This window comes from Bos indicus, chromosome 4 (assembly GCF_029378745.1).
Source record: "Bos indicus isolate NIAB-ARS_2022 breed Sahiwal x Tharparkar chromosome 4, NIAB-ARS_B.indTharparkar_mat_pri_1.0, whole genome shotgun sequence".
Lineage (NCBI taxonomy): Eukaryota > Metazoa > Chordata > Mammalia > Artiodactyla > Bovidae > Bos > Bos indicus.
In genome coordinates this window covers 33,623,646-34,777,078 of record NC_091763.1, presented here as the reverse complement: position 1 = coordinate 34,777,078, position 1,153,433 = coordinate 33,623,646, and the positions used below count along the sequence as shown (strand labels likewise).

The window sequence follows — 1,153,433 nt, the reverse complement described above, 5'->3', positions numbered from 1 at the left end:
CATTCTTTGGCATTGCCTTTCTTTGGGACTAGAATGAAAACTGACCTTTTCCAGTCCTGAGGTCACTGCTGAGTTTTCCAAATTTGCTGGCATGTTGATTGCAGCACTTTAACAGCATCACCTTTTAGAATTTGAAATTTTTCCGTTGGATTCTGTCACCTCCACTAGCTTTGTTCATAGTGATGCTTCCTAAGAGCCCCCTGACTTTGCACTCCAGGATGTCCGACTATAGGTGAGTGATCACACCACAGTGGTTATCTGAGTCATTAAGATCTCTTTTGTATAGTTCTTCTGTGTATTCTTGCCACCTTCTTAAAATATCTTCTGCTTCTGTTAGCTCCATACCATTTCTGTCCTTTATTGTGCCCATCCTTGCATGAGATCTTCCCTTAGTATCTCTGAATTTCTTTAAGAGACCTCTAGTCTTTCCCATTCTGTTGTTTTCCTCTCTTTTTTTGTGTTGATCAATTAGGAAGGCTTTCTTATCTCTCCTTGCTCTTTTTTAGAACTCTGAATCCCAATGGGTATATCTGTCTTTCCTTTTTCTTTGCCTTTCATGTCTCTTCTTTTGTCAGCTATTTGTAAGGTCTCTGCACACAACCATTTTGTCCTTTTGCATTTCTTTTTCTCAGAAATGGTTTTGATCACCACCTCCTGTATGATGTATGAACCTCTATCCATAGTTCTTCAGGAACTATGTCTATCAGATTTAATCTCTTAATTCTATTTGTCACTTCCACTGTATAATCGTAAGGGACTTGATTTAGGTCATATCTGAATGGCCTAGTGGTTTTCCCTACTTTCTTCAATTTAAGTCTGAATTTGGCAAAAAGGAGTTCATGATCTGAGCCATAGTCACCTCCCAGTCTTGTTTTTGCTGACTGTATAGAGCTTCTGCGTCTTCAGCTGCAAAGAATATAATCAGTCTGATTTCAGTATTGACCATCTGGCGATGTGCATGTGTAGAGTTGTTTCTTGTGTTGTTGGAAGAGGTTGTTTGTTAAGACCAGTGCATTATCTTGGCAAAACTCTGTTAGGTTTGCCCTGCTTCACTTTGTAGTCCAAGGCCAAACTTGCCTATTACTCCAGCTATCTCTTTACCTCCTACTTTTGCATTTCAGTCCCCTATGTGTAAAGGACATCTGTTTTTTGGTGTTAGTTTTAGAAGGTCATGTAGGTCATCATAGAACCATTCAACCTCAGCTTCTTTGGCCTTAGTGGTTGGGGCATAGACTTGGATTGTTGTGATATTGAATGATTTGCCTTGGAAATGGACAGAGATCATTCTGTTGTTTTGGAGATTGCACCCAAGTACTCCATTTGGTCTCTTTTGTTGACTATGGAAGCTACTCCATTCTTCTAAGGGACTCTTGCCCACAGTAGTAGATATAATGGTCATCTGAATTAAATTCACCCATTCCAGTCCATTTTAGTTTGCTGATTCCTAAAATGTCGATGTTCACTCTTGCCATCTCCTGTTTGACCACTTGCAATTTACCTTGATTCATGGACCTAACATTCCAGGTTCCTATGCCATATTGATCTTTATAGCTTCAGGCTTTACTTTCCCCACCAGACACAGCCACAGTTGGGCATTGTTTTCGCTTTGGCTCAGCCTCTTAATTCCTTCTGGTTTCCTCTCTTATCCAGTAGCATATTTGGCACCTACTGATCTGGGGAGTTCATCTCTCAGTGTCATATCTCTTTGTCATTTCATTACTATTCATGGGGTTCTCAAGGCCAGAATGCTAAAGTGGTCTTCCATTTCCTTCTCCAGTTGACCATGTTTTTGTCAGAACTCTCCAACATCTGGGTTGGGTAGCCCTACATGGCATGGCTGTGGTGGTGGTGGTGGGCAGATGGGGCGGGGCGGGGGAGGGTGGTGGGTAGCCCTACAAGGCTGTAGGGTTAGCTGGGTCTTGCTCTGATGGGCAGTCCCAGGCTCAGTAAATCTTTAATCCGATTTTATACTGATGGGTGGAGTTGTGTTCCTTCCCTATAGTTTTGCCTGAGGTCAAACTGTCTAAGGGTAATGGCAACCTCCTTCAAAAGGACTTAGGCCAGGACTTTTGTATTCAGTGCCCTTGACTGTGGACCCATGCCTCCACCAGAGGCTCCCAGATACTCACAGGCAAGTCTGGCTCAGTCTCTTGTGGGGTCCTTGCTCCTTTCTCCTGTGTCATGGTGTGCACAAGGTTTTGTTGTGCTGCCCAAAAATTTGTTTCCTCAGTCCTGTGTTAAGTTCTGTAATTAAATGCCACTGGCCTTCAAAGTCATATTCCCTGGGGATCTCAGTCCCTTTGCTGGATCTACAGCTTGGGAAATCTGTTGTGTGCCCTAGAACTTTTGCAAAAGTGCAAGAACTTCTTTGGTATAATTGTTCTCCTGTTTGTAGCTCCTCTGCTCAGTGGTTCTGTGGTTGGGCTGATGGCAACCTCCTCCAAGAGGACTAATGCCACACTCTGTGCCTCCCAGATCTGCTGCAACCAGAACCTGGTCCCTGCCACAGGCCACTGCTGACCCATGCCTCTGCAGGAGACGCTAAAACACTCAAAGGCAGGTCTGGCTCAGTCTTTTGTGGGTGTCACTGCTCCTTTCCCTGGGTCCTGGTGTGCACAATGGTTTTGTTTGCACCCTCTGATCATCTGTGGCAGGTATGAAGTTTGATTTTAAATGCGATTTTGCCCCTCCTACCATCTTGGGGCTTCTCCTTTGCCCTTGGGTGTGGGGTATCTTTTTTTGGTGGGATTCAGTTTTCTCCTGTCAATGGTTGTTCAGCAGCTGGTTGCGATTTTGGTGTTCTCACAGGACAAGATGAGCACATGTCCTACTCCACTATCTTATTTATGTTGTCAGGCCTTGGGGTGACATTATCTAACTTCAGCAAATGATCAACCTGATTGCTATGTTGAAAATAGACTGTAGAAAACAAATTTATTATGAGGTTATTAAATTAATCCAAGTTATCCACACTGGGGATGCATGACAGGCTACTTATTACACAGCAGTAGTGGAAAGTAAGTTTAAGCTATGGATGTATTTTAAAAGTAAACACAAAAGGATGTCATGATGGATCAGTATGTGTGGGGTGTAAGAAAAGTAGAGGGGTTAAGATGACTTTCAAATTACTGGCTTGAGCACCCAAGAATATTAAAATAATCTTATTAGGGGTCTTAAGATTGAGTAGCTATAAGGGGAAAAAATCAAGAGTCCAGTTTTGACCAGGGTACACTTGAGAGGTCTTACTGGCCATCAAAGTTAGGGAGGTGGAATAGGTAGCTGCATATGTGAATCCGGACTACAAATCTAGATATGTGAGTCATATAAAAGTGTGAACTAGAGATATTTAAGTGAGACATAATGCAGTATTAAAGACCATGAGAGTGGTTGTCAAGGGAGTGAGTGTGATCACAGTACAGACTAGTCCACTCTGCCCTGGAGCACTCCAACCTTAACTCCTGGAATCTTCAAGTTATCTTGGCATAAATCTGTGACTCTTTCAGACGGAACATGAAAATCACTGATTTGTGTAAGATCCTCATTTTACTTTTGAACAAATTGAAAAACAGAAGTGTAAGTTTATCCAACAGTTTATCCACTGTCAGAGAGCTACGACTTATCTGACTAATAATTAAAAGACTACTTGTAAAGCAAGAGGGAATACGGCAGTAAGTGTTTCATCAAATACCCAAAGAATAGATGTCTGTGCTTATTAAATATTTAATTACAGTCTTTCCTGTGCTTTAATTAAGCACAGACTTTGAAAACTTTTGCTAAAAGACTCATAGCCCTGTGTAAATTCAAAACTATCAGATTGAGGGAGTGTGATGTGTGTGTATTCAGTGTCTTTCATCACACATTACCGTTTCTTGTTAGTAAAAGAACAAGAGAGAAAATAAAATTTTGTTGTCATAGCACAGAAAATAATATATACAAATCCATATTGATGGTCTATTTGAATTTTATAGAAGTATTTACTGAACTTCTGGTAGACTCATGCTTGAAGTCCTGAATTCTCCTTTTATATATTAGATGAAAACGTTCTGCTATAAAGTACTTCATCTTTGAATAGAAAGATAAAACTCTCCCAATAAAATAACATTTTATATTTATATGGAAGCTTTTATAATAAGAATATTTTCCTCACTTATAAATAACATCATTTTACATACTGTTGGATTTCAGCTGTTATTAAGACACTTAGCATCACTACCAGGCAGTAATTCTCAGACTGTTTTTTTAAAAAATAATACCACATCCTATTTAGTAAACTGGAATCCTAAATATATGGAGTATGTTTACTTTGTTCCCCAGTCAGCAAAAGAGAAAATCTGTTGAAGCCTCAGGGCCATGGGGCTTGGACAGGAGGCCATTTTGCAGGCAAAGGAGAAGCTGGTGGAGGCGCCTTTTTGACCTTCGTCTTGCGGTGCAGGTTGTGGGTGTGGCCACACTTCCTGTGGCGTGGGCAGCGTGGGGCTGTAGGCAAGCACAATACTCGCAGCAGATCATCTTGTTGCCGCTGTATTTCTGAGTGAGTTGGCAAAGGGAAGGCTCAATGATGCTGCCTTGCACACAAAGCACCAAGAGCCGGGCAGGCTCTTTCTGGACATTGTGATCTGACAGAGTGCTGTCATCCTCCAGCTGTTTGCCTGTGGAAATCAGATGCTGCTAATCAGGCCAGTTGCCCTCCTTGTCTTGGATTTTAGCTTTGACATTGTCAGTGGTGTCGCTGGACTTGACCTCGATGATGATGGTCCTGTCAGGATCTTCACAGAGATCTGCATCTCTGCATCTGCTGCTTGGCTGCCTGTTGAAGAGAAAGGGAGGAGCAATATACACCCAACAGATTATAAACAATAGTGTTATTTTCAGGAGTACCTACTTGTCTCTAGAAGAATGATAGAAATGGATGGTTTTCATTGTCTATTGGGTAACTGTGTCATACTCCCTAAGTGCAATAAGCCTGCAACACAGGCTTTATTCATGTAACATGATTGTAAAGTTCCAAGATCAACATTAAGCTACTAAGAAAATAAATCAAGAATTATGTTTTTTTCTATACTTTCAAATATGTTCCATAGGCTGTAAGTACTGTCAACCAAAGTGGAGTTGAAGCACATGACATGACTAAGCTTCTTCCTTGAATACTTCTCATGCAGCCCTTCTAGGATGAAAATATTATTTTCCTTGTTTTACAGATAAAATAAATGAGGATAATAAAATATAAATAATTTAGTTGTCTTTTTAAAATTACATAGTGTAGGTAGTATAGAAAAAAATAGAGTCTCTCTGGGTATTTAACTCATCTTGTCCTTTGCACTTATTCATTTTTTTTAAATGGTGTTGCCACTTGTTACTTTTGACACAGAATATTCTGAATGTTTTCATTTAGTCCTATCATTTATATTATGAACATATTTTTGAAATTTAACATTGTGTCTATGTGTGTGTGTATGTGTGTGGGTATGTGTGAGAGAGACAATAGATTGATCTCATGTGCCTTTAATTTTTTGTTAGTTTCTTTAATATTAATAAAAATTTAGATACCTTTTAGATTAAAATCCTCATTTGTTAAACGGGTCAAAATTACTTGTCAAAGGTAATGTTACTAATATATTTACTGGAATATACAAAGCTTTCCTTATTGTATTGTACTATATATTTCTTAATGTTTCTCGATGATGAATTTGGGTTTCGCAGATGGCGCTAGTGGTGTAAAGACCCTGCCTGCCACTGCAGGAGACATAAGAGACACAGATTCGATCCCTGGGTTGGGAAGATCCCTTGGAGGAAATGGCAACCCACTCCAGTATTCTTGCCTGCAGAATCCCATGGACAGAGGAGCCTAATGTGCTATAATCCACGGGGTTGCACAGACTTGGACATGACTGAAATGACTTAGCACACACACATAATGAATTCATTCTTAAGGATTAGACTTATAAACCTACAGTACGCTGTTTGAAATCTAAAACAAGAATGTGAATCAAAGCCATTTTTTTCTGTTCAAAAAAGTAAGAAAATTCAAGATGGGAAAAGAACAGGCAGGAGAGTGTAAAAACATAAGAAAAAGCAGTAGATCATAGTCATCATTTCAGATGACCAAAAAATATGGTAAAAATATAAAGTAAATCTTTTACATTTACTTTTAGAGAAACTTTTATTATTTCTAACTTCCCTGAATTTCTCTGGCATTTTATTTCACCAGTATCATTCATATATTTTAATACAATTATATATATATATATTAAATTCCTTTAGATAGCTAAATTGCCTTCAAGTCAACTTGTATACCAAATCACTCACCATATTGTACAGCTGTTTTTTGTATAAAGTAGGAATTCAGTATTGTCTGATGTTGTTCTTAATAATTTTGAAAATGAAAGAGTGAGTGAATTTATCAGTGAGCTAATAGTTTCCACCAAGTGTCAATAGTGGTATGTGGTTAATAATTGACTATTACTGATTGAAGATTGCCAGCCTGAGCTGGGTGGGGCTCAGAGACACTGGGTAGTTCTGTGTCACTTTCTTCCATGCCCTTCAATTCATTGTCCAACTTCCCCAAGCCTCTATTACATGGTGAATATTAAAGTCAGTAAACTCGGGACTTCCCTGGCAGTCCAGTGGTTAAGACTCTGTGCTTCCACCAGAGAGGGCACAGGTTCGATCCTCAGTTGGGGAACTAAGATCCCACATGCTATGAGCCACGGCTAAAATAAAAAATAAATAAATTTAAAAAATAAATAAATAAATAAAGTCAGTAAACTAAAACATTCTTAACTATCTTACTTTCCCTCTATAGTCACAGTTTTTAGTAACATCTTTCATTGTGTGAGTGCATACGTGTACTTCAATTTAGTTATTGTGTTAATAGACAATTGTCCATTGTCCTTATGTTCATATCTCATATAGGTATAGCACAGTTGTAGTATGGACAGTCTTAATATGTTCCCTAGTGTTCTTGGGCACGAGTTTAACTAGGCCATAGAGAGAAGGCAGTGGCACCCCAGTCCAGTACTCTTGCCTGGAAAATCCCATGGACTGAGGAGCCTGGTGGGCTGCAGTCCATGGGGTCCCAAAAAGTTGGACACGACTGAGCGGCTTCACTTTCACTTTCATGCACTGGAGAAGGAAGTGGCAACCCACTCCAGTGTTTTTGCCTGGAGAATCCCAGGGACAGGGGAGCCTGGTGGGCTGCTGTTTATGGGGTCGCACAGAGTCGGACACGACTGAAGCGACTTAGCAGCAGCAGCAGCAGCATACCTAGCAAAGAGTTGGACATGACTTAGCAACTGAACAACAGCAGATAGCTAGCAGTAGGATTTCTGGGTCAGAGGATATGCACAAGTTCAGCTTTGTTAGATAATGCCAAGTGGTTTTCCAAAACAGCTGAACCAGTTTGCATTCCTAGCAATGGAATGTGAATCATCAAATTGCTTTTCGTCTTTGTCAATACTTGATGGTGTCTAATAATTTGTGAATTTTACCAATCTTGCGGTGTGGAAATTATCTTCTCTATTTTAAGTATGCAGTCCCCTGATCACTAATGAAGGGCAGTATTTGACACACACAAAAAATACCTATTGATAATTCTGATTCCATCCTTTGTAGAGAAACTATTCCTAATTTTCTTCTGTCTTTTATTGCTATGCTGACATTCTTTATATAATCTTGATACTTAGCCTTTGTCAGTTTTAAATGTTGTAAATATATTTTGGCATTTGTATTTTGTGTACTCATTTACTTCAGGGTTGTTTTGATGAATAACATTTTTTTATTTTAATTTAGTTCAGTGTTTAGTAATTCTCTTCCATTATCATATTGTCTGTAACTTGTCAAATTATGCCCTCTATTAGTTTAGGTAGTTATACATGACTCTTGGTATTTGATAAGGCAAATAATTCCCACATTTTCCCATTTCATTTAATGATCACAAAATTTTCCTTATATTCAAAGTTAAAATTATTCTTTTTGAGCTTGGATTTCTATTATTAATCTCTTTTAAGCTCTTTAGATTTAAAGAGCTAAATTTAAACTAAATTACCATAAACATGGCATATTTTTCTATATTTTGTTTGACAGTATTTTGTTCCAGATTTGTTCCATCTATTTTGCCAATGAGCTTGAAAACCAGGCTGTATTATCAAGGTTATTCTGGCCTCATAATTGGTTTCTTTATCTCTCTCCCTCTCTTTCTCTTTCCTATTATCTGGGGGAAAAAAGGAGATTTGTTTATTTCTTAAATATGTAGAAGAATTCAACAGGAAAATATCTAGGACAAGTGTTTTCTTGGTAGAAAATTCTAAGTTTTCTTTACAAAATTATTTTTACATTTAAGTTTCTTTATAATTACCTTTCAGTCTTTCATTTAATCTATGCAAGTTTGATTACATTTTATTTTACTTGAGATTTATAAATTTTATCTATATGTTCAAGTTAGTTGACATATAATTATTTAAATGGACTCATAAAATTTTTAATATCTAGAGTCAAAAACAATGTCTAATATTTCTCATTCCTTATGTGATTTATTCTTTCCTTTTCATTGTTGAGACCTACGGAGGAGCCTGGTAGGCTGCAGTCCATGGGATCGCGAGGAATCGGACACGACTGAGCAACTTCACTTTCACTTTTCACTTTCCTGCACTGGAGAGGGAAATGGCAACCCACTCCAGTGTTCTTGCCTGGAGAATCCCAGGGACAGAGGTGCCTACTGGGCTGCCGTCTATGGGGTCGCACAGAGTTGGACATGACTGAAGCTACTTAGCAGCAGCAGCAGCAGCAACATTTTATGAATTTTATTAATTTTACTTGAGAATCATCTAATAGCTTTGTTAATCCTATTTGTTGTATATTTTCTATTTCCTGAGTTTCTACTGTTATCTGTATTGTTTCTTTTCTTCTACATTCTTTAATTTGTTATTTTTTTCCTAATTTCATGAGATTGCTGCTTAACCCATTTTTTGTTAACCTTTCTTTTTTTGTGGTGCTTCCCTCTTGGCTCAGGTGGTAAAGAATCTACCTGCAATGCAGGGGACTTGGTTTTGATACCTGGGTTGAAAAGATCCCCTGAAGAAGGGAATGTCTACCCATCCAGAATTCTAGCCTGGAGAAGCCCATGGACTGGGAAGCCTGGTATTCTGCAATCCATGGGGTCGCAAAGAGTTGGCCACAACTGAGCAACTAACACTACACTACTAACACTTTTCTTCTTTTGTAATATGTAGATTGTAAGCAGCAAGACCTGAAGCACATGTTTTCTTTGTAAGAAAGTTGGTTTATATTTTTCAACCATAGGTTTTAATTTCTTTATGATACAACATCTTTTCGGCTATGTATTTCCTTCTATGTATGACTTTTGCTACATCCATCATGTTTTGAAATATCTTTTTGAGTGAAAATGTCTTTTAATTCTGTAGTGCTTTACAATTCCCAAAAGTTTCACACATACGATTACATCCTGTGCTGCCCCTCCCTCCTTCCTTCTCTGCATTGGTGACCACTACTGTTCTCTATGCCTGTGTTTCTTTTTTATTTTATTCGCTAGTTTGTGGTATTTTTTAGATTCCACATATAAGTGGTAGCATATAGTATTTGTCTTTCCCTCTCTGATATATTACATTTAAAATATATTTCCCTCTCTGATATATTACATTTAAAATTATTCACTTAGCCTTATGCCCTTCAAGTTCATCCATGTTGCTGCAAGTGACAAATTGTATTTTTTATAGCTGAGTAGTTATTCCATGATATAGATGTAGATAAATAGAAAAATATATACTACTTCTTTTTATCTGCTCATCTGTGATGAACACCTCAGTTGCTTTCATTCCTTGGCAATTGTAAATAATGCTTCTATGAACAATGTGGTGCATGTTTTTTTTATACTAGTGTTGTTGTTTTTAAAATACATATTTAGGGATAGGGAGATTCCCTGGTGGCTCAGATGGTAAAGCGTCTGCCTGCAATGCAGGAGACCTGGGTTCAATCCCTGGGTCGGGAAGATCCCCTGGAGAAGGAAATGGCAACCCACTCCAGTATTCATGCCTGGAAAATTCCATAGATGGAGAAGCCTGGGGGGCTACAGTCCATGGGGTCACAAAGAGTCGGACACGACTGAATGACTTCACTTTCACTTTACTGGGTCATATGTTCTATTTTTATTATTTTGAGTACTGTTTCCCCAGTGGCTGCACCAATTTACAGCACTGCCAACAGTGTACGAGGGTTCACTTTACTCCACATCTTTGCCAACATTTGTTATTCGAGTTATTTTTGATGGTAGCCATTCTCCCCAGTCCACTGGAGAAGGGAATGGCAAACCACTTCAGTATTCTTGCCTTGAGAACCCCATGAACAGTCCTGGGGTGCTGCGATTCATGGGATTGCAAAGAGTCGGATGTGACTGAGCGACTGATCTGATCTGATCTGATCTGATTCTCCCCAGTAGGTGGTTATACTTGATTGTGGTTTTGACTTGCATATCTTTGATTAGTAATGTTGAGCATCTTTTCATATGCCTTTTGGCCATCTGCAATTCCTCTTTAGAAAAATGTATATTCAGTTCTTCTGCCCAGTTTTTAAAATATCTTTTTCATTGTTTAAATTTCAAAATATTTTCTAACTTCTAATGTGATTTCTCTCTGATACATAAGTTGTTTAAAAGGTTAACATTTTCCTCAAAATTGTAGATTTTACAATTATTTTCTGGTTGCTGATTTTTATCTGACTTCTAAAATGTGCTGAGGACATACTATATATTATATTTTAAATTGATGATATTTATTTTATCTCACAGCATGCTCTATTATAGTAAATTGTGCAGTATCACTGAGCCTTCTTTATGGTCTACCTCTCAAATCCATACATGACCATTGGAAAAGCCATATCTTTGACTAGTTGGACTTTGGTGGCAAAGTGATGTCTCTGTTTTTTAATTCAATAAGTTTGTCATAGCTTTACTTCCAAGGAGCAACATCTTTTATTTTTATGGCTGCACTCACTATCTACAGTGGTTTGGGAGCCCAGGAAAAAAAATCTGCCACTGTTTCCACTTTTTCCCTTTCTGTTTGCCTTGAAGTGATGGGAATGGATGCCATGATCTTAGCTTTTTCAATATGGAGTTTTGAGCCAGGTTTTTCACTCTTGTCTTTCACTGTCATCAAGAGGCATTTTCTGCCGTTTGAGTGGTGTCTTCTGCATATCTGAGGTTGTTGATACTTCTCCGAGAAATCTTGATTCCAGCTTGTGATTTATCCATTCCGGCATTTTGCATGATGTACTCTGTGCAGAAGTAAAATATGCAGGGTGACAATATACAGTCCATTGTTCCAAGTCTGGTTCTAACTGTTGCTTCTTGTCCTTCATATAAATTTCTCAGGAGATAGGTAAAGTGGTTGTCATCCCTATGTCTTTAAGAGTTTTCCATAGTTTTTTGTGATCCACACAGTCAAAGGCTATATGTAGTCACTGAAGCAAAAGTAGATGTTTTTAATGCAATTCCCTTGCTTTTTCTATGATCCAGCAGATGTCAGAGTTTGATCTCTGGTTCCTCTGCCTTTTCTAATCTCAGCTTTTACACCTGGAAATTCTTGGTTCAGGTAGTACTGGAGCCTAGTTTGAAACATTTTGAGTGAACCTTACTAGCATGTGAAATGAGCCCAATTGTACAGTAGTTTGAACATTCTTTGGCATTGCCTTTCTTTGGGAGTAGAATGAAAACTAACCTTTTCCACTCCTGTGGCCATGGCTGAGTTTTCCAAATTTGCTGATATGTTTGCAGCATTTTAATAGCATTATCTTTTAGGATTTGAAATAGCTCAGCTGGAATTCCATCACCTCCCCTATCTTTGCCCATAGTAATGCTTCCTAATGCCCACTTGACTTCACAACCCAGGATGTCTGGCTCTAGGTGAGTGACATCATCATGGTTATCTAGGTCATTAAGACCTTTTTTGTATAGTTCTTCTGTGTATTCTTGCCACCACTTCTTAATCTTTTCTGCTTCTGTTAGGTCCATACCATTTCTGTCCTTATCATGCCCATTCTTGCATGAAACATTCCCTTGATATCTCCAATTTTCTTGAAAAGATGTCTAGTCTTTCCCCTTTCATTGTTTTCCTCTATTTCTTTGCTTTGTTTACTTAAGAAGGCCTATTTTTCTCTCCTTGCTCTTCTCATTCTACATACAACATTCTCAGTAGTATTTCTAAAGTCTAATTTGCTTGACATTTTTATAGCTGAGACAACTTTGTTTTTGGTAGTGTCAATTATCTCATTTTTCTTTCAAACATTTTGGGTTCTGATATTCATGATATGTCTTTCATAAGCAGTGTATTTTTAAAGCCAATCTGGTAGTTGACATATATGTTAAATAGTTATTCATATATCTGATTTAAATCTACCATTTTACTCCTTTTTTCTAATTTTATAACATTCTCTATGTTCCTTTTCTCTGTCTTCTTATCCTCTACTAAGTTAATATTTTTAATTTTATCTTTACTCTTTTTCCTTTTTAACTCATTCATTATATATCCTTGCACTCTTGTTTTTGTGGTTACTCTAGAGATTACCACATTCACTTTTAATTTATTAGATTTTGAAGTGAATTAACTCTCAATATTGCACTGTCTAGAGATTTTTCCACAGTATTTTGACCTCAGTTATCCTCTATCACCATTTTTAATTGATATATCTCATATTAGATATATTATAAGGTCCATGTGATATTTTTATTATTTTACAAAGTTAATATTCACATACTTACCCACATATTGACACATTTTGTTGATAATCATTTCTTCTGGCCTATCTTTTCTTTCACCTGAAGAATATGATTCAGGATTATCTATAAGTTATGTCTCCTATGGGCTTTAACTGGTGGCTCAGACATAAAAGAATCCACCAGCAATGTGGGAGACCTGGGTTTAATCCCTGGGTTGAGAAGATCCCCTGGAGAAGGGAACAGCCCCCCCACCCCAGAATTGTTGCCCGGAGAATTCCATGGACGAGGAGCCTGGCAGGCTACAGTCTATAGGGTCACAAAGAGCTGGACACGACTGACCAACTTTCACGGACTCACACACTGCTGCTAATGACTGTCTAATTTAGTCCTTATCTAAAAATTTTTATATTGCATAGGCTGAGTGATCTGTTTAGCAACAATATATTTTAAATATGCTATTCCGTTTCAAGTAATTGTTTCTTGTCTTATCTACTGTTTCTTTTGAGAAGACACGTATTAGTCTTGTTGTTCCTTTGAGGGAGTTACATTTTATGGTTGACACTTGAATAGCATGGGTTTGAACTGTATGGATCCACTTAGACATGAATTTTGTTCAACAAATATGTACTAAAGTTCCAGGTGATTCACAGTTGGCTGAATTTGAGAATGCAGAAATGTTGATAGGTGGGCCAGCTGTAAACTGTGTGGACTTTCGATTGTGCAGTGGGTCAGCAACCCTAACGCTCTTATTGTTCAACTATATTTGTGTTTTGTTTTCCCTGTGTTTCTTGTGTTTCCTTCTTGTCTAAAGTCTTAAGCAGATTTATTATGATCTATCAAGTATGGTATTATTATATATATCCTGTTTGGGCTTCTCAGGAATTTTTATATTTAGCTTCAGTTCAGTTCAGTCACTCAGTCGTGTCTGACTCTTTGCGACCCCATGAATCGCAGCACGCCAGGCCTCCCTGTCCATCACCAACTCCCAGAGTTTACCCAAACTCATGTCCATCGAGTCGATGATGCCATCCAGCCATCTCACCCTCTGTCGTCCCCTTCTCCTCCTGCCCCCAATCCCTCCCAGCATCAGAGTCTTTTCCAATGAGTCAACTCTTCGCAGGAGGTGGCCAAAGTACTGGAGTTTCAGCTTTAGCATCATTCCTTCCAAAGAAATCCCAGGGCTGATCTCCTTCAGAATGGACTGCTTGGATCTCCTTGCAGTCCAAGGGACTCTCAAGAGTCTTCTCCAACACCACAGTTCAAAAGCATCAATTCTTCGGCACTCAGCTTTCTTCACAGTCCAACTCTCACATCCATACATGACCACTGGAAAAACCACAGCCTTGACTAGATGGACCTTTGTTGGCAAAGTAATGTCCCTGCTTTTGAATATGCTATCTAGGTTGGTCATAACTTTCCTTCCAAGGAGTAAGCGTCTTTTAACTTCATGGCTGCAGTCACCATCTGCAGTGATTTTGGAGCCCAAAAAAATAAAATCTGACACTGCTTCCACTGTTTCCCCATCTATTTCCCATGAAGTGATGGGACCAGATGCCATGATCTTCGTTTTCTGAATGTTGAGTTTTAAGCCAACTTTTTCACTCTCCTCTTTCACCTTCATCAAGAGGCTTTTGAGTTCCTCTTCACTTTCTGCCATAAGGGTGGTGTCATCTGCATATCTGAGGTGATTGATATTTCTCCCGGCAATCTTGATTCCAGCTTATGCTTCTTCCAGTCCAGCATTTCTCATGATGTACTCTGCATAGAAGTTAAATAAGCAGGGTGACAATATACAGCCTTGACGTACTCCTTTTCCTATTTGGAACCAGTCTGTTATTCCATGTCCAGTTCTAACTGTTGTTTCCTGACCTGCATACAAATTTCTCAAGAGGCAAGTCAGGTGGTCTGGTATTCCCATCTCTTTCAGAATTTTCCACAGTTTATTGTGATCCACACAGTCAAAGGCTTTGGCATAGTCCATAAAGCAGAAATATATGTTTTTCTGGAACTCTCTTGCTTTTTCGATGATCCAGCTTAATGTCTTTTAATTTTGGAATGTCTAGCCCGTTCTCTTCAGATATTTATTTTGATGATTCTCTCTTTCTTAAAGACCTCTTCTTACACATATAGTACCATTTATCATTCTAGTATATTTTTAACTTCTATCTTTTTTTTTCTCTCTCTGTTTCAATTTGGATATTTTCTTAAGTCTTACTATGAACTCAATATTTGTGTTCCCTCAAGTTTACATATTGAAATCACACTCTCCACTATGATGATATTTAAAGGTGGAGCCATTGGGAAATAATTAGGTCATGAGGGTGGAGCCTTCATGAATGGGATGATCTCTTTCTGTCACTTGAGGATATAGCCGGAGGGTAGTCATCTGCAAACCAGGAGGAGGGTTCCTACCAGGAACTGAATCTGCCCCTACCCTGGTCTTGGAATTCTTAGTCTCAGAACTGTAAGAAATATGGTTTGTCATTTAAGTGAAGTGAAAGTCACTTAGTCATGTTCTACTCTTTGCGACCCCATAGACTATACAGTCCATGGAATTCTCCAGGCCAGAATACTGAATTTAAGTCACCCAGTAAATAATATTTTTGTTATACCAGACCAAACTCATTAACATAGGACTAATTTTCCAATTTAATTTTTTAATCATGCCCAATTAGCTACTAACCTTATCTACTGAATATTACCTTTTAGTTATAGCATAGGAAAATCATAAAGTTATTACCTCTTTCTTTTCTTTTCTTTCCTATTTTTCTGTGTGCTTAGTCGCTCAGTTGTGTCTGACTCTTTTCGAATCCATGGACTATAGCCCATCAGGCTCTTTGTCCATGGGATTTTTCAGGCAAAAATACTAAAGTGGGTTGCCATTTCCTCCTCCAGAGGAATCTTCCTGATCCAGGGATGAAACCCATGTCTCCTGTGTCTCCTGCATTTCAGCCAGATTTTTTAACCTTTATAATTATCTACTAATATTCTTACCACGTAGTTTATTTCATGAATACTAATTCTAGTTATTTTAAAGTCTTTATTTGATAATTCTAATATGTTTTTTCTCTTGTTAGTCTGTTTCTTTGTTATTCTTCATTTAAAATGGGAAAAAAAACTTTAAAAAATTCATAGAGAATTCACTCTTAATTTTGGGTAGCAGTTGATATAGGCATATACTTTTCCTCTAAGTGAAACCAAGGGTTGAAATGATTTAAAGGTCAGCTTAAATCTTCTATTTTTGGTCTATCCCCACTCTTATGATGAGAACTGTCAGATATTCCACCTGAGGGATTTTTCCAGGAACTATCTTCTTGGGTAACTGAAGTTCAGAATTTTTTATATATTTCTTCATGTGGTTTCTATTCTCAATCCACCATCAACCTTTTTAAAACTGGAAAATACCTCAAGGGAAGAAGCTCTGCTAGATTTTGGGATCACCTCTCTGTAATTCCCTTCTATTCAAGTCTTTGCTGTCTTGAAAGGTATGTAATGAAAATATTTCAACCAATCAAATATCTATTGCTTAAATATTTTAGCCAGTTTTTAAAACATTACTTTTTATTTGTTTTATGGGAGAATATTTCTTCAACAACAAGACATCCATATTTATCTTGAATGTCTCCAATGCTATTACCCATTTTCTACTAAATCTGAGCTTTTTCTATTCGGTATTCATGCTCCACCAGTGCATGGTAGTTAACACTGAATTTACTTGCTACTGCAAATGCCATCAAGTTGAAAAACAGTTGAAGTAACAATCTATTTTTCACAGTTTTTCTTAATTTTTTCCTTAAAAATATTTATTGTATCTTAGTTGATTGATGAATTTAGCATTTTGCAGTATATATTTTCCCTAGCTTATTTTTCCTGCCCCCTCATTCCTGGCAAGGGATTGTCAACGTATACTTGTCATACAGTTGCAAACAATGGACAAGTATAGTAATTACTTTATAAACAATATATTTTAAAAGTAAATGATTACTCTGAAATAGTAAAATAATAGCTACAATAGAGAAAAATATTATTCAAAGTATTTATATTTGTGGAGATATTTCTGGGCTTAAGAAGTGACTTGTATAACTTATTCCATAACTTATATAAAGTTATAGAATTATAAAAGTATTAAAGCAATCTGTCAATTCCAGATTTATATGTCCAATCTACTGAGTATGGAGATTTAACTTTAATAATTCACCTTCTTAATATATTTGGCTTTCTTTCAAATATGTGGTCATCTTTTTAGTATTGCTACTTATTAATGTTTCTTTTTTATGTTTTATTTAAGTGCTTATTTTAATTCTGCCTCTAAAGACTCCAGTATGTGAGAATTGTATGGATCTAATTCTCCTTTTTATTTCTACTGGGCTTCATTCTTGCTAACATATTTTTCTTTGATGTTGCACTATTCAGTTGTGCTCTCAATCATTTGATTTTTTGTCAATTGTAATATTTTATGGTCTAGTTTGATTTATCTTCCTCCAGTGAGGATTTGAATATGCTTCAGTCAGATAAATCATGCCACTAACATCCAAGAACCCTTTAAATTAAATTTTAGTCCCACTTATTTTCATAGCACCCACTGTGAATTTGGGCAGCTGAGTCCTTTGAAGGGAGGCCTTTAATCATGAATTCACAAATGAAATTTCTACATCCTTTCATAAGTATAAGAAAAAAAGGAAATAATGAATATTTTTATTTTTCATTTAAAATTTACTGATATAAGGTAATAAAAAGACTTATACTAGAATTGTAAAAGTAGAGAGAGATAAGAAAAATGTGTGAAGCAAAGTTAACTGTCTTAAAGGCAATATAATCATAGGACGTTTCTGTTTTAAGTATTTTCTCTGAAAACACTACACGAGAAATGCTTCATTGTTTATGGAACCAATAAAAATTAATTAAGATTTCAGATATTACACTTCGCTCCATAGTGTCCATTCCTAACAGAGATATGACACTAAGCGGTAGCCACCTCTGTTTCTCGAGATTCTTTAAACATAAGCCTGCATAGAGAAATCGGCTCCCCAGGTGGCGCTAGTGGGAAAGAACCTGTTTGTCAACAGGAGACATAAGAGATGAGGGTTGATCCCTGGGTTGGGACTGAAATGACTTAGCACACACACAGAACATAGAGAAATATATAAATGAAAATTTGTATATATGAAATGTGGAAATGTAAATTATTGCAGGAAAAAGAAAGTACTTGACATGAAATATTAAGCTGGTTTTAAATATAAAAGGTTACAAATACAACAAATATTGACAAACATTTAATTAACAAATCGAATTTAGAATGTCATTTTGGTTTTCATTGACGTTTGCATTATTGAGGCTGTAATGTCCTTAAATTTAATTATGTCAAATGAGACAAAGTGCCTAATATATAGGAAAAATAAACTTTATAATAGCAAAGTCATTTAATATTCTTCAAATTCGCTGTAGAAATACTGTTTTATTTTTTAACAGCCTTTTCCCCTAACTAACAACATATAATCTTTATATCTTACAAGATATAGAAATTGTCAAGAAACCCAACAGGTTGCTTCAAAGTAAAAGTCCTGGACATCAGAGATAAAATGGGACTCATCATAAACTCATTGAAAATAGTTTTCTGTAAAATGAATTTTAATTCACAGGCAGTTGTTACATAAGCTTTGGCCATTCACCCACTGGCTGCAGGTCTCCCCTTCCTTGCTTAGTAAAGAACAGATATTAATTGAGATTTGAAGAATGTCACTGAATAACAAAATTCTATTTCTTCTTTGTAAAAAGTATTGTACATTGGTATCTTAAAATTCCGTGGCTGGTAAGTTGGGGGAAAAAAGACTAATGAGTTTATTTACTTCAGCATCTCTTTGAGAAAGGCTAGGATAAATTTTAAAAATTAGTATATAAACTTTTTTTTTTTACTTTCACTAAGTGTTAAATTCAGAGATTCAAGGAAATATATAGAACCTTATCTGAGTAGTCAGATTATGGATAGCTATAGATATTTATTGCTTTCTGGCAGCAAAGATATACTGTTTTCATGATAAAACTCAAAGAAAAGAATATATTTTATTTACCTGACTTAAGGATGAACTTCAAAGGTAAAAACTTGGCTCAGCTCTTTAAAGGTAAGCTACCTGCTAAAAATATGCTTCTTTCATGCATAATATGTAAGAATATAGAGAGAGCTTAAAAAATAAAAAAGGAAACTGAACTTTCAACATGTTTTTATGCTAAATGCTTCCCAGAAATTTGTGAAAAAGAGCAGATGATAGTTATATTTAATTAAAGCACTACTAGAATTTTGTCTCTTATTGGAATACTTCCAGTCTTTTGAGAATTTATGTATTTCACATCGATTATTTTTAGGCAATATTAAATCTAGAGTAAAACTAACTTATTTTTCTTAGCCAAATTAGAAAAAATTTTAATTTATTGGTGTTTTTAAAACAAAAGTATTATCTATAATTTTTTTCTCTAAAGAAGTAAAATTCTGTTTTAAAAATTCATGGGCATTATTTATAACATAGTTTCAAAGCACAATGGATATATCAATTATATATAAAAGTTGTACAGGAACATGTTGATTAACATTCAGTAATGATATTTAATGGAGCAAGAAGTAATTGTTAGGATAGAGCATTCTATAAACATTAAAAGAATGGAAAATTGTATATTAAACCAATAGTAATCAAGAGAAAGGGCTTCCCTGGTGGCTCAGTGGTAAAGAATCCAACTTCAGTGCAGGAGACATGGGTTGGATCCCTGAGTCAGGAAGATCCCCTGGAGAAGAAAATGGCAACTCACTCTACTATTCTTGCCTGGGAAATCCCTTGGACAGAGGAGCCTGGCAGAAATCCATGGGGTTGCAAAAAAGTCAGACACAACTTAGAAACTAAATAACAACAATAAAGAGAATATGATTTATAAAAAGTGAGCAAAAATATAAATTAGCAACAAATCTCATTAATATTTAATTTTTTGAGGTAGTGATGATAAATAGCAACTGAAGTAGAATGTATGTAGTCATAATTTCAAATGAACGTACAAGAGCAATGTTTAGTTACATAAACTATTATAAGAAAAAACAAACACTGAAATTTAAAACATATTAGCAATTAAATCACCCCTACTAAACTAAATAACACCCCCCAAAAAAGCTATAAGATACAATAGAATGAACTAAATGCCTCAGTGAATGTGGGAATATGGAAACACTCTAAGAAGCTCAAATACTAATCATAGATGTAGATTTTAAAAAGTAAATGTAAAAACGTTGATCAAATTTGGGAAATTTCTTTAAGAAATTAAAGAGAAAAGGCATCTTGGAAGATAAGACGAAAATAGAGGTAAACCAAAGAATAAAATTGAAAATAATGCTGGAGAATAACCAAGAGAATGAACAAAAATAAAGAAGTGATATTTGTCTGAATTACTTCACCTAGTATGATCATCTTTAGGTCCCTCCATATTGTTGCAAATGACATTATTTCACTTTTTCAATGGCTGAGTAATAATAGTTCATTGTATAATGTGCCACATCTTCTTTATCTGTTCCTCTGTTGATAGACATTTAAGTTATTTCCTTGTCTTGACCATTGTAAACAGCTGCAATGAACATTGGAGTGCATATATCTTTTGAAACCATGTTTTTCTCTAGATAAATGCCCAAGAATGGTATTGCTGGATCATATGGTAACTGTTTTTAGTTTTTTAAGGACCTCCACAGTATCCTCCATAGTGGCTGTACCAATTTACATTCCTACCAACAGTGCGGGAGAGTTCCCTTTTCTCCACACCTCTCCAGCATATGTTGTTCTATAGACTTTTTGAGGCTGGCCATTCTGACTGGTGTGAGGTGATACCTCATTGTGGTTTTGATTTGCGTTTCTCTGGTAATTAGGAATGTTGAGCATCTTTTCATGTGCCTCTTGGCCATCTGTATGTCCTCCTTGGAGAAATTTCTGTTTGAACTTCTGGCCATTTTCTGATTGGGTTGTTTTATTGATATTAAGCCACATGAGCTGTTTGTATATTTTGGAGATTAATCCCTTGTTGTTCACATTGTTGGTAAATATTTTCTTGCATTCTGTGAGTTATCTTTTCATTTTTGTTTACGGTCACATTTGTTTATTTTAACTAGATTCCATTCATTTACTTTTGTTTTTATTTTCACTACTTTTGTAGATGGCCCCCAAAAAATCAGTCCAGTTGTTCAGTCTTGTCCAACTCTTTGCGACCACTTCTGTAATTTATATCACAGATAGTTCTGTGTTGGTTTCCCTGTAAGAGTTTTATAGTATCCGATATTACATATAGGTCTTTAATTCACTTTGAGTTTATTTTTGAACATGGTGTTAAAGAATATTCTAATTCCATTTGTTAACATTTAGCTGTCCAGTTTTCCCAGGACTGTTTATTGAAGAGTCTGCCTTTTCTCCAGTGTATAGTTTTGCCTCATTTGTCATAGATTAATTGACCATAGATGCATGGGTTTATTTCTGGGTTTTCTGTCCTGTTCCATTGATCTGTATTTCTGTTCTTCTGCCAGTATCATACTATTTTGATGACTGTAGATTTGTAGTATAGTCTGAAGTCAGAACTTCTTTGACATTTATTGCTCAAGTCATCCTGTCCCACCTGGATTCTTGTGTCTCCCCTACAGTCTCTCATGGATATTAACATGAGAAAAAGTTTCACACTCAGTACACTCACATGAATACATTTATTTTTTGTACTTCTTGGTCTCTAATTAATTTCACTTTCCAGGCCCTTGATCAACTAGCCATGACAATCAATTTATCCTTACTTCAGGCCAATATTCCTTCCCAAGAAATATACACGCAAGAGTACTTCTCAAAGCTCGTTAGCCTGGGTACTTTTCTATCATCATTCACTATTATAGCCCTCTTTCAATAAGTCTTTAGCCAGGCAGAAGTCAGTTTTTTGACTTGTACTAGATTGAACCATTTCTAAACTAATCCTGAGATTTTTCTCAATTACCAGTTGGTTACAGGGAAAGCTTTATAAGGATTTCAATGGTAATTGAGGGAGATATTTCAGTGTTAACAGGTAGATGAAGTAGAGGCGAGGACTGTACTTAACACTGGAAAGATCCACTCAGTCATGATATATTCTTTCTTTAATGCTGCATGCAATTAGCTAACATATTATCGAAGACTTTTAGTCTGTAGAATTATTTTTGTCAGGTTTTTGTCTACTCTGGGGGCTTCCCAGGTGGTGCTAATGGTAAAGAATCTGCCTGCCAGTGCAGCAGACACAAGAGGTTTGATCCTTGGGCTGGGAAGATCCCCCGAAGAAGAGAATGGCAGCCCACTCCAGTATTCTTGCCTAGAAAATACCATGGACAGAGGAGCATGTAGGCTGCAGTCCTTGGTGTCTCAAAGAGTTGGACACAACGGAACATGCATCAATGTCATTTGTTATCCAGATAATGCAGCTACATACAGTGAAATTAGGAGTGTTTTCTTTTACGTTCTGAAGAGTTTGTGTAGAATTATGAAGTTCAGTTCATTTCAGTTGCTCAGTCGTTTCCTACTCTTGGCAACCCCATGGACTGTAGCACGCCAGGCTTCCCAGTCCATCACCAATTCTGAGAGCTTGCTCAAACTCAAGTCTATCAAGTCAATGATGCCATCCAACAATCACATCCTCTGCTGTCCCCTTCTCCTCCTGCCTTCAGTCTTTCCCAGCATCAGGGTCTTTTCCAATGAGTCAGTTCTTTGCATCAGGTGGCCAAAGTATTGGAGTTTCAGCTTCAGCATCAGTCCTTCCAAAAAACATTCAGGACTGATTTCCTTCAGGATTAACTGGTTGGCTCTCCTTGCAGTCCAAGGGACTCTTAAGAGTCTTTTCCAACACCACAGTTCAAAAGCATCAATTCTTCGGCACTCAGCTTTCTTTATAGCCCAACTCTCACATCCATACATGACTACTGGAAAAACCATAGCTTGGAGTAGATGGCCCTGTGTTGACAAAGGAATGTCTCTGCTTTTTAATATGCTATCTATCATGGTCATAGCTTTTCTTATAGGAACAAGCATCTTTTAATTTAATGGCTACAGTCACCAGTGACAGTGATTTTGGAGCCCAAGAAAATAAAGTCTCTCACTGTTTCCATTGTTTCCCCATCTATTTGCCGTGAAGTGATGGGACCAGATGCTATGATCTTAGTTTTCTGAATGTTGAGTTTTAAGCCAGCTTTATCACTCTTCCCTTTCACTTTCATCAAGAGGCTCTTTAGTTCTTCACTTTCTGCCATAAGGGTGGTGTCATCTGTATATCTAAGGTTATTGATATTTCTCCCAGCAATCTTGATTCCAGCTTGTGCTTCAATCCAGCCCAGCATTTCTCATGATGTACTCTGCATATAAGTTAAATAAGCAGGGTGACAATATACAGCCTTGATGTACTCCTTTTCCGGTTGGAACCAGTCTATTGTTCTTTGTCCAGTTCTAACTGCTGCTTCCTGATCTGCATATGGATTTCTCAGGAGGCAGGAGAGGTGGTCTGCTATTCCCATCTCTTTAAGAATGTTCCATAGTTTCTTGTAATGCATACAGTCAAAGGCTTTGGTGTACTCAATGAAGCAGAAGTAGATGTTTTTCTGGAATTCTCTTGCTTTATCTATGATCCAGTGGATGTTGGCCATTTGATCTCTAGTTCCTCTGCCTTTTCTAAATCCAGCTTGAACATCTGGAACTCACGGTTCACATACTGTTGAAGCCTGGCTTGGAGAATTCTGAGCATTACTTTGCTAGTGCAATTGTGCGGTAGTTTGAACATTCTTTGGCACAAATTACAAATATCAGGAAAGAGAGAACATCAACACAAACTGACAATAGGGGTATGGTACAAACCCATGACAATAAACAGATAAATTTACCAAATCACTTGATAAAGCTTCCATAGATAATGAAGAAGAAATGAAGACGCTTATCTGCCCTGTATCTTCTAAAGAAACTGAATCTGTAGTTAAAACCTATCCCACACAGAAAACTCAAGCCACAGAATTGCTGCCCAATATTTACTGGGATAAAAACAGTACTAGTTCTAGAACTAACACCCCCCAAAAGATGTCCTTTTCATTGTAGAGGACTGGGATGTAAAAGTAGCAAGTCAACAGATATCTGGAGTAACAGGCAGATTTGGCCTTGGAGTACAAAATGAAGCAGGGCAAAGGCTAACAGAGTTTTGCCAAGAGAACACACTGGTCATAGAAAACACTCTCTTCCAACAACATAAAAGACTCTACACACAGCATCGCTAGATGGTCAATACCGAAATCAGATTGACTATATGCTTTGCACCCAAAGATGGAGAGGCTCTATTCAGTCAGCAAAAACAAGACCAGGAGTTGATTGTGGCTCAGATCATGAACTTCTTATTGTCAAATTCAGACTTAAATTGAAGAAAGTAGTGAAAAACACTAGACCATTCAGGTATGACCTAATCAAATCCCCTGTGATTATACAGTGGAAATGACAAACTGATTCAAGGAATTAGATCTGATAGAGTGCCTGAAGAACTATGGATGGAGGTTCATGACATTGTACAGGAGGCAGTGATCAAGACCATCCCTTAGAAAAAGAAATGCAAAAGGCAAAATGGTTGTTTGAGGAAGCCTTACAGATAGCTGAGAAAAGAAGAAAAGCTAAAGGCAAAGGAGAAAGGGAAAGATATACCCATTTGAATGTACAGTTCCAAAGAATAGCAAGGAGAGATAAGAAAGCTTTCCTTCCTAAGTGATCAATGAAAAGAAATAGAGGAAAACAATAGAATGGGAAAGACTAGAGATCTCTTCAAGAAAATTAGAGATATCAAGGGAACATTTCATGCAAAGATGGGCTCAGTAAATGACAGAAATCGTATGGACCTAATAAAAGCTGAAGATGATAAGAATAGGTGGCAAGAATACATAGAAGTATATATAAGAACGATCTTCATGAGCCTGATAAGCACAATGGTATGATCACTCACCTGGAGCCAGACATCCTAGAATGTGAAGTCAAGTGGCCTTAGGAAGCTTCACTATGAACAAAGCCAGTTGAAGTGATGGAATTCAAGTTGAGCTATTTCAAATCCTAAAAGATGATGCTGTGAAAGTGCTGCATGCAGTACGGCAGCAAATTTGGAAAACTCAGCAGTGGCCACAGGACTCAAAAAGGTCAGTTTTCATTCCAATCCTAAAGAAAAGCAATGCCAAATAATGCTCAAACTACTGCACAATTGCACTCATCTTACATGCTAGCAAAGTAATACTTAAAATTCTCCAAGCCAGGCTTCAACAGTACATGAACCATGAATTCCAGATGTTCAAGATGGATTTAGAAAAGGCAGAGGAACCAGAGGTCAAATTGCCAACATCCATTGAATCATCGAAAAGGCAAGAGAATACCAGAAAAACATCTGTTTCAGCTTTATTGACCATGCCAAAGCATTTGACTGTGTGGATCACAACCTGTGGAACCTTCTTCAAGAGATGGAAATACCAGATCACCTGACCTGCCTCCTGAGAAATCTGTATGCAGGTCAGGAAGCAACAGTTAGAACTGGACATGGAAAAACAGACTGGTTCCAAATTGGTGAAGGATTATGTCAAGGCTGTATATTGTCACCCTGCTTATTTAGCTTATGTGCAGAGTACATCATGAAAAATATTGGGCTGGATGAATGGGAAAAATATCAATAACTTCAGATATGATGATGACACCACTCTTGTGGCAGAAAGTGAAGAAGAATTAAAGAACCTCTTGATGAAAGTGAAAGAGGAGAGTTAAAAGGTTGGCTTAAAACTCAACATTCAGAAAACTAAGATCATGGCATTTGGTCTCGTCACTTCATGGCAAATAGACGGGGAAACAATGGAAACAGTGAGAGACTTTATTTTGGGGGGCTCCAAAATCACTGCAGATGTTGACTGCAGTCATGAAATTAAATGCCACTTTTTGTTTGGAAGAAAAGCTATGACCAACCTAGACAGCATATTAAAAAGCATAGACATTACTTTGTCAACAAAGGTCCATCTAGTCAAAGCTATGGTTTTTCCAGTAGTCATGTATGGATGTGAAAGTTGGATTATAAAGAAAGCTGAGCACTGAAGAATTGATGCTTTTGAACTGTTGTATTGGAGAAGACTCTTGAGAGTCCCCTGGACTGCAAGGAGATTCAACCAGTCCATCCTAAAGGAAATCAGTCCTGAATATTCATTGGAAGGACTGATGCTGAAGTTGAAACTCCAATACTTTGACCACCTGATGCAAAGAACTGACTCATTGGAAAAGACCCTGATGCTGGGAAAGATTGAAGGCAGGAAGAGAAGGAGATGGCAGAGGATGAGATGGTTGGATGGCATCACTGACTCAATGGACACAAGTTTGAGTAAGCTCCGTTTGTTGGTGATGGACAGGGAAGCCTGTAGTGCTGAAGACCACAGGGTTGCAAAGAGTCAGACACAGCTGAGTGGCTGAACTGAACTGAACTCCTTTGTATTTCCTTTTTTTTTTTTTTTTTTTTAATTTAATTTTATTTAACTTTACAATATTGTATTGGTTTTGCCATATATCAAAATGAATCTGCCACAGGTACACCTGTGTTCCCCATCCTGAACTCTCCTCCCTCCTCCCTCCCCATACCATCCCTCTGGGTCGTCCCAGTGCACCAGCCCCAAGCATCCAGTATTGTGCATCGAACCTGGACTGGCGACTCGTTTCATATATGATATTATACATATTTCAATGTCATTCTCCCAAATCATCCCACCCTCTCCCTCTCCCACAGAGTCCAAAAGACTGTTCTATATGTCAGTGTCTCTTTTGCTGTCTCGTATACAGGGTTATTGTTACCATCTTTCTAAATTTCATATATATGAGTTAGTATACTGTATTGGTGTTTTTCTTTCTGGCTTACTTCACTCTGTATAATAGGCTCCAGTTTCATCCACCTCATTAGAACTGATTCAAATGTATTCTTTTTAATGGTTGAGTAATACTCCATTGTGTATATGTACCACAGCTTTCTTATCCATTCATCTGCTGATGGACATCTAGGTTGCTTCCATGTCCTGACTATTATAAACAGTGCTGCGATGAACATTGGGGTACATGTGTCTCTTTCCCTTCTGGTTTCCTTAGTGTGTATGCCCAGCAGTGGGATTGCTGGATCATAAGGCAGTTCTATTTCCAGTTTTTTAAGGAATCTCCACACTGTTCTCCATAGTGGCTGTACCTAAGACACCACCAGGCCCGCGCATGGAACAAAGGACTGTACAGAGATAGCTGGCTGTATTTCCTTTAGATTTATTTTTCTTTAAAAAAAACTGTAAGTGGTAGATTTTTATTTAGACCTTGATTCTCTCTTGTATTAATTAATGATAGAAATATTCCTTTAAACTGTTTTTAGCTTCCTTCTTAACACTTTAATGTATATTTATAGTTCTTATTAATTATTTTACAATTTTCCTTTTGATTCACTTGTAATTTAGAAATGTTCTATTTAGTATTTCCAAATATTGTAGGTAATTTTTAGCTAACCTCTTTTTGCAATTTTGCATTGAAATCCAGTAGTATCCCTAGAACTTACATTGATTAATTCTTTTTTTTTTTTTTAATGTATGATTTGTTACATGGAGCAAAGTATGGTCTATCTTAGTGAATGGCCCATGTGCACTTGAAGTAATAGATTCTGTATTCCTGTTGGGCTCTATAGATGTTAATTAGATCAAGATGGCTGATAGTAATTTTCAGGTCTTCTATCAGGTCTTTCTAATGTTCTGATGTTGTACACATTTAGGTGTGTTATGGATTTGGGGCTAATTGATATCTTTATCATTATCTACTTTTCTTATCTATTATAATCTCTATCATTATCTATTCTTTATCCTGGGGAATATTTCTATGCTGAAGTTCATTTAATCAGATATTAATCTAACTATTCCCATTTTCTCTTGATGGTTGTGTAGTTGCTAAGTCGTGCCCAATTCTTTGTGATCCAATGGACTACAGCCCACCAGGCTCCTCTGTCCATGGGATTTCCCAGGCAAAGAATTCTGGAATGAGTTGCTATTTCTTTCTCCAGAGGATCTTCCTTACTAGGGATTGAACCCACATCTCCTGCTTAGCAGGCAGATTTTTTACCACTGAGCCATCAGGGAAACACTTTCTCTTGATTACTGTTAGTTTAATATATAATTTTCCATTCTTTTAACGTCTTTATGTTTGAAATGTATGTTGTGGGATGTATATGTGTGTGTATGTGTGTTTGTCCAAGTTGACAAATGTGGTTAGTTTTACCTTTTTCCTCTCATTTTTGTTTTCTGATTTTTATATCTTAACAGTTCTTTTTAAGTCTATTACATTTGTTATAATTATAGATGTCATTGAATTAAAATCTACCTTCTTGGTAGCTGTTTTCTATTTGTTCCATCAGGTCATTGTTAGATTTTTTTTCCACTTCTTTTTCTGCCTTTTTTTTTTTTTTTTTTTTAAATTTTTAGTTGTATCAAGTGACATATGGGATCTTAGTTCCTTGACCAGGGATCAAACACTTGTACCTTGCATTGGAAATGCAGAGTCTTAACCACTGAACTGCAAAATCCATCTGCCATCTTTTTAATGAAACAATTTTAGCATTTCATTTTAACTCTCATAATCTTTTTACTTACTATTCTTTATAGAAGTTTTTCAGAGTTTCCTTTGTATTTACTTCTTTATTAATCAAAGTGTACCTTCAAATAATATTATAACACTACTTCATTATAGTTTAAACAATTTTCAATATACTCTAAATTATTCCCTTGCAACTTTTATGCTATTCTTGTTGGACATGTTAATGATACTTGTGCTTTAAATATACACTGAAGCATGACTATTTTACTTTACAAAATCAGTTATTTTTACATGTATTAAAAATTGAGAAAAAAAGGAAATTTGTAGTTACCTCCACTTATTTCACTTCTAGCTCTCTTTGTTTCTTTCTACAAGTCCAGGGTTCTGTCCAATTTCTAAATGTCTAAAAGAATTTTCAGTAGTATCAATATTTTCTACAGTCCCAATCTGGCAACAAATTCCTTCTATAATCATTCATAAGTGAAAAAATCTACTATCATCTTCCTCTTTTTTTGCCTGCATGTAATATATTTTGGTTCTGTGACTGTCTTAAAGATTTTGTCTTTCACTTGGGTGGTGATCAGTGTATATAAGTTATGCCTAGATATGCTGGGATTATTTGCTTTGTTGTTTTTGGAGTTACTGGAGTTTCTTGGGTCTGTGAGATTCTTGTTATTAATTTTGTTAAAGTTATTTATGCTGCTGCTAAGTTGCTTCAGTCATGTCCGACCCTGTGTGACCCCATAGATGGCAGCCCACCAGGCTCCCCCGCCCCTGGGATTCTCCAGGCAAGAACACTGGAGTGGGTTGCCATTTCCTTCTCCAATGCATGAAAGTGAAAAGTGAAAGTGAAGTCGCTCAGTCGTGTCCGATCCTGTGCTACTCCATAGACGGCAGCCTACCAGGCTTCTCTGTCCATGGGATTTTCCAGGCAAGAGTACTGGAGTGGGTTGCCATTGCCTTCTCCAAAAGTTATTTATAGTATTTCTTTAAATATTTATTTTGCCCTTTTCCTTCTTCTGGGATTTCAGTTCCATTTATTAGACTGTCCATAACATCACTCTTTTTTCTATTGTTGTAATTTTTTATTTCTAGCATTTCCAAATGATTATTTCTTACCATTTTCATCTCTGTTAAAATTACTTTGAAAAGTCTACCTTTCTTGCCAGAGCCCTTAACATGCAAAGCATTGTCATTTTAAAATCTTATGGTGTAACTGGCATTTCTACACAGTCAAATTGAATCCCTTTCATATTTCTAAATATTGCTCAAGATTTGATGTGTGTGTGTATATATATTGTATATATATGTGTACATACACTATGTATGTATGTGTATATACATATGTGTATATATTTGCATTCTTATAGAAAAATTAAAATGAATGCTCAGAATTAGTGCTGATTATTAATGGTATCAACAAACTTAAACAGCCTATAAATATTATAGTCATGAAGCAGTTAGGTACAAATAAAATCTCAATTAGTCCCAGCACTCTGATTTATGTAAAGCCAAAGACAAATCATATGTGGAATTAATGAGGTGGCCACTATATATCTACTTAATCTGATTTTAAATTGACAACACTGTCATCTATTAACTTTAGGAGAAAATAATCAAACACACCAGCAAGCAGTATTGGTCTGAAATCTATTTATATAATTTTGCCTTCTGGTTATGGATTATAAATAAGAAATTTAACTGTAAAATGAACTTTAATAAGTCAAATATGTTTTATTTGATTATGAACCTTGATTTAAACCAGTTTCCTAGTGATGAATTCACCACACATTTTATATTTTTCTGACTTAATTGGGGAAAGTAAAATTGCTCCCAATATTGGAATCAGACTTTCTTCTGAAGGATACAACATTTGTAGCAGTTCTTTATCTCAATTACCAGAGAAACACTCTGGCAGAGAATATGTTTACAATTCCATTTTTATCACTCAAAATACTAAATGTTATCTTTAAACGTACAGCCTTAAGCTTGAAAGATTATGCTTTATCTTTCATACAAGTCTGGAAAGATTAAGATGAAACCTTTTATTCTTTAGCAATTTCCTATCTAGTATATATGACCAGTGAAATTTGAAAGCAGTAGCATGTTAGTAATATTCTGTTTTGAATTTTAGAATTAAATCTTCAAGTAGTTTTTGCATTTTTCTTTAAGGTCATCTAGCAATATCCAGGGAGCTTAATATTCCAGAGTCAAATATTTAATTCTAATGTAGTACTTTGCAATTGACCTTAAGTATACCACTTACCTTTTCTACTTCAGATCTCTTTCTCTAGGAGAAAGAAATAAATTTTATTATGGTAATTAAGTTTTTGTTAAGGATCTCTGGAAGGCATGGCTATGTAAAACATGTACATTTTGGCCTTTATATTAAACTGCTATAATGATCACTGATTTTTATGACTTTTAACTTTAACGGATTAAAATTAAATGTAGGCAAGAGAACATAAATACTGTCATTTCAAAATATGACTTGCCAAGTTATGTGGAGTGTTCTCACATAATAATTCACCGTCCCTTCAATGAACATGGAAAATTTTATTTTTACTACCGATGAAGCTCTAAATGTGAATGAGGACATTGCATTTACAGACTATTAAAAGTCTAAATATGAACAAGAGTTCCTGAGTTTCACCTCAGATTTCACCATCTTGTCCAATTCAGGATATTTAGAGTAAGACTATAAAATTAGGACATGTGAAAACTTGATCATCTTAGTATAAATTATGTAACTATTCTGAACAAAGATTCACTAAGCCCATAATAGGAGCTGCAAGATGTCTTAGATGCTAAAAGATAAGGTAACTGAAAAAGTATCCTAGAGTAAAAAGAATTAAAGGAGTCAAAGGCAAATTTGGGAGAGTTCTTCCTGCTACAAAAGTTTTGCAGCATTACCGTTATCTCTGAATCCTGAACACTGGTCCTTCCAGCATAACCAATAATACACATACAGGTAGTAAGACTAGTTATGGCTTGCACTTAATATCATATTCAGTATATACATCTTACTATCATGACCCTTCATTCCCTGCCCAACATCTCTGAAAAACAAGAATTTCAATTTTGAAACTATTTTGTAGGTAGGAAATAGAAGCCCAGAGGATAAGTTACTTGCTTACATTCACTCAGTTAGGATCTAAACATACTACTACTCTTTTTACACTTTTTACACATTTTATTTTAAAATTGAAATAGAGGCAATGGGAAAAAGTATGTCCTGTCTTAAACAATTAAAATTCCACTTCTGCACTGTATTCATCATCATTTTCCCTCTTTTGCAAACAAGAGGGAGCAATTGTTGACTTCTTCAACAATTTTGAAGAAGTCATTGACGTTTGACAAATCAGTTCAGTTCAGTCGCTCAGTCGTGTCCGACTCTTTGCGACCCCATGAATCGCAGCACGCCAGGCCTCCCTGTCCATCACCATCTCCCGGAGTTCACTCAAACTCAGGTCCATCGAGTCGGTGATGCCATCCAGCCATCTCATCCTCTGTCGTCCCCTTTTCCTCCTGCCCCCAATCCCTCCCAGCATCAGAGTCTTTTCCAATGAGTCAACTCTTTGCATTGAGCAAAAACACTTTCACTTTTCATTGACATTTACTCATTCATTTATTCATTTTATTTTTTTTTATTTTTTGGCCCAATGGCATGTGGGATCTTAGTTCTCTGACTGGGAATTGAACCCCAGGCCCTCAGAAGTGAAACCACAGATTCCTAACCACTGAACAGCCAGAGAATTCCCAGGGAGTCATTGACATTCACCTCATTCACACTTGCAGCTACCAAAATACTGTTATTTCTTTCTTTGAAACATCTATTAAATATGCCCTTTTCTTTTTAATTCCATCATAGTAATTCATATACCAATCTCAGAACACCATAATAGTCTCTCTTTGCCTCTAGCTTCAAACTCATAATCCTGCCAGCTAAGTCTTTTAAAAATATAACATTCAGCAAATGCCCCCAAAGACTGAATATCAAGAAAATCTCCAAGATTCCTGGTATCGTTTAGGCTTTCATTATTGTATCTCTCATGTAAATTAGTGACACTAGCTCATGATCTCCGATTTTGTTCCCTTTTAATATACCAGCCACTCTGTTTCTATAGTAACCATATTGAAAGGCAAATTTGGCCATGCTTTTTCCCCTTATACCAGTGATTTAGTCACTCCCAAGAAAAAGAGATGCAAGAAGGCAAGGTGGTTGTCTGAAGAGGCCTACATATAACTGAAGACAAGAAGAGAAATCAAAGGCAAAGGAGAAAGAGAAAGATGCCACTCAGCTGAATCCAGAGTTCCAGAGAATAGCAAGAAGAGATAAGAAAGCCTTCTATAGTGAACAATGCAAAGAAATAGAAGAAAAAAAATAGAATAGGAAAGACTAGAGATCTCTTGGGGCTTCTCAGGTGGTACTAGTGGTGAAGAATCTGCCTGCTAATGTAGGAGATGCAAAAGACACAGTTTTGATTCTTGGGTCGGGAAGATCCCCTTGAGTCAGAAATAGCAATCCACTTCAGTATTATTGCCTGGGAAATCTCATGAACAGAGGAGCCTGGTGGGCTACAGTCTGTGAGGTTGCAGAGAGTCATACATGACTGACTCTTAGTCAGTCTAAGAATACTACGAGTACACATACATACTATGAGATCTCGTCAAGAAAATTGGACATACCAAGGGAACATTTTATGCCAAGATGGGCACAATAAAGGAAAGACCTAATAGAAGCAGAAGAGATTAAGAATAGGTGGCAAGAATACACAGAAAAACCATACAAAAAAAGTCTTATGACCCAGCTAATGATGATGGTGTGTCACTTATCTAGAGCCAAACACCCTGGAGTGTAAAGTCAAGTGGGCCTTAGGAAGCATTACTATGAAAAAAGCTAGTGGAGATGATGTAATTCCAGTTGAGCTATTTCAAATCCGAAAAGGTGATGCTATGAAAGTGCTGCACTTAATATACCAACAAATTTGGAAACCTCAGCAGTGGCCACAGGACTGGAAAACATGAGTTTTCATTCCAATCCCAAAGAAAAGCCATGCCAAAGAATGTTCAAACTACCACACAATTGCACTCATTTCCATTCCATGAACACTATTGTCTGATTTATTAAGGTCTTCTGCTTCATTGATTACACTAGAGCCTCTTTGTGGCTCACAACAAACTGTGGAAAATTCTAAAAGAGATGGGAATACCAGACTACCTACCTGCCTTCTAAGAAACCTGTATGCAGGACAAGAATCAACAATTAGAAACTTACATGGAACTATAGACTGGTTCAAAATTGGAAAAGGAGTATGTCAAGGCTGTATATTATCACTCTGCTTATTTAAGTTCTACACAGACTACATCATGTAAAATGCTGAGATGGATGAATCACAAGTTGAAACAAAGATTGCCAGGAGAAATATCAACAACCGCAGATACGCAAATGATACCACTCTAATGGCAGAAAGTGAAGAGGAACTACAGAGCCTCTTGATGAGGGTGAAAGAGGAGAGTGAAAAAGCTGGCTTAAAACTCAACATTCAAAAACCTAAGATCATGGCATCTGGTCCCATCACTTCATGGCAAATAGATGGGGATAAAGTGGAAATGGTGACAGATTTTATATTCTTGGGCTCCAAAATCACTGTGGACTTGGACTGCAGCCATGAAATTAAAAGACATTTACTCCTTGAAAGTAAAGCTATGACAAATCTAGACAGTGTATTTAAAAGCAGAGACATCACTTTGTTGACTAAGGTTCAAATAGTCAAAGCTATGATTTTTCCAGTAGTCATGTACAGATGTGAGAGTTGGACCATAAAGAAGGCTGAGCATCAAAGAATTGATGCTTTTGAGCTATGGTGCTGGAGAAGACTCATGAGAGTCCCTTGGACAGCAAACCAGTCCATCCTAAGAGAAATCATCCCTATATATTCATTGGAAGGACTGATGCTGAAGTTGAAGCTCTAATACTTTGGTCACCTGATACAAATAGCCAACTCACTGGAAAAGACCTTGATGCTGTGAAAGATTGAAGGCAGAAGAAGAAGAGGGCAACAGAGTATGAGATGGTTGGATGACATTACTGACTCAATGGATATAAGTTTGAGCAAACTCTGGGAGACAGTGAAAGACAGGGAAGTTTGAAGATTGCTTCCATGGGGTCACAGAGAGTTGGACGTAACTTAGTGACTGAACAACAGTGTCCAAACGTTAAAGGTTAAATCCAGACATTTTGCATGGTGACAAGGACCCTGTTATCCTCTTAGCCATTTCACAATAGTTGATTTTTCCTCAAAACTCATATGTGATTTCTTAACCAAGAATCTTTTATACTACTATTTTTCCCACCTGTAATGCCTCCCTCTCTCCTTCTCCTTTTACACTTCTCATTTTTCAGGGTGCAGCTTAAGATCCATCTACTAAATAAAGCATTTCTTTCCTTATTCCCATAATGCAGATTGGATTGAATTTTTTTGTATTAAGGTCAAATTAATTTAACATTAAATTAGCCATTTTATTTGTACAATTTAGTGGCATTTAATACATTCATAACATTATGTAATCATAATTTATATGAACATCAAAGATATTTTCATCATTCCCTAAAAAAGTTATTGAACTTGAACAATTGGTGTCATATCTAAGACTCTGTAAACAACCCCAAAGTCGTGAAGATTTACCCTTATGCTCTAAGAATTTTGTAGTTTTACCTGTTAGATGTAGCTCTGTGATCTCTTTTGAGTTAATTTTGTTATATGGTGTGAGATAGGAATCCAACTTCATTCTTTTATATGTGAATATTCAGTTGCCCCATCACCAGTTGTTGGACTATTTTTTTCCTTATTGAATAGTTTTGGCACCACTGTTTCCCTGGGCAGAGATGTATGGGTTCATGTCTGGACTTTCCGTGCTCTTGGTCTATATGTCTATTCTATGCTAGGAACACATTCTTCTGATCACTGTAACTTTGTAGTAAATTTTGAAATCTGGAAGTGTGAGTCCTCATCCTTTTGCAATATAGTTTTGTTTAAGAAGCCTCCTGCAATCCCCTGTGAATTTAAACATCAGCTTTTCCATCTCTGGGAAAAAAAAAAAAAACAACAAACTTTAATTTTAATGGAGATTTATATAATGGGATCCTTGGATATCTTTGGGTACTATTTCCATCTTAACAGTCTTAACTCTTCCATTACATGAACACTATTGTCTGATTTATTAAGGTCTTCAATTTCTTTTGACAATGTTCTGTAGTATTTATTTACTCCTAGGTATTTCATTCTTTTAGATGTTATTATAAATAAAGTTGTTTTATTATCTTCCTTTTTTGGATTGTCCATTGATGGTGTATAGAAATACAACTGATATTTGTGTACTGATCATATGTGTTGCACTTTGCTGAGTTTGCTTATTAGCTTTAAAGGTATTTTAAGGAGGTCCAACCAGTCCATCCTAAAGGAGATCAGTCCTGGGTGTTTGTTGGAAGGACTGATGCTGAAGCTGAAATTCCAATACTTTGGCCACCTCATGCGAAGAGTTGACTCATTGGAAGAGACCCTGATGCTGGGAGGGATTGGGGGTAGGAGGAGAAGGGGACGACAGAGGACGAGATGGCTGGATGGCATCACCAACTCGATGGACGTGAGTTTGAGTGAACTCCGGGAGTTGGTGATGGACAGGGAGGCCTGGCGTGCTGCGATTCATGGGGTCGCAAAGAGTCGGACATGATTGAGCGACTGAAATGAACTGAACTGAGGTTTTTAAATATAACAAATTATGTCATCTGCAAATAGTTTTACTGTTTCTACTTTGATGAATTTTACTTATTTCTCTTGCCTAATTCTCTGGCTGACTAGAACTACCAGTACAACAATGAATAGAAGCAATCAAAGTGGGTATCCTTATATATTTTCCTGATTTTAGTGAGGCTTTCAGTTTTTCAACATTGAGCAATATTAGTTACAAACTTTCCTTAAATACCCTGAGACTGAGGAAATTCTCTTCTAGGCCTAGTTTGTTTAGTGTTTTTATTATAAATGCATGTCAGATATTTTCAGATGATTTTTCTGGAATAATTATTGTGATGCCTAAATTTGTGGTCAAATGGACTTGTCTAAGCAGTTCCCAGGTAGTTGATAAACATTATTTCTAGGTGTATTTGTCAGAATGTCTCTGAGAGAGATTAGCATTTGAACCAGTGGACTAAGGAAGAAATAATGCCCTCGTCAAGGTGGGAGAGCATTATCCAATCTGTTGAGGTCCTGAATAGAACAAAAAGGAGGAGGAAGGATGAATTTACATTCTGTTTGAGCTGAGATATCCAGCTCCTTCTGCACTCAGACAGTGACTCTCCTGATTTTTGGTCATTTGCACTCAGACTTGGACTTACATTGTTGGTTCTCCTCATTTCCCAGTTCTCAGGTCTTCACACTCAGACTGTTGTATCTTTACCTTTCCTGGTTTTCCACCCTTGGGACAGCAGGTCATGAGACTTCAGTCTTCAAAACCATGTGAACCAAGTCTTATAAATCCTTCACAATATATACCCTACTGATTTGTTTTTCTGGAGAACTCTGAGATAATCATGTTTTATTGGTTTTTTTCCTCTTTCTATTAATGCAGTGTATTGATGTTTCTTTTTTATTATAGTATACACTTTTTATAGTATACCATTTCAGTTACTTTCTTATTTTAAATGTATATTTAGCTGTTTTCTTAGTTGCCATCTTGGAGACTATATTTGACTTCTTAAACTTAAAACAATTTATTTTGAATCAACACTACTTTGGCTTCAGAGAATACACAAACTTTGCTCCTGTATAACTCCTTTCCTCCACATTCATGTTGTCAAAATCATTATACCTTTATAAATTGTGTGTCCTTTAACATCCTTTAATATAAATCTGTAAATATTGTTTTGTGCATTTGTCCTTTAAATGATATTGTGAAAAAAAAAGGAGTTAAAAATCAAAAATTCAGTAGTACTGGCTTTAGAATTTACTTATGTAGTTACTTTTGCTGCTGCTCTTTATTTCTTCATTTGCCATCTAGTGTCCTTGTACTTATTCCTGAAGAATTTTCTTCAACAGTTATAAATAGGTCTAGTGGGAAAAAGACACTCAACTTTTGTTTACCTGGGAATGACTTATTTTTTTCTTCAAATCTGGAGGATAACTTTTTCATACCTTTACTCATTGCTGCTATTGCTGCTGCTGCTAAGTCACTTCATTCGTGTCCAACCCCATAGACGGCAGCCCACCAGGCTCCCCCGTCTCTGGGATTCTCCAGGCAAGAATACTGGAGTGGGTTGCCATTTCCTTCTCCAATGCATGCATGCATACAAAGTCGCTTCAGTCGTGTCCAACTCTGTGCGACCCCATGGACAGCAGCCCACTAGGCTCCTCTGTCCACAGAATTCTCATTGGGTGTCCCTTAACATAAATTTGTAAATATTGTTTTGTGCATTTGTCTGGCCTCCTTGGTTTCTGCTAAAAAATTAGCTGTTGATATCTTTAAGGATTCATTATGTGTGATTTGTCACTTTCTTTTGCTGATTTCAAGGTTGTCTTTTGGCTGTTTAGGTATCATTTTTACTCTGTGGTATGTAGTTTGTAAAGTCTATTTTTTTAGCTTGTGGTCAGCTAGTGTCTTGACAGAAATTTCCTTTAACATGAGGAGTACAAACAAGACAGAAAACAAAGAGTAAAAAAGGAAGAAATGAGAAAACATCCTCTTAAGTATTTGCACATGGAGCACGCCTTCAGTGCTTAGCCAGGCCATGTTGAACTCTGCCTTAGCTTCAGTGCTTTCACTGAGACCAAATTCCAGTCAGAAGTGGAAGTTTAAGGATGTCTCAGGTCACTCTGAGTGTGCTTCATGCTCTGGGTATATGCACGGATTTTTTAATTTCCTAGTATCCATGGTGCCTTCCACATTGTACTTTCCCAAGGGCACACTCTCTCAGGCTTGTCCTCCGAGACATTTGGCATGTTTATTGTTTCCTCACCTGGAAGCTTCTGCTCAGGGTTGTTGTTGTTCAGTTGCTCAGACATGTCAACTCTTTGCAACCCCATGAACTGTAGCACATCAGGCTTCCTTGACCTTCACCATCTCCCAGAGTTTGCTTAAACTCATATCCCTTAATTAGATAATGCCATCCTACCATCTCATCCTCTGTCATCCCCTTCTCCTCCTGCCCTCAATCCTTCCCAGCATCAGGGTCTTTTTCCAGTGAGTCAACTCTTCACATCAGGTGGCCAAAGTATTGGAGCTTCAGCATCAGTCCTTCCAGTGAGTACTCAGGGTTGATTTCCTTTAGGATTCACTGGTTTGATCTCCTTATTGTCCAAGGAACCTCAAGAGTCTCAGGGTTACATTGGTTCATTCATTTGCTTTACAGTGTTACTGAGGAATGTATTTTATGTAATCACATTTCCATCCTGAGAAACTTCCAAGGTTAGGTAAAACAATGTGGTCTGCAGAGAAGTCCAAACAAATGCATTGTTACCTACAACCAGAGACCAGGGACCTACACTGGAACACTGACTACCGTTGCTTTCAGGCTGTCATAAAACTAGGGTGGCGCATGGGGCTACAACAAGTAAAACTGCTATAAAGCTTTTCATCAATTTTTAAATAACCTTTTTCTTGATTTGTTTATTTGCTTTGTTGCCATAAACCTTTAATATTTTTTCAGACTTTAGACAAAGCTGGTTCCACAGTTTTTGTTTTTTTTTTTTTTTTTTTAAGTGTGTCTACTGAGCTACCCACTTCCCCATTTTCACTGATGTTTACCTGGATTGGGCTTCCCTGATAGCTCAGTTGGTAAAGAATCCGCCCGCAACACAGGAGACCCTGGTTCAATTCCTGGGTTGGGAAGATCCCCTGGAGAAGGGAAAGGCTACCCACTCCAATATTCTGGCCTAGAGAATTCCATGGACAGTCCATGGGATCGCAAAGAGTCAGACACGACTGAGCCACTTTCACTTCACTATCTGGATTAACCACTTTTAATTGTGTCCCAGTTTTTTCCCCACATCATTCATAATTTTATCATTAACATATTCATAAATTTATTTCTTCACACATTAGTATTCCACTAATGGACAATAACTTTCTTAACTGTAGAATCTTTCCCAAATCTAACAAACTGGCACACTATCTCTGCTCATGGATATTTAGTAAATGAACTAACAAGTGTGACATATAATTGACCATAACAAACAAAAAGACTCTATACATTTAATCATGTATAAATTTATCATTCAAATCACATTGTAACTGTTGAAAATATTATGAAACTCAGAGTTTGAAATCAGATACATTTGCTGAATAAAGAAATTTTGTTATGAATTATGAAGTCTAGTAAGGTTTAGGTCATGTATCAAATTGTTGACACCTGTGAAAACATGGGTCACAATTTGTAGTGTTGGATTATAGCTCCAATCATTAAGCCAACTCTCTATGAAGACTAAAGTTTTTTACTCCTAAAACACCAATAACAAGGCTTTCAAAAATTAAAAGAATGGAAATGAAATAATAAATTTTATAAATATAATCTTAAAAGAATCATTGTTGAGGTTGCAACTATTATTATTGAAAACATTAATATGTTTTAAATGTTGAGACTTAACTATCCAAATTATAATGGATTTACTAGCAGCATCTGTTTTAAAAATTTAGTTCTTTTTTTAAAGTGAGTTTTATTTAAGTAATTTGTTTTAAAAGCTTTATTGTAAAAACAGATACTGCTGGAAAATATTTTGTTTTTCAGAATCCAAAAGTGTTTAGGCATAGTAAAATTATTTTAAAAAATGGTCACACTGGTATTTTTCAGTCTCAAATCAAGTGTTTATTTGTGAGTCATTATAACAAGGAGAGATAAGAAAGCCTTCCTTAGTGATCAATGAAAAGAAATAGAGGAAAACAATAGAATGGTAAAGACTAGAGATCTCTTCAATAAAATTAGAGATACCAAGGGAACATTTCATGCAAAGATGGGCACAATAAAGAACAGAAATGGTATGGACCTAACAGAAGCCGAAGATATTAAGAAGAGGTGGCAGGCATACACAGAAGGACTATACAAAAAAGATCTTCATAACCCAGATAATCACGATAGTGTGATCACTTACCTAGAGCCAGACATCTTGGAATGCAAAGTCAAGTGGGCCTTAGGAAACATCACTATGAACAAAGCTAATGGAGGTGATGGAATTCCAGTTGAGCTATTTCAGATCCTAAAAGGTGATGCTGTGAAAGTGCTGCACTCAATATGCCAGCAAATTTGGAAACCTCAGCAGTGGCCACAGGACTGGAAAAGGTCAGTTTTCATTCCAATCCCAAAGAAAGGCAATGCCAAAGAATGCTCTAACTACCGCACAATTGCACTCATCTCACACGCTAGCAAAGTAAGGCTCAAAATTCTCCAAGCCAGGCTTCAATGGTACGTGAACTGTGAACTTACAGATATTCAAGCTGGATTTAGAAAAGACAGAGGAGCCAGAGATCAAATTGCAAACATTTGTTGGATAATCAAAAAAGCAAGAGAGTTCCAGAAAAGCATCTATTTCTCCTTTATTGACTATGCCAAAGCCTTTGACTATGTGGATCACAATAAACTGTGGAAAATTCTGAAAGAGATGCGAATACCAGACTACCTGACCTGGCTCTTGAGGAATCTGTATGCAGGTCAAGAGACAAAAATTAGAACCAGACATGGAACAACAGACTGGTTCCAAATCAGTAAAGGGGTATTTTGAGGCTATATATTGTCACCCTGCTTATGTAGCTTATGTGCAGAGTACATCATGAGAAATGCTGGGCTGGATGAAGCACAAGCTGGAATCAAGATTGCTGGGAGAAATATCAATAACCTCAGATATGCAGATGACACCACCCTTGTGGCAGAAAGCAAAGAAGAACTAAAGAACCTCTTGGTGAAAGTGAAAGAGGAGAGTGAAAAAGTTGGCTTAAAACTCAACATTCAGAAAACTAAGATCATGGTATTCGGTCCTATCTCGTCATGGCAAATAGATGGGGAAAGAATGGAAACAGTCACAGACTTTATTTTTTTGGCTCCAAAACCATTGTCCCTGGTGACTGCAGCCATGAAATTAAAAGATGTTTGTTCCTTGGAAGAAAAGTTATGACCAACCTCAATTCATATTAAAAAGCAGAGATATTACTTTGCCAGCAAAGGTCAGTCTAGTCAGAGCTATGGTTTTTCCAGTAGTATGTATGGATGTGAGAGTTGGGCTATAAAGAAAGCTGAGCACTGAAGAATTGATGCTTTTGAACTGTGGTGTTGGAGTAAACTCTTGAGAGTCCCTTGGACTGCAAGGAGATCCAACCAGTCCATCCTAAAGTAAATCAGTCCTGAATGTTCATTGGAATGACTGATGCTGAAGCTGAAACTCCAAAACTTTGGCCACCTGATGCAAAGAATTGACTCATTGGAAAAGACCCTGATTCCGGGAAAGAGTGAAGGCAGGAGGAGAAGGGGACAACAGAGGACGAGATGGTTGGATGGCATCACTTACTCAATGGACAGGAGTTTGAGTAAGCTCTGAGAATTGGTTATGGACACGGAAGCCTGGCATGCTGCCATCCATGGGGTCACAAAGAGTTGAACACAACTGAGTGACTGAACTGAACTGTTAGCAACAGTAACAATTTAAACGTATTTTCTTTTCCTTAGGATATGTTTATTTTGTTTCAATTATGTATTTACATTTATATAATATTTATACATTTAATCATCTCTACAAAGTTTATTTTGTTATTTAACTTGAACTCTTGATAAATAGTACATTGCTAAATTTCAGATTTCATATAAATCTTGCAAAATTACCTAAAAATTTTAACAAAATAAATTTATCAAAGTTTTGGATTATATGAGGTTAGATTTCAGCTATTGATAGCTGATCCAAATCTGATTAACAGTTGTTCCTAGGTTGTGTATCATTAGTGGTTCCAACTCAAAGTCTAAACTGTTAAATGAATCATCGACCTTTTGGTGCAACCTAAATTCTGTTCTGCTCATTTCCCACTGCCCAGCACTATGAGGTTGCTAAACACAATTTAGGTCATAGCCTTTTAGTGGCTTTGATTGGCTTACAGTCTCCAGAGAGAACTCTCTTTGTAAATTTATTTCCGTATCGCCTGTTTCTCTTAAATCTTACTTTTCTAACCCTAGGTGACTTGATATGCCAGAAGTTGAATTTTTATCTCCTCTGTCCTAAAATGCTGGAAAATCTTTGGTTAGCAGACACATTACTGAACTTCTCAATCACTCATTCTGTGCTGTTTATGAATGAAAATACTGTTGAATATTGTTGAGGTCCTTTAATGGACCAGAATCTGGTGGTCCGGAGTCGACGATAAGAAAGTAAGAGAGAGAGAGAAGGAGGCTAATATTCCTTGGTTTATGCACAAAAGCAATAAAGCTCTTGACACAGAGCTTGTGTCGCTCACGAAGGCACAGTACGCCTTCTTGAGAGGGTCTTAGAAGCCCCGGCAGGAGAGTGAGCATGATGGGTTTCTACCCTCCAGAGAATTAGCCAGGGTGGAGGGGTGGTGGGGGGGGGGGGGGGGGGGTGGAGAGAGAGAGAGAAAGAAAAGAAGAAAGACACGGGGACCCAAGCACTGATGAAGCAAAGGTGTTTTATTCAACATAGTGTGGGTATATATACTGTCTTACAAGGTAGCTATTTTCAGCAAAGATAAAAATCAAAAGTCCAGACTTAAAAATTAACAAGGAAACATAAGGTAATCCATATCAAACAGAGAGGGTTGTAAATAATCATTTTTACCTTATGGTTCATAAAAAGGAAGAGGGTAGTAAATATTTACTTATCACCATGTGGAAAAACTAACAAAGGTAATGCATGCATTCCTCAGCCCCAGGAGTGGTTTGTCAACTCCTCTTAATTCCTGAATATTCAGAAATTAATAAGGGACAGAGGATTCGTGACAGATCCAAACAGCACACAGGAAGCCTCCTGTTAAATGCTTCCTGACAGAATATGAGTCTTACCTCTGAGTATATTCTTTTTTCTAGAATCTTAGCCCTTTAAAGCCTACCAACGTTGTTAGCTCTCTAATGCCTTCAAACAGAATTTTTTTTTTTTTTTTTTTCAGATTAGGCCCTTTTTGATGGAAGCAATTGTTGTTTGTATAAGACACACCATCATATACGAGGAAATTTTTGTTTTGTTATATATCCTTCTTGAATGTTTATGCTAAAACTCCTGTAATCTTTCATTAAGAAATTATTTTAAAAAATTCTAGGGTATAGAATGACTAATGTTTGTATGTGCACATGTTTATTCTGGAGTGTAATAAACAGAGTAAAAATTCTTCCTATGACAATATTGAACAACAAGAAAATGTCTTTTAGTTAAAAATGTATTACTCAGCCATTAAAAAGAATACATTTGAATCAGTTCTAATGAGGTGGATGAAACTGGAGCCTATTATACAGAGTGAAGTAAGCCAGAAGGAAAAACATAAATACAGTATACTAACGCATATATATGGAATTTAGAAAGATGGTAACAATAACTCTGTATACGAGACAGCAAAAGAGACACTGATGTATAGAACAGTCTTATGGACTCTGTGGGAGAGGGAGAGGGTGGGAAGATTTGGGAGAATGACATTGAAACATGTAAAATATCATGTAGGAAACGAGTTGCCAGTCCAGGTTCGATGCACGATGCTGGATGCTTGGGGCTGGTGCACTGGGACGGCCCAGAGGGAGGGTATGGGGAGGGAGGAGGGAGGAGGGTTCAGGATGGGGAGCACATGTATACCTGTGGCGGATTCATTTTGATATTTGGCAAAACTAATACAATTATGTAAAGTTTAAAAATAAAATAAAATTAGAAAAAAAAAATGTATCTGTTAAGTTTACAACTAATCAGTGTTTCTAGTAGCTCAATAATTGTCTCCTCCTTTTTGTTTCTTGTATTAAACTCATTGTTTTCATAGTCAGTTTAAAACATAATCAATTAAGTTTTAAATTCGTTTTATTTTCCTTTATATATAATTAAAAGTACCTCCTTCTTAATAATTAGGCATATAACTTAATTGAATGTGGCTTATTAGTAAGTTAGTGACTATAGCTATGACATGGCTCATATACCATAAAATTCTTGCTGATCTTTTTTATGAGCATATATCTCGGAGTAATCATCTGACTGGAAAAGCAAATACTTGTTTTCTTTCAATATCAGCTTTTCCAATATCTCTTATAATGTAAATGAGTCAATTTTGCAATGTTAGGTGTATGTCTAGAATTTTTAAAATGATAATATTTATTACATATTGTGCATTAACACGTTTATTATATATAATATACATGTTTATTACATGTATAATGATGCTGATTTAGCAAAACTTTATTAGTTCAGTGAAGTAATTGAAATCTGTTGTATTTTAGGCAAATTACTTCTATGGACCTTAGAACAGAACATAATAGAAAGCACCTTCTTATACACTATGGTGAAGACTAAATCAGTAAACATGCATGGAGTATATACAAATTTATTAGAAGAAAATCTGGTACACAGTAAGCACTAATATCTATTGTTATCATCATTATCATGATCATAGTAGTATACAGGGTTTTTGATACGAATTGTGTAGACTTAATTGGGTAATTTAAAAATATTTAAAAGATAATCTGAACTGCACAAAATTTTTAACCTACATGCCAAATTTAAAACCAGTCCCCTTGTAATATAGGTTTCCAAAGTAGTAAAATTATTGATATTGTCATCACCGTGTATACACATGCTTATTTCAGGGTGGAGGCCAGAAAAACATATTGTTTTTCATATTGTTCAAGGCTCACTAAATGAAATGTTTAATTTCTCCGGGTAAGAAGTATGCCTAGTTAATTTGTATAAAACAGATAATCAGATCAGTCGCTCAGTCGTGTCCGATTCTTTGCGACCCCATGAATAGCAGCACTCCAGGCCTCCCTGTCCATCACCAACTCCTGGAGTTCACTCAGACTCACGTCCATCGAGTCAGTGATGCCATCCAGCTATCTCATCCTCTGTCGTCCCCTTCTCCTCCTGCTCCCAATCCCTCCCAGCATCAGAGTCTTTTCCAATGAGTTAACTGTTCGCATGAGGTGGCCAAAGTACTGGAGTTTCAGCTTTAGCATCATTCCTTCCAAAGAAATCCCAGGGCTGATCTCCTTCAGAATGGACTGGTTGGATCTCCTTGCAGTCCAAGGGACTCTCAAGAATCTTCTCCAACACCACCGTTCAAAAGCATCAATTCTTTGGCGCTCAGCCTTCTTCACAGTCCAACTCTCACACCCATACATGACCACAGGAAAAACCATAGCCTTGACTAGATGAACCTTTGTTGGCAAAGTAATGTCTCTGCTTTTGAACATGCTATCTAGGTTGGTAATAACTTTCCTTCCAAGGAGTAAGCGTCTTTTAATTTCATGGCTACAGTCACCATCTGCAGTGATTTTGGAGCCCAGAAAAATAGGTAATAGCAAATATATAAAAATTGTCAAATAATGTCCAGTACTATGATTTAGCTCTTTATTATTGTACCTTGTGAGGTGATATTACCAGCATGATCTTTGATCTTTTTTCTTGTTTTTTTTCCTTCCTCATGTAACAAGAAACTCATTAACATCCATATGTGATTACCATGAACAAACATCTCCTATCATATTTACAGAAATTCTTAAACATTAATCATAGCTAGAACGTAGGACTATGGAATCATAAGCTATATTATTATGTAGATTTTTAGTAATCCACAAATTATTTGTAACCATCAAAAGAGATACATCATAGTGTAAACTTTGTAGCATTGTTTTAATACATTTTTTTGTCATAATACTGATTTCTGCTCGACTATGGTGCTGTCATGCCTTGTTAGTTCATTTAGCTCTCTTTGCTTGCAGTAGGTCCTTGTTGGTTATCTGCTTTGTATATAGTAGTGTGTATGTTTTAATCCCAACCTCCTAATTTATCCCTCCACCCTTTCCCCTTTGGTAACCATAAGTTTGATTTTATGTCTGTAGGTCTATTTCTGTTTTGTATATAAATTCATTGTATCATTTTTTTAGATTCCACATATATGTGGTATCATATGATATTTGTCTTTCTCTGACTTATTTCACTTAGTATGATAATCTCTAGATCCATCCATGTTGCTGCCAATGGCATTATTTTATGGCTGAGTAATATTCTATTGTGTATATGTGTCACTTCTTCCCTTTCCATTCATCTGTTGATGGACATTTAGGTTGTTTCCATGTATTGGCTATTGTAAACAGGGCTAGTGCTGCAGTGAATGTTGGGGTGCATGTATCATTTCAAATTATGATTTTCTCTTGATATATACCCTGGAGTGAGATGACAGGATCATTTATTAGCTCTAGTTTAGACAAACAATCTTATAAAGGATCGGTTGATAAACATATCCATCCTCAGATTTTATTAATTTCCTATTTAGCTGTAAATGCCCAACCACATTTGTTTAATGAGTTTATAGTCTCTTGTCAGATTAATATAAATTTCTTAATTCCCCTCACATCATTAAACGGAATGAACTTCATTAATGGTACTGAGACTGAAAAGAAATACAACATTAGAAAATCAAAACTCCTGGATCTCACTTGCGGGGAGCCGGTGAGGCATTCCACTCATGACAAAGGTCATGAGGAAGGAGGCTCGGCATACGCAAAGGCGGGATCGAGCCTCAGGAGTCCCCCCGGATATTCTCGAGCATTTTCCCCCAAAAAACCAGAGTCTGCCTACTTTATTGCTTTGTGCTCTCACCTCTGACTTTACTGGGGGCTGTCCCCTACCACCATCTCTCTCTCTCTGTCAAAGAGTTAACTTACAGCTCCAATTAATAAAGTTCCTGGGCAATTAGGAGTGTTTAAATCCAAACCCCTCAGATGGCTCTCTAACTCGCCTGACAAGTTTACCGGGACTCCTGCAGCTATGCATACGATTGTTTACAGTCTCCTAGCCTCCAGAGGCACGGGAAGCTTAAGATATTCAAATAGCTTAGAGCCTCTCAGAGAGTTAGAAACTGTCAGAATAAACTAGTAAAGGATTTCATTGATGAGTCAATGCTTGTTGCCAAGTTTTCACATCACCTAAATTGTATCCTTGAATGTGTATTAATTAATAGTTGGTATATAGTAAAAAATAAGTAGTGGCCTTGGTGTTAGTAACTTTAGACCCTTAAGGTAATAAATTCTTTCTTTGTTGTAAACCCATTACACATCCGCCCTATAGGAATGCAATTTTATCTTTGGAAGATGGTGCCAAACCTTAAAATAATTACTCTTAGAGAAAATAAGTCTTTGTTGATAAGTCCTTGTCAAGAGTCATAAAATGTTAGTAGGCCTTCTGGCCAGAAGATGATGTAAATCACCTAAACCATTTGTATACGATAAATTTGCAGGAAAGAAACCTTGGTTTTTGATAAGAATCAAAGACTGCTGACTTTGCATCCCCTATTATCCTCTATGTGTAACTTAGGGTGTAAAAGCCCCTGTTAAAAATAAAGCTACGGGCCTTGTTCACCAGCGCTTGGTCTCCCCATGTCATTCTTCCCTTTAACTTCCAGCTGAGTCTCCATCTGGAGCGCGGAACCCACCACGCTTACTAATTATGCCTGGGCTTCTAAGACCCACTCGAGAAGGAGTCTAGGGTGAGACACCTTCCGCTATTCGAGAGGGCGCCTGCGGCCTACGTAAGTGGTGCAAACTTCTTGTCTTGAAGTTTTATTGGTCTCCTGCGTAAACCAAGCTACTCAGCTTCTTTTCTCCACTGAATTTTCCTACTGAGCTATCCTCATTCTATTGTTCTCTATATCTCTAATTAGCATATAAATAGTCGCCTAGGCCGTCTCTCCTTCGAATACCCTGGATCAGCTGGGGCTGGTCCCCAGCAGGTGGCGCCCGAGACAGGGACTTTCGAAGGTAAGCTCCCAGCAATTGGGGTCACCAGCCCTATTGCTCCCCGTTCTCGGAACAACTGGGTTATCAGCCCTCTTGTTCCCCCACGGAGCAGTTTGGGTGACCAGCCCTACTGCTCCTCCCTTGGAACAGTTTGAGCCATCAGCCTACTGTTCCTCCCCCCGGAACAATCTGGGTCACCAGCCCTATTGTTCTTCCAGTGTTCGGGACGGCTAGGACCCCACTCAAGGGTGCTGCAGACCCCCCTGTAGGATAGACAGGGCGAGAGGAGTGGGAAGTGTTGAAAGTGTTAAAGAGTTAGACTTAGAGAGAGAAAACAGTTTCTGAAGTTAAAAGGCCAAAGAAAAGCCTGATCTTTTGATAGCTTAAAGCAAAATCTTTTACTATACTTAATTTTCTGACATGGGTAATACTGAATCAAATGAAAGAGAGCTCTTTATAGGAGTAATTTTACAGTTATTAGGTAAAAGAGGAATCAAAGTTAAAAAATCTGCCATTCAGTCATTTCTTTCATTTGTACAAGAGCACTGTCCCTGGTTTCCAGACGAAGGCTCTGTTAACTTAGATGTCTGGGAAAAAGTAGGAAAACAGCTAAAAACTTACCATGCCGAACATGGCTCAGAAAAGGTGCCTAATGACGCCTTTTCCTTATGGAATATCATTAGAGATGTCTTAGACCCTGCCCCTGATTCAGAAAAAGTACATCTTAAAAGTGATAGTGAAGAAAATGCTGTAGCTAAACCTGCCCCTGAATCTAAAAGAGTAACTTTTAAAGAGGAAAATGAGGTAGAAACTGTAGTTAAACCTGAGGAAAATGAGAAAAACGAAGACCCACCCGACTATCGGCAACTAAGAAAAATGTTAGCAGCCATGACTACTCAGGAACAACTTAAAGATAGGGATGAAAAACAAGATCAGCCTTCCCCAAAAGAAAAAGAGAATTTAGGCGAGATCACAGTTAAATATCACCCTGATGGAGATCGGCATCTCTTAAACAAAGATGCCCCAAAAGGCTTAAGAGAAGCTTCCCCTGTCAGGCCATCAGCTCCAAAGAACTTAAGGGAAACGTCTCCCATCAGGCCATATGCCCCCAGGGATTCCCAAGAGACCGTCCCACTTAATCCATATGTAAGCTTTGGATACCAAACAGTTCAAAGAGCTCCTGAGTACAGAGCAGAGAATGTGGAACCTATGCCATTGCCACCACCTCCCATACCACCTCCCATACCACCTCCCATACCACCTCCCATACCACGCCATACAGGTCCTATTAAACCCGCATTATTGCCGCCACCTCCCTATCGAAGTGGGAAAATTCCAAAATTGATCCCACGGAGACGGGCCTCTTCTGCCCCTGGCGAGAAATTCGATCCCCAGCTTCAGGCTTGTTTCCCTTTAATTTTTGACAATGATGAAAGTGAACAAAAGGCTATCGACTGGGAGCCTGTTTCTTTTCAATTGGTAAAAGAACTTAAAAATGCATGTATCTCATATGGGCCTAAAGCCCCGTATACGATGCAGCTAGTAGAAAATTTAGCAGGTCAATGCTTAACACCTCGAGAATGGAAATCAATTGCTAGGGCCTGCCTGTCCGGAGGACATTTTATACTTTGGAAATCTGAATATGAGGATCTCGCTCGTATATATGCTTTTTCTAACCAAAATGGAGACTTTACACATATCACTGAACCTATACTACTTGGACAGACCAACTACCCCTCGTATGATGAACAGATGAAATTAGATAGGACTACTATACAACAGGTGGCTGATTGTGCCTTTACTGCCTGGCGCTCATTGCCCGATGGTAAAGCATCAGGTGCCGCTCTATCTGATATTAAACAAGAGTCAGAAGAGCCATTTGAAGACTTTGTCTCACGACTCTCAGAAGCTGTCCAGAGAATAATTTCTGATTCTGAGGCAGCTAAACTGTTAACAAAACACTTGGCCTTTGAAAATGCTAATTCTACCTGCCAGGCTATATTGCGCCCTGTTAGAAGAACTGGAACTCTAATTGATTATATGAAACAGTGTGCAGATGTAGGACCATCAGTGCTACAGGGTGTTGTGATAGCTGCAGCGATAAAAGGAAACTCTTATCAGCAGGCAGTCCAATCCTTTTTTACTAACAAAAACAAGCCATCACAAGGTGATCCCAATAACCAAGGCAGGAATGCATTCCCCAGAACTTGTTTTTCTTGTGGCCAGACGGGACACACTTTTCATGGGTGCCCTCAAAGACCACCCGGTTCTTATCTGCCTAATCCGGCCCAACCGGCTGTGGCTGCTCCGCAAAACCCTGCCCCACTGCCTATTAATCCTAGGTCTCTTTGCCCTCGCTGCCAGAGAGGATATCACTGGGCAAGGGACTGTAGGTCAAGATTTCATAGAAATGGAGCCTTTTTAGGCCCCGACCAGCAGTCGGGAAACGGGTTGAGGGGCCAGCCCCAGGCCCCGACAACGATTGGGGCAGCCTCACTGAACCCATTCATTCCCTTCGTCCCGTCGCAGAGCTCATCAGAGCAACCCCAGGCAGCGCAGGACTGGACCTCAGTTCCACCACCTCAACAATATTAACACCAGATAGCCCCACTATAAAAATCCCTACAGGAGTTAAAGGTCCATTACCGACAGGCCTGGTAGGAATTATACTAGGCAGAAGTTCCTTAGCTATACAAGGTCTTACAATTATTCCTGGAGTAATTGACTCAGATTATACAGGAGAAATTCAGATAATGATTTCACCCCCGACTAAAACTTTCCAAATACATCAGGGACAGAGAATAGCCCAACTTTTACTCTTGCCTTATCATAATGCAATTGGGCAAACAGCCACCCAAAATGAAAGACAGGACAAAGGATTTGGGTCTAGTGACATGGTTTTTTGGGTAACAGAAATTACTAAAAAGCGTCCTATGAAATCTATTCTTGTCAGTGGCAAGTCTATTGAAGGGCTATTAGACACAGGAGCAGATGTTTCCTGTATTTCTGGGAAAGATTGGCCCAATTCCTGGCCCACACATACTACTGCAAATAACTTAGTGGGCATCGGGAGAGCTCCTACAGTAGCTCAAAGTGCAAAAATTTTAGACTGGCAATTTGAGGATACCCGTGGAACATTCCAACCGTATGTGATTCCTTCGCTGCCCTTCTCGCTGTGGAGGAGAGATGTGCTGTCTCAAATGGGCATGTTACTTTTTAGCCCTGATGATAAAGTAACTTTGCAAATGCTACAAATGGGCTATGACCCTTCAAAAGGGTTAGGTAAACAGCAGACAGGAATAACTGAGCCAATTTGCCCTGCTCCTCTAAAGTTCCATGCTGGATTAGGGTATCCAAATTTTTGATGGAGGCCATTGTTTTTGCTGCCGACCCCATTACGTGGAAATCTCAGGACCCTGTGTGGGTAGAACAATGGCCTCTGACTAAAGAAAAACTACTGGCAGCCAAAGCGTTAATTTCTGAACAACTAGAATTGGGACATATTGAGCCCTTCAATAGCCCCTGGAATCCTCCTATTTTTGTTATTAAGAAAAAATCTGGCAAGTGGCGACTTTTACAAGATTTAAGAGCTATTAATGCCACTATGGAAGATATGGGAGCCTTACAACCTGGGCTTCCTTCCCCAGTAGCCATCCCAGAAGGATATAATATTATTGTAATTGATTTACAAGACTGTTTTTTCACCATCCCCTTAAATGCTGAGGATAAAAAGCGATTTGCCTTTAGTTTACCAGCAGAAAATTTTAAACAGCCTTATTTAAGGTTTCAATGGAAAGTGTTGCCCCAGGGAATGAAAAATAGCCCTACTTTATGTCAAAAATTTGTTAATGCAGCTATAGAAGATATTAGGGCTAAATATGAACAACTGTATATGATTCACTATATGGATGATATTTTAATAGCTCACCCTGATAGAGCTCATTTACAAACTGTTCTCCAGGATTTGACTCAGGCTTTAACAGACAGAGGCTTAAAAATTGCCCCAGAGAAAATTCAAGTCAATCCGCCCATAACTTACTTAGGACGGGTTATCAATTCAAAAACTGTGACTCATGCCCCATTAAAATTGAGAAAAGATCACCTTGTTACTTTAAATGATTATCAAAAACTTTTAGGCGACATTAATTGGATCAGGCCTTATTTAAAATTAACTACTGCTGAATTAAAACCTCTTTTTAACATTTTACGTGGGGATCCTGATCCAACTTCTAAGAGACAATTAACTGCTGAGGCTCAGGAGGCCTTAGAAAAAGTGGAAGCAGCTTTATCTGATAGCTATGTTAAAAGAGTTAATTTACAAACAAATTGGCAATTCCTCTGCCTAGCTACTCCAACAGCACCTACGGGAGTTTTATGGCAAAATGGCCCTCTAGAATGGGTCCATCTCCCCACACTCACTGTAGCAAGTGTTGAAATAAAATAGTCCAGGTAAATAATGTTGGCGTGCTTAGTGTAAAATCTTCAGTGTCTATCCTTACATAGTTGATACACATTTGTGTTGCTTCAAATTTTTCACTATTATGGATAAAGCTTCTGTAAGTATTGTGGTACAGACTATTGTACAAACATGTAATTTTATTTCTCTAGGAAAAATACGTAAGAGTAAGATTGAGGACCATATGGAAAGTGAATATTTAAGTGTATATGACATTAACAATGTTTCATAAAGTAGCTAAGTTGTTTTGCACTACCACCAAACATGTATGATATTCCAGTTGGTACACTTTCTTGTCAACACTTGGTATCTTCAGATTTTGAAAATCTAGCCATAATGATTTTAATGGATATGTAGTGCCATCTCTTTGGAATCTTAATTTGTCTTTCCCTGAGAAATAAGTATGTTGAATGCTTTATTCACTTCCTATTCATATATGTTTCTTGGAGAAGTACATCCCAATTTCCTGTTAGGATTTATTGAACTTCTTAGCAAATGTTAAGAGCTTGTGTACTGCTAATTTGACCCGGTTACCTAGGAGAGAGATTTACAAGGTTTTCCTGATTTGTCTGATAAGAATGAGACTTTTCACACTTTGTATGAGTTTCAGGGATTGTTCATCTTACTACTTTCTGTGTCATCTTTTTTTTTTTTAACCTGGCTTCAGATAAATTCTTTCATTCATGTTTAGATATTTAATACCTAAAGTTATGAGTGCAAAAAAGCATACAGTTTATAGCTTGGCTAATGCTCACTGTGTTAAGTTCATAAAATATTGTCTTCATTATTTAACTATAAATTTTATAACTCTTCTAAGTATTTAAAATACCAGATTAAGAAAAAACAAATAGGAGTGTGATTAAAGTTATTTTGTCTGCTACATTCATTGCACACTGTTTTATTTCTTTATTATCCCTGTAGTCATTTAAATCTTATTGACATATAGAAATGTTTATGTATCCAGTCTCAAGAAATAGTAATAGTGACTTACAGATTCTGAGTCAGCAAGGCCAGAGTGATTTTCAATTTATTTCCATGATAGGAAAAAATGATTTCTTGAGTCTTCCATATTAATTTAATTTATGGTTTCTTAGACTGTTCCTACTTAAATAACATCCGTCTTTTGTAGTGTCACTAAGACTTTTCAAGACCAGAGCATTTACTCCAGTTAACTTCCTTCCCAAGTCTCCCAAGGTATATACATGGTTTTTGGTCCTGTTTAACATTTATATCTTCATTACTCTGTGTATCACAGGCTTCATCAGAGGGTTGTATCTCCCAGAAGTGAGAGACTGATTTTATTTCATATCCATCTATGTACACTGGCTAATTTATTTAGTTGCTATATTCCACACACCTGAACATGGGTTTATTTGCTAAACTTCTCCTTCCTACCTACTAGGTTGGTTTATTCACAGTTACACACCTCTCTCTGTCCATCTAGGAGAAAATGTATTTTACTCTATGAAAAGATATATAATTAGTAAAAGAAACCAAACACTGCATATTATACATATATATGTATATGCACATATGTATATATAATTATAGCATAATTCTGTCTTGATATGGTCAAACTTTTTAGCAAAACTGTTTTTGGTATTTTTTCTCTTTATCTTCATTATTTGATTATCAACCAGTTCTCACAACTTTTTTATACTCTTACCTTCTTTGAATAAAATATACTTATTTTTCGGTATTTGATATCAAATTATAACAATTTAAGCAGGGGGAGGTCCTGTTGGCTGACCCTTTGTCCTTTGAAAATTATCTAGGGATTATTTTTTTAAAAAAGGTTTTAGGCGGTAAGTACATGTTTATCTTTTTTTTTTTTTTTAATTACAACATGGAATGAGGTACTCTTTAAGTAATGGACATTTCTTTTAAAAGATAATATTTCAAACCAAATCTTGTTAATAGGGATATATAATAGATTTATTTCATTTAGTTTCATTTAGCGTATATTATACACAGAGGGTTGTTTTTGATACAACCAAATAAGATCCTTCCCTCTTGATTTTATATTAAATTTAGTTCAAGTGGAATTATAATTTATTTTTATTAGTATTTTTAGTGTTGTTGCACTTATTATTAATAATTTTATCAGAGGACTGTGTTTATTTTCATTTATAGCACATAATATATAAAGGATTTAGGGTTATATGTGTTCTTAATATTTAATACAAAAATATTTCAAGGAAGAATACATAGGGCTGAAAGTCATAGTTTCAAACTTTTTTTTTTTTCATTTTTTTCTAAACAAGGATTTTACACAAAAGAAAAATGTATTATCATAATGTGTAGGCAGTTACTTACCTTGACAGGGCGTGTTGCTGCAAGTTTCAGGGTATCTTGGAAATATCTGAAAGAATTAGGAGCAAATGATATGCCTTCTTATGCAGTAACTTGGCATGTTGATAGATTAGTATTCCCAACAAAACGCCGCTGTAATTACACTGCAATCACAGAGGTCAACATGCAGATCTTTTTGATCACACTTCACATCTTACGCCTTGCTAAATCAATAATTTAATGGGGAACTCTAAATGCGAAGCTCATCACCTTCCCCATTTATTGGTCTACCCCTGCCTATTTAGCAAGTAATAATAGAAAGAAAGATTAAAATACACACACATGCACAAGCAGGCTATCAAATATTTCTTTTTCTTTGTATTACTCCATATGCATTTGTTAATTTGTTTAGAGTTTTGTTGGGGAGAAGGAAATGGGAGGAGATTGGCCATTACATTGCTCCAAAGTCAAAACTAGAAAACATTTGCTAATTGAGAGCAGTGTTTCTAGTAATCTAGTAAGTATAGAAACATAGTAACAATAAAGTGTTCCTTCATTAGAGATAGTGGTAACTCAGTTATTTGCGTTAAACTTTGTAAATATCCCAACATTTCTTGAAAATAGAAATGAGAAATGAAATTCTCAGTTTGTCAGATTTAGCCTGATGGCAAACAGTTTATAAATGAAATTTAGTCATATGTTGCTTAATTTCCTTCTTAGAACACATAACGTAGTTAATTTTGACTCTTCAGCAGAATAAAGTTTGGGGGTGGCGAGATATTTAGGTAGTGCGATTGGTCTGAGTAGCATGAGTGACCAGATATACTGGGAACAGACAAGCCTGTACTGTGGTCCACCTTTTTTTCCTACTAAATAGAATGTCATTTTAATCTCTAGTGACTTCATTTCCTTATCTATAAAAGATGGTTGCTGAGCTAGATAATATTTAATATTCTTTTGTATTTGATCATTCTATTATTAAGTTTTCAAAGAACTTCTGGTAAAAGTTGGTCTGAAAGAGAAGAAAACGGGGAGGCTGGTTTAGGATGGTGAGGTGATAATATTCCATCCATATAAAACGCACAAAGGATAATCCCGTTTAATATGTGAATTCTATATTTTATTTGTTCTGCAATATGTAAGATAACTGCACACTAAATGTATGTCAAGGCACAAAATATTCATCAGTAAAGCAGAATAAGAAGAAAATGTATGTGTAATCAGTGTAGCTACCCAGATGACATCTTGTCACTATATTAAGAATTGTAATACCCCTGTGTTTTCCCATAATATGATTTTAGTCATCTCAAGTCCAGATATATTTTCTCCTTAAAGTATTCATGTTGAATAAATAGTCCTTGAAACCTAATCTCCCAAATATTTAATTTCAAGTATTTCTCACCCACCGATTTTCATAATGATTTCTATCACTTAATCCAATAATACAAGGTCTTCAAATTTTGGACATCACTCCCACTTACGATTCTACTACTGGAAAGTATTTTATTATCAAATTTGGCCTCAGTCCCTTGACAATAATCTTACTTGCTTATGTCCAAACATTATATATTTACATTTAAACCAAAATAAGTGATGGATTAGAATACTGTGCAGCAGGAGTGTGGGGATGTTGGGAGGTAGCTTAGGATTCTCCCCTTTCATTAGCATGAGAAAGGGAAATTCTGAAAGCAGATAGAACTGAAATGACCTCTGGTGGGCCCAATGCACAGGCAGTCCAGACACACTCTTCTTGAGCCCCACAACCAGGCTCATGGCCTATAAGACTCCACATCTTCCCTAAAGATTTTTGCTAATTTTGACAGCACTTTCATTCTCCTGGCCTCCTCGGCTTCTTAGGTGGTGACTTCTTAAACTGTCACCTTCGTTCTGTTCCATGCTGAAGCTCTCGTGAATTTTAGTTGCCTTTTCTGTTCTCTCAATCAAGATACTCCCATAAAACATTCATTTCTTTGGTAGATGTATTTAATTCTTTGCAGGAGTTTTAGATGGAATCACATCACACATCACAGCAGCTAAGCCATCTTTATAAAACCCACATTTGTTGGTTCCTTGTCTCTCTTCTCTTCACGCTGTCTTATTATGCAAAGCAGTTCAATTCTTAACTGATTTTACATCCTCATTTGCACACCCATGTGTTTGAGATACACAGCAGGGAAAATGCTCTTCTGTGCAGTACACTAAGGAAGAGAGTAGTGCTTGTGGATAATTTTCTTCTTACAGAGACAGTATGTAAATGGGATGTATTATCATACAGAGCTGGATCAAACCTGATTACACTGAGGGGAGAGAAGCTGTAGTAATGAACATCTGGGTATGATTTTAGGAGCCAATCCAAGTAGAATTCTTTAGCAAGAACTTTATCAAAGAAGCTATTTCTAACTCCTGGTAATTAGCATATACTACAATGACTGAATGATTGTACATTGGCTTAGTTCCCTAGCAGTTAGGCCTTCTATAGGCATGTTGATTCCATCAAAAGATTTCACAGAAATAGAACATGATAAGCTAGAATCAAAAATTGATTGGTTTCTCTAATCACAATCTTAAAGACTCTTTGCCCTAAAGATGGATGCTCACTGCCTCCTGTTCGCTGTAGCATGTGGAGTGCTGGAGGGATTCGCCTCATTCTGTATTCCTCTATTCCATCCTTGGATACAGAATGACTGATGTATCTGTGTTTCTGTAAAAGTCTTTCTCAGCCTGTGAGTTTTTATACCTAACTCCAGGTCTTTGTTGTAAGCATTCTGCTATGGCCCTTAGGGAAGAGTCAGCAACTGTATGCAGATGAACGCTGAATCTGGGACCCCCAGAGAAAATAAACTGTAATCCATGCTTTCCTTGAAAGTTGAAAAACATTGTTAAATGTTGATCTACTTTGTTCTCTCCAGTGTTTGATGATTTCCCTCTCCATTCATTGCTGCCAGAGTGAAAGTTACCTGTTACATCTTTTCTTAAAGGAACTTGTCATATTTTGGATTTTTAGTAACTAGGTGGTCACTTTGCCAAATATCTCTGGCTTGTTTAACATTTTTGTTTGCAAATTATAATAATTATTCTCAGTGTTGGAATGACATTTCTCTTATTTCTGTATTCTAGGGGAAGCAGCAGTTTTAAGCTGTGCTTTTTAAAACAGTTATCTCACTTTGCAAATTACACATTTAGTAATAGCAAGATATTTTACTAAAACATTTAAGAGAATTCTTGTTGTTTTAATCCTTAAGTCGTGTCTGACTGTTTTGCAATTCCATGAACAGTACATTATTTATTTATGTGTGTGTACATTTATTGATCATTCATCCATTCATTAAAAGGTACTCTAATATTTAATTTTCACTGAATTACTTAGGTTTTCCACCTTAAAAATAAATATAGGGATTATTAATCATCTTATTTTAGAGTTTTTAAACAGTACATAAAGTAATATTGACCAGTTTCTCATTTTGGAGTCTTGTATGCTATTATACAGGTAATAAAATATACATTTTATCCTTTAAATACCTAGAACTTTAACTACCTAGGAAAAGTTTTCACATTAATGTTACTCTGTTAAAGTCTGATTCTTGTTCTGAGTGATGATTGTAACTAATTTAATTGTTAATAATCTACCTAACCTTTATCAAGGTGGTTGTTACTTTGTCATTATGTACTGTTCAAAATGCTCAGAAAATAGAAAAAATATATCTTAGGAACAACAGAGCAATCTAAAAGGAATACTTTCTCTGCTCTCCTGTCTAATGTTTAGTTACAACCATTTTAAAATGAAAGAATATTTTCTAATCATGAACTCAAAATCTACAATGAGAATATTAAAAGCAAGATGCTACAATTTATTCTCTAACCAAACAAAAACAGATTTAATGAAGACATAACATCCTGTCTTCATTCAAATAATTTCACTCTTCTTCAAGGAAGCTTTCAGTAACTAAGCTATCAAAACATAAGTTGTGTACAAACCACCAAAATAAATATATAAAAACACTTCTTTGGGGATATAGAACCATCTGTTTATCTTGCATACTCGCAGTTGCTATAAGAGTTGATTTCTGATTTGAAAGATTCATTCCCAAGGGCTGTAAGGCTATCTATCACTATGCTTGACAAAGAGTAGAAAATCTGACAGTTGTCAGAAAGGATTTCTATGAGCTTCCTAAAAATGAAAGGAAAGATCAAATTCTTTTGATCTTTGTCTGAGTGATCTTAGCTCTAGAAAGTGCCAGAGAAATGATTAGAAATGATCATTTTGTTTTGAAAGATATTGCCAATTGATAATGAAATTATAGTAATGTCATCTGCAGAGTAGCCTTGAATCAAAACTGTAAAGTAGATGAGTTTTAAAACTGAGAACTCTCTTAGTGGAAATTATTCTACATTTTTTTTCCACTCTACCAAGGTTTCTGGGGCTTCCCTCAGAGCTCAGTTTGTAAATCATCTGCCTGCAATGCAGGATACCCAGGTTCGATTCCTGAGTCGGGTCTTGCCTGGGGAATCCCATGGACAGAGGAGCCTGACAGGCTACCGTCCACAGGATCGCAAGAGTCAGACACGACTTAACAACTAAACCTCCACTGCCGCTGCCATGGTTTCTAATTCTGCAGTCTTTGTACCTTCTAGTGCCAGCCCTGCAATTCTTTATTGCTCATATATACTTTTGTGTGGAAATTTGACTTGTGCTGCCCTTCTGATCCCCCTTCTTTCTTTCCTTCCTTCCTGTATTCTTTCCTTTTGAGAAGTATCTATAGAGTGTTTACTATGAACTGGGCTCTAGGTTAGTGTCCCTGATTCAGGCAGTGAAGAATCTGCCTGCAGTGAGGGAGATCAAGATTCAGTCCTTGGGTTGGGAAGATTCCCTGGAAAAGGAAATGGCTACCCACTCCAGTACTCTTGCCTGGAGAATCCCATGGACAGAGGAGCCTGGCGGGCTACAGTCCATGGGGGTCACAAAGAGTCAGACATGACTGAGTGACTAACACTTTTATTTTCAGGCTCTAGGTCAGAAGATCAGTACATCATTGTGAATAAAATAGTCATAGGTCTTAATCATATACAGATTGTGGCTTACTGTCTAGCAGGTAAGAAAGATCGTAAAAAAGTAAACAAATATAACACATTGCTTATATTCTGCAATGTATCTCCTTAGCTTGCCTCTGATACTAGCATTAGTTAATGTCAGTTGTGGTAGGCAGTTCTGGTGAGACCAGACTTACCTGGGGCTGACACTGTTCCACTTCGTACACTGAGCAGCTTATCCTGTTTCTTCTGCAGTGCTTTCTCCAATATCACTAGAACTATATTGACATCTGTGTATGTGGTATGGAGAAGGTTTGCAGAGCAGAAGCTCCAAGTAGGCGATCTCCAGCCTGTGGAAGAAAGCAGCAGGTGAGTAAATACTCCAGGCTTTTATCTGTTGATAAGAGGAAGTAATTTCTGGGATCCTTTTTGAAAATTCTCAAGGGCGGATAGTAGAGTTGAGCTTCTGTAGCTCACTAATGTGAAATACATAATGTTCCCTGATAGAGGACTTTCTTGCTTCTGTAACTTATTCACTTTGTTCCATTACATCTCTCTTCTGGGCTTAATCTCCCCCACCCCCAAATATCTACACCTAAGTCCCTATCTCAGGTTCAGCTTCTGGAGGATCAAAAATTTAAAAACTGTACATTCACTGAATAAATGCATAATTATAAGTCAGATTCATTTTAATGACTAATAAGAAAAATGCGGTGCAACAGTGAAATATTGGTGCATTTTTCTGGGGAGTGAGGAGGTTTGTAAGGAGTTAATTCTGTAGTTCTGGAATTGCCCTGAGCAGGTTTTCTTGAAATAGCTATAGGGTAACAGCCCCTGATAAGGTATGAAATGCACTGGTTAATACAGTGGAACCTGTGATGAGTTTGGGGATGATTTGTTTAAGCTTGCTACTGGTGTTTATTGAGATCAGTGAGGTTGACAATTTGTACTCTTGAGATACCTGGAGGGCTCTGCCAACAGCACTCTTTGCATAACAAGAAATATGCCCACAATACAAGCAAGGTGTAAGAAGCTCCATCTGAGACTCCATTTCAGGCTTGCAGGTATTATGAGTCCACCTTGGTGGTTTCTGATCAGAGAGAGATAGTATATAGTCTATTATGGTTATTAGAAAGCAAGAAAAATTCAAGCTGGAGTCTCTAATGCAATCACAGATCAAGATGCATACTCTTATTTTAATGCTTTTGCTGTATTCATAAAATAAATAATTAGTGAATTTATTAGATTTATTAAAATTTAATGTTATTAAATTTATAAGAATTCATAAAGTAAATAATAAATAAGTGAACATAGATATTTTGGGTCCTCTAAGTCTTCTCTTAACAATCAAATCCTGTCTAACTCTCAGTGTTATACAGGAGGAAATCATATATATCAATGAGGAAGCTACATTATTCCTTGGGACCTAACCAGCATATAGGCACATATTTATAAATATTATATATGTAATCATCTGTATCTATTTGAAATGGAATATGAGTACATTCTGATACTACCACCCCATCTACTACCACATAGGTCATTCTCATCTCATCCCCCTGCTCATCTATAAACTCCAATGTCAAAATGAAGAGAACTGGCTCCCACAAACCACCAGCTGTTTACTTAATTTAATTCCAATGTGTGTATATAGTAGAATCACAATTACCAACCCATATCCACATTTCCTGGTGGCTCACGTGTTAAAGAATTTGCCTACAATGCAAGAGACTTGGGTTCGCTCCCTGGGTTCGGGAGATGCCCTGGAGGAGGAAATGGTGACCCACTCCAATATTCCTGCCTGGAGAATTCCATGGACAGAGGAGCCTGTCAGGCTACAGTCCATGGGTTGCAAAGAGTTGGACACAACTGAAGGGACTTAGCACTTACACATGCATATGGATTTCTGCAATCACATGGTCTGTTCAACTATTGAAGAACATCTTGGTTGCTTTGAATTTTAAAGAAAGTATGACTAGCTGTTATAATTTACTGCATGCAGTTCTTTGTGTGGACATACATTTTCAAATCAGTTGGGTAAATAAATACCTAGAAATGTGATTTTTGGATCGCATGGTAAGACTATGTTTGGCTTTGTAAGACACTACCATATTGACCTCCAAAGTGGCTGTCATTCATCTCACCAGGAATGACAGTTTTTGCTGGTCTGAATTCCCATCAACATGTCATTTTGTCAAGTTTTGTCATTTTAGCCATTGATATTGATGTTTTAATATTGCTGTTGTTTTAGTAGTTCTAATTGGTGTGTTGCTGCTAAGTCGCTTCAGTCGTGTCCAACTCTGTGCAACCCCATAGATGGCAGCCCACCAGGCTCCCCCGTTCCTGGGATTCTCCAGGCGAGAACACTGGAGTGGGTTGCCATTTCCTTCTCTAACGCGTGAAAGTGAAGTCGCTCAGTCGTGTCCGACTCTTAGCGACCCCATGGACTGCAGCCTACCAGGCTCCTCCATCCATGGGATTTTCCAGGCAAGAGTACTGGAGTGGGGTGCCATTGCCTTCTCCGAATTGGTTTGTAGTGGTTTCTAATTTTTAAATGTACGTTTCTCAATAATGAATGAGGTAGAGCATCTGTCCTATTCTTAGTTGCATCTTTGTATCTTCTCTAGTGAGTTGTCTCTTCAGATGGTTTGCCCGTTTTTTCCCCAGCAGATTGTTTGTTTCTTTATCGTTGAGCTTTCAGATGTCTTTGCATATTTGGATGCATATTCTTTATCAGATTTGTGTTTTGCAAATATTTTCTACAAGTTATGGCTTGTTGTTCTCGTAATAGTGTCTGTTATGGACATCCATTTGTTCTAACACCATTTGTCAAAAAGACAAGCCTTTCTCCATGGAATTGCCATTTTTGCTAAAAAAAAAAATCAGTTGTCTCTGTTCGCGTGGATCTGTTTTTGGGCTCCCTTTTCTGTTCCATTGATCCATATGTCTGTTCTTTCACAGTACCACACTGTCTTGTTTACTGTAGCTTTATAGTAAATCTTGAGTTTGGTAGTGACACTTCTGTTGATCCACAGGTTTGTTTATTCACTAATATTACACTTCTTAAATACATACGCTTCTAATAAATCTTGAAATCAGACAATGTGAGTCTTCCAATCTTGGCTTCTTTAGTAACATGTTGCTGATTTTCATCTTTTAGCTTTCCATGTAAACTTTAGAATCAGTTTATCAATATTTTGAAAATTCCTTGCTGGGACTTAGATTGGGATGACATTGAATCCATATATTAAACTTTGAAGACTTGACATCTTAGTTATAGTGAGTTTTCCAGTCTATGAACAGAGACTCTCCTCATTTATCATTAATTTTTCTTGAGGATCTTTTTAAGATCTTTGTGTTATTTAGAGATGTCCTACTTAAATTCTAAATATATAAGGGTTATCCTGCTTAATTTCCATTATTTACTTCTGGTTTACTTATTTGATATCTATCATTTCAGACATGTTAGAGTTTGTGTTTTAACCCAGAGTGTGTATATGTTGGCCAATGATTCATTATTCTTGAGAAAAATATGTATTCTGTTATTGTTGGGTGGAGTATTCCATAAGTGTCAGTTAGGTCAATTTATTTAAAAATAACCAAACAATTTAACTTTATAGGATTCACATTTTTCTTTTAAATTCTGTAAAATGCTAGCATTATAGTTTGAAAGTTTACCAAATCTGTTTTGTATTCAGTAGGTTATATGTTTCTACTACATAGGGATAGAAAAGAGATTAGATAGGATTTTTAAAAGATGAAACATGTTCATTTCAATATACTACATCCTGGTGATTTTAATTATTATATTCAGCATGAGGAGGGCACACATACACACAAGCAAGTGAAAAAAACAGTAACAGCAAGATCTGTTTTATGACCAAGTGGAGAAAAAAGTTAAAGGACCCCCAGTTCTACGTAGGTGATACATTCATGCATAGTAGAAAATACTGGAAAACCCTCATCATTCCCTAGAAAGTTAAAGATTAGCAATTTAGGATAAGTCAGAATCCTCTAGTTCTGAAAAGGTTAACCTAAGCCAAGTTCTTCGGCATCTTTTGCTTTAAAGCAAAAGACTATAATCAGAAATCACCTAAAGACCCTATAGGTCCTTTTCTTTTGTAATCACAGAATTGAAGTTGTCCTAAAAATCTACCAACAATTCTTAAGCTATTATAAATTCCCTTTCATACATTTTTCTCTTATTATAATGTTTATTTGAATATATATTAAATTGTTGATTACCAGTTTCTCACTTCTGTGCTCTGAATGTCATTTGACTTGTCCTAAGTATCTGAAGGGTCAGTAATGTTAAAATTAATTTTTTGGCTGATAGTGCCTGTGACTGACACTTAAAAGGAGGCTGCATAATTTTTAGACTTTTATTTCTCCACTTAAAAGCATGTTCTCTTTTGTTCTCTTCCATCTCAAAGTCATGCAGTTATTTTCCATTTTTAGCACTTTTATTCTATTTACTCTTGAAAATTATCTTTTAACACGCCTCAATTTTCAACTAATGTAAACTTACTATATTCTGAAATGAACAAAAAGTGAAGGTTGTTTATACTTCAAACTCTCTTCAATAAATTGAATATATTGTTAAAAATCATACATAATCTTAATTCAATCAAAGAAATTCAACTCCATTAGAACCTTATTTTATCATGTAAAAGGTTGCAAAAGATGACATGAAGTTTTTAAGACCTCTCATTCCTTTCACATAGCATGTAGCATAGATTCATAATATCTTAGATCTGTTTGGGTTATAAAACAAATTGTAATCTCAATAAATATTCTTGTTTTTACAATAGACACTTTGTTCATTTATACAAAATACATTTTCAGGTATCACCAGCTATTCACAGCAGAGACTAGGCTTAAGTAAAATTTCTTTTTTTTTTTCTTTTCTTTCCCATGTCAGTACATAATTTTCCATTTTGTTAGCTCCAGGCTTGTTTATTTGATTTACCTGTTGGGCAGAGGGAACACATGTCCTGCCTTTCCTTGAAAGTATAGCATTTGACTCTGCCACGAATGGTAAGAGATTAATAAATAGCTATTGTGGTTGTCTGTAAAGAACCTGCCTGCAATGCAAGAGACCCTGGTTCAATTCTGGTGTAGGAAAGATCCCCTGGAGAAGGAAATAGTAACCCACTTAAGTATTCTTGCCTGGAGAATCCCATGGACAGAGGAGCCTGGTGGACTACAGTCCATGGGGTTGCAAGAGTTGGACACAACTTAGCGACTAAACCACCATCATTGTGGTTGTGGTACTTTTATCACTTCAGTTTACCTTTAAAACAACCCTGTGAGTTAGGGGAAACTACTGTAGTTTTTAAATTTTATAGATGATTACATAGACAAACAAAGCTTTTTAGGACTAATAGTATGGTCTTTGTGAAGTTACGTCAAAAATTCAGTTCATTGACTTCTAATAATCGTGCATTTTCCACTGAAAAATGTTGCCTTGTCCAATAATATTTGATTATTTTTCTCTTGTACTTTGGAAATGTTCACCATATTGGTAACTGGGAAAGGGAATAGCCTCATCCCCAGAGTACAGTACTATAATAGGACAAGGGGAAAAAAAAGATTTAGAAAGTAAAAGATTATTGGAATTTCAAAGATGATAGAATTCATCTATACAGGAATTATGAAGTTGTTTAGTACTTATGTAGTTTTTCAGGAAATTTAAATTAAGCTATCAAAAATTAAGAATTACCTATCTTTTGGTTCTCTTTAATGATGCATTGATCTTTCAGCATTTCTTAAGCCTCTTAATCAGAATTCTTTTTATGTAAGATTAAATGTTTTCCTGATATCTGGCTTCTAAATTTAATTGCCTTGAAGGGCCTTACTATTACAAGTAATAACCTGATAAAAAAATAATAAAGAATGGTGACCTGGCACATTTAGAATAACCAACAGTATAATACAATATCTCTTTTAGATTTAAAATATAGTTCTAAATTATGTTGTAGTGTAAAAAACAAATATAACAGAAGTGGCATTAGTGATCATTGTACCAAAAGTAGTAGTTTATATAGTGAGAATATTGGCACAAATGCCAAGAAGCCTGCATCCTCATCACCTATCAATAATTGTCGCTGTACTTTTGGCCAGGTCTTTTATAAACTTTTAAATCATTTTTGTGTTGTTTCTCTTTTCCTTATATGACATGACTGACTTTGCCTCTACATTCCTTTCCAACTCTAATATCTTGAATCTACCACCTCGACATCTGTGTTTTGCTTAGAGGTGTTACCAAATTCAGTTATTTACAAATGAAGGTTTAATATGCTTTGAGAAGGAAGTTGGGATGTATGAAATGTGACCAAAGCCATCATTGGTAATGAACTAATAAAGAAGAAACAATAAGCCAACAAAACCACATTGGAAAAACACTGAGTTGTATAAACTTGAAACTTACGGAGAAGATAAACCATTTCCAACAGCATGTTTCTTTGAATTCTGAAGACATTCTATTATGGGAATTTAGCAAATGTTTAATGAATGAAAGAAAAGAGAGTGTTAATTTGAAACAATGAATGTAATTAGATTCTGAAAGTTAGGTTAATTGAATCTCCTTGAGCTATGAAAAAGAATCTGAACTCAGGAAATCAGAGGTCCAGTTCAAATTTAACTCACGTTTAGTTCATAAGCCTTTTACGGCCTCAAGTCACTTTCCTCCAGGAGCTATTTTTCAAAAGTGAAAAATGAATGAAGAGAGCTTTTCTGAATGTGGAGTGAATTTAGGCCAAGAATCATGGAAAATAAAATGAAAGAATATTATAAAATGGATTAAGTATAACTTTGTGACTTCAGTCATATTGGGGGAGAAGAGTGTACGACAGATGCCTAGTTTAACATGTGAAATACAAAATGTGTAGAAAAAGCTTCTTATGACAGCACACCGTTACATATGAGGTCTCAAATAAGGAACTGTACAGACTGTTAACTGAGGCTATGAAACTTAAGGGGAGTTAGATCAAATGTATTCCTTCTTAGATAATTTTGAAACTCTCAGTTGTCTTCATTTTTCATTTTCATGTAGTTTTTGCTATAAATCTTAGTGTCATAAGCATAGCACAACTGATGGCAATATCATTTGAATTACTAGGTTTTTAAAAATTGTCCTTACTAGGTAACTGGAATTTTTAAAGCTAAGGTTGTAAAAAAATTAAATATCATAACACATTTTGAGAGAACATGAATATAAATATGGCAGAAAATGTATAAAAACTCTTCATGTATTTACTTGATTTCATGAGTGCAAGTTTGTTTTCTAGAATGTATTTTAGGTTTTAACAATGATTACTTAGAATTTATAATCTTAGTGTATGCATTTTCTGAGAACTGAGTGATTATAGTTGCAGAATGGTGAATGAATGGAATAATTGTGTACTTTTGTTCAGAGGTGAAAACATGTTATATGTGTGTGAGAGAGATAAGGATACAAATAGTTGCCATTTGTCAAAATAGACACCTTTGTCTTAAAATACTATATTCTCCATTTGTTCCTTTTTTGCTTTCTCAAAAGGTTATTTAAGAAAAAAAACACATATGGAATAAAAATCTGGAGTATCAGGGATTTTAGTTGTAAACAGCATAATGAAAGTATATTGCATAGCCTAAAGAATATCTGCTGCTGCTGCTGCTAAGTCGCTTCAGTCGTGTCCGACTCTGTGCGACCCCATAGACGGCAGCCCACCAGGCTCCCCTGTCCCTGGGATTCTCCAGGTAAGAACACTGGAGTGGGTTGCCATTTCCTTCTCCAGTGCATGAAAGTGAAAAGTGAAAGTGAAGGGGCTCAGTCATGTCCGACTCCTAGTGACCCCATGGACTGCAGCCCACCAGGCTCCTCCGTCCATGGGATTTTCCAGGCAAGAGTACTGGAGTGGGGTGCCATTGCCTTCTCCGAAAGAATATCTAGGTGGGCTAAAACCTGGGAGTCCACACAGCTGGAGATAGTGACATGGAAGAGAGATAGCTAAAGGCAGGTCTGCTGCCTTCAGTGGGCACAGACTCTGCAGACAGTGAGCAGTGGACACAAACTTCACACAGTACCTCTGATATGTCCACTTCTGGAAGCCAGATTGCCATGATGCCTGATTTTGTGTCACTAACTTATGATTGATATCAGTGCGTGTGTTTGCCAAATGCTAGGTGACTTATCTATGTCCTCACTTTACTGAATTATAAGGCTTTAAAATGTGTGGGTGACATAAGATCATGTCTAAAGGCAAATACCTACTCCACTGGCACCAGCAGACCATGTGGTAATGTCTTTGCTCTAAAATTGGGACAGATTAAAATCACACAAGTTAAAAATTCACACATCTTTACTATCTGCAAGATGTAAGGCTGTTGAGCTATCATATCCAAGGTTTCAGTGGAAAGAATGTTGGAACTGAAACTGCTGTTGTTAGGTAGATAAATATCTGTTGAGAAACACTCCCAGTTTCTAATTCTGCACATAAGGAACTTGGAAGGCACCCCTCCATCCTAACAGTAAGTAAAAAGCTAAACAGACTAAAGACATGATAACTTACTGGATCTGTAAGAGAGGAGAGAGCACAGGGAAAACCACAGCCCCCGAGACTGGAGAAACAAGTGAATATAGGGAGTCACAGGGGGAAACTCCCATGGGCATCAGCGCTCCAGTGGGAAATCCTGAACTGGAATTGATGAATTTCTGGAGGCTTAGTGCAGTCAACTCTGAGAGATAAAAATTCCAGAGGGACCCAGTCCTAGGAAGTTTCCACCTTAGTAACCTTTTTATTGGGCTCCAAAATCACTGCAGATGGTGACTGCAGCCATGAAATTCAAAGACGCTTACTCCTTGGAAGGAAGGTTATGACCAACCTAGACAACATATTCAAAAGCAGAGACATTACTTTGCCAACAAAGGTTCATCTAGTCAAGGCTGTGGTTTTTCCTGTGGTCATGTATGGATGTGAGAGTTGGACTGTGAAGAAGGCTGAGCGCCAAAGAATTGATGCTTTTGAACTGTGGTGTTGGAGAAGACTCTTGAGAGTCCCTTCGACTGCAAGGAGATCCAAGCAGTCCATTCTGAAGGAGATCAGCCCTGGGATTTCTTTGGAAGGAATGATGCTAAAGCTGAAACTCCAGTACTTTGGCCACCTCATGCGAAGAGTTGACTCATTGGAAAAGACTCTGATGCTGGGAGGGATTGGGGGCAAGAGGAGCAGGGGACAACAGAGGATGAGATGGCTGGATGGCATCACCAACTTGTTGGACGTGAGTCTGAGTGAATTCTAGGAGTTGGTGATGGACAGGGAGGACTGGCATGTTGCGATTCATGAGGTTGCAAAGAATCGGACATGACTGAGCAACTGAACTGAACTGAATCTTTAAACATTAGGGCAAGGTAAATACAAAGTATGTAGAAATGTAAAAGAATGAGAATTAGAGCTGAAATAAATGAAATTTTCAAATGGAAATTAATGAAGAAAATCAATAAAACCAAAAGCTGTTTCTTAGAAAAGATCAATAATATCAATAAGCCTCTAACCCAGGCTAAGAGAAAAAAAAATGAGAAAAGACCAAAATTCTAATATCAGTAATGAATGAGAGAAGAACATCACAATAGATCTGAAGGAAATTAATAGGATTCTAAAGGAATAATATGGACTGCTTTATGCTTACAAATTTGATAACCTAGATGAAATGGAACAATTCCTTTAAATACACGATCTTCCAGACAAGAAAAAGATCAGTGGTTGTGGGGGAAGGAGAGAAAAGAGATGAACTGGCAGATCACAGAGGATTATTGGGAAAATGAAAACCTCTGCATGATGTTATAATGGATATATGTGATTATGTGAAAGTGAAAGCATTAGTCAATCAGTCATGTCTGCCTCTTTGTGACCCCATGGACTGTAGTCCCTCAGGCTCCATGGGATTTCCCAGACAAGAATACTGGAGTAGGGTGCTATTTCCTCCTGCAGGGGATCTTCCTGACCCAGGGACTGAACCTTTGTCTCCTGCATCTCCTGCATTGTGGGCAGATTCTTTACAGAGTAAGTCACCAGGGAAACCCATATGTGATTATGTATTTGCCGAAATCCATAGAATGTGAGGCTTCCCTGGTGGCTGAGATGGTGAAGAATCCACCTGCAGCGCAGGAGACTTGTAAGAGATGCAGGTTCAGTCCTTGGGTTGGGAAGATCCTCTGGAGAAGGGAATGGATACCCATTCCAGTATTCTTGCCTGGAGAAGCCCATGGGCATATGAGCCTGGAGAACGATGGTCCATAGGATTGCAAAGAATCAGACATGACTGAAGCAATTTAGCATGCGAATTAATGCATAGAATGTGCAACACCAAGAATGAGCTCCAAGATGTATTATGGACTTTGAGTGGTTATAATGTGTCAATGCAAGTTCATTCTTGATAACAAATGCACTGTGTACCGTTCTGGTTAGTAATATTGATACTTGTGGCATCTATACATGTATGGGGGCAAAGTGTACATTGAAAATATCTCATTTTTTTGGTAAATCTAAAACTTGTTTTTGAGTCATTAATTAATTTGTCATTCAACACACTCAGAGAAATATATAGGGATATGAGCTTAAGACAAATCAGGACTACCTCACATCTACTCACCCAAACCTCATTCTTCACTGTATGTACTTATCACATATTTAATTATTTTGGTTAGGAACAAATAAGATAAAACATTTAGAAAATATGATTTAGTCTTTTTTCCACTGCTTTTTATATTGATAACCTACTATAATTCAGCAAATAATAGTACTTTATAATAATTAATAATTTACTACATGCTAGTGCAGCCATGAAGTTAAAAGACTCCTTGGATGGAAAGTTATGACCAACCTAGATAGCAGATTCAAAAGCAGAGACATTACTTTGCCAACAGAGGTCTGTCTAGTCAAGGCTATGGTTTTTCCAGTAGTCATGTATGGATGTGAGAGTTGGACTGTGAAGAAGGCTGAGCGCTGAAGAATTGATGCCTTTGAACTGTGGTGTTGGAGAAGACTCTTGAGAGTCCCTTGGACTGCAAGGAGATCCAAGCAGTCCATTCTGAAGGAGATCAGCCCTGGGATTTCTTTGGAAGGAATGATGCTAAAGCTGAAACTCCAGTACTTTGGCCACCTCATGCGAAGAGTTGACTCATTGGAAAAGACTCTGATGCTGGGAGGGATTGGGGGCAGGAGGAGCAGGGGACGACAGAGGATGAGATGGCTGGATAGCATCACTGACTTGATGGACGTGAGTCTGAGTGAACTCCGGGAGTTGGTGATGGACAGGGAGGCCTTGCGTGCTGCGATTCATGGGGTCGCAAAGAATCAGACACGACTGAGCGACTGAACTGAACTGAGGCACTGTTTTGGGCTTCCCAGATGGCACTAGTGGTAAAGAACCCACCTACCAATGTAGGAAACATAAGAGATGGGGGTTCGATCCCTGGATTGGGAAGATCCTCTGGAGGAGGCAATACTGACTCCAGTATTCTTGCCTAGCGAATTCTGTGGACAGAGGAGCCTGGTGGGCTACAGTCCACAGGGTCACAAGGAGTCGGACACGACTGAAGCGACTTAACATGTACACATAGGCACTGTTTTACATATTTTATAGCTAGTAACTCAGTCATCATAAATTACAAAATATTTACTGAAATCTTTGGTCCTATTTTACAAACAGAGGAATAAAGTGTTGAGTTGAACTACATTGCCTAAGACTGTGCAGCTAGTAAGTGGAGGAACTGAGGTTGAAGCTATGCAGGCTGGGTGGAGACTGTTCCTTGGTTCAGTTCTATTTTGCCTAAACTTGACCCTAGAGCAGGAATCAGGAATGCAAAGGGAAGGCAATTAGCAGCTGTGAATTTAGAAATGGATATACTGATAAAGTGTCAACAGTTGTTTCATAATTAAAGTGACTGTACATCCATGTTTGCCTGGGACTATCTTGAGTTATTAAGAGTCATGTTTTGTTGTCAAAATTCCTTTGTTTGAGAAATAACAAATTTATAAGTAATGCATTTGTACTGTTAGAATACAGGTTTACATTTCAGAGTTATCAATAAACAGAACATGAAGTATTGAAATTCAGATTACCGGAGAGCCTCTTTTTCTTATTTTTTGGAGGATAGCTGTTATACACACAAAATTAAAGCATGATAACATAAATATATGAAATATTTTGGGGTACCCATACAAGTAGAGATTATTTATTGATATGCTTGATGGAATCAATGCATGCTAAATTTTTATTTCACATATTTACCCAATAGGGAAAGCATTCACTGACCTACTTTCCTGTTTTTAATTTAGTGTTGCATTTTAGTGAATGAAAGCTGTGGGTTTTAATCTTATCTCCCATTTGATAAATTGTTAGAGAAACACAAAACTAGAAGAACAGAGCTTCCAGTTTGTTTTAGGGAAAATATGTCTTATTAATTAAAATATTTTCAAATTTAGCATCATTCCTCATATGAATGATGTGACCCTTTATTTAAAGTGTGACTAGAAAATTTCAAACACCCTTTGTGAAAGGAAATATTATAACATACATTGATTGTATCTATAATAAGTTTATTATTTTATCAACTGAACAACCTTGTCAACCCTCATCTCCTCCCAAAATAAACTTAGAAAAAACCTTTCAGGAATAATTTATAGATCATGAATTAAATAATAAAATAAATCCCTCTCATTCATATAACATGGTGATGATAATAAATTATGTATTTTTAATTTGACCCATCAAATTAATTAAGTACCTCTGTAAGAGATCAACAAACATTTAATATAAAATATTTTAAACCTATTTATATAAAACCAGTAAGCTACTGACCTAAAAAAGTAGCACACATAGAAGAACAAGATTTTCATAAAAGAACAATAACACATTTTTGACAAGCTTACTCTAAAAATAAAGCTTGAATGTAAATAATTTGCATTGGGTAATTGGTATCATCACTCAGGGTTGGCTGGCAATAAGTTTTTGTATGTATGTATGTATTTCTTAAATCTCATGTTTTTCATTTTTGTCTTTTGAGTAATGTTTTCTGTGCTTGTTATTTGAGGTTATGAGTGATGTTAATAAGAGCATCTCTTATAAACACCAGAAGCATCAACCTTGTCATCACCAGGGCACCGGTTAACATTGCCTTTTAAAAAACACAGGAGGGAAATCAGAAGAAGTGATTTAGTATTCTGAAGTAGAAAATTAGCTGTTTAAAAGTATTTTAATATTGTAAAGAAATTTTCCTCCAGTTAAAAAATAAAAAATTATTACACATTTTCTTAAAAAGTATTTTACAATGTTGGTGTTAGTTGCTAAGGCATGTCCTACTCTTTTTGGTAACCCATGGGCTATAGCCCACCAGGTTCCTCTGACCTATGGGATTTCTCAGGCAAGAATACTGGAGTGGGTTGCCATTTCCTCCTCCAGGGGATCTTTCTGGCCCAAGGATTGAACCATGTCTCCTGTGGTTCCTCCATTGGCAAGTGGATTCTTTTCCACTGAGCCACCTGGGAAGCCCATTTTACAATATATCAATACTATTTCCAAATGAAAAGGAAAATCATGAGTGTTTCAAAAAAGATAAGAATAAAAATAAAATAAAAAAAGTTCTCTTTTAATTCTCCAAAGCCTATGTGGTTTTCTAACAATATTCCGATTAATTGTAATGGGTGTTTGCAACTCAAATGCAAATCAGTACTAAAGAAAAAATTCAGAAGTCAATTTTCAGTAGTGTTTTGTTGAAATACTATTAACAGAAAATTCCCATTTATTGACTTTTCTAGTTCATGGCTGTTTTACCTCTAAACATCTTGTTTCTTTCTAAGGATACTTCATTTCTACTTTATATACAGAAGGGTAAGAATTTTCTTACTAGATAAATAATTGAAATGAACATTTCAAAATACTATATCAGCTTTCTATATTTCCGTTTGATGAAGCCTCCTTTTGGAGAGAAAATAAACAGTAACTGTATCCACTCTAAGCAGTATCGGTGTATTAATATATGCAGTGGGTTTCCCATTCAAAGCCTGAAAGTCCCTTAGTCAATTTACTTATCATCTGGTCATTGAAAACAGAGCATGAATTCTTCCACCTTTCTTCTTTAGTTTGCAGTGCTTTGCAATACTATTGACTATGCCAAAGCCTTTGACTGTGTGGATCACAATAAACTGTGGAAAATTCTGAAAGAGATGGGAATACCAGACCACCTGATCTGCCTCTTGAGAAATGTGTATGCAGGTCAGGAAGCAACAGTTAGAACTGGACATGGAACAACAGACTGGTTCCAAATAGGAAAAGGAGTACGTCAAGGCTGTATATTGTCACCCTGCTTATTTAACTTATATGCAGAGTACATCATGAGAAACACTGGACTGGAAGAAGCACAAACTGGAATCAAGATTGCCGGGAGAAATGTCAGTCACCTTAGATATGCAGATGACATCACCCTTATGGCAGAAAGTGAAGAGGAACTAAAAAGCCTCTTGATGAAAGTGAAAGTGGAGAGTGAAAAAGTTGGCTTAAAGCTCAACATTCAGAAAACGAAGATCATGGCGTCTGGTCCCATCACTTCATGGGAAATAGATGGGGAAACAGTGGAAACAGTATCAGACTTTATTTTTCTGGGCTCCAAAATCACTGCACATGGTGACTGCAGCCATGAAATTAAAAGACGCTTACTCCTTAGAAGGAAAGTTATGACCAACCTAGATAGCATATTGAAAAGCAGAGACATTACTTTGCCAACAAATGTCCATCTAGTCAAGGCTATGGTTTTTCCTGTGGTCATGTATGGATGTGAGAGTTGGACTGTGAAGAAAGCTGAGCGCTGAAGAATTGATGCTTTTGAACTGTGGGATTCTTGAGAGTCCCTTGGACTGCAAGGAGATCCAACCAGTCCATTCTGAAGGAGATCAGCCCTGGGATTTCTTTGGAAGAAATGATGCTAAAGCTGAAACTCCAGTACTTTGGCCACCTCATGCGAAGAGTTGACTCATTGGAAAAGACTCTGATGCTGGGAGGGATTGGGGGCAGGAGGAGCAGGGGACGACAGAGGATGCGATGGCTGGGTGGCATCACTGACTCGATGGACGTGAGTCTGAGTGAACTCCGGGAGTTGGTGATGGACAGGGAGGCCTGGCGTGCTACGATTCATGGAGTCGCAAAGAGTCGGACACAACTGAGCGACTGAACTGAACAATATTATAGTCAGACCAGATCAGGAGTAGAAAGAATATATATAGATAGGTAAGTGGAAAACAGAAATTGGAAACACAAGAATGAGCAGGGTTTGGTACTAATTAATATTGTCAGCCTTTGGTCATGTGCACCCCAAAAAGATAAGAATAAACTAGTTTGTATGACTAGCATTCCTGGGATTGGATTTCAGTGGTGCTGGTTTTTGGGATGGCAGGAATGGAAGTCCAGAGCTTGGGACTAATTAAACAAGAATTCATAAACATGGGGCCACTCTCAAACATGGAGTTTAACATCCTGGCAAAGCCTCAGAGTTTGGGACAAGTTCACTGCTAGGGTATCTCTTAGAAACCTGGAGAAAATAATTGTCCACATTGAGCAAAGTGGAAATGCCTGAGTTTGCTTAGCATGCAGTACAAGAAGAGATCAAAATGGTTCAGAAAAGTGATCTTGCAGGAAGCAAGATATTAGGTGAGACCACACCACCCACCAGAGGGTTCTGTTCTGCAAGAATGCCCAAAGGTTACATTCATTCACCAAAACCCTCAGAAACACATTGGTGAAAGTGATACTGGTACCATTTTGTTCAGCGGTAGCTTTCTTGTGTAGGCCAGCACTGAAGGTAGGACAGGTGATCACAAAGCTTGATGGTACAACCATAGAGAAGCTGGGACCCCAAAGCAGGAGAGAGGAGGTGGGAGTTTATAACTTCCAGAAGCCAGGGGACAACAACTGCTATAGTGACTGGCACATCCGAAAGATCAGCCAGGGTCCTGAGCCATGGGAATTAAGGAGAAGGTTACTAGAACACAGTGTCTTTCAGAGCAAATGAGGCAATTCCCTGGTGGCTTAGTGGTTAGGACTCAGTGCTGTTACTAGCAGGGCCTGGGTTCAATCCCTGGCTGGAGAACTAAGATCTCACAAGCTTTGGGTCAAAAGAGAGCAAATTTATTGGATAGAAAATAGATTCAAATGGAAGTATCACTTCTTTTTCTTCTTAAATCACTTGTGTTTGCATATCTTCCTTTTTCTTTCATTGGGAGTATATTTATTCTGTTGTATTATAAATGTCTTCAAGATTCTACAAAAAAAAAAAAAAGATTTTGTATATATATATATATATTTATCTTATATATGTGGACATATCAGTGTTCTCTCTCTCTCTCTCTCTCTCTATATATATATATATATATATATATATAATTCTTATATATACAGACATATCAGTCTTCTCTGTCAAACCGAGAGAAGCTGATGGTGTAAAGAGAAATCACCATAGTCTATTCATCTTTTCATTATTCAGTGTATGTTTCTCCACCATTTGTGAGCACCCAAATTCATTCATTCATTCATTTATTCAGTCACTTATTTGATGTCTATTGAAGGTGTATTACCTGCTAGGTTTACTGGAGATAAAATAGTAAAGACCACAAAATTTCTGCCCACTTGGCTTTTAATGTTCTGGGAAAAAAGGAACAGTAGAGAAATTTTTGTGTAAAGTATCAGTTAGTGATTGTTATTCTAGAGAAAAATGAAACTGTGCTAGCAGGATGGGTGGCCAAGAGTTCAGGTGGGGTATAGCTTTATTTCACTCTCCTCTCTCTGACCCCATTAAATTATGGTTTCAAAGTGAATAATTTTCATCCTTGTCTGCATAAACTTTTTAAAATTTATAAGGGATATTAGTATTCACAAATTGTATTAATTATGGAATAAAAGATCCCATCATTGTTTGGTAGAGGAAGCATTTGAAGAAATCAGATAAAAAAATTTACTTCTCTGTGGACCAGCACTGGGTTACAGCAATGTCTTGCACCCTTTAGGATAAATTATAAGGCTTGTGAAAACAGAATTAATTTAAACTTCTATTTGATCATTATAATAAATGTGTTCAGAGCATCCAGCTCGAAACAGTGATTTCTTCAAAGATGTAGATTTGAATATTCATGGGCAAGCAAGTAAGTCAACCAGACATCCGGGTGCTTGTCTCAGGTTTTGATTTCCATGAAGTGTTTAAACACTGACAGAGTAAATTACTGTCATCGCCAGTGAAAGCCGGTGCTACAGCCTTTTTTCTCTCTTAACCGTAGCCAGACAGTGATGGCTGCCACTTTAGTGACAACACGCTAATAATCTCACACACTGTTAAACTCTATCACACTAATAGCCTAATTTAGTCAAAGCCAATGCCACACTGATCTTACAGGAGTTTCCAGTTCAGAGAAGATAGAAATTATCTCCAAAATAGATACAGTCAATGGCTCTTCTCTCTCTTGCACACCAGAGAACATGTAATGTTTTTCCCCTTGCTATTTGAAAGGTAGTTATCCTGCCCACTAACAAATACCTCAGTCTTCACTGGCATTTGCTACTGCTCTGAAGAAGGCATTTGAAAGCAATTTGAAAAATGGCAGTGGGGTTATTTGGAAGACCTGATGTTCCATGGCATTTTTTATCATTCTGCCTTTTCCCAGTAGCTGGGTAAGAATGGTAGTGTGACAGCAAGCTTCCTAACCTTATGTGACCTGGGGTTAATTAGCTTGCCTGGGCCTGTGGAATCATCTAACATGAGCCAAATAGAAAAGAAACGACAATATAAATTACAGAACATTCAATTTTGAACTGAATTTTTGCTTTGACAGATGCATTCCATACTGTAAGTTCATTGTTACTTAGAAAAACAAGATTTTAATCTTGAAAAGATAGTGGTTATATATTGTGATTAGCTTAGGGATTTTGCTAATAATATGAGAGAAACATAGCTTGTTGGTAAGTATTGCTCTTACATCACCAGTAAAGTGATCATATAACAGTGCTGAGTAACTTAAAATTGCTTAAAAGTCTTATTTCCAATTGGATCAAATGCGCTCTGCTGTAGCCATCTGCAGGCAAAACTATGTTAGGTGACGGGAAAGTCAAGGAAAACGCTGGAGTGAAAAGCATTCTTTAACTAGATGCTGATAATTGTGACCAGATTGCTTGTGCTCTAACGTCAGTATAATCCTCAGTTTGTATTTATTCAAATATGATAAGGCAACAAAATAAAAAGAGGCTAAATTTGAGGGTTCAGTGTTAAGAAATATGCCTGTGTTGAAATAGCTTAGAACTGAGAGAAATATGATCAGGGGCACGGGTAAGACTACTGGTGAGTAAGAACTGAAAAAGTATGGTTTGCATGTTGTTCTTTCTGGTTGGCCCTGTAATGAGAGAGCAGATATTCAGCCGATAATACCTCTTCTGTCATCCTAGTAATGGGTGCTTTGGGCTACAGCTCTCTGGTTACCTCCAGATGCTTGACTCCATAAAGTATATTAATGGCATCAACAACTAGGATGAGAATAAATGGGATAAATGAAACTCTATCACCAGAATCAGTACATTGGGTACAACAAAATCCGAACATGGAACAACATGCTTCCAACTTGTAAACTATTGACCTTCTTCATCCGATTGTTTCTGTGTCATTCATATTAAATACACCTAGAAATCCAGTATTTCTCCATAAGGTTAGCCAGAAATTATTTATTAGATTGTCATTGTTGTGTAAGCTATAATTGTTTTCTTTCTCTGAATATAGGTCTACTGCTGCTGCTGCTAAGTCGCTTCAGTCGTGTCCGACTCTGTGCGACCCCGTAGACGGCAGCCCACCAGGCTCCCCCATCCCTGGGATTCTCCAGGCAAGAATACTGGAGTGGGTTGCCATTTCCTTCTCCAATGCATGAAAGTGAAAAGTGAAAGAAGTCGTGTCCGACTCTTTGCGACCCCATGGACTGCAGCCTACCAGGCTCCTCTGTCCATGGGATTTTCCAGGCAAGAGTACTGGAGTGGGTGGCCACTGCCTTCTCCATCTAGAAAATATCAATTATACACAGATCCTTTACACAAGTTTTGATTTTAGTAGTTTTCTCTGAGTAATTAAAATCTTGGAAAATGTTTCTTCATGGCCATGGAATAGGGAAGTGATTTGTAGGCTTCCCTATTTTTCAGAGTTAAATTTACCCTAAAGCATTTCTGCAAGAAATTGTAAAACAAGATATTCAAAAGGATCCAAAATACAGAAAATGCAACAAAGGGTTTCTGGCATATACTTCTTTATTCTGAAGCCTAAGATTAATGATAAGTAGCATAATATTACAGAAAAACATTGTGGAAATATTCCAAGTATTCCTGCCATGTTCAACAATCACTTCTTATTGCCTAAACAAGTACATCATTCTAGCAGTGCTTTTCTCTTCCCTGCATATTTGATTTTTCCTTTCTACTGGGTCATTACCATCAGCAAACTTTTCTATTTCAAAGTCCTTTGACCTGACCTTTGCCTCAAGTTTCTGTCCATTCCTCTGTTACTGTTTATAGCGAAGTTCGTTGAGACTGTTCACCACAGTTGTTGATTACGATGCCTCTTCAAGCTCCCTGTAACCTCTTCTAATCAGGCTTTTACCCCAACATGACACTGTGACTCTTGTGAAAGTAACCAGTCACCTCCATGTTATTAAATTCAGTATCAGTTCTCAGTCATAATCTTAATTAATGAGGAGTTTCTGGAACACTCAGAAGCTTTTCTTGGCCTTCAAGAGACCACTGCTCAACTTCCATGGTGCTTGCTATGTTCTCTGTTATTCATCTTTTATTAAAGCTCATAAATGTGGTACTGAATGAAGGCTACTGTGCCTTATGAGTTTGATTATCTACCAAAATTCAAGACTCTTGCTACTACCTGATCATTTGTAGATATTAAAAGTTGGTGTCATGAATAGAATTGTCTTTCAGACCTCAGGCTATGAAGTAAGATAAAGGAGAGAAAACAATCTGTGAGGGGCTTTTGATCCCAGGGTAGTTACTGACTTATTCTCAGTATGAAGCAGCAAAACCTCTTTGTCAGAGGTTTTTTGCTAGTTTGTTATTTATGAATGAGAAATTTCAACTCCTGTGGTATTGGCAAAAAAAAAAATCATAAAGGAAAATTTGGAGAAGAGTGAGGAATATTAGTTGCTGCCTAATTGTTTACGTTAAAGTGAATAAATTTTCTAAAAATGTAAGAAAAAGTAAGGAGTCAAAAATATTAGGGAAAAGAGTAAAAAAGAGAAAAGGATGTTTCTGTACACCAAAAGTTCTATTGGGTGTTTGGAAAACACAAGCTTCAGTTATGATTCTATTCAGGTATGGCCATTAGTCCCTAGCCATCCTCCTAGGCACACAGTATAGTAGAGAGGTGATCATGGAAAGTTATGAAGAGTGCAGAGGAGAGTGCCATTGCCTTAAAAATACTATGATAGAAACTGTCTGATGAATCTTTGCTATCTTTTGTTGTTTTTCAGTCGCTCGGTCATGTCCAAATCCTTGAGACCCTGTGGACTGCAGCACGCCAGGCCTCTCTGTCCTTCACCATCTCCTGGAGCTTGCCCAAACTCAGGTCCATTGATTTGGTGATGCTATCCAACCATCTCATCCTCTATCACCCTCTTCTCCTTCTGCCTTCAGTCTTTCCCAGCATCAAGGTCTTTTCTAATGAGTCAGTTCTTTGCATCATGTGGCCAAAGTATTGGAGCTTCAGCTTCAGTATCAGTCCTTCCAATGAACACCCAGGACTGATCTCATTTAGGATGGACTGGTTGGATCTCCTTACAGTCCAAGGGACTCTCAAGAGTCTTCTCCAACACCACACTTCAAAAGCATCAATTCTTTGGTTCTCAGCCTACTTTATGGGCCAACTCTCACATCCATACACTACAACTGGAAAAACCATAGCTTTGATTAGATGGACCTTCGTTGGCAAAGTAATGTCTCTGCTTTTTAATATGCTGTCTAGGTTGGTCATAGCTTTTCTTCCAAGGAGCAAGTGTCTTAATTTCATGGCTGCAATCACCATCTGCAGTGATTTTGGAGCCCCCCAAAATAAAGTCTGTCACTGTTTCCATTGTTTCCTCATCTGGTTGCCATGAAGTGATTGGGCCATATGCCATGAACTTTGTTTTTAAGCTAACTTTTTCACTCTGCTCTTTCACCTTCATCAAGAGGCTCTTTAGTTCCTCTTCACTTTCTGCCATTAGGGTGGTGTTATGTGCATATCTGAGGTTATTGATATTTCTCCTGGCAGCCTTGATTCCAGCTTGTAATTCATCTAGCCTGGCATTTCTCATGATGTACTCTGCATTTAAGTTGAATAAGCAGGGTGACATTATACAGCCTTAAAGTATTCCTTTCCCAGTGTGGAACTAGTTCATTGTTCCATGTCCCTTTCTAACTGTTGTTTCTTGACCTGCATAAAGGTTTTGCAGGAAGCAGGTAAGGTGGTCTGGTATTCCTGTCTCTTTAGGAATTTTCTTCAGTTTGTTGTGATCCACACCATCAAAAACTTTAGTGTAGTCAAGGAAGCAGAAGTAGATGTTTTTGTGGAACTCTCTTGCTTTTTCTATGATCCAACATGTTGGCAATTTTATCTCTGGTTCCTCTGACTTCCAAATCCAGCTTGAACATCTGGGATTTCTTGGTTCATGTACTATTGAAGGCTAGCTTGGAGAATTTTGAGCATTACTTTGCTAGCATGTGAAATGAGTGCAATTGTATGATAATTTGAACATTCTTTGGCATTGCCCTTCTTTGGGACTAAAATGAAACCTGACCTTTTCCAGTCCTGTGGCCACTGCGGAATATTCCAAATTTGCTGGCATACTAAGTGCAGCACTTTCATAGCATCATCTTTTAGGATTTGCAGTAGCTCAGCTGGAATTCCATCATCTTCACTAGCTTTGTTCGTAGGAATGCTTCCTAAGGTCCACTTGACTTAACAGTCCAAGATGTCTGGCTCTACTTGAGTGATCACACCGTTGTAGCTATCTGCTATCTTAGATTCTTTAATTAAATGGTCAGAAGACTATTTCATGGTAGACATAACTGAATAAGACTAAACCATATGAAAGGAGTGATGGTATGAATAGATCAAGTTTATTACAGAAAAGGCTGTTTGACTTTCTTACCTTCTATAAACAATGGAATATTCCTGAAGCCCTTGATATGTTGCTTGTGCAACCAAACTGAGATTAATTTTATGATGACAAGCAACAAGCCAATCACAATGATGTCTCTGTTCCAAATAATTATACATCTTGTGATAAAGGCAGTTCCTTTTGCTTGAGCCCCTTATTTCTACCTCAGCGTCAGAGAGTGGTAGATAAAAAATGACCCTCCAATGACCACATCTGCCATGCATTTGCTTTAATTATGAGAAAAAGGATTGAGCTATTCACAAGAAAAAAGTTGACCAACAGAAAAATAAGAATGTAATGAGAAACAGAACAAGGAGAAGAATGAAGTAGGTTGGCCATGTTGAGTCAGTTCTTCAGGTGATAGAAGAGGAATTAAAGAAGGAATTGGTTTGCTACATTAAAGAAGACTTTTCCATTGCTTGCCTATGGCTGGATATTGTGAAATATTAATTTTTAATGGTCAGTGGTCATCCCAAAGTAAACATTTTTGTTAACAGTTTGATTGAGATTCTTATACCATATAATTCATTCAAACTTGCCTTTGTAATTAATATTGCTTAGTATCAAATTTCAGGGTTTAATGCCTTAATTCTACTCTATTGTACATTGTATTAATAAATTCCCCACCACCCATATTTTAGTTATATAATTTCACATCACTTTGATTTTAGAATTTTGAAAATGTATTTTCATTAAATAAATCTTTTGTAGATTTACTATATGACAGTTTTATTTTCTCTCAATTCATTCTAATAGTCTCTTCCTTTAACTGGATGTTTTTAATATACCTACATTTTAATCCTCCCATGAAAATTTCTTTCAGTTATTTTCTAACTTTTCAGCTGTATAATTCACTGTAAGTATCTCTTCCCAGCTTCAAAATGTCTCTTGCAAACTCCAGCCTTTTTTTTTTTCCAGATTCTTCCATCTTTCTGAAAATAACCAGGAAATTAGCATCTATCTGCCCACAGAAAAACATATATTCTTCTTATGACTGTCTAGCGTTCCATCATTTTAAAGTATAAAGTTATTTTACATTAAACACCATTTACCAATGGTTTCTGTTTTCTTTTTTAATTTTTAATTGCATTTCTTAATCTTTAAAACAAATTCTTTAAAATTTTAATCTGTTGTATCTCAGCATTCACTTTCAGTAAAACAAATAAAAATCTTAGAAGTTAACAAATTTATATCTTAAATGTTGGTTTCATCTGGCTCCCTGATTTTGTTTCCTGCTGCTGCTGCTACTGCTAAGTCGCTTCAGTCATGTCCGACTCTGTGCGACCCCATAGACGGCAGCCCACCAGGCTCCCCCATCCCTGGGATTCTCTAGGCAAGAACACTGGAGTGAGTTGCCATTTCCTTCTCCAATGCATGAAAGTGAAAAGTGAAAGAGAAGTCGCTCAGTCGTGTCTGACTCTTAGCAACCCCATGGACTGCAGCCCACCAGGCCCCTCCGTCCATGGGATTTTCCAGGCAAGAGTACTGGAGTGGGGTGTCATTGCCTTCTCCGATTTTGTTTCCTAAGTACTCTTTAAGATACAAACCAACAGAGCTTTCCTTTTTAATGTATATATGGAATAAAGCTTTTCATTAAAGTTTTGAAAATTAAAGAATCCATTGGTAGACAAACCTGAGCTACATTGATGACATTACTGATGATTATATTATTTATATTTTGAAAATTTTTGAAGGCTTCTATTGGTATACCCTCACACAGAGATCCTGTCTTTCACCATATCCAGACTCAGTCTACTAACAAGCTAACAAGCCCATCAAAGACATAATTTCAGTTACAGGTGTTTTAACTCCAGCATTCCTCTGTTTCACCTTAGGATTTCCATCTCCCTGTTTACCTTGTGTGTTTGTTTTCTCATGCTGCCTGCTTTATCTTTAGCATATTGATCATAGTTGTTTTAAATGCCTGATCTGGCCGTTCCATCACTCCTGCCATGCCTGGTTCTGATGCTTACTGGGTCTTTTCAAATTGTGTTTTTTTGCCTTTGGTGTGCCTTGTAGTTTTTCCCTTGAGAGCCGTACTTAATGTGTCCAGTGAAAGGAATAGCTGAATTAGGGCCTTTAGTAGTGTGGGGATATAGAGGGAGGGGAAGCATTCTGTACTTTTATGATTAAGTCTCAGAGTCTGCAAGTTAGTCACTTAATCTTTTAGTTAACCTGTGCCTGTGAACTGTGAACTTCACAAGCATTTCTCTGTTTTTACTCTCCCCTCTTAGGTGGAGCAGGATAGCTGGAGTGGACTCTATATGGGAATTTCCCTTTTCCTACATGGAAAGTAAGAGCTGGATGGAGTTGGGTATTTCTTATTCTCCAGGTCAGCTGACTTTGATAATATTCCAAAAGGTTAGGCTCTGGTTAACCAGCTGCCCCTGAGCGCAGGCCTTGAAGCCCTGTGCTGTAGTTAGTATTTTCTTTTCTTCCTTTCTTTTGCCTTTTCTTTTGTTTTAATGTTCTATCTTAGTTTTTATTATTTTGAAAATTTCCAGACGTTCAATATAGTAGAAGGAATAGTATAATGAGCTCTAATTTGTACTGAGTAATCATCATTAATAATTAGCAATATTTGCCAATTTCAAAATGATTCCTTTTCTCTCCCCCTACTGGAAACACAAAGAGAGTTTCTCCATATACTGTGGGAACCTTGCCAAGTTCCTGGAGGTACATTTTGTGGGGAACTTCCCATGACTGGCTCTGTCTGGAATTTTTGACGCTCAGAGCCGTCTGCACAGCTCTCTCCATCTCCAGCAGTACGTCAGTTACAGTTCAGGGTTTCCTATCCTGGCCCTCCCTGGTGTTTTCTGCTAGTCTCTGCTCTGGAAAGACATGACTCCCTGTATTCACCAGTCTCTCTTCAGTCTTGGGGGTAGCAGTTTGTTTGCCCAGTGTCTTCTCCTCTCGTACAGATCCAAAAACGGTCATTGAATTTTCAGTGTTAATTTTTTTGTTTTGTCATTTGGACAGAGTGAGGTCTTCGAAACTCCTTACTTTCAGAACTAGAACATTTTTAAATTAATAGACTGTTTTGGAATACTTTGGGATTTACAGAAAAATTAAACAGAAACTAGAGGATTCCTATATACCTTTTCCCCCTCCCTATAGTTTCCCCCATTATTCACATCTTGCTTTCATTTGATGCACTTGTTAAAATTGATGAGTCATTATTGACATATTATTTCCCAAGGTACAAAGTTTACATTAGGGTTCACTCTGTGTGTTATAGTTCTGTAAGCTTGGATAAATGTGTATTATGTATATACCATTACAGTATTATATAGAATAGTTTCACTGCCTTAAAATTCTCTGTGTTCCACTTATTCATCTCTCATGCCCTGCCCACCCTCTGGTCCCCAGCAACAACTGATATTTTTACCGTATTTATAGATTTGTCTTTTCCAGAATGTCATTTACTTGGAATCATACAGTACGCTATCTTTTCAGATGGGCTTCTTTCACTTAGTATTAAGCTGGTAGAATTCACCAGTGAAATCCTCTGAAACTGGGTCTTTTTGTTTTGAAAGGTTATTATTGACAGTTATTTTAATAGCTGAAGACCTACTCAGGTTATCTTTCTCTCCTTTTGTGTGTTTCTTTAGATTATGCCTTTCATAGAATGCTTTATTTCATCTAAATTATCAAATTTGTGAACAAAATAATATTCCCTTATTAACCTTTTTTTTTTGTTGTTGTTGGCAAAGTGTTGTCTCTGCTTTTTATTTATTTATTTTTTTATATTTTATTTTATTTTTAAACTTTACATAATTATATTAGTTTTGCCAAATATCAAAATGAATCTGCCACAGGTATACATGTGTTCCCCATCCTGAACCCTCCTCCCTCCTCCCTCCCCATACCATCCCTCTGGGTCGTCTCAGTGCACTAGCCCCAATGGCCATGAGCTCAGTAAAGCTCAGGTCACTCTCTAACTACTGATACTTGTAATTTGTGTCTTCTCTCATAATCTTTTTTTCCTTCGGTGGACTGACTAGAGGCTTATAAATTTTATTGTTACAAGGGACTGGAAAAGTTGTGATTCATGTTTTGCTTTGGCAAAATAAAACTATCAGCTGAGTTAAAATAGATACAGAAAATATACCTAGTGAATTTACTTTTGGAGAAGAAGTTTTGAGACAGAATGTTGCTACAGCAAGTCATTTATTTTTTCATATTATTGATGACTACAAGAAGTTTAATTCAGAAAGTCATGTAGCTGTTTGTAATCAGGGTATAACTGATAGAAAAACAGATATTCTAGAACTTTCACCATGGAGTGTTGTGACTCTTTTATACAAACAGATAAGGTTGAAAAGTGAAATGAGTAACATTTTTGCCACTTAAGTTATCTTCTTGGAACAAAGAAAACATTAAAGGAGGCATGGTTATAAAATTCATTGTAAAGATAAGCTAAATGGATTGATGTACTTTCCAGAGAGTATTTTCATTTGGACATCCCAATTCAAGTATTCTATAAACTGAAAAACCCAGGAGAACCAGAAAAATTGAACCAGTTTGTCTGAGGTACAATCATCTTGCCGACATCACGTAAGAAGTTAAAAATAAATGTTATTTTTGTAAGTCACTGAGATTTTGAGGTTAGTTTTGCAAAAGAAAATAAGTTGTGTAGTCTAGGATAAGAGAAAGGGAAGCATTAGAACTATTATTTCTGATATTTTATGTTTTTTGTAGTTCTTATTATTCAAGAAATGCTTTAATGCTCATGGCATCTGGTCCTTATAAAAAATGTTGAATTAGACAAAATGTAATATTTTGTCCTCAGAGTTTAAAAGTCTAGAAAATTGAGCTTTGTGGAAATAATTGTACCTTGGAAAGACAATATTACTCCTAGTATATTTCATCATACTGTCATTCAGTTGCTCAGTCATATCTGGCTCTTTACAGCCACATGGACTGCAGCATGCCAGGCTTCCCTGTTCTTCACTATCTCTCAGAGTTTCCTCAAACTCATGTCCATTGAATCAGTGATGTCATTCAGCCATCTCTATCATCCCTTTCTCTTTGTGCCCTCAGTCTTTCCCAGTATCAGGGTCTTTTCCATGAGTCAGCTCTTCTCATCAGGTGGCCAAAGTACTGGAGCTTCAGTTTCACCATCAGTCCTTCCAATGAATATTCAGGGTTGATTTCTTTTAGGTTTGACTGGTTTGATCTCCTTGCAGTCCAAGGGACACTCAAGAGTCTTCTCCAACACCACAAATTGAAATTCTTCAGCACTCAGCCTTATTTATAATACAACTCTCACATCCATACATGACTACTGGAAAAACCATAGTTTTGACTAAAGGGACCTTTGTTGCCAAAGTGATGTCTCTGCTTTTTAGTATACTGTCTAGGATTGTCACAGCATTTCTTCCAAGGAACAAGCATCTTTTAATTTCATGGCTGCAGTCACATCCACAGTGATCATGGAGTGCAAGAAAATAGTCTGTCACTGTTTCCAATTTTTTCCCCATCTATTTGCTATGAAGTTATGGGACCATATGCCATGAATTTAGTTTTTTGAATATTGAGTTTTAAGCCAGTTTTCACTCTCTTTTCATCGAGAGACTCTTTCGTTCCTCTTCATTTTCAGCCATTAGTAAGTACCATCTGCATATCTGAGGTTGTCAGCAATCTTGATTCCACCTTGTGCTTCACCTAGCCTGGCATTTTGCATGATGTACTCTGCATATGAGTTGAATAAGCAGGGTGACAATACACAGCCTCTACATACTCCTTTCCTGATTTTGAATCAGTCTGTTGTACTATGTCTGGTTCTAACTGTTGCTTTGTGACCTGCATACAGGTTTCTTAGGAGTCAGGTAAGGTACTCTTGTATTCCCATCTCTTTAAGAATTTTCCACTGTTTGTTGTGATCCACATGGTCAAACTACTGTATAATTGCACTCATCTCACACACTAGCAAAATAATGCTCAAAATTCTCCAAGCCAGTCTTCAACGGTATGTGAACTGTGAAATTCCAGATGTTCAAGCTGGATTTTAAAAAGGCAGAAAAACCAGAGATCAAATTGCCAACATCCGCTGGATCATCGAAAAAGCAAGAGAGTTCCAGAAAAACATCTATTTCTGCTTTATTGACTATGCCAAAGCCTTTGACTATAAGGATCACAACAAACTGCCAAGTTCTTCAAGAGATGGGAATATCAGACCACCTGACCTGCCTCCTGAGAAATCTATATCCAGGTCAAGGAGCAACAATTAGAACTGGACATGGAACAACAGACTGGTTCCAAATCAGGAAAATTGGTTCCAAATTTTCACCCTGCTTATTTAACTTATATGCAGGGTACATCATGCGAAATGCCAGGCTGGACGAAGCACAAGCTGGAATCAGCGTTTCTGGGAGAAATAGCAATAACCTGAGATATGCAGATGATACTACCCTTCTGGCAGAAAGCGAAGAAGAACTAAAGAGCCTCCTGACAAAAGTGAAAGAGGAGAGTGAAAAAGTTGGCTTAAAGCTCAGCATTCAGAAAACAAAGATCATGGCATAGGGTCCGTGAGATTAAAAGATGCTTCCTCCTTGGAAGAAAAGCTACAGCCAACCTAGACAGCATATTAAAAAGCAGAAACATCACTTTGCCAACAAAGCTGTGGTTTTTCCAGTAGTCATGTATGGACGTGAGAGTTGGACTTAAAGAAAGCTGAGTGCCAAAGAATTGATGCTTTTGAACTGTGGTGTTGGAGAAGACTCTTGAGAGTCAGAAATTTAGTAGTTGTTGTTTTTTTTTCTGTTACTACATGTGCATGAATTAAAGACCAAATATAAAATTTTCAATTTAACTGTCAAATACATGGCAATAATTTTCACTTCTTTTGCCCAGATGAACTTTTGTTTGCTTTTGTAAAAATGGCTCTTACAGAGACCAGTCTTAAATTTTATTTGTCTCTGTGCTTGGGCACTTGTCTTCTGATTTAGAAACGAAAATGTATAGCCCTTGGGTTCTATATGGACTTTTTCAGAGATTGTCATTGTATATAACGTACAGTATGTGTATATCTGTTAGACAAAAATAAAAACACAGTTCTTGACCTGAGTTTTTAAGTTATAAAATGCTATTCAGTAAAAATTTGATATATGGAGAGCTACAATTATTAACAAAACTATTTTTAAAATTATAAAATTCATTAATTCTATGGAAAAGAAAATTTTTTCTACTGCTTTATATTCATGAAGTTTAATTTCATGGTTTACCAAAACATTCACAACTGTCAATGAAGAAATGTCTTCAGACTAATTAATGTCAAAATTTGGAAATGTGTAGTCTCTGCTGCGAATACTGATATTTCTGTTAAGAATAGAAAAATGCAGATGTGGTAAGAATTTAAGAGGCAATTCTATTTGTCTTGTGAAATGTCTATCCTTAGTTGAAACTTGTAGGTAAATGTCCAGAGCTGCCCCATTGCTATTTAAATCCATTTACAAATCAGTGTACCGTGGCTCCACCCTAAGACACGGTGGTCTGTCTGTCACTCTATATTCAAGAACATAGTGAGTATGGTTGGGTCCTCAGAGAGTTGACTAAATGCAATCTCAGGAGTGTTCATGCATTCACTAGCAGTATTAGACATCTGTATAGATATTCAAGTCAATAGCTGTATTTGAAATTGTGTTTATATAAACATTTTCACATTAAAGGTTAATATTATTATTTGAGCTATTAAAATTATATACAACTCTGCAGATCAAATTTTTTCTTGGCTGCTACAGAGTTCTTCAGGGTTTTTCTAAACCACTATGATCTCTAAATCCTCCTCACATGGCTTTTGCTGTTTGGTTCATATCTTTATATTAGATTCTTTAAAAAAAAAAAAAATCTTGTTCTTTTGTACCTTGGATTCAGGAATGACTAATTTCCCCTTACATTTTATTTTAACTAAATTCAAAACTCCTATGTTTAGCTAGGAATTGTGTTTAACTCTGATGACTAGGCCGATTTGGCCATTATAAGAATTTCCCTTGGAAGTGGAGAAAGGAATAAGAGAACAGTTGTGAAAACAATTATTTATTGTAGTAATGGTTTAGCAGTTTGATAATGTTTGATTTATGTGGAAAAGGACAGTGCTACTAATTCTATGTAAGAAAGTATTCAATATTTATGTGCTACCAATAACCTTCCAATTGTCCCATAGAGTTTTAATCTATAAATCTGTATAACACTTTCTTTCACTGCAAGTTAAATTGTTTCCTTATTTTCTTTCTTCAAGCATTCAACAATTTTAGCTGTATCATTTGATATCTTAAGCAATTTTACTAAGAAGAGTATAGTATATATTATTTAGCAAGTGGGTTAATGGCTATTATAATCATTTTCATTTGAGGCCAGAAGTCTGAAATTATTAACTTCATCTGTTGTTAAGATTCTGAGTTATAGATAAATTGGGAAGCACCACAAAAATTATTGCCAAAGGTTTTATTTACATATGTGTATAGAGATGTGTATGGTATATGTGTGTGTGTGCAGGAGAAAATGAGAATAAGAACCTTAAATTATTTTTTCTTACTTTTTTCTTTGTTTTTGTTAATCTTATTAATATCCTTCTTAAAAACCAACTTGGTTCCTATTTTTTTGATTTTTTTGAGCTGTTCAGTTCAGTTCAGTCGCACAGTTGTGTCCGACTCTTTGCAACCCCATGAACCGGAGCACGCAAGGCCTCCCTGTCCTTCACCAACTCCTGGAGTTCACCCAAACCCATGTCCATTGAGTCAGTGATGCCATCCAGCCATTGCATCCTCTGTCGTCCCCTTCTCCTCCCGCCCTCAATCTTTCCAAGCTTCAGGGTCTTTTCAGATGAGTCACCTCTGCATCAGGTGGCCAAAGTATTGGAGTTTCAGCTTCAACATCAGTCCTTCCAATGAACACTCAGGACTGATCTCCTTTAGGATGGACTGGTTGGATCTCCTTGCAGTCCAAGGGACTCTCAAGAGTCTTCTCCATCACCACAATTCAGAAGCATCAATTCTTCAGCACTCAGCTTTCTTCACAGTCCAACTCTCACATCCATACATGACCACTGGAAAAACCGTAGCCTTGACTAGATGGACTTTTGTTGACAAAGTGATGTCTCTGCTTTTGAATATGCTATCTAGGTTGGTCATAACTTTTCTTCCAAGGAGTAAGTGTCTTTTAATTTCATGGCTGCAATCACCATCTGCAGTGATTTTGGAGCCCAAACAAATAAAGTCTGACACTGTTTCCACTGTTTCCCCATCTATTTCCCATGAAGTGATGGGACCAGATGCCATGATCTTTGTTTTCTGCATGTTGAGCTTTAAGCCAACTTTTTCACTCTCCTCTTTCACTTTCATCAAGAGGCCCTTTAGTTCTTCTTCACTTTCTGCCATAAGGGTGGTATTATCTGCATATCTGAGGTTATTGATATTTTGAGCTGTAATATATGCATATTTGAGTTGCACAGATTTTAGATGTACCGATTGGTTAGTTTTGACAATGGATTTACTCAGTGAGATTCACATAACTTTAAAAACATAGAACATTGTCATTACTCAAGAAAGATTCCTCATGCCCTTTTCCAGTTTATTCTTCCCTGCTCTAAAAGCAATCAAATCTGATTGCTAGCATTGTAGGTTATTTTTATTTATTGCCTTTTCTAGAACTTCATATGAAGGGAATCATAGGGTGTATACTGTTTTGTAATTGAATTTTTCTCAACTTAATTTGTTTTATATTTATTCATGTATTTGCATATATCATTAGTTGGCAATTTTTAATCTTTTTTATTTTTTATTTTATTTTTAAAATTTTATTTATTTTAATTGGAGGCTAATTACTTTACAATATTATACTGCCTTTTTGCCATACATTGACATGAATCAGCTGTGGGTTTATATGTGTTCCCCATCCTGAACCCCCCTCCCACTGCCCTCCCCATCCCATCCCTCTGGGTCATCCCAGTGCACCAGCTCTGAGCACCCTGTTTCATGCATTGAACCTGGACTGGTGATCTGTTTCACATATGATAATATACATGTTTCAATGCTATTCTCTCAGATCATCCCATCTTCACCTTCTCCCACAGAGTTCAAAAGATTGTTCTATACATCTGTGTCTCTCTTGCTGTCTTGCATATAGGGTTATTATTATCTTTCTAAATTTTTAAATTATACAATGATCAAAAACTTTTTCCATTGTCCTATTGATGGACGCTTGGACTGTATCCAGTTCTTACTATCATGAACTAACTTTGTTTAAATACTGCTACACAGGCTTTTTGAAGACATGTATTTTCATATTACTGGAGTAAATTGGAGTAATACGTAAAGGTTCTTACCATATTTTAAGATACTGCCTAACAGTTTTCCAAAGTGCTTGCAAATTTTACATTCCCCCAAACCATGTATAAGACCAATTTCTCCACATTCTATGTAACATTTGATGGTGTTAATCTTTTTCTTCTTAGCCACTATAGTGATTTGTTGCTGCTGCTGCTAAGTCACTTCAGTCGTGTCCGACCCTGTGTGACCCCATAGACAGCAGCCCACCAGGCTCCCATCTCTGGGATTCTCCAGGCAAGAACATTGGAGTGTGTTGCCATTTCCTTCTCCAATGCATGAAAGTGAAAAGTGAAAGTGAAGTCGCTCAGTCGCATCTGACTCTTAGCGACCCCATGGACTACAGCCTACCAGGCTCCTCGGTCCATGGGATTTTCCAGGCAAGAGTACTGGAGTGGGGTGCCATTGCCTTTTTGCATTTCCCAAGTGATTAATAGTGTTGAGCAAGTTTTATGCTTATTGATTATATATATGTTTATTCATGAAACTTCTTTTTAAGGCTTTACCCATGTTATATTAGATTGTTTATTTTTATTATTGAATTTGAAGAGTTATATACTCTAGAATCAAGTTCCTATTTAATATGTATATTATAGGTATTTTCTTGGTAGTCTGAATTGCTTAAATATTTAATGATGGATTTTGATCAGAAATTTTTAATTTTGATAAAGTAAAATTTATCAGTATCTTCTGAAACTTTTTTTCTCATGTGGCATTTTTATGGAAACTTTATCCCAAATTTACAAAGCTACTTTCTGTCTTTTTTATAGAAGTTTTCAAGTTATGGTTTTATATTTAGCACTGATTCATTTCCAATTAACTTTTATGTATGGTATACAATAGAGGTCAAAGCTTTTTATCACATTTTTAATTTTTAAAACTAGGTAAATATATAATTGTCTCAGTACCCATTTATCAAGGGATTATTTTTTCCTTAGTGAATTTCTTTGGCAATCTCATTGAAAATTAACTGTTTATGTGTTGGTATATGGCTTCACATTTGTTTTATATTAATCTATGTGTTTATTCTTTTCTAAAACCATACTATCTTTATTATGATATCTATAATCATGTATGGAAGCCAGATCCTTTTAGGTCTCAGTTTTGTCCTTATTTTCAAGATCACTTGATTCTTGTAGGTCATTTGGATTTTAAATAAAATTCTACCATCACATTGTCAAAATCTATTCCAAGACCTATTAATAGATTTTTTAATTGATCAAGTATTGACAAGCAGTACTCCAAAGTCAAATTTGACCACGGTTTTTATAATTAAACTTTTATCAAAAAAAGACTGTGCTCATTCACATACACATTCCATGTTTCTGTGCTAACACATGCTATGGTATGTTGAATAATTGTGACAGAGATCATATGGCTTGTAGAGGTTAAAATATTTGTTATTCCTCTTCAGAATAAAAGAATTGTTGATTCTCATTCTACATTAATCTGAAAAGAATATATATGTTAAATTTTGAGTTTTCAAGTCCAAGAATATTTTATTTTTTATTTACACAGATACCCTAACTTTTTCTTTGAATGACTTTTGTTAAATTTAACCATAAATGTATATATAATTTGTTTTTTATATTATAGCATTATATGAGTGTTAACTTTCATTTTCCAGACATTCATATTTAGAAGTTCAAGTTAATTTTATATTTTGACTGTGTATCTGTGATATAACTAAATTCACATATTAGAGCTGGTTTTCTTTTTTTGTCTGTGGCCTTTTTTTATATAGGCTTCTTAACATTTCTGAGTACATAATTTAAGTCATCTAAAAATAAAGGCACTTTTACTTCTTTCCTTTCAATCTATGCATCTTTTACTTATTTTTTCATGATGTCAATATTTATAAATTTTTTAATTGGTGGAAAATTGCTTTGCAATGTTATGTTGGTTTCTGCCATACCGAAGTGTTGAATCAGTCATAATTATATACATATATACTCTCTCTCAGGTGCCGTCCTCCCCATCCCCAATTCTACCCCAGTAGGTCATCACAGAGCACCGGGCTGGGCTCCCTGTGTTATATAGCAACTTCCCACTATCTCACACACGATAATGCACGTATCTCCATGCTGCTTTCTCAGTTCATCCTACCCTTTTCTTCCTTTGCTGTATCCACAGTCCATTCTCTGCTACTTTTATCAGTATCATTTTTTCTAGATTCCATATGTATGTGTTAATATGAAATTCTTGTTTTTCTCTTTCTGACTTATTTCAGTCTATAGAGGAGACTCTAGGTTAATTACAACTGACTCAAATTCATTCCTTTTATGGCTGAGTAATATTTCATTATACATATGTACCACATTTCTTTATCCATTCATTTATCATTCATCCTAGATGAACATCTAGGTTGCAGCCAAGTCCTGGCTATTGTAAATATTGCAGCAGTGAATATTGGGATACATGTGTATTTTACAACTGTGGTTTTCTCAGGTGTATGCCTAGTAGTGGGATTGTTGGATAATATGGTTGATTTTTACCTAGTTTTGTAAGGAATCTCCATACTATTTTCCATATTGATTGTATCAGTTTACATTTCCACTATCAGTGCAGGAGGGTTTGCTTTTCTTCACATCCTCTCCAGCTTTTATTGTTTGTAAGTTTTTTGATGATGGCTATTCTGACTGGTATGAAGTGATCCCTCACTGTAGTTTCCATTTGCATTTCTCTAATTGTGACTGATGTTGAGCACCTTTCCACGTGTTAATTGGCTATCTGTATGTCTTCTTCAGAGAAATGTCTATTTAGGCCTTCTGCCCATTTTTTGGTTGGATTATTTTTTATATTAAGCTATATGAGCTGTTGATATATTTTGGAAATTAATCCCTTCAAAGTCACATTGTTTGCAAGTATTTTCTTCCATTCTGAGGGTTGTCTTTTCATCTAGTTTATAGATTCCTTTTCTGTGCAAAAGGTTTTAAGTTTTATTTGGCCCCGTTTATTTTTATTTTTATTTCCATTAATCTCAGAGGTAGCTCAAAGAGAATCTTTCTGCCATTTATGTCAAACAGTGTACAGTGTATGTTTTCTTCTAAAAACTTTATAGTTTCTGGCCTTACATTTACGTCTTTAATCCCTTTTGAGTTTATTTTTGTGTATGGGTTTAGGAAGTGTTGTAATCTCACTCTTCTACATATAGCTGTCCGGTTTTTCTAGCACCACTTACTGAAGAGGATGTCTTTTCTCCATTGTATATTTTTGCCTCCTTTGTTGAAGATGAGGTGCCCCTAGGTGTGTGGGTTTATCTCTGGGCTTTCTATCTTGTTCCATTGGTCTGTGGACAGTACTATACTGTCTTAATGATTGTGGCTTTGTAGTATAGTCTGAAGTCAGGGAGGTTGATTTCCTCCAGCTCCATTCTCTTTCTCAGGATTACTTTAGCTATTTGGGATATTTTGTGTTTCCATACAAATTGTGATTTTTGCTCTGTTTCTGTGAAAAGTGCCACTGGTAATTTAATAAAGATTACATTGAATCTGTAGATTGCCTTGAGTTGTATAGACATTTTGACAATACTGATTCTTCTAGCTCCGGGAATTGGTGACAGACAAGGAAGCCTGGCATGCTGCAGTCCATGGGGTCACAAAGAGTCGGATATCACTGAGTGACTAAACTGAACTGATCCAAGAACATGGTATATATCTCTCCATCTGTTTGTGTTGTCTTTGATTTCATCAGTGTCTTATAGTTTCCTGAATTCAGAAAACTTTTGTTTCTTGAGGTAGGTTTATTCCTAGATATTTTATTATTTCGTTGCAATGATGAATGGGATTATTTCCTTAATTTTTCTAATTTTCCATTGTTACTATATAGGAATGCAGGAGATTTCTGCATATTTTATATCCTGTGACTTTGCTAAATATATTGATGTGCTCTAGTAGATTTTGGGTGGCATTTTTAGGGTATTCTATGTATAATATATGTCATCTGCAAACAGTGAGAGTTTTACTTCTTCGTTTACAATCTGGATTTCTTTTCTTTTTCTGCTCTGTTTGTCATGGCTAGGACTTCCAGATCTGTATTGAATAATAGTGGTGAGAGTGGGCACCCTTGTCTTGTTCCTAATCTTAGAAGAAATGCTTTCATTTTTTCACCATTGAGAATAAGGTTTGCTGAGGGTTTGTCTTATATGGTTTTTATTATGTTGAGGTATGTTCCTTCTGTGCTGATTTTCTGGAGAGATTTTTTTTTGTATATATGTACTGTAAATGGGTGTTGAATTTTGTTGAAAGCTTTCTCTACAAATGTTGAATGATCATACGGATTTTACCTTTTGATTTGTTAATATGGTGTATCTCATTGATTGATTTGCTTATTTAGAAGAATCTTGGCATCCCTAGGATAAACCCCACTTAATCATGGTGTGTCATTCTTTTAATGTGTTGTTCAGTTCTGTTTGCTAGAATTAAGGATTTTAGCATTTATGTTCATCAGTGATATTGGCCTACGCTTTTCTTTGTGTGTGTGTGTGTGTGTGTGGTGTCTTTGTCTGGATTTGGTATCAGGGTGATGGTGGCCTCATAGACTGAGTTTGGGGGTTTTCCTCCTCCTGCAATGTTTTGAAACAGTTTGAGTAGGATGGGTGTTAGCTCTTCTCTAAATGTTTGATGCTATTTGCCTGTGAAGCCCTCTAGTCCTGGGTCTTTGTGGAAGATTTTGTTCACAGTTTCAATTTCAGTGCTTGTGATTTATCTCTTACTTTCCAATTCTTCCTGGTTCGGTCTTGAAAAGTTGTGCTTTTCTAGGAATTTGTCCATTCCTTCCAGGTTGTCCATTTTATGGGCATATATAGTTACTCATAGTAGTCTCTCGTGATGATTTGTATTTCTGTGTTGTCTGATGTAACTTCTCCTTTTTCATTTCTAATTTTATTGATTTGAGTCTTCTTTCTTCTTGATCAGTCTGGCTAATGGCTTGTCAATTTTGTGTATCTTCTCAAAGAACCAGCTTTTATTTATTTATTTGATCTTTGCTATTGTCTCCTTCATTTCATTTCTGCTCTGATCTTTAGGATTTCTTTCCTTCTACTAACTTTGGGGGTTTTGTTCTTCTTTTCCTAGTAGCTTTAGGTATGAGATTAGGTTGTTTATTTGACATTTTTCCAGTTTGTTTGCTTTTTGAGCTAGACTGTACTGCTATAAACTTCCCTCTTAGCACTGCTTTTACTGCATCCTGCAGGTTTTGAATTGTCATGTTTTCATTATCATTTGTTTCTAGGTATTTTTTTTTTTACTTCCTCTTTGAATTCAGTCCTGAATATTCATTGGAAGGACTCATGTTGAAGCTGAAACTCCAGTACTTTGGCCATCTGATGCAAAAAACCAACTCACTGGAAAAGACCCTGATGCTGGGAAAGGTTGAAGGTGGGAGGAGAAGGGGATGACAGAGGATGAGATGGTTGGATGGCATCACCGACATGATGGACATGAGTTTGAGTAGGCTCTGGGAGTTGGTGATGGACAGGGAGGGCTGGCATGCTGCAGCTCATGAGGTCGCAGAGTTGGACACGACTGAGCTACTAAACTGAACTGGGCTTGGTTGCTTCAGCAACCTCTGGGCTGTTTAGAAGCATATTGTTTAGCCTCCATGTGTTTGTGTTTTTTACAGTTTTATTTTTCCTATAATTGATATCAAATCCTACAGCCTTGAGGTCAGAAAAAAAATGCTTGATAAAACTACAGTTTCCTTAAGTTTACCAAGGCTTAATTTGTGACCCAAGATGTGATCTACACTGAAGAATGTTCCATGTGTACTTGAGAAAAAAATGTCTTTTGCTGTTTTTGGATGTAATGTCCTATAGTTATCATTAGGTCTGTTTTGTCCATTTAAGGCTTGTGTTTACTTATTTTCTCTCCAGATGATCTGTCCATTGGTGTGAGTGGAGTGTTAAAGTTTCCCACTATTATTGTGTTACTGTTGACTTCTCCTATGGTTGTTAACATTTGCCTTGAGGTGCTCTTATGTAGGGTACATATATATTTATAATTGTTAAATCTTCTTGGATTGACCCCTTGATCATTATGTGTTCTTCTTTGTATCTTGTAATGGTTTTTATTTTAAAGTCTGTGTTATCTGATATGTGTATTGCTACTTTTGCTTTAATTTCCATTTGCAAGGAATGTCTTTTTCCAGCCCCTCACTTTCAGTCTGTATGTGTCCCTTGGCCTGAGATGTGTCTCTTATAAACAGCATACACAGGGTCTGGTTTTTGTATCCATTCAGCGAGCCTGTGTCTTTTGGTTGAAATATTTAATCCATTTACATTTAAGGTAATTATTGACAGGTATGATCTTATTCCCATTTACTTTGTTGATTTGGGTTTTTGTTGGTCTGTTCTTTCTTTTGTGTTTCCTATCTAGAGAAATTCCTTTAGCCTTTGTTTTATAACTGGTTGGATGGTGCTGAATTCTCTTAACTTTGGCTTATCTGTAAAGCTTTTGATTTCTCTTTCGAATCTGAATGACATTTTTTCGGGTAGAGTAATCTTTTATTTTTTTAGTCTTTTAAATTAATTAATTTATTTTAATTGGAGGCTAATTACTTTACAGTATTGTAGTGGTTTGTGCCATACATTGACATGAATCAACCATGGGTGTACATGTGTTCCCCATCCTGAACCCCCCTCCCACCTACCTCCCCATCCCATCCCTCAGGGTTATCCCAGCGCACCAGCCCTGAGCACCCTGTCTCATGCATTGAACCTGGACTGGTGATCTGTTTCACATATGATAATATACATGTTTCAATGCTATTCCCTCAAATCATCCCACACTTGCCTTCTCCCACAGAGTCCAAAAGTCTGTTTTTTACATCTGTGTCTCTTTTGCTGTCTCACATATAGGGTCATTGTTACCATTTTTCTAAATTCCATATATATGTGTTAGTATACTGTATTGGTGGTGTTCTTTCTGACTTACTTCACTCTGTATAATAGGCTCCAGTTTCATCCACCTCATTAGAACTGATTCAAAAGCATTTTTAATGGCCGAGTAATATTCCATTGTGTATAGGTACCACAGCTTTCTTATCCATTCATCTGCTGATGGACATCTAGGTTGCTTCCATATCCTGGCTATTGTAAACAGTGGTGCATTGAGCATTGGGGTACACGTGTCTCTTTCAATTCTGGTTTCCTCGGTGTGTATGCCCAGCAGTGGGATTGCTGGGTCATATGGCAGTTCTAGTTCCAGTTTTTTAAGGAATCTCCACACTGCTCTCCATAGTGGCTGTACTAGTTTGCATTCCCACCAACAGTGTAAGAGGGTTCCCTTTTCTCTGCACCCTCTCCAGCATTTATTGTTTGTAGACTTTTTGATAGCAGCCATTCTGACCGGCATGAGATAGTTGTAGGTTTTTCCCTTCATCACTTTAAGTATATCCTGCCACTCCCTTATGGCCTGCAGAGTTTCTGCTGAAAGACCAGCTGTTAACCTTATGGGGATTTCCTTGTATGTTATTTGTTTCTTTTTCCCTTGCTGCTGTTAATATTTTTTTTCTTTGTGTTTATTTTTGTTAGTTTGATTAATATGTGTCTTGGCATGATTCTCTTTGGTTTTATCTTGTATGGGACTGTCTGGGCTTCCTGAATTTGGGTGGCTATTTTCTTTCCAATGTTAGGGGTGTTTTCAACTATAATCTCGTCAAATATTTTCTCATGCTCTTTCTTTTTCTCTTCTTCCCCTGGGAACACTATAATTTGCATATTGGTGTGTTTAATGTTTGTTCCAGAGGCCTCTGAGACTGCCTTCATTTCTTTCCATTCTTTTTTCTTTAATCTGCCCTGCTTCAGGTTATTTCTACCATTTTATCTTCCAGCTCACTTATCCATTCTTCTGCCTCGGTTATTCTGCTATTGGTTCCCTAGTGTGTATTTTTTATTTCAGATATTATTTTGTTCATTATTGATTGTTCTTTATTTCTTCTAGGTCCTTGTTAAATACTTCTTGTATCTTCTGAATCCATGCTTCCATTCTGTGACTTCCATATCTGTGACTCCATTTTATTTCTGAGGTTTTGGATCATCTTTTTTTTTTGGTATCATCTTTATCAGCATCACTCTGAATTCTTTTTCAGGTAGACTGCCTGTTTCCTCATTTATTTGGTCTGGAGGATTTTTCCCAAGCTCTTTCACCTGCTGCGTGTCTCTCTGTCTTTTCATTCTGTTTAATTTACTGTGGTTGGGTCTCTTTTCCACAGACTGCAAGATTGTAGCTCCTCTTACAGAATCTGCCCCCGGGGGTGAGGCTGGCCCACTGCCTTGTGATGGTTTCCTGTTCTGGAGGGAGAGGTGTCTATATTCTGATGGCTGGAGCTAGATGTTGTCTCTATAAAAGGCAGTGTTGTGTCCACTGGTGCGTTATGGGGTATCTGTGGGCTTTGGATGACTTTGGGCAGGGTTGTGTTCCTGTTTTGATAGTTGTTTGGGATGTGGTGTCTGGCACTGTAACTTGACCTCTGAGTGGGACCAGGTCTTAGTGTTGAGATGGAGAGCTCTTGTTCATTAATATTTGATGGAGTTGAGAATTCTCTGGTGATCCCTTTTCCTGGACTCAGGTCTCCCACCTCAGAGGTTCAGGCCTGATGCCTTGCTGAAGCACCAAGACTTCACAAGCCACACAGAGCAGAAGGGAAAAGTAAAATAAGAAATATAAACAAACAAACAAAAAATAACAGAAAAGCCCCAAGACAAAAAAGCAGCATGAATCAGACAGGAATGCATGAAGAAGCTCACAGACTCACACTCACAAAAAGAAAAAACAAAGAAAGAATGAATAAAGAGAGAAAACAAAAAAAGAAAGCAGGAAAGCAATAAACAAACCCATAAATGAAAACAAACACTAAAAACTAGAGTAGCAAAAAGATAGAAACATGAGGGAAAATGCAGTATAGTGAAAAGGTACTATAGAAATAGGAAAAAAGAAAATGAGTTTAAAAATAAAATAAAAACATTAAAAAAGGGAAAAGCAAAAATTAAAAAGGATTACTAAAAAAGGAATAGGAATAGAACAAAACAAACAAAAAATATAGAGAGGAGGAGTAGTAAGAAAAATACTATCCTCTGTCATATCCTTACCACGTAGTGAGCTCCAGTCAATCTGCCTACTCAAAAAGTCCTCCACTCTTTCTAGAAAGGTCTCTGGACCTACTGTGGGCACTGTGGGGTTAGCTGCGACTCCAATCTGACCTTACTCTAGCTTGCACTTGCTTCCAGAGTCCACAATTGGCCCCAAAGTCCACAGTATCTAGCTAATTGTGAGGATTCAATCTCACGTACCTGCTGCTGCAGAGGTGCATCCCCTCCCTCTTCTGTGGTCCCAGTCCCTAGTGTTTCTCTTTGGTTTTGGCCCCACCTCTGCTTGTAGGCTGCCCTCCAACTTCTGTTCCCTGACCAAACAAGAGGGAGCGAAGGCTGAGGGTTATTAGGGCTAACTTGCTCAGTTGGGCTGGGGAGAGGGAGAGGTACGGCACCCACAATTAGCTTGTGTGGGGAGCGCCTGCAGTGGTGAGGACCTTTTAGAGACCTGTTGGAAGTTGCTACAGTCTGCGGTGGGTTATGCACTCTCCCAGAGAAATTGCCCCTATGTCATGGGTCTCTTGGAAGAGCCAAGCTGCATAGACTCCCAGAAAGTTTTGGGTAGTGACCTGTACCTGTTCACCGCTTGGCCACGGCTGCTGCAGCCATCATGCCTGCTTCTGGGATTTCAGACCCCAGCCTTCTCTTGCCCCCCACCTCGGGCACTTGTGCCAGCCTTAGTGGCAACAGGTGTATGGCCGTGTCCAACCCTGCGTTCACAGACAGCAGCTGGCTAGTCCCAGCTATGGCAGTCATGAAGGTGGAGTCCTGTGCTCTGAGAACACATAGAGTTAGAGGTCCACAGAGTTAAGGTCTCTTGCCTCTCTGGTAGGCCTAGGCTTTTCCTTGGACTCCCTTGGCTGTGTTGTACTAACTTCCTCAGAGTATCTTCAAGGCCGTCAACCCCAGTCCTCTCCCTGGAGTCTGAACCCCAAGCATTAGCACCCACATCTACTCCCTGAGGTGGGTGTGCAAACAGCTTCTTTGCTGGGGAATGCTTATAGGCAGCAATCACCGTGGTGAGTTCTCTCTGTTTTGCCTTCTTAGCACCCGTTGCTGTGTTCCCCTCTGAGGTTATGTCCCTGCACCCTTGAGAGTGTATAGAAACTTTTCCTCCTTCACAGCTCCCTCCCCAAGGTGCAGGACCCATCCAATTTCATTGGTCTCTTTTTTTTTCTTAGGTTTCCCTACCACTTTGTGTGAGGGTTAACTTGCCTTTTCGTAAGTCTGAGGTTTTCTGCCAGCATTCAGTAGGTGCTTTATAGGAGTTATTCCACAGGCTGTGATTTTGATGTATCTTTGGAAAGAAAGATGATCTCTACATTTTACTCTGCCACCATCTTCCACCAGGCTCTCATCTTTTATATATTATTCTTGCTTGATTGTACTCACTATGACCTTCAGTACAATATTGAATTATGCTGATAAGACTTGAATGCCTTGTCTTCCTCCTGATCATAGGGGAATATGGTCCATATTTTACCATTAAATATGATATTAGCTGTAGGACTTATTGGGAGAAGGCAATGGCATCCCACTCCAGTACTCTTCCCTGGAGAATCCCATGGATGGAGGAGCCTGGTGGGCTGCAGTCCATGGGGTCGCTAAGAGACACAACTGAGCGACTTCACTTTAACTTTTCACTTTCCTGCATTGGAGAAGGAAATAGCAACCCACTCCAGTGTTCTTGTCTGGAGAATCCCAGGGACGGGGGAGCCTGGTTGGCTGACATCTATGGGGTCACACAGAGTCGGACACGACTGAAGTGACTTAGCAGCAGCAGTAGGACTTATTTAGTTTTGTTATTTAGCCTTAATTTATCAGGCTGAAAATAAAACACAGCTATTCCTACTTAGAAGTTTTATCATGAATGGATGTTGAATTTTATCAAATGTGTTTTCTTCATCTTTTACAGTTATCATATAATTTTCCTCCATCTATGTTAGTTTTCATCTAGCTTCTTGCTGTCAAAGTTCATATCATTCATTTTATGTCTTTTTCCTTCTCTATTATTGCATGTAATAATATAAATCTAAGTACTAATCAGCTATAATCAAATTTTAACAAGTTGTGTTTTCATCACACAATTTATTGTGTTTCTTTTAATTTGAGATATTTTCTTGATGCATGATCTACTAGATGTGTGCTGTATAAACTTCAAGCATATGTAGATTCTCTGGATATATTATACTTCAGTTCAGTCGCTCAGTTGTGTCCAACTCCTTGTGACCCCATGAATTGCAGCACCCCAGGCCTCCTTGTCCATTATCAACTCTGGGAGTTTACTTAAACTCATGTCCATCAAGTCAAGTCCATCAAGATGGCCATCCAGCCATCTTATCCTCTGTCATCCCCTTCTCCTCCTGCCCTCAATCCCTCCCAGCATCAGGGTCTTTTCCAATGAGTCAACTCTTTGCATGAGGTGGCCAAAGTATTAGAGTTTCAGCTTCAGCATCGGTCCTTCCAAAGAACACCCAGGACTGATCTCCTTTAGGATGGACTGGTTGGAACTCCTTGCAGTCCGAGGGACTCTCAAGAGTCTTCTCCAGCACCACAGTTCAAAACATCAATTCTTCAGCACTCAGCTTTCTTCATAGTCCAACTCTCACATCCATACATGACCACTGGAAAAATCTTAGCCTTGACTAGACGGACTTTTGTTGGCAAAGTAATGTCTCTGCTTTTTAATATGCCATCTAGGTTGGTCACAACTTTCCTTCCAAGGAGTAAGCGTCTTTTAATTTCATGGCTGCAGTCACCATCTGCACTGATTTTTGGATTCCGAAAAAATAAAGTCTGGCACCGTTTGCACTGTTTCCCCATCTGTTTGCCATGAAGTGATGGGACCAGATGCCATGATCTTCGTTTTTTGAATGTTGAGCTTTAAGCCAACTTTTTTGCTCTCCTCTTTCACTTTCATCAAGAGGCTTTTGAGTTCCTCTTCACTTTCTCCCATAAGGGTGGTGTCATCTGCATATCTGCGGTTATTTATATTTCTCCCGGCAATCTTGATTCCAGCTTGTGCTTCTTCCAGTCCAGCGTTTCTCATGATGTACTCTGCATAGAAGTTAAATAAGCACAGTGACAATATACAGCCTTGATGTACTCCTTTTCCTATTTGGAACCAGTCTGTTGTTCCATGTCCAGTTCTAACTGTTGCTTCCTGACCTGCATATAGGTTTCTCAGGAGGCAGGTCAGGTGGTCTGGTATTCTCATCTCTTTCAGAATTTTCCACAGTTTATTGTGATTCACACAGTCAAAGGCTTTGGCATAGTCAGTAAACCAGAAATAGATGTTTTTTTCTGGAACTCTCTTGCTTTCTCGATGATCCAACGAATGTTGGCAATTTGATTTCTGGTTCCTCTGCCTTTTCTTAAAGCAGCTTGAACATCTGGAAGTTCACAGTTCACATATTGCTGAAGCCTGGCTTATAGAATTTTGAGCATTACTTTACTAGCGTATGAGATGAGTGCAATTGTGCGGTAGTTTGAGCATTCTTTGGCATTGCCTTTCTTTGGGATTGGAGTGAAAATTGACCTTTCCAGTCCTGTGGCCACTGCTGAGTTTTCCAAATTTGCTGACATATTGAGTGCAGCACTTTGCAGCATCTTCTTTCAGTTAATGATTTATAGTTTAATACCATCATAGTTCAAAATTATACTCTGTACAATTTCTATCTTAAAAATTTTTGTGACTTGTGTTAAGGGCCAGCATATGCTTTATGTCATTGAGTGTTTCATTATGTTTGAGGAGAGTTACGGTTTTGCCAGTATTGGGTGCATCATTATAAATTAAGTCAAATTCTTTGGCAGAGTTGGTCAAATCTTCTATACATTGAATAGTTTTTTGCTTTATTTCTCTATCAACTATTGAAAGAGGGATACTATTAATTTATGAAAAGATTTTTTTGAAAAGGGATCGTTAGATTTAGCATATATTTGCTTTTCCAGGCATTATCCATGACATTCATCAGAATCAGTTTTCTATATGGATTATTTATGTTCAGTCTAAAAAATCATTTTGACATTATGTTCTTGCATTCTTAATGTAATATTTGATTGAATGTCAGAAAGATTGAATAAAGGAAAATACAGTTGTTGTAAATGACAGTATTTTCATAAAAACTCAGACCATTTCATTTGCCAAGGCATAGGGTAAGACTGAGGGGTAAAGGACTGTTACTGAAATCGCAAGTCCATGTGCCCTATGCACATGCGGCCCTTCGGTACTAAACATTAGAGTTTGGAACAGAGAAAGATTTATTGTTCTGAAGAGACTGGAATGGATTAAGTTTGGAACAGATTCATACAAAGAGGTTCATGCTCTAAGAACCCCAAAGTTACTAAAAGCTTTTAGCAAGTCCATTTAAAAGCAAAACGTGAAGGGTAGGCATGGTTGTTGCAGACTTCTCGGTGTCAGATCCTTTGTTCTTGAGGTCTGGTCATGGTCAGGTAATAGTATTCCTATAAACCTCTACCAGATGAATGTTATTCTCTGTCCTGACAAGAAAGGAGGAAGTCCCAAGGCCCAACACCCTCCAAGATCCAAGTCCTGGCTAAGAGGAGGCAGATCTCACCTGGCAGCTCCTTCAGGGCCAGGTTCCCATATCCTGCCTAGCTGTCATCCCTGAAGGAGTCAGGCATCCAACCCAACTGGCCCTCGGTCTCCTCATGGTGCCTAGATGGGGAGACTAGGTTTCATGGGCTGTGACCGAGACAGATGGCCATTGCTATTAGGTTGCAGAGACAGGGATGGGGAGAGGTTCACTGCTCCTCAAGGCCTGGGCCACAGCTAATGGAGGGTCTTAGTGAGGGCTCTGGAGCCCTGCAGGACTTAGTCCCAGTCTGTTCCCTGGGCCCTCCAGCTCACTTGCTGGCCCAAGGCTGGGTAAAAACTGGAGGGCCTCCAGGAGAAGGCCTGAATATGCCTCTTACCTCACTTTCCACTGATGACCACCACGCCACTGACCTTGACTGAATCACTTCCCCAGGGTCCCTCACTGACAGTTACCAGGGGACAGGGCCCACTGCTGTGCTGACCAATAGCTGAGCAGGACAACTAACACTCACTCACTGACAGTTAGTTCCTTGTGGGCAGGGCCCACTGAGGCACTGACCAATGGCTGAGAAAGACCTGTTGCCTAGTAACAGGATGCAGAGTCATGGCTGTCTGCTCAGGGCTGTGCTCATCCTGCTCTGTTACAGGACCACTGCCTGATGCTGTGTGAGACTCATATAACCTGATTATTGTTTAGTTGGTAAGTCATGTCTGACTCTTTGTGACCCCTTGAACCATAGCCTGCCAGGCTCCTCTGTCCAGGGGATTTCCCAGGCAAGAATAACTGGAGTGGGTTGCCATTTCCTTATCCAGGGGATCTTCCCAACCCAGGGATTGAACCCACATCTCTTGCTTTGGCAGGGAAGGGTTCTTTACCACTGAGCCACCAGGGTAGCCCTCATATAACCTGGTAGCTTTCTCTTTTTTCCCCATGTATCCTCCAATATCTTCAGGCCCCCTATTGCCCCTTGGCAGCAAGTGACTCACTTCTGTTTCAACTCTAGGCTAGTCAGTCATCTCCTTGTTAAATCTGCAGTTGTTTTCTTCTTACCAGCATCCAGGGCTGTTTCTTCCTCCTCTCACTACTCTGTTAAAGATTAAATATACCATTGATCTCATCTAATGGGGGAGGTTGCTTTTTTGGATTTTAGATTGTTAGGTTTACATGCCAATATCAACTTTCTAATGACTTAAAATAACTGATTTTGAGGATTATTTGTTTTGTACTCATTTAGGATTTAAGTGTCATTATCTAGTGATTTTTTTTTTTTAACCAACCATGATGCTATCTCAAAATAGCATTTGTGTAGAAGGTCTTAAATTAGGTTTTCTCATCTATCAATAAAAAATACTTATATCAATATAGGAAAAAATGAAATCTTCGCTTGAAACTCTAGTAACAATGTTGTGGTACTTCTGCTAACAGCCACTATGGAGGTGACTCAGGTTACTTCCTGCAAATTAGAGTTTTCTCAAGCAAATTGTTGGAAGTGATAGGAGAAATAGTATAAAGTATATAAAATTAAATTGCAAATTAAATATTAAGGTTTTCAGAGAATCAGCCAATATGGTTTCCAATTGACTCCAATAGAAACTCATAAAAATATAGACAAGAAGAATCGGGCTATTTCATATGAACAAGCACTGCTGCTTTAGGAGTGAAAAATAAGTATGAAACAGCATGTTGGAAGTCACTAAATGGACAAACCTTATAACCTTGTGAAATATGTATTAATCTAGTTATCTTCATGATATATTATGCACATAAGAAAAAAAATCCCTTTAAAAAAATCAACAAGCACATAAAACATGAGTCTACAACTACATGACTAATGGAATGGTATGTTGCTCTGAAAAAATGGAGCCAGGCCTGTGTTGCAAAAGTAATTTGCTATAATAAAGATAACTTAGGAAATGAATTTCAGTTCAGAATAGACTATAGATAAATGAATTCATGAAATTCAAGCAGAAACTCATAAAGAGAGAACATAGATGGTAAGAAAAATATAACATAAAAAGGAAATTTATTAAGCAAAGCAAAATTTTAAAAATAGAGATAAATATATTATACTCTTTATTGGGAACAGTTTAAAGCAGATTTTTACGTTTAAATTATCAAATCACATAGATGCTGACAATTGGAAACAAAAGAAGTGAGAAAATATAATGGTTGACATGAAGGTCATAAAATCAAGATTCACTTTCAGGATGAGAGTTTTCTCAGTTATGGAACATACAGAAAAAAAAATGTAAATCAGAATTTAAGAAATTGGTCAATTGAAATAATTGTATTTGTGGTTTTATTTTTTAAGTTATTACAGTGAAGTCATACTTCTAGAAAAAATTTTGAAATACAAAAAACAAAAGTATTCTTTCTCATCATGCAGAAATAATCTGGTTTTCAAGTACAAAATTTTACAGAATTGTCATAATCTAGACTTAAAGTATTTTATTTTAAAATAAAAATTATTGTAAAATTATAAGCTCCATGATATACTCTTTTGTTCACTTTTTGTTCACTTTTCAGAACCTAAAACAGTAATGTCTATATAGTGTATATATATAGTAGATGTTTCTTACATTTGTGAATGAATACTATCACTGTTTAAAAAATAGACCTATTTATAATAAAGGAAGAGACAACATGTAAAGTCACAGTTAGCAATAATCGATGCTAATGTTTGATGTATGTCCTCCCAGATTTTAAAAAATATTAAAGTGTATTGTATATTTTAAATGAGATATTGTATGTATACTAAAATGCATATTGAATGCAGTTTCAATACATTCCTCAGTTCTTTTTAGCAAGCACAATTTTTCAGAGAATCTTAAAGCCCAGGGTGATTTTCGGAGAAGAGATATCCATCTCCTAACTGTGGGAGAGGCAGGGCCAAAATCTTGAGGAGCTAAGTAGGGACAATCAAATGGATTTGTCTGTTTTCTGATTTTTACAGGCTTTAAAAGGCCTCTGATATTTTATTAAGTTCAAACTGAATTTTTTTTCTAAAAGGAAAACATAAATGTGAGGGTATTACAGCAACCATGAGTTATATTTTAATTAAGTTATTTCCATTTAAAATGTTTTACTTTCTATTTAGCACATTGAGTAGTAGAAATTTGCTTTCTTATATAAAAATAGTTGGAGGATTCCCTGATGGCTCAGTTGGTAAAGAATCTGCCTGAAATGTGAGAGACCTGGGTTCAACTCCTGGGTAGGGAAGATCCCCTGGAGTAGGAAATGACTACACACTCCAGTATTGTAGCTTGGGTGAAATCCCATGGCTGGCCGATCCTGGCAAGCTACAATCCATGGGGTTGCAAAGAGTCAGATATGACGGAGCAACTAATACACACACATATAAAAATATAAAAATATTTACCTTGCATATCTCAGAGAATTGTGTAAGTATGTGGTAAAATGCCTTGTTTGAGATAATATTAAAATTTAATTTAATGTAAGTAGTGAGTATTTTTTCAAAGAAGAGATCTTTAAAAGATCCTCTATAGAAAATGGGTTATGCAACTGTATCAGAAATAGATGTGTTTTAACACTCTCCTAGTGAAATGATCTCTGCAGCAGTCACACAGTGTGTTATACCAAATATTCTTTATGTTCAAGAATGATTCTTGCACTCCATATCCACATGGTATCTATACCAGCCTGTGATAACACCATGACTGATTGGATCTGATTTGAATTATAGCTTTATGAGCCAGTGCAATGTGCATTTCTGACACGTGTGGTACAAACTGCATTGCAATCTGAGGCTGGAGAGATATTAAATTCTTGACTTACCTATCTGCACTTTATAGTCATGGAGTTCATATCTTAACTATCCTTAAATAAAAATAGCCATAATGATGGTACTAAAAAGGTACTAAAAAGTGTTTCCTCAGTTCAGTTTAGATCAGTCGCTCAGTCATGTCTGACTCTCTGTGACCCTAAGAACTGCAACACGCCAGGCATCCTTGTCCATCACCAACTCCCGGAGTTCACCTAAACTCATGTCCATCGAGTATGTGATGCCATCCAGCCGTCTCATCCTCTATCGTCCCCTTCTCCTCCTGCCGCCAATCCCTCCCAGCATCAGAGTCTTTCCCAATGAGTCAACACTTCGCATGAGGTGGCCAAAGTATGGAGTTTCAGCTTTAGCATAAGTCCTTCCAAAGAACACCGAGGACTGATCTCCTTTAGGATTGCCTGGTTGGATCTCCTTGCAGTCCAAGGGACTCTCAAGAGTCTTCTCCTATACCACAGTTCAAAAGCATCAATTCTTTGGTGCTCAACTTTCTTCACAGTCCAACCCTCACATCCATATGACCACTGGAAAAACCATAGCCTTGACTAGACGAACATTTGTTGGCAAAATAATGTCTCTGCTTTTCAATATACTATCTAGGTTGGTCCTAACTTTCCTTCCAAGGAGTAAGCGTCTTTTAATTTCATGGCTGCAGTCACCATCTGCAGTGATTTTGGAGCCCCAAAAAATAAAGTCTGACACTGTTTCCCCATCTGTTTGCCATGAAGTGATGGGACCAGATGCCATGATCTTAATTTTCTGAATGTTGAGCTTTAAGCCAACTTTTTCGCTCTCCTCTTTCATTTTCATCAAGAGGCTTTTTAGTTCCTCTTCACTTTCTGCCATAAGGATGGTGTCATCTGCATATCTGAGGTTATTTGATATTTCTCCCGGCAATCTTGATCCCAACTTGTGCTTCATCCAGCCCAGAGTTTCTCATGATGGACTTTGCATAGAAGTTAAATAAGCACAGTGACAATATGCAGCCTTGACATGCTCATTTTCCTATTTGGAACCTATTTGGAACCTATTTGGAACCAGTTCCATGTCCAGTTCTAACTGTTGCTTTCTGACCTGCATATAGGTTTCTCAAGGGGCAGGTCAGATTCTCTGGTATTCCCATCTCTTTCAGAATTTTCCACAGTTTATTGTGATCCACACAGTCAAAGGCTTTGGCATAGTCAATAAAGCAGAAATAGATGTTTTTCTAGAACTCTCTTGCTTTTTCCATGATCCAGCAAATGTTGGCAATTTGATCTCTGGTTCCTCTGCCTTTTCTAAAACCTCTTGAACATCTGGAAGTTCACGGTTCATGTATTGCTGAAGCCTGGCTTGGAGAATTTTGAGCATTACTTTACTAGCATGTGAGATGAGTGCAATTGTGCGGTAGTTTGAGCATTCTTTGGCATTGCCTTTCTTCAGGACTGGAATGAAAACTGACGTTTTCCAGTCCTGTGGCCACTGCTGAGTTTTCCAAATTTGCTGCCATATTGAGTGCAGCACTTTCATAGCATCATCTTTCAGGATTTGAAACAACTCAACTGGAATTCCATCACCTCCACTACTTAAGTATAAATAAGGGAAGACAGTAAAATGAAGTGGTAATAACTTTAAGTCTTTTTTTTTTTTTTTTTAACTTACCTCACCTTGAATGTGTGAAGATGAATTGCATAAAGAACTGGCATGTTTTTATATGTAATTTATCTAAAAGTGGAATTGTTTCATTGTGTGTGACTAAATCGGCTTCTCAGGTGGCTCAGTGATAAAGAATCAGCCTGCTATTGCAGGAGATGCAGGTTCAATCCCTGGGTCAGGAATATCCCGTGAAGAAGGGAAAGGCTACCCACTCCAGTATTCTTGCCTGGGAAATCCCATGGACAGAGGAGCCTGGCAGGCTACAGTCCATAGGGCCTCGAAAAAGTCAGATACAATTACTGACTAAACAACAACAACAACATGTGACTAAATAACTCTGATTAGTTCATGTAATGAAATACAATAAACATCTGTATGTATCAGGATACCTTCATCTCTGCAATAGAATATTGAATGCAAATATCAAGTTGGAGAAGTATCATTTCATTAATATAAATTCTTAGAATACTCAGAACAGTACATCTATTTTTGTGAATACACAAACGAGTGTAAAAATGTACAATAGTTGCATCAAAATTATCAGCACAAAATTTCAAGAATGTATTTGACTTAGGAAAGAAGAATTTCCCTTGCACCAGTAAAACATAAAGATAGGACACAAGTCCCCTTAGCACTCAGGGAGGTCATGGAGTAAGAGAGAGTATACTGGTATTTCACATTTAAATCTAGTAATAATAGCATGTATATTTCATTTGTCAACAAAGAATGACTTCCAGCACTATTTTTAAGTATATATATAAACCAAAAAAAATTTTTTTAAGTTACAACAGGGCAAAGAATTTTTTATTTAAGTTAATGTCTGTAACATATTTTCATTTTTTTTAAATAAGCTATTATCCAGAGCAGTTCTTTTATGTATTTTCTGCCTATATTTTTATAATTATATTTTTCAGAGAGATATTACTATAGACTGACATGTTTGTAGCCAAATAATCTTGACTTTTACAAAAAACACTGCAATAGTCAGCATCACTGACTCAATGGACATGAGTTTGCACAAACTCCGGGAGATAGTGAAGGACAGGGAAGTCTGGCATGCTGCAGTCCATGGGGTCAAAAGAGTCAGACATGACTGAGTCACTGAACAGCTACAATATTATGTTTATTTAAAATTATTATTATCAGCATGTAACCATACTTTCAGAATGTACTGAAAAAATCTCATTGAACTCAGTAGCATTTGCTCTGACTTTTTTTGAAGGAAATGAAATTTTACTTATTTTTTAAATTAATTCTTATAGGCATATAGTTGTTGACTTTTTAAGTTGATTTACATTGTTGTAGTATTTTCAGGGGTACAGCAAATTGATTCAGTTATATACATATATATGTGTGTGTGTGTATATATATTATTTTCTTTCTAGATTCTTTTCCATTATAGGTTATTACAAGCTAATGTGTTTAATCCCCTGTGCTAGACATTAGGTTCTTGTTTATTTTTGTATATAGTAGTATGTATATTTTTAGTCTCAAACTCTAAATGTATCCCCCTACCACCTTTCCCCTTTGAGAATCGTGTTTTTCCCCCCTTCTGTGACACTATTTCTGTGTTATATATATATATATATATATATAAATATACACACACACACACACATATATATATATATATATATATATATATTTCTCTTTCTCTGACTACTTCACTTAATATGATACCTCTAGGTCCACTTGCCTTGACTTTTAAAGCCAGTACCTTCTCTGAGGCAGTATCTTTATTCCTCAAAAGGCAAGCAGATAAATCTTAAGTTAGGAAAACCTAAAAAGCTCTTTCTTGCATTATTATTGCCATTATTTCATGTGTGTGTGTGGTGTGTGAGTTGTACATATTCTTAAAGATGTGCTGTGCTTAGTTGCTTAGTCGTGTCCAACTCTTTGCGACCCTATGGACTGTAGCCTGCTGGGCTCCTCTGTCCATGGGGTTTCTCCAGACGAGAATACTGGAGTAGGTTGCCATGCCCTACTGCATGGATCTTTCCATCCCAGGGATCAAACCCAGTATATCTTCTATTAAACATAATAATCATATATCTTACCAAGAGGTAAAAAAATTTTTTTTAAAGTTCATCTATACACAATACTTGTTTATTGACGTGTCACATGTCTGAAATGTCAGCATTAAATGTATTTCTCATTTGGGTTAAATTATTGGGTTTTCCAAAAGTCTTGTTAAAATTGATTTACTCTGTTACCCAGGCTTCCCCAATGTAGTAATTTACTAGTAGTTAATGAAAATTAGCATAGATTAACTCATTTTATTCTAGTACACTGAGCAGGTGCTCAATAAATGGGTGATATATTTACCTACATATATTTTTTTTATTTACCTACATATATTTTGTACAATATATTTTGTAAACATCATTAGAATCTGATAAATATGCCAAAATAATAAGAGACAGAACACATACTGATATACAGATAATAAAAAAAGAACTGTACAGGACTGTGTCTATCAAGAGACACAGTTGATACCCAAGCTCTGTTTTGAGAAACAAGATAAGTACATTAAAGGATATTTCTTGTTCTTCATATAACTCACACATGTGTTTGCCTGCATACACACATGCTTACTTGTATGTGTGTGTATATTCTTTTTGACTTTTCTTAAAATTATCAAAATTTCTCCTAATGTATGAGATGTAGGACAGTTAAATTCAATGCAGGATCTACTATTGTATTTTATCAATTGAGGCTCTAGAGTGTTTTATTCATCAGAACTGTTAACTTTGTCACTGTAAAATCATTAATTAACATAAAATAAAATGACGCTAAAACATGAAACTTATAAATTATTCTAATGTTAATTCATTCATGAACACTTAGGCTTAAGAGTTCCAATATTGATTTTCATTTTTGAGGAACTATTTTTTGTTTTTTAGTACTGTCTTTCACATCTTTCTTTTCTCTTCCAGTTTTCTTAATTATAAGGACTTTCCTGTAGCTCCCTGATAGCTCAGTTGGTAAAGAATCCGCCTGCAAGGCAGGAGACCCCAGTTTGATTCCTGGGTTGGGAAGATCGCCTGGAGAAGGCTACCCACTCCAGTATTCTTGGAGTTCCTTTGTGGCTCAGCTGGTAAAGAATCCGCCTGCAATGCGGGAGACCTGGGTTCTATCCCTGGGTTGGGAAGATCCCCTGGAGAATGGAAAGGATACCCACTCCAGTATTCTGCCCTGGAGAATTCCATGGACTGTATAGTGCATGAGGTGGCAAAGAGTCAGACACCATTGACCGACTTTCACTTTCACTTTCTTTATTATAGCATGTATGTGTCTATGTGTGTATAACCTATTATCTTTCTTCCACCACCCCTAAAACTCAAACTCCATGTTAGAAATTTCTTCATTTATTTTCTTCTGCTGCAGCCACAGGCCCTAAAAGTATTCCTGGTATTTAGGAGATGCTAAAAAATAATCCAATGAATAAATGAAAAGTGAATACAAATGGTTTATCTATATTTACTTTCTACATCTCAAAGGCACCCTCATGGACTTGCAAGATATGAAATGCATGATTTATATAGAATTAAATATGTGTCTAACTTGTATATCTATAGAAAGAAAATATTTGCAGAAAAGCCAGTATAGTATTTGTATATTATACTTGGAAATAATACAATCTGAGTAAACTGTATTACCTGAGATGTAATTTTATCAATCTATAATGTCAGGTAAAAACCCCTGTAATTTTAGAAATTTTTCTCAACATCAGTACAGTTACATCATTAAACGTGTGAATTGAGGTCTCATGAACACATACGCACATGCACAAACACAAAAATAGCGAGTTGATCCAGCATTCTCTATAGAAGTTTGTGAATATAGATAAAATCAGGTTGGCAGATTTATACCTAACATTGCGAAGTAAATCTTATCACTTAGGGAATACAGAGTTGTTTTTTTTTTTTTTGTAGAAAAACTAATATGAAAAAGTTTAATTGAAAAATTAACACTCAAAAATTGGAACAGATGAGTAATGACGTGAAAGCAGCTTAAGACAAAGTACTGAAGTGTTCAAACTCTTTCCGTACTGGTGTAAAGTTGTAGGCAATTTCAGTCTTTCCACCAAAAAACTGAAGTCAGCATCTCATTGGAATATCTTTTTTTTTTAATAAGGCCATACTCTATAATCCTTATTCCTGTGTTATAGAATCATACGACAGGATGTTGATAAGAAGAAACCTTGGACCAGGAGGCTGACTAAACAAAATCAGTAAGCTCTATATTAGTCTCAAGAAAAAAGCAATCCTGTGAATAACACAGTGGTGCTGACTCAAGGAATCCTTCACCTTTCAGAACTGTCCTTAACTTGCTAAATATGATTGTCAGTTAGTGGTTGGCTAACAATAACAAAAGAATTCTAGGTTATATAGCATATTTAGAAACAAATTATGTTTGTAAAATGCTTCTATAAAGTTGTGATGTCACATTTATTAGTTTTATTCACATTCAGCTTTTTTCCCCACTGTGTAATAGAATGCATTTACCATCATCCAAACAGCTATAATTGAATCCTTGCAAAATGGTGCGCATGCTTGTCCATGGCTCTCCATTCCTCCAGGGCTCCATGAGTTTCTAGCAATGAGCCACACTGGGATCAAATCTGTCCTAGTCTCTCATTAGAGTTATTTTCTGGTTAACTGTGTAGGTATCCTAATACATATCCTGTAAGATTATACAAGAGAAAAAAATAATTACTAAGATAGTGAATGTATCATCTCTCTAGTGCAAACTTTTAAATGTAGCACATATGGAGTCCCGTCACATCTCTACCCAATAACTCTGTGAAGTACACATTGTAAAACTGAAGATCAGAAAGGATAAGCCACCTGTTGAAAATCACACAACTAGTCTATTAAAGACTAAAAGCAAAATTCAGATCTAAGTTGTTCCATGCAAAATCTCACATTGTTAATGAGATACTATGTTACAAGTAATGTTTTGGTAGTTATGAACTGTTTCTTTTTAGAATATATAATCTATTAGTCTTAAAAGGTAAATTTTTTTGATAGTTTTATTAATTATAAGAATAATTATACATTGGCTATTTGAGGGGATATATATAATAAATAGCAGTTCATATCAATTAAAATGTTCCTAGAAGACTTAAAAAGTATAAACCTACAAGAGCCAAAGAAAATAGGAAGGTGAGGCTAACCACATGATTTAAGATGATGGAGACATATCATTAATGGAAGAAGAAAATGAATACTGGATCAGAAATAAGGAAAGTTAGGAAACAATTTCAAAAAAGTATACACAGGAACCTTCAAAATTTATGACATTGGCACTTCTACAAGTGAAGTTTCAAATTGCTTACAGAGGATACTTTTTTAAAATTCTAAGATTTAAATGTATATGTGTGTGAGAGAGCTGAATACAGTCTACTTATGGAATACAAATAAGGTCATACCTGACCCAGTTAATCACGATGGTGAGATCACTCACCTAGAGCCAGACATCCTGCAACGTGAAGTCAAGTGGGCCTTAGAAAGCATCACTATGAACAAAGCTAGTGGAGGTGATGGAATTCCAGTTGAGCTCTTTCAAATCCTGAAATATGATGCTGTGAAAGTGCTGCACTCAATATGTCAGAAAATTTGGAAAACTCAGCAGTGGCCACAGGACTGGAAAAGGTCAGTTTTCATTCCAATCCCAAAGAAAGGCAATGCCAAAGAATGCAAAAACTACCACACAATTGCACTCATCTCACACACAAGTAATGCTCAAAATTCTCCAAGACAGGCTTCAGCAATACATGAACTGTGAACTTCCTGATGTTCAAGCTGGTTTTAGAAAAGGCAGAGGAACCAGAGATCAAATTGCCAACATTTGCTGGATCATGGAAAAAGCAAGAGAGTTCCAGAAAAACATCTATTTCTGCTTTATTGACTATGCCAAAGCCTTTGACTGTGTGGATCACAATAAACTGTGGAAAATTCTGAAAGAGACGGGAATACCAGGTCACCTGAACTGCCTCTTGAGAAACCTATATGCAGGTCAGGAAGCAACAGTTAGAAGTGGACATGGAACAACAGACTGGTTCCAAATAGGAAAAGGAATACGTCAAGCCTGTATATTGTCACCCTGCCTATTTAACTTATATGCATGTACATTATGAGAAACACTGGGCTGGAAGAAGCACAGCTGGAATCTAGTTTGCTGGGAGAAATATCAATAACCTCAGATATGCAGATGATACCACCCTTATGGCGGAAAGTGAAGAGGAACTACAAAGCCTCTTGATGAAAGTGAAAAAGGAGAGTGAAAAAGTTGGCTTAAAGCTCAGTATTCAGAAAACTAAGATCATGGCATCCAGTCCCATCACTTCATGGGAAATAGATGGGGAAACAGTGGAAACAGTGTCAGACTTTATTTTTTCGGGCTCCAAAAATCACTGCAGATGGTGATTGAAGCCATGAAATTAAAAGACACTTACTCCTTGGAAGGAAATTATGACCAACCTAGATAGCATATGAAAAAGCAGAGACATTACTTTGCCAACAAAGATCTGTCTAGTCAAGGCTATGGTTTTTCCTATGGTCTTGTATGGATGTGAGAGTTGGACTGTGAAGAAAGCTGAGCACCAAAGAATTGATGCTTTTGAACTCTGGTGTTGGAGAAGACTCTTGAGAGTCCCTTGGACTGCAAGGAGATCCAACCAGTCCATACTAAAGGAGACTAGTCCTGGGTGTTCATTGGAAGGACTGGTGCTGAAGCTGAAACTCCATACTTTGGCCACCTGATGCGAAGAGCTGACTCAGTGGAAAAGACCCTGATGCTGGGAGGGATTGGAGGCAGGAGGAAAAGAGGACAACAGAGGATGAGATGGCTGGATGGCATCACCGACTTGATGGACATGAATTTGGATATGAGTAAACTCCGGGAGTTGATGATGGACAGGGAGGCCTGGCATGCTGCGATTCATGGGGTCGCAGAGTCAGACATGACTGAGTGACTGAACTGAACTGAATTGAAATGACTGGTAAATAGAGGTATGATATTACTAGAAGATGGACTGTGTGTTGATTTACATGGGAAGTTTCCCATCATCTGATTAATTTGTACCATTAAGCACCAAGCAGTTCAATACAGTGTTCAGTGTCAACTGAAAGCACCAAGCCACAAAAATAGTTCACATACATGATGCATGTCCACTCCACTCCACAGTCTTCTTTTTTGTCAAAGGCTCTGACTCGGTGCTATTGGTGATCTTCTTCAGTCCTCCCAGAACTCAGCACCTTTATTTCTTCCTTATATCCCCTCTGTTGAGCTATCTGTATTATTATTATTTTTTTTTGGAAGAGCATGTATTTATTATAGTACTCCATTTTTTGATGGTCTCCTGTGTCTTTAACTCTACTGATATTTTTACTTTGGAGTTGTTGGTGTTCTGGCCAGAAGTTTCATTAATATTCAGTATACTGTTCCTAATCTGATTTTTCACAGCTGTTTAATTTAGCAGCATGTGACAATTTTTAGTAGCAAATATATTAAACTTTATACATATGATAAATGTTGAAACTGCTGTGGAGAGATTTTCAAGATAAATGTATTATTTCAAAAAAGAAGTATTTAATTGCATGCACAGTGATTTCTGTTCTGTACAAAAGAGAGAAAATTAAACTGTATATAGATTTGCTTTTGCATCACAGTACATTTAAGAGACTTCCAGGTAGATAGGACAATAGCAGCTACCTGGTCTGCATCTTCCAGTATTTCCTCCTAAAACAAAATAAAGTAAGAAGAATAAAAGAAAAATTGCACTAAAATCATGCCTTGATCATAAATTGAAAATAAAGAATGCTCAAACTTTAAAACTAAAAATGGGAAAAATAAGTTGTTATTTAGTTGCTAAATCGTCCCCATGGACAGTAGCTCACCAGGCTCCTCTGTGTATAGAATTCTCCAGGCAAGAATATTGGAGTGGGTTGCCATTTCCTCCTCCAGGGGATATTCCCAATCCATGTCTGCTGCATTAGCAGGCAGATTGTTTACTTCTGAGCCACCAGGGAAGCCCATGGAGAAAATAAGTACAGAGGGAAGTAGATCCAGTGTACACTATACCCTGCTGCAAACAACAGCTTTGTTTTGAAAAGAGCAGGCAGAAAGAGAGAATGGGAGAGTTGTAGGAGAGAGGACAGGAGGATAGGGGGAAGGGGTGGGAAAGGGCAGAAGAGAGAGAAGTGCAGGAAAGAGAAAAGAGAAGAGCTACCAGGAGTCCTAAAGCTATTGTAAAGCTGCCATTAAAACTAAGACAGCTGTGGAGATGATTCTTTAAATATCCTGAACTTTCACAGCCTGATTTACAAAGAAGACTGAAGTTTTCACTTTGTGAAATGGCTTCTTTGAAACACATAGCATCTGAGAAAGAAAAAAAAAAAAAACAGAATTAAAGGAAAAAAAAGAGGTACTCCTTGGGGAAAAACAATGGTATATTACTAATATGTTAAACTATAACCCCAGATTCTTTTTAAAAATAAATGAAGACCTAAATCCACAAATTGAAAGGGCAAACCGGAGAAAATTAACTGAGAATGATTAGCTCTTAAAAGTACCCTAGTAAAAACCACTAAACTTTGAAGATAGAGATTAAAAACTATTCAAGTTCTTTAAACAAAAAGATCAAATAAGTTACAAGGTAAAAAGAATTAGAATGACATTCAATTATTTAAAAGTGACATTCAAAGCAAGGCCACAATAGAGTAGAATATGCAAAAATTCAATAAAAAAAGTGTAAACCAAGTATTTTGTATCAAGTTAAATATTTCTTAAGTATAAAGGTGGTAGAAAAAAGCTTTAAACATATACGAATTCAGGGAATGCTCTGCTGAGACCTCCTTAGAAAAACTAGAATGAGTTTCATTAAAATGTGAGATACCAGGGAAAAATTCAGCAGGACTGATACTGAGCATTTTAATACAGGAATTTAAAAGTTAATGCTAAAACAAAAGTGGGAATGAGGGAGAACAACTAATATACAAATTCTGTGTGTTGTGCCCAAGGACATTTTTTGAAAGGGAGGAAAAGAAAGTGGATATCTCTGAATGAGCCCATTGCTTTTCTTGTGCTTCTTTCCATCTGATTTTGGCCCAAACCACCTACCCTTCATCTTCCTTGATGACACCCTGAGCATGCTCCCAGCTCATGTTCTTAGGCCAGGCTGATCTTTGGCCTGCAAAACTCTTACCCCAAATGTCCACCTGGCTTCCTTGTGAATTCTTTTCTCTAAATGCTTAAGTAGCAAACTTCCTGCCACACCCTATCGTCTTTCCTGAATCATTTTACTCCTTAGACTTTATCCCCATCTAACAGGATACAGGCATAATTTTCATCATGTTTTTAATCCATTGTTTTATAAGCACAGCTTAAAATAACTATCACATGAGAAAACCTTGAAAAAAATTTAGAAATTAATATAGTAGTAAAAGTCAGGTTTTAAAATTGTAGTTACTCCTTTCAAGAAAAATTGTCTCGTTTCCTTTACTACTTTAAGTATATCTCTCATTTTGTCAGTTTTTATTTTATGTGTAAATTGTGTTTTTTTCTTTGTGTTTGCACTGCCTTGTATTCATTTTGAATATTGTTGCTTGATAAGTATCATAAATTTTGAAAAATGTTCAGCTTGTATTTAAAAACATTCATTCTTTCACTTTCTCTCTTCCTCAAAATATAAGTGCACACGTTTTGAATCTTCCGTATCCCACATGTTCCTTTCATACTTTTCTGTAATTTTTGTCTTTATATTTTATTTGTATTTCTACCAGGATGTTTTCTAATTATCAGTTTTCAAATTTCCTAACCTTCTCTCCTGTTATGTTTTGAATACCTAATTGTAGTTACTATATTTTTAATTTTGAGGAATTGTTTGCTTCCTTTTTTTACACATGAGTTTAGAATCTCTGGTTTAATTCATCTGTTTATCTATTTTATTTCAAATTATTAGTTGTAATTTAAGTCCATTTTTGATAACTCCAGTATCTTGATTACTTGGGTTTATTCCTTTAACCGTGTTCTTGATTTTTGTTCTTTTTATTTTTGATAAATATGACATTTTGACATTGTATTGAATGCAATGTGAATTAATGATGCCGGAGGGTCTAGATGTTATATTTCTCCCCAGTAGATTTTACTTACTTCCTATGGGCAGGTGGAATGTAGGTAGATCATCTATTTTTTAGCTCAGGTTTATCTGGTTTTTCCCCTTTTGCTCTGTTTACCTCTTTCTGGGTCTCAACTAAAAGACTAAATTTTAACCATAGCCCCTCATTCTTGTTAGGCTCGTCATATCAGCTATTAGTCTTCCAGCACTGTGAATTCTCTAGAAACTCTTTTGTGTTATAGCCTTTAGCATCTGTTTTGACATTCTCACGACCTCACTCAGTGGATGTATTGTTTAGAAGTTGATAAATATTCAAAGATGAAATCATGTGTAGAATTTGAGTTTCACTGAATTGTATTTCCCTCATAGTGATGCTCCTTAAGTCTTAGCTGTCCTTTTCTCTGATAAATTTAAACACCTTTTAAAAAACTTTATCTCATTTTAGTTCCTACCAGGAGAATTAATATTATACAAGTTACAGCAGTCTAAGTATAACCAATCATTACCTTGACAATTTGAAGTTTTCTTATTATACCATGGTAAGTTACAGAAATAAAGAAACATATAAGTTAAAATGTGTGTGTGTGTATAGATAGATATGGATAACTTTTTATTATGAAAGAAATAGAATGCACCTAAAAACAAAACAAAAACCCAAACAACAAATAATAATTCTCTGTAGTAAGCAAACAGAGAAGGCAATGGCACCCCACTCCAGTACTCTTGCCTGGAAAATCCCATTGACAGAGGAGCCTGGTAGGCTGCAGTCCATGGGGTAGCTAAGAGTCAGACACTACTGAGTGACTTCACTTTCACTTTTCACTTTCATGCTTTGGAGAAGGAAATGGCAACCCACTCCAGTGTTCTTGCCTGGAGAATCCCAGGGACGGGGGAGCCTGGTGGGCTGCCGTCTATGGGGTCGCACAGAGTCGGACACGACTGAAGTGACTTAGCAGCAGCAGCAGCAGTAAGCAAAAGGAAACAAGAAGCAAGACTGACTACATGATTTGTCATTGTTTGACCCAGTGCAAAATGAAAACACAAGACCTTTGTTTTAAAATTAAGAAATTCAGGACACACATTAATAGAGTATTAAGTAGATTCTTGAAAATAATAAGTATTCTTTCTTCTAAAATTTATAAATAAGCTAGAGTAAAAGCAACTATAAAAATTTTACTCATTGTTAAGTTTTGAGTGGTTTCTCTAATGAGTTATATGATGCCCAAAATAATATGCATGCTGTTATATATAAATCCACTGTGGAAAAAGACTGTGTAATGAGAATGTATATAAGTGGGATGGGATGGGAGGGAGGCTCAGAAGGGAGGAGACAAATATATACCTACAGCTGATTCATGTTGATCTATGCCAGAAGCCAACACAGTATTTACTGTAAAATAGTCATCCTCCTACTAAAAATAAATTAAGTTTTAAAAAAGAAAAAGGTATGTATTTTAAAAGGATATATATTGGCTATGTAGGAAAATGATTTATACCTTTATCATAGAAAATAAATGTAAAAACAAACTTTATATACTAAACATAATGTGTATCTTCTTGACAGTTGCCTCTTTTTAAATTCTTGGAGTAGTTGTTTTTATTCTACTCTGTTCTTCAGAGCCCAGATATCCAAACATTATAACTTCCTCTTCATATAATGATCCTTTTTCTTGGTAAAACCTAATTTCCATATATAATCAGACAGTGGACTCTTAAAGTGCTTTCAGTTTGAAACAGACTTTGCAAAAATAACTTTCAACCATTCCTTAATAATAAATAGTAGTCGATGATTTAAAAAATTTCTCATACATCATGCTCTTTCATTCTTTTGAAATGGCTTGTTCTTTTCCCCTGACCTGGAATGCTTTTATCATCCTGATTTAACTGGCAAAACTTTGGTTTTATTGAGGACTCAGTTTAGACAGAAAGTCTTGTTGGAACTTGCTGGCTGAGTTCTGACTAATTTCCTGTGCTCGCATAGCACCTAGTACAGCCTTAGAGCATAGACGGGCCATGAGATGTAGAACATCATGTATTGTCACTCTGGCTGCCTTTTATGGAAGTGCCTTGCTTTATTAGTCTTTGTTATCCCTGCCTGTAGTAGGTGTTCAGCAAATAAGTGTGACCAAACAGAAGTGAACTAGATTTTTAGTGTTTATAATTATACTCATCAAATGTTTCTTGAGCTCCTAACATTTTTCTGACAATGGACCAATACCACTGAGCAAGAGAGATTTGATCACTACCCTTATAGAACTCAAAATACTAAAAAGAAAGATTAAAGACGAAAGACAAATAGCACTGTGATCATAGTTGATAAGGAGAAGGTAGGGTATTATGGGCATCTAACAGGACCTTGTTGTTGTTGTTCAGCTGCCCAGTCATGTCTAACTCTTCGTGACCCCATGGACTTTAGCATGCCAGGCCTCCCTTGTCTCCAGAAGCTGCCCAAGTTCATGTCCACTGCATTGGTGATGCCATCCAGCCATCTCATCCTCTGATGCCCACTTCTCCTTCTGCCTTCAGTTTTTCCCAGCACAAGGGACTTTTCCAATGAGTCAGCTGTTTGCATCAAACATAACTGTTTGAGTCAACAGTATTGCAAAATACTGGAGCTTCAGCTTCAGCATCAGTACTTTCAATGAGTATTCAGGGTTGATTTCCCTTAAGATTGGCTGGTTTGCTGTCTAAGGGACTCTCAGGAGTCTTCTCCAGTGCCACAGTTTGAAGGCATCAATTCTTTAGCTCTCAGCCTTCTTTAGGGTCCAGCTCTCAAAACCGTATGTGGCAACTGGGAAGACCATATCCTTGACTATACAGACCTTTGTCAGCAAAGTAATATCTCTGCTTTTCAACTCACTGTCTAGGTTTATCATAGATTTTCTTCCAAGAAGCAATCATCTTCTGATTTCATGGCTACAGTCACCATCCGCAGTAATTTTAGAATCCAAGAACAGAAAAATCTGTTAATACTTTCGCATTTTCCCCCTCTATTTGCCATGAAGTAATGGGACTGGATGCCATGATCTTAATTTTTTAATATTTAGTTTTAAGCAAACACTTTCACCCTCCTCTTTCACTCTCATCAAGAGGCTCTTTAGTTTCTCTTTGCTTTCTGCCAATAGAGTTGCATCCACATATCTGAGGTTGTTGATATTTCTGCCACCTATCTTAACTTCAACTTGTAAGTCACCCAGCCCAACATTTCTCATGATGTGCTCTGTGTATAGGTTAAATAAACAGGGTGACAGCAGACAGCCCTGTCATATTCCTTTCTCAATCTTGAACCAATCAGTTGTTCCATACAGGGTTCAAACTGTTGTTTCTTGAGCAGCATACAAGTTTCTCAGGATAAATGGTAAGATGGTCTGATATTCCCATCTCTTTAAGAGCTTTCCACATTTTGTTATGATCCATGCAGTCAAAGGCTTTAGCATAGTTGATGAAACAGAGGTAGATGTTTTTCTGGAATTCCCATGCTGTCTCTATGATCCAGCAAATGTTAGCAATTTGATCTCTGGTTTCTCTGCCTTTTCTAAACCCAACTTGGACATCTGGAAGTTCTTGGTTTTCATAATGCTGAAGAATAGCATGCAAGATTTTAAGCATAACCTTGCTAACATGGGAGATGAGTGCAATTGTCTGGTGATTAGAACATTCTTTAGCACTACCCTTCTTGGGAGTTGGGATGAGGATTGACCTTTTCCAATCCTGTGGCCACTGCTGAGTCTTCCAGATTTCCTGACATACTGAGTGCAACACTTTGATAGCATCATCCTTTAGAGTTTTGAATGGATCTATTGGAATTCCATCGCATCCACTGGCTTTATTGACAGCAGTGCTTCCTAAGATCCACTTGTCTTCATACTCCAGAATGTCTGACTCTGGGTGACTGACCACACCATTGTGGTTACCTGGTTCCTTAAGATCTTTTTTGTACAGTTTTTCCATGTGTTCTTTCCAACTCTTCTTGATCTCTTCAGCGTTTACTAGGTCTCTACCATTTCTATTGTGCCCATCATTGGGTGAAATGTTCCCTTGGTATTTCCAGTTTTCCCGATGAGACCTCTGGTCTTCCTGCTTCTGTTGTTTTCCTCTGTTGCTATGCACTGTTCATCAGAGAAGGCTTTCTTGTCCCTCCTTGCTGTTCTTTGGAACTCTGCATTTAGTTGGATGTGCCTCTCCTTTTCTCCCTTGCTTGTCACTTCTCTTCTTTCTTCAGCTATTTGTAAAGCCTCCTCAGATAACCACTTCACCTTCTTGTGTTTTTTTTTTTTTTTCCTTCGGGATGGTTTGGTTTGCTGCCTCCTGTACAGTATTATGGGCCTCCATGCATAGTTCTTCAGGCACACTGTCTACTAGATCTAATCCCTTGAATGTATTTGTCACTTCCACTGCATATTCATAGGGAATTTGAATTAAGTCGTACCTAGCTGGCCTAGTGGTTTTCCCTGCTTTCTTTAAGCCTGAATTTTCTCATGAGAAACATGATCTGAGCCACAGTCAGCTCTTGGTCTTGTTTTTGCCGACTGTGTACAGTTTCTTCATCTTCGGTTACAAATAATTAACCAGTTTGATTTTGGTACTGACCATTTGGTGATGTCCTTGTGTAAACTTGTCTCCTGTATTGTTGACAAAGGGTATTTGCTATGACCAGTGTGTTCTCTTAGCAAAACGCTGTTAACCTTTGCCCTGCTTCATTTTTTCTCCAAGGCCGAATGTGTGTGTTACTTCAGGTATCTCTTGACTTCCTACTTTTGCATTCCAATCCCCTCTGATGAGTAGAACATCTTTATTTGTCTTCACACTGCAGAATGTCTGGCACTGGGTGACGGACCCCACCATTGTAATTATCTGGTTCATTAAGATCTTTTTTGTACAGTTTAAGATGTCTTCTAGGTTTTCATAGAATTGATCAACTTCAGCTTCTTCAGAATCGTTGGTAGGGGCATAGACTTGAATTAGTGTGATGTTAAACAGCTTGCTTTGGAAATGAACCAAGATCATTCTGTCATTTTTGACTCTGTACTCAAGTACTGCATTTCAGACTCTTTTGTTGATTATGAGGGCTACTCTGTTTCCTCTATGGGATTCTTGCCCAATAGTAGTAGATATAATGGTTATCTGAATTAAATTTGCCCATTTGCCATTTTAGTTCACTGATTCCTAAGATGTAGATATTTATTCTTACCACCTGCTGCTTGACCATGTCCAATTTACCTTGATTAGTGGACCTAACATTCCAGGTTCCTTTTACAATACTTCTCTTTTACAGCATCGAATTTTGCTTTCATCACTAGACACATCCACAACTGAGCATCGTTTCTGCTTTGGCCCAGCCGCTTCATTTTTTCTGGGGCTATTAGTAATTTTCCTCTGCTCTTCCCCAGTAACACTGGACACCTTCTGACCTGGGGAACTCACTCATCTTTCTGTGTCATATCTTTCTGTCTTTTTATACAGTTCATGAGTTTCTCATGGCAAGTATACTGGAGTTGTTTGCCATTCCCTCCTCTAGTGGGTCACATTTTGTCAGAGCTCTCCACTATGACCCATCCATCTTGGGTGTCCCTACACGGCATGGCTTATGGTTTCATTGAGTTACACAAGCCCCTTTGCCACAGTAAGGCAGTGATCCATGAAGGGGAACAAGAGCTGAGCACTACAAAATTACTTAGAATAAAGTTAAATTGTTAAACTGATGTATTGAGCATTTGCATTACAAATTATCAGAAAGATTGTGCAGACAACTAATCTTGTTAAGTTTATTTTCTTTTGTTCTTACATAATGATGTCATCCCCCATTTCCTAATTTCAAACTTATTGATTGCCTTTGTATTTATGTGAACCTCAAGACAAAGAGATACACAACTTCTTATTTTAAAGCATATTTTAAATATCTAGGCTTTCTGTTTTTCCTATTCCAACTACATCCCATTATTAACACTCCCTGGCCTCCCTTTTATGATCCTAACTTACCCTTCCCATTTATAGGCACCAAATCAGCATGGGATTAATATTGCCTCCCTTCAAACAGAAAGAAGAAATAGTTAGCTTCTGTGGAAATCTTAAGATATACCTGTGTAGTTGTCAGAAATCTATGACAACCTTTAAATTTGTATTACTATGACATGCCTTCCCATTATAAATATTTATTATATTTATGTGTCCTTTGATAGTATTCAAATGTAGTAACCTACAGATGTGAAAATAGGAAATCCTAGGTTGAATAAAAAGTGCAACATAATATTTTAGTGTTAAAGCTCCTGTTTTAAGACATAGGTAGAATTATAATGAGAGTCCCTTGGACTGCAAGGAGATCCAGTCCATTCTGAAGGAGATCAGCCCTGGGATTTCTTTGGAAGGAATGATGCTAAAGCTGAAACTCCAGTACTTTGGCCACCTCATGCAAAGAGTTGACTCATTGGAAAAGCCTCTGATGCTCGGAGGGATTGGGGGCAGGAGAGAAGGGGACGACAGAGGATGAGATGACTGGATGGCATCACTGACTTGATGGATGTGAGTCTGAGTGAACTCTGGGAGTTGGTGATGGACAGGGAGGCCTGGCATGCTGCGATTCATGGGGTCGCAAAGAGTCGGACACGACTGAGCGACTGAACTGAACTGAACCAATAATGACAGTACATCAGAAACCTTTGCTCACTCTGAAACTTTGTTATGGACATTGTTGTTTCAATATCATACCAAGTAGTAACATGTAAAATTACAAGCGAAATGGACTCCAGCCTGATCTTGTCAGTCTGATGTTTGTCATATGTGCTTAGACATAGTTTCATCTATGTATATTCATACTTATGGCAGAATTATTCTTCAAGTCTTGCTCTTCTTAATATAAAGCCTGTATCTTGTTAGTTTATGTCATTTAGTGCATAATTTATATTAAAATACCATATACTCTGTTATTTTCATTTGAAGCATGAACATTCTTGACTTTGGCTGCCAATGACTAAAAACCACATATGATTTTAACTTAAGTGAAGAGTCTTAGAGTGCATGCTAAATGAGAAATAATGCCTTTGCTTCCCCTACACCTGCCATTCGTTGTTGTCTTCTGTTTCCTAAGCATAGAGTTCCCTCTATGAGTGATTTTTGTAATTTAATCTTAGTTATTTTGGAGCAATTTTTATTCACGTAACTGAAAAATTGAATTATGTTTTTAAGCTGTTTGGTGGAAATCTAGAGGAACAGTTTCCCGTTTCCAGGTATACTTAGCCGAGTTCCTTTTCTTTTTGATGTTACTCAACTTATGTTTAATTTAAAATTTTTTTCAAGGTGTGCTTTGCTCACATACCAAGTTGTTGTTCCATTTTGCTAGAATCCTGGATGAATTCTACTACTACTGATAGTTTTCCTTCATTTTTACTTTTAACCTATGATCGCCTTGCATATACGTTCAAAAACATTCTCAAAAAGATGTTAAAATAGGAAGGGGAAGAGGGAGTAAGTAGAAAAGATAGTCTGTGGGAGCTACAAGAGAAGAGAAAACATGTGAGAGGTAAAATTTCTGAGTCTGCTTGTCCTGGTCTGTAGAGACTTTTTGGTTCCAAATGATATTTTATAATTCAGATATTGAATTATTGCACTATTTTATTAATAGATTCCACTGTGATTGATGAAAATCTGGTGTATTTGATTGCACTTTCTCTCTAGAAACTTACTGCTCTGTAATTTCAGTCATGTACCAAGGTGGAGATTTGTTTATTTATATTTTTGAACCTATTCTTAAGGGTGCTTAGCTGACCCTTTTCATTGTGAGATTTGTGATCCCCCTTCCCCAGATCTTATAAATCACTTCTCTTCCTACAATGGTTATTTCCTCTTCTCCATTTTTTCCCTATTCTCTCCTAAATCAACTCAGTCTTTTTTAATCTCTAAATAAGATTTCAATAACTTTCTAATCTTTGGTTTTTGTTTTCTTTGCCTAGGAAGTGCTTAGTTTTAAAGCTCTTTTTCCACCCCCTTTTTTTTTTGGTTGTTCATTTTACATAACATTATGTTCTAGCTTTATGTAACCAACACATTTCTTCTTGAGTCATTCTGAAGATAAAAGTTTAAGATGTTTACATTTTCTCTTGAAGTCTACAATTCTAAGTTGTCTGCATTCTTTTTATTTCAGTTTGCTCCTCTTGGTCTCTCTTCTTCTCCTTACTCTCTCCTTGTACATTCTAATAGCTACCTAGAAATTTCTCTGTCCACATGTATAAAAATGAATTTCTATTTTTACTGCTGTTTATATGATGCATATCAGCAGAATGAATGGGCTTCCCAGGTGGCAGAGTGGTAAAGAATCCACCTGCCAATGCAGGAGACACAAGATTCGATCCCTGGGTCAGGAAGATTCCCTCGAGTAGGAAATGGCAACCCACTCCAGTATTCTTGCCTGGTAAACTCCATGAACAAAGGAGCTGGAGGACCACAGTCCATGGGGTCACAAAGATCAGATTTGACAGTACACACACCTGCACAAGGATTAGAATGAATAGATCGAAATTTTGAATTTAGCCAGAAGGTCCCTCAGCAGTCAATTAAGAAGGGATTTTTAACTCTGAAGCCACTGTCTACCTTAGGATTCCTGATTCTTCCAGGAGTTTCAGTGAATTTCTCACAGCTTCTGTGCTTCTCTGCTGACCTGTGCAAAGTCTGTTCTCTGTGTAACCTACAGTGATCAGATACAAGAGAAAAAGTGTGACTAGAAGGGAGCCAGCTCTTCCCATTGTGTACTTTTTTTTTTTTTCAAAAATTCCACCAAACTATCAAGTATTAATCTCTGCTAATGTTGTCTCTCTCAAACTTCTTATTATTAAATTTCTATTATATTTATATGATACCTTTTCATTCTGTTTTTGATGTCTCTTGACCTCTTTTTTCCTATTCTCTATTTTATTTTAGAAATGGCAATTGATGTGATAGAGGTATTAGCTAATGCTACAGTGGTAATCATGGAGAAGGCAATGGCACCCCACTCCAGTACCCCTGCCTGGAAAATCCCATGGGCAGAGGATCCTGGTAGGCTGCAGTCCATGGAGTCGCTAAGAGTTGGACAGGATTGAGCGACTTCACTTTCACTTTTCACTTTCCTGCATTGGAGAAGGAAATGGCAACCCACTCCAGTACTCTTGCCTGGAGAATCCCAGGGACAGTGGAGCCCGGTGGGCTGCCATTTATGGGGTCGCACAGAGTCAGGCACAACTGAAGCGACAGCAGCAGCAGCAGTAGCAGCAGTGGTAATCAAATTGCAACGTATAAGCATATCAAAACAATACTTACACCTTAAACTTACAGTGTTACATGTCAATTATATGTCAGTGAATCTGGAGGGAAAATCTCTATGGGCTGTGTTCAGGCCAGTTTATTCAGAGCTTTATCTATTGAAGGTTTTCTTCAGTTTTATCTTTGTTTAAATTTTCTGCTAAATTTTTAACCTATGATAGCTGATTTTTCATTTATAGAAATTCTAATGGTAATATTAGCCATCTTCTTGCTTATTTCCCTGATGTGTAACTTTTAATTTTAATGTTTTCTTTTATAGTTTTATAAGCTTATAGTCTTAAGGTTTTTCTATTTCTTAATTTTCTGGGTGCTGTTCTTCCTTTCTAGGTGTGCCTTCTGACTCTCTCTCTGTTGTTGTTTGGGGGATCTTGTTTATTTCATTGTGAACTAATCTTCAGTGGTGATTGCTTAATTTGTAGGAATCCTGTGAAGCCTGAATATTGGATACACCTCTTTACATGGCAGGTTGATGTGATCATATTAGTATCTCTGCTTGGAGTATAAGTTCAGACTCTGAGTTTTGGTAGCATAGGTTTAGAGTTTGATTTATTGCACAGGTGATCATTAGTTTTGGTTTTACTTCTATATCCCCCTCCTTGAGAGCCTTGTCCCTGAGAGATGATCCTTCATTGTGACTCCTTCATCACTGGGAGGAAATTCTTGTCTCCTGTCACTTAGAGGCAGCCTCCTGAGAATCTGTGCAGGGGTCTCACTTGTGGCTCCCTGCCATATGCAGAGTTTTATAATTTTTTTTGTATTTTATCTAGCATTTTAGGGTTTGTAGTAGAAAATGGTCTTATTAATTTTATTTACCTTGCTCTTAGATTGTTCTCAAGGGTAGCTACAAATTATTTCAACTTTCTAAGTCTATTTCCCAGGATGTAAAGAAGACTTTTGTTCTAGATTGGGTAACTTTTTCTTTAGATGTCAGGATTGCGGTTATTTTAGGCTTTGTTGTTCCTACAATCCTTGTTACAACAACTCATCTCTGGCATTTATAACATGAAAGAACCCATAAATCATGTATGACTAAGGCTGTGTTTGAATAAAACTTTGTTTTTAAAAACAGGCAGTGGGCTGAATTTTGCCCATGGATCACAGTTTGCTGACCTCTGTTTGGATCACAGATTCTTATTCTTTTACTCCACAGACAGAACTCAGGACTGTACATGGTTTTATTTGAAATGTCTTTAAGAAATAAATGTACATGATTTTTTGTAAATATATTTAAGTCAGGATATATGCAGATATGTAAGTGTGAGAAGGGCAAAGAGAATATGTGTGTGTGTATGTGAGTGACTTTGATATGGAAGTTACAAGCATGCACCTATAATTTTTTCTCTGGGGAAACTTTACATCTTTCATCAAATGTTTGAAAGAGCCAAGGCTCTAAAAACATTAGTAAAATCACAGAAATATCCCTGAATTGGAATTTAGAAGTTCTAGAATTCTAGAAATTCTGGAACTCCAAAATTCCCTAATAAGATTTTCTTGTAACACATTCCTCTTCTAGAATAAAAATAATTCTCTGCACTTCAAATACTAATACTTTGAGTCTTTTTTCACCTTAATATGAGCATTGGCATGAAAGGGAGAGCAGGTGGGAGACATGTGATGGGGAGTTTGATACATCATGATGCACACATTATTTCTGAATAATTCTAAACCCATGCCATGATATTTAAAGAACTTAAGGTCAGTTTATTGAACAAAATGCTTCCTCTCTCACTAATTTCAACTGCTAATTTTAACCTCCTCTCAGCAAAACTGTTCAACTCCTGATGCAGAGACCAAACCACCATCTGCACTCACTCTATTATTTCCATCATTAATTGTTGGCTACAAAAAATATAAAAATAGTGCAGCTACAGCTTTTCCTTCTGAATGGAATACAAGCTTTCTTTTCAATTCCTTTATTTTTTTATCACCTGGGCTAAGAAAGATTTACTACTAAATGCAGGTGTTCATTTCTGGCTTTCAGCCAAAGTTTCTGCTTAAGGTGGCTGAATTGGAGTAGGTCATCACTGATGCACGTTTTTTGCTTTAACTGTTTCTTACAAAATGAAGGTAAATTATAATATTCTCATAATTTCTGAGCCTCTGAAATAACTTAATTCTCTTTTCGATGTAATTTTAATCATTAATAATCATAAGTAATACCTTATGATTGTCTATTTGTACATCTATTTGAAAATATTAGTATACCAATAGCTATCAATAAGGTTTAAAAATCTACCTTGGTGAACAGTTGGGCAGTCGAAAGTGAATTACATATCAAAATTTGAATATTATTTTCTGAAAAAATGAAATTAAGGCATTCTCAGGATAACAGATTTCAGGATATTTTAGAGATTTATAAAAACTAAACATATTGCTTACACATAATAAACCACAGAAATATTCCTTCTCACAAATTAAAAAAAATGGAAAAGAAAAAATATGGAATTTTGGCTCATCTAATTTCACCCAGGATACTTCTAGATTAAGTTCAGCAAGGTTGTTTGGATACTTAAAAATTGATATTTATGTTATGTATGTATATCTATGGAAGTTCAATTCAGTCGCTCAGTCATGTCCAACTCTTTGCGACCCCATGAATCGCAGCACGCCAGGCCTCCCTGTCCATCACCAACACTATTAATCCTTTTATGTGCTTTGCATTTCACATTAATGCCAAATACATTACTGTTTCCTGTGTGTTGGTATCACCCAATAAATATGATCTGATCATTAGCTTTAATTTTATAAGTCCCAATAGAAGCACACTACATTTATTTTTTTTCCCTTATAGCTGCATATATTTGTGTAGATTTTGGAAAGTGAGGAAAGTGGTGGCCAGGAGCCATTAAAAAAGAAGCAGGAAGTGACTGTAACTATTTGAAAATATTTGCAAATATTTCTTGTTGGTTAAACATTCCAGAATTTAGAATAAAAATATCTGTCTATCTAAGAAGCAAAACAAATGAACAAAAATAAAGAAACAGGGTTGCAGAATACAGGATACAAAATGTGCTTGCCAGAGGGGAGAGGAAAGAAATAGTGAGAGAGATTGTGAGGTACAAACTTCCAGTTCTATTATAAATGAGTATACCTTATGTTGTATACTTTATCAGTGCTGTATGTCAGTTATATCTCAATAAAACTGGAAGAAAAAAAATTAATCAAACAAGGAAGAAAAGGAAAGGGAGAAGGAAAGGAAGGGAAAGAAGAAGGAAGGATGGAGGGAAGAAAGTGGGTCCTACATGGAAGGCAGAAAGGGTTTGGAAGGCTTCAGTTTAGTTCAGTTCAGTCGCTCAGTCATGTCCCACTCTTTGTGACCCCATGTATCGCAGCACGTCAGGCTTCCCTGTTCATCACCAGCTCCCAGAGTTTACTCAAACTCATGTCCATCGAGTTGGTGATGCCATCCAGCCATCTCATCCTCTGTTGTCCCCTTCTCCTCCTGCCCCTAATCCCTCCCAACATCAGAGTCTTTTCCAATGAGTCAACTCTTCTCATGAGGCTCCCAAAGTATTGGAGTTTCAGCTTTAGCATCAGTCCTTCCAATGAACACCCAGGACTGATCTTTAGAATGGACTGGTTGGATCTCCTTGCAGTCCAAGGGACTCTCAAGAGTCTTCTCCAACACCACACTTCAAAAGCATCAATTCTTCGGGGCTCAGCTTTCTTCACAGTCCAACTCTCACATCCATACATGACCAGTGGAAAAACCATAGCCTTGACTAGACGGACCTTTGTTGGCAAAGTAATGTCTCTGCTTTTCAATATGCTATCTAGATTGCTCATAACTTTCCTTTCAAGGAGTAAGTGTCTTTTAATTTCATAGCTGCAGTCACCATCTGCAGTGATTCTGGAGCCCCAAAAAATAAAGTCTGACACTGTTTCCACTGTTTCCCCATCTATTTCCCATGAAGTGATGGGACCAGATGCCATGATCTTCGTTTTTTGAATGTTGAGCTTTAAGCCAACTTTTTCACTCTCTTCTTTCACTTTCATCAAGAGGCTTTTGAGTTCCTCTTCACTTTCTGCCATAAAGGTGGTGTCATCTGCATATCTGAGGTTATTGATATTTCTCCCGGCGATCTTGATCCCAGCTTGTGCTTCTTCCAGCCCAGCGTTTCTCATGATGTACTCTGCATAGAAGTTAAATAAGCAGGGTGACAATATACAGCCTTGACGTACTCCTTTTCCTATTTGGAACCAGTCTGTTGTTCCATGTCCAGTTCTAACTGTAGCTTTCTGACCTGCATATAGGTTTCTCAAGAGGCAGGTCAGGTGGTCTGGTATTCCCATCTCTTTCAGAATTTTCCAAGTTTATTGTGATTGGAAGGCTTAAAAAACAGCTTTAACTTAAGTCTTCAACTTAACCACAACCCTCCATTCTTGTTCATTCATTCAACTACTAATTAATTCATCTTGACTTAAGTTTATTACATATGAAATACTAGATTCTATTTCAGCAGTGAAGATTTATAAGTGAAGAGAGCAGACAGAAATTGCTACCATTTTGGGGTTTACATTCTAGTGGAAGAATCCAAACAAAGAAGCAATGCAGTATGTGCATAATCAGATGGTCTTGAGTGTTCCTTGAAAAATTTAAAGCAGAGAAGGAGAGTAAATAGTGTTCAAGGGAGGGATGGGGGAGACGAGAGAGGACCTGTGCAGGTCTTAGCACAGAGACATGAGGAATGATCTGGGAATCTGGGTTTCTTTGTCATGACCTAGAGGAACAAGGGTAAGGAGCATACTAATATTAGACCCAGTGGTATGGTCTAGAGACTGGTAATCATTTTCAAAGCATGAGGATCACTCTGGAGAACACTTGCTTCTCTTTTGATTCTCTCAACTTCCTAATTACTTCTGTGAGCTAATTTTTTTCCTTCTGTTCAACTCGGCTCTAGTAGAACCTTCATGTCATTTCTTGGCCAGCACAGGCCTCATCGTACTGCCTATTGGTTGTGCTACTTGCAGTTCCTGACCTTTTTATATGATATACCCACTGTAAAGACTGTAGAAAGGTTTGAGATTTTCCCCTCCTTTCAAGGTAACAATTTCACCTGCCACAATTGTATAGGTGCTGGCAGATGAGACAGGACTCCTGGGCCAGAAGCAAAGGACTTTATTACCAATGGCAGAGCAGGCCACAGGATGTGGTTAGGATGGCTTAGAAAACTACTGATTTTGTAAGGGGGCTGCTGGCAAACCTGCCCTTCCTATTCCGCAGAAGGAGACATTATGTTTAATAACCTGGCAAGGAAATTTCTTTGCTTTCTCCCCTGGAAGGAGATACTATGCTTTTCTTCCAAGGCCCTTTGTTATACAAAATCCCTTGAAAAAAAGGTAGTTCAGAACAAAAGCCTTCACGGCTCTTTATAAGATGTCAAATCACAGGAGACCTTTGGAGAATTGTCTCCCAACAGCTTCATAATCACTCACTCTAGAGCAACGGAAGTGCCAAGATCTCACGCTACCATTAAAAGTTACAGTCCTGACTCACATCTCACTTTGCTAGGATGTCTTGATTCCTGAGTCAGCCTCCCTAATTCTATGGCTCTTACAAATCCAGTATTCCATATGTGTTGTTCTTATGTTAAAATTTAATTCAAATTGTATTAAAATACAGCATGAGCTACATTTAAGAAAAATTTGAAGTAGCTGAAATTTGGTTTTAATATCCTAAACCTCTCGTGTAATAATTCTTGAAAATACCTGTTTCTTGCCTTTAGGAAGGTGTTGGAGGAGTGTGTAATTTCCTTGGTTCTGTCTTGCTGCAGCAAGCATTTGAAGTGACAGACAGACTTGTGTTACAACCCTGTATAATTTCCTCAGTTGCAGCAAAAATTTGATGTGACAGACGGACCCGTGTTACAGCTCTGTTACAGTTCAGTTTTATTTGGCAAGCAAAGGAAAACACATCCTCGAAGCGTGAGGGCAGCTCGACCCAGAAGACGTGAAGAAAAAAGAAGCCCCCAGCTCAATTTTGGCTCCTCTTTTTATACGTTTTTTTCTTCTCTCCCTGAGCCTGCCCTATGGACTACCCAGAAGGTAGTCTGTTTTGTTTTACCGGAGGTCCTCATTCTGGTCCTTGGACCTTACTTTGTTCTATTTTTGTGGGCTTTTCCCTTTTTTGTCTTTTAGCCACTGCCATTCTGGACTCCTTTTTCCTATTCTAACTACCTAACAAAAAGATGTGAGCAATAATTTGTTCTGTGGCATTAAACATTAACGGACTGAATTAATTACCTTATCAAGGACATTTATGTTTTAACAAGTGTATAGTCATAACCAAAGGCATTATCATTATTTGTATAAGTAATAAAGATTAGTAGGAAACTTGTTTTGAATCAGAAAGGGTCTTTTGGAACATATCTATGGGTCTCTGACTCAGAAAAGGACTCCTTCCTGAGAGTATTGTATGTGGCCTGAGCTGCATGAAGCAGACCCCGAGATCTGCTTTATCCAGAGGCATAGTGCTTCTTTCTGTTATCTACAGATCCCCATCATAGATTTCATTGAATTGATAGCTTTGCAGCTAAAGAAAGAACATCATCATCTTCAACAATAGCAACAACAAAAGTCTTAAGGTCACTGGTCTAATTTATTTGTGGCTTGAAGCTGTCCATACCTTGACTTCTTTCCTCTTCTCTCCTGTTGTCTCTTAAATGTCATTAATTGAGGAGAGAGTTACTTGGAATAGACACTTCTCTCTGTGTTTCCTGTTAAGTATAGGAAGTGTATTTTTTCATGTAAACTACCTCAGTAAAATCTTGAAAAAGTACATTAGTTCATGATGGTTTCATGATTCTGTATTCTAGAGAATAACTGTTTGAAAAATGGGGTATGCAACTGTATTTTAAATTATTCAGATTAACTGAAGAGCATTTCATTTTACTTAAGGGGCATTTACAGTCAATTTCTACATAGAAAAGACATTTTGTCTCTGTTGTATTTGGTGTGACAAAAACTCAGTGTCCATGAGTACTGGAACCTAGTGACAATCTAAGAATGTGACTTATTACTTGTAGAAGAGAGTCAAGTATCATGGACATCATTGGTGGGAATTTGCATTATGACTTTCTAGAAAAATTGGAACTTCTTTCTGTGACTGTATTCCCTGAATACCCAATTACTTCAGTTCAACAGGTCTTCTTTCTGTCTTAGTGACTCAATCATTAAAACTACACAACAGAAAGAAACTTGATTTTAATATCCTGTAGAGAGGAATTAATATTCTTTCATAGATATATAACAGATATATATTTTCTTTAGGATATTATTTTTCTTAGAAAAGTACATTAAAAAATAACTGACTTCCCCCATCCCAATAATTATGTTGTTCAAAGCCAATTTTATTTTGATTACTATCCTTGAGGAGAAATGAACTTTTAAACCTCACTTACACATTGTCAGTGTTCTTGATGTTCATAAAAATTCAAGCTAAGCTATTCACCGTCTACAGAAAATTCTTCTCAAGTCAGGCTCACACCACTGTCCCTTGCCTTCAGGGCATGTTTGCCTTTAGTTTGCATGATGATTTGCAATATACATTGTGATAATCTGTCTACTTTGATTGACAGCATTGAATCCTGTCTATGCTAGCCTGCATCCCTCCAGGAGTTTCATAAATAAATCACTGTCACGTCTTCCACTGCCTGTTAAACCCTAGGAAATCAATATGCTTCTCCCTGTGTGTGGGCTTCCAGGAAGATTTCTCACAAAAATTGTCAAATAAGTAATGCTTGATAACTGAACTCGTTCTAATTTCAAGCATGTGAAGTCGCAATTCTGGAGCACACTATAAAAGCAGAGTGTTAATAAAAATTTAATCTAATTATTTAAACCACCATATGTATTCATAGGAATTCTCTTATGGTGAAGCCTACCTGCCCTAAAAAGCGAATAACATTCTATATTTTGTCTCATTGAGTTTTCCGACAGCTTTGTGCTATATATCTGTATAAACAATCCTCAAACAATTATAGCAAAAATTTTTGTTTGCTTATTACTTGCTTATCTATTTAGTTTTGTCTTTATTTCATCTTTATTATACAATACTGAAATAATAAACTTTGTATTTCTTGAATCAATTTTGGCAGTTTATATATTTAAATTTGTATATTTTCTGTATACTTTCAAAGTTACTAGTATAGAGTATGCTTATTTATGAAAATTAATTTTAAAAATATATTCTCAATTTATATTATTTATTTGGGTTTATTTTATTATCACTTTGCCAAAGGTTAGACCATTTAATTATTACTTTTTTAAATAGTGCCCTTGATTGCATTTTAATGGTTTATTTATATGTTTTTATTTTCTAAATTTCAAATCAAAGATGATGAATATGAAAACTGTGAAATGCAGCCAAACTTGAAAAGTGATCTATAACTTTAAATTGATAAGAAAAGGAAATAATTAATCAAATATTTGTTTCTTAGGGAGAAAAAAAAACACCTAAACCCAAAAAGTAAAATTAAAAAATTTAAAGATGTGATGGCAATTAATAACATTGAAAACAAAAACATAAAGAATGGACAAGTCAATTAAAAAGTCCATTTTTCAAAGTTACTAAAAAATTGATGAGAAAAATAAAAGTCATGAAATAGGAAAAAATATCAAGATTTAAAAGGTGTAATTAGTACCAAACATCTGCATATATTTAATAATGTAAGAAAATATTATAAATAACTTTATAGTAATAACTGTAAAAAAGTATGGCATTTAAAATTTTCTTTAAAAATAAATCTTACCAAAACCAGACCAAGAAAATTTGAAATCTATTATCATGATGACTATTGGAGAAATATAATCTAAAATTCCAAATCCTCTTTCAAAGGAAATTCTGGACTAAGATAGCTGTATTGAATAAACAATGAAGAAATAGCACCAAAGTTATGTAGACTGTTAGAATAAAACTGAATGAAGCCAGCATGAACTTGATGCTTAAGTATCATTCAACACTGTAAAGATGTAAATATTCCCCAAATTATTCTGTATAGTCAATGTAATCACAGTGTTTCAAACTTTATTGTATGTTTTATATAGAACTTGACAAATGATTTTAAGTTTATATAAAAACTTAAAGGCTGAGAATAGACATTTGGGAAAGAGAAGATGATGAGGGATTTGCTTTACTAGATATTAAAATTTTTATTAAAATCCAGCCATTATTAACATGAGTTTTAGGTCCAGAAAAAGGGAAATAGACTGGGGAAACTCAAAAGAGAGTGCAGAAACAGGCCCAGCACCTGATTTAGGAATACTTGGCATTACATAGCATTGGAAAAGAATGCTCCTTTTCTGTAAATAGTACTCAAGCAGATTACCTTACAGAAGAAAATGAAACTGATGTCTACCTTACATCATATACAATGTTAATTCACAGTCTATTGTAGATCAGTATGTAAAGTGCAAAATTATTAAAGTTCTGAAGTTAGGAGATTATCTTTATGGTCTTGAAGTAGGCAAAGATTTATTAAATAGGATATATATAGTGGTAAAAACTGATAAACTATATCTGTGTGTAAGACATGTGTTCCAAACTATTCATAAATGTGATGTGTTCCAAACTGCATGATTATAAGTTTGAGAGGGACCGTGATATGCTACGGGCTTCCCAGGTCGCCCTTGGGGTGAAAAGCCTACTTGCCAATGCAGGACATGACACAAAAGACACTGATTTGATCCTTGAGTTGAGAAGACCCCTGGAGCTGGGTGTAGCAACCCACTCCAGTATTCTTGCCTGGAGAATCCCACGGACAGAGGAGCCTGGAGGGCCACAGTCCATAGGATCCTAAAGAGCCGGATGCAGCTGAAGCGACTTAGCATGCAGACATAAATGATGTGCTAGATACATCCTGTTTCTTCCTTTTCTTAATTCCCTTGGTTAACCACATGTTTACTTTGTGATATGTCACAAAGCTTATAAAATTCTGTGTTCTCCTTGTTTTTATTATATCCAGCACATAATGGGTTAAAGAGAAAGAAGGAACAGTGGGAAGGGAGAGAGGACAGAGAAGGAAAAGAGGAGAGGCACTGTGTTCTACTAGGGTAATTAGATGGTATTTCCACATATTTCTTCCAAAATATATGTGATATATTAATTTTGGTACATTTAAATTTGTGTATCTAGGTCCTAACTAAACCCGAGTTCATCTTTAGCACTATTTGTACAACTCTAAAACCAGACTTACCAATGTTATATTTTAATAACTTGCATACCTGAAAAAGTGAACTACAAAACTGATCATCAGCACCAAACATGGTATTTTTAGTTTAGGCTGGCTAATAGCATTTTTCATTTCATGGACGTTCCCATTCCCTGTTGTTTTGCAAAAGAGTTTTGAAGATATGAATTAAACGATGTTGCCAAGAAGCACTTTATAATCCTTATTAAGTATATATTCTTATCTGTCTAATCTGTCCCTATCTCTGGACACAAATCAAAAAATGAAATTGTTGACTAATTGGTACTGTTTTAAGTCTTTTTGTTTTTTTTTTTTTTTTTGCATTTTTCATTGAAGTGTAGTTGAAGTACAATATTATATGTTACATATGTGCAATATTGTTTGCAAATTTTTAAAGGTTATATTCAAATTTATAGTTGTTATGAAACATTGACTATATTCCCTGTTTTATAAAATATATCCTTGTAGTTTATTAGTACATAATATTAATAGTTTGTACTTAATCTCCTCCTTCTATCTTACCCCTCCTTCTTGCCTCTCTTCCCTGGTAACCACTAGTTTGCTCTCTATAACTGTCAGTCTGCTTTTTTGTTATGCTCCCTAGTTTTTTGTATTTTTTAGATTACACACATAAGTGATACTATGCATTATTTGTCTTTCTCTGTGTGACCTATTTCACTTAGTATCATGTCCTTCAAGCCCACCCATGTTCTTGCTAATGGCAAACTTTAGTTTTTGTTTTCATAATATTCCATTTTACATATATGCCACATCTTCTTTATTAGTTCATCTGTTGATGGACACACAGGTTACTTCCACATCTTAGCAATTGTAAATAATGCTGCTATGCGCATTGTGGGACATGTACTTTTTTCAAAATAGTATTTCTGTATTTTTCAGATATATACTGAGGAGTGGAATTGCTGGGTCATATGGTAGTTCTGTTTTTGTTTTTTTGAGAAACCGCCATACTGTTTTTCTCAGTGACTACACCTGTTTACATCCCTACCAAGAGTGTATGAGGGTTCTGTTTTCTCCACATCCTCGCAAACTTTCTTCTTTGTGTTCATTTTGATGATAGCCATTCTGACAGGTGGGAGGTGATGTTTCATTGTTGTTTTGATTTGCATTTCTCTAGTGATTAATAATCTTGAGCATCTTTTCATGTGCCTGTAGGCCATCTGCATTTCTTCCTTGAAACAATGTCTATTTAGTTCTTGTGCCTATTTTTAATCAGTTTTTTTTATTTTTATGTTGAATTGTGTAAGCTATTTAAACATACTGGATAATAACCCACTATTGGCCAAATCATTTGCATATATTTTCTCCAATTCAGTAGCATTTCTTTTTATTTTGTCAATGGTTTCCTTTGATGTGTGTAGCTTTTAAATTAATTAGATCACATTTGTTTATTTTTTCTTTTATTTCCTTTGCTTTATGAGGCAAATCCAAAAAAAATACTCTTGTGGTGTATGTCAGAGTGTTCACCCATGTCTCCCTCTAGTTTTATGATTTCAGTCTTACATTTAAGCCTTTAATCCAATTTTAGTTTATTTTTGCATATGGTGTTAGAGAATTTTCTACTTTTATTCTTTTATATGTAACTGTCCAGTTTTTCCTTTAGCACTTATTGAAAAAACTGTCTCTTCTTTATTATATATTCTTGCCTTCTCTGTCATAACTTAATTAACCATAAGTGTGTGGGTTTATTTCTGGGCTCTCTATTCTGTTTTATTGATCTGTGTCTGTTTTTCTGCCAGTACCATGCTAGCTTTGTAGTATAGACTAAAATCATAGCATGATTCTGTCAGCTCTCTTCTTCTTTCTCAAACTTTTGGTTATTCATAAAATAGTTTGGGTTTTCCATACAAATATTAAAATTTGTATTCTAGTTTTGTGGAAAAGGCCATTTATATTTTGATAGTGATTGCATCATATCTGTAGATTGCCTTGAGTAGTATGGTCATTTTAACTATATTAATTCAATCCACTCCAAGATCACAGTATATCTTTCCATCTGTTTGTTTTATCCTCAGTTTTTTTTTTTTTTTTATCAGAATATTATAGTTTTCTGACTACAGGTCTTTTACCTCCTTAGGTAGGCGTATTCCTAGGTGTTTTATTCTTTTAATGTGATGGTAAATGGGATTATTCCCTTAATTTCTTTTCCTGATAGTTCCTTGTTAGTGTATAGAAATGCAGCAGATTTCTATATGTTAATTTTGAACAGACCAATTATCAGTCACGAAATTGAATCAGTAATTTAAAAACTCCCCACAAATGAAAGGACTGGATAGATGAAATCCACAAAACATTTAGAGAAGAATTTATACCTATCCTTCTCAAACTATTCCAAAAAATTAGAGAGGAAGGAATACTTCCAATCTCATCTATGAAGTCACCATTATACTAAGACCAAAAACAGACAGTGATATCACACAAAAATAAAATTGCAAGCCAGGATCACTGATGAACATAGATGCAGTTTTCTTCAACAAAATGTTAACAAACCAAATCCAACAATGGATTAAAAGGATTATACACCATGATCAAGTGGGATTTGTTCTAGGAATGCAAAGATTCTTCAGTTTTCACAGTTTAATCAATATGATACACCATATTGACAAATCAAAGAATAAAGACTATATGACCATCTCAATATATGGAGGAAAAAGTAATTGACAAAATTCTACTAAAATTCAACAACCATTTATGATAAAACTCTCCAGAAAATAGTCATAGAGGGAGTCTAACTCACCATAATGAAGGCCATATATGACAAGCCCACAGCTAACATCATACTTACTGTATGGCAAACAGTTTATTTCACTTTTGTCTGCTTTGAATTTGTCAGATGAGCTTCAGGGCTTTTCATTTGTTTTTAAGAACTAATGCCAAATTAGCAACTTCATTCAAAAACAGCAAAAGTGACTTTTAAAACTTCAAAACCTGAGCTAATTAAAATTTAATGACAGGAAAAAAAAGATCTTCACTAGAAGGTGAAGTTTAATAGTCACTTGCTTGATTTAGGTGCGTCCAAAGCAAGCAAAACATACACATTTGTATTCCATTCTCGTGAATCCTGGCAGCACAAAGCAAACAAATTCTGGCAGAGTTTCTAAGATCATAAAAATCTTGCATTTCATTGAAAACTATTTTTGTTTGGATTTTAAAAGCTGGCTTTGCTTTTATTATTTATGTTTTCTTTATGCATTTGAGTGTCACAAGCTGTTCTTACTAAAGAAAGTTTGGTCAGCATTCTTGGCAGGCTACAGATTTAGATTTAAAGAATCTTTACTATGCTACTATTTCCACCCTCCCAATCCTGTTTGATCATCCATTGAAAACAGTCTTTATCCAGCACCAGTAGAAAGGTAATAAAATATGAACAATATGTAATCTAACTATAATTTTATTTTTAAACTAGAACTTGATAACATATTTAAAGAGGCTAAAGATATTTCTCATTTTCTCTCCATACACTCATCCTGATTATAGTATTATACCTTTTAGTATAATAATTGAAAATAATTTGACAAAAAAAGAAACCCTGATGTTTTGTGTGTTCATACTGATTGAAGGATAAATAAAGGATCCATTTTTCTCTTATGCTTTATTCATTTTGCCATTGTCTTATTTTCCTTGTCTCCTACAAGTCACTGTATTTTCAAACTTGCAATAAGCTGTTTAATCCCAGTCAAATTGACATTATCATAAACATAATGTTTCATTCTTTGAGTGTATACGATCATTTGTATTAATAGCCCATATTCTTGATAAAACAATGGTACCATTTGTACAACAGACATGTTCCTATAGTGGTTACAAGTTCTTGTACCCTAAATATTTCTAGTTTCATATATATACTTATTTAATCATTGTATAGAATCATTAGACAATTTCAAGCTTGAAAAATAATGGTCATTTAATTTATTTTTTCCACTTTATAATATACCAAAAACAAGTTTGCCACTTTCCATATCGCATAATTATTATCATTATCTTTCCAAATTTTATCTGCTCTTAAAGCTCAAGCACTGTAAGAATGATTTCTGAACATACCTTTCATTATAAAAAGAAAGGTTATTTATTCCAAAGTAAATTATCTTCTTTTTCTTATGTTTCCCAGATTAGATATTTTAAAACACATCATGAGGTTATATTCTGAAAACCAAAGGTTTAAGATTCTGCATCTAAAGATAGGATTTCCTAATGGAAGTAACCTTTAAAACACATTATTGGAAAGATCAGCAAACAAGAAACTGCAGATAAAATTTAATGCTGTAGGACTGTGGCATCAAGTGACATCAAGTCTGTGAACAAGAATTCCCCACTTAGAGTTATGTTCACTCAGCAGATGATTTTATGAGAGATGTAGATACTAAGATCTGTGGATGCTAACTTACAGCCTTTAAAAAATGTAGTTAAATGCACACATGACAATTTAATATATAGTAAGAATTATGTGGAGCAGCATAAAAAGGAAACAACCTTATTTCATTTCGTTTCTTTTTCCTTTGGAAAACCTGCAGAAAATAAAACACCTTTAAAAAATTTCTTCTGTATATTGAGGCAATTATCATCTGTGGTCTGAAGTTTAAGTTTTATATCACCTACATAAATTCTTTTGACTTTTCTTTTATCTGTTTCAGTCTACTTCTCTGACATTTATGGGCCAGCAAATGGGCTCCCTATTGGCTAATTTAACACCTGCAGATTGGGCTCATTATAAGCATAAAATCTGAAGAACTGAGATGGTTAATACGCCTTACCCTGGTTCTGAAGATTCTACCTAGTCTGAAAGGTCTGTGGCAGTTGGGAACTCACTGAGTGAATTTTGAACACATATGTGCAATAGGTGATTGTCCCCATGTGATGATTCCAAGAGATTATGCTCCCTGATGATTTACTGCTGTATTTCTGAAATGGAGGATATTTCACATGTAAAGGATGCCTCTATTACTCAGGTTTAACCTCCCTAACTCAATGCATATTTATTAAACACTATTCATGGGCTGTTAGGAAAGTCTGGGTAGATGGAAGGTCACAAGATATAATCAGACCTAAAATGAACACAATATTCCAGGAAGTCGGTTATCTAATAGATGTGATAAGATACATGTGCTAACCCATTATTAAAAAGTTATATGTAAGTCCTTCTGTCCTAATACAGTGCAAGTGACTAAGCATACCCAAGTTAAAGGGATATACAAAGTGGAATGGGGCTTCCCTGGTGGGTCAGTGGTAAAGAATCTGTCTGCAAAGCCAGAGATTTGGGTTTGATCCCTGAGTCAGGAAGATCCCCTGGAAAAGGAAATGGCACCCTTCTCCAGTATTGCTGCCTGAAAAATCCCATGGACAGAGGGGCCTGGCGGGCTAAAGTCCATGGGTCACAAAGAGTTGGATACAACTTAGTGACTAAAAAACAGGAAACATCAACAAAGTGAAAAAGGATTAATCAAGTAAGATTTCTTAGAGAAATCATTACTTTAGCCAGGGTTTGGAGGAATCACGAGCACAGATTGGTGAGGGCAATTTGGCTACCTTCCAGTCAGCATCACTCTAATGAGGTATAAATCTATTAAATGGCCTCAGAGCATCATTTGTTTTCTGTTTTTAAAAAATCATGTATCATATTTGAGTTCTTTCTTTTGTTATTACATTATTAAGATAATCTTCATGAAGGCAAAGACATAATGTTTTTATTCATAATTGTATTCCAAGAAGTTATCATTGTGTCTATCACAGTGGCCAACAGATAGGTATTTGTTGTTTCATTTAACAAAGGGGCAAACAAGTAAGTCATAAACAGGGTTCAACGTGTAAGTAGAAAACAACCCTTCACATTGCAAATATATTGTCTCCTAAATTTGGACTTAAAACACTTTTCTCCAGTTTAGGTATAGGTATAGTGATGCTTCTTTCTTCCTGGGGAACATGAGGTAGACCTATTTATAGGTTCTATATGTTGGTGCAAATTGTTGTCATATAACAACTCAAAGAAACAGCAAAAAGCACAAAACTAAAATTTAATATAAATTAGAAATTACTTCCCTATCACATATTATTAATGAACCACCCAAGAACACAGAAAAAGTCCAGTTATAATAGATAAACTCTGCAAACAAACTGAGTTTCACAAAAGCAGATGACCAGCAAAAGGAATCAAGACTGCAGAATATTGAGTCGTCCTTTTTGGTGAAAGAATAGAGAAAATAATATTCATACAATTTCTAAACACTTAAGACTATTGGTATCAGATTCAAATACAAATATCCAATAAATGAGAAATGTTAATAGAATATGTTTTGCCTTTTTAAGATATGTGTGTTACTACACTGGATAATAGGGACTCAATTCTTTTTCTTACTGGGACTGGGGATTTTAGATTTGATGTGATACAGCAGATGTGATAGAGCACAGGGTCATCTCTGAATGGTGGGTACCTGTGGAAGTGCTGAATTTTGAACTAAATTTTAGGAAGGATTAAGAGCTGGAATCAGGTGTGGGTGAGTTCATCCAGATAAAAGAAATATTATTAGTAAGTCATGTCAATGCCTAAGCATGGCATTGACGTGATTAGGTTTGAATTATAGATGGTTTCCTTTGACAGCAATAGAGAGATTAAGGGGGCAGGCAGATATACAGAATAATTTTTTATAAACTGAATATACTTTTGTAAAATAGCAGTGAAATCAAGAAATGGGATGTTGTCCACACCCCAGAATTACCTGTCATGTTCCCTTCCAGTCACTACCCTGGAAAAACAGTCACAGGAAAACCAAAGTTATAACTTCTAAGACATTTGTTATTTTTTGCACTGTGTGTGAATAGAATAATACATAATGTATTTTTTCGCTTCATTATTTTTCATTCCACATTAAATGTATGATATTTGGCCATAGAGTTGCATGATTTAGATATTTCTTCTTATTGGTGTGTAGGGGAATTCCCTGGTGGCTCAGAGGATGAAGCATCTGCCTGCCATGCAGGAGACCAGGGTTCTATCCCTGGGTTGGGAAGATCCTCTGGAGAAGGAAATGGCAACCCACTCCAGTATTCTTGCCTGGAGAATCCCATGGACAGAGGAGCCTGGCCGGCTACAGTCCACGGGGTCGCAAAGAGTTGGACACGACTAAGCTGTGTAGTGTGACTATAACACCATTTATTCATTCTACTGTTGATAGGTATTCAGTTAGTTTCTAGGATTTTGACTATTTCAGATAGTGCTACTGCCATGAACATTCTATTACATATTTTTGAGTGAACTTATGTGGATATTTCTTTTAGGTATAATCTAGGAGGAGAATTCCCAGAGCATGGGAACTGTGTGAATGTATGGTTTTAGTGGAGATTGCAAAACAGATTTTCAAAGGAGTTGTACCAATTTACACTTCCTCCAGGAAAGTAAGAGAGTTATTTACTATTCTCCAAAACTTAATATTTTTATCATTGTTATTATTTGTCTTCACCATTCTGGTAGATTTTGGTGGCATATCGTGGTGCTTTAAGTTTCATTTACCAAACAATCAGAAAAATTTATCAGATTTTCTATTTTGTATTTCTGTGTGCTCTTTGTACATTCTGTTTATTAGTATTTTTTCAGAAATACTGTTGGGAATATATTATTCTATTCTATCTATTAACTTTTATCTCTCTTAATAGTTAACCTTATAAACAAAAGTTATTTTTTTTATGAAATCCTTTAATGGTTAACACTTTGCATCAGGTACTTAAATCAATCTTGGTCTTCTCTAGTAACATGTACAGTCACCCAAATTTTTCTCTGAAGATTGTATTTCATATATATGAAATATATTTAAAGTATAATCTGACACCACTCTGAGTTCACTGTGTCATCTTGGGGATACAGTTTAGAATTATAAAGATATTGAGATTTTATGTTGTTTTTTTCTGGTCAGATTTAGCATTATTTTTGAGGATTTTTCCCAGTTCAACCTGGTTGTCAAGTTTATTAGCAAATATGTTGGTAATTATTTCATATTTTCTCCTCTTTAAACCTGTCATATTTTTTCCCTATTCAATCATTATGGTTATAATTTGTAGCTTTCCTTTCTTTCTGCTATTTTTCTTGAACAAATTGCCCATAGGTTATCAAATATATATTTTTTTAAACTTTTGGCCTTCTTGAAATTTCCTGTTATATATTTGTTTTTAATTTAAAAAATACACAACTTTTAAAAATTAGAACACACATTTTAAACTTACATTTATAAAATATAAATAATTTTATTCACTCTTATTCACATTCACTTGATTCAAGTGAATATATATATATATATATATATATATATATATATATGGAGATAAATATATCTGTCTCTTGTCCAGCGCTAAGTGATGTCTCTGCTTTTCAACACACTGTCTAGGTTTGTCATTGCTTTCCTGCCAAGAAACAAATGTCTTCTGATTTCATGGCTGCAGTTACCATCCACAGTGATTTTAGAGCCCAACAAGAGGAAATCTGTCACTACTTCTATCTTTTCCCCCTCTATTTGCCATGAAGTAATGGGGCTGGATGCCACGTTCTTAGTATTTTAATATTTAGTTGTAAGCTAGCGCCTTCGCTCTCCTCCTTCATCCCCGTCAAGAGGCTCTTTAAGTCTTCTTCGCTTACTGCTATTAGAGTGGTTTCATCCACATACCTGAAGTTGATGAGGTTTCTCCCACCTGTCTTGTTTCCATCTTGTTACTCACCCAGCCCGGCATTTCTCATGATGTGCTAGCATATAGACTGAATAAGCAGGGTGACAGCAGACAGCCATGTTGCACTCCTTTCTGAATCTTGAATCAATCAATTGTTCCATACAGGGTTCTAGCTATTGCTTCTTGACCAGCATTCAGGTTTCTCAGGAGACAGGTAAGATGGCCTGGTATCCCCATCTCTTTAAAAGCTTCCCACATTTTACTATGGTCCACAAAGTCAAAGGCTTTTGCATAGTCGATGAAACAGGTAGATGTTTTTCTGGACTTCCCTAGCTTTCTCTGTGATCCAGCATATGTTGGTAATTTGATCTCTGGTTCCTCTTCCTTTTCTAAACCCAGCTTGGACATCTGGAAGTTTTTGGTTCGCATAAGGCTGAAGCCTAGCATTCAAGATTTTGAGCATGACCTTACTAGAGATGAGTGCAGTTGTCCAGTGATTTGAACGTTCTTTAGTACTACTCTTCTTGGGAACTGGGATGAGGATTGACCCTTTCTAGTCCTGTGGCCACTGCTGGGTCTTCCAGATTTGTTGACATATTGAATGAAACATCTTGGTAGCATCATTCCTTTAGGGTTTTGAATAGTTCTACTGGACTTCTGTCACATCCACTAGCTTTATTAACAGCAGTGCTTTCTAATGCCCACTTGGCTTCGCTCTCCAGATTATCTAGCTCTGGGTGGCTGACCACACCATTGTAATCATCTGGTTCATTTGGATCTTTTTTATGCAGTCTTTCCATGTATTCTTTCCATCATTACTTGATCTCTTCAGCATCTACTAGGTCTCTACTGTTTATGTCCTTTGTTGTGCCTATCTTTGAGCAAAAGTTTCTCTTTATATCTCCAATTTATTTGAAGAGATCGCTAGTCTTTCCCTTTCTGTTGTTTTCTTCTAGTTTTATAGGCTGTTTATTGAGATATTGCTTTGCCAACAAAGGCCCATCTAGTCAAGGCTATGGTTTTTCCAGTGGTCATATATGGATGTGAGACTTGGACTGTGAAGAAAGCTGAGCACCAAAGAATTGATGATTTTGAACTGTGGTGTTGGAGAAGACTCTTGAGAGTCCCTTGGACTGCAAGGAGATCCATCCAGTCCATTCGGAAGGAGATCAGTCCTGAGTGTTCATTGGAAGGACTGATGCTGAAGCTGAAACTCCAATACTTTGGCCACCTGATGTGAAGAGCTGACTCATTGGAAAAGACTCTGATGTTGGGAGGGATTGGGGGCAGGAGGAGAAGGGGACGACAGAGGATGAGATGGCTGGATGGCATCACCGACTCGATGGACATGAGTTTGAGTGAATTCTGGGAATTGGTGATGGACAGGGAGGCTCTCTGCTCTAACCCTTCCCTTATTATGACTCTGTGTGTGTATGTGTGTGTGTGTGTGTGTGTGCGCGCGCGCATGCATGCACACGCGAGTGTCATTCAGTCACATCTGACTCTTTGCAAATCTATGGAATATAGCCCACTGGGCTTCTCTGTCCCTTGAATTCTCCAGGTAAGGATACTGGAATGGATTGCCATTCCCTCCTCTAGAAGATCCTTCTGACCCAGGGATCATACCCAGGTCTCCTTCATTGCAGGCAGATTGTTTACCATCTAAGCCACCAGACAGCACACAAACTGTCAAATATCTCCATCTTTGGAGGAATTAACCTTTTTCCCTGTAATGATCCCATGCATACAGTATTAAAGATTAGTACATTTGGATACTTTTTCTTCTGTTAGTCTGCCTGTTTCAGTGTATTTAATTGACTTGTCTATGGAACCTTAGGAGGCTAAAGGGAAAGTCTTTCCTCCCCTACAACAGAATCCAGGACATCTGAGTTATAAATCATCAGTAGTAGGGAAGTCATGGCCTTCTTTCATAGCCTGTGCATTGGGGGATGAAAGTAGTAATCAGTACAGTTTTTACAGTTGGTTGTTTTATCAGTGCATGACAATGTACAGATCTTACGAAAACAAGACACTGGGTTTTGAACATTGTTTTTGAGAAGAGCATGGGTTAGTTGTTCCTTTTGTCTTTTTTTGCCTCCTTTTAAGAAAAAACAGTTGGTTTTTTGTTTTGCTTTGTTTTGCTGCATGGAAAGTTCTAGGATGACAGTATTCTCCTTATATCACTATATTGCTTGTCTTTCATTGCGTTTCTTTTTTGCTGAATTCTTTTATTTGAACAACAAGGAGCAGTTGTTTTGGTAAGATTTTTCTGATTGAAAACAAGCGCAATTGTTTAAAATTGATTAAAAATCTTAGAGCGCAATTAATAAAATAGCAAGCAATTGAGTTAAAGTGAAGAAAAGGTAGAAAATGTCTGAAAAAAATTTAGCCAGTTATTTTAAAAGTTAAGCAGATATCTACTCTCTGACCTTGTCATTCCACTCCCAGTTATGTATACCAGAGAACTGAAAATATAAGTACATTAAAAGTCTTGGAATAAAATGTTATACAACACGTTTATTCATAGTAGACCAGAAGTGGTAATAACACAGATGTTCATCAATTGGAAAATGGATAAACAAACTGGAGTATAATCATAAAATTAAATTCCACTTACCCATAAGAAAGAATGAGCTACTGTTGCAACACCAAGAACATGGATGAATCTCAAAAACCATTACACTCAGTTGAAGAACTTTTACACACACACACAAATATGTGTATGAGAATTTCTCTAGAATGGGTGAAACTAAACTGCAGTGATGTAAATAATATCAGTGTTGCCTTCTGAGTGTTTAGCCAGTAGGGGAGTGGCTGATGGATAAGAGATAGGGAGATGTTCTGCAGTTACGGAAATTATCAATGCCCTGATAGTGACGTGGGCTGTATGAGCATATGGATTTTCAAAGTCTGTTAGTAGTTTTCAGATCTGAACCTTTCACTGTAAATAAATTATATTTTAGTAAAAAAGTTAAAATGAATGTGCAAAAAGCTTGGAGAAAAACTTTATAAAATGTGCTCATCATCATTACTCATCAGAGAAAGAAAAATTAAAATCACAGTGAAATAGGAGCTCACTAATATCAGAATGGCTAAAAAATGAAAAAGAATGTCAGTTGATGTTGATGGCAATATAGAGAAGAAAATGATAAAATGTTATTGAAAAATAGTTGGCAGGTTTTTAAAAATAAGATGCAGTGTATATACTTACTCTACTATCCAGTAATTTTATTCCTAGTTACTGAGTCAGTCTGAGTCATCTATGTTCCTGGAGGCAGATGGTAAAAGGGAGGGAATACTTCATGGAATTCTAAGTGAGGGCACTAAACTCAGGCACCCAAGAAGGCTGGACACTGATGGGGGAGTGTTCCATGCTCCAGTGACAGTAAGGCAGTGCTGGGGTGGAAGAGCTGAAAGGAGATGGTGACAACCTTTCCTGGCAGCCTGGGGAAAGTTATGGTAAAAGATCACACATCAGAGGTGATGGGATGGTTGGAAGTTTGGTTACTTTGAGAAAATAAGTGTGTTGATTTGGCAAATAAATCAGTACATGAGGAATAATTGGATTTACTATTATTATCTTACCTACTGAGAAATGATTTACAAACGAGGAGGGAAAAGTTAGAGCATTGAGGTTTTCTATTAGAATTGGAAATATGGGTGTGAACCCTTTTATAAAAAATACATAATCTAGTCATAATTATTCATGAATTCAGTATTTTAGAATTCACAGACTTGCTAAAATTTATCTGTAACCCCAAAATAAATATAGGATCTCTATGGTCACTCACAGACATGGACAGGACAGTAAACAGTTTGAGTTGCCTGACATATGTATTCCCTGCAGAGATCCACCAAGGCAACACTCTGCCTTCAGGTTTCATACTGTAAAAACCTTTTCTTTTCCTTATTTGAGTCTGTTTGAGTGATGTCAGTAGCTCAGTCCTGTTCAACTCTTTGGGACCCCATGGACTGGGGCCTGCCAGGTTCTGACCGTGGGATTTCCCAGGCAAGAATACTGGAGTGGGTTGCCATTCCCTTCTCCAAGGGATCTTCCTGATGCAGGGATTGAACCCCAGTTTCCTACATTTCAGGTAGACTTTTTGCCATCTGAACCACTAGGGAACCATGGTTTTAACATTTTTGTGCTTTTTCTTGGTGCTTTTGCTGTTTCCAAACTTAGTGCTGAAGTTTGTCTAGTATTCCTAAAGGCAAGAAGGCTGTGGTGTTTCTTATGGAGCAAATGTGTTAGACATACTCCCTGCAGGCATAAATCGTCCTGCTGCATATGGACACCTTATCTTTGACAAAGGAGGCAAGAATATACAATGGATTAAAGACAATCTCTTTAACAAGTGGTGCTGGGAAAACTGGTCAACCACTTGTAAAAGCATGAAACTAGAACACTTTCTAACACCATACACAAAAATAAACTCAAAATGGATTAAAGATCTAAATGTAAGACCAGAAACTATAAAACTCCTAGAGGAGAACATAGGCAAAACACTCTCTGACATACATCACAGCAGGATCCTCTATGACCCACCTCCCAGAATATTGGAAATAAAAGCAAAAATAAACAAATGGGACCTAATTAACCTTAAAGCTTCTGCACATCAAAGGAAACTATTAGCAAGGTGAAAAGGCAGCCTTCAGAATGGGAGAAAATAATGGCAAATGAAGCAACTGACAAACAACTAATCTCAAAAATATACAAGCAACTCCTACAGCTCAACTCCAGAAAAATAAATGACCCAATCAAAAATGGGCCAAAGAACTAAATAGACATTTCTCCAAAGAAGACATACAGATGGCTAACAAACACATGAAAAGATGCTCAACATCACTCATTATCAGAGAAATGCAAATCAAAACCACTATGAGGTACCATTTCACACCAGTCAGAATGGCTGCGATCCAAAAGTCTACAAATAATAAATGCTGGAGAGGGTATGGAGAAAAGGGAACCCTCTTACACTGTTGGTGGGAATGCAAACTAGTACAGCCACTGTGGAGAACAGTGTGGAGATTCCTTAAAAAACTGGAAATAGAACTGCCTTATGATCCAGCAATCCCACTGCTGGGCATACACACTGAGGAAACCAGAAGGGAAAGGCACACATGTACCCCAATGTTCATCGCAGCACTGTTTATAATAGCCTGGACATGGAAGCAACCTAGATGTCCATCAGCAGATGAATGGATAAGAAAGCTATGGTACCTATACACAATGGAGTATTACTCAGCCATTAAAAAGAATACATTTGAATCAGTTCTAATGAGGTGGATGAAACTGGAGCCTATTATACAGAGTGAAGTAAGCCAGAAGGAAAAACACCAATACAGTATACTAACGCATATATATGGAATTTAGAAAGATGGTAACAATAACCCTGTGTACGAGACAGCAAAAGAGACACTGATGTATAGAACAGTCTTATGGACTCTGTGGGAGAGGGAGAGGGTGGGAAGATTTTGGAGAATGGCATTGAAACATGTAAAATATCATGTATGAAATGAGTTGCCAGTCCAGGTTTGATGCACGATACTGGATGCTTGGGGCTAGTGCACTGGGACAACCCAGAGGGAGGGTATGGGGAGGGATGAGGGAGGAGGGTTCAGGATGGGGAACACATGTATACCTGTGGCGGATTCATTATGATATTTGGCAAAACTAATACAATTATGTAAAGTTTAAAAATAAAATTAAATTAAAAATAAATAAATAAATCGTCGTGCTGTTAGTCATGAGTTCAGTGCCAGTGAATCAGTGATATATTTTGAGTTTGATGGTTTTAAACAGAAACACACGTAACACAACAATGTTATATAATGACCAGTTGGTGAAAATGTGACCAGAGACTCACAGGAACCTAACCCCACATTCTCAGGGGTGGTGTTTCAATATTCCTTAATTTGGAATTTTCAGTGACCTGCTAGAAGGTAACTACCATGAATAGTGAGCATAAACTTTGTATGGGAATGCATGTGAATTATATTCAGAGATGGGCATAGACTCATTGATACCATTTAGCAATGTTCTTGGTTTATAAATAGCATCTTCACTAAAACATAAGAAATTTTGTACAAGAACACCTTATATCAGAAAGGCAAGACATGCTCAAAGAATGATAAGACATGTCAAAAGTATATGAGAACCTAACTTGATGGATCTTTCATTGAGCAAGTCTAGGACAATTTGAGTATTAAAATCAATGACAATATCAGATGACACCCAGTATAATAAAACAGGAACCCATGAGTTCATACTAATATAAATAAATGAATGAGGAAAAGAACTCTTCTTCAATTAAATAACTAAAAAGAAAGAGGAAATGATAGTCATAATTTGGAAAATTGTAATGGTGGCAGAGGTTTTGCTAAGAAACAGTATGCTGGTGGAATACTGAAATCTAAACACAGTGATGACTTCACCCTAAAGAGACCTGACTTTGGTTTTAAGGAAACATCCTCCAGACTCAGAAAAGAGTCATAAAGCATGAAAAGCCTGCAAATTTGAAAGACTATTAAGGACATAAGAGAAAGGGATAGATTAAACAACTGTTTCAGACTGAAAGACAAAAAATTAGAAGCAATACTGCTTTCTAGACAAGTGTCTGGACTAGAAGTGAGAAAGATACATTGATGTGATCATTGGCAAAATTAAAAAAGAGCCTATGGATTGGAAAGCAGCATTGTATATGGGACAGCTTCCTAAATGGATGAGTTGTATGGTGGAAAAAGCAAGAGAGTTTCAGAAAAACATCTACTTCTGCTTTATTGACTATACCAAAGCCTTTGACTGTGTGGATCACAATAAACTGGAAAATTCTGAAGGAGATGGGAATACCAGACCACCTGACCTACCTTCTGAGAAACCCGTATGCAGGTTAGGAAGCAACAGTTAGAACTGGACATGGAACAACAGACTGGTTCCAAGAGGAAAAGAAGTACGTCAGGGCTGTATATTGTCACCCTGCTTATTTAACTTATATGCAGAGTCCATCATGAGAAACACTGGGCTGGAAGAAACACAAACTGGAATCAAGATTGCCAGGAGAAATATAATTAACCTTAGATATGGAGATGACACCACCCTTATGGCAGAAAGTGAAGAGGAACTAAAAAGCCTCTTGATGAAAGTGAAAGAAGAGAGTGAAAAGGTTGGCTTAAAGCTCAACATTCAGACAATGAAGATCATGGCATCTGGTCCCATCACTTCATGACAAATAGATGGGGAAACAGTGGAAACAGTGTCAGACTTTATTTTTTGGGGCTCCAAAATTACTGCAGATGGTGACTGCAGCCATGAAATTAAAAGACACTTACTCCTTGGAAGGAAAGTCATGACCAACCTAGATAGCATATTGAAAAGCAGAGACATTACTTTGCCAACAAAGGTCCATCTAGTCAAGGCTATGGTTTTTCCAGTAGTCATGTACGGATGTGAGAGTTGGACTGTGAAGAAAGCTGAGCCCCGAAGAATTGATGCTTTTGAAGTGTGGTGTTGGAGAAGACTCTTGAGAGTCTCTTGGACTGCAAGGAGATCTAACCAGTCTATTCTAAAGGAGATCAGCCCTGGGATTTCTTTGGAAGGAATGATGCTAAAGCTGAAACTCCAGTACTTTGGCCACCTCATGCGAAGAGTTGACTCATTGGAAAAGACCCTGATGCTGGGAGGAACTGGGGGCAGGAGGAGAAGGGGACGACAGAGGATGAGATGGCTGGATGGCATCACTGACTCGATGGACGTGAACTCCGGGAGACAGTGAGGGACAGGGAGGCCTGGCATGCTGCGATTCATGGGGTCACAAAGAGTCAGACACGACTGAGCGACTGAACTGAATGTCAGAGAGGATTGTTTTTATAAGATACACACTGGAGTCTCTTAAGAGTAATAGGGCATCAAAACAGAAAATGACTCTTCCAATCTATTTTCTTTCCCTCCCTCCTTCCCCGCCCCGTTCCTTCCTTGCATCCATACTTCCATGTAGTCTGTAAGAGAGAACAATATTAATTAATCTTTTTTACTCTGAGAAAATCCTTAAAATAATTCTTAGGTTTCCTACAAACAAAATATTTCATGACTCTCAGTAATTGAATAATATAAGTTTGTTGTGGATATAATATTACAATAATAATTTTCAGTACTATTTTAAGTTGAGAAATATTTTCCTATGACTATCTTTATTTTGGCCAATTCTTTATTCTGCTCTTTTTATATGTTACATCATTCCTGTAAATTATAGCCACTTTAAGTCAGTGAGGTAGGTAAAGGAAATTTTAGTTTTTTTAATTAAAAAATTATGTATCCAAGTAAGTCTGTATTCTTATTACAACTTTCTTCTAAACAAGTTCCTAATGAAGTAGATGTATAATACACGATTTTTAAGGGTGATTTTATGTTTCCCCCTTTTTAACACTTAAAACTTTTCTTAGAGAAAAAAAAGAAAAGAGGCGTAGCTTACCCCTCTTGACTTTTACTTTGTTTCTTTGTACAAATTTAAAAAACTTAAAAGGCAGACAGTATGTCTTTGTCAAACTATCAGTTCAGTTCAGTCGCTCATTCAGTCGTTTCTGACTCTTTGCTACCCCATGAATTGCAGCACATCAGGCCTCCCTGTCCATCACCAACTCCTGGAGTTCACTCAAACTCACGTCCATCGAGTCAGTGATGCCATCCAGCCATCTCATCCTCTGTCGTCCCCTCTCCTCCTGCCCCCAATCCCTCCCAGCATCAGAGTCTTTTCCAATGAGTCAACTCTTCGCATGAGGTGGCCAAGTACTGGAGTTTCAGCTTTAGCATCATTCCTTCCAAAGAAATCCCAGGGCTGATCTTCAGAATGGACTGCTTGGATCTCCTTGCAGTCCAAGGGACTCTCAGGAGTCATCTCCAACACCACAGTTCAAAAGCATCAATTCTTCGGGGCTCAGCTTTCTTCACAGTCCAACTCTCACATCCATACATGACTACTGTCAAACTATGGCTTAAGGTAAAATAGCCTTTCATTTTTTTGAGATAAGCTAAATACATTTAATTTAAATAAAAGTTGAAATTTGATTCTGATTAATGTTATTGGCAATAGCAAATTTACTTAACCTTAATCAAAAGTAACATGGATACAAATTAGTTTAAAACACAGATTTATTTAAGACTTTGACAAAACATTCTTTCCTTGAGTGATATCATAGGGGCTAGTAAGTAGGCATGTAATTACAAAATTATCATATAAAGACATTGCTTTTTTTAACTTTTTATAGACCTATGAATAAAATTATTTCTTTAGATACTAAAAATAATGAATAAAACTTCTTTGTGAAATTTGTGCTTAGACTTTGTTGCACAAAATACTCAATTTTCAGTCAAAATTGAGATAAATACAAAGGGATTTATTTTCAATTGAAATTAAATGAATTTAATATTGTTCAAGATACTTGTTAAAACAAAGTAGCTTGCTCACACTTATAGTAAGCTAAAAACAGTAGCAGAATATTCTTATGCTTTCTTATAAATGGCAGGATATTCTTTCACATAGAAATTGTGAAGATATTTATTGCATGCTTAAGACAGCAGTAAATCTCAACTTGAGTGTAATAACAGTACAACTCTCTGACGTCTTTATCTTCTCTCAGTATTCTGTTGTCTGAGCAGAAGTTTCAGAAAAGAGGTCACACCCATTCAGTCTAGGAAGAGGGAAGGTAAATGCTGTTAATTTTGTGCTGTAGCTCTTCCCATCTTTGGGTAGAAGTTGAGTGTTGTTAGTTTTCTTCCATAATCTAATGCCTAAGGAAGAATGGAAATGTTTCAAGATTTTTTATAGGGAGTTTTGTTTGTTTTGTTTTGTTTTGTTTTTTGCAACATGATTTTCCAAAGATTTAGTTTCCCTTTAAATCCAAGTATCTTGTCACCTGAAGTCAGAACATTTTCTCCGAGGCCTTGCAGAGACACATTCAACTGGTTTATTGTTGAAAACTCTGTCTTAACCAGCCTAGTTTTTTAAATTCATTCTATATTTTCAAAACACCAAGCAAAATCTCAAGAAAATTTTACAAAAAAAGCTCTTAAAAAATTTATTCATCTTTCAGCTAAATCATCCTGTCACAAAACCTTCCTCTGTTAAACCATCAGATTTCTTTACTTAGCAGAGGATTATGTTCTCTTTGTCGACATTTGCATATAATTTTTAAATATGTTAAATGAACTGGTCTTTGATAAGTAAAGTTATCCATTTTGTAGTGTTATCCAGAACTTTTATTATTTTATCATTAAGAATTGCTAATCCAGCATTTCCACTCCTGGGTATTAATCTGAAGAAAATGAAAATACTACTGAAATGGATATATGCACCCCCATGCTCATTGTGGCATTACTTACAATAGCAAAGATATGAAACAACCTAAGTGTTCAGCTATGAATGAATGGATAAAATGCAATGTATACATGTACAATAGAATATTATTTGGTCATAAAAAAGAAAGAATCTTGGCATTTTGAACAATGTAAGTGAACTTTCGGACAATTATCATAAATGAAATGTCAGGCAAAAGAAAGACAAACACCATTTGATTTCACTCATATGTGGAATGTTTGAAGAAAAAAACTCAGAGACACAGAAAACAGTTTAGTAGGTGCTAGAGGCTAGGAGAAAATAGGTGAAGCAGGTCAAAAAGTACAAATTTCTACTAATAAAATAAGTAATAGGGATATAATGCATAAAATGTGACTATAATTAATAATACTATATGGCATACTTGGGGCTTCCAATATAGCACTACTGGTAAGGATCTGCCTGAAAATTCAGGAGACATAAGAGATGTGGGTTCGATCCTTGGGTTGGGAGGATCCCATGGAGGAGGGAATGGAAATCCACTCCTGTATTCTTGCCTGGAATATCCATGGGCAGAGGAGCCTTGTGGGCTGCACTCCAGGAGGTCACAAAGAAAGAATTGGGCATGAAGAAGCACAAGCTGGAATCAAGATTGCTGGGAGAAATATCAATAACCTCAGATATGCAGATGACACCACCCTTATGGCAGAAAGTGAAGAGGAACTAAAAGCCTCTTGATGAAAGTGAAACAGGAGAGTTAAAAAGTTGGCTTAAAGCTCAACATTCAGAAAACAAAGATCATGGCATCTGGTCCCATCACTTCATGGCAAATAGATGGGGAAACAGTGGAAACAGTGTCAGACTTTATTTTTGGGGGCTCCAAAATCACTGCAGATGGTGACTGCAGCCATGAAATTAAAATACGCTTACTCCTTGGGAGGAAAGTTATGACCAATCTAGATAGCATATTCAAAAGCAGAGACATTACTTTGCCAACAAAGGTCCATCTAGTCAAGGCTGTGGTTTTTCCAGTGGTCATGTATGGATGTGAGAGTTGGACTGTGAAGAAAGCTGAGCACCAAAGAATTGATGCTTTTGAACTGTGGTGTTGGAGAAGACTCTTGAGAGTCCCTTGGACTGCAAGGAGATCGAACCAGTCCATTCTGAAGGAGATCAGTTCTGGGTGTTCATTGGAAGGACTGATGCTAAAGCTGAAACTCCAGTACTTTGGCCACCTCATGAGAAGAGTTGACTCATTGGAAAAGACCCTGATACTGGGAGGGACTGGGGGCAGGAGGAGAAGGGAACGACAGAGGATGAGATGGCTGGATGGCATCACTGACTCAATGGATGTGAGTCTGAGTGAACTCCGGGAGTTGGTGATGGACAGGGAGGCCTGGCGTGCTGCGATTCATGGGGTTGCAAAGAGTCGGACACGACTGAGAGACTGAACTAAACTGAAGTGAACTGAAAGTGACTTAGCATGCACACATATAGCATATTTGTAAGTTGCTAAGAGAGTAGATTTTCAGAGTTTTTATCACAGGAGAGAAGAGATAAAAAAATAACTGTTGACACTAGCATGTCTCTGTGAAGAATGCAGTTCTATATTTTAATGTTTGGATTTCCGTTATTTTTTAAAACAGTTGAAACGTCTGAAACAGACTATTGATGGGGCACTATAAATGCCAATATCAATATATTCTCTCTCTAAGACAGACCTTTCCTCTCAGTATAAAGACAAAAATGCTAGATACATCTGTATCTTTGGTTGTCTCAGACGTACTTTGCAACAAAAGTTTTAATTTCATCATTTACAAAAGTTGAAAATACTACAGCATAACTTTTGCTAAAATTTGTTTATTCATCACCTGAATAGAAAAACTGCTGTTTTTCAGTTATTATACAAAACCTTTTCAGCATCATGTTGACTTTTCCTGCTGTTTGAGAATGTAATCTGAGAAATTATACACTGCAATTTGTCCTAGAATTTTGCTTTCTATAATTTTACATGCTTGTATTATTAGATTCTCTCCAGTGGTATCACTTTCCCTTTGCTGGTCATTAATAATTTACTGAATGACTTGCTTCCTAATACTTTTTATTAAACCTGACTTTTTAATAATAAAAGCTTTCCTTTCATATGTTCTAAGATTCCAGTGACACTTTTAAATAATCAGTTCTTTTGTGTAAAAACCAGCTCCATCCTCCAATCACACCCTGGAGTATTGAATCCCCATCAACACACCACAGCAAAGTACACAGATTCCCTGGATCATTCTTTCATTATCTAATTGTTGAATGTCTCATACATTTGAGAATTTGAATTGAATTCAAATTGAATTCAAATTCAAATTGAATAATTTGAAGAAATCCTAAAACATGCCAGAGAGAGAAAATATATATAATATGAACAAATCTTCCTCAGTGAATATCTTTTGAGAAATCTGAAAAGACATAATATAAAAAGAAATGGTGATGCTATTCAAAAGAAAAGAAATGAGATACAGAAACAGAAGTACTGAAAAGTAAAATTAAGTGAAAGTATGGTTGCTGAAAAAAAGAGTCCAAAATATAGTACTTGAATGCAGTCTCAAAAATTACAGAATGATCTTGGTTTGTTTTCAAGGCAAACCATTCACCATCACAGTAATACAAGTCTGTGCCCCAAACACTGATGCCAAAGAAGCTGAAGTTGACCAGTTCTATGAAGACCTGCAATACCTTCTAGAACTAACACCAAAAAAAAAAAAAAAGATTTTCTTTGCATCATAGGGGATTGGAATACAAATGTAGGAAGTCGAGAGATACCCAGAATAACAGGAAAATTTTTCAGTGGAGTACAAAATGAAGCAGGGCAAAGGCTAACAAAGTTTTGTCAAGATAACACACTGGTCATAGAAAACACCCTTTCCAAAAATCTGAGAGGTGACTCTACACGTGGACATCACCAGATGTCAACATCAGAATCAGACTGATGATGATCTTTGCAGCCAAAGATGGAGAATCTCTATACAGTCAGTAAAAACAAGACCTGGAACTGACTGTTGTGGCTCAGATCATGAGCTCCTTATTGCAAAATTCAGGCTTAAATTGAAGACATTGGAGAAAAACTACTAGGTCATTCAGGTATGACCCGAATCAAATTCCTTATGATTGTACAGTGGAGTTGATGACTAGATTCACAAGATTAGATCTGGTAGACAGTGTGCCTGAAGAACTATGGATGGATGTTCATATTATTGTACAGGAGGAGGCAGTGACCAAAACTATGCCAAAGTAAAAGAAGTGCAGGAAGGCAAAGTGGTTGTCTCAGGAGGCTTTACAAAGAGCTGAGGAAAGAAAAGTGAAAGGAAATGTAGAAAAGGAAAGATATACCCAAAGAATGCAGGGTTCCAGAGAAATAGCAAGGAGAGAGAACAAAGCCTTCTTCAATGAACAATGCAAAGAAATAGAGGAAAACAATAGAATGGGAAAGACTAGCGATCTCTTCAAAAAAATTGGAGATATCAAGGGAATATTTCATGCAAGGATGGGTATTATAAAGGACAGAAACATTAATGACCTAATAGAGGCAGAATAGATTAAGAAGTGGTGGCAAGCATACACAGAAGAATTTTACAAAAGTCTTAATGACCCAGATAATCTAGAGCCAGACATCCTGAAGTGTGAAGTCAAGTGGGCTTAGAAACCATTACTAAGAACAAAGCTAATGGATGTGACAGAATTCAAGCTGAGCTAATTAAAATCCTAAAAGATGATGCTGTGAAAGTGCTATACTCAGTATGTCAGCAAATTTGTAAAACTCAGCAGTGGCCACAGGACTGGAAAAGGTCAGTTTTCATTCCAATCCCAAAGAAAGGCAATGCCAAAGAATGTTCAAACTATGTACATTTGAACTGATTTCACTTGCTAGCAAGAGTATGCTCTAAATCCTTTAAGCTAGACTTCAGCTGCACATGAACTGAAACTTTAAGATGTCCAAGCTGGGTTTCAAGCAGGCCAAGGGACCAGCTATCAAATTACCAACATCCATTGGATCACAGAAGAGCCAAAGGAATTCCAGAAAAACATCATTTCTGCTTCATTGACTATGCTAAATCCTTTGACTGTGTGGATCACAACAAACTATAGAAAATTCTTAAAGAGATGGGAATAGTAGACTACCTTACCTGCCTCCTGAGAAATCTGTATGCAGGTCAAAAGCAACAGTTAGAACCAGACATGGAACAATGGACTGGTCAAAATTGGGAAAGGAGTGTATCAAGGCTGTATATTGTCACCCTGCTTATTTAACTCATATGCAGAGTACATCATGTGAAATGCTGGGCTGGATGAATCACAAGGTGGAATCAAGACTTCCAGGTGAAATATCAACAACCTCAGATACACAGATGACACCCTAATGGCAGAAAGCAAAGAGGAACTCTTGATGAAGAGTGAAAGAGGGGAGTGAGAAAAGCTGGCTTAAAACTCAACATTCAAAAAACAAAGATCATGGCATCTGGTCCCATCACTTGATGGCAAGTAGAAGGGGAAAGAGAAGGCAATGGCACCCCACTCCAATACTCTTGCCTGGCAAATCCCATGGATGGAGGAGCCTGGTAGGCTGCAGTCCATGGGGTCGCTAGGAGTCGGACATGACTGAGCGACTTCACTTTCACTTTTCACTTTCATGCATTGGAGAAGGAAATGGCAACCCACTCCAGTGTTCTTGCATGGAGAATCCCAGGGACGGGGGAGCGTGGTGAGCTGCCGTCTCTGGGGTCTCACAGAGTCGTACACGACTGAAGTGACTTAGCAACAGCAGAAGGGGAAAAAGTGGAAGCAGTGATACAGTTTCTTTACTTGGGTTCTAAAATCATTGTGGACAGTGACTGCAGTCATGAAATTGGTGCCTTGCTTTTTGGAAGGAAAGTTATGACAAACCTAGACAGCATATTGAAAAGCAGACATCACTTTGCAGAGAAAGATCCATATAGTCAAAGCTGTGGTTTTTCCAGTAGTCTTGGATGTGCGAGTGTGAGATGATGTGAGTTGTGAAGTGTGAGAGTTGGAATATAAAGAAGGCTGAGCACTGAATAATTGATATTTCAAACTGTGGTGCTGGAGAAGATTGTTGAGAGTCCCCTGGATAGCAAGGAGATCAAACCAGTCAATCTGTGAATTCTCTGGAAAGTTTGTTGCTAAAGCTGAAATTCCAATACTTTGGCCACCTGATGGGAAGAACAGACTCACTGCAAAAGACCTTGTTGCTAGGAAAAATTAAAAATTAAAAGGAAAAGGGACTGACAGAGGGTGACATGGTTAGATACCGTCACTCACTCAATGGATATGAATTTGAGCAAACTCTGGGATATAGTAGAGGACAGAGGAGACTTTTGTGCTACAGTCAATGAGGTCACAAAAGGTTGGACCTGACTTAGTGACTGAACTGCAACAATACAGTTGCTAAAAATTAGTTAGCAGAAAGAACAAATGGACAATATATCCAGAAAGTAGAAATGAGTGACAGATGGAAAATATAAGGTAAAAGATGGTAAAGGAAACAGAAAATTAGTGTAAGGTATCCAAAATATCTGAAGATCAGCCCTGGGATTTCTTTGGAGGGAATGATGCTAAAGCTGAAACTCCAGTATTTTGGCCACCTCATGCGAAGAGTTGACTCATTGGAAAAGACTCTGATGCTGGGAGGGATTGGGGGCAGGAGGAGAAGGGGCCGACAGAGGATGAGATGGCTGGATGGCATCACTGACTCGATGGACGTGAGTCTGAGTGAACTCCGGGAGTTGGTGATGGACAGGGAGGCCTGGTGTGCTGCGATTCATGGGGTCGCAAAGAGTCGGACACAACTGAGCGACTGATCTGATCTGATCCAAAATATGTCTAATAGGGGCTCTAGAAAGGGCAAAATGAAGAAATGTGTTTTCTTTTAGGTGGAGCATCCCAAAGCCCAGGAAAACTAATTGAAATGTAAATCTTAATTTTGTGTTAAACAGTTGTGAAATAGAAATTTTAAAATTTAGATTTGTTTTGTCAAGAGGAATTGGAGTGGGGGGGTATAAGAGGTTTGGAAAATAGTTACCTTGCAAAGGAGTAAAAACTTGAATAAGCATTGATGTCATAATCAATACTAGGTAGTAGGTAACAATGGAAATTCTGAGAGGCTGTTTTCAACCAGGTGTTCCATACACAATTAAGAGGAAGGTTGGGGGAAGCTTTACCGGAAATAGTAATTATAGAACACTTTCTGAGTTAGCAGAGAAAACAATTTACATAGTGATATCAAGGTTAGCATTGTGTCCTGATTTAACTAAAAATAATAAGACGTAATTGAAATTGGAAGGTGAGTGAGAAAATTGAGAATGTTTTGAGAAATAAATCTACTATAATAGAGAAAATCAATGAACCAAAATTAATAATACAAGCATTCAGTTTTTAAATACTTTCACTTTTCATTTTCATTCATTGGAGAAGGCAATGGCACCCCACTCTAGTACTCTTGCCTGGAAAATCCCATGGATGGAGGAGCCTGGTGGGCTGCCGTCCATGGGGTCTCACAGAGTCGGACACAACTGAAGCGACTTAGCAGCAAAGCTAGCATGGAACAGGAAATTTGCTTGATATTAAAAGTCCTACTGCTTTTTTTTTAAGCACTTAAGATTTTTTTGGATAATTTTCAAACCAGTTTTTCTCATAAGGTGATCATTAACATAACCAATTTCAATTTTCTCATTCCATAACAACTTTGTTGATACTCCTAACTACAGTGTCAAAAATAGCGGCAAATATCATGCATAATTATATTAACAATAAGTAAAACATATGGAATGACTCCTGGACAGCATCTTCCTTTATTCTTTTTAAAACCCAAATGACATTGTTTTGCTAGATAAAAGTCTTCTTTTCCTGCCTGGTGGTTTGGTATGTAAATGCCAGCTGTTGTAATGTTTTGATTTGGTTTTTAAAGAAGCCATTATAGAGCGTTTTCTTTCTTTCATCATTCCAGCTCCAAGCTAGAAGGCACTAACAGGCCTCAAGTTACAGAGCCATAGAATTTCCTTCTGGAACTTTCAGATTTTCCTTGAAAAATGAAGGCAGTTGTTTGCCTAAAATTTTTTCAAGAAATAATGCAACAAAAACCAGTGATATCTCATTTGCATCAGCCTCACAGACTTTCTAGCATCCTCGTAGAGTATGTTAATCAAACGCAGGCATCTGCTGTTATTCTGAGAGCAAATTTATAAACTAAATTCTCAAAATTATAGACTGAAGTCAGTCTGAATTAGCTTCAAAGTTAACTCATAACTTAGAATATCTTGAGCAAGTACTTATTCTGTCCATTTCTGGTTTCCTTGTATGGTTAACATACAGAAGTAAGTAAGCGTTAGTCACTCAGTCGTGCCCTACCCTTTGCGGCCCATGGATTCCAGCCCACCAGGCTCCTCTGTCCATGAGATTTTCCAGGCAAGTATACTGGAGTGGGTTGCCATTTCCTTCGCCAGGGGATCTTCCCAACCCAGGGATCAAACCCGGGTCTCCTGCACTGCAGGCAGATTCTTTACCCAGTGAGCTACAAGGTTAACAGTATTAAGCTTTTCTATCTTCTGTATATGTTGTGAAGTTACATGTAAATGGCCTTGTACTATTCCTGGCATAGTTTCAGTCTGTAAGTAGTGGCAGGGCAGTGCTGTAGTTGCTGCCCCTGATGGTTCTGATAAACTTTATAATCATTGCAAACCCCAGTTTTTTCAACAGAGCTTTTTGTTTTTTCTGAGAGTTAATTGACAGATAGGATATCACTAATTCTCCCTTCCAGCTAAAAATATGCATGGCTGCAGAAATGTCAACAGTAGACAGATAGTTATGCCGAAAGAGATGACATTATGAGAAATTCAAGGTATGGCCGCAGAGGAATATAACTACATTCCTATGGCACTTATGAAATGAATTTATAGCTAATTCCAAATGAGCTGCTACTCTGAAGAGATGTCAGTGCTTGAGAACAGGTGTCAGGTAGCTGATGACTTAGACAGACAATATATATTTGATAAGTTTCAATATATCTTAAAAAATATTTATTTGTACTCATTTTACTGATACCATAGGGCAAAGATATGAATTGAAGAAAAATGCATAGTTATAAGAAACACAAATTTACTCATACTGCTCCTTATACATACATAAGAAATTTAGCATTTTGGTTTTTGGTAAAGATCCAAATTTACTCACAGCTTTTTACCTTGATGGACTTGAAACAGGGAAATAAAATATAGCTTTATGTGACTCCACAGTCTCTACAAATATAAAAGCCTGTAGTAATGATATAGTCACTTTTATATTAATGTTCGGCCTCTCAAATGCCGTCATTGTGTTCTGCAATTCATGACAAACCAATTGACAACCTCATGACATGCCCGTTTCTTCAGCGTTCTCATAGTGACGGGAGTAAGAAGGCCTTGACTCTTCCTGGGCTTTTCAGTTCCCCTTCCGTCTATGCTGTGGTGTAGCTGGCTTAGGTAACCGCTGAGATGTGACATCCCAGCAGGTCTTTGGAGGGCAATAGTCTAGGTACCGTGATACAACTGTGTGTCCCTAGTCGTCAAATCCTTCTTTTGATTTGTGTCAGCCCATGTACGATTCTTTTAAGCTCTCCATTCCCGAAGTGAAATTTCTGGATCTTTCTGTGTCCCACACGCATTTTTACAGGAACTCAGGACAGAGACCTTAGGCTTACTGTGGAGCTCCACTGGCATTGCTGCACCTTCGTTTGCTACGTGTTGGATATTCAACCCAAGAAACTGTATTTCCTACAAGTTAATTGAATTCAAGTCCCTAGGGGAGGGTACCATGTTTATCAATCTTTATTTCTGTCTTAAATTCCTCAAATCCTGATAATAGAGTACAGTATTGATTAGCTGCTGCTGCTAAGTCGCTTCAGTCGTGTCCGACTCTGTGCGACCCCATAGACCGAAGCCCACCAGGCTCCCCCGTCCCTGGGATTCTCCAGGCAAGAACACTGGAGTGGGTTGCCATTTCCTTCTCCAATGCATGAAAGGGAAAAGTGAAAGTGAAGTCGCTCAGTCGTGTCTGACTCTTCTCGACCCCATGGTCTGCAGCCTACCAGACTCCTCCATCCGTGGGATTTTCCAGGCAAGAGTACTGGAGTGGGGTGCCATTGCCTTCTCCAATTGATTAGCAACAATTAATAATAATTAACTGAATGAAACAAGCATAAGTCAATGTGTTGGGCAAGCTAATTAAGTGAGGAATGGAAAGAGATATAATATGGGAAATCACAGTAAAGGTAAAGACTAGATTCAATAAATACATGATTTTGTTGGGTGCCAAACGTGAACTCATTGAGATGTATCATTTCCAGATATGATGAAAAGCATAGTCAAGCTCTAGTAGAAGGTAAATTAAATGATATAAAAGTGACCTTGAAATATGTAGAAGTGATTGAGCAAATCTGGTCTCAGGTGCCAGAAGGTTCATTGCTGCTGATATTGAAGTTGTAAAAAATTTTAGTGAAGTGGCTATGGGAACTTTCAGCTTGCTGATGAAGGCATCAAGGAGAGGGGTTGAATTTTGAGTGTCCTGTCACAGACAAAACACTTGTGAAGCTAAAATTAAGGTTTACTGAAGATTTTCAAAAAGTGATTGCTGGTTAGTGGTGGCAGAAGTGTGATCTACAATTAGCATGGGAGTCTACGGAGAATCCTTAATGACCCAGGAAATTAGAAAACACCACACTCTCCAGTGAAGAAAGCTGAAAGAGAAAGTAAAATTTCAGTTAAAGCAAAGAAGTTGAATTATTGTTTACAGAAATATTTAACAATACTAGAAAATATGTTTTAATAGTATACTGTTATCTTGATGCTCATTGGAAAAGCCCAGTGACACCTAGGCAGATGGAAGGAGGAAGATGAGTATTTAACGTTATAGTGGTACAAGTAGTCCGTCAAGTGGTAGGGAGGCAGTTTCCCTTGGTAAATAAGATGAAGGAAGCAAAAGCACAGGAAGAAATTCATAGTGGCATGAATTGATAGTGGCTTGGAGAGGTGTGCACAAAATCAGTAGGAGTTGAACTGGTGAGAATATTGGAGGGTTAACAAGACCCTGATGGCTTCAGTTTTTGTGTGACAGAATTGCTCATAGATCTTGTGATAAGCAGCTATCTCAAATAAGCCATGAAAAATGTCATATATTAAAGCTTTGTTTAGGAATAGTTATGTGTATTGTGATTAGTGCTGTCGTGTTCATTCATGTGCTTTTGTAAATGAAGGGCTAATGCACTAAATGGAGGCAGCTGTCTATTTTTCTTAAACTGTACACTTTATTTCTTAGGCCCAGAATATAGGCTAGTATTCGGTGAACAGTTTTATTCATTGCTCTTTAACTAAACCATGAACATCTGTAATAAATAGAAGTAAAGTCAACAAATACAAGTAAATTCAAAACTGAGTCACATGGTGACTTTTGCAACTCTTAAGAATCTAAATACTGATAAAATGGCAATACAGAGTACCTTCAAAGTCATAAAACAGAGGATGGACACCAAAGATTGTCTGGCAGATCCATTATTCTAATAATTTTTCTTTACTCTGAGACATTAAAATGAAATTTTGGTTTCCAAAAGTTTTACAACCCGTTTTCCTTTAAAATTAATTTTTAAGATTTTATAGAAAAACATTTTTTCCATCTCTTCTCTTTTAGTCTAGATGGGGCAGTTTTTCTCTGCCCTGTCCTTCATTTGAGTTCTCCTAATACCTTTCAAATTTATTATTTGTATATAATTTCTATTTAGAAATTCTCTAAGAGATCCCTTTATGAGTTCCACAGGTTCCTTGGGCACTGAGTGGGAATGTCACTTCCTACCCCACCCATCTTACCCCCATTTTATAAAAGAAAAGAGCATTGTATGATGAGTTTACATGGTGTGTTCATGTAGATTAATGGAGCCAAAGTAAGAAACTAAGCTTTCTAATCCAATTTGATACTATGTATAAAATTTTTATTACTCTCTATTTCCTCCCTTTTATATCCAAAATCTGGCATCACCTTCAAACTGCAATTTCTTTGTACCTCAGATGTAAAAATCCCTTTTTTCTCATGCCAACTTGTCACTGATCTTCTCAGTGTGGCTTTAATTGACATCCTTTTTTCTATCTGTTCATTGTCAGTATGTAAAACAAAATTATTTCTCTGCCTTAATTGTATGCAGCATCCTATAATCAGCTCATCCTAGAATTATGGAATCACATGCAAATTATAGATTATGCTCAGAAACTAAAGATTTTCCCAATTCAAGGAGTAACCATGAGCTTGCTTTGCATACTCTCCTACAATAGAATAAAATACCATCACTTAACACACAATCCCTATATAGAGTAGAATATAAAACAGTTCCTCAAAGAGACTTCATTATATTTCCTCGTTTTTTTTTTATTTCTGCTTAATTGTATTCCATTTTTTTTCAATACTTCATTGGCAAAGAGAGAATCTAAATACATCAGAATCAGTTGTTTATCTTTCTCTACAAGACAAGTGAGAGAAGCCAGCATGGAATACTAACTTGACTTAGTCAAGATTTACATATTTGAATTCTGATTTGGCATCAACTTCCTTGAAACCTTGTGAGATCATATGAGCCTCAGTTTCCACAACAGTGAAAGAGTATGGTCTTCACTGTACCACCTGTCTTTGCAGGGTTAAAGTTAGTAGTATAGATCTCTGAAAAATATAGACTTCAGAGATGCAGTGTATCCACAAAATTTCTGCTCTATTTCAGCTCTGACTATTCTACAGGAAAAAAAGAACAAACTAAATTCTATGAAACTCCAAACTTGATTAATTTCAAATCTTTAAATTTTCTGCTAGTCTCTGGACTATCTGATATGTCATGATCTTTAATCAAGAGACTTTTCCATTCAGTCTTTATGTCACCATCAGTGAAACATAACTTTCTGGAAGTCTTCCTGCCTGTCCACATTCACCCATCTCAAGGTTCCTTTTCTTCTATCCTCTGAAGTGTCCTCTGTATTTCTACATTCAGAGCATTTAAAACTGTGTTATGTAATTATATATTCACTGTTTTTTATTCCTCAATATATTGAAAGTTCTGAGAGTTGGAAAAATTATGTTTTATTCTATGTCTATTATTAATCTATAATGGAAAATTATGAAAAATATGTATGTATATATAATTGAATCACTGCTGTACACAAGAAACTAAGGCAATATTATAAATCAACAATCATAATAATAATAAAGACTATCATCCCTTTGGTATAAGTTCATTTGGAGGTAGAATTAGTATCTTATGTGAAACATACTGATCTTTACAACCACTTTTTCACTTTTTCTATTTTCTGAGCCACCACGGTGTTTGTCCTTGGAGAAGGAAATGGCAACCCACTCCAGTGTTCTTGCCTGGAGAATCCCAGGGATGGGGGAGTCTGGTGGGCTGCCGTCTATGGGGTTGCACAGAGTCAGACACGACTGAAGCGACTTAGCAGTAGCAGCAGCAGCATGGTGTTTGTCCTGCTGGGCGTGTTCATTTTTAATCCTGTTTTGGTTGTGCTGTTTTCTTGCTGTCCTCTAAATTATCATATGTATACAACCCCTTGTTGCCTTATTCCCTTGAGTTTATTTGGGGGTACAGTCTCCTGGCCTTGGTTATTTTTTTACTTTGTGCCAAGTGCTTCACCATCTGGACATCCTACTCTGTTATCTGCCAGTCACACCAAGCTCCCAAATTCAACTTCTGTCCTCAGACTTGTCAAGGTACAGCATTATCATGCATTTTCCTAATTCATGTTTTTTGAAATTCTAGATCATCTTATTTTCTTGGATATCGAATTGTTCTTTATTTACTGATGTTTTTTATAAAGGATTTGGAGTTATATATGGTATCAAGGCAGGAATAAGATTTGTCACATAATACAGCACTGCTCACTCTCTGTGCACTAGCTGTCTTCCCTTCCTAACACTTACACGTGTTATTTGGCAGTGCATGCAAGTGAAAGACACTCATTGTTTATGTGAGTGAGTGAGTGAAGTCGCTCAGTCATGTCCGACTCTTTGCGACCCCATGGACTGTAGCCTACCAGGCTCCTCTGTCCATGGGATTTTCTAGGCAAGAGTACTGGAATGGGTTGCCATTTCCTTCTCCAGGGGATCTTGCCAACCCAGGGATCAAACCCAGGTCTCCCACATTGCAGGCAGATGTTTTACCGTCTGAGCCACCAGGGAAGCCTTTATGTGTGTGAATTCCCATTTTTGTCAAATTTACTTCTACAATTTTACCCACTCACTTAGCGTTCATGATTTGATAGGCAATCAGGTGTCTCTTTCTTCCATCTTTAAAAAAATTAAGTATAATAGTGATATTTTAAAATATCAAGGTAATTTGAAAATCCCGAAATGTAAAATCTCTACATAGATAAGCAAATCAGTTTTCATATACTATACATTTTTGAATGAAAATGATTGAGAAATCAAGTATGTTTTCCTACTTCTTTCCAGTTTCTTCCCTGTATAATACACACACACACACACACACACACACACACAGTTTCTCTTTACTGCTTTTGTTCCTCAGCATTGATTGGCTACATACTCCTGCTGTTTCAAATCTTTCTCTCTGCACTGAGACTGATGGCACCACTTATGCCCAAAGTGTTCAGTGAAAAATATATGGGCACAACTTTGGGTAGGAATAGAATTTCAGCACTCAGTGATATTAGGTAATCTCCTCACAAATGCTACCTGTGAGGCCAAAGTATCCTGTCATCAAACTTTACATTTAGCACATGAAATTAATCAGTGTGGTCATCCGTTGGCTATCATTTTTATTTTAAAAGGCAGCCCTCGGTTACACAACATGGCTTATCTGGGATGGTTATCACTTAGCCTTTAGGAAGACCTACGTAAGGCTTTGGTGTGCCAAGTTTCCCTTGGTCCATTATACTCTACTGTGGTGAGGCAGACCTATTTTTCTGCAACATCAACTATACTTCCTATGCTATCATCATATGGAGGAGAAAAAAAAGTAAGCATGTCTATTTCTTCCTCTTACTTAATATATGCCCTATCTCCACAAAGTCATGAAACATTAAGGTGTAAGGATGCCTAAGGATTAGGAAATCTCTATTCCTTACACCCATCTTATACTGGAATCTGCTTTGACAGTTTTAGCTAATTGGCCAGTTGATTCATCAATGATTTCAGCAAAGCAGGACTTAGGAAATTCATTCATTTAGTTATTCATTCATTGAATATTTGTTTCATCCTGTGTTCTGAAGATGTAACAGAAGTAAAAAGTGAAAATTTCAACACTCATAAATTTTACATTCTACTGACAGGAAAAAGACACAAAACAAAAATGATTAAGTGAGAAGATATGTTGTTAGATATCAGTAAGTGTCAGAGATGAGAACAAAGCAAGAAGTAAGGAGAGGAATTACCAAGAGAATGAGGAGGCTCAACTTTAAATAAGATGATTAGGAAATGTCTGATCAAGTGGTTGACCAGATTTCCCAGCACCACTTGTTAAAGAGATTGTCTTTAATCCATTGTATATTCTTGCCTCCTTTGTCAAAGATAAGGTGTCCATATGTGCGTGGATTTATCTCTGGGTTTTCTATTTTGTTCCATTGATCTATATTTCTGTCTTTGTGCCAGTACCATACTGTCTTGATAACTGTGGCTTTGTAGTAGAGCCTGAAGTCAGGTAGGTTGATTCCTCCAGTTCCATTCTTCTTTCTCAAGATCGCTTTGGCTATTCGAGGTTTTTTGTATTTCCATACAAATTGTGAAATTATTTGTTCTAGCTCTGTGAAGAATACTGTTGGTAGCTTGATAGGGATTGCATTGAATCTATAAATTGCTTTGGGTAGTATACTCATTTTCACTATATTGATTCTTCCAATCCATGAACATGGTATATTTCTCCATCTATTAGTGTCCTCTTTGATTTCTTTCACCAGTGTTTTATAGTTTTCTATATATAGGTCTTTAGTTTCTTTAGGTAGATATATTCCTAAGTATTTTATTCTTTCCGTTGCAATGGTGAATGGAATTGTTTCCTTAATTTCTCTTTCTGTTTTCTCATTATTAGTGTATAGGAATGCAAGGGATTTCTGTGTGCTGATTTTATATCCTGCAACTTTACTATAGTCATTGATTAGTTCTAGTAATTTTCTGGTGGAGTCTTTAGGGTTTTCTATGTAGAGGATCATGTCATCTGCAAATAGTGAGAGTTTTACTTCTTCTTTTCCAATTTGGATTCCTTTTATTTCTTTTTCTGCTCTGATTGCTGTGGCCAAAACTTCCAAGAAAGATAGTAACAATAACCCAGTGTACGAGACAGCAAAAGAGACACTGATGTATAGAACAGCCTTATGGACTCTGTGGGAGAGGGAGAGGGTGGGAAGATTTGGGAGAATGACATTGAAACATGTAAAATATCATGTATGAAACAAGTCGCCAGTCCAGGTTCGATGCACGATACTGGATGCTTGGGGCTAGTGCACTGGGATGACCCAGAGGGAGGGTATGGGGAGGGAGGAGGGGGGAGGGTTCAGGATGGGGAACACATGTATACCTGTGGTGGATTCATTTTGATATTTGGCAAAACTAATACAATTAAAGTTTAAAAATAAAATAAAATTTAAAAAAAAAAAGGAAATGTCTGATCAGAGGAAGCGTCTGGGGAATGAAGACTAAGGAGGGGAGTGCAGGCGTTATTGATGGAAGAGCTTTCTAGGCAAAACACATGAAAACTAAACACCTATAGATACAAAAGCTCTTAGATGTTGTCCGGTGTGTTTGAAGAGACAGATCCATTGGCACTAAGACAGAACAAATAAGGGGAATAATAATAATGGGACCTGAGGTCAGAGAGATAATTGGGTTGGAGGAGAAAAGCGTAGATATTTTGTAAGATATTGTAGGATGCTGCAGTAATTTTTGTTTTCTCTCTGAGTGATATGGGAAGCCAGGTTTTGAAGCATAGAAGTGGCATTGTACAATTGATATTTTAAAAGATATATGTCCTCTCCCTCTAGAACTGGCACATTTGTATACCTATGGCTTATTCATGTTGATGTTTGGCAGAAACCAAAACCATTTTGTGAAGCAGTTATCCTTCAATTAAAAAATAAATTAATTTTTTAAAAGGTAATGTCTATTTATATATTTATGTCAATAGAGATACAGATATGTCTAATTTCCCTTCAGAAGCTTGATGAGGAATATACATTGGGTCGAGGGAAAAAAATTAAGGGGCCATTGCCAACTATCCAGACTAGAAATAATGTTGGCTTGGATCATGTCACTCTGTGGATGTAGTAACCTATTAGTTGATTTTTAGATATATTTTTAAAGTAGAGTTTTCAGGATTTGCTGCCAAATTTAATGTTCATCATAAAAGAAAAATCATGAATGGCAACAAGAGTTTTAGCCTAAACATCTGAAGAGTGGTGTTGTGATCAAGATGGTGGAGATTTCAAGAGAAGCAGACTTTGAGGAAGCTGATAAATCTGTTTTGGAAATGTTAAGTTTGAGATGCATTTTGAATACTTAGAGATACTGAGTAGGAGAGTCTGGAATTTGGAGATTTAAGAGAGAAGTCCAGGCTGAAAAATATCTATTTATATTTAGATAATATTTAAAGCCATAAATATCAAGGAGTGGATTTAAATAAGGGAAAAATCCAAAAGTTATGTCCAGAAGTTCTACAATATTGAGATACTGGGAAGCTAAAAGGAATAGTCATAGATATAAAAGGGGAACCATCATGAGAGTGAAATGCCCTGGAATGCAATAGAAGAAGTTTTAGTAAGTGGCTACACCTGAGACTAATATACTGTATGTCAATTATATCGCAATAAAAAATAAAGTGTGAGTGATTAATGTGTAAGATATTGGTGGTAAGTAAAGGATGATAAAAAGTGAGAATTCTCATTAGGTTTAGCAATGTAGAGACTGGAAATGATTTTGATAAGAGTAGTTATGGGATGAAAGTCTCATTGGAATATCTTCAATGAGAATAACTGAAGAAGCACTGCAGATAATAAGCATACACCATTACCCTGAGATTTTCTGTTACGTGGAGCAGAAAAGAGCAATAACTAGGGAGAAACAGGGCCAGTGTGTTTGTGTGTATGTTTCAAGATCAAAAATATCACAGATGGGTTGTATTCTATGGGAATGGCACCTTATCAAAATCATCTATTGCACTCAATATGCAATATTCAATATGCACGGCAGATGGGTTGTATTCTATGGGAATGGTACCTTATCAAAATCATCTCAAGACATCTTTGACCTATTTTGACCTTTACATTGTACCTTGATCATATACTAGCCTTTCTAACTACCAAACGTATTATAGTCTTCTTGAATCAGAGGTCTTAACTCGGTGATCTTTCTACCCATAGTACCAAACCATCAATGAAATCCTGGATTCCAAACCAACTTCCATGGGAGTGTGGTAGAATCTTAATATAAATACAAATGTCTTTCTAAATAGGTAAAGAACAGAAATATAAACTTCATTTCCCTACATCCCCAAAATAAACACCAAAATTAAAACAAGACAGGATTATGTCTTTCTTTTAATTAATAATTTTGCTTCCACTGTTACCTTTTGGATATAGGTAGAAGTGTTTCAATGGAGGAAATTGAATGGAAATTCCAATGGAGGAATTGCTGTTGATATTATGAATCCATAATTATTTTAAGTAATTTATACTTTTCCTTTTAATATACCATAAAAGAAATATTTTGAGATAACGGCTCCTCAATTAATATATTTAAATGAACTTCTAGGGGTACATTAGAGACTATATTTAAAGATTAAAATGCATCAATAGTTTTATAGAAATTTTGAAGTGACTTGGGAATGTGTACTATATTTGTCAACGATTATCACAGACAGTGCTGCCTAACAAGCCGTGTCCTAATGTATGTCACCAACATTCATGAGGTGGAGAAATAAAGTACACTGGTACTAGTCAGGGTCTGAAAAGTCATGTGGCAGACAAAAATAGGGAGGTGTGAAAACTGTGAAAAATACTTTCTTTCTACTTTCTTTCAGCCTACTTTCTTTCTACTCCACTATTGCTATTTGCCATGTTTTTCTGATTGATAGCCGTGAACATTTCAGAATATATCCTAACTAATTGACATTAAAAATAAAATAATGGTCCAGGAAGTAAACTAATATGATTTTATTAAACAAAGAACAACATTGTGATTGAGGCCAGAGTTTTAAAAAAGAGGTAGAAATTAGCCTTTTGTCCTTGAAACAATGTATTTTCTCTCTTTTGTCACTGAATTCATGGCGTTTTGGATTTTATATTTTTTTTATTTTAATATATTTTATTTTATTTTTTAACTTTACAATATTGTATTGGTTTTGCCGTATATCAACATGAATCCGCCACAGGTATACATGTGTTCCCATCCTGAACCCTCCTTCCCCCTCCCTCCCCATACCATCCCTCTGGGTTGTCCCAGTGCACCAGCCCTAAGCATCCAGTATCATGCATCAAACCTGGACTGGCGACTTGTTTCATATATGATATTATACATGTTTCAGTGCCATTCTCCCAAATCATCCCACCCACTCCCTCTTCCACAGAGTCCAAAAGACTGTTCTATATTGGTCTGCTACTCCTGGTAAACTAAAATCTCTGCAAAGACATAGATGATATCAGTTTGATCATCAATGTATAACTAGCCTTTAGCACATAATCGGAACTCAGTAAGAACAAGTTTAAGATAAAAAAAGAAGGAAGGAAATGATGAATAAACAGTAGCTATATGTAAGGAAAGAGAGAACGAGAACTCCAGGCAGAGGAAGAAGCAGACAAGTAGGCTCTGAGGTGAGAAGGAGTGTGATAAAGAGACCTGAAATCAGATTGTCCATCCATTGGAATTGGCTGAAAGAAAAATAGCAGAAAACATGGTTTAGAAATAATCACTATTCCAAGGGTATGAGGACTCAAGAACCATTTTTAATAGTTTTAAGAGCATTGAGATTCTTTTGATTTAAGAAGGGAGGTTATATGATCAGTTTTCCCTCTAACAAATAGTCTTCTGGTTTCCACCAAAGAGGTTCTGGGATGAGGGATGTGGCATTGAACATATATGTACTTATCCAACTGCCCGCATATCCCTCCATCTCCTCTCCTGAGCCAAGCAGCTCAGGTAGCAGGGAAGACCTGGAGTTCTGTACACTTTTGCTTCTTCCCTGTGGTTCTCTGGAAGATGAGGTAGAGCCAGTTGCTCAGCCTGAGTCCCACTTCTGTTGCTGGGCCTGGAGGAGCCCTAGGAACTAATTGAGTGGAGACCTTCCTCCGACCGCCTCCACTGCCTGGCCAGCCCTCAGGGGCAAAGTCTTTTTCTTGTGGAAAATGTTGCACATGACATCACACTCACATACATTCTGGAACTGAAAATGTTGTTTTCCAGACTAACAAGTACAAATTCATAAATAGGAAGTCAATGCTTTTTGTGCCAAAAAATCAAGTAGAGATAATATTTCAAGCAAAAATGAAATAATATAAAAAGCATGAAGGAAAATATAAGACTTGGGGAGAAGATTCAGAGTATCTAATATGATCATGTTAGGATTTTCCAAAAGAGAAAAGAACTGGATATGCACAGTCATTTGACAAATAAAAGAAAATTTCTTTGAGCTAAAGAAAACTGAATATGCAGATTGACAAGATGTAAATCTCAAGAGAAATTAGCCTGTCTCTACTAAATGCCCAGGGCAAGGAAAGTACCTGACACACTGCTGCTGCTGCTGCTAAATCACTTCAGTCGTGTCTGACTCTGTGCAACCCCATAGACGGCAGCCCAACAGGCTCCCCCGTCCCTGGGATTCTCCAGGCAAGAACACTGGAGTGGGTTTCCATTTCCTTCTCCAGTGCATGAAAGTGAAAAGTGAAAGTGAAGACTCTAGCGACCCCATGGACTGCAGCTTACCAGGCTCCTCCGTCCATGGGATTTTCCAGGCAAGAGTACTGGAGTGGGGTGCCATTGCCTTCTCCGACCTGACACACAGTAGGTACTAAATGGATTTTTGATGTGTGAATTAATAGACAAAATTTGCTTCTGGCTTTTAAGGTGTAATGATAAAATGACATAATTTACTCAAGGAAAAGCAGATCAAGATGGAGAAAAAATTGCAATTGTAGTCAAATAGGAAAGAAAAAGGAAACCTTGGGACTTTCTTCAATATGCCTCAATATTTTAATTTGAATACAAAAGGTGATTAAAATTTTATTGATCATTCATATGGACCATCTATATCAACCAGTCATGGTGATACCATAATAAATTACCAATGGCCAAAAGTGATTCAAATGTATATTTAGGCTAAATATGAATAAAGTTTAAATGAAAGCCTTTGTAACACTGAAATACTTGGCATATAATTATATGAATAGAAGTGTATTATTTTTTAGCAAAAAATACAATATTTAATATAATAGTATTAAAATATTTTTTGTAGTCTACAAATACTGGTTAATAAGTAATGGGCTTTATATCATCACTTAGCCATTAGACGCTGTGAGAACGGAGAGGTTATCATGGGAAAAAAAGATGTGTCTCTGGGGTTTTGCCTTTAGTGGATTATCAGATGTCCCTGCTGAGTGAATAAAACAGCATGGTATAAAGAGTAGAACGTTGAATTTTATGATCTCTGAATTACTTTCTATTTCAAAAATTTTATGATTTTCTATTGATGACTGCTATATATAAGGATAGTTGCTATTTCTTAGATTCTTAGAAAATTTTATAGTGCAATTTCTCCCTGAAAGCTACTAATTTCATTGCTTGGAATTTTTTTAATGTCCAAACTGGTCAAAATACTGTAGATCAATTTTTACATCTCCCTAAAATGAACTATCTTTAGGAAATAAATTCCTCAGATACGTATTGAAAATCTATAGAGAAGTATTGCATTCCCCTTCTCTGTATTTGTTTGCCAATAATTCCAAATAATTTCATATAACTCTCATTCTTCTTTGGTATATAGGAAAGTATAAAAAAGAAATAACAGCAAACTTCAAAGGTCTCCCAGGCCTGTAAACATCTCCTTTATGGCTTTTATGGGATAGACTCTCTCATGTCATATTTTTAAAAAGGTTCTAATAGTAAATGTTTATTGACTTGTTTACTCCAGCCAATTTTCTCTATATCACCGGTCATGCTGTTTGATGTTAATTCATTACAAATGGTGAAATGTCCCAGTGGAAGTATGAGTGTACAGGACTGCCAAACTCAGGAAGGCAAAAAAAGCACTTTTATTGGTATGATGTGCATATCTGTTGGAGAAGGCAATGGCACCCCACTCCAGTGTTCTTGCCTGGAGAATCCCAGGGACGGGGGAGCCTGGTGGGCTGCCGTCTATGGGGTCGCACAGAGTTGGACACGACTGATGCGACTTAGCAGCAGCAGCACATCTGTTGGAAGATTGCTAAATTGGTCTGTAAAAAAATAAAACTCGAAGACAGGTAATTTATCAGATTGCTTGAAATAAGGATTGATCTGTGAGGTTTCCTTTGTAAAAATACACAATGCAATATCACTAAACAGAATGATTATATGGAGAACAAAATGAATTTTCCTTGTTTCTGATTCTTTGGAATCATACTCCACTGTGACTAAATAGGAAGAGAAGAATAATACCTCTGGCAAAAGTGAAAATGGTTAACACAAGTACAGAAGAATCATGCACTTAGGAGAAGATACCATGCATGTCTTTGCAAAATGCTTATGCAGCTTATTTTTCTGATTTAAATACTAATTTTCTTTTGTAGAAAATGTTTATTTTATTGAGAAATGTGGGCTTCCCATGTGGCACTAGTGGTAAGGAAACTGGCTGCCAATGCATGAGATGTAAGAGACGTGGCTTTGATCCCTTGGTTCGAAAGATCCCCTGGAGGCAATGCACCCCAATATTCTTGCCTGGAGAATCCCATGGACAGAAGAGCCTGAAGGGCTATATTCCATAGGGTCGCAAAGAGTGGGACATAACTGAAGCAACTTAGCACGTATTATTTTAACTGGCAAAATAATGTTGAGTGTTTTTCCCCTACTAAGAAATTTAACATTTCCATCTAGTTTAATTTTCTAGTTAAATGATAAAGAACTCCCCAGATATCTCCTTTTGGCACCTAACGCCCTTACAGTCTGATCTCCCACAGAGTTGTTTCATCAAAGCAAGGTGAATGTTTAAGTCATGTAGTTACATGTGGGAAGAGCTTTTATTTACTTTTATTTATGTCCCTTTCGCAGAAACATTATACCAGTAAAACAAGAATCCTGAGGGTTTCTGATTTTAATTCGAACCAGTGTATCCTTTCCAAAAGTCAATCCCTGGACTACTTTTCTCCAAATATTTCTAGGGAATTGAGTTATTGCTGTTCCTTTCATATTTTCTTATTAATTTTCCACTTCAGGTCCCTGGACAGGTGCTAGAGCCCTGGAGAAATTGAAATTACACATTAATTGTGATTATGTCCCTTTCTTCTCTTTTCTTACAAAATTATTTTTTAAAGATAGATAAATGTGAAGATTGCACTTCTCTGTCCTACCACCACCAGCCTTGACTGGATGCCCTTGTCAACATCCTTTGTGGGCAGGAGAAAAACTACTGATCACTCCACACACACACACACACATATATATATATATATGTATGTATGTATTTCAGTTCAAATAAGACTGCTCTCTGATTACTCTAAACCAGGAAACAAGTATTTGCATTTGGGATAAAGTGGAGTGACTAAGGTACCTCTCTGTGCCTTTCTAAAAAGGATATTCACTTTAATAACATTCTTCTTCTATAATATAAACTTGGATAGGACTGATTGGAGCAGATATTTAGAAGCAGACAGGACCTTCTGCCATAATTTAAGTTACTGCATGGATACATCCACCATCTTTGTCTCATGATGAGGGAATTTCTGAATTTTTTGTCTGCTATTCAAAAGGCTAATGAAAAGACAAGTCAATAAGAGCAGAAGAGAGTTTGGGAAGATGAAGAGAGTTGCCATCTGAGCCTTATTAAGACAGACTCTTGTCTGAAACTCTAGTTTCCAGGGCCATAGTAAGGATCTACGATGACACTGGCTACTGCTTTTCTCAGATCATGATATTCTCATGAATTTTTGACTAACAAGTTGTTCTCTGACCCAGAATAGTTCAGAAATATTGAAATTCATTATGGCAAAAACTCACAATGTTATCAGTGAAAGAGGGGATTTATTCAATCATACCAAATGTTCGAGGTTCTATTACGTTTATCGATGAGTAAGACAGTAAATCTTCTGTAAATATATATATATGCCCATGATTTAGGATGCAGACATTTTTATTTTATTTTTTTAAATTTTATTTTATTTAACTTTACAATATTGTATTGGTTTTGCCATATATTAATGATGTGCAGTATTCCATTACTAAACACATTGTATTAATAAATATAATTTGTAATAAAATAGGTTTTATTTCTGATATTTATTTTAGTCACATAAAAGTAATGTATGCATCCCGTTAAACAAAAATTTTGTGCTGGAAGATTAATGAAAAAAGAGCCACCTCTCTCTCTGCCCCTCCTGGTCCTCAGACACTAGCTACGAAGTCAACTTATAACTTTTTTTTGGCCGTGCTGGGCCTTGGTTTCTGTGCATGCTTTTCTCTTGTTGCAGTGAGCAGGGGCTACTCTCTATCTGGTGTGTGGGCTTCTAAACCTCCCCTTCTATACGTGTCCTTTTAGGAACTGCCGTTTTACCTTTCCTTATCAGACGGTCTAGCTTTAGGGAATATTGGTGTGCACATCGGGTTTCTTTTTTTATCAATTCCAAATTACTTTTTAATTCAACTAAATATAGTTACAAAATTAAGTAAACAGTTTTTAAAATCTTCAACTTAATGGATGGAGCTTTCTGCTTCACGTGATATGACTTAAATCCCTTGGTATCTCTTGCTCCTTTTGAGGAAGCAGGCAGCTACCTAAGATTTTTTTTTTTTAACTTTTATTTGCTGTTGTAGTATAGCCAGTTAACAGTGTTGTGATGGTTTCAGGTGGACAGCAAAGGAATTCAGCCATACATCTATGTGTATCCTGCACTGCTAATTTATGACTTAATAATTGGAATTTCTCTTGTTTTTTAGGTTAGGTCGACCATTTCCTAAAACCTGTGTCCTTTAGATGTCATGCCTTATTACTTCTTTTTAATTTGCTAGAGCACAGCTTCAAGCAACATCCTAAGAAAAAGATAAAAAACAGATACATTTCCAGAATCCTTTTTTGTTTGTTTGAAATTATCTTTTATTCTGCTACCTAAATGGTTAACGTGTTTGACAGCAAATGGAAATATATGTCAAATAGACATATTTAGAACAGAGTTCTAAAGTAATTGACATTATTCCTTGTGAGTACTGTTTATATACAATCTGTTTATACATTTTTTGTTTGTGTTTTTTGTTTTTTTTACATTGTTTTGCATTCTTTGATTTATTTTAATACTTCTGTGTGATTATTTTTATATATACTATGTTGGATTCTCAATCAAACCCTTTAATTTCTGTTCTCAATTTTTTATGTTGACATCCTGCAATATTTTTAGTTAATTTTTTAAGGCTTCTACTTGATTTTAATTTTTAAAATAATTTTGTTAAGTTATGTTTCTAGATCCAGTGTGTTCATAAAAAAAAAATCTGCTATAGACCTTTATTGTTGAAATTCAGAGACAAAAACTGTTTACAGGGGACATGGAGTGTTATCCATGACCAAGATTAAAAAGTAATAGTGGTAATAATCACCATTAGCATCATTATCACCCCAGTGTTAGTGATTATAGAACACTGTTGGATAGAAACCTTCTGAAGGGCATTTGTTTAGTAAATACCAAAAGCTTTTACAATATGAAAATCACCTAACCACAAATCACATATGCTTACCTCCAGAAGTTAGGAAATTACAAGAATAACATTAAAAATGCCAGCAAAAGCATATTCAAGAATAGGATAACTGAAGGTAAATATTGGGGAAATAGATTAATAAGTTATACTTAGGTGCAAGTAATGGATGATTCACTGCAAAGTTCCTGAATTAATAGAATGACTTAATATTTCAAGTTAAATATATTAAAATAGGCTCAATAATTGTATTAAGAATTCAGATTTAATTCAGAGAAGGCAATGGCAACCCACTCCAGTACTCTTGCCTAGGAAATCCCATGGACAGAGGAGCCTGGTAGGCTACAGTCCATGGGGTCACGAAGAGTCGGATATGATTGAGCTACTTCACTTTCACTTTCATGCACTGGAGAAGGATATGATAACCCACTCCAGTATTCTTGCCTGGAGAATCCCAGGGATGGGAGCCTGGTGGGCTGCCGTCTATGGGGTCGCACAGAGTTGGACAAGACTGACGTGACTTAGCGGCATCAGCAGCAGATTTAATTCTCATTCTTGGACTATTGGCTTTTGTCTGCAAGTAAACTATTAGAAATAATTATGGTGTTTCAGTGATTGGTTAGACTAATTAAGATTTATTTAAATCTCTGAAAATGTGGTCAGTATATATTTTTATTATGTGTTTCAGATATACAGTATCATAATTTGATATCTGTACACTCTAAAAAGTGATCATCACCACAAGTATAGTTATCATCTATTACCATACAGTTGATTCCTTTCATCCATTTTTCCCACCCACCAACCCCGTTCTCCTTGCTGCTGCTGCTGCTAAGTCGCTTCAGTTGTGTCCGACTCTGTGCGATCCCATAGATGGCAGCCCACCAGGCTCTCCTGTCCCTGAGATTCTCCAGGCAAGAACACTGGAGTGGGTTGCAATTTCCCGTTCTCTTTAGGTATCCACTTATAACCACTAATCTATTCTCTGTATCTATGAGTGTGTTTTTGTTGTATTTGTTTGTTCATTTGTTTTTATATCCACATATGAGTGAAATCATATGATATTTGTCCTTCTCAGACTTATTTCATTTAGCACAGTACCTTCAAGGTCCAGCCATATTATCACAAATGGTTGGGTTTGAGAAGTATTCCACTGTGTATGTGTGTGTGTGTGTGTGTGTGTGTATCTTTTTTATCCATTCATCCAATGATGGATACTTAGGTTGCTTCCATTGCTTGACTGTTGTAAACAATGCTGCAGTGAATATATGGGTGCATATATCTTTTCAAATTAGTATTTTTGTATTCTTGAGGTAAATACCTAAAAGTAGAATAGCTGAATAATATGATAGTTCTATTCTTATTTTTTTTGAGGAATCTTCAATAATTTCAAATGGAATTTCCATACCGTTTTCCTCAGTGACTGCACCAATTTATATTCCTACCAACAGTGTATGAAGGTTCCCTTTTCTTTACATGCTCTCCAGTATTTGTTACTTCTTGTCTTTTCATTAATGGCCATTCTAACACATATGAGGTGGTATCTTATTGTGGTTTTAAATTGCATTTCCCTGATAATCAGTGATGTTGAATATCTTTTCATGTTCCTGTTGATTATCTGCATGTCATCTTTGGATTAATGATCTATTCAGATCCTCTTCCCATTTTTAAAAAGTTGTATATATTCTTTACATATTTTGAATATTTTAACAGTTTATCATATATATTGTAAATATCTTCTCCCATACAGTAGGCTGTTTTTTGATGATGATTTCCTTCACTATGCAGAAGCTTTTTAATTTGATGTAGTCCCAGTTCTCAATTTTTGCTTTCCTTTCCCTTGCCTCTGGAGTCAGATCTACAAAAATTTCACTAAGACTGATGTCAATGAATTTTTATATCTATGTTTACTTCTAGGAATTTTATAGTTCCCAGTCTTACATTTAGGTCTTTAATCCATTCTGAGTTTATTTTTGTACAGGGTATTAGAGAATGTTCTAAATTTCATTCTTTGAAATGTAGCTTTCCAGTTTTCCCAGCACCACTTATTGAAGAGACTCTTTTCTCCCTTGTATATTCTTACCTCCTTTGTTATAGATCAATTGGCCATAAGTGGTGGGTTCATTTCTGGGGTCTCTGTTGTGTCCATTGATCTACGTTTCTGTTTTTTATGCTGGTACCATTCTGTCTCAATGACTTAGCTTTGTAGTTTAGTCTGCAGTCAGGGATCATGCTTCTGCCGTCTGTTCTTCTTTGTCAAGATTTCTTTGGCTATTCAGGGTCTTTTGTGGTTTCATTCAAACTGTAGAATTATTTATTCTAATTCTATGAATTATGCCACTGGAAGTTTGGAGATTTCATTAAATCTTTAGATTGCTTTGGGTAGTATTAACATTATAACAGTATTTATTCCTTCACTCAATGAATGTGGAATTCTTTTCTTTCACATCCTTGGTTACATTTATTTCTAGGTATTTTATTCTTTTTGATGCTATTGTAAGTAGGATTGATTTCTTAATTTCTCTGTTAGTTATTATTAGAGTTTGTTCTTTATGGCCTTTATTATGTTGAGGTATATTCTGTGTACACCCACTTCTTTGAGAGATTTTACCATAACTGAATGTTAATTTTTTTCTTTTCCTTTACAGGTTATTACAAATACTGAGTATAGGTCCTTGTACTATATAGTAGGTCCTTGTTGGTTACCTATTTTATATATTGTAGTGTGTATACGTTAATCCCAAACTCCTAATTTATCCTCCTACATTCACCTTTGGAAACCATAAATTTGTTTTCTATGAGTCTGTTTCTGTTTGTAAAAAAATTCATATGTACTTTTTAAGGTCCCACATATAAGCAATACCGTGTATTTGTTTTTGTCTGATTTGTTTCACTTACTATGATAATCTCAAGGTCCATTTATGTTGCTGCAGATGACATTTCATTATTTATTTATAGCTGAGTAATATTGCATGGTAGATACACATGCCACATCTTTACCCATTGATCTGTTGATGGACATTTAGGTTGCTTCCTTGTCTTGGCTGTTGTAAATAGTGCTGCAGTGAATATTGGGGTTGCATGTATCTTTTCAAATTATAGTTTTCTCTGGATATATGCCCAGCAGTGGGAGTGCAGAACCATAAGGTAACTGTGTTTATGTTTTTAAGAAACCCCCCATATTGTTCTCCACAGTGGATTCACCAATGCACCTCCTCACCAATAGCATAGAAGGGTTCCTTTTTCTCTAAAATGTCTCCAGCATTTATTATTTGTAGACTTTTTATGATGGCCATTCTGACCAGTGTGACATGATACCTCACTGCAATTTTGATTTACATTTCTCTAATAATTATATATGTTAGCCAGATTTCCTGCCCATTTTTTGACTGGGTTGTTTGTTTTTTCAATGCAGAACTGTCAAAGCTGCTTGTACACTTTGGAACTCAGTCTCTTGTTGGTTTGCAAATATTTTGTCCCATTCTGTGGGCTGTCTTCTCATTTTGTTTCCTTTGCTGTGTAAAAGCTTTTAAGTTTAATTAGGTCTGATTTTTTTTTAATTTTTGTTTTTATTGCCATTATCCTAGAAGGCAAATCCAAAAAAGATACTGCTGTGGTTTAGGTTAGAGTGTTCTGCCTGTGTTTTCCTTTCGGAGTTTTATAGTATCCAATCTTACATTTAGGTTTTTAATCTATTTTGAGTTTATTTTTATCTGTGATGTTAGAGAATATTCTAATTTTATTTTTTGAAATGCAACTATCCAGTTTTCCCAGCACAACTTATTCAAAAGACTGTTTTTTCTCCATTGTGTATTCTTCCTCTTTGTCATAGATTAATTGATCATAAGTGAATGGGTTTATTTCTGAGATCTCTATTCTGTTCCATTGATACATTCTTCTCTTTATGCTTGTACCATACTGTCTTGATGACTTAGCTTCCTAGAATAGTCTGAAGTCAGAGAGTATGATTCTGCCAGCTCTGTTCTTCTTTCTCGAGATCATTTTGGTTATTCAAGGTCTTCTGTGTTTCCATATAAATTTTAAAGTTGTCCTAGTTTTGTGAAAAAGGTTATTGGTAATTTAATAGTGATTTCATTGAATCCTTAGATTGCCTTGGGTAATATAGTTATTTTAACACTATTGATTTTTCCAATTCAAGAACCTGGTGTAACTCTCCATCTTTTTGTGTCATCTTGAATTTCTTTCATCAATGTCTTAGAGTTTTCAGAGTACAGGTCTTTTGCCTCTTTAGGTAGTTTTATTCCTGGGTGTTTTATTCTTTTTGATGCCATAGTAAATGGGATTGTTTCCTTAATTTCTCTTTTGGATCTTTTGTTGTTAACATATAGAAATGCAGCAGATTTGTGTGTACTAATTCTGTATCCTGCGACTTGACCATTGTTGAGCTCTAGTAGTTTTCTGGTAGCATCTTTAAGATTTCCTATGTATTGTGTGTCACCTCTAAACATAATAGTTTTGCTTCTCCTCTAATTTGAATTTCTTTTATTTCTTTCTTTTGATTTAAAAAACTGTATTTATATTGTAATATAGTTGGTTAATGATATGTTAATTTCAGTTGTACAACAAAGTAATTCAGTTGTGTGTATACATGTATCTTTCCTTTTTCAAATTATTTTCCCATTTAGATCATTACATAATATTGAGCAAAGTTTCCAGTAGGTCCTTGTTGGTTATCCATTGTAAATACAGCAGTGTGTACATGTCAATCCCAAACTCCCTAATATCTTTCCCTCTGACCCTTCCCCCCCTCATAACCATAAGTTCATTCCTAAGTCAGTGAGTCTGTTTCTATTTTGTAAATAAATTCATTTGTACCTCTGTTTTTAAAATATTTTGCATATAAGTGATCTCATCTTATTTCTCTTTCTCTGTCTGACTTAATTCAGTATGAATTCTTTTATTTCTTTTACCTCTCTGATTGCTGTGGCTAGGACTTCCAAAACTATTTTGAATAAAACTTGTAAGAAAGGGCATCCTTTTCTTATTCCTGATCTTAGAGGAGATTCTTTCAGCTTTTATTGTTGAGTATGATATTAGTCATGGGTTAATCATCGATGCCTTTATTATGTTGTGGTAGTTTCCCTCTAGGCTCACATTCTGGAGAATTTTTTAAATGATTATAAATGGATATTGAATTATATCAAAAAGATTTTCTGCATCTATTGATATAATGACATGTTCTTTCTTCTTCAGTTTGTTAGGTGTATCAGACTAGTTGATATGTGGATATAGAAAAATATTTGCATCCCTGAGATAAATCCCACTTGACCATGATATGTGCTTCGTCACTCAGTCACGTCTGATGCTTTGCGACCCCATGGACTGTAGCCCACTAGTTTCCTCTGTCCATGGGGATTCTCTAGGCAAGAATACTGGAGTGGGTTGCCATGCCCTCCTCCAGAGGATCTTTCCAACCCAGTGATCAAACCCAGGTCTCCCACATTGCAGATGGATTCTTTACCATTTGAGCCACCAGGGAAGCCCATGAATACTGGAGTGGGTATTCACTTCTCCAGAGGCTCTTCCTGACCCAGGAACCTCCTGCATTGTAGGTGGATTCTTTACTAGCTGAGCTACCAGGGAAGGTATATGACCCTTTTAATGCATTGTTGGATTTGGTTCACTAGTGTTTTGTTAGGACTTTTGCATCTATATTCATTACTATTATTGGACTGTAGTTTTCTCTTCTTGTGGTATATTTGTCTGTTTTGGGTATCAGGGTGATGGTGGCCTCATAGAATGAGTTCAGTAGCGTTCCCTCCTCTAGCTTTAGAGGGATAAGTATTAATTCTTCTCTAAACATTTGGTAAAATTTGCCTGTGAAGTCATCCAGTCCTGGACTTTTGTTTATTTGCAGTTTTTAAGTCACAGATTCAACTGCAGTACTTGTGACTGGTCTGTTCATATTTTCTATTTATTACTGGTTCAGTCTGGGAAGATTGTGCCTTTTAAAGCACTTGAACATTTCTTCTGGGTTGTCCATTTTATTGGCATATAATTGCTTGCAGTAGTTTCTTGTGGTCCTTCGTATTTCCGTGGTGTCACTTGTAACATCTATTTCATTTTTAATTTTATTGGTTTGGACCCTCTCCCTTTTTTTTTCTTGATGAATATGGCTAAAGCTTAATCAGTTTTATCTTTTCAAAGAGCCAGTGATAATTTCATTGATCTTTTCTATGGTTTTTAGTCTTCATTTTTATTTATTTCTTTTCTAATATTTATTATTTCTTTACTTCTACTAACTTTGGATTTTGTTTATTCTCCTTTCTCTAGTTGCTCTAGGGATGATGAATTTTCTCAAATGTGTTTTCTTCAGCTATTGAGATGATCATATGATTTTTATCTTTCACTTTGTTAATATGAATATACTGTATTGCATTGATTTATATGCAAATGCTGAATCATCTGTGTCCTGAAATAAATTCCACTTGATCGTGGTGTATGGTCCTTTTAATGTATTGTTAGATTGGAAAAGTAGTCAATATCATGTTGGCAGTTAGCATGACACTCAGGCCTATGACTGGAATTGATTCATTATTCTTTTGACATTTCAAACGACAGTACAAAAATGAACCTAAGAAAGGTCTGAAGCTGGGACCCACTGAGCAGTACTTTTAGATAATTGCTTTTCACTTGTTTTGTCTCAAAGGGAATATTTCAATATTGTTTTTGTTTGGCTTATATATAGCACCTAGCAAAACAGACAAACATATAATCCAGGTCTCTAGAGTAGTTAAAACAGAGTCAGGAATTATTGAGGAATATTAAAGGCAAGTGTCTAACTTTTGGCCAAGTTTTCTTCATGTATAAGTGGAATCACTTATCTTTCACATACAAGTTACACCTCATATACCTGAAGTGAGATATTTTGGGGAACTAGAAGTTGATTTCTAGAAAACTTCCTGTTTTATATACTGGTCTAAGTAAGTTTCCATAACTTCTATCACAAATAAAAACCTTCATTCCTGTGTACTTCAGCATCTTTCTATCAATGTCTTAGTCATCCTTCTTGATAATCAGGCAGGCAGTGCACTGTGCAACTCTAGCAGTTGTTGTAAGAGAACTGGAAAATACTTAGAATAAGCTTTTAAGGATAGAGATTTCTGTCTTTATAAAGAGATTTTTTTAATAAAATGATGAGTGCTATCTTCTAAATTAATTGGGAATAGATGAGATGGTAAGAATAGTACTGTTACTTTTGTTTGCATAAAAATTACAGCATTTTAAACTTCAGAAATGGCTAATGGAAAACTTTCTCTCATGAAGATGCTTTAAATTTAACTTAATTTGTTGTGTGCTAAAATCAGACTATTTATCTGACTTAGAACTTCAGATAAATAGCAATCAGTGAGTAAATCAGAGCCATGCATGTTTAGGTCAATGTAGCTTCACTTGGTGTCTCTGAAATGTATGTGATTTTGAGAAGATCTTTGGAAAATTCTACAGAATAAAAGAGAAATACTATAGAGGCAGTATCATACTGAATAAAGTTAATTTTAAATTTGTATTTTTATATTAGGATGTTATAAAAAGTAATAATAATAAACATTAACATGTACTACTTAACCTCATTCATTGAGGAATAGACTCTTTGCTGTTAAAAGAATAAGCTCATGAGGACTTTAAGATTCATTTTTTTAAATGCAAGAGACAGAAGTGATACTGAGACAGCAGACTGAGTTAAGAAAATAAATCTCGAAGGTTATATGACTCAAGATTAATAGGTAAATCACAATCAGTATCAAGGACTAACCATGGATAACTTCAAATAGTCTTATTTTAGCACACCACAAATTTAAAGAATTTTCATGGTAGAAATTTCTCCATAGCCATCTCTGGAGTTTAAAATGCTGTAATTTTTAAGCAAATGAAAAGACATATGTTTGATCCACCTGCCGATATCTAACATTATAGCATTTTTCTTCTTTCTTTTTCCTTTGTCTCCAAACCCAATAGCTTGATCAGGTTTTGTAAGATACTTAAATTGCTTGGAACACAGGATATACTCAGACTCAGCTATAAGGTATAGGTCATATAATTGCAGTCCTTTCTCTTTTTGGGAAAAAAAAAATCTGTAAGCTGTCCAAATATCTTGTTTCTTGAAGCTATTACTATATAGATTAATAGCTAAATGCAAAATCACAAGAGGCCATTGACTTGGATTTGAATCCTAGTTAAAATGTTTACTAAGTATTTGGTTCTGGTCATGTCATTGAAAATGGCTATACCTCAGTTGTTTTCTCTATCAACTTATATTTTTTTTCTAATTTTATTTTATTTTTAAACTTTACATAATTGTATTAGTTTTGCCAAATATCAAAATGAATCCGCCACAGGTATACATGTGTTCCCCATCCCGAACCCTCCTCCCTCCTCCCTCCCCATACCATCCCTCTGGGCCGTCCCAGTGCACCAGCCCCAAGCATCCAGCATCGTGCATCGAACCTGGACTGGCAACTCGTTTCCTACATGATATTTTACATGTTTCAATGCCATTCTCCCAAATCTTCCCACCCTCTCCCTCTCCCACAGAGTCCATAAGACTGTTCTATACATCAGTGTCTCTTTTGCTGTCTCGTACACTGGGTTATTGTTACCATCTTTCTAAATTCCATATCTATCAACTTATATTTATTGAATCATTGTGAGAAATATATTAAATACAATATATAAAAGGGTACATAAAGTTTTCTGACCAACTTACCACATGGATCTAGTATAGATCACTGTCCATGGCAGAAATTCATAAGAACTCTGCATAAAATATGACCAAAAATCCATACTATATCTAAATTTTTTAAATGGCCAAAGGATAGCTCTGTCTCAAATTAAAAAAAAAAATGGATCTCAAATTAGAGAGCTCAAATTTATGCTGATGACCTTTGTTAAGCAACAGACAAAGATACTAATCACACTGAGTGGTCAGTTTTTGTCTGGAATAAAGAGAAAAGTGATCAGGCCTTGAGTACAGGCAAGCTGGAAGGTATATATAAGGCTTCTCATAAAGCCAGGGTGCTTGACATGATGTAGAGTCTTTGAAAAGAAAGGAGAAAAACTATACAGTGAAGTTTTTCTTTATACTATGGATGAGGAAAATAAAAAGAGATGTGAAAACTTTAAACCTGAGCCTTTGACCAAAGATGAAAAGAAATTCTGTAAGAGAAAAAAAAAAGCTTTAAAACTGTATTTAAAGAACAAAATGGATATCTAGAAATAAAAAGTATAGACAATGATTTTAAATAAATATCACGAGAAGATTAAAAACAACTGAAGAAAAACAGAGAATGGTTAGACATAAGGATATATGCATTAATAAGTCATAAAAAGATAAACATACAGAAAATAGGAAGGAGAAAGACACAAAGAATTACAACACATCTATAATGATATTTTTCAGATGGGAGAATAGACAGAGTATGGAACAGATAACAGCAAAAAAGAATGAACTGGAACTTTATTGACTTGAAGAACCAAAATAAAGACCCAAATGCACAACTGAAGAATCATAAGACATAAGCAGATAAAACATCAACAAATATAATGATGAAAACCCAAAGGAACAAAACTTAGATGCAGTAGAGCAATAAATCAAAACTCGAGAGTCTATGTAAATATATCTTTGATTTTCTTAGAGTAAAAAGGTTATCAATCTTGTCTGTATTTAGCTCAGGAACACATTAAGCACAAGAGCAAAATGAAAGCTTTTTTCAGTACTAAGAGAAAATATTACTTGAAATCTGACATCAACAAAATGAATAATGGCTTTGATGAAAAAAAATACAAGAGGTATCAATAAGAAACAAAATCATAAATAAGGAAATCCTGCTCTGGCTGAAATGGATTAAGAGGAACCAGATTTAAGCTCCCAGTTGAAACTATTAAAAAAAAAGTTTTTAAGACAGTGGACATTGCAAAATAAAGGGAAAGCATCCTTAGGAATGAAAACAGACAAACAAAAAAGAGCCTTAAGATGACCCAAGCTTCTTGAACTAATACAGTTTTCAGGCTGGAGCATAAGGAGGACAAATCCAGGTACAGTCCTGCACATCCCTACACCAGTAACACAAAGTGGAGACTCTCCAGGATGAAGGCAGTGAGTTCACAGCACAGAGGAAAGAGTTCCACGGAGAGACCGTTCTGGAGAGGTAGAAGTTTCCCTAGAATATTCAGCTGCGTACTTCCCAATTATGTGTATGAGGAAACTGATCAAGGCCAGAAGAATGCTAAAAACACCTGAAGGAATAGAAGGAATAGTGGTTGATGCTTACACAGAGCTGGAAATAGTGTCACTTCTCATCAGCAATACTAGAAAACCTCAGGATTCCTAGAAGGTCGGGTACAGTGTTTTTGAGTACATATTCTGAAGTTATAATAATTAGCTTCATGTCCTCTCTGCTAACTTATGTCTCCATTAGTTAGAGGTCATTTTTGATTGATATATCCCCTCACCAAAGCGTACATTTCTGGCTTCTTTTCATGCTTGGTTCTCAGTACATTCTATGAGGCTAGCATTGCATGCATGCATGTGTGCTCTTTGTAACCCCACGGACGGCATCATGCCAGGCTCCTCTGCCCATGGGATATTTCAGAATACTAGAGTGGATTGCCATTTCCTCCTCTAGGGGATCTTCCCAACCCAGGGATCGAACCCAGGTCTCTTGCATCTCCTGAATTGGCAGGCGAATTCTTTTACCACTGAGTCACCTACCTTTGTATACAAGATACACTGTCTTAAATATAGCATAAAATTATTTTACAGCCTGTTTGTGGCATATTATAGATGGAAGTATTTATTCATTTAGCCCTTCCAACACTTGGAAAAACCATTAGGATACATTAATGGCATTTATCTAAATTCTGATAAGCAGGATAAATCTGTAGTTTTCTTTGACTTCTAATCTGTAGCCAAAGAAATTATCTCAGTTTGTCTTTAATGAGTTTGCTTTTTTTCCTGTGCTGTACAGATGCATTGCTAACAGCAGTCTTTTAAAACACTTCAACAGTTCTATTGATTTTGAAGGGCCAAAACACTTTGCCTAGATATGTATGGAAGGAGTGTTCCTGGACATTTACATGTGTTAATACATACACAAAAAAATTAGGCTTTTAGCAATTTTGACCTACCCAAAGTATATATTAGAGTTTGAGGATACATTCCTGTTTTTCTCACTACACAATTTTGTGGGTTTTTTTAAAATCATAAACAACTCTCAATGTTAAATGACAAGATCAAAAAGTAAACTCTATTTCAGAGAAAATACTGTTTTTAATACTGAAGGAATGCTGATTAGCATACATAGTAGTTTGAAGACTGAAATTATTTCCTCATTCTAGAAAATTCAGAGAAAGAAAAATTGTTATGTAGGCTATGTCAATAACAGTTTCATATATTTATGCACTAAAAACAACAAAACCATAACTTGATAACCTGAGGTGCTGGGTATACCCAGGCAGCATCTCCATTATGAACCAAATTACACTTAGCCTGTGCAGAGAAATAATGGATAAAGTTTCTCCCTTCTCTCTTTACTCTCATTTTCGTAAGGTAAAAGTTCTTCATTTGATTTTCTTATAAGATCCCTTACCTTGATAGATTGGAAGTACTTGTATTGAACGACTTGGTGAAAGCTATGGAGCAGCAGGGGATAGGAAGCTTTGGAGTCCACTGGGGTGGCTAAGAACAGAAGCAGAAGTTACAGCGCCACGTTCATGCCTGCTTCACAAAGCAGCTTGGAGATGCATTCCTATGACTAAGATGAAGCCTTGCACCAAAGCGTACATTTTCAAACCCACAGAGATTCTTTGGGTGTTACTGGAAATACCTCTAATGATGTGATTCAGGGTGAGGCGCACCCTGAATGAGAAGATGAGAATGAGAGCAGTGGGATCCCTATCTTAATAGAACAGCTTTGCTTTCAGCTATTTTCTATTTGGACTTTGATACGATGGAGAGTTTTTAGAGTGAGCGCCCCTGATACTGCAACTGGTAAAGAATCCACCTGTAATGCAGGAGACCCCCATTCCATTCCTTGGTCAGGAAGATCCTCTGGAGAAGGGATAGGCTACCCACTGCAGTATTCTTGGGCTTCCCTGGTGGCTCAGATGGTAAAGAATCTGCCTGCAATGTGGGAGACCTGGATTCAATCCCTGTCTTGAGAAGATGCCCTGTATTCTGGCCTGGAGAATTCCATGGACAGAAGAGCCTGGCAGGCTACAGTTCATGGGGTCACAAAGAGTTGGACTCGACTGAGTGACTTTCACTTTCAAAGTTTCTAGAAAGGTTTTAAGAACTACTAATCCAAGGAAAGTTATGACCAACCTAGATAGCATATTCAAAAGCAGAGATATTACTTTGCCAACAAAAGTCTGTCTAGTCAAGGCTATGGTTTTTCCTGTGGTCATGTATGGATGTGAGAGTTGGACTGTGAAGAAGGCTGAGCGCCAAAGAATTGATGCTTTTGAACAGTGGTGATGGAGAAGACTCTTGAGAGTCCCTTGGACTGCAAGGAGATCCAACCAGTCCATTCTGAAGGAGATCAGCCCTGGGATTTCTTTGGAGGGAATGATGCTGAAGCTGAAACTCCAGTACTTTGGCCACCTCATGCGAAGAGTTGACTCATTGGAAAAGACCCTGATGCTGGGAGGGATTGGGGGCAGGAGGAGAAGGGGACGACAGAGGATGAGCTGGCTGGATGGCATCACTGACTCGATGGACATGAGTCTGAGTGAACTCTGGGAGTTGGTGATGGACAGGGAAGCCTGGCGTGCTGCAATCCATGGAGTCGCAAAGAGTCAGACATGACTGAGAGACTGAACTGAACTGAACTGAACTGAAACCAAGAGATGGCCAAGGTCTTTTATATCTATAGTGCTCTAAGGTTGTATTCCATTTCTGCCTAAGTAAATAGTCAAGCTAGAAGAATTAGATGCTTTTTTCCCCTACTAAACTCTTTAACACCAATTTTAATATTTTTGCCACCTCATACATGCAACTCACCTAATCACAGATTTCTGAACAAAGTATAAATATTTTGCTACCCTTGAAAAAATCACTTAATTCTGGGTTTTTATCACAGTATACTATTTTTATTAATAATTTAACATCCTCTGTGCTCTTACAAGCATTGCATCAGTATATTTTCTCTATTGAAGATGTGGAATATTACAGATTGACCTTTTCAGAAACTTTGTAGTATTGGAATGATACAGGCTACAGCAATATCATTTACTGTCATCCTATTCTTTACTCTAGGAAATAAAACACAATTAAGATTTAGTTGAGTTTTATCCTAGTTCTCTCCTCCTGACTCTTTTGTGATTCATCTTCAAGAAAATAGCAATTTATTGATAATTGATCTGGAACATGTATCTCATCTTCTGCCGACACATGAGTCGGCGTAGCTGTCCTCCACTTTAGATGGCTACCCATCTTGTCATGTGGAAAAGGTTACTCTTCTCCCTAGGTCGCTAGTGTAGGACTAAGATTAGACGGTGGTCTTTAACAGGATTCACTCAAAGGTTGATAGGTGAGGGGAACTGTTATTTCTGGCCACACAGCCTGTTCTGCCTGTCTCAGTATCTGACAGAACATCTGCCAAATCTGGCTCTTTCAGTTGTGCAGAATTTTGTGAAAAAGATCAGTCTAGTCCAAGGTATAATTTGCAGAATTTTATGCAGATAAATTTGAAAACCTAGATGAAACACATAATGACTAATTTTTAAATTTTTTCTCAGTAAGTCAACACATGTATAGTACTTCCCCCCCGAAGTAGTCCACATCAAAATCCATCCCAATAGAGGCAGAAAGTTCCAACAAAACAATTCTAAAGAAAAACCAAGAGAAAAAGATAAAGAGTATTCGACAGAAGACACCATGGGGTTTCACAGGGAACTAAGCCAATTCTTTAAGAAATGGATCATCCCAAACTTTATGAATTATGATAGAGCATAAAAAAGTTTTTGAAATTTATTTGACATCAATGCAGCATAGATACCAAAACCTGACCCAAAAAATTGCACCCAAAACTGCAAACCACACCACTTACTTATGAGTAGTCATAAAAAAATTTGGAATATATTGAAAGACTATCCTATCATGACCAAGTTAATTATTTCCAAGAGATCAAGGTAGTTTGATACCGTTGCTGATATTTAGTCCTGAGTTGTGTCCAACTGTTTGCAACTTGATGCAGTATAGCCCCCCAGGATCCTCTGTCCCTGGGATTTCCCAGGCAAGAATACTGGAGTGGGTTGCCATTTCCTTCTTCAAGGGATCTTCCTAACCCAGGAATCGGACCAGACCCAGGGATCTACTGCATTGGCAGGTGGATTCTTTACCACTGAACCACCTGGGAAGCCCAGTTTGATATTAGGGAATCAATTATTAAAATCCTGCATATAGGTTTATTCAAACAAATTGATCATATGAACATCTCCATTGAGAATATATGGCATTTGAAAGAAAATAACTATTCACGATTACACCCTGAACTTAAAAGGGGTTGTTGAATATTTCATTAACTTGATTAAAATTCACCTTAAATAACTTTATATCAGGAAAACATAAAAGTATCAGTGAGAATAGTAATACAAGTGTTATGGGAACTTAGTAAAATGGCACAAAATAAAACACTAAAAAATTCTAAAACTTTCCTAAGAACAAACATCAGGTAAAAAATACATAATGGATGAGAACATATATTTATCTCAGCAATAAAAGATGAAACTTCACACTCATGAAATTAGCAGGAAACATCCAACTCTTAAATGGGGAAAACCCTAGAGAACTGAAAGATTTAGAAATAGATTTGGAAAAAAATGAAAATCATATCATGGTCTTAAATAAGAAGTCTAAACATTCTAAAGATGTTATATATTAGTTATTAAAATGTAATGCAGTCCCAGTACAAATACTTTTCCAGAGCTAGTCAAATTGATTATAAAATCCATTAGCGAGAACAAAAATCAAAATACTCCATCAGATCAGATCAGTCACTCAGTCATGTCCAACTCTTTGCAACCCCATGAATCGCAGCATGCCAGGCCTCCCTGTCCATCACCAACTCCCAGAGTTCACTCAGACTCACGTCCATCGAGTCAGTGATGCCATCCAGCCAGCTCATCCTCTGTCGTCCCCTTCTCCTCTTGCCCCCAGTCTGTCCCAGCATGAGTCTTTTCCAATGAGTCAACTCTTCGCATGAGGTGACCAAAGTACTGGAGTTTCAGCTTTAGCGTCATTCCTTCCAAAGAAATCCCAGGGCTGATCTCCTTCAGAATGGACTGGTTGGATCTCCTTGCAGTCCAAGGGACTCTCAAGAGTCTTCTCCAACACCACACTTCAAAAGCATCAATTCTTCGGCACTCAGCCTTCTTCATAGTCCAACTCTCACATCCATACATGACCACTGGAAAAACCATAGCCTTGACTAGACGAACCTTTGTTGGCAAAGTAATGTTTCTGCTTTTGAATATGCTATCTAGATTGGTCATAACTTTCCTTCCAAGGAGTAAGTATCTTTTAATTTCATGGCTGCAGTCACCATCTGCAGTGATTTTGGAGCCCAGAAAAATAAAGTCTGACACTGTTTCCACTGTTTCCCCATCTATTTCCCATGAAGTGGTGGGACCGGATGCCATGATCTTCGTTTTCTGAATGTTGAGCTTTAAGCCAACTTTTTCACTCTCCACTTTCACTTTCATCAAGAGGCTTTTGAGTTCCTCTTCACTTTCTGCCATAAGGGTGGTGTCATCTGCATATCTGAGGTTATTGATATATCTCCCGCCAATTTTTATTCCAGCTTGTGTTTCTTCCAGTCCAGCATTTCTCATGATGTACTCTGCATAGAAGTTAAATAAGCAGGGTGACAATATACAGCCTTGATGAACTCCTTTTCCTATTTGGAACTAGTCTGTTGTTCCATGTCCACTTCTAAATGTTGCTTCCTGACCTGCATACAAATTTCTCAAGAGGCAGATCAGGTAGTCTGGTATTCCCATCTCTTTCAGAATTTTCCACAGTTTATTGTGATCCACACAGTCAAAGGCTTTGGCATAGTCAATAAAGCAGAAATAGATGCTTTTCTGGAACTCTCTTGCTTTTTCCATGATCCAGCGGATGTTGGCAATTTGATCTCTGGTTCCTCTGCCTTTTCTAAAACCAGCTTGAACATCAGGAAGTTCACGGTTCACGTATTGCTGAAGCCTGGCTTGGAGAATTTTGAGCATTACTTTACTAGCATGTGAGATGAGTGCAATTGTGCGGTAGAATCTCTGACAAAGAAGTATGTATGTGTTGGGCAGAAATGAGTAGTTGATTGTATTCTAGCATACAGATATTAAAACATACTATGAGTTTATCATTAAATTGTTTGATGCTGGCAAGTTAATAGGCACACAGAAAAATGGGATGAATAATAAAACTTGAAGGCCAACAAATAGCAAATAAAAGTTTACCCTATGACTGTGTTCAATTTGAAATTATTGGAAGAAATGGATGTTTGTAACAAGTATTGTAGGAGATCTGACATTATTTTTAAAAAAAGATTAAATGGATTTATTTTTCATAGTTCATGAGATTATCTAAGTTTCTAGATAGAAGGCCTGGGCAGAAGTGATGAAACTTGCAGAACTGCTGGCAATTCCATTCTTTGTCCTTGACCCAACTGAGTGTGTACATTTACTCACTAAAATCAATGTATAAGATATTTATTGCTGCACTAATATATAGAAAATGGAGATAAGCCAAATGTTGATTAATTATAAAATGGATAATTATATTTTGATATGTTTATACAAGGCATTCTATAATGATATAATAAAGGAACAGTACTATGTGCAATAGAATGAGTACATTTTACAAACATAATGTTGAGAAAATGACAGTGATTATGTTTAAAGTCAAAAACCAAGCAGAACTAGAAGTTACCATCATGGTTACTTTTTGGGAGACATATTGACCCTTTCTGGGATATTGGCAATGTTCTGCTTCTGAATCTGGAAGCTCATATATGGAATGTTCGCTTCATAAAACTTGATTGTTTTGCTGGTGATTGGTTCACTTATCTGTATGTCTGCCATCTGTTAGTAATTTTAAAAAGCTGACTGGTTTTCAACCTGCATTAATAAAAATTTTTAGATTTCTTAATGAAAAATCCTATATGTTTACAACTGTAATAAATTAGTAATATTAAGTATTCCATAGGTAAAATTATTGTGGGAAATATGGGAAGGCTCACATTTTTCCATCCTCCCTAGGGACAAAGAAATAGAATGATTCATAAAATACCTCACATTAAGTTTGAGATATACAGAATCTGGGCATCTATCTACCACATATTTAGTGGTAGTGTTTGATTTCAGGGAAAGTATCTAAAAGGAAAATGTCTCTTGAGTGCAGAATTAGCATATAAGTTTACATATATCAATAAATATTGCAAAATGTGTTATAAGAATGAAAAGTGGAATAATGGCTCACATATGAGAAGTTAAATTAGTTTCATCATTGTGAAAAATACCTATCATTCTATTTAGATGAGATTTTGGAATCCATTGATGTTGTAATACATTGAGACTTTTAGAGATGTTGCATTTGGGTGAGCGTATTTTGCATAATAGATGGATATGAATCTTTGAGCATCAGAAGTAGATTGCAGTAGCCTGAACAGTGGTTTCCAAAGTTTTCCTAATCTCAATCACCAGAATGTGTGAATATGTACCTTATATGGCAGAAGGGATTTTGCAGCTATGAATAAGAATTAAAAAAAAAAAAAAACACCTATCATTCAAATGTTGTAATTATATAAGAGATCTTTGATATACAATAGTTTTATAAGAAAGTACCTAGATCCTTAGGCCTTTAGTGTTTTGTTTCTTTTAACTCAGAAAAAGCTTCAGTTCTAGTATTACCTATTTTCCAATACTATAAATACTAAAAAAAAAAAAAAAATTTAAAGAAATCTGCTGATGTCTTTTGCTTGAGCGTTGGCAACATATTCAGTCCTAGGAAATTTAACCTCTGTCTGCCTCTATTCACTATATGCCTGTAAAAGTGACTTGGAGGTATTTGGCTCAGTTTCATAGTATTTTATTGACACAAATTTCATCTTAACAGTCATACATCTTCACCAAATAAGGCTATGCTAAAACTCAAGCCTTCAAGATAAATAGATTTGTATAGGGGAAAATATAGCAAGAGGTTGAAAAAGTTCAAGGAATCAAATGAATAGAGCATGACACTTGGTCAGCATCTAAAATGGGAACATCAAATATAATATCAGTTATGCAGGAATAACATGGATTTCTAGGGCAAATATGATTTATTCATTGCACGCCAAAACATTGTGTGAAAGGAAACATCCATCACTGTAAGAAAGTGCTGTTTGCAAGCTGCCTAATAGCCATGAAATCATATTCTCAGTCCAATCAAAGAGCAGATAAAGACTTTAAAAACTGACAGCTTACATTTTTATCCCTATTTAATAAATAAAACTTCTAAAATTATATGTTGTAGCTAGGACCACAGCCCAGTCCTCTGCTTTCTCAGAACTCTGAAAGAAAAACCAGCACCACAATCAAAAGGTTTTCTTTCTCTATGGCTTGTTAACTCATTTGCAGTATTTTTAAGAATGTGGTGTCTTTGAAAACATTTCTTTTTGGCTAAAGGGGAAAAAAAAAAATCTCAACTGATTTTTAGCCCCAAAGCAAAATAAGATTATCCCAATTGGCATTCTTATTCAAAATTGAATATTAAAATCAAACAGCTACTGGCAATGACAGTGATGATCAAAGGCAATGATTATGAAAACTAAGGATTTATTTAAGAGTAAAAAGGAAATTACCTAGCCTTGTCATTAAAAACGAAAATGATACCAACATATCAATATCCATATGGACTAATCGATGTGGCAGAGACCAAATGCTCTGGCTGGCAAATGCTTAGCAGAAATCAGAGAACACTGTACAAGGAGATAAGTAAAGAACAGTGAATATAAGTAAGATACTCTGTTGGAAAATATACTCTTCTTTCTATTCATATGTAAATCCTACTGACAAAATTTGTATATGGGGTTGCAATTGGAATTAAGTTGTGCATACTTCCAGTTGTAAAAAACATAAGTTATGTAATAATAAATAAGTACAACATTGAGAATATAATCAATAATATTGCAATAACTTTATAAGGTGATGGATGGCTACTAGATTTATGGTAGTCAATTCTCCACAGTAAAGAAACCATCAACAAAGTGAAAAGAAAACCTACAGAATGGGAGCAAAATACTTGCAAACCAAATATCTGATAAACGGTTAATAATTATGTAAAGAATTCATATATTGGGAGGGAAGTTCAAGAGGGAGGGGACATATGTATACTTAACCTGAGCTATGTTGGTATATGGCAGAAACCAACACAATATCATAATTACCCTTCAATAAAAAATAAATATATTAAGAAAAAAAGAACCCAATAAAAAAATGAGTAAAGGACTTTAATAGACATTTTTCCAAAGAAGATATAGGAAAGTCTACCTAGATGGCATGTTGAAAAGCAGAGACATTACTTTGCCAACAAAGGTCCGTCTAGTCAAGGCTATGGTTTTTCCAGTGGTCATGTGTAGTTGTGGGAGTTGGACTGTGAAGAAAGCTGAGCACCAAAGAATTGATGCTTTTGGACTGTGGTGTTGGAGAAGACTCTTGAGAGTCCCTTGGACTGCAAGGAGATCCAACCAGTCCATTCTAAAGATCAGGCCTGGGTGTTCTTTGGAAGGACTGATGCTGAAGCTGAAACTCCAGTACTTTGGCCACCTCATGAGAAGAATTGACTCATTGGAAAAGACTCTGATGCTGGGAAGGATTGGGGGCAAGAGGAGAAGGGGACGACAGAGGATGAGATGGCTGGATGGCATCACTGATTCATTGGATATGAGTCTGAGTGAACTCTGGGAGTTGGTGGTGGACAGGGAAGCCTGGCATGCTGCGATTCATGGGGTCACAAAGAGTCAGACACGACTGAGCAACTGAACTGAACTGAACTGAACAGAACAGATACATGAAGAGATAGTCAACATCACTAGTCAACAGGGAATTGCAAATTAAAACTATAATGAGATACCAACTCATGCTTGTAGGCCATCATCAAAGACAAAAGTTAACAAATGCTGGTGTGGATGTGGAAAAAAGGGAACTCTTGTGCAGTTATAAATTGGTGCAACCACTATGGAAAATAGTGAGGAGATTCCTCAAACAATTAAAATTAAAACTGTCATATGATCTAGCAATTTGAAATGAAATGAAAACACTAATTCAAAAAGATATATGCACCCCCATGTTTATAGCTGCATTATTTATAGTCACCAAGACAGGAAAACAACTTGAGTATTTGTTGATGGGTGAATGGATAAAGAAGTTGTTATACACACACACACACACACACACACATATGTACAATGAATATAATTAGTTATAAAAAATAAACATATCCTATCATTTGCAGCAAGACGGGTGGACCTTGATGGTACTGCACCAAGTAAAATAAGTCAGAGAAAGAGAAAGACAAATACTGTCTGATCTCACTTATATGTGGAACCTGGAGGGGGAAGAAAAGACTCATAGAAAAAAGGTCAGACTTGTGGGTACCAAGTCAAATGATAGGGGGAAGAGGAATTAGAGAAAGATGGTCTACAAACTCCCAGGTATAAGATAAATTAAGTACTAGCAATATACCATGCAACATGATGAGTATAGCTAACACTGCTATATGGTAGAGAGATATGATGTTATATGTTATATAATAGGTATCTATATATGATATATGTATATATGATATCTATCATACAACACTGCTATCTAAAGTCTCCTCACAAGGAGATCCCCCCACCCCAACTTTTCTTCTTCTCTTTTTTTAATTGAATATATATAAGAGGATGGTTTATTAGCTGAACCTATTGTGGTAATCTTTTCACTATACATGTAAAATCAAGTCATCATGCTGTGAGCCTCAAACTTATGAGTGATATATGATGTCAATTATTTTTAAATATACCTGGAAAATAAAATTGCCATAACATCTTAGACATAATTTATCTTTAAGATAGACATAGGAACAAGAATTAGTTTGGAAAGTGTGTAAATGAGGGCTGGGAAAAATAGCCTTAAGATTTAGGTACATATATTATTTATCTAGTTACTGTTAATTTATAATACGAATAACATTGTTCTAGTTCCTGGGGAAAAACAGGAAGAGGAGCAGAAAAAAAAAAAAAGAACCTACCTATATGGAGCTTACATTTTAAACAAAGAGTTTTAAAAAGAATAAATTATAAACTCATGACCTGTCAATGGTTTTAAATGCCACAAAAACAGTAATACTGATTTTAAAAGGACAAGTAGTATGTATTCATTATAGATGAGTTTGTTTCATAAAAGGTGGTCAGGAAAGCTTGACTTATTGATTAGGTGATATTTAATCAAAGACATAAATAAGGAAATCCATGAATTTTTGTTTTACTACAAGAATGAAATTTATTTAAAAATTTTAATGTAAATTTTTACTGTAAACTTTACTGTAAGTACAGTTAAAATAAATTTAAGAGATAATAGTATAAGTGACAATTGGGTCAAAAGTATGCTAGACAGCTTGAACAACAGGTACTAGTTAGCCCAAATGTAGTATACCTGGATAGGACCAAGTAAGGGAAAGTTAGTAGAAGTGAAGATACAAAAATCATAGGGAGACAGATCATGCAAAGTCATCTAAGCAATTGGAGGACTTTTGACTTTAGAGTTGCCTAGAAAGACATGGAAAGTTTGAACAAAGGGATGATATTATTTTACTTCTGTTTTAAAGGATTCATACTAGTTACTAAGTTGTGGGTAGACCAAAGAGAAGAACAATATCAGAAGATAATTGGGTAACTAATTAGATTAGATAAATAATTGAACCAAAGTGATGATGTTTTGGACCTAAGCATTGATACTGGAAATAGCAAGAAAGGTCCGATTATGGATGTACATTAAAGATGGAGTTGACAGGATTATCTGGGGAGGGGGGTGGTGGACATGGGTAAGTGAGAATGAGGAGAATCAATGTCGATTTCAAAGTTTTTCACTTTAGCAACTTGAAGGATAAGATTGTTTTTGCCTATAGTTTGGAATGAAGAGGTACAGTAAGTTTGAGGAGAAAGATGAGGCTTTTTACAGTTTTGAATGTATTTATTGAAATCATCTATTGAACCGTTAAGAGATGCCAAGTCCAAGTCAAATAGGGAAATCTATGAATCAGTTCAGACCAAAAAGAGGTAACATGATGTAGCTTCTTGGGGGTAATGAAGCAGCAGTGTTTCTTTATTGTGATGGTTATACGGATCTGTACCTGTGATACAATCTTACGGCCTTATGCAACCCCCCAGAATGAGTGCATATAAAGACTGACAAAACCCAAGTAAGATCTATGGTTAAGTTAATGGCTTTGTTCTAATGGGAATTCCAGACTTTGATCACTGTACTGTTTGGATAGATACTATTATGAAGGAATCCAGCCAAAAAGTACAGGAGAACTCCCTCTGCTATTTTTGTAACTTTTACCTGAGTCTACAGTAATTTCAAAACAGAAGGTCCAAAAATGTAAAATAAAATGAGAAGGAAATACCGAGTATGAGTTTTAGCCTCATTCCACATGCACAAGTGCTCTTTGGATGGAAAGCCTGGCTTGAACCAGTTTAAGTGAAACTTTGAAGAGGGAGATTGGAGACAACTAAGTATACTGAGGAAATTTCAGGAATTTTGCAGAGAAATTGAGTGTTAGCTGGATAAGAATTAAGGATTAAGAGAATTTTTTTTTGGTTGGGAAAATTTTACAATTTTAATTCTCATTGGAATGATCCAGTAGAGGGTTTAGGAGGTTAAACTTGGATTTAGGACAGAGAGCACAATTACTGGAGCTGCATTTTTAAGGAGGAGAGAAGAGATGGAATTTGATGCATAGGCACTGGCTTAGGCTTCAGATCCAGTCACAGGCAGACATATCCACTTCTATTTGTCTGTCCATCTATCTTTATTTAGGCAAGTGAGAGACTTGAAAAAGTTGACAATATGTTGTAATATTGAAAGAGATTATTATATTCCCACTTAACTAGTGGGAAACTGGTGATCCTGCAACATAGCATATGTTGTCTTAGTTGTGATTTCCTTTAGTCACATTTAGTGGTGAGGATTTAGTACAGCTGAGATTTTGCTCCAATATCTAAGAAAGTAGGAAGAGTGATCAGGTAGTTCAAGATACTTTCTAGAAAGTGAATCAAAGAATAATTGCTGGAGTCTAAGCTAAATAAGAAGGGAATTAAAGACTTCTGCATGATTTTGCACAATACAGCTTTGTCACACTCAGTTCTGTTCAATTCAGTCTCTTAGTCATGTCTGACTCTTTGTGACCCCATGGACTGCGGGACGCCAGGCCTCCCTGTCCATCAACAACTCCCAGAGTTTACTCAAACTCATGCCCACTGAGTCGGTGATGCCATGCTACCATCTCATCCTCTGTCGTCCCCTTCTCCTCCCGTCTTCAATCTTTCCCAGCATCGGGGTCTTTTCAAATGAGTCAGCTCTTCACATCAGGTGGCCACAGTATTGGACTTTCAGCATCAGTCTTTCCAATGAATATTCAGGACTGATTTCCTTTAGGATGGACTGGTTGGATCTCCTTGCAGTCCAAGGGACTCTCAAGAGTCTTTTCCAACATCACAGTTCAAAACATCAATTCTTCGGGGTTCAGCTTTCTTCACAGTCCAACTCTCACATCTATACATGACTACTGGAAAAACCATGTCCTTGACTAGATGGACCTTTGTTGGCAAGGTAATGTCTCTGTTTTTTAATAGGCTGTCTAGGTTGGTCATAACTTTCCTTCCAAGGAGTAAGCATCTTTTAGTTTCATGGCTGCAGTTACCATGTTCAGTGACTTTGGAGCCCAAACAAATAAAGTCTGAAACTGTTTCCACTGTTTCCCCATCTATTTGCCATGAAGTGATGGGACCAGATGCCATGATCTTCGTTTTCTGAATGTTGAGCTTTAAGCCAGCTTTTCTAATTTCCTCTTTCACTTTCATCAAGAGGCTCTTTAGTTCCTTTTCACTTTCTGCCATAAGGGTACTGTCATCTGCATATCTGAGGTTATTGATATTTCTCCTGGCAATCTTTTCCAATTTCCTCTTTCACTTTCATCAGGAGGCTCTTTAGCTCCTCTTCACTTTCTGCCATAAGGGTGGTATCATCTGCATATCTGAGGTTATTGATATTTCTCTTGGCAATCTTGATTCCAGCTTGTGCTTCCTCCAGCCCAGCATTTCTCATGATGTACTCTGCATAGTGCTTCCCTGGTGGCTCAGAGGTTAAAGCGTCTGCCTGCAATGTGGGAGACCTGGGTTCGATCCCTGGGTCAGGAAGATCCCCTGGAGAAGGAAAAGGCAACCCACTCCAGTACTCTTGCCTGGAGAATCCCATGGATGGAGCCTGATAGGCTGCAGTCCATGGGGTCGCAAAGAGATGGACATGACTGAGGGACTTCACTTTCACTTTCACTTTCACTCTGCATATAAGTTAAACAAGCAGGATGACAATATACAGGCTTGACGTACTCCTTTCCCAATTTGGAACCAGTCTGTTGTTCCATGTCCAGTTCTAACTGTTGCTTCCTTTCCTGCATACAGATTTCTCAGGAGGCAGGTCAGGTGGTCTGGTATTCTCATCTCTTGAAGAATTTTCCACAGTTTATTGTGGTCCACACAGTCAAAGGCTTTGGCATAGTCAATGAAGCAGAAATAGATGTTTTTCTGGAACTCTCTTGCCTTTTTGATGATCCAGCGATGTTGACAATTTGATGTCTGGTTCCTCTTCCTCTTCTAAAACTAGCTTGAACATCTGGAAGTTCACAGTTCACAAGTTGTTGAAGCCTGGCTTAGAGAGTTTTGAGCATTTATCACACTGTTTGCACTTAAATTATCGCTGATACTGTTTAGTATATTCTTTGTAAATCCATTTGGGAATCAGATTAGGATCCAGCCTATAAAATCCACATGGTTTTCATTTGTTTATACATGTCATTTTGCCTCTGAAGCCAAGTAATTGTTAATCACCATTCATAAGAGAGAAATTCATAGACAAAAATTTTAAATTCCTCTATGTGTAATATCCAGAGAAGGATAAAATGGTACATTCACTACTAAAAGATAATTATCACTTGCAATACTTTATATGTATGCATACAGTCTTATAAACCACACCTTTTCTTTACTAATGGTATAAGAATAAAATTGCAAATTGGGGGGATTTCCTGGTGGTTTAGGGGTTAGGGCTTAGCACTTTGACTGTGATGGTGTGGATTTAGTTCCTACATTGAAGAACTAACATCCTGCAAGCCAAGTGGTGTGGCCAAAACACAAAATTAAAATTACACTTTGGTATCAATGTATATTTTGCAAAAAGGAAGAAAAAAAAACTCATATGAACAATATTAAATATATATATATATGTTTTTTTTACTACTTTATATATATATTTTTTTACTTAATGGAAGTATGTTGTCAGCCTTTTTTTGACTAAATCATAAGTTTTTTTTTTAAATCATAAGTTTTTATTTCATACATTTTAAGCAATTAAAAAGAAACTTTTAAAAGTCAGTCAGTGGAATTATTGTGGCTGCTATGTGGTCCAACACCCTGTTTATCAACTATAAAGAAAGAAGAGTTAATTGCAGATAGCAGTTATCTTCCTGTGGTCATGTATGGATGTGAGAGTTGGACTGTGAAGAAGGCTGGGCGCTGAAGGATTGATGCTTTTGAACTGTGGTGTTGGAGAAGACTCTTGAGAGTCCCTTGGACTGCAAGGAGATCCAACCAGTCCATTCTGAAGGAGATCAGCCCTGGGATTTCTTTGGAAGGAATGATGCTAAAGCTGAAACTCCAGTACTTTGGCCACCTCATGCAAAGAGTTGACTCATTGGAAAAGACTCTGATGCTGGGAGGGACTGGGGGCAGGAGGAGAAGGGGATGGCAGAGGATGAGATGGCTGGATGGCATCACTGACTCAATGGATGTGAGTCTCAGTGAACTCCGGGAGTTGGTGGTGGACAGGGAGGCCTGGCATGCTGCGATTCATGGGGTCGCAAAGAGTCGGACACGACTGAGCGACTGATCTGATCTGATCTGATTGGACAGTTATTAACAAGTTCAATAGTATACTATTAATCTATCATTGAAAATAATAAGATCACGTACGTAATGTCTTATTTTTTAGTTAGAGTTTATTTTAATAGGGCTAAAGATGTTTGTCTCCGTGTTGACCAATGAATGGAATAGGGTAAAAAAATCATGTTTGCAGTTTCTTTGTGCAGTGGGTCTTTACTTGCCACTGGATAAATGCTGCCTTAGAATTTGCTACCTGACTGAACTGAACTGAACTATAAAGAATCTAAATCCAGGCATAAAATTTGTGCAAGTATGTATATTCTCATCCTTGCAAATTCCATATGTAAGCTGTTTAATTTTGGATATGATGTGGTCATTGCTACCTCATTAAAGACTAAAGAGAAACCCTTATCTGAAAAGTACAGTAAACCATATTTTGATATAAGTAGCTCTTAATACAGCAGGTCTCTAATTACTGCCAGCCAGTATGCCTACCTACAGAGAAAGCTTTTATCTAGGTCAGTTTGAATTATTATTAGTAGGAGAGTAAAACTCCAGCTCAACAACTACCACGATAAAACAGCAACAACAAACAGAAAAGAAACCAAAAATAAAAAGAAGAAATAAGTAAAACAGCTTATATCTCAAAATTCAAGCTTAGAGGATCTGAGATTTTTTTTTTAAAGAAAATCTCCCTAACTTGGGTGCACCAAGAAATAGAGAACAATTAAAAATATGTGCTTTGCAGGAGTAGAAGGAACATACCTCAACATAGTAATAGCTATATACGACAAACCCACAGCAAACATTAGCCTTAATGGTAAAAAATTGAAAGCATTTCCCCTAAAGTCAGGAACAAGACAAGGGTGTCCACTTTCACCACTAGTATTCAACATAGTTTTGGAAGTTTTTGCCACAGCAATCAGAGCAGAAAAAGAAAGAAAAGGAATCCAAATTGGAAAAGAAGAAGTAAAACTCTCACTGTTTGCAGATGACATGATCCTCTACATAGAAAACCCTAAAGACTCCACCAGAAAATTACTAGAACTAATCAATGAATATAGTAAAGTTGCAGGATATAAAATCAGCACACAGAAATCCCTGGCATTCCTATACACTATTAATGAGAAAACAGAAAGAGAAATTAAGGAAACAATTCCATTCACCATTGCAATGAAAGAATAAAATACTTAGGAATATATCTACCTAAAGAAACTAAGTTTCTATAGTTTATAGAAAACTATAAAACACTGGTGAAAGAAATCAAAGAAGACACTCATTGATGGAGAAATATACCATGTTCATGGATTGGAAGAATCAATATAGTGAAAATGAGTATACTACCCAAAGCAATTTATAGATTCAATGCAATCCCTATCAAGCTACCAATGGTATTCTTCGCAGAGCTAGAACAAATAATTTCACAATTTGTATGGAAATACAAAAAACCTCGAATAGCCAAAGCAATCTTGAGAAAGAAGAATGGAACTGGAAGAATCAACCTGCCTGACTTCAGGCTCTACTACAAAGCCACAGTCATCAAGACAGTATGGTACTGGCACAAAGACAGAAATATAGATCAATGGAACAAAATAGGAAGCCCAGAGATAAACCCACACACCCATGGATACCTTATCTTTGACAAAGGAGGCAAGAATATACAATGGATTAAAGACAATCTCTTTAACAAGTGGTGCTGGGAAAACTGGTCAACCACTTGTAAAAGAATGAAACTAGAACACTTTCTAACACCATACACAAAAATAAACTCAAAATGGATTAAAAATCTCAACGTAAGACCAGAAACTATAAAACTCCTAGAGGAGAATATAGGCAAAACACTCTCTGACATACATCACAGCAGGATCCTCTATGACCCACCTCCCAGAATATTGGAAATAAAAGCAAAAATAAACAAATGGGACCTAATTAAACTTAAAAGCTTCTGCACAACAAAGGAAACTATAAGCCAGGTGAAAAGACAGCCTTCAGAATGGGAGAAAATAATAGCAAATGAAGCAACAGACAAACAACTAATCTCAAAAATATACAAGCAACTCCTATAGCTCAATTCCAGAAAAATAAATGACCCAGTCAAAAAATGGGCCAAAGAACTAAATAGACATTTCTCCAAAGAAGACATACAGATGGCTAACAAACACATGAAAGATGCTCAACATCACTCATTATCAGAGAAATGCAAATCAAAACCACTATGAGGTACCATTTCACACCAGTCAGAATGGCTGTGACCCAAAAGTCTACAAGCAATAAATGCTGGAGAGGGTGTGGAGAAAAGGGAACCCTCTTACACTGTTGGTGGGAATGCAAACTAGTACAGCCACTGTGGAGAACAGTGTGGAGATTCCTTAAAAAACTGGAAATAGAACTGCCTTATGATCCAGCAATCCCACTGCTGGGCATACACACTGAGGAAACCAGAAAGGAAAGAGACACGTGTACCCCAATGTTCATCGCAGCACTGTTTATAATAGCCAGGACATGGAAGCAACCTAGATGTCCATCAGCAGATGAATAGATAAGAAAGCTGTGGTACCTATACACAATGGAGTATCACTCAGCCATTAAAAAGAATACATTTGAATCAGTTCTAATGAGGTGGATGAAACTGGAGCCTATTATACAGAGTGAAGTAAGCCAGAAGGAAAAACACCAATACAGTATACTAACGCATATATATGGAATTTAGAAAGATAGTAACAATAACCCTGTATATGAGACAGCAAAAGAGACACAGATGTATAGAACAGTCTTTTGGACTCTGTGGGAGAGGGAGAAGATGGGATGATTTGGGAGAATCGCATTGAAACATATATAATATCATGTATGAAACGAGTTGCCAGTCCAGGTTCGATGCACGATACTGGATGCTTGGGGCTGGTACACTGGGATGACCCAGAGGGATGATATGGGAAGGGAGGAAGAAGGAGGGTTCAGGATGGGGAACACATGTATACCTGTGGCAGATTCATGTTGATATATGGCAAAACCAATACAATATTGTAAAGTTAAAAAATACAATAAAATTAAAAAATATGTGCTTTAACTAATTGCTTTCAATAAAAGAGAAAAAGATTTATGCAAATAGATGTTGCTCTTATAAACTGTGTTTAGCATTAAGTTGTGTGTGACTCTTGTGCAACCCCATGGACTGTAGTCTACCAGGCTCCTCTGTCTATGAAATTTACCCTGAATCGAAAACCAAGCACTTTATATTGTGCTACATTCCTGGGGAAATTGACCATGAATTCTGAAAATGCCGAAAAAATAATTCAGCATCTGCACAAAAAATATCTCCTGTTTCTTCACATCACTTCCAGATGATCAGGCCCAAGGCTGAGACTCAGGCTTGCTCCTCAGACAGAGCCATGTGATCTTGTCTGGTCACTTTATTTTCTCTGAACCTGATTTTACCAAGTTACAGGGCATAGTAATAAATAATGAAATGTGCTAATTAACTCCTTCATAAGATTACAGAGTTGGATCAGTGAACAGTATCCATAATCATAATAGCTTGTACTTAACATACTGCTTCTGATGTATTAACTTATTTAATCCTCACAACAACCTTAAGAAGCAGGTCATGTTATGAGGGTCTGTTTTCAGTTAAGAAAACTGAGTTCTGGAAAGGTAAAGTAACTTGCCTAAGATATTCAAATATTAAGTAGTAGATTTGCGTTTAGACCTATGGTTATCTGGCTTCAGACTTGTAGAAATCTATAAATCATGAAAATCTATACAATGTCCCATTATTTTCTTATTGAATAAGGTCATTGTAAGTGTGATGTTGATCAGAATGGTATCAACCACCAAAAACCCATTCCTTCCATTATTAAAAAATCACTAGCGATGTATGAGGATTACAGTAGATACAGCAGCTGTCCTTCAGTACTCTAATGGCACCAATCAAATGACAGGAAATAAAAAATCTGTGTTCCAGGTCATCTGACGCCTCCAATGATTTTGCAAACATTGAAAATTTGACAAAACAAACTCAAATTGGCCCAGAAATTTTTATCCATTTATTCTTTAAAGTATCTGTATCTCTAGGGAGCTAAAGTCTCCACTTGTCTCATTCAGCTTGTCAGAATGTTTCTAAGGGCTATGTGCTGTTGTAGAATATTTATGATGATTCTTTGAGAAAATAAAAGTGTGTCGAATATAAGAAAAAAACCTAAATGAGTTGCTGTATGTGCCCTTTTACAGATAGTCTGTATGTTTGCAACTTGATCTCACATATCAAATTAGTTACATTAGTTTTATTCCTTAGACATTTACTAAGTAATAATTATGCTATTAACAATGATCATTATTTATTAAATGTTAATCATGTGCTGGGACCGATATTAAGAATAACTGATATTAAGAATATTCTCAGTTTTCTGGTCTGGATTATTCTCTGGTTTTCAAGCCTTGCAGATGACCTTTACTTGCTTCATTAGCTAAGAATCTTTCAGCTTTATGTGTGAAGGATCTAATGAAAATTGGTGTTAGCTGAATAGAAAGTTTAATGGTTCCTACAAATGAAAAGGCCAGCAGTATATTAAATCGGGTCAGCTGGCTTGTAGGACCAAGCATTTTTGTGAACCTAATCTTACCTTTCTCCCTCTTGTCTCTTAGCTCTGCTTTGTTCTATGTCATTTTGTTCATTATCTTCATCTCTCTCTTTTGATAGCTTCTGGGTTATATTCTAACAGAGTTTCCACCTTCAGAAGCAAAATTGTTTCTGTTTTAAGTAGTTTTAGCAGGGGTCCATGGTTTCTCCTTTTGACCTGGTTGAAGATATCACTTTTTACCTCATTTTGTGACTTGCATGTGAGACTGACCATAGGATGACTCTTTTGCTTTGGACAAAAGCAAAGCAACAAAAAACAAGTGCTTCATGTCCCTGGTCATAGTAACTGACTCACTCACAAGATTGTCTCCTAAGCCAAGTCAATGAGAAACAATCTGGGTCTTTTCTGAAACAGGAATACATAGTTGCTGGAGGGTTGAAAGTTGTTTGAAAATTGCTTGGTATGCATTAACTTGGGCTATACTTAAAGAAAGTCATTATTTATCTGAAATTCAAATTTAACTACATGTTTTGTATTTTTATCTGTTAAATATGGCCATCTTACTCAGATTATTTGCTAATGTGATAAATTAATACTTTCAGAAAGGGACACACATACATAAAATGATAATAAACTAATAAGCCAAACAATATATGGCAGGAATGGTATTTTCTATGTGCGAGGAATTACCCAAAAATCATGGAAATTCAATAACATGTAATTGTGTAAAAACTCTATAAAGTAAATTATTTTATCATCTTTATTTTAACAGATAAATAAATTTGGGCACAGAGAGGTTAAATATCTTGAAGGTGAAACGGCCAACAAGAATGGAGCTAGTATTCAGCCAAGGTATGTGACTCCAGAGACTTCTTACAGGCAATCCATTTTTTGTAAATTAATTTATTTATTTTAATTGGAGGCTAATTACTTTACAATATTGTAGTGGTTTTTGCCATACATTCACATGGATCAGCCATGAGTGTACATGTGTTTCCCATTCTGAACCCCCTCCCACCTCCCTCCCCAGCCCATCCTTCAGGGTCATCCCAGTGCACCAGCCCCAAGCACCCTGTCTCGTGCATCGAACCTGGACTGGTGATCTGTTTCACATATGGTAGTATACATGTTTCAATGCTGTTCTCTCAAATCATCCCACCCTCGCCTTCTCCCACAGAGTCCTATTCTTTACCTCAGGCAATCCTTTTGAAAGTGTCATCTCTGTTACATCCTGGGGCCGTTAACAAAATCCCCTGATCAAGACCAGAATTTTAAGTATATTTGCCTGTGCTATACAGTAGGTCCTTGGTGATCTTATATATGCTAATGTGTATATGTTAATCCTAAACTCCTGATTTATACCCCCTGACCCCATGTTTACACTTTCATAACCATAAATTTGTTTTCTATATCTTTAACCCTGTTTCTGTTTTGTACATAAGTTCATTTGTATCATTTTTAAAAATTAGACTCTACATATGAGTGATATCATATAATTGTCTTCTAACTTATTTCACTTAGTATGATGATCTCTAGGTGCATCCATGTTGCTGCAGATGGTATTATTTCATTCTTTATTATGGCTGAGTAATATTCCATTGTACATATGTACCATACCTTCTTTATCCATTCTAATTCTGGGCTTTCAGAGGAACATCATTTACAAAAGCTGCTGCTACAGCTCAGTGGTCAACAGAATTACAGTTAGAGGTTTTAAACTTGATTTATTTTAAAGTTTTCTAAAGAGAGGTTGACATTTTTTGACTGCTTAAATACTGTTAAAATATGTATAACTTCCTGGCCAATTTTCTACACTAAAAGATAAGTCATTTTATTATTAAAATTATCTGATTAAAATATGTATAGTTTAGGTGGTGCTTTATGATCAACTTAGATGCCTAAATCCATATATGTATCTATATCAATGTCTACATTTATGTCTATATAAAACCAAAGGTACATTTTTTAATCCATTATGAAAAAATACAGTACTGCTTACAAAAAGAATTTGAATAAATATTAACTGCAACTTGTCATATATCTTCATTTTCCCAACTCTCTTCTAAATACCAGTGTTACTTCCCAACACGGAGAATCACCATAATTTTATTAAAAACACATTTTTAAATGAAAGTGTTTATGTGGTAACTGGAGGGTATTAATGCTTGCCTAGATAATCAGAATGTTCAAATACATTTGCAACCAGCCACTCATCCTGCCAGACCACAAGTGAGACAGACACAGTGCTGGCCTTATTGTCATTAACTGTCTTCCTTCTTTAGCACCTCAGCTGACTCTTAGATAGGTAGACTTGTCTCCACATGGAGCAACTTGGTTTTTTCTTTACAACAAAAGCCAGGGTTGGGAGCTGAGTTGATATAGAAATAAGTGGACAAAAAACCTGTAATGACATAGTTTCTTAAAGTGAATCCTAACCTCTGTTAGGTGCACTGTGATATCACCAGTCTTCTTTGTCAGAAAGTTTTCTAAAGAAAGGTTGATGGTTTTTGACTGCTTGACTACTGCTAAAATATGCATAATTTCCAGGCTGATTTCCTACATGTCTACTGAAAGGTAAGTCATTTCATTATTAAAAGTTATCAGATTAAAACGTATAATCTAGATGGTCTTTTTACTGTCAATTTACATGTCTAGATCCATATCTGTATCAATGTCTATATTTATGTCTGTATAAAACCAAAGGTACCTTTTTGAATCCATTCTGGAAAAAAAATCAATGCTACTTAGGAAAAGAATTTGAATAAAAACTAACTTACTACTTATATGTCTTATATAAGTATATATGTCTTATATAAGACACACTACTTATGTGTCTTATATCTTCAATTTCCCATTTTTCTTCTAAATACCAGTGTTACCTTCCCAACACAGAAAGTCACCATAATTTTATGAAAAATACATTTTTAAGCAAACATGTTTACATGGTAAATGGGAGTATTTATACTTGCCAAAATAGGCAGAGTGGTCAAATATATTTGCAACCTGTCACTAGCCATTCGTCCTGCCAGAGGACAAGTGAGACAGACACAGTGCTTGCCTCATTGTTATTAACCATCTTCCCTACTTATCACCTCAGCTGGCTCCTGGGTAAGGTGGGACTTGTCTGAGGATGGAGCAGCTTGGCTTTTTCTTTATAACAGAAGCCAGAGTAGGGAACTGAGTTGATACAGAAATAAATGGAAGAAAAACCTATAAGGACATAGTTTCTTCTGAATCCTCACCCCTTGCACTGTGATATCGCCAGTCTTTGATAGAAATATTCATTCTTTGGGATCATATTTGATCAGATTTTCTAGATCTCTCTGAATGGATTAGAGGCACTGATAACTTAAACTTTTAAGGCAGTCCTCTAAAAATAAAGTGTGTACCTTTGTTATGAAACTGATCTGGGGTGTTGAAAACCACAGTATAAAATTGGCACATTATTTTGAAGGGTAATGTTTACTAGTATATGTAGTCAGATGGGGTGGGTTCAGATCTTGACCATATGACTGAGAAATGTCCATTACTTAACCTTTTTGAAGATCAGTTCACTGAATTGAGAGAACTCAATGAGAACACATGTGGAAAGCGCTGAACACTGCCTGGCACATACTGAGTACTCAATAAATATAAGCCATTATTATTATGAAAAATATCAAGAATATTGCTAAGTTTAACTCATAGTAAGCATGGGTTTCTGTTACAAAATAAGAAATTTTAAAGAAATTAAGCTGATCTTTTATTTCTGTGCTTCAGTCTATTCTGCTCATATTCACTGTACCTTAGAAGGTTTAAGAAGGTCTGGTCTGTGGGAATAATGGCTTTTTCTGTTTTTCTTTAAAGCATTGCTATTAACTAGTCCTTTCTTTTTTGAAGTTGTGCTATTATTAGTGCTTGCTATTATCTAGTCCTTTCTTTGAAGATGTGCTATTGTAAAGGTCTGGGACTGACCATGGCTTCAGTTCAGTTCAGTCGCTCAGTTGTGTCTGACTCTTTGCAACCCCATGAATCGCAGCACGCCAGGTCACCCTGTCCATCACCAACTCCCAGAGTTCACTCAGACTTACATCCATCGAGTCAGTGATGCCATCCAGCTCATCCTCTGGCGTCCCCTTCTCCTCCTGCCCCCAATCCCTCCCAGCAACAGAGTCTTTTCCAGTGAGTCAACTCTTCGCATGAGGTGGCCAAAGTACTGGAGTTTCAGCTTTAGCATCATTCCTTCCAAAGAAATCCCAGGGCTGATCTCCTTCAGAATGGACTGGTTCGATCTCCTTGCAGTCCAAGGGACTCTCAAGAGTCTTCTCCAACACCATAATTCAAAAGCATCAATTCTTCGGTGCTCAGCTTTCTTCACAGTCCAACTCTCACATCCATACATGACCACTGGGAAAACCATAGCCTTAACTAGATGGACCTTTGTTGGCAAAGTAATGTCTCTGCCTTTGAATATGCTATCTAGGTTGGTCATAACTTTCCTTCCGAGGAGTAAGCATCTTTTAATTTCATGGCTGCAGTCATCATCTACAGTGATTTTGGAGCCCCCAAAAATAAAGTCTGACACTGTTTCCACTGTTTCCCCATCTATTTCCCATGAAGTGATGGCAAGTTTGAAATCCATTAGGTAAGATGTTGTTTCCTGTGAACAACAGACACAAGATCACCTGAAAGGCGTCCTTTTTTTGGTGTTTTATTTTTCTGTGAAAACTACAATATATATTTTAAATAACTTTAACAAAGTTATTTTCTAGTTAGGTTACTTGATTAAGCTGTGAAGACTGTGTGACCTTTTTATGAGTCTTGCTTTGTCTTTAAAAATGCTGTATATTTGTCTATCAATCCAACCTACCTTCCTAGTTTGATTCACTAAAAAGACCTAGAAATAACAATAACCCAGTAGGAATAGGCACCTCTGTCCTCAAAACTATGAACTCTGAAATGTTATAGCCACTAGTTGTCTTAAATTATTGGCTGACTCCAGGACTATTACAGGAAATGTTCAAGGTGAGTCTGTGATACTGCATCACAGCAAAATAAATAAATAAATGTATAATAATGTTATATCAAAAGGATTTTGGGACTAAAATGAAGGAACTCCAACAAAGGTAGGAACTTTGGCAACAAATGTAAAATCAGGTTTTGTTGATTAATATATATGAAATATATATTTTAAAACATTGAGTTAATAATGATACTAAAAAAAAGATATAGGGTCAATTTAAAAATTAATAAATAACACAAACAAAAACCTTTGTCACCACCTAGGTATATAGAGCATCACTTCTTTACCCTGAAATTGGTAATTGATGGAAGATTTAATATCTTCCCTACTGATCTCATATTAATGGCATTTTGTTATAACTCAGTAGTCCTAGCTATCGATGAAAATGTTTTTATTATAGAAAAATTTAGTTAATAAATGAGGAAGAAATACCCAAATGAGAACATTTCCACTTTGTATTCTGTAATTAAATAATTGTTTCAGACAGAGGAGTAAACAATTAGATCTAAGATTGATGGGGAGCTTTACAAAGGATGAGATAAATGTTATTGCCACCAGAATCCTGCTTAGCAGTCTTACTGCTATTAAAAGTGAGACAGCCAGATAGCCAGATACTGTGTACCTCCTAGAAGCATTATTCCCAAAGTTGAACCTGAGTCTTCTAGATAATGCTTCCAATTTATAAGGGAAAAAGAATTGTTTCTCCATCAATTTAAATGGCATCCAAAGGAACGAGACAGAAAAATCACCGATGCAATCCATAACACTTGACAGTTTACTTGGATTTTGCATTGTGTCAAGGTTGCAAAACAAGAATCAGGAGGACTTGGAGAGAGGAGACCATTCTAGAGTAACAGACCTCAGAAATATAACAACCAAGTCAATGAACTTAATTTGAGTAACAATTTAAACAAACTGATTTTAAGCAGATGTTATAAGACAGTTGAGAAGCTATCAATAAGAAATGGCATTAGATGTAAAGAAATTATTGCTAAATTTCTTAGATAGGTGTGATAGTAGAATTGTGCCAAAGAAAGAGAGATATTTATCATTTTATAGTGCCCTCCACATTCCTGATAACATCCCTTCCCCTGAAGTCAGCTTCATCTGAAATTATTACAGATTTTGATTAGTGCTAGCATGATATTTATTTCCTTAAGGAGATCTAAATTTCTGATGTATATAACTTTCCCTTGACCTGAAAAAAAATATTTTAATATTTTTCATAAGTAAGGACTGGTTGCAATGAATTCCTTCAGATTTAGTTTGTCTGACAATGTTTGTATTCTCCTTAACTTTAGAATGGTAATTGTACTAGACACAGAATTCTAGGTTGGTAGGCTTTCCCCTACCCCCCAGCACTTTAAATGTTCTTATCTGCTGTCTTCTTTTTTGCATAATTTCTGACAAGCATCTGTATCTTAGCTTTGATCTTTCTTCAGTTATGGTTAAGGTACTCTGCCTCAATCCTCACCCTCTACCCCCAAGAAAAAGGCTTTTTTCAAACTTTTCTCTTTGTTTTGGGTTTTCTGCTGTGTAAGGGTGATCGTGTATTGGTCTGCTTGAACTACCCATAACAAAATACCATAGACTGAGTTCCTTAAAAATCAGGCTTCTTCCCCTCATAATTCTGGAGGCTAGTGGTCCAAGATTAAGGTGACAGCAAAGTAGGTTTCATTGTGAAACTTCTTCCCTTGGCTTGTAGGCAGCGACCTTCTGGTTGTGTCATCTTAGTGGAGAGGGATGAAGAACAAACTCTTTGCTGTGTCTTCTTACATGGCTGCTAATCCCTCATCTAACCATAACTAGGTCCTAAGGGCTCAAATACCATCACACTGAGGATGAGAGTTTCAACATACGAATTTTGAGGAACACATTCAATCCATAGCAATTTAGTGTGATTAGGTTTTGGTATTTATTCCTTTTTTTGTTATCTGAGCTTCTCATACCTGTGAGTTGGTACCTGTCTTTAATTTTAGGAAGTTCTCAGCTATTACTGCTTCAGATATTCATATCCTCCATATTCTTTTTTTCTCTTCTAGTATTCCATCTATATACAGTTGCAACTTTTAAAACTGTCCAACAGCTCTTGGATATTCCAGTCTGCATTTTTTTTTTTCTCCTTTAGTTTCATTTAGTTTTTATTGACATATCTTCAAGCTCACTGTTTATTCTCTTGGAAATTTCCTCTGAGGATTGTCAGATGCATTGTTTATTATTTTAAGTTACTCACTTGAATTCTTCTTTCTTTTTAATATAAATACTTATTGCTATAAATTGTCTCTGAGCATTGCTTTACCTGTATCCTATAAATTTTGGAATGTTGGATTTTATTTCCAATAACCTCAAAGAAATGTGTAATTTAGTTTTTCTTTGTCCTATTGGTTATTTAGGAATGTGTTACTTAATATGCACATATTTTGAATATTCTAATTTAAATTTATTTATTTTAATTAGAAGGTAATTACTTTACAATAAATTTCCTTTTGTTATAGATTTCTAATTTAATTACTTTATGGTTAGAAAACATACTTTGTATACTTTCACTTTAAGCTAGTTGTACATAGTTTGTGGTCCTTGAGAATGTCTCATATTTATTTAAGAAGAATGCATGTTCTTCTCCAATTGGATGGTGTGTTCTGTAGATGTCTGTTATATCTAATTGATTTTCTTAAGTTTTCTGTTTCCTTATTATCTTCTACCTTATTGTTATATATATTGCAAGTAAGGTATTGAAGTCCCAAATATTTATCTGTTTTTCCTTCAATTCTGTCAGTTTCTATGTATTTAGGAACTGTGATTCTGTGCAGATGCTTGTTTATAATTGTCCTATTTGCCTAGTGGACCAATCATTTAAACATTAAAAATATTTCTATTCATCTCTAGTAATATTTTTTGTCTTAGTCTTTTATTTTTCCATCCTTTACTTTCATTCTATTTGTGTCTTTGAATCTGAATTGTGTCTTCTGTAGAACACATACAGTAGATATTGGTTTTTTAGAAATGCAATCTGAAATCTGTGACTTTGTTGCATTTTAATCTATTTACATTTGTTATGGTTATTAGTATGTTTGCATTTATATCTCTCTGTTTTTTGCTTTCTATGTGCATGATGATTTTTTTTTGTTTCTCCATTGCTCCTCTTTTATCTTCCTTGAACTAAGTAGTTATTTTTAGCATAACACTTTAAATCTTCTAATAAATCCTAATTTTATTTTTTGAAGTTCAAAAATCTACATCACTGGTTATAATAACGTGAGAGAGGAAAGTAACTGTAACCCTCAGTGAAGGTAAATTGCTATCCCTTGGATTTGTAGTATTTCCTTCTGGTGAACAGTGAGTTTCAATCCCTAATGAATCAGTATTATTTTCAAGAAATGTTACTGATGGGAATGTGCTGTGTAATCAGATAGGGGAGAAAGGAAGTTGAGAATCATTATTCTGTATTAAGTAGAAGAAGGTTACACTGTATCAGTCACTAGAAAAAATAAAGAACCACAACATAATGTAGGGCTTCATCTGGATGAAAATGCATTATGAAACTGAAAACGGTATCAACAGCAATTCAGCCCAGTGTATAAGGAGTATATGTGTGATGGGCTTCCCTGGTGACTCAGACAGTAAAGAATCAGCCTGCAATGCAGGAGACCCAGGTTTGATCCCTGGGTCAGGAAGATCCCCTGGAGAAGGGAATGGCTACCCACTTCAGTATTCTTTCCTGGAGAATTCCATAGACAGAGGATCCTGGCAGGTTACAGTTCATGGGGTTGCAGAGAGTCAGACATGACTGCGCAACTAACACTTGGGCTTCCTGGGTGGCACTAGTAGTAAAGAACCTGCCTGCCAAAGCAGGAGACATAAGAGATTTGGGTTCAGTCCCTGGGTCAGGAAGATCCCCTGGAGGAGGGCATGAAAACCCACTCCAGTATTCTTGCATGGAGAATCCCATGGACAGAAGAGCCTCATGGGCTACAGTCCATAGGGTCATAAGATTTGGACACAAATGAAGCAATATAGTATGCATGCATACATATGTGTGATATAGACATATGTTGATACACATACACATGTATTACTATATACTGTGTATTTTGATATGTACAGGTAACGCTTGAACAACACAGGTTTGAACTGCAAGGGTCCACTTATATGTGCATTTTTAAATATGTATTATAGGACTACATGATCCATGGTTGGTTGAATCCTAGAATACAGAACCAGGGATGCACAGGGCCAAGTTATGGCTGGATTTTCAACTCTGTGAGCACCCCTAACCCTCATGTTGTTCAAGGGCCCACTGTATATACATATGTACATATATTTATGTATGTATACATGTATGTATATGTATAAACATTGATGTAATTATTCTATAATAAGTAATGTTAGAATGCTTAATCCAATTAGTTGCAAAGAACCTTATGATTTTATCTTTATCAGTATCCACTTTAGGTGGATCTTGAATATAGCATGATAAATCAGCTTTTCAGGAAAAGCTACATAGTTTATCTGTCCAACTGGTTGTTACTGAGGACTGGAGAAAATAGAGAAGTTCTAACTAAGAATTAACTCTGTTGAAGAAAATATCCAAGGCACCTGATTTGGGACATTTCCATATTTGCTCTGAAAATTTTCCACAGCTTTTTCCACAAAAAGCCTAATAAAGCTTATTGAGGCACTTGCTTGAGAAACCAAGGTAACTCTTTTTGTGCATCTGAGTTCTTTAATGATTACCTGGATCATCTCAGACCACAGTGGGAGTGGATGGTTGTACTCAGGCCAGGAGAATCCCTCTGCCTGACCCCTTGTCCTACTGAACAAATCCACCCTCCCAAGTTCAGATTTGTGGAAATTTTATTAAATAACATTCTTTACCAAAGTTATCTTGCATGGTTTTTATTCATTTTGGAGCAGTTTTAAGTCTAGGAACTGATCATGTATAGGCAATCCTTGAATTTCTGGTTCTTAGACATTCATACACTTTTTGAAAGCAAAGGCATTATTTCCTATTACCATCAATGGAATATTCCCTTTTAATCTTGCCACAGTGCCTTTCTGAAGTGCAGACTGAGATTCCCCACTGAATTTTAAGCTTTGAATTCTGTAAACATATAATGCAATTGTCCATTCGCACCCAAAGTGATGTTCAAAGTGACTGTAAGATTAGACATTTACTTGTGGCATAAACATTTCCCATTTCTAAATTAAGAGACATCTGTTATAATTTTAAATGTTAATTTTTAATGTTTAAATGGAAATAACACTAAATATTAGAAAGCAATAGTTATGTTTTATACAGATAAGTTCATTCTATAAAAAAATGTGTTACTAATGGAAATAAACTTATGAACTATGTTTTTAAATAAACAGACTCTTACTGTTTCTAGGCAATGTTTTGCTAGAACAGTAAGCTTTTCCATAGGACAAAGAATAAGCTTTATTTAACTCAAAAATTGTCAGGTCATAACCTGGAAATGCCAAAAAAAATTTTAGTGCCATCACTAAGAAAAATAATCTTACTTGGTAACTGGCTTTAGTCAATACATCTCAAAATATCATGATAACAGATCAAGAGTTTCTTAAGTTTATCGGTTTTAGTACATGTAGCTCAATTGCTGACTTGACAATTTTTTGAAAAGCTCTAGTGAAAAATTTACATGGGAAAGAAGTTACAGTAAAATATTTTTAAGACAAAGCAGTTAAAGCTGTTTTAACTCTGAATATGTTCTGCTCAGAGTGAAGCATGATACAAAGCAGTGGTAGGTGATAAAGAAATAGCAATATTGTACTCTTTAGTCAGTCCTGTCTGACTCTGCGACCCCATCAACTGTAGCCCGCTGGGCTCCTCTGTCTATGGAATTCTCCAGGCAAGAATACTGGAGGGGGCAGCCATTTCCTTCTCCAGGAGATCTTCCTGACCCAGAGATCTAACCTGCTGCTGCTACTGCTGCTAAGTCGCTTCAGTCGTGTCTGACTCTGTGCGACCCTTTAGACGGCAGCCCACCAGGCTCCCCCATCCCTGGGGTTCTCCAGGCAAGAATACTGAAGTGGGCTGCCATTTCCTTCTCCAATGCGTGAAAGTGAAAAGTGAAAGTGAAGTCACTCAGTCATGTCCGACTCCTAGCGACCCCATGGACTGCAGCCTACCAGGCTCCTCTCTCCATGGGATTTGCCAGGCATTCACTGGAACAGCTTCTTGGAGCTCTGGGGCAGAGCTGCAGGAGAGTAGGTGGGGTCCATTTCTGTGAATTCTTCTGCAAAGTTACTCACATCTAATTCATCTCAGATGACTGGCTTAAAAGGTGCGGGCACTTTCTTGGCAGCTAAATCATCCCAGTTTATTTTCTGAAAAAAAGGATGTTTTTGATTTCATCTGCGTCGTGTGGACCACATCCCAGTCTTTTCTTGGGATCTTTCATCAAGAGATGCTGGATCAGGTCTTTGGCCACAGCACTCAGTTGACTGGCAGAGTTTAGGTGTTCTAATGTATGAATTACTACCTGGAGCATCTCTGTTCACTGTTGATGGCGAGAAGAACTCCCAAGCTAAGATATCTAGGAGAATATTAAAGAGCGAGCCTCTATATCCCCAGGAAATGAGTGCTGTAGCCAAAGAGATCTAACCTAGGTCTCCTGAATTGCAGGCAGATTCTTTACTATCTGAGCCACCAGGGAAGTCCAGCAAAGACAACCACATAGTGGGGAAAAAAAAAAAAAAGCTTATTATCTGAAGATAAAAACAGGTGAGATCAGATTCTTTTCTTTTTAAAATATCTACCATTTAATTCTCACAAAGGGGTTGATTTATAGGACATATATACAAGAATGAACTTTTGGTTTAGTAATTATCCCTTCTGCTATATTCTGTTAAACAAAACAAATTACAAGGTTATCATGTTATAAGGGATAGGAAAGTAAACTATTACTAATGCAATAAGTTGCAAAGATATATCATAAGGGCATGAATGCACAGAGAGCTAAATAATTAAGGCTAAATATCATTGTAAAGGAATGAAGACTAAAATCATAATTTAAATTTATAAATCTGGTTATGCATATATATATGTATATAACATTAATAAATAATAATATTTAACATTATTAATAATAATATAATGTAGTTAGTATAGTGTATTCATTAGTAAATACCTGACATCTCAATTATATAGTTTAGTGATTGTTGAAGTTTATGATTTAATAATACAGAGAAGGCAATGGCACCCCACTCCAGTACTCTTGCCTGGAAAATCCCATGGACAGAGGAGCCTGGTAGGCTGCAGTCCATGGGGTCGCTAAGAGTCGGACACGACTGAGCGACTTCACTTTCTCTTTTCACTTTCATGCATTGGAGAAGGAAATGGCAACCCACTCCAGTGCTCTTGCCTGGAGAATCCCAGGGAAGGGGGAGCCTGGTGAGCTGCCGTCTCAGGGGTCGCACAGAGTCGGACACAACTGAAGTGACTTAGCATAGCATAGCATAGGGTTAATGCACTATTCTGCTCATTAAATTAAAATCTATATATCCTTTCAGCCTTTCCCACCTAGGGTCACAGGAGCAATTTAAGCCCTAAGGCCTTCAGGCAGCTCTTTATTGTAATAAATTAACATTCTTCCTATGTATCTAGAATGGTACTAGGTAAGTACCATGCTTCAGAAACTTGAGAATAAAATATAATAGATAAAGTATATTAAAATTATATGCTTCATTTGTTGTATAATTAATTTGATTTTACCAAGTAAATTTTAATAATGAAAACTATTTAGACTTCTAGCTTTTATTGACCATCTAGTCATCAATATAATGAATCAGTATCTTTCTTTATTCATATTATAAGTGGGCCTACAGTATACACTGTTTGGGGCTTCCCAGATGTCTCAGTGGTAAAGAATTCGCCTACCAATGCGGTAGACATGGGTTCGGTCCCTGGGTCAGGAAGATCCCCTGGAGAAGGAATGACAACTGACTCCAGTATTCTTGCCTGAGAAATACCATGGACAGAGGAGCCCGGCAAGCTACAGTCCATGGGGTCACAAGACTTGGATAGGACTTAGCCACTGCTGCTGCTAAGTCACTTCAGTCGTGTCCAACTCTGTGCGACCCCATAGACGGCAGCCCACCAGGCTCCCCCATCCCTGGGTTTCTCCAGGCAAGAACACTGGAGTGGGTTACCATTTCCTTCTCCAATGCAGGAAAGTGAAAAGTGAAAGTGAAGTCATTCAGTCGTGTCCGACTCTTTGCGACCCCATGGACTGCAGCCTACCAGGCTCCTCTGTCCATGGGATTTTCCAGGCAAGAGTACTGGAGTGAGTTGCCATTGCCTTCTCCGACTTAGCCACTAAACAACAACAAATAGACTGTTTAATACAGCCAAGTATTTCCCAGCTGTCATGAGCATATGTGAATTCTGCACTAAATCATGAGGACTTCTAGAAGTGTAAATTCAAACAACAAGGGAAAAAATAAAATGGATGTTTGGCACTACTGAGTAATGACAGCATTGGTATCTGTTGCATTTTTGCTGTATGAAAAGATTTTGTACATTAAAAGCAAGAATGTATTTGTCTATTTTAATGTAGGCACTTTCTGTTTAAATGTTCTCTGTACCCCAAAGCAATGGCACCTCACTCCAGTACTCTTGCCTGGAAATCCCATAGACGGAGGAGCCTGGTGGGCTACAGTCCATGCGGTCGCTAAGAGTCAGACACAACTGAGCTACTTCACCTTCACTTTTCACTTTCATGCATTGGAGAAGGAAATGGCAACCCACTCCAGTGTTCTTGCCTGGAGAATCCTAGGGACGGGGGAGCCTGGTGGGCTGCCGTCTCTAGGGTCACACAGAGTTGGACACGACTGAAGCGACTTAGCAGCAGCAGTACCTCAAAGCAACATTGTCTTCCAGTGCCAGCAGTGACCTCACCCAGAGTTCACAGCCCTTTGATGTCATCACGTTTCCTGTTAAGGACACCTGCAGAGAGGTTCATTAGTCTCAGAATACCAGATTTAGAAAATACAGGTTTTGATTACTCAATTAAATTTAAGTTTCAGATAAATAACACACTTTCATGTGGGTATGTGGGTCTTCCCATGTGTCACTAGTGGTAAAGAACCCGCCTGCCAGGGCAGGAGCTATAAGAGCTGAGGGTTTGATCCTTGGATTGAGAGGATCCTCTGGAGGAGAGGGCATGGCAAACCATCTCCAGTATTCTTGCCTGGCGATCCCATGGACACAAGAGCCTGGTGGGCTAACAGTTCATAGGGTCAAAAAGAGTCAGACATGACTGAAGTAACTTACCATGCATGCACGCATATGGGTATGTTCCCAATATCGCAAGAAATGTCATTATATATATGGAATTCAAACTTACATGTGTGTCCTGTATTTTATCTGACAGTTCTACATTAACCATGAAAGGTGATGTTTAGTGTTACAGGTTAGAAACTGTGTACCTATTGAGCATAAAATCCTATTGAACAATTCACCAGTGGGTTTTTTTGTTGGTGTTTATGTTTTTTAACAAGTGTGTTTTTGGTTGGTTTGTGATGATTCAGGTCCTCAGAGTTGCCAAATTCCAGGGCCCAAAGCAAGGCACTTCTGCTCTGTTCAAATGCTAGTGCTTTGCCTGAGTGCTGTTTTTCTACTCTGCCATTTTTAAACTTTTGGCTAGTTCCCTTTTCATTATTTAACCCATCACTAACTAGAGACAGAAAAGGACTATTTTTAACCAATGCTCATTTTTCTTTAAAAGCAAAGACACATAAGATAAGCTTTTTGACGAATCCCTCTTGCATTTCATTGGCCTGGAACTGGGATGCTTTCTTATGCCAAAACCAGTCATTAACAAGAGAAATCTAAAGGAGTGAACAGGTGAAAACTGGATGTGCAGTTTGTTACAAAATCCTGTTATATACCCCTTGTAAGCCAGCTCTTCTACTCTCCAAGGTAAGAGTTTCCTCTCTCTCTCTTTCCATTCATTCCTTCAGCATAGAATTGTGAGGATTTCTATGTGCCAGGTATTCTTGGTCCTTCAGGTATTCCAGCATATAAACTCTACTAGCCTTTCATAGCCCTCTCTTCCTTTTTCTGAATCAGCTGATGATGCCACTTGATAACTAAATAAGAAAATTTGTTGTTGTTTAGTCACTAAGTCATGTCCGACTCTTTTGTGACCCCATGGACTATAGCCAATCAGGCTCCTCTGCCCATGGGATTTCCCAGGCAAGAATACTGGAGTGGGTTCCCATGCCCTCCTCCAGGGGATATTCCAAACCTGGGGATCAAAACCGCATCTCTTGCATTGCAGGAGGATTCTTCACCACTGAGGCACCAAGGAAGCCCAAATAAGAAAACACATGATCAAAAGGAAAGGATTCACCTTCTCAAAACAGAATCCACCCATGTAGATTTTGCTTAGATTCTGTGGCTTCTCTTCTATTATAGTAGAGAAAATACTACTTTTTTAAAAGGACAACTTTCCTGCATAAGTTCCAGATCCAGGACAATTTCACTCTTGCCTCCTCAGGGTCTTACTCTTCTAAGTATTCCTTCTTTTCCTGCATCATCAATCTCTCCCTCCCAGTTTGTTCTATCAGTACATTTTATTTCTTAACAGATGCATATTTTTCCAGAAACCACTCAGTTTCTATATTCTCCTTCTAAGCAAAACCTCACAGTAATGTATGTACACTCTTCCAGTGCTTCATTTACCATTCACTCTTTTACCTATTTCACTCGGGCTGGTCAAAGTCTACATTCCATTGAAATGTCACTTGTCAACATGACTAAAGACCTTCCTTTGGACAATTCCAGTGGACATTTGTCTGTCTTCACCTGGGCAACCTCTCACCATATGCTACACTTGACCACTGCATTCTTCCTAAAATATCCCCTCCTTTGGTTTCCATGATGCCTCACTTTTCTTGATTTTTATTCCCTATTTTATTTTCCATCCTTTCTCAGTCTGTATATGCTATCTCCTTCTCAAAGGGATCCTGTAGGATTTCCTGTAGGCCTCTATTTTCTTCTCTACTATACCCTCTCCTAGTGATCTTAAAAATTTACATGGCTCTATATACCATATGAAAATGACAGTGAAAGTTGCTCTGTTGTGTCTGACTCTTTGCAAAACCATGGGCTATACAGTCCATGGAATCTCCATGCCAGAATACTGGAGTGGGTAGCCATATCAGTTCAGTCCAGTTCAGTCTCTCAGTCGTGTCCGACTCTTTGTGACCCCAAGAACCACAGCACACCAGACCTCCCTGTCCATCATCAACTCCCAGAGTCCACCCAAACTCATGTCCATCAAGTTAGTGATGCCATCCAACCAACTCATCCTCTGTTGTCCCCTTCTCCTCCTGCCTTCAATCTTTCCAAACATCAGGGTCTTTTCAAATGAGTCAGCTCTTCACATCAGGTGGCCAAAATATTGGAGTTTTAGCTTCAACATCAGTCCTTCCAATGAACACCCAGGACTGATCTCCTTTAGGATGGACTGGTTGGATCTCCTTGCAGTCCAAGGGACTCTCAAGAGTCTTCTCCAACACCACAGTTCAAAAGCATCAATTATTCAGCGCTCAGCTTTCTTCACAGTCCAACTCTCACATCCATACATGACCACTGGAAAAACCATAGCCTTGACTAGATGGACCTTTGTTGGCAAAGTAATGTCTCTGCCTTTTAATATGCTATCTAGGTTGGTCATCAGAGAAGGCAATGGCACCCCACTCCAGTACTCTTGCCTGGAAAATCCCATGGACGGAGGAACCTAGTGGGCTGCAGTCCATGGTGTCACTAAGAGTCGGACATGACTGAGCGACTTCACTTTCACTTTTTACTTTTATGCATTGGAGAAGGTAATGGCAACCCACTCCATTGTTCTTGCCTGGAGAATCCCAGGGATGGGGGAGCCTGGTGGGCTGCCGTCTATGGGGTCACACAGAGTTGGACATGACTGAAGCAACTTGGCAGCAGCAGCAGGTTGGTCATAACTTTCCTTCCAAGGAGTAAGCATCTTTTAATTTCATGGCTGCAATCACCATCTGCAGTGATTTTGGAGCCGCCCCCCCCCCGCCCCCCCCAAAATAAAATCTTCCACTGTTTCCCCATCTATTTTCCATGAAGTGATGGGACCAGATGCCATGATCTTAGTTTTCTGGATGTTGAGCTTTAAGCCAACTTTTTCACTCTCATCTTTCACTTTCATCAAGAGGCTCTTTAGTTCTTCTTCACTTTCTGCCATAAGGGTGGTGTCATCTGCATATCTGAGGTTATTGATATTTCTCCCAGAAATCTTGATTCCAGCTTGTGCTTCTTCCAGCCCAGCATTTCTCATGATGTACTCTGTATATAAGTTAAATAAGTAGGGTGACAATATACAGCCTTGATGTACTCCTTTTCCTATTTGGAACCAGTCTGTTGTTCCATGTCCAGTTCTAATTGTTGCTTCCTGACCTGCATATAGGTTTCTCAAGAGGCAGGTCAGCTGTGTGGGTACCCATATATGGGATGATAATTCCCAAATATCTCATTGAACATCTTATTATATATCTAATTGATTACCTGATCATTTCTACCAAAATGTCTCATAAACATGATAAATTTCACAAAACAGTCTTTTGATTGTCTTTCCTAAAAGTTCATCAGTTAATAATCCTGTTTCTCCACTAATCTTTTTCATCTTAGTGAATTCGTGGATATGCCACCCAGTTATTTTAATCTGAATTTCTCCTGATTACCACCATATTCACATAAACACATATATGTAACTTGTCAGTGCCAAATTCTTCTGCCTTAACTTAAAAATGTATCATAAATTTTTCTTTTTAACTTTACTCTTACCAGCCCAGTTATCATCGTGTTCCATTTAGAATATGGCAGTAGCCTCCTAAGAGGTTTCTCTTTTCCCTCTTTCTACCTTCAATTCCCTTTACATCGGATAATCAAATTGATCTTTAATACTGTGGTCATTTAATGTACCTTTGCTACCTGAAATTATCCATTAGCATCCAGTTTTTACTTAGAATAACATAAACTTTTTCCCATCCCTTCAGCCTTGCCTTAGTCTCAGTTCAGTTCAGTTCAGATCAGTCACTCAGTTGTGTCTGACTCTTTGCGACCCCGTGAATCGCAGCATGCCAGGCAGGCCTCCCTGTCCATCACCAACTCCGGGAGTTCACCCAAACTCATGTGCATCAAGTCGGTGATGCCATCCAGCCATCTCATCCTCTGTCGTCCCCTTTGCCTCCACTTTCCTTTATTTAGTACATTCCTACATGCAGGACTTCTGACAGATAAAATCCATCAAGTCTTCGCTTTACAGATTTTGAAGAAGTATTAAGACCTTGATTTTTATGTGGAGAGCTAATAGTTTGACATATAAAACTAAACTATCCATGCATTCAATAAATTTTTAATTAATGTACTGTTTCTTGGCACAGTAAAGGAGCATAGCATTTCTGTCAGTCAAGTTCCTAAACTTTGGAAGTACAACTTGCTATTCACATTAGAATCATGCTCTTAAGTATCAGCTCAGACTCAGATTGACCTCAATTTCAGTGAAGAAATTTGACCTGAAACAGAAGGATTTAACCACCTCACACTCTTGTGCTCAGCCCTATCACTGCTGCTCATTCAAACATGATGCTGTTCCAGTTCTGACTATTCAGCTTAAAATTTTACTTTGACAAGTCCTTGGCATAGCACAGGCACTGAAATAACTCTTTTTTAAGTGATGAGATACAGTTTGCACCCTTCTGGAGCTCTCGTTTTCAGACTCCTCATCCCTATTCCTCAGTCCTATGCCTTTTATTCCAAGCCCCCTTCCCTGTCTGTCCACTCCATTCAACCATTCAAACCCCCAGTCTTATCACTGTTCTTCAGCTTTGAATACTATTTCACTCTTCCTTTTCTGGAATCTGGCTGATAAGTAGGTTCCCACATGTGAGATTCTCTGTTGCTTTTATACTGTAGGTTGTTGTCATGCCCTCTCCCAGAAACAAGGGCATTACTCCTAAAAGAGATCATCTAGCTTTTGACTCCGGAGAAGGCAATGGCACCCCACTCCAGTACTCTTGCCTGGAAAATCCGATTGACGGGGGAGCCTGGTAGGCCGCTGTCCATGGGGTCACGAAGAATCAGACACAGCTGAGCCACTTCACTCTCACTTTTCACTTTATGCATTGGAGAAGGAAATGGCAACCCACTCCAGTGTTCTTGCCTGGAGAATCCCGGGGATGGTGGAACCTGGTGAGCTGCTGTCTATGGGGTCGCACAGAGTCGGACACAACTGAAGCGACTTAGTAGTAGTAGTAGTAGTAGTAGCTTTTGACTCAGCACCGAAATTGCAATCAGTAACCTGATAAATTGCCTGATTCAGTTTATTAGTTTGGTACCCTTTATTCCTTCAGCTTTGCCTTTGAACTTCTTCTTCTCTTATCTTTCTGGTATTTTCCAGAGTAGTAAACAAAGGATCAGGGAAGACAATGGCACCCCACTCCAGTACTCTTGCCTGGAAAATCCCATGGACGGAGGAGCCTGGAAGGCTGCAGTCCATGGAGTTACAAAGAGTCGGACACAACTGAGCGACTTCACTTCACTTTTTACTTTCATGCATTGGAGAAGGAAATGGCAGCCCACTCCAGTGTTCTTGCCTGGAGAATCCCAGGGATGGTGGAGCCTGGTAGGCTGCTATCTATGGGGTCACACAGAGTCGGACATGACTGAAGCAACTTAGCAGCAGCAGCAGCAAACAAAGGATATCATTCTTTGCAACTCCTTATTTAGTCCAAAATACAACAGAATAGTGATTATTGGTGGGATGAGTATGTCACTAAATTTAAATTCTGTATACAAAATGTTGTGTCATGAAAAATTCAAGAACAATTGACTAGGTTGGAAAGTATGCATATCTTACAAATTAAAGGAGCTGTAGCCTCTACGTTTCTGCTAAAGAAACTCTGTGGAAATAACTAGTGTCAATAATTTTCCAAGGCTTAGTTCCATCTTTTAAAATACTATAAATAATTGAATTTTAGATGAAGAAGCCAACCAGATCTACCAGTTAAGACAGGGCTTTCCTGATAGCTCAGTTGGTAAAGAATCTGCTTTCAATGCAGGAGACCCCGGTTCGATTCCTGGGTCAGGAAGAACCTCTGGAGAAGGGATAGGCTACCCACTCCAGTATTCTTGGGGTTCCCTTATGGCTCAGCTGGTAAGGAATCCACCTGTAATGCAGGAGACCTGGGTTCAATCTCGGTTGGGAAGATACCCTGGAGAAGGGAAAGGCTTCCCACTCCAGAGTTGTGGCCTGGAGAATTCCATAGATGGTATAGTCAATTTGGGTCACAAAGAGTTGGACACAACTGAGCAACTTTCACTTCACTTCACCAGTTAAGACAGTCTCATGAAACTGTAAATTCAAATGAAGAATGTACCCATTTAATTGCTCTCTGTTTGCCACTTTAAAGTCTCTTCTAGAAAACAACATAACAAGGTCTTGTATTAGAAGGGGGGGATAGATTGGTTCTAAGCTGGAATTCCACATGTTTATCTTTATGATAGTATTAGTTTCCAATGGCTGTGCTAACAAAGTACCACATTCTTGGTGGCTTAGAACAGCACACAGTCTCTTATAGATCTGAGGTTCAAAATCTGTTTCACTGGGCCAAATCTAAGGGGTTGGCAGGACTGCACTCCTCTGGAGGTTGCAGGGGGTAATCTGTTTCCTTGCAGGGATTAGGAGCTAAATCTTAGACAACCCAAAGATTTTTCAGCCTTCCACAAGGACCTTGTGTAACCTTTGAATCTCAGTTTCTGGTATAAAATGGGGCTAAACAGGATATTTTTAAGAACTGAAGGAAATGAAAAAAAACTTAAACTTGTCATCTAAGAGGCAGTTACAGCTCCTGATTTACATTTGTTACTAGCTTTATGGTTTAATGTAAAATCTCTTCTTGACTCTTATCTATAAGTTTAATTTTTCAAGAGACAGTGCTATTTAAAAACAAAGAAATGATTTTCTGATTTTCCATGTTTGTATGTGACTGTATCATATTGCTGTTTAAAGTATGGTACTTTTTCCAGTTTGGTATTTGGAGTTGGTGGTGGTGCTCAGTCATGTCCAACTTTTTGCAGCCCCATAGACAGTAGCTCTCTAGGCTCCTCTGTCCATGGGATTTTCCAGGCAAGAACACTGGATTGGGTTGCCATTTCCTCCTCCATGGGATCTTCCCGACCCAGGAATTGAACCCATGACTCCTGTTTCCTGCATTGACAGGCAGATTCTTTACCACTGAGCCACCTGAGAGGTTTTAGCATCTTAAAGAAAAGTAATCAAATCACTGATGCACCAGACATAACATAAACACAAATGCCAGCATATCTCTTAATGTTTCGGAAATTCATCTTGAGTGGACTGGTGAGAATTCTCTGGACTTTGTCACTGGAATTGCAGACATCCTTGTTTTATCTTAACCTTATCAGCCATGTCATCTCTCCCATTTTAGGTAGGTTTAGCCTTAGTGGGAGAAGGCAGGGGCACCCCACTCCAGTACTCTTGCCTGGAAAATCCCATGGACGGAGGAGCCTGGAAGGCTGCAGTCCATGGGGTCGCTAAGAGTCAGACACGACTGAGCAACTTCACTTTCACTTTTCACTTTCATGCACTGGAGAAGGAAATGGCAACCCACTCCAGTGTTCTTGCCTGGAGAATCCCAGGGACGGCGGGGCCTGGTGGGCTGCCGTCTATGGGGTCACACACAGTCGGACACGACTGAAGCAACTTAGCAGCAGTAGCAGCAACCTTAGTGAAAATAATACTGATAGCATGAGTAAGTTAAAGGGGAATGCATTTCTTTTAAATCAGTTTAAATTATATATCTCAAGGTCTCTGAAAGTTACTAAGACAGCTAAAGCTCTTTCAGAATATTTACAGTAGCAGAAGCTGTCAAATTGGTAAAAATATTTGAGAGAAATTGTATCTTAATAAAAGGGAGACACTGATTGAGACATATTGATTTAGTCTTATAAGAGACCTAGACCAGACTTTGGAACCATAAATTTATATCACAAGTATTGCTGCTGCTGCTGCTGCTGCTGCTGCTGCTGCTGCTGCTGCTAAGTCACTTCAGTCATGTCCAACTCTGTGCGACCCCATAGATGGCAGCCCACCAGGCTCCCCCATCCCTGGGATTCTCCAGGCAAGAACACTGGAGTGGGTTGCCATTTCCTTCTCCAATGCATGCAAGTGAAAAGTGAAAATGAAGTCGCTCAGTCCTGTCTGACTCCTAGCGACCCCATGGACTGCAGCCTACCAGGCTCCCCTGTCCATGGGAATTTCCAGGCAAGAGTACTGGAGTGGGGTGCCATTGCCTTCTCCACAGTATTGCTAAGGAACTAATAATCTACTTTTGACTGTAAACAGCATTATCTGTCTCACACTGTTGTTAATTTCAGTTCAGTCGCTCAGTCATGTCCGACTGTTTGTGACCCCATGAATCGCAGCACACCAGACCTCCCTGTCCATCACCAACTCCCAGAGTTCACTCAGACTCACGTCCATCAAGTCAGTGATGCCATCCAGCCATCTCATCCTCTGTGGTCCCCTTCTCCTCCTGCCTCCAATCCCTCCCAGCATCAGAGTCTTTTCCAGTGAGTCAACTCTTCACATGAGGTGGCCAAAGTACTGGAGTTTCAGCTTTAGTATCAGTCCTTCCAATGAACACCCAGGACTGATCTCCTTTAGGATGGACTGGTTGGATCTCCTTGCAGTCCAAGGGACTCTCAAGAGTCTTCTCCAACACCACACTTCAAAAGCATCAATTCTTTGGCGCTCAGCTCTCTTCACAGTCCAACTCTCACATCCATACATGACCACTGGAAAAACCATAGCCTTGACTAGACGGACTTTTGTTGGCGAAGTAATGTCTCTGCTTTTAGTTTAAGTCACTTTATTATAATACTGTATTTTAAAAGAACATGGAATATGATAATTTGAAGATATTTTAAAGTTTTTAAGTATTCATGTAAGCAGTATTGATGTTTGAGACTGTATCTTTATATTTCCAAATGCTTGGGCATGATATTTATTTATTGTGAAATATATCCAGGAATATTTAAGTTTTAGATTTTACATGGTTGGCTACTATTCATTATTCAAGTCCTGACTCAGGTGTCACATGCTAGGAAAACTACTTCATGAACATCTATTCTAAATTAGTATTTTCTACTAAGTTATTCTCTATAGCGCCACTCTATTTTACTTCCTGCATAACATCTGAGTTTCCCTGAAATCACCTCTTCACTATTGTCTGTATTCCTATAACATGTAAGCTCCATGAATTACAGACCTCTATACCTCAGTTGGCTAACAGAGAACGAGGTCCTCTAGGCACTTAATAGTTGATGAGTAAATGAGAGACCCAAAACAATTTGATGGAGGTAATAATAGTTTTGGGATCTGGCATTTTATGATTACATACTGTCTGATGTTTTTATATCTCTGATGACTTTCAGTACTCAGAAGAGTCCCTGGAGATTGGCAGATTCAAAGGGAGTACAGATCATTCCTCTCACAGGACCCTGGAATGCAATTCAGATACAAAGGACAGTCACGAGGTCTGTCTGACAATGCCTTTCAAGAAAACATCAACTTTAAAAAAAAAAAAAAAACTTCATATATATCTCAAGAGCTTAGAGGATTCCTAGTGAAGTAAAAACTAAGTGCAGATTTCCTTGTTTCTGGTTGAGTTAAACACAGGGTCCCTCACTCCAGCAAAAAGTTCAGTACAGTACAGTCGCTCAGTCATGTCCGATTCTTTGTGACCCCATGGACTGCAGCATGCCAGGCCTCCCTGTTCATCACCAACTCCCAGAGTTTACTCCAACTCATATCCATTGAGTCGGTGATGCCATCCAACCATCTCATCCTCTGTCATCCCCTTCTTCTTTTGCCTTCAATTTTTCCTAGCTTCAGGGTCTTTTCAAATGACTCAGCTCTTTGTATCAGGTGCCCAAAGTATTGAACCTTCAGCTTCAACATCAGTTCTTCCGAAAACATTCAGGGCTGATTTCCTTCAGGATGGACTTGTTGGATCTCCCTGCAGTCCAAGGGACTCTCAAGAGTCTTCTCCAACACCACAGTTCAAAAGCATCAATTCTTCGGTGCCCAGCTTTCTTTCTAGTCCAACTCTCACATCTATACATGACTACTAGAAAAACCATAGCCTTGACTAGACAAACCTTTGTTGGCAAAGTAATGTCTCTGCTTTTTGTTTTATTTATTTTTTTTGTCTCTGCTTTTTAATATGCTCTCTAAGTTTGTCATAAATTTTCATCCAAGCAGTAAGTGTCTTTTTTAATTTCATGGCTGTAATCACCATCTGCAGTGATTTTGGAGCCCAAAAAAATAAAGTCAGCCATGTTTCCACGGTTTCTGCATCTATTTGCCATGAAGTAATGGGACCAGAAGGAGAAGGCAATGGCACGCCACTCCAGTACTCTTGCCTGGAAAATCCCATGGATGGAGGAGCCTGGTAGGCTGCAGTCCATGAGGTGGCTAAGAGTCGGACACGACTGAGCGACTTCCCTTTCGATTTTCACTTTCATGCATTGGAGAAGGAAATGGCAACCCACTCCACCATTCTTGCCTGGAGAATCCCAGGGACTGGGGAGCCTGGTGGGCTGCCATCTATGCGGTTGCACAGAGTCAGACATGACTGAAGCAACTTAGCAGCAGCAACAATAGCAGCAATGGGACCAGATGCCATGATCTTCGTTTTCTGAATGTTGAGCTTTAAGCCAACTTTTTCACTCTTCTCTTTCATCAAGAGGTTCTTTAGTTCTTCTTCACTTTCTGCCATAAGGGTGGTGTCATCTGCATATCTGAGGTTATTGATATTTCTCCCAGCAATCTTGATTCCAGCTTGTGCTTCATCCAGCCCAGAGTTTCTCATGATGTACTCTGCATATAAGTTAAATAAGCACAGTGACAATATGCAGCCTTGACGTACTACTTTCCCTATTTGGAACCAGTGTATTGTTCCATGTCCAGTTCTGACTATTGCTTCCTGACCTGCATATAGGTTTCTCAAGAGGCAGGTCAGGTGTTCTGGTATTCCCATCCCTTTCAGAATTTTCCACAGTTTATTGTGATCCACATAGTCAAAGGCTTTGGCATAGTCAATAAAGCAGAAATAGATGTTTTTCTGGAACTCTCTTGCTTTTTCAGTGTTCTTGCCTGGAGAATCCCAGGGACGGGGGAGCCTGGTGGGCTGCCATCTCTGGGGTTGCACAGAGTCAGACATGACTGAAGCGACTTAGCAGCAGCAGCAGCAGCAGCAGCAGCAGCAGCAGATGTTGGCAATTTGATCTCTGGTTCCTCTGCCTTTTCTAAATCCAGCTTGAACATCTGAAAGTTCACGGTTCACGTATTGCTGAAGCCTGGCTTGGAGAATTTTGAGCATTATTTTACTAGCGTGTGAGATGAGTGCAATTGTGCAGTAGTTTGAGCATTCCTTGGCATTGCCTTTCTTTGGGATTGGAATGAAAACTGACCTTTTCCAGTCCTATGGCCACTGCTGAGTTTTCCAAATTTGCTGGCATATTGAGTGCAGCACTTTCACAGCATCATCTTTTAGGATTTGAAATAGCTCAACTAGAATTCCTTCACCTCCACTAGCTTTGTTCATAGTGATGCATCCTAAGGCCCACTTGACTTCACATTCCAAGATGTCTGGCTCTAGGTGAGTGATCACACCATTGTGGTTATCTGGGTCATGAAGAACTTTTTTGTATAATTCTTCTGTGTATTCTTGCCACCTCTTCTTAATATCTTCTGCTTCTGTTAGGTCCATACCATTTCTGTCCTTTATCGAGCCCATCTTTGCATGAAAAGTTCCCTTGGTATCTCTAGTTTTCTTGAAGAGATCTCTAGTCCTTCCCATTCTATTGTTTTCCTTTATTTCTTTGCACTGAGCACCGAGAAAAGCTTTCCTAACTCTCCTTGCTATTCTTTGGAACTCTGCATTCAAATGGGTATATCTTTCCTTTTCTCCTTTTGATTTTTGCTTCTCTTCTTTTCACAGCTATTTGTAAGGCCTTCTCAGCCATTTGCTTATTTGCATTTCTTTTTCCTGGAGATGGTCTTGCTCCTTGTCTCCTGTACAATGTCATGAACCCCCTCCATAGTTTATCAGACACTCTATCAGATCTATTCCCTTAAATCTATTTCTCACTTCCACTGTATAATTCTTAGGGATTTGATTTAGGTCATACATGAATGGTCTAGTGGTTTTCCCTACTTTCTTCAATTTAAGTCTGAATTTGCCAATAAGGAGTTTATGATCTGAGCCACAGTTAGCTCCCAGTCCTGTTTTTGCTGACTGTGTAAAGCTTCTCCATCTTTGGCTGCAAAAAATATAATCAGTCTGATTTTAGTGTTGACCATCTGGTTATGTCTATGTGTAGAGTCTTCTCTTGTGTTGATGGAAGAGGGAGTTCGCTGTGACCAGTGTGTTCTCTTGGCAAAGCTCTGTTAGCCTTTGCCCTGCTTCACTCTGTACTCCAAGGCCAAATTTCCCTTTTACTCCAGGTGTTTCTTGACTTCCTGCTTTTGCATTCCAGTCCCCTATAATGAAAAGCACATCTTTTTTGCGTGTTAGTTCTAGAAGGTCTTGTAGGTCTTCATAGAACCATTCAAATTCAGCTTCTTCAGCCTTAATGGTCAGGGCATAGGCTTGGATTACCGTGGTATTGAATGGTTTGCCTTGGAAACAAACAGAGATCATTTTGTCGTTTTTGAGACTGCATCCAAGTACTGCATTTTGGACTCTTTTGTTGACTATGATGGTTACTCCAGTTCTTCTAAAGGATTGTTGCCAACAGTAGTAGATATAACAAAAAGTTACATATACTTAAAATATCTAAATATGAGAAAAATGAATGTATGTATATTAGATGTGCTGTGCTTAGTCGTTCAGTCATGTCCAATCCTTCATGACCCAATGGACTGTAGCCCATCAGGCTCCTCTGTCCATGGGGATTCTCCAGGAGAATATACTGGAGTGGGTTGCCATCCCCTCCTCCAGGGGATCTTCCCAACCTAGAGATCAATCCCACATCTCCCACATTGCAGGCGTATTTTTTACCATCTGACTTCCACCAGGAAAGTCCATGTATTAGATGGATATAGATGTAAAAGATAGGAGGAAAGGGAAAATAGTGAAAGAAATTAGCCAGTTTAAAAAAAAAAAAGCAAACTAAGAATAAGACAGAGCTGTAACAAAACAAACATAGCTAATAACAGATCTGATATCTTGCACATCTGTATTCACAGATTTGTGTTTTATTAAAGTTTTTAAAGGTCATATGATCGTTTGAAGAGCTGTTTAGAAAGTCATGAGATAAGAACCCTCTGTATTGACTTACTAGGCTGAGGCCGATATACTTTGAGGCTAGGAAAGCCATCATGAATGAAGGGAAGGCTTGCTGATCCTTGATGGCAGCCAGGCCCAAACCAGTGGCCTGTACCTCCTGGTACAGTCACATCTGTCTTCCCTCAATACTGCAAGCTCCTTGCAGCAGCCCCACTCAATTGACCCAGAGTGGTCAGAATACAACAGAGTAGTCTGATTTAATGAGTATATGAATGAATGCATGAGTGAATGGATTATTTACCTCCTGTTTTACCAAATTTAAAATATTGTCAATTTGAGCTGAATCATATCCTGAAAGTTTCAGGTCACCAAGATAAGAAATGCCCTTCAGATAGAATTTTGCAAAATTCAGAATAAACTGCTGAGTTGCATGTTCCATTTCTTTGTAAATATTCACTCTCATCTGGAGCATGCCCATTTCTGATAATTCTGCTGTTTACACATCATCCCATAAAAAAGATTTGAGCTGCCTATTAAAATAGCTGTATAATCTGACATTTCTGAAATGTGCTAGATAAATAAGTAATGAAAAAAAAAATCTTGCAGTTTCCCAGGAAGAATCAAAATCACCTAATCAAGGTACCAACCAAGTATCTTCAAAAATATTTAAAATATTCACTATCTTCTCATTCAACTTAACTGCTGTTCTGTTTGTTTCTTTCCATTTGGAAATTATATAAACTGTGTATTTTCTAAAAGATTATGTATATTTAGAAGCAAGTTTTTTAGTAAGAAGCTAGTCCTTTTACAACTGTCCTGTGGGAAAGAAAGAAACTTCAAAGAGAGAGTTACTGAAATATATTAAAATGTTATCCCAGGATTGTGAATGTTTTAAAGACACAGGAAAAAAGCTCTTTGGAATTCTGAAGGCAAGACTAAATTGAGCACAGTAGAACTCAGAATGTCCTTTGAACCCCAAGTATTTATTCTCAGCATATAGCCAAGGTACCATATAAAGGTTTCAAAATTTTTCCTTAAAATGAAAAAGCAAAATCTTTGCACTTGCCTATAAACAATGCAAGACTGTGCTCTAGTGTAGATATAATTCACTTAGACTGTTTAAACAGTTCTCTCAGCCTCGACATTTGTCACATAAAATTTAATATTAATAGAGCAATATTTCAGTATTCTTAATTTTAATAAAAATGTTTATTTGTATAGCTTCTCAGGAAGAGCTTTCTTCAGTTCAGTTCAGTTCAGTTGCTCAGTCGTGTCCAACTCTTTACAACCCCATGAATCACAGCACGCCAGGCCTCCCTGTCTATCACCAGCTCCCGAGTTCACTCAGACTCACGTCCATCGAGTCAGTGATGCCATCCAGCCATCTCATCCTCTGTCGTCCCCTTCTCCTCCTGCCCCCAATCCCTCCCAGCATCAGAGTCTTTTCCAATGAGTCAACTCTTCGCATGAGGTGGCCAAAGTACTGGAGTTTCAGCTTTTTATACTTTACCTAATTTGAATTTCTAAGCAGCTTCTGTGAGAGTCACAATAGTTGCCTTTGCCACTTAGAGGCATATGACTCCTTCACTCTTTCATAGTTTTAAGTACAAGATTCCATGAACCTTTGAGAAAAGACTCTGCAACACAAACTACCCTCCAGGTGTGACTATGCTTATCATGAGGAATACCAACTCTTACAGTATCCACTGTCATGAGAACATGGCATTATTCATACCATTCCGTAATGAGATGTATCTACAGGAACAGTGGTATTGTTCAAACAAAACATGTATACCTTATCAGATATTTCTCTGAGTATTAAAATTTTATTTTATTTAAAAGGCAGACTCTGAGGAGTCTCTTTGTGCAGTAATTTATTTAGGATACACACATAGGCACACAGAAAGGAAGAATTGACTTCAACCTGACTGATTAAGAAAACAAAGTCACTATATCTACCCATCCAGTAAACACCTAGACTCTTGTGCTTAGTATAAACAAATCATTAGGGTTTTATATTATTTCAGATTTTGTAAAGTATAACAAAATCTTGCTTTGACCAAAATAAAATATCCCTCATTATTTTTTTAAATTAAGCTAATTGTACTTTGGCCACCTCATGCGAAGAGTTGATTCATTGGAAAAGACTCTGATGCTGGGAGGGATTGGGGGCAGGAGGAGAAGGGGACGACAGAGGATGAGATGGCTGGATGGTATCACTGACTCGATGGATGTAAGTCTGAGTGAACTCCGGGAGCTGGTGATGGACAGGGAGGCCTGGCGTGCTGCGATTCATGGGGTCGCAAAGAGTCGGACATGACTGAGTGACTGAACTGAACTGAACTGAATTGTATTTACATTTATTGTTTTTAAATCAAAGTACAATAAACTGCATCTGTGTTAAGTGTATAAAATATTATATTTGGACAGATAAATAAGTATGTGGATACAAGCCACAATAAAGTTACATAATATTTCCATCATCCTCAATGCTGTTTCCTCATTGTTCAACAGTCTGTCCCCTCCCTCTGCTCCCAGATCCAAACAGCTGGTCTGCTTTTCATTACTTATAGATTGTATTTTCTAGAATTTAGTATGAATGGAATTAGGCAGTAAGATATTATATTTGACATTCTTAAAGACAATGATTCTGAGATGTGTCTGTGGTGATACATGTATTAGTAGTTTATTATGTTTTATTTGCTCAGTAGTGTTTTTTGAATGTGTGCCATGTGTTCAATTGTGTCTGACTCTCTGCCACCTCATGGGCTGTAGTCTGCCAGGCTTCTCTGTCCATGGAATTTTCCAGCCAAGAATACTGGAGTGGGTTGACATTTCCTCCTCTGGGGGATCTTCCCAACCCAGGGATCAAACCCACGTCTCCTATATCTTCTGCTTTGCAAGTGGATTCTTTACCTGCTGATATACCTTAATTTCTTAGCTCATTTTCCTGTTGATGAAAATCTAGTTTATTTCTAGTTTGTGTCTACTATCAATAACACTTCTATAAACATTCACAAACAAATATTTTTGTGCATGAATGTTTTTATTTCTCCTCAGTGAATATAGTGGAATTGCTGAGGTATATGGTTGGTATATATTTGACTTTATAGGAAGCTACCAAACCTGTCAATATACAGTAAATCTTAAAATCCAATTTTGTAGGTGCTCTAGCATTCCTCCACTTTTTAGTAATTGTTTTAGTATTTATAGATTTTCAAAAAATAGCATGGTTTTCATAGGAGCATACTAGGATATTTTTTGGTATTCCATTGAATCTATAGATCAATTTGGTGAGAACTGACTGCTTAAAATAGTAACTGTTGCAATCCTTGAGCATGGTATTTTCAACATTGTCTTGTTTTCTTCAATATTCATAGAAATAACTAGCTTTATTATAAAGATTTTGAATGTTTCATTAAATTCACTCCCCAAATCCTATGTTTTATGTCATTATAAAAGAAATTTTTGCTTGTTATATGCTGGAACAATTTGCTAATTTATTTAATATTTAGGGATCTGTGTTCATAAGCAATATTGACCCATAACTTTACTTTTTTGTAGTATCTTTACAGGTTTGGTACCAGAGTAATTCTGATTTCCTTTGAAAGAGTTTATCAGTAATTGATATTAATTTTTCTTTGAATTTTTCATAGACTTAATCATTAAAAATATCTGCTGGTACTTCTGGGAAAAATTTTTGAGTAACATTTCAAAAATTCAAATAGACATAACACTATTTATATTTTTTATTTATTTGTGTTGATTTTAAGCTGTAGATTTGCAGTTATCCCTTTCATCACAGCTATTTTATTTGGACATAAAATTATTCATAGCATCATATTATTCTTTTAATCGGTACAGAATCTATAGTGAAAAACTTCTTACGTTACATTAGTAATTGTACTATTTTTGTGTTCACTCTACTTAGAGTTTAATCAGATTCATTTATCTTTTTAATAAACATGCTTTGGCTTTATTTTCTTTATTCTCTTTTTTATATTTAACAAATTCTTGCTCTTATTTAGTCTTATTATTTAGTTTTTTCTACTTGAAAAACATACTTTTCACTCTTTTTCTAGCTCCTTTTGATAATTTAACAAACACAGAGAAATGATTTAATTTCTTTATTATTGTCTTATATAATCATGTAAAATTTCATACTGCTGTCTATGCATTACTTTAATTCCCATAACTTTTAATGTATGTATATGACACCACCCTTATGGCAGAAAGTGAAGAGGAACTAAAAAGCCTCTTGATGAAAGTAAAAGAGGAGAGTGAAAAAGTTGGCTTAAAGCTCAACATTCAGAAAACGAAGATCATGGCATCTGGTCCCATCACTTCATGGGAAATAGATGGGGAAACAGTGTCAGACTTTATTTTTCTGGGCTCCAAAATCACTACAGATGGTGACTGCAGCCATGAAATTAAAAGACGCTTACTCCTTGGAAGGAAAGTTATGACCAAGCTAGATAGCATATTCAAAAGCAGAGACATTACTTTGCCAACAAAGGTCCGTCTAGTCAAGGCTATGGTTTTTCCAGTAGTCATGTATGGATGTGAGAGTTGGACTGTGAAGAAGGCTGAGCACCGAAGAATTGATGCTTTTGAACTGTGGTGTTGGAGAAGACTCTTGAGAGTCCCTTGGACTGCAAGGAGATCCAACCAGTCCATTCTGAAGGAGATCAGCCCTGGGTGTTCTTTGGAAGGAATGATGCTAAAGCTGAAACTCCAGTACTTTGGCCACCTCATGCGAAGAGTTGACTCATTGGAAAAGACTCTGATGCTCTGAGGGGTTGGGGGGCAAGAGGAGAAGGGGACGACAGAGGATGAGATAGCTGGGTGGCATCACTGACTCAATGAACGTGAGTCTGAGTGAACTCTGGGAGTTGGTGATGGACAGGGAGGCCTGGCGTGCTGAGATTCATGGGGTCGCAAAGAGTCGGACATGACTGAGCGACTGATCTGATCTGATCTGATCTGATATTCTAATATTCTTCACTATACATTTAGAAATATTTTCCACTTTCTCTTGTGATTTTTCTTTGACCCATGGGTTTTTTGAAATTTTCTTGTTTAATTTTGGAAATACAATTTTCTTGGGAATCTTAGGGTTTTTTAATCTATAATCTGATTCTGTTATGGGCATACAATATACACAGTTAAGTTTGCTTTTAATTTCTTGATCCTTGCTTTTTGGTCCAGCATGTTGGCAAATATTCTTTGTGCACTTGAAAATAACAGTTGTATCAGTTCAGCTCAGTTCAGTCACTCAGTCGTGTCTAACTTTTTGTGACCCCATGAATCACAGCATGCCAGGCCTCCCTGTCCATCACCAACTCCCGGGGTTTACCCAAACTCGTGTCCATCGAATCGGTGATGCCATCCAGCCATCTCATCCTCTGTTGTCTCCTTTTCCTCCTGCCCCCAGTCCCTCCCAGCATCAGGGTCTTTTCCAATGAGTCAACTCTTCGCATGAGGTGGCCAAAGTATTGGAGTTTCAGCTTCAGCATCAGTCCTTCCAATGAACACCCAGGGCTGATCTCCTTTAAGATGGACTGGTTGGATCTCCTTGCAGTCCAAGGGACTCTCAAGAGTCTTCTCCAACACCACAGTTCAAAAGCATCAATTCTTCGGTGCTCAGCTTTCTTCACAGTCCAACTATCACATCCATACATGACCACTGGAAAAACCATAGCCTTGACTAGACGGACTTTTGTTGGCAAAGTAATGTCTCTGCTTTTGAATATGCTATCTAGGTTGGTCATAACTTTCCTTCCAAGGAGTAACCATCTTTTAATTTCATGGCTGCAGTCACCATCTGCAGTGATTTTGGAGCCCCCCAAAAATAAAGTCTGACACTGTTTCCCCTGTTTCCCCATCTATTTCCCATGAAGTGATGGGACCGGATGCCATGATCTTCGTTTTCTGAATGTTGACCTTTAAGCCAACTTTTTCACTCTCTACTTTCACTTTCATCAAGAGGCTTTTTGGTTCCTCTTCACTTTCTGCCATAAGGGTGGTGTCATCTGCATATCTGAGGTTATTGATATTTCTCCTGGCAATCTTGATTCCAGCTTGTGCTTCATCCAGCCCAGCGTTCCTCATGATGTACTCTGCATAAAAGTTAAATAAGCAGGGTGACAATATACAGCCTTGACGTACTCCTTTTCCTATTTGGAACCAGTCTGTCGTTCCATGTCCAGTTCTAACTGTTGTTTCCTGACCTGCATACAGGTTTCTCAAGAGGCAGGTCAGGTGGTCTGGTATTCCCTTCTCTTCCAGAATTTTCCACAGTTGTATAATAGGATATAATTATTAAAAAAAAAAAAAAAAAAAAAACAGCTAGGCCACCGTATGTGATCATTTTTCTAGTTACCTCTACTTATACCAACTTATTACCGTTTTATATCAGTTGATGAGATAATTCTGTTAAATATATCCTACTGTACTTGCATTTCACTTTCCTGATACAATTTTTGGCTTTACAGATATTGAGATTCCTTTATTATTCACCTACACAGACAGATTGTCATGTCTTCCTTATGAACTGACTCTTACCATTATACAGTGTACAATTTTATCTCAAAAAATACTCTTTGATATTATATATCAATGATCCCATAGTGGAAAATTTGATTGAATTTAAAAATGAGTCATAGAGTCAACAACAACAATTATATACTCTGTCTTGAAGACTATTTCACCTAATACTAATAGAACATTCTAAACCACTCAAGCTACTTGTTATATCATTGATCCTCTGTATCCCTGGTATCCACATCCTGGGATATAAAGGGCCAGGTATGTTATGCCATTTAATATAAGGGAGGGCCCTGGAACCATGTCCCTGAGAATGCTGAGGGATGACGGTATATTATTTCTTTTTAATCCATTTAGTTTGAACCCACCAGTGTCTTTATATCGTTTCTCCTCCACAGTATGTAACTCGGCCCTGCTTTTTTTCATTCTTACATTCTCTGCATTCTCTGGAGCATTTAGTCAATTAATTTTTTAAATTTAGGTATAATTAATATACAGTGTAAGTTCCAGGTGTACAACATGGTGAGTCACAATTTTTAAAGGATATGTTCCATTTATAGTTATTATAAAATATGCCTGTATTCCTTATGTTGTACTCTATGTCCTTGTAGCTTATTTATTTTATACATAGTACTTTGTACCCCACTGGCAACCACTAGTTTGTTCTCTGTATTTGTGAATTTGTTCTTTTTGTTATCCCCTGCAGGAGGGCAGGTTACATTAGTTTTACATTTAAGATTCCACAAATATATGTGATATCTTACCATATTTGCATTTCTTTGACTTACTTCACTCATCATAATATCCTTCAAGTGCATCCATGTTAGTGAAAATGGCAAAATTTCATTATTTTTCATGACTGTAGTATTCCATTTTATATATATATATATATATATATATATATATATATCTCTAACATCTTTATCCATTCATCTTTTGATGGACACTCAGGTTGCTTCCATGTCTTGGCAATTGCAAAAAATGCTGCTGAACATTGGGTGCAAATATCTTTTTGAATTAGTGGTTGGGTTGTTTTTTTTTTGGATATGTTACCTGGAGTGAAATCAAAGGGTCCATATAATAGTTCTTTTTTAGGCTTTTAAGAAGCTGGCACACTGTTTCCCATAGGGGTTATACCAATTCACATTCTCACCAACACTGTAGAAGTGTTCTTTTTGATGATAGCCATTCTGATGGTTATGAGATGATGCTGCATTCTGGTTTTGATTTGCATTTTGCAGACGATTCATGATTTTGAGCATCTCTTCAAATTTCATGATTTTTGAGCATACAGGCCACCTGTATGTCTTCTTTGGAAAAATATATATTCAGGTCATTTTCCCATTTGTTAATCAATTTGTTTGTTTCTTGTTGAGTTGTATGAGCTATTGATATATGTTGGGTATTAACTCTTTTTTTTTTAATTTTATTTTATTTTTAAACTTTACATAATTGTATTAGTTTTGCCAAATATCAAAATGAATCCACCACAGGTATACATGTGTTCCCCATCCTTAACCCTCCTCCCTCCTCCCTCCCCATGCCATCCCTCTGGGTCGTCCCAGTGCACGAGCCCCAAGCATCCAGTATCGTGCATCGAACCTGGACTGGCATCTCATTTCATACATGATATTTTACATGTTTCAATGCCATTCTCCCAAATCTTCCCACCCTCTCCCTCTCCCACAGAGTCCATAAGACTATTCTATACATCAGTGTCTCTTTTGCTGTCTCGTACACAGGGTTATTGTTACCCTTTTCTAAATTCCATATATATGCGTTAGTATACTGTATTGGTATTTTTCCTTCTGGCTTACTTCCCTCTGTATAATAGGCTCCAGTTTCATCCACCTCATTAGAACTGATTCAAATGTATTCTTTTTAATGGCTGAGTAATACTCCATTGTGTATATGTACCATTGCTTTCTTATCCATTCATCTGCTGATGGACATCTAGGTTGCTTCCATGTCCTGGCTATTATAAACAGTGCTGCGATGAACACTGGGGTACACATGTCTCTTTCCCTTCTGGTTTCCTCAGTGTGTATGCACAGCAGTGGGATTGCTGGGTCATAAGGCAGTTCTATTTCCAGTTTTTTAAGGAATCTCCACACTGTTCTCATAGTGGCTGTACTAGTTTGCATTCCCACCAACAGTGTAAGAGGGTTCCCTTTTCTCCACACCCTCTCCAGCATTTATTGCTTGTAGACTTTTGGGTCGCAGCCATTCTGACTGGCGTGAAATGGTACCTCATAGTGGTTTTGATTTGCATTTCTCTGATAATGAGTGATGTTGAGCATCTTTTCATGTGTTTGTTAGACATCTGTATGTCTTCTTTGGAGAAATGTCTATTTAGTTCTTTGGCCCATTTTTTGATTGGGTCATTTATTTTTCTGGAGTTGAGCTATAGGACTTGCTTGTATATTTTTGAGATTAGTTTTTTGTCAGTCACTTCATTTGCTATTATTTTCTCCCATTCTGAAGGCTGTCTTTTCACCTTGCTAATAGTTTCCTTTGATGTGCAGAAGCTTTTAAGGTTAATTAGGTCCCATTTGTTTATTTTTGCTTTTATTTCCAATATTCTGGGAGGTGGGTCCTAGAGGATCCTGCTGTGATGTATGTCAGAGAGTGTTTTGCCTATGTTCTCCTCTAGGAGTTTTATAGTTTCTGGTCTTAACGTTTAGATCTTTAATCCCACCATCACCCTAATACCAAAACCTGACAAAGATCCCACAAAAAAGAAAACTACAGGCCAACATCACTGATGAACATAGATGCAAAAATCCTTAACAAAATTCTAGCAATCAGAATCCAACAACACATTAAAAAGATCATACACCATGACCAAGTGGGCTATATCCCAGGGATGCAAGGATTCTTCAATATCCGCAAATCAATCAATGTAATACACCACATTAACAAATTGAAAAATAAAAACCATATGATTATCTCAACAGATGCAGAGAAAGCCTTTGACAAAATTCAACACCCATTTATGGGTATTAACTCTTTAATGATCATATAATTTGCAAGTATATTCGACCATACAGTAAATTGTCGTTTCGTTTTTTCAGTGGTTCATTTGCTGGCCGTGGAAAAGTGTTTAAGCTTAATTAAGTCTAATTTGTTCATATTTGCTCTTATTTCCTTTGCTTTAGGAGACAGATGGAAACATATTGGTATGATTTAAGTCAAAGAATATTCCAGCTATGTTTTCATCTAGGTCTTTTATGGTTTCTGGTCTTATATTTAGGTCTTTAATCCATTTTATTTTTTTATATGATGTTAAAGAGTATTGGAATTTCATTCTTTTACAAGTAGCTATCCAGTTTTCCCAGAAACACTTATTAAAGAGACTGTCTTTTCTCCATTGTATATTCTTGCCTCCTTTGTCATAGATTAATTGACGACATGTGCGTGAGTTTATTTCTGGACTCCCTATCCTGTTCTATTGATCTATATGTCTGTTTCTGTGCCAGTATCCTACTATTCTGATTAGCGTAGCTTTGTATTATATTCTGAGGCCAGGAAGATGATTCTTTAATCTCTGTTCTTCTTTCTCAAGATTGTTTTGGCTATTCAGATTCTTTTGTGCTTCCATGCAAAATTTTAAAGTATTCTAGTCCTGTGAAAAATGTCATTGGTATTTTGATAGGGATTGCATTTAGTCTGTGAATGGCCTTGGGTAATATAGTCATTTTAACAATATCGTTTCTTCCAATCCAAATACATGATATACCTTTCCATCTCTTTGTGTTGTCATCAATTTCTTTTATCAGTGTTTTATAGTTTTCCAAGTAAATATTCTACCTCCTTAGATAGATTTATTCCTGGGTATGATATTCTTTTTGATGCAGTCAGGTCAGATCAGATCAGTTGCTCAGTCATGTCTGACTCTTTGTGACCCCATGGACTGCAGCATGCCAGGCCTCCCTGTCCATCACCAACTCCCGGAGTTCACTGAGACTCACGTCCATCGAGTTAGTGATGCCATCCAGCCATCTCATCCTCTGTCATCCCCTTCTCCTCCTGTCCCCAATCCCTCCCAGCATCAGAGTCTTTTCCAATGAGTCAACTCTTCGCATGAGGTGGCCAAAGTACTGGAGTTTCAGCTTTAGCATCATTCCTTCCAAAGAAATCCCAGGGCTGATCTCCTTCAGAATGGACTGGTTGGATCTCCTTGCAGTCCAAGGGACTCTCAAGAGTCTTCTCCAACACCACACTTCAAAAGCATCAATTCTTTGGTGCTCAGCCTTCTTCACAGTCCAACTCTCACATCCATACATGACCACAGGAAAAACCATAGCCTTGACTAGATGGACCTTTGTTGGCAAAGTAATGTCTCTGCTTTTGAATATGCTATCTAGGTTGGTCATAACTTTCCTTCCAAGGAGTAAGCATCTTTTAATTTCATGGCTGCAGTAAAAATCTGTAGATTTTGGAGCCCAGAAAAATAAAGTCTGACACTGTTTCTACTGTTTCCCCATCTATTTCCCATGAAGTGATGGGACCGGATGCCATGATCTTCGTTTTCTGAATGTTGAGCTTTAAGCCAACTTTTTCACTCTCCTCTTTCACTTTCATCAAGAGGCTTTTTAGTTCCTCTTCACTTTCTGCCATAAGGGTGGTGTCATCTGCATATCTGAGGTTATTGATATTTCCTCCCGGCAATCTTGATTCCAGCTTGTGTTTCTTCCAGTCCAGCGTTTCTCATGATGTACTCTGCATAGAAGTTAAATAAGCAGGGTGACAATATACAGCCTTGATGTACTCCTTTTCCTATTTGGAACCAGTCTGTCGTTCCATGTCCAGTTGTTTCCTGACCTGCATACAGATTTCTCAAGAGGCAGATCAGGTGGTCTGGTATTCCCATCTCTTTCAGAATTTTCCACAGTTTATTGTGATCCACACAGTCAAAGGCTTTGGCATAGTCAATAAACCAGAATTAGATATTTTTCTGGAACTCTCTTGCTTTTTCCATGATCCAGCGGATGTTGGCAATTCGATCTCTGGTTCCTCTTCCTTTTCTAAAACCAGCTTGAACATCAGGAATGGTAGGTGTCAAATGGTGTATAAAAATGCAACACACTTCTACATATTAATTTTGTGTCCAGCAATTCTAATGAATTTATTGATTAGCTTTAGTCGTTTTCTAGTGGCATCTTTAGGATTTTCTATGTGTAGTATCACACCATCTGCCAACATTGATAGTTTTATGTTTTCTTTTCCAATTTTGTTTCCTTTTATTTGTTTTCCTTGTCTGAGTGCTCTGGCTAGAACTTCCAAGACTATGTCCAATAAAATTTTGAGAGTAGGCATCTTTGTATTGTTCCTGATCTTAAAGGAAATTCTTTCATCTTTTCATTGCTGAGATGTTAGCCATGGCCTTGTCATACGTGACCTTTGTTATGTTAGGTATGTTCCCTCTATGCCCACTTTCTCGAGAGTTTTTATCATAAATAGATGGTGAGTTTTGTCAAAAGACTTTTTCTATTGAAATGATAAGATTTTCATTATTCAGTTTGTTAGTGTGGTATATCACATTGATTTGTGAATATTGAAAAACCCTTGCATCCCAGAGATAAATTCCACTTGATCATGGTGTATGATTCATGTGTTTTTGGATTTAGTTTGCTACCATCTTGTTGAAGAAATTTGCATCTATGTTCACCAGTGATATTGAAATGTAACATTCGTCTTTTGTGATATCTGTGTCTGATTTTAGTACCGGGGTGATGTTGGTCTTATAGAAGTAGTTAGGACATATTCCTTCTACTGAAATTTTTGGCATAGTTTCAGAAGGATAAATGTTAACTGTATTCTAAATGTTTGCTTGAATTCACCTGTGAAGCCATCTGGTCCATTATTTTTAGTTTGCTGCTCTGGACATTACAATATATATTCTTAATTTCTCAAAGTGCATGGAGTCATATGTCCCTAATTATTCTGTGTCAGTAATTTAGAATTTCCCTGCTTATTGTGAATTTTATAGAGACTCATATTCTAAATTGGTTAAACTCTAACTTCAAGCTCTCTTTTCAGCTGCAGGCCAAATCTCAGTTAAATGCATTTTCTTCTAAGTGCACTACTTTGAGTAGACCACACACACAGATGATTCAAAAGGCAGTAAAAAACTTTAGTAGTCATTAAACACAGACTTTGGGGTTCCCCTCCTTGGGCTTCTTCATTTAAAGGATTCCCAGCCATTTCATTTGATAGGACTTCTCTAGTGGCTCAGATGGTAAGGAATCTGCCTGCAGTGCAGGAGGCATGGCCTCAGTCCCTGGGTTGGGAAGATCTCCTGGAAAAGGAAATGGCAACCCACTCCAGTATTCTTGCCTGGAGAATCCCATGGACAGAGGAGCCTGGCAGGCTACAGTCCATGGGTCACAAAGAGTCAGATACGACTGAGTGACTATCACTTTCACTTTAAGACTACCATAAACTTTTTCTCCAGTTCCTCACACCACCCCACACCATCAAGAATCATGGTTTACCTGCATTTTAATTACACACAAGTGTGTAACTCAACAAAGACTGGTCTTTTTCCAAGTTTTAACTTCTCTCCAAAATCTTCCTATCTTTATTCAGTCTCTAGAATCTCGATGTTGTTAATTTTGGCATGCTTTTGAACTGTGGTGTTGGAGAAGACTCTTGAGAGTCCCTTGGACTGCAAGGAGATCCAACCAGTCCATTCTGAAGGAGATCAGCCCTGGGATTTCTTTGAAAGGAATGATGCTAAAGCTGAAACTCCAGTACTTTGGCTACCTCATGCGAAGAGTTGACTCATTGGAAAAGACTCTGATACTGGGAGGGATTGGGGGCAGGAGGAGAAGGGGACGACAGAGGATGAGATGGCTGGATGGCATCACTGACTCAATGGACGTGGGTCTGGGTGAACTCCAGGAGTTGGTGATGGACAGGGAGGCCTGGCGTGCTGCGATTCATGGGGTCGCAAAGAGTCGGACATGACTGAGCGACTGATGTGATCTGATCTGATTTTATTATTTTCTCTAAGGAAAGGCCTCCTATTAGGAGCTTATTCTTACATTACTTTTTTGAAATGTGCAATGCTGTTTTCTTTTACAGTGCCTCGTACTCTGGATTTGATTAACTGTCCCCTCATGGTTCTTTAGAGTGGCAAAGAACTCACCTGCTAATGCAGGAGATGTAAGAAATGTGAGTTTGATCCCTGGGCCAGGAATATCCCACAGACAGGGGAGCCTGGTGGGCTACAGTCCTTTGAGTCACAAAAAGTTGGGCACAACTGAAGCTACTTAGCACACAGCACACAGTTCTTTATTCCTCTATCCTTTGTACTTAAATGGATATGTATTTAAAAGTTTCATTACTTTTAGCTTAATATTTGGTAAGAATAATTTCTATGTTCTTATTATATCATACAGAGAATAATTTCAGATGTATGTCTGTAACTGATGCTATGATGATTAAGGTGGTCACTGCCAGATCTCTCTATTGCAAACACAAAATTTTTCCTTGGTAAGACATAAGTAACCTGCTGTGTTATATTTTGGCACTCTGCCATATTGTGTCTCCAATAACATCTCTTTGAACATTCTTGCCTGAATTGGTTAGTACAGTGGAAATGATAAAATGATGGTTTTCCTAATTATAGTTCACTAGTTGATGTGTACTGATAGATTTTTTTTTTTTTTTTAAATAATGCGAGAAGTAGAGTTTTTAATTACAGGGGAAAGGTCTACTACAGAGAGCCCAGAAGAGAGCAGGTTCAAGAGCTAGTCTCAGGACATATTTATAAGGGCACTGGCAATGAATATAAGGAGTTTTAGACCATATGCTTAGCACAGAGACCAGAACCTGAGAGCAGTCTAAGGCTGCAAAATCAGCCTAGAAATTTGAGTGAAGCCAGTTGCCAGTTATTTAGATTTTAGACACTAATTTGCATTCTACATACCTAAGCCTGAAATTGTAATAAAAAGTCAGCTCTTTTAAGAGTTTGAAAATTGTGATGAAGCAATACCAAATAAAACATTGGACTGTTTTGGTAAGCATATGTCTAAACATCCTGTGTATTTTATTGAGTAAGCACAGATATTTTAGGCACTGCTAAACAAAAAGAAAAAGAAAAAAATTTGAGAGAGAGACAGAGATGAAGAAAATGTATTCTAATGGGCCTTAAAGTATGCCAGGGAAATCAAAGTAAATTGATATGATAAACTGTTTGTAATTTACTCTGTGTGTGTATATATATGTGTGTATTTATGTTTAGAATGTCTCCATAGTGGGAGACTTTGGGAGTCATCTAAATCACAATGCATTTGATATCTGATGGAGGCACTGAGTTATAACTGGCTGAAAATTTCTCAAAAGACACTCTGTTCCAAGGGGGCAATCTGTCTTACCTTTAGGTGGTCTAGGTAGTCTAGCTCCTTGTATTAGATATAAAATCCATCGCTCTGTAGCATTAACATACTTATTCAGTTTCAAACAAACATATATTGAACACCTACTATATTATAGTGTGCTGATTGAAGTAATAGGTACTCTGTATTATGAGAACAATTACTATAAGAAGACAGCCCTTTAAATATTTGATCTGTGAGGATTTCCATGCAGACAGTAACTTGCATAGAGATGCCATGGAAAAAACAATGAAGGATTATTTAGTTTTCAAGAAAATATATATACATTTATTAATAATTATATTTATCATGATGTGGGAATTTCAGTGGAGTTGCTTTTATGGGGACTCTTTATCATAACCATTTATGTTTAAATTATTTTAATTTTCATAACTTAGAAATCAGTAGAAAGAATGAATTCCCTTTTATCCTTGATTCTTTGTCTACCAGTTACAAGTGAAATTAAGGCTCTAATATAATATTTACATTATTTAAACCAAATATATACGTATATTCATTGAATGTCGATATATAAAGATACACAGGAATGCCAAGCTTCAGTAAGGACTACAATTATTAGCAGTCTTGCCTTCTGCAGCAGTGCTGAGTGCTGGCTGGCTGTGGATACTTCTCCATTGTTGAATGACCTCCCACTGCATTTAATTTGAATGTTGTTCTGACAGCTTTAATCAACCATAAAACATTACCAGCAGAAAACAGACTAAAACCTTCAGATGGTTTGCCTAAGTATTCAATATTGTCATAAACATTAAGCTTTGTTTTTAATGTTCACTCTTCCCCTACATCAACCCCAGTTATACTTTCCAAATAAAATTGAGCTACACAATACAGAGCTTGGTAGAACATGATTAATTAACATCCACTTCCTCCGACAATAGGATCTTCCTCTTCAGAAAGGGAAATATTTCTGCTGAACAAATTAGGCGGGGGAACCTCTCTCATTAAATAAGAAGGTATATAAATTTAGCACTCAGTATTCAAATGGAAAATACATTCCTGATGGTATATTGACTACTCCCAATTGAAATATTATACAAAAGCAATAGGACTAAAAGATCAGGCAAGAATTCCATTATGCTTCATTTCCATTAAGTCAGACAGCTAAGTGTGCTTGACAAAGGTGCATTTGTGTGGGCTCTATCTCCACATACCAGGTAGCTAACTGTCATGAGCAGCTTAAAGAAGTCTGACACACTGAAACCACTATGCCCCAGAAGAGTGCTGGGATCCTTTTCTTTAGCCATTGAATATTAAGAAGGTCCTTTCATTGGTAGCAGTGTACACCGGAGACAGTTCACACTCGCAGCTCTGCAGAGAATGGCATTCCAGAAGTCTGCTTTTCTGCTGATAGCTCTGATTGTCTTTGGTGTTGGATATGCAAACAGAGGAGTGGCATACGTGGCTAGGAAGTGTTCAGAATCAGACCCCACGGGCAGACCTGAAACAGAAGCAAGGACACTTGATGCTTCAGTGATTTGAGAGCGGGCTACAGCCACATGTCTATTTGTGTGAGACGCATAAAACCCCTTCAGGTGCTTAAGCTTCAATAAACCCAAACCTCTCCAGTTATCTTTGTGTCACAGACACTGAACACAATGCCCGGCTCAGTATTTTTTTTTTTTTTTTTTTACTCTTATTGAGACTTTCCATCACCGTTCAGTTCAGTTCAGTTCAGTTGCTCAGTCATGTCCGACTCTTTGCGACCCCATAAATTGCAGCATGCCAGGCCTCCCTGTCCATCACCAACTCCCGGAGTTCACTCAGACTCATGTCCATCGAGTCAGTGATGCCATCCAGCCATCTCATCCTCTGTCGTCCCCTTCTCCTCCTGTCCCCAATCCCTCCCAGCATGAGTCTTTTCCAGTGAGTCAACTCTTTGCATGAGGTGGCCAAAGTACTGGAGTTTCAGCTTTAGCATCATTCCTTCCAAAGAAATCCCAGGGCTGATCTCCTTCAGAATGGACTGGTTGGATCTCCTTGCAGTCCAAGGGACTCTCAAGAGTCTTCTCCAACACCGCACTTCAAAAGCATCAATTCTTCAGCGCTCAGCCTTCTTCACAGTCCAACTCTCACATCCATACATGCCCACAGGAAAAACCATAGCCTTGACTAGATGGACCTTATTTAATTTAGAAACTGTTTATAATATCTGAATTACTTTCAGATATATATAGAAAATGTTTTTTTAATCTCTTTTATGTTACTTAATATAGAGTATTTAACTTTATTTGGGTAAACATAACTCCAAGGTTATAAAAAAAATTCATAACAGTTGAAATAGAGCTTTTACCACATCAGTGAAGGAAAGGCTGACCAAAAAATGAGGGGCTACGTTCAGTAATAGAGATTTTGATGATGAATGTTTACTAAATCAGCTCTTTTTTTAACCCTCAACTTAGTTTATCATTAATAGTCCAGTTTATGTAGGTTTATATCTTATACTTTGTCAACTACATAAACAGGAGAGATATGTATAATTACAAGTAAAACATGTTATGAAGTTATGAAATTCTTTTTATCCCTTTGTTTTAAACTTCCCTCCAAATACATTTTAAACTGTATTTTCTAATAAGATGTACATCAGTTCTACTTCTCACCCATTCCTAATCAATTCTCTCATTTTCAACTCTAATCTTTCTAAAATTTTTAGAAAGAAAGTAACAAATAAAAACCTAAAAGTCACCTAAAACATTCCCTATAAAAGTGTGGGTAGTGAAATTTATAGTATACATTTAATAAGTCAGTGAATATTAATAAGTCAATGTAGGGTTAATAGTGTAATGCACATAATATATGCACTATAGATCTCATATAATGCTATCCTATATTTTCTTTTTGATAAGCAACATTTTTCATTTAAAAATATGTCCTGAACATTACTTCATGTCACTAAATATCCTACAAAAAAACATCAATACCATTTATTATATTAATATACCTATACCTAATTTCATATAACCAGTCAACTAAGGGAAAGTTAGATGGAACATTAAAGGTTAAAATAAGACTTTCAGGGGGAAAAAAAAACACAAACCCTACCAGACTGGTGACAATCTTATGATGTGCAGTACAAAAACAGAGTTGATCTAGATCCAGATTTCCATTTCCTATTCTGAATCATGAGTTTTTAGAAACTTTCTGTTTTGGTCAGGTGAGTTTGAATGACTACTCTCAGAGTTGATTACAAATTTCTAAATACCACTCTCACCTATGGTTACCATGTCTGCTTCCCTATTAACCTAAAATAATTTAAATAAAAAACAATTCAAGCATTGCTGTTTTGTATCACCAAAATAACTGAAGCATTTTATAGTATATAGAGTTTTACCTTAGCTCTCAAATTTGTCATCTTTCACTAATTATGTGAGAACATTTAAAAGAAGAATTGAACCCTGCTTAAACCCTCAGCCACTTAGTAACTCTTATATTTTTTCATTATTTATAAAAAATTTAAGTAGATGGTAAATGTTTAAAATAGTATTCTCCATCTGATTCAAATTGCAATTTTTGTTGGGTAAACTTTTCCAATTATAATTTTGGTGTATTTAACTTTATTTTTTCACTATAAACCAATTTTCTTAAAGATCTGGGTATTAGATGTGCTCATACCTGCAATAATCATGCTTTTTTATCTTTATGTCTCATCAATGGATCTCAAGTTGCATCAGCTATTTCTAACATTTGCCATCTCTACTAGACCCAGGTTTAAGACTGGGTTTATGTGTATCCCAGTACTTGTGCATCTTTTATATTCTTTGGCTTTAACTCCAAGTATGCAGTCATGAGAACTGGAAGAAAAATCATGGGACAAGTGGAAATGGTCTCTAACCACTTAATCTTTCTTGGAGCAGTGAATCCATATGAGGACATTGATATACTAAGTTATCATGGTACTATTCCTGAGAGACTAATTTGTAACGGTATTCTTTTGAAAGGAATGCAAAATAACTCAATTTAAATTTGAGTGCCAGCTAAAAATAAATTGAATGTCTTGTGTGTCAGCACTTAAAAGCTCCCTAATGGGCTTTAAACCACTATTCACTATTATTGAGAGATGACTTCCAATTTATAAGGCAGACACTTTTGTCATTAAAAAGAAAAAGAAAAATCTCTACTACAGAAATACTGTTAAGTTGCATCCAAATGGAAATGTTATCGTAGGAATGTAAAACTTTATTTTGCCTCCAAAGTTTTCTCTAGTTTCAATCTTGACTTTTTCTCCCTAAGACCAAATACCACTCTCTTGATCATTTTCAAGATGATTTTCTTCATCCTGCTAACCAGACTCAGTTTGATCAGCACTACAGCCTCTAGCATCATAGACTCTTTCTTACACAAACTATTCCTTAATATAATAAGGAATCCTAATAAGCCTGGCTCTATATTAAATCTATCATCCATTCCTTGTACAAAATGTTCCCCTCTGCTCCTGGTCCTATTTCATGAAGAAATTGTGGAGAAATGCAAAGCTGTAACAAAATTTGTGATTTTTTTTTCCTTTAAGCCATAGAAGATTAATTTGAGTAAGGCTAACTCTTTCCCCAAAACTGGAAAATCTGGACGATATGCAAAATAAAACATATGTCTTTCATAGTATTGAAGTAGGAACACTTGAATGGTCATGATCCTACCAAGATGAAATGCCCCCAGATGTGAGTAATGCATTCAATACTGCATTTCCTCTAAAAAGATCAGTGCCTTAACCACAGCACTACAGACATATTAAATCAGATATTTGTTAAGGGGAGTTGTCCCGTGCATTACAAGAAGTTTTACAACATCCTTAGTCTCTATGTGCTGGATGCAAGTAACACCATGATAGTTGTAAAAACCAAATATGTCTATTGACACTGCCAAATGTCCTGAATGGAGGAGACCAAATTTCCCCCAGTTGAGAAAACTACTGCTATACAGCATCAGTGAATCAAGAGAAGCATCTGTTAACCTGGAAAGAACATTCAGGAGCTTTTAAGAGCTGGGGCACAAACTGTGCTAATCAGGGCATTCAAAATGAGCTCTCAGGTTAAATTCCTAAAGGACAGCCACATAGCAGTATGAGTGAGCCAGAAATAGTTAAGTCCTGATTTTGGCCAACTTTGAAACAGCACAACCAATGATTGGATTAAAATTATCTATTTTGGCCCTAATTGCCTTGAAGAGCCAAAATTAATCCTCTCTGAAAGAAAAGATCAGCCAAGTCCTCAAATTATGTGAACAAATTCATGTGTGTGTGTGTGTGTGTGTGTGAGACATGTAGTCTCATTAAAGTCATAAATGATTGAACAAAATAAAGAAGAAAAACAAGTCAATTGAAATAAATTCATGGAATAGGCATTGACTTAACAGATAAAGGTTAAAATAACAGGTATAAGAAATTAAAGAATTATAAAATGGATTAATTAGGACAGAGCAGATAACGAGAAAATAATAGAATGAAATTTGTAGTCTAAAACTAAAAACTGAAATAAAGAATGTAATATATGGGTTTGAAAACAGATTAGACAGTATGGAAGAAACTGCTATTAAACTGTTCAGTTCAGGTCAGTCACTCAGTCCTGTCTGACTCTTTGCAAACCCATGAATCACAGAACGCCAGGCCTCCCTGTCCATCACCAACTCCCGGAGTTCACTCAAACTCATGTCCATTGAGTCAGTGATGCCATCCAGCCATCTCTCCTCTGTCATCCCCTTTTTCTCCTGCCCCCAATCCCTCGCAGCATCAGGGTCTTTTCCAATGAGTCAACTCTTCTCATGAGGTGGCCAAAGTACTGGAGTTTCAGCTTTAGCATCATTCCTTCCAAAGAAATCCCAGGGCTGATCTCCTTCAGAGTGGACTGGTTGGATCTCCTTGCAGTCCAAGGGACTCTCAAGAGTCTTCTCCAACACCACAGTTCAAAAGCAGCAATTCTTTGGTGCTCAGCTTTCTTCACAGTCCAACTCTCACATCCATACATGACCACTGGAAAAACCATAGCCTTGACTAGACTAACCTTTGTTGGCAAAGTAATGTCTCTGCTTTTGAATATGCTATCTAGTTTGGTCATAACTTTTCTTCCGAGGAGTAAGCTTCTTTTAATTTCATGGCTGCAGTCACCATCTGCAGTGATTTTGGAGCCCAAAAAATAAAGTCTGACACTGTTTCCACTGTTGCCCCATCTATTTCCCATGAAGCGATGACCAGATGCCATGATCTTTGTTTTCTGAATGTTGAGCTTTAAGCCAACTTTTTCACTCTCCTCTTTCACTTTCATCAAGAGGCTTTTGAGTTCCTCTTCACTTTCTGCCATAAGGGTGGTGTCATCTGCATATCTGAGGTTATTGATATTTCTCCCAGCAATCTTGATTCCAGCCTGTGCTTCTTCCAGCCCACCATTTCTCATGATGTACTCTGCATAGAAGTTAAATAAGCAGGGTGACAATATACAGGCTTGACATCCTCCATTTCCTTTTTGGAACCAGTCTGTTGTTCCATGTCCAGTTCTAACTGTTGCTTCCTGACCTGCATATAGGTTTCTCAAGAGGCAAGTCAGGTGGCCTGGTATTCCCATCTCTTTCAGAGTTTTCCACAGTTTATTGTGATCCACACAGTCAAAGGTTTTGGCATAGTCAATAAAGCAGAAATAGATGTTTTTCTGGAACTCTCTTGCTTTTTCCATGATCCAGCAGACATTGGCAATTTGATCTCTGGTTCCTCTGCCTTTTCTAAATCCAGCTTGAACATCAGGAAGTTCACGGTTCATGTGTTGCTGAAGCCTGGCTTGGAGAATTTTGAGCATTACTTTACCAGCGTGTGAGATGAGTGCAATTGTGCGGTAGTTTAAGCATTCTTTGGTATTGCCTTTCTTTGGGATTGGAATAAAAACTGACCTTTTCCAGTCCTGTGGCCACTGCTGAGTTTTCCAAATTTGCTGGCATATTGAGTGCAGCACTTTCACAGCATCATCTTTCAGGATTTGAAATAGCTCAGCTGGAATTCCATCACCTCCACTAGCTTTGTTCGTAGTGATGCTTCCTAAGGCCCACTTGACTTCACATTCCAGGATGTCTGGCTCTAGCTGTATATTAAACTGTAATATAGGTCAAAAAAATACAAACAGGCTCAGAGAGAGAAAAGATTAAAAAATTCAATAAAGAGTAAACGGTGTATAGTTATAGCAAAAGAAGCTGAACATATGCATGATTAGAGGATAAGAAGCAGAGGAGAGAGATTGTGACAGAAATGGTATCTTAGAAATTTCTAAATTTGATAAAAACATGAACCCATACATTTAAAAAAAATTTTATGAACATATATAGGAAGAAAGATATACCTAGGTACATCATAAAGCATTGCTGAAAAAAATCCAAAGACAAAAAGAAAGTTTAAAAGTAACCAAGAAAACCAGAAGGGAAAGAGACACGTGTACCCCAATGTTCATCGCAGCACTGTTTATAATAGCCAAGACATGGAAGCAACCTAGATGTCCATCAGCAGATGAATGGATAAGAAAGCTGTGGTACATATACACAATGGAGTATTACTCAGCCATTAAAAAGAATACATTTGAATCAGTTCTAATGAGGTGGATGAAACTGGAGCCTATTATACAGAGTGAAGTAAGCCAGAAGGAAAAACATAAATACAGTATACTAACGCATATATATGGAATTTAGAAAGATGGTAACAATAACCCGGTGTACGAGACAGCAAAAGAGACACTGATGTATAGAACAGTCTTATGGACTCTGTGGGAGAGGGAGAGGGTGGGAAGATTTGGGAGAATGGCAGTGAAACATGTAAAATATCATGTAGGAAACGAGTTGCCAGTCCAGGTTCGATGCATGATGCTGGATGCTTGGGGCTGGTGCACTGGGACGGCCCAGAGGGATGGTATGGGGAGGGAGGAGGGAGGAGGGTTCGGGATGGGGAACACATGTATACCTGTGGCGGATTCATTTTGATATTTGGCAAAACTAATACAATTATGTAAAGTTTAAAAATAAAATAAAATTAGGGAATAAAAGTAACCAAGAAAATGAGACATTTTTAAAATAGAGTAATAAAACACGCAACTAACTTTCCAACTTAAACTGGAGGCTAGAAGGTAATGGAGTGCTATTTTCTGCCAACCTCAGACTCTCTATACAGTGAAAATATCCTTCAAAAATACAGACAAAAACTTATTACCCTGAAAAAAGTAAAGAATTTATCATCAGTATAACTACACTAGAAATAGTACTTAATGAAAAGTGTTCATTAAGCAAAAGAAAAGTGATCCTAGACAGAAGTATAAAAACTGAGGAACAGAGTAAAAATAGCTAAATACAGATGAATATAATTACACACACAATGATAATAATCAAGTTTGAGGAGTTTAAAATGTACTAGAAATTAAAATACATGGCATACATACAGCAGTACAACAGAGTCAAAATTCAACAGTGTTTGAAAAAGGCAGGAGGGAAGTACACATATGTAGTGAGTGTTGCAGCTTCTTTATCTAGGAAATGTAAAAGTTTTCGTTCATATTACATGCACATATTGTTCTATAGAGGTATCACTAAAAACAGGAGCAGAATGTATTGCTAACAATTTAGTACAGCAGGAAAATGGGAAAGTAGTAGTTCATCAAAAAGAAGACAAGAAGAGAAAATATAAATGTACATTGAAAATAGAAATGAGAAAGAGTAAGATGGTAGATATATTGTTAAATATATCAATATTCACAGTAAATTTATGCTAACCTTTTTATTATTAAAAGAACATTATGTGAACTATTCTGTTATGTGAACTATTCTACTGGATAATTGCGTACTGCAGATAGGTATAAATTCTTCAGATAAGCTGTGACATAGGCACTGCAATATACTTGTTAATAATACCCTAAAGAGATCTCATTATGCACACTGGTGTGTTTTCTGCCCATTCCAATCTAGCACATTCTTGAAAGATATACCTCAAATGCTTTAAATATCATAAATGACAGCAGTGTTTTATATAACCTGGCATAAAATGACACCATCCTGGCCTAAAATTATCTTTTACTACCATCCCTGCCTCTTTCTCAAAATTTATTCTCTCTCAAGTTCATTCACAGGTGCTTCAGTTCTCAACACTGTTAACAAGATGTATCCAGCATATTTCTTCTTTTTTTATATTTTACACTTATTAAATATCCATATATGGAAAAATAATACCAATGTTAGGACCCACCTCAGATCAAATAAATTAGAATCTCCAATGCTGGTACTAAAGTTTTGGCCTTTTTATGCTTATCAGCTATTTTCAACGGGATAATGATTTTATAGGTCAACAGTTTTGTAGATATTTCCTAAGGCTTATGTGAATATTCATTTTATGTAAGTTATAATGCAATAAAACTTTTTAAAAAATCAAAACTTCCGCATATGATCCCAGTGCACAGCTATACTGAATAACTGCTAAAGTAAAGAGGGACAAAAGAATGTAGTCAAGAAAGATTTCAGTGGTGAATGTATGAAGTAAGATAATGGGTTTAGTTCCCACTGAGTTTCAAGGATCTTAAAAACATACAAATAAATATGCCCGGAAGATAGTTGGAGTTAAGAATGGTCTTTGAAAGTCAGTGGTTAAGTTCGAAGATACACATTTGGAAGTTTTCAAGTTTCAGTTGGATAATTTCTTCCAAATTGTTGGTGTAGCAAGAGATTAGCAGATGTTTTAGGATAAAACCCTGGAGTACTACCAATATCAATGGCCTGGAAAAGAAGATTGAACCAAAGAGAATATGAGGAACATGAAAAGTGAAGAGAATCAGAAACCTCAGATCAATCAAGAAAAAGTTAAAGATAGTTTTAGAGGAAGAAACTAATTGCCTGTGTCAAAAGATGTTGAGGGACCCAAAAGGAAGAAAAATTAGAAAAGATCACTGAATTTTTCTGAGAGAATATCACATAAAAGTAAGTGGTTTTGTAATATGAAAATGAAAGAGGCCAAAATGTAAAGGATTTTGAAAGAAGTCATCAGATAGTGAATCTGTTGTATATGAGGAAATTGATTAAAGAAATTAGATATTACACATTTTAGGAAAGAAATAAAATTAATAGAGATGCAAAATGATAATACAGTCAGGAAGAGTTTTGAAGACCAGTGAACTCTTACAGAAGTCTTAGAATTATATGCCAAATATATTTTGTGTCTTATATACAATACAGCAAATGGTAACTGCTTGATATATATTAATGAATAATTATTATGAATGCTGGACATGAATATAAAAACCTTATACATCTATTTCTATTATAGAGTAGATATTTGGTTTGTACAGCAGAGGACATGAAAACCCTTTAAATAGCATTATCAAGATTTTATTACTGTACATACAAATTTTTGTTCAGGAAAACAAATAGAAGAAAGAGCTTTTGACAAAGTTGGTAATATTTTATAAATAGTACTTCATTTATTTTTATAAGTTTTCATCAGTAGAAGTACATTGGTCTTTCTTCATAGTCCAATTCCTACTTCCTACTGAGTAGTCAGTTCTAAACACAGAATCATATTGCTGGGAGTTTGATGGTAGCCTTTGAAACTACCAGTCATAAAGGAATTACGAGTTACAGTACTTCAGTAAAGATTTGAAAAGTGGTGCGATGTTACAGTTAACAACCTTTACTTAAAAAAAAAAAAAGATCCCCAACTTGGTGAATGACGACAAATCAACATTCAAACCCTTCCTTTTAAAAATTACTGTTTTTACTTTCATGAGATTAAGGTGTCATTAAATATTTCTCAAGAAAGTTTATATAGTTCATATCTTGTTTATCTTACATCTATTAAATTCAAATATCCAGTGTCCAAAAATTTGTAGGGTTTTTGGGTCTGTTCAACAGAAGGAAACATGTGTATGTGTTCAGGAAAGTTCAGAATTTTGTTTCAGGTGTTGTCATTTCTTAAACAACTCACTAGTCTAGTTTATGTCCTCAATGATATATTGACATGAAAGAAAATTAAAACTTAAAAGAGGTGATGTCAATTCCCATTTGAAACACCAAATTGCATTCCAACTCAGTGTATACTATAGTCAATCAAGATCTCCAAGAATTCTTAAAATTCTAGATCAGAAATAGAAATGAAAATTAAATTACCAAGTTTCTCACAAAAAATTAACACAGCAATGTTGTTATTGTTCATCTTCATTATTTTTTTTCTTGGTTGGTTGGCTTGTTTTTTCAGCTTAATTGAGATATAATTGATATATAATATTGTATAAGTTTAAGGTATACAGTGCATTCATTGGATATACTTACATATTGCAAAATGATTATTACCATAGCATTAGCTAACACCTCTGTCATGTCACATAATTGGCATTGTTTGTGCTGAAAACAATTTAAGATCTACTCAACAGTTTTCACATATATGCTGTGCTTAGTCGCTCAGTCATGTCCAATTCTTTGGGAACCCATGGACAGCAGCCTGCCAGGCTCCTCTGTCCATGGGTATTCTCTAGGCAAGAATACTGGAGTGGGTTGCCATGCCCTCCTCCAGGGGATCTTCCCAGCCTAGGGATTGACCCCAGGTCTCCTGCATTGCAGATGGATTTTTTATTGACGGAGCCACCAGGGAAGATCTCTTTCATATATGTAGTACAGTATTATTAACTATAATTCCATGCTGTCATTAGATCCCTAGAGCTTATTCATCTTATAACTGCAAATTTGAAGCCTTTGACCAACATCTCCCTACTTCTTAGAACCCCCAGCCTTTGAAAAACAGTGTTCTTCTCTGTTTCTAGGCGCTTGGCTTTTTTATATTCCACATGTAAGTGATAAAACATAATGCCCTCAAGGTCCATACGTGTATTGGAAATGACAGGATTTCCTTATTTCTCATGTTGGTATTTGTTGTTTAGTCTCTATACACAACTTAGGACCCCATGGACTGTAGCCCACCAGGCTCCTCTGTCCATGGGATTTTTCATGCAAGAATACTGGAGTGGGTTGCCATTTACTTCTCCAGGAGATATGCCTGTTCCAGAGACTAAACTGGCATCTCCTGCATTGCAGGTGGATTCTTTACCATCTGAGCTACTTGGGAAGCCCTGCTGCTGCTAAGTCACTTCAGTCGTGTCCGACTCTGTGCGACCCCATAGATGTCAGCCCACCAGGCTCTCCCGCCCCTGGGTTTCTCCAGGCAGGAGTACTGGAGTGGGTTGCCATTTCCTTCTCCAATGCATGAAAGTGAAAAGTGAAAGTGAAGTCACTCAGTCATGTCTGACTCTTTGCGACCCAATGGACCACAGCCTACCAGGCTCCTCCATCCATGAGATTCTCCAGGCAAGAGGACTGGAGTGGGGTGCCATTGCCTTCTCCATGGGAAGCCCTGGAGATGGCTTATTGTTATTTAGTCACTAAGTTGTGTCTGACTCTTTATGACCCAACGAACTGTTGCCTGCCAGGCGTCTCTGTCCATAGGACTTCCCAGGCAAAAATACTGATGTGGGTTGCCATTTCCTTCTCTATGACTGGATAATATTCCATATATAAACATATATATGTGTATATATATATATATATATATATATAGAGAGAGAGAGAGAGAGAGAGAGAGGAAGGGAGGGAGGGAGGGAGAGAGGGAAAGATAGAAAGGTCATTTTGATCCATTTATCAGTTGATGGACACTTAGGTGATTAACAAATCTTGGCTATTTGGAATAATTCTTCAGATAATATGGAGGGGCAGAGATCTCTTCAAGATCCTTCTTTCAAATTGTTGGATATATACCAGAAGTGGGATCACTAGATCATATGGTGGTGGTTTAGTCACTGTCATATCTGGCTCTTGTGACCTGATGGACTGTAGCCTCCCAGGCTCCTGTGTCCATGGGATTTCCCAGGCAAGAATACTGGAGTAGGTTGCCATTTCCTTCGTTAGGTGATCTTCCCAAACTAGGGATTGAACTCTGGTCCTGCAATGCAGGCAGGCTGTGTACTGACTGAGCCACCACCGAAGTCCATAAGATGAGAGGTAGATCACATAGTAGCTGTATTTTTAATTCTTCAAGGAACCTTCATACTGTTTCAATAGTGGCTATACCAATTTACATTCCCAAAACCAGTGTATAAGGGTTCCCTTTTCTCCACAGCATCACTAACAATTATTTTGTCTTTTTGATAATAGCCACTCTAAACAGGTTCCAGGTGTTATCCCCTTGTGGTTGACTTGCATTTCTCTGATGATTAATAACACTGAGCGCATTTTGTGTACCTGTCGGCCACTTGTGTCTTCGGAAAACATCTCTTCAGGCCCTCTGCTCATTTTGTAATCAGACTGCTTTGATTGATTTGTATGGGTAATTAATATATTTTTGATATTAAGCTTTTATCAGGTGTCTGATTTGTAAATATTATCTCCCACTCTGCAGGTTGCCTTTCTATTTTATTGATTATTTCCTTTGCTGTGCTGAAGCCTTTTCCTTAGATGTTGTCCCATTTGGTAATTTTTGCTTTTCTTGCTTGTGCCTTTGGTGGCACATCCAAAGTATCCTTGCCAAGACCCGTGTCAAGGAGCATCTTTTCAATATTTCCTCCCTCGAGTTTTAAAGTTCCAGGTCTTATGTCTAGGTCTTTAATTCATTTGAGTTAATATTTGGGAGTGATAAAATACAGGACTCCAGCTAAATTATTCTGCATATATTATTCAGTTTTCCGAACACTATCTATTGATGAGACTATCCTTTTCCCTTTGAGTATTCTTGACTCAGTTTCAAATGTTAGCTGAGTGTGTATTCAGGCTTTATTGCTGGGTCCCCAGTTCCTTTTCATAGGCCATGTGTCTGTTTTTTTGGTCAGCACCATACTGCCTTGATGACAATAACTTAAATATAGTTTTAAATCAGGAAGTGTGCTTCTGCCAGCTTTGTGCTTTCACAGAATTACTTTGGCTATTCAGGGTCTTTTGTGGTTCCATACCAATTATAGGAATGTTTTTTCTATTTCTGTGAAAAAAAAAAAAGTCATTGCAATTTTGATAGGGGCTGCACTCAATCTGTAGATGGCTGTGGACATGGTAACATTCTTTCAATCCAGGAACATGGGCATTTTTCCATTTGTTTGTCTTGTTCAATTTCTTTCATCAGCATCTTAGAGTTTTCAGGTACAGATCTTTCACCTAGTTAAATGTATTAATAAGTATTTTATTGTTTGGGTGCTATCATGACTGGAATTGTTTTATTTCTTTGTCAGATATTTTTGATTTTCATTTTCTTTGTTGACTCATGGTTTTCCAGTAGTGTGTGATTTAGTTTCCACATGCTTGTGAATTTTCCAGCTTTCCTACTGTTACTGATTCCTAGTTTCATTCTGCTGTGGTTAGAAAAGATACTGGATATGATTTCAGCCTTCCCAAATCTGCAGAGGCCGTTTTTATGCCCTATGACATGCTCTATCCTGGAGTATATTGCTGTGTACGTCAGAAGAGTCTGCATTCCGCAACTGCTGCATGGAGTATTCTATGTCTGTTTAAACCTCATGATGTCATAATGTCTTTATTAGTGTTTTTAAAAGTTACACAATTATTTTTAGGAAAATTAAAAATTTATAAAATATAAGTAAGAAAATCTAACACTAATCTGGTCCCCATTTTTCAGATATAATTTATTTATATTTTTAAATACCTCTTAGTAATTTTTCTATGCATTGGAATCACTTGTCATTAGATGTCTTCATTTGCTCTGTCATCAAAATGCTTCTGATGCTTGTCTATTCACTGGATACATTTCTATGTTAGAATGTGCAAACATATATCTAATTCCTTTTTTTCTTTGTCAATTGTCACATTTTACTCTCATTAATAACTCTGAATTTAACTCTGAATTGTCAAAAAACAATAAATATATTCTTAATTCATTTTCCTTAGACAATTCTCCTAAAACTATAATTACCAGGTCAGTGAATGTACACATTATTAATTCTGATTTTATTATCACCCTTCAGACATATTGTGTCATTTCCTTTTCTACCTTATTATACAAAGACATATTTAAGTATATTTTTGCCAAAATAGAGTTATTTCCCTAAAATCTTTTCTACTTTTATTAGCAAAATTATAGGAATATTGAACTTTTTCCATGATTTTAAACAGAAATGTTACCAATATGCAGTAGCTATTTTTATTTCTTTTTTCATGCTTTTCAGGACATGTATACCAATAGGTTGTCTGGTAATCTTACTTTTCCAAGTTTTTAAAGTCCTTAATTTTCTGAATTGATAATGAGGAAGATTACATCAGAAGAAGCTAGAAAACACTAGTTTTAAAATGTTAACCCTAATAAAGTAGAGAATCCCAGGGATGGGGGAGCCTGGTGGGCTGCGGTCTATGGGGTCACAGAGAGCCAGACACGACTGAAGTGACTTAGCAGCAGCAGTAAAGAAGCAGCAGAATAAACAATTTAATTGGAAATAAAGTAAGTTTGATGGCATAAATATTAAGTATTAGAAGCACGTGTTACCATCTCTTTTTTGGAGTGTTCTAAAAATAGAAAATGGATAAGTGATTTTGTCAAGGAGTAGAATGAGTAAATACTCAGTGTGTCCAACTTCCCAATGTGTATCAGTCTATGCAGCCACAAAGGCATTTGGGCATCTTTGCTTGTAATGTAATCAATCTAGGAAAGAACTTTAAAGGCATCCGATATCATGTCCTTACTACCTACACCGTAAGATATTTAAACTATTAGAGAAATTAATTCATTTAGACACTTCTATGTGAAGTTAAGTGGACCTTAGAAAGCATCACTACAAAAAAAGCTAGTGGAGGTGATGGAATTCCAGTTGAGCTATTTCAAATCCTGAAGGATGATGCTGTGAAAGTGCTGCACTCAATAGGCCAGCAAATTTGGAAAACTCGGCAGTGGCCACGGGACTCAAAAAGGTCAGTTTTCATTTCCAATCCCAAGAAAGGCAATGCCAAAGAATGCTCAAACTACCGCACAATTGCACTCATCTCACACTCTAGTAAACTCATGCTCAAAATTCTCCAAGCCAGGCTTCAGAAATATGTGAACCGTGAACTTCCTGATGTTCAAGCTGGATTTAGAAAAGGCAGAGGAACCAGAGGTCAAATTGCCAACATCTGCTGGATCATGGAAAAAGCAAGAGAGTTCCAGAAAAACATCTATTTCTGCTTTATTGACTATGCCAAAGCCTTTGACTGTGTGGATCACAATAAACTGTGGAAAATTCTGAAAGAGATGGGAATACCAGACCACCTGATCTGCCTCTTGAGAAATTTGTATGCAGGTCAGGAAGCAACAGTTAGAACTGGACATGGAACAACAGACTGGTTCCAAATAGGAAAAGGAGTACATCAAGGTTGTATATTGTCACCCTGCTTATTTAACTTATATGCAGAGTACATTGAGAAACGCTGGACTGGAAGAAACACAAGCTGGAATCAAGATTGCTGGGAGAAATATCAATAACCTCAGATATGCAGATGACACCACCCTTATGGCAGAAAGTGAAGAGGAACCAAAAAGCCTCTTGATGAAAGTGAAAGTGGAGAGTGAAAAAGTTGGCTTAAAGCTCAACATTCAGAAAACAAAGATCATGGCATCCAGTCCCATCACTTCATGGGAAATAGATGGGGAAACAGTGGAAACAGTGTCAAACTTTATTTTGGGGGGCTCCAAAATCACTGCAGATGGTGACTGCAGCCATGAAATTAAAAGACGCTTACTCCTTGGAAGGAAAGTTATGACCAACCTAGATAGCATATTCAAAAGCAGAGACATTACTTTGCCCACAAAGGTTTGTCTAGTCAAGGCTATGGTTTTTCCCATGGTCATGTATGGATGTTAGAGTTGGACTGTGGAGAAGGCTGAGCGCTGAAGAATTGATGCTTTTGAACTGCAGTGGTGAAGAAGTCTCTTGAGAGTCCCTTGGACTGCAAGGAGATCCAACCAGTCCATTCTGAAGGAGATCAATCCTGGGGTTTCTTTGGAAGGAATGATGCTAAAGCTGAAAATCCAGTACTTTGGCCACCACATGTGAAGAGTTGACTCATTGGAAAAGACTCTGATGCTGGGAGGGATTGGGAGCAAGAGGAAAAGGGGACGACAGAGGATGAGATGGCTGGATGGCATCACTGACTCGATCGACGTGGGTCTGGGTGAACTCCGGGAGTTGGTGATGGACAGGGAGGCCTGGCGTGCTGCGATTCATGGGGTCGCAAAGAGTCGGACACGACTGAGTGACCCATCTGATCTGATCTAATCTGATGTTGCTTCTGAATATCATTGCTTCTTGGCATTTTCAGTGGAGAAAACCACATGCTTATGTTAAACTATTTATGTAATAAGTTTCAGTGCACAACACAGAATACTACTGCTAAAAAAATTAATGAATGACAAGATTTCTCTGCAGTTTTCTTTTTTCTTTAGAAAGTGTCACTAAGGCAGTAGCATAAGGGATCTGGTCTTCCTCTATTTGGTTTGTTAACAGTTTGGGATTTAGCCTTCTCACCAAGTTTCTTGAATGTGTAAAATATTGATTTGGTTCTAAATGTGCAAAACTATGTAATAATATACTCGGAAAAGTTTTGTTCTCAACTCCACACCTTATACTCATTTCACTCATTCCTATACTGATCACTTTTATTTACAGTTAGTTTTTATCAGTACGTCTTTGATAAATAAACATCTGATGATGTGTGTATATATGTGTGTTTAAGTATGTACATGTATCTATATATTTTCCTAACTTCTTACATAACAAATAGAATGCCATCTACTCTTACTGTTCTTTTCTAGTTTAACAATGTACATATTCTTTCAAGTCCATAGAAATGTCCTTCACTGATTTTATAATACCATGGTATTTTGATGTGTAGATTTTTAAAAATTTAAACTCTTAATCTGAACATTTGCTTTGTTCTGTAACCAGTGCTACACAGGATAGCATCAGCATATCCCATCCCCCACAACCGCCCCTTATTTTCAAAGGGCTGTTTTTAGGTTGGATCCCTAGAAGTTAATTTGCTAATGTAAAACATCTATCTAGCATTTTGTGTTGATGGTTTCCCCTAGTAAATTTCATGACATTTTGCCTGTGGACCAGTAGACTGACAATGCCTTTCTCCTCAGCAAACTTGTAAGGCCAACAGAGTTTGTTGTTGATATTTTTGCATTTCAGATCTAAACAATGAGAACATTTTTAAATGTAGATTTTAATTTGAAAATTTCAAAATTATGAATGTATGTTTCCTAGATTTAAGGGTATTTTTCCCATTTTACTCATTTCAACTGTTTTCTAATTTTTCTATGAGAATTTACTTTTCTGAAAGAGACAGAGGAAAGAGGGTCTGAAAGAGCCAACCTAAGGATTAAGTTTATGAGGAAAAGGTGCACATGTCTTCTGGTTTTAGTTTGGGGGGGTGTATGTGTTTTTCCATGCCTAAGGTTTTCTTTTTTTTTAATAGTCAAATTTACTCATATAATATCACTTCTGAATCTTGAGACATACTACTTAGGCTTCTCAATTCTGACATAAGATACTTAATAAATATTTACTACTGGCATGATTTCTTTTAAAATACTTACATATCTGACCTACTTGGAGTTTATCCTAGTGAAAGGTAGGACATACAGGTTCAATTTTAGCTTTTAAAAAAAAATTACTCTCAAATTGTCTTCAAAATATTAATCAAAAACTCATTACATCGCCCCCCACCCCAACTTAATTTATGATATATAGTACTTCTATTGGTACTTGGGTCCAATTTACTTTGGTACTAGTGGCCTTTCTGATTTTTCAGATATAAACAGCACATTGCTTTCATAAGAGAGGGTTTTTTCTTTATTTTAATGTCTAGTAGGGGCAGTCTTCCTCCACCTTGCTGACCTTTAGGGTTTTCTTGTCTACCATGTTTATTTTTTCCATATGACATTCCTAATAAACTTGTTTACATATAATGAAATTCTACTGGTAAACTTTTTGGGACCATGGTAAGTTTATATTTTACCTAGTATAGATCAAGGTCTTCACAATGATTTTTTTTTATACTAAAAGATTGTGCTTCCTTCCATCTAAGATGACATTTGTGTCTTTCTGAAGAATTTAAATACTTTCCTTCTATAGGTTTTGTACATTTCATCTTCGGTATTATCTTTTATCTTAAACAAGACCTTCTCTGTGATCATTTTGTTGTTTGAATGTATGAAGGTTTTTTGAATTTATTAAGTTTTAATACTCTGATAACTTACTAAAATGTTTGCATTGGGTTTTCCTTTTTTTAAAACTTCGTCTTGAGTTTTCCATAAATACTATTATAAAACTCACAAAATTAAGCATGTTTATTCTTTTCCAAATCTTTTCCCTCAAATTATTTTTTCTTTTCTTATTGTTTGAGTAATAACTATAAATCAGCCTTAAATATCAGTATAGATAGATAATGGGCCTTTTTCTTATTTTGGTCTTACTGCTCTATTCCTTCCTACTATGTCAGATGTTGGTTTTGCAACTGAGGCATATACATTTTATCAAGGTTAGGAAGTCACAATAATTTTTTTTTTTAATTTTATCAGTGTTTTGTTAACAGTGGAATTATTTTAAAGTTATATCTCTGTAGTATAAATTGAATCATCCTTAAATTTCTATAATAAATCCTACTTGATCATCATATATTATTTTTAATGTGCTTTTAGGTTCTTCTGATATTATTTTATTCATGATTAAGCAGGACCAGCCTGTCCTTAAATTCCATATCTCTTACACTATTACAACTCTAACATCCTTATATAAGGAACTGACAATCTTGACTGATATAGTAGGTATAGTATTAATGTGTGTGTGTTACTAGCTCAGTCATGTCCAACTCTTTGCAATCCCGCAGACTGTCACCTGCTAGGCTTCTCTGTCCATGGGATCCTCCAGGAGAGAATACTGGAGTGGCTTGCCATTCCCTTTTCCGATAGTATTAATATATCCTCCTTAATCTCTCTAACATTTAAGTGGCATTAGAATTGCTTTTGTATTTTTGGTAGATTTTTCAGTGAAATAAATCTAGGTATGTGGGGGAGTGTTTTGAAACAAGGTTTTGCTTTCTTTTTTTCTGTATTTTATTTTTTTTTGAAATCTGAAAGTTAAAAAATATATAAATGTTTTATTGATAAATTTTTCATCACAGAGGCTGAAAAATAACATTTTGAATGGAGTTTTATCACTTCTACCTTTCTCTCAGCCAGGAAAAACCATTTATTAAGATGGTATCTCTTCTTTATTGTGCTCTTCACCAGGTGATGATGAATAGATATAGTATCTTGTTGATAGCTTACAGAGCTTTAGAACAGAGTGGAAAACACTCTGCAAACTGAGACTGCTAACTCAGATTTTAACAATTTGAGTTATTTTCCTCTGCTGCTATCTGAAAGAAAAGAGTGATTAATAATTACTAATCTGACAACTATTATGTATCTACCAATTGATTTAAAAACTCAGTGATAGAACTCTTGTATTTGTATCCAAGCATTTGGATGTAGACATTTTAATTTTTAAGAAAACTTTCAGTGTTAAGAACTTTCCTTCCCCACCTAGCTCAGCTGGAAAATTCTCTGCCCCACAACAAATGGAGATATGATATGCCCATGGAATTCTATTCTAACTCCATCCTTTTCCTGGAGTATTTTTTGCACAGCATCCAAAACTTTCTAGGAATATTTCCTTTGCCCAGGGCATACTTCTGATTTTTGAATATCTTATGCATGGTTTAAGAATTAGAAAAATGAGTGGTCTTTGAGCCACATATTTGCTCTGTATCCTCTTTTTTATATAAGTTCCATTCATTCAGCAAATATTTAATAAGCATATGATATCCTTTAGTTGGAAATAAACATATTTATACCTATGGTATTTATGATGTCTTTATATTATTGTGTACTTAATGTCCATGAAATAATCAACTCTAGTTCAATTCCAACCTGCTTATTAACAAGGTAGCATACTAAAAATGGTGAAATGCTTCCAGGCTCAGTGAGTTTAACTCTTTTAACTTTGGTATTGGAAGTTTAAGTGAAAAAAGGGCCAATCTGAAAATAAGTGTCAAGATATTCAAAAGTCTATAAACTCTGATGTAATGACTCTCATCTTAGAGCTCTCTCTTAAGAAAGCAGAAACTCAGATAATGATTAACGTATAAAGAACTTCAACATTATTTAATGTAAAATTGGGAATAAATTGTATAGCCAATAATATGGGACTAAGTTAATACTATATTTCTGAGTTCCTATACTATACATACAGAGAACGCACTGGTCATAGCAAACACCTGCTTCCAGCAACACAAGGGAAGACTCTACACGTGGACATCACCAGCTGGTCAACACCGAAATCAGACCGATTATATATCTGCAGCCAAATTTGGAGAAGTTCTATACTGTCAGTAAAAACAAGACCAGGAGCTGACTGTGGCACAGACCATGAACTCCTTATTGCCAAATTCAGACTTAAATTGAAGAAAGTAGGGAAAACCACTAGATCATTCAGGTATGACCTAAATCAAATTCCTTACAATTATACAGTAGAAGTGACAAATATATTCAAGGGGTTAGATCTGATAGACACAGATGGAGGTTCTTGACATTACAGGAGACAGGGATCAAGGCCATCTCCAAGGAAAAGAAATGCAAAAAGATGAAATGGTTGTCTCAGGAGGCCTTACAAATAGCAGTGAATAGAAGAGAAGTGAAAGGCAAAGGAGATAAGGAAAGATATACCCATTTGAATGCAAAGTTCCAAAGAATAGCAAGGAGACATAAGAAAGCCTTCCTCAGGGATCAGTGCAAAGAAATAGAGGAAAACAATAGAATGGGAAAGACTAGAGATCTCTTCAAGGAAATTAGAGATAGCAGGGGAACATTTCATGCAAAGATGGGCACAATAAAGGACAGAAATGGTATGGGCCTATCAGAAGCAGAATATATTAAGAAGAGGTGGCAAGAATATACAGAAGAACTATACAAAAAAGATCTTCATGACCCAGATAATCATGATCACTCACCTAGAGCCAGACATCCTGGAGTGCAAAGTCAAGTGGGCCTTAGGAAGCATCAATACAAACAAAGCTAGTGGAGGTGATGGAATTCCAGCTGAGCCATTTCAAATCCTAAAAGATGATGTTGTGAAAGTGCTGCACTCAATATGCCAGCAAATTTGAAAACCTCAGTAGTGGCCACATACTAAAAAAGGTCAGTTTTGATCCCAATCCCAAAGAATGCTCAAACTACTGCACAATTGCAATCATCTCACACACTAGCAAAGTGATGCTCAAAATTTTCCAAGACAGGCTTCAACAGTAGGTGAACCATGGAATTCGAGATGTTCAAGCTGGATTTAGAAAAGGCAGAGGAACCAGAGGTCAAATTGCCAATAACCATTAGATCATCAAAAAAGCAAGAGAGTTCCAGAAAAACATCTACTTCTGCTTTATTGACAAGCCTTTGTGTGGATCACAACAAACTCTGGAAAATTCTTCAAGTGGTGGGAATACCAGACTACCTGATCTGCCTCTTGAGAAATCTGAATGCAGGTCAGGAAGCAACAGTTAGAACTGGACATGGAACAACAGACTGGTTCCAAATAGGAAAAGGAGTTTGTCAAGGCTGTATATTGTCACCCTGCTTATTTAACTTCTGTGCAGAGTACATCATGAGAAACAGTGGGCTGGATGAAGCATAAGCTGGAATCAAGATTGCCAGGAGAAATATCAATAACCTCACATATGCAGATGACACCACCCTTATGGCAGAAAGCAAAGAACTAAAGAGATTCTTGATGAAAGTGAAAGAGGAGAGTGAAAAAGTTGGCTTAAAACTCAACATTCAGAAAACTAAGATCATGTCATCCAGTCCCATCACTTCATGGCAAACAGATGGGGAAGCAGTGGAAACAGTGACAGACTTTATTTTGGTGGGCTCCAAAATCACTGCAGATGGTGACTGCAGCCATGAAAATAAAAGACGCTTACTCCTTGGAAGAAAAGTTATGAACAACCTAGACAGCATATTAAAAAGCAGAGACTACTTTGCCAACAATTCTATCTAGTCAAAGGTATGATTTTTCCAGTAGTCATGTATGGCTGTGAGAGTTGGACTATGAAGAAAGCTGAGCGCCAAAGAATGGATGCTTTTGAACTGTCGTGTTGGAAAAGACTCTTGAGAGTCCCTTGGACAGCAAAGAGAATCAACCAGTCCATCCTAAAGGAGATCAATCCTGAATATTCATTGGAAGAACCTGATGCTGAAGCTGAAACTCCAATACTTGAGCCACCTGATGCAAAGAACTGACTCATTGGAAAAGACTCTGATGCTGGGAAAGACTGAAGGCAGGAGGAGAAGGGGACAACAGAGAACAAGATGGTTGGATGGCACCTCCAACTCAATGGGCGTGAGTTTGGGTGAACTCCGGGAGTTGGTGATGGACAGGGAGGCCTGGCATGCTACAGTCCATGGGGTCACAAAGAGTCGGACACGACTGAGCAACAACTGAAGTGAACTGATACTATACATTCAGTTGTGTAATCAGGATTTTAAAATCAGAAGCAAAAGCTTGCAAACTCTAAGTAATGCCTCAACTAAATGCACTGTCCCAACCCTGGTAACTAAGTTCCAACTACATTGATGTTCTTTATCTTCCTGGAATGTGCCATACTTATACTGCCTCAGAGCTGCTGCACTCCGGTTACTGTCACACTATCCGTTTTCATCATCTTTATTACCGTTATCACTAGTGGCAGTCATCAGATTGATTCATTTATTTATCTTTCTTTTTTATGTTGAAGTTTAGTCTCAGGTGTACAGCGAAGTTTAGTTATACATAAATATACATCATTTCTTCACATTCTTTCCCTTACAGGTTATTACAAATATGGAGTATAGTTCCCTGTGCTATACTGTAGGTACTTGTTAGTTATCGATTTTATATATAGTAGTGTGTATCTGTTAATACTAAACTCCTAATTTATCCCCCGTGCCCCTTGCTCTTCAGTAACTATATTTTTTTTCTATGCCTGTGGGTCTATTTCTGTTTTGTATATAAGTTCACTTATATATATATTTTTAAGATTCTATGTATAAGTGATACCATATATTTGTCTTTCTCTATCTGGCTTACTTCATTTAGCATGGTGGTCTCTAGGTCGATCCATGTTGTTGCAAATGACATTCTTTCATTCTGTTTTATTGCTGAGTAATATTCTACTGCACGCCACTTCTTTATCCAATCATCTGTTGATAGACACCTGGGTGGCTTCCAGTTCTTGGCTATTGTAAGTAGGGGTACATGTATCATTTCAAATTATGGTGTTTTCTGGATATATGCCCAGGAATGGGATTGCAGAATCATGAAAGAAAGTGAAAGTGAAGTCATTCAGTCATGTCCGACTCTTTGCGACCCCATGGACTATAGCCTACCAACTTCCTCCATCCAGCGGATTTTCCAGGCAAGAATACTGGAGTGGGTTGCCATTTCCTTCTCCATGCAGAATCATAGTTCTGCACAATAGTTCTATTTTTAGTTTTTTAAGGAGTTTAGTTCAGTCACTCAGTTGTGTCCAGATCTTTGTGACCCCTTGGACTGCAGCACACCAGGCTTCCCTGTCCATCACCAATTCCCAGAGTTTACTCAAACTCATTCCCATTGAGTCGGTGATGCCATCCAACCATCTCATCCTTTGTCATCCCCTCCTACTCCTGCCTTCAATCTTTGCCAGCATGAGGGTCTTTTCCAGTGAGTGAGTTATTTGCATCAGGTGGCCAAAGTATTGGAGCTTCAGCATCAGTTCTTCCAATGAATATTCAGGACTGATTTCCTTTAGGATGGACTGGTTGGATCTCCTTGCTGTCCAAGGGACTCTCAAGAGTCTTCAGCACCACAATTCAAAAGCATCAGTTCTTTGGCACTCAGCTTTCTTTATGGTCCAATTCTCACATCCATACATGACTACTGGAAAAAACACAGCCTTGACTAGATGGACCTTTGTTGGCAAATAACGTCTCTGCTTTTTAATACGCTGTCTAGTATGGTCATAGCTTTTCTTCCAAGGAGCAAATGTCTTTTATTTTCATGGCTGCAGTCACCATCTGCAATGATTTTCGAGCCCAAGAAAATAAAACCTGTCACTGTCCATTATTTCCCCATCTATTTGCCATGCAGTGATGGGACCAGATGCCATGATCTTAATTTTTTGAATGTTGCGTTTTAAGCCAACTTTTTCATTCTCCCTAGTGGTCGTACAAAATGTACAGTCCCACCAACAGTGTAGGAGGGTTCCTTTTTCTCTACATCCTGTCCAGTATTTACATGTATTTATTTTTTACTATCTGTCTCCTTCAGTAGGAATATAAACTGCACAAGCAGATAAGAGTGTGGCCTATTCTCTTGAGTACTCCATGTTTGTATAAACTTACTTCTTGATAAGCACAGACACAGAATCTAAAGCAAACAATAATATGAAGGTAAATTCATATGAGTGGAGACATTTCTTCCTGTTAACTTACTTAACACATACACCTTGAATATACTACTGGAACACTCAAAAATCTTAGGAGGAATAAAAACCACATACACATAACATGGAAATAAAGATGTTCACAAATACTCAAAAGAAATATCTCTTGATAAACTACCAAAAGTTTTATAATCTGTATGATTTTTAAGGTCAATATTTTACAACGAATGTTCAAGAGAATATTGTGTAAGCATAAAAAATTTTCTTTTAATATTTATAGGGCAGAAAGTTTTTCTATCCCTTTATGAATGAGAAAAAAATTACAGAGAAAATACTGAAATAAACCCTTTTGGAAAGTAACAGAATATCCAGTATCATTACATATCTCTTATGTCATTGTGTCACTAATATCCTTTAAAATGAAATGACAAATGGATGTAATTTTCTTGATATGAATGGTTGTAAAATAATGTTAAGTGAGTCAGAGATCTAGGAATGAATCACAATTTTCTTTTCTTCCAGAGATCTAGCCACTTAAGTAGTTTTTGTGTATTTTTGACCGTATTATAATAGAATTCTGATAAATACCAAAATTTTTCAAAACAGTTTTTGCCTAAAATACACCAGTAGTATTTTTGAATGGCTTGTATAAATAATCAGTAGTTTCCCTAAATGATATCATCCATAAATGTATTCAAATTATGGAGCAATCTAACATTACATTGACCAAGCAATTATGGGCTCACTAAAAGATTAGTCCCAGTGTAATCTTCAGAAAAAAATAATAAGTACACTCTATTTCAGCTTAGAAATATAATTACAGTGTTACTGGGCTCAAATAAGTATCATCAAAGAGAATTAGAATAAGGTACATTAGCAATGACATAACTTTGCTAGCTGAAGATTTTTATAAAATTATTTAACACTGAAGAGAATATTCTTAGAATTAATTAAAACTTACATATATAAGGAATAATATCTGTTTAAACACCTGAGAGTTACTGGGTTGTCTTTACAGTTCTTTTAACATAAATGAAAAAATGCAAACAATATTTCATTGAGGAATCTAAAATGAATTATTTAATATAATAATTCCAAAGTCCCTTTTGATGGAAATTAAACTCTCCAGAATACTTTAAGAATTAAAGAGAGTAATGGTTTCAGGCTGTCATTAATTGCCTTAGTTTTCTTTAATAAAGAATTCATTTTGTTCAAATCAGCTATATGTTCAAATCAAATGATTGGGACTTTCTTTGGAAAGTTGGATGCATTCATTCTCAACAATTCCTAAGAATTAAGACCTGACTAAATGACATAGCTCAGTTGGTAAAGAATCCAATTGCAATGCAGGAAACCCCAGTTGGATTCCTGGGTCAGGAAGATCTGCTGGAGGAGGGCTAGGCTACCCACTCCAGTATTCTTGGACTTCCTTTGTAGCTCAGCTGGTAAAGAATCTGCCTGCAACGTGGGAGACCTAGATTCAATCCCTTGGTTGGGAAGATCCCCTGGAGAAGGGAAAGGCTACCCACTCCAGTATTCTGGCCTGGAGAATTCCATGGACTGTATAGTCCATGGGATCATAATCATTAACATTTCCATTCCCTCATATACTTAACACTGATGATGGGGGAGGAGGTGGTGAGAACATTTTACTTTCTTAACAACTTTAAAGTATATGATACAGTTTTGTTCATTATAGTTATCATAATATACATTAGATCCCCAGAACTTATTGATTTTATGGCAAGAAGTTTGTACACTCTGGCCAAATTCCCTCTATTTTCCCCACTCCCAGAAATGGACAATTGCTATTCTACTGTATCTCAGAATGACTTTTATTTTTAGATTCCTCATATAAATGAGAACATATACTTATACTTTATATACTTTATTTTGGGGGGCTCCAAAATCACTGCAGGTGGTGACTACAGCCATGAAATTAGAAGATGCTTACTCCTTGGAAGGAAAGTTATGACCAACCTAGACAGCATATTAAAAAGCAGAGACATTACTTTGCCAACAAAGGCCTGTCTAGTCAAAGCTATAGTTTTTCCAGTAGTCATGTATGGATGTGAGAATTGGACTGTAAGGAAAGCTGAGCAACAAAGAACTGATGCTTTTGAACTGTGGTGTTGGAAAAGGCTCTTGAGAGTCCCTTGGACTGCAAGGAGATCCAATCAGTCCATCCTAAAGGAGATCAGTTCTGAATATTCATTGGAAGGACTGATGCTGACCCTGAAACTCCAATACTTTAGCCACCTGATGCGAAGAACTGACTCACTGGAAAAGACCCTGATGCTGGGAAAGATTGAAGGTGGGAGGAGTCAGGGACGACAGTGGATGAGATGGTTGGATGGCATCACTGACTCAGTGGACATGAGTTTGAATAAACTCTGGGAATTGGTGACAGACAGGGAGGCCCAGCGTGTTGCAGTCCATGGGATTGCAAAGAGCCGGACATGACTGAGTGACTGAACTGAACTGAACTGATAATTAAGCAATGTTGACTTATATTCATACCCCTGTTGGTCATCTGCATTTCTTCTTTTGAAAAAAGTCTAAAAATGGGCAGAAGACCTGAATAATCAGGTTGTTTTTCAATACTGTATTTTCTATGCGATTTATATAGTTTGAATTTTAACACCCTTTGGTCATATCATTTGCAAATATTTTCTCCCTTTCAGAAAGCTGTCTTTTCATTCTGTCAATGGTTTCCTTTGCTGGGCAAAAGCTTTTAAGTTTAACTAGGTCTCATTTCATTTTGCTTTTGTTTCTTTTGCCTTAGGTAACTGATGCAATAAAAAAATAAAAATAAAAACATCAGAGTGTTCTGCCTATATTATCTTCTAACAGCTTTATGTATTTTAGTCTTACATGTAGATCTTTAATCCACTTTATTGTTGTGTATATTATGAAAAAATATTCTAAGTTCAGTATTTTACATGTCGCTGTCCAGTTTTCCCAGCACCACTTACTGAAGAAACTCTCTTTTCTCCATTGTATATTCTTGATTAATTGACCATAAGTGTATGGGTTTATCTGGGGTCTTTATCCTATTCCACTTATCTGTGTGTCTATACTGTTTTCATTACTTTTTTGTGTGCCAGAATCATACTGTTTTCATTACTATGCTGTGTGCTGAGTCGTTCAGTCATTTCTGATTCTGTGCGACTCCATGGACTGTAGCCCACCAGGCTCCACTGTCCATAGGATTCTCCAGGCAATAATACTGGAGAGAGTTCCCATGCCCTCCGCCAGGGGATCCTCCCAACCCAGGTCTCCAACATAGCAGGTGGATTCTTTACTGTCTGAGCCACCAGGGAAGCCCTTTCATTAACATAGATGTATAGTATTGTCTGAATTTAGGAAGCATGACTCCTCCGGCTTTGTTATTTTTCTTCAAGATTGCTTTAGCAATAGGAATCTTTTGCCTATATAGTGGTTCCACCTGTATTTTCAGATGATTTTTTCTAGTTATGTGAAAAGTTTCCTAAGTATTTTCATAGGAGGTATTGCATTGGTCCCTATATTGCCTTGGGTAGTTAACAATATTAATTCTTCCAATCCATGAACACAAGATATTTTTCCATTTTTGTCTTCTTCAAATTCTTTCATTAGTATCAACAGTTTTGCAAGGACAAGTCTTTTACTTTCTTAAGTAGGTTTATTCCTAGTTACTTTATTCTTTTTGTTGTGATTGTGTATGAGATTGTTTTCTTAATTTCTCTGATTGTTCACTGTTAGTGTATAGAAATGCAACAGACTTATGTGTACTAATTTTGTATCCTGCAACTTTACTGAATTAATGAGCTCTAGTACTTTTTTGGAAACTGTTTGCTATCACTGTAGGTTTCTGGATACAGAATTAATATACAGAAATCTTTATACACTAATAAAGATCTATCAGAAAGAAAAATTAAGGAAACAATCCCATTAAAACAATCCCACCTAAAAGATAAAATACCTAGGAATAAACAGACCTGAGGAAACAAAAGACCTGTACTCTAAAACCAGAAGATGCTGATGAATGAAACTGAAAATGACACAAATGGAAATATTGTGTTCTTGGGTTGGAAGCATCAATAATGTTCAAATGACCATAATACCCAAAACAATCTTGAGAAAGAAGGGTGAGGCTGGAAGAACTATGGTCTGTGACTTAAGACTATACTACAAATCTGTAGTAATGAAAAAAGTATGTGGTACTTGCACGAAAAAAGACATAGAGATCAATGGAACAGGATAGAGAGACCAGAAATAAACCCACACACTTATGGTCATTAAATGAGGTAAGAACATACAATGGAGAAAAGACAATCTCTTCAATTAGTGGTACTGGGGAAAGTGGAATAGTAATGACTAAACTTAAAATATTATTTCACACCATATACAAAAATAAATTCAATGGATTAAAGACCTAAGTGTAAGTCCAGATACTATAAAATTCCTAGAGAAAAACATAAAAAAAAAAACCACAATCAAAAAATGGGCAGAAGACCTAAATAGACATTTTTCCAAAAAAGACATACAGATGACTAAGAAGCACATGAAAAGATGCTCAACACTCTTAATTACTAGAGAAATGCAATGAAGTACTTCCTCCCATCAGTCAGAATGTCCATCATCAAAATGTCTACAAATCATAAATTCTGGAGAGGATGTGGAGAAAAGGGAACTCTTCTACACTGTTGGTGGGAATGTAACCTTGTGCAACCACTATGGAGAATACCATGGAGGCTCCCTAAAGAAACTGGGGTTAGCATTCCCACATCTGGGCCAGGTCCAGAGAAAATTCTAAATCAAAAAGATAAATGCACCCCAGTGTTCACAGAAGCACTGTTTACAATAGCCAGGACATGGAAACAATCATTTCCATTATGACAATAAAGAATATAGTATATGTTGTGGTTCAGATCATGAATTCCGTATTGCCAAATTCAGACTTAAATTGAAGAAAGTAAGGAAAACCACTAGACCATTTAGGTATGACCTAAATAAGATTCCTTATGATTATATAGTGGAAGTGATAAATAGATTCATGGGATTAGATCTGATAGACAGAGTGCCTGAAGAGCTATGAATGGAGGTTACGGCATTGTACAGGAGACACGAATCAAGACCATCCCCAAGGAAAAGAAATGAATTAAGATGAAATGGTTGTCTGAGGGGGCCTTACAAGTAGCTGTGAAAAGAAGAGAAGCCAAAAGCAAAGGAGAAAAGGAAAGATATACCCATTTGAATGCAAAGTTCCAAAGAATACCAAGGAGAGATAGGAAAGCCTTCCTCTGTGATCACTGCAAAGAAATAGAGGAAAACAATAGAATGGGAAAGACTAGAGATTTCTTGAAGAAAATTATAGATACCAGGGGAACATTTCATGCAAAGATGGGCACAATAAAAGACAGAAATGGTATGGACCTGTCATAAGCAGAAGATATTAAGAAGAGATGGCAAGAATACATAGAAGAACTATACGAAAAGATCTTCATGACCCAGATAATCACAATGGTGTGATCACTCACCTAGAGCCAGACATCCTGGAGTGCAAAGTCAAGTGGGCCTTGGGAAGCATCACTACAAACAAATCTAGTGGCGGTGACAGAATTCTAGTTGAGCTATTTCAAATCCTAAAAGATGATGCTGTGAAAGTGCTGCACTCAATATGCCAGCAAATTTGAAAACCTCAGCAGTGGCCACAGGACTGCAAAAGGTCAGTTTTCATTCCAATCCCAAAGAAAGGCAATGCCAAAGAATGCTGAAACTACCACACAATCGCACTCATCTCACACGCTAGTAAAGTGATGTTCAAAATTCTCCAAGACAGGCTTCAACAGTAGGTGAACTGTGAAATTCCAGATGTCAAGCTGGATTTAGAAAAAGCAGAGTAACCAGACATCAAATTGCCAGCATCCGTTGGCTCATCAAAAAAGTGAGAGAGTTCCAGAAAAACATCTATTTCTGCTTTATTGACTATGCCAAAGTCTTTGACTGTGTGAATCACAACAAACTCTGGAAAATTCTTCAAGAGATGGGACTACCAGACCACCTGACCTGCCTCTTGACAAATATGAATACAGGTCAGGAAGCAACAGTTAGAACTGGACATGGACTGGACTGGTTCCAAATAGGAAAAATAGTACGTCAAAGCTGTATATCGTCACCCTGCTTATTTAACTTATACGCAGAGTACATCATGAGAAATGATGGACTGGAAGAAACACAAGCTGGAATCAAGATTTCCCGGAGAAATATCAATAACCTCAGATATGCAGATGACACCAACCTTATGGCAGAAAGTCAAGAAGAACTAAAGAGCCTCTTGATGAAAGTGAAAGAGGAGAGTGAAAAAGTTGGCTTAAAACTCAACATTCAGAAAACGAAGATCATGGCATCTGGTCCCATAACTTCATGGCAAACAGATGGGGAAGCAGTGGAAACAGTGACAGACTTTATTTTGGTGGGCTCCAAAATCACTGCAGATGGTGACTGCAGCCATGAAATTAGAAGATGCTTACTCCTTAGAAGAAAAGTTATGACCAACCTAGACTGCATATTAAAAAGCAGAAACACTACTTTGCCAACAAAGATCAGTGTTGTCAAAGCTATAGTTTTTCCAGTAGTCATATACGGATGTAAAGTTGGACTATAAGGAAAGCTGAGCACTGAAGAATTGATGCTTTTGGACTGTGGGGTTGGAGAAAACTCTTGAGAATCCCTTGAACAGCAAGGAGATACAACCAGTTCATCCTGAAGGAAATCGGTCCTGAATATTCACTGGAAGAACCTGATGCTGAAGCTGAAACTCCAATACTTTGGCCACCTGATGCAAAGAACTGACTCATTGGAAAAGACCCTGATGCTGAGAAAGATTGAAGGCAGGAGGAGAAGGGGACGCCAGAGGATGAGATGGTTGGATGGCATCACCACCTCAGTGGACATGAGTTTGAGTTGGTGATGGACAGGGAGGCCTGGCATGCTTCAGTCCATGGGGTTGCCAAGAATCAGACACGACTGATCGACTGAACTGAACTGAGCTGATACTGGTAGCTCGGTTGTAAAGAATCTGCCTGCCACTACAGGAGATGTGGGTTTGATCCCTGGGTCAAGAATATCCCCTGGAGAAGGAAATAGCAACCCACTCCAGTTGTCTTGCATGGAAAATCCCAGGTACAGAGAAGCCTGAGGGGTCACAGTCCATGGGATCACAACTTAGCCACTAAACTACAACATATATGTATCTAATGGAAGGTTACTTGGGCATAAAAAGTAATGAAATAGTACCATGCAGCAATAGGGATGGACCTAGAAATTATTGTTTTTAGTGAAGTAATTAAGAAGTGAAATATCACTTACATGTGGAATCTGATTTTAAATGAATTATACGAATAGACTTATTTACAACACAGAAACAGGCTCACAGATTTCAAAAACAAATTTTTAGTTACTAAAGGGGAAATATGGGCAGGGAGGGATAAATCAAGAGCTTTGGATTAATAGACACAACTACCATATATAATACAGATAACCAACAGGGACCTACACATAGTACAGGGAACTCTACTCAGTATTCAAGCCTATATGGACTAGAATCAGTAAAATAATATTGAATATATATGTATAATTGAATCACTTTGTTGTACAGCTGAAACTAAAACAACATTGTAAATCAATAAAATTAAAGAGGCAATATATAGCAAGCATGGTCACTTGTCTCCCTAACAGTGTCTCAAGGTCAGTTGGGATAAAATTTTGTTCACTTTGCCACTCTTTTCCCAAATAAATCATGTATACATTCCCATTAGAACAACCCAGAGAGTGTAATCCTCCTTTTATTAGTACTCAATTTGAGAGAAGCAGTATTTTCCAGTTCTTGATACTGAGATTTGAGATTTATGCCAAAGAAAAAGGAAGTGTCAACTCTACTGACAATTTCCTCACTCTTAAAAGTAGCATACCTAAAAAGATAATCTCTTCTACTTTTGACAGTGTCCAAAAGTAGAAGGGTTTGTCCATAATTATAACTATCTTTTTGCAAAAGTGAGAAAATAAAGCCTGATAAAATGTAAATACTTAAGACAGGTAAAAGCTACAAAGAATCCTTAAGTTGGTGCCACCACTAAACCACTAAAATAAGTAATGATTTATGGATCCCTAGACCTTCTTGTCCATGAACTAATAAATATGTTTTTTGCTTAAGTTTCATAATCATGCTTCTAAATTCATGATAATGTTTTTCTCACCAGAACTATACAGTTCAATAAATTATGCATGTAAATGAAGAATAAATGAATGGACCATATTTTAATTCCCTGAGACTTAAGAGTAAGTGTTAATCACTCAGTCGTGTCTGACTCTTTGAGACCCCATGGACTGTAGCCTGCCAGGCTCCTCTGTCCACAGGATTCTTCAGGCAAAACTACTAGAATGGGTTGTCATTTCTTCCTCAGGGGATCTTCCCTGAGACTTAATAAACACTGTTAAATGGAGTAAGATGAATCTGGAAATAAAGGCAGGCAGTGTTCTTGCTTGGAGAATCCCAGGGACGGGGAAGCCTGGTGGGCTGCTGTCTCTGGGGTCACACAGAGTCGGACACGACTGAAGCGACTTAGCAGCAGCAGCAGGGCATGGAAATTTTAACACTCATTATGAAGAAACTTAATCTCTATTATGTAAAACAATGTATCCAAAAGTTTTTATCAGAAATAGCTCCATGGACTGATAAAGGAATGGCATAAAAGAATCTTTAAGTAAATAAGCCTTAAGATTTCATTCAGAATTATAGGTTTCTTTTCTTCAAGATTATATATATAGCCATATGAAAAAGGCATTATATTCAAAAGAATATTATATAAAACATCCTCATTTTCTTATTTTAGGGCTAGTGTTTTTAAATTATAGAAAATACTAATCTAAACAAAGTAATCAACTGAAGAATTTTAAAACTAAAATGTATGTTTTTTTTTTTCATTGTGACAGTGGTATTAAAGATGGGTTTTAGAAAAATATGTCAGTGGCAGATCATTGAGAAGTCTACTGCAGTAATCCACCCAAAAGATCTAAAACCTTGAACAAAGGAAGTGACACTAGATATGAAGGAGCAAGAATAGAGTTGAGACCTACTTACATATTAGGATTACTAGTAATCACTGAGTAACAAGATGTGTCCAAGTCTGAATTATTGGATGTATTTAAGAAAAAAATTAATAAATTGAGATGATATCAGTGCCTTCACAGAAGCCATGGGAAAGTTATACAGGACTTGTCTCATCTTTAAACACCAAGGCAGCTTACAATGAATATCAATGTTTCTGTCTGAGGATTTTTTTCCAGCTGCAGGATCCAGATAATTAATGTCCCAGAAGCAGCTCTCAATCAGTAAAGGACATTCAGCTACTTTATAATATACACTGTATTCCTTGTTTCTCAGATAGGATTATTCTGGCATAGATTGGATGCTGGATCCTGATGGCCCCAGAATGATGTAACTACAGTTGTTCATAGTGTTAACCCCCTCACTAATGCATCTACTGTACTGGAAATCCTAGCTAATTCAGTAAGGAAAGAAAACAGTTTAAAGGTATATAGATTTTAAAGTAAGAATTAAGAATAACTCTAGATGTCCACTGGCAGATGAATAGATAAGGAAGTTGTGGTACATATACATGATGAAATATTACTCAGCTATAAAAAGGAATGCATTTGAGTCCGTTCTAATGAGGTGGATGAACTGGAGCCTATTATACAGAGTGAAGTAAGTCAGAAGGACAAATGAAGGATATTAATTCATATATATAGAATTTAGAAAGATGGTACCGACAGTCCTATATGCAAAGAAGCAAAGCAGACAGACATGAAGAACAGACTGTTTTATTCAGTGGGAGAAGGTGAGGTTGGGATGATTTGAGAGAATAGCATTGAAACATATACATTACCATATGTAAAATAGATGACCAGTGGAAGTTCAGTGCATGAAGCAGGGCACCCAAAGTCAGTGCTCTGGGACAACCCTGGGATAGGGTGGGAAGGGAGGTGGGTGGGGGGTTCATGATGTGGGAGACAGATGTATATACTTGTGGTCAATTCATACTGATGTATGGCAAAAACCATCACAATACTGTGAAAAAATTACCTTTCAATTAGTAACAACAACAAAAAAAACTCAGGTTATCTGGGTGGGGGGCGGGGGGGTGGAAAAAAAGCTCTATAGGCCTATAGCAAAATTCTATAGGTAGAAAAGGCTACAGAATCTATAAAAATTATAGAATAATGGAATAATAATAAGTTGAAAACAAAATGATGAGTGGATAAACAAACTTTGGTATCTATATAATGGAATTCTACTCAGCAATGAAGAGGGACAAAATATTTATATATGGCCATTATGCTAAGTAAAAGAAGTCAACATGAAAGACTTAATAGTGTTTGAGTCCCTTTATATTAAATTCTAGAAAAGGCATAACTAGAGTGACAGGAGTTAAATCGTGGTGACTGGGAGCAGGGTCAGGCAAGTGCACAGAACGCAAAGGGGGCAGAAATGTTAGAGGGCGATGGGATTTTTACCTTCATAGTCGTGATGGTTAAGAACATATAATTACTAAACATCATCAAGTTATACACCTAAAATGAGTGAAAATTATCTATTAAAAGTATATATACAATTAAAATTAAAACAAGGAATTAGAAAGGTAAACAAGACAGGAATGAAAACAAAAGGAGGCCACTGATGACCTTACCAAGAGAAGTTTGAATAAAATAGTTGGGTCAAAAGTCAGATTTTATTGGGCTTTACATCAGTGGGCAGTAAGGAAATATGCACTAAATATACATTATAGTTTGGAGAGTCTGAGTTGAATGACGGAGAGAGATTACACAACAAGAGGAATCAACACAGAGGGTAAAGGGAGAGTGTTCCAAAATAAAAGAGATGAGACTTAATTAAGATGCAGATGAGAAAGACTGATGGGAAAGGATAGATTGAAATCTTCATTGAGATGGTTGTCCTTGGTTAAGACCCACATCCAGACTAGGAAGAAGAGAAATTTAGATATGGCTATATATATTACACATTCATATGGAGGGCAGGAAGGTCAGAGAGATGTTGGTTTTCTCAACTTTCTCAGTAAACTAGGAAGCAAGGAAGTTTGGTTAGAGTGAAGTTCGAGAATGGTGACCTTGAGAATTAAAATCGTGTAGCCAAAAGGGAGGAAATCAATATGGTCAGTAGCTAATGAAGGCCAAGAAAAGGATTGAGCAGTGCTAATAGTGTTGATGAAATTTCAGACGATGAACTGAGAATGGTTTATATTTACAAAGTTGAATGATACTTTTAGAAAGTACAGCCTTGGATAACTAAAAATATTGTAAAAATCCACAGTATATAAAAATATCAAGTCATTGCGCTGTACACTTGAAAATAATGTTATATGTCAATTAGAATTTTTTTGAAGTTGAGGTATAGTCTTACAAATTGTACTAAAAGCCAGAAAGTTTAATTTTAGCATTGGTCTCAGAGCTTTGCTTGGAAGGTGTGGCTAGAGGAAAGAGATACAAAGGTATCAAGAATTTTAGGCAGAGTGTTGTTTCACATGATCGCTTGTGGGATCCAGTAGGAAAAGAGAGTTCAGAAAAGAACTATTTGTTAGGGTTACTTATCTCTTAGTAATACAATCCCTGCTTCCATAAAGCATATATATACACATCTTTATGACAAGACGTTTTCAAAGAAACACCTTTTAAAGTATATGCTGAAGGAGGAAAAATCCACAAAGACAGAAAACAGACAAAATTGTTTTCAAAGGATGTCTATCATTGGTAGTTTGGGTATTTGTTTAACTTAAATTATCTATTATATATATCAAAATTAGAAATGTTTAAAAGTTTATATCTAATCTTTAGCCTGATTTCAACAAAAGATGTAAGAATTTGAAAATAATAGATCCCTTAGATAGTCTTCTGATTCATGACTAATCCAGCATCTTATCTCTGTGACATAATGGTGAATACAATTCATTTAGTTTCATAATTATGCATAGTTCTTTCATGTTTGACATGAAGAATATGAGAATGGGAAAAATTTTTATATTTTTCAGTGTTATTTGTACATACTAACAATTTAAAAAACACACATTCTGTCAAACCATGTCTTTACTGTTTCATGTTTATGCAAAATAAAATGGTATACCTCAGTTATTTTTTAATTATATAAAGTGATTTTTATTTTGTGGCTTTCAATATCTGTATCTCTTTTATATATAAGATGCTTAATCTTTAGGATAATCTTTTAAATTTAAGATACTTAAAATATAAAAATACTGATGATAAAGTTATAATTTTGAAATTCTCACATAATATACCAAAAAAAGCCTCGAAGGACATATTTCTTATGTTTCAACCTTTAACCATTTCCACTGGCAATTCAAGCAACTCACAGTTTAATTTGCACTTGACATTATAAAGCCTGTAGGTGAGTTTATCTGGTGTCTGCGTGTACGTGTGCCTGCCTCACACAAAGGAGCCACATATAACGATTCACCTTGCACACCTTAGAAGCTCGGGCAGTGATTTATGGGAGTATGACAGCCTTTTTGTATGATGTGTTTGTGATCCATGATACTGAAACTTTCCAAATAAAGCTGAAGGTCATTTACAAGAAAGTATTGATCATTTTAGAAAATAAGTAGTTAGAAAAAGCCCTACATCTATACAAGCTAGGTTAAGCACCACTTTTGAAGGCAAGAGGAATTGCATTTGTCTGGACTGTAAAACCCAAGTTTAGATAAAGAGTCTGGCAATAAAGCTGAAAGGCAGACAGGATAAAAGAACAGGGTATTATTAGCGCTTATCACTCCTTAGGTCCATGCAGTTCAATGACAGATTCAAAGGGATGTGCTGATAAAGGATTTGCCTATAGTTTGACACAGTGTGCAGTGGTTCCAATAAGCCTCTTGTGGAACAAAGAAAGCTAAGACACTTCTGAAGTTTGAATAGATGAATGACAGCTCTGAACCCAAGTGGCAGATAGTGTTTCCTTCAGGCTTTGTTACACATATATGATATATAACAATTTATATATATATATATAAATATCTCTAAGAGATTATATCAACTTGCTGTGTTAATGACAAAGTAGTAACTGCAATTCCTGCTTTAGTTTCAGGAATTTTTATGAGAGCATCAAACAGAACCCTAAATGTTCAAGAAAATACCATTGTTTTCACTTTACTGCAGATCTTAAATTTTCTGGATCTTTCTAAACTTTTTAAAACATATCACTGAACATGCCAGCACATTACCAGCAATGAGAAAAATATGCCAGAAAATACAGACTGTAAGAATTTATTCTACCAAATCAAACACCTTAAAATTTTAAGGCAGTGAACTCCAGATAAATATTAGATTTTGACTATATATTTCCTAGTAGTTTTCTAGTAGACAAAACATGCAAATAGTTTTAAATTGATCAATATTTTACTCATGTGATTATCAGCTAATTTTACATAGAGAATACTAAATGTCATGTACACAGGCCTTAGCCTATATACGCCTGAATAAATGTTCTGAAAATAAGTCAAAATGAAAGTTCTATTTCTTTTATCTTTGTATATACTGAGTACTTTTTTTAATAAAATATAAAAATTACACAGGTTTACTTTATATAAGATGGACAACATTTAAATGATAAATCTTCCATAGTTAAAAATATCTCAACATTAATGGTTGTTATATTTTTTATTCTTTTGTCCTAAAGAATTATAGTTGAAATTATTCATAATATGTATTCTGAGACTTTGTTTTTCATTTATATTTTCACAAGCATGAGTCAAGTAGTTTTAAGAAAATATGGTCAACTGCAAATATGTACTTTATCATAGAAAATTTGTCTTAAGTCATCTCAAAGCCATGGAGAATTGGGGAGCTAGAGCACTTTTGAAATTCATTTTTCAATTAAAAACAGTAAAATTAAGCAGGTAGGTGACTCATATGTATTGAATATAAATGATGAAAATTAAAATGAGTTTTCTTCCTCTCCACAAATCTATAGTAAGTCCACCTAAGAGGCTGCTATTTTTTTTTTTTTTTGGTACCGTTTTGGATATTTTATGTATTTAGAGAAAAGACCTCTTTCCATTCCCACCCCCTTCTCCCTTCTACTCCTCTGCACTGACTCCTCCTCCCTTCCACCTCTACTACTTTCTCTCTCTCTTCCTCCTCTGTGTGCATTGTCTCTAAGATGCACATATATGTTTGGTAACCCTTCCATATCTGTACATACGTATCTAAATTCATTATGCTAATAGTTTCAAAGGGATGTAGGATGTTTAAGCAAAATATATTGTCCCTATTTGTGGGCTCTGCCTAGATGCTCTGTTTGGTCTTATTGTGTGTCCTTGTGTCAGTGTATGCACACTGTTTACATACTGTGTGTGTAGGTGTATCTCTCATGTCAGTATATCTGTATGTCAGTCATGTCTGACTCTTTGTAACCCCCTGGACTGTGGCCCACCAGGCTCCTCTTTCCGTGGAATTTTCCAGGCAAGAATACTGGAGTGGGTAACCATTCCCTTCTCCAGGGGATCTTCCCGAACCAGGGATCATACCCAGGTCTCCTGCACTGCAGGCAGATTCTTTACCATCTGAGACAAAAAGACTATACCACCTTAATAATTCTTGATACCTGTTACAATAAGTCCATTTTGTTCTTCAGTATTGCATTTTCTCCATTTGCCTCTTAAACATCTTTCACTCCTTGATTATATAGAATTATATTGCTTAATTTTCAAATATAAAGAGATATTTTAGTTAACTTTAGTTTCTGACTTCTGCCTTAATTTCCATGAGAATAGAAATATAATCTGTTTATTTATAAACATTTTGGAAATTAGTTGGGAATTTTCTTTTTGGCCTAATTGTTATATAAATACACTATGCACTTCAAAAGGATTAATGTTTTTTCAGATTTTGCAGGAGCAGCTAGAAGTAAGAGCATATTTGACATATATGACATATATATATACATATATATATTATATAAGTATGGATATTTATATCAAATATTCTAAGTTTATACATCTTTTTCAAAGTTCCTATCTCCTTGCTTACTTTTGGTTTCTTATTCTAACATTTATTTAAAGAGATATGATAATTGGAGAAGAAGAAGAAAAACTCACTGTTTTATAGATGACATAATACTATCATAGAAAATTCTAAAGATGCTACTGAAAAACTCCTAGAGCTCATCAATTAGTTCAGTAAATTTTCTGGATACAAAATAAATATACAGAAATCTGTTGGAATTTCTACATACTAACAATGAAAGATCAGAAAGACAATTTAAGGAAATAGCTCATGCTGCTTAGTATCCAAAAAAAAAACTCATTCAAAAAATGAGCAGAAGACCTAAACAGACATTTCATCAAAGAAGATATACAGATGGCAAAAGGCACAAGAAAAGATGTTCAACATGCTAATTATTAGAGAAATGCAAATAAAAACTACAATGAGTTATCACCTCACACTGGTCCCAATGACCATCGTCAAAAAGTCTACAAACAAGAAATGTTGGAGGAGGTGTGCAGAAAAGGAAACCCTCCTACTCTGCTGGGGGGATAAAATTTGATATAGCTGCTATGAAGAACAGTATGGAGGTCCCTTAAGAAACTAAAAATAGAACTACCATATGAAACAGCAGCCTTACTCCTGGGCATATATCTGGAGAAAACCATAATTCAAAAGGATACATGAACCCCAATGTTCTTTGCAGCACTGTTTACAACAGCCAAGCCATAGCAGCAACCTAAATGTCAATCCACAGAGGAATAAAGAAGATGTAGTACATATATACAAGGGAATATTACATAAAAAAGAATGAAATAAAATCATGTGCAGCAACATGGGTAAACCTAGAGATTATCATACGAAATGAAGTAAGTCAGAGAAAGACAAATATCATATGTTATCACTTATAGGCAGGATCTCAAAAAATGATACAAATGAACTTACCTCTAAAACAGAAACAGACTCACATACTTAGAAAATTAACTTAGGGTTATCAAGGTGGAAGAGAAGGGGTGAGGGATAGGTGGGGATTCAGGATTGACATGTACAAACTTCTATATTTATAATAGATAAACCAAAAGGATCTAGTGAACTCTGCACAGCGAACTCTGCAATAACCTTCAAATGGGAAAAGAAGTTGAAAAAGAGTACATACATGGATATGTATAACTGAATCACTCTGATGAAACTAATAACATTGTTAATCCACTATATTCTAATAGAAAATAAAAATTAAAGTCCCGGATTTTGGATTTGTTGTTTTTTCCTTTTAATTCTATTAAAATCTTATCTTTTGAGGGCATTTTATTTGGGTATATATGTACATTTTAAACTTTTATCATCCTGGGAATTAACCCATTTAATTACTATGAAAGAGTTACATTCATTTTTCTGTTTAATATATTATTCTAATCCATTACTTTCATATTTCCTGAATATTATATTTAAGTTGTAATTCCTGGAAGCTGCATTTTTTTTTTTTTTTGAGTCTGAAACTCTTTCCTTTTTCAATTGAATGTAAGGCATTATTTTAAGGGTCTTATGGTACCAAATGTATTTTGCCCATTTTCAAATGGAACAAAAGTATTTTTTAAGAAAACAGTTTCTTACACCTATACTCCAAAATACAGAGGAATTATTTTATATGGTGCTACTGCTTAATAGTTGTTTTTATATATCTTTACTGTTTCCTTCCCCCTTCATTGATCCCTGCCTTGTCGTGGCAAAGAGGCTTGCATAATTCAATGAAGCTATGAGCCATGCCATGTGGGACCACCAAGACAGACGGGTCACAGAGGAGAGTTCTGACAAAACGTGATCTATTGGAGGACAGAATGGCAAACCACTTGAGTATGCTAGTCACAATAACCCCATGAACTGTATAAAAAGGCAAAAAGATGTGACAGTAAAAAGTAAGCCCCCCAGATCAGAAGGTGTCCAACATGTTACTGCAGAAGAGCAGAGGACAAATACTAACAACTCCAGAAAGAAGGAAGCAGCTAAGCCCAAGCAGACATGACTCCTGGCTGTGGATGTGTTTGGTGATGAAAGTAAAATCTACCACTATAAAAAACAGTATTGCATAGGAACCTGGAATGTTAAGTACATGAATCAAGGTAAATTGGCCCCCTAATGCAAATAGCTGACTCACTGGGGGGAAATCCTGTTGCTGGGAAAGATTGAAAGCAGAAGGAGAAGAAGGTGACAGAGGATGAGATGGTTGGATGGCATCACCTAGTCAATGGATATGAGCTTGAGCAAACTCCAAGAGATGGTGAGAGACAGGAAGGCCTGGCATGCTGCAGTCTGTGGCGTCACAAAGAATCAGACACAAGTTGGCAACTGAACAACAATTTCTTTCTTCAAAACACTAGTCATTCATTCAATTTGAAATCAATGAAAGAGTTGCATATGCCCAATTTCAGTCATTTGTTTTATTTCATATAAAGTTCTAAACTATTTTAACGCCATTTTTAACACAATCTTTGCCAAAAGAATTTAATTATTTTCTGTTGCATATTTCTTATTAAGTATTAATAACAGTACTTAATGTTGAAAAGGTCTCTCTACCTCACTGTAGGCTCTTTTAAACCACTTTTATTAGTGATCTTTCTTGACCAAAGAGAATGCACGATTGAATTTAATAAGCTGGATTTAAAAGTTGAAACAAACAGATAAAAGAGCTTTAACACAGAAAAATTAAAGCAAGACTGATGAGAGTGAGATGAAATGAAATGCAAAAAGGATCTGAAGGGAGTCTTTGAATGTGATATTAAAGCAATTGTTATGTCGTTCAAAAGCTGAAAGCTGATACCTATTGATGATTCTTTAATAGGCCCATCCAAAATAAGAGAAGTTCACAAGTTCAACTGAAAACAGATACATGACTTTTTCTAGGCCCCCCAAAAAATCACTTTGCAGAAAGAGACATAAAGATACAGATATAAATACAGATATAGGTATCTATCAAATGCCTTTTGTGAGTAAATCATGTCAAAAATAAAGAGGTGTATTTCTTTTTCTAATTTTCTCCAGCTGGTGGTTTAACTATAGAGTAGTTAGGCTGATTTCCATAAACTGAAGTCACAAATCAGTCTCATTGCTTTTCTGTAATTATGTCTTGTATAATGCAGAAATTAGAGGTTTACAGAAACATGCAATCAAAAGACATTTCAGGAATCGACAAAAAAAAAAAAAAAAAGGCTACTTTTCTTATGTTTTAAAATACTTAGAAATTATCTCTCCTCTCTCAATTCCTTTATGTGTAAAATCAGATGCTAGTAATACCTACCTACCTACATAACAACTATAAAGATAATTTAAAATAGATTATGTGGAGTACTTAATTCAATGGCAGTCTCTTTGTTATTGCTTAGTATTATTTGAAATTGAATATAAAATTGATCTAAATGTCCAGCCAAGTTACATGTTTTATCTTTATCTACCAGATAACATTTGAAGTAAAATGTCAAGTAGTACCACATATCTAAAATTGATTTTTAAAAATTTCAAAAGTATAAACTTGAGAACACATCAGATTGTTCTCATTGACTAGATAAACCAGAAGTAAAACTGGCAGCAAATGACATATCATAAAAGTAATAAACAGTGCCCAAAGAAGATGTCCAAGACGATCCACTAGACTGCGTGGGAAAATGCTACAAATTCTATTGATAATTATAATCAATATGTTGAGGTTTTCATTATGATGTAGATTAAAAGAACCAAAACTCAAATATTAGGGGTCCAACCACAATGCAGATACACCCACTGCTACTGCTCATGTCTGAGTTTTCATCAAGGAACCACACTGCTTGGCCATTATTTGCACAAAACATACAGGAACTCAGACATCAAAACAAATGCAGTTGGGGAGGGGGGTGGATCTAAATATTCAAATGAAAAATAAATGTAACAATAAATTATTTAGTGCAGAGCATTTTTGTATTTGGGGTTTGTCTTTTGAAAACACAGTACAGCCTAGTTTCCCAATCCTTTGAACTTTCCAACTTAAAAATCTGCAGGGCAAGAATGCAGACACAGATGTAGAGACTGGACTTGGGGACACAATGGGGGAAGGAGAGGGTGGGCAGAACTGAAAGAGCAGCATTGACATATCTATACTGCCATGCGTAAAACACATAGTGGGAAGCTGCTGTAAGCACAGGAAGCTAAAGATGGCCTAGAGAGGTGGGATAGGGAGCCACTGGTGGCTCAGACTTTAGAGTCTGCCTGCAATGCGGGAGACCCGGGTTCAGTCCCTGGGTTGGGAAGATTCCCTGGAGAAGGGAATGGCTACCCACCCCAGTATCTTTGCCTGGAAAATCCAATGGCCAGAGGAGCCTGGCGGACTACAGTCCATGGAGTCGCAAAGAGCCAGACACAACCGAGTGGCTTCACTTTCACTTTCAGAGGGGTGGGATGGCGGGGTAGGAAGGAGGCTCAAGAGGGAAGGGATATATATATATATATCTGACTCACTTTGTTGTACAGCAAAAACTCACACGACATTGTAAAGCAATTATACACCAATTTAAAAAGATAAGTAAATTTAAATATAACAAAAGCCACCAAAGGAGATCACAAGTAATTAAATTTATATCATTAAAAGACTTATCAAAAAGTTTGAACACTGTTATTTGGAAAGTCATATTTAATTTTTAAATGAATCTGGGTTTTCCATAATTCAAGGGTTTTATGCTATACATAGTGTGTTTTACCAATATAGACTTCATATATCTTTTGTTTAATATAGAAAAATTCACAAAGAACCTATAATATGCATTGGGACATATCTGTTTTTGTTCTTTAGAACACAATGTTGAACATTTAAAACTTTTTTAATTTACAGCCCCATTCTCTCTTTTAGTTAACCACAGGTACCAGTTTTGTTAATTAAGAAAGAAAAACATTTTAACTCCTTTCTATTTTTTCTTTCATTATCGTTTAGTGTCTAAAAATTCTTTGTAATGTCTATTTCCAAATATACCTGGCAAGATCCTTATTTAGTTAAAACTCTTCTGGAAAACAAGGGTTTAGACAGTGAGCTTGTTTTTTTCTCTTTTTTTCAAAACTAAAGTGTATTATCATTACCAAAATTGGAATATATTTTTATAATTTTGAAATATTTTAGAGTAGTAGGAAGTTGGAAAGTTATCACAGAAAGTTTCTATGTAATCTTCTTCCAGAATCCCTATTGGTTACATCTTATTATATAAATAGAATCAAAGGGTCACATGTTTATGACTATTTGTATAATATTCTCAAAATGACAAAAGTATAGAGATGGAGAACATAATAATGATTGTAAGAGATAGGAATGGTAGGTATAATGATTACCTGGATCTAAACATATGATCGGAGAAGGCGATGGCACCCCACTCCAGTACTCTTGCCTGGAAAATCCCATGGACAGAGGAGCCTGGTAGTCTGCAGTCCATGGGGTTGCGAAGAGTCAGACATGACTGAGCGACTTCACTTTCATTTTTCATTTTCATGCATTAGAGAAGGAAATGGCAACCCACTCCAGTGTTCTTGCCTGGAGAATCCCAGGGATGGGGGAGCCTGTTGGGCTGCCGTCTATGGAGTTGCACAGAGTCGGACATGACTGAAGCGACTTAGCAGCAGCAGCAGCAATGGTAAAGAACCTGCCTGCCACTGCAGGAGACATAAGAGATGTGGGTGCGATCCTTTGGTCAGGAAGATCCCCTGGAGCAGGACATGGCAACCCACTCCAGTATTCTTGCCTGAAGAATCCCATAGACAGGGGAGCCTGGTGGGCTACAGTCCATAGGGTCACAAAGAGTCAGACACAACTGAAGTGACTTGACACGCACATGTACATAAGATAAAGTTCCTTGAAACCACACAGATACCTTACACCAATGTCAGGTCCTTGAGTTCGATATTATACTAAAGACATCTAAGATATAGCCAATAAAAGATAACATTGCTCCTGTCTGCCTTGGCTGCTGATAAAAGTTCAATTTGCCAGGTATAGAGCTCCCAAAGGGCCATACCGTCCTTCCAGGGTGATGTTTGATTATGACATGTACCTTGTGTTTTAGTGGAAGGAGCCGTGATTCTTCTTGAATCAAATATTCTGGGTAACATTCCTGAACCGAGAGCCTCTTAACCAGTGCCTCTATCTAATACAGTGGTTTTTGTCCATGAATCTGGCATACTGCATGAATCAAATATAAAGCACCCAATTTAAAGAAGAAAAAGGAGTGTAGCAGATCATAGGATACACTTGGTGCTATGATACAGATCATGGTGCTATCACATATCGTACCACCAGCAACTGCTGGTTTGAGAGAGAGATGGCCTGCCTTTTGAAGGTGCAGTTAAAAGAACAAGTTAGACATATTACCTATGATCTTAGCCATCCTTCTTGATACACCATCCTCCAGCATGCAATCTATAAGATAAAAACCATCATTCTATATATATGGTTGTCATAATAAATAGAATGCATGATTCTGGGAACCAAAGTTTAGAAATAGGACTGCCATGCTTCTAATAATTTCCTATGACTCATGAAGAATCAGTGGTTTCTGTCTCTTTTTCCCACAAGGGAAATCACTTTTACCAGAATTTCTATAAACTTTATATCAAATTTTAAGTTTTGCCTGCTGCTCAGTCACTTTGATTTATGCAGAGAAAAAATCAAGGAAAAGGGTCACTATTTGGACAAGAATAATTGACCCTGAATATTAGGAGACAGAGCTGCTCTAACAGTTTTGGGCAACCAGGTGATCAACTAGGCCTTCTTCTGTCTCTTAAATCTTCCCAAATTTTTCGCTTTGGAGAAGATGGAAGATAGTGTTGCTGGGGTTTTTTTTTTCTTTTTTTTTTTTAACTTATGAAGGAAAATATGATTTTCCCCCCTGGAATATTCATGACATAATTCCTTGTTCTTGATGTTTAGAAAATTCAGGAAATATTCCAATATGGATCATTCTCTAGTGATGGTGGGTACTGACAGTCTGATAGGTGCTGGCAGCTTGTTCTAGTTTGCCTGCAGAGAGAATCCAACATCTCAAGTGATACTGAATAGAAGAAGAGTGATAAATGTGGACATGCAATTACATGGTGTTTATTACTAAAATCAGCTCGAATAGAAGCAGCAGAAAGAAGCCCTCCCCAACAGGCAAGCTCTCAATACTTAACTCATAATTATAAACTTGTCCTGGTGGGAGTCTCAGCACCCCTGTAGGCCTCACTGATACAACCCTTCACCCTGTCGTTTCTTAGGCCGTGATGTTCCTAGCTTGTCAGACATCTTCTTCTCACTTTTCAGTGTTTTTTTTTTTTTTTTAATTTTATTTTTAAGCTTTACATAATTGTATTAGTTTTGCCAAATATCAAAATGAATCCACCACAGGTATACATGTGTTCCCCATCCTGAACCCTCCTCCCTCCTCCCTCCCCATGCCATTCCTCTGGGTCATCCCAGTGCACTAGCCCCAAGCATCCAGTATCGTGCATCGAACCTGGACTGGCATCTCGTTTCATACATGATATTTTACATGTTTCAATGCCATTCTCCCAAATCTTCCCACCCTCTCCCTCTCCCACAGAGTCCATAAGACTGTTCTATACATCAGTGTCTCTTTTGCTGTCTCGTACACCGGGTTATTGTTACCATCTTTCTAAATTCCATATATATGCGTTAGTATACTGTATTGGTGTTTTTCCTTCTGGCTTACTTCACTCTGTATAATAGGCTCCAGTTTCATCCACCTCATTAGAACTGATTCAAATGTATTCTTTTTAATGGCTGAGTAATACTCCATTGTGTATATGTACCACAGCTTTCTTATCCATTCATCTGCTGATGGACATCTAGGTTGCTTCCATGTCCGGGCTATTATAAACAGTGCTGTGATGAACATTGGGGTACACGTGTCTCTTTCCCTTCTGGTTTCCTCAGTGTATATACCCAGCAGTGGGATTGCTGGATCATAAGGCAGTTCTATTTCCAGTTTTTTAAGGAATCTCCACACTGTTCTCCATAGTGGCTGTACTAGTTTGCATTCCCACCTAAAGAAACTAAAGACCTATATATAGAAAACTATAAAACACTGGTGAAGAAATCAAAGAGGACACTAATAGATGGAGAAATATACCATGTTCATGGATTGGAAGAATCAATATAGTGAAAATGAGTATACTACCCAAAGCAATTTATAGATTCAATGCAATCCCTATCAAGCTACCAACAGTATTCTTCACAGAGCTAGAACAAATAATTTCACAATTTGTATGGAAATACAAAAAACCTCGAATAGCCAAAGCGATCCTGAGAAAGAAGAATGGAACTGGAGGAATCAACCTACCTGACTTCAGGCTCTACTACAAAGCCACAGTTATCAAGACAGTATGGTACTGGCACAAAGACAGAAATATAGATCAATGGAACAAAATAGAAAGCCCAGAGATAAATCCACGCACCTATGGACACCTTATCTTTGACAAAGGAGGCAAGAATATACAATGGATTAAAGACAATCTCTTTAACAAGTGGTGCTGGGAAAACTCGTCAACCACTTGTAAAAGAATGAAACTAGAACACTTTCTAACACCATACACAAAAATAAACTCAAAATGGATTAAAGATCTAAACGTAAGACCAGAAACTATAAAACTCGTAGAGGAGAACATAGGCAAAACACTCTCTGACATACATCACAGCAGGATCCTCTATGACCCACCTCCCAGAATATTGGAAATAAAAGCAAAAATAAACAAATGGGACCTAACTAACCTTAAAAGCTTCTGCACATTAAAGGAAACTATTAGCAAGGTGAAAAGGCAGCCTTCAGAATGGGAGAAAATAATGGCAAATGAAGCAACTGACAAACAACTAATCTCAAAAATATACAAGCAACTCCTACAGCTCAACTCCAGAAAAATAAATGACCCAATCAAAAAATGGGCCAAAGAACTAAATAGACATTTCTCCAAAGAAGACATACAGATGGCTAACAAACACATGAAAAGATGCTCAACATCACTCATTATCAGAGAAATGCAAATCAAAACCACTATGAGATACCATTTCACACCAGTCAGAATGGCTGCAATCCAAAAGTCTACAAATAATAAATGCTGGAGAGGGTGTGGAGAAAAGGGAACCCTCTTACACTGTTGGTGGGAATGCAAACTTTTCAGTGTTTTTAATGTTCATTTTACATAGAATGTCCAGGGTTTTAGCTGTATTAGCTGGAAGAAAAGGGAACATCTCATCTTCCCAGAAGCAAAATACCATATTGATTTTTAATTGTTTTAACTACTATACAAGGCTCACTCGTCTAAGAGGAGGCATATTTAGTCTTTGACGTCCTTGTGTGCCTTCACAATTAAACCCATTTCCCAATTGCTTCCCATGTGGAGCTAATGGTAAAGAATCTGCCACAAGTTCGGGAGACGCAGAAGACATGGGTTTGGTCCCTGGGTAGGGAAGATCCCCTGGAGAGGGAAATGGCAACACATTCTAGTACTCTTGCCTGGAAAATTCCAGGACAGATGAGCCTGGTGGGCTGAAATCCATGGGGTCGGAGAATTGAACAGGACTGAAATCCATGGCGTCAGAGAGTTGAACAGGACTGAGCATGCACATTCACAAACACACACCTAATGCAAGATGAGTCTGAAACCAAACAGGACCCCATGGGCATCCTGAGCAAGGAAGCCCTTCTGTCTCCCCCATTTCTTATTTTCAGGAAATAGACTCTGGCCTCTATGGCCTTCCCTGAGTTCTAAAGGGCAGAATTGAATAGCTGCTAATCAAGGAAGGGAGGGGGTGCAGAGACAGGGGAGGAGCAGTGAAGGAACAAGAGTGGAGTCTTGGATGAAAGTCGTGGTCCCCCCCAAGGGATACACTTAACAGTATCTCTGAGCAACCACCAACAAAGGAAAGATGTTAGCATTCTTTACTCCAGAGAAGACCTCCTAAGGCCAGATCAAAGTAACCCAAGAAGCTTATCAAGAGATTCTGAGACCAGATTAAAGGACTGCAGGCCCTTCACACACCCTGGGTTATCAGCGGCCCCATCCTTGAACCATTGCTAGGAAACTCTTCACCCCATCCTCCTGGGTTGAGAACCCCAAACCTGCTGTGTCCCCTTTTACCTCACAAAGCAATAAAGATACTCTTCTACTTCAGACAAACTGTCTCTGAGATCTGATGCGGCACCAGCACACAGAGGCCAAGTTTTCTGCATCAAGCCCACTGCTCCTGCTCTCTCAAGTCTCCATTTCTCTCAGGAATATCAGTTCTATGACTCTCTTCATTTCATGGAACTCATCTACATTCACAGGGAAGTAGTATTGAGTTGGAGTGAGAGTAACAAAATTTAGGAATCTCTTCTACAACATAGACACCAGGCTACTGAAAAACTGCACATACGTCTTGGTGATACAATTTTGTACCATCAGTTCAGCTACTTAGCCTCTTTCTGTATTTAGAGAAGCAGCAAAGACCTCAGGCATTCATGGGAAAGGAATATTGTTTCTATACATATTTGCTTTTACTCTTTAAATCCATTTCTCAAATGCTACATTTCCATAGCTGCTTGTGTATTATCTGTTCTGCACATAGATAGCACAGATACTTCTAGACTTTCCTCTGCTGCTACTGCTTAATACTTAGTTGTGTCCGACTCTCTGCAGCCCCATGAACTGTAGCCCACCAGGCTCCTCTGTTCATGAGATTCCCCAGGCAAGAATACTGGAATGGGTTGCCATTTCCTTCTCCAGGGGATCTTCCTGAGCCAGGGATCAAACCTGCGTCCCCTGTGTCTCTTGCATTGGCAGGCAGATTCTTTATCGATGTGCCACCTGGGATATTCAAGGTAATAAACGGCCAAGATGAACGTGAGGTAAAAGGGAGTAAGGGGTCACCCTTGTTCCACTATTACATCCTGTGTGAGAGCTGTGTGATTCTTCAGATCAAGAAACTAGTTTGCTGGGTTTTTGTTAAAATAAGCTATCACAGGCCATAGGCCTTGTCCCATCTACATTAGACGATGTACTGTCTTTGGCCATTCCCTTAAATCCTTTTGCTTTACACATTTAAGTCCTGACCCCATACAGTCACAGGCATGAGGAAAAGCCATCTATTCAAGTTCTTTGTTTGTTCTTTAAACCATAAATAAACACACATAACAAACCTTTCTCTTGCTTAAAAAAAAAAAAAAAATTGTATCCAGGAAACTAATGGAGAAAGATGAGGTGACAAAGCAAAAAGTATGTCATTTTATAAATGGCCTCTACTTTCTATTGAATCAATATTTTCATAGAAAGCTATCTAGAAAAAGGGCTTCTGATTCTAAAAATTCAAATATCATGCTGTTTTATCTGCAGTTTGTTTTTTTTTTTTTTTTCAGTGCATCTAGAGAAATCTTCAATTGTGAAACAGTAGACTAAAAGTGTTTCTTAGCAGTGGACTCTGTTTTCCTGTGACCTGCTCTTACTCCCTTATTCCCAACCCCCACTGCACACTGGAAAGCAGGTCACACAGTGTTATCACAGCCCCATACTTGTTTTTTCATATCCTTGCTGCTACATTTTGAACTTTCTGCTCATACGTATATAGTCGCTCAGTCATGTCTGACTCTTTGCAACCCTTTTGGACTGTATCCCACCAGCTCCTGTGTCCATGGGATTTTTTTAGGCAAGAATGCTGGAGTGGGTTGGCATTTCCTCCTTCAGGGGATCTTCCCTACTCATGGTTCAAACTTGTGTCTCCTATGTCTCCTGCATCGCAGGCAGATTCTTTACCCACTGAGCCATTGGGGAAGCTCTTGAACTTTCTACTCAGGAGCAATGAAATAGGCTCCCTCTGTGACGATCACCTTCCCACTTCATCTTCACCTCTGGCCCTCAGGCTTTCACATCTGGGACTACTAGCCTGGTCTTCTGGGGTTTTAGTCTATTTTCTATTTCACTTTGCTTCTTTATAACTGTCCTTATGTCAATTTCAGTATCCTGTGCACATCTTCAAAGTTACAGTATTAATGACCCATATGATAAGGTTTTCTTAACCAGTTTCTATTTGCTAGAATTATAGTCCTTCACTGAAAAGCCAGAAGTTGCCCCCACCTTTTTGGATTATATTTGAGTTTAGGTTTTTCTTAAATTGTTTTCATACCAGTCTGCCTAGAAATCTCTTAATAAGCTATATTTACATATGTAAAATGAAAAAAATATATATTTTAAAGTGTAAGTTTATATTTACCCTCACAAAGCACATTATTGCATATTTATAAATTGAATTTAGACTTTTCTTTTTAATTCCACATTACAAGAGAACTAATACTGTGCTGGAAGTAATTCTACCATGATGAAGATCAATGTTTTATCTACTTTAAGACAATGTGGGAACAAATGAAATAAAGAATAGCAAATCTGGCTGAAACCCTGATAAGCCAAGTAACCAGTCAATTTTTCTTTAATGTATTTTTTTTGACTATTCATAATTCAGCAGAATTCTGCTTAAACTACTTACTGCTGGACAATTTTTAAGTCAGGGAACAGACTGAAGGATGCCTGCTGCAGAAATATAATGCCTTCCTGAGCAGCACTTACAGTTTTCATTTTGGATTTTCAAATCTCAAAGGAAGCATCTACTTAAAGAAGTTCATGTGTGTGATGAAGAGTCTTAGTCACAAAAAATAACAGGAAATGTAATTAGAAGAATCTAGCAAAAGGGAAAAAGATGTGCAGAAGACATTTTTGTCACTTAAAGTGCCATTTTTTACTTTATTGTTTCCCACTGTCTGATAAGCTTAAACTTTTCCAGAGAAGTTTGTACAGAGATTTTAAAAATTAATTTCTGTGGGATTCTTTTGAGAAAATGCTTAAATATAATACCATTTAATCAGGCAAGCCATGAGTGGTAAAAAACTGAAGTGACCTTTCTGTTACTAGTAGGAAGGCATTTAGGTTGGAGACAAAGTGGCCTCCTGTATCTGACTGCTTCTGTAGAGTATTCAGATCATGATCTTTCTTGTTCTGCAGCAATAGAAAGCAATTGCACAGCTCTGAACATTTTAATTTGACCACCATCAAATTTGTGTAAGGTGTTCAGCTTGTGTAGAGGTCTGTGTTTAGAGAAACTATTACAATCTGATGAAAATGTACCATGAGATCAACCCAATCTCTATTAGGCATCTGCTTTAAGAGATTTTGTTTTTAATTTATTTTTTACAGTGTTGTTGTTTTCTGCCATACATCAGTGGAAATCAATCATAATTATACATGTGTCCCCTCCCTATTGGGCCTGGCTTCCCTCATCCCACCCCTGTAGGTCATCCCAAAATGCCATGCTGGGTTCCCCGTGTTACATACCAACTTCCTACCAGCTATCTGTTCTAAACTTGATAGTGTATATATGTTAATGCTCTTTCTCCATTCGTCCCACTTTCTCTTTCCCCAACTGTGTCCACAAGTCCATTTTCTACAGCTCTATTCCTTCCCTGCAAATAGGTTCATCAATGACATTTTTCTAGATTCCATATATATGTGTTAATATACATCTATAGCAGGCATGAAATCAAAGTGAAATAAAGAAAAAATATACTGAACAAGTTTCAAGTTTATCTCCTATTCATCAGAGAAGGAATGAAAAAGATTTAATAGATAAGCCTGCTTAAAATAAGGAAACAAATAGGAAACCTTCACTATGAGAATTAGCTATGGAAGTAGAATTTAAAGTCAACTCTGATAAAGACAGACCAATTATCCTTTAAATTAAATTAGGATTTCAGCTCTAATGAACAACAGGCAGACACTAATTTAGATGTTTTTAAACCTCAAATTTTTAAGGAGATATAGAAGCATGCTGGAAACCTTCAAATCAATAGAATCAGTTCCCCTGCCATATTCTTCCCTATCAGTGATAGAGGTACAGATAACAAGATAATCCCAATTTTATTAGTTTCTACAGGCAGTATAAAAATAATATGAATATAGAGTATTTTTCTCAAAAACCACTCACACGTTTTTATAAAATTGTTCCCATGCTTGCCCCATCAGTTGGATTCATACCTTTAGGATGAAGTTTGACACATGTGTTGCACTATAATACTTTGTCATGGTTTATAACTTCTGCCACAACTGACCACATACCTGAAGTACATTCTCCCAGTGCTGAGTCAATGGACTTATTATTTGGAAAATTAACTATAAATAACTATAGTCAACAAAAGAGTCCTAAATGCAGTACTTGTATGCAATCTCAAAACACAACACAACAGAATTAGGTGTTCCTCCAACATCACAGTAATCCAAGTCTATGCCCCAACCCCTAATGCTGAAGAAGATGAAGTTGACTGGTGCCAAGAAGATCTACAACACCTTCTAGAACTAACACCAAAAAAAAAAAAAAAAATGTCCTTTTCTTCATAGGGGATTGAAATGCAAAAGTTAGGAAGTCAAGAGAGACTTGGAGTAACAGGCAAGTTTGGCCTTAGAGTACAAAATGAAGCAGGGCAAAGGCTAACAGAGTTTTGCTAACAGAACACCCTGGTCATAGCAAACACCTACTTCCAGCAACACAAGACAAGATTCTACACATGGACATCACCAGATGGTTAATACAAGACCCGGAGCTGACTATGGCTGGGATCATCAGCTCCTTATTGCCAAATTCAGGCTTAAGTTGAAGAAAGTAGGGAGAACCACAAGGCAGTTCAGGTATGACCTAAATCAAATCCCTTACGATTATACAGTGGAGGTGATGAACAGATTCAAAGGACTAGATCTGGTAGACAGAGTGCCTGAAGACCTATGGAAGGAGGTCTGAATATTGTAGAAAAGATGGTGACCAAAACCATCCCCAAGAAAAAGAAATGCAAGAAGACAAAGTGGTTGTCTGAGGAGGCCTTATAAATAGCTGAGAAAAGAAGAGATGCAAAAGGCAAAGAAGAAATGGAAAGATATGCCCAACTGAATGCAGAGTTCCAGAGAACAGAAAAGAGAGATAAGAAAGCCTTCTTAAGTGAACAATGCAAAGAAATAGAGGAAAATAATAGAATGGGAAAGACTAGAGATCTCTTCAAGAAAACTGGAGATACCAAGGGAACAGTTCATGTAAACATGAGCACAGTAAAGGACAGATATGGCAAGGACATAACAGAAGCAGAAAAGATTAAGAAGAGGTGGCAAGAATACACAGAAGAACTATACAAAGAGATCTTAGTGATCCGGATAACCATGATGGTGTAGACACTCACCTAGAGCCAGACATCCCGGAGTATGAAGTCAAGTAGGCCTTACGAAGCATTAGTACAAACAAAGTTAGTTGAGGTGATGGAATTCCACTTGAGCTATTTCAAATCCTAAAAGATGAGGCTGTGAAAGTGCTACACTCAATATGCCAGCAAATTTGGAAAACTCAGCAGTGGCCACAGGACTGGAAAAGGTCAGTTTTCATTCTAATCTCAAAGAAAGGTATGCCAAAGAATGTTTAAACTACCACACAATTGCTCTCATTTCACATGCTAGCAAAGTAATGCTCAAAATTCTCCAAGCTAGGCTCAGCAGTACGTGAACTGAGAACTTCCAGATGTTCAAGCTGGATTTAGAAAAGGCAGAGAAACCAGAGATCAAATTGCCAACATCTGCTGGACCATAGAGAAAGCAAGGGAATTCCAGAAAAACATCTACCTCTGTTTCATTGATTACACTAAAGACTTTGACTATGTGGATCATAACAAACTGTGGAAAACTCTTAAAGAGATGGGAATAGCAGACCATCTTACTGGTCTCCTGAGAAACCTACATGCCAGTCAAGAAGCAACAATTAGACCTTATATGGAACAACTGACTGTTTCAGGATTGAGAAAGGAGTATGACAGGGCTGTTTATTGTCACCATGTTTATTTAACTTATATACAGAGCACATCATGAGAAATGCCAGGCTGGATGAGTTACAAGCTGGAATCAAGATTGCCAGGAGAAATACCAACAACCTCAGATATGCGGATGATACCACTCTAATGGCAGAAAGTGAAGAGGAACTAAAAATAAAAAGCCTCTTGATGAGAATGAAGGAGGAGAATGAAAAAGTCAGCTTAAAACTGAATATTAAAAAAAAAATTAAGATCGTGGCATCTGGTCCCATCACTTCATGGCAAAAAGAAGGGGAAAATGTGGAAGCAGTGACAGATTTTCTCTTCTTGGGCTCTAAATTCACTGCAGATGGTGACTGCAGCCATGAAATCAGAAGATGATTGCCTGTTGGCAGAAAAGCTATGACAAGCCTAGATAAATGAGTTAAAAAGCAAAGACATCACTTTGCCAACAAAGATCTGTATAGTCAAGGTTATGGTCTTTCCAGTGGTCACGTATGGTTGTGAGAGCTGGAAAATAAAGAAAGCTGAGTGCTGAACTATTTATGCCCTTTAACTGTGGTGCTGGAGAAGACTCTCAAGAGTCCCGTGGACAGCAAGGTGATCAACTCAGTAAGTCTTAAAGGAAATCAACCCTGAAAATTCATTGGAAGAACAGATACTGAAGCTGAAGCTCCAGACCTTTGGCCACCTGATGTGAACAGCTGACTCAATATTTCCCTGATGCTGGGAAAGATTGAAGGCAGAAGGAAATGAGGGCATGACAGAGGATGATGTTTGGATGGCATCACCAATGCAATGGACATGAACTTGGACATACTCTGGGAGATGGTGGTAGACAGGGAGACCTGGCGTGCTGTAGTCCATGAGGTCACAAAGAGCCGGACACAACTTGGCAACTGAACAACAAACAAAGAAATCACAGAACATAATCCATCCTCTCTGATGGATAAGAAATATCCATAAGATAATAAGTTTATTATTATAAATAACAGTTTTCTTATTACCTTTTAACAACTGTTACATGAGTTGTTTTTTTGTTTTATGCTTCTTTTATGGTTTACTGTGTATATGTGTGTGTGCTCAGTCACATCTGACTCTTTGCAACCCCATAGACTGTAGCCAGCCAGGCTCCTCTGTCTGTGGAATTTTCCTGGCAAGAATACTGGAGAGGGTTGCATTTCATATTCCAGGGGAATCTTCCCAACTCAAGATATTGAAACTGCATGTCTTGTGCCTCCTGCATTGGCAGAGGGCTTCCTTACCAGTGCGCCACCTGAGAAAGCCTTATGGCTTATAGACTATTCACCAAATAGAAATCTACACATCAAAGAAACACTTTAACTTACAGTTTTCAAAAAAAATTTCAATACTTAACCCTATACTGATATAAAAGATCTTGTAAAGCACTACAATGAAGTGTTCAGGAAAAAACGTAAATTTAATACAATAGATATTAATATTTTGGTGAAGAACATTTTTACTGGTACAACTGTTTACTATAGATATTTTTATTTCAGTTGCATATTTTCCTTAGCAAAGAGCACTGGTACATCATAAATCAAGACAAGGTCAGCTTCCCAGCAGAAAATTAACCCTAGCTTACAAAGAAGTCAATAGGAATTGAGGGGATATAATTAATATAATGTTAATTCCTCAGTTGTCTCTGCCTGGCTCTATATTAATTAAAACTCTGGGATCCCTGCAACTCTGATAAGGCTCCAGTAATCTTACAGTCTTTAAAGGGTAGAGTAAAGGACGAGCTAGACCATCAAACAGTTACAGCTTAAACATGCTTTCTCCTTGAAACAATCCTCAAATCTCAGCACTTAAGGATCCACAATGCATGAATTCACTGCCAGGACAAAGAGAAACATTTGAACTATGTAAAATCACCAATATTCTACCATTTTTCCCTTAGAAATTTTCGTGATTTGACCTGGTATTAAACAAAACAAAAAGACAACCCACAAAATGGAAGAAAATACTTGCAAATAAAGTGACTGATGAGGGATTAACCTCTAAAATATGCAAATAGCTCATATAGCCCAATATCAAAAAACAAACAACCCAAATAATGGGCAGAAGATCTAAAAAGACATTTCTTCCAAAAAGACATACAGATGGCCAAGAGACACATGAAAACACTAATTATTAGAGAAATGCACATCAAAACTGTAATGAAGTATTACTTCACATCTGTCAGAATGGCCATCATAAAAAAAATCTACAAACAGCAAATGCTGAAGAAGCTGTGGAGGAAAGGCAACACTCCTATACTGTTGTTGGGAATGTAAATTGGGTCAGCCACTGTGGAGAATATGGAGAGTCCTTAAACTAAAAATAGAACAACTATTTGAACCAACAATCTTACTCCTGGTTATACACCCAGAGAACACCATAATTTGAAAATACACATGTACCCCAATATTCATATAAAACATTCTGTGACATGGAAGCAACCTGAATGTTCATTGACAGAGGACTGGATAAAGCAAATGTGATACATATATACAATAGACTAAGACTCAGCCATAATAAAAAAAACGAAACAATGCCATTTACAGTGACATGGACGGACCTAGAAATTGTCCTACTGAGTGAGGCAAGTCATACGGAGAAAGACACATATCATATGATATAATTTATATGTGGACTCTAAAAAAAAAAAATTGTACAATGAGCCTATTTACAAAACAAATAGAATCACAAATGTAGAAAACAAACTTTTGATTACAAAGGGGGAGAATAAATTAGGAGATTGGGATTGACATATGTACATTATTATATATGAAATAGATAATTAATAAGGACCTATGGTATAGCACAGGGATCTCTACACAGTACTCTGTAATGACTTATGTAGGAACAGAATCTAAAAAGAGTGTATTTATGTATATGTTCACTGGTTCACTTTGCTGTACAGCAGAAACTAATACAACATTGTAAAGCAACTATAACAAAATTTAATTAAAAATAAAACATTTAAAAGGGATATGGAATCAATGCAAAGTATAATCTCTCTAACAAATAATCAGGAACCTCAGCAGTGATAAGAATCATGTACATTAATAAATTTAACAGATACAAAAAGTAAACCTTTTCCCAGCATTGAAACTGCTAAAGAATGAAAGGGACAAATTGTGGGGGTACATACCTATGTTTAAAGAGCAGTTTATTTACATTATATAAGTCTTTTAAATGAGTCATCATTGTTATCACTGCTGCTGCTGCTGCTAAGTCACTTCAGTCGTGTCCGACTCTGTGCGACCCCATAGATGGCAGCCCACCAGGCTCTGCCATCCCTGGGATTCTCCAGGCAAGAACACTGGAGTGGGTTGCCATTTCCTTCTCCAGTGGATGAAAATGAAAAGTAAAAGTGAAGTCGCTCAGTCGTGTCTGACTCTTCGCGACCCCATGGACTGCAGCCTACCAGGCTCCTCCGTCCATGGGGGTTTCCAGGCAAGAGGACTGGAGTGGGTTGCCATTGCCTTCTCCACTAGTTTTTACTTACTTATTTCTACTCTGTCTTATTTCTAGAATGATTTCAATGGATTGGATGAGTTTTATGTGAGCCAATACAAAAAACAAAACCCTGAGTACAACTCATATTACAGTGTCCTTGCAGTAGCGTCCCCTCAGAAGATATACTATTGTGCTTATAAGATCTCGTAAGGGTAGTAAGCAATGATGTAAGACTCAGTAAGGCTTATGCCTCTTCTTTATTAAAGGGCATTGTAACCTTTAATTATGGAGATCACAGTCAAGACAGCAAAAGGAAATGCAGAGTTGAAAAACGGAAATAAATATCTTTTAGTCATGTTACACAGAGCTGGCCTAGGATATAACCATAATGTAACTTGTTGCAACAAGTATAAAATATGTGCTATTCACCTATTCACTCTTTTAGTCATTCATTTATTCATTCATTCATTCCACAGGTGTTTACTGAAGAATTCACACATGACAGGAAGCATTCTTGGTGCTGGGATGCCTTCTCTTGTGGAAACGACAGCCTATTGGTACTATAGGATTACCTATGAACTCTGTGTTTTTAGAATAATATAGATATACTTTAGGTGCAGAAAATGCTGTTTGACTCCACTTATGGAGGTACCTAGAAAAGTCCAATTCATAAAATCAGAAAGTACACTGGAAGATGCCAGGGGCCCAGGAGTGAGGGTAGATGGGAAGGGCAGACAGGGACTGTGTTTAATGGAGACAGAGTTTCAGTTTAAGCAGGTGATCAATGATGCTGCAAGATGACTGCAATTGTGAATGTACTTAGTGTCACTGAACTGTACAGTTAAATATGGTTAGAATAGTATGTTTTATATTATATGACTTCTACCACAATAAACATTAAAGAAATGTGATTATATCTTAGTTACCTCTATAATCAACTTCTGAATAATTTTTAAAAAACGGTATTATCATACACAGCCTAATTATAACACAACACAGAAGAATCTAACTTTCGTCCTCCTTCAGTATTATATTCTCAGTAGAAGACACTGTGTGTGTGTTAGTTGCTCAGTTGTGTCCGACTCTGCAACCCCATGGACCGTAGCCCACCAGGCTCCTCTGACCATGGAATTCTCCAGGCAAAAATACCAGAGTGGGTTGCCATTTCCTTATCCAAGTAGAAGACACTACCATATTTTATATCAACTATTGCAATAATATCCTAACACCCTCCTATAGTCTTCACAGAACTGCTCGAATATGTTTCTAAAATATAAGCCAAATATTTTCCATGCTCTACTCAAAACCCTGTAATGTTTTCAAATTTTCTATCTCATTGAAAGTTATTTTTTTATCATAGCTTTAAGGGATAACCCCTGGTATGCCTCTGACCCAGATAATTATCATTCTCTCCTTACTGCATCCATTATTCGGATTCCCTGCTGTTCCTCAAACATAACAGACATGTTCCTGTCTTAGGACCTCTGCACTTATTCTTTCCTCTGCTGAAATACTCCACTTCCTGGTCCCCACAAACCTTAGTTCCTATTAATCTGAAACTCAAAAATTCTTTTTATCAGAAAAGCTCTTCCTGATCACTTTATATAAAATAGCTCTGATCTCAATTATATACCATCACCCACATTATTAAATGTTCCTCTATGCATAACACAAGCCAACATGAAAAACAATTTTATTTTTCAACTTGGAGTTGTATAAAGATGACAATTAAGTTAAATATTAATATATGCAACAAATCCTGAATGCACTCAGATGTTGATATTTAGTTGCTCTCTAGGGGTTAGTGAGATTCTTTATTCAGCATGAATAAGGAACCATCACTTTTTCTTTTGTTTCTGGATGCCTGTTTGTCCAGGTCCATCTAATCCCCTTCTCTTTCTCATGGCCATCATGTTTCTAACATTGTACATTTATATATAGATTGTTGTTTCTGGTTATCTATTACTGTTTACAGAATTGTCTTAGTTTTGCATCTGCAATTATTTGAAGCTCACTTTGAGTACAGTATTTATCAAGCTCCTTGGCAGTATGCTTTTCCAATAAATTATGCAAAATTCTGCTGTTTTCTATTCAACAATAAGAAACATCTGCTACATATCAGACACTGTCCAAATATTGGAGACACCTAGAATAATACACACAGGCAACAGTCAAATAGATGGGAATTAAACTCCATATTTTAAAAGAAAGAGTACCAAAGAATTTGTGGACATGTTTTAAATCATTACACAAGCATTTAAAGATATGGCTGATTCTCAACACAAATGATGGGAACTTCTACGGGGCCATAAATTAAAAACTGCAAACAAGAGAGGTAAAGGAGCTGTCCTGGATATCTGCCTACTAAAGAAACCTAGAGAATTAATATGAAAATACCTGAAAACTCATATTCCAGCTTCTCTTGCAATAAGGTTAAACATAGGACTATGCTAACCAATAAAATATGAATAAAAGCAATGGGTATATTTTCTGTGCCAACGTGAGCAATCATCCATCATGTCTTCTTCCCTTTTCTCTCTCCCCTGTGTGGATGGTAGTAAAAAAAACTCCAAAATGTCAGTGCCCCATGATCAAAGAACTTTGGATACCCAAGTCAACTTTTGGATTAGGACAGCCCAGGAATACGCCACTGGACTTCACGTTAGTTACTTTTATGATGTCAAGCCCCTGAGATTTCAGAGTTAGAGAAGAATGACTCATTCACTCATGATCATCTAGAACTTTGAAGAGGTGTTCTTCTGCAACAAAACCATAATATATGTGGCTGCTGCTGCTGCTGCTAAGTCACTTCAGTCATGTCCGATTCTGTGCAACCCCAGAGATGGCAGCCCACCAGGCTCTGCCATCCCTGGGATTCTCCAGGCAAGAACACTGGAGTGGGTTGCCATTTCCTTCTCCAATGCATGAAAGTGAAAGTGAAGTCGTGTCCAACTCTTCGAGACCCCATGGACTGCAGCCTACCAGGCTCCTCCATCCATAGGATTTTTCAGCCAAGAGTACTGGAGTGGGTTGCCATTGCCTTCTCCAATATATGTGGCAATGATCAGCAAATATTGCAAAGGGCCAGCTTATAAATATTTTAGGCTTTGAAGCTACTATGGTCTCTGTTATAACTGCTCAATAATCCTATACTCAGCCATAGACAGTACATAAATGAATGAACATAGCTGTGTTCCAATACCATTTTACTTACAACAACCGGCCAAAGGCTGGATTTGGCCCACAGGTAGTTACTTGCTGAACCATGGCTTACAATGTGAAAAGGAAATTGATAATGAAGGATAGAGATGAGATGATCCATGTAATACCACAGCAAAACTTCCAGCAAAACTGTTGCTGCCATGATATTAGAAGTCAACCGTGTGCCTAGTGGGTTTGGAGATCTAGCAGAAGGGATTTTAAAATCCTAGCACTAAGGATATGCTTTCTAATACTAAAAAGAGCTCAACAACAACAAAAAGGGCATCACTGAGCAAGTCAACGGGAAAAGTATAGACTTGAGAAGAAATGGAACAGTTGAATATTTTCAGACCCTAACCAAAAAGATTAAATGCTAAAGGCTCCAAGCAAAAACGAGCTATAAAAGACCCTCACTTGCATAAAGTGAATAAGGGAACTCAAAACCAGAGTAGAAGAGTGGCCTGCACAGGCCACCTCTGGGCTAAGGGGTGACAAGGGCACCAAAAAGCACAGCTGAACCGACCAGAAGCACAGGTTTCCTAAATTTAAGAGATCTGTATTGCCAAGGAAAAGAAAGCTTTGGGGTGGCTACAGACAAAGAAGACTGTGTAGGAAAAATCACTCTCAATCTTTTTCTAGAGGATTAAATTCTCTGTCTATCTATGAAAAGACTATAGGCAAAATCACACCTTTAAGGTTACTTGAAGATGGAGGATGTAAACTTACTGTTAATAAGAAGAGAAAGAGCATGGGATGATCAGCACCGCAGACCAAATGCTCTCAGTCATCCCCACGCATCCCAGTGCTCCATGACAAGGAAAGGAAGGGAAAAAAATAAACAAAAGAAACACAAAGAAAGGACACTTGCTAAGGAGCCTGAGGGTGAGTTGAAGCAACCAGAGGAAAAGGGAATCTCTGAAGTGGGACAAACAAAACTCAGATCACACAACAAACCTCCAGGAAGGGACTGCCAAGTATTTGCTCTTTAAAGAGCCAAACAGTATAAAAAGAGAGAGGTTCAGGATATAAAGAGATACACTCCATTTCAGGCATTCAATTTAAGGAGGTAAATTGCTTCATGGGGCAAGTTTCTTAATCAGGAAACGTGACTTTCTAAATTTCATGGAATAATCAAGGGAACAAGATGTTAATGTCTGTTCATTAGTGGGGTATTCCCAAAACTAGTTCACTACTTCAGCGACCACGGTTTTAAATTGAGCATTAATGTCTCTGGGGAAGACAGAACATATTTTCATTATTTAGATGTGTTTCCTTACCTAAGACTTGTGTGTGGAGGGGAGGTGGGGAGAGCATGATTCTAAAAATGTCTTCCAAACACAGAGCTCTGAAGAGGTACAGGAACCAAAGAAAGGAGTGAGGTCTGTTAATTGGGTGACAAAAAAGGAAAACAGTAAGAGAAAGTGGAAAGGATACAGTGACGAGAATCTATTAACCTCTCCTCCATCATCAAAACCAAACAATGACAACAATAAAACACTGCTAAGTTATTGTCTTTGCTAGGTTAACAGAAAACGGTACCATTAAAATAAGAATCCTATAAAATATAGAGATATCATTCAAAATAAAAACAACAAAGTCCACAGAGATCTGCTGCACAAAAATCAGGTTTAAAAAAATGCAATTTAAATGAGGCATCTTCCCCACTCCCACATATATGAAAACATCAACCCAAAGAAAAAGTCCTAATCTACACACTGAATAGAATTAAAAATACTGAAATGAGCATTTGAACACATGAAAAGCTACTTTGAATCAGAAATCAAAAATCAAAATGAATTTTCTAAAAAAGCACAAGCTTCACCCAACTTAATTATGACTGTGAAATTTTCAGAAAAGGATAGATAGCAAGCATTTCTTGAAAATATATGAATAATATATGAATATACTCATAAAGGGAGAGATATGTGGGAGATTACCATATACATTTTAATTGAAATAATATTTACATCTAACATTTTATTATTTTCAGGTATAAAATATAATAATCCAACATATACATATACTGTGAAACAATCCCCACTATTAGCCTAGCAAATATTCACCACCAAACATAGTCACAACTTTTTTCCTCTGTGATGAGAACTTCTAAGATTTATTCTCTTAGCAACTTTCAAATATGGAATGTAGTATTATTAACTATAGTCGGCATGCTGTACTTTACATCCCTAGAACTTAGTTTCTAACTAGAAGCTTATACATTTCATAACCTTCATGTTGTATATTTTGATAACAAATAATACAATTAAAAATTGAGAGAAGGAAGAAGAAAAAAGAAAACCACAAAAAACTCATTGTTTATAGACAAAAAGTAGATATTTAAGGCCACCTCCACCAAAAAAATTAAAAAGTGGTAAAACAGAGAGTAAAAGGTTAAATAAGAAGGAATTAAAGTTGCTAGAGGAGATCTGCTGCTGCTGCTAAGTTGATTCAGTCGTGTCCAACTCTGTGCGACCCTGTAGACGGCAGCCTACCAGGCTCCTCCATCCTTGGGATTCTCCAGGCAAGAACTCTGGGTTGCCATTTCCTTCTCCAATGCATGAAAGTGAAAAGTGAAAGTGAAGTTGCTCAGTCGTGTCTGACTCTTCACCACCCCATGGACGGCAGCCTACCAGGCTCCTCCATCCATGGGAGTTTCCAGGCAAGAGTACTGGAGTGGGGTGCCATTGCCTCCTCCGAGAGGAGATCTAAGTACCAAAATAGCCCTTGACAAACCATTCAGCCTTCTTCAATACCCAGTTTTGTATAAAAGAGACAGTATACATCTTATAGATAAATAAACAAAGCAAATAAAACAAATGGCCCATAATTATAAATTATGATGCAGTTGAAAACTAAACCAATCAGTCCTACAAATGAATTTGAATGAGCTTAATTAACCCTCCAGCATAAAAGAAAAAAATAAAAATATGATCCTTTATGATCCAACCATCCCACTCTGAGCATATATCCAGACAAAATTATAATTCAAAAAGATACATACACCTCTGTGTTCATTGCAGCACTATTCACAATAGCCAAGACATGGAAGCTGCCTCAATGTCCATCAACAGATGAATGGATAGAGAAGATGTGCTACATACATACAATGGAATACTAGTCAGTCATAAAAAGAACAAAATAGTGTCATTTGCAGCAGCATTGATACAACTAGAAATTATCATACTAAGTGATGGAAGTCAGAAGGAGAAAGATAAATACCATATGACATAACTTATATGTGAATCTAAAATATAAAATGAACATTTCCACAAAACAGAAACAAACTCACAGAGAACAGGCTTGTGGTTGCCAAGGGGAAGAGGGTGGGGAAGGGATGGAGTGGGAGTTTGGAATTAGCAGATGTAAACTATTATATGAAATGGATAAACAACAAAGTCCTACTGTATAACATAGAGAACTATATTCAATATCCTGTGATAAACCATAATGGAAAAGAATATGAATATATATATGTATCGTAACTGAATCATTTTGCCAATCAGCAAAAATTAACACATTGTAAATCAACTATAGGTCAACAACATAAATTTTAAAAATTAGACACATGGTCATAATATTCCCAGTATTAAAAAGGAAACTTGCTAGTAAGATTTGACAGAATGAACTTTATAATATATGATCCAAAATTCCCCTTTTGTTTTCCCACAGAGCATTTTAGTGCAATTTCTTTTTCAGGAAATGTCACCTCACTGAATTTCACAGAGTCATCAAGGGAACAATAAGATACTGCATGCTCATCAGTGGGGTATTCCCAAGCTAGTTCAGCAGCCACTATTTTCAACTGAACATTGGTGTCTCTGGGGTGGGGGTGCGGGGACAAAACAGTTTTGATTTATTTAGACATATTTGCCTGTCTTATCCAAGACTTGTGAGATTCAGTCTCCATATGTGCCTTCACCTTTCCTTCTGCACCAAGCCAAATCACAAATGCTCTGTTTCTGTTATTTATCTTCCTAATCGAGTTATATATGTCCTCCCATCTGTCATGAAAATAACACAGTCACTTAGCCTTCTTTTTCAGCTGTGCCTTGGTCACACTGCCGTTGGTGTTATAACCGTCCTGGTTTTCTTTACTTTATCTGAACTCTTAGAAAATATGCTCACACTATTTGCCACGTTAAAAGGTCAACCAGCTCTATCTTCCCATAAAGGACACCAGTTAATCCACAGGCAGAGACAAAGAACTCTGCTATTAATACCATTCCCAATTCCAGCACTGAAGGTGCATTTTTACATCATGACATGTGGAAGGCTGCAACAATGGATAATGACCGTGAGCTGTAAATCATGATTGCCAACATCTGTCATAAGAGATAGTGAGTACATCGGTGGATCATCTCAACCCTATCCACCTACTAAGAAGTTCCTCAGACCATATAAAGATGAAAAAATAAATTTGAAAGTATGTTAGGACTCATGCAATAGATACTCTTGGGCTTAGGTATACCCTATTTCCTTTTAGAATTAGGACTCCAAGAAAGAAAAAAATCTACAATTTCTTTTTCATTAGTAACTCTGGGAGATTTTGATCATAAAGACACATGGGCATATACCTGTTAACATAGGACAACACCAAAAGAGGGTGAGGCCTTCTCCTTTTGCATGGAACACAGTGAAGCACAGAAAGGATGCCACATCACACAACTCCAGGGCAACTGAGCAGCTGTGTTTTGTGGCCTTCCCGAGTCCTAGGCACTGATGTAAAAAGGTCCAGTGGCAGCCAGACGCGTCAAGAGAAGAGCAAGGTTAATACAGGTGGTGCTGCCTGGCAGGGCCCCAAGGTACCCATCTAAAACTGGAGTGCCAAACAGATACCTTGGCTCCAGACTAACCTGTGCGCCTATAATACGGACATTTATACAGATCCTTCGGATTTTTAGATGCTCATGAAATATAACTGGCAGCATCTACCACTCCCCACCCCCACTTCTCGGGCTTAAATGATTAACTCACCCTGGCAAAATGTTTCTTCAAGTCAGTTCTAATTCGCATGTCAATGGCAGCATACAGGTTAGAAGCAGCCTGTGGAAAGCTGGGCAGAAGATCAAGTTCCTTCTAATGAAAGCCTAATGGTACCCTCCAACCCCAGAGGAAATCAATTCCAAATCAGTGGTGTGAACTGATGTGTTTAATGAAGCTGTCGCTGATGTTTTCAGAAGGACGTGTCGGTCATTAGGATGCTGCCAGCTTTCCTAGATACTGCAGACGATTCTTCTAAATATTTCCGGACTTAAAAGGGAATAGTTTTCCAAATGTTAACTGTTACTTGCAGATAACCTAGGATACCTAAGCTTTTTGAATAAAATTAATTCAATGAGATTATTTTATGTAAAGCATCCAAGAGACCTGGAAAATGCAGGTAGTTGACCACAAAAGTCTCTTCTATTTTCTTCATTTAATACTGAATTCTTTAAGTATGCCCACATAATTCACTTGCATGGCAGAGATCTTTCACTTTATTAGCTAGTCTTTATATTTTTATCTGGGCTTCCCTAGTGGCTCAGTAGTAAAGAATTTGCCTGCCAATACAGGAGACGCAGGTTTGATCCCTGGTTTGGGAAGATCCCCTGGAGAAGGAAATGGCAACCCATTCCAGTATTCTTGCCTGGAAAATCCCATGGACAGAGGAGCCTGGCTACAGTCCATGGGGTCACAAAAGAGTTGGACACAACTTAGCAAAAAACAACAACAATATTTTTATTTTAAAAGACTTGGGAAAATTCCTCATATTTCTCTGAATACTTTCAAGTCTTGGATTGTCCCATTCATCTTCCTGATATTTCACAGCCAAATTCAGTATAATTTGTATAACCCTTTTTGAAGGTATTCATTTCATGAGTATGTCTATTCTAAGAAAAACTAACAAGTATTAGCTATTCATTAAATGGCACTTTTTAAAAAATCCAAATTTATACTGAGTGAAGATATTTTTTCCCAAGCACTTTAGGAAGTAGTGAAAGAATTTATAGGAAAATCAAAAAGGCTGAATAAAGAAGGAATCAGGGTAGGATCAGGGCTTCGTTGGAGACTATTAAAACCTTTATGGACTGGTGTTGCAGCAGTAACATCTTGTGTTACTGCATAAGGCATGTCATCCTCAAGAATTCTAAAGCAAAATATTTAGTTTGCAGGTATCTGAATAGACCTTGATGTCTTAACAGTGAAGCCCTCATGATACCAGTTAGTGTTCAAAGTGTCTGTAATTCACTTGGGCTGGTAATACTAATATATATGCCACTTCTAGTAAGCAGAAATGAATGCTCATTAGCTCTCCAGATTCAAGGTGTCCTGCCTAGGTCTGAATTCTGACTCTGCTGGTTAATAGAAAAATATATTAGCCTCTATTTTCCTTTGCTTTCTCAATTTTAAATTGTAATAATTATAGCACTTACAAAATCAGATTGTTAACATTGTTGCTATACCTAAGATACTGCAAACATTACTTGGCACAGAATAAGCTTTATAAAGCATTAGCTTTCTATGCTGTGCTTAGTCACTCAGGGGTGTCTGACTCTTTGTAACCCCATGGACTGCAGCCAGCCAGGCTCCTCTATCCATGGGGATTCTCCAGGCAAGAATATTGGAGTGGTTTCTATGCCCTCCTCCATGGGATCTTGCCAACCCAGAGATCAGACCCAGGTCTTCTGCATTGCAGATGGATTCTGTACCAACTTGGGTTACCAGGGAAACCCAAGAATATTGGAGTGGGTGGCCTATCTCTTCTCTAGGGATTCTTCCCAACCCAAGTATTGAATCAAGGTCTCCTGCAGTGCAGGGGGATTTTTTACCAGCGGAGCTACCAGAGAAGCCCAGCTTTCTATGATTAAGACACAATTAAAATACAATAAAATATCATATATCATCCCACAACCTAAGGAGGAGAACCAAAAATAAAGGTAATTCCAAAAATAATAACTATTGATCCATGATAATAATAATCCCTGAGGGTTGGGTTTTGTTGTTGTTGTTTTTTAAAATAAGTATACAAACAATAAGTGCTTCAGAGGGTGTGGAGAAAAGGGAATCCTCCTATGCTGTCAATGGGAATGTAAACTGGTATAAACCCTGTGAAGAAGAGTATCAGTCAGTTCAGTTCAGTTCAGTCGCTCAGTCATGTCCGACTCTTTGCAACCCCATGAATCGCAGCACGCCAGGCCTCCCCGTCCATCACCAACTCCAGGAGTTCACTCAGACTCACGTCCATCGAGTCGGTGATGCCATCCAGCCATCTCATCCTCTATCGTCCCCTTCTCCTCCTGCCCCCAATCCCTCCCAGCATCCCAGTCTTTTCCAATGAGTCAACCATTCACATGAGGTGGCCAAAGCACTGGAGTTTCAGCTTTAGCATCATTCCTTCCAAAGAAATCCCAGGGCTGATCTCCTTCAGAATGGACTGGGTGGATCTCCTTGCAGTCCAAGGGACTCTCAAGAATCTTCTCCAATACCACAGTTCAAAAGCATCAATTCTTCAGTGCTGAGCTTTCTTGACAGTCCAACTATCACATCCATACATGACCACAGGAAAAACCATAGCCTTGACTAGACAGTCCTTTGTTGGCAAAGTGATGTCTCTGCTTTTGAATATGCTATCTAGGTTGGTCATAACTTTACTTCCAAGGAGTAAGCATCTTTTAATTTCATGGCTGCAGTCATCATCTGCAGTGATTTTGGAGCCCCAAAAACATAAAGTCTGATACTGTTTCCACTGTTTACCCATCTATTTCCCATGAAGTGATGGGACCGGATGCCATGATCTTCGTTTTCTGAATGTTGAGCTTTAAGCCAACTTTTTCACTCTCTACTTTCACTTTCATCAAGAGGCTTTTTAGTTCCTCTTTACTTTCTGCCATAAGAGTGGTGTCATCTGCATATCTGAGGTTATTGATATTTTTCCCAGCAATCTTGATTCCAGCTTGTGCTTCTTCCAGTCCAGCGTTTCTCATGATGTACTCTGCATATAAGTTAAATAAACAGGGTGACAATATACAGCCTTGACGTACTCCTTTTCCTATTTGGAACCAGTCTGTTGTTCCATGTCCAATTCTAACTGTTGCTTCCTGACCTGCATATAGGTTTCTCAAGAGGCAGGTCAGGTGGTCTGGTATTCCCATCTCTTTCAGAATTTTCCACAGTTTATTGTGATCCACACAGTCAAAGGCTTTGGCATAGTCAATAAAGCAGAAATAGATGTTTTCCTGGAACTCTCTTGCTTTTTCGACCTGGCAATTTTTCAAATTGCTAGCGGACATTGGCAATTTGATCTCTGGTTCCTCTTCTTTCCTAAAACCAGCTTGAACATCTGGAAGTTCACAGTTCACATATTGCTGAAGCTGGGCTTGGAGAATTTTGAGCATTATTTTACTAGCGTGTGAGGTGAGTGCAATTGTGCAGTAGTTTGAGCATTCTTTGGCATTGCCTTTCTTTGGGATTGGAATGAAAAGTGACCTTTTCCAGTCCTGTGGCCACTGCTGAGTTTTCCAAATTTGCTGGCATATTGAGTGCAGCACTTTCACAGCATCATCTTTTAGGATTTGAAATAGCTCAACTGGAATTCTATCACCTCCACTAGCTTTCTTCATAGTGATGCTTTCTAAGGCCCACTTGAGTTCACATTCCAGGATGTCTGGCTCTAGGTGAGTGATCACACCATCGTGATTATCTGGGTCGTGAAGATCTTTTTTGTACAGTTCTTCTGTGTATTCTTGCCATCTCTTCTTAATATCTTCTGCTTCTGTTAGATCCATACCATTTCTGTCCTTTATCGAGCCTATCTTTGCATGAAATGTTCCCTTGGTATCTCTAATTTTCTTGAAGAGATCTCTAGTCTTTCCCATTCTGTTGTTTTTCTCTATTTCTTTGCATTGATCGCTGAGGAAGCCTTTCTTATCTCTTCTTGCTATTCTTTGGAACTCTGCATTCAGATGCTTCTATCTTTCCTTTTCTCCTTTGCTTTTGACTTCTCTTCTTTTCACAGCTATTTGTAAGGCCTCCCCAGACAGCCATTTTGCTTTTTTGCATTTCTTTTCATGGGGATGGTCTTGATCCCTGTCTCCTGTACAATGTCACGAACCTCCATCCATAGTTCATCAAGCACTCTATCTATCAGATCTATTTCTCAGTTCCACTGTATAATCATAAGGGATTTGATTTAGGTCATACCTGAATGGTCTAGTGGTTTTCCCTACTTTCTTCAATTTAAGTCTGAATTTTGCAATAAGGAGTTCATGATTTGAGCCACAGTCAGCTCCTGGTCTTGTTTTTGCTGACTGTATAGAGCTTCTCCATCTTTGGCTGCAAAGAATATAATCAATCTGATTTCGGTGTTGACCATCTGGTGTTGTCCATGTAGAGAGTCTTCTCTTGTGTTGTTGGAAGAGGGTGTTTGCTCTGACCAGTGCATTTTCTTGGCAAAACTCATTAGCCTTTGCCCTGCTTCATTCCATATTCCAAGGCCAAATTTGCCTGTTACTCCAGGTGTTTCTTGACTTCCTACTTTTATATTCCAGTCCCTTATAATGAAAAGGACATCTTTTTTGGGTGTTACTTCTAAAAGGTCTTGTAGGTCTTCATTGAACCGTTCAACTTCAGCTTCTTCAGCGTTACTGGTTGAGGCATAGACTTGGATTACTGTCATATTGAATGGTTTGCCTTGGAAACGAACAGAGATCATTCTGTCATTTTTGAGATTGCATCCAAGTACTGCATTTTGGACTCTTTTGTTGACCATGATGGCTACTCCATTTATTCTGAGAGATTCCTGCCCACAGGAGTAGATATGATGGTCATCTGCGTTAAATTCACCCATTCCAGTCCATTTTAGTTCACTGATTCTTAGAATGTCAACGTTCACTGTTGCCATCTCCTGTTTGACCACTTCCAATTTGCCTTGATTCATGGACCTGACATTCCAGGTTCCTATGCAATATTGCTCTTTACAGCATCAGACCTTGCTTCTATCACCAGTCACATCCACAACCAGGTATTGTTTTTGCTTTGGCTCCATCCCTTCATTCTTCCTGGAGTTATTTCTCCACTGATCTCCAGTAGCATATTGGGCAATTACTGACCTGGGGAGTTCCTCTTTCAGTATCCTATAATTTTGCCTTTTCATACTGTTCACGATGTTCTCAAGGCAAGAATACTGAAGTGGTTTGCCATTCCCTTCTCCAGTGGACCACATTCTGTCAGCCCTCTCTACCATGACCCGCCCATCTTGGGTGGCCCCACGGGCATGTCTTAGTTTCATTGAGCTAGACAAGGCTGTGATCCTAGTGTGATTAGATGGAACAGTACGGAGGTTCCTTAAAAAACTAAAAGTAAAACTACCATACGATCCAGCAATCCTACTCCTGGGCATATAGCTGGAGAAAACCATAATCCAAAAGAATAAATGCACCTCAGTATTAACTGCAGCACTGTTTACAATAGCCAAGACATGAAATCCACCTAAATGTCCATCAACAGATGAATTAATAAAGAAGATTTGGTACATTTATACAGTGGGATAATACTCAGAAATAAAAAGAATGAAATAATGCCATTTGCAGCAACATGGATGGACTTGGAAATTACCATACCCAGTGAAGTCAGTCAAAAAGAGAAAGACAAATACCATATGATATGATTTATATGTGGAATATGAAAAAAAAAAGATACGAATGAACTTATTTACCAAACAGAAACAAACTCACAGACTTAGACAATAAACTTATGGTTACCAGAAAAGAAATGTGGGTGGGGGGTGGGGGGCCAGTGCGGAGGTGTGATAAATTAGGAGCCTGAGATTGACATATACACACTCCTATATATAAAATATATAGTCACAAGGACCTACTGCCTAGTACAGGGAATGGTACTCAATTGTCTGTAATGACCTATATGGGGAAAAAATATCTGAAAAAGAACAGATATATGTATATGTATAATTAAATCACTTTGCTCTATACCTAAAACTATACACAATGATATAAATCAACTGTGCTCCATTGTAAAATTTTTTAAAAATAATTTAAAAATTAAAATAGTAAAAGTTGCAAAATGTTGATGAAAAACTCAATGGTCTAAATAAATGGAAAGCTATTTCCTGTTAAAGACTAGGAGGAAACAGTATGTTTAATATGTTTGCTCTTCCCATTTGATCTAAAGATTCAATATAATCTCACTCAAAATCTCAGCAAATGATTCTAGGTTTCAACAAACTCATTCTAAAGTTTATGTGGAGATGCAAAAGACCCAGAATCGTCAAAATAATACAGAAGAAGAATATAGTTGGAAGACTGATGCTACCCACTTTAAGATTTCACTACAAAGCTACAGTTATCAAGACTAGTAATGGTGACTACTGTTGCTGCTGCTAAGTCACTTCAGTTGTGTCCGACTCTGTGAGACTCCATAGATGGGAGTCCACCAGGCTACTCTGTCCCTGGGATTCTCCAGGCAAGAATACTGGAGTGGGTTGCCATTTCCTTCTCCAATGCATGCACGCATGCTAAGTCATTTCAGTCATGTCTGACTCTGTGCAACTCCAAGGACAGCAGCCCACCAGGCTCCTCTGTCCACAGGATTCTGCAAGCAAGAATACTAGAGTGGGTTGCCATTTCCTTCTCCAAGTAACGGTGAAAGAATATACAAATGGCCCAGCAGTCCATTCCACTCCTGGGCATATACCCAGAGAAAACCATAGTTCAAAAAGATACATGCACCTCGTTTTTTATAGCAGCACTATTTACAATAGCCTGGACATAGAAGCCAACCTAAATGTCCATCAACAGAGGAATGGATAAAGAAGATGTGATGCAATGAAATATTACTCATCCGTAAAAAGGAATGAAATTGGGTCATTTGTAGAGAAAAAGATGAACCTATAGTATCATATGGAGTGAAGTAAGTCTGAAGAGAAAAGCAAATATAATATATTAATGTATATATGTGTAATCTAGAAAAATGGCATTGATAGTCTTATTTGCAAAGCAGAAATAGAGACAGTGACATAGAGAACAAATATATGGATACCAAGGGGAAGGGGGGGTAATAGGAATTGGGGTACTGGGATTGACACATGTACACTACTGACACTATGTATAAAATAGATAACTAACGAGAACACTACTCAATGTACAGGACAACGAACACTACTCAGTGCACTGTGACGACCTGAATGGGAAGGAAGTCCAAAAGGGAGTGCATATGTGTATCTGTATGGCAGCACAGTAGAAACTAATACAACACTGTCAAGCAACTATACTCCAAAAAAAAAGTGATTTCAAAAAAAGAATAGACAAATAGTGACCCTCCTACACTGTTGGTGGGAATGTAAATTGGACTAGCAACTGTGGCGAACAGTATGGAGCTTCCTTAAAAAACTAAAAATAGAGCTACCATATAATCCACCAATCGCACTCCTGGGTATATATCAGAGAGAAACATGATTTGGAAGGATACATGCACCTCAATGTTCATAGCAGAGCTGTATAAAATAGCTAAGTCATGGAACCAACCTAAATGTTCACCAAAAGATGAAATGATAAAGAAGATGTGGTCTAGGGTACTCTTTCTACCCGCTTCTGATGTCTATCTCAGAAGCTTTCTCTATCTCCTTTATACTTTAATAAAACTTTATTACACAAAAGCTCTGCGCAATCAAGCCTTGTCTCTGGCCCCAGATTGAATTCTTCTCCTCCGGAGGCCAAGAATTCCAGCGTCTTTGTATGATTCAGCAACAACCTTTCATCTTGGAGGCTCATCTGGGATTCTTCAGGACAAGATGGGAGCTAACAATTCCAGCCTCACTCCTTTGAACTGTATCCTGAAAAACTGGGATAGATTTGATCCCCAGGGCTTAAAGAAGACACACCTGGTCTTCCTATGTGTACTGCGGGGCCAGAGTATCCATTGGAGGACGGCAAATGGTGGCCAGTTGGAGAGTCTCTTAAGTATAATACTGTTTTACAATTAGACTGGTTTTGTAAAGAACAAGGTTCTGTAAAGAACAAGGGAAATAGGTAGAAGTAGCATATGTGTTGCCCTTTTTCTCTCTGCGAAATATGCCAGACTTATGTCCTAAGGGTATAGATTTGGGCGTGAAACCTTCAGCTCCCTCCTGTCCTCCTTGTTTGCTAGTTGAGATGGAGGACAGGAGACAAGAGATAAAGAAAAGCAGGTTTCTCCAATCTATCCCTGGGATCATATGTGCAGAACAACCAGAGAGACTGAGGAACAGCCACACAAGCTGTTGCCTCTTCATGAAACACCCACCAGGAGAAATAATCAGTATATGAGAGTTAATAAGCCTTTTTCTAATCAAGAAATACAAAGAATCAAGGAGGATCTGGGAGACTATTTAGAGGACCCAGAAAAAAATATATTAGAGCTTTTAAAGGTGTTACTCTGCTTTATGACCTTACTTGGAAAGATGTGATGTATATCTTGGGACAAACGCTAACTCCCAACTCAAAGAGTCAAATTTTGGGAAAAGCGGTTGCTTATAGAATGAATGGCTTGGTAATGAATCAGTAGGGAAGAGGGAGAATGAGATAACCGCCCTCCCCACTGGAACGCAAGCCATCCCAATTACAGAACCAGACTGGAACTACAACACAGCTAAAGGAAGATGGGATCAGAGTAATTTTGTCAGATGTATTCTTGAAGGACTCAGGGAGGTGCGTGCTAAGCCTTTAAACTATGGCAAATTGGCAAACATAGAACAGGAAGAGAAGGAAGCTCCTGGTAAATTCCTAGATAGACTGAGAGAAGCCCTTCACAGATTCACTGAGATTGATCCCGAAAGTGAAGAGGGAAAAGTGATCTTAAAAGATAGATTTCTCACTCAGTTGGCTCCAGATATCCGCCATAAGCTATTAAAATGGGCGTATGGACCAAATCAGTCTTTAGATAATCTGTTACAACTGGCTTAGACAGTCTATTATGGTAGGGAATATGAGGAAAAGAAAGAAAGGCAGAAAAAGACAAGGGAACAGGCGGAAGCCCTCTCAATGGCTATGAGAACCATTCTTCAGTTCAGTTCAGTTCAGTTCAGTCGCTCACTCGTGTCCAACTCTTTGCGACCCCATGAATCGCAGCACGCCAGGCCTCCCTGTCCATCACCAACTTCCGGAGTTCACCCAGACTCACGTCCATCGAGTCAGTGATGCCATCCAGCCAACCATTCTTAAAAGGCCTGAAGAAAAATGCCCAGAGGGACCCAGGTGAAAAGAAATGGCTATGCTATTACTGTGGAAAGGAGGGAGACCTCAAGCGGAATTGCCCTCAGGCATCTAAGCCGCACCCAGCTCCATGTCCTATCTGCAAAAGACCGTACTGGAAGAGAGACTGCTCCCAGAGGTATAGGTTTCAGGGGTCGGACTCTCAAAACAATCAGGACTGAAGGTGCCTGGGGGTCCCCACACAAGCTCCCATCCTAATTACACCCGAGGAACCCCGGGTATTAATAACTGTGGGGGGCCAATCCGTCGATTTCCTTTTAGATACTGGGACAACTTACTCCGTGCTTACTGAAGCCCCTGGCCCACTTTCTTCCTGATCCGCTTCCATAATGGGACTGTCTGGACAAGCCAAAAGATGGGCCTGATAATCTATATGAGCCTACTTCTGCTGACTCCAAAAATCCTGAGTCTGCCGTTTGGCCTTCCTGTCCTGGGCCCACTCCTATGCTGCATTTCATAATTGGTCTAACTGCTGGGTCTGTGGAGCACTCCCCTCTTCATCAGTGGAAGGCTTCCCATGGTGGACATCTCCACTTCAAGGAAAAGACTTTCTCCAAATCTGCAAATACCTTCGACAACAATCGCATGTGATGCCTCTTCTTAAATTGATGACATCTAACAACCCTAAAATAGACTAGTGCAACATTTTGTACTTTAACTATGGACATAATGTGACTTTTCATTTTGGTTTTAACTTGTTTTAATGACTATTTTGCCTTACCTCTGTAACTGTATAATGGGGTTTTCTAATCGTCTAAAAGCTTTTAAGTTACAAATAGTTGTCCATGCTCCTACGAGTGCCACAGCCTCCTCCAACTATTACTTGGGGCCCCTGGATCAGAGACCCTCAATATAAGGGTTAGGAGAATATGTTGCCTCAACAATTTAGGGACCACACCCCTAAACAGAAGGAAGTAGTTATGGAACTAAAAACGACGCCCCATTCCCTTGGTGACATAATTCTCCTAAAAGAAAAGGGGGGAATGAGAGAGTCATTTCCTAGGCAGGTTGATAAGAAGTCTAGGGGTCCCCAAGGAGAGAGGGGTCTGGAATCCTCAAGGAGGAAGAAAGGACAAACTTTTTTTTCCTTCTCTACATTCCTTAGGATTATATAACAATAATGTATCCTGCCTGAGGACAGTCTCTGGATTAAACCTTCTGGCTAATTCTGTTATCTTAAAATGTAAATTATGGGAGTAGGTCTGGTGAGGTCTTTACAACCTCCAGACATTCTTTGGATTCATTGGAGAGTATATAACTCCATTGCTAACACTAAGCAAGTGGGTACTCTTTCTACCCCCTTCTGATGTCTATGTCAGAAGCTTTCTCTATCTCCCTTATACTTTAATAAAACTTTATTACACATACACACAAAAGAAGATGTGGTCCATATATACAATGGAATATTACTTAGTATAAAAAGGAATGAAATACGCCATTTGAAGTATCATGAAGTTTTAGAGATTATTATACTAAGTGAAATAAGCAAAACAGAGAAAGACAAATATCATATGATACTGTATGTATATGGAATCTAAAAAAATGATACAAATGAATATATTCACAAGACAGGAATGGATTCACAGACATAGAAACAACTTTATGGTTACCAAAGGGGAAAGGGATAAATTAGGAGTTGGGGATTCAAATATACACACTACTATATATAAATGGCTCAATGATAAATATACACACTGCTATACATAAATGGCTCAATGATAAAGGGTCCAGCTACCAATGCAGGATGGCAACCAACTCCTATATTCTTGCCTGGGAAATCCCATGGACAGAGGACCCTGGGGAGCTATAGCCCATGGGGTAGCAAAAGAGTTGGCCATGACTTAGCAACCAAACAAAAACAACAATATATACAAAATAGATAACCAACAAAGACGTACTGTATAGCACAGGGTCCTATACTCAGTATCTTATAATAACCTGTAATGACAGAAAATGTACAAAAAGAATATTTATGTATATATAATAAAATCACTTTGTTGTATATATTAAAGTAACAAAACATTGTAAATCAACTATATTTCAATTTTTAAAAAATCTAAAGTGTGTTTTAAAAAAACCTGATGCTTAACTGGGGCTAAGAAAGTAATAATATTTAGTTATATTAACAAGATATCTAACCTTATTATTGAAGCTTTTAAAATCAAGAATAACTGCTGAGTTTTTAAAAATTAGGTTTATGGACAATAGAATGGGAAAAACTAGAGATCTTTTCAAGAAAATTGGAGATACCAAGGGAAAATTTCATGCAAAGATGAGCACAATAAAGGGGAGAAACATCAAGGACCTAACAAAAGCAGAAGATTAAGAAGAGGTGGCAAGAATACACAGAAGAACTATACAGAAAAGTTTTAATGACCCGGATAACCACATGGTATGATCACTCACCTAGAGCCAGACATCCTGGACTGTGAAGTCAAGTGGGCCATAGGAACCATTACTAAAAACAAAGCTAATGGACGTGATGGAATTCTAGCTGATACATTTCAAGCCCTAAAAGATGATGCTGTATAAGTGGTACAGTCATCATGCCAGCAAATTTGGAAAACTCAGCAGTGGCCACAGAACTGGAAAAGTCCAGTTTTCATTCCAATCCTAAAGAAGGGCAATGCCAAAGAATGTTCAAACTGCCACACAATTGCACTCATTTCACACGCTACCAAGGTAATGTGTAAGCCAAGAACTTCCAGATGTACAATCTGGATTTACAAAAGGCTGAGGAACCAGAGATCAAATTGCCACAATCCATTGGACCATAGAAAAAGCAAGGGAATGCAAAAAAAGAAGAAAATATCTACTTCTGTTTCATTGACTACGCTAAAGCCTTTGACTGTGTGGATAACAAGAAACTGGAAAATTCTTAAACAGATGGAGATGCCAGACCACTTTACCTGCCTCATGAGGAGCCTGTACACAAACCAAGAAGCAACAGTTAGAACCAGACATGGAACAATGGACTGGTTTCAAATTGGGAAAGGAGTATATCAAAGCTGTATATAATCATCCTGCTTATTTATTCTGTGCAGAGTACATCATGTGAAATGCTGGGCTGGATGAAGCACAAACTGGAATCAAGACAGCCAGGTGAAATATCAATAACCCTAGATATGCAGATGACATCACCCTTATGGCAGAAAGCAAAGACGAACTAAAGAGCCTCTTGATGAAAGTGAAAGAGGACAGTGAAAAATCTGGCTTAAAATTCAACATTCAACAAACTAAAATATTGGCAGCTGGTCCCATCACTTCATGGCAAATAGATGGGGAAACAGTGGAAGCAGTGACAGACTCTATTTTTTTCAGCTCCAAAATCACTGAGGATGGGGACTGCAGCCATGAAATTAAAAGACCCTTGCTCCCTGGAAGAAAAGCTATGACCAACCTAGACAGCATATTAAAAAAGCAGAGACATCGCTTTGCCAACAAAGCTGCATAATGGTTTTTCTATTAGTCATGTACGATTTTAAGAGTTGGACCATAAAGAAGGCAGAATGCGAAAGAATTGATGATTTCGAACTGTGGAGCTGGAGAAGACTCTTGACAGTCCCTTGAACTGCAAGGAGATCAAACAAGTCAATCCTAAAGGAAATCAACCTTGAATATTCATTGGAGGAACTGATGCTGAAGCTCCAATACCTTGGCTACATGATGTGAAGAGCCGACTCATTAGAAGACCTTGATGCTTGGAAAGGTTTAGTGCAGGAAGAAAAGGGGGCAATAGAGGATGAGATGGTTGGATGGCATCATTGACTCGATGGACTTGAGTTTGAGAAAACTCTGGGAGATACTGAAACACAGGGAAGCTTGGTGTGCTGTAGTTCATGTGATGGCAAAGAATCAGACAGGACTTTGTCACTGAACAACATTTGAAGTATAATATCCATAGATTAAAATTCCTAATATTTTATAGGACTCAGAGAATTTTGAGAAATGTATGAAGCTTGCTAATTATGAACACATTAAAGATATGGAATAGTTTCAACACCACAGACATTTCTCTTCTGACACTTGATAGTCAATTTTCCCAACATTCCTGCTGCTGCTGCTGCTGCTAAGTCACTTCAGGTGTGTCCGACTCTGTTCGACCCCATAGACAGCAGCCCACCAGGCTCCCCTGTCCCTGAGATTCTCCAGGCAAGAACACTGGAGTGGTTTGCCGTTTCCTTCTCCACAACATCCCTACCATCTGGCAATCAGTGATCTGATGTTTTCACCCATGGTTTTGCTTTATCCAGAACAAATGGAATTATACTGTATATAGTGGATACTTTTGAAATACATTCCTATAATTTTATTTATGAATTGTTGTTGTTCAGTCGCTCAGTCATTTCTGGCTCTTTTTGACCCCATGGACTGCAGCATGTCAGGCTTCCCTGTCCTTCACTGTCTCCAGAGTTCTTTTTTTGTTTTTGAGGACCCCATTGTGTGGTTGTACCACAATTTGTCCATTCACTAGTTGACAAATATTTGGAATGTGTCCAGATTCCAGCTTTTTATAAATAATCTACAAATATTTGTGTATAATTATGCTTTCATTTTGGAGGGTAAATATTTAAGAATAAAAAATATGAGTTGTATGGTAAATGCATATGTAACTACTAGAATTTTCCCAACTGTTTTCTCAAGTGGCTATATCACTTTGAATTCACACCATCAATGTATGAGAATTATAGTTACTGTGTATTTCTGCCAAAAAGAGACAAGACAAACAGATACATTACATGGAATACAGAACCCAGAAATATACCAACACAAATATTAGCTGATCTTTAACAAATGAGCAGACAATTCACTGGAAAAAGGAATGTCTTTCAACAAGTGGCACTGGAATGACAGGACATACGCATGCACACTTAGTGATAAGTTTCTAAATATATCACCAAGCATAATCCATGAAAGAACAAAATGGCAATTTGGACTTTATTAAAATTAAAATCCCTACTCTTCGAAGACATTGTTAAGAGAATGAAAAGACTAACCATAGGCAGAAAGAAAATATTTACAAAACACGTATCTAAAAACTGACTTCCCTGATGGCTCAGACAGTAAGGAGTCTGCCTGCAATGCAGGATCCCCCAGTTGGGGGATCTCCCCAACCCAGGGAGAAGGAAATGGCAACCCACTCCAGTATTCTTGCCTGAAAAATCCAATGGACAGAGGAGACTGGCAGGCTACAGTCCATGGGGTCACAAAGAGTCAGACATGACTGAGTGACTTCACTTCACTTCAAAAACTGACTTGTATCTAAAAAATCCAAAATATACTTAAATTTCAACAATAAGAAACAAGACAATTTTAAACAGTGCAAAAGATCTGTACACATGCCTAGCCAAAGCAGATATAGATACGGCAAACAAACATATGAAAGGATCCTTAACATCATAGACAATTAAGGGACTGCAAGTTAAAATAATAATGAGATACCACATTAGAATGGCTAAAATCTAAAAAACTGACACTACCAAATGCTGACTAGGATTTGGAGGATAGGAATACTCTTATTGCCAGTTGGAATGCAAAATGGCATAGCATTTTAGAAGACAGTTTGACAGATTCTTAAAAAGCTAAACATAGTCTTATCATCAACCAGGAATTATTCTCTTAAGTATTTTACCAAATAAGTGGAGAACCAATGTCAACACAAAAATATGTATGCACATATTGAGAGTAGTTTTATGTTAATTGCCAAAACTTGGAATTAGCCAAGATGTCCTTCACTGAGTGACTGGTAAATCAGCTGTAGTACACTGCAGTTCATACACTGGAATATTTTTCAACAGTACAGAAGGAGCAAGTCAATTGTCAATTCCCCAAACGACTAAGAAAATGTGTTATGAAGAATAAAAACAAGTAATTAAAATTATAAAAAAATATAAATGAATTCCCAGAGAAATGCCAAAAAAGAAATGATCTATCAAACCATGGGAATTTATGGAGAAATAGTAAATACATTTTACTAGATGAAACCAGTTCAAAAAGCCACAAACAATATGGTCCCAACTATATACCATTCTAGAGAAGGCAAAACTATAGAAACAGTACAAAGAGCCATGGTTACCAGAGGTCAGAGAAAGGAGAAGGATGAATATGGAGCACAGTGGATTTTTAGCTTTGAAACTATTCTGTATGATACCTTAATGATGGATATGTAAACTTGCAAGCATTTGTCAATACCCATAGAATTACACAACATATAATGTTAGAAGTGTGGTTCATCCATTCCAAAACTAAAGTAATTATCAACACTGAAGAAGAAAAAAGCACATGGTTATCTCAGTAGGCAATTACAAAGTAGTAACAAAATCCAAATCCATTCCTGATAAAATCCTTCAGAAAACTTGAAAGAGGAGGCAACTTCATCAACCTGATAAAGTACATATACAAAACACCTATAGCTAACATCATATTTAATTGTGAAAGGCTCAATATTTTTACTTAAGTTCAGGAATAAGACTATAAAGTCTGCCATCACTATTTTGACAGAACATTTATTAGCGGTTTCAAAATGTATCCAGATTGGAAAGGAAGAAGTAAAGCTGTCTTTAAACAGATGACATGACATTTAATAAATATCTTTATAAAAATTTCAAAATATAATACCAATATACATTACTTAGTTGGAATTCTATACACCAATAACAATCAGAAGTTGGAAACAATAATCCTGTTTATAATAATATCAAATTATATGAAATACCTGTGGATAAATCTAGATGAGTATATGAAACCTCTACTGAACACTACAAAATATTGCTGACAGAAAATAAAAACTTAAATAAATGGAGACAACATCTGTATCTTCATGGATCTGAAGACTGTTATTCAGATGTCAAATCTCCAAAACTGATCAATAGACTCAATACAATCCTGTTGAATAAAAATGCCAGCAGGTGTTTTTGAAGAAATTGATAAACGTATCTAGTAATCCATATAGAAATGCAAAGGACCTGGAATAGCCTGGACAACTTTTAAACAGACAAGCAAAGTTGCAAGAGTGACACTATGTATGCTAAAGACTTGGATGAAGCTACATAAAGAATACAGCATTGTGCTGACAGAAGTATAGGTTTAAAAACCAACAGAACAAGAAAAATTGAGAAATAGGTCCACACTTATAGAGACAACTGACCTTCAACCAAAGTGCAATGGCGATTGATTGACAAAAGGTATATATCTCAACAAACGATGCTGGAAACACTGGATATTAATATACAAAAAATAATGTTTCTTATTTCTTATTCAAAAATTAATTTTCTTCACAGGCATAAAGGTGAAACTTCAAACTATGCAATGTGTGGAATAAAACAAGATAAGATATTTGCTTCCCTAGATGAGGAAAGATTGTTTAGTTATGAAATAAAAAGCATATTCCACAGAAGAAGAAATAGATAAATGAAACTATCAAAATTATAACTTATGTACTTTGAAAGATACTATTAAAAGAATAAAAGTACAAGCAATACTTGTTGTACCTTTTTTTGAAATACAATATTTCCAATATTGTATTGAAATACAATATTTCCAATATTGTATTGAAATACAATATTTCCAATATTGTATTGAAATACAATATTTCCAATATTGTATTGAAATACAATATTTCCAATATTGTATTGAAATACAATATTTCCAATATTGTATTGAAATACAATATTTCCAATATTGTATTGAAATACAATATTTCCAATATTGTATTGAAATACAATATTTCAAGGAGAAAACACTTGAGAAGCATGTATCTGATGGACTGGTATTCAGAACGTAAAAAGAACTATCAAAGTTCACTAACAAGAAAACAAGCCAGTTTTTAAAATGGGCAAACATTTGAAAATGGACTTCACTATGAAAAGAAAACTCTACAACAAATAAGCTCACGAAAACATGACCCACATAATAAGCTATCCACACAATTTATTAGCAAATGTAAGTTAAAACCACTTGAAATGACACTGCACAGCTATTAGAATGTCTAAAGACTGACTGTATCAAGGGTCATTGAGTATACAGAGGAGGGGGAACTCAACACACTCGCTGAAAAATGAATGGTACAACCTCTTTGGAAAACAATCTGCCAGTTTCTGGCAGTTCCCTTAAAAGTTAAATATGCAGGTATCATACCATCCATCCATCTAGAGATACACCCAAGAGAAAAAGCAGATATCCATATAATCCTGGGTACAGTGATGTTCATAGCAGCATGATGGGTAATAGTCAATAGGAGAAATAGCCCACGCATTCTTGAGATTTGATGACTCTTTAGTGCTATGTTTAGATTCCTTTTCTTTTTTGTGTGTATATTTATTATAGATTTTTGGTTTGCAGTTAGCATGAGGTTTCTGTATAAGAGTGTAGTAGTGAAATTATCCGGAGAAGGCAATGGCACCCCACTCCAGTACTGTTGCCTGGAAAATCCCATGGAAGGAGGAGCCTGGAAGGCTGCAGGCCATGGGGTCGATAAGAGTCAGACACGACTGAGCGACTTCACTTTCACTTTCCACTTTCATGCATTGGAGAAGGAAATGGCAAACCACTCCAGTGTTCTTGCCTGGAGAATCCCAGGGACGGGGCAGCCTGGTGGGCTGCCTTCTCTGGGGTCGCACAGAGTTGGACACAACTGAAGTGACTTAGCAGCAGCAGCAGTGAAATTATCTATATCTGCAGTAAGCAGTTAAGGGGTACACAAAGCAGATATAAAATGTAATATCAAAAATAGTATCGGGGAGGAAAGTAAAAATGCAGTTTTTAAAATGCTTTGAAATTAAGAGATAAGCAACTTAAAATATATTTTAAATTATATAAATGATTTTACTACTTTTGTTTTTTAACCTCTCTACTAGCTTTGTATGTGGATGACTGCCTGCCCTTACGCTATGCTTGCCTTTACCAGTGAGCCTTTTCACTTCATAATTTTCTTGTTTCTAGTTGTAGCCACATGTTCAACAGGTAAGCTGATAAAGAAATTGTGGTATATCCAAACAATTAAATACTACTCAACAACAACAACAAAAAACCTGTCAATATATGTAGCCATGGGGATGCATCTCCAACTGACTGTGATGAGTAAAATAATCCATACGAAAAAGAATACATGTTATATTATACAATTTACCTTATATTCCAGATATGCAAACTAATCTATAGTAACAAACAAGATCAGTGGTTGTCTGGGGTGGAGAGGGGATGGAATAGAGGGATTATAAATTAGTCAAGATAAACTTTCCAATTGATGGAATTATTCACTTTTTGAAATAGTCACAGTTTGATGAGTGTATTCATATTTCTCAAATGATACATTGCCTTTCAAACTCAATAAAAATTAGGAAAATAAAACATTTTAAAAAAACAGGTCAAGAGGGAAGTAGAAGAAAAGTTCTCCAAAACAGGTTCAGGTAGCCAAATAATTCCTTTCATACAATACATTACATATAGTCACAGCCTTTCCCCATAACTAAGATTCCATTTAATTCTATGGGCATTTATTTTCTACATTGTTTAGTCTTTCCTAAGTGCCAGATGCTGTGCTAATGGCTGAGAGTTTAAAGATGCAGGAAAGATACTGTGGAATATTTTAGCACAGAGGTTGTTAGGGCTGGATTTATTGCACACTGACCTGGGTTCACCCTTCCGTCCTAAACGCTGCTGCTGCTGCTAAGTCTCGTCACTCGTGTCTGACTCTGTGACCCCATAGACGGTAGCCCACCAGGCTCCTCTGTCCCTGGGATTCTCCAGGAAAGAACACTGGAGTGGGTTGCCATTTCCTTCTCCAATGCATGAAAATGAAAAGTGAAAGTGAAGTCGCTCAGTCGTGTCCTACTCTTAGCGACCCCATGCACTGTAGCCTACCAGGCCCTCCATCCATGGGATTCTCCAGGCAAGAGTACTGGAGTGGGGTGCCATTGCCTTCTCCGTCTCTCCTAAATGATCATATGCCAAATACCCAAATTATTTAAGCTTCTGTTTCCTCTAATGAAAATAAGAGTAAATGGGATAATGTATATCACATTCTAACTAATGCATGGGGAATGGTAGCGTTCAATCAATTATTACTATTGCCATATTACTATTAAAATAAAAAAAGTGATTTTGAGCATATCATCAAGACTCTAGAGAAATAAAAGAACAAACTGATTTGCAAAACATTGAAAAGCTTTTAAGAAGCTTATTTCTTCTCACAGAAGGTGTACTAATTTGTCAGCCTAAAAATACACTATCTGGAAACCTTCTGCCTTTAGTATACTATTTTTCAGTGGCTAAAGAAACCCAAGATTCCTTTAAAATGTCAGAACGTTACACATGACGCCAACTAGTGTTGTCTCAGTTAGCAAACTGCAATTCAATTATCCACATGCAAGATGAAGAAAATAAAGTTCCAGAACCCATTCTAAAGGCCTTCTGTCAGCTGCAGCAAAGATCACCTGCTGTTTGAAAGTTGTGTTCAGCCAAAACAGCTAATATACTTTCAAATGTCTTTTTTTTTTTTTTTTTTTCCATTTCTGTTGGGACATAGAATGTCACTCCTGGCAGTCTTCAGAGCTTCTCAACGATCTAAACTCTGAAACATGAAGGCATTGTATTTCTGATCATCACCTTTGAGACAGGGGGTAGGCAGGGTAAAGGAACAAATGGAAGAATAAAATCCCTCTATAAAGCATGATGTTCGTTCTAGAACATCAGCAAGAGGGACAGATACTGAGCAGGACTCAGGCATGGCTGCCATGCAGAGCCCATTACTGCCTTCTTCATATTTTTCAGGCTGAGTATGTATTTCCATGGCTGAAAAGAGGCCAAGATGTTTTGTAGAAGTAAATGAATCCTGAAAATGTCTGTGCCAGAGGAAACTCTTCTCAAGCACCTAAGCTCCTTGAAGCCAAGGTATAGGAGTGCTTCAAAATGGCAGATAATAATTTGATATTTTGAGGCTAGATCACTCCCTGCCTCCCCCACCCGCCCAAGGACTCTCCCACCTGCCCAAGGCACTGTGTGCATGCACGGTCAAGTCTGACTCCCTGTGACCCCATTGATTGTAACCCGCCAGGCTCCTCTGTTCACGGGATTTTCCAGGCAAGAATACTGGAGTGAGTTGCCATTTCCTCCTCCAGGAGATCTAGACACTGGTCGAACACAAACAGCTCCTGGAATTCTACTTGTTAAACTTTTAAAACCAGTGAATTGGGCTAGTAAACTGGTCAAGGGAATGCATTAGCTGACATTTGAAACTTACAGAGGGAACAATTAAAAGTGTGGAGGGTTTGGATGGTTACTGCTAAACTGCACTGTTGCTGCAGAGAAAGAGAATGAAATCCTGAAGCCAGTTATCAAACATTTTAAAGTCAAGTATGAAAGCCAGAGGACCCTTTTCGTAGCATACAGAGCCCTATCTGCTGTATCAGGAGTACAGACACTGTATCCTGGGCAGAAAACCAGGCCCAGGATATAATGGTCTCAGTGGGCAAGCTTCAGAAGGTTAAATGCTCCAGCCAGCTAAGTCTTTTAAGTCAAGATCAGAGTCCTGACTGGGAAATCCTAGGAGTTTGACATACAGAATAGAGACATCTGGGAGAAACTCTGAGATTTTAGGTTCCCTAGACTCCACTGAACCTTCTGAGCCAACAGGGTGACAGACCTCTCTTCAGAGTTGGCACTCCCCTAATGGCTGCAGGAACACAGAGGTCTCTCCCCATCAAGGCGACCACTTCTCCCTAAGGGTCTGTCCCATCTTCCTTCCTGACAAACTAGGCACCTAGCTAGGCTTAAGTCATGGCATAGACTAGCTGGGGACATACCTGGCCTGTTAAGGAAGGAAATACCATATATCCCTAAGGAACTACAAGGCCTATTTAGCACGGACCCATAGAAGCTGGAGGAATATTCATAGAAATAGATTCTAAGAGTGCGTTTTCAAAGGGTCCAAACAGCAATAACAAAAATGGACAGGAAAGTATTTATACATTTGCAAGCACTCTCCTAAGATACAGGATTTTAAACCAACGAAGATTTCAGGAGACAGTTCCTCATAACGTGGAAAAGAAGTTTAGAACTGGTCTGTGTTAAGCAAAGTTGAATTGCCCTGGCAGATGGTGAAAGAAAAAATTAGAAGGCTCAGATAACTGGGCATTCTTGAATAAATATACTCTATGTATTTGGAACACTTACCAGATGATTTTCTTCCATAGGAAGACACAAAGTCAAGTGCTGCTGGAAAGAGGCATAAAAAGTGAACTAAAGAGTTACCTGGCAGTTCTTTTCTAACTATAGAAGCTGAAGGTAAGCTTCGCTTACCAGAACTCCAGAACTTGGCTTGCTAATATTAAGTGGGATCTCAGACTAATGGTAGAAGCCAAGTAGCTGATTTGAAGACTGTAAGCAAGTCTCTTATTGATCAATAATGGTGCAGCTGCAGCCAAAGAGACCTGACATCTAGAATGTTATCAAACAGGCTAACAGAATCATAGCAATCTTAGGGGAAAAATGGATGGGCATCCACCAAGAGTACCACTCAGCTGTACAGGGATGATGGAGAGGCTGAGACCAGTCACTCCTATAAGAAGCCTTGACACCCAGTATACAGACTAGTCAGGTTTTACACCTAGAACTCTTCTAGAATCAAAACGCTTTCACAAAAAGAAGGATTCTGCAATACCACCACCAAAAGTGATCATGTTTCCTCAGCCCTTCCCCAACTACACATGGCCATTTAGTTGTTTTTCTACTGTATTTCAGGAAGAACGAAACACCCATATATTTCAAGGAGTATTAGAAACAGAATGTGAGTTCATTTTAATATCCAGATAAGCCAAGTGTTACCTGGGCTCTGCTGCTGCAGTGGACAGTACATGGGAATAAATAGAACGGTAAAAATAGAATCCTGGCCAAGATTTGATTTATGATGGGTGTTCTGAGCCTGGGGACTCACTCAAGCTTTCTGCAGTCCCTGAATGTGTAACGGGGACTGACATACTTGGCAGCTGATGCAGTTTCCACATTGAGTCCTTGGCATGTGAAGTAAGAGCTACAGTAATGGAAAACAAAAGTGGAAGCCTCCAAAATTTCCCTCAGATTGCTAAAACAGTAAATCAAAAGCAATGTTACGTTCTGGACTGGAATGGCAGTGATTAGTGCCACACTTAAAGATCTTAAGGATTTTCATCATATCAATCCATTTTCATTACTTTTGATTGCTGCTATATTTAGACCTTCTTTTAAGATCTTGTTTGCCGTCTTCTTCCCTGATTCTGTTTCTCCCCTTTTCTTCCTTTTGAGAAAAAAAATACTATTTTCTAAAGTACCCGATGTTCTGGAAATATAAAATTAATTTCTAATATTTTAATGCATGTCTCTTGATTTTTAACCTGCATACTTATTTTTTTGAAGTCTAAAACCACTCAAATGATTTCTCAAGATAAAGCTGTTAGCTTCTTTTTGTCACCTGCTAAATATACTATTTTTTTGCTTAGTTTTACCTTTATCTTTTTACAAAGTAAGTATTTTTTTAGTCAAGAATAAATTAAACTCACCAAAAGATTGTTAACTATCATGTTGCTCTGATATTCTGTAATTTTTAATATCCTACATCCACCATCTTAATTTTCCTTTTCACTGTAGTCTATTTTTAAAGAATTCTTTAACAGGTTTCTTGGTTATTCAGATATCACAGTATATCTTTAATTTATTCTTATACTTGGTAATTTAACTGGGCATGCACTTCAAGGTTATTTTCCCTCAAAACTTTGAAAATATCATTTTATTGCTTTCCAGCATCTGTTGTTGCTAAAGAGAATTTTATTGTCGGTTTAATTTTCACTTATTTTGTCAATCATCTGGCAGCTTTTGAAATGGTTTCTTTAATCTTGATAGTCTGCAGTTCAACTATGCTACGTTTAAGTCAAGTTTGTTTCTGTGTTTTTAATTTTTTATCTTACCCAGAACTCCAGGAGATATGTTAAATTGAAGCTCTAACTTTCTTTAATATTTGAAAATTCTTAGCTCTTGTCTCTTCAAATACTGCTTCTTCTCTTTTTCAGTTCCTATTTTGGGATCTCTTAGAATCTTGATATATCTTCCATGACTCTCATTTACTGTCTGTCCCTTTTACCAGTGATATGTAGTAGGGTGAATGCATTAGTAACATTTTCCTATTTTCTGTTTTACATCCAGTCCAGGGCTTTCCCTTCCTCTTGCTTTTTTTAAATTTTATTTTAAAGACTATATTTTTATTTTAATGAATATATATCAGCATTAATGATTACTTTGCCAACAAAGGTCTGTCTAGTCAAGGCTATGGTTTTTCCAGTGGTCATGTATAGATGTGAGAGTTGGACTATGAAGAAAGCTGAGTGCAGAAGAATTGATGCTTTTGAACTGTGGTGTTGGAGAAGACTCTTGAGAGTCCCTTGGACTGCAAGGAGATCCAACCAGTCCATCCTAAAGGAGATCAGTCCTGGGTGTTCTTTGGAAGGAATGATGCTAACGCTGAAACTCCAGTACTTTGGCCACCTCATGCGAAGAGTTGACTCACTGGAAAAGACTCTGATGCTGGGAGGGATTGGGGGCAGGAGGAGAAGGGGACAACAGAGGATGAGATGGCTGGACAGCATCACCGACTCAATGGACATGAGTTTCAGTGAACTCCGGGAATTGGTAATGGGCAGGCAGGCCTGGCGTGCTGCAATTCATGGGGTTGCAAAGAGTCGGACACGACTGAGCGACTGAACTGAACTGAACTGATACTTATTTTGTGATCCCTTCTACCTACCTTTTCTTGTTTCATTTCTATTTTGTTTCACATTTTTTTCTATATATGTGATTTGTAACATGTTTTGAACACTCTAAATATGTTCCTTTTAAGTGCTATTAGACTATTTTATAAAATCAATTTTGTTTCAAGTAAAATTATCTTTGAATTGTTGAGTCTGCATTATTTAGTATGCTCTTTCTTCATCTTTCCCCCATGTTAATTTACCAAGTTAAGATATCAATGTTAGCAGCATGAGACCCTCTGTCTTTATGAGGGTTTGTAGGGATTTACTCTAAAAAGGAAGGGCTTTTCCCCTCCCTTCTTTCTTGCTCTTTCCCTTCATTTCCTGACATCCTTCTCTGTCGGGTACTTTTTAAATTAACTCCAGCACCTCTACCTCTCCAGATTCCAAGTTAAGAAACAGATCTTAAAATAAGGATTTAGAGTAACTTTTACAAAGTTTGAGTCTACAGCACATCCAGTAGTGAACCAATGTGCTTTAAAAGTAGTGTATCTGGACCCCCGAATGTCACTAGTCCCACACGTCTACATAAAAGCTAAATCTTGGCAGTGTTTATAGGACATTAGTTTGCTTTCCTTTTCTTTGACGGGGAGGGGTGGTGGTCCTCACTAAGGCACTGGTTTCATGAGTGACTCAGGTCTATTTCCGCATCATAAGGGCTGTTTTTCATCCCAGTTACCACCTGGAGGTGAATTGCAGACACCATTGTCCACCTGCAGACCTGGGGCCAAGTGGGTCTATAGTTTCACATTTATTCATAAACTTCCTTTATCTTTTCCATTTTTAGTACAAAGTGCAATTCATAAAATAAAAAAACTACTAAAAATTTTTGTTTTCTTCTCAATAATATCCATTCGTAGGGAAAATAAATTGGTATGTATCAAAGTGATATTTTGATTAATTTAAAACAGAAATGACTTTTCTCCCCTCCCTTCTTTTATTTGTATCACAACCTACCCAACTTTTTATAGTATCAGGGACTTAAGAATTACAATGCATTAGGAAAAATGAGCAATGTTTAAATAGATTAGCTATGATGGGATGGTGAAAAACTGAAGGAAAAAATAATCTTTCATATGTTATTGGGATTTTCCAGTATATATTCTGACTTTAATGTTTAGCATTTAGTAGTATGTATTTTTTGCAGAAATAATAAGTATTCATATTATGCTTTTTCTTCTGTACACTTACAAACATAATTCATTTTTTAAGTATAGTTAATTTATAATATTAAATTAGTTATAGGTGTATAACATAGCATTTCAAAATTTTACAGATCATACTCCATTTAAAGTTACTATAAAATATTAGCTATATTCCCTGTGTTGAATACTATATCCTTTTAGTATATTTATTTTACATATAGAAATCCAATTAATAGAGTGATAGTTTACAAAGAAAGAGCAGACGGAAGATTTAACTCTGTGAACATTAAGAGAATATGTCTAGGTTTAGTGTCAAACCAGATGATCTGCCCCCCATCCCCCACCAAAAAAAAGAGCAAACAGAAATTAGGAAATTGACCCTATGAGCAAAACCTAAGGAATGTGAAAAACAAATTCCTTAGACTAAAGATGACCTAATAAAAAGAGGACTGATAAAAGACAATTAGATGTATGGAGTCAAATATCTATTTCTCTATAAACAACAATCAGAATGAGGGCAGGGAAGGAAGGAAGGAAGGAGAGAGGGAGGGAAGGAAAGGGAAGAAAGAAAGAGAGGGATGAAAACAAGGAGAGGTGGAGGAAGGAAAGGGAAAAAAGAAGAGAGGAGAAAGAGAGAGAGAGACAAGGCATGAAAGATAGGATGGGAATTTAGTGAATACACAAAACTCCTTGATTCTAGAGATTGTAAGCTATGAATGCAAAATCTTGGTCACTGGGGACTATTCACCAAAGTGTAAACAGCTCTCTTTCTGAGCCAGTTTAAATATACTTAAATGGCAGCTTTAGCTGAGAACTTGACTTCCTGAAGTTCCTTCTAGTTTAGTCATTCTCTCTCACGTCTTATAGCTAGACGGAGTGCCTCATAAAAGTTCTTTCAACTTCTGCATATTCTTGGTCTGAAAGTTGGAGGGAGTTCTGCTGAGATTTGCATTTCCGTATTACTGATCTAAGAGGTTTGTGAGCACACATAAACCTTTGGATACTGATTGGAATTGCACTCAAGAGCTTCTTGGGTTGTCTGCTACTTAATTAGACCTTCCACACAGGGAAAGAGCAATGAGCTGGTGTCCCATCTCCAGCAGATGCTTGTGCCAGATGTGCAGAGAAACACACACTCCATTTCCTATAATATTCTCTGTTGTTCATTTTTATACTGTAGCAAAGAAGCCTTTCTGAGAATACTCCTAGAATTTATGATGAAAACAAAAAATGTAAACACTAAAAGAGCTAATCTCTATTTCAATATTTTTGCTGTGTATGCTTTTAATGTATATTCTCTCTTCTCTATTGTTCTACTGCTTATACTTTAACTTCTACACAGTCATTTCTGATGATTCTAAATTGGACTTCCTGTGCACCAAAAAGAGGCCTGATTATCCCCTATATCCCAGAGCACTGGAGGATGATGCCTGAAATTCCACAGTCAGAAAATCTAGTCACCTTAGGGCAGGCTTTGATAAAATGTGATGTTGAGAGCATTGAGACTGATGTAGTGGAGAAACAGAGAAGAAAAGAACATTCCTGAGGAGATGTAAAAATTTTAAAGGAAAATAAACTAATAATAAATTATATCCATTGTGGTATTTTGCTAAAGGCAGTCTCTTTAAACCTTCTCATAAAGGCATTAGAGGGAGGACCTCAACCAGGACATCCAGGCAGGCAGCAGGTTTCACTGACTTAGAATTACTACAGATTTTGCCAGTAAAAATACCAATAATATCATTATTTGTTATCTGATATCTTACTACATTGATGAAAGAATACATTTGAGAATGCTTTTCTAGAATTAGTTGAGTCTGCATTCAGGGGTTTCTTGCCATTGCAGTCATATTCCTACTTCATATAGAATGAGGTATAAGAGAGGGAGTATAGGATTTACAGGTAAATAATATAATAGTAACTATTCTATGTCACAGTCTCTGAGCTCCTGTGTGACACACGGAGTTTACAATTCCTAACATGCAGAGTCATTAAGTTCACATGATAAAAATACGCAAAGCATTGCATAGAGCTTAGTGCCTGTTTGGTGTCCAGTAAATATTAGCTTCCAACATTCTCTGACATACCTGCAGAAAGATCTATTTTGATCCACTTCTGAGAGTAATGAAAATTAAAAAAAAAAAAAATCAACAAATGGGACCAAATTTAAGTTAAAAGCTTTTGCACAGCAAAGGAAACCATCAGCAGAACAGAAAGAAAACCCACAGAATGAGAGAAAATATTTCCATATGAAGTGACTGACAAGGGATTAATCTGCAAAATATGCAGACAGCACATGCAGCTCAATAAAAAAAAAAAAAAAACCCTGATCAAAAAAAAATGGGTGGAAGATCTAAACAGACATTTCTCTGAAGAAGACATACAGATGGCCAAGAGGCACATGAAAAATGTTCAACACCGTTAATTATTAGAGAAATGCAAATCAAAATTACAAAGAGATAGCACTTCACACTGGTTAGAACAGCCATCATCAAAAATTCTACAAACAATGGGACTTGCCAGGTGGTCAAGAGAAAACCCTAATTCAAAAAGATAGATGCACCCCAATGTTCACTGCAGTGCTATTTACAATAGCCAGGACATGGAAGCAACTTAAATGTCCATCAACAGAGGAATGGATAAAGAAGATGTGGTACATATATACAATGAAATATTACTCAGCCATAAGAGAGAAAGAAATAATGCATTTATAGCAACATGGATGGATCTAGAGATTGTCATACTGAGTGAAATAAGTCAGACAGAGAAAGATAAGTATCATATATCACATATATTGCTTATATGTGAAATCTAAAAAAAAAAAAGTACAAACTTACTTACAACTTACTTAAAAAACAGAAATAGAGTCACATGTAGAAAACAAACTTATGGTTACTAAGCGGGGAAGATGGGGGTTAAATTGGGAGATTCAGATATGATATACACACACTACTATATAGAAAAGAGAACTATAAAGAACCTAATTATAGCACAGGGAACTCTATTCTGTGCTCTGTAACAACCTATATGGGAATGGAGTCTAGAAGACAATGATATATCAATATGTATGTGTATGGCAGATTCACTTTGATGTACACCTAAAACTAACACAACATTGTAAATTAACTATATTCTAATTTAAAAAAAATCAAGGTGCCAAACCAAATATAAAAGTATGAATCATAATATTTAAAATGTTTATGAACATATATCTGTATATTCACTGGGATAGGAAAGGAAATGCAGGAAGGGTGACAGGAAGGGAGATAAATTCCAGTTCTTGATACCCAGTTGTAATGTCTGAATTTGTTCAAATAAATATTTATAGCTCATGGAATTTAAAATTATTAATAAATCAGATGACCAATGAAAAAATAAATTAAAAACAAATAGTTTCCTTCCCACTACTCCCACCCCCACTGCCTAAATTTTCTCTAAAGGATAATTTTTTCATAGTGAAATTGAAAGTATTAGTCACTCAATCATGTCTGTCTCTTCATGACCTCATGGACTGTAGCCCACTAGGCTTCTCTGTCCATGGGATTCTCCAGGCAAGAATATTGCAGTGTGTTGTCATTCCCTTCTCCAGGGAATATTTCTGACCCAGGGATCAAACCTGGCTCTCCTGCAATACAGGTGGATTCTCTACTGATAGGACCCATCCTTTATGTCCCCTCATGGGCTTCCCTGGTAGCTCAGCTGGTAAAGAATATGCCTACAATGCGGGAGGCCTGGGTTCGATCCCTGGGTTGGGAAGAGACCCTGGAGAAGGGCATGGCAACCCACCCCAGTATTCTTGCCTGGAGAATCCCCATGGACAAAAGAGCCTGGCGGGCTATAGTCCATGGGGTCACAAAGAGTCGGACATGACTGAGTGACTAAGCACATTTGTTGTATGATAAATATCAGCTAATGATATCTTGCCTTTGGGTTCTTAGATAAAACTATCTCACTCTTTTCTATCACAGTTTATGTAAAATCTAATGCCTTGTCAAAAATTTCAGCAAATTTCCCAAAACTTCCATTCATGGCTACATTTGGACACTAGTTTCTAACCCAGGGAACTCTCATATTCCCTTAAATTCCACCTTCTACAGCTATGCATTTCTCCCAACTTGATGTGGATCCCTATATGAAAAAACTTCTTATCCTTGATTGCTACCAAAAATTTACATAAGCAACAGAGGTAATACCACAGAGATGGAAGAACTCAGAACAATACATACCACTGTCCCTACACTTTCATTGCCTCTCTAGCATGGGAAATTTCTTACTGGACGTCCTTTTCCCCAGGTTCAGCCCCTAATCAAACTGCTTTGCCTTTTCTTCCAACTGTTTCCCTTCATTATTTTCATATTTACCCCCACCACTATTCCATTCATCTCTTAGGTATCCATCCTGTATTTTCCCAGCTTGCTTCTTCAGAAGCTTTTCTTGTCTCTGTTAACTTAGTAGAGTACATTCAGTTTCTTCACCAAGAAGACCCTAGATTCCCCACTATTAAACTATATTTTTTGTATTACTGTAAGAGTGCTGGATACGCTTACTGAAAGTGAGTATTTTGAATGACAATTCTTTTGTATCTTCTTTTTGTAAATGACTGAAATATAAAGGTGAACTGTCCTTCCGCAGGATATCAACACAAGCTTCATTTATTTTTTTCCTGTTTTTGTTGTTGTTCTATAGTGAGCTACTTTGAGTATTAACATATCGTCACTTTTAAACTGTACACTGAACCTCTGTGCAAGAATAAACATATTATTATAGTCAAAACAAGTCTTTTTAAAAAGGAGGAAGAAAGGTAGGGGAAGGGTCAAAGGCAAAGTCAAGGGCAAGTCCAAACAGCTAGTGTGAGGCCAAGTTCAAAGTCAACCTCAAGTTCAATCCAAGGTCAAAGTCAAGGTCAAGTCTTTTTCCTTGTTTTAATAATTGCTCCAAGTGATTCTGTTGCATGCTGAAGTTAGCAAAGCACTACTATAATGAACAAACTTTCACTGTATCTTCTTCTGTTTTAAAAAAATTGGAGTTTAATTGCTTTACAATATTGTGTTAAGTTTCTGCTGTACAAATGGATCAGGTATAAGTTTACATATATTTCTTCCTTTTTGACTCTCCCTCCCATTCCACTCCTCTATAATCTATACCACTTTTGTAAAAAATTCTATTAAAAATCATTCTGAAGCATTTTCTTTTTTTAAATTTATTTTTTTTTTTAAAAAGACTAGAGCTATCCTATGATCCCGCAATCCCACTCCCGGGTGTATATCTTGAGAAAATCATGATTTTAAAAGATACATACACCCCAGTGTTCACTGCAGCACCGTTTACAATAGGCAAGATATGGAAGTCCCTAAATGTTCATCGGCAGAGGAATAGATAAATAAGATGTGGTACATATATACAAAGGAATACTACTCAGCCATAAAAAAGATTGAAATAATGTCATTGGCAGCAACGTGGATAGACCTGGAAATTCTCATACTGACTGAAGTAAGTCAGACAGAGAGAAATATATGATATGGCTTATATGCAAAATCTAAAAAAAAAAAAATGGTACAAATGAACTTATTTATAAAACAGAAACACAGACTTAGAGAATGAATTTATGGTTACTAGGAAGAAAGGGCAGGGGAAGGATAGTTTGGGAGTTTGGGATTGGCACACTACTATATTGAAAATATATAACCAACAAAGACCTGCTATATAGCACAGGGAACTCAGCTCAGTATTCTGTAATAACCAAAAAAGGAGAAAAATTGAAAAAGGATACTGGTATTGGTATAACCAAATCACTTTACTGTGCATCTGTAAGTAACATATCATTGTTAATCAACTTTTCTCCAATATAAAATAAAAATTAAAAAAATAAAAATCCTATTAAAATTTTTTCTAAAGAAAAAGTCTTTCTATACTTGTTCATTTATTCCTAATACTTGAACATCCAATACTAGAGCTCTCCAGTGCTGCTCTGACCCAACTAGACTGCAATCCTCATGAGGGGAGCAATTTTTGTTTTACCTACTGCTAAGTCCCTGACATAGTACAACAGCGTTTGGAGGTCTCTAATGCAAATGTGAGATAAAGCTTCAGGCTGGAGTTATCTGAAGATTCAACTGAGATGTGTGTGCAAATGACCTCTTCATTCCTATGGCTGGCCTTTCAGTGCCCCTTTCTGAGGTCTCTATTAGAAGGTACTTGAATTTCTCTTTTGGTAGATCAGGGCTCCAAGAGATAAAGGAAGTAAATACTAATCCTCTAACAGTCTGGGTATGAAATTAGCATAATGCTATAAACTGAGTGTTCCTGTTCCCCCAGAATTCATGGTAAATCCTAATGCTCAATGTATTTGGAGGCAAAGCCTTTGGGAATTGATTAGGTCATGAATGCATAGCCTTTATGGCTGTAACTGTGCCCTTATAAAAGAGACTCTAGAGAGTTCCCTGGAACCTCCTACCATGTGAGGATACAGTGAGAAAAGGGAATTCTAGGACTGAGGCTCTCACCAGAACCCAACCTCGCTGGCTCCCTGATCTTGGACTTCCTAGCATCCAGAACTGTGAGTAATAAATGATGTCTGTAAGCCTCTCTGTCTAGGGCTTTTGTGTTATAGCAGCCCAAATGGACTCAGACATGTAGTATCACTTCTGCCGTAACTCACTGGTCAGATGTCCCTGGTAGGTCAGCCCAGATTCAAGGGAGGGAACTACCTCCCACTCTTTGATTGGATGACCATCTTTACCAGCAGCTCATACATTAAGCCCTATTTCATTGATCTGTGTAGTGATCAGGCTCCATACAAAACTAGAAATACACATTATCTCATTTAATGGCCATAGCAACTCACTGAGGTTATTATGAGTCGGTTTGGGCAGCTGACAGCCATGGTTACAGTGAGTTGTAAAGTGTGCTACTGGTTCTTGTGGTCTGACTTTGATGCCCAGATATTTTATTATCATGACATATAGGCTCTGATTTAGTTCACCAGAAGATTCTGCTAGTAAGATTTATTGTCATCCATCTTCCAGGGTGTGTCCAGCAACACTGATATATTCATATATTTCTGAAAACTCCAGACAGTTGCTTCTGCAAACATCAGATTGCAATTCAACTTGCAATTTTTTTTAGTCCACTGCCAACTGACTACAGGAACCTATGACAATAGGTCGGACATTTATATAATACTTGATCATGGTTGCTTTTGAGGATACAAAACTACCTATGTTTATTTTCTGTTTGTTTTTAAAATTTACAAACACATATTGGCTTGATATTGGTTGACAAGCTTGGGCAGAGCTTGGAATATTTGCTTGCTCAGGAGGGTATGTCATAATTTTTGGAAGTTCCACTTATTCCTTTAATAGCAAACAAATTGACACAATAATCCTGTCTTCTAGATGAATCTCTCTAGTCCTTAATCTATGAAAAGATCTGGCACATGAACACTGAAGTAAATTTATATAATGGAGAAATACTATAAGTTTCTTTCTTTCATGAGAAATACTCATAGTAATCTGGAATATCCTGTATACCAAGTCTGTAAAACAGGAAGCATTATTCATTTTTAGCAGGAAGTTTCTTTTTAATATTAAACTAATTTCTTCTTTCTAGTTGAACTTTTCTTTTTTCTCATAATTTCTTACTAAAAGATTTCCACACTTGTAAAAGTAAATATTTTTTTAAAAAGAGACTAAAATTTATTCAGTAAAGTGCTTTACACCTTAGGATTGTGTATGTGGGTATTCTCTGTTCAAAACTGTCACTAAAATATACAAAGAAAAAGACAACATGGTATAGATCTTAAGGCAGTATTGCAGATCATAAAGTTGTTTAATCCATCTTTCTTGTCCAAAATCTACTCTAAGAAGCTGATAGTCTCAAAATCTATTGACAATGAAAACAAAAAACTTCACATTCTGAATGTCACATACTCAGTGATATATTTGCCTTTCATTCTATAGTTAATCATTCTGTTAGAAACCCACTATGATTGAATATTATTACAGGTTAGTCTTAGCTTCTTTTTTAAAATTTATTTTATTATTAAAGTTCAGTTGTGCTAGGTTCAGGTGTACAACAAAATAGTTCTGTTACATATATTGTATATATAGATACACACACACACATATACATCTATATGTATATATATTCTTTTTTTCAGTTTCTTTTCCCATATAGGTCATTACAAAATACTGAGTGCAATAATATATGAAAGTGAAAGTCACTCAGTGGTGTCCACCTCTTTGCAACCCCATGGATTATCAGTCCAGTCCAGTTCAGTCGATAGTCATGTCTGACTCTTTGCAACCCCATGGACAGCCTTGCTGTCCATCTCCAACTCCCCGAGTTTACTCAAACTCATGTCCACTGAGTCGCTGATACCATCCAACCATCTCAACCTCTGTTGTCACCTTCTCCCACCTTCAGTATTTCCCACCATCAGGGTCCTTTCAAATGAGTCACTTCTTCACAACAGGTGCTAAAAGCATTGGAGCTTCAACTTCAGCATCAATCCTTCCATGAATATTCAGGACTGATTTCCTTTAGGGTGGACTGATTGTATCTCCTTGCAGTCCAGGGGACTCTCAAGAGTCTTCTCCAACACCACAGTTCAAAAGCATCAATTCTTTACCACTCAGCTTTCTTTATAGTCCAACTCTCACATCCATACATGACTACTGGGAAAACCATAGCTTTGACTAGTAGGACTTTTGTTGGCAGAGTAATGTCTCTGCTTTTTAATGTGCTGTCTAGGTCGGTCATAATGAATTCTCCAGGCAAAAATACTGGAGTGGGTAGCCGTTCCGTCTCCAGGGGATCTTCCCAAAACAGGGATTGAACCCTGGCCTCCCACGTTGCAGGTGGATTCTTTACCAGCTGAGCAACCATGGAAGCCCAAGCATACTGGAGTGGGTAGCCTATCGCTTCTCCAGTGGATCTTCCTGACCCAGGAATTGAACCAGGGTCTCCTGCATTGCAAGCAAATCTTTACCAGCTGAGCAACCAGGGAAGCCCTTTAAATATATATAAATAAATAATGTATAAATTATATAAAATAAAATTGTATATTTATATAAATATATAATATATAAAAATAAAACTATATAAATAATCACATATAAATACATATATATGTGTGTAATATACTATATTATATAGTATATATATATGTGTATATATATATATATATACACACACACATACCAGGGAAGCCCTTCAAATATATATATATTGCATATGCAATATACTATATTATATACTATATCAAAATTGTATATTGTCACCCTGCTTATTTAAATTATATGCAGAGTACATCATGAGAAACGCTGGGCTGGATGAAGCATGCTCTGGATTCAAGATTGCCGGGAGAAATATCAATAACCTCAGATATGCAGATGTCATCACCCTTAGGGCAGAAAGCAGAGAGGAACTAAAGGGACTCTTGATGAAAGTGAAGGAGGAGAGAGAAAAAGTTGGCTTAAAACTCAACATTCAGAAAACTAAGATCATGACATCTGTTCCCATCACTTCTTGGCAAATAGATGGGGAAACAGTGGAAACAGTGACAGATTTTATTTTGGGGGGCTCCAAAATCACTGCAGATGGTGACTGCAGCCATGAAATTAAAAGATGCTTACTCCTTGGAAGGAAAGTTATGACCAACCTAGACAGCATATTAAAAAGCAGAGACATTACTTTGCCAACAAAGGTTCGTCTAGTCAAGGCTATGGTTTTTCCAGTGGTCATGTATGGATGTGAGAGTTGGACTATAAAGTAAGCTGAACACTTAAGAATTGATGCTTTTGAACTGTGGTGTTGGAGAAGTCTCGAGATTCCCTTGGACTGCAAGGAGATCCAACCAGTCCATCCTAAAGGAAATCAGTCCTGAATATTCATTGGAAGGACTGATGCTGAAGCTGAAACTCCAGTACTTTGGCCACCTGATGCAAAGAACTGACTCATTTGAAAAGACCTTAAAGCTGGGAGAGATTGAAGGCAGGAGGAGAAGGGGTGACAGAGGACGAGATGGTTGGATGGCATCACTGACTCAGTGGACATGAATTTGGGTGGAGTCCAGGAGTTGGTGATGTACAGGGGAGCTGTCCATGGGGTTGTGAAGAGTCAGACACCACTGAGTGACTGAACTTAATTGAATATTATATATACACACACACACACACACAAAACATAGAGTTCCCTGTGCTACACAGTAGGTGCTTGTCATTTACCTGTTTTCTATATAGTAGTATACGTATGTTATGTATTCAGGGATATATTTTCTTTCCATTCTATAGTTTGTCATTCTGTTAGGACTCACTATGACTGAATGATATTATCACAGTTTAGGCTTAAGTTTCAATACCATGTATATCTGCTTAAAAGGAAGGAATTTATTAGTCTCTCATCATCAAGTCCTTACATTTTGCCCCATGTTTATTATAGCACATTGTGTTTCTGAAAAGCAGATCCAGTATTTCAAATTTCCCTAGTGTCTGTTAGAAAGAACTCAGTAGTAGAGGATACTCAAAGGAGAATGTGAACTTGCAGTTTAAAATTAAAAACAAAATTATAATCCATGGCAATGAGTCTTACTTTATTTCCCTATTCCCCAATCCTCTTTAAGGAAGAGGAAAATGGAATGGGGCCCAGATTTATGATAATAGCCAAGAGCATAATCACATAAATAGGGCACAGAGTCTGAAATCTTTGAGCTTATTCCCTGGCATTCCCCTGGTTGGTTAGGAATTGTCTGTGGGCGGGGGAGGTGTTTGAGTACATGTATAACCTAACACACATGTTTCTCCCTTAAAAAGGAGAAGCATGATACAAACTTTAAACACTTTTAAATCTTTAATTAAAGTTTATATTGTTAGGGATGAGAATAATTATGCAAAGCTTCAGTTCAGTTCAGTCACTCAGTCATGTCCGACTCTTTGCCACCCCATGGACTGCAGCACACTAGGCCACCCTGTCCATCACCAACTCCCAGAGTTTACTCAAACTCATGTCCATTGAGTCAGTAATACCATCCAACAATCTCATCCTCTGTCATCCCCTTCTCCTCCCTCCTTCTAATCTTTCCCAGTATCAGGGTCTTTTCAAATGAGTTAGTTCTTCACATCAGGTGGCCAAAGTACTGGAGTTTCAGCTTCAGCATCAGTCCTTCCAATGAATATTCAGGACTGATTTCCTTTAGGATGGACTGGTCGGATCTCCTTGCTGTAAAAGGGACTCTCAAGAGTCTTCTCCAATACCACAGTTCAAAAGCATCAATTCTTCAGTGCTCAGCTTTCTTTATGCAAAGCTTAGTTTAATATTATATAAGCAATGGACAGACTTTAATATGATTTCACAAAAGAATACTTTTATTTTAAAAATTCAAATTAGCACCAGAAATAACTGCACACTTTACAATGAACCTTTTTCAAGATGAAGTTATAATTTTTTATCCATATTTAGTAATCAAGATAGATTTTGAATGACAATTATTATTTTCTAAACTCTAAATAAGATTCCTAAAATACAGTCTAAAACATGAGAGTTTGGACTCCATTCTATCACTTGTGACTTGACTAGGTCAATTTCTAAGACATGCACAAGTCATTCCTGAGTCATTTCATGAGTTAATGTGAAAAACAATCACCAAAGTTGTTAAATTTGTGACTTGATAAAAACAGATTCCTCCTATGAGGAAGAAACAGATGTGGAGAAGGTGCTTCTTAATGAAATCATTTGCTGAAAAACAATAAAGAGATAACAGTATACATTGAAATGCTGTCACTTCTATTGTGATAAAATACAAACCTTTTATCCTGGGAGACTAAGAGAGATTGTAATTCAGTAGAGGAGAAACATGCAGACTGCTCTATCGATCAATACAAAGTAAAAGATAATTCATAATAGCCCACTTCAGAACAATTAATGTCCTTCATTCTAAGTTGAATGAAGAGGAGAAAATGAGGGCACAGACAAGATAGCAATAAAGAGAAAGAGAAGACATCGTTAAAACATGGTCCTTCAGTTACTTTCCAGCACAAAACATTGTCAAGACTAGAGACCAGGGCAGTCAGGATGTGATTTATTTGCCTGTAGCTGGGATTGACTGATCCATCCTATCAAGAATATTCTGAAGTAATTAGATTAAATTTTGATTTAAAGGTATTTATTCATATTCACAGTTTATGTAGTACATTGGAATGATGATTTGGTTCTCTGGGGAAAAAAAACTCTTAAGAGAGAAGACTATTTACTTTCATTTCTATTGAGCCATTATCAACCAAGTACAGTTAGACTATCTCTTCAGGGTGAGGACAAAACAACAGTATTTATTCAAGAACATTAAAAGACATATGCTAGAGTTCCTAAACCCTTAGTAAGCCTTCAAGTGGAACAGAAAATGCTTTTAAATATATTTAGTGAGAAGTTCTCATACAATAATTGTGTTTACCTCCAAGGGGATTCAAGTTTTCTAATCCCAAAATCAAGCCCAACAGAGTCAAATATTTGGATATGGAAAGTTATCTAAAAAATTTGACAAAACTATTTAAGCCCTGGAAAACAGGCACCGTGTACTATGCAATACAATTTCTTGATGATCCTTCAATACTCCATATAGCTATGACTTGTAATACAATGTCATTCCATGCTTTCATGGTCTTCATATAAAGTCATAAATTTGTATTTGTTAAAATTTAGATTAAAATAAAAATAGTGGTTCAAGCTATTTCAAGATTCAGAAATGCTAAATACTTAATTTATCCTAAGTCTTTGGAATACCTAGTCTATGCTAAAGTTTGGCATTAATATTATAAAGCCTTTAGACATTGAAGAAAGTGAAAGTATCGCTAAATGAAAGACAAAATACCTGACTAAAGATGCAGTATATGATTTTAGAACTGGACTTTTAAATTAACTGGCATCATACATTTTTCCAATGATTCAACTTGGATAACAATTATAACGTTTCTTGAGATATATTAAGTTAATATGTGGGGCATAATTGGAACTAGACAGTTAGACTGTAGTATTAAAAAGGAATCAAGTAGTTTGAGTCTGCACAGAATGACCATTTAGAAATTTTTAAACCACACTTATGATTAATACTGGTAGATAGGCTTTAAAATATTTTGTGCTACTGAATAAATGTAAGGGATTTTTATAAATGGAAGTCTGAACTATATGATCATGAATGTGTCAAGGGGAATAAATACAGACTAACACAATGGAAGATTTCTTCACAATGGTGACCTAAACTGGGTCTTACAGTTTGAACAAGGAAAATTTATTTAAACCATGAAGAGAAATAAAATATGAATTCCAAATATTAAAAAAAAAAAAACAGAAATTTGGTTAATTTATATTACAAAGGCAAATGCCTAGAAACTTGCAGGCTAAAAATTTAAGGCAACTTTTATGTTAACCCATCTACCCCTTTGTAAGTCTCCAGCTTCTGAAAGGGAGAAGGCAATGGCACCCACGCCAGTACTCTTGCCTGGAAAATCCCATGGATAGAGGAGCCTGGTAGGCTGCCGTCCATGGGTCGCTAAGAGTCAGACACGACTGAGCAACTTCACTTTCACTTTTCACTTTCCTGCATTGGAGAAGGAAATGGCAACCCACTCCACTGTTCTTGACTGGAGAATCCCAGGGATGGGGGAGCCTGGTGGGCTGCTGTCTATGGGGTCACACAGAGTCGGACACAACTGAGGCGACTTAGCAGCAGCAGCAGCAGCTTCTGAAAGAATGCAGATATCTCAGCAGATGACAAAAGCACATGTAATATGATGGCAATCCATTCTCCTCAAGGGAAGTTTTTCCCAGAAGTAGAAACACAAGTTTTTCTCAACAAGATATTTCAGGTGCTGTAATAGGGCAATTCAAAGAGAAACAAGAGTCTCAAGAAATTATCAAGGTATTTTCTTTGGCTCCAAAAGCACTGCAAATGGTGACTGCAGCCATGAAATTAAAAGAAGCTTGCTCCAGGGAAGAAAAGTTATGACCAACCTAGACAGCATATTAAAAAGCAGAGACATTACTGTGCCAACAAAGGTCCGTCTAGTCAAAGCTATGGTTTTTCCAGTAGTCATGTATGGATATGAGAGTTGGACCATAAAGAAAACTGAGTGCTGAAGAATTGACTCTTTTGAACTGTAGTATTGGAGGAGACTCATGCTAGTCCCTTGGACTGCAAGGAGATCAAACCAGTCAATCCTAAAGAAAATCAGTCCTGAATATTCATTGGAAGGACAGATGCTGAAGTTGAAGCTCCAATACTTTGGCCACCTGATGCGAAGAACGGACTCCCTGGAAAAGATCCTGATGCTGGGAAAGATAGAAGGTAGGAGGAAAAGGAGATGACAGAGGACAAGATGGTTAAATGGCATCACCGAATCAATGGATATGAGTTTGAGCAAGTTCCAGGAGATAGTGAAGGACAGGGAATCCTGGCATGCTGCAGTCCATGGGGTCGTAAAGAGTTGGACACGACTGAGTGACTGAACAGCAACAACAAAATTTAGGTAACAAGATGGCCTCATCTGGAAATTACAGAACTTTTGCTTTAATTGAAAAGATGTTATTACCAGTCAGAACAGTCTTGGTGGTACAGTTTGGAACTCTGAGCTGTGTAACAGAGTTTATTTTATGTCTACTCAAGTGGCTAGCAAAACCATGATTGTCAAAAGCAAGGTATTATCTGAAATATTTATATCCAGTGTAATGAAAATGGTACTGGGTAAAAATAGTTCAGTAAATGAAAATTCTAGAAGGCATCCAGTAGTCCTTGCCACACTGGTTGGCATTAAAATCCTTCTCAGTTAGTAATCACTTTATTACTTTTCTGAATTACTTTATCCAAATGTTCAAGAAATACTGCTATGGTAATATATCTCTTGAGGTACATTTACTACTGCTTTCATATTTTCTATACTTTCATTCTTTTTAGTTTGCTATATTTTATGGCCTAAAACTTCATCATTTTTGCACATATATCCTATTTTGTCCAGTTTTTATAAGTCTTCAAAAAAATGCTCTTCTGAAGGACTGCTCATATCACAGATAAAAATTAAGGTTCTATTTTTCTTCAAGACCTAGAATTTCATGTACACATTAAGATAAAACAAAAATTTCTACCTGCCTAACATTATGACCCAGACACAAGATTAGAAAGAGAAAGCAATAGCTATTGTTATCTTCTTTAGTTTAAAATAATCACTGATATTTTATTTTGGTATGCAAGTAAAAACTTGCATTGTTAGCAAGAAGAAAGAAAAAAAAATACCTCTGTTGGGGCAAGTTGAGATTCCCACCTGTGTTTTAAAGTGCATCTATTGTAATCATGCAAACTTATATTTTACAGTAATTTATAGAGAAGGCAATGGCAACCCACTCCAGTACTCTTGCCTGGAAAATCCCATGGACGGAGGAGCCTGGTAGGCTGCAGTCCATGGGGTCACAAGGAGTCGGATACGACTGAGTGACTTCACTTTCATTTTCATGCATTGGAGAAGGAAATGGCAACCCATTCCAGTGTTCTTGCCTGGAGAATTCCAGGGACAGGGGAGCCTGTTGGGCTGCTGTCTCTGGGGTCGCATAGAGTTGGACACGACTGAAGCAACATAGCAGCAGCAGCAGCAACATACAGACACTAATATTGTTTCTTATCTAAGTGATGACTGTCTAAATGCCTAAAGCAGAATTTGTTATTGAATTACACAGACCTTCCATTAAGCGCCATTGAGATTGATGCCTTTTGATTTCAACTATAATTTTAAGATCAAATGTAAGATACTTGAAGCTAATGCTATTAAACCACTCTCAGACTTTTTATTACTGGTTAGGAACATAAATTCAGCCTTGAACTCTCCTTTTAAGTCACATGACATTTATCTGATAGGGGCCACAATGTCCTCTCTGTAGGAATCTAAAGACCTGTATCTGCTAGTTATGATCAGATAGCAAAGTTCAAGGCGATGGAGGTCAAAAGTGAAATTAAACCATGAATACTGCTCACAGTAGGGAAAGGGGAAAATGGTTAAAGAAACAAAGGTGGACTCACAGGAACAAAATGTCAAAAGTGAATCTACAGAAAATGTGCAGAGGTGTACGTGCCCAGAAATAGGTATGAACAAAGGGGACAGCCCCTAAATATACTCTAGGAAACCAATGTTGGAGTCAAAGAGACCTTTATTTAACTCTAGGGTTTTCCTTTACTCTACGCTTTCAGACCTAGATTCCAGGATGACAAAGAAAAGCCATTATATCTTCTAAGTGAGAGCGCTTCCGCTATTGGAAGATAGAAGTACCAACTCTTCAGTAGTCTTATTAGTTCTAATCACATATCGTGTTATTTGCCCAAAATTCAAATAGTACAAGTTGACCCTTCATTTAACCCTTCACAAGTCCAGGCATTTATCTTTGTCATGTGAATTTTTTGCCTCTTCATTTTAATAAAACAAGCCCCCCAAAAAATCAATACTGTAGATCATGACAGAGCAGTACATAATACACTGCTGCCGCTGCTGCTAAGTCGCTTCAGTCGTGTCCGACTCTGTGTGACCCCATAGACGGCAGCCCACCAGGATCCCTCATCCCTGGGATTCTCCAGGCAAGAACACTGGAGTGAGTTCCCATTTCCTTCTCCAATGCATGACAGTGAAAAGTGAAAGTGAAGTCGCTCAGTTGTATCCGACTCTTCGCGACCCCGTGGCCTGCAGCCCACCAGACTCCTCCGTCCATGGGATTTTCCAGGCAAGAGTACAGGAGTGGGGTGCCATCACCTTCTCCGTCATAATACACTGGTCCTGTCTTAATTTATAACTTTTTTAAATTACTTTATTTTATGTAATATTACTTTACTTCTTTGGCTATAGGATTGTATTTAGGTCTGAATCAATAGAGCACATTACTGTCTTAACTAGGTATATAGTTATTTCTCTGTATAGTTTTGTATATTGAGGTAATTGGCAAATTCTTTGAGGACATATTCAATATATCCTACTACCAGGTATGATATTTTTCTGTGCCCAGCATAGAGTTTTGAATAGATGACCCAATGGTCACTGAAAAATTTAAAGCTAAATTAAAACACACACATACATCATTACCTTAATGTATCACTCTATCCAATAAATATAGAAAGCAAGTAGATCAGAAGTATATTTTATCTTTCTCAACCCACATGTTCACTCTTCTCCATGATCCCCTGATATTTTAATAAACTAGCAGTAAAATCAAACAATTTAGTAATATGCATTTTACTACCAGCACACAAGGAGCATTTCTGTCCTCAGAATTTACATGTATTTTTAACTGCATCTTCCCATTATGTTACTGATTATTTAAAATAAATATGACCATTGTGATTCAACTACTGATTTATATTTTTTAAAAAACTGAAATAAACAAGATATTTTATCTTTTCAAGGTCATCCAAATGACTGCAATGAGTTGAAAAAAGCAAGAATGTCACTCAGCTTGAAATAAAAATTATGGCTCTGAATTCAGAACAAAGGTTAGAACATTAAAGTTTCCTTTACTTCTCATGTCTGACTTAACTCTATGCTGGAAAATTAAATGTAAGATAAAAAAAATTATTTTCTCTCCAAAAATATTCTAGTTAAAAATAATTTTACTTGAATTTCTTGTGATTCTAGTATGCAGATGGCTACATAGGAGACACCACAGATGTTGGCAGCACCAAGCCTTATATTTGAACTGCACTAGCCTTATGACCTGTGACAGGGTCCTTTACTCCCTGACAAAATGCTATTGTCATTCTTGACTGTAAATGTTTAACTAAGATTGAGAACTTCTATCTTTGCCTTAAAATTTTATTCTCTTTGTTCAGCCTGGGTGATCTCATTGACTTCCATTGTTTTAACTTCTATTTGTAAGTTGGTAACAAAAATCTTGCTTGAGATTTTCAGCTTTTGTAGCATAGACAATTCCAGTCAACCTGCTCAACAGCCCCGTCTTACCTTTTTCTCCTCCTGTATCTTCCCTCAGTAGGTACAGAACTGATTGCCCTGTGATCTACTGTCTAATACACCCATTTTTTCTCCTCTGCTTCAGGTACAAGAGCAGCTGTTCATGAGATTTTAGCCTTTCCATTCTCTTGCTTAAATACTTTAGTGAATCCCAACAACTTACAAAAGTTAGTATTATGAGATTTAAATCCTATCTTTTAGGACCTCTATGTACTAAACCTTGTTTACCTCTCCAATTTCCCCTCTCACCATTTCTCCCCTCACTTTTTTTGCTCACACTGAGTTATTTACAGTTCTCCACAAATATCAGGATATTTCCAATTACTCTTTCTTCATGTTTCTCTATTCATTTATACCTTCCTCATCCCTCCAACTTGGAGAAGGCAATGGCATCCCACTCTAGTACTAGAAAATCCCATGGATGGAGGAGCCTGGTGGGCTGCAGTCCATGGGGTCACTAGAGTCGGACACGACCGAGCGACTTCACTTTCACTTCTCACTTTCATGCATTAGAGAAGGAAATGGCAACCCACTCCAGTGTTCTTGCCTGGAGAATCCCAGGGACGGGGAAGCCTGGTGGGCTGCCGTCTATGGGGTCACAGAGAGTCGGATATGACTGAAGCAACTTAGCAGCAGCAACAACTCTCCAACTAAATAACGTCATCTCTTCAGACACAGATCATGTGTCATCTCCTACCGAAAACAAAACTCTTCTCTAATTCCCTTTCCTCACTTGCTCTGATTAATATGCAATAAAAACCCAGTAACAATTCTATGGCAGCATACCACATTTATTTTTGAAATTATCTCTGCCTATATCTATGTTTCCTTATTTCTACATGGTTCTTATCATTTGGTTCCTAAGCATGTAAGAGGTATTCAGTGAGGATCTGAAGGATGAATGAATAAATATATAATATCTGAGCTAGGCTTTAAGAAGATAAGCAAGATAGTGACTTGTGCAAGTGGCAGAAAGGTTGTTCCAGGCACTGCCACACCCTAAGCCCACAAGTGAGGAGGAAACCAGAGCACATACAAGTCAATGTAAAGTCAGTCAAAGGGAAAATGGTTCAGACAGCATGAACCATTCAGTAGCAATGGCTACTGCCACCTGGCTGTGTCCTCTCAGGGTACTTTAAAGTGTCCAGAGACCCTTCTCCAATCCAAGTAGCCTTCTATACCTCAGCACTTAATATGGATAATGAGAAGATTTGTTAAGAATTGCTGACTTCATACTTTACAATAAATATTATATAAAATCAACCAAAGTATCATTTCACAATCATATACCAGGAAGAATAGAGCCCTGTCTATGTCCAATTCCCACTTGATCAGGAGAAAAGTCTTGTTCATGGATTATTACCATGAATAATCTTCCTCTTGTCAGGGAACGTCTCTGGTCTGGATTTCAGCACTCTCTCATTGTCTTCATACCACACCATTCTGTGCTGACTGCTTTCATCCTTGCACTGCAGAATTTTTTCAGTCTTTGCTTTAAGGTCACCTTAAGTATTCTTTTTTTTTTTTTAATCAAAGTGATGGTTAAGCTAGTTTTGTTCCTCTCTGTTATGCTCTACAAACTGTCTGGCCTGCATCACTTGTTACTGTAGACTGATTTCTTTCTATTTGGGGGGACCTGAATTTCTCTGTCTCTAATCTTAGGACATTGTGTTCTCTAGCCATCTGTTCCAGGGTTCTGCCTACACAGCAGAGATGGGGGAAATGTTTTATATCCTTCTTCTGTTGGGAAGAGTAGCTTCCAGATTGAGTGTGAACTAACAGCAGAACCCCTACTGCATGGGAATGTGGAGGCCATGACATTTCAGGTACAAAACAGTGATACCCACTCCTAAGTGCCTCAACTCTGTTCATCTCCAATAGACAACCTCATACTCAATGTCATGAAACTGAACAGGAAACATTTATGGTAGCAAAACAGAATTTATGAAGCTATTAAATTTGCAAAGTCAGATGAAGTCAAAATTCATGCAGAGTTTTAAATGAAGAGCTGCATAAAGACTGGATAATCAAATAAAGGTAATTCCATGAAAATTGTAACATCAAGACTTACTCTTACAATAGTGAGATATATCTTATTTTTACTTTCACATCGAGACTCTTAGTGGGTGCAAATGTTGTCAGTATGTAAATCAGCTTGGTCAAAAACATATCATATGCTTCAAAATTCTAAACACACTTTTCCTAAACATTAGCTGGAATTTTCCATTAAAAGGCATGACTTTTTTTTTTTATAACCAACTACAAAAACTTTACTTTTCCAGGTTGTTTTAATACTAAAAATAAATAGCTCCTGGTCACCCATGCATTTATACAAGAGTAGTATCCACAGCAGTTATTGCTGAAGGACAGCTATACCTTCTGAAAGCATAAAAATAGGCTTGAATTCACCCTTGGAAACTTGAAAACTCATAGTGACATGTGCTATGTTTGATAACAGTGTTACTTGGCAGAACAAATTAGTGAAGTCCAATCAACATCAAAAAGGACACTGGGACATATCAGACAGAAAGTTATTTTGACACATTGGAAATGTAGTATGTATATTAAAAAAAAGACTCAGTTGAGCTTAATTTAATTTTATACAAATTTGATCTTCTGTAGATAAATGTGACATCTCTAATTTTCATGAGGTATCCTCAGCATTTAATTATCAGTTATTCATTGAAATGTTTTGGCTATCATGACACTTGATTGTTTTTCTTTTTGTTATTACTGGGTTCTCTGTGTAGTGTGGTAAACATATCTCTATTTCAGAGATGAAGGAAAATATCCAGTAGGGTCTTAATACTATGAAACATTAAATAAAGTATATGTAAATTACATTTCTCTGATATTATAAAATATTCACCTATTTTGTTCACATTGGTTATTTTGTCATTAGTATGCCTTGCCTTTAAACAATGTTAATAGATACTTTCTCACAAGTGTTCAAATGACTATGTAGAAATGACTAGCTCATAATAGTTTCTTTTTATACATATAAAGTTGTTACTTCAGTATTTCAGTGTTCTAGGTAGAAAAACCTCAAGACAGTTTGCATACATATAGAAGAATGACTTCCATGGATATTTTCCTTTGAAAAATATCCACATATTGAAATATAATACCAATTTCAAATTTTTGCCTTGAAATGTTAAAGGCTCAGTATTAGAGAAGTTGCTCTCATTTATGATTTGGAAAACATAAAATGCTACCAAATGTACCATGATGCCAATATGAATGAATTTTTCTGACAGTGCTGAAGATAATGTGGCATGCCACCCACATCTTCTCTTTAGGAATGAAGCCTCCATCCCCCACATGCAAGGACTTCTGACTGTTGAATCAAGGAGATTCACCTCCTTGCCACCCTTGAAAGACTACAACTTCAGACTTCCAATGGGATCTGATGAGGCCTGTGCTGAAAATACAGCCCTTTTCAAATAACCCCTCTGGCCACCCCCACTACTCTGACATTCTCACAGGAATTAAGGGTATTTCCTAGTGTATCTACTGCATGTAAATGTCTACCTTAGAATCTATTTCCTGGGGAAAATGATCTATGAAAACTAGCACCGGGAAACAGACACTAAAATGAGGTTTATGAACCATACCATCCACTGTCCAGATACCATCCATCACTGGTGTTAGATGAAACGAAGAGTCTCTGGCCTGTGATCTTCTCCACTGGTAAACTGGATACGTTGGGAAAGGGGAAGCTCTGGTGAGTACACTAACTTAGACACTCCCAGAGTTTCAGGGAATTGGCAGTCATAATTACAACAGAGGCAGATGGTTCTTGCTGGATGCTACTGATGTATTAGAGAAAAAATATAAAAAGAAGAGTAGAGGATGATTAATTACCAATTCAAGGAAAAGTGTGACAGCTAGATAATCTCCCTGGTAAAATAGAAAAGTATCTTGTCTCCCTCATCCTGGAAGCAGTAAAGGCTAGGGATCAGACCCAGAACTTAAGAGTAGTAAAGCTCTCAGGAAGACTCAGTTCTCACCTCCAGCAAGTCTATTATGCCAAGGTCAGATTCATTGTTGGGAAGGAGTGGGAATCTAAGATTAAGTTTGGAAAATCTGAATTTCCAGACCAATAGCCCCATGCAAGCCACAGCCCTCTGGTCCTTCACAAGTGACTCTCTTTGCTTAAGTTAAAGGTTGGTGCTCCTTCTACTCACCAGAACATCAGGTTAGAATTTATTTATATGAGGGCATTATACATGATGCAAACAATAAATTCCAAGCAAGGACATTGGAGACAGATGTTGACACTGTATTAGGATGGCTCTTAGAATCACAGAAGAAGCAATGACCCATACTCAGTGAAATAAAAATGACAAAAATATCATGGAAAATTGTGGAAGAGTTCAAAAGGCTCAGAGATTAGACATGCTAGAGTAGGTATACTATGCAAAGTCAGAACAAATGTCCACCAGATAACTATATTTCACAGAGAAGACACAGAGGAGCCTCTGTTTAGCAAAGTGCTAAAAAATGTGTTTGTGAGAAGGGTACCAACCAGCATTATTAGGAAGCTCGGTGGTGGCTGTCATCTGTAGGATAAGGAGATCAGTAGGAGATGCTGTTACAGAAACGACTCCCCTGACAGCAGGGGATGGTATCATCTCCCAACCAGGAAGGCCATATGGTGTCACTTAACCATCAGAGACAAAGTTGGAGCCATGATCCTAATGAGCAGCAAGGCTGAACAAGCAGTCAGCATGGCCTGACTCATAAAACCTTAGAGATGGTTAATGGAACACAGTGTCCTTGGGGAAAGACAGTGTTTTGCTCCATCATCACAAAGAAATGAAAGATGGATGGTCAGGAGACTCAGAGTGGCTAGCCTTATAAAGCTCACCATCTCTAGCAGAGGATCCAGGCCTGAGCCAGTTTGCAGATCCAGAACCCCTTGATTAAAGGGCAGCTCAGGTCTAATGTAGGGTGGCTCAGTCAGTGAAGAATATGCCTACAATGTAAGAGACTGCCTGCAGCACAGGAGACCTGGGTTCGATCCCTGGGTCAGGAAGATCCCTTGGAGAAGGGAACAACAACCCACTCCAGTATTTTTGCCTGGGAAATCTCATGGACAGAGGAGCCTGGAGGGCTACAGTTCATGGGGTCATAAAAGTCTCTGTCTTACTATATAAAGGGTATGTAGTAAAATTTCCTCCGGCATTTTACCAAAGGAACCTTTGGCCATCTACGAAAGTAACTTCACTTTGAGGAAAAAGAGAATAGGTGGATTTGATTTATGACTCTTAGACAAAGTGCTTGAGCCGACAATTACGGTTACATCCAGGTAACTGAAGTGTCAACATATCCATTCCCTGTCTCCACCTCTGTTATCTGAGAGAATGTGGAAGCCAGGCAGTAACTGTCCTGGCCTGGATCTGGCTTCAGTCTAGGTCTACCAATGTATTTTATGGTAATTTCCTTGATCCCTGAATGTATAATTGAAATGGATTCCCACACTGGTTCCATGGTTTGTGAGGTAGGAGCTATTAAAGAAGGGACAGCCAGATAGGAGCCTCTGAAACTCAACCCCCTCCCAGCCAAGATATTAAGAAGCTAGATTGTATCTCAGGAAGAATTATCTAAATATTTAAAAGGTGACTCGATGGACGTGAGTCTGAGTGAACTCCGGGAGTTGGTGATAGACAGGAAGGCCTGGCGTGCTGCGATCATGGGGTCGCAAACAGTCAGACACGAATGAGTGACTGAATTGAACTGAACTGAAAGAGCTTTTGGTCCCTTCATATCATCATTTATTCTCCACACTGGCTCTCACACCAAACAGATCCTGAAGGATGAGAGTGGACTACTGCAAATTCAGTCAGGTAATAGTCCCAGTTGCAGCTTCTGAAACTGATGTTCTATTTTTGCTAAATCAATAGACCCGAGGTAAACTACCATTAATATGAAGAATGCACTCTTTCCTCGTACCTATTAAAAAGCAGTTCACATTGACATGGGATTGACTACAGTATATATTTTCAAGTTTCCCCCAGGGTTAGGTTTACTCTCCTGCACTTTGTTATATTGTCTGAAGTTCTCTACTACGTTAAATCAACCTCAGAATATTACGTGAGTCCCTACATCAATGACAACATGTTTGTCAAACAAGGTTACTTGTTCATCAATTTGGTTAATTAAATGAACTGAAAGCAAGTTAATCAAACCAAAATACACTTTGTACTAAATATGTTGGAGGCCTCCATGAAGTACATACACTGTACAAGGTTTTTAATCAGTGAACTTTTTCTATGTCCTGTGGTCTGGGGCATTCTTGGACATGTCCTTTGTAAAACATGGATTATCACCTCTCCCACTGCTAAGGAAACAAAACCTGGCTGGACTCCAGGATTTGCTCCAAATACAGTAAAGGATGTCCTATGTCCTGGATTACATAGAAGGCTGCCAGCACCAAGGGGACCAAGAAGAGAACAGACCTCCACAGCAGGCCCAGCTTTCAGTACAGGCCTGTCTGCCTCTTGTGCTACAGGATCCAGGAGACCCTATGGCTTCAGAGGTATATATGATAAGAAAAGATGCCATGTAGAGAATTATCCAGCAGTAAAATTACAACACAGACTGCTAGAGTCCTTGATAAAGGCCATGCCATCTGTGGCAAAGAGTTAAATAGCATTTGAAATGTAACCTGTATTGGCCTTCTGGGCCTTGATGGAGATAAGGCAAATGACCATGCAGCCAGAGGACCTCATAATGGGTTGCATTCTGTCCTATTGTAAGGGGGCACCCAACCATAATCCCTTGTAAGATCAGATGGAACCTGTGGGATAGGGCAGAAGCAGGTACAGAAGGCACAAGGGTCTGTTCATAAATAGTTGAAACAGATTTTGGCCTGTCTCTCAGCTCACTATAACTAAATCAGGAGGACCCCTTAAAACTAGATGATGGAGGGGGAAAAAAAAGTCACTCTGGAATCATAGATAACATCAGCTCAGTGTGAATCTGAAAGAAAATCTGCTAATGCAGGTTATCATCATCCAGAGATGGCTATGAAAGTCAGTCATAGGGAAGAGTCTTTGCAATGACCAGAGCTTCAGACAGGATAGACCATCCACTTTGTGTGGGGAAAATGGCCTGGATTAAGAAGATTTATAACCTGATAGAAAGCAGAGACTGACTTGGCTATTGGGTCATGGATGTAAAAAGATAAAGGCTGGAAGACCAGGAGGTCTGGAGAAAATGTTGATATATAGATCCAAATGAACTTGTTTATATTATATGTTAAAGGCTATCCAAGAGTATCTACCATAGAAATGACACCAATAACACAGACACAATGGCTCAGCCACTTGGTATCCACCAGCTTCTGTTACTGGCCATCACAATGCTCTGGATTCATGAATAGTAGCATGGGGTCTCATTCATTAAGGCTGATTTCACTACTACCGGTGTTGAATATCTTGAGTTTCAGCAACAGAGACCAAATCCCAGGTCTCAAAATACAGTAGACATTAGTAACTATTTAATAATTGGCTGTCAGAGGAAAAAAAGTCTTTGTCTCTGTAATATTACTATTTTCTGCATGATGAATTTGAAGTTACCAAGAGGTCACTACTGAACTTAGAGGCATAAAGAGAAGGGCACAGTCACCAGTTGAGACAAAACTAAAAGCAAACACTGCCACAGTGGCAAGCTGATTACACGGGAAACTTTTCATCTTGGAATTGAATCATCCTAACTGAGATCATTAATTATGTATATATTCCATCATTGGCTGCTTCTCATATCCACAAGGCTTAAATGAGCATTAGTATCTATGTGAAGGTCAACAGAATGTTTAAACCCTTGACATGAGATCCCATATATCATCATACTCAATGTTAAAGAACATCTTCCCAGCATAGGAAAAGTTGCAAAGGGAATATGTTCATGGAATAGAGTGATGCATCACATCAGTCCTAAAGGAAATCAACCTCTGAATATTCTTTAGAAGGACGGATGCTGAAGCTCCAATACTTTGGCCACCTGATGCAAAGAGCTGACTCACTGGAAAAGACCCTGATGCTGAGAAAGACTGAGGGCAGGAGGAGAAGTAGATGACAGAGGATGAGATGGTTGGATGGCATCATTGACTCAATGGACATGAGTTTGAGCAAACTCCAGGAGATGATGAAGGACAGGGAACCGTGGTGTGCTGTAGTCCATGAGGTCACAGGGAGTCAGATACAATTCAGCAACTGAACAACAACAAATCGCATACCATAGAGAAGCTGCTGGCTGGTCAGAACAATAAAATGGACTTCTGAAGGTGCAGCTACCTGCTTAGAAATTATCATCCTTCAAGTATGAGGCATCATCCTCTCGGTCTTAGAACACACCATACACCTCATTTACAGTTTTATTTCTTTAATAGGTTGAATGCATGGAATCAAGAAGATGGATGTAGAAGAGATGGCCGTTTTTAAGAGTTCTCATTTTCTTTTTGGGGAAATTGGTGCTTCTAGTGACTGAAAGTCTATGTTCTGCAGTTCTGGATGCCTTATTCTCCCAGAAAGTAAATGTTTCCACAAGGGGACTCAGCAAGAGCCCCACTGAATTGCAGATTCTCATTCTCCACCTGCAGAGATGACTGTCTGCTGAGCTCATAGCTGAACTGCCCCCCAAGAAAGGTTTCTGCCTCACCAAGGTTACACTTTCTTCTTAGTCTGCATCAAACATGCTGACAACCTGACCTCAGTTTGGGCCATCTCAGATCCAGAGTTTCACTTGTGCCTGATTAAGCCTCTGCTGCAACCGTCCAACAGTTCACCTCCTCCCCTGTACAAGCCTGTTCCCCTCTCTCTGTCACAGATATTGGTTGCTTATTCAACCACTTGCTTGAGAATCTCCATTTTAGCACCTACTTCCAGCCAAAACCAAACTCTGATGGTACCATCAATCTCAATCTCATTTTCAAAAACTTGTCCCAAATTCTCTACATTTTTCTGGCCACTTCATACCAAAGTTCAAAGACTTTTTTTTTATTATTCTTTCTTATTCTTACTCTTAAAAAAATACTTGAAGCAGTGCTCATACAATCTGGCACTCAATTTTCAGAGTACATTTATATTTTCTAAAAATGATCATTTCATCAGAAGCAAATATCCCCTCTGACTAAAATTACCCTATTCCCCTACCACCTCATCGCAGAACACAGTCTGACTTCTCAGTAGATCTGAGTGTTACAAAGGGAAAACAACCAAAGCACTACTGTTAAATTTAAAACAAAATCATCTACCTTTTAGCCAAGTTCCACATGTCATCTCTTGGTCTATAATTGTATCACTATAAATAGCAGTTTCCTGATTCCTCTCAAATTGCTCCAAAGATTAATGTACAGGTTTTCTTATAATTTTAACAAAAATAGAGGCGGTGAGGCCTTCTTCCCTTTTCAAATGTGAAAAAGTCTTTTGTGAATTATAAAGACTATTTGACTGTTTAACACATCATTAAATCTTTATGTACTTTTAGAACTTCCTGAAAAAAAAAAATCTGCTCACTTTTCAAATCCATTCAGGATATAAGTACTGCTAAAATAAATAGGGTGTTAAAATAAAACTCTAACTAGGCCATTATATTGGTGAGATAAACAGTACTGCCAGGTAAAATTTCTCTTGTTAAATTGGTCTTTATTTCCTAAACCTCTTACTTTTCTTTCTTAAAGTTGTCCAGCACCATGAAAATTCACAGATTCCAGGTACCGGTTTTGTTTTTTCTTTCATTTTCCCCTCTAGTTTCAAAAGGATTGCTTCTATAGCAAAGAAGCAATATTCCAGCTGGCTCCTAAACCATGTATTTTAAAGTTGTTTGGAAAACTAGAAATGGGTCACAAGACAATTTTTTCACTGTATCCATTACAGTGTCCAGAAAACAAATTAGTTACAGAATCCAAGGTGCTTCTTGACACGTCAATATGTGGTTATGAACAAGATATACTTGAGCAAGGAATCAATTTCACTGCAAATGGTACATTATAGTATCAATATCTCAAATCAGTCTCTATCTCCATAACTCAGCTTTCTTCCCAATTTGTCCTTAATGTCTCTCAATTCTAATGACCAGCAAATTCTAAAGTCAATTACAGAATTCATCTCCCACTTTTTTCTCCAATATTGCATACATTATTCCCACCACAGATGTAACTGCTATGTCATTTTTAAAACACATTAGAGTAACTTGAGTTTAGAGTAAATTAATCAAATTATAATTGGCCTTAACATAAAATCAACATCCAACACATGCAGGGTTGAAAAGAGGAAACAATGTTTACATTTTAAGACCAACAAGTTCACAATTTGTAATATGACATGCACTGAAATATATCATTTAATGTGTATTTAGGGAAATTAATCACTGCAGATGGTGATTGCAGCCATGAAATTAAAAGATGCTTACTCATTGGAAGGAAAGTTATGACCAACCTAGACAGCATATTAAAAAGCAGAGACATTACTTTGCCAACAAAGGTCCATCTAGTCAAGGCTATGGTTTTTCCAGTGGTCATGTATGGATGTGAGAGTTGGAGTATAAAGAAAGCTGAGCACCGAAGAATTGATGCTTTTGAACTGTGGTGTTGGAAAAGACTCTTGAGAGTCCCTTGGACTGCAAAGAGATCCAACCAGTCCATCCTAAAGGAGATCAGTCCTGGGTGTTCATTGGAAGGACTGATGTTGAAGCTGAAACTCCAATACTCTGGCCACCTGATGTGAAGAGCTGACTCATTTGGAAAGACCCTGATGCTGGGAAAGATTGAGGGCAGGAGGAGAAGGCGATTACAGAGGATGAGATGGTTGGATGGCATCACCGACTTGATGGACATGGGTTTGGGTAGGCTCTGGGAGTTGGTGATGGACAGGGAGACCTGGCGTGCTGCAGTTCATGAGGTCACAAAGAGTCGGACACGACTGAGGGACTGAACTGAACTGAACTGAGGGAAATTACATTTAGCAAAACAAATTCTTTATTTCCTTGAATGCCTTTCTGTTTCTCCTCTCTCTTCGTCTCTTTCTGCCTGCCTACCTGTAGGTGTAATATTTCTTTTAGGACCTCAAACATAGCACTGTGTGAGACCTGTAGAAAGCCTTTGATAGGAAATCAATAAGTAATTGAATTCAAAATTGACTGAACTTAAAATAAGCTACAGCAATAAACCTATATCAGCGGAAAGGCAAATCTATTTCCCAAACAAGATCAAAGAAGCACAGCAACTCCATTATGTGACCTCACTGAAAATTAAAACAATTAAGAGGCTCACAGAGTAAGATATAAAAATACATTTTGTAACTTTGGTAGAATTCTTTGGGAACTAGAAGATCTTTGAACAAGATGAGGTATATCTGAAGAAAACTTTATACTTTTTCTCTTATTATAAATTGTAAATAATCTCACACTAGATAAATAGTAAACAATCCTCATATTTAAAAAAAAAAAAAACACAGACTGATACTGCAAGAGTGTAATTCAAAATGTATAGTACTTGATATGAAGCCTGGCTAACTCACAAGATTTGAAGAATATCTATTCACTCAGAAGTCACTTTTCAACAGTCCCTGGAATCCATGGCAGATTGAAGAGAGCTAGTAAAGCGAGAAATGAACAGGCCTGAAGCATTTAAAAATGGAAGTGACAAGTTACACCAAACTGAGCACTATAATAGCTTTCTTATAGTGCATGACAGTGGGAAGTATCTTTTACTCAAGATTCACTATGGTTGACTAGGAATTTCAAACCCTGGTATGGGTTCATGAGATTAAGAAATTCCACTTGACTTTCAGTTCACTAAGTAAACCACTTCTCCTCTGCTTCCTCTGTTCACCACCTTTATAAACTCATGATAATCTCCTCTTCCTCTGCATTTTAACAGACGATATGAGGTTTCAGAATTTAGGGGGGGAAATATCTATCAATAATGACAAAACATTGTCATCATCCTTAAGTGAATTTGGTCTTAAAGACATCATTAAGGTATCTGTAGCTCTCTTTGGAATCTACCACAAGCTCATCATAAGCTGATGCTTTGTTATTGCTGTTTATTTTGCCTGCCTTTCCCTCATTTTATACCTGATGAGGATTCACAATAATGTGAGAGACTTCTAACTGAAGACTTAGTCCTCTGCCTCACAATTTATCTTCTCCATCCACACTGTACCGGGGGAGAAAAAATAAGCACTAGGAAACTACTCATAACTACAAGAACTATTGACTGCTTCATTTATGTATCCACTAGACACCTAATATCTGTTCATTCATGAAGGCTTCTTTCAGACATTGTTCATACACAAATGAATATGGTAGTTTCCTCATGCTGAGTTCTCACAACTGGTAGCCTGGAGATCTCTAAATTATACTCTTCTCAACTCCTGGGAAATAATCACCACCAACCTCTCACTCAGAACCACTCAGTCTGGGAAACATCAGCTTTAATAACAGACCTAGGACTATACTTTACGAGGCCGTTCTGGCTTTTTATGAAAAAACCAGTCTTCTCCTTCCTGACACTTAGCACTGATGTAATTCTATTATTATTTGTACATTTTCTTTATAGGAGTCCCACCTTGTCTGTGAGGGACAGGTTCCAAGACCACCAGTGGACACCTGAAACCATGGATAGTTACCAAACCCTATATATACTATTTCCTACACATACATAACCTATGATTAACTTATAAATTAGGTACAGCATGAGATTATCCAAATTGCCAGCCAGCCGCCTTGGGGGCCATTATTAAGTAAAATACAGATTACTTGAAACATAAGTACTGTGGTACCCTGAACAGTTGATGTGGTAACTAAGAAGGCTGCTAAGTGACTGATGGGAAGAACATGCTTAACAGAGGGGTGACTGACATCCCAGGCAGGATGAAATGAGATGTTGAGAGATTTCATCACACTACTCAGAATGGCACACAATTTCAAGTTTATGAATTATTTATGGAATTTCCCATTTTCAGACCATAGTTGACTATGGATAACTGAAACCATGGAAAGAGAAACTGGAGAAGGGGGAACTACTGAATTGACATGTTTCCTAAGTTTAATATAAGTTCCATGTTGGAAAGGGGCCTTGTGTCTTCTATTCACAGTGAATCCCACAGAGACTCAATACTGTGTATGAGCCACAAAAAGTTAATTCATGAGTTAATTATGACTCCACAGAGTTACTTGAGACCAATTATCATTTCAGAGAGCTTTGATTTACTAAAATCTAAAATCTTGATTCTTAATTCCACATTTAATTTCAGAATATAATGGAACCACCCCCAGTACCTAATGTTTCACTGTTCTTTTATTAAAGTAGGTTCAGGTCTCAGTTCTGGAAGTTTGCCCAACTCTTCACAATAGAACAATGATTAGTACCTTATTCACATGCTAAAGAAATGAACATCATACTTCATAAAATCAAAGATACAAAAAGTTACTCCATCTTTGGGAGCTTCTATTTTGCCTGAAAAGGTAGGGACCAAAAAAAAAAAAAAACAGTTTCAAGGTCTTCACAGTATAGAGCATGAGAAATTTAAACCTATCCTTATATTTTTTCTAGGAAAACACATGTTTTACTTATGAAGAAAAACTGGGAACACATATCTACCTTTATATGAGAGTGTCTCCAAACCCTATCTTAAGGCATTCTCTATCCACTTTACATTTGCCTGTGGCAATGCATCTTACAGGATGATTTTTCTGCAAGAAATCTTCAGGATAATAACCAAATTTACCCCCATACCCTTCCAATTATAAATTATTAAAAGCAAATATACCCTTAGGATATAAATTTCAAAAGCATTAATGAATTAGACTAAATCATTTTTTCTTTTTTATTTCAGGAAAGATACTTCATCTGTGTTTTCTAATTATATTTTTGGTCACCCTTTTTCAGCTTTCTTCAAAAATACTCCTTTTTTCTAAGAGCAACTTAATGTTTATGTTCTCTTAGATTCTGTCTTGGCAATCCTGTTAAATTTCATTTTTATTTACCAAATACCCACTTTCTCTCCTGGCAGAGAATTGTACTTCTCGGCCCCTCATAAGTCAGAACCTGTGACTTGCTTTGATCATGGAAATGTGAGCAGAAGTTTGATGCGTTACAGGCAGAAGAGATAAGGATCCCTCCATGCTTCACCCCATTCTCTTTTCCCTCTGCATAAGGAAAAATTAAGTGCCAAATACAAGCTGTTCAAGAGGGCTGTGTCCCAAAGGTTTTTTTAAAAAGTCAAATCCTACCCACCATAGATATGTAACAAAGCAGAGAAACAAATCTTTGTTACTGGGAATCATTGAGATTTGAGGGCGTTGTTACGATGGCACAACCACATATGCAAGGACTGACAGAGCTTTCCACTCTGTTCCTGCTCTCTAGCTCTGTATCATAGCTTTAGCTGCCACCTATATGTTCATTATTTCCCCCTCAAAATCTTCACCTCCACCAGAACGATCACCTAATCACTAAATGCATTTTCTACATGCCTCCTGGACAGTTACACCTGGGTGCTCTTCAGGCAATTGATAATCATGACCCAAACTAAATTGCCATTTTTCTTTCAAAAATGTCATCTGCTTTCCTTTCCTCTAATATTACTCATCTGTGAGAGTCATCCTCAACTGCTGTCTCCCTCAACTCCACTCCACATCCAATGGATTGCCAAGTTTTGTCAGTTCTGCAACCCAAACAGAATTTATGCCATTGTCTTCATCTCAATGCCAACATTCTGATTTAGAATCTCATCGTTCATTTCCTATGATTTAAAACAACCCAGATTGTCTCCGCTTCCAATCTTGCACAATCTCGGTTTATCCTCTAAATTTTCACCAGCATGGTCTTTCTAAAATTCAAATGTTATTCTATCATTTCACTGCACAGAATCCACCAAAGGAAACCAAGCATTCTTTACAGTGTTCAAACCATTTGCACAGCATTTGAGATTCCTGAGGATCTGACTCCAACCCACCTTTTATTTTTACCTACAGATATATGCCCACATTCATCTTCCCAATTTGCCAAGCCTCTTTCTGAGGCATCATGTTCTTTAAAATTTCCGTTACTTTTCTCATTTTTGTCTATTAGTGTTGCTTTGCTCCTAACACTTGAGTGGCTAACTCTCCTCAGTTCTCTGAGCCAAAGTCACAATTCCAGACATCACCAAAAGCAGGAAGCAGATAGAAATGGGCCTTTGTGGATCCTACTCATGTATATCTTAAAATAAAAATAGACAAAGGGATACAAATAAAACCAAAGGCTAATAGGTCATGAAAACAGATCAAGTTCAGGATCCTTAGTGAAAGTGAAAGTGAAGTCGCTCAGTCGTGTCCAACTCTTTGCGACCCCATGGACCCCAGGCTCCTCTGTCCATGGGATTTTCTAGGCAAGAGTACTGGAGTGGGTTGCCATTTCCTTCTCCAAGGAACAACTTAAAAGTATTTGGAAATCCAACTGGATAAAAATGCAAACTTTTCTACTGGATTTTGCTATTACCTGGGATGGTGGTGCAAAAGCCAGTTTGTAGTAGGTTAAAAAGTAAATAGAAAGTAAGACTTGGAAACACGAAGTACAGACAACTCTCCTAACAAAGTGCAGAGCCTTTAGGACAGAGAGACATGGTTCAAGGTCTAGAAGGGACAATACGGGAAGAGAGACATATCCTCAGTTTAGAATTTCAGAGGAGTTGGAGACACATTAGTTAGACACGTTAGCTGCTAGGGGAAATTAGAATGAAAGGCAATTCTTTTGAAGGGAACAGGGGTTTCTGAAAGTGGAATGTTACGTAAAGATGGACTTGCTTAGAAACAAATATTGCTTTGCCAGGGGAAGAGGAGAAGCACGGGAGAGAAGTTATGTTTAGTCACATCTAGATTACAGTGAGAGCAGCTCAACGATGCAGAAATATCCTACAGATTTGAAAATACTGGTGGGATGACAGATGAAAGGTCACAGGTGACCTTTTGTAAATCACATCCATTGATTTCCTAAGAAGCCAAGACCAAGAAACAATCAGGTTGTTCTCTGAGTGATGAAGCAGAATTGGATTTATCACATTACAACCTACATTCCAAAACAATATTTTTAATATAATTTCACCAAGAATCCTTGACAAAGTCATTTGACTACATAAAATGAATTGTCTGTCCTCAAAACACTGAATGATACATGACATCTTGTTTGAATGATGTGCAGAGCTGGACAATGTATAAACCATGCAAATATATGGAGAAACAAAGAGCCACAATAAATCCTTGACAGATATTAGAATCAGAGATGGGTATTATGAGGCAACATCATTTGTTTACATTTTTATTTTTGCTGAAAAATAGTCATATTTGGGAGTGTAGAATCAGCTTTCCTTATTGGAGTCACTAATTCCTTTGAAATTAATTTCCCTTTGCTAAGCTGACCTAACAAATTGGGATCCCACCCCCAGTATGTATAGATGTGTTGAAGATTAGTTAGATATTGTTTATAAAGAACACAGTCTCCTTAGCAGGAATTATTCTATAGGTATAAATTGTGAACTTATGTACTAACAGCAGAAAAAGAAAATTAAATGCTAGCTATTGCTTTGGGGGAATATTATTTCTAAGAGTTCAGAATTGTTTCTAATTAAAACTATCTTTCCTTAAAGCAAGTTTCTAGAGATTCAGTAGGTTCCTTCTGCCTAAGAAATATTAAAAACTCTGTGTTAGCAGACCACCCCTGACCTTGGATCTTTAGACTGGAGTATGTTACAAGTACTTAGGTTTGATGCTATAATATCTTCGCCATATTTTATTGTATTGAATTTCTCTACACAATTTGGATTTTTTCTTAGAGATGTAATAAAAATTTATGGGCATAGCCCATTGCTGTTACACTTCTGCATATACTGTCATTAAAGATAACACGTGAAAGTGTTTACAACATCGGAAATCCACATCATATATGAATATTCAAAGGATTTCCACCATCAGGTGGCTCACAACATTCTTGTGGTGTTTTCTATCCCCTTTTACTGATTTATGTTAGAAAAACTTACATTTCTACCATTGGGGGGCTGGAATTATAACATGTTTTTTTATGCTCTGATTAACGTTAAGACACTTCCAACATTGCAAAAAGGCATTTCTTCTGAGGTTTTAACTTCTAGTTTTCATAGCCCTTTGCAAGTCTGATTTTTTTTCATTTATTCATGCTGCCTCACTTTAATTTATTCGTGTTACTCAGCCCCAGAAACAGACGAAACAGCTTTGGACTTGTAGGAACCATTTGACCAGTTACTAGTGGACAGAGAGGGGCAGCACACACACTCAGCCCTCTGGCAGCCTGTGCGAAATGCATCAGTAGCCTCCACCCAGGAGGCAGGGTAAGTGCCCACATCAAAAAAAATATACCATTACAATGGATGCTAATAAGTCTCAGAGGAATTCAACTTGAATGAGAAAGTTCCAGTTCATTATCTTTTATCACTTACAGTCACAACAATGTGCTAAGTTATTTTCGCTAATATCTTCAGCTGAGCCATTGCACAATGCCTTTTATCTTTTGTGAAAATTATCTAGTTTTTGCAATAAATAATGTGGATAGAGACCAGACAGCTATTTTAAGATGAGCATTTTAATGGTTAGGTCAACTAAGTAGAGCATGTTAAAGATCAGAGAGACTTTTTTAGACACTGACTCACAAAAAATAATGGAGAGTCTAAAATGGTAAAAAGAAAAAAAAAAAAAAGTAATCACCTGGTATAAGAAAAGAAGTAGTAAAGTCAAAAAATCATCTCAGATGCAGGATATACTTGACAATGGTATAGAAAAAATGTAAACCTATAGTTAGCTTTTATGTATTTCTACCCAATTAAAACACAACCATGACATGTATTCACCTTCCCTGGAAGGCTAATAATGTGGCATCTAAAGCAATATTCCCCACCCATGTCCCCCTGGGATTGACCACAGTGCGAGGGCTGTGTGGAGGAAGGCCAGAAACATTGCTTACAAGAGGTACTTAGGAATTTAGAGATTGAAGGTGAATGCCTAGGTAATTCTTTTAAAATAGACCCCAAAAATGTTACATTCCTGACTCAAGTCAATTCAAAACAACCATTTAAATAACATACATAAATTATCACACCACTGCATTTTGTATAGTTAAACACAATTCTTGGTGATATTTTCCATTTATGTGGCTCCAGTATGTTTGTTTTCTCAGACTCACTACCCAATTTAAAGAAGTAGCCCCCCTCTAGATGGAGAGGTTACTTCAACCCTTACTTTCTTTTTTCTTAATATTTCTTATCTGAAATGCTATCATCTGTGTACTTGCCAGTTTGGCTACTTTCTGTTCCTCTCCCCTTCTCAATAAAGTCAGCTATAGGATATAGACATCGGTTTTACTCACCCCTGCAGTCCAGCTCCAAGAACAAGGTTGGCCACCACAGAAGATGCTCATGTCATTCATATAATTACCCCATTTCAGTTAGAATTTTTAAAATGTATGCCTTTCAATTGAATTGAAAATACACCCCCCCATACACACAAAAAAAGTTTGCCATTTTACAATGAAATGAAAGAGAAAAAGTAAACAAATTTATTACCCCAGTAAAACATTCCTTCTACATTTAATCTTAAATGTCTTTGAGCTGACCCATCTCTGGGGAACACAGCTTCTGCTTTTGCTGTGTATTTGTGGATGTGGGTTAGAGTTGGGCACGATTTATGAAGCTAACTTCTCCAATACTTAATATCATCATAAAATGTTAGACCAAAATCATTGCGATCAGCATCCCCGCACCACCGCTGATGGGTAACTTCACATAAGGAAATGAAGGCATTAGTCATTGATGAAACCTCACTGTGATCTTTTTGGGAGCTGCTCAAGTGCATGCCTCTGAATCTTTACTGCTGATTTCTCTGTAGAACTTACCTTAGTGGCTTTATTCAGTTTCAATGAAACTTAGTATCAGAAACACTTGTCAAACATATGACTAAAGTCATAAATACAGTACCATCAAAAATGAAAGAAAAATAATAACGCAGGATGGATATCATTTATGTCAACTTAACATTTAAATTCCCAAAAATAATCAAAAGCTTTGAGAATCTGGTGGACAGCAAGGAGATCAAACCTGTCAATCCTAAAGTATATCAACTCTGAATATTCACTGGAAAGACAGATGCTGAAGTTGAAGCTCCAGTACGTTGGCCACCTGATGTGAAGAGCCAACTCATCGGAAAAGACCCTGATTCTCGAAAAGACTGAGGGCAGGTAAAGAAGGGGGTCAGAGTATGAGATTGTCGGATGACATCACCAACTCCATGGACATGAGTCTGAGCAAGCTCCCGGTGATGGTGAAGGACAGGGAAGGGAAGCCCAGCATGCTGAAGTCCATGGAGTCACAAAGAGTCAGACATGACTGAGTGTCTGAACAATTAACAACAACAATTAAATTCCCAAATATAATCAGAAGTCTTACCTTTATGAAAGCCTCTGGGAAGACCTGGGTCTCCTTTGCAACTGCTCAGCTTCCTAGGGGGAAAAGGAATGAAAGAATCAAAGATGGAAGGGGAAGCAGAGATAGAAGCAGGGGTTAGTCAGCTGTTGTAGAACCAGTTCCAAACACAGGGGGAGATAACTGCCTTTGGGAGGGCAATTCCACAGAAGGTCCTGATCTAGAAACCTCCCCATCCCCTCAGCTCTCCTCATCAATGGGTTGATGTTATTTTCATTTCTATGATGTCACGTCTTGGCTCCCTGTTAATAGTAATAGATCCTGGAGTAATAGGGAGGAATAAACCAGAAAAATAAGAGATATTGAGTGTAAAATACAGGGGGTGGTGAGATTCAAAAGACCACTTCATACAAAACAATGTGTTAACTTTTCTGTCCTCCCTTTCGTTTCCTTAAAGCCAAGCAGTGAAGAAAGTGCTAGTGTTGCATTCAGCTTTTTCATTTGTTTTGTTCTCTTCCACATACAGGTCTGCTTAAAAAAGTAATGCATGTAAGAATTTCACTGCAAATAAAAGTTACAACACAATTACAGTATGTCTAGCCTTCAGCCATTTCCAGAGCTTGAAACAAAATGCCATTACATTTTACCTAACCTTTTGTTACTTAAAGTAGATAGTTCCTGCCTGCCCCCAAACACACGCAGTTTTTCATTCTTTCCAAAATTCAGTATTGTGTCTAAACTAGTGAAAGTGAAAGTGTTAGTCTCTCAGCCATGTCTGAATCTTTGAGACCCCATGGACTGTAGCCCACCAGGCTCCTATGTCCATGGAATTCTTCAGGCAAGAATACTGGAGTGGGTAGCCATTCCCTTCTCCAGGGGATCTTCCCACCCCAGGGATCTAAACTAACCAGTCATGAAAATGTAACTTCATGAATGGGATTTAGCTTGTATCTCTATAACAGCAGGCTTCCCAGGTGGCACAGTGATAAAGAATCCACCTGCCAATGCAGGAGACTCAGGAGACATGGGTTTGATCCCTGTCTCGAGATGATCCCCTGGAGAAGGAAATGGCAATCCACTCCAGTATTCCTGCCTGGAGAACACCATGGACAGAGGAGCCTGGTGGACTGCAGTCCAGGGGATGGCAAAGAGTCAGATATAACTGAGCAGTCTATAATAGCAAAGTATTACCAATGAAGCAAATAAGGATTTGAACTTTTGAGGATTATTTTATGGGGATCCTAACGATGTGAGAGTTGGACTGTGAAGAAAGCTGAGCGCTGAAGAATTGATGCTTTTGAACTGTGGTGTTGGAGAAGACTCTTGAGAGTCCCTTGGACTGCAAGGAGATCCAACCAGTCCATTCTAAAGGAAATCAGTCCTGGGTGTTCTTTGGAAGGACTGATGCTAAAGCTGAAACTCCAGTACTTTGGCCACCTCATGCGAAGAGTTGACTCATTGGAAAAGACTCTGATGCTGGGAGGGATTGGGGGCAGGAGGAGAAGGGGATGACAGAGGATGAGATGGCTGGATGGCATCACTGACTCAATGGACGTGAGTCTGAGTGAACTCCTGGAGTTGGTGATGGACAGGGAGGCCTGGCGTTCTGCAGTTCATGGGGTTGCAAAGAGTCAGACATGACTGAATGACTGAACTGAACTGAACGATAATGTAATATTTTTAGAGAATTGTAGAAGGGAAAGAGAAATGATGGAGACACAGAGACAGTGAAAGAATGAATCCAGGCCAAACATGAACAGAAGCTCAAAATAGTTGATTTTTTTTCCCTTTGTAACCTCCTTCCAAAGCCCTCCTGTTTTATTTGCACCTCCTGTCCCTCCATTGTCTGCAGCCCAGCCTTCTGAAGACAGAAGTGACCTAATGTTCACCCTCTATGACACATCTTCTAGAGAAGCCTTGGGAGAAAATGGAATGAACCGTTTAGTAGACAGTCCTTTGGACAGCAAGGAGATCCAACCAGTCCATCCTAAAGGAAATCAGTCCTGAATATTCATTGGAAGGACTGATGCTGAAGCTGAAACTCCAATACTCTGGCCACCTGATGCGAAGAACTGACTCATTTGAAAAGACCCTGATGCTGGGAAAGATTGAAGGCAGGAGGAGACGGGGATGATAGACAAAGAGATGGTTGGATGGCATCACTGACTCAATGGAGATGAGTTTGAGTAAACCGGGAATTGGTGATGGACCGGGAGGCCTGGCGTAATGCAGTCCATGGGGTCACAAAGAGTCGGACACGACTGAGCGACTGAACTCAACTGACTGATAAACTCGGTGTGTTATATTTGCCATATTACACAATTACAAATTCTGGATTGGTCATTACACCCATTTCATAGATAGGAAAGCTGAGGTTTCGTAATTTGTTCTTTGTTACCCAGCTTTCCAGTGAAATATCTGGCTTCAGGTCCTGTTTCATTTGACTTTAGAATGTGTCTTTTCAATGCAGTGCGCTGTCTCTCTACCTCCTTACCCAGACTTGCGATCGGCCAGCAATTGGACTGAATGAACTAGTTCCACCAGAGCCTGAATAATGAGTGAGACTTAATACACTTTCCCTCCAAGGAGTACACATATTTACACAGGAGAAAACACCCTTGATTAATGAAGGATCTCCTAAGGTAAAATTTCTAGGCTACGCATCACTTTTCTGATCAAGTGGCATCAGGGCTGAATGCTCCACTGGCTTTATTCGGCAGGTTGTGGCTCTCAAACAATCAAGTATATTTAGTCCCAACAGACAACTAGGCATTGTGCGCCACAGTTTTGTTTTGTTTTTTTTTTCCAGTGATTGTTACTGGCAGGCTTTGAAGCAGTTGCTCTAACATTTGGGAGAGCAGTGTTTGCAGAGGGAATTTGGTTCAGTTCTTAATAAATGCATTTGTCATGTTTCTAATTTTCTTTCTGTACCCTTCAAATGCAGTTGCTTCCAGCCTGAAAACAAGATAACCTCAGTTTGATGTTGTCATTGTCTCTCTTGTTTCCTGTAGGATATCTGAAGAGAGAGAAGCAACATGAATTCTTGGCAGTAACAGGCTTTTCCAAAGGTGTTAATGCCTCACATTCTGAGGCTGTTTGAACTGCTTTAGTCACACAACAAGAGTAATAAATTAACCTCACTTTGTAGCTACCACCTCAACTACAAATGGTGCTCCTACCAGCATCTCTCCGAGCAGCTGTCTAGAGCAATAAGCTTCACATATGCCAATAGTCTAAGAGGTAAGGTCAAGTTCCCAAGCCAAAGTTCCTGACCTTGAACCTCCGTCTGTTAACTCAAAGCTTTGTGGAGTCTATTCACCCACTTTGTTTCTAGTGCATGAGAAGGGAATAAATATAGTACCCACCCAATTACTCATATGATTGAATGAGCAATGCCTATGAAGTGCACAAAAGAGTGCCTGAAATGCTCTCTTATATGGGAAATAGATTTGCAATTCACTTAGTCCTTCTGAAACATGGTATTTATTGTGCTGCATCATATATGGCAAGAAGGGATTCACTGTCATCATAGGCTGTGTGTGTGTGTGCATGCATGTCTGTGTGTTAGTTGTTCAGTTGTTTTCAACCCTTTGTGACCCCATAGACTATATAGCCTGCCAGGCTCCTCTGTCCATGGAATTTTCCAGACAAGAATACTGGAGTGGGCTGCCATTCCCTTCTCCAGGGGATCTTTCCACCCAGGGATCAAACCCGGGTCTCCCTCACTGCAAGCAGATTCCTTACCATCTAAGCTGCCAGTCTTTAGACTATGAAAAAACAGGATTCATAGGAGGCTACTAGAAGAGCACATGTTTGGCACAGCATTCACTACTCATAGGACAAAGCAGATCAGTGATCGAAGCTGGCAGAGTTCTTCAACTGCATGAAATGGGGACTTGAGAAAAGAGAAGGCTGGAGCAGAATGAGAACCCAAGTGCCTTCTCAGAACCAAAGAGGATAACATGCCATGAGACCTTTAAGAAGAAAGTCAGAGCTAATAAAAACTTGCCAAATAGATTAGAAATGGCAGGTTGCAATGATAAAATACAATCATCTAGAAGCTGTCTCGGAGAAGGCAATGGCACCCCACTCCAGTACTCTTGCCTGGAAAATCCCATGGATGGAGGAGCCTGATGGGCTACAGTCCATGGGGTCGCTAGGAGTCGGACACGATTGTATAACTTTCAAGTAGACAACCTGAGCGACTTCACTTTCACTTTTCACTTTCATGCATTGGAGAAGGAAATGGCAAGCCACTCCAGTGTTTTTGCCTGGAGAATCCCAGGGACGGGGGAGCCTGGTGGGCTGCCGTCTATGGGGTCGCACAGAGTCAGACAGACTGAAGCGACTTAGCAGCAGCGGAAGCTGTCTGAAAACCAAAGGTGATTAAGGCAAAGTGAGGAATTATTATAGACAAAGAAAGAATACCGCTGAGTGTCCACTCTGTTTTAAATTGATTTTACTGCCCGAGACACTCATGAGAGTCACATTCTGAAGGACCAAACTAAGCCTTTCTCCAGAAACGTTGAGACATGATCAAATTAAAATTATAGTTGGTAAAACTCTTATTTCCAATGAGGGAAATGAATCCACTGAGAACCTGGAGAGAGAGGTATTCAAAGTAGAGACAAGCAGCAGAAGAAAACATAGGAAAGTTCTAGAGACAAATTCATCTGGCAGCAAAGACACTTTTCAGTGCTACTGCTTGCTGTCTGCCATCCACCATCTGTGCAGCCTGGAGTCAAGGCCATGGTGCCACTTGAAATCAATCAAACATACAACCAAATACATGAAACTTTGACCACATCTCTAGATTTAAAGATGAAAACAGTCAAGAAACAGTTTTTTAAAAATTAGGAACATTCCAGAATCTCTGATCATTCATAAAGATCCCCATTCCTGTAAGAGCCCCATCCTACAAGTTGGCCCCAAACACACCTCCCCATGTGAACTGAACAATTTACTATATTCTGTTACATCATCAAATGTTCTCCACTAATAATCTGAGATACTAAACGTCCACTGCTAAAAATGAAAATGCCTCTGGGAACATGAAGAAACACCTCTTCAATGCTGAGCAGAGAGGAACGGTACTGGAGAACTGGAGTTCTCATCAAAGCAGGGTAGAGGTAAGAAAAAATTACAGGAGGAAAGTCAGACCTTGACACGGGTTCAGTGAGCATCCACAGGTACACAGGGCAGTAGAAGAAAGAAGCGGAAAGGAAAATAGAGAAGTACACTGTTACATTTTGCCTAAATTTTTACTTTTTCTTTGGACCATGCTTGAGTCAAGAAACTGTTCTTTCAGGCTTTCATTCTCAACTACATGACTCCAAGAATGTGGATTAGATATTTAAATCAATACTTTATTTCAGTTACCTTCACTATCAGTTATCAGGGTTCTGGACACTGCTTTCAAACCTGATTATGGCGACTTTTCTGGGAATGTATAGTAGTGAAGTCGCTCAGTCATGTCCGACTCTTTGCGACTCCATGAACTGTAACCTACCAGGTTCCTCAGTCCATGGGATTCTCCAGGCAAGAGTACTGGAGTGGGTGGCCATTTCTTTCTCCAGGGGATCTTCCCGACCCAGGGATCGAACCCGGGTCTCCTGCATTCCAGGCAGACGCTTTAACCTCTGAGCCACCAGGAAAGACTCCCTGGGAATATATACTCAATTTAAATTCACTAGAAAAAAATTTTTAATTGACAGAAGCTAGAGGAGAGCTTAAACTGTAACTGAGATGGAGGAAAATGGGTAGAGGTTCAGAGAGCAGTGGGAAAATGTTAAGGTTCCAGCCCTTATTACAGAGACAAAAACAGTCCCCTCAACCACCACAGCTACACGAGGAGGAAATGGAGGTATGGAAAAACCTCAGCTCAGCAACTGAAGATGCCAGAGAACAGAGTTCAGGGCTGGAAGAGCTGCTGGAAATTTTAAGAATTCTGGCAACAAGAGAGCTGAAAGAATGAGGTCCAATATCTGTGTGTGAAACCTGCCCAGATCCCTGGTTGACAGCAAAATTACCCCCATGTCGGGAAGAGCTCATGAAGCACGGTGGGAAAATAGGCACAGACAAGCGGAATCATCCTTGAAGGACAGATCTGCAGAAGAGAACCGTGAGTTTGGTGCTTCTGTAACTCTCACCATTCCCCTAAGCATAAGTTGCTAAAAGACTGGCCACACCACGCGTTGGTGAGAATGTAGTACAACTGGAAATTCATAAATTGGTGGACAAAATACACATTTGCCCTGCTACTTTAGAAAATAATTTGGCAACATAATAAACTGCTGTGTCAAACTACCATACGACCCAACAATCACATTTACATTCACTTAAGAATGAAAATATTTGTCCACATAAAGATCTGTATGTCGATGTTCATGGCAACTTAATCATGACAGCTCAAAAATGATAAACAAAATGTCCATTAATATATAAACGGATAAAACCAACTGTGGCTTTTTTTTTTTTTTTTGTACAGTGGAATACTACTAAGCAACATAAAATGACTGAACTGCCGAGACAACAACAACAGGGGTCCATTTCCAAATAATTAAGCTGAGTTAAGGAAGTCAGAAACCTATTTCCAGGGAATAGGTATAGCCTTTTTTTTGAAATTCTAGAAAAAATGCAAACTAATCTATAGTGACACAGTAGAGCAGACCAGTAGTTCCCCGGGTTGGCAGAGGTAGTCTGCAAAGGAAAATATGGAAACTATGGCATAATAGGCTTGATCAATATTCTTAGTGGGACAGTTATTGCACCAGTCTATATTTTGTCAAAACTCATCCAACCACACACTTAAAATGGGGACAGTTTACTCTATATAAGCTACACCTCATCGAAGTTAACAACAAGTAGGTGGGATGATTTGTAGATTTTAGAGCCGTTCAAAAGCAATTTTTCATAGACCTTTAAACAGTTATTTACACAATCTGGTTATCTTTTAAAACAGCAAACTCCACTGCACAATGAAGTGAAACAGCCACATACATATGTATCCCCTCCCTCTTAGGTGTCCCCCTACCCTCCCTTTGTCCCACCCATTCGGGTCACCGCAGAGCACTGAGCCAAGCCCCTTGCACCACCCAGCAGGCTCCCACCAGCCATCGGTCCTACACAGGGTAGTGTATACATGTCAACACCGATCTCCCAATTCAACCCCCACCCCACCCCATGCCCACAGCTCTGTTCTCTACATCTGCATCTCTATTCCTGCTCTGCATATAGGTTCATCTGTACCAGTTTTCTAGATCCCACATATATGTGTTAATATATGGTATTGTTTTGCTCCTTGTAACTTAGTTCACCCTGTATGACAGACCCAAGCTAAAGTCATAGGGAAAATATAGCTTTAAATACTTATGTCAATTTAAAAGAATAACAATAAACAAAATAGGCATGCACTTTAATAAGCTTGTAGAAAAAGAACAGAAAAGCCACCCCAAGGTAATTAAAGGGAAGAAAATACTAAAGATAAGAACAGAAGTACCTAGTAAACCATAGAACTGAGAAATAAATTCAGGTGCATTTTAAACAGGCAAATAAAAAAGCACACAGTATATCACATAAAGTCATGACTTGGCCCTCAGAGTTTATCTATCCCTTGACACAGCCCCCACACTCATCTCCCACCATTCTGAACTATGGATGACCCCTTGCCACCTGAACGAGAGATTGATGTAAATAAAATGTTAGAGAAAAAAAATTAAATAAAACATAGCACACTCAGCAATACTTATGGCTTGAAAACAAATGTAACCAGTTACATCTGTCTGACATTTGGATACTTCCTGCTTTTTTCCATTTCTCTTTCACCTATGTGCTCAGCATTCTTCCTGCCCCCCACTCCTTTTATTCTCCTCTCATACTTCTGACATTTAAAAATGCTTATCGCGTATAAGTTATCTGGATAGATTTGAAGTTCAAGGCATTGAAAATTTGGTTTATTTATAGGAAAGACCTTTCATAAATGAGTAAAGAAATATTGGGGGGAGAGGAAAAGAGGTCAATATTTTCTTTATTTCTATTTTTGACATTTATAGAAGGGCCTCTGGTCCATATAGTGCATTGTGGCAAACTGTTCAGTTTTCCCTTCTTCTCTATTAACAGAATTATAATTTTGCTTGGTGTGGCATTGCTCTCAGCTGCAAATCCAACACATTAACAAATACAATAATCCCACTTACTTCTGCAACCTCCTTTGGAATAAGTAATGGCCAGAGGACACAGTTTTGTTAAATTAGATCTAAGCAGGCTAAGCAGAGCTTATGAGAAAATGTTAATAAAGGCTGATGCAGTTTGAATATGATTTTTATGCTATGCTCTTCCCCTTCTTCATTCCTTTAAATAGGGACACAGAAGAGTCAGAAATGGCATCTTGCAACCATAGGTAAAAGGATATCAACAGAAGCCTAAGAACAACTCTAAGGTTGATGGAGCAAAAAGTGAGCCATGATGGCTTCCTGGAGCTACCAAGTCAACCCTTTCTTTTCTTAATCTAAACTTTTTGTTACGCAGAAACAGAAAAAATACCTTATTTATTTAATTGAATTTTATATGTCTCTGAACTTATTCCTTAATGATGCATGCAATCCCTCTACAAAACCTCTGGTTAACAATCATCATGAAATGATTACAAGAATTTAGTGAACATCTATGGATAGAGGTGCCTGGTGGGTTACGGTCCATGGGATAGCAGAAGAGTTGGACACAACTTGGTGACTAAACAACAATAACAAATCATCTCATACATTGATGCTTTTGAACTGTGGTGTTGGAGAAGACTCTTGAGAGTCCCTTGGACTGCAAGGAGATCCAACCAGTCCATTCTGAAGGAGATCAGTCCTGGGTGTTCTATGGAAGGACTGATGCTAAAGCTGAAACTTCAATACTTTGGCCACCTCATGCATAGAGTGGACTCATTGGAGAAGACTCTCATGCTGGGAGGGATTGGGGGCAGGAGGAGAAGGGGACGACAGAGGATGAGATGGCTGGATGGCATCACTGACTCAATGGACATGAGTTTGGGTAAACTCCAGGAGTTGGTGATGGACAGTGTGCTGCAATTCATGGGGTCGCGAAGAGTTGGACACGACTGACTGACTGAACTGAACTGGATTTTATATGTAAACTTAATATACAACAATATAATTAATATTTTTATAGTTGAGAAATAATGAGGAGCCATCTTTATACCATTCAAAAGGATAAATTCCCAAGAGATCAGAAATTTGAATAGTGAAAATAGGAAACTATATAAATATTAGACAAAAACATGGGTAAATTCTTCTATAGCTTTAGCAATGGAAACACTTCCTTAATGACTCAAATTCAGATGCACAAAAGATTGCTAAATTTGAAAAATAGATTATGCAAAAACAAAAATATGTTTCATAGCCAAAAAAGTCCACCATAGTGGTATATGAAATAAAACACCATTATTACGTAATAATAATGTATGTCAAACTTATAAACAAAATACTAAAGTCATTAAAATGTACACACTTGAAAAATAAAGAAAAATTAGTAAGGTGTAAGAATGGATACTTCACAGATATGGAAATATAAATATCTCTTAACCATATGAGAATATACTCAACCTGATTCGTCTTCAGTTCAGTTCAGTTCAGTCGCTCAGTCATGTCCGACTCTTTGTGACCCCATGAATCTCAGCACGCCAGGCCTCCCTGTCCATCACCAACTCCCGGAGTTCACTCAAACTACGTCCATCGAGTCAGTGATGCCATCCAGCCATCTCATCCTCTGTCGTCCTCTTTTCCTCCTGCCCCCAATCCCTCCCAGCATCAGAATCCTTTCCAATGAGTCAACTCTTCACATGAAGAGGCCAAAGTACTGGAGTTTCAGCTTTAGCATCATTCCTTCCAAAGAACACCTGGGGCTGATCTCCTTTAGAATGGACTGGTTGGATCTCCTTGCAGTCCAAGGGACTCTCAGGAGTCTTCTCCAACACCACAGTTCAAAAGCATCAATTCTTCGGCGCTCAGCTTTCTTCACAGTCCAACTCTCACATTCATAAATGACCTCTGGAAAAACCATAGCCTTGACTAGACAGACCTTTGATTCATCTTAACTGAATGCAAAGTAAAACTAAATTGAGTTTCCAATTTTCACAGACTGGAAAATTTGAAAACTTCTGATGTTACACCTTGCTGGCAAAGCCGGGTAAAATGGTCATTGTCAGTTATTGCTAGTAGGGATGCAAAGTAGGGGAACCTAAATGATAAAGAATTTGATGAGGTAACAGCTGGCAAAATTATGTAAGCATTTGAAACCAAGAGGGGTCATCAGTTTGCCATTAATACATAATAAACTCACCCTCTTTCTCTTATCCAAGTTACTTTGTTTTTACAAAAAAAACTTGTGTCCTCTAAATTTCATGTAGTCTAAACAATAAGATGTTTTTGCCCAAGCTGTCCAGTTCCAGGTCAAGCAGGTTAAGACTGTTTCTGACCACAGGCCCTCCAACTAGGCACACATGAGCGTCTACTCTGTGAACTTTGGACATCAAAGACCAAAATTCCACCCTAAGAACATGTTCACACCATCATTTTCTGAACACATCCCCCAGGAAGAAGTCTATAGCTTAGTCACACCTGCAAAGAAGGATGATTACCCTATCTTTTCTTATCTCTAGTTACCTTTTCTAGGCTCCTCACACTTCAACTTTATTCCATAAATACCTTGAGCCCCTTACCTTCAGGGAGGCAGAATCGTTCCCCTGTCTCCTTGCTTAACTGCCCTGAAATGAAACCATTTCCCTCTGTAAATCTTGGCATCTCAGAGTTTTACTTGCTTCATGCCTGATGAAGGAACCTAGTTTGATGAAGGTAACACTGACCTCCTGACTCAGCAATTCTCCTTCTAGTAATCTAGCCCAAATGTATCCTGACCAAAATTTTTAAAAAGCTATGTGCAACAATTTTCATACAACAGTGTAGACTGGTTGAATGAATTATAAATTGTCCTCAGAGTGGAGTACTCAGTTCAGTTCAGTATGTAACTGCAATATAACAATTAGTAAGGAATATCTGCTTTAAAATTCTAGCCTATGAAGACTCTGAATTCACAAAGTTGTACTATTTTATGCTGCACGCAATATGCCAGCAAATTTGGAAAACTCAGCAGTGGCCACAGGACTGGAAAAGGTCAGTTTTCATTCCAATCCCAAAGAAAGGCAATGCCAAAGAATACTGAAACTACCGCACAATTGCACTCATCTCACACGCTAGTAAAGTAATGCTCAAAATTCTCCAAGCCAGGCTTCAGCAATATGTGAACCATGAACTTCCTGATGTTCAAGCTGGTTTTAGAAAAGGCAGAGGAACCAGAGATCAAATTGCCAACATCCACTGGATCATGGAAAAAGCAAGAGAGTTCCAGAAAAACATCTATTTCTGCTTTATTGACTATGCCAAAGCCTTTGACTGTGTGGATCACAATAAACTGTGGAAAATTCTGAAAGAGATGGGAATGCCAGACCACCTGATCTGCCTCTTGAGAAATTTGTATGCAGGTCAGGAAGCAACAGTTAGAACTGGACATGGAACAACAGACTGGTTCCAAATAGGAAAAGGAGTTCGTCAAGGCTGTATATTATCACCCTGTTTATTTAACCTATATGCAGAGTACATCATGAGAAACGCTGGACTGGAAGAAACACAAGCTGGAATCAAGATTGCCGGGAGAAATATCAGTAACCTCAGATATGCAGATGACACCACCCTTATGGCAGAAAGTGAAGAGGAACTAAAAAGCCTCTTGATGAAAGTGAAAGAGGAAAGTGAAAATGTTGGCTTAAAGCTCAACATTCAGAAAACGATGATCATGGCATCCGGTCCCATCACTTCATGGGAAATAGATGGGGAAACAGTGGAAACAGTCAGACTTTATTTTTTGGGGCTCCAAAATCACTACAGATGGTGACTGCAGCCATGAAATTAAAAGACGCTTACTCCTTGGAAGGAAAGTTATGACCAACCTAGATAGCATATTCAAAAGCAGAGACATTATTTTGCCAACAAAGGTCTGTCTAGTCAAGGCTATGGTTTTTCCTGTGGTCATGTGTGGATGTGAGAGTTGGACTGTGAAGAAAGCTGAGCACCGAAGAATTGATGCTTTTGAAGTGTGGTGTTGGAGAAGACTCTTGAGAGTCCCTTGGACTGCAAGGAGATCCAACCAGTCCATTCTGAAGGAGATCAGCCCTGGGATTTCTTTGGAAGGAATGATGCTAAAGCTGAAACTCCAGTACTTTGGCCACCTCATGCGAAGAGTTGACTCATTGGAAAAGACTCTGATGCTGGGAGGGATTGGGGGCAGGAGGAGAAGGGGACGACAGAGGATGAGATGGCTGGATGGCATCACTGACTCGATGGACGTGAGTCTGGGTGAACTCCGGGAGTTGGTGATGGACAGGGAGGCCTGGCGCTGCGATTCATGGGGTCGCAAAGAGTCGGACATGACTGAGAGACTGATCTGATCTGATGGCTTTAAAAGATTTTCTTACATAGGATATATTAAAACAAGTTTTAAATACCTAGTTTGCTTGGTAATAACTTATAAAGCTTCCAGCATACTGTTATCTATTTTGGGTTAGAAAGGGAAAAACCTGGGATACATACATTTTCCATTCCATGTCTTCAATTTTTTTCTTGATTATAGAAAGCAAAAATGAATTTTAAAAAAGGGAAGGGAAAAGGAACAGGAAAATAAAGAAAAAGATTATGATAGGAGACCATGCTGACCTATAGCTCTACAATCTCACCTTAAGTTGTTCTTTTTTGAGATATCTAAGCTTTGTAGAATTACGTTTTTCTAGCAAGACATAATGATTTGCTGAGAAATACAGTAAGCAAGAGAACAAAATAAATAATGCTAAAACATAACTAGTTTGATATTTCAGCAATACGTTCTAGTTGTTTTTAGTAATGTATGTAATTTGAAAGTTTGCATTGTGAATTGCTGGTTGGTCACAAAGATATTGAGACAGTTATACTTTAAAATGAGTGGGGTCTGTGTGCATGCATGTTTCAAATGGTTAGTACAAATTAATTGACTTTCAATTCAGTTCAGTTCAGTCGCTCAGTAGTGTCCGACTCTTTGCGACCCCATGAATTGCAGCACGCCAGGCCTCCCTGTCTATCACCAACTCCCGGAGTTCACTCAGACTCACGTCCATCGAGTCAGTGATGCCATCCAGCCATCTCATCCTCTGCCGTCCCCTTCTCCTCCTGCCCCCAATCCCTCCCAGCATCAGAGTCTTTTCCAGTGAGTCAACTCTTCGCATGAGGTGGCCAAAGTACTGGAGTTTCAGCTTTAGCATCATTCCTTCCAAAGAAATCCCAGGGCTGATCTCCTTCAGAATGGACTGGTTGGATCTCCTTGCAGTCCAAGGGACTCTCAAGAATCTTCTCCAACACCACACTTCAAAAGCATCAATTCTTCGGCGCTCAGCTTTCTTCACAGTCCAACTCTCACATCCATACATGACCACAGGAAAAACCATAGCCTTGACTAGACAGACCTTTGTTGGCAAAGTAATGTCTCTGCTTTTGAATATGCTATCTAGTTTGGACATAACTTTCCTTCCAAGGAGTAAGCGTCTTTTAATTTCATGGCTGCAATCACCATCTACAGTGATTCTGGAGACCAGAAAAATAAAGTCTGACACTGTTTCCACTGTTTCCCCATCTATTTCCCATGAAGTGATGGGACCGGATGCCATGATCTTCATTTTCTGAATGTTGAGCTTTAAGCCAACTTTTTCACTCTCCACATTCACTTTCATCAAGAGGCTTTTTAGTTCCTCCTCACTTTCTGCCATAAGGGTGGTGTCATCTGCATATCTGAGGTTATAACTGACTTTGGAGAGAGTTTAAAACTCTATCTATAAAATTCTGATTAGAGAACAGTTTCTAATTTAATTTAGGGTTAAAGAAAAATCTATTTAGTTAAAATATTAACATGTGTCTCACCTAAGGAAAAATTCTTGCAAGTCTTATACCTATATTCTTGTACACCCATGCAAAATAAACCCAATTCCCTTAGTCCGTTTCCTATGCAGCAAAGGCCTATAAAAAGTTTTACGCTTAGATATAAAACTATCTTGAATATTACCTGGAGTAGCAGGATATTAATTACCTCTTCAGGGTATGAATTACTCCGTGGTAATCAGTTAATACAAAATCAGGATAAGATCATGACTATATCATTAAAGGAACATGTGCATGGAACAATCAACCAAATTAACAGTTTGATTAATGGAGTCAATGAATAAGTCAAATTAATCAGTATACCATTTACTAAAAAATAATCCAAACAGATCATCCATGACTATTACCTGCTGCTGCTGCTGCTAAGTCGCTTCAGTTGTGTCCTGACTCTGTGCGACCCCATAGACGGCAGCCCACCAGGCTCCCCGTCCCAGGGATTCTCCAGGCAAGAACACTGAAGTGGGTTGCCATTTCCTTCTCCAATGCGTGAAAGTGAAAAGTGAAAGTGAAGTCGCTCAGTCGTGTCCGACTCTAGCGACCCCATGGACTGCAGCCTACCAGGCTTCTCCGTCCATGAGATTTTCCAGGCAAAAGTACTGGAGTGGGGTGCCATTGCCTTCTCTGAACTATTACCTAAACAGAGGCTAAAATTAGACAATGTCTACATCATACTGAAGAGAAACACTGAAATATTTAATATTATCACCATGTTATCAATATTCTCGTATTCTGAACTGGAAAATCTAAATTGTAGCATTCTTGATCTCTAATTATATGTTTTTCAAAATAGGAACAACAATAGCAAAAAGCAGTTATGTATATCTACTGATGGCATAACCAAATACATACAACAACCAACTAGCTGATAGCCTAGAAAAATAAATCAATTACAAGAGTTTCCTCACAAAATACCATTAGACCCCTTCTTTTCTACTGCATTGATGGGCCATATGGTGATGGATTTATTCTACACTGCAGTAGGAAAATTTTATGGTAAAGAAATTAGATTGACATTTTATTTCTGCACACTGCTAAGTTTAGTTATGAGCTAATTATATGTGAAATATGGTATGTGTCTGTTGATATATGGGCCTGGATTATATTTTTAAATCAAAGAATAATTTAAGATATATTCCCAAGCTGCATTCATCTAACAACTGATGTCCACTGGGAGGAGCAAAAGAGCGGGGCTGGTGGCTGCAGGTTGTCTGCAGTGACAAAAGCTCCTAACAATTTGCTGTTCAATCTTCAGCAAAGCTTCCAGACAAACACAGACTCCAAGCATCGGTGTGCAGCCAAACTGGCTTTGAATAAAGAATTGCAAGAAGGTGTCAAGGGATCAAGGGATCAGCTAGTTGGTCTCAGCCACAGAATGCAGTACAGTTCTGCCACCTAGTGGTCGCTTCCTCACACGTGACTTGGCGGCATTTACACGTGTGTGCATTCTTACAATTATCTCAAAGAAAACCATGATGCTGAGAATGGTCAGCAAGAGCTTGGCAAATTACTTTCCACCATGTGAATATACGGTTATCCAAGCTTTAAGAAATGCTCCTTTATTTGATATACAGGTGAGGCCCTTCGAGATCTGATCTCTCTCTGTCCATCATCGAACTTATCCCCAATCATAGACCTTCATAAAGACCAAGCTGTTGTTCCACAGTTCCACCATATTCTCTCAGGAATTTATCTGGTACATAATTCCTTCACTCCTCTTGACCACACTGAACATTCTACATCTTTTAACTTGCTAATTTTGTCTCCATGAAGCCTGCACTGACTCCTAGTCAATTTGACACGTGGCACTTTTTCATATAACTCACCCCATTCTGACTGCCCTTTTGAATACTTGACTTACTTACTAGAAGCTAAGTTCCTCAAAGGGCAGGATTTTACTTTTACATCTTTATATTGCTTCACATTTACTGTGCCTCTGGCCCATAAATACATGATTCACTGATGTCTAGATATGTATATTAATGTGTGTGACCCTTTGCAAGAGGTGTTTAATTCCTCATTTAGCACAATTATTTTATATAAAGGGTCAGCAAAATCCCCTGGAGAAGGGAATGGCAAACCACTCCGGTATTCTTGCCTGGAAGTTGCATGGACACAGGAGCCTGATGGGCTATAGTCCGTGGGGCTGCAAAGAGTCGGACACAACTGAGCAACTAACACACATTTTATATAAAAGTGAAGCAAACATTTATTAACTATTTCCAGGCATGGTCTTCTAATGTTTCATAAATCTGATTTTTCAGTGTTTTCACATGATTCAAGTACATTTGCAGCAAATATATGGCAAATTTGGGTCCTCAGCACTACTAAAGATTCCACTCCTTCTAAGACCAGATTTTAAGATTGACTGTAAAAGAAATCTGAAGAAATTTTAAGCATCATTTTAAGTTTCATCCTACCTGAATGCAAGAAATGAAAAATGAAATTAGAAAGTATGTATACTTTATTTGGAAAATAAATTTCCCTGGATTAGTCTTCAATTTGTGAAAAAAAACCTTTAATCTCAAATGTGCAATATAAATTTTCATGGTGGTCAGGAAAGTAATTTTGTAAGATTACCACCTTTTTTACTTAATTTCACTCATCCCGGCCTATCTTCAAGCCGCACCTGCTTGCTATATCAACCAAACTCAACATTTACTCATTTCCGTATTACATAACTGAAATAGTTGTGGAAGAGTCAACTTAGATTTTTCTTTCATTATCTGCTGGGTTTGCAGTGAAATCCTGGTTTAGAAAGTTTATTGTCCAAAGATATTCTATAGCAAATAAAGTTTGACGCTTGAGGTTGCCAAGTGGAGTTTACAAAACGACTGGTTATGAAACAAAATCACCTTTGCATGTAGATGAGACATTTGATATGGAAAAGTATAAACAGGGAAGGCCTGAAGAGCCATGAAAAATGATGAAGTATGGTACCCTTTAGCAAGTAACTGAGCACAATCCATCATCAGAATGTTTTTATGTGAGTTCACCTGTCTCATCTCTCATGCTCTGGATGGATGTTCAGCAGATAACTTTGATAAATTTAGAATCAACTAAATACTTTCTTAATAATTTCACTTAATGAGTTTTAAAAGAAATAAAGAATAGAATCATGGGCGTTATACAGTGTGATGTATATCACTATATGTATATGAGATTTGGCTTCTAAGTGCTTTTAAAGACATAAAACCCAAAGCAATGTTATCATCTTTTGGAAGGAAATTTATACTAAATATAAATGCTATTTTGTCTTCTATTTAATCAAAATCAAACAGACTGGTATTTACCTAAATAAGAATTAATTCTATTTATTGCTCTCTCCCTTTGTATCAGAATGATGTCTTATTATTTTTTGTTATATTTATTCTAAAATTTCAAACCTAAGAAAAGCCCAAGTATATCATTTAAACCCAATAAAACTTTAGCTCTATATAGAGAAGCAGTTTCCAAACCTGGATTATTAATATGTCCTGGGAGCTTTTAAAATATATAGATGCCTTGATCCTGGTGAAGACTCACAGAAATGGAATTGGAGATTAAGATCTAAAATCTATTCTAAAGGCTTTCCTATCTCACCAGTGGATGAACTGGTGTTTCAGATGAAATGGTTCTCCAGTGTGCTCCTCAGAGGAACAGGGACAGCATCACCTGGGAACCTGTTAGAGCCGCAATTTTTTAGACTTACTGAATCAAATCCTCTGATAGGCCCAGAAATCTGCATTTTAATAAGCCAGTCCAACACAAACAGATGGAGAGATATACCAGTTTTTGGATTGGAAGAATCAATATTCTTACAGTCAGAAAATGACCATACTCCCCAAAGCAATCTACAGAGTCAATGTAATCAGTAATAAATAAAAATGACATTTTTCACAGAATTAAAACAAAAAATTGTACAATTTGTATAGAAACATAAAAGACCCCAAATAGCCAAAGCAATCTCAAGCAAGAAAAATGTAGCTGGAGGAATCAGACTGCCTGACTTTGGACTCTACTGCAAATATTACAGTAATGAAGACAGTATGGTACTGTCAAAAAAGCAGAAATATATATCAATGGAATAGGACAGAAAGCCCAGAGATAAACCTATGCATCTATGGCCATATAATCTATGACAAAGGAGGCAAGAATATACAGTGGAGGAAAGACAGTCTCTTCAAAGAGTGGTGATGGGAAAATTGGAGGGCTACATGTAAAACAATCAAATTAGAGTAGTCCCTAATATCATATGCAAAAATAAATTAAAAGTGGATTAAAGACATAAATGTAAGGCCAGAAACTATAAAACTCTTAGAGGGAAACATGGGCAAAACACTCTCTGGCATAAATCACAGCAAGATCTTTATTGATCTACCTCCTAGAATAATGAAAATAAAACAAAAAATAAGAAAATGGGACCTAATTAAACTTAAAAGTTTTTGCATAGCAAAGGAAACCGTAAACCAGATAAAAAGACAACTCTCAGAATGGGAGAAAATATGTACAAACAAACCAACTGACAAGGGATTAATCTCTAAAATATACAAACAGCTTATGCAGCTAAATATAAAAAAAAAGACAAACAACCCAATCAAAAAATGGGCAGAAGATCTCAATTGACACTTCTCCAAAGAAGACATGCAGATGCTAATAAATACATAAAAAGATTCTTAACATCACTAACAATTAGAGAAATGCAAACCTTACTGGTCAGAATGGCCATCATCATCAAAAAAATCTACAAATAATAAATGCTGAAGAGTGTGTGGAGAAAAAGGAACCCTCCTACACCCTAGGAATGTAAATTGGTACAGCCACTGTGGGGAACTGGATGGCGAGTCCTTAAATACCTAATAGACCATAAACATATCAGATCAGATCAGATCAGTCGCTCAGTCATGTCTGACTCTTTGTGACCCCATGAATCGCAGCACGCCAGGCCTCCCTGTCCATCACCAACTCCCGGAGTTCACCCAGACTCACTTCCATTGAGTCAGTGATGCCATCCAGCCATCTCATCCTCTGTCGTCCCCTTCTTCTCTTGCCCCCAATCCCTCCCAGCATCAGAGTCCTTTCCAATGAGTCAACTCTTCGCATGAGGTGGCCAAAGTACTGGAGTTTCAGCTTTAGCATCATTCCTTCCAAAGAAATCCCAGGGCTGATCTCCTTCAGAATGGACTGGTTGGATCTCCTTGCAGTCCAAGGGACTCTCAAGAGTCTTCTCCAACACCACACTTCAAAAGCATCAATTCTTTGATGCTCAGCCTTCTTCACAGTCCAACTCTCACATCCATACATGACCACAGGAAAAACCATAGCCTTGACTAGACAAACCTTTGTTGGCAAAGTAATGTCTCTGCTTTTCAATATGCTATCTAGGTTGGTCATAACTTTCCTTGCAAGAGTAAGCGTCTTTTAATTTCATGGCTGCAGTCACCATCTGCAGTGATTTTGGAGCCCAGAAAAATAAAGTCTGACACTGTTTCCACTGTATCCCCATCTATTTCCCATGAAGTGGTGAGACCGGATGCCATGATCTTCGTTTTCTGAATGTTGAAGCCAAATTATTTTGCTGTACAGAGGAAACTAACTCAGCACTGTAAAGCAACTACACTTCAATAAAAATTAACTAAAATAAATAAGAAAACTGATGTCTCAATTTAATAAAATTTATCAAATACTCATTATTTCGAAAACATGTAAACACCTTATGGGTGGCACAATATAACCATAGTTGAATTATCTCTTTTTTTATTATTTTAAGCTTTTATGTCTTTTTTATGTTTTTATGAATTAAGCTTTTTATGATTTTAAACAAATTATTTGCTTGTTAAAATATCCATTTATAAGCATTATGTATTTTCTCTAAATGATCCTTACAGATACCATATGCAATGCATCAAGGCTGTATATTGTCACCCTGCTTATTTAACTTATATGCAGAGTACATCATGAGAAACGGGCTGGAAAAAGCACAAGCTGGGATCAAGATTGCTGGGAGAAATATCAATAACCTCAGATATGCAGATGACACCAACCTTATGGCAGAAAGTGAAGAGGAACTAAAAAGCCCCTTGATGAGACTGAAAGTGGAGAGTGAAAAAGTTGGCTTAAAGCTCAACATTCAGAAAATGAAGATCATGGCATCTAGTCCCATCACTTCATGGGAAATAGATGGGGAAACAGTGGAAACAGTGTCAGACTTTATTTTTGGGGGCTCCAAAATCACTGCAGATGGTGATTGCAGCCATGAAATTAAAAGACGCTTACTCCCTGGAAGGAAAGTTATGACCAACCTAGATAGCATATTCAAAAGCAGAGACATTACTTTGCCAACAAACGTCCGTCTAGTCAAGGCTATGGTTTTTCCTGTGGTCATGTATGGATGTGAGAGCTGGACTGTGAAGAAAGCTGAGCGCCGAAGAATTGATGCTTTTGAAGTGTGGTGTTGGAGAAGACTCTTGAGAGTCCCTTGGACTGCAAGGAGATCCAACCAGTCCATTCTGAAAGAGATCAGCCCTGGGTGTTCTTTGGAGTGAATGATGCTAAAGCTGAAGCTCCAGTACTTTGGCCACCTCATGCGAAGAGTTGACTCATTGGAAAAGACTCTGATGCTGGGAGGGATTGGGGGCAGGTGGTGAAGGGGACGACAGAGGATGAGATGGCTGGATGGTATCACAGACTCAATGGACGTGAGTTTGAGTGAACTTCAGGAGTTGGTGATGGACAGGGAGGCCTGGCGTGCTGCGATTCATGGGGTCGCAAGAGTCAGACACGACTGAGCGACTGAACTGAACTGAAACTTAAACACCCTTTCACCAAAAAGACATATCTCCTAAATAAACTGCTCTCAGAAATATCCCTTTGTTGACTTTCTAAAGTATTTTCTTTTTGTGAGAATAACAGAATTTAGAGGAATTAGTAGGGCTGACAATTTTATCTTGTTTTATAAATTGAACAAATAAGAAGCAAAATTGCACCTTGAAAATTGTCCTAACATTGTGACACATATGTTACTGTTCAGATCAGATCAGATCAGTCACTCAGTTATGTCCGACTCTTTGTGACCCCATGAATCGCAGCATGACAGGCCTCCCTGTCCATCACCAACTCCTGAAGTTCACCCAGACTCACGTCCATCAAGTCAGTGATGCCATCCAGCCATCTCATCCTCTGTCGTCCCCTTCTTCTCTTGCCCCCAATCCCTCCTAGCATCAGAGTCCTTTCCAATGAGTCAACTCTTCGCATGAGGTGGCCAAAGTACTGGAGTTTCAGCTTTAGCATCATTCCTTCCAAAGAAATCCCAGGGCTGATCTCCTTCAGAATGGACTGGTTGGATCTTCTTGCAGTCCAACGGACTCTCAAGAGTCTTCTCCAACACCACACTTCAAAAGGATCAATTCTTCGATGCTCAGCCTTCTTCACAGTCCAACTCTCACATCCATACATGACCACAGGAAAAACCATAGCCTTGACTAGACAAACCTTTGTTGGCAAAGTAATGTCTCTGCTTTTCAATATGCTATCTAGGTTGGTTATAACTTTCCTTCCAAGGAGTAAGCGTCTTTTAATTTCATGGCTGCAGTCACCATCTGCAGTGACTTTGGAGCCTAGAAAAATAAAGTCTGACACTGTTTCCACTGTTTCCCCATCTATTTCCCATGAAGTGATGGGACTGGATGCCATGATCTTTGTTTTCTGAATGTTGAGCTTTAAGCCAACTTTTTCACTCTCCTCTTTCACTTTCATCAAGAGGCTTTTGAGTTCCTCTTCACTTTCTGCCATAAGGGTGGTGTCATCTGCATATCTGAGGTTATTGATATTTCTCCCGGCAATCGTGATTCCAGCTTGTATTTCTTCCAGTCCAGCGTTTCTCATGATGTACTCTTCATATAGGTTAAATAAACAGGGTGACAATATACAGCCTTGACGTACTCCTTTTCCTATTTGGAACCAGTCTGTTGTTCCATGTCCAGTTCTAATTGTTGCTTCCTGACCTGCATACAAATTTCTCAAGAGGCAGATCAGGTGGTCTGGTATTCTCATCTCTTTCAGAATTTTCCACAGTTTATTATGATCCACACAGTCAAAGGCTTTGACATAGTCAATAAAGCAGAAATAGATGTTTTTCTGGAACTCTCTTGCTTTTTCCATGATCCAGCAGATGCTACTGTTATAACAACATAAATGTAGGAGATAAAGTTAAAAGACTTCCTAATAGACACTCATCTAGTAAATATCTGGGCTCAGATTACAGAAATAGATACTATCATTTCCAAGAAATCCCTGTCTCATGCTTAACATTAGCACTCACTGCCTAGTCTACTGAGTACACATAGTAGGCACTGTGTAACTGAACTGAAAAGACTGCCTCACTTCCATGATGAGGGGAAGTAAGACAAAGATTTTCATTCCTGTTAACTCCCTCTGGATAGAGGCATCTTAAGAAATAGTACCTGGAGTTTTTAGCCATGAGTGTCAAGTAGGAAAACCAATTCATCTGCATTGAAGGATACTGATTTGCAGAGGTTCAGAAATGAAGTAAAACTGAAAAGAATTCAGTATGATGCCTGGACAATATCCAGGGCTAATAGTTTTCCTGCATCAGAAGTTTGAATTCACTATTCCCCAGGCCCTAAAACCGTATTAGTGCTGACACAATCTCAAGAGCTTATGTGTTCAAACATTCCATCAACATTTAAACTGAGTCATTTATTTTTCTAGACATCAGATGTCAGCTGAACTATTGATCATTATAAATTTGTGTGTAATAAGCATGAATTGGTCCACAACATTCAGAATGCCAGATACCTCACATTTCTTTATTATTTTCAGTCAAATCAAACTGAATTCTAGCTGCCAATCATCATAGTTGACAATGCCATTATCAATCCATTATCCCCACTATTGATCAGATGAGTACACTGAGGTTTACACCATTGAGTTAAATGAAGCCTTTCTCCCCACCCTCACCCCTGCTCCTTCGGGTTGGTCACTAGAGCCTGTGGCCCCTGCTCAGGCCTAGGGCTGATGAGAGGACAGCTCCTCTGTATTCTGCCAGTCGGTTCCACATCCCACCATGGGACCCTTCCAAAGACCAAGAATTAACGGTCTCAACACACAGTCTCCTCAGGGACCCACACAGCTACTTCTTTCAAAATTCTATCACTTCAGGGATGCTTCAGTAATTCAAGCAGCAATTCTCAAAATTTCACAAGGTTCCACCCTTCTCGTCTCTCATATTCTGGTCTCAGGAATTCCAATCAGCAACCTGATTTTCCCATACACTATGTGGAAAACCTCTTTCAGAAATCCCCCAAAGCCATCTTTACTTGCCTGGGAGCAAGGAAAGCCTAGACCTTAAAAGTAAAATTCTGGCTACTCTGGTGAGTCTCTAGTAAATTTTACTGCTAGCAATAAAAATCAATTAAACATAAAAAGGCAAATACAGTATTTTAATATATGACTGCATATAAATCACTTAATCTCTCAAACTCTTGAGTAGCCTAGAATTATAAAAGCATCTAAGGACCTTTTATTGTTTTTCTAATTAACCTTAAAGATCACCTCAACTTCTTCCCCAGAGAAGCTCATGGAATGAACAAAGTAGATTTACAGAAGACCCCTATTTATCTTCAGTGACATCTCTTCTCACAAGTAAGATATGCAAAATATCTGTATGGTCCACCCTCTCCCACCCCTCAGACACACACATACGATGTAGACTCTATACCTCACTTCATATGACAAGGACTCTAAAGGTAGTGATTGAGGATGGGGGTACAGATTGCTTTGGATAAAGTAGGAAAGCTGAGCATGCAGTAGGAAAACTGGAGACTCACCTTGGTAGCTGATTGAATACGGAAAACAAAGAAGTTAAAAGTAATTAATTTAAAATAGAGCAAATGGAAAAAGTCAAGGAATTGAAGTGTTCTGATTTGGCTGATTTGGCTTTTTGGATAGAAAAAAGAGAGACAGAGCAAAATTGTACAAAAATTATAGTGAGTTCAGTTTTGAACATGTCGAGTTTCAATGCCTCTGAGGCATGCAGGCTTCCTGGGGACCGTTTCACAGAAGTTACCAACAGAAAGAAACTCAGGTCTGGAACTCAGGGGAGAGGTCTATTACAACTTCAGCTTTGTACCAAAATTTCCGGCTTCAAGCTTCAGAAACTTTATTTTTTTTTTTAATTTTATTTTTAAACTTTACATAATTGTATTAGTTTTGCCAAATATCAAAATGAATCCACCACAGGTATACATGTGTTCCCCATCCTAAACCCTCCTCCCTCCTCCCTCCCCATACCATCCCTCTGGGTCGTCCCAGTGCACTAGCCCCACGCATCCAGTATCGTGCATCGAACCTGGACAGAAACTTTAAATTGCCTTTTGATTTTAATTATTTTAATCACTTTATTGCTTAAACCTTATCTTCCCTTGCATCCTCTTAATCCTTAGAATTTAAATTCCTGTACCCTCTTTTCCTGGAGAGAACTACCTTTGGGTACAGCTTCTATTTTGGGGTGTGTGGAGGGAGTGCAGAAAGGGGGGAGACTTGCTTTCAAAGACTAATGCTGAGAGATATCAAAGTTTTAAATAAACTCCAGGGGCTCTGAGTCCTTTTCACTGTAAATAAATTGAAGGAAAAGCACTTTGCATTTGACGGTCTGAATCAAAATTCCAGGGGTCCAGAATTTAGATTATTAATGGAGCTAGTGAACAAAAAGCTTAAGTGATCCAACTAGGAAACAACAGTTAGAACTGGACATGGAACAACAGGCTGGTTCCAAATAGGAAAAGGAGTACATCAAGGATGTATATTGTCACCCTGCCTATTTAACTTATATGCAGAATACATCATGAGAAACGCTTGGCTGGAAGAAGCACAAGCTGGAATCAAGATTGCCAGGAAAAATATCAATAACCTCAGATATGCAGATGACACCACCCTTATGGCAAAAAGTGAAGAGGAACTAAAAAGCCTCTTGATGAAAGTGAAAGAAGAGAGTGAAAAAGTTGGCTTAAAGCTCAGCATTCAGAAAACTAAGATCATGGCATCTGGTTCCATCACTTCATGGGAAATAGATGGGGAAACAGTGTCAGACTTTATTTTGGGGGGCTCCAAAATCACTGCAGATGGTGATTGCAGCCATGAAATTAAAAGACGTTTACTCTTTGGAAGGAAAGTTCTGACCAACCTAGATAGCATATTCAAAAGCAGAGACATTACTTTGCCAACAAAGGTCTATCTAGTCAAGGCTATGGTTTTTCCAGTGGTCATATATGGATGTGAGAGCTGGACTGTGAAGAAAGCTGAGCACCAAAGAATTGATGCTTTTGAAGTGTGGTGTTGGAGAAGACTCTTGAGAGTCCCTTGGACTGCAAGGAGATCCAACCAGTCCATTCTAAAGGAGATCAGTCCTGGGTGTTCTTTGGAAGGACTGATATTAAGCTGAAACTCCAAGACTTTGGCCACCTTATGCAAAGAGTTGACTCATTGGAAAAGATTCTGATGCTGGGAGGGATTGGGGGCAGGATGAGAAGGGGACGACAGAGAATGAAATGGCTGGATGGCATCACTGACTCGATGGACGTGAGTTTAAGTAAACTCTAGGAGTTGGTGATGGACAGGGAGGCCTGGCGTGCTGCAATTTATGGGGTCGCAAAGAGTTGGACACGACTGAGCAACTGAACTGAACTGAAGTGAATGTACATAAATCATCTTGAGTCATCAAGGACAGTTTAATTTTAATCAACTATTTAATAATTTTAATTTTGCCACTTCCCTCAATGTTCCTCTTAGTTTTTTTCATGAAATTATCACGGTCTAATCAATTATTGAAGCTACAAAACGTTTACTCTGGTGAGGCCTCAGCTGATATAATTTGGGTTTTTCTACTAAAGCATTCCTTTCCTACAAACCCACCCTGCCCCTTCTAGTCTGGGCCTCACTGACAGTAAGAAGCCATCTCATCTTCCTGCCTAGTGCTTAGAGTCAGATAATCCTTGCTTTTTTATTTTTGTTTTGTTATTTTATATTGGTGTATAGTTGACTTACAATAATGTACAGGAAAGTAATTCAGTTATACATATATATACATCTATTTTGTTTCAGATTGTTTCTCCTTTTTTTGGTCACCCTGAGCGGCTTGTAGGATCTTAGTTCCCCGAGCAGGGATCAAACCTCCAGTGGAAGCACCAAGTCCTAACCACTGGACCCTCCAAGGAATTCCCTCAGATTGTTTTTCCATATAGGTTATGACAGAGTATTGAGTAGAATTCCTAGTGCCATGTAGTAGGTCCTTATTGTTTATATATTTTACATATTGTATTATATACATGTGAATCCCAACATCCTAGTTTATCCCTCCACCCCACATTTGTAATTTGGTAACCATAAATTTGTTTTTTTAAATCTGTGAATCTGTTTCTGTTTTGTAAATAAGTTCATTTGTATCATTTTTTAAGATTCCATATATAAGTGATATCATATATTTGACAAGCCTTGTTTTGAATGCTGGGTTTCTGCAGAATCTCTGTGCTCCAGCCTCCACCCTACTTATTACCTGGGAAAACTTGGGCAAATTATTTAGCTTCTCTGAGAATCTTTTATCACAGAGTCACCTGAGAAGCCCTGTATAAAAATACCTATCATAATTGGAAAGAAAGAATTAGAAGGGAAAGGAAGGAGTAATGAGAAGCAAGAAAGTGAGAGAGAGAGAGAAAATAAAGGACTACTTAAGAACGGAGGAATCAGTGAACAGGGGGCAGAAGGAAGAAAGGAAACACAAAGGAGAAAAATGGAAAAGAATGTCTCCATGTTTATGACATCATCCATTATGCACAGTGTCTTAATAGACATTAATGGTTATTCCTGACAATCCCATGACATAGGTATTATTTCCTAAGTAGTAATTTTACATCTGAGGAGACAGATTCTCAGTTCAGTTCAGTTCAGTTGCTCAGTCGGGTCCAACTCTGCAACCCCATGGACTGCAACAGGCCAGGCCTCGCTGTCCATCACAACCTCTTAGAGTTTACTCACTCATATCCATTGAGTTGGTGACAACATCCAATCATCTCATCCTCTGTTGTCCCCTGCTCCTCTCGCCTTCAATCTTTCCCAGCATCAGGGTCTTTTCAAATGACTCAGCTCTTCCTATCAGGTGGCCAATGTATTGGAGTTTCAGCTTCAACGTCAGTCCTTCCAATGAACATTCAGGACTGATCTCCTCTAGGATGGACTGGTTGGATCTCCCTGCAGTCCAAAGGACTCTCAAGAATCTTCTCCAACACCACAGTTCAAAAGCATCAACTCTTCAGTGCTCAGCTTTCTTTATAGTCCAACTGTCACATCCATACATGACTACTGGAAAAACCATAGCCTTGACTAGACAGACATTTGTTGGCAAAGTAATATCTCTGCTTTTTAATATGCTGTATAGGTTAGTCATAATTTTCCTTCCAAGGAGTAAGCATCCTTTAATTTCATGGCTGCAATCACCATCTGCGGTGATTTTGGAGCCGAAAAAAATAAAGTCTGCTACTGTTTCCACTGCTTCTGCCATCTATTTTCCATGAACTGATGGGACCAGATGCCATGATCTTCGTTTTCTGAATGTTGAGCTTTAAGCCAACTTTTTCACTCTCCACTTTCACTTTCATCAAGAGGCTTTTGAGTTCCTCTTCACTTTCTGCCATAAGGGTGGTGTCATCTGCATATCTGAGGTTACTGATATTTCTCCCAGCAATCTTGATTCTAGCTTGTACTTCCTCCAGCCTAGCGTTTCTCATGATGTAATCTGCATATAAGTTAAATAAGCAGGGTGACAATATACAGCCTTGATGTACTCCTTTTCCTATTTGGAACCAGTCTGTTGTTCCATGTCCACTTCTAAGTGTTGCTTCCTGACCTGCATATAGGTTTCTCAAGAGGCAGGTCAGGTGGTCTGGTATTCCCATCTCTTTCAGAATTTTCCACAGTTTATTGTGATCCACACAGTCAAAGGCTTTGGCATAGTCAATAAAGCAGAAATAGATGTGTTTCTGGAATTCTCTTGCTTTTTCAATGATCTAGCAGATGTTGGCAATTTGATCTCTGGTTCCTCTGCCTTTTCTAAAATCAGCTTGAACATCTGGAAGTTCACAGTTCACATATTTCTGAAGCCTGGCTTGGAGAATTTTGAGCATTACTTTACTAGCGTGTGAGATAAGTGCAATTGTGCGGTAGTTTGAGCATTCTTTGGCATTGTCTTTCTTTGGGATTGGAATGAAAACTGACCATTGCCAGTCCTGTGGCCACTGCTGAGGTTTCCAAATTTGCTGGCATATTGAGTGCAACACTTCCACAGCATCATCTTTCAGGATTTGAAATAGCTCAACTGGAATTCTATCACCTCCAGCTTTGTTCCTACTGATGCTTCCTAAGGCCCACTTGACTTCACATTCCAGGATGTCTGGCTCTAAGTGAGTGATCACACCATCACAGTTATCTGGGTCATGAAGATCTTTTTTGTACAGTTCTTATTGTGTATTCTTGCCACCTCTTCTTAATATATTTTGGTTCTGTTAGGTCCATATAATTTCTGTCCTTTATTGATCCTATCTTTGCATGAAATGTCCCTTGGTATTTCTAATTTTCTTGAAGAGATCTCTAGTCTTTCCCATTCTATTGTTTTCCTCTATTTCTTTGCACTGATCACTGAGAAAGGCTTTCTTATATCTCCTTTCTATTCTTTGGAACTCTGCATTCAAATGGGTATATCTTTCCTTTTCTCCTTTGCATTTGGCTTCTCTTCTTTTCACAGGTATTTGTAAGGCCTCATCAGACAACCATTTTGCCTTTTTCCAATTCCTTTTCTTGAGGATGGTCTTGATCCCTGTTTCCTATACAATGTCATGAACCTATGTCCATAGTTCATCAGGCACTCTATCAGATTTAGTCCCTTAAATCTATTTTTCACTTTCATGGTGTAATCATAAGGGATTTGATTTAGGTCATACCTGAACATCTATTTCTGCTTTATTGACTATGCCAAAGCCTTTGACAGTGTGGATCACAATAAACTGTGGAAAATTCTGAAAGAGATGGGAATACCAGACCACCTGACCTGCCTCTTGAGAAACCTGTATGCAGGTCAGGAAGCAACAGTTAGAACTGGACATGAAACAACAGACTGGTTCCAAATAGGAAAAAGAGTACGTCAAGGCTGTATATTGTCACCTGCTTATTGAACTTATATGCGGAGTACATCATGAGAAACGCTGGACTGGATGAAGCACAAGCTGGAATCAAGATTGCCGGGAGAAATATCAATAACCTCAGATATGCAGATGACACCACCCTTATGGCAGAAAGTGAAGAGGAACTCAAAAGCCTCTTGATGAAAGTGAAAGTGGAGAGTGAAAACGTTGGCTTCAAGCTCAACATTCAAAAAACAGAACATGGCATCTGGTCCCATCACTTCATGGGAAATAGATGGGGAAACGGTAGAAACGGTGTCAGACTTTTTTTTTTTTTTTTGGCTCCAAAATCACTGCAGATGGTGACTGCAGCAATGAAATTAAAAGATGCTTACTCCTTGGAAGGAAAGTTATGACCAACCTAGATAGCATATTCAAAAGCAGAGACATTATTTTGCCAACAAAGGTCCATCTAGTCAAAGCTATGGTTTTTCCAGTAGTCATGTATGGATGTGAGAGTTGGACTGTGAAGAAAGCTGAGCACTGGAGAACTGATGCTTTTGAACTGTGGTGTTGGAGAAGACTCTTGAGAGTCACATGGACTGCAAGGAGATCCAACCAGTCCATTCTAAAGGAGATCAGTCCTGGGTGTTCCTTGGAAGGAATGATGCTGAAGCTGAAAGTCCAATACTTTGGCCACCTCATGTGAAGAGTTGACTCATTGGAAAGTCATGATGCTGGGAGGGATTGGGGGCAGGAGGAGAAGGGGACGACAGAGGATGAGATGGCTGGATGGCATCACCGACTTGATGCACGTGAGTCTGATTGAACTCTGGGAATTGGTGATGAATAGGGAGGCCTGGAGTGCTGTGATTCATGGTGTCACAAAGAGTCAGACACGACTGAGCGACTGAACTAAACTGAACCTAAACTATGGTGGAGGTAATGAAGATAATGGTGACCTCCTTCAAAAGATCCTATGCATGTACTGCTACAGTCCATGCCCCCAACCCTGTATCAGGCCACCACCACCCCCATGCCTTCGCCAGAGACTCCCAGACACCCACAGGCAAGTGTCCTGCGGGGTAACTATTCCTTTCTCCTGGGTCCTGGTGCACCTGAGTTACCAGGGAAGCCCCTTAATGCTCCTAAAGCACAATTTCCCCACCTCAGTGTCTGTGTACTTTCTGCTGCTTTCAGAACCTACCCCTTCCCCAACTTCATATAAATGTCCTCTCTCGCTTTCTTCAAGTCACTGCTCACATGATGTCCTATCTATGACAGCACACAACCCACCTCCAACTGGTTCTCTGTTGCTTTACAAGCTTTACTTGTATATTTATTTATTTTTGCATGCCACTTATCACCAACTGGCCTAAAGTCAGTGTATTGCATGGAGGAAGCCAATTCTGACCCCATGATGGCATGATTGCTTATTTGACTTGCTTTGCACTGCTCTTCTTATTATAATTATACAGAATGCCTTGTCTCAGAGAATCTTGCCCCTCTGCCTGACTGTTAAACCTAAGTTTCTTTGTTTAGAACCCTGTCCACCTGTAGATGGCAAGAAGGGAGAAATTAACACATCTCCTGCCTGAGGCTTTCCATTCTGGGAGATGTTTGCAAGATTAATGGCAAACATTAATTAATTAATCCTCACCTCTCCCCATCTCTCATCTATAAATGAACCTGGTGTCCAGACCCCAGAGATTGTTTTAAGGAACTAGCCTGCCATCTTCTCGGTCAGCTACTTTCCAAATAAACTTGTTTTTCTTGCCTCAGCACTTGGCCTGTTGTGCAGCAAGCAGAGCGAACTTGGACTCAGTAACAAGTCTACTTGATTATTTGTTCATTATTCATTTCCAGACTAAATATATGATCCATGAGAGCTAGGACATTTTTGGTTCACTGCTTGATCTCATTGCCTAAAACAGTGTTCAACTCAGTAATGCACAAATATTTTTCACCAAATGAATGAAAGGATAATATAATTGCATCAACAATGTAATGAATATGGCCTGAACTAAAACCTTATCTCCTGAATTTTTTTGCCCAATTTTATTTTTCCATCAGTTTACAATTCCTCTACTCCATACATCAAAGCATAAAATGCAGCGAAATATCACAGGAAAGATAAATGCTTACTGTGACTTGGCGCTAGGCACATTGAATCAAACCCCATGATGCTTTAGAATACATGGACCACTGAACAAATGGATTAAGTCCTATTTGCTTAGCCAAAAATTTAACTGCAAACATCGGTCATTTCCTACACAGGGACTACTGATGTGGGAGAGCCTTGAAAAACAGCCAAATTTAGTCCAGACCTCCTGAAATTCTCCCCAGACTAAATGGCAATGACAAGTAGTATGTAGGATGGGGGATGCTGAAGAAGGGATTTCTAGATAATTTAACAGCAAGTCACCCTAAAATGTGCTTTCCCCAAGCCTTCTTTGGATTAAGTTTATAAAAGAAAACTAAGAGTAGAATTGAGTTTCAACCAAAACCCGTAGGGGCCAGTTTCAATAGATTATCAAGGCACTTAACTTTTGTGGAGTAAAGGCCAGTGAAACCTCTGAAATCTTTTGAACTGAAATGAATTATTCTTCCATTACCTTGTAATATAATAATGATAAGGATATTTAGGCTAAACTTTATAAAAATAAATACCCTAAAGAAGTAGCAATTCTGACTCAGGCTCTACCATGCCAATATAATTTTATGAATCCCCAGACACTTTTTTATCCAGGCTATTATCCAAGTGGTTTCTTTGGAGGGTAGGTCTATTTGCATACAAACAGGGTATGGTTAAAAAATATTACCCATATAATAAGTTTTTTTTTAATAAGTTAATGTAAATGAAAGATTTCTTATTAAGACTTCTTGCTCAAGGGAAATAGTGCCTTAAAATTAAGCTTGCTATAGAACATTATACTAAAGAAGCATGTAGCCACAGAAAAACTCTTGGAACAATAGTGTGTATTTTTCATGCATAGGTGCCAGAAAATCTAGGACCTTGTTAAGGTCAAATGGTTCCATTATTTTCTTCAAGTCCACACTCTTAATGAATCAAGCCATTAGGAGGGCAGACCATCAATATCCTTTGAGAAAACAAGAAACTGGCAGAAATGCCTGAACTTAAGCTATTTCAGACCTGATGTTATTGATTGATTCTTGGTGGCTTCATGTAAGCCTTCATCAGAAAGAAGATCAAAATACAGCTGATCTTAACCTTTTCCTTAAAAATGACCTCAATTCAATAAAAGTGTATAGATTGCTCATTTTATAGTCATGGCTGTCCTTTGCCCCATGGGAGAATACAAAGCAGTATTAGACCCAATTCCTGCCTTTAGGGGCCTTATGTTGGGAATAGTCAAAAAGTTCATTTGGGTTTTACCGTATGCTGTTACAGAAAAACTTTTTGAAACCTTTGGCCAAGACAAGAAATGGATATACCTGAAAGCTATGACTGTGTTACAAAAATCAAGAGACCATGTGAGATAAGCAGGAGATGAATGTCAAATACTTTGGGAATCTAGACATTGGAAAGATCCCATCTAACTGAAGATTCAAGGGGATTCACACACACACCAAAGGTATCATAATTGAGTTGGACCTTGAGCTGGGTTTGAGGGAATTTGTAAGGAAAGAAATCCCCAAACAGTAACTCTCCAAACAGGGAGAACCAAGCCAAGGTTATGTCTAAGGAACGAGAGACAGTCCACATAACAGGCAGCTTTCAAGATGACCCTCACCTCCTATTATCCACACCATCATAGAATCACCTCCCCTTGAGTATGAGACGGACCTAGTAACTTGCTTTTCAGGAAAAGTAAAGGCCAAAGTAATAAGATATCAGTTCTACAGTTAGGTCACAAATGATTTTAACTTCCATCTTTCTGGACTCTTTCTATTGCCTTCTAGGCTTACAAACCTTGATAAATCATGATCCCATATAGGAGAAGCCCATGGCTCAAGTGGTAAAGAATAGGTCTGTAATGCAGGAGACCCAGGTTCAATCCCTGGATCAGGAAGTTCCCCTGGAGAAGGGAATGGAACCCACTCCAGTATTGTTTCATGGAGAACTCCATGGACAGAGGAGCCTTGTGGGCTACAGTGCATAGGATCATAAAGAGTCAGACAAGACTGCGTAACTAACACTTTCACATGTACCAAGGAATTGTGCAGAGCCCACAGACAACAGTGAGTGAGAAATTGAGGCCCTCGGTCCAATAACCTGGGAGGAACTGAGCTTGGAAGCATACTCTTCACGACTTGAACATTGAGATGACTATAACCACTGCAGACACCTTCACTGTAGTAGTGAGAGACCCTGAAGCAGGAAACAGAATTAAGCCATATGCAGATGTTACAGCAGGCAGGAAGCTAGATATGAGCAGAGCAAAGGGGGGCAGGTAACAGGAAATCATGCATCTTGCAAGCAGCAGGGGTCCGTAGGCAAAGAAAAGCAGAAACCTCCAGAGTGACGGGAAACAACACATTTTGGGTGATGAACGTTCTGGAAGCACACAAAGAAAGGTTGGGAAAGGCGGGAATCTCCTAGTTATAAAATGCAACCTGTTTGGGCTTCCCTGGTGACTCAGTGGTAAAGAATTCATCCATCTACCAGTGAAAGTATCCCTGATAGCTCAGCTGGTAAAGAATCCTCCTTCAATGCAGGAGATCCTGGTTTGATTCCTGGGTCAGGAAGATCTGCTAGAGAAGGGATAGGCTACCCACTCCAGTATTCTTGGGCTTCCCGTGTGGCTCATCTGGTAAAGAATCTGCCTGCAGTGTGTGAAACCTGGGTTTGATCCATGATGCAAGAGACATGGGTTTGAACCATGATCAGGGAAGACTCCATATGCAATGTAACAATTAAGCCCATGTGTCACAAACTATTGAGCCTGTGCTCTAGGGTCCGAGAGCAGCAACTACTGAAGCATACATACCCTAAAGTCCATGCTACACAACAAGAGAAGCTACTGCAATGAGAAGCCCACATGCATTGCAAAGAGTAGCCTTTGCTCGCTGCAACTAGAGAAATGTTGAACCAACATTTCTCTAGTTGCAACCAGCAACGAAGAACCAACATAACCAATAAATAAATAAAATTATTTAAAAACATGAAACATTTAAATGTAACTTGTTGCTCCTTGTGCTCTCATTACTGTAACATTAGCCTCACAGATAAGAAGTACTCATCATGCACTGAGGCCATGACACTTCTGATCTAAGCTATATATTGAAAATCCTCCTCCCTTCCAGAAGATGGAGCTAGGATAAAAATCAGAGACTAGACCCCCAAACTCCTCCTTCTCTAGTGAATATTCTGCCTCTTCACTTGTATGCCCCTCATAACCAGCTTACATTTAACTTCTAATGCAGAGTACATCATACGAAATGCCAGGCTAGATGAAGCACAAGCTGGAATCAAGATTGCCAGGTGAAATATCAATAACCTCAGATATGCAGATGACACCACCCTTATAGCAAAAAGCAAAGAACTAAAGAGCCTCTTGATGAAAGTGAAAGAGGAACATGAAAAAGCTGACTTAACGTGTCCGACTCCATGCGACCCCAGAGACGGCAGCCCACCAGGCTTCCCCGTCCCTGGGATTCTCCAGACAAGAACACTGGAGTGGGTTGCCATTTCCTTCTCCAACGCATGAAAGTGAAAAGTGAAAGTGAAGTCGCTCAGTCGTGTCCGACTCTTAGCGACCCCATGGACTGCAGCCTACCAGGCTCCTCCGTCCATGGGATTTTCTAGGCAAAAGTACTGGAGTGGGGTGCCATTGCCTTCTCCGATTCAGCTATACAAACATATGTAAATATGTACTTTTTACAAATAAAATATATACTTTTTTACAAAAAAAAAAAAAAAAGAAAAAGCTGACTTAAAACTCAACATTCAGAAAACGAAGATAATGGCATCTGGTCCCATCACATTGAAAGGTTGTTGCTGAGCCGTGAAAGATGCCAGGATTCTTGACCTCCAGAGGAGAGGAATTCAATCTGGGGCCAGTAAAGAGGCCTGATCACTCAGAGCTTTTGTCTGACAAAGCATATTAAAGTATAAAAGAGACAGACAAAGCTTCTGACATAGACATCAAAAGGGGGTAGAAAGAGTGCCCCCTTGCTAGTCTTTAGCCGGATCTTTTATGCCTGTTAGAAAGCTACTAATCAGAGAAGAGAGACACCTCAAGGCTGAGGGGGTTTCCCCTCTCCCACAATATGCATTCTCGAGATAGGATGGCACAAGCTGTGTCATACCCCAACCATAAAACAATTGATACGAATACTGGTTTATTGAGCTATTATCAGCCCAAGGTTTGAGAACAGAAAAAAAAAAAAAAAATTAGTCTTAGATAGAACCATTTTGAAGACAGGCAAATTCCAAAGCAAATGCATAGTTTCGTAAACATAGCTTAAGAAAAATATTTCCATAAGAAAAACACATTGGTTAGCTCAAGGTTTGAGAAAAGTTAAGTTCAGGTGGAACCAGGTGACGTCATAGCAACACAGAATTTCAAGAGAAACCTCCTTTTAATTCTGTATGGAGAAGGGAAAAAAAATCTGACCCTTGTACTTTGTTTCATCACGCCGCTTAAGCGAGAGAGAAAAAATGTCTCACACTTGAAGCCTATTACCTTTGTTGGAGACCCCTGGCCTTCCTGCCTGTTACCCTCTCTACTTCATGGCAAATAGAAGGGGAAACAATGGAAACAGTGACAGACTTTATTTTCTGGGGCTCCAATATCACTGCAGATGGTGAGTGCAGCCATGAAATTAAAAAGCACTTGCTCCTTGGAAGAAAAGCTATGACAAGCTTAGTCAACATATTAAAAAGCAGAGACATTACTTTGCCAACAAAGGTCTATGGTTTTTCCAATAGTCACATATGTATGTGAGAAGTGGACCATAAAGTAAGCTGAGCGCCAAACAATTGATGCTGTTGAACTGCAGTGCTGGAGAAGACTTTGAGAGTCCCTTGGACTGCAAGGCTATCAAGCCACTCAATCTTAAAGGAAATCAGGCCTGACTATTCATTGGAAGGACTGATGGTAAAACTGAAGTTCCAATACTTTGGCCACCTGATGCAAAGAACTGACTCACTTGAAAAGACTCTGATGCTGGGAAAGATTGAAGGCAGGAGGAGAAGGGGATGACAGAGGATGAGATGGTTGGATGGCATCACCGACTTGATGGACATGAGTTTGAGCAGGCTGGCATCACCGACTTGATGGACATGAGTTTGAGCAGGCTCCCAGAGTTGGTGATGGACAGGGAAGCCTGGTGTGCTACTGTCTATGGGGTCGCAAAGAGTTGCACACAACTGAGCAACTGAACCAAACTCACTTGTATCCTCCTCATAACCAGCTTGCCAAAGAACCCCAGGGCAGCAGCTCCTCACCTGTCTGACTGCTCTCCCTCTCAGGGTGCATCCTTCTTAAACAAACTCTCAGTTTACTTTCTTAACCTCCTTGCTTGTCTCAGAATTCTTCTGTGACAAAGAAAGAACCTAAAATTCACTGGAAACAGTTTTCTACCATAAGATACTATGTGACAGCTGTTGTTTGAGGACACTACGTTTTGGGATAACTTTTTATGCAGGGATAGATAAGTTTTGCACTTCAGACTGACTAGAGATTATTGTGTGGAGTAATTATTTATGTGTTGGCTTACTATTTCAAAATCATTTACTCGTGTCATTTGACTTTTAACATTCCTTTGTGATCAAAAAAAGCAAGTAAAAAACTCACTCTACAGATAGGAGAAATTACCCTGGCTTAACGGTTTATAGTCTCTGTCACATAAGTAGCTAGTGTTTTTCTTTAATTCAGGGATCTTTTAATTACAACACTCAGAGGAACAGAGGGCTGGAAATTTTCAAGATTTAATGTATATGAGGATCATAGTCTTTAATTGGGATGAACAGAAATGACAAATACCTGATCACAGGGAATTGGTTTTGCTGTTTATCTTTGCCTTTCTCACTCTTAAACTCTGAATGTGTTATAAATAATCTTCTGCTGGGTTTTATAGCTTTGTTTTGGTGTCTTTGTGCTTCTCCTAAGGCTGTCAACCAAAATGTCAAAGTATGCTGACATTTCAGTTGATTTTGAATGGCTATTAACTTTTTAAAAATTGAAGAGATCTGATATGCAAACAGGCAGGCTTTCCATATGGTACCTAACATATGTACATACCATAATATATTGTATATTGAGTTTCAGAAAACTCCTAGCTAACTTATTAAATACTCAACTGATGCTTACCTCTTGCAGTATTAACATTTATTTATATTATTTAAATTATATTACTGGGCTTACCTGGTGGCTCAGACAGTAAAGAATTCAACTGCAACACAGGGAATTATAAGTATATACTACTAGGAAATTATAAATATATACTTACTCTCCTGAAGGAAATATACAGAACAAAAACAAATCTTGCTTTTTAAATTAGTTGTTGAAATGAATCTATTCTAATCAAGTAATACTTTCAATAACACTAAATATTGCTGCATTTAGTAACATTTATACCTCCCAAACCCCAGATTTTTATTTTAAATACTTATGGATTTTATATTCTTTATTCTCAGTCCTCACTATCAGCCCATCAATCATCAGTTTATTCTGACCTATATTTTTATTTTTCCTGGCACTTTTCATTTCTAACTTCCTACTTTCTCTATGAAAAAGAAACTCAGAAAATACCCAATTTTAATGATGTTTAAAGATAGGCTCTACATGAGAGTTTAAGCTAATGTGAGAGCAGTCAGGGGAGACATCCTGTGTGGGTTTGAAGCCCACCATTTAGAAACTGGGTAATGTTAGACCAAAAAACTAAAAATTAGTACTTCCGGTAAAAACAATTCTGATCTTATAAAGGAATTACGGGGATTAAATAAGTTAATATTTTGAATGTCAATCGAGTCCCTGGTGATGGGTGCCAGACGTGTTTGATAAAAGTCTTCTTAGGAGATTCCAAGGAGCAGCCATTCCTCTAACTCAGGGCTCTTGCCCTGGCTATACCTGAGGATCACCTTGTAGCTCTCAAAAATGACTCATGTTTGGACTCTGCCTTCATTTTCAATCACCGCTATAAAAAATTCCCACAAACTCAGCAGCTCAAATAGACATAAACATACTAACTTACAATCTGGGAGGTCAGAAGTCCAAAATGAGTCTCACTGGATGCACCCCATGATGTCAGAGGGCTGTGCTCCCTTCTAGGGGCTCTAGAGGAGAATGTTTCCCTGCTTTCTCTGGGTTCCAGAAATTACCTGGATTTGGGGGCTGCTGGCCCCCTCCTCTCCTCTTCAGAGCCTGCAATGAGTGAGTCTTTCTCATACTGCATCACTCTAACACAGACTCATTACACACCTGCCCTCTACCCCACCTAAAGAAGCCTCTGACGACACTGGACCCACCTGGATACTCCAGAATAATCTACCATCAGGTAGACAATTAACAACACGGGTCCCATCTGTTACCTTGATTGCCATTTGCCAAGCAAGGGACTCACCCTTGCCAAGCAAGGGTTCCAGGAATCAGGGCATAAACATCTTTTGGAGGCCATTATTCTGTTTACTGCAGATTCCCACCCTCCAAAGAGCCAGGGTTAATTGCTCTTGGCAAGGATACATGCTTTACACACTCACTAAGTGATTCTAATGTCCAGATTCGCTTGAGAACTGCTGATCTCAATTATTATCAGGATTCCATGAAACATAATGCCCATAAAATGTTCAATACTGCTAAAATTAGATTTGGAAAGCATTTAATTAGACACATTAGATGTTAAAGACAGTATGAAGTTCTATAATAGAGAAATCTGTTCAACCCCATTTAACGAATCTCTTAAACTTTTTAGAGTAATATCTGTTAAGAGTCCAAGGAATTATTTTTCTACATAAGATTTTTGGGATTTAATGCTCTAGGGAGGAAAATGAATGTAATGGTATTTTTTGTTTTCTTTACTCAGATGCTTTTTAAAAATTATTTTACTACTAAGCTGTCTGTTGAATTTAGGATATGGCAAATACTTGTAATCCAAATTTAAGACAATTTACTCAACATCGTATTACTATTTATGTCATTAAGAACCAAATAGTCAATATAGTATAATTGAATCATTCTTTGAGGAGAAAAGAAAGAGCAAAAGAGCTCCCCAAACAGAACTATTTTGTTAAATAAAAGAACTTGGTTTTCTCATGCTTAGGACTGAATTGTTTACACAGAATCACATAATGACTTAATGCCATAAAGAATTAAATCACTTTATTTTATAAACACATATTGTGAAGACAATTAGGGCACATCTAAAAAATCATGAACACCGAGTCCATATTTACTAGAAGACTCACTAAAAGAGATAAAATAGATAAACTATTTCTTTCTTAAATTTCTCAGCAGAAATCCACCTTCTTGTGTCTCAAGTCAATGTGGAACATGTAAGTGTTTGGGAAATTTTGTATCTATTGAAGAGAGACTCAAGATTAATAACTGAAATAATTTGACAGCTACATTCTCATGTTTCAGAAGAGGGATAATTCAAGACAAATAATCAAAGAGGTTAAATAAAGAGTTTTGATGGTAAAAGAGCAAGCAGGTACTTATGAAAGGTTCTCCCAAGATAAACAAAGGCAAAGAGTTATTTCTCATTGAATTATCTGCATCCCATGGTTGGTGTGTGCATGCTCAGTCATTCAGTTGTGTCTGACTCTGATCCCATGGACTGTACCTCACCAGGCTCCTCTGCCCAAGGAATTTTCCAGACAAGAATACTGGAGTGTGTAGCCATTTGGCACTCCAGGGGATCTTCCCACCCGGAGACTGAACCCATATCTCCTGCACTGCAGGCAGATTTTTATCAGTGCACCACCTGGGCAGCCTCATCCCATGGTTGGACTGTCCTCCAACTGCTAACCGCGTTCACAGCACATCCAGAGAGTCTAGGGTCAGTAGTTGGAGACTGACTGTAAAAGTTCAAGAGTTCAAGTTATTGTGGGTTATAAAGAAAATGTCCAACCCCACCTACTGCCTAACTCAGAAAATACTGTTCATTGGGTTGTTGTTTTTTTTTTTTTTTTTTTTTTTTGATATTGAGTTCCATGAACTGTTTGTAAATTTTGGAGATTAATCTCTGCCAGTCTCATTATTTGCAAATATTTTCTCCCATATATACACACCACTAAAAACAGATAACCTATAAGGACCTACTGTATAACACAGGGAATTATGTTCAATATTCTTTAACAAGCTAAATGGGAAAAGAATTTGAAAAAGAATAGATAAATGTATATGTACAATTGAATCACTTTGTTGCACACTTGAAACTAACACAACACTGTTAATCAACTGTACTTCAATATAACATAAAATTTTTTTAAAAATATTGTTCAGGGCTTTTTTCCTACTTAAATAGTGGCATATAGTCACATATGATATACAGTGGTACTGAACCACACAGCTCTGGAACCCAGCCCCTTATATTAAATCCCAACTGCACGTTTAATTGGATGAATGACCTTGATAGGTTATTTAACCTCTATTGCCTTGCATTCTTCATCAGCAAAACAGACAAAGTGATACCTCAGTGCTTAGAACTTAGTAAAAGCCTCACTAAATATTAGTTCTGGTTTTTAGCTCATTATGTTTATATACATTATAAAGTAATAAGACTAAGTGCTTAGACAAATTTATTTCAAATGTGTTATTTTATAAATTTGATTAAAAGTACAATCTGCAATGCATAAAAGAAGTTTAAGAAACGAAGTGGAATTTCATTTGAAATACTGTGACATGTGATATGCATAATTTTTCAACAAATTAACACCATCGATTTATGGAAATAAAAGCTATGTTTAAAGCTCTATTCTCATTTTTCAGAGAAAAACATGGAGTCCAAAAGAGATTAAATGACTCATATCTTTAAACACATAAAAAATAAAGGACAAAATGGCAAAGTTGTAAAGATTTCATGCTTAAACAATTTTACTCTATTAAGATCTAAAAACTACTTAAGATTCTCGAGGGAAGTTTTTTTGTACTGAAGTTTCTTCAAATACCTCATTCAAAAACACACTAAATATCGTGTCAGTCACCAGCCACTATGCTGAAGGCAGAACAAAAGTTGAACAGTGATAAAAAGGTATGTGGGAATTAATAAGATGAGATTTTTTTTTTGAGAGTGTTAGGATGGAAAAGGCCCTTTGACTCCAACATTTTTGTATTACTGATGAGGTCATCAAGTTCTAGAAAATGTTTAAATAACTTGCCCATAATCCCTCAGCCAGCAAAGGACATATTTAAGTTCTGTAACTCCCAGTTTGCCTACCCAGCAAATATTGACCTTCATAGGAGATTCTGAGGCATACAGAAACCAAGGAAACCAATCCTTATACGGAATAATGGAGGAGAAATGCAGTGCTGGAAATTTTTCTGAGCATTAATAAGAAACCATATCTGAGCTTTCTCCCAGGATATTGGAGTTTTTAAAGGTCTTGGGTTTAAAAAAGCAGATTTTTGATTTGGAAATTTCAACTAGCTAATAGCAAGCTAAGGCATTACAGAAACAATGAAAAACCAGCAAACAAGGTAGTAAACACACCTCTCCATTTTTCTCACAACATGACTCTAACTGTCGACTTATGACCTAGGATTCTTTTCTCCTTTTTTAATGTTTATTGGGGTATGGCTGATTTACAGTGTTGTGTGACCTAGGACTGTTGATCATTCTCTGACCTGCACTGTTCACGTCATTCCACCCAAGAATTGTCACATTCGTCCAACCTCCCCCTACTGGACTCGGGCAGTGTATTGTTCACTGTGCTGCACTGAGAGCCTCTCAGGGTTCGCTGTGTTCTCCTCATTCTGACTCCTGCTCAACCCACCCTGTCAGGCTGAAAAGGGGTCATATTTTTCCCCTTATATTTGAAAACATAAATCTTTACTCCCCCACCGAGCGTTTTCCCTGCATGCAACACTGTACTGTGAACGCTCTATTGCAAGGTCCTGTGATCCCACTTCTGCTGCTGCTGCTGCTGCTAAGTCGCTTCAGTTGTGTCTGACTCTGTGCGGCCCCATAGACGGCAGCCCACCAGGCTCCTCCGTCCCTGGGATTCTCCAGGCAAGAACACTGGAATGGGTTGCCATTGCCTTCTCCGATCCCACTTCTACTCTACCGTAATTGTTCCAGATTTGATTTTCCCTGCTTCCAAGCTTGCCTGTGTACAGCTGCCAGGTAATCTGCTTAAAGTCCAACTCCAGTTACACTGGACCCTGGAACAACACAGGACTGAACTGTGAGGGTCCACTTACACATGGATTTTTTTCAGTATTAAATACTAAAGTACTACAGGGTGTGTGGTTGACTGAACCAGGGATGTGGAACCACGAATGTGGAAAAACTGCAGATGTGATGGACCAACTCTAAGTTATACTTTAATTTTTGACTATAGGGTCAGCATCCCTAACCTCTGTGTTGTTCAAGGGTCAACTGCATATTATTCCTCTGATTAAAAAGTAAAAACACTACACACACACACACAAATAAACGCAAGTTAAAAATAGTGAAAACTGAATAAGGTCTGTACTATAGTTAGCATGCTTTTGAACTGTGGTGTTGGAGAAGACTCTTGAGAGTCCCTTGAACTGCAAGGAGATCCAACCAGTCCATTCTGAAGGAGATCAGCCCTGGGATTTCTTTGGAAGGAATGATGCTGAAGCTGAAACTCTAGTACTTTGGCCACTTCATGCGAAGAGTTGACCCTTTGGAAAAGACTCTGATGCTGGGAGGGATTGGGGGCAGGAGGAAAAGGGGACAACAGAGGATGAGATGGCTGGATGGCATCACTGACTCAATGGACGTGAGTCTGAGTGAACTCCGGGAGTTGGTGATGGACAGGGAGGCCTGGTGTGCTGCGATTCATGGGGTCGCAAAGAGTCGGACACGACTGAGCGACTGAACTGAACTGAACTAAATGTTGTTGCTGTTCACTTGCTAAGTCCTGTCCAACTCAATTGCAACCCCATGGACTGCAGCATGCCAGGCTTCCCTGTCCATCACTATCTCCTGGAGTTTGCTCAAACTCATGTCCATTGAGTCAATGATGCCATACAACCAACTCATCCTCTGTTGACTCCTTCTCCTTCTGCCCTCAATCTTTCCCAGCATCAGAGTTTTTTCCAATGAATCAGCTCTTCGCATCAAGTGGCCAAAGTATTGGAGCGTCAGCAGTAATGTACTGAATTCAGTTTTCTGGTTTTAACATCACACTGTAGCTGTATATCATGTTGTTGGTTCCCAAACTGGCTCTCATACACACAGGGCAAGCAAAGACCAAAGAAGCAAATCCCTCTAGACTTCTAGGTGGAAGGTTTCATGAGCAGGGGAACTTACTTTAGGAGGCTTGTTTAGGGCAGCCACCAAGACTTCTTGGGACAGCTTGCGCTCTGGGAACAGTAGGCAGAGCATAAATTCCAAGAACAGGGGATGGAGGAAGGAGTTCTCTGAAAGACCCAATCCAGCTCGTGGGTCAGCCACTAGTCACATCCCATCACCTCCTCCAACAAAGTCAACCCTGGCAGAATCTGAGTGATAGGTACCTGACAGGCTTTCTACTATGTACTTCCTAAGCTCCTAATTATGTCAAAATTTAAAACAACCAACAAAAAGGTAAAATTTGTAAATGGATTTCTTCACATTTTCAAAATAAACATGATATTCTGTTTTGTACTTCAGGTAACTCTCCAGAACAGAACCACTTACAATTTCCTAAAAAACCTAGTGTTTATTAAGATATTTTGCCTTGACCTTTCAATGCCTCTCTCCCCCTCATTTGGCTTGTCACTTCCTCTTTGAAGGTGTACCTTAAATACCGCTTTCCCTTCAAGCCCTGCCTGATCCCTCATCAGCTAAACACAATCTCTCCCACCCAAAAAATCTTGTCCCATGTCTCTTTTGACACTTGCTGTTGTTCAATCACTAAGTTGTGTCTGACTCTTTGCAACCCCATGGACTTGTAGCATTTACAATATTAGATTATTCAATTTGCGGACTGATTTTCAGCTTCTACTCGATTATAAACTCTTAGAGGACAAAGTCTATATCTTAACTATCTTTTAATGCCCCAAGATTCTAGTAAGTACTTTGCCCAATATTTACTAAAGTAAAAAAGAAGACTTCTGCTTCCAATAGGCAAATGAAAGTGGACATCAATTATAATCAATTTAATAAAACAAAAATTTTACACACTGAGGAGCAAAATAATACACGTGTTTTAACCAAGTGGAGCTTTGCATGTATGAATATTTTTTGTTAGAAACAGCAGAAAGTAAAGATGTTATTTGGGTACTTGCTCAGGAGTTAAACTTTTGTTTGCCTATGCAACATTCAGGCAAACTCTATGGTGTAAGTTGCATAGAAGATCCACACCAATTAAAAAGAAAGGTCTTTTTCTTTTAATTAAATAAGCAAGGTCTCTAAAACTGCACCTTGGTTTCATTCTTCCATAAATTATTTTCTTCGCAATATGAATGTCTTTCTCTTTACTTCCCTTTATCTTCTCATTGTTTCCTTCCATCATAAAGGGTTCAGCAAGTCCCTCCAGTCACTGGGGTGTGGTCCCAACACATAAAGTCTGTGGTGACTTCAATCTGAGATTCCTATTTCACTGCAAGTTGGTATTCCAGTTGTAAGGCTCAAATATTATTTATCTGGCACTTAGTGTGACATAGCATAATTATTTCAGCACCCTCCTTGATGAAAGAATATGGAAGCAAATAATATAACAGTATAAGAGGAAGCTCAATTTTTTTAATTTAATTGGAGGCTAATTACTTTACAATACTGTGGTGGTTTTTGCCATACACTCATATGAATCAGCCATGGGTGTACATGTGTTCCCCATCCTGACCCTCCCTCCCCATCCCATCCATCAGGGTCATCCCAGTGCACGAGCCCTGAGCACCCTGTCTCATGCATCGAACCTGGACTGGCGATCTATTTCACATATGATAATATACATCTTTCAATGCTATTCTCTCAAATCATCCCACCCTCGCCTTCTCCCACAGAGTCCAAAAGTCTATTCTTCACATCTGTGTCTCTTTTGCTATCTTACATATAGGGTCATTGTTGCTGCTGCTGCTGCTGCTAAGTCACTTGAGTCGTGTCTGACTCTGTGTGACCCCATAGGCGGCAGCCCACCAGGCTCCTCCATCCCTGGGATTCTCCAGGCAAGAACACTGGAGTGGGTTGCCATTTCCTTCCCCAACACATGCGTGCATGCTAAGTCGCTTCAGTCGTGTCCAACTCTATGCAACCCTATGGACAGCAGCCCACCAGGCTCCTCTGTCCACAGGATTCTCTAAGCAAGAATACTGGAGTGGGTTGCCATTTCCTTCTCCAGGGTCATCTTTATTATCATTCTAAATTCCATATATATGCGTTAATATACTGTATTGGTATTTTTCTTTCTGACTTACTTCACTCTGTATAATAGGCTCCAATTCCATCCACCACATTAGAACTTATTCAAATGCATTCTTTTTAATAGCTGAGTAATATTCCATTGTGTCCACAGCTTTCTTATCCGTTTGTCTGCCAATGGATATCTAGGTTGCTTCCATGTCCTGGCTATTTTAAACAGTGCTGCGATGAACATTGGGGTACACATGTCTCTTTCAATTCTGGTTTCCTTGGTGTGTATGCCCAGCAGTGGGATTGCTGGGTTGTATGGCAGTTCTATTTCCAGTTTTTAAGGAATCTCCACACTGTTCTCCATAGTGGCTGTACTAGTTTGCATTCCCACCAACAGTGTAAGAGGGTTCCCCTTTCTCTACATCCTCTCCAGCATTTATTATCTGTAGACTTTTGGATAGTAGCCATTCTGACTGGCATGAAATGATACCTCATTGTGGTTTTGATTTGCATTTCTCTGATAATGAGTGATGTTGAGCATCTTTTCATGTGTTTATTAGCCATCTGTATGTCTTCTTTGGAGAAATGTCTGTTTAGTTCTTTGGCCCATTTTTTTGATTGGGTCATTTACTTTTCTGGAATTGAGCTACAGGAGTTGCTTGTATATTTTTTGAGATTAATTCTTTGTCAGTTGAGGAAGCTCAATTTTTAAAACAATTTATGCATCCCTATTTACTTCATGTGAATCTCTGTATCTAGTTTCCAAATTGGCAAAAACAACTTGTTTTAATCTACTAATAAAGGGTGTATTATTCAGACAGTGTAATCTACCTTGAGCTGTTTTATTATTTGGGGTGACTGGACCACTGACATTCCACAATGAACTCACATTCAATGGAGCATTTTGAGGGCTTCCTAAATGACAGATGTTGTGCCTGACACTCAATGGACTTATCTGATTTTCTAGTCTCTGTGGCAAATTTGAACATGGTAAATATTCCTTCCAACCTCAGCCAGTGCCTCTTGTTAATAAATTAATATAAAATGTTTTAAAGAATAAACTGGAGTTGGTAACGTCATCTATGGTTTGTACAGCTCATGAGTCTCATTCAAGGATCAACCCAGAATCATGCCTAAGTAGCACCAAGAACTGATGAAACTGAATTGACTGAAAATTACTTCTTTATAGCTATACTTGTTCCCCAACATGTATCCATTGATAATTAGCTTAATTTCTGTTCCCTACAACTGATCCTCAGCTAAGATCATAGATTTAAAGATGGAACTTTTTAAAATAAACTCCTCAAACTACAACCACTTCACCTGCTCCAATGCACAAGATCTTTCAAAATTTGCAAAGTCAAAGAGAAGCATATGTTTCTCAATAAGAATGTGAGAAATGTGTTTGCACATTTGTTTTATATGTGTTTTAATAAACATCTTTAGCTCAGAGCGACAGTAACTCTGTCCAATGTAATCTAGAAAGAGCCTGATAACAGATTTTAAGTTGGATGAATGATTCTAAAGAAACCAATATTTTGGCACCACATAACTTCAGAGAAGCATTAGGAAATCCACTTATTTTAGTTTCATGAGCTCATAAGGAAATAAACTTACATTGTATCAATGGCAGAGATTGAGGTTTCCTCTCAAGATTTCTTCAAAGTTATAACCAGGGGTGAGAAATAAAAATCTAGTTTCCCAGAGATCCCTCACCAGGAAGAAGAGTATATTTATAATCCAGAGATTTGGGGGAAAATAATACAGCTTTGTATGATATGTAAAAGGCACTAGTGGAAGTAAAGTATAATCAATTTAATTTATTAACACCTTAATTGTATACCACAAAGAAACAGGAATTTGATGATTTCCAAGATCAAGAAAAATTCTAGATACAGAGCATATTAATTCAGAGTTGTCTTAAGAACGTGAATATAAACCATGAGAATTAAATGAAAACTTTTGAGGAAGTAAAGATATTACAGCAGTTAGGCTTTTGTTATTATTGCTTCTATTGTACATGTCTATGTGTACTTTCTATAACCAAAGAACTGTAACACTGAGCCCCTGTCCTCAGAAGGCTATCTAGATGTAGCAAATTTCAAGATGTATCCACAGGAAATATTGACGACATTGAAGAAAGTACTAAGAAAGAAATTGGAACATGAGCTGAAATCTAGAAGAATGTGTAAAATGTGTACCTCTGCTAATAAAATTTGCACAGACGTAGAAGAGGACAGAGAAGAAAGAAACATGAGCAAATACAAACACGGTGTCCAGGCTACCTAAACGTGAAGAGTTTTTAATTACAAAATTAGGTAAGAATTACTCCAGGCAGATAAATTCTAAAATTATTATAAAGTTAGTAATTATAAGAGTTCTTGAGTAGAACATGAAAGAAAAAACTGAATGGCATGCCAATTAAGCCATAAATCAATGGAAGAAAGGCTACACTGAGTGAGCTAAGAAATTACTGTGTGTGTTCATTTGTGCAGTGATAGGAGCTTTCACAGGTAAAAGCTTTCACAAGTGGTGCTAGTGGTAAAAGAACCCACCTGCCAATGCAGGAGACATAAGAGACGCAGGTTCAATCACCCAGTCAGGAAAATCCCCTGGAGGAGGTCATGGCAACCCACTCCAGTATTCTTGCCTGGAGAATCCCATGGACAGAGGACCTTGGCAGGCTACAGTCTATATGGTCACAAAGAGCTGGACAGGACTGAGTCAACTTAGCACAGGACAGCATAGGAGTTTTCATTAAGGTGGTAGTGACAGGATTTGAGAGTCAGGGGCAAATGAGAAATGTATTTCAAGTGAAGAAACAGTACAACCTGATGATACATAGACGATAAATTGCAGATTTATGAGGAAGAAGATATGAGCTAAATTTGATTCCTAATTTTCAGGACTATGAGAATAGAGAAAAACAATTGCCATTAAATAATTTGTAGTGTAAGAAGGGAAATGAATGTAGAAAAACATTGGGAGTGAAATATAAATAGAATTCAAAAACGACATGTATTCAAATGGGTATTATCTACTGGCAATTCAAAATGTGAGTAAATTTTGGGTGAGTGGCTTGGCTAAATGCAATATATTTGTGAAGCATTAGTAGAAAGGTGGAGAAGGCAATGGCACCCCACTCCAGTACTGTTGCCCGGAAAATCCCATGGATGGAGGAGCCTGGTAGGCTGCAGTCCATGGGGTTGCTAAGAGTCGGACGCAACTGAGCAACTTCACTTTCACTTTCCACATTCATACACTGGATAAGGAAATGGCAACCCGTTCCAGTGTCATTGCCTGGAGAATCCCATGGAAGGAGAAGTCTGGTGGGCTGCTGTCCATGGGGTTGCACAGAGTCGGACACGACTGAAGCTACTTAGCAGCAGCAGCAGTAGAAAGGTTACTTGAGTTCCTGAGTGTTAAAGATATTTCAAAAATGGGAAGAACAGATAACCATGAATTTCTTTGAAGACTGTCTCCATAGAGAATGGAAGAATAGGGGGAAAAGAAATAATAGAGTAGAATGTCAGAGAATAGTGTAATGTATAGAAATCTAAAGAAGCCACTTTTAACATTAAGCTCCACTGTGTGCATGCTGAGTCACTTCAGTCATGTCTGACTCTTTGCAACCCCATGGACAGTAGCCCACCAGGCTCCTTTGTCTATGGACTTATCAAGGCAAGATATACTGGAGTAGGCTGCTGTTTCCTTCTTCAGGGGATCTTCCCAGCCCAGTGACTGAACCCGCATCTCTGACATCTCCTGTATTGGCAAGCAGGTTATTTTACCATGAGCACCACCTGGTTCTTAAAATGCAACATAGCTACTTGGAATAAAGTATACTCTTCTATAGAGAATATACTTTTTTGATTAATGAATGTAATAAATAAACCTACAGATCTCAATGGAATCACATAACAGAAGCTTATTCTTTGCTTTCAGGAAGTCCAAAACCCTGGACCTGATTGGTAGACAGCCTTCCAAGGGCTCATGTTTTGAAGCCTTTTATCTATGGCTCCTCTCTTTTCCTGGACTTCAGAGTCCTGGGTTTCTGGCCAAGGAATAGGGAAAGAGAATGGACTATGTGTTATAGTTTGTGTGCATCACTTTTCTTCTCGTTCCACTGGCTAGAACTCAGCCACGTGGGCTTATTAATTGCAGGTGTATTTTGGAAATCTAATCTATGGGCTCAGGAAGGGGAGGAATCTGATTTGGTGAGCAGCTAGATAATCTTCACCACACTTGGTTCTGGGGATGTATCTGATTAATAATGATAATGATGAAGAGATAGGAGCCACATCAAATTTCAACATTTATGTCATTCATATGGATGTGGAATTGAATAATTCTTTTTTCATCTTTCAATAAAATGCTTACATTCTAGGTACAAATACCACTGACTACATGAAATTTAGCAAATCACATCTCCCATAGTAGGAGTTACAGTATTATGGCAAGTAAAGTAAATATTCAGTTTAAAATTGTAATGTATTTATATATTTAACAGAAATAGAATTTGTTATACCGTGTTTGATAGAAATACAAATGAAGGGAACTAATGTGTCATTCACTTATTCTTTGTGGCAAAACAGACAAAACAAGGAAAAGCTAGCAGCACTGCAGTTTTCTGCATCTTTGGACAACTGGAGTTGAGAATAATCAACAAAACAGCTGACCCAGGAGAATCAAGCTTAAGCTAAGGTGAGTAAGCACCACTCCTGGTTGTCGTAACAACAAGGTAACATATTAAGAGTCTTGTAATGAGATAAATCACAAGCAGGGGAGGCAAAAAAGTCATCTGAATAAGAGAAACAGTGTCTTATCTTGTTTCTCAAGTGACAAATGTCAGAGGAAATCTGAAGAGCTGTCTCTTTAAGAAGGTATAGATAATAACAGGAAAGACTTTGAAGTAAAGAGGATTAAAATTGAGTTTACATGCCCTCAGCTTCTGGGTCCCTCAACATAATTATTGTTCATCCCATCAATTTGCTTAAATGTCATACAAAAATGTGAAGAATTTGGAAGCTAACTCTGTCTTACCACCACCCTTCCACTCTGCTCAGGAAGATGGAGCTGGTATGGGATATGAAGGGTCTCACTGACCAGCATAATTGGGAATTAGAGTGACTGTAGCAACCTGTGGCTTAGATGAGTGGTTCTCCAGCTTGTCTATACACTGAAATATAGGGGAAAAAATTAATTATGCCTGATTCCCACCGCTACTAAGTCTAGATTTCTTGATTTAAAAATCTAGATTTTTTTTAATACAAACAGCTCACACAACTCAATAACAACAATAACAACAACAACAAAAACCCGAACAATCCAGTCAAAAAATAGGCAGAAGACCCAAATTTATATTTCTCCAAAGAAAATATATACTTGATCAATATGGACATGACAATATGCTCAACATCACTAATAATAGAGAAATGCAAATCAAAACTACAGTGAGGTACAACCTCACTCTAGTCACAAGACTCATCATTAAAATGTCTACAGATAACAAATGCTGAGAAGGTGTGAAGAAAAGGGAATCCTCATACACTATTGGTGGGATTGTATTCAGAAGCTGGTACAGCCACAATGGAAAACAGTATGGAATTTTCTCAAAATCTAAAACCAGAACTATCATATGATCCAGCAGTCCCACTCCGGGGCATATACCCAGACAAAACCATAATTCAAAAAGACACATGCACCCCTATGTGCATAGCAGCAATATTCACAACAGCCAAGCCGTGGAAGCACATAAATACCCATCTAGAGACAAATGGATAAAGAAGATCTGGTACGTCTATACAATGGTATATTACTCAGCCATTAAAAAAGAATGACATAATGCCTTTACAGCTACGTGGATGGACTGCAGATTATCATACTACACAAAGTGTGTCACAAAGAGAGACAAATACCGTATGATGTCACTTATATGTGGACTATAAAATATGACATAAATAAACCTATGTACAAAACAGAAACAGACTCCCACGGAGAACACACTTGTGGTTGTCAAAGGGGAAGGGAAATGCGTTCAGAGTTTAGGATTAGCAAATGCAAACTATTATGTATACAATGAATAAAAAACAAGGTCCTACTGCATAGCACAAGGAACTATATTCAATATCCTATAATAAACTATAAAGGAAAATGCCAGTCCAGGTTCAATGCACGATGCTGGATGCTTGGGGCTGGTGCACTGGGACGACCCAGAGGGATGGTGTGGAGAGGGAGGAGAGAGGAGGCTTCAGGATGGGGAACACATGTATACTAATTAAATAATTTTCTATTAAAGAAAAAAAAAAAAAAAAGAAAAATCTCAATTTCTTCCAAAGCTCCCTAGATGATCCTCATGTGCAGCCAAGGCTGAGAACCTCTGACTGAGGGTTTTCTCTTCACTCTCTTCCTACTGTCCAGGTAGCTGGAGTCTCTCTGTGAGCAAAGTGAGATTCTAGGGGAGCATTATGGAATTAAGAGTCAGTATTGATTATGATTTATCAGCTGAACTTGAGAAGGGTTATTGAATATTCATTTGTGTTAATGATGTGTGAGGCATTGTCTTAGAGTCTTAGAATACAAAGTAAACAAAACAAAGAAAGGTCCCTTCTCCTGTGAAGCTAACATCCAGGAGAGACACAATAAACAATGAATTCAGTAAGCAAATAAGTTTCATATATATTAAAAGGTGATAAAGTGCTATATAAAAAAAAGGAAAAGTAGAGCAAGGTAAACGGGGATTGAGAACACTAGGAGAGGTGAAAGAATTACAACTTTGAATAGAGTCATCTGGGAGGACTTTCCCCGAAATTTTGTCAGCGCTTTTGTATGCTGTTTCATTCTTTTGTCTCTCACAGTCTTGGGGTATTATGACCTACATGATGTTCAAAGAGGGAAAGAAACTTGCTTAAAATCACTACACTAAATAGGTAGGTTATAGAGTGACGAATGGGCTTCCCAGGTAGCTCAGCTGGTAAAGAATCTGCCTGCAATGCAGGACACCCTGGTTTGGTTCCTGGGTTGGGAAGTTCCCCTGCAGTAGGGCATGGCAACCCACTCTAGTATTCTTGCCTGGAGAATCCCATGGACAGAGAAGCCTGGCAGACTATAGTGCGTGGGGTCACAGAGAGTCAGACATGACTGAGCTAGTGGACTAAGCACAGGACAGAGTCATGAATACAACTCGGGTGTGTGTGAGCCCAAAGCCAGTGTTCTCATTCACTTTACATGATCCCTTCTTTCTTTGCAGTCATATTATTTATTACTCATGCATCTGGTTGTGTTGCCTCCATTTATGCATCATATACTTCTTCATGGCTTGTCAATCAGAACTAATGTTCCCAGGAGATCATCTGCATGTAATATAAGCCTGTCGCCCTTGAACAATGACACCAAGTTTCAAAAGAAAATAGGTTTGATTTCTCTCACATGTCTGAGTTAGTCTAGATATATCCTATTTCTAACAACTGTAGAAAGTTAAAGCCACAATTTCTAATTTGCTGATGTTTAATAGCTCCCTGCAGCCATGAAATTAAAAGATGCTTACTCCTTGGAAGAAAAGTTATGACCAACCTAGATAGCATATTGAAAGCAGAGACATTACTTTGCCAACAAAAGTCCATCTAGTCAAAGCTATGGTTTTTCCAGAGGTCATGTATGGATGTGAGAGTTGGACTGTGAAGAAAGCTGAGCACCGAAGAATCGATGCTTTTGAACTGTGGTGTTGGAGAAGACTCTTGAGAGTCCCTTGGACTGCAAGGAGATCCAACCAGTCCATTCTGAAGGAGATCAGCCCTGGGGTTTCTTTGGAAGGAATGATGCTAAAGCTGAAACTCCAGTACTTTGGCCACCTCATGCGAAGAGTTGACTCATTGGAAAAGACTCTGATGCTGGGAGGGATTGGGGGCAAGAGGAGAAGGGGACGACAGAGGATGAGATGGCTGGATGGCATCACTGACTCAATGGACATGAGTCTGAATGAACTCCGGGAGCTGGTGATGGACAGGGAGGCCTGGCGTGCTGCGATTCACGGGGTGGCAAAGAGTCGGACACGACTGAGCAACTGAACTCTGAAAGCTTTTTTGTCCATTCCTACTATCTTTATTAAATAACAATTTTTATCAAAAACACTTTGGTGAAATTTAAGCAATCTTTTTTCCAAGGTAATATTTTAGACATTCAAAAGGGAACATCCTTTGTGCTATGTTTAACATATCTAAAAATAATAATTAAGGAAACCAGTATGGCAACTGTGAAGAGTCAATCATGTTCTATCTTTAAAATATATCTTTGGTATATTTGTTCTCAAAATTCTTGCCCAAGCCTTTATCCTCCATCACCAAAACACTTATACAGGTCCCTCCAAATATTCACTGCTGCTCAAAGAATAAAACCAGAACCTTGATTGGCCTGCTATGTCTCTACCATGAGCTCAGAGCATTTCCTACCTGGATCACCACCAGCCTTCTTTCTTTTCCTTAAATACACCCAGCCCTCCCCCACCTACAGACTTTGAACGTGTTCCCCGTACTGCCAAGCTTTCTCCCCATCGGCTCATCGCTGTCAGTAAGGACTCACCACAAATGTCCTACCATTTGTAGCCGTGAGTGTATCTATTAACCTAACGTAGCATCCACAACCCATCTCTAACCCATTATTCTGTTGTTTCCAATCTACCATTTAAGAACCTCTTGTTATCTTGTTTACTCGATTATTTGCTGTCTCATTCACTAGAAAATAGGCTCCCTGAGCACACAGACCTTATCTATATCTAACAGACATTTACATCCACAGCACAGAACACTGTCTTCAATAAATCCTTCTCAAACAAAAAAATCATGGGCAAATATCTGGATAATATATGATGGACATGAAGATCAGATGCATTTGATTCAGAAGGTGGATAAAAGAAAGAGAAAAAGTGAGAAAGAATACGTGTGTCTCTTTGTAGGGATATCATGTGTATTCTGTGCAAAAGGTTAAGTATGTGTGGTCTAGTCTCACATAGGAAGTGCAGATACATAATTTTAGATGATGAATGCATACAGTTATTTCACTACTTCATTAACTTTGTAGTTCCTATCAGTTGTACAATGATTTCATTAACTTTGGGGAGAGTTATTAATATATAGACACACTTCCACTTGTCTGTTGTGATTCAATAATAAAAAGTGTGAGGTCACTAATGACTTCTAATTAAAGCCATAGAGTGAAGGAAAGTTCTAACACAGCATTTAAAGAAAGGAGAAAAGACATTTGAAAGTTTTATGCTACACAGCGCTGGAGAATTCATATTTAAGACATTAAGCTATGGAGTACTACCTTAAACGATATGGCTTTAGGTGGGTTGAAAAGAAACAGAGGAAGAAAAAAAACAACTCCAGTTTTGCTAAAGTTGGTTTCTGATGCAAAAATAATAAATGAGAGGAATTTGACATTTAAGGGAACATTGTTTGTCAGAGGATTCCCAAGAGAGCGATATAACATTGCAAAGGCGACATTCAACTCCCCAGTAAGGGTAAGGATTTAGCTTAACAAATAATGATATGAAGGAAAATTAAGAAAGCACATTCCTTGGTAGAATAATATTGTGGGAAACTATTCATTTAAAAATCCTGCTAACAGATGTAAGCTATCATATACAGAACGAATAAACAATGAGGTCAAACTGACGGTCCTACCAAAGAACTATATTCAATATCCTATGCTAAACCATAATGTAAAAGAATATTTTAAAAACGTGCATATGTATGTAAGTATATATCCCAATCAATGGGTTGGCAAGATCCCGTGGAGTAGGAAATGGCAACCCACTACACGATTTCTGCTGAGAGAATCCCCATGGGCACAGGAGACTGGTGGGTTACAGTCCGAGGGGTTGCAAAGAGTCTGACACAATTGAGCCACTAATACACACACATGTGTAACTGAATTGATGCTGTATAGCAGAAATTTATACAACTGCAAATCAACTAAACTTCATTAAAAAATGTTTTATAAACCCTGCAAATAGATTTTGATCTGTAGTTGCAGATCTTAGGAATGTTTTGATCAGACAAATATACCAGAAACATCAGTAAGTTCAGTTGCTAAGTCGTGTCCAACACTTTGTGATCCCATGGACTACACCACACCAGGCTTCTAGTATATCACAAGCTCCCAGACCTTGCTCAAACTCATGTCCATCGAGTCAGTCATGCTATCCAACTATTTCATCCTCTGTCATCCTCTTCTCCTCCTGCCTTCAATCTTTCCCAGTATCAGGGCCTTTCCCAATTAGTCAGTTCTTCCCACCAGATGGCCAAAGTATTGGAGCTTCAACTTCAGTCCTTCCAATGAATATTCAGGACTGATTTCCTTTAAGATTGACTGGCTTGATCTCCTTGCAGTCCAAGGGACTCTCAAGAGTCTTCTCCAATATTACAGTTGGAGAACATCAATTCTTCAGCGCTCAGCTTTCTTTATAGTCCAACTCTCACATCTATACATAACTACTGGAAAAATCACAGCTTAGACTAAATGGACCTTCATCAGCAAAATAATGTCTCTGCTTTTTAATATGCTGTCTAGGTTGGTCATAGCATTTCTTGTAAGGAGCAAGTGTCTTTTAATTTCATGGCTACAGTCACCATCTGCAGTGATTTTTGGAGTACAAGAAAATAAAGTCTGTAACTATTTCCATTGTTTCCCTGTCTATTTGCCATGAAGTGATGGGACCAGATGCCATGATCTTCATTTATGAATGCTGAGTTTTAAGACAGCTTTTTCACTCTCTTCTTTCACTTTCATCAAGAGGCTCTTTAGTTCCTCTTCGATTTCTGCCATAAGGTGGGGGTGTCATCTGCATATCTGAGGTTATTGATATTTCACCCAGCAATCTTGATTCTAGCTCGTGCTTCATCCAGCCCGGCATTTCACATGATGTACTCTGCATGTAAGTTAAATAAGCAGGGTGACAATATACAGCCTTGACGTACTCCTTTCCCTATTTGGAACCAGTCTGCTATCCCATGTCTGGTTCTGTTGCTTCTTAACCTGCATACAGATTTCTCAGGAGGCTGATAAGGTGGTCTGGTATTCCCATCTCTTTAAGAATTTTCCACAGTTTATTGTGATCCATACAGTCAAAGGCTTTGACATAGTCAATAAAGCTGAAGTAGATGTTTTTCTGGAACTCTCTCACCTTTTCGATGATCCAATGTATGTTGGCAATTTGATCTCTGGTTCCTCTGCCTTTTCTAAATCCAGCTTGAACAACCGGAAGTTCTTGATTCACATACTGTAGAAGCCTAGCTTGGAGAATTTGTTAGCATGTGAGATGAGTTCAATTGTGTGGTAGTCTGAACATTCTTTGACATTACCTTTCTTTGGGATTGGCATGAAAACTGACCTTTTCCAGTCCTATGGCCACTGCTGAGTTTTGCCAAAGTTGCTGCCATACTGAGTGCAGCACTTGAACAGCATCATCTTTTAGGGGTTGAAATAGCTCAGCCAGAGTTTCATCACCTCCACTAGCTTTGTTTGGAGTGATGCTTCCTAAGGCCCACTTGACTTTGCACTCCAGGATGTCTGGCTCTAGTTGAGTGGTTACACCATCATGGTTATCTGGGTCGTGAAGATCTTTTTTGTACAGTTCTTCTGTGTATTCTTGCCACCTTTTCTTAGTATCTTCTGCTTCAGTTAGGTACATACTGTTTCTGTCCTTTATTGTACCCATCTTTGCATGAAATATTCGCTTAGTATCTCTGATTTTCTTGAAGAGATCTCTAGTCTTTCCCATTCTATTGTTTCCATATTTCTTTGCACTGATTACTTAGGGAGGCTTTCTTATCACTCCTTGCTATTCTTTGGAACTCTGCATTCAGATGGATATGTCGTTCCTTTTCTCCTTTGCCTTTTGCTTCTCTTCTTTTCTCAGCTATTTGTAAGGCCTCCTCAGACAACTGTTTTGCCTTTTTGCATTTCTTTTTCTTGGAGATGGTTTTGATCACCACTTCATGTACAATGTCATGAGCCTCCGTTCATAGTTCTTCAGGCACTCTGTCAGTTATAATCCCTTGAATCCATTTGCACCTCCAGAAACATATGAGAACACAAACTAGAAGTATCAAAACATACCTTCTATATTTCCATTTTCTTCACCTCAAACACTCCTTATATCTGGAGTCTTCTGTGACCAAGCTGAATAAATCCTCTGGCATGAAAAGGTTCTCTTTTAAAATTGTATTATCCTCATTTTTATAGATTAATTTTTCTCCTGTTTCAGCCAAGCTACCAATATTATTCAGTTGGTTCAAAAATATATTGCTTGCACTGTGCAGACAGTTTGGGTATCGCCTCTGGTTAAGCCTTTATGAAAAAGCTGATTTTTCTAAAAAAGAGGAAACTTGTGTAGCAGGACAACAAAAGACTTTCATGCTGCATTCTTCAATCTGAATGAACCTGCTGAATTGATAAGGACACTAAAACCAGAATTAGCATTTTGCTTAAACTTTCCTTTCAGCAGTGCCCCAAAGCTTTATAATTCACTTCCTCTCATTCTTTACTATTCTCAGATAAAAAGAAAGGGAAAAGAAACTAATGTACATATTAATACTGGAGTTTTGTGAAAGAAAATGTAACTTCCTCTGGCTGAATGATGATGAGATTTTTACATATAGAAATCTTTTCAAGAGTGGTGCTGGTGAGAAACTTAGGTGGCAAGACTGATTTCTTCAAGGAAAAAAAAAGGCATCTAGACAAATCTTCCATTCTTAAATTATTATAAATATTGGTGCTATTTCAGATTTGAAAATGCCTAACTCATCATTTCTAGAGACTTCCCTGCCTGTCCAGTGGTTAAGACTCTACACTTCTATTTCAGTGGACACAGGTTTGATCCCTGGTCAGGGAACCTAGATTCTGCATGTCTTGTGGCAGGGTTAAAAAAAAATCATTTCTAGATTTAGGTAATACAGAATCAGGTTCATAATCAGCTAAAAGAGATATAAATAAATTTCTCAAAATTTCCTTGAGTAAATACTAGAAAATTATATTTGTGTGTGTGTGTATGTGTGTGCACTCGGTCGCGTCTAACTCTTTGCAACCCCATGGACTGTAGCCCGTCAGGCTAGTCTGTCCATGGGATTCTCCTGGCAAGAATACCAGAGTGGGTTGCCCTTTCCACCTCCAGGAGATCTTCCTGACCCAGGGACTGAACCCTCGTCTCTTGCATCTCCTGCACTTCTTTACCACTGTACCACGTGACATTATTTTAAAATCTTATTAAGCGCTTTCTGAATCCTATGTGATACTGATTGCTAATCGTACTTTCAAGACCAGGAAAATTGTTTGTTCCATCATCCCATCTCCATCCTTTTCAAGAAACCTTTTCTAGCTGCATCCATTTCTACATTCAAAATGGCTCAGTCTGTCAGTTAAATTATTCTAATGTACTTATTTACATGAAAGTGCTACTAAGTAACCATAGCTTGATATTTTGCCCAAAGGAATGGTTCACTTAAACTAAGGGCTATGAGAGAAAGTTTACTCCAAAGAAATAATTACAAAATGGTAAAAATTTAGCTGTTCTTGCCAGGGCACACACAATCTAGAAACACAGCCCTTTACAACCAACATCAGAAAACATGTCATCTGTTTTGCCCTGCCCGTGTGGCCCACTTCTCTGAGACTGTGATCCTCCAATTTTAGCATATGGCCAAAGCATCTAGGACTTCTTAAAACATAGATTGCTTAGTGTTATCACCAGAATTTCTCATTTAGTGGGTATGAGATGGGGCTGAAGACTGTATTTCTAATTATCTCCAGTGCTGCTGGTTGGTGGGCACATACTGAAAAGCACTGATCTAAGTTACCAGTCCTCATGCCTATCTGAAACCACCTAAGGAACTTTACTTTTTAAACCTTTTTTTAAACTGAAGTCTAGTTGATTTACAATGTTGTGTTAGTTTCAGGTGTACAGCACTGTACAGATTTTCAGATTCTCTTCCCTTATAGGCTTTTACAAAATACTGAGTACAGTTCCTTGACTATATGGTAGGACCCTGTTGTTATCTATTTTATGTATAGTAGGTGTATATGTTAATCCTATCCACCTAATTTATCCCCCACACTTTCCCTCTGGTAACTATAAGCCTGCCTTCTTATTGGTTCTGTAAATAAGTTCTCTGTTCTATAAATGCAGATGCTACCCACAGAGATCCTGATGTCATGTGCTTACCCTATGAACTAGAATCAATCACCTTTTTTAAAAGATCCCTAGGTAATTCTAATATGCAGCAAAACTTTCAGTGCATTACTCCAAGCACTTTAATGAGAATAATGCTAAGAATATATAATAAGACAATATATAGCTCCTGTACACCCATCCTTAATCAACAATATTTAGTAGATGCTCATTCAACAGCAATCCTGTGTGCTGGGTGCTGGGGGTGCCCTGGCCTGCAATATCCTCTGTGACCTGACCCTTGGAAATCTTTGACCTCACATCTAACACCCTCTGCCCGGCTTACCCACAGCCATTAGTCTCCAGGCACAAAGGCCTCCCTGTTGACCTCAATGTACTGCCAGCTCAGAGCCTTTGTATTCATCATCCTTTTTCCAAGAAGACTCTGCCCCTTCCTCTAGTTCTCAACTCATGATCACTTCAAGGAGGACCTCTAACCCTTCTAGCTAAAGGATTTGACTTCCTTCTAATCCACTCCCTTTATTCCTTTACCCATCTTTATTTCTACTGGTAGCACTTAGTACTACTCAAGTTAATAAACATTTATTTATTGTCTAATTCCACTGAATATAAGAAACTAGAATCTATGTTTTGTTCACTGCTACATTCCCACTGCCTAGAGTTGTGCTTTGCCTACGACAGACACTTAAGAAATATTGCTGAATAGATGGGGATACAGTGACAACAAGATGAGCATGACAAGAAGAATGGGACTCGTGGATATGAAAAGCCAACAGGCACAGAACAATGTAAGAACAGTCCATATGGCTAGGAGAGTACAAAGGAAGGGCAGAAACCCCAGCCTGAAGCAGCCCTAGAAGACTACCCAGAGGAAACGATTTCTAAACTAAAAACCGAAAATGAGTGGGCACCTTCCAGAAGGATGGTAGAAAGTGCTCAGAATATGACACACTGATGAACAGAAAGAAGCTTAATAGATAATTCAGCATGGGTCTACTAAATTTCCACTAGGAATGAAGTGCAGTAATTAAGCTATAAATATACAGAGATGACTCAGACTGAAATCTGAGAGCATGAGATCCGGGAAGGTAGGAATCAGACAGATAGATTTTAAACATCTTCATCCACCCTACTGTTGCTACACCTGGCAACAATGCACACACAGTAGGCTCTCTATTAGCACTGGGATGAATAAGTATGAAGAAAGGAATTGCAACCATGAGGGTTCAGGGATCTAACACTTCCACAGTGCCTTGCACACAGACAGGTTTCAAAAAATAACTGCTGATCCATGATCTCCTGAGATGAATGATGTTCACCACACTTTATTCAAATTCCAAATGATATGACTCATCCTACATGAATATTAATTAGATGTTATTACTGTTGTATCTTACCACAAGGAAACAATAATTATTTCATTCCACTAAATTTCTCCACAAGCCACCAGGATTATGTGACTATGTTTCCAGCTTTGATTTTATGCTAAATTTTCTTTATGAATTCAGTAAATGATTTTGTGCAAGTTACTTCTTTGTACTAACCAAAAGACACACATTTTTTGTTTGTTTGTTTTTTAAACCTGTCAGAACCTCACAGAATAGAACAACCAGGTTTTTGTAATCTTCTTATCCTAGTTTTAATCTTGAGATACCTGACAAAGTCTTACATTCTTTTATTGTGACAAAACTTAAAAATGACACTGCAGAGAAAAACCACACTGAGTACTTCTCTAGTGTTAAAAGTAATTGACTTAGATTTAACACATATTAATTCTTTTGACTCTAATCATCCTCTGTTAGAATCCTGAAGATATGAGAAACATGATTCAGGCAAAAGGAATAGTATCTGATAAACCAAAGAGAATTTCGGTTGTCAGACTCTCAAGTACTCCCCAGTGACCCCGTCTCTTGAACCTGCTCTCATGTAATTCCCTCACCTTAACCATGGGCTACATCTGTCAATTCACTCTAACAAAACACACAAAAGTGATGAAATGTTACTTCCAAGAAGGGGTGACGAAAAGACTATGGCTGTCACTGGGCGCATGTTTGTTCTGTTCCTCTTTTGAGTCACCAGTCGTTCTGTCATCAAGACACTCAGGCAGCCTACATAGGGGCCCAGAGAGTGAGCACCACCGTGAGGTCCACCAGCGTCCACCAGGCGAGCTGGGGAAGATACGCTCCAAGGCAGAGCTGCAGCAGTTCAATCAGCGCGCGTGGACGAGGATGCTACAGCTCCCGCTGAGCACTGAGATGGCTCCAGTCTCAGCTCGTAGCACGAGTCCAACCTCATGTGACACTGAACCAGACACTCCTAGCCAAATCTCACCTAGATTCCTAATCCACAGACTCTGCGGGATAACTTTATGCTTTAAGCTGCTATGTTTCAGAGTAATTAGTAACTGGTACAATAATGAATCGCAAGAAAGATGCCATTATTTGATTTTTACCCCCTTGTGGCTGTCTCCTAGGCCCCCTCCTCTCAGAGGTAGTATAGCATCGCGGTTAAGAGCACTGACTCTAGGGACTTTCCCTGGTGGTCCAGTGGCTAAGACTCCACCCTCCCAGTTCAGGGTGCCTGGGTTCAGTCTCTGGTCAGGGACTAAATCCCACATGCCACAACAAAGATCAAAGATACGGTGCCACAACTAAGACCTGGGCAGCAAAATAAGTAGTTTTGTTTTGTTTTTAAGAAAAGAGCACTGACTCTGAAACACTGATTCATTCATCTGAGTGGGAATCACAACTCTGACTCTGGAGAGTAATAACACGTGATCGTAGCATCTACCCCGGGCCTTGGTAGTAATTAAATGAGAATGTAAAGTTTCTCACTGATACCTGATGTTGTGTGCAATTGTAGTTGCTTTTCTTATCCATTCTTTTCCTCCCTCCCTACATTTTCATTTCTCCTTGTCAGTTCTCCTTTCCTCCTCTTTGTCTTACATCCATTTATTTCCCCTTGCCTTAAGCATTCTTTCAAGACATAGTTATTGAATTCCAACTATTTGCTCTTCCATAGCCTATTTCATAGACAACAGAAGAATGAGGCCCTCTTATTGCTGTTAATTCTCTCCCCTCTTTCTATTGTTTTACTCTCTGCCATTCTTCCTAACCACCACAGCACTCTGAATTTTTTAAAGTACATCACCTTGATTATTTTATCATTAGAAAGATTTACTGGACATAGAAATAGTCCACAGCCAACAGACCTGTCCATCTTCCTCGTGTAAGGGTTTCTGGTATTGGCTTAATCTCTTTAAGATCACTAAGTTGCAAATAAAATTTACTAATACAACTAAACAAGTTACATACATATTTTAAAACTTAAAAGAAATATTTTATAACTGACTTGAAATACCCTGATTTTTAAAAATCTGTTTATTTTCTTGACATAAGTCCACAGGACTACATATAGAAATATAAATCCTATGCTATTAATAACCCTGAAGTTTCTTGTGGATTTATATCATTTTTAGCAACTAGCTAATGTAAAAAAAAATACTCTTTTTCACAGAACATTTAAGCAATTTTAGTGGAGTGATATGAGCTCCCAATAACTTCTCAATGACTCTTTACCACAGGTTGAAAAATACTGCAAACATCAAGCACTGTGAGAGGAGGCCTGGCTAAGTGCTCATGAGTACCAACTCTGGGAGCCAGACCACTTGGAATCAAATTCTATTCTTATACCACCCTGGCAATTTACTTCACCTCTCATGCCTGTATTTGCTTATCTGTGAAATACGGACAACAAGGTTGCCTGCTTGGTAGAGTTCTTATAAAAATAACATGAGTTTATATCTCTAAGTTGCTTAGAGTCTAGGATATAATTTATACCCTATGTGTTTGTTAAATAAGGATAAGGAGGTTGAGAGCTCTCTGAGATGGATATTTTAAGAAACCAAAACATAAAACAGAAAGGAGAGCTTCCTAATAACCCTAAGTGTTCCATCTCAGAGTCCTATAAAGAATAATCAAACTGTTCTCAAGCACAGTGTACTCTTCCAAGAATATCTATATCCAGGAGAAATATAGTGGGCACTCAAAGAGTGCCCAGGAAGACTACCCAGGAGACAACAGTGGTTGGAACAAGTGGATGTTTGATTGGATGATGTGAATAATTTAGAATCAAAGCTACTATGCTCAAATCATATTAATCTGGATATAAGTGGAATATGAAGGTTTACAAAGTCAAACTTCACTTTAATTCAGAATTTCTGATCAGTAATCCAGTATCGGGTGAGCTAAAAATGTATTTGTGCATTTATTTCATCACTTTTGCGTTTACTGGGGACCATTTCTTGGAAAACCAAGATGAATGTTCCTGGCTTTAGGAAGCTTACTCTAGAGAAGACCAAGCAGTCATAAAAAGCAAACTGTGTTGTGTGCATGAATGAAGACACGTAGCATGCCCTAATGAAGACACATAGCAGAAATAATGATAATGTGGTAAAAAGAAAAGGATAATATGGATGATATAATCAATATAACCTTCAGAGAAGAAGTAAAAACATAAAGATATAAAAGAAAAGTAAAGTTTGGAGTGATAACTAAAGGCAGCTAACAGGCCAAGCAGAACAATCAAACTGCAAAGCAAGGATGGGCATGTGAGTATAGCCTGTCTCAGAAACGAGAAGAATCTCTCTCTTGCTGTTTGTGGAACATAGGGGAGAAAGTGGTGAAAAAGAACAGACACACAGGCCGTGGGAGGTTCTTGCAAGGGCTTGTGTGCCATGGTAAGAAATGGATGGTTCTTCTCATAGGCCAAGCAATGTTCCAAAAGGATGGACTACTGGTCAAATAAGTTTGCTTATTTGAAAAGTGCTGACTAGCACATCTCCTTGGGGACTGCGTTGCCTCTAAGGACTCAACAAGATCACAATGAAAAGAAATCATTTTCTCAAATTTAATTGAATAGGCAAATTCAAACGGAGTTCCACTTTCTGGAAATTACATGTCCTCAGAAACACAGTTCAGAGAAGGTTATTGATAACTCTGCTTTTGAAGTAGAAGACAAATTTGAGAAGATAAAAAGGTGTAATCGGGGAAGCCAGGCAGGAAACGACTAGAAGACGAAGTAGGGAAATGGTAGTAGGACGTCACAATAAAATCTTTGAGAGAAGCACACAGCACCTGCTCAAAGGCAGAGAGTAAGAGGGAGAGGACAGTGTGAAGTGACTCAAAGGCCGCTTCATTTAAAACCAGGTAACTGTTGGCTTAAAACTCAACATTCAGAAAACTAAGATCATGGCATCTGGTCCCGTCACTTCATGGCAAATAGATGGGGAAACAGTGCAAACAGTGTCAGACTTGATTTTTTTGGGCTCCAAAATCACTGCAGATGGTGACTGCAAGCCATGAAATTAACAGACGCTTACTCTTTGGAAGGAAAGTTATGACCAACCTAGACAGCATATTCAAAAGCAGAGACATTACTTTGCCAACAAAGGTCCGTCTAGTCAAGGCTATGGTTTTTCCAGTGGTCATGTATGGATGTGAGAGTTGGACTGTGAAGAAGGCTGAGCGCCGAAGAATTGATGCTTTTGAACTGTGGTGTTGGAGAAGACTCTTGAGAGTCCCTTGGACTGCAAGGAGATCCAACCAGTCCATTCTGAAGGAGATCAGCCCTGGGATTTCTTTGGAAGGAATGATGCTAAAGCTGAAACTCCAGTACTTTGGCCACCTCATGCGAAGAGTTGACTCATTGGAAAAGCCTCTGATGCTGGGAGGGATTGGGGGCAGGAGGAGAAGGGGACGACAGAGGATGAGATGGCTGGATGGCGTCACCGACTCGATGGACGTGAGTCTGGGTGAACTCCGGGAGTTGGTGACGGACAGGGAGGCCTGGTGCTGCGATTCATGGAGTCGCAAAGAGTCGGACACGACTGAGAGACTGGACTGAAATGAACTGAACTGAACTGAACTGTTGTCTTCCTTTTAGGTGTCAAACACAAAAGAGGTTCAGAAAAATTCAAGGTATAAGAGAAACACTATACTTAAGAATTCATATATAGGTAGAAAATGCCACACCAAAAACAGAGTAAATCTGTTAGAGGCCACTGTCGGCAGAATTTGCTGCTAAGCCATTCTTCCCACCTTTTTGGACCCCCACCCCAGCTCCGTGTCCTGCGGTGGTGCCCATGCACCCCTAAATTTCTTTTCCATGGCACCTTTTTTCCCAGAGAACATTCCTTTCATTTACACTTACAAGTGATGCCTTTGCCTCTTGGATATCTCTCATTTAAGCCTTAGCTCTAATACACACTAAAAGCTTTACCTTTTGAATATAAAGCACATCAATAAAGGGAAGAAGGATAAATGCTTAGGAAAAGAGAAAAGGCTGGCATTGCCTAAAAAAAACACCAGACAGAGGTGATGGCCTCCCCTTTGTTAAGGACAGCTCTGGAACTGGGAAAGCGATGAAACTGACAGCAAATCAACTTTCCTCCGAACACCTGCAAAGTACACTTCAAAGCATTTTGAGCCCAAAACGTCTGAGAGTGAGCACAATGAGATGAACACTTTCTCAAGCGAGAGCCAGGATTACTTACATCAGAATACACAGTGATGTTTTGTTTAAAAGGTGAGTAAGCCTAGATGTCAACCCTAGGAATCTCTAGGTTCAGTCATCTGAATGTATCACCTAACACCCTTCAGTGACTTTCTGAATACAGATATTCAGGAACTGTTGGTGAAATAAGATGTATGCAAATCATGTTTGGTAGAAGGCTTGATATAAAATATTGGCAAACAACATTTGGGTCAACAAATTTGGGGCTATTTTTGTTGGTAGTGGTAGAGAAGCCAGAAAGCAAATTTCATTCTGAACTTGCTTTAGGTAAGTTAATTATAGAGGGATTTACCAGTATTTCTCAGAATGGATTTGCAATCAGCTTGGAACATTTTTATTATCTTGATTTAAGAAAGGATTTAATATAAATCAACCCAATTTAAAATGGCTAGTTGATTTAATCAAATTTTAACCCAAAAAAGAGACTTAATTATTTGACATTACCTCTGGCTGTTTTTGCAAATTTTAAATAGTTGACTGTTTTGTGTAAGATATAAAATGTAAATTTTAAAATAATTATTATGAAATACATTAACAAAATCACAAAACTGAGTAATTTGTTTGCTATCAGTAAATGAATATGAAGACTTTTTGAGATTAACCATCTTCATTATAAATATATAGATTTATTTTTTAATATGAAAAACAAATTATTTGCATTTTGGATTTTTCCATCAATAGGGAACAGATACTAACATATACATAATATTATTCTGAAAAAGCTTGCAGGCTAAACTTAAACTTTTCTAGAGACAAATGTCCTGTTTTTATTTTAATGTTGCATGGGGAATATCTGTCCAGGTGAACATGAAAAATTAAAAATATATTTTTACACTGTTAATGGCCTTCATCTTATTCTGTTTATTCTCTAGTCAGAAAATTATGTTCTGTTCACTCAAAATTCACACTTGCAATTTAGTGTTTGTTTCGGAAATATTTCTTATCCTTGACTAAAAATATAAATCATCAGTGAGCTTATTAAAGTACACTAATACCCAGGCTCCCCACTAACCAGCTTTTGAGGGGTAGAGCTGGACTGCTGTTTCAGAAACTCACTGGTTAATCCTAAAGTCTGGCCAAGGTTGAAATACCCAGTTTACAGAAAATACAAATAGTTCTAAGTGTGCATAAGACTCTATTATTATTAGACTGGTTTATCATATGCAATGTGCTGTGCTTATTCATTCAGTCATGTCCGACTCTTGTGACCACATAGACTATGGCCTGTAAGGCTCCTCTGTCCATGGGATTCTCCAGGCAAGAATACTGGAGTGGGTTGCCATTTCCTTCTCCAATCATATACAGAGTTTTAACTAATTCAATCAAGTTGTATAGATGACTCATGCCTGTTCATTGGTTTTGTGTGTTTCTGTGCACATATGGGTGTGTGTGTGTGTGTGCACGCTGGGATGTGTTTATTCATTTGCTTATTTTTACCATTAGCAATAACTACACATTTCTGAATGTTCCACTCTTGTATCAATCTTAGTTATGGCTGGATACTGCAAATTCAAATTTCACCTTAAATGTCCTACCACCAAATGTTCCTACCACCAAGTATTAGAAAAGAATACTAAAGAGCCTTAGACTTGTTCTTAATTACCATAAAATTTATCTGAAAAGTTTTTTTTTAACGTAATATCTAAAATACTTTAAAATTTAATGTCCATTGACAGAGAATGGATAAAGAAGATGTGGTACATATGTACAATGGAATATTAGCCATTAAAAAGAATGAAATAATACCATTTGCAGCAACATGGATGGATGTGGATATTATCATACAAAGTGAAGTATGTCTGATAGAGAACGACAAGTATCTTATAATATTGCATATTGATATATGCATAATCTAAAAAAATTATACAAATGATCTTATTTACAGAACAGAAACAGACTCACAGATTTAAAAGCTAACTTATGGTTATCAGGAAAGGGCTGGGGGAAGGGATAGACTGGGAGTTTGGGATTGACATGTACACACTGCTATATTTAAAATAGGTAACTAACAAGGATTTACTGTATAGTAGAGGGAACTTGCGGAGAAGGCAATGGCACCCCACTCCAGTGTTCTTGCCTGGCAAATCCCATGGACGGAGGAGCCTGGTAGGCTGCAGTCTATAGGGTCCCTAAGAGTCGGACACAACTGAGTGACTTCACTTTCACTTTTCACTTTCCTGCACTGGAGAAGGCAATGGCAACCCACTCCAGTGTTCTTGCCTAGAGAATCCCAGGGACGGGGGAGCCTTGTGGGCTGCCGTCTCTGGGGTCTCACAGAGTCGGACATGACTGAAGCAACAGCAGCAGCGGCAGCAGAGGGAACTTGACTCAATACTCTGCAGTAACTTAAAAAAGAATTTGGAAAAGAATAGACACATGTATATGTATATCTGGGCTTCCCAGGTGGCTCAGCAGTAAAGAATCTGCCTGCAGTGCAGGAGCCACGAGACTCAGGTTCAATCCCTGGGTCAGGAAGATACTCTGGAGAAGGAAATGGCAACCCATTTCAGTGTTCTTGCCTGGAGAATCCCATGGCCGGAGGAGCCTGGCAGGCTATAGTTCACAGGGTCACAAAAACTCAGACACCATTGAAACAACTTCGCTTTTTCTTTTTTATATATCTGAATCACTCTGCTGTACACTTGAAACTACACAAGACCATACTGTTAATCAGTTATAAATCAACATAAAATAACACAAAAGTATAAATTACCTCAAGAGAAAATAAAATACCTTAAAATTTGAAGGCACAATATATTTTAACCAAAATTAAGATATAGATCATTTTCAGGCTGGAAAATCTTGGTTTTAATACATCAAATCAAGATTATTTTTAGAATAATGTAAAAAGGCTATTGAATAAAACTATAAGAACATACTTGAAATGTACAAAATGCAAAATTCAGGTTAAAATATGTGTGTGATATAATCTTAGTGGGGAAAATGCACATCAATAAATAAATAGGGAAAAGAAAAAGGACATTAAAACATATTTTCACTGCTGACTTCTAGGTAATAAGCGCAGGTAAACTTATTTTCTGTACTTTCCAAATTCTCCCCAGTAAACATGTGGGAAGCCAGATTATGTCCAAACTAACTTTATAAATTGAAATAATTTATACAGATTTTAATATTAGATTTGTTTTCTAAAAATTCACATTATTTTTATTTAAAAAATAATGTGAAACTACGAATTGTACTCATACTTTTCTAATTGCTACATTCTTATTTTAAAAGAGGAATGATTTGGCCTGTTTTTACCTTAGAAGAGATGATCTAAGTAGAGTTGATTTGGCTTATGCATCTTAGCTGATTAGATTTACACATTTGCAGAACCTAGTAAAGCAAATATGTTCAAGAAGATGCAGCAAAATATCCACAATCCAACTTTCATCTGATCTACTCATTTTCTAGTTTTTTGTCTCTTTTTCTTCTATGCCCTTCTTCCATTTTTAATAGCATGTTAACAAAAAAATTAATTATGGTATTTTATTAAATGCTATTGGGTAAGTGTCTACAACATGCTAAGCTGCTAACATATATTAGATAGAGTGTACAGTCCTTTCAGAGCCAATAAGTCAGACTAGAAGAAAGTAATTTTTAAATCTCTGGTGATTTCTTTGTCTTTAGAGAGTAATAGAAAAGATTTGTTGCCCAATAATTATCCTTCATTTAGGACCTCATAATTAAAGAAAACTCTGCTTAATAGTATGAAATGTAAGTAGCATTTAGAAGAAAAATAGGTCAAGTAAATTGAATTTTGAGAAAGAGCCATAGGTTAATGACAAAGGAGGTTTAAAGGTGATAGACAGGGCTAAAATTAATGTAAATGAAAGAGAAGAAATTGCTGGATATTGCACATTCATCATACACATCCTGCATAGTTCAGGGCTGATGTAAGCTTTCTCTCCTAAATTTCTCTTTCTCTAATTGTATTTATCCAAATTAGTGAGAATGGTAGCTACTGAGCAGCCATTTTCCTAGACAAACATATTTATATGTACATATTAAAAACTTAATTGCTCAGAAATGCATGTCTTTAATAAATGTAAATTAATAAAAACCTATTTAGGAAGACTTTTTACTTGCATGCAATAATTCACATAATATAATGTTAACTAAAAACAGTGGGATACAAACTTATAAATTGTCAAGACCGGCTTGACAAGCAGGGTTTCCCTCCGGAAGCACGATACTGCGGGAGAATGAGAAACAAGATACAAGAATTCAGTGAAAAGCGAGGATCAGAGGACAAACACTGCTCCAAGGTGAAGGTGCTGAAACTGAATCCAAGCCAGCCTTATTACACTCTCAGCCGCGAGTGAAAGAATGTGCAGGGAGTTAAGCTGTAACTCATAGGCCTTCAGGGCCAAAGAACAAAGTGATCATTAACCACTGAGTAACTAAGAAACAGTAATCAATAACAACTCAGTAACTAAGACTAATATTCTTATCTATAGATTTTCTACCAGATATGTAAAACATGTGACTCACCAGTTGGGAAACAGTCTGGGGTCGGTTTTCCGACCCCAGGATCATATCTTGTTTTCAAGATTATGAACTGTTCCCTCTGAACTTGTTCCAAGAGTCTCATGCATTATAGCATCCAGTTTATCAATAATTATACATTTCTTTTGTGGCAATTGCCGGGGCCTGCTTTTCTTTTATTCTTCCTGTCTGCTACAATAAATAAGATGAAATAGCAATTATTTAAAAATAAGCATATATATAAGGAGAACAGACTTGAAACAAATATACCAAAATTAAATCTTGTTAGTAGTTATTTCCAAGAGTTAAGAATTATCTTTAAGTTACTGCTTCATTACTTCCTATTTTCTAAAATGTTTATTTCAGAAAGGAACTGTTAATTAAAATTTTCGAATGGGAGGACACACGAGCAAACCTAAGTCTGACTCATGTTGATGTTTGGTAGAAACCAAAGCAATGCTGTGTGCGCTTAGTCGTTCAGTCGTGTCCAACTCTTTGCAACCCCATGGACTGTCGCCCACCAGGCTCCTCTGTCCATGGGGATTCTCCAGGCAATAATACTGGAGTGGATCGCTATGCCCTCCTCCACGGGATCTTCCAAACTAAGGGATCGAGCCCAGGTCTCCCGCATTGCAGGCAGATTCCTTACCATCTGAGCCATGAGGTAAAGCAATTATCCTTCAATTAAAAATAAATAAAATTTTAAAATACAGTAATACCAAAAATATACATATTTAGAGATATGTTGCTGTTGTTTAATCACAAAGTCGTGCCTGAACCTTCCGACCCCATGGACTTAAGCCCATCAAGCTTCTCTGTCCATGGGATTGCCCAGGCAAGAATACTGGAGTGAGCTACCATTTCCTTCTCCAATTTAGATGTATAAGATAACTAAAATACTTTGAAATGAGGAAAATTTATGCTAAGTGCTAAAGACCAAACAATCAACAAAGACTTTTTTGGACATAGTAAGGTTAATAATCAGTATTATTTAAAAATAAATGATATAGTCAGTGGGGAACACTAGAATTTAGTGGGGAACACTAGAATTTAATGGAAATAATTTCTAAATTAATCACTTTTTTATACATACTATGAGCTATATGATGTGAGGGGATAAAGCACTGAGTTTATGAGATTGCAATCTGAAAACACAGAAAATAAGCAACTGGGTAAGGTTCACAGGTATTTCTTCTCAAAAAGTAGGTGAAGATATGTATTTTTAATTGATTGTCAATGGTTCCAGAATGGATGCTCTGGTCAATGCACTAAGGCAGTCAAATCATACCATTTTAAGGTAAAAAATGAATTAGATACAAACGATATTCAGATGGAAAGAATGTATGGGGGTCACTTTAGTGCCACCTCCCTTTAAGTGTCTCCACTTAAACACTTCCTCACAAATCAGCTTATTAAGTCCAAATGTCTATATTCTATTATCCCAAATGACTTCTCCCAGGTCATACAAAAAGAGGATACACATTTAGCCAAAGCTCTCATCTACAAACAGGCCTTCAACCCTTGGATGGGTGCTATCTTGGGCACAGCCAGACTAATCTTTTTTTAAAATTCTCATTTTTTGTTCCTGCTCTGGTTTGTTGATTTATTCCATAAAATTTGGCACCAAAGACTACAGACTGCTTCAGATATGATCTTACCAGAAGGGGGGCTTTCACAGGAAATGTATCCTAGATCCCCATGAATAATATTCCAAGTCACAAACTTCACTAGGACATAATAATTATCACAGTCATACTCCCAATGAACTATTAAGTATGCAGGTGTGTACATGCACACATGTGTGCACACACACACACACACACACATTTACCATGCAAAAAGGAGAGGGAGACAGTTTGAAGGAATAATTATTTAGCAGTCAGCTGCAGGATGGCTCTCAGGGAGGAAAGAGGGTGATGCACAATGGTGACAGCTCAGTCTGGTCACCTGACAAGAGCCAAATCAGTGTTCTACAAGTTACCCCCAAGAGTGCTGACTCTATTCAGGACCTGTAGAACGAAAACAAAGACTAGTGTATATAGCATCACTCTCATGACAAGGAAAATACGGTTTAAATGGAACCTAAAGAAGAGACAGGAGGCTATATTGGGAACTTGTCACAATCATCTAGGGGAAAAAATGATGATGTTCTAATCTAAGGTGGTAAACCTACCGAGAAAACTCAGAATGGAGATATATCCGGAAAGAGAGTCAAATGTGATGTGGTTGGTGAGGGAGGTGGAGACGTCAAAGATTATGTCAGGCTTCATCTCACCTTTATTCTCAGGCATGACTAGTAAATTTTATATAATTTTGCAATCCTGAGGCAAATGGCATCAGTAGCAAGTTTTACTAGTCAATAAAGAGTAATTCTATCCATCCACTGGTAATTAATATACTAAACAGTGAGAAAGCATTTCACTAAAAGCAAAGTACTTAGATAAAATAGATATCTATACAAAATTATAAAATGCTCATAAGTGCACTTAAAGGAAAACACACACTCATTTTAATTTATACAGCCAGATAAAGCCCAGAAGAATTTAAGTGGAAACTGAAAGATGAGATACCATTAACCAAGAGAGTAAATCCATACCATATGGTGGTATCCAACAGGCAGCTGGATATATGGGCCAGGGTTTGGGAGAGAAATCTTGGCGAGAATTTCACTCATGGTTCCTAAAAATATGTAAATTGGCATTGAAGCCACATGATCTTGTAAAATCTGAAGATGGGTGGCTTCCTGTGAAGTCAGATCGGTGCTTCCAATGCCGCCCCATCTGCCTTCTCATTGGTGTTACTGGCAACTGAGTATCAGACTCCCATTCCTCAGAGCTTCCATCCTGGAGCACACCTGCCTTCATGGAAGCTCTGCCTGCATCTGAACATTCCACAATGGACCTTCTATGCCCTCTTTAATTTTGAAAAAGACTTGCTCACTTTTTTTAAAATATCCATTTATTGCCACACCACAATCTTCCTATGGGCCACCATCAAGAATACAGAAAGTATCTATGCTCTTCTTAACATCTCTAGCTAGAAAATTACAGTGTTAGTTTTCTAGTTAGAGATGAGCTCTAATAAAGACCAGCCTTTTCCAGGTATCTTCTCTATAATATCTACTAACATCTAAAATTATGAGTGTGGTGGGCATTTTGCTTTAGTGGTTAAGTGCATGGGCTCTTGAGCTCTATCTAGCATCTGGTTTCAAATCCCAGCTCTGCCACCTCTGAGCTTTGAGTTCTTGGTCAAACAACTTGACTTTGTGCTTTAACTTTCTCATCTGTAAGGGGGACATGATAATAGTATGTACTTCCTGTCTTGTCATAAGGAGTATATGAGCGGACACATGGAAACTACTAAAACAGTGTCTGGTTCCTGATAAGTGCTACAAAAATGCCCACTATTATTTTTATTGTTTGTTGTTATTAGCATTATTTTTTCTATCCATCAGTCTTTCATAGAGGAATTCTGATATCTGGCAAGTCACTATCAAAAGAAATTAAAAATATATAGTTTGTTAATATTCTCAGCTTCGTATAAGAAGAAAAAAAGGATGTAAGTGAGGAATTTCTAGTGTTCTCAGTGGAAAAATGTTCTCAACTTTTATTCTATTATGATATCTGTACATCTGTCATATCAATAAATAATTTAAAGTTTTATAATTAATATTTCATGGGTTGTAACTGTGGTCAATCACTAATAATTTCCAGTTATGGGTAACTTCAGTAAATATTTAATGTCTTTAGCCAAAAATGATCAGGGTAGGGAAGCAAATATCTCTGGTGAGTAGAAATGCAGGTTTTTGAAGTAGAGAACTCTCCATGAACTCAGCAGAATGAACCATTACATATAAAAAGACAGTGACTTATGTCAGCAGCATCATTACCAGACACTCATTGGTGATGGTGCTGCCTAGCGCAGAAGTCTCTACTGCTCACAACACACAACCACCATCTCATCCTTAAAGTCACGGGGAGATTCTATTCTAGGAGTCGGTCTTCAGCCCTATGAGGTTCCTTCAATGTGTTAAAGACTTGTCTACTGTATAAGGAAATTTTTTGTTGCAAGTAACAGAAAACACACCTTGCCTTACCTTACATATGCTTTGTTTCTTGTTACCGAAACACTCACAGGTAGGCATGCTTTATCACTCCTTAAGCTCCACTTCTCTTTGATTCTCTCTGCCCCAGTCTCATCTATGAACATTTTATTTTTAGCCTGGTGTCTATCATGCAGCAACATTATCAGGTCCCACTAACCACATGGTACATGCGCTAGAAGACAGAAAGCTTCTCGTTGCCAACCACAAATCAAAAGCTCTGAGCTTCACTCTATTAGAACCAATGCATGTTATAAGCCCACCCCTGATGAGCGACTGTACAAGATGGATATGACCTTGCTGAGTGGTTATGTGGCTATTACCATAGCCCAAAGGCAGAATAAATAAGGAGGCAACCAATTCATCTGGTTATTTTTTATGTGAATGATGCCATTTCCACAGTTTTAAGAGTTCACACTATTATGCTTGGTATTCTATGCCAAACAAGTATTTTAAGTTTGATGTGATTTCAGATTTTAAACAATCACTGCATATTAAATAGCAGTACCCCAAAAATAAGTTTTCTTTTTCCTTCCTTGATCAATAAAAAGGATCACTTCAACATTGCTATTTTTCAGTTAGCCACTACTACAGAGTTAGTTTTGAGATTCCTATTCTTATCAAGAGAATTGTTTCCTTGTATTTCTTGCAGTTAAACTATCAGGAAGATTAGCACAAAGGTATTATTTTCACAAATGTCATTAAGGCTCTAGCTGAGACAGCTCTCCAGTTTGACCACAGTCTACTTTAACAGAAGTTCTCATGTCCAGGACTACTTGTTCACATAATAGAAGCTATTGGTTAAAAGGGTACATTAAATAAAGAATCTAAGATACATTGTTTTATTTACATTGACACCCTCAGTCCAGAGCAACCCCTTATTATTTAATGATATTAAGTTATTTAGGAGAAGGAGTGTTCTTTTCCATAAGTTTCCCTTCAACATTTTATCAGGATATTGATGGTTCATTCAGTAGTAAGTCAATACAATGTCTAATTACATCTATAACTTTTTTGAGTACTTTTTTTGAGTACTTCATGCATAGCTTTTGGTTTTGAAATCTATTACATAACTTCTTCATATTTAACTTTTTTTCTGTCCATACATGCAGGAATTCTGCATTTTTGATAATTTAACTTGCCAGAACACTTACCACAAACCCTCTGCTATGTATCATCTTCCAGAAAATATTTGCACTCTAACCAGCCCCAAATCAGCTAACACTATAGAGACTTAATTATTTTTTGTGTTTGGGCTTTACGATAGCACTCTATTATATAAGTGCGTGTGCATATACACACAAAAATATCACCTGAGACATACATTTTCACCTGTATTTATTCAAAGGTTAGAGTACAAATTTAAACCAATAATAATACAAAAGTTTCTGCTTAATGGACACTTATGAGTCCATAAGACATATATCCTTATCTTGTATCTTTTCCAAAACAAGAAAAATTTTGCCTGCATTTAAAATATTCTAGAATTTTTTTAATGTTTTAAGATGAATTTACAATGTCATATTCAAGAAAAAAAAATGGAAAGTTTTTACAGACCTTGAAAGTTTTTCCAATTGAGTTGTGAACATATGTTACTTTAAAAAAGTGGTTTTTTGTAACTTTATTTTTTCACGTTTCTTTGAATAATTCACCATCCATCTATGCTGAGGCTGATTTTTGTGAGATACATTAAACCAGTAAAGATAAAAGATTTATGTTGTAAAAGCTGTAGAATGTGCTGATTTAAAAAATATTAATTTGGGGTTGCTGCTATGATTTCTTCTTTGAAAGTCTAACTCTAGATGCTGCACACTCTGGTTTTTATGCCATTATTTCTGTAAGTAAATGTGACATATTCTCATTTAGATCTGTTTCTCCAATTTGGTAGAGTTACTCTCTAATCCAGTTTTCTCTATTGATAAATGACTTTAACTTCTCTGCAATTCTCTGAGCAGCATGCATATCATCAGGTAATATCTCCTAGCTGGTGTTCAATATGTGGATTCCATGAGTTTTTTTCCCCAACAACTACACTCCAGTCCATTTATTAAAAATATGTGGGTTACCCATATCTTCTGATGCAATGGTAGGACCTGTTTGAGTATGGTTAATGAATTTTCAACACTGTCTCTGTTGCATAAGAAACATCTATAATGGATCAATTATAATTTATAATTTAGATTTGCATTTCTAAAATAAGACAAGAAATTAGCCACCTGTGAACAAACCTGTGAATTGTTAATGTTTTTAACAATATTCCAATCCATAAATAATCCAAAAACATTTTATTTAGCAAGTGACTTTTTCATGTTTTCACATAATTTTTATGTCAACAACTCTCTTCTCCCACTCATCTATCATAGTTTTCACTGTTCATAAAAATAAAAGATCCAAATAACATGTGTGCAGCTGTCATGGCAGGCAGGGTATGTGATGTCCTCAATGATCCCAAACTCCTAATATGCACATTGTTGTGTAACTCCTTCCCCTTGAGTGTGGGCTGCCTAGTGATTTGCTTCTAATCAATATAACATGGCAAAGGAGACAGGATGTCACTTTCATGATGAATTTACATACAATTGTAACTTCTCTTTTCCTATCAGACTCTTCTGCTTTCTTGGCTCACATGCTTTGATGAAACAAATTGCCATCAATAAACTAAGGGTGATCCCCAACCAAGAACTAACTAGGAAGTGAAGTCCTCATTTCAACAATTCTCAGGGAAGCAAATTCCTCCCAAAACCCCAAAACCACAGGAGTTTATGAGTACATCCTTCCCCAGTTGAAACTTTACAAGAAATGGCAACCCTGGCTAACAGTTTTGATTGTAGTCTCATGAGAGCCACTGAAAGAAAGCCTAGGCTAAGCTATGCCCAGACCTCTGACTCACTGAAGCTATAAAATAAAAAATGTATGTTAAGTCATTTAGTTTATAGTGATCTGTTATACACCAACAAAACTCTAATATACTTGCCACGAACAAGTTTGAGAGAAAGCAAAACTAATTAGGATCAGTTCAGTCACTCAGTCGTGTCTGACTCTTTGCGACCCCATGAATCGCAGCACGCCAGGCCTCCCTGTCCATCACAAACTCCCGAAGTTCACCCAGACTCACGTCCATCGAGTCAGTGATGCCATCCAGCCATCTCATCCTCTGTCATCCCCTTCTCCTCCTGCCCCCAATCCCTCCCAGCATCAGAGGCTTTTCCAATGAGTCAACTCTTCGCATGAGGTGGCCAAAGTACTGGAGTTTCAGCTTTAGCATCATTCCTTCCAAAGAAACCCCAGGGCTGATCTCCTTCAGAATGGACTGGTTGGATCTCCTTGCAGTCCAAGGGACTCTCAAGAGTCTTCTCCAACACCACACTTCAAAAGCATCAATTCTTCGGCACTCAGCCTTCTTCACAGTCCAACTCTCACATAAGTTTGACTATATAATGGTGGAATAATCAAATACATTAAAGGATAATCCAATATTGTGGCATTTTCAGGGTCTTCAGTCAGTAATTTTATTTAACAGAATGAATAACGTTGCATTTTGGTAAGTCAGTGAAGTAGAAAGTTTTAAACACTCTTACAAATTGGAGAAGGAAATGGCAACGCATACCTGGAAAATTTCATGGATAGAGGACCCTGGTGGGCCAAGTTTAGCACTGGAATTGTTTATTATATTACAAAGTTTCTCTAAGTCTCAGAATGATAATTCTAAAATACCTGCATCTATTGTCTTTCCTCTTATGCAACTTAAATGCAAGTTTCCAAAGAACAAGGAAATTTATGAACACTGACTCTGTCATGTTGAATTCAGTTTTTCTGTGTCATTAGTCATCTGATTATACAATGTATTACATATAATACATACAAAAATTAAGTTCCTGTGTATCTATTCTATATACCCAGGGATTGAACTTGAGTCTCTTACATCTCCTGAATTGGCAGGTGGGTTCTTTCTCACTAGCACCATCTGGGAAGTCCATTCATTACATTACTACCAGAAAACAGTGGACTGGATTATACCAAAGTAGAGTTTAAGTTTCAGATGTTTGTCTCATCCATTAATTCTATGATATAACTGAAGTTATACTTGGGGAGAATGTAGCTGCTAAGCTAAGTCGCTTCAGTCATGTCCAATTCTGTGCAACCCCATAGACGGCAGCCCACCAGGCTCCCCTGTCCCTGGGATTCTCCAGGCAAGAACATTGGAATGGGTTGCCATTTCCTTCTCCAATGCATGAAAGTGAAAAGTGAAAGTGAAGTCGCTCAGTTGTGTCCGACTCTTAGCGACCCCATAGACTGCAGCCCACCAGGCTCCTCCATCCATGGGATATTCCAGGCAAGAGTACTGGAGTAGGGTGCCAGAGGTACCTCAAAAACAGCAGATATCTTTCACAGTAGTTGATCAGGGTGAGCTGCCAAAAGATAATTAGAGGTATAGCTATTTTAATGCGTATTTCATGTCAATGAGAATATATAGGAACTACTTTTTGTCTTTATCACAACCATTAGTACTATTTTTTCTAGGAAGAGACATAAAGCAGAGAGCTAGGCAACTCCGAGGCTGGTGCAACCCAGATGGCATCCTCAGTCCCCACTTTCACATTTCCAGCTCTGAATCAAACATGAAGTGAAAATCTCAGACAAGTGGAACAGGGTGTTAATTCCTGGCTCAGAAGACTTTTCTAGCATTTCCTTCACATTACACTTATCTCAGCATCTTGCCAACCTAAAGGTAAATAATGCTCACTGACTGTGATAGAACCTCTGACCCCTCTTTTTAGGATTGCCTGCCAATAACTATTTGTAGAGTCCCTGGGGTATAAGTCACGTGTGCTCATGCACAGAGTCATCTCTATCTTATGATTCCAACATTTTCCTATTTAATCCATATTTTCTGCCAAAGGTTCAAATCCTTCCAGGGTTGACTTAGAGGCAGCAGTTGCTCTCTAAGGCTGCCAACTATCTTTCTCTGATGAAAATCTGCTTTACCAAAAAGCTTAGAGTTGTATGTAGTTATGGAAAGTGTAACAGAAGGGTTAGCTGCTGCAACTGCTGCTGCTGCTAGTACTATTCATAGTGTCTGACTATCTTGGTTCAACATTATGCTTAGTCAATTAATATTTGTTGTATTTTTCAGCTGTGACCCCAAATGGGGGAAATAACTTTCAAGTTTTCACCACCACCAACAGGCTTCACTCTTAAATAAAAGTTATAAAGCAGTATTGACTTTGCATTCCTCTTTTCCAGCAAGTATATGCTCCCTTCATATGTTTGCTGCACATTCTCCTGAGGGTTCAGAGACGGGAGGGAGGTCCAAGAGGGAGGAGATATACATATGTATATGAAGATGGGCTTCCCAAGTGGCACTAGTGGTAAAGAACCCACTGGCCGAGGCAGGAGACACATGAGATATGGGTTCAGTCCCTGGGTCAGGAAGATCACCTGGAGAAGGGCATGACAACCCACTCCAATATTCTTGCCTGGAGAATCCCATGGACAGAGGAGCCTGGAGGGCTACAGTCCATAGGGTCACAAAGAGTCAGATCAGAAACGAAGCAACTTAGCATGCACACACACGGCTGATTCACTTCCTTATACAGTAGAAACTAACACAATGTCGTAAAGCAACTATACCTCAATTGAAAATAAAAACCAAGTATCTGAATGATACACATTGTGCAATACATTTCAGCATCTCTCTCCTCTAATTCTGAAGGATACTGCTTACATCAAAATTGGGGCTTCACGACTACTCCCCAAGAATGCAGTCTTTGAAAGATCTTTGGGTCGTACTGAAATAACTCCTCAGTGAGCCCCACCCACCATTTCTATAGACATCATTGGAAATGCCTAAATTCCAGAGATATGTTTATAAAAATTAAGATTCAAATTAGCACTCTATAACCTAAGAAAGTCAGGTTGAGTCTTTTTCAATTAATACTGGACTTGATGCATCGCCAGTTCTTGAACCCATGCCTTCATCCACCCACATCTATGGCCCTCTATGAGGACAGCATTAGCCACTACGGTAGATCAACCTCATGCTTACCATTCCACAACACAGTCATAGTTTCCAACACTCTCTCTGGAATACACATTTGTCCAGAAAGTAATTACAATGCATTGCACACTTTTTGATTTAGAGCCACGTGAAATAACAGGCTATATCTATAAGCTGCTTGAAAAAGAAATCTGTACCAGACAAAGGTAAATGCCCAACTCCTAACTATAAAAGTGATGATTTCATTTATCCTGCAAATAAAATTTCACTATTAGACTACGGTATGTATTTCAGATCATTTCACTTGCACAATCAGCATTTAACAATCTGTAATGAGGCTTGTCATTTTGTAACTTGAAGCCTGATCATAAACTGTGCAAAAAAAATTCAAGGTTATGCAGTCAATTATTTGGATGGGAAATGAGTATCATTCTTCCCTTGATTAGAGACTAAGAGAAATCTTAAGAAAGTGGGGCATCTGTTTTCCTGCCCTGAGAGAGGTCTATATGTTAATGTACTGCCCTGATTCTGAGGATGACACTGCGAACCATGAGTGAGTGAGTCATTGCAGTATTTTTCCATCAGCAGTGAGGAATTTTCCCTATTTTACCTCTTTTTACCAGACATTGATTTACTGGATGAGATCAAAGGACTGTAAATGGTTAGGTCCATAGCTTCTGGTTAACATGGACACAGTTCTGTGCCCGTTGCCAGAACTGAATTCCAAAATGGGTCAGTTGATCTTAAGCAACATCATACAGGGGACCCACAATCGTAAAGTAAACATCCAGGATGTCTGAGCGCTCAGATTGTGGTGCCAACTAAGGCACTGGAGGCAAGGAAAACAAGCTCATACCCAGAACACACGTCAGCCACAGAAAGACAAACACCTCCTTCCTCTGAAGTAGAAGAGATGTGAAGAAAGCTACTTGTCCCAGTAGGGCTGGCTGTTCTCAGTGGCTCAGTACTGATCTCTGCTGCTGACAGGTCAGTGTTCAGTTAAAACAGGAGCTCGAATAGGGATGAACCTGTAATAGGGAACTCAGACTCTAGGCTTAAAAGCAAAGTCCCCATTCTGCAGCCAAAATCACTCCTGAGATACAGTCACAAGTATACTTATTAACAGAAGCTAGACAAATCATCACACCCAGAGGTACATTTAGCTCCCCGCTGCATTGAATGGTATACCATTGGCACTGCTGTGGATACAAAAATCTGCAAGCTTCGAGCCACTCCCATATGCCTACCTTTCCACAGAACTCTTCATCTCAACTATCTCAATCTTTTTCCATACAGGCTCCTAACTAAGTAGCCAGGCTATTTATCACAGCCAACTACAGCCACATGTATTTTTACCTCAGATCAATTCTTTCTCCATGCCAAGTAAAAGACCAAGCATACTGCTTAAGGGTATTCCCAATGGAAAGATTTCTCTGCAACACTGCTCTTAAGGCCACATATGCTATAATGTAGCTGCTGTCCATTTTTGGCTCACACCAACCTATCAAGCTAACCCACCCACATACCAAGCCAAGATATTTTCCATGTCTATCCTCTGGTCATAAAAACCCATCACAAGATGTGAACATCAGCAGAATATTGGTCCCCCGAAAAATTCATCATTGCATCCGGTCCTGAAATCTTGACACGGTATGTCTCACTCTCTGGAGAATATGTGTTTTAACACAAAATCCAGAGCACATTCCAGTTCCTGCTCCCCTAGTATTCTTAGTATGTTGTTATTAATTTACAGTGAATGAACATAATGCTCTGTGGAATGTTTAAATCAGTGCTGTTCAGTGGAAATATAAACATATAAATAAAGTTTTTCACCAACCACATTTTTAAAAGAACAAGTTAAATCCATTTTACTTACATGTATGTTAGTCAACCAATATCCCAAACTGTTTTTGAAAATGTAATCACTATAAAAATATTAACTAGATACCTCAAATCCTTCTTTGGTGCTAAGACTTTACTATTTTACACAAACAGCACATTTTGATTTGCCTTCTCCACATTTCAAGAGCTCATTAGCTACATGTGAACCTCCACTCTTGACCAAGGTGGGATAACAAGAACCAGAATTACCCTCCTGTCAAGCAAAAAACTAGACAAAATATGTGAAATAATACTTTTCTAGACACTTGCCTTATGGAACAAAGTACAGGAATACCTTGGAGATGGGAAATGAGTGAATTAGCCCTATGACTGCCCCAACTTACTGTCCTGAGAGTTTCTAAGACCTTGTCCAAGAAGAGAGACCCCAGGAGGAGTTCAGTAGACTCCCTGATTGAGGAGGGGGCTTGGAGCCCGAGGAGATCAAGGCAGCTACAGGCCTCAAGAAAGAGAACCAGAGAGGAGAATGCTGCATAGAGAGAGAACCACAGGGATCTTCAGCAGAACAGCACATGTGTGTAAGGAAACTAGGTAAGTCAAACAAATAATCACATGAAAGGATTAGCAGAAACACACGCTCACACAAATAGAGGAAGAGTGTGCATTCCCACCAGCCATGTTGGAAAATGTCAAGATTTATTGGGTGTCAGGAAGAATACACAGAGGTGTCTTGCTTCAGTTGGGGTGATAATTAGGTCTGCGATAGGGGATCAAACTATTTCCAAGTAACAGGTGCATCCCAGAACAAAAGACAGGATTATTTATAAGACTACGAAAATACACAGCACACAAATTGGTAAAATTCACAACATCTCACCTCCAATCAAAAATGACGAGGCTTGCAAATAAGTAAGAAAAAATGCTCCATCATGACAAGAAAAATTAATCAACTGCCACCAACCCAGAATAGACCCAGATATAAAAACTAGCTGATGAAAACATGAAAGCAGTTATAATTATACTGTAAATTAAAAAATACAAGTTGAGAGGGACTTCCAGTTTCAGATTCAACAAACCTGGAAACTGTCACTCCTGTCTTCAAAACAAGAAAAATTGATTGTTGATAGAAAATCAATGACTTGTCCTGCACATTAAGGAATGGAGGTCACAGAACAATCCTGAAATCTGGAGAGACAACTACATGAGGAAACACCACCTCTGAAATCTACCTCCACCTACCTGGAGAAAAAGCTGCTGGAGACAGAAACTTGCAGAAACTGTTCAATGGTAAATTTGATGACATGCTGGAAGCTGAATGAGGACTCGTAAGAGACCCAGAAATTCCCTGAGAGATGATCCTCTATTTTTTTAAGGGCTTTCTCTCCAGGGACCTGACCAAGTCTCATTGTGAGGAGTAGAGAAAGATCCTCTTGTGGCCCTGGGAGGGACTGGGGAAGAATAACCACTGGGAAATTCATGTAGGTCCATTTTCATATCAGAGGCTTCTCTCCAAGACTAAGAATTTGGCCAGAGCAAAATTTTAAAATCTTAAGCCAGGTGGGAGAAAGGGGAAGAGAATTTTCCCCATGCCAGCCTTCTATAGTCTCTTTATTTCATGTAAGGGTGTTGGTGAGAAGTAAAATTAACACAGATTAGAACACTGCAGCCAAGGAAAGGAGTAGATGGTAATGGGAAGAGAGAAGGGGAGTAAGCTATGCCTGAAGAAAACAATTGTGAAGGTCACAGTCCTGAGACAGAAGTCCATCAAAAGACTGAGACTTAGTTGGAATATCATACATTGCTCCCATATATAAACACCTTACCACCACGTCAACAGGCTCCAGTATAATAACAATAAGTGATAGCTGAACAATCTGAGGATCCAGACCTTGTCTGATTAAGAGCATGTGAAGCCTGATGTCAAAAGGGGAGGAAGTCAAGGACATTAAGGAAGTGAAGTCTCTGGCGCCTACAGCTACAGTGATCGATCACAGTGCTGCTCTACTCCCAGACAGATTAACAGCAATCCTTAAAGCCCTATTTATTCAGTTCTTATTACCCAGAATAACATGTCTGGCTTTCAACAAAAATGATAGAGCATGTCAAAAGCAAGGGGAAAAAATACTCTCAAGAGACAAAGCCATCAGCAGAACCAGACTCAGAAATGACACAGATATTGCACACTGTATGATTCCAATTGTAAGATATTTTGGAAAAGGTTTAGCTATCGAAACAGTGAAAAGCTATCAGTGACTGCAGCTACTCAGGCAGATGGAGGAAAGAATGAAAGAGGGAAGCACAGGAACATTTGAGCATGGTGAAACTATTCCGCCTAATACTAAATCTGGATACATGACACCATTCATTTGTCCAAAGCCATAAATTTTTACAGCAAAAGAACTTTAAAGTATGAAAAAATTTAAATATACTCAGGAAGTTAAGGGGTCCCTGAAAATGATACAGGCAGTAACAAAACAATCTAATGGTATTACAATGGTATGAAATAATGTAACTGAAAGGGCAGAGGAAAAAGATTTTGTTGGAAGTAACTCTGAAAATGAGTTAGGACTGCAAGAGTAAAGATGACAGAAACAACATAAGCACTCTACTTTGACTCATAAAACTGTTTATGGTGGGAGTAGAGGTTGACAAGTCTTAAATTATTATACATGGATTCTGAGCAATACAGTGAGATCCACGAAGGAAGGATGAAGGGAGAGAGATCCCTCACTGCTGGACTGTGAATTTATAGATATCCCAAAGGAGGAGGCTAGAATGATCCATGTGGTACATGATTAGCATTAGATAACTCAATATTAATTCAGGATTAGTGTAATACAGATACAGATGAATACATAGAGAAACACATATAGATGTATATATACATGAGTTGGTAAACACGTAAATATTCTTGCCGTCAGCTTAGAGGTCCTGCAAACTTTATCACTCTATAGCAACAAACACATCTAATGTCTAGATCTTGGTGTCAATAATACTTTCCTTTAAGAGGAACCAGGGCTCCCTGGATAAATGCATGACTCCAGAGCTCAGGGAAGGAACACACAAGATGATCCCTGTGGTCTGGAGCAGTGTAGAGTGCCAGAAAGTAAGAAAATGATGAATGAAAAGTCCACAGAAGTGGGGATGTATCAAAGGGACACAGGAGCTAACAAAGAGTTCTCAAAGTCAAAGCTAAAACAATTTGAACAATGAAATAAAGTAATACTGGATTATAAACCAAAGTCCAAAATAAACAACCAGGAGTTCACAATAATATAAATAAATGATTCAATAAATAAAGAGGAGAAAGAAGACAAGTCTCCAAAGGAGAATTCTAAATAATTTATGTAGACACCCCAGCTTCAAGGGGAAGAAACATAATTGCCTTCTTTTTAAGTGTGGGCTGAGTACAGTGACTTCTTTCCAAAGAGTACAGTGTAAAAACAAGGAAAACAGAGGAACTTTGCTGAGGAGAAATTTGACCAATGTGACCTGAGCCGGGTGATGGAGTCGAACACCATCAGCGATGGGACAGCTGAGCTCTAGGTCTTGATGCGACATGCACTTGCCTGTGTATTCTGCCTTCCAAAAACCCCAGTCTAACTATGAGAAAAAAAGTCGGATAAACACCAATTAAAGGACAGTCTATACATATCTGACCAATACTCTGCAAAGACTATCAAAAGTCACCAAAGATAAACAGTGTCTGAGAAACTGTTACAGTCAAGAGGAGCCTAAGGAGATAAGGCCAGATGAGATCCTGCAACAGAGAAAAGACACTAGGAAAAGAGCAATGAAATCTTAATAAGTTATGGACATTTTTAATACGTGGTTTATTAGTTACAATAAACATACTACAACCACTGAGCGATGTTAATAATAGGGAAACTGGGAGTGGAATATTGGGAACTCTCTGTACCATCTTCACAAGTTTTTTTAGAACTCTAGAACTATTTTAAAATAAGTTTATTTAAAACGTGTTACTGACAAGAAAGATATTTTTAAAAGGACTCAAATTAAACTTCTAGGGATGAAAACTACAATCTTAAATTAAGGCCTAGATAGATTTTGCCTCAGATGCAAAATTTAGGGATGGGGGGACGGTGCCAAAAAACTCTATATCAATATAAACAATATTTTAAAGCAATATTCTAAGTCATAATTAATGCAAAAATATCCATGATGAACATAATACATAAATTTAAAATAAAGGATTCAAAAAATGCTGTGCCAAGCCATATTGGAGCCTGAGATAAAAAGGAAAATTGTGAGCCCATATACATGTTTTATGTATTTTCTTACTAGTTTTTTCCAGAACATGAGAGTAATTGAAAAAATAAAAAGTATGTATAATAATACTCACAGCATTAAAGTTTATTCAGGAAATTTATCTCAATAAAGTTTATACATATTAAACAAGTTACATTCACTCATTTTAACTAAAACTCAAAATTAAAAATGAAATAAGCCAAACAACAAGTCCTTAAAAATATTATTGATGAGTTTCCTTTTATTAAATCCTGAAAAATAAAATTATAATATTCTGTTTGGGGTATAAACAAAATGCTTTAAGTTAAACTAGCATTGTGCATTTGAAATACCTACTTTTCAATCATTCAGTGTTTTCCCAGGAATGGGGTGGAATAGAAAGTTCAGCAAAAGATTCATACGCACAGCCCTTGAGTTACAGAAAATAATGAACTAGTATAATTCACTAGGGAAAGGTTGGTACTTTCAATCAATAATATTGGAAAAATGGCTATATCAAAGAAAAATAAATATTGACTCTTTTCTCATTTCATGCATAAAAATCAGTTCACAATTTAGCACAGATCTAAACGTGAAAGGCAAAATAATATTTTTGATATCTTTACATTAGTTAGTAAAAATATTTCATTAACAAGATACAAAAAGTCACTAACAACAAAGAAAAAAATAATGAATTGGACCTTATTATTTTGGTTTATTAAAAGACTCCATTAAAAGAGTGAAAAAATTAATTACAGCTGGGAGAAAATATTCACTGCATATATCGAATCAAGGACTCATACCCAGAATATTTAAAGTATTTCTACAAATCAATAAGGGGGAAAAAAAAGACCTCAATTGAAAAATGGGAAAAACGTAAATGGATACTTCTTGAAAGAGGATATCCAAATAGCAAACAAACAAACAAACAAAAAAAAAAACATATAGAAAAGGGGGCTAAAAAGTATGTTATCATGAAAATGCAAATTAACACCATAATGAAATGTCACTGCATGTGTGTACAGAACTCTTTGGTGATTACTTAAATAAGATCCAAAAATAAAAAAAAATAATAATTTCATTCTTTTTGTTATATATGGAGAACAAATACTGCTTTTTTATTTAATGAAGAAAAACACAAATGTAGCTAAAAATTAAGCAATCTGACAGGTACCTTAAATGTTAAGTTTGCTTCATAGGAATTAGAAAAATGTTAAATATTTTATATGGTAACTTAAAGTGAGGCTTGACTAAGTCAGTATTAATATTTTCTCACACAATTAATAAAATATTTCTAGCTACCTTAGAGCTTACATATGTGAGTTTTGAAAGAAACTGCACAAAACTTTGTCTATGTTTTACGCAAAACGCTGTAAAAAATTTTGGTATTTCCAAAAGCATTCAACTTATATTGGAAAAAGCAGCATCTCACTAATTCATTAAATTTTTAGGAATTAATATTCAGAACTGACACGTATCAATTATATTTAAACATAGTATTTTTAGCATTTACCATTTTTTATCACTATTTTTGCTTTGCTCCAAAGCTAGGCATTTTTGACATTTCCATCTAGGGATGGAAGAGGTATAGTTGCTAACTGGAATTTTTCATGACTTCTATCACACCACATATTTCTACCACATATGTGAATTCAGACATATCCTACATGTCTCAATACCCTGTTTTTAAAGCCAGGCTTCACACTTAGCAGAGATATATGTGACAGGGAAAGAAAGGTTTAAAAAGCATTTTCTTAGCTGTTCTTTAGATTTTAAAACCCTGGGCAACATCCCTTAGCAGGATTGGGGTAGTTGAGGAATATGCTTATTTTCCATAAAACGGAAGAAAAATTATTTTGCAGACATCTGCTTTTCAGATAATTTTAAAATCAATTTTAGGAACAAATACATATGGAAGTTCAAGATCTGGAAGATGAAAAATCTGTGCACATAATCAACCAAAACATATTGAGAGATACAGAATTTTGTAAGATTTTATCTTAGAAATTCTGTAAAGTTAAGATGAAATGATGGGAATATTTCACCTGCAAGTTATCCAGGTGAAATCTTAGGCAAGCAATCTTCGGCTTTGGAAACTTAGAGGTTAACATAAAGGAAAAAATTTCCACTTGTAAGTTCAAAAATTGATTCTTACTAACATATGCAAATTCAGGTATAAAATACTAGAATAATAAGTATATCCAACTATTGATGATACATACAGTAAATGAGATCAGTGTTTTCTCAGTTTTGTAAATGACATATAATAAATGGAACTGAAATGCAATTTGAATAGTACTGCACTAGATTTTTCAGAGTATTTTAATTATAATGAGTAGCTTTTTCATTGTTTAAGATGGGTTTAGCAACAACTCTGAGATGGGTTTTAAAATGGCTTAAAAATGATATTTCTAATTAGACTGAGGTCTATGTTTTAATGGCCATTTTTGAGTCAATTCAATATATTTTCACTACCATTTCCTTTTGAAAAGGGCATATTTTATATTAGAAAATAAAACACACTTGATTTTTCTTCCTCTGGTTGAGTCTCTAAATGATAAGCTTTTAGTTGAATAACTATGGCCCAGGAACAAACACTAATCTCCATCTGCCTCCAAGAACACTTTCTTGACCTCTTGGCTCCAGAGGAATCTCAAAATCTCCACCTTTTGATCTGTTTTTATGAGAATGAGGAATAAATTGTTTTTATCTGTATGGGTTTTTCCCTCATAAAATTTATTGGGTTGTCAAAGGAATGCCTATGTTCCCACAAGCTGATCACCCAAAAGTACTAAAATAACAAAATATTTCTTGATGCCATAAAGAAATCTCTCCTCCAACTCCTGTTTTTAACAAAGGTATCTAGGAAATAAGACGCTCTGTCAACAATAATCTCAGCTAAACAAAGCAGATTTTTCAGTATTCTCTCTGCTTAGAATTGAGTTAGCCAAAAAGTTAGTTTGGATTTTTCTGCAACAGCTTACAGAAAAACCCAAATGAACTTTTTGGCCATTCAATACTGCTTTAAGCACTAATACTTAACTGATCATCTAAAAAAGAAGACCTCTCTCTAAATCACTTCTATTTCATAGCCCTTTGAGAGTCTATGCATTTTAGCAGTCATAGTCACATTCCTTTCTATCAAAACCACACAGACATGTTATGGAAAACTATGTTACTTGTTTTAGTATTTAAACCTAGATCTTCCCACTACCAGTGCCCGCCCCACCCCCACCCCCAACTCTTACCTCTGACAACTCCCTCTACTACAGCATGTATTTATTCATCTGTTACTTGAGCATATACTCTGTCCCATGCCTTTCCTGGTAACTGGAGAGATCAACAACTGAAATAACAATCTACAAGAGGGTGTAGATGATTCTTGTGCTGACATGCTAAGTCACCTCAGTCTTGTCTGACTCTTTGTGACCTTATGGACTATAGCCCACCACGCTCCCCTGTCCAAGGGATTCTCCAGGCAATTATACTGGAGTGGACTGCCATGTCCTCCTCCAGGGGATCTTCCCAACACAGGGATCAAACCCATGTCTCTTAGGTCTCCTGCATTGGCAGATTGGGTTCTTTAAGAAAAAGAATGAAAAATAAAAATATATAGTATATTAAAAAGTAATATGTACTATGGAAATAAAGGATAGGAGAGACTGAGAATATGGATTGCAATTTTAAATACAGTGGTCAGCTTAGGCTTGGTTGAAAAAAAAGACATTTAAATAAATCTTAAATAGGGTGATCGAATATCCCTACAAATATCTGGGGGAATAACTTACTAAGCAGAGGTAAGTAAATTTACTTACCAATAGAAAATCCTCTATTTACTGCCAACTGAAAATCCTCAGGCAAGAATAAAGTAAAGATTCTCTAGGGACATAAAGTTCTGAAGCCTGGAGAGAGTAAACAAGATCAACAGGAAGAACAGTACATTAAGGTAGAAAGATGAGGCAGATCATTCAGCATCTTAGAGACCAATGCAAGGAATGTGGCTTTCATTCTAAAACAATGGAAACCAATAATATTGACACAATCCATCTTCCATAGTTGAACTATTTAATACTATCCTGCAAGTAGGATAAAGAAACAGGGACTACTAACAAGGAGCTATTGCAGTAATCAAGGGAAAAACTAACGGTGGCTCATGTTGAGAGGTACACGATTTTAGCAGTGATGTGTGTGAAAGTGTTATTTGCTCAGTCACGTCCTACTCTTTGTGATCCCATGGACTATAGCCCACCAGGCTCCCCCTGTCCATGGGACTCTCCAGGCAAGAATACTGGCCTGTGTTGTCATTTCCTTCTCCAGGGGATTTTTCTGACCCCAGGGATAGAGCCCATGTCTCCTGCATTGCAGGCAGATTCCTTACCATCTGAGCCACCAGAGAAACTGTGAGGTGATTTTAAAAAAAAAAAAAATGGTCATAAGGTGAAGATAAACTAAAATAAAAGCCAAAATTATTTCCTAACCAAATGGCTGAAGGGTGAGTAAGCCAGAGTCAAGGAAAGGAAGATTCCAAAGTTTCAGATGTTAAGTGATTCTATTTAGTAGCTCAGCTATGTCTGACTCTTTGTGACTCTATAGATTAAAGCATGCCAGGCTTCCCTGTCCATCAACAACTCCCAAAGCTAGCTCAAACTCATGTCCATTGAGTTGGTGATGCCATCTAACCGTCTCATCCTCTGCCATCCCCTTCTCCTCCTGCCATCAATCTTTCCCAACATCAGGGTCTTTTCCAATGAATCAGTTTTTCGCATCAGTGGCCAAAGTACAGACGTTTCAGTTTAAGAATCAGTCCTTCCATGACTTTCAAGACTGATTTCCTTTAGGATTGACTGGTTTGATCTCCTTGCAGTCCAAGGGACTCTCAAGAGTTCTCCAACAACACAGTTCGAAAGCATCAATTCTTCAGTGCTCAGCTTTCTTTGTGGTCAAACTCTCACATCCATACATGACTACTGGAAAAACCATAGCTTTGAATAGACAAACCTTTGTTGGCAAAGCAACTTCTCTGCTTTTTAATATGCTTTCTAGGTTGGTCATAGCTTTTCTTCCAAGGAGTAAGCGTCTTTTAGGTTCATGGCTGCAGTCACCATCTGCAGTGATTTTGGAGCCCCCAAAAATAAAGTCTCTGTTTCCACTGTTTCCCCATCTATCTGCCATGAAGTGATGGGACAGGATGCCATGGTCTTAGTTTTCTGAATGTTGAGTTTTAAGCCAACTTTTTCACTCTCTTCTTTCACTTTCTTCCACCTTTTTTCAAGAGGCTCTTTAGTTCTTCTTATGCCTTAAGAGTGGTGTCATCTGCGTATCTGAGGTTATTGATATTTCTCCCAGCAATCTTGATTCTAGCTTGTGCTTCCTCCAGCCCAGCATTTCACATGATGTACTCTGAATATAAGTTAAATAAGCAGGGTGACAATATACAGCCTTGACGTACTCCTTTTCTGATTTGGAACCAGTCTGTTGTTCCATGTCAGGTTCTAAATGTTGATTCTTGACCTGCATACAGATTTCACAGGAGGCAGGTCAGGTTGGTCTGGTATTCCCATCTCTTGAATAATTTTCCACAGTTTGTTGTGATCCATAGAGTCAAAGGCTTTGGCATAGTCAATAAAGCAGAAATAGATGTTTTTCTGGAACTTTCTTGCTTTTTTGATGATTCAACGGATGTTGGCAATTTTATCTCTGGTTCCTCTGCCTTTTCTAAATCCAGCTCGAACATCTGGAAGTTCACAGTTCATGTACTGTTAAAGCGTGGCTTGGAGAATTTTGAGCATTACTTTGCTAGCATGTGAGATGAGTGCAACTGTGTGGTAGTTTGAGCATTTTGGGGGATTGGAATGAAAACTGACCTTTTCCAGTCCTGTGGCTACTGCTGAGTTTTTGAAAATTTGCTGGCATACTGAGTGCAGCACATTCACAGCATCATCTTTTAGGATTTGCAATAGCTCACCTGAAATTCCATCTCCTCTACTAGCTTTGTTCATAGTGATGCTTCCTAAGGCCCACCTGACTTCACATTCCAGGAGGTCTGGCTCTAGGTCAGTGATCACACCATCGTGGTTATCTGGGTTGTGAAGATCTTTTTTGTATAGTTCTTCTGTGTATTCTTGCCACCTCTTCTTAATATCTTCTGCTTCTGTTAGGTCCATACCATTTCTGTCCTTTATTGAGCCCATTTTTGCATGAAATGTTCCCTTGGTATCTCTAATTTTCTTAAAGAGATCTCTAGTCTTTCCCATTCAATTGTTTTCCTCTATTTCTTTGCACTGATCACTGAGGAAGGCTTTCTTATCTCTCCTTGCTATTCTTTGGAACTCTGCATTCAAATGGGTATATCTTTCCTTTTCTCCTTTGCTTTTCACTTCTCTTCTGTTCTCAGCTATTTTTAAGGCCTCCTCAGACAACCATTTTTCCTTTTTGCGTTTCTTTTTCTCAGGGATGGTCTTGATCCCTGTCTCCTATACAATGTCACGAACCTCCATCCATAGTTCTTCAGGCACTCTATCAGATCTAATCCCTTGAATCTATTTGCCACTTCCACTGTATAATCGGAAGGGATGTGATTTAGGTCATACCTGAATGGTCTAGTAGTTTTCCCTACTGTCTTCAATTTAAGTCTGAATTCAGCAATAAGGAGTTCATGATCTAAGCTACAGTCAGCTTCCGGTTTGTTTTTGCTGACTGTATAGAGCTTCTCCATACTGGCTGCAAAGAATATAACCAATCTGATTTTGGTGTTGACCATCTGGTGACGTCCATGTGTAGAGTCTTCTCTTGTGCTGTTGGAAGAGGGTGTTTGCTATGACCAGTGCATTCTCTTGGCAGAACTCTATTAGCCTTTGCTCTGCTTCATTCTGTACTCCAAGGCTGAATTTCTTGTTATTCCAGTTATCTCTTGACTTCCTACTTTTGCATTCCAGTCCCCTATGATGAAATGGACATCTTTTTTGAGTGTTAGTTCTGGAAGGTGTTGTAGGTCTTCATAGAACCATTCAACTTCAGCTTCTTCAACATTATTGTTTGGGGCATAGGCTTGGATTACTGTGATATTGAAAGGTTTGCCTTACAAATGAACAGAGATCATTCTGTCATTTTTGAGATTGCACTCAAGTACTGCATTTCAGACTCTATGGTATTTCAGACTGATTCTACTCATCAGCCATTTTTATAAGTGCAGGGAAAGACAGAGAGACAATGAGAAAGGAAAAAAAAAGAAAATTAGATGAAAAAATTATTTTTATTAGTGGGTTGTGATTGCATAAGTGGAAAGGAAAGAGCTGAATATCTATACTAGTTCTTCCATTTATTAGGCAAAAAGTTGAACTCCCTGATCTTCAGTTTCCATGTCTCTAAGAGTGCATATCGTCTATTTATTAAGATGCTGTTCGGAGTACTTACTAAGATAACATAAAATACCTAACATAATTTTTCTTCTATTTTCTTTACTATTTTCTTTATTTAATGTTACTATTACTAAACAAATAAACTGAGATTGTTTACAGAACCAAAAAAAAAGTGTGTAACTAGATTCTCCACATTAATAAACCAGCTCAGGAATTCTCAAACGTATTCTTTCAGCTGTCATTAAATCTCTATGTACTGTATCAGGTTTATAGTCCTTATTTTTTCTTTTCCATGAAAATTTACCCCAAATTCATCTAAAATGGTTATTTTTCCTAAGAATAGTGCACTATGAAGCAATTTCACAACAATACGATCCTATTGAGAACTAAGACTTCGTTATGATTTTTCCTAAGTGAAAACCAAAGTAACATGTATGTTAATAACTAGGAAAAGAAAAACTCAGTGCTGAGGTTAGTTCATTAAACCTTACCAGATAAACTCAAATCTACATCATGAAAAATGACTGGAGCAATACTAGATGTCTAAATGGAAGAAACATCTCTTCTAGTATGTATTCCTGAGATTTGTTTTTAAAGCCTATTCTTTAAATCTTTTCAACAAGCTTAAAATTCAACATAGGTTTGTTTTCCCCAGAAAGATAATTTCATATTTTAGACCATAAAGTAAATGTATACCTAACTCACAGCCACAGGAAAGCATAACTCATCTTTCAGTTTGTTCCCTAATTATAAATCTAAAATCATATGTAAAAAGACTTGGCATTTGGAATCCTAGGTAGCTGCTATTAAATGATTCCAGGTACTTGTTGGTACATTTAATATACTCTCATCTACCAAATAGTAAGTCAAATGTCTTCATACCCAGTGAAAACTGGGTCAGGGATAGAGAATGAGGAAGGAACCAGATATTAAAGAAAGTTCTCTGTGAAGAGAAAACTTGATGCCAGATTGGTATGGATACCTGGTTCTATACAAAGGAATGTAGAGGAACACAATGATGAAAAAGTGTATGAAATATTTTAAATATTTTTTACACTTTAATTTGAAAAATTCTGTAAGCGATAATTGCTCATAGCCAAAAAAAAAAAAAAAAAAAACCAACCTTATAATGTGGAGTTTATAGCTTTTCTTATGTGGAAATAAAACTACTTGAGCATAGGATCAAAGACAAGATGGAAAAAATTAGGGTACACTGTTTTAAGTTTCTTACATTATATGAAGTTGTATAATACTATTCAAAAGTGAAGTGTGGCGAGTAAAAGATTCATACTGTATACCCTAATATATAATAACTGAAATATTTTTAAAGAGAGCTACAACAAATTATGAAGATAAAATGAAATACTAAAAGAAATCTAAAACAAATCAAGGAAAGAGAAAAAAGTAAAATGAAGAGCAAGACAAATGGAAAGCAACCTGCAAGATTATAAACTTAAACATAACCATATCAATAATCATTTTAAATTTAAGTGGTCTACAGTCCAATTACATTAAAAAAGTAGAAATTTTCAGATAAAAAGGCAGTACCCACTATATCTAATCTGTAAGAAATCCACTTTAAAAATAGAGACACAGGTTAAAAATGAAAGAATGGCAAGAGATATACCATGCAAACCCAAACATAAGAAAGTTGGAGTGACTGTTTTAACATCAGAAAAAGTACGCTTCAAAACAAAAACATCACCAGTGATAATAAAAAGGGGTATTCTATAATAGAGTATCTATAATAATAGAGTATCAATTCACCAAGAAGATACACCAATTACAAATGTATATGCCACTAATAAGGGCTTCCAAATATATGAAGCAATAACTGAAAAAAGTAAAAGAGAAGTAGACAAATCTAAAATTTTAAGTTGGAGATGTCCATGTTCCACTCTCAATAACTGATAATACAAGTAGACATAACATCAGTAGTGATATACAAGACCTGGACAAAACTGTCCATCAACTTGACCTAATTGACAGTGATAAAACTCCACCAAGCCACAGAATACTCATTCTTTCCAAGTTTACATGGAATAGGAATGGAGACAGACCATTTGTTTGGCCTTCAAATGTCATAATACATGTTAAATTAATTAAAACTCCTAACAACTCAATTAAAGTAGAAATTACCAACAAATATAGAAAAGTCCTCAAATATTTAGAAATTGAGCCTCACATCATTAAACAATGCCATTAAGTCTAAAAAGTCACAGAATAAAATAAGATGTATTAAAGTGAATGGTTATAAAAACATATCAACAACATGCCAACATTTGCAGGCTACAATTAATAACAGTATCCACAGTTTTCCATGGTGAATCCTATCAAATGTTTGAGGGAGAAATAATATAGGTCTCAGAAAATATTAGAGTATTAAAAGAAAGCAAACCATAGACAAGTGTTTAGGAACAGATACTAGAATAGATGCAAACAACTCAATCAAAAACTGAGCAGAAGACCTAAATAGACACTTCTCTAAAGAAGACATACAGATGTCTAATAAACACATGAAAAGATGCTCAACATCGCTCATTATTCAGTTCAGTTCAGTCACTCAGTCGTGTCCGACTCTTTGCGACCCCATGAATCTCATCATGCCAGGCCTCCCTATCCATCACCAACTCCCAGAGTTAATGCAAATCAAAACTACCATGAAATATCACCTCACACTGGTCAGACTGGCCATCAACAAAAATCTACAAACAATAAATGCTAGAGAGAATGTGGAGAAAAGGGAAATCTCTTGCACTGTTGGTGGAATGTAAAATGATACAACCACTATCGAGAACACTATGGAGATTACTTAAAACACTAGGAATAAAACTACCATATGACCCAACAATCCCACTACGGGGCATATACCCTGAGGAAACCATAATTGAAAGGACACACGAATCCCAGTGTTCACCGCAGCACTATTTACAATAGCTTAAGACATGGAAGCAACCTAGATGTCCACTGACAGATGAACGGATAAAGGACATGTAGTACATATATATAAGGGAATATTAATATTACTCAGCCATAAAAAGGAACACATTGGAGTCAGTTCTAATGAGGCAGATGAACCTAGAGCCTATTATATGCCGCCGCTGCTGCTGCTGCTGCTGCTAAGTCGCCCCAGTCGTGTCCAACTCTGTGCGACCCCATAGACGGCAGCCTACCAGGCTCCCCTGTCCCTGGGATTCTCCAGGCAAGAACACTGGAGTGGGTTGCCATTTCCTTCTCCAATGCATGAAAGGGAAAAGTGAAAGTGAAGTTGCTCAATCATGTCCGACTCTTAGCGACCCCATGGACTGCAGCCCACCGGCTCCTCCATCCATGGGATTTTCCAGGCAAGAGTACTGGAGTGGGGTGCCATTGCCTTCTCAGAGCCTATTATATACAGTGAAGTAAATCATAAAGAGAAAAACGTATATCATATATTAATACAAATATAAGGATCTAGAAAGATGAACCTATTTGCAGGGCTGCAATGGAGACTCAGAGGTAGAAAACAGACTTGTGGACAGGGAGGGTTGGGGAGGGTGGGAAGAACTGAGAGAGTGGCATGGAAACACATGGTGTCATATGTAAGCTAGATAGCCAATGGGAATTTGTTGTTATGCTACAGGAAGCTCAAATCTGATGCTCTGGGACAACCTAGAGAGGTGGGATTGGCTGGGAGATAGGAGGGACAAGATATATGTATACCTATGGCTGATTCATGTTGGCGTATGAAAGAAACCAACACAACATTATAATGCAATTATTCTCCAATTAAAAATAAATAATTTTTTAAAAAAGAAAAAGAAAGCAAACCATAGACAAGTGTTCAGGAATTGGAAAAGAAAGACAACTTAGTATTCCCCAGAAAAGAATAAAAAATAGATACTAGAAATATAAAGAACTTCAACCTAATATGGGATATCTATGAAAAAAAGATCAGGAAAAAGTAAAGAATATTGATTTTTAGCACTTTGCATTACACATTGCGATGGAAGTCTAAGTAGCGTGTAAGGCAATAAGAAGGAGACAGGAAGACTTAAAGAATGATGTAAAATCCCTTTACTCACAGTTCATACCATCATGTATTAGAAAGTCCTATGGAATTTTCTATAAATTTCTTTTGTAAAGTATTTTTAAAAAGCTACTACAATCAGTAAGTGATTTTTATAAGATTACAGGCTAGAAGAACAGCACCCAAAGATTAAATATATTTTAATATACTAACAGTGAAAGTTGGAAAATAAAACTATAAGAAAGTATAAAAGTATCTAAAAAATTTAAATGTACTAGAAAATTTGATAATATTAAGATATCAATTTTCCCTTAATTGATACATGGATTCAATGCAATTTTAATCAAACTAGTTGTTTTAAGGATTTGGGAAGAATATTTTAATATTTATGGAAATGTAGTATAAGATACCTACGAATGGAGTATAATGGAATATAAAGTAAAATGATAAACATTTCCATAATAAATAACCACTGGAATTAACCCAGGTATGATAATCAAGAGAGCACATTATTGGTACAATGATAGTTAGGCAGGTAGAAAGTCCAAACACTGAACATATACAATAAATTGATTTTCAACAAAAGTTCCAAATAAATCAATTGAGAATGGATACTCTTAACAAACTATACTAGAAAAATTAAATATCCACATGTGGAAAGGGGGAACACTAAACCTACATGCAAAAATTATTATGAAATGGATCACAGTCCCCTCAAAAAAAAAAAAAAACACAGAAAAAAGACTTGGGTTAATCAGTAACTTCTTAGAAAAGAAAAAATACAACCATTAAAATATTGAAAAATCATACTTCAAAATTTACAATTTTCAATCTTTGAAGGCCACCATTAAAATGAAAAACAAACATAAAACAATCAGTGTCTGAAGAATAATTCTTAGTATTCTCAGTACATATGTTCAACTTAGAACTAATATCCAGAATATATTTTAAAATTTCCTACAACTCATTAATAAAAAAATAGCACAAGGTAATCTAGCAAAATGTGAATGAACATTTCATAAGAATAGATATAGAGGTGATCAGTTAAGTACATGAAAAGATGCCCAAAAATACAGTGAAATGAGTACTGAGTATAAATTTATTAAGATCCATTTGAATGATTAGAAGTGAAAAGACTTCCCAAGTTTGGGTGAGGATATAGAGCACCTACCTGTAGCTTTCAGGCCTTGCTGCTGGAAATGTGAAATGTTACAACTACTTTCAAAAACCATTTGGCAACTCTCCCAGAGTTAAGCATATACTATTCCTACCACACAGCTATTCCACTCCTAGGTATTCAATCAATAGAAATTCAAAACATATGTTCAAACAAATATTTGTGCATAAATGTTCACAGTAGCTTTACTCATTATAACCAAAACTGGGAAAGAACCTAATGGCCATTGACAGCAGAATGGAAAAAGAAATTTCAGTATCTTCATTTAATGGAATATTATTCAGCAGTAAAAATGAAAAAACTAATACCACACACAAAAGAATATCCAAACATTATGCTGACAGATAAGCCAGATATAAAAGAATGGATATTGTACAACTTTATTTATATTTAAGTCAAGAAAAGGCAAAACAGAGACAAAATTTCCTGCGGCTTAGGTCTTCCAGAAAGTTCAAAAAGCAATCAATGGTAGCCTGGGTTTGGAGGGTAGTTTTCTATGTATGGACATGAAAAAACTTTGAGGGCCTAATAAAAACCTTCAATATCTTGATTATGGTGGTGGTTACGGGAATGTACACTTAAAACATGTACTATAGAAATAATAAAAATCAATACCTAATAATCTGGTCAAATTAACTTTTGTTCTATAAATTACTCAATTTAGCCCACTCTGATTTATTATGGTTAACAAAATAATATAGTTGCTGACAGAGAGTGAATATTCAAATGATACCAGTTGCATTTTATTCAGTAATAGTAAAGTACACAGATTTATTTTATACTTGGTATATACTCCTCTATTTTCGATCCGTGATTAGGAATTGTCTACTAGGCATCATGCAAAAGGAAGTTATAGTACCTTTAAGTTCTCTTTGAGCATATTGGACTTTCCTTAACTCTCAAAGTAATTTCACTAAAGGTCTAATTTTTCCAGTTTAATTTAAAAATTCAATGATGTATATCACTGTATTACATCTTTCTACTGCCACTGCAGAAGGGAAAGCCAGTGATCCATTAGAGAAGGTTAGCAAAACTAGAAGACCACAATTTTTCATTTAAGATACAGATTTTATACATTCTAAGGTATATAAAAGTAGAGCTAAAAGTATACATTTAAAGGTATTCTCAAGTAGACAAAAATAAATAACAAATAACTGAATCTATAATAGAAAAAAAATGGTCCCTCATTTCAGTTGTGGTACTCTTCTAGACTGGTTTTAGCAAATGCATGCACTTTTGTGTTGCAAAATGCATTCAAATCATTAAGACCACCTTATGTTACAGTGAATTTTCAATGCATTATTTTCTAAAACATCTTCATATAAGATATACCTATACAATGTCAAAGTATCTAAATGATAAGTAAAACAATTTAAACTTCCCTATTAGAATGAAGAATTTAATCTTCAGTTTGTTCTACATAGAAATACTATTTCTATGTAGAAATACTCATGTAGAAATACAGTCTCATGAAATACTATTTAAAGAGAAATTTAAAACAAGGAATAAAATGGGTAGACCAAAAACAACTTAACTACTTATTCACTATCTTTTTTCTCTATTTTTAACAGCTTTACTGAGATGTAATTTATGTATAAAACATGCACATGTTTAATGTATACAATTTGCTGAGTTTAGATATTTGCATACATCTGTAATACCATCACCATAACCAAGGAATTCAGCAGATCCATCACCTCCAAGTGTCTTGTCTTCCTTTACTAGAGTTTTTGGTTTTCCTTTCTTGTTTGTTTTTTGGATTAATGTTTTGTTTTTGTCATAAGAACACTTAACATGAGATCTACCCTCTTAACCAATGTTTAAGTGCATAGCCCTGTAATGTTAACTAACTAGAGGCACTGGGTTATACAGCAGATCTCTAGGTTTATTCACCTTGCATAACTGAAACTTTTATCCATTGCATAGTAACTTCCCATTTTCCCTCCCCCTAGGCTCTGGCAGCCACTATTCAATTCTGTTTCTGTGAGTTTGCCTGTTTTAAATATCTCATATAAATGGAATCATGTACTATTTGTTCATAGGTGAATGCCTTATTTTCCTCACCTTGATGTTCTCCAGGTTCGTCCATACTATTGCAAATGTTAAGATTTTCCTCTTCTCGAATACTGAATAATATACCATTGCATGTATATACCACATTTTCTTTGTGCATTCATTTGCTGATGGACATTTATGTATTTGCTGATGTGGAAATAAATGTAAATAATGCAGCAATGAATATGGGAGTGTATCTTTTCAACATCCTCATTTCATCTCTTTTGATGTTTAGTCAGAGGTAAGATTTCTGGATCATAATTTTATTTTCAGTTTTTTGAGGAACTTTCATACTGTGCTCTCTGGTGGCTATACCATTTTACCTCTCCATAAACAATGGAGAAGTGTTTGAATTTCTCCATATCCTTATCCTCACTCATCTCTTGTCTTTTTGATGATAGCCATTGCAACAGTTGTGAGTTTAAAACTCACTGTGGTTTTGATTTGCATTTCCACAGTGATTAGTGATGTTGAGCACCTTTTCATGTACCTGGTGCCTATTTGTATATCTTCTTTAGAGAAATGCCTGTTCAAGACCTTTGCCCATTTTTAATTGGATTGTTTGGTTCTTTCCTATTGTGAAAGTTGCCCAATTCAGTTCAGTTCAGTCACTCAGTCGTGTCTGACTCTTTGCAACCCCATGAATCGCAGCACACCAGGCCTCCCTGTCCATCACCAACTCCCGGAGTTCACTCAGACTCACGTCCATCGAGTCAGTGATGCCATCCAGCCAGCTCATCCTCTGTCGTCCCCTCCTCCTCTTGCCCCCAATCCCTCCCAGCATCAGAGTCTTTTCCAATGAGTCAACTCTTCGCATGAGGTGGCCAAAGTACTGGAGTTTCAACTTTAGCATAATTACTTCCAAAGAAATCCCAGGGCTGATCTCCTTCAGAATGGACTGTTTGGATCTCCTTGCAGTCCAAGGAACTCTCAAGAGTCTTCTCCAACACCACAGTTCAAAAGCATCAATTCTTTGGTGCTAAACCATAGCCTTGACTAGATGGACCTTTGTTGGCAAAGTAATGTCTCTGCTTTTCAATATGCTGTCTAGGTTGGTCATAACTTTCCTTCCAAGGAGTAAGCGTCTTTTAATTTCATGGCTGCAGTCACCATCTGCAGTGAGTATGGAGCCCAGAAAAATAAAGTCTGACACTGTTTCCCCATCTATTTCCCATGAAGTGATGCAACCGGATGCCATGATCTTCGTTTTCTGAATGTTGAGTTTTAAGCCAACATTTTTACTCTCCACTTTCACTTTCATCAAGAGGCCTTTTAGTTCCTCTTCACTTTCTGCCATAAGGGTGGTGTCATCTGCATATCTGAGGTTATTGATATTTCTCCTGGCAATCTTGATTCCAGCTTGTGCTTCTTCCAGCCCAGAGTTTCTCATGATGTACTCTGCATAGAAGTTAAATAAGCAGGGTGACAATATACAGCCTTGACATACTCCTTTTCCTATTTGGAACCAGTCTGTTGTTCCATGTCCAGTTCTAACTGTTGCTTCCTGACCTGCATACAGATTTCTCAAGAGGCAGGTCAGATGGTCTGATATTCCCATCTCTTTCAGGATTTACCACAGTTTATTGTGATCTACACAGTCAAAGGCTTTGGCATAGTCAATAAAGCAGAAATAGATGTTTTTCTGGAACTCTCTTGCTTTTTCCATGATCCAGCGGATATTGGCAATTTGATCTCTGGTTCCTCTGCCTTTTCTAAAACCAGCTTGAACATCAGGAAGTTCATGGTTCACATATTGCTGAAGCCTGGCTTGGAGAATTTTGAGCATTACTTTACTAGCATGTGAGATGAGTGCAATTGTGCAGTAGTTTGAGCATTCTGTGGCATTGCCTTTCTTTGGGATTGGAATGAAAAGTGACCTTTCCCAGTCCTGTGGCCACTGCTGAGTTTTCCAAATTTGCTGGCATATTGAGTGCAGCACTTTCACAGCATCATCTTTCAGGATTTGAAATAGCACGTGTCCAACTCTTTGCAACCCAATCTCAGCACTACCCAGATTTTTACTAGATAACTTATTGCAAATATTTTACCTACTTTATATGTTGCTTTTTTTTTACTGTATTAATGTTTCCTTTGCCATACTGAAGATTTTTACTTTATTATTATTCCACTTGTCTATTTTTGCTTTCATTACCTGTGTCTTAGATATCATATCTAAAAAGATGATTGCCAAGACCAAAGTCAAGAAGCTAATTCCCTTTGTTTTCCTTTAGTAGTTTTACAGTTTGGGGTCTTTATTTTGAGTTAATATTTATAATGATGTGAGGTAAAGGTCCAATTTTATCCTTCTCCATGTGGATATCCACTTTTTACAACACCATTTACTGAAGAGAATTCTGTCACCACTGTGTATTCATGGTACCTTGCTGAAGATCGCAGAACACATATGCATGGATTTATTTCTGTTCTCAATTTTGTTCCATTGGTGTATATGTCTGTCTTTCTGCCAATACCATACTAATTACTGTGACCTTGTAATAATTTTGAAATAAAAAATTGGATGCCTCCAGCTTTGCTCTTTCTCAAGATCATGTTGACTATTCTGGGTCTTTTGTATTTCCATATGAATGTCAGGGCTTTTTTTTCCATTTTGGCATAAAAATGCCATTTGGGTTTTGATGAGGATAGCAATGTATCTGCAGATCATATTGGGTAGTATAGACATTTTAACAATTATTAAGTCTTCCAATTCATAAATATGGGATGTCTTGCCACAACTTTAATTTTTATCAATATTTTATACTTTTCAGTGTATAGGTCTTTTAGCTTCTTCAGTAACTTTATTCCCTAATATTTTATTATTTGGTGCTATTCTAAATGAGATTTTCTGAATTTCCTTTTCCTTTCCTTAGTTCATTGTTTATGTATAGTAATACCACTGGTTTTGTGGGTTGATTCTCGTATTCTGTAACTTGACCAAGCTCATTGAATCTGTTCACTAGCTCAACAGTTTCTTGGTGGTGTTTGGAGTCTCCCATATATATAAGATCAAGTGTCCTAGTGAAAGTCTCTCAGTCGTGTCCAACTCTTTGCAACCCCATGGACCATACAGTCCCTGGAATTCTCCAAGCCAGAATATTAGAGTTGGTAACCATTACCTTCTCCAGGGGATCTTCTAAACCCAGGGATCTAACCCAGTTCTCCCGCATTGCAGGCAGATTCTGTACCAGCTGAGCTGCCAGGGAAGCGTATAAGATCATGTCATTTGCAAAAAGAGAAATTTTATTTCTTTCTGATGTAGATGCCTTTTACTTTGTTTCCTTGCCTAATTGCTATGACTACAACTCCCAGTACTCTGTTGAATAGAAATGGGAAGAGTAGGTCTCTGTACCTTGTTCCTGATTTTAGAAGAAAAGCTTTCTGTTTTCTACCATTAACTTTGATGTTAGCTGTGTATCTATTACCTTAGTTTATGGAAGTTCTACAATTATCAAATTGCTTTTATATGCATGGTACTGTGCGCAGAGCAATCAAAGATTTTGAAACCTTCTATAACAAGGTACTCACAGTTTGGTGGAGGATCGGCTGATGGAGGAGTTAAAGAGACATTATTATATTAAAAGGTTTTTTTTCTCCTCTTCATTAAATGTTATAAACTAAGGAGTAACTTAGAAGAAACTGAATATGTTCTGTATCTCATACTTAATTGTTCATTTAAGGAGGTCTTCTCTCTTCCATAGCCTTCCTTTCCATTTAGTCAAAGCAAAATCTTCTTAAACTTTCTTATTATGATCCCCTCTTTCTCAGATTCATGCATATCTTCCAAACTATCAGTATAACATATTTTTCTGTAATATTAAGAGAGATACTTTTAAAAGAGGAAGTATCTCCTCTCATACTGTTATGGGGCAAGAACACATTTCTTGCATTAGCTTCACCAAACAATTGTGTCCTATATCATTATACATGATCATTTTAAAGCAAGTGCTGTCTTAGCTCACCAATAAGTTGCAATCTTATACAAGAAATTACCTTCTCTTTATTTGCATCGTGATGCCTAGTGAATGTTAAGGACATTGTAGATGCACAATAAATACATCTTAGCTTAACTGTGGGTTTATATATGTTATAGATTGAATGTTTGTATTGCCACAAAATTCATTATATTAAATCCAATCTCCCATGTGATGGTATTCAAAGGTGGGGACTTTGGGAGGTAACCAGGTCTTGAGGATGGAGCCCTCATGAATGAAATTAGCATGCTTGTAAGAAGAGGCCATGGGGCTAATTTGGTTTTTCTACCATGTGAGGATCCAATGAAAACTCATCAGTCAACAACCCAGAAACAGCCCTCACTAGAACTTGACCATGCTCGCATCCTGATCACAGACTTCTAGCCGCTATAACTGTGAGAAATAAATTTATCTTATTCCATGCCACCCAATCTATGGTACTTTATTACAACAGCCCAAACTATGATAACATACTTGGAATTATCGTCAGGAAATAACAATCTTTCTCCCTTAGCTCATATTTTAAGCATTAACTTATCAGAGACCTGACTTTAATCTCCAGCTCTTTCATAGGAAATATTATGCCTTTGGGGTAAATAGATTGATTTCAAAGCAAAATTTTCAACCTGCCACTTTTTATTCTTAAAAACAGCATTTCTGGCATCCAGCTTCCCTCATGTGATCATCCAGCTTTGGCCTGGTCTATCATGTAGGGCAGGGACAACAGATACAATCTGAGCATGAAAATCAATAAATCCAGATTCTAGCTCTAGTTCCTTGCATCTCACTTTCCTTTGACTTAGGTCATTGTCCTGAGCAATCAACAGGACAAAGTAGAAATTCACAATAACGTTTTCTTGTGGCTTAGGGTCACCAGGATTTGTGCCATATAAATAGAACTTAGTATGCATTACTGTTATCTCTGATTTTCACACATGATAATGAGTTATCAGTCATGTCTAATCCTAACGTATATGAGAGACAAGATAGTTCAGGTGTTTTGACAGTTTAGGGGAAAAAAAATCACTTGATTTTTCAGAATGCTTCTAAAAATTCTATTAGGCATTCCAGTGCCTGATTTAGACAATAGTATTCATGAGAACATTTTTTAAAACATCCTCTCACTATTTATTTTTTGACTATTAAGTTTTCTGACACAAAATGAACCTTAGGAAATAAAATGAATTAAATTTTGGTATCAGCCACTGGTGTCCAAGTGTTGCTGCACATATTAATGACCTGAGGATCTTTAAAATTACTAATGCTTGGCTAGCACCCCATATATTCTAATTTAAGTCATGTGGGTGTAACTTGGACATTTCAATTTTTAAAAAGCTCCTCAGGTGATTCCAATGTTCAAACCACTATCCTAAGCAAATACCTAGTCTTATTTCAGTTTTATTTCTCAATTGCACCATAGCTGCTGAAGCTCAATGATGAAGTTTTGCTCTTCTGAATAATTTAACTATAATTTATTATAGTTATTTATTATAGTATAATTTATAAATTAACTATAATTTAACTAATAATGATTACCTATTTTATTTAGAAATATCAAGTCACTTTTATGCATTACTTTTCTTACTGTGATATATTAATGTCTTAACATTTGGCTTTCCAAGTCCTTACTGTGTCCACTACTTTCGAGTGAACCTTATTATTTTCCCCGATCAAACTAAAACATTCAGGCTTTTGTAAAACTCAGAAGAAGATCTACTCTCCAATTTGCATCTCTATCACAAACTATTCTGTTCAGTGAAAGTTTCCTCGTGTATGTACAAAGTTAGAGATATACAATGCAACACCACACTGCACCCATCACCTAGTTCTGTTTTCGACAAGCTGTGCTCTACAAGGCATCAAAAGCAAGTTTGAGTATCCAGTTCCCTTAGGGCACAAAGGCTATTCTAATGAATTAATCTTGCTAAGGTAATGGTTTGGAAAAAAATCTCATCTCTGTGCTTTTGTTCATGCTGCACAGTTTCATTGGAATAACCTTTCCCATCCTTGTCATCTGGTTTTTGGACTACTGAACATAGGTTGATGTTCCAGGGCTCAGCCTGGACATCACATTGATCATTAAATCTGTTCTGAGCCCCTTTTTCCTGGTGAGAATTGTTCACTTCATTCTTTGTGTATTCACTGGGCAGGTGAGGTTTCTATTATAGAACTTTAAACTTTCTTGCTGCTGCTGCTGCTAAGTCACTTCAGTCGTGTCCAACTCTGTGTGACCCATAGACGGCAGCCACCAGGCTCCCCCGTCCCTGGGATTCTCCAGGCAAGAACACTGGAGTGGGTTGCCATTTCCTTCTCCAATGCATGAAAGTGAAAAGTGAAAGTCAAGTCGCTCAGTCGTGTCCGACTCTTAGTGACCCCATGGACTGCAGCCTACCAGGCTCCTTCATCCATGGGATTTTCCAGGCAAAGTACTGGAGTGGGGTGCCATTGCCTTCTCCGAACTTTCTTGCTATGCTATGCTAAGTCACTTCAGTCATGTCCGACTCTGTGTGACCCCACAGATGGCAGCCCACCAGGCTCCCCTGTCCCTGGGATTCTCCAGGCAAGAACACTGGAGTGGGTTGCCATTTCCTTCTTCAATGCATGAGAGTGAAAAGTGAAAGTGAAGTCACCCAGTTGTGTCCAACTCTTAGCAACCCCATGGACTGCAGCCTACCAGGCTTCTCCATCCATGGGATTTTCCAGGCAAGAGTACTGGAGTGGGGTGCCATAAACTTTCTTACATTATCATTATAACTGACGGTTCTCTTTATATGGGCTTCCCTGGTGGCTCAGAGGTTAAAGTGTCTGCCTCCAATGTGGGAGACCCGGGTTCGATCCCTGGGTTGGGAAGATCCCCTGGAGAAGGAAATGGTAACCCACTCCAGTATTCTTGCCTGGAGAATCCCATGGACGGAGAAGCCTGGTAGGCTACAGTCCACAGGGTCGCAAAGAGTCGGACATGACTGAGCAACTTCACTTTCAGTTCAGTTCAGTCGCTCAGTCATGTCCAACTCTTTGCGACCCCATGAATCTCAGCATGCCAGGCCTCCCTGACTTCACTTTAAGTGACTATAAATCACTCAAAGTTAGGGAATATGCCTTATCTTTTTGTCCCAAGTCCCCATAACTGTATTTGCCAATGTAGGTAAAAAATGGATAAACATTTATCCAGTGAATTAAATTGACTGAATAGTGATAGAAGTATGGGGTTTGGGGTCAGAAATGAGTGCAAATTCCAATTCTGCCTCTATTAGCATGTTTTGAACAAATGACAGATTTCCTAAGTTTAAATTGACCCCAAGTATAAAATGTGACTCATAAGAGCTGTCCTTTTAGGATGGTATGAGATGTTATACAAGAAGATATTATGTGTGTCAAGTACCTCTTACAACACATTCTCCCCCAAGCCTCATCTCTGGTAAACTCTAGTATTTACCAGCACCATCTCTCCATACTTCAACCAAACTTTGTCTGTCCCAAATATTTTAAGCAACAATTTGACTATCTATCCTCTTCACTATTCCATGATGTTATTAAAGGGTGTTAAGCTCCGATTTCTAAATACTGGGAGCTAGTGTTTAATCAAGGTGGACATAATGCAAGAAAATGCAAGCATTCCAGCAAACTATGCCACTGGATCATGAAGTTGACCCAGTATCTGACAATTGTCAAGGAAATGTTGCTCAAGGGCAGAGTAGTGAAACGGAACTACATGGCAGCTGGGTGTTTTCATCTTCTATTACTACTTGCTGTCACTATAAATTAGAACTTAAAAAATCTAGTACCTTAGGGTGAGAAGACACTGAGCACCCCCTCTCCTTTTGCCTCCATTTCTGCCTGCCACGCACCTGAATAAAAACAGTCATTGCTGCTAGTTCAAACCTCAAATGAATTTATGGCACTGTTTATCAATTGTTTGTTAAATAAAAACTCATTCAGTTCAGCTCAGTTCAGTCTCTCAGTCATGTCTGACTCTTTGTGACCCCATGAACCGCAGCACACCAGGCCTCCCTGTCCATCACCAACTCCCGGAGTTCGCCCAAACTCACGTCCATCGAGTCGGTGATGCCATCCAGCCATCTCATCCTCCGCCGTCCCCTTCTCCTCCTGCCCCCAATCCCTCCCAGCATCAGAGTCTTTTCCAATGAGTCAACTCTTCGTATGAGGTGGCCAAAGTATTGGAGTTTCAGCCTTAGCATCAGTCCTTCCAAAGAACACCCAGGACTGGTCTCCTTTAGGATGGACTGATTGGATCTCCTTGCAGTCCAAGGGACAAGAGTCTTCTCCAGCACCTTGGAGTACGGAATGAAGCAGGGCAAAGGCTAATAGAGTTCTGCCAAGAGAACACACTGGTCATAGCAAACACCCTCTTCCAACAACACAAGAGAAGACTCTACATATGGACATCACCAGATAGATGGTCAACACTGAAATCAGATTGATTATATTCTTTGAAGCCAAAGATGGAGAAGCTCTATACAGTCAGCAAAAACAAGACCAGGAGCCGACTGTGGCTCAGATCATGAACTCCTTATTGCCAAATTCAGACTTAAATTGAAGAAAGTAGGGAAAATCACTAGACCATTCAGGTATGACCTAAATCAAATCTCTTATGATTATACAGTAGAAGTGAGAAATAGATTTAAGGGACTAGATCTGATAGACAGAGTTCCTGATGAACAATGGAGGGAGGTTTGTGCATGGTACAGGAGACAGGGAGCAAGACCATCCCCATGGAAAAGAAATGCAAAAAAGCAAAATGGCTGTCTGAGGAGGCCTTACAAATAGCTGTGAAAAGAAGGGAAGCGAAAAGCAAGGGAGAAAAGGAAAGATATACCCGTGTGAAAAACTCATTAGGATCTGACAATTGTCAATTTTAGAGATGACAGTTAGGGAGAAGAGAAGAGAATACAACTTTAGCTTTTTTACTGAAGAGGAATAAGCAAGCAATGTTTCATTGTCTTACTTTTTTTTAAGAAATATTTTAAAATACCACATCACATATGTAAGACATATGATCTTGATGACTTCACAGACATTCTATGATTGACAATAAACTATTTTAAGTCCTAATCCATTTAAAAACTAAGTACTCATTTTGGAAAGCAAATACTCGGTTTCCTTAAAGTGAAATCCATCAGTATACACTATTACTCTACTATAATATATAATACAATGGCCAAATACCTAGTCAGTCAAAAAACTTTGATTTTCATTAAGAAATTCTTACCTTGATCCCCTGGAAAACAGCATATGCTAACTTTCTTTTTATCTTTATTAATTATATAAAACCATTAGTACCTTTCACTTTTAAGTGACTCTGTTAAGTGTACTTATGATTTAGCCTCTATGTCTCAACTCATATGCTACTTATAAAGGGAAAAAAAGTTTTTCTTCCACATCCAGAATGTGTTGTGTATTTCCTCTGTATTTGAGTAATACTGAGTATTATCCTTATCATAGAACTTTTCATATGTCATTGCAATAGCTTCTCTGCTTACATGTATCACTGACTAATTCTCAAGCTCTCTTCGTGTTATTTATCAGTGTGTATATTACATATATACATGATTTTTCTATTTTATCTGTATATATATACATATATATATAAGCATAGGGCTCAGTGTGCAGTGAATGCTCAATTATCATTTCTCAATAAGTATTATAAAAAACTAAATGGACTTACTGGTGAAAAGATTAAAAATGACAGTGAAATGGACATTTTTGATAAATAAAAGAAATAATTCACTGCCTATAAACATATACTACAGGAACTGTTTAAAATATGGAAATTTATAGCTACACAAGGTAGAGCTTGGAAAGGATAAAAAATAATGATAAGTGTAAAACACATTTTTCTTATTTTAAGTTCTTTAAAAGATTACTGTCTAAAGCCAAAACTTATAACAATATATTATGAGTTATGCAAAATATGTATAATATGTGACAGCAATAGCACAAATACTAAAATGGAATAAATGGGAATATATTTTTATGATGTTCCTACACTCCATGTGAGTGTGTATTTTTGAATGTGTATTTTTGTAGATGGGATACATAAAATACATATATTGTAAATGATTCCAAAAATTTCAAAGGTATAACCAGTACATAAATTATTCTCAACAGCATAAATTATTCCATAAATTATTCTCAGTGAAACTGAAGTCACTCAGTCACATCCAACTCTGCAACCCCATGAACTATAGCCTATCAAGCTCCTCCGTCCATGTGATTTTCCAGGCAAGAGTACTGGAGTGGGTTGCCATTTCCTTCTCCAGGGGATCTTCCCGACCCAGGGATGGAACCCGGGTCTCCAGCATTATAGGCAAACGCTTTTACTGTCTGAGCCACCAGGGAAGTCCCATAGAGAATACCTAACGCAAACAAGGCAGAAGATAATTATAAAAGATACAGAAATATTGAGAAAGCAACTAGCAAATTGGCTGATTTAAATGCAAATATATAATTATGTTAAATACAAAGGTCAAGAAATGCCAATTAAAAGATATACCATGTTAGACTTAAAAAGTAGATCCAACTCTAAGCTGTCTACAAGAAACTTACATTAAATATCAAGGAACTGATGGATTAAAAGTAAAAGATGGCAAGGTACAGCATGTAAAAACAAAGAAAGTTAAGGGAAGTGGTCCAGTGGTCCAGTGGTTAGGAGTACACACTGACTGCTGAGTCCCACGTTCAGTCCCTGGTTGGGGAGTTAAGATCCAACAAGCTATATGGCATGTCCCCCATAAAAAAAAGTTGAAATGCCTATACTGGTTCCACTCATAATCGTCAAAAACTAGAAACAACCAACAACCTTAATGTCCATGAAACAGTGACTAGATAAACTGGCGCATCCATACTATGAAACAATGTTAAGAAAGGAACTTCTGATTTACACAATAACATGGGTCAATCGCAGATGTGTTACACAAAGTGAAAGGAGCTGGCTTCAAAAAGCTACAAAGCTTAACATATGATTCACTTACATGACACTATGGCAAACTATACTTGTTGGTTTCTCAGTCATATCCTACTCTTGGCCACTCCACGGACTATACAGTCTGTGAGGCTCCTCTGTCCATGGAATTCCCAAGGCAAGAATACTGGAGTGGGTTGCTATTCATTTCTCCAGGGGATCTTCCTGACCCAGGGATCAAACCAGGGTTTCTGGCATTGCAGGCAGATTCTTTACCATCTCAGCCACCATGGATGATTCATTTACATGAAACTATGCCAAAACTATAGGCAAAATAATTCATATCAGTGGTTTCCAAGCGCTAGTTGTAGGACGAGGGGTTAATGATGAAGGGGCATGAATACTCAGGGTAATGAAATCGTCCTATACCCTGCTTATAACAGTGGGGACATAACTGTGCACATTTATCAAGTTCAAACTTTACACTTAAAAAGGGTAAATTTTATAATATACAAATTATACCTTAATAAATCTGACTTCAAAAAGTGCATTACACATTAAAGATGTGTTAATAAGCAGGTCAAATATCTTTCCTCTCCTTGTACACGTAAAAAGGAAGTAGAAATGTCCCTTTGGAAATATGTGTCAAGCAGCTCTGCACTTCAGAGCCAGCATCAAAGCTTGAGGGTTTAATGCTATTAATTTTCTCTGGTTCAGCTCTAGGCACCCTGAAGGGCACTAAATAAACAGCCACTCACTGAATGACTGTTCTTTATAGCTCCTGCAGCACAAAGTTTAAAAATCATTGACTAGAGGATGGAAAAGGGAAGTTGCAAACTATAATTTTTGAGAGGGCAGAAACAAGCCCCAATACTATGTTCCATGACTTAACCTTCATTTTTAAGTATTGTCAAAAGGAAATACAGCAAAAAGATCAAGGAGCCTTGGGTCCCAGACTCTTTGGTCTTATTCTTTGTCACTGACTGCTCATCTCCTCTCTCCTCCCTTCTTTACTTCTCCCTCTCTCTATCTCCCCCCAACTCTCCCAAACACAAGTAATGCACACACTGAAACTCTGAGCATTCTTTATTTTCACAAAAATGCAAATATCTGAAAAAGATTTATTTGCATTTTGAAACTGATCAATAGATTCAGTTCAATTCAGTCACTCAGTCGTGTCCAACTCTTTGCGACCCCATGAATCGCAGCATGCCAGGCCTCCCTGTCCATCACAAACTCCTGGAGTTCACCCAAACTCATGTGCATCAAGTCAGTGATGCCATCCAGCCATCTCATCCTCTGTCATCCCCTTCTCCTCCTGCCCCCAATCCCTCCCAGTATCAGAGTCTTTCCCAATGAGTCAACTCTTCGGATGAGGTGGCCAAAGTATGTGGAGTTTCAGCTTTAGCATCATTCCTTCCAAAGAACACCCAGGACCGATCTCCTTTAGAATGGACTGGCTGGGTCTCCTTGCAATCCAAGGGACTCTCAAGAGTCTTCTCCAACACCACAGTTCAAAAGCATCAATTCTTCAGTGCTCAGATTAGGCTTTAACAAATAGATATCAGTCACATTTGAATTGGAAGGAAGTGTTTGTCTACATTCCCTAAATCATACATCTATGACTGGCCACTACCCTCAACATGAAACAGACCACACCCTTTCTTATTTAAATTATTACCAAATATACACTGAATTCTGGAAAGACGGAAAAACTTCTCTGAATTTTATTGCATTCACAGAGCTCTTTTATTTTGCTATAGATCTTATTCCAAAGGACTTTACCATGGCCAATTGGCTAATCACCCTCTGCGCTAAGAAGCATATTTAGAAACTATCAAGGATTTCAGTAGGCCAAAACTCATAAAGAGAAATCTGGGGACTCAAAATAATAATTCCAAAGATGACTTACTCATTTTGTGTTAATTATAAAATGAACTATCAGATCATAAGTAAAGGATTAATTAGTTGTACAGTAAAAAACCTGCTAGATCATATGGAGGACAGAGGCACATAGTAATATCAGAACTGTGCTGCTCTAATGTATACTCCAAGGAGATACAACAATTGTAAATATATGTACACCCAACACAGGAGCACCACAATATTCATACAAAGGAAAAATGCTAATAACCACAAAAAGAGAAACTGACAGTAACACAGTAACAGTGGGAGACTGTAACACCACAATTACACCAATGAACAGATCATCCAGACAGAAAGTCGATAAGGAAACACAGGCCTTAAATAAAGCATTAACCCCAATAGACTTAATTGGTATTTATAAAGCATTCTATTCTCCAGAACAGATACAAGCTGGGTCACACAGCAAGCATCAGTAAATTCAAGAATATTAAGATTATATCAAGCATCTTTTCCAACCACAATGCCATGAATTAGAACCTACAAGAAAAGAAGTATAAAAAACACAAATATGTGGAGGCTAAACAATATGCTACTAAACAACCAATGAATCACTGAGGAAATCAGAAGTTACCTATAGACAAAAGAAAATGAAAACACAACCATCCAAAACCTATGGGACACAGCAAAAGTAGTTCTAAGATGGAAGTTTACAGAAATAAAACCATACCTCAGGAAGCAAAAAAAACCTCAAGTAAACAACCTAACATTACAACTAAACCAACCGGAGAAAGAAGAACAGATAAAACCCAAAATTAGCAGAAGGAAAGAAATCAGAGGTCAGAGTAGAAGTAAATGAAATAGAGTGAAAGAAAGCAATAGAAAACATCAATGAAACCAAAAGCTGGTTCTATGAAAAGATAAACAAAATTGATAAATCTTTAGAGAGATTAATCAACAAAAAAAAAGGGAGAGAGCTCAAAACAGTAAAATTAGAAATGAGAAAGAAGTTACAACTGACACCACAGAAATACAAAGGATCATAAAGACTACTATAACCAACTATATACCAATAAAATGGACAACCTAGAAGGAATGGACAAATTCTTAGAAAGGTACAGTCTCCAAAGACTGAACCTGGAAGAAATAGAATATATGAACAGGCAAATGAAACTGAAACTGTGATTAAAAACATCCAAAAAACAAAAGTCCAGAAACAGATGCCTTCACAGGCTAATTCTAGTAAATATTCAGAGAAGAGTTAACACCTATCCTTCTGAAACTCTTCCAAAAATTTGCATCTCAATAGATGCAAAAAAAGCTTTTGATAAAACCCAACACCCGTTTATGGTAAAAACTTTCCAGAAGGTGTGCAGACAGGTAACCTACGTCAGCATAATAAAGACCATATATGACAAACCTAAAACTAACACTCAACAGTGAAATGCTGAAACAATTTCCTTTAAGGTCAGGAACAGACAAGGATATCCACTCTCACCACTTTTATTCAACATAGTTTTGGCAATCTTAGCCAAGGCAATCAGAGAAGAAAAAGAAATACAAGGAATCTAAATTGGCAAAGAAGAAATAATACTGTCACTATTGGCAGGTGACATGGTACTATATGTAGAAAATGCTAAAGATGCTACCAGAAAACTATTAGAGCTCATCAATGAATTCAATAAGGTTGCAGGATACAAAAATTAATATGTAGAAATTTGTTGCATTTTTACACACTAACAATGAAAGATCAGAAAGAGAAATTAAGAAAATAATTTCAATTATAATCATATCAAAAAGGATAAAATACTTAGGAATAAACCTACCTACGGGGCAAAAGAACTGTACTTCAAAAACTAAGACACTGATGAAATAAATCTAAGATGACACAAACAAATGAAAAGATGTTCCTAGATTGGAAGAATCAATCTTGCCAAAATGACTGTATTACCCAAGGCAATCTACAGATTCAATGCAATCTCTATCAAATTACCAATGGCATTTTCTGTAGATCTAGAACAAAAAAATCTTAAAATTTATATGAAGACACACAAAAGCCAAACAATTTTGAGAAAGAAAAACAGAGCTGGAAGCATCAGGCTCTCTGACTTCAGACTATACTACAAAGCTATAGTCATCGAAACAGTATGGCACTGGCACAAAATTAGAAATATAGATTGGCACGGGATAGAAAGTTCAGAAGTAAAACCACACACTTATGGTCAATTAATTTTTAAAAAGGAGGCAAGATATACAATGGAGAAAAGACAGTCTCTGCAATAAGTGGTGCCAGGAAAACTGGATAGTTATATATTAAAAAATGAAATTAGAATACTTATTAATACTGCATACAAAAATAAAAGGGATTAAAGACCTAAATCTAATAATAGATACTATAAAACTCAATTGAAAAGAGTCTGATGCTGGGAAAGATTGCGGGAAGGAGGAGGAGGGGATGACAGAGGACGAGATGGCTGAACGGCACCTCCAACTCAATGGATGTGAGTTTGAGTAAGCTCTGGGAGTTGGCAATGGACAGAGAGTCCTGGCATGCTGCAGTGCATGGGTCACAAAGAATTGAACATGACTGAGTGACTGAACTGAACTGAACTGAAATAATCACCATAAGCACGATTCAATATGCTTCTCAAAAAACACACTTACAGTTTGCATCTTCACTTCTGGTCTTCTTTTACTAGTAAACCCTCCTGTCTGTGATAATCTCCAAATTTTTCCAAGATCTGATCTGAACTGAGTTATAGGTTTGCTAGATAAACATTTTCTTTTTTTTTTAATATAAATTTATTTTAATTGGAGGTTAATTACTTTACAATATTGTATTGGTTTTGCCATACATCAACATGAATCCACCACAGGTATACACGTGTTCCCCATCCTGAAACCCCTCCCTCCTCCCTCCCCATACCATCCCTCTGGGTCATCCCAGTGCACCAGCCCCATAAGAGCCTTTAGAGTTGGTTCTATTTATAAGCAACTGTTTGTGTCCTGACTCCTTGTAGTCTGCTGATCTGTTTTCCTTGCTCTATTCTCTTGGAAGAGTCACCTCCTTACATTTGGAATTTTAACACAAATTATAGATTATTTTTGGTCTCTTTGACCGTAATTGGTCAAAATTCCTATTTAACCACAATCTCATTACAGAATACTTCTAAAGCAGTTTTATTTCCCTAGGTGCATTTTTGTCCTATAAAATCACATCTTGCTCTCTTCCACACCTTGAGCTGTTGTTATCTGAGCAGTGCTATAACCTAGGCTGGATGTCTGTCCCACATTCCAGTGAAAGAATTATTTCAAGATGCAGAATAGGATAGAGATAAAGGGCTTGGGCTTGAAAGTAAAACTACACACTAATTTTAAATACTCACTATTCTGGCTGTGTGACTAGGTCAAATCACATAATATATCTAAATAAGGCCCTCCATGATTCATTCTTCCTGCAATAGGTATTTATAAAACACCATGTATTATCCGACCCTTGTCAACCTTTCCAGCCCCTTCAGCTGAACAACCTCACCCTACGGCTTCACCACTAAGTTTCAATAATAAGTAATGAATACACACATTCAGGAACTCTCTCAGCTCCTGCTTTTTGCACATGCTTTGTTTCATTTACTGAGAGTAGTCTTACCACCACTACCTTACCTAATTCTTACCATAATTACTAATTCTTATCATATTTACTTTTTTTACATAATTACATTTTTTACATAATTACTTAATTCCTACTATCGTAGCTAATTCTTACCACCGTAGCTAATTCTTACCATAAAATAATCCTCAGAAGTGATTTTGAAATATAATGAATAAATGAAATCTTCTGATTGCTGAATCAAAAAAAGTTTTCTCAGAGTAGATAAATCTCAAATGATGGGAATGTCATTGGGAAAACTGAAAAGTGAGTTCACACAGAAAACCAATCAAGCAAAGGAATGGAGGAAAAAGGGGAAGGCAAGTAGAAAAGTTTAAAATTGAGGAGAAACTCATTGGTGTAACGTGACTTAAGGGAGGAATATTCTCTGAGTAGAATAAGTAACAGGAAACAGAGCAATTTCCTTCGCCAAAGAGAAGGCACAGTCCAACTATAAAATATATCTTTTGGCCAGATTTCAAGACTCAGATTTCATCAGTAAAGAACCCTCTTCCTGCCTTTCTGCTGCTATGTTTCATGCTTTGCTTTTCTCATCCTGCCTAACTCTTTGGCTTGATGACTCTACTAGACGGTAGGCCAGGTTTTGGATTGCAGGTTTTTCATGGAAAGATGACACACACCTTGGCTTCAAAACCACGCAGTGCTGTGTTTGTTAAAATTCATTTACCCTCTCACTTTGCATAACCTGAAACTGGACACACCAGATTTCAGCCAGAGGCACAGGTTCCTTCTTACCAGAGATGAGATGATACCAGTGATCCATGTATCAATTCAACACTCAAATTTAAATTAGAAAACAATTCTAGGTAATACATTTTTTTAATTTACTAAAATTATTGGCTACCAATAATTAACTGCTAAGAAATAATTACTAGCAAACCTAATTCAACAGCACATAAAAAAGATCACACATTCTGACCAAGTTGGATTCATCAGGGTCACAAGGATGGTTCAACATATGCCAATGAGTGTGATACACCTTGTAAACAAAAGAAAAGACAAAAACCTCGTGATCATTTCTGCTCAAGAAATTTAAGGCATCATCAAAATTGTCTGGGGGAAGATAGGGCAGAGTACTTTCTCAGGACCACTGAAAAGATACTCTATGAGCAGTTAATCCTATCATATCTAAATTTAAAACTGTCTTTAATATTATAAGTATTTTTCTGAGTTTTCACACTCTGAAGAATTTTCTCAAGCTGCATCCTTTAACCACTACACTACTGTAAGAGTAAACTTATCAGGGAACACCAAATTTATGTATCTGGCTAAAAATCATAATAAAGAAAAAAAAAAAGAACATGATGTGATAGCCAACTTTTTACGTTTTAAAGATCACCCTTGTTTCAAATCTTAATTGACCAAACCATTGATCACTGACTCGGCATTTTTCAAGTCTCCTAAGAAATGTCCTTCCTTAAAATTCAATTATTTATCTGAAAGTAGTCCTACACAATTTTAGAAGATCTAATTCTAAAGAAAACTGTAGAGGCCAATGAAAATCAAACAGAATTTTCCCAAAGATTTTTGGTAAATGCTCCCTTTAATAATGTATAATTCTGTTATTCAAGTACTATATCAGATCAGATCAGATCAGTTGCTCAGTCATGTCCTACTCTTTGCGACCCCATGAATCGCAGCACGCCAGGCCTCCCTGTCCATCACAACTCCCTGAGTTCACTCAGACTCATGTCCATAGAGTCAGTGATGCCATCCAGCCAGCTCGTCCTCTGTCATCCCCTTCTCCTCCTGCCCCCAATCCCTCCCAGCATCAGAGTCTTTTCCAATGAGTCAACTCTTCGCATGAGGTGGCCAAAGTACTGGAGTTTCAGCTTTAGCATCAGTCCTTCCAAAGAAATCCCAGAGCTGATCTCCTTCAGAATGGACTGGTTGGATCTCCTTGCAGTCCAAGGGACTCTCAAGAGTCTTCTCCAACACCACATTTCAAAAGCATCAATTCTTTGGCGCTCAGCCTTCTTCACAGTGCAACTCTCACATCCATACATGACCACAGAAAAAACCATAGCTTTGACTAGACAAACTTTTGTTGGCAAAGTAATGTCTCTGCTTTTCAATATGCTATCTAGGTTGGCCATATAGTCATTGTTAAAAATTAGAAATAAGAAAAATCACCTGTAATTTAACACATTACTACCCTGTGAACCATCCAGAAATAATTCTTGTTGACACTTTGGTATATAGCTTTTCAGAGTTTCCTACAAATAATCTGTCTATATTACAAATTATATCATACTGTATATATTATTGTAAATTTGTATCATTCATTAAATGGTATATCATGCACATCTTTCTGTATCAGCAAATACATATCTAAAACATACCAAGGCCCTCTTAATACTCCAAAGTTTGAACACTGTATGTTAGCATTCCTTTACCAATTCCTTATCTTTTGGGCATTTTAGTGGTTTTCAAGGTTTTTTTTTTTCTATTATATATATTTGATAAACTGGTGGATATTCCTATATAGGAAACACATCATTTATTAACTATGTTTAAGTATGAGAAAACATTGAAGTCTTATCTATCTGAAAACCACTTAGCAAGTAATTTCAGATATCTGAAAACATTTACAAAAGAACAAAGTCAAATGTTTTATAAATACATGTTGTTTGATTATGAAAGTAATTTTTAGTTCTTTGCTCAAAATCATGTAATTTTATTTAAAGCACAATTAGAATTGGTTTGAAAAACAGAAACAGAAAAAAAGTAAACAGGTAATATTACACTAAACACAAGAGGCACTTTGTTGCCTTTTGGACATTACAAAAAACATTCAATAGTAATAATGAATACTGTAATTTAATTTTTTAATTTATTTTTTATTGAAGTACAGCTGATTTACCATAATTTAAATGTAATATTCACTGGGTATTTGCTATGCATTATGGAGAAGGCGATGGCACCCCACTCCAGTACTCTTGCCTGGAAAATCCCATGGATGGAGGAGCCTGGTAGGCTGCAGTCCATGGGGTCACTAAGAGTCGGACATGACTGAGCGACTTCACTTTCACTTTTCACTTTCATGCAATGGAGAAGGAAATGGCAACCCACTCCAGTGTTCTTGCCTGGAGAATCCCAAGGACGGGGTTTAATTATCTATATCTCCAAAAATATTTAATAGGGCAGGTGCTATGCAATATATTTAAATGCTTCAATCTAAATTATCTTTAATTCAATATGTAAATGAATAAACCTCAATTTTTTAAATCTCTTGCCTATAGAATGTGCTTATAGCCACATGTAACTCTTTAACAGTTGAAAGGTAGTTAGTACAACTGAGAAAATGAACTCTTAATCTTATATCATCTTCAGTTCAGTTCAGTCGCTCAGTTGTGTCTGACTCTTTGAGACCCCATGAATCACAGCACGCCAGGCCTCCCTGTCCATCACCAACCCCCAGAGTTTACCCAAACTCATGTGCATCGAGTCAGTGATGCCATCCAGCTGTCTCATCCTCTGTCGTCCCCTTCTCCTCCTGCCCCCAATCCCTCCCAGTCTTAATTCATTTAATTTAAATTTTAAAACTGAAAACTATCTTTGTAAGATGACCTCTCACTTTAGTAGTATTATAGTTCACACACTGGCACTGTACATTATTTCACTATTACACATAAACAGCACTGATCTAGTGGGTATCAGTGGATTGATCCATTTGAATAGTATTTTTCTATGCAGCACTGTAACATGATAATATGTTTATTTGAATATGTGTGCAGACACCATGAGTTAAAATTATATGCAAACTGTATTTGATAATTAAATTGAAGTATTCATTATAACTTTAATTCAAATATAATAATATTATGGTTGTAGTTTTAAAATAAGTATGAACATATCTTTAAATTTAAAATATAGGTACAAATCAACTTATTTACAAAACAGAAAGAGACTCACAGACAGAAAACTTGTGGTTACCAAAGAAGAAAGTGGAAAGGGAGGGATAAATTAAGAATATAGAATTAATAAACATACACCACTCTGTATAAAATAGATTAACAAAGAGGTTTTACTATATAGCGCATGGAACTATAGTCAGTATCTTTCAACAATCTATAATAGAAAAGAATCTGAAGCTCTACAACTGAAACTAACATAATACTGTAAGTCAACTATAGTTCAATGAATAACATTTTAAATAAACAAAGTATAGGTTTATTACTGGTGCATAATTAAATAAAGATTCAGAAGATGGTATTAAGATGAGAAATAGTAAGAGGGTAGTTTGCAAGTTCACAATGAATGTCAATTGGAATTTTCTCTATGAGAATAAAAGTAAATTGTTACTGTATAAAAATACAGATAATAAATCAGACACTATTAAGATACTTTTTCAGCAAAAACATAATTAATTTGATAAGATTCCTCTCAAAAGTCAAAAAAGAACCAATTACATTAGTATCTGAGATCAGAATTAAATGTCAAAAAATTCTAAATGATTTTAAACAAATCAAGCTTGTAACTTTGGCAATGTATAGAATAATTTGACTTGTTGAAAAATGAATCATTCTTAGATGAAAAGATTGTAAAAGAAATTACCTTAGTCATAGAAATTTTATAAGGAAATTATGAAGTCTTCAATTAAATTACCAGATAATTATAACAAAAAAAATCAGTTCGTTCAAAAATTTTTTTAATTATGAGCATTTTTCTTTAGCTTTAGTTGAGTTACAAAATATAAGACATGTACATGCTGCGTGCTAATTTGCTTCAGTCATGTCTGGCTCTTTGCAACCCATGGACTGTAGCCCACCAGGCTCCTCTGTCCTTGGGATTCTCCAGGCAAAAATACTAGAGTGGGTTGCCACGCCCTCCTCCAGGGGATCTTCCTGACCCAGGGATTGAACTCAAAGTCTCTTAAGGCTCTTCCGCATTGGCAGGCAGGCTGTTTGACCACTAGTACCACCTGGGAAGCCCAATGTTAAGACATGCAGCCTAACAAATATTTTTAGGTAGTTGTGTCTCAAAAAACTTAAAATTTGAGAGAAAAAAGTCAATTTATAGCCTAAAGAAAATCTAAGCTAAGCAATTTTGAACCTTTTGCATCTTTCAAAGAATTATAGCTAAATATTAAAAAGTTAGTTTCTATCATGACTGATAGTGTTCAGCTATAGCTATATTAGGTGAAAATCTGGATTTATTAGAATTTTAAGACAATAAAGAATGTTTCCTGTATCACTTTATTCCACTTCATGATTCATCCTGAAATGTTTGTGCTCAATTTTCTAAAGTATTATAGACTCTATATATAATTTCTAAATCCACAAAGAAAACATACATGTATGTATGTGTAAATGAGTACAAATGCTATGAATCATTGCCAGTGTGAAGAACTATGAGAACATACAGAATATAATGAGTTTAATTTCTTTGCCAATGCACATTGAGTTCTGAACAAGTTTACAAGGGTTTGGTGTTCTGTCAACTCCACTTCAAGATTTCTTTAAACAGAAGAGAAGCTCATCATTCAGTATAGGAAGAAAAAAAGTGGCAGTGTAATTTAATTAATGCAATTTAATTTCTCACTGATATTATACTGCATATGAATGAGCTAAACTTGACATTCTAGGAAAAGAGAAAGTTGGTTCATGATCTAGCTGGAGAATTACATGAATTTATGCTGAACTGTAATTTCTCATAATAGTTATCAATAAGAATATCTTACCATATTTTTCAATAATGAGGAGTGTGCAAAAAAAATAATTTTGTTAATTTAAAATTGCTGTTGCATTATACAAATTATCCACCAAAATAATAAAATTTGATGAATGCTTTGTTGACACTGGTAAATTTAGATTTTCTTTTAGTTTATGCAAAAATCTTTTGAAGTTATTAATACTAAGTTAAAGTTAGGGAATTTTTTTAATGTGGAAAGACATGTTTTGATTGTGTTATGTTTTTCTTCAAAGTCAAATCCTTTCTAAAGTAATGAATGAGTATTGTCAATGTTGATGTGAATATTAAAGAAAAATTATTTTTTGGTACTTATATCTCACTTATCTGAAATTTTAAAAATCTGAAACAACACGAGTATATAAATTTGTTTTCAATGTAAATTTTATGAAATCTAAACACTGATCACATATTTTCAATGTAAATGTATGGTTTAACTTGAGGTGTGCTATACTGTAAAAACATAATCTCAAAGACTTATTACCAAACAAAGAGATGTAAAATATCTCATTAATAAATTTATATTGCTTACATATTATATTTGAAAATAACTTTTTGGCATATTCAGTTAATAAGTTATATTTTTAAAAATTAAATTCCCCTGTTTCTTTTTATCTTTTTAATGCAGATGCTGAAAAGTTTAAAATTACATTTGTTTGACCGCATTATATTGTTGGATAGCATTGATGTATAATAACTTTTCTCCCTAATATCCAGATCAAATGATTCTCTAACTCTTCCTCTATGAAAATTCTATTTACATAGAAATTTAGAAAAAAATATAAAAAATTTTAATTATCCATAATCTAATTTAGAATTTTTATTATTTTGATGTACTTTCTGGTCTTTTTCCTAAATCAATCTCATTTCTCTTTTTCTTTCTCAAGATCCTCTCCATACTTCCAATAAGTGAAACAGAACACTGTTATTTTTTCCAAAATTTTTTGTGCCAGTAAGAAATGAAAAGTGAATTCAAGTTTAGCCACAAAATGATTTACAGAAGCTATGCCTTTTGGGGATTTAATGGTTAAAAAGCAAAGTATCCCATTTCTCTGCAAAAGACATTGTCAAGAGAATGTAAAGACGAGCAACATACTGGGCAAAAGTATTTGAGAAAGACACATCTAATAAAGGACTGTTATCTAAACTGTACAAAGAACTTTTAAAACTCAACAGTAAGAAACAAAACAACCTGATTACAAAATGGAACAAAGACCATGACAGACATCTCACCAAAGAAGATATATTTTGGCAAATAAACATATGAAAAGATACTCCACTTCATGTGTCATCAGGGAAATACAAATTTAAATAATGATGAACTGTAATTACATACCTATTAGAATGGCCAAAATCCAGAATGCAGATGACAGCAAATGCTGACAAAGATGTGGAGCAACAGGAATACACATTCACTGCTGGTGGGAAAGCAAAATAGCACAGCTACTTTAGAAGGCAGTTTGGTACTTTCTTATAAAACTAAACACACTCTTAAACCATATAATCCAGCAGTCACACTAACTTGATATTTACTCAACAGAGTTGAAAACTTATCTCTACACAGAAACAGCACACAGATGTTTCTACCAGCTTTATTGGTTATTATTACCAGAACTTGGAAACATGAGAGAGGTTCTTTAGTAGGTGACTGAACAAGCAAACTGTGACACATTCAGACAATGGAATGTTATTCAGTAGTAAAAAGGAATGAGCTCTCAAGCCATGAAATGACATGGAAGAAAGTTATACGCCTAGTATTAACTGAAAAAAAAAGCCAATCTGAAAAGGCTACATACTATGTGATTCCAACTGTATTATATGCTGGAAAACACAAAACAATGAAGGCAGCAAGATCAATGGTTGCTAGGGACTGGGGGATGAAGGGATGAATTTGGGAAGCACAGAGGATTTTTAGGGCAGTGAAAATAGTATCTGCATGATGCTATCTACAGTAGTGGACACTCATCATTAGAATTTGTCCAAATCTATAGAATGTACACCATCAAGTTGTCATTGTTTAGTTGCTAAGTCACGTCTGACTTTTTGTGACCCCATGGACTGCAGTGTACCAGGCTTCCCTGTCCTTCACTGTCTCCCAGAGTTTGCTCAAACTCATGTTCACTGTTGCTATCTAACCAACTCATCCTCTGTTGCCCCCTTACAATGCAAACTATGGACTTTGAGTGATTTTAATGTTAGTCCAGGTTCATCAGTTGTAACAAGTGTACCACTCTGATGGGGATGTTGATAATAGGGGAGGTTATGCAGATGCAGGGGCAGAGAGTATATGGAAAACTGCTGTTTCCACTCAATTGTGCTATGAAACTAAAACTGCTCAAAAACATTAGTCAGTGTTTTTTTTTGGGGGGAGGTGGGGGGAGCCCACTGGATGTTCTATTCTTCTTTCTCTGAAATTAGATGGGACCTTTCCCCACTTGGATTTTTTTCTAGATTTCCCAAAATAAAAAACATTTTATAAGTTGTTCAGTGTTGTTCCATTTATGTTGAAAGCAAATTATAGAGAAGATACAAAAAGTTAAATTATTTAAACAAACTTGTACAATGATAACTCCTTGAAAGGATAATTAGTATCTTCAATTTAAGTAAATCATAAAAACTTGTATAAATATATCATATATACTTCAAGCAATTATTTACAAAGAGCTTTTCTTACCATTATCACTATTATTGGTAATTAATGGGATATGTATCTAATATTTCTCTATAATAGAGCACAAGCCTATGTGTGACTTTGAAATCTTTCCACTTTTTCAACAAACAATATATACAATTTATTGAAGTAAAGTTAATTTCAGATAACTGATTTAGTAACTGTATAATAATTTTTAAAACCTGATTATGAAGTGTGTTGTGTGTGTTGGTGGTGATGGCATTATAGTTATGAAGGAGGAGCCTCATAATACTTCTCTGTTTATTTTAGAAAGGCTAGATTAGAGGGTGAGCTCTAGGGTGGGTTTCTGAATATAACAACATATGACATATATTTCTTCTTTACATAAAAGTATGAAGTTTGCACAAATTGACAATAAGAGCAATTTAATCTCAATCCAACCATGTCAAGCTTTAACTGGAAACTCAGAAACCTAAAGTAAAGGCTTATTGGGTAACAAACCACAAGCACAAATACTCGTCCCTACACTAAAGCGTATGCCACAAAGTCCATTGGAAAATTAATTTCTAGTCAACACCAGTAGCATTACTTAGAAACAGGTTATTTGTCTTACAAAATTAGCAACCATCCAGATAATTTGCATTTTGTTCTTCCTTCACTCCATCTATAAAAGCAAAATAACCTTCAAGGAGATAGTTATCTGTGAAATACAGAGATATAGTGTGTATTTTAATACAAAATGCATCCTTTCTCTTCCTTTATGGAGTAAGTCAGAGTGATGAATTTTAAGACTATCTTAACATCTCCAATGGATGCAACTTGCCCTGAATTGAAGCATTTAAAGAGGGCATCTTTCTCAAGTGTTGATAATCTATCTAAAGTACAAGCTAATAATAGCACAATTGTTGGTATTTTAAATAATGTTCTTGTAGCTCTGTAACCAGTAAGAAATAAAACTGTTTTCCTCTAAATGTTTAGTTTTATTATTTAAACATGATTAATCTCATGCATTTTATTTGCATATTCCTTGGTACGGAAAATGCTAATGCTACATTATTTTGAATTAAAAGTTTGTGTTTGTGGCCTTTTCTCTGCATTTACTGCTTGGCTTGTTGAATCAACAAGAAGTGATGAAGTTTAATTACATTTATGAAAATGAACTTAAAACTGTTAATACTTTGCACAAGTTTTAAAGGCAATACCACTTTAGAATGAACAACAAAAGCAGACCAAGTGAATCACATTACTTATAGCATGCAAAGTAATAGAAAGGAATTCATATTTATTAGAACAATATTAGTACAGAAAAGTGATTATGCTTCCCTGATTTGTTTATTTTCTTCATGCTCTATGGGGCTCTTACATGGCTTCTGAATAATTTTCTAACTTGTTATTTCCCATAGCAAGAGTATAGCTATTACTATCTTGGATGACACATTAGGGTAAGTCAAAATGTAATCAAATCATAGAATTTAAAGCATCTAAACTCCGAGAATACCAATATTTTATCTGAAGGAAAGTGTCACATTAAATTTCAAACAGGCAGGCTCCTCTGCTTGGATCATGTGCATGTGATTAATTAAGGAGGCTGAAGGGAATGGGGTGATGAGGAGGCATTTGTACAATTTGTTCATGTCTTGAAATCCTTTTTTCTTTATCAAATAATTTCAAAATTTCGTCTTATTCAATTATGAAAATGGATGACAAACCTGGGATTACCAATACCCCACAAATTTTTACAAGGGAAGGAAGACACCTTGCAATGTTTGACATAAAGTCCTCAATAAGAGGTACTAAGTAACATTAAGTAACTGAGAAATTTAGTCTCTGAACTCAAATAGACATAGATATGAAATTTATCACTACGTGATTTAGGCAAGTTACTAAGCTCTAGCCAATTTTTTCATAAAAACCCCACAGGACTTTTTATAAAGAATAATAAAGAAAGTTCACAGGAAGAAATACTATGCATTTAGAACAAAAACTGTTGAATAGTAGCCATTCAATACATATTCATTTTAGCATTATTATTGCTAGTATTACTAATGAACCCTTAATAAAAATCAGAGTTAAGTAGGCACTCAATAATGTCACTTTTTATCACTGTTAATATTACTGTTATTGAATACCATTATATTGTCTTCCTCTCAAGTACTGTCTAGCCAAAGTTTATCCTGCCCATCCATTCTTATCATCATTCCAAAGAGAATGATCTTTCCTTGTTGGGACTTACAAGGGATATGGGATTTAAAATTTTTGTTTACCACTGAGAGTACTAAGGTTATTCCCAGCAATGTGCTAGGTGTACAGGGAGCACAGGAGAAAAATGAGGTACAGATATTAGTAAGACACCTGAGGCCCATGCAGCAAAGTCTTATCAATAGCAAGAAACAATTCAGAAGCTGTGTTTCAATCCTTCACAACATTTAAACTAGCTTGAAAAAGCTTCAAGTTAGTGAAGGAGAGCCAGTCCTCTTCCACATACTTTCAGAACAAAAATGGCAATAATATAAATGTTTGCCGGCCTCAACTTAAAGTCAATTTATCTTTGAATAATGCTGAAAATAACACAACCCCAGGGATTTTGTTGTAATAGAATCTGTCTGTTAACAAACAAAACCTTCCCCAGAATGCATTATAATCCTAGGAAACATCCTAGAAAATGAAACGAAGAACAATAACATTTCAAGATTAAAAAAAATAAGTTTTGCCCTGGCATTCTCATAAGTAAACAGAGAAGAGAAATACTTTCTTTAGGGAGTACATTTGTAAATCCTTTTTTCTTTCTAAGGCACACAGATGCGTGTGCCTGACTAAATGGCTAGGTAATTTATCACTATATGGGCATCAATTCAAACCTATTTATTATCTGAAATAATTAGATGTGATCATTAAAAACATAGAAGGACATGATAAGAACCAGAAAAACAGTCGATGAGATGAAGCTTTCTCATCATTCTTTTCCTTCCCTTATTTTTCTTGATTCACCCAAAAGGATAGATGGTGCCAGTTAACAGGGGTAAGAAAAGAAAAATGCTGACTGAGCTGAAATACACAAACTAAAGGGAAAACAAAGCAAAGTAAACATACTTCAGCCAAAGAGAAGGAACAAGTGTAAAGAGAGAGGAAAAAGAAAATGCGGTGTTAGTATACTTAGAAAAACAAAAACAAGGGGGATGGGAAGAATATTACAGAACAAGGGAAGAGCTGGAACAAGAAAAAGCAGCATAAAAAAGAGGAATGAAAGAAACTGAGGAAAGAATAAAGGCCAGGGCTGAAAACCAAAATTCTCCAAGCCAGGCTTCAGTAGTACATGAACCATGAACTTCCAGATGTTCAAGCTGGTTTTAGAAAAGGCAGAGGAACCAGAGATCAAATTGCCAACATCTGCTGGATCATCGAAAAAGCAAGAGAGTTCCAGAAAAACATCAATTTCTGCTTTATTGACCATGCCAAAGCCTTTGACTGTGTGAATCACAACAAACTGTGGAAAAATTATTCAAGAAATGGGAATACCAGACCACCTGACCTGCCTCTTGAGAAATCTGAATGCAGGTCAAGAAGCAAGAATTAGAACTGGACATGGAACAACAGACTGGTTCCAGATCAGGAAAGGAGTACATCAAGGCTGAATATTGTCACCCTGCTTATTTTACTTATATGCAGAGTGCATCATGAGAAACACTGGGCTGGAAGAAGCACAAGCTGGAATCAAGGTTGCTGGGAGATATATCAATAACCTCAGATATGCAGATGACACCACCCTTATGGCAGAAAGTGAAGAGGAACTCAAAAGCCTCTTGATGAAAGTGAAAGAGGAGAGCGAAAAAGTTGGCTTAAAGCTCAACACTCAGAAAACGAAGATCATGGCATCCGGTCCCATCACTTCATGGCAAATAGATGGGGAAACACTGGAAACAGTGTCAGACTTTATTTTTTGGGGCTCCAAAATCACTGTAGATGGTGATTGCAGCCATGAAATTAAAAGACGCTTACTTCTTGGAAGGAAAGTTATGACCAACCTAGACAGCATATTCAAAAGCAGAGATATTACTTTGCCAACAAAGGTCTGTCTAGTCAAGGCTATGGTTTTTCCAGTGGTCATGTATGGATGTGAGAGTTGGACTGTGAAGAAGGCTGAGCGCCGAAGAATTGATGCTTTTGAAGTGTGGTGTTGGAGAAGACTCTTGAGAGTCCCTTGGACTGCAAGGAGATCCAACCAGTCCATTCTGAAGGAGATCAGCCCTGGGATTTCTTTGGAAGAAATGATGCTAAAGCTGAAACTCCAGTACTTTGGCCACCTCATGTGAAGAGTTGACTCATTGGAAAAGACTCTGATGCTGGGAGGGATTCGGGGCAGGAGGAGAAGGGGATGACAGAGGATGAGATGGCTGGATGGCATCACTGACTCGATGGACGTGAGTTTGAGTGAATTCCAGGAGATGGTGATGGACAGGGAGGCCTGGCGTGCTGCAATTCATGGGGTTGCAAAGAGTCGGACAGGACTGAGCGACTGAACTGAACTGAACTGAACTGAAATATGAACAGAAGAAAAAGGAGACTATGGTGGACTGGGAGGAGCAGGAAGGGAAAGGCAGGAGGGGGAGAAGGGAGAACAGGAAAATAGTAAAAGCCTGGGATTGAAAAGCCTCAAATTTAGACATCACACCAATACCATCTTCATTTTCCTTAAATATAACACAAGAGAGTTGTCTTGCCCAGGATATCTAAGATCCTCCTCTATATATGTGTTTTGTTTCAATCTAAGGTGATTGGTAGGTAATACATACATCTATGAGCACACATTTACACACACGTGTGTGTACTTTCGTCATCAACTGATTAATCACATAAGTAAAGAAGTGAAGTGAAGTCACTCAGTCGTGTCCAACTCTTTGCAACCCCATGGACTGTGGCCTACCAGGCTCCTCCGTCCTTGGGATTTTCCAGGCAAGAGTACTAGAGTGGGTTGCCATTTCCTCCTCCAGGGGATCTTCCCAACCCAGGATCAAACCCATGTCTCCTGTATTACAGGCAGATGCTTTACCGTCTGATCCACCAGGGAAGCACAAAACTGCTTGCAAATGCAGGAGCCTCAGAAGACTCCGGTTTGATCCCTGGGTGGGGAAGATCCCCTGCAAGAGGGCATGGCAACCCACTGAAGTATTCTAGCCTGGAGAATCCCATGGACAGAGGAGCATGACAGGGTACAGTCCATGGGGTCGCAAAGAGACAGGACTGAAGCCACAGAGCACTCAAGCATGCATAGTAGTAAGGGTTCAGTGGTTTAAAAAAAGAAACAAAACAAAAATCCACCTGCTAATGCAGGAGACCAGGGTTCTATATCTGGATTGGGAAGATTGGATGGAGCAGGAAACGGACAACCCTCTGCAGTATTCTTGCCTTGGAAATTCCATGGACAGAGGAGCCTGGTCAGCTACAGTCCATGGGGTCACGAGAGAGTCAGACACAACTTAGCGACTATACAACAACAAATAGTAGTCATAGGGAACTCATTATAACCTGAATCAGCCAATTTGTCTTTGAAATGCGGATTCGCATATGCTTTATGTTCTATGTCTAATGGAGCCACACCGAGTAAAGCAGTTTCTTTTCATCTGAAGTCACTGACAGAACTTTTTCAGTCAGGGTACAGCTGCAGAACCGTGATTCAAATTCATAGAGAGATGACATAGTAACAATAACATTCACAATCATTATGATATTTGTTATTAAATAAAGTCTCTTCCTGATTCAACAATATTTCCACCAATCTGATATTTAGTGAAGCATGTCACTCTGAATTACAGTTCACCTCCTTTCTCCCAAAAAGTCCACCTCTTCCCAGATGTTTCCACTAGAGAAACGCTCTCTTCAACTCTTACACAAGTCTCCCTTCCCCTTTTCCTCCTGGAGCGAGTCGTTCCTAGGGACTGGGGGTGCAAGGCTTCCAAATGCTAGAGTTTCTAGACCAGGGCGATAATGGAAGCCACACAACTGACGACTGTGATTAATTGGGGAGGTGGTGCCTCCTATGCAAAGGTCAACCACTACTGCTGCTGCTGCTGCTGCTAAGTCGCTTCAGTCGTATGCGACCCTATGTGACCCCATAGACAGCAGCCCACCAGGCTCCCCCGTCCCTGGGATTCTCCAGGCAAGAACACTGGAGTGGGTTGCCGTTTCCTTCTCCAGTGCATGAAAGTGAAAAGTGAAAGTGAAGTTGCTCAGTCGTGTCCGACTCTTAGCGACCCCATGGACTAACTCACGATCCCCCGTAGTAATGCGTGTTAGAACTTTGGAGAATTTTTAAGGCAAAGTTTTAAGTAAAATCTCCCAATTTTCATCTTATATGTTTGAAACTATTTCATAATTGTCGAAGACAACATATAGACTGTGAAAGCTAATATATATATATATATACACACACACACATATATATACATATATCCTTGGGTTAAATTTGACCCAGAGCTGCCGGTTTCAAGTTTCTGGTTTAGACTTGTGATGTAGTAGGATATTTTTCACCATGCCTGAGCTGTTAATTCCTCACTGGAGTTGATGAGAGATCAAATTTTAGGAACAAAAGCCTCTATTTATATTCACCAGATATAACAAATTGTAAAAGAAGCATATTCAGAATAAGTATGAGGTTTTATTTGCAATCTTTGAGAATCTGCTATTTTAAAGTTAGCAATATAAAATAAAAATTAAACTACAAAATAAAGTTACAACCCTTAATATTGGAGTTCAAAATTTTCAGATGTTGTAACTTTTGGAGGTGATGAAACAGTTTCCCAGGGTGGTATTTACTTTAAACAAATCACAATGAAACAAAAAATAATTTTAGACAAAAAGCTTCTTTATTCTAGGCCAATTTATAACCTCTGCCTGTTTATCCAGCAATTTTTACTTTAAAGATGTCATGTTACTTTTCAATCCCAAGAGATGGAAATAATCATTCCTACAGTCCAGAGCAGGGATCAGTGAACATTTCAGCAAAGGACCTCATAGCAAATGTTTTAGCAAATATTTTAGGCCTTATAGATCATATGATCTCTGCTGCAACTATTCCAGTATGCTCTGTCATGTTAAAGCAGAAAAAAAACAGTATGTAAATGAATGGCATGGCTGTCTTCCAGTAACGTTCTCTACATTTACTAAAATTTGAATTTTACATAATTTTCATGAGTCACAAAATATTATTCTTTTCATTTTTTCAACCATTTAAAAGTATGTAACAAATATTCTTGGCTCATGGATAGTATAAAAACAGGTGGTGGGCCAGATTTGGTCCGCAGGCTGTAGCTTGCTAACCTCTGATTTCAGAACACATCATTTCCAGTGTCGAGACATGTGGAATACCAAGTTACTTATAAATACAGAAAATTTTTTAAATTATATCAAGTTGTTAGGGAAGTGGTTTGGCAAATGGAGAATCAGAACGAGGGGGAACTGCATTATTTGAAAAAACACCTCATCTAAAAGCAGGGAACTTATCCATATCCCACAAAAAAAGCATATCACATGGAAACTGCTAATTAAATGCCTTTTTGTTGTTGTTGTTAATTAAATATCCTTTTGCACTCTTGTGAAATGTTCTTGTTCAAAACCACAGATCTAGGAGACAGTTTAAAATTCTAGTAGTGGTAAATCACACTCTTCATTTTTGTTTGTTTTGTTTTTTAATTGGAGCATAGTTGCTTTACAAAGTTGTGTTGTTTCTGCTGTGCAGAGGTGAATTAGCTATAGGTATACAAATATCCCCTCTTTTTTTGGATTTCTTCCCCATTTAGGTCACCACAGAGCACTGAGTAGAGTTCCCTGTGCTATACGGTGGGTACTCATTAGTTGTCTACTTTATACATAATAATGTATACGTGTCCATCCCAATCTCCCAATTCATCCCACCCGCTCCCTCCCCCAGTTGGGATCCATACACTTGTTCTCCATGTCTGTGTCTCTACTTCCGCTTGGCAAAGAGGTTGAAGTGAGTCAGAAAGAGAAAAACAAATATTGTATATTAACGCATATATGTGAAATCTAGAAAAACGGTACAGATGAACCCACTCCTCACCATTTTACCAGCTCTGACTTTGGCCAGTTGTTTTTAATGATATTTCTGACCATCTTAACTCCTGCTAACATGTTAGAGGCAAATTATACCAATATTGTAAGACCATTTCCCATCATATGGACAACATGGGTGTATGCATTAGGAGATATTTTTTCTTGATCTTACCCTTTTAAAATATTTCAAGGAAAATGTGAAATAATTTATTAAATATGCCTTGGGTTTCTGTTTTCAATTTCTTAAGCAAACAATTATTATCCATTACTTTCTTTCAGGTTAAAAATCACACTGCAGATTTATTTTGTACAATAGATAGAGATTGTTTATATTACTAAGGCATTAGAAAATCATTTATCATACATTCTTTTTGTGTGTGCAGTTCTATCTTATGTACTAAAAAAGATGTTTCCTTTTGCAAAGGTGTTGCATCCAGAATAAATAAACCTCTGGAAGGAATGTGAGCAGGGCTGAAATTATCCATCAGGATAATGAATGGTATTTTAATTATTTTGAGTATTTTCCTTTGTATATTTCAGACATTGTATTTATCCTGAAAACATATAAAAGAATAGAAGGCCAAAAGATCCTTTGCAAATGTCTCCTTAACTAATTAAGTCCAGGGCCTAAACTCAGCATTTGGTACTTAAAGTTATTTAATGTCCTCCAGAATTAGATAAGCTAGAAAGCTAAACTTACTTTTCACTCTGTAAACAGCAATGCTTATATGTCTGTTTTGTTTCAGGGAAAAAAAAATCATCCTACAAACTTTATAGCCCTGCACTAATACTATGGCTTGCACGCATGCTGTCAGTTTAGTTGTGTCCAACTCTTTGTGACCATATGGACCATAACCCACCAGGCTCCTCTGTCCATGGGATTCTCCAGGCAAGAATACTGGAGTGGGTTGCCATGCCCTCCTCTGGGCATCCTCCCAACCCAGGGATCGAACCCATGTCTCTTATGTCTCCTGTTGGCAGGCAGGTTCTTTACCACTGGTGTCAGCTGGGAAGCCCAATGTTATGGCTTAGTTAACATATACTGAGATCCTGAAAGGGAGGTATGAGTAATCACTTCTAAACAATGGGAAATTTGAGGAAAAATAATTTTTCTTAATGGTGTCAGCTATTTCATTAAGAAATTGAGTTCACTGCTTTCCTTCCTTGGAGAATTTATTGATTTTATAAAATATTTATACATAGATGGGCTTCCCTTGTGACCCAGCTGGTAAAGAATCCACCTGCAATGCAGGAAACCTGGGTTCAATCCCTAGGTTGGGAAGATCCCCTGGAGAAGGGAAAGGATACCCACTCCAATATTCTGGTCTGGAGAATTCCATGGACTTTATAGTCCATGGGGTCATGAAGAGTCAGACACAAACTCTGCAGGCCAGAAGGGAATGGCAGGATATATTTAAAGTACTGAAAGGGAAAAATCTACAACCAAGATTACTGTACCTGGCAAGGATCTCATTCAAAATTGATGGAGAAATAAAAAGCTTTTCAGATAAGAAAAAGTTAAGAGAATTCAGTACCACCAAACCAGCTTTACAACACATGTTAAAGGGACTTATATAGTCAAGAAATACAACAGAAGAAAAAAAGATCTACAAAATCAACCCCAAATAAATAAGAAAATGGCAACAGGAACTATATGTCAATAATTACTTTAAATGTAAATGTATTAAATGCTCCAACCAAAAGACACAGACTGGATGAATGGATACAAAAATAAGACCCATATATACGCTGTCTACAAGAAACCCACTTCAGACCTAAGACATATATAGACTTAAAGTGAGAGGATGGGAAAATATATTCCAGGCAAATGTGAAGCAAAAGAAAGCTGGAGTAGCAATCCTCATATCAGGCAAAACAGACCTTAAACTAAAGATTCTAAGAGATAAGAAAGGACACTACATAATGATCAAGAGATCAATCCAAGAAGAAGACATAACAGTTGTAAATATCTATGCACCCAACATAGGAGCACCTCAATACATAAGACAAACACTAATAGACATAAAAGGAGAAATTGACAGTAACACAATAGTAGGAGACTTTAACCCCCCATTCACACCAATGGACAGATCATCAAAACAGAAAAGGGAACACAAGTCTTAAATGATACATTAGATGAGATGGATCTCATAGATATCTTCAGGGCATTCCATCCAAATTCAGAAGAATACACCTTCTTCTCAAGTGCTGCTGCTGCTGCTGCTGCTAAGTTGCTTCAGTCATGTCCAACTCTGTGCAACCCCATAGACGACAGCCCACCAGGCTCCCCGGTCCCCGGGATTCTCCAGATAAGAACACTGGAGTGGGTTGCCATTTCCTTCTCCAATGCATGAAAGTGAAAAGTGAACGTGAAGTCACTCAGCCGTATCCGACTCTTATCAACCCCATGGACTGCAGCCTACCAGGCTCCTCCATCCATGGGATTTTCCAGGCAAGAGTACTGGAGTAGGGTGCCATTGCCTTCTCTGCTTCTCAAGGGCACATGGAACATTCTACAGGATAGACCACATCTGGGGTCACAAATCAAACCTCAGTAAATTTAAGAAAATTGAAATCATATCAAGCATCTTCTCCGACCACAATGCAATGAGACTAGATATTATTTACGAGGGAAAAAAAAGTAAGAAACACAAACACATGGAGATTAAACAACATGCTTCTAAATAACCAACAGGTTACTGAAGAAATCAAAAGGGAAATCAAAAATTTTCTAGAAACAAATGACAATGAAGACATAAAATCTATGGGATGCAGCAAGCAGTTCTAAGAGGGAAGTTTATAACAATGCAATCCTACCTCAAGAAACAAAACAAAACATCAAAGAGACAACCTAACTTTACACTTAAAACAACTGAAAAAGTAGAACAAAAGAACTCCAAAATTAGTAGAAGGAAAGAAATCATAAAAATCTGAGCAGAAATAAATGAAAAAGAAATGAAAGAAATAATAGCAAAGATAATAAGACTAAAAGCTGGTTCTTTGAGAAGATAAACAAAATTGACAAAACTTTAGCCAGACTCATCAAGAAAAAAAGAGAAGAAACAAATCAACAAAATTAGAAGTGAAAAAGGAGAGGCTACAAGAGACAATGCAGAAATACAAAGGATTTATAAGAGACTATTATGAACAACTATATGGCAGTAGAATGGATAATTTGGAAGAAATGGACAGATTCTCAGAAAAGTTCAATCTTCCAAGACTGAACCAGGAAGAAACAGAAATTATGAACAACCCAATTACAAGCACTGAAATTGAAGCTGTGATAAAAAACAAAAATCTCCGAAAAAACAAAAGCTCAGGACCAGATGGCTTCACAGGAGAATTCTATCAAACATTTAGAGAAGAGTTAATGCCTATCCTTCTAAAACTCTTTAAAAAAATTGCAGAGGAAGGAACACTTCCAAACTCATTCTAGGAGGCAATCATCACTCTGATACCAAAACCAGACAAAAGCAACACACAAAAGAAGAAAACTACAGGCCAATATCACTGATGAACACAGATGCAAAAATCATCAACGAAATGTCAGCAAACAGAATTCAGCAACACATCAAAAAGCTCATACAACAAGATCAAGTTGGGTTTATTCCAGGGATGCAAGGATTCTTCAATATATGCAAATTAATCAATGTGATACACAATATTAACAAATGGAAAGATAAAAACCATATGATAATCTCAATAGATGCAGAAAAAGCCTTTGACAAAATACAGCACCCATTTATGATTAAAACTCTTTAAAAAATGGGCATAGAAGGAACCTACCTCAACATAGTAAAGGCCATATATGATAAGCCTACAGTAAACATTATTCTCAATGGTGAAAAACTGAAAGCATTCCCCTTAAGATCAGGAGCAAGACAGGGTGTCCACTTTCATCACTATTATTTAACATAATAGTGATGATTTAACATAATAAGTCCTAGCTACAGCAATCAGAGAAGAAAAAGAAGTAAAAGGAATCCAGATCGGAAAAGAAGAAATAAAGCTCTCCCTGTTTGCCAGTGACATAATACTTTACATAGAAAATCCTGAAGATAGTATCAGAAAATTACCAGAGCTAATCAGTGAATTTAGCAAAGTTGCAGGATATTTGTATCCTGCAAATCACAGAAATCACTTGCATTTCTATATACTAACAATGAAAAATAAGAAAGAGAAATTAAGGATTCAACCCCATTTACCATTGCAACAAAAAGAATTAAATATTTAGGAATAAACTTACCTAAGGAGACAAAAAAAACTGTACACAGAAAATTATAAGACACTAATAAAAGAAATCAAAGACGACATAAACAGACGGATAGATATTCCGTGTTCCTGGGTAGGAACAATACATACTGTGAAAATGACTATACTACCAACTGCAATCTACAAATTCAATGTGATCCCTATCAAATGGCATTTTTCACGGAACTAGAACAAAAAATTTCACAATTATTATGGAAACACAAAAGACCCCAAATAGCGAAAGCAGTCTTGAGAAAGAAGAAGGGAGCTGGAGGAATCAACCTTCCTGACTTCAGATTATGCTACAAAGCTACAGTCACAAGACAGTATTCTACTGGTGCAAAAACAGAAATATAGACCAATGGAACAAGATAGAAAGCCCAGAAATCAACCCATGGACCTATGGTACCTTATTTTCGATAAAGGAGTCAAGAATATACAATGGGGCAAAGATAGCCTCTTCAATAAATGGTGCTGGGAAAACTGGACAGCTACATGTAAAAGAATGAAATTAGAACACTTCCTAATACCATACACAAAGATAAACTAAAAATGGATTAAAGACCTAAATGTAAGACCAGAAACTGTAAAACTCTTAGAGGAAAACATAGGCAGAACCCTTGATGACATAAATCAAAGCAAGATCCTCTGTGACCCACCTCCTAGAATAATGGAAATAAAAACAAAGGCAAACAAGTGGGACCTGATTAAACTTAAAAGTTTTGCACAGCAAAGGAAACTATAAGCAATGTGAAAAGACAACCCTCAGAATGGGAGAAAATAATAGCAAATGAAACAAGTGACAAAGGATTAATTTCCAAAATATGCAAGCAGCTCATACAACTCAATGCCAGAAAAACAGACAACCCAATCAAAATTGAGAAAAAGACCTAAACAGACATTTCTCCAAAGACATACAGATGGCTAAAAAACACATGAAAAGATGCTCAACATCACTCAATATTAGAGAAATGCAAATCAAAACTACAATGAGATATCACCTCACACTGGTCAGAATGTCCATCATCAAAAAGTCTACAAATGATAAATGATGGAGAGGGTGTGGAGAAAAGGGAATGCTCTTGCACCATAGGTGGAAATGTAAATTGATACAGCCACTATGGAAGATTGTATGGAGATTCCTTTAAAAACTAGGAATAAAATCACCATATGACCCAGCAATCCCACTCCTAGGCATATACCCTGAGGAAACCAAAGCTGAAAAAGACACATGTATCCCATTGTTCATTGCAGTACTATTTACAATAGCCTGAACACAGAAGCAACCTAGATGTCCATCAACAGATGAATGGATAAAGAAGTTGTGGTACATATACACAATGGAATAATACTCAGCCATAAAAAGGAATGCATTTGAGTCAGTTCTGATGAGGTGGATAAACCTAGAACCTATTATACTGAGTGAAGTGAGTCAGAAAGAGAAGGATAAATATTGTATTCTAACGCATATACATGGAATCTAGAAAAATGGTACTGAAGAATTGATTTACAGGGCTGCAATGGAGAAACAGGGATAGAGAATAGACTTATGGACATGGGAAGAGGGGAGGAGAGGATGAGATTTATGGAAAGAGTAACACAGAAACTTATATTACCATATATAAAATAGACAGCCAACAGGAATTTGCTGTATGGCTCAGGAAACTCAAACAGGTGTTCCGTATCAACCTAGAGGGGTGGGATGGGGAGGGAGATGGGAGGGAGGTTCAAAAGGGAGGGATATAGCACCCCACTCCAGTACTCTTGCCTGGAAAATCCCATGGATGGGGGAGCCTGGTAGGCTATAGTCCATGGGGTCGCTGAGTCGGACACGACTGAGCGACTTCACTTTCACTTTTCACTTTCATGTATTGGAGAAGGCAATGGCAACCCACTCCAGTGTTCTTGCTTGGAGAATCCCAGGGACGGGGGAGCCTGGTGGGCTGCCGTCTATGGGGTCGCACAGAGTCGGACACAACTGAAGCAACTTAGCTTAGCTTAGCTTAGCTTATGGCTGATTCATGTTGAGGTTTGACAGAAAACAACAAAATTCTGTAAATCTATTATCCTTCTATAAAAAATAAATTTAAAAAAAAGAGTCAGACACAACTGAGCAACTTTCACTTCACTTTATAGGTAGATATCCTTTTAGTATCTCACTTGATGATAAATCGCAGATGATTTCATGTCCAGAAACTAAAGGTCTCAGAAGAAATCATCATCATATTTTTTGCTGATGGTTGGCTGTGTGTGTGTATGTGTGTGTATGTCTTGCCTCCGTGGCAAAACATTTGTTTAGACATTGAAATTATATGAAAAGGATCATCTAAAATGGGGCAACTTTTATAGGGAAACAAAGGGATGTTTATACACTTTCTGTATACTACTTTATACATCTCTATAATTCAAATTGTCATTTACCATCACTCCTTAGATTAAGCTGCTGTAAGTATGTAAAAACTGTTAATAATATTTCTAACTCAAATTTAAACACTTTAACCTTAAGGAATTCATAGGAAACATTTTATCAAATGTTGCACCAAAAAGATAGATAATCTATGGTCATGTAACCCCACTATGTAGTATTCCAACAACTATTTTTAAGAAATATGTTCTATTTCTGTCTTCCCATTCTTTTGTGATTACTTAGGTTTGTCATTTAAGTGATATTTTCTAGAATCTGAGAAAAAAGTTACAGGTTTTGTTTTATCTAGTATTTAATGTTGGCTTTGCAGGTGGCTCAGATGGTAAAGAATCTGCCTGGAATGCAGAAGTCCTGTGTCTAATCCCTGGGTTGGGAAGATCCCCCAGAAAAGAGAATGGGTATCCACTCCAGTATTCTTGCCTGGAGAATTTCATGGACAGAGGAGCTTGCAAGCTACAGACTATGGACTTGCAAAAATATAGAATTTACTGTATCCTCTTATACATGTGAACACAAACTGTTTGAAACAATAAAAAAAAAAAAAAACCTGAAATTAAGTCACACTATAAAGAACTATAATGAACCTAGCTCTTATCTACTTACCATCTATCCTTAAATTAGAATTTTTAGAAATTATTAAACTGAAAATATTCCCCTGGCAAGCATACTTCATGAATGTTAAGTCCTCATAAGGGAGAAAGCCCTGCAGTGGAAATCAAGAGAAAGAGTTTTAGTGCTGGCTCTGATTCCAATTAGCTCTATAGTCTTCATTAAGTCTTTTAAAAGCTTTGTTCATCTATAAAATGAGTTAAGACTTCTACCATTGATAAAGCTATTTTGTGTTAAAGAAATTAATACATATGGAAAGCTTTTAAACTGTATAAAATATTCTAAAATTTTAATCTATTATTAAATCAATTCTACTAATATTCACTTGTGTATTATTCTATTATATTCAAATTTCTATTTCACTTTAGAGCTCCAATCATTTCAAATAATGAATGTGGAATATAGGAGGAATATCACCATAGGACAAATAAAATGAATCTGATATTTGGAAAAACCTAGGTCTGTTTTCTGCTGCTTTGCAAATTCAGCCTGTGTCTGTGTGCATGTATGTGATCTTTCCATTGGCAGGTGTACATGGAGAGATTCCAGCTCAAGGATTTACTCAGTACCTATTCCTGACTGTACTGGAGAATGCCTCCAGGAAAAGGTGCTAGATTGAGGTCATAAAATATTATGACTCACTTTGTTCATGACAGTATAATCAACTTAACAGTGGCAACCAAAAGCAATTCATTATGTGTTGCATGATGTATTTGCTGGTCATGGGTCTGGCTGTTACACATTTATGTTTAAAAAAATTTTAGATTACCTTAACCAAAGCAAATCATTTAGTCATCTAACACATATAAGTCAGAATAAAATAGACTTCATCTATGCTGCTATGAATTAAAATTCAATCAGGATGTTAATATCAAGAATATAAGTACATTAAGGATGTTGTCGTTAAAGGTTATTCATACAATACCACTTTTGCACTCACTATTGGTTTATAGAATAATGACCTGTATACATGGAAAACACTAAATTTTAAGACAAAAAGCTTTCTGAAACAGGATCTGAAAAGGGTTCAGAATTTTAAGTGCTTCAGTACATTTAACAATATTTATCAAAGTGTTATTTGTTAATATGGTACATAATTCATAATTACTTTCAAGAACATTCAAAACAAACAAGATTGGTCACTTCCAAGTCTTCTCCCTTTAAAATATTTGTTGAAAGCATTCAAAAACACTCAATACAAATAAAATTGGTCACCAGTAAGTCTTCCACCATTAAGTTCAGTTCAGTCACTCAGTTGTGTCTGACTGTTTGCAACCCCATGGACTGCAGCACGCCAGGCCTCCTTGTCCATCGCCAACTCCCACAGTTTACTCAGAATCATGTTCATTGAGTCGGTGATGCCATCCAACTACCTCATCCTCTGTCATCCCTTTCTCCTCCTGCCTTCAATCTCTCCAACCATCAGGGTCTTTTCAAATGAGTCAGTTCTTCCCATCAGGTGGCCAAAGTATTGGAGTTTCAGATTCAACATCAGTCCTTCCAATGAATATTCAGGACTGATCTCCTTTAGAATGGACTGGTTGGATCTCCTTGCAGTCCAAGGGACTCTCAAGAGTCTTCAACACCAAACTTTAAAAGCATCAATTCTTTGGCACTCAGCTTTCTTCACAGTCCAACTCTCACATCCATACATGACTAAGGAAATACCATAGCTTTGACTAGACGGACCTTTGTTGGCAAAGTAATGTCTCTGCTTTTTAATATGCTAAGTTGGTCATAACTTTTCTTCCAAGGAGTAAGCATCTTTTAATTTCATGACTGCAGTCACCACCTGCAGTGATTTTGGAGCACCAAAAAATAGTCAGCCACTGTTTCCACTGTTTCCCCATCTACTTGCCACGAAGTGATGGGACCAGATGCCATGATCTTCGTTTTCTGAATGTTGAGCTTTAAGCCAACTTTTTCACTCTCCTCTTTCACTTTCATCAAGAGGCTGTTTAGGTCTTCCTCACTTTCTGCCATAAGGGTGGTGTCATCTGCATATCTGAGGTTATTGATATTTCTCCTGGCAATCTTGATTCCAGCTTGTGCTTCTTCCAGCCCAGCATGTCTCATGATGTACTCTGCATATAAGATAAATAAGCAGGGTGACTATACACAGCCTTGACGTACTCCTTTCCCTATTTGGAACCAGTCTGTTGTTCCATGTCCAGTTCTAACTGTTGCTTCCTGACCTGCATACAGATTTCTCAGGAGGCAGGTGGTCTGGTATTCCCACCTCCTTCAGAATTTTCCACTTTGTTGTGATCCACACAGTCAAAGGCTTTGGCATAGTCAATAAGACAGAACTGGATGTTTTTCTGAAACTCTTGCTTTTTCAATGATCCAAAGGATGTTGGCAATTTGATTTCTGTTTCCTCTGCCTTTTGTAAATCCGCTTGAATATCTGGAAGTTCACGGTTCATGTACTGTTGAAGCCTGGCTTGGAGAATTTTGAGCATTACTTTACTAGCGTGTGAGATGAGTGCAATTGTACGGTAGTTTGAGCATTCTTTGGCATTGCCTTTCTTTGGGATTGGAATGAAAACTGACCTTTTCTAGTCCTGTGGCCACTGCTGAGTTTTCCAAATTTGCTGGCCTATTGAGTGCAGCACTTTCACAGCATCATCTTTTAGGATATGAAATAGCTCAACTGGAATTCCATCACCTCCACTAGCTTTGTTCGTAGTGATACTTCCTAATGCCCACTTGACTTCGCATTCCAGGATGTCTGGCTCTAGGTGAGTGATCACACCATCGTCATTATCTGAGTCGTGAAGATCTTTTTTGTATAGTTCTTCTGTGTATTATTGCCACCTCTTCTTAATATCTTCTGCTTCTGTTAGGTCCATACCATTTCTGTCCTTTATCGAGCCCATCTTTGCATGAAATGTTCCTTTGGTATCTCTAATTTTCTTGAAGAGATCTCTAGTCTTTCCCATTCTATCGTTTTCCTCTATTTCTTTGCATTGATCACTGAGGAAGGCTTTCTTATCTCTCCTTGCTATTCTTTGGAACTCTGAATTCAAATGGGTATATCTTTTCTTTTCTCCTTTGCTTTCTGCTTCTCTTCTTTTCACAGCTATTTGTAAGGCCTCCTCAGACAGCCATTTTGCTTTTTTGCATTTCTTTTCCATGGGGATGGTCTTGATCCCTGTGTCCTGTACAATGTCACGAACCTCCATCCATAGTTCATCAAGCACTCTATCTATCAGATCTAGTCCCTTATATCTATTTCTCACTTCCACTGTATAATCATAAGCAATTTGATTTAGATCATACCTGAATGGTCTAGTGGTTTTCCCTACTTTCTTCAATTTAAGTCTGAATTTGGCAATAAGGAGTTCATGATCTGAGCCACAGTCAGCTCCTGGTCTTGTTTTTGTTGACTGTATAGAGCTTCTCCATCTTTGGCTGCAAAGAATATAATCAATCTGATTTCGGTGTTGACCATCTGGTGATGTCCATGTGTAGAGTCTTCTCTTGTGTTGTTGGAAGAGGGTGTTTGTTTCCATGAACAGTATGAAAAGGGCCATGCTCAGTAAATCTTTAATCCAATTTTCTCTTGATGGGTGGGGCTGTGTTCCCTCTCTGTTATTTACCTGGGGCCAAACTATTGTGAATTAACTGCAGAGTAGTAGAAACAGCAAGAGAACTATAAGTGGAGCCTGAAGCCATGATTGAATTGTTGCATTATCAAGATCAAACTTTAACAAATGAGGAGTGGCTTCTTATGGCTAAGCAAAGCAAGTAGTTTCTTAAGATGAAATCTACTCCTGCTGAAGATACTGTGAAGATTGTTGAAATGACAATAAGGGATGTAAAATATGACATAAACTTAGTTGATAAGACAGCTGCAGGGCTTGAGGAAATTGACTCGTTTTGAAAGAAGTTCTCATGTGGGTAAAATGCTATGAACATCACTGTATGCTACAGAGAAATCTTTCTTCAAAGGATGAGTCCATGGATGTGGCAAACTTCATTGTTATTTTAAGATACTGCCACAGCCACCTCAACCTTCAGCAACCACTACCTCGATCAGTCAACACCACCAATATAGAGGCAAGATCCTTCTCTAGCATAAAGGATTACAACTTGCTGAAGACTCAGATGATGGTTAACATTTTTTAGCAGTAAAGTTATTTTTGAATTAGGGTATGCACATGCTGTTTTTCCTGACAGCTTATGATTACTATTTACCCTTGTCATTAAGCGCTTCCTAAAAACCATTGTTTGGGGCAGCATGATGGGTCATTTTATAAGCATGTACTCTTTGTCCAATGCTGTGCTGAGGACTATAGCAGCTATAAGAATACTGGAGAGTGCTATTTTTCTAAGAGTTAAACAAAGGGATTCTTTCATTTTATTACAATTTTATGAGTACTGTTGTTAACTCTAGTATTCAGAATTAAAAAAAAAAAATTCTTAGTTATAGAAATGTAAAGTATTTGCCAAAGGTCACAGAGCTGGTAAAGAGTAGAACAAGAATATGAACTTAGAAAATCTGACTCCAAAGCCTACCTTTGGAGTAGTTAAGCCTACTTAACTACTATATTATGCCACCTCCCACTTACCCCAAATGGACAGGAATGATTGATCGTATGCTCTATGCCAGATACTAGCACTGATTAATTACCTGCATTAATTTATCTAATTGCCAGTATTGCTTCATGATTGTCATCTTTTTACAGAGGAGAAAGCTGAAACCTATAGAGAGTAGGTAATGTGCTTAAGATCACATAGGTAGAAAGTGGTGGTCTTGGGTCAGAGCCCAGGTCTCTGACTCTAGCCCTATACTTGACTGCTCTTCTCTACTAGAGCTTAATACAAAATCTCACTGCCACATTCATTGTCATGAAGCTCCTCTTTTGTTTGTTTTTTTTTTTTTCTAAGAGTTTTATAGTTTGAGCTTTAATGTTCTGATCTACTTTGAGTTAATTTTTGCATGTCATGTGAGGTAAGTGTCTAACTTCACTATTTTGCATGTGGATATCCAGTTTCTACAGCCCCATTTCTTAAAAAGACTGACCTTTCTCCAATGGTCTTGGCACCCTTATTGAAAATCATTTGACGGTATATGTGAGAGTTTATTTCTGGGCTGTCTATTCTATTCCATTGGTCTATACTTGTGTCTTTATGCCAGTACCATGCTGTTTTGATTAGTTTATCTTTGTATTAAGTTTTGAAGTCTGGAAATATAAGACCAACTGTTTTTCAGGATTTTGGGGGGCTATTAGGGGCCCCTTGGGGCTTCTCTGGTGGCTCAGACAGTAAAGCGTCTGCCTACAATGCAGGAGACCCAGGTTTGATTCCTGGGTCGGGAAGATCCCCTGGAGAAGGAAATGACAACCCACTCCAGTACTCTTGCCTGGAAAATCTCATGGACAGAGGAGCCTGGTAGGCTATAGTCCAGGGGGTCGCAAAGAGTCGGACACGACTGAGCGACTTCACTTCACTTCACTTCAAACTATGGTGGAGTGAAGATAATGAAGATAATGGTGACCTCCTTCAAAAGGTCCCATGCATGTACTGCTACACTCAGTGCCCCCAAACCTGTAGCAGGGCACTGCCGACCCACGCCACCACCAAAGGCTCCTGCACACTCATGGGCAAGTCTGGGTCAGTCTCTTGTGGGGTCACTGCTCCTTTCTCCTGGGTCCTGGTGTGTACAAGGTTCTGTTTGTGCCCTCCAAGAGTCTGTTTTCCCAGTCCTGTGTAAGTTCTGGCAGCTCTAGGGTGGGGTTAATGGTGACCTCTTCCAAGAGGACTTATGCCATACCCAAGTCTGCTGCACCCAAAGCCCCTGCCCCTGCAGCAGTCCACTGCTGACTCATACCTCTGCAGGAGACACTCAAACACAGTTCTGTCTCAGTCTCTGTGGGGTCTCTGGCTTCTGCTGCACACAAGGTTTGTTTGAGCCCTCTGAGTGTCCACAATTAAAATATTGTTAAAATTCCTCTGATACAGGTGAAAATCCATAATGATTCTGCTAGGTAGGTAGAATAGGGAAAAGGAATCCAAAATGGTGGTGGCTAAAAGACAAGGAAGATCCGAGGACCAGAGTGAAGACTTCAGGCAGAACAAACAGAACAAACAGCACTCCTGGCTAAGCCCAATTTGCATAGGGCAGGCCCAGGTGGAGGAAAAAACATATAAAAGGAGGAGCCAAAGCGCTTTCTCTCGGACTCTGTCTCCCGCATGCATGTGTGCGCTCTTTTCTCTCTCTCTCTCTCTCACTCTCCTGCTATTTTCTAAATAAAATGGAGCTGTAACACTGATTTGCCTAAGAGCTGTAACACGGTTTGTCCAAGACCCAAGAGCTGTGATGTGCCGAGGGCTTTAATGTCCATTGCTCCAAATCTTTGTTGTGACGAGAAAAACAACCGAGGAACATACACTTGCGTGACAATTCCAAATCCCTTTACAAGTAACCTGGTCCTATGGCCTGCTCATATTTGTAATCAAGTCTAAGTCTTATTCAATGGAAAACAAATCTCTTAAATAATGCCCTTTGATTTGGTCTTAATATATCAACCAAGAATATCTTGATTCAGGAAATTTAATTTTGATCATATTTTCTTTTTAAAATTACAAATCAGTAATATTATAGGAAAACAAAAATTAGCAAGATGTGTTTGTATACCACAGTTACTTAAATAATAAATACTAATAGAGAAAATGCCAGAATCAAGTATAATTGCTAGGTTATTTTCAAGAGCTCATCAAATTAAGATGATTATAGTACTGTTTTAAGGCATAAATTTAGCATTCTTAATGAATATGCAAGCCTTAAATGGTAACAGTTATTACTTTAGATATAAATTTTTATGGCCTCATTTATTTTCTAAACAATGAAAAATTTCTATCTTTGTAAAGGATCTCTTTCTGTGTGCCTCTTTTTCTCTCAATTTGAAAAATAAGAGATTTTTGCTGTAGCAAAAGCAAAGACTAATAATTAAATCAGATAACATTTAAGGAATTTCATTTTTCAATTTATTCAACTGAATTTCTTTCAGTTTCTTCTCTTTATGTATTCTTGAAAAGAAAATGTGTGTTTGTATTGACAAAAAGAAGATAGAAATAACATAAAACTCCTCATCACCTCTTTCTGACATTATGAGTCTTGCCCTGGAATAGAAGACTATCATGCATATGGTGGTTCTTTGAGTTTGTATGGCTTTTGGTATAACACCTTGGTAGTAACTTTTCTTAGGCAAAGGACCCACTCTAACAATTCTTGCCCAGAAAAGAACTGAAAGAACAGATGGAGGTATCAAGGTGTTATCAAAAAAGAAAGACTACAGGGCACTTATTGCCAGAAAAATTTCTGTAACAGAAAACTTGATCTTTAATGCTCCACTCCTTCCCACTTACATCTTATTTTTCCACGTTCCATTTCTGTCTAGGACTGGAAAATAGAGCAGGAAAGGGTGGTTTTTCCAACTACTAATCAGTTCAAGTAGTTAATTTTTCCTTGTGAAATGTACTTTAAAGTGATGATATAGAAAGATTTTTTTAAATTTTATTGGAGTATAGTTGTTTTACTATATTGTGTTAGATTCTACTGTACAGCAAAGTGAATCTGCAATATCTATACATACATTCTATTATGTATTTCCTTTCCATTTAGGTTACCACAGAACATTGAACAGAGTTCCCTGTGCTAAATAGTAGGTTCTCATATCTATTTTATACATACTATCAGTCTTCCAGTTCATCAAACCTCACATCTTTTTCCTTTGGCTTCTTTCCTGGGTGAGACATTTTGACCAACATAGTTATTTTCTATGTATAATATGTTTTTTAGTCCAAATGTGTAAGTTTCAATTCTGATTATTTATGAACATTAGGGAACTTTTTAAATGATAAGCAAGGAAAAATAAAAGCATCTTGTGAGATACCCCATAACACAGGCCACATCCCTCATTAATCCCAACACCGAGATTAAGTAAGCAGAACTGCATTATACACGTTTATAATTTCAACAATATTTTTAAGGCAAAGTAGAGCTACACCAAATCAAATATTAACATATCAAGTAAAAAGCAAATTAATATGAACATATTTAACAGGACAAATGTTTCTTCACAAATATAGTTATCCCTGAGTTATAAGTAATCTTATTATTGACAATAACTTTTACATTATTTAGTACCTGGAGTGCTCTGTACTGATTTTTGCATCTTTCTTACATATTTTCTTGTACATATTTAAAAATGTAAAATATCCTCTTTTGTATTCAATTATATATATAAATCCATAGTCTAGTATATTTCAAAATTATATTGCTATATATATATATATATATATATATATATATATATATCTCCTTTCCTATAATAAAACCACATTTATCTATGTTACAAAAATAATCATTTGAAAACTGAAAAATATTTTTTAATTGTATTAACATTTTTAAATGCCATTTATATATGAAGTTGCTCAATTTAAAATAAGAGACACTGATGTATAGAACAGTCTTTTGGACTCTGTGGGAGAGGGAGAGGGTGGGATGATTTGGGAGAATGGCATTGAAACATGTATAATATCATATATGAAATGAGTCACCAGTCCAGGTTCGATGTATGATACTGGATGCTTGGGGCTGGTGCACTGGGACGACCCAGAGGGATGGTATGGGGAGGGAGGAGGGAGGAGGGTTCAGGAAGGGGAACACATGTATACCTGTGGTGGATTCATTTTGATATATGGCAAAACCAGTACAATATTGTAAAGTTAAAAAATAAAATAAAATTTAAAAAAAAATTTTTTAATAAATAAAATACCAAGATATTGGTAATATTAGATAGGATACCACCTACTTGGTGTAGTTTCAGAATGGCTCCACTGAGCATGTGTATTAGCTATTGATAAATGAAAATGGAACTTGTGTACTAGTTCTATTTCTAAAGAAAGAACAGAGGACACTTTGTGAACACCTCTCTCTTCCTGGCTTGAAAATAGGCTTTCACTTAAATTATCTAATTTAAACTTCATAATGACTCTACCCTAATACACTGAAATAATTATCCACATTTTTCAGATTAGGAAACTAATAATATTTAGAGAGACCAGATAATTTCCTTGTGGTAATATTTATTATAGCTCTTGATTTGTTATTTATATGCTAATGTTCCAGCAAACCTATCTATCTCACAAAGATGCATATATAGGATAAGCTAAAATAAATTTATATTAAGTGAGGTTGAGGTAGAGTAGAACAAAATGAAGTTACATATTCCAGAGTTAGGATGCAACTTTATCTAAGCCTTCTAACAGACAAGATTTAAAACATAGTCATTTATATGTCATATACTACCTACAAGTTAAAAATTAGCAGTTGCTCAGAAAAAGCACATCTAATCAGAGACTTAAGAGAAATTACCTTATTTTTGTAATTTCCTGACATGATCACTGCCAACGGGGGATTTTCACAAAACCATTTCTTATAATTCATGTAGTCTAACAATATTATACTGTTCAAGAGAAAAAATGAATATGTCAGCAGCAATCTATTAACTGATGTAGAAAGGAGAGGCTTTTCCTTTAGGAGAATCCTAGATACACACTGAAAATAATGTTTCTGAAAACTATTTATTACCATAGGCAATGGTCACAATAAAATGTTAAAAGTGAGAAATATATTTCAAAATAAAATGTTAAAGTGAAAGAAAATAAAATGTATATTCTCCTACATTCATCATATTTAAGGTTCCCTATAAATTATTTTCCAGATCTAACATAAATGTCTCTAATTAGCTCCTATTAGAAACACAAATAATATCATTAAATAAATAATTAAATCACACTTGTGTCTATCTGCAGCCATCAAGGGCTAAGTAACATTTGAATAGTATAACATATTATCAAAATATATTAAGGTAAGATAATCATGCTTAACAATTCTCTTTCAACTATGTCTTCTGTACTTTTTATTTCACCAAGAGAATGAGTTAGTAATTAACCTATTGTTAGAAGAGCTAAATCCCAATTTACCCTAGTTATCCACGACCTTAAACTGCACAAAAGCACATTCCTTCTTTAATGCATGCGTGTGTATGTAAAAATAGAAACTGAAGTGTCATAGGGAACATACCCTTCTTCTATTCATTGCCACTTGCCTGACAGGTCAAGTAGCTTCAGGCCAAAATAATTCATTTCAGGTCACCAGGCTAACAATTTCCAGTTTACAGTTCTCTAGTAAAATGAATTCTAACACATACCAGAAAATAGAATACTGCCTTCAAAACATTTTGGAAACCTTCAAAGAATAAACCAGGCTTTTCATTAGTGCTGTAAAATTTAATGACACTTCCACTTATAATTGGCTTTTTTAAAATTTATTTTATGACTACATTATCTGGCATCTATGTCTTTCTCAACTTAACTTTTATCCCTTTATCACAACTCATTAGGCAGGGAAGCAAGGAGATACGAAACATAAGTTAAATGGTTTTATTGTTGGCCTTTTTGGCAAAAAAAAAAAAAAAGACAACTCTACTCCCTAGAGAATTATCTAGACTCCAAAGGCCAGTAGGAATTCTTTAGTTGTTTTCTATTTTACAGTATACTTAATATTTCCTACTGTCCTTAAAAATTATTCCTTGAACAAATACTATAGGACTTCAACATCATAATATAGTCAAGGTAGAAAAGTTGGAGAACAGGAAAAGTACAAAGGAAAACAATTACCAATGCTAAAATTTGATGTATGCCTTTTTTTTTCCAGCAGGTAAAAACACATTTTTTTTTAATTTATCTTATACTATCCATTTTTTTAGCATTTTCTCAACTCTAGCAATCTATTTTGCAAAACAGATCTTCAGTTCAGTCGCTCAGTCATGTCTGACTCTTTGCGACCCCATGAATCGCAGCACGCCAGGCCTCCCTGTCCATCACCAACTCCCCGAGTTCACTCAGACTCACATCCATGGAGTCGGTGATGCCATCCAGCCATCTCATCCTCTGTCGTCCCCTTCTCCTCCTGCCCCCAATCCCTCCCAGCATCAGAGTCTTTTTCAATGAGTCATCTCTTCACATGAGGTGGCCAAAGTACTGGAGTTTCAGCTTTAGCATCATTCCTTCCAAAGAACACCCAGGGCTGATCTCCTTTAGAATGGACTGGTTGGATCTCCTTGCAGTCCAAGGGACTCTAAAGTCTTCTCCAACACCACAGTTCAAAAGCATCAATTCTTCGGTGCTCAGCCTTCTTCACAGTCCAACTCTCACATCCATACATGACCACTGGAAAAACCATAGCCTTGACTAGACAGACCGTTGTTGGCAAAGTAATGTCTCTGCTTTTGAATATGCTGTCTAGCTTGGCCATAACTTTCCTTCCAAGGAGTAAGCATCTTTTAATTTCATGGCTGCAGTCACCATCTGCAGTGATTTTGGAGCTAAAAAAAATAAAGTCTGACACTGTTTCCACTGTTTCCCCATCTATTTCCCATGAAGTGATGGGACCAGATGCCATGATCTTCATTTTCTGAATGTTGAGCTTTAAGCCAACTTTTTCACTCTCCTCTTTCACTTTCATCAAGAGGCTTTTTAGTTCCTCTTCACTTTCTGCCATAAGGATGGTGTCATCTGCATATCTGAGGTTCTTGATACTTCTCCCAACAATCTTGATTCCAGCTTGTGCTTCTTCCAGCCCAGCATTTCTCATGATGTACTCTGCATATAAGTTAAATAAGCAGGGTGACAATATACAGCCTTGACATACTCCTTTTCCTATTTGGAACCAGTCTGTTGTTCCATGTCCAGTTCTGACTGTTGCTTCCTGACATGCATATAGGTTTCTCAAGAGGCAATACAGATCTTAGTAGCTAAATATTTCATTATATGGATGTATTGTTATTTATTGAAGTAACTTTGAGGTTATTTCCACTTTTTGCTATTAAAAATAAAGCTACAGTGGGCACCCTTGTGAACATATCTTTATGCATAACCGAATTTTCTCATAAATTCCAATAATTTTAATATTTAAGTCAAAGTATAAGACATTTTTAAAATTTGACTTCCAAAGGCAATTTATATAGTTCTATCATTTTCTACTCTATATAGCAGTATGACAATGCCCTTTTCCAAGAAGTCTACCAAATAATATATTTTTCTTTAATTTTGCCAATTTCACTGGTAAATATTACTTCTTATAAGGTCATCTTCAGAAGGTGAAAATCTGAAAGAATTAATCTCCACAACAAGAAGCACTAAAAAAAAGAATTTCTATAGGCTAAAGGACAATGATATCAGATAGAAACTTGGTTTTACAAGAAGGAATGAACACCAGAAAAAAATAACATTGCTCAGTAAATATTAGGAACCATTGAAATTATTATTCCCATACATAATGCAAATTTCTGTTGTCACCTTAAAGACATCTAGCCATTTAAAGTAATTTTAAAAATAGATTTTTAAAATATTTAGAAGTACATGACAATTAAAAATATATTGTTATAAATTTCTTATATTGTTCTTTAATAGAATTAGTGCTGTATAAAGGATTGGTAATAGAATTTTTAATGCATGCTGTAATAAATTACATATGCATATTTTATTATCTAAAGAAAAACCCCAAAGAAGTACAAAAAGGAACAACTACAATGTAACAAGATCAGATAATGCAGAATATTAAAAATACATTTATATACTACCAAGAAAAGACAAAAGAAAAGCACTGAATGACAACAAATGGTTAATTTAAAAAAATCAAATAATGATATGAAATTCAAGCATGTCAATAACTACATTAAATTTTACAAATTAAACAATCCTTGAAACACAGACTGTAAAGCTGGATTTTAAAAAGCAAGACTCAACCACAAAAAATAAATAATTTTTAACATAAAAGAATGATAAATTTAAAAGTTAAAATATTTCTCACTATGCAAGCATTGATCATAAGAAACCTGTTATAGCTATACTAATGTCTACCAAAAAGACTTGAAGATGAACAGCATACCAGGAAATTAAAAAGTATGTCCAATTAGATGATAATAAAAGTAAACAAAATAAAATTTACGGAACTCAGCTAATTCATTTTTAAATAAAATTTATAGGTTTCTTCTCCAACTTTTAAAATTGTGGTAAAATATACATGACATAAAATATACCACCTTAATTATTTCAACTATACAGTTCAGTGTCATTAAATATATTCGTGATGTGTAACCATCACCACTATACACCTCTGTAACTCTTTTCATCTTGTAGACTGAAACACTCTACCCTTCAACAATAACTCCCCCTTTTCCCATCTGCCCCACCTCTGGCAACCACGAATTTACTTTCTGTCTCTGTGATTCTGACTACTCACATAAGCAGAATCATACTGTGTTTGTCTTTTTGTGACTAGCTTATTTTACTTAGCATAATGTCCGTAAGATTCATCTATTAATATATTCTCTTGCCTGGAAAATCCCATGGATGGAGGAGCCTGGTGGGCTGCAGTCTATGGGCTCGTGAAGAGTCGGACACTACTAAGCGACTTCACTTTATCTTTTCACTTTCATGCATTGGAGAAGGCAATGGCACCCCACTCCAGTACTCTTGCCTGGAGAATCCCGTGGACGGAGGAGCCTCGTAGGCTGCAGTCCATGGGATCACTGAGAGTCAGACACAACTGAGAGACTTCTCTTTCGCTTTTCACTTTCATGCATTGGAGAAGGAAATGGCAACCCACTCCAGTGTTCTTGCTTGGAGAATCCCAGGGGCAGGGTAGCCTGGTGGGCTGTCGTCTATGGGGTCACAGAGAGTCAGACACGACTGAAGCGACTTAGCAGCAACAGCAGCAGCATATATCAGAATTGTCTTTCTTTCTAAGCCTAAATAATATTTCATAGTATACATAAACCACATTTAAGTTATCCATTCATCCAGCAATGGATATTGGGATTGCATCCATGTTTTAATTATTGTGGATAATTCTGCTATGAATATGAAAGTAAAAACATTTCTTTGAGTTCTGGTTTTTAGTTCTTTGCGTTTGTTTTGCTTTCTCTTACCTAATGGCTCTAGCCAGAACTTCAGGTACTACACTGACTGGAAGTGACAAAAGCAGGCATCCTTGCTTTGCTCCTGATCTTAAAGGGCAAGTTTCAGAGAATGACATTCACTGTTGGTTTTAATTACTGCTTTCATTATGTTTAGGTAGTCTCTGCCTATTCCTTGTTTGTTGAGTGTTTTTATCGTGAAAGGGTGGGTGTTGAATTTTGTCACTTTTTTTAATCAATTTGAATGATCATGTAGGTTTCTTTACTTTCATTTTGTTGGCTTTATCACATTGATCAATTTTCATATATTTAATAATCCTTGCATTCCAATAATAAATTCTACTTGGTCATTTTATAAAATTCTTTAATAAACTGTTGAATTTTGTTTGATAGCATTTCATTGAAGATTTTTGCATTAATGTCCATAAAGGATATTGGTCTCTACTTTTCTTGTAGTGCCTCTGTCCAACTTTGATACAAGTTAATGTTCTTCAGTAAATCTCCAGTTTGAAATATGTTTTGATTTAAGTAATGCAGTGGGATATTTGTAGTCATTAGAAAAATAAGGTTGACCTTTCTTTCCAGCCAAGATGGAGTAACAGAAACCAGATCTACCCTACCTGAAACAGCTTAAAAATTAGGCAAATACATGAAACAAAGGCTTTCAAAACATCATACATTAGGCAATGAAGACAATGAAATGAGCCTTATGATTGTTCCAGCTTACTGCCAGTTGTAAATCTGCATGTAGCAACTCAAGGAGAAAAAAACCCAGGCAGTGCCTGGCAATATCCCTAATGGGAGACAGAGCTGAGTGTCAAAGGAAGCTACAGTCTCCAAACCAGAATAATAGAGGAGAGAAAAATACACTCAGAGAGAATCCCAGAGATGTGCAGAGAATCCATCTAATATTCGTTAAACTACTATTCAGCACATGAGTGTGAGAAAACTACCCATGTCTGTGAGGAGGAGCAGGGAATCATCTGAAAGGATTACAGGAAATAGTACTTGGAGCTCCCACAAGGCTGGGAATAATTCCCGTTCCCAAGAACCAGATAGAAAACCTCACAATGCACAGAACATGTAATGCTAACAAGCGTCTTGCTTCTGCAATGTGGAAAAAATTAATTCCAGACTTTTAAAGCAAGACCCTATGTTAAGGATACGTGAAGAAACACTGGATACCTTTGTTCAAGAAAAGACAAGAGAGATAGAAGAACCTAACTGAACTTCTAAAAATGGAAACTTAAATGTCTGAGATAAAAATACACTAAAAAAGCAGATTAGGTCTTGAAGAAGAAATGCCACATGAACTTAAAAATAAAGTTATCTGAAATGAAACCCAGAAGAAAAAAGACAGAAAGAGAGAAAGATAATAATGAAGGGACTGTAAAATAACATTAAGCAATTAAAATATGTATAAGTAGAATCCCCAGAGTGGAGGACTGAATAGCTATTTTAAGAAATAATGGCCAAAACTTTTCCAAATATGATAAAAACTATAAACACACAGGTGCAAGAATCATAGCAAATAAAAAGCATGACAAACATGAATATAATTACACAAAAGAGTAAATAAAGTGGAAGTGTTAGTCACTCAGTCATGTCAGACTCTTTGCAACCTCATAGACTGTAGCCTGCCAGGCTCCTCTGTCCATGGAATTTTCCAGGCAAGAATATTGGAGTGGGTAGCCATCCTGTTCTACAGGGGATCTTCCAGACCCAGGGAACAAGCCCCGGTCTCTTGTATTGCAGACAGATTCTTTACCATCTGAGCCACTAGGGAAGCCCATGCAAAAGCATATCATTATCAAATTGTTTCAAATCAGCAATAAAGACAGTATCTTAAAAGGAGCCAGAGAAGCAGCCATAAAGAAAAAAAAATAACTATGACAGATATCTCATTAAAAAAAAAAAAAAATGAAGACGATGTTAAAGCAACATCTTCAAAGAACTAAAAGGGATGAACGTCAACTTATAATTCTTAAACCAGTGTAAATATATTTAATAAAGTTAAAATACACACTTGTTCAGACATACAAAACTTGAAAGAATTCATCTGCAGCAGACATGAATCATAAGAAATATTAAAGGTCCTAAAGCAAAATAATATTAAAAATACACATTTTTAAAACTTGAGTCAAACAAAGCCTAAAGCAAGACCCCAAGAGATCAACCTGTTTAGAAGTAACTGTAGTCCAGAATAAAGCCCAAGAATATTTTTAGAAATACAAAAGCACCCCAAAGGTAAATTAAGCAAGCCTGGCATCCAATGAAAAATCATGAGCCAAGCAAGAAAGGAGGAAAACACAACCAATAATAGAAAGAATAACACAAAATATTCCAAAAGGTGGTATAGTGTGAAATATATTGACAACTGTTTTAGAAAATTCTTTGGCAGCTTCTTAAAGACCAAAAAAAGGCTTGAATCAAATGTTCACAGCTGCTTCATCAGTAATAACCCAAACTGGAAATAATCCAAATGTCTATCACCAGATGAACAGATAAACTGTGGTATATCCATACATTGGAACACTACTCATCAATAAAAAGGAATGCACACTGATGCAGACATCAACATTTCAGAATGTTAAAATAAACATGAGAGAAAAGGTCAGACCAAAAAAAAAAAAAATGTTTATACTCTATGATTGAATTTACATGAAGTCCTGGAAAATGTACATGAATCTGTAGTGAACGAAAGCAGTTCAGTGGTTGCTGGCAGATATTGACTAGAGAAAGGTATAGGAGGATAACAAAGTGAAATAAGGCAATTTTTCAGTGAATGATAGGTTCAGTTTCTCAACTGTAGTAATATTTTCACAGGAAGACATATATATTACATCCTACCAAATAGTATACTTCGATATAGTTATACTTCAATAAAGCTATTAAAAACCAAAAGAAGGTCCATAGGTACTAACTAATATGAGAAAATGTTTATTATAAATCAATTTTTTATAGTCTGGGAAACTATGTATTTTATCATCCTAACTTAGTACAAAACAATAGATACATATACATATTTGTATAGACCTAGAAGATACCTGGCTGAGAAGGCAATGGCACCCCACTCCAGTACTCCTGCCTGGAAAATCCCATGGACAGAGGAGCCTGGTGGGCTGCAGTCCATAGGGTAGCTAAGAGTCAGACACAACTGAGCGACTTCACTTTCACTTTTCCCTTTCATGCATTGGAGAAGGAAATGGCAACCCACTCCAGTGTTCTTGCCTGGAGAATCCCAGGGATGGCAGAGCCTGGTGGGCTTCTGTCTATGGGGTCGCACAGAGTCGGACACGACTGAAGCGACTCAGCAGCCGCAGCAGCAGCAGCAGACACCTGGAAATAAAGGTTTATGCTCACAGCAGGGCACACAAAGGAAGTAAAGTAGGTTTCAGGAATCGTAGTGGACTTTTTGCTTTATATACATCACATTTTTATAACCAGGAAGCTATTAATTTGACATTTAATTTACATAAATAAATTGCCTTAGAGAAATTAGAACTGTCTTATAAATGTTTTAACTCATTCTGAGGCAGGAAGCAGATGGGCCCATCAGGGAAAAGCAATTGGAGATTCATTCCCTATGGCCTGAAACTCCAAAACGAGAAAAGCAGTATAATTGAGGGAGGAGGCTGGGCCCTGCCCAGACACATATTTCTTATTCTCCAAGTCAAGAGACTTCCCCAACCACACATACATGAAAAAGGCTCCTTGGAGACCAAAGGGGATTTACGTCAAGGGATATTTCCTACTCAGATGCCTTTTCGCTAAAATCCATCTTGACTAAGAGCTGTGTGTGCCCACGTTGGAGGATCCTGAGATATACCAAATATGGACCATGAACCAGGCAAATCAAAATGAATGGCCAAAGGAAACCCAGAAGAAATGCCCCATAAAAGTAATTCCAACTGTCATGAGGATGCAACTCAGTGCCTCTCTCTCTCCCTGAGTCTGCCCATGTATCTATTCACACACACTATACTTTTTTTTTTCCTCCTAATAAATACTTGCTTCACTACTTTCCATCTTTGTGGAAATTCTTTTCTGCAAAGCTGAAGGGCCAGGGCCCTTGTCACCGACCACAGGTCTAGTGGCTAGGATCTGATGTTCTCACCACCAAGACCTAATCCCAATCTCCAGCTAGGAACCAAAGCCCCGCTCCAAGTCACTGCAGACTGAAGTGACCCAAGATCAATTCTTTCTCATTTCTCATTTGAATTTCTACAAGTATAATGATTATTTTTATTCTAAAATTTGAAGTAATAAGGGATATAAGTAATAAGCAAAATAACCTTTTGCTAAGGTTATTGCTTAATTTTTGTAATTAGTGTTGCCATCTTGGTTATACTCTGTCCCTTAGATTGAAGAAATCTTCTGAGCATGATGAAAGTAAAACCAAAAATAAAAATATCATAAACTAAACCTGCCTAAAAATATAGCTTTTCATTTCAACTAGTAGTAAATTAAAATCCTGGTTAAATATTTAGACCCTGGTATACATACAGATGGATTCTTTGTGTGATACATGAGCAGAACAAAATAGTTAAAATAGCTAAAACAGCTAAAGTGGCAAATTTAAGACTCAGAAATCTGGCTGCCTCTAGGGTATAATTGCATTTCTTTCCAGGGAACCTCACACCTTGAATTAATGAGAACATTTGGATATTGTTTTCTTTCTTTTTTTTTTTTTTACCTTTATCTCTATTTGATATATAACAGACCAAAAAAGAAGGAACTGCAAAAAGCAATTCTATAACTTTTTACCAAAAACAATCATACTGATCTTTTTATATACAGGTCAATTTAAGGACACACCAGATTCTTTATGTATCAAATTAGCCAATATTTCAAAAGGCTTAGAGCCTAACAATATTATGTAATTCTTATAAATTAATAATGAGTTTTAAGTGCCACAACACCTATAAGTAATAAAAGAAACCTATGATTTCTGCCTAGACAGGCTGTTAAAGAAATAGTTTTTCATTTAGAATAACTTTGCAAAGTAGTCAACTGCCAACTTAACCAATGGGTGGTAACAAATAGGTTTTGTTTTAAAAGTTCATTTGCAAATCTTACTGTTTGAAAATTAGAATACATTACTTTCTTTGCTTAAAAAGAATCCTAGCTTTAACACTAGTCAGGCCACTAAAGCCTACTTGGTGTGCATGCGTGCTAAGTCGCTTCAGTTCTGTCTGACTCTTTGTGACCCTATGAACTACAGCCTGCCAGGCTCCTCTGTCCATGGGATTCCCAGGCAAGAATACTGGAAGGGGTTGTCATTCCCTCCTCCAGCGAAGCTTTGCAACCCAGGGATCAAACCGAAGTCTCTTAAGTCTCCTGCACTGACAAACAGGTTATTTACCACTGGGAAGAACCAAGTGGGAAGCCCCAAGCCTACTTGGTACCTAATTTAATATGTATATATCATATTCTACAAGTACTAAAGAAGAGATGCACCATTTTAAATATTTATTTTCATAAATAAATACATGACAGTTTTAACTTGGAACTTGAAAAATGTACCATACCCTGCTAAAGTTGTAGTTAGAACTTCCCACTTCCTAAGTCTTCCTCTCCCTAATACTAAGTAGAATCAGTCTACAAAAGTATGAAATGTTTTTATCTTGTTAACTGCCTTTTTCCCCCAATAGAATATAAGCTCTAGGAGAGCAGAAAGCATACCAAAGAGACAGTTGTCAGCAACAACAACAAAAAAGGTTAGGACAAGGGGTAACTGGATCAATATTATGATTAAAAATTTGAGTAGGAAATGATGATACAAGATATATGTGCTGTGCTGTGCTTAGTCAACTCAGCTGTGTCCGACTCTTCGTGACTCCCATGGACCGTAGACTGCCAGGCTCCTCTGTCCATGGGGATTCTCCGGGGAAGAATATTGGAGTGGGTTGCCATGCCCTCTTCCAAGGGATCTTCCCAACCCAGGGATCAAACCCAGGTCTCCCTCTCCTGCATTACAGGCTGATTCTTTACCAATTGAGCCACCAGGGAAGTCCAAGAATACTGGATTAGGTACCCTATCCCTTCTCCAGGGAATCTTCCCAACCCGGGAATCAAACCAGGGTTTCCTGCATTGCAGGCAGATTCTTTAACAACTGAGCTACCATGGAAGCTCACAAAAGATACACAGTACATAACAATTAAAAACTCCAGGAACAAGAAGCTATACAGGATCCATAGTTCAATTATAAGACAATGGCTTCAAATAAGATTCAGTGAGCTTTAGGAAAAAAACAGAATGTATCCAATACAGAAACAAAAATAATTAACAAGCTGAAATATAACAAGGAAACAGTAATGAACACATATGTGTGTTCTCTCCACAAGAAATAAAAGGGGCTATCAGAAATTCCAGGAGATAAAAACAGTCTAAGATGACTGCTTTCAGCATATCATGCAAACTAAAATGTAGCAGGGTTTTCAGCAATGAGTAGAATTCAAAAAGAAAGAATACATTTCAACTTGGTATTAGACATACAGATCTATCTTTGGAATTCAGAAGACACGATATAAATTTGGCAAATTGATTTTCTCTTCCCTGAACAAAATTTGCACAATCATAAGCAAATCTTTGCAAGTTGTCAACTTTTAGAATTAAACCTATAGACAAAACATCATGTTTAAAAAATAAAAACAATCTGCTTTAACAGTGTAGGCATAAGGACATATCTGACAGAAGTTAGTAGATAGGAATGGGGAAATTAGGAGGTCAAAATAACAGGAAGACTAATCATATATATATACATATATATATATAAATCTATATATAAACCACATGGTAATCACAAGCCAAAAATCTATAATAGATAACACATTACCAAAGAGAGAATGGAATCCAAACATAACAAGATAGTCATCCAATCACAAAGGAAGTAAACAAAAGTTGTCAAGCAAAATACATCAGAGAAACACAAACACCATATGATTTCACTTATATGTAGAATCTAAAGAACAAAGAAACAAACAAATACCACAAGACAGAAACAGAGTTCTAGATGAAGGGAACAAACAGCTGGTTGCCAGATGGGGGAGGAAAGAAATAGGTGAGGGAGATTGAGAGGTATAAACTGCAAATTGCAAAATAGATGAGTCACAGGCATGAAACGTACAGAGTGGGAAATGCAATCAGTAACTAAATGACATCTTTAGATGCTGACATACTGTAACTAGACATAATGTGGTGATAAGTTTGAAATATATAGAAATAACAAATCCCCGGGTTGTGTAATAGGAACTAACATAGGTGCAGATCAACTGTACTTCAAAAAAAATCAAATTCATAGAAAAAGACATCAGATTTGTGGTTACCAGAGGATAAGGGTGGGAGAGAGGGACCTGGATGAAGGCAGTCAAAACATACAAACTTCTAATTATAAACTCAATACACAGCATATAACATACAATATGATAAATATAATCAACACTGCTGTAAGTTATATATGAAAGTTGTTAAGAGAATGAATCCTTAGAGTTCTCCTCACAAGAAAAATAGTTTTTTCTATGTCTTTAATTGTGTATCTATATTCCATAATGGATGGACATTCACTAAACTTAGGGTGACAATTGCCTTATAATATATATAGTGCAAATCATTTTGTTGTATACCTTAAACTTGGTGCTATATATCAAAATCACGTCAACAAAATTGGAAGAAAAATGTAATTGAAAATATTTTTGAAAGAACAGGAGCCACTAATAGTCATTAATGGCATTGAAACATGTGAAATGTCATGTATGAAACGAGATGCCAGTCCAGGTTCAATGCACGATGCTGGATGCTTGGGGCTGGTGCACTGGGACGACCCAGAGGGATGGTATGGGGAGGGAGGAGGGAGGAGGGTTCAGGATGGGGAACACATAAAAAAACAAGAAAAAAAAATAATAAAAAAAATAAAATAAAATATATATAATGTCAAAGAATAAGATCAAGGAAAAAAAAAAAACGTACAGAACCAAGAGATACAGCCTATATTTCAAAGAATAATAAATACGGGTGTGTCTGTATATATGTGTGAGTATATATAAATATACATACATATATATATGTGTGTGTGTGTGTATATATATATATATATGTATATTCCTGCATGCATGCTCAGTCATGTACAACTCTTTGCAACCCTACAGACCATAGCTGGCCAGGCTTCCCTATCCATGGAATTTCTCAGGCCACAATACGGGAGTAGGTTGCCATTTCTGACTCCAAGGCATTTTCCTAACCCAGGGATCAAACTTGAGTCTCCTGTGTCTCTTGCATTGGCAGGTGGATGCTTTAACAATGAGCCACCGAGGAAGCCCACATACATATAAACACACACACACACACACACACACAGAGCTATTATTTCATAAAGAAAGAAACTAGAAAATGATGGAATAACTACATTGGGGAGTTGGCAGGTACAAAATGATAGAAGTGAACTAATTCCTTTCTACATCATAGAAAAGAAATAATCATTTCTAGAATTGATAAATCAAGAAAGAGCAGTATAAATGCTGTCAAGATACTATAGTTTCCCAAAACAAGGAAACAACTGTAAGAAGTTGCCCTGCTTGGCATTTGATATTTCTGTGCCATTTAATTTTTTAACCATTTGCTTGAAATATTTTCATGAAAATTTTATTTGATAAAGGGAAGATAAGTAGCCCACATATATCCTCAATAACATGTGCAGCAGGCTCAGTATGAGTTCTGTGCAGGACTGTAGGAGCCAAACTGTCATTTGCAATTCTAGTACTTCAGGTGTGAAGAATCACAGATGCAGGGAGAGTAAAAGCTCTGGTTCTCTGTCCAGTCATACCCAGTCCCCACTGATGAACTGAGCACCTTTTTAAAGTATTTACCTATCAATTATGGTATAGACACCTCATCAAACTTTAAAGCCAAAAGCACTGAAGATCAGCCTCACCCAGTCCCTGCCATAAAAGCATTCTCCCTGGTTAACTATTTCTCCATCAGTGTAATCTGAGCAGTTCTATAGGGACTTTCAACTATTAATATAAACATCAGACTTGCTTCTGAGATGAAATGAGTATGTAGTTGTCTAGTTTTTCTACAACTACTCTACTTTTGGCCTTCACAAATATTTTTTTAAAACTATATATTTTAGATAACCAGATATATGAAAGAAGAGAAAAGAGTAAAGGATAATGTGTTGACATATTAGATAACATGTCTGGGGACTTTATGGTCAAGGACAAAGGAAGTTAATAAGCACTTGGTCATGGAGGATCTGGAGAGAAAAGAAATAATGGGCGAAAACCCTGAAGAAAGAAGATGTCTGGTGGGCTTAGTAAGGCTGGAGTAGAGTGGTGGTGAGGGGCTGTAATTGTGAAAGATAATTCAGGGGGCAGTGTGACTAGAGAGGGACATATAGATCATATGGAGTCTTGTTGGGCAAGTTAAGACTTAAGGATTTTCTCCAACAGAAGGAGAAACACTGGAGATTTCTGAGCATAAGATTGACACAATGCGTTGGCCACTGGGTTGACATCTGAAAATGTACAAAAGCAGAAGTAAGGAGACAAGAGATGATAAGAAGTGGACAGATTAGGGTTTTACTTTGAAGGTAGAGATGATAGGAGAGAAAGAGAAGCTTCAAGTATTAAACCAAGGTTTTCAGAATAAAAACTGGAAGAATGGAGTTGTCACTTACTAAGATATGGAAGACTCGAGGAGGAAGAGGTCCTGGAGGGGGCATGTCAGGAGTTCAGAAATACCTACTAGATATTTCTTTCTAGATAAAAAGAGATCATATCTATATTTTCACCATAGTAAAAATCTGATTGAATTCAAATATTCTCCACTTCAGGTAAGTGGAAATATGACCATTTTGAGATTTCTAATGTTACTAAAAGCATCCCAAATCCGTATTGCAGGAAAATGGACCTGGAACACAGCAATTAAGCATGCAAATGAGCAGCTCATTTCTTTTGGTCCTGGGAAAATATCATTAATCAAATTTATGAATGCAATGAAATCATTTCTTCCATGTTTATTAAAAGTCATTATGAAAATGTTATCTCTGGGCTCAGCTGACAGTTTTCAACTTAATGTGGCTTTTAATCAATGGCAACAAAATCAATTATGTCACCACTGGACACCTCAAGGAAGGTAAATTACTACCAGTCAAAAGTTGTTTTCCTTTAGATTTATATCCCCACAGATGTATTTAAAAAAAAGAAAAGGAAACTAGAACTATAAAAAAATAGTAGAATCATGTTTTCTATAGGATGACACTGTGTAATAGAAAGGACCCTTATTCAGGAGAAAAAAGGCAGTCCGAGTTCCATGGTCTGCTACCCACCAGCAGTGTAACCTTTAAAACTTCACCCGATTTTATTGAGCTGCAGATTCTCCTTCTTTTGAATGCCTTCTTAACGTTTTACGATACAATATAAATGTAAAATGGTATTAATCATAAATTACATGTAAATTACCTACTCATTTATTTACTCATTCAAGTATCATTACTTGCTGAGTGCCAATCAGATATTTTAATATCATCTTGACTGTGTAAATAATATTTTTTTAACTTTTTATTTTATATTAGCGTACAGCCAATTAGCAACATTGTAATAGTTTAAGGTGGACAGCAAAGGGACTCGCCATACATCTACATGTATCCATTCTCCCCCAAACTCCTTGAAGTGAGCATCTTCATTTGCTTGGAAAACATACAGGTATGTATTCAAGGCAGGTGAAGGATGGATAAGAAGACGAATGGGCAGATAGACGAATTAATCAATTGACAGTGTACATGAAACTACTTCATAAGATTCAAAATGCCCTTTCAATGTTGATTTTGAGTATTCAGGTAGAATAGCCATCTGACTAAATAAAGGGAGATAAAAGTTTAAAGATGTGTTGACAATGCATTTATAATCTCAAGTTTCACAGCCACCTTTTGAGGAAAGCTGATATGATTCTATTCCCCACTCCAAGTTATAGCCAGTCATTGTATTCAGCACTTTCCACCAGAGAATACACAATATACACAAATGACAACATGAAGATTCTCCAACTATAAAACAGAAGTAAAGATATATCCCAATCTAAATATAAACCTCATTAAGATTTCTTGGGAAAAAATTTAAAAACCACACAGTCAACAGAAATTAAATCCTATTGACCTTACAAGTTAAAATCTCTACAAAATTAGTAGTCCAAAATCAATGCTCCTCAAATTTTTATTTCACTCAACCTCAACAGGGTGAATTCTCTATGCTAGGGAGAAGACTTCAGAGGTTCCAGTCTTGTTAATTCTTCTAGATACTCAAGACAATATATTCATCGCTAAATCTCTCAAGAAAAGCCCTTTTAATGGTATGGAAAGTTAATAGGGTATTAAATATTATCATATTTGCTGCATATCCATGAAATTTAGGGATAAAAAGCATTACCTATCTCTAAAAGTTATCACATTCAACATTATGCTTCTAAAAACAGTATTCAGGAATGCCAAAGCATCACTGGTATCTGAGAGGAAGGAAAATGGATAGAGAGAATTTCAGTGTCAGTCTGGCTAAAATACTAGTCAGTTTATGAGATGCTTGGAATCCACAACCTGTAAGAAGATTAAGCTCAATTCCACCAACAGGTTAATGTTAGGAATAAGTCTATCAGGAGAAAATGATCCAGTTATACTATTCCCATCTTCAAGTTGCTTGTTTTGTTTCAGCTTTGTTTTTTTTTTTTTTGCAATGTTTGAAAAATTGCAATGTCAGCAGCCCTAGTCATTTAAAGCACTTTTTCCTATTCAGTATATTCGACATATCTTAATACTCCTTTCTCCTTTGAGTTCTATGTTTCTCTCAGCTCAGTGTTGAGTCGTCAGCAATGTCTAATGATGCAACATCCATAATGACTTGCAACAATTCAATTATTATTTGAGTTGGTTTCTTTCTCTGTTTGGGCTTCCTGTGTGGCTTAGCTGGTAAAGAATCCACCTGCAATGCAGAGACCTGAGTTCGCTCCCTGGGATGGGAAGATACCCTGGAGAAGGAAAAAGCAACCCATTCCTGTGCTAGTTGAGTTTGCTGAGCTTGACTTCTCTCCATTGACTTTCCATGGGTTTTTCTAGTCAAGAAGCTTGTTTTTTTAACTCCTCTGGATGTTCTCTTCTGGAGCCTCATCAGAGTAAGAGAGATAAAATCAGTTAGCCTGGTTCTACCTGAAGTATTTTGCCCATTTTCTCTCCTTTTTCTGGGTAACTCCCACCATTAGGTGGGCTTCCCTGGTGGCTCAGACAGTAGAGAATCTGCCTGCTATACAGGAGACCTGGGTTTGATCCCTGGGTTGGGAAGATCCCCTGGAGAACGGAATGGCTACCCACTCCAGTATTCTGGCCTGGAGAATCTCCATGGACAGAGGAGCCTTTCAGGCTACAGTCCATGGGGTCACAAAGAGTAGGACACAACTGAGCAACTAACACTTTCCACCATTAGGGTATTTCTCTATAGACTGACATATAGTCAAAACCACAATCTATTGTTCTATGTATTGCATCTTTGTTGTGTCTTCCTACAGAATATGAATTCTATAAATTTCAGGTAGGTTCCCTCAGGACAAAGAGAATACCTGACTTCCCCTTGTAATAATTCATAATGGTTTGAGTATTTTGCACTAATATTCCTAAGTTCCTCCTTGTAAATGTGTCCAAATTTCCTTATAACTAAATGGCATAGTCATCCTGGTCTTCCAGGTATAATGACACAAATATTCTCACAAGGAATTCTCTATCTTCAGCTTTAAGAATTTCTTCTCCATAGTCATTTGGATCCTAGTTCCTTCCAGCATAGTTATTTAATCCTGCTATTCTCTTTCTGTCAGAATTCTTTGAGTCCCAGTCACCTTTTCTGTCCTAGTACCAACTAAACCAATATCTTGCCTTTACCTTCTTCAGAGCAATTAAGCGTAGGTTCAGCTCTTTCCCTTTTATATCTGACTCCCCTGGCCTTTAAGATCTCATTTTTCCCTTCACATTTGTCTAGTCTGTGAGCTAAAATACAACTTTTCTCTTAAGCAACTCTCTTTCTTCAACTCACTAAGCCAGACTTCCTTTGTTTTTAGCTAATCATTCCAGTTCCTTTTCATTTTTTAATTATTTTTATCTGAGTATAGTTAATTTACAAGGTTGTGTTAGTCTCTACTGTACAGCAAAATATACATATAACCCCTCCCTTTTGACTTTCTTCTCATTCAGGTCACCCCACTGCAATAAGTAGACCTCTCTCTGCTATACGGTATGTACTCATAGTCATCTGTTGTATGCATAATATCAGTAGTACATGTGTGTCAATCTCAATCTGCTAATTCCTCCCAACACCACTTCTGCCTTGGAATCTATAGATTTGTTCTCTATGTCTGTGTCTCTATTTGTGCTTTGCAAATAAGATCACCTGTATCATTTTTCTAGATTCCACATATATGCATTAACATATATTTGTCTTTCTCTGACTTACATCACTCTGTATAACAGTCTCTAAGTCCATCCTCATCTCTACAAATGACACGATTTCATTTCGTTTTGTGGCTCAGTAGTATTCCATTGTATATATGTACCACCTCCAGTTGCTTCTTAATTGACTGATAAAACTTACTTTTTCTACTGTTAAAAGATATAACTTTCAATTGTCTTCTTAGACAGTGGGTTTGCAACAACCTAACTTTGAGTTACATCATTACCATCCCAGGAGAACATTATATTCTCATTAAAAGAGCTTCCATTCATTTTCAGTTATTCATTCATAAAAATCTACCACACTTTCCTGGGAAAACCCATAGTTTGGGTCTGTGAAAACAGGTTCCACAGTGAAAGTTTATTCAGTTAACAAGTTTCAAGCCAACTCGAGGCCACATAGTTTGTTCCTGCTATACATTTACGTACTGGCCTTGCAGGCAGGTGACACAAGGATGAGCAGAACGTGCCTCAGCTGGTCTAGCAGTGCTCACGCCAGCCCTGGCACAAATGGTGCAGAACTAGAACCTCACAGAGTCCTGTAGAACCTGCAGAACTCAGCTGTGTTGCAGTCTTAAAGCCGCAAATATCATTACTCCTTTCAAGGTCTAAAAGGACTAAACTTCGCTCCACCTGAAATTACTCAGCCAAGTTGTGCCTATGAATCTCAAGGTCTTACTGTCACAGTCTTACCTAAAGGCATCTACATCCAGGAAGGCTAAAGTCACCTGCACTGCCCGACTGCATCGAAGGCACAGGTGCTCGTAGCCTTGCCTGAATAAAACTGTCACTTTCCTGGGACAAAGTTATGTGCTTCAGTGACCCATCAAAGACAAAATCCCACCTGGCCAATTTACTAAAGCCTGAGGCCTAATGCCACCCACCCAGGGAGCATGAGTTAAAAGCCAATAATAAAATGATTTTTAAAAAAATAGCCATATGTTGTGCTATAGAGAGTTACTGCCCACCAAAGTCAAAAAACCATGACTTCCACCTCTGCCGTTGCTTGGAAGCCAAAACCCTCTTGGACTGTTTTAGGGTCTGGCTTTGGTAATGTACCTCTACCTCCACAATTCTATTCTCCAGAACTTCTATTCCTGACCTGTTATCAAGGTGTCTGATCCAATATACAAGACTCAGAGATTCTCATGTTGAATATATAACACTCCTCTCCCCTTACTGAAGTTCAAAACCAAATGAGAACTGATTACAATGTTAGGAGGATGGAGACATCGCCTTTATGACTAAGCAAACTGTTGGGGTAATGACTTAACACGTGCAGTCACAGTGAATTCCTAACACTGGGCTCACGGTCAGGCTATCTACCATATGTTAGAGAGGAAAACAGAATACCATATTCATCTAATGACAAATGTGTAAAGCATGCCATTATTTTATGCATCCCTGAGAAAGAAATGAACCCTGTCTATCATTTAAACTAGGACCTGCCATTAGTCATAAGATGTATGTTTATTCAGAGATGCTCAGTTATTTTAAAAGTGTGTCTTGGCATAGAGAACAGACTTGTGTTTACCAAGGGGGAGGGGAATGATGGATTGGAGTTTGGAATTAGCAGACGCAAACTACCGTACACAGAATGACAAACAAGGTCCTACTGTATAGGGAACTATAGTCAATATCCCAAGGTAAGCCATAATGGAAAAGAATATGAAAAGGAATATATGTTTATATATATATATATATATATATATATATATATGTATGTATAACTGAATCATTTTGCTGTACAGCAGAAACTATCACAACACTGTAAATCAACTATACTTCAATAAAATTAGGGTGTTTTTTTTTTTTTAATGTGTCAGATCCAACCAGTCCATTCTGAAGGAGATCAGCCCTGGGATTTCTTTGGAAGAAATGATGCTAAAGCTGAAACTCCAGTACTTTGGCCACCTCATGCAAAGAGTTGATTCATTGGAAAAGACTCTGATGCTGGGAGGGATTGGGGGCAGGAGGAGAAGGGGACGACAGAGGATAAGGTGGCTGGATGGCATCACCGACTCGATGGACATGAGTCTGAGTGAACTCCAGGAGTTGGTGGTGGACAGGGAGGCCTGGCATGCTGCAATTCATGGGGTTGCAAAACGTCGGACACGACTGAGCGACTGAACTGAACTGACATAGAGAAGAGACTTATGGGCATGGCAGGAGGGGAGGAGGGAGAGGGTGAGATGTATGGAGAAAGTAACATGGAAACTTACAACACCATATGTAGAACAGACAGCCACTGGGAACCTACTATATGCCTCAGGGAACTCAAACAGGGGCTCTGTGACAATCTAGAAGGGTGGGATGGGGAGGGAGATGGGAGGGAGGGGAACATGAGTGTACCCATGGCTGATACTTGTTGATGTTTGACAGAAAAAAAAAATTGTAAAGCAATTATCCTTCAATTTAAAAATAAATATTTTTTAAAATGTGTCTTAGAATTGAAGAAATATGAAAACAGGATCTCTACAAGCTGGCAGATGCCACAAAAAATAAAGGGGAAGTGGTTACACTTCATGTGTCCTTCTCATCCTCCCCTGCACATGAATATGATGTTGACTCCTCCACCGAGGAGCGACGCGAAAAGGGAAGAGAGGCCAGGCAGAGCTATCCTAGTTCATAAAGGCTTGGAAATACGAGACACGGAGAAAAGAGATGCCCTCACTCAACCAAAAATTAATGTTCTGTTTCAAATAATCTGCAATAGTATGAAAGATGATGCCAAAAGTAATCTTGAAAACTTTTCATACAGAAAAAAAAAATGCTTGTCCTTCACAGAAGACAAGTTCTGCAGGAAAAAAAAGAAACCTAAGTATGAAGTTAATATTTATTTTGAAGGCCTGGAAACAATATTTCCACAAGGCAGTTTCAATTTTAAGAGAATAATTAGAGCACAGTAAATACGTTGGGGCTATCATTTGCAATTTTCAAGCACTGACCCAGCATTTTAAACAATCAATAGAAACAGGATCTAGAACTTGATTTTATCAGAATAACACAATTGGTCTCATGAGTTTAATCAATCTTGACTGTTCGTTTATCTGAATGGTCTCATGGTAACTCTCCTTTTAAATCAGAAATATTATAGTCTTAGTCTCGGTAGCAAGAACAGAGTGTTGATTTTCAACTTTCAGTTGACCAGAAGCATGCTAGCTCAGCATTATGGATAAAAGGACATTCAGGAATCTGGTGAAAATCACCACTAAAAGCAAACATATAGGTATTACAGCAAAACAACACTGCATGACTGTCAAGGGCATCATCTGTGGAGTCCGGAAGACCTGAGCTCTAACATGAACCCCACTCCTCACTAAATGGGCAGAATACTCACTTCACTTCAGCTTCTTCATCTATATAGAGAATTAATATTTGCTCCCTCTCATAACTGTTGTATGAATTAGAAGGAAATGTGTGTAAATCACTGGAACAATGCCCGATCCATAGAAAATGGTCAAAAAACAGAAATACTTAATTTTTGCTATGGGAAAATACACACCTCAGATACAGCTTACACACAAGATGAATACCATTCTCCAGTATGGTAATGATTAGTGCAGTTCACAGCTGTTTCAGGTCCTTCGCCTTGTGGACATGGGGTAGAATTGCATCTCTGCCCCCTTAACGGTTTCTGGGATTACTTCTGCCCAAGAGCTGTGATAAAATTTATGTGTGTCTCTTGCTGGTCAGTACATTTAAATACTGATGTGGGACCCTCGAGCTCTTCTTTCCCTTTGCCACAACTGACAGGGTTCCATAGGGTGAGTGGCTGCTCCTTCAGCTTGGATCCCAGAGTGAGGACAATATGAAACAGAGCTCCTAGTCAACCTTCAAACAACATGTATTATGAGTGTTGTCATAAACCAGCAAGATTCAGGGATTGCTATTACTGCAGAATAATTTAGTCAGTCCTACCAAACACACCTAATTAATCTCACCTCTGAGAATCACATGTTTTATAATTACATTATCGTAATATCAGTTTTTATATGTCCTACATCTTCCTTCTATGGTTATCATCAAGCAGATTGTTGGCAATATTGCTTAAATTCATTCATTCAACAAGTATGTTCCATGCACTGTGCTATATTCCGGGCAAAGAACACTGAACAAGAAGACACAGTACCTTTCCTGATAGTTCATTATGAAGTTGACTGGATCGTGGAGGAAGGAGGAGATCACAGATAATAACGAAAATATTCTCTTAAAATTTTGGCTTATTTCATTTTAATTTATATATAAATCAATCACCACATACTCCCAATCATTACAGTCACAATAGGTACATAATCTTATTAATTTTTAAATTACCTGAAACTTTCAGTCATGCTATTACTCCTTAAAGTAAAAACTTACCTGAGAGGGAAAATCATTACCAGGCTAAAGCCCTTAGTAGGGACGGTTTATTTGCTAACATTTTTTACAAATGGCAAAGCTACTAAAGATGAAAGCTCTGTGAAAGGGAAGAAGAAATACTCAACAGAATTTTGAAGGGGAATGAAGTTTAGGTATATAAGGAACAACCTAAATGTAGACCACCGGTAAGCACGGCGTGATCTGTGGTAAAATGGGAGAAGCCGAAAAGCATCACTCAGTGAAAAGGAATAAGGAGAGGCAAGACAGGGTCTTAGAACACATACTGGATTTAAAATCCATTAGCGTGATTAAGGTTCTGGCTTTACCGCTCATTTACTGTATGACCTAGAATAAGTCAGCTAACTTTTTCTCTGCCTTAGGTTCTTCATCCAGAAAATATGGACAGTAGCTTAAAAAAAAAAACACAAGAAGTTTTCCAGACATGAAGGCATTTCGAAAACCCAAAAGTGCTGGTCAAGGTGAAAATGTTTCTATTTGGGAATTTGGGATTAGCTGATGCAAACTATTATATATGGAATGGATAAGCAATGAGGTCCTACCATATAGCACAAGGAACTATATTCAATATCCTTAATAAACCATAATGGAAAGGAATATTATAGTTAAACGGTAGCCTTTTCCTTCTCCAGGGCATCTTCCCAACCCTGGGATCAAACCCAGGTCTCCCACATTGCAGACAGATTCTTTACCAGCTAAGCCACAAGGGAAGCCCAAGAATACTGGAGTGGGTAGCCTATCCCTTCCCCAGCGGATCTTCCCGGTCAAGGAATCGAACTGGGGTTTCCTGAATTGCAGGCGGATTCTTTACCAAATGAATTATCAGGGAAGCCCTACTATATAGTATAGGGAACTATATTCAATATCCTGTAATAAACCATAATGGAAAGGAATATATATATGTATATACACACACATATATATATATAAAACGGAATCACTTTTGCTGTACAGCAGAAACTAACACATTATAAATCAATGAGATTCACCGATTCACCACGACTATTTCTGCAAGACAGAAAGTAAAAGAGGTCAATAGTTTCTATCCTGTGATAAAGTGACAAGGCTTCTGAGTGTTTGACTTTGTATGTCAACCAGAAGAGATACAAGGGCACTCCTAGAATAATCATTCCTTCTCACCTGCATTCCAATAACTCATTCCAATATTCACTATGGAGAATTCAGTATTTGGAATAGTGAAATACTCAATAGTTCATTCCAATACTCACCCGCATTCCAATAGTCTTCAGTGGAAGAAAAAGGAGTTGAGTTACAGCAGACAACAGAATTCAGAATAATGCGAGATGCACCTTCGAGAATGACAGCCAGCTGGAAGATCATTATGAGTTCTGGGCAGAAAAAAAAGTTTGAGAAGCACTCAATCAGCTGACTTCTTGGTAAGCCTTTCACTGTTCTTATCCAACTATTCTCTGATCTATTCATATTCCTGGAACATCCATTTAGGAAACATACTATTAGAGAATAGATGGGCAAGAGCAACTTTACTACTTAAGCAATACTCTAAGGAACAAAAAACACTTCATTTAAGGTACAAAAAGGGATTTGCCCTTCTTCCCTGCAAACCTTAAGAACCACAACTTTGCACTGCATTCTAATCATTGCTACTAATAAGAGCACATGAATTCTACAACTTTTAGAATCAAAATAATTATGCTTTAGGAAAAATAATGGATCACAAAAGTAAAGAATTGTGACTACCATGTAGTTTTAATAAACATTTCCTCCGGAACTTTAATCCAACTTTCCTTCTCAGGATAAGAGATTCTCATTTGAACAGAATGGATTTTATGTGTAGTTGTTACTACTAGTTTGACATAACTTCTAATTGAAATGTCATGCCCTCAGTGATGGAGTCTCCACTACCAAACCAAACTAGAAGATAAAAACAACTGCCTTATTAAGGTTTTGACTCAATAATTCCAGCAACATATGTTTTGCCTGAGAAAAAATTTTCCTGAAATCTTGAATTAATTTTATTAAATTCTGGACTAGAAATGACAGCAAATCTTAACATCTTATGTTGCCATTTTGTGGTATCCCCACCTATAAAGAGAATCTTTCTTCTTTTACAGTGTCCTTACACTAGATCAGACCAAAACAATTCTAACTGAAATGGACATGGTTTTTCTTATGAAAAGATTTCCCAATAGGCACATTGACTTTCACATTAAAAAATGCTTATAAACCTAGTGTTTTATAAACCTAGAGAAGTTATTAAATATTGCTTAAACATATAAAAGGTTAAAGGAGGAAATATAGAGGCAGAGGAAGCAACTTTTTTTTTGTTTGCTTTTGTTTTTAATGAAAAGTACATTTCCAAAGTAGCAAGTTAAAACAAATTTAAAAGCAGAATATTGTGGATCAGAGTAAAATAACCTGAAATATGATACTGAGAACTTGTGACATCTCCCATGGTCATAAGGATTCTGGTTGGAACATTCCTAAAAATAAAGCTTATATTGATTGAAAGCATTTTTCTGGCTGTATGTTCTGTAACATCCAGAGCTATATTGAACTAATCTATCCTCACACCTAGCAGATAGCACATTGCCTGGCATGGAGCAGGCCCTCAGTAAATATTTATTATTAAATGAGTCCCCAGAATAGAACCACTAGAGGGATATCTCTGCACAACATTCATGCTTGAGGATCCACTTTTTTTTTTTTTTTTTTTTCCATACTTGAAAGTGCATTTACTCTTTACTGAACAGTCTTCCAATAACTGAACTGTAGGGCATCATTGTTTGGAATTTGTGCTTATACCTATTGATACAAACAGTTTGCATTGCAACTTAGCATTTCCTTTAAAAGGAAACATACTTTTAAGCCCTAAGAGTATTAAATGATCCATATTGCTTTCAGATAAAGTGTGAGCCAGATATTAAGATAATTAATAATAGGAACTACATTTGACCTTGATCCTAAATAGTCACTTAGCCAGGGCCTATAAAGGAACAAGGAGTGAATGCTCTCAATAGGTAACTACAAAAATTTTCCCTTCCATGACAGATCTATTTATGTCCCCCAATTTCAAGTCAAAATTAGACTTGAATGATTAGCAGTTTGGGAGTAGCAGAGGCAAACTACTATATATAGGATGGATAAACAACAAGGTCCTACTATATGGAACAGAGAACCATATACAATATCCAGTGAAAAACTATAATGGAATAGAATATGAAAGAGTATATATATGTATAATGGACTCTCTTTGCTGTACAATAGAAATGAATACAACATTGTAAATCAACGACACTTAAATAAATTTTAAAAAAAATTAGACTATGGACTGGAACACTATCTCCAGCATAGAAATGATTTAAGAGGGAAGCAGTGAGATTACTGCCCAAGTCAGATATTTTAAGCCAGCTGACTCAGCTGCCAGCTCCATTCACCCTCTTTCTTGATACCATACACTAAAGAAGCTAGAAAAGCAAATTGCATGTTTCGAACCAACTATGTAGCTAGGGGCAGTCATATGGAAAGGTCTGGTCAGTTAGACATAAATGATAATATTATTATGTTTGGCACAGGAGGGCCTAGAGGAGCTATCCCACGTTGAAGGTCAGGAAGAGTGGTGGTGAGGAGATACCCCTCATCCAAGGTAAGGAGCAATGGCTGCACGTTGCTGGAGCAGCCGTGAAGAGATACCCCATGCCCAAGGTAAGAGAAACCCAAGTAAGACGGTAGGTGTTGCAAGAGGGCATCAGAGGGCAAACACACTGAAACCATACTCACAGAAAACTAGTAAATCTAATCACACTAGGACCACAGCCTTGTCTAACTCAATGAAACTAAGCCATGCCCGTGGGGCAACCCACGACGGGTGGGTCATGGTGGAAAGATTTGACAGAATATGGTCCACTGGAGAAGGGGATGGCAAACCACTTCAGTATTCTTGCCTTGAGAACCCCATGAACAGTATGAAAAGGCAAAATGATAGGATACTGCAAGAGAAACTCCCCAGGTCAGTAGGTGCCCAATATGCTACTGGAGATCAGTGGAGAAATAACTCCAGAAAGAATGAAGGGATGGAGCCAAAGCAAAAAGAATACCCAGCTGTGGATGTGACTGGTGATAGAAGCAAGGTCTGATGCTGTAAAGAGCAATATTGCATAGGAACCTGGAATGTCAGGTCCATGAATCAAGGCAAATTGGAAGTGGTCAAGCAAGAGAAGGCAAGAGTGAATGTCAACATTCTAGGAATCAGTGAACTGAAATGGACTGGAATGGGTGAATTTAACTCAGATGACCATTATATCTACTCCTGTGGGCAGGAATCCCTCAGAAGAAATGGAGTGGCCATCATGGTCAACAAGAGAGTCCGAAATGCAGTACTTGGATGCAATCTCAAAAACGACAGAATGATCTCTGTTCGTTTCCAAGCCAAACCATTCAATATCACAGTAATCCAAGTCTATGCCCCAACCAGTAACGCTGAAGAAGCTGAAGTTGAATGGTCCTATGAAGACCTACAAGACCTTTTAGAACTAACACCCAAAAAAGATGTCCTTTTCATTATAGGGGACTGGAATGCAAAAGTAGGAAGTCAAGAAACACCTGGAGTAACAGGCAAATTTGGCCTTGGAATATGGAATGAAGCAGGGCAAAGACTAATAGAGTTTTGCCAAGAAAATACACTGGTCATAACAAACACCCTCTTCCAACAACACAAGAGAAGACTCTATACATGGACATCACCAGATGGTCAACACCGAAATCAGATTGATTATATTCTTTGCAACCAAAGATGGAGAAGCTCTATACAGTCAGCAAAAACAAGACCAGGAGCTGACTGTGGCTCAGACCATGAACTCCTTATTGCCAAATTCATACTTAAATTGAAGAAAGTAGGGAAAACCACTAGACCATTCAGGTATGACCTAAATCAAATCCCTTATGATTATACAGTGGGAGTGAGAAATAGAATTAAGGGCCTAGATCTGATAGATAGAGTGCCTGATGAACTATGGAATGAGGTTCGTGACATTGTACAGGAGACAGGGAACAAGACCATTCCCATAGAAAAGAAATGCAAAAAAGCAAAATGGCTGTCTGGGGAGGCCTTACAAATAGCTGTGAAAAGAAGCAAAAAGCAAAGGAGAAAAGGAAAGATATAAACATCTGAATGCAGAATTCCAAAGAATAGCAAGAAGAGATAAGAAAGCCTTCTTCAGCGATCAATGCAAAGAAATAGAGGAAAACAACAGAATGGGAAAGACTAGGGATCTCTTCAAGAAAATCAGAGATACCAAAGGAACATTTCATGCAAAGATGAGCTTGATAAAGGACAGAAATGGTATGGACCTAACAGAAGCAGAAGATATTAAGAAGACATGGCAAGAATACACAGAACTGTACAAAAAAGATCTTCATGACCCAGATAATCACGACAGTGTGATCAATGACCTAGAGCCAGACATCCTGGAATGTGAAGTCAAGTGGGCCTTAAAAGCATCACTACGAACAAAGGTAGTGGAGGTGATGGAATTCCAGTTGAACTATTCCAAATCCTGAAAGATGATGCTGTGAAAGTGCTGCACTCAATATGCCAGCAAATTTGGAAAACTCAGCAGTGGCCACAGGACTGGAAAAGGTCAGTTTTCATTCCAATCCCAAAGAAAGGCAATGCCAAAGAATGCTCAAACTACCGCACAATTGCACTCATCTCACACGCTAGTAAAGTCATGCTCAAAATTCTCCAAGCCAGGCTTCAGCAATATGTGAACCGTGAACTTCCTGATGTTCAAGCTGGTTTTAGAAAAGGCAGAGGAACCAGAGGTCAAATTGCCAACATCTGCTGGATCATGGAAAAAGCAAGAGAGTTCCAGAAAAATATCTATTTCTGCTTTATTGACTATGCCAAAGCCTTTGACTGTGTGGATCACAATAAACTGTGGAAAATTCTGAAAGAGATGGGAATACCAGACCACCTGATCTGCCTCTTGAGAAATTTGTATGCAGGTCAGGAAGCAACAATTAGAACTGGACATGGAACAACAGACTGGTTCCAAATAGGAAAAGGAGTTTGTCAAGGCTGTATATTGTCACCGTGTTTATTTAACTTATATGCAGAGTACATCATGAGAAACGCTGGACTAGAAGAAACCCAAGCTGGAATCAAGATTGCCGGGAGAAATATCAATAACCTCAGATATGCAGATGACACCACCCTTATGGCAGAAAGTGAAGAGGAACTCAAAAGCCTCTTGATGAAAGTGAAAGAGGAGAGTGAAAAAGTTGGCTTAAAGCTCAACATTCAGAAAATGAAGATCATGGCATCTGGTCCCACCACTTCATGGGAAATAGATGGGGAAACAGTGGAAACAGTGTCAGACTTTATTTTTCTGGGCTCCAAAATCACTACAGATGGTAACTGCAGCCATGAAATTAAAAGACGCTTACTCCTTGGAAGGAAAGTTATGACCAAGCTAGATAGCATATTCAAAAGCAGAGACATTACTTTGCCAACAAAGGTTCTAGTCAAGGCTATGGTTTTTCCTGCGGTCATGTATGGATGTGAGAGTTGGACTGTGAAGAAGGCTGAGCACCGAAGAATTGATGCTTTTGAACTGTGGTGTTGGAGAAGACTCTTGAGAGTCCGTTGGACTGCAAGGAGATCCACCCAGTCCATTCTGAAGGAGATCAGCCCTGGGATTTCTTTGGAAGGAATGATGCTGAAGCTGAAACTCCAGTACTTTGGCCACCTCATGCAAAGAGTTGATTCATTGGAAAAGACTCTGATGCTGGGAGGGATTGGGGTCAGGAGGAGAAGGGGACGACAGAGGATGAGATGGCTGGATGGCATCACTGACTCGATGGACGTGAGTCTGAGTGAACTCCAGGAGTTGGTGATGGACAGGGAGGCCTGGTGTGCTGCATGATTCATGGGGTCGCAAAGAGTCGGACACGACTGAGTGACTGAACTGATCTGATCTGATTATGTTTTTTTAATTTATTTATTTTTAATTGAAGGATGGGGCTCCCTGGTAACTCAGTTAGTAAAGAATCTGCCTGCGATGCAGGAGACTCTGGTTCGATTCCTGGGTCGGGAAAATCCCCTGGAGAAGGGATAGGCTACTCCAGTTTGTTTACAATATTGTGTTGGTTTCTGCTCTATATCAACATGAATCAGCCAGAGGTATACATACCTGGCTCAGAGGGTCCTCTCCCTCTTGAGCTTCCTTCCCACCTCCCACCCCATCCCACCCCTCTTGGTTGTCACAGAGCCCTGGTTTGAGTACCCTGAGTCATACAACAAATTCCCACTGGCTGTCTATTTTACATATGGCAGTGTATATGTTTCCATGCTACTCTGTCCATTCCTCTCACCCTCTCCTTCCCTCACCACACCGTGTCCATAAGTCTGTTCTCTATGTCTGCATCTCCAATGCTGTCCTGCAAATAGGTTTGTCAGTATAATCTTTCTTGATTCCATATATGTGTGTTAATATATGATATTTGTTTTTCTCTTTCTGACTTACTTTACTCTGTATAACAGGCCCTAGGTTCAGCCTCCTGATTAGCACTGTTCCTTTTGTAGCTGGCTAATATTCAACTGTGTTCATATACCACAACATTTTTATTCATGTATCTGTCAATGGACATCTAAGTTGCTTACATGTTCTAGATATTGTAAATAGAGCTGCAGTGAACACTGGGGTACATGTGTGTTTTTCAATTATGGTTTTCTTCAGGGTATATGCCCAGTAGTGGGATTGTTGAGTCATATGATAATTTTATTCCTAGTTTTTTAAGGAATCTCTATTCTGTCTTCAATAGTGGCTGAATCAATTCATATTCCCACCAACAGTGCAAGAGCATTCCCTTTCTCCACATCCTCTCCAGAATTTATTATTTGTAGATTTTTTGATGATGGCCATTCCGACTGGTGTAAGGTGATATCTCATTGTAGTTTTGATTTATAAGACTGCAGCCTACCAGGCTCCTCCGTCCATGGGATTTTCCAGGCAAGAGTACTGGAGTGGGGTGCCATCGCCTTGAATAATGAGCAATGTTGAACATCTTTTCATGTGTTTATTGGCCATCTGTATGTCTTTTTTGGAGAAATGTCTGTTTAGGGCTTGTTCACATTTTTACTGGGTTGTTTGTTTTTCTGGTATTTAGTTGCATGAGCTGCTTGTACAGTTTGGAAATTAATCCTTTGTCATCTATCTCATTGCTATTATTTTATCCCACTCTGAGGGTTGTCTTTTCACCTTGTTTATGGTTTTCTTTGCTGTACAAAAGCTTTTAAGTTTAATTAGGCCCCATTTGTTTATTTTTGTTTTTATTTCCATTACTCTAGGGGGTGGGTCATAGAGGATCTTGATGTGATTTATGTTATAGAGTGTTCTGCCTATGTTTTTCTCTAAGAGTTGTATAGTGTCCGGCCTTTCATTTAGGTCTTTAATTCATTTTGAGTTTATCTTTGTGTATGGTGTTAGGAAGTGTTCTAATTTCATTCTTATACATGTAGCTGTCCAGTTTTCCCAGCATCACTTATTGAAGAAACTATCTTTGCCCCACTGTATATTCTTACCTCCTCTGTCAAAAACAAGGTGCCCATGGGTACGTGGGTTTATCTCTGGGCTATCGTGTTCCATTGTTCTATATTTCTCTTTTTGCACCAATACCATACTGTCTTGATGACTGTAGTTTTGTAGTATAGTCTGAAGTCAGGCAGGTTGATACCTCCAGCTCCATTCTTCTTTCTCAAGATTGCTTTGGCTATTCTGGGTCTTTTGTGCTTCCATACAAATTGTGAAATATTTTGTTCCAGTTTTGTGAAAAATGCCATTAGTAATTTGATAGGGATTACCTTGACTCTATAGATTGCATGTGGTAGCATAGTCATTTTCACAATATTGATTCTTCCAACCCAGGGACATGAAATACCTGTATATGTTATCTTTAATTTCTTTCAGCAGTGTCTTATTATACAGCTATTTTGTCTTCTTACATAGGTTTATTCCTAGGTATTTTATTCCTTTTGTTGCAATGGTAAATGGGGTTTATTCCTTAATTTCTCTTTCTGAATTTTCATTGTTAGTGTATAAGAATGCAAGTGATTTCTGTGTATTGATTTTGTATCCTGCAACTTTACTAAATTCACTTATTAGATGTAATAATTTTCTGATAGTATCTTTAGCATTTTCTATGTATCATATACTTTGTCTGCAAACAGTGAGCATATTACTTCTTCTTTTCCAATCTGAATTCCTTTTATTTCGTTTTCTTTACTATGTGGTTTTGAAAAAGATCATGCATCCCAGATACCCGGGGTAAATACAGCTTATGCTTCTGATCCTGCTTATTCTTGCCTCCTGAATAAGTGATGTGACAGAGCATCACTGGAGCTGGAGCTGGAGCAGCAATACTGCAACATGAAGGAATAGAGAGAAATGCTGGCTCTCACAATACTGAGCCACTTAACCAATACAAAAACTGCCTATTTCTACAGTCTTGATAATGAGAAAATAAACTAGGATAGCTCTATTTGCTTAATCTATTGTTTGTTAGGCAATCTGTTAATTGCTGCCAAAAAACATTTCTAACTGCTATGCTTCCCTTTCTCACACATATGTATTTCAATTTTAGCTTTGAAGTGCTAAATTTGTAGAACAATAAGCTCTTGCCATGGGTCATTATATTCAAAGGGTATGAGGTCAGGATTTTTATCTTGATTAGTATATAGTGGCCACTTCCATAAGGTCACTCTTCTTCCTAAAGGACCTTCCTTATCTATTCTATCATATATTTTTAATGACTTGTTGACACTTCTGTTTGCCATTATCAGAACTAAAATCTTAAAGGGCAAGGTCCCTACTACCTTCTATCTTTGGTATCCAAGGCACTTTGCAGAGTGTTTGGCACATGATAGTCTCCAATGTCAAGTACAGATGTGACAGTTGGATCATAAAGAAGGCTGAGCACTGAAAAATTGATGTTTTCAAATTGTGGTGCTGGAGAAGACTCTTGAGATTCCCTTGGAAAGCAAGGAGACCTCCCAGTCAATCCTAAAGGAAATCAACCCTGAATATTCATTGAAAGGATTGCTGCTGAAGCTTTAATAGTGTGGCCGAAGAGCTGACTCACTGGAAAAGACCCTGATGCTAGGAAAGATTGAGAGCAAGAGGAGAAGGGGGAGACAGAGGATAAGATTGTTGGATGGCATCATCAACTTGATGGTAATGAATTTGAGCAAACTCCAGAAGATCATGAAGGACAGGGAAGCCTGATGTGCTGCAGTCCATGGGGTCGCAAAGAGTCAGACATAACTGAACAAGTGAACAGCAAGTCTCCAGTGAATGTTACTTGATTACATACATACATATGTATATATCAGTTGCTCAGTTGTGTCTGACTTTTTGCTACCCAATGGACTGTGACCTGCCAGACTCCTCTGTCCATGGCATTTTTCAGGCAAGATACTGGAGTGAGTTGCCATTTCCTACTCCAATAACATACATATACATGTAACTAATTGGATCCTGCTCTGAATCAAAAGGCTGACTTAGGGATGACCCACTCAGTATGTCATCTCTTCCAGGGATTGAAAAATAGGTATGAATTTTCAGGAAGAAAATAATCAACAAAAGACCAAAATCAATAATATCACCATATGTTTTATCTAACAACATACAATGTAAACCTTTGCCAAAATCTCTGGGATAAAATTTACAGGTGAAAAGATAAACCCATTCACGCACTTTTCCTTCTTCTGAACCCCTTTAGCATTTGTGCTCTGTATCATTTACAGAGACCAGAGTCATGAGTCCAAAGTAAAAGCAGTGATTCTAACCACACATAATCTGTATAAATTAACTCCTCTGAGCAGTAGTTATGCCAAGAGCATTTCATTAACCAATAAATCTCATAACTTTCATCACCACATTATCCCTGATCACCACCAAAAAATTATTTTTAAAAAGACCTGAAAGAATCTGCCTGCAATACAGGAGACCTGGGTCCAATCCCTGGGTTGGGAAGATCCCCTGGAGAAGAGAAAGGCTACCCACCCCAGTATTCTGGCCTGGAGAATTCCGTGGACTGTACAGCCCATGGGACCGCAAACAGTAGGACATGACTGAATGACTTTCACTTCACTTCAAAACTAAAAACAGTTTGCTTGACATGAATACAGAATGGAGACAAAACCTCTAGAAAGATCTTCCAATCATTTTAATCTTTTTATTGATCAGATGCCTATTAAGCTTTATAACATGTCAGTAAGTTTTAAGAATTTCAGACAGAAAAGTGATTGTATGACATCACTCCCCTCTTAAAGAGGGTGAAGCAAATTAACAATAAACCAGATTAAAAATTCTAAACTCCTCTTACATAGAAATTTGGGAATACATGCTATATCCAGGACTCGGTTTACTCAACCATCGAAGTCAATATGATCTTTTAATCTTTAAAGGTTAATTCATTCATTCAACAAATGTCTACTAAGAATGACTTCTCTGAGCCCCTGTCCTCCACATACTCATCATTTCCTTAAGTACTATCAGTAAAACTTCCGATTTATAGAGAAGACAAATAAATAAGCACTTCGATTTTTTTCTGATGAATATTTTCAAAGAATCTAATATTTTATTAATATTTATGTTTAGTTACTTATTTATTTTTATTAACAATTATTCTAAAAATTTAAATATTCCAAAGAAGCTACTTGTGGGTGATGGATATTTTAATATTTGAACATTTAAGTTTAGAACCTCAATTCAGCTATTAACTAAGCTATTTGAAGGATAAAAGCAAAACACATAGTAAATATCCAAGAATTATTTCTCTTCTTTTTCCCTTGTGAAAGGCAGGGATGAAAATGCAAAAGAACCCAAAGCAGTGCTCAGATCATTTATATGCCTACAAAGTGAGTTTCATAAAGCACCACAAAAACAAATGTATTCTTTTCTCACCGCTGCCCTTGCCTTTCTTGCCTATAGAGCTTATTCTTCCCTATCCCTTTGGATGTAATTGAAAGCCAGTGCCTTGACTTTAAGATTGTTCATAGATAAAAATTGCTTCCTTCACTTTAGAACCAAAAGACAAACAACAATAACAACAATCCACTAAACTCACATAGAATTAGGTTCTATATAATGATCAAAATTCTGATGTCCATCTGGGTTAAAGTTTTTCCCCTCCCCCAGCCTTAAAGAGCAGCGAGAGGAGCCAGGGAAGCCTGCAGTGGGAGCTAGCAGGCTGTCTCCTCTCTGCTCAGCCAGTTCTGCATCCTCAACCTCCCTCCACCTCAATCAGGAGATGAGTCCAACAGGTCAGAGACGGAAGACACGGCAGGATAAGAAAAGTCCTGTGTGAACTGCTCTCATTTAGCATTGCTTTTTCCTGGGTTTAGTAGGTGCTCAACGCTGTCATTTCTAATCTCATTTTAATCAGTTCTGTGAAGACCCTTGGATCTGGAGGATTTCTGATTGCAAAGTATGACCTGCTTCTGGTGAGGCTTTCATGACTGAACAGTTACTACCCTACTTCAAGCCCCTGGCTGTCTGTACATTACCTTCAGATTTCACCTAGCCTGTTGTATGTGAATTAGGAAATGGTGTCTCGTCTAGACTGATGAATTACAAAAAAAGCAACCCCCCAACCAGGTTGATACAGCACACACATAAGCCCCGGGTCAGCAGTTCTTTTTCAGCCTTCAACTAGGCACCTTTGAGCACAACCATACTGCCACACTTCCCTGGTGGTTCAGAATGTAAAGAATCCACCTGCAATGCAGAAGACCTGGGTTCAATCCCTGAGCAAGGCAAACCATTCCAGTATTTTCGCCTGGAGAAGCCCCATGGACAGAGGAGCCTGGCAGGCTACAGTCCATGGGGTCACAAAGAGCTGGACGTGACTGAGCAATGAAGCACAGCACAGCACACTACCACAGTCCCGTGCCCTTCACAGACTGTCTAAGGGGCATTCAAAGTTTCTCCACCAAGCCCTTCTGGTTAGAATCCAGGCAAACACTCCTGTTCTGTGTGCTCACCACTGCCCGCACACACATACACACACACAGAGAAAAGCAAGCCCTTCTACCTGTCATAGGAGGCAGTGCAGTTACCTGCCAAGTTCAGCTTTATTTCAGCCCTCTGGGAAACAGATCTGCACCCAGTCTCTTGCATTTTATATTTTTCTGCTATGAATTTAAAAGCAAATCTATTACATCACCCTAATTCCAGAGGAACATAGCAATGGTTTCCCTGAAGCAGCAGCACCCCTCACTAGAGTTGAAGTGAGGAGACAGCACATAACTGCCCCCCATCCTCTACCTGCATATTGAGAGCACCGCCAAAACTCTCTCAATTCCAGTTTTCCTATCTCTCTCAGCTTCTTGGACTTTAACTCTTTCATAATCCACATGGCTTAAAAGGTATTCCATTCAAACCCAGCACAGGGCATCTGAAAACTGCTTTGGCACCTGGGGTAGTTGGCACCCCCTTGCCTTGGAGCTCCAATCAAAATTAAGACTAGAATATTTTAACTTTTATATTGTGTAACAGTAATTAAAATTAGAATGTACGAAAGATCCAAGGAGAAACATTTTGAAAGAAGTTGAAAAAAAGGGATATTTCTAAGAAAATTAGATATAAACTTTAATATTTTAAATATGTGCATTATGTATTTACAGAGATGTGTGTGTTAGTCCTCCAGAACTGGTCACTCCTATTCTGGAAAAAGAGCTACAGAGGGGAATTTAACAGTCACATGGCAGATGAGTGAGGGCAGACTGATATAGGAGATACTGGCCAGATGATAGGAGGGTTCACATAATTTAATGCCCAAACCCCACACTTTCCAGAAACAAAGTAAGCAATGTGAACTCACTAACCTGGCAGGTGTGAGCCAGCACTGTTTCAGACAAACTGGACACACTCCACGTTTGAATCAAAATAACTGCACACCGCTGACTGGAAGTAGAAGCCAGCAAAGAAATTGATCTCTGGAGTGACCCAATCAATGGACATTCACATCAAAAAGAACGTTAGTGAGAGTCAACTCTGGATCAGAATGGGAACATGGAAGGCATTTTCATTTGTAATTAACAATGGCAACACATCAAATCTCAATGTTCTTTATGAATGAAGGGTGGTATGCTTTATGGACCACATGCAACAGGCATTTTACCAGAAGTTGGAACACTGGCTGTAAAACAACTTAAGAAGGAATATCACGATTAATCATTCAAATAAATATAGATGAATTAGTAAAAAATGAATTAAATTAATAAAAATATAAACTAGAAAGAGTGGTCTAGATGTCCAAACACATATGTGAATTGAACAAATTTTACAAAGGCCATAAACATACTATACTAAGGTACTTAAAACAGGGGACTAGAATTGTTTAGAGTTGGAACCCAGCTAGAATACGTAGGGGAGGATGGGGAAAGGGAGAGATTTCATTTCCAATTGGTCTGCCACTTAGCTAGAAACTGTACTTCATTTCTATCCCTTGAAGCTTTTAAAAGGAACTTGGAAAGATACACATACATATGCACATACACACACACACCAAATAAATATTAAAAATTAAAGCTATGTTCCAAATGATAAATTTAAGTTAAATTAAAAAGGAAGAATTAAAGTATAAGACTAACTGCCTTCAAGTAAATATTATGCTTGGCTCAACAATTAAGTTACCATTAAGTTAAATAAAACTATGAACTGGAGACCAATAGTGGTAACTAGTAATTAGTTGCACACAGCTAATATGGTACTTGCTAATCCCCAAAATAATTCTGAGGGATGAGAAATTATTATCCACATTTTACAGATGATGAAACCCAGATACTGTGAGATTAAAAGACTTGCCCAAGGTCACAAAACTAGGAAACGATGGCAATTACAGATTTGAATTCAGGGAGCATGCTTCTACCAGGCTGAAAAGCCCTTACATTCATCAATCCTTTGTGTGTGTGTGGGAGAGGAAAAAGGGAAAGTGTCCCATAACAGCAGATCTGGTAACAGATTGATAATTTGCTTCAGTATTTCAGTCTCTACACATCACAATCTTAGTATGTTAAACAGGCTACATACAGGATATGGTAATGCAGTTCAGTATATACATCAGGGCTTTCTTTGTGCACACATAGCTACTTTTTCAATGAAATTTTAAAAATCACATCTCTTTGTTCAATTTCAGCTGACTCTGATAAACTCTTAGAAAAGCAAAAAGATATCTTCTGAAACAGTCTGAAGAAGGAAAAAAAAAAAAAAAAAAACTGCCAACGTGGCTCTGTGGGTATCTGAAGACCTTGCAGTATATACAACTTTATCTTCTCCATTGTTGTGTCACTGTTCCTTGATGTACAGTCGTCTATTGGAAAGACATTGTGAAAATTCTCTCTTATGAAAGTCAAATGTGTTTGTGGCGAGATAATAGCAATGCAGTACAAAGGAAGAGTGATTCTTCTCCTATTTGGGCACTCCTATTGCAGTCCAGAAAGAATGGTATTGGAAGGGGAACTTCGAGCATTTTTACAGATTCACTATTAAATAACATTTTAATTTTTAGTATATTCAAGTTTCTAGTTTTAATGACATTCACAATGGAATATACAAGTATTTTTAAAATATCCTTGGCTCTCTAAAAGAATCAGTGGTAAATTGTTTCTGTAGTCTAAATGTTCTGGCTGGCTTACAAAAGCAGGCAGTTGTTTAACAAGTTAACATTAAATATTAAAGAATAAATGTAGCATTAAAGCATTAAGTTTAATGGTCTCTGGATACAGGTAACTCAGGCCCTGGTTAACACAAAGTTAGTATATTAGGGTGGGGAAATTATTGACAGTGAATTTTCATTTTGAAATTATACACAGAAAGAGGCCTGGAATTTCACGTTTAGGATTTTATTTGCAGCTCGGAGTCTATTACAGCTATTTCCGTGTGCATTTTCTCTTTTGTGCCTACGTCACCGATTTTAGGTTATTTATTTAATTTTAAGAAGAAAGAAGAGGTTCTGTAAAAATCATTGTGTCTGCTAACCACAAGTAGGACTAGAAAAGAACTAATGTGGGGGAGGGAGGGTCGCTGCCAGCAGGCGGTGTAGAAACATCTGATGATAAGAAGGGAGATTATACAGCACTCCCCTCTAATCTTATTCCACCCAAGAAATTTGGGAGAATGCGAAAAAGCAGCAGCCCAGCATTTTTTGAAGGGGCGTGGTTTCCCTCCAGGGGCTGTCCAATCGAATTCCTTCAGAGGGAGCTATCCCGAGAAGATTGATGAGGGTTGCTAGGAAACAGGAGCGTCCCCCTCCCGTCTGACCCAGAGATTGTTCTGCACAAGCCCTCTCCAGGGGCTCTCAATGTGCAGTTGAGCGGCGTGTGGGGCAGAGCTGCACATCGGCCTCCCAAGCTCGCTCCCTCTCTGTCTCCTCCAGCATGCGGTCCTCCGGTTGCACTGGGACCACAGGAGAGTTCTTCCAGGGCTGACAGTCCCGGTTCTCCCGCAGGCCACGAGCTCGAGCAGAGCTTCAAAGTTAGAGCCTCCGACCTCCCTGCTGCCCCCATTCCTCTCCACCCGACCCCTCCGAAATTTACCAACCTTTGCAGGCACTGCTTCAGGATTTTAAACAGAGAGGTAAAGCCACCAGCAAAATCACCCTGGCTTTCTGTATAATAATCCTCCCCTCTGGGTACCCTGGCTCACTGAAGACTCTGCAGATACACCCCTGTTAAGGGAGGGAGAAAGGGGGACGAAGAGGGAAAGGGGAAACGAGAGGGTAAGAAAGGAGCAAAAGAAAAGGAGAAGGAGAGGATGCCGGAACTGTCCGTGCCTCTGCCAAGAGAGTCCCAATTAGATGCGAAGGTTTCAGCCCGGCCAAGGTGAAGGAAAGTTGCTACCTAGCTGGGAAGTGGGTTTGCCCCTAAGGAGAAGGACAGGCACTCGGCAGAGAACTGCTCCCCTCCCCTCCTTGGAAGACCACTGCACCCCCTCCCCTTTTCCCAACCTCCTCCCTCTCTTCTCCTCCCACCCTCCCTTTTCCCACTCCCCACTGACTCGGAAGCCTGGATGCTCTGCCACCGGGCAGTGGTCCAGCACGCAGCCTGGAGGGGGCGGGGGCAGGGGGCACTGTGACAGGAAGCAGCGCGTACAAGTTGGCCATTTCGGGGGCAAAATAAGTTCTCCCTTGGATTGGGAAAGGACAAAGCCGGCAAGCTACCTCTTTTGTGTCGGATGAGGAAGACCAACCATGAGCCAGAGCCCGGGTGCAGGCTCGGCCGCCACTGCTGCCACCGCGGTCCGCTCCAGTCCCTGCCGGGAGTTGTCGGTGAGAGGTAAGGGGCCCCGAGGAGGACGTGTCCCTCTGGAGGGCGCCCAGCGAAGGCGCGGAGGCTCGGGTGCCGCGTGGGGCAGGCACAGCCCGTAAAGTTGAGGCAGAGCTCGGACCAGTCTCTACCTTTCTGGCAGGGGTGGGGAGGGTTGGGGCAGCAGCAAGGTGGGTGTGCGTGAATGAGAGTTTGTGTGTGTACGCGCTCATCTATGACTCCGGGAGGGAGGCAGATTTCGGGGTACATATCGGGTGCCCAGGGTTGGAGAGGTGGAGGGACTGACAAGCGCTCGCAGACCCCCAGAGAGACCAGTCTCACCAGCCAACCACCTCCAGCTCTGCTCTCGGCTCCGGGATACGTTTCTATCGGGCGGGGGGGGGGGGGGGGGGGGTTCCCCCAGTTTTGTGCACAGGAAAACGTGCGGTGACTGGCTGCCACACAGGCGGTTTCATGTGGGTGTGGAGGTTGCCGGGCGAGGTGGGCAGCGGTCAGCGGAGCTGGTCCGCGTCGCAGCTGGGAGACGCTGTGCTGCCAGAGGTTGGCTCTCCCACAAGCACGCCTGTCAAGGATGCTTAACTCATGCCCTCCGCTCCTTTTGGCTTGAGCGCAAAATCAAAGAGCCAGACTGGGAGCATATCTCTTCGTCAATCCTGTTCCATTTTCTTATCTGACAGTGAGATAACTCAGAGAGGGCGGGATCCAGAAATAGACTAGGTAATATACCCAATAAGCTCGTTTCTTAAGGATTTCGTTTAGATTTCCTTCTAGTTCCTTCCCTGGATTAGCAAGTGTAGAGGATTCCCAGAGGTGTAGCACTCTCAAGTAGATATCTTAAGGGGACATGCCCCTGCCTTTTAAGTATTTTAAAGCATTGTAAATTTTAATAACAATAGAACTATATACTTCTAATAATCTGCACTCAAGTGCTCAGCTAATTTGCTAGTAAAATTATTTATACTGCTATTTGAATAGTGCTATGTTTGACATATACAGAAACATAGTTACATATCAGTATATTCGAAGTTGAGGTTTCTGTGAGTTAAGGATCTCAGCAGTAGTTTGTTACTTTTAAATTTCTCTGCTTAAATTTATCTGTGCTACATGATTTTAGAACTATTTATTAGAGCTATGTTGTGTTTCTTTGGAAGAAAAAAGCATTGATTAGTACAGAAATATTGTTCATTTACTCAAATTTAGGTCTGCTTTGGTTTATCTGATTACGTATTTTAAGACTGTTACTTAGACTCTAATTGTTCGTGGAAACATATGTAATCTTGGCATGACAAAAAACAGACCCTAAACTCTGGTGGATTACACACTTCCTACCAAAGATGTTTAGGATACTCTATTAGTTAATGGTTCTATAGTACTATGCACATTTTTCCTCAAAGCAACCCAATAGAATTTGAATAGATTTGTGAAGTGTTATAATATCAGACTTCAATAAAGTGATCTATTCCCTTACATCATGGCAATGTCTGGTATTTACAAAGATTTCTCACACCTGTAGGCTTTATGTGTCCACCCTTTCAAGTGCTGACCAAGCAGGAGGAGTGCATGGGTATTTTGTATAGACACGCCCTAAGACTTGATTGCTGTTCAGAGTAACTCAGATGCTCAGGATGGAAACAGGAGAAGTCTTGAAATTTATATTATCACAAATAAGAGAATGAAAATTTCAGAGTATCTACATTCATTGGGCTAAAAAGAATGATAAATGGTAAGAATACCTTTTAAAACTGATAACCCCTCCCCTCCAAAAAAAAAAAAAAAACTATAAAGCCTCCTGTTCTATGAGCTAGATTCATACCAATGAAATGTGAAATTCAGCTTGTAGAAAACTATGCCAACGCAAGCAATAAATTATATTTGGAGACAGGGAGAGAAAGTCACCTATTTAATTAATGGCATTTTTTAGACTTCAGAAATATCTATAATCAATACATTGAGAAAAGAGATGGAAGGCTACATAAACAGAAAACATTATACATAATGAAAATACATCCTATTGTCTTTTTTAAAAGTTGTACTGTACACCTGAAAAGAGGGTAAGTCAATGACTTTTCCCCACAATTACCAAACATTTAAATGAGCCCCACTCTGATTTTACTCACTGCAATTAAAATTGGTAAGTTGAGTAAATGCTCAGATGGAATAAAGAGCAGTAATCTTTATTTTTATTAAATTTAAATTAATACTTTTATTGAGTGAAAGAACTAGGATAATTGTCAGAAGGCCACCTATCTTACTTCTCTACTTCATGACAAGTGACCATCTAGAACCACAGAAGAGCAAGGGCAGTCTTAGTTTGAAAGATTCCCAGCAATCACATTTTTTTTTTACAACTTCCCCAGGTACCTTTTTCTCTTTCTTGTTTTATGTCAAATTCTTTTTATCAAGTTAAACCATTTTCTCTTTTTCATCCAGTTACAAAATGGTACATGATTTTTTTTTTCTCCAGGGTTGTAGTTACCTCCTGCCAAAATATAGCCCATTATCTTGGGGATAAAATGTTTCAATTTGTTATCCTACACTCGACAAGTTCCCAAGATACCATTAAACAAAAGAAAATTAATACCTAACCTCCACTGAAAGCCAGGACAGTGTGCATTCATGCACATTGGAATATGGCCAGAGTTCCAAAGTAAGGTTTTCTTTTTTTTCCTCCAGGGTTTACTCCTCTCAAAAGTAGCAATGTTTACTCATAGTTGTCTCACTTTGCTATTTTACACTGAGCTTAGTGTGCATTTTCATCTTTTCTGAGATTCTGCTAAATGCATCCAATTCTGCATTACATGAATTTGTTGAAATTGCTCCCAAGAAGTAGCATAAAATTGTAGAAGATTATCCACCAAGACTGAACACATAAAATGAGTACAATCATATTCATAATGGAGAAGGCAGAAACTGTTAGGTCATCCCCCTCCTTCTTCATCTAATATAGTCTTGGTCTCTACAGCACATTATGTTTTAGAGTACTTCAGTCCAGTCCGATTTTAAATGGCTCAAGTAATGACCTCTATTATCTTTGGAAGATTCTTTTACAGTTTAATAGTTCTCCCTATCAAAAACTTTTGTTGTGATATTCAGTCTAATTTTCCCTTGGTCCCATTTGGTCTTGTAATTTATTCCCTATTATAATCCCTCTGGACCAGTTCATTCTCTTATCTGATTTACACTCTTTCCAACCTTTATACAGGATTTGTAAAATACAAAAGCTTTATAAAGTTACAGGAGAGAACACAAAGGTCGCAGTTTTATATCTGGACATCTTTTCTAAATATTTATGACACATCTTTCAGGTCATTCATGTGTATGTGTGTGACTGTATATTCTCAATAATTTATTTTAGCAATGCAAGTGTGGAGAAATTTTTCACCTTCGACATTCATGACCTATGTGAATATGAAGCTGATCCCTTCTAAGTAATGTGCTATGTGGATGCACATTTATGAGACATTTTCATTGCAAATTTGGTGTCAACAGAACCCTGTCAACGCCCACACTACCAGGGAGTTCTGTGACATGCTGGTCTGATGCTCCACTGAGTCCCAGAAGCTGTTGTCATGTAAATTCCACTATTGAAATGAAAATTATTTCCATAATTAATAGAGTGTGCTAGGAATGTAATAGTGTATATACTTATTAATGAATGCGTACATTAACATGATCCAGCAATTCTTTTAGTACACGGTAGCCCTTTCATACTAAAACAATCTGAAAAGCCAACAAAATTCAGCTTGAGTTCATCACTTTCCTGTATCATGAAGAGTAAGCTCAAATCATGCATATATCAATATGGAGTCTATTTAGATTTATAGGGAGGTACCATATGTGAAGGTTACTTTAAAAATAGAAAAGCCTGCAATAACCACGAGAGAAACAGGTTTTCACTTTGTTCACTTAAAAATCTGGTTCCAAGACATCCTTGTGTAGGATTCTTTAAGAGTCTTGAGCAAATATCTTGGTAGACTTGCCATCCCACTCAAATGTTTCTTCAAGTCCCAAGCATCGAAAAGCCAGTTCTACCAGACAGTGGAGGAATAAATGACAGAACTCAAGAAATAAATTTCTAGGTTATATTTGGCAAAATATACAACAAAGAGTAAGGTAAATCAGCAACTCGAAACACAATTTAGTGCTGTCTTCTTTACTGCGTGGTGAGCATTAACATTGGAGGTAGAAACATTCGTATGGATTGTTAAGGAAACAGAACAGAGAAGTGACATTCCAAAACTGAATATAGCTTTAGAGGAGTAAAATTAGACTGCAAGGAATAAATAACTTTTAAGCCAGTATTCTCTCTTCTAAAGCCCCAAAGTGTTTTTATAGTGCCATTCATCACATCGTGGTGAGTACCCTCAAAATGATTTTCCTTAGAAACAAAGGGGAATCAATTCTCTTGGTACAGGCAAAGTAGGCCATTAATATACTTGTGACTTCTCCTTGGGACAGAGCCATTCTAAGAAGTCTGAGTCTACACAGAATGTAATAGGTCCTCACCAAATGAGTAATCTTTCTACTGAGCTGGAAACTGTACACTGAACTTTTAGGAACAGAACACAAGAAAAGATCTTGAAAACATTAAGATAGAATCTATATAAGCAGAGACTAAAATATCATGTTTGGAAATAAAATCATATATAAAGAGAAGTACCTCCGCAGAAAGCTCACATGTTTATTCCTTATTAGAATTTACTTCACTATCATTGCCTTTGCACAATATTGCCTTTGCCACAGCCTCTCCACATACACAAACACACAACATTTGAGTAAATTCAATTGGAAGAGTATAGGTATCCACCAGAGAGAAAATTTCAAAACCTTGACACTAGACACATAGCTTGAAAAAATATTACAACTTATATATATGTAGCATGGGAGTAGTTCTGACAGTTTTGGCCAGATTACCCTAAAAAGAGGTTAAATAAAAGGTGGCTAACAGGGAAGCAATCAATGAGTAAATATTATTAAGCACCTGTATATGCCAAACAAGATTCAGGACATACAAATGAGGACATAAAAAATGTTAATACACACACTAAATCTCAGAAACATGTAAAGTTGAAAGTATTCCAAAAATCAAATTTGAAACTCTTGAGTAGAGAAGAGGTTACCAGAATTATCAACTGAACAAAAAAGTCTATTCCATCATTGAAAAGATGTATTTAGACTTAAAAATTCCATATATAGATATTCTAGCACTCTGTGGAGACACTGTGTCAGATGCTTTAAGGTGAAAAACTATCATAATGTCATGAAGTGAAGTGAAGTTGCTCAGTCATGTCTGACTCTTTGCAACCCCATGGACTGTAGTCTACCAGGCTCCTCCATCCATGGGATTCTCCAGGCAAGAATACTGGAGTGGGTTGCCATCATAATGTCATAGTAACAGATAATTACTGACCCATGGCCATGTTCTGAAAACTCTGCTAACCCACTGCATTTCCTAATTTAATACTCACAAGAACCCTATGAGGTAGGTACTGTAATCCCCAGTTAGTAGAAGAAGAAAGAGGTACCCAGAGGTAAATTGTCCACAGTTCAGATAGTTAACAAGACAAGCACTAGAATTCAAAACTCACTTCCTTGTCCCAAGTCCCATTCTGTTTGCTACTATGCTACACTGCCTCCCAAGTTTATGTTTCTGTGGGGGGATTTCATTTCATGCATCAAATATTTTCTGAGCCCCAAGTAGAGGGGCTTTGGTTAAAAAAGAGAGACAGAGAGAGACCAATGGTGAAAGAAATGGAGCCAGAACAGAATTTGACAAGCTCCATCTCTCTTCACCCTGAGAGAGACACAATCTCTTCTGAGGGGCAAAGAAATGCAAATGGAAGAAATAAACTAAAAAATTATTTACAAATAATTAAAAGAACTAAGGGGGAAAATGAGAATCAGAAAATTCTGTGAAGATGATAGGTTTGTTAACAAACTGAGAAATAAACATTTAGATATGAAAATGTGACAGAACTATGTTTTCCTGGAGCCTGATTTCAGCGAACATTTCGAACCCAGGTCTCCCACATTCCAGGCAGATGCTTTAACCTCTGAGCCACCAGGGAAGCCCTCAGCGAACATTGCTATCTGTAAAACTTAATCCAGGTAGCAAGAATATAGTCTCACAAACAGCCAGCAAGGAGATGAAAACCAGTTTTGCTTGTTAAGGCTAAAATAATTATATTTCTCTTTACAACCAAACTACTTCCTACCAAATAAAAGAGCTGGTAAAAATGGTTTGTAGACTAGTACAAGTTTGAAATTTCTTCACCCAGCTGAAGCAGTCATTCATCTTTATGTAAGAAACTCTGAGCATTTCACACCTTTGGGCATTTATTCCTAATATAAAGAACAACTTGAAAAATGATGGACTCGAAGTTTCCAGATTTTAAACACACTAAGAACAAGAGAGGCAAAGTGACCTGCTGGTGATTCTAAAGGCTCAGTAGGGCGGCTCTGGGAAGACCCACAGACCTCACGGGTCTCTGACCTGAGTACTTCCCCACAGGCAGGAAACCTGCTGTCTTGTCACATGAATTAATAGTTCATTTCAGACAACCAAAGAGCTGAAATAGGAGTCTTTACTTGAAAGTCTTACTCTGATTTGTGATTTGTGCTACTTCATGGACATAAAAACACGAATGGGTATCACAGATCTGTCTCCCCATCTGGTGGAGGCTGTTTCTTTTGAATGTTAATAATACATAGCAGATAGATTATTAGTAATATTTTGTATTTTGCTTAACAGTTTCAACGTACCATGTGTTGGTGAATATAACATAATGGAAACTGCTTTCACAAAATATGTCGAAATACGTGCCAATTTGGGAGATGACACTCTAGGGTCAGAAACAGTTGGAATTTGTATCTGTCTCAAGGAGAAAATGAGATCTGGAGAATATAATTAGCAGTTTCTATTTTGAAGCATCTTATTTTTCCTTAAAAAAGCAAAGACCCTCTACAAGCTGATGCATTAATCCCAGTGATTTCTGTCAAGTCCAGATATACTGGTGGCCAGACCATACCTCACTTCAGAATTAAGGAGTCAAAACATGGGACTTAGATCCTCCACAGACTTTGCTCAAGAGCTACCCTTGAGAAAGATGTTTAAAAGAATGTTAAATCCCCAACTCCCTCCAAAAGGACCTCTCCCTTAGTTCCTAACAGTGTCTGAATTTTACCTAGGAAATAATATTTCATGCAAGAAATATGAAAGACCATATATGTTTAGGTCCATGTAGTTCACCAACTTTCCAACACATTGGATTTAAAGGTTCATCTTTTTCAGAAAAGCTAACTTCTTCGAGTTTGGTGGGGAGTGGCAGAAAGAACAATTATAATTTTTACCTATTATACAATTTTGTCTAAGTAGAGCCCTTCGATGGAGAAGGACATGGCCACCCACTCCAGTATTCTTGCCTGGAAAATCCCATGGACGGAAGAGCCTGGTGGGCTACAGTCCATGGGTTCTCAAAGAGTTGGACACTACTGAGAGATTTCACTTTCACTTTTTACTTTTATGCATTGGAGAAGGAAATGGCAACCCACTCCAGTATTCATGCCTGGAGAATCCCAGGGACGGGGGAGCCAGGTGGGCTGCTGTCTATGGGGTCACACAGAGTCGGACACGACTGACGCGACTTAGCAGCAGCAGCAGCAGAAGCAGCAGCAGCAGCGCCTTTCAATGGCTATGATTTCCTGAACAAATGTGATGCAGAAATGTGAGAGAAAAGCCATCTTTCCTATAGTTATTGAACAAATGACATCCCTCTAGGAAAGCCATTGAGATGTTATAGAGTGTTCCCCTGCCCCACTTTTTTCCTTCTAAAATTCTAAATGTGTGTCTGTTGCTATGATGTTGCTAGGGAATCTGGTAATTGGAAGTATAGTCATGGGAGGGAAAAGGTTGAGATATATGAAGTAGGATAGAAGGAACCCTGAGGGGCAGACTCTGAGCAGTTCCCCTCACCCTTCCCTTCCTACGCACACACTCAGACCACAAACAATAATCACTCACTTTGTTGTTTGGTTGCTAAGTCATGTCTGATTCTTTGTGACCCCAGAGACTGCAGCATGGCAAGTTTCCCTGTCCTCCACTGCCTCTCGGAGTCTGCTCAAGCTCATGTCCATTGAGTCAGTGATGCCATCCAACTATTTCATCCTGTCACCCTCTTCTCCTGCCCTCAATCTTTCCCAGCATCAGGGTCTTTTCCAGTGAGTTGGCTCTTGGCATCAAGTGGCCAAAGGATTTGAGCTTCAGCATCAGTCCTTGCAATGAATATTTAGGGTTGATTTCCTTTAGAATTGACTGGTTTGATCTCCTTGCAGTCCAAGGGACTCTCAAGAGTCTTCCTCAGCACCACAATTTGAAAGCATCAATTCTTCAGTGCTCAGCCTTCTTTATGGTCTAATTCTCACATCTGTACATGACTACTGGAAAAAACCATAGCTTTGGCTAGATAGATGGACCTTTGTTGGCAAAATGATGTCTCTGCTTCTTAATACACTGTCTAGGTTTGTCACAGCTTTTCTTCCAAGGAGCAAGCCACTTACCTTGCTATAAATAGTATTTATCATATTACTGTCCAGAAGAGCCTACACCAGAATCACTCTGAAGTCTACTTAAACTGAAGAATACGGAGACAGATCCATTCCAGACTAATTTCCTTTAGGTTGGGATTCGGGAATGCATGTATTAAATATGCGTCCAAGTTACTCTTAGGCACACTCAAGTCTGAGCCACACTACTGTTTTAGTCAGCCCCGGCTACTATGTATTTGAATACATAGACTGGATGGCTTAAACAACAGATGTGGACTTCTCTCAGTTCTGGAGGCTGGGAAGTCCAAGATCAAGGTGCCAGCAGATTGGGCTCCTGGTAAGAAGCCCCTTCCTGAAGAACCGCCTTCTCACTGTGTCCCCACATGGTCAATAAAGAGAGTGAGCTCTGGTCTCTCTTCTTCCTCTTACAAAAATACTAATCCCAAGACTGGAGCCCCTATTCTCATGACCTCACCTAAACCGAGCGGACACGACTGAGCGATTTCACTTTAAACTTTTCACTTTCATGCATTGGAGAAGGAAATGGCAACCCACTCCAGTGTTCTTGCCTGGAGAATCCCAGGGACGGGGGAGCCTAGTGGGCTGCCGTCTATGGGGTCGCACAGAGTCGGACTCGACCAAAGTGACTTAGCAGCAGCAGCAGCACCTAAACCTAACCTCCAGAAGGTCCCATCTCCAAATATCACCACATCAGCGTTACAACTTCAATACATGAATTTGGTGGGGTGACGAGAGAGACATTCAGTCAGTCCATAAACATTAGACTTAAGAAATGAGGCTCAGCTAATAGCCAGTGAATCAGTGTACAAAACTATTCCCCACAGCAAGTCCACTTTAATTATATTAACAAATGTCCTGAGCCACTTGTTAATTCTGTGAGCCTGAGAATTAATGAATTAATTGTGTCTGCATGCTCAGCTGCCCAGTCATGTTCAACTTCTTGCAACCCTGTGCACTGCAGCCTGCCAGGCTTCTCTGGCCATGGGATTCCCTAGGCGAGAATACTGGAGAGGGTTGCCATTTCCTTCTCCAGTGGATCTTCCCAACCCAAGGATCAAACCCAAGTCTCCAAGTGAATTCTTTACCACTGAGCCACCTGGGAAGCCCAATTAATTAAGTTCAGCTAATAAAGCACTGTCTCTGTGAGTTCTCTGAATACATTCATTTTCTGGAAACCTCATACTGTTTTCACTGCAAATATTTTTTTTTTCTATCACCTATAGTAAATTCCACTATGATACGCAAGCACATACAATACCTATTTTCTGGATGTTCTTATGAGGAAAACTTCTCATATTTGATCTTTCATTTCATATTTTAGAATGGCAATACTGGGATGTTAGAAAGGGAAGTTACTGGTATTTGAAGAAGATCATCGAGGAAAATATTATTTCTATTTCTGAGAATAGAAATGCTTCTAGTTTGGTAACTGCACATGTAAAATTCCCATTGTCTTTAAAGCTAGACCCTTGTTAGCTAGGGGATGTGGGGAAGCACTGTTTTGTCCCAGTCCTCCCCTTTGCCCTGTGGATCCACAGAGCAAGAGAAATAAAACAAAACAAAAACTTCATTTGGCAACTTCTTATACATTCTCCCCTCAGCTTCTAGTTCAGTTCAAGTGAATGGTTGCTTAGCTGAAGCTGGCAATCCTCACAAATACTGCCAAAGATAGTTTCCTGAGCAGCGTTCAGAGCCACATGGGAAAAATGCAGGAGGGGAAGGAGGGGCAGGCAGCAACGGGTGGGGGATGCTTACGCTGGGCCACCAGCTTCACTTCCTAGGGGGTCTTGGCCAACTCTTTGTTCACTTGATTTCCACACTTTATAGACTTCCTGAGAAGAAAAGTAATAAAAAATAGAACACTTCCCCCCTACAAAATGTCAAATTTCTGAAAGCTACGCCCTCTGGGATGGTTGCAGTGTTTCGACCTGATAATGACTTCTACGGGACTCTTCCCATTACACAATCAAGCTAAAGCTAAACACCCATTGCTACCTCAGATTTCCGGATTCTAGAAGGGATACCATGATTTCCCCAAATGGTTTCAAGTCTTCGACATTTCCATTCTGTTTGGTACTCTGCTATTTCTTCCTCCCTAGCCCAGAGAAGGCAATGGCACCCCACTCCAGTACTCTTGCCTGGAGAATCCCATGGACGGAGGAGCCTGGCGGGCTGCAGTCCGTGGGGTCGCTAGGAGTCGGACACAACTGAGCGACTTCACTTTCACTTTTCACTTTCACGCATTGGAGAAGGAAATGGGAACCCACTCCAGTGTTCTTGCCTGGAGAATCCCAGGGACGGAGGAGCCTGGCGGGCTGCAGTCCGTGGGGTCGCTAGGAGTCGGACACAACTGAGCGACTTCACTTTCACTTTTCACTTTCATGCATTGGAGAAGGAAATGGCAACCCACTCCAGTGTTCTTGCCTGGAGAATCCCAGGGACGGGGGAGCCTGGTGGGCTGCCGTCTATGGGGTCTCATAGGGTCAGACACGACTGAAGTGACTTGGCGGCAGCAGCAGATGTGTAAACTGTGTTCTTTTCTCTCCTACTATGGCCAAATCCTTAGCCCAGGTTATCAGCACTTACCTTTCAAACTTCTCTCACAGGTTATCTCGTCTAATCTCTCCCTCTTCCTGTATTATTTACTTCCAGATATCTAATGAGTGCCTACTATATGCCTACTCCCTAATCTAGAGATGTTATAGCAGTGAACAACAACAACTGAAAAAAAAATTTTTTTTAAGAATTTTTATCATTCACCTTCCACTAAATAGTGAGAGTCAGACAATAAAGAAGGGAACTGATGTGTGTGGAGAAAACATAATGATGTGATGTAAGAAAAGGTGGGGAGAGGAGTTGGAAAAGATAACATTACTACCAGATGAATAACTGACTTTGCCATTCCATTCCTTGGTTTACAAGGCATTAAAGATAAACCATTACTTAAAAAGTAAGTTTGTGTTTCCTAGCTTGGCCATCAAGATCTTTAACAAGCAGATTCCTAAGGTGTCTTTCCAACCTTTCTTCCTCAATATAAGCCTCTCCTTTGCCCGGATTTTGTTTCCACACAAAAAGGAACTTTGAGTATCTTTTTAAGCCCAAACTATATTTAGAATGAACTTCCTTTCTACAAACCTAAATTTCAAGGCCAATTTCAAATCTCACCTCATTGAAGTTCATACTAACGATACTTTCCTATCAAGGCAAATTTTCTCCAAAATATTCATGTGATCCTCATCATCTGGGGTTTTGAATAGTGAAATATTGTTCTGTCCTGAGCAAACAGGACAAACTGTACTGTAGGGAGAGCAGTAGTTCAAAGAATAAAATCAGAAGGCAAATTTATTTTTATTTCACATTGCCCCTCTTAAGTGCATTCAATAAGCTGCATTACACTCTGATGTAATAAAACAATACACTTTAATTGCAAAGCAGTCTCCATTTGCAGACTGAATATGCCTGGACCAATATAATAAATAAAACTTTGAACTTTAGAGTTGAATCTCCTCTCTGTTCCCAGCAGGAGCCTATTTCGGGTCAGAAGTTGAGGAAGAAAGCACCACCGTTTCTAAGGTTCTCTTCCACCCTTTCTTGTCCCTCTTACCAGCACAAGTTCTGAGTCTTCCAAGGACAGAGTTGGGCACAGTCAGGAGACATGGGAAATAAGTTCTTACCTAATAAGGTTCCTAGTCTCTGGGCCCTCAGATTTTTAAGGTGAGAGAGAGAGAGAGAGAGAATGTGTGTGTGTGTGTGTGTGTTAAGACTTCTTTCTCCATTGCTGGGAGTCTCTCACCTCAGATTTCTTGACACAAATTTTCCTTTGTCTCAGCACACCTCCTCAGCTCCTGCTCTTTCAGCAGTCCATCCTGCACAGATTCTCACTTTTGCCCCTCCTGTCTTTTCTCTTGGGCTGGAACCCCCTTTGATGTCTCTCCTGTTGAAATGACTATGTAAATATGTGTTTGTGGAATGTATGAGTTTGGTAATACAGTCTAAGTAGAAAAGATGATAACGTTTTTATAACCCAGAAAAATGTTTTTATGAGGCTACCTGTATAAAGACTTACAGAAATCAATGTCTATGAAATAATTTAAGATGTGGAATACCCCTGTTTCCCTGCCAAGAATTAGCTCCAAAAGGACTAAGGCCTTCTCTTTTTCAGCAGCTTATAATAATGACTGGAACATGCAATAATTATTGAAAATGCAGGTGTTAGTTGCTCAGTTGTGTCTGACTCTTTGCAACCCCATGGCCTGTAGCCCATCAGGCTCCTCTGTCCATGGGATTCCCCAGGCAAGAATACTGGAATGGGTTGTCATTTTCTTCTCCAGGGGATCGTCCCAATCCAGAGAATGAACCTGTGTCTCCTGCATTGCAGGCAGATTCTTTACTACCTGAGCCATCAGGGACCCATATTTAATAAATGAAGGAATCCTACTTCAAGTTTTACATTTACTCAATGGCTATCTTCCACATTGAAATATTAACATTAATTTCTCTTCATATCTCATACCTTAAGATATAAGGATTACTATTAAAAGGATTACTTTCAACCCATAAATTATACCATTTTCCTAAAGGCACTTTGAACCCAAACAAAAGAATACCATAAAAAATTTTTAATTTGCACATGAAAAGCGATATCAATTGAATTCAATAAGTCCTTACTGAATGTCTATTATGTTCAAGGCACTGAACAAGGTACTGAGGAGAATACAGAAAAGAAAAAGTTACCATGTCTTCCTAAGAATTTATCATCTCACAGGAGAGATAGGATATGTCCATATGTGACTATGCTGCTAAGTCACTTTAGTCGTATCCGACTCTGTGTGACCCCATAGACGGCAGCCCACAAGGCTTCCCCGTCCCTGGGATTCTCCAGGCAAGAACACTGGTGTGGGTTGCCATTTCCGTCTCCAATGCATGAAAGTGAAAAGTGAAAGTGAAGTCGCTCAGTCGTGTCCGACTCTTAGCGACCCCATGGACTGCAGCCTACCAGGCTCCTCCGCCCATGGGATTTTTCAGGCAAGAGTACTGGAGTGGGGTGCCATTGCCTTCTCCAATATGTGACTATAGTAGCAGGAAAATTCAGGAGTTCAACTGTGAGGCCCTAGAGTGAGCAATAATACTTGTGGCTGGCATGAATGCAGAAAGTATCATATTTAAAAAGTTGCTTCTGTTCTGGACCTTAAACAATGGTTAAAATTTCAGAAAGTGGAGAGAGTCATTCTAGACTGATGCAGGGGTAGAGAGACGGTGTGGGGAAGCTCCTGAGGGAGCAGCGTGTGAGCTGGCTAAGCTGAAAGGTGGGGTGTCTGTGGTTCAGAGGAGGTACAGCTCTGCGAGTGGACAGAACAATGATTAATATCTCTCCAGTGCATGCCAAGTCACTTCAGTCCTGTCAGGCTCTTTGCAACCCCATGAACTGTAGCCCGCCAGGCTCCTCTGTCCATAGCATTCTCCAGGCAAGAAGAATAGTAGGGTTGCCATTCCCTTCTCCAGGGGATCTTCCCAACCCAGGAATCAAACCCTCATCTCTTTACGTGTCCTGCATTGGCAGGCGGGCTCTTTACCACTAGCGCCACCTGGGAAGCCCCACACATCTCCTGTAGGCCAAGGGACACCTCTGAAAGCATATAAGCAGGGGGATCCTCAAGCACAATGTGAAGACAACTATGAGGAAATAAAGGTTTGGGAGTCAGGGAGATGAGCGGGCTCGTATGGCAGCCATTCGGGTAAGAGGTAATGATGGCCTAAACTAGGGCAGCGGCAATGGGAATAGAAAACAGAATGAATCGAACAGACACAGAGATGACAGTGCCTGGTAGGTAAGAAATAGCTGTTGGATGAAAAACACCAGCCAACACAATTAAGCTAATTGTCTTCCTCCTTCTATAATAGGAAGGGTCATGCAGTATCAAATCCTGGATTTAATAAAGGGAAAGCGGGGAAGAGTTAAAAGGCTATTTTTTAGGAACTTGAGTGGAAAGAAAATGTAATATTCCAGGTGCTATTTAAAAACAAGACTTAGAAATGAAATCAATATTTTCCACATGATTATGATCTGATAGTATTTATCCACTCATAGTAGGTTAAACCACCATGGACTCTCATCAACCACCTTGACTTATGTCTTCTACATCCATCCACAGGCTAGAGCCAGAATGATCTTAACACAAATCTGAGCATGTTTCCCTTTGCTTGCTGCTGCTGCTTAGTCACTTCAGTCATGTCTGACTCTGTGCGACCCCAGAGAGGGCAGCCCACAAGGCTCCCCCGTCCCTGGGGTTCTCCAGGCAAGAACACTGGAGTGGGTTGCTATTTCCTTCTCCATCCCTTTGCTTAAAACTCTCCAAAGATTCTCCACTGCTTTAGGGATAATCAAACTTGCTTTACCTGGCCCACTATAACCTGCATTTTCCAGATTTATGTTTCCAGCTTTATGTTCCATCCCTCTCAACTCACACCTCTTCTTCCAATCAAACTGAACAGCTTGAATGCCTTCCCCTTTCTCTCTCCCCAGGCCTTCTCATAGCTGAGCAACTTCCCAGAACCCGGGCACACTCAATTTGAATTTTCAGGGCTTCATTAGAATTCTAGACCACTTCTGACAGTCTATAGTTCTTGATGCTATGCACACCTCAAACTCCCTGTACTTCTCTTTATCATTCTTTATGATAATTGTCTATTTCCCCACTGGAGTCTGTAAGTGCTAATAAGACAGAGACCACGCCTGCTTATTCACAGCTGGGTCTCCGTTACCCAGCAGAGCAAATCGCACATAGAAGACAATCAATAAATTCTTATTCAATCAATGGAGTAAAGGTTTAATTAAATCATTCTGGGACTCATTTTCCTCATTTTAAAACTCAAGTATTGATCTTTAAAATTCCTTTTAGTCATATAGTTCCTACAAGTAAACTTTTTCAATAAAGAGGATGGAATTCAGCATCCCAAGTTGAAATGAGTATCCTACTACACTCAAAACATCAGTGGGTCCTATTTATAAATTTATATTTTAATTGCTGTTTAAATAGGAAAATCATTGAAGGGATGGACTGGGAGTTTGAGGTTGGTAGATGTGAACTATTATATATAGAATGAATGGACATCAAGGTCCTACTGTATAGCACTGCTGCTGCTAAGTCACTTCAGTCGTGTCCAACTCTGTGGTAACTATATTTAATGTCCTGGGATAAATCAAAATGGAAAAGAATATAAAAAAGAATGTGTGTGTGTGTGTATGTATATATATATATGTGTGTGCATATATGTATAACCGAGTCACTGTGCTGTATAGTAGAAATTAACACAATACTGTAAGTCAACTATATTTCAATTAAAAAAATAAGTAGCAAGATAATTAATAACAATGCTAGTGATATGTTTCCCTATTCCACAAACTGTCTTCATTTTGCAAGCATTTCTCTTCATCTTAAACAGGGAGATCTAAGTAACAAGGAGACAGAGAAAAATAACCATAAGAAGAGATTTTTCCCAAGAAAGTCACCTTCCAGGCAGATTTCCTCTTCCCCAGAATTCTCATAAATGGAAATACATTTCAGACATTTTCATAAAAGAGGATGCAGAAATCTTATCTGGTAATACTAATTCCTACCAGCTCAAGTGAGTAACACCTCAAGGTGTTCCATTTAATGCAATTTCTGTCACAATACTTTCCTACAATAAAACAAATGAGGCTCACACACATATTCTATATGGTATTTTTAGGAGAATTAGAGGGATACTGTGAATAACAATGACTTTTATTGAGTACTCACTGTATGCTAGGTACTGCTTATTTGCTTTAGTTATATTAACTCATTTAATCCTCACACTAGCCACCTGAGATAGGTACTGTTATTATTCCCATTTTCCAGAGGGGGAACCCAAAACACTAACAAAAGTTTACATAGTAAGAGTATAGCTAGGATTTGGACCCAGTTCATGAATTTTACCAGCTGACTATACTGCTTCTCTCACAAAATCATCCCCAAACTAAAATGTATAATATGCAAGAAACATTTGCAATAACCATCTTATATTCCTTGATTTGAAAAATAATACAAAACCTGGTGACATTCTGAGCTCTCAATAGACAATAAAAATCAGAAATATACACAATAGAATGTTACTCAGCTATTAAGGAGAATGCATTTGAATCAGTTCTAATAAGGTGGGTGAAACTGGAGGGTATTATACAGACTGAAGTAAACCAGAAAGAAAAACACCAATACAGTATATTAACACATATATACAGAATTCAGAAAGATGGTAACAATGACCCTATATGCAAAACAGCAAAAGAGACACAGGTGTAAAGAACAGAGTTTTGGACTCTGTGGGAGAAGGCGAGGGTGGGATGATTTGAGAGAATAGCATTGAAACATGTATATTACCATATGTGAAATAGATCATCAGTCCAGGTTTGATGCACGAGACAGGGTGCTCAGGGCTGGTGCACTGGGATGACCCCGAGGGATGGGATGGGGAGGGAGGTGGGAGGGAGGGTCAGGATGGGGAACACATGTACACCCATGGCTGATTCATGTCAATGTATGGCAAAACCCACTACAATATTGTAAAGTAATCAGCCCCCAATTAAAATAAATAAATTTTTTTTAAATCAGTAATATAGTCAGACATTGGCCCAATTTACTAATATTATTATCAGAATATGTTTATTTATGTTTACTGTTTTCACCTAAAACTTTCTACTTCCAGTAGCTTGAGACTCAGCTAAAACTAAAATAATCACTTCTAAAACTTTCTATCTTTACAAATAATTCAGTCTTTCCAATTCTAGAATTTGCCACTATTTGAAAAGGCAAAGTGACAGTGCTCTAATCTATTTATTACCAAGAGACAATGTAAAGAAAAAGGAAAACAAAATCACTTCCATTATTTTCTGGAGAAAGAAAAGATCTCTGATTATTTTGTGTATAACAGACATAACTGGTACACAGTGAAACCAGTGGTCAGGAAGAGGAAATTGTCCTGCTTTATGCCTTTCTCTGTCATCCAGCTCTCAGAATAGATATCTTTACATCTATCTAATCTTTGAATTGATTTATTAAGCTGAGTTTACAAGTTAAAGAGGAAGAGGTCCTAAGGAGATAATTATGGGAATACAAATCAAGAGAGACAACTTTGAAAGAATAGTAATTCTGCTTCTTGCAACTGACCTTAAATCCCTAGGAGGAGAACAGATCAGCTTAAAGCAACCTTTTCTCTCTATTCAGAAGTGATCGTGAATTAATTGTGCAGTTTAGCTGAACTTTGTTTTTCCTGGTATCCTAGGAGAAGATCTCTGACAGACTGGGAATTTTTGCTTGTTTGTAATGTAAACTCAATATCTAGAGGTAGTTCTTCACACCACATGGGCTCATTGGAAAGCCCCGATTCCCAAAACAAACAAAGAGAAAAAGCTGAACAAAATAATCCATCAGCAAAAGGGAAAAAGAAAATAGAATGCTTGTAAAAAAAAAAAACAAAGTTTTAAATCATTTGATTTTAAATAATCCCTGAGAACATTCTGGTGACACCAGAAGTCTGATAACCATATTCAAACTTGCTCATCAATGAAGGCATATAACTCTTGTGGTTCACATGGCTTCATTACTTGCCAGGATAATAAAAGCACTTAGTGAAAAGTTTGTGTATATTTGGTATATCAACTAGTCCATGCAGTTCTAGCAAAGAGGAAGTTGGAGCATTTGATGATAAATACAGGAAGAAAAGGGGACGACAGAGGATGAGATGGCTGGATGGCATCACTGACTCGATGGACGTGAGTCTGAGTGAACTCTGGGAGTTGGTGATGGACAGGGAGGCCTGGCGTACTGCGATTCATGGGGTCGCAAAGAGTCGGAAACGACTGAGCGACTGAACTGAACTCCAGCACTGCTAAGTACTAACTTTGATAGTAAAAATTAGAGCTTTATAATTTTAATTTTCTCAAATGGATTATTTCCATGCATGCATGTATCGTTTTAGTTAGTTAACATTAACCTTATGATGCTAATTCTATAACTTCTTTCATTTAACCATGACAGTTTTATCCATCCATTCAACCGCTACTTATCAAGCACACATATTGAATTTGTTAGGCATATTTGAGTATGTTAGACACTGGCAAGCAAAAACAAAAAGCAAACAAAAAAATTGGTCCTTGCCCTCAAAGATCCTTATTTACAATTTTAAAACTACGCTTTATTTCTTTTTAAGTATAAGTGCTATCATTGTCCATATAATAGTTCAGACAAAAATGAGTCTATAAAGGCTACTAGGACTGGATCTGCTTCCTTGAGCTTCCCTGAAACAATGCCAGAGGCATAAGAGTCACCCCAAACAAACTCCCTTTCCTGTTTTCATAGTAAGAAGATTTGCTTAACGCTTTTATAAAGAAAAATGTATTGTCATATAAAGAACAAAGGTGACAACTGAGGGAATGCTCTGGGGGTCAAGTCTTTAATATCTTGGTATGTGTATAATTGTCTCTATTTACTTTAACTTAGTGTATCATTCGGAGAAGGCAATGGCGACCCACTCCTTTACTCTTGCCTGGAAAATCCCATGGGCGGAGGAGCCTGGTAGGCTACAGTCCATGGGGTCACTAAGAGTCAGGCATGACTGAGCGACTTCACTTTCACTTTTCCCTTTCATGCATTGGAGAAGGAAATGGCAACCCACTCCAGTGTTCTTGCCTGGAGAATCCCAGGGACGGAGGAGCCTGGTGGGCTGCGGTCTATGGGGTCGCACAGAGTCAGACACGACTGAAGTGACTTAGCAGCAGCAGCAGCAGCAGTGTATCTTTGGCACATCGATTTATTCTTTCCAGAAACTTGGACTAAGTACCTTCTGTGTCTGAGACCTATAGTTGGTGCTGGGATCTGTACATTTGACCTTCTGGTCCTATGAGTAGAACTTACAGAAAATAAGTCACATGGATAGTGTTTAACTTATTAATGACCATATGCTCAGGATTTTAAAAAATTCAAAAGGTACTCAGTAGAATGTCGACTCCAAGAATCGTATTTTCTAATGTTCTTTTCCTGAAGTTAGAAAGAATTTGGTCTAATTAAGGAGGCATGGTATTCTTTGACAATTAAAAAAAAAAGGAATCTGAATCAAAAGACACTGGAAGACATATATGGGACCAATTTGAATTTCACAAAATAAAAAGCATTTTTGCTGCCAATGTTGTTCTGAAATTATTTGCAAAATGTATTTTGTAAATGACTTATCAAAAATATTTAAACCAATCAATAAGTCAACTGAAGCTAGAAACTACACTAGCTAGTAAATTGATTTGCTATTATTATTCCTCCATACAGCAAAATAGGCACTTTCTTTTCACAGTTTAATGTTCCTATAATTGTGATAAAATTCAATTTATGTGCATACTTTATGTAATCGTTTTTTTTTTTTTCAAAATTATTCTTAAATGCATGGTGAATCTTATAATGAATGGTATCAGAGGTAAGGAAATATATTTAGCTGCAAGCACACTTACTTCCTTTCTTATAAACTGTATGTTTCATAATAATTGCAAATAACTTAATCAACTTTACTTTTAAATGCTTAACATTTTGCTACAAATATAATGATAAACTCTTTTCTTTCATATACTTTCCAAATCAAATCACTTGCTTTGAAAAACCTCATTACCAGAATCAGAAATTCTCTCTCAACACCTTCATTAATTCTGCTTGAAAATAAGAATGGTGTCTTATTAATCTCTACACATTTCTTGTAGGGAAAGCCATAATCTGCTATTTCTATATTGCTGGAGTCTACAATAATGCCTTAAAACAGTAAATAATTGTTGAGTGAATAAATGATATGCTGGAGGAAGAAATGTAAGAATAAAGACCTTGAATACAATGAGACCTCAATAAATATGTGTTGAATTATAATACATTGCTTATGTTGACTGACAGGTTATATTGCCATAATTCAGTGATAAATTTTAAGATCTTTCTATAGTGTTTGCCTTGATACCATAAAGAGGCAATTAATAAATGCTAATGATTTAAAATTTTATTTCAATTTTCAATTTTATATGTATCTAAAATGGATGTATTTAAGACCCTTGGAATTTCAGTCTTTTGCTCAAGCACTCCTGTCATATACTCAACAATTTTTATGATACTGTCTGTTAAAGAATGTCCCCTGAGTAACCTTTATCTTAAAGATGAATTTTTGAAGATATAAACTTCTTATGAAATACAACCTTCTCAGTAATTACTTTCTGCACATACTCTAATATTAAATTGTTTATTAATGTATCCTTGCCTTCATACTTTATCATCAGCACATCTAACCCCCAACAGCCACGAGAGCCAAACCTAGCCCTTTGTCTCTAAACTGAATTTCTCCATTTAAACTCTTAACTGGAGTCTACCATATTTGTTGTAGTTTTTACTCTACTGAGTTAAAGCAGCACATCAAATCAAAAAACTGGCTAAAAGTTTGGGCTAATATAAAGAAATATATTTTAATACAATGAATGAAAATTGAACAGTATTTTTTTCCCAGTGCTCAGTCTCAGTGATTTCTCATTAGAAATTAAAAATGTATTTGTAGACTACTTATTATCTGGTAGCAGAGACCATTTCACCAACAATATCACTTGGAGTAAAAACTGTAAGTAGGGAAAAATAGAGGATCTCAGACCAGGTCCTTGTTGTTCGTTGTTCAGTCACTCAGTCGTGTCCGACTCACAGGGACCCCATGGAATACAACATGCTAGGCTTCCCTGTTCTTCACTATCCCCAGGAGTTTGCTCAAACCCATGTCCACTGAGTTGATGATGCCATCCAACCATCCTAGAGATGTTTTCCCAGGCGAAGGCAGTGGTAAACTGTACTGCTGTGGCTGGGAGGGCAAGTTGGCTGAGAAAACGCATGGGACCAATGCTTTTGCATCTTGATCCTAAAAACTATTGAGATCAACATGTTTAGCATCTTAAAAGCTATTAGAAGTTAACATGGAGTAGAGAGATAAGAAACTGGAGAAGACTGAGTTGAAAATTGGATTTGAGGAAGTAGAAACAGTGATTTCTTCTCATTTGTGTAGTTTTGCAGTTATGGTGGGCAAAAAAATGAAATAGTAGCTGGAGAGGAATGTGGATCAAAAGAAATTCTATAGCTCTTTAATACTGGGACTTCTCAGGTGGTACTAGTGGTAAAAAAAAAAAAAAAAAGCCTGCCAATACAGGAGACATAAGAGATGTGGGTTCGATCCCTGGGACAGGAAGATCCCCGAGTAGGAAATGACACTCCATTCCAACATTCTTGCCTGGAAAATTCCATGGGCAGAGGAGCCAGTCCATGGGGCTGGAAGAGTCAGACATGACTGAGTACAGCTTCAATATATACAATACATTATGTGATTAAAATGTATTGATGCTGTTTTCAGACTGAGTGAATTATATGACATAATTCCTTGAAGAAGAAATTGTAGTATTGTAGTATCAGGGCCAAATCAAATGGCTTCATAAACATTGTCAAGAATTTTGTATATAATATTTTGAGCTTAGGGTAAGGGTAGGCCATTTAAGTTCAGGCCCGAGGAACTTATTATCTAGTGGGGGAGAGAGGGATCAATCAAATGTCTCAAAGAAATATGAAACTGCAACTACAATGGATACTAAAAATAGATCTACGATGCTGTGGGAACATATAATAAGAGGGCTTTATATCACAGAAGTAGGTTCCCATGAAAAAATTGACAGGTCGAGGATAAGGGAAGAGGGGAGGAAATCAGACTGTAATCAGTAGGCTGAGCAGGAGCGTAGACCCTGTGAGAGTGAGAGCAGGCCTTCTATGAAGAGCTGAAAGGTCAAGGTGACTAAAATACCGAGGACAGTGAGCAACACTGTATATGCTGAAAGCTAAAGTGTTAGTTGCTCAGTCATATCTGACTCTGCAACCCCATGGACTATAGCCTCTGTCCATGGGATTCTCCAGACAAGATTTCTGGAGTGAGTTGCCATTCCCTTCTTCACAGGAACTGAACCTGGGTCTCCTGCATTGCAGGCGGATTCTATACCATCTGAGCCACCAGGGAAGCCCGTATATGCTAAGGGTTATCCTTATCCTAAGAACAGTGGGAAATCATTTAAGTACTTAAAGCAGAAGTGGGGTCTTTCATTCTTTTACTTTTTAAAAAAGAGCCCTCGATGGAATCTGGAGAATGGATGAATGGATTGAGGTCAGAGAGGTCAACTGGATACAGATTGATCTGTTTTGGAACTTTTATAACTACAGAACACAGAAGATGTTAGCTTGGGGAAAGTTGACAGATTTTTAAATGAGGAAGCAGGTGATTTAGAGGAAAGTTTTAATAGTTAGAAAGTAAAAGGATGGTGACATATGGGTTATGGATATTAGACATCATCTTGATATTTATACAGTTGTTCAGGACATTCACAATGAATCAAGCAATCAATCAATAAAGATTTACTGAGTGCCCACTATGACAACAATCCATCATTCCTTCTACGGAAGGCTTGAAATTATTTATGCATTAGAAATAGAGATCAGATTCTAGACATTGTTTATCTCAATTGTTTTTGACATGCTAAAAAGAAACAAGCCATTGTTGATGAATATCCATTGTGTCCTAGGGATCTGGGGACAAACACCGCATTCAGAAGCTGTAAGAGGCTTATCCAAAAGGGATGACAAAATCATCTCTACCCAGCACAGCCTGCACAACCATGGTGCAAGCAGATGAAAGTTGCAGTTGGCAGAAAACTCATCAAGGGTAAATCATCCACACAACTGCAAGACTCAAACAACACTTTCACCTCCTCCTGACACAGGAGAACTAGTAAACCAAGTCACACATATCATAAGTCCCACTCTTAATGACTGAGGAGCAGTGACAGCATTGACCTTGGGGAGGCCTGGCCAGCATTGGACAAACACCAATGAGAGAGACTGATTTGAAAATATTACAAAGATAAGCTTTCATATTTCTCTCCTTCAGTTCTCTGGGAAAGACGGCTGAGACTTCACATTAAGTCTAACGAGTCTTACAGCACAAGAATTCTATTCTCAGCATCACTATTGATTATAGTAGCTGTGGAAGTCTGCTTAGAAAGACACATTTTTCATTAGTCAAACTATTACCTGACACATGAGGAAATAAATTTTTTCTTTGATTCTGTTTTTTTCCACTGTTAACTGAATATATTTAAGAAAAAAAAATACAGTGAGGAAGACAAGTTTCACACTCGATGCTGGAAGAACCAGCTATGAATACGGATTCTACCGTTTGTAAACTGTGCTATCCTGAAAGATATTTTAATTTTTTCAAATCTCAGTATACTATCTACCTCACAAGGCTGTTCAGATAAGGGAAGGTAACAAATATAAAAATACTTGATGGGGCACTTAGTAGGTGCTCATGAAACGTTAGCTGAAACTTACCAAGACTCCATCACCTCTGCCCCTAGAGTAATATCCACTCACAGAAGATTCTTAGCCTTCATTCCAATAGCAACAGGACCCCACCATCCATCTATATCAACACTTCTTTTTATAACTCTGTATGGATACTAATTAAAACAGATTCCTTCATCAAATGATTTCTACCTATCTTTTTAGAATTTTCTACATAGATCCTACTATGAATTCTATAGGCTTCTCTACCATATGTTCTACTTCTTATGCTTATGAAGATTGTGTTATCTAAGTTTAAGAAAATGAAGATTTCATATAAATTATCATTTGGTGAAGGAAGCAAAATAACACAGAATATTTCCTGGCTTCTTTCAGGCTGAACTGCTGTAGCTTTAATAACTTCTGCACTGCAGTGATTATGAAACTAATGCATATTTTTAAATGTTAACTCAGAGTGTCAGACGTTTACTTATATTCGGCAAAATCTTAGGAAGAACAAGTTTGAGGGCTACACAATAACGTGGGCTGTTAGACATATTTTCTGTTATTCACATTTTGTGAAAAGTCTTTAGCCTCTAATCATTTTTTATCAAAATTGTTGTAATATCTACTTTCTGAGAGGTGTGAAATCAGAAATAAGAACTTGCTGTTAATGTTAATTACAGGAGCAAGTTGAAATGTATTTTAACAAAAGCATGAGATATTGAAAGTCAAATAATTCCTTAGAGACTTTAAGCTTCACTTAACAGGCAGAGGGATCTAGAATAAAATTTGTGGAATTAATAATCCATGTTATAGAGAGAAAGAATCTTGCATCTCACAAGCACAGACAATGATCTGATTAGCTTCCCTTTTCTCTCTAGTCACTCCGGAAAATGTCTTATTCATGGAAGCAAATGGAAAGATGCTTCAAGATATCACACAGCTTCTTTACAGCCAAAAACATGACTCCATTCCCCACACATCACCTCTCAGTGTAACACAATTAACCTTAAGAAAATTAAAATAAGCTCTTTAGAACTAGTATGTATAATCATCAATGTTTGTGGGTTTTTGTTTTTTTTTTTCCTTTTTCCATCTAAAAACCTGAGCAACGCTAAATGACGGGTTTTATATTTAGAAGTGAATATCCCTCACTGGAAGACAGAACATAATCTTTTGCAGTTCATCTTGTTTTTTTCTTATCCACATTCCCCAAATAGCCCTTCAAGTTTCAGAACCCCTCTTTTCTAATGAATTGTAGTATCCAAACCAGCTATTTTGGGTTTTTGGTTTTCTTTTTTTTAAGTGAGAAAATTAGCTTATTCATGAAGCACATTCTTTTAAAAAGATTAAGATGCAGACACTGATGGGCTTAATGGTATTTTATCAGGGCAAATTAGGAAAGGCATTCAGAGTTGCAGCCCCCTTGATGAGCATCCGCTTACGTACTCTCATTACTTCTGTTTATTCCATACGGATACCTGTTCCTGGCAAGTGATCCACTTCGTGAATTTCTTGCCAAAATTCACACCAGATATTTTGTTGTATAACTTAACTACCCAGAATAAATCTTTGACGTGAAGGTTGTCATAGGAGACTATGAAATAATACGAGTAGGAACATTTATATAAAGCATATTTCTTCCCGGAAGTTTGATCTCTTTTTGAGCTCAGTGCCTCTGACAGGAAGGAGGCAGCAGGAAGCAACTTATCAAATCAAAGACTTGTGGATCATCTCTAGTGCAAATGTCAAAATCCCTCAAAATTGTTTTGTAAAATGACTGATGCCCCACATATCCCAGGTAACTAACAAGGCAGTACTTTCACATCTGACCTGAATAGTAGAGTTGCCTGACTGACCCAGATTGTCACAGAATTAAGGGCAGAGGACAGTGGATGATTCATCTAGGTTCCTGAAGCGGAGGGGGTGGGGGAATACCTGTGTTTTGAGATATATGATACCAGGTAATGAGTACTTTACTTTTAGTGGAGAAAAACTAGTGCGCCTCACAGTAAGAAGCCTAATTTATCCTTCAGTGTTTTCCTTAGCCTGCTGTGCTACCTGCATTTTTCTGATTTCATCAGGTAGAAGGTTATTTCAATAGACATTTAGCAAAGCTTTAACCCATTATATCATCTATGTGACCTATTTTTCAATAGAGCAATAGCGTAACATTTCAGCCACCTTGAAGAGTGGAGGTTCCGGCTGCTTCATTCTGCTCTCTGAGATGCTCCCTGGAGTAGAGATAGCACAGCAAAACTACTGCTGCTGCTGCTAAATCACTTCAATGGTGTCCAACTCTGTGCAACCCCATAGACGGCAGCCCACCAGGCTCCCCCATCCCTGGGATTTTCCAGGCAAGAACACTGGAGTGGGTTGCCATTTCCTTCTCCAATGCATGAAAGTGAAAAGTGAAAGTGAAGTCGCTCAGGCATGTCAGCCTCTTAGCGACCCCATGGACTGAAGGCTACCAGGCTCCTCCATCCATGTGATTTTCCAGGTAAGAGTACTGGACTGGGGTGCCATTGCCTTCTCCCAGCAAAACTGAGGACACTCAAAACATTGGGCTACCCACCACCCATTCATTGAATACCTTGGCCCCAGTCTTTATATCAAAGTCTCTTCTTCCTAAGTCCAAACCTCCAGGAACTTTCAGCTGCTCAAGTGCTCTGCTCCTGAGGAATGCCAGTTGAAACAGAAAGTTATGAAGTCCGTCATAAAAGTGCCATTGCTTTTTTATTACAAGCTACAGGGATTACTCATCAAGCCTTCCCAGTCACTTTCATCCAATCAATCAACAGCAGGCTTTTTAAGCAGACACTGGAGGGAACCACTTATGGTGTGGAGGGAAATTCTGTTAGCTAATCAGAGCCTTTCTTTTCTCCCTTGTTTTTTTTCTTCATATCTCCCCTACTCCCCTTCACCCCCTTTTTCCCCAGTCCTCCAAGTCTGACCCTGTTTGGTGAAAATTTTTTCCTGATTTATAGATACAAATTAAAGGCAAGTGACTTCATTAGATTCTTAACTCTGCCTGTCATATTGCTGTTGATCTGTTTTTGTATGTCTTGGTTATTTCAATTGTCAGCCATAATAGTAACAGGAGCATGTTTTAATATAGTGTCAAATATTCTCCTGGCAAGCTTTTATCCTGCTACTACATCCTTGTGATTCTTTCAGTTTCCAAAAAACAGCCAAAATGACAAAATATTTTTTATTTTGTTTTTGTTATATAGGCCACCAGTTATGAACAAATTTAGGTAATCAGCAAGCTTGTTTTCATGTGAAAATGTACACACACACACAGGTTAAGCTCACTCAGAGGCAGGCTAAGTTTTAATTCTCCTTTCATTCATGTTGGCCTTAAAGTGGTTGAAATTAATTCCAACCACCCTTTCCCCACCCCATTGGATGGGTTTTACACCCTTTGATGGTGTTGTTTGGGCTTTTCTCTCACATGCTAATGAGGCATTCACTTTAGCTGCCACAACTTCATATAATCCCTGGGCAATTCTCACACTTCCTAATGACCTCTTCTTTAGAGAGCAGTGAATCCTGGAGGAAAGGGGGCGAGGGAAGTGAATGACTGGGCTAGTGTAGACCTATCCTGAAAATAGATTCACTCTGGAAGAGTAACAGTTGCTGAAGAAGAGAGTCCTTGCTACCGGTCACGTACAGACTGTCCACACTGTACCCAGAGCAAACCACTGTAAATTTCCTGCAGCCTGGTTAATCATCGAGTGGGGATTTCAGGGGGAAAAAAGGAAACCTATCTCCTGGGAGCCTTGCCTTTTATCCAATGGATATTCCTTTAATATGGATTTTACAAATGTCCTAAGATCATGGCACCCCACTCCAGTACTCTTGCCTGGAAAATCCCATGGACGGAGAAGCCTAGTAGGCTGCAGTCCATGGGGTCGCTAAGAGTCGGATACGACTGAGCGTCTTCACTTTCACTTTTCACTTTCCTGCATTGGAGAAGGAAATGGCAACCCACTCCAGTGTTCTTGCCTGGAGAATCCCAGGGACAGGGGAGCCTGGTGGGCTGCCATCTATGGGGTCCCACAGAGTCGGACACGACTGAAGGGACTAAGCAGTAGCAGCAGCAGCAAAGACCAAACTACTGTAGCTCTTGCTTCTTCACAATCATGGGTGAAAAGCCCTGATTAAGCTGGGTAAAAGGTGAAATACGGGAAAAAAGCTCACCTTTCTATACCAGGGAAGTGAATACATTTTCCACATAGTCTCCTGAGGCTCTCAAGACCTTCACTAGTGGCCATTCCTTCCTCAAGCAGCTTTTGGAAAATACCTAGTTGGAGGTATAGCCTCTCCAGTGGAGAAACTGAAGCCCAAACTGAAGATGCTGAAGCAGAAGTTTCCATATTAGATGCACATTAGCTTGGGCATGTTCAGTCGCTCAGTTGTGTCCGACTTTTTGTGACCCCAAGGACTGTAGCCCGCTAGGCTCCTCTGTCCATGGGAATTCTCCAGGCAAGATTACCGGAGTGGGTGGCCATTTCCCCCTCCAGAGGACCTTCCCAACCCAGGGCTAGAACACGCATCTGCATCTCTTGTGTCTCATGCATTGGAGGATTCTTTACCACTGAGCCACGGGGAAGTCCACTGCACATTAGCATCACCTTCAAAAGCTCTCCATGCCCACACTTCACCCCAGGCCAATTAAATCAGGACCACTGGGATTTGAGGCCCAGGAACTGGTATTTTTTTCATGCATGATTCCAATGAACAGCCAGGTTTAAACTGCAAACCAAAGCAAGAACAAGTACTGACAACCAAGGGCACAGAGACACAAGAGCTGGCTCTGCTGCTGAGAGCACCTCTGCTCAACACTGTCCATGTAACATCTCTCTTGTCGGAACACGTTTCCTAGATCTAGAGTGAGAAAATCCTTACACTTGGCTACTCATCTTTACACAATTCTGTTTTCTAATCTTTCTTGTACCTTATAAGTGGATCCTTAGAAGACTGAGCTGTGAGTGACTGTCATCAGGGTGGCGTGATCCTTACTTTGTCTTTCAAAAAGGCAACCGTAATCAGTGGTAACCACTGCATAGGAAAACGTTTTTAAAATAATAATTAGAATTTCTTAACAATCATCCATGTTTTCCCTTATGTATTCTCCGTCTAAATTGACTCCATCTCTTCCATCCATGAGTTGTGTTGAGTTCAGTCCCTCAGTCGTGTCCAGCTCTTTGTGACCCCAAGGACTGCAGCATGCCAGGCCTCCCTGTCCATCACCAACTCCCAGAGTTTACTCAAACTCATGTCCATTGAGTCAGTGATGCCATCCAACCATCTCATCCTCTGCCGTCCCCTTCTTCTCCCACCTTCAATCTTTCCCAGCATCAGGGTCTTTTCCAATGAGTCAGTTCTTCCCATCAGGTGGCCAAACTATTGGAGTTTCAGCTTCAACATCAGTCCTTCCAATGAATATTCAAGACTGATTTCCTTTAGGATGGACTGGTTGGATCTCTTTGCAGTCCAAGGGACTCTCAAGAGTCTTCTCCAACACCACAGTTCAAAAGCATTAATTCTTCAGTGCTCAGACTTCTTTATAGTCTAGCTCTCACATCCATACATGACTACTGGAAAAACCACAGCTTTGACTAGATGGATCTTTGTTGGCAAAGTAATGTCTCTGCTTTTTAATATGCTGTCTAGGTTGGTCACAGCTTTTCTTCCAAGGAAGAAATGTCTTTCAATTTCATGGCTGCAGTCACTATCTGCAGTGATTTTTGGAGAAATAAAGTCCATCAACTGTTTCCATTGTTTACCCATCTATTTGCCATGAAGTGATGGGACCAGATGCCATGATCTTAATTTTCTGAATGTTGAGCTTTAAGCCAACTTTTTCACTCTCCTCTTTCACTTTCATTAAGAGGTTCTTCCATCCATAAATATCCCCAGTTTCTAAAAAAATTATATCGGAAATTCTTTCTGGGGCTGCATATTCCTTCAACTCTCTGCTCTCGTTTTACCTTTATGATTAAACATAAGAGCAGAGTTACGTAGTCTTTCCATTTACTATCTCCACTTAGTGTCACAATTCATTACCCTGCAGCTTTCTGCCATGTAATTTTTGTCCCCACCACTCTAATGAATGATGTCTTTAGTCCTAGATTCACAATGAACTCATCCAGTGAGCACCAGTCCAGCAACTTCTCCTAGTTGTAAAACTTGGAACACTTAGAACACGGCATTGCTTTAAAGTGCCTTTTAAACCATCCTCATCACCCTGGCTTCTTTTCCCTTTTTTTTTTTTCTGGCCACACCAAACAGCATGTGGGATTTTAGAGGTATTGAACCTGTACCCCTTGCATTGGCAGCTCAGAGTCTTAACCGCTGGACTTAACCGAGGGAAGTCCCCCAGTTTGTTTTCTACTGCTGTGTCATCTTTTCCTGATTTTGTCCCCTTCGAGCAACATTTTACCATGTTCTTTCTTCCGTTCTCTTTTCTTTTGGTACCAAGAAATGCAAAACTAAGGTCTACAATATTTTTACCTTTGTGTGTGCACATTTTTCTGGCCAAGGAGATACAGAACTGTCATCATATTCTGCAAGAATTTCATAACTCAAGCAGGGCAAAGAACTCATAATAACCTCACTCCATCAGGAATCGTATTGACTCCTATGGCAGCAACTATCAACTTCTAAGCTGGCAACTTCTGGTACTGAACTTCTCCTCTCCCTTCCAAATGCCAGGTGTACATTTCCAGTGTCTGCCAGGCACTTCTACAGGATGTACACGTAACCCCTCAGAAGAATCACAGCCTATCTCATCAAAGAGCACCTCATGACTTCCCTTTGTCTTTTCATGGAAGCCTTATGTTCCCAAATGCCCAGTTACACGGTCTTGGAAACTTAAAAAGTTTTGTGCCCACATCTTAAATCAAAAAATCCAGTTGGTTCTATTCCCAAATGACCTTTTGAATCCAATCCTCTTTCCCACGTCTTCACTTACCATGCTGTTTCAGGATGTTGTTTTAAGTACCATATCACTAGAGTCTCTAACTTGTCTGATTCCCCAGCTTAGTTTGTCCCAGGATCACCATCCTACATTCAACTTTCAAGTTAATTTTCCTAAATTTCCACTCCATTTATGTTTTCCCCTGCTTAAAGCTTCCAGCAGCTCCCAGTTTCCTACTGAGTTATTTAAGCCTTCAAGCTCCTTCACTGGGTGGTCCTAATTTACATTTCCATGCTCGTCTTCTAATTCCCTTCAACATTTGACAACTCTTCATTCTCAAAAGACGGTCTGTATTTCCATTACTTATATTACGCTCAGGACAAAATATATATTCTCCCATCACTTATTTCAAATATCCTACTCATCCCTCAAAGTTTATCTCAAATGCAGCCTTCATGAAATATGTTCAAACCTCTGAGCAAAATACAAAATATCTTATTTCTTGGCCAAATAGAAAAAAAAAAATCACAAAAAGCCACTTAAATCTAATGTCACCCAATCCAAAATAAGTTTCTTTTTAATCCCCAGGCTTCCTACATGCTCCTTTCCACGTGTTTCTGCAACCATTTTTAGCAGCACTTACTTACTTCCTTGTATGGTAATTCTCATGTATAAATCTTTATATGTATTTTCATGTATAAATCCTTTACCAGCTTTTCAATACTCAAGGGTACATAACTTTTCTTTTTCACCTCTTTATCCTCTAAAGTTAGCTCACTATCAAGCACATAGGGGGATACACAATTAATCTTAAATATCTCTCAACTATGTTTTTAGCAAATGCCCTGTTTATATTGGTTAGTTGTAAAATTAATATTCAGAGCTTCTTAATTTCTCCCCACTATGATCTTGTATGTTATTTGACAGCAGACTCCATCTTACTCACCACATTCTCAATAATATCTGCTGAAATTAAGTGAATGATTCAGGTTAATTGAGAAAACTCAGGATTTGTCAGCATTGGGAACTGCATTAATCTAGTTAGGTCTCAGTCCTAATTTCAATCCTTTCAACTCTCTTACTTTCTGGTTCCCATGTCAACTGCTTGTGGCAAGTGAGGAAAAATAATTTTCCTCTATACATCTAGGTTTTTGGCTAAGACCTCCCACCACCAAATAAAAAGACAGATTAATAGGAGAAAAACAGAAGTTTAATAATATGTTTACTCTCTCGGATACATAGGAGATACCCAGGAAAACTGAGTAAATCCTTGAAATGGGCCAAGTCACCACTTTAAACACTATTCATAGGCAAAAAATGAAAGACGGTATTAGGGGAGGACTAGTTACGGGAGGTTACCAGGAAAAGCACAATCAATATGGATAAGGTTGTTATACAGATCTTAATTAGTTACCTTCTTTACTGATAAAGAGTTTCTGGAGATTTAGAATCATCCTTCTCTTCCTGGTAGAAGGTTGGAGACCCCCTTATAAGTGGACATTTCCCTTATAAATGTAAACGTTTCTTATAAGAAGATAACTTCTATTCAGTTTTCCAAGCTCCTCCCATGTCTTCGATTTCTTAAAAATAACCCATTCAAAATGATCAATATAACAAAGATGCATATTTCATGGTGCCATGTTTTGTTCCCTTTCACTCACCAGCTTCCCAAAATTCCAATGCTTGATTCACTTCTCTCAGTTTATTAGCCCTGTGTTAACCCTACTGGGCTTCCCTGGTGGCTCAGACAGTAAAAAAAAAAAAAAAAAAATCTGCTTGCAATGCAGGGGACCCGGGTTCAATCCCTGGGTCAGGAAGATCCTTTGGAGAAGGGAATAGCAACTCACTCCAGGATTCTTGGCTGGAAAATCCCATGGACAGAGGAGCCTGGTGAGCACAGTCCAATTGGCTACAAGCCAATTGTTTTGGGATTTTTGTTGCTACTGTTTTTGTTTTTATTTGATTTGCTTGCTTTTTCCCATCCCTGAATAAAATCTCAGCCAGGCTGTACAGATTTTCTAATCAATTGTAGGTAACAGAATATCTCATCTCTTCTAAAGAGCATCCCTTCCCATCCAGTGTGAAATCAATTAGGCAAATAGAAGGCTTCTTCCTTCCTCCTGCTCAAGACTGTTGATGCAGAAGAGGCCTGCTGGGGAGGAGGAACTGCAGTTAGCGCCTGTGGCATGTTCCTGCTCTGCTTCCTCCCTCCTTCCATAGATACTGTCTTGGCCCTTCCATAGCTGGGCTGAGGTAGAGGATGTAGGGAAAAGAGACAAACAGGCAATAAAAATCTATCTTGGCAAGTGCATTGTGATTTGGCATCAGCTTCTTCTGTGAAGAACATTTACCCAAAGGTGACTCATGGTCACATTTGCAGTTTCCACTGAAGACTGCTGCCTTGCCTACCCTCCCCTGACTTGACAATGGAGGTCACAGCTTCCTGGATGTGGCAGTGTCTTTCCCCCAGATGTCACCTCATCCCAAATGATGGTTTGAAGCAGGGTTCCTTGTAAGCAGATGATGGGCAGGTTCCCTTTTTAGGGAACATATCTCATATGTGGGAAATAATAAACTACCCCAGCAGTAGCAGAAAGACAACTATCTCTCAAAGCATCCCATGGTCCTGTTGTTTTACCAGCTCCAACCAGGCCCTTAACCTTTGACTATGTCCCCAAAACTCTAGAGGGCTCTAATCAAACTTTCTGGTTATCTCAAATGCATTTTTTTTCACTTGGCTTATAACATGCAGAAGCACCCAAGCTTGCGGGTATATTGCAAGTGGTCAACACGCTGACAACCAACAACACTCTAAAACAAGGCCTCTTCATCAAGGTCTCTGAGATCAATTTGACAACCCTCATATACTCAAGAAAACTGGTGAACTAAGAGTTACAAAACTAATTTCACAATCCTTCAGCATGTCTTACATAGGTAAATTACTAGCTATAACACTGCTACCAGCTTCAGGGCTGAAGCTGAAGTGGAATACAAATAGCCCCAACTGTTACAATGTTCTATGTCCCTACTGAGATCACTTACCTCAAAAACTGGGTCTCTGAATCTCAGCTAAGTACTCAGCACAATCCATCCATTCCCTTAACTGTTTTTGCCCATCTTGGTCTTCACTTCTATAGTTTTTCCAAAGTTTCTCCTCTTTACTTACCTGTTATCATCTGCACCCATGGCAGGGGATCTTGTCTCCTATTTCATCTGGAAAACTTGCACCACCAAGGATAATTCCTCTCAATTGTCCACTTACGTCAAAACGTACCTAAAACGAACCCATTTTTGCCTTTTTCTCCCCAATGTCAGAGAGTGAGGTTTCCAATCTCACGTCTGAAACCAAAGCATCCACTTTTTCAAGTTTCTCTGCTTCTCATTTCCTTTATGTCTTCCGGCCATGTCTTTTACATGCCGTCTGCTTCGAGGCTGATTCCTGAGACAAGGGCTTTTCTCACCCTATACACTTTTCTCTTTTAAAATTATACTGGAGTATAATTTACTTACACTATTTTGCTAACTTCTGCTGTAAAGCGAAGTGATATAGTTATATAAATATATATATATATTCTTTTTATATTCTTTTACAGTATGGTTTATCACAAGATATTTAAGGTTCCCTGTGCTATACAACCGGAGAAGGCAATGGCACCCCACTCCAGTACTCTTGCCTGGAAAATCCCATGGATGGAGGAGCCTGGTAGGCTGCAGTCCACGGGGTCACTAAGAGTCAGATATGACTGAGCGACTTCACTTTCACTTTTCACTTTCATGCATTGGAGAAGGAAATGGCAATCCACTCCAGTGTTCTTGCCTGGAGAATCCCAGGAACGGGGGAGCCTGGTGGGCTGCCGTCTATGGGGTCACACAGAGTCGGACACGACTGAAGCGACTTAGCAATGTGCTATACAACAGGACATTGTTGTTTTATACACCTTTTTAAAATAATCACATTTGTGTTTTTCATGTCAACTACTGTCTCTACACCAATGACCGAAATCTTCATTTCTTCACCTATAGACCTGGATTTTTCACGTGGACATCTCACAGACAACTCAAACTCATTGTCCAAAACTCAATCTACTCTCTCCCAAAAACTATGCTCCTTCTCCATGGTTCAAAACCACCATCCACCTGGTCTCTCAAACAAGAAATGTATAAATCAACCATGACTTCTATCTGCAACACCTTCTATTTAATCATCTTCTAAGAGATTTTTATCTCACAATTTTTTTAATACTTTTTCCCTTCTAGCCATCTTTCAGTTCAGTCACTCAGTTGTGTCCGACTCTTTGCGACCCCGACCCCATGAATCGCAGCACGCCAGGCCTCCCTGTCCATCACTAACTCCTGGAGTTCACTCAGACTCACATCCATCAAGTCAGTGATGCCATCCAGCCATCTCATCCTCTGTCATCCCCTTCTCCTCCTGCCCCCAATCCCTCCCAGCATCAGCGTCTTTTCCAATGAGTCAACTCTGCATCAGGTGGCCAAAGTACTGGAGTTTCAGCTTCAGCATCATTCCTTCCAAAGAAATCCCAGGGCTGATCTCCTTCAGAATGGACTGGTTGGATCTCCTTGAAGTCCAAGGGACTCTCAAGAGTCTTCTCCAACACCACAGTTCAAAAGCATCAATTCTTCGGCGCTCAGCCTTCTTCACAGTCCAACTCTCACATCCATACATGACCACTGGAAAAACCGTAGCCTTGACTAGACAGACCTTTGTTGGCAAAGTAATGTCTCTGCTTTTCAATATGCTATCTAGGTTGGTCATAACTTTTCTTCCAAGGAGTAAGCGTCTTTTAATTTCATGGCTGCAGTCATCATCTGCAGTGATTTTGGAGCCCAAAAAAATAAAGTCTGACACTGTTTCCACTGTTTCCATATCTATTTCCCATGAAGTGATGGGACCCGATGCCATGATCATCGTTTTCTGAATGTTGAGCTTGAAGCCAACTTTTTCACTCTCCTCTTTCACTTTCATCAAGAGGCTTTTGAGTTCCTCTTCACTTTCTGCCATAAGGATGGTGTCATCTGCATATCTGAGGTTATTGATATTTCTCCCGGCAATCTTAATTCCAGCTTGTTCTTCTTCCAGTCCAGCATTTCTCATGATGTACTCTGCATATAAGTTAAATAAGCAGGGTGACAATATACAGCCTTGACGTACTCCTTTTCCTATTTGGAACCAGTCTGTTGTTCCATGTCCAGTTCTAACTGTTGCTTCCTGACCTGCATATAGATTTCTCAAGAGGCAGATCAGGTGGTCTGGTATTCCCATCCCTTTCAGAATTTCCCACAGTTTATTGTGATCCACACAGTCAAAGGCTTTGGCATAGTCAATAAAGCAGGAATAGATGTTTTTCTGGAACTCTCTTGCTTTTTCCATGATCCAGCAGATGTTGGCAATTTGACCTCTGGTTCCTCTGCCTTTTCTAAAACCAGCTTGAACATCAGGAAGTTCACGGTTCACATATTGCTGAAGGCTGGCTTGGAGAATTTTGAGCATTACTTTACTAGCATGTGAGATGAGTGCAATTGTGCAGTAGTTTGAACACTCTTTGGCATTGCCTTACCTCCCCTAAACTATACCTATATTATTTCTAACCTAGTCAACTACAACAGCCTCCTAACTTGTCTACTTGCACTGAAGTTTTATTCTCCTCAAAAGGCAGTGTATCAATCTACTGTTGTAGACCATGTTATGCCAAATGCAGACACTTGAAACAGCAAGCACTTATGTCACAGTTTCTGCAGGTTAAGTGCATGGTGTCGGCTCATGGTCTCCCCACAGTCACATTCAGAGTCATTTGAAAGCTTAACCAGGACTGGAAGATCCACTTCATAGATGATGATCTCACAGGGCTACTGGCAGAAAGCCTTAGTGCCTCACCATGTGGGCCTCTCCTGGGGCTTCCCAACTGTCCTTACAACAGGGCAGCTTACTTTTCTAGAACCAGGGAATTTATTACAACTGCAAATCTATCAAATCTATCACCTTTCCTACTAGAGATCTAAAAGATCTCTCTATAACCCACAGGCTACACTCAAATTTCCCTTACGTTGTTTCCAAGACTCTCGAGGATGGAACGCTAAATGTATCTACAACTTCAGTTCCCATCACTCTTCTTTATATAATGTCTTCTGAAAATACTAAATTGTTTCTTGTTCCCTAAACACGATATTGTATTTTGATCCCAAGACTTTTCTCAGGCTACGATTTCTGCACAAAATTTCCTGCCCTTTGTAACAGATTATATTTATTTGGACCCAACTTACCCATCACCTATTCTAGAAAGCCTTCTTAGAAATATGCCTCCCAACCCCAGGCTCAGGACTCACCTGCTGCTGCTGCTGCTGCTAAGTCACTTCAGTTGTGTCCGACTCTGTGTGACCCCATAGACAGCAGCCCACCTACTTTCCTATTATTATTGTTAAATTTACTGTTATCTATTATAATCACTTAGGCATATTCCCTGTATATGAATAGAATGTAAACTTGCTTACGGTATCAAATTACTTATCTGTGTCCCTTTAAAATTTTTGCTGCTATAATGGTTCCTAAAATCTCACTGTGTATCTCTGTATTGATGACATACTTCATTCTCAGGGCTTCCTGAAGAACCAAGAGTACAATCCAGGTGGGCTGGCATTTTCTGAAGAGATGAATCATCTTTCCTGGAAAGATACTACCTTCCTCAAGTAGGATTTATAGACCTAGGCCAGCCTCCGCACAGAACCAGAAGTGGTGAGCCATGCTCAGTTACAAGTCTTTAAGCAAAACACCACATTCCTGATTCCAGAATGTTTTTTGTCTGCCTGAATTGGCAGCTTCAAGACAACCAGAAGGTAAAACTCAAGTAATCCTAGGCTGAGAACCAGAAAAATAAACCCAAGTGTAGTGAGAGCTAATATCCTACCAGTGCTCTAGCAAAGTAGTACTACCAACAGATAGAACTGGGCTTAATGTGTCCTGGGTGGGCTTGCAAATGGGCTTAGGAATGAAGATGAACTATTATGATCAATGTTCTGCAACCATTATCCTAAAGAGTTATCCTCTAAATACAGTAATGAGTACATTGATTTCTTGTCAAGTTTGGTTTCCCCATTTTCTGGGTAGACACATAAATCTCAAGAAAAAATAAGGAAACCAAGATTCTTCTTGATGAAGGAAACACTGTATTTATTTCAAATTTTTCCATAGATTGAGATGTCTCAGAATTTTCCCTCTGACATACATTGAAGGAATAAAAACTCCCAAAATAATACTTTTTAATGTTGAGATTTAAATTCTCTTTAGTTGAAAAATGATACTTATTCTGGTAATTCTTTTAATTATCAGAAAGATATGAGAGATAAGTATTAAAAAAACAGAAGTAGCAATAAATACAGTCTCATATAGCAAAAGAAAGATACAACTGCATTAAGTATGGTAGTGTTCCATTAGGAAGGAAAAAACAAACTCTTAAGCCTTAGGCTTTTTTTTCAAGCTAATGCTCTCAACAGAAGCTATATGGATTTCATCAATATGTTTATACGATTTCAAGCCAAGAAATTCTGTAAAGATTATCAAAGTATCTGATGTAGCTTCTGGCAAGGAATAAAGTACATCTCACAAGGACCTTGAAAAAAATGTTTGTTAGAAGGGTTTCTGATTTTATCAAGAAGATTTAGCTTAAAATATGAAGAGGAGAAAAAAATATCTCAATAAAAGATTGAATAGCATAGAAAACAATATATAATAACATAAACTAACATCAAGGAGGAAATAACCAAGTAACTCTTACAAAAAAAATAGCAGGATGTGTGGAATGGGAAAACTATATCTTCAAATCAATAAACCAAAGCAGAGAGAATAAATCTAACAAACATAATACATTTTCTTTTGAGACAGTTACAATCTCATAGGTATATTTTAATTTCAATAGTGTCACTAATGATGAGAATATGCAAGTTAAGAGGAATATTAATACTTCGTTGGAAAAGATTTAAATGGGTCAGAGATCAGTTTCTCTTCTAAGAAAATATAGACAATCACTAACAATCACGGACATAATGGTGGAAAAGTCGCAAAATTTACTTGAGTAAACACAGAAGTGGCAGAAATGCTATTATGTGTTGGGCAAAAATGTAGGTAATATATTTAGATGAACTATACAAAGTTTTTTAATAAATCCTTGCACAGAGGTGGGATAAAGTAATGACAAAGAGGTAGTGTTTATCTTTTCATCTGCTGGAAATCTTTTGGTCAAAATCAGAGTGTCTAATACAACCATGCCTTGATTTTGGTCACAACAGCAGACTTCAACTGGCATCCTTAATCTCAGACAGTTCCTAAGCCAATCTTAGTTGGAGAAGATCATATATCTGTTAAATTCAGTAGCCCACTGTTGACAACCCGCTGAAGCCCTAGGTATCTTGCCTGCTTACTACCCCTGTGCTGTGCTGTGCTTAGTCTCTCAGTCATGTCCGACTCTCTGAGACCCTATGGATTGTAGCCCATCAGGCTCCTCTGTGGGGATTTTCCAGGCCAGAATACTGGAGTGGGTTGCCATGCCCTCCTCCAGGGGATCTTCCCAGCTCAGGGATTGAACCTAAGTCTATTGAACGCAGGCAGGTTCTTTACCATCTGAGCCACCAGGGAAGTCCAAGAATACTGGAGCGGGTAGCCATTCCCTTCTCCAGGGGACCTTATGGACCCAGGAATCGAACCGGGGTCTCCTGCATTACAGGCAGATTTTTTTTTTTACCAGCTGAGCTACCAAGGAAGCCCTACAATCCCTGAGTCTTCCCCAACCCTTGTGCATTTTCTCATTAATATGACTTGACTTTTCACTTAATCACTAAATACCAGTAGAGGGCTCCAAGTGGGACAAGATTCCTGGCTTAAGCACTAACCAGTGAGCACCCTGACACCTTATACAACTATGTATGTGGGAGTTTCAGTCCTAGAACCCTAGATGTCTAGTTGCCATCCATGCCCTGCTTAAAACTGAGACACCAATCACATGACACTCCTTGGAATCATCGGAGATGCCATCCCCCTCACTGGACCAAACCATGCTTTGCAGTTTCAGATTTCTCTCTTGGCCCAATGGCCTCTGCTGAGGTCAAGCACATTTTGTCACCCAGCCTATACAAGACATGTCACTTGCTCCTAATTTGCTCTTTTAGAAGACCACAGAAAAATAAAATATTTTTCTGAAAACAAAGGAATCATAAAAGAAAATTGCTAGGATCTTTATCAACACTAACACTGTACTATTCTATACTTTTAAGTTTGGCTGAAAAGGAAGAACTCACTGGGGAATTGATGCGTGACTCTAGAGAAGGTAAATATGTTAGCTAGCTAGATAAATAAACTCTAATCTAGAAAAGACTGTTTCTGAAATTTCAGAGAAATAGCAGAAGACCTTTAGATGGAAAAATGGCTCACTAGGGATGAAAAATCTAAAATTAAATTATGACTGTACAATTTTAAATAACCTCATAAGAATAAAACTATTAAAATGAATTAGTGTTGCTGAGGAGAGAGCTGTCCAAAATAGTCCAGGGCCCTATATTTCCCAAAAAGGAGGCTGGTAAATGAATTTTAATGTATGTAACAGAATATTTTGAAACAAAATGATGTATGCAAATATTGCATGCTATGGAAAAAGATTTTTATAAATTAAAAAGGCAGGATAGAAATATGAATTGGCCCTAACTAAAGAATACATATGCATAAAAAATGAAGCATGTTAAAATTTGAATCATTATTATTATCATTTCTGTGGTGGAACAGAAGTTGATTTCTATTTTTTATTTTATTCTTCATATTGGTTTCTAGTTTTTAAAATTTCTTCAGTAAAGATTCCTTTTATTAGCAGGGGGTACATGAATGTACAAAATGTGGAAAAAGGAGCCCCCAACTACAAATGGAGTACAAAAGAATGGTACAAACATTTAAAAAGCAGTATCAGGAATGCAGAAGCAATAACTCTGGCTATGAAAAATGCTAAGGAAAATGAAAAGAATTTTAGAAGCTATGTTTAAAACAAGAAGAAAAGAATGAACTCTAGCCATTTCTCCAAACAGAGCAGATCATATTAACATTGCTTCTTTTTCTGTGTCAAAGCAAATCTTCACAGTAAAAAATAGCACATGGCTAAGAGATGGGATTCCAGGGCTGTTAAGAATACTGTCAGGATGCACCTAACTCTTAAGTGATTTCACATCTCCAAATGAAGTCTCTCAGTCGTGTCCGACTGTTTGCAACCCCATAGACTGTAGCCTTCCAGGCTCCTCCATCAGTGGGATTTTCCAGGCAAGAATGCTGGAGTGGGTTGCTGTTTCCTTCTCCATCATATCTCCAAGCTCAAGAAATTTTACTGTCTAGAAGGAATTTACAGATCTCATCACCACAGCTCAGACATCATCTCGGAGAAATCACAGCAATTAGGAAAAGTGAGAAAAGTCTGGAAATGGACAAATATATAACCATTTATCCAACAAGGGCATAAAGAGATGTTATCAAAACTATATGTAGTTATCTTAACATTGTTTGAGAAGAGACCTTTAAGGAGATTTTGATCCCTTAGAGGGTGAGTCAGAATATTTGTAGTATAAGGCAAATGTAGTTAAATGTAAAATGTAGTTAGCAGCTTGCTGCTGCTGCTGCTGCTAAGTCGCTTCAGTCGTGTCCGACTCTGTGCGACCCCATAGACGGCAGCCCACCAGGCTCCGCCGTCCCTGGGATTCTCCAGGCAACAACACTGGAATGGGTTGCCATTTCCTTCTCCAATGCATGAAAGTGAAAAGTGAAAGTGAAGTCACTCAGTCCTGTCTGACTCTTAGCGACCCCATGGACTGCAGCCCACCAGGCTCCTCCATCCATGGGATTTTCCAGGCAAGAGTACTGGAGTGGGGTGCCATTGCCTTCTCCAAGTTAGCAGCTTAATGTCCTATCAAAGCTGAAAAGAATATGGTATGATTCCCAAACTCCTTTCTAATTCTGAAATTCCAGGGTAAACACCAGTTTTCCTGATCTCACACAGCATTTGGAAGCCTGTTATCACTGTAAGCAAAGGTGGATGAACACAGACTACAGAAACACAAGCTAGAGGAACATGGTAATGGATGGATAAATGCCCCACATCATACTGATTAATATATCATGTAACCCTTAATTCATTCCCTCTCTAGAGTGATTTGCCGTGAGACTCTAATCTCTTGGCTAACCATTTTATATGATCAGAATAACAAATACATAGATGGCAGGCATATAATATCTATAGAGGGTAATTTGCAGAAAGATGTTTAATTAATTTGGATTCTCAAAGATTTCGATAATGATATAACAAAGTTAAAAGAATATACACACATACACATACATATTTTAATTAAATATAAAGAAATGTGCCTTTTTAAAACATAGGTTTTGGAAAATATAGGATGAAGTAACTTTACTGTTAGTATCTCCCATAGAAGAAGGCCTAAAGATTTTAGCTATCTGCATGGTCAGTAAAAGCAAAAGTATGATCCAGTTCGTAGGGGATCACATTGAACTATCCAGAGGAATGGAGGAAAGAGGGGGAAGTGACAGGCAATTAGCCAAGTCCTACTTCACCCACACAGGCAAATGGACACAGCGAACAGCCAGTATATTTAAAAAGAAGATAAATATCTTTGTTGTTTACAGTAGACTAGGAAGAAAATAGAATGGTGCTGGCTGCCAGTTGCCCACTCCCCATGCCTGCTCTCCCCTCACCTGTATCCTTGATCCCTTCCATCGGAAACTGGATCTTCTCTTCTGGTTTCTCATGGTTCATACACTATTAACTCATTAGTCCCAAAACCTACCCAGAGAAGTTCTTATCTGTTTATTCAAGTGACTTATTTTGCTGAGGAAGACAAAGTTACCTAAAAATAAGAATCAAACTCTTTTGGTGGTTAGACCAGGTTAACCAGTGCAGACATCTTTATCTCTATAATTTATTTACTCAGAGCCACACATTTAAAACAAAATACATTCAATGGGAACTTTCTGTTACATGGTAAGATAATCACAGGTTCAGATGTTCACAGGATAGGATAATTACAAGATAGTATTTTTTTTTTTAATTTTTAAAATTAAAAATAGGCTTTCTAATGGAAAATGAACTTGCAGAGCAAGGAAGGCAGTGGTTCCCCAGTCCTCACTGCTCAGCTACTGTTCTGAACAGATCTGCTCGCTATACTTAGGGCTTCCCAGGTGTTGCAATGGTAGAGAATCCACCTCCCAATGCAGAAGACACAGGAGACACGGGTTAGATCCTTGGGTAAGGAAGATCCCCTGGAGGAGGGCATGGCAACCCACTCCAGTATTCTTGCCTGGGAAATTCCATGGACAGAGGAGTCTGCGGGCTACAGTTTATGGGGTTGCAAAAAGCCATACACGACTTACCAACTGAGCAAGCACATTTTGAAAGCTATATGAGGTTCTAGAAATAAATCATCATGATGACCAAGCACATTGGAGCCACAAAGCATGAGGATTGCTGAAGAAGCTACAGTCCATTTAGAAGAAAAGATTTAGGAGGAATATCATAATTGGCATAACACATTTTAAGACTCTTGTGTATTTGCTATTAGCTTTATTCAGAAGATCTCCAAAAGGATGAATAGTATTAATAAACAGAACATATGGGAAAGTTGTAAAGAACAATCTTCAGACAATATGGTCTACTTGACTAATTATAAACTATAAATCTCCAAGATTTAGTCCTAAAAGTATAAGCTGATGGATAAGACAACGAATAGAACAGGCTAGCCTCTATTCTCCCAAATTTCACCTTCCCCTAAAAGTTCTTTTCTACTTCTTTTCAGCTGCCTCCACTATGAAAGCTTCAGGTGGTCTTTTCCCAATTTAATACATCCTACTTTAAGTCACAGTATTGAATGAAGTCCTTTTTCCTTAGTATATTTAAACAGATTAAAGCTTTTAATAAGACTTTGTTAAATACTAAATGGTTGCAGAGGAAGAATGATCATAGAGAGTACAAGAGTCGAAGATCTGCATAATTAAGAAGCCCGAGGTGCTGGGCTCATGCAGCTGGCCTGTGCTCAGAGCTCCCTGAACCCTCCCACTAGACATGCTCTGAGGAGTTGACTACACCTGAACCACCACAGACAAACAAGTTCTCACGTCTCTCTCTTTGACCTCTCATAACTTCTAAGTCTTGGCCTACCTCTGTGTAGTGGGCGCTAATGTACCACGACCTTTGGCAGCCCAGAGAAACAAAATACTCTCTCCTCTGTACCCAAGGTCTTTCTTCCTATTTTCCAGTGCAATGCACAATGTAGATCCAATATTCAATTATATCTTTGGGCAGCACAATTAGCATAGCATTTGTATAGCAGGAAGAGCACGCCCACACAGTAAACAGGATGTGCTCTCCTCACAGTATCTTCATCAGTTAGAGCTGTGACAAAATCATACAGCAAGCTCTCCTTTACAGAAAGCTTTTCAACAGAAGTTATAGGCCCCACAATTCATTATATCAAGGGGAATCTCCACACTGGCCAAGAGGATTCAGCCACGTAGATTAATTCTAATATTCCTAAGATGAAAAGATATTCTATCTCATTTGCATTTCCTTTTTCTCTGGATATTTCATACCATGTCACATTCAGTTCAGTCACTCAGTCGTGTCCGACCCTTTGCGACCCCATGAACTGCAGCACGCCAGGCCTCCCTGTCCATCACCAACTCCCAGAGTTCGCCCAAACCCATGTCCATCGAGTCGGTGATGCCATCCAGCCATCTCATCTTCTGTCATCCCCTTCTCCTCCTGCCCTCAATTAATGGAATTCAATAGAAAGAATATGACATTAATGTGTCCTACCATCAATTAGTAATGAACATGCTCTTTTTTTAATGTGTCTATATTATTTATGAATGGCTCCATTTTTATTTTAGGGAAGTTTTTGGTGGCCAGGGGAGTAGAGTAGGTGGGGAATTCATGCCAACAGCAGCTGGCAAGCATGAATGAATGGAGCAATGGCCCAACATTTAACATATGCCTGAAGAAATATTATAAATTCTCTGTAGACATTTGAATTCTGGACTAATATCTTACCTCTGAGGTTTCCTGATTTGAAACCTATGTTCTCTTTACACTTTTCTATCTCCACGATTTCAACAAGCATAGACACACTGACAAAGGTGAATTAATGTAGAACTATCCCTGCAATTCAAAGAACAAACAACCCATTTGAAAGCATAAACTTAAACTTAACTTGGTTTCATAAGAAAATGTTCCTATGATAAGTAGGCAGTGTGTAACATTCACAAGTAACAGCAAAGCAAGCCACACAGATCAGTGCCACTGCCTCAAGTTGACAGTACACACCAACGAGCTCACAGCCTCAGTGCTTAGTTTATTAATTCTAACCCAGAAGTCCAGTATCTTTGAAAGAAAAACAACTTCAGGAATTTTTAATAACCAGACTGACTAGGTAAGCAGTTTTCACACTTAACTAGAGCATTTGCAGAGCACAGAGTATAACATCAATATATAGATACTTAGATACACATATACACATATCTTTGTATACATATACATATTTCCCTGGTGGCTCAGAGGTGAAAGCGTCTGCCTGCAATGCAGGAGACATGGGTTCAATCCCTGGGTTGGGAAGATCCCCTGGAGAAGGAAATGACAACCCACTCCAGTACTCTTGCCTGGAGAATCCCATGGACGGAGGAGCCTGGTGGGCTACAGTCCACGGGGTCGCAAAGAGTCGGACATGACTGAGCGACTTCACTTCACTTCACATACACAAATGATATCTATCTATATATGTATACATATCTCATATACATCAGGATCTGGTGTCACAAAAAAGCAAAAATGTAACAGAACTAACATGTAATGCATGCCATAAACATGTTATGATTTTTATATGAAAGCCACTACAAAATTAAATAGTCCACAGCTTATAGGGGTTGCAAGCCTATGTACTAAATGCTGTTGCTGTTTTATTCACTCAGTCATGTCCAGCGCTCTGTGACCCCAAGGACTGTAGCCAACCAGGCTCCTCTGTGGGATTTTTCAGGCAAGAATACTGGAGTGGGTTGCCATTTCCTCCTCCAGGGGATCTTTCAGACCCAGGGATCAAACTCATGTCTTCTGCTTGGCAGGCAGATTCTTTACCATTGAGACACTTGCGAAGCCCGTATGTATCCAATAAGATAAAATAAATTACAAAGAAAAGTAATGACCACTGGATTCAAGATAGTACATACTTAAGAGAAACTCTGCTTATTCTTTTTTGCTTTGGATTCTGCTTTAGTTTATATTTGCATTCTTCTTTGTTTCGGGAGGATTGTGGTGGAGCAGTGATGAGGAAGAGGAAGTCAAAGGCATACTGTCATGAAGTAGAAAATCACACGGCACATCCAGAAACTGAACTGAGTTCAATTTTCACCTGAAAAGAGATGAATTCTTTATTCTCTGACTACATTTTCGGTCACTCATCAAGTATTCTTTATCATTCATTCAACCACTCTTGACTGACTTCTTGCAATGTGCCCAGAGAATGAGATGGTTCCAAGGAAACTTTCCTTCTCTCAAAATACTTAGAGAAAGAGAGAGAAAGAGGACAGTTATGTAAAAAATGAGGTTCCAGCATGATAAGAACTACAGTAGAGGTGAGTGAGATTACAGCATACAGGAGACACAGCTAAGACTAGAGTCAGTGTCATGAAGGCCTCCTGGAGGATGTGACTATTAAGCTTCTTTTTGAAGACTGAGTTGGCCAAATAGAGAAGGAAAGTCAATATTCCAGGTGGATGAGGAGCTAGTGGGCCAAAGAGCAGAGAGTGCAATTCAATAGGAAGAGGACTTTGGTTTGAGGCAGAGTCAAACAAGAGATGAAGTGGAGAAAAAGAGATTGTTTGTACTTCTCATGCTGAGTGGTTTAATTCTTATGCACAAAGCATCAACGTATTAGAGGAGGTAGCATTTTCAGATTTGCATTTAAAAACCATTCTGGGTAGCAGTTTAGAAAAATGGATCATAAGGAGGGAAGCCTGATGTCAGGGAGACTCTGAAGTTACCTGAAGAAATGATGGGACTTGAACTGATGATGGCCATGGAGACTTATGACAGCCAAGGGATTGAAGAAATATTCCTCTACTGTAAAGGAACTTTAATGACCAAGTAGCCAGAAATTGGTGGGGAGAGGAGAAGAAGGGGTCAATGACCCGAGTGCCTGTATAGTCTTGCCATCTCATTTACTGAGATGGAAAGTGTAGGAAGAAATGGTGATCTGGAGAAGGGAAAGGTAACAAATTTGCTTTGAGATATGTTGACATCACAGTGCCTGCCCATGGAATACACCAATGAAGATGGATTCCAGGGAATTATACAAACCAGTTGGAAGCTTAAAAGAAATGTCTACTGATTTGGGGACATCAGCCCACAGGGTATCACTGATTGCATGAAGTCTTCAATAGGTGTTGTGTGAGAGGTAGGTGGCTGGAGACTGAACACAGAGCACACAACCTCTTGCCTAAGAGAAGCCCAAAGAGGTGGGAAGACAGCCAGAAGACATAATGTCACTGATACCAAAGGAGGGGATTGTGCAAAGGACCTGCTTGGTGCAGGCATGGTAGAGACTGTAGTGATTCACCTGAGAAGTAAAAGTCTCCACTCTGAAGGAGGTCAAAAAGAAAGCATACACATATTAAATCATAATACAGGATAGAAAGTGACAGATACTGTTTAAAAAAAAAATTCAGATCAGTGCTCAGGAGCTCAGAGGAGGGAGCAGCCATTTCCATTTCAAACACAGAAGTGACACTACAGTGGCTGTTGTATGTAACACATGGTCATAGTTTTTTTATGGTATTTTTTTAGTTTATATGGTATTTTTCAGATCTTTACTAACCACTCCTTTTTTTTTCAGAAATCTTCTTTATCATAGCTGAAAATAATCTCTCCCTCCTTTGAAGACCTAAATACTGCATCTAAATTATGATATGTACCACATTCTCTTTGCAATGGAATTGCTGTTTTCTTATGCCTTTTACCAGCTCGTAAAGCTCTCTGTGGCCCCAAACTCTGTCTTACTTTTCCTTGGGACCGCTCTCCCCATCCCCAGTGCCTGGACCAGCCCCCACAGGACGACAGTCTTGCTCTGTCACTCAGTCCTGGATTCAAGACCCATCGCAGCCACCTGTTCAGCTACTAGCTTCTTGACAATTCACAAATGATTAATGCCCACTAGGGCATAGTTTTCTCAACTGAAAGTAGAAATAAAATATTCCACGAAGGGCTATTGTGAGCATTAAGTATAATGATGTTTCTAAAACTACTCAGGAAATTATTTGGCACACAGTAAAGATTCAGTAATGGTTTGTTTTATTTCAATGTACGGTACATAACAAATAAATGCTTACAGAACTAACAAATACCTGAATGAATGATCATGGCAACCAGTTTCCATTCCTAATAGATTTCTGATTCTTTTCAATTCTTGAAATGTTACAACCTATTATAGCTAGGCCTTCTCTACATCCAGAATATCCTTTTCCATCAAAATGTTGCTTCAGATTTCTAGAACTTTTGCCTCCAGCTACCCTCCTTCTCCTTAGCAGTATCAGAAATATACTGTGCAGTGGACTGATTTTGTTTAGCAAAATTTCTTACTAGTATGAAAACAGAAAATATGGTGTTAGTGCTTTTCATCAGAGAATCAACTATGAATAATATTCGATTCTTCAAGAATTTGAGGTCTTTTAGATGTTGCTTATTATTTGTCTTCCTGTGCAAAAGACCTAAGCCAGGCAGCCAGGTTTTAAATCCCAGCTCTGCTTTCCAATGTTGTGTTAGTTTCTGCTCTACAACAAAACAAATCAGCTCTGTGTATACACGTATACTGTTCTTCATGAGCACCCCTCCCTATCCCCAATCCCATCCTTCTAGGTCAGCACAAAGTACGGAACTGAGCTGGGTGCTGCACAGCAGCTTCCCACTAGCTGTCTAGGTTACACACGGTACTGTATGTATCTCAGTGCCACTCTTCCAATTCAGCCTGCCCTCACTTTCTAGTTTTGTGATGTTGGATAATGTATTAGTCATCTCTAGCCTCAGTTTTCTCATCTGTTAAATGGCAATAACCTACATCAGAGAGGTGCTATGAGGATTAACCAAGCATGTGTTTACAGCACTTACCACAAAGTAAATATAACATAGATGTTACTATTTATTTCCTATGCATTCACGCAGACTTTGCTACTCAGTGTTTTCTATTCATGTTACAGATAGGTTCAATTTCTCACTATTTTAAATACCTCAATTGGCTTGTACGCGCAGCATGTTTTCTAGCCTCAATTAATATACTGCAGAAAACAAAATAGAAAGTGGTTTAAGGTTTATTGAATGATCTGAAGATTTCTCCAAGTACTAATTAAAGCAGCAAAGACAGTTGGTATGACACATTGTTTCCTCAAAAGCGTTCTTAAATAAAGCTTGGAGAACATAATAAACATGTTTTTCTTGTTTTCTTGGTGTTATTTCATATTACCAGTAAAGATTATACAGCTCAGTTTTAATCAGAAGTAAAATAAGACTATGGAGATAAAGTGTCATCGGTCAGAAAAAAGCAGAGCACGCCCTGGTGTCCTTTCAAGGGCCCCAAACAAGCCTTGCTGTTCTCTGCCCTCGCCCTTCCCTCTGTCTGTGTCAGATAGATCTAGATACACAACCTACTGTGTCACCTGGGCTAGTTAATTATCCTAAGTCTTAGTTTCTTTATCTACAAAATTGAGAACAACTACTTCAAAGACTGCTGTGAGGATTAAATGAGAGAATACAGTTAAATCCCTGAGCACCATACCTGGCAAATAATGAATGCTTAATATACATAGCTTAAAAATAATAACCCTCAGTTTGAACAAAGAACAAGATAGACTAGCTATACCAGACTAACCCTCATACTATAAACAATTAAAATTCTGGACATAATATAAAGACACACGGATTGCAGTCCCTGAGGAGCAACTAAAGCAAGCAGCAAACTGAGAGGCTATAAACCTAAAGAAGAGCTGTACTTCCTGTGGCTGTTTTCCCTGTAGACTCTTACAGGCTGCACTGGCAGGGGATAAAGCTGAGTAGGGGAAATGCTGAGGAGGGGAAGAAGGGACCTTGCTTCACGGAAGAAACCAAAGTTAGAGTGCAAGGCTGCCAGAGAGGCTGGAGGTTAAGGGGCAAAATCCAAGAAAGAAGAGAGTCCAGAAGGAGGGCCCAAAATATGGCTGCAAATTTTTCTCTAGTGGTACACAGGGAGGACTCCAAGAAACCCAGCACAAAGCAACAGCTGGGGCAAAAGGGAGAGCAGATACTCTAGAAACGTCTCGTGCTGGAAAAACAGAAATTAGTCTCTTTAAGTCCCTCCAAATGGAGAGGCAGGGTTAATATATTAAAATTTGCCTTGTTGAACCCATAAAGCCTTCCCTAAAGTAGGGCAAAGGCAGGCATCTAAGAGACTGACCCAAAGGCAGTACATTTGACTGGCCAAAGAAAACTTGATGCTTAACTCAATGTCTGTGAAGTTCAGTGTTCATTCAAAACCAAGGCTTGCTAAAAACAGAAGAAAACCACCAGAAGCCAAAAGAAACATAAAAAAATTGAAATAGATGTCCCGGTGTTTCAGATATTAAAGTTATCTGAAGGGGATTTTAAAATAGCCATGCTTAATATGTTAATAATAAATAAAGAGATGGACAGATGATTTCAGCAGAAATCTAAAATCCCTAAGGCTCAAGCTGAAATTTCACAACTGAAGATATAAAAATTGAAATCAAGAATTTAACTGATGGGTTCAGTAACATATTAGAGATAGCACAGTAGATAATTTAGTGAACTAAATACATGACAAGAAAAAGTGCTCAAATTAATGCCTATAAAATAAAAAAGGATAGAAAACATAAGGAAAAATAAGAATAACAAAGGATTCAATGAAAAGGTCTGGCATACACGTCATCTGAGCATTTGAAGTAGAAGAGACAGAATAATAAAACTTAAACACCTGAAAAATTTTTCCCAGGAATTTTCCAAAATTAATGTAAAGTGTCTAACTGTACATTTAAGATTCAACAATTGTACAAGCAGTCAGTAGGACAAATGTGAATAAAGCCATACTTAGGCACATTGTAGTTAACACTATTAAAAATGAAGGCAACGAGAACATGAGAAAAGTACAAGACAGAAACTAACACTGACATCTGACTCTGCCACAGGAAAATGCAGAAATCAAACAGCAATGGACTGACATTTAAAATGCTGAAAGAAATGTATTGCCTAGAGTTCTGCACCTCTCAAAATTATTTTTCAAAAAATGAAGACAAAATAAAACTATTTTTAGAATATTAAAAACTGAAAGGTGTTTTGCAGGCAGATCTGCATTACAAAATACTGACAGGACTTTTGAGACTGAAGGAAAATGATCTCAGAGAAACATATAACGTCAGGAGGCAGTGCAAAAAAAGGATTTATGGGTTAAAAAAAATAGTGCATATTGACTATTAAAAACATATACAATTCACACTTGAACAACAAGGTCTGAACTGTTGAAGTCTACTTATCAGTAGATTTTTTTCAGTAAATACATAACTACAATACTATGTGATTAGGTGTTGGTTGAAATCTCAGAACGTAGATATGGAGGGCAGAGCATAAAGTTATCCCTGGATTTTTCAGGTGCACAGGGGGTTGGCACCCCTAACCCACAAGTTGTTCAAGAGTCAACTGTGTATTTTGTCAGTTTGAGGAACTGACAAAATATAGATGTAACATGTTCAAGCAGTAGTAAAAGTATACTGTAGTCAGTAATGGAAACACTCAAAAGAGCACTAAAAGAATGCAAAAGTTAAACTCTTAAAGGAATTATAAAATGGATTAATAATGAAGAATGATAAACTGATGAATATAAGTGAAGCCAAAAAAGGAGGGAGAAAAGGACCAGTAGTACAAACAGTGTGGAAAACGAAACAGTCACTTAAAGGAGTCAAGTCAGTGGTTATAGTTAATGTAAATGGACTCAACTTTTCAATTAAAATACAAAATTTGTCACACTAAATAAAAAGCAAAATGGAGGCATATCCTCTTTATAAAAGAAACTTTAAATGAATGGACATATTGTAAAGTAAAAGCACGAAAGTATGAAAATAGGTATACCATGTAAATATTAAACAAAAGAAAAATGATATGGCTATATTAATATTGGACATAGATCTCAACTAGAATAATAAGATATAAAGATGTGCTTTTCAATGTAATAAAAGGGTCAAGTCCATAGGAAACTATAAATTTTAAAGTACATAAACTATAAAGTTATAAATTTGTAAATACACAATAGCATAAATTTCAAAGTACATAAGGCAAAAGCTGACAAAACTAAAGAACATACAAATCCACAATCATAGAGGCAACTTCAATACATTATTTCAGTCACTAATAAGAAAGCAGACAAAGGAATCAATTCAACATAGAGAAGTTAAGAACATTATTAACTAACTTGACCTAATCTGGGTTATAGAACACTACACCCAACAAATGTAGAATGAATATATATATATACACATATTTATATATACATATATGTGTATGTATAAAGACACGTACAATATATAATATAATATATACTATATATAATAACTTATTTAAAGACAGACTTTTTTGATTAAAATGAGGATCTTGTCTTTATGTTCACAAAGTGTTAAGAAATAGAAAGCTATAAGTCAGTCTTTCCAAGAATCTGGTGTCCCAAGATACAGTGTTGAACAATTAATTCTGTTTGTATTTATTCAAAACCTTGAATTCTTAGAATTTAATTCTGAATCAGCTCTATTATCTTCATCCCAACAGGCATACATTTCAGCTACAATATACAGAAAGTTACCACTAAGCTTCTGAGATTTTAAAAAAAGAGGTGGGAGGAGAACCAATAAATAGATAATTCATTTATTCTAAAATTAGTCCCATTTCAGACAAATGCCATCCTATTATAAGACTGAATAAACTAATGAAACATAGCAGAAAAATTAATTACAAATAGTAAGAGCCCAGGGATAAATTTATAATGGAAAAAGGAATGTTATTTCTTATTTTTTCCTCAGGAAAGTTGTTGCTTGCCACATAACTTTGACTTTGAAAGTTTTGAAGCAAAATAACTCTTCTGGGGTACCATAAAGTTAATATTTTACACTTATTTAGAGAAAAAGTTTCTGACAAATATTTTTGCATTGTACAAATAAAATCTGAAGAAGTTATAAGATACTAGCCAAAAAGAGTCAATGAATAGTGACAAGATATAACTTTTGAAATAAAAGCTTCTGATTTGTAAAAATTAGCAGTGAAAATTCACCCACAAACAGGTCTCTAGATGGGTCTTATAATAGATATTAGAAAATCTGGAACAAATTTATTTAGCTTTTTATAAGAAATCCATCACTAACCTATTTTTTTTAATAAAAGCCATTATATGTTTGCTCATAAATAATTTTTTAAACATCTCCTCAGACTTATACCTTGCAAATTCATCACACATTCATTTAAAAATTATCCATGAAGTATATTCCATGTTCTAGGATTAAGCCAGGTGCTGTAGTTAAAAATAGTGAGTCAGAAGGACTTTATTATGAGTAAAGTGAATAAAAATGACAGTAAGTTATGGAAGTACATCAAAGGAGAAACAAGTTTGTGAAACGTAAGCTAACAACAGCAGGCAAGAGACCTGTTTTGGATGGAGGGTCACAGGAGCCCTCACCAGTGTATTAACGTTTGAAGGAAGAGTGTCCCAGGCAGAGAGGCTCAGGCCTCACTGGAGTCAGGAAAGAAGCTAGAGAGGCAAGAGAAGTCCCTGGAGCTATGGAGGCCCAGTGGTTAGGACTCGGAGCTCTCACTGCAAGGCTCCAGTTTCAGGCCCTGGCTGGGGAACTAAGATGCCACAAGGCACTGCCAAAAAAATAAATAAATAATTAGAGAGTCAAGGAACTGAAAGTCCATGGGACATGGAGTGAGGGGAAGAGCAGACTGGAGTGAGTCATCATTCAGAAAATTAAAGTAGACAGATTCAAAATATAGATTTTTGTGGGTAAATTCACCATTCTTGCTGATTTACTACAAACAGGGGGTAAGGGACAGGCAGAAAACAAGGATAAACTCGTAAATGTTTGCCTTGGGCAACCAGGTAGATAGTGGCACCACGTACTGGCATAGGAAGGCTGGATGTTGGGAAAGGACAACTTTGCAGAGTGGGGATCAAGAGCCTTACGGTGAACATGAAAAATTTTCCTAAAAATTATTGCACTTAAGAACAAGAAGGCTTGGGTGAGAAGCTTAAAGAGTGGAATTTGCATATATGAAAGGAGAAGTCATTCTGAGGATTTCAGAAGACTTGACCTTGTTCCTTCCCGTAGATGTATACTATGCCCTTTTGTGAAACAGACGCTTTGGTCAAATACCTCAACATTTTGAAAGAATTAGGAAATGGTGTTAAACTCTTCCAGGAATAGAATCCACCTTGGGGCTTCCCTAGTGGCTCATACAGTAAAGAATACACCTGCCATGCAGAAGACCTGGGTTTGATCCCTGGGTCAGGAAGATCACCTGGAAAAAGGAACGGCAACCCATTCCAGGATTCTTGCTGGAGAATCCCATGGACAGAGGAGCCTGGTGGGCTGCAGTCCACGGAGTCGCAAAGAGTTGGGCATGACTGAGCGACTAACACTTTCACACTTTAGAGAAGAGATTAAACACTAAGGAAAAGGATGAAAACAAGGCTGTAGGATCGTACCTGAAATATCTGTACCATATTTATTTAAATGTATAAAGTATGTGGGCAGGACACACTCATTCAAACAACTATATCTGTAAGTCCACTTCATTTGCATACCAGCATGTATTTTAAAGGGGATTTTCCTCTTTCCTTATGGCAAAAGGGAAAAACTGCCTTCTACAAAATTCAAAGATTTTGAAGTTATTATAAAGATGAAACTTCTCAGGGGAAGCAGTTTTGACCTGCCATGATTCCCTGCAGTATTCCCATAATATTAGATGGTTACTGCCTTTTCTTGTCCTTAAAACCTCAAGTATTTTACTATTCTCATTTCCTTTCCCATCTGAGAGCTCTGAAACTAAAGCTGGGAAAGGAATGAACATCAAAAAAAATCCTTTATTCTCAAAAATTGATCAGCTAGAGGAAAGGAAGAAAGTAAAATGCTAAGTCAAAAACCATCCTAACATGTAAGTTGCCTTTCTTAAGTGCAAAAATTCCTGTCATTTTCCTGGATTATGTGTATATTTTAAATAGTGTTTCACACTGGGGTTTATTATGTGAGTTTTGTTTGTTTCTATATCCATTTTGCCAAGTTTCTTAATTGTAATTTTCATGAATCTAAGTAGCAGTTATTTATATCTTCTACTATAATAAACTACTGATTCATATAATATTAACTATTACATTAATTGAGTGTGTATACTATAGACTGGAACACTGTTCAACAGTATTTCATATACTGTTTTCTTTAATTCTTATAGCTACCCAATGAAGTAGGCATTATTAATCATTTCACTTTATAGACACAGATAAACAGCTATTAAATCACTTGATCAAGATTAAATTATGCATCTAATAAACAGCTAGTTCCTTATTCACCATACTTACTGCTGTTCAATTAGACTTTGGACATAATGTATTTAGAACACTAAATATATTTTTAACACTGGCCTACAAAAAAGATAGTAAGACGAATCTATTATGTAAATCATTATTCTAAATCGTATGTGGCCAAATTGAATTGTCTTTTTTATGTTCTACTGATTAAGATCATAAAGCATTCTCCCAACTGAGAAAAGTTTCTCTCATCCATATATACGGTATATATATTCATCAAATTATTGAGAACACACTACGTATTAGAGGCACTTAGCATATTTCAATAAATAAAAGAGACAAAGCTCCCTACCTTCTGGCAGCTTACACTCTAATGGAGGGAGATGCATAATAAACATATAACCTAGCTTAACAGAAAATTAAAATATGGTGACAAGTACCTTGGAAACAGAAAAAACAAAATGTCAGCAGAAAGTCATCAGTACTGCTATGGCACAGGGTCTGGTAGAGGGGGTGGCAATTTAAACAGGGTGGTGAGGATCAGCCTCACTGAGATACTCAAGAACAATTACCAGCAAGAACTTTATTCTTGCTCATTGTTCTCCAAATAATAATACATAACAATAATCTGACTGCAGTGTTTCTGTTTTTAATGCTACTAATTATCTTTTTGGACTTTGGCCACCTCATGCGAAGAGTTGACTCATTGGAAAAGACTGATGCTGGAAGGGATTGGGGGCAGGAGGAGAAGGGGACGACAGAAGATGAGATGGCTGGATGGCATCACCGACTCGATGGATGTGAGTCTAGGTGAGCTCTGGGAGTTGGTGATGGACAGGGAGGCCTACCGTGCTGCGATTCATAGGGTCACAAAGAGTTGGACACAACTGAGCGACTGATATGCAGATGACACCACCCTTATGGCAGTGAAGGAACTAAAGTGAAGAGGAACTAAAAAGCCTCTTGATGAAAGTGAAAGAGGAGAGTGAAAAAGTTGGCTTAAAGCTCAACATTCAGAAAATGAAGATCATGGCATCCACTCCAACCACTTCATGGGAAATAGATGGGGAAACAGTGGAAACAGTGTCAGACTTTATTTTTCTGGGCTCCAAAATCACTGCAGATGGTGACTGCAGCCATGAAATTAAAAGACGCTTACTCCTTGGAAGGAAAGTTATGACCAACCTAGACAGCATATTCAAAAGCAGAGACGTTACTTTGCCAACAAAGGTACGTCTAGTCAAGGCTATGGTTTTTCCTGTGGTCATGTATGGATGTGAGAGTTGGACTGTGAAGAAGGCTGAGCGCCGAAGAATTGATGCTTTTGAACTGTGGTGTTGGAGAAGACTCTTGAGAGTCCCTTGGACTGCAAGGAGATCCAACCAGTCCATTCTGAAGGAGATCAGCCCTGGGATTTCTTTGGAAGGAATGATGCTAAAGCTGGAGCTCCAGTACTTTGGCCACCTCATGCGAAGAGTTGACTCATTGGAAAAGACTCTGATGCTGGGAGGGATTGGGGGCAGGAGGAGAAGGGGATGACAGAGGATGAGATAGCTGGATGGCATCACTGACTCGATGGACATGAGTCTCAGTGAACTCCGGGAGTTGGTGATGGACACGGAGGCCTGGCGTGCTGCAATTCATGGGGTCGCAAAGAGTCGGACACGACTGAGTGACTGATCTGATCTGATCTGAAAGACTGAACCGAACTGAACTGAATTATCTTATTGAATAAATCCAACACATATAGAATTAGGACAGAAACTGTCATCTCATAAAGGAAATAAGGCTCTGTATGTGTGCAACCCCATAGATGGCAGCCCGCCAGGCTCCGCAGTCCCTGAGATTCTTCAGGCAAGAACACTGGAGTGGGTTGCCATTTCCTTCTCCAATGCATGAAAGTGAAAAGTGAAAATGAAGTCACTCAGTCGTGTCTGACTCTTCGCGACCACATGGACTGTAGCCCACCAGGCTCCTCCGTCCATGGGATTTTCCAGGCAAGAGTACTGGAGTGGGGTGCCATTGCCTTCTCCGATAATTAAGGAACTGATGCTTTCTTTTTAAAGCAATTTATTGTCAGTTGAGTAATGCGTTGTAACATCACAGAGTAAAACAATCTTAAAGTCAGAGCTTTAGTTCTTGAAATGCTTGAATCTGAACTTTCTAATTTAGCGGAATGGGAGTATTTTTACCAATTCCATGGAAAATTCTGCCAAATATTGTATGTGTATATACACCTGCACACATATTTAAACATCAGATGGATAGAATAAATGTGTTAACTATGTAAAACATATACGTAATTATGAATGTTTGTTAAATACTGATTTGCCTGATTATTGCACAGAGACATTGACTTTAGCACCTAAGGAAATTTGCCAAAGACTCACAGATCATGTATCAAATTACCATATCTTATACGGATCTCTTAATTTTCTCTGAAAATGCTGCTCTTCCTCTACTGCCATTTCCCAGTCCCCCAAACAAACAAATAGATCCTTCTATTTATCACACCCCTCACCTGTTTGGCATGTCTTGTTTCTTCCTCCAAGCCAAATGTAAGGTACAATCACGCACTTCCCACCTTCCTCACCACCACTCAGCACCATCCTCCTCACCTACCTTTCCACTTCCCATCTTGACAACTCTCCCGGACACCTTCACACTCACTCATTCTCCATCCAGCTGGCAACATGAGCTCTATGTCAAAGTACCTCATTTTCACAAAGCTAAAACTGTAACTCTCGTATAAATGTAGAATCAATATGCATCAAAAATTCTGAATCTATTAATGACACAACCAGGATTTTGAAGCTGGATCACAAGATAGTTGGAGAAACACGGTATACAGGACAAGCATATTGAAATACGCTTGCTGATTTAGAGACAAAACTGGCTAACGTCCTACAGGCAACGAAACTATCACCTATGGAGTCTTCTTCTCTACCTGTCAAAAATCCTTTGCATCTCTAACAGACAAAAATCTCCAAGTCCACACATAATGCCGTAGAATCGGGGCTCTAAAGTAGAAAGAATGTCACATGAAGATATTCCCTTAGAGAATTAAATAATCCTTCGAAGGGCCTCCTGGACATTGTTCCCATTTGATAATAAAAGCATACATAGCCATCTTTTGGCCTTATTTCCAGGTCTGTGATAGTTTTTCTTAACAAGCACAAATAAGATTCTATCCTTCTCTATTTTAAAACTTTTCTTTCTAGAATGAAATAAAAATTGCCTACCATGGACCACAGAGTCTACACAAGCTGTTCCTTTGCATCTTCTCTACCATCCTCCTGTGATCCCGCCACACTGATCTTGCTGTTCATCAAACATGCCTCCTTCCGCCCTTTACTATTCCTTTTCTCTCTGCCTACTGCTCTCCCACCAGATTCAGCAATGACTTCCACTTTGCATCATTCAAGCCTCTGCTCAAAGGCCCACATGCACATGCACACACACTTGTGTACACACACACACACATAACACACACACACATAACACACACACGCACAACACACACATACCTGCCACATCTTTCCATCCCATTGCTTTTTATTTTCCTTCAGAGAACTCACCATGGTATGATGTGATAGTATTACGTTTCTAGTTGTCTATTGTCAGTATTCATTTTTAGAATATTAATGAATTTTTGCCTCTTTTATTCTTCACTATCTCTCTAGTACTTTGAATAGTGCCCAGTACATAATATACACTCAATATCTTTTTATTTTATGACTGAAGTCACACAGACACTATATAGCACTGTCTCGAAAAGAAAATGTTGCTCGCTTAAAACACTGTTTCTAATTTCATAAAAGACAAAAAATTAAAAAGTAATTCCAGAAAGCAACAGTAAAATAATGCCACATCTGGAATCAGGAGCAGGGAAGGGCACACTGGGTCAGAACATGAAGCCTGGACAGATGCACCATGAAATGGCAGAAAGTCCAGGCAGCCCTGAGAGGCTGAGAATACGAGAAAATCCAGATAGGTGGACTTTTGTCATCAGAAAGAACTGTCTGGTAATTGATTGGTGATGAGTATCACAAGGAGTGGACACGGATTCAGGACAATTTTGGGGGGCAGACCACTATCATTCATTGAGAACTTGCTCTGTATGAGGCACTGTAGCAGGCACTTTGGCTGTTATCTCACTTAATCTTCATCAAAATCCTTTGAGGTGAGTAGCATAATGAAAGTGGAAGTGTTAGTCACATCAACTCTTTGTGACCCCATGGGCTCTACCCTGCCAGATTCCTCTGCCCGTGGAGATTCTCCAGGCAAGAATACTGGAGTAGGTAGCCATTCCCTTTTCCAAGGGATCTTCCCAACCCAGAGACTGAACCCAGGTCTCCTGCACTGCAGACAGATTCTTTACAGTCTGAGCTACCAGGGAAGCCTGAACAGTACAATATCTATTTTTAAATTTAAAAAACCAAGGTTCCAGGAAGTAGAAGTTGTATATGACTAGGAAGTGGCCAGCATGCATTAGGACATGTATCCATTCATCTGTTGATAGACATTTAGGTTGCTGCCATAGCCAAGATATAGCTTGACCACAATGAACATAAGAGCTCAGCAACAAAAAACAATGCATGATGTTAGGGCAGAACTTTCTTGGGATTAATATGCATTTGCTGCTGCTGCTGCTAAGTTGCTTCAGTCGTGTCCAACTCTGTGCGACCCCACAGATGGCAGCCCACCAGGCTCCTCCGTCCCTGGGATTCTCCAGGCAAGAACACTGGAGTGGGTTGCCATTTCCTCCTCCAATACGCATTTAAAATTCCTGAAATCCCTCACAACCATAGCCAAGAACTGTCCCTAGAGTATCTTGTGGCATGACCCCATTGGTAGCAGAAAAATGATCACAGACAAAGGGCCTGGAAAGAGAATTAGACTGCTATAAAAAGTCAGCTCATTGCAATGACTATTTTTTGTGCACCTCTATTTTATAGGATGTCCCAGACCAGGCATCACCAATAAAAACTATCTCCTCCGAGTCTTTTAACTACAGCTGAGCTTTGAACCTGAAGAACATATCATTTAATAACCACATTGCCTATTTTCAAGTCATTACACTGGAAAGGAAAGATAATCTCCCTTTCACTACAGCGCCACTGTTTCACATAGGTAGTTCTGTATTAAGTTCATCAATCACTTCCACACTACGAATTCCAAAGGTTTTCATTAACACTCAGTCATAGAAGACAACCAAATGATAATAAAAGTTATTAAACCAATATGGAATGTGGAGGGGAGAAGTTAGCTCTTAATTTGGATTGACATGAGTTATTTTCCTCCTAGAAGTATACAGTTTTGCAAATAAGAATGGGATTCTCTGTAATAACAACTACCCAAATAATTCTCTCAGAAATAAAGTATAAACATATGCTTGAAAATCAGTCCGCCTGTACAAAATTCTCTATTTTTGTACCAACTTCAAAAATCACAGAGAGAAACAACAGTGAGCCTAGTTTTGCCTTCCCTCGTGTGTTTAAAAGGGAAAAAAAGGCAATGCATGAAATGGAAGAATTATATAAAAAGTATTAAATGCTGATGCAGGATACATTTACTTTTAAATATTTGATTTAATTTAATAAGTAACTTTTTATTTGGTTATGAAACTTAGGTCATTCTTCAGGTTCTGCTGTTTTCCTGAGGAAAACTAATCCCAAAACAGTGCTTCTTGTTTGCTGAGCTGAACAATGACTGGTCGTCTATGAATTGGTGGGGAAATAACTGGTGTCTTCACTTCCTCACACATTATGTTTGTTCACAGGCTTCTTTGATGTTAATTCTCTTCACAGCACTTATGTTGGTAATGAAAGAATATCAAGGGTCCCCTTTCATGGCTACAAAGTTAATTACTGCAATCAGAGAGCATTTGCAACAGTGGTTTGTACCAGCGCTTATCAAGTCCTTAAAAGTATTCATTTGCTTGATTCCTGGACAAATCACCTCAAATAGAGCAGTCCATAAATGTACTTCAATTACCTTGCAGATTTATTTATCCCTTTTTCCCCCAACTGAAGTTCACGGAACTGTAGATAAGAAAGACAATGAACTTGGTGGTGGATTAAAAATAGAGAAGTTGTCATGGAAATGAACTCTCCTTTCTCCTATAAATAGATGAAAGATTTTGGAAAGGTGTTCATTATAAAGAGAATATAATTTGATAACTAGACAAGCAGATTTTGTTTCACTTGTGAAAATTAAAATTACGTAAGGCCTAGAATTAAAATCTTTCTATTCTTTTCAGTTCTGAATATATTTCTTAAGCTTAATATGGTAACACCACCCTACATTCTGAAAACGGTACAAAGGACCAGCAGCATAAGACCAGACTCTGCCCTCAAGCAGCACAATTTTTACAAGTAAAAACAGTAAATGACGTATGATTCCTAGATAGAACTGCAGTAAATATAATAAAATCATGATTTTTTTTGCACATAAAAAATTAATTTAGAGAAAAGTCCCCATATAGGTCATTAGATAAACACACCTAGATTCTAGCCAGGTTCTTGCGGATGTAGCAACTCACTCTGCAGCAAATGAACTGAGTCATTCATTCCATGAAGGCAACGTGTTAAAGCGGGGAAAGTTGAGCTCTGACTTCAAATGATATACCTGCTCTCACCCGTCCTTCACCCACTTTGATACTTGTAAGCAAGTCACTTAGGGCTTCTAAACTTCAGTTTCTCATCAGAAATAATGCCCACCTCAAATAACTCTAGAAGGAATTAGGGAAATAATACAGATAATGTGAGAACTTTATTAGTGTTCAAAAAAGATAGTCCTCTCTCCCCAGAGCACACCATATCTGCATCCAAGGCAGGGACTATAAAGAGAACCGGGGCACTTTTTCAAGTTGGAGAAAAGCAACAATGACAGTCATAAGAGAAAACTGATACCACCCATAATGAATAAGGCTTTCCATGCAAAAATAGAAAAGTAAATACTACTTTAACTTCCACTTACACGGAGCAAACAGATCTATTGGAGTAAGAGTTTGCTCTGCTGTCAGTCAAAGCTGATTAACTAATTCTGTCTATATACACTTGCTGCTCTTCTGCTTGAAGTGCAAGTTACTTCTTGATCCTCTTTTGCTTCTTTGCACCTAAGTGCTCGGTCCATCTGAGGTAGGCTGAATAATAGCCTACCCTCCCATACACACACACACACACACACACACATGCGCACACACACAGATGTCCACAGCTTAAACCCTGGAAGCTGTGAATGGTACTATACATGGCAAGAGGAACTTTGCAGATGTGATTAAGAATCTATGATGAGGATATTATCCTAGATTATTCAGGTAGATCCAATGCAATTACAAGGGTCCTTCTAAGAAGGACGCAGGAAGATCACAGGGAGGGGAAACCCATGTGACAACCGTAACAGAGGTGGACTGGTGAGGCCACAAACCAAGGGACGCCTCTAAAAGCTGAAAGGGACAGAGAACAGACTTTCCTGTAGAACCTCCAGGAAAGAACCCTGCCAACATCTTGCTTTTAGCCCCATAACAATCATTTCAAATTTCTGACTTCCTGAACTGTACATTTGCAGCCACCAACTATGTGGTCATCTGTTACAGTGGCAACTAAGAAACCAATACACCACCAGTGAATCTCTACACTGTTGACAGCTCATCTGTTTTATAAAGTTGAAGTGCATCCCTTGCTTTTGGTTCTTCTGCATTAATAATGATAACAACAGCAGCAGCAGATGGCATTTGTAGAACTCCTGAACTGTGCTAGACACTGAGTTAGACATCTTACCTACACTGTGCTATACAGGAACTTCTATGAAACCATTTCACATATGACACATTGAAGACCAGGATTCCAGTTCAGCACGATCTCCTGCCAAAGCCCGTCATTTTAACCACTATGACATTCTGAATCTCTTCCCTCTATTCCATCGTCTCTCCCTTCCTCTTAGATCCCCATCCCACAGGCAGAAATCACTGGAAAGATGCCTATTTCTTATATGTCTCCAAAGGCAGGTTTTTAAAGAAGGAAGACCTTGACCTATAACTGTGTGTAAACAGTGATGCTACTCTAAGGAAATATACACTTAGGGAAGCTCCAATACTTTGGCCACCTGCTGCAAAGGGCCGACTCATTGGAAAAGACCCTGAGGCTAGGAAAGAAGCATTGAGGGCAGGAAGAGAAATGGGTGACAGAGGATGAGATGGTTGAACAGGATCACCGACTCAATGAATGGACATGAGTTGGGGTGCACTCCAGGAGATAGTAAAGGACAGGGAAGCCTGGGCGGTGCTGCAGTCCATGCAGTCACAAAGAATCGGATATGACTTAGCAATTGAACACCACCACCTAGAAAAAGAGAAAGAAGGGAGGAAAGTAGAGAAACAGATAGGGAGTGAAGAGAAGAGGAAATTTTTGAAACTCTATCCCCAAATAAATGTCACTGTTTACTCATATGCAGGGTTTAAGTTAAGAATATCATGAATAGGTAAAGAGAAGTAAGGATATACATGGTGAAGGATTAAGCATAAACCAAAAAAAAAAAAGAGAGAGAGAGATAAAAATAGACACAGTTTGTAGGCAGAACTTACTGAAAGACTAGTCTGACTCAAGCAGTAAATTTAAATTAGGAAAGGATAGGAAGTTTGACACAAGTAAGTTGAGGTCAGTTTTCTAAGAAGCTTAACTGCCAGGAAGAGTTGAGGATGCAAAGCCTTTATTCATTTTTGAGTAGGGGACAGGGAGAAGGTGAGAAAATCAGAGAGGCTTTTTAAAAAAACTTTTATTTTTATACAATTTTAAAGGTTACTTTCCATTTACAGTTATTATGAACTACTGGCTACATTCCCTGGGCTGTACAGTACATCCCTGTAGCCTATCTTACACTAAGAGTTTGGACCTCCCACTCCCCTCACTCTGTATTGTCCCTCCCCACCCCCACTGGTAACCACTAATTCATCCTCTATATCTGTGAGCCTGTCTCTTTTCTGTTATATTCACTAGCTTGTTGTAATTTTTAGGTTCCCTATATTAGCAATAAAATATAGTACTTGTCTTTCTCTGTCTTAGCTATTTCACTTAGCATGTGAGAGGTGCTTGTTTCGACCTCTGCCTTTTCCCACCTGATCCTCCTAAACGTTTAAGATCAGAATTAAAATTAAAATGAAGACAGTTTTTAAAATATTTACAATAATTCAATAACTATTCCTGATTTTTAAGTGTATAATTTAGAGGTAATAGGTACTTAAATTTTAAATGATTTCACTACTAAAAAATTGAAATCCTTTGCAGGCATACTTTTATAGACTATACATACTGTATCACATCACATTTATTCAGCTTTGAGAGGCAATAACCCCCTCCGTGGTATTATAAAGCTCTGCTAAATCAGACAACAGTGCTTATCTCTGATGCAGAAAATGATGATAGAAAAGAAAGGGAACTGACCAAACTCTGATGACTACTTCATGTATGTCTCTCATTAATCCTTACAGTACTACAGGGGAATTTATTATCTCCAGTTTACAGATGAGGAATCCAAGGCTCAGAGGATTTAAGTAACTTGACCATTTTAGAGATATTAATAGAAAAACTGCGTCTGAGCTAAGAAAGTGTCTATTCCATTGGAAGAGAATTAAACTGAAACTGACATTTTAGTTATTATTTCCTGTTATCCATTCATTTCCTATAAAAACAAACACTTTGATAACATCAAAAAACAACAACTGAACTAGGCTATTTATCAATTTACTGAGGCTAGCTTCCCTGGTGGCTCAGAGGTTAAAGCGTCTGCCTGCAATGCAGGAGACCTGAGTTTGATCCCTGGGTCGGGAAGATCCCCCTGGAGAAGAAAATGGCAACCCACGCCAGTATTCTTGCCTGGATAATCCCATAGACGGAGGAGCCTGGTGGGCTACAGTCCATGGGGTTGCAAAGAGTCGCACACGACTGAGTGACTTCACTTTCTTTCTTTCCACACTTCTTCCTCTCTGAAGCAAGTATTAACACATTTCTGTGACAAAAAACTATGTGTCTATACCACAATCTACTGTTAACAGTTGGAGAGCAAAGGGTCCCTCAAAGCATCCTTTCAGAGAAAACTCAGAAAGTAGTCCCCTCCCTGACCACTGGGCATTGAAACACATTCCCTAAAATTTATTTTTTTTAATTTAAAAATACCTGGAACCCCACAGTACCGTACTATATATAAGATAAGCAAGGTCTTACTGTATAGCACAAGGAACTATATTCAGTATCTTGTAATAAATTATAATGAAAAGAATCAGAAAAAAGAATATAGATACATACATCTACAAGTGTATAACCAAACCACTTTGCTGTACAGCTGAAACTAACACAATATCGTACATCAACTATACTTCAATTATAAAAACATACTTGGAACCCTAAAGCAAAATGCACATTTTGCAAGTCCAATTTTCTATTCAAACACTGGGGGGAAAAAAATACTGCCAGCTGAAATGTTAATTAATAACTGATTAATACCCTTGCAAACCAGAAGAGTCCTTGGGGACACTTTTCCAGAACAAGGCCTCAGTGGCTGTATTTACAGCTTCCTCGTCTCCTAAGTGTCCTATGACAGTGCCATTTCACATTCAGTCCTATCTTCCTTGCTAAAGCATTTGTCTTGAGATTCAGAAATCTTCCCTCCACCCTCCTCAAGCCCCTCCACCTGCCCCACCAAAGGTATGTTTCTTTACTAGGAAGCTCTTCAGTTATGTAAATGTGCTGAGAGCATTACCCTGAGAGAGGGCACTAATGAATTCTTTACATCCCTAAAGATCTTAAATAACATACACAAAGCCAGAGATTTTAAAGTCAAAAATGAAAGTTTAACCATGAAAGAGAAATCCATGGGGGAACAGCATTAGACTGCTTCAGGAAAGTAACCCTTGAGCTGTGACCCGCTTATTAATTAGGAGAGGCTGAGGTTCAGAAAGAAAATTTGCTAAAATCACATCAGCTACCTTAATAGATTCAGGGGAATTTTCCCTCAATCCACTTGATTAGTAGAGGCTGAAACGTACTATCTTCTACAGGATGATTATGTCGACTGGAAAAAAAAAAAAAAATAAGCACAATGTGAGAATTGTGAGTTAAGCTGTATTTGGGCAAAATGAGGAGTAGAGCTTGGGAGGGCATGTGTTCATGCATGTGTGCTGTCACTTCAGCCATGTCCAACTCTTTGCAACCCTATGGACTGCAGCCTGCCAGCCTCCTCTGTCCAAGAGATTCTCTAGAGCCCGGGAGACAGCATCTCAAATAGCTCTGAGAAACTGCTTCAGATAGGGAGATGGGAAGGTCAGTGCATACGTGATTCCAGTGAAGGGAGAACACATGCAACCCAACACATATGTCTTGCAGAAGGCTGTTGCTAGTCACAAGGAGCGGACATCACCATGAAGGGTTTTAGTGTTTTTCTAGATGTGAGGAGATATAAGAATTGGGCTCATAAAATTGGCTCCTAAAAATATCTAACTATCTGAAGACCTGTTCTGCCAGTTTTTTCCAGAGCACAGAGTACCTCGTTTCTGATCTCCACCTCCTTTCAGGGGGTGTTGAGGTCAGCATCTGCAGCAGCTCATAATTGAATTCTTGTAGAGATAAACAGCAAGTACCAATTTGTAGGAGACAATTAGAAACAATCTGTATTCATCTAAAATCTTCACTTCTTTGCCTCTTATGTGGGAATGATCGTTCCCCTAGAACCTGACCCTAGTTGGTTCTCTGTCTGTTTATTCTGATGATTTAATAACTGAGCAACTAGCACTCCTAATGGCTACTCCTAAAACACCATCTCCCTCAACTAATGTCATCAGAATGGCAGGGCATACTGATAGGAGCCATCAAATGTGGTATCAGACATGAGAAACAAGGCTTTTTTAGAAAGTACAGAGAACCTGCAGGTGGTGGTATTAGAGGGGAATCTGTATTTTCTTTTTGTTTTCATTTGTTTTCCAAATTTTGAAAATGCTTTATTTATCTAATCAGAAAAGTTATTTTTTAACATCAACGTAAATCATACATCATATCCCATGCTGAAATAGAAAGCCAACAGATCTCACTGCAAGGTCCACTTCAGCCAAAATGGAACAAAATCATTTTGGAGGAATGGGGTCATGGGAAACTTTCAGGCTTGAGAAAGAGGCATGTGTCATGAGATGAGGAGAATCAGCATTTCCCAAGGGGTCAAGAGGGTTAAGAAGTCACACAGAACATTATTAACATCATCCTTATTTGAGGGCAGGAAAAGTTTGATCTGATCCAATGTAAAACGTATTATTTATTTTTAAGAGTCTTCAATGAACTTCTATGCTGCCAAGATCTCTAGTCAATGGGGAGCTAAGAGTGCAGGCTTCATAGCATGGTGTTCATGAACCTGGTGAATTTACCACAGTCCACAGGCCGACTGTATCCTGCAGATACTTCCCACATACTGAGGGCAGGTACCATCAGTAAGTAGGGTTTCCATGAACCAAGCTCAGAAAACTGATGTGTAAAAGCCTGAGGTCATTTTATTAATTCGCAAAAACAAACAATGGTCTTAGAGACCCAAGTACCTAATTGTGTGCAACTAGTCCAACTGCTGCATTGAGACAGACCTGATCAGGGAGCCAATTCATAACCAGAAAACAATTTTAAGAAGCATGAATTCAAAACTGAGAGAGGTAATGAAAACGAAAGTATTCATGAAAAGGCACTTTTCCAAATGGTTTATAGAACCCCTTCAGTTTCTGCTGAAATGGTTAAGGTGGAAGGTTTCTGTTCTCATCTTTAATTGTGAAATGAAAACATAGCCTACAATCTTATTTTCAAATTCTTGGGAGAAGCCTCACGTCAGTCCCCAGCTACTAAACACAACTTTATATTTTTCACTCTAATTTGCTCTATGTTTTAATTAACAACCCTGAAGTTGCCTTGAAAAGTGTTTCCTACCTTTCTCAGCCTGAGTAAAATCTGCCTCACACTATCTGGTGAAGCCAGACAATTATCTTATTTATGTCCCAATATCTTGACACAACACAATTAAGGAAGCTGGAAAGTGGAGCACAAAGCAGTACTGGGATTGTTTTTCTGTTTTCCAGAGGATACTGAGCATTTCTATAATAATGTAAGGAGACTGGGGTCACTCAAGAGAAATTATTGCTTCTACTGTGATATGTCCTTCTTCGTGGCTGGGAAAAATGAATACTAATGTGCTCAGATACATGAATTCAAAAGCTTTCAATTTACTTGGTAGCATCAGTGCCATTAATTTATACTCTGCTAATTTAGAATATATGATTTAACCTGCATGCATGAATGCTAAGTCGCTTCAGTCGTGTCCGGCTCTGTGCGACCCTATGGACAGCAGCCTACCAGGCTCCTCTGTCCACAGGATTCTCTAGGCAAGAATCCTGGAGTGGGTTGCCATTTCCTACTCCAGCAATTTAAGCTGAGATGAACTGAATTTAAATGTAATAAAACCACATTTAAATATTCTATATTAATTTTTGTAATCCTGGACACAATTCAATCTCAAAGTTTTACTACTATCCAAATCATAAATACATTCTGTTGGGTTAGTCAAAAAGTTCCTTCAGGTTTTTTCCATAAGCTGTTATATGACAAGAGAAAACGAAAAAGATGAATTCCTAGATTATCTTGGAAACTGTCTCAACCCTTTGCTTCACCCCTTGGCTGGAACATTTACGTAGACCCCCAGGGATGGTAAGGGTTGATCAAAGTGACTGGCAAGACCGCCTCACTTGTAGGGTCCAGTTTTCTAGGGACAGAACACAATGTGCCCAGGTGGAAGCCTGCTGAGTCAGGCTTGCACAAGTAGCTGCACATCCCTGATAGACACCCTCAGCAAGCAAGCTTTCAGTGTTTATTTATAAACACAGAGAACACAGGGTTATCATTATTTTCAAGAATCTAAGATTCTTAAACAGGGCTTATGGGTGGGGGATTCATATTCCAATGAGCTGATCTTTATCAGAACCATGAGCTGAAGCTCAGCTTTGGGCTCCCTAAAGAACTCAATTATTCTCCTTTGGCCAATATTCATCACAAATCCAACTCTGTCTGTGCTGTAAGTGAAAAAGCACACAAGAGAGAACAGAATGATCTCCATCTCACCCTCTTTCATTTTTTTTAATCTTTCTTAAGAAAACATTTTGGCCCTGGTAAACACTCAGGTACTTGACAGTTCTATCACCTGAATACATTTCCCTAAAACAAGAGAAATAATACAACGCCAGGTTCAAGAGCCAGCCTATGTACCAAAAAGTAGCTGACAGTCGGCACACTAGAGTTACTCTTCCGGAGGAAAAACCAGGCAGAACAAACATAAAAAAGAACAACCTTCTAGGAGATAATTTCCCACAAGCTGTATAAACTTTCTTTAGCTAAACAAACAGTCCTAGAGATGAACTTTTGTTTTCCTATTTTGGGGACACATCATAATGATTACCTGCGGTTTTTCTCACTGGAAAACTTGACCACGAGACAAAATATGTTCTTTGTTTTTCCCAGCTGAATGTCTCATAAAGATATTTTCAGAATCTAAGTTTTTCCCTTGTGAATGATTTTATAAAATTTAATATCAACTGTATAACCATCAGATCAGACTTTGTCAAAGGACAGATCCTCAAGCCATGCTCCAGAAATTCTACCCTGAGACAGGCAAAGCGTTTGTTTGTTAAGGACCACCTTCACAATCTCCCATTCCCCAATATATCTTAATACTCCACAACCCCAAAGAGGTGGGAGAAGCTGCCGTGCGTTAAATTGTCAGGTGCAAGTTTCATGAAATGTCAATGTATTCCGAAGATTTTCTCTGGGGCAACACTCTCAAAAATCAACCTCAGATAATGGAGCAAAGACATGGAGTAGATAAAGAGCTATAACTGTGTGCTAGGAGAAGGAGCTTGCATCCACAAGTCATAGAAACAAATCAGAAAAAGACATCAGTGTCCACGTAAGACCTTGGCCCTCCATCCATATGAATGTATAACTGGGAAAGGCCCAGCCATGGGAGAGACTTAGGTTTAAGCAGTTAGGAGAAGTCTGCTCAGTATGACTGAGTCATCCTCCTACCAAAATGATTTTCTAATGTCTCACCTCTTACCACTTTTTTTCACCTGCCTTTTCTGAAATTTCTGGTCTCCTCTCACACATGAAGTATCCGAGTAGTCTTACCTCAAACTATAATTTGAATTTGGAACATGAAGCCACTCACCCCTTAAAATGATGGTTTAATCAAAGCCTCATCTGAGAAGGGCAAGACCTTCTGTCTGCTTCACATCTTTGCTACAGGAGTGAAATGTCACTGGGGCTTACGGAATGCCCATGTCCTGTATTACAATTACAACAAATACAAGGAGAGGAATTTTCACTTTGTTCTCTAGGAATGTGCATTCATTTGTTCATCCCACTTCAACTCGGGTTAAACTTTTACTCAGCCAAGTGGAATGATTCATCAGGTAACACATGGAAATTTGATAGCATAGTTAGAAAATCTCAGCTCTACTGAAAGCATTTCAAGGAAACACAACTTCTTCACCAGTCCCTTTAACTGAACCAGGCAAATGAAACAGTATAATGAATTCATACCTTTCTAAAAGATCCTTTCTAGTCTTAACCTGCCCAGGAGGACATAAGTCAGGTATGTTCAGTTTAGTTCAGTCGCTCAGTCATGTCTGACTCTTTGCAACCCCATGAATCACAGCACGCCAGGCCTCCCTGTCCCTCACCAACTCCCGGAGTTCACTCAGACTCACGTCCATCGAGTCAGTGATGCCATCCAGCCATCTCATCCTCTGTCGTCCTCTTTTCCTCCTGCCCCCAATCCCTCCCAGCATCAGAGTCTTTTCCAATGAGTCAACTCATCGCATGAGGTGGCCAAAGTACTGGAGTTTCAGCTTTAGCATCATTCCCTCCAAAGAAATCCCAGGGCTGATCTCCTTCAGAATGGGCTGGTTGGATCTCCTTGCAGTCCAAGGGACTCTCAAGAGTCTTCTCCATCACCACAGTTCAAAAGCATCAATTCTTCGGTGCTCAGCCTTCTTCACAGTCCAACTCTCACATCCATACATGACCACTGGAAAAACCATAGCCTTGACTAGATGGACCTTTGTTGGCAAAGTAATGTCTCTGCTTTTCAATATGCTATCTAGGTTGGTCATAACTTTTCTTCCAAGGAGTAAGCGTCTTTTAATTTCATGGCTGCAGTCACCATCTGCAGTGATTTTGAAGCCCCCCAAAATAAAGTCTGACACTGTTTCCACTGTTTCCCCATCTCTTTGCCATGAAGTGATGGGACCGGATGCCATGATCTTCGTTTTCTGAATATTGAGCTTTAAGCCAACTTTTCACTCTCCACTTTCACTATCATCAAGAGGCTTTTTAGTTCCTAAAAAGGTCCTTTCTAGTCTTAACCTGCCCAAGAGAACATAAGTCAGATATGTTCAAAGACCTTAAAATCAACTAAAGCTTTGAGACTTTTATAACTCCCCATCCCTAAAGTTTGCCTAATTTACCTCTACTGAAAAAGTTGTTTAATCCCATTATTTTCTCTCTTATTGTAGTCATCTATTTCAGATATTCTATATCTGATGGTTACAGATACTCTATATCACTTAGCCTATCAGTTCTGACCCTGCTCAGATTTCACACAGCAACCTCATTTTAGCAATATAACCAAATATTTTCATACTCCCTATTAATAAGAAGTACTCAAAGTTTTTCTCCTTTTTGCATGGGTATTAAAATACTTATTTGAAAACTAAGTATGTTTTTTAATAGATACAGTTAAAAGTAGAATAAACTCGTCTTGAGTTTTTATTCAGCCTTTTAGGGATGGACTAGATAAGTACTATTAAAATTAATTTGTAAGAGGACATTCATAATTGTCAATGATACCAACACTGATACTGTTTCATTATCACTTCAGTAATTCTTTAAACGGAGAAGGCAATGGCACCCCACTCCAGTACTCTTGCCTGGAAAATCCCATGGATGGAGGAGCCTGGAAGGCTGCAGTCCATGGGGTCGCTGAGGGTCGAACATGACTGAGCGACTTCACTTTCACTTTTCACTTTCATGCATTGGAGAAGGAAATGGCAACCCACTGCAGTGTTCTTGCCTGGAGAATCCCAGGGACGGGAAGCCTGGTGGGCTGCTGTCTATGGAGTCACACAGAGTCGGACACGACTGAAGTGACTTAGCAGTAGCAAGTTCTTTAAAGATTCATAATATCACATGGGGTCACAAAAAGAAACCATCCTTGCCAATGTGTTTTGACCATGAACCAGAACACATTTAATTTCTTCCTTTACATCTCCAAATATAGATGGCAATCTTTCAATACTGTTCACAAACATATTAAACAGTAACATCAAATATTTGGAAGTTTGAAGTATAAGAAAGAAAAAGAAAGGTGATATACTTAATTTTAATTATTTTGAGATTAATTTCATGAATTTTACACCTAAAGGATTCTATTTGCTATAGCTGTACGGTGAATAAATTTTTCTCTTGAAAACTGATAATTAATTCTTCCACCTTGGAAGGCTGAAAAGCCTAGACTTCTGAATATATTTACATGGAAATTAACATTCTCTTCTCCTATTTCTTTGAAATTTCTTTACAGACTATCTTTCCTCATTCAGTTCTGACTGTATCAAACATCTATTAATACAGTTTCCTTTTCTCTATATTCTGAAAGCTTGGGGTTTAGAGAAACCTCAAGTGTGCAAAAGTCTGCAAACTAAGAACAAGCCAACCAATGTTAACTATGAACTATTTCCTTTAATCCTGCGAACAGTGTTGAAAATATTATTAGGCTAACCTCACATAGGCAACTATTTCCTAGTCACCTACAGTTCCTCCCTCCATACATACAGCAGCATGTTTCTGCAATCAAAAAGAGAGAGAGAGAGCTCTAATAAGGAAGCTGATGGGTATCATTGATTATATTTTCACATGTATCTGGAGTCTGGTAGGCAATGCTAATGTATCAGTGAATGCTAGAAAACCATTTGCAATTAGATATTCCAGCTACCGCTTTCTTCATCCCTTCCTTCTTCCTTCTTTCTTTTAAATTGCTTTGCCTCTTTCTTTCAATGTCATTTATTTCTCAATCTTTGGACCATTTATTTTCTCATTAAAGTGAAACACAAAGAATGGGTTTCATTACCTCTCAGACAAGAGAAATGCTGGTTGATTGGCACCAACATACAGGTTCCCTCACTGCAGAACTCAAAGTCATCTCACTTCCCATCTTTGAGACAGATTCTTCACAAAAGATAAGTGATTTGAGAATCAAAGGGTCACTTTGCTCAAAGAGGGAGGAAAGGCTGAACTGGCAGCTTGGTCTCCATACTGAGGAGTGAGCCAGAAGACAAAGGCCTAAGTTTTAAAAATAAATAAATAAATAAACAAACAAACAGAAAAGACATATTGACCCAAGTCCAAATATTGATACTATCAGATCTGGCAATGAAAAGATAACCAGAGTCTTTTCCATTGTTTTGTATACATCTTTTTGAGAAGCTCCAGTTTGGACAAAGCAAAAACTGAGAACAAAAGGAAGAGAGGAAAAAATATATATAAAATAAATAGACATCATTTTGTCAAGTTTCTAATTTTTCTTTTTGAGGCCCCCTAACAATTGGAGAAGACTCTTGAGAGTCCCTTGGACTGCAAGGAGATCCAACCAGTCCATTCTGAAGGAGATCAGCCCTTGGATTTCTTTGGAAGGAATGATGCTAAAGCCGAAACTCCAGTACTTTGGCCACCTCATGCAAAGAGTTGACTCATTGGAAAAGACTCTGATGCTGGGAGGGATTGGGGGCAGGAGGAGAAGAGGACGACAGAGGATGAGATGGCTGCATCACTGACTCGATGGACGTGAGTCTGAGTGAACTCTGGGAGTTGGTGATGGACAGGGAGGCCTGGCGTGCTGTGATTCATGGAGTCGCAAAGAGTCGGACACGACTGAGTGACTCATCTGATCTGATCTGAACAATTTTGGACCACCATGCATACAAAACATAACTGTCATCTGATAGACCTCACCTCTCTCCTCTGGAAAAACTTGTGTCTAAACCATTCATTTCTATACTCTTTTTTCAAGATCACAAGGCAAGATTTTGCTAATGAAGCTTATCAAAATATAACACTGGAAGATGAGACTCCAAAATACTGAAGCAAACACAAAAGTGGCAAAGCACCAGAAATGCTGCACTGGACTTCAGTCCAGCGGAAGGAAACCTACTCAAGATGAGAAAACCCACACTATGCTCACACAGATCTACGGACCATTTGAGCCAAAAATTATACGTTATATTTCTAATTCTCAAGACAAAGTGAACATTACTAAGAGACATACTTTGCAATGAATTCATTAAAATGTCAGACTATTTTCAATTCTGACATTTTTGTATTTCGGATTTTTTTATCCTTCAAAATGAAGCACGATGTAGTGACAGAAATATTCCTTAAAGTTTAAAGTGAACAGAGCGCCTCCTTTTTCCTAACTTATTGTTAATTCCATCAATAAAATGATATCTAGAATTCCCTTTGTCATTTGTAAGCAATCATGTGAGACGCAAGAAGAATTTAGTAGAGTCTATCTATGGTCTCCAGAAGCTTATAATCTAAAAGGACTGAGTGGATGGAGTGTCAAAGGCCACCCACATTGCATGGCCATTACAGATGCTAAAAGTTCAGAGGAAGAGAGACCATTTCCAGCTGGTTTTGGTTAAAGAAGTTTCTTTGGAAGGGCTTAAGGAGGGCAGTATGCAATTTTCATCAATTTTTTCAAATGATGGATGAAACAGAGGATGATACAAATCAATCTGATGACACCAACACAAAACGTAGAGTCAAAGAAGTACAAGGGTCTCATCTGTGTACCCCTGTCTGAGTTGTTACGAGGAATAAAGGAGTGAAGTAGTTTGGAATGGAGCCTGATAGATGCAAGGACTAGGTACATATTCATCGTTACTATGGAAAATAGTTGGCACACTACTTAGATCATAGGGCAGATGGACCTGTTAGTCAGGTGCCCCTCAGGTAAATGCAGGAGAGATGGGAGGTTACTCAAGGACTCCAGGGACATGCTGTTAAACTAGGGACACTGACCATAGACCAATATGGACAATAGAGGCTGATTTCATAAACTGTCTTCTTTAATTATCAAGTAATAGCAGTATTCCTGGAGAAGGAACTGGCGAACCATTCTAGTATTCTTGCCTGGACAGAATCCCATGGACAGAGGAGCCTGGCGGGCTACAGTCCACAAGGCCGCAAAGAGTCAGACATGACTGAGTGACTGAACAACAATAGCATTATTGGAAAAAAACACTCTTGTAAATCACAATTTTACCACCTGAACAAAACAAGTATTTTCATTGCTTTGTATTCCCTTCCAGGGATTTGTCCATATGGCTGAATATTTTTTACCTAGAAGTTGTCATACAATTTTGCACTCAGACTTTTTTCACTGAACATTCTAACATCGAATATATCTTTGCTGCTTTTTAAAATCTTTTTTGAGGAAACACACTTCCCTAGAAGACAGAATTAGACCTGCAACAGCCACTCAGGAGATTAAAAGCAGACACTGAAAAGAATTTTGTCTCTGCAAGAGTAGCTAAAAAGAGAAATTATTTCTTGACGAGTTTTTATAAATACACTTCTCTGGAAGGTCCTTCAGCAAATGGCGCCATGTTCCATGTCTTAAATTTTTCAAAGCAACACCAGCAACAAAATGTTGCCCTACTGTCTTTCTCCCCTCTCTGCCTTCCCCTTCCTCCTCATCTTCAGGACACTCAGACATGTCAGACTTATCTTGATCTGATTCTATATTTTTAGCAAATTGTCTGGAATCCAAGTCTTTCCTCACTTACTTCAATGTGCACTCAGGCAACGTGCTCAACCTCTCTAAGCCTCCGGTTTCATTCCCTGTAAAATGAGAGGAGTATGAATACATCCACAGAGGATTGCTGTAATAAGTCAAGGAGGGATTCCATGAGAGGCAGCATGTATCGCGGTAAATGCACAGACTGAAACCATTCTGCCCAGATTCAAATTGCGTTCTACCCCTCCCTATGGAATCTCGAGGCTATCAAACATCTTGCCTCAGTTTACTCATCAGTACAATGGGAATGACAGTAATAATGGCTTCTATGTTCTTCCGTGTAGGTTGTTATGAGGAACAAAGAAGAAAAGTAGCTTGCAGTGGTGCCTGGTACATGCAAGGGCTAAGTAACTATTCATCATTACTATGGAAAATGGCTGGCACACTATTTAGATCATGGTAAACAGCCAACAAGTGCTAACTATAGATAGTACTTTCTCACATTCAAGCAGAATACTTTTATCATCTCTGGTAATCAGTATTTGTTTCATCACTAAACCCAAAGGATATCAGTCAGTTGAGTCACTCAGTCATGTCCAACTCTTTGCAACCCCATGGACTGCAGCACATCAGGCCTCCCTGTCCATCACCAACTCCCAGAGTTTACTCAAACTCATGTCCATTGAGTCAGTGATGCATCCAACCATCTCATCCTCTGTCGTCCCCTTCACCTCCCACCTTCAATCTTTCCCAGCATCAGGATCTTTTCCAATGAGTTGGTTCTTCGCATTGGGTGGCCAAACTATTGGAGTTTCAGCTTCAACATCCGTCCTCCCAATGAATATTTAGGACTGATTTCCTTTAGGATGGACTGATTGGATCTCCTTGCTGTCCAAGGGACTCTCAAGACCCTCCTCCAACACTACAGTTCAAAAGCATCAATTGTTCTGCACTCAGCTTTCTTCACAGTCCAACTCTCACATCCAAACATGACTACTGGAAAAACCATAGCTTTGACTAGACAGACCTTTGTTGGCAAAGTAATGTCTCTGCTTTTTAATATGCTCTGTAGGTTGGTCATAACTTTTCTTCCAAGGAGTAAGCGTCTTTTATTTTTTTTTTTAGCATCTTTTAATATTATGGCTGCAGTCACCATCTGCAGTGATTTTGGAGCCCCCAAAAATAAAGTCTGTCACTGTTTCCACTGTTTCCCCATCTATTTGTCATGAAATGATGGGACCAGATGCCATGATCTTCGTTTTCTGAATGTTGAGCTTTAAGCCAACTTTTTCACTCTCCACTTTCACTTTCATCAAGAGGCTTTTGAGTTCCTCTTCACTTTCTGCCATAAGGGTGGTGTCATCTGCATATCTGAGGTTATTGATATTTCTCCTGGCAGTCTTGATTCCAGTGTGTGCTTCATCCAGCCTGGCATTTTTCATGATGTACTCTACATACAAGTTAAATAAGCAGGGTGACAATATACAGCCTTGGCGTACTCCTTTCCCTATCTGGAACCAGTCTGTTGCTCCATGTCCAGTTCTAACTGTTGCTTTCTGACCTGCATGTGAACCTCATTAATTTAACCAAACAATTAATATAATATTTACCAAGTGCCAGGCACTGTTATTGGAGAAGGAAATGGCAACCCACTCCTGCAATCTTGCCTGCAGAATCTCATGGACAGAGGAGACTGACTGGTGGGCTACAGTCCAGGGGGTCGCAAAGAGTCAGACACAACTGAAGTGACTAAGCACAAGTACAGGCACTGTCATAAAGCACTTTCCAAATAGGAGCTCACCCCCATGAAACAGCTTCTGTTGTTTCTTCCACTTTACAAATGAGAAGACTGAAACCCCACACATCTCTAAGACTCCAGGTGATGGATCCATCCCAGTGCTAGCAGCCGACAGAGCTGGGATTTGAACTCAGGCTCTCTGGCTCTAGAAATCAAGTTCTTAACTATGGACTGTGTAGCTTCCAAGAAAGCAAGACGTTCAGCCCACAGGCCCTTTTCTCATGCAATCTCCTGGGCCACATGCCAAGCACCGTAAGCCCCATCTCAACACTAAAGATCTATGGGAATGAGGTCTGTAAACATTCAGGCTCCATGCCAGTGGCCACTTTGGTTTGTATTGCCAGGCTCCTCCAATCCCCCACCCGGCAAAGGCCACACACAGAAGCCTCACAGCTCAGGAGCGTCTGGGAAATTCAAAAAACAGAAGGCAGATGAGAAGCAGCGGGGAGTTTCATCCATGAATGTCTTCACACAGGGACCTAAATGCTGATTGAGGGTACGTTGCCCTCCATTGAGGAGAGACCGACTCCCGCTGGCAGGAAGCTCGGCGTTGACAACAACCACTGAAAGGGAGGCAGTGAGTCTGCCAGCTGGGATAGACATCTGGCAGAGGATCACAGGGACACCCCACCAGCCCGTCCAACCCGGAGCTGGATTTAAACTCATTTCCCCTTAGCACTATGCAAGAGCCTGCCCGGTCCACTGCTGGGAGAATAGAGCTAAAGAAACTCATCCAGAAGCAATCAGTTCCAAGGTAGAAAGGGTGGAACTTCTAACGATGCATCATTAGTGAGTTCTCCTGACCAGAACATGACTGAGGCTGGCCAGAGTCTTTTGATCACCTTGGTTTAAGGTTTTGTCTCCATATAAGCAGAGAGTAGGAGGATATCTTGACAATTTACTAACTAGCTCCAATCTCAATACCTCCCTTTCTCTCACTCACACACACACACACACACACACACAGCTGTTAAAAAACAAATGTCACAACAACATGGATGGACTTAAAAATCATCATACTAAGTAAAGTAAGCCAGACAGAGGAAGATAACTATCATATAATATCTCTTATATGTGGAATCCAAAAGAGAGAGAGAGAGATACAAATGAATTTATTTCCAAAATAGAAAAAGACAACAGACATAGAAAAAAACTTATGGTTACCAAAAGGGAAAGAGGGGCAGGGAGAAATAGATAAATTAGGAGATTGGAATTAACATATACACATTAGTGTATGTAAAATATCCAACAAGGACCTACTGTATAGCACAGGGAACAATGCTCAATATTTTGTATTAATCTTTAAGGAAAGAGAATCTGAAGAACATATATTAGATTGATCCAAAGGTTTTTTCAGGTTTTTCCATAAGATGTTGTGGAAAAAACTTTCTGGCCAATCCAATATGTATATATACGTATGTTGTTATTTAATCACCAAGTCACATCCAATTCTTTGCGACCCCATCAGGGAAGTCCATATGTATGTATATATATTCATATTTATGGGTTTCCCGAGTGTCTCCCTGGTGGTGTAGCAGTAAAGAATCCACCAGCAATTCAGGAGTCATGGGTTCAATTCCTGGGTCGAGAAGATCCCCTGGAGAAGGAAACGGCAAGCCCCTCCAGTATTCTTGCCTCGGAAATCTCGTGGACAGAGGAGCCTAGTGGGCTACAGTTCAGGGGGCTGCAAAAGAGACATTACTTGGCGACTAAACACCACCACCTATTTATACAACTGAATCACTGTGTTGTACAACTGAAACTAACAAGATTCTGAAAACTGACTTTGCTTTGATTTAAAAACAAAAAAGCAAAAGTCTTAATTTTTAGCCTTTAAAAAAAAAATTACAGAGGTTATTTTGCTTTGGTGCCTGAATTATCATCTAAGTGATCTATTCAAGGTCTCATCTTCCATTTTTAGTCAACGAAATCCCCAGCTTAGATTTCCCAAGCGCTCTGGTTTGGACTGCATTTCAGGTTCAGCCCTGTGTTCCCAATTTCAGACCCTGGTCCTGAGCCCCACTGTCCTTTGCATGCTGAAGTTTCTCAGCTAGTACAGTTCTCTGCTTTCCTTCCTGTGCCTGTAACTACAAGTGGCCCTGTAGCTCTAACCCGGCTGCTGCACAGCTGCCCCCAACATCCATGCTCTCCACTCCTCAGGACTTGTTGCTACCCAGCCCCTGGCCCTCAGACCACCTCATCACAGATCCCATGAGAGACTCTGCTTCTGGTGACCCATGTCAACTCTATTCTTGGTCATACCTAACCAGGCTTCCCATTTGACTGTCAGCTTCATATGGCGCTTTAATTTCAACATTCCCTTAACCTCAAGAGAGAAGCACCCTTTCTTTAAGACCCTAGCCCTGCAGAAGCCTCATAGGTGGATCAAACTGAGTCACTTTTCCTTCTACCTCCCACCATTGACACCTCGGCCTCAGTAACCAGCTCAGACCTGTCTGAGTGAAGCAAGTCTTCTGTTTCCCTGAGGGGGTAATTTTAGACTTGGAAATGGTATCATGTTAGTAGACATCAAAGTAAAGTAAGTCCTGCAGACTAGAAATGCTGAGATTTCAAAAAATTAGGAAACACAACTGAGTTTTACCAAAAATATCTTTAATTGAAAAATTCATACCAAAAATATATTCTAAAGACTATGTGGAGCTGGGGATACAAGGGTAGGATGGGAGCATGGAAGAAGGGTGAATTATGTTTGGATGGCATCAGGAAAATAGCGTATGTCCTCAGCAGGGTTAACAGCATAAACAATGGAATAACCTATTTGAGGAACCAACAACACAGAGAATCTTGGTATTAAAAAATGGAACAACAAGTTTTAATACCAAGATTAAACTACACTGCAATTAAAAATGAGCATTTTCTGCTATCTCAAAGCCAATTTTGAGTATGTCCTTGTATAGTTGTACATAATCAAGAGACTATTTGTTCATAAATTGAACAGCCTATGAATATAGCTTCTATCTTCTTTTATTATCCTGGCAACTAAATCCACTTATAATTTCATTTTTAATAACGCTAATGCAACCAATTAAAATGTAAGTAATATAGTCCACTAATTTTATTCTTTCAACTCCCCAGCTATGAGCTGGTAGGAGCTCTGGGAAGCACAGCTTCAGTGCGCATGCCACCTGTGATTCACGAGCCAGCAGTAGGGGAGCTTGTCAGTTACAATCCCTGTACTTGGAAGTCTGTAAGATTAACCTTCACTGTCCCTGAGAAATTAACTCATTAGTTCAACATGTGGGTGCTGTCTATGTACTCGAAAGTTATTTGGCTGAAAGTTGTGGGAGATACAAAGACAGTTAAGACCAACTTCTGTAACTCAGGCCCAAGTGATCCAAACATGAGGCAGAGTTTATTTTGTGCCAAATATGGCAAAGGCAAAGGGAACCTATAGCCCTCGAGTGTGGCCAGGATACTAAGGCCTCCCCATTCCTGGGAGACGTGGAACTTCTCTGAGAGCCAACTATGACTCAAAGGCCTGCAGACAGCTTTGCTGAGCCCTCTTACATCACACAGGGGTCAAGGTCATGACCACCCAATAGTTTTTCTTTCTCTCCATCACTGTGGGTCAAATTGGTTTGGTCTTTCTCATCTTTTTGGTCATCTGGTTGGAGTCAGATGGTCTTTCTGACTCCAACCAACAAGGACAGAGTACAGCATAGGGAACTATATTTAACATTCTTTAATAACTCATAAGGGGAAAGAATCTGTAAAGATTGATACATAACTAAATCATTATGCCATATATACCTTGAAACTAGCGTGATACTATAAACCAACTATACCTCAATTTAAAAAAAAATATGAATACAAGAAAAAAACTGGTATTAGTCTGACAAATCCCCCAGCTTTATCCAGCTAACTCCCTGTTTTTCTCACACAGCTATTTTCCTAATAAAGTTCTTGCACATTTAATCCCATCTTGGCCTCTGCCTCTCAGAGGACCAGGGCTGACACAATTTCCTATCTGACATAACTGCACATTTTCCCTTTTAAACTTTGTGCTGTGGAAACCTTGCCTCAGTCTCTACTTTAACCACCAGTTCAAATATCAACAACTGTTAACCCTTCAGTGTGCAAGCATTCTCTCGCATGACCAGAGGAAGCAGATGTGACTCTCATTCCCATTTTTTTCAAGATGAGAAAGAGAGACTTAGTTAAGTAACTTGCCCACAGTCACCCAGTTAATAAAAGATAGAGCCAGGACTTGTACCCATAAAATCTATGTTCGGGGCATATCCTTTTAACCACTATGCAAGGCTGCTAAGTAATTAACCTACTAAATCAAATGCATTTATATAAGTTTGCAATCTTTGCATCTATTCAAAAGTTTACCATGGCTCACCTTATTGTTTGCTCAGCTATTCTCAAAGTGGCCCTGAAACTTCCAAACAGTTTAGGTTGAGTGTGGACACTGCACACAGCTCTGAATTAGGAATACGTTTTGCTGCTGCAGACATTTCTGGATTTTTCAATATATTTTGAGAGATCACCATGTGCCAGGCACCAAGCTATGAAAATATCTGTTCTTTCTTTAAGGAAGTGAAATTTTGAAACAGAGGAGCTCTGTGTAAGCTAAGGTTCCACTACTGTAGGATTCTAAACTCCCAATCACCATTTTGCCACATGGCATCCGGTCCTATCACTTCATGGGAAATAGATGGGGAAACAGTGTCAGACTTTATTTCTCTGGGCTCCAAAATCACTACAGATGGTGACTGCAGCCATGAAATTAAAAGACGCTTACTCCTTGGAAGGAAAGTTATGACCAACCTAGATAGCATATTGAAAAGCAGAGACATTACTTTGCCAACAAAGGTTCGTCTAGTCAAGGCTATGGTTTTTCCTGTGGTCATGTATGGATGTGAGAGTTGTACTGTGAAGAAGGCTGAGCGCCGAAGAATTGATGCTTTTGAACTGTGGTGTTGGAGAAGACTCTTGAGAGTCCCTTGGACTGCCAGGAGATCCAACCAGTCCATTCTGAAGGAGATCAGCCCTGGGATTTCTTTGGAAGGAATGATGCTAAAGTTGAAACTCTAGTACTTTGGCCACCTCATGCAAAGAGTTGACTCATTGGAAAAGACTCTGATGCTGGGAGGGATTGGGGGCAGGAGGAGAAGGGGACGACAGAGGATGAGATGGCTGGATGGCATGACTGACTCGATGGACGTGAGTCTGAGTGAACTCCGGGAGTTGGTGATGGACAGGGAGGCCTGGCGTGCTGCGATTCATGGGGTCGCAAAGAGTCGGACACGACTGAGCGACTGATCTGATCTGATCTGATCTGTCACAAAAACTATTCTTGGATCAATTTTTTCCCCTCCCAGCCCCATTACTTAGCTTTTTCTTGATGTAGAATCATTAGTTTTCATGAGTTTCCCTCTGTTAGGATCCTGATGATTGTACTGGTCAGAAACAGCTAGTTAGAACAGAAGGATCAAGCACATGTCCAGCCTCCATGCAGGGGTCATTTTGATGCTTACCAGTCACTTCTACAAGGATGTGGAAGTGATCAAAATCAAGGTCAAACATGAATGGGAACAATTGCTGTTAAACTCTCAAACACCAGGTTCCATCTGTTGGTGACCATGATTACACATTGCACAGGATTAAAATAATCTATGAGGAAGCAGTGGAGAATAGTGGAAAGATGGACTTTAGCATCAGACGGGTTTGCACCCTACTCTACCATGACTGACTCAAATCACAGGCATATTACTCAGCCTTTCAGAACCCCCATTTCCTTTCTTATCCAATCTTCATGAGAAGTAAACAAGGTATTACAAGTGAGTGCTCATTAAATGCCTCCTACTGGCACTACAACTCTACAACCCCTACCAGGCTGTCAGCTCCTTCCAGACCCATTTCCAGATTATGTAGCCTCAGCACATAACAAGTGACTGGCACAAGACAAATATGTTGTTATTCTTATTTATGGAATGAGTGAATGAATGATTTGTAATCTAGACAGTGGGCTCTCTACATGTAAATCCACATGGTGATCTTCCAGACCAAATCACTCTTCATCCATGATTCATAAAAGCAATTCTAATAACTCTTGGACCTAATTCCAAGATCCCAGCTCACTCTGAAAGGCCAATGCACATGAGTTTAGAATACAAAGAGAAAATTTTGATTTGTCACCTTGCAACAGCATTTAAGCATGAAAGGACTGAAGATGAGGTTTGACAATGGGAAAGCCAGGGAGATTATAAGGGAAAGAGAAAAGATGAAAGCAATGGTAATTTCATCTTTAAACGGAGTTTGTTCAAAGCATAGATTTAATAAATTATAGTAGCAAACAGTTACATGGCAATTTCCATCTTCAAGGCTCTGGATCAACTGTTACAAACTCTTTCCGTGCAAATGAGGAATACTGACACCATTTGACAGCTGGGTAAGTGAAGATAAAGACCTTCAATCACATTTCCAGTGTTGCACGAGAAACTCAGTAACAGTCAAGCTGCGTGTCCAGGCTTATGCTCACAGCACTGAACCTTCCTTGATCATAAGATAATGTACAGAAAAGATCAATTCACTGGTGAGGTATAAGAAAGCACAGAGAGAGAAAGAGGAGGAAAGAGGAGAAAAAAGAGATAAATAAACAGAACAGAGAACATTTACTGAAGGTTCCCAAGGATATTACATGCATTATTTCACTTACTTCTCAAAGCCAGCCTTGGTTTGGATATTACTGTGAGAAAACTCAGCCTGAGAAATGCTAAGGCATTTGTCCAAATTAAACTGTTGGTGAAAAAGTTAAGATTCAAACCCCAGTTCTGTCTGACTCTAGAGTCCAGGATTTTCCCAACATCCTTGTCTGCAAGATGTCCACAAGATAATGAGGCATCTGATACCAGGCAGGAGTGAGTATGTGTGTAGGCATCTGCACGTGTGAGTCAAATGAGATCATGCAAGAGAAACACTCTGCATTATAACCCAGTTGGCCTGTGTTCCAGATGTTGTATGCAAAAATAGTTTCTGCTTATTCATTTGCTTAATATTAGGCTCATAGTTTGCATAAAGCAATTAGGAAAAACAATCTCCAATTCCCCTGTTGGAAGATTTGAAGATATCTTAGCTAGGAAAAATGAAACATTTAGTTTCAATTTAGCATCCCCACCACTGTTGAAGGGATCAATGATTATTGGAGATTTACAGATCAAAGATTTATTTTCTGAGTGTGGGTAGAGGTTAGAAAATAGAATCCTGGAGGTGAATGACGTGGGTCAACTTTTGGTTCCCCTATTTATTAACTATGTGTCCTTGGGCTAATTATAGCTATTTCCACCCTCAGTTTTCTCATCTGTAAAATGGAGTATAATAGTACTGTAGATGCCAGAAGGTGATCATGAAGATTAAATGTGTCAATATATGTTCAAATGCATGGCAAGTGCAAAATAAAAATTAGTTATTAGACTTATTACGAAGTATATCACTTGCTTCCTTTTTAAGTCTGATTGTCTCATTACTGGACTACGCTAATGTACCCTAGAAGTCTTACTATCCACCACAGATTGTTTTAATCAAAAAGAGACATCACTGTCAAAGAAATGAACTTGATTGCTTTTAAACATGTCCCCGCAGTGAAAGATACCAAATTGTTCCCTCATAATTCCATTCATGTATGTGTCAGCATTGACTTTTACTTCAATTCATAATGGCATTTACAGCCTCCAAGCTGATAAATACAGACTCGTAGCAGAATAATCATCAGTACTATGGCTATCATTTGGTCTTATTCTATTTTTCTATCTACTTTTCTTCATCAATCTCTCCTTACAAAGGAGAATTTTTGCCTTCTATCACTGATAGAAATTTATAAAACTATTATCAAGGTGTTTTGAAGCACTTCTTGCTCACTTAAAATAATATGCAAAATAAAATAAGCATCAAGTTCTCTAGAAATGTAGGGGGTACTGGTGTATGGCTAGTTATTTTTAAATGCCTCACCTTCTAACAGCAAACTGGAGCAATGGGAAATCCTTCAAGTTACTTACAGATATGGAATAAAAGAGTTTGCCAAGGCTTACCATACTCAAGGGGGGAAGATGGCCACAAAGGAAAGGGCTTTTGAAATATCAAAGAAAAGGTAAAACTCTGCAGCACTTCTGATTTCCAAATCACAAAGGGAATATCCAGAACAGGAAGAAAACATCAAGAAGTCATTGTAAAACAGTGCACACACCATCCTCCCAGTCAGTGACAGTACGGAGAAAATATAGGATCAGCTTAAAAAAAAAAAAAACACCTCACTAAGGGTATTTTATTGATGTACCTTCATTTGCTAAAGACCTCTTAATTCTTCTGGGTCCCTGAAACTGTCAGAAATTCTACAAGTGTGAAGAGTGTTGTATAAGCAAAATGAATGTCTTCATCGCTGAGTGTGATGTTTTAGGCTTTATATATGCCTATATTAGCAGGATTTTTTAAAATGAAAATGTAAATCTGTTACCATTTACATTCTTCAGCCCACCTGGCCTTAAGTCATTATTTTAGTCTGGCATTTATCTTGGGGTTGTAAAGCAAGCATTCTCATCCATGCATGAATTCCACGTTGCAGTTTATCCAGACTAACGACCACCTAAGATTTGAATGTAATGATCTAGTCAATTAAAAAAACACTGAAAAACAAACAGAGCACTGTTTGCTTTCAGATTTCTCACAATCTGACCCTTTGAATAAGAATGATACATGGGTGTGTGTGTGGGTGTGTGTGTGTGTTTGAGACAGAGAGAGAAAAGGGGGAGATTAAAAGGACATCCCTGCATCTCTTTGGTAAATGTAAAACATCCTTTCTACTAGAAATAGTCCTTTTGTTTCCAAACACTTGAGACTTGTTGCTGGTTTGCTAAGAGAGGTCCAGGGTATTATTTTCTGCCACACTGAGGCTGAGCATCATTGTCCCAACATTCTCTCAGAGCCACCACCCATCTCTGCAAAAGCAAATCTTCCTAATCAAAGGTGGTGGAGAGAAAAGAACCCCAAACTAGAAATCAGGACACCCAGGGGCCAGAAGCATAAATGCTATTAATTAGTTTGTGGCCAAGGGCAACTCACTTAACCCCCTCAAGGCCTTGGAATCCTCTATTAAATACAGGAAACTGGAATAATCATTAGTTAAGGAAGATTACAATTGTCAACTTCTTTGGTTTGGTTGTGTGAACAGGAACTAAGGCCCTCCTATGTTCTCTAAACGAGACCATAACTGAGCCACTGCTGCTTTTGAGCTCTGAATGGCACCGGCTGGCTTAAGGTGGAATCAAAAACATCTCCGAATTCATGTGGAAGTGGGCAATGCAAGGGCATCCTAGTAAGCATGTTGAATTTGATGTGCTGGTGAGGATCCAAAACAACGTGCCTTGAGTAGTTGGTGACAACAGCTTTAGGTATCAGAAGAGGAATGGAAGCCGGGCTACAGGGAACAAGTCAAGTTATGGGAGTGGATGAGAGTGAACCGGAAGAGTAAAAATGGAAAACATGTGAATACGCACACACATACACACTGATAAAAAATACGAAGAAATAAGAGAAAGAGAGGCAATCAGTGGTAAAGAATCCGCCTGCTTGATACATGAGACAATGGTCATGACTGATCCCTGGGTCAAAAAGATCCCCTGGAGAAGGAAGTGGTAGTCTACTCCAGTATTCCTGACTGGGAAATCCCATGGACAGAGGAGCCTGGTGGGCTACAGTCCATGGGATCACAAGAGTCAGACACGAATTAGCGACTAAACAATAGGCAGGTAACAGTCTGGGTTCTTTGGGCATGGGCTGAGCTTAATCCTTCTTTCTGAACTGTACATCCTCTCCTCAACTTGTACTCTACCACAGAAAGCCACAACCAAGCAAATCAAGTGTGAACTAACACAGTGTATCACAGTGTATGTCACAAAAAGTCAGCACCTAAAATGGCCTGTCCACATAGTGGGGTTTGTGTGAAAGCATTCATTCATTCAACAGATATTCACTGAGTACCTACTCTATGGCAAGTACTTTTAAATACAAGAGACATAGTGAGCAAAATTCTGCTTCTTAGCATGTACCTTGTGGTAGAGAGAATGAGACCAGCAATAAAATAAACCAGCTCTGTGTGCTGTGAGAGAAATGAGAGAGGTTTTACAAACAGAGAGGGGGCTGATCTAAGTAATTTGGTCAGGCCTTCGCTTGTCTGGGGCCCCAAGGGGAAACTGATGGTCTATCATATCATCTGCTGGGGTCACTGACATGCACCTTGCTTAGCTGCTCACATTCATGCTCACTGGCTATGAAGACAGCTGTCCCCAAGAATCCACATTGCTCAGAACCAAATCAGTAGCAAATACATCCACTGAGCAGAAGAAGAGTTCAAAAGGGGTTATACGGTAGCCTAGTATGTAACAGATGAAAGCTTCCAGCCTCCCAGCCTTCATGCTGGTTTGTTGATGAGTTTTTAATTTCTTCCTCATGGCCTCTTGGATGAAATACCAAGTAAGGGAAAAATCTAAGAGGCATTCATTTGACCCCTAAAAACATGGAAATTTCTGCTCTTCCTTGACACAGATAAGAAAGGAATCTGATCAAATGATATCTGTATAATTCTTTAAAACACATATCCTCCTCTATAAAGGAGAGCTTTTTATTTCATGATAGATAACTTTGTCATCGTTCTGGGATTCCTATTTGATAATTCAAATCTTAAACTTAGGCCACTGGATTAAACCTATAATTAAGCATGAAAATATATACATACTTGTGTGTGAGCATGACACTCTAATACAGCATAAGATGAAGAGTAAAAATTCTATTAATGGACAGAAAGATTAAATGTCTAAAAGATGTTTATCTTGGCCATTCTGAAATGACCTTATCATCTCCTTAAGACTTCTATTAAAATGTACCTGTTACCTTGTCAAAGACTTGACACCTGGAATAAATGCATTCTAAGGCAAAGGAGAAAGGCTGGTCCAATGCTGGGAGGCATTCTTAAGAAAGCATAGATCCAGCTGGTCAGTATAGAGAGGAAGTCATGAGCTGGCACACCCATCACAGTGAGAGGCTATTGAGTACCTTGGAGAGAGGACACCACTGGGAGGCATGGAAGACTCTAAGAGAAACATGGACATCTGGGAAGTCAGAGTTGTCAAGAGACCTTAAAATTCAGCAAGCCAAGACTCCTCCCTGTAGAGAATTTGGCCTCTGGAAGAAAAAGGCCGACAACATAAAAATTTAAAGTTGGAAGACCTTTGAGACTGGGCACAACCCTCAACATCAGTGTTTCCTACACTCATCTGGGCCTAAGAGTCCTCAGAGGTGCTTGTGAAAAATACAAACTCATAGTCCCTTCTCTTGCCCACCACCAGCAATTCTGATTCATCACATCTTGAGTTATCCTCAGAAAGTTCTATTTTTAAAAAGGGATTTGTATTATCTAGGGAATGTGAGAAAGATTCCTCTTGATGATGCATGAAGCTTGTCTATTAGATTATTTATTCATCACGTGGCTCTGCATGAACTCGTATGTGCCAAGACTTATCATTCTTTAGTTAATAAATTCACTCAGTCAGTTCAGTTCAGTCACTCAGTAGTGTCCAACTCTTTGTGAGCCCATGGATGGACGGCAGTAGGCCAAGGTTCCCTGTCCATCGCCAACTCCCAAAGGTTGCTCAAACTCATGTCCATCGAGTCAGTGATGCCATCCAACCATCTCATCCTCTGTCATCCCCTTCCCCTCCTGCCTTCAATCTTTCAAAGCATCAGGTTCTTTTCCAATGAGTCAGTTCTTCACATTAGGTGGCCAAACTATTGGAGTTTCAGCTTCAGCACCAGTCCTTCCAATGAATATTCAGGACTGATTTCCTTTAGGATTGCCTGGTTGGATCTCCCTGCAGTCCAAGGGACACTCAAGAGTCTTCTCCAACACCACAGTTAAAAAACATCAATTCTTCGGCAGTCAGCTTTCTTTATAGTCCAACTCTCACATCCATACATGACCACAGGAAAAACCATAGCTTTGATTAGATGGACCTTTGCTGGCAAAGTAATGTCTCTGCTTTTTAAAATGCTGTCTAGGTTGGTCATAACTTTTCTTCCAAGGAGCAAGTGTCTTTCAATTTCATGGCTGCAGTCACCATCTGCAGTGATTTTGGAGCCCAAAAAAATAAAGTCTGACACTGTTTCCATCTATTTGCCATGAAGTGATGGGACCAGATGCCATGATCTTAGTTTTTTTAAATGTTGAGTTTTAAGCCAGCTCTTCCAATTTCCTCTTTCATTTTCATCATGAGGCTCTTTAGTTCTTCTTGACTTTCTGCCATAAGGGTGGTGTCATCTGCATATCTGAGGTCATTGATATTTCTCCCGCCAATCCTGATTCCAGCTTGTGCTTCTTCCAGCCCAGCGTTTCTCATGATGTACTCTGCATGCATATAAGTTAAATAAGCAGAGTGACAATACACAGCCTTGACATACTCCTTTCCCGATTTGGAACCAGTCTGTTGTTCCATGTCCAGTTCTAACTTTTGCTTCTTGACCTGCATACATATTTCTCAGGAGGCAGATCAGGTGATCTGGTATTCCCATTTCTTGAAGAATTTTCCAGTTTGTTGTGACCCACACAGTCAAAGGCTTTGGCATAGTCAATAAAGCAGAAGTAGATGTTTTTCTGGAACTCTCTGGCTTTTTCCATGATCCAGCGGATGTTGGCAATTTGATCTCTGGTTCCTCTGCCTTTTCTAAAATCAGCTTGAACATCAGGAAGTTCACGGTTCACATATTGCTGAAGCCTGGCTTGGAGAATTTTGAGCATTACTTTACTAGCATGTGAGATGAGTGCAATTGTGCAGTAGTTTGAACATTCTTTGGCATTGCCTCTCTTTGGGTTTGGAATGAAAACTGACCTTTTCCAGTCCTGTGGCCACTGCTGAGTTTTCCAAATTTGCTGGCATATTGAGTGCAGCACTTTCACAGCATCATCTTTTAGGATTTGAAATAGCTCAACTGGAATTCCAACACCTCCACTAGCTTTGATCACACTAATGCTTCCTAAGGCCCACTTGACTTCACATTCCAGGATGTCTGGCTCTAGATGAGTGAACACCATCATGCTCATTTGGGTCATGAAGCTCTTTTTTGTACAGTTCTTCTGTGTATTCTTGCCACCTCTTCTTAATATCTTCTGCTTTGTTAAGTCTATACCATTTCTGTCCTTTATTGTGCCCATATTTGCATGAAATGTTCCCTTGGTATCACTAATTTTCTTGAAGAGATCTCTTGTGTTTCTCATTCTATTGTTTTCCTCTATTTCTTTGCATTGATCACTGAAGAAGGCTTTCTTATTTCTCTGCACCATTCTTTGGAATAAATTCACTCCTTCTTTTCAAATGCACTGCTGAGCATGTGATTTATGTCAGGGATGACATGTGAAGCTATCAAGATGGTTAGGATGTAATCCCTGCCCCCAAGGGTCTGGCCTCAGGAAAAGCTCTAACACGTCCATGGTGCTACAACAATGGCTCATGAACAGAATACCCAAAGTCTGAGTTACCGAGAACAGGAGGCTCACACTGCAATTTCCTTGATGCTGTCTACATTGGGAGGTATTTTTTGAGTTTTAAAGTCACATGCTAGTTCTAAAGTCACAGACGTCATTAATTAGAGTCAAGACTTCTGGTCTTAATGCCATATATTTCTACTACACAGCTATTTTCCCACTTTAAAAAGTTACCTAGAGTTTAAGTTCTTATGCAATCCTAATAGCTCCAAATAACAGAACTACTAATACAACCCACACCATGACACTTCATTTTGTACCTGACACAAATCATTTCTTTCAACAGCAATAAAGATTCACAGGTAATATAGAAATTGTGTTTGTTAAATGAATCCCAAAGAGGTCATCTTTCCATGAGTCTCAATACAGTCAGAACTCTATGACCTGTAACATCTCCTATTGAGTTCTACATTATTAAAAAAAAAATTAAATTACATGAGGAATATGATTCAGATGATAGCCATAATGATAATTAAAAGGAATGACAATGACACCTGTGAGAACAGGTAGACAAAATTGGAACTGGCAACGCTAGAGTGGGAGCAGGCTAGGGAGTGATGTTATCCTTCTGGTACCCCGGGCAATACTGCATACAGAACGGTGATTGTCTGAGTCCTGTTGGTACCGAAAGCAAGAGAAAAAGCAGAATGTGTCTAAGTACTCATTCCTTTCTTAGCACTAACCTTAAAGGGGAGTTGAGTGGATGCTAAGAAAAGTCGCTAAACGTAAGATCTTATTACCAAACAAAGTAGGAATAGTCGCTCACTGTGTGCTCAGTCATGTCTGACCTTTTGTGACCCTATGGACTATAGCCCATCAGGCTCCTCTGTCCATGGAATTTTCCAGACAAGAATATTGGAGTGGGTTGTCATTTCCTCCTCCAGAGGATCTTCCTGACCCAGGGATCGAACTCAGGATTCCTGCATTGCAGTCAGGTTCATTACCATTGAACCACCTGGGAAGCCTTTAGTCATTCACTAAAGGGCTTTTGGGGGGCTTCTCTGGTGGCCCAATGGTAAAGAGTCTGCCTGCCAATGCAGGAGTCCTGAGTTCGGTCCCTGGGTCGGGAAGATCCCCTGGAGGAGGAAATGGCAACCCACTCTAGTATTATTGCCTGTAGTCTTTTGGAAAGAAGAGTCTGGCGGGCTACAGACAATGGAGTTGCAAAGAGTCAGACAGGACTTAGTGACTAAATAAAAACAAACAAGAAAAGAACTTTTTACTGAGATATTTTTAAAAACTAAACATGTATTTGCATCTCATCATGGGGAGGTAGGTTGTGCTGCTGTCCAGAGTCGGGGAGCCACACAGCTCTTTGAGGGAGGCTGAAGCTATTGATTGGACACAAAGGTGATGACCAAATATCATTTAATTAAGCAAAGAAAATTCTGAGAATTCTGAGGATTTCTTCTCCAGTCCTGCCTCACCAAATGCAGTCTTCACCTTGTTCCCTCATATCACTGTGAATCTTTGGCAGAGTAGATTGCACTGAGCTATATTGGTTTGCTGAACCCTCCTGGCGGATGCATAATGCAAAATTTGTGGCCAAAATAGTACATGTGGTAATAAATGGATTTTTAAATCATATGTGTTTACAATTATAAATCAGCACTGCAGTCTCATTGATTATAAATGAAGTAAATCTAAGGACAGAATGTATTTTTTTCTAGACTTCCTCCAAGAGGGGCCTTAGTCACTATTTCAAGGGAATGGAGAGATCATGTGTGTGAACCAGTGGTATCAAGAAGACAGAAACAGATTTAATCGATCCCTCCAACTCTGCTTGAAAACAAACTACCAGCACAGTTGCTGATTCCCTCTACAAACCCTGCGTCTATCAAACTGTTTCCTTCCTGAGAAATTGCTCACTAGCACCGACTGTCTGGGAGACAGTTAGGAAATCGTTTTCCAGGCAAAGCACTAATAGCTGAATTTAGCTTTTTCATTAGCACAGAATGTAACCGCCAGGTTTCAGAGCGCATATCATCTATCTCTATAGTATCCAAAATGACTTACTTGAAGACACAGTCTTCGTGCTGTAAAATCATCTTCCTGGGAGTGCTTTAAATTTCTTCACTTTGCAGAACTTAGTGGCAAGGAGCCCAACTCTCCTTGCTGGGAAGTTTTCCTAAGTGAGGACTAAAATTAGTTGAATCACTGTTCCTCGAACTCATATGTGTTTCAGACACCTGGGGATATTGTTACAATGCAGATCTTGATACAAAAGTCCTGTGATGGGGCCTAAGAGTCTATTTCTAGCAAAATCCTGGTTGATGTCTCTACTGGTGATTCACAGAATACAGTCTTGAATGGCCAGAGTCAGATCATTTGCAAAAGCCAATTCAATTCAGCATTCAGTTAATAAGCACTTGTTCTCTGCCAAAAACTGTGTCAGGCGTGGTTCTCCGGAGTCACATCTCTAAAAGACTGCAGTATGATTGAGAAAATTAAGTTCACTTCCTGTAATGCCTTCACAAAGTTTCCAAACTTCCCCATTGACTGAAAAAAAAAAAAAAAATCTCCTGAGGCATCTGTTTAAAGTTCAGTCCAGTTACTCAGTCATGTCTGACTCTTTGCAACCCCATGTACTGCAGCACACCAGTCCTCAGTGTCCATCACCAACTCCTGGAGTCCACTCAAACTCAAGTCCATTGAGTTGGTGATGCCATCCAACAATCTCATCCTCTGTCATCCCCTTCTCCTCTCACCTTCAATCTTTCCCAGCATCAGAGTCTTTTCCAAAGAGTCAGTTCTTCGTATCAGGTGGCCAAACTATTGGATTTCAGCTTCAGCACCAGTCCTTCCAATGAATATTCAGGACTGATTTCCTTTAGGATTAACTGGTTTGATCTCCTTGTCATCCAAGGGACTCTCGAGAGTCTTCTCCAACACCACAGGTCAAAAGCATCTATTCTTCGGTGCTCAGCTTTCTTTTTTAGTCCAACTCTCACATCCATACATGACCACTGGAAAAACCATAGCTTTGACTAGACAGACCTTTGTTGGCAAAGTAATGTCTCTGCTTTTTAATAAACTGTCTAGGTTGGTCATAACTTTTATTCCAAGGAGCAAGTGTCTTAATTTCATGGCTGCAGTCACTATCTGCAGTGATTTTGGAGCCCAAAAAAAATAAAGTCTGTCACTATTTCCTTTTTTTTTTTTTTTATTTTATTTTTAAACTTTACATAATTGTATTAGTTTTGCCAAATATCAAAATGAATCCACCACAGGTATATATGTGTCACTATTTCCATTGTTTCCCCATCTATTTGCCATGAAGTGATGGGACCAGATGCTATGATCTTAGTTTTCTGAATACTGAGTTTTAAGCCAACTTTTTCACTCTCCTCTTTCACCTTCATCAACAGCCTCTTTAGTTCCTCTTCACTTTCTGCCATAAGGGTGGTGTCATCTGCATATCTGAGGTGATTGATATTTCTCCCGGCAATCTTGATTCCAGCTTGTGCTTCATCCAGTCCAGCGTTTCTCATGATGTACTCTGCATATAAGTTAAATAAGCAGGGTGACAATATACAGCCTTGATATACTCCTTTCCTTTGGAACCAGTCTGTTGTTCCATGTCCAGTTCTAACTGTTGCTTCTTGACCTGCATACAGATTTCTCAGGAGGCAGGTCAGGTGGTCTGGTATTTCCATCTCTTGAAGAATTTCCGCAGTTTGTTGTGATCCACACAGTCAAAGGCTTTGGCATAGTCAATAAAGCAGAAATAGATGTTTTTCTGGAACTCTCTTGCTTTTTCCATGATCCAGCGGATATTGGCAATTTGATCTCTGGTTCCTCTGCCTTTTCTAAATCCAGCTTGAACATCTGGAAGTTCATAGTTCATGTACTGTTGAAGCCTGGCTTGGAGTATTTTGAGCATTACTTTACTACCGTGTGAGATGAGTGCAATTGTGCGGTAGTTTGAACATTCTTTGGCATTGCCTTTCTTTCCAGTCCTGTGGCCACTGCTATTTTTCCAAATTTGCTGGCATATTGAGTGCAGCACTTTCACAGCATCATCTTTTAGGATTCGAAATAGCTCAACTGGAATTCCAACACCTCCACTAGCTTTGTTTGTAGTGATGCTTCCTAAGGCCCACTTGACTTCACATTCCAGGATGTCTGGCTCTAGGTGAGGTAAGCACACCATCGTGCTTACCTGGGTCATGAAGATCTTTTCTGTACAGTTCTTCTGTGTATTCTTGCCACCTCTTCTTAATATCTTCTGCTTCTGATAGGTGCATACCATTTCTGTCCTTTATTGTGCCCATCTTTGCATGTTTAAAGTTACTCACTAGAATTAAGGTGAAACCTGAATACTAGCATTTAGCAGTGATTGTTATTTGACTGGAAACACTTCTGAACAGTACGAAATGTTACAGGCACTGGACATGACTACTCCTTAACATGAATCTGATTCATCCACTTAATTGTTATAACTTAGGTGGACTTTCTTCACTCTTCTCCATCTTAATTTTCTTATCTAAAAAACGTCAGTAATTAGACTGTTGTTTAAGGATTGGTTTGAGGATTAAGTGAAATAATGTGTACAAAACCTAAGCACAGGGCCCGACATATAGTAGGTATTCCAGTCACAGTGGCTGCACTCACCCCAAGCTTAATGGCATAAAACCACCACCATTACACAATGCCGTGGATCCTGTGGGTCAGGAATTTAGAAGGGACACCACCGTGTCAGGGTGGTTAGACTTCTGATGGGGTATCTCAAAGATCCAAGCATGAGGTTAAGAATAAGCTAGGCAAAAGCTGCTTCTCCTTTCCTGAGCCTGCCTCATAGGTCATGCATATCACTTCTACCACATTCCTTTAATTATGACTATAGCCCTCCCATTGTCAAGGGTAGGACAATAGGCTCCACCTCTCAAAGAGAGTAGCAAATCTCATTGTAGATGAACATGCAGGATAGTTATCTTTGGACAATAAAGGCTACCACGATAGGCAAACAATAATTATTTCTCTCCTTCTTGTGGACTAGAAACCTATCAAATAGTTGTCCTACTATAACATCTACAATTCTACCCACGGAGGCAAAAACTCAGTCCTGGGTCCTCCAGGGATCATTGTTTAATTGCATCTGTGTCTAATTGCATCTATGTCTACCTCCTAATCTAAGAATGTCTTTGACTGCCAGCTCACAAGCACAACTAGGTCTATTCAGAGAAACCCTTACCCCTAAGTGTGGAAAGTAATCATCTCCTTGAGTCACAAGACTTTACAGATCATGACAGAACTCTTCCCAAACAAAAGGCCATTCTTTCTCATGAGTTGCCCCCAAACTCCTTAATAAGGGCCCTGTCTCTGTCTGCCTCCAGTTTCTAGATTGGGACTGCATTGCAGAGTGTGGTTCGGAGTTGATACTCCATCAGGTTGCAAGAATTCAACTCCATTCTCTGTGTTCTCACACTCCTTCCTGTCCTACCCAGGTTCTTCACTGAATCTAGTATATCATCACTAATCCTTCCTTCCTTATTTCCCCCAGTTGGACATTTAACAGCCTATTCTGGATATCCAGAACAATATAAAAATACAACTCCAAAAGCATCACTTTCCACTCGCCTTCTTCATGTCAAGTAAGTTCCTTTTCTAGTATGTAATTCAAAATGAAAGCACTAAGAGATCTTTTAAAGGTGAATCTCAAAATTCCTGCTCCAGTTAACTGTTTACACTCTCTGTGCAACTCAGCTGGGAATCCCCTGCATCTTGATACATTTGTTTTCTCTGGTACCACTCTTCTTCATGTAACTGGTCAATATTGATTATTCTGAAGTCATAAGTGTGTTAGCAGCCATATCTGAGTACTGGGAATAAGAAACAAAACTGAAACAGACATTGAAGCATCTATTTTGAAATTGCAGTCAGGATTGAGGCAGAGAAAGTAAAGAACTGAGTGGGAGTCAAATTTAAGTGGTAAAAGTTAAGGTCTCAAGACCCAGTCAAGAATAAAACCTATAGGTTAGGGGAGAATCCAAAATGAGTAAAACAGAGTCCTCTTTTCTAGAAAAGTTAAGTAAGATATTCATGAGGAAAATGAGTGTAAGATAACTATAACACAAGGCAGAAGGTGACATAGCTCAAGAAAGACACAACAAATCCACAGGAAAATTTAATGGAAGGAATGTCATTTTAACCAAACAAGACTCTCTGAGGAGAAAAACTCTCTAGAAAGAAATATGACGTCGGCTCTGTTCTAGTCCCTAGTTGTAACTCCTCTCCTAGTATCCCCACCTCAGTTCACATGTGCTCTAGCCCCTTCTTTACCCACATCTGAAATCCTATCAATCCTTAAAGACGCCCTTGAGACATCTCTTCCTCAGAAGGTGTTAGTTACTGGTACTTTGTGCCTCTCTCAGCCTACTGTACATAAAGTTGTTACAGCACATATGACACTGTATTTTATATTTTATTATATTTATTTGTATTTTATATTTCTTATCAGGCACTGATGTTCTTGAGGGAAGAAGCTACCCTTTTCCTCCTTACACCTGTATGTTTAGTACAACACTTGATACCTTGTAACAGTGACCAAATGGATGTTGAATATAGAAATGAGAATCTGAGGTCAGGTCTGAAGTTCAATACAAGTGAAACACATGTTAATAAAAAATACGGTGAGATGTTACTGTTTTTCAGTGCGCATAAGTGTATATATGAGAGTACATGAACTAAACCAGGAGTCTGCAGACTTTAGCCCATAGACCAAAGTGCCCCCCTTTGTTCTTTGTACAGAAAGCTTCCCTGGGACATGGTTGCAACCATCTGTTTCTGTATCATCCATGGCTGCTTTGATACCCATCCCAGAGCTAAGTAGATTTTAACAGAGAATATATGATTTGCAAAACTGAGAAGATGTACTATCTGACCCTTTATAGAAAAAGTTGGCCAACCTATGATATGTAATGTTTAGAATGATAGAGTCTAAAAATGCCATGTTATATCCTGGAGATAATTTCATTGCTTCAAAAACCCCCTTTTCCTATGAACATCCCTTCATATACACTCTCACTACACTACTCCATACTACCTTGCTCCTACGCAGACCCGCTTCCACACCGGCCACCTCTACTGCTCCGTCAGCCTCACAGCAGCCACTGTACAAAGAATGGAGAGCTGGCCCTCTAGGAACTTAGAATTAAGCACACAAAAAAACTGGCTAGTAGGAGCATCAGCAGTCCCTCTGCCTCCCACAGACCACACAGATTCTTAAGGAAAGAGTATATGCAACAGGGAGGCAGTTCCTATGGAATGTGGATAAAACCATTAATGAATTTGCAGCAACAGGGGCAGATATAGAGACTACCACACTAAGTGAAGTAAGTCAGACAAAGACAAATATTATATGATATCACTTACATGTGACACCTCAAAAAATGATACAGATCAACTGATTTACAAAATGGAAATAGACTCACAGATACAGAAAACAAACTTATGGTTGTCAAAGGGGAAAGTGGGGAATGAATTAGGAGATTGGGATTAATAGATACACAGTACTCTATTGAAAACAGATAAACAAGGACCTACTACATAGCCCAGGGAACTATATTTAGTATCTTGTAATAACCTATAATGAAAAAGAATCTGAAAAGGTATATACATATATAACTGGTATATATATATATGTGTGTGTGTGTGCGTGTGTGTGTGTGTGTATCAGATCAGTCGCTCAGTCGAGTCCTACTCTTTGCGACCCCATGAATCGCAGCACGCCAGGCCTCCCTGTCCATCACCAACACCCGGAGTTCACTCAAACTCACGTCCATCGAGTCAGTGATGCCATCCAGCCATCTTATCCTCTGTTGTCCCCTTCTCCTCTTGCCCCCAATCCCTCCCAGCATCAGAGTCTTTTCAAATGAGTCAACTCTTCGCATGAGGTGGCCAAAGGACTGGAGTTTCAGCTTTAGCATCATTCCCTCCAAAGAAATCCGAGGGGCGATCTCCTTCAGAATGGACTGGTTGGATCTCCTTGCAGTCCAAGGGACTCTCAAGAGTCTTCTCCAACACCACAGTTCAAAAGCATCAATTCTTCAGCACTCAGCCTTCTTCACAGTCCAACTATCACATCCATATATGACCACAGGAAAAACCATAGCCTTGACTAGACAAACCTTTGTTGGCAAAGTAATGTCTCTGCTTTTGAATATGCTATCTAGGTTGGTTGTAACTTTCCTTCCAAGGAGTAAGCGTCTTTTATTTTCATGGCTGCAGTCACCATCCGCAGTGATTTTGGAGCCTAGAAAAATAAAGTCTGACACTGTTTCCATTGTTTCCTCATCTATTTCCCATGAAGTGATGGGACCAGATGCCATGATCTTTGTTTTCTGAATGTTGAGCTTTAAGCCAACTTTTTCACTCTCCACTTTCACTTTCATCAAGAGGCTTTTGAGTTCCTCTTCACTTTCTGCCATAAGGGTGGTGTCATCTGCATATCTGAGGTGATTGATATTTCTCCCTGCAATCTTGATTCCAGCTTGTGTTTCTTCCAGTCCAGCGTTTCTCATGACATACTCTGCATACAAGTTAAATAAACAGGGTGACAATATACAGCCTTGACGAACTCCTTTTCCTATTTGGAACCAGTCTGTTGTGCCATGTCCAGTTCTAACTGTTGCTTCCTGACCTGCATACAAATTTCTCAAGAGGCAGATCAGGTGGTCTGGTATTCCCATCTCTTTCAGAATTTTCCAGTTTATTGTGATCCACACAGTCAAAGGCTTTGGCATAGTCAATAAAGCAGAAGTAGATGTTTTTCTGCAACTCTTGCTTTTTCCATGATCCAGCAGATGTTGGCAATTTGATCTCTGGTTCCTCTGCCTTTTCTAAAAACAGCTTGAACATCAGCAAGTTCATGGTTCACATATTGCTGAAGCCTGGCTTGGAGAATTTTGCGCATTACTTTACTAGCATGTGAGATGAGTGCAACTGTGCAGTAGTTTGAGCACTCTTTGGCATTGCCTTTCTTTGGGATTAGAATGAAAACTGACCTTTTCCAGTCCTGTGGCCACTGCTGAGTTTTCCAAATTTGCTGGCATATTGAGTGCAGCACTTTCATAGCATCATCTTTCAGGATTTGGAATAGCTCAACTGGAATTCTATCATCTCCACTAGCTTTGTTTGTAGTGATGCTTTCTAAAGCCCACTTGACTTCACATTCCAGGATGTCTGGCTCTAGGTCAGTGATCATACCATCGTGATTATCTGGGTCGTGAGGATCATTTTTGTACAGTTCTTCTGTGTATTCTTGCCATCTCTTCTTAATATCTTCTGCTTCTGTTAGGTCCATACCATTTCTGTCCTTTATCGAGCCCATCTTTGCATGAAATGTTCCTTTGGTACCTCTGATTTTCTTGAAGAGATCTCTAGTCTTTCCTATTCTGTTGTTTTCCTCTATTTCTTTGCATTCATCACTGAAGAAGGCTTTCTTATCTCTTCTTGCTATTCTTTGGAACTCTGCATTCAGATGTTTATATCTCTCCTTTTCTCCTTTGCTTTTTGCTTCTCTTCTTTTCACAGCTTATATATATATATATACATATATATATATATATATATATATATATATATATACACATACACACACAAACATATATAACAATCACCTTGCTGTATACCTGAAACTAAAACATTGTAAATCAACTCTTTCAAAAAAATTCTTTTTAATTTTTAAAAAGCAAGTTTCTTGAAATTTGTAATGGGCCCTTAAAACAGGCCAAAATAATTAATGAAAGTCAAATGTGGGACTACCTATACTTTAGTCATCATTTTTTCAATTTACTTGCAGCAGCTGTGTACAAACTTAACTACCCTGAGAACTTGTGAACCAGTAGCATTCAGAGACATATCCCTTTCTTCCCCAGGCAGTGGGGCTGTTGAGCACATCAATGAATTAAATTCATCTAACAGTCCACAGTGAAAAAAAGTGAAGTCACTCAGTCCTGTCTGACTCTGCGACCCCATGGACTGTAGTCCACCAGGCTTCTCCGTCCATGGAATTTTCAATGCAAGAGTACTAGAATGGGTTGCCATTTCCTTCTCCAGAGTCCATAGGGTCTCACAGAAACGAACATGACTGAAGGGACTTTGAGCACACACACAATGGCTTAGACGGGCTTCCCAGGTGATGCTAGTGGTAAAGAAACCCCCTGTCAATGTAGGAGACCCAGGAGACTTGGGTTTGATCCCTGGGTTGGGAAGATCCTCTGGAGAAGGGAATGGCTACCCACTCCAGTATTCTTGCCTGGAGAATTCCACGAACAGAGGAGTCTGGCAGGCTATAGTCCATGGGGTCTCAAAAGAGTCAAACACAACTAAACAACTAACACTAAACTAACACTACATTCAATCAGCCATCAGGCCTGAGGTTTTCCAGATCCCTGACTCCCTGCACTGTCCCCACTACTGAGCTGACAGCCTTTCACATCATCTTCTCCCCTCCTCCTAGCAGAGGCTTCCACTGCTTCAGTCACTTGTGAGTACGCAGGCATGACTTTCCCTGCATGTTTACTCTTCTTCATTGCCACACACAGAGCAGAGCAGCCAAGTCCACATCTGTTCCACTGGTCAGAATTTTATCATTTAGTTAAATGAGCAGGCAATGACACTGGTAAAGTAATTGCAATTCAGTCCAAGCTCCCCACAGTGAGATGCAGTGGTGGCGGTACACGATTATTATTACAGGGTTTACAGTGATACAGAGTCCAAAGACTTAATTTCTTCACTTCCAGAGAAGTTTTTTTTTTTTTTTTTTTTTTGCTAGACTATCTTTCCCTAGTCTAAAAATAGTACCTCCCAAGATAAGGAGTTTACAGTTGTCACAGTCAATTTATCCCCAAAGAAAGTAGCTCTCTTTTATCTGCTCTGATTCTATCTTCATAGAGTGAATTCAGATGCAATCACCAAGCATTACTTCCAGTTAGCTTCCTGTTGTGAAATCATTTTTAAGCAGATTTTTTAGTTGAAGAACGCTGATGTCCTTTACAAATAGCAAGGTATAATAGATAAGCGTTTCTATTTCTAAGTTGCATTTGCTATGGGCTAAGTCGCTTCAGTTGTGTCCAGCTCTTTGCAACCGTATGGACTGTAGCCCACCAGGCTCCTCTGTCCATGGGGATTCTCCAGGCAAGAGTACTGGAGTGGGTGGCCATGCTCTCCTCCAGGGGATCTTCCCAACCCAGGGTTCAAACTTGTGTCTCTTTTGTCTCCTGCATTGGCAGGGTAAGCTGCCAATGCAGGAGACCCTAACCCTAACCCTGCCTGGGTTCATATCCCAGCTCTACCAACCTCAAGCAAAATAATCTCTTCCCGGCTCTATACCTTAGTTTCTTCACCTAAAAAATGATGATGACAGGGCTTACCACATGATGATGTCAGAAGGATGAAGTGAGATAACACATCGAATCTAACATTCTTAGAATAGTGAAGTGAAAGTCACTCAGTTGTGTCTGACCCTTTGTGACCCCATGAACTATACAGTCCATGGAATTCTCCAGGCCAACAACTGGAGTGGGTAGCCTTTCCCTTCTCCAGGGATTCTTAGAATACTGCCTGCCATAAAATGTGCATCAGCAGTATTATTTCTCACTCTGGATTCATCTTTATTTTTCTAGACAGCATCCCCATGCTACCCATGGTTCCACACAGAAGTGACTATCTTGTTAATGGCTTTTGAAAAGTGGTTTTGAACAAAATGCTGTTTTATGTTTCTGATCCCAAACACACTCTCTTCTGTCATGGACAAAAGCTATAATTTCTAATGTTAGTTCAGTTCAGTTCAGTCGCTTAGTCGTGTCCGACTCTTTGCAACCCCATGAATCGAAGCACGCCAGGCCTCCCTGTCCATCACCAACACCCGGAGTTCACTCAAACTCACGTCCATCGAGTCAGTGATGCCATCCAGCCATCTCATCCTCTGTTATCCCCTTCTCCTCCTGCCCCCAATCCCTCCCAGCATCAGAGTCTTTTCCAATGAGTCAACTCTTCACATGAGGTGGCCAAAGGACTGGAGTTTCAGCTTTAGCATCATTCCCTCCAAAGAAATCCCAGGGATGATCTCCTTCAGAATGGACTGGTTGGATCTCCTTGCAGTCCAAGGGACTCTCAAGAGTCTTCTCCAACACCACAGTTCAAAAGCATCAATTCTTTGGTGCTCAGCTTTCTTCACAGTCCAACTCTCACATGCATACATGACCACTGGAAAAACCATAGCCTTGACTAGACAAACCTTTGTTGGCAAAGTAATGTCTCTGCTTTTGAATATGCTATCTAGGTTGGTTGTAACTTTTCTTCCAAGGAGTAAGCGTCTTTTAATTTCATGGCTGCAGTCACCATCTGCAGTGATTTTGGAGCCTAGAAAAATAAAGTCTGACACTGTTTCCCCTGTTTCCCCATCTATTTCCCATGAAATGATGGGACCAGATGCCATGATCTTCGTTTTCTGAATGTTGAGCTTTAAGCCAACTTTTCACTCTCCACTTTCACTTTCATCAAGAGGCTTTTGAGTTCCTCTTCACTTTCTGTCATCTGCATATCTGAGGTGACTGATATTTCTCCCAGCAATCTTGATTCCAGTTTGTGCTTCTTCCAGCCCAGCGTTTCTCATGATGTACTCCGCATATAAGTTAAATAAACAGGGTGACAATATACAGCCTTGACGTACTCCTTTTCCTATTTGAAACCAGTCTGTCGTGCCATGTCCAGTTCTAACTGTTGCTTCCTGACCTGCATACAAATTTCTCAAGAGGCAGATCAGGTGGTCTGGTATTCCCATCTCTTTCAGAATTTTCCACAGTTTATTGTGATCCACACAGTCAAAGGCTTTGGCATAGTCAATAAAGCAGAAATAGATGTTTTTCTGGAACTCTCTTGCTTTTTCAATGATCCAACGGATGTTGGCAATTTGATCTCTGGTTCCTCTGCCTTTTCTAAAACCAGCTTGAACATCAGGAAGTTCACGGTTCACATATTGCTGAAGCCTGGCTTGGAGAATTTTGAGCATTACTTTACTAGCATGTGAGATGAGTGCAATTGTGCGGTAGTTTGAGCATTCTTTGGCATTGCCTTTCTTTGGAATTGGAATGAAAACTGACCTTTTCCATTCCTGTGGCCACTGCTGAGTTTTCCAAATTTGCTGGCATATTGAGTGCAGCACTTTCACAGCATCATCTTTCAGGATTTGAAATAGCTCAACTGGAATTCCATCACCTCCACTAGCTTTGTTCGTAGTGATGCTTTCTAAGGCCCACTTGACTTCACATTCCAGGATGTCTGGCTCTAGGTCAGTGATCACACCATCGTGATTATCTGGGTCGTGAAGATCATTTTTTTCATTAGTAATGAAGCCATTCACTTAGGACTCATATCTCAGTTCTAAGTTAAAGGAAAATGATGGTTTCACATACATATGTATCAAATACATATGTTTAACTTTCCCAACAGAATCTGAACAAATTGTTTGCATATGTTACTGTCAAACAACAGAAATAATTTCACAAGTCTCATTCTGTCCCATCATAGTTCTCATAGTTCATCATTTCTTTGATCATATAAGATCAACTGCATTCTTTCAATAGCCCAGCATATTTAAATTTCTATTAAAAAAAAATAGTGTGACTGGTTGCCATAGTGGAAAGCTATTAAAAATATGATGGGTCTCAGTGGAAAGGAATGGCCCACTATTCTTGTCTCCTAGGTGTTCATTTTTATAGATTATATCTGCTACTCCATTAATTTTGTGCATTTTCATAAGGAAAATCAGCTTTTCAGAAATCACACTATCTATATCTTTTCCCTTAATAACTTTAGAAACCATCTAATTTCTTCCAAATTTGCAGAAAAGACAGAACTTAGAATTTTTCCTGAAACTTCAAATATATACACATATGTAGAAACATACTCCAAAAATAATTTTCAAAATAATTAAATAACAAGTATTAGCTAGACCATCATTCTCCCAACTATTTTATACTTCTGGATCTTAAAAATAGGTCGCTTGGCAAGACAGTCTACACTCCTTGCTTTTACTTTCTCACCACTTATTCTCTAAACCTTAGTATTCAGTCCTCCACTGGAACTACTAGTCACCTGGGTTTGAATCCTAGGAATCACCTCTGATTTTTCTCTCTATACAAAATCAATCACCAAATTCTTTTTATTCTCCCCAAGAAATGACTCACAATTACAACTATTTCATTTCATGTTCTGGAACACCACCAGCATTAACTACCCCTGCACTGCTGAACCTGATTCCTAACAAGCTCCCCACCCCAGCATCTCTCCACACTGATCTACAGGGTACATGCGTGTATGCACGCTCACTCATGTATGCATTCACATCAACATTCTTCCTGGATTCCATGTTGTAACTCCAAAACAAGAAAATCTTGCCAGAAGTTACCAAATACCATATATACATTTGTGTTCTATGTGAGTGTTTCTGTTTTGCAAATAGATTCATTTGTATTATTTTTTAGATTCCACATAGAAGTGATATCATATTGAAATAGAATTTGTCTTTGTCTTATTTCATTTAGTATGGTAACTTCTAGATCCATCCATGTTGCTGCAAATGGCAATATTTCTTTTTTTTAATAACCAAGTAATATTCCATTTGGAGAAGGCAATGGCACCCCACTCCGGTACTCTTGCCTGGAAAATCCCATGGATGGAGGAGCCTAGTAGGCTGCAGTCCATGGGATCACGAAGAGTCAGACATGACTGAGTGACTTCCCTTTCACTTTTCACTTTCATACACTGGAGAAGGAAATGGCAACCCACTCCAGTGTTCTTTTTTTTTTTTTTTAATTTTATTTTTAAACTTTACATAATTGTCTTAGTTTTGCCAAATATCAAAATGAATCCACCACAGGTATACATGTGTTCCCCATCCTGAACCCTCCTCCCCCCTCCCTCCCCATACCATCCCTCTGGGTCATCCCAGTGCACTAGCCCCAAGCATCCAGTATCGTGCATCGAACCTGGACTGGCATCTCATTTCATACATGATATTTCACATGTTTCAATGCCATTCTCCCAAATCTTCCCACCCTCTCCCTCTCCCACAGAGTCCATAAGACTGTCCAGTGTTCTTGCCTGGAGAATCCCAGGGACAGGGGAGCCTGGTGGGCTGCCATCCATGGGGTTGCACAGAGTCGGACATGACTGAAGTAACTTAGCAATATTCCATTAAGGGGCTTCCCCAGGTGGCTCAGTGGTAAAGAATCTGCCTGCCAATGCAGGAGACACAGGTTTGATCTCTGAGTCAGAAGGATCCTCTGGAGTAGGAAATGGCAACCCACTCCAGTATTTTTGCCTGGGAAATCCCAAGGACAGAGGAGGCTGACAGGCTACAGTCTATGGGGTTGCAGAAGAGTAGGATATGACTTAGCAGCTAAACAGTAATAATATTCCATTATATATATAGATAGATATGTATGTATGTGGGTCTGTACGTATATGCCACATCTTAAACCAATCATCTCTTGATATTCATTTGGGTTATTTCCATGTCTTGGCTATTTTAAATAGAGTTGTAATGAACACTGATGTACATACATTTGAAAGATTAAAATTTTAAATGTGTAACCATTATGGAGAACAGTATGGAGGTTCCTAAAAAAACTAAAAAATAGAACTACAATATGATCCAGAAATCCCACTTCTGGGGATATATCCAGAGAAAACCATAATTCAAAAAGATACATGCCTCTAACATTAATTGCAGCACTATTTACAACAGCCAGGACATGGAAGCAACTTAAACATTCACCAACAGAGAAATGGATAAAGAAGATGTGGTATACATATACAATGGAGTATCATTCAGCCATTAAAAATAATGAAATAATATCATCTGCAGCAACATGGGGGCACGTAGAGATTGTCATATTGAGTGAAGTAAGTCAGACAGGGAAAGACAAATATCACTTGATATGGCTTATATACAGAATTCAGAAAAAGGGTACAAATGAACTTATCTACAAAACAGAAATAGAGTTACAGATGTAGAAAACAAACAACTGGGGGGGGGGGGCGGCAAGGAGAGGGATAAACTGGGAGATTGAGATTGACGTGTACACACTGCTACATATAAAGTAGATAACTAGAGTGGAGAGGGATAAACTGGGAGATTGAGATTGACATGTACACACTGCTACATATAAAGTAGATAACTAGAGTAATAATGACCTACTGTACAGCAAAGGGAACTCTATTCAGTACTCCATAATAGCCTATATGGGAAAAGAATCTAGAAAAAGAGAGGATGTACAGCTGATTCACTTTGTTGTACATGTGAAAATAACACAACATTGTAAATCAACTATACTTCAATAAGAAAAAGAAAATTTTTATGATGTGTATTACATTCTACATGGACAGTATTTCAATTATTTAAAATATATATATATATATCTTCCATATATAAGATATATTAGGAGAAATAAGAATGTAATTGATAAGGTCCCTGACCATAAGGAGTCTACAATTTAGCAAAGAAGGAATAAAATGAGTAAATAAGTTTTAAGGCAAAGTGTACTAGGTGTCTTAAGAAGAGAAATATCGAATTGCTAGCATGTCAGGACTCAAGAACACCTAAGTATGAGGCAGACCCAAACCAGAGGAGAAGGTAAACCTAAGGCACATGACAAGGAGGGCTGGGAAAACAAACGTGGAAACAGAGGCAGTGGTTCATGTCCAACGAGCGTGGCAAGTTTAGGTGTGGTTTAAGCAGAAGATTTTAACTCAGAGACTGTACCTCAACAGAGATGGCATATTGCTGAGGATACTAAGAGCATAAACAATAATAACAGCTAACATTTTTGAGCATTTACGGTACAGCAGGCAATGTCCCAAGGATTAACTAGGTTCATTCTCCCAACAGTCCTATGAAGTAATACTATCAATACAAAGGAAATTTCAATATGAGGAAAGTCAAGTTTAAAAAGATTCAGTAACTTTTCAATAGTCATTCAGGTAGCAGGAGGAGTCAGTGGCAACTAGAGACTAGAATTAAGTACCTCTTAAAGAAAGGTGGGCAGTCATCCTGGGTGACCATTCATTTCACAGAATAGAGAAATAGCTGAAGGAACATCTAGCACCACACTTACCAAAGCACAGGGCTAGTGTGAGCTCAATAAGTTCTATGGACTCTGACAACAGCACTGGAATCTAGACTCAGAAGGAAACCGAAATGCTAGGCAGCAAAACTAAAACAGAAGAATATATAAACAGGAACTCCATGAGGAAAGAAAGGATGGGGAAACAGTAAAAGCTGAGACTTACAAGCTCACTCCCTCAAATAACTGGATTCCCGGTCTATGGAAAAAAGACTGAGGTTAAACCCAGAAAACAGCTGCCTTGAGGCTCTTGTCATTCTTCCCTCTGGGAAGTGCTAGGCACACATGAGCCTACAGATGGGCAGCATCTGTCACTCCAGAGGGATGAGCCAAGGTTTAGAAACGCACACACAAACACTGGGTTAGAAAAGGGCCTCATGGATAAGATAAGAGTTGACTTGTACATTCAAGAAACAGAAGAATTTATAAAGACTGGGCAAAAGAAAGGGACTTGTAACAAGGCAAAGATGTAGCAGGGAAACAGGGAGCGATCTAGTTTTGCTGAAGCCAAGCATTTCTTTCTAAAAGTAGCCAAAAAACATAGAAAAGGAAGATGCCAGGTTGAGGACTCCATACAGCATCCAGTGAGATGAATGGTGTCCTAGAGAGTTTTGAGATAATCAAGAGTCATTTTCTTCTACTTCTAACTACTAATTGTTCAAGAAAGATAAAAGGATAGATTAAACAGCAGCTCAGCATGAATTACACAGCACACCTCTTTCTAAAGCCTTTGATCTCTCCATCACCTCTATTGCTCACTGATTTGAGCCAGTTCATTACTCAATTAGTTCCTTTTCTGGGAGAGGTTCCAGGCAGGTAGGAGGCAGCACTAAATCCATCAGTTCTGGTGCCTGCTAACAATTCTGCCATTCGAAACTATGAGTTAAAATAAAATTTAGAGATTGCTTTTGGATTCAGTTTCTCTCCCCTATTTTTCTCCATCAATAACATGGAATTAGTCATAAGCCATTAATCTCTTCACAGACATGTTAAGGTTAGGGAGCCCCAGAACACACTTACAAAGAAAAAGAGCTCCATATGCCCATAAATGTCACATAGGAAATTTCTCTGCAGGCAGCTTCATTCTAGAACACCACCCTCTAATGATGCAAATGCCCTTCACAAAGGTACACCCAGAGGTGTATTTCCATTCATGGATAGTTTCGGATCTAGCCGAATTCTTCTCATCCTCTTCTCCTCAGTTTAGTTCAGTTCAGTTGCTCAGTTCTGTCCGACTCTTTGCAACCCCATGAATCACAGCACGCCAGGCCTCCCTGTCAATCACCAACTCCCAGAGTTCACTGAGACTCACGTCCATCAAGTCAGTGATGCCATTCAGCCATCTCATCCTCTGCCATCCCCTTCTCCTCCTGCCCTCAATCCCTCCCAGCATCAGTGTTTTCCAATGAGTCAACTCTTCGCATGAGGTGGCCAAAGTACTGGAGTTTCAGCTTTAGCATCATTCCTTCCAAAGAAATCCCAGGGCTGATCTCCTCTAGAATGGACTGGTTGGATCTCCTTGCAGTCCAAGGGACTCTCAAGAGTCTTCTCCAACACCAAAGTTCAAAGGTATCAATTCTTTGGTGCTCAGCCTTCTTCACATTCCAACTCTCACATCCATACATGACCACAGGAAAAACCATAGCCTTGACTAGACAAACCTTTGTTGGCAAAGTAATGTCTCTGCTTTTGAATACGCTATCTAGGTTGGTCATAACTTTCCTTCCAAGGAGTAAGCGTCTTTTAATTTCATGGCTGAAGACACCATCTGCAGTGATTTTGAAGCCCAGAAAAATAAAGTTTGACACTGTTTCCACTGTTTCCCCATCTATTTCCCATGAAGTGATGGGACCAGATGCCATGATCTTCGTTTTCTGAATGTTGAGCTTTAAGCCAACTTTTTCACTCTCCACTTTCACTTTCATCAAGAGGCTTTTGAGTTCCTCTTCACTTTCTGCCATAAGGGTGGTGTCATCTGCATATCTGAGGTGATTGATATTTCTCCCAGCAATCTTGATTCCAGCTTGTGTTTCTTCCAGTCCAGCGTTTCTCATGATGTACTGTGCATATAAGTTAAATAAACAGGGTGACAATATACAGACTTGATGAACTCCTTTTCCTATTTGGAACCAGTCTGTTGTTCCATGTCCAGTTGTAACTGTTGTTTCCTGACCTGCATACAGGTTTCTCAAGAGGCAGGTCAGGTGGTCTGGAATTCCCATCTCTTTCAGAATTTTCCACAGTTGATTGTGATCCACACAGTCAAAGGCTTTGGCATTGTCAATAAAGCAAAATAGATGTTTTTCTGGAACTCTCTTGCTTTTTCCATGATCCAGCAGATGTTGGCAATTTGATCTCTGGTTTCTCTGCCTTTTCTAAAACCAGCTTGAACATCAGGAAGTTCACGGTTCATATATAGCTGAAGCCTGGCTTAGAGAATTTTGAGCATTACTTTACTAGCATGTGAGATGAGTGCAATTGTGCGGTAGTTTGAGCATTCTTTGGCATTGCCTTTCTTTGGGATTGGAATGAAAACTGACCTTTTCCAGTCCTGTGGCCACTGCTGAGTTTTCCAAATTTGCTGGCATATTGAGTGCAGCACTTTCACAGCATCGTCTTTCAGGATTTGAAATAGCTCAACTGGAATTCCATCACCTCCACTAGCTTTGTTCGTAGTGATGCTTTCTAAGGCCCACTGACTTCACATTCCAGGATGTCTGGCTCTAGGTCAGTGATCACACCATCGAGATTATCTGGGTCGTGAAGATCTGTTTTGTACAGTTCTTCTGTGTATTCTTGCCATCTCTTCTTAATATCTTCTGCTTCTGTAAGGTCCATACCACTTCTGTCCTTTATCGAGCTCATCTTTGCATGAAATGTTTCCTTGGTATCTCTAATTTTCTTGAAGAGATCTCTAGTCTTTCCCATTCTGTTGTTTTCCTCTATTTCTTTGCATTGATCGCTGAAGAAGGCTTTCTTATCTCTTCTTGCTATTCTTTGGAACTCTGCATTCAGATGTTTATATCTCTCCTTTTCTCCTTTGCTTTTCACTTCTCTTCTTTTCACAGCTATTTGTAAGGCCTCCCCAGACAGCCATTTTGCTTTTTTGCATTTCTTTTCCACGGGGATGGTCTTGATCCCTGTCTCCTGTACAATGTCACGAACCTCCATCCATAGTTCATCAGGCACTCTATCTATCAAATCTAGGCCCTTAAATCTATTTCTCACTTCCACTGTATAATCTTAAGGGATTTGATTTAGGTCATACCTGTATGGTCTAGTGGTTTTCCCTACTTTCTTCAATTTAAGTCTGAATTTGGCAATTTGTTCATGGTCTGAGCCACAGTTGGCTCCTGGTCTTGTTTTTGCTGACTGTATAGAGCTTCTCCATATTTGGCTGCAAAAAATATAATCAATCTGGTTTCGGTGTTGACCATCTGGTGATGTCCATGTGTAGAGTCTTCTCTTGTGTTATTGGAAGAGGGTGTTTGCTATGACCAGTGCATTTTCTTGGCAAAACCCTATGAGTCTTTGCCCTGCTTCATTCCGTATTCCAAGGCCAAATTTGCCTGTTACTCCAGGTGTTTCTTGACTTCCTACTTTTGCATTCCAGTCCCCTATAATGAAAAGGACATTTTTGGGGGGTGTTAGTTCTTGTAGGTCTTCATAGAACCATTCAACTTCAGCTTCTTCAGCATTACTAGTTGGGGCATAGACTTGGATTACTGTGATATTGAATGGTTTGCCTTGGAAATGAACAGAGATCATTCTGTTTTTTTTGAGATTGCATCCAAGTACTGCATTTCGGACTCTTTTGTTGACCATGATGGCCACTCCATTTCTTCTGAGGAATTCCTGCCCACAGTAGTAGATATAATGGTCATCTGAGTTAAATTCACCCATTCCAGTCCATTTGAGTTCGCTGATTCCTAGAATGTCTACATCACTCTTGCCTTCTCTTGTTGGAATGTCATGGACCTGACATTCCAGGTTCCTATGCAATATTGCTCTTTACAGCATTGGACCTTGCTTCTATCACCAGTCACATCCACAGCTGGGTATTCTTTTTGCTTTGGCCCCATCCCTTCATTCTTTCTGGAGTTATTTCTCCACTGATCTCCAGTAGCATATTGGGCACCTACTGACCTGGGGAGTTCCTCTTTCAGTATCCTATCATTTTGCCTTTTCATATTGTTCATGGGGTTCTCAAGGCAAGAATACGGAAGTGGTTTGCCATTCCCTTCTCCAGTGGACCACATTCTGTCAGATCTCTCCACCATGACCCGCCCATCTTGGGTTGCCCCACGGGCATGGCTTAGTTTCATTGAGTTAGACAAGGCTGTGGTCCTAGTGTGATTAGATTGACTAGTTTTCTGTGATTATGGTTTCAGTGTGTCTGCCCTCTGATGCCCTCTTGCAACATCTACCATCTTACTTGGATTTCTCTTACCTTGGGCGTGGGGTATCTCTTCACGGCTACTCCAGCAAAGCACAGCCACTGCTCCTTACCGTGGATGAGGGATATCTCCTCACCACCACCCTTCCCGACCTTCAACATGGAATAGCTCCTCTAGGCCCTCCTGCACCCGTGCAGACACAGCTCCTTGGACATGGGGTTGGTCCTCCCGGCCGCCACCCCTGGCCTCAGGCATGGGGGCGTGGGGTAGCTCCTCCCAGCCGCCGCCCCTGACCTCAGACGCGGGGTAACTCTTTACCCATCATTTTTATTTGTATTTCCACTCCCACAGCTCCCTCTGACTCCTCTCCTCTTCCACTCTGCATCTTCCACACTGGCTCAGTTTTCTTGTACACACACTCAAATGAATTTCCTCCCCCTATGTGCAGTAGAGAATAATAGGTGACTACTGCAAAAGCTTTTCTATTTATAATGTGTGAGAGTGTATCATTATTACTATCAGTAATGGTCTCACATATTTGTTAAAATGACTGGAAGGGAATGAAAGAAGGGAGTAGAGAGGATAGTCTTTCTCTATTTGCATATGAAACTGGATCAAAATCTCAATGTGATAGGGAAGCTTCATCTACAAGAGACCACAAGGATCTGACGAGAAACTCTGTTAACACAGCTGGACTGGGAAAGAGTGACAACACATGGTTGATGGTGAACAATGTGATCTCCCTGCTGCTACCCTGCCTCCTTTTCAGCCTTCAGTCCTCACTTCAGAGCAGATCTGCCTGGCTGTCAATCACTGCACTCCTCAGTGTAAGAAACTATGTGAAGCATTAGTTCTTACAAACATTACACAGATTTAGAAATTTGAGAAGTCATACAAAATAATATTCCCATGGTTAGCATGATACTCTCTAAGACACTTCATCTGTCTTCCAATTGGATGGTGACTTCTAATTCTTCAGTATTATCTGCTTCCTTGCCTCCACTGTTAAATACTTGCTAATATGCATACAGATAGTTACTAATGCTGGAATTATCTTGACCTGCTGCAAATCCTTCAAATATATTATTTTTTATATTTTTCAATGCCTAACTTGCAAGCATTTATTTGGCTTCACAACTCTCTGCAAAGTAGGCATTATTAACTAAAACTCAGATAATACAACCAAGCCATGAAGCTACTAGTTCAATAAAGTCCTAGTTCATACAGCTAGTAAGCACTGGAATGTATGATTCCAATAAAGATGTCTATCAATTTGTTTTAATACACCATATTGCCTTTCACAAATAAAAAGAAATCGGGTAATCGGACTAAGTACTAAATACCATTTTAATATAAAGACTGCAAAAGTGAAAAGTGTGAAAAGCTCAATTGTGTCCAACTCTTTGCAACCCCATGGACTGCAGCCTGCCAGGCTCTTCTGTCCATGGGATTTTCCAGGGTGCACATTTTTATATAAATATTAGTTATAATGCCATATAGAGTACTTTGCAATTCCTTGAAAACTCACATAAATAGTATGTCCATCCTCAAAGCATTGCAGGAGAGAAGCAGCATAAGAATTGATCACATTTTACAGACAAGGAAACTGAGTTTAAGAGAAAAAGAGGTTTGCCTGAGGCTAAAGGCACTGGCGATCCACTCCAGTACTCTTGCCTGGAAAATCCCTTGGATGGAGGACCCTGTAGGCTACAGTCCATGGGGTCGCGAAGAGTCGGACACGACTGAGCAACTTCACTTTCACTTTTCACTTGCATGCACTGGAGAAAGAAATGGCAACCCACACCAGTGTTCTTGCTTGGAGAATTCCAGGGATGGGGGAACCTTGTGGGCTGCTGTCTATGGGATTGCACAGAGTCGGACATGACTGATGTGACTTAGCAGCAGCAGCAGCAGCAGCATGTGGTCATTAAGTAGTGGAAGCACAAGGAGCCCGCAGGTCTTCCCAGCTTATTTTCCCACTGTGTTTAAAGCAGTTGTGAGCTGAATTAAATTTCAAATTCTATCTGAACTGTCCTACTGCTATGATATAGTACAATATGATATGATGATACATAATACAAAGGAACACTTAGATAGCACTGAAGAGCACATGGACAGGGGATAAAGCTGATGGATACACACTGATTCTAATGGGAGGTGTGTGAGGATCCTTACAGGCTGGCAGGCAGAAAGGTGGAAGAGATTCAAGGTGGTCTCCAGGGGCCGTGTGCAAGTTCATTTTTCCTGCAAGCAGGTGGTGAACCTTGACTCATTAAAAGAGGCAGGTTCTCGATCAATCTGGTTGGCATCCTTGCCAAAGTTTGTGAGACATTTGTTTAATGTAACAAACAAATCCCAAGAGGGATTATGTCCCAACACAAAAGAAAGTTATTTTTGCTCATGTAAATTCCACTGGCGTGTTTTAGATGGATGGGTAGCAGTTACCCAAGCATGATCCAAAGAGACCCAGGTATTTTTCATGTATGGCTGTGCCACATTTTGCACTTGGCTTCCAAGGCTCCTGTGCTTTCCTTCAGTTTAGCAGGGAAGGAAAAAGAACATGGAGACAACCCAATGAGGAGGTTTACAGGAGCCATACCCCACTCACCTTCCATTGGCTGAATTCAGGCACAGGAGGTTGGGGTATATTATCTTGCTCAGTGCATCCAAGGAGACGAAGAATTAGATTTGGTGAATAACTGACACACTTTCCCAGAGCTCTAGCAAAATTTGCCTGTGTTTTTTTTTTTTTTAAATTGAATCCATACCTAATGAAATTCTTCTAATACATTCATCATAAAAAAAAAAATTATGCCTATTTTAACTCTTATGACAGAAGTCCAGAAGTCACTATTAAGGCCTATAAACAATATAAACCATCTAATTCCACTTCAAAAATGATAGTTTCTGTGGTTCTTTCATAAATAGCCATAGGCACCTGCCTTGCCGGATCAGATTTTTAGTTCAGCACAGGAATAGAAACAAGCACAGCCTTGGGCTCAAGAGGATGGACTTAGGAAATGGAAAGTTTCAGATGACTCCTGACTGTGCTTCTCATTGGTGAGAGTTAATGTTTAACAAGTGTCAAGGACCAAGCAAGTATTTAGCACTTGACATGTATTATCACAAAGAGTGGATTTTATGGATGCTAAAACAAGTTTAGGGCTTGCTGACCTGCCCAAGGACACAAGAGAATACAGAACTAGGCTCAGAACAAAAGGCTGAGTGAGATTCCAGTCCTGTGCTCTTCTCACCCTTACTGAACTCCTCTGAACGCCGGCTACTTCACTTGTAAAACAGAACTAACCACACCTACTTCGTAGGTTTCTTGCAAACAGTAAATGAGCAAGCATGTAACACAAAAACAGGCACATAATGAAAGGCCTGGCTTGTTAATAGAATTAAGGAGAGTAACTGCTCTCTCAACATGAGTTTTGATCTACCAGAGTTTGTTCATCTTCAAAAAATTATATCTGAGAAGAGTCTACTAAAAATATTCTTTATGCCATATCTCTGGGACACAGAGATCTCCAGAAATTTACAGAGGGGCAGCTTTGCTAGTAGTTTATAAGGTTCACATGGCCTCTGCAAGCGCAGGGCATGATATAAACCAATATAGTCTTTAAAACAGCTATGGAAGAAAGGAGGTCGAAATATATTGGTAAAGCCATAATGAAACAGTCAGCGTTAGCAGCAGACAATCTATAAGCTGGCAGACCAGACAAGAAGGATAAATACTCTTATTATGAAGGATAAATACTCTCACATGACCCACATTGTTCTCTGTGAAATCTATGGTACACATTTTCCCCACCAATTAGATACTCCTTTGTCAGATCTGACACAAGAACATTTCCCAGCTTTAGAAGTTCTGCTTTGTTGGGAATATTTTGTGGGCAGCCATGTGATGGAGCATTTAGCATCCCTGGCCGAATGGCAAGGAAGTAAGAGCAGGAAGGAGCCATAGATTTCTCTCTTAAGGATGCTCAGTGCCCACCCCAGGGGTGGAAAGAGAAAAGAGTCTCAGAAACTAGTGATGGAATGATTTTCCACTGCCTGTATTCACAGCCATTGCCCCTCCTCAGCCAACTCCTGCTCCCAGATAGAACAGAAAATGAAACCATCCTGAGAGACACCAAATCTCCACATTTTTAGCTCAGCAAGGAAAAGGCATGGACACTTGTAAACACAGTCAAGGAGAACAAAGTGCCACGCTCATGGCACTGGGAGGAAACTAGCCTGACTGTGGCAGAGGTCACATCTTAGAATACAAGATGCAAAGCTGAATTCACCGTATCAGGTAATAACAGAACTCGAAAGTCAAATATCAAGCCAGACACATTGCTCTTCAATTAGCTCACTTGACTTTATTTCACCTTCACAACGTCCATGTGAAGCAGATGTTCTTTCCCTCATCTTACAGATTTTATAGATGAGGAAACAGAGCCTCAGAGAAGTTACATGACTTGCCCAGGATCACACACTTCACAAACTCCAAAGCACAACTCATTTTCATTCTGAATCCAGGCTCCTGAGGCAGGAGGCACTGGGGGTACACTGGGAGGTTTCTGAACTTGTCAACTCAGTGCCTTATAACTGCATGACTGGTACTGAAAGAAGCCTAGAGCACCATGTACTACCTCAGAGTTACAGAGTGTACCTACACTTTAAATCAGAGCACCATTTCCACAGCCCACATTTATCAGATTGCGGAGCTGTAGGTGAAGGGCAGGGGAGGCACACTTGGGTCTCTTCATTTTGAGGTGCCCTGTGAGGGTCTCTGCTGACCTGTTACAAGAATGTTGCCCTTCCTACTCCCACACGGTGTAGCTGGTTCTCTCTGGAACCTCTGGTCTCCCTCATCTTCTCATGTCTTTCCTAAACACTTCATACAATCAATCATGTAATGGCCATCAATTCAGGGTTCTACCAACAGAACAAAACATGGAGCCAAGAAGGCTGCCTCTGATAAAAACAGAGGGGCAGACAATGAGAAAGGTCAATGAACCGAAAACAGACTAGAGAGGCTTTGATACATGATCACTTCTCAGCACCATCAGAACCACTGCAGCGAGCAAGGATCATAAGGAAAGAGCGAAAAAGTGGCTACGCTTACACACCGGCTGCCTGAAGTTTTCGAACTGTTGAGATTGATACTTCCCTTGGTGTCATGGGTTGCTGATTGTGCTGATCGACGGACATGCAAGAATCAAACTCCCAGGTCTCTGAGTGCGTGCTACCTGCGGCCCACTCAGCCAAAGGCATCTCTTAAACTTGAGGAAACTGCTTTGGTCAGAGCTGACACCCCAGCCATCTCTAAAAAGCTAAAAGAAAAATCATAAATCATGCATAATTCTGTCTCTAGGAGGCAAAAAAGAAGAAAAAGAATTCCTAAATTGGTTGATATTACAGTTAAATCAATGCAGAGGTTAATACGTGTATCATTTATAGTCTGCCTTCAAATGCACAGTTCCTCCGCATTCAGGGCTCCTCCACATCAGCGGGCTCGGCCAACCACAGACCATGTAGTACCCTAGTATTTACTACTAAAAATATCTGCTTCTAAGTGAACCCACGCATTCAAGCTCGCGTTTTTCAAGGGCCAACTACACACATATACCAACTTGCCACATTTAGACGGAATTAGAAAGTAGAAGCGTCTTAACTGTACCTGAAGGGAATGAGCTAAACCAGTGATTCTCAAAGAGCCAGCCCAGACCAGCTGGAAGCTTGCTGAGATTTCAGGTTCGGGAACACTTGCCAGACCTTCAAAAATAGAAACGCTATGGGTGGAGCCTGGCCATTTGTGGGTCAACACCCGCTCCAGGTGTTTCTGATCGTGCTCGGTTTGGAAATTATTGAACTAAGACCACCTGAACGCACCTTTTGAGCCTTAACTGAAGTAAAATCAGAGCCGAAATTACCCGTAGAAAATGAGGAAAGTAGATTTATTACTTAGGATATAGTAGTAAATGATTAAGTCCTTTCTACCAGTTTTACGAGATGAAATAGTTGGATGGCATCACCGACGTCGACTCAAACTCAACGGCCTAAGTTTGAGTAAGCTCCGGGAGCTGGTGATAGACAGGGAGGCTTGGCGTGCTGCAGTCCATTGGGTCGCATAGAGTCCGACATGACTGAGCAACTGAACTGAATTGAACCAGTTTTATGTTCTTTGGGAACTTACATATTTTCGTTTCCCTTTTCAATTCCCTCATCTCTAAAATGGGAATAATTGTATAATTTAGTTCACCAGGAAGTTGTGAGGATTAAACAAAATAATATTTGGATTCACAAAATGTGCCTGACACAATTGTCAGCATTCAAAAATATTAGCTATTATTATTACAGTTCAAATTAACACCAAAAACAAAACATCCAAACCTGAAGAAAATGTCCACAAGGGTAATCAAATTTAAGCAAACCAAATATAAATGAGAAAACTTACAAATCAGGAAGAAAAAGCAACCCGATATAAATGAGGAAAAATAGTACATCTACTATGAATGAAAAACTGTAGAAGTGAGAAAAAAGAAAATTTTCCGATTGTGAAGTTAGTAACAGCTGAACAGTTAGTTAATAAGATCTGATAACCATTCCATTAGTCCAGCTTCTACTGTGAGGAGAAAAAATAAATGTAACCTGTCCTTCCTTAGAGTAACCCATTCTAGGAGTAACTCATGCTCTCTTAACCTGGAAAATCAAGACCAAGGAGCAGAAGATGAGGTAAAACATTCCACAGTAAAACTGCATTGGACTTAGTGACAAACATGGACACTACGTCCATTTAAAAAGCGAGAATTTTTGACAATATAAAACTTAAAATAGCAAGTTTTGTTGCCATTGAAAAACATTTGTAAAGTTTAAAAATAAAATAAAATTTAAAAAAACCAACCAGATTTTTTTTTTAATAAAACAAAAAAATTCTGCCTATCCAAAATCAAGTTGCAGAAGACAGTTTGTGATCTGAAACCCAACTGAATTTTTTTAAGTGCATAAGGAAATTTCAAGAACCAATTCAAAATTCAAAAGTAGAATTATGGGAGAAGTAAGCTAGCGTTGATTTCAGTGAAGCAAAAACACTCTTAAAATTCTTCGGTTATTTCAAAAATCAATCTTCTAACTGTCTGAAGACTTGAAAAAGCAGAAAGAAGCCCTATTGCAAGGACTTCCAACTCATTGACTTCATTCATCCAGAACTTGCCTGACTGATGTGTCATCTTCCTCCCAGGGTGATGGAAATGATTTTCACTTCATCCACTTGTCCCTGTGGTGTTCTATTCTTTAGAGCATTGTAAGCATGTCAACTGCAGAGGTAGAGATCAACCTGCACAGTTCATGTCTAATTCAACCTTTGCAGGCAGATGAAGGCAGAAATACATGTATAAGTGTGGACTGACCTTGGCAGTCCTGCAAAGAGAAAACAGTCCTCTCAATGCCACTATTTCCCCCTCCTGCTGAGTTTTCAAGAGCCCTTTCTTCCCAGACCTTGTGAGAGCATAGAAATATTTCAGGTACTTAAGGATCATAAGGAAAGAGCGAAAAAGTGGCTAAGCCTACAGACCGGCTGCCTGACATTTTCGAACTGTTGAGATTTGATACTTCCCTCGTGTCATGGGTTGTTTATTGTGCCGATCGACGGACATCCAAGAATCAATACTCCCAGGTCTCTGAGTGCGTGCTACCTGCGGCCCACTCAGCCAAAGGCATCTCTTAAACTTGAGGAAACTGCTTTGGTCAGAGCTGACACCCCAGCCATCTCTAAAAAGCTAAAAGAAAAATCATAAATCACGAACAATTCTGTCTCTAGGAGGCAAAAAAGAAGAATTCCTAAATTGGTTGATATTACAGTTAAATCAATGCAGAGGTTAATCCGTGTATCATTTATAGTCTGCCTTCAAATGCACAGTTCCTCCGCATTCAGGGCTCCTCCACATCAGCGGGCTCGGCCAGCCACAGACCATGTAGTACCCTAGTATTTACTACTAAAAATATCCGCTTGTAAGTGAACCCACGCATTCAAGCTCACGTTTTTCAAGGGCCAACTACATACATATACCAACTTGCTACATTTGGACGGAATTAGAAAGTAGAAGCATCTTAACTGTACCTGAAGGGAATGAGCTAAACCAGTGATTCTCAAAGAGCCAGCCCAGACCAGCAGTGTCCACGTCAGCTGAAAGCTTGCTGAGATTCAGTTTCCGGAGCTCTCGCCAGCTCTCCAAAAATAGAAACGCTATGGGTGGAGCCTGGCCATTTGCAATTCAAGGCCTGCTCCAGGTGTTTCTGATCGTGCTCATTTTGGTAACTATTGAACTAAGACCACCTGAAAGGACCTTTTGAACCTTGCTGCTGCTGCTGCTGCTGCTGCTGCTGCTGCTAAGTCGCTTCAGTCGTGTCCGACTCTGTACGACCCCATAGACGTCAGCCCACCAGGCTCCCCCGTCCTTGGGATTCTCCAGGCAAGAACACTGGAGTGGGTTGCCATTTCCTTCTCCAATGCATGACAGTGAAAAGTGAAAGTGAAGTCGCTCAGTCGTGTCCAACTCTATCGACCCTATGGACTGCAGCCTACCAGGCTCCTCCATCCATGGGATTTTCCAGGCAAGAGTACTGGAGTGGGGTGCCATTGGCTTCTCCGTTTTGAACCTTAACTGAAGTAAAATCAGAGCTGAAATTACCCACAGAACAGGTGGTTCAGGAAGTGAGTTAGCATCTATCGCCAACTATGTTGAGTTATCCATGAAGAATGGTGTTTCCAAAGCCAAGCCAGTGTGAGGGACACGAGAGCCGAGTTCTCCCTTCAGTTCTGCTCATTTGCTTTGCTACCTTATTTGCATTGCCACCCTGCCTCCGGACCTATTTCTGCATCATTAAGGTCAGAAGAGTAAACCCTTATTGGTGGTTTCCAAATCCAGAAACTCATCAGAAGGCTTTAACTATATTTCTGGGTACCACCCCAGATCTTCTTCATCAGAATCACAAGAAATAAGGCCCAGGATATCTATTTTCCAAAATTCATCTCTGGAATGATTCGATTAGATGATCACCAAGGCCCATTTTTGTTTTATATGTTGTATGCTGCTGCTGCTGCTGCTAAGTCACTTCAGTCGTGTCCGACCCTATGTGACCCCATAGATGACACCCCACCAGGCTCTCCCGTCCCTGGGATTCTCTAGGCAAGAACACTGGAGTGGGTTGCCATTTCCTTCTCCAATACATGAAAGTGAAAAGTGAAAGTGAAGTCACTCAGTCATATGCCTAGCACTGATTTCTCCTCCAAGCACAGAACAAAGACGAAATGCCTTTTGCCATCAAAACCTTTAAATATAAATGGGAATCAGTTCTCCCAAGCTGTTACGCGTCTCTATTGCTGAGAAGCAAACTACCCAAAACTTAATGGCTTAAGATGATGACATACATTTTCCTCCTGAAGCTGCCATTTTGCCAGAGCTTGATGGAGACATTTCACCTCTCTTCCATTCATCCTATCTGGGGCTGCCTAGGACTGGGGGCTGGAATATATGCGTTGGTGGAGCCTGGATGTCTGCTGGGACCCCTGCAGGTGCTACCACCTGAAACTCTTACACGATGCCTCTCCACGTGCTGCTCAGCTTCTTCCCAGTAAGGTGTCCGGCTCTAAAGGTGAGCATCCCAAGAGAGAGAAAGCAGCAGAAGCAAAAAACCTTGTCCCTTTTACACCTTAAGGTCACACAGCTGCTGGCATCTCCACCTTATTCTCTTCATAAGGAAGTCACGAAATCCCACCCAGTCTCAAAAGGATGGAAAGTAGACTCCGCCTCTTGAGAGAGAGTGGCAGATTTCTGGAAGAGCATGTAGGACCAGAAATACTTTGGGGAACCACCACCTGCCGTACCATGAGTAAAGTAGCAGATATGTAACAGAGAGTAAGGCAGGATGGTAAGAGATAGGGTTGGAAAGGCGCTGTACAGAGAACTTAAAAGAACTTGAAAATCAGGAAGAAGAGTTTAGACATGCTTAGGTAGGAAATCAAACCATGCAAGGGTTCTGAGCAAAGCATTCTTTGAGCAAAGGATTCTTACTGCATTTCACCCCCACAAGAGATACATACTGTAAATAAAGATGAACTTTGTAAAGCCCTCTAGGGAAACTGTGTTATAGGCCTGGAGAACTGAGCTCTGTTTCTTCTCGGTGACTGCTCTCCATGACTACAGTTGTGAATTTAAGAAAAGGAGACCAATGGGAGCACTTGGAGGTGTTTCCCACATGCCAGACATTTTGAATGTATTATCTTGTTTAATCACGACAAGAACAACCAGAGGTCAATATTATAATCACCACTTTCCAGTGAGGAAACCGAAGCTCAGAAATGTTAAATAGCTTGTCCAAAGTCAAAGAGCTTATAATCCATAGAGTCATGATTAAAACACAAGTCTGACTACAAAGTGAGGCCTTTCTCACTGTGTTGTTCTATATGGCATCATCATTTTGAAAGTGTAAGTTCTCAAACATTATATGTTTCATGCAAAAATATAAACAATGTAGTAGTCACTCTGTATGTATGTTTTAATGTCAGATACTGGAAAATGCTCAAACTACCACACAATTGCACTCATCTTACACGCTACCAAAGTAATGCTCAAAATTCTCCAAGCCAGGCTTCAACAGTACAACCATGAAATTCCAGATGTTCAAGCTGGATTTAGAAAAGGCAGAGGAACCAGAAACCAAATTGCCAACATCCATTGGATCATTAAAAAAGCAAGAGACTTCCAGAAAAATATATACTTTTGCTTTATTGACAATGCCAAAGCCTTTGACTGTGTGGATCAGGGCAAACTGTGGAAAATTCTTTAAGAGATGGGAATACCAGACCACCTGACTTGCCTCCTGAGAAATCTATATGCAGGTCAAGAAGCAACAGTTAGAACTGGACATGGAACAACAGGCTGGTTCCAAATCAGGAAAGGAGTACATCAAGCCTGTATATTGTCACCCTGCTTATTTAACCTATATGCAGAGTACATCATGAGAAATGCTGGACTGGATGAAGCACAAACTGAAATCAGGATTGCCGGGAGAAATATCAATAACCTCAGATATGCAGATGACACTACCCTTATGGCAGAAAGCCAAGAAGAACTAAAGAGCCTCTTGATGAAAGTGAAGAGGAGATTGAAAAAGTTGGCTTACAACTCAATATTCAGAAAACTAAGATCTTGGCATCTAGTCCCATCATTTCATGGTAAATAGATGGGGAAACAGTGAAAACAATGGCAGACTTTATTTTTTGGGGCTCCAAAATCACTGCAGATGGTGACTGCAGCCATGAAATTGAAAGACACTTGCTCCTTGGAAGAAAAGTTATGATCAACCTAGACAGTTTATTAAAAAGCAGAGACATTACTTTGCCAACAAAGGTCCATCTAGTCAAAGCTATGGTTTTTCTAGTGGTCATGTATGGATGTGAGAGTTGGACTATAAAGAAAGCTGAGAGCTGAAGAACTGATGCTTTTGAACTGTGGTGTTGGAGAAGACTCTTGAGAGTCCCTTGGACAGCAAGGAGATCCAACCAGTCAATCCTAAAGGAAATCAGTCCTGAATATTCATTGGAAGGACTTATGCTGATGCTGAAACCCTAATACTGTAGCTACCTGATGTGAAGAACTGACTGATTTGAGAAGACCCTAATACTGGGAAAGATTGAAGGCAGGAGGAGAAGGGGGTGACAGAGGATGACATGTTTGGACTCAATGGACATGAGTTTGAGTAAACTGTGAGTTGGTGATGGACAGGGATACCTGGCATGCTGCAGTCCATGTGGTCACAAAGAGTTGGACAGGATGAGTGACTGAACTGAACTGAACTGAATGGAAAATGAAAGCAACAGAAGATTCAATTAAAATTTTCTGCTTTCGCCTTGAAATAAGAACTATTTCAGAGAAATGGAAAGGCAGGTGCTATATTCCAAGTTACTATGATCTGTAAGATGTACATTTTATCCCTTATCACACAGAGATGCACCTCAATGATTCAGAAAAGCACAGTCTCTGAAAGATCAAAAGAAAACTACAAAAAAGTAGAGAGAATTTATAGAAACTCCATGGTCCTTCCATTATTCCCTTTCTACTAAAAACAGTGTTCACATCTCATATTTTTTTCCCTTTTGAAATCACGTTGTTTTTCTTATTATGATATTCAATCTGTAACCCTGACCATACCATATCCCTGTGACCAGGGATAAATTGGAAGGTTGACAATGCTTATTTTTAGAAATATTACTAGCAACTACTCACCCCTAAGTACTTAAAATGTCCTCTGTGGATTGAAAAAAAATGTTTGTGATATTTATCTTGCCAGTGGAATCTGTATTATAACAAGAGACTTATGGGTATAAAAAGTAAATCTCATAGCAGAATTTCAGTTTGCAGGCTTTGTTAAAGAGGCTAAGCACCAGGATCTCTGTGAGTGAGAAGGGAGCATTCAGCACTTCCTCCAAATCTATTATATACACACTAATACACTAATTAATTTAAATTTGACCCAAGTCACTTTCATATGTAATTCCTCAAGAAGTGAGCTGGCTTAGACAATGACAATGAAATATTCCACTGTAAGGTATTTGGTCTTTTATATATATATATATATTTATTTATTTATTTATTTATTTACATATATATGTGTATATAAAACAGAGCACATCCATGAGCATTTTCTCATTTAAGTTTATGAGCAACATTGGGAACTGTTATTAGCATTATCTCACAGATAAGAAAACTAAGACACCAAGGGTTGTTTAAGATCACATTCAACAATGCTAAAGTTTTTCTTCAAGGAGAGCTATAGCAGACATGTGGAACCAGAAGCTCTTGCCCGCTGTAGCAGCCTAATGCCATATGGGTGTCTCTCCCAGATAGTCTGGGCCCCTGAAAAAAATCACAGAGAGTTATGCTGTTGATTTTTTTCTGCAATGGAAAGCAAGAACAACTACCCATCACTAAGTCCCACCAAGAGGAAATAGCACCCATAGGAGTGTGAGGCTCAGAAGGAGACACAAAGATGCCAAGCAGACCACATGCTGGGAGTTTCCACAAGGTCACTGGAGAAGCTTCCAACCTCCTGCTCCCAGAGCAACGTGGGGGTGACGATGAGCACCACCATCTCAGAGGGAAGAGTTAAATTCCTTCTAGGTGTGGCAGCATTCTCATGCATGAACAGAGGAATGAGGAAGTGACTGTACCACCAAGGAGCTTACAAGAGTTCTAGCATGGTGACCAAAACAAGTGCAGAGATAGATTCTCTACAGTACAGAAGGGGATGTGCCTTACAAAAGACACCCAAAAAAGCACCCTTGGAAGTATATGAATGGGAACCAGCAGAAGCCGAAGTGGGCTCTGCTTGATTCCTCACGCCCAGGCCTTGGACTCTTAGCCAACACCAGTACATGCTGGTTCCCTCTGCTGTGGCCAAGTCTGGGTCCGCTGGCTGTCTTGGCATCTCATGGCCCCATGTGATAAATGGCTGATTTATGTGGTGAAGAAAAGCCAGGCTTTCTCATTTGCATTTTACCTTATGGAAATTTCCTTTCCATCTCATAACTCTGCCAGTGCTGGCATTTGGGTCATTTTCTTCTCCAGTTGGCTTTGTCAAACAGCAGCGAACTGCCTGGGCATTTGGCCACAGCAGAGGGTCAGGCCAGTGCTTGACTGAGATAAAGTGCATTTGACTTGGCAGGTGTACCCAAAGGCCCCAAGGGCAGTGGGATGTGTGCTTTATCTAATTACTCACAGCCACGCCACTGGGGTAGAGTGGGGCACTGGCCAAGGGTAGAGAGAGCTCTCCCTTGTTTTAGCACTGGCCTGCCTTGGAGAAGACAGACTCAGATTTAGAACACCACCCTCCAAACCTGGCAATTTGTACACTGGAAAATCGGACTGAACAGTCACGAAGGTGAAAAAAATATAACCAGAACTCTTCCCTAGACACCTGCAGACACCTTGAATCTAGGACTTTCTGCCACCTCATTCAGTGACCTTGGTGTAGTTACATGACCGTGCTCTGCCTCCAATTCCAACACCACATGAACACCGTCCTGCAGAGCTGCTCACCAAGAACTTAACAGACTGAGAAACTGGACCTTTGGAGTGAGAATTCTTTGGACAAAATATGCTATGTCATCATTATAGTAGAATATATTCACATCTGATTTTTTTCAATATACATGGCTAGGAGGAATTTTTAAAAGAGAGGTCATATTTCCAAAGCTTCTAGAAGAAATCCATAGTTTTACAAAAGCACAGGAACTTCGGAGTAAAGTTGAAGATAATATATTTGTTGGATTAAATGGCTCACTTTAGGACAAAGGACACAGACCTTACTTGTCCCGTTCACCTGTGTATCTCGAGTGCCAGTCATGTCAGTGCGTGAATTAGCATTGGTTTAAATGAATGACTGATGGAGAGGACCAAATTAGAAATCTGTGGCTATGTCTAGTCTCCTAGTCTCACACTTCACGCAAGATAGGCCCTTAATAACTATTCTTACTTTTCATAGTTTTCTCCCTGACTTTTTTTCTAACATTGCCAAAAATACAAAGCTTCTTCTAGGTAGGCCTCAGGTGTTCAGTATCTTTCAAAAATATCGAGTACCTGAGCATATTTTCTAATTGTTTCCTCATCAGCCTCTCTAATCTTTATCTTATGACTAATTTGTTTGTGTTCTATCCTTGGTGGGTAAGGAGGGAGAACACATAACAAAGAATGGCAGGATGGGTCTAACGTAGCCCTGAACTGAGAAATCAAACCAGATATATGACTCGTAGGGGGTGTACCATATGCAGAAAAGGATATATATATATTTTTTTTAATGACTTCAGTAGAAGTCTATGCTGTATTTGAGAGGAGAGAAAAGTGTTGTTAAGTTAAACAGACCTCTAGAATTCCAGAAATATGTGTCAACCACGAATTTAAGATGGAAAACAAAATATGCAAGTTAGAGAACACTGACCATTCAGCTCAACCCCTTGGTTGTACAGACTGGAAAAGTGAAATTCAGAGACTGCCCAAGGCCATGTAACTCATCAGAGTCCAGCCATGGCCTTCATCACATTTGTTTCACCTTCTAAGGCAAGCTGAATCTCTAGCCTGGTGCATTTGCTAAGGCCAAATTTCACAGGGCTTATATCACTTTACTGGTACTTTAAGTGATTCTTGGGTAAAGCAGACCATTTACAATCAGCTTCTTTGAATAACAGGGTTGGCAAATGTCACACAAATTTGGCTTGACAACAGCTAGGAGTCAAATGTCTCACACAGGCTTCAGATGCCAGTGTCCACTCTGCACTGATTCTGCAGACTGAGCAGAGCAAAGACCACTGACTCTTCCCATGAAGACAATACGCTCAGAGGACTCTGGAGTCATAAACTGAATTCTAGTCTTCGTTCTGATTTCGTTCTGATTTAATAATGCAGACAACACTGCTCACTGCTCCAGATCCTGAGAGGAACTGGAGGAGACAGCTTGTAAGCTCACTTCCACATGTAAGTGTCCATGATTCCATTATACATCCAATCACCCAGAGAAAAATTTCAGCAGACGCCCTTGAGCCATGTGGTGAAAAGTCAACTGCCACAACTGCTTAACTAAGTTTCAGTGCACTCAACAATGTGATGTTTCATCCATAAAATGCACTCTCCTTTACAGATTCTAGACCCTCACTAACATGTCTCAGAACACGATAATGGACCCTCTCGTATTTTGGGGGTCAAAAAGGATTTGAAAGCCATTATTTTAAGAGAAAATTGACAGGGAATTTATTCTTTTGTATTTGAAGCCATATTTTCTGTGAGCTCATTGTATTTCCTAAATGGCAATTGTGATATTGAATACCTTTGATCTTCTGCATAAATCAAAGCCTCTATTTCCTTAAAGGCTCAGTGTGTGCTATGAGCTCCCACTCATTTGTCTACAAATAGGCACTGAAGAGGTTTAGCCTAAACCGCATGCAAGAGTCCAGGTATAATCCTGGCAGAAGTATGCAGAGACGTAAATGGAAACCTCAGGCAGACTCTGTCGGAATATGTTGGGACCATCAGCTCTGGTTGCCAATTCTGCTCAACCCATTTCCTGCTTCAGCAGCCCACCCTGGCAAACATCCGAAACGGCCAGGATCTAAAATAGCCACACAGCAAGGGATACTATCATCCAACGTTTTTATTAATGATTTCTTCAAGGCCGTATCACAGTCCAGTGACCACAGAGTTGTTCAGTGTGGTCGTTCTAAATGCAGCTAATAGCAGGATGTAATTGGAAGCAGCTTCGGCTCACTTACAAAACCCTTGCTCTGTTAATTGTGATTTCACAGCCCACTAAGCAGCACAACCTGGAGCGAAGGTTTCTGCGAGGAACATGCAGCGTTCTGTCACTCTGTCCTCCCCGCTGCTGTTCTTCCTGTCGCCCTGTGCTTAACGCCACCTTTTTCAAAAGCTCAGGAGCTGGTAGTAGTTGCCTTCCTCAAGGCGACATCCTTTTATTTGTCCCCCTATGTGGTAGCAGACAGCCTGTGGATACACCTATTATTTTGCTTTTGTCTTAACCTTTCCCTTTCTCCCCATTGTTCTCAGAGCAGCAGCATATGTCCAATACACACCTTGTGTTGCCTACAGCTGGCTGCCAGCCATCCCTGTGAAGCAACAATGGAAGACCTCTTTGTCCGCCTTGGCTAACCTGCGCTAGTACCCCTGATTCTTTCTTTAACAAACTGTACCCCCAGGAAGGAACAATATTGTCTAATGGAAGACAAATATCAGCAGGAATTTCAAATCATTTGGGGAAAAGTAGGACTTCCCTGGTAGCTCAGAAGGTAAAGGATCTGCCTACAATGCAAGAGACCTAGGTTCGATCCCTGAGTCAGAAAGATCCTCTAGAGAAGGGAATGGCAACCCAGCCACTATTCTTGCGTGGGGAATTCCATGGACAGAGGAACCTGGGAGGCTACAGTCCATGGGGTTGCAAAGAATCAGACATGACTGACTGACTAACACATTCACAACAGGTCTCTATCTAGAAGAAAATATATTGGAAGAATCTAGTGTTGTGTTACATCCACAGATACTCACAAATAGGCACCACATGCAGACTAGAGTTCATCCAGGGCAAGAGCCCTTAACCAAAGTTTTTGTGAGAGACCCTAAAATAGGGATCCCCTTTCTCTTCAGGACTCAGATTCTTCATATGAAAAATTGAGAAGACCAAGGGTCAGAGTAGGCTATTTCTAAAGCTCTTCTATTGAAACATTTTATCATCTGCAAATACTCACACATATCAAAAACAAAAACACGAACTGTGATGCCAAGGACAGTGGCTGTTTAGAGGAAGGAGCAGAGGAAGGAGCTAGTACATTAAGAGGTACACCGTGAAATTTTTCATGGAATTAGACTACTGTCTGTAGTTCACTGGCTGCCACAGAATCCACTCAAAACGCCAAAAAGAACACTTATCTTCCTTTGATTCACCTATGTCAGACAGTGTCATTCATTGTTCTTGATATGTCAAGTCTTCACAGCTCAAATAATGCATTCCAGGGGAGTATCAGAGGGCAATTTTGTTTCGATCAGTATGCAAACATCATTGAACATACTCAGATGCTAACATACTAGCAAGGGATTTCATGTAAAGTCCACACAGCGTCAGTAATATTTAAGGAAATCCAACATGCTCATTCTTTGTGCAGTTTTAACTAAAGGTGCTACTTCTCATCAATAAAATCAGAGCCCATTTTCTAATTCTTACTACAAGTTTTTGACCTAATGAAGAAATAATAGTTTTGAATAAAATCTGCTTTGCCGAGGCATTCAATTTTCCTCTGGGTGTCATGTGAAAATACCATCCTGTGGGTAGCATCTGTGTGTCCCATCGCAGTCTTGGTAAAGTGACAGCCCTCCCACTGGGAAGTGGGTCACTGGCATGCTGGGGAGGGGGTGGTTGGCTAGTTCAGCATTCATGCCACTGGGATAATTCTGTAGGAATTGCAAACAGGAACTGCAGTTCAGGGCTTTTGAAACTCCCCGAGCTTATTACTTGATGTGTTCACTAAATAGCAAGGTGGAAATGTCTCATGCTAAGCCACAAGTTAGAGAAACATCTGGACAGTGGATGGACTTAGCTCCAAAGATGGCCCTGCTGAGAAGACTAATGGGCACCAGGTATAGAAACAAATTCATCTTCAAAGACGTCCCCCCTAGTTAGGATCTTTCCAAGAGTCTCGCCCTAGAGGAAACAGTCTTCTGAAATGAAAATGGAACTTGTACAGACTTGAGACAAAATATTTTTGAGGCAATAATACTTAAGGAATTTAAGTGAAGCAAACACAAATGCGTGCAAGTAAAAAGAAGCCCCAGAAAGACATTCAAGCCTCTTGATGGGATCTTACAGGTCATGCTTTTCTTATCTGTCCACTGGGATATCTGGAGAGAATCCTCAAAGACAGGGAGTAACAACAGGAAGGCCAAAGAACTGGGAATCAGACAGATCAGTTCCACTGCTCAGTGACTCAGCAGTCCTGAGCATGAAGTGCTGAAGTCTGCCCTTAAGCTGGTTTTATTCATCTATTTGTAAAAGAAACCTTGGGAAGAGTAAATGAGTGCAAATTACAAATAAGCTCCAAAAATGTTAATTATTTTTCCATTCAGGATTGAAGGATCGAATGAAAAAGGAAACTGTGATTTATTGTCAAGTGTGAAGGAAAGGAGAAAATAGTCATTTATTTAGCCAACAAATAGTTCTGGCCCACCTGCTAGGTGTTGCCTGGCAACACATCATCCATTGAAAGGGAAGACCCTACTAAGCTCCACAGATCCACCGGTTCTCCAAAGGTTAGCTATGATAACTGGTTTGTTCACAGCTTGCCAGGTAGCATGTCCAGCAGTTTACTTTATGACCAATAGCAGACTTTTGCGGTATGGACCATAGCCAAACATGTGACCCAAGTTCTTTGTAGAATAATACAACTGGGACAAATCAAATGATAGAGACTTCACTAGTGCTACAAGCTGACCGATAAATTAACTTGTGCAGACTAGAAAACTCTTCTGAGTTAAGAATGACAACAGAAAGCATCAAATGTTATGTTGGTATTTCCTAGGAGCTAGCTAAAGAAAACAGGCTGTAAGAGAGAACAGAAATGAAGTGAATGGGTAAAGTGATGGAAACTGGTGATGCTAAGACTAAATTGAGAGTGACAAGAGATGTCTGAATCTGTTCAAGTGACCACAAGTAAAGACTACAAGTGGAGAGCAGTATGTCGACCAGACTGAAGTGGAGATAAGACAGGTGTGTGAAATTCAACTGGAAGAAGGCTGTGACTGGCAGTCAGAAACAAAGACCAAGAGAAGATTAATGTTATCTAACAGTGGCAACAGAGAAAAGAAAGCTAAGTTCAGAGCTGCTGTGATCAAAACAGCAGTCAGGATATGGTGAAGGCTTGAGCATATATAAAATAATGTGCACCTCAAAGATGGGATAAGAAGGATAATTAAAATCAACTTTCTATACAATTATTTGTGACCTTTTAAATGAAAGGCTAGTGTCACCAAAAATACAGAGCATAAGAAAGACAACAGAAGCAAATGCCTGGGTATATTCTCAGGACTGCTACTTACTGACACTTTGATCTTGGACCACGAGCTGGCCTCTGCAGGCATCAGTTTGGCAGTTATCTAAAACAGCACCAGGCATCACAGAAGGCAGAATGGTCATACTCAGAGATTAACTGTCTCTGGAAAGGGCAGTGGTATCTGCAGCCCTTGGAACCCCACCAGATGGATGGCCTTGAAATGGTAATCAAGCGCAACCTGTGTGTACGAGCAAACAATTATGGCAATGAAGGCAGGAGTCTCTGGGTCCCCATCAGGGCACAGTGGAGTGCTCTGCCAAAATCAGTTTGGGTTACATTACATTAGCTTTCGATGATTATCATGTTCTCAAGAAACCGTATTTTTACTGTATGTAGCCAGGATGCTATCCATTCATCCCTGTATCTTTAGAATCTACCAGAGGCATTGGCATGTAATGGTATAGTAAATGATTTACTTAAGATTGCTGAACAGAATTTCTTCAACACTGGAACATAAGTAAGTCAAAGATTAATTCCATTTGCTTTTCAGAACTTAAACTGTGAAAGCCTTGGTTGCCTCACTTCACAATGAGCCTGAAGTTTAGCTCCACTAATTGGAGCTCACTGTTCACCTTTCTGCTCCCATCCTACCTGAGATGTTAAGTCACAGGGACAGACTACCAGTTTGCATGTGACTGGTGTATGTGTCAGTTACACTCCGATTCCTGGTTTCTGCTTAAATACAGGAAGGAAGACAAAGTGCCCGCCTTCCTATTATAATGAGAAGGAGGTCTCTCTCTGCATCACCCACACTCACTCTTGATGAAGTAAGGCACCTCATTTTCCACCAGGGCCTCTCACCCGGCATTAAGAGATTCTCTCATCAGGGCTGGAGCTGTCAACAAGCCCACAGTTGTAAAGTTTATATCAATACCCCAGTGACCAATTTGTCATAAAATCACTTCAAAAAGCACACAGTCATGTTCACCATCCTTTTTCACATTAGTCTTGCTTTTACTTCTTAAATTTTCATTGAAGGATAATATACATACACTTTATCTGTTGAAACTATGTATCCATCCTAATTGTGCATTGATGAATCTTAACAAACTGAATACTCCCTGTCAAACAAGAAAGCTACAAGCACTCAAGAAGAGCTCTCATGCTTCTTCCAGTCACTAACTTCCCACATCCCCAAGCATGACATCCATCCTCACTTTCAACACCAGAGATGACATTGACTTGGTTTTGGCTTTTTCCTATGTGCAGATTCATACACTATGCACTCTTCTGTGTCTTGCCCCACCCCCACCCCCCTTTCCTCATGGAGGAAATGGCCTTTGTGTAACATGGGAGCACTAATAATTTCACGCTGATAATTTGGGTGGTATACAAGGAAACAAAAGGATACCGTGAAGCTGAGTTATAGGAAGACTGTGTTAAACTCAGTCTTTCTTAAAACACAGATTAAGGTTGTCAGACTCGTTTAAAAGTTCGAGCTACCCAAGAGACATGTGAGTCCTGCTGGTTGAAACTCTATGAGTCGAGCTACAGCTGTGTGTTAGCAGCTCCCCACATTTGGATGTGGACAAAGATAGGGGCTCAAGTCTCCCTGAAAGCGAGGCAGGGACTGGCTAAGAGGGTAGAAGGCAGTGCGGACTTGTAGGCACAGTAGCTGCCACGGAATTTAAGGACTGGTCATTATTACAGCCACAAGCCTCTGTAGCTGAGGTTCCTAATGCTCTGGGATCATTAACATTAAGACAGTTTTGCTGGTAGAATCTTAGTAACTGTCTGCTCTTGGCATATGAATCAACTAATGTCCTAGTCCACAGTGACCTGGAGTAAGAGGTGCCCAGCCCCTTCCAGTAAAACTCAGTATGACAGGAAAGGATCAAGGGAGAAGGGATGAAGCAAGTTGTTCAGAATAAGCAGAATAAATCAACTGGCAGTGAGCACCTCTTTTTCTTAGGTGGTTACTTTCCATCTTCTCCAGGCATTTTATGGTCCTGAGCACCCATACACACTGAACAGTCTAGAATTCACTGGCTATCTTAGAAGTTAGGGCTTACCTTGCATCACTCAGGCAGCCAGCAAAGATGATGCCACTCCTAAACATCAGCCAGGAGAAAGACAGGATGCCAGAGCATTAGCATCAGGTGGTCTGTTCACTAAAAGAAGAAAGAGACTAGGCAGTGAAATGTACCCAGTCCTGGATCAACGGTGGCCTTGAGCTAGAGGTGATCATATGGAGAGTCTAGAATACCTCCCAAATATCACTGGAGCCATTGACAAACTATCCTCACTACTATCATTCTTTTTTTTTTAACTCTCTGGTGGCTCCAACAGTAAAGAATCCACTTGCAATGCAAGAGACCTGGCTTCGATCCCTGAGTGGGGACGATGCCCTGGAGAAGTATTCTTGCCTGGAGAATTCCATGGACAGAGGAATCTGTCAGGCTACAGTCCATGGGGCTGCAAAAAGTCAGACACAACCGAGCAGTAACACATACATAGCCCATTAACAATATTGTGATAGTTTCAGATGGGCAGCAAAGGGACTTGGTCACATGATACATATACATGTATCCATTCTCCCCCAAACTTCCCTATTGCTCTAATAGTAGCTAACAGTTATTGAGCTAATTATGAATTATTTCATTTACTCCTAAAACAACCCCATGAGATAGGTACTAATAATGTCTGAAAAGACAACCAAACCAGTATTCTTGTCTGGGAAATCCCATGGACAGAGGAGCCTAGCAGGCTACAGTCGATGGGGTTGCGAAAGAATTGGACATGACTTAGCGACTAAACAACAACAAAAATGAAGCAGAAGTGGCTGTATGCCAAGGCCAGGAAGTAGATTCATGCCTTAGATCACTGTTCTGACATTCACTATTATATTGTAAACTTTTCTATTTCCTTTAAAGATAGTCACTACAATTCATTCACATATTTCATGACACTTGAATAGCTTGTGATCTGCAGTTAGAAAAACACTGGCTAAAGCATTATGTTGTATTGCTTTCCCAAGCTCTTCTTACTTGATTCTCTAGGAATGGACTTTATGACCACACCGTTAAATTTACCACCACTGGTGTGCTAGTAAATGTCTAACAACTAGATCTTTGGGGTTGTGAAGGCCCTGGTTATTAATTTTTGCTGATTTTTACACTGTAAATACTCCCACCATGGCCGATTTGAAGCTATCAACATGACATCGATGAACACAGACTTGGGAAGAAACACAGATGATTGGCTGCCAAGAACTACTATCAATCAACTAAAAGAGCACCAATACATCTCCCCAAAATTTTCAACAAGAAGAATAGAAAACACGTTTTAAAGTCATGTCAGTGATCAGAAGAGTTGGAGATGATCTATCAATGACATTCAACTGCCTGTTTCATGGCAATTAGGGGCTTCCCAGGTGGTACTGGTCTTAAATAATCTGTCTGCCAATGCAGGAGATGCAAGAGATGAGGGTTCAATTCCTGGGTAGGGAAGATCCCCTGGAGCAGGGAATGGCAACCACTCCAGTATTTTTGCCTGGAAAATTCCATGAACAGAGGAGCCTGGCAGGCTACAGTACATGAAACTGCTGAGTTGGATATAACTCAGTGACTTTCACTTTCATGGCAATTAGTCTAAACCCACAGTCTCACAGTATCTAATATATATATATATGTATATAATCAAGCCTTTTCTATTCGAGTAGGAGTTCCTAAGTGTTATAACTTAAAGAATATTAATTAGACCCTGCTACTTCATTATCAGTACACTGAATATCTAAAATTCTATCATTAAAAGTGTTTCTCTTTTCTTAAGCCCACGTTTAGCCCATTTAAAACTTTGACCATCCATAAATAGGTGACAAATGAACTTGTATCAATGTGCTAAAAACCAGTAGTTTAAAATATCAGATTATTTTATTTGTAGTAAGAAAATTGAAGTTGCTCAGTCATGTCCGACTCTTTGCGACGCCATGGACTGTAGCCTATTCAGGCTCCTCCATCCATGGGATTTTCCTGGCAAAAGTGCTGGAGTGGATTGCCATTTACTTCTCCAGGGGATCTTCCTGACCCAGGAATCAAACATGGGTGACCAACCTAGATAGCATGTTGAAAAGCAGAGACATTACTTTGCCAAAAAAGGTCCGTCTAGTCAAGGCTATGGTTTCTCCAGTGGTCACGTATGGATGTGAGAGTTGGACTGTGAAGAAAGCTGAGCGCTGAAGAATTTATGCTTTTGAACTGTGGTATTGGAGAAGACTCTTGAGAGTCCCTTGGACTGCAAGGAGATCCAACCAGTCCATTCTGAAGATCAGCCCTGGGATTTCTTTGGAAGGAATGATGCTAAAGCTGAAACTCCAGTACTTTGGCCACCTCATGTGAAGAGTTGACTCATTAGAAAAGGCTCTGATGCTGGGAGGGATTGGGGGCAGGAGGAAAAGGGGATGACAGAGGATGAGATGGCTGGATGGCATCACTGACTTAATGGACATGAGTCTGAGTGAACTCCAGGAGTTGGTGATGGACAGGGAGGCCTGGCGTGCTGCGTGATTCATGGGGTCGCAAAGAGTTGGACACGACTGAGTGACTGAACTGAACTGAACTGAAGAGAATTGAAAAAATGGAAATTCAGATAAGAGCATAAAGGAACTGATAACTTTGCAGTAGTTGCATTTCTAGGAAAATCCATCATGAACAGGGTAACACAATAGGCACCATCACAAATTCTGGTATCATCTGAGATGCAGGACAGTGTCAGGCATCTGTGGAAAGGTATAACTGAGTAGGAGGAAAGTTGCAGGATTAAATAAAATAATCTATTTAGAACATTAATTATAGTTTCTAGCACAGCCTAGTTGCTCAGTAAATTTTAGTATCTTTAAAGGGAGGAGATGGGAAAAGAAGAGAGGTTCTATTCAGAAATCATTTAATGAAAAGTGACTTAAAAACAGATTTCAAACTGACATAAGCAAAGAGGAATTTATTATTTCACATGACTGAAAAATCTTACCTGGCTTAAATAGCACGCCAATATTGTCAGTTCAGTTCAGTTCAGTTCAATCACTCAGTTGTGTCCGACTCTTTGCAACCCCATGAATCGCAGCACACCAGGCCTCCCTGTCCATCACCAACTCCCAGAGTCCACCCAAACCCATGTCCATCAATTCAGTGATGCCATCCAACCATCTCATCCTCTGTCATCCCCTTCTCCTCCTGCCCTCAATCTTTCCCAGCATCAGGGTCTTTTCAAATGAGTCAGCTCTTCGCCAATATTGTCAGGTCTTATTATTTCTCCATCTCTTGGCTTTGCATCTCAGACAAGCTTTGCTTCACGGTGGTGAGAAGGCTCCCAGCAGCTCGAGGCTTACATGCATTCCTAAGTCATTCTAACAGAAAGAGGATGGTTTTCTCCTGATGGTTCTAGAAAATATCCTCACATTAACCCTGGTTGGCAATGATTTGGTTACAGGCTCATTCTGAAACAAATTGCTGTGGTCAGGGACCTAGCACACTCTGGTTAGTCATGCGTGTCACAAGCCACCTAGCAAGTCAGGAATGGATTCACTTTACTTTATAAACATAAGTTTTGGTTCCCAACAGAAAACTGTGGTATGCTTTCCAGAAAAATTGGAAATGGATGTTAATCTGTCAAACTACAAGGGAAAATCCAGTTTTGTTCTAGATCATGAGAATTTTAAAACTGAAAGTTTTCCAAATTTCCAACATCTTATTCAGCAAATCAATTCAGGGGTGATACGCAAAAGGTTTAACAACTAATATAAAGTTACAAAAATGAACAGCAACCACACCCCTTGGACCTGGAACCTAAAGACCAGACTCTTTCAGAACTGAACACTTTACCAGCTGTGCCACAAGGAAACTGAGAGACGTGGTGAAGATATGCCAGAGAGGGAACCAGAGCAGCCAGAGAAGTGGCAGAATATTCAAAGGGTGTGGTAGACTGACTACTCACCACCTGGACAAAGTGTTTCAATATCCTAACAACTAGAACAACTATACCAGTGTGTACCAGTGGTGTTTCAACCTTGGCTGAAGCTATTTGCAGCTGTATCATAAAGAAGAATGTGCTGTTGGCTATGATCCTTTTATATTCAGAAGCCTGGCCTTTGAATTAGGAAACTGTTCTTTTCAGAGGACATCGGAGGAGCAAAAAGGTTTTCTGCTAACAAGATCTAGGATAAATGAAAACATATACACAAAGGGAGAAGTAAACTCAAACTATAAAATAAACCAAATAAAAGCAGAATTCATCTTTTCTTAACATTTTAAAATTTGTAACAAATAAAATTGTCATGATCTCATCCTATCAATACTTAATAGTTAGATTTACAGATATTCTTCTATATTAAACCACATATTTACCATTTCTGCTGCTCTTCATTCTTTCCTGTAGATTTGATTTTCCATCTGGTGCTGTTCCCTCTTCCTCTGAAGTAATTCCTTTAGCATTTCTCATAGTGTAAGTCTGTTGGTAGTGAAATAAATCGCTCAGTTTTAGCTACCTGGAAAAAAGTTCTTATCTTACCTTCATCCTTGAAATATATTTGAACTGGAAGTAGAATGTTGGGATACTTGACCAATTTTTTCCCCAAACCTTTAAAGATTCCACTGAGTATGGTCACCATTGCTTCTGAAGAAAGGGATCCCTCATTCATACTGTTACCCACAAATTGTGCTATTTTGTTCTGTTTTCAATGTTTCTCTCTCTCTCCCTCTCTCTCTTTTTTTTGGGGGGGGGGGTGTTTATCAATTTGGCAAAGATTTGTCTACATATGGTTTTATTTGAATTTATCTTTCTTAGGGTTTGCTGAGTTTATTGGTTCTTTTTTAAGTTTTTTAATCTTATGTTTAATCACAAAATTGAGGGGATTTTCAGCCATTGTTTCCTCAAGTATTTTTTTTCTTCTTTCTCCTCTGCTTATGAAACTCAGATTCTACCTGTGTTAGATCGCTTAATATTCAAAAGAACCCTGAAACCTTAACTTTTTTCAATGTTTTTTCTATTAGGTCAGATTAAATAATTACTTTTCATCTATATTCAGCTTCCCTTATGGCTCAGCTGACAAAGAATCCCCCTGCAATGAAGACCTGGGTTCGATCCCTGGGTTGGGAGAAGGGAAAGGCTACACACTCCAGTATTCTGGCTGGAGAATTCCATGGACTATATAGTCCATGGGGTCGCAAAGAGTCAGACATGACTGAATGACTTTCACTTTCACGTTCTTCCATCTATATCAAGTTTACTGACTGTTTTACCATCTTCAGACTTTTGTGTCCCCCATGTACACCCAGTGGCATTTTTATTTTATATATTTACTAAATAATTAAGTAGTTTTCTTGGATATTTACTTCCATGTTCTAAAATTTCTGCAGTTTTTTTTTTTTTAGCTTCAATTCTCTGCTAAGATTCCTCATCTGATCATTCATTTTTTTAAAGTCTTTGAACAAACTTATCTTTATAATAAATTATTTAAAGTTCTTATCTGCTAGTTTTAGAATGTGGATAATTTGGAGACCTATTTCTAATGAATGCTTTCTCTCTTTACTTCAGGTCCCATTTTCCTGTTTTCTTATATTGCAAGTAATTTTTGGTTGTATACTGTGGAATTATATTATGTCTGTGCCTCATGAGGTCAACAAGACTGCCATTGCACCATGGCAAAAATGCATTCCCATGCAGAATGTTGGGGAATTCATAGGGAAATCATGTGTTTCCCTTGAATGTTTCTTTCTCTCAAAGATCATAGTTTGCCTTGTATGTGTTGTCAGTTTTATAGCTGTTTTCAGCAAGAGAACAAGTCTAATACCAGAAGTCTAATGACATGGCCAGAAGCAGAAGCTAGCTAAAGATATTCTGAAGAGTTCATTTAGCACAAGGCAGAGATAGGGCTGTTTCAAACACTGTACCATTTGTATACTGAGGAGAATTTGGTAGATAGGGGTGAGGTTTTTGTGGAAATGTGTATGGCATGCATTCTCTTTTGTAAGACTACATTGGAAACTAATGATAAAAGTCTTCTTAAATCTAATTCTATATTTACTTTTCATTACTATTTTGAGCACTCTGCATTACTTTCTCTCTCTTGCTCTATTCAGGAAGCAGTAAGGCTTCATTTTTCTTCAAAACACTTTGACATTATTCAAGAGGAAGGACAGTATACACACAGGCTATTATGAATAATATCCCTTGAGGAATCATATTGTTAATAGGTAAAAATGTTCTCCTGTGAAGAATAGTCCTCCATTTTTTCCCCTTCATATTTTGTCCAGAGCTATAAGGAAAGCTTATGACAAACCTAATTTCTGTACCTCTGTTCAGGCTGACAAACCTGCAACTTCTAGTAGACTTGGCAGCTTCTAAGAGGAAAAGGATAAAGACGCACTGCAGGGAGCCGGGGGAGGCTCCAATTCCAAGGCGTGGAAATAAGGTTAGGAAACTTAAGGATGAAAAAACAGCTGCAGGGGCAACACACACAGACACAGAGGAAAATAAATGTGCCCTTTGATATAAACAAAAATAAAGGTTTACTTTGAAGGGAAACAAATGGTTTTTAAATATAACATATATTGAATGACCAACTCAAGTTAACATTATTGTCAAACTACCTGCAGTTACTCTAAGGACCAAAGTTTAGTAATGTCAATGAATTGACAGCTCAAAATTGTCAGTGTTTTCCTACCTCATAAAAACATGTCCCTCTAAATTCAGATGATAAAGAAAGGTGAGGAAAGTTGTCCAAGGCCATTTAGTGAAGCGGGCAAGTCTCCTTTTGGCTTCATCAATATATCTTTCTGGCTCCATTGTCCCAAATGGTAGAGTTCCCCTCTTCACTGTAATCATGTAGGGTTCCTGGGCTTCTTTTATCTTCTCTGTGAATAAAACAGGCTCATAGGAAAGGGTCTGATCAATTTGTTCCCACTATTCAACTCAATGGTTTGGTTATTTGAAATTTTTAAATTTATGGTTGGACTTCAAACTAGAGAAATTTGAGGAAAGCAGAACTCTCCTCCCTAACTTCAAATCTTAATACATAAGCCTGGCATCCACTCTTCTTACTTGTCATTCATGTTTTCACAGAATATAACCTGTTATTTGGTGTGTTACTTTCCATTCCTCCTAATCGCTCTCAGATGGACAATATGTTTTCCAATCTTACTAGTTTCTCCAAGTGCTCTCAACTTTTCTAATTTTATTTAATTTTTTCCTTAAAAGCCAGCAATTTAAAGGATCAGAGCTTTAAATAGGATCAGAGCTATTTAGGCCAAATTTTTCTAGTGCCAAGGTTGAATCTTGACCTATGACAAAAATCATTTTGGAAAAACCTGGTCATTTCTTTATTCTCTGACTGGAATTTCCAGATCATTTTTCCAGTCTCCTGACCAGTCTCTCAAAAGTTTACATGCTATTTGGAATTTATCATTTGACAATGATGTACATGAGACACTGTGAAAAATACAATATCGTTTAAGGTATTGATCTTGATACCAAGTAGATTAAAATCTAGTGAGGAAAGAACAATTCACAATTGTTAAATTTAAATTTTCAAACTATGCAAAGTAAATATAAAACAAAATATGATCATCCTAATAAACACTGGCTTCCCACATGGTGCTAGTGGTAAAGAACTCACCTCCCAGTACAGGAGACGTAAGAGACATGGGTTCAATCCCTGGGTCGGGAAGATCCCCTGGAGAAGGGCACAGCAACCCACTCTAGTATTCTTGCCTGGAGAATCTCAAGGACAGAGGAGGCTGGTGGGTTACTGTTCATGGGGTCACAAAGAGTTGGCCATGACTGAAGTGACTTAGCATGCACACAATAGACACAGCACAACTTATAAGGGAATTCAGCAAATGGTATTAAACTTCCTTACTGCTGCAGTAATATGGAAGGCTTATAAGCAGCAGAAATTTTAAGCTAAACATGAATAGATCTTAAATAGATTCTCATAGTAATTCCTTAAATGTTTCTGGAAAAAGTTCCTTTGTTGCCTAATAAGAATAAAAGAAGTAAGAATTGCACAGTGATACATCCTGCTAATAAAAACACCAGTATGGCTAGGAGTCAGACACGGCTGAGCGACTTCACTTTCACTTTTCACTTTCATGCATTGGAGAAGGAAATGGCAACCCACTCCAGTGTTCTTGCCTGGAGAATCCCAGGGACAGGGGAGACTGGTGGGCTGCCGTCTATGGGGTCGCACAGAGTCGGACACGACTGAAGCGACTTAGCAGCAGCAGCAGCAGCAACATGGCTACAGCCTCTGTTTACCCAATTAAAAAGGTAGTCTAGGAACAAAAACCTTGTCTCTTATTGCCTGTAACTCTTGAAGCTGAAAACTTTCTAATGAAACATACAGCCAAATTGCACATGCTATCACTAACCCTAAATTTTCTTCGGATCAGTTGGGTGTGCAGGCTTTGAGCACGCTCAGAAGCCCTTCAGCACCTCAAGGGCTTATTTTTAGGAAAGAGTGAGCATGACTTCTGGCATTATACCTCCCCTGGATAAACTACTTATTCATTGAGTCAAACTGGATTTCATTTTCGACATTAAGTCCCTGGGCAAAGTCAAGAGAGGAAGCAAAATACATATTAACATATGCAGAGTATAGCAATATGTCCTGCCCACGTCTTTCAGGGGTTATATTCACAGTCAACCCCTGAGATGCTACTAATGCAAAGATTAATAAAACACTGCTGAGCAGGTTGCCTACTGAGTGGACTATACATGCTTGTTTATGGCACACCCGTCACTCACCACCCCTGAATGGAGAACTCTGGAATGCAGAGCCTCTGGCTGCATACAAATGTGGCTACAGGAGGAAGTCTGTTTATCTGGGGAATGTGCTACTGGCTGATTTATCATAAAAGGAGCCTGAAAAGAAGTGGTGGCTGCTCTTTCCCACAATCCGATAAGCTGTTACACAGAGATAAACAGTCGCATTGAATTAAGCATGTTTGTCTATTTTTCAATGCTGACTTTTAACTTCCTGTTCTTTCTGTTTCTTGGGGCTTCGTTTTTAATAATACTAAGTTTTAAAATTATGCACAACCCTACAGTCTTAATCATCTCAAGTTCTGCTTTAAGGAAAAGGTAAATAAGAAAATATTGACAGCGAATTTTACTCTAATTGATGTTTAACTGGTAACTGTCTAAGACTACATAAAGTGTTACTTAAGGATGCCCTGTCAGAGGGCTTAAAACTATTTCACATGAAATAGGTGTTAGTCAACTTGTTTTTAAGTACTGTATATCTAATATTTTAATATATATATAATACGCAATGAATTGCTTTTTCAATCAAATACTTAACAATCACCATGTTAAAGGAAACCCATGGCAAACTTATTATCAATATTTTCACAAATGGTGGAGATAGTTGGTAGAAAGAGAGATGAGTACTTTTCCATCACTCTCTCTGTAAAAACATACAAGCATTTAAATTATTCGACACCAGGCATAATGTTTATTTGTTTACAACTAAAGTTTCTATCTTGGGTACCCAGTTCATGGCCCAGCACACACAAATTAGGTGTTCAATAAATATTTGATGAATGACTGCATCTGTGAAGCTTTGAAACAGGATAATAGGCATGTTCTTACTTCAGTATTCTCCTGACTGAAAACCAGTAAATGTAGGAATGTAGGTCAACTTGAGGCCACATCTTTCCTGGCTTTGTACAGATCTGCCTCAGCTACAACTTCCCAATTCAAAGGCAGCATTTTCTCCTACATGCTGCACAAAATACTGCCTGCTGGCAGTCCTGTCATCAAAGAACATAGAGGAAGAACATTTGGGATGATCAGGTAGGTAATGACATAGAACAACTGATTTCTCTAATTTCCACTTGCTATGCCACAAGTGAAATAGTGGAGTCATTTGCAAATATCATTATTGTGGATAGCTATATTCCTTCAAGAAATATTTGTTGAATATCTGGATGACAGACACTACGCCAGGCCCTGGGTACACAAAGGCAAACACCACACGGGCCCTACGTATGAAACAGACCGACTGACACTCTGACAGTCTGACACACACTACTACTTTCAGCGTGCTGTGATGTGTCATCTGAAGCCTTCTCTGGCTAAGAGCGTTTTCTTAAGAGAATTAAGCTTTCCATAAACTATAGGGTCATCTTTACTCTGTATAGTCAAATTTCCTTTATATTCAGGAGATATCTACATTTTTAATAGGAAAACGGTAAGACTGCGTTGATGACCTTCTTTTAATTAACTATTCTCTTTCATTAGGCACATAAAACAATTATTTTGTAGTGCCAATTTCAGTTTCTTTATCATTAGTGATAATGATCGCAATGTCTTTTACCTTCCACGGCAGTTTTGCTTCAAAGGGAATTGCACATAAAGATCAAAGAGAGACCAGAACTCACAGGAAACAAACAAGATTCTACTACAGTATCAACCTCTTTAAAAGTCATTATTATTATTAGATTTTCTGGTGCCCTATAGCAGATCTCCCAGAGAAGCTCTGGGTTAACACTGAGTGTTCCAACCACCACCACTGTGAGTGTGGAAGTTCACACCTATTAAATAAACAAAACCAAACTCAGGTGACTTGCGTGTCTCAAGAAAACAACCCATCACTTGCCTCACATAAAAGGAATAGGAAGCATTTGGAAAGCCAGGTTTTAAAGGGCAATACCAATAGGAGAAGGAAGAAATGTCAAAGATACTGAAATATACAGTAGACTAATTCTTGTCTGGATGTTTTCGTTGAGTTTTGGTTCTTTTCTTCCTACCTTAAAAATCCTTAATGTTGTGCATTTCATTTATTCTAAATGAGCAAAGAAACAAATATGAATCGTAATAATAAATGCAAATATTTCTTGATCCAGCTACAGCAGGAGGACAAAGCAAGAAATAAACAATTTGACTGAGGAAGGAAGATAGGAAAAAATTCTTGGCCTTTTCTGGTACTGACCACAAGATCTTAAATGTTAAGTTGATATTTACCGAACAGTGTAGAAGGGCCTTCCTAGCAAAGAGACCAACATGTGCAGGATGATGATGTCATCATCATCCTCTGAAGTGAAGAGTTCAAATGACCGAAGCATAAGGTTTGAAGGTAGAGGTGGGATGATGCTGATGGGCATGGTGAACAATAAGACTTGAGAGCTTGCCAGATTCAAGATCAGGGAGCATGAAGTCCTTCTTTCAACCTAGAGGCAAGGGGAAGTCAGTATAAATTAATAAGAGATGGGCACTCTGAACAGCAATTAAGATTATACGTTAGAGAATCTCCTCCAATGGGACACCCAATGGCTAATATTTACTAGTATTAATATATTTGAGAGCACACTGGTGGTGTGCCTTTTAGACAGTCTGACTGAGCCATAAGCAGCCAGGAAAGACCCCTCCTCCATAAAACCTCACAAATACACCATCATGCACAAAAGTGGGAGAGCAGACCCACATACTCAACCACACACACAGGGGCATGCAACTGTGTGTTGTCAGGAAACTGCTGCAGGAGTCCCTGCTCTACCGTCTCTCACCTGCCTCTGATATAATAAGCTTACATCACCAAGGGGATGGGCAAATTGAGAGAGTGTGCTGACCAGTGCTTACCCTAGTGCCAGGGAGCCACGTGTCAAGAGTACAACAGCAGGTCCATTGGTTCGTGTGCATGTGCAACCAGACAGCCCCACACCAGGATTTTTTAAAAAGTCCCCTGGTAAGACCCCAGCCTACTGTCAACAACATGATCCCCACCTTTGCTTGATTCATAAAAGTTGCATACGTTCAAGCTTATCATGTAAAAAGAAGCTTGATTTAGGGAACTGGCCTAAGCTCCAGTGTACTGTGCAGACCCCAGCACTCATGCTTACCATTCTCCCTGAAATGTGAGGCCCATGTCAAGAGCTGCCTAACCCCAGCTAAACAAGGCAGCCACTGGGCATCACACTTTCTCCAAAATCAGTGTTATATAAATGCTACAGGTTATACAATAAAAAATTGTATAAGTTTACATTTGAGGAAGGTTCAGTTCAATTCAGTCACTCAGTCGTGTCCGACTCTTTGCGACCCAGTAAACTGCAGCACGCCAGACCTCCTGTTCATCACCAAATCCCGGAGTTCACTCAAACTCACATCCATCGAGTCGGTGATGCCATCCAAGCATCTCATCCTCTGTCCCCTTTTCCTCCTGCCCCCAATCCCTCCCAGCATCAGAGTCTTTTCCAATGAGTCAACTCTTCGCATGAGGTGGCCAAAGTACTGGAGTTTCAGCTTTAGCATCATTCCTTCCAAAGAAATCCCAGGGCTTATCTCCTTTAGGATGGACTGGTTGGATCTCTTGGCAGTCTAAGGGACTCTCAAGAGTCTTCTCCAACACCACAGTTCAAAAGCATCAATTCTTCGGCGTTCAGCATTCTTTACAGTCCAACTCTCACATCCATACATGACCACTGGAAAAACCATAGCCTTGACTAGACGGACCTTTGCTGGCAAAGTAATGTCTCTGCTTTTGAATTTGCTATCTAGGTTGGTCATAACTTTTCTTCCAAGGAGTCTTTTAATTTCACGGCTGCAGTCACCATCTTCAGAGAGGAAGGTTATCTTTTCCTAATTCACAAAGAGATGGTTTGGAGGCTAGCATCGGAGAAGGCAATGGCACCCCACTCCAGTACTCTTGCCTGGAAAATCCCATGGACGGAGGAGCCTGGTGGGCTGCAGTCCATGGGATCGCTAAGAATCAGACACGACTGAGTGACTTGACTTTCACTTTTCATTTTCATGCATTGGAGAAGGAAATGGCAACCCACTCCAGTGTTCTTGCCTGGAGAATCCCAGGGATGGGGGAGCCTGGTAGGCTGCCATCTCTGGGGTCGCACAGAGTCGGACACGACTGAAGTGACTTAGCATCAGCTCCCTAACAATATACTGCTATTGTCCTGTAGAGATAACAAGAGACTGACATTATGGGTTAAAAAAAAAAAAAAAAAGAGGACGTGGCTTTGGGAAGGGCTCTTTTGTGTAGGTTTCTGGCTCAGAAGCCTGGGTACAGAGAAGAACCATTCACAGAGATAAGAGTAGACCCTGAGGTGTCAGAGGATGTGTAGAGAGAACTATTTATCTGTTATGTTTGGTCACTAGGTCATGTCCAACTCTTTGCGACCCCATGGACTGTAGCACACCAGGCTTCCCTGTCCTTCACTATCTCCTGGAGGTTCTCAAACTCACATCCATTGAGTCCATGATGCTATCCAACCATCTTATCCTCTGTCACCCCCTTCTCCTGCCCTCAATCTTCCCAGTAATTCCTCAGTCTTTTCCATTGAGTCTGCCCTTTGCATCAAGTGGTCAAAATATTGGAGCTTCAGCTTCAGCATCAGTCCTTCCAGTTCAGGGCTGATTTCTGACTGGTTTGATCCCCTTGCTGTCTAAGGGGCTCTCAGTTGTAGTGCTAGAGAGCTGTTTAGCAGGCAGTTAGCCTAGGAGACTGTTAAGTGGTTGAAACTGTGAACACTAGTTGAGCTAACCCAAGAAAGGAGTATTCAGTACTGGAATTGAGATGTAATCGGACATGAATCATGAGAACAGAAACCTAGGAAGCAGAAATAGGTAGAAAAAAATTAAGATTTCAATTAAGTAAAATGAGGACTACAGAGGGTTTATCGTTGAAAGACAGGGAATAAAGACTCATAGCCAAGTTGCTTCCCTACCAATAGCAAAGTAAATGACTCAGTAGAGATTACTGAACTGAACATTAGAAAAACCAGAGTCTGAACACTACTAAGTACAGCTTGTCAGGTCACTTCCTCTCTTTAGTCCTCAGTGTCCATTTCTGGGAGGTGGGGCCACTAAGAGCTATGTCACGGGGTGTTTTAAGGACTGGGTGAGAATACTTGGGAGCACTCCTGGTGCACTGCTCCATATGTGTTTAGTAGATGGTAACTGGAGTCATTATCCCATCAAAGGTCTGAATGGGGACCATCAGTATAATCACTGTTGCCTTCTTTACCATTTTTGTTCATTCAATTTTTATCTCTTTAGGAATTTGGTGACAGACTCTGTTAGTCTGCTCCTCCTTTACACGAAGGACAGACCAAAGATCCAGGTTGGCAATGAGAGAGGAGGACTAGCGGGCAGCATTGGCTCCATCCACTGATATCTCCCAGAGGTACAGACACGGGACTCATGAAGATGTTGACAAGACTCCAAGTTCTTACATTAGCTTTGTTTTCAAAGGGATTTTTACTTTGTTTAGGGGACCATAACTTTCTTAGGAGGGAGATTAAAATAGAAGGTGACCTCGTTTTAGGGGGCCTATTTCCCATTAATGAAAAAGGCACTGGAACTGAAGAATGTGGGCGAATCAACGAAGATCGAGGGATCCAACGCCTGGAAGCCATGTTGTTTGCTATTGATGAAATTAACAAAGACGATTACCTGCTCCCAGGAGTGAAGCTGGGGGTTCACATTTTGGATACCTGCTCAAGGGATACCTACGCATTAGAGCAATCACTGGAATTTGTCAGAGCATCTTTGACTAAAGTGGATGAAGCCGAGTATATGTGTCCTGATGGATCCTATGCCATTCAAGAAAATATCCCACTGGTCATTGCAGGGGTCATTGGCGGCTCTTACAGCAGTGTTTCCATACAGGTAAGACTGACAGTGTTGTTGATAAAATGCTGTATCTCTTTGGTTTTATGTCTTTGGGGAACAAAAGGAAAATATCCTAATAGCTTCATCAATGGATGATATTAACCATGTAATTGTTCATTTCTGTAAGTCTCTGGTAATATAGGTTTGCAGACAGAACAGTACTTGAGCAATGAAAATTGTTTAAAGATATAGCAGGTAGCTAGTGCAGCATAATGAGCTACTCCAAAATTCAGTGACTTAAAACAACAATTATTACTTACTATAGTTTATAAGTCTGAAGACTGGCTGGAGTGAGCAGATCACAGCTAGGTTCAGCTGCAGGTAGCTCTGCTCCAAGTTTGTCCCTTATCCTCCACCTGGAATCAGTCAGCTAACCCGGTCATGTTTGTCTGAGTGATGACAGAGGTGCAAGAGAATGCAAATTTAACTGCACAGGCCCCTTCCAAACTTCTGCATGCTTCCCAGCTGTGAACATCCCACCAGCCAAAGCAACTCACAAGGCTCAGTCAGAATCAAGGAGCAGGGAAATAGGTGCCACCCACAACCCACGTGCTGCTAAGTTACATCACAAAGAATGTGGCTACATCACAGAGCCATGACTTCAAGTCCTCAATACAAACAAGCATAACACTGAGCTCTATTTTTTTCCACATTAATTTTTTCCCAAGCATTGCTTTATTCAGAGATAAATTATAAAAAATTTCTCATGGTATAAACCTGCAAATGTATGCAGAGATGCTAGATAATTACTACAAAAAAAAAAAAATAGAGGGAACAGTTTAGCACATAACTAGATAAAAAAACTGATAATTGGTTCTCAGAATTTTGTTAGGGAAAGAAGGAACATATTAGTCAAACTCTTACAATGCTCACAGGTCACAAAATTAGAGATGGAAAAGAGCTAAGAAATCATCCAGCTCAAAATTCTCATTTTCCCATGCCCTAGAAATACTGGTTTCATGAATATTTCCATTGGTAGGTAGCACATGAACTAGAACTTAGACTGATCTCTTGTACTTTTGGGCTCTTTCAACTCTTCTATGTGATTTTTATGCTATATGAAGTTCAATATTTTTCCCGGTAAATGTGGCAGTAATACAAGTCCATAAGATATGAATCACATACTTTGCTTCCTACCAAATGACTGTCATCAAAGCTCCACACACTAAAAGAAGTCATATTACACCCATGTTGTCTGTACATGTCACCAACCACTTAAGTTGGCTCCACTCACATTGGAATAATCTTATTTCCATATCAGAGACTCAAGGCCTATAAAATTCTACATAGAGTTCTGTGCTGCTCTAAGCAGCTAGTGCAAATTTTTTTCCTTCTATAAGCACACACTCATATTATGAGTAATTAGGATAATTGATTTTTCATAAATATCCTTTGACTTCATTAGATGGATAGAAAATACTGCACATCTCAAAGCATATCATGTTAATTTTGCCTCTATTTTTACACTTGGATAACAAAAGATGGAATTTGCTACTTGAGAAGAGAAAACTCAAGTCTATATTTGTCATACTTCAATAATAATTTCATCAGATAAGTGCCAAACATTTTATAAATATTTATATTGTACTCAATATTACCACTAGAAATGAATTACAAATATGTTTTTCTGACCTTAGTTTCTCCCAATACAGTAATAGCACTCCACAGCAGATGTGTAAATACATATTTACCCAAAGTAATTAACAAACTGTGCTAGGCAAATAAAATTTTAATCTACTTTTACTTTTTTATTACCTATAAACTTCTCAAAAGGGGTCAGATTATCTTTTTAAAATGTAGGTTATTAAAACCCTGCAGTTGTTCACAAGGGGAAAAACCACTTAATCATCGAAGGACCTGGCTTATTAGTTCACTTATCTGGTCTATACCTCTATAAAATCACAAATACTGATATGGTTTTTGTCTCCACATTATACATAAGGAAACTAAAACTCATATTATATTGAAAAGGACATAGATTTAGGCAGCACCAAATGGAATTTGAACTCCAGCTCCACAATTTACAAAAAGTGAGTGAGTGTTAATCGCTCAGTCACTTCAGACTCTTTTCGACTGTAGACTGTAACTCACCAGGCTCCTCTATCCATGGGATTGCCATTTCCTCCTCCAGGGGGATATTCCCGACCCAGAATCAAACATAGGTCTCCTGCAATGCAGGCAGTTTTTTTTTATCATCAGAGCCTTCAGGGAAGCCCCAATTTACAAGCTTATTTATAAAATAAGGAAAATACTATCCACTTTAAAAAGTTATTGAGAGGATAAATTGAGAGAAGCCATGGGAAATGCGTTACCAAAAAAAAACTAACAGATTCAATAAGCAGTAACTATTATGAACCTAAAATCTTGGGGAAAATCGGTGGAAGAGCCACCTCTAACACCAGCTCCAAGAAGTTCCGAGAAATTGTTGCTGGTCCCTCATGTGCCTCGTCAGTCAGGTAATCTGTACGAAGCTCCCTGGGTGCATCCTGCAACATCAGAGGGGTTAGAGAGACCACTCAAGTCACAGAACTCAGCCTTGACCTCGAGGAACCTAAATTCTGGCTATGGATACAGTACTATTATGAAATAATAGTGACAACACTTCTGAATACATTCAAGGGGCTTACATGGTAAGAAATGACCTTTGGGAAAGTTTTGAAGGTGACTGAGAGAATGAAAGCTGCACTAGAGAAAAGCTAATTGGGCCACAGTCTGCATGAAACACTGGATCTGAGGAAGTCAATCAGAAAGACATGGTAGGAGTCTGCGAGCAAGAGGACAAAGACCTTGCCAGCAGTAAGAGGGTGAGCCGGAGAAGAAAGGAGAGAGAGGGCTTCACTGCCCGCTTCCCGGTCCCCAGGTGCTCAGGCTCTGATTAGGCCCCCACTGGTCCCCTCAGCCAAAGGAAGTGGGGAGGTGGGGCCATCTGTCTACACTCTGATCTCCAGGCCACCTTCCAAGGAATCCTTTGCCATAGAGCCTTAGCCTTAGCCTTAGCCTTTCAGCTAAGCATCATGAATGAAAAGCAGTCTTAGGGGCTCTTACATAGGTAAGAATTCAGGTGTGTTACCCTTGTTAATCCTATCTGTCTTTAAATAAGAATTCTTTTAAAGAAATAGTCAATAGCAATCCAAAGCAATAAATTCCTGATGGGGACTTTGAGACACTCTTGCACCTACATTAATGAGAGAAGTGTTTTAGAAGAGAGGCATTTTCTGGGTGCCCCTCACCCTCACTTTTGTTCAGGATGGATTCTGATCCTCTGCCCTGGTGTCTGGTAACTGTGGTGACAGCGTGCAGCTGGTAGCCACAAAGATGCATGCCCTGTGGTCACCTCTGCCATCCATTTTCAACTGCTTTTAACTTCTTGAATAATTACTGGAAAACGTCTGAGCTTGAACTGAGCTAGGGGGAGAAAAGAGGGTTAAACTGTAGGGGGGAAAATATATATATATATATATATATACACTAAGATAAATTCACCACACAATTACAAAGATTCCACTCATTTAATTGTTGCATCCAGTATCAAACCACAGCACAGAGTTTTTAGTCACAAAGTCATTCCTGAGAGCCAGACTTATCAAGAATGATAAAATTTATGCATCTTCTCTTTTGTGGTTGGGTCAGTTTAGACATTATCATCTCCCCATTTGGCCGGAATAGCTTTACTCTTGGGATGGCTTCAGAAGGTACTTTTCTCTCCAGTTTCCTCTCCTCTCATTATCTTCCTACTAAAGAAGAATTCCTCTAGAATCAGCAGAGGAGACACCCTCCACTGTATTAGTTCATATAACAGGCAGCCTGCAGACAGCAAAAACCACGTGGAAGGAGAAATTCTTAATGATTTGCTGAGTTAATCTGTATCACCATTGACAAAAAAACAGAATATTTCCTTGACACTCTTAATAGACAAACCAGTTTTTGGTGGTCCATTATCTAAAGCAACAGAATGGATTTTTTAATTTGGTAATCAATGAAAGCTAGAATCAAAATCCTTCTTTATTAGCAAATATTCATGGAGTCCATTCACCACCCACTCTGGTGAATAAGCCTCTTTTCAAAGTATTTTAAAGATTGTATTCCACTCTCCTCTATAAGCCTGCAACCCACCCACTTGGGGGAAAACACTGTTTATTCAAGTAGAAAATCAGGTTGGTTGCCTTTAGCAAGGCAGTTGTCTACATGGTACTATTCCGAAGCAGTGTTTACACGTGTGCTTTTTTCAAACAGACTGTAGCTAGAGCTCCTAAGTTGTTCAGTCAAAAAAAAAAGTCTCATGAATTGTTCCAAAATATTCCTTTCAGGAAATGTCTATTTCCTTGGTCTTTCTTGCCTTAGCCAGAGCAAGGTCAGCTGCAACAGAACAGGCATAAGTTGACCCAGTTATTATTGCATCCCTGAGTGTTAAAGTAGCCTCAGCAATAAATGGATATTTGGGTTACATAGCTCATACAAAGGGCAGAAGAGAGCCTTGAAAGGATCCTAATGCCTCTTTTCCGTGCCTGACACAGTAAACTCTTTTTTCAGAATTTTTAGCACTAGTCACATCCCAAGAACTCCCTGACCCTGGGAGGTAGTCATTATATCGTTTACCATGACATGGATTTGGGCATGTCATGCATTGCTCACATCAAGTCCCTGAAAAGAGTAGCTCAAACTAAATCCCTTGCAATAAGTTTCCCAGATTTTATCTAGATAGGGTATGAAGAATAGCCTATAAAGACACTAAGCAGTCTATTCTTCCTCCTCCACCCAATTGCACAGTGAGAAAGTGGACCAGCACTCCGGTCAATCTGTATTAAGTATCGTCTTCCCTCAATGATTCATTCCTCCTTTAATTCAAATGCTGTGGGGAAGACTCACACATGAATTCCTATTATCATAGGAACATCAGAAAAACAGTTGAAGGACTAGATGTTACAAAAGGCCTCATAGGGTTAGCTGTGTCCAAGGATCAGATAGACTCCAGAATGGAAAAATAATGCTTTTTTTCTGTGGATAAATAAATAATTTTTTTAATTTAAATTTATTTATTTTAATTGGAGGCTAATTACTTTACAATATTGTATTGGTTTTGCCATACATCAACATGAATCCGCCACGGGTGTACACGTGTTCCCAATCCTGAGCCTTACCCCCCACCTCCCTCCCCATACCATCCCTCTGGGTCATCCCAGTGCACCAGCCCCAAGCATCCTGTATCCTGCATCAAACCTGGACTGGCGATTTGTTTCTTATATGATATTATACATGTTTCAATGCCATTCTCCCAAATCATCCCCTCCTCCCTCTCCCACAGAGTCCAAAAGACTGTTCTATACATCTGTGTCTCTTTTGCTGTCTCGCATACAGGGTTATCATTACCATCTTTCTAAATTCCATATATATGCGTTAGTATACTGTATTGGTGTTTTTCTTTCTGGCTTACTTCACTCTGTATAATCAGCTCCAGTTTCATCCACTTCATTAGAACTGATTGAAATGTATTCTTTTTAATGGCTGAGTAATACTCCATTGTGTATATGTACCACAGCTTTCTTATCCATTCATCTGCTGATGGACATCTAGGTTGCTTCGTGTCTCTTTCAATTCTGATTTCCTCGGTGTGTATGCCCAGCAGTGGGATTGCTGGATCATAAGGCAGTTCTATTTCCAGTTTTTTAAGGAATCTCCACACTGTTCTCCATCGTGGCTGTACTAGTGTGCATTCCCACCAACAGTGTAAGAGGGTTCCCTTCTCTCCACACCCTCTCCAGCATTTATTGCTTGTAGACTTTTGGATAGCAGCCATTCTGACTGGCGTGAAATGGTACCTCATTGTGGTTTTGATTTGCATTTCTCTGATAATGAGTGATGTTGAGCATCTTTTCATGTGTTTGTTAGCCATCTGTATGTCTTCTTTGGAGAAATGTCTATTTAGTTCTTTGGCCCATTTTTTGATTGGGTCATTTATTTTTCTGGAATTGAGCTGCAGGAGTTGCTTGTATATTTTTGAGATTAGTTGTTTGTCAGTTGCTTCATTTGCTATTATTTTCTCCCATTCTGAAGGCTGTCTTTTCACCTTGCTTATAGTTTCTTTTGTTGTGCAGAAGCTTTTAATTTTAATTAGATCCCATTTGTTTATTTTTGCTTTTATTTCCAATATTCTGGGAGGTGGGTCATAGAGGATCCTGCTGTGATTTATGTCTTGCCTATGTTCTCCTCTAAGAGTTTTATAGTTTCTGGTCTTATGTTTAGATCTTTAATCCATTTTGAGTTTATTTGTGTGTATGGTGTTAGAAAGTGTAGAGCAGAGTTTCTCAGCGTTGTCACTATTGGGCTGGATACTTCTGCTGTGTGGAGCTGCCCTGTGCACTACAGGTTGGTTAGCAGCGCCCCTGGCCCCTCCTCACTAGACTGCACGCCAACAGGACCTTAAGTGGTGGTGCACCCAAATGTTTCCATACACTGTCAAACGACAAAGTTCTCCCCCTCCCCCACGGACCAGCACTGACTTAGAGCAGGGTGTATCTAGAGCCAGCATAAGGAAGACTTATTAGAAATGAAATGATAGTCCTGAATGAGGAGGCTGTAAGTCCTTCATCACTGGAGTTATTCAAACAAAAACGGACCTATATGTAATTGAGGAGACAAAGCAACATATTAGTATCTGAATTGTGTTGCATTTAAGGGCATTTCTTAATTTTATAATTATACGGTGCTAAAGCAAAATACTCTATTAAGATGAGTGATTATAACGAAAGTATCTAAAACATGAAACAAAATAAATTATAGACTCTTTTCCATTGGGAGTAATTTGAAGAAGTCTAATCAATTGTTACTTCACTTGATTATGGTAGTATTTGTGTGAGTTTGGTAAATCAAGCTTCTCAATTATGTGCTAGTTACAACTAGGACACATATAATTTCCCTTTCATTAGAAAATAAGCATTTATTAAGCATATGTATTTTAGGTTCAGCAAGAACACTACTGTGTAGACTAGGTAAGGGGAAGCAGAGAACATGCAAAATAAAATGCATAAATCTTATTACAAAACAGAAACAGGCTCATAGAAATAGAAAACAAGTTTAGAGTTACCAAAGGGGAAAGGAGAGTGAGGATATATTAGGAGCTTGGGATTAACAGAGACACACTACTACATATAAAATAGATAAACAATGAGGAGCTACTATATGGCATAGGGAACTATATTAATATCTTGGGACAACCCACATGGGAAAAGACTCCGAAAAAGAGTATCATTTTGCTGTATACCTGAAACACTGTAAATCAACTGTACTTCAATAAAAATATTTATAAATAGTAGACATTTTATGAGCCCTTGAGGCATCTATAAGCAAATATCAAATCCATACATAAAACACGTACAAGAACTGAGAATCAGTTGACACTGTAAGTACTAGGAGACCAGAGAGAACAATGGAATGAGCAGAAGGGAATGGAGGTAAAGAGGAAAAAGACTCTTAGATCTGTGTGAACAGAAAGCTTGCCTTGGAAGTGTCCCTGGAAAGCTGCTTTCTCATAGTCTAATGATGTATACTATCTGCTCATTCTTGCCTAAAAAGGAGAACAAAGTGTTTCATCTATCTGGAATGCACTGTCCCTTAGCCATTTGGCCAAGCCAAATCCTTCTCTCTTTCTGTTCTCAGCTCAGACACTGTCCTTTAAAAAAAAAAAAAAATCCCTTTTATTTGTTTTTAACTTTTTGGCCATGCCACACAGCATATGGAATCTTAGTTCCCTGATCAGGAATAGAACCCATGCCTCCTACAGTGAAAGTGCAGAGTCTTAACCACTGTACTGCCAGGGAAGCCTCATACCCTATCTCTTTTGAGAAATGTTTCCCAAGCTCCCACTACTTAAGTACACACCTCCATTACTAGCTTATTAACTATAATTATTCCTTTGCATATCTATTTTCCCGCCTAACAATAAGCTACTTGAGTTTGGGAACCACATCTTTTATCTTTATATTGAGGGTACCTAAAACAATACCTCCACCAAGTTGAGAGTAAATGCTTTTTGAATGAATTGAAAGAATTAACAGACTGATAACCTGCTGCCTGTCCAGAAGGCTGGAAATCCCTGAATGAATCCTGGGTTGCAGATCACAACCATGACCTACTTATTCTAGGTCAGTCTGGATGATCATAAATGAAAAATAAGCATTTTTATACAATGGAAAACTGCATATGATACAAAAGACAGATGATGTAGCAAAGTGAGCTTGTGGGACAAACCCCCCTACCACACCCTCCCCACCTTCACTGCATGCCACAAAAGATGCCTTGATTTGAGAGTAGCTCTAAGGGTTCCACTCCATTTGTCCTTAGACTGACTATTCCCAGAGACTACTATCCAACACTCAACACAGGTGGGCACCCGGGGCCATTCCAGATTAGGTTAGTGCCCCATACTTATTCTCATCAAGCTCTCTTCAGGCTTTCCACATAAAGAATACAGTGTTGACTATGCCAGATTCTGTGCTAGGAGCCAACACGAAACAGAAGGAAACATCATCCTATCCTTAAGACAAGTAGAGTGACAGCATTAGAAATCCATTCACAAATCCACCTTTAGTGTCTCTATCACTAGAAAAGCAAAAATAATAGTTGCATTTAATGAGCTTAAAATTGCAAACACAATAATCACAGCACAGATACAGCTATACATTTTTAGCATGCCTTCCTAAAAATTTCAGCTCAGTAATTAAAACTCTGGGTGCAGACTAACTAGAATTTATTTAATCCTTGACTCTTTCCTCATTTCTAAGACTAAGATATTAACAGTACGTCTTTTACTGGGTTATTGCATGAATTAAATGAGAAAATACATGAAAACCAGGTTAAAAAAAATAGAGTTTCACACATAACGAGAATTAAACATTTTTTATTTTAGTATATATTATCTGTTGGCTTAAAAAAAAAAAAAAAAAAAAAACTTTCAACATCTCTAGTGCAAGAGGAATAGTTCCAAGAGGAATTGAGGTTCATGAAGGTCAAGTACCAAGTTTAAGTTTCTACCACTTTACAAGCAGTGGAATCAACATTAAAATCTAGATAGCTCGCCTCCCACACTGCTATCCTGATCACCCCCTCTCACAGCCTAAGCGTCAGAAAAACTCAAGAATTATCTCAGATAGAATCTGTTTATTTATTTCCTTCCCAGACTTTTCATGCTAAAGCAATCTCACAAATCCCACCCCACACTCCCCCCCATCAAAACAGGGCTGTGTTATTTAAGGACTTTATCTCAGGGAGGGAGGCAACAGCAAGAGCAATTCAAAAATGCTTTTGTTAACATTGTTTCACTGTAGAAATTTCTCGCCAGAGGTAATTATCTAAGATGCACTATTTCTTTTCCTTTGCTTTGGAGTTAATTTATTCCTTAATTAATTCCCCTTCTGTCATGTGTCTATTTGGAAACTACTCATGAAAAACAAGAGATTACCATCAGCACCACTGGCCGCAGGGCAATAGAACAGCCCATGACTGAGAACCAGCTTCTGTGCTGTTCACACGTCTAGGATGGAGGTCGTGAAATGAAAACCAAGGGGTATGGGCATTCCTGAAAGATCAGTAAGTGTTTCATAATATAGTACAATTATAGATTAACAGGTCAGCTCATCAATGTAGGACTATTGAAACTTTCAGTTAAAATTTAACAACACAAAGTTCTCTTTCCAAATCACTATCAAATATGTGCCTTTTTAATAGCTCAATATATACAAGGCTCAGGATGTCAATATGGAAACAGCCAATGCGTAGCAGTTTATAATAATGCAAGTCTATTGATTAATGCAGAATAGAAGCACTTTTACAGTTCTCTGAAAAACGCAGTTGAAAACTTACAGAGTATTTTCGCAATAGTGGACTCTGAAAATTCAAGAAAAATGTTCCCAAAACACCTGCAGTTAAACTCTAAGCAAACACTGCTACTCCAGGCCGTATAGCAGTGGGACTTGGAACACTGAAATTGTGGTGTCGCTATTTTTGACATCACCACCTGGTATATTATGGAAATCCCTCTGTTACTAGTGACAAAATCTTGATTCCTGCCAGCTCCTTGATTTTACATTCCCATAGAGGGAACTGTAAAACACAAGAAAATACAATAGGGACAACATCTTCAAAAATTATATGCCAAAAATAGACCAGGTTTACTTGCCAAGTGGTCAGAATGGCAAAGCATATTGAGACATTTGCCGTCACTTATTAGGGTCAAATTGGCAGGGCGTGCATCCCAGGGACTAGCAGGTCCCTACCAGGCACTGTGTCTCCACTTTGGGTGGCTGCCATTAGGTTCACAATGAGGCCTCAGAGAATACAAACCAGGCAATTAAGCTCTCCCAGTGTGGAAAACAGATGTGATGGAACACATAATCTATAATTTGTTCAGGACTTTTCTCCAAAAAGTAACCTTCCATCAAAGCAAAAAGGACATATGTGCATTAAGCATACATTACCTATATTGACACAGTAGTTTTAAGGAATATCATTTATACAAGATTTAAGAATGTGACAATAAATGTAAGCTGGTGTCATCCAGTGAACTTCAGCTGCTATCAGAGTTCACTTAACTGAATCTCTGCTTTTATTTCTACCTGCAAGAAACTGCTTATGCCCTTTTTCTGAGATGCTTCCAGGAATTTAAAAGTTCTTTAGCCTTTTTATAGTCTCCAGTGATGAACATTATTTATGACCTGCTTCTTTTCAAGAAGATTTCAAGGTGACCCGTAATGACACAAACAGGAGAACAAATTAAGACATGAGTACTTAAGTAATTACTACCAACCGAATAAATGGTTTTAATGAACTCGGGTTTTATTTTTTAACTTCCAATCTTGACCTTTCTACTATTAACTTATTAACTGCTATTAGGATTACAAGGTCCCTGGCCTTCAACACCTCACAGCCTGAGTCAGAATGAGTATGTTGTCCATCTGATTACCCTTCCCTGACTTTTTCTTTTCAAGCTGGATGTCATCCACTGTGGCCTGCTTAGAACATAACTTTTGTCATGTCATTCCTTTATTTAAACTTTGTAATGTCTTTTTATCTCTTAAAGAATAAAAATCAAAATCTTTATCATAGCATGTGAAATACTTAGCAGTCCAGGCACAATCCTTTTATTCTTCCTCATCCTACTAATCCCTAGAGGGCACTGGGTACCCTGATAACACTGAATAATCTGCTACTCATAAGGCAGAAGTGAATTTGCCCATCTCTGCCTTTGTGCTCATCTTTCTGCCTGAAAACTTCCTTTCCCTTCCTCTGCTTGGTAAACATTCACTCGGTCTTCAGGATCAAGTCTAAGTGTTACCTCTACACGGGAACCCACCATGACTCACTTGAACCTGCTCCTTCACCTGTGTTTTTGTATATGTACATGTATCTCCAAATTTTATCCTTAGTATGCTTCTTTGTCTCCCACAAGACTACACCTTCCTAGAAGACAGTGGGGGTACATTGCTCATCTTAGGACAATATAAATTTGAGCATAGTGTCTTGTAACATCAATGTCGATTGGTTTGCTGAATGAATGACTGCTGGATCAGCCATTCCCACCACCTCTTTCATTTTTTGAACATTTACTAAGTGCCAGCTGGTGAGTTAAGTGCTTCACAAGTATTAGCACTTCATCCTTAAATAACTTCACAAGCCAGAGACTACTTATTCCCTTTTTACAAAAGAAGAGACTGAAGCTTAAGGAATTAAAATAACTTAACTAAACCAATAACTTACAAAACTAAACTCAAGCAGCTAGTGAGAGAATGGGCTGGTATTCCACTGCTGGCCTATTTGATGCCAATCCTATGCACTGAATGGTTACCCTACTTGCTTATATGCCTGACAGTTCTGTTGAAGTGATGAACGTTTAAGAGAAACCCATGAATAGCATAGTTTTATTTACTACAAATAATATGGTATATAGCCCTCTGTCCTAAACTATTGCAAAGGATCTCAGAAATAAATAAAAATCACTTTTTAAAAATTAAGCTACAGTCCTTAGCTCTTCCTACACATCCTCAACAGTTTTGGACTTCAGTTAACAGTAGAAAAGGATAGGAGTGTCTTTTTTAATCAATAGGACTAAATTTATCACATTATGTTATACAAGTGACTTCAGGGGCCACAGAAAAGTATGGATTTGTTCAACTTGTGGCTTTGTTAAATCCTCAAGAGGCACTGTAAAAAATCAATATCCAAGGCACAAAAGGATGTGTTTTTAACAGGTCTTTTGCTGTCAAGTCATCCTTGAAGTCATCTTTTTGCAGGTGTCACTGGCAAACACTAATACACACCAGACAAGATATGCCATAGACTTTCTGATCTTATTGTTACAGACTGCAACTCAGACTCATTCAATCCCATGATTTCTCTTAAAAATTAATTCACAAGGGGAAAAGGAGTAAAGAGCAGATACAGGCTGATACAGTAGGCAACATGTCATCTTGTTTCCCTTCTAAGTATCTGCTAAGACTAGTTGGAAACAAGTCATTCCTGAGACAGTGCCTTGTTAGAAAGGGAGCAAGACAGACCCTTGTCAAATGTGGGTTTCACGATGAGAAACCTGACATGTCTGATGATGCCAGTCTCCCAGGAAAATGTGATTCAAGGGACCCTACATGGTCTATATAGCACTTCAGCCTCAGTAATAAGGGATGAGAATGCCAAAATGGCTAACCTTGCTATTCATGAATTACTTAGTCACAAAGGAAGAAAATGAAAATGTCTGACAATACGGGTTACAAACCACAGGTGTTGAGTGCAAAGATTTCAGGAGAGAGAGAGACAGCAGTCAGAGTTACTCTAAGCCATTTATGAAGGTTTCCACCATGATTAAAGAGTCCTTTTCTGGAACATCCCTACAAAATCATCAGGACTCAGTCATACCATTAATGGGAATGGCAATACAAATCTTGGACTAGAGTGTTTTTTGTGCTCACGGCATGTAAGAATCAGTGACTTTTGCAGATTAAACTGAGAAAATTGGCATTTGCTATGCTCTGTTATATGACTTCCTAAATCCAGATTAATCTCTGACCCTCAAACATGGGCTGCAGTCAACTCATTTCATGCAAAACATTCCCAGATGTGCTGCAGGTAAAACAAACAAACAACAACAAAAATGACTAATCCTTTCTGCAATAACAATATGACTGGCATCCTGTATGGGCAGATAACTCATGTGATGGGAACAGCTTGAATTCCTCAGGCAGTTTCTCAACTACACACCACCTCCAGTTTCATTTTAAAATCCAAGCCAATCTGAGGTTTCTGAACAGCTAATAGTACAGCTTGATCATTCTCAATAGATAGGTCACTGTGGTCTCATCCCATAACAACTTTGAGAACTGGCTTTATGTAATAACATGGGTTATAAGGTAGCAGATGGCTTAAAGTACAGTAGTCTTGTGGGCTTGCATATAATCACTTAATTAAAAGAATGAAACAAAGCATTCAGCACTGCATGTGTGATAAAACAATTAAAGGTGTAGCTTATTCTTAGAAAACAGCCCCAAAGTGATATGGAAACAACACCAAATGCAAAAGCAAACCCTTGGAGGTTATTATCAAGTCTCCTCGTTCCCGGGACAGCACCAATGGCTTCTTTTTCAAATGCACACAGTTCAGCTTTGTAGATAGCACTTTTCTTGGGAAGTAAGAATTTGATGCCTCTTTCCCATCTGGACTTATTATAGCTAAGCACAGGTCCCCGTAAAAACCAGCTATTGTTTTCCCCATCAGCACAGCCTCAGAAGATAATAACCACAAACTCTCTGAAAAGAATCCTCATCACGGGCAATCACTTTAGTAGGACACTTACTTCTACTGGACTCTAGACCTACATCTGCCCTTTTGTCCTCTGTTGAATAAAATGTCTGGCATTGTGTCACCATAGAAGGCATGAAGGTCATGTTTAAAATGGGTATGTCATAGCCCTTATATGTGGACTTTAGAAAGAAAAGATACAAGTGGACTTACTTACAAAACAGAAAGCGACAGACTTAAAGAAATGAAATTGTGGTTGCCGGGGGGAAGGGATAGTTAGAAAGTCTGGGATGGACATGTACACACTGCTATATTTAAAATGGACAACCAACAAGGACCTATGTATAGCATATGGAACTCTGTTCAATGTTATGTGCCAGGCTGGATGGAAGCGGGATTTGGGGAAGAATGGATACATGTATTATGTGTGGCTGAGTCCCTTCACTGTTTACCTGAAACAACCACAACACTGGTAATCAGCCATACCCCAATACAAAATAAAAGTTAAAAGTTTGGGGGAAAAGAATATGTATCTCAGTGAAACTATAAAATAAAATGGGTATGTCATGGATGTCCTGAATGGGAAGAGTGACCACAGGATGTGGAGGCTCATGGTGACTGACATTTCTAATTCATATTCCCTTTTTTCATAACCTCAAAGAATAGATTACCCCAGCTCTTTCCCAAAGCTTACACTCTTTTATCCCTATGATCTGAGCATCACTGAAATGAAGCATGACACCGAGAATTCTAAAGACTTCCCATAACTTGCTAAAAAAAAATGCCAGGAGAAATAAAACTCCCAAATAAATTGGTCTTTAACTCAAAATTCTCAACAGCAAATGAGGATGGTTTGGATACCTACAGGAGCCTGACTCCATAGTCAGCTATTGATTATTGGAAAAACATTCCCAAGAAAGAATAAGAACAGAGCAACTGATGTGAGTGCTGAGGGTTTGGCTGCTTACATATCTGTACACAATGCATTAGTCTGCAGAAAAATCTTACCTTATGAGCAGACCTTAGTATGGGTTTAGTTGATGAAGACTTCCCTTAGGTATATGTTTATCTGATTCCTACTTTAGGTTTATATGGTTTGAGGACTAAGGCTCCATGATAAGGCCTTTAGTCTGTTTTCCTTAAGATAAAAAGGCACCTTTGTAGCCCAAGGAAATTGGTGCAATAACCAGATCCAGTTGGCATTATACTGACTTCCTTTTGTATACTCCTAATTAGTTACACAGAGATACTCTGGAGAAATTTTGGTTTTAACAGTATGAAAACCTTAGCTTCAGCTACCTTAAGGTCTAAGCCAATTGTCTATGTATCATCTCACTTTGGAGAAAACTTGACAATGGTTAGCGAAGGATCTACAATGCACAGAATATTGTTTATAGGTAGTGTTTGAGAGGAGCTTTACATTGCTTACTGGGGTAGTTAGTTTGGGGGGGGGTTCCCACAGAAACGTATTATTGCAATTAGAAAAGGTCACGTGGAAGTGAAGCAAACTATCCACTCACTCATCAGCTCATTTATTTAACAAATAATATGGCACACAGGCTTCCCAGGGAGCACCAGTGGTAAAGAACCTGCCTGCCAATACAGGAGAGATATAAGAGATGTGGGATTGATCCCTGGGTCACGAAGATCCTCTGGATGAGGGCATGGCAACCCACTCCAGTATTCTTGCCTGGAAAATCCCCTGGACAGAGGAGCCTGGCAGGCTACAGTTCGTAGGGTCACAAAGAGTTGGACACGACTGAAGCGACTTAGCACACACACAAATGCGCATGGCACACCTCTTTACTCCACAAGGCATTGAAGGAACAGAAATTAACAATGCACATTCCCTGGCCTTCAGAGTTTTCATTCCAGTAGAGGAATTAGTGAATGATCTAGAAGTCACCATACATTTTGACTAGTGCCATGAGGGAAATACATAAAGGAGTGACAGTCTCAGAAGATGGGTGCACAACTCAGCCTGAAGTAACTTCTCAGAGAAGGGGCCCTTGAATGGATTCACTGAGCAGACAAGGGGTAAAAGTCATTTTAAGCACAGGGAACAACATAGGCAAAGGCACATAGATTTGAGGACGCAGTACATGGGAGAAACTAGATAGTTCATTGGGAGACAGAAATAATAGGGAAATAGTAGCAGACATTTAACATTATATACCATTGGTTGTTGGACAGCTATTGCCAGTGACGGCCATCCTGGGGCTTCTCTGATGGCTCAGCAGGTAAAGAATCCGCCTGCAGTATAGGAGACACAGGAGACACGGATTCAATCCCTGGGTTGGAAAGGGCATGGCAACCCACTTTAGTATTCTTGCCTGGAGAATCCCATGGAGAGAGGAGCTTGGAGGGCTACAGTCCATGGGGTAGCAAAGAGTTGGATGTGACTGAGCGACTAACACTTTCACTTTCACTAAAACTGCAAAAATGAAACAAAGGCAGAACTACTAATTCAAACCATCACATCTGCTGGAAAACATAACAGTAGCTGGTCAAGCCCAGCATCTTTAGCATTTCTCAAATCAAAAAAAAAAAAAGTCCATACATTTGTGGCTTGAGAGGTTGCATTGAAAACATTGCACTGCCTAGTCCAGAATAAGTTCAAACCACCCAGAAAATGGATACTCCTCAGGTGTTTGAACGCTGAACATAAAACTATAGTACACTATGTGCAGAAAGGGCTTCTAGGAAACCTGGATGCAGTCTTTCAGGCATTAGGAAACAACGTGTTTCCTACATAAATCATAAAGCCAAACTTGGTAATGATACGTATGACTTGAAGCTTTCAAACTCCCAGTTGAAATGACCCCTGGTTTCTCAGACCACTGTTTTTACCTCTGTAGAAGGTCAGGCAGTAAACAAACATCTACAGAGTTATCTCAAAGTACAGAACTGACAAATGAAAAAGTATATTTTTAATAATAGGGAATGACTACTCATGGTATTCCGGTCAAGGAGACAGTGCCTTAAGAAATGAAAATGGACAGACATATTATAACTTGAAATATATCATTGCTATACTGTAATGAGAGGAATTCCATATGGCAGAGGTTAAGAGCTTGAATTGCAGAATGAATTGAATAAGAGGAGAAGGAGACAATAGAAGATGAGATGGTTGGATGGTATAACTCAATGGATGTAAGTCTGAGCATGCTCCGGGAGTTGGTGATGGACAGGGAAGCCTAGTGTGCTGCAGCCCAGGGGGTCGCAAAGAGTCAGACACAACTGAGCTACTGAACCAAACTGAACTGAGAAAGTAAGCGTAGTGTCAGACAGCTGGGACGCAAGATTCCCAGCTGCTCTGTGTCTCAGTTCCTCAATCTATAAAATGGGATAATGGTAGTATCAGCCTCATAAGATTGTTATGAGGATTAGAGGAGATAATACAGCTATAACAGTGGATCTAAAATTGAATCTAAAGAAAGCAAAGCACTTAATAATTCCTCTTTAACTTTAGCCACACTTGGATTCCTGGTGGATTTTTGCAACATTCAACTTGGCATCTATACCCTCATTTTCCCCTAGTTTTCTTATTTTTTCTTCACTTATATGTAATTTTAATGTAAATCCAGAAACATACATCTCTTCCCATGTAATACCACCCAATTGCCAGAAAAGAAGGCTAGTCCTTTGGAAAAATCAAGAAACTGGGCTCCACTCAGCTTTTTTGCTTATTGGTTGTATAAATTTTAGAAAGTCACTTCACTCTGTGAGCTTCAGTTTCCTCACCTATAAAGCAAAAAGCTTAGATTAGCTTCACAGCTCCTTCTAGCTCAAAAATGTAATGATCTCATAGCTTATTTATGTTTTTTCCAAAGTCACTGATAAAAATTTAATCTTACTTGGCCACCTCATATAGAATTTATTCCAAGCTATTCTATTTTAGTAGATTTAAATTTTTATCCAATTCCTATCACTTTCCCCTTTTCATGAGAATTCAGGTAATGTCTCCAATACCTTGTTGAAGTCAGAGTTCATGGCTACAACTTCTCCCTAAATGGTCCAACTAATGTTGGAAGATTCTACTGAAATTCATTTTCAGTGAATCCATGCTGATTTCTAGCAACTTTTTTGTTCATTTCTAAATGCCTGCATGCTCTCTATAGGGAACTCTGAGAAAAAAAAATTACCAAAATATATCATGATTATTGATTTATATTTATTCCTGATTTATAGTTCCTGAACTTTCTCTTACTCCTCCCTTTTTATCCTCTGACAGTCCTCCCATTATTAATTTCTCAGAAATTATTAATAGTAATTACTTGATTTAATCTGTGATTTCTTCCAGAATTCAGAACCGGAGGAAAACTTAATTGATTACGGACCCTTCTTGTGGTCTTCTCCCCGGCTTGGATGTGAGAGAACTTTTTCATATATTTGTATCACAATCTCCAGATTAGGAAACATTCTCACAAAGGCACATAAGGAGGCAGAAAGGACTGGGCAGTGTCTTGCTTTCACTCATTTAGAGCCAACTCTCCCAACCAGTGATTCGCTCCCTTCTTACCACAACTTCTCCTAAAATATAATTGAAAACCAATCATAGCAACAATCAGCATCAGTCCATTTTCACATTCTGTGCTTTATTCTTCCTGGTTCTCACAGGTTCGTGCCAGTCTTGTATATTGTCCCAGGCCTGCCCAAGGACTAACACACCTACAGGTTTCGTCTCTCTTGCTAGTTCTTTCAACACTCACATGGCTCAATGCAGCTTAGCCATCCAGTGGCTTCTTTGGAAATCTTGACTTGTCTGTCTTATTGAGACTATTCTGTATTATTTTAATTATTTTTTAAGTTTTCCTATTGCTCTTAAGCTATATATCTTTTTATTAGAGTTTCTAACCATGAAAAGTATCTCTCTACTTTTAAAGCAATTTTCCCTAAAGAATATAAGTAGATCTTTTTGCCCTTCCTCCACTCCTACTAACACTATAACTGGGTAACTTTCTTCCAAAGTCCACATGATTTCTCCATCCTAAAATGATTCTTCTATTTTTAAAATGATGTCCAGTGTAGATGTTCTCTTACACCTTCATGTTTTCACAGAGGAAACCACATGGCCAGTAAAGCAAATCAAGAATGTTTCAGATGGCCGGTTTTATGTTAAAAAGAAAGCTCCTAGTAGCAATTAAACCACAATACTGCTTCTGTTCCTCCCTCCTGTTCTTCCTACCTGGGTGCCCTTCTGTGCTTCAGACCTCAGATTCACAGTCACACAGGAAACAGCAGACTCAAAGTTATGAGAGGGCAGCTACAGTCGTTCAGGTCAAAAGACCTGCTTCTAAATTGTAATTTTGCCTCTACCTTCTAATCCTATGATCACAAACAGAGTTCTTCATCTCAGTTTCTGCACTGCTACAATGGAGAAAACAACATTCATCATAAAAGGCAGTTGTGAACATCAAAGGAGAAAATACACATATAAACGCCCAGTACAGTAGTCACTGGCTTTACAACAGAATAACTAATTTTGAAAATGCACAAATCAAACTAAGAACTTTATTCTTCTCTAGAAGTCAGGCTGGAGAGGGTGAGAGAGGGAAAGAAAATGAGATTTATAATCTGCTTATTTCTGTGGTGTTTAATTTTTATATTAAGCATTTTTACTCAGGTAATCTAAGGAAATTAGTATTAAAATGAATGGTTCACCATGACAAAAGGCCTCCAACGCTTTGTTCTATCATTCATTTGCATTACATGTGTTTCAAAAATGTAAATGTAACTCTTAACATCATCCTCTGACTATATGATTGCTCCATGCTATTTAAGAGGTAATACAATTGAGATTACACTTTAGTAGAGTTCCATTCTCATGTTTAGCTCACTAAATGTGCCTCCTTTTTCTAAAGTAGGCTGTAGTCTCCTCATTAAAACACTCATACACAAGCTATTGTATTATTGAAGTAGAACTGATTTACAAAGTTGTGTTAGCTTCAGGTGTACAACAAAGTGATTCAGATATATAGATAGATACATATTTTTATTTATCTATATATATTCCTTCAGATTCTTTTCCATTATAGATTATTACAAGATAATGAATACAGTTCCTTGTGCTACACAGTAGATCCTTATTGTTTATTTTGTACATAATCATTTGTATATCAGATAACTACTCATAAAATGATAGCAATCGCTGCAGTTGTATTCTAACCGACACCTATCCAAACCTGCTACAATTGTGCCCCTTCCTACCCAGAGAATCTTCTCCATATCGCTATCATTCTATGCCCAGTTCACTCTCTTGTACGTCTGCCTTGTTTGTAAATTGTTCTCAGATATCCTGGAGAGGTAGACATGGAGCCACAGGATCCTATTCATCAAAGGACAAGAACTTTTTCTTTACTCATATCCCTCTAGGAGAAGGAGGTTTCAACAGTTTAGGATTCTTCCGCTGTGGTTCCTAGCTGCCAGAAATTATGTCTACGGGCATTTTTCAGGTCCTTTCATTCTCTGCCTCCCTGAAGGGTTCAGATCCTGATGAACAGAACTTGAAGATTAGAAAACTGTAGCATCCAGAAGAGATGGTCTCTCCAATGTCATCCAAAGTCTCCATAATCAAGCCAAGTCCGTGCACAGACAGGGGTCTCATCACAGTCTGCCACAGTGCTACTTACATTCGAAAGAAGCCAGGTACTCAGTACAGAAGTGATGACAGTACTGGCTCAGTGCCATCGCAATCAGGCTGAGTAAACAACCAGCACTCCCATGTTCAAATGAATCAGGAGAGTCCATTTTGTTCAGGGGCTCTAGCCCTGAGAAAAAATAAATGGCATACTAGCCTTCATCCACCCACTTACCCATTCACTCACCTCTATTCCCCAAAATTCACTCACATCCTAGTATATATACATATATTAAAAGTCAAGATGCAAAAAAGATCTGGATCCTAAATTTGCATTATGTTGCGTGCAAAGTGCCAGATTTTCTTGCTGTTCTATTCGTAGTTACACGAGAGGTACCATGATTTGCAAAGATATAGAAAACATTTTTGATAGCTCTGGGCTATATCAAGTATTGGTTTTAGTAGCAGGCCAGATCTCTGAGAACATGCTGTGTGGCTGTGTATGAATATGGCTGTTGGTTTCCACTGCCAGATGAAATGATGATTAACCAGGACTCAGCTGTCAGTTGTTTGATGTTACTTGTGCTCTTTGCTAACAGCTGCCTACTTCAAGCTGTGCTTCCTACATGTCAAACATAAACCCGAAACCGCAACTTTCAGAAGGGAAATTTCAAAGTTCTCATCGAGTATGTTGGAATAGTCAATATTGTTTCCAATTAAAGTCTACTTAGTATATTATGTAACTAAAATCATTGTAAAGATAGAAATGTTCAGAATATGTGAGGTAGCCAGGAAAAACAAAAACTTATTAGATTTACATACAATCTGCATATATATTTTAAAATGTATAAACTTCACAAATACTCTATGCATAAAATGTTCCTTGATATGCTGTTTCCTTTTTTATTCTGTAATAAATAAGAAGTGAAATATTATTCCAAGGTAAATTATAAGAAATGTACATTCTTTATTCAGAATAAACTTTAAACATTTTAAAGTAAATAGTTCTTTATTGACAAGGTCAACACTCCCTAATTTGCTTTTTAATCAAAAATATCATAAAAATAGCATTTGTATGCTTGGGCTATGTATAATCCAAGCAGAAACAAAATGTTAAAAAGGTGAAGAAAATGTTGGTCAAGCTCTTTAAGGTTAGAAAGGCATATGCCTAAACTTGGGGTGGGCCAAAAAGAATGGATTTTTTTTTTTTTTTTTTGGCTTAACCTAGATAATAAGTGTCTAATTTGGACTGTCCATGTGGCATACAGTTCCCAAATTAAATTCTTTCAGAGACTGCCTTTTTTAGCAAAAGAGGGGGAAGTGAGAATTAGACAACACCCAGGCTCTTTCTGTACAACCACAGCCAAGTTTGTCTAAAAACCGAATTTGGCTAATTCACTGTAGTTCATTGTTAGACTCAGTTATAAGAGGGCTCCAGAAACTTAAAGCAGCCCCCATTCACACCTGAACAGAACTGAGTCTGTTCCAGGATGTAGTATAAAGTCTAGGAGAGACAGAAACATGCCCTTCTCATTTCTCTTTGTCTTTTCCCAGCACTTGAATTACCTGCTTGGAACCTCTTTCCTAATTCCCCAAATATAGTGTCCAGGAATGCAGCTGGCAAAGCGTCCAGAACAGCTTAGCAGTCTGGAGTTGCAAAGGGAGCTGGGCTTTACCCAGTGTTTCATCTTTCCTGTGCAGTCAGTTACCTCCAGATTTCTAAAAAAATGGTACCTGCCTTGTCTCCCTCCCTCCCCCAGGTGGCAAACCTGCTGCGGCTCTTCCAGATCCCACAGATAAGCTACGCATCCACCAGCGCCAAACTCAGCGACAAATCGCGCTATGATTACTTTGCCAGGACCGTGCCCCCCGATTTCTACCAGGCCAAAGCCATGGCCGAGATCTTGCGTTTCTTCAACTGGACCTACGTGTCCACCGTGGCCTCGGAGGGCGACTATGGAGAGACGGGGATCGAAGCCTTCGAGCAGGAAGCCCGCCTGCGTAACATCTGCATCGCCACTGCGGAGAAGGTGGGCCGCTCCAACATCCGCAAATCCTACGACAGCGTGATCCGAGAGCTGCTGCAAAAGCCCAACGCGCGCGTTGTGGTCCTCTTCATGCGCAGCGACGACTCCCGGGAGCTCATTGCCGCTGCCAGCCGCGCCAACGCCTCTTTCACCTGGGTGGCCAGCGACGGCTGGGGTGCGCAGGAGAGCATCATCAAGGGCAGCGAGCACGTGGCCTATGGCGCCATCACCCTGGAGCTGGCCTCGCAGCCCGTCCGCCAGTTCGATCGCTACTTCCAGAGCCTCAACCCCTACAACAACCACCGCAACCCCTGGTTCCGGGACTTCTGGGAGCAGAAGTTCCAGTGCAGCCTCCAGAACAAGCACAACCACCGGCGTCCTTGTGACAAGCATCTGGCCATCGACAGCAGCAACTATGAGCAGGAATCCAAGATTATGTTCGTGGTGAATGCGGTGTATGCCATGGCCCATGCCCTGCACAAAATGCAGCGTACGCTTTGCCCCAACACCACCAAGCTCTGCGACGCCATGAAGATCCTGGACGGGAAGAAGCTGTACAAGGATTACTTGCTAAAGATCAATTTCACAGGTAAGCAAGAAGCCTTTAATCAATTTTCTTCTATGATGCAAATAGTGGAATCAAAGAGGAATCAAATACCTCTGCCCCAACCCAGAAATCTTTGTTTCAGAGCCACCCAAGCGATTCAAACTGAAATATTCCAAGATGCAATATGATGGGTTTTTTATGTCGGTTACTTATTTTCCTGTGAATATCTTGGCTGGTACACCACATGAGATTGAAGACCCCCTAGGCTGGACTGACCTGCGGTAGCTGCCTAGATGTGGGCTATGCCACATTTGCTCTCTTTCTTGTGATTAGCTGTAGGATATGACACCTGCGCAATGAGCATTTAATCTTCTTTAGCAGAACTGACAACTCTCTAAGGAACATGAACTTCCAAGCTTTCCTTCTGGGTGATTTGAGCAAAAGAGTCTCATAACTTTCACAGTGGGGGTGAGAAAAAAAAAAGTCACTCTTTTTCCAGAGCCTAATTAGGGAAGGAAAGAGAAAAACACTCAGAGCATGGTGATTCCAGGCATTCGAATTTATATCTTCTGCTGTACAGCAGCATTTCCATGTCAGTATTAAGAGTTGTGGATTTTTCTCAGATTATCTTATGAAATGAAACTGTTTTCCTGGGGGCTTGACTTTAAGCAAACTGAAAACTGATGGAAGTCATTCTGATATAGAAGTGAACATCCAGAGGTGTGTTCAAAGTGGCTTTTGCTGCTCTATTTGTTTATAAATATGGTCTATACATTTCTCAATATAGCACTGTGTTTTAGAATCTTTAGAATTGCATGCTCTTCTACAGTGCATGCGATATCACTGCATTAAGGTACCAGTTCTGGGGAATTTTGCTTAAACCTAAGTCATAAAGTGGTAAGTAATATTACCGAGTACAAAAGATTTTGATGCCAAAAATATTCCAATGAGAGAACACTTTCATTTGTCTAAGTTGCTAATCATCTCCCATGCCACTAGTGCGTCATTCTAGTCTGCAGAGTCTGTTTCAATTGATTTATCATCCAAGGCATGAAAGTTTTTATGCTCAAATCATATTATCAGTGAAGCAAGTAGCAATTCTCACTTCTCCCTTATAGATAATCACTCAGAAGTCAAATGGACTGAAAAAAATCAATGGTAGTACTGAAAGAAGACCCCAAGACAACTGGCTTCTAGTCCAGACCTCTCACCCCTACTTTAGCCCAGAAAATAAGCACCAAAATTATCAGCCTGCATTTTTGCACATCCTTTCTTCATTCTACACAGAGAGCCAAAAGTGGCTAAAATTAATTATGTCAGCATTCGCTCCTATTCATCTGATGGATACCATCTCTTAACATTAGAACAGGCACTGAAAATGGTAAAGATGAAGCCTTTCCTGTGCCCTATATTCCCACAGGTGTATTCCATATAAGAGCATGTGTGTGTGTGTGTGTGTGATATACATGTATACATGTCCAGGATTTATCTCAAAATCCCAGATCAGTTTGCACTGATGACTCCAGAATATAAGAATGGACCACAGAGTCAGTAAAAAAAAAAAGAAAAAAAAAAAAGAATATCTTTAGACATAAATGAACTCTCAGATTATAAATAGCATCTACAATGCACTTAATTCTTAAAGCTGAATAAGATAAGCAACTTCCTTCCCTTTCAGACTACCCTTGGGGTAATCATTAATCTTTATGCACCACAAGTATTAATTAACTCTATTATTCTAGTTCGTTACTCCTTGGTATGCAAATATACAAATATATCCACTCATTAACAGCTAATAGAATGAAAACTCTTGGATTTCAGAGAGCCTTTGCAAAGTGTTTTTTGTAACCAAAATATTTTCCTTGATTTCACTGATTGAGTCTTAAATGGCAAAGAAAAATGAAGAAATAAGGCTATTATTTGGATAAATGAAACAACAGGATCTTCTTTTTGTCTGCCTTGTTCAATTACTGGCTTCGAGTCTACAATTTAGTTTGGCTGTGGAGACCTGACCACAAAGTGCTATTTTCGCCTTCTCAATTTGCTCGACATTACTACTAGTCACTCTCCATCTCTGAAGAGAATAGCAGGGTGAAAAACAGATTCACACTACAGAAAAGAGAGGGAATTTAGACCAGCTACCAGGCACATATGCATAGCAGCAAGACTTGGGCAAGAAAATGCCTTACTATGAGAGGATCCTGAGATGCTAAACTAGCTAAATATGTCTGTTGGAAGAATAAGGTAACCTAGTAAACTCCTGAAAAGTACATCTGTTTCACATTTTTTGGAAATAGTCTCTCTGATTCTCTAACTTGAATACTGAGGCAGTGGATTAGGCACAATAGTGAACACCTCAGCAAACATTGCACAGTCTTCTCTGGGATCAAATAGTCCTCATGCACACATCTGCTTGTTCTCAGTGTGTCTACTCCAGGATTCTTCTGGCAGACAGTTGTAGTCAATCCCCTTAGAGCCCTAGTCCTCACAGGATGGAAGCTGTAAGCCTCCTGAGACTACTCCTCTGTTCCTGGGTATATTCCTACTAACTCATTCCAATACTGGCCACTATGAGTATTCCTTAAAGTTAACCAACTGTGAATATTTCTTTTACAAAAGAGATTTTTGCAAAACTATGTATGCTGTGTTAAAAAGACTTCTAAATAGTGAGTCCTCCTGGCATAAGATCTAGTGACTCTCTACCTCTCTAGACTCATCTTCTGCCACACACCCAGCATTCACCCTTCCTTTCATTAAGACTACTTTCAGATCACCATGAACATCATGCCTTTCTTTATGCCTTTGTGCCCTCTGTATATGCTATATCCTCTACCTGGAACATGCTCACCCCATCCCCTTCTGTCAGGTCTAGCCCCTTTACTTATTCCATCCTAACTGCTACTACCCTGGTCCAAGCTGCCAACACCCACCTCCAACCCATCCACAGCACAGCAGCCAGGATGGCCTTTTACAGTGTTCAGTTCAGTTCAGTCACTCAGTCGTGTCCGACTCCTTAGGACCTCATGGACTGCAGCACGCCAGGCCTCCCTGTCCATCACCAACTCCCGGAGTTCACCCAAACTCAAGTCCATTGAGTCAGTGATGCCATCCAGCCATCTCATCCTCTGTTGTCCCCTTCTCCTCCTGCCCCTAATCCCTCCCAACATCAGAGTCTTTTCCAGTGAGTCAACTCTTCGCATGAGGTGGCCAAAGTACTGGAGTTTCAGCTTTAGTATCATTCCTTCCAAAGAAATCCCAGGGCTGATCTCCTTCAGAATGGACTGGTTGGATCTCCTTGAAGTCCAAGGGACTCTCAAGAGTCTTCTCCAACACCACAGTTCAAAAGCATCAATTCTTTGGCCCTCAGCTTTCTTTATAGTTCAACTCTCACATCCATACACGACCACTGGAAAAACCATATCCTTGACTAGACAGACCTTTGTTAGCAAAGTAATATCTCTGCTTTTTAATATGCTGTCTAGGTTGGTCATAACTTTCCTTCCAAGGAGTAAGTGTCTTTTAATTTCATGGCTGCAATCACCATCTACAGTGATTTTGGAGCCCAGGAAAATAAAGTCAGCCACTGTTTCCATTGTTTTCACATCTATTTGCCATGAAGTGATGGGACCAGATACCATGATCTTAGTTTTCTGAATACTGAGTTGTAAGCCAACTTTTTCACTCTCCTCTTTCACTTTCATCAAGAGGCTCTTTAGTTCTTCTTCACTTTCTGCCATAAGGGTGGTGTCATTCTGAGGTTATTGAAATTTCTCCTGGCAATCTTGATTCCTGTTTGTGCTTCATCCAGTCCAGCATTTTTCATGATGTACTCTGCATATAAGTTAAATAAGCAGCGTGAAAATATACAGCCTTGATGTACTGTTTTTCCTATTCAGAACCAATCTGTTGTTGCATGTCCAGTTCTAACTGTTGCTTCTTGACCTGCATATAGATTTCTCAGGAGGCAGGTCAGGTGGTCTGATATTCCCATCTCTTGAAGAATTTTCCACAGTTTGTTGTGACCTACACAGTCAAAGGTTTTAGCATAGTCAATAAAGCAGAAGTAGATGTTTTTCTGAAACTCTCTTGCTTTTTCGATGATCCAACAGATGTTGGCAATTTGATCTCTGGTTCTCTGTCTTTTCTAAATCCAGCTTGAACATCTGGAAGTTCATGGTTCATGTACTGCTGAAGCCTGGCTTGGAAAATTTTGAGCATTAATTTGCTAGTGTGTGAGATGAGTGCAATTGTGCGGTAGTTTGAGCATTCTTTGGCATTGCCTTTCTTTGGGATTGGAATGAAAGTCAGAGGAAGTCACTCCTGTACTCAAAACCTCTTAGAGAGTCTCTGCATGTCGCTCACAGTCAAAGTCAAACTTCTAACAGTGTTCTACAAAATCCAACCTAGTTGGCCCACCCTGGCTCCAGCATCCCTTTTACTGCTGCTCCCCTGCCATCATCTGTTACCTTCCTCTCTTGCTCACTTCACTCCAGCCAGCCTTGTTTCCAAACTTAGGGCTTTTCCACTCCCAATTCCCTCTGCCTGGTAAAGCCCTTTCCCCAGACATCCCTATAGCTAATTTATTCCCTTACTTCCATCGGGCTTTCCTTAAATTCTAGTTTCTTATTGAGGCCCACCTGGCAATGCTTCTTAAGATGGCAATGCCCCCAGTCCCTACCACATGTGCCCCTGTTTCCCTTTAACCTGTTCTACATTTTTTTTCACTCTATTATTTTTTCACCTTCTCTTTTATGGATAATATTTACATTTTCATGTTTATTCTTTATTGCTTGATCTTTGCACTTGAATATAAACTCCTGAAAACAGAAATTATTATCAGTTTTATTCACTGCAGTAGCCCCAGCATAATAAGTGTTCAGTAAATATTTGTTGATTATGACTAGCACTTAATGCCCATATTTGTGTTTCCTTCTCTGTCTCCATAACTAGATTGTGAACTTTTTCAACGCAGAAAACATATGTTCCATCTCTGATCTCAAATACACAACACATTTACTGGTATAGAGTGCAAAATATATTAGTGTTTACCAAAGGAATATGGGATGAGAAAAATAATCAATAGCTTTATAATGTGATTCTTTTTTGTGAAAATTAAATGTATATTTTTTCATTAACAAATGAATTTCAAGAAAGAAAAGTTTATGACTTCTAGAATGACTGGCTTTTTTTTTTTAACCTAAGCACTGTCCATTGGTTCTATCTTTGTATTTGAGGCAAATTTAAAACCAAAGAGCATCAGCACTGGATCTGGGATTTGTTCCTGTTTTATATATGAAGCCCCATAACTGAAAGTAATTTGCCCAAGATCATCATCTTCGTAGTGGCAAGGAGCAAAGTTGAAATCCAGGTCATCAGACCCAGTGCTGCTTTTATACATACACGGGAACTCTGGGAAGTTGGGGACGTTGATCCCAAACACCTAACACAGTGACTGACACATGCTCACTGTTTATTAATGGAGTGCTTATTAAAGGAATAAAAGACAGTCGGTCAATAAGTTCGAAATACGCTTCTTCTTGCTCTCCTTTTCATTATACCCTTAATGCCCCTGGATCACTTTCTCAATTATTTGGAGCTCAGGTTATTCATAAAACAGCCAAACTTTGGAAGCTGAGCCTTAAACCTTAGGATATTAAAAGAAAAAAAAAAAAAAAAGCTTCAAAGTATTCTTTTATTAGTAAAATTTTTTCCATCTGAAAGAGCCATGTCATGTTGAATTTTAAAATAAATATTTAAATCAGAATTATGTTTGGTGGCAGGAGACTTTCCCAAATCATTTTGAGTAAACTTCCATGCACTCATCATATAAAAAGAGAGCTTAAACTCACCAATCAGATAAAAACAGAGGAGACAGAGAGGGCTATGGAACAGTTGAAGAAATGCAATGTCACTGTCATTTTGTAAGTTCGTGGTCTGGTACAATGCCTCTCGCTTTTTATTATGAGACGAGCTCCAGAAAATGGAACAGACTAAAACCACAGAGTTCCAAAAGGCCTTCCTCAAAGAGAACCATACTTTTATTCCTCACTTGACAGAGGTGGAAATTCAGGATGTCAGCATTGTGATCTTCACTTACTGAAACACCTAGAAGTGAACGCAACTGTCAGGGTGACGTGGTAACTAGAGTACACCCAGTTCAGAGGAAAGCATTCCCACCTACTGTGCACACTGCCTGGGTTCTCCAAGGCACAGCCAGTGTGAGGATGCCTTATCTTGGGAATAACACTCATAGCATTCCTTTGTGTGATTCACAAGCCTGGGCTAAAATGTTCGAGAATGGAAAAACTGAGAATTTTACACAGTAGGAAACTGATCCAAGATCATAGAAAAAATAGGTGGTAGAACAAATCCTCAAGGTCCTGATGTAGCCATGGATTCCAGCTGAAGTTTAGACTTTAGTCCAGGTCCCGGGGACCCAGCAGTAAACAAGACAGCTGGAGTTCCAACTCTGTGAAGCTTATACCAAAGGCCAGTCCCCAGAACATCCTCAAAATATAGAAGCAGGATTAGTGGGGCTGCATAAAAAAGAATGAAATAATGCCATTTGCAGCAAGATGGATGGACCTAGAGGTTGTCATACTAAGTGAAATAACTCAGAGGAAGACAAATATATGATACCACTAATATGTGAAATATTAAAAAATGATACAAACGTACTTATTTACAAAATAGAAACAGAAAACAAAGGTGCGGTTACCAAAGGGGAAAGGTGGGAGGGAAGGGATAAATTAGGAGGTTGGAATTAACATATACACATATTAATATATGTAAAATAGATGACCAACAAACACCTACTGTACAGCACAAGGAACTCTACTTAATATTCTATAATAGCCAATAGGGAAAAGAATCTGACAGAGGATACATACATGTATATGTATGACTGAATTGCTTTGCTATACACCTGAAACTAACATAACATTGTACATCAACTGTACTCCAATATAAACAATTTTTTTAAAGAATTAGTGGTTCTGCAATAGTATTCTTGTCTGGAGAATTCCATGGAGGAGCCTGGCGGGCTACAGTCAGTAGGGCTGCAAAGAGTCAGACACGACTGAAGCAACTTAGCACGCACACACATGTTAAGTTTTGTGTTCTATTTGGTTTTGAGTTTTGTTTTGGATTGGAAAATCATTGTGTATCTTATCCCCAGAATAAATCTAAATTCACTGAACAAATCTTACTCCCAAGACTTGAATTATAAGCAAAGAGGGCAGCTCCTTGTTAGTACCGGACCTGGTAATCAACAATGGGCTGAAGAGTAGAACACACAGCTGTGAAGGGTTTTTGTTCATTTGTTTGTTAGTTGCTTTTCCCTTTCTCTCTCTCTTTGTGGCACACTTGTCTCCTGGTACCAGCCAAGAGACAGACTCCTGAGATCAGAGGGGCCTGGAGCTCACGGAGATGGTCTAGCTCTGTTCTTATGTTTACAATTCTCCAAACCTAAAAGAGGAGCAGAGGCAGAAAATGGGTAGTCCAGCCTCACAGCCCCATTCAGCTCTGCATCTGACTCAGCCGGTAGGTAGAATGTTCACTCCTGTTGGGAGCTGTAATCACAGAGCACAGGCCAGGAAGGGCAGGTTTTCTGGGACACTGCACTCTTAAGGAATATGTGTGAGCTGGCCCCAACCCAGCAAGGCTCTCCTCTTGAAAAGTCCAGGGCCATCCAAGGCACAGCAAGGAAGCCAAAATGGTAATGGCCACATCTTTAGATGAATGGGCTTTGAAGTTCCTGAAAGAGCAAACTGCTCTTGATCTTGCTTCCTCCCCTGGAACTTTTATAGTTCCCACAAAAGCACAGAAACTTGTTCCAGCTCTGCTGATCAAAAGCATTTGCAAAATGTAAAGATAAATATCCTGTACTTTTTTTTTTTGCCCCCTTTTCTCTCTGGTCAGCTTCCTGGGGTCACCAGAATAAGATCTAAACCCCCAAAGGACACTGCTCACGCAGTTACTTATTTGTTTATACATCATGCATCTGTGCTTTGGTCGCCTAGAAGCTTGAGAAATGACTCTCATTTTAAGGTCACACAGTGGAGAACAGGAGCCTCTAGAAAACCTAATTTGCCACTTTGGCCTAAGCTTTCTGCTGCTGCTGCTTGTTATTATGATCATATGGTTGTTATTATTATTACCATGATTATTTCATAATGCTAACTTTGTCTCAATCCATTTGAAGAGCCATCCTGTCAATGAAGCAGAAAAACATTATCATCCCCAATAAAATGGATTTTACCATCTTGCTAATTGGAAAAAAATAATACGATGAATGTGTTATTTCTTCTATGTGTCCAGACTCTGGGACACTGTGGTGTATTTACAAGGACATTACAGTAAAGGTGTCTGGAGACTGAAGAAAATATTCAGACCATTTTTAAAAATATATAATCAACATATCCTTCAAAAATAAACTTAGCCTACAATCCTAACTTTCAGGATACCCAGGGAGCGCCTTTTATGGAAAGTTCCCCAGAGCTGGGTTTAGTAAACCTTCCTAGGAACCTAGCAAAATTCTCCTAATGCCTAAGCAGTGAGCACAGCTTCTGTAGGTGATGGGAGCTGATGTTCTGAGCTGAGGAGTAAGCACTGAGGAGGCTGGCTAAGGGACTCAAGGACTGGTCACTCTTCTAACCACTCTCTTTTGTTTTTAACTGTTCATTTTATATTGGAGTATAGTTGATAAGGCAATGGCAACCCACTCCAGTATTCTTGCCTGGAGAATCCCTTGGACAGAGGAGCCTGGTGGACTGCTGTCCATGGGGTCGCACAGAGTCCGACACAACTGAAGCGACTCAGCATGCCTGCATGCATTGGAGAAGGAAATGGCAACCCACTCCAGTGTTCTTGCCTGGAGAATCCCTTGGACAGAGGAGTCTGGTGGGTTGCTGTCTATGGGGTCGCACAGAGTTGGACACGACTGAGGCGACTTAGCAGCAGCAGCAGCAGCATAGTTCATTAACAAAGGGGTGATAGTTTCAGGTGTACCACAAAATGATTCAGTTACACATATACATGTATCTATTCTTTTTCAAATTCTTTTGTCATTTAGGTTGTTACATAATATAACTGGGGTCATGTATCTTTTCAGACCATATTTTTCTCCAGATATATGCCCAGGAGTGGAATTTCAGGATCATATGATAACTCTATTTCTAGTTTTTTAAGGAACTTCCATTCTATTTTCCATAGTGATTGTACCAGTTGACTTCCCTCCAATGGTATAGGAGGGTGACCTCCCTCTTACTTTAAATACTTAACAGATGTCCACTGTATATTTAGTCACTATATATGACATCACCCGGCAAGATTACATAGTAATTCTTCACATTTTCCCCCAAATACCTAGCATTAAACCCGAGGTAATGTAGACACTCCACTTGGATGTGTTTCATTTCAAAACTATGATAGCTAAATAATTCATTTCGCTAAGATAAATTGGAATTTGAAAAGGTGGCAGAGTCCCCAGAACTTATAGTGCTAAATAACATTTCAGAATATTCAAGTATTTAATTCCGTCCAAAAACTATTAACAATTTTACTAGCACAGAATCAACCCTATATTAAATTTGCACAATAACATCACAAATACAAGCTTATCCACAAACTAAGCCACTGACCCTAGTATAATTAGATGTTCTAAGACTGACCATTAATATTTTTGTTTATTATTTTAAAAAATCAAGCTTATTGCAATATAATTGACATACCACATTTTGCAAGTGTAAAGTGTGCAACATGTTGACACATTTATATGCTACAAAGTAATTACCATTATAGCCTTGGCTAACATCTCCATCCCATTACAGAATTACCATTACATTTCTGTGGTGAGAACATTTAAGAACTGTTCTCTTTGCAACTTTCAAGTATGTAATACAGTTTTATTGGCTATAATCACCATGTTTTACATTCAGTTCATTTCAGTTGCTCAGTCGTGTCCGACTCTTTGCGACCCCATGAATTGCAGCACGCCAGGCCTCCCTGTCCATCACCAACTCCCGGAGTTGACCCAAACTCATGTCCATCGAGTCAGTGATGCCATCCAGCAGTCTCATCCTCTGTTGTCCCCTTCTCCTCCTGCCCTCAATCCCTCCCAGCATCAGAGTCTTTTCCAATGAGTCAACTCTTCGCATGAGGTGGCCAAAGTACTGGAGTTTCAGCTTCAACATCATTCCTTCCAATGAACACCCAGGACTGATCTCCTTTAGGATGGACTGGTTGGATCTCCTTGCAGTCCAAGGGACTCTCAAGAGTCTTCTCCAACACCACAGTTCAAAAGCATCAATTCTTTGGCACTCAGCTTTCTTCACAGTCCAACTCTCACATCCATACATGACCACAGGAAAAACCATAGCCTTGACTAGATAGACCTTTGTTGGCAAAGTAATGTCTCTGCTTTTCAATATGCTATCTAGGTTGGTCATAACTTTCCTTCCAAGGAGTAAGCGTTTTTTAATGTCATTGCTGCAGTCACCATCTGCAGTGATTTTGGAGCCCAAAAAAATAAAGTCTGACACTGCTTCCACTGTTTCCCCATCTATTTGCCATGACATGATGGGACCGGATACCATGATCTTAGTTTTCTGAATGTTGAGCTTTAAGCCAAGTTTTTCCACTCTCCGCTTTCACGTCCATCAAGTGGCTTTTTAGTTCCTCTTCACTTTCTGCCATAAAGGTGGTGTCATCTGCATATCTGAGGTTATTGATGTTTCTCCTGGAAATCTTGATTCCAGCTTGTGCTTCATCCAGCCCAGCGTTTCTCATGATGTACTCTGCATATAAGTTAAATAAGCAGGATGACAATATACAGCCTTGACATACGCCTTTTCCTATTTGGAACCAGTCTGTTGTTCCATGTCCAGTTCTAACTGTTGCTTCCTGACCTGCATATAGGTTTCTCAAGAGGCAGGTCAGGTGGTCTGGTATTCCCATCTCTTGAAGAATTTTCCACAGTTGATTGTGATCCACACAGTCAAAGGCTTTGGCATAGTCAATAAAGCAGGAATAGATGTTTTTCTCGAACTCTCTTGCTTTTTCCATGATCCAACAGATGTTGGCAATTTGATCTCTGGTTCCTCTGCCTTTTCTAAAACCAGCTTGAACATCTGGAAGTTCATGGTTCACGTACTGCTGAAGCCTGGCTTGGAGAATTTTGAGCATTACTTTACTAGCGTGTGAGATGAGTGCAATTGTACGGTAGTTTGAGCATTCTTTGGCATTGCCTTTCTTTGGAATTGGAATAAAAACTGACCTTTTCCATTCCTGTGGCCACTGCTGAGTTTTCCAAATTTGCTGGCATATTGAGTGCAGCACTTGCACAGCATCATCTTTCAGGATTTGAAATAGCTCAGCTGGAATTCCATCACCTCTACTAGCTTTGTTCATAGTGATGCTTTCTAAGGCCCACTTGACTTCACATTCCAGGATGTCTGGCTCTAGGTCAGTGATCACACCATCGTGATTATCTAGGTCATGAAGATCTTTTTGTATAGTTCTTCTGTGTATTCTTGCCACCTCTTCTTAATATCTTCTGCTTCTGTTAGGTCCATATCATTTCTTTCCTTTATCAAGCCCATCTTTGCAGGAAATGTTCCCTTGGTATCTCTAATTTTCTTGAAGAGATCTCTAGTGTTTCCCATCCTGTTGTTTTCCTCTATTTCTTTGCATTGATCACTGAGGAAGGCTTTCTTTTCTCTTCTTGCTATTCTTTGGAACTCTGCATTCAGATGCTTATATCTCTCCTTTTCTCCTTTGCTTTTCGCTTCTCTTCTTTTCACAGCTATTTTTAAGGCCTCCTCAAACAGCCATTTTGCTTTTTTGCATTTCTTTTCCATGGAGATGGTCTTGATCCCTGTCTCCTGTACAGTGTCACGAACCTCATTCCATATTCATCAGGCACTCTGTCTATCAGATCTAGCCCCTTAAATCTATTTCTCACTTCCATTGTATAATCATAAGAGATTTGATTAAGTCATACCTGACTGGTCTAGTGGTTTTCCCTACTTTCTTCAATTTCAGTCTGAATTTGGCAATAAGGAGTTCATGATCTGAGCCACAGTCAGCTCCCGGTCTTGTTTTTGCTGACTGTATAGAGCTTCTCCATCTTTGGCTGCAAAGAATATAATCCTTCTGATTTCGGTGTTGACCATCTGGTGATGTCCATGTGTAGAGTCTTCTCTTGTGTTGTTGGAAGAGGGTGTTTGCTATGACCAGTGCGTTCTCTTGGGAAAACTCTATTAGTCTTTGCCCTGCTTCATTCTGTATTCCAAGGCCAAATTTGCCTGTTACTCCAGGTGTTTCTTGACTTCCTACTTTTGCATTCCAGTCCCCTATAATGAAAAGGATATCTTTTGGGGGTGTTAGTTCTAAAAGGTCTTGTAGGTCTTCATAGAACCGTTCAACTTCATGTTTTACATTAGATCCTCCAAATTTATTCCTCTTATCACCAGAAGTTATTGCTATATTGCTATACTAAAAAGAGTATAATTTTGAAACTTTTCAAAGAATATTTAGTTTTCACAGTGAATTAGTGTCAGGTACTGTAAAGTATGAAAAACATGAGTAACTGCGTCCTTTCTACACTTAAGTAGCTTCATAACTAGTAAAGGCACTAAGAGAATATATCTTGCACTATACAGCATTTCATCTTTGGCATCTTAAGAGAGGGACAGGTAGAAGAGAGAGAATGTAGGTACAAAGAAGAAATCAACAGTGAGCTGGATTTTAGAAAAGGCTTTCTAAAATATAGAACACTGGATATGATTCATATTTTGTTAGAAGTGGAGAGGGAGAAGGAGACTTTCCAGGTGAATAAACCATTCCACACCACACCAGCATGTTAATAACTTTTAAAATGTGTCATTTCTCTTTAACTTGCAATAAATGCAGAGCTCTTTTGGAAACTAAAATTAAACAATAAAGTATTGATCTGAGTTTTTAGATTAGATCTGAAATGTGCCTTTGCAGTCTCCTCCTATAGAAAATGCATAAAATTTTCCAAAATCACATTGTTTGTGATCATTATCCTCTTATCTTAACCCTGAACTTCAGCTAAAACCAGTAGAGCTCTAACCTGAAGAAAGAATGAAAAGAAAAAGAAACCAGAGTTTATTGATTGCCAGCTGCCTTACAATAGCAATTGTACATTTCATTCATTAATTCTCACAAAAATCCTGTCAGCTAAGTAGATGTTACTTCCCCAGGTTTAAAGGTTTTCAATGAAACCCAAAGGAGTTAAATCACTGTCTCAAGTTTGCAAAGCTAAGTAGCCTCCAAAGCCAACTTAAGGCTGTTTCCTAATGACACATTATTTCCCACTATTGTTTCCTAAGGAGAGAAAAGGTCAGTTTATACTGAGAAAAAGGAGACAGCCTCATCATCATTTGGCTCGGCTTACTGTGTGAAGTTGCAGAAATCATAAAAAATTGCTCCAAAATGATCATGATCCGAAAAGAAGTCTGTTAACTCTTTCATTAATTGCCACAATGGTGTCTTCATAAAGAATGATTGTTTGCTGAGGCCTCCATTATATACTTCACTCCTTCTTCTGAAAGCATCTAATTGCACTAGATCAATATTCTTGATATCATACTGTTATTTCCAAAAATCAATAATAAATTGCAAAAAAAGAGTAATCAGGCTGCAGGTCACTGTATCTTAAACACTGTTTAAGATTGCATTTCTGCATTTTTCTTCCCTGTCACCCCATTCTCTCATTCTAATTATAAACCTTCATACTTAATTAAAAGCAAATTGATAAAAGAAAGAGGGAAAATAGTGGATGTGAAACCCTTCCAGAATTTCCATCCAAGACCATAATAATTCTGAGGGCTTGTTTGTTTAATGTATTTGAATGTTTTTTTTTCTGTTCTGTTCTTATTGTTGGGTAGTGGTGGTTGTTTAGCACACATCACAAATCAGGTGTTCTTTCTAAAATTTTTTAAAATACGCTTGGGACTTTCATAAATTAGAACTTTTTTTTTTAAGAATTTTTCTGTCACTAAGTTTTGTTTATAGTTCCAATTATTGATCACATATGGTGGCCTTATACTAGCTTCTCCAGGCACCTAAAACATCTTCTCAGGGATACAGGTATACATGGTTGATTCACTTGCTATAGAGCAGAAATGAACACAACATTGTAAAGCAATTATATTCCAATAAAAATATAGCAAAAAAGTCTTCTTATCCCTAAAATATTATAATCTAATAAAAATGTATCTTTAATTATCTCTATTTTATAAAAGTAGAAAACAAAGAAAATGTCTCAATCATCAAAAAGCAAGCTTTGGATAGTGAGGTCATTTATAGCCTCTTCATTTTTATTCATTAAGAACTCTGTGTCAACTCCAGATATATTTTAAATAAAATTATATATGAAAGTGAAAGTGTTAGTCGTTTAGTCATGTCTGACTCTTTGCAACCCCGTGGACTGTAACCCACCAGGCTTCTCTGTCCATGGAATTCTCCAGGCAAGAATACTGGAGTGGGTTGCCATTTCTTTCTCCAGGGGATCTTCCTGACCCAGGGGTCAAACCAGGGTCTCCTGCATGGCAGGCACATTCTTTACCATCTGAGCCACCAGGGAAGCCCCCCAAATTTTATATGTGCATATATATATATATGCACATATATATATATATACACACAATATAGATATTAAGTTTCTACAAAATTTCTAAAAGGAAAACAATAATGCCAACTTCCAGAGATAAGTTCCTCCACTCTTTTGCCTATCTAAATTCTCCCTGTGAATATAACCTCTGGATAATCCCTCCTCCATTCAATTCCTCCCTTTTCAATGTAGAAATTTATTAAGTTCTTTTTCTGTCTTTTGTCTTGCAAGCATCTTTTGCTGCTGAATTAATCCAGTATTTAAACAGAATTTTTTTTAAAAAGGAACGTCTACTTTGTTTTATTTTTCTTCATTTCTTCAAAATTATTATAATTTTATTTAAAATGTTGTAGCAATATTTAGGATTCTGACAGACACTTTTAAAGTGAAGTAAGATCAATTCCTTTGACAACAGAAGTAAGAAAACAAGAGCTGGATATCCCAGTTCTCCACTCCTTTTTGCTGGTCTCTTCAGTTTAAATTTACATAGTAAATAGTATTTAAATTTAAATAGTATTCTGGCCTGGAGAATTCCATTAGACTGTATAGTCCATGGGGTCGCAAAGAGTTGGACATGAGACTGAGTGACTCTCACTTTCAGTTTAAATTTAGTCATCCAAGTTATTAGACCAGGGATTGAATGAAGTGATACAGTTAATTCAATTCCATGACTACACAGGCTCATCCCTTTTCACCCTATCTCAAGCCAGTGTGACAAGGAGTTTAGTATCCTGTCCCTCATGTCTGATAGCACATCACCAGAGCTCACTCCATCAATAAAAATGAAAACATCACCAAAAGTTCAGAATCCTAAAACCCTAATGATAGTTGTAAAAATATATGTCGTTTACACTATCTTTTTTTTTAATATAAATTTATTTATTTTAATTGGAGGCTAATTACTTTACAATATTGTATTGGTTTTACACTATCATTTTTAAAACACTTTGAAACACACTAAAACTAGATCCTATGAACTAGGTTGCACAGTTACTATTTATCATTTTACAGAAGAGGTGAAGTCACTCACCCAAAGTCAGAGAATAAAAACTCCTGGATTAGAATTCATGTCCCTTCATCGTTAGTTGTGATATGTCCCCTTGACAGCCTGATGAATGGTGTCAGATTCATGATATCTGAAGAAGAAGATTTAGCTTCAGGACCACGGACCACTCAAGAGCTTTTGTGTAGCAGGGTTTTATTAAAGTATGAAAAGGGACAAAGAGAGTTTCTGATATAGACATCAGAAGGGGAACAGAGAGTGCCCCACTCACTAGTGTTAGCAAGGGAGTTACATGCTTTTTTAATTAGTTATTACAATAAATCAAAAGAATGTCTCAAGGTTGTAAAGGTCTTACTAGACCCACTCCCATAATTTACATTTTAAGATAACAGGCTTAGCCAGAAGGTTTTCAGGAAAGAGAAACTGTCCTCAAGCAGGATACATTGTTGTTATATAATCCTTAGTAAAGAGTTTATGGTAGGCTGGTGGCTCAAATGGTAAAGCGTCTGCCTACAATGCGGGAGACCCAGGTTCAATCCCTGGGTAAGGAAGATCTCCTGGAGAAGGAAATGGCAACCCACTCTAGTACTCTTGCCTGGAAAATCCCATGGACAGAGGAGCCTGGTAGGCTACAGTCTATGGGGTCGCAAAGAGTTGGACACAACTGAGCGACTTCACTTTCTTTCTTTCTACAGAGTTTAGACTGAGTTGTTTGTTGTGTAATCATCAGTTCTGGAGTTAAGGGAAAAAGCATTTTATGTGACTAAGACTAAGAAATGTAGAGGGGGGAAAAAAAAAAGTGTTTGTCCTTACCTTCTCCTTGAGGATTCCAGACCCCTATCTCCACTTTGAGAGCCCTAGACCCCTTTCTCCTCCTTGGGGACCCTGGATTTCTTATCAACCTGCCTAGGAATTGACTCTCTCATTCCCTTCTTCTCTTTTAGGAGAATTATGTTGCCAAGGGAAAGGGGCATTGTTTTCATTTCATAACTACTTCCTGCTGTTGAGGGGCATGGCCCCTAAATTGTTGAAGCAACGTATTCTCCTAATCCTCATATTGAGGGTCTCTGATCCAGGGGCCCCAAGTAATAGTTGGAGGAGGTTGTCGCACTCATAGGAGCCTGGACAACCATTTGTAACTTAAAAGCTTTCAGACAGAAACAAACCACATTTTACAGTTACAGATGTAAGGCAAATAGTCATTAAACCAAGCTAAAACATAATCAAAATTAAAAGCCACATTATGTCTATAATGTGTCCACCAGTACATCTTAAGACTGTTAGATGTCATCAGATCAAGAAGAGGCATCACATACGATTGTTGTTGATGAAGGTTTTTGCAGAGTTGATGAAAGTCCTTTCCTTGAAGTGGAGAAACCCACCATGTTAAACCTTCAGTTGATGGCGGGGGGGTGAGAGGATTGCTCCGCAGACCCAGCAACTAGACTGATTATGGAATGCAGCATGAGAAAGAGTTCAGGACAGGACGGGGTTGACTTTAGGGTCAAACGGCAGACTCAGGACTTTTGGAGACAGCAGAAGCAAGCCCACCTAGATTCTCAGACCCATCTCAGTTCCTGGCTCAAACAGCAGCTTGTTTGGCTCAAAGGCTAGGTCAGGAGTTAACCTCCCGGTAATGTCTGTTGAAAAGTAAAAGCTGAGTCACATAGTTAATTTTAAGGTTTCAGGGTCTATGACAATATCTGTGCACAAAAACAGTCTGTCATAGAGACAGTCCCCTTTTGGGGGGGGGGGGGCAGTTCTGGTACTCATTAAAGCTACAGGTAAAACTTTAAACCAACTGTCTTATTTCCTGAGTTAGCTTACACAGGTGTCTTTTAATAATGTCATTAGCCTTTTCAACTTTTTTGAAGATTGGGGTCTCCAGGAACAGTGTAAGTGATATTCTATCCCTAGAGCTTTTGACACCCCTTGAGTTACAGCAGCTTTAAAGGTTGAGCATTGTTGCTCTGAACTTTAGAGTTCAAGATCCCACTTACATCATGAGAAGTCAGTACAGTAAGATTTTGCCCATTCCTTAACCTCAGGCTTTAGTGAATACTGCTTTTGATGTAGAAATAAGTGAGGGTCATTGAGCTTGATAATGACAGGAACAGCATTTTGTGCTCTACCCACAGTTTTCCATCAGTCCACACTCTAGGATTTATAGTTTGTTCCATTAAAAAGAGCTGGTTCCATATTCATGAAAACAGAGGCCTGGACCTTGGTCAGTATATACCTCCCCGAAGGGGTGAGGGAGACTCTGGCATAAACAGCACAGAGTCCCAATGCCACTAAAAGGATGACTGACATCATGTTTGGCTCATCCAGACAGTCCCACTACAGTAGTGGATCAGGAGGAAGGCAGGCCAGGGGCTTTAGTGAGCACAGAGAAAGTTACCCCAGTGTCCAAAAGAAATCGACTGATTGGCCCTCCACAGTTATTAATACCCGGGATTCCTCAGGTGTAAATAGGACAGGAGCTTGTGTGGGGACCCCTGGGCACCTTCAGTCCTGATTGTCTTGAGAGTCCGACGCCTGGGGCCTACACCTAGAAGGGCAGTCTCTTCTCCGGTATGGTCCTTTGCAGATCAGACCTGGAGCCGGGGACGGCTTGGTTCCTGAGGGCAATCCCACTTGAGATGCCCTTCCTTTCCACAGTAATAGCAAGTTCATCCCTTTTCACCTGGGTTCCTCTGGCCATTTTTCCTTAGGCTGTTTCAGAGCAGATCTAACAGCCATTGTTGGGGCTTCAGTCTTTTGCCTGGTTCTTTTTTGCCTCTTATTTTCCTCCTTATATTCTCTACCATAATATACTGTCTAAGCCCGTTGCAACGGATTATCTAAAGACTGATTTGGTCCAAACGCCTGTTTTCATAACTTACAGCAGATATCTGGAGCCAACTGAGTGAGAAATCTATCTTTTAAGATCATTACTCCTTCTGCAACATCAGTAAACTTGTGGAGAGCCTCCCATGGTCTATTTAGGAATTTACCAGGAGTTCCCATCTCTCCCTGTTCTATGTCAGCCAACTTGGCAAAGTCTAAAGTCTTAGCTTGCGCTTGCTTAAGTCCTTCAAGAATACATCCAGCAAAGTGGCTCTGTTATTGTGTTGACTAAAAAAACAGATGTACAATTTGAGAGTTGTGAGTTAAGTTTTATTGGGGGCAAAATGAGGACTGCAGCCCGGGAGGCAGCATCTCAGATAGATCTGAGAGACTGCTCCAAACCAGCAGTGGGGAAAAATCAATATATAAGGTTTCGGTGAAGGGGGAGTTCAATGCCATGAAGCACTCATTTTACAAAAGGTTTTTGTTAGTCATGAGGATCTGATGTCACCATGAAGGGATTTAGTCCTTCTCTAGATATGGGGAGATGCAAGGACTGAGATCATAAAATCTGTTCCTAAAAATATCCAACTATCTAAAGACCTGTCCCACCAGATTGCTGGAGCACAGAGTGCCTCACGCCATCCTGAATTCCCTCAGGGGTTGTTGAAGGTCCACAGCTATAGCAGCATGGGGTTCAATCTCATAGAGGCAGATTGCAAATGCCTTTGTTGTTCCGTCCTTGGCAGTGCTCTTGGTAAGTGCCAATTTGTAGTTGACAATTGGAACCACTTGGCTCCCAGTAGGACGGAGGGCTCTTTTGTGTTCCCTCTTTTCCCTTATCTCACATTCAAGCCATTCATCTCCAGAAGCAGTAGCTTTCCCCAAAACTCAAGCTCTCGAGTCAGGAGTCAGCATCTGTCCCAAGACATGCATTATAACTCTTCAAGTAAGCTCATAAAATAAGTTTGTCCTGTAAAGCCTCTATGAACCTTTTGGATCCTCTCGATAGTCTTGGCCACAATTGGTACTGTTTGAATTTCTACCAAGACTGAGGCAACCCCTACCTGGAAGGGTGCCCCGATTCTCAGCCTGTTCAGTGCCTCTGATACAGGGGCAAAGTAGGAAGACAGGAGGGAGCTGAAGTTTTCACACCCAAATCTGCACCCTTCAGACACAAGTCTGGCATGTCTCGCAGAGAGATAAAGAGCAACACATATGGCACTTCTACCCGTTTCTCATTTCCTACAGAACCAGTCTAGTTGTAAAACTGGATTGTAATTAAGAGACCTTCAGCAGGCCAGCATTCCCCATCTTCCAAAGGATACTGTGGCCATTCAGTATCACAGAAAAAGATCAGGAGTGTCTTTAAATTCTAGGGATCGAACTTGTCCCAGTTTTCTTAAATACATTTTAAAGGAGTGGTTCTGGAACTGCTAGCTCCCATTTGTAAGAGAGAAAAAAGTGGCATCCACAGCCATCGCTTTTTTCCACTGGAAGCATCTTTCCCTACTCTGGATGGATGTGTAGACAGACTCTCTACTGAAGCTTTCCTTCCCTGGTCAGACCTAGCCTGTCCCTTACCAACGCAGACGTCTTACTCATCCATCTGTGTTCTATCACCAAGGCAGGGTGGAGATGCACCAGGGGTAGACCTGATGGCATCCCGATTGATTTTCAGTTCCTTACCACCAAGTCCTTTGATTTGCTAGAGTGGTTTCCCAGAATCTTTCTCAAGCTAAGACTATGAGGGGAAGCATCTGTCTTACATGTGCCGTGCACATTCCTGAGTACCGTCCTGGCTGCAGTAGAAACAGTGAGTCATAAAGGGACGAACAGCAACCAAGATGTCCCTTCTGAGTGTCACCATGCCGGTATATGTGATAGCAAAAGAGATAGTGGAGGGTTGGCCAGCAAGGAAAAAGTGATTTTCGTCCTCAAGCTAGTAGGGCCAATCCTTCCAGTTCATTCCCACAGATTCCACAAAAGGAATATCTAGGGACTCAAGGCAAATCCACTACACAGTTACCACTGCCAAAGGAAGAAGCCCACCATACTTCCAATCAGAACAGATCCTGCAATTCCTGATGTGTGTCCTCAGAAACCTCATGGTCACCAGCAGTGCTTCTTTCCACATAGACAGGAGACACAGCCGTGACAAAGACTCACTTTCAGGTCCCTGGCCCCTGAGGCAGGCCTTTACTCTGAGTTAGATTAGAAGCTGTCAGAAGGCTCTGAAAAAGAAGTGACAGGAACCACAGCAAAGATTTAGAAGAGGGCACTTTTTGAAAGTATGCTTACCCACCAGAAAAGCTGGGTTTCCCACGTGGTGCCAGTAGTAAAGAACCCTCCTACCAATGCAGGAGACGCAAGATACACAGCTTCAATCCTTGGATCAGGAAGATCCCCTGGAGAAGGAAATGGCAACCCACTCCAGTATTCTTGCCTGGAAAAATCCCATGGATGGAGGAGCCTACTGGGCTACAGTGCTTGGAGTGGCAAAGAGTCGTACAGGACTGAGCATGCACACATCGGAAAAGCTAATGAGAAAACTTAAAGAGGCCTGTCAAGGTTGGCATCCTAACACACATCTTCTATAAATTCTGAAGATTCTAAGACATTTTAATTTCTCAAGAGTAAACCTTTTGTTAAATCTCTGAAGCACTCAACTAGAACTGGAATCGATTTTATCATACATTACCTAAGAATCACAGATGAATTTGCTTTTCATATTAAGCTTTGAATTTTATACTCCAGATTTAAAACTGGACAAAAGTGCTTGCCAAATAACAATGTGGTTCTACAGGAATTTGTATTCTCTCCATCCAGACTTCCTACCATATAATTGTTGATCATATCTACAAAGAGAGAAAAATCATGGTGATAATAGATATTCTTTTCTCTGCAAATCTGTCTTCCCCACAGCACAAGACACCTACTCCAATTGTGCAACTTCAAGCAATCCTCAAATTGTTCTGGCCTCATACACTTCCTGTGCATAATATTGATAGTAAGGTGATCTACTTCTATCCCTTTAATATTTATTATTAATGATAGGAACATCACAAAATGTTATGGGCTTCATTGATCAAAATATTAAGTCATTTCTACTATAATTATTGCAGCATATTTCTTATGTCATACACAGAAAGAGGTCAAAGAAAAAGATGTGATTACTACCCTTGAACAGCCACATAATCAGCTGCAGGAGGCAAATATATATCTTAAAACATCACATGAGGCAGGATGCATTAAAGTCTGTAATTATTAAGGCAGTAAAATAGCTCATGTAGTACTTTACATTTTAAAAACATACTTATAGCACCCCACTCCAGTACTCTTGCCTGGAAAATCCCATGGACGGAGGGGCCTGGTGGGCTGCAGTCCATGGGGTCGCTAGGAGTCAGACACGACTGAGCGACTTCACTTTATTTTTTCACTTTCTTGCATTGGACAAGGAAATGGCAACCCACTCTAGTGTTATTGCCTGGAGAATCCCAGGGACGGGGGAGCCTGGTGGGTCCCACAGAGTCGAACACGACTGAAGCGACTTAGCAGCAGCAGCAGCATACATATAGTATCTCATTTGAGTTTTATACCATTTACAAATGAACAATGCTTATTAAACACAGGTGACGGTAATGCAAATTTCAACTAGGGATTGTGAAAAGGGCAGGATTTGCTCACGAAAGTCCTCTCAAGAGGAACTTGAAGAATTAGACATTTTTTTAACTTGGGTAAATATTTGAGCAAGTATAATAGGTAAGACACTTTAAAAATCCCCAAACTAGAGCCACTGCCATCTCACCCAAGGATGGCGTCTCTTGCTGTATGGTTAGTGATGACCTTGGAAAAACTGCATTGATTATGGCCTATAATGGTTTACTCAGCCTCATTCCTTGTCAAACAGTCAAGATACTAGAAACTTCTGCTCGATATATTAAGTAAGAACATATTGAAACCCATTACGTGATTGTGGTCATCAGCAGCACTCAGGAACCCAGCAAGCACAAGCCTTGCTTTCAAGAATCACGTGGGTATAAAGTGAAATCTCAAAAATTACATCCTGCTAGAAATTTATAAATACATGCTACTTTTCTTATGAAGAAAAACAGTGTTGATGTAGCCTGTATCATCAAGAATTTCATCTTCTGGTTCTGCTTCACTGAGAATGACAAGGTAATCCTGTGTGGTTCCTCCAAATTGGAAACTACTTCACATAATATTGACTGAAAATATCCCCTCTAGTTTGAAAACATCTTCCTTCTTGAAGCCAATTTTTGCTTAATGACTTTGTCATAGAAGGTAACCCTAACTGAAGGTTAACTGCATATAACCAAGTATTATGATATGCGTGAAGCACACTGAACAGAGAATCAGATGTGAGGTCTGCCTCAAATTGTGACATTAACTAGCCCTGAGATCTTGAAGCAAGTTATGCAAGCTCTCTGGTCCTCAGTTATGTCATATATCAAATCAAAGAATCTTTCTTGAAAAGAGCCTTCTTTTTTTTTTTAAGAAAAATGTAATTAAAACCCTCATTTTGCTCACACACACACACTTATACATCACATATAAATATACCCATTGCAGTAAGGTCTCATCTTTTTTCACAAAACCACCACAGAATAGTTTCTTTACTTTATCTTTTAGTACCATAGAAACAATGGATCATTTTCCCAACTTCATCAAAATTTTGTGTAGTCAATACTGTTTCCTGGTCCTGTGGGAGCATGTTTAATCCATATTGCTCAGTATGTCATTGTTCCTGTTTGTCTAGAGTTCATAATAAAATTGCCCAGAATATCTATTTTTCTGTGAGTTTCACCATAAGGGAAACATCAGGTGAGAAGTAGAGAAGAGAGAGCAGGAACTAATAGCAACTCATTTCAAACATAAATTTTGTTTACAACATATGAAGTACCATCCAATTGCTTTAAAGCCATCATTAGAGCAAAAGTTCATGGTAAGGGACAACAGTAAGTTTACTGAAAGGCTGGGGGGGAAAATTTAGCTTTTGATCTTTTCAATTTTTTTTTTTTTTTCGGATTGCTAACACCAAGAATCAACCTTTGAACTTTTAAGACATTTTTAGCTTGTCCTAAAAGAACCAATAAAAGAAGCTAAATCATCCCATGAACCATCTTTGTTGCTCTGCCCTAGCTATGTGATTTTCTCTTTCTGCATTGTCCCTGCTTTCCAGGAAGTGTCGTCTCCAGGGGCTATTGAAGGTAGATGAGTGAAGAGAGATTCAGCATTTTGATGGTGCTCTTTTACCCACCTGATGCTCCCACGGCAAATGTGCCCCAAACTCTGAACTGTGTTCTTCATGTGACCGAGAATCTATCTGACCCTACATGCTGAGAGGCTTCAGAGAGCTTTCACTGAGCAGAGTCTTTTAACAAAATGGAAAGGGAACATTGCAATTACTTAATCAAAGTTTTCAAGTCTTTTAAAAATTAATCTATTTATTAAAGAGTATTATACTAAGAAGTAGAAAATCAAAACCAGATAAAAGTGAAGACATTCTGATTGAATTCGGGGGTGTTGGGAACCCTGATATCCATCCAATAGTCTGCTTCCCTACTGCTCCTTCTCCTCAGTTCACTGTACTCATTCGCTGGATGAGAAGCCAGAGATATATCTCAATCTATATAATAGAAAGACGGTATGAAACATATAGAGCATTATATAGATGGAGAAGGAAATGGCAACCTACTCCAGTATCCTTGCCTGGGAAATCCTATGGACTGAGGGATCTGACAGGCTACAGCCCATAGGGTCGCAAAAAGTTGGACACTACTTAGTGACTAAACAACATCATATAGAACGTATGAAATAGAAGCTTCCCTATTTACAGATTTTAAACTTCTTAATTTGTACTCAGATTAGCAGAGTTATGATGTGGAATAAAAATTCTTCCCCACTCTACCACCATCAAATGGGGGTTTGAGCAGCTCTCTAAGGCCCTCATGCCCACAACCATTGCATGTTGTTACTTTGAAGTGTTTTTATGAAAAGCGTTTACCCCATTTTGAAAGGTTAAAAGTAGCAAGAATGTTAAAAGTGCTAATAAGATGTATTTGACTATAAGACAAAATAGGTGTAAGATCATTTTTTAAGTGTGACCAATTTTACAACACACATTGAGATCAAACATCGGAGAGTTCCACTGTTTCTCGCAGATGGCCTGACTCAAAAGGTGGGGAAGCCCACGTCCTTGTGCTGATGCAGTTGAGCATCAGGAGACAAGGAGAAGCAACAGAGCAAAGTGGGGAAACCTTGGAGCGTGTGGGGCTACAAAACAGGAGATTTACCTCTGATGCCTGTTAACCATGAGATGATTCAAAAAGATGTTAGAATTCCAACAAAGAACTGAAAACTAATTCTTCATAAAAAGTGTTGCTGTTGAAACTTCTGTCCCTAGCCAGAGATGGCCCACTGGTTTCAAAGCACATGTGACTCTAAACAGAATCAAAGTGAGCGTTAAAGTAGTGATGGAGAATAGAGCCTCTGAGAAAATCCTCACGGTATTTGCAGGAAACATCAAGGATAATCCCATCCCAGCAGACTTTTGATGTAGAAAAATTGGTCTATTTGGGAAAAGAATAATATGCCTATTTTACCATTCCCGTTTATGTTTAGTAAAAATGAAGGGACTCTAGGCATAAACTCACCTCAGTCACTTTGGACTTAGGACCAAAAGGACTGATGGACAGCGTTTGGGAGTCTAGTTCGTTCATATTAGGGCCTTCCCAGGTGGTGTTAGCGGTAAAGAATCTGCCTGCCGGTGTAGGAGACACAAATATGGGTTTGATCCCTGGGTTGGGAAGATCCCCTGGAGAAGGAATGGCAACCCACTCCAGTATTGTTGCCTGGAAAATTCCACGGGCAGAGGAACCTGGTGGGCTACAGTCCATAGGGCCACAAAGAGTTGGATATGACTGAGTGATAGAGAACCAGTTTGCTCCGTATAATGAACAAATAAATTTCTGAGTAACACCAAAACCTCCTTATCTTGACTCATTTGCTCTATCTGGAGGGCACTATACTTAAATTTTTATTTTCCTTGGTAGATACAAATTAGTTGACAGAATGAAGTCTAATCACAGTGGCCCTCGTTATTATCTGAAATCCTTGAATTATTTCCGAGTTCTGAGATTATTTTGATTATTCCCCTAATTTAAAAGTACAACATAAAAATAAATTGTATTGTGTTTCAAGTCATAAAATCTATACTCATCTGCTAAATGTGGAAAATTCTCCCCATAAAGCTAATTAACTAGATAAAAGGTCCGTATCAGGCTTGAAGCAGTTCCTGTCTCTAAGGGCCTAACTCAGTAATTAATTATGTTTCTGAGAGTCTCTGAAAACACTTTTCCAGCTTCCTGGGTCTTTAGAAATGAAACATTTTGGGCATCATCCAAAATATCTTAATCTCTCGATCTGCTTAGAGTCCAGTCAAGTTCTACAAGGAAAGAAGGATGTGTGAGTCCTTACCGTCCTCATCATTTCCTCAGTTATTCACCTCAGGGTTCAGATGACACCAGTTGAATTTTTAATCAACCTCATTTTTTGAGATTTGTTAACATTCGAGTGACCATTCATTTGCAGTGAGTTTAGGGTATAGGCTTGGTTGAAATCAAAGCTATTAATAAAGCATGAGTTAAGCACTGAAAGTATAGAACAAATGAAGAGATGTGCTATTATTTAATAAGCCACATCTTGGTCCCTGTTAAAGTTCCCCACGTTAGGCAGGATGTGTGTGGACATGTCCTAGTGGCCAGGACTCTTGGAGAGTCCTGCCGCTAGATCTAGAAGAACTGGCATCCAAGGGGGAAGAGAAAAGTGAAAATCACCTCCCCCACTGAATCATTCTGCCTAGCCCTTTACTTTGGGCTTTCCCCCAAATCCAGACCAGATGGTTTTTTAAAGCTCCTCAGGGGAAAACAGACTATAAACATCTAAGCAAAATCAAAAGATGTGCATAGATGACACTGATGCTTTATAAAGCCCATGTATGCCCAGGAGTCCACGCTGCCAATTGTACAGTTGAGCTCACTGTCACAGTCTGAATACACTCACCCTTCTCTATAGTGTCTCCAGATTTGAAAAGCTTTCAAATTATTCTTAAAGAAATAAGAGTCATATAATACTTCAAAAAACAACTAGTAGAGGATGGGATAGATAATATCAGAAGAAATACAGCCTGTTGCAGATAGAAAGCTACCCTCCAAAGATTACTTGAAATAACGTGTTCTCCCCTTTCCCTTGGAATTCCATAGTGTCACCCTAACAAAGCTGAAGAGGGTTGGAATTTTTAATTACAGCCTCCCTTGCTATGTTTACCAAACAGCTAGTAGCCCTGAGGGTGGAATTAGGCTGTTTAAAGTCATGTTTTAATCTCCTTTGTAATTGCAATTTGATTGTGGGTGTAAATTACCTAGTAGGCTTACCACCTTCAGTGCCAGCTACTTCCCAGAGTGCATAATTTTGAATTAAAAGGCTGATATCCATCCAAAAGTTTCCCAGAATGTTTCATGGGCTTGGTGAATTATGCATTAAACAGAATTCTTTAAAAAGAAGGCAAGAGGTTCCTTTGATGTCAGCTGGGGTTTTTCATCATATTATGGACTATTAATTTCTAGACTCTTTTAGAGGTACTTTCTTGAAATCTATGTTCAATTTAGGACTTATTACTGATCTTTCTCTAACCTTTATATTTTATTTTAACAGCATCATATATCACCCTGAATATGGCAGGTTCTGGCAGAAACCTGGTGGTTAATTTCCTTGGGGGTGTAGGGATGGGGGGAGGAGGAAGAAATGGATAGTTTGCTGCAAAGACACCATCTGCTGGACAAAGTGTGGATATACCGTTAGGAATCTGCCTGCACATTAGGAAAATGATTTCGAAGCCGATGAGGACAGAACCAATTAGGGAGCTGATGTATATGGGGGCTCATCTATGGGACTTCTCTAAGCTATATCCAGATGCTAGTGGCCTCATTTCGTGATTTTTTTTTAACACCTCGCAAGTTGTGTTGATGTGTTTGACTTTGAGCTGTATTCCCTATTCAACTGTAACATTATAGGATATAATAAGCAAAACTGATTATAAGAAAATAAACAGGGACCTCCTTTATGCAAAAGGATATAAAGATAGTCAAGCTTCCACCATCGTGGGCAAATGCAGATTCTGGGGAAATTATGTTTTACACAATTCCATATTTCTATTCTCTCTCTGTTTTTATTTCTGTACACAAAGCACTCTGAAATTTGTCAAGGGCTGTGCTTTTCTACACCTTATAAATCGGGTGAATGAATATAGGCTTTATCTTTCAACATAGACCCTTTTGAGACTGAAAAGGAATGCTGTGAACAACAGAACAGAGTGCATAAACTGGGACTGTCCTGGGCTAATTCAGGATAAAACATCCCTCCCATCATAGGTAACCCAGTCTCCTCACAAACAGAAACCAACTCTTATTCTCTATCTACTGCCAATTTATGTTAGAGAACAAAACTTAAAAGTTTAAATGATTCAGTGCCTTGAAAAGATTCTGGACTGGGGCAGTGAGAAAAACTTGAGTTTTCATCACTAATAGGTTCAGCATTGAAATTATTTGATTCTGTTTTGCATGCATTAATTCATCCATGATTAAATATCACAGGAATGTCAGATAAAGTTTCACAAGTACCTAGAAGGGATTTATACTAAGTTACTTCCGTTGTGTCTGACTCTTTGTGACCCTATGGACTACAGCCCAACAGGCTCCTCTGTTCATGGGATTCTCCAGGCAACAATACTGGAGTGGGTTGCCATGCCCTCCTCCAGGGGATCTTCCTGATTCAGGCAGGGATCGAACCATGTCTCCTACACCTCCTGCATTGGCAGGAGGGTTCTTTACCACAGCACCACCTGGGATTTAAGTCCCTTCTATTAATACCTGGGTGGATACACTGCCTTATGAATAAGGCAGCATTTGAAGTGAGCGTTGGAAAAGATGCAGGATTTGGGAACTGGGCACTCCAACAAAGACAGAAGCTTTCAATAATAACCTGTGCAAATCAAGGGACGCATAGTGCTTCCCCATCGCAGAGCTAACACTGCTTTTCCACAAACATTTCTTAAAGCTTACTAAGTGTCAAGCACTCACTCTGACACACTGATGGATGAAACAGACATCAGCCTCTCCCTTGAAGAATACAGGGCCTGGCAAGCAGTAGTATTGAGCATCTGCATTTCAGAGGCCATTTCTGAATTAGAGCCAAGTTGGGAATCATCCGTGTATTTAAACTGACAGGAAACAGATAAGATGACTTAGTGGGAAAATGTATAGGAAAAAGGAAAAGACACAGAACTAAACCCTGATGTACTCTGATATTTAGAAATAGGATGAAGAAATTCCCAAAGGAGCAACAACAACAAAACTAGCTGGTATGGTAACAATGAAACAAAAAGAAAAACATATCTTATTCTTTCTCTCCAAATGGGGGATTTAGGTAGAGCTCAGAAGAAACTAAGCTTGTCACGGTGTACATCAGATGTAGCTTTAAGCTTCCTCATTATCTAATAATTAACACAATAATTTTAAAATTATGAACACCTTTCTCCAAGGAACCCTAAACGCTCTGTGTGTCCCTTCTAATGTATCTCCCTAGCACTGTAATTAAATTATAAAATTATACGTTATTGAAAATTAAGCAAAAACACCATTACCCTCTATGCTATATTTGATTTTAGATTTCCTGTGGGGAAATGTGCAGTTCTACCTTTTCACTTTCAATGAGGTGAATCAAACCAGGGCTACAATTCCAATCTTATTTATGAATATAAAATTAACTCAAAATATAGCTCAGTCAGTCTCCCCAACTCCCTCCTGTATGGCATACTGTGTCACACTGTCCATCATTTTTTAATGAATCTTATTCAACGAGCTGTTCAGGGGCCTGCATCTGATTGCCTTCTATGTTAATTTTTATAGAAAATTTAAAGTATAACTTAGGCTGGAGGTGAGTGTGAAGAACGACAAATACTTCCCATATTTCCTGAGCCTAGTCTCACTTTCGGAGAAGGCAATGGCACCTCACTCCAGTACTCTTGCCTGGAAGATCCCATGGATGGAGGAGCCTGGTAGGCTGCAGTCCATGGGGTCACTGAGGGTCAGACACGACTGAGCAACTTCACTTTCACTTTTCACTTTCACGCATTGGAGAAGGAAACGGCAACCCACTCCAGTGTTCTTGCCTGGAGAATCCCAGGGACGGGGGAGCCTGGTGGGCTGCCGTCTATGGGGTCGCACAGAGTCGGACACAACTGAAGTGACTTAGCAGTGGCAGTAGCAGTCTCACTTTAGCTGTCATCTTGTTAGGCTTTGGAGTTCATTTATCCACTCAGTAAATATTTAATAAGCATCCAGCAGGTGTTAGGCCCTGTACCCGCACATTAAGGCTAGAAAGGTGTCCTAATCTACCTTTGAGGAAGTTAGAATCTACTGGAGAATACACATGAGTGAAGAGGTGACAGTATAGTGTACTAAGTCTACCCCACTCCGGACACAATTGGTCTTTTACGTTTTTATTCATTCTTTTTTAAGATTCTCTGGCTTCTATTACTTTTCACAACACGATTCTTCTATGACATCCAGGATTCCATACCCTCTTTATCTTTTCTCCTTCCCTCTGCAGCCCTTCTCTTTCAGTCTCCTTGGAAGGCGTCCTCTTCTCACCCTGTCCAAACTCTCAATGGTGGGACACAAAAAGACTCCATCCTCCTATTCCTCCCATATAGTTAACCTCCTCTAGTCCCTAACATTGGACATCATCCATGTAGTAATGACTCACAAGTGAATTTTCTCCATCCCTGCCCTCTCTGCTGGCATAGAGAATTGTATATTTAATGGCTTCTTTGCATAGGCAAAAAAATCTCATTTATCATATTCAACTCAAAGACCTTTATTTTTCACCTCTCCTTCCTGCACCAACACACACACACACACACACACACAACCAATCCTTTACCAATTTTAGTCAATAGTACCATCATCTGCTTATTTAAATAAAACTTTATAATCAAAGATTAACTCTGTTTTCTCATTCCTAATGTTCAGTTATTGAGCACTGCTTCAAAAGATACTTCCTAAATCTGACCACTTCTTACTGTCTGCACTCCTCTTCCAACTCATCCATCTTCATCTCTTGATCCCTGAAACAGGAGCTAAATGACTTTCCTTGTCTCCCTTCTGATGCTCTTAGGGTTCATTCTCCACATAGTAACCAGAGTGAGCTTTTCAAAATGTAAATCTAGTCAGAATATCCTCTGAACACTGTTCATTGATGATAGAATAAAATCTAAATACATTACCAAAGCCCATAAGCCCCTGTAGGATCCAGTCCCCTGCTTGCCACTCCAAATTCATATCTTGCACTACACTTTCTTCTTATTCTCTAAACATGAACCACACTGGCTTTCTTCTTGTCCATTGAGCACTTTAAGCATGTTCCAACTTGAGAAACTGTATTTCCTGCTCCTTCAATCTAGTATATTCTTCCTCCAGAGCCTCAAGTGTCTCACTCCTTCTTGTCTTTAAGTTCAGCTCAGATATTACTTCCCTGAAGAATCCTCCCAACCATTACTACCTGTCATTCTCTATACCATTACCTTGCTTGACTTTTTGTCACAGCATTTACTGATCACAATTTGAAGTTACAGTATATGTTTGTTTATTTGTTTGTAATCCACTAGGGTCATCTGCATGGAGGCAAGGATTGTAGTCATGTTGGTCACACGATTAGCTTTAGCATCTGCTACATGTTTGACAAATACATGAATCAACTGAGGTTAGAATCAAATACTGCTGCTACTAAGTCACTTTAGTCGTGTCCAACTCTGTGCAACCCCATAGATGGCAGCCCACCAGGCTCTGCAGTCCCTGGGATTCTCCAGGCAAGAGCACTGGAGTGGGTTGCCATTTCCTTCTCCAATGCATGAAAGTTAAAAGTGAAAGTGAAGTCGCTCAGTCGTGTCCAACTCTTACCAACCCCATGGACTGCAGCCTACCAGGCTCCTCCATCCATGGGATTTTCCAGGCAAGAGTACTGGAGTGGGGTGCCATTGCCTTCTCCAGAATCAAATACTATGGGAATACAAAGGAGTCTCGCATATCCTAATTCGGTGGGGGGAGGGAGTCAGGAAAAATAAAACATGTCTTCAGACATAAAGATTAGTAAAAAGGAGTCAGGTGAAGGAAATTGCTTGTGCAAAGGAACGAAGGCAAGAACATGGAACTCTCAGGGAATAGGAAGTACTCACAGAGCACAGAGCTTTCGAAGGATTTTCTGGGGCAGAAGTGGTGGGGACACACACTGGGAAGAAGGATGTGAGGGAAGACATAAGCATTTGATAGAGAAGTAAAAGGACCACGTTGTCAAAGACATAGAGTATCCTGTTGAGGATCTGAAGTATTTTTCATGAAGGCATAAGCCCATTGGAAGGTTTTAATCAAGAGGGAACCTAACAAATATGGTTTTAGGAAGATTGTTACAGCCACAGCATGATTGGGGTGGCCAAGTCAGGGCAGGGGGGTGGGCTTAGCTTAAACCTGCATATTCATTTACTAGGCTGGAAAGTCTCCTTCTCTGGATGTCCAAAAGTATCAGTTCAGTTCAGTCACTCAGTCATGTCCAACTCTTTGCAACCCCATGGACTACAACACGCCAGGCTTCCATGTCCATCACCAACTCCCAGAACGTCCACAAACTCATGTCCATCCCATTGGTGATGCCATCCAACCATCTCATCCTCTGTCATCCCCTTCTCCTCCTGCCTTCAATCTTTCTCAGAATCAGGGTCTTTTCCAACAAGTTGGTTCTTCGCATCAGGTGGCCAAACTATTGGAGTTTCAGCCTCAGCATCAGTCCTTCCAAAGAATATTCAGGACTGATTTCCTTTAGGATGGACTGGTTGGATTTCCTTGCTATCCAAGGGACTCTCAGGAGTCTTCTCCAACACCACAGTTCAAAAGCATCAATTCTTTGGCGCTCAGCCTTCTTCACAGTCCAGCTCTCACATCCATACATGACTACTGGAAAAACCAGAGCTTTGACTAGATGGACCTTTGTTGGTAAAGTAATGTCTCTGCTTTTTAATATGCTGTCTGCTGCTGCTGCTGCTAAGTCACTTCAGTCGTGTCCAACTCTGTGGGACCCCATAGACGGCAGCCCACCAGGCTCCTCTGCCCCTGGGATTCTCCAGGCAAGAATACTGGAGTGGGTTGCCATTTCCTTCTCCAATATGCTGTCTAGGTTGGTCATAGCTTTTCTTCCAAGGAGCAAGTGTCTTTTAATTTCATGGCTGCTGTCACCATCTGCAGTGATTTTGGAGCCTCCAAAAATAAAGTCTCTCACTGTTTCCATTCCATAAGTATAGTCTTTATGAACTGCTTTAGTATCTGGTATAGTAATGGAATCTGCCTCGTGGTCCAACTCTGTGCAACCCCATAGACGGCAGCCCACCAGGCTTCCCTGTCCCTGGGATTCTCTAGGCAAGAGTGGGTTGCCATTTCCTTCTCCTGCATGAAAGTGAAAAGTAAAAGTGAAGTCTACTAGAAGTCAAAAAATTAATGTGCATGAATCAGGAAAGATGGAAAGAATTCAGAGCCTTCTACAGTTTCTCAACCTCCCCCTTTACTTTAATTAATAAGATGCAATTTTTTAATTGATCACAATGAAAACTCATAAATATGGTCTCAAAAGTTATTCATCAATGAGATACTCAAAACAACAACATTAAGTCTGTCCAGAAGACACTTATACCACCAGAGCAACTATCTGGTATGCAGCCTTGAGCCAGAAAGGGAATTTAGATCTCTTGAAGTAGACCATGCACTACACACACACACATACACACACACTCACACACACACACACACACACAGCATGTCTCCATAGGTGTTGTCTCATATTGCAGACGCGGGTATTCCTTCTAGTCTAGACCACTCCTTTCCCTGGTGACAGCCAAAAAAAATTAATTCCTTCTAAAATTACCCACTTACAGAAATTTTCAAATCACATTGTGAAGGTGTTTGCTTACTTTGCCTAAAAGACCAGCCCTGATTGTCATTTCTAATCACTCATCTAACAATTATTGAAATGCTTACTATGTGCCTCTTACTGTGCTAAATATTAAAGATGAATAAGACATGGTTTCTGCCTTCAAGACAACTAAATCAGTATGTGAAAATCACTAAGATAGATGAACTCACTTACTATTTATGGAAGCACCATGAACAAACATATACATTAGGCTGGGGAGACAAGACTCATACTAAGAAAGGACAAACCACAGTTCAGAACACAAGTGCTGTTGTCATACAGACCGGGGCCTGGTTCTGAGATGTTCACATACTAGTCTCATGACCCAGCCTCTTTCACATTCACTTCTCTCACATGTAAATGTTCAATAAGGACCCACTTGATTTGGTTAAATTAAATGAGATGATGTATGGAAAGCACAAGAGTAGCACTACTCAAGTAGATGCATATGTAGCAGTATTCATAAATATAGCTTATAATTCCTCTCTTAGATGATTATAAGAAGGAACTTTTGAGAAGGTACTAAAGGGTATTTATTATCCAGTAAGAGAAGGTACATATAATGCCAAATGCCTCAATGGTTGCAGAAACCTGCAGCCTTACTCACTTCCCAGCAGCACCTAAAATTCCAGAAACTAAATACAATTGGCAACCCACTCCAGTATCCTTGCCTGGGAAATCCCATGGACAGAGGACCCTGGCAGGCCACAGTCCATGCAGCAAAAAGTGTCAGATACGACAACCATCTCCATCTAATACAATTAAAAAAGAAGTTCTGATCCAGCAATGCTACATGATGTGGATCAGCTTCCAGGACATGCACATGTACACTTTGGACCATAAGCTTCTCTTCTGGGCACCAAATCTCTCATCTCATTGACCAAAGCTCTGATGGGAACTGGGCAAAGAAGCTGTAAGGTATCTCTCAGCCATCGCAGTCACCCCCAAAAATCTGTCTCCAAGTTCATCGTTGTAAGACATATCTACCTGTAAGATATATCCCAGCCAAGTCTGCTCCACCAGCTTCAACTACTCACTAGAAAGAAGACTTCACTTTCCATGGAAGTTATCACAGCCAGAGACACTTGATGCCATTTGCTGAACACATTGGATGAAAATACAAAAGAAAGCAATAGCTGTCATTGTTTGTATGTCTTTATGCATGTGTGGGAAGCAGTAAATCTAAGGGGAAAATAGCTTTTCATCTTTCCCCTTTATCCCCGCAACAAAATTTTTGCAAATTTCTTCTCTCTTAAATCATACATTATTAAGAGAGGCTTTGAAAGAAGAAAGGATTTTACATTCATTCCAATTGCTACCTTAATAATGTTCTTGCTTATTGCTTTTGCTTCAAATGAGTTACCATATAGTACATTTAAGGACAATCATACACCCTAAAGCCAACCACAGAAATGCTCCAAGGACAATTTGGAACCTGTTTGAAGAAAAGTATTGAAAGCTGACAACTGTAGCAACAGCAATCAGAGATGTAGGGGCCGAGTTGAAGTTAATACCAGGCTGCCCAGCAGGCCTGGGGGCACAAACATATCACAATGGCTAGGATCAGCAACCAAAAAATGAACTCTCCTCCAAAATGCAATTTCTGCAGTGCAATTACTCAGATCCATTTGATCCAAGATGTACCGTGTTCTATCTCATGAATGCCAAAATCACACATCATCGCTGCCTCCTTCCAAAGCTGTCTGTCATTAGTTCTGAGTGGAAAGCACTTGCCACAATGAAAATAGTCAAAAACAAAATAGATTTAAAAACAACACACGCAAACAACAAAACACACACACACACACAAATCCCTTCCCACTCCACGCTCCACAGAAGGTGCTTTGAAGTCAAAATAAAATAGGATCTGCCAAGTTCTAGGAGAATGACAAAGACTCCCCACCATCCTTGAATATATTCTTCCCACCCTTCCAAAATTACCTGTTCCCAGATGATCATATTCAATCCCATTAAGATTGCAGACTTTTACAAAATGAACCAAGGATCCAACTCTTGCAGTGATTTTAAATTTATACACCAGTCTCTATAACCAATAATCACACCCTTGGGGGCAAGTTTTGATGTGGTGAATGTTTCTGGCTCATAGCCATGGAAAGCGTATAAGTGTTGTGGGGAGAAAACCTGGATACTCAAAATTCAAACATCCAATGCCAATGCCTAGACACAGCTCTGAGTGTGGCTTGTCCTGCTGAGAGTAGACCAGACCTGCATTTAGGGCATGGCGGGTGTGGTGAAGAACCTGTCTGCCTGTGCAGGTAGACGTAAGAGACACAGGTTTGGTCCCTGGGTCAGGAAGATGCCCTGGAGAAGGAAATGGCAACCCACTCCAGTATTCTTGCCTGGAGAATCCCATGGACAGAGGAGCCTGGAGGGCTGTAATCCATAGGGTCGCGTGATCCATAGGGTCACACAGTCGGACCCACACTGAAGCAACCTAGCATGCAAAAGGTACTCTCTGATTTCCACCAGGGTCTCAGCCCTGGGGCTTGCATGGAGAGGCGAGGAAGAATTACTTTATCTCAAAGTCATTATTCTAAAATAGATAACAGAAATTCATTAAAATCTTAAATCCAAATTAACTCATTAGGTAGTATGTATTAAGTACCTTACAGAAGCAGATAATCTACTTAACTTGCAAACATTTTTTAGTATTCAGATGAGAGCTTTGAAGTATTAACCCTAAATATATCAGGTTTCTTCAGAGTGTTATGACCATATTTACAGCATCATAATGATATATGATGGGCTTCCCTGGTGGCTCAGTTGGTAAAAAAATCTTCCTGCAGTGCAGGAGGCCAGGCTCAATCCCTGGTTTGAGAAGATTCTCTGGAAAAGGAAATGGCAACCCATTCCTGTATCCCTGCCTCGGAAATCCTATGGACAGAGGAACCTGGCAGACTACAGTCCATGGGGTCGCAAGAGTTGGACACAACTTAGTGATTAAACCACTGCCAATAATAAACTATAATAATATATACTATACCATATATATTTATAAGAATTTTATCAATTTATCATCTGATGCTTGGGGAGGTCCCTTGCTTTCTGCCTTGTATTATTCATTCTTTCTTTCTTCTTCTAGTTCCTTTATCCATTCCTCCAGCACAAAATTGGTAAATGCTAGCTACTAAGGTTGTAACAATTAATAAGACAAAATCCTTGCTATCAAACATGTTATAGGTTCTCCAAAAGAAAAGGACAGGGATAGGAAAGCAAAACGAGAACAAACTTTGCGAAGCAAAATTGCTTCCACACTTCCAGGCTCTTCCCCCTTCAGCATCCCTCCATTGCCCATCTTCTGGCAAGAAATCCCTAGAAGTGCAGAGAGACAAAGTCATAGGTTTTTCTTCCTCAGTTCCATAGCCAAAATTATACCCTGAAGAAAAGGCCCAACATTTCTTCACTACCTCTAGCTTTGTGTGTGTGTGTGTGTGTGTTTGTGTTGACCTCCAAATGTAACAGGTACTCAGGCAAGGTTTAGAGTGTGGTGGGATGCAGTTAATTCATAAGCAATTTGCAAAATTGGAAACAAAGACAATATTACAGATAATATACTCCATGGTAACAGGCCGAATGAAGAGGAAAGTTTTCTTAGCTATAAATAAATATATTATGTTCTAAACACTTAGGCAGTTTAAGTCTAATTTAAGTCAGTGAAGTCTGGAATCTAAAGAACTATGGTTCGTAGATTAGCTGTGGTTCCTGTAATGATTATTGGAATAGACCTAAGCCATTTAATGAAGACTCAGAGAACCAGCTGGCTATCAACATAGTGGCTGTACAATGGTAGACACTAATTCACTCTCTCATTCATTCATTTGTTAATTTAACAACCATTTTTCAACTCCCTACCAGAGAAGAGATGCTCTAATCATCAGAGTGATAGAACCTTTCAGTATGCTATACACAACACCAAGCACTGTCAGTGTAACTGTCAGTCCCAGGAATTCTTCGGGTCACTGAAACACAAGTTAGTAACCAGTGAGTGATGAAACCCAGATTCCAATGTCGGCAGGCAAGCAGGCTCCAGTGAAAATCGATGCGTGACATAGTTCCAGGTCTCATGGGGCTCTCAGTCTAGACTGGGGTCCCAGAGCAAACAAACAATTTATTAACAATGAATCACTCTCTGCTACAGGTATACACACGGGTGCTGGAACCCCAGAAGAGAGTTCATTCATGGTCAGGCATCATTGTTTACTTGCATTCTCCACCAAAACACTTCATTTGGTTACTTCCTCTCTCCTCATTTTGAAAAGAAAATCAAATTTTGAAATCTCAAATTTTCTTCCTAAATAGTAGGATTATTTTTCCATCTCCTTTGGTATTTGTTGAGGTAGTTACACCTGGCCTAAAAAAACTGTTTTTCAAGGACCTATTCTGTATCAGGCATTATTTGAGGGGTGGAAGTTCAAATACCTCACCAGGTATGTATTTGAACTACAACTCCCATCAGCCATGGCTGTTTTTCAATAAAGACCCAGGGTTATCTGGTCTTTCTGTGATTCAAGAGATGAAAATAAATCTAAACTTTTCTCTCAGTATTTTAATAAAGCTAATTGAAGTGTTTTACAAATACTCTGGTGGCTCAGACAATGAAGATCTGTCCTCAATGCAGGAGACCTGGGTTTGATCCCTGGGTTGGGAAGATCTCCTGGAGAATGGAATGGCAACCCACTCCAGTATTCTTCCCTGGAGAATTCCATGGTCAGAGGAGTCTGGAGAACTACAGTCCATGGGGTCGCAAAGAGCAGACATGACTGAGCAACTAACACTTTTACAAATGCAGTAAAGAACAAATAAAACTATTTCTCAGGCTGATCTTAGCCTATGGATCCCAGGTTACAATCTCTGAAAGATAATAAAGTTTGGCTTCTGCCACTGAGGAGCTCAAAACAAGGATAGTAATGGAAAAGAGAGACAAAGACGATCTATACTAAGAGAAAGACGATGAATGCCGAAGAAAAGGAATGTTATACGTAGGCTCAGAGAGGAATTACACTTTCAACTGAGATTCAGCAATGGGCAGCAATTCCATGTGAGCAATTTCACAGGTATTTACAAGAAAGAGAGGGCATACGGAGCACAGGGAAGGGGAGAGTTGAGCTGCAGGTGGAAAAGCGCAGGCTGCATCATGGCAAAGTGGAAGAGGATTGTTGGTATTTCTTGTGCATTGTGAAGGGAGAAAGTGAAAGATACAAACAGTGAGATGGGCTGGATTTTGCAGGACTGTGGAGTTTAGCATGATCCTTTATTCTGGAGGGAATAGTCCCAAGGATCACCAATACACAAGACGTTAGGCGTCCTTCAATGAAGTAAATGAAATTAAGTTTGGAAGTCCAAATCTTGGGGAAAGGCTGTATACCACATCAATCTCTGGATGATTCTCAAAATAGATTCACAAATTAGATGCTCTAAGAACTAAACCCTGTACAGTTAGGAACAAACTTCAAAGCAATTACCTAGCTTCCACATACTGTAGGTGGCTTCAGAATATTAAGGTTGTATAGATAGATGGAATAGATAGGAGTATGCTATATATTGTTGTTGAGTTGCTAAGTCGTGTCCAGCTCTTTTGAGACCCCATGGACTGTAGCCTGCCAGGCTGCTTTGTCCATGAGATTTCCCAGGCAAGAATACTGGAATGGGTAGCCATTCCCTTCTCCTGGGGATCTTCCTGACCCAAAGGCTGAACCCACATCTCCTACAATGGCAGGCAGATTCTTTACCACTGAACCACCAGGCTATATAATAGGAGTGTGAACCAGTAAAATAAAGGGGGGCAGGAAGAGGAGAGAGATTGGATACAGAAAGTCACCTAGGAGGCTATTACAATAATCCATTGTAATAATAACAGTTTGGTATTGCTAGCACTCCCTGTGCGCCAGATATCACATGAGGTGCTGTTCATATATACATATTGTAATGAGAACCAGAGTTAGGGTAAGAGCAGTCCTCACTATTCAGTTTCAGCAAAAAGTTGGATCAGCCAGTATTCACTCCTCCCCTCCCATCCTCTCAGCTTTTTCTATAATTTTTCCCTGTCCTTTTACTTCTAATACAAATGCATGTGCCCCATAACTACAATTTGAAAGAAAACAAACATTAGCTATTTGAATGCTGCCATTAAACCATTTTTCCAACAACTGAGACTCATTCCTCTCTTTTTACTCTTCCCTGAAATAGGTCGTTAACAGTGCCAAATCCCTATTCTCCTTTTTCTCCTCCTGGGTTTTAGTACATACGGATCAATAGCCAAGAGGAAACAAATTTCAATATTTGTTTAAAAAAATGAGCAAGGGCTTGGTTTCCTTCCCACCATCCTCTCCCTACAATACTGCTATGATATTACAGGTAGGATATAAGGCAAAGGCCAGAAGCAGAAAAAAAGCTTTGGTTTCCTCCCTCTAAACAGCTGAATCTTTAGAGCAGATTCTAAGCCTACAAATCCAAACATGAGAAGTGAATATCAGGACTTTATTCCCCCCATCTTCCAGGCAGGAGGAACAGAGAGCCTGGAGGAAGATCAGAGCTACTAGACAAATGTCAGCATGTCTGCATACTCTGCAGACTAGCGGTGCAAACGTGGGCATGACGATGGTCCAGGTCAGCCCTGAGAGGTTGGTGCCTCCATCAGTTGGCCGTGGGAGGTAGAAGAGTACCTGCCTGTCTTTCTTAATCACTGTGATTCTGACAGTTAGGGAAAAACGATCCATGAACGTCAGACTGTGCCAATCACATCCACAGATTCTCTTCTGTGGAGGAGAAAGATAAGATGGAAAAAGAGGTAAAGTTAAGGAGCAGAAATCCCTCTTTCTTAGGGCAGAGGCCAAAACATGAAAGGTATTGTTTTAGGAAAGCTGGACAAACCTTCTTTGCCCCAAATTCTTTCTCTACTGAGATATCACATTCCATCATCAATAATGTGTCCCTGATGACCTTTCACACTGTCCTCTAAGTATGATCTCTTTCACTATGAACAGCCCTGAAAGGAGTAACCTAAACAGAATCTTGTACTTTGATGGGAATTACTTTTGCCTAGGGCTATGTGGGAAGCTGGGGTACTGGGAACAAGAAAACATGCTGAGAAAAAAAAGAAGATAAAAAGGAAGTAGATGAGTCCCAAGAACAATTTGTGCCACCTTCATTATGACACACTTGCTCAGATGCTATCAGCAAATAAGACCATGTTCTCACTGATTTCAAGGATGACTTTGGGTAAAGTCCTAGATGTTAATAATGCCCAATCCTCTGGGTTTGCAGTAAAAGTACCATCTGGGAAATGAGGGAATTTATGCAAGAAAATGATATATATATAGGACTTTATAATAGATAAAATTAACTTGGTGATAGAATCCTAACAGCTCTGAAGTATAATGATTATATATTATATAAGTATATATAATGTTATATACATTATAGATACTATGTCAGTATATATTGTCTACTTATATAATTGACATGTATGTGTGTGCTCAGTTGTGTCCAACTCTTTGCGACCCCATGGACTGTAGCCCACCAGACTCCTCTGTCCATGGAGTTTTCCAGGCAAGAATACTGGAGTGGGTTGCCGTTTCCTTCTCTGGGGGATCTTCCTGATCCAGGGATTGAACCCACATCTCTTGCATCTCTTGCATTGGCAGGCAGATTCTTTACCTCTGTGCCACCTGGGAAGCCCTGTATAACTGATAATTACATACTAATACACTATATAATTATATAAGGGCTATGTTAGAGTTCTATCAGTAAGTTAATTTAACACAATTGGAGGAAGAACGGAAGACTCATCTGATTTAAAATGATTCCTGAGGTTGATCAATTTCTAGGAATATTTTCTAAGAAGGAACAAAATAACTAGATTTATGATACCCTTTGCTCTTTTATTTTTAGAATAATTCAAAATAGATTTTATGCACAAATTGGGGTGAAAATGTAAAGCAATTACTTTCAATTTTGTCACCTTAATTATTTCCAGCGGAACAGAAATCCTTTTGGGAAGATGCAGGTTTGGAATTTTTAACAGTGTGTGAAAGTGCCTGATGGCCTGACAAGGTCACTCAACATACAGGAGTTCATTGATGCAGTCCCTCTCAGTGAAGACCTGCTAGGCTACAGTCATTTAGGAAAAACATGATAATGTAACAAAAGACCCACATACTGGGAGGAGAAGCAATTTATTTCCCCTGTATTCTCTTTGCACCATACCACACAGAGTGTCAAATGCATGTCCAGGCATGCATAAGGCAGGAGACTAGAAATTAATTTGCTTCCCTCATAGAAACCGCAGTTACCGCATGCTAAGCTGCCCTGCCTATCTGTGGGTGTTCATCCATGAATGCTGAATAAAATTTCTGCTGTTTGGCTTTTTATATGAAACATTATACTGTTTGCTTAAAAAGGGAAACTCATTTTATCAAGTATTCTTGCAACCGTGATTATGTTCTTCAGAATATTAGCTCTGCTACTATTTTTTAAATAAGTTTTCTTTTTTTAACAGTTTTTACTGCTGACTTACTATCACCTCTCTGAAAGGGATTTTCTCAGTTTTCAACTTCACATTTCACTCTTGTGCAGCATTTAGAATTGGAGCCCAGCAGGCCAAGTGACTGAAGGGCAGGACAATGGGAAACAGATGCCTTCTTTTTTTAATTTTTTTTAACAAAGTCATGGACATGTGCTTGTATCCAACTTTGGTTTGGGGAAGCATTTTTTTTAATCTATGCGATTAAATTATTCAATTCATGTGAGGGAGTCACCTTTAAAAGCATGAGGACAGATTAAATTTATCCTCAGAATTCACAATTTCTTTTCATAAAATTGAACACCTCTGGTGAGTGTTGCAAAGTCACAGTGTTCTTGGGTGCTCAGATTTGTGCCGGAGATGTCACATTAAAAAGGAAGAAAATTCCCACAGAGACCCCACTGCCTGCCCCCCGACAGCTCTTCTTGCTGTGATCTGCTCTAAAAGGGTCCCTGACACCCACCCCTGTGACACACAAGAGACTGCTGCTCTCCTACAAGGTGATTGACAGCCAGGAGACACCCAGCCAGGCTGGCTGCTTTTTCCAAAATGGATAAAAGAAAATCACAGAGATCTGTATGAAATGGGGTCTGTGGTAGAGGTGAGAGGCTGTGGAGAGGGGACCGGGGGCAGTAAAGCTGTTGACGAATGTGAAAAGGAAAGGACTTTGAAGGAGAACACCGAAAGGACTTTGTAAGCTGGAAATGACTGGAGGAAGGAAAAGGACTAGATAATTATAACATCCATTTTACAACACCAATAAAGAATTTCTCTGGAATGGATGTTTTCAATTTTTAAAGAGGTTTGAGATTATTAAACTATTTCTAAAACTCCAAACAAGTATTACCTTAGACCAGGATTTCTCAGTCTTGGCACTGATGAAATTGAGGGCTGGGAAATTATTTGTTGTGAGTTTCTGATCAGTACCTTGTGGACTGGTTAGCAGCACCCCAGGCCTCTCTCCACTAAATGCCAGTAGTAGCCCCCAGCCTGAGTCATAACAACCAAAATATCTCCAGACATTGTCAAATATTTTCTGGGAGGAAATATCACTCCTGGGATTTTCCAGGCAAGAATACTAGAGTGGGGTGCCATTGCCTTCTCCGTGGCTGAGAACCACTGGCTGTTAACCATGGCTATATAATAATACAATAAACTGGTAGACTCCAGGAGTTGGTGATGGACAGGGAGGCCTGGCATGCCGTGCTTCATGGGGTCGCAAAGAGTCAGACATGACTGAGTGACTGAACTGAACTGAACTGAAACTATCAAAATACAAGTGCAGGCCCATTTCCTAAGACTGATGTTTAATCGGTCTCTGGTATGACTCACTGGCGTGTGTTTGAAGTTCCTAGAATGATGCTATTTGACCTAATAAGTCTAATCATCAATTTAGGAAACAGTCAGTGAATGCATACGGCGTGCCCAGCATTGCCTTGGATGATGAGAGAGCAAAGATGAATGAGAGGCTTAGGACCTAGTGAAGAGATGGTCATACAGTGGAAACTTTTCCAAGATGTACTTGATTTTCTTAATATTAAATGTACAGGACACTGTACCAACACAGAGGAAGAACTGGTAGGCTGATGGCACAACATTTGACATGTCACTGCATTTCCATCAGAACTGCTAAAATTCAAAAGCAGCAACATTCAGGAAGTAGAGCAACCGGAACTCACATGCATAGTAGTTTTACTACTGTCAACATGTGCATATGTACACTTGTACACACATACACACATCAGAAGTGCACACATGTATCGGAAAGGTCATAGCATCATGCAGGAGATGCTCTCGGCACCTCCCCCAAATTCCCTCAGCACTCACTGTTCTCATACATATCAAGGGCTTCCTAATAGAAGCATCTGTGACCCTCTGCCAGGGGGCTCTCTCTGGCCACAGAGCCATGCTCTGCCTGTACCTAGAGCAGCTGAAGGGGCCTGGGGCAGCTATTAAACGAGAGCTGTCCCATCCCAGCTAGTGAGTAGCTTTGGTATTCTGTCCCAACACCCATTCTGTAAAGACCCCAGGGAGAATGAGACCCGTGGCGCTCAGGCATGCCTCTTGTTTTGGATTCGTTCCTGTGTATGTCTTATTTCTCCATTTCCCTATCAACTCTCAAATCAACTATTTGAACCCAAATCTAGTCTTAAGGTTTACTGCTGGGATAACCCAGCTAAAGACGCAGCATGATTCATATAAGATGAAGACTTTAAAAAGAAGGGGGGAAAGGCATGTCCATCAACAGCAGCAAGGCTAAGTAAATTGTGGCACACCCATATAATAAAATATGATGCGTCAATAAAAGTAAACCTATGTTCTCCTCTAGGAGTTTTGTAGTTTCTGGTCTTACGTTTAGATCTTTAATCCATTTTGAGTTTATTTTTGTGTATGGTGTTAGAAAAGTGTTCTAGTTTCATTCTTTTACAAGTGGTTGACCAGATTTCCCAGCACCACTTGTTAAAGAGATTGTCTTTAATCCATTGTATATTCTTGCTTCCTTTGTCAAAGATAAGGTGTCCATAGGTCCGTGGATTTATCTCTGGGCTTTCTATTTTGTTCCATTGATCTATATTTCTGTCTTTGTGCCAGTACCATACTGTCTTGATAACTGTGGCTTTGTAATAGAGCCTGAAGTCAGGTAGGTTGATTCCTCCAGTTCCATTCTTCTTTCTCAAGATCGCTTTGGCTATTCGAGGTTTTTTGTATTTCCATACAAATTGTGAAATTATTTGTTCTAGCTCTGTGAAGAATACTGTTGGTAGCTTGATAGGGATTGCGTTGAATCTATAAATTGCTTTGGGTAGTATACTCATTTTCACTATATTGATTCTTCCAATCCATGAACATGGTATATTTCTCCATCTATTAGTGTCCTCTTTGATTTCTTTCACCAGTGTTTTATAGTTTTCTATATATAGGTCTTTAGTTTCTTTAGGTAGATATATTCCTAAGTATTTTATTCTTTCCATTGCAATGGTGAATGGAATTGTTTCCTTAATTTCTCTTTCTGTTTTCTTGTTATTAGTGTATAGGAATGCAAGGGATTTCTGTGTGTTGATTTTATATCCTGCAACTTTACTATAGTCATTGATTATTTCTAGTAATTTTCTGGTGGAGTCTTTAGGGTGTTCTATGTAGAGGATCATGTCATCTGCAAATAGCGAGAGTTTTACTTCTTCTTTTCTGATTTGGATTCCTTTTATTTCTTTTTCTGCTCTGATTGCTGTGGCCAAAACTTCCAAAACTATGTTGAATAGTAATGGTGAAAGTGGGCACCCTTGTCTTGTTCCTGACTTTAGAGGAAATGCTTTCAATTTTTCACCATTGAGGATAATGTTTGCTGTGGGTTTGTCATATATAGCTTTTATTATGTTGAGGTATGTTCCTTCTATTCCTGCTTTCTGGAGAGTTTTTATCATAAATGGATGTTGAATTTTGTCAAAGGCTTTCTCTGCATCTATTGAGATAATCATATGGTTTTTATTTTTCAATTTGTTAATGTGGTGTATTACACTGATTGATTTGCAGATATTGAAGAATCCTTGCATCCCTGGGATAAAGCCCACTTGGTCATGGTGTATGATCTTTTTAATGTGTTGTTGGATTCTGATTGCTAGAATTTTGTTAAGGATTTTTGCATCTATGTTCATCAGTGATATTGGCCTGTAGTTTTCTTTTTTTGTGGGATCTTTGTCAGGTTTTGGTATTAGGGTGATGGTGGCCTCATAGAATGAGTTTGGAAGTTTACCTTCCTCTGCAATTTTTTGGAAGAGTTTGAGCAGGATAGGTGTTAGCTCCTCTCTAAATTTTTGGTAGAATTCAGCTGTGAAGCCGTCTGGACCTGGGCTTTTGTTTGCTGGAAGATTTTTGATTACAGTTTCAATTTTCGTGCTTGTGATGGGTCTGTTAAGATTTTCTATTTCTTCCTGGTCGAGTTTTGGAAAGTTGTACTTTTCATGGAGAACATAGGCAAAACACTCTCTGACATACATCACAGCAGGATCCTCTATGACCCACCTCCCAGAATATTGGAAATAAAAGCAAAAATAAACAAATGGGACCTAATTAAACTTAAAAGCTTCTGCACATCAAAGGAAACTATTAGCAAGGTTGAAAAGACAGCCTTCAGAATGGGAGAAAATAATAGCAAATGAAGCAACTGACAAACAACTAATCTCAAAAATATACAAGCAACTCCTACAGCTCAACTCCAGAAAAATAAATGACCCAATCAAAAAATGGGCCAAAGAACTAAATAGACATTTCTCCAAAGAAGACATACAGATGGCTAACAAACACATGAAAAGATGCTCAACATCACTCATTATCAGAGAAATGCAAATCAAAACCACAATGAGGTACCATTTCACGCCAGTCAGAATGGCTGCTATCCAAAAGTCTACAAGCAATAAATGCTGGAGAGGGTGTGGAGAGAAGGGAACCCTCTTACACTGTTGGTGGGAATGCAAACTAATACAGCCACTATGGAGAACAGTGTGGAGATTCCTTAAAAAGCTGGAAATAGAACTGCCTTATGATCCAGCAATCCCACTGCTGGGCATACACACTGAGGAAACCAGAAGGGAAAGAGACACGTGTACCCCAATGTTCATTGCAGCACTGTTTATAATAGCCAGGACATGGAAGCAACCTAGATGTCCATCAGCAGATGAATGGATAAGAAAGCTGTGGTACATATACACAATGGAGTATTACTCAGCCATTAAAAAGAATACACGTGAATCAGGTCTAATGAGGTGGATGAAACTGGAGCCTATTATACAGAGTGAAGTAAGCCAGAAGGAAAAACATCAATACAGTATACTAACGCATATATATGGAATTTAGAAAGATGGTAACAATAACCCGTGTATGAGACAGCAAAAGAGACACTGATGTATAGAACAGTCTTATGGACTCTGTGGGAGAGGGAGAGGGTGGGAAGATTTGGGAGAATGACATTGAAACATGTAAAATATCATGTAAGAAACGAGTTGCCAGTCCAGGTTCGATGCATGATACTGGATGCTTGGGGCTAGTGCACTGGGACGACCCAGAGGGATGGTATGGGGAGGGAGGAGGGTTCAGGATGGGGAACACATGTATACCTGTGGCGGATTCATTTTGATATTTGGCAAAACTAATACAATTATGTAAAGTTTAAAAATAAAATTAAATTTAAAAAAAAATAAAAGTAAACCAACTATAGCTTCTTAATGTTACTTGAATGAATCTCACCAAACTTAATTTTGAGCAAAAGATATTAGAGTTAACATAACCCATACTTTATTCTGTATTCATATCATGCATAATATCAGGCAGTCATGGTTCGTGGTACTTAAAGGTGATGGTGGTACCTTTGGGAAGAAGCAAGGGTAGACAGGGATAGAACAAGAGTACTGGGCAGTGTTCCATTTCCTAACACCCATAATGTTACATAGGAGTATTCACTTTGTGATAATCCTTATTTTTACCCCTTTTCTGTATATGGATTTCAATGAAAAGTTCTTAAAAATTTCATCATAGGGCATGTGAGAAAAGCAATAGATTATGTAATGGAGATCAGGACTTGGGGAAGAGAGGGTAGAAAAAGATGCGGTAGTTACATTAGCTCAGGTTAAAAATGGTCCCTAACCAAGATTCAGGGGCCACAATGAACCTTCCAGCTAAAACCAAAAAAAAAAAAAAAGGCAAAAGCAGACCCTGAGCCTTTCTCCTGAACTGGGGCTGAAGGAGATCGAAATCTCACTAATTTCCACACACTGCTCTTTTCTCTGTGCCTTGCCTCCACACTCTTCATTCTTAGTCTAGGAAATATTGTTCCTTTCTGCGCCTCCTCAGTGCTGAAAATTTCAGCCATAAGATGTAGACTCTAGATAGGGAAACAGGAAAACGTGTAATGAGACCTCAGAAGTGTTAGCCGTGCTAACTTCTCAGGAGAACTGGAGAGATCTTTATACCATCTTAACCCTAAAAAAACGCAATGTTCTTTCAATAGCTTTTCTAGAACACTCACTTTCCCTTGCACCTGAGGAACTTAGCCAGTATTTTTCCCTGTATGAGACAGCATTTCAGACATCTAGATGGTGCTGTGCCTCAGCAACCACTCTCAGGTGGTAAATAACCATGGAAATGCTTCGGCAATTGTGTTCCTAATCAGTAGGTAAATTAATTACACATAGCCAAGAGTTCATTTTTATTCTTTCCTGTCTTCCTGCTGCATGATGTTTGTAAAGGATTCTGTTGGCTCCAGCCAGAGGATTTTGATTTCTTCACCACTTGACCCCTAATAAGGTCTTTCAAGGGAAAAGCCATTTTCTGTCTTCTCACCTAGGTCTTTATTTCAATCCATCAAAAGAGTTCACGGAAATTTCAGTGATGGCCTGGTTGTAAAATTGGAGCCACGTTGCTGCTGGTAGCTCTTGCAATCTTTATTAGCATTTATGAACGTGAACCCAGGCAGTGGCAGTTATAGTCCCATTATTGACAGCCTGTTAAGAGCTACATTGGACTTCTGTCTGAGAGAAAAAAATAAAGAACTGATTTAATTTCCTCCTGCCATTGACCTGTAGTATTTATAAGGTATCGACCTGCCTCGTCTCTATGAAACGGACCCTAGGAGGGCTGGTCACCTTGGTATGAAACTTCCAGAATAAATCCATTTGAAACTGGGACCAGAACTAACTGGATAATGAGCTAAACTGAGAAATTAGTCTCCTGATTCGAGGCCAGATCAGGTTTCCTCTGAAACGTGAAGACCTGATTTTGAGACACTAGCGCAGTGAAGTAGATTTTGGAGAAAGATTCTTAATCTTTGTGGAAAAAAAAAAAAAAAAACTCCGCTATCTTTCCAATTCTTCCCCAACCCCTTTAGTTTTTCTCATGCTGTTACCACAACAACAGAGGTGATTTATCTTTCCATTTTGAATGATGCTTAGTTCCCTTGGGGAAATTCAACTCGAGAAATAGGAAACTCACTCTAAAGAACAGTACAGCTCATCTCCAGAGAACCATACTTCCAGATCACTGGACTTGAACTATTTCCCAGGTGAGTCATTTGACTTAGAAGCGACTCTGAATGCATCAGGAAGGTGACAGGATCGATACTCTCACACTGCTCCGTCACTTGAAGTCACTCTAGCAACACCTGAGAAAGAGCTAGGTTTTCCTACCTGCCTCCTCACTACCCAAGTCAGTCGTGTTTGGATCAGCATTCAGGTACAGGAAGATTCTCCCTTGTGGAATATTTGACAGATACAGTTTACCTTTTTCTTCTAGGTTCCCCTTTCATTCTTTTTCCTTCTAGTATAGACATAGCAAGGGCTTCCCAAGGGGTGCAGTGGTAAAGAATCCACCTGCCATTGCAGGCGGCTCAAGAGATCCGAGTTCAAGCTCAGGGTTGGGAAGATCCCCTAGAGGAGGAAATGGCAACCCACTACAGTATTCTTGCCTGGAGAATCCCATGGACAGAGGAGCCTGGCAGGCTACAGCCCAGGGGATTCTCCAGGCAAGATTCTCTCAGATCTCAAAGAGTCGGACATGACTGAGGGACTAATACGCACACACAGTAGCTCTTTATTCCAAACTACAGATCAGAACACTTCTGCTGACAATGGGTTTGTTACATATTTAATGAGACAGATTTAATAAGAGGGAAATTTATATTAAAAAATTCCACCAAACGACTGTTTACCACCCACTTACCAAGCACTTGTGATAATATTTGCAGCAGTATCATTTTCCTTATTTATTTACTTTGCAAGCTGTTCTGCCTGACCTGGCCCAATTATTCATTATACTTTTTAACTTTATAATTTATTTTTATAAAAATAATACATGTACATAATTTTTATGTGACTTTGACAAAGCTCATAAGAAAGAGCAATAGTCTCTTGTCACCCTTTCCCAAGTCAGTTTGTCCAATAATTTACTTTGAATCCCTTGATACTGTCTTCCTTCTACTTTCTCTTTCTCTCTCTCTACAACATCTCTTGATTGAACGCTGAAATTCCATAGAATCTTCTCAAATCTTTATTTTCTACTTTCCTTCTGAGCATTTTGGTCAAACTTTGAGAATTCTTTCAAATTTAACTTTCAATCCTTATACTGAATTTCTATTTTCTGCTCTCAATTCCAAAAGTTCATTCTTGCTCTCTGAATGTTCCTTTTTAAGAATAGACTGTAGTTATCTCCTAGATGCAGCATCTTTTCTTACCTCTCTGAGCTCATTATTATTATAAAGTTTTCATCTTTTGCTCCCTGCATTGTCTCTATTGATGCCAAATTTCCTTTTCTGGTTGGTTGTCTTTCAGGTTGGAAGTTTACTCAAATATCTGGTGTTCCTTGATTGTTAATGTATATTTTCCTTTTTTATTATTGTATTTTGAATAGGTGTTATAATCATGTGCTTCAAAATGCAAAAATATAAATATAAAAGAATTCAGTAAAAATTTCCCACCCATCTTTGCCATGCATCTGCCCACTTCCCATCTCTTGCCATTGGTAACCACTATCCTTGGGCATCCTCCCAGAGGTCCTTTATGCACAAAAGAACTGTAGAAGCCACATTTCCCAGCCAGTCTTGAAGTTGGGTGTGACCCTGTAACTAATTTCTAGTCGATAAATGTGAACAGAAACACGTGCCACTCCCAGGTTTATACTTTTAGGAAGCAGGTTCAACTACTTCATACTCTTTTTCTCCTTTCACTGGGTGGATGCTGATGAGAAGGAGGCCCTAGGAACTGGTACAGCTTCAAGATGGAAGGGACCTGAGTTCCTGAATCAGCGTGTGGAGGAGAGATGCCCATGGACCAAGACCTTGGCCTGCTGCACGAGGGAGACATAAACTCCATTGTATTTGAATGCTTACATAATTTGGATCTATTTATCCACACACGCAAGCCTACCCTAACTAATAAAATTTGTCTACGCATCACAGAGACATCAGCCACATTCTCTACATTTAAGGAAAGAGTAAAAGTCAGCAGTGTGAAATAGTAGGCACAGAATCAACCAGAGAAGGTGGCATAAAAACGGCAGCAGATGTTGGCAAGAGACATGATGAGCAGCAGCTGGAAGAGCGGAACCAGACACGCCTAGAGAGCTGCTGCTCTTCAGTTCAGTTCAGCCTCCCAATTGTGTCCAACTCTTTGCGATCCCATGAATCGCAGCACACCAGGCCTCCCTGTCCATCACCAACTCCCGGAGTTCACTCAAACTCATGTGCATCAAGTCGGTGGTACCATCCAGCCATCTCATCCTCTGTCGTCCCCTTCTCCTCCTGCCCCCAATCCCTCCCAGCATCAGAGTCTTTTCCAATGAGTCAACTCTTTGCATGAGGTGGCCAAAGTATTGGAGTTTCAGTTTTAGCATCAGTCCTTCCAATGAACACCCAGGACTGATCTCCTTGCAGTCCAAGGGACTCTCAAGAGTCTTCTCCAACACCACGGTTCAAAAGCATCAATTCTTCAGTGCTCAGCTTTTCTTCACAGTCCAACTCTCCAGCTATAAGAGACAGTGTTGAGGGTACCAGTCCTGTACAGTTAAGAACAAACTTTAAAGCAATTACATAGTTTCTGCATATGGTAGGTGTCTTCAGAATATTCAGGTTGTGTGTAGATAGACAGATAGATAGGAGTATGTTATACATGGGGCTTCCCCAGTGGCTCAGTGGTAAAGAATCTGCTTGCAATGCAGGAGCCACAGGAGACATGGGTTCAATCCTTGGGTCAGGAAGATCCCTTGGAGGAGGGCATGGAAATCCACTTCAGTATTCTTGCCTGGAGAATCCCATGGACAGAGGAGCCTGGTGGGCTATAGTCCATAAGGTCACAAAGAGTCAGACATGACTGAAGTGACTTAGCATGCATGCTGTATATAGATGGCTTGCAAATATGTAGTCAGAATGATTATCCTCCAAAACATGAAAATACTACAGTTGAAGGATTATGGATGAGTGTTTTTTTTCCATCTGAATCATCTAAACTGTTTAAAAGAAAAATACCATCCATTTATGGTGAAAATATTTTTTCTTGACTTTGAAGGAGACAAAAAAAAATCTTCCTTTTAATTATATACTTCCATGAGAATATTTAATTTCTATGCATTCAATAAATAATACAGATGTGGTTCAAAGTTCTGTCCAATTCCTATTTGGAGTTTTTCAAGAAATGAATATTTATATACCACACAGACTATGACTGGATGTTTGCCGTTCCCCAGTTCCCCAGTTACGTAATCAGCTCCTTTGAAGGCAGACGCTATATTGTACTCATGGATTGTCACTGGCACTTGGCACATAGGAGGCATTAAGGAATGTTAAGTGAATGAATTTATGAATGCTTGAGTATTCCAGTAGCTTTTAATATGTAAATTCAATGGTAATTGATAAATTATCTCAGCCTTGGAATCTTGTTCCCTGTTATTTCAGTTCTGCTAAGTGTATGATATAAAGTCATTGACTGATCATACTTAAGACACCTAAACAGTGTTCTTTTCTTTTTCTTTTACTTTACACATTACAGCTCCATTCATCGCAAATAAAGGTGTAGATAGCATTGTCAAGTTTGACACTTTTGGAGATGGCATGGGACAATACAACGTGTTCAACTTCCAGTATGTGGGTGGCAAGTATTCCTACCTGAAGGTTGGTCATTGGTCAGAAACCTTATCACTAGATGTTGACTCTATCCACTGGTCCCGGAACTCAATGCCCACTTCCCAGTGCAGCGACCCTTGTGCACCCAACGAAATGAAGAATATGCAACCAGGGGATGTCTGCTGCTGGATCTGCATCCCTTGCGAGCCCTACGAATACCTGGCTGATGAGTTTACCTGTATGGATTGCGGCCTTGGGCAGTGGCCCACTGCAGACCTATCTGGCTGCTTTGACCTTCCTGAGGACTACATCAGGTGGGAAGACGCCTGGGCCATTGGTCCAGTCACCATCGCCTGCCTGGGTTTTATGTGCACATGCATGGTTGTGACTGTTTTTATCAAGCACAACAACACACCCTTGGTCAAAGCATCAGGCCGGGAGCTCTGCTACATCCTGTTGTTTGGAGTTGGCCTGTCCTATTGCATGACGTTCTTCTTCATTTCCAAGCCGTCACCAGTCATCTGCGCCTTGCGCCGACTGGGGCTGGGGACCTCCTTCGCTGTCTGTTACTCAGCCCTGCTGACCAAGACAAACTGCATTGCCCGCATCTTCGATGGGGTAAAGAATGGCGCTCAGAGGCCAAAATTCATCAGCCCGAGTTCTCAGGTGTTCATCTGCCTGGGTCTGATACTGGTGCAGATCGTGGTCGTGTCTGTGTGGCTCATCCTGGAGGCTCCAGGCACCAGGCGGCACACCCTTCCAGAGAAGCGGGAAACAGTCATCCTAAAATGCAACGTCAAAGATTCCAGCATGTTGATCTCACTTACCTACGACGTAGTCCTGGTCATCTTATGCACTGTGTATGCCTTCAAAACGCGGAAGTGCCCAGAAAATTTCAACGAGGCCAAGTTCATTGGTTTTACCATGTACACCACGTGCATCATCTGGTTGGCCTTCCTCCCTATATTTTATGTGACATCAAGTGACTACAGAGTAAGTCTTGGAATGGTTTCTCCTTTTCCTTCTTGTATCCTTCTACTGTTTTGTTATGTAGAATTTACAATAGACTCCCTTTATCTCAGCAATCAGGTAGCTAAATAACAAATGCTATGATGAACTGCCATGTTGCATGTGGAAATTAATTCACTGTGTTTTAAAAGCATTTAATTAGTGCTTACTATGTGGAAAACATTGTGCTAGGCACAGAAAGGAAGATACATGTATATGGCATGGTCATTCAAACAATTTATAATCTGGTGGGAGAAAAGTATAATACGCACACACACCTTTAAAACTTTTCATTAAATTTAGAAAGTGAGTGACGAGAGAATAAGACTTAACCACTAGAAATCTAATGAGAATACTTCAAATTAGACACAAGAGGACCAGGCTACCATAGATCGATCTGTAAGTTAAAGCAGACTTGCAATATTAAGCCAGGATCAGTTTAAAGACCTAAAAACTCTCACTTGAGTTTCAGATAAGCATCATTATTTCTCTAAAATGGGTTAAAATACAATGTTTACTTATTGTACTCTTCCTACAACTTTAGTTCCTGTAGGCATGATATATATATGTAATCCTTGAATTAGTTAAAAATTTTACTGTCTATATTCAGGCAATCTAATTACATCATTATTCATATAGTCTTCAGTGATATTTAGTTCAAAGTTCTGGGCTTCAATATAATTATCATCTTTTCTGAAAGAAACCGATTCATCATTCCATCAAAACTTTTCAAATTGTTGAAATGATCCATCAGTTGCTCTTGCATTTAAAATTGTAATTTTAGTATCTTCCAATGAATGAGTATGAGTGAGTATAGGAATTTTTCCCTCTTAAAGCAATTGGTTTTTATTTTCTACATTTCTTAAGTCATCATAAAGTTTTCCAGAGGCATTATGGTTTCCTTGTTACACTGTGATTTCACCAAATAAAGTGCCTCTGTAGGTTAGAATAGTCTCCAAAACTTTTGTTTATCAGCAGTTCCTATGTTGCCAACCTCTTGAATATTGCAGCTCAAAAATAAGACAAAGCTACTTACAGCAACAGATCAAGAGACTGGCAAAGCTTAGTGTGTCTAGTCTATTAAATTATCCACCACCATATGACTGAAACCTCTGGACTACCATAAAGGAAGAATAAGAAAAATGAAGAATATATATTCAGTGTTGGGGTAACAGTCAGGCTTTCTAAGACTATCTATAAAAATTTTTGAAAATCTGTCAAAGGAAAAAACATCAGAACTAAATCAGAGGTCAGAATTAAAATCAAAGGCCAGATTATATGCAGCACAAGTTTTGAGTGTGGGGATTAAATGGAGAATTACAGTTCATGTATTTTAATACCCCTGATTTTATCTTTTATTTTTCAGTACACATCACCCTCTTAAAGACCTGTAAGGATTTTTTTTTCCAGTTCTTAGGTAGCCATCTTTAGTAGTTAGGACTTGGGGTATTGGGACTGCAAAATGGTTATTACACTGTTGATTATTTCAGCCTCATGATTTGAGACTATTCTTTCTCAGAAAAGCTAATTTTAAAAAATAGCAGAAAATACTACTTAGAATGAAATTTAATTTCATTGAATGAACTAGCATTTATTTCTAAAGATGACTTTTCCCCCCTTTAACATGATAGCAGTATCATGATTAAATGAAATTAGCTGAAGTCCCAGAGTTTCACCACATGACAGAAGTTACTAGAGAAATGCAGCAGAGAGTGTAAAATGCAATAAAGTTGAGTGTTTTGAGGTGTGTGCTAATTAAGGCAACAAATCACACAGAGATCATCTGAGGTCTCACTTATCCTTGCAATAATGCCAACCCTGAATTTACAAGAGAACTGAGAAGGTACACCAGAGCCTCCAACACAGTGGTTCTCATCTCAACTGCACATTGAATCAACTGGGTAGCTTTGAAAAAATACTGATACCTGGGGCAGAGCCCCAGAAATTCTGATTTAATTGGCCTGATCTGTGGCCTGAACTTCAGGATCTGTCAAAGCTCCCCAAGTGACTCTCACTTAAAGCCACGATTAAAAATTGCTGCTCTAATGAATCACATGCTCTTCTCATCTCATAGATAGCTTTAGTGTGGCCTGCATTGTTCTGAAATTCTTTGAAATATCTGTCAAAGTTAGAAAACTGAGAAATTTTATATAGCTATCCAGATTCTTGGCTCCTCTTAACAAAGTGAAACTTGTGAACCCTAATTCCTACATGCAACAATTAGCTGGTTGAGTAGTGTTCGTGTATCTAGACAGAACTCTCACTCCTGTTGCCCACAATCCCACCAACCCCTGAATTCTTACACTTGGTTTCCTTCATGTATGAAGTATTGGAACTCGGCCCCTTGTTTTAGACTGAGTTTTAAAATTTCTCAGAGGTAAACCATGTGGCTCAGATAGAATCAGCAGCACTAGAAAAGTACCCATTAATCTAATCAGTCAACAAGGTTTATGACTCAGTACTTTGCCACCCACTGGGAGTTACACATAAATATAAAGTACCTTTCCAGTCTTCAAAAAGCTTATACTCCAGTTGGGAAAAAATAACAAGAATGAATGAATTCAAGATTAATGCAGAATAGTTTATAATTAAATTACTGATACAAACTCTTAAATGCCTACTTGTTTCAAAAAAAGAGTTGGATCAGTAAGAGCTTGGTCTTTCTAGGAATACTTCTGCTTAAAAAGGTGAGATTTCACCCTGGACCTTCGTTGGAAAGTGCAGTTAAGGTAGTTAGAGAATGTAAGGCTTACAGGGAATATTCTTGAAGCAAAATAGAAATGAACCAAGAAAATATGGTAATATCGGTTGTTCTCAAGTGGGAGGTAAGGGGAGTCTGGTAAGAAACTCATGGGAACTGGCAATTTGGTCAGATCATACCAGGTAAAAGAATTCATTTAAATAATGTTTAAGGGCTTTGAGGTCTTGTGATTTTTTTTTTTAATTTTTCTTGTTTTCTTTTGGTTGGTTGGTTGCTTGGGCAAAAAAAATAACGTAATTAAGGTAAGAGGGAAAGAAAAGAACTGACTCTACCTGATCGACCTCCAAGACCTTACTCTGCTAAATGCTTTGCATACTTGAGCTCACTTACTCTCATTGGCACCCTGGAAAGCAAATTTCATTATCCATTGGAAAGATGAGTAAACAGACTCAGAGGATAATTAACTTCCCAGGTGGCACAGTTAAGAAATAGTAGGACAAGATTTTTGGATCCAAATCCGTGCCTTTCATGCTACACCACAAACGTATCTGTTCTTAATAGAAGGAATACATTTGTAGGAGTAAAGCCTAAAACAAACAAGACTAATTGATTCTATAAGAGGCATCAAGACAAAGCAAGCAAAAACTTGGGTAAGAATCCAAAAATGTGAAGAATCTTTGAGGAATACCCAGACCATCTCCTTCTTTACTGCAACGTAACCATCCTAGATAGTGTAAAGAAACAAACACTGAGTCATCGGGGATTCAATACATAGTGTACATGGTGTAAATAAAAAATTAGGCCATGTTTGGGTGGAAAGTTTTCCATAAAAAATTAAAATGGTAATTACCAAGTATTTTGTTCAGTCATGTTTTCCAAAAGTATTTGAGCCTTTATCATGGGCCTTGGAGATGCAGCAATTAACATAGGCCAGCCCCTCCTTTTTATAAATTACAGTCTAGTAGGGAACAAGAGGAGATAAAGATGGAGAGTGAGGAATGAACAAATGAAAATTCGGGATAACTCCTGCAGGGGTGAGTGCTGTGATGGAAGGGAGAGGGGGTATGCTACTTCCCAAGCTTTAAGGTGTATATACCTGGGAATATTGCTGAACATTTTGATTCAGTGAGAAGGGATGAGGCCCAAGATTCTGGATTTCTAGCAAGCTCTTAAGTGATGGAGATGCTGCTGGGCAAAGGACTGTACTTCAGGTTTCAAGGTGCTAGATTCTTTTCTGGGGTTGGGACAGGCAAAGTACTTAATCCAGGCAGAGACTTGGGGGTGACTTTAGAATTTTTTTTACAAGATTTAAGTACTTGCAAAGAAATTTCAGTGTTCCCACGTTGAATATTTGAAGACTTAAAGAAATGTATCACATCTCGTTCTTTCAAAGAAAATCTTTGCCCATCCTCCTAGTACCCATTTCATAATACTCTACTGAAAGATGGAAAAGCCAGACAGGGGAATTCCACACACTAGACAGACGAAGCAGTAAGCACAAATGCCTCTAGGCAAAAATGTCATAGCAAAGAAAGGTGTATCTGGCTACGGTTTAATGCGTAGATGGAAATGTGATTTTATATGAGAAGTAGGCAGGGCATGGGGGGATAGACCACTTAGGACTTCATAGCACATAGCAAGAAGTTTAGATTTTGTTCTATATGGAAAAAGAAACCACTGAAATTCACTTTTAAGCAGAACAGTTTAGTGATCTCACATTTTAGAAAAAAAAAAAAAAATTCAATCTGCTGAAGACACTATATGACAGAAAGGCAAAAGCAGGAGAGGGGAGAGTGGTTAGGTATTGTAGTAGGTGTTCCAGTTGGAGCTGATGGTGACTGGAGCCAAGGGTAGGATGTCAGTGATGGAGACAGAACCTGTGAGGAACTGTGAAGGGTTTTTAAACCATCCTGCAGTCTAACAGGTGAGTCCACCACAGTTTCTGGGATGCTGACAGAAGACACGAGACTCCTGATTCAGAGACAAAGGACTTTATCACTCACGGCCACCACTGTAGCCAGAACATCAGCATTGGTGTAGGCTTCCCAGTTTCCACTGGCAACGCAGAGTGGGCTGGTGACCCCTGCACACACAGTCATCAGGACAAGATCAGTGTTAGTGACCTTTCACCTTCTCTTTGAATCTGCCCAGCACTGTTACCTGTCTTATCCTTTTTTTAAAAGGTGGGTATTGTGTTCATCATAGGCTTTTAGCAAGAATTTTTTAAGAAACGTTGCAATAAAATGTCATTGACTTCTGAGTTTGGGATGCCTCCTTAAATCTCCCTCTCAAGCAAGTGCCTCACTTGTCTCATTCTGATCCCAGCCCTAACCTCTCCCTAACGGGTCTGGGTAGGATGGTGACTTGGTTGGTTGTAACCAACAGAGCATAAATATTTGAGTTCTTACCTTCCCAAAGTTTCCCAGCATACTGGGTCTGGTGCATACAGTTGGCAGCTCCCCCTGGGGATGGGGAGACTTTCACCCAATCCTTCCTGTCTTCTTAAGGCAGCTGCAGTCAGGATGGAGAGTAAGGGAAGAACCAGGCAGCAGGCAAATCTGCGTGCCAGGAAGGAAAGCACATTTGCTCTGTGTTTCAAGAATGTAGATCTATGTGTGGTTCAACTGAATGAAGATCCAATGTTTCTGAGCACCCAGAACCTTGAACTGAATGGCAAGATCATCATTATTGTCACTGTTCAACTTTGGGGACCCCTTGACTCAGGAGGCCAGAGCCAGGTAGCTATCTGCCTAGGGAATATTGTTTGTGTATTTCAGCTTATTGGGCACTGACTCACATAGACAGCAACATTTTTAAAGGCATCTGTCCCAACTCAGGGCATCTGCTATCTCAACACGATGACATCGCTTAGTGTCTTGCCTGGTTTTAGCATAGAGCTAGGCAAGTGTTCCAGCGCTGCAGCCGACTGTAAGAATCTCTCTAGATTTCCTCACATCAGTTTCTCATTCTTTGGTGTAGCACTTTTGTCAGCATTTTAAACACAATGCAGGTCAGTAAAAGCCCCAGTACTAGTCAGTGCCTCATCTATGGTCTTCCAAAGCATTATTCTGTTTCAGGGAAATCTCATAGAAAGGACCAAAGCTCCTTTTCTGCAGCCCAGTTTCCACTGTAAAAAAGCTGAGACCTTTGTCATCTTGGAATGGATCTAAGTTTGGCAAGAGAGACTACAGCAGGGGATGAGCCATAAGGGGCTCAGCTGTTGCCATTCCTCCTTCACAAGCAATAGTCATCTGCCTCCCTCATCTTCCAGGGGAGGCAGGCAAAGTCCCAGTGATTCACCTTGTCTCTGCAAGGTTTCTCTTTTCATGGTCAGCGTAGTCACATGTCCCTGCATCTTTTGTGTGAAAAAGAGTGGAACTTTCTGCCCATCAAGGACCCGAATCAGAATAGGGAGGAAATCCACCCCATGCCCACAGGAGAGTCAGCAGCGATCTCAGTACTGGTCCAGCAGCTCTATCTAAACCCACTTCCTGTTACTCAGCCTGTGACCCCATCCCTCAAATCTTCTTCATTGATGGCAATAAAGTGGAGCACTATTTATTGCTTGGATCACCACATAGTTTGGTCAACCTGTTTGCTACAGATTCTCTGGACTTCTCTCGAGGCCTGTTAATCAGCCCACATTTCCTCTTTGAGAAAACCTTTCCAATCTCACTGTCACAGCTGTCAAAGACCATAAAGTCTGGATTTTACTCAACTTATTCTAATTTACCATGCTAGCCTGCCACAGTCTTGTGGACGCTGACAAAAAGGACTTTATAAGTCAAAGCAATAGCAGTAGCTGGAAATTTAGCACTGGCTCTGGTTCCCTGAGCCCTACTTTCTGCAGACTAGGCAAAGGGGACTGTAACCACCGCATAGTCAGTGGTGGCATTACCCGGAGGAACTGTGAGATTAGGGAACCCGAGTCTTCTCTAATGGATGATATGCTGGTCCCTTGTTTCACAGACACTATCTCCATCTCTTAAGGCTCTTTGCAATAAAAATCTCTTGAAAAGAAAGTCTGGAACAAAGGCAGTCAGAGCCGCTGCTTGAAAGATATAGAAGCCCAAGAGATCATAGAGGATTATCTTCCAAAAGAACAAATACTACTTGCTATTGGACTGGAAGTGTGGGTGTAAGAGAAATGGAAAAATTGAGGATGACTCTCAGGTTTGGGGCTGCACAGTTGGGTGGCATTTGGTGCCACTTAAATGGAGACACTTGGAGGAAAGGATCAAGTTCTGCTTACAGATTCATTCTGATTTGCCTACTACATATCCACAATGATACGCCAAGACAGCAGTTGAGTGTATAGGTTTGGAAGCCCAGAGGATAAGCTGGAAGTAGTACTACATGTGTGAATATCATCCACACAGGAAGTACTTATGCCCTGGAACTCAATGAGATGGTGAAGGGAAGAGTGTCCAAAACTGAGTTCTGAGACACTCCAGCACTTAGAGCTCAGGTAGAAGAGAAAAAAGTTAGCAAACTGAGTTAGTAACCCAGATGAGGAACTGTCAGTGAGGGAAGAATGTATCCAGGAAGTGGTTAACCATGTCAGGCGTTGCTAGGAGCTTGAGGAAGATGAAAACAGAGCAGCGTGAACTGGGAATGTTCAAAGATACAGGACAAATAATTATATGTAAGTGCAGACTTTTTATAGTGTGATTTATAGAAGGAATTTGGCAACTGAAACTATGAGGCTGATACTTGGGTTTTGAAAAAAAATTAAGAAGTACCTTTTAATTTTGCAGCATAAACTGTGACCAAAACGCACCTTTAGTTTTGCCTCCCATTGTTCCCTTAGTAGTGAGTGAGAGTAATCACCCCCCAGCCCTGGATGGAAATCCCAGTGAAGAGAACAAAAACACAGGGTGTTCACCACGTAAGGCACCGTGTTAGTGTTGGGACAGAACGACAGGCGACCATGCTCAAGAGGTCCATGACTTTGTGCGCCCTTAGGTAACATAAGGTCCTACAATAATGTTCAGTGGGAAACAGTCTGTTAGGAAATTCAAATGCCTTGCCCATGTAATTATCAAAACCATATCCTGACTTAACATTCAATCTTATTTTCTCCTGCAGTCTGGCCTGCCTTCAAGCGGTAGCAGTCGGTTTCCCCTTTCTCCCAGCTCATAGTCCCCAGTCCACCAGCTGCTCTCCCCTCAGCTCTGGTTGAAGAGTAATAAGGAAGAAGTAGATCAGTTCTTATGTGTAATAAGGAAGAAGTAGATCAGTTCTTATGTAACAGGATGGCTTTATGATCTTGGAGTCCCCAGTGGCTAAAGACACATCCTTGGGATAATCTGGAAGATGATTAAAGGATGTTTTCCTTTATCAGAAATTTCCTGCTGTTTTGTTTTTTTTGTTGTTTTTTTGTTTTTTTGTTTTTTTCTTGCAAGTCCTTGAGTGAGTTGGCTGGCAATTTTCTACTCTAAGTTGTCACAGTTAGGCCCAGAACATCCAGCTGTTCCCCCTCCAGCCTCCTTCCCATGCTGGGAAAGACTCCAGGCCCCTCCACATGGCCCTTAGATTCCCCCCAATGGTTCTCTATGCCGTGGCTCATCTTGTCCAGCATCCCACTCACATAGCCTCTGCTTTGATAAATTCTTAAGGGCTATTTCAACACATTCACAAGTCTCCTTGCTGTGGTACAAAAGTAACTGGCCATTTCTCACCTAGGAATCAGGCTCCCAGTCAGAGCATCTTCCCTCCACAGAAAAAGCGTCAGACCTTCTGTGAATGGCCACACCAATGCCCTTCTCTCTAGACTTTAAGTGAGGAGATGGGTACAATCCCCCTATAGTAGAGAGGATGTGGAATTCACAATACAACTTTGTGCAAGCTCTTCTCACAAAAGCCTTCCTCCTCCTCTCCTTGTAATGTCTTAAAACGTGTGATGAGTTTCACATTTATAGAAGTGTTTTTAGAAAAGGTTTAGAAAATGTGCACATTTGAACCTGTCTCACCCTCATGGGATAGGTGATCCCTCTCATACCGGCACCACAGTCAGATCCAAGGCAGGGAGAACACAGTTCTAATAACATGTTTTATATATCTATGTAAAACAATTGTGCTAGTAAGGGACTTGCTATGAATAACATAGTTATGATTGATCAAGTCTTTTCCATTATGGAATTAGATAGTAGACTTTTCTGAGAAGTTAAAGGAGCCTGAAATCAGGGACCAAGTTGGAGAGCACTGGAGTGGTTAGGGGAGCAGAAGCTTTAAGACAGTGAGGAGAGATTTACTTTCAGCAATTAAAGTAAAGGCAGATTCTGAAGAGTTATGAAATACATGTAACCTGATTTTTAAAAAAATCAGAAACAGGAAGAAATCTTCTAAAACTATGTGGCTCTTCTAGTTAATTGTTCAGTCTTCAGTTTTCCTTGATTATAGAAGAAGGTCAGACACTTTGGGGCATGAGAAATTATTGCTATCTGGTAATAGCATTGCCTTAAGAAAAAGGAAAAAGAACTCTAAAATGACTCTAGGATTTACCATAGCTACTCTGAGTAGAAACTGATAGAAGAAATAATTAATTGCCATTTTTCATACTAAGAGTGATTAAATATGTAGAATCTAATTTAGGATTTTCCAGAAAAATTTATGGGAGGTGAAGCCAGGACAAATGAGAAGATCAGAGAAGATGAAGAGTGGAGGCAAGAGAATCAAAAGAGGAGATGATAAAACCCAGTTCTGAGGTTTGCTTTCAGGGATAAAGGGAAAATTCTTTCTTTGAAAGAAAGGGAAACGAAGATGGACTAGTGAGTATCTGATGTATCAAAATTCCAGAGAGATGCTAATGAAATGCTTAAGAGTCGGTACCTAGAAGAAAATTGACACTGTCCCCCACTATTGAGTAAGGAAACCAAGAGCAGATAGGCAGCACCCCCAGCATGAAAGAGAGACAGAAATATGAGACAGGATCAAATTTGTTCTTAATATAGTAAACCTTAAACAAGCCAAGTTGATTAATTCAAACCATCAGACATCGAGTCACTCCATCACTTAGTACTTAGTACTGATATTTTACTACTTAAGATTCTGACTTCAGTAGCTCTGCAGAAGTATCTTTTATACAAATATACTGAAGAAAACAAACAAAGCAAGAAAGTCCATGGGAAGTCTTGGCAAGCCTTGAGGAACACCCATCACAAGAGTGTTTGCTTACAAATCCTCAGCAATGGTTCCCTGTGGATCCCAGGCTCAGAAGATTCAACATAATTGCTGTATTGGTTTGGCTAGAATAAGAATAGAACTGTAGATGATCTGGTTTTTTCAGTTTGCTCTATTTTTTAGCTCTTCAGTTGACCACTGTATTGGATTTATAGTCAAGATCCCTAACTAGGCAACCTTTTCTTGTAGGTGCAGACAACTACCATGTGCATCTCTGTTAGCCTGAGTGGCTTCGTGGTCCTGGGATGTCTGTTTGCACCTAAGGTGCACATCATCCTGTTTCAACCCCAGAAGAATGTGGTCACGCACAGGCTGCACTTGAACAGGTTCAGTGTCAGTGGAACTGGGACCACATATTCTCAGTGTAAGTATGGCACTTGACACGGACCCCTTCAAACATAGCATTGTGGTAGGGAGCAGGCTGGGAGGGGGAACAGTAGACATAGAAACGGACAACACATGTCCACCCATAATCAATCTCAATTCAGTTTTAAAAAGTGCTGGTTAATCACTGTGTGCCCGGTGCTGTGCTGGCTGCTAACAATACAATGACAATGGAAGAGGGCAAGTTCCTGTATTCAGTCTAGCTGAGATGACAGATATTAAACCCACGACCACAACTGGGATTTTTAAGGATGTTGTGGACTCAGACAACCAAATTTCTAGTCCAACCAGGTCAATAGTGAACCGTGAGCACATCACTTTACTGCTTCCTCCCCTAGGTGGTCTAGAGGGCTGGACTAGATTGGTGCTCTATAAAGTGTGTTTTGTGTCACATAGATGCTGAAGGTGCTTCATAAAAATTAAAAGAGGAAGATAATCAAATAAGACGGGAAATGCAGCAACCTAAATACCCACTTGGAAGTTCAAAGTACGTCCTTTGACATGAGCACGATAAAGGTTCTAAGAATCTCTACAGCAAGGAAACCTGTTTCATTCTGTTATTTACAGTTTCTTAAAAGTATCTAACCACAAGAAAACCAACTCACATCCCTTGGAATACACCTTGGAAAATTTGGACTAGATCTACCTCCTATTACAAAGACACAATGTTTTTTCAGCTAACAACCAGCTGAGAAGGCAATGTGAAGTGAAAGATACCAGGATAACTCCCAATCAGAATTCTCTCTCCTCTGGGCCTGCAAGTCTCTGAAACTATCCTTAGAGAAGCATTTAATTCTTTAGAGTCATCCAAAGCACAAATGTACCTAAAGGGGACAACCTTTTAAGCCATTTTCAGCTAATCTGTGGTATGAAGTAGGAGAAATTCACTGACAGAAGGATGAAGAAGGGGAAGTGTGGGGGCGAAGGGCTGAAAGTGACAGAGACAAATGACTACTTCACAATTTTGCCCCAAGCCGATTAGAAAGAAAACTTCAAAATAGCTCAGCATCACAGAGTGAGCAATCGCATTAGTGCCCCAGTTTCTTCAACAACATATAGAATTTTATAGTGCAGTCCTTTCCCTCGCAAACAAAGGGAAGACTGAGAGCTGCCAGCACCTTTCAGGGACGCGCTGAATATACCACTCCTCCCCAGTCTCAGCTGCTATAGAGATGGACACCTTATTTATTTTCGGCTCAATTTCCAGGTGTCACAATGGCTGAGTCCCAGGACCTGGTAAAACCTGTGACATCATTTTCCATGTGTCCGACTCTCTGTGACCCCATGGACTATACAGCCCACCAGGCTCCTCTATCCATGGGATTTTGCAGGCAAGAATACTGGAGTGGGTAGCCATTCCCTTCTCCAGAGGATATTCCCAACTCAGGGATTGAACCTGGGTCTCCTGCATTGCAGGCAGAGTCCTTACTGTCTGAGCCACAAAGAAACATGCTTATGTCTTGAGCAAACAAATCTCTTGTCTAGCAGCCAAACTATAACAGCTAATCCAGACAAGAAAAAGCTAGCATGTAATAACTAATAAAAACAAAAACAGTAATGGAGCTAAGAGGAACTATCATTTATTGTTTCCTTTGTGCTGGGCATTGTGCTAAATACTTCACACATGTGTGCACGCATGATATAGCTTATTTAACGCTCACAACTCTAGGAGATAAAGAAACCTATCCGAGGGCACACATATTGAAAGTGGCAGAACCAGAACTTAGAGACAGTTTCTCCGATTTCCCAAACCAGGGCACCACACCACTGCATGCTGCTACTTGAAACAGGAAATTTCCCATGGACAAGGTACTTGGTAGGCTTTGGAGGGAAAACAAAAGAAAGGTTACCCTAGGCTGTGCAGCATGATTTACCTCTGGGTGAAAAGAGTCTTGTTGAAAGCTTAGAACTCTTAGTTGTTATTAAACCAAGTTGTCAAAATCCCCAAGTCTTTCACAGACATTTTTCAAATCTCATATGTCCAAACTAAAGTAATTTAGAAATGGTGGCATTTTCTGATGCATAGACTAGGAATTAATAAATTCCTGAAGAGGTAGCAAAGGCACTTTACCCAATCAAGTCTCTCCTCAGAATTTCAGAAACATCCATTGACACAAAAGCAATGCGATGCAGCTGCCACGGCTGTGCTCCAGCTGTCACTGTGTCTAATCTGCTAGCGGCCCAGCCAGTACTTCAACACAGACGTCTACCAGCCCAGCAGTTTAGGACTGCTTTGTCACTCAATGAAATTTCATTTTTTATCTTTTAAAAAGTCTAAATTTAGACCTCATTTTCCCCATGACTTTCCTCTAATTAATCCAAATTAATTAAGTGGCATTAAAGTAACAAATAAGATAAATTTTGACTTCCCTGGTGGCTCAGACAGTAAAGCGTCTGCCTATAATGTGGAAGACTCGGGTTTGATCCCTAGGTCGGGAAGATCTCCTGGAGAAGGAAATGGCAACCCACTCCAGTATTCTTGCCTGGAAAATCCTATGGACAGAGGAGCCTGGTAGGCTACAGTCCATGGGGTCGCTAAGAGTTGGACACTACTGAGCGACTTCAATGTCTGTCTGTCTTTCTTTCTAAAGTAACAAAGTGAAGTACTTTTGTTATGTTCTAGGCAATTTCAAAGTGCATAAGTAACAAATCCATTGATTTTTTACTTATAATTCTTTGTCTTTTGCTCACAATAGTTTTATATTTATGGGCTCATTTTATCCCATGAATACTGGATATAATGAGTTCTATTTTATAGCAAGAAAATAAGAGACGTTATTTCACAAGGATTCAAGTATTGACAATGGATTTTCTGATTTGTGATTAGTATCCTTCCCATTTTAATACATTGGAACCATTGCCATGAAATTCATTCAATTATTAAATGCTTGAATGCCTTCCATACACCAGAAATTTCTAAGCACCTGTTGTACACAATGAATAGGATAGAATCCCTGGTCCCAGGAAGCTTAGTGTCTAGGGCAGTGTTTTTCATACTATAGAATGTAATCCATGAATGGGTCATGAAATTGATTTAGTAGCTTTGACCAGCATTTTTTAAAAGAAAATATAAAGTATCTTAGAGTGCATCACATGTAATAGGGTAAATAGCATTTCATGAAGTTTGCTCAAGTTTATATATGGATACCAGGTTCAGGTAAAACATCTATTTCTATGAATTGCCATTAAAGAAATTTGAAAGCCATTGATCTATGGAATCTAGTTATAGGTATAAACATGCTGCTGCTGCTGCTAAGTTGAGTCAGTCGTGTCCGACTCTGTGTGACCCCATAGACGGCAGCCCGCCAGGCTCCGCCGTCCCTGGGATTCTTCAGGCAAGAACACTGGAGTGGGTTGCCATTTCCTTCTCCAATGCATGAAAGTGAAACGTGAAAGTGAAGTCGCTCAGTCGTGTCTGACTCTTAGCGACCCCATGGACTGTAGCCCACCAGGCTCCTCCATTCATGGGATTCTCCAGGCAAGAGTACTGGAGTGGGGTGCCATTGCCTTCTCCGATAAACATGCTACTGACCCACTATGGTGAAAATTTGAGCAATTGGTTTAACATCTCAGTGCCTGTTTCCTCAATTATAGATTCAGTTCAATTAATATTCATTTCACTCCTAAATACTGGGAAGTATGTTTTTTAAGTAATCAAGAAAAAATCCTTAAACTGTTCTGAGTTCATTAAGTAAAGCATATGCTTTTCTTACATTGTACATAATTTGTATTCTCCTGGTGAGTATTCGCAAGCATGTTATTCCATCAGGTTATTGCTACAATGTTGCTGCTGACTTTCTGACTTACTTCCTTCAGAGGTAAAAACAAAAACCCCATGTATGGATGAGAGTCAGCTGGTATAGCAACAAAGTTGCCCCCACAGAGACACATTTAGTTATCTATTCCCACATAACAAACTTCCCCCAAAATTTAGTGGTTTAAAAGAACGCGCTTTTATTATGTCTCTTGGTTTTGTGGGTCAGGAATTCAGGCAGGGCTGGACTGAGCAGTCCGTCTGCCCTACGAGGGCTTTACTGGGGTCCTTCTGTGCTGTCGGCTGAGACTGAGCTAATCTGGAGAGAACACAGTGGTTCACTCTCTCATATGGCAAATTGGTGGAACACCTCTCCATGTGGGACCTGGAAAGCATGACAGACCCTACCCTAATTCAAGGGGAGGGATGAAGACCCCACTTCTCAGAGAATGTGTGGCCATTTCCATCATGCTACACCCTCCAAATCCTATATCCATCCAGCACTGCACTCTTAGCAGAGATTAAGTGACATGACACACGCAATACCTAGAACTCACCTTGACTGAAAGGTGCGGCCACATTAACTTGCAGTTAATTCTCTGGCAAGAGAATAGCAGAGATACCACATCCCTCCACTTTGGAGTGTAAGTGAGCTCCCTGACAGCAGCTAAGGTGGTTGATAGTAGAAAGAGTATCAGTTATTGGGTTTTAAAAGCTGGGCAGTTGCTCCAAAAAGATACAAAAGAATGGCCAAACTCAGAAGCAGGCATGGAAGAAAGAACATGGTTAAGGACATCCTGGAAGATCCACAATCTGAGAAGTGTTTACATATTACTGTATATAAGAGAGAACAATTTTAGTTGCATCTGATTAACTATATTCAGAATAATAAAAATAAAGGAAACAGTAACTTTTTCCCACTAAATGTGCCCATAGGCTAAGTGTTCCCAATATTTATGTATTTAAAAACACACACACACACATTTGAAATGGAGGTTCCCAGACCCTGTCTCCAGAACCTTTGTATCATGGATTCTTGGTAAAGGCCAGAAATCTGGTCCATAACAGATACTCCAGCTGGTTCAATAGAAATGGTCAAGGAAAACATTTTGAGAACCTCGGCTGAAGGCAACCCGTCTACTTCATCCACCGCTATCAGTGAAGAGCAGAGAGCATCCTTTATATGAGTCTCAAAGAGGAAGGAGGCCCTGGGTTCAGAGAAGGAGAGCTGTTTTGAAGTCCTGTCCTTTGCTTCGTGATGCCAAGAGCTACATCTCAGCACAGTTATTTCCCCACCACCCTCAGAACACTCAAAGGAAGGTATTTCTTTCATAGAAGCATCAGGCCCCTCAAAAAAAAAATTACTAAAGGTGAAGGTAGGAACAGACATCCGATAGCAGTAGATCTCAGAGACCCTGATATCCTAAAGTCATACTTGTAATGCTGTTCCCACACCCACACACATAAGCAAACAGCCTTCATATTTGGAAGAGAAAAAAAGAGGTCATTCTTTGTTTTGATCAGCTTTAGAAGCAAAGGATCTTCCCAGAGCTGATCCCCAAAGTAAGGCAATCAAGAACGGATGCTGAGAATCTTAATATCTGATTTTTTAAAAATAAAAGCCTTTCCTTTCCCATTTCACCTGGCAGTGTCTTGTTCTACCAGCATGGGTGTACAGTGTAAGTGTACAGCTGTCCCCCTCAAAATGGCATCATTTTGAGGGGGACAAGCTGGGTGAACATGTAAGGTTTCACACCATAAAATCCTATAGGGCCTGTGCAGGTTAGAATGTTGTTGACACTGATATGAGTTTGCATCAGCATAGACTGAGGGGAGAAGAGAGAAATGGAGTGTGCCCAATAGTCTTCAGACCTATTATGTACCCAGACATGGTCCTACGGGATGTGTAGTTCTCTTGCTCATGGTGATCATTCAAATATATGTATGTCATTATCATTACAATCAGCCAAGAGGCTTCTGCTAACTAATGATGCCCAGATTTGGGTCCCAGAGGAGCCATGGGCATATGGAGATTGATTTTTTTCTGCCAAAACCTTATTCAGAAAGTCACTTGTTTAGGTGGTAATGTGTGAACAGCTCAATTAATAGAATTATTCATTATTACCAAGAATTTGCCCATTATAAAAAGAAAGCAGTAGTCTAAAAAGATCAAGGGAGGGACTTCCCTTGCAGTCCAGTGGTTAGGACTTCACCTCCCAAGGCAGAGGGTGCAAGTTCAATCCCGGGTTTGGGAGCTAATATCCCATATGCCTCAGGGCCAAAAAAACAAAACCAAAACAAAAGTGATATTGTAAAAAATTAAATAAAGACTTAAAAATGGCCCACATCAAGCAAAAGTCTTTTAATAAAACAAAATGGTAAAGGGAACAGTCTTCTAGCATCACAGCATAATGTGCCATGGATCTGTAGCAACAGAAAGTAACTGCATGAGGGCCAGATTTTGTACTTACCAGTGGTCAAGCTTTGAAGATACCCCAGTTGGCAAGGGCAAGCCACTGTTCAACTCTGAATAGCACTTTATAAAAGACAAAAAAGCACATAATACCAAGTTTCTTCTCTACACTGATAGTTCAGAAAAACAGTATAACATACCTGCACTTTACAGTTCAGGGAGTCTCATGACGACTGGCCAGCAAATTAGCAAGTTATTTGGCAACCCACACTGAAGTGACGGTCTTCTTCGCCACAGGCATAAGTATATTATAAACATAAATCCTGTCTGACCAATGTAGGAAGAGCCTAGAGTTTGCAGCAAGTTAAGCCATTTGCTTCGGGCAGAAAACACCTAGTGCATCCAAATCAGATAGACGTCAATCCATTTTCCCTTAAGAAAGCCAAGTCCACAGCACTCCTGAAAACCTCTTTCTACTGCCTTTCTCTCCCTCATTGAGGAAGGAAGGACAGTCTGCAGCTATAATAGGTAACCCCATATACATCAGGGAACTGATGTTTAATACCTCTCCTTTTATTTGACATTTCCATTTACTTGTCTCACAACCACTCTTACACAGCCTTTAAATCACTTTCCCTTTACTTCTACTATCTTCCTAGGTTTTCCCCAAGTAACTATAGCCCACCTCCTTTAATACAGAGACTGGAGCTGCAAGGGATGATATGGATCATGTATTCTAACAAACACATTTATAGATGAGAAAACCAAGGTCCCATCTATTAGGTACTTTATGGAATTTGATAACTGAAGTCATAGATAAAACTCTCAAAGGCGTCTCTGTGGCTCCTCTGGCCTCTCTGGAGTTTCTGCCTCGGTTCAGTTACAGAATTCATCTCAGAGACCATTCTGACAGTGAGAATCTTAGCATCTGCAAATTCAGTGATTTCTTTTTTTTAAGTTCAAAGCTTTCTCTTAAGCACAGCACATGACGTCATCTTGTTCTAACAGCATGGGTGCAGACTTGTGTTCCTCTCAAAAACCCGTGGCAAGGAGTTCAGCACCATAAATCACGTCTCTGTGAAAGCCCTGTGACCCCCACACCCTGGCTGCACACAGACTAGGTGACGTGTTCCAAAAGGGCTGCCCACAAAGTTTCTTCGAAAACGAGATTTGATGAAGACAAAGGAATATAGTTAATGGTGACCCTCTCTAAATGTCTATGTCAGAGATATGACTTCTCCCATTAACATAGTTTTTTAAAAACCTCACTTTCTTGAATTAAATTACATTGTATAGTTTCTCTTCTGTATTGTATATTAGAATGGAACATAAACACAGCAGTTCAAAGAAAGTTCCTAAACCAGAGAATTTAGTATTGTATGAGAGATACTTATAGTCACATGCATTTCCATGTAACCCCAAATTTAATGATGCCTTTAAGAACAGGGTACCATGTTCAGAACTATGCATATATGTCAATAAAAAAGAAAATATGTATTTAATCAAATACTGTCCATACACTGATCTCAGATGATCAATACCTTAAAGCAAAGGGTCTAACATCAATTTATTATATCCTATTTCATCTACTTATTTTACATTTTAAGTGAAATTCTCTAGAGAACATCCATAAATGGAGATATCTGTATGCCTACAGCAGGAAAATGCCTCAGTTTAGTCACTCAGTCATGTCCGACTCTTTGGGACCCCATGAATCGCAGCACGCCAGGCCTCCCTGTCCATCATCAACTCCCAGAGTTCACTCAGACTCATGTCCATTGAGTCAGTGATGCCATCCAGCCATCTCATCCTCTGTCGTCCCCTTCTCCTCCTGCCCCCAATCCCTCCCAGCATCAGAGTCTTTTCCAATGAGTCAACTCTTCCCATGAGGTGGCCAAAGTACTGGAGTTTCAGCTTTAGCATCATTCCTTCCAAAGAACACCCGGGACTGATCTCCTTTAGAATGGACTGGTTGGACCTCCTTGCAGTCCAAGGGACTCTCTCAAGAGTCTTCTCCAACACCACAGTTCAAAAGCATCAATTCTTTGGTGCTTAGCTTAATGCCTACTCATATGGAAAAAAATTTTTAACATTTCTACCTCACCTGGAGTAATTGCAATGGCTTTGGGAAAGGAAACACTAACCAAGTTAATGTGACCAATTTGATGGATAATACACACTTTGATTGAAGAAATTTTGTGCCCAGGCTCAGCTCTAGGCACTGTGGTCATGGATGAAACAAACTGTATACCCATGATGCTTGTGTTCTCATCAGGCAAGGTGGGGCACAGAGAAACCAATACTCCACAATAACTCAGGTGTTGGTTGATAAGCAACGTGTAGAAAATAATAGGGAACACAGGCAAATAAGGCAGATGGGGAAGAGAATGCGTTACTATTTTTATAAAATGGGAGGAAGTGATAAGGTGACACTGAGCAGAGTCATGAAGGAAATGAAAGGGAGTTATGCTGATATCTGGGGAAACGACATTCCACACATGGGAAACGGCACGTGCAAAGGGCCAAAGAGGCAATGAGCCTATAGGTAAATGGTGAAAGGGAGAGGAGATGAGGACAAAGATGGAGCAGATCCTTTAGGACTCTGGAGGTCATTCATTGTAAGGACTTTTACTTTTCTACTGAAAGAACTGGGAAAACACTCGAAGGGTTTCATCAGAAGTGGCAAGACCCAACTTGAAAAGCATTGTTTTGGCTGTGTGGGCAGAATATAAGACAGGGAGCAGGCAGAGACCTACCTCATTCAGCAGGCTGCTGCCTAGCCCAGATGATGGCTTAAATCAGGGTGGTAGCAATGGAAGCCAATACCGTGAGCAGATGCTGGGGATAACTGGAAGACGAGGCTATCAGCATCAGCTTCACAAGAAAGAAGGACTAATACCTGATATTACTTCATTAGAGTTTAACACTTCCAGCTTTTGACTTGGATCCCTAGATGTAGTAGCACTTACAGCTCCTATTCGTTGTTTGAATTAATTGTTTTAAGTGAGTTTCTGATCTTAGCCTGAGAACACATTTGGATAGAAAAGAGGAAAAACAGATGTTTAGCAACTAAGAAGAGGGGAGAAGAACAAAAAGTAAGTAGAACAGTACAAAAACTTCTTGAGTATTTTTATTTAGAGATTATTGTGCATCCAACTTTGGTATTTCTTGGGGGAGGGAAGAGAAGATAAAGGAACATAATTGGAAAGAAAACATGACAGCATTATGTGGCAAAATGGACTGAGGTATTAAGTTGAAGATCAAGTGGAATTTCTGTTGATAAGGTAATTAAGTTGTATCATGGGTTCTATTTTCTCTTTCCATGAATCTTGTCTCATAAGAAATCAATCACTAAATGAAGCAATCTTTGCTTTCTTAAGTTCTAATTCCACATTTGGAAACTAACTCTTGAGTTTATAGAAAATAATTTCCTCTTCAAACTACTGGTAACAGTTGAAGACATTTTGGTCATAAAGGGAAAATTAAATTATTGATAATGGATTCTCTGTCTCCTACTGAGAAATCTCAACATAGCAAGGCTACCAAATGGTTGGCTAGCAGTGTCACATCTGCCCAGACAGCATTATCAGCACATGCACTTCTTTTGAAATGGGACCAAGGGGCCCTAGCACAAGTAAATTAAGGTGAAGAGTAAACCAGAAACAGGTCCAATAACAAAGCAGGAGGACAAGGCAACAGACAGTGGATGGAAACCGTATTCCATGACCATAGCAGTAAAATCTCTAAACAAGCAGACACACTGGGAGAAATTATTCGGGGTCACTGGGAGCAAGGAAATGGAACAGATGGAAGCAGACTGGAATGTCTGTTCTGTTTAAATGTTTATTTTTTTCTAAGTCTGATGTATTACACACAGTAACACACTGATTCTCAGGAATCAAGTCTCAGCCACTGAACTGACTAACAGACTTGGCATCCGTAAGAATCTATTGAATAAATATGTTTAGCATTGATTGGGAGCCCAGTTACTCAGAAAAATTGGGTCATTTTCTCCAAAGCCTGGCCAGTCTCTGCATTACTGATACAAGAAAAATGGATTTCATGTTGCTAGACAAAGCTGCCACTTGGCTGCATTGATCTCTAAAGCTTCACCAACGTTTGTGAAGCAAAACATGCCTTTTGATGGACGTGAATGGTCCTTTTGTGGTCAGCTGTGGAACTTATTAGGTCTTTTTCAGCTCTCTTCAGTTTTCACTTTAAATAGCAAAAAGTACCATGTTAACCTAGAGTAACAGCTGCTACTCACCCCCACTCCCAGGAAAGCCAAAAATAAGCCTGCACACTTATTTTTGACAGAAAGGACAATTATAGAAATCTGCATAACCACACTTAATAAAATAGGCTAAACTTATGCCATCAAAACTCTTGTGAGAATTTCATTCGAATCATAGAAAAGCTCATCACAAACACACACACGCGAATGGCAGTACTTTCCTCTCCACACATTTTACTACCTCGGGGAATAACAGATGGGCTAATACAGGAGGCATATGTAAAATATTTATGAAAGGCAAAGTAATTGTGATGGTAAACTCATAAAACAGTAATTTCTTCTGGTATATTCAGCAGCATGTACAAAAATGAGAATATCTTTTACATAATAAAAAATGCCCTGACAAAAGCTACAGATGAAACAGTAAAAGAAAAGCAGAAAAATACAAGTTACAATCCCCTCTGATACACCGAAGTGTTTAGGAAAAAAATAAAACTGCAGTGTCTTGTGGGGGTTTTTGCTGTTGTTCCTTGCGAGAAGACCTTGAATTTGCACCATATTCCTCTCAAATAGTTTAGACACTCTATCATAGGGTGTTCCCTTTAAAGTCCCTATGAAGCAGGTGGATAATTTCAGGCTACTCTGTAACGTTCCATGATGGCGTTCACATGGTGTTTGGCAGAAGATCATGTGACACTAATAGTTTGAGAATTTTCCACGTGCCTACCTTTGCAGCCCATGTACTTCTTACCTACATGGTCAAAATATACCCGATTTTTAAGAAGTCATACGTGCACACTTAAGATAGCAATCATCAAATTCCACAATAGTATGGGGAACACTGGAGTAGGTTTCTGATACCATCTTTAGAAATGCAGGTAGAAGGGATTAGACGAGTTCAAGGTGGACAGCAAGGAGCACTAACACACTAATCCCTGGTTATGCTAGACGTACCCCCATGACACATCATTGCTTTTCAATCTCTGAAAATGAAAATCCTGCACAGAAATAATAAAACTTGATCCTGGAAAAGATGAAGAGCTTAGTCAAAATGTCAAAGGCAGAACTGCTGTGGAATGCTCACAGCCCAGCCAGTTCTCTGCAAGCACAGTTGATGCCACTATGCAACTTAAGAAGGAGAAAGGCCAACTCGTTCCAAAATAAGGCCGCTCACAAGCCTTACATTTGCTGTCATTTCTTCAGGATAATAAATTATTTCCCCTGTTTAAATTTCCATCAGCTCTACCGTTGTTTGAAAGGCAACCATTCATACAATCATTCAAAAAGGTATTTATACAGTGTCTGTTCCATGACCAGCAAGATGAATAAAATAATGAAAACGACAAACAGAGCCCCAGCATACTTTCTAGTCAAGAGTGTAAGACTTAAGATGCTAAGGGGGGAAAAAGGCAGGGGAAAAATTCAGTTTAAGATTGGGTAACATGACAGAGAGTAACTGGTTGATTACTTTAGACTAGATGGGGGATGATAGCCTTTTCCAGAGGATGACATTTCACATGTGGATGACAAGAAGGAGCCAGATATGTGATTAAGAGAGGAAATAATATTCCTGGTAGAAGCAACAGCTATTTCAAAAGGCCAGAAATTGAGAAACAGATATTCTGTATTAGAGAACAAAATCAAAAGGGGATGGGGGTTGGGGGAGGAGAGAATTAGATGAATTCAGAAAGCTAAGCAGTGTCTAAATCATGCTGAGATTTATAAACCAGAGTTAGGAGAGCACAGAGAAGCCATGGGAGGTGTGTACGTTGGTGACTTACACTTACAAATACGCTGGCTGCTGCAGAGAAAAAGCACTGCAGGGGAAGCAAGGATGGACACAGATAGCCCAGTGGTGCGGCTGTTACAGTGGCCAAGAGAGAGAGAATGCTGGCCTGGCCCAGGGCACTGGATGCAGACAGACAAGTAGCTGGAGGTAGAGACACAGTCGATTGGACCTGATGATAGGTTTGACGTGGGAGGAGAGAGAAAAAAGGGAAATGTAAATGTTAGACTTTTGGTTTGGCTAACTGGCCAGATGGTGAGACCGTTCACTGAGTAAAGGAAGACTAAACAGGGACAGGTCAAGAAATCAAAATTATGTGTTGGCCACTTGATTCTGAAATGTCTATTAAACAGCCACATGGAGATGCCAAGTAGACAGGTGGACACAAGAAGCTGTCGAGAAAGTACACACTGAGTGGCTAGGAGCACTCCCCTGGGCTTCCAGTGAACTGTGGTTTGAACTTCATTTCACCTTGTTCTTTCTCTTGCCTTACCTAGCTTTGATGAAGCAAGAATCAGAAAAAGTATATGAAGAAGCTTTGCAAAGAATAAATTGATGCCGTCATATTTGTAATTATTATCACGTATCACCTTCCATCAAATATTTATCTGGTGCACACTGTGTCTTCACCATGGAAGTTTCAGGAAATGTAGATTTTGCCGTCCCTGTCCCCCAGGATACTGTAGCTTCTAGTGGGCTCACATGGTAAAGAAAAGTGAGCCTCATTCTAAAAAGGATAAAGGGAATAATCTCCAAAAGAGTTAGCACGTCACATGACTCCTCTGTAACCTTAGGCAGCCGCACAGACTTGCCTTTCTTATTTTCTCACACACCAAGACAAATAGCACAGAATTGAGAGGCTGGAGTTTCCCTAGCAGGGTGTCTGCTTGAAACACTTCTGGTGCTCCAACTATGGTGAATGTTCCCACACTGAATGCCACATATTAGCAAATTTCACAATTAGCTTCTCCTTCATGTTTAAAGACATTCCTATGAAAAATGCAGTTTCATGCGGCAAGAATATTTCCACTATGATAGTGAACATGAGGAGAAGGCACTGGCAACCCACTCCAGTGCCTGGAGAATCCCAGGGATGGGGGAGCCTGGTGGGCTGCCGTCTGTGGGGTCGCACAGAGTCAGACACGACTGAAGTGACTTAGCAGCAGCAGCAGCAGTGAACATGAAAACTTTAACATGAAGTTAGTTTATTTGATTATTAACTGAGAGAGCTATGTCTTTAAAGAATGGGACAGCTAACTGGGCAGCTTGACCTGGGCTGTGGTCAGGTAGCCAAGGAGATCAGCTCCTCTAGGTCAGAGCACGCCAGATGGACAGACCAAGAACAGGATGTCAGCAGTTCCAAAAGGTAATGTGAGGCCATGGCTAACTGATTCTCTTGGCCATGCTGTTTGATCCCATGGAGGATGGGGGGACTTGCTTTTGTTCTCATTCGATAAAAGGAAAAAGCTTTCAGGGAGACATGAATATAACTTAGCTGTCTTTATATCTCTCTCTCACACACACAAAAAATGTTCAAAACAAGGTCAGCTAGGAATTTCATCTAGGAAAATGATGACCCATAAAAAGAATGAATATTTGTATCCATATTATACTCACACCCTGACACGGTCATCACTATTGTCACTAATGAGAGCATCATCCCTTTGAAATGCCTTTCTTTCTGCAAACTATTATGAAATTGAAGTTCTTACAACTCAGCTCTCACTAGAATTATCACTGAGGTTATCCACTTGAAGAATGAAAACACATGAAACCATTCTCAAAGGCAGTGGGTTCACAGATGACTCTTGGGTCTACAGAGTCATCCTGTCCATAGAGAACAAAATTAATTAAGGTATTGAAAATAATTAATTTAACAATCTAAGTAAATTGCCATGAGTATTCAATTTTATGCACTGTATTTTAACCAGTTTGGAAATTACCAAAGTTAATTTTAAACCCACAAGTGACTTCTTTCAACAGTGATTATGCTTATCAACTCTTTCCAAGAGGTATGACATTAGTGAGCGACTAATCTGATCTGATCTGATGACATTAGTGGAGGTAAGATCTGGGATACACACTAATTTTGTGCAGAGCACATTTTGAAACTTGACCTGCTGCAGCATTAAATCACCTAGCATTTTCTAAAGCCAAGTTAAAATGAGTTTTCCACTTAATTTTAACTAGTATCTAGAATTATCCATGCCAGTATCTCTATGGCCCCCTTGACTAATGCAGAATTTTCTGTCCTGCTCTGTTTTCCAGCCTCTGCCAGCACATACATGCCGACGGTGTGCAACGGCCGGGAAGTCCTCGACTCCACCACCTCATCTCTGTGATTGTGAATTGCAGTTCAGTTGTCGTGTTTTTAGGATATTAGATGAAAGTGCTCATGTGCAGCTCCAGAATGTGGAAACAGCAAAAGAATACCCCTAGTACCTTTTTTTAGAAACAGTACAATAAATTATTTTTAAGGACTGTACAGTATATAGTGATGTGCTAGAACTTTTTAGACTGATTTTAGTGATTATTAATGATTCCTTAGAACCTGGAAATAACCCATTGTTTACAGAGCTGAGCACTGGTGACAGGGTCTGACAGGGTCAGTCTGTTAGAAAATATGGTGGCAATATTAGATAACCTTTTTTCCTATGAAGTTTTTTGTAGGCCCTTGTTGTAACTAATTTAGGATGAGTTTCTATGTTGTATATTAAAGTTACATTATGTGTAACAGATTGTTTTTCTCAGCACAAAATCAAAAGCATCTGTATTAATGTAAAGATACTGAGAATAAAACCTTCAAGGTTTTCCAGCATGGTGGATAATGGCCTTGTTCTTATTTAATCATTTCAGTTAATTTGACTATGTTGATTTAGACCATTTCTATTTTATTGTTGGAGGAAATTATCTAACTATGCTTCTCTTTACATCTGTTAATAGATACACTGAACACAAGTTTTACCCTGTAAGAGAATTGTAAGCATGTCTAGACTTCTTCGCAGATCTTTGCAGATAACATGATCAGAATTTGACTGATGACACCATAAATATCAGGTTATTACAGTGGCCAGACAATAATACCCTTATTGGTTTCTTTAAGCCACATGTGCAATGCAGCCCAGAATTTGCCCAAATAGGTCTCTGAGGTGAGGAGAGAGTTCTTCCATTCCTGTATTCCTCTGAATACCAAAACTGACCTGTCAGGGAAGGTTTGATGGCTCTCATTTCCCAAAACCACCTAAATTTTTAGCAAGGAGCCTGGAAAAGCATCTTATTCCATTGGAAAATCACTCTGGTGGTTCACAGCTGAATGAGGCAATGAAAATGCAGGATATCTTCTTTTCCAAAGTCCCAAGAACAATGTTTAGGAGCACACAGACTTGTCACTAAACTTGAATATTTTACTAACTTAAATAAAGGAGCACACAGGGAAAGCACGGATAAGCTAAAATGGGGTCATTCTTACCAGTACTGTCCTATTTCTCCTGATAAGTCCTTGAGTAATAAATCATTTATTAATGTAGAAAAATCACTGAGAATCTAACTATCTGCTAGGTCCTGCACCAGATACCATGGACAGAGCATGTATTCATTTCCTGTAACTAATCTGACAACTTAACATGAACTCAGTGGCTTAAAACAACAAAAATTGACTCTGCACAGCTGCACCTTATTGGCTATGGGGAGAATCTGTCCCATTCCTCTTCTAATTTCTGGTGGCAGTCAGCTTCTTGAAATTATATCACTCCAATCTCTGCAGCCGTCTTCATGTCACATTCTCCTCTGTGTGTCTCTTATGAGGACACTTCTCACTGGATTTAGGGTACACCTGGATAATGCAGGATGATCTTATCTCAAGATCCTTAATTGCATCTGCTAAGGCCCTTTTTTGAAATGAAGTAACATTAGGATGTGTAACTTCTAGGGGGCCATGCTTCAACTCATGACAGGGAAAAAGAGGATTACCAAGTACTTGCCTTTAAGAAGCATCAAGACTGGAAAATATGCTAATGAGGAGACTGCCACTGAGGGAGACAGTGAGAGGAAGGAAGAGGAGGCTATGAGGGACCCACAGGCTAAATAACCAGGGCCTAGATAATCAAGACTGATACTATTTTTAAAATATCCAGAAATAATGAGTAGGTGCATGAAAGCCAACATGACTGGCCTTGAAGGAAATAAACTGAGGAGTCCCATGTTAGCAATTCTCTTCCTCCTTCTGGATGCCTTTGAAGCGGCACCCTCATCAATGCGTCCAAAACTCACCAGATGCTTAAAGACAACAGTGCAAAACAGTCTCTAAATTCTCAAAGAACATGGATGGGAGGGGGTGGGTGTGGCAGATTGGGTAACAGTAGTTGTCAAAAAAGACACTAGATGTCAAAAAAGAACTCTGTTGTGACTGAAACTGGCAGGAGTGCTAGATAGGTGTGCTCAGAATGAGTACCTGCTCAAAATCAAGGCTGAGGCAAGGCTGATGGCAGAGAAAATAAACTCAGTCCACTGATGGGATTTGACAGGCCGAGCAAGGCAATATCAGGTGAGTTGTTCAGAGACACTGCTGATGCCTAAAACAATCAAATTGATCTTGGATCTTCTTAAACAAGACAATTAGGTTGTGGGTGACTCCTGAGTGGGTGTTTCTGAGGACAGGTTTTGATCTGTGGTCACTGTATTTCACTCCCTGTCTTTACACTGAAAGTGCATTGACTGACAGCTCTCATCTTTTTTCTTCCCTGCCATGAACCGTGTTTCCTATTCAAATGCACACACCCTAACATGTGATCCCTAGAAGTAATTTTTTAAAGAGCATTCAGCATATGTATGGAAAATAGCAACTATAAAATCCTTTTTACATGAGCCATTTCAAACCAATAGGTTTTGGATTGATTTTTTTTTTAACTCCAGTAACAACATTTCATTCTCTCAGAATATAAAACTTGCTAAGCTGATCCATCTTTGCAAAAACATCCTGAATGCAAGGAACTCAAGCAGAATGATGTATCCCACTCATAAAAAAAAACATACCAGAGCCTCACGATATGGTTAATTTTTGTTGGATTCCTGAGTGTTTACAGCTTTTGAAATTCTCTGTGTCCTCTCTAGTTTAAATACTAATGTTTACTTGCCCACTCAGATTTCTCACAGTAACATAAAAATGTCCCATTTTCAAATTGTGAGGCAAGCTGGTTTGCAGATCACACAGAGGACAAATTAAGAGAGTGGCTGAGAAAGGAGGTAATTCAGCCAGTGTCTTTGCAGACTTCAACCCCACAGTTCCTCTCAGCTAGCCCCCTGCTTTATCCATGTAGCCACCATGATAGTTTGGGGTGTCAGAGCTCTGTGGCAAAAGGCCACAGAGAAGCAAAAATAAAATGAGGTGCCAGGAAGATGGAACATCAGTACAAATCAAAACCTTCACAGTCCTAATAAGGCCCAAACCCACGAATAAGGCAATTATCACTCCTGCACTGTGAAAGAAAGTTTAGATTTGCATCATTCCCACTGGTTGGACTCATTAATTTAACCCAAGCAATGGTCATTTGAAATCTGTTGATGGCTTGGATGGAAACCCTTAGATGGTTAGCTAAGATAAAAGGAATATTACTCCCTTCAAAACCAAATTTACCAATATCCACAAGCTGTTTATTTAGTATTCTTCATCCAGGAGTCTTTATTAATAAGATGAGGAAAATTCCAGCAAATGAAAAGCCTAACTGGGATATTTTGCTCAAGGCAATTGGAGGTCTGTTTCTTGAGCCACCAGTCATTAAAGGAATCCTAAGTGTCCTTTGCAGTTCAGTCAGTCTTAAAATAGGATTTGGTAAATACGTGTGGACTGAGGTGTACGTGGCCTGAATACATGCAATGGATGCTCCAGTGCTGCCAGGGAACCCTATCCAGCACCAGAGCTCATGAATCTAGGCTGACACTACTTTCATACATCAATATATGTTACTTCCAAATAGTTAATTGAAATAAATCTGTCAAAGAGATTGAATATTATCTCCAAATCTAGTTACCTTAGCAATAAATGTTATAGAAATCACAATGAGGAAAGGCTTTTAAATCAATCTTACTGGTTGACTTTGAACCAATTCACTTGTTTTATCATTTCCTAATCAATATCTACAATCAAGTCCCAGAACTATAAAAGGAACTCAGAAGAGTATCTGGCTTTGTCTTTGGTGAGTGATTAAATCACCAAGGGAAGGTAATGCGCTATTTTTTTCTTGATCATCTCTAGAGACTTGAGAAACTTTGAAGGTGTAAACTCCTAAAGGGCAAAGAATCTGTGGAAATAAGTTATTCCAAATAGTTTTGCCTGTGGGTTGTAGTGATGGAAAACAATGGTCAGCAAGCCACAGCCCACAGGTCAAATCCTAGCCTAGCATCTGTTTTTATAAAATCTGTGAGCTAAGAATGCTTCTACATTTTTAAATAATTGGAGAAACAATACCAAAAGTATTATTTCATGACAAGTAAAATTGAAATGAACTCAAATTTCCATGTACATCAAGTTTTATCAGAATGTAGCCATACCCATTTGTGTATAGACTATCTGTGGCTGCTTTCATGCTATAAGGGCAGAGCTGAAACAGAGACCACATGGGCTGAAAAGCTGAAAATACTACCTGACCCTTTACAGAAAAAGACTGCTGATCTAGACAACTGCAATGGTAATATCCATCAATAGCAATTGTAATAGTAATATCAATTAATTTTCAATTATTTGTCCCCATCTTTTACTTCATTTATGATTCTAAAATGAACTCATCTGAAAACATTAAACCAAAATAAAATTCAGCAAAAGTGTAATTTCTGGCCGTTTACTATGAAGGTGAACTCCATTTTAGTGTCCAAAGAAGAAGTCAGGTGATGGTATTTTTTTAGGTTTATCCTCCTTGAGTCCTTTTCTTAGAGCAATCTTAATTTAGAACTTGGTCATGTAAACCTTAGATAATGTTCATGGTCACTAGGAAATAGATGTGAGGATATATAAATCCTCTGAAGAAGTTCTACTCTACCTATCTTTATAAATGTGAACAATACACTGCCAATGAAATCAACTTCCCACCCCAGCTCTCAGGAAATTTACATTCATGAGGAAGAGAGAAATGATCTGCATATTAGCCTCCCATCAGGAATGACCATGAGTCACAGGAAGTAGCTCTACTGACAGATGTCAGATGACAGTTGACCAGATTTGTCTTGAACTACCCCAGAGGGTAAATGACTAGACACAGGTAATCCTTCCACATAACCATTTAAATCACCTTTTCTCTCCTTGGGAAGAAAATAATGACAAAAATCTACACAAAAATACTGTGAAACATTTTTAATCCTGAAAAGGACTTGATTACTAGTGATCAAAGAGGGGAAAAGTCAATAAAAATAAAGTTCAATCTTTTAAATCAAGTGAATACAAATCAAATAGCTCAACATTGTTAAATGATATGATATGGTTTATCCATGGAAGATATGGTCTCATTCAGTGGAAAACTGATTTAAATATGTTTTGACAGAGTGCTAAAAGATTTTATAGGTGATAGCTGACTTAATGGAGTATTTAAGGCTTCACAACTGCCTTTTAGAAAAATAACAAATAGCTTCTTCTACCACCTAGAAGGGAAAAGTTTTAACAAATGTCAATTAAAAGTCAGAAATGTGATTGTTTATGCCTTTCAACATTACACTGAGCTTTGCAAAGGCAAGACATAAAGTAAGTTTTATAGCCAGAATTCGTCTGAATATCTTCCTCATAATATACCTTCTGTCATACTTCTTCAGTGGTTGAAATAAAATGACAATCCACTGGGATCCAAATGAAAAAGTCAGCTCTTTCCAAAGATGGGACTGAGCTGCCAAAATCTATTTAATATCTAAAATAAGAAATAAAATAAATAAAATTTTCAATACCAACTATATTTTCTGAGAGTTCATTAAAATTTAAGGCATTTTTGACATGTCAGAGATTTTAGTCCAGTGACAAGAGAAGAAAGACGCTATCTGTGAGCAAATCCCAATTATCTCTATGGCTTAGAACATACATGCTGAACACAGCAAAAATGAAGACAGAGGTGGCAGGTGACCATGTGGAAACTTCCTGACTCTGTCCAGTCTGCACAACTTTGCCAGGGCTCCTGTGAAAGGGTGTATTTCAAGTGTATTTTTATTCTTTTGTTTAATTTTTGATCATAATGGGGAATGGCTCACCAGCAGTGATGGCAGGATAAAAAGGAGCAATGTCAAAATAATTTCATTATAATAAAATGTAAGAAATTAAATGTAGAAAAGGTTTATGTAATGCAATATCCTCTGTGAATTTCACAAAAAACAACAAAGCCCACCTCACTTATACTCACGAATCTAACAGTAGTGACATACACAAAACAAACATTCATTCAACAGTAACACAATGGTCCACTGTTTTACCCACCAGTGAAATAAATTCAAGTATTTATTTTTCCTTCATTGGCCACAAAACTAAGGATGACCTGCTGAATCAAAAATTACAAGGCATACCTCATTGACAGACTGGGGGCAAAACATTTAACAAACTTGTCCCTGTGCCCTACCTCACTGGCCAATTACCAATCTTTTTAAAACTCTGGATTAAAACCTATAAAGATCACTGTTTATTGAAAACAAACAAGATCACCTTAGATTATATATGGTCAGGAAACTCCCCTCTTTCCTAGTTTTAAAACAAGTTTTACACAAAATTGGTCATACCCAGCTTCGTTCAAACTTCTTTCGACAAATATTCAATTCCTGCTAATATCAGTATAACCTGTCCATTAGAGAAAATACCACAATTATCTGGATCATTTTTTCATAAGAGCAACAATACTTATTTCATAGCTGCTTATGGTACGACAACATTCTTATTTTGAATACAGATATATGCAATATTCTAAAATTGAATTTCTAAGTAACTTAAAAAGAAAACTTCCATGGAAGTAATAATCCTTACGGCCTAGCATGTAACCTTTGATGCTTGACACAGGGCAAATGTACCCACTGCCATTTTGGGGAGGCCATAAATTATCCCAGTAGCTCTGTACAGTTATCTGTACTGATACACAAGCCATCCCACTTTTTTCTCACGATTTTGCAAGTGATTTGATAAAAAAGCTTTCCTATTCATTCTAAATTATACTTCAAGTATTACATAAATTGTTTCAAGCCATTTGACTTCTGTGATAGTGTCAGCTTGTTTTTATTAGGGGAAAGTCTAAGCTTCTCTTTGCCTTTATATATATATATATATATATATTTTTTTTTTTTTTAAGAATCCCATTTCTTAAAAAGCCCTTCTTACCAGTTCCAACAAGGATGGAATTTCAAAGGCGATTATAAGTTTAGATAACCCAAACACATGCTGACTCTTCATTAAGAATTACTGCTTACTTAAGGCTCCTGAAATCAAGAAGGATACCCTATGGAAAAATGAAAAATCTATTGTCTTTCTTTGTTCATCATTTTTAATAGAAAACATGTTTAAAGGTCAGTCAGGAAAATAAATAATGGGAAAAATAACTGTACCTTAAAAAATTTTTCAAATCTTCCCCAAAATATAAACAAAGAAAAGACATACATGGGATCACAATGCATATGCTCACATTAGCCCTCCAAACACACTTTTTATATAGAATTTATAAAGAAGAAAAATTACCCATTAATTATATGGCATGCATCAGCAGTGCACTGGTGGGCTTAACCTTGGTTTTGAGTTATGTGTATATACAGATAAATCTCTTCCTGAGTTGAGCTTCATCTTCAGTTGAGACTCAAACCATTTGCTTTCTTATTTTTGGCAAGACACTTGACCATGTGATAAGGCAATCTAACACTTCAACCTCCTTCCCTTCTCAGTGGCGTGGCCCTCCTCTGTAACATCACCAATGTGCCGGATATGAGGACAGGCTCTAAACTATGGTTCTGTAAAACTAGAGCGTGGGTTTCTTTGTTCATTAGTCTGACAGCTACAGCACTGTCTTTTCATATATTTGGAGATCTTGAGGATTTCAGTTGAACAGATTCAAAATGGTCTTCTTTTTCCTATGGGTGGAAAATATAAAGACAAAAACAACTCATTAAAATTACAGTAAGATTTTAGGATCTTACCTACCCAGAAAGTAAGTTTTGAAATCAGCTCAATGTATGTACCAGCCACTCATAATTGGGATTTTACATTTAAAGGGGAGGGTAGCAGATGTAAAACAGATAGCATGCCTACCCCAAAGACACACAATCCGAAATAGAAGCAAACACATGACTGTAATAGATACCAAAAGACACAGCTGTGATCCTTATGAAGAAATTCACTGAGACCCTTCCAAGGAGGACATCTGATCTGAGTGCTGAAATAGATGACCTATTCATGTAAACTGTAGATAGTAAGCTAAATAGTCTCAAGATAACATAGGGTAAATAATAAGAAAAAAGGAGAGCAGAAATAAAGAGAACATAAATAAAACATAAGATCATTTGGGTTCACTGATAAGTTTTAGGAAAATCTTTGGGGATCATGTTTACTAAAGATATTAAAAACAAGCCATCTCAGATAATAAATCAAAATTTGAGTGCAAGTATATCATTGATGGAATTTGTTTTATAATGCATTCAAAAAATGTAATCTATTAAGATAAATTATTCTTCTTTAATGGGGAGAAAAGTAAGTAGTGAAGTATCTCCCAATGTTTTCATTGCTGGAAAAAGCTTTCCAAAGGCTGCTAGAATGTAGTGGAGGGACTATGCTGTTGAGGAGAATAAAGATGCAAAGAATTAGGATTATTTTAAAAGTAAAAGAAATATGAAGCAGATCAGTCCTGGGTGCACATGGATATGTGTATAAAACCGAGAAGTGAAATGAGAAAATAACAGGAAATAGATTCTGAGTATCTGTCAAGATGAATCAGGTTGCTTTTGTGTCTTCTCCCATTTGAGCAGAGAAGTCCAAGACTTCAGATCAACTTTAGGGCTACATGGTCAGAATTATAGAAAAAAAAAAATCACAATGCGGACCAGCATATTCCATTTCCCTGCCTCTGCCCAGGCAACAAACCCCTGGGAGAGCAGCCTGCAAATTGTAGCACCCTAACCCACTGGTTCTAGGAGAATCTACCTCAAGTCTCACATATCCCAGCCTTAATTTTGTAGGAATAACCATCGATAATCCAAATATTTGTTAAACATCCATATGTTGCAGGAACAGGAACATGGACTAGACTTTACGGGATATAAAATGCCTGCCCTCAAGGATCTCACCGTGTATTTATAGGAAAGAGCATTAGACATCAACCATGAACTAGAAGGGAACGCTGAGGTTTTTGTGGCCTTGCTTTGAGAAGATCTGATTCAACCTGTTCTCAGGAAGGGGAGGCAGAGACCTGTTGGTTATCGTCCAGGTAGTGTTTCAAGTAAAACACTGGAAGCCCTCTACACAGTCATGTTTGCTTCATAGGGCTTTTGTCACCATGTCCTCTGTCTTCACAGGGGATTTTGCTCCTATAACTGATATGGTGGGATATATACACACATATGTGTATGTGGTTAACATCACTAATTAACTGGAATCTCCTGATGGCAGGAATCCTATCACTTTTTAATTCCCATAAAATGACCCAAGGCCTCACACATCATTGGCTGTCAATCAATGGTTGTGAAAAAGTCCTGAACCACTCACATGTAGAAAGAAAAATTCTGAATTGGAACTCAGAAGATGCAGTTCCTAATTCCTACCTCACCCTCTCTTGGACAAAGTGAAACTCTCTAGGTCTCAGTTTACTCATGCATTAAATAAAGAGGCATACAAAATGATCTTTTAAAGCTCTAAATTCAAGAAACCAAAGAAAATCCAACTTCTCCCAGAAGTTTCTCCTTAGCCTGTCACTACCCACCTACCTGCATTCTTTTCTCTTCTGCTGTGCTCCAAGAGACCCTACTCAATACTCCTGCCATGTAACAAAAAGAATAAAACACCTAGGAATAAACCTACCTAAGGAGGCAAAAGACCTGTACTTAGAAAGCTATAATATGCTGATGAAACAAATCAAAGACAACACAAACAGGTGGAGAGATTATACCATGTTCTTGGTTTGGAAGAATTAATATTATGAAAATTAATATACTACCCAAAGCAATCTACAGATTCAATGAAATCCCTATCAAATTATCAATGGCATTTTTCTTAGAAATAGAACAAAAAATTTTAAATTTGTAAGGAAATAAAAAGATCATAAATAGCCAAAGCGATCCTGAGAAATAAAAACAGAGCTGGAGAAATCAACCTCCCTGACTTCAAATTATACGGTAAAGCTACAGTAACCAAGACATGATGGTACTGGCACAAAAGAGAAACACAGATCAATGGAACAGGATATAAATCCTAGAGATAAACTCAAACACCTATGGTGACCTAATCTATGACAAAGGAGGCAAGAATATACAGTGGAGAAAAGACAGTCTCTTCAATAAGTGGTTCTGGGAAAACTGGACAGCTACATGTGAAAAAATGAAATTAGAACACTTCCTAAAATCATACACAAAAATAAACTAAAAATGGCTTAAAGACCTAAACGTAAGGCCAGACACTATACAACTCTTAGAGAAAAATACAGCCAGAACACTCTTTGGCATAAATCACAGCAAGATCTTTTATGACCCACCTCCTAAAGGAATGAAAATAGAAATAAACAAATGGGACCTAATCAAACTTAAAATCTTTTCCACAGCAAAAGAAACCATAAACAAGACAAAGGCATCTCTCAGAATGGAAGAAATTATCTGCAAATGAAGCAACTGACAAGGGATTAATCTCCAAAATATACAAAAAGCACCTGTAGCTCAATATCAGAAAAAAAACAAACATCCCAATCAAAAAATGGATGGCAGACCTAAACAGACATTTCTCCAAAGAAGAAATGGCTATGCAGATGGCCAGGAGGCACATGAAAAGATGTTCAGCCTCACTAATTATTAGGGAAACACAAATCAAAACCACAATGAGGTATTACCTCACACTGGTCAGAATGGCCATCATCAAAAAAGTGTATAAACAATAAAAGCTAGAGAGGGTGTGGAGAAAAGGGAGCCTTCTTGCACAGTTGGTGGAAATGTAACCTGATACAGCCACTATGGAGAAGAGTATGGAGGTTCCTTAAAAAACTAAAAATAGAACTACCATTTGACCCAGCAATCCCACTCCTGGGTGTGTACCTGGAGAAAACCATAATTCCAAAAGATACATGCACCTCGGTGTTCACTGCAGCACTATAAACAATAACCAGGACATGGAAGCAAACTAAACACCCATCAACAGAGGAATCAGTAAAGATGTGGTATGTGTATACAATAGGTTATTATTCAGCCATAAAAAGGAACAAAATTGTGCCATTCACAGAGACATGGATGGACCTAGAGACTGTCATCCATGAGTGAGGTAAGTCAGAAAAAATAATACTGTATATTAGTCCATAAATGTGGAATCTAGAAAAATGGTACAGATGAACCTACGTGCAAAGCAGAAATGCAGGCCCAGATGTAGAGAACAAACATGAGCACCGAGGTGGGGAAGAGCGGGAAGGATGAACTGGGAGCCTGGGATTGACATATATATACACTATTACGTATAAAGTAGATAACTAATGAGAACAAACTACAGATCAGGGAACTGTACTCACTGCTCCATGGAAACCTACATGGCAAGGAAATTCAAAAAAGAGGGGATATATGTATATGTATAACTGCCTCACTTTGTTAGTATAGCAGAAACTAACACAACACTGCAAAGCTGCTACACTCCAATTAAAAGAAAAAGACTTCTACTGTAGCCCACTTGGACAAAGGTACAAAACACACTGCTGCTGCTACTGCTGCTAAGTTGCGTCAGTCGTGTCCAGCTCTGTGCGACCCCAGAGACGGAAGCCCACCAGGCTCCCTCGTCCCTGGGATTCTCCAGGCAAGAACACTGGAGTGGGTTGCCATTTCCTTCTCCAATGCATGAAAGTGAAAAGTGAAAGTGAAGTCACTCAGTCGTGTCCGACCCTCAGCGACCCCATGGACTGCAGCCTACCAGGCTCCTCCATCCATGGGATTTTCCAGGCAAGAGTACTGGAGTCGGGTGCCATTGCCTTCTCCGACAAAACACACTAGGTCTCCCTAAGTGTTTTTAAAAGCCCTTGACCTTCCTGGACCTGAATGTTCATAGGCACAGAACTCCAGTAGATGAATAGAAATAAGGGACATTTCAGCTACTGAAATGGGACAAACTGATTTGTGGCAGTGGAGGATCAACAGTGTAGTCTGATAATGAGGCACCTGGGAAGGAGTTACCTTACACCCTGAGAGATGCAAAGGTTTTTAATTTTAAAAGTTACACTTTCACCTCCCTATGAAGGAAAATGTTCCACTCTCAAATTGTTGCAAGTGCCTTAGATTTAACAGTCTACTGTCTACCAAATCCAGCAGATGCTCTCACCACAATTTGGTTGCCATTCTCCCTTAAACTTAATGAAAAGTATCAGAAATAGCTGGTACAGTGCCAGCTTCTGCTCCAAAATAAAAACAATCGACATGTCCATTCCCATCACTCAATCATCCCATGGAGTGGACAAATACCACCCAGTCTGCGGCATGGGCAAGCAGGAAAAGCTGGACTAACTGTCCTCAAGCAGTCTCTCCAAAGACAAAGAAGAGACACAGCTGTCAGGTGAATCAGAAACACTAAGGTTTATAAGCCAGCAAGGTCGCAGGCACTATCAACCAGTGCTGCCTAGCTAAAGAGATTCCACTTGGTATCCCTATCATAAATAAATACTTTCTTTCCACTGGCACCAAGTGTACCTACAGGGCTATACTTTTTGTGAGAACCAGACATTAACTTCTCTCCTAGAAACAGCATAGCTTGTACCCTAGGAGTGGTCCTAAGTGGTCATAATTTAACTGTTAATGAAAACATCCTCCATAGATCATGTAGCTCTTAAACAACTGCAAGGACCTTTTCAAAATCAGTCTACTCTTGGTTAATCAGAGTAGATTCCTGGAGGGAAAACTGACTTGTTATTCACACTCACTCTGTGGGTAGCTAGTAAATTTAAAAAGATGGAATATTTTTTAAAAATGTATGAAATCATGCCATTTGCAGCAATATGCAGATAAGGCAATGGCACCCCACTCCAGTACTCTTGCCTGGAAAATCCCATGGATGGAGGAGCCTGGTAGGCTGCAGTCCATGGGGTCACTAGAAGTCAGACACGGCTGAGTAACTTCACTTTCATTTTTCACTTTCCTGCATTGGAGAAGGAAATGGCAACCCACTCCAGTGTTCTTGCCTGGAGAATCCCAGGGACAGCGGAGCCTGGTGGGTCGCACAGAGTCGGACACGACTGAAGCGACTTAGCAGCAGCAGCAGCAACATGAATGGAACTAGAGATTAATTACTAAATGGAAGTCAGTCATAAAAAAAAAGACACCATATGATATCACTGATATGTAGAATCTAAAATATGACCCAAGTGAACTTATCTATGAAACAGGAACATAGAGAACAACCTTGTGGTTGCCAAGGATGAGGGGCAGGAGGAGAAGGAAAGATTAGGAATTTGGGATTAGCAAATGCAAACTGCTAAGAAGGTTTGGATTTTGTTGGGAGACAACTCTCCTTGGTTCTTTGGCATTTCTGCATATCTTATGACTACAACACTGATTTCCCTTTGTTCTAGACTAACTTTTCAAAGGTCTTTATATAGAAAGCGAACTTTGAAGATGTTATATCCTTCCAGAGCAAAGGGCAAGCTCACGTACAGTCTTGAAAACAGTGTCTCCCTCTAGAGCAATGAATGGGGATGCAAACTGTCCAGCACAATAATATCTCTCTTAGGAACAAGGGCAGAGATGCTTGCTGCCCATTCTAAAAGATTTAGATTCCCAAGTTCATTATAGGTTCCTTGCCTATAATGCAGCCCACCAAGAGTCATCTGTAGGAAGTGAGGCTTTGAAACTGGGATAAATGCTGAGGTTTTAGCTAGTGCTTCTGTTATGACCATTTAAACTGTTCTTTTTCTCTGATCAGAAATTCTATATCTTCTAAAGTATCCATGAAATCATAGCAGGCTCACTTATTAGCTTATAAATAGGATAAATTCTCAGCTCTTGACAATCACTGTACAGTCACTGTCCCTTAGCAATAGTACCCTCCATAAACCAGCATAATAAGCAAAATCAAATAGCCATTAGGATAAGGAGAGTAGGGCTTATTCATTTATTTTTAAATGATCCCCTATGATATATTAAGTACCTAAATTAGGAAATGATTACTAAAACACTCGCAATAAATGTAATCTTTGCCACATGCCCTGCCTGCTGAAAATCCTTTGAAATGCAGTTTCTTTCATGTTGCATTCTATTTTCAATCTTGCAAAAGTGAAGTGGCATGTTTTATCTTTTATGTCAATGGTGAAGAATGTTAATAAAATGTGTTTACAAATAATATGTAAGGCTTCATGTTATCTGTTTGGATATAGTACTCATTTCAAAGCTGATGAATGTGATACCATCTGATAAGGTAATATCTCAACATTTTATATAACTTTTATTTTCTCTAAATGAAACAATCTTGTTCTAAAACAAAATATATAAATAAACATTGGATCGTTTATTTATCTAAAATTTTTGGTTTTGTAATACTATTAACACATTATCTTTGTATAGATTCAAATATTACAAAACTGTATTACTTCAAAGACAAAAGACACCCATTAATTAAAAACTCTCAAAATGCAGCTACCATTAGTAGTTTCCTGTTCAGATACTAATATAAATGTACATTTAATACAAATGTGATAGTCTATGTGTTGCTCTCACTTCACTGACCTTGGACCTACTAACATATCAGTACACACAGACATCTCCATCTGTAACAGCTGCAGGATTGCACAGCATCCCACTACTTTGATATATGGAAATTTAACTACTTCCTGATGGTGTTAAAAGTTTCTTCTACTTGGTTAACCAGCAAAACAATACTGCCGTGATTATTCTTGTATTTACATCTTTCTGTATTTCCAAAAGTATTTCTATCAGATAAATACCACAGAGATACAGATATGTTGAATGACAGAGTTTGCAAGAATGTTACTGTTGGGTTAATATGGCCTCTTACTCATAAACACACAGTATTACCAGGTTAAAATTCTGCTGTTACCTTTGTTGCCAAGGATTTGAGTTTTCCCAGTAGGGACTGTTTATTGGAGTATACAACTTCCTCTTCATTATCTTCTCCTTCCATGATAGCACAGCTGTCTGCAGCTGGGAGTTCACACTCTTTTGAGTTCGTAGTCATTACTAATTTGGAATATTTGTACTCCAGTCTAAGTAGTGGTAAATATATAAATAGATAAAGAGGCTGTTTAATATAAATTAATACTTATTTGGGGTGGTCATACACCAGCTAATTATCTTGGAGTATAGTTGCTTCACCAACGGATTTCCTTTACGCATCACCGCAACACTGTGTGTTCTCATTAATCTACCACCTATACACCAAGCTTTTCCAGAATTTCAGAGACTCAGTGCAATATAGTTAATTCTATTACACTTATTTTACATCACATAAAGTGGCCAATTGTGACAAACTTTTGAAAGACAGAGAAAATTAGAGGTATGAATAAATTTTCATCATTTACAAATATTTGGGAACTAATTTAATATGCAGTTTTCCAAAGTTTACTTCATAAGATGAGAACATTGTACATAGGCAAGTGATTTGGTCTTACTATTTCTTTCACTCATTGCTTTCTGTTTCCCACCTCAGATTATAACTGTCCTTAGATAATACAAAAAAGAACTTTCACAGCCCCACTGACAGGTAAATCATTTTTAAAAAGCCTAATCATATAATGTATCAATATATAATTGGTAGTTAGACTCAATACTCAACTTCAGATCCTTGAAGTCCTGGAGTAAATAAAGGTGAGACTTGCCTACATGCTTAGACTGTTTCTTTGCAAATATTTGCCCACAATAAACTGAAAAAACAATGATGGGGCAAGAAGGCAGCATGATGTCATGAAAATAAAATAGACACACAGAGAAAATCTGCCTTTCGCTCTGAGCTCTGCTCCCATCTACCTGAGTAGCCTGGAGCCTCTGTTCTTCTCTATCTCATAAAAACAGTGAGTCCAGTGCAATTATCTCTAATGTTCTCCAGTCTTTCTGTTATCAGAATAACAATTCCATCTGCCTTCTTAAAGACCTTTCCCATAACTCTTTCAACTAGGAGAAATTTCTTTTGGCTCTGGGAGAAATTGTTGAGTATGGTGATTAAGCCTAAAATATTCACGATAAAAGAGATTCCTCATTCTTATTCGGAAGTTACTTACTTCTGATTCTTTTTCCAGAAGTAGCAAGTTAGAGCCACCAGCAAAACGGCTGTAAAAGCTCCCACTCCTGCTCCCACTTTTAGCCAAAAGTCAACTGTTTCACAGGTTGACAACTTTTTCTCAGGCAAAGAAATTCCTTTAATGCACCACTTAGGCTCATTCCACACATATAAAGTTTCCTTTCAAAACACAAAGAGGACATAGAAATTAGATTTAGAAGGAGGAGGGTCTTGCTAACCCTTTATTGACAGTAGGCAGAGAGGATTATTCAGCTTTCACCTAAGCTGAAGCTCCACGAAAAGAGGAACACATGTATACCTGTGGCGGATTCATTTTGATATTTGGCAAAACTAATACAATTATGTAAAGTTTAAAAATAAAATAAAATTTAAAAAAAAAGAGATATAAGAGAGAGAGAATAAGGAAATGATGAATGAAAATGCAACAAGACCATGAATTGTCAGATCATGTTTGCTTCATTATAAGGAGGCTGAACAAAAAATGATTCCCTGTGGATTTATCATTTGAGCTATTTGCTTCAAATATGTGATGAGCCCTGACTTAATCATGTTTTTAAATGAAAGATTGGGTTGTTTAATATAACTAACTGGGACGGGTTTTACCCACTCATCACATAGGTCCATTTCCCCAAAAAGCCTCTCCCCTGAATAGCAGAACAGATCCTGGAGCCAGACATCCAGGCAGAGCATGACTGGAAGACTTTGGTGACTAGTGCGGGGTAGGCATGCAGACTGCACCCGCTTCCCCAGGCCAAAATAAGGAGCAGGTTATTCTGGGTCATTGCTACCCAGCTGAGGGACTTACTCTTGTCCTCCCAAAGTAGATGACAATTTTGCTAGGGCAATGTTTTCAAACTGCTCCCTGCAATCAACTAGTAAATAGTAAAATAAAAACAATGGGTCTCAACCAGCAATATTTTTTAATAAACAGATCAAATAAGAGATCAGAGACAAAAATCAGAGTACAGGCATGATTCCTTATATATTTCAACATATACAATAACCAGTAGCAATTTGCATGATGATTATGCCCAGTGACATTAAATGACATGAGGCATTACATGTTTTACTCAGTGTGCCTCCTTAAATTTTCTGGTGAATGACGGTAACTTTATCTACATGCTAACAGAAGCATAACACCATAATGTTTAATTTCACACACTCACACACTTTCACAGTTAGTCTTGAAGTAAATGATGTGTAGGAGAATCCTATTTACTTTGAGGAAAAGTTTCAACAAAGTCTTGGTTGAGAACTTTTCAGAAAGGATGTTAGTAATTGAAGAAAATTTTAGTGTAACACTTTATTAAACTTAACTGTGAATAAATTATTTTTTAAATGGCTCATATAATTTTTATAAGAAAGGTGAGGAATGAGGAGGCATGAACAAGGTTAAACTGCTGCCTCTCTACATGTAAATAATGACAACAAAGAGATAAATGTTAACTCCAGTCAGCAAATACTGATTTCAACTGAAGGGTGTTCCAACAAGAGAAAAAAAAAGAAAGGCTGTGAAAGAATTTATATGGTTGTATCACATAAGCTACACCCAAAGCAAATGGCAAGCTCTAATGTCCAATGACGGTCTTATAAACGAGCCATTAAAACTTCAGAATTAAAAAGACACAAACTTGTAAACCCAGAGATTTTAACTTCTCAATAAGCTCCTCGTATTGTTAAGGAAAAATAAAGTCAAGATATTGACAGAATTTCTAGTCATTCTGTAACTTGATCATTCTATACATTTCTTAGTCATTCTATTAATTACAAAATTTTACCCCTACATTAGGGGCTTCCCTTGTGGCTCAGCTGGTAAACAATCTGCCTGCCATGTAGGAGACCTGGGTTCAATCCCTGGATTGGGAAGATCCCCTGGAGAAGGGAAAGGCCACCCACTCCGGTATTCTGGCCTGGAGAACTCCAGGGACTGTACAGTCCACGGGGTCACAAAGACTCGGACACGACTGGGTGAGTTTTACTTCCACCTTCACATCCCTACATTAAGTCATGTTTTTGGCAAACAAGAAAATGGCTGATACAGCAGCTGAAAATTTTATTCTTGCAGCATGTAAGGATATTTTGTGAACGGAGTGAGATAAATTTTCAAATCTCTGCCACTATATAACATTTAGAAGTAATGCTTAATACGTACTTAGAACCTGGTATGGATTTTTGAGATTCAATTTGATAAGAGCACTTTATCACAAGTCATGCAGCTCTTTTAGTTTATATCAGCTGTATGTGGAGGAACTGTAGTGTGTAAATTTAACTTCATGTGCGTCTGGATTATACATCTTTATAAAATTAGAAAAACATATTCTCAGTCAATATAAAGTACAAAACTATAAAGAATGGAGCAGACAATATAATAGAAACACAGTAGAATTATTTAAAAATTAAAAGATAGCCATCTCGATATTTTACAATCTTTTTTTTTAATATCAAAAGACTTTGGCATCCAAAGAAATCCATCCTCATTCACTAACATAACGGAAGACGCCAGGAGAGTTGTCACATGTATTGAAAACTCACCAAAGAACAGACTTTTCAAAATATAATATTCAGAGACTGGCAGTAAACATACCCACGTACTGCATCAAACTCATTTGTCTGCTATTGCAATGAATACCCTGAAGAAGGACATTTCATTTTTTTCTACTTGAAGCTCCCTCTCATTTGGCAAATATTTTCAAATTTGACATCTAAACATAACAGAAAGGCATATTTAACTGATTTTAATATTTCTCAAAGTAAATTTGGAACTATAGGGGGAGTTACACACCTCAACACATCAAACACAAAAGTGTTCCAAAAGGCATTATTCTTAAAGCAAAACCAAGCATTGAAAAAGCATCACCTCACAACTCTCTGTTTCAATCATCTTATAAGATGTTGAACAGAGGTTTTTTAATGAAGATCGTTTGAATGAGATAAAATTAGAGAAATAGTTGCCTCCCCATTGTCTCAAACTTATAATCACTACCTTCCAGAAGAGAAATATTAAATATTGAAGAATGTTTGGATAAAAGGTCATTTAGCTTGACTGAGCAACTTCACTTTCACTTTTCACTTTCATGCATTGGAGAAGGAAATGGCAACCACTCCAGTGTTCTTGCCTGGAGAATCCCAGGGACAGGGGAGCCTGGTGGGCTGCCATCTCTGGGGTTGCACAGAGTCGGACACGACTGACGCGACTTAGCAGCAGCAGCAGCAGCAGCTTCTCAAAACTCCTGAATTAAACTTGGTGCCCAAAGAAGGGAGTGCATCTTTTATTTTTCATTTACTCTTTAAAAAAATTATTATAAGGTAGGAAGTGTATCATAATTCTAGAGAAAAGATAAATTTCCACTGTGAAGCATAAAAATGTATCATTATTAGGATTAAAAAGAAACCATCTTTTGTGAGGTTGAAATTTTCATCTTTGACCCACTTACAAAGGTTTAAAAGAAACTGGCTCAGCCATGCCTAAGATATTTGAGCAGTCTTGGCTCTGTTGCTCTGAGCTGGTGTGAGCTATCAACAAGTAAACACACTTACTGAATTAAGTATTTCCTAATTTTTGGTTTAGTGTTATCTATTTGGAGATGTCTCCATTTTGTATTAAAGTATTAATGAAATATATTTTGTACTGTTATGCCTATGCTCTATAAGAATAAAATATTAAAATAAGTATTGTTTCATAAAACAATTTTATTTTTAGGCATATCTCTATGTTTCTGAGTTTGCGTCTATTTCCTAGGCTTGATGTATCATGTATTTCTTACTACAGGTTCACTGTCATTCAAGAATGGAAAATGCCAGTTTAGAGAATAGTTCTCAATGTTTTTTTTTTTTTTTTCCTTAGAGGTGGAACTACTGCTTCCAAATATGCTGAGTGTATGGGGTTGGGTGGAGGTATTCCGATTTCTTCTCCCACTTGGACCCTCCAACCTGCCAACTACAAGCTCTTTAAGAGTTTCCTGGATAGAATAGCTCCCCTCTCTGATCACTTTCCACAGTGAGTACCCTAGCATGCTCCGTGCTGACCTGAAAGTCAGTCCTATCCCATCTACCTGGTGTGCTGTGTTCCTTGCTGAGTCACTTAGTAGTGTCCTACTCTTGCGACCCCACTGACTATAGGCCATCAGGCTCCTCTGTCCATGGGGATTCTGCAGGCAAGAATACTGGAATGGGTTGCCATGCCCTCCAATCCCACTGGAATCTCTGATCCTCTGATGTCCATTTTCCAATAGGGTCTCCACCACTGGTACTGATGAATCCCCTCATCTGTGCTTCTTCAGTGTAATTTCAATGGAATTTAGAGAAGATGAAGTAGTAAGTTATTTTGAAAGAGGAAAAGTATGTTTTTATATAGTACTAGTCAAAGCTGCTATAGTGAAGTGGGTGCTCTCAAACATCATATTAATATAAGAGCAAATTGATGTAACCAAAGCAATTTATTAATAGTATAATAAGCATCAAGAACCTTAATAATGGCCATATCTTCCTAGCAATAAACTCTAAGGAAAGAATCAAATGTCTAACAAAGATATTCACTATAGAGCTATTTACAAAAAGATGGTTTTCAATTTTTTTCTTAAATGTTCAACAGGGGAATTATCAAATCCCAAATTGCATACATAATAGAATATTTCTCTATAAATAAAAGTCATTTTTTAAAAAAAGTAATGACAAGGGAAATATATTAAATGTATAAAGAAAACCAAATAGAATCCTTACTTTTAAAAAAACAAGTAAGTGAATGCAGAGAAAATATAGAGTAGGATCTTGATTAACATGTGTGTGTGACTGCACATAAGATTTACTCTTTATATATGCTTCTTGTGGGGAGTCAGTTTTATCATCCTCATCTTCATTATACCTATAACTGCATTCTATAAGCTATATCTTGGATTCTTTATATCATTTCTTTATGATCTCGGTAAATACCCATAGTCTACAACTCCCTTGTATAATTTATTTTCCCAATTCCAGTACACATTTTCAGCTACCTCAGCATACAGAAGTATAGGTATCAAACTTTATTTTAATATATATTAATGTCTCATTAAGTTAAGCTTTAGCCACACTACTGAATCTAAATGTCTATGATGTAAAAGTAATACTGAACTAAACCGTTGTATCTTCAATGACACAGTTCTGCTTAAACAGTTTGCCCCTTACCTGAAATCCTCTCTTACAGGCACCCTCAATCTCATGGAAGTCATGTTCAGTGCACAGAGGGCAAGCTTCCACACTCTCCCACAGGAAATAGAATGTACATCCATCACAGGTGCCTGCTGGACACTTGCTGAAATAAATCATGGAAAACAACAAAACCAACAGCTTTTGTAATGCATTCAATTGAGTCCAATCAACATTTGAGCACATACTGTATACTCGGAAGCAATAGGTAGATGCAGAGGAAACACATGAAAAAAAAAATCTGAAGGAGACAACACCACACCTAGATACCACTCTGCACCAACCAGGATGGCTAGAATCAAAAGTTGTGAGGTTGTTGGGCAATTGAAATCTTTACACTCTGCTGATGGGAGCATAAAATGGTGCAACTTTGGAAGAATCTGGCAGTTTTTCACACGATTAAACAGAATTATCCTATGATTCAGCAATTCTACTCTTAGGGAAATATCTAAAAGAAATAAAAATGCTATCTCCACACAAAAACGTGTACATGAAAGTTCCTAACAGCATTATTCATAATATCCAAAAGGTGGCAACAATCAAAACGTCCATCAGCAGATGAATGGGTGAACAAAATATGGTATACCCATCCAATGAATTATTACTCCACCTTAAAAAGGAATGCAGTACTGATGCATGCCCCTACTTGAATGAACTTCAAAAATATTATGCATAGTGACTGAAGCAAATAAAAATTCCACATTTTTATGATGTTATCCGGATTTAAGTCCATAGTAGGAAGCTCTATAAAACATTTGAAAATGGGTTAGTGATTGCTTACAGTTAGGAACCACTTACTAGGTTTAAGGAGATAATAGCAGCTATGGGATTTCTTTGCAAAATGATGAAGAGGTTCTAGAATTGGCTAGGCTGATGGTTGCACACTCAGAATATACAATAACCACTGAAGTGTACGTTTTCAATGAGTGAATTGTAATGGTGTGTGAATTACACCTCTATAAAGTTGAGTTTTTTTCTTTTTAATTTAAAGGAGAAACAGGCACAGGTAATGAACAACAACAAAAAAAACTTCAAAGAAGTTTACTGGTGAAAGTGATGCCTGAGCCATGTCTAGAATATTCTAGATAGGAGTTAGAATAAAAGGGATGGACGCATGGGAATTCCTGCCATAGGAATGGAATGGTAAGTGAATTGGAGGAGAAGTGCAAGCAGGTCATTGTCATGGGAGCTTCAGGAACAAGGCAGTGACTGAGTACTGGGCATTCGGGCACTAGGTGGTGAAGGAGGTTTGCAGTTTCTGTTTAAGGTAATTGCACAGAAGTGAGGTGCTTTAGAGAACAGAAGACACATAGGTCCATGATCTGCAGAGGGTAGGGGAAAGACATACAAACAAAATTGTCTAATGTAAAAAAAAAAAAACACCACCATCAATCAACACACAGCTCAGTGATGTAAATGATTCTGCAACCCTGGGTTTCCTCAGTCTGAGGATGACTTCCTTTGACAAGAGGCACTCAGTGATGATGAATAAGGCTTGGACCCAGATGACGGATTGCACTGAACCAACCATCAGGCAGGACCTGCGTGCAGACTTTAAAATCGTACTTTCCGGTGGGTATGCCTTTTATGTCAACTCATCTCTTTCATTTTAAGGACAGATACACATGGCATAGCTCAAAAATTAACGTGCTGTTACTGGATACAGAATTCTTACTGAAGCAAGAAACTATTCAGAAAGATTCTAATAGGAATGACTGTTTTGTTCATGAATTCATTAAAACCAGGGGAATATAGTTCCCTCAACTTGTGTACTACACTTCCCTTAAGTTAAGCTGTGTAAATATAAGGCATTGCCCTGAAAATCTCCTTCAGACCTTAGCTTGTGCAAAGTGCAGGTGCCCTGAAACAACTAATAGCAAAGCGACAGACACACAATAATACAGAGAATCCAAAAAACACCCCTTTTTAAGTTTTCATTTCAAATGCCTTTCTGATGATACACTATCCAAAACTTCAGCCTATCAGAAAGGTAAAATTTCATACTATTAGTTAACTAAATATATTCTGAAAAAGTGAAAGTGTTACTCAGTCATGCCCAACTCTTCTGTGACCCCATGGACTGTAGCGGGCCAGGCTTCTCAGTCCATGGAATTCTCCAGGCAAGAATACTGGAGTAGGTTGCCATTCCCTTCTCTAGGGGATCTTCCTGACCCAGGGATCAAACTGGGTCTCCCACATTGCAAGCAGAATCTTTACCATCTGGACCACCAGGAAATACATTCTAAGGTACCCTAATATGAACACTGAAACAAATGTACATGCCTGATAACTGATGCATTTTTATATGTCTGTCTTTCCAAAGTGTCTGTGTGCTGTAGACTAAGTGAACATGGATGGGATGTAAAAACAGCAACATTCTATATGACATGCTTCAGAAACAGAGGCCCAGTGTTGGCACAACTATGAACAATGGTGAACAGTGACTCTTGGGAAAAATGACTTGACTCTCTAACTTGCTTTAATTTCTCTTTTTTATAAAAAGGGAATAATAAATACATTCAGAATAAAAAATACAGAGAGATATTTTTTAAAAACAGGAGATTACAATAGACAAAAACCATGCCACCTAAAAAGTTATTCCTACCCTCTACCTTCCAGATCAGTAAAAGCAACTTAAAATTGTTCTTTTGAAAAAAACTGGTAACCAATTGGAGAAATTCTTCAAGAACACAATTATTATATGCATAACAATGATTTACAACTTTTGAAATAATTACAGTTTTATGATCAGTTAGCAAAAATTACCAAGAGGCTTTCCTGTTCAAATCTTTTCTCCCAGAATTATTTTCTACTTTATCTTTCCAACACAGAAAAACTTTAAAAAGAGGAAAAAAATGTTTCTATTGGGAAAATGAAAGAGTAAGTCTGCTAAAGTTTGAAAAAAAGAACTCAACAAAAGAAAAGGAGAAAATTAATCAAAGTTGCAAAAAGCAAGACAGAAGACTTGGGTTACAGTCCTAACTAGGATTTTCAAATGATTTTGTGTTTTTCCATAAGTGATTCAACCTCTCTCCCCACCATGTCATTCCTGCAATTTGTCAAAAGCAGAATGTCTGCCATACTGCATTCACAGGGTAGTTATAAAGGATAAAATGAGAGAACCACTTGACAAAGTTTAAAGAACTGCAAAATATAAAAGACTATTAACAATGCACATCACTTTCTAAAGAACTGGTAGAGCCAAAGAATTATGAAAAAAAAATCAAGACATTGATATAATTTATAAAGCTGGCATTAAGTGTCAAAATACTACAACGATTCAGTGCATTCCCTTTGCAGACTTTACTTTTTAAAAGAAAGTCTTAGGTTTAAAGCAGTTTAGAATCGATTCTTAAATTCTTTCAACTCAATGAATCATTTGAAATATGGAGCATCAAAATTTGATTCTTTGTTATGAAGCTAATTTTCACAGTTTGAATCAGGCCTTCCCTGGAGAAAAAACAAGAATATATGAAGCAATAGTTATTTCAATCATGCTTACATACATAAATGAAAACAGAAAAAAGGTACAAGAAAACAATGTAGTAATATAAACATTTTATCTTTGTGAAATACTTTTCCCTTTGATGACCTGGGTCACCATCATCTTTACTTCCCAACCAGCTTTTTTCAGGTGTCACTAATTGTGCTTCTACATAACTTTTGCTCTGCATGATCACCATAGAAACCAATGGGCACATGTTTAAAGAAACAAGACAAAGTCATGGATAGCTGGGGTATGGGAAGCTAGACTTCTACAGGATGGCCCAATGTGCTGTGAATTATAGGTAGAGAAACCACCACATATTCAAAGGGCAACCAGGTAAACCTTGATTTGGTTTACTGAGAAATGAGTAACAGGCTTTCTAATTTCCCAATTTTGCTTCTGGGATTGCTTTATCAATCAGGGTGGCTCTAGCAAGGCGCAAGAATGCAGACAATCTTTTTTTAGAAAGTTCTGTCTTGGATTCTAAAATGGAATATATTTCATAAATCAGTTACTAGTGTCCTCTTTAGAATGAATCATCTTACCTAAAACAGGATCTAGCTGGTTCATATTATGAATCCACAGAGAAGAACCTTGTGTTTTTATGAACAATTATCACCCCCAAAAAATCTATTACTAATATATGGATAGTTGATAAATCACTGTAAACAGTTTTCTCTAAACTTTATTCAAAATCCAAAGGTAAAACAAATTCATCTATGCTGTCAGTACCTTCCCAACCCTTCTGGAGTTAGTCTCAGGAGATTGGTGAGAAAGGCCACTGTCTAATGTGCCAAGAACATTTATCATCTGGTATCAGGGCACTATTGTTGTTGAACTTCTTTCATGTGGGGCATCTGTAGTTTTCTTGGGGTTCCTTGGTCTCAGGGTATACAGATTGGGATCCTCTGTTGAGGCAATGCTCTCTGACCTTCTGCTGTCTTTTTTCAGCTTTGGAATCTCAGGAAGTTCATCCTGTTTCTGCTAAGGATGCTTTGTCATAGGCCAGAAACTCTTCTTATGTAGGGTCCATAAAATTCATTGCATGTTGCTCTAACTCCATCTGCCTTAAGGCTGAAGAGTATCAATCACTTATGACGTGGTTTAAACACAAGATATTTTGACCTAGAAGTCTAGATCTACAAGATCTAGAGGTACAAAATTTTACCAGTCTCCTGCAAATACTTCTCTTTCTAAAGCTTCTACCTTGGGTTAACTACCAAAAGTCAGCATCTGTTGAAGATCTGGAGAAACTAAATTTACTGACACTCTCTAGTCCCTTTTATCTATAGATTCTGTATTTTCTGAAGTGAAATTAAAACATGTCAAGTTTTATCATCTTTATTTCAAACTTGATCACAAAACTTGATGACTGTTTCATGATATTTTTACACCATATCTTAAGATTATTTGTTAGTGTTTAAAGTACATACTTTTAACAATTTTCTATTAGAATTTTTTCATTTTTTTCCCCAAGTAGGATAAATTAATTTGTGAATGAAGAAAAACGTAGGGAAACTGATACATGGTAGATTCTAGCCTCAATCTTGATATTCAGTATTTTAGGGTACATCTGGATGTTGGTTACTTTTCATAAACTTTTTTGTATTGACGCATAGTCAATTTCAGTTCAGTTTAGTCTCTCAGTCATGTCCAACTCCTTGCAACCCCATGGAGTGCAGCACACAGGCTTCCCTGTCCAGCACCAACTCCTGGAGCTTGCTCAAACTCATGTCCATCGAGTCAGTGATGCCATCCAACCATCCCATCCTCTGTTGTCCCCTTCTCCTCCTGCCTTTAATCTTTCCCAGTATCAGGGTCTCTTCCAATAAGTCAGTTCTTCACATCAGTTGGCCAAAGTACTGGAGTTTCAGCTTTAGCATCAGTCCTTCCAAAGAATATTCAGGACTGATTTCCTTTAGGATTGACTGCTTTGATCTCCTTGCAGTCTAAGGAACTCTCAAGAGTCTTCTCCAACACCACAGTTCAAAAGAATCAATTCTTCAGCGTTCAGCTTTCTTTATAGTCCAACTCTCATATCCATACAGGACTACTGGAAAAACCATAGCTTTGACTAAACAGACCTTTGTCATCAAAGTAATGTCTCTGCTTTCTAATATGCTATCTAGGTTTGTCATAGCTTGTCTTCCAAGGAGCAAGCATCTTTTAATTTCATGGCTGTAGTCACCATCTGCAGTGATTTTGGAACCCAAGAAAATAAAGTCTGACACTGTTTCCACTGTTTCTCCATCTATTTCCCATGAAGTGATGGGACTGGATGCCATGATCTTCATTTTCTGAATGTTGAGTTTTAAGCCAGCTTTTTTCACTCTCCTCTTGCTCCAACTCAAACAGTCAATTTACAATATTGTATTAGTTTCCTGTATACAACAGAGTAATTCAATATTTTTATAGACTATACTCCATTTAAGGTTATTATTAAATATTGGCTATATTCCCTGTGTTGTACAGTATATCCTTATAGCTTATTTACTTTATACATGGTAGTTTGTACCTTTTAATCCCTCTACCCCCATCTTGCCCCTCCCCACTTCACTTTTTCCACTTGTACCACAAGTTTGTTCTCTATAATCTTTCTTTTTGTTACTATCACTAGTTTTATTTTTAAATTCCTCATTTAAGTGATGTCATACATTATTTGACTTTCTCTGACTTATTTCACTAAATGTAATACTCTCCAGGTTCACCAACATTGTTGTAAATGGCAAGATTTAATTCTTTTTTATGGCTGAATATTATTCCATTTTGTTATATATATGTAGGTATGTATGTATGTGTGTATATATACATATATATACACTGGTTCCAAATAGGAAAAGGAGTACGTCAAGGCTGTATATTGTCACCCTGCTTATTTAACTTCTATGCAGAGTACATCATGAGAAACGCTGGACTGGAAGAAACACAAGCTGGAATCAAGATTGCCGGGAGAAATATCAATAACCTCAGATATGCAGATGACACCACCCTTATGGCAGAAAGTGAAGAGGAACTCAAAAGCCTCTTGATGAAAATGAAAGTGGAGAGTGAAAAAGTTGGCTTAAAGCTCAACATTCAGAAAACGAAGATCATGGCATCCGGTCCCATAACTTCATGGCAAACAGATGGGGAAGCAGTGGAAACAGTGTCAGACTTTATTTTGGGGGGGCTCCAAAATCACTGCAGATGGTGACTGCAGCCATGAAATTAAAAGACGCTTACTCCTTGGAAGGAAAGTAATGTCCAAGCTAGATAGCATATTCAAAAGCAGAGACATCACTTTGCCAACAAAGGTCCGTCTAGTCAAGGCTATGGTTTTTCCTGTGGTCATGTATGGATGTGAGATTTGGACTGTGAAGAAAGCTGAGCGCTGAAGAATTGCTGCTTTTGAACTGTGGTGTTGGAGAAGACTCTTGAGAGTCCCTTGGACTGCAAGGAGATCCAACCAGTCCATTCTGAAGGAGATCAGCCCTGGGATTTCTTTAGAAGGAATGATACTAAAACTGAAACTCCAGTACTTTGGCCACCTCAGGCGAAGAGTTGACTCATTGGAAAACACTCTGATGCTGGGAGAGATTGGGGGCAAGAGGAGAAGGGGACAACAGAGGATGAGATGGCTGGATGGCATCACCGACTTGATGGATGTGAGTCTGAGTGAACTCCAGGAGTTGGTGATGGACAGGGAGGCCTGGTGTGCTGCGATTCATGGGGTCGCAAAGGGTCAGACACGACTGAGCAACTGAACTGAACTGATACACATGTATATATATGCACATACACACCACAATATATACCACATTTCCTTTACCCATTCATTCATTGATAGATATTTAGGTTACTCACTACATCTTGGCTATCATAAATAATACCGCTATAAAACATTAGAGTATGTGTACCTTTCCAAGCTAGTGTTTTTATTTTCTTTGGATACATACCCAGGAGTGGAATAGCTGGATCATATGGTAGTTATAGTTTTAGTTTTTTAAAGAACTTTCATACTGTTTTCCACAGTTCTTGTTCTGTCCTCAGTTGTGTCCGGCTCTTTGTGACCCCATGATCTGCAGCATGCCAGACTTCTCTGTCCTTCATTATCTCCCAGAGTTTGCTCAAATTCATGTTCTTTGAATAGGCGGTGCCATCCAACCATCTCATCCTCTGTCATCCCATTCTCCCTCCTGCCTTCAATCCTTCCCAGCACTAGGGTCTTTTCCAATGAGTTGGCTCTTGGCTTCAGTTGGCCAAAGTATTGGAGCTTCAGCTTCAGTCTTAGTCCTTCCAAGGAATATACAGGGTTGATTTCCTTTAGGACTGACAGGTTTGATTTCCATGCTATCCACAGGACTCTCAAGAGTCTTCTCCAGCACCACAGTTTGAAAGCATCAATTCTTCAGTGCTCAGTCTTCTTTTTTTTTTTTTTTATAGTCTCTTTTTTTTAAATTGGATATAGTTGATTTACAATGTTGTGTTAGTTTGAGGTATACAGCAAAGTGATTCAGATTATATATATATATATATATATATATATATACACACACACACAGGTATATATATATGTATATATATACATAATACACATACATATATATAAACATGTATATATGTACACACACATATATGAGCATATATATATTCTTTTTCAGGTTCTTTTCATTTCCCAGTTATTCCAAAATATTGAATAGAGTTCCCTGTGCTATACTGCATGTCATTATTGGCTATCTGTTCTACATACAGTAGTGTGTGTGTGTTAATCTCAAACTCCTAATTTAACCCTCTCTCCCTTTTCATTTTTGGTAACCACAAATTTGTTTTCTATAACCATGAGTCGATTTCTGTTCTGTGGATAAGTCCATTTGTATCATTTTTAAGATTCCACATATAAGCAATACCATATGAGATTTGCCTTTGTCGGATAGACTTTACTTAGTATGCTAATCTCCAGGTCCACCATATGGCTGTAAATGTTCGCTGTAGCACTATTTATAATAGCCAAGACATGGAGGCCACCTAGATATCCATCAACAGATGAATGGATAAAGAAGATGTGGTATTACTCCACCATAAAAAAGAATGAAATAATCTCTCACTCTCTCAATCTAACCACAAAGGACAAAAATATGATAAAATATGAAAGAAAAATATAGTAAGAACCCAGGGGACCTTTCTCTCCCTGGAAATCATAGAAATTATCCCAATAAAAATTCATTATCACAAAGACTGTACTAGGAAACTTATACTCTTTACATCTTTCATGTTTGAACAATTCAGCAGAAAGGAAATAGACATGGCTGTTAAATATCTGAATAAATGCTCCTCCTCACTGACAGAAAAAGGAAATTAAAATGCTTGAAGTCAATTTTACCCATGGAGCATTGGTGAAGCTGTAAGGAGAAATCACTTTCATTTATCAGTGGGACCCCTTGGGAAGGCAACTTTGCAACATTTATCGAATTTACAACTCAGGTACCATTTGACCTAGCAGTCTGCCCCTAAGAATTTATCCTTCAGATTTACTTACACAGATCCAAAATGACCTGTTTATAAAGTTATTTCTTGCAGCACAGTTTTTAATAGCAAAAGATGTTAATAAACATCCATCAGATGTTAATAAACGTCCATCCATTTAGGATCAGGTGGGCGCTGGTCCTAAATCATAGTTCAACCATGCAGTGGAGCACCACACATCACAGGAAGAATGAGAAGCTTTCAATATAGAGATGGAAGAAGTGCTGAGATCCATTGTAAAGAGGAATATGCAAGGTGCAGGACAGTTGATGCTGGATATTACTATGCCCATAAAAACTCTGGAGGAGAAATCTAAAAATATGTGTACTACTTACTCATGAATAAAATGTATTTTTAAAGATACACAAGAAAATGCCAGCATCCATTGCCCTTCAAGACTGGAGGACTAGACCCTCTCTGGTGCCTCTGGAATTTTTAACCACGTGACTATACCTCCCATTCAAAATTTTTTCTAAAAATAAAATAAAAAGAAATCATTTCTTTTAAATTGCTTTCCTTACCTTGGATGAGGTGCAGATAGACCAAGAGCAAGAAAAGCTATTTTCTTTACATATCTTCAAATTGTTTTCACAACCATGTATATATTTTAACATAAAAATATCCAACAAAGATTAAAAAGATACATTTTCTTTTGCAATTCCTAAAAATATTTTTTAACCATTAACAGAAAGCTATTGTGGTCCTAAATGTTTAAAAAAGCTAAACTGGCTATGTCAGTCTTCTTTATGGTCCAACTCTCACATCTAAACATGACTACTGGAAAAACATAGCCTCGACTATACAGACCTTTGTCAGCAAAGTGATGTCTCTGCTTTTTAATACACTGTCCAGGTTTGTCATAGCTTTTCTCCCAAGGAGCAAGCATCTTTTCATTTCATGACTGCAGTCACCATCTGCAGTGATTTTGGAGCCCAAGAAAATAAAATCTTTCACTGCTTCCATGTTTCCCCATCTGTTTGTCATAAAGTGATGGGACTGGATGCATGACCTTCCTTTTTTGAATGTTGAATTTTAAGTCAACTTTTTCACTCTTCCTCTTTCACCTTCATCAAGATGCTCTTTAGTTCCTCTTCGCTTTCTGCCATAAGGGTGGTGTCATCTGCATATCTGAGGTTATTGACATTTCTCCCGGCAGTCTTGATTACAACTTGTGCTTCATCCAGTCCAGCATTTTGCATAATTCACTCTGCATAGAAGTTAAATAAGCCCAGCTTGAAGGATTTTGAGCATTACCTTGCTAGTATGTGAGATGAGTGCAATTGTGCAGTAGTTTGAACATTCTTTGGCATTGCCCTTCTTTGGGATTTGAATGAAAACTGACCTTTTCCGGTCCTGTGGCCACTGCTGAGCTTTCCAAATTTGATGGCATATTTATGCAGCATTGTATCAGCATCATCTTTTAGGATTTGAAATAGCTCCGCTGGAATTCCATTGCCTTCACTAGCTTTAGTAATACTTCCTTAGGCCCACTTGACTTCACACTCCAGGATGTCTGGCTCTAGTTAGCTGCACTAATTTACATTCCCACCAACACTGTACTAGAGTTTCCTTTTCTCCATTTTTGCCAACATTTGTTATTTGTGACTTTTTTGGATGGCAGCAATTCTGACTGGTGTTGAGGTGATATATCCTTGTGGTTTTGATTTGCATTTCTCAAATAATTAGCAATGTGGAGCATCTTCCCTGTGCCTTTTGGCCATCTGTATGTCTTCTCTGGGGGAAAAAAAAAATGTGTATACAGGTCTTCTGTCCATTTTTAAGTTGTGGGGTTTTTTTAATATTGCGTTTGTCAACTACAAATTGGCACTTGCCATGGGTGCTTGCCATCTGCCTCTACAAGGATTAAACCGTGTGCTTCTGCTGCTGATCTTCAACACCTCCAAAGGAGTTCAGTGTGGAGAGCAGAAATGATGCACTCTGTCCTCTGGGAAAATTGGCAAGATAGGTCTCCAGACAGATATTCTCAGGAGCTGATTTTATGAGCTCAGTTCTTGCATCTCTTCATATCTAGAAAAGTACTAAAATCCTTCATGGTGACACTATTCCTCGTGACAAGTGAAGGGTTCATAAGACTAGTAGAAAACTCCTGGAAAAATATGGCCTTGATTGCACGTATTCTCCCTTCACCAAAATCACATATATACTGACCTTTCCCCCCTGCCTCTTTGGAGCAGTTTCTCACAGCTATCTGAGGTGCTGTCTCCCAGATTGCAATCCTCATTTTGGCCCAAATAAAACTTAACTCGCAACTCTCACATTGTACATTTTTAAGTCAACAAATTGTATGAGCTGTCTATGTATTTTGGGTACTAATCCTTTCTTGGGCATATCATTGGGATACATTTTCAATCAGTAGGCTATTTTTCACTCCAGTATTCTTGCCTGGAGAATCCCATGGATGGAGGAGCCTGGTGGGCTGCAGTCCACAGGGTCACGAAGAGTCGGACACAACTGAGTGACTTCACTTTCACTTTTCACTTTCATGCATTGGAGAAGGAAATGGCAACCCACTCCAGTGTTCTGGCCTGGAGAATCCCAGAGACGGAGGAGCCTGGTAGGCTGCCTATGGGGTCACACAGAGTCAGACACAACTGAAATGACTTAGCAGCAGCAGCAACAGGCTATTTTTCATTTTGTTGATGGTTTCGTTGCCTGTCAGACCCCAAGGCTGGAGCGTTTACTATGTAGCTGAAACCACTCACTCTTCAGGGGGACTTCCCAGCTTGTGACGTCTCCCTCCTCTTCTGTGTCCCTTCTGAGGGGCACAGGTCCATACTGACCACTTCTCCTCCCTTCCTAATTGACTCCATGTGACTCTTTCTGTTACACCCCTGGGTGCACACAAGTCCTTCTACCAGCCTCCAGTTTGTTTTCAGTGAGAATCGCTCCACATGCAGATGTATTTTTGACATGTTCATGGGGGGAGGTGAGCTCTGCATTGTCCTACTCCACCATTTGATCTCTTCCTCCTTCTCTTTCTTGATCATAACGGGTTTCAGTTGTTTTCACTTGTGATCACAGTCCTTTCATATGCCTCCTTACTATTTAATGTTATAAGAACATGTTTGATTTTAATTGAGTTCTATTGCCTTTTTAACCTATATATGAATTTACATATTATCTGTCCCTAAAGGGTGCAGAGAACAGAAATAAACAAGGAACTCATTTAAACAATGGTTATTCTCTGGCTCTTAATAAATTAAAATGAAGAGACAACTGTTTTGGCTTTAACAGTCCTTCCCCAACTACCAAGAAAAGCACTACACTAGCAGCCAATAGATCCAATGACTTTGATACGGAGATTTTAATTAGAGCCTGTGGAAGAAATCCCTGGTGTGCGCAACCTCTGAAAGCTCTCAGGACAGAACTGTGAAGCATCCCTTTTGTGAGAGACAATCTCCTCAGAAGCTACACTTAGAAAGAAAATGAATTTTGGTTTTGAAGGAGGATTTCACAAAATAATTTTGGACTTATCAACTACCCAAGCAGTTAAATGTGGTTAAAAGTTGTAAGAGAGAAAGGAGGAGGATTTTCCTCTAACTCAGAACATTAACAAAGACAACCTTATTTGAGGAAAGATGAGTCATTAAAAAGAAGGCACCAACAACTTGCAGATCAGTTGAGTTCCCAGATAAATGTGCTATTTCCCTCTGTTTACTGTGTTTATTTGCAAATCTCTGCCCACGAAGGACGGGAGGAAATGACAAGATAAAAGCATGATGACATAAAAAGAACAACAGAATCAGGCAATCACCCCATGGTGACTGCCACGCTATAGCCACGCATACAACCAGGCTTCTCAGTGTTTCCTACTGCGTCGAGTAAATGGGTTTGATGGGAGGATCCCAAATGTGCAATGACATCTCCATTATCAGAGTAAAAATGGTTCCCTCTGCTTGTTTTCCAATAAAGCTTTTAAAAAAACTTTCAAACCTTTTTAAATCTTTCCAGATAAAACTAACAGCAATTTCTCATGTTTCTGAAAAAGTACTCTGGACATAGTGCTTAGGTCTAAATGTTTCCCAATGAAAGGAGAATCTTCGAGTCCTCTAACCACATAGGATCATGATTAGAGGTTTGGGAAGCCTTTTAGGTAGAAACTGGAGAGGCATCTATTTAGAGATATTAGTGGTCGACTGTGTTAGCAATTTCTTCTTTAGCCAAGGTACAAACTGCACTAGATAATCTCAAAAGTCCACTCCAGCTCTCTGATTTCATCTGCCACAGACATCATGCTGTTAAGTTTTCATTGAAGATGTCTCACATCCTCCAGACACTTTGTGGAATTAGAAACCAACTGCATCTGCCAGACCAAACAGACAGGCTGGAGTTTCCAACTGCAGATTTGTGGGCGGTCCAGGATGTTTGCTGCTCCTTCTACGTTGCATGTGAGATCCACAGAGAACACACAGTTCTCCTTTTCTCTGGCCCCTTTCGCTTTCTGTGAAGACATCCTAATTTTTTTCCCCAAGGCTGGGGATCTTGTGACATGTTCCCTGGTCACCAAGACACGGAGCCCCAGTCAACATCACTACTGCTAAAGTCGCCTTTGCCTGGTTTGTAAGGTTATTGGCCAAGAGAGAATTCCAAGGGACAGCACCCTTTCTGAGCTGGCAAATTCTCTCCATAGTGACTTCTTGGTAAGCGTATGAGATTTCACAGGGCAATTGCCTGGTTAGTACCTTTCTTTCTCTCCTGGAGAATTTAAACCTCAAAAAAGAAAAATGCAAATTAAATCCCCTTCAAAAGTAGCCTAAGTAAATTTGGCTCTGTTAACATTTCTTTACTGTTAGTAGGAAATCTTTAGTCAAACCTACAGCTAAAAAAATATTCTGATTATTTCCGTACAAGCTTCCATTTCTCATGTTCTGATCGCAGAGCGCCCCCTTGTGCCCTGACGGGAAATTCAAGACTCAAGAAAGAATAAAAGATCAGCACAGGTGGCTCATACTTGGTAAAGAATCCACCCACCACCATGGGTTTCCTGGATGGCTCAGCGGGTAAAGAATCTGCCTGCAATGTAGGATACACAGGAGACATGGGTTAAATCCTTGGGTCGGAAAGACCCCCCCTGGAGAAGGAAATGGCTACCCACTCCAGCATGCTTGCCTGGAAAATCCCATGAGCACAGGAGCTTGCTGGACTACAGTCTATGGGGTTGCAAAGAGTCAAACATGTCTGAGCAACTAACACACAGGCAAGCAACAGCAGGTGTATATTCAGTCCTATTAAATGTGCACACAGCACACTTAATTCCAAAAAAAAAAAAGAATCCACCTGCAATGCAGGAGACCCTGGTTTGATTCCTGGGTCAGGAAGATCCACTGGAGAAGAGATAGTCTACCCGCTACAGTATTCTTGGGCTTCCCTGCTGGCTCAGCTGGTAAAGAATCTGCCTGCATTGCAAGAGACCTGGGTTTGATCCCTGGGTTGGGAAGATCCCTGGGTTGGGAAGATCCCCTGGAGAAAGGAAAGGCTACCCATTCCAGTATTCTGGCCTGGAGAATTCCATGGACTATTCCATGGGATCTCATAGCGTCGGACACGACTGAGCGACTTTCACTTTCACTTTTCACTCTTGAGCACATTTAGGTTGTGAGGTTCAAGCAGTTCCCTAGAGCAGCAGTCCTCAAACTACAGGATGCATCAAATTAAAGAGTTTTATGAAAATATGAAAGAATCCACCCTGTAGACCACAACCTTTTAATTTAGCTTTTCAGAAAATTAAAATGCAAAACAAAATGTGAGAATCTGTCTCAGAAAAAAAAAAATTTCCAAAATGGGGGTTAAGATCAATAGTTCTCAAATTTTAACATGTCAGAACTGCCTTGTGGTTTTATAAATATTCTGGTGCTTAACATTTGGAGATTCTTTCGGTTTCAGTGAAGGCCTAAAAATCAGTTTTACAATAGACACTCCAAGGTATTCTGCTGTCTCTGATCTTGGGAAATCCTTGCAAAGATAGTCAAGTAGAAAAAACTGCCTGAGGTCAAAGGAAAAACTTAACTTTTCTTCTTTTCATAAGGAAAAAGCTAGTTTCTAGATGCCATCATTTAACATCATGAGACTATCATTTTCTCATTACCTGAAAACATCAGAACCCACCTTGGGAGAGTTAGAGTGGTGCATTTTCTAAAGGACAGTGCTTGACTTCAGTAGTATTATCTGCTTAAGTCATGGAGGCTCCTGAAGGAGGCCTTAGAAGTCATTCATGTGGGCTCCCAGAGGCTAGACCAAGAGAACTGAGCTGATAGGTCCAAAAAAGGACCTCAGAAGTGCTCTAGTAAATAAAACAAGTGTCTGAACTCAAAGCAATATGGTGAGATATGAGAACATGGTGAACAAATCTCTGGATACACCTTCTCACAAAGAAAGTGTGCTCTGCTGCCCCGACTCCAGCTTGGATGCTGGCCCAGGGATCCTCTACTACATGATGCCCTTGAGCTCCAGGCTCCCTCTGTTTCTTTCAGTTTTATTATTTTCTGTGCTCATCATATTAATATCTCACCTTGAACAGGTGAAGAGAAAAATTAATGAAACAGAGTTGGTAAGAGGTGAATGCTGGTGTGAGTTTATGCCCAGAAATGAGCTCAAAATACCATGTTATCACTGTAATTATTTTTTAAGATACCCAAGTAACTGAATCAATGCTTCAACCATTGATTTCCAATCCTGATGTAATATAAGCAGGATTTATTAAAATCTCATAAAAGTTACAGTGAAAGTAACAAAAACAAAATTAAGTCAATCATTTTTTTAAATATACATTTTTTGCTAGCTTGATGGATAAAAATCTGCAAATCAAATTATAATCCAAAGGCACCTTAACCCTAAAAATATTAGAAATAAATAATCTACATAGTAGACAATGAATAACTATACAAAATAAAAATCAGGAGACACTATGAGAGCATTTTTTAAGTTTACAATCTTAAATTCATGAAATTGCTTAGTTTCTCTTACTGTTTCCAACCAAAGTGGCTGTATTAATCAGATCTAGACTGTGGACAGCTAACAGCTCAATGCCAATCAGTTAAAGGAACGATGCTATGTATTCTACAGGTCAGACTCTAACTTGGTGATTTCCCCACCAGTCATTAGAGAACTCAAGAACAGGAAACTCATCTAACCTGACCTTCATCCCTCATAGAGAAAGAAACTATGACAAAGAGGTTAGATTGCTTAATCTAGGTCACCTAGATAGTTCCTTGCTGATAAAGAACTATAATCCAGGGCAAGTCTTAATCCAGCTCTTAAGAAAACTGACACTAGATAGTGAGACTCAATCAAATGATACAACAATATAGTTACATATTACTTAAATAATTTTCAAGATAATTAAGACACGCAGGCAAACAAGATGAGAATCTGTCATTGAGGAGACTGAAAGTGCTGAGACTCGCAAGGACCTATACCTCTTAACAGGCAAGCAGCACATCTGGAAAACAAAAATCTATAGATTCTTTGTTCCCTTTCTGCTTTACACCCATAGAGAATGTGTTTTAAAATAGCAAGGTTCTGGAGAGTTGTGCTTCCTGATAAATACATACATGAAGGAATCATATTGAAATAAGACTACCTGGGGACAGAAATGGCTCCCGCTCCTGGTTTAGCAGGATTACACCTCATTTTCACAGCAGTTGATCGGCCATTTACACAAGAGGTTGTAGTTGTAGAAGACCTATTAGAAGGCAAAGGTCACTTCACAAAACAAATATGACACAGACTTCAAAAACAAAAACATTCTGTGTATAACTGCTCCTATGCTCTATGAATAAATGAAAAAATGTATCAAAGTTCACCAATTCAGAATTTTAATACAGACTTAGTTCATTTACTTTCACTGACTATGAAAAGCTGCCTGCTCCACAGGTAAAGTGATATGCTATCATCAAAGGATTAATAGAGCTATTGTAATTATAATCAAAATTATAATCAAAAGAATTTTTTAAGGTATTAGAGGTCATAGTGACTTAGGCTGATGTTTTGATGTGTGAATTACAAATAATTACTGCCTAGACAATGAATAGTCTCTTTATTGCTTTATTTAAAAGATTATATATATGAGAAAAATTACATAATGCTTTCTAAATATTCCATGTTTCCTATTTTTTTTACTAAGTCTTTCATTTAAGAACCAACTACTGATTATCTATTCAAAATAAGCTACTATGTTAGAAACCCTGAAGTGATGTCCTTATGATTAAGAAAATAATCAAAAGAAGCAGCATGTTCACTTACTTATAAAAGAAATGCACATCTGGTATTTGGCTTGGTGAAACTGGGAACATATCTTCTTTTATATTAATATTTTGCAATGTGGTTTCAACTGTTACTCCTAGATGACAATGAAAAAGAAACTATTAAGCAATATGGGAAAATTAGGTTTACTTAGTCTCTATATCTAAAGAGAAAACAGCTTTACTTTGAGGCTGTCATTTTAACTAGAAATATCATGTAAAATTCATGTATTATTGGTAAGAATAATAAACCTTACAAGGTTTCCAGAATAAAAAATACTCTACTCCTTAACTTTGCAATTTTGCTTTAGTCACTTTACTTCCCTGATTCTTATGTCCTGAATTTGTAAAATGCATGCAATAATTTAGGTGGTCTGCATAGTCCCTTCTAGTTTTAACATTTCAACAATCTATGATTATAACTCTCAGCCTCTTGTGAGTTATGTTGAATGAACTGGGCTACTTTGCTAATGTAGCTTTTCATCCATTCACATTCATTATAAACACATTTGACAAAATAAAATTTTGTGTGCCCTAAATATTTCCAGAAAGTAACTTCAAATTTTATCTAAAAGCAAGACATTCCCCACCCATCAACCCCATGCAAAATGATAGCAGAGTCAAAATGCAAGCAATAACAGCAACCTTTGTTCTAAGAGTTCTGATGCACAAACTCAGTAACTGTCCTTGGTGCTGAAAATTATAGCAACTCCTTGGTGCTAAATTCTTCTGGAGTCTATCAGTGGTACTGGAGTGGGTTGCCCTTAACTTCTCTAGGGGATCTTTCCAAACCAGGGTCCCACATTTCAGGCAGACGCTTTACCATCTGAGCCACCAGGGAAGTCCAGAGTCTATAACTGCTACTGCTAAGTCAATTCAGTCGTGTCTGACTCTGTGTGACCCCATAGATGGCAGTCCACTAGGCTCCTCTGTCCCTGGGATTCTCCAGGCAAGAATACTGGAGTGGGTTGCCATTTCCTTCTCCAATGCAGGAAAGTGAAAAGTGAAAGTGAAGTCGATCAATCGTGTCCGACTCTTAGCGACCCCATGGACTGCAGCCTACCAGGCTCCTCCATCCATGGGATTTTCCAGGCAAGAGTACTGGAGTGTGGTGCCATTGCCTGGTTCTCAAATCTAGCTGCAGATTAGAATCATCTAAGAAGCTCTTTAAATTGTTAGATTATCATATGCATTGTTAGATCCCTAATTCTACTCCAGATATTTTAATAAACCAGATCCTTAAGAATAACTAGTTAGGGACCTGACTTTTTTTAAAGTTTCCTATACTTTCCAGACTAGAAATAGAAAGGGAAGATGGAGAATAAAATTTAGCACACTCACTCTTGCTGTTTGTCACCAGATTTCCTCTGGTATGAGAAAAGATGATAAAAGCTGGTGACAGATATTATGATTTAAGTCTATATTGTGTTTGTTTACTCTTCTTCTTTTGCTCACAGTTTGGGAGGTTATTATTTTACCTCAAAAATTCCTAGAAAATCTGATGAAAGACACAGATTGCCAGAGAAAAACATGTCATATGAATTAATACATAACTCTGGAAGCTTCTACTACTCATTAAGAATGATCAAAAGATCTTACTTGTAGGGAGTTCTAAACCATGTTATAAAGTGATGACTTAGAATTATCTGTGGGTTTTAATCACCTATGGTAAGCACCACTGCAGAGACAAGTTATCAGTACCATGATTTTAAACAAATGCATGCATGAATATATGAACCAAATGAAACTTACCCAAAAATGTATCTGCCAGAATGATGGATTGTGATGATAAGGCTGCTCGGAAACCCTTACTTTCAGAAGGAATAATAGTTGACTGGCACACAAATGCTCCTACCAAATTCGTGTAATCATCTGACCCTGCCACCATTTCCTTTACTGTAAAGTCTGTTATATTGTTGGTACAGACAGCCAACTTCTTCCCCTAGGAAAATAAAGTCAGAAATAAGTTTTTACTGAAGGTAAGTTTCTAAACTGGATCTCAGCTTCCTAGTGATTCTAGCAGAGCATTGGCTCTCTCCTCACCACAATTCTGATTTCAGGGATCTGGTGAGGGAGCACAGGCACCAGTATTTTTTAAAAGCTCTCGGGTGCTCAGTCACTTCAATCATGTCTGGCTCTTTGTGACCCTATGGACTATAGTCCACCAGGCTCCTCTGTCCATAGGATTCTGCAGGCAAGAACACTGGAGTGGGTTGCCATGCCCTCTCCAGGGGATCTTTCTGACCCAGGAATCAGACTTGCATCTCCTGCATTGCAGGCAGATTCTTTACCCAATTCCAATGTTCAAACAGGGTTGAAAATCTGACATTCTAATGAATACAGTGATTCAAGGCTGCACTGCTCCCCCAACTACAGACTTCATTTGTGCTGGATGAAAGCCACTTGACTTAAGGAAATATAAGTCATCTATGAAATCTTCAATTCTTCAGACAACACTGCATACAAAGGGATCGGAAAACTGCTGGTGAAAGTTTTAATGCCAAGAAAAAAAACTTGCTCTTCCTTCTCCTGAAGAGGCCTGTGTGTGGCAGAAAAGTATTGACAAGTCTAAAAAAGAAAATATAAAAGTCTAGGACAACATCTAAATTCTAAACAGTTGGTCACTATAAGTGTTTTTATTCACCTACTCTTAGACTCAATGATGTGGATCTGCTCAAGTTCACAGTATGTTGAAAGGAATACAGGAGCTTACTTTTTTAATCATTTGGAGGATAGTTATAAAACTGGGAAGACTTTAATTTTTCTAATATAGTATGTTTAAATATACTGTAGTTCCACTAAAAATCACTTTAGCTTACTCTATAATTTCTGTGAATAAATGTATAAAGAAAAAGAGAAACACTATTTTACTGGTCTTAGATGTAGAATGTGCACAGATGGGCATAAAGAACAAAGATTTCTCTTTCTTAATGCAGCTAGCAATCTTAACCTATAAAATGTTTTCTCTCCACCAAGCCTGCTCACCACAATACAGGTGCAATATATTTTTACTAAGCTTAAATTAAATTGTTGAGACTAAAAGAGAAACAAAGAGAAAGAGCAGAGAGAAACTACTGAGGAAATGAATAAGGTAATAACAGTAAAAGAATTAGAATAAAAAGGAAAGAAAGAGAAGGAAGACAGAAGAGAGAAGACAAAAGCTAAGTCAGTGGTCATACAGGAAGGAGATTGAGAAGTGTGATATACTGGGTTGGCCAAAAAGTTTGTTTGGGGTTTTCTGTAACATTTTAAGAAAATGCTGGAAAAACTTTTCAGCCAACCCAATATAATGGAATTAATCTTCTTCACTGCTTTACACAGCATTTAACACAATAGGTATGTAACATATAATTATACATTCAGTGAACTTAGTGACTAATCAAGTGAGTGTGCTGGACTGCCCCGTGTAAAATCAGGATAGGACAAATGTCACACCATGTAAAAATGTATAGATCTTTCTGTTTGAAAACCTCTGTAGTCATGAGATGTCTTTTTATTTCCTTTGTACAAAGTTTGGCACAGCAGTTCAAAATGAAGACAATAGGAGTTAATAACGGAACAGATATGGAGAAAATGAATTATACTTTCAACTTAGCTAAGGGTGAATATATACATCCCAACTCCAACCTTGTATGCCCACAAAATTATTGGATACAGAGTCCTGTAACTCTCCCTTTACCAGTATCAATTAACATTCTACTTCTTCCCAAAGAAAATTAAATCCCGTAATCTATTAGCAGAGGCTACCTCATCAACTGACACTTACCCCCTGCTTATTTCCATTTTGTTTTTGGACAAACTTCCTCTGAAAAGTCTTTTCTTTTTAACATAAGCAACAGTAAAACTTTCTCAAACCTTAACTTTATGCCTAAGAAATAGGTGGTATTGACAAGTCTGAACCACCTTTACAAAAATGAAAGATCCTCAAAGCCCTTACACCATAGCTTCAAGCTTTGGGGGTTCAACTGACTGGATAAGTGCTTTGATGGACTGAGAACCAGACAAGGATGCTCCTGGTAGAGAAAACTGCCAACATGCCAGAAGGCAACAAAGGATTTAAGCTGTCAAAACTCACTTTCTGACATTTGGCTGTTAGTTTCCATAGAGATTTTATTGGTCCACCAACACAGAAAACAACTCAATCAGAGCTGAAACCTGGCCCCATCTCACCTTGCCAGAACTCACCTCGTGCCCACATAAACTGATATTGAAGAAATGGAAGTACTTTGTTCCTTTGGAGGTAAAGCTGGGACCATTCATTAAGGAGCCCACACTGCTGAGGTTGCTGAAGTCATAATGCAAACTTTGATTTTCTTTTTCATGGTAGAAAAAGCAGTCACTGTAGCACACTGAGTGGTCCTTTGACCACAAACATTAAGAAATCCAAAACAAAACAAAGCAAAAACAATATGGCAGGAAAGAAAGCATTAGCTGCTATGGAAAAAAAAGTGTTTCCTAAAAGTTCTAGGTTTAAAAACTATTTCAGTAGTTTTGTCTTAGTCATGGCATATTTTACCACTCTAATATAGAAAATTTCTAAACTCTAGATTTCTCTAAGCAAAGTTCAGAAGAGTTAGAATTTTTTAAAGAGTGAAGTTATTCTAAGATTAGTTTCTTGTGGAAAGGTATTTTTAATCAATAGCCAAAATGCCCTGTCATGCCAGTTCAAATAGACATCAAACTATTTTTTACTTCACTCATAGCATCCATCTTTTCCTTTAAAATGTTACAAGATACTCTTGCTGTTCTCCATATACACCTACAGCCTACCTATAGAGAGGCAGCTTACTTGTTCTGTCATAATGGAATATACAAGAAATCACTTTTAATATTTTGGGAAGGTATTCTTATTCAGATGTTCTTCTTAATATTCTATGTCCCCAGTAATTATCATTTTCAAGACCCATGTTAAGCACTCAACAGATGCAAGGCAAGGTAAAATAAGGAAGGGGATTCAAAAAGCCATTTATAAATATAAATTAGAAACATTAAGAGAAACCTTTGAGTTTGTCTATTAAAATATGCTTTCCTGGGGATAACTGAAATACAGACCCACTTACCTGAGTGCTTCTACTCCCAGGCCCACATGGAATACAAGCCTCCTTGCCATAGACCTGATGTATGGACAGGTAGGTATCAGGTGGACACTCCATGCACTGGTTGGTTTCCTTCTCAATGTAGTGGCCTGGGGGGCAGGGGACACACGATGAGCCCGACTGTTCAGAGCCAAGGGCACAGGCACGGCATGAGGACGCCACCCCATCAACTGCATTAGTGGCGGTGACAGAATAAATCTTCACCATGTCATTGATGAACCGTCTATTCTACAAAGAGAGCAGAAAGTAACGACTTCTGCCTTGGCACTCAGTCGTACAACCAGATTGTTTTATGTTCATATCACCAAAATAACTAAGCAAAGTATTCCAACCTAGCAGTTTATAACTGACAGTAGATTAAGAGTACTCCTTTTGGGTACTTTTCTTTTTTAAAATTATTAAGACTTAACCCAGTTCACTTTTCACTTTCATGCATTGGAGAAGGAAATGGCAACCCACTCCAGTGTTCTTGCCTGGAAAACCCCAGGGATGGCGGGGCCTAGTGGGCTGCCATCTATGGGGTCACACAGAGTCGGACACAACTGACACGACTTAGCAGCAGCAGCAGCAACCCAGGTCTCATTGCAGGCAGACGCCTTAACCTCTGAGCCACCAGGGAAGCACCTAAGACTTAACACTAGAAGCTAATTTTCATGGTTATGGAGTTCCAGGAATTTTGCCACAATCACCATGAGATTATATCATAACTGGTAAAAATTCAGGCATATGTATAGACTTGGAAGAACCAATATGATTTAGCAAAAAGAGCAACTGTATCTCCCATCACTGTTTATTCTGATCTAGTCTAAATATCATGATAAACATGTTTATAATGATGTTTACAGTGTGGCAAGTTGAAAAAGACTTGGACCAGGGATTAAAAAGTGCTTACTTAAACACTAACTGTGTGACATTGATGCAACTGCATCAGTTCTTTGGGTCTCCTCTCCCTCTTTAGCACTTTCCTTAACCAACACGCTCTGACTTCTACTGGATGCACAACAGAGAGTAAAAACCTGGATCTTACTAATACTTTTCCTTCTTGTGACACTGAGTCAATTAAGGTCTAGTTTTCATCAAGCAGTGAGCACCGCTGTATCAGTAGAGAGCAGCTTCTTAAATGCTTTTTGTCTGAGCTAAAGACAAAAGGGAGGCCAGGAAGTCTTCTATAGCATGTTCACACCCCATAGGCTGGGACTCTGAACTCTCATAAAACACAGCTGGAGTCAAGTGAAACCTGAGGAACAGGTTCCTCAATGGAAGTCTGAAGAGAAAAGAGAAAATGCTCTCCATCTGCCACCATAGTGTTAAGGCAGCGCTTAAACAGTGATTTACCTTATTCGCACCCTCGGAAGGTCGTTATGATGGAGATCTACCACAATAACATGTACTTGAAGCATATGATGGAAAATACTTACGAGAGGATTAAGGTCTATTCTATTCTAGCATAAAGTAAAAGAGAATAGTTCTGTGTTTTAACCCAACAACATGTACACATACAGTCTTCAAGCCACAGAAGGTGACAATCGTGACCTTGAAGTAACAAACCAACACCAAGAAATGGCATCTAAGCAAATGACAGATCATTCAGACAAAGAGGAAGAAAGTTACCAGCCTTCCCAAAGGCTCAGAAAGCTTTACAAGTAAGTTTTTAAATAACTACAAAGTAAGATTTTCTTCCGCTTAAACTTTTAACAGCTATGTTTATTCAAAGTGTGGAATAATTCTAAGATGCGTTGTCATTCCTTTTCATAGTCTTGCTCTCAAAACACAAATAAATATGTGTGTATATATATACATCATTTTATACCAGTCTACTCATAACAAAATGATTGATTTCACATCAGTAAAAAGCTAAGTCTTTTCCTCCAGTAGATTTCAGTCAACACTTTGTATAAATCTCCACAAGGAGTATCATCTTTGCTCTTTTTTTTTAAGTGCTTGGAACTTACATCTTGACCCTGATTGGTCCTCTGGAATGCCCATGTAAACGTAAATGTGGCATTCTTGAAGATGACATGGGTATAAGCTTGTTTTTCTTTGGTTCCACCCCATGACTCCACCACATTCGTACTTTTTCTATTAATATCCTAAAATACAGTAGAAAAAACATATATATAAGAAAGCACAAATTCAGTATGAATATACATGAATATACATCACAATCCTCTATTTATATTTATAGTAACCCTATAGGGTTTGTGAATGTTTACCTGCAGAGCATGTAAGCCTAAAACTCTCAAAACCTTCCCTTCAAGTCTACACAAGCACTCACTGGCTTAGTAATTACAATGTATCAACCACATTGCCGATATAACCTGAAAGAGATCTCAAATCAGTATGTTTAAGGAGTTATTCTTTTGTGAGAGAGATTGGTTCATGTGTATATGTGTGTGATTCTAGCATAGGAAATACACATAAGGAAAAAGAAAACAAATTTCTCAAACTTCTGACAGCAAACTTCTAGGATCCTCATAAAATAACAATGCTTTCTTTCCATCTTTTTTTTTTTTCCTTTGAGGGATTCTGACAGGTGACTCTTACACAGGAATTCTAAATTCTCTCTGAATTATATTTGCAATTTACAGTGCAGATTAGCCAGAATGTTATTTTATGTTCATGCAATCTTCTTTTGTTTATATTTGAATTCTAAAAAGATGAGTCTGTGTAACATTTTATTTCTGATTTCCTTAGCTAAATTCAATATCTAGAATATTATACCAATATTATGTCATTAACATGGTCAGAAAGCAAATGTAGTAAGTAAAGCAAGAAATAGAACACACATCTAATTTACTTGAAATGAAAAACTGGGCTAATTCTGAATTTTCTAATTAGTCTTCCCTGCAGAAACCCTAAAAGATGACTTAGGAATTTGGACAGGCCTCTTTTAGTTATCCGAGATGTTGATAAAACAATGGCATGAGCTCAAGCCATATGTCTTTCTTTCTATGATGCAAGGGCAAGCTTTGACGACAAACATGTAATAGAGCAATCAGATATGCTATAAAGATACGTTTCTTGAGTTCACACCACAGATAGGAATAACAGCGTATGCTTGTCACACGTTACACAATTTCTCACATTACCAAACAACCAAATAGTCACACATGCCACTTCCAAAAAGGATCTCATGATATACTGATAGTGCTTTGTTAAACACCTTCTGGATATTTATTTCAATAACAAATGGAATATTAGTTTTGCACCTTACCCTTGCAAAACACGACATGATTTTCAAAGCATTTTGATGTGTTATTTAGGTGATGATATCTCAAAAACTCTTGTGCAGAAATCAAATCAGAGTAAAGAACACTAACAGATCCTGCTATGAGCCAAAAATGCTTAAGATTGATTTTCCAAAATAAATATTAATATGTATAATCCTTACCCTCAGGAATGCTTGATCAACTGAGAGAGACAAATAATGAATACATTCACATAATTAAAATAGGGTTTTCTCAAAAGGTTTTAGGAGCACACTGGAGAGAGTGGTTAACTTAAAGGAATAAGAGAAAGCTTCCCAGAAAGGTGAGGTTTGAGCTGCCCTTGATGTATTGTGTGAATGGGTGTTCACCAGACAAAAGAGAAAGTCATGCTAGCTTAGTGTGCCAAGGCATATGAAAGGAAAAAGGACAGAGTGTTCCACTAACAATCCAGGATATCTAAAGAGGGCTGAGTAGTAACAGCAGTTTGGTAACAGAGGCTGGGCAAGAAGTACAAAAAGCCATATAGATGCCATGCTAAGGAATTTTAAATGTATTTATAAGCTATTGGTTCTTTAGCATTAGGGCATATTAGAACCAACCTCAAGGCTTGCTAAAATACAGAACGCTGGGCCCTATCACCAGAGTTTCTCAGTAAGACTAGTGTAGGGCTCAGAAATTTTCATTTCTAAAAGTACCTAGGTGATGCTAGTCCAGGAACCACACTTTGAGAACCTCTGCCACGGGCAATAAAAAGCCCCTAAAGGTGAGGGCTGCCTCTACTATTGTTTTTATGTTTATAAAGATAATTTTGACAGAAAAATTGACAGGATGGAGGTAAGAAAAATAGACAACAGACTACTGTTGAGAGATAATAGGAATCTGAATTTCAGTCATGGCACTAAGTATGAATAGGAACTAACAGATTGACGAAACGAGGAGAGAGACCTGAGAGAATTAAAGACTTCTTAGTCACGGATGTGTTGAAGATTAGTCATCATCTTCTTTTACTACCATCATGAGTTAATACTTAAATCTCCACATATCTTGTATATCATGCAGGAAACTGTTAATAGACTATTAACTAGCTACCAAAGGACTGTTGGAAAAAAATTAATCGTGTCATTGATGTCACCACTTAATGATAACACCAAAGTCTTAGCCAACAACCTTCTAATACCTGCATGAAGTCTTAGTAAATTTTGTGTTGCTACTTTTTCTCAAGCTATTAGATGAGATTTATAGGACATCTAGGGGAAAAATGGGCAAAATTATGACATGTACCTAATAAACTCCTTTGTCTGCATGTATTAATTTAACAAGGAAGAGTGTCGTTTTTCCCAAAGCTCTCCCACCTCCATTATTTTGTACTCTCACTTATTAATACATGCTTTTCCCTCATGATGGCTTGAACTGCTGAGTGGTTACTAGGGCAGAATTTTCACTTCTGTTAGTGGCATATTTTTTGAAGAAATTTTCTCCAGGATTAATATTTCCTGGCTTCTGTCTGTCACCCATACCTCATCACTAATTTCTCTCCGTGAGGAATGAGTGCTTTGTAGACTTTGCAACTCTTAGTGAGTTCTTTAGACATTTTTTAATGTTTTTGGAAGACTCTAAAAATGGGAAGAAAAATGGGATTCTTATCCCAGTTTGTATAAATAAGTTCACACTTGAAAGAGAAGGCTAAGCCTAGAAATATACCTCTGAAAGCCACTCTTTCACTTACCACCATGAAGTACAGAACACAGTCAGCTGAACAGAGGGTCTCAAAAACAAATGTTATTCTTCCCAGTTCAGAACCCATGGCTCCAGTCATCGATGTTGGTGGTCTATTTAACAGATTAAAATTACAATACTTATAGCATGTTCTAAGTACAATCTGGAAAAAATTAAGTCACTTTATTCACTAGGCTGAAAGCCATGCTTTTCTCTCGTCCTAGGCTACTGCTGCACGGAGTCTACAAAACCACAGTGATATGCTCAGACCTCCTGGGGTAAATGCCGCCATATAGCCTATAGCAAGAAAAAAACTCCAATTGGGAAATTCAACATGGGGGACTAAAGCAAATTGTGAATTTGTAACATAGTACTTTACATATAGAACTGCGAAAAAACAATAAACCAAAAAAAGACTCTCCTGTAAATGTCTTAGACTACTATCTCTGAATCAAGCATCCAAGAGTCATAGTTTTCATAATGCTTGGATAGAGTATTTTTAAAAACTTTCAGCTTCATCTAATATAAAATTAACAATTACAGTTCCCCAATTGCTGATTCTATAAATATTCTTAAATCTATATTATCCTACTCAGCTTGCTATTTGCTAAGTACATCACAGTATAATAATAATATATTTTATAAAAGCAGTCCTGCTTCATCTGTTTCTGTTGGGAAACAAGCATGAGGATTCTTACATAAGGGAATCAGAATTGGTTTTCCTTACTTAAATCCTGGGATATGCAAGTTTAAGATCAGGTAATCATTATCGGAACCTCCAGCCCCACTCTGGATGTGATCTCCAGCCACCTCCCAACCTAGAAAAGATAAAGCTTATCAGCAAAAACTCCATGAATGATTTCCAACAATCTTTTTATATAAGGCCACAAAAAAAGAATTCCCTTTTTTTTAATTCCAGTTGTAAATTGCGTGCAGATGTAGATGCCTAGATATCAATAAAGACATTGCATATGATTCTCCAGGAAAAATCAAGTAATGCATATTTTTGCATCAAAGTTACTTAATGGTAAAACTAACAACAGTCTTCTCAATGAAGCATGACTTTTTTAAACAAGAACAGATGGTTTTTATCCAGTTTAATAAACTAAGAAAAAAATCCTAGTCTTCAGTTAACCAATGGGAAATAGAAACTTCAAATTACTTAATGAAGATGTGAGGTCTGGAGTTCTTTCTTAGAGTTCGTTGTATTATTGTTCCCTAATTTAACACCTATTCACATTCACTTACTTATTCATTCACTGAACTGGCATTGAGTCTCATGAACCATGATACACATTAGGGAAAGAGAGCTGAAACTGGGTCCACCCTCACTATGAAATCAGTAGAATATAAGAGACACAGCTAAGAACAGTCAAAAGTATGGGATAATACATGCTCATAGAATGTGATATGAGTCTGCCCTCTGCAAAGAAACAATCAGCATGCCATGGACTGAAATGGCCACAATAAAATGTAAGGAGATGCAGCCCTCCAAATACCATCAAACAAGGTTATTAATTAATGGCAAACCTTATTAATGGCAAATCTTTGCAAGAGGAAACAAATACATCTCATGTTTGAACACTGGCTATTACTATATGTTTTATTATATTGCCTGCCTAAAAAACTATATTGAAGTTCTAACCCCCTGTACTCACGAACAGACCTGATTTGGAAACAGAGCCTTGGTAGATATAATCAAGTTAAGATGAGGTCATTAGGGGGAGGCTTACTCTAATATGACTGGTGTCCTTATGAAAAGAGGGAAATTTAGACACAGACACTCAGGAAGAACACCATGTAAACACACAGAGACACAGAGACCAAGAAGACAGTCACGTGAAGATGGAGACACAGATTGGAGTTATGCTGCCACAAGTCAGGGAATGCCTGGAGCCACTAGAAGTTAGAAGAGGCAAGGAAGAGTCTTCCCAGAGAGCCTTCAGGAGGAACACGGCCCTGCCAATTCCGGGGTTTCAAACTTCTAGCCTCCAGAGCTGCAAGAGTGTAAATTTCTGTGGTCTTAGAAAGAAAGAGAAGTCGCTCAGTCATGTCCGACTCTTTGCAACCCCATGGACTGTAGGCTACCAGGCTCCTCCATCCATGGGACTTTCCAGGCAAGAGTACTGGAGTGGGTTGCCATTTCCTTCTCCAGGGGATCTTCCTGATTCCGGGATCAAACCCAGGTCTCCTGCATTACAGGCAGACGCTTTACTTTCTGAGTTACCAGGGAATCCCTGGTCTAGAGGAAGCCAATTCCGGGGTTTCAAATTTCTAGCCTCCAGAGCTGCAAGAGTGTAAATTTCTGTGGTCTTAAACCCCCCAGTTTGTGATACATTCTTGCAGCACATTTGTATTTTGCTTTTTCCCTCAGAATGAATCCCACATTTTTCATGTTTCTACACATAATTTCTATTTTGAGTTAATTTTTATGTTTTTAGAAACTACATTTATATTTATTGTAAAATTTTGAAAGCTACAGAAAAATTTAAAGATGAAAAGTAAAATTATTTATAAATTCGCCACCCAGAAAAAAACTACTGTTAACATTCTGAGGTGTTTCTTTTCACTATCTTTTTGATATACACATGGTTTTACATAACTGAAATCTTATTGCTGATGACATTTTGTTTCATAGTTTTATACACTAACATTATTACATAAGCATTTGCATGTATAAATGGCTCACCAACATGCTAATGACTGAGTTGATAGTTTATCATGTAGACAGATATAACTAATTCTCATAATGTAAGAAATCACTCCCACTACAGTGCTTACCTCCTGCTGACCATACATCCAGTGTAACCATTTGGATTGTTTTAGCTTTTTTAAATAGTTTAAGTGACACTATAATTAATATATTTTTGGTAAAGCTTTTCTATATTTTTCTAGAAAAGAACCCCAATAAAAGAACTGGGAGAGTTAATTCCTAGGTAGGTTGATAAGTAGTCTAGGGCCCTCAAGGAGGAAGGGGTCTGGGGCTTTCAAGGAGGAGATAGGGGTCTGGAGATCTCAAGGAGGAGAAAAAGGCCAATGTTTTTTTCTTTAAGCCCAGAGCTAATAACTGCACAACAAAACAACTCATCTTGCTCAAGGATATGTTTTTCCTTAAACTCTGTACCAATGATTATATAACAACAATGTATCCTGCTTGAGGACATGTTTCTCCTTGAGAACCTTCTGACTAATCCTCTCATCTTAAAATGTATGTTGTGGGAGTGGGTCTTGGAAAAGTATATAAGGCCTTGATAAGACTAGTGAGTGGGGGCACTCTCCATCCCCCTTCTGATGTCTATGTCAGAAGCTTTCTCTGTCCTTTTTTTCACTTTAATAAAACATTGCTACACAAAAGCTCTTGAGTGATCAAGCCTAGTCCCAAAGCTAAATCTCCTTCTTTGGAGATCATGAATCCAACATCGTTCACCGTAAGCTATCAGAACTACTGCGTCAAATAAATATATTTTTTAAAGCCAATATTTTGTACTGTTACTCCGATTCTGAAAGCAATGTGAATACATGAGGAATATTTATTAAATACAGTGGACTAAATGAAAAAAACAAAGTAACTCAAACTTCTCAGAAACCTCCCAGCCCAAGTAATGAACAACATTTCAGAGTATTTCTTTTCGCTCTTTATCTAGTGCATAATTTTCTTTAAAATTATCCTTAGGTTCTATTGTATAATCTATTTTCTGTTTTTTTTTCACTTGGCATTATCTTCTCATTTTTCTAATAATCATTATATCAAAAATACTTTCCCATTAAAAATCTTTGTTACATCTAGTGTTAAAGAGTTAACAATATGCTATAAGGTTATATCATCATTTTATTTAATCATACCCCATGCTGAAAACTTTGTTTTCTCATATTTTTGACTCTCATAAATAATACTAAAATTAACATATCTGTGCATAATTTCTTTCTTTACATCACATAAGTTTCCTTGGTGTAAACTCCCAGATGTGAAATTACTGGGTTAGAGAACGGGACCATTCAAAATGTTTGAAATACTGCCAAATTGTTTTCCATATGGCTGTCATTTTTAATGATTACATAACATTTCATCCAATTAGTACAGCATGACTTTTATAAACATTATCATATTGTTGGAATTTAGATTATTTCGTTTTGTTATTAGAGATAATGCTCAATGAAATCTTCATGAATAAACACTAATTTGTTTACAACTTTAAATTCCTCTTAGGCAAAATTCCAGTACATAAAGATGTACTTACACATACCTGTTCCACAACCATGGGAAATTCCAATTGAGCATACAAAAGAACCTCAAAGTACTTCAAGTCACACAGTCAAGTTGGTCAAAGCACATCCACTTTAATTCCATGATGCAGTAATGACCTTATGAGACAGGTTACCCTGGGCCTCTCACTTTGATCCCCATTATTCTGAGCACTGCTTTCCTCAAGGCTAGTTACTGAACCACCAGTCATAAAATTATAATCACTCTTTATCTTTGTATCTTTCACTTACTGTTTGCTATTTCAGTATCACATGCTAATATTGCAGCGATATATACTTAAATTGAACATTTCAGAAAATCAGGAAAAATTTAAATTATAGCCTCTGAGTGAATGAGAAGCCTTCCCTGGTGGCTCAATGATAAAGAATCCACCTGCCAATGTAGGAGACAGGATCTTCCCTGGGTTGGGAAGATCCCCGAAGAAGAAAATGGCATCCACTGCAGTATTCTTGCCTGGGAAATCCCATGGACAGGAGAGGCTGGTGGGCCACAGTCCATGGGGTCGCAAAAGAGTTGGACATGATTTAACAACTAAACAACAAGTAAATGAGTAAGCAAGTGGCTAAATTAAATATTGTCATGAGATTTAGACTAAGAGTAACATCTTTAAAAAATTAATGTTTCAGATAATCCTCACTAGTAAGTGCATGCACACACAAGTGTACCAATGCTTTCATCAATACATTCTTCTTATTTTTGCAATATCTCAAACTTCCTCAACCACAGGATAATTTTAGAACATAAACCCTATAGTCAGGTAATAATTACTATGTAATTTCTCCTTCTCCTTTAGGAAAAAAATCCCAAAAGTGGGATTAAGTGATAAAGAGTACTGCTCCATAATGTTCTTTATATATAAAGGCTTCCTTCATGCATCTGTTTAACCAAAATTATTCAAAGATCTAGGATTTTTCAACCTGAGTACTCATGTGTACACCTCACTCCCCACATTTCAAATCTGTTTATTTGGGATAGGTGCTGATGTAAAACAGATGTGATTAAATAGCATTTTTCCAACGATTAAATACAGTATTGAGAAAAACTGAACTGATAAAAAATACCAGTGAACTTATAAAAGTAAAGAGCACATTTTAGTATCCGTAACATCTATGTCTAGTGTCAAGTTTAAAAATGCACATACAGATATTGTCATTCATTCGAACAACAAATATTGCAGAATAACTAAGTGCTACGCTCACTAAAACGTAAGAATCAATAAAATTCAGCAACCATCCTATAGAGTTCAGCCATGTTTCCAAGTTATCAGTAAGTGAGGTTGATACATGTTTGTAAACACGGTCATAGACTCCATAGGAAGAGGAATAAGAGATGATTTAACCCTCTCCAAGCTCAGTGCTGAGCCAGAAAACCAAACCAGGCAGAACACTCCATAAAGTGGTATGTATACACTATGACCCTTCCAAGAAAACAACATAAATTTCATTGCCTCCCTTAGTAATCTATTCTAGTATTTATAACAACCATGAATGGTGATCCTCAATATCTATTTCAAAACTGACTCCAAAAATGCAAAATAGTTTATATTCTTATAGGACAGTCATGTGGTTGCAGCACTGTATTAACTATTTTTATGTGAGGTCTGGGAAGACAAGTAGCCAAGAGATAAGATTAAGGTTCCTCATACCAATCTTTAGTGGGTTTTTACACAAGTGAGTCCAAGAGTCACTACCACCAAAATACATTAAGAAGGCTGATTCTGAACTCACCATTCATTCCGTCACACTTTGAATTCCCAACATTGAAACAGGAGGTTTTCATGTTGCCAGGAAGTACATTCCACCATTTATATTCAAACCCAAGTGCAGGCTCCGTTCCTGCTGGACATGATCTACATTCTACAAGAGACGAGTGGGACAGAGAACTACAATGATGTCACATCTGGTTGATTTCCTCTTCCTCTGTTCCAAGCACTACTAAACTTCAATCATCAGGGAGGCAAATAGTAAGGAGAGAGAGTAAAGCTCTTAAGAATTAACAACTTTTTCAAGAGCAGTCTGAAAGAAAAATAATTCTGGGTAGAGTATACATATACTTGACTAACATGAAAAAGGAAACAAACACAAACTCTTCTAAAATAATTTCTTTCATTTCTGGGCGTAACTGCTTATACTGAATTAATTTGCATAAGAAAGGTAACTCTGAAACAACTTCTCTTACATGTGATTTTAGAATCAGTTTTCTCCATTTCATAAATAAAGAAATATTACATCCTTCCTATTAGTTACTAAACTTAACAGAACATTATATCACTTAATTATGGACTGATGACTTGAAATTCAAAATATAGGGTATACTGAAAAGTGATGACAGGAGCTGTGGGGTGTGGCAAGAGTCAGATTTATAAACAAACCTTATTTAAATTAATATTTAAATCTGCAACATTAAAATAAAGTGTCTTTTACAACCATTGTTTTCACGTAGCCAAGACACTCTGCATTACCACATCAGTAAAAGAAGGGGAGAGAGAGAAATTGTTTATTGAGCAAGCATTTTCTGGTACTGAAGTACTACAGGAGACATTTTCATATACTTCTCAATGATGATGAGCTAGATATTATTCTCTGCAATTTTACAAATGAGAAAACTGAATTCAAATTAGTGGATACATCATACTATTGATAGCCTGGCAGGAAGCAGATTTGAACACAAGTCAATTCAACTGCTTTTTATGCTCTCAAAGGCTCTGGATATTAAGCATACAGCATGGCTATACTCAAGTAAGGTATCTACAACAATAATGCATTGTAATCTTTAATAAAATTAAAACAAATTCTGTAACCATCTTTCTTTAATATTGTTAAGATTTCCCCAAATGTACACGTTGAAACAACCTACTTAGGGACTATTTAATTGCTACCTGATCAAAATAATCAATTTTTTCTAATATTATGGTATAAAATGTGATTATTCCAATTGAAATAGGAGTTGTATTTTATGCTTACATCAATGTTTGTGTGCACACACACTGGAAAAGGAGCACTTATCCTTAATCACTTAAATTAGTGGAATTCTCTTAAAAATATCCAAAGCATCATCCCATTAAGAGGATGTGTGTTACATGAAATGCCATTAAAAAACTATTCTTTGCTATACTGAATAAGCCACTGCAGTCTCATAATTCCCTTATATTTTTTAACTCTTCTTCAGCCTGTGAGATAAGAAAATTATGTGTTCTAAGGAATTTTCCATAAAAGCAATTCAGGACAATGTCAGTGTGACCCAAAAAGTTTATTTTACTAAAGGTCTGATTCTTGGGCCAATTGATATCCCATACCCTTTGTTCCATCCGAAAATGTTCCAGGAGGGCAGGGATGGCAGGAAGATGATCCATTGTTATAAAACCCAGGGTTGCAAGGTGGACAATCCTTCTTCTCTCCAGAAGGGGGCAACCTAATAGCATCCGTGAGATCCTCTCGGCAGATTTTGGGCTCTATCCATTTGTACATTATCTGTGTCTGCAAAAGAAAAAGAAAAAAAAAAAAAAACTTGCAGGTCCTGTAACATGCTTTATTTGCTTTAAACTTCCAGTAACAAAAATGTTAAACTGACAGCTTAGGTAAGGTCCAAATAGTGACAGAACAGAGTGCCAGCTGAAGAGAATCTAAAACTTCAGTAACAAAATGAGACAGAAAAAAACACTTTGGTGGGAAAACGACAGTTACCTCCAAATGGTTTTATGCTAAGCTGCAAAGACCTTACCTCATATACACAGGGTATCATTATGAAATTCCTCTTTAAAACATACAGAACACAACTGCAACTCTTACTCTTCTAGCCACTTGTTCACTTTATCCCATAAATGCCCTAAGTTTCTCTGCAGACTATGTTCCTTGTGTTGAGACCCACCCCTCACTACTCTCTTCCTTTCCCCTTTCTACATCATCTTGCTTTGCACATAGTGATGATAAAACAAAAAAAGTTACATTTTTAGTTGAATATCTCTAGCTTCACATTTCAATCCCGTTATTTCATACACTGGTAGCTCTTCTCTGAGTCTTTCCAAATAACCTGAGGTTAGACTACAAGAGCCGTAGCTAAACTATTTCCTCCTGAGGCTTCTAGGCCCTGCCACCTGTGTTCTAAATGACAGGATTAAGATCTCCTCTACCTTCATGGAGGGTAGTCTTTTAAACTTTTCTTCTCACACATGCATGTACCCAAAAATAAAACAAAATACAACTAAGTAGCTACAAGTCAGCCAAACCCAGAAAATTGTGATTATAAAATTCTTATATTTTGGAACTAGAAAGAAACATTAAGTGAGTTAGCCATTTCAAAACAAAATGTATATGCTCAGCGAAAAATAGAAAAGGCAGTCTACATGCAAAGAGAAAAATCACTCAAGTTCTTTCATAGTTTAACACGCTTTTTAAAAATAGACTAAAATTTATTTCATATGTTCAGCTGAAAGTACCATTTCTCCTTGAAAGCAATGATAAGTCTAATATTGAAGCAGGAGAATCAAAATTAAAGACAATTCTCTATAGTTATTTCCAGTTAATAAATCATATATAGTAAGCCCTTGAGGCCACTCAATTTTATTCTCAAATATTAATAAATTACCTTATCTGATGAAAGCTACTTAAGAACATAGTTTAAAAAGTAGATGTCTCAGCAGAATTATAAATAACTGTTGTTTGGGATTTTTTTTACAATTCTGCATTTATGGCCTATGTCATGATACAGCTTAACCAGCCACTTCAACCATCTGCCTTTCTCACCATCTGCAAAAATGATTGCTATTCCTGCTGGAGTTTCCTAAATAGCTGAAAAAATTAATTAGATTCTGTATCCAACAGGAGCTCTCAATTCCTCTGAGAAAGACAATGTAAAATTCAGAGAATGTAAGCAAATAAACACATTATGTTTAGGGGATTGTCTTTTTAAAAATCTGGCTTAATAAGTATAGAAAACAAGTTTCTGATGATGATCAATTCACAAATTTGCTGATTTATTTTGACATTAACTAAAACTGCAATGAGTAATGTGTGAGGTATTGCACTGTCGGGAAGAGATGGCTCCCATATGCCAGTGGGTGTGGTGCTGAGGCTGTGCACTGAAGGCTCATCTTGAAGGCATTGTGCAATCATCCCCACCATTTCAGGAGCTCAGTTATATTATGCACAAGTTTGTAAATGAGGAAACTTCAGATAAGAGCCCCAAAGTCATACACAGCTAGTAAATGGTAAACTAGCACTAGCCAAGGAGAGTTGGTTTGGTGGGGGTAAAAATAATAAAAATTTTTATTGATTTTAGACAAACTCCCTAACCACATTATTTTCAAACCAAGCACAGTATATGTTTAAAATTTAGAAAATGTGCACCACCTTTAAACACTTGGAAGTCAAATTGCAAATGCTCTGTAGTAAAAGTTTTGTTTGCAAAGCCTCTTGCTTCATATGCAGATTGATTCTGTGCCTCTCTAATGTGGACAGATGCTTTCAAGTCTGGCTGACTGGGGAAAGATAATGATTAATATTAATGATATTTAGTACCAGACGGCTCACAGTGCAGGTGAAAAACCACAATCAACTCATTCTTTGGCAAGTTGAGATAAAATTATGAAATGCTTTATGAAACTAAAACCCTAATAGACCAAAACTTAGCAGATTGCCATTAAGGCTACAGAAGAGCTGTAAGATCCATGTATACTTATATTAAGCATAAGTAAAATATGTTTTAAAGAGATGCATCAGACGTATCAATTGGAAGCTGGTTTTCACATAAAAATACCATTCAAATTTGAGACTGGGTTTGCCCACGGTTGACAGCTTTCTCCCTTTGGAAGTCTCTGCACAAACCCACCAAACCCTTTGCAGACTGACAGCTCATCTAAGCTAAATTACATGTGATTTAAAAGGATTTACTGATTGCCACTCCAGCATAACAGCGTGTGCGTCACAATGTTCTAACTCAAAAGTTTTCAGGCAAACAGTCTATCACTCACCTCTCTGCCTCTCCCAAACCTTGATACTCTCCAGCTGCAAACCACTGGGCACGTATCACCACTTCTCTTGGAAGTACCACACCATTCTGCCAAGGTGTGAAAGACCACTCCTTCAAGGTTGGGCTCAACATCCACAAATGCTCTAAGCTGGTCCTCAGCCCACACTTCTATGTATCAACATAGAGTGAATGTCGACATTCTAGGAATCAGTGAACTGAAATGGACTGGAATGGGTGAATTCAACTCAGATGACCATTATATCTACTACTGCGGGCAGGAATCCCTCAGAAGAAATGGAGTGGCCATCATGGTCAACAAAAGAGTCCGAAATGCAGTACTTGGATGCAATCTCAAAAAAGACAGAATGATTTCTGTTCGTTTCCAAGGCAAACCATTCAATATCACAGTAATCCAAGTCTATGCCCCAACCAGTAACGCTGAAGAAGCTGAACGACTCTATGAAGACCTACAAGACATTTTAGAACTAACAACCAAAAAAGATGTCTTTTTCATTATAGGGAATTGGAATGCAAAAGTAGGAAGTCAAGAAACACCTGGAGTAACAGGCAAATTTGGCCTTGGAATACGGAATTAACAGGGCAAAGACTGATAGAGTTTTGCCAAGAAAATGCACTGGTCATAACAACCTCTTCCAACAACACAAGAGAAGACTCTACACATGGACATCACCAGATGGTCAACACCAAAATCAGATTGGTTATATTCTCTGTAGCCAAAGATGGAGAAGCTCTATACAGTCAGCAAAAACAAGACCAGGAGCTGACTGTGGCTCAGACCATGAACTCCTTATTGCCAAGTTCAGACTTAAATTGAAGAAAGTAGGGAAAACCACTAGACCATTCAGGTATGACCTAAATCAAATCCCTTATGATTATACAGTGGAAGTGAGAAATAGATTTAAGGGCCTAGATCTGATAGATAGAGTGCCTGATGAACTATGGAGTGAGGTTCGTGACATTGTACAGGAGACAAGGATCAAGACCATTCCCATGGAAAAGAAATGCAAAAAAGCAAAATGGCTGTCTGGGGAGGCCTTACACATAGCTGTGAAAAGAAGAGAAGCGAAAAGCAAAGGAGTAAAGGAAAGATATAAACATCTGAATGCAGAGTTCCAAAGAATAGCAAAAAGAGATAAGAAAGCCTTCTTCAGCGATCAATGCAAAGAAATAGAGGAAAACAACAGAATGGGAAAGACTAGGGATCTCTTCAAGAAAATCAGAGATACCAAAGGAACATTTCAAGTAAAGATGAGCTCGATAAAGAACAGAAATGGTATGGACCTAACAGAAGCAAAAGATATTAAGAAGAGGTGGCAAGAATACACAGAAGAACTGTACAAAAAAGATCTTCACGACCCAGATAATCACGATGGTGTGATCACTGACCTAGAGCCAGACATCCTGGAATGTGAAGTCAGTGGGCCTTAGAAAGCATCACTACAAACAAAGCTAGTGGAGGTGATGGAATTCCAGTTGAGCTATTTCAAATCCTGTAAGATGATGCTGTGAAAGTGCTGCACTCAATATGCCAGCAAATTTGGAAAACTCAGCAGTGGCCACAGGACTGGAAAAGGTCAGTTTTCCTTCCAATCCCAAAGAAAGGCAATGCCAAAGAATGGTCAAACTACCACACAATTGCACTCATCTCACATGCTAGTAAAGTAATGCTCAAAATTCTCCAAGCCAGGCTTCAGCAATATGTGAACCGTGAACTTCCTGATGTTCAAGCTGGTTTTACAAAAGGCAGAAGAACCAGAGATCAAATTGCCAACATCCGCTGGATCATGGAAAAAGTAAGAGAGTTCCAGAAAAACATCTATTTCTGCTTTATTGACTATGCCAAAGCCTTTGACTGTGTGGATCACAATAAACTGTGGAAAATTCTGAGAGATGGGAATACCAGAACACCTGATCTGCCTCTTGAGAAATTTGTATGTAGGTCAGGAAGCAACAGTTAGAACTGGACATGGAACAACAGACTGGTTCCAAATAGGAAAAGGAGTACCTCAAGGCTGTATATTGTCACCCTGTTTATTTAACTTATATGCAGAGTACATCATGAGAAATGCTGGACTGGAAGAAACACAAGCTGGAATCAAGATTGCCGGGAGAAATATCAATAACCTCAGATATGCAGATGACACCACCCTTATGGCAGAAAGTGAAGAGGAACTCAAAAGCCTCTTGATGAAAGTGAAAGTGGAGAGTGAAAAAGTTGGCTTAAAGCTCAACATTCAGAAAACGAAGATCATGGCATCCGGTCCCACCACTTCATGGGAAATAGATGGGGAAACAGTGGAAACAGTGTCAGACTTTATTTTTCTGGGCTCCAAAGTCACTACAGATGGTGACTGCAGCCGTGAAATTGAAAGACGCTTACTCCTTGAAGGAAAGTAATGACCAACCTAGATAGCATATTCAAAAGCAGAGACATTACTTTGCCAACAAAGTTCCATCTAGTCAAGGCTATGGTTTTTCCTGTGATCATGTATGGATGTGAGCGTTGGACTGTGAAGAAGGCTAAGCACCAAAGAATTGATGCTTTTGAACTGTGGTGTTGGAGAAGACTCTTGAGAGTCCCTTGGACTGCAAGGAGACCAGCCCTGGGATTTCTTTGGAAGGAATGATGCTAAAGCTGAAACTCCAGTACTCTGGCCACCTCATGTGAAGAGTTGACTCATTGGAAAAGACTCTGATGCTGGGAGGGATTGGGGGCAGGAGGAGAAGGGGACGACAGAGGATGAGATGGCTGGATGGCATCACTGACTCGATGGATGTGAGTCTGAGTGAACTCCGGGGGTTGGTGATGGACAAGGAGGCCTGGAGTGCTGCGATTCATGGGGTCGCAAAGAGTCGGACACGACTGAGCGACTGATCTGATCTGATCTGCTGCTGTTTTTCCTTGTCATTTCCCCCCTGTCTCTTCTCTAAATGCTTTAAAGCCTGGGTCCTGTTCTTCCATTATGTGGAAGACAGCATGGGGATATAACATTGTCCTGAAGGTTCTAGCTGGGGCTTTAGGTAAGTAAATGTTCTAAAACTAAATATAATAATAATAATAAACTGAATCGACACTATACATGGATGACCTTATGGTATGAGAATTACATCTCAGTAAAGCTTTCTTTCAAGTAAGGATGTTAAGACTTGTGAAATTTTTATTTTAAATTCAGAAATTGCTAGTCACTGAAAAATGCCACGTTTTTCCATAATCCTAATTAAGAAACAAAGGCCCCAAGTACATTCCACTTGCTTAAATCATATAGGAAGAAAGGCACATCTAAAACCCATATCACTGTATACCCTATTTTTTAATGTTATCTACATCTTACTTCTGCTATAAAATTCAGAAGGACTGTTACAGACGCTGATCATTAAAACGATTTGTAATATTGAATTAAAGAGCAAAGAAAGTACTAGATAATATGACACAAAAACACTAGCAAACCTTTATGATCCAACAATTTCCTAGACTCAGAGATGAAAAATTTCCATGGTTGGATGTCTTCTCTGTAAAAATTTCGCTTCTAAAATGCCCTTCCCTACCAGGCACTCTCTAGCCTTGACAGAAAGTTTCCAATTTGGCAAAACATGATGTTCCAGAACTGGGAAGTTCTGGTTGTTAGAACATCATTACATACAACTGGAATTAATGTTCTTTAAATATGCCTTAATGAACCCAAATTTTGCCTTATGGGATAACACAAAAAGGTCTATTTGTTTTTTATTTTAAGACTTTCTTTCAAATGCTTAAACTTACTATTCAGGAAATTCTAAGTATCTACTACATGTAGAAGAACACTGTAGGAAATTTAAATATTAGTAAGACAAACTGTTCTGAAAGAGGTTTACAAACCTGTGCTTGTAAGAGAAAGATTTACAAACTACTATAATATAAAAAGAAAATATATGAAGAGGATACAAAAGCATCAGATTTGGAAAACAACAGAGTTGATTGGAATTCTAGTCTTAAGACATAGCCACAAATAGCTATGACCTTAGAAAAATTATTTAATCTGATTAAGCCTGTTTTCTAATTTTCAAACTGGGTATACTAATGTCCAGTTGCACAGCTGTTGAAAAAAAGATCTGGAAGCAATGCTTGAATACACACACAGAGCAAGCATGTAGATAAATATGTAAATGACACCAGCCTCTGCTATTAACACTATCACTACTATTACTATTATCATCATCATCATCATCATCATTTCCAAGAGAAACATGAAATGTCATGGTTATGCAAAGGAAAGAGAGATCAAATCACTTTTGGACTAGCAGGAAACATCAAAAAGATGATCACCAGTCCACCATTAGATGGGGTCTTTCCTCCAATCTGAAAAAATATTTCTAGTAACTTCAATAATATTTCATATGAACTAGTTATCTACTTCTTTTCTCTGGAGTCTTCCCATTTTGTCAAAATTTCCTCAAGCCTCTACAGAGTACGGAACACAACACTCTGTGTTAATCATACATCCACTTACTAATTCTCTCATTCATTAATTCATTCAAAAGATAATTCACTACCTTCTGCATTCTGGGTACTCTACTAGACCTAAAATTTTTATATTTATTTTTTTTTAATAATTAAGAACATGTTTCTGTCTATGGGAAGCAGAGTTCGGTGAAGGAAACAGTCATCTTTACAAGTATTTGCAATAAAGTGATCTCATATCAAAGAAGACTCTAGACAGTGCCATGGACTGCAAGGAGATCACACTGGTCATTCTTAAAAAAATCAACTCTGAATATTTTGGAAGGACTGATACCGAAACTCCAATACTTTGGCCACCTGATGTGACGAGCCGACTTACTGGAAAAGACCCTGATACTGGTAAAGACTGAAGGCAAAAGGAGAAGAAGGCGGCAGAGGATGAGATGGTTGGATAGTATCACCAACTCAATGGACATTAACTTGAACAAACTCTGATAGATAGTGGAGGACAGGGAAGCCTGCAGTGCTGCAGTCCATGGGGTTGCAAAGAGTTGGACATGACTTAGTGACTGAAAAACATATCAAAGTATTGCAAATGTTGACCATCACATAAGCATCAAAAGAGGTATGTACAAAATTCTGTGGGAATTCCCAGGATTTCAAGACAATCTTGCCAGATCTACGTTATTTAAGAGTGATGTATTCTGGAATTTATGCAGAATCACTCTGATTTTATTGTGCCAACAGACAGTATCTCTTTCTCATTTGGAACTAATTTGTGTGATGATGAAAGGAACTGGGAGCCACATGGTCTAGCCTTTCCAGCCATAGAGATTAACAGGTGAACTAAGCGGTATAACCAGAGTAGTTCACACTACTGGACTGAATGGCTGGTCTGAGATGGGCTCGAAATTCAAGCAGGGCCAGTATTTTCAGAAACTTTGTTCAGCTCTCCTTTGATCAAATTCTCTAAGGATGACAGTGGCTGGAATGGAGATATCAGAGTGTATCTGGCACCACAGAAAGAAGCTATCTGAGAAGGAAATCAAACTGAGCCAAGAATATTGGTGAGAAAAGCAAAAGAAAGGCTTGGTAAAACTGTTTGCTCTGTGATAACTTCCCCAGTCACATGAGTCAAGGAACTCCTGCCCTGCCTGTTCCCACTCAAATTCTGAAAAGTATTTTTTTTAATTCAATACATTAATTTCATAATCATCTCCAACTACAGAAGCCAAACTGACGTGGTATGGAGCTGAGCATGACCAGAATGTGGGGGTGAGAGTAGGGAGTTGCACTGGAATACAACTAATGACATAAGCAAGCGCTAGAGTAGGCGTGCTTTCATAGCAGTAAGTGAACTTGAAATTTTAATGTGTGTTTTGTTTTTTAAAGATTGCTTAGAACCCACATTTTACAAATGTTGCATGAGGTACACCTATATCAGATCAGATCAGTCGCTCAGTCATGTCCGACTCTTTGCGACCCTATGAATCGCAGCACGCCAGGCCTCCCTGTCCATCACCAACTCCCGGAGTTCACTCAGACTCACATCCATTGGGTCAGTGATGCCATCCAGCCATCTCATCCTCTGTTGTCCCCTTCTCCTCTTGCCCGCAGTCCCTCCCAGTATCAGAGTCTTTTCCAATGAGTCAACTCTTCACATGAGGTGGCCAAAGTACTGGAGTTTCAGCTTTAGCATCATTCTTTCCAAAGAAATCCCAGGGCTGATCTCCTTGCAGTCCAAGGGACTCTCAAGAGTCTTCTCCAACACCACAGTTCAAAAGCATCAATTCTTCGGTGCTTAGCCTTCTTCACTGTCCAACTCTCACATCCATACATGACCACAGGAAAAACCATAGCCTTGACTAGATGAACCTTTGTTGGCAAAGTAATGTCTCTGCTTTTGAATATGCTATCTAGGTTGGTCATAACTTTCCTTCCAAGGAGTAAGCGTCTTTTAATTTCATGGCTGCAGTCACTGTCTGTAGTGATTTTGGAGCCCAAAAAATAAATTCTGACACTGTTTCCACTGTTTCCCCATCTATTTCCCATGAAGTGATGGGACTGGATGCCATGATCTTCGTTTAAACACATGCAAAGATTCAGTGCTTGAGATCTGAGCCCAAAAGAATGTTAACTAGTTGACTGGATAACAGACAAATATTCCTCAAGAGAGGGCATCTTTTAATATTAACAAAATATTTGATAGAGCTTCTCATTATCTCCCTGTGGATAAGACAGAGAGCTGTCGACCAAATGATATGATTAGTGGATATATGGCTAGTTTAAGAACTATATGTAAAACATTTGATTTTATAGATTTTTTTTTATAAACACTTCACCCAGGTTTTACATAGCTCTGAAGCCTTCCCTGATTTGGTCAGAGCACCCAAAAGCTCAGACTTCTCTCCTATAGCACTAATAATAATCAGAAATAGTGACTCATTTTCTATAACAGATTATCTCTTTTTCTAAAGTCTAGACCAGATGTGCCCAAATTGCTGAGATCTTCGACCAGCAGAGTCAGAATTACCTGGGAACTTCTTCGAAATGTACATTCCAGGCCATGCCCTGGATCTACTGAAATAGAAAATCTGGGACAGGAACCTCCAGGGGAGTCTGATGTTCACCAAAGCTGAACAACAACTGCTCTGCAGTCTATGGAGACATGTATCTTCTTCTGTCTGTCCTTACTTGGCTCTGCACTCATCATTCAGCACTCTGCATATAACCAGTGCTCAGTAAAGATTCACTGAATGAATGAGTGAATGAGTAGACGCTCCACATTTTTCATGATGTGAATGAGTCTATTAATCAGGATTAGAATGGTTCCAGTTACCAATTAAAATTTTCCTTAAAAGTGTACTCTATAGGCAGGCAGCATATTAAAAGGCAGAGACATTACTTTGTCAACAAAGGTCCATCTAGTCAGGGCTATGGTTTTTCCAGTAGTCATATATGGATGTGAGAGTTGGACTATAAAGAAAGCCGAGTGCCGAAGAATTGATGCTTTTACTGTGGTGTTGGAGAAGACTCTTGAGAGTCCCTTGGACTGTAAGGAGATCCAACCAGTCCATCTTAAAGGAGATCAGTCCTGGGTGTTCATTGGAAGGACTGATGTTGAAGCTGAAACTCCAGTACTTTGGCCACCTCATGCGAAGAGCTGACTCATTGGGTAAGACTCTGATGCTGGGAAAGATTGAGGGCAGGAAGAGAAGGGGATGACAGATGATGAGATGTTTGGATGGCATCACTGACTCAGTGGACATGGGTTTGGGTAAACTCCAGGAGTTGGTGATGGACAGGGAGGCCTGGTGTGCTGCGGTTCATGGAGTTGCAAAGAGTCGGACACAACTGAGCGACTGAACTGAACTGATAGGCAGGAAGCAAGCAAATAACTAAGTTTCAAAAACTTGAACATTCCTGTGTCATATGAATTATAATGTTCAAAATCTGTATACCTTAAGAGCCATTTCCCTTGATGATGCTCTCCAAGCAAGGGGATAATAAGATCCAAAAGAGCATGACAGGACAATAAGAGTCAAAAGACAGTCAATGAATGCCCTGGGAAACATCATTAAGCCACCAGCAAATTTCCAGGCTACTCAAAGCAAGAACAAATAACTCTTACAAAGATGAAACCAGAACAAAAGAAAATGTTGTAATAAAATCAGAAAATATTCAAATGGATGTGTATAATAGACATGTCTTCACTATATCTGTTATCTAATTAAGTTCACATTGCTTTTTGTTCACTTCTGAAGCTAGAAACCTCTCTCTTAAAGACTTAGATCAGTTTTTAAAGAATCGGTGACATAAAAGAGATAATTAATAAGGACCTACAGTATGGCACAGGGAATTCTACTCAGTACTCCATAATGACCTATGTGGGAAAAGAATAGAGTGAATATATGTATACGTATAACTGATTCACTTTACTATATAGCAGAAACTAATTCAAGATTGTAAATCAACTATACTCCAGTTAAAATTTTTAAAAAAGAATCACTGAGTTTATGGAGTGCTGGTACACTGTTTTGCTATATATCAAAAACACAAAAAGAGCGTAAGTTGTCTGTATCTGTGTACACAATATGCCTGTGGAGGTACACATGTGCCCATATATGTGTGTGTATGCATGTATGTGCACCCTGTACAATCTATACTTAATATGTGGCTCTACTTCTTTACTTCAGTTCAGTTCAGTTGCTCAGTCATGTCTGTGTATTTGAGACCCTATGAATTGCAGCACACCTTCTTTAAGCACAGGCTAACTAGATTTTATCATTCTATTCACTGACATCATTACTCACTGACATAATAAAAACATGATTTTTGAATATTTTTATTATAGCAAAAACAAGATACATTTGTATATTAGATCTTATTCATTTACGCTTCAGGAATGTTTTCATTGTTGTTCAGAGCTCAGTTTAGTTCAGTCGCTCAGTCATGTCTGACTCTTTGTGACCCCATGAACCACAGCACACCAGGCCTCCCTGTCCATTACCAACTCCTGGAATCCACCCAAACCCATCTGGCAGACAGCCATCTGTCTGTCATCCCCTTCTCCTCCTGCCTTCAATCTTTTTCAGCATCAGGGTCTTTTCTAATGAGTCAGCTCTTCACATTCAGTTCAGTTCAATTCAGCCATTCGGTCGTGTCTGACTCTTTGCGACCCCATGAATAGCAGCACGCCAGGCCTCCCTGTCCATCACCAACTCCTGGAGTTCACTCAAACTCATGTCCTTTGAGTCAGTGATGCCATCCAGCCATCTCATCCTCTGTCGTCCCCTTCTCCTCTTGCCCCCAATACCTCCCAGCAACAGAGACTTTTCCAATGAGTCAACTCTTCACATGAGGTGGCCAAAGTACTGGAGTTTCAGCTTCAGCATCATTCCTTCCAATGAACACCCAGGACTGATCTCCTTTAGGATGGACTGGTTGGATCTCCTTGCAGTCCAAGGGACGCTCAAGAGTCTTCTCCAACACCACAGTTCAAAAGCATCAATTCTTCGGTGCTTAACCTTCTTCACAGTCCAACTCTCACATCCATACATGACCACAGGAAAAACCATAGCCTTGACTAGACGGACCTTTGTTGGTAAAGTAATGTCTCTGCTTTTGAATATGCTATCTAGGTTGGTCATAACTTTTCTTCCAAGGAGTAAGCCTCTTTTAATTTCATGGCTGCAGTCACCATCTGCAGTGATTTTGGAGCCCAAAAAAATAAAGTCTGACACTGTTTCCACTGTTTCCCCATCTATTTCCCATGAAGCAATGGGACCAGATGCCATGATCTTTGTTTTCTGAATGTTGAGCTTTAAGCCAACTTTTTCACTCTCCTCTTTCACTTTTATCCAGAGGCTTTTTAGTTCCTCTTCAGCTTCTGCCATAACGGTGGTATCATCTGCATATCTGAGGTTATTGATATTTCTCCCGGCAATCTTGATTCCAGCTTGTGCTTCTTCCAGCCCAGAGTTTCTCACAATGTACTCTGCATATAGGTTAAATAAGCAGGGTGACAGTATACAGCCTTGACGTACTCCTTTTCCTATTTGGAAGCAGTCTTGTTCCATGTCCAGTTCTAACTGTTGCTTCCTGACCTGCATATAGGTTTCTCAAGGCCAAAATATTAGAGATTCAGCTTCAGCATCAGTCCTTCCAATGAATATCCAGGGTTGATTTCCTTTAGGACTGACTGGTTTGATCTCCAGGCAGTTCAGGGGACTCTCAATATCTTCTCCAGCACCACAGTTCAACAGCATCAATTCTTCAGTGCTCAGCCTTCTTCACAGTTTAATTAAAGACTAGAGTACCAAAGAATAGCATGGAGAGATAAGAAAGCCTTCCTCAGTGATCATTTCAAAGAAATAGAGGAAAACAATAAAATGGTAAAGAGTAGAGACCTCTTCAAGAAAATTAGAGACACTAAGGGAAAACTTCATGCAAAGATGAGCACAATAAAGGACAGAAATGATATGGACTAACCGAAGCTGAAAATATTAAGAAGAGGTGGCAAGAATACATAGAACTATACAAAAAAGATCTTCATGACCCAGATAATAAAGTGATGAAAAGTGAAGTGATGTGATGTGAAGTGAAATGATGTGATCACACGATGGTGTGATCATTTACCTAGAGCCAGACATCCTGGAATGCAAAGTCAAGTGGGCCTTAGGAAGCATCACTACAAACAAAGCTAGTAGAGGTGATGGAATTCCAGTTGAGCTATTCGAAATCCAAAAAGATGATACTGTGAAAGTGCTGCACTCAATATGCCAGCAAATTTGGAAAACTCAGCAGTGGCCACAGGACTGGAAAAGATCAGTTTTCATTCAAAAGCCAAAGAATGTTCAAACCACCACACAACTGCACTTATCTCACAAGCGAGCAAAGTAATGCTCAAAATTCTCCAAGCCAGGCTTCAACCGTACATGAACTAGGAACTTCCAGATGTTCAAGCTGGATTCAGAAAAGGCAGAGGGACCAGAGATCAAATTGCCAACAACTGTTGGATCATCAAAAAAGCAAGAGACTTCCAGAAAAACATCTACTTCAGCTTTATTGATTACCCCAACGCCTTTCACTGTGTGGATCACAAAAAACTGTGGAAAATTCTTAAAGAGATGGGAATACCAGACCACCTGATCTGCCTCCTGAGAAATCTGTATGCAGGTCAAGAAGCAACAGTTAGAACTGGACATGGAACAACAGACCGGTTCCAAATCGGGAAAGGAACATGTCAAAGCAGTATTATTACCCTGCTCATTTAACTTATATGCAGAGTACATCATGCAAAACGTGAGGCTGAATAAAGCACAAGCTGGAATCAAGATTGCTGGGAGAAATATCAGTAACCTCTGATATGCAGATGACACCACCCTTATGGGCAGAAAGTGAAGAAGAACTAAAGAGCCTCTTGATGAAAGTGAAAGAGGAGAGTGAAAAAGTTGGCTTAAAACTCAACATTGAGAAAAGTAAGATCATGGCATCTGGTCCCATCACTTTATGGCAAATAGATGGGGAAACAATGGAAACAGTGACAGACTTTATATTCTTGGGTCCCAAAATCACTGCAGATGGTGACTGCAGCCATGAAATTAAAAGACGCTTGCACCTTGGAAGAAAAGCTATGACCAACCTAGACAGCATATTAAAAAGCAGAGACGTTACTTTGCCGACAAAGGTCCATCTAGTCAAAGCTATGGCTTTTCCAGTAATAATGTATGGATGTGAGAGCTGGACTATGAAGAAAGCTGAGTGCTGAAGAATTGATGCTTTTAAACTGTGGTGTTGAAGAAGACTCTTGAGAGTCCCTTGGACAACAAGGAGATCAAAACAGTCAATCCTAAAGGAAATCAGGCCTGAATATTCATTGGAACGATGCTGAAGCTGAAACTCCAATACTTCGGCCAACTGATGCAAAGAACCGACTCATTGGAAAAGACCCTGATGCTGGGAAAGATTGAAGGCAGGAGGAGAAGGGGACAACAGAGGATGAGACGGTTGGATGGCATCACTGACTCAGTGGACATGAGTTTGAGTAAGCTCTGGGAGTTGGTGATAGACAGGAAACCTGGCCTGCTGCAGTCCATGGGGTAGCAAGGAGTCAGACATGACAGACTGAACGGAACTGAAAACATAAATTTAATTTGCCTTACTTAATATAAAAGAAAGTTCAGCCAAGAAAAGTTTAGCTAAAGAAACATGATTCCAAATTACTTTCAACCCACCTTAATGGAGGAAGGCACAGAAACCCACTCCAGTATTCTTGCCTGGAGAACCCCCATGGATAGAGGAGTCTGGTGGGCTACAGTCCATAGGGTCACAAAGAGTCAGACACGACTGAAGTGACTTAGCATGTAATGGCTCTCTGCATATATTTTCTAAATAGAAATAGCTCTTACTTGGCCATTAACATACATTCAACATCATACTTCATAAATCCTTGCTCTTTAAAAGCTGTTAACGTTACTCTTCTGATTGAAATTCACAGATGCACTTCTAAATGAAAATGTCCATAATTTAAACTGTCCTTCCTTTGACTTATTCTAAGTACTTGTTATACTGTAAATATAAGAATATACTTTGTGTTAAGTATTGGGAAGTAAATTTAAAAAGCTTAAGGACTAAGGGTAAGATGAACAATTATATAAATATAAAAATTATAGATGAGAACCTAAGGACAAAAATCAACATCATTATTTCAAAGACGCAAACACACACAAAGAATGCTGCATCACAGCCACCTTAATCCCAGGTTCTCCTGCTAACATAGACTGGTAGGCTAACTTTTTAATTAAGACAATGGCAGGTCAACTGCAGAGTTCAGGTTTGTATCCTTCCTCTGGCTAAGTGCCATTTATATGGTAATTAATTTGCATTTTCTAAATGCAATTACACAACAATCTGCCATAACTGCATCAGCCTATGGCTGCATGGCTTTTATTGACTGAACCTACTGAGTAACAAAATAATTGAAGAGAAGTCAAACATTATCTTCATTCTGTGAGTCACAGAACATATTTTAAGGCTGTGCTCTCCTGATACTAATATTCCTGAAAAAATTTAACTGTTTACAATAGCACTAACTGACTGAGCACTCACTATGCACCAGGCCCTGTGTTAGGGAATCTTAAATGGAGTATCTCATGTATTTTCCTGGCAGCCCTATGAAGTAAGTACTGATACTATTCCCATTGTACAGATGAAAAACTCTTGAGACTTCAAGCACACAACACAGCACTAATAAGCAGTGTGTGTTAGTCGCTGTCATGTCTGACTCTTTGCAACACAGTGGATCCCATGTCACCCTGCCAGGCTTCTCTGTCCGTGGAATTCTCTCCCAGGCAAGAATACTGGGAGTGGATTGCTTCTCTAGAGGAACTTCCCAGCCCAGGGATCAAACCCTGGTCTCCTGCATCGCATGCAGATTTTTATTGGTTGAGCTACCTACAGGGAAGACCTAATAAGCAGTAGATATGAAAATCAGAGCCAGAAAGGTGGGCTTAGGAGTCTAAATTCTTAAATTTCCTCTGTGCTACTTAAACACACGTGCTATATATCTGCTCATTTAACTGTCTAAGGAACAAACTGTAGTCTGTTCAAAATAGGAAAAGGGGTGGATAAATGAGGGATGTAGATGACTGAACATAGCCTGTACCTTTCCTTCCTCATCACATGGAGTGTGGATCTGGAAATAGTCTTTTGAGGTACAGGGAGGGCGCTCCATACACTCGCTGGATCCTTCTTCTGCAACACAAGAATGCATTTCAGAAATGAGTCATTTATGTTGTGACTCTACGAAAAAGGCAAACATGAAAACAAGCAAACAAACAAAAAGCAGACAAGTGAAAAGTAAAAATAATCTTGCCAGAAGAATTTAGGTAGAACTAGTTACTCCTACTGCTGCTGCTAAGCCGCTTCAGTCGTGTCCGACTCTGTGCGACCCCATAGACGGCAGCCCACCAGGCACCTCCGTCCCTGGGATTCTCCAGGCAAGAACACTGGAGTGGGGTGCCATTTCCTTCTCCAATGCGTGAAAGTGAAAAGTGAAAGTGAAGTCGCTCAGTCATATCCGACTATTCGAGACCCCATGGACTACAGCCTACCAGGCTCCTCCATCCATGGGATTTTCCAGGCAAGAGTACTGAAGTGGGCTGCCATTGCCTTCTCCAAGAACTAGTTAGGCCTAGAGCAAATGAAGGCCTGGATTTTTTTTTTTTTTTTCCTAGAGCAATAAAATGTTTCCAAGGTACACAAGAAGCATATCATAGCTTTCTAAGAAAACATTAGATTTCCTTCATTATCACTGCATGTTGTAAATCTGGAACAAATTAAGTTTCTAAGTACATCTCCATGCCAACGAATCATCTAAAAGTACAATACAAAATTTTTTTAGGCAAGTATAAACATATCCAAAACAGCTACCTGGGGGTTGTGGAACAGAAAACATTACGGACAAAAAGAAAAGTTCTGCAGAAAGAGGTAATTAGAAGTCCTATTTTATCCACTAAGTATGAATTCATTTCAGGACTTTGGTTTCTGGCCCACTGTTTTCATCACATTGTATGTGTGATTTCTGGCTTATGACTATATACTGTCCACAAACATAAATTTAGCAAAAAAGATCAAAGAGTATAAATGGGAGACTCATCTTACCTGAAAATTGCGAGTCCTCATCACACCTGATGCATTCTTTGGCTCCCTTCTCAGAATAGGTGTTTCTGGGACACACTTGGCAGATGAACGAACCTGGTTTGTCGCTAAAGGTGCCGGGCTTGCATGGAAAGCATTCTGATGTGTAGGCCACCCCTGTGTGGTAACGGGAGACACAGCATGGAGGGAGGGCCCTGTACCACCCCTGTGTGGTAATGGAAGAAAAAGCATGAAGGGAGGGCATTATATCACCCCTAAGTGGTAATGGGAGACAGAGCATGGAGGGAGGACCCTGTGTCACCCTGTGTGGAAACAGGAGACAGAGCATAGGGGGAGGTCCCAACAGCAACAAATCAGCATGTCCTTGCTTCTGCTACCAGAAGTGAACAAGAAATATTAATAGTAAGCTCAACCCAGGTCTTTTATATACCATTAATTCAACATCACAAATGTATTTACTGTTTGTAGAGAGCTGGGATGAATACTGAATTGAACAATGAAGTATAGTGAACAGTTAAGAGATTCAGATTTGATAGAAGTATATAATCAGTGTATGAGATTCCATAGTAAGATGGCAGAGTAGAAGGATGTGCGCTCATCTTCTCCTGCGAGAACTCCAAAATTACAATTCACTGCTGAGCAACTGTCAACAGGAGAATGCTGGATCCCACCAAAAAAATATACCCCACTCCCAAGGGCAAAGGAGAAGCCCCAGCAAGACAGCAAGAGGGATGAAATCACATTTAGAACCAAACCCCATACCCACCAGAGATGCTCAGAGGGCTCAAACAAAACCTTGTGTGCACCAGAAAAGTCCTAAGAGATTGAGCCAGACCTGCCTTTGAGATCTGCCTTTGAGTGTTTGAGTGTCTCCTGTGGAGGTACAAGTCAGCAGTGGCCTGCCACAGAGGCAGAGGCTCTGGATGCAGCAGACCTGGGTATGGCATAAGCCTTCTTGGAGGAGGTCACCATTAACCCCATCACAGAGCTGCAGGAACTTACACGGGACTGGGGAAACAGACTCTTGGAGGGCACAAACAAAACCATGTGTGCACCAGGACTCAGAGACTCCACAGAGACTGAGCCAGAACTGTGTTTGAGTGTCTCCTGCAGAAGTATGGGTGGTATGGGTCAGCAGTGACCTGCTTCAGGGGCAGGGGTTCTGGGTGCAGCAGACCTGGGAATGGCATTAGCCCTCTTGGAGAAGGTCACCATTAACGCCATCATAGAAGCACCAGAGCTTACACAGGTCTGCGAAAACAGATTCTTGGAGGGAACAAACAAAACCTTGTGCACACCAGGACCCAGGAGAAAGGAGCAGTGATCCCACAAGAGACTGACCCAGACTTGCCCGTGAGTGTCCAGCAGTCTCCGGCGGAGGCATGGGTCACTGATGGCCTGGTGCAGGGTTGGGGGCACTGAGTGCAGCAGCACATGCATGGGACCTACTGAAGGAGGCCCCCATTATCTTCATTACCTCCACCATAGTTTGGCCTCAGGTCAAACAACAGGGAGACAACACAGCCCCACCCATCAACAGAAAATTGGATTAAAGATTTACTGAGCATGGCCCCACCCATCAGAACAAGACCCAGTTTCCCCCTCAGTTAGTCTCTCCCATCAGTAAGCTGCCATAAGCCCTGTATCCTTATCCTTCAGAGGGTACACAGAATGAAAACCACAACCACAAAAAACTAATCAAACTGATCACATGGAACCACAGCCTTGTCTAATTCAATGAAACCATGAGCCACACCATGTAGGGCCACCCAAGACTCACGGGTCATGTTGGAGAGTACTAACAAAACGTGGTCCACTGGAGAAGGGAATGGCAAACAACTTCAGTATTCTTGCCTTGAAAGCCCCATGAACAGTATGAAAAGGCAAAAAGATAGGGCACTGAAAGATGAATTCCCCAGGTTGGCATGTGCCCAATATGCTACTGGAGAACAGTGGAGAAATAACTCCAGAAAAATGAAGAGATGGAGTCAAAGCAAAAATAAAACCCAATTGTGGATGTGACTGGTGATGGAAGTCCGATGCTGTAAACAATACTGCATAGGAATCTGGAATGTTAGGTCCATGAATGAAGGTAAATTGGAAGTGGTCAAACAGAAGATGGCAAGAGACAATATCAACATTTTAGGAATCAGTGAACTAAAAGGGACTGGAATGGGTGAATTTAACCCAGATGACCATTATATCTACTACTGTCGGCAAGAATCCCTTAGAAGAAATGGAGTAGCCCTCATAGTCAACAAAAGAGTGTGAAATACAGTACTTGGGTGCAATCTCAAAAATGACAGAATGATCTCTGTTCGTTTCCAAGGCAAACCATTCAATATCACAAAAATCCAAGTCTATGTCCCAACCACTAATGCTGAAGAAGCTGAAGTTGAACAGTTCTATGAAAAACTACAAGACCTTCTAGAACACCCAAAAAAGATGTCTTTTTCATTATAGGGGACTGGAATGCAAAACTAGGAATTAAAGAGATACCTGGAGTAACAGGCAAATTTGGCCTTGGAGAATAGAATGAAGCAGAGCAAAGGCTAACAGGGTTTTGCCAAGAGAATGCACTGGCATAGAAACACCCTATTTTAATAACACAAAAGAAGACTCTACACATGGACATTACCAGATGGTCAATAGCGAAATCAGACTGACTATATTCTTTGCATTCAAAGATGGAGAAGCTCTATCAGTTCAGTTCAGTTCAGTCACTGATCGAGTCTGACACTCTGTGACCCCATGGACTGCAGCACGCCAGGCTTCCTTGCCCATCACCAACTCGGCGCTTACTCATATTCATGTCCACAGAGTCAGTGATGCCATTCAACCATCTCATCCTCTGTCAACTGTTCTCCTACTGCCTTCAGTCATTCTCAGCAACAGGGTCTTTACCAGTGAGTCAGTTCTTCACATCAGGTGGCCAAAGTACTGAAACTTCAGCTTCAGCATCAGTCCTTCCAATGAATATTCAGGACTGATTTCCTTTACGATTGACTGCTTTGATCTCCTTGCAGTCCAAGGGACTCTCAAGAGTCTTCTCCAACACCACAGCTCAAAAGCATCAATTCTTTGGCGCTCAGCTGACTTTATAGTCCAACTCTCATATCCATACATGACCACTGGAAAAACCATAGCTTTGACTAGACGGACATTTGTTGGCAAAGTAATGTCTCTGCTTTTTAATATGATGTCTACATTGGATATAACTTTTCTTCCAAGGAGCAAGTGTCTTTTAATTTCATGGCTGCAGTGATTTTGGAGCCTAAGAAAATAAAGTCTGTCACTTTTTCCATTGTTTCCCCATCTGTTTGCATGAAGCAATGGGGCCAGATGCCATGATCTTCGTGTTCTGAATGTTGAGTTTTAAGCCAACTTTTTCACTCTCCTCTTTCATTTTCATCAAGAGGCTTTCAGTTCTTTTGCACTTTCCGCCATAAGGGTGGTGTCATCTGCATATCTGAGGTTATTGGTATTTCTCCCAGCAATCTTGATTCCAGCTTCTGCTTCATTCAGCACAGCATTTCTCATGATATACTCTGCATATAAGTTAAATAAGCAGGGTGACAATATACAGCCTTGACATACTCCTTTCCAGATCTGGAAACAGTATGTTGTTCCATGTACAGTTCTAACTGTAGCTTCTTGACCTGCATACAGATTTCTCAAGAGGCAAGTCAGGTGGTCTGGTATTCCCATCTCTTGAGGAATTTTCCAGTTTGTTGTGATTTACATAGTGAAAGGCTTTGGCATAGTCAAGAAAGCAGAAGTAGATGATTTTCTGGAACTCGCTCACTTTTTCAATGATCCAACAAAGGTTGACAATTTGATCTCTGGTTCTTCTGCCTTTGCTAAATCCAGCTTGAACATCTGGAGGTTCATGGTTCACATACTGTGGAAGCCTGGCTTGGAGGATTTTGAGCAATACTTTACTAGCGTGTGAGATGAGTGCAATTGTGTGCTGGTTTGAGCATTCTTTGGCATTGCCTTTCTCTGGGATTGGAATTAAAACTGACCTTTTCCAGTCCTATGGCCACTGCTGAGTTTTCCAAATTTGCTGGCATATTGAGTGCAGTACTTTCACAGCATCATATTTTAGAATTTGAAATAGCTCAACTGGAGTTCCATCACCTCCACTAGCTTTGTTTGTAGTGATGCTTCCTAAGGCCCATTTGACTTTGCATTTCAGGATGTCTGGCTCTAGGTGAGTGATCACACCACTGTGGTTATCTGGGTTATGAAGATCTTTTTTATACAGTTCTTCTGTGTATTCTTGCCACCTCTTCTTAGTATCTTCTGCTTCTGTTAGGTCCATAACATCTCTGTCCTTTATCGAGCCCAACTTTGCACAAAATGTTCCCTTGGTATCTCTAATTTTCTTGAAGAGACCTCTAGTCTTTCCCATTCTATTTGCATTGATCACTGAGGAAGGCTTTCTTATCTCTCTTTGCTATTCTTTGCAACTCTGCATTCAGATGGGTATATCTTTCCTTTTCTTCTTTGCCTTTCATTTCTCTTCTTACACAGATATTTGTAAGGCCTCCTCAGACAACCACTTTGCTTTTTTGCATTCCTTTTTCTTGGGGATGGTCTTGATCACTGCCTCCTGTACAATGTCACAAACCTCTGTCCATAGTTCTTCAGGCACTCTATCAAATCTAACCCCTTGAATCTATTTCTCACTTCTCATAAGGGATTTGATTTAGGTCATCCTAAATGGTCTAGTGGTTTTTCCCTACTTTCTTCAATTTAAGTCTGAATTTGGCATTAAGGAGTTCATGATCTGAGCCACAGTCAGCTCCCAGTCTTGTTTTTGCTGACTGTATAAACTTCTACATCTTTGGCTGCAAAGTATATAATCAATCTGATTTCGGTGTTGGCCATCTGGTGCTGTCCATGTGTAGAGTCTTCTCTTGTGTTATTTGAAGAGGGCGTTTTCTGTGACCAGTGCATTCTCTTGGCAAACTCTACTAGCCTTTGCCCTGCTTTATTCTGTACTCCAAGGCCAAATTTATCAGATACTCCAAGTATTTCTTGACTCCCTACTTTTGCATTCCAGTCCCCTATAACGAAAAGGACATCTCTTTGGGGTGTTAGTTCTTAGTAAGTCTTGTAGGAGTAGCTCTATACTGTCAGCAAAACAAGACCAGGAGCTGACTATGGCTCAGATCATGAACTCCTTATTGCCAAATTCATATTTTAAGAAAGTAGGGAAAGCCACCAGACCATTCAGGTATGACCTAAATCAAATCTCTTATGATTATACAGTGGAAGTGACAAATAGATCAATGGATTAGACCTGATAGAATGCCAAAAGAATTATGGACAGAGGTTCGTGACATTGTTTAGGAGGCAGTGATCAAGACCATCCCTAAGAAAAAGAAAAGCAAAAAGCCAAAATGGTTGTCTGAGGAGGCCTCAGAAATAGCTGAGAAAAGAAGAGAACCAAAAGGCAAAGGAGAAAAGGAAAGATATACCCATTTGAATGCAGAGTTCCAAAGAATAGCAAAGAGAGATAAGAAAGCCTTCCTCAGTGATCAAGGCAAAGAAATAGAGGAAAACAATAAAATGGAAAAGACTAGAGAGCTCTTCAAGAAAATTAGAGACATTATAGGAACATATCAGGCAAACATGAGCACAATAAAGGACAGAAATGGTATGGACCCAACAGAAGCAGAAGATATTAAGAAGAAGTGGCAAGAATACACAGAAGAACTATACAAATAAGATCTTCATGATCCAGATAGTCATGACGGTGTGATCACTCACCTAGAGCCAGACATCCTGAAATGCAAAGTCAAATGGGCCTTAGGAAGCATCACTATCAAGAAGGCTGGCTGTGGAGGTGATGGAACTCCAGTTGAGCTATTTCAAATCCTAAAAGATGATGCTGTGAAAGTGCTGCACCCAATATGCCAGCAAATTTGGAAAACTCAGCAGTGGACACAGGACTGGAAAAGGTCAGTTTTCATTCCAATCCCAAAGAAAAGCAACACCAAAAAATACTTAAACTACCACACAATTGCACTCACACACAAGCAAAGTAATGCTCTAAATCCTCCATGCCAGGCCTCAACAGTATGTGAACCGTGAACTTCCAGATGTTTAAGCTGGATTTAGAAAAGGCAGAGGAACCAGCGATCAAATTGCCAACATCCATTGGATCATAGAAAAAGCAAGAGTTCCAGAAAAACATCTATTTCTGCTTTATTGACTATGCCAAAGCCTTTGACTGTGTGGATCACAACAAATACCAGACTACCTGACCTGCCTCCTGAGAACTTTGTATGCAGGTCAAGAAGCAATAGAACCAAACATGAAGCAACAGACTGGTTCCAAATAGGAAAAGGAATATGTCAAGGCTGTATATTGTCACCCTGCTCATTTAACTTATATGCAGAGTACATCATGCAAAATGCTGGGCTGGAAGAAGCACAAGCTGGAATCAAGATTGCTGGGAGAAATATCAGTAACCTCAAATATGCAGATGACACCACCCTTATGGCAGAAAGCAAAGAAGAACTAAAGAGCCTCTTGATGAAAGAGGAGAGTGAAAAAGTGGGCTTAAAATTTAACATTCAGAAAACAAAGATCATGGTATCCGTCCCATTACTTCCTGGCAAATAGATGGGGAAACGATGGAAACAGTGACAGACTTTATTTTCTTTGGCACCAAAATCACTCTGTTGGTGACTGCAGCCATGAAATTAAAAGGTGCTTGCTCCTTGGAAGAAAAGTTCTGACCAACCTAGACAGCATATTAAAAAGCAGAGACATTACTTTGCCAACAAAGGTCCAACTAGTCAATGCTATGTTTTTTCCAGTAATCATGTACGGATGTGAGAGTTGGACTATAAAGACTTGCTGAACACTGAAGAATTGATGCTTTTGAACTGTGGTGTTGGAGAAGACTCTTGAGAGTCCATTGGACTGTAAGGAGATCAAAGCAGTCAATCCTCAAGGATATCAGTCCTGAATATTCATTGGAAGGACCAATGCTGAAGCTGAAGCTCCAGTACTTTGGCCACCTGATGGATGAACTGACTCACTGGAAAAGACCCTGATGCTGAGAAAGACTGAAGGCAGGAGGAGAAGGGGTTGACAGAGGATGAGATTGTTGGATGTCATCACCAACTCAATGGACATAAAGTTGAGTAAGCTCCGAGTTGGTATGGACATGGTAGCCTGGCGTGCTGCAGTCCATGGGGTCGCAAAGAGTCCGACATCACTGAGTGACTGACCTGAACTGAATCAGTGTATAAGCTCAGCTATTAAAACAACTTCATTAATCAGAAATGTTGTAAATTCTGATTCCTTCCAATTCTGTACCATTCTCTTCTTTCTGTGTCTACCATTTCCCTTTTTCTCCACTGCTCACTAGTTACATACAGACAAGACCCATAAGACCCAGGGAAAAGCTGACTTTTCTTCAGGTTTGTAAGTCCAGGTATCACCAGCAGATGTCCCTACAACTAATGAGTTAGCTTCACAGGAAGAAGCACACTTTTACCATAGTAAAATGTAAATCAAAGTTAAATAAAAGAGAAATCACTGCTTTAAGTAAAAGTAGCTCTGATAATGAACCATGCCAGAACATGCTGTCTACTCTCAGGAGTCAGAAAATGCAGTTGGTTAAGAGAGGCAAAAGGTGTAGGAGACAAGCCAAGATATTTATTTCACTGTTATTTTTATGGATACAGTCGTGACCCGTATAAGTACTATGCCAGCACAATGAAGTCTTCTTGAATGAAGAGTAGGCTATTAATAAAGATTGTTTTCTTTTATTTCAAGACACCTACAATTGTCATTATTTTTACTTTCTCACACAGATTAAATAATTCAGTTTAGGGATTGGAAAAACAAACAGCCAACTTGCCAGAAATAAAACCAGAGTCTCTAGGCCAATATGATGTCTAACCTGCTAATTTTTGTCCCATATCCCCTTGAACCAGCGAAACCAACAATGTAGTCAATATTTTAAATGGGATAGGCGACTACTAAAAGAGACAGATGTGAAATACCTTCAATTGTGATATTTTTTACCAACACTGGCTTGACTGCCTTGGAACCCATAAGGATGCCTGTAGTTCTCCAGTACAGTATGTTTGTGCCTGATTTCAACATTACCTGTAAAGAAAACACAAGACACTCAGGTCAGATAAACCATGCTACTTCCAACCATACCTATATCAAAGTTAATCCCCTATACACTTTTCAACACATTAAAATGAAACACGATTATCTGGAACCCACAAATTTAAATCAACTACTTACTGAGACTTAAGCTTTCCTTAAATTCACATTTTGTAAAAAAAAGAAAAAGTTTGCCAACCCCAAAAATACAGTAAAGAGGGAGGAACAGAAAATTCTTCAAGCGTGGAAGAAGATAAAATGAATTTCAAATCATGTGCATGAAGACTTGGTTTATATTTAAAAGACTCAATTTAGATTGTGAGAGGCACTTAGCCCAATTACATACTGATTGCTGTCACTATTCATAAGTAAATCTCTGGGCTCTGAAAACAAAAAGGTAATAGAATGAGTTTGCTTCCTTTTAAAATTACTTAACAAACAACACTGCAACAGCAACAAAAGAAAAATAGGACTGTTCTTATAGAATAGCCTGATTTGACTCTATGGCTCCAGAATGTAAATGATACAATGTCTAATATTTGCTTCCTTTGCCACCAGAACATTTTTATCAAATTACTTTTCCGATCAATTTCATGCTGATTCAGTCAAGTAAACTAATGAAATTAAAAGATGCTTACTCCTTGGAAGGAAAGTTATGACCAACCTAGCCAGCATATTAAAAAGCAGACACATTACTTTGTCAACAAAGGTCCGTCTAGTCAAGGCTATGGTTTTTCCAGTGGTCATGTATGGATGTGAGAGTGGACTATAAAGAAAGCTGATTGCCAAAGAATTGATGCTTTTGAATTGTGGTGTTAGAAAAGACTCTTGAGAGTCCCTTGGACTGCCAGGAGATCCAACCAGTCCATCCTAAAGGAGATCAGTCCTGGGTGTTCATTGGAAGGACTGATTTTGAAGCTGAAAGTCTAATACTTTGGCCACCTGATGCGAAGAGCTGACTCATTTGAAAAGACCCTGATGCTGGGAAAGATTGAGGGCAGGAGAAGAAAGGGATTATAGAGGATGAGATGGTTGGATGGCATCACCAACTCAATGGACATGAGTCTGGGTGGACTCCGGGAGTTAGTGATGGACAGGCAGGCCTGTCATGCTGCGGTTCACGGGGTCGCAAAGAGTCGGACATGACTGAGCGACTGAACTGAACTGAAGGGTGTTTTGCTTTCTCATTTGCCACCCTTATTCTTCTATGGAGTCTGGCTGGGCGAATTCAAGCAATATAAAATTAAAATATATCTGACTACCTCACCCTGCCAGAGAGTCAGAAAAGCTGTACGTTAAATACTCTTCCTTTGTGTTAAGTCTCTATAAGTGAAGAAAGCATATTTGCTGCCAAGGGTTACTTGTACCGTCAAAGCCCAGAGGACTGAAAGCTTAGGTGAATGGATTTTAATTGGTACTAATATCACTTCCAGGCATACAGATCAAAAAAATTACTCTGAAAGGATGCATTATATTAATCACTCAAGGATGAGGTATCTGCTACAACACAAAGGCAAGGATGGATGGTCACTTATTGAAACAGTGTTCAATCTACACGGCAGGCACCATGTTAGGCCCTCCCTATGTATCCTCTCAATGGACATGAGTTTGAGCAAACCCCGGGAGATGGTAAAGGACAGGGCAGCCTGGCGTGCTGCAGTCCATGGGGTCACAAAGAGTCAGACGTGACTGAGCCACTGAATAAAATGTATCCTCTCATTTAACTCTGCAAGATTGGTCCTATTTCTCATATGAACTATTAGAGTCAAAGAGACAAAGTCAATTGCCTAAAGAAACACAACGACTATAAACCAGAGCTGCTGCTGTTGTTTAGTTGCTACTTCTGATTTTTGCAACTCCATGGACTATAGGCTGCCAGGCTCCTCTGTCCATGAGATATCCCAGGCAAGAACCCTGGAGTGCTTTGCCATTTCCTTCTCCAGGGGACCTTCCCGACTCAGGGATCAAACTAGGGTATAGTACTTTACCATGTTGTGTTCGTTTCTGCTGTACAATAAGTGAATCAGCTATATGTGCACACATATGCCCTCTTTTTTGGATTTCCTTCCCATTTAAGTCACCACAGAGCATTTGGTAGAGTTCCCTGTGCTATACAGCAGGTTCTCATTAGTCATCTATTTTATACCTAGTAGTGTATATAGGTCAATCCCAATCTTCCAATTCACCCCACTCCCTTCCGCGCTTAGTGTCCAAACATTTGTTCACTATATCTGTGTCTCTATTTCTTCCTTGTAAAAAGGTTCATCTATACCATTTTTCTAGATTTTAAATCCATGTCTCACTCCAAAGGGACAGTGCCTCAAATAATAACAGATTTAGGGACTGTGTTACCTAATAATTGCCTTCAAACACTCAGGGTTGTCCTTAAAGAAATAAGCAGTTTACCAGACACAACCAGAAAGGGTAGAATTTTGAACAATGGGTAACAGATAGAAAGCAGGTTTCAGCTCCAGACATGGATGAATTTTGTGATATGCAGAGCTGTGCAAAACTGGGCTCAGAACAGTCCCCAAGAAGACAACTTTGAAAATCGCTTCTTGGGGTAACTGCAGAGAAAGCTGGATAAAAGAAACTCAGTTCAGTTCCATTGCTCAGTCATGTCTGGCTCTTTGCAACCCCATGGACTGGAGCACGCCAGGCTTCCGTGTCCATCACCAACTCTGGAGCTTGCTCAAACTAATGTCCATCGAGTCGGTGATGCCATCCAACCATCTCGTTCTCTTCATCCCCTTCTCCTCCTGCCTTCAACCTTTCCCAGCATCAGGATCTTTTCCATTGAGTCAGTTCTTCACATCAGGTGGCCAAAGTACTGGGGTTTCAGCTTCAGCACCAGTCCTTCCAATGAATATTCAGGACTGATTTCCCTTAGGATAGACTGGTTGGATGTCCTTGCAGTCCAAGGGATTCTCAAGAGTCTTCTCCAACACCACAGTTCAAAAGCATCAATTCTTCAGTGCTCAACTTTCTTTATAGTCCAGCTCTCACATCCATACATTATTAGTGGAAAAGCCATAGCTTTGACTAGATGGACCTTTGTCGGCAAAGTAATGTCTCTGTTTTTTAATATGCAGTCTAGGTTGGTCATAGCTTTTCTTCCAAGGAGTAAGCGTCTTTTAATTTCATGGCTGCAGTCACCATCTGCAGTGATTTTGGAGCCCAAGAAAATAAAGTTTGTCACTATTTCCATTGTTTTCCTATCTATTTGTCATGAAATGATGGGATCAGATGCCATGATCTTTGTTTTCTGAATGCTGAGCTTTAAGCCAACTTTTTCACTCTCCTCTTTCACTTTCATCAAGAGGCTCTTTAGTTCTTTGCTTTCTGCCATAAGGGTGGTGTCATCTGCATATCTGAGGTTATTGGTATTTCTCCCAGCAATCTTGATTCCAGCTTCAGCTTCATCCAGCCCAGCGTTTCTCATGGTGTACTCTGCATATAAGTAAAATGAGTAGGGTGACAATATACAGCCTTGACATATTCCTTTCCCTATTTGGAACCAGTCTGTTGTTCCATGTCCAGTTCTAACTGTTGCTTCCTGACCTGCATTCAGATTTCTCAAGAGGCAGGTCAGGTGGTCTGATATTCCCATCTCTTGAACAATTTTCCAGTTTGTTGTCATCCACATAGTCAAAGGATTTGGCATAATCAATAAAGCAGAAGTAGACATTTTTCTGGAACTTGTTTCCTTTTTCTATGATCCAATGGATGTTAGCAATTTGATCTCTGGTTCCTCTGCCTTTTCTAAATCCAGCTTGAATATTTGGAAGTTTATGGTTCATGTACTGTTGAAGCCTGACTTGGAGAATTTTGAGTATTACTTCGCTAGTGTGTGAGATGAGTGCAATTGTGCAGTAGTTTGAGCATTCTTTGGCATTGCCTTTCTTTGGGATTGGAATGAAAACTGACCTTTTCCATTCCTGTGGCCACTACTGAGTTTTCCAAATTTGCTGGCATACTGGGTGCAGCACTTTCACAGCATCATCTTTTAGGATTTGAAATAGCTCAACTGGAATTCCATCACATCTATGGTTAGCTTTGTTCGTAGTGATGCTTCGAACTCAAGGATCCATCCAATGCCAAGAGTCACTGATTAATATCTTTCATATGATTACCACATCTGTAAACTTACATACCCAGAGGTTCTGTATATTAATTCTGAGTAGACTTCATTCCTGTTAATGCCTCCCTTGAAAAGCAGGACAGTTGAAGTGTGATAGGAAAGAGCAGGGAGAGGGAGCTAAGGAGAAAAGTAAAGGAAAGAAAATAATACTAGAAAGAGCCTGAGTCCATGAAACTTAGGGGCAATTTCTTCCCTAACTAGAAATTTCTAAATTAAAAGATAATTTTTTTCTTTAAAATAAACTTTTAAAAATAAGTTTGAGAAAAGAAAGGAGAAGAATGGGGTTGGTATGAGAGAAGAGCAGAGAGAGACTTACAGAATGAGAGCCCCATTCTCCATTGTCTGTGAGTTTTACCCACTTGTCAGCAGTGGTGTCCATCTCCTGGCACTGATCATTCTGAATCTGTGGAGTAAACATAAGGGCCCAGTAAAGCTCAGTGAACAGTGTTTTTAATTAGATGTGTCACTCATCACAGGACAGGCTACAAGAGCTTCTTTCAATGTGTAGGAAACAACAGCCACGAGTAATTATCAATAAGTAAACACACCAGATCTCTGGAGCCTGAGTGACAACTGCATGAGTATGTAGTTCTAAGTGAATCTTTCTCATTATTGTAACAAAAAGACAAGCCCATTAAGAAGTTGGAAATTGGGCAAGCAGGAGCATGGGAAGCAGAGGAGGAGAGGGGAGTTAACACTGAAAATTCACATAGAGGAGAAAAAGTCATTGCAAAAATGTAAAAGCTTGTGTTCACCATGCAGGCCCAATAGTATAAAAATAAATTTTATTTTTATAAGATTTAGGGCCATTTAAACCTTAAATTAATAAATAAATGAAATCTGCTTTGTTTTCAGTTCCCCAAGACTTAATCCAAATGTGTGCATAAGTGGCTATAGCCAAAGTCAAAGACCCCGGTTGGTATTTGGGGACAAATGTTGATACTTTACAGCAATTCAAATAAATACAGCTAATATCGTCAGCACCAAACATCTTGTGCTTTCCAGACAATTCTTCTAAAATACCTAGGAGTTGGGACATACCTCTCCAAGTCTACAAAAAGTAAACAGACATCAAAAATGTCTGTGTAATTTTTTTACAATCTTGATTTCTTGAGGCTATATTTACAGTCTTGACTTCTCCTCGTAGCTCCTGCAATGCAGGTTCAATCCCCGGGTCAGGAACATCCCCTGGAGAAGGAAATGGCAACCCACTCCAGTATTCTTGCCTGGAGAATCCCTTGGACAGAGGAGCTTGGCGGGCTACAGTCCATGGGGTTGCAGAGAGTCAGACATGACTTAGCAAGTGAGCACATAATAGTCAGCATCAAAGTGGGGTTGAAATAATATCTCATCATCTGTACTTTCTCCAAAATGGCTATTTCTCTATTCTTTAAGTTATTTTTCCACTTTATTCATTCCCCTGACTAATTTCACAAACAGCATTAATATCTTGTCAGTAAGAGCTATTTCCTAAAGACTTGACTAACTAGAAAACAGATCCTTTAACAGCCAAAACCAGAGAAAATCAGCTACTAAGGATATTTGCTTTAACTGAATTTAAGTACCATATTTATATTATAAGCATAATGACAATCAATACGAATGTTAAGCCATTTTTAAACAGATATAAACCCTTTATATACCTTTTTTGGTCCATATTTGCATAAACTGAAAGCTTTTTTCTCAGCAGATATCATACATCTAGTGTTATTTTGACAGTCTACTAGCATTCTGGAGATCTGAGTCCTCTCGTTACTCATTCTAAAAGTAACTAGTAAAGGTATAACCTTGGTCCAATCACTTCTTCTGTCTAGGTTTGAGTTTCATCATTTAAAAAAAAAAAAAAAAAGTATGTGTGGAGGGGAGAGCTGAATGAAACTCCCAGACTCCTAACATTAAATATTTTACTGCTTTCAATCTGTAACGTTCACAGGTACATCTGCATCCTTTAATCTTCAGACATTCCCTTTCCATTAACTACTAGCAGGATGGACATAAGGCACTGACTGTCTGAGTCAATAAATTGCAACCTATTAAGCTGAAACATCAACAAAAGAGGAAACATAAACTCACCATTCCTTTTCAATCCATAACCAGAAGAACAAAGGCATCACTGAGAGGAAGCAATGAAACTTCATGCCTTAAGAATACCTTCACTGACAACTCTCAAAGGACTTAATAGACAACACAGAACTAAATGTTTATTCAAACAATTATACAATTACCTTGCTTTTTAACTTTATTTTAGTAATATTTCAAAAATATCCCATGGAATATGGAGTTATTCACTCTGAGAAGTGTCTTGCAAACAAAATATAACTTAAAAAGCCAATCTGTTTGAATATTGCTTAATATCTTAAACTCATCAAAGGATATTAAGAGTAAAGAGGGTCCTTAAAAGGTCTGGTCTACAATCCTCTTTATGAAAAGGAATGTTGAGAGCTGAAAAGTTAGTTGTCCAGTAACACACAACCAGCAACTGCAGAATTGGGACATGAGCCAGAATCTCTTGACTTTAAATCTTAGGCTCATATATTCACAAAAAATACTTCCTAGCAAACTTTTGATTTAGAAATTTCCATTATCAAGAGCAATATAAATTTGCTTTAGCATTATCAGTACATTTATCCCTGAAATCTGGGCCACAGAAACATTTTACAAGATATTTTCCCAGTTACTTGCACAACACACATACTTTTTTTTTTTTTTTTTTTTTTTTGATTTAAGAAGTCAATCGGAACAATTTTTTCTCAAGCATTTGAGTCACTGCCACAACAAATATTTGCACAATTACGTACAGTTTACATAAAAATAGCTAAATAATCTTTGTGGTAACATCCTGTTCTGTTAGACTATTATTTTATCCTATAGTCTTTAATGTTATTTAATCTCTTGCCAGAGACATCAACTACCTCATCCCTTGATTTCTTTATATTGTACAAAACTGGGATAATCAGCAAGATACAGTCATTTCTAGTTCTGTAATATCGCCCATGAGTACATTTAAATAATTCAAATATTTAAAATTGAAAACAGAAGAAAAATATTTTTAAATAAAAACCAAGATTGGTGAAAACATATTTTTAAACAAAATAGCATCTATCACTATAAAAAAATTAAATGAATCTCAGGAAATATATTCAACACACAAAAAGTCTCAACCAAATGGTCACCTAATGATCATATCCAAAAGGAAAACAACCTGAATGTTATTCTACAAGGAGAGAACTCAGAGGTAAAAAAATAATTATTAACCAGAAAGGATTATAGAAAAAATAAATATTTCTTATTGAAAGCTTCAGTTAACACAAAAAACCAAGGCACACATTGAAATGGAAACAAATGATTAAGAGAAATTTTACATGAATGCCCTTTAAAAACTGAATTCTAGAATATAAAAGGCCTTACAAAGAACTCAAAGAAGATGTTGTTGTCCACATATTGGTACTCAAAGAAGACATAACCTGACTTCTTGAGGTGCACAGCATAGATCAAGGATACTGTGCAGTCATCACGATTGGACTCTATGTAGTTTCCACGAGGGACCCAAGAAGAGCTGTGGAAACAAAACCATTTCATGTTAGCATTCAGAAACCTCTCTGTTCACAAGTTCTATAACCGAGATTTAAAAGCAGTTCTGTCAACAAAGCGCAGCAGGGAAGTCTGAAGTGCATGTGGACCCCAAAGGCCAACACCACTGCTTGAAAAAAGGTTCAGGTCTTGTGGCGCATAACTTCCTAAAATCATCGTGAGATGATGCAATTAATGTGCCATGCAGCTGCTGCTTATCACCAAAAACGTGATCACTAGATAGCTGGTCACTAATTCTAGCAGTCTTTGATGGAATTACTCTCAAATAATATCTAAAGTTTTATTTACAAACACATATTGGCAGGGGTGTCCATTTATTATGAGAGAAGAAATCATCCTAGAAAAAGTCCTTTAAAAGTGACTCTAAATACTTTTTAATGTTTATTTTGTATTGGGGTATAGTCAATGAACAATGCTGTGATCGTTCCATGTGAACAGCAAAGGGCCTCAGTTATACATATACACGTATCTTTCTCCCTCAAACTCCCCTTCCCTCCAGGTTGCCACATAACACTGAGCGGAAAAAAAAAAGAGACAGAGAAAGTGGAATCTAAGAAACAAACCACAAAGGGACTTATAGATACAGAGAACAGACTAGTTTTCTGTGGTTGCCAGGGAGGGGGGAGTAGAATAGATGAAGGGGATGAAGGGGTACCAACCTCCAGTTATGAATAAGTCATGAGGTTGTAAAAAACAAGATAAAGAATATGGTCAATACTGTAATAACTTATTGTGGTGATCGTTTCATAATATATGCCACTGTCAAATCACTATGTAATGCTCCTGAAACTAGCATAATATCAATTTGCTATGCAACTGTTATATTTCAATTGTTTAAAAAAAAAAGAAGTACATGATCAGCCAGATGGAAAAATATAATAAAGTGAACCTAAATAAAATGTAGATCACAGTGTCATAGTACATAGTAGGAGCAAAAGTCTGATAGGAAATTTTATTTAAAAAATAAAAGATTAAGTAAATATACTAGTGAACAAAAGTTGGATTGTAAATCTAACCATAAGCTAATTCTTAGATTAATCAACAGTGAGTCATGCGTCCACTTCTGGGCCAAGAAAGTTTCCAACCAGACTGTATGACAGCACAACTTAATATCCTTCTCTTTGAATGTAACTTCCCATTTGGATTATAAGAGTGAGATTTTTGGCAAATTCTTTTTACTAACAACAACAAAAAAGACTGAGACTTCCACATCTCAACATGACTCACTGACTGGTACTGGACTTGCCCTTTTCTTTAACAATCCAGTAAACTAAACAAAACACACCAGCCACGCTCTGGCACTCACACTAGCCAGTGCAGGACCGAGGGTCTTGACAGCAGGAAAATGCATGAGACAAAGCCCAAGCTGACCCTGACCTCATTCATTCTCAGGACACTTTCCAGACGCTGGCACGGGGAGACAGCTCCCAGAGCACAGTGGTCTCACTGAGTGGAGAAACAGGGACGAATGTCTGGGGGAAGCTGAAATAACCAGAATTTACAGGCATGAGAAGCAGAGAAAACAGGGGCTCCAGAAGTCCACATGGAGCTTCTCTATAGGCCCAGGCTTGGGGCTGGAATGTGCAGGCCTAGTAGAGAACAGCCACTGCAAAACTAAGTCAAAATCAGAGAGGTCACGTTTATGGGTATTGCAGGATCTCCAGGCCAGCCAGAGAGGAGAAAACTTAATAATCACATTAGACATCCATCTGAGACTCCAGAAGTGCCACATTTTAGGAATAAGGACCATGCCCTAGGGTAGGTATCCACAATTTTTTTCATAAAGGGCCAAAGAGTCCATAACTGGGGCTTTATGAGCCATGTGATCTCTCCTGCAGTACTCCACTAGGCAATTATAGCTCAAAAGCGGCCATAGATAACACATAAATAAATGAATGCAGCTGTGTTCCAATATAACATTATTTATAAAAAAGGAGTAGGCTATAGTGTGCCCTGGAGTAAAGACCATGACCTAGAACTAAGTGTGAAACCAATACAGAGCCACCTTAAAAAATTCTAAATACCAGACCTAACGAGACACTCTTCTGGTAAATATGCAGCCTTCCAGGTCAAAATCCAACGTCTTTTACACAAAAGAAAAAATAATCCACATTCTCCACATTGTAACACTCATGATGCCTAAGATACATTAAAAATTTACTAGAAATGCAAAGAAGTGGTAAAACATGACCCTTAATTGACAACAAAGAATGAAAAGAAACAGAAAAGTATTTAAGACAGCCTTTAAAAATATAATCAAAAAACATCAAGAGATGAATACAGTAAGTGAAGGCATGAATAATCCCAACTATTTAAAGGGAAATAAGAACTATTTTAAAAACTAAATGGAAAATTCTACAGCTGAAAACTACTATTTGTGAAATTTAAAATTCAATAGATGAGCTTAAGATCAAGTTTGAAACTGCAAAAGAAATACTGACAGAGCAATAGAAACTATGTAATCTGAAGTATAAGAGAGAAAAATGGGGGGAAATGGAGTCTCAGTGACTACGGACAACACCAAGTGGCCTAACTTACATGTAAATGGAGTTATAGAAGGAAAATAGGCAGAGAAGGGGGCAGAAAAACATATTGGTGAAAGAATAGCTTTAAAAAATTCCAAATTCAATAACAATATCAACCTACAGATCCAGGAAACTCAGTCAACTTCAAGCAGAGTAAAAATACAAAGAAAACCAATGCTTTCTTTGAGTCATGTGTCAACTTTTGGGCCAAAAAAGTTTCCAACCAGACTATCTGACAGCACAACTTAATATCTTCTCTTCAAATTTAACTTTCTATCTGGATTACAAGAGTGAGATTTTTGGAATTCTTTGTTTTTACTAACAAAAAAATAATAATAAAAGACTGAGACTTCCACATCTCAACATGACTAGCAAAGAAATAGAGAACACATTATAAGCAAAGAAATACAGAACATATTATAAGTAGTCAAGGAAACAATGACACATTACATAAAAGGAAGCTAACCAAGCAAAATACAGCTAATTCTTTTTTTCTTATCACAAACAAGGGAGAGTTCAGAAGGTAATGAATGGAACACCTTTAAAACACAGAAGGAGAAAAGTAAAAGTCCAGAGTCCTACGTCCAACAAAATATTCTTCAAAACTGAGGCTAAATAAAGATGTATTTAGATTTCAGAAAGTTAAGAGAATTTATGAGCAGCAGACCTGCATGAAATGATAAACAAAATTTTACAGATTAAAAAAATAATACTGAACACACATTTATAAAATCAGAGAAAAGAGTATCAACAACCGTAAATACATAGATAAAAACGTAAAGCTACATTTTTCTCAAGTTTTTAAAAAATTAACTGATTCTTTACAACACATTGCATTGTATTACAGGGTTTATGATGTGTTCCTAAATATATGATAATAGCACCAGGATAAGGGCATAAAGGTAACTATACTGTTGTAAAGCTTTACATATTATATAAAAGTACAATAACAATACTAATTATACTTTAAGAATTGTAAGTAGCCTTTGCAGGATATCTAAAGATGTAAAAACACTAACTACAACAGAAAACATTGATAAATTGTACTTTTAAATTTTAAACTTTTGGTTATTTAAAAACACCCCTGAGAAAATGAGAAAGCAAAAGCTGCAGATAAAAGAACTATTTCACACACATATATGTACATGTGCATGCATATGTGTATAGGTTAAATATATAGATTCATGACAAAACTTCCTTCATGTCAAGCATACACAATGAACTACTACAACTCAATAATCAACTGACCCAAAAACATAACAAATGGATAAATATTTGACACTTAACACATACACACACCACAAACATATGGACTATGAACATATGAATAGTGCTCAATACCTTTATACAGAAGGAAATGAAAAAAAAAAACCACACAAAGAAATACCATTTCTCATACATACACTAGAAAGACTAAAATAAACCAAGACTTCTGTACAATATTTTACAATGTAAATAGAATTCAAATGCACTGCTAGAGTCTAATGCTACAATCATTTTGAAAATCTCTGACAACTTCTTACAAAGTTCAACACACATCTTCTATATGATCCAAGCAATTAAAAAGAAGTAAAAAGAAAGCAAGATTGGGTGGATAGAAGGAAGGAAGGAAGGAAAAAGGGAGAGGGAGGGAGGAAAGGAGACAAGCTTAGCAGTAATCGACTGAAATTTACACTAAGAAAATGATACTCAATACACTGAAAAATTTCTGCTTATCATTCGATTTCTTTAATGAATAAGAAATTTCAAGTAGAAAAAAAAAGCCATGTGAATATCTCCTGCTCACCAAAACAAAGATCTGAGGTCTTACAACATCCTGCTGGTACTCTCCTTTCAGTTCAGTTCAGTCCGACTCTTTGCAACCCCATGAATCACAGCACGCCAGGCCTCCCTATCCATCACCATCTCCCAGAGTTCACTCAGACTCACAACCATCGAGTCAGTGACGCCATCCAGCCATCTCATCCTCTGTCATCCCCTTCTCCTCCTGCCCCCAATCCCTCCCAGCATCAGAGTCTTTTCCAATGAGTCAACTCTTCGCATGAGGTGGCCAAAGTACTGGAGTTTCAGCTTCAGCATCAGTCCTTCCAAAGAAATCCCAGGGCTGATCTCCTTCAGAATGGACTGTTTGGATCTCCTTGTAGTCCAAGGGACTCTCAAGAGTCTTCTCCAACACCACAGTTCAAAAGCATCAATTTTTCGGCGCTCAGCCTTTTTCACAGTCCAACTCTCACATCCATACATGACCACTGGAAAAACCATAGCCTTGACTAGACGGACCTTTGTTGGCAAAGTAATGTCTCTGCTTTTGAATATGCTATCTAGGTTGGTCATAACTTTCCTTCCAATGAGTAAGCATCTTTTAATTTCATGGCTGCAGTCACCATCTGCAGTGATTTTGGAGCCCCCCAAAATAAAGTCTGTTTCCACTGTTTCCCCATCTATTTCCCATGAAGTGATGGGACCAGATGCCATGATCTTAGTTTTCTGAATGTTGAGCTTTAAGCCAACTTTTTCACTCTCCTCTTTCACTTTCATCAAGAGGCTTTTTAATTCCTCTTCACTTTCTGCCATAAGGGTGGTGTCATCTGCATATCTGAGTTTATTGATATTTCTCCTGGCAATCTTGATTCCAGCTTGTGTTTCTCCTTTAAGAACTCTTTAATTTAAAGAATTTAAATTATACACACAAAAAGGTTTCACACGTTATACAAAGGTACAGTGTTCCTGTGAAATCTTTCATAAGCTGAAATGGTATAAAGCAAAGAAGTAATTACCTTAGGACACAAATTAATTTACAAAATAAACTGTGAGAAAGCAATTATCCCACAGATACAGTTCAAAGTTACGATGACCTGATGCTGAGATGCTGAATGTAGTTCCCAGAAAGAGCTTAGTGGGGCCACTCTCACCGCACAGGGTGCAAACTGCCTCTAGGGCAGCTCCATTTGTGCAAAATCAATGCTACACAGCACTTTTGCCTTTTGCCTTTTTTTTTTTTTTGTAAAAGCGAAAATCCTCTTCAGATTCCTTTTGGTTAACAAAAACAGGTACTAACATAGGTCATCCATAAAAGTGAAATGACGTATTAAATAAAACAAACTCTGGAAAAGCAGAGGTTATCTGTGTGTGCATGTATACACACATATATGTATTAATATATGTACATACATATACAACATGGGTTTGAACTGCATCATTCACTGATACTCAGACGATTTTCACTAAATACACATTACAGTACTATTGGATCCATGGTTGGTTGAATCCACCAGTTGCTGAAGGGAGGATACAAAAGGCCAACTTACAGTTGTATTTTCAACTTTAAGGAGGTAGGCACTCCCACCCCCATAATGCTGAAGGGTCAACTGCATTTATATGTGTGTACATTTATACACACATATATATAGTTTTTCCTCTGGCAGAGGAACCAGAGATCAAATTGCCAGCATCCGATGGATCATCAAAAAAGCAAGAGAGTTCCAGAAAAATATCTTTTTCTGCTTTATTGACTATGCCAAAGCCTTTGACTGTGTGGATCACAATCAACTGTGGAAAATTCTGAAAGAGATGGGAATACCAGACCACCAGTCCTGCTTCTTGAGAAACCTGTATGCAGGACAGGAAGCAACAGTTAGAACTGGACAGGGAACAACAGACTGGTTCCAAATAGGAAAAGGAGTACGTCAAGGCTGTATATTGTCACCCTGCTTATTTAACTTATACGCAGAGTACATCATGAGAAACACTGAGCTGGAAGAAACACAGCTGGAATTAAGATTGCTGGGAGAAATATCAATAACCTCAGAAATGCAGATGACACCACCCTTATGGCAGAAAGTGAAGACGAATTAAAAAGCCTCTTGATGAAAGTGAAAGAGGAGAGTGAAAAAGTTGGCTTAAAGCTCAACATTCAGAAAACTAAGATCATGGGGGCTGGTCCCATCACTTCATGGGAAATAGATGGGGAAACAGTGGAAACAGTGTCAGACTTTATTTTTGGGGCTCCAAAATCACTGCAGATGGTGACTGCAGCCATGAAATTAAAAGATGCTTACTCCTTAGAAGGAAAGTTATGACCAACCTAGATAGCATATTCAAAAGCAGAGATTACTTTGCCAACAAAGGTCCGTCTAGTCAAGGCTTTTTCCTGTGGTCATGTATGGATGTGAGAGTTGGACTGTGAAGAAGGCTGAGCGCTGAAGAATTGATGCTTTTGAACTGTGGTGTTGGAGAAGACTCTTGAGAGTCCCTTGGACTACAAGGAGATCCAAACAGTCCATCCTAAAGGAGATCAGTCCTGGATGTTCATTGGAAGGACTGATGCTGAAGCTCCAGTACTTTGGCCACCTCATGCGAAGAGTTGACTCATTGGAAAAGACTCTGATGCTGGGAGGGATTGGGGGCAGGAGGAGAAGGGGACAACAGAGGATGAGATGGCTGGATGGCATCACCGACTCATGGGACATGAGTTTGAGTGAACTCCAGGAGTTGGTGATAGACAGGAAGGCCTGTGCTGTGATTCATGGGGTCGCAAAGAGTCGGACACAACTGAGCGACTGAATTAAACATATAATTTTTATATATATAGTTAGAGAAATAATCCTATTAGTGCTATCTAATATCACGACTCTATATGATGAAATGACCATTATCTGAAGAGTAAAAATGGCCGAGAGAGAGACTGCTAGAAAGCAAGGGGGATGAAGAGAAGGTAGGAAGGAAGGAGGAGCAAACGTATCTACTTTCACAGCTAAATAATTCCCCAACATCTTTAGTTCAGGGTAAAAAATGTGAGTCATTTTTTATTTGAATCATTTTAGCTCAGGGGAAAAAATGTGACCATCCTTGTCAGAAGGTAGCCAGAGGCTGGAAGTTTAATTGTACAAAACACAGGCACATGAAAGGGAATGTTAAATAGTCAAATAAGAAAACAGGAAGGGTGAGAACCCAAAGATAAAAATATTGTGTTTTTTCAAAACAGTTTAACCTTCCTCCAATATTGTCACAGGCAAAGCTATAATCTCCTATTAAAAAGGTGGAAATTAAGTAAAAGTGCTTTCTACCTTAGGTGTTTGGCCCACTCTATGTCGCAGAAAATCATCAAGTGTACAAATGAAGGTTATACATTTTTCATTTTCAAGGAAAATTTTTAAAATGGAAAATATTCATTAAAATTAGAAAAGAGTTTGTAGAACTACTGGCTTTAATATAGTTATAAATATATTAGAAAACTAAGTTGCTTTTCTAATACTTTTATTGCATTTTACATACTATATATTATGTCCTAAGAGCAATTACTTTAACTTCATGAAAATTCCCTGGTGCTTCCCTGGTGGCTCAGATGTTAAAGCAGTGCGGGAGACCTGGGTTCGATCCCTGGGTTGGGAAGATTCCCTGGAGAAAGAATTGGCACCCCACTCCAGTACTCTTGCCTGGAAAATCCCATGGACGGAGGAGCCTGGTAGGCTGCAGTCCATGGGGTCGCTAAGAGTGGGACACGACTGAGCAACTTCACTTTCTTTCTTTCATAAAAATACAGCTACATAATTCATAAGGACTGCCTAAAAAATATGACTATTTGCAATCAGTTTACCTATAGTGCTTGCTTCAGCAGCACATATGCAGTTAGTTTACCTATAATCCCAACCACTACCAAGGTTATCCTCAACTTCTTTCTGGAAAAGAGCAACTACACCCTCGTCAAGGCTCCTTTGGATTCTTACTTGTTACAGCCCTCTGGCCTGCTATCAGAAGGGCCGACCACAGTGTCCATGAATGTTGCGACGTTGGAAAATCCAGCCGGCAATTCATCCCATTCGTCAAATTTGATGCCACTGCCCAAGGAGTAGGTGCCTTCACCACACTTACTGCATACCTGGTTCTTCATTTCTAGATACTCCCCAGAAGCACAGGAGAAAGCTGGAAGGCAAAATGCATAACCCGTTAGTCATCACACGTCCCCCTTCAGTTTCCTCCCTTCATTCCTATCACTAGTATTGTTTTTATAAAGCTCTGGTCATGTTACACCCTAATGAAAGTTTTCCAGAGTTTTCCGTATCACTACAGGGACTTCACAGTTTGTCCCCACCCCATTTTACCAGGTTCATCACTTGACCGATTCTCTTCCAACCACAACAAAATTATTATTACTCCCAAAATATTTCATCCTCTTTCTTGTCACTCTAGTTTTTGGAGTTGCTGACCAACCCATGTGCTCACCCTAAAAACTCATGTTCCTAACTCAAAAATGACCCTCTTTATAACAGAAGATGGGTTCCTGCCCCTCCAGGCAGTCAACTGGGGCTCCCGCTGTACTCCTACAATACTCTTTTTATAATAGCTTCCCTTAAAGATAGAAAACCAGAGAGACAAATATTACTTATCAATTGATGTGAGACTTCGAGGTTCCAAAAAACAGGCATCATTATTTTTGAATATTAGCTAATTGTACCTGGCTAATACTAAGTGCAAATAAAAGGTTTATCTGAAAAGAGAGGATGTATGCATACATGGGCTTCCCAGGTGGGGCTACTGGTAACGAACCCCCTTGTCAATGCAGGAGACATAAGAGACCCAGGTTCAACCCCTGGGTCAGGAAGATCCCCTAGAGAAGGGCTTTGCAACCCACTCCAGTATTCTTGCCTGGAGAATCCCATGGACAGAGGAGCCTGGCGGGCTACAGTCCATGCGGTTGCACGACTGAAGCGATTCAGCATGCATGCTGAATACATGCATGTATACATATGGCTGATTCACTTTGCTGTATAGCAGAAACTGACACATCAGTATAAAGCAACTGTATCCAAATAAAATATAAAATAAAAATGAAAGAAAAAGGTTGATCCAGTGAGTAACATAAACACAAAGGGGATAACAAGAGGGTAGTGCTTCACGTGTATCAGCTAAACAAGTATCCCCACTCTGAAACCATGAGTCCACATTTTCAATATTCACGACTCTCACCCAGTCATTTCCACAGCCTCCACTTTTTTTTTTTTAACTGATGCCAGGCTCTGTGCAAATCCTCAGACGGAACCAGAGACAGAAGCCACAGGCAAAGTGCAGAACAGATGACACAGTTACAGAAAAGACGGCAATTCTTCTGCTGTTATTACTCATTCAGCAAACACAAATCTATGTCCCCCAAATGTGTGGTTCTGTGCTCAGGGCAGTATTAGTGACTCAAACATAGCAAAGAGCTTTCTAATCCTTTAATCAGGATATTAAAGAACAAGAACAAAATAAAACCTCCAAATAACCTGATGAAGAAAAACAAATCTCCCAACAGACAGTGAAGCAGCAAAACCTCACATTTAGATAGATTTTCCTTTTAGAATACATAGAAATGTGGCAAAAAATAAGAACAAGATAATTTTGAAAAAAAAAATTAAAGAATTAGAGCTAAGCATCCTGTATCCTGCATTGAACCTGGACTGCCAATTCATTTCTTATATGATATTATACATGGATGCTTGGGGCTGGTGCACTGGGATGACCCAGAGGGATGGTACGGAGAGGGAGGTGGGAGGGGGGTTCAAGATGGGGAACACGTGTACACCCATGGCGGATTCATGTTGACATATGGCAAAACCAATACAACACTGTAAAGTAATTAGCCTCCAATTAAAATAAATAAATTTAAATTACAAAAAAATAGAATTAGTGCTAAAACCCATATTCATCTACTTACTTATCCAATGAATAAATGCTGTCTTCAAAAAAGTTTAAGATACTGTAAAATGAACTTCTAACCCTCAAATTAGCAGGATATCAGAAAATAAGAAAAGATTAGGCAAAAAGTATTACATGCTGGCTACAAGGTCAAAACTCTCTCAGATCAAGCTGTACCACTTCCAAACTGTGACCTTGAGTGAGGTACTTCAAGCCTCAGTTTCTGTCTCTGAAAAATCAGATAATAATCATAGTACTTCCCTATAGGGATATACTGAGAAAATACAGTACAAAGTGGTCTATACAGCATCTTGCATTTAATAAATGCTCACAACATATGGTTGCGATCACTACCAACACAACCAAGAGAGAAATATAGTAACAAAAAAAAATTTTATTTTGCTTTGTATGGTTTATAGGTCTTCTGGTAAACTGATAAACAATATCATAAACCAAGAGCATACTTTACACCAAATCAAGAGTCAGCAAGACTGGGAGCTGACTGTGGCTCAGATCATGAACTCCTTATTGCCAAATTCAGACTTAAATTGAAGAAAGTAGGGAAAACCACTAGACCACTCAGGTATGATGTAAACAAATCCCTAACGATTATACAGTGCAAGTGATAAATAGATTTAAGGGACTAGATCTGATAGAGAGCCTGATGAACTATGGACAGAGGTCTGTGACACTGTACAGGAGACAAGGAGCAAGACCATCCCAAGGAAAAGAAATGCAAAAAAAGCAAAATGGCTGTCTGAGGAGGAATTACAAATAGCTATGAAAAGAAGAGAAGCGAAAAGCAAAGGAGAAAAGGAAAGACATACCCATTTGAATGCAGAGTTCCAAAGAATATCAAGGAGAGATAAGAAAGCCTTCCTCAACGATCAATGCAAAGAAATAGAGGAAAACAATAGAATAGGAAAGACTAGAGATCTCCAAGAAAATTAGAGATACCAAGGGAACATTTCATGCAAAGATGGGCTTAATAAAGGACAGAAATGGTATGGACCTAACAGAAGGAGAAGATCTTAAGAAGAGGTGGCAAGAATACACAGAAGAACTGTACAAAAAAGATCTTTACAACCCAGATAATCACGATGGTGTGATCATTCACCTAGAGCCAGACATCCTGGAATGTGAAGTCAAGTGGGCCTCAGGAAGTATCACTATGAACAAAGCTAGTGGAGGTGATGGAATTCCAGTTGAAGTTATTTTAAATCCTAAAAGATGATGCTGTGAAAGTGCTGCACCCAAGATGCCAGCAAATTTGGAAAACTCAGCAGTGGCCACAGGACTGGAAAAGCTCCATTTTCACTCCAGTCCCAAAGAAAGGCAATGCCAAAGAATGCTCAAACTACTGCACAATTGCACTCATCTCACACGCTAGTAAAGTAATGCTCAAAATTCTCCAAGCCAGGCTTCAGCAATACATGAACGGTGAACTCCCAGATGTTCAAGCTAGTTTTAGAAAAGCCAGAGGAACCAGAGATCAAATTGCCAGCATCAGCTGGATCATCGAAAAAGCAAGAGAGTTCCAGAAAAACATCTATTTCTGCTTTATTGACTATGCCAAAGCCTTTGACTGTGTGGATCACAATAAACTGTGGAAAATTCTGAAAGAGATGGGAATACCAGACCACCTGACCTGCCTCTTGAGAAACCTGTATGCAGGTTAGGAAGCAACAGTTAGAACTAGACATGGAACAACAGACTTGTTCCAAATCGGGAAAGGAGTATGTCAAGGCTGTATATTGTCACTCTGCTTATTTAACTTATATGCAGAGTACATCATAAGAAATGCTGGGCTGGAGAGGGCACAAGCTGGACTCAAGATAGCTGGGAGAAATATCAATAACCTCAGATATGCAGATGACACCACCCTTATGGCAGAAAGTGAAGAAGAACTAAAGAGCCGCTTAATGAAAGTTCAGTTCAGTTCAGTCGCTCAGTCGTGTCCGACTCTTTGCGACCCCATGAATCGCAGCATGCCAGGCCTCCCTGTCCATCCCCAACTCCCAGAGTTCACTCAAACTCAAGTCCATCGAGTCGGTGATGCCATCCAGCATCTCATCCTCTGTCATTCCCTTCTCTTCCTGCCCCCAGTCCCGCCCAGCATCAGGGTCTTTTCCAGTGAGTCAACTCTTCGCATGAGGTGGCCAAAGTACTGGAGTTTCAGCTTCAGCATCAGTCCTTCCAATGAAATCCCAGGGCTGATCTCCTTTAGGATGGACTGGTTGGATCTCCTGGCAGTCCAAGGGACTTTCAAGCGTCTTCTCCAACACCACAGTTCAAAAGCATCAATTCTTCAGCACTCAGCTTTCTTCACAGTCCAACCCTCACATCCATACATGACCACAGTAAAAACCATAGCCTTGAATAGACAGACCTTTGTTGACAAGGTAATGTCTCTGGTTTTTCAATATGCTATTTAGGTTGGCCATAACTTTCCTTCTAAGGAGTAAGCATCTTTTAATTTCATGGCTGCAATCACCATCTGCAGTGATTTTGGAGCCCCCCAAAAATAAAGTTTGACACTGTTTCCCCATCTATTTCCCATGAAGTGATGGGACCAGATGACATGATCTTAGTTTTCTGAATGTTGAGCTTTAAGCCAACTTTTTCACTCTCCACTTTCACTTTCATCAAGAGGCTTTTTAGTTCCTCTTCACTTTCTGCCGTAAGGGTGGTGTCATCTGCATATCTGAGGTTATTGATATTTCTCCCGGCAATCTTGTTTCCAGCTTGTGCTTCTTCCAGCCCAGCATTTCTCATGATATACTCTGCATATAAGTTAAATAAGCAGAGCAACAATACTCCTTTTCCTATTTGGAAAGGAAAGAAAAACCCCCACCGACTTGTGTAACAGCTACTGGGGCTCAGCAGATAGCACCTTTGGGACATGCTGCAGTCCAAGGGGTTGCAGAGAGTCAGACAGGACTGAGCAACTGAACTGAACTGAAGAGTCAGCAATCTAGAGCTCACAGGCCAAACCTGGCCTGCTGCATGTATTCATAAAGTTTTATTGAAACACAGTCACAACTATTCACTTATACATTATCTATAGCTACTTTCACATCACAGTGTCAGAGATGAATAGCTGTGAGAGAGACTGCACTGCATGTGAAGCTGAAAATATGCACTCTCTGATAAAACAAAGTTATCTTTGAAGACAGTTTAGTCTAGTGTCCAAAACTGTACTTTTAACTTAATTAGTAAGAAGTAATTTTCTGATAAGTGGACCTTAGGATCTAAAAAGGAGGTAACTGTTATTCCAAAGAGAACTCATTATCCTTTAAAGTCATTAAGAATATCCTCAACTCTTTCAGAGGTATTTCCTTGTCTAAGGTCAGAAGGAATAGTTATTCACCAGTAACTGGTGAATGTATTGACTATTTATAACATAGTCAGTTCTTTTTACTCATAACAGTCATACAGAGTTATCATGAAAACTACCCTGGCGAATAATGAAACACTGCTCCTGGGGAAATACAGGGTTAGACACCTGGGATTCTCTGGTCACAGTATCTTCATCAACAAATCAATATAGAACCTTGTTTTACATGTTTTTCAGCTGAAAAACATCTTATTTAAAATATATTGCTGCTTCGTTAACATTTAACTTATGGCCAAAGGGCACTTCTACTTATACTTGCTGCTGCTGCTAAGTCACTTCGGTCGTGTCCGACTCTGTGCAACCCCATAGACAGTGGCTCACCAGGCTCCCCCATCCCTGGGATTCTCCAGGCAAGAACACTGGAGTGGGTTGCCATTTCCTTCTCCAATGCATGAAAGGGAAAAGTGAAAGTGAAGTCACTCAGTCGTGTCCGACTCTTCTCGACCCCATGGTCTGCAGCCTACCAGGCTCCTCCGTCCATGGGATTTTCAAGGCAAGAGTACTGGAGTGGGGTGCCATTGCCTTCTCCAACTTATACTTGAACTAAGCTTATTTAACATATGAATTTTCTCCAAAAGGCAAAGGACAGCCTTCTTGTACTTAGGATCACTGGCCAGCACTTCAGCACTATTTTAAATGGTAAATTAAGCAATAAAAAGCACAAAAAAATGGAAAACATGGCATTGTTGCTGCTGCTAAGTCACTTCAGTCGTGTCCCACTCTGTGCGACCCCATAGACGGCAGCCCACCAGGCTCCCCCATCCCTGGGATTCTCCAGGCAAGAACACTGGAGTGGGTTGCCATTTCCTTCTCCAATGCATGAAAGTGAAAAGTGAAAGTGAAGTTGCTCAGTCGTGTCTGACTCTTAGCGACCCCATGGACTGCAGCCTACCAGGCTCCTCTGTCCATGAGAGTCTCCAGGCAAGAGTACTGGAGTGGGGTGCCATTGCCTTCTCTGAATGTGGCATTAAATAGACTGTTAAAAGGACATTGTTGGCAGTATGTGAAATAAGATGGCAGTGTCACTTTCTTTGACCTCAGCTGGGACCACGTGATCAGGAGATCCATTTTTACTGCTTTCCACATGTTGGCAAATGACAGCAAATGTATCACATGGATTGATTTGATACAAATAAATTATTTAAGGTAGGTAAATTTACAAATATGGAATCCATGAATAATAAAGACTTTTCAACAGACCTGTGAAGGAGAAAGATACCATGCCCATTTGCCAGAAGAGGAAACTGAGGCACAGTAGATTTAAATAACCTGATTAGAAAGTTATCCACTTAACAAGTGGCTAAGATGATATTCAGATTTATCTCTCTGATTCTAAAGCTCAAGTCCCAAGAAAATTCAATTCAAACAGTAACTATTATAATCAATGCAAAAGGGCAAGTAATTTAAAATTAATTCATTATTATCCTTCATAGTTTTCATTTGCTGTCTTGAACTGTTGAACAATATTCATGTGCATTACAAAGCAATAACAATTCCCTACACACACGTCTTATGAAAATTGTAATATAACTAACACACATATTTTCAAAATATTTTAGCAAGTTACTAACTTCCATAAGTCTCAGTGTCCACACTTATAAAAGGAAAATAGTAATTATATATCTAAGAGTTTTGGGAATAAATGAGATATTCAATATAAAACATTTAGCAGCATGCCTGAGATAAAGCATGTACTAACTGTTTGCTACAATTATTAGTAATATAATTCAGAGGTCTGGGACAATAAGATTTCTGCCACTGAACTAATGATTTTACCTCTGTTTAGAATAATTACATGGTCAAAGTTAGTCTAATTGATATAAGGCCTTTAACAATACAGAAGATCTAAAGAGTCTATAGCTTTTGTATTTTAATTACTTGTTCCTACTCAATCTTTTTTTCCATCCTGGAAGTCAGCTCTAGAGTCACATGTCAAAGAAAAGGACAAGCCACACATTCTTATTAAACTCTATTTACTCCATGAGATGATGTCAACACAAGCATACTGACTTCCTCTGGCAGGCACCAGTGAGAACTAGCATTTCTTTCTCTTGTATCTACTAACTACATCTACTTTCTACTATTTAACTCTGCTTTCTTGGTCTTTGGACTTCAGTCAGATCACAAGGATTTTTATAATCTAAAGGACGAAACTTTTCATTCAAATTTATACACAGTACAATGTAAGACTCTTTTTTAAAAAATAAAGTAGCTAATTTACAATGTTGTGCTAGTTTCTGATATTTTCTCCCAGTCCATAGGTTGTCTTTTCATTTTGTTTATGCTTTCCTTTGCTGTGCAAAAGCTTATATGGCTGATTAGGTCCCATTATTTATTTTTGCTTTTATTTCTATTGCTTTGGGAGACTGACCTAAGAAAATATTGCTATAATTTATGTCAGAAAATGTTTTGCCTAAGTTCTCATTTAGGAATTTGATGGCGGCATGTATTATATTTAAGTCTTTATTTTTGTGTATGGTGTGAGGGTATACTCTAATTTCATAGATTAATAGAAGACTCTTTCAACAAAAACTGGATGACAGTTATTGTGTATAGCTGTTTTCACTCTTGTGAATGTGAGTTTGACTCTATTTCACTTAAAGAATTAATCATTTCTCAACTAAATACTATTTTTTCTTCAACAATCTTGAATCCTAGAGTAACTGGATGGAAGATAAGCCAACTCCAAAGTTCTGGTATGAGCAGAGAAAGCTCTTATTTGAGTACAGTCACAGACTACTTAACAGTGGGATCAGCCTGGGATTTCATACTTTACCTAAGCATCCAGCAAAAGTGATGTTAAAAATCCAACCTTCTTATATATATATATACTTTGTATATACATTATATATATATATATCATACACACACATACACTCAACCATAAAAAGAACAAAGCTTTGCCATATGCAACAGCATGGATGGACTTGGCGTGCATTTTGCTAAGTGAAATGAGTAATACAGAGACAAATACTGTATGATATCACTTATGTGTTGAATATAAAACAATATAATAAACTAGTGGATAAAACCAAAAAGAAGCAGACTAACTGCTATAGAGAACAAACCAGTGGTACCAGTGAGGAGAGGGAAAGCCAGGGGGTGGGCAGGGGGGTGGGCAACATAGGGGTATGGGATAATTTTAAAAGGGGTTTTATGGGATTATATAAAATCATGTGTATGAAATTTTTGAAAATTGTAAAGCATTATAGAATATAAAGAATCTTTCATTCAATAAAAAAGTAAAAAAAAAAAAAACTCAACCTCTTAAAATCCAAACTGTAACCAAGAAGTCATTTGCTAAATTCAGTATTCTTTTTCTCAGCTTTATACTTCTTTCCTGACATCTATTTCCACTACTATAAAAAGTGAAAGATGCAGGTGTAAAAAAATCAGGTGGCCAACCAGCAAATGGCTGGGTAATTTACTTAACCCTCCTTGACTCCATTCATTCACATTTCAAGGAGGTCACCACTTTCCCCTCCTCTCTCACAAAACTGTTTGCGGTCCTATGAAAGACTGAAAACTACTCTGAGAATAAAAATATAACATGAAAATTTAAGGCTTTACCATCTTCAAGCAACTTCCCTATACAATGTACCAAATAATGGTTTCTAAATTGAATCATTTATATACTGATTATCATCTATGCTTTATGCCTAAAAATTTTTTTTTAATTTATTTTTAATCTTTTCACCACAAGGGCTTCTTAGTGGTGCTTTTCTTCCTTCAGAGACCTCATACTTTGAAAGATAATGGCTATCAATTACATTTATTCATAATTCATCCATTTTTCCTATTTTAACTCAAAGTTATTTGTTACTAAAATTTGTTTTCTGAACAGTAAACAGCAATAAGAAGCAGTAATAAAAGAATTTTCAACTTGTTCAATGAAATACTGATGATATAGAGTGCCTACACACTCTCATTACAGGTAAATGCATGGGAATCACACTGCATTATTTCATTCAGTGGGTATCTCTTGAGGATCCAGTACTGAGTAGGCAAACACTAGTCACCAAGGGTATTCAGTGAAGATGGAAACAGTCCCTACTCTCATGAGGCAACTAATCTAGTCTACACTCACCTTCCTCAAAACAGATGGAATTCACATTTCACTAAGCTAAATTCACTGTAGAAATATATAATATCTAATCATTTAACATAAATTAATAACTAACTAAATAAATTGCATATGTTTATGGGAAAATGATTAATTAAATCAATCTCAGAATTAAGATGAGCCAATACATTTATTTTCTTCAATTGTCTCATTTTATTTACATAAGATCAAGAAAACAAGGTTAAAGCTGTATGCATTGTCTTTACTGACTACAAAAGAAGAACTCTCTTCCAGCTATTATTATTCATGGCCATTAAGGAAAGTACTAACAGGAAAAATAATGCATAAATTGTGAGTTTCAAAAATGATATATTTTACCTTTTCACTTATGCAGGTCAAGAAGCAATAGTTAAAATCAAACATGAAACAATGGACTGATTCCAAATTGGGAAATGAGTATGTCAAGACTGTATATTGTTATTCTGCTTATTTAACTTCTATGCAGAGTACATCATGCAAAATGCCAGGCTAAATGAAGCACAAGCTGGAATCAAGATTGCTGGGAGAAACATCAATAACCTCAGATATGCAGATGACACCACACTCATGGCAGAAAGTAAAGAAGAACTAAACAGTCTCGTGAAAAAGCTGGCTTAAAACTCAACATTCAGAAGACTAAGATTATGGCATCTGGTCCCATCACTTCATGGCAAATAGATGGGGAAACAATGGAAACAGTAACAGACTTTATTTTCTTGGGCTCCAAAATCACTGCAGATGGTGATTGCAGCCATGAAATTAAAAGACGCTTGCGCCTTGGAAGAAAAGTTATGACCAACCTAGACAGCATATTAAAAAGCAGAGACATTACTTTGCCAACAAAAGCCCATCTAGTCAAAATTATGGTTTTTCCAATAGCCATGTATGGATGTGAGAGTTGGACTATAAAGAAAGCTAAGTGCCGAAGAATTGATGCTTTTGAACTGTGGTGTTGGATAAGATTCTTGAGAGTCCCTTGGACTGCAAGGAGATCCAACCAGGCAATCCTAAAGGAAACCAGGCCTGAATATTCATTGGAAGGACTGATGCTGAAGCTGAAACTCTAATACTTTGGTGACCCAATGAAAAAATCTGCCTCATTGGAAAAGACCCTGATGCTGGGAAAGATTGAGGGCAGGAGGAAAAGGGCATGACAGAGAATGAGATGGTTGGATGGCATCACCGACTCAACGGACAGAAGTTGGAGCAACCTCCGGGAGTTGGTGATGGACAGGGAAGCCTGCCATGCTGTAGTCCATGGGGTCGCAAAGAGTCGGACATGACTGAGTGCCTGAACTGACTGGCTGATCTTTATTAATCATTTAGCCAGTCAATTATCATTATCAGATAATTAAAGCTACAACTGCCTGTCAGGTTTATAAGTCTTCCCACAGAAAACAGAAAGGAAGTAGGAAATGGCATCTAAAAGAAGCTGAGGGAATTCCCTGGCAGCCCAGTGATTAAGAATCCACACTTCCACTGCAGGGAGCTTGGGTTTGATCCTTAGGCAGGGAATTAAAATCCCGCATGCCACGCTTGTGGCCAAAAAATATAAATAAAATAAAAGAAGCTGAACAACAGACTCAGTCCAGCAAATCTTGGCTGTTCTTCCTCCCTCCATGCCTGTGACAAGGAGAATGCTTGGATACTCTCTTTTTCAGGTTCTTAATTGTGAAATTCTTAGAGAAGAAAAATAATTTATCTCATTTTACAAAATTAAAGTGAGACAGGAAGATACCAAAACAGTGCATTAAAACAGGCCATTTCTTGTTGATGTTCTTATTTACATGTAGGCATATTTCTTTCCCGTTGGCTAAAAGGATTCCTTGTTCTCTTTCATTATAGTTTACTTACTGTATTTGTTTTATTTTCCTGGTCAAAATTCACAAGGCAGCAATACAGGCTGGTTGTGAACACATCACCTGTTTGCCATGTTCAACATAAGGCTGGAAGAGAATAGAAGATGGTAACACTATGCAAATTCTAACAACGGCAGACATTGCAGTGTTCTGTGAGGAGTAAATACTCATGAACATTGAGAAGAGATATTATATTTCCACTCTAATTCACAAGGCATGAAATATGAGACATGATCTGATCACAGAATGAATAAATTATGGTATGTAATAACTCTTAAAACTACCAGAATGACCAAAAGGGACTTTTAAGATCACCTGGTACAAACCCTCCTGGTATGGATGCCGAGTTTCCTCATCTGCTGTGACCTGGAGTATCTTAGTTCAACTTCTCTACAGGCACCACGGGCAGACTCACAATCTATGAGTCTCATAACTCCTATGACTCTCTACTTAATAAACATACTTCCCTGCAGTACCATGAAGCCAAAAGACTTTATTACAGCTAAGCTAAAAAAAAATCCACTGTTTCTGAAGTAAAGAAGAGCATCCGAAAAACACATCTCTGCCTTAGAAGTAAAAGACATGAATTCTACTTACAGCAGGGCTGCTTAGCCACATGGAGTAACATACGAGCTGCAGTGCAAGTCTGAAGTGGTGCAGTGATCAGAACCAAATTCTTAAATAACCTACAATAAACATGTTTAACTTTCCACTAAGATTCAGTGATGAAGATGGAGGCCACAGGGATATGTTTGTAAGTTCAGATTTGTGCAATTCTTCAACAGGGAAGGAAGAAAATTTTCACCTCTCATTTTGCAAAGATGAAAGGAAGACAAGAGATATACAAAGGATTACATTAATACAAACCAGTTCTGGCTGATGTGCTCTAATTAACTGTTTTATGAAAAGACTATTCAGTCAAAGGATTGCCTCTCCTACTGTGAAAATGCATCCTCACCTTAACATTCTCTCCAGTGAACGAGTCCTCACAGAACCCTACCAGTTAGGATGGTGTGACTGTCACTGCGCTTCATGGAAAAGATTGATCAGCAAGAATAATCTGTCCCCCACCCCTACCCCCCAAATCACCAATTCCTGGGAGGAAAATTGATCCAAGTAACACCACAGCTACAATCCCCATTAATTAAGAGAGCCTAGATTAAAACTTCCTATTATTAAAACACACACACAAATATATTTTTTGTGGCTTCTTAACTTCAGTGTGTTATAGGGAATAGTTATAGGGAATAGGGAAGGAGACAAATTCCAGTTCACTGCGCACAGGATGACACCAGGTTTATGAAAAAAGTCTAATAGTGAAGGTCAGGGGAAGGTAAATGTTAAAGAGTATTTGATGAGGTCACCAAAGAGGGCAGAGAAATGCATCTGTGAAATCAGTTTTCTCAACTTTCAATTGTTATCACCCTGAATTTTTCCTCTTCCTTACAAAGTCCCGGTCACCATGTACTTTCTGATAGCTCCTCTGCCCTTGATTTTGCAGTTTTGAGGGCTGGGTCCTGTCATCTCCTTATAAAACACTTTTTTCAAAGAAGTTTCCCCAACCATAGCTCCCATCAAACACTTCAACTGATCTAAAGCCTGTTTTTGATCTGTTATCTTAACAATCTCATGCATTCCTGCCTTTCACCAACCACTTGTGTGTTGCTGAGCAGATTTAACTCCAGTCTTCTTCCCACCTGAAATTTGATGCATGAACACCCAAAGCTTGAGGACAAAAAGTTTTGATCCTTTCATATGTAGAACATATTTTCACTAGTCTGATTAGATATCTGTGTTTAACTTATAGAAATGAAACACTGAAAGCAGACTCTAACTTGGTGACACCGATGTTATTCAATCAACAGACATCCCAGTGTTTGGAGCTGTCTTAGGGTCCAGGAGAGGATGACAGCTCCTCCCCTCTTGGGAAGAATGAAACAAGACTCTATTCTAAATTAAGAATCAGAAATTCTTAGTTTTCTAGTTGGAAACTAGACTAGATTCTAGTCTCTACTGTTAAAAAAAATCAATATTTTTCTACTATAGCTACATGCTAAATAATGAATGTACACTACAGGCCTCAAGCACCAACAGTTTTCTAGACAGGGGAAAAAAGGCCCTAAGCAATCCATTGTATTTGAGGATATAACTACAAATGTGCCTTAAATTAAAAATGTTTCCCCTCCCTTTCAGAAAAATAGACACGATTAAGGATAAAATTTATAATAAGGTCATCAGTCAATTAAAATAACCCACCAAACAATATATTTGAGCCTTTAGATGCTATCTTGTAAAAAAAAAAAAAATCCATTTACCTATAGGAGATCTGCATAACATTTTTTCAAGAGGTAATGTAAGATGAGCACAATGCCTCAAGAAGGGGCCTAACACTTGTTCAATAAACACTGGAATGCTGTCCAAAGAGATGGGACACCATACAGGTTAAGAACATGGACCCAGGAGCTAAACTGCTCTGTTTCAAATCCCGGTTCTGCCTTTGACATATCTTTGGGAGATAATCCAAGTACCTACTTCACAAGGTTGTTAGGATACTTGGATTTGAGAGAATACATGTAAATCATTTACAATCATGCTGACATAGAGCAAGTAAAGATTGGCTATTATAATTTCTATTATTATTTTCAGTAAGCTACATTATTATATTATTATGATTCTGGATACTATAAATTATATTTATTATTTCATTGAAGGCCCTCAAATACCTGCAAACAGCTGTCTCCGGATTCAAGTCCTTGGTATAACACACTGGAGCCTGTAAGGCTGGCTAGCATTATCTGTCCCTGCTCACTTCCTCCCTGAGCACCAGCCACGCATACCTGCCAGGGCCCCCAGGAAAACCAGTGCTGCCTCTAAGCTTCACCTCGGCCCATGCTCCCTCTGCTGCAAATGCCACTCTGCTTCAAGTTCATGCAGGTCATCCTTGAGGGTTCGCCTCAGAGATCCTCAGAAAATTAACACATACGGCCCATTAAGTAAGGCATTTAATCCCTGTCTCAACTCTAAGTCAGGACACAATTTTTCACATGAACCTACCAAGGGTCAGATAAATTTCCAAGGTTATTCAATCTGCATTTCAAACTCACACCTGCTTTGCTGTGAGGTCTCTTGACTCCCTCTGAGCAAAAGTCAGCCCTCCCTTCTTAGCAAGATCACCCTAGGTATTTGTATCTATCTTGCACTTTGCCCCTATACTAGGAATAATTTATTTCCCCACCTGCTCCATTAGAATGAAAAATCTTGGAAAATAGGAATCTAGTGTTCGTTTATGGAATATTTTTGGATCCCTATTTTCAAGAATATAGGAAATATTCAACAAATGTTTAGTGAATCGATTAAAACTCAATAAATAGCTGTGAACTAAATATTTTGCTCAAGACATACATCTGTTGCAGATCTGGGGTTTCATCCCAGGTATATATCACGCCTGCCCATGATCGGTAGGAAGTCTGGGACTGGACACGCATTTGGTAGTGCTTCCACTGAGCCTTACAGAGCAATGAAATTAGCTAAACCATAGCATAAGGAACAACATATAAAAATTTCCTAAATTAGCCTGGCATTTGTGTTTAAACCTGCGTTTCCCCAAAAACATTATCTGCAGAAATTAGCCAAAAGGGTGCAACTACACATTGGATAAAAGAGTCCTATAATCAAATACACTTGGGAAACTCAGGGTAAAACAGAATTCAGTTAAAACACAGTAAATGTTCTATAAATAATTACCGTGTTTCTCAGAGACTTTATTATGAAAATGTGCACTGCAGCCCTTTATCAAGGGGATATCGCAGTAGCCGTTTTTAAAAAGTATTGGCATTTTTCAACAAAAAAAACTCTCAACACCATTTAATTGTTTACATGAAATATTGCAGAACAGAATGCATTCACCATTCAATACCAATGTATTCAATTTTCCCAAATGTTCTGGTTGCCATATCAATAACAACTCCACACAACTGAAACAGGCTATGTATTGAATCCTGGGGAAGCACCTACACTTCAAAGAGCTGCTGCTGCTGCTGCTGCTAAGTCGCTTCAGTCGTGTCTGACTCTTAGCGACTCCATGGACTGCAGCCTACCAGGCTCCTCCGTCCATGGAATTTCCCAGACAAGAGTACTGGAGTCGGTCACTATTGCCTTCTCCTTCAAAGAGCTATGATCCCCCAAAAAGGGATTTTTAAATATCCCACCCAGGAAGCTAAAACCAACTCCCCTTTCCATGACAATCCTTCCTCTTCTTTTAGTCCAACTGGAATCAAAAACTATTAATTCAAACTGTCACCTCTGCTTACACCTTAAGGCCCATGAAATGTAGGTTAAAACAACAACTCTGAGAGACACCATGAAAAAAGGAAAACAATTGTATTCAAGGGTTTTTTAATATCTAAATATAGCATTTTAAAATCTAAGAGCCAAATATCAGTTTATACAAATAATGAACTATAAGACTAAACAATGCCCACAATACTATGACTTGATGCCAACATAACAAATCAGATTACAAATACTTTAGTCATCCCTGATTAGAAAGCAATGTGTTAAGGTTATACTTGAAGTCACAGGCTGAGAAATATGTGAAGTAGTAGACAACAGAAATACACACTCCCCAAAGGAAGAGAGATCTTGCTATGTTTTTTCCCTTTGGTGTTCCAGACATGTCTGAAAATATGTAAGGCAATAGGTAAAGGAGCTCTTCCCTCACTCCTAGTAGCCAGGCTTTTATTTCTAAAGTTTAGTTTGAAACAAAAAGACCCTTTTCTTCAATGTGGTTGGTGAGAGTAAGAGAGACGATAAGGGAGAGAAGGTATCCCACCCAGGAAACCATTCCAGAATGACTATTGCTTTTAATAATCTAAGAAAGTCAAGCAAACACCCAGAGAGTCAAGGGAAGAGCTTTAAAACTCTTGCGTAAGAGGAAAGTGATCCAACAGTAGAGAAGGGATGGAGTTGGGACCGGGGTTATATCGCCTCATTTTGGGAGGAAGTAATGAGTGCTATATTCAGGAATGACACGCTACCTGTAAGCTGTGTCTGAATGACACCAACACCTCCAATGGTGGATGATGTCCACAGACATGAGACTCGGCACCAGGGCTTGGAAACAGCAGCAAAGTTCTCTGAAGCTAAGCCTGGAGCCAGCAGAGAGACAGAGAGAAATGAAGTCATCTCGGTGGCCTGCCCAGTGCAGCACTGCCTAAGACACTGAAGACTCCACAGCGGAGGGGTCAGGAGGACAATGGGAAGCTGTGTCAGTTAATAAACAGAGGTCTCTCCCTCCCATTTCCTGAGTGCAGCAAGCCTCAAGCTCACATACAGTCTAGGGATCTAGCACAACAAAAACTGAAGCCTGACTTCTCATTAACTTCACTCAGAGCCATGCAACCAGATTTTACAAGATTTATTAAAGATAAAGATATAATACAGCTTGCCCATCAATTTTATTTTTTAAAACATACAGTTGCTACATAAACATTTCTATAATCCTTTTCCTAAGGAGAAGCCTCATGTACTGTTTGTTTCTGAGAAAGAGGGAAAGATCTAGCCAATGACATTTTGAAGATTCTATAGGAATTTCAACTGAGGCCGCATTCTGGGTTTTGCTTCACTGAGAACAGTGGGATCTGGGGAAGTTATGCCTTACATAAGCACTGCCCTAAATATTTTTCACTTGCATGAAGCAGATATGTGAATTTTTAAATTTTCTTTTAGATGGCCCAACTGCCGGGCCATATCATCACAACATAACTGCTGAGTCTAGTGCCTGTGGGCATCACCATCATTTCAGGTTTGGGCATCATTCACACACCGCTTGCAGATAGCAAGCTGCTCCTGAACCCCAACATTTTTATCCTCTTTTATCCTGAAGCACACGTTTTCTAATATCTTCCCTTGAAGATGGTCAGTGATAGAGCTATATGTACCCCCATGCCAGCTTATATGTCCAGATAGGCTCTGGAATCAGACAAGTCTGTATTTGACCGCACATCTGCCACATCCTGCCTATATAACCCAACCTGCAGTAACTGACTTCACCATCTTAACTCCGAGTTTTCTTATCAGCAGAGATATTGACATTAGCTATCAGAGAGGGTTGTTGTGAGGATACAGTGGAAAATGATACGAAGCTCCAAGCACGGTGGTTAGCCTATCATCCATGTATGAAAAATGGTAGCTATTATTAGCAGTAGAACATCTAAGCCACTGAAGGAATATTTCAGTTATTATCATAACTGCCTTCAGCAGTGCTTTGATGGCCAGTAATGTGCTAAGCACCGCGCTTAACGTTAGGAATTGACTGAGCTTCTAAGGTAATTGCCTCTATTAAGTTTCTTGTGAGTTTCAAAATAACTTGCCTTTATCATATAAAGAACAGTCACAATCAGAGGCCAGACTAATAACCTCCAGAGCAGATATAATTATAGTATACAGAAATACATGTAAATTCAGATTTCAGACAAACCAAGATAGAGCCATCTCATAAGTAGTATCATTTTAGGCTATCATTTTAAAAGTAAGTACTATCATTTAAAGTGATTTACAACTAATAATGACTTTACTATATTGAGTTTTTAGAGTAGTTCTGGCTGGCATGTCAAATTCATAACATTATCTGTGGAAGATAATAATAATTAATGAGCAAAAAACATCCTTGGCAACAAACAGAAATAATTCCTAGTCAGACATCAATTCTGAAGCATATTTTTGAAATTTTGGCCAATGAATTTAATTAGTGGTATGCTGGTAAGCTGATTTGTAGTGTTTGTCAATTTCCATCATGTAAATACTCCACCATAGCCCATTTCAAAGGAACAATCAGTTCTCAAAAGCCAGTGTCAGTCAACATCAGCACAGCTGCTGAAACAGTTCAGTTCAGTTCAGTCCTTCAGTCGTGTCAGACTCTTGTGACTGCAGAGACTGCAGCATCGCCAGGCTTCACTGTCCATCACCAGCTCCTGGAGCTTGCTCGAATTCATGTCCATTGAGTTGTTGATGTCATCCAACCATCTCATCCTCTGTCATCCCTTTCTCCTCCTGCCTTCAATCTTTCCCAGCATCAGGGGTTTTTTTCAATGAGTCAAGTTTTTCACATCAGGTGCCAAAGTATTGGAATTTCAGCTACAGCATCAGTCCTTCCAATGAATATTCAGGCCTGATTTTCTTTAGGATTGACTGGTTTGATCTCCTTGCAGTCCAAGGGACTCGTCAAGAGCCTCCTCCAACACCACAGTTCAAAAGCATCAATTCTTTGGAGCTTAGTTTTCTTTATAGTCCAACCCTAACATCCGTATATGACTACTGGAAAAACCATAGCTTTGACTAGTTGGACCTTTGTCGGCAAAGTAATGTCTCTGCTTTTTAAAATGCTGTCTAGGACTGTCATAGCTTTTCTTCCAAGGAGCAAGCATCTTTTAATTCCATGGCTTGCAGTCACCATCTGCAGTGATTTTGGAGCCCAAGAAAATAAAGTCTATCACTGTTTCCAGTGTTTCCCCATCAATTTGCCATGAAGTTATGGGAATACATGCCACGATCTTAGTTTTCTGAATGTTGAATTTTAAGCCAACTTTTTCAATCTCCTCTTTCACTTTCATTAAGAGGCTCTTTAGTTCTTCTTCACATTCTGCCATAAGGGTGGTGTCATTTGCATATCTGAGGTTATTGACATTTCTCCCGGCAATCTTGATTCCAGTTTATGCTTCATCCAGTCCAGAATTTCTCATGATGTACTCTGCATAGTCATTGGAAAAGACTCTGATGCTGGGAAAGACTGAAGGCAAGAGGAGAAGAGGATGACAGAGGATGAGATGGTTGGATGGCATCACTGACTCAATGGACATGCTGCTGCTGCTGCTAAGTTGCTTCAGTTGTGTCCGATTCTGTTTGACCCCATAGACAGCAGCCTACAAGGCTCCTCCATCCCTGGGATTCTCCAGGCAAGGACACTGGAGTGGGTTGCCATTTCCTTCTCCAGTGCATGAAAGTGAAAAGTGAAAGTGAAGTCATTCAGTCATGTCCGACTCTTCAAGACCCCCTGGACTGCAGCCTACCAGGCTCCTCCGTCCATGGGATTTTCAAGGCAAGAGTACTGGAGTGGGTCACCATTGTCTTCTCCCAATGGACATGAGTCTGAGTAAATTTGGGGAGTTGGTGATGGACAGGGAAGCCTGGTGTGCTGCAGTCCATAGGGATGCAAAGAGTCAGACACGACTGAGCAACTGAACTGAATTCTGCATAGAAGTTAAATAAGCAGGGTGACAATATACAGCCTTGACGTACTCCTTTCCCAATTTGGAACAAATCTGTTGTTCCATGTTCAGTTCTAACTGTTACTTCTTAATATGCATACAGATTTCTCAGGAGGCAGATAAGGTGGTCTGGTATTCCCATCTCATGAAGAAATTTTCACAGTTTGTTGTGATCCACTCAGTCAAAGGCTTTGGTGTAGTCAAAAAAGCAGAAGTAGACATTTCTGTGGAACTCTCTTGCTTTTTCGATGATCCAACAGATGTTGGCAATTTGATCTCTGGTTCCTCTGCCTTTTCTAAATCTAGCTTCAACATCTGGAAATTCTTGGTTCACATACTGTTGAAGCCTTGCTTGGAGAATTTTGAGCATTACTTTGCTAGTGTGTAAGATGAGTGCAATTGTGCAGTAGTCTGAACATTCTTTGGCATTGCCTTTCTTTGGGACTGGAATGAAAACTGACCTTTTCCAATCCTGTGGCCACTGCTGAGTTTTCCAAATTTGTTGGCATATTGAGTGCAGCACTTCCACAGCATCATCTTTTAGGATTTGAAATAGCTCAACTGGAATTCCATCACCACCATTAGCTTTGTTAGCAATAATGTTTCCTAAGGCCCACTTGCTTTTGCATTCCAGGAAGTCTGGCTCTAGGTGAGTGATCACACCATTGTGGTTATCTGTGTCATAAAGATCTTTTTTGTACAGTTCTTCTGTGTATTCTTGCCACCTCTTCTTAATATCTTCTGTTTCTGTTAGGTCCCTACCGTTTCTGTCCTTTATTGTGCTCATCTTTGCATGAAATGTTCCCGTGGTATCTCTAATTTTCTTGAAGAGATCTGATACATTCAAAATGCTGACACACTGCACCTCAGTAGGGTTGTTTACAAGGGAAACAAGGAATTAGCCCATAAGGAAAATGTAAATATAGATAAAAGATATACAGAGTTTTCAGAAAAGTGACAGAAGCAATTTTGCAATGAGTTAATTCCACAGGCAATACTCAGGCTGTTTCCCTTTTAACTGGAATCCTCCCTGAGAGCTGGTCCTTTCTGTAGAGGCGGTCACATATACCCCAGCCATGGATCCATCTTCTTCACTGGCCCCACTATCCTCTCAAGATTCTTGCTGGACACAAGCCTTTCCCTGGCTAACCTGGATTTCTCAGGTTCTCTTTATATTCATGTAATATCATTCACCAAGAAATAATGTCTTTCTTCTCTAATTTTCCTAAGACATACCATCTTCCCGTCTCTCTTTTATTACTAAATCCACACCTATGCTAAAACTCCTCCAACCAACCATGGAGATAGAGTTTTCCCATGAAGAGGAAGGAATTAGCTATCTGTTTAATTAATTTGCTTATCTGCTTTTTCATTTGGGAACAAAACAACTCAGCTTTTAGGAATACCATTTGGAGGACTGTAGAAAAACCAAAATAATCTTTGTCTTACTTCTGGCTTTGAACTCTAGAATACCACAAGACAACTTTACTGCAGGATCTTATGACTCACCAAATTCAAGGGTTTTTAAAAGTAGAGTCTATAAATGAAAATTAATTTAATGACGTATTTCTGTTAATTCATGTTACACTTCAAACCTGCTTAATTGCTACAAGACAAGCTGTCGAATATGATAGACAAATTCTCTAATTTCTCTGTACATTAAAAAGACAAATTATAATATTTCTATGGCTAAAAAAAAAAACAAAAACAAATCCATTGCCAGGTTAGAGAGTTCTATAGATGTGTGTTGGAGAGGAAATCACAACAATGTAACTGTTCTTAATGTCACCGAACCTACAAATGACTAAGAGGGCACATTTTACGCAATGTATTTTTAACAATATTATGTGTACCAAATGCTACTTATGTGTACCAAAACTCTGAAAAGTCCCTTAAAATTTAAAGAAAAAAAATCTATTAAATAGAAATTCTGCCACTCTGCCCTTTAGAATTTCAAGAAAGATAGTAACCAGATTTTTTAAGACAAATAAATGAAAACAACACCCTTTAACACAGCCTGCATCTCCTTTCAGACTTCAGACCCGAGGGCACTCGGTGCTGAGAAAATATGCTTCTGTTCTGCTGGACAGCCATGCTCCCTTTTTCCAAGGCCTTTTATAGGCATCACACTTAACTTCTCAGGCTCATATGAAGGACTTAGGGTTTAACTGGGAAAAAGGTCAAAAAGTCAAGACATACTGCATTCTTTGCCTCTCACTGGGTCAGGCAGGCCAGAGCAGTCCACTGCGGAATTCGGAATGGCAACTCTCCACCTGGAGCCACTGCTATCACATTCTGTATATTCAAAGTGGTAATCTTTCTGCAAATAATCACAAAGACAAGTCTTTGTTAGAGCCAGTTTTAATGGGACAACTGTGCTTTCTCAGTCACTCTCAAACCTGCCTGGAAGCCTCATTCCAAACTGTTCTCTCTGGTTGATCCTCATTCTTCCAAGACTCCATCCATATCATGCAGTTTTTTGATAAAAAAATATATCATGCCACAAATGAACTGACTTTCAAAACAGAAAAGGACTCAGAGACTTAGAAAACAAACATACAGTTGCCAGGGCCAGGGGTGGGAGGGAGGGACAGTTAGGGCGTTTGGGAAGGTCATGTGTACACTGCTACATTCTAAACAGATAACCAACAAGGACCTACTGTATAGCACATGGAACTCCACTCAATGTTATGTGCCAGCCTAGATGGGAGGGAGGTTTGTGGGAGAATGGATACATGTATATATATGGTTGGGTCCCTTCACTGTTCACCTGCAACTACCACAACATTGTTAATTGGCTATGTGTGTTTAGGTCGCTCAGTCATGTCTGACTCTCTGTGACCCCATGGACTACAGCCCATCAGGTTCCTCTGTCCATGAAATTCTCCAGCCAAGAATATTGGAGTGGGTTGACATTTTCTTCTCCAGGGGATGTTCCCAAGCCAGGGACTGGACCCAGATCTCCCACACTATAGGCAGATTCTTTATCTGAGCCTCCAGGGTATACCCCAATAAAAATAAAAAGTTTAAAGTTTGAAAAAAAATGTACCATACAAGGTGCTAAGGCTCTGAAGAGGAACATGACAGCCATACACTTAATGGTGTGACCAGGGACCTGTAATCTCACACACCCAAAAGGCAACAGCACACGTCCCTATTTTTGCAGGCTTCTTAAGATCTGAATAATTGATAGATCTGAATATATGAGCAAAATAACCCTAAGAAATTGAAGGCTGTCACTGTCCTAAGTTTTTCAAAGGAAGAAATAAGAGAATTGTTCCCACAGACCTAGTTTTTCACTGTTTAAAATTTAGCAGAAGGCATAATAATTAATCATCCAAATACTAATTAAACGACTACCAAATTTTAAAGCAGCTCTTCCAGGCTCAATATATCCCCACCACAGCAGACTATCTTCAATCACTGACTGTAAAATAGACCATTTACTACAGTCACCAAGTAAGACCAACCCACTTGTCTCTGGCCCTTGGTTGTTCTGAACTCTGTCTTCACGTTGACCACCCCTGCTCAGAGCACATCACTGAGACCTTGAGCTGATAGGAATGAGGAAAAAATGTAGCATTTCATTTCACTGTAGCATTTCAAGAATGAGAGAAGTTACAAATCTAGCCCAAAATATTTTCAACTTAATATTTTAGAAGTTGCTAGGTGGTTTCATCTACTCTGTTTATTAATAACGGGAGTGAATAGAAATATTGTCACATAATCATCAGAAAACTAGGTGTGGGAGGTAGGGAAGTTTGTGTGCATGTGTGTGCGTGTGTGTGTGTGTACACTAAGAAAGAATACCAGTTAAGAGGCAGGTTCTGGAATCAGGTCTGAGTCTGAACTGACATCCTATTCCTCCACATACCAACAATGTGCTATACTGGGCAAGCCACTTTACCTCTCAAAGCATCCATTTTTTTCATTGGTAAAATTAGAATAATAGTATTTCCTATTTTGCATGGCTTTGCAGCAGTAAAATGTTAGCCAGGTTAAGCTCCACTGAGTTAGCACTTATTAGTGGTAGAATTCTTCTTCTTCTTAAAGGCAATGTGGGTACAGAGGGTGATATGCAGGAAGGAACTAACTAGTGGTAATAAGGTAAGGCACAAACTACCTGCATCTCTGTTTCCCCTGCTTCAATATCTGCATGCTGTTAAAGATAAAACAAAAAGGGACCGAGAGTTAAAGAAAGTATAATCACTGAGCTGGGAGCCAAGGGCTTTATGCTGCATTCAGCAGACTCTCTCCCAGAAATAAGATTCATTATATCCCTCAAGCAATCATCTCTAAATAGGATTTTTTTTTCAAATAGGATTTTTTTTTTTTTTTACAAAGCTTGGTAACAGACAATTTGAGATGATGTTATTTGACAAGAATCTGGATTTCTAATATGTTTTACTGCCAACTAAGAACAAATCTACACATGTCTAAAAAAAAATCAATAGAAACCCACAAATGGGAAAGGCTTTCCAGAAGGAAAGATAAGAGGAAGGAGGGAAGAAGGGAGGAAAGGAGAGAGAGAGGGAGGGAGGAAAACACAATGAGGTTCACTAAATTTGACAGCATACAAATGTTAAACACTACACATCAGTAGTCATCCTAAACAAAAGCAAAAAGTAAACAACAAAACGAACTGCCGAAGAAACATACAGCAAAGGTTAATTAACTTAAGAATACCAGGTTTCTGAGTTCTGCAAATGAATGGTGGTGATGGGTGTACAACAATATGAATGTACTCAATGCCTCTGAACTGTATACTTCAAATTATTAAGGTGCTAAATTTGATATATATATATTTCACCATAATCTTTAAAGTATAAAATACTGGGTTTCTAAAAATCAGTAAGGAAAAGGACAAATAACTATTGGAAATATGGTCAAAGAACACAAGCAATTCATTAAAGAACAACACAAATAGCCAAGTATATGCAATACAGGAGACCTGGGTTTGATCCCTGGGTTGGGAAGATCCCCTGGAGAAAGGAATGGCAACCCACTTCAGTATTCTTGCCTGGAGAGTTCCACAGACAGGGAAGCCTGGAGGGCTACAGCCTATGGGGTCACAAAGAACTTGACACCACTGAGCAACTAACAAAAAATATATATACAAAACAAGTTGAACACTGCCAAAGAAATACAAATAATGATTTTCATCAAGTTGACATGACATTTAAATTTATTTTAAAACTCTCTAATGTAACAGTGCAGTAAAATGAGCACTCATATGTGCTTCCAAAGAGAGAATGAAGTAGTATAGGATTTCTGGGGAGAAACAGTCATTCTGTACCAAGAGCTTTAATGTGTTAAAATAAATTTGACTCCAAAATTCCACCTCTAGCATCTTATCTAAGGTGGGGGGAGTGTTTCATGTGTTCAGTGATTTGTGTACAAAATAGCTCATGAAAAACCTTCCTATAGGTTGAGGGAGCCTAATTAAGAGTTTATTATGGAATCTCACATGCACTTTATCTGGAATTTTTCACACATATTTATGTCATTAAATACTCATAATAATTATGTGGATTAGGAAAGACAGTTAACATTATTCCCATTACTCAACTAAAACTCAGAGGTGACTTACTCATACATACCTACCTAGTAAGCAACATAGCTGAGAGCAAAACTCAAGCCTTCCATTTATTTACTAGTGTTTTCAGTTTATATAACGCAATTGTGCTTGAAATAGAATGCTAGTTTTAAAATAGAAGTGGTCAAAGTTTTGAATATAAGAGCCTGATAGTTACAAGTCTAATAAGAATCATAAAGATGTCTCACACTCAGAATACAAGAGGACACAGGTAAGCAGAAACCATTTGATTCTCCCTCTATTTCTATATTAGTTTTCTGCAGATGCTGCCAAAAATTACCACACACGTAAGCCACTTGAGACAAAAGAACTTTATCCTTTCACAGTTCTAGAGGCAAAAAATCCAAACTTGGTATCACTGGGCCAAAATCAAAACGTCAACCAGGCTGCCCTCCCTCCGGAGGTTGTGGGGAGAACACTCTCCATGCCTCTTCTGGTTTCTAGTGGCTGCTGCCATTCATTGGTTTGTGGCTGAATCACTCTGGTCTCTACCTCTGTGGTCACATTGCCTTCTCCTCTTCTGTCTGATCTCCTTTTTATCTCATTCTGATAAGACTCTTGTGATTGCATTTAGGGTCCACTGAGATCATTAAAAAAAAAAAAATCCCCCATCTCAAGATCCATAACCTGTTCACATCTTCAACCTTTTTATCCACAAAAGATAACAACTCATAGGTTCCAGGGGAGAGGATATGAATATCTTTTGAAGAGGAGGGCATTATTCAGCCTACCACGGCCCACCCTCTAGTTTCAAAATTTCATGTCCTTCCCACATGCAAAATACACTCACCACATACCAACATTCCCTAAAAAGTCTCAACCCATTACAGTATCAATTCAAAGGCCAAAACCTCATTTACATCTCATCAGCTCAAAGGTCCCAAATCTAATCATTTAAATCAAGTATCAAGGAGACTCTGGTTATGATCTATAAGGGGGCAAGATTCCTCTCCATCTGTGCACCTATGTTACCTGCTTCCAAAGTCCAGTGGTTTTTGACATTAACAACAGTTATAGACATTCCCACTCAGAACAAGATAAAGTGGAAGAAAGGGAAGGATGATGTCAACCATCTCAAGACATTTCAAAATTCAGTAGGACAAATTACATAACGTTTCAAGGTCTGGGAATAATCCACTATAGTTCGTGGCTCCAATCTCTGGGCCCAAGACTCTACCCTCAGAGTCATTCTTCTGAAATTTTTTTTTAAATAAAAACATATTTGCAGTTGAATAGTTTTACTGGACTTCTTCTTGCCTGTAAACTTTTGGGAATCCAACAGCCCTCCTGCATTTCATCCATCTCCATCGTTTTCTTGATGCTGGCAGTATTTCCCCTTTTATCAAAAAGTTTGTGGGTCTCCTGTGCATTTCATTCCATGAGACAGAAGATCTTCCTAAAATCTTTCCTGGATAATCCCATCTGTGTTCCTGGTTTCTGCTAAGACAGTTGAGATCCATGAATCACACACCTAATTTCTTTGACACTAGCAAAAGGTTTTCCAGCCACACTCTGGGCCTTGTCTCCAAAGCATACTCTCCTAACAGTTATGAATTTAGCATCTTTTGCAATTTGCACAGGCTGAGAATTTTCCAAATAATCAAGTCTCGATTTCTTTTTAACAATTCTCCCTTCGATTTCTCTTTCCTCTAACATTTTATTGTAAGCTGTGAAACTTTGCTCAGAAACCTCCCCCGTTGATATTCAAGTTCATCACTTACAAGTGTTACTTACCTTCCACACAACAGGATGAAATTGTTAAACTCTGCCACTATATAACAAAAATCACCTGTCCTCCAATTTCCAACGATGCGTTCCTCATGTTCTTTTTAGCCTTAACCAGTAGCACATTTAAAATTTCTACCAACATTCTGCTAAGGACAATTTAATATTCACTTTTACTACTGTATTTCTCACTTCTTCCTGAATCATCACTGGAAGAATCTTTAACATTCATATTTTTGTCAACAGTCTGTTCTAGGCAGTCTAGGTTTTTTCTATCATGTACTTTAAATTCTTCCAGCTTCTGTTCATTACCCAATTCTAAAGCCACCTGCTCATTTTTAGTTATGTGTTACAGCAACTCCCCACTTTCAGGTACTAAAATCTGTATTAGTTTTCCTTTGACTGCTGTAACAAATTACCAAAAATTTATCAGCTTAAAGCAACAGAATTTTGTTCTCTTACAATTCTGGAGGCCAGAAGTCCAAAGCCAGCATCACTGAAGTGCCACCCAGGCCACATTCCCTCTGGAGGCCCTCAGGCAAAATCCATTCCTTGCTTCTTCCAGTTTCTGGTGTCTGCCAGCTTCATTGGCTTGCAGCTGCCATCACACCAATCTCTGCCTCTGTGGACACACTGCCTTCTTCTTCCTCCCCGTTGTGACTGCATTTAAGACCCATTCAGATAACCATCTTCATCTCAAGATTCTTATTCACATCTTCACAGTCTTTTTCTAGGCCCTTTTCTCCCCCTGTCATATAAGGTAACATACACAGATTCCAGGGATTAGGACATGGCCACCTTTCTTTGGTAGGAGGAGTAGTATTCAGCCTACCACAATCTCCTACTGCAGAATAGCCTAGACCAGCCATATAGTTGCATAATGGTTTTCCTGTTCCTCTTGTTCCCAGTTATTTGTATTAGGAAGTCTTTCTTTCTCATCTGCATATCCCACTGTAAAGATCCTGGCCCTCATATGTAATTTGTTATCCTCCTTGCAAAATAATGATGCTGAAAAGTATGGCATGAATTTCAAATGAAGCAAGACCTCTGAATAAAATAGCCAAGCTCAAGAAAACTCTGTCACCATGGCCTCTGTGTTATTCAGGTTGCCAGTTATGAGATGAGAATAGAAGTAAGTACACAGAAAAGGTATGTTGTGTTTTCTGGATGCAGTGGTAGATGTCATATGCCAATTAATCTTCCTATGATTCTTTATTCTACCTGCCTCCTCTAGAATACCCTTGAAATCTAAAGAGGCACAGCTATTGTTAAGTTACAAAATTCTTAGCACTCCAGCAGGAAACTGTAATGTGTTTATTTATAATTTAAAAACACTGAAATGCAAACATACTTCATGCAGAGGGCAGCACTTGGGGTCAGAAATTTAGACTGCAGCCCCTACCTGATGGGTTTTATTTTTTAAATTATTTAATAGGCTATTTCATCTAGGCCAGTAATAATTTTTTAAATCTACTTCTGAAGTCAACCCTAAACTCAAAGCAGAGATCTAAGAAATAGTGTGATGCAGTAAAATCACTCAAGATACAATATACACTCCCCAAATATTTTGAATGGTATTCAAGGTACTGAATAAAGAGAGCTACAGCACATTCATTTTCAGATTTATAGATAATACCTCATAACTCTAGCCACAGACCTAAATAGATATTGAACTACATGGATCCCTTGGAAATGGGAATTTGGGGGGTATCAAAGAGAAATTAAAAAGAAAATGTAAATTTAAATATTTTATTTAAGTCATTAACTAACAAGTCAATCCAGAAATAAGCCATTGTCACCAGTTCAAAGGAGAACTCAAAAGAACACATATCAGCTGCCAACCAGGAAAGTGAAATGAACTAAGAGACGCAGAACTGGGAAATATCCTAAGGGCAATAATCAATTACATTCCAAAAAATAAAATGGATTTTCATTTCTATGGACAGGAATCATTTGTATTCTTATCAATTTCAGTACTGCAAAATAGTTCAAAGTCAGGGAACGATGCAAACTTATACAGAAACTGATCAGTCAGAAAGGTGCTCTAAACAGGTCAGTCATCTTTTCTGCCTATTTCAACATGTTTCACAATTTTGCTGACAAGAGGAAAAGTTCCTGTCAATTTTTGCAACATTACAGGGCTCCTGACACTTATCACCAAACATAATGATGTGAGTCAGAGCACACTCTAAACAGCAGAACATCCGCTCACAAGCCACACTCTAAATTATAAACTGGAGGAAGGGCTTGTCGTGACCCCACTCAGGGGACAGCAGTTATTTAGACAAGTCTGCAAATCACCAAACACTGGGGAATGAAAATACTGCCTCAAATAACAAAATGATGGAACACTCTGAAAATTCAACATTGTAAATATATGGGAACCAAGGAAACAACCCAAAAAGAAATAGAGCATGGAATTACTCCTGATGAAAGTGGATGAAAAATTGTGGCTCGCCATCTGCAAGAACAAAGTCACCAGCTACTGCAGACACTGACCTTCAACACCTCTGAAAGGAGTTCAGGATGGAGATCAGAAATGAGGCACTCTTTGCTCTGGGGAAAAAAACAGAACAGGCCTGCAGATATACATTTTTAGGAGAAGATTTTATGAGTCTAATTTCCTGCATCTTCTCATATCTAGAAAAGCACTAAAATCATTACTAGCAGCCACCTTTTCTCAAAATGTGTTAACTGCATGTACCCTCTCTATCAAAATCACATACATCCTGCCCTTTTCTCTTACCCCTTAGGAGCAGTCCCTCAGAGCTCTCTGAGAGGCTGTCTCCCAGGGTATAGCCTTTATTTTGCCCCAAACAAAACTTAACTCATAACTCTCATGTTGTGCGTTATGTTTTTTCAGTAGATAGCAAATGCTTAAGAGAAAATTATTCCTCAATACAAATCTGATAACACACACACACACACATTCACTCACAAATCAAGTATAGGCACAAACTCCCAAATTGTGCTTTCTTACACCTAAACAGAAAATGTCAGGATACACCCAAATAAATATTAGCTACTTAAAGTAGCCCCTACAAAAGACCGTTTCCTTCACCAATCATCAGTCAGCCTCCTCTGAATGCTCTTCCCAATGAAGCCTTGACCTCTGGGCTTCTGTGATCATCTCTGCATCACCCAGTTTTATCAAGAATCCTGTCAAGTCAGTTTAGATAGAATCCCCCTTTACTCTTGATGTTTCCTCTTAGTAATTTTCCATCCACTGACCCTCACCCTGCTCCTTGGATATAAATCCCCACTTGCTTATGCTATATTTGAGTCTGAGGTCTCTTAAACCCCATTGCAATAGTTCTTGAATAAAATCTGTTTTTACCATTTTAACTACTGACCACTGGCTTTCTCTGACACCCTTAATGCAAAAGTCATTTATATTACAAAAGACTTATAGTTCCCACAGAAAATCTGGAGTATCATCTCTCAATTATAATGACAGTTGCTATAGTTTAACTACACATAGGCTAGACAATGTTTTGAGTATATCTCACATATGAAAATAATATGCATATATGTATATATGTTCTTGACATTATATTGACAATAGTGAAAGTCGCTCAGTCGTGTCTCTTTGCAACCCAATGGACTGTACAGTCCATGGACTTCTCCAGGCCAGTATATTGAAGTGGGTAGCCTTTCCCTTCTCCAGGGGATCTTCCCAACCCAAGGATCGAACCCAGGTCTCCCGCACTGTAGGAGGATTCTTCACCAGCTGAGCCACAAGGAAAGCCCATATTGACAATAAATATATAGTATTTATATACTGACATTAACATATATCATTTATCATGCTTTATACCTATATTAGGGCTTCCCAGGTGGCTCAGTGGGTAAAGGATCCGCCTGCAAAGCATGAGATGCAGGTTCAATTCCTGGGTTGGGAAGATCCCCAGGAGGAGGGCATGACAACCCACTCCATTATTCTTGCCTGGAGAATCTCATAAACAGAGGAGCCTGGTGGGCTATGGTCCACAGGGTCACAAAGAGTTGGACATGACTGAAGTGCCCGAGCACACAAACCTACATTAATATATTTCATTTTCATACATGAACATCAATTTATATCATTCTGGCTCAACTGGTAAAGAATCTGCCTGCAATGCAGGCTACCTGGGTTTGACCCCTGGGTTGGGAAGATCCCCTGGAGAAGGGAAAGGCTACTCACTCCAGTATTCTGGCCTGGAGAATTCCATGCATCCATGGGGTTGCAAAGATTCGGACAAGACTGAGTGACTTTCACTTGATCACTTACTACATGACACTTTAGTTATTAAGTAAGTACTATGGCCTAAATGCCATGGGGGAGATTTAAAATATATATAGCACACAGTCTTTGTACTCAATAAGTTTATGTTTTTGTTGGAGCACCAAGACAGACACACACACACACACACATACCCTATATAATTTTATAAGAAAGCAGAAAGATTGAGGCTTCCATGTTGAACAGTGGCATTACAAGACAATGGACAAATTAAAACTATATAAGGTGAAAAAAAAAATTACCAATAAAAATCTCTCAACTCTACCAGAAAATAAAACAGGTACCACTTTCAATAAACTCATCACAGCCAATTTTTCCTTAAGCCCTTATAAGTTACCCATTTCTTAGCAATCAAATGGCTTGCACTTTAGGGATCATTTTCTAGAAAAATAGGGTAGAATATGCATGATATGACCTCATTATATCATAACTTCAGTCAGAAGAAATTTCTGTGATCTTGAACCACCTGAAAAGGCTTTGAGGAGAAAGCCCTGGAAGACAGGTGGGGTTTGTAACTGCTCTAGTGCTTATCAGTTCCTTCATAACCAGCAAGTCTAATAGGGTGTGATAAACAGTGAGGCCAAGTCTGAAGATAATATGCCTAAAGACATGCAGTGAAATACATTAGCCTAAGACGGGTGAGGGAGTAAGTGAACTAAGGAAAGAACAAACGAACCAACGAGATGTACTCATGTCAGTGACTCTCCTACGAGCAAATCAGGTCCCTGATGCTCCCTGCCTCCCCTGTGCAGTCAGTTCAGAGCTGACCAAAGTTAATTATAATGATCCAGTAGATGAGCACATATTCGAGTTTATAGAGTCAAAAGCAATAGAGACAGAAGAAGAATAAGTGCTGATATCTAAGAGAACATACACAGAGGAAAGAGACCCAAAAAAGCAAACATAATTCTTTTCTTCAAATGAGGCTCCTTCTCTTTGAGTATTTTTATGTGAAATGCTAACAACAGCATAGTCTTGTATTTGATGAGACTGCAACTCCTCTTGGAGCAAGGCCCTCAAATTTAAGTCTCAGCAAAGTGTGTGACACTGTATTTGAGAGAGCGAGACACCAGGAAGGAAAAAGAGAAAGCATGAGACTGTAGTGCTCAGCACAAACGTTCCAGCTCCAGTTCCCACGGGTGAGGGCATACAGCCTACTACGTGGGAAGGTCAAACACAGGAGGATGCTCAGTGCAGACACACATGTGACATAACAAAAACGTCCTTAGCCTACATGACCAAGTACATAAGCACACAGCATTGTGCAGAAACATTCATACCCAGACTTTTTATAGAAGGAACATGAAGTTAGTTACTATGGGAACCTAAGGCTAAGTAAAGCAATATGTATCTGATCTATTTATGACACATCCTCTTCTCTACATTTGCAGACATGATGGCTTTTAGAAACTCTTTTGAAAATATTCATGTTTTGAACCTGAGTTCAATATCCGTCTTTGTAAACAAGGCCTTATAGGTACTCAACTTATTTTGTCATTCAATAAATATTCACTGCACGTCTCCCCCATGACACTGTGGAGATGCTGCAGATACCACGAGAAATGAAGCAGCTCCCTGCTCTCACGGGACTTACACTTTAGTATGAACAGAAGTGCCCATGTCGATGGACATCTAGGTTGCTTCCATGTCTCAGCTGTTGTAAATAGTGCTGTAGTGAAAACTGGGGTGCAGGTATCTTTTTGAATTATGGTTTTCTTCAGATATATACCCAGCAATGGGATTGCTGGAGCAAATGACAGCTTTTTTTTAGTTTTCTAAGGACACAGAAGCAAACCTAAGTGTTCACTGATGGAGAAATGGATAAAGAAGATGTGGTACATACATACAATGGAATATTACTCAGCTGTAAAAAAGGACAAAATAACGTCATTTGTAGCAACATGGATGGACCTAGAGATTGTCATACAGAGTGAAGTGAGTCAGACAGAGAAAAACAAATATGTGACCCCAGAGACGGCAGCCCACCAGGCTCCGCCATCCCTGGGATTCTCCAGGCAAGAACACTGGAGTGGGGTGCCATTTTCTTTTCCAATGCATGAAAGTGAAAAGTGAAAGTGAAGTCGCTCAGTCGTGCCCGGCTCTTAGCGACCCCATGGACTGCAGCCTACCAGGCTCCTCCGTCCATGGATTTTCCAGGCAAGAGTACTGGAGTGGGGTGCCATTGCCTTCTCTGATAAAAAAGGACAAAACAATGTCATTTGTAGCAACATGGATGGACCTAGAGATTGTCATACAGAGTGAAGTAAGTCAGACAGAGAAAAACAAATATAGTGTGATATTGCTTAAATAAGTTATCTTTTTTAAAATGGTACAATGAACCTATTCACAAAGAGAGTCACAGATGTAGAGAACAAACCTGTGGTCACCAAGGGGGAAAGGAAGGAGGGATAAATTGGGAGATTGAGATAGGCTTGTATTTACACACTGCTATATATAAATCAGATAAGTACTAAGGACCTACTATAAAGCACAGGGAACTCTACTCACTACTTCATAATGACCTATGGAGAGAGATATATATATATAAAATATATTATATATATATAGCTGATTCACTTTGCTGTACAGCAAAAACTAACATAACACTGTAAATAAACAATACTCCAATAAAAATGTTTTTTAAAAAGAAGTGCCCAGGGTTTCTTGGCAGGATCCAGCTTAGACCATTTTCTTTCTCTGGCTCTCAGTCCAAACTGATAAAGATATACAATGGGCTAGTCCTTGTCTCCCCTCTGTCTGTGCCAAACCTAAGACCACAAGCAACTCAGGTGCCTCCTAAGTTATGCTTGTAGTCTTACATCCCATTTCTCATATTTTCACTGTTCTGGATAAAGGGGAACCAGCCACATCTCCTGCACTGTCATGGAACATCAGGAAAAGTTGCAAAGAATATTCTAAAACAAGTTTGGAAAAAGTGACAGACTTTATTTTCTTGGGCTCCAAGATCACTGAGAATGGTGACTGCAGCCATGAAATTAAAAGACACTTACTCCTTGGAAGAAAAGCTATGACAAACCTAGACAGCAGACACATTACTTGGCTGACAAAGGTCCATATAGTCAAAACTATGGTTTTTCCAGTGGTCATGTATGGATGTGAGAGTTGGACCATAAAGAAGGCTGAGCACCGAAGGCTGATGCTTTTGAACTGTGGTGTTGGAGAAGAGTCTTGAGAGTCCCTTGGACTGCAAGGCGATCAAACTAGTCAATCCTAAAGGAAATCAGTCCTGAATATTCATTGGAAAGACGGATGCTAAAGCTGAAGTTCCAGTACTTTGGCCACCTGATGCGAAGAACTGACTCATTAGCAAAGATCCTGATGCTGGGAAAGATTGAAGGCAACAGAAGGGAACGACAGAGGATGAGACGGTTGGATGGCATCACGAAGTCAATGGACATGAGTTTGAACAAACTCCAGGAGACAGTGATGGACAAGGAAGCCTGGTGTGCTGCAGTCCATGGGGTCACAAAGAGTCGGACAGGACTGAATGACTGAACAACAATACAACAAAACAAGTCTACCCAAATAGAAATGAAGGAAAATGTCAAAGTCCTTAAGACTGCAGATAATCTCTATTATCGATGTTAGATATATTAGTTTAAAAAAAAACTTCATAGAAAATGCTGAGGAAAATGTTATGTCCTTGAACTAAAGGTCTTTAAACACCCACCATTATTATTTTACCATCTAATTATATTTAAACTTGCTGAATTATCCCTATTCCCCAAAACCCATAAAAAATGGAGATTCTCAAAAAAGTAGAGAGAAAAGGAATAAAAATAATATAAATGACAAAAATAAAGAGGCTAGAAGTGAAAAGCACAATGCAGGTGTCAATAATTTGGAAGACAGGACACCTAGGTGAACTCTAGCAGACTTATGAAAGCAAAACAGCTAAGGACTGCACATCCAGACAGTAACAAGAAGAAAGCTGACATGAGCCACAGAAAGACTTAGAATTGAAGGCATCAAACATCTCAAAGCAAACAAAGCTGACAAACAGAAAGACTGAAAATCTGTTTTAAAATGTAGACTCTTCCATTCCCTTTCAATCATGACAAGAGAAAAAAATTATTTGCTCCAGAAAAGTTGAACTAGAAAGGTTACAGATTCAGGGGCATCAAGTGCAGCAGATGGAAGAAAAGGCAGTTTATCAAAAACAAGGGACTGTGTGCACACCTGCATACTAATGACAAGACCCACCCCAAACCCTCCCCTGAAACACAAGCCCAGCACACTGTCCTTCCACCTGAACTGCCTCCCCCAAACTAGTAGCCACCTTTCTCCTTCCCAAAAGGTGCCCTTGATAGATGGTATGCCTCACATCAGGACCCTTACCCCTGCATTTCAACTGATTTTCACATCTGCTTATCCTAGAAATGAGACTTGCTGGAACCTAACTTTTATCCACAATATCACTGTTATTCATAAAAACACTAATGACATTTGCAGAATCCTATAAGCGCTCCAAAATAATTTTCATTACATTATCCTACTTGAATTAGTCTGAAGCACAACCCTGCGTAGTAAGAAAGTGTCCTGTCTCCATCCTCACAGCCAATGTCAAATTTCAATCACCATCTTCTGCCATCTGAATGACTACCAACAACCTAACTGGCCTCCTGCTTCTGCTCTTATGTACATCCACGACACTCTGCAGCCAGTTCTCATTATGTCATCCCTGCTCAAAATCCTGCAACAACTTCAAATTAGCCACAGGACAAAGTCCATAATCTTAGCATAGCATGAAAAGCCTTTCTTGATTCATGTTCTCTCTGCTTCCTCAAGTTTTATTTCTCAATCTTCTGCATATGTGAAACACTGAAACACAGAATAAAATATATTACGTTCTTCCTTCCCTCCGTGCCCTAAACATGACTTATTCTCAGCGTGGAAGGCTTCCTCTTTGCCCAGACCCTGTAACAGCATAAAGGGATCTCCATAATCACAAAGCACTGTATAGCAGGTTCTCCTTCAGGCCATACCTAACATTGGCAGGACCAGGGCAACAGTATAAACTGAAATGCCCTTCATCCTCTACACTCACCACACACCTTGAATAGCCAGCCTCCTCATATACAAGTGGTGACACCAACCCACACATTCAAGCTCTGTCAGTGCCCCTCCCACATAACACTGTCTACACTCAGGAGTATGGACCTGAAAAAAGCCACTGATCACCCTGGAAGCAGACCTGGGACTTATAAGCATGCAATTGCAAAGTCATGTTAGCCAAAGTATTGTATAAAAGGGCGGGGAAAGAAAGAAATGTGACATCTAGGTGGGCACATCTCCTTAGCACATAGATTACAAGGCAGGTGGGGGAACACAGCCACAAGAAGCCCAGAGGGGGGCCCTCTGCAGCAGAGACAAGGTAGAGGCCCCTCTTGCCTTGTCTAAAGGTTGATACTGATCTCTCTTATGGGCTTCCCTGGTGGCTCAGATGGTAAAGAATCTGCCTGCAATGTGGAAGACCTGGGTTCTATTCCTGGGTTGGGAAGATCCCTGGAGAAGGGAGTGGCTACCCACTCCAGTATTCTAGCCTGGAGAATTCCATGGACAGAAAAGCCGGACATGCTACAGTCCATGGGGTCACAAAGACTTGGACACAGATCTCTGCTTACATAACAAGATCCAAAGAAAAGAGCAGTAGGAAGACAGCTACTACTTCAATAGACAGAATTTCCAGGGATGGCAAGAAAATTGGCCTACATCTTGAAGGGTTCTTGGGTAGAGGTAATTTTTTCTTCTTTTTTTCCTCTTTCCTTTTTTCTTTTTTTTTTTGGCCTCACCCAAAATAAAAATGTAAAATCGTAGATAAAAGTCCAATGTTCCAAAAAAATAAGAAATCTCAGAAATTGATTTTTATGTCTAACAACATATGATTGTGAGCTTATATGTATATAAAATCCAAATTTTTCTACATTAATCAGGCTGAAACTGAAAAGGTACCTTTGCTTCTGCAAAATTTGAGCAACAACTTACTATTTAACAAGCACCAAGAGAAACTGCATCAAAAGTTTCAGACATGTACTAAACATAACCCATGACACATCAATTCCACTTCTACTTCTGGACACATAACCCACAGAAACCATAATAGGTTTACATCATAGCATTATTTAAAATCATAAAAAACTTGAAAACACTCTAAATGGGCAACAATAAGGGACTGGTTAATAAATTATTGTGCATGCATGATGGATTTTATATAGTCCATGCTAAAATGATAAAATCATTACCATATTTGTGATAAAATTATAACATTTAAGTGTAATATAAAAATTATACAAAATAATATGTCTGAACTTGTAGGCATGGATATGTAGTAATACAGAGAAAAGTTACTGTGGGTATGTATACCAAAAAATTGACAGCAGTAAACTGAGTAGAGGACGTAGCGATTTTTTTAAATTCAAGTACAGTTCATTTACAATGTTGTGTCAGTTTCTGGTATACAGCAAAATGATCCCGTTATATTCTTTTTCATACTCTTTTCCATTATGGCTTATCACAGGATATGGGTTTCCCTGTGCTATACAGTAGGACCTTGTTTTTTGGAACATAGTGATCTTTATTTTCTCTTTTGTGACTCTGTATTTTTAAATTGTGCTACAGTTCTTAATAAAAATGTACTTCTTCCCCTAAATTTGGGTATCTGCTTTGCCAAGCAAGACACACACACACACACAAAAAATGCTCCTGTTTCTTCTGACTTTAAAATAAGTATCTGATGGGACTTGTAAAAATTCAAAGCACACCACTGAAAGATTATTCTATTACCATGCATTAGCCTTTCTGATGGGTGTCATCATTAGCAAGGCTTTAAGGGCAAAGGCCACAAGACATAGGTTGTAAGCTCTGTAGAAGGTAGCATGGGAAAGAAGCCCCAGACCTGAAGTACTGTACAAGCAGGCAGAAACAAAGATTTTAAGTAAATATAAAGAAGATAAAGAAAAGCAGGAGAGTTGGCTGGGAGAAAAAGAGAACGAGACAGTGGAGAAACTCTGACTACACAGTTTGCTGATTTCACAGTTTGGTTCAGGAAAGGGAAAACTCCACACTTTAACTCACCTAAGCCACTGGCAGAGTTCAGAGAGAAAAGACTTATAAAACACAATTTAAATTCAAATTTAATTCTTGTCAGTGCTGCCACTTGAAATTGAGCTTTACTTGTTAAGAGTCTACAGAAATAGCATAGGTGATAAAAGGCTCCGAGAATTTTGACATCCAAATCATGTTTTTGCTTACAAACTGTGTGAGCTTAATAAAAACAAACTAGTTATTTAAGTTCTTTTGAACTCAATTGACCCTATAAGAATCTCTAAAATTAACAGAATTTTTTTTTTTTTTTTTTACTAGTATAATCCTGATACCTATTATCCGGCTTCTCTGCTGGCTCAGTGGTAAAGAACCGCCTGCCAATGCAGGACACAGGTTGGATCCCTGGGTCAGGACGATCCCCTTGAGAAGGAAACAGCAACTCCCTCCAGTATTCTTGCATGGGAAATCCCATGGACAGAGGAGCCTGGCAGGCTATAGTCTATGGGCTTGCAAAGAGTCAGACATTACTTAGTGATTAAACAACAACAATGCCTATTATCATAACCACACTCCTAAGAAACAAACTTTTAAAATCTGTTAAGAGATTTTTTTAATAAAAATGAGAAAGAGTAGATACCTGCTGATCTATCTGGCTAGCATCCTTTTCCCATTTCTTCATATAGCAGAATACCTCATGAGTTCAATACCCTCTGAGGACCTCTTCAAGATTCCAGGCAGTTCTGATTAGGCAGCCAATCACAGGACTCCTAGCCCTGGCCAGGCCATGCTATGGACATGTTACCTGGTCAGTTTTAATAAACTAGTCTGGGTGTCAGACAGGATGCAGAACACCTAATACAGCTTCTTTTTCCCCAAAATAAGCTTGCATCTACACAAAATGCAAGACTCCACAAAATTAAATAGCCAGTGACCTGGGGAACAATGTCAAATTTTGAATAACAACTAGTACAACCATAGTGAGTTTGCTGGTTTCATTTCTTCTGGTATCTCCTGGCTTTGAGCTGAAGGTGGGCCCAGTCAGGGAACTGTGTAGTAGATGTGACTCAAAATCTTCCAACTTTCCAGGCAGATCAAGAAAACGGATCCCTGTGAGCTAAATAAGAGTGGGGGGAGGGGGGCGGCGGGGGGAAAGTGTGCTTGTGTTTTTCCTTTTTCTCTCTGCCAGCCCTACCCCAAGGCCAGCACCACTTACACAACTACACAGATGCCACTGCAGTGACACAAGGACCTAATGCCCCAAGAGAAAATCATCTCCCTGGATAAAGAAACTACAACAAGGACCTCCTGCTGTGTAAAGAGCTGGGAGCAGTGGAAGAGATGGGTATTCTTGTTATCCTTTTTATCCCTTTTTTCTCTTACCACTTCACCCCAATCAAGTGAATTGAAGAAAAGCATGGAGGCTAAAATTATGGAGGAATCCATCTTTCTGGCCAGACGAAATATAAAAAGGAGTCCTTTGGAAAATATCCCAGAGTCATGGAAAAGAGGACCTCCTAGCTGTGTGTATAAATAAATCACACAATTCCCAGGCTCACCCTCAAGCTAGGTATGTCTGGAATACAATTAAAGCAGCATCTCAAAGTCACAGAGAACTCAAGTACAGCATAAACCAGCTTAAGACGGGGTAAGTAACTCCTCCTGTCCCTCCCCCCAACAAACAGCAAAAGCTTTGAAACCTGAATGAACACTGGAATCACCGCATACAGAAGGTGATCTATGCTATGAACCTAATTAGCTCAGCTGCCTGCTAAAACAAACAAAAAAATTTTCTATAGAAAACTTTAAAAGGACCCAGAGTTTCACGACATATTTTAAATATTCAGAATACAATTTAAAAAATTTGATATATAAAGAACTAAGAAAATCTGATTGCTATTCAAGAGAAAGACAATCACCATGTGATAAGTCCAAATGAAGATATTAAGAATTATCAAAGCAAGAATTTAAAAGCAGCTATTTTAACTGTCTTCCATGAGACATTTATTTTCAAAATCTAGATATCGTTTATATTGCCAAGTTTGTAATTATGCAAATAACAATCATAATTTACTATAGAAAAATTAGAAAGCATAGATAAGGATGGCTCCCCTCAGTTTTTCTTGTCTACCTATAATAAAACTGTAGGATCCTCTTTCCTTCTTTGGTAGGACTGTGAGCATAAGCAAACTAATTGAAATCACTGTAAAACATGAGATGATTATTCATACACAAGACACAGTATTACTAAGTAATATTTAGGTTTACATGCCAGAGAGCTCTTGCTGACTTATATTTCAGGCCACCCCCCCATAGTAGACACTAGAAATAAGGACTGGAACCACTGAAAAGACTCATCACTAGCTACACACAGTGACAAGACCGTCGCAGCCCGTGCCTGGGTAAACTGAACACTAGGGCAACTACCCATGCCTGACATTATCCCTTCAGTTATTTGCATCCCAGGAGCTGGATTTTTCTTTGTTACCTATAAGGTCTGAACAAAAAATGACACAATAATGTGGCACAGAAACCAAAAGTGAGTAAGTGCCCAAGGCCACCTCACCCTAAAAATGGAATGTAGCCAGGCAGAAGTGGTCCATCCCCTAAAAATAGGCCACCAAAGCTTAAAAGCTAGGACAGGATCCCTTCATGGATCCTGCAGTATGATCTGCCAAACACTTGTGAAGAACTCCAAAGAGACAGTGTTTAATTACAAATGACAAAACCATAAAAGTAACTTAGTAGGAAAAAAGAAACTTTTAAGGATGTTTCCAAAACAGGGCTCAAATCATTCACATTAGGAAATACAATTTTTTTAAAAAACAGTAATGTAGTAGTGAAGTCACTCAGTTGTGTCCGACTCTTTGGGACCCCATGGACTGTAGCCTACCAGGCTCCACCATCCATGGCATTTTCCAGGCAAGAGTACTTGAGTGGGCTGCCATTTCCTTCTCCAGGGGATCTTCCTGACCCAGGGATCTATCCCAGGTCTCCCGCATTGTAGGCAGACGCTTTTACCACATGAGCCACCAGGGAAGTAACAGAAACAATAGGAAATGTGAGGTCACAGTCCAGCCTTAACTATGTAACAGCTTAAGAGCTAAGAATATAAATTGACCAATTCCTAAACTCAGTCAAGTCAGGGCATGGACCAAAAAAACAGAAGAATCTTGAGGGTGATTAAAGCCAGAATGTGGAGAGAATGCAAGAGAGTGGATAGAATAAGACAGAGGAAAATTAGACAGAGATCAATGTCATGGAAGGCAAGACAGAGGTTGTATCAGGTCAAGCCAATACAAACCAGGATACTGAGTAAAGGTTTAGAAAGGAAAAACATCACCCCATCTCAGGGGCTGCTGATAGCAGTTATTCAGAATTTAAATATTTCAGGTGAAGACAGAGACTCGGACCTTGGCAGAGATATTAAAGAAAAATGATACATAATTAAGTTGTTGCTTTTAAGTGGCTCAGTCGTGTCTGATTCTTTAGTGACTCCGTGGACTATAGCCCTCCAGGCTACCCTGTCCATGGGATTTTCCAGTCAAGAATACTGGAGTTGGTTGCCATTTCTTTTTCCAGGGGATCTTTCAAACCAGGGATTGAACCTGTGTCTCCTGCATTGGCAGGTGGATTCTTCACCACTGAGCCACCAGGGACGCCCATGTAACTAAGTAAATATATTTATACTATTGTTGATTGGGGGGAAATATTGTACATTTAACACAATGGAGATGTCTCCAAGACTTCAAAATGTTAATAAAACTCTGGTGCCTTTTAAAATAAATGGTGATTTAAAATTGAGGAAATAGAGTATTTTGAGAAATCTGAGACTCAAGATTACTGAGATCCAGCAGCATGCCTAAGGCAGAGCTGAGTCAAAAATAGCACAAGTAAAATTATCTTCACCACATCGCAGCTCCTAACATGAGCAATTTGCTTATTAATATGTATTATGGGTACTTCCCTCTCATTATCGGCTTTTACTACTGAGCACTTTTTCAGCTGGACTCCCACCCTACTCAGTGGTCTTTCTGTATTCCTCCTCTAATCAACTCACTTTGTCTCTTCACAATTTTAACACTAATATTTTCAAGCCATATACTAAAACTCAGTCCCTTCATTCTCAACAGATAACCTCACATCTGACCTCAAAAAGAAAATCCCTCCAGGCACATATTTCCCCAAATTGTCTTTCTTCTCCTGTGAGTGTCTGTGCATGCGCAAACTTACTTAACCAGCTTGCCTTCTTCCCTCGGGTCTCATGCAACAGTGCATCCTTACCATTTTATAAAATTTATCTCTGACTGTTCTCTAAGCCTCATTCTTTCAAGAATGTTCCATTTATTACTCTGCCTCTCCCGCTCTCTCTCCCCTCAATGCATAAATTATTCATGTCTCTCCCATCAGTTAAAAAAAATCTCCACTGACCCCATGTGTTGGTGATTCATCATTCGGTCCTCAAATCCAGTCTCCACCCTCATTTGCCCCAGGTTAGGCCCAGAGAGGCTGACCTCTGTAGACTCCATCACTCACACGCCTTAAAAGCTGGATTCTGATTATCTTTGTCCATTAGAAGGAGGCTCCAGCAAGACAGGAGAGTGAAGTGCTTATCTCCCTTTCACCATCCACAGCCATGGAGCTTCCCTAAACACCACTGCCTCCCTCTCTGTCAGGGCTGTGAGTACTAACAGGTTTCTGATCTATTCCTGATAGTCCCTGGGGCCTCCGTGGTAAAATCAGTCCACAGCTCCATACAGTTTCTTTATTAAACGCTATTCAGGTGAATGTTTTGTGTGAGCTGTTTTCCTGCTAGGATTCTGATCAATACAGCTCATGTCCCACTCCAGCTCCTTTCTGTCTCTTCCCAGTCAGGCTTCCTGAAAGGGTGCTCTGAACTCACCACTGTTTTTCACTTATCCATCAACTCACTATGATCTTGGAAAAGGAAATGGCAACCCACTCCAGTGTTCTTGCCTGGGGAATCCCAGGGACGACGAAGCCTGGTTGGCTGCCGTCTATGGGGTCGCACAGAGTCGGACACAACTGAAGCGACTTAGCAGCAGCAGCAGCACTATGATCTAGCTTCTGCCGCCCATGAATCCACTAAATTCATCTTCCCAGTAGGGATATTTAATATCATTTATGACCTGGCTCTACCTTCCAGCTCTATCGCCCACCATCTGCCATGAGACCATATGCTCCATCCAGCAAATGACCCTAGAATTGTCTTCGGCCTCCTATAGGATTCTCTCCACCTGAAATGACCTTCTCTGCTCAGGTATCTAGTGAACCTCTAGTCATCATGCAAGTGTCAACTCAGGAAGCTCTTCCTTCTGGGAGTCCTTCTCTCACTTACCCACCCTACATTAGCCAGGATTAAGTGGCTTAAACCCCCAGATCCTGTAAACAGCTCTTGCACTCATCATATTTATCTTGTAATCCCACCAAATGATTCTCTCTCTCAGAGCAGAATGACTCCAGAGCCCTCAGAAAACAGAGCTTATGTGGAAACACTGTACTGAGAAGTACAACTCCAGGGAAAGAAGAGGCAGGAAAGGAAAGTGAACATAAGAGAGAGGGTCACAAAGCTCCCTTATAAACTGGTTGCTCAGACTGGCAGAATATCTTCAGAGAGGCAGTATGAAGCTATTGGATCTCCAGCCAGTCCAGAAGCACGAAAAGAAAGAATTGATCCCCTGACTCCTTCTCTCATTGGTCAAAGTTCTGCCACATAGGATAACTCCCACCACTTGTAGGTTGCCCATATATGAGTTCCAAATGGGTCCCATTGTGTCACCTAATAAATATATATTAATTAAATTATTAGAAAAGGAAAAATTTATACCTTTGCCCAATTGATAAATCTCGATTGAGTAGTCTAAATCTCTCAATGTGTAAGACCATTAAGGCATTAATACCATAAACTGTAAAAAGTTGCAGCTAATGAGGTTAATGAGTAGAATTAACTCTTGAAGAACTAGACGGCCAGAATCCAAAGTGTTGCAAATAAGTTTGACCTTTTCTTGTGATTCCTTCTCTTTCAGAGTAAAGTTTAATACCCAAAGTGAAGATGTTTTATTTATCAATCAATGTCTGAATTAACTGGGACGGACAATATGCACGTGCAGCACTGTGTCACTCATCTGATCTACTGATTTGACAGCTTAAGAATAAGAAACGCTGCCATCTGACTGAACCTATTATTTCTAAGAGTAATATAATATTATAGAACTTGGAACAGAAAAGGGATCTTCCACTGAATCCAAATTCTCTACTACCTTAATATAGAGCAACTAATCAAATGTTCATTCTTAAAATCATAGTAACCATTCTCTGAAGAAGCAGTGTGGCTTCCAACATTACAACAGTGTTTACATGTTCCCCTCACTACTTTTATATCCCTCAGTAGTATCTGGGTAAGCCCCAAATTATAGAACCTAGATAAGAGAGCAAAAAAGAAATTCCTTGACCTTTTTTTTGATGAGAAGGAAGCTAAATCATCTGTGATCAGTTATGCAGATGCATCCTCAAACTAAGCAGAAGAGGTATGTTTAACCATTAGCTATTTCAACCATAAAGCAGAAACTTTAGCCTGTGATCACACTCAGGTCTGTCAGAGTCCTTAGTAATCATGAGTGAAAATCTGGGTCCAGGCCACACTCACACCTTTTGCTTAAGCCAGACTCTGCTAGAAACTATGGCCATCTTGAAATGTCACTTAATCCATCTCTTCCCCTGCAGGAAAATGGTAACAGACTTTCCTTCCAAATTTCCAGAACCACCTTCAGAACTAGAAGAATTAAGTCTTTTCCTCCTCATTCCAGAGAGCAATGCCTGCTGCTGGGCAGTCTCCGTACCTAAAAGAGCTGGACAGGCAGTAATTCCCCAAAGGCTCATGGCTGGGTTCTTGAGAACCCAAATCTCATCACAATGAACTAAAAGGGGTATTCAACATTCTTCTCTACCATCACACCAATGAATTATATCCTGCTTTAATAACAGTGGTATAATCTTTTAATTATGGCCTATCTTTACATATATTGTTAAGCATTTGACAGAAATAATACTGTGGAAACCATCATCCTCTCAAAATTTAAATTTAAACATGAAGTTCTCCTTTAACATTTATATTAAAATGCTTCCACCTAAAGGTTTGCTTTGATTGCTTTTGCAATAAATTTTAAGATTTTCGTTAAAAAACATCCGAAAAGAAAGGCAATGCCAAAGAATGCTCAAACTACCGCACAATTGCACTCATCTCACACGCTAGTAAAGTAATGCTCAAAATTCTCCAAGCCAGGCTTCAGCAATATGTGAACCGTGAACTTCCTGATGTTCAAGCTGGTTTTAGAAAAGGCAGAGGAACCAGAGATCAAATTGCCAACATCCGCTGGATCATGCAAAAAGCAAGAGAGTTCCAGAAAAACATCTATTTCTGCTTTATTGACTATGCCAAAGCCTTTGACTGTGTGGATCACAATAAACTGTGGAAAATTCTTCAAGAGATGGGAATACCAGACCACCTGACCTGCCTCTTGAGAAATTTGTACACAGGTCAGGAAGCAACAGTTACAACTGGACATGGAACAACAGACTGGTTCCAAATAGGAAAAGGAGTACATCAAGGCTGTATATTGTCACCCTGCTTATTTAACTTATATGCAGAGTACATCATGAGAAACGCTGGTCTGGAAGAAACACAAGCTGGAATCAAGATTGCTGGGGAAAATATCAGTAACCTCAGATATGCAGATGACACCATCCTTATGGCAGAAAGTGAAGAGGAACTCAAAAGCCTCTTGATGAAAGTAAAAGTGGAGAGTGAAAAAGTTGGCTTAAAGCTCAACATTCAGAAAACGAAGATCATGGCATCCGGTCCCACCACTTCATGGGAAATAGATGGGGAAACAGTGGAAACAGTGTCAGACTTTATTTTGGGGGGCTCCAAAATCACTGCAGATGGTGACTGCAGCCATGAAATTAAAAGACACTTACTCCTTGGAAGGAAAGTTATGACCAACCTAGATAGCATATTCAAAAGCAGAGACATTACTTTGCCAACAAAGGTCTGGCTAGTCAAGGCTATGGTTTTTCCTGTGGTCATGTGTGGATGTGAGAGTTGGACTGTGAAGAAGGCTGAGTGCCGAAGAATTGATGCTTTTGAACTGTGGTGTTGGAGAAGACTCTTGAGAGTCCCTTGGACTGTAAGGAGATCCAACCAGTCCATTCTGAAGGAGATCAGCCCTGGGATTTCTTTGGAAGGAATGATGCTAAAGCTGAAACTCTAGTACTTTGGCCACCTCATGCGAAGAGTTGACTCATTGGAAAAGACTCTGATGCTGGGAGGGATTGGGGGCAGGAGAAGAAGGGGACGACAGAGGATGAAATGGCTGGATGGCATCACTGACTCGATGGACATGAGTCTCAGTGAACTCCGGGAGTTGGTGTTAGACAGGGAGGCCTGGTGTGCTGCAATTCATGGGGTCGCAAAAAGTCAGACATGACTGAGCGACTGATCTGATCTTATTTACAACTATGTGCTTGGCTACAATAATTTATCTTTCTACCAAGAGGCAGAATTACGTAGTTGGTAAAAGTTCAGGACCCTGAAACTAGACAGTTTGATTACTGGAGAGTTTGCTTAACTTCTTGTCATCTGTGAAGTACGGGTCACAGTTGTACCTTCTTCACAGAATCGTTGTGAAAATTAAGTGAGATGATAAATTATTTAGGATACGTCTTGGTCATAGTAACCACTATGGAAGTATTGCTACAGTAACCACTATTGGTAGTAGTACTACAGAAACAGTTTAAGCATGGTTTTCAAAAAGCACGTCTGCCTCAAAATCATGATAACATATTCTTGCTGCACGTCTGTGTTTGCATTATGTCCCTTGCTCTAAAGAATATAACCAACCCAAGAGATGATGGCATCTCTCTTTTTATAAATCTTAGAGTCTATCATTGAGCTTAAAACTGCACACAAATTGAGCCACAGTACCTGTTGGGTTACATGAAACAATGAACTAAAATATTCCCCACTTATACAAAAACAAAATTCTCTTCACCTACATGAGTAAATTTACTTTTCTCTGGTGCAAACTGACAATTTAAGTGAAAAAATGAACCAATTTAACACAGAGTATTATAAAACCACAAATAATTATATATTAAAATTACAAAGCCCTTGATAATACTGAGATGTTCTCGTGCAATTAAAACAAACTGAATACATGAAGGCGAACCAATCACCTAGTTTTGTCAGAGTTTCATAATTTGTGAAACAGCAGATTGTAGATATTTTTTTAATGTGCAATTTTAATCAATTTTGGCTTTGTTTCCTTTTTAAATAATGCAGGCTATATGTCTGGGGTCCAAATATCTTTCTGTTTAGCCATAATGAAGAGAGTAAAACAGCACATACAAACACATGCCTATTTTGAGATGGGAGATTTCTCACATGGTAGCTTTTAGCTACCTTGGCTCTCAATTCCAAAGAGTTTGAGGCAGACGGGCTGTGAGCCAGCATGATGCACAATCAGGTTCAGTGGGCTACGGGCTGCTATTTTTTTTTCCCCAAAGTCTTTGGAACAACTGCAAATGTAAACAAGCACATTCAGTTCAGTTCAGTTCAGTCCAGTCGCTCAGTCGTGTCCGACTCTTTGCGACCCCATGAATCGCAGCACGCCAGGCCTCCCTGTCCATCACCAACTCCCGGAGTTCACTCAGACTCACATCCATCGAGTCGGTGATGCCATCCAGCCATCTCATCCTCTGTCATCCCCTTCTCCTCCTGCCCCCAATCCCTCCCAGCATCAGAGTCTTTTCCAATGAGTCAACTCTTTGCATGAGGTGGCCAAAGTACTGGAGTTTCAGCTTTAGCATCATTCCTTCCAAAGAACACCCAGAACTGACCTCCTTATGTATCCTAAACAAGCACATTAGGATACATAATTTAAAAGCAACATTTGATGGGATGGGGAGGGAGGTGAGAGGGGGTTTCAGGATGGGGAACACATGTACATCCATGGCTGATTCATGTCTTGTATAGCAAAAACCACTATAACATTGTAAAGTAATTAGCCTCCAATTAAAATATATTAATTTAAAAAATAAAAGCAACATTTGCACATATTTTTGTCTTTTATATTTAAAGAAAACAAATGGCCATGCCATTGCCAATGTTACTACCATGTAGGCAGAAGTGACTGAAAAGAAATTTCTGAGGCAGAGTTGATTTTGTTTCTAACTCACCTTCTATCCCCATATGCAGCTCTGAGCACCATTCTGATGCTTACTCTTTGTATGCTAGGCTTCAAATTTGAAGTGGAATGCCCTGAGTTCTACTCTCTAAACTGAGATTCCAAGGAACAGAAATTTACAAATTTTAAATATAAAGAAAATAGTACCTCCTTATTACTGTAAATAAGACAATAAGCTCTCCAAACCTTGATTTTACCTTGGATAAAATTAAGAGAGAAAATATAGTCAAAATATTATTTTAAGAGATGACACAAAAAGAAAGAATCTTGCAAATCCCTTAGTTCTTTAAGGTTTCAACTATTGAGCTAGCTGTTATTCTTCTCAGGAGACTAAAAAAAAAAGTCTAGAAATTATTTATTTTCTCTAGACCACTAAGGCACACTGAACAGCAAAGTTAAAGAACTAGCTAAGTGAGTTAAAGGTCTTATTTCAATTTAAACCTATATAGTCTGTGACCTTTATCATAAAATAATCCTTTCTTCAGTGCTTACAGAAAAGAAATAAGGCCCCCAGCTGCTAACTACAAAAAATTAATATAATCTCCCAGAAATATAACCTTTAACTATACAGAATGTTATAGCCAGAAAGCTTGGAAACCCTCTGTCAAAGGAAACAATGCTTGCTGCCTTCATCTATAGGATATAGTCACCATTACAAAATGGAATTTATTCACCTGAGCTGTAATGAACTCACCAGCATTGTGTGATCCATATATGTAATCACAGACTTATTTATGAATGTATCACATTTAGATCTGCCATATATCATAATAGAAGGTAAGATGATGATGAAGCACTAATGGAAGTCCCAAGGACTGCGAAGTGCCCACACACAGCTGGTACAGAGCAAACTCGAGGCAAGTGACAGTATCTGGTGACTGAAAGCAATGATGATTCCTTTCATATGTAAGAAACAAGGGGTCTCTGCTATTAAATACCTATATTATTGACTAGCTGGTCAGTGACAGAACCAGGGCAAACTATCCAAGGCATCATGTTCCCAGTCTGATGTTTTATCTAGTTCACCACACAGCCTCTCTTTCCAGGAAAAGAGCTTCTCACCTCTAAACTTCCTTATTACTTAGTGAGTATCATCACATGTGTGGTCAATGAGAAAATTTTACAGGTTTCTCTCAAAACACATGCATGATGTTCCTGATTATAAATGTAATTACAAAATTATCCTTGACAGTTGGGAAAATGTGCCCCAACTCTGCTATGCCAGGGTTTGTTCTCTTAGGGAAAAGGAAGTAAAAAGCAAGCAGTTCAGAGCATGTTTGGAGGTTCCATAAAGTCAGGAGGCTCCTCCTGTGTTTCTACTTCATCCCTCTGACTTTCAGCCTCAATGCCACCTCATGATCCAAGATGGTTGCTGAAGCTCCTGCCATTCTACTCACGTGACAGTCAGCAAGGCAAAAAGAACTGAAGAGAAAGAGGAGAGAACGTGTGCCCTCCTCTTTTTAAAAAGCCTTCCGAAAAATCTCATCTGACACAACTGTTTATATCTCATTCGCCAAAACTTAGTCCATGGCCACAAGCTGCAAAGAAGCCTGGGAAAGTGTCTTAACTAACCATGCTGCCCAGGTTTCTATCATTAAAGAAGAGGAGATAATAAATATTGGATGGGTACTACTTACAATGTGTAAATAAAAAATGAGTCATCAACGAAGGAAAACAAATTATTGCTACAACAGAAAGCTGACTAAAAATATATAGTTACTAATGAAAGATATTTATAAAACCTAGTGTTTCTAGATTTAGTCCAAGAAGCTCCAACCAGGATGAAATTTTTTTTAAATGGAAATTTACCATAAAGCTTATCCTAAAGAAATCAGACCCACATTATTTTCTTAGTTAAATTCATGTGGAAAAATTAGGAGAAGCAATTTCAACTGAGCCCTCATAAAATTTCTTTGTCTCTCTCAGCACAGACAGTCTTATTACATTAAGTGAAAAAGCAAAATTCTTTTCATTTATGCTGTTATGGGAACAGAACTTTATCATTCTAGTGTCGAAACTTGTCTAATGTCTTCACTGATGTTCTGATTTGAAAACACCAACTGAAATCCTTTTTTATACAACTTTTAAGGACTACTTCCCATGTTCAGCAATTATAAAACATTGACCACATTCCCCATGTTGGACACTACACTCTTGTAGCCTATCTTACACCCAGCAGTTTGTACCTCCCACTTCCCAACCCCTATATTGTCCCGCTTCCACCTGTACCCTGGACCCCCTTAATCGTTTGTCTGCTCTCTATATCTGGAAGTCTGCTATTTTTATATTCACTAGTTTGTCTATTTTTTAGGTTCCACATATAAGAAATATATTTCTCTACCTGAAATCTTTATAATCAAAGAATGTTATGACCCCTATCATGTTAAAAATGCTACAACTGTAAAATATGCAGAGACTCCCTAAGAACAGAACTGAAATCCTATGAAATAAATGAAGAACTCAGAACCTGAGATCACTTCAACCATCACACAGTAATCCCCTCCCATGGAATAAGCCCTGGAAACATAACACTGAATGAGACATGGCCATTCCTCTAGAACAAACAGATGAATTCAAGAAATGATGAGTTATGTCAATAAAATACCATAACTTCTGTGTGTAGAACCTCAAAAGAGAGAAGGAAATCATCTATTTTGGGGATGAAAATGAGACAAAGTCTATAAATATTTGGGAGACAGCTAATAAGTTCTAAAAATGAGTGAAAGTGAAAGTGCTAGTTGCTCAATCGTGTCTGACTCTGCGACCCCATGGTCTGTAGCCCACCAGGTTTCTCTGTACATGGAATTCTCCAGGCAAGAATACTGGAGAGGGTTGCCATTCCCTTCTCCAGGGAATCTTCCAGACCCAGGGATCAAACCTGGGTCTCCTGCAGAGCAGGCAGATTCTTCAACATCTGAGTCACCAAGGAAGTCCTAATAAATCTCTTAATTTAATAACTGTATTTTTGTTTAAATTAGGAGGGTGTGGTGGCTGCATGGCACAGGAGTGGCTGAGAGGAGCTACCTCACGTCCAAGGTCAGGAGCAGTGGCTGTGAGAAGATACCCCACGTCCAAGGTAAGAGAAACCCAAGTAAGACAGTAGGTGCTGAGAGAGGGCATTAAAGGGCAGACAGACTGAAATCACAATCACAGAAAACTAGCCAATCTGATCACATGGACCACAGCCTTGTCTAACTCAATGAAACTAAGCCATGCCATGTGGGGCCACCCAAGACAGAGGGGTCATGGTGGAGAGGTCTGACAGAATGTGGTCCACTGGAGAAGGGAATGGCAAACCACTTCAGTATTCTTGCCTTGAGAACCCCATGAACAGTATGAAAAGGCAAAAAGATAGGACACTGAAAGATAAACTCCCCAGGGTGGTAGGTGCCCAATATGCTATTAGAGATCAGTGGAGAAATAACTCCAGAAAGAATGAAGGGCTGGAGCCAAAGCAAAAACAACACCCAGCTGTGGATGTGACTGGTGATAGAAGCAAGGTCCCATGCTGTAAAGAGCAATATTGCATAGGAACCTGAAAAGTTAGGTCCATGAATTGAGGCAAATTGGAAGTGGTCAAACAGGAGATGGCAAGAGTGAATGTCAGCATTCTAGGAATCTGCAAACTAAAAGAGACTGGAATGGGAGAATTTAACTCATATGACCATAATATCCACTACTGTGGGCAAGAATCCCATAGAAGAAATGGACTAGCCATCAGCAATTATAGTCAAAAAAACAGTCCGAAATGCAATACTTGGATTCAATCTCCGAAATAACAGAATGATCTCTGTTCATTTCCAAAGCAAACCATTCAATATCACGGTAATCCAAGTCTATGCCCTGATCAGTAACGCTGAAGAAACTGAAGTTGAACAGTTCTATGAAGACATACAAGACCTTTTAGAACTAACACCCAAAAAAGATGTCCTTTTCATTACAGGGGACTGGAATGAAAAAGTGGGAAGTCAAGAACCACCTGGAGACACAGGCAAATTTGGCCTTGGAGTACAGAATGAATCAGTGCAAAGGCTAATAGAGTTTTGCCAAGAGAACACACTGGTCATGGCAAACACCCTCTTCCAACAACACAAGAGAAGACTCTACACATGGACATCACCAGACTGCCAACACCGAAATCAGACTGACTATATTCTTCGCAGCCAAAGATGGAGAAGCTCTATACAGTCAGCAAAAACAAGACCAGGAGCTGACTGTGGCTCAGATCATGAATTCCTTATTGCCAGATTCAGACTTAAACTGAAGAAAGTGGGGGAAACCACTAGACCATTCAGGTATGACCTAAATCAAATCCCTTATGATTAAACAGTGGAAGTGAGAAATAGATTTAAGGGACTAGATCTGATAGACAGAGTGCCTGATGAACTATGGACGGAGGTTCGTGACATTGTACAGAAGGCAGGGATCAAGACCATCCCCAAGAAAAAGAAGTGCAAAAAAGCAAAATGGCTATCTGAGGAGAACTTACTAATAGCTGTGAAAAGAAGAGAAGTGAAAAGTAAAGGAGAAAAGGAAAGATATAAGCATCTGAATGCAGAGTTCCAAAGACTTGCAAGGAGAGATAAGAAAGTATTCCACAGTGATCATTGCAAAGAAATAGAGGAAAACAACAGAATTGGAAAGACTAGAGATCTCTTCAAGAAAATTAGAGATACCAAGGGAACAATTTCATGCAAAGATGGGCTCAATAAAGGACAGAAATGGTATGGACCTAACAGAAGCAGAAGATATTAAGAAGAGGTGACAAAAATATACAGAAGAACTGTACAAAAGAGATCTTCACGACCCAGATAGTCACGATGGCATGATCACTGACCTAGAGCCAGACATCCTGGAATGTGGAGTCAAGTGGGCCTTAGGAAGCATCACTACGAACACAGCTAGTGGAGGTGATGGAATTCCAGTTGAGTTTTTTCAAATCCTAAATGATGATGCTGTGAAAGTGTTGCACCCAAGATGCCAGCAAATTTGGAAAACTCAGCAGTGGCCACAGGACTGGAAAAGCTCCATTTTCACTCCAGTCCCAAAGAAAGGCAATGCCAAAGAATGCTCAAACTACCTCACAATTGCACTCATCTCACACGCTACCAAAGTAATGCTCAAAATTCTCCAAGCCAGGCTTCAGCAATACATGAACCGTGAACTTCCAGATGTTCAAGCTGGTATTAGAAAAGGCAGAGGAACCAGAGATCAAATTGCCAACATCCTCTGGATCATGGGAAAAGCAAGAGAGTTCCAGAAAAACATCTATTTCTGCTTTATTGACTATGCCAAAGCTTTTGACTGTGTGGATCACAATAAACTGTGGAAAATTCTTCAAGAGATGGGAATACCAGACCACCTGACCTACCTCTTGAGAAATCTGTATGCAGGTAAGGAAGCAACAGTTAGAACAGGATGTGAAACAACAGACTGGTTCCAAATAGGAAAAGGAGTATGTCAAAGCTGTATATTATCACCCTGCTTATTTAACTTATATGCAGAGTACATTATGAGAATCACTGGGCTAGAAGAAGCACAAGCTGGAATCAAGATTGCCGGGAGAAATATCAATAACCTCAGATATGCAGATGACATCACCCTTACGGCAGAAAATGAAGAAGAACTAAAGAGCCTCTTGATGAAAGTGAAAGAGGAGAGTGAAAAAGTTGGCTTAAAAAGTCGGCTCAACATTCAGAAAACTAAGATCATGTCATCTGGTCCCATCACTTCATGGTAGATAGATGGGGAAACAGTGGAAACAGTGTCAGACTTTATTTTTTCAGGCTCCAAAATCACTGCAGATGGTGACTGCAGCCATGAAATTAAAAGACGCTTACTCCTTGGAAGGAAAGTTATGACCACCCTCAAAAGCAGAGACATTACCTTGTCAACAAAGGTTCGTCTAGTCAAGGCTATGGTTTTTCCTTGTATGTAGTGGTCATGTATGGATGTGAGAGTTGGACTGTGAAGAAAACTGAGCACCAAAGAATTGATGCTTTTGAACTGTGGTGTTGGAGAAGACTCTTGAGAGTCCCTTGGACTGCAAGGAGATCCAACCAGTCAATCCTAAAGGAGATCACTCCTGGGTATTCATTGGAAGAACTGATGTTGAAGCTAAAACTCCAATACTTTGGCCACCTGATGCGAAGAGCTGACTCATTTGAAAAGACCCTGACGCTGGGAAAGATTAAGGGCAGGAGGAGAAGGTGATGACAGAGGATGAGATGGCTGGATGGCCTCACTGACTCAATAGGCATGAGTTTGGGTAAACTCCGGGAGTTGGTGATGGACAGGGAGGCCTCTCGTGCTGCACAGTTCATGGGGTCGCAAAGAGTCGGACATGACTGAGTGACTGAACTGAATTGAGGAGTATACTATGATCTCATTTTCTTTTATGAGTCATTCTTATTTACAAAAGCAATCATGGATTTCAAATTGTTATACTGTCCAAACCACTTGCCCTTCACTTTAACTGCTCCATAATCTAGTGCTCAATATTGCTGATGATGTGTAGGTGTGCTCAGTCGTGTCCAGCTCTTTGTGACTTCCTGGATTTTAGCCCACTAAGCTCCTCTGTCCATGGAATTTTCCAGGCAAGAATAGTGGAGTGGGTTGCCTTTTCTTCTCCAGAGGATCTTCCTGACCCAGGGATCAAACCTGCATCTCTTCTGTCTCCTGCATGGCAGGCAGATTCCTTACCACTGCGCCATCTGGAAGCACATTGTCACATTAACACCATGCCACCAAAATTAGTCTAATCATTTACCTCTAAAGGTACTATGTGCTCATCTGCCCCCTCTATTATGACTTCACCTCACATATAATGCCTCATGTGCACACATGCACACACATACTCTACTCGGCTAAATTCTTCTCTTCTTACAAACCCACTTAACACTCTTCTCAATGAAATGTATTCCAAATCAAAATCTCTCTTTGATCTACTTTAGCTGTTTCACCTGCACTATTAATATGATCCCTCAGATTTCCTTTCTTATTACAAATCTTAGATTCCTGGCCAAATTTTAGTCTCTTGTGAATGTAGGAATTAAGTCTTATATCTCTTTATATTATCTGACTCTAGAATAATACAAATGTTCAGCAGATTCTGAATTCATAGTATTGGCAGTTTTTCAATCATATCCCTTTACTCTAAACACAGAAGGAAGGGTGGAAGAATAACCTTAGAAAGGAGACGCCCTTGGGAACTGGGGAAACCACATTAGACTTCTCCTTCTTCCAAACACGCAGAGAGCTGCAGTGATAAGCATGAAACATTCTCTTGACTTCAGAGGTATAACGATGAGTAAATTGAAGTCATTTATCAGGTGTTTTGAAATTCCAAGATAAAAGCTGTCAAATTAATATAAGGTCCTCATCAATCATCTTACATGCTTAAATGATGTAGCAAAGCAGCAATAAAATGCACATCATTGAGAAACAGCTCCACTAACACATATATTTTTTAATAACTGAACTGGTCGAGCAATTCCTATCTAAAATATGACATGTTTAGGGCCTCCCAATACTTTACAACACAAAAGCCATTTATAAGGAATTTTCCAATCACTGAACTTGGGTAATGGGAGTGGTGGGGACGGAAGGGTACAGGGTGCAAGGCAGTTTCAATGGTAATACAGAAAAAAATGTTTTTAAAAAACCTATCGGGGTCTCAGAAATTGAATGGGAGAATGGTGATAAGAAAAAGTTGACTTTTCAGCTGGTACTTAAAAAAAAAAAAAGAAATCTAAGTCTTATAGACATACTTTAGCATTCACCCATAAACCAATGCCTCCATAACCCACAGTAAAAGAGACAGAGATACATTTCCTGCCCCCACTTTATTACTCATTCATTCATCTCAACATGTTAAGTACTAATATATCTATTATAATACCCTGGACTACAAGTAAACACCTTTTCAAACTAGTTTTAACGGGAAAGCTGAATTTTGTGATATAACATGAAGTCACCAAGATGTGAGACTTTCTAAAGTTGACTTCAGTGGCCTAAGGATGTCCTGAAAGATTCAGGTTTGAACTGCAGTTGGCCCTTGAACAATGTAGGGGTCAGGGGTGCTGACCCCCAATGTGGTTGAAAATCACTGTATAACTTTTGATTCCCCAAACACTTAACTACTACTAATAGCCTACTGCTAACTGGAAGCCTTACCAATAACACAAACAATCTATTAACACATTAACATATACTTGGTATATGTACTCTTACAATAAATGTATTTTTACAATAAATTCTTGCAATAAAGTAGGCTACAGAAAAGACACTGTTATTAAGAAAATTATAAGAAAGAAGAATACTATACTGTACTTATTAATACATTTTCTGTTACACTGTTTACAAGATGAATTATCTTCAGCACCTACATCAATATTGTCTTATATGATACAAAACACTGTAGGTCTTATCCTATTACTAACACTGCTGCTGTTGCTGCTAAGTCACTTCAGTCGTGTCTGACTCTGTGCGACCCCATAGACAGGAGCCCACCAGGCTCCCCTGTCCCTGGGATTCTCCAGGCAAGAACACTGGAGTGGGTTGCCATGTCCTTCTCCAACGCATGAAAGTGAAAAGTGAAAATGAAGTCATTCAGTCATGTCCAACTCTTTGCGACCCCATGGACTGTAGCCTACCAGGCTCCTCCGTCCATGGGATTTTCCAGGCAAGAGTACTGGAGTGGGTTGCCATTTCCTGCTCCAATTACTAACACTAGACATCAAAAATGTAAAATGTAAAAAAATTCACATTTCTGTACAATAATAGTGATTCATACATTGATTATGAAGATGCAACATATGATTACTTTATAGTAGCCTAGTAGGATCAGTAGAATCGCTTTGAGGAAGCCTAGCCTATACCTAATGAATGAATCATTGTAAAACTTTTATGGTATAGAGTATTACAGCCATACTCATAATACAGTGTTAGAAACAGTGTTACTTTTTTAAACGCACTTACCTGTGAAAATAGACTGATATATATTTCCTCCAATTACGAGAGAGAGGCATCCTATATGGATTATAATTCTTTAAAGGAGAAGGCAATGGGACCCCACTCCAGTACTCTTGCCTGGAAAATCCCATGGATGGAGGACCCTGGTAGGCTGCAGTCCATGGGGTCGCTAAGAGTCAGATACGACTGAGCAGCTTCACTTTCACTTTTTCACTTTCATACATTGGAGAAGGACATGGCAACCCACTCCAGTGTTCTTGCCTGGAGAATCTCGGGGCAGGAGAGCTTGGTGGGCTGACATCTATGGGGTCACACAGAATCGGACACGACTGAAGTGACTTAGCAGTAGCAGCAGTAGTAAAGCTAAGTTATAAAATAGTAAGAAATACACTACTAATTTTACATTAAATATCATTCACTTTATGCCTACCTAAGGATAGGCTGGTATCTGTATATACTTTATGCATTCATGACATACCTACATTTTTCTTAATTTTTTCATTATTTCTAAGCTATGTAATTCATCTGTCAGGTTTTTCTTTCAAATGATCACAAGCCTCAAAAAAGATTTCCATATATTTATTGAAAAAATCTGCATATAAGTGGATGCTGAAGAAGCTGAAGTTGAATGGTTCTATGAAGACCTACAAGATCTTTTAGAATTAACACCCAAAAAAGATGTATTTTTCATTATAGGGGACTGGTATGCAAAAGTAGGAAGTCAAGAACCAGCTGGAGTAACAGGCAAATTTGGCCTTGGAATACAGAATGAAGCAGGGCAAAGGCTAATAGAGTTTTGCCAAGAGAATGCACTCGTCATAGCAAACACCCTCTTCCAACAACACAAGAGAAGACTCTACACATGGACATCACCAGACGGCCAACACCGAAATCAGATTGATTATATTCTTTGCAGCCAAAGATGGAGAAGTTCTATAGAGTAAGCAAAAACAAGACCGGGAGCTGACTGGCTCAGATCATGAACTCCTTATTGCCAAATTCAGACTTAAACGGAAGAAAGTGGGGAAAATCACTAGACCATTCAGGTATGACCTAAATCAAATCCCTTATGATTATACAGTGGAAGTGAGAAATAGATTTAAGGGACTAGATCTGAGAGACAGAGTGCCTGATGAACTATGGATGGAGGTTTGTGACATTGTACAGGAGACAGGGATCAAGACCATCCCCATGGAAAAGAAATGCAAAAAACAAAATGGCTGTCTGGGGAGGCCTTACAAATAGCTGTGAAAAGAAGAGAAGTGAAAAGTAAAGGAGAAAAGGAAAGATATAAGCATCTGAATGCAGAGTTCCAAGAATAGCAAGAAGAAATAAGAAAGCCTTCCTAAGCAATCAATGCAAAGAAATAGAGGAAAACAACAGAATGGGAAAAACTAGAGATCTCTTCATGAAAATTAGAGATAGCAAGGGAACATTTCATGCAGAGATGGGCTCGATAAAGGACAGAAATGGTATGGACCTTACAGAAGCAGAAGATATTAAGAAGAGGTGGCAAGAATACACAGAAGAACTGTACAAAAGAGATCTTCACGACCCAGATAATCACGATGGTGTGATCACTGACCTAGAGCCAGACATCCTGGAATGTGAAGTCAAGTGGGCCTTAGGAAGCATCACTACGAACAAAGCTAGTGGAGATGATGGAATTCCAGTGGAGCTATTTCAAATCCTGTAAGATGATACTGTGAAAGTGTTGCACTCAATATGCCAGCAAATTTGGAAAACTCAGCAGTGGCCACAGGACTGGAAAAGGTCAGTTTTCATTCCAATCCCAAAGAAAGGCAATGTCAAAGAATGCTCTAACTACCGCACAATTGCACTCATCTCACACCCTAGTAAAGTAATGCTCAAAATTCTCCAAGCTAAGCTTCAGCAATATGTGAACCATGAACTTCCAGATGTTCAATCTGGTTTTAGAAAAGGCAGAGGAACCAGAGATCAAATTGCCAACATCCGCTGGATCATGGAAAAAGCAAGAGAGTTCCAGAAAAACATCTATTTCTGCTTTATTGACTATGCCAAAGCTTTTGACTGTGTGGATCACAATAAACTGTGGAAAATTCTTCAAGAGATGGGAATACCAGACCACCTGACATGGAACAACAGACTGGTTCCAAATAGGAAAAGGAGTACGTCAAGGCTGTATTTTATCACCCTGCTTATTTAACTTATATGCAGAGTACATCATGAGAAATGCTGGGCTGGAAGAAGCACAAGCTGGAATCAAGATTGCCCAGAGAAATATCAATAATCTCAGATATGCAGATGACAACACCCTTATGGCAGAAAGTGAAGAGGAACTAAAAAGCCTCTTGATGAAAGTGAAAGAGGAGAGTTAAAAAGTTGGCTTAAAGCTCAACATTCAGAAAACGAAGATCATGGCATCTGGTCCCATCACTTCATGGCAAATAGATGGGGAAACAGTGCAAACAGTGTCAGACTTTATTTTGGGGGGCTCCAAAATCCCTGCAGATGGTGACTGCAGCCATGAAATTAAAAGACGCTTACTCCTTGGAAGAAAAGTTATGACCGACCTACAAAGCATATTCAAAAGCAGAAACATTACTTTGCCAACAAGGGTCCGTCTAGTCAAGGCTATGGTTTTTCCAGTGGTCATGTATGGATGTGAGAATCAGACTGTAAAGAAAGCTGAGTGCCGAAGAATTGATGTTTTTGAACTGTGGTGTTGGAGAAGACTCTTGAGAGTCCCTTGGACTGCAAGGAGATCCAACCAGTCCATCCTAAAGGAGATCAGTCCTGGGTGTTCATTGGAAGGACTGATGCTGAAGCTGAAACTCCAGTACTTCACATGAGTTTCAACCTCATGCAAAGAGTTGACTCATTGGAAAAGACCCTGATGCTGGGAGGGATTGGGGGCAGGAGGAGAAGGGGACGACAGAGGATGAGATGGCTGGATGGCATCACTGACTCGATGGACATGAGTTTGAGTGAACTCCAGGAGTTGGTGATGGACAGGGAGGCCTGGCGTGCTGTGATTCATGGGGTCACAAAGAGTCGGACATGACTGAGTGACTGAACTGAACTGAAAGTGAACCTGTGCAATTCAAACCCATGTTGTTTGCAGGTTAACTGTATTTTTCCTTTCTATTAGGGTTGGCTTCATTCTTAATGTGGTCACAAGATGGTTATAGTAGTCCCAGCTAACACCTTCACAAAACGCAATATCCAGAAACAGAATAAATAATCATGTCTGTCAGTTTTTCTGTCTATTGTTAAGGATATTTTCCCTCATCTCACAGGCCAGGACAGGATCACATGTCCACTTTTAACCTCTAGCAAGGGAAAGATCTTGACAATTGGTTCAGACCATTCATCAGAAAACTATTCAACTGCCACTGTAGCAGGAATAGACAACACATAAATGAGTAAAAGTTGTGTTCCAACCATACTGACAGAAACTGGTGGAGGCCTGGATTTGGATTCATATAATTGACTGACTCCTAGTTTGTACTAACAGAAAGCATTCCTGGAGTTGTATACATAGTTATTTACCCAGAAGCACATGGTAGACTTATAAACAAAACCAAGGTGGAAGGAAGGAAGATGAAAGTGAGCAAGAGTGGAGCAACCAACTGGGCTACCACAACCCACTTTGTGTTCCGTCCCAAGGCCAGGCTGCCTGTTATCCTTTTGTGATTTCTTCCCTTTTCTCAAGCGCATAATAGAGTCGTAAAGTGATTTTCCTCCCAGAACTGGGAATGGGGTCAAGGGAACGAGCATAAAATAAAGTCAAGATTAAAGAATGTATCTAGTAAATAAAGCCCAAAGACAGGAGAGGAGTCATTAAAAGAAACTTTCCTGGGGAGTCAACTGTTGTGGATTAATACAGAGCAATTCTATCAGTTAGATTCCCTAAGTTACAGAAGAAGACATAAGCAACATGGTCACAATGATATTGTAGGGAAACCAGGCTATGTATATTCCTGAGCCAAAACTTTAATTGCAATGAAACCCACCACTGAGCTAAATGCAAGAGAAGTGAAGAATAAGACAGACAGGATTCTCACCTTTGGGAAACATGTTCTAGTTAGACAAATTAACAACTAAAGTAACAGATTATTAAATTTATGATAAAAGTTGGAAATACTCACAGAAGGGTCAGCCTTTTTGTTCTATGCAGACTTTCCACTGACTTGATATGGGCCACTCAATGAGAGGGAAATTTGCTTTACTTTCTCTACTGATTCAGATGTTAATTTCATCCATAAACACTCTCACAGACACTCCCAGAATAACATCTGGCCAAAAGTCTGGGCACTCCCTAACCCAGTTATATTAACCATCACATTGTTCTACTTTCTCCTAGTTATATATTCTGAATGTAGTATAGACCAGGCCCTGAGAACAGCTCAGAAGTTTTGGCTGACCATTTCCTGAAACAATTTTAAGTATGATACTGCTATGCTTAGTCACTCAGTCTTGTCTGACTCTGCAACCCCATGGACTGTAGCCCACCAGGCTCCTGTGTCCATGGGGATTCTCCAGGGGATCTTCCCAACCCAGGGATCAAACCCAGGTCTCCCGCACTGCAGGCAGATTTTTTACCGATTGAGCCACCAAGGAAGCTCAAGAATACTGGAGTGAGTAGCCTATCCCTTCTCCAGGGGATTTTCTCAACCCAGGAATGGAACCGGGGTCTCATGCATTGCAGGCGAATTCTTTACCAGCTGAGCTACCAAGGAGGCCCCAAGTATATTAACCACATTCATATTCAAGCAAATTCACAAATTTAGCTCTTTCAGCATTTACATTTTATATATTTCAACCTTTACTTTTATACATTTCAGCATTTACATTTATATACTTTACAATTTTCTCTCTCTGAGCTTGGAACTAGTTTTTTCAAGGATGACCTATTCCTACAACTGAATCAATACACAAAAGGGAAAAAAACAAAACTTAGATTTTTCTGCATACCCCATGCTTTCCATGGGTATTTAAGCTTTAGAATAAAGCATGTAGAGGGGAGGATACTGGATAAATTTTTCAAAAAGTCTGGCCCAATGAAAGGAGCTAGAAAGTAACCTAAATATGCTGTTTTCCTGAGTAGGTGGTATTCATATATAAATTTAAATGAAGGCAGATGACTATCACAAAAAGAAGCCAGGGGAGTACTACAGGGATTTATCATATTGCTTCCCTGGTGGCTCAGATGGTAAAGCAACTGCCTGCAACTTGGTAGACCCGGGTTCAATCACTGGGTCAGGAAGATCCCCTGGAGAAAGAAATGGCAATCCACTCCAGTACTGCTGCCTGGAAAACTCCATGGACAGAGGAGCCTGGTGAGCTACAGTCCATTGGGTCGCAAAGAATTGGACACGACTAAGCGAGTTCACTTTCACTTTTGACTACAACTAAGAAAGAAGAGATGAGAAGTTGCCAGTCCCCTTCTGCTATTCCGCTATCTCCCACAAGAACTGCTGGACAAATGATTCCAGGAATGATCTGAATTTTCAGGATTAAAAATTCCAACCTTACTTATCTACCTATTTCTCCATACATTTAGAAAATTTAGGCAGAAGTAGTTCAACTGGCAGAGAAGGCAATGGCACCCCACTCCAGTACTCTTGCCTGGAAAATCCCATGGATGGATGAGCTTGGTAAGCTGCAGTCCATGGGGTCGCTACGAGTTGGACACAACTGAGCTACTTCACTTTCACTTTTCACTTTGATGCATTGGAGAAGGAAATGGCAACCCACTCCAATGTTCTTGCCTGGAGAATCCCAGGGATGGGGGAGCCTGGTGGGCTGCCGTCTATGGGGTCGCACAGAGTCGGACACGACTGAAGCGACTTAGCAGCAGCAGCAATTCAACTGAAATGAGAAGACACGGAATCATCAACAACGCCCTCACTTAACAGCCTGTGAAGCTGGTGGGCTTTTGTAACAAGTCAAGAAATTCAGATCTCTTCAAGACTGATCACAATCCTTGATCTGAAGAAGTATCATGAGTGTCCCTTCTGACCAAGGTCACTTGCCCTAGCATATCTGTGGGTTCCTTCTGGATCACACGTGGACCCAAATCCCCAATAAGTCATAGAAGGAGCTCTCAGTCACATGTTCATCCAGTCAGTTACACCACACAAACTGATTTTCTCTAGACATCCTCACCTAGTTATACAGTTTGGGTATCTGAACACTGAATCGCTGTTATGGAAAAGCCTGTAGTATGGATTTATTTGGAATCACATGGTATGTGATTAACATCTCCTAGCAAATCAGAGAGTGGCTAGACCCACTATCTAAGAGCTGACAATTAAACAGCCCTACGCAAGGGTAGACAAACAAAAGACTATAATGGAAGGTCTGAAGAAGCACAAGCTGGAATCAAGATTGCTGGGAGAAATATCAATAACCTCAGATATGCAGATGACACCACCCTTATGGCAGAAAGTGAAGAGGAACTAAAAAGCCTCTTGATGAAAGTGAAAGACGAGAGTGAAAAAGTTGGCTTAAAGCTCAACATTCAGAAAATGAAGATCATGGCATCTGGTCCCATCACTTCATGGCAAATAGATGGGGAAACTGTGCAAACAGTGGCTGACTTTATTTTGGGGGGCTCCAAAATCACTGCAGATGGTGACTGCAGCCATGAAATTAAAAGACACTTACTCCTTGGAAGAAAAGTTATGACCAACCTAGATAGCATGTTGAAAAGCAGAGACATTACTTTGCCAACAAGGGTCCATCTAGTCAAGGCTATGGCTTTTCCAGTGGTCATGTATGGATGTGAGAGTTGGATTGTGAAGAAAGCTGAGCACTGAAGAATTGATGCTTTTGAACTGTGGTGTTGGAGAAGGACTCTTGAGAGTCCCTTGGACTGCAAGGAGATACAACCAGCCCATTCTAAAGGAGATCAGCCCTGGGTGTTCTTTGGAAGGAATGATGCTAAAGCTGAAACTCCAGTACTTTGGCCACCTGATGCGAAGAGTTGACTCATTGGAAAAGACCCTGATGCTGGGAGGGATTGGGGGCAGGAGGAGAAGGGGACAACAGAGGATGAGACGGCTGGATGGCATCACCGACTTGATGGACGTGAGTTTGAGTGAACTCCGGGAGTTGGTGATGGACAGGGAGGCCTGGCATGCTGCGATTCATGGGGTTGCAAAGAGTCGGACACAACTGAGCGACTGAACTGAACTGAAAGTATACATGTATGTAATTAACAAAAATATACTGCTCCGTTTTATATTTGGAATTATACTTGAGGATATAAGAGAAATAAAAGTGTAAACCCTATCTTCAAGAGATGATCACGTGAAAAATTCTGAATTCATGGAGAAAGTGTTCTGTTAAACAATGATACTATAAGAATACTCACATTTGCTTTATTCCATGGGGTCGCTACAAGTTGGACAAGACTGAGCGACTTCACTTTCATTCTTCACTCTCATACACTGGAGAAGGAAACGGCAACCCACTCCAGAATTCTTTCCTGGAGAATCCCAAGGACAGGGGAGCCTGGTGGGCTGCCGTCTATGGGGTCGCACAGAGTCGGACACGACTGAAGTGACTTAGCAGCATTATCATACAAGTTGTACATATCTTTAGTTTATAAAGCATTTTAACATCTATTAGCTCACAGTGATCTGTACTGTGAGACTCAAAAGTTTGTGGATAATGAAGCATTATCTGTATTGCCACAAAGAAGAAACTGACGCTCACAGAAGTCAAGCAGTTTTGCCTAATGTTTGATGGTTCTTGGTGATGGAACCAGACTACAGATCAAGGCTTCCCATCTCTGCGTCAAGCCAAGGGTTTCCCAATATTAGCACTTCAGATATTGGGACCCAGATGGTTCTTTGTGGGGCCAGATAGGTCTTTGTTGTGGGGAGCTGCCCAGTGAACTTCAGGGTTTCAGCAGCATCCCTCACCTCTATCCACCAAATGCCAAAGGCAAGGTCTCCCCTCATCAAGTCATGACAACCAAAAATATTTCAGAGATGGCCAAATGACCCCACTGGGGCCAAATTCACACAACCACCATTGACAGTCATTCATCTAGTCTACTTTCTAGGATTCTGTTCAGGTTAATAGCAACTATATTTACAGTATATGGCAATTCTGATTCATTGGATCATCAATTTTTCATAAGGCAAATGTAAAATATGTATATATAACAACCATATATATAATATTTATGTTATATATATGTTCTAAAACAATCTCTCTTACCAAATATTTTTTAATATTCCATAGTTTGATTTTTTTCAAAGAAACTAAGAAAATTATACTGCCTCATAACTAACAGGAACAGCAAGCAACAGGTGTAGGAAAGGGATATTTAATGAAGAGTTATGGTTAATGGAGAGTTCTGGAGTGTTCATGGCAAAAAGATAAATTCTTATATGTATTTGCATACTAGTGAGGTTAACAAAAAATAAAAGTACCAAACTAGTACTCCCATTTCCACTTCTTCCCTTCCTAATTCTGGTATTATCCATATTTGACATTGTGAAAAAGAGATTAAGAAAAGACACCTTGTAAATTACCCAGTCTATAGCAGCCAAAGGGAAAAAAAAAAACAGCTGACAAACCCCCTAATTTGGCACCAAAAGCCTTTTCTTGGCATTCCCCAGTGAGACCACTTAAGAACATCAAATATGTAATCCTACTTGATTTATGCAGATTATTCAGTACTGTGATGTTTTAGCATTTTTTGGAAACAGAGTTTGTTTCAATCACTGTGTCATGTACTTTACTCTGCCATAGGAATAAAGAAACCTCCCTAATAAAAGACCTAGATGGGAAACAATTAAAATGTAAAATGTGTACCCCTATCACCAAACTCTGTAGGTAACTCTTAACTAACTTTAGTAAATGATATAGTCTATCAGTTACCAGCTTGACTATTCAACAATAAAAATCAATGGAGTATATATAATGCAGAGTAAAGAATATATATGCTTTGAAATGATAGCCTGGAGTAGAAAATTAGGTCAGTTCCCATAATCATGTGTGCTGGGTCGCCTCTCTGCTCTGTTCATCAGAATTATGCTGCAGTTTCTGGAGACAGCATACCCAGATTTATCAACAACACCTACTAAAGCCCCAAGCCTCCCCAGGGAAGACGGAGCCATAACAAGCTCTGCCTATGAAAACAACATTCATACAGTTTTAGCACCATATTTCGCCTGTGTTTTAAGAGACTAAATCTAAATTACACTGAACAGAGTCTGTTCTCTCACGTGAACTCCTGTGGTTGAGAATAATTTCATGACCTAAAACACTGAAGATAAACTCGTTGCATTTTCATAACAAAGATCCATGCACATGATATGATCCTCCTTCACACTACATTTGTTTCCAGAACAGACTGTTTACATGTCTAAAGGTCAATACCTAACAAAGATGATGCAAGAATAAAAACAGTGCCATATGGAACTCCCTGAATTTGACTGAAAAACACATCCCCAAGAGCCAGATTACCCTTGCAGAGAACACATTACTGCCCATATGCAAGGCAAAAATGCCGTGTGAACTATTAAGAGCTCCAAGGGACACTATACGCCCCTCCCTGCAAGCTGCCACATCACCCCTTGTGAAACTGTCCTGGTGACCACTCGTCAACAAAGGCTGGGCTTCCTCTCAGGACACTACACTTTTTCTTTTTAAAGGAAGAGAAAGGGAAGAATTTCTGTGCTTTTTTAATTTTTTATTTTATATTGGAGTACAGTTGATTTACAATGTTGTACTGGTTTCGGGTATACAGCAAAGCAATTCAGTTATACATATGTATGTATCTATTCTTTTTCAGATTCTTTTCCCATATAGGTTATTAGAGAGTATAGTTCCCTGTGTTATACACTAGATCCCTGTTGATTATCTATTTTAAATAACGGTAGTGTGTATGTAGTAATCCCAAACTCCTAATTTATCCACCTACCCCCCCAAAGGAAGGCATGTATGTGTAAAGGAAGCTGTGAGATTCAAGTGGCACACCCTGGGTAACTGCAGACTTCAGAGGTGACTCTTGAGAAAAAACCCTCCTTGTCCCCAGGCCATAATCTGAAGCTTGGTTTTCTAAGCCAGAGAGAGAAAGCTTCTGAACCCCTGTCCCTGTCAACACCAAGGTGTCCTGTAAATTCAGCTCATGCCAGAGAAACCTGAAGAAGTCTTTAAAAAAAAAAAAAAGCAGCCTGAATTCATTCACTGGCCCAGACTCAGCGTCTGATTCAGCCCTGCAGTGTCCCCAACTTACTGGGGCTCCTGAGCCAGCCGTCTACTGTTGTCATTCCTCTGCCTCTCTTAGTAATCTAAGCAAGCGCCAGCCACATTCTACACAGTGTACAAAATATCCAAGAGGGAATGAACCCCACTCGTCAGATTCACGTCACAGGCTTCAGCTTGGCTAAGACCTAGGAAAAGCACTATCATTTTAGTAGTTTCAATCAAGAAAACAAAGCATCATCCAGTGACCCATGTCAAAAAGTAGCTGCACCGCTGAGTAACTGGCCAAGTTCACTACTCTGTCAAGAGAGCTGATCTACAACAGCAGCATGTGCTGGAGAGAACAGGGGAACACAATGGAGTGAGAAGTTCACATTTCCATTCTGCCTCTTACTAGATGAGTGACCTTGACCTCTCTGAGCTCCATTCAGAAAAGATTATTTATTATCAGAAATATTGTCACTCAGAACTGGGAGAGGATTAAATGAGATAATGTGTACCAGATATAACAGCACCTTGTGTATTGTTTTTCTCCATAAATGAGGCTCCCAGGAAATCATCCTGCCAAGAAATTAAGAAAAGGACATCTTGGTCCAGCTGGATGAAGGAAGCCCACCACATCAGGCTCCCAAATTGCTGTGAGGAAGAAAAGGAGGCTGTGCAAGCAAATGGCGGAGAAGGCAATGGCACCCCACTCTGGTACTCTTGCCTGGAAAGTCCCATGGACGGAGGAGCCTGGTGGGCTGCAATCCATAGGGTCGCTAAGAGTTGGGCACGACTGGGCGACTTCCCTTTCACTTTTCACTTTCATGCATTGGAGAAGGAAATGGCAACCCACTCCAGTATTCTTGCCTGGAGAATCCCAGGAGTCTAGTGGGCTGCTGTCTATGGGGTCGCAGAGAGTCGGACATGACTGAAGCGACTTAGCAGCAGCAGCAGCAGCGGCAAGCAAATGGTGAGACAGGTGTGTCTAACGCCCCCTCAATGAAGCTCAAGTCCCAGGAGGGATAGATGTGTCATTAGACAGATTGAGGAAACTCTGGTATGAGAAATGGAGCAGCTTTATTTTCCATGCACATCTGAACTTAATGGAGTAAACTGTGATCCACCAGAGTTACAAGTCAATGCAGATCTATTCTGGCAGATTTGGCTGAAGAGTCAACACAGTGCTGGGGTTTTTTTCATGAAATGTTACCAGTGTCAAAGTCAAGGTTCTCGTCCAGTTAGGCAAAGGTTAAACTAACTTGCCAATTAGGAATATCTCAATCCAATCCAATGTTTCCAGTCACTTCTAGTGTAAAATTTAGTCCAACCCAGTATAAAGCCAGGGTGCCCCACCCTTCTAACACAGACTGCCTGTGCACAGGTACTAGTTCTTGCTCTCCCCTCCCTGCCCCACAGGCCGGCTCTATTTAGGATGGCAAGGAAGAAGCAAGGCAGGTGGGGTCAGCTTGTGCAGCAGCAGTCATTCTGCTGGCCACTGCTACTTCTCCATCCTATGCCAGTGACAAGTAACTGTCATTGCCATCAGCATGACCTCTCCCCCTAAGTGAAAGTGTTGGTCACTCAGTTGTTTCCAGCTCTTTGCGACTGCATGGACTGTAGCCTTCCAGGTTCCTCCACCCACAGAAGTCCCCAGGCAAGATACTGGAGTGGGTTGCCATGCCCTTCTCCAGGGTATCTTCCTGACCCAGGGATTGAACCTGGGTCTCCTGCACTGCAGGAAAATTCTTCACCATCTGAGCAACCAGGGAAGCCCAATATGAATGTCAAATGCTGAAGCCTTCTACCTCCCAAGTACGCTTGGGATAGAAAGCATACCACCAGGTATTGTTCCCTCCACAGAGGCACACAAGATACTGCAAAGGGAGGTTGTGCATTTCCTCGAGAACCCAGCAGTGGTGAGAACTGTACTTCCTCATCAGACATGTACCTCCTCACTTACTTGGGGCACATAACTAGAGAAGCCCAACAATGCCTCCCGCTCAGCTAACTGTCCCATCCTTAACACAAAGGTCCTCAGGAAATGCCAGCCCCCCTTATCCTTCAGTTTGGGAGACTGTTGTAAAAGTTTTAGTATGTGGGGCTGGATGCTTCCACCCTCTCCACACCCAAGTGCCCCACCTCCCAGTTCTTTTTTGTCAAGAAAACATGGGACACTTCTGTGAGTTGCCAACCAAGAGGAATTCCAGGTGAAATGTGAACCACCCTCTTTCAAAACCTCCAGTGCTACATGCTACATGTTGTCTCTGGCTTTGGGGCTTGGTTTTGGAGAAGAAACATGATGAGTAACCCTTCAAAGAGGAGGGAAACGGGTAATTACTACATCACAGTCTCGCTCCCTATAGAGGCTTTCTGTCCCCACATAGATGAGTAAATATGGAATAACAGAAGTTCTATAGGTCTGCCATCTCTTCATAGGCCCTGCTTTGTGGAACTGTAACACAGGCCTTCCTCTGATCTAAAATATAAGGAATGCATCTCCTTATGCTCTCAACTGTGAGTTGACTCCAGAGTAAAAGGGAACCTGGAAAATCATCTGTTAGTGTTATTATCCATCACCCTGTGGCATCCTTAATATCAGAAGTTATAAACTGAGGTGCTCACCTCCAGCCTTAGCAAGGACCAAAAGGGTGACGAAGGTAGGGCAGTCACCTGACCTCTCAGAGGCTCGGTCTATGCTCCTCAGAAGAGAACACTATCCTCCCAGCAAACTACACAGTGTAACATAGACTAATGAAGGCATTTGAAAACTATAATGTTTTAAAAATGTATGTTAATACGCCAGCTGAGAAGCATCATCCTGATTAATTTCAAAGAAGAGTAAGGAAGAAGTGAGGTGTTTTAAGTTGCAGCCCTACGTTTTCACAAAGGCAGACAGGGACTAGCTGAACCCACCCTTTCCCAAGGCCACACATGCATGGTACCAGCCATGGTACCTGAGTACTGGCATCTTGGGTCCTGAATTTCTGATGTTATGGCTTACAAATCTCCAGAACCTCAACATTCACTGAGGATTGTAGACCTCAGAATTCAAAAGTACCTGAAAGCTCTTTGTGGTTCAAATGCCTTGTTTTAAAATGAAAGAGCTGGACTCCTGGGCATATGTCTGGAAAAGATGAAAATTCTAATTTGGAAAGATACCTGCACACCAATGTTCACAGCAGCACTATTTACAACAGCCAAGACATGAAAGCAGCCTAAGTTGACCATCAGCAGAGGAATGGATAAAGAAGATGTGGCACATATATACAATGGAATATTATTCAGTCATAAAAAGAATAAAATAATGCCATTTGCAGCAACATGGCTAGACCTAGAAATTATCATACTAAATTAAGTCAGACAAAGACAAACATCATATGATATCACTTATATGTGGAATCTAAAGACTGATACAAATGAACTTATTTATAAAACAGAAATGGACTCTTAGACGTAGCAAACAAACTTACAGTTACCAAAAGGGAAAGTGGAGGGGAGGGATTAATGAGCAATCTGGGGTTAACAGACACACCCTACTGTACATAAAACAGATAAAACAACAACTATCTATTGTATAGCACAGGAACTATATACAATAACCTGCAATAACATATAATGGAAAAGAACCTGAAAAAATAATATATATGTATATATATGTTTAACTAATCACTTTGCCGTACACCTGAAACTAACACAACATTGTAAATCAACTATACTTCAATTAAAAAAAAATAATGAAGCAGGAGCTCAGAGCGTAAAGCTAGATCAAATAAAGCATTGTCTCTAAATACAAGCCGTGTTATGCTGGAGTAAAGAGCTGCTTTTTCTCTGAAGCTGGGAAAGATACAATACAAAGGAACCACATGAAGTAACCCAGAAAGCCGGCTCTGCCTCTTTGGTGGGGTCAGAGAGCAATAACGGTGCTGAGAACAGGTGCGCTTGGCTTCGCAGCTGTGAGAGTTGAAAGGGGCTCTAAGGAAGCAGGCACCTCCCAGCTTCTCATGTTGCTACAGAGGTTCTTATCTACAAAGCCATCTTAAGAACTAAGTGTGAGGCACTGGCTGTGCCATGAGCTCACTAATTGAAATGTATTAACAGCATTGAGTCCAATTATCCTTTCAAAAGGAAGAGAGCCAAACCAGGCCTCCAATAGCAGAGAAGATAATTAAGTAAAACTGTTTCTCACAGATAAATAATGGATATGACAACAGATGCCCCTCTTTCCTGGATGGTTGGGGACAACAAAGGAGGAATGTGGTTGTTTCCAAAATGAATGCAAAATAGCTGCAGGCTAAAGATCAGCCCCCTTTGAAACATCCAGTCAGGAACAGACCTGGCCTCTGTGAACCAGGATGAAACAAAAATCAATGTTTCTACACACATTACTTATTTCATTATGTACTTGCACTTTGCCTTACAAAAGAAGCTAATACAAATTCAATACGTGTCCACATCCCAAACATAATACTGCTGCCCGGTCAGCCAAGGTCTCTGTCCACAAACTCGAAGCATCTTTGACACAAGATGCTGCAGAAAGCAACTCTTTCTGGGAGCACTGGGCCTGAGCCTGCCCTGTCATCTGCCATTATTCTTGCTCAGCTCCGGTGGATTAGAGATAACAGTCACTCGACACATTTTTCCCTAACACACACTCTCAAGGATGCATGCTGATGGCTACTGGAGGCCCATCATCAGCTGTAGGCCTAATTACAGACAGCGCATTCTCACTGTGAAAGCCACTAATGGGAGAGGAAGTCCTAAAACTGCTATGCTGAAAGGTCTTAAAACAGAGAAAAATGAGACGATTTCAAGTATTCTCCTCCAAAGAATAAATATTAGACTACAAAAGAAAATTGTTAACCTTGGGAAAATGAATCCTAAACAGTAAGCTGTATGGAGAGCTCAGACTTCGCTTCACAATAGCCCAGAGCCACTAGTAATGAGATCTCTAAGGCAGCTTCCTCACTCTTCCAAAGAGTGAGGAGGAATCTACATGCGTGTGTGTGCATATTTTATAGGCTGAGTGCAGGTACCCATCATGGCAAATTTCAGCCGTGTCTGTTCTCTAAGGTTTATGAAATGTGATTACAAAAAGCCAATTGCCATTCATCCTCAGGGACCCACAGTGAGGCAGCCTACAATAGGAGCTCAATACACATACACTGAATAGATGAACAAAAACAAAGGAGAGGAAAGGAGGTGGGTGAAAAGTTTGCCAACTGTTTTCACTTTTTAAAAATTTACTTACTATAAGCATCATAGCATATAATGCTTGGTTAAAAATGAAAGACTGATTTACTACATTATTTAGGTCTTTATTTTCTAAACAAGGTGAGAAAGAAACTACGCAGGAATCCTTTCATATTAGCAAAAGGACAATGTTGAAAGAAACAGAGGCTACATATTTTAGACCTCAGTGATAGAGGTTATCCCAGGGCAAAACACACACCAACTTATCCTGGCATTTGATGAAGAAAGTAGTCAAACCACAGCAAACTGTCCCTATAGGTGAAACGTGAGTAAAGGTTTTTATGAATGCTGCTTAAAATATAAAGTAACAGCTCAATGAAAATGAAAGCCATGTTTATAATTAAAATTATTCAGGAAACTCGCACAAGCAACTAACTGCTCAAATAGTGCCAAAGTAATTAAATAGGAAGAAGAGAGTCTTTTTTAACAGATGATGCTGGACAACAGAATACTCATATGGAAAAATAAACCTCAACCCCTATGAGTAAAGCTATATAAAAAATTAATTCAAGATGGATCATATACCTAAATGTTAAAAAGTATAAAGCTTTTAGAAGAAAACAAGTGAATATCTTCACAATAGGTAAAGATTTCTTTAACAGATACAGAATCCAACGATTCAAAAAGAAGGGGGAAAAAGGTAAATTAGACTTCATTGAAATTTAGAAGTCTGGCTCAACAAGAAAAAAGAGAATAGGCAAGTCACAGACTTGGAGAAAATACTCTGAAAACACACTTCTAGAAAATAATTCAAAGTCAGAATATAAAAAGAGTTCCTACAACTCAGTAATGAAAAGAAAAACAACTAATAAAATCAGTCCCACAGCAAAAGAGACACAGATGTATAGAACTGTGTATAGAACTTTTGGACTCTGTGGGAGAGGGAGAGGGTGGGTTGATTTGGAGAATGGCATTGAAACATGTATAATATCATATAAGAAACAAATCGCCAGTCCAGGTTTGATGCAGGATACAGGATGCTTGGGGCTTGTGCACTGGGATGACCCAGAGGGATGGTACAGGGAAGGATGTGGGAGTGGGGATTCAGGATGGGGAACACATGTATACCCGTGGCGGATTCATATTGATGTACGGCAAAACCAATACAATATTGTAAAGTAATTAACCTCCAATTAAAATAAATACATTTTTTAAATAAAAATAAATTTAAAAAAATAAATAAATAAAATCAGTCCCAGATATCCACAGAAATTTGACCAAAATATACAAATGATCAATGCTGCTGCTGCTGCTAAGTCGCTTCAGTCGTGTCTGACTCTGTGCGACCCCAGAGACAGCAGCCCACCAGGCTCCCCCGTCCCTGGGATTTTCCCGGCAAGAGTACTGGAGTGGGTGCCATTGCCTTCTCCGCAAATGATCGATACATATATATAAAAAAATTTTGCTCACTGATCATCAGGAAAATGAAGATTAAAATCACAATGAGGTACTACTACACATCCACTGGAAAAGCTACAACTAAATAGACTAAAAATGCAGAATGTTAACAAGGATGTGAAGCAAATGGAACACTCATATCTTGCAGGTGGAAGTGATAAGTTGAAACAATCATTTAGGAACAAGGGTTCTGCAGTTTCTGATACAGTCAAGTTAACACCTACACAATGATTCAGCTATTCTACTCCTAAAATTCTAACCCAAAATATGAAAACAAAATGTCCACAAAAAAGATTTGGGTAAAAATCTTCAGAGCCACTTACTTTATTCAAAATAGCTAAAATCTAGAGTCAACCCAAATGCCCATCAACCAAAGAATGGATAAACAAATTGTGGTACAATTACACCAGGGAATACTGCCCAGGATTAAAAGAAACTGCTGATACATACATCAGTGTGAATGAATCTCAAAAACATGAGAAGCCAGATACACACAAAAGAAATATGTACAATATAATTCCATTTATATATAGTTCTAGAGCAGGCAAAACTAAACTATGGTAAACAGTGTCAGAAAAGTTGATGTCTCTTGGTTGCAGGGTTGAAGAGAGGATTAACTGGAAAGGAACACAGTGGTATGGGAACAGCAACTCTGAAATTGCTTTCTACACACTCTACTGCTACTGCTAAGTCACTTCAGTCGTGTCAACTCTATGCGACCCCATAGACAGCCTCCTACCAGGCTCCGCCATCCCTGGGATTCTCCAGGCAAGAACACTGGAGTGGGTTGTCATTTCCTTCTCCAAAGCATGAAAGTGAAAAGTGAAAGTGAAGTCGCCCAGTCCTGTCTGACTCTTAGCGACCCCATGGACTGCAGCCTACCAGGCTCCTCCGTCCATGGGATTTTCCAAGCAAGAGTACTGGAGTGGGGTGCTATTGCCTTCTCCTCTACGCACTCTGATGCTGCTGCTGCTACTAAGTTGCTTCAGTCGTGTCCAACTCTGTGCAACCCCATAGACGGCAGCCCACCAGGCTTCCTGTCCCTGGGATTCTCCAGGCAAGAACACTGGAGTGGGATGCCATTTCCTTCTCCAATGCATGAGAGTGAAAAGTGAAAGTGAAGTCACTCAGTCGTGTCCAACTCTAGCGACCCCCATGGATTGCAGCCTACCAGGCTCCTCCATCCATGGGATTTTCTAGGCAAAAGTACTGGAGTGGGGTGCCATTGCCTTCTCCGCTACGCACTCTAGACTTGACCAAATAAGCATAAACACTCAACATATTGAAACCAGGTTTCTCACTACTACAAAAGGGAGTTACAAATACAGAAATGAGAAAAATATGGAAGTAATCTGTGTTGTCTGATTGAATTGAAATTACCAATATAAATTTATAGCTTTTCACATGAACAGTTAAGTTTAGAAATAAATAGGATATATATGTGTGTGTGCGTGCATGTGTGCATGTATATACACACACAAGCATAAATTTTCCAGCTTTGTCTTCTAAGAAGATCTAGAAAAAAATGATACCCAGTAGAAGAAACATGCTTGGCTCCCAGATCTCAGTTCTAAATACCATCCTTCATTAAAAGAACCAAGGTTTCTTGGTTTCTTCAAGGAGAAAAGGCTAATTCAAGGGCTGAGGCAGGAAAAGTATACAATAAGCCTAGAACATCTTGTGCTATACAATAAGGAAATGTTCAAAAAATAAATGAATCTGGTAAAAGTGACACAATAGCGAGTCTGAAGGGGCTTTGATTAGCTGAATCTGAGTCAATATGTGAATGAAAACAATCAAAATTACTGACTAAAATAAGAATCCATCAGTCCATAAATAAATAAATAAAAGGTTTTTATTGCAGTGTCATGCTGTGCTTAGTGGCTCAGTTGTGTCCGACGCTTTGTGACCCCGTGGACCATAGCCTGCCAGGCTCCTTTGTCCGTGGTGATTCTCCAGGCAAGAATACTGGAGTGGCTCCCATGCCCTCCCCTCCAGGGGATCTTCCCACCCCAGGGATGGAACCCAGGTCTACTGCACGACATTAGTTCCAGGTGGACAAGATTTGTATACATGCAAAATGATAATCATAGTAAGTCCAATTAACAGCTGTCATCTGACATAAAATTTTTCTTACAATGAGAGTTTTAAAATTTACTCTTAGCAACTTTCAAATATGCAATGCAGTATTAACTATAGTAACCATACTGTGTTACACTTTAATGACCTATTTATAACTGGAAATTTGAACTTTTGACCACCTTTAGCCATTTCACCCACTCATACACTTTCTCCCTCTGGCAACCATCAAACTGTTCTATGTTGGTGAGATATTTTTTTAAGACTCCACATATAAATGAGTGAGTTTCCCTGGTGGCTCAGATGGTAAAGAATTTGCCTGCAATACAGGAGACCCGGGTTCAATCCCTGGGTCAGGAATATCCCCTGGAGAAGGGAAAGGCAATCCACTCCAGTATTCTTGCCTGGAGAATTCTACAGACAGAGGAGCCTGGTGGGCTATGGTCCATGGGGTCACACAGAGTCAGACATGACTAAGCATGCATGTACACATATGCTTACAAATGAGATACATAAAGTATTGATCTTTTTCCATCTCACATATTTCACTTAGCATGATGCCACAGAGATCTATGTATGTTGTCTCAAATAGCAAGAGTTCCCTCTATTTTGAGGCTGAACACTATTTCAATGTATTTACATACCACACATTGTTTACCAAGTCATCTACTGATGTACAGTTAGGTTGTTTCTATATCTTGGTTACTATTAATAATGCTCCCGTGAACACTGGGGCAATGTAAATTTTTGAGTTAGTGTTTTTGTTTTCTTTAGATAAATATTCAGAAGTGGAATTGTTGAATCATATGGTAGCTCTATTTTAATTTTTTGAGGCACCTCCATACTGTTTCCCATAGTAGCTGCACCAATTTACATACCTACCAGCAGTGCACAAAGTCTCCCTATTTCTTCACTTCCTTGCCAACACCTTCTTGTCTTCTTGATAATAACCTTTCTGGCAGGTGTGGGGTGACATCTCAGTGTGGTTTTGATTTGCATTTCCCTGATGATAGATGATGATGATTGATAGTAACATTGAACATCTTTTCATACACCCATTGGCCATCTATACGTCTTCTTTGGGAACATGTCTACTCAGTTCATCTGCCTATTTTTTAATCACATTGCTTTATTGATGTTGAGTTATGTGAGTTCTCTATACCTTTTGGACATTAATCTTTTATTAGATACAAAATTTGTAAATATTTTCTCTCACTCAGTAGGTTGCCATTTCATTTTCTGGTGGTCTCCTTTACTCAGCAGAAGCTTTTTAGTTTGACATGGTCCCACTTACTTATTTTTGGTTTTGATATCGTTGCTTTTATTGTCAGATACAAAGTATCATTCAATTGCTGCCAAAGAAATTAACACATATGTTTTCTTCTAGTTTTATGGGTTTGGGTCTTGACATTCAAGTCTTTTATCCATTTTTGAGTTAATTTTTGAGTATGGTATAAGATAACAGTCCAGTTGCTTTCTTTTGCATGTGGCTGCCTAGCTTTCATACCACTATTTATTGAAGAGACTGTTCTGTTTCTACTGTATAGTCTTGGCACCAATAAAGGCCTTCTTATCAATAGAAGTTCAACTAATAAGTAGAGAAACAAAAATAACAGTCAGAAAACCATTAATGGTTGCTAAAGTCAGTGGCTAAACATGCTTTTGTTTTGAGGTATAGCTCATTTATAATATATTAGTTTCAGATGTATAACATAGGGATTCAAAACTTTTATACACTATACTCCATTTAAAGCCAGTATAAAATATTGGCTATATTCCCTGTGATTTACAATATATTCTTGTAGCTTATTTATTTTATACATAGCAGTTTGTACCTAGTAAGTAAAAGTTCAGTGAGAACCAGAATACTTGGAGTTCAAATGTATCGACCACAAAGTACTAATTGATTCCAAAGGGAAATGGTAATTTTAGAGTGGAGGGTCCTGATAAGCTTAATGAAATGATCAAAGTTTACATCATCAATACTGGGGCAAACTGATATCACATGTTTCCTAACAGGATGTACAGGGAAGGACATAACATTACATGTACTATTTAACTCCGGAGCATCCCACAAGCCCAATTCAAGGAACATTCGACAAAATACTCTTCAATATATTATAATCAATAAAAACAAGACTGAGGAACTATTCCAGATGGAAGAAGGCTACAGAGACATGACAAGAAAAGGCAATCTGGAATGCAAGATTATATATTAATACTAAATTAGGGAGGAAAGTAGCTCCTGGTGGCTCAGACTTGGGATTTATCCCTGGGTCAGAAAGATCCCCTAGAGAAGACAATTGCAACCCACTCCAGTATTCCTGCCCTGGAAATCCCATGAACTGAGAAGCCTAGCAGGCTACAGAGTTGCAAAGAGTCAGATAAGACCTAGCGACTCTGTCACCACCACACAGCTATAAAGGTCATTCTTTGAACTGATGAAATTTGATTATGAACTGTAGATTAGACAGGAATACAATATCAATGTAAAATATCCTTTTTTGATCATTATACTATGGTTGTGTCAGAGAAGGATCTTATCCTTAGGAAAGCAACATAATGCTTCCAAGTTCAAGCAGACAGAGGCAGAGAATAAAGCAATTGGAACAAAATGTAAATACTTAGTAAATCTGGATAAAGGGTATATAGATGTTTCTTGAACTATCTTTTCAACTTTCTTTAAGTTTAAAATAATAAAAGTAATCAGAGAAACATGAGTAAGCCATAGAAAAACTATTTAATAAATAGAAAACAATCAATATACATAGCAAGTAGTACTATACTGAATTCAGTAATTGGAGGAAAACAAACATACCAAATTCAGTGATTCATGAATTCAAAAAATATTTGCATCTGTAATTTTGCTAAGCATTATTGGGTTTAAAAAAAATACTTACAAGACATGAAGATTTATCTTCATTATAGGAAAAATAAGACTAACCAGCACACAAGATGAATTGTGATAATTACTACAATAAAGGTACAAGCTTACCCAGTATGCAGAAAGAGCATTCCACTCAACTAGGAAGATCCTAGGGTGGCTTCACGGAGGAAGGAGAGATTTGATCTATGGGTAGGATTTCAACATACAGAACAGAAGTAGGGAACAAAGCACAGAGATGTTCCACACAGAGGGAACATCATGGCGAAACTCACTGCAGAGCACATGTGGGCTTTACTGCACAAATTGTGAGGAGAAAATTTGACTTGGTGTAGAGGGTATGAGAAGGAGCAGTAGGAGAAAGGACTAGAAAAATAAGTGTGAAGAAAAATCAGATGAGTTTTAGATGCCAGAGGTATCTGAATCTAATTTTACATTCAGGGGAATACCCCAGTGTTCTGGGGGTTAGGAACAATGGGGATGGCTATTTCACACAGAAAGTCAGGCAACAGGCTAATCTAACAGTTCAGGTAAGTGGACATAAAGATCTGGACCAAGAGAAGGTAGAGACAGAAAGTGTGGTATTCCTAAATCTTCCTCTGATCATCTCACCTCTAGCCATAAAAAGGCTCAAGGTAACCACCAGCTGTTAAGCAAGCTAATAAGCATGAAGTGTGCTCACAAAGCATTTTATAAGTTCATCTTTAAAACCAGCATATTAAGTCTCCACACTAGAATAAAGAAATTTGTACAGATTTATTAGTGTTTCTGTTTTTCTCCAATAAGCCTAGGAAAGCTTTAAAGAATATCCTTTAAAATTCCAGTGTATAAAACTCTTTATAAACACTACCTTTGAAGTCTCGTCTCAAGTAAACTCTTTTTTTTAATAAAAGAAGAAAAGCCTAAAATCAAAGCATTTCATTAATTCAAATCTTTTTTCTATATTCAGAAATAAAATTGATGCCTGTGGCTATTGCAAACTTCACAGTAAAATTTACATTTAATATTTCCTACATCACTCCACAGATAATTTTAATTCTTATAAATAAATACATTGCTTCCAAGTGGGGAGGGGAGCAGGGTGGAATGAAAAGCAAGATTCTTGATACATGCCCCCAACAATAGTTTTGCCAACTTTGCAACTGGAAATCTTTGAAATTAGGATTCAAGTAGTGCTAAGCTTATTTTACAGCTATAAATGGAGTAAAATAAAGCTGTAATGCAGGGAGTATCTACAACTTCAACCTGTGCTCATATTATTATAGAACTCAAATGACAGGCTAAATAGGAAAATGCCTAGCACACTCTCAACTTTTGTTTGGGAAAAGCTGGGCTTCCCCAATGGCTCAGAGGTTAAAGAATCCACCTGCAGTGCAGGAGACACGGATTCGATCCCTGGGTCAGGAAGATCCACTGGTGGAGGAAATGACAACCGCCCCAGTATTCTTGCCAGAAAAATCCCATGGACAGAGGAAACTGGCGGGCTATAGTCCAAAGGGTCACAAAGAGTCAGACACAACTGAGCACAACACAAACAATATATTACTACACATTTCTACTGAAAGCCACCAAGAACTTTTCACTTGAATTCACTGAGAAATTGTCCTGTTTTTAGGAAATTACAGGAGAGATGAATCTTAATGTAGAAGAGAGGAGCACTTCATTCTGCTGTCACCTTTATTATTTCTCTAGGGGATCTTCCTGACCAAACCTGCATCTCCTGCATTAGCAGGTAGATTCTTTACCGGTGAGCCACTAGGGAAGGCCTATGCCAATATGACATTGATTTAATTTCTACTGCTTTATAATAAGTCTTGAAATCATCTACTGTAAGTTCTCCAAATTTGTTATTTTAAAAATTGTTTTAGCTATTCTAGTTTCTTGGTATTTTCATATGAATTTTAGAATCAGACTAGCACTTTCTATTTTAATAAAACCACTTGGGATTTTGATTGAGATTGCATTGACTAGAGACCAAGGTTTCAGGGTATTAACATCTTAACAGTATTGAGCCTTCTAATCTATGAACATGGCACTTCTCTCCATTTATTTTGTCTTTAATTTCTCTCTGTAAAGTTTTCTGGTTTCCAGTGTAGAGTTTCTTCACTTAAGGATTTCATATTTTTAGTGCAATCATGCAAATTATTTTTTACAAATTTCATTTTCTAATTGTTTGTTGCTAAATAGAAAGGGAAAAAGTGGAAACTGTGACAAATTTTATTTTCTTGTGTTCCAAAATCACTGCGGATGGTGACTGCAGCCAGGAAATTAAAAGACGCTTGCTCCTTACAAGAAAACCAATGACAAACTACAGCATATTAAAAAGCAGAGATATTGCTTTGCCACAAAAGGTCTGTCTAGTCAAAGCTATGGTTTTCCAGTAGTCATGTATGGATATGAGAGTCGGACCATAAAGTAGGCTGAAAAATCAAAGAATTGATGCTTTTGAACTGTGGTGCTAGAGAAGACTGCAGAGTCCCTTTGTACAGCAAGGAGATCCAACCAGTCAATCCTAAATGAAATCAACCTTGAATATTCACTGGAAAGACTGATGTTGAAGCTGAAGCTCCAATACTTTGGCCACCTGATGCGAAGAGCCGACTCATTGGAAAAAACCCTGATGTTAGGAAAGATTGAGGGCAGGAGGAGAAGGGGACGACAGAGGATGAGATGGTTGGATGGCATCTCTGACTCAGTGGACATGAGTTTGAGCAAACTCCAGGAGATGGTGAAGGACAGGGAAGCCTGGTGTGCTGCAGTCCATGGAGTAACAAAGATTCGGACACAACTGAATGACTGATCAACAACAACAATATACAGAAATACAACTGGCTTTTTTATGTTAACTTTGTATCTTGTGACATTGTTAAATCCAAGGATTTTTGAGGCATTTCCTTTTGTGCTTCCTTTCTTGGATTTTCTATTTCCATATCCAGTCACTCTGGCAGCCCCAAACTCTGAACTCTTAACTCCTCAGCCCAAGACTGTTGCTTTTTGCTTGGATTTTATATGCAATGACAGAGGATTGACAGTGCCCAGGAAGGAAAAACTGGATAAATGTGGCCCTCACTCAGTGTGGTTTCTGTCTTTTATGAGATGTAGCAAAAACCCTTACACATGTTCTATTTATTGTCTACTAAAAGCTATATATTACTATATTTAATATAGACACAATTATGAGACATTACATTAAAATTAGGCATTTATAATTTTGCATTGTCCAAGTTCATATGAGTAAAGTGTTACTTTTATAATAAAAGCTTCTGAAATTTTAAAATGCTGCCACAAAACAAGTTTGCAAATAAACCATGTGCCTGATGCTATACCAAACAAAATAATAAAGGACAGAACATTTCCTGGACTGAATTCACCTCCATAGACTTGAAAATAGCATCCAGTTTTTTACAATGCATAATACTGCTCAACACTTTGATAATATTAAATTCTCACTGACTGATAGTAACAAGTTTCAAAAGAATTCGTACTTGAAAAGAAGGATTGCTGAAATTTATTTCAAACTCTTTTTAGCAGATTCTCAATACACTTTTTCCGGGTTCAGTGAATTCTCAAGATTGCCAGTTGGTTTAACTTCAGCACATAAAAAATATGGTCTCATATAATCCAGCTTTTACTAATTTGGTATCTTGGGAGCTTTCACAGAAGTGCATGGCAACTACCTATAATGAGAAGTGTGGTTGGTTGATCACTAGGGAGTTGATCATTGAATAAACACATTATGTCTTACCTTCTCCTCAACAGGACAACATTACAGGTATATTTATAAGAAGGGAGGGAAGATAAGAGAAAAAAATAAGAAATAGGGTCTATATATTTTAAATATCTAGAATATAACATCTATACCAACTTTATATACTATTGAACAGAAATATAAGCAACAAATGCTAGTCACATACATAATTTTAAGTTCCCTAGTGGCCTGATTATAAAAGTAAAAAGAACACAAATAAACAGAAAGATATACAGTGCTCATAGATTGGAAGAATTAATATTGTTAAAATGGCATACTACCCAAGGCAGTCTACAGATTCAGTGAAATCCCTATCAAATTACCAATGGCATTTTTCACAGAACTAGAACAAATTACTTTAAACCTTGTGTGGAAACATGAAAGACCCCACATAGCCAAAACAATCTTGAAAAAGAACAAAGCTAGAGGTATCACATTCCCTGATTTCAAACTATACTACAAAGCTGCAGTCATTAAAACAGGATGATACTGGCACAAAAACAGACACATAGATCAATGAAACAGAATAGAAAGTTCAGTAATGAACCCACACATATGGGCAATTCACCTACAACAAAGGAGGTAAGAATATACAATGGAGAAAAGACATCCACTTCAATCAAAGATGTTGGGAAAGCTGGACAGCCACATGCAAAAGAATCAAATTGGACTACTTTCTCATGCCATATACAAAAATAAGTTCAAAATGACTGAAAACTTAAACAAGACCTGAGAGCATAAAATTTCTAGAAGAAAACATAGGCAGTATGCTCTTTGATATCACTCTTAGCAATATTTTTGGGATATGTCTAATCAGTCAAGGGAAACAAAAGCAAAAATAAACAAACTGGAACTACATCAAACTAAAAAGCTTTTGCACAGTGAAAAACTAATAACAAAACAAAATGGCAGCCTACTGAGTGGGAGAAGATACTTACAAACAATATATCTGCTAAGGAGTTAATATCTAAAATATACCAAAAATTCATATAATTCAACATCAAAAAAAGAACTCAATTTAAAAATTGGCAGGGGACCTGAATAGGCATTTTTCCAAAGAAGAATAGACATGTTACAGAAACACAAGTCCATGTGCCTGACACACAGTGAAGCCAAACAATATGAAAATGTCAGAGACTGGACAGAGAAAGGTTTATTAAGGGCCATGCAAGGAAATGGGTGGGTCATGCCATAAAACCCCCAAACTCTCCAAAAGTTCTCAGCAAAGCCCTTTTCTCTGAAAAGGGAGGGCCATGGTTAGTTGCTACAAACTCCTTGGTGTCAGAGTCTCTTTTCTTGAGGTCAGGTAATAATGTTCCTTTAAATCTCTACCAAACAAATGTTATTCTCTGTTCTGTCAAGAAAGGGCAAGGTCCCAAGGCACAACTTTTCCCCTCTGAGGTCCAGGTCCTGACTGAAGGACCTCCGTTGGTGGCTCCCTCAGGGACAGTTCCCCAGACCCCGCCCAGCTGTTACTCACTGAGGGAGCCAGGTGTCCAGGACCCAACTGGCCTTTAGGCTCCTCAGGCCACCCAAATGAAGATTGCTGCTGCTATCTGATCAGGGGACAGGGATAGGGGAGAGATTCACTGCTGCCTCAAGGCCTGGGCCAAGGCCAGTTGGGTGGCCCTGGTGAGCAGGTGAGCTCAGAGAGGCCAGGACCTGTCTCTTACCTCACTCTCCACCTGAGGACCACCATTCCCTCAACCATTGGCTGAATGCCTCACTAACGGTCGCTCCTTGACAGTTGGTTGCTTGTGGGCGGGGCCCACTGCAGCACCAACCAGTGACTGAGCAGGACCACTAAAGGTCGCTCCTTGACCGTTGGTAGCTTGTGGGAGGGGCCCACTGCAGTGCTGACCAATGACTGAGCGGACCCATTGTCTGGTAACACAGTGCAAAGTTATGGTGCACAGCAGACAGCCTTTTGCTAAGGGCTGCCCTTCATCGCACTCTGTCACAAGGTGAGGTGGAGGGTCCCCAGGAAGAAGGCTGGGATCTGCCTTTTACCTAACTCGTTGCTAAGAGTCGGACACGACTGAGCGACTTCACTTTCACTTTTCACTTTCATGCATTGGAGAAGGAAATGGCAACCCACTCCAGTGTTCTTGCCTGGAGCATCCCAGGGACAGGGGAGCCTGGTGGGCTGCCGTCTATGGGGTCGCACAGAGTCGGACACGACTGAAGCGACTTAGCAGCAGCAGCAGCAGTAGCAGCTACCTAATGATCACCAGTTGGTGAACGGGCCTAGTAACGGTCACTGACAGTTGGTTGCTTGTGGGAGGGCCCCACTGCGGCATCAATCAATGGCTGAGCAGGACCACTAATGGTCCCACGGTGGTAACGGATGTTTCCTAATAAGATGCAGGGTAAGGGCGCACAGCAACAGTAGCGTGCTAAGGGCTGCACTCAGCCACGTTCTATTACAGACTCACAAAAAAGATGCTCCTATCTCTATCAGGGAAATGGAAATCAAAAACCACAATGAGATATCGCCTCACACCTGCCAGAATGGACATTATCAGAAGACAACAAATAATAAGTTTGGTTGAGAATGTGGGGGAAAAGGAGCTCTCTAACACTGATGGTGAGAATGTAAATCAGTTCAGCCACTAGTAACAGTGTGGAGGTTCCTCAAAAAAACTAAAGCTAGAACTGCCATACAACCCAGCAATTCCATTCCTGGTATTTATACAAAGAAAATGAAAATACTAATTCAAAAAGATATGTGCACACCTATGTTCATTGCAGCACTATTCACACTACCCAAGATGATAAAGCCATAAAAAGAAGGTACTCTTGGTATTTGCAACAGCATAAATGGATCTAGAGGGTATTACACTAATGAAACAAATTAGACTGAGAATGACAAATACCACATGATTTCACTTATATGTGACATCTTAAAATGAACAAACATTACAAAACAGAAACAAACTCATAAATATGGAGAATAAACAGGTGGATGCCAGAGGGGAGGGAGGTAGGAGGATGAATGAAACAGGTGAGGAAGAATAAAGGTACAAACATCCAGTTATAAAAACAAATGAGTTATAAGGATGTTCTTTAAAATGATAAAAAGGTAAAAAGAAACAGTTAAAATTAATTATGATATATTTATCCTATCCTAGTATCATTTAAACACAGAATCACATAAAATATTAATGAGAATCTACATTCTTTTGTTTGTACTAAACCATCTAAATCCAGACTGTATTTTACACTGACAGCATGTCTCAGTTTGGACTGCTCACATTTCCAGTAGTCAACAGCAACATGTGGCTAGTGGCTACAGTATTAAAAAGAGCCATACTTTCTCCATGCAGTCAGTGAGTTTTTATTCAATTACATCATGCCTCTCTATCCTGAGCTAGTGACCATTTTTGTATTTAGGATGTGAATAACACTCTGAACACATACTGCACTGCAACAAAAATATGATGGGAGCAAAATCTAATGTAGGCAAGGATGAAAAGAACATTCCAACCAGAATGAACGAAGAATAACAAAAGTCTTATCTGAAATGGATCCACTAGCAGAAGGTAGCATTAAATCTGCATCTGTTCACAGCAGGGCAGAAAATGTACACTGCATGGTACTGCTGAACAGACCAAGGAGTGAGGCACTAGACTAAAGGCCAAGAAAGTTAATAACTGGAATATCCTCCAGAAAACTGACCACAAAAAAAAATGTTAAAGCTGGTCTGAAAAGGAAGGAATTAAAGCTCAAAATTACACAAATATGGTAAAGATGCCATTGAACTGGGCACAAAGAAGTCTTTGGTCATCTGAGGGCTGGCTTAAACCTTTCCAGAGACTTCAGAAGGCAGTACAAACTTCACACTCTCCCCTCTACTGCAATTCACAGTGCTGGCATCTCAAAAGGAAGGTCCAGCACAGGTCTGCTGCCCCAGTTTTTACATCTGGTGTCCAGTTCTGGTGGCCACTGCACAGAGGATGCTCCTTGATGGCCTCCTCTGAAACTGGCAGGCTTGCATTCTTAGTCCCACAGGACTGTAACAAGCAGAAAGGTCTTGAAAGTCTATCAGCCTCAAGGCACTGTTTGGACAGCTGACAGTAACACACCCCAACCTTAATCTGAGAAGCAGGCTTCAGGTCCGGAACACATCTAAAGACCAAAAGATACTCTCAGAGAACACAGGCCTGGGAATGCCATCTTTCTGCTCTCTACTTTGCCACGGCTCACTGGTATCTCCCTAAAAAGAACTTATACACTCTTCCAGAGGCCTAGTTTTTGCAACTGCCCCACAGGGGACCCCCTCTGATCACCCAACCTGGAGACCAGCAGGATTTATGATTGTGGTCCCACGAGACTGGATATATTTGTAAAAGTTGCTGTTTGATGGTCTAGCTTCCAGTCAGCCTGAAACTAGATGCCAGCTGAGATGCCTCTGTTTGGACCATTGACAGGACTTGGCACATCCTCACCCACTGGGAGTTATTAACAGTAAATCAAGTTGCTTGGAAGATCACAAAGGTTTGTGAGACAAACAGGAGCTAGGGCAAGCTTGAACAATAAGTTTCATCTCCTCCATAAGGCCACTCCTCCAAGGCTTGGAGAGGCAGCTGTTTCACCTAATAGAAACAGACACATAGAAACAAGCACAAGAGTCAAGAAGTGTTTGGCAAACTTCCTTGTCAGCTCTGCTATTACTCTAAGCCACTTAGCCTGTGTTTCTACACGTGAGCATCTAGTCTTTTAAGAAGAAGTTAATGTTCCTATAAGCAGCAATAGGGATGGAGGAGCCTGGTAGGCTCCCGTCTATGTGGTCACACAGAGTCGGACACAACTGAAGCAATTTAGCAGCAGCAGCAGCATGCAAAAATGACCAAGATTACTATCAGAGTTTTTATACAATCACTAAAAGAAAAAAAAAAAAAGCGTTCAAAATGTTAACCCAGGCTTGAGTTATCATCCTCACTAATCTGATGGCAAAAAAAATTGGCATTCTGAAGCATTGCATACACCGTGGAAAACAATGTTAACAAAAGACTGAGTCAGAAGGGAAGTGGCTGTCACAAAGGTAATGTATTGAAGTCCCTCTCTCATTTTCACACCCATATTTATTGAGTTTAACTCATATATACAAACTATTCTTTTTTTTATTTTATTTTTAAACTTTACAATATTGTATTAGTTTTGCAAAATATCAAAATGAATCCACCACAGGTATACATGTGTTCCCCATCCTGAACCCTCCTCCCTCCTCCCTCCCCATACCATCCCTCTGGGTTGTCCCAGTGCACCAACCCCAAGCATCCAGTATCGTGCATCGAACCTGGACTGGCAACTCGTTTCATATATGATATTATACATGTTTCAATGCCATTCTCCCAAATCTTCCCACCCTCGCCCTCTCCAACAGAGTCCATAAGACTGATCTATACATCAGTGTCTCTTTTGCTGTCTTGTACACAGGGTTATTGTTATCATCTTTCTAAATTCCATATATATGCTTTAGTATACTGTATTGGTGTTTTTCTTTCTGGCTTACTTCACTTTGTATAATAGGCTCCAGTTTCATCCACCTCATTAGAACTGATTCAAATGTATTCTTTTTAATGGCTGAGTAATACTCCATTGTGTATATGTACCACAGCTTTCTTATCCATTCATCTGCTGATGGGCATCTAGGTTGCTTCCATGTCCTGGCTATTAGAAACAGTGCTGCAATGAACATTGGGGTACACGTGTCTCTTTCCCTTCTGGTTTCCTCAGTGTGTATGCCCAGCAGTGGGATTGCTGTGAAAGTGAAAAGTGAAAGTGAAGTGCTCAGCCACGACTGACTCGTAGCAACCCCATGGAATGCAGCCCACCAGGCTCCTCCATCCATGGGATTTTCTGGGCAAGAGTACTGGAGTGGCTTGCCATTGCCTTCTCCAAGTGAAGGCAGAGCAGGTGATAAAGAAGATAATGATAATAAACTAGGGGTACAGAGTGGGGATAGAAATGACAGATTCTCAAAGAAATGTTGGATTAACTTCATAAACAGCTTCATAATGATGCACCTACAACATCAAGATAAACTGAAATTAAGTTCAATCCTACTTTATTTTTTAAAAGTTCTACCAAAAAGAGTTACAGTAGGTTCTCATTATTTACAGATTCCTCACTTACAAATTCTCCTACTCACTAAAATTTGTCTGTAGCCTCCAAATCAAAATTCATGGCACTTTGGCCATCATTCACAGATATGGACAAGATGGCAACTGTTTGAATCATCCAATACACATCTTGCCAGCTGAGGTCAAAAAAGATGATGCTCTGTCTTCCTGTTTCAGCTGTCAAATACTGTAACTAAGTGTTCTTCTCATAGTATATGTTGTGCCAAGTTTTTGTGATTTGGGCTTTATATAAGCTCAGATGGCAAAGAATCTACCTATAATGCAGGAGACCCAGGTTTTATCCCTGGGTTGGGAAGATCCCCTGGAGGAAAAAATAGCAACCCACTCTCATATTCTTGCCTGGAGAATTCCATGGAGCCTGATGGTGGTCCATGGGGTCTCAAAGACTCAGACACAACTGAGCGACTAACACACATACACACACATGAGTAATTTTGCCCTTTAAAATGGGCCCCAACTACCAGGCTAAAAGTGCTGGCCAATGTTCCTAGAAGGCTGTGATGTGCCTGATGGAGAAAGGCTTCAGGAATAAGTTATAGTGTTATTAGCCATTAAGTCAATACTAACAAGTTAATGATATATATTAAACAAAATGTCTTTAAGCGGAAACACCCATAAAACAAAGTAGGGTAGAGAAGAGGGCAAATGTAGACTGCATGAGTGGCTGAACAGCTTAACATGACCACCATGACATGTGCTCTACCCTGAGCCATGCAACCCTCCAGGCATGTGTGCTTCACAGTGTGGCGATGGCTGCTACAGCTGAGATGAAAGCTCAGCTGTGAGACACAGAGGTGGCTCAGACCTGAAGCAGCCAGAGCAGGACAGGGACAGCCATTACTGGTGCTTACTTAGGCAGCATGTCAGAAGCACTACCAATCTCTGTCTGTGGCCAGACCACCACAGCCTGCACCCCAACCAAGCTGAGTGCCTGCATCAGTCCTTCTTGTCCTTTTGCTGCCCTCTGGGTCAAAACAAACTCAAGAGAAGAGAACTGACATCAAGCCTTTTTTTCCAAACATAATAAGAAACTGGTAATCAATTATATAAGAAAAGTGGGAAACTAAATAACGAACTACTAAAAAAACCAATGGGTCAGTGAAAAAAAGAGGAAATCAGAAAAATTTCAAGACAAATGTAAATGGAAACACAACTTTCCAAAATCTATGCAATGCAACAAAAGCAGCTCTAAAGGCCTTCCTCAAGAAACAATAAAAATCTTGAATAAATAACATAACCTACCATCTAACAGAATTATAAAAAGAATAAAGCCCAAAGTCAGCAGAAAGAAGGAAATTATAAAGATCATAAAGATCAGATGGGAAATTAATAAAATAGAGACCAAAAAAAAATAGAAAAGATCAATGAAACCAGAGCTGGATCTTTGAAAAGATAAAATTGATAAACCTTTAGTCAGGCTCATCAAGAAGAAAAGAGAGAAGACCCAAATAAACAAAATAAAAAATGAAAAGAAGAAACAAGAATTGATAACATATAGATACAAAAAATCATAAAAGAATTCAACAATTACATGCCAACAAACTGAACAACCTAGGGGAAATGGACAAATTCCTAGAAATACACAATCTTCCAACACTGAATCAGGAAGAAATAGACAACCTGAAAAGACCAGTCATTAGTAGTGAAATTGAATTTGTACTTAACCAAAAAAAAAATTTCCAGCAAACAAAAGTACACAGACAACATCACAGGGGAATTCCACCAAACATATAAAGAAAAGCTAACACCTACCCTTCTCAAACTATTCCAGAAACTTAAAGAGGATGGAATATTTTCAAATTTATTCTGTGAGGCCAACATTACTGGGATACCAAAGCCAGACAAGGACACTAAAAAAGAAAAAAGGAATTATAGGACAATTATCTCTGGTGAACATAAATGTAAAAATGTAAAAGTCCTCAACAAAATATTAGCAAATCAAATTTAACAATATAAAAAGGAATCATATACCACGATCAAGCAGAATTTATTCCAGGGATACAGGGTGGCTCAATATTCACAAATTAATCAGTATGACACACCATTTTAACAAAGGCAAGGATAAAAAAATCACATGATCATTTCAACAGATGCAGATAAAGCAGATGACAAAATGCAAAACCCATTCATAATCAAAACTCTCATCAAAGTTAGTAAAGATAGAACACTTATCAACATAATAAAGGTCATTTATGACAAACCCATGCTAACATCATACTCAAGAGTGAAAATATGAAAATCTTTCCTATTAAATCAGGAACAAGACAAGAATGCACTTTCGTCACTTCTATTTAATACATTATTGGAAGCCCTTGTCACAGCAATCAGACAAGAAAAAGAAAAGGTACCCAAATTTTTTCCCAGACAAAAGTGTCACTATTCACAGATGATTTGATACTTTATATAGAAAACCCTGAAGTCCTCACCCCAAAACTATTAGATTAATAAATGAATTCAGTAAAGTTACAGGATACAAAATTAATATACAGAAATCTTTTGCTTTTTTATATACTAATACTGAACTATCAAAAAAAGAAAGCAAGAAAACCATTCTTTTTTAAATTACATCAAAAAAGAATTTTAAAAAACCTAGGAATCAACTTCCCAAGGAAATGAAAAATGTATATTCTGAAAACTATAAACCATTGATGAAAGAATTTGAAAATGGAAATATACCCCATATTCTTGAAATGTAAGAACTGATAATATTAAAATATCCATACTACTCAAATCAATATACAGATTTAAAGCAATCCCTATCAAAATATCCATGAAATTTCTCACAGATTAAGACAAATAATCCCAAGATTTATAGAACCACAAAAGGTCCTGAATTGCCAAAGTCATCCTGAGAAAAAAGAACAAGATGGAGGTATCATCTATACTGCGAATCCACAGTAATCAAAACAGCAAGGTACAGGCACAAAAACAGACACAAACCAATGGATTAGAGAGCCCAGCAATAAACACACACTTATGCTCAATTAATCTATGACAAAGGAGGTAAGAATATACCATGGAGAAAAGGCAGTCTCTTCAATAAGTGATGCTGGGAAAACTGGACAGCTCCATGCAAAAGAATGAGATTAGAACATTTCCTCACACTATATACAAAAATAAACTCAAATTGGATTAAAGACCTAAATATAAAACCCGAAACCATAAAACTCCTAGAAAAGAACTTAGGCAGAACACTCCTTGACATCAACCATAGCAATATTTTTGGATCTGTCTCCTAAAGCAAAAGAAATAAAAGCAAAAGTAAACAAATGGGACCTAAATATTAAACTTAAAAGCTTTTGCACAGCAAAGGAAACCATCAACAACAACAAAAAAAGACAACCTACTGAATGGGAGAAAAAATTGCAAATTATATATGATCAATAAGAGGTTAATATCCAAAATATAAACAGGTCATATAATTCAATATCAAAAAACAAACAGCTCAATTAAAAGATGGGCAGAAGCCTGAGCAGCCATTTTTTCAAAGAAGATTTGATAGTCAACAGGTTGTTAACTGCAACACTTTTAAAGATCCCTGGACAAAAATAGGACATCTGCTTTAGAAGTTCTCTGACACAAGTTTTAATCCCAGCTCTTTCCTGCTATCTGCCTAGTCTTTCCAACAAACATGAACTACTCAATTCTTCACTAGTACCCATGTCAAATCGTTCAAAAATCAAATTTTTCTAATATTAACATCCCTTTATTTCAGAATGAGTACTTTACATAACAAGTTTTCTCAAAGTAGGTTGGTTGTCCATTGACCGGCTGCAGTGGCCAGTTTCTTAATTAAAGCAGTGGACATAACAGCAACAACTTCCTTTCTTGGCAACAAATCCCTCTGAAGGTGTGATTACTCTCACACTCTCAAGTTGCTCCTAAATTAGCGCTATCTGTGCTTCACGATTCACAGTGAAGCTGAAACCTGAGACAAACAAGTCTAAACAAACAAAAGCAAGCAGACAGAAAACTCTTTAACCTTCAAGAGGCAAAGAAACACTCTTCATTTCTCAATGACTTTGATAAGAATGACACCTTTATTTTAGGGTTACGTATATAGGAATATTTGAGCCCCAAACCATTAACATAACTTTGTTCTTGGAATAAAATTATTTTTCAGTGATAAAATTATAAAGATCTAAGAAAATAATGAAAAAATTGGCATGGAAAGGAACAGAAATAGTCAGAAATCATAGAAAATTGTGGGGCAATGCCCAAATAATTTACAGTTCATATTTCAATTGCTTTTGTCAGTTATATAAGAATTGACCCTACTGAGTTATTTGCTGCAACATGTCATGTGACTCTCCTGAGCCAGGGAACCTATCCTCTCTCCATCCCCATTATGTTGAGCAGCAGCTGCACACTGTGGGCTCTTCATGTCCATGATGTCCATGGGAAAGGAGAAGGCAGAAGTTTAGAACAAGGTGAGTAGCGATCATCAGGAAAACAGTAACACCATCAGTAAAAACTGTCCTAAATGTCAAACAGGCCAGGCATGGTCAAAAGAATGGAAACCACCATTCCAAACACCTGCCCTCAAAAAGTAAACAAAAAAAAAAAAAAAATCAAATTTCCAACAAGAAAACAGATAAAAAGCAAGTCTTCTAGAATTCTTATCCCACTGAAGTTCTCAATTTTATTTTCCACAGGAGGGAAAATAAATTAGACTGGAAGATGAATTGCCAGAAAGAGAGCTGTAGAAAGATAAACAATGTCTTTACAATGAAGAGAAATTTTTATTTCATCTATTAAATTTGAAAAGATATCTAGTGTAGACTTCTACATTCCTGACAATCTCATTTCTCAAAGAAAAAAAAAATTGTAAGGTTCAGAAATTGGATACATTCCATTTTCAGGAATTTGTCCTAAGGAAATATCCAAAGATAAATATCTAGATATAGAAAAGATAGAGCAATGTTTATTACATAACTGTAATATCCAAAAGTGGGAAACATTCTAAATGACTAACAATGGAGAATTGCTGCAATACATTTTGAGGCATCCACACAGAGGAATTCTGTGCACTCTACAAACTGCGTATATCTTCCCTGATATGGCAATATGGTTCAAGATGATAAGTGTAACACGATTCCATCTTTATAAAATACATGAATGACTACACATATATAGAATGTATGCATGCTATATCACTTCAGTCATGTCCAACTCTTTGAGACCATATGGGCTGTAGCCCACCAAGCTCATCTGCCCATGGGATTCTCCAGGCAAGAATACTGGAGTGGGTTGCCATGACCTCCTCCAGGGAATCTTCCCAACCCGGACATGGAACGTGCATCTCTTCCATCTCCTGCATTGCAAGCAGGTTCTTTACCACTAGCACCACCTGAGAAGCCCATATATATGGAGTGGATATACACAAAAGCATTAATGTAATCATCCCAGCATGTTTGGCTTTCTTTTATTTCCTGATCTCTTTTATAATAAACATGTATTATTTTTATACAAAGAAAAAAAGAGATCATTCAGAAGTAAAATACAAAAACAAGCAGATAAAGACTAAATGACTTCTCATTAATATCTTCAGCCTGCAGTAAACAGATGTTCCATTTCATACCACTGGAAAAGTCACTTCCCATTCTGACATTTAATGCAAGAAAAATACTAAATGCTTACCTAGGTTACCATCGATTCATACAATTTGTTTCCCTAAGATGCAAGAATATTTTACCTGTGTATGATAAATCAATTGAGATGGCTAAGAAATGAGGTGTTCTAGTTAAATGATCTTCAAAGGGTAAAAACAATTTCCCTCAGCAATGAATCAGTTCAATTTCCTGTAGAGGCAGATAAAGTATAATGAACAAAATTCAATCTGTCTTTGATGAATGAGGATATGAGTACCTCAAAAGTCAATGCAAATTATAAGACTCTGGACACAGAGAAACTATAGAGAAAAGACTGAGTGAATTTGTTCTGACTGGAACATATGCCATGGAAATGAGCATATGCCTGTCATGAGCAAATTCATATGCCTGAATGAATCCCAGATGTGCCCTGTTTTCTCGCAATCTATGTCTGTCTCTAAAGTATAACACAGAAGATCCTCGGCTGGTGGTACAAGAAGCTTCCAGTTAACGGCAGTCTTTTTCTAAGTTACTGAACAAAGTTAGTATATAGCAAAATAAATACTAAGAAGCCTTTGTAAACAACATGTAAGTTTTAAGCCACATTTATTCAAGACAATATAGGATTTTTGCTCATTATAACAATCATGCACCAATCACTTAAAAACTTGGGGAAAAAATCTGAGGAAGGCAGAAACCAAAAAATCAAAGAATGATAGATATCACTACAAAAAGACTTCTAAGTTCCCTCTGACCAAAATACAACAGACAAAATGAGGAGACAAATAGCAAACTAGGAAAAACATTTATAACAGATTGTGAAGACTAACATCTTCATTATATATTTTTTAAAATTCTAATTATTAATAAAAAGACAAATTCACTTAAGGCCATGAAGCAGGCATTCAAAAAAGGATGAACACAGTAACTATGATAAAATGTTTTATATGAAAAGAAAAGTGTAATAATATAATAAATATAATTTTTATTAAAATGACAATGATTATGAATTTTTTAATGTACAGAAAAAAGAGGAAATAGACACTGAAATACTGCTGGTAGGAATGTAAACCAGCCTAACATTTCTGGAAGGAAATTTGGCAATATGCACCAAAAGCCTTAAAAATATTTACTCTGATAAAACAGTTATATTCCTAAGATATTTTTTATCCTTAGAAAAGTAACTAAGCACTATTTGACAAAAAATAAAGGGATACTTATCATAGCATTACTTAAAATAAGGATCCAAAGCTAAGCTTTAATCACAGAAGAGACTGGCAAAATTAATTCTGCTTATTAAAAATCATGATGTACCAGAATACTTATAGACATCAGAAAATATTTTGAAATGTTAGATGGTAAATACTTCCACAAAATGGAATGCATAATAAGATTTCCAATTTTTCTCTTTCAAGAAAATATTTTTATACAGTTGTGTTTTCATACATATATGCATGTCCATATTTTCTAAATTTTCTAAAAGAAACTTCTGTTGACAGAAGAAACTATTTTTTAACAAAAAAATAAACAATTCATGACAGCACTATTACAGTTGCCAAAGTACAGAAACATCCCAGGTGTCAATCAGTGGATGAATGAATACACAAATTATAATACATATATATCATAGAATATTAGTCAGCCACAAAAAAGGAATGAAGTACTGATGCATGCTACAACATCAGTGAACCTCCAAAACATTATGCTAAGTCAAAGAAGCTAAATACTGAAGGTCACATATTATATGATTCCATTTACATGAAATACCCACATAAATTCATAGAAACATAATGCCGGCTGGTGGTTGCCGAAGCTGCAGGGACGGGGAAACTGATGAATATGCACGGGGGTTACTCTAGAATGACAGAAACATTTATTAACTAGAGGAGATAGTTACACGACATCGTGAATATACTAAATGCCACTGAACCGTTCACTTTAAAACAGTTAATTTTATGTTTGTAAATGTCGCAATACTTATTTTTAAAATTTAAGAAAACAGTAGAGAAAAAGAAAAAAAGAAAATCCCCTAATGATTATATTCCTCTTTAAAATTTACCAAACTATTTCAGTCACTTGATACTTTAAGAGACCATTTCCTCAACCAGTGAATCCCAGGTAGGCTAATTTGTCTGTCCATTAGTCCCTCACTCACTAATTTTATTACACAAATATTAATAGCTAACACAAACATGGTACTTACTATGAATTGTTCTAAAGAGTTCACATACATTAATTATACTGAATCATCACAGCAGCTCTATGAGGTAGGTATTATTACTATCAGTGTTACTTATTATTATCTCTACAAATGACAGAGAAATAAACTGACTTGCTCAAGGGACAGCTAGCAAGTGACAGGATTGGGACTTAAACCCAACGAAACTGCCTGCAGAGCCCTCACTCTCAAGTGCTTCAACTGGCATGTTCTACTTCCTCAAAGAATCCATGGGTCTTGACAGAAAAATTAAGAGGTAAGAGTGCAAAGTAGGGGGGAAACTACCCATGATCTTTCCATTACAGGGATATTCACTGTAAATCTGTTGCACATTTTTTCCAAATCAATATACACATCTACATACATACAACCAAGTCTGCATAACATCTTTTTTAGCCTGTTGTGCTCAGTTTTTTCGGACTCTTTGCAACCTTATGGACTGTAGCCCACCAGGTTCCTCTGTCCAAGGGATTAACCCGCTTAACTTATTGTAAACTTTTTCCATGTAAATAATTATGCTGCTATGTCATCACATTTAATGGTCCCATGGTATCCTGTTGAATAGAAGAAACAACCTATTTAACCAGCCACCGATTAAATATTTGGGTTGTTTATGAATAATGCTGAGATGAACCACATAATCCACACATCATTGTTCAGTTAACCAATTTACTCAAGAGAATTACAGAAGTAGGTATAAAATACTTGGTGAGAAATGCTTCAAAGCTCTTAAAAAATATTACCCAACTATTTCTAGAAAGTATTTAACAGTTTACACTCTCATTTGTAGGTTATTAGAGTAACTCTCTTGCCACACTTCTTTGTCTGAATTTTGAGATATATTCTATCTATGAACCTGAGGATCATTTCATTCCCTACTGTACCTCTCCAACAGACACACACTTTCAGTGGCGGGAAACTATATTTGAATCTTAGAGGATTCTTTTTAAAGTATAAATCAATTTGTGGAGCATAGACATCTTTACCATGCTGAGTCTCTTCGCTTTAAACTATGATATAAATCTGTTTAGGAGTGATTCTTATTAAACATGCCTGTGTGGCATGATCATTTTCAATGAAAAAGCAAGGTCTCAGCAGTTGAAGGCCATACATCAGTGACTGAACTAACAAGAATTAAAATAAAAAGCAAATTCCACTCAAGCCTGTCTCACATCACTAATGTGTGACTCTTTTATTACAGAAAAACCCTAGGCTAGCTGTCTTGGATTTAACTGATGAGATTAAGTCCTCCTTATTCTGTTGTTGTTGTCTAGTTGCTAAGTTGTGTCCATCTTTTTTGGTACCCCATGGACAGGAGTCTACGTGGCTCCTCTGTCCATGTGACTTCCAAGACAAGAATACTGGAGTGGGTAGGCATTCCTTTCTCCAGGGGATCTTCCCAACCCAGGGAATGAACTTGAGTCTCCTGCATTGCAGGCAAATTCTTTACCATCTAAGCCACCAGGGAAGCTCTATATGCTGAAAAGTGAAAGTGAAAATGTTAGTCACTCAGTGGTGACTGACAGTGGTGTCTGACTGTTTGCAACCCCATGGCACAACTGTAACCCAGTCAATCAGTGGTGTCTGACTCTGCAACACCATGGTACAACTGTAGCCCACCAGGCTCCTCTCTCCATGGGATTCACCAGACAAGAATGGAATGGGTTGCCATTTCCTTCTCCAGGGGATCTTCCTGATCTAAGGATCAAATCCACATCTCCTGATTTGCAGGCAGATTCTTTACCCCTGAGTTATGAGGGAAAACCCCTTCTTATTCTAGATTGTCCTATAACTCAAGGCAGAATTACAGAAGGCTGACCTTCTAAGGCTCCAAACTCTTGTCCTGAGGAATGTTAAGTGTCTCATACTCAATGAATAAACTTGATTGACTTAGATGACTAAATTAAAATTATAGAACCAATCATGTGCTGGTAAAAAACAAAATGCTAACACATGTCTGGGTCAAACAAAAGTAGCACAGGCTTGATTCACCAAGCCTTCTCATTGATTAATTGTAAACAAGGCTTATTTTCTAGAAACTACCAAGCTACATCCCTCTGCCTGGTATGACCATACTGTGTTTTAGTCATGGTTTAGTCACTAAGTTGTGTTCGACTCCTGTGGCCCCATGGACTGTAGCACACCAGGCATCTCTGTCCATAGGATGTTCCAGGCAAGAATACTGGAATGGGTTGCCATTTCATTCTCCAGGGTATCTTCCTGACCCAGGGATTGATCCTGGTTCTCCTGCACTGCAGGCAGTTTCTTTACTGACTGAGCCACCAGAGAAGCCCATGACCTTGCTGGACATGAAAAATTCCACATTCAGTCAAAAGTATCCAACAAAAAGCAAAGATACAGTTCCTATTTCTCTAAAAACATAAAACCAGAAAAAAGAAAGTCATAAAATGTTGAGTTTGGAACCTTTACAGATTATCTAAAGCAATCTCTTTCTTTTCCAAATGAGATCAAGATAAAGCAAGCTACCCAAGGTCACACAGTTAGCATCAAGACGAATCCCATAATTGGGTCTCTTAACTCCCTTGTTCAATGACAATCCCACCACACTTTGGCACATGCAGATACAATTAAACATTACCTCTCTAATAACTGATTTACAAAAAATAATTGCAATAAATATGAAGTGTTTCTTCTGAATAATTAAAATTAGATAGTATGCTCTTTAAGCTGTTGTAAATTAAGGCTGGTTCTGTAATTAATACTTAAGAAACACTAAGCCATTATCATGAAATACTTTTAATAAATTAAAAACAAAACCAAATTTGAGCACAATTCTTCAAAACTCCACACTATTCTTAAATGATACAGGTTTGATATAATGCATTTTATAGGGAGCCAGTTAATTCACTGGAAAAAAAGTCATCAATTGGAAATTGTCAAATAGTGTGGGAGTAAAGGTGTACACTTCTGGCAAGCCAGCCTCAGAAAGAGAAAACACAGCAGCTGGTAGAAAGGAAAGCCTTAAACAAACATGCTCTCCTCTTGCTTTTGCTTAAATAAATCAGTCTACCAAAACATAAAATCAAGACCTACGCATATATCTGCTTCCATATGCTCTCTGTATTTCATCAGTACAGGCACCAAGAAAGTCCAGAGAAAAAGATGTCTTTCTAGAGTCACTGAATATGAGAAAGTGAAGGGAGAAGCTGGAAGGCTTGTGGTTTCATGACGGCAGAAGAACACTGAATTCAGATTTCACTGAGCTTTGGTCATCAATGAGATAAACCATGGAGCTAGAACAGGAATCAGTTCAGTTCAGTCACTCTGCTGCTGCTGCTAAGTCGCTTCAGTCGTGTCCGACTCTGTGCGACCCCACGACGGCAGCCCACCAGGCTCCCCAGTCCCTGGGATTCTCCAGCCAAGAACACTGGAGTGGGTTGCCATTTCCTTCTCCAATGCATGAAAGTGAAAAGTGGAAGTGAAGTCCCTCAGTCGTGTCCGACTCTTAGCGACCCCATGGACTGCAGCCCACCAGGCTCCTCCATCCATGGGATTTTCCAGGCAAGAGTAGTGGAGTGGGGTGCCATTGCCTTCTCCATCAGTCACTCAGTCATGTCCAACTATTTGTGACCCTATGGACTGCAGCACACCAGGCTTCCCAACTCCCGGAGATTACTTAAACTCATGTCCATCAAATCAGTGATGCCATCCAACCATCTCATTCTCTTGGCATCCCCCTTCCTCCATCTTCAATCATTCCCAGCATCAGGATCTTTTCTGGTGAGTCAGTTCTTCACATTAGGTGGCCAAAGTATTGGAGTTTCAGCTTCAACATCAGTCCTTCCAATGAAATATTCAGGACTGATTTCCTTTAGGACTGACTGGTTGGATCTCCTTGCAGTCCAAGGGACTCTAAAGAGTCTTCTCCAACACCACAGTTCAAAAGCATCAATTCTTCGGCGCTCAGCTTTCTTATAGTCCAACTCTCACATCCATACATGACTACTGGAAAGATCATACCTTTGACTAGATGGACCTTTGTTGGCAAAGTAACATCTCTGCTTTTGAACATGCTGCCTAGGTTGGTCATAATTTGTCTTCCAAGGAGCAAATGTCTTTCAATTTCGTGGCGGCAGTCACCAACAGCAATGCTTTTGGAGCCCCAGAAAATAAAGTCTCTCACTGTTTCCATTGTTTCCACATCTATTTCCCATGAAGTGATGGGACCAGATGCCATGATCATAGTTTTCTGAATGTTGAGTTTTAAGCCAACTTTTTCACTGTCCTCTTTCACTTTCATCAAGAGGCTCTTTAGTTCTTCTTCATTTTCTGCCATAAGGGTGGTGTCAACTGCATATCTGAAGTTATTGATATTTCTCCTGGCAATCTTGATTCCAGCTGATGCTTCATCTAGCCTGGCATTTCACATGATGTACTCTGCACAGAAGTTAAACAAGCAGGGCAACAATATACAGCCCTGATGTACTCTTTTCCCTATTTGGAACCAGTCTGTTGTTTCATGTCCAGTTCTAACTGTTGCTTCCTGACCTGCATACAGATTTCTCAAGAGGCAGGTCAGGTGGTCTGGTATTCCCATCTCTGTCAGAATTTTCCACAGTTTATTGTGATCCACACAGTCAAAGGCTTTGGCATAGTCAATAAAGCAGAAATAGATGTATTTCTGGAATTCTCTTGCTTTTTCAATGATCCAACAGATGTTGGCAATTTGATCTCTGGTTCCTCTGCCTTTTCTAAAACTAGCTTGAACATCTGGAAGTTCATGGTTCACATACTGTTGAAGCCTGGCTTGGAGAATTTTTAGCATTACTTTACTAGCATGTGAGATGAATGCCATTGTGTGGTAGTTTGAGCATTCTTTGGCATTGTCTTTCTTTGAGTTTTCCAAATTTGTTGGCATATTGAGTGCAGCACTTTCACAGCATCATCTTTTTAGGATTTAAAATAGCTCAATTGGAAATTCATCATCTCCACTAACTTTGTTCATAGTGATGCTTTCTAAGGCCCACTTGACTTCACATTCCAGGATATCTGGCTCTAGATGAATGATTACACCATCGTGATTATCTGGGTCATGAAGATCTTTTTTGTACAGTTCTTCTATGTATTCTTGTCACCTCTTCTTAATATCTTCTGCTTCTGTTAGGTCCATACCATTTCTGTCCTTTATTGTGCCCATCTTTTCATGAAATGGTCCCTTGGTATCTCTAATTTTCCTAAAGAGAACTCTAGTCTTTCCCATTCTATCGTTTTCCTCTATTTCTTTGCAATGATCACTGAGGAAGGCTTTCTTCTCTCTCCTTGCTATTCTTTGAAACTCTGCCTTCTAATGGGTATATCTTTCCTTTTCTCCTTTGCCTTTAGCTTCTTTCCTTTTCTCAGCTATTTGTAAGGCCTCCTCAGACAACCATTTTGCCTTTTTCCAATTCCAGTTTTTTTCTTGGGGATGGTTTGATCCTTGCCTCCTGTACAATGTCACAAACCCCTATCCTTAGTTCTTTAGGCACTCCGTCTATCAGATCTAGTCCCTTAAATCTATTTCTCACTTCCACTGTATAATTATAAGGGATTGGATTTAGGTCATACCTGAATGGTCTAGTGGTTTTCCCTACTTTCTTCAATTTAAGTCTGAATTTGGCAATAAGGAGTTCATAGTCTGAGCCACAGTCAGATCCTGGTCTTGTTTTTGCTGACTGTATAGAGCTTCTCCATCTTTGGCTGCAAAAAATATAAACAATCTGATTTTGGTGTTGACCATTGGTGAACATGTGTAGAGTCTTCTCTTGTGTTGTTTGACAAGGATGTTTGCTATGACCAGTGCGTTCTCTTGGCAAAACTCTGTTAGCCTTTGACCTGCTTTGTTTTGTACTCCAAGGCCAAATTTGCCTATCACTCCATGTATCTCTTGACTTTCTACTTTTGCATTCTAGTCCCCTATAATGAAAAAGACATCTTCTTTGGGTGTTAGTTCTAGACAGTCTTGTAGGTCTTCACAAACCATTCAACTTCAGCTTCTTCAGCATTCCTAGTTGTGGCATAGACTTGGATTACTGAGATATTGAATGGTTTGCCTTGGAAACAAACAGAGATCATTCTGTCATTTTTGAGATTGCATCCAAGTACTACATTTCAGACTCTTGTTTACTATGATGCCTACTCCATTTCTTCTAAGGGATTCTTGCCCACAGTAGTAGATATAATGGTCATCTGAGTTAAATTCACCCATTCCAGACATTTTAATTCACTGATTCCTAAAATGTCGATGTTCACTCTTGCCATCTCGTTTGACCACTTTCAATTTGCCTTCATTCATGGACCTGACATTCCAGGTTCCTATGCAATACTGCTCTTTACAGCATCGGACTTTACCTCTATCACCAGTCACATCCACAATTGGGTGCTGTTTTTGCTTTGGCTCTGTCTCTTCACTCTTTCTAGAGTTATTTCTCCACTGATTCCTATAGCATATTGGGCACCTACTGACCTGGGGAGTTAATCTTTCAGTGTCCTATCTTTTTGCCTTTTCATGATGTTCATGCAGTTCTCAAAGCAAGAATACTGAAGTGGTTTTCCATTCCCTTCTCTGGTAGACCACATTTTGTCAGAACTCTCCATCAAGACCCATACATCTTGGGTGGCCCTACACTGCATGGCTCATAGTTTCATTGAGTTAGACAAGGCTGTGGTTCATGTGATCAGTTTGGTTAGTTTTCTGTGATTGTGGTTTTCATTCTGTCTGCCCTCTGAAGGATAAGGATAAGAGGCTTATGGGAGAGACTGACTGAGGGAGAAACTGGGTCTTGTTCTGATGAGTGTGGCCATGCTCAGTCAGTCTTTAATCCAATTTTCTGTTGATGGGAGGGGGCTATTGTTTGACCTGAGGCCAAACTATGGTGGAGGTAATGAAGATAATGGCAGCTTCCTTCAAAAGGTCCCATGCATGTGCTGCTGCACTCAGTGCCCCCGACCCTGCACCAGGCCACCACTGACCCACGCCTCCACCGGAGACTCTTGGACACTCACAGGCACGTCCGGGTCAGTCTCTTGTGGGGTCACTGCTCCTTTCTCCTTGGTCCTGGCGCACACAAGGTTCTGTTTGTGCTCTCCAAGAGTCTGTTTCCCCAGTCCTGTGTAAGTTCTGGTGGCTCTATGGTAGAGTTAATGGCGACCTCCTCCAAGAGGGCTTATGCCATACCCAGGTCTGCTGCACCCATGCTTCCTAAAAAATCATCTGCTATAGTATGGTTCATATTTGGACCCCTGCCAGGCTTAATCTGTGGAACATCCCCTGAGGAGAGGCTTGCTGCTATTTTACATTAGAGAAAAATTAACTTTCTTCCAGTTGGGGTTTTTGTAGTGTTTAAAGTTAAACAATATTTTTTAAAAGTTGTAATTATTTAAACCTCCATCTCCAAGAGCTTCATTCAGTGGCTACCTTAGGACACTGCCACAGGTTTAGGTTCCCAAGCCAAAATGTAGCTTGAAAAATAACCAAATAAGCATTCTATTTAACACTAATTTCCATCACAGATGTTTTCTTCACTTAAAAGCATTGTGTTCTGCCTTAATACTACAAGGAAGCAATAAGCTCGCTCACACACACACAAAAATTGCTATTTGTCAATTAAATTTACAATTCTCCCTTGTTGCACTGAGAATTTAGAGCTCATGGGCCCAGTACTGACAACTTCAATCATTAGTTATGGGTGCATTTTAACAGTTTCCAAATGAAATCCTTTAGAGTCACAAACTGTTTTATGAGGCTATCTTAATGGCATGTATTCCAAAAAAGCCTGATGCAAGAAGAGAAGCAACTCTTTTGAGAGAACAGGATAGCCAAAAATTTGCTGGAAACACTTCAATAGATCATACACCCAGATATACAAATAAAGACAGTTTATATGATGCTCAATGCAAACAAAACTTCTTAAACAACTTCTCTGTATAAGGGTGATATATGATGGGGTCTGATGTTGGTCTTTATTGAGAGCTAGGCTGTGCTGCCATCTTGATAAGACCACGGAGATGATACACAGAGTTCAGGTTGGTGTTTTCTCAGAGAAGGCACCATGGCTTATCTTGTCTCCCCATGTAGACAAAGTCTGAATCTGCTGACATACTCATTCTACTCTATCATTTCTACTCATGAGAGAAAGGAGGATTCTAAATAAAGCCTGACCTTGTGTGAATACAAAGTATTAATAAAAACCACCTCTCTAACTCATTTTATATTTCTTTTCAAAAGGATGATTCATGGAAAGTCCAATTCAGTATGTGTCCATTTTACATCAGGAAATCCACCTTCCTGGCCCAAATCCTCTAGGTGATCTCTGTTGCCAGAATGACTAGATTAAGTAGCCAATGATTATACCTAAGTACCACCCAGCAGAAAAATGTGTAATATTATTAGAGTAAACCTTCAGAAATGAGCCTACAGAGAGTAATGGTATTATGGCCCCCCACAAAATTCTTACAATGAGTCCTCACCCACAGAATCTCAGGATGTGAGCTTATTTGGAGACAGAATCTCCATAGAAAATAATCAAATTAAAATGAGGTCATTAGGGTGGCCCCAAATCCAATATGACTGATGTCCTAACGAGGAGAAATGAGAGCACAGAGAGAGGCCAAGAGAGCAGACAGATGTGAATGGACCTATGGAGGAGATGGCCACCTGCAAGCCATGGAGAGAGGATGGAACAGACCCTTCCCTAGAAGGAACCAATCCTGCCCACATCTGGGTTTAGGACTTGTAGCCTCCAAAACTGAGAGACAATCAATAGCTGTTCTTAAAGCCAGCTAGTCTGTGGTACTTTGTTATGGCAGCCTAATACTAAAAGACACCCCCAAGCTAGAAGGAAGGGACAGTCATGTGACACTAAAAAGTGTCCTAAGTTCAACAGGATAGAAAAATAAAGGTGTGCTTCATCTTAATTCTTTAAAAAAAATAATCCAATAAAACCAGAGTCACTAATCATAGAACAAAATCTTGCCACCGGAAAGAACCTTAAGTATGTCTGTTCAGCATTACTCTCGGCAAGTAAATATCTGCACCTTCCCCTTCGGCTCCTGTCCTCTCCTCTTCTCTCCCATGAACAGCTAAGTTCCTCAAAAGAGCTGCCCCTTCTCACTGCATCTGCTGCCTTTCTTCTCACTCTCTCCTGACTCCACTCCCATCAGTCAACCTGGATGACCAACGAGCACCTCTATCAGTCAATCAAAACTGCTCTTTCAAGATCACCAGTGGCCTCCACTTGGCAAAATCCAAGCATCAGTTCTCAACATTCCTCTTCCTAGAGACAACAACTCAGTCCCTCCATCTCCCCTCCTTCAGCAGTTTCTTTATCTAGCCCCCAGGACACTAGTTTCCTCCCTGTGCCCTCTGAACTCTCCAGAGGTGCCCTAGCACTTGGTCTTTGACCTCTTCTTTCTCTACCTACAAGTCACTTCTTTGGAGATATTAGTAAAGCCTACTGCCTCTTTCAAATACATAAAAATATACTTTGTGCACAAAATATACCCAGAATCCAACTGTTTCCCATAACTCCACCCAAAACCCTAATCTAAGCTGCTATAATGCCTCACAAGATTACTGTAATAATCTAACTGAGCATGTTTTCCACATAGCAGCTAGGTTGATCTTTTTACATATAAATCATATTACTTTTTGTAATATCTGTGGAAGTTTAAAATCAAAGTCTTTAACCTGCCCTAAAAGGTGCCATGTCCTCTGCCACACCCCATCCAGCTGTGCCCTCTATGTCTGCATCTCCTGCCTTGCCCCCTCACTCATTCCAGTCCAGCCACCATGGGTCACTCTCCTTTGAGTATGGCAAGGGCACACTCATCTCAAGGTCTTTGCCCTGCCTCTTCCATGTGCCTGGAAGCCCTTTCCCAAGACGTCCACATGGCCTGAGCCCTCTCTTCACACAGGTCCTGCTCAAATTCCAGGTCTTTCCTGAGCTCTCAGACAACTCCTTCTGTTCCCTCACCTCCCTTATTTTTCTTCTTAGACTTATCACCACCTCTCATATATTTGTGTAATATCTATATTCTACCATTCTATAAACTCTGTAAGAAGAGAAACTCTATTTTTCACATTGATGAAGTGAAACATAAGAAGGGCTGGATAAATATTTGTTTAAAGAATGAATGAACATCACATGGCCAGGCAGAGTAGGTGACATATAAATGACACTTTGAAACATAAACATTAGACCTGTACACTGGAATGTATTTCCTGGGCCCTGTCCTCAGTTAAGTTCGCTTCAGTCACTCAGTCATGTCCAACTCTTTGCGACCCCATGAACCGCAGCACGCCAGGCCTCCCTGTCCATCACCAACTCCCAGAGTCCACCCAAACCCATGTCCATCGAGTCGATGATGCCATCCAACCATCTCATCCTCTGTGATCCCCTTCTCCTCCTGCCCTCAATCCCTCCCAGCATCAGGGTCTTTTCCAATGAGTCAGCTCTTCGCATCAGGTGGCCAAAGTATTGGAGTTTCAGCTTCAATATCAGTCCTTCCAGTGCACACCCAGGACTGATCTCCTTTAGGATGGACTGGTTGGATCTCCTTGCAGTCCAAGGGACTCTCAAGAGTCTTCTCCAACACCACAGTTCAAAAGCATCAGTTCTTCGGTGCTCAGCTTTCTTCATAGTCCAACTTTCACATCCATACATGACTACTGGAAAAACCATAGCCTTGACTAGACGGACCTGGGTTGGCAAAGTAATGTCTCTGCTTTTGAATATGTTATCTAGGTTGGTCATAACTTTCCTTCCAAGGAGTAAGCGTCTTTTAATTTCATGGCTGCAGTCACCATCTGCAGTGATTTTGGAGCCCAGTAATATAGTCAGCCACTGTTTCCATTGTTTCCCCAACTATCTGCCATGAAGTGATGAGACCAGATGCCATGATCTTAGTTTTCTGAATGTTGAGCTTTAAGCCAACTTTTTCACTCTCCTCTTTCACTTTCATCAAGAGGCTTTTTAGTTCCTCTTCACTTTCTGCCATAAGGGTGGTGTCATCTGCATATCTGAGGTTATTGATATTTCTCCCGGCAATCTTGATTCCAGCTTGTGCTTCCTCCAGCTCAGCATTTCTCATGATGTACTCTGCATATAAGTTAAATGAGCAGGGTGACAATATACAGCCTTGACATACTCCTTTTCCTATTGGAACCAGTCTGTTGTTCCATGTCCAGTTCTAACTGTTGCTTCCTGACCTGAATACAGGTTTCTGAAGAGGCAGGTCAGATGGTCTGGTATTCCCATCTCTTTCAGAATTTTCCACAGTTTATTGTGATCCACGCAGTCAAAGGCTTTGGCATAGTCAATAAAGCAGAAATAGATGTTTTTCTTGAACTCTCTTGATTTTTTGATGATCCAGCATATGTTGGCAATTTGATCTCTGGTTCCTCTGCCTTTTCTAAAACCACCTTGAACATCTGGAAGTTCATGGTTCACATATTGCTGAAGCCTGACTTGGAGAATTTTAAGCATTACTTTACTAGGATGAGTGCAATTGTGTAGTAGTTTGAGCATTCTTTGGCCTTGCCTTTCTTTGGGACTGGAATGAAAACTGACCTTTTCCAGTCCTGCAGCCACTGCTGAGTTTTCCATATTTGCTGGCATATTGAGTGGGCCCTGTCCTCAGAGACTACTAAATTAGGAACATGTTATTAGTCTGTGATTCTCATGTGCAGCCAGGTTGAGAACCACTACATTAGATTATAAACTCCTTAAAGGATTTTTTTTATCTGTGTACCTCAGGCACAGTGGTTGGCAAAGTGTAACAATGTTGATTAAATTAATGGATCCATGAAAAACCGTCATTTAAAGTGATTGCTTGTTTACATTTATGGATAAAGAGCTATAAAAGAGCTATAAAGTCCTTTTCACTGTGATGTATCTTCAAAGGTTACAATTCTTCCTTAGTCTAAAGAAAAACGTTCCTCACTATAAACTCTACTCACTAGCCCCAGGTCTGCTGTTTGAAACACACTTGAAGGCTAGTCTCTGGTCTTCATTTATTTTCAAACAATAAATGGTCACATATTTTCAAACAATCATAATTGAGCCCTTGCATTTAGGCTTCTTCTTTGGTCAGGACAAATCTTAGCCCATGTAAAAAGGGTTATGCTTCAGATTCACTCTGCTGGGAAGTGGGTATTTCAGCCACAAACAAGGACATTTAATCCATGTTCTGAATAATAATTAAAGGTTAGCTGTACTGAGGAGAAGAAATGGTTTTTCAGACATAGCCATGAGCAAAGCATCCACGAATGGAAGTGCATGATAATCTCTGGAAATTGAGAACTGTGGTTAGATCACAGAATAAAAGGGGTGAAATGGGAGTAAGAGGCAGAAAGAGAAAGCTAGAGAGGTCACCTCAGGCCACATGATAAAAAGCCTTATATGATGTTAAAATAATTATTTTCTGATTAATTGGATCCACCTGGAGTTTAGAGATGAGAAGAGAACCAATGAATTCAGGTCAATGACTATCAACCAATCAAAAATGGAAGCAAGAAGAAAAACTAGTTTCAAATAGAGGGGAAGATAATGAATTTGGTTTGAGATGTTTTTAATTTTAAATAGTTGAGGATATCCTACCAGAGGTATTTCTGAAGGAGTTGTCAATGTGCTTTTGGAACTTGATGGAGAATCAAGCACTGAAGGTTGGATTTAAAGAGTCATTTAAACAAAGGTTGTAGGTAAGACAGGCAGTTGGATGAAAAATATTAACACTGGTTCTCCATAGTGGGACTGCAGGTATCTTTTTTCTTGTTCAAAACACTCAAATTGTTTATAGTAAGAATGTATTACTTCTATTTAAAGAAAATAAGGATTATAAAGTAAAATATGGGTAAGATCATTGAAAGATGGCAAGAACAGTGTAAAAAGAGAAAGATCAAATGCAAGAACCTGGGAATAACCAGCATTTACAAAGGAGTAACAGAGGAGTAGCTAGCTAAAGAAACAGGATCTACGATAGAGTAATACAAAATTTCAGAAGTATCTCAGAAAGCAAGAGAGGAGCAACCTAGAAAAGAGGGTTTAATGCTACAGAGAAAAAGAGTAGGATGAGGATTAAAGAAACCACTGGTAATTAGGAGATGATTACATAACAAGACATTTAGGGAAATGATTGAGATAAAAGCCAGACTACAGTGAGTTGAATAGAGAGTAGGAAATTAAAGAAATAAAGGTAAGGATCCTAGCTTTGAAGGGAAGGTCAAAAACAAGTCATAACTGAAAAAGAAGGTCAGGTTAAGGACTAGCCTACCTTTCTCTGTGTCCACCATGGAGACGCAAAACTTGCAGTCAAGGAAGTCAAGTGAGTCACATTCATTCTCTGTCCTACCAAAGTCCTCACCTGCTGCCACAAAGAAAATAACCCTACACGGGACAAGGTAGCCTGTCTCACGGTCATCGCTCATGTCAGTACCTTTGTCCTTCCAGAGGAAAAAAAAGACAGTTTTCAGAGCCACTATTACTCTAAAAGAATTCTTACCTTATTCTCAACACAAACATTAGTCAACCAAAATTACACACACAAAAAAAAAAAAATACAGTGAAACTTAGCTATTTTGCTAGATTTATGCTTATAGAAATATAATTCCAAGGACTGCTGTTGAGTCTGTTGACCTCGTAAGGAGCCCAGGTGCCCCTTGTGGAAAGTAACTAAATAAATAAATAACATTTCAACTCGTCATCCGTATATTGAATTATCCTTCCAAATGAACACAAAGACTTCTCTCACTATCCAGATGGTCCACAAATGCTCATCACCATGAATGAAAAATAAATAAGTAAAAGTCCTTATTTTAGCCTCCGAATGAGTGGTGGAAGATCCACCTTTTTCACCTGCACTCTGAGAGACATGCATTCAGTTAACTGATCATGAAATGGTCTATAGGCTGACAGGCAGGCAAGTGGAAGCAGTTCCAACAAGCTGATCTAACTCAATGATTAGCTCTCCCCGAAAATCAAGATTTGTCTGAAATAGCGCTAAGCACTGAGTAAAACAGAAAACTAAATTAACTCCCAGAATATCTCAGGAAGCTGAAAGTCCCTGAGTGCTCACATTTACATTTCAGGCTGCTGCTGCTGCTGCACTTTACAAACAACCTATTTGGAGTCCTCACTAATGAGTTCTTGATATTCATAGATTACATTATCATACCAGAGCTTGAGAATATCAAGTGCTATGATTAGAACTATGTCATGTTAAAAATAGATGGGCATATGTGGCAGAGTCATAGGATGGAATGCTACTCAGCAATAAAAAAGGACAAGCTATTGATACTCACCACAGTGGGAATCAATCTCAGAATCATTATGAGTGAAAAAGAGCCAGAACAAAGAAAAAAAAAAGTACATGCTTCTATGATTCCCTTTTATAAAATCTAGAAAAAGCATGTGAATCTGCAGTGACTGAAAGCAAATCAGTGGCTGCCTGGGGACAGGGCAGAGGAAGGGCTGGATTACAAAGTGGAAGCAGGAAGCCTTTGGGGCTATAGGAAATGGCTATCTTGATTATACTGACAGTTTCATGAGTGTACATATATGTCAAAACTGACCAAACTGTATACTTCCAATGTCTGTCATTTAGTGTACTTCAATTAACCTTCAATAAATTTTTTTAAAAGTTTGAGGCAGTTGTTCAATCTTCTCATAAAATATCTGAATAACACTTTAAAGCAGTATCATTTACATATGAACAATGAACAGACTAATAAAAGATGATTATTTTTAAATGCATGAATATGCCTCAACACTTAGAACAATGTCTGACTCATATAACTCTGACACAAGTCTTTAAAAAAAGAGGAATAAAAACATTTAAATAGTTGTGGTAAAAGGATAGAACAGTGGTCCATCGATTTTTCTTCTCAATCGTCTTCAGTATATACTGTTTTTACAACCGAGTTGAGCCTTTTATTTGTGGTTGAAGATATCATCAGAACAATATGCCTCACCCCCGATTTCATCTCCATTCTTTATTCTCAGTACACACAGATGAAGACACTAGCAAGACATACTCAATGTCCAGTGCCTGCCATGTGCTGCTTGCTGTGGAAATACTACAGACAGCTCTGCTACTTCAAAATTCTAAAAACATTTTTCTAATTGAGAATCTCGTATAGCAGAATGAGATCCCCTCAGTTGATCAGCACAGCATAGAAAGAAAGTTTGTCTGACAGCAGGAGCTGGCCCAGGGACGCTGCACAGAACCCTCATCCCGAGGCAAGAGGACCAGAGGCCACCCACTGTGCACCCAGCTGTGCAAGGGTGAGACCCAGAGAGTGGCACAGGGAGCTCCCCCAGTGAAGACATGTGCAACACTAATATCTGCCTTGGAGGGGATGACGGACTTCTGAAACAGAGGAAAAGGCAATTACTACCTTGAGAAAACAGAATAATGACAATGATTGACTAAAAGACAAAAAATCTATAAGTAGCTGCTCAGTGTCCTTTAATACAATTCAGTATGTAGCCTCCTGGAAGCAGCTATCGTGAGCTATAAGTATAGACCAGCCTCCTGGGTAGGCAGAGTATAAGGCTGTGGGGTTCAGTGAGGTCTCTGGAGACAAATACATCCCAGCCTCATGGCTCACTAGTTTTGTCATCTTCTTCAAGGTATTAATTGCCCTTCACCTCCAGTTTCTTCATCTCTAAAAGCAGAGGGATGGACTGCTGTGAGGATTGCTGTTAATATAAGTAAAGTGTTTACACACTTAATTACTCAATAAATGGTACTGTTACCAAGAAAATTGAAGATAATTAACTGACAAAATATTAGTATTACCAAGACTGCTCTGTAAGAAACTAGATACACAATTAATTTTCAAAACACACTAGCTTTTCAATATATCAGGGAAAAATCAAAAGATAAAATGGTAGGGGAAACAGCCACAGAAAATAGTAACACAAAACAGATATACAAGGACTGTACAGGTGAAAAATACAGAATGCTTCAAACACTGAAGCAGATTCTGCCCTCAAATATGAAGATAATTCTGTAAAGATGACTTTTTCTTCCCAAATAAATGAAGAAATTCAACAGAATCCAAGAGAAAATTCCAGGGAGAATTTTTTTTTTTAATTTTCAGAAGTATTCTGAAATTGAACTGGAAGACTAAATGGAGTGAGAACAGTTGAGAAACCTGAGAGAAAAGCGAAAAATGTTATATAAAATTGTATTATAAATCTCTGTGAGCAATCTTGGTACAAAAATATCCAACAGATATAAAGTAGCCCAAAAGGAATCAAATAAATGTTTGTGTGCTTATATAATATGCCTCATATGTTATACATAAAACAATAGATTATAAAGAATATATATGCCTATTTGGCATAGAAAACAAATCAATGGAGAAAGGATGGATTATGGATTGTTCAAATATTATTTGTGAAAACTGGCTTTTCAAAGAATAAAGTCAAAGATTTACCTGACAAGAGCACTGAATAAAATTTTAGTTGAATTAAAATGTGGCAGTAAATTCACAGCATATTATTAAATGCAAAAAAAAAAAAGATCACCAACTGTATGTACAGACTATTCCCATTTTGTCAACATACATGTAAATTCATAAGGAAATACATGCAGAGAAATATGTGTTATTCCTATTACAAATGCTAAAATTTTCAGAGTGGTGTGCTTATTTGGTGGGATTAAGGATGGTTTTATTACTTCACTTTTCTAAAATGTTATACATACACTGCTTTTAATTTTAAAAAGGTCAAATGGGAAATGTGAAACCATAAAAAAAATGTTAAAGCAAGTGGTGTTAGCATTTACCTGCTATTTAGATAGTGAAGCACTTTCTAGCATACCAAGTTCAGATCTACTTAAGCATCAACTGATTATTTTGGCTTAAATTTTCTCCTAGTATGCATTACTGATATGCCCAAGAATTATCACATAGAAGTCAGGGGTAAACTTATATTTCAAATGGCCAGTTCTTCCTGTTCTCAACTTTAAGGTGTTAGATTAAACACCAAAGGGCATTGCTTTATGTTTACAATGTAGCAATATTAGAATACACTGCTAAGGATGAAAGATTAAGAAAGAATGTGTCCTAAGATTAAACCACCAAGGAGAAAGATTTATCTTCTCATTTGTTACAGTAGCAATGCACACACATTCATTGAACTGCCCCTTAAATCTACCACAGACTGCAGCCATGATATTAAAAGACACTTCCTCCTTGGAAGAAAAGGTATGACAAATCTAGACAGCATATTAAAAAGCAGAGACATTACTTTGCCAACAAACATCCATCTAGTCAAAGCTATGGTTTTTCCAGCAGTCATGTATGGATGTCAGAGTTGGACTGACATCTGAGCTGAGCACCGAAGAATTGATACTTTTGAAATCTGGTGTTGGAGAAGACTCCTGAGAATCCCTTGGACTGCAAGGAGATCCAACCAGTCCATCCTAAAGGAAATTAGTCCTGAATATTCATTGGAAGGACTGATGCTGAAGCTAAAACTCTGATACTTTGACCACCTGATACAAGAACTGACTCATTTGAAAAGACTCTGATGCTGGGAAAGATTGAAGGCAGGAGGAGGAAGAGACAACAGAGGATGAGATGGTTGGATGGCATCACCGACTCAATGGACGAGTTTGAGCCAGCTCCAGGAGTTGGTGATGGACAAGGAGGCCTGGTGTGCTGCAGTCCATGGGATCGCAGAGTCGGACATGACTAAGTGACTGAACTGAACTGAATCTAAGTGTTAGTCACTCAGTACTGTCCAACCTTTTGCTACACCATGGACTGTAGCCAGCTAGGCTCTTCTGTCCATGGGATTTCCCAGGCAAGAACATTGGAGTGGGTTGCCACTTCCTTCTCCAGGAGATCTTCCCAACCCAGGGATGGAACTCATGTCTCCTGCATTGCAGGAGGATTCTTAACCTCCTAAGCCACCAGTAAAGCCCACAGTAACATAGATGCAGTGCAGTAAACCAGAATTCATGGTTCCACACAGACGTGACCCAAGACAACAGTCTGTCCTAAAAAAAAACAAAAACAAAACAAACAAAAAAAAAAACTCTGCAACTTTCAGAGTTAAAAGTAGCAGCACATGGTTCTATAGATATCAAACATCTTCTTGGATGAATTAAATTGTGCATTCTTCTATCAGCACTAAGCCTAATCTTGTCCTCTAAGTGAGCATTACACCAATACCTCTTATGCGTGACTGCACTGACTGTTACTTGAGGCTTACTACTATGGTCCCCTTAAGTCTTCTTCAAGCTAAACAGCCTCAGCTCCTTTGACCCATCATCAAGTATTTGGAGACACTCTCCAAATAGTTCATCTTCCTAATTTACACCTTAAACTAACATCACCCTACTCCAATGTCCCTCTTCAAATATTGCATCTAAGTTGTATTGAAAGTGAAGTGAAAGTCGCTCAGTCGTGTCCAACTTTGCAATTCCATGGAATTCTCCAGGCCAGAATACTGGAGTGGGTAACCTTTCCCTTCTCCAAGGGATCTTCCCAACCCAGCGATCCAACCCAGGTCTCCCGCATTGCAAGCAGATTCTTTACCAACTGAGCTATCAGGGAAACCCTAAGTGAAAGTCATTCAGTGGTGTCCAACTCTTTGCAACTCCATGGACTATATAGTCCGTGGAATTCTCCAGGCCAGTATTCTGGAGTGGGTAGCCTTTCCCTTCTCCAGGAGATCTTCTCAAACCAGGGATCGAACCCAGGTCTCCCACATTGCAGGCGCATTCTTTACCAGCTGAGCCATAAGAGAAGCCCAAGAACACTGGAGTGGGTAGCCTATCCCTTCTCCAGGGGATCTTCCCAACCCAAGAATCGAACCGAGGTCTCCTGCATTGCAGGCAGATTCTTTACCAACTGAGCTATCTGGGAAGCCACATAAGTTGTATTACTGACCTGTTAAATGTCCACTTTCTATGAGCCAAGCACTCTGCCTATATTAGTAGAACCAAAGAATCCTTCTGCCTGCCCATCACTGCTTTTGGCAGCCGCATGACATTTGTGGCTTCAAAAGTACTTTTAAGCAAGAATTCCTCATCTTATACTTGAATATCTAAATTTCAGAACCAAAAAGGACAGTCCACATTTAAAACAATTATGCTTGCCCATTACTCTAGCCTTTTGCAATCATCTGAATCCCAATTCTGTTTTCCAACTCATTAGGCATCTTTCTCAGCTTTCTGACTTTACAAATTTTGGTTAAGCCTTCTCAAAACCAAACTACTGTTTCAACAGTCAAAGTAGAACAGTAACAGGACAGAGACCAGAGACTAAGACCAAAGGTTATTACATTAGAAACCTTCCTCCAGTTTATCATTAAATCCTTGAATTAATAACCTCAGGGTACATTTGTTCATGTATCCAAGACTCTTCCTAGATATACTATCATTCAGCATATACTTCTGCATTGGTTCAGACAGTAAAGCGTCTGCCTGCAATGCGGGAGACCTGGGTTCGATTCCTGGGTCAGGAAGATCCCCTGGAGAAGGAAATGGCAATCCACTCCAGCACTCTTGCCTGGAAAATCCCATGGACGGAGGAGCCTGATAGGCTACAGTCCATGGGGTCGCAAAGAGTCGGACACGACTGAGCGACTTCACTTTCTTTTCTTTCTTTCTTTCTGCATCTTGTCCACAGGGATACGATATTTCAAACGTCTAGCCAAACATTAAGAATCATGCGCCTGTATCATACTGCAGATCGACTGGTCACCTAACCCTTTGACCCTCAGTCAGCTTCTGTGCTTTTTCAGTCTCATTCTCAATCGCTTCTTCCCCTGCTTGCCTCTAAATGCTGGTGTTTCCCTGAGCACCGCCCTCAACACACGGTGCTCACAGCCTAGGTGACCTCATCACCACCACTGGCTTCAATCACCTCTTACTATGTGCCCCCTGGCTCCCAAGTTGCCTCTCGGATGCACTCGCAAACATTTAGCTGTCTCTGGGAGAGCACTGCTTGGCTGTCCCTCGGGCACTTTAAACTGAGGATGCCAATAATGAACTCATCCTCTTTCTCCCAGCAGCCCTATTCACCTGTTACATTTTCAATCTCAATGAAAGGTAGAGTGTCTACCAAGTAGCCCAAGGCAAAACCCCTAGAAGTTGTGGTAGACTGAAATTGATCACTCAGCTGTCAAATGCATCTCCTAGCCTCCCCCTTTGACCACTTGCTTAGCTCTGACTTTTTTTTTCCTCCTCATGGGAGAGGTGAGAGCTTCCTAACTGAACTTCCTGCCTCCAATATTACCCCCTTTTATATTCCTCCACTCACAAACAAAATAATCTGTCTAATCTGATGTCAATGATTCCGCAAAGTTTTTCTCACAAAAACCTCAGGCCCCATCTTCCTCATCATCTAGTTCCCTCTGGCCACTATCACTCACCTTTACTCCGGCCCGTGAAGTGGTCGTGTGATTCAACTCCTCTGTGTGGTCACACAGTCAGTTTACTTTGGCTAATAAGATAGGCTGGCCTCCGTGCATACTATAAAGCACTTGCAGAAATCTTTCAAAACAGCTCAGAAAGCACCTTCTCTGAGACCAGGACTCCTTAGTGTGATTTAGTCCCCCATCTCTGCTTCTATAAAACTCTGCACAACTTCATCACAGCACTTAACCCATCTCTAATCATAGACTTCCATATTATTAGTTCACCGATGAGAGAAATACATGGTCTGAACGCATTAAATGTCACATGAACAAATAAACACATGAATGGCCACGGAAAAAGAATAAGCAGGGAATGAAGTAGGGTGGTCTTGAAATTTCAAAAGAACACTCTTAGAATAAAGAGTGTCAATCGAAACTCAAGAATGCTTGGTCACTCTGCAGTTGTTTCAGGATTTTTCTCAGTCAGTCACATGAAAGATTTCATATAATGTAGGAATTTAATACAGTATTATGTATCAAACATTAGATTTTTTAATTAGAATTTATTCCTATGCTATATGTTAAGGGAAGCAATTCCATATACATACTTCTTATCTGAATAATTACTTTCTTTGGATTTTATATTATCTCAAAGCATGTAGCCAGGAAAAAAATGTAAGGAAATATATTTCCAAAGTACTGTATATATGGTATCCTTAGTACATTTTAAGAGCACCATATACGTAAGAAAAACAGTAAGTGAAAACACCTAAACAGAAGTTCCACAAAAAGTGAAATACAAAAAGCTAAGTCACATAAAAAATACTGACCATCAACAGTGATTAAAGAAATGCAAATTATGTCAGTGAGACAACTTTTTCCACCATCAAATTAATATTAATAATTTTTCACAGGCAAAGAAAACTTATGGTTACCGAAGGTGTAAGGGGAGAGGAAGGATGAACTGGGGAGTTGGGATTAACGCACATACACTACTATGCAAGCTTAGCTGCTCAGTCACGTCCGTCTCTCTGTGACCCCACAGACAGTGGCGGGCCAGGCTCCTCTGTCCGGGGGGATTCTCCAGGCAAGGACACTGGAGTGGGTTGCCATGTCCTCCTCCAGGGGATCCACCTAACTCAGGGATTGAACCCAAGTCTCCTGCATTGCAGGCGGATTATTTACCGTCTGAGCCACCAGGGAAGCCCACACACTACTATAATAAAACAGATAACCGACAAAGACCAACTTATAGCACAGCGAACTATACTAAATATTTTGTAACAACTTATAAGGGAAAAGAATCTGAAAAGAATATATCAATATATAGCTGAATCATTGTGCTATACACCTGAAAGTAACATGACCCTGTAAATCAACTATACTTCCATTAAAAAATAATAAGTCAATAACACTTTTCACTATTGTTTAGTACAGTATAGTTCACATCCTTCAATCTAAGATTTCTGAGGCAATTTGATAATATCTTCAATAATCAGGAATTCAGTGGTTTGTGTTGTTCTTTATATTGTTGTTTGTGTATTTTCATACTACAAAGAATTAAAAACAATCAAAATTAAATTTACTCATTTGTTTGACACAGTCCTAGGCACTGTTTGAGGTGCTAAGGATACAGTATGTGTGTGTCCAGTTACTAATTCGTGTCTAACTCTTTGCAACTCTATGGACTGTAGTCTGCCAGGCTCCTCTATCCATGGAATTCTCCAGGCAAGAATACTGGAGTGCAGTAGCTTATCTTTGAAAAGAAGTAGGAAGAAAGGGATGGAGGGAGGGATTGCCTTGTCTTTATGGAACTTATAGTTACTAAGAGTGGGGTCATAAACACTAAATAATTTAAATGTATATTATGATGGATGCTGAAAAGTGATACGGAGAAAAATAAAAGCATGAAATGGGGATAGAGAGATGGCTGCAAGTTTAAGTAGGGGACCAGGGAAGGCCTGACTGAGAAGATGACAACTGAGTAGAAACCTCAAGGATGTGAGGGAGAAAGACAAGCAGATACCTGAGAAGAGAGCTGCAAGCAAAGGAAGAACCAGGGCAGAAGCCCTGAGAAAAGCTTCCACAACACGTTCTGCAAAAAGCAAAGAGAACGGGGAGGCTGAAGTTGAATGAAGAATGGGGGGAATAGTAAGATGACATGACAGGCTTAACGGAGGCCAGATCATGTTGGGCCCTGCAAGCCACCACCAGATCTCTGATTCTGAATGAAGCCTGAGAAGAGCTCTGAGCAAAAGATAACACATGTTTTAATGGGATCTCTTGACTGCTCTGCTGAGATCAAACTGGACCTCAAGATGGGAAACAACAGCCATCATCCAGGCGAGGTCCTCTGGTGGTGTGGTCCAGCAGGCCAAGGGGTGAGAAGCTCGGACTCTGGCTCTTCAGAAGCAGAGCCCGAGAGTTTGCCAATGGATTGGATGTGAGACATGGGAGGACAAGAAGTCAGGGGAGACTCCAGATGTCGAGGCCTGAGTCACTGAAAGGGAGGACTTGCCAGTCAAAACCTGGGGAAGCCCACGCAGGAGCTGGAGCGGGCAAGAGCGGGGGCTCAGTTTCAGACGTGTCAGGTTTGAGGCACTTACCCAAGCAGAGGCATCCAGGCTGTGCTTGTCACGAAGCCACAAGATGGCCACGCAGGAGATGGGAACTGAGAGAGGTCCATTGGCATATGGCATTTAAAACCAAAAAACTGTATGACATCACCCAGAGTGTGAGGAGGCAGGGTGACAGAAAAAATAAGGGGGTTAAGGGTTGAAGCAGGAAAGTCCCAACGTAAAGAAATCAGGGACATGAGGAAGAACTGGCAAAGACTGAGAAGGGTTGGAGTGGAATAAGAAAAAACCAGGAGCGCGGGATGCCTGAAGCCAAGTAGGCGTTTCAGTGGTGACAGAGCACTCAGCTTGGTCCAGTGATATAATAAGGCAGGGAAAGCTAAGGAATGACCGCTGAACTTATTATAGCAAAGAGGAGGTCATTGTGGAGCTGGGAAAGGGCATTTTCAATGAAAGGCTGAAGTAAAAGGCTCATAAGTAGACAATGACAGATACTCAAATGATGCTATATTTTGCAATATATCATATATTAAAATATTTTATAAGTATTACAAAAAATACCTATAAAGAAACATTAATATCATTGGGAAATGCTTAAATAAGAGAGAAAAAGATACAATATCTACATAAACTATGCACTCACTTATAGCTAAAAAGGAGAAGAAAATATATAGGTAGGAAGTGTGCTAAAACATTAATGCTAGATATCCCTAAGTGGGCCTCCCTGGTGACTCAGTGGTAAAGAATCTGCCTGCCAATGGAGGGGACACAAGTTTGATCCCTGATCAGGAAGATCCCCTGGAAAAGGAAATGGTTACCTACTCCAGTACTCTTGCCTGAAAAATCCCAAAGACTGATGAGTCTGGCATGCTACCATCCATGGGGTTGCAGAGAGTAGGCACAATTTAGCAACTAAACAACAGTAACAAAGATGCCCTGCAGAAGCAGGAAGTTAGCAAGAGTTACAGTTGAAGAAATTCTAACAACAAAACAGGTCCCTGGGTTTCAGACAATTAAACTGTATCCCTCACTTTATACCTAGGGCAGTGGTCTCCACCTTTAGCCTGCCTCATAATCCTGTACAGGGCTGGTTGTGACAGATTGCTGGGCCTCAAACTCAGAGTTTCTGATTCAGGAGGGTGTGTGGATCCAATAACCTGTATTTCTAACAAGTGCCTGGGGAATATTGACAGTCTTAGTGTTAGGATCACATTTTGAGAGCCATGGACTAAGGGGAAAGAACCTAATAAAAGTGAAGTTTTAAATAGGTTAAATAACATCCTGAATTCCAGAGCTGTAAATTGACTTGAGAATAAACTTCAATATATTCTGATCCCTGGGCTTTTGTTTCAGAGTCTTAAATCTGGTACAATTAAGAGAAGGTGTCAATTAGGATTAAATGTGTTATAAAGATCAATTCCTTTTTATAGCTGAAAAGAGTGGAAGTCACTCACTCTATAATATTTTCAAAGCAGTGATTAGTGCCCCCAGAGAAGAGGACCTGTACCTTACTCATTTCTAAAACCCCTAAAGTGCCTTAAACAAGAAGACAGTTAATCACCATTTGCTGAATAGGATGAAACGCCTGCCCTAATGAGTCTATCTCATGTTGGGTGGGTTGGAGGGGCAGGTATTCAGAGCCTCTGGTAAGGCATTCATGCACCTCTGAGTGACTCAGAAAATGGAACCGGCTCTGGGCATATGACGCAGACAAAGGCCCTCTTTCCTCTGGATGGATACAGACCTGCGTCAGGGCAGCTGGCTGGGCACCCTGATCACTGCATGGACTCCCACTCTTATGTGGCCCCACGGCTGGGTACAACTCACCCAGCCTTGCAGGATAGGTCTGTGTGTGTGAAGATTTTGTAGAACAGGGTATGGATGCCCCAGAGCAAGCAACAGGCTGGAACAGTGAAAAGTCTGTCTGTGTTTAGTACTCTAGGAAGGGTTAGACATGGTGGTGGTTTAGTTGCGAAGTCGAGTCTGGCTCTTGTGATCCCATGAACTGCAGCCCACCAGATTCCTAAATCCCTGGGATTTCCCAGGCAAGACTACTGGAGTGGTTTGCCATTTCCTTCTCCAGGGGATCTTCCTGACCCAGGGATCCAACCTGCATCTCCTGCTTGGCAGGAGAATTCCTCACCACCTGGGCCACTGGGAAGCAGGTCATAGGAACTGATCCAGGAGTAAATGGTTTCCTCTGGATGAGATGCCCTATCATCACCACTCACAGCCTCGTACTCATGCTGTGGGTCTCAGCTTAAAAATCTCTTTTTTGGGGAATCCCTCCCACTCCAACCAGACTAAAAAGGCTATGTACACCCACTGCACACAGTTCCCATCACAACTTATGACAAATGTAATTACCTGATATACGGTGTTGCTTTGAGTCTGCCCACATGAGATTATAAAGCTCAACGTGGGGAAGACCACACATTTTATTCAACATTTTACTGCTAGTACCTGGTACATGAGTACATAATAAATGTGTTTAATGTTGAAATATTACATATAACTTCAATTAAGAAAGGCAAAAAGGGATAAGAATTATCCTTGGTTTCTTCAGGGGGGCGCTTCCCCAGTGGCTCAGATGATAAAGAATCTGCAATGCATGAGACCCAGGTTTGATCCCTGGGTTGAGAAGATCCCCTGGAGAAGGAAATGGCAACCCACTCCAGTATTCTTGTCTGAAGAATCCCATAGACAGAGGAGCCTGGTGGGCTACAGCTCATGGGGTCTCAAAGAGACAGACACAACTGAGCGACTAACACTTTCTTCAGGGAGAAGGAGACGACCACCAAAATTTAACTTTTTTTTGCAATAAGCAAGAATTATTCTAGGATCCAAGGCACTGCTAAAGAATACACTCTGATAGGAAAATGTGCCACTCTATACTATGCTCTGCTATTTCTATCCCTTGCGCTAAAATATGACACTTCACAGATCTGTCAACTCTTGGTTTTACATTGTAAATATTGATGGTGTGAATACTTGCTCACATTTGCCTAAAACATGAGAAATGGTTCTGAGCATAAGAACTTGAAATGGAAAATTCACCTTCACAAGCATAGCACACAAGATTAATTATGTTCACTGCTTGAAAACAGAAGCCAAGTCCTAACTTCTTCAGTGACAGTGTGGCTTTACACTCCCTAGGCCCTTAACCCACAGCCCATGACCTTCAGAGACTTCCTACAGAAAGGTTAAAGGTTATTTCTCAACTATTCCCATCAAAGTCTCAAACAGAAAACAGGACCATTTACAAGTCTTCTGACTTCTGACATGAATGACCCAATTTCTTAGCAAATCTTAGAATACTATAATGATAAAACTCCACTCCATCGCTATAGGGCTTCCCAGGTGGCACCAGTGGTAAAGAACCCCCCTGCCAATGAAAGTAATCATCAGAAATGCAGCTTTGATCCCTGGGTCAGGAAGATCCCCTGGAGGAGGGCATGGCAACCCACTCCAGTATTCTTGCCTAGAGAATCCCATGGACAGAGGAGCCTGGTGGGGTATAGTCCGTAGACAGTCAGACACCACAGAAGCAACTTAGCATGCATACATGCCATCACTACCTCCCCACCTGCCAGTTGGTACCATCCCACCACTCCACAGGAACCACTCGGGCAAGAGCACCAGTGAGCTAACCGTCAAATTTAAACTTCTCTTTTCGGGTCTCATCTTATTTGAATTTCTTTGGACCACTGACACTACAACCAACCCCCTCCTTCATCAAAGGCACTTCTCCTTTACCCCCTAATTCCACACTATTGTGTTTCCCTGAAACCCGCTATTCCTTATCTGTTTCCTTTGGGTACTTCTCAGTTTCTGCCCCCTTTAACGTCAGTAAAACCCAAGTTCGATCTTTCACTTCTTGTGCTCACTCCTTGGATGATCTCATGCAACCCAGCAGTGTCAACCATGCCTTTCATTCAGGTGAGCTCCATGTCTCCACTCCAGCCTAGACCACGGCCTGAGCCAAAGGGCCTGCCACCTAACTGCCTAGGCCAACCCTTGAAAGGTTGGCTCTCCAGAACCAAGCTCCTTATCTCCTCTTCCTCATACTCCTCCTCATGGAGGCTGGAGGCACCAGCCTCTAGACAAAGCAGAACCTTCCATTCCCTCACCCTCCACATCTACCCACAGGCAGTTCTACCTTCCCTCTTTCCATCTTCACAACTACTCCTCAATTGAGGTTCTGTCATCCTTTACCTGGACGCTTACAACTGCTCCTGGCAGGCCTCACCTCTTTCTATGTCCCACTCCTATGTGACCTCCATACTGTTGCCAAACTATATTTTGTTACCCATGATTTTTAAATCCTTCTATGGCTTCCCATCACCTACCAAATGAAGAGCAACTTCTTAGCAGGATGGAAGGTCCTCTGTGATCAGCTTCTGTCTGCCTCTCAGGCTCATCTCTCATCAGGCTCCTCAGAGCATGCAGCACTCTGGTTATATCCGATTAGAGAGGAACTGTTCTGAGCTGCTCATTTTCAATCTGCACTCTACATCAAAAATGTCTTCCCCCAAACTAGCCCAACCTCACATCTGACCCTTGTTTGCTTGGCAAACTCCTACTCATCTTTCCAGACTCCTTCACCTCTTCTGCAGGGCCTTTTTTGATCCTTTCCACTAGATTTACGGCCCCTTTCTTCTTTCATGGCGACAAATCACCGCAATTGTTAGTTTCCATATCTGACTCATCCTTACCCAATTAAATTTTACTTTTTTAATTTGGAATTTCACATCAGCTGACATTTTTCCTGGCACAGTAACGGTTTAAACTCAGTAATGGTGGAATAAAAACCATTGGCCAAAAAGTCATGATTCAATCAGGATTCAGAGAAACCAGAAAAATTATATTATGTAGGAATGTAGAACAGTGAAGTAAGAATCAAGCGAGTTTGTGATTTAATTTTCCAAATTTAAATAATGCATACATAATTCAGTTAGTTCTGTTCTTTTTATGCACTTTTCTCTCATACACTCTCTCTTCTAATACCTTACTCCAACTCTGAATCATCTGTTGGCTTTTATCTTTTTGTTCCTCTGGCAGTCCCATTAATGAGTCAAAAATTCCATTGTATTCAATTCTTGGATAAAACTATTTTCTCTGAACCTCTAAAGTTTCTCTGTAGACCCTTCCTGAAACATCAGGATCAAGGTCTACTCAGCTAGCAATCATCAACTTTCATATATTTATAAAGTTTCCTTTAACTCATACTTTTAACTCATATTCATGCTCACAATTGAGACAGGCAGATCTCTTTTTATCACTATCATTTTACAAATGTAAAGCAGATACCCAGAAACCTAGAAGATATTTATCCTTTTAAGTTCCCCCTTAAATAGTTTGAAGAAAATTAATTCTATACTTTCTGATGTTTAGTCCTCACTGTTTTTTGTTGTTGTTGTTTTAATTTAAACGCCATTTATCAAAGTCACATCCTACTGGTGTCCTTCAACTGCTGGCACACTGACTGTACTGTTATTACTGTCTCCTCTTTCTGTCTGCACTTGTGCGTCCACCCTACTGACTGGATCCCCAGCTGAACATTCCAAAGGAATCACTTTTCTCCCCTTCTCTGCTCCATAATCAATGACTTTGACAAAGGAAGCTGTATTATATGAGTTTCACCCAGAGTCCAATCCTCTGCAAAGAATCTTAAGTGAAACTTTGCATGTGTCCCAGCCACTCTCTTGCGAACTCAGGGGATCATAAAAAGATTCTTCCCAGGCCAGCTTTCTCTGCTTCTCCTCTGCCAAAACTAGGCAAGGAAAATGAGAGTCTATGTGATTTAGTTAAATACGATGATTTTTTATAAAAATACTGATAAATGAGGATGAGGCTGAAAGTACTGGCGGCCATGAGGTTTAGAATTACCTGCAGATTTTCCCTTCGACATCCTCTCCTTGTCATTAAGAGCCAGCTTTAGTTTCCAGCCTCATGCCCCTCCCTCACTTTCAGGGCTCTCACTGTCCTCCCCACCACGTGGTGCTATCCCTTATGTGGGGCATTCCTTTTCTGTTAATAAAGAGTGGAAAGGGATTAACAGGCAGGAGTGGACACAAAAAGTTACTTTTTAGTGTTACATCTTTATTTACAAGAGTTTGGCCCACATTCCATAGCTGTTATCTCACAGGAAGGCCCCTCCCCACACATAAGCACCAGCCAACTCTTACCCTCAAAGCCTGAAAAACTCCTCCATTCTCACATTCCTCTTAAAAACAAAGTTAGATGGGGAACACATGTATACCTGTGGCAGATTCATTTCGATATTTGGCAAAACTAACACAATATTGTAAAGTTTAAAAATAAAATAAAATGTAAAAAAAATAAAATGTAAAAAAAAAAAAAAAAGCCAAAAAAAAAAAAAAAACAAAGTTAGAGAGAAACAATAATCAATTCTATAAATTAGCTCAGTGGGTTAGACCAGAGGCCAAAGAGCAGATTCAGCCCCCTGGCCCGGCCAAAGGAACCCCTAACTCCCAGTTAAACATCTACTAACTGTTCGTCAGTCATCAGAACATAACTGGATCTGCGCGTCACCATTTCTAAAAACACAAGCCACAGGCATGTTCAGGAGCATCCTCCTATCATTTTATTTATTCCCATCAATTCAAACTTGAAACATCAAGGAACTGAGTCAAGTGAAATTTGTAAACTCACTATAATTAACTGAACACAGCCTTCTGGAACCTTCAGTCAACCCCCTGCCTCTGGTTTCACTATATCTGTCTCAGGGTGCAAACTCCATTCTGTCCGGGTCTGCATGGACAGAACATGTGCTCACCTAAAGGATCGGTCTAGCTCTAGTGGCCACCACCCCCTCACTAGCCCTCACTTTCACCTGTTTCAAGTAAAGCCTCCATCACTAAGAATTAATTTTACAAGAATCTGACTTTTCACTTAAGGAAAAAAAAATGTTTTGCATAATTGGGACTAGGGGCTGGAGGCAAGGTTTTCAGTTTGTCCTGTTACAACTACTCAATCTGAAGATGACCAAGAAGTGGGCTTTCTCTGGAAGCCTGGAAGAATGGACTATTCCCAGGTGACAGAACACAGATTAAACAACTAATTATCCTAATAAACTCTGAAATTAAACACAGCTGTTCGCTGAGCTCTTGCCCTGATTTCCCCAATTACAACACTACTGTGTGCTGGTATACATGCCTTTGATCTGAATCTCTTTCATTTCAGTCTGTCCTAGGACTGAGACTGTGGGAGAGGAAGGTGAAATATATGGATGATGGATGAGGTCTAGAATGCAGATATTCTATAATTCGAGCCTGGGTAAAATTCAAAAGTGACACAAAGGAACAAGGTCTCGTCTTGCTTCCCAGAGGGGATATTAACTAACCCATTTTTGTTACATTAAAATAAAATGACCCATCACCCTGATTCCTAGCAATCTTCCTAAAACAGTATTCACTGCTCACATCCTCCTCAACATAATCACTCAAAGTAGGTCAGAAATGTTGCTTCCTTCCCCTCATTGATTTTCATTAAGAGGATGCACTTTCTGGAACACTAAAGGGGAAGATAAACACCCAGTACAGCTACCAATGACATCCCCTGTACATTTTTGGCATTATTAAGTACAGTTCTCCCAAAAGCAGGGGAAAAAAATCTCATCACTCCTATTTATCTTTCTTGGCTGTATATCAACGATAATCTCAAACTTCAAAATACACAGTAGTAGTGCTTCAGCCAGCTGATGAACATCTCCCAAAAGGAGCACATTAACTCTGTCTTTTCTAATTTTCTAGATCACCAACCCACCTCTTCCCTAAGTACACATTCTTTTTCTTCCTAATTCACGCCCATGTTTTGCCAAAAGGATGCCAAGCGACACCACACACTGGCTTGGCAAGTCCCCGGGGCCTTATCAGGACGCTGAGTGCAAAGGAAAGGGTTTGTACACACTGGGGAGTGGCGAAGGGGGAGCTGGAAGCCCTCGGCGGCAGTGCCGGCTCTCCAAACCCCACTGGCAGGGCTTCCCCGGTCCCCTGCCCTTGGTGAAAACTCCCCTCGGCCCCAGGTCCTCAAGCCTGGCACTCCAGAAAAGCGCCGCAAAGTCCTTCAGAACCCTCAAAACACAGGAGTGCAGAAAGCATCCCCTCAAAGCCAGCAAAGCCACACATCCTCTCTCGGCCAGCTTCTCGGGGCGGGCAACTTCATCCCTGGAAACAAACGAAAAGCCCGGTCCTCTCAGGAAGGAAAGAGGTGACAGCAGAGAGCAGTAAATGGGCACGACCCTCATCCCTCACCTCCAGTCCCCCACTCTCCCCCACCCCCACCCCCCGCAAACTCCAGGTTTCAGAGCAGGTGCGGCTCACCTCCAGGCAAGGAGGAAGCGGGCGGCCGGAGGTGGAGGGCAAGTCCCCAGCCCAGGCCGCCTGGCAGCCGGCGAGTGCCCAGCAGCAGATCCAGGCGGGGCTCCAGGGCGGCGAGAGTCCGCTGTGGGGAGCCCTGGCCGGCCGCCCCCGGCCCCTCCCCCGCGCCGGCCCCGGGCGGAGGAACAGCATCTCCTTCCCGCTGCGGTCGGCCCGCCGGCCGGCTGGAAAGCAGCCTCCCGGGGTGGGGCGCGTTCTGCTACCGGGCCGCTAGGGCTGCGCGCTCAGCTCACAGCTGACAGCTCCGCTGTGCTCGCGGCCCCGGCGGCCGGCGCCCGTGCTCCCGTCACGCCGGAGGGAGGGACCGCCGGGCGCGGGCGCGGCGCGGAGGCGGGACGCGGGGCGGGGACGCGGGAGCCCGGGAGCAGGTGCAGCAGGAGGGGTCTGCGGCCCAGCCCCTCCGGTCCTGGGGTGCCGCGTGGTCGCCCGGGGCTGGAGCTTCATTACACTGTAGAGAGGGAGAGAGGCCGGGGTGTCTCCCGTCCCCGGTCCCCTCTGCCCACCAGGAGGGGCGCCCCGGGGAGAGCCAGAGTAAAATCCAAGACCTCGGGACATTGTTTTCCGGCGGCCGATCTTTAAATGCTTCCTACTTCCCGCGTCACGCACAAACACACCCAGATGAGCCACAGGAGCATCCTTTCGTAAGAATCCAACTAGCTGGCGTCAGATCGAATTTGGGGGTGATTTGGATGAGCATCAAATGGCGGGGAAGAAAAGGGGAATGAAATTTAGATCCAGGTTATGACTCAGTATTCTAACTTACTTGACGAGAATAATGACAATTCCTAACCCATAGGTTGTTATGCGGGTTAAGTAAGTTGATACACTGTTAAGCACCCGAGAATGCCTGACAAGTAGATGTGGTGCGCGTTGAAATCAGTAGTGAGGGATCATGGATGCTGCTGCTGTTACTTAACGGAGATAACTGTGCAACCTTGGACAAGTAAGCCCTTTTGTTCTGGAAGAAGCAGGTTTTCCATCTGTACGATAACTGGGGTAGTCTTTTTCTTTCATTCAAAAACATAAATACAGTATTCTAACGCATATATATGGAATTTAGAAAGATGGTAACAATAACCCTGTGTACGAGACAGCAAAAGAGACACTGATGTATAGAACAGTCTTATGGACTCTGTGGGAGAGGGAGAGGGTGGGAAGATTTGGGAGAATGACATTGTAACATGTAAAATATCATGTAAGAAACGAGTTGCCAGTCCAGGTTCGATGCACGATACTGGATGCTTGGGGCTAGTGCACTGGGACGACACAGAGGGATGGTATGGGGAGGGAGGAGGGAGGAGGGTTCAGGATGGGGAACACATGTATACCTGTGGTGGATTCATTTTGATGTTTGGCAAAACTAATACAATTATGTAAAGTTTAAAAATAAAATAAAAATTAAAAAAAAAAAAACTCAAAAAAAAAAAAAACAAAAAAACAAAAAAAAAAAAAAAAAAAAAAACATATTGAGTTGGGTGGTGGGCACCAAGTGGTGAGCGAGACGGACATTACAGCTTCCTCAGTGTTGGGGATCCCTTCCTCTAAAATTCTGTGAATGGATGAGTTATCCTGTTCTTCAAAAGGAGCACCCAGATTTATTTTAATTGAGCACCTAGAGAAATCTACCAGGCGGACCCAATGTAAGTTGACCTGAATTGCCTGTGGCACTATCCTAATGTCCCTTTAATAAACATTTCCACGTAAAATGTGCAAGTCCCTTTCTCTCTCTCTCCTTCTCTCCCTCTATCCTGTTTCATGTGTTCTGATTATAACAATAAAGCATGTTTACTGTTAACATTTTGGAAAATATTGAAGACTATCAGGAAGAACATAAAATCACTAGGGAACCCACCACCCAGAGATAATACTATTAGTGGTATTAGCATGTTGAGGTATTTCCTTCTTGGCATTTAATTGCGTCTCTGCTGCAAAACCGGGATTATAATTTGTAACCTGCTTTTATTTTTTCCTTAGTATTAATATTTTCTCAAGTCATTAAAGTCTCTGACAGCACAACTTAAGTAACCATATAATATATAATATATTCTACTGTTTGGATTATATATTATTTACTTTTGGATATTAGGCACTGTTTCTCAAGTATTCAATGTTATTAATCATTCAACCCTGTATATTCACTAGTAGGACTGATGCTACACCTGAAGCTCAAATACTTTGGCCACCTGATGCAAAGAGCCAACTCATTGGAAAAGACCTTAATGCTGGGAAAGATTGGGGGCAGGAGGAGAAGGGGGTGACAAAGGATGAGATGATTGGATAACATCACCAACTCAGTGGACATGAGTTTGAGAAAACTCTGCTGCTGCTGCTGCTGCTAAGTCGATTCAGTCATGTCTGACTCTGTGTGACCCCATAGACGGCCCACCAGGCTCCCCCGTCCCTGGGATTCTCCAGGCAAGAACACTGGAGTGGGTTGCCATTTCCTTCTCCAATGCATGAAAGTGAGGTCGCTCAGTTGTGTCCAACTCTTCGAGACCCCATGGACTGCAGCTTACCAGGCTCCTCCGTCCATGGGATTTTCCAGGCAAGAGTACTGGAGTGGGGTGCCATTGCCTTCTCTGTTGACAAAACTCTATGAGATAGTAAAGGACAGGGAAGCCTGGCATGCTCCAGTCCATTGTGTCACAAAGAGTCGGACACAACTTAGTGACTGAACAACAACAGTAATTTTAGAATGAATATACATCTCCTTTTAATTTTCTATGATGCTTTTCTAAAATTGAAATCATTGGATTACATAGCATGTGCATTTTTAAAGGTTTTGGTGAATAGTGCACAAATTCCTTAAAAAATTTTTTATCAGTTGCTATCAGCAGTTTATGAGTACTTATTTCATAACTTTCTAAATTATAATGCTTCATGTATTTGCCATTTTTGTAAAAGAGAAAAATGCAACTGTGTTAATATTTTTTAAATGTATAGTATTTTTTTTATTTAGTAATGTTACCAAACTCATGTTCAGCTGCTCACCACTCAAAAGCCAATAATGGACAGCCAAGTGTTGGTAGAAAGAAAAGTTTGCTTTAATCAGAAGGCCAGCAATCTGAAGAGAAGGAGGACTCATGTGCCAGAACCAACTCCCCAGATTCTGCTCAGCCATGAGAGTTTTTGAAGGGAAAGGGGGGAAAGAATATCAGTGAATTACCAAGGTACAAGCTTAGATTCTGCATCATTCTTCACTGTGCACAGACTGGCTGACTCCTCTTTATCTTTTCTTCAGATGTCATCTTGCCCATGTCATCTGCCTGCAGGATTGCAAAGGGGGCTGCTGGGGGTACAGAGCTGCTCATGCTTAACTATTTAATTATTCATTCTTCTTTTAATCTAGAGAAAGAATTCACAGGTTAGGCATGGCATGGTGTGCATTCAGTAGAATATAAGTCAGGAGTAAAGTCAAATTGTCTAGTGATCTCATTCCTATAATTAGATTCTTTTAGGGTTAGAGAGGAACAGGAATGAGCAAGCAGAAAACGGACAAAAGAGCTTCTTTCAGTAACGCAATAATTTTTCACATATATTTACCAGCTATATAGTTCCTTCTCCTGTTGGTGTGTGAATTTTTCACTGACACTCTTTGACCATTTTTCTATTTCAGTTCAATCTTTTTTATTGATTTGTAAGCAGTCTTTGTAAGTTTTATATATTATACCTTTGCTTACCATATATGTCACAAATGCTCCTCTCAGTTTGTAGTCTTCTTTTTAATTTTGTTTCTGGTGACCTTCTCTGCAACAGACTGTCATTTTTATGTACTCAAATATTGCCACATTTCCTTTTGTGAGTTCTTCCTTTGTTTTATGCTCAGAGGTACTGTACCTTTGCAAGATCAAATAGATGCCTGTATTTTCTTATTTTGTTATTACTTTCTTTATATGTTTTTATTATTTAATCCATTCAGAATTTGAGTCAAATTATATGATTATTTTTGTCACCTAAGTGGGACCTAACAACATGGTTAATGGATTGAAAACAGTTTTTTCCTTGTAAAAAATAAAAGTCATCCCAGTCACCTTAGCTTACATGACAATTACAAATTTTCCTAAATGGGACAATTTGCCACTTTCAATAAATGATTTTCTCATAGGATTTTCACCTAGAGAAAACATGTTCACCTTAAGTAATTAAAACCAGCATGCAGGCTGGTAGAGAAAGGAAAATTCTACGAAAACTCTGTGGTTCCTTTGTACTTATTTATTTTAGAATTTAACTGTAGGTTATTCAGTTGGTTATTGATTATCTGATCAATCAGTTCAGTTCAGTCACTCAGTAGTATCCAACTGTTTGCAACTCCATGGACTGCAGCACACCAGGCCTCCCTGTCCATCACCAATTCCCAGAGTTTACTCAGACTCATGTCCATTGAGTCAGTGATGCCATCCAACCATCTCATCGTCTGTCGTCCCCTACTCCTCCCACCTTCAATCTTTCCCAGCAACAGGGTCTTTTCTAATGAGTCAGTTCTTCGCATCAGGTGGCAAAAGTATTGGAGTTTCAGCTTCAACATCAGTCCTTCCGATGAATATTCAAGGTTGATTTCCTTTAGGATGGACTGGTTGGATCTTCTTGCAGTCCAAGGAACTCTTGAAAGTCTTCTCCAACACCACAGTTCAAAAGCATCAATTCTTCAACACTCAGCTTTCTTTATAGTTCAACTCTCACATCCATACGTGACTACTGGAAAAACCATAGCTTTCACTAGACGGACCTTTGTTGGCAAAGTAATATCTTTATTTTTTAATATGCTGTATAGATTGGTCATAACTTGTCTTCCAAGGAGCAATCATCTTTTTATTTCATGGCTGCAGTCACCATCTGCAGTGATTTTGGAGCCCAAGCAAATAAAGTCTGTCACTGTTTCCCCATCTATTTGCCATGAAGTGATGGGACCAGATGCCATGATCTTAGTTTCCTGAAAGTGGAGTCTTAGGCCAACTTTTTCACTCTCCTCTTTCATTTTCATCAAGAGGCTCTTTAGTTCTTCACTTTCTGCCGTAAGGGTGGTGTCATCTGCATATCTGAGGTTATTGATATTTTTCCCGGCTATCTTCATTCCAGCTTCTACTTCATCCAGTCCAGCATTTCTCATGATGTACTCTGCATAAAAGTTAAATAAGCAGGATGACAATATACAGCCTTGTCGTACTCCTTTCCCGATTTGGAACCAGTTTGTTGTTCCGTGTCCAGTTCTAACTTTTTTCTTGACCTGCATACAGATTTCTCAGGAGGCAGGTCAGGTGGTCTGGTATGCCCATCTCTTTCAGAATTTTCCACAGTTTATTGTGATCCACACAGTCAAAGGCTTTGGCATAGTCAATAAAGCAGAAGTAGATGTCTTTCTGGAACTCCATTGCTTTTTTGATGATCCAACAGATGTTGGCAATTTGATCTCTGGTTTCTTTGACTTTTCTAAATCCAGCTTGAACATCTGGAAGTTCTCCATTCACATACTGTTGAAGGCTAGCTTGGAGAATTTTGAGCATTACTTTGTTCACGTGTGAGATGAGTACAATTGTGCAGTAGTTTGAGCATTCTTTGGCATTGCCTTTCTTAGGGATTGGAATAAAAACGGAGCTTTTCCAGTCCTGTGGCCACTGCTGAGTTTTCCAAATTTGCTGGCATATTGGGTGCAGCACTTTCACAGCATCATCTTTTAAGATTTGAAATAGCTCAACCGGAATTCTATCACCTCCACTAGCCTTGTTTGTAGTGATGCTTCCCAAGGCCCACTTGACTTCACATTCCAGGATGTCTGGTTCTAGGTGAGTGGTCACACCATCGTGGTTATCTGGGTCATGAAGAAACTCGTTTCACAGTAAAATAATTAAGGCCAGTGCTCATGGGTTTCACTAGTAATTCCACAAAACCTTCATTCAAAAGCGCCTGACTTACAGCATAGCAGAATGATCCAAGTAACCAATTTACTGAGTCAGCTGGGAAATAATGCCTTTTGACATTAGGGTGGTACCCTTCAGTGTAAAATATACAATATTATCTGAACTAGTGACTAAATGTGATGCTGTTTCTCCCCAAACAAGACTTATATTAATAAAAGAAAAAATTAATATATGATTATATACATAAAATAATAAGGGAGAAACTGTGGGCAGGGACAATCATTTCCATTTCTGCAATTGCTTCTGAGATTATCTGTGACATTGATCACTTTCTTCCTCCTTCATTCATGTTCAGACAGCTCCTCAGCTGGTCATGGTTCTTTGGCTAATAGGCTGATCAAAAGCCTATTCCCTGAGTAGGTCTGAACCTTGGCGATACTTGCTATATAGGGTTGCTGTGGTCTGCCATCGGAGAAGGCAATGGCACCCCACTCCAGTACTCTTGCCTGGAGAATCCCATGGACGGAGGAGCCTGGTAGGCTGCAGTCCATGGGGCGCTAACAGTCGGACACGACTGAGCGACTTCACTTTCACTTTTCACTTTCATGCATTGGAGAAGGAAATGGCAACCCACTCCAGTATTCTTGCCTGGAGAATCCCAGGGACAGAGGAGCCTGTTGGGCTGCCGTCTATGGGGTCGCACAGAGTCAGACACTACTGACATGACTTAGCAGCAGCAGCAGCAGTGGTCTGCCATTAACTTTCGGCACTGGATATCACAATACTAGGAGGTACTCCAGAGGAATTCCTGAGCTCCATCTTAGAAACTCATAGTTAACCACTCTAGTAAACTTTATTTTTCTTCCTGGTCCATTGGCAGGAGGAGCCCAAAAAGCCAAATGGCAGTCTTAACATCCCAAATTTCAGTTCAAATGTCTCCCCCAATAGAATATTTATCCACTGAATAATAAGACCTTCAGGCTAGCAGGACTTGGACTTGGGAAGGAAAATTTTGTGCTTTGGTCATTCAGCATAGTAATAAGAAATACCACCCACATTGTACTCCTTGATTTCTGGACCAATATGTCCTGGTTTGGGGAGAAACAGCATCACATATTAGTCACTAGTTCAGATAATATTGTATATTTTATACTGAAGGATACCATCCTAATGTCAAAACGCATTATTTCCCAGCTGATTCAGTAAGTTGGTTCCTTGGATCATTCTGCTATGCTATAAGTTGGGGGACCTTTGAGTGAAGGTTTTATGGAATTACTAGTGAAACCCAAGAGCACTGGCCTTAATTATTTTGCTGTGAAATGAGTTTCTTGATAAAAACAATATTCTATGAGAACACATGGTATAATAAGGTAAGATGTAAATAAGGCATTAAGTCAACAGACTCAGCAAAATGGACCAGGAAAACAAACCAGAACCAGATTGTGTTTACTCCAGTGAGGACAGAATACTGTTCACTCTATAATGGAAAGGACTCAATATAAGCAACCAGCAGGTAGGCTGCCCTCTCATTGTTATACAATATGGAGAGCTTTCTAACGGTCTCTACATCTGGCTGATTGGCATTTAGCAGTAGTGGGAGAGCCAGGTCAACCTCAGAGAGAGGCAATCAATTTCTTTATGGAGGCATATCCAATCATCATCACTGCTATGATGCACTATTGTTTATAAGCTCATTGACACAGTAAGGTCACTAGGGAAAGAAGCTGATTGACGTCAATGGTGAGTCATCTGGTTTACCTGGTCATTGAACATGTGGTGAAAATTCACATGGGATATTAATATCCCCACAGGCTAGGCCCATTTCAAGACATACATGCACATAATTCTTCCCCAATCCTCCTTATCAGCAAACCTCCAATCCTATTCTTTCCAGATTCCTTCACCAAATGGCCAAACTTTTAGCTATTACCTGTGAGCTGGTGTAGAGCTGACATCATGTCACCTTCCTGGTAAAGTTCACCATTAGGATTGTACCCACTGGAGGAGTTCCCTTCATTGTCCTTCAGAGCCACTCATGATTTATTTGTTAATCAATGTAAAAGCAAAGGATTGGTCCTTGAGTTTTTCAGCACAAAATTCTAAGGCCAGGAGGCATGAACTAAAAAATCAAAGAAAAGTTAAACCACTTGGAAGCAGAATATTATGCTGAGTTAGATAAATGTCAACACAATTTTTTTTCTGTACATACATTGTTCCAAGAATCCTCTGCCCTCTGCAATAACCAGCTTGTCTGTGAACCATATACTCAATATTTGCATGCCTATTAGCTAATATTGATATTAGGTGAGTCAGGAACATTGCTAGCAACTAAAGCTGAGCCATCAGAAATCCTGTGACCTGACAATTCCTTTATCATTTTATCCACTTCCCTATTCCAAAAGAAACACGAGTATGATTGGCATGCACAGATTCTGCAAATCCATTTACCCAGATAAGAGCAGGGAAGGAAATAAATTCTAGCCCCTTAAAGGTCAGGGATATGCAATTTTTATTTCATGTAAGTGACTTCAGTTAAATAATTTGGAAGAAAAGACTAGGTGAGTGGATGCAGATTTTTTTTAAGGTTTTAAATGTTAAGCACTGTAAAGAAGTCAACAACTGAACCTCAGGAAAGGATTGGCCTTTAAAGATCACTGAGCCAAATCCCATCTCAAATCCCTGAATCCTCTTGGCAAGTCTCCCTCAAATGACTTTCCAGACTTTAAAAAAATTTTCAGTGACCGAGAAGTCACTACCTTTGCAGACAGTCATGTAAGGAAGTCTTTCTTCAGGGGAGCAAAATATCTGTGTCACAGTCACAGTTCTAACTCAGGCCCAAACAGGCCCTCTTTCAGTGACAACCCTTCCAATAGCTTCTTCTATCATAATCTTCTTTTCTCCAAAATAAGTGTCCCCAATTTCTTCCACAATTTTTCACATGATCTGACTTTACATTCACCTCAATTTTCCAATATTCCTCTTGAAAGTATACATTTAAACTGAAGTAGTAGCATAGATTTAGTATACAATAGAGTAGAAGTATAATTCCGTATATTCTAAAGAGACTGTAGTTTTTTCAACTTAATGTCCAGGTGGATTTTTCTGAAAGTTGCACCAATGTTCACTCTGATGGCTAATATTCAGTAGGAGCTCACAATGTGCGAAGTACCTTGAAGAGGGCCTCATATGCATCATCTCATTTAATTTTCCTGACAACCACCTGTGAGAAAGGCACTATTTTTATGCCACTTGCAAATAAAGAAAATGAGGTTTAGAAAGAATAAGTACCTTGAAAAGAAAGTGAAAGTGATAGTCGCTCAGTTGTGCCAGACTCTTTGGGACCCTATGGACTGCAGCCCACCCGACTCCTCTGTCCATAGGGTTTTCCAGGCAAGGATACTGGAGTGCCATTTCCTTCTCCAGGGGATCTTCCTGCCCCAGGGATTGAACCCAGGTTTCCTGCACTACAGGCAAATTCTTTACTGACTGAGCTACCAGGGAAAGACTTAAATGTGAGTGAGTGAGTGAAAGTCGCTCAGTTGTGTCTGACTCTTTGCGACCCCATGGACTATACAGTCCATGAAATTCTCCAGGCTAGAGTACTGGAGTAGGTAACCGTTCCCTTTTCAGGAGATCTTCCCAACCCAGGGATCGAACCCAGGTCTCCCGCATTGCAGGTGGATTCTTTACCGTCTGAGGCACCAGGGAAGCCCAAAGTACCTCACCTAAGGTCAAATACCCTATATAAGTGGCAGAATTTGGTCTGTCCCAGGATTTTGGGGAAAGTAGCAGCACCTATTGGAGAAGGCAATGGCAACCCACTCCAGTACTCTTGCCTGGAAAATCCCATGAACGGAGGAGCCTGGTAGGCTGCAGTCCATGGGATCGCTTAGAGTCAGACACGACTGAGCAACTTCACTTTCACTTTTCACTTTCATGCATTGGAGAAGGAAATGGCAACCCACTCCGGCATTCTTGCCTGGAGAATCCCAGGGGGGCTGCCATCTATGGGGTCACACAGAGTCAGACACGACTGAAGCGACTTAGCAGCAGCAGCAGCAGCAGCACCTATTGATACTTAGTATGTGCCAAGACTGTGCTGAGCTCTCACTTCAAACAGTTAAGTAGTTAGTATTAATATTCCCATTTTACACATAGGGAAACTGAGACTTCGAGAGATATAACAAAATGATTAGAAATAATGAACTAGCTTATCTGAACAAGTTCAGTTTATATACCCAGATTTGGGGTTTTTAATTACCCCTTATAAAATTAATCTTGCTGGATTCAGTCCATTACTCTGTCAATTTTTTTTACAAATACTGATTTGTTCCAAAGTATTTTTATCTCTGCTCCATTTTTATAACTGCAAGTTTTACAAGAAAGTTTCCATGTGTTCAAGTTACCAACAAATTACACTGCATGGAAGGAGACATAGGAAAGAGTCACGCACAAACCACTAGAACCGTCTTTCCAGATGCTATCAACATACTCACCAGACCGTATCAACCAGTCATTCAACCTTTAATACACTATGTAGTCTGGGCCATATTTCTCCATTTTGTCCACAAGAACACAATTTCTTGTGTCTTACTGAAATACAGATTTGTCATCCCAGCTCAAACTTAACAACCTTATCAAAATAGAATCATATTAGTGTGAAATAATTTAGAGATAGTAAATCTATCTTGGATCTCAGTGATCTTCGTGTGTTTCTAAGTATTTGTTATGTTTTCAAAATAAAACAGTAAATTAAATGTATTTGCAGTTGCTTTCATTCTCATGATGCTATATTTTTATTCATGTAATTAGAGACAGCACTTTCTCCATCATTAAAATGATATCTGAGTTCCAGTGCCTTCCCACTTAGTCTTCTGAGTTCATTTTTGACTCTTGTGACTTGATTTTTATAATCCATGCTTGTGATCTTGACCTCTTGGGCATCTTTAAGATTGGCAGTATAATTTTAGACTTTTGTTTGTATTTCCTATTTTGCTAAGCTGATAGTTTTACTTTTTCCATCATTGAATTACCCATCAACTATAAGTAAATTATCTTCTCCTGAAAGTCATCCAGAAGCTTTTGACAAATAGAGGCTTGGCACCTGAGTAATAATCCTTTAAGACCACGAATCTGTCATAGAACCTTTCCTGGCTTTGAAATGCTGTGATATATTCAGTAGATTTGGCAGTTTTCTGTTACCTCTGATTTCACTGCTTGGCATTTAATAGTTCTTCTTTGTGTAAAATAATGTTTCCTTGTATATATATGGCTGAGTCTCTTCATTGTTCACCCAAATCCATCTCAACATTGTTAATTGCCTATACCTCAGTACAAAATAGAAAATTTTTAAACAAAAAAATTTTTCATTAAAAAAATAGCATTTCCTTTCAGTATTACAATGATATCTCTTTTTAAAACATTTAAAGCAATATTATAGATTTAAACTTAAGTTAATTTAGGCATCTGAATGCTACCACATATGACTGTAATGTTATTCACAAATATAATGACCACTAAGAAGCATAGGAATTGCAGCATGTTTCTTTTGACACTGCCTTTCAGAAAACACCTAGATTTCAACATGTCAAAACATGAAAAATATGTAACTCAGATAACTGAAGAAAAATAATAGCTATGCTAGTTATTGAGGCTATGGTACAAATTGTGCCCATGTTTCAAAGTCGTGCAAAACTGAAAACTTTCAACAGTATTTTCCTGGCCTCCATTCCCCATTTACAACCTGTAACAGAAGATGAAGATGTTTGATTAGGAAATAACAAAGGTCAGACATCTGTCTCATATTATGAAATGCTTTGTTCAAGATACTTTGCATTTTTCAACTGATTACCAAATTTCTTCACATAATCTTGTAAATCTTTTGTCCTGTCCCAATTAGCTTTATTTTAAATGTATCTGTAGAGCTATTATCCCTTTGAGAGATACGAAAGGTCACTTTCTTTTTTTAAAACACAGAATTATTCAACAGAGCTTAATAACTACACTGCTAATGTAATTCTTACTATACCTCTGAGATGAAATGCTCCTTGAGATAGATTCAGACCAAGTTTCATTTGTAATGTTAATGTATTTTGCCTGAGAAAGCCTCAGCTGTTACACTTCCCCACATGCTGACCAAATCCTAATGAGGTTTTGGTACTACAGTAAAGAAAGACATATCTTTTCACTTTTCGTCTTGGTTCAGAAATTAAAATTACATTAGCCATTTGCAGTGTGCCTATTAGTGTTCCTTTGATAATTTTCTGATCCTTAGCATTTATAAAGTAGACCTTGAATTTTGATACTACAAATCCTGATTGACAGTTAATGATTCTTTTCCTTATTAATAAAATGGAGTGGCCTGAGAAATTGATAGAGATGCTCTGTTAAAATAACATCATAACCTAAAAGGTAAGATAAAATAAGCAAAACAGAGCAGGAACCAGCTCAGTTCTTCCTCTTCAAAATGAGGGGGGGAATTTGTTTCTAAATATCGTGTCCTCAGTATTACAACTCAGATGAATGTTACTCATGGAAGAAAAACCAAGATGTGGTTTCAAACCTATTCAGAAAATAATTTTTTTTCCCTAAGCAATGGAAGAAAGTAAGTATATAAACCACATTAAGCCATTGTCAGAAATCAAGATTATTCGTATCAGACACCCTGAATAAACACCAACATTTTTACTTGTTTCACACCCCCATTCTTCATCTCACTCTAGTTTACCCCTTTTTATAATTGCTAGAGTTTAGCTAACTCTTTGTTTTTGGATATTTTATTTATTTGACAGGGCCAGGTCTAGTTGTGGCATGTGGGATCTTCAATCTTCATGCAGCATGTGAAATCTTTGTTGTGGCACATGGGATCCAGCTCGCTGCCTAGGGGTCGAACCCAGCTCCCCTGCATTGGGAGCATGGAGTCTTAGCCACTGGACCCTCAGAGAAGTCCTGAATTTAGCTAAGTCTTGATTCTACTATTAGCCCTGCATAAATGACACATTTTAAACTGTATAAAATTGAGAAGTTAATACATCTATTAATGACTCTCAGTCCCCCACTAATTTAAGCTCAAATGACAGGGCTTAGAATTCACAGCCCTTCTCATTCTGGCCTCAGCCTAACTTTCAATCCTTGTCATTAACCATTTCTTTGAAATTGCTTATGATCCAGTCGCTTATGAGATAACATGCAATTATCTCAGCTGCTCCATGATTTTTTTATCTCTACACCTTTGTTTACATTCTTTGGTCATTTACCTGAAATGAATGTCCAGGTATCGATCTCCCCCTGTCTATCCTACAAAGTAAGCTAAAATATCACTTTTTAAATAATGATTTGTTTTAGCCCCCAAGTTGTGTACGAGCATTTAGTTTATATGATCTTTATTGAATTTATTATTTACACCTATAAATGATCAAGTAATCTTTGAAATCCAAGGACCTTTCAATATACTTTCTGGCAGCTTCTGCAGTGTAACATAGCACCTCACATTACATACTTCTCAGTAAATATGTATAAGAGCGTGAATAAATGAATAAATGTCTAGTCTCTGGTCTTATATTTATGCTATCTATTATTCATAAAGCAACCTCTCATTTTTTTTCATGCCAATCTAAACTTATTATAGGAATAAATTATTTTCAAGGACTAGGAAAAAATCCATTTTCAGTAATGTGACCCATGACACCATGCCACTGAAAATAATTAAAATAATGAAAAATATTTTAACTATATCTCATATTAGCAAGAAAATAAGGCCCCTCAGAAACCAAAAACTAAGTAAATACAGGAATCCAAAGAAGTAAGCTGAACTTTGACTCTGGCTTTCACTTTGAGGACATTTGCCCATGGAGGTGAATTTGGGTTTCTGTATTCATAGGTTACAAGGAGATAAATCCTGGGAGCTACCTGACCAAGACGAGCAATCTGATAGGAGATGCCTTGATAAATCAGGTACCTCACAGGCCTAAACTTTCCCAGTATATGTGAACTAGAAATAAATCCAGAGGACAGCAAGGAAAATGGCCTATTATAAAATGTGTCATTGGGTAGAAGCAAACACTAAATCGCCCCTTGGAATTCCTACCCACAAGCTGGCCCTCACTTGAACTGGTAGCTGAATCTCATACCACCTGGGTACATCCAAAAAATCCTCAGGCAAAAAATTTAAAGTGTTTCTATGTTGGTAGAGTTCCCCAAAATTTGGCAGGAGCAAAAGCAAGTAGTCACTGGAGATATAAATTGCAAATACAGGGCTTAAAAAATTCAAAAGATAAAATTCCCACACATATAAACTTAGAGTTTAAAAACTCACACAGGGTTTCGCTGGTGGTTCACTGGTGAAGAATTCACCTACCAACGCAGGAGACACAGGTTCGATCCCTGGTCTGGGAAGATCCCACATGCCACGGGGCAACCTGGTCTGGGAAGATCCCACATGCCACGGGGCAACTAAGTCCGTGAGCCACAACTTCTGAGGCTGTGCTCTGGAGCCTGGAAGCTGCAGCTACTGAGACACATACTGAAGCCTGAGCACCCAAGACTCTGCTGCACAGGAGAAGCCGCTGCAGTGAGAAGCTTTGCACCACAACTAGAGAGGAGCCTCTGCTTGCTACAACTAGAGAAAGCTTGCATACAGCAACAACGACCCAGAACAGCCAAAAACAAATAAGTAAAACAATAAATTTCTAAAAACTCTTACAACGTATCAGGAAACAAGACACCTAGAGTCAGTGGTAAATAGAAACAACAGATAGCAAAGTCAGATATGTAAAGATTTCAGATATTGGATTTAGAAGACAGGGACGAAATATTAAACTTATCTATTTTAAAAATTAAAAGGACAATGAAAATATAAGAGAAAAATAATAATGAATGTTTTAAAAAGACAAAACTGGTTTGAGAGAGCAAGAAAGAAGGAAGGAAGGAGGAAGAGAAAGAGGAAAGGAAAGAGGAAAAAAGGAAGGAAAGAAGGATGAAAAGAAAGAAAGAAAAGGGGTGGGAACTACATAGAACACTTAGAAATTAAAGCTATTAAAAGTGGAATAAAAAAACTCAGTAGACTCTCCTTTCCCATTCTATTTCCCTTTCTCTTGGCCCAGCCCAATAATTCAACCTTGATTTTTTTTTAATTAGCAAATTGTCTTACCTAATAAAGAGTATTTACAAAAACTACCACTAAATGTCATACTCGATGATAAAAACTTACCTTTCTTGATCAGGATAATGACTAGAATGCCCAATTTTTCAGCTTTTTACTGGAATTTCTAGCCAATACCAAAAGGAAATAAACAATAGACAGGATATAGGGGAAGAAATGAAAATATCATTATTTTCATAAGATATGAGTGTTATGAAAATTCAACAGAACTGTAGATAATTTCTAGAATAAGAAGAGTTTAGTAAATTTTCAGGGTAAAATCTATTACATTTTATACATCAATAATACATAACTGAAAAATATTTTTGAAACCAAAATAAAAATTTATACAATACTCAGAAATAGACTTAATAAAACTATGCAAAATCATTATGGACAAAAATATAAAGCTATGCTAAAGAACATTAAAGACCTGAATAAATCAAGAGATATATCATGCTCATGAAAAGAAGAGTAATATCATATAGATGTGAAGAAGGGAATGGCAACCCACTCCAGTATTCTTGCCTGGAGAATCCCATGCACAGAGAAGCCTGGCGGGCTACAGTCCATGGGGTCACAAAAGAGTCAGACTGAGTGACTAAACAACAAACAACAATCATATAGATGACAGCTCTGTAATTATGTAAATTCAATGCAATGCCAATAAAAATCCCATCAGATGTGTGTGTGTACAAATTAACATGCTGAGGCCAAAATTTGTAGTGAGATTCAAGGATCAAAAATTGTCAAGCTACTGTTTCAACTGAGGGAGAAAAAAAAGTTTAGAAAACTTGCCTTACTAGAATAATAAGATTTTCAATACAGTTATAGATATTTAAATCAGGTGTTATTTACACAGATTGACAATTAGAGAAAAGAAGTAGAGTAAAAAGCTTAGAAATAGACATATATTTATCAATTGATACATGACCAAGGTGGTTTTAAAAGTTCATGAAGGAGAAATTGACTTTTCAAGGCAGTTCTGGGATAACTGAGTATCCATAAGCAGAAAAGATGATATTGTAGCCTTACCTGATAGCATAAATATTCAGTTTTGTTTGGATTAAATATCTACTGGATTAAATATGTGACTGTTAAAAATATAATTAAAATACAATATAGGAAAATATAATCATGACCTCACACCACAGAAACATTTTTTAAAATGTGCAGCATAAAGGAAATGATTGATATAATTTACATAAAAATAAAGAATTTTGTTTCTCAAGAGATACCATAAAAAGATTAAAAACAAAGGGGCACAAAGAAGATATTCCTGGCAGAAGGATTTATATCTAAATATATAAAGAATTCCTATGAAATAGAATGCAGCATCCAACAAGTTTATTAAAAGTATCCTTCCAACAGATTTAACCTGTCTACAAAAACCTCCTAAATCTCTACCTCAGTGACCCCTAGCCATATTAATTTTGGTAAATTTAACATTGAAGTAATCTTGTTTTTCCTAAAACTGAGTCATCCAAGTTCAAAACTTGTAGTCACACTTAACAGTTACCTGACTTTGCCTTCCATATTCAATTATTTATCAAATACAATCAGTTCTTTTTCTGCAAGTCTTCTCACATTTTTGTTCTTTCCACCACCATGTCATCTTCATTATTCAGAACCTCATTTTCTTGACTTGTGGTAAATTCCTAACTGGTCTCCCTGCCTCAAAGTTCTCTTTTACAATTTTCCTGGCTGTTGCTCAACAAATCTAGATTCATCCACCTAAACCACACTTTATTTTTCAATGAAAACATATTTAATCACAACCATATAACAAAATGTTGTTTAATCTGATCTAAGAATAGGGGGTGGCTTTTTTATTACACAAGTCAAGAAATCTGTTATATGACAGCATTAGCACCTCAATTTGGTAGAGAATGTCAGAATTCTAAGTGGCTAACCATTCGGAAAAAAATAAATTATACTCCTAAAGCACACTATATGTATCAGGAAAATCATGTATTGAAAAATAAAACATTTTTGAAGAAGATGAAAGAGACTATCAATAAAACCTTAGGATAAAAAGGATTTCTTAACTGATACAGTAAGTACAAATTATACGAGAAACAGTGATAAACACAACTACATTAGAATTTAATACTTGTGTGTACCCAGAAAAATTATTTTAAAAAATGAAAAAGATAAATCATAAATTGAAAGATTTGCATCACAAACTACTGTCGAATGATTAGTATCCAAAAGATATGTTAAAAAAAAAACACACACACACATTCAAATCAATGATCAGGACAACCCAATGGAAAATAGTCAAAGATCTTCAGACTAAATAGAAACAAGAAGTACCAAAAACAATAAGAAATAGTGTTTAATCTCATTAGTACTTGAGGTATACAAATTAAAACTATACTGAGTTACCAGATTAGCAGGAGTTGAATAACTAAGAATATGTCTCCCCTACAGTGACATATGCACACATGCTCCAGAATACTTGCAAAAAGAATGTTCACATCAGCATTTACTTGCGACAGCAAAAACCCAGAAACAACCCTGCTGATGCTGCTGAGTCACTTCAGTTGTGTCCGACTCTGTGCAACCCCATAGACGGCAGCCCACCAGGATGCCCCGTCCCTGGGATTCTCCAGTCAAGAACAGTGGAGTGGGTTGCCATTTCCTTCTCCAATGCATGAAAGTGAAAAGTGAAAGTGAAGTCGCTCAGTCGTGTCCGACTCTTTGTGACCCCATGGACTGTAGCCTACCAGGTTCCTCGGTCCATGGGATTTTCCAGGCAAGAGTACTAGAGTGGGTTGCCATTTCCCTCGCCAGGGGAATCTTCCCAACCCAGGGATCAAACCCAGGTCTCCCGCATTGCAGGCAGATGCTTTACCGTCTGAGCCACTCCATCAAAAACACAAAAGATAAGCAAATTATGGTATATACACATGATGGAATTTCACTTATGACAGTAAAACTTAAAGGATTACACCTAAACAAAACTGTATGGATGAATCCCAATGACATAACATTAAATAAAAAAGCAAGCTATGGAAAATGCTTATAATATGATTCCATTCATATAAACCATAAAAGTATGTACTACCTACAAGGATTTTTTTTTTATTTATCAATATTGTTGGTTCTTCACAATCGGAAGCAAGCAATCTATTTTGCTAAACTGTGAAAATAATTTCATATATATCAGTTTCCTGGGAGTCAACCAAAAAGTGTTCATCAGTCCTTTTCCAGAAACTGATGAGATACAAATCAGAAAGGAAGAAAAAGAGAATAAGAGCGTTGAATGGTAGAGTGAGAGGTCCCTATATTTTCTGTGATCAAAATCAATACATATCCGTATTTTTTTCTTTTTTTAATTTATCTATTTTAACTGGAGGCCAATTACTTTACAGTATTGTAGTGGTTTTTGCCATACGTTGACATGAATCAGCCATGGGTGCACATGTGTTACATATCCATCTTTCACCTTTCTTCTTTCTTTGTTTTACGTTTTCGGTGGCATTCCAGTGACCAATCTTTTACTCTACTTCACATGGCTCAATAAAATGCACAAAATATTGGTCAGAGATTATAATAATCGGTTATATGTCACTATTACAAAGCAAGGCAAAAAAAAAAAAAAAAGTCCAAAGACTTGGCTTCCAGTTCCAGTTCTCCAAAGTTTGTCACATGTCCTTCATCAAGTCATGCAACTTCACTGTGCTTCAGTTTTTTCTTCTGGTAAAACAGGGATAATCATGCCTGCCTCAGAGCATCCTCATGAGAATTAAAACAGTAAACTTATTTTTTTTTAAAAAATGGACCAACACATAGTAGACATTCAAGCAGTGTCAATTCCCTACTACCATCACTGTGCTACCTGAGCAACTGAATCACGGATAAGTATGAACGGGGGCAAGGTGGGGCTGGGGTGGAGAATGAGCAAGATTGTACCTAGGGATGCAAGCAACTGCTTAATTTGCTTTCATTCCATAATTACAAGGTCACCAAGTCTTTTGCAAATAAATTTATGTCTGTTGCAACAAAAAGAAGGTCACGGTAATTCTAACTTGTGTTTTCTTTAGCTATTAATGTCATTACATAACCAATCATTATGCTCGTTTCTTCCCCCCTTATTTTATGTAACAGCCCTTGTCAATTTGATGACAATCATCATGTCCTGTCACTTGTTTCCTGTTCTTTTATCTAGCTTTCTCGACCCAGATTCCAAGTCCCAGCCTTATCCTCCTTTAAGATGCCACTGACTGTTTCACGTGCAGTATCTTATGTTTATGCTTCTGAAAAAAACTAGCCTAACATATGCAAGTTCCTATGACTACTTAGGCCCACCCTCTTCAGTTACTGAACACGGAGCACTGTTTGCAATCCTACCAGCAACTGGGGCATCTAAAACTTGAGCCCAGAATCCATGTTATCTGATACATACACCATAATTTGTATACAGTTTCTAGGGGTTAAATGTGCCCCTATTTCTAACAACGAACTCACAATAGAGCTTTGAACTCAACCTATTACTGATTTGCTTAAACAGAATAAGTCATAAAGACTTCTTGCCTTAATCCATTCCAAGCATGGGACTTTTGACCTTCTTTCCACTTTCATGGTACCTAAACAACAATAAATATTGCTGACTGACCATTTCTTATTAAAAAATATGACAGAGACTATAGGAAGGTCACATTTCCCCACTCTTTGCATCTAGGTCAGGTCATGTAATTTTGGCCAATGAAATATGGGTGGTCATATAACCACCCATATAACATCCTGACCCCTATAACATCCCCTGAGGCCCTCAACCCTCTTTGCTAGTTAGCTGGCCAAATGGAGAGCACCCACTGAAGGACTTGGGAGCCCTACTAGAATTGAAACCACCAGCTAAAATGGGCCTGGATCCCTGACTCAATACTGGAAGAGAGAACCCCTGGGAGAGCCATCTGACCTGCTTTGGTCTGTGACATGAATAAGAAATAAAACTTTTTTTGTATTATGTCACTGAAACTTGGGAGTGGTTTGTTATAGCAGCTAGTGTTAATTGCCTTGACTAACAGCATGAACCACCTTATTACCTGACAGTGTGCATGTCAAAATAAAACACCAAACAAAGCTGTAAACATTCCTCAAAGAAATGTGGACAATTCAGGGAAATGCAGTCTTTAGATTGTGATTGTCCTAGTTAAGACTGTATCTCTGTGTTATAAGCCTCATGTAGTTGTGCTCTTCCTCAATTTTAAATAGGAGAGATATGCAACTGTAAAATCAATAGGTAATCTGGGAAATATTTGGCAGATATTAAACCAAATTGTTTTATTCATAATAATCCCTGGGTTTTGGTAGTTCCCAAACTCTTATGACAATAGTCGAGCCTGTAAGACTCTGAGCATAGTTTCTTCCAGATTACCCCTTCTAAAGAATACCCCTTGTACCTTTAAGGCTGAGCTGGGAAACTTAATGCTTTTGGTTAAGGATGTGTATGTTGAGAGACAGTTCCCCGTTCATCTTTTGTGTTTCTTCACATCATGTAAGCAGAGGTGGTGATAGCCTTTTACTCTGGACTATCTCTTCTAGAATGGCTGCGGAGAGAGTAGTCTTGGAAGATAGAGATAGCATGTCCCTTTGGACTACAAGTTTGTTTTTTTGCTGTTCAGTAAAATGAAAATAATATCTCCCTTTAGTTCAAAGTTTGGATGGGTTTGGGTGGGTTTGGGCTTTCCTAAGCTTGAGTTCCTCAGCTGTGACATCAACCTTGTGTGTGTACAGCACCCATCTAGGGCCATCATCCTTACTCCCCAGGACTTAGGGGAACCGGGGAATGGGCACTCACATGAAGCTCATGCTGCCTCCTGTGCCACGAGTAATTCAGCCCCTAGTCTCTGACCCAGGAGTCTCATGCGTTCTGCCAGCAACCATGAAACTGTGACAGGCTAACTTGCTAGCCAGGGTAAGATCTCAGACACCTTATGATTCTTGACATGATGTAGGAGGATAAGTCCACTCCAAAGAGAAGCAGGATGGAGAAACCTCTCCACTCTCACAGTCCAGGGAGAGTGTAAGAAATGCAAACAATGAGGAATTAGAGCAGTAACAACTAATGACTGTGCTGCCTCCCTGCCCTCTCAGAGTAGAATGCCTAGACAGAGTGGGGGAATGAGACCCACTAGAAGTATCCAGGTTGGTAAAGAGATTCCAAGAACATCCATTAGGAATCAGGAGAGGCTAAGGCAGGCTTACCCAGGGTAACAAATGCTCTGGTATGGCACCCCATTCTTCCCTTCTTCAAGACTAAGACACTCATTTCCCTGGCTGGTGGGCGTATTGATGCTGACAGTTCATAGCTAAATATTTCTCAGAGAACTGTTCTCAACTCAAGACAGTCCCACTGCCCAAGGGAATGCCCTCTGGAGAGCAGGAAAACAACTCTCATCCAGTGACTGGTCAATACAGAGTTACACATGCCTTATTTAATTCAAGACCACTCTACCATTCATTTCAGCTTCAGAGATTCTCCATAGGATGAACTATGTCTTTACTACATTCCGTCATACCGTTGCTGATGTTACTGACCCTGATGCTGGGAAAGATTGCAGGCAGGAGGAGAAGGGGACGACAGAGGGTGAGATAGTTGGATGGTATCACTGACTCAATGGACATGAGTTTGAGCAAACTCCAGGCGATGGTGAAGGACAGGGAAGCTTGGCGTGGTACAGTCCATGGAGTCACAAAGAATCAGATACGACTCAGGGATTGAACAACAACAATTACACTGTTGTCATTCCCTGCCTCCAAGAATAGATTCTGGGGAACCTTCTCAATAAACTTCTGCATGCAATAAATCTTATCTCAACCTGTCTCCTGATAACCTTATCTGCAACACATAAGCACAGCTTAGAGACTTTATGCCCCTAGATGGAGTGCCACATACAGCCTCACCTGGTATGATGGGAAGCAGTGATGCAGTGATGGAGAGACGAGCCTGGAGCAGCATTCATGTCCTCCTATGGCCCACGTAAAAGATGCAAGGGACACATAGCGCTGCACTAAGAACCATAAGATTCTGAGAGCTGTGGGACCAGCAGAAGTTTGGATTGTGAGGTCACAGTGCATGGAGATTTTAACTCTAGAAATACATGTCTAGGACAAGGGTCTATTGTTTGTGTTTTGGGCGGTTTTTTTTTTTCCATTCAGTTGCTCAGGTGTGTCCAACTCTTTGTGACCCCATGGACTACAGCAAGCCAGGCTTCCCTGTCCTTCACTGTCTCCTGGAGTCTGCTCAAACTCATGTCCATTGAGTCAGTGATGCCATCCAACCATCTCATCCTCTGTCATCCCCTTCTCCTGCCTTCAAACTTTTCTGGCATCAGAGTCTTTTCAAATGAGTCAGCTCTTCATATCAGGGGGTCAAAGTATTGGGGCTTCAGCTTCAGCATCAGTCCTTTCAATGAATATTCAGGACTGATTTCCTTTCGGATTGATTGGCTTGATCTCCTTGCAATCCAAGGGACTCTCAAAAGTCTTCTCCAACACCACAGTTCAAAAGCATCAATTCTTAAAGGCTCAGCCTTCTTTATGGTCCATACATGGAAGTTATAGTTACTCAGTCGTGTCAGACTCTTTTCAACCCCATGGACTATACAGTCCATGGAATTCTCCAGGCCAGAATACTGTAGTGGATAGCCTGTCCCTTCTCCAGGGGATCAGGAGATTCTCTGCGATCAACCCAGGGATTGATACATGGCTACTAGAAAAACCATAGTTTTGACTATACAGATCTTTGTCAGCAAAGTAATAATGTCTCTGCTTTTTAACATGCTGTCTAGGTTGGTCATAGCTTTTCTTCCAAGGAGCAAGTGTCTTTTCATTTCATGGCTGCAGTCACTGTCTGCAGTGATTTTGGACCTCAAGAAAATCAAGTCTGTCACTGTTTCCATTGTTTCCTCATCTATTTGCCATGAAGTGATGGGACTGGATGCCATGATCTTAGTTTTTTAAATGTTGAGTTTTAAGCCAGTTTTTTCACTCTCCTCTTTCACCTTCATCAAGAAGCTTTTTAGTTCCTCTTAGCTTTCTGCCATAAGGGTGGTGTCATCTGCATATCTGAGGTTATTGATATTTCTCCCAGTAATCTGGATTCCAACTTGCTTCATCCAGCCTGGCATTTTGCATGATGTACTCTGTATGTAAGTTACATAAGCAGGGTGACAATATATAGCCTTGGCGTACTCTTTTCCCAATCTTGAACCAGTCCATTGTTCCATGTCTGGTTCTAACCAGCAGAGTATCCAGGCTCAAGAACATTTCAATGAATACTAGTCTAGGAAGAAAACCCAAGAGCCACTCCACAGCAGACACCCCTGTACTCTACTATGATTGTGTAGTCACAAAGCCTCATCCCCAAATACACACAGATACCATTTTGGAAAGGTAGAGGAAGAGGGGAAATAGATTTTAAATCTAAAAATCTGAGTCAGTCAGAAGAAAATATTTAAACCAGAAGATATTGTAAACTGGCAAATTTAAAGTTTACATCTCTTTCTCCCCCACTCCACTATCACTAAACATGCTACTGCTAAGTCACTTCAGTCGTGTCCGACTCTGAGCGACCCCATAGACGGCAGCCCACCAGGCTCCCCTGTGCCTGGGATTCTCCAGGCAAGTCACTAGACATGAGAAGCCTTCATTTTATTGGCACACTGTACAGTTGGCCCTTGAACACACAGGTTTGAAATGCATAGGTCCACTTATACATAGATTTTTTTCAGCAGTGAATACTGTAGTACCACAGGACTCCAAGGTTGGTTGAATCTACAGATGCAGAACTTGTGGATACGGAGGGCAGACTATAAGCAGATTGTTGAGAGTGTGAAGGTTGGTTCCCCTAACCCCTGCGTTGTTCAAGAGCCAACTGGATGAGCAAATTTGCAACCACTGGTAAATATAGGTCTATAGCAGTATCATTTTAAAAATTCTAGTTTTCAAATCCTAATGACTGTTAATAACGTAGTACAAAGTACTAGAACCTACATGGGTGGTTTGGAAGTCCTCTGATGCAAGAATATGAATTTTAAATTGACCAGACTACCAACTCCTTGAGTATGGCAACTGAGCTTTATGTATCTTTGAATCTCCCTAGTGGCTAGCAAAGCATATAATGAATAAACATTTTAACATAATTTACTATCAGCCTATTATGAATCATTTTGAAACCTATTGCTCCACTTTGTGTCCTTAAGTCTTTGGATTTTCCAAATCTTTTGATACTGTGAAAATATCCTTGGAAGGATCATTTGTTTAGCTCATATTAAAAAATAGTTTATCTGTATTAACCCAGGGCTGAGAGTAAGAAGTGAGCAGAGTTCTGGGAAAGGAGAAATAGAACTAGAAGGGTAAAAAATTGACAGGTCAGACAAACCGCATCACCATTTTGCCTCGGGCCAGCTCTGAAAAAGAGCTGGCAAGAATAGCAATTTTACTCCTGAAATGTATTTTACACTACAACAGCTGAAGTAGTAAACTAGTATGACTGAGAAACAGGAAAAGGAAAACAGTATTTCCCAATGACCTTGTCCCACTTCAGACATTATCCATTCTTCTGAGTTAAAGTATTTGTGGTTGATAGGATTATGCACTCCACTGGGAAGATGTCCATGTCCTAAGCCCTAGAACCTGTGAACACTTTGCCCTACATGCCAAATGGGACTCTGTGACTGTGAATAAGTCAAGGACCCTGACCTGGGAGAGTATCCTGAATTAACAAGGGTGGCCCCAAGGTAATCATGAGGGACCTTAAACATGGGAGACACAGGAGTGTCTGTGTCAGAGAGGCACACTGTGAGAAAGACTGGACAGGCCTTGCTGGCTTTAAAGATCCAAAGGGATGCAAGAGACCCCTAGATACTAGAAAATTCGAGAAATCAGTTGCTCCCCCAGGGCCTCCAGAAAAGAACACAGTCCTGCCAACATCTTGATTTTAGTCTGGTGAGAACTGTTTCAGACTCCTGACCTCCAGATTTGTAAGATAATAGATGCCTTTTATGCCACTAGATTTGAGGTAATTTGTTTCAGCAGCTATACTAGGGAACCAATCTAGTGTTCACTGAAGATTTCTTTTAAAATGTAAACATAATCTTGGGGAAGAAAAGCAAGGCTAATGTAAGAATCAAATCATCATTCAGCCAGTGTGTTTGTTTAATCACTTGAGAAGAGGTGTGTGAACTGCATCTTCAGACACAGACACTTGTTTCTCCATCAGAAAAGATCCTACATGGCGTCTTTTCAGAGAGCACGTCTGACTGAGCAGCCCCCGTGGGTTTTTACACAGGAAACAAGAGGCTAGACTAGAGCACTGGGTGACAGAGATCCTGCAGTGGAGAAGGATCCTAGGGGCTTTTTATGTTTCTCTTTTCCCGAAAGATTTTTTTAGTGTGAATGGTGAAAAAGGATCACAGCAGTACATATTCATGCTGGTGGGATAATGAAAAAAATCAATCATCTCAAAACAACCTCATTTCTAGGATGACCTCAGTAATTTAGGAAATAATGGCCTGTCTTAGATATGAATATGTTTCTTGACTTTAGGAAAATATATGCAATCTTACATTTCACAATGATAAAAGAGGCAGGTGACAATTAATTATTTATTGACTAAATATTCTATAAATACATTTGAAGTTAAGCTAGAAACAGTCCGAAAATAATAATGTATCAATTTTTTCTTTCTATTCATTGAGCATTTTTCAATTAAAATTAATGCTAAGAAAGGAACCAAATTAACAATGGTTGTCTGCAGGCGGTCAGTCTGCTGCTGCTGCTGCTAAGTCGCTTCAGTTGTGTCCGAATCTATGTGACCCCATAGACAGCAGCCCACCAGGCTCCCCCGTCCCTGGGATTCTCCAGGCAAGAACACTGGAGTGGGTTGCCATTTCCTTCTCCAATGCATGAAAGTGAAAAGTGAAAGTGAAGTCGCTCAGTCATGTCTGACTCTTAGCGACCCATGGACTTCAGCCCACAAGGCTCCTCTGTCCATGGGATTTTCCAGGCAAGAGTACTGGAGTGGGGTGCCATTGCCTTCTCCAGGCGGTCAGTCTAGAGAGTTGTCTATTTTTCTTTCTACTTTTTAATATTTTTCCAATTTTACACAATAAATGTGTATTACTTTTAAATTTGATTAATTAGTAGGCCTTGAAAAATTAATGAGGAAAGTTTTTTCTAATGTTGTGAAATGTTAACAATTAAAAAAGTAAAGTCATCTCTTAATCATTAGGAGGCAACTTTGCATTGTATCAGTGATCTGTAAAAGTTCTCTGAGTAATTATACCCTTAAAATATGCCTGTGAAAAGTAGCCCACCCTCTTTAGGAGACAGTCATTCTGCCCTGTTTTCTGAGAAATCTGCTAGTGACACAGAGCTCATAGATTCTTTAAATCTACAAACATGAAAACACAATATTATTGAATTTATACTAACAAAAAGGGGTGATAACAAACAACTTAAGCTTTATCTGCAGTGTTTTCATTTTTGGAGCAGGGATAGACAAACATTTTCCATAAAGGGCCAGAGAATAAACATTTTAGGCTTTTCAGGTCAGAAGATTTCTGTTGCAACCGTGCAACTCTGCCTTTGTAGCTCAAAAGCAGCATAAACATGCACTCAACAGAGTTACTATAATGGATTGCAATTTTAGTTTTTGCATGTTATGGGACTGTCACAATTTTCTACCCATGAGTCAAATGTGAGGGAGAAAACAAGTATGCATGAATATAAATGTGTAAAATCAAAGTGGCCTTGAGTCTTGAAGTATACACCAAAACAATCTGATGAATTTTGGCCTAAATGAAGTTTTATCAGGGAGTCTCAGAGCAAAAGTCAATAGATGTGATTTCTTGTTCTATATCTACTCCCAACAAACTTACATTTGGGGGGTCCTCAGTGTTTCCTATGTAAAGTGTGTCAAAGCAATCAGATTCCCTCATCCCTAGGCTCCAGAGAACAGCCATCACAGTCACACAGTTATTTTTACGGATGCTGGAGCTCCTCTCACTAATGTATTTCTCAATATCTTAGTGAAGGGAATGATCGCTGGGCCTTCTCTAATATTACAGTAGAGGGAGTGAGGCAGTGTGAGCCTGCGTATGATTAATCCACTCTGAATTCCCACCTCCCTAAATTTTTGAATTCCTTCCTCAACATTATACCTGGAAATCCTGGCATCTCAACCTCAATGAATGTAGACAACCACTGACCCCAACTTTAATTCAACTAATCAAGCAAACGGTTACAGCCACTTTCAGCTGCTTGAACCAGTATATTAAATCCAAACACTCTGTGAACACATATCAATAAACTTAGCCTAATCCAATGTTATAATCCATCTATCTTAATCTAACAACTAGAAAATCCATTCCCACATAAATTCACCAAGTTTCTGCCAACATATAATAGCAAACTTTGCAACTCTTTTGAACATAGCTATGTAAGCACTTTTTGGCAGGTAAGAGTCCTTTACAGGAAAGAGCTCTCTGCAGGAGGCCCTGTTGTCTCATCATTAACCTTAAACCAGGCACCCCAATGCTCTACTCATCTCCATCCCTGGCACACCTTTCACATCTTTTGATCACATAATACTTCACCTAACTTGTTTGTTCTTTCCATAGATCAAAGACGTAGAAGTGAAGAATAAGTAATTAACAGCTAACCGTATCTCTTCTCTAGCTTCCCCTTCAGTAATCTGGTGAATAAATTGTGTGAACAAAATAGCATCGAAAGAAGAATCAAAGAAGTCAACAAGCCTGCACACAGGCACGCACGCAGTGGGGGATGCCAGTGACTCTGACACCCTGTCTCAGTGATTGTTGTTGTTTAGTCACTAAGTCATGTCTGACTCTTTCTCGACCCCATGGACTGCAGCCTGCCAGGCTCCTCTGTCCATGAGATTTCCCAGGCAAGAACATGGGAATGGATTTCCATTTCCTTCTCCAGGGAATCTTCCCAAGCCAGGGATCAAACCCATGTCTCCTGAATTGGCAGGCAAGTTCTTTGCCACTGATCCACCAATAAACCTCTATCTCAATGATTAACTGATATGATTTCCCTTTTGAAGCTTTCATGGCTGAACAGAATCTTCGGAGATGGTTTTTGGGGAACACGGGAGTCCACCATGTCTCCAGATTGCCAGCATTCTGCTTAAAAGGAATTTTCCTTACTACTAACATTTGCCTCTCTCATCAGTATTGATTGTCAAGTAGCGAGCAGCCAGACCTGAGCTACTTTTACTCATGACCTGTACATGTTCTGACTGAGTTGTAGAGGTCAGAACAGATGGTGCTGGCGGGTCTTGACAAGGCTAGGCATGAGGTTATTACAGGACCTTGCTGTAAGGGAAAGCCAGTTTCCTCAGTGACAGCAGGAAGCAAAGGAGGCTCAAAAAACCCAGGGGTTCCAGACTCTCAACTTTGTCTGAATTTGCAGTTACTCCATTCCAAGTCCCACTCCTTCCCAATTAATGTCTTAACTTTCAAGTAAGAGACTGACAGTGTATAAATCCAACTCAATTCTGCAATCTACACAACTAAATTGTGACCTGCTTTTCAGCAAAGTCCATCCAGGGGCTACAGAAAGTAAAAGATTCTTTTTGGGCTGCTATAGAAACTCTCTGAATCTGCAAGAGTGCCTTCAGCTGAGAGCTAAAAGGTCTGAACTGGTCATTTTCTCTCAGTAAGCTCATCAGTTCGATCAAGGAGTTACCCTGCCTTTTGGATTTTATAGTTTTCACCACAAACAAAAAAAGATATGTATGACAGCCACTTGGTCTCCAAGACATTTGCTTCAGCAAATACTTCATCACAATCAACCACAAGAGATTATTTAATTAATCATGATACTAGTGCATGTCATGGACTGTAACAACTCATTTTTTATTGCTAAGACATTAAGCAGTAATTCAAGGCCAAGAATATAACTAAACCAAATCCAGAAATCCATCTTTTAGGATGTTTCCTGGGACCTTTTCTGTTACTACACATTGGGATCTAGTCAGGAAAACAGACACCAATGTAAGTATTTCAAGAGGGAATTAAATATAAGAAATTGGTTACACAGGTGTTGGTAGGCTGAATGGGCAAAATAGAGACACCAGGGTAGGCCAGAGATAAGAACACAGGGAATTCCCTGGTAGTCCAGTGGTTAATATTCCACCACCACAATACAGGGGGCAGAGGTCATCCATCCCTGGTCAGGGAACTAAGATCTTGCATGACATATGGCACAGCCAATAATAATAATAATAAATGTAGCTATCACCCCTTATGCCAGTGAAACACAAAGGAGAGTTTAGATTATCAGAGCTTGGAAGCTCAGAGGAGGGAGACATGGCTGCTCCAGGTACCTCTGAGCAGACAAAGGAGCAAAATACCAAAAGAAGATGGAGCCTGGAACAAAATGCTCTTGTAGGTGCCTTACTAATGGGAATAACAAGCCAACAGGATGAAAAGCTTTTCTCTCCTCCTCCTAATATCCAATTTCTTTGAAAACACTGCTATTCAAGGAAACTGGCAGGCAAAGTTTTCTGGGAAATATAGTTTACAAAGCCCCAGCTCCAACATTACAGAGTAGACTAAAATAGGTTAAATGTAAAGTGAAATGAAAATGGCTAAGTAACTGGTACATTGCCATCTCCCAAGGGCAGACTCATCTCAATTCAGGAAACTCAAGCATCAAAAACCAAATGCCCACTTAATATGATACAGTTTTTTAAACTGCCATACGACTAGAATGCACAAAGCCAATAAGGTCAGCACATTCTCTCTCTCTCTTTAGAGGCAGACTTCATGAGGGTAAAGACAAGAAGTTTTGACCGTCAGTTCCAATTCAACCTTCACATTTAGAGCATTGCATGTGAGCCAAGTCACTTCAGTTGTGTCCAACTCTTTGCGACCCTATGGACTATAACCTGCCAGGCTCCTCTATCCATGGGGATTCTCCAGGCAAGAATACTAGAGTGGGTTGCCATGCCTTCCTCCCAGGGATCTTCCCGACCAAGGGATCAAACCCACGTCTCCTGTGGCACCTGCATTGCAGGTGAATTCTTTATCACTGAGCTGCTGGGAAAGCCTCACACTTAGAGCTTTAGATATGTGTAAATACTAATACCCTCCATGACTCCTGTGTCAAAATTCTGATTCATCTTCTCATTTTAATTAGTTTATACAGAATACCACCTGAGGCTTTGCCTACTAAACTCAGAAATGAAAACTACTACTTCTTCAGTTCTTCAGGCCATTGTATTCTTCAGGTTCCCTTGTATTTAACAGAAAAAAAAAAAAAAAAAAACTTCTCAAAGTATGTGGCATAACCAATTAGGACTCTTTGTGGCTACAAATGACAGAATCCTAACACAAAGTGGCTTATGCAAAAAGTAGGATTCATTAGCTCATGCAAATCTGTCGATATGTGTTTATCAGGTATACCAAGTTCAGTTATCCAGGTGGGAGATATAGAGCGAAAAGCTCTCCTCATTGTTCTGGCCTGGAGTTGACTATAGGTGCCTGCTCTTCTTGCTTAATAGTCTGCAACTATACAAAGGACCTATCACCTCCCGTGTTCCAGGTCCCTCTTCTTTTACCTACGCTCAAGCAAAACACAGTTGTCCCCTGAACAACAAAGGTTTAGGCGCACTGCATTATCCAAGTAAAACTTACATAACTCCATTATCCACAGTTTGTACATATCCCCAGTTCCACATTTGAGGATTCAACCAACCTCAGATGGAATAGAACTGTATAGCGTTTACTCTTGAAAAAAATCTACATATAAGAGGATCCATGATGTTCAAACCCATATTGTTCAAGGGTCAATTGCATACAACCACTAGACCCTAAGGACAGTTTCAGCAGTTCTTTATTCAGTGGTTCAACAGAACAGTGCTAATTGTAGAGAACCAGGGAGTAAAGGATATAGGATTAACCACTGAGCCTCCAACCACTTCACTCCTTTCTACTATAGTCAGCCCTCCATATCTGAGAGTTCACAAGCACAGATTAAACCAGCCATGGATTGAAAATAATTGGGAAAACACATTCCAGAAAGTTCCAAAAAGCAAAACTTGAATTTGCTGCACCAAAAACTTTTTACTTTGTATTTACATTGTATTAGGAATGATGCTAAAGCTGAAACTCCAGTACGTTGGCCACCTCATGCAAAGAGTTGACTCATTGGAAAAGACTCTGATGCTGGGAGGGATTGGGGGCAGGAGGAGAAGGGGACGACAGAGGATGAGATGGCTGGATGGCATCACCGACTCAATGGACATGAGTCTGAGTGAACTCCGGGAGTTGGTGATGGACAGGGAAGCCTGGCATGCTTCGATTCATGGGGTCGCCAAGAGTCGGACACAACTGAGCGACTGAACTGAACTGAACTGAGGCATTATAAGTTATCTAGAGATGATTTCGGAGAAGGCGATGGCACCCCACTCCAGTACTCTTGCCTGGAATATCCCATGGACGGAGGAGCCTGGTAGGCTGCAGTCCATGGGGTCGAGAAGAGTCGGACTCGACTGAGCAACTTCACTTTCACTTTTCACTCTCATGCATTGGAGAAGGAAATGGCACCTGACTCCAGTGTTCTTGCCTGGAGAATCCCAGGGACGAGGAAGCCTGGCAGGCTGCCATCTATGGGGTCGCACAGAGTCAGACACGACTGAAGCGACTTAGCAGTAGCAGCAGCAACAGAGATGATTTAAAGTATATATGCTAGGATAAGTGTAGGTTATATGCAAATACAATGCCATTTTATATAAAGGGCCTGAGCATCAGCGGATTTTGGTATCCATGGGGTCGTGGAACTAATCCCCAGGGGGTGCCAAGGGATGGCTGTACTTGGAGTGGGGAGGCCTCTTTGCTATCTGGGGCCTCTGGAGGAAGGAAGCCAAGCACAGGGCTCAACTTTCCCTGCTCTCTTCCTTCTCTCTAGTAATTCCTACAGTCCCCTTTTCACCTACTGGTGTCATCAATTCTCTCCATATTCTGAAAAGTTGCTTCCCCTGTCTTCTTACTTCTTACAAATTACGTTGAATATAGAAGCTTTTCTCTACCAGCATCTATTGGTTCTGCTAGAGAAGAAGTGAACATGGGTCTGTGGGAAGTAGGGGTAGAAAGAGGTGAAAACTCTACCTCTATCAGTAAAAGAGAAAGAGTTGGAAGATGATCTTCCGACAAATGTTAGCATAACAATAATTGCTAACATTTATATAACATTTGGGCTTCCCTAGTGGCTCAGACAGTAAAGAATCTGCCTGCAATGTGGAAGACCTGGGTTTGATCCCTGGTTTGGGAAGATCCCCTGAAGGAGGGCATAGCAACCCACTCCAGTATTCTTTTTTTTTTTTTTTAATTGGAGGCTAATTAATGTACAATATTGTAGTGGTCTTTGCCATACATTGACATGAAACAGCCATGGGTGGATGATTCATTTCATCCCTCCCACCTTCCACCATACAACTCCCACCTCCCTCCCCATCCCATCCCTCAGGGTCATCCCAGTGCACCAGCCCTGAGCACCCTGTATCATGCATCGAACCTGGACTGGTGATCTATTTCACATATGATAATATACATGTTTCAATGCTATTCTCTCAAATCATCCCACCCTTGTTTTCTCTGACAGAGTCCAAATGTCTATTCTTTACATCTGTGTCTCTTTTGCTATCTCGCATATAGGGTCATCATTACTGTTTTTCTGAAGTATTCTTGCATAGAGAATCCCCATGGACAGAGGAGTCTGGCCGACTATAGTCCATGGAGTCACAAAGAGTCAGACATGACTGAGCGACTTTCACATATAATGGACCAGGCACTGGAGAAGGCAATGGCACCCCACTCCAGTACTCTTGCCTGGAAAATCCCATGGACGGAGGAGCCTGGTAGGCTGTAGTCCATGGAGTCGCTAAGAGTCAGACACGACTGAGTGACTTCTCTTTCATTTTTCACTTTCATGCATTGGAGAAGGAAATGGCAACCCACTCCAGTGTTCTTGCCTGGAGAATCCCAGGGACAGGGGAGCCTGGTGGGCTTCTGTCTACGGGGTTGCACAGAATCGGACACGACTGAAGCGACTTAGCAGCAGCAGCAGCAGCATGGATCAGGCACAGTCGTAAGTACATTATAAATATCAATTCATTTAATCCCTACAAAAAGTGCATCAGAAATCCTGAGTCCTTTACTTACTAATGGTGGAATAAGCAGGAAACTCTTTACTTCACTGAACCTCTGCTGAAAATGTGGGTAATAGAAGTAGCTACCCCAAGGCTCATGGGGTTGTTGTGATGAATAAATAATAAAATACACAATCCACTTGGCTGGCTCCTGTCTGGAACACAGTAAGCACAGAACAAATCATTAGGAAAGGTAAAAAACATCAAACATGCATTACACTGGCTGATTAATTCCCTTTTGAAATCCCCATCTCTCTTGCACAAATGATTCTTATAACTTCCCACAGATTTCCCGCATTTTGGGGGTACTGTTTCTCCCAGTGGTGGGGGTCAAGGGAGGGTTGGGAGAAGATGAAGTCTTCTTAGGGACACTGATTTTCTTTGCAATCCAGCCAATTATGACATGACTTCTCTCCAATCTTTACATTTTTTTCCCAGGTCCTTCCCTTTCCCCCCATAGATATAAGTTTTTGAAACTCAGAAAACAGGAAAAGGTTCCTTCGTCTCTGCTAGACACTATTTCCCTCTGAAGGCAAAAGCATAAAATAGTGCCCCTGCGTCCTTGAAGTGTGGTCCTTAGACCAGCAGCATTGGCATCTCCTGAGAGCTTATTAGAGGTGTGTAGATCTAGAAAATTAAAAAAAAAAAAAATGCTAGACATGTACAGGTCTAGAGAAAAATTAAATCTATGAAATAAAAGAATATGCATTTGGGACTCTGAAGAAAATCTAAGTATAGTCAAATCTAACTATGATCACTTAAAGTTAAATATTGAGATAAGGGAGGTTGTTTTGCATTAATATCTGTGATGGTTAATTTTATGTATCACCTTGAAGAGTATCTTTGAATGTGATCCACATTTAAATCGGTGAACTTTGAGTAAAGTAGATGGTCCTCCATAGTGTCATTGTTGTCGTTCAGTCACTCAGTCGTGTCCGACTTTTTTCGACCCCATGGACTGCAGCACGCCAGACTCCCCTATCCTTCATCATCTCCTGGAGCTTGCTCAAACTCATGTCCATTGGGTCAGTTGTGACATCAAATCATTGCATTCTCTGTCATTCCCTTCTCCTCCTGCCTTCCGTCTTTCCCAAAATCAGGGTCTTTTCTAATGAATCAGCTGTCCACGTCAGGTGGCCGAAGTATGGGAGTTTCAGCTTCAGCATCAGTCCTTCCAGTGAATATTTAGAACTGATTTCCTTTAGGATTGACTGGTTTGATCTCCTTGAAGTCCAAGGGACTCTCAAGAGTCTTCTCCAACACCACAGTTCAAAAGCATCAATTCTTTGACACTTAGCCTTCTTTATGATCCAACTCTCATATCCATACATGAGTACTGGAAAAACTATAGCTTTGACTATATGGACCTTTCTTGGCAAAGTCATGACTCTGCTGTCTAGGTTGGTCATAGCTTTTCTTCCAAGGAGCGAGCATCTTTTAATTTCATGGCTGCAGTCACCATTTGGGGTCATTTTGCAGCCCAAGGAAATAAAACCTGTCACTGTTTCCATTGTTTCCCCATCTATTTGCCATAAAGTGATGGGACTGGATGCCACGATCTTTGTTTTCTGAATGTTGAGTTTTAACCCAGCTTTTTCACTCTCCTCTTTCACATTCAAGAGGCTCTTTAGTTCCTCTTTACTTTCTGCCATAAGGGTGGTGTCATCTGCACATCTGAGGATATTGATATTTCTCCCAGTAATCTGGATTCCAGCTTGTGCTTCATCTAGCCCAGCATTTCGCATGATATACTCTGCATATAAAGGATTTAGTGTAGTTAATGAAGCATAAGTAGATGTTTTTCTGGAATTCTCTTGCTTTTTCTGTGATCTAGTGGATGTTGGCAATTTAATCTCTGGTGCCTCTGCCTTTTCTAAATTCAGCTTGAACATCTGGAAGTTCTCAGTTCATGTACTGTTGAAGCCTGGCTTGGAGAATTTTGAGCATTACTTTGCTAGTGTGTGAAATGAGTGCAATTGTGTGGTAGTTTGAACATTCTTTGGCATTGCCTTTCTTTGGGATTGGAATGAAAACTGACCTTTTCCAGTCCTGTGGCCACTGCTGAGTTTTCCAAATTTGGTGGCATATTATTGCTAAGTCGCTTCAGTCGTGTCCGACTCTATGCAACCCCATAGACGGCAGCCCACAAGGCTCCCCCATTCCTGGGATTCTCTAGGCAAGAACACTGGAGTGGGTTGCCATTTCCTTCTCCAATGCATGAAAGTGAAAAGTGAAAGTGAAGTCGCTCAGTCGTTAACAGCATCATCTTTTAGGATTTAAAATATACTCATCACCTCCACTAGCTTTGTTCATAGTGATGCTTCCTAAGGCCCTCTTGACTTCACACTCCAAGATGTCTGGCTATAGGTGAGTGATGGCACCATCGTGGTTATCTGTGTCATGAATATCTTTTTTGTATAGTTCTTCTATGTATTCTTGCCACCTCTTCTTAATATCTTCTACTTCTTATCTTATCCAATCACCTGAAGACGTGAATAGAATAAAAACACTGCCCTCCCAAGGAAGAGGGAATCCTCCAGCAGATTGAGTTTGGACTTTATCTGCACCACTGGCTCTCCTGGTCTTGCATGTGCCAGCCCACATTGCAGGCTTTTTAACTTGCTAGCCTCCATAACCATGTGAGCCAAATCCTTATAATAAATCTCTGTCCACACATGTACAGAATATATACGCATCCTATCGGCCCTGTTTCTCTGGAGAACTCTGATTAACATAATGTCTAAGTTCAGAAATAGATTATTTGTGATAAAAAGATTTCAGGGAACCACTGAGCAAGACCACCATCTTAATGTCATGCCAGTGCATTCTCTTAAATGGCTAAGGGCACCCTGGTCTGCATTAAATGCCTACATAGATCTCATTTCTTCGGAGACTTTCTACTTTGAAAGTAAAGCGAACTGGAGGTTTGACTGATTGAGGATTGATTGATACTTGCTGACTCTTACAATTTAATTCTGTTTATATGTGTAAACTCCTGTCATTCTACCTTATTTAATGTTGATTAAACTTTAAACTTACAATGTTGGTTATTCAAAATCAAAATATTCTTCAGATTCCTTCATTGTGATTCTCAGTGCAATTTAGATTTCTCCAGCTGTGCTCTAAATCCTTTTCTCAATTGTTACAGAATATGTTATAATACTTTGCACATAATAGGCAAAAAACATGTATTGGCTCACTTATTTCAGTCCAGTATAAGCAAAGCTCTCCATTTATCTTCAGTCATTTGATATATACATATATATATATATATCTCCAGTATGGAAATCCTGAGATGACAAAAAACAGGACAAACTTTCTTATTCTCCTACTGTGACTTTCAAATTAGTTACCTTTTAGGGTCCAAAGGCATGTTTGTTGGAGAAGAACTGACTTTAGGAAATATACCAATACTTCTAAAGTTAACACATAGAAAAGTTTGTCTCATTCATTTGTTCACCAAATATTGTTAAGTTCACAGGTTTGGTCAATGCACCTGGCTAAATGCTGAAAAGATACCACTAAAGGCTGGCCCACAATCCCTTATCTACAATTGGGAAATTCTCAAAACTGCAATTTTCTTCTGAAATTTGTTTAACAAAATTCATTTGGCTGCAAAACTAGATCTCGGCTAATACAAGTGGTCTTTACTGTTTCCACTCAACTTTAATGTTTAGGTATATCACTGACAAAATATTTATGTATTTGACCTCAGGGTAAAGATCCAGACCCACCAAGAGTATTTCCTCTTAATGATTTATGCACCATTTTACCTTTTCAAAAGATGGGGGAGTGGGATTCTGGTTCCAAAACATTTCTGACTACAAACATTTCAAATAGGGACTGCAAATCTGTTCCCAAAGAATTTATAGACCTATGCACATACAAATCACCTGACCAGCTGTTAAATCATGCTAGCGCTCAGTGTTCACTCAAGTTTTAAAATTGAAGTGCTGGGGATAGCATCAGTACTTTTTAAAACTCCTCCGGTGATTCTAATATACATCCGGATTCGAGAGTCACTGTAATTGACATATAGAATGACAGGATACTGATTAAGTGACTTTGGGAGTGCCTGCCAGAGTTCAGAATCCCATCCTTTCATGAGTATGCTGAAAAAAATGCCGTGTGTTGAGACGAGAGTGACCAGGAGCGTAGGGGGTGGACACGATGACATAAGAAATCATGATATCAATAAATAACTCAAGTAACTGGAAATTAGATGGAGAAGAAAAGACTTAAGCAAAATGCGTGTAATATCAGCCTATAGAACTTGATTTTGTTTGCATAGCTCCAGAGAATAAATCAAATTCTGATTCAATAAATACCTATCAAACACTTTCGTTTCTTTATTTACTTATGGCTGTGCTGGATCTTCATTGCTGCGTGGGCTTTTCTCTAGTTTCAGTAAGCAGGGGCCACTCTGTAGTTGTGGTCGGTGCAGGCTTCTCATTGCGGTGGCTTCTCTTGTGGAGCACGGGCTCTGTGGTGTGCAGGTTTCAGTAGTTGTGGCTCCTGGGCTCCAGCACAGGCTCAATAGTTGCGGCAAACAGGCTTAGTTGCCCCAAGGTATGGGGGATACTCCTGGATCAGGGATCGAACCTGTGTCTTCTGCATGGGCAGGCAGATTCTTTACCACTGAGCCACCAGTGAAGCCCCCAAACACTCTCTTAGTGTCAAGGTCTATGCCAAGGACTTTCACATATGTCTTCATTTAATTATTTGAATTCTCAGTTAATGCCATTCTTGCCACAATAAGAGGTAGATATCAGTCCTCCTTTACAAGTGAAGTGAACAGAAGTAGAGTGTTTTGCCCAGGACCATAAAATGATTAGTGAATGGAGTCATGATTCAATACTAGTTTTTTCCAGACCCTACATTTACTGTGTTTCTATAACTCCCTCCAAGAGTGAAAGACACAAGAAGGCAGATTTGAGGGCTTTTAATAAGAAAAATTTTTCTGATCATTAGGGTGTACCTGGGAACGACATGGTCAGTCATGGGATATAGTGAGTTCTCCATTATTGGGGGTAATCACATAGAAGCTTAGTGACTATTTAGTGAGAATATTGTAGAAGAGTTTCGACATCAGATAAGACATTAGATGACATATTTTGAGGCTCTCCCAGCTCTGAAATCCTTAAATCTATGACTTTAAATACACAAGTAGAATGTTAAATAACAAAGCAAGCCAGCATACATCTAGGACCCAAACATATGAATGATATAGGAGTTTCACAAACAGGCAAGGGTTCTGGTAACAGGGTGCCCAGAAACGACCTCCTGGAGGTGCCTTAAAGCAGTGGTCCCCAAACTTTTTGGCACCAGGGATTGGTTTCATAGAAGACAATTTTTCCATGGATCAGAATGGAAGGATAGTTTCAGGGTAATTCAAGCACATTACATTTATCGTGCACTTTATTTCTATTGTTATTACATCAGCTGCACCTCAGATCATCAGGCATTAGATACCAGAGGCTGGGGACCCCTGCCTTAAAGAATGGTTTGGGTGTGGGCAGGACATTTGATGAGGAGGAAACAGCACATACAGAAGCACAGAGGTAGGGAGACGCATTTGGAGGACAATAATTATTTCAGCCTATCTTGGGTAGAAAGCTCACATATAGGGGGTAAGATTGAGCAACAAGATTAGAAAAATAGTATTAGTTTCAGGCATGCTCAGTCGCTTCAGTTATGTCTGACTCTTTGTGACCCCATGGACTGTAGCCTGCCAGGCTCCTCTGTCCATAGGATTCTCCAGGCAAGAGTACTGGAGTGGGTTGCCATGTCCTCCTCTAGGGGATCTTGATGACCCAGTGATAAAACCTGCATCTCCTGCAATGCAGGCAGATTCTTTACTGCTGAGCCATTGGGAAAGCCCAGTGGCTCTGAAGGTGTTTTTTGGGTTTTGTTTTTCCCCTAAGAGTGGACAGTCTTTAGAATTTTTTTTCCAAGGGATCATATAAATAATATATATATATATATATATATATTAAAAAGACGAGAACAGTAAATAGAAGACAGCTATAATTATACAGGGCCCAAATTGGTCAGCAGCAGGAGGATTAAAAAGAAAGAGACAAGAAGAATCATCAGAACATTTATGTGAATTTTAAATGGGTCAAAAATGTACTTGTAAAAATGAAACTATGACTGTACTAGAAGAAAATTTAGGTAACCTCTTTTATAGTCTTGAGATGAAGAAAGATTTTCTAAGCATGATTCCAAAGTAAGAAATAAAGGAAAATATTGACATTTTTGATTACATAAAACTTAACATTTTTGGTAGTATAAAACAGCATAGGTTAAAAAAACAATTGATAACCTGGAAAAATATTAGCAATTTGTATATAACATTACTAGGATTTAATATCCAGATAATATACTTAATAAAGGGTTTAAAAGACTGCTTTGAAAGAAATGAGCAATCCAAAATAGAGAATATTTAAAGTACATGAATAGGTAATTCACAAAATAAGGGGTATATTCAAAACATTGAATGAAATCTAGAAGAAAGGCAATTCGATAGTTCAGTTCAATTCATTTCAGTCGCTCAGTAGTGTCCAACTCTTTGTGAGCCTATGAACCGCAGCACTCCAGGCCTCCCTGTCCATCACCAACTCCTGAAGTTTACCCAAACTCATGTCCATTGAGTTGGTGATGCCATCCAACCATTTCATTCTCTGTCGTCCCCTTCTCCTCCTGCCCTCAATCTTTCCCAGCATCAAGGGTCTTTTCAAATGAGTATCACTTTGAAGTTGAGAAATTGAGTTTCATGTTAATCTTTGTGTCTGAGATGACATGAAAGACAAGCAGAAGTATCTGGCAAGCACTCTTTCTTCATTTCTCTGACCAAAATGATGAATGTGGGAACCACACAGTTTTCAGCCTACTCTTTGTTGAAATGAGGATTCTATCCTCAGTGGATGGTTTTGAGGCAAGCAAAGACTAAGCTGAGGTAAAGTGAGAGTGAAGTCGCTCAGTCGTGTCTGACTCTTTGTGACCCCATGGACTGTATGTAGCCTACCAGGCTCCTCCGTCCATGGGATTTTCCAGGCAGGAGTACTGGAGTGGGGTGCCATTTCCTTCCCCAGAGGATCTTCCCAACCCAGGGATCGAACCCGGGTCTCCCACATAGTAGGCAGACGCTTTACAATCTGAGCCACCAGGGAAGTTACTACCATCTGAGTCACCAGGGAAGCTGAGGTAAAGTGACATGTAAATTTGAAGGGGTGCCAAAAATCTCAGATCAAGATACGTAATATTTTATGCAGTATTTTCGAACATCAAATGCAAAGAAAATATCCACAATGAACAAAATAAAGAAAAGATCAATATTACTAATGTTTTATTCCTTTTGCCCCATGCTCCAATATGCTCAACACGAAGCTACCACTTATCCTATCCTTATTTAAATTTTTTATATTTTGTTTGGCATTGATTTTTTGCATTAATTTCCATTCCTTAAATAATAAATGAAGATATTATCTATATTCATTACTGAAGGGTATTTTTAGTGCCCCTTAAATGTTGTGCCTGAGGCAAATGCTTTGTTTTCTTTGCCCTAGTCCCAGACCTGTTTAAGAGAAATGGAGAAAATGTCACCTATGTGTATTAGTTCACTAGGGCTGTCATAACAAAGTACCACAAACTGGCTGGCTTAAATGAAGTTGATTGTGTTACAATTCTGGACGTTGGAAGTCCAAGGTCAAGGTGTTGGTAGGTTTGGTTCCTTTGAGGGCTGTGCTACAGAATCTGTTCCATGCCTTTCTCCTAGACTCTGGTGGTTTCAGGAAATCTTTGGTGATCTTTGCTCTATAGATGCTTGATCCCAATACTTGTTTTCATGGTGTTCTCCCTGTGCCTGTGTCTGCCTCGAAATTTTCCCTTTTGTAAAGACACTGGTCATACAGGATTAGGGGCCCACCCCATTCCAATATGACCTCATCTTATCTTAAGTAGTTATGTCTACAATCACCCTATTGCTATGTAAAGTCATATTCTTCCGTACTGGAGATTTAGGACTTCAATAAATGAATTGGGAGAGGGGACACAATTCAACCTGTAACACCATGTTTAGTAAATTTTCTATATGCTTTAGTCTAGTATTCTTTAGAAGTCTTAACACAGTTAAGCTCAGAGTTTCCATTCTGCATTCAGCGATGAGCAGGGTTGACCTATAGCCTCTGACTTCCTTTTGACTACAAATACTACGACTATCTGACTATTAGTTCGATATCTGCATGCACGCTAAGTTGTTTCAGTCATGTCTGATTCCTTGCGACCCTATAGACTGTAGCCTGCCAGCCTCCTCTGTTTATGGGATTCTCCAGACAAGAATACTGGAGTGGGTGGCCATGCCCTCCTCCTCGGAATCTTCCTAAATCAGGGGTCAAACCCATGTCTCTTATGGGTCCTGCATTGGCAGGCAGGCTCTTTACCACTAGCGCCACCTGGGAGGCCCAATAACTGACTGACAAATCATTAATATTAACCGTAAGTTCATTAGAAAAAATTACATTCATTCCTCCTATTTTGAAGAGAAAACACTTCATTATCATTTAATGAGTAAAAAACCCCAAGATAGATCAGAATATTCCTGACATTATGGAGGATGTCACTTAGATCTATATGTGGACTTCCCAAAATCTAGTTAAAGAAAAAAAAAAAAAAAAATATATATATATATATATATATATATATACACATTGCTGTTGTTGTTCAGTCGCTAAGTCATGTCTGAATCTTTGTGGCCCCCATGAACTACAGAAAGCCAGGTCCCCTGACCTTCACTGTCTCCCAGAGTTTGCCTAAATTCATGTCCATTCAGTCGATGATGCCATCCAACTATCCCATCCTCTGTCACCACCTCTCCCCCTGCCCTCAATCTTTCCCAGAATCAGGATTTTTTCCAGTGAATCAGCTCTTCACATCAGGTGGCCAAAGTACTGGAGCTTCAGCTTCAGCATCAATCCTTCCAATGAATATTCAGGGTTGATTTCCTTTAGGACTGACTGGTTTGATGTCCTTGGTATCCAAGGGACTCTCCAAGAGTCTTCTCCAGCATTACAATTCAAAAGCATCAATTCTTCAGTGCTCAGCCTTCTTTATGGTCCAACTCTCACATCCATATATGACTACTGGAAAAATCCATAGCTTTGACAATACAGACCTTTGTCAGCAAAGTGATGTCTCTGCTTTTTAAAGCTGTCTAGGTTTGTCATGGCTTTTCTTCCAAGGAGAAAGAGTCTTTTAATTTTGTGGCTTAATTTTAATTTTAATTTTGTGGCTGCAGTCACTATCTGCAGTGATTTTGGAGCCCAAGAAAATAAAATCTGTCACTGTTTCCACTTTTTACCCATCTATTTGCATATTTATATCATATGTTGCATATATATTTATATTATAAACATATATACATATTTTATATATAATGTATATAATTACATAAAAGCAATGGGGCTTCCTTGGTGGCTCAGATAATAAAGAAACTGCCCACAAAGTGAAAGACTCGGGCTTGATTCCTAGGTCAGGAAGATCCCCTGAACCAGGGGATGGCTACCCTCTCCAGTATTCTTGCCTGGAGAATTCCATGGACAGAGGCTACAGTCCATGGGGTTGCAAAGAGTTGGACACAGCTGAGTGACTAACAGTAACTAAAAGCAATACAGAAAGACAAAAGAGGGAGGAACATAGACCATGGTGAGCTCAAAATATTCCCTATCTTCAGACTTCTATTCCTTAAACTGAGTTCTAGCATTTCTACTTGGAAAAAATTCCTTTTAAAACTTAAAACACATCTGCCACTCCGACCACCTTCTGCCAACCCCTATGTTCTCCCCAAGGAAGCAGGAATTGCTTAACCAGACTGATAAGGCTCAAAATACTCATCTGGCCACACATAAAATATAAGCATTCACCATGCATTTAAATGCAAAAGGTACATACAGGTGACCTCTTTGCCTTCTCTATTCTTGGGGTTACGGAGAAGGCAATGGCACCCCACTCCAGTACTCTTGCCTGGAAAATCCCATGGACGGAGGAGCCTGGTAAGCTGCAGTCCATGGGGTCGCGAAGAGTTGGACACAACTGAGCGACCTCACTTTCATGCATTGGAGAAGGAAATGGCAACCCACTCCAGTGTTCTTGCCTGGAGAATCCCAGGGACAGAGGAGCCTGGTGGGCTTCCATCTATGGGGTCGCACAGAGTCGGACGCGACTGAAGCGACTTAGCAGCAGCAGCATTCTTGGGGTTAAGTGTGTAAATAGGCCTAGAATTGCCACCAAGGAAAAGCAGGTCCTTCCAGCTGTTAGGGAACTGGTTATTGCTTCTTACTGTGGTAACTTGTGGCTTCCCAGAGAGTGGTGACATGCCAAGGTAATAGATTGTGTTTGGGAGCAACAGGTGGGAGGCACTGTTTAGGCTTCCATGAATGTTCTTTTAAAATAAACACTGATAAATTGGAATGTGTCCAGAGGTACAACGGTAACCCTTTGGGAAACACTGACCTAGGCTATGTGTATCAAGTATTAATAAATGACCCTGGACAACCTGTCCTTCACCTTGTCCTCTCCTCTTGTTGAAAGATGAACTGTAAGTCAAGGAAGCAGCCACAGGTGAGGCAGGCGTTGGTTCTGATGGCTAATCTGATATGAACAATCAGCCTATAAAAATGCATCTTATTTGCACCCACAAAGCTCAGCAGGAGGAGCTCCTCTCCTCACTTCTTTGCAGGCCATAGCCCTTTTCAAAACTCTTTTCCTACCCTCCCCCCCCCCCCCCACCCAACCCCCACCCTGTGATGGCTCAGCAGGTTAAGAATCCATCTGCAATGCAGGAGACACAGGAGGTGTGGGTTCCATCTCCATGGGTCAGGAAGATCCCCTGGAGAAGGAAATGGCAACCCACTCCAGTGTTCTTGCCTGGAGAATTCCATGGACAGAGGAGCCTGGCAGGCTACAGTCCATGGGGTCACAAAGAGTCGGACACGACTGAGTGACTAAGACTTTCACTTTCCCTACCAAGGCTCTCGGTGTTCCTCGTGACTTGATAGCATCTGATTAACAAAAGAGATGGAGCAGAGAAGGGGACACACTGCCTGATCCACCCCAGGCCTCACACCCTTCACCCCACCCCAAGGACTGCCCACTTCCTAGAACTAATTAGAAAAAGTACAATCAATAATGCATTAGCCAGTCTTTTGAAATTCCTCTTGGGTCAGCAGGCATGGGCCCTGCTGAATTTTACACTTGAGAAATTAACCAATTCTTGATTTTATTTCAAAGGTCAGAGTAATAGGGAACATACTTCTTTCATTTCCAAGAAATTCATTTTAAAATTGGCATCTCACACATAATAATATCACTTACAATAAGTCTGAAGCTAAAGTAAAAAGAACTTTTCTCCCTAATCATCCTATCAATCTTTGAAAATCTTTAGGTATTAACTGTATTTAATATTTCCCTCCCAACAATAATGTCACATGTGATTCTGATAAAATATCATTTAAGTATGTATGAATCTGAAGTATTAAAATTTTTAAAGTGAGCGATAAACAAAAGTACATCAAGATACTAGTATAATTATATTCATTGTTGAATTTTTGAAATGGCAAACTCCTGGAATGGACAAAAATATCTATTGATGGGGATCTAAATAAATGAATCATAGTACATCCACAAAATAGTAGTACATTCTGCCATTTGCTTTTTTATTTTTAATGAAATTTTATATCTGGAGGTCTTTAAGCCATAAAAATGAACTAGGTAAATTTGTGCGTGTTTTCCTGAGAAAATCTCTGAGACACATAATTTTTTTTAATGATAGCGTGATCCCATTGGTGTAACTTTCTTAGAGTGTGTGCATGTGTGTGTCTGTGTCTGTTCCTCTGTATGAAAGGTAGAGTCATTCATTCAATAAAATATGTATTATGCCCTGTTATGGACCAGGCACTGGGATTTTTTTTTTTTAAGATATTACAGAAACAAAGAGGAACAAGACAAAGTCCTTATTGTTAAGAAGCTTATTTGTGAATGGAGCAGAAAAACAGTAAGGAAGTAAATAAATAAATCAGATGCTTTTAGACAGTGACCAACACTGTGAAGAAATAAAACTGACTAACGACAAACTGCGTAAGATAGGCTGAGGTAACACCTGAAAGCCAGAATAGATCAGGGGAGTCTTTCAGGCAGAAAAACCTTCTGATGCAAGACCCTCAGATAGAACAAAGCCAGTGAGGTGAGACAGGGCTAAAGAAGATGGTAGAAATAATTGAAGAAGCAGGCAAAGCCAGATCAAGAAGAATCTTCTAGCTCATTTAAAGGAATTTACATCTTATTCTATATGCAGTAGGAAACCAAGGAAGCTGGGATTGAGCTGGGCTTGAGTGATGAGGGAGATGACCCAAGATGAATTACAAACCTTAAAAAATGCATAAGCACTCCCCATGCCAGTCCTGAGGATGCATTAGAGGCATCCAAAATGTAGGCAGAAACTTTTTCTCCACTGTTTTTTTAACTATGTACAAATAATATTTGAAATGTTTAATGAAAAAATGGGTTAATAATGTAAGGTGGCAAACCAACACTGAGAATGTTTTCTGGTTTTTTGGTTTAATGTGCAATACTTTTTTCTAAGCATCAGCCTTCACCAGACTGTGAGCAAGGACAATGTCATACTTGCATTAACTAAGACCTCCAAACTTCTGAACTCCCCACCAATTAAGGAAAAAAAGTATTACTTTTTAAGTTCATCCTCTCTTCTAGCCAGTTCAAACCAATTCTTCAGATCCTAGCTTGGGCTTCTTTAAAGAGAGAAATGATGTCTAACTCAGATTTAATGAGTTAATGCAGGAAGAACTTAAAGTTAGGTGCATATTGGAACTACCCAGAAAGTTAGTACAGGTTCCAGAGGATCACTGCCATAGGATAAGATCTGAATATCTGCATTTTATTCAAAGTTTCCAGGTGATTGATATGCACGCAAGCTTGAGAACCAGCAAGTTAACATATGTGCCTAATCTAGTGTCATTCCTGGCATAGCAAACCCTAATAAAAAAATGTTTGCTCCTCACTCTTCCTTCTTCTGTCTGAACTACAGAGTAGCTGGTTTCCCTTCTATCATCTGTCTCACCAACTCTTCAGTGAAACTAACAAAATGAAAACTGAGAGAGAGGAAATGTATGACCCTTGTTGTTTAGTTGTTACGTCGTGTCTATTTGCAACCCATGGACTGCAGCATGCCAAGCTCCCATGTCTTTCACTGTCTCCCAGAGTTTGCTCAGATTCATGTCCATTGAATTGGTATGCTATCTAACCATCTCATCCCCTGCTCCCCCTTCTCCTTTTGACTTCAATCTTTCCCAGCATCAGGGTATTTTCCACTGAGTCAGCTCTTCACATCAGGTGGCCAAAGTACTGGAGCTTCAGCTTCAGCATCAGTCTTTCCAATGAATATTCAGGGTTGATTTCCTTTAGGGTTGACTAGTTTGATCTTGCAATCCAAGGGACTCTCATGAATCTTCTCCAGCACAATTTGAAAGCATCGATTATTCAGTTCTTAGCCTCCTTTATGGTCCAGCTCTCATATCTGTACATGACTACTGGGAAAATCATAGATTTGACTAGAAGGACCTTTGTTGACAAAGTAACATCTGCTTTTTAATATACTGTCTAAGTTTGTCATAGCTTTCCTTCTGGGGAGTAAGCATCTTTTAATTTCATGTCTGTAGCCACTGTCTGCAGTGATTTTGTACTATTCTGCACAAATAATACAAGTCCTGTGTGCAAATGTTAAGTTTTATGTGCCCTGCAATTACAGACACTTTTTTGGCCACTTTAAAGAATTTGCATATGCATGAGATGGGTAGGAATAGTGTGGGACCTGTCCCTCTCAAAGAGTGACAGTTGATGGTAATGATTTGCTCCAGCCCCCTGAGCCTCCCCAACATGAGAGAGTGATTCATTTGCATTCAGACTCATCCACACTGTTGGTAATATCTCCAGACACCACTGACTGACTCAGCCTCCCTGGAAGTAAAGGTCAGGCACTGACAAGGCTGCAGCTGTGCCCACCATAATTGGAGCCACTGAAGTTCCTGGGGGTACTGAAGTACCCTGAGACTCTGACTCTTCCCACAATCTCACCTCAGAAGAGCTGCATGAACTCCGGGTCTCCCAGTGGAGGGGCCAGAGAAACGCAACTCAAGAGTATGGAGGAGGTTACTTCTTCTGAGAGATGAGACAGAAAAAGAAGGCAGCAGATAAAGGAGACTTGCTCTTCTGGGTCCTCTCCCTACTCTCCTATCCATGTTGTACCCCTATTCCCCAAGCTCTATCCCCATATCAAATTGATACTTCCATGAATCAGTCCCGAAGGCCATCATCAGGCCCCCAAACACATAGCAACTAAAAGTGAGATGTTAAAACTAGACAGCTGACCTCACTCCTCTTCATAAAATATGATGGACAAGGAGGACCCCCTACTCCCACCTCAGGAAGAACCAGAGGTATGAATGGGAGGACAGAGGAATTTCCCAGAAAACAGAAACATTGTCCACTAGATTGACAGAACTGTCACGACAGCACAGAGTCCTTGCCACTCCCATCCACCAGAGTCTGAATGCATGCTGTGCACTAATGACAGCCAGACATTTTCACTCTGTCCCTTTTAAAATGGAAATTTCTTTTGCAATTTTTCCTGCTAAAGTTTAATTACTGCATATGCTTGTGTTGAAAACCAATAACTTATATTTAAGTTTTTACATCATTTGACACTGGGGAAACACAAGGAGACCAGATGGAAAGGAATGAACATCACTCAGAGACCACAGACTTTAAAGAAGACTTTATATAACTATAAAGAGGGATATATAAGTGCAAAGAAAAATGTGATATTGAGTACCAAAGAGATGGACTACGAAAATTCACTTCTACTAGCATGATGAGTATACCCTTGGCTTCTGCATCCCTGCTTTCAATAGCTATTATTGCCTTTTATATCGTTTCTTTTTTTTTTTCCTTTAGCATTTTCTGGTCTGACAGGTGTAAAGTGGTACGTTGATGTTAATATAGTTTGCATTTTTATGACTACTAGCACACTGGAGCATCTTGTGATGTATTTATTGGTTGTTTGGATTTGCTCTTGTGAATTGCATAATCATACCCTTGTTTGTTTTTCTGTTGAGTTGTCTTCTTTGTCAAATTGTAAGAGCTCTCTGTGTATTATAGTTATTAACCCTTGCTAAATCCATCATCTGCTTTGCAAATATTTGTTCCAAATTTAATGACTGTCTACAAGCATTGCCTATACTTTATTTTACATAAAAATTTTAGTATTTATGTGCTCAGATATATCAATTTTTAAATTGATGCTAGAAAAAAATTTATCATAAAAATTTTTTAATAGATTCTAGGCTTATTATTTTATCATAACCATTAAGGTCTTTCTTTCCCCATAGACTGTATGCCTTGTCTCTTAGATTTTTTTTCTAAAATTTTAACATTTTAATTTTTATAGTTGTCTTTGAACTGAAATTTACTTTTGTATATGTGAAACGTAGGAATCCAATTTTATTTTCTTATAGATGAACAACAAGTTGTACCAGCACCAATTGTTAAATAAATTGTTTTCTCCATGAATTAAAATATTCTCTTCATGTGTTAAATTTTGATGTTCCCTGTATGTCTGAATGAACAATTTGTCTACTCCTGAGTAGTGACATTGTAGAGGCAACTATCTTACCCCACCTCATATAACTTGCTTTGGCCTAAAGAAAGGGGCAGAAGTGACAGAATGCTAGTTTCAAGCCTAGGTCTCAATATGCCTTGCATATTCCTGTTTGTTCTCTTGCACCTTTCCCATAGCCATGAAAAGAGCTTTCTATAGCTTTTTCTCTGTAACCACTGCCCCTTCAACTTAGAGACAGACCTTAAAGCAAAGCCAGTCAGACAAGTTCAGACAAGAAATATGGGTGAAAATACCTGTCAGGGTGGTCCATGCCAAGATCCTATTTGTCATTCCCATGGTGCCCTTGCTATCTCTGCAGTGACTTATACTATGCACATCAAATACAACCAAGACTGCCATTTTGACCACAGAAGATTGGACCAGTTATTCTTATCTATGCTGAAAGCATATATAGTTACCTGAACATTAGGAAGAGCTAATCCTTTGAGAAGCTTAGAATAAAACTCTGCCCAATAGGGATACCCTGTATCAAATGGTAACAAATCAACAGACTCCATTCCTCTTGCTAAGGATGAAGTAATGTGTACACAGAAAAGGGTGAGGATACCATTGAGTGATAAACGTTTGCTCCCTACTCCACATAGTTTGCGTCCATGCCAGTTTAGGAAGTGCTGGCTATTCTCTGGGGTTTAGCCTATGAATGTCAACAAATCTGTACTTTCTAACCTTTTATTTTCCAACAACAAAATAATAGCTGGTATATTTTAGTATTTACCAAGCAAAAAAATAATACCAAAGAATACCCTATATTTAACATATATATGTCATTTTGTTAAATCCTAATAAATTAATCTACGAAGTAGTTAGTATTCTTATTTTCTTTTTACAGGTGAGGAAACTGAGGTTTAGAGAAGTAAAATAACCAGTAAAATAACCAGTTCATTGTCATATAGCAGGGAAGCAGAACTGGGATACAAAATCAGACCTGTCTGGCTCCCAGAATAGTCTATAGCAATGGTTCTCAAAGTGTGGGCCATCAGCACCACCTGGGAACTTAGAAATTCTTGGGTCCTACCCAGACCTACAGAATCAGAAACTCTGAGAAAGGGACAAGACGTCCACATTTTAACAAGCTCTCCTCACCAGGATTTTGATGCCCGCTTAATTTTCAGAACCACTGCCTTAGACCATACTACCTCTACAAAATAGTTTTAAAGGCAGGAATAAATTCTGTGAGCAGAAATGATCTGAAAGTCTTCCTGAAGACTCTAAGCTGAGCTTTAGAGGATGTAGAGAATGAAAGTAGGTATAAAAAGGAGATGGCAAAAATTAAACATACTCTAACCAAATGGACTTCCCTGATGGCTCAGATGGTAAAGTGTCTGCCTGCAATGCAGGAGACCTGGGTTCAATTCCTCGGTCGGGAAGATACCCTGGAGAAGGAAATGGCAACCCACTCCAATACTCTTGCCTGGAAAATCCCATGGACAGAGCAGCCTGGTAGGCTACAGTCCATGGGGTCACAAAGAGTCGGACATGACTGAGCGACTTCACTTTCACTTTCAACCAAATGACCCAGTAATTGCACCCTTCATTATTTACCCAAAGCAGTTGAAAACTTATGTGCATACAAAATGTAGCACATGGATATTTACAGCAGGTTTATCCAGAATTGCAAAATCTTGGAAGCAACCAAGATGTCCTATAGTAGATGAATGGATAAATAAACTGTGGGTATATCTACACAGTGGAATGTTATTCAGTGCAAAAAAAGAAGTGAGCTATTAAGTCATTAAAAAAATTGAGGAAATCTGCTCTTGTTGTTCAGTCAGTCGCTAAGTCACATGCAACTCTTTGTGACTCCATGGACTGCAGCATGCCATGTTCCTCTGTCCTCCACTATCTCCCAGAGTTTGCTCAAATTCATGTCCATTGAGTCAGTGATGCCATCTAACCATTGCATCCTCTGATCCCCCTTCTCTTTTTGCCTTCAGTCTTTCCCAGCATGAAGGTTTATTTCAACAAGTCGGCTCTTTGCATCAGGTGGCCAAAGTCTTAGAGTTTCTGCTTCAGCATCCGTACTTCCAATGAATATTCAGGATTGATTTCCCTTAAGGTTGACTGGTTTGACCTCCTTGCAGTCCAAGGGACTTTCAAGAGTCTTCTCCAGCACTACAATTCAAAGACATCAATTCTTCAATGCTCAACCTTCTTTATGGTCCAACTCTCATATCCGTACATGACTACTGGAAAAATCATAGCTTTAACTATATGAACCTTTGTCCACAAAGTGATGTCTCTGCTTTTTAATAAGCTGTCTAGGTTTGTCATGGCTTTCCTTCCAAGGAGCAAGTGTCTTTTAATTTCGTGGCTGCAGTCACCATCTGCAGTGATTTTGGAGCCCCAAAAAGCAAAGTCTGTCACTGCTTCCACTTTTTACCCTTCTTTTTGCCATAAAGTGATGGGACCAGATGCCATGACTTTAGTATTTTTTAATGCTGAATTTCAAGCTGTTTTTTTTTTTTTCACTCTCCTCTTTCACTCTCATCAAGAGGCTCTTTAGTTCCTCTTCACTTTCTGTCATTAGAGTGGTATCTTCTGCATATCTGAGGTTGTTGATATTTCTCCCTGTAATCTTGATTCCAGCCTGTGATTCATCCAGCCCAGCATATCACATAACGTACTCTGCATGTTAGTTAAATAAATAGGGTAACAATGTACAGCCTTATAGTACTTCTTTCCCAATTTGGAACCAGTGAATTGTTCCATGTCCAGTTCTGTTGCTTTTTGACCCACATACAGATCTCTCAGGAGACAGGTAAGGTGGTTTGGTGCTCCCATCTCTTGAAGAATTTTCCACAGTTTGTTGTGATCCATACAGTCAAAGGCTTCAGCATAGTCAATGAAGCAGAAGTAAATGCTTTTCTGGAACTCCCTTGCTTTCTCCATAATCCATTGAATATTGGCAATTTGATCTCTGTTCCTCTGACTCTTTGAAACCCAGCTTGTACATGCAGAATTTCTCAGTTCACGTGCTGGTGAAGCCTAGCTTGAAGGATTTTGAGAATAACCTTGCTAGCATGTGAAATGAGTACAATTGTACAGTAGTTTGAACATTCAATTGTACAGTAGAGGAAATTTAGATGCATATTAATAGGCAAAAGAAACCAATCTGAAAAGTCTACTTATTTGTAATAGATGACTCCAACTATATATGACATTCTGGAAAATGCAAAACCCTGGAGGCAGTAAAAAGATCAGTGGATGCCAGGGAATGGGGACTCTGAGAGATGGAGCAGAGAGATTTTTAGGGCAGTGAAAATACTTTGTATGATAATATAATGGTGGATACATGTCATTAGGCATTTTCCAAACTCATATAACATATAACATCAAGAGTGAACCCTAGTGTAAACTATGGGCTTTGGATGGTTACGATGTGCCAAGGGAGGTTTAGCAATTGTAACAAATGTACCACTCTGGTGAAGGATGTTGATATGGTAGAAATTATGCACATATGGGAGCAGAAAGCATATGGGAAATCCCCATACCCTCCTCTCAATTTTGCTGTGGATCTAAAACTACTTCTTTAAAAATTGCCTTAAATAAATAAAAAATAAAATACTAAATAGAAAAAAAGTACTTTGTCTGGGAAGGTTGAAAGTCAGAAGAGTAATTATGTGGGTGGAAAGACCAAGACCAGCTTTCATGCAGGAGGTAATCATTAAAAGAAGCTATAAAGAACAGTTAGAATTTGAACAAAGAGCAAAGGACAGGACTTTCTATCTTGAGATTCTCAACCTTGGCACTAGGAATGTTTTGGAAGAGATCATTCTTTGTCATGGTGTCTGTCTTGTGCATTGTAGAATGTTTAACAGCATCCCTAGCCTCTATCCACCAGACACCAGTGGCATCCTCCAGTTGGGCCAACCAGAAAGTCTCCAGATACTGCCAAATATCCCTGGCAATAAGAGGACGGAAAGAGCAATGTCACGCGTGCTTAAGAACCAGATAAAGAGCTAGGTGAAAGGAACAGCAGTTGGAAAGGCAAGGAGACAAATAACACAAAGCACGAGAATCGTTCAGTTAAAACACAGTGTTGTAAAAACTATTCATTATGAAAGTCAAAGCTGGAGTGTAATAAAGTAATGAATGGTGGGGCTAGAAAAGTCTTCTGGGACCACAAGTTTTCATGAAAAGTGGAAGTGTTAGTCGCTCAGTTGAGTCCAATTCTTTGTGACCCCATGGACAGTAGCCTGTCAGGCTCCTCTGTCTAAGGAATTTTCCAGGCAAGAATACTGGAGTGGGTAGCCATTCCCTTCTTCAGTGGATCTTCTTGACTCAGGGATTGAACCTGGGTCACTCACATAGCAAGCAGATTGTTTACCATCTGAGCCACCAGGGAAGCCTCACAGGGTGTCATACTTTCAACTTAAAAGTTTGGAGTATATCCTGTAAACAAAGAGGAAATATCAAAGGTCTTTGATCTAGAAATAACAGCTTAAGAGCACTAAGATTTGTGGATAATGCTGTTTAGAAAGAATTAAAATGATTGCTCAATGTCCTTCTTTGGGGAGAGGATTTTAAAGGACTGCTACATAGATAAACCATTAACACTCAATATTTTCTTCTTCAGGAGATATAGAAGCTGTACCCTGTTTTAAAGACCAGAGGCCCAGAAAGGAACCAGATGGGGGCTCACTGAGCTGAATCTCAGGCGGGCGTCCAGTTTGTGTCTAGGCTGGAGTTAGAATCGTGGAGATGCAGAAGGAAACCCCATCCTTCCTCGTGCCCACACCCTGTGGCCAAAAGTGGAACCCTCCCCCTAACACGCCTGCCTATGTAGCAGGTATTGGAGGCTGCACTGTACCTGTTTGATGGGATGTTCCTGCTCCAGGCTTCTAACCTGAGTGACCACTGCTGGGCTGGCCCCCTCAGGCTTTTCAAGGCCGCTTTGTGCCGCCCCCAAGGAAGGTTTCTGCTTCGCTGGAGTCCAGACAGAGGCGAGTGGCTAACCTCACTTGGATAGGAGACAGAGGTATCCTAGTGGCTTCTGATCCAGGTGCTGTTGAATTGTGGGAGCTGGATGAGAATGAGACACTCATTGACAACAAGTTCTGCAAATATAAGCACAATGACATTGTGTCTACAGTCAGTGTCCTGAGCTCTGGCACACAAGCTGTGAGCTGGTAGCAAAGACTTCTGGATCAAGGTTTGAGACCTTGCTCGGCAGATGGTTCAAAATTCCTACCGAGCTCATTCTGGGCAGGCCACCTGTGTTGCTGCCTTTCTCCACAAGGATCCTGTGTTTCTTTCATGTGGCGAGGACAATAGAATCGTATTGGAGGATATCTGCTGTCCCAAGCCAGCCTCACAGATGGGCCATGGTGCCTCTGGCTACCTTCTTGCCTCCCCGGCTTTGCATCCTCAGCAGACTGAAGTCTTTGTCTTTGGTGATGAGAATGGGACTGTCCCCCCTGTGGACACCAAGAGTGCAAGCTGTGCCCTCAGCTCGGTGGTGCAGTCCTAGTGCATCTCTGGGCCGGTGTTCTCTCCACACAGTGCTCCCCTCCTGGCCTCTGTCAGCCACAACTACTCACTTGCTGTACTGGACTTAGACCTTTCGGAGGTTTAGAAGCCAGACCCACAGAAACTTTGTGAGAGAGGCTGCTTGGTCTGCACTGAATCACTCCCTTCTTACCACAGCGGGCTGGGACTGTGAAGTCCTCCACCATTTCAGGCCCACAGAACCTCTCCCAGAGCCTGGACCTAAGAGTGTTGCCAAGTAGATTAGATTTCAGACAAAAAGCAAATCCCCCGAGAGTATCCACTCCCTTTGCTCCTGCCCTCTCGTTGTGTGAGACAACACACAAGGAGCCTTATACAGTGTGTCAGTACACCAGACCTGTGCAGTTAGTAGGCATTGTCTCTCAGGCTGGGGGAGGCTGGATTCTGAAGTCCTATAGTCAGGGAAGAACAATTTCCTTGAACAGGAAAAAAAGAAATATTTTCTACATCAGCTAGAGGATGGTGAATGCTTTTTGGACAAAAGTTTATGGAATTCTTCAGGAAAGCATACTAGAGTGGGTAGCCATTCGCTTCTCCAAGGAATCTTCCCAACCCAGGTCTCGAACCTAGGTCTCCTGCATTGCAGGCAGATTCTTTCCCGTCTGAGCCACGAGGGAAACCCCATATAAAATATTTCATACTAAAACCTTTTTCTTAAAAAGCTCTTAATTTGGAGAAGCAAATGGCAACCCACTCCAGTACCCTTGCTTGGGAAATCCCATGGGGAGTCTAGTGTGCAACAGTCCATGGAGTACAACAGGGCCGGACACGGCTTAGCGACTAACAGCAAATGGCAGTTCTAGCCAATGTGTGAGAACAAAGACTTGTAAGGAATCAGGGGTTGGGGCTGAAACCAACATCCTATTGTTTACAGATGTGAATGTTTATTTAGAAAAACCAAAATAAACTGCAAGCAAATATTTAAACTAAAAAAAAAAAAAAAGCTCTTAATTTTTAAGTTTTTTAAAAAAGGAGATTTTTAACATTTACTACTGTTTTTTTCTATCATACTGTAAGCTCTGAAGAAAGTGACTATTTTCAGCTCAGAACTGACATAAATGGGTGCTGCTGCTGCTGCTGCTGCTGCGCTTAGTTGTTCAGTCGTGTCCAACTCTTTGCGACCCCATGAACTATAGTCCGCCAGGCTCCTCTGTCCATGGGATTCTCCAGACAAGAATACTGGAGTGGGTTGCCATGCATTCCTCCAGGGGATTTTCCTGACCCAGGGATCAAACTCAGGTCTCCCACATTGCAAGCAGATTCTTTACTGTCCAAGCTGCCAGGAAGGCCCAAGAATATTGGAGTAAGTAACCTCTCCCTTCTCCAGGGGATCTTCCCAACCCAGGAATTGAAACGGGGTCTCCTGCATTGCAGGTGGATCCAATGAATAAAGCTTTTGACAAAAGATAATGAAATATACATCTTGTTCTAAGGTGTAAGTGAAATTGACTTTTGCACTTCTGCATTACCTATGTCCAGTGATTATACTTCAATTTTCTGGTCTTTAGAGTCTATCTCGGGACCCATAAACCCCTCAGCACAAAATATTCATGACCTCATTTCACATGGCTCCCAACATAATATCATGTGCTGCTGTAACACTGTGATAATAATATGGTAATTAATGCTCAATTAGCTTTAGCAGCAAGTGAATTATTGTTGGAGAAGATGAAAGAGGGCAGTCCAGAATTAATTTTGTTAAACTAAAAACTTTTAAGAATTGGGGAAAATTTAAATCGCAAGAAAAAGAAAAATAATATATTTCATAGGACATGAGATATTAAAATCTGAAGTAGACACAAATTTACTAAGTGGCATTCCCATTCTAATTCACATGATGCAAAAATGTTAGGATTATTAGTTCTATGAGTTATAGTCCTATTGGAGCAGACAATATGATAGCGTATGTATATTTTCCATAGCGGTAATGCCCTTTCTGTGATTTTGATAAGTGCATCTTTAGTTACACATTAATACATAAATAATAATACAATTTTGAATTTATAGAGCTCCTCTAAAAAAATCACATGTCCTAAAAAATTATATTCAAAGTGACCCTAATGAAAATAGATTTTTTCCACTGTGAAAGAATTTCCTCCCTCTCTCCAAAGTAACTGGGGAATGAACGGTAACAATCGAACAGAAGGTAGACAAGGCATGTCTAAACCAAATGTAAATATGTTGTCTTAAATATTTTACATACCTTTTGAAAGTCAGAAGAGACTTCTTTAGGAAGATGATTTTTTTAATTAACATATAAATATGCATCATGACTTATGCATGCATGCTAAGTCACTTCAGTCCTGACTCTTGGCAACCCCATAACCTGCCAGCTCCTTTGTCCATGGGATTCTCCCAGCAAGAATACTGGAGTGGGTTGCCATGTCCTTCTGCAGGGGATCTTCCTGAATTAGGGATCAAACCTGTGTCTCTTATGTCTCCTTCACTGGCAGGCAGGTTCTTTACCACCAGCAACACCTGGGAAGCCCATGACTGCCGAGGTCCAACCCCCGCTGATCCAGGGAGTTTGAAGCAGGGACGGTGTCAGTGAGGATCAGGATACAATAGCTTCAATTAGATATTAATTAGAGATATAAAGAGTAATGGAATGAGGATAGCTCAGTAGGAAAATTCAGTGGAGAAAAGAGGCTGAGTAGCTTGGTTTACGCGGGAGACCAATAAAACTTCAAGACAAGAAGTTTGCACCACTTACGTAGGCCGCAGGCGTCCTTCCGTTCTCCCGAAGGAGAGGAGACACTGAGGCCTCCCCAGTAGGATCTTAGAAGCCCAGGCAAAATTAGTAAGCTTGGTGGGTTCCGCACTCCAGATGGAGACTCAGCCAGAGTTTGAAAGAAAGAGCGACATGGGGAGACCAGTATTTCGAGAAACTGATCCCAATTCTTTATTTTCCATGGTCTACTTTTATACACTGAGATGTTATGCAAAAGTCATGCAGGGTCATCAGTCCTGACTTTTATCAAAGTCAGGTGCTTCATACAAATGTATACAGAGGTCTTAGGGGTGTTACATCATCTTCTGGCCAGGGGGCCTGCTGACAATTTATGACCCTCTCCTTGTGACAGCAGTCAGTCAACCAGGACACTTATTTCTCCAGGGGTGATTATTCTTAAAAAAGACTCCACCTTCTGAAGGTACCCGATAAAGTTACATTCCTATAGGATGAGGGTGTAGTGGGTTTTAATTAAGGAAAGAATTTACTTAGCCTAAGGTCTAACGTGATTAATATCAAAGGTTAATACTTATTTCTTCTATATATTCATTAATGTGTGTAAAGACAGGGGATGTGGAGACTTAGCAACAAACATTGGCTCAACAAGTGAAAAACCCTTCACCAATACAATTTCTAATCAGCCCACTATACTTATACTGATGGTTTTCTAACTTTTCTAAGGAACCTGTTTTTAGAAGGTTTAAAGCATCTCATGCCTCTCTCACGGTTTGGAGGCTGTGAGCAATCACATGTGGCCGGACAAGCCTGTCAGGCAGGCTAGAGAACCTTCAGAGGAGTTTGTAGGTTAAAACACTCTTGTCACGCCCAGGAGTTTTTATTAACTGGAGCTCTAAGTTAACTCCTTCTTCGAAAGAGGTGGTGGGGGACAGCCCCCCGTAAAGTCAGAGGTGTAGGTGAGAGCACAAAGTAGTAAAGTAGGCAGGCTCTGGTTATGGGGGTAGATGCTCGAGAATTTCCAGGGGGATTCCTGAGGCTCGATCCCGCCTTTGCGTATGTCGAGCCTCCTTCCTCATGACCTTTGCCATGGCTGGAGGTCCTCACGCCGGCTCCCCGCACAGGACTTCTTATAGGATATTTTAAAGGGGGGTCTAATTTGTTTGAATCCAAACTAGAAAAGAAATAGTTCAAAGGTAAAATGAATAAACAAAATGAAAGGACAGAAACAAATATCTATGAAATTTGAGATGCTTTGAGTCAGCATTTGAAGGTTGTATTAGCCCATGACTTAAAATAGAGAAGTCCTGGGCAGAGCAAATAAGAAATGCACTGATCCAAGCAGTCAAGGTTTGCAATCTTTTAATTTTGAGTGTGGGCTGGATTAGTGGCTTCCTCTTAACAAACAGAATATGACAAAAAGTGATGGCTTATTACGGAGGTTAGGTTCCATAAAGACCATGGCTTCTGTCTTTGATGTCCTCTCTCACTCCCTCACACATTCGTTCTGAGAGAAGTCAGCTGTCATGTGAAGAGCAGCCCTCTGAAGAGACATAGCAAGGAACTGTACATACATGGCACAGAACTCATTAACAGCTAGCAAAGAACAGACGCCCTCAGTCCAACACCCTAAGAGGAACTAAACAAACTCAGAAGTGCTTGTTTCCCCAGTTGAGCCTCACATGAGACTGTGGTCTCATCTGATAGCTTAACTGAAACCTCGCGGGATTAAGGACCAGAGGCATCCAACATCTGGCTCACAGAAAATGTGAGATAATAGATATTTGCTATTTTAAGCTACTAAGTTTTAGGGATAATTTTTTAAGCAGTGATAGATAACTAAAATCAGGGGTGGTTTGAAGCCCTGCAAAGAAGCTAAAATACAACTCATATCTACAGCTTGGAACTGGCTCCATGGTAAAAAGAATGTATTTTCAAAATGTGCAATGGAGGGGATTGATTCTTGGTCAAGAGGTAAGATCCTGAGACCAAGGTGTAATGATGGCAGAGGAAATTGGAAAAGATTCCTGGTTTCTAAATAAATTCGTCTCAACTAACCCAGTTAGGTAAGAATTTACTTTTAATTTTGCTTAAAATATATGTCATTAAATCTCTTTGTAAAATAGAAACATCTAGTTGGACCTTGGAATGAACTATTCTGGACTATTAATAAAAAGCAGAGAGAGCAATGGGGAGCTACCAGAAGAAAAGAAAGACCAAGGGGACGTCTGTTCCAAAGAGCTTAGCTTTGAAAAAGTTCACTTCTTGGGGTTTCTACTCACTCCCATAAAGGAAAATCCAAGATCCACGATAGCACTTATTCTGTACTGCAATTTCTGGTATATCTGTCTTCTGTACCGGACAATGATAAACTTGGGTAGAAACTGGGACTTATTTATAAATATATTCTAACACATTTTTAAGGTGTAGAACACAGTAGGTATTCAAATATTTAGTGAATAAGTAGATCAACAAATAAGTAACTCTAGGGGATTAAAGATCTTTATATCGCAATACACAGTGAACGTATCAGATCACATACATATCAGCTCAGTTTAAGAGCTAACCAAGGAATTTCTGTTTCCATTTAAGGTGGTGTAAGCTGGAATCAAGATTGCCGGGAGAAATATCAATAACCTCAGATATGCAGATGACACCACCCTTATGGCAGAAAGTGAAGAGGAACTCAAAAGCCTCTTGATGAAAGTGAAAGTGGAGAGTGAAAAAGTTGGCTTAAAGCTCAACATTCAGAAAACGAAGATCGTGGCATCCGGTCCCACCACTTCATGGGAAATAGATGGGGAAACAGTGGAAACAGTGTCAGACTTTATTTTTGGGGGCTCCAAAATCACTACAGATGGTGACTGCAGCCACGAAATTAAAAGATGCTTACTCCTTGGAAGGAAAGTTACGACCAACCTAGATAGCATATTCAAAAGCAGAGACATTACTTTGCCAACAAAGGTTCGTCTAGTCAAGGCTATGGTTTTTCCTGTGGTCATGTATGGATGTGAGAGTTGGACTGTGAAGAAGGCTGAGCGCCGAAGAATTGATGCTTTTGAACTGTGGTGTTGGAGAAGACTCTTGAGAGTCCCTTGGACTGCAAGGAGATCCAACCAGTCCATTCTGAAGGAGATCAGCCCTGGGATTTCTTTGGAAGGAATGATGCTAAAGCTGAAACTCCAGTACTTTGGCCACCTCACGCGAAGAGTTGACTCATTGGAAAAGACTTTGATGCTGGGAAGGATTGGGAGCAGGAGGAGAAGGGGACGACAGAGGATGAGATGGCTCGATGGCATCACTGACTAGATGGACGTGAGTCTCAGTGAACTCCGGGAGTTGGTGATGGACAGGGAGGCCTGGTGTGCTGCAACTTATGGGGTCGCAAAGAGTTGGACACGACTGAGCGACTGAACTGAACTGAACTGAAGCCCAATACACCCTAACTCTCCTGGTAATTACAAATAAAACCCCTGCAACAGAATACAAAAAAGCAACTATCTGAGGATTTTGAAAATAAATAAGAGCAAGCACATTGAAGAAGGCAACCAAAACTCAAAGAACAACCTGAATAGCAGTTTCCCAGCCTGGACCAACGGCAACCCAAATCCTGGAACTGTGCAGCAAGTGTGGACGTGAAAATCTCCACAAGAAATGCTTTTTCTGATCAGAGGATGGGGTAGTGACGTGCCTGTGTGCTTTGGTGAAATCTCTCTGCTTAGTTTTATTTTCCTGTATTCCAGCCTTCCCCAAAGCAGTATGAGGGCAGTGACAATTATGGTTGGATGGGCTCCTAAAACTCTGAGAGAAAGCCTTTACCTTCAGTCAGAAGGTCCAGGAAAGAGCTTGCTCCCCACCCTCAAAAATGTATGGGGGAAACCCAGGATATTTCTTTCTTTTTCCTCCGTCCTCTATGCCCCAGGTATGGGAAATGCCCAACAGTGTGAAGAAGCTAAACTCTGAGTGAAACTGCAATTTTCCAGTCAGCGGACTGGGATAATGAACCTCAGACACTGGGGAAATAATAGGAGAGGAGCTCAAGGAGACTCTCTCAACCTGGGTATCCCTCTCTCAGTCTGGGTATCCCCGTATGAACCCACACAAGTCCTAGGCTCACCTCCAAGATGTGAATGCACAAAATAGACCCAAAACAACATAATGAAGGCTTTAGAACTGAACTATACTGTAGACTCCACCCAGGTCTCAGACTCACATCTAGTGGTATACACATAAGATGGGATCCCAGAAGCTGGAAAGACTTTAAAGACTGAACCACTTACCACAGAAGACAGTCAGAATTTGTAGTCTGAACCTAACTAGGATGACTGCTGCTAAAACAACAACAACAAAATCAACAATTTCCAGATGATTTTTACACAACCCAGATGTTCACAGCATAATGTTCAAAATGTGCAGGATAAAATCCAACATTACTAGGCATACAAAGAACCAAGACAATCTAAACAGCTCTTAAGAGAGAGTGAAATCACCAGATCCCTGGAAGCAGGTAGAAATGTTAAAGAATATAGAGGTCTCCTATGCTGGAGCAGCCATGAAGAGATACCCCATGCCCAAGATAAGAGAAACCCAAGTAAGACGGTAGGTGTTGCAAGAGGGCATCAGAGGGCAAACACACTGAAACCATACTCACAGAAAACTAGTCAATCTAATCACACTAGGGCCACAGCCTTCACTAACTCAATGAAACTAAGCCATGCCCGTGGGGCAACCCAAGATGGGCAGGTCATGGTGGAGAGATCTGACAGAATGTGATCCGCTGGAGAAGGGAATGGCAAACCACTTCTGTATTCTTGCCTTGAGAACCCCATGAACAGTATGAAAAGGCAAAATGATAGGATACTGAAAGAGAAATTCCCCAGGTCAGTAGGTGCCCAATATGCTACTGGAGATCAGTGGAGAAATAACTCCAAAAGAATGAAGGGATGGAGCCAAAGCAAAAAGAATACCCAGCTGTGGATGTGACTGGTGATAGAAGCAAGGTCCGATGCTGTGAAGAGCAATATTGCATAGGAACCTGGAATGTCAGGTCCATGAATCAAGGCAAATTGGAAGTGGTCAAACAAGAGATGGCAAGAGTGAATGTCGACATTCTAGGAATCAGCGAACTGAAATGGACTGAAATGGGTGAATTTAACTCAGATGACCATTATATCTACTACTGCGGGAAGGAATCCCTCAGAAGAAATGGAGTGGCCATCATGGTCAACAAAAGAGTCTGAAATGCAGTATTTGGATGCAATCTCAAAAACAACAGAATGATCTCTGTTCGTTTCCAAGGCAAACCATTCAATATCACAGTAATCCAAGTCTATGCCCCAACCAGTAATACTGAAGAAGCTGAAGTTGAACGGTTCTATGAAGACCTACAAGACCTTTTAGAACTAACACCCAAAAAAGATGTCCTTTTCATTATAAGGGACTGGAATGCAAAAGTAGGAAGTCAAGAAACACCTGGAGTAACAGGCAAATTTGGCCTTGGAATATGGAATGAAGCAGGGCAAAGACTAATAGAATTTTGCCAAGACAATGCACTGGTCATAACAAACACCCTCTTCCAACAACACAAGAGAAGACTCTATACATGCACATCACCAGATGGTCAACACTGAAATCAGATTGATTATATTCTTTGCAGCCAAAGATGGAGAAGCTCTATACAGTCAGCAAAAACAAGACCAGGAGCTGACTGTGGCTCAGACCATGAACTCCTTATTGCTAAATTCAGACTGAAATTGAAGAAAGTAGGGAAAACCACTAGGCCATTCAGGTATGACCTAAATCAAATCCCTTATGATTAAACAGTGGAAGTGAGAAATAGGTTTAAGGGCCTAGATCTGATAGATAGAGTGCCTGATGAACTATGGAATGAGGTTCATGACATTGTACAGGAGACAGGGATCAAGACCATTCCCATAGAAAAGAAATGCAAAAAAGCAAAATGGCTGTCTGGGAAGGCCTTACAAATAGTTGTGAAAAGAAGAGAAGTGAAAAGCAAAGGAGAAAAGGAAAGATATAAGCATCTGAATGCAGAGTTCCAAAGAATAGCAAGAAGATATAAGAAAGCCTTCTTCAGTGATCAATGCAAAGAAATAGAGGAAAACAACAGAATGGGAAAGACTAGGGATCTCTTCAAGAAAATCAGAGATACCAAAGGAACATTTCATGCAAAGATGAGCTCGATAAAAGATAGAAATGGTATGGATCTAACAGAAGCAGAAGATATTAAGAAGAGATGGCAAGAATACACAGAAGAACTGTACAAAAAAGATCTTCACGACCCAGATAATCACAATGGTGTGATCACTCACCTAGAGCCAGACATCCTGGAATGTGAAGTCAAGTGGGCCTTAGAAAGCATCACTACGAACAAAGCTAGTGGAGGTGATGGAATTCCAGTTGAGCTATTCCAAATCCTGAAAGATGATGCTGTGAAAGTGCTGAACTCAATATGCCAGCAAATTTGGAAAACTCAGCAATGGCCACAGGACTGGAAAAGGTCAGTTTTCATTCCAATCCCAAAGAAAGGCAATGCCAAAGAATGCTCAAACTACTGCACAATTGCACTCATCTCACACGCTAGTAAAGTAATGCTCAAAATTCTCCAAGCCAGGCTTCAGCAATATGTGAACCGTGAACTTCCTTATGTTCAAGCTGGTTTTAGAAAAGACAGAGGAACCAGAGATCAAATTGCCAACATCCACTGGATCATAGAAAAAGCAAGAGAGTTCCAGAAAAACATCTATTTCTGCTTCATTGACTATGCCAAAGCCTTTGACTGTGTGGATCACAATAAAGTGTGGAAAATTCTTCAAGAGATGGGAATACCAGACCACCTGATCTGCCTCTTGAGAAATTTGTATGTAGGTCAGGAAGCAACAGTTAGAACTGGATATGGAACAACAGACTGGTTCCAAATAGGAAAAGGAGTTCGTCAAGGCTGTATATTGTCACCCTGTTTACTTAACTTATATGCAGAGTACATCATGAGAAATGCTGGACTGGAAGAAACACAAGCTGGAATCAAGATTGCTGGGAGAAATATCAGTAACCTCAGATATGCAGATGACACCACCCTTATGGCAGAAAGTGAAGAGGAACTCAAAAGCCTCTTGATGAAAGTGAAAGTGGAGAGTGAAAAAGTTGGCTTAAAGCTCAATATTCAGAAAACGAAGATCATGGCATCCGGTCCCACCACTTCATGGGAAATAGATGGGGAAACAGTGGAAACAGTGTCAGACTTTATTTTTCTGGGCTCCAAAATCACTGCAGATGGTGACTGCAGCCATGAAAATAAAAGATGCTTACTCCTTGGAAGGAAAGTTATGACCAAGCTAGATAGCCTGTTCAAAAGCAGAGACATTACTTTGCCAACAAAGGTTCGTCTAGTCAAGGCTATGGTTTTTCCTGTGGTCATGTATGGATATGAGAGTTGGACTGTGAAGAAGGCTGAGCGCCGAAGAATTGATGCTTTTGAACTGTGGTGTTGGAGAAGACTCTTGAGAGTCCCTTGGACTGCAAGGAGATACAACCAGTCCATTCTGAAGATCAGCCCTGGGATTTCTTTGGAAGGAATGATGCTAAAGCTGAAACTCCAGTACTTTGGCCACCTCATGAGAAGAGTTGACTCATTGGCAAAGACTCTAATGCTGGGAGGGATTGGGGGCAGGAGGAGAAGGGGACGACAGAGGATGAGATGGCTGGATGGCATCACTGACTCGATGGATGTGTGTCTGAGTGAACTCCGGGAGTTGGTGATGGACAGGGAGGCCTGGTGTGCTGTGATTCATGGGGTCGCAAAGAGTCGGACACGACTGAGCGACTGATCTGATCTGATCTGATTTGATAAATCTATAATTATGCAAATATACTTGACTATATGAGCAGTTTCACAAACTAAGAAAGATTTTAGCCACGAGAAGACTAATCTTGAATAAGGAAGCTTCAGAGGATACGGTAGGAACCCCTAGAAATCATCAGAACCTCAAATTGGGCTCTGGCTACACTCACCCTCCATAGACGCCAACGGTACAAACTGACTCAGGTCCAGCCTGTCTTCAGCACATTTGCTAACTCTGAAACCTTGACAAAGCTACATTGCAGTAACTTCTTAGTGCCAGTTTCTTAATTAGCAAAATGGACATAATGGCACTTGCCTTGAAGGTACTTAAAAGTATTTGTGAGGATTTACAGGGTTAAAACATATAAAGCACTTGGAGTAGTTCCTGGGGAGATTTTTGTGCAGAAAGCAAATGGATAGCATTTCTTGTGTGCCCTATGTGCCTGCTCCTTCCTCCTCCACCCCTTCTAAGCTCTTATTATGTAGCAGGCACCGTACTAAATGTTTTACATGCTTTATTCCATTTAATCTGCACAATGCCACTGTTAAATAGGATGGTGGCTCAAATGGTAAAGAATCTGCCTGCCATGCAAGAGACCCAGGTTTGATCCCTGGGTTGGGAAGATCCCCTGAAGAAAGGCATGGCAACCCCTCCAGTATTCTTGCCAGGATACTTGCCATGGACAGAGGAGCCTAGCAGGGCACACCCTATGGGGTTGTAAAGAGTCAGACATGACTGAGCAACTAACACTTTCAATTTTATCTGCATTTTTTAGATGAAAAAAAATTGGATTAACTCACTTTATTTCTGTACACACAAAGACACACATATCATTATTTTTTACTTTTCTTTGTGAGTTTTCTGTCTTCCTGAGTAATTTTTATATACCTTATATATCCACTATATATTTATTTTATAGATTAAATCTCAAAGGAAAATCCCATTTCTCTTATTTTAAAATTTCTTGGGTGGCAACACACTGTTGCCTCCATATACCACCTACCTTACTGTTGATTATTTTCCCTTTTAAATATGTTATTTTATAGACTTTTCCTGACCTCCCTGAATCTGGGTCCTTTGATCTCATGATAGATAGTCACACCATGGTATTTGTGCAGAAATCTGGACCAAAGCAGGTGTTTACTGCATCTAGGAGTATGCATTCTTAGAGGCAGTGTGGGGACAGTTCTCACGAGCCATTTCATGTTCTAAGGACAGAAACATTGTAGTAATGTTCAGGCTCTCTCTGGTCTTTGAAATAGACCTGACTCCTTTGGAATATATTCTTTAAAATAAGTTGATCAATTATTTTGTACTTAATGCCAATGGCTGTGTCAGCATTACTGATTCGGAGACTAATTATGTGATTTCATAACTATTCTGGGAAAACATGAACATACTGGAAATAGAATGAGGGAGGTTATGGAAGTGTTGAATGAAACATGGAGACAAGCCAAAACTATTAATGACTTTCATGCTGCTCAGCAGAAATCACCTTTCATGTTCTCTGTTAATACAGTTAGAATCTAGGGATGACAGATTTCCAAGTTATGGATTCTCAAGACGTAAATACAAGAAGTCATCTCTTTCTATAATTGTAAAAATATAAGATCTATTTAAAATAATAATCATTATTCAACATTTTATTAACCAAATTTTTGCATTGTTCCCTATGTGAAAGAAGTATGGTAGGCCTCATACAAGAATAAATTACATGTAAGGACACAATAATCTCAGGAAGTCCTTCAAAACTAACTGGAGGAAGAGATACAAGTTAGGGAGAAATGAGAGCAGAACTACTTATGGAGGTTAAGGAATCATTTTGTGGGGTTCCTTCCACTATCAACATTTATATACAGATGAAATCAAGTAAAATTACATTACATGCACTCTTTTTTGATTAATTTTTATTGAAGTATAGTTGATTTTCAATGTTGCATTAGTTTTAGATGTTGTGTTAATTTTAGATGTAAAGTGAATTAGTTATATATATATATACATATATCCACTCTTTTTTAGACTCTTTTCCCATATTGGTCATTACAGAGTACTAAGTAGAGTTCCCTGTGCTATACAGTATGTTCTTATTAGTTATCTATTTTATATTTAGTAATGTGTATATGTCAATCCCAATCTCCCAATTCACCCCTCCACCCCTTTTACCCTTGGTAACCATAAGTGTGTTTTCTATATCTGTGACTATCCTGTTTTGTAAATAAGTTCATTTATGAAAAAGTTCATTTATGAAAAAGTTCATTAAAAATAAATAAAATGTGGGATCCACTGACAATCATTATATTTGAGAGAAAAATCAACTCAAACTGATTTTAACAATAAAGGAATATATGACATCAAAGGCTCAGTTTCACACTCGTCTCCATTCTGCCTTACATAATATATCTTTAGACTGGCCTTCCTGGGAAGCTTCACAGTTTCCCTGCTGGTGGTGGTAATATGCTACAATACAACCAACTTTACATTTGTTATACCCCAACATCCAGTACCAAAAAGATGTCTCCTCTACCATTTCTCACATGTGAATTTTTATTTACCTTCCTTTTAACAAGATAGCAATTGTCACACAAAATATCATTGTTTTGATCTGATTATGCACCCATGCCTGAAACAATCACTGTGATCAGAAGGATGGGATACATAGATTGGTCATTTGTCTTACCCTTCTAATAGATAGAACCCTTCTAATGTACTAAATGCTCTAACTTCAATCTAATTGTCTCAACTGATATTGAACTACTAAATAGCTACAAATTGACTTATCTATAATTCTAGAATGAGGCTTCCTTGGTGGGTCAGCAGAAAAAAATCCACCTGCAATGCAGGAGACATGGGCTTGATCCCTGAGTCAGGAAGATCCCCTGGAGAAGGGCATGGCAACCACTCCAGTATTCTTGCTGGGAAAATCCCATGGACAGAGGATCCTGGAGGGCTATGGTCCATAGGGTCATAAAGAGTCGGACACGACTGAAGTGACTGAGCACGCACGCATAGTTTCAGCAACGTCCCATTTAATTAATTGTCATTTTGCTCTGAAAGGTAAAGGCTACATACAGATAATTCTACATTTACTGCTATGTTAAAAAATGCTGAAACAGAATGCTTTTTCTTTGTTGTTTTTATCATTTACATTATGCATTTATTTTTCCAACTTATTTTCATCTATCAGGTAAATACTTCAATTAAAATTCAGTTAAAAGTTCTGAAATAGTTTTCAAGTAACCATGATAATATAGGATAGAATTTGAAAGAAATGCAATTCCTTTTAAAGTAGTATTATAACTTGTATCCCTGTTCATATTTTTGACTGGTTGCCTAGAGCTACAAATATACTTGGACTTTTAAAAAATATTAAAATAAATCTTTAAAGCATATATTTCTCAAGAAGTTTATCTATGCTTCCCATCTCCACCTTCTCACCTCCCCCCTACATTTTCCAAACCCCTGGAATTTGGCTTCTGCCCCATCATTATCATTACCAATAGGCTCCATGTCACTCATTTCAACTGATATTTTTCAGCTCGTGGATTACATTACTTGATCTTTCAAAGTCTTCAACAGTTGGGCCAATTACACTCTCCTCTCTTGGATTTTTTGAATCTGCCCTCTCCTAGGAGCCTCCTACCTTTCCAATCACCCCTCTTGTGTCCCCATTGCAGGCTTATTCTCTTCTACGTGGCCATTAAATGTTGGAGTCCCTCAATATGACTCTTAGTTGCTGTCTTCATCTCACTCCTCACTTTTTTCCCAGGAAATCTCACATACACACAGTGGTTTGATAACAGTCTGCTGTGCCAGCCCTAGCAATGAAGGTCACAATGCAGGCCAAAGCTGTATCCTTGGCCCAGAGAAGCCATCTGAGCCCTGGACTCAGTGTTCCTACTGCCTGATTGTGGCAGACCCTGAAAATACTGTTCAAACCCCATTTCCTTCAAAAAGTCATTGGCCGCTCAGCTATAAAGAATGTGGCAAGTTGACAGACAAAACTATAATTCAAAAAGATACATGTACATCTATGTTTACCCCAGCACTATTCACAATTGCCAAGACATGGAAACAACCTAAATGTCCATCGATGGATGAATGGATAAGGAAATGTGGTACATATATATACAAAGAAATACCACCCAGTCATAAAAAAGAATGAAATGATGCTATTGACATCAACATGATGGACCTAGAGATTATCATATGAAGTGAAGTAAGTCACAAAGAGAAAGACAAGTACCATATACCACTTATCTGTGGAATCTAAAACACAACACAAATGAACCTATCTACAAAGCAGAAACAGATTCACAGACAGACAGAACAGCCTTGCGATTGCCAAGGGGGATGGGACTGGAGAAAAGATGGAGTGGGAGGTTGGAGCTAGCCACATGAAAACTATTACTTACAGAATGAATAAACAACAAGATTTTACTGTATAACACAGGGAACCATATTCAATAACTTGAGATCAAAGTGGAAAAGAATATAAAACTAATGTGTACATATATATATGTATATATACACACTCACACACACACACATATATATATACACAACTGAATTGCTTTGCTGTACAGCAGAAATTAACACATTATAGATCAACTATATTTCAATTAAAAAAAAAAAAAAAAACTGATCTGCCAATACACCGCACAGCATCTCACTAATCCAGCTCACAAAGACTGACACATAAACTCAATTTCAAGTTACTAAATTGCAAAGGAAAATGTTTACTGCCTCTGGTTGGTATGGCCTACACATTCTTTACCTATAGGAACACTACACAAAAAGTCAAATTATAGTCAAAATGTTTCTTGGTGACCATAACCTTGGAATGAGTGGTGTCAGTTCTATGCTGTCTCTGGGCCAAGTCTTCTGTCCCTACACACAGTCAATCTGCCTTTTTTCTGAAATGTCAGGGCTGACCAAGCCCCCACACCATCTGATTGTCATCTGTTTTCCTTTAGCTGCTAAATATAGTCAATTAGGTTACACAGTTCAATGTCACCTGGTGGGCAACCATTCTTCCTTTTTAGAGAAGAGTTTGCTATTCTATCCTATGATCCTTTTAAAACTTTAATTCCCAACAAACAATCTAAAGTCTCATGGAGAAGGAAGGGAGCTCACCTCCCTGCTAAGTATTCACAACATATAGGAATCTTGAATTTCAAAAATTCCTCCTCCTCTAGCCTTCCTGCATACATCTCTAAACTGTTATCTGGGCAAAATACCATTTTAAACAGAAGAGAATTTGTAAGAAAAAGGGAAATGATGGAGAAAGGTTAGTACCTGGATATGGGATAAAACTTAGCCATTGTCTGTTCCCAGATGAATATATCAGAAGCTCAAAAATATATACAAAATGAAAGTAAGGATAAGAAAACCAAAACGAGTGAGAAACTAGAAAAGCAAACGGAAGTCAAGCAAACAGGTCCTCACGAACAGGGAAACCTAAAACATGGAATGAGTCAGAAAATAGTGCACAGAGGAACCAAGAGTCAGGGGCTGGGGCTATCCCACTTGACATTCCAGGGGGTGCCTTTCACATCACCATCTACATGAACAGATTCCAGGGGGTGCCTTTCACATCACCATCTACATGAACAGATTCCAGGGGGTGCCTTTCACATCACCATCTATATGAACAGATTCCAGGGGGTGCCTTTCACATCAATCTACATGAACAGTGCTTGCTAGAGTTTTGTCATGTGCATGCTCACTGTTTACAGAGGCCCTGGATATAAGGATAAAATCAGAAGTCCAGATCCACAGGAATAAGGAACTGAAAGGGAAGGGCAAAACAGGCAGAAGATATGAGTCCGTCACACTCAGATGATTTAAAATTTTTAAATATTCTCGGTCTTGGAGAGCTTTCCTATAGTTCTGCTAAGGAAAGAAACACATTCTTTAAATATGACTGATCTATGACAGCAAATTCGGAGAAGGCAATGGTACCCCACTTCAGTACTCTTGCCTGGAAAATCCCATGGACAGAGGAACCTGGTAGGCTGCAGTCCATGGGGTCACTCAGAGTCAGACACGACTGAGCAACTTCACTTTCACTTTTCACTTTCATGCATTGGAGAAGGAAATGGCAACCCACTCCAGTGTTCTTGCCTGGAGAATCCCAGGGATGGGGCATCCTGGTGGGCTGCCGTCTATGGGGTCGCACAGAGTCGGACACGACTGAAGCGACTTAGCAGCAGCAGCAGCAGGACAGCAAATTAAAGCCAGCTACGTAACCTATTGAAGTGAGGAGGGGGAGGTGGGGAAGACAGCTAATCCCAAGAAATGTTGTTTACAGCTAGCATTTTATTCTGTGTTTCACCCTGGATCTAGGATGGTTTTTCCAAACATATATTCTGATCCAGTTCAATGCACCACTGAAAAAAGGCTTCGATAGCCAAGAAACATTTCAGAAATGAGTAGAATGTATTTTCCTAATGGGAATTTACAACTCTCAGTAATTTATAATGACTCATACATAAAAGGCCAATCTAGTTTATTTGAATATGAAATATCTTTTTTTCTGGGTAACATTAACATTCTGTGGATGACGCTTTAGGAGCAGGCAATTACTGACATGTGAGATAACTGCTTAATTCTCCCTTAAGATTTACAGTACATTTACGTTTAGAAATACTGTACTCCTGAACAAACAAGATGAAAGAAGAGATCATGGGAGGTGTATCCACTGGGGAAATGGTTTGGGCTGCTAGAACTGAGGCTCAATTATAATGGTTAAAACTCATTAGGATCTCAATCTCTTTCTCTTTTCTCTGTCTCTGTGTTTCACTGTCTCTCAGTCTCTCTGTCACACACACACATATACACACAAATGTATGCTATATGGTCCTACAAAGCTATGAGGAACTTACACTCCATCTTTTTATTCTGCCAACCTAATGTCAAGTTCCACATCAAAGTTACATAATTGTTGTCAGGAAGAAAGGGCAAGACAAGGTATAAAAGGCTCTCTGCAGAGCTGAGTCAGCCCACCGCTTGTTTTACATACAGTGAAATACACAAATCTTACATGCACAATTCAATGGATGTACCATATAACAAGCATCCCAATTAGGAGAAAATATTTTCATAACAGTAGTAAATTACTTTGTGTCATCTTCTACTCAGGAAGATGAGTGGTGCTCATCTTCCACTCAAAAGATAACTATGGTCTTCACAGCAAGCCACGGTTCTGGTCTATTTTTTCATACTTTATTTTTGCCTGCTTTTGAAATTCATATAAATAGATTCATCCAGAGTGTTTTTATCTGTGTCTGGGTTCTTTCACTCAACATAGTTATTCTGAAATTTATCCATGTGATAGCATGTATCATTTGTTCATTTTTAAAAAATTTTTGCTAAGCAATATTCCACTGTATGAATATACCACAATTCTCATGCACTCCCCTGTTGGTATGTATCTGTGCTGCTTCCAGCTTTGAGCTTTTATGAATAAAGCTCCATAGCTATTTTTATAGTCTCTTTGTGATGACCTTATACATTTCTGTCCACTGAAAGGCCTGGGAACAGCAATGTTCGAATAGTAATGACCATACTTAGTGCCCAGTTCTTGATTTCTAAATACTGCCCTCCACTAACAGAGAACTAGAGCCTCTTGTAGAAATTGCTAATTCATAAGGCGGGGAATGGGAAGTACAAAATGAGTCTGGAAACGAGGTCAGTTTGCTTGTTTACTGACTTTATAATTTTTAAAATTACAATTTTAAATTTTAGTTTATAATCCATAAAAACCCATGAGGAAAGAAGAGGGAAGGAGGAAGAAGGAAATAAACAGTGAGAAAACTGGCAGTCACCACTTTTATCTAGTGATAAAAGTGAACATTATCAAAAATAAGTCAGGTAGGTAGAATAATGTACCCCCACATAAAACTCCACATCCTAATTTCCAGACCTGTGATTATATTCCTCTAGATAGCAAACAGAACTTTGCAGATTAAGGTTAAGGACATTGAGGTGGGAAGAATATTCCAGATTATGCTGGTGAATCCAATGTAATAAAATGATCCTTAAAAGTGGAAAAGTAGGGCAGGAGATAAAGTCAGAGAAGAAGATATGATGAAAGCAGAGTTCAGTGTGATGTGATTATTATCTTTGAAGATGGAAGGGAGCCACAAGCTAAGGAATGCAGGCAGCCTCTAGAAGCTAAAAAAGGGAAATTTTCCCCAGAGCCTCCAGGACAAATTCAGCCCTGCTGATACATCCGTTTTAGACCAGTGAACCCATTTCAGGTTTCTGATTTCTAGAAGTATAAAATAAATCTGTGTGGTTTCAATCCACCAAATTTGTGCTGTAATATGTTGATACAGCAACAAAGGAAATGAATGCAATGGGACAAATCAAAGTTTTGTGCCACCTGATAGGATGCAATGGGAGGAACCTGGCATTACTTCTGTGATACTTCTGAGAAAGGCACAGAACCTAAATTTAGTGGTGAGGACACATTAGAAAAATACAAGTGGTGAGACATTTTATAAAATAACTGGTCTGATTGCTGTGTTTAGGACTTCCAATACAATATTGAATAGAAGTGGCCAGAGTGAGCATTCTTGTCCTGTTCCAAATTTTAGCAGGACAGCTTTCAGCTTCTCACCACTGAATATTATCTGAGCTGTAGGTTTGTCATAAACCGCTTTTGTGATGTTGAGATGTTCCCTCTATACTCACTTTTACAAGGGATTTTATCCTGAATGAATGCTGAATCTTATCAAATGCTTTTTCTGCATCTATTGAGATGATCATGTCCTATTGTACAGCACAGGGAACTACACTCAATATCCTGTGACAAACCATAGTGGAAAAGAATATAAAAAAGAATATATACATATAACTGACTCACTTTGCTCTACAGCAGAAATCAACACAACACTGCAAGTCAACTATACTTTAATAAAATTTAAAAATATTTTTTAAAAACTGGTCTGCAAACTTCATAAATGTCAAGGTCAAGAAAATGAAGGAAAGACCAAAGAATTCTTCCATACTGATGGAGAGTAAAGAACAAAGACAATAAATGCAACACATTGTTTGAACTGGATTCTTTTTTCTATAAGGGATATATTAAGACAGTAGGTGAAGTTTGAGGATTAGATGGTAGTAATCTATTTATCATGATTGTGCTAAGTCACTTCAGTCCTGTCTGACTCCATGTGACCACATGGACTGCAGCCTGCCAGGTTCCTCTGTCCATGGGATTCTCCAGGCAGTAACACTGGAGTGGGTTGCCATTTCCTTCTCCAGGGTAGCACAGCACATTTATTATGATTATTCAGGGGGAAATGTCACTATAGGATACACACACAAAAGTATTCATGGGTGACAGTGCATTATGACAGAAGTTTACTCTCAAATGGCTTAGGAAAAAAAATTAATTATACTGCACATGCAACTTTCCTGTAAGTTTGAGATTGACTTTCAAATAGAAACTAAAACAAAACTATGGAGAAATATCTTTACCAATAGATTAAATGTTCAGAATCCTATGAATAAAGAAACTTTTTTTTAAAGGAGGAGGAGATTTTTTCATTAAGGTACAGTTGATTTACAATGTTTCAGGTATACTGAAAGTGATCAGTTATATATGTGTACATATACACACATAAAGACTTCTCCGTAGTTCATACATACAGAATCTGCCTGCAATGCAGGAGACCCAGGTTTGATTCCTGTGTTGGGAAGATCCTCTGGAGAAGGGAATGGCAACTGACTCCAGTATTCTTTCTTGTAAAATCCCATGGACAGAGGAGCCTGTTGGGCTACAGTCTGTAGGGTCGCAGAATTGGACACAACTGAGCAACTAAACCGCCATCCTACACACACATGTGTATATGTGTGTGTGTGTATATATATATATATATATATATTCTTTTTTAGATTCCTTTTCACTATAGGTTATTATAAGATACTGACCATAGTTGCCTGTGCTCTACAGTAAGTCCTTGTTGTTTATAAAGAAACTTTCTAGAATGAATTAACTTGCTCAAGGACGGGTAACTGGTCAATGACTGAAGATAAGATGAAATAACAGATACAAACTTTTGGCCTAGATTTAAAAAGATTTTTCCCTGCTGGAGACAATTCTGTTATGTTATTTTGGGTCATTTTAAATTGTCCAGTTCTTCGTATCAAAAATTTCAGATATTTCTGTCTTCAAAGTTCAGTTTAAATCTGGCTTCTGATTCTGTTCTCTTTGTGTTGCTCAAAGCAGGCACATGGAGATGTCTTTGGGTTAAGGTCATCCCACCAGTTCTCCAGTGATGGTAAGGTTGGGGGTGGGGATAGGGACGTAAGAGATAAGAAGGAGAGGTATGCTTTTTCTTCAATTTAATTCTATCTCTGCTTTTTCAGAGCATTCTTTCCACCTTCCCTTTCTTCCCAAATGAAAACCCCAAATGAGGGCTGTGTACCAAAATGTTTTCGGAATGTAGAATATTGTGGGAGAAAGAACCATTATCTTTCCATCTCCCTAATCTAAAAAAGTATAATGACATAGTTCATATATCATTCTATTACTTTCCCACATGCTGTAAAAAGTCATTTGCATCACAAAATTTTCATGTGAATATTTAAAGTGCCAGTGTTTCCATGAAACCGTGGTTCTAATATTCTTCCATTTTTTTCAACAGTTCATCTAAGTAATGACAGCTCAAACAAGCAGCATATGCTCTTCATTCATTCTTATCTCAAATAATTATTTGAGCAAACAATTATCAGTCACTAATTTGCCATTTGTCAGAGATATTTTTATTCATGTGTTTAACTACCAAATCCCTAGTCTGGGGCTTATACTGACATACTATAACATCTTATCTTATAAGTACCCTTTTGATTCATGAAGCTAAATCTCCACCTCTTCCCCTCCCTCTTCCAGTCTCCCACATCAGCTGAGCACTTTACTAGTTCCTTTCACTCCATTCTATGGCATCTATGTCCAATTGTCAAAGCTTTCTGCACCCTCATATTCTTCCAGAAGTATTTTTTCTTTCACACAGTGAACATCTGGCTTTTCCCTAATGATATTTTTAACCTTAAAATCGGTTATAGTGGGATAGCTATTCTTTTTTTCTCCAATTTATAGGGAAAAAAAGTTAATCCTTTTCTCAATTCCCACTGCCCTTTAGTTGTCTTCATCCAATTTCCCTTCTCTGCTTTTCATGCCTTATGCCACCTTCTCCCTATACTCGTACAGCCTGACTTTCTAGGCTACACTGGCCTCTGATTGATAAGGGGATGTCAAAGGGGCACAGGAGCCAACCTAAATATGGAACAATTTGAGCAATAAAATAAAAATTAGGATCAGGTTATAACCCAAAGCATATTAAGTGCCCAGTTCATACTGATATAAATAAATCACTGAGTAAATTAACAAACAGAGAAGAAGAAATAAATCTCCCATGTAGAGCAATTCCAAATAATTTGTGTAGATATTCCACCCTTAAGAAAAGGGAGAATGACACCCCACTGCTTAAGTGTGGGCTGAGCGTAGTGACTTCCTTCCAAAGAGCACATGGCTGGGGGCAGGGGCATTGGCAGGAGGGTGGCTTTCCAACGGAGGAACCTGAGAAAACTACCACAGCCAGGTGATCAAGACTCACATTAACAGTGGGAAGTCATGAGGACAGCACGTACCTTTGATATGTTGAAACTGGCACTCTGCCTCTGGATCTTCCTTCCAAAACCTCATAACCCAAATCTAACTATGAGAAAAATAGTCAAATTCCAATAGAGGTACATCCTACGGACTATCTGGTCAGTGATCCTCAAAACTGTCAAGGTCACCAAAAACAAGGAAAGTCTAGAAACTATCACAACCAAGAGAAGACATTACAACTACATGTAATATGGTATTCTGGGATCCTGGAACAGAAAAAGGACATTAGTAAACACTAAAGAAATCTAAATAAAGCATGGGTATTAATAATACTATATCAGCATTGGTTCCTTACTTGTAACAAATATACCATAATGTAAGATCTTAATAACAAGGGAATACAAAATGTATGGTGTATGAGGATTCTGTACCATCTTTTCCATTTTTCTATAAATCTAAAACTCTTCTAAAAAGACAGTTTTCTGGCTACATTTAAGGCTAGTCACCAAATCTGTGCCCTTCCTTTCTGTCCACCAATTAAAATTCCAAATTTCTTAGTTTAGTATTCAAGGACCTAGAAGATTACAAAATACTGTCCTCTGATTATTTGCAAATCTTCCTACCAAGAGGTGAAGTATTATCTATACACATGGGCTTGGACGGTGACTTGCTAATATGAAACAACTAGAGGCTTAGGAAGTGTTTGAGCATTGAAGTTTGCTTTCTTTGCTACTCTTGGAATATTGCTGCCATATAGACAATCTGAAGCCAGATAGATCCCTGAAGTGACGACATGGAGGAGGACTAAGTCGTACCAGCCATCAACCTATAAACTAGACATGTAGATGAGGCCACCCAATCCCAGTTGATCTTCCAGCTGACTTCACCTGCATGAGTAAGCCCAGGTGAAACTGGCCAACTGCTGCCAGCCCCAGCTGCCACAGCCCCAACTGCCAATCCATTCATAGTGAACTAATGATTGTTTTTGTTAGACACTATAAAATTGGTGTTTTGTTACACAGCAAATTAACCAAAGCTCACTGATACACTGCTTCATTACTTACCTTACCCTCACTGAAGTCAGTCCAACTTTGTTTTCCAGAATTCTTCTATGTTCCACTCAAATTGCTGGGGGTTTATTTCTTGTAAATTCTTTATACTTTTCTGAATATTAGCTCGTAAAATCTTATCCCCCTCTACCTAAAGTAGAGTGACATTTCCTTAGACAGATACTCTCACATCTCTGTCTAAGGAAATGTCACTCATTTTACATTTCTACAGAAAGTTTAAGATAGAAATACTAAGAGGGGAGGAAATTTGGTTCATCAGAGTTCTTGTTTGAGTCTAAGAAATATCTTGGTGTGAAAGGTAAGAGCTTGAAGACATTGTATGGATTAGTATATAGACTCAACTGCAGAAACAGGAATTCAAAATACACATAGATTAAGAAAACAGAGGTTTACCTCTCTCTCATGTAACAGGGCATAATCACTCAAGGACAGGTGTGAGAAAAATCAGATGTGGGAAATTAAATCCTGTCTGTCTATCTTGTTGCTCCACTTTTCCTATAGCCTTTATCTATGTAGTTTAAAATGACTCATTACCATTACACCCACATTCCAGGCAGAAGTAAAAGAAGAAAGCAAAAAAGAGGGCACTCTCATTCCTTTAGGGAAAATATCCAGATACAGTACACATCAGTTACATATAATACTTGGCCAGAGTGACAGTCATACAATTAAACCTGGATGCACAGGTTAGGAAATTACCACCGGAAATTATTATCTTGGTACTCAAATATTTTACTATTACTGAACAAAGGAAGAACAAATATGGGGATCAGTAGTAGATTTCATCACAAGTAAGATCAAGAATATTAGCCTGCCAAATGCTGTATCTAATGTCTGAGGCAAGAAGAAGAGCTGCCTCTGTTCTGAGGTAAGAGAGAGTAGGAGAAGAGAAAAAGCCAGGCAAATGTTGGAAGGCTATGAATCCTCTCTTAAAACCTCTAAATTCTTGGATTGACAAGCCCTGTGACAACTGGTAAAGAGACTAGATTCTTCAAGGTAAAATAAATTCAAGAATTAGAGGAAGAGCGAACCATGATAGCATAAAACTGAGAACCTGTAGAAGACTAGGGAAAGCTTTGAATGTAACCAGATTTTGGAATTGGGCATTTGAGGCAATCTAACACTGACTTCGTGATACAGGAAACAGAAGACCCTACCTGACATGTGAGGATTACCAAAGCTCCTTTTTATTATTTATTTCTGAAATATAGAAACACTATTTATTTGGAGATGTGCAATGCAAGTTAAAATACATTCCAGCATTTTTTCTTTTCCTTAGTAAAGTACAATTGCCTTACAATATTTATTAGTTTCAGGTGTATAAAATAGTGATTCAATATTTTTATACCTTATGAATTGGCCACCACTATAAGTCTAGTTACAAGTTGTCACCATGCAAAGCTATTACACTATTATTGACCATATTTCCTGTGTTGTACATTATGATGATTCACTTATAACTGGAATTTTGTACTTCTTATTCCCCTTTTACTTATTTCACCCATCCTCCCACCTCCTCCATTCTGGCAACTACTAGTTTTCTCTCTGTATCGGTAAATCTGTTTCTATTTTATTATGTTTGCTTGTTTGTTTTTCAGATTTTGCATATGAAAGGTCATAAGGTATTTATTTATCTTTCAATGTCTGACTTATTTCAGTTAGCATAATACCCTCTAGGTCCATTCATGTTGTGACAGATGGCAAGATTTCATTCTCTTTTATGGTTAAGTAATATTTTACATATATAAAGCATATATACTTATATATAAACATCAGTTCAGTTCAGTTCAGTTCAGTCCAGTCACTCAGTTGTGTCTGACTCTTTGCGACCCCATGAATCGCACCACACCAGGCTTCCCTGTCCACCACCAGCTCCTGGAGTTTAACCAGACTCACGTCCATCGAGTCAGTGATGCCATCCAGCCATCTCATCCTCTGTTGTCCCCTTCTCCTCCTGCCCCCAATCCCTCCCAGCATCAGAGTCTTTTCCAATGAGTCAACTCTTCGCATGAGGTGGCCAAAGTACTGGAGTTTCAGCTTTAGCATCATTCCTTCCAAAGAAATCCCAGGGTTGATCTCTGTATATGTATAAATGACTCACTTTGCTATACACTGGAAACTAATACAACATTGTAAGTCAACCATACTCCAATATACAATAAAAATTAAATTTAAAAAACTGACCAAGCCTGGACAGATTAACCCTAAGATCTACAGTAAAATCTATTAGTCAACAATCTCTCCCTCCACTTCCTCTCCATAGCTTCTAAACATAGGTTTTCAGTGTCTCACTCTCGTGAGACAGACAACCAAGGAAGATCAGGTTGGTTTTTTTTTTTCTTTTTAAATTTATTTATTTTTTAATTGAAGGATAATTACTTCACAGACTTTTGTTTTTTTCTGTCAAATATCAACATGAATCTGCCATAGGTATACATATGTCCCCTCCCTCTTGAACCTCCCTCCCATCTCCCTTCCCATCCCACCCCTCTAGGGTGATACCAGAGCCCCTGTTTGAATTCCCTGAAACATACAGCAAATTCCCATTGGCTATCTATTTTACACATGGTAATGTGCTCAATATTGCTCCTTATTAGAGAAATCCAAATCAAAACTACAATGAGATATCACCTCACTCCAGTCAGAATGGCCATCATCAAAAAGTTAACGAACAATAAATGCTGGAGAGGGTGTGGAGAAAAGGGAACCCTCTTGAGCTGTTGGTGGGAATGTAAATTGATACAGCCACTGTGGAAGATGGTATGGAGATAAAACCACCATGTGACCCAGCAATCCCACTCCTAGGCATATACCCAAGGAAAGCAAAATTGAAAAGGCCAGGTGTTTTAAGAACATCTCCATGATGGAAGACAAAAAAAAGAAACAAGAAGAATGAGGAACTTTAAAAATACTATCTGATAGAGAAATTAAGAACACCCATCTGTAGTTGCATCAAAAAGAATAAATTTAATCAACGAGGTGAAAGACTTACACTCTGAAAACTACAAGGCAATTGATAAAATTAAAGATGACACAAATGGGAAAAGACACTGTGCTCATAGATTCGAACAGTTAATAGTTAAAATTTCCATACTACACAGAGCAATCTACAGATTTAATGCAATTCCTACCAAAATACTCATGGCATTTTTCACAGAGCTAGAACAAATAAACCTAAAATTTGTATGGTTGCACAAAATCCTGAATAACCAATGCAATCTTGAGAAAGAACAACAAAGCTGCAAGTATCACAGCTCCTTTTAAAGTCCGTAACTTTTTAGAAAACAAGGGTGCTAGGAACAGGATAAAGCATGGTTAAAAAAACATGGTTTCTTTAAAAAAAAAAAAAATCAGTATAGACTTCCTAATTGTGCTACTTATAGCAACTATAAAGTTAGCAATTTGAGAGAGCTTTTAATTAGGCATAACATAGTGTTAGTTTTAGCTACTGGAAATAGATATGAAGTATGAATCACTTTCTTAAGAGAAATGTAGGCTAAATGTATCCATCACAGACTTTAAGAATTTCACCTAAATTTCTTCTTAGCTGCATTTTGCATACTGAAACTGAGACATCAGTAAACCAGATGAACTAGCCAATTTCTGTCTTTCCAAATGAGTCCAAATGGACTATAGTTTATAATGTCAGTGGAAATGACACAGCAGATGGACAACTGCACTTATGACAGATTGCAACATGCCTGATTACAAAATAATTCGTTGCTGAATAGGCCTCATCACCAGCAGAAGTTCTCATGGAGAAAGTTTCTTTAGAACCAAATAAACATAAAGCAAGAGTCATCAGGAAGCATTATGTGAGCTTCCATGTGTCATTTTCCAGATGTTAACCAGGTACAATATAAGAAGGCTCTCTCAGAAAAAAAATTCCTGGAACAAGTTACTCTCGCCCTTCTGATGTAAGCTGTGGGAGAACAGCTGTTCAAATGTCTGGCCAACCAGGAAACGCAAAACATGACTCTGCCCTCTATGAGCTACTGGTGGGATTTAAGATCCAGGTAACCTCTTTGTTATTGATTAATGACACGTAGAATTCAGGTAAGTTCTATGAATATTCATATTATTAGTAATATAACAAATATGGGAATATCTATTGCATCAACATTCCTTATCTACACCACCATGGCTTGCAATGGCTATATTTTAAAATATGTTGAAAGTAACATATAACATTTTTTTAGTTTCTAACCTATAGAATTTTCAAAATCCTAATCTTTTTAATCCTTAATCTGCTGTGAAAGGACTCAATATCTCTGAATTGTGCTCTACCAACACTTCCATGCCCTCATGCCACTATCTTATCTTCCTGTCACTGGAAAGGAGTCAGGTGGATACTCTACTTCCAGCCTTTTAAAACCCAGAGGCATCTCTGCAGTCTTTGGAATGCACTCTGTTGAGTTGCCTGTCTCCTGAAAATACTGGTAATTCCCAGGTACATTTTTCCTTCAGTCTCTATTTCCTATGGTACAACTGTGTAAATTGGAATTCCAGTCCTGGGTATCCATTCCACATCCCCCAAATTTCAAAATCTATCACAAATAAATAGATAAAAAGACAATTAACTATAACATATACACATACTTTGTGCAAACTTTTATTAATATGTAAAATCAAATACCACTTACTATCAATATATAAATCAATGTTAATTATCCCTCAGTATAATCATATCTTTGCACTATTAGTGGGTTGCTGTTCCTTCCTGTACTTTCTTGCACCTGTTAATCCTTCCCTTACCATAAAGGCAGCTTTGATAGTTTTCCATGTTCTGATTCAGAGGAAGAATATGCATACAGGTGAGAACAAAGAAGTCAATTAAGTTTTTGAATGGATTTTTATAAATTTACATGAGACAATACTGAAATCCAGAATTTTCAATCTTTAAGAGCCAAGAATATGAAGGGAAAAAAAAGGATTTTGAGGCTTCAAACAACAGTAATATTATTACTCATAGCTTCTATGGATCAGAATTCTAGGAAAGGTTGGGATATGCAGCTCCATCTTGCGGGTGTTGCATGCCTTTGCAGTCAGATAATGGTGGGCAGGTGCCCACAAATTCCTTCAAAAGGTAGAGCCCAATCCTTATCCCGTTAAGTGTGGGTTTACCTTAGTGTCTCACTTCTAATAAGTGGAACAAAATAGAAGTGACAGTGTGTAACCTCTGAAATTAGGTCATTAAAAGCATTGCAGCTTCCTCACTCTTGGGTCACTTGCTCTTCAGGAAGCCAGTTGGCCTGTGCTTGAGGACACTTAAAGGAGCTCTATGGAAATGTCCATATGGTAGGGATTGAAGCCTCCAGCCAACATCCAGGAATGAAGTCTTTTGCTTGGAACTAGATCTTTTAGTCTCAGTCAAGTCTTCAGAGGACTGAAGCCCCAGTCAACATCTTGATAGCAACCCCATGAGAATCCCTAAGAAAATCACCCATCTAAGCCACTCTTGAATTCCGGACCCATAGAAACTGGGAGAGAGTAAATGCTTGCTGTTTTAAGACACTACATTTTGGGGTAATTAATTTGTTACACAGCAATAGATAACTAGTTAGGAGGGGAAGCTGGAGCAGCTGGGGGCTCTCCAATCATCCTTCATTTTTTATGTTCTCAGTACTTCTCTAATGTGGTTTATCTGGGCTAGTTTGGGCTTTACCACTCTGTAGCAACTGGACTGCATATATAATGGCTGAATACTTGTTGGCTGATAGGCCTTTTATAATCTATCTTTAGAAGTCAACATAGCACCACTTTCTGCATACTTTATCGGTTAAAGTAGTCACACAACAGTGGGAGGCCAATTAGAGACTAAGGACAAAGCATAAAATGTATGATGAAATAAAAGCTATGTCTTAACACACACAAAAAAGTAGCCACAAAACCTGTCCAGTGTCAAAGGGAGGAGTCACGCACCTCCATCTCTTAATGAAAGGAGTGGCAAGTTGTATTGTATGAAGAACACTTTGGATAGGAAATACTATTACAGCCATCTTCAGAAAATGCAGTTTTCCACATTGTAAGCCTTCCACATTTTAAGCCAAGTACCATATCCAAAAAAAAAGGCATTTGAATAACAGATTAGCAGAGTCATAAATTTAGGAGTCATCAGTGTACAGAGAGCAACTGTAGCCACTGGGAATGGATAATATCACCTAGAGAGAGGATAGTGTGAGGAAGAAATGTAGGCCTTAGAGGTCACCATGAAGAACTCTGAAATTTAAGAGCCAGGCCAGCTAAGAAGCAAATGGAGAGGTAGCAGGAATTTCAGAGTATTTTATGTCAAAGTCAATAAAAGAGGAGTACTCAAAGAACAATGCAGTCATTTCAGGAGCAAATGCTGCTGAAAATTAAGTTAAATGATAGAATATTTTCATGAGATTTAGCAATGTGGAGGTTGTTAATGATTTTCAGGGGCACGTTGGAGGCATAAGCAAGACTAAAATGATTGAAAACATAAAAGAAGGAATAAGCATAGTCCCAGGAGGGAGATGAGATCATAAAGCACAAAAGAATGGATTAGCCTTAAATAAGAGAAGGAACATCTGTAGGATTGGAGGAAAGGAGTTTAGGATGAGCTTGGATGAGCACATAAGCAGGGGCAGGGTAGGGGCAGCAGGCTATCAAGGAAGTTAATGCTTAAAAGTCTCTTGTAAAAGGTCATTTGTTGAAGAGGGGGTAGAAAGAATAGCTCTTAAGAGTCTGAGAAGGTCTCTGAAGGCCTGTTGCCAAGGAAATGACAGATTTACTCACTGCAAACCTATAGTGTATAATCTATGACTTTAAAAAAGTTCATTGACTTGAATTTAACTTTTTGTTTAAATAACAATAAAGAGAAGTTAAATAAACTATGTGATTTCTACTTAAAATTTAATAAAAATAAAATACCTATATAATATCAGATTTTCCTACCAAGTGAATATGAAAATGGTAGGAAAACCCTGGTCACTTATTTTATTCTACCTTCATATATAAGCCTCCTATGCTAGGGAAATTTCTAAATGCTTCATTTGATTTATTACTTTATAAAAGTGTAGTTGCAGTAAGGAGAGACATAAGGTCTAAAAGCAGGAAATTACAGGTTTATTTTCCTTTTTACCCATTGCAAGAGACATACTGCTTATACTATAGCTACTATGATCTTTTCAAATAACATAGCTATTTATAAGATTATATATGAGACACTGTTATATCATATATTCCTCCTGCAGTTGTTCTACAATGGCAAAGCAGCATGGGTTCCTTCTCAGCCGAGACTCATGTGAAAATTTATTACAGACTCATGATCAAGAGAGTTCTCAATAGAGAATGACTCCACAGCATATGGCTCTTTGGCAAAGGAAAAAAAAAGACTGCAGTATCTTTTGCAGTATCTGAAAATGAGCTCCTGTTCAACAAAAATGAGCTTATCCAATTACAATGGAAATAGAGAAAGGATTTTTACCTCTGGACAATGGCTGTAAGAACCTTATGTCTTGCTACACCAGGTTGAACCAACACAGACCAAAATTCAGCATAAATGTAAACTTCTGGTAAGAAACATAGACACAGGAAAAAGATTTTAGTGATACTCTCCTGCTGCAGCCACATATCTTTCTTACCCTAGGTTTGCTAAAATAAATATAATACGGCTGTAGAGGCTACAACTATATGATTATATATGATAATAATATTCTCAAGTCTGAACACATAATCCTGTTATTCCCAATTTCATTAAATTAACTATTATATATTACATGTCTTCATCAGGTCTGTCCTCTTAAGGTGCAATTGTTATAATAAACATTATTATGCTCTGGAATTTAATTTACTATGGTTTATTTAATATAAGGTAGACATTCTTTATGAAACAGAAACAGATTCACAGACATAGAGAACAGACTTGGGTTCACCAAAGGGGACAGGGGAAGTGGGGAAAGGATTGAGATTTGGGGATTAGCAAATGCAAACTATTATTAATTGAATGAATAAACAAAGTTCTACTGTACAGCATGGACAGAGGAGCCTGGCAGCCTACAGTCCATAGGGTCGCAAAGAGTAGGACACTATATAACACAGGAAACTATATTCAACATCTTGCAATAAACCATAATGGAAAAGAAAATGAAAAAGTATGTGTGAATCATTTTGCTGAAATACACAACAGAAATACAGCAGAAATAATACAACATTGTAAATCAACTGTATTTCAATAAAGTAAAATTTAAATATATATATAATGTAGATTTTTTTAAGTATGTATTATAAGACTAGGCTGATAGTTCAAGTAATTGGGGAAAGAAATGGCTTAAGAAATAGTATTTCCTATTGGGTTTAGACTTTGCCTGTAACAATTTCAGGTCAAGGAAAACCTTTAGCTTGCATGTATCTATATATTTCTGTTACATGTATATTAAGGGTATCCAGTGAACCCTTAAGTAAGAAGCCATATCACTTTTTCTAGTGTTTGAAACACTTTGCCCAGAAACATGAAAACAGACCAATTTCCAAGGAATTTTAAAAAAACAAAAGACTTAGAACAATGGAACTTAAAATATCCCTTTTCATACCTTTCAGCAATAGACTGCCATTATGAAACACAAAATTTTAAAAGGTATTCATTGAAATAGAATTGCTGTCCTAACAAATCCTACTCAACATTCAAATAAGGCAAAAGTTCTCTTTTCCTGCTTTTTATCCTTGGCTGTTATGATGGGTAAATACAAATAATAATATCTGACACTTCTGAAAATCTACTATTGGTCAGATATTTTTCAGAGTGCTTTGACTAAGCAAGACCAATGAAGAACGGTCCATCTTTCCTAATATCTGCCATTTAGAGCAGGAGAAGGCAAATGGCACCCCACTCCAGTACTCTTGCCTGGAAAATCCCATGGACGGAGGACCCTGGTACGCTGCAGTCCATGGGGTCACTAGGAGTCGGACATGACTGAGCAACTTCACTTTCACTTTTCACTTTCATGCATTGGAGAAGGAAATGGCAACCCACTCCAGTGTTCTTGCCTGGAGAATCCCAGGGACGGGGGAGCCTGGCAGGCTGCCATCTATGGGGTCGCACAGAGTCGGACACGACTGAAGCGACTTAGCAGCAGCAGCAGCAACTGAGAGCAATCTGAGGATACCAAGTGATTTGATTCATATTTTGTCTCAATCTTTCATTAAGTTGATAATTATGAGCAAGTTCCATGAGCAACTGAAATAATTTAGTAAATTTGTTTTGTACAGACACATTGAAAAAAAAAAAAAACCTAGCATTTTGTAAGCTCTTTAATACTTTGTCTCTCAATCTCTGCCACGTCCCTGTTCCCTATGCCTTGGATAGGGCTCAACTCAAAGGACAGGCTCATGAAGGTCTGCTCAATGAAAGGAAGGAATGGGTGTATCACAAACCTGCACACTCTTGAAAGCTATAAAGGTTACGCAAGTTCCCTGTTTCTTTCTGTCATTGCACATTCTGTGCAAGGGAATTAGATATACATCGAATAAAAGAGAAAAGAATTAATCAGTTAGTCATTAAATCCTAGAGGGCCTTTCACAATTGAATTTCAAAGCATAATCCCTTTGGTTTCAATATTCTTGAGGCTTGTCAACTGTCTAGCACAGCTTATCACTAACAAATTCAAGCCACAGAATTCCCATCTACTCTTGTAGCTACTGGTCTGGAAAGGAAAAAAAAATCTTGCTGAACAATAAGGACATCTGCTGGTTAAAATGGAACTTTATCCTTGAAATGCTGCAACTAGATGGACAAGATTTGGGTAATAAAGTTTAGAATAATGCCGAACATGTGATATCTTGTTCAAATAACCTCCTTCTAAGTAGAGTAATTATAAAAGTAACATTTGTTTGTTTTATTCCAGAGTTGTCCAAGTAGGGACACTATGTGAAAAAAGACTGAGCTCTCCCGCCAAAGAATTGTTGTTGTTGTTCAGTCACTAAGTGTCTGACTCTGTGATCCCTTGGAATGTAGTACACCAGGCTTCCCTGTCCTTTGCTATCTCCTGGAGTTTGCTCAAATTAATGCCCATTGAGATGGTGATGCTATCTAACCATCTCACCCTCTGCTGCCCCCTTCTTTTGCCTTCAGTCTTTCCCAGTATTAGGGTCTTATTTCCAATAAGTGGGCTCTTTGCATCAGATGGCCAAAGTACTGGAGATTCAGCTTCAGCTGAATCCTTTCAGTGAATATTCAGGGTTGATTTCCTTTAGGATTGACTGGTTTGATGTCCTTATAGTACAAGGGGTTCTCAAGAGTCTTCTTCAGCACCACAACTTGAAAGCATCATTTCTTTAGCACTCAGCCTTCACGGTCAAGCTAGATTTAGAAAAGGCAGAGGAACCAGAGATCAAATTGCCAACATCCGATGGATCATTGAAAAAGCAAGAGAATTCCAGAAAAACATCTACTTTTGCTTTATTGACTACGCCAAAGCCTTTGACTGTGTGGATCACAATAAACTGGAAAATTCTGAGAGATGGGAATACCAGACCACCTGACCTGCCTCTTGAGAAACCTATATGCAGGTCAGGAAGCAACAGTTAGAACTGGACATGGAACAACAGACTGGTTCCAAATCAGGAAAGGAGCATGTCAGGCTGTATATTGTCACGCTGCTTATTTAACTTGTATGCAGAGTACATCACTAGAAACGCTGGGCTGGAGGAAGCACAAGCTGGAATCAAGATTGCTGGGAGAAATATCAATAACCTCAGATATGCAGATGACACCACACTTAAGGCAGAAAGCAAAGAAGAACTGAAGAGCCTCTTGATGAAAGTGAAAGAGGAGAGTGAAAAAGTTGGCTTAAAGCTCAACATTCAGAAAGCTAAGAGCATGGCATCCAGTCCTATCACTTCATGGGAAATAGAGAAACAGTGGAAACAGTGACTGACTTTATCTTTTTGGGCTCCAAAATCACTGCAGATGGTGACTACAGCCATGAAATTAAAAGATGCTTGCTCCTTGGAAGAAAAGTTATGACCAACCTAGACAGAATATTAAAGAGCAGAGACATTACTTTGCCAACAAAAGTCCATCTAGTCAAAGCTATGGTTTTTCTAGTCATCATGTATGGATTGAGAATTCGACTATTAAGAAAGCTGAGCACCGAAGAATTATTGCTTTTGAACTGTGGTGTTGGAGAAGACTCTTCAGGGTCTCTTGGATAGCAAGGAGATCCAATCAGTCCATCCTAAAGGAAATCAGTCCTGAATATTCATTGGAAGGATTGATGCTGAAACTGAAACTCCAATACTTTGGCCACCTGATGTGAAGAACTGACTCACTGGAAAAGACCCTGATGCTGGGAAAGACTGAAGGTAGGAGGAGTAGGGGGTGACAGAGGAAGAGATGGCTGGACAGCATTACCAACTCAGTGGACATGAGTTTGAGTAAACTCCAGGAGTTGGTGGTGGACAGGAAAGCCTGGCATGCTGTAGTCCACGGGGTGGCAAAGAGTCAGTCGGACATGACTGAGCAACTGAACTGAACTGAACTTCATGGTCCAATTCTCACATCTGTACATGACTACTGGAAAAACCATAGCTTTGACTATACAGGCCTTTGTTGGCAAAGTGATGTCTTTGCTTTTTAATGTGCTAAGTTTATCATAGCTTTCCTTTCAAGGAGAAAGTGTCTTTTCACTTCATGGCTGCAGTCACCAGCCAGTGATTTTGGAGCCCAAGAAAATAAAATCTGTTACTGCTTCCACTATTTCCCCACCTACTTGCTATCCAGATGTCATGATCTTAGTTGTTTGAATGTTGAGTAAGCCAGCTTTTTCACTCTCCCCTTTCACCCTCAAGAGGTTCTTTAGTTCTTCACTTTCTGCCATTAAAGTGATATCATCTGCATAACTGAAGTTGTTACTTCTCCAGGCAATCTTGATTCCAGCTTGTGATTCATCCAGCCCTCCATTTCACATGATGTACTCTGCGTATAAGTTAAATAAGCAGGGTGACAGGCTTCCCTGATAGCTCAGTTGGTAAAGAATCTGTCTGCAATGCAGGAAACCTTGGTTCAATTCCTGGGTCGGGAAGATTCGCTGGAGAAGGGATAGGCTACCCACTCTAGTATTCTTGGGTTTCTCTTGTGGCTCAGCTGGTAAAGAATCTTCCTGCAATGCGGAAGACCTGGGTTTGAACCCTGGGTTGGGAAGATCCCCTGGAGAAGAGAATGGCTATCTACTCCAGTATTGTGGCCTGGAGAATTTGGTGGACTGTACAGTCCATGGGGTCACAAAGAGTCAGATACAACTGAGTGACTCTCACTTAACATACAGCCCTATGGTACTTCTTTCCCAATCTGGAACCAGTCTGTTGTTCTATGCCTGGTTCTCACTATTGCTTCTTGACCTGCATACAGGTTTCTCAGGATACAGGTGAGATGGTCTGGTATTCCCATCTCTTTAAGAATTTTCCAGTTTGTTGTGATCCACACAGTCAACGGCTTTAGCACAATGAACCCAATGTTTTTCTGGATTTCCCTTGCTTTCCCTGCTGCTGCTGCTAAGTTGCTTTAGTCGTGTCCAACTCTGTGCAACCCCATAGACGGCAGCCCACCAGGCTCCCCCGTCCCTGGGATTCTCCAGGCAAGAACACGGGAGTGGGTTGCCCTTTCCTTCTCCAATGCAGGAAAGTGAAAAGTGAAAGTGAAGTCGCTCAGTCGTGTCCGACTCTTAGCGACCCCATGGACTACAGGCTACTAGGTTCCTCCATCCATGGGATTTTCCAGGCAAAAATACTGGAGTGGGTTGCCATTGCCCCTATGAACCAACAAATGTTGGCAATTTGATCCTGATTCCTCTGCCTTTTCTAAATCTAGCTTGTACATCTAGAAGTTCTTGGTTCACATACTGAAGCCTCGTTTGAAGAAGTTTGAGCATAACATGGCTAGTATGTGCCAAAGAACAGAAATGGCTAGATTTCTGATCTGATTTCTGATCTTCAGGTTTAAGACAGAAATATCTCTGAACTCATCAAACATTTTAAGTGTCTGCTAAGTTAAGGTACTGTCCCAGGTGTTGGAAAACTAAAGCTGTAAGACAAAGCAGAGGCGGCAGATGGTCCAGCCACCTCTGGACACATGCCCAGTTCCAGCCTCAGAGGAACGTGAACGTGAACGTGAAGTCACTCAGTCGCGTCCGACTCTTTGTGAGTCCATGGACTGTAGCCTACCAGGCTCCTCTGTCCATGGGATTTTCCAGGCAATAGTACTGGAGTGGATTGCCATTTCCTTCTCGAAGGATCTTCCCAACCCAGGGATTGAACCCGGGTCTCCCTCATCGTAGACCGATGCTTTACCATCTGAGCCACCAGGGAAGTCTGAACCTCAGAGGAAGGGGGGTTAAACTCAGTTAACATCTGTGAGAAACCGAATCTATTACCAGCACTGTGCTCTTACCATTTTATATACATTATAGGCTAGCTGCTTCCTTACAGGAGAAGGCAATGGCACCCCACTCCAGTACTCTTGCCTGGAAAATCCTATGGACAGAGGAGCCTGGTAGGCTGCAGTCCATGGGGTCCCTAAGAGTCAGACACGACTGAGTGACTTCACTTTCACTTTCCACTTTCATGCATTGGGGAAGGAAATGGGATTGGAGAATCCCATGGACGGAGAAGCCTGGTAGGCTGCAGTCCGTGGGGTCGCACAGAGTCGGACACGACTGAAGCAACTTGGTGGCGGTGGCGGCTTCCTTACAAATACATTCTTTCCTACACTAACTGGACAGATGCCTTCCTCCCTCCTGTCCCCTTCTCACTTTTCCAGTCCCTGCTGAAGTGTCTCCTGAGAAAGGCCAACCTGGAACTCCCTACATGAAGTTCACCTTCAGAGAACTCCATTTGTATCCTTTTTAGAATTTACCAAACTGGCAATTGCTGATTGGTTTGCCAATATATTGTCCCTCTCCCTTCAAAGCCAGACTATAAAGGAACAGATATTTGAATCTGGGTACAAACACTCTCCTAGTTTTAGTAAAGTAATTTAACTGTTTCTGTTTCGTTTTGCCCACAGAATTTTCAAGGACAGAATGAAAACTTTTATTCTCATTTCCTGGGAGGATCTGAAGTTCTCCATTCTCCTAAGTGGAAGAGGAATGAATTTTTGCTAATGTTCCATTAAAAGGCCTCAGTAAAGACCTACTGCAAAAGAAAATGAAGTGAAGAGGATATGGAGTGGTGGTAACCAGGCTGAGAGATTAAAATAATTATAGAGATGAGACACTGACACAAGGAGGGTAGGAAGGAGTTATGAGACGGAGTGCCCTAAGCCCCACAGAAAGACCTAGACGACAAAATTTGAGACACAAGAGGACTTGGAAGGGTCTGATGGGTGGGCCTAGCTAGTGACAGTTTGCTCATTTCTCTGTTAGCATAGGAATTCCCATCAGCTCACCAGAAATTCTGGAAGGCACCAGAAATTCTGGAAGGCCTTCCAATGTATACATATCAGTTGTATTAGCAGAACGCAAGAGACTGGGTAGAAAGAAGATGGGCTACTCAGTAATAATATTTTTCATTACTTTAAATAAAAGTTATTGCAAACATCTCTTTCCTGAATCATGACATCCAGAACACAAGATAATCATGAAACAATAGAATTTGCCTCTCAGTATTTGAACCACTTTTATATTAACATACCAGCCTATCAACCTTTCAAAAAGGAAAGGTCATTTCATCAATATTCTATTGCTGATGAGGTTCATGAAAGTGTTATAAAAAATCTGGGGTCCAACAGAGTTAATCATAACTAGCAAATGCGGTAAATACCGTAAGTGTCCTATACTTTTATAATACCATCTGTTTGTGAAAAAACTATTTCTCCAGATTTTTCTACAAAACACTTCATTCCTAATTAGGTAAATACTAGGATAATAGTAAAACTCTCATGTATTCTCTGCTGCTGCTAAGTCGCTTCAGTCGTGTCCAACTCTGTGCGACCCCATAGATGGCAGCCCACCAGGCTCCCCCGTCCCTGGGATTCTCCAAGCAAGAACACTGGAGTGGGTTGCCATTTCCTTCTCCCATGCATTCTCCAGGTACTACTAAATAGTGAGGTATGAAATACCTAGAATTCTAATTGCAGAAAGTTTCTCCAGGTTTAAAATTATGTTATGGATAATTTTACACTGATTAGGCAAGTTAAAGAGATGTTACTACTACAGATTTACTTTTAAAGTTATGGGTTAAACTGATACTAAAATACACTTGTTTTCCCAGAGTAAATACCAACTGACCTTGAGGAAAAGTAGTTATGAAGGAAACTCGCCCAGAAAGGAAAAATTACCAGGATGAACTTGACTTTTTTAGGGACTTAACAGCCGAATGCAGACTAACCTAACATTTTTCAGGAGAGAATGGGTAGCAATTATAATTTAGATACCACTGTCTTATGCCTCAGCTAAGAAGAATCCGATATGGTCATGCTTTGTGGAAAATGTAGCCAATTAAGAACCAATTCCTAAATGATAATGTTAACAATTTTATACACATAATTATTAGAACTCTACTTTTAGTAATTTAATTGCTTTTCTGGTTCAGAGGTTTATTATTTTCCATTTTTAAGTGCTTAAAACATATCATAGGCTCTGTGCAAAGCATTCTACATACATCATTCTGGTAGATTTTAGTATCTCCACTTTTCAAAAGCAAGTGAAGCTTAGAGATGTGTAGTACGATATCCATTGCTAAGCAATATAGTCAAGATTCACACTTTGGTCTGACTTCAACATCTGTACCACAAGACCCTGCCTCATGGTGGTGGTTATCTACAATTATGTACTCATTTAAAACTGATACCTGCCATAACCACAGGGGATGCAGAGATTACCACAAATTGGTAATAATGTTAGAGGCAATAAAATGCTGCTCCTGACACTTATTTTTGAAATATGGTCAAACATATCCTTCTTCCAGTTTAGTAAAGAATCTGGAAACTGGTTGTAATAATTTTTCATTATAAAAAGACTTTCAAAATCTACTTTATGAGCTGCAAGAGGGTAGTTCAGAGCATGGGCTTGGAGCTGAGGCTTCTATTCTGACTCTGCCACTTATCTGCTGTGTGTCCTTGGACACATTCCTTCACTTATTTGATCCTTGTCCAAAATGGGAATCATTTACAATAACTATACAGAAGCTTTGGCACTTGTGAATGTTAAATGCATTTAATATATGGAAATCATTTAAATGATACATAAGCACTCAAAAAATGTTATCTAACCTTGTCCAAACTCAGTTTGTATTTTTAACTAGACCTTATTTTTGTGGGGTACCATTTAAGATTCAAAGCAAAATTGAGGGGAAGGTACAGACACTTTCCATATAGTCTTTACCCTATACATGAATAGTCTCCCCCATTATGAACATCCCCCAAGGGAGTGGTACATTTATTGCAAAGGATGAACCAACACTGACATATCATTAACAACCGAAGTCCACAGGTTATGTTCTATGGGTTTTGATAAATGTATAACACGATGTATCTACTGCTACATTCTAAGTGTTATACATTTTATGGGTTTTGATAGATGCATAACACAATATATCTATTGCTATAGCTATGCCAAAGCCTTTGACTGTGTGGATCACAATAAACTGTGGAAAATTCTTCAAGAGATGAGAATACCAGACCACCTGATCTGCCTCTTGAGAAATTTGTATGTAGGTCAGGAAGCAACAGTTAGACCTGGACATGGAACAACAGACTGGTTCCAAATAGGAAAAGGAGTTCGTCAAGGCTGTATATTGTCACCCTGCTTATTTAACTTATATGCAGAGTACATCATGAGAAACGCTGGACTGGAAGAAACACAAACTGGAATCAAGACTGACAGGAGAAATATCAATAACCTCAGATATGCAGATGACACCACCCTTATGGCAGAAGGTGAAGAGGAACTCAAAAGCCTCTTGATGAAAGTGAAAGTGGAGAATGAAAAAGTTGGCTTAAAGCTCAACATTCAGAAAACTAAGATCATGGCATCCAGTCCCACCACTTCATGGGAAATAGATGGGGAAACAGTGGAAACAGTGTCAGACTTTATTTTTTGGGGCTCCAAAATCACTACAGATGGTGACTGCAGCCATGAAATTAAAAGATGCTTACTTCTTGGAAGGAAAGTTACGACCAACCTAGATAGCATATTCAAAAGCAGAGACATTACTTTGCCAACAAAGGTTCGTCTAGTCAAGGCTATGGTTTTTCCTGTGGTCATGTATGGATGTGAGAGTTGGACTGTGAAGAAGGCTGAGCGCCGAAGAATTGATGCTTTTGAACTGTGGTGTTGGAGAAGACTCTTGAGAGTCCCTTGGACTGCAAGGAGATCCAACCAGTCCATTCTGAAGGAGATCAGCCCTGGGATTTCTTTGGAAGGAATGATGCTAAAGCTGAAACTCCAGTACTTTGGCCACCTCATGTGAAGAGTTGACTCATTGGAAAAGACTCTGATGCTGGGAAGGGTTGGGGGCAGGAGGAGAAGGGGACGACAGAGGATGAGATGGCTGGATGGCATCACTGACTCGATGGACGTGAGTCTGAGTGAACTCCGGGAGTTGGTGAGGGACAGGGAGGCCTGGCGTGCTGCGATTCATGGGGTCGCAAAGAGTCGGACACGACTGAGTGACTGATCTGATCTGATAGCATTAAACAGAATAATTTTGCTGCCTTAAAAAAATTCTCTTTTGCTCTGCCTATTTCACTTCCTCTGGCCTCAAATCCTGGCAACTACTGATCCTTTTATTAACTCCACAGTTTCCCCCTTTCCAGAACATCAGATAGTCGGTTTCATTCAATATGTAGCCTTTTTCAGATAAGACTTTTTTCACTTAGTGGTATACATTTACGATTCCCCCATGTCTCTTCATTCCTGTCTTTTCATGGATAGCTAATTTCTTTCTAGCACTAAATAATACTCTATTGTACAGGATGTACCAGTTTATCCACTTACTTACTGAAGCATACCCTGGTTGCTTTTAAGTTTGGCAGTTACAACAAAGTTAGTATAAATATTCATATGCAGGTTATTATGTGGACATAAAGTTTCAACTATCCCGGATAAATATCAAGAAGTAATTAATGATCACAGGGTAAGAATATGCTTTGTTCTGTAAGAAGCCACCAAAAAGATTTCCATAGTGGCTGTACCATTTTTGCATTCAATCAATAAATGAGAGTTCCGTAGTGTTTCAAAGTCTCATCAGCACTTGGTGTTCTGGACTTTAGCACTTCTAATCGGTGTGTGACGGTATCTCGTTTTCCATTTTTATGAAATGCGACATTTATGAGTGAGAAAGTTATCCCAAAGAATAAATAATGTGGACTACTGGTAAAACTTTTGCACCTTTGGCTTAAAATCTAAGTAAATATTTATCTATCCAAACTCATTTCTGTGTATAGTTTCTTCCCCTTTCTTCAAAGAATTAGTGTCACTTCCACGAAGTCTTTCAACTATATTTTGTATTCAAACCAGTTATATAAAACAATTTTTGTAAAGCAAAATATAGAGGAAAAGCATTATTGACTTGATTAGTTAAGTTCAAGACGTATATATTCCCATCTTGACAGCCTTCGTTTGACCTTTACAACTGATGCTGACCACATTCCCTCTGTGACCATGTAGTGTGAGTCTACACATACTCACTGGACTCAAGAAATTTCTCAAATCTCATTTCTGAACTCCTCTCATCCCCCTAGTGAGAGAAAAGCAGTGCACAATAAACCAGTTTTATAAACAGATAAAATGAGGTCAGAATCACAAGAGTTGTAACAGGGTTCCGACCACTCATCTTCGAAACGCTTTCAAAACAAAAATTTCTGCCGGGGCGGTTCTCTGGCAGGCTGATGACTTTGGGAGCGGGGTCGAGCATTTCCCTTCCTGAGAGCTCCCCGGGTAACGAGCAACCAGCGTGTCAGGGCCGGGCTTTGTAAGGCGTACTGTGTATTGCAGACTACCATCTTCCTACACTCACAGACCATACATTTCACCAAGAATTGCATCACATGCTCAACAGGTAACACGTCTACGCGCCTACAGCAGGGCGGACCCAGTCAGAAGAGCCACACACACAATTTCCGGCCTTCC

General features: G+C 38.6%; 5 protein-coding genes, 1 non-coding gene and 2 pseudogenes across 13 annotated transcripts; 4 read left to right on the top strand and 4 right to left on the bottom strand.

Moving 5' to 3' along the window:
* Positions 1-4,342: 4,342 nt before the first annotated feature.
* LOC139182652 (ubiquitin-ribosomal protein eL40 fusion protein-like) lies at positions 4,343-11,268 on the bottom strand (annotated as a pseudogene).
* Positions 11,269-46,934: 35,666 nt separating this feature from the next.
* On the top strand, positions 46,935-50,899 carry LOC109557873 (endogenous retrovirus group K member 6 Gag polyprotein-like). The gene is made up of 3 exons (XM_070787407.1): positions 46,935-47,043; positions 48,248-48,421; positions 48,867-50,899. Exons 1-3 carry the CDS (start codon positions 46,935-46,937, stop codon positions 50,897-50,899), a joined length of 2,316 nt encoding a protein of 771 aa, XP_070643508.1.
* A 299-nt stretch (positions 50,900-51,198) lies between these two features.
* On the top strand, positions 51,199-51,669 carry LOC109557872 (endogenous retrovirus group K member 7 Pro protein-like). The gene has a single exon (XM_019959411.2). It carries the CDS (start codon positions 51,199-51,201, stop codon positions 51,667-51,669), a length of 471 nt encoding a protein of 156 aa, XP_019814970.2.
* A 206,146-nt stretch (positions 51,670-257,815) lies between these two features.
* LOC139182686 (uncharacterized) lies at positions 257,816-729,920 on the bottom strand. 3 transcript variants are annotated; one of them, XM_070787653.1, is made up of 8 exons: positions 729,657-729,920; positions 725,740-725,945; positions 721,439-721,628; positions 719,121-719,223; positions 563,776-563,895; positions 514,044-514,125; positions 388,970-389,022; positions 257,816-259,766 (listed from the first exon to the last, which is right to left on the bottom strand). In XM_070787653.1, exons 3-8 carry the CDS (start codon positions 721,502-721,504, stop codon positions 259,579-259,581), a joined length of 612 nt encoding a protein of 203 aa, XP_070643754.1. In that variant the 5' UTR covers positions 721,505-721,628; positions 725,740-725,945; positions 729,657-729,920; the 3' UTR covers positions 257,816-259,578. The 3 variants fall into 3 exon arrangements, with proteins under 3 accessions (XP_070643754.1, XP_070643755.1, XP_070643756.1); XM_070787654.1 differs by lacking the exons at positions 725,740-725,945; positions 729,657-729,920 and adding an exon at positions 722,390-722,687; XM_070787655.1 differs by lacking the exons at positions 721,439-721,628; positions 725,740-725,945; positions 729,657-729,920 and adding an exon at positions 722,390-722,687.
* On the bottom strand, positions 394,527-394,599 carry TRNAS-GGA (transfer RNA serine (anticodon GGA)). The gene has a single exon. It is a non-coding gene; the product is annotated as a tRNA-Ser (tRNA).
* Positions 578,895-831,317, top strand: GRM3 (glutamate metabotropic receptor 3). The gene is made up of 6 exons (XM_019958587.2): positions 578,895-579,863; positions 728,782-729,393; positions 751,516-752,371; positions 804,964-806,030; positions 816,118-816,292; positions 830,768-831,317. Exons 2-6 carry the CDS (start codon positions 728,926-728,928, stop codon positions 830,839-830,841), a joined length of 2,640 nt encoding a protein of 879 aa, XP_019814146.2. The 5' UTR covers positions 578,895-579,863; positions 728,782-728,925; the 3' UTR covers positions 830,842-831,317.
* Positions 831,318-835,826: 4,509 nt separating this feature from the next.
* Positions 835,827-1,056,937, bottom strand: ELAPOR2 (endosome-lysosome associated apoptosis and autophagy regulator family member 2). Of its 6 annotated transcripts, none has more exons than XM_019958586.2 (22): positions 1,056,617-1,056,937; positions 950,109-950,229; positions 928,340-928,535; positions 919,906-920,053; positions 916,814-916,900; positions 912,245-912,350; positions 904,218-904,370; positions 903,220-903,308; positions 886,923-887,103; positions 885,355-885,483; positions 880,091-880,181; positions 879,374-879,476; positions 876,391-876,528; positions 874,403-874,666; positions 873,528-873,701; positions 871,095-871,284; positions 869,344-869,440; positions 868,682-868,783; positions 852,072-852,198; positions 846,889-847,067; positions 845,712-845,877; positions 835,827-838,567 (listed from the first exon to the last, which is right to left on the bottom strand). In XM_019958586.2, the coding sequence occupies exons 1-22, from the start codon at positions 1,056,803-1,056,805 to the stop codon at positions 838,508-838,510; spliced, it is 3,090 nt and encodes a 1,029-aa protein (XP_019814145.2). In that variant the 5' UTR covers positions 1,056,806-1,056,937; the 3' UTR covers positions 835,827-838,507. The 6 variants fall into 6 exon arrangements, with proteins under 6 accessions (XP_019814145.2, XP_070643750.1, XP_070643751.1 ...); XM_070787649.1 differs by lacking the exon at positions 1,056,617-1,056,937 and adding an exon at positions 1,013,042-1,013,163; XM_070787650.1 differs by lacking the exon at positions 1,056,617-1,056,937 and adding an exon at positions 1,012,849-1,012,993.
* A 53,366-nt stretch (positions 1,056,938-1,110,303) lies between these two features.
* On the top strand, positions 1,110,304-1,111,331 carry LOC109558082 (methylosome protein WDR77 pseudogene; annotated as a pseudogene).
* Positions 1,111,332-1,153,433: the final 42,102 nt, after the last annotated feature.

Bases quoted from the DNA above. Each gene is read 5' to 3' on its own strand.
- LOC109557873 (XM_070787407.1), top strand. From the start codon at position 46,935: ATGAACTTCATTAATGGTACTGAGACTGAAAAGAAATACAACATTAGA. The intron at 47,044-48,247 runs GTCATGAGGAAG...ATAGTCGCCTAG, and splicing joins GCATTCCACTCATGACAAAG to GCCGTCTCTCCTTCGAATAC. The intron at 48,422-48,866 runs GTGACCAGCCCT...CCTGGTTTCCAG, and splicing joins TCCCCCACGGAGCAGTTTGG to ACGAAGGCTCTGTTAACTTA.
- LOC109557872 (XM_019959411.2), top strand. From the start codon at position 51,199: ATGGTTTTTTGGGTAACAGAAATTACTAAAAAGCGTCCTATGAAATCT.
- LOC139182686 (XM_070787653.1), bottom strand. From the start codon at position 721,504: ATGGCCTTGGACAACTTTCCTCACCTTTCTTTATCATCTGAATTTAGA. The intron at 563,896-719,120 runs GTAAATATGTGG...TTTTCTGCCCAG, and splicing joins AATGAAGAGCAGCAGAAATG to AACTCATAATGATCTTCCAG. The intron at 259,767-388,969 runs GTAAGACTTCTG...CTTCTGTTTCAG, and splicing joins TCCCAGAGGCTTTCATAAAG to GTCTGCCCGTGGGGTCTGAT.
- GRM3 (XM_019958587.2), top strand. From the start codon at position 728,926: ATGAAGATGTTGACAAGACTCCAAGTTCTTACATTAGCTTTGTTTTCA. The intron at 729,394-751,515 runs GTAAGACTGACA...TCCCTCCCCCAG, and splicing joins ACAGCAGTGTTTCCATACAG to GTGGCAAACCTGCTGCGGCT. The intron at 816,293-830,767 runs GTAAGTATGGCA...TCTGTTTTCCAG, and splicing joins TGGGACCACATATTCTCAGT to CCTCTGCCAGCACATACATG.
- ELAPOR2 (XM_019958586.2), bottom strand. From the start codon at position 1,056,805: ATGCTGTTCCTCCGCCCGGGGCCGGCGCGGGGGAGGGGCCGGGGGCGG. The intron at 904,371-912,244 runs GTATTTCACATC...GTTACCACACAG, and splicing joins AAAAAATATCACAATTGAAG to GGGTGGCCTACACATCAGAA. The intron at 869,441-871,094 runs GTAAGTTTCATT...ATTGTCATCTAG, and splicing joins TCTGGCAGATACATTTTTGG to GAGTAACAGTTGAAACCACA.